At 41.1% G+C, this 888,169-nt stretch overlaps 6 protein-coding genes, 1 long non-coding RNA gene and 2 pseudogenes across 19 annotated transcripts; 4 read left to right on the forward strand and 5 right to left on the reverse strand.

The window, feature by feature from the left end:
- Window positions 1-28,510: 28,510 nt before the first annotated feature.
- On the reverse strand, window positions 28,511-144,400 carry tapt1b (transmembrane anterior posterior transformation 1b). Of its 3 annotated transcripts, none has more exons than XM_072557815.1 (15): window positions 144,222-144,400; window positions 121,349-121,479; window positions 103,989-104,107; window positions 89,427-89,454; window positions 82,081-82,216; window positions 78,977-79,074; window positions 76,903-76,972; window positions 69,333-69,413; window positions 66,708-66,817; window positions 65,385-65,444; window positions 62,798-62,866; window positions 44,341-44,417; window positions 32,755-32,915; window positions 29,967-30,029; window positions 28,511-29,877 (listed from the first exon to the last, which is right to left on the reverse strand). In XM_072557815.1, the coding sequence occupies exons 1-15, from the start codon at window positions 144,364-144,366 to the stop codon at window positions 29,648-29,650; spliced, it is 1,578 nt and encodes a 525-aa protein (XP_072413916.1). In that variant the 5' UTR covers window positions 144,367-144,400; the 3' UTR covers window positions 28,511-29,647. The 3 variants fall into 3 exon arrangements, with proteins under 3 accessions (XP_072413916.1, XP_072413733.1, XP_072413827.1); XM_072557632.1 differs by having other exon boundaries at window positions 89,292-89,454; XM_072557726.1 differs by lacking the exon at window positions 29,967-30,029 and having other exon boundaries at window positions 89,292-89,454; window positions 144,222-144,399.
- Window positions 144,401-220,174: 75,774 nt separating this feature from the next.
- On the reverse strand, window positions 220,175-518,644 carry LOC140463633 (LIM domain-binding protein 2). Of its 10 annotated transcripts, none has more exons than XM_072558040.1 (10): window positions 518,217-518,642; window positions 453,973-454,075; window positions 329,488-329,660; window positions 321,977-322,099; window positions 311,582-311,665; window positions 309,866-309,961; window positions 261,864-261,987; window positions 258,280-258,369; window positions 256,223-256,365; window positions 220,175-220,936 (listed from the first exon to the last, which is right to left on the reverse strand). In XM_072558040.1, exons 1-10 carry the CDS (start codon window positions 518,346-518,348, stop codon window positions 220,706-220,708), a joined length of 1,299 nt encoding a protein of 432 aa, XP_072414141.1. In that variant the 5' UTR covers window positions 518,349-518,642; the 3' UTR covers window positions 220,175-220,705. The 10 variants fall into 10 exon arrangements, with proteins under 10 accessions (XP_072414141.1, XP_072414055.1, XP_072414334.1 ...); XM_072557954.1 differs by having other exon boundaries at window positions 256,217-256,365; XM_072558399.1 differs by lacking the exon at window positions 220,175-220,936 and adding an exon at window positions 255,165-255,291 and having other exon boundaries at window positions 256,217-256,365; window positions 518,217-518,644.
- A 405-nt stretch (window positions 518,645-519,049) lies between these two features.
- LOC140482257 (uncharacterized) lies at window positions 519,050-744,496 on the reverse strand. The gene is made up of 3 exons (XR_011961696.1): window positions 744,094-744,496; window positions 694,707-694,745; window positions 519,050-519,133 (listed from the first exon to the last, which is right to left on the reverse strand). It is a non-coding gene; the product is annotated as an uncharacterized lncRNA (long non-coding RNA).
- On the reverse strand, window positions 558,984-559,102 carry LOC140483020 (5S ribosomal RNA; annotated as a pseudogene).
- An 11,735-nt stretch (window positions 744,497-756,231) lies between the features above and the next one.
- Window positions 756,232-773,352, reverse strand: LOC140464071 (dihydropteridine reductase-like). The gene is made up of 7 exons (XM_072558789.1): window positions 773,160-773,352; window positions 772,766-772,858; window positions 772,522-772,618; window positions 771,683-771,823; window positions 764,167-764,275; window positions 762,252-762,335; window positions 756,232-758,088 (listed from the first exon to the last, which is right to left on the reverse strand). Exons 1-7 carry the CDS (start codon window positions 773,250-773,252, stop codon window positions 757,983-757,985), a joined length of 723 nt encoding a protein of 240 aa, XP_072414890.1. The 5' UTR covers window positions 773,253-773,352; the 3' UTR covers window positions 756,232-757,982.
- Window positions 773,353-774,103: 751 nt separating this feature from the next.
- LOC140483056 (U6 spliceosomal RNA) lies at window positions 774,104-774,197 on the forward strand (annotated as a pseudogene).
- Window positions 774,198-782,023: 7,826 nt separating this feature from the next.
- Window positions 782,024-792,776, forward strand: clrn2 (clarin 2). Its single transcript, XM_072579441.1, has 4 exons — window positions 782,024-782,216; window positions 783,287-784,044; window positions 789,827-790,006; window positions 792,066-792,776. Exons 2-4 carry the CDS (start codon window positions 783,792-783,794, stop codon window positions 792,329-792,331), a joined length of 699 nt encoding a protein of 232 aa, XP_072435542.1. The 5' UTR covers window positions 782,024-782,216; window positions 783,287-783,791; the 3' UTR covers window positions 792,332-792,776.
- Window positions 792,777-800,411: 7,635 nt separating this feature from the next.
- On the forward strand, window positions 800,412-864,271 carry lap3 (leucine aminopeptidase 3). Of its 2 annotated transcripts, XM_072559010.1 has the most exons (14): window positions 800,412-800,573; window positions 807,027-807,142; window positions 808,513-808,567; window positions 812,582-812,687; window positions 813,713-813,872; window positions 814,787-814,951; window positions 840,531-840,689; window positions 842,234-842,358; window positions 843,500-843,588; window positions 852,369-852,471; window positions 856,682-856,761; window positions 858,371-858,480; window positions 863,578-863,808; window positions 863,905-864,271. In XM_072559010.1, exons 1-13 carry the CDS (start codon window positions 800,463-800,465, stop codon window positions 863,771-863,773), a joined length of 1,575 nt encoding a protein of 524 aa, XP_072415111.1. In that variant the 5' UTR covers window positions 800,412-800,462; the 3' UTR covers window positions 863,774-863,808; window positions 863,905-864,271. The 2 variants fall into 2 exon arrangements, with proteins under 2 accessions (XP_072415111.1, XP_072415024.1); XM_072558923.1 differs by having other exon boundaries at window positions 863,578-864,271.
- Window positions 864,272-875,891: 11,620 nt separating this feature from the next.
- Window positions 875,892-886,965, forward strand: med28 (mediator complex subunit 28). The gene is made up of 4 exons (XM_072559107.1): window positions 875,892-876,103; window positions 879,532-879,598; window positions 882,023-882,135; window positions 886,442-886,965. The coding sequence occupies exons 1-4, from the start codon at window positions 875,924-875,926 to the stop codon at window positions 886,634-886,636; spliced, it is 555 nt and encodes a 184-aa protein (XP_072415208.1). The 5' UTR covers window positions 875,892-875,923; the 3' UTR covers window positions 886,637-886,965.
- The last annotated feature ends 1,204 nt before the right edge of the window (window positions 886,966-888,169 follow it).

Genomic DNA, 888,169 nt, shown 5'->3' on the forward strand with positions numbered 1-888,169 from the left:
ACAGAAGTAGACTATACAGCAGAAACTAAGATTCAGTGTCAGCACTGTGGAACAAAATAATCTCAGATGCAAGCAGTACCTAGCTACTACACAAGAATGCTAGATCTGCAAAACAGCAGGTCACTTTCAGAAGATGTGCAGAAGGTGTTACAAAACAGCAAAAGATAAAATAGCTATCCAAGCAAAGATGTTAGTGGGATACAGTAACCTACAAGAGAAGAGAACTCAAATGTATTCCTGAGGGAAATTAGTGATTCAAGTTAATTGTTTTGGCAAGAGTCAATTGTCAATTGACATTACCAGTAATTTTATGTTTGATACTGGAGGAAATATTATCATAAATGAAGAAACAGAGATTACATTTTACAATAGAGAAACTACATCATTCTGGAGGTTATTGATATTAAGAATAAAGACATACAGCAAGCGATGTTGCAAAAAAGGTGTGTCAGAGAGTATAGAATATATACATGCTTCAAAATGACAACTTTCCACTCTTGAACATGAATGCATTCCTTGATCTCAACCCTATAAAAATTGCAAAAAGTTTTCAACAAGTTACAAGTGACAATGAACAAGCAAAAGACAGCCAGGTATGCCACAATGATTCAATGTCATGCCAATCACAGAAAATCTCGTCATGGAAGAACTAGTTAGGAGACATATATTAAGGAAATCTTAGCTGTTGACTATTGGTTAAAAGATAACTGATAAAATATTCCATAAATCTCTCTAATCTCATGGCAGAATCCAAAGAGAAGACAGAACTCAGATTATCAATTGTCAATGGGATAGAAATCTGCAACTCTATGGGGTTGACAGAAACCTTTTCCAATCCTATCAATATGGAAGACATTTCTGATGGTAATAACTTGTACAATCCTCTGACAAACAAAAAATTTCTTTCTTTATGAACTAAAGGGTAACCCCTAATTTTTAAGCAGTGCAATTTATTCGGAACTCACTCATAAAAGGATGCATCCTGTCCATTTTATCAAGACTATTCAGAGTCTCATATTCTCCAATCAAATCAGCGCTTACTTTTCTATACTCTAGAGCAAACAAAGCCTAGTCTGTCCAAACTTTTCTGCTAAGCCAACTTGTTAATTTCAGGTATTTATCTAATAAACCTCCACTGAACCATTTTCAATACATTTACACACTTCCTGATAAAGAGGTCAAAACTGCACACAATATTTGAAATGTGGTTTCATCAATGCCATGAATAACTAAGGCATAACATCCTTACAATGTCATTCAATTCCTCCCATTATTAATTACTTGCTGTAACTGCAAACTAACTTTTTGTGACTCATTCACTAGAACATCTAGACCTCTATGCACCTCAGAATTCTGCATCGTTGTTCATGTAAGTAATACTTTCTTATTTTATTCTTCCCATCAAAGTGAAAAGCATTACACTTCCCCTCATTACACTCCATCTGCCTGAAGTTTGCCAACATGGTCGAGCTACTTATACTCATCCGCAACTTCCCTTATGTAATCTTCACAATATACATGCCTATCTGTCTTGGTGTCATCTGCAAATTCAGCTCCCTTGCTTTCATTCCCATTCTCCAACTCATTGATATAAATTGTAAAACATTGAGGCCTCCATATAGACTCAAACATTGTGTCAATCAGAAATACATCAATATATACATTCTCTTTGTTTTCTGCTAGCCTACCAATTTATTATTCACATTGATGTTAACTCTTACAAGTAAGTTCCTACTTTGCACAATAACCTTTCACGTAGCAACTTGTCAAATGCCTCTGGAAATCCAAGTACAGTAATCTTCAGGCATCACTTTATCCAGAATGCATGTTAATCCTTCAAAGAACTCCAATAAATTGATTGAATATGATTTTTCTTCCATTAAACTCTGCTGACTCTTCAGGATTACCTTGACATTTTCTAAGTGTCTAAGTACAAACTTATCAATACTAACATCTTTCCCATAACAGATGTCAAGCTAACTGGTCTACATTTTCCTGTTTTCAGCTTTCCTTCTTGTGTAGAGGGTTTGTTATTGTAACATTCCAGTCTATTGGAACTTTTCCAGAATCTCATGAATCAAGTGGTGATCTGGAATGTGCTATCTGAAAGGTTAGAAAAGGCAAATTATATATAAACATTCAAAAGATAATACTTGTCTTTTTCCTCATTTTTTTTAATCCTAGGTAAGTGGAATTAAGTGAATAACTTAATCACAGGAGAAATAGTCCAAATTCTTTTCTTTTATACTTTGTAAGTATATGATTTTATGACTGTGTTAATAAAATGCAGAATGGGCTGTGGTGGTTCATGTGTTGCTGGAGTTATGAAAAGTTGTTTATGGAATCTGGCAGGTTTATTTGTAAATTGAGAAAATGTATAAGTATTCTGACATCTATCTTGATTATCATTGGGAATTGGAGAGATTTAAATTCATGGAAGTATTGGCTTCTTGGTCTGAACACATGTTTTGACTTTAAGCTTTCTTACATTATTACAGAATATATGTTATATGATTTCGATAGGGCTCAGTCCAGTAATTCAGAAATTGAGGTATTTTTAAGCACTATGAGTTCCTTGGATCTGAAATCTATTACTTGGGAGCATGGTGGAGGCAGTTACAACAACAGCTTTTAAAAGAAAAATGGATAATAATTAGAAGATAAAGAAATTTACAGGGTGATGGGAAAAAGGCAGAGATGTGGGACTAAGTGAGTTTCACTTGTGAAGAGCCAGCATAGACCCTTTTGACCGAATTGCCTTATTTTGTGCTCTAACCATTCTATAATTCCGCGTCTTCACCATAGTCTTTTATGAAGATTAATAACGATGTTAAGGAAAGTAAGTGAAGAAATATCTGTTTATCAAATATTTCTTTTGAGATGTCTGTTAAATAATTTAATTTTGTCCATGCAACTTGCATTGTTTATCCCCTACACTACAACAAATTAAATGCAAAATCCAGATGTAATAAAGTAGTACTGCACTTCTTTTTCTCAGATGCTAATGGCCTTTCCAATATTTTAATTTGTTTTCTGATCAATGGCACTTTCATTTTATCTAAAATCTAGAATTTGTGGTATTAAGTGCTTTGTTTGTTCCTGAAGCTTATAACAAATGATACATTTCTTTCCACATCTATAAGCCATTTTGTGTTCTTTGTGATAATAAACCCCTTTTCAACCGTTAATCTCACAATCTCCGTAGGAAAGAAGATAGATAAGCTGATAGTACATTTGTGTTTCTGTCAATTTCAGACTAGATGCTCGATTAGTTTGTTATGTTCTGAATAACATTTGCATATCTCTTCAGATAGTCCATGCTTCTTCTAAATGAGGAATGTTTCTCTTTATCTATAAGTGACTGAATCACAGAATCCTCACAATACAGAAAGAGGCCATTCAACCCATTGAGCCTGCACTGACCCACCAAACAGCATCACACCCTTACCCAGTTCCCCATCCTATCTCCATAACCCCTCATTTTAATGGCCATATCCTGGACACTATGGGGAATTTAGTATGGCCAATCCACCTAACCTGCACATCTTTGGACGGTGGGAGGAAACTGGAGTACTCTGCAGAAACCCACACAGGCAAGGGGAGAACATGCTGACTCCACACAGAGAGTCACCCATGGCTGGAATTGAATCTGAGTTCCTGGTAGTGCGAGTCAGCAGTGCTGACAACTGAATCACCATGCCACCGTAAGATCAGACTCTGACAGATTTCTACAAAATTCCTTTTTTATGTTATAGCCCCATCTACATTTCAAGCTAAGTACACCACTTTCATTTTTCTTGTACAGATTATTCAATGTTTATTCTCAGATTCTTGCCCACAACTGTTGATGTTAATTTTACATTATCACATACACCACTTTCTCATTACTCTGTATCTCTCAAGTATAATTTCAACTTTTTCATTAACATGTTTAACCTTTTATTTACATTCTCATCACTGCCTCCCAAAAATAATAAATTCAAAAGTTAAACTTTGCATTAGCTTTAAAACTCTCCCCGATCTTGATCTTTTCATTGTTTATCAAAGATGATGATCTTTAATCAGTTCATTGACTCAATCCTCATTTAATGAGATGATTGACACAGTCTTTCTGTTATCATTTCCAGAGCTTGTTGTCTTTTGGCTTTTAATAACACTAGGATTTTTTTTACTGCTCATGAATGTTCCAAAAGATGTTTGGCCAAAATAGGATCCTGTCTGTACAGTTTGTTTAAGGACTCCTTTGTGGACTTTTGGTCTCCAATCCAAAAATTTCAACTTACTATAACTATTACTGAAGTCTTCACTCTAGCCTGAAGATATACCAGGTCTTTGGTTTTTCTCTTTGACAGCTTTCTTCATCATCTGATGTAATATTTGGTCTTTGTTTCTGGAATTTGAGGTTTCAGTCTATGATCCAATATCAACTCAGCCAGTGAAAATCCATTACCTAAGGATGTTACTGTATTATTTAGCAAGTCTAAATTCCAATCTCTATTCTTAGTCATTAGCATTTTAATGGTTTTTGCCACTCTCCAGACCTCTCTATTGGCCAGTTGGTGAAGAAGATAACGAGCAATATAATTGATTCCGTAGTTTGCTCCTAATTCGTTTTATTTATTAATGAAGTTTGGACTATTGCCTGATGCAATTTCACTTAGGAAACAGAGTTGAAAAGATATTCTTTTTCTTGGTCTGATCACTGCTTCAGCTGTTGATAGTGTAGAGTCTGGTAGCTTCAAACCATCTTTAATGATTATTTCGATCTAGTATGTCTTTCCTCTAAAGTCAAAGAGATCTAAACCAATCCTTTGTCAAGGCCTGCCTGGAAAACTAGACAGCATTAGAAGTACTGTTGATATTTGACCAATAACTTAGAAGTATGACAGGGCAATTTGAAGTCTTCAATTACTGTGAAAGTTTCTGACAGTAATCCCTGAAATCCTGGATTTTGCTGGAACCATGAGAACTTGGTGCAGGGGGGAAAGAGATTATTTTTGCTTGTTTTTTAATTCACAGTTTTTAAGGTCTGTTTAACAGGACAAAACAGACATAAGAAATAGGAGTAGGAGTAGGCCATCTGGCCTTTGAACCTACTTTGTCATTCAATAAGATCATGGTTGATCTTTTTGTGGCTTCAGCTCCACTTACCTGCCCTCTCACCATAACCTCTAATTTCTTTACTGTTCAAAATATTACCTTAGCTTTAAAAGCATTTACTGAGGAATCCTCAACCACTTCACTGGGCATGAAATTCCACAAATTCACAATCCTCTGGGTGAAGAAGTCCCTTCTCAATTCAGTCCTAAATCTGCTACCCCTCATTTTGAGGCTATGTCCTCTTGTCCTCGTTTCACCTGCCTGTGGAAACATCCTCTCTACTTCTATCTTATCTATTGCCTTCCTAATTTTATATTTTGAATAAGACCCCCCCCCCCCCGCACTCTTCTAAATTCCACTGAATATATTCCTAGATTACTCAATCTGTCCTCATAAACCAACCTCCTCATCTCCAGAATCAACCTTGTGAACCTCCTCTGCAACCCCTCTAGTGCCAGTATTTTCTTTCTGAAATAGAGACCAAAACTGCATGCAGTACTCCAGGTGTAGCCTCACCAGCACCCTAAACAGTTGCAAAATCCCTCCTTTTAAATTCAGTCCCTTTAGCAATGAAAGACAAAATTCCATCTGCCTTTCTAATTACCTGTTGTACCTGCAGACTAACCTTCTGTGATTCACGCACAAGGACACCCAGGTCCCTCTGCACAGAAAAATGATGCAATTTTTTGCCTTTCAAATAATAGTCCTTTTTACTGTTATTCCTACAAATTGATGACTTCACATTTATTAATATTGCACTCCATCTGCCAGAACTTTACCCACTCACAAACTATCTATAGCCCTCTACACAGTTTTTTTTTAAGAACATTACAGCGCAGAACAGGCCCTTCGGCCCTCGATGTTGCGCCGCCCTGTCATACCAATCTGAAGCCCATCCCACCTACAATATTCCATGTACGTCCATATACCTGTCGAATGACGACTTAAATGCACTTAAACTTGGTGAATCTACTACCGTTGCAGGCAAAGCATTCCATACCCTTACTACTCTCTGAGTAAAGAAACTATCTCTGACATCTGTCTTATACCTATCTCCCCTCACTTTAAAGTTGTGTCCCCTCGTGTTTGCTGTCCCCATACTTGGAAAAAGACTCTCTGTCCACCCTATCTAACCCTCTGATTATCTTGTATGTCTCTATTAAGTCACCTCTCAACCTTCTTCTAACGAGAACAGCCTCAAGGCCCTCAGCCTTTCCTCATAAGACATTCCTTCCATACCAGGCAACATCCTAGTAAATCTTCTCTGCACCCTTTCCAAAGCTTCCACATCCTGCTTATAATGTGGTGACCAGAACTGTACACAATACTCCAAGTCTGGCCGCACCAGAGCTTTGTACAGCTGCAGCATAACCTCCTGGTTCTGGAACTCAATCCCTCTATTAATAAAGGCCAAAACACTGTATACCTTCTTAACAACCCTGTCAATCTGGGTGGCAACTTTCAGGGATCTGTGTACATAGACACCGAGATCTCTCTGCTCATCTGCACTCCCAAGAATCTTCACAGTCCTCTACACGCTTTGCTCTACCACTCATCTTAGTGTGCCTAGGATTGGGGCCCAGACAAAACAAAGAAAATTGTAAATTCATGGATTGGTAATAGCTGCTAATTAGACTATCTTTTCCAGGTTACTTTCAGTTTAAAGATTAAATAGGGGAAATATTGACAGATTATGAACTAAACGACCAGTAGGAAGTCTTAAAAAACAAATTAAAAACAAAGTAATTAAAATAGAGATGCTGGGCCAGGTTTATGTTCTATCTCCATGATGTGGGAATTGGTGAACCCCATTTTGGATCATAGTGACCGCATCTGTAGAAAGTGTTGGTTGCTTGAGAAACTTTGCTTTAGATGGTCACCGCTACTGACGTTAGATTGTCATCCTTGAGAGTAAACCCATGGAAAGCAACTGATCCAGATGGAATCCCTAGCCATGCACTCAGGTCTTCTGTGGACCAGCTGGAGGGAATATTCACATACATCTTTAACCTCTGAAGTCCCCACCTGCTTTAAGATAACCACCATCATCCTGGTGCCAAAGAAAAATCATGCAGCATGTCTGAATGACCACTGTCTGGTGGCTCTCTTCGCCCCATCGTGCTCCCTGTAGACTCACTGTGTTGCCAAATTATGAATGAACACCATCTATAAGTTCGCTGATCACACAATTGTTGTAGGATGATTATCTCACAACGATGCGCCAAAATACAAAAGAGACATAGAGGGCTTGGTGTTGTGGTGCAATGAGAACAACCCCTCTCAACATTGACAAAACTAAAGAACTGATCGTTGACTTCAGACTGAAAGGAAAACAGCCCTGTGCAATGTAACCTGTATGCCTCTGTCTAAGTCTTTTTACAACCTCTGTTCTGTACATCTTTGCTTACTATGATTTGCTTGTACTGCCTGTGAACAAAGCTTTTCAATACTTTTGTACACGTGACAATAAATCAATCAATAATCAATCACTGACCTCCATAATAATGAAGCATTTTGAAAGGTTAGTGATGGCTCACATCAAATCTAGCCTGTCCAACTGCCTCAATCCTTTGCAATTCACCTAATTAGCAACAGGTCCATGGCAGATGCGATTCCCTAGCCCTATACTCTTCCCTGGAACATCTGGATGCATCAACGAAACTGAGGTTGAGAGGGTGGAGAGTGTCAGAGTGATGATAACCAACAACCTGTCCTGGATTTCCCATACAGATGCAATGGTCAAGAATGCCCAACAATGCATCTTCTTCCTCAGGCAGCTCTGGAAATTTGGCATGTCTAAGGACTCTCACTAACTTCTACAGATGCACTATTGAAAGCATACTGTCCGGGTGCATATGGCTTGCTATGGCAAAGGTCTGTAAGAAATTACAGAAGATGGTGCGTACAGCCCAGGCCATCATAGAACCCAACCTTCCATCCTGGTCTCTACTTATATGGATCACTGCTGTGGAAAGGCTGCCAACATTATCAAAGATCCATCACACCCTGGTAATGATCTCCTACAACCTTTTCTGTCAGGCAGAAGATACAGAAACCTGAACACACATACCAACAGGTTCAGGAACAACTTCTTCCTGGCTGTTATCAGACTGAAGAATGGACTCTCTAGCCTCAAATAATGCTGATCTTGCCTAGCTCATGCCCTGTGCAATGGAACCTGTGTGCCTCTGTCTAAGTCTTTTTACAACCTCTGTTCTGTACATCCTTGCTTATTATGATTTACTTGTACTGCTTGTGAACGAAGTTTTTCACTGTACTTCAGTGCTTATACAATACGATCAATCAATAATCAATCTCTGACCTCCATTATAATGAAGTGTTTTGAAAGGTTAGTGATGGCTCACATCAAATCCAGCCTATCAGACTTTTTGATCCTTTGCAATTAACCTAATGGTGCAACAGGTCCATGACAGATGCCATCACCCTGGCCCTACACTCTTCCTTGGAACATCTGGATACAAAGGAGACCAATGTCAGGCTTCTACTTACTGACTGCAGCTCCATCTTCAATGTCAGAATTCCAAACTCTGAGACCTAGGTTTTGGCTCCCTACACTGTAACTGGATCCTTGATTTCCTGACCCATAAACCACAATAATGAAGAATAGACAACAACACCTCCTTGACGATAATCCTCAACACCAATGTCCTCCAGGTCTAAGTACTCCACCCTTACTGTACTCCTTATACACTCATGACATGGTGGCCAAATTCCACCCTACTTTCATTTACAAGTTTGCTGACAACACCACTGTTGTAGGTTGGATCTCAAACAACAAGACAGAATACAGGAGAGAGATTAAGTGCTTAGCGACATGGTGTAAAGACAACAATCTCTCCAGCAAAATGAAGAAGCTGGTCATTGACTTCAAAAAGCGGAGTAGAGGGCATGCCTCTGTCTGCTTCAATGATGCTGAGGTGGAGATGGTTGACAGCGTCAAGTTCCTGGGAATGACGATCACCAACAATCTGTCCTGATCCACCCCTGTCCACACGATGGTCAAGAAAGCTTAACAATGGCTTTATTTCCTTAGGAAGCTAAGGACATTCAGCATGTCAACAATTTTTATACATGTACTACAGAAAGCATCTTATCTGGATACATCACAGCAAGTTTGGCAACTGCTCTTCCCAAGACTGTGAGAAACTAGAGTCATAAACACAGCCCATTCCATCAGGCAAACCAGCCTTCTACCCACTGACTCCATTTAGACTTCCCGCTGCCTCAAGGAAGCAACAACCATAATCAAAGACCCCTCCTACCCCAGTTATAATCTCTCATATCTTCTGTCTGATGGAAGAGGGTGGAAAAGTTTGCGTTCACGTACGAATAAATTAAAGAACATAAAGAATTGCAGCTGCTGTAAATCAGGAACAAAAATAAAAATTGCTGGAAAATCCCAACAGGTCTGGCAGCTGAGGAAGGGTCACCAGAGCCAAAATGTTAACTTTGATTTCTCTTCCCGAAATATTAACTTTGATTTCTCTTCACAAATGTTGCCAGATCTGCTGAGCTTTTCCAGCAACTTTGTTTTTGTTTTAGATTCAAGAACAGCTTCTTCCCTACTGTTATCAGACTTTTGAACTGATATCTCAAATGTTAATTTTGATATCTTTCTCTGAATCTTCTCTGAAACTGTAACACTGTATTCTGCACTCTGTTCTGCTACCCTGATGCACTTTGTATGGTAACATCAGCAAAACAGCATGTTTCATTGTATCTTGGTATATGTGACGACAATAAATCAAATCAATTCAGAACTGAAGTCTAAGCTTCAAATACTGACACATCAGCAAGGGGAGTTACCTGGTTGTTGTGTTTCAGAAGGAAACACCCCCTAGATTAACTACCTCTAATTCAGTCAGTGGTCAGGATCAGAAAGGTGTGACTACAATCGAGGCAAGTAAAAAGGGTCCAGGAGACAGTGCTGAAGGACCCTTAGCCCTTGGGTTTGTCTAACAAGTTTGAGATTCTTGCTTATTGTGTGGATGAGAGTGAGAGCTACAGGGAGGAAGAGTGAACTGACCAATAGCACCATGATACAAGCAGCCTTTCAAAAGAGGGGAGAACAGAGAAATTTAGTTGTCATTGGGGTTAGTATATTTAGGGCAATATACAGGGTTCTCTGTGGCCAGCGTTCTGAGTTGCCTGTCTGGTGTTCAGGTTCAGGATATCTCTTCGGGGTTGCAGTAGAACCTGGAGTGGAAGAAGAACAATACAGTTTTCATGGCTCACATAGATACCAATGACATAGGTAGAAAGAGGAAAGAAGTTCTGCTGAGGAACTATGAGCAGCTGGAGCTAAATTAGAAAGCAGAACCAAGAAGGCAATAATCTTCTGATTACTACCTGAGTCACAAGCTGTTGTAATTGGCACAGGATCAACAAGGTTAAAGAGGTAAATGTGTGACTCAGAGATTTTGTGTGTGAGAAAAACAGGACATTAATGATGGGGTTGATTGTTACCAGAAAATAAAAGGAAGGGACAAAATGTCATATTATACAAAGGAACCATAAAAGGGGAAGGGAAATTCACTAATAGGACACAATTTGTATCTTTGTATCTTCGTGCATAAAGCAGTTGGAATAAGGTAGATGAACTAATGGTGCAAATTGAGGTAAATGAGTATGATCTCGTAGTCATAATGGAAACATGGTTACAAAGAGATCAAAACTGGGAATTTAATATTCACAGATATTTGATCTTTTGGAGAAACAGGAGGGATGGAAAAATTGGTGGGGTAGCACTGTTAACAACAAATTAAATAAGGACAGTTGGGAGCCTAGATCTATGTTCAGATGATGTAGAGTCCATTTGGGTTGAGGTGAAAAAAAAACAGCAAGTGAAAGAAGACATTGATAGGAATAGTGTACAGTCCTCCAAACAATAGCTACTTGGTAGGAACGGCTATGAATCAACAAATAATAGGAGCATGTAAAAAGAACAGAGCAATTTGTCAGTGAGCCAACAAGTGAGCAGGCTACCTTTGGATCTGGCAACGGATACTGAGACTGGTTTACTAAAGTAAAACTTTAAGTACAGGTCGTTCTGTTATATCACGCGTTTTGTCAACGCAAATTCACTGGATTGTCATTGAGGAATTGGGGACATTGTTTCTGAAGCATAAACTTTTAAAATATATGTTGGCTGTAACGCGATTACAGCACCAACACTTTAAGCGGTGTTTCTAAAGCACGATTTTTCTATAACGTGGAGTTGCACAAGAACATAACTTTCGTGTTATCAAAGAATTGACCACAAAAACTCTTCTTGGAGGCTGGAAGAACACAGCAAGCCAGGCAGCATCAGCAAGTGAAGAAGTCGACATTTCGGTTGTGATCAGAAACAACACTGTTCAACTTAAATAAAGGGAATTACAATGAAATGAAAATAGAGTTAAAGTGGACTGGCACATTAGATGGATAGACTGACATAGATAGATTAGCAGGAGTAATAGTAAGCAAGCAATGGCAGATGTATTAAGGATATAATTTATGTCTGGGCAGCACGGTGGCACAGTGGTTAGCACTGTTGCCTCACAGCGCCAGAGACCCGGGTTCAATTCCCGCCTCAGGCGACTCTCTGTGTGGAGTTTGCACATTCTCCCCGTGTCTGCGTGGGTTTCCTCCGGGTGCTCCGGTTTCCTCCCACACTCCAAAGATGTGCAGGTCAGGTGAATTGGCCATACTAAAATTGCCCATAGTGTTAGGTAAGGGGTAGATGTAGGGGTTTGGGTGGGTTGCGCTTCGGCGGGGCGGTGTGGACTTGTTGGGCCAAAGGGCCTGTTTCCACACTGTAAGTAATCTAATCTAAAAAAAAATGTATTCCAGCAGGAAGTAAAGATTCTAAAAGAAGGATAAGCCAATCATGGCTAACCAAGGAAGTTAAGGAGAATATTTAGTTGAAAGAAATAGAATGTAGGAAAGCAAAAGTCAGAGATTGCCCTGAAGTTTGGAATAAATTCAAAATCCAGCAAAGGAGGACTAAAAAGATAGTAAAGAGAGAAAATATACTAGGACAAACTAGTGAGGAATATAAAAGTGACAATAAGAGCTGCTTTAAATATATAATAGGAAAGAGAGAGGTTAAAGTGAGTATAGGTCCCTTAGAAAATTAATCTTGGAGAGATAGTTTTGGGGAACAAGAAAATGCCAGAGGTATTAAACAGATATTTTGCCTCAGTCTTTATGGTGAAAGATACTTCAAACATTAATACTAAGGAATACAGGCAAGAAATAAGTAACATCACCATCATTAAAGAAGTAGTATTACACAAACTGACGGTGCTAAAGGTAGCTACGTCTTCTGGCTGTGATGGCTTGCACTGAGGATCCTAAAAGAGCTAGCTTTTGTGGATGCAGTCATTTTAATTTTCCAAAAATCTTTAGATTCTGGAGAAGTATCAGAAGATTGGAAAACTGCTAATGTGACAGCCTTATTCAAAAAGAGATGGAGGCAAAAAGCAGGTAACTAAAGACCAATTAGCCTACCATCCAATGTTGGAAAAACACTTGAATTAATTATTAAGGAAGCAATAGCCGAATATTTGGAAAATTATCATCGATTCAAGCAGATTCTGCATGGCTGCATGAAAAGGAAATAGCGTCTAATTTATTCGAGTTTTGAGGCATTTTCTTTTTTAATAGCTATTTTTATTGAAAATTTAATATGTTTTTACAAACTTACAAAATAATACACACAAATACAAACAGTAATGTACAATTAAATATTAAATAAATAATAACCAAAACCTAACAGACAAAAAGAGATAAAGAAAGAAAAAGGAGAAAACAAAACTCAACTATTAGTCTAACCCATAACTAACCAGAGCTTATAACAAAATATCTTACATTACTAAGAGAAAGAAAAATGATAACATAGTAATTAAATAGTGAAGTACATGCTCAGAACAAATTAACATCAAGTCATAATAAAACTCGTATTTATCCGGGATTCCTCCCCCCAAGGGGCCCCAGACCAGCCAGAACCGCTACTACAACTAGATGAAAGCCCTTGACAAAATGGCCGAAATATCTGTGTATATATAATTCAGGAAGAGCTGCCATATTTTATAGAATATTCAGTTTTTTGGTGCACCATATTTGGAAGGAAGTCAAGGGGAATACATTCCATGACCAACCTATACCAATACGAAAGTCCTGGAGGGCCCTCAGCTACGCAGTTTACTAAGATATTTTTCCTTGCACAAAAGGAGAGAATGGAAAATAATTTCCTTCCTTGCACATACAGAGAAGGTAAGCTTGAAAAGCCCAGGAGAAGAGATACTGGATCTACTCTAATTTCCGTTCCCAAGATTTCTGTCAAAGCATTTTCTACTCTGACCCAGTATTTGCAGATCTTATGACATGTCCATAAGCAGTGTGTGAGTGTGCCCACCTCTATTTTATATTTGGGACACATTGGAGATGCTCCTGCCCTAAATTTTGCCAATCGTTCCGGTGCTATATGAGTCCTATGGAGTATCTTTAACTGAATGGCTTGGGTGCTATTACAGATGGAGATTTTTCTGGCATTTTCCCAGATGTCGTCCCACATTTCTGTGGATATTTCCAACCCTAATTCCTGATCCCATATTCTAAACAAACGTTCCAGGTCTTCCAAAACTTCATTATGTAATAAATGATAGAGAGTGCTGACCGAGGGTAAACCCATTGGCCACAACACTCTATGTTCCCTATCTGATTTATAAAGGCTATCTAATAATGTAGTCTTCTTCTGTATGTAATCTCAAATTTGGAAATGTCGAAAGAGGTCTTCATTAGGTAGTCCAAATTTCTGGTGCAGCTGTTCAAAAGACATCATTACCCCTCATCAAACCGATCCCCTGGACCTCCAGGATTTAAATGTGGCGTCTGTGAGCCCCAGTTGAAAACCCCATGCTCCCACTATAGGAGTATAAGGGGAGGTTTTATGTGAATTACCCTTGTTTTGCTGCATTATCTTCCAAGCTTTAATTGTTAAAACCCTATAGTATTAAACACAATGATCCATAATGACTATCATCTTATCTAAAAATAAGAGGTTAATAAGAGGACACTTTGGTTGAGAAGCCTCAATGTCCAGCCAGACTGATTGCAGGTCACACGAGACCCAATCAGCTATGTAGCTTAGTAGAGAACTCAGCTGATACTTCCTAAAGTCTGGAAAACCCAGCCCTCCCCTTGCTTGTGGAAGCTGTAGCTTCTTTAATTTAATGAGGGGCCGTCTATGATTCCAGATGAAAGAACCAAGCCAACCATATAATTTGCGCAGTGCTGGCCTCAGCAGCATCACTGGGAGCATTCTCATAGGGTACAAGAGATGGGACAAGACATTCATTTTAATTAGAGCTATTCTACCCAGCCAAGAAATTGGAAGATCCCCCCAACGTTGAAGGTCCTGCCTTATCCTTTCCAGTAGATGCACAAAATTGACCTTGTACATCTGGCCAAATACTGGGGTGATAAAAATACCTAAAGATAAAAAACCCTCCAGAGACCATCGAAAGGGAAAATGAGAGCTGTCCAATAAGTGGGACATACTAGCGAGACCCACCCATTGGCATGGCCTCTGATTTTGAAAAATTAATTTTGTAACCTGAGAATGCACTAAATTGATTAATAACCTTGGATCAGGTGGGGCATGGACATCAAAGGATTACTGAAAAAAAGGAGAACATCATCTGCATAGAGGGTAATTTTATGTTTACCCGTGCCAACCCTCGGGGCCGTTATATTAGAGTCAGCCCTTATAGCTTCCGCTAGTGGCTCAATTATTAGCGTGAATAGTAACGGTGAGAGAAGACATCTCTGGCGGCAGCCCCTACCCACACTGAAGCTATCCGAGCCTAAACCATTGGTGATCATGGCTGGTTTGGGGTCATTATACAATGTTGAGACCCATTTAATAAATACTTTTCCAATGCCAAACCTTTCCAGTGTATAGAACAGATATGACCAGTCAACCCTGTCAAATGCCTTCTCTACATCCAATGTGACTACTATTCCCGGTATTCTTTCCTGATGGCAGACATGAATCACATTCAAAACCCTTTTCATATTATTAGATGATCTATGGTCCTTGATAAACTCCGTCTGGTCCTCTTTTATAATATATGGCAATACCCTCTCGAGCCTCAGTGCTAGTGTTTTAAAAAGAATTTTAAAATGAATTTTAAAATCTACATTTAGCAAAGATATTTGTCCGTATGATGCGCAATCTTCTAGGTCCTTTTCCTTTTTGAGAATGAGAGAAATATTTGCTTCTCTCAACGAAGGCGGGAGGCAGCCCTGACTATATGAGTAGATGTACATGTCCATAAGGAGACCAGCTAATACTCCTGTAAACTCTTTGTAAAGTTCAACCTGTAATGCATCTGGGCCAGGTGCTTTACCACTCTGAAGCTGCCTGATTGCGTCAAATACTTCCTGGGTTGTTAGGGGAGCATTCAGGATCGACACCTGTTCCGGGGTTAAGTCCGGAAAGGCCAGGCTTTTAAAAAAGGACTCCATCTTCACAATCCTGCAATTTATACAAATCAAAGTAAAACTTTCTGAAGATTGTGTTGATCCTTTTATGATCGTGAGTCAAAGTACCAGCACTTTCCCTGATAGACATGATAGCTTGAGTGGCCTTTTTTTCCCTTGCAAAAAATGTTAGGTATCTACCAGGCTTATTGCCATATTCATATAATCTTTGCTTTGCACATAATATTTCCCTCTTTGCCGTTTGGGTAAGCATTCAGGGTTGTCCTAAGGGCCGTAATCCTTTGTAATTTAGCAACAGAGGGCCTATCAATGTACACTGTCTCAGCTGCCTTTAAGCGAGCCTCGAGTAATCGCTATTGTTCTCCCTTTTGTTTTTTCTGGGTCGCTGAATATGAAATGACCAGACCCTGCGCATAAGCCTTAATGGTCTCCCACATCATCAATGGGTTACTAGCCGTACTTGAATTAATTTCCAAAGAAGTTTTGAATTCTTGAGAGAAATATTTTACGAATTTACTATCCTTCATTAAGAAAGAATCCATACGCCAATGTCAGGGGGGCCATCTCATTGTTCCTAGTCTTGATTTCCATATACACTGCAGCGTGATCAGAAATTATTATATTACCTATTTTGTAGGATAATATGGAATTCAAAAAGGTCAAGGGGGCAAAAAACATCAATTCTAGTGTGACACTTATGTGGATTAGAATAAAAAGAGAAATCTCTGCCATACAGGGGGAGGCACCTCCACACATCTATTAATCCTAGCTCTTTATTCAAATCCGCCAACTGCCTGGATCTGGGGGATATACCCGCAATAGTCTTGGGCATCCTGTCTATCTTGGGGTCCATAATACAATTAAAATCTCCTCCTATAATTGTGTAACGAGCCCTGAGAGCCATTTGAAAGGATGTGCCGGGGGAAAATAAAGATTCAAAATCCCATATTCTTCTCCATTTATAAGGGCTTTAATCAGTATGGACCGCCCAGATTCATCTTTTATCTGACTTAAGACTTTGAAAGGGAGACTCTTCTGAATGAGAATGACTACTTCCCTACTTTTTGAACTGAAAGATGCAAAGAAGGCCTGATCAAATCCACCCTGTTGTAATTTCAAGTGCTCTTTATCCAGTAAATGTGTCTCCTCTAAGAGAGCTATATCAACCCTTTCTTTTTTTGAGGTTTGATAGTATTTTCTTCCTTTTGATTGGCAAATTACTCCCCTTGACATTCCAGGTGCACTATTTAATCGAATGGCTAACCATAATTGTCCAGGCAAGTCCGAGACCCCCCGGAAGGAAGAACCCCATCCAAAACACCCCGAGCATAGACCATATAAAATTCACAAAAATAGAGATTCTTTAATACACTCATCCCAATATAGTAAAAAACTATTTCTAAGTAAAAAAAATTCAAACATATTTAAAAGGAGATTTTGCCCCTTGCTTCCAGGGGGCATCACTTCCTATCTGAAAACCCATCATATCCTCTCCCAACCAGTGCCCACCCTCGACCCAGGCACCCCATAATAAAATAGAAAAATCAAGTGTACTATAAAGCTAAAGTTTACGGTGAGTACCCTACCCACACCAACACCTAGATACATTTAGTAACGATAATACCATGTATAAACATATAAAACTATCAAGTTACAGTCTCAGCAGGTAATAATTAAGTATAATAACACAAAAAAAGGGAAAATTCCCTGGTCTAAAAGAAAGAAATAAGGTAGGAAAAAGCAAACCCCTCCCCCCCCCCCTCCTCATCTGAATCAACTAAACCACCTAGCCTATATTAAAAAAAGGAAATCGCATAGTGGAGAACAAATAAGCCCCCCTCCCTAACCCCCGGAGATGATATTAAATAATAAAAGGAGAAAAAAGGTAAACCGGGTTGGGGGCAGAACAGCATCATTAACCACACGGATTAATTCTTACAATCTATTTAAGAGAGTCCAAAAATTCCTTGGCCTTCTTCAGCGATACGAAGTTATAGGCGGATCCTTCATGGTGAAAACGCAGCACCGCTGGATAGCGCAAGGAGTACTGAATGTTTAAGTACCTTAGATGCTTCTTCGTTTCGTCAAATGCCCTCCCTCTTGTGGACCAAAGCTGGGGAAAAATCCTGAAACAGCATAATCCTAGCTCCCTTATACGTCATGGCCTGGGGATCTTTCCCTAGGGTTCTGGAGGCTTCCAGGAGCATTTGCTTCTCTCTGTAACACTGAAGCTGGAACAGGACCGGGCGGGGGCGCTGGTCCGACCCGGGTCTGCGTGTTTCAACCTGGTGGGCCCATTCTACCCACACCTGGCCTGATCCAGTCTCCATCTTCAACATCTGAGGGAGCTACTGCTCCAAAAACACTGCAAGTTGGCCTTCCTCTTCCTGTTTGGGAAGGCACAGCAAACGAATATTTTCTCGACGACCCCGATTCCCAAGGGGGGCCGTCTCATTGTTTGAGAGTCTGGACCCGACCCACGGCCAATTCTGCAGCAGCCTCTGAGGTTGCAGCCTTTAGCTCCGCCCCTCCAACTTGATCTTCGATTTTTTCAATATCTCGGGTCTTGCTTTTGCAGCGCGACCAAGAGCGATTCCAACCTGCTTCTGGGCTCCTCCATGAAGACGTCGATCTTCTCTTCCAGCTTAGTAATTACAGCAACAAGGCTTGCCACCGTAGGTAAGTCCCCTGGAGTGGCTGCGACATCTCTGCTGCAGCTGGGGAAGGGGGAGGTTGGGGGGGTTCCTGCCTGCTGCAAGCTGCGGGCATTCTTTCCCTTAGTCATTTTAACAAAGCACTAAATTACTCAGGTTTGATGCAAAATGATTAACTATATTGAATAAAAGTTATTTTGAATGGTTTGGCAGGTGTGGTGGAGGCTGGCAGCCCATTTTGCCTGAGTCTTGGGCAGAGCACTACAGACTCAGACTTGCTGGGTTGCTGCCATCTTGGATCTCCTGGAGACATTTTCAACCAGTGAATAAGAGGGGAGCCAGTAGATGTATACTATTTGGACATCCAAAAGGTTTTCAACAAGGTTGAGAAAAGGTTATCATAAGAACCCATGGTGTTGGAGGTAGTATATTGCCATGGATAAAGAATTAGCATGTGGGGAGGAAACAGAGTGAGGATAAGGGGTTCTTTATCAGATTGGTGATTAGCAACCAGTGGGGCTCCATAGGGATCAGTGCTCAGACTGCACTTGTTTACTATATATATATATATATTTATGACTTGGAGGAAGTATGTGGAGGTGCCGACATTGGACTGGGATGAACAAAGTCAGAAGTTACATGGCACCAGGTTTTGGTCCAACAGGTTTATTTGAACTCTCAATCTTTCGGAAAATAGTTCCTTCATCAGGTGACGAAGAAGCGGCACTCTGAAAGCTTGTGATTCCAAATAAACCTGTTGGATTATAACTTTGTGTCTTGTGACTTCTGACTTCAGAGGAAGGAATTGAATGCACTGTAGCCAAATTTCCAGATGACACAAAAATAGGTAGAAAGGCAGATTGTGAGAGGGATACAAACAGATTACAGAGAGATGTTGATAGATTAAGTAAGTAGGCAAAAAGCTGGCAATTAGAGTATAATATGGGAAAATGCAAAGCTGTTCATTTTGAAAGAGAGAATGAAAGAATAGATTATTTTAGATTATTATTATTATTTAAATGGAGTAAAACTGCAGAAACCTGCAACGCAACAGCACTTGGGAATATTTATACACAAAACAGAAAGCTAGCAAAGTTAAGAAGGCAAACAGAATGTTAGCCTTTATTTCAAGAGAGTTTGAGTATAAGAGTAAGGAAATCATATTGCGACAGTAGACAGTGCTGGTAAGGCCACATTTGGAGTACCAAGAGCAGTTTGGTCCCCTTATTTAAGGAAAGATATCATGTTACTGGAGGCAGTTCAGAGATAGATCACCAGGATGATCTCTGGTATGGAGGGATTGTCTTATAAGTCAAGGTTAAACAGGTTGGGACTCTACTTGATGGAGTTTAGAAGAATGAGAGGTGATCTTATTGAAACTTTGAATCGTTAAGGGGCTTAGCAGGATAAATACTGAATGTTTCCCCTTCTGGGAGAATCTAGGACCAGAGAGCATAGCCTCAGAATAAAGGGCCACCAACTTAAAATGGGATGAGGAGGTATTTCTTCTTTCGGAGGGTTGTGTGTCTTTGAAACTCCTTGCCACAGAGAGCTTTGGGGTCAGAGTCCTCGAGTATATTTAAGACTTAGATTGATTGCCCACTGATCGAGAATCTAAGGTGACAGGGAAAACATAGGAAAGTAGACAAGAATAATGTTGGGGCAGCTGTAATCATATTAAATAGCAGAGCATGCTCAAGAGGCTAAAAGGTCTACTTGCTGTTCCTATTTTAGTACCACTATTAATCAAGGGTGGGGATGACGCAGTAGTTAGAGATGAACTTGTTTCAAGGGATCAAAAATCAGTTTAGGTGGAAATAAGGAATAGTTGGAGTGATCCACAGGCACTCAAATATAGGAAAAAGTACACAGAGAAGAATATTTGGTACTTATCATAAAAAAGATGGCATCAGTAATGGTGATACCAATTTACATATGTTTGAATTTTCCATTGATTAAAAGGGAGAGGGGTAGCTCTGAGATTAGCATTCTAAACCTAAATAAGAATAACTATGTGAGCATGAAAGCTGAGATAGAACATAGAACATTACAGCACAGTACAGGCCCTTCTGCCCTTGATATTGTACTGACCTGTGAAACCAATCTGAAGCCTATCTACCCTACGCAATTGCATTTTCATCCAAATGTTTATCCAATGACTATTTAAATGTCGGTGAGTCTACTACTGTTGCAAGCAGTGCATTCCAATCCCCGACTACTCTCTGAGTAAAGAAACTATCTCTGATATCTGTCCTATATCTATCACCCCTCAACTTAAAGCTATGTTCCCTCATGCTAGCCATCACCATCCAAGAAAAAAGGCTCTCACCGTCCACCTGATCGAACCCTCCGAATATCTTGTCTGTCTCAATTAGGTCACCTCTCAACCTTCTTCTTTCTAATGAAAACAGCCTCAAGTCATTCAGCCTTTCCTCATGAGACCTTCCCTACAAAACAGACAACATCCTAGTAAATCTCCTCTGAACACTTTCCAAAGCTTTCATATTCTTCCTATAATGCTGTGACCAGAACTGTACGCAATACTCCAAGTGCAGCCGAGCCAGAGTTTTGTACAGCTGCAGCATGATCTCGTGGCCCCGAAACTCAATCCCTCTACCAATTAAAGCTAACACACTGTATTACCTTCTAAACAACCTTATCAACCTGGGTGGCAACTTTCAGGGATCCATGTACGTGGACACAGAGTTCTCTCTCTGCTCATCTACACTACCAAGAATCTTCCCATTAGCCCAGTACTCTTTATTCCTGTCGCTCCTTCCAAAGTGAATCACCTCATACCTTTCCGCATTAAACTCCATTTGCCACCTCTGAGTCCAGCTCTGCAGCTTATCTATGTCCCTCTGTAACCTGCAACATCCTCCGGCACAATCCAGAATTCCACCGATCTTAGTGTCATCCGCAAATTTGCTAACCCATCCTTCTACGCCCTCATCTAGGTCATTTATAAAAATGACAAACAGCAGTAGCCCCAAAACAGATCCTTGCGGTACACCACTGGTAACTGAACATCCAGAATGAATATTTCCCGTAAACCACCACCCTCTGTCTTCTTTCAGATAGTCAATATCTGATCCAAACTGCTAAATTACCCTCAAACCCATGCCTCCATATTTTCTGCAAAAGCCTACCGGGGGGAATGTTATCAAATACTATACTGAAATCCATGTACACCACATCAACTGCTTTACCCTCATCCACCTGTTTGGTCACGTTCTCAAAGAACTCAAGAAGATTTGTGAGGCACGACTTACTCTTCACAAAACTGTGTTGACTATCCCTTATCAAGTTATTCCTCTAGATGATTATAAATCCTATCTCTTATAACCATTTCCAACACTTTACCCACAACTGAAGTAAGGCTCCCTGGTCTATAAGTACCAAGGTTGACTCTACTCCCATTCTTGTTCAAGAGGGCATTTGCTATCCTCCAGTCTTCTAACACTATTCCTGTCAACAATAACAACATAAAGATCAAAGCCAAAAGCTGTGCAATCTCCTCCCTAGTTTACCAGAGAATCCTAGGATAAATCCCATCTGGCCTAGGGCTCTTATTTATCTTCACACTTTCCAGAATTGCGAACACCTACTCCTTGTGAACCTCAATCCAGTCTAGTCTAGTACCCTGTATCTCAGTATTCTCCTCAACAACGTTGTCTTTTTCCAGTGTAAATACTGATGAAAAGTATTCATTTAGCGCTCCCTCACTCAACCACTTCCTCTCTGCCTGACAAGCACATACTTATCAAGGACACACAGTAGCTGTTCTTTGAATAAGGTCCACATTTCAATTGTGTCCATTCCTTACAGTTTCCTTCCCCATCCTATGCATCCTAAATCTTGCCTAATTGCATCATAATTGCCTTTCCCCCAGCAATAACACTTGCCCTGCTGTATATATCTGCAGTAATCAAGATACTCGACATTACATTGATAATAATAAAAACAATCTGACCAGTTGTAGATGTATAGCAGTTAGGAGTCCTAATGTAGCTAACTATCCTCCATTTTGAATGTATCCACTCCCCCCACCCCTTTACCCATGTCTCAATTGCAGGGGTGAAGCTGATTTATCTTCTACTGTTCATACCTACCATTAACACCGATTCAGTAACTATATATCCCCTCACCACCAATAGCACACTCTTTTTATCTTTTGTTCTGGGCATGCTCACTATTTGTTCCACTCACCTCTCCTTCTCCTTTGGCCCCAGCACAAAAACCATCATTTTTAGCCTCTTTCAGTTCTGAGGAAGAGTAAATTGAAGTTGAAGCATTAATTGTTTTTATATCAGTCCAGGGCATTGAGTCACTGGTTTCCTGCTAACTGACAACAGGCACTGTTTCCTGGCCAGCCACAAACTAGAAGCTGACAATGAACAAGAATGTAGCTTCCCTGCCCTTCTTCTCAATTCCATTTTGCTTAATGAATTATAACTTTAACTACTTAAGCTGTAATTTTTTCCTCTTCCCTGGCTCTAGTTTAAACTACTGCCTCAGATTAAAGAAAGATAAACATAAAACTCACCAATCACCCACCTGCTTGTTAGTATTAAGATCTTAGCCTCTCAAGTAAAGTGGACTCTTGTTCCCACTCTCAGACCTTTCTGTACCTATTAAAAGAGGAAAGCAGCATTTCCTGCCTCATTGTGCCAAGCTCCTGAGATTAGTATCCTGTCAAATATGTACTCTATTTGGTGGCCTTCACATTCCTATTAGTAAACCTGCAAATACAACTCGATTAATTTTGAAATCATATCTCTCTGAAATTTGTGGCATAAATAAGGCAATTAACAAGTTATAACCCCCTTAACTGGCAACTTGCCACTGCCTGGCAAGAAACTCACTTTGCCACTTGGGTAATGTATAAAAGATGGAGCAAGTTGCTCCAGATGTTGAGTTAGGCTTCACTGGACTTCTCATGTGATAGTGCCATAAATCTCACCATAGCCCATAATACTTGGGTCCAAACAAGATTTTGCCCAATGACTTATATTACTATAGTGCCTTTGATGCAGTAGTGTCCCATGGTTCTTCACACAAATATTACCAAAATTTGACAATCAGCCTTAGAAAGAGATAGTAACATAAACAGCACAAAAGCTTGATCAAAGACATCGGTTTTAAGGAGCATCTTAAACAGATAAGGAGAGGACTGGAAGGGCTTGGGGCTTCAGCAGCTGAAAAGACAGCTGTCAATGATGCAGCAATTAAATATCAGGATGTCAGAACTGAAGGAGTACAAAACTCTCTTGCAGGTTTGAGGGCTGGAGAGGTTAGAATAGGAGGGATAAGGCCACTGAGAGACATTAAAGAGAAAATGACAATTTTAAAATTGCAGCATGGCTTTTCCAAAAAACATCAATGCCATAGGGACGATGGGTGATGGGCTTTGTGAGAGTTAAAATGTGGCCAAAGATTTGGAAAAGCATAAGTTTAGGTGGGGTGTAAGATGGGAGGCATTCCACAAACGTGTTGGAATAGTTACATTTGGAGATAATGAAAAGTATAGTTGAGGGTATCAGCAGATAAGCTGGGGTAAGGGAAAGTTGCATGTTACAAATATGGAAGTAGGCAACTTGCTGATGTATAAACATATCCTTAAGGGGTCAAATGCAACAGCAAGTGATGAGAGACAGTTACAAGACAGAAGGATAGAGACTGTAGTGAGGACACATTTTGGAGTATGAACCAAACAATGCACAGGCTAATATGAAGTGTAAAGACTTGAGCTTCATCCTTCTTATACGCAATCAGATATGTCTGATGTTAAAATGATAACTGGAAATGTGTCTTTTTAAGAACTTCACCTTTTCGATTTTATGTACTAACATAATTATGATCACAGTTATTGTACAAGCAAGATTTTTGCATTCATCTGACTTGATACAGGAAGTTCCCAGCCTTTGAACAAGTTCAGTTTTTAAGGCTGTTCATAAGTCGAATTTGTATTAAAGTCGGAACAGTTATGTATGGTTCACATCTAGTGTCAATTATTCAAATGTTTGTCTTAGTAGATAGTATATACTTTACCTAAAGCATCTTAAATATAATAATATAGTAATAAGAACAAATGTAACTACAGTACAGTATTTATAATTGAGAAAGAAAGAATGTGTGTGTGCGTGTGCATGTATATAGGTATAAAACATGAAAGAAACAATTCTTAAACGTTTAGATAGGAAAGAAGCGATAATGATTAAAGGTTAACACTTACTCTTGTTCCAATCAATGTCTTGCATACCGGAAAGTGTCTTAATTAATAAATAAGATGACTTTATTAATTGGATGATGGGCCTGGTGCTGGTGAGTCAGGGATTGATACTGCTACTGGAGAGTCAGGGTCTGTTTCTGCTGCTGGAGAGTGGGTGTGTACTTCTGAAGCCAATTCCTTAAAGTAAACATCAAGGGTGACTTGAACAGAGTTTTTCTTTTTCTCATTATAAATGGTCTTGTAGCAGCTAAGTCTGTCGATAACTATCCGGTAAACTTTGGTGAATCTCTCTGCATTATGATCTTGCTTCTCTAACTTTGCCATCCCTGTTTCAATTAGACCAAAGGCTTTCAGCTAACTCCTTCGTTAAAAACTTCTTGGGTTCTAGGGTTTCAACATCTCAGTCTTCTTCCTCAAATGTTATCAGCTGCTGCTCCAGCTCCATAAGGTCAGTTCTTTGGCATGGGATTCAAGCAAGTCTAAGACATTCATTGATGTCGAAGTGCAATTGATTGTTACCAATATTGACCACAGCTTGCCTGGCTTTGGCGATGTCCTCAGCTGTAAACTCTTTAAAACTGGTGACATAATTTGTTCCAGACTCCTTTCGTGTTGGTATTCTTCACTTCCTCCCATGAATCTGCAATGTTTTGATGCCATCATAGGTGTTGTAATTCCTACAGAAATCCTTTAAGGTCATTGCATCATCTTGGGTAGCCCTGACTGCTTGTGGGAAGGTCTGGCATAAGTAGTATGCCTTAAAGGAGGCTATGATTCCCTGACCCATTGGCTGAAGTAGTGATGTGGTGTTGGGCAGTAAAAAGCTGACCTTTACATTTGGGATGAAGGTTATCTAAAGTGCTTGGATGTCTGGGGGCATTGTCAAGCACAAGGAGAATTTTGAAAGGAATCTGCTTGGCCAAGCAATAACATTCAGCAGCAGGAACAAAAACAATTCAGGACCCAGTCTTCAAAGAGAGCTTTTGTTACCCAAGCCTTTGTGTTTGCCTTCCAAATAACAGGAAGAGATGCCTTGATGATTCGCCTAAGTGTCTTCGGATTTAAGGAGCGATACACCAGCATTGGCTTAAACTTGCAATCCCTGGATGCGTTACCAGTAAGCCTATCCTTGCATGCCTTGTGCCCTGGAGCAGCTTTCTCTTCTTTGGAAATGTTTGTTCTCTCCGGCATTTTTTTCCCCAAAATAAGCCGGTCTCATTTATGTTAAATGTTTGCTCAGGCACATCATAACCTCCCTCCTCAATAATTTTATGAAACATTTCAGGAAACTCTCTTGCAGCACTTACTGCTTCACCTTGTACTTTAATATTGTGTAAATTTACCCTCCCTTTGAAATGGGTGAACCAACCCTTACTCGCAACAAATTCTTCATCACAAACACCTTCAGTTGCTGCAAGTGCAGCTTTTAAATCACTGAAAAGGCTTGGAGTCTTTTCTTGCACTAAGCCAAAGATAATAGGAATATTGCACTGATTTTGATCCTCAAACCAAATTATTAATAGCCCTCCCATTCCGATAATTAAACCATTGTGTTGCTTAGCGATAATTGTCTCTTTCATTGGGACAGAGCCTTTTACATGGTCCAATACTCTCCCCTTGTCCTTTATAATTACCCCAATGGTTGACCAACTGTAGCCTAACGCTTTTCCAATGTTTGTTGATGTTTCACCTCTCTCTGATCGCTTTATTACTTCCACTTTCGTTTCAATCGTGATCGTTTTCTTTTTATTCGATGCATCACCATTACTTGCATCTGATTTACACTTTGAAACCATAATTATGAAGGTAAACACACGAAATTTTTAAATCAAAACACACGCACACACCGTTTACGTGATCAGACTTAAAATGGCAACCAACAGCTTGGTGCTGTTCACCCTCGAGCCGACGAACCACTGAAAAAGCGCAACAATTTGAGCGTCATGCACAGTACAGGTAGTCTGACCGTTCATTATTACAAACCATTGTATGTAACTCGGATGTTTTAAAATAATAGGTTTTATGGAGGTCGGTTTATAAGTACAGACGTTCGTAAGTTGGCCGTTTGTAAGTCGGCGTTCATAACCCAGGGACTTCCTGCAAACCATAATCTTTTAAAAGAACAGCATGCATCAAAGAACCAGAAGTAAATGAAAAGCAGCAGGATTCCAGGACTGAATTGAAATACAAAAAAAAACTTTATTATACAAACATGAACAAAACCAACATAAGTAGCAATGTTGAAATAGGTAAACTGAACTGGTGAGATAATGATCCTAAACCATATATACTATATAAAGAACAATAACATTCAGGATTAACATGAGGTAAATGACAACAAACTGTAGCTTAACACCCCATACACTACAATTTAACTGGTTTTAATGTGGTCAAAACAGATATCACCCAGACATTAGCAACACTGTGGATCACCGATCTCAAAATTCTTGTCACCTTCAAAAGGGATTCTAATTCCTTACTTTGAAAGTCTAATCATAGAAAACCCTTAAAACCTCCCTGATTTGTACTACCTCAATAAATGCTCAACTCAGTAGTTCAATCTCGTCCCCAGAGATCTATTTCCCCAGGATGCCAAAGACTGCTCCCAAATGTCTAAATACCATCAAAATTTTAACTTTCACCAGATAATTTCACCCACCTGTTTTTGAAATTCTCTTAGGATCAATCCTTCTGAACTGCATCAAGCAAATATTGATCATGGGCTTTCAGCAACCCATTTGCTGCTTTATGTAATTGTCAATTACTCCCAGGCCTTCTTTATAGCCCTAACCATATTTTCCATAGCACAAAGCCACCACTCAGGAGGACCACGGGATCTTGTGAAGCAACACCATGTCTTCAGCTCAGCAAACCCACATGCTGTTTCTGAATCTTACCCTACTAGCTGTTAATCTCTGAAAGCAATATAACTCTAACCTTAGGTATAATAGACTTCCTTTGACTCAATTTATCCCATTTTCCATAGTTAAGCATTAAGTTCTAAAACAAAACATTATATTTTAAAAACCCAAACTATTAACAAAATATTCACAACAATATAAAGATAAAAATAAATAATCTTACTTAATATACAAGTTTGAACCTCACAATCGATGGAAGCACAAACAGCTGCAGAAATGGTTCTCAAGGACTAACAGGTCAGGAGCTATGGATATTGGAAATGAATATTGGAAATTCTGAAAACAATACTAGAGTTACACAATAGCTCCATCAAAATCAAACCAAAATCAAAAGAGATAAATTTTAGGTGGGGTCTCAAACAAAATATATTAAAAGGATCTCTATCTAAAACATTAATCATTATTTTCTGACTTAAACTTGCCCATATAACAATCAGTACACATAAGGACAGTATTATTTAGTGTGATAACTCTGCAAAATAAAGTCAGTTAAGAGACAGGAAAACTCCAGTTGTAAAAATATTTGAGCAACTTGTTTTTGTTTGGTTAGGACTATATGCAAAAGACTCCTACGACTCAATCTTCAGCTGTCTTTAATAGGAATGTTGAATCCAGGAGTGTATCCACGTAGTCTTGTGAAACCTATTTGTTGTTGATTATGATTGGCCTTGATATATGTTACATGTATTAATAAACAAACAATTTGTGTTACAAAATCCATTTATTCAGCATTGTTCATTTACAAGATGTACTAATTATAAAAAGATACAGAATATTTAATAGCTGGTGTTATTATAAATTTCAGTCATAAATCACTTTGCACCTTGGAAGTGAGTAAAGGGTCAAATTTATTGTGTATTTGAAAGGTGAATATTTGCATCTTAATAATACCCCTAAATTAACTAAACAATCAACTCATTTATTCTGATTCACTCGGTGCTATTTCAGTTTGCATGAAATATTTCTTAGAAAACTAGCTTTTTGAGCAATTAGAATGAAGACATTTATGTAATTGTGTTCTTTTCATGAAACCTCGAATTCAGACTTTATAGTCTTTAGTGCAAAAGAAGCTATAAATAAGCATTGCACAGACATCAACTATAATAGATCAATTTAATTAACTTAAAAAGAAACAGTTTTGCATACATGGCAGACTTGGCTATTTTCGAATGTGCAAACACGTAGCTGTGGGACATTGATCCTCTTCTGCCTCTTACTATTTTTTAACTTTCTTTGTAAACTCATTTGAATTTATATCATGTTTTACTGCTTCCCAAAATGTAGCTTGCTCAATAAGTGCATCTAAACAACTTTGATCTCCAATGTTTCTACTAAACACAACCTTTTGCATATTAAAAAAAACGAATGATGAAAGTCTGAAATAAAGGTAAGAGCTGCTGGAAGCACACAGAGGCTTCAGCAGCATTTGAAAGATATGACAAATTAATGTTCTGCATGGATTCTCGAGGGGATTACGAGAACTTTTTCTGTTTCAGAAGGTAAGAAACCTCTCGTGTTTGAGCAGTTGTTCCGAGAACACAAATGCAATATATGCGGTTATTCCTTTATAAGAGGATCCACTTGTATCAATATGTTTCTTATTTTCATCTTCTAACTGAAGTCCCTTCAGAAACAGTTGCAAACTTCAACATGTAAATTTGCGGGTTACCATGAACTGAATTTTTACCTAAGAATGGCTCTTCAGGATTAGAATTAAAAAACAAAATTACTGCAGCAGGCACATTTCTGTACAATTAAAGCCCGATGTAAGAGTGAATTTTGTTGGAAACATTATAAAAAGTCAACAAATTCATCTGGCTATAATGATCACATCACTGTCTGAAGGTGCATTTGTATCACAAGTGGCAAGTAATATTGCACAAAGAATCCACACAGCTGTAGAGAAAGCTGTTTTGAAAGCATTTATCTGCCAGGTCTCCACAGAAACCAACCAAACAATGGTTCTTCCTTTGCCACAGGAAATTGAAATACAAACCAAAAGAGCCTATTCCAAACCAAACATTTCCAAACAGATGGAAAAAAAAACACAGGTAAAATATATTTTGGCTTGAATCTATTAATAAATTATAAAGATTTTAATAAATATTCCTGATCAGTGCCTCCTTTGCAGCTTTCAAACCTTTATATACCTTCAAGCTTGAGAATGTTCAGTTTACCATGCAAAGGCCTTTGTCCAAAGCAGCTCTTCTCTAGTTTAAAATGTGCAAAAATCAATCAATCCGATTTCCACAAATTGTGAACCTGTCTATTTCTAGTAGATCTTCTTTTGAAGAAGAACGCTTGCCATTAGATTTTTCCTGTGGTACTCCTTTATCTTCCACATCGGGGGTTGTAAGAAACTGGTCAGTACTGTTGCTTGAAACTAGAGTTGATATACTTTCTGATAGGGACACAGGCTGACTAATGATGGACTTTGATTCCACTTCTTCTGTTGTAGTGCCTGTCAAAGTAAAATTATTTCATTAGAGATTTTGCAAATGAATGCATTAAGACATTATGCTGAATCTTTTATTTTAAACATGAACATACCTCCATGGTACAATGCTTGCATACATTCTGATTGTATCTCAACAGGATTCCCTACATAAGATACTAAATTAACATATAAAACAAGGTCAAAAAGTATAACTAAATTTTGTAATTCATACATGTGATTGTGTTACAGCAAAATGGAGATCTTAAAACTACATTAATACTGGAAGACTTTAGACCAACTATACACTCTAATAGTGAAGATGACTATTAAAACTAGCATTTCACACATAAAATACACTGAACTAACAGAAAACAATTAAAAATAATCCTGAAGAACCTACAATATAGATGAAGTGTTTGTACGAAATCTGTCATAGAAGAATACTGATAGAACAGCAGTTGTTTGAAGATAAATGTATGAAGCATCAAGTCAAAAATTTCTCAAAACCCTAGCCTTCCTCACTGACAGCTGTGAAACCATCAACACTATACAGCCAATAACTTGCTTGAGCTAGTAAATATTTTAAAAGCTTTTCCAATTTACTTCAGGACAGAATTATCTTGATGCTAATATCATTTTTTTCTTTAATAATTATACTGCAACTAAAACCAGCACAATTATAGATTGTCAGGATGCTGGTATAACATATGCAGGTGACAAAGCAGGTAAATAGCAGAAAAGGACTGAAAGGGGCAGGTGGATGAGATTGTGTTGCTAGCCTGATACTGGTGTTTAAGCCAACATCAGGTGATGTAAAGCTTGGCAGCACTTGAGGCACAAATGGATGAGTGAATGGAAATTCCATTGAGTAAAAATCAGGATGAAAGGGCACTCTTGGGACTGTTGCTAATTGAACAGTCAAGGGATGGAGAATCTTCATTTAAAGAGGGTTAGTTTTACATTAACAAGTGGTCTGCAAGTTTCTGCAGTGTTAATTATCATTTCTTAAAAATAGAGTCATTGGCCAGTTAGCTAAGTTTGACTGGATAACTGTTTTTACCTCGTTGAAAACCAATGACTGCAGATGCTGGAAACCAGATTCTGGATGAGTGATGCTGGAAGAGCACAGCAGTTCAGGCAGCATCCAAGGAGCAGCGAAATCTCCTTGGATGCTGCCTGAACTGCTGTACTCTTCCAGCATCACTAATCTAGAAACTGGTTTTCAATGTGGAGTGACGTCAATACTTGGGTTTAATTCCCGTACATCTGGAGGTTACCATGAAGGTTCCCACTTCTCATCCTCTCCCCTCACCAAAGGCTTAGTGATATTCAGGTTAAACCACTACCAGTTATCTCTCTTTCATGAGAGCAGCCCTATGGACCACCGGGACAATAGTGACTTGCCTTATTTTAGGCAAATATAGTGGATATGTTGCATATAGCAAAGATCCATATGAATGGATGATCACTCAACCCAATGAGATTTTACCAGAAATAAAAATTACAAAATTATCAAAGCGTTAAATATATACAAAAGATCAGAAATTAAGATAGGGGAGTCCAAACAGGCAACAGGCCCCAAAGGAAGTTAATGAAGATGCATCCAGATAAAATAGTAAGTTTAGTTTAATAGTTAATACTTCTTTAAGAATTTCTTTTTGAAAATGACTTGTTATTTTTAAGTAAATAGACTTGAAAATAAACATATCATTAGACAAAAGAACTGTTTTTTTTTCAGTTGCTAGTTCAAGATTAGTACTGAAGGGAAATAAATTTAGCATTTGTAGGATTAGTTTTGTGTAGCTTAGTGGTTCCTGATTCACATTTATTAAAATCTGTTTGCATATGAACAGGTCAAAATGGTTATATAAGGTCAACCCAGAGGATATGAATAATTTTTCATATTAAATCTATGTATACACTCAAGGTATGAGATGTGCTTTATGCAAAATATTTGATTATATTGTACCAAAAACATAAATATCTGGATACAATCAGCATTCTATGTTATTGCAAATGGAAACATGGAATCAAATGTTTTGGCCTAATATTACATTTCTTCTGAAAAGAAAGTGATAAATACAAACTTTAAATTTCATCATTTTTCCAAAATTTTGATAAGAATTGCTATAGCAAACAAAACTCTCTTAAACTAATTAAAATTAGTTTCAGCTATTCATTGTTCTCATGGATATTGATAAAGTATCAATAGATTACGATCAGAATGGAGGAAAGTTTTCATAATGACATGAAATTCCACAGCTGTGTCATCAATTCAATATGCAGAAATTCTAACAGATAAACAATTGGCCAAAAAAGTATTTGTACCATATAATTACCATTGGGATTTTGATTAATTTAACTGATCAACTACAAATTAAATGTATACAGTATTTTTAAAGTATGGAATTGCAAGGTGGAAAATATGAGGTAGATTATTGGTTCATGATATAGTACTGCACTTTGAAGGCTGGAACACAGTCACAGTAAGATTAATTTTTAAAGAAAATATTCTTTAGTGCGCTTGATTTGTGCACATAGGAAATGAAATGTAATTTTTCAGGTCAGTACTATTTGACCTCTGATCCATACAACTGCATTTAAACTGTGTCAAGAAGAACTTCATGATGCTCTATTATCACCTTTGTCTCCATGCCTCCAAAAATAACTGAAATTCTGGTACATCAGAATTCGCTGAGCTGACATCCGAATAGTTAGTTTGCATTCAAAGAACACCTTAAATTATTTTGGAAAACACTGATCTCACAAACAAAGTTAGCTTGTTAAGACATTTATATTTAGTTTATCCAAATGTAACATTAGAGGTAGTATTTATAAATGGAAGTATTGTTTGTCTCGGTATAAAACATGAAAATAAGGGGTTTTATGAAAATTGATTACCTTCAGGTGATTTAACTTTGCTGACAGACTTTTTGCCGAATTTCCCAGAGGTGTTGGCTGGTGGGGTTTGAAACAGTTTTTCCTCCATGTTGGCCTCTTTTACATATTGGCAAGATTTTCCCAGCAATACAATGCTGTTAAGAACTTTGAGTGCAATCAGTCTTGAAAGGGGAAATAAAGAAAAACAATGTTCAGAATAGGAAAACCTTTAACAATAAGATATAAACCAGGCAAATAGTTTGTGTTAATCCAGGAATATGTCCATTTAGTCATCCATCATCCTCTTTAGAAAACCAACAATTACCAGGTAGTACCAATCAATATAACTTTTGTAATCAATAGTAATTCACATGGAATCCAAAACTGTAATGTTACATAGTAGGAGCTTAACATGGCCAGATTCACGTGAAATTGCTATCAAATATAAAGAATCCAAGTATGACCTTCGCAGAGCTATTTGGACAGCCAAGGACCAATACCGATTCAAACTAGAGACCCAGAGAGACAACATGGCAAGGACTGAATGACATCACAGGTTCTAAAGAGACAGTGCAAGAGAGCAGACGATGACACATCCCTCCCAGATCGCCTCAGCACCTTCTATGCTCGCTTTGAGCAGAATTTCGACGAAGAGGAAACACCTATTCCAAAAAGTCCTGACGAACCTATCTCAACAGTCACTACGTCTGAGGTCAGATCAGTTTTCCTTCATGTGAATCCAAGGAAAGCGATGGGACCAGACAGAGTAACAGATTGTGTACTCAAAGCATGCGCAGATCAACTGGCAGAGGGCTTCTCGGACATTTTCATCCTTTCCCTGCAGCAGGCCACTGTCCCTGCCTGTTTCAAGAGGGCCAACTTCATCCCTGTGCCTAAGAAGACTCTTGTAGCATGTCTCAATGACTACTGCCCAGTGGCCCTAACTTCGGTGGTCATGAAGTGCTTTGAAAGGCTGGTCATCTTCTGCTTAGGAACCCTCCAACCACAAGGGATGAACTCAGATTTCTCCAGTTTCCTCATTTCCCCTCCCCCCACCTTGTCTCAGTCAAATCCCTCGAACTCAGCACCGCCTTCCCAACCTGCAATCTTCTTCCTGACCTCTCCGTCCCCACCCCACTCTGACCTATCACCCTCACCTGGACCTCCTTCCACCAATCGCATTTCCAAAGCCCCTCCCCCAAGTCCCTCCTCCCTACCTTTTATCTTAGCCTGCTGGACACACTTTCCTCATTCCTGAAGGGCTTATGCCCGAAACGTCGATTCTCCTGTTCCTTGGATGCTGCCTGACCTGCTGCGCTTTTCCAGCAACACATTTTCAGCCCTGGTCATAGTATTAATCAACTCTACCCTCCCCACTACTCCTGACCCATTCTAATTTGCCTATCGGACCAACAGATCCACGTCAGATGCCATATCACTTGCCCTTCACTCTTCCCTAGAACATCTTGACACCATGAACAGCTATATAAGAATCCTACTCATTGACTGCAATTCAGCCTTCAACACTATTATCCCCTAGAGACTGGTTACTAAACTTAGTGATCTCGGACTAAGCCCCACTCTGCAACCGGATCCTCAGTTTCCTGACCCACAGGCCACAATCAGTGAAGACTGGGGACAATATTTTATCCTCAGTAACACTCAACACTGGAACCCCCAGGAGTGTGCACTCAGCACCCTATTGAACTCATTATATACCCATGACTGTCACCAAATTTCAGACTAATGCCATTTACAAGTTCGCTGATGACATCACCATTGTCGGTCAAATCTCAGATGGCAACGAAACAAACTACAGACGGGAGGTGGAAATCCGGAAAAATTATACACTGAGAAGAACCTAGCTCTCAATACCGGCAAAACCAAGGAACTTATTATTGACTTTCGGTGGGATGTTACTCATTCCTCCCTACACATTAACAACACAGAGGTCGAACGAGTGGAGAGTGTCAAGCTCCTGGGAGTGGTCATCCACAACAAGCCTTCTTGGATTCTATATGTGGACGCACTGGTTACAAAGGCCCAACAACATCTCTTTTTCCTCAGGCAGCTGAGGAAATTTGATATGACGGCAAATACCTTTGCCAACTTTTATAGCTGCGCCATCGAGAGCATTCTGTCTGGATGTACCACTACCTGGTATGGCAACTGTGCCTTTCAAGATCGGAGACAGTTACTGAGAGTGGTGAACTCAGCCCAGATAATCACAAAGGCCAACCTCCCATCTACAGAATCCATCTGCCAGGCCCGCTGTCAAGGAAAGGCCGCCAGCATTCTCAAAGATCCATCCCACCCTGGCAATGTTTTTCAACAACCTCTACCATTGGGTAGAAGGTACAGAAGCCTGAACACAAACACACACCAGCCATTTTTGAAACAGTTTCTACCCTACTGTTTTTAGAATACGGAGTGGATTCACAAACTCTTAACATTCGCCTGGACCTGTGCATTTGTTTTTACTGCTGTAATACCTATTATTTACGCTACTTAACTATGTGATCTGCCTATATTGCTCGCAAGACAAAGCTTTTCACTGTGCCTTGGTACACGTAACAATAAATTCAATTCAAAAAGTTAGGAAGTTGTATGAACTGTATGAAGTCAATGACTTTTGAGAACAAGCAAGTTTTCAAACATCCTGATCATTTAATTTGATCATTATTTCTCATGCCTTTCAGGGTAAAGCTCTTCAATTCATACATCTCTCTCTTTCAGCTTCTGTTCTAGCTCAAGTAGCTTGTTCCATTAAACAAAGGGTAATTTTCCTCAATACTGCAGCTTTGATATTACGAGTGGTCATATGGTTGAATAACTCAAATCTTGCCTGAAGAAATGGGTGGGATTGGCTTCTCAGAGTCCTCAACCAGTGAGTTAAGACAATGTCTGAAAGTCCATTCCTATGTTCGGGAAAGGCCGTTTCATCAGCTGCCCACAACTGATCTGTCTTTGAAGTAGGACACTCACCACACCCTTGCTGGAGATTATCTAAGGATTTGGTCATCTTCCCAGAGTGCTACCCATGGGAACTAGCACATCATTTTGAAGTGCAACATATTGCTCTGTTTCCTGTTTAGATACAGTGGAGAAGATGGCAAACAGGCTACTAGATAAATTGAATATCAACACTTTGTTATTACACTCCCATCCAAATTATGGAGGGCAGCTGTCTGATCCAATTCCTAGAAATGCCATATTTCTCTCTCTCTCTTTTTTCTCTTTTCTAACTGTTAGGGGGCTCGGGTCTGTGATCTGAACTAGTTTAGACAGATTTTGGGGGGTACGAAAACTCCCAGCAGATTTGAACACTTACAGGTTAGTGTCCTAGATCTTTAAATAAAAGGTAGGTGAGTCAGTTTGTTTAATTTCAATGACTTGGGGTCGATTAAGTTAAAAGTGAGAGAAATGGTTCTTAAAATTACAAAAGAGGTTCTGGGATTTAAAGACGTTTCTCAAATTTGCCAAGAAAGTTTAGAAAGAAAGAAAAAGGCCATACTTTTAGAATTATCAAAGAAGTTAGATTTAGGTTTAACCAAGGACAAAAGTAAAGCTGAAACTGTAAGGGAATTATTCAAACACTTAGGAGTGTCAGAGAAACAGACAAGTGCAATAGAGGTAGACAAACTTAGATTACAATTGAGGAAAATGGAGTTAGAAGACAAGCAAAGGGAGAAAGCAAAAGAGAGAGAAAAGAGAGAGAGAGGAAAAAGAGAGAGAAAAGGTTCTTGGCTGAGCAAAGAGAAAGAGGAAAGGGAGAGACAAGGAGAGGGGGTGGGGGAAGAGAGGCAGAGGGGAGGAGGGAGCTGGAGAGAGAGAGAGAAAAGAGAGAGAGAAGGTTCTTGGCTAAGCAAAGAGAGAGAGAGAGAGAGAGAGAGAGAGAGAGAGAGGGGAGAAAGGAGGAGGAGAAGAGAGAGAGAGAGAGAATTTGAACTTGAGAAGTTGTGACTTGGTCAGCAAAATCAAGTTAACAGGATGGAGATTAAAAGAGAAGGTAGTGAAATATTTAAAACTCTGCCATATTTTGATGAGAAAGATGTCGAAGTTTTCTTATTTCATTGGAAAAATTGGCTTGGCAGATGGAGTGGTCTGAGGATTTATGGGTAATGCTAGTTCAGACTAAACTGGTAGGCAGAGCTAGTGAGGTATTTTGCCACATTGTCAGATGAGGTGTCAAGAGATTATGAAGAGGTTAAATAGGCTATTTTAAGTGCTTATGAATTGGTATCAGAAGCATATAGGCAGCGATTCAGAAACACAAAGAAGGAATCAGGTTAGATTTATGTTGAGTTCGAAAGAATTAAATGTAGTCGTTTTGATCGATGGGTACGTGCTTTGAAAATAGATGAGACATTTGAGGCTCTCAGAGAGATTATTCTGCTGGAGAAGTTTAAAACTCACTTCCAGAGATGGTAAAAGTTCATGTGGAGAACTGCCACAACCTAGCATGTAAACAGACTGCCTGAAAAACTGCTCTCTTAAAAAGTCACCTTTTCAATCAGTAACCTGTAAAGCAGAAATTCCTAACCAGAAGAAAATAAGACACAGGAAGATCTGAAGACAAGAACCTACGGCTGCCTGGTTTTGAGATAAGAAGTGTTGTTTTGTAAATCTTAATTGGGAGTTTTATTGGATTAGTATTATAGAAGGGAAGGTAACAGGTTAGAGTAAGGAATGGTAAATAGTTGTCAGTTAATTATTCTGTTATATTTTAAGAGATAAAGTGATTAAGTTTTACTTTAAATAGTTCTTGACCACTCGAGTTTTTACAGATTACTACAAGGGATGAATCTTTCTGTGTTGCTGGTTTTAAATTTAGCAGGAGGGTTTACCCAGTGTTGTAACAATAGTGGTAAAGGGTAAAAATCTAAAGGCAATGATGCATAGCAGAATCATAGGAGAAAATAAGCACAAGAAAGAAACTGCTTGGTGTAAATTAGGACATTAAAAACTACTTGCAATCTTCTGGTGCTTTTCATGACCACTGGACATCTGAAAGTGATTTACAATAGTGAGTAATTTTAAAAAGCAATGTCAGAATTATGGCAGCTAATTTGCACTCATCAAAATCTTGTAAACAACAATGTGATAATGACCGGATAGTCTGTTTTTGTGGCATTGACTGAAGGATTAGTATTGGCAAGAACACCAAGGAAAGACCCCATGCTATGCTTCGTAAATTTGCATGGGCACTTTTACAACCACTCAAACAAGGAGATAGGGCCTTGGTCTAGTCCGATCCAGAAAACAATAGCTTAGATAGCTTAATGCCTCAGCACTACACTAAAATATCAGCCTTGAATTTTGGGCTTAAGAAGTGGAGTGAAACTTGAACCCAGAACTTTTTGATTCAAAGGCATGTACATTACCACTAAGCACAACCACCAGATAGTTACAAAAGAATATTTGTATATATATTTTGTTAGACTGAATAGAATGTTCAATGTTACTAAAACTATTGAATCTTATTCACTTTATCAAAAGATATTTATGTAATTCTCCTAAAATTAAAATATTTGGCATTACATATTTCAGTATTACTCAGTCACTTGCTTACTCACTGAATATGCATTCCAAACATTTGGTTAAAGTAACTTTTGCTAATTTAGTGATCACGTTAAAATTACCTTCAATAAAACAATATTTTGTTTCTAGTTTGCCAAATTTGATTTCTTGGTTGAATATATAATAGCTAACTATGCACTATTTGATCACCTCAAATATTTATCATATTCCCTTTGAAATGAAGTTTTAATCTCACTGCCCAATAGGTGGAGTCAAGATCCTCCCCCCCAACCCCAATGCTCTTCATTTCTTCCTGTGAGAATCATTAGTTTCCATTCCAAACTTCCTCATTTACCAAATCAAAACAATCAGGAACCTATAACATTCTTTTACTCTTGAAGTCTGCTCTTCAGTTTTCTCCACCCCTTTTCTAGTCTGCATCTCTCCACTAAGGAGGAAGTGAGGACTGTAGACGCTGGAAATCAGAGTCAAAAAATGTGGCGCTGGAAAACCACAGCCAATCAGGCAGCATCCAAGGAGCAAGAGAGTCGATACTTTGAGCATAAACTCTTCGTCAGGAATATGTGGGGTTTTTGGGGAGGAGGGAGCAAGGGGGCTGAGAGATAAATGGGAAGGAGGCTGGGGCTGGGAGTGAAGGTAAGTAGGTGCAATAGGTAGATGAAGGTGGGGGGAGGGAGATGATGGTGATAGTGGATCTCTCCACTAAGCCTAAGCCTAAGCCTAAACTGCCATTTCCCATTATTCCTCTGAATTTGTTTCTCAATTTCTATTTCTCTCAACATGATCCACTTCTCAGACTCGGTCTTCAATCCACTAGTTCCATTTCCCATTCTTCATTTCTCCTACCAACTCTCAAGTCATCTACTTCAGAGAGTCTAATTTCACACAGTCTCGCAAATCTAAAACCCAACCCTGATTCCAAACGACCATAAGAAATAGAAAGAGGAAGTTCATGTCTCATGAACTTGATTGAGCTTTTGGAAGAAGTAACATAGGGATTGATGACAGCAGAGAGGTAGATGTGATCTTTCTGGACGTCAGTAAGGTATTCAACAAGGTTCCTCATGGCAGACTTGTTAACAAGGTTAGATCTCATGGAACAGAGGGAGAACTAGCCATTTGGATACAAAACTGGCTCGAAGGTCAAAGACAGAGGGTGGTGGTGGAAGGGTGCTTTTCAGACTGGAGGCCTGTGACCAGTGGAGTGCCACAACAGTTGGTACTGCGTCCACTGCTTTTTGTCATTTATATAAACGATTTGGATATGAATACAACAAGGTATAGTTAGTAAGTTTGCAGATGACACCAAAATTGGAGGTGCAGTGGACAGTGAAGAAGGTTACCTCAGAGTACAACGGGATTTTGATCAGGTGGATCAATGGGCTGAGGAGTTCCAGATGGAGTTTAATTTAGATAAATGTGAGGTGCTGCATTTTGGAAAGGCAAATCTGAGCAGATCTTATACACTTAATGGTAAGTTCCTGGGGAGTGTTGCTGAACAAAGAGACCTTGAAGTGCAGGTTCATAGTTCCTTGAAGGTGGAGTCGCAGGTAGATAGGATAGTGGTATGCTTTCCTTTATTGGTCAGAACATTAAGTATAGGGTTTGGGCAGTCATGTTGCGACTGTACAGGATGTTGATTAGGCCACTTTCGGAATATTGTGTGCAATTCTGGTCTCCTTCCTGATGTTGTGAAGCTTGAAAGGGTTCAGAAAAGATTTACAAGGATGTTGCCAGGGTTGCAGGGTTTGAGCTACAGGCAGAGGCTGAATAGGCTGCGGCTGTTTTCCCTGGACTGTCAGAGGCTGAGGGGTGATCTTATAGAGGTTTATAAAATCATGAGGGGCATGGATAAGTAAATAGACAAGGTTTTTCCCTGGATTGAGAGCGTCCAGAACTAGAGGGAAGAGGTTTTGGGTGAGAGGGGAAAAATTTAAAAAGGCACCTGAGCTACAACGTTTTCACGCAAAGGATGGTGCACGTATGGAATGAGTTGCCAGACCAAATGGTGGAGGCTGGTGCAATTATAACATTTAAAAGACTTCTGGATGAGTATAGCAATAGGAAGAGTTTGGAGAATATGGTCAAAGCGCTGACAAATGGGACTAGATTAGGTTAGGATATCTGGTTGGCATGGACGAGTTGGACTGAAGGGTCTGTTTCTGTGCTATATGTCTGTATGACTCTATGTGTCAGTGCGGTCTCAGTGAGCCGAAGGACCTATTTCTCTGCTCTACTGGTCTTTGTTCGAACTTGACTAGACTTACCCACGTTTTACCTCTTTCTCTTTTTGAATAAGGGGGTCACATCGTCAGTTTTCCAATCCTCTGGTACTTCTCCAGAATCCAAAAATGTTTTGGAAAATTATAACCAATGCACCCACACTCTCTGTAGTTACCCCTTTTAGGCTCCTTGGATGCAAGCCATCAGGGTCAAGGGACAAATCTTCAGTGTCACTGTCTAATATTACTTCTCTAATGATGATGGTGGTACTTAATTCTTCCCCTGTACTCTTTAGTATTAATTGATATTCAAAGTATCTTCCACTGTACAGACTGATGCAAAATAACTGCTTAACTCCTCTGTCATTTCCTTTTTCCCCAAAATTGTCTCCCCAGATTCATTTTCTAAGGGGTCTATATCCACTTTGACCTCTCTCTTCCTTTTGATATATTTAAAGGAGCTGTTATTGTCACCTTTTATACTCCTCACTCGTTTGGCCTCACAGCTTATTTTATCTGTATTTCTTATCTTTTTAGTCCTCCTTTGCTGGTTTCTGAATTTATCCCAGTCTTTGCAGCTATCTCTGATTTTTGCCTCCTTATATTCTTTTTCTTTCTCCTTGACTTCCTCAGTTAGCCATGGTTGAATTATCCCTCTCATATAATCCTCTCTCTTTACTGGAATATATTTTTGTTCAGTCATGAATTACCTCCTTAAATGTCTGCCACTGCTTGCTTACTATCCTTCCTCTTCATCTGTGCCCAGACCATTTTAGCTAACTATCACTTAATTGTGTTTCCCTTCATTTAAGATAAACGGTTGTTCATAACCCAAGTGTTTCACACTCAAACTAAATATTAAAATCTATCAGTTTATGATCACTACTTCTGAGGGACCTTTTACTTCCTTCCTACCCAAATGCTAAGCCAGTTCTAACTCGCTGCAGGAGGCAACTCTGATCAGTTGGTGAGGAACTGAGTGGAAAAAGCTAGGAAATAATTCTGTTTAAAATTAATGCAATCTAACCTTTGTTCTGATTCCCAATTTCAGACCAACAGTCAACAATTGTTTATAATGGCTTATATAGAGTCACAGAGTCATACTCCATGGAAACAGACCCTTCAGTGTAACCACTCCATGCTGAACATAATCCCAAACTAAACTAGTCCCATCTGCCTGCTCCTGGCCACAGGCCTTCAAAGCTTTCCTCTTCATGTACTTATCCAAATGTCTTTTAAATGTTGCAATTGTACCCACATCCACCACTTGCTCAGAAAGTTCATTCCACATGTGAACTACCATCTGTACAAAAAATTTGCTCCTCAAGTCTTTTTGAAATCTCTTTCCTCTCACCTTAAGATATGCCCCCTAGTCTTGAAATCCCCTATCTAGGGAAAAGACAACTACCATTATCTCTATCTATACCTCTCATTATATGTAGTGGCTGTTGGCACAAATTTAATGTCCCAGAGTGCTACAGGAGTTACTTAGATGGAAACATCTCAGGTAGACTACTTTGGAACAGTTGGGAAACCAATTTACTGTAGTGTTGACAAAGTAAATTCAACATTGGTGTGAAGCAAACTAGCTTCCCATCAACATTAGTGCTTTTTTTATTCGTTCTTAGACATTGTTGGCTGGCCAGCATTTATTGCCTGTCCCTGGTTGCCCTTGAGAAGGTAGTAGGAAATCGCCTTCTTGAATTGCTGCAGGTCACATGTTGTAGGTTGACCCTCAATGTCATTAGGGTCCAACGAGAATTCTAGGATTTTGACCGAGTGACAGTGCAGAGATATTTGCAAGTCAGAATCCTGAGTGGCTTGGAGGGGAACTTGCATGTGGTGGTGTTCCCAAATGTCTGCTGTGCTTGTCTTTCTGGATGGAAGCATCATGGGTTTGGAAGCTGCTGTCTCAGGATCTTCAGTGAATTTCTGTATTACATCTTGTAGATAGTACACACTGCTTGTGGAGACAGCGGATGCTTGCGAACGTCATAGAATCAGCATCATACAGCACAGTCCAACTGGTCCACACCAACCATGTTCCCAAACTAACCGAGTCTCACTTGCCTGTGTTTGACCCATATCCTCCAAACCTTTCCTACTCATGTACTTATCCAAATGTCTTTTTAAACGTTGTGACCTTACCTGCATTCATCTCTGGCAGCTCATTCCACATACAAAGCACACTGTATAATAACACTGCCCCTCATATCCTTTTTAAACCTTTCTCCTCTCACCGTAAAGATATGACTCCTAGTTTTGAACTCTGCCACCCTAGGGGGAAAAAACAACCCTTGCTATTCACCTTATCTATATACCTCATGATTTTATACACTTCTCTAAGGTCACCTGTCAACTTCCACAGTCTGGTGAAAAATTCCCAGCTTACCCAGCCTATTTTACACGTCAATCCCTTCATTTCTAGCAACATCCCAGTAAATCTTTTCCAAATCCTCTCTGACTTCCTACAGTAAGGCACCCAGAACTGCACAGAAGAGTCACCAATGTCCTGTACAATCTCAACACAACGTTCCAACTCTTGAACTCAAAGATCTGAGCAATGAAGACACGTGTGCTAAGCACTTCTTAACCACATTGTCTACCTGTGATATGTCGTGCCAATTAAGTAGGTTGCTTTGTCAAGGATGATGTAGAGCTTTGAGTGTTGTTGGATCTGTACCCATCCAGGCAAGTGGGGAGTTTTCTGTAATGTTCCTGCCTTTTGCTTTGTAGGTGGTGGAAAGTCTTTGGGGAGTTAGGTGGTGAGTTACTTGAGGCAGAATTCCTAGTCTCTGACCTGCTCTTGTAGCCATTTATGTTTATGTCGTGAGTCCAGATGAGCTTCTCATCAACGATAAACCCCAGGATGTTGATAGTGGGGGATTCAGTGACAGTAACACCATTGAACGCCTCATACTAGATATGGTCATGTCTCACATTTGAGTGGTGTGAATGTTACTTGCCATCTATCAGCCCATTTGAACATGTGACTGATTCAGTATCTGAGGAGTCGCAAATGATGCTGAACGTTGTACAATCATTGGGAAACATCTTTACTCTGATCCGATGATGGAGGGAAGGTCATTGATGAAGCAGATGAAGATGGTCTAGGACACTACCCTGAGAAATTCTTGCAAAGATGTTGTGGAACTGAGATGACTGATCTCCAAGGACCGCAATCATCTTCCTAAGTGCCAGTTAGGACTCCAACTAGCAGAAAGTTTGCCCCATGTTACTCAGTGATTCCAATCTTGCTAGGGCTTGTAGATGCCACACTCGGTTGAATGCAGCATGCTTGTCAAGGGCTATCATTCTCATCTCATCGCTGGAACTCCGCTCTTTTGTTCATGATTGAACCAAAGCTGCAACGAGATCAGGAGCTGAGTGGCCTTGGTGGAACCAAAACCCCCTCATTCTTCTAAACTCCAGTGAATAAAGACATAACCGATCTAGTCTCTTTTCAAACGTCAATCTTCTTATTAAAAGATTACGTATCGATCACACAAATAAAGAAGTTAGGTAAGAAAGCAGCTTCAAACATAATGATTAGGCTATGTCTGTTTGGCTTGTAACAAATCTGATATGAAACTGTGTTTCAGGTGGTGAATCTGCATCCCAGAAAGGAAAGACAGTGAATTGCTGTCCTCAACCCAAAATTATGTTTTTACAGGTATATATCTTTTTCGAATAAGAAGTCTGCTGCTTTATATTAAATGCATCAAGGATGTATTACACAAACCCTTCAAACAATAGACATCACAATTTTCTAAAGGCAAAATTAGAGTTCACAATACCTCCTGTCTCTTCAACCCTAAAATCAGTAAATATTTTCATTTCTTACCCAAGGTAAAACACCGACAAGCTGACAATAGCCAATGCTCCCTCAATTTTTGTAGAGCTTGTAATAACTCGGGATAGCTACACATGAAAAAGAAAAGGTGTCATAAACAAAAGTTCAAATAATGAAAACAAATTTCAAATTTACACAATTCACTGCAATCATGTACTTGTATAACAAAGATTGAATTACTATTGTTAACAATTACCCTTTAAACTTAGCCATGAAGGTGGTCATATCATAAAAAAGCTGTTCAGAAGTCTTAAAATCATTATTAGAGTTCCAATAAAACATGATAAATGTTTAACTATGTGAAAAGATATATTTTGTTGCATAAGTTGACTGAAAACTCTAGGAGCAGCAAACACGATTAATATGCTGATATGTTGTTTGTCGTTTAAACATCTTTTTAATTGATAAAATAAGTGATAAACAAATAACGAATGAAAAAGAAAATTTTTAAAATACTGCATTTAAGCCAACAAACAATCCCTTGATCTGTGCTGCTTTTATGAGTTTGATGCAAGATATTCTTTACTGGTTCAAACCCAATAATCCGGTAAGCAGCTACTAGGTCCATATAAATTGGAGAGTGTCTTTACCTATACAATATGTAAACAAATAATAGCAAAAACCAGGAAGTAAATAAAACTTTATTTCTCTAAAGTAATTATTGGGATCTCACACGTAGTTGAAATATACATTGTCAGCTTAAGGTTCAGTGCAGAAGGGAATGTCAGGAGCAGCACCGAGGATACCTAAAAAGGAATGTGGCGACCTGATGAAGCTGCAACATAGAATTACTTGCATGCCAAACGGAATAAGCAGCAAGTAACAAGAGGGCTAAGTAACTACACAATTGATGGATCAGATCCAAGCTCTGCAGTCCTCCAACATCCAGTTGCGAATGGAGGACAATTAAATAAATGACTGGAGGTAGAGGCTCCACAAATATTCCCACTTTCAATGTTGCAGCAACCCAGTACATCAGTGCATAAGACAAGGGTTAAACGTTTGCAATAGTCTTCAGCCAGAAGTGCCAAATGGATGAACCATCTCAGCTTCCTCTGGAAGTTGTCAGGACTCGGCCAGTTCAATTCAGTCCAAGTGATACCAAGAAATCACTGGGTACTGCAAAGGCAATGGGTTCCAACAACATTCTGGTATTAGCTCTGAAGACAGGTACTTCAGAATTTGCTGCATTCCCTAGCCAAGCTGCCCAGAAGAACAAGAACAATGGCTCCAACCTAACAATGTGGAATACTGTTCAGATATTTCTTCTACACAGAAAACAGGGCAACTACAAACTGGTCATCTACTGTCCCATCAATCAACTCTCCATCATCACCAAAATGATAGAAGATTGCCATTAACTGTGTTTTCAAGTTACAATACCCTGTTCATTGATATTCCGTTTGGGTTCTGCCAGGGCCATTCAGCTCCTGACATCATTAGATGAATGACTACTCTTGACTTCCAAGGCACATTTGACTAAATGCAGCATCAGAGAGCTCTAGCAAAACTGGAGTCAATGGGAAACAGGGGGGACATGCAGCCTTGCACAAAGGGATATAGTTGTGGTTATTTGATGTTAATACTCTCAGCTCCAGGACATCTTTGCAGGAGTTCCTCTGTGTCCAAGGCCCATTCACCATCAGAAAAGTTAGCCATCACCCCCTCACATTTGTTCATAATTATCACTGTTTAAACCTCCACTATCAAAGTCCTGGCTATTGACCAGAAATTGAACTGGAATAACCATACTGTGTCTAACTCCCCAAAGCCTGTTCACCAACTATAACCTAGAGGGGAAAAAAAATGAAACAAAAAAAGTAAAACTTGCCATAAATGTGCTGGCTATATTGAAACATTGGTCTGAGGTTTATAAGACAAGTTGGACCAGCACAAGTCACTCGCAGATTTTAGTGATTTTCCTTATAAGACAGTGCAAGTCAGGAGTGTGATGGAATACTCCTAGTAATCTGGACGAATGCAGCACCAACAAGACAAGTGCAGAGATAGTAGAGTCTCACTACTCCTGGTAATCACAAAAGTTAAAGATTTAATTAAAGTACTCAAAGTTTTCCATTTTACATATCTTTTATCCTTCTAAATTCCATTAAGACCCAGAATCCTCAACTGCTCCTCACATGACAAGCCCTTTAGCCTCAGGATCATTCCTGTACACCAAATCTGTACCCTTCCAATGTCAACACATCATCCTTATATATTGGGCCCAAAACTATTCACAATATTCAAAATGCAGTCTGAAAGAACCCTATACAGCCTCATCAATGTAATTGTGCACTTGTATTCTAGTCCTATTGAAGTGAATACTAATGTTGCATTTGCCAAGGATGGATAGGCTGGAACTTTTTTCACTGGAACATAGGAGTTTGTGAGGTGACCTTTTAAGAAGTGTATAAAATCATGAGGTATATATAGATATAATATATAGGTTAATGGTATTTGTCTTTTCCTTAGGATGGGAGATTTCAAGACTAGGGGGCACATTTTTAAGATGTGAAGAGAGATTTAAAAAAGACAGAGGGGCAAATTTTTTAGGTGGTTCTCATGTGGAATGAACTGCCAGAGGAAGTGGTAGACATGGGCACAACTACAACATTTAAAAGATATTTGGATAAGTACATGAATAGAAAAGGTTGGAGGGATGTGAGCCAGGAGCAAGCAGGTGGATTTAGTTTAGTTTGGGATTATGTTCAGCAAGAACTGGTTGAACCAAAGGGTCTGTTTTCCATAGGAGCTGTATACTCTATAACTCTCTGCCAACTGGCTTTATTTTGTCAAACTTGCTGACTCAGCCCTATTTGTCCAAGTACTCCACGATGTCATCCTTAATAACAGACTCTAAAACCTTACCAATGATGGAGGTCAATCTTACTGGCATATATAGTTTCCTGTCTTCTGACTCCTTCCCTTCTTAAGCAGGGGTGTTACATTAGCCATTTGCCAGTCCTCTGGGCTCTTCCCTGACTCCAGATGATTCCTGAAACATCATCTCAACTATCTCTTTTAGAACTCTGGGGTGTAGTCCATTTGGTCTGGGAAATTTATCCAACTCAGACCTTTTAGCTTCCCAGCATCTTCACCTGAAGTTCTGCTATGCTACTGGTGTCCTCCACCTTGAAGACTAGTGCAGAATACCTATTCAGTTATTTCATTCCTGACTACTGCTAGGAAGCCAAATGTAACTTGTAACATGGGCGTTTTTTTTATTTGGGGTTTCTCAATTCTACCCGCACAGAATCTGCACCTTTCTGATCACTTTTTGCTCGATTTTATTTTGTTTCTTGCTAATAAGGCAATTCCGACTCCTAGAAAAGGCCCATCTGCCTTTTGACAGGACCTGTATTCTTAGATATTTAGTTTCCAGTCTTGATCCCCTTGCAGCCACCTCTCTGTGACACCTACAACAGTCCTGTGGTGACTGCTCCCTTTCTCATGGCTGTCCTCTTATCTGCTGTGCCTGTTAGATTCTTGAGCCTCTCCATACTCTCTGATCTATTACTTACTCTGGAAACTTTAGTAACATTTGTTGAGCCGGTCCCACCCTCTAGCTCTAACTTTTTCCATAATTTTCCATGTAACTGAATCCAACTCCTCCCCCCCACCCCCACAGCTTAGTAGTTTAAAATGCTAACCACAGCCCTAGTTATTCAAATCTTGCAGCTGAGAGACCTTCAGCCTCTGTACCAATCGCACACAAGATGTCCATTTGCCCAAAGTGTTCTTGTCATGCCAATGACATTTGGCCTATGAACTGGTCCTAATTGAAAATCAAAATAATACTGTCACCAGGCACAAGTCACTAACATCACCATTCCATCTCATCTCAAATATCTGCTACTGTTAAATAAAGCAACAGTGTAAAGAAGACAATGCATTCCAGCAACTTGTTTTTAAAGTTGCAGCAATTCCTTCCAGTTTTTGGTTAAAAGTAGTTCTCTTCCCATTGTGGTCCACAACCAAACATGAAGAAAAAAAAAAGTGGTCTTTACCTAATGAGTTCCCTGTTTTTAGCCCATGAAATGTTTTACAGGTACCAAGTGCGAGGACCTCAAACTAAATCAAGGAGAGCCTGTTAGAACACTAACAGAAACTCTTCATGTTAGAATTCCTTCAGTGTTCCAGGAGCAAATCCTGAGATCCTCAAGTGACTTGAAAACCTTCCAGATAGACATGAAAAAGTAAGTCAAACATAATATCACCTGGACCTCTCAGACAGAAGACCATATGTTACTGCAGTGACTGCACCACTCTAGCCTTGCAGGATGGGATATGGGAGAGGTTCTATCTACAAAACAACATCACTAACATTGAGACCCAGCAATTTTGCTCAGGTTCAGAGGAATCATAGAGATGTACTGTATGGAAACAGACCCTTCAGTCCAATTCATCAATGCCGAGCAGACATTCTAAATTAATCTTGTCCCATTTGCCAGCATTTAGTGCATATCCCTCTCAACCCCTTCCAATTTGTGTTCCCATCCAAATGCTTTTTAAACGTTCTAGTTATACCAATCTCCACAACTTCCTTTGGCAGCTCATTCCATACAGGCACCACTCTGCCTGAAAAAGTTGCTCCTCAGGTCCCTTTTATATCTTTCCACTCTCACCCTTAAACCTATGCCTTCTAGTTTTGAACTCCCCCAGCCTGGGAAAAACTCCTTATCTATTCATCCTATTCACACCCGTCATGATTTTATAAACCTCTGTAAGGTCACCCTTCAGCCTCTGACACTCCAGGGAAAATAGCCCCAGCCTATTCAGCTCAAAGCCTCCAACTCTGGCAACATCCTTATAAATCTTTTCTGAACCCTTTCAAAATTCACAAAACCTTTCCTATAACTGGGAGACCAGAACTGTATGCAGTATTCCAAAAGTGGCCTAACCAATGACCTGTACAGCCACAACATGACCTCCCAACTCCTATATTCTATACTCTGATTAATAAAGGAAAGCATACCAAATGCCTTCTTCACTACCTTTTCTACCTGCACTCCAAGGTCTCTTTGTTCAGCAACGCTCCCTTGGAACTTATCATTAAGTGTATAAGTCCTGCCCTGATTTGCCTTTCCAAAATAAAGCACCTGACATTTATCTAAATTAAACTCCAACTGCCACTTCTCGATCCATCTGATCAAGATCCCATTATACATTGGTAGTGCAGTGGACAGCCAAGAACAATTTTGGCAAAATCTGCAAACATATGAATCATACCTTCTATATTCACATCAAGATGAACTACATGCTGAAGCACCAACTAATTCAGCCTAGCATTAGTAGTTTGAGGTCCCTAACTAGATTGTTCGAAAAGGTTCTGCACTGACTAGTGAAATGTAAATATAGTAACCAGATCTCACTGGGTACGGCTTACAGCACCTAACCTATATCACAAGGTAGATATACTCAAGGGTTACTGTCAGGTTCCCTTGACAATCTGCGCAAAGGAAATCACCACCTTTTTAACGCTAGAGACACCATGTGGTTTGGTCTCCAAAATGTCCAGTTACCTTTCAAATATTTATCTAATTGCCTAAAGTACCTAAACAGTTTCCCAATGTACAGCAATATCACTGAATCTCACAGAAAACAAGTGGAAACCCTCTTCCAGAAAGAAGATAGTGGTCATTCTCATGAACAGAGTGTTTGTTAAGGCTAAAGTGACCTACCTGGATCACGCAGTGGGTCAAGGACAGTAATGCCCAAGGCTGCAAAGTTGCGAGCTGTGGCACAATTCCTATGTCCACAGTGAAATGTAAAATTGAGGTTTTTGGATATTATAGGGGTGCTACCACAACAATGTCTCAAACCCACTGCCCTGATGACAGACGTTCTACACATCAAAGCAAAAGTAGTTTGGAAATGCTTGTTTGCTTTCGAAAAGATCAAGGCCATTTTAATATAAGAGTCTATGATTACTGCTCTGAACTTAAAACAGGCATTTAAAGTAGATATCATTGCAAATGACATTCAGATAAGGGCTTTTCTCCTCCAAGAAGGCAAATTCAGGTAGGTCTCCAAACAAATGTAATTAAACATCAGAAATGGTACTTCATAATACAGAAGGAAACCTTTTATTTATTACTGGTCCTCAAACACTTTGTTATATATCTAAATTGAATAGAAAGAAACCACAGTATATACGGATCACAAGCCACTATAAAGGGAAGCATTCAAGAAAAAGGTTGCATGGTTATTCCGTTAGAGATTGTTCCTTCAATCATACCATTTAAAAACCATCCACACTACTGAGAAACGCAGATGCCCTGTCTAGAACTTAGAGACCCATATGGAGCTGACAAGAGAACACTGAACTAGGCTAGGGGTGTCTGTGCAACTGTGTATTCTTTTTCTCTTTTCATAATATCATAATCATAGCACTGAATTACTTACATATATTGAACTTTTTAGTTAGATATGTTGTTCTATTTTTATTTTGAAAAGGCACACAAGCAAGAGATGGCAAAGAATGCAATTCAGTGACTGTCTGGAAAATTCCTGTGTGCGATATAACAGCTTTGAAAGAGACCATGCGATGTTGCACCTGAAAGTGTCCAGGAATTTTGGAGAAACATTTCAAAGGAAGGGATACAATTAAAAAAAAAAGAGGACTCATCCATGCAAGTTACATCCCCAGACTGTAGACATAATATGAGCCAAAATAGAATGCAGCCTGGTCAAAAAGAAAGGACTAGGAGAAAGTGAGGACTGTGGATGATGGAGATCAGAGTCAAGAGTGTGTTGCTGGGAAAGCACAGCAGGTCAGCATTCGAGGAGCAGGAGAATCAACGTTTTAGGCATAAGCCCTTCATCAGGAATGAGGGTTGTGGGCTGGGGGTGAGAGATAAATGGGAGGGGGCTGGGGTTGGGGTGAAGGTAGCTAAGAAAGCAATAGGTGGATGAAGGTAAGGGAGAAATTGATAGGTCAGAGGGGGGAGTGATGGACAGGTCTGGGAGGGCGGTGCAGAGTTGGAAGCTTGGGACTGGGATAATGTGGTGGCGGTGGTGGGGGTGGATGAGGAGGCTGTTAAAATCAACATTTACCCCGTGCGGTTGCAGGATCCCAAGGTGGAATACGAAGCGTTCTTCCTCCAGGTGTCGGGTAGTAATATCTTGGCGGTGGAGGTGGCCCACGACCTGCATGTCCTTGACCAAATGGGAGGGGGAGTTGAAGTGTTCAGTGATGGGGCGTGGGTTTGGTGGATGTGGGTGTCCTGGAGATGTTCTCTGAAACGATCCGCAACAAGGCATCCTGTCTCCTCGACACAGAGGAGACCACACCGGGTGCAACGGATGCAGTAGATGTTGGTAGAAGTACAGCAAATGTCTTTCAGATGTGGAAGGATCTTTTGGGGCCTTGGATGGAGGTGAGGGGAGTGGTGTGGGCACAGGTTTTGCACTTCCTGCAGTGGCAGGGAAAGGTGCCAGGAGTGGGGTGTGGGCTGGTGAGGAGAGGTGGGGGGGGGGGGGGGGGGGGGAGGGGAACCTGACGAGGGAGTTGTGGAGGGAATGATCTCTCCAGAATGCTGATAGGGGTGAGGAGGGAAATATATCATTGGTGGTGGGGTCCATTTGGAGGTGACAGAAGTGGCGGAGGATGATACAATGTATGCGGAGTTTGGTGGGGTGGAAGGTGAGGATCAGGGAGATTCTGTCCTTGCTGTGTTGGGAGGGGTGGGGTTCAGGGCTGTGGTGCATGAATTAGAGGAGATGGACTGGAGGGCATCATCAACCATGTGGGAGGGGAAGTTGCAATTATGGAAGAATGCTGTGGAGACGGAAAATTGGGAATAAGGGATGGTGTTTTTACTGGAGACAGCGATGGAGAGGTCCAGGAAGGGGAGGGAGGTGTCCGAGATGGTTCAGGTGATTTTGAGGTCTAGGTGGAAGGTGTTGGCAAAGTTGATGAACTCTTCAACCTCCTTGTGGGAGCACAGGGCTGTGCCAATACAGTCATCGATGTAGTGGACAAACAGTTAGGGAGTGGTGCCAATGTAATTGCGGAAGATGTACTGTTCCACGTATCCGACAAACAGGCAGAGATAGCTCGATCCCATGCAGGTGCCTTTGGTTAAAAAAGTGGGCCCGGAGGTGGAAGAAACATTCAAGGTTGCAGCGTGTGTTGAACTCATTAATCATTGAGAGAGCGTAGAGGGATAAAGGTGAGGCCTTTTCTGAGGGCTAAACGTTCATCCTCAGTGAGGGGGAGGTCTGGGGGAATGGGGGATGGGAGCTAGGACTTGGAGTGAGGTGGGAGCAGAGATAGTTGCTTGAGTGAGGCGCACTGACCTTTACACCACTGAAGCCAGGTGCCAATGCACAGACACCACCTCCTACTGCCCCTTTGATCATGACCTCACCTCTCATCATGAAAGTATCATCTCTCAGACCATCTACAACCTCATCACCTCTGGGAATCTCCTACCCACATCCTCCAACCTCATTGTCCGTGAACCCAGCACTGGCCGATTCTACTTCCTACCAAAAATTCACAAACCTGACTGCCCCGGTCAACCCACTGTCTTAGCCTGTGCCTGTGCCTGTCCCACTGAACTCATTTCTTCCTACCTCGAGACGGTCCTGTACCACTTAGTCCAGGAACTCCCATCTACGTTCATGGCACTGCCCACGCCCTTCATGTCCTCCAAGGTTTTCATTTCCCTGGCCCCCAACACCTCATCTTCACCATGGACATCCAGTCCCTGTACACATCGATCCACCACAACAAAGGTCTCCAAGCCCTGCGTTTCTTCCCCAACCAGTACCCTTCCACCGACACCCTCATCTGCCTGGCTGAACTGGTCCTCACCCTCAACAACTTCTCCTTCCAATCCTCCCACTTCCTCCAAACCAAAAGGGGTAGCTGTGGACACCCGCATCGGACCAAGCTATGCCTGCCTCTTTGTCAGATACATGGAACAGTCCATCTTCCACAGTTACACCAGCCCCATCCCCTACCTGTTCCTCCGCAACGTCGACGACTGTATTGGCACAAACTCGTGCTCCCACTAGGAGGTTGAATCATCTCGGACACCTCCATCCCCTTCCTGGGGCTCTCCATCACCGTCTCTGGCAACCGACTAACCACAGACATCTATTGCAAGCCCACCAACTCCTGCAGCTACCAACACTACACTCCTCCTACACTACCTCCTGTAAAAACGCCATCCCTTATTCCTAATTCCTCCACTTCCACCGCATCTGTTCCCAGAATGACCAATTCCACCTCAAAGTCCCAGATGGCCTCCTTCTTCCATGATTGCAACTTCCCCTCCTACATGGTTGACAATGCCCTCAAGCACATCTCCTCCACCTCCCGCACCACTGCCCTTGAACCCCACCCCTTCCAACGCAACAAGGACAGAACCTCCCTGGTCCTCACCTTCCACCTCACCAAACTCCGCATATATCGTATCATCCTCCGCCACTTCTGTCACCTCCAAACAGACCCCACCACCAAGGTATATTTCCCTCCCTAACTCCATCTGCGTTCCGAAGAGACCATTCCCTCCACAACTCCCTCGTCAGGTCCACACTCCCCACCAGCCCACACCCCACTCCTGGCACCTTTCCCTGTCACCACAACAAGTGCAAAACCTGGACCCGCACCACTCCCCTCACCTCCATCCAAGGCCCCAAGGGATCCTTCCACATCCGTCAGAATTTACCTGTATCTGTACCAATGTCATCTACTGCATCCATTGCACCCAGTGTGGTCTCCTCTACATCAGGGAGACAGGACGCCTTCTTGCGGATCGTCGCAGAGAACATCTCTGGGACATCCACAACCAGCAACCCCACCGCCAAGTTTCCTCATTTCCCTTTCCCCTCCCCCCCCCCCGCCCCTCCCCCCACCCCCACATTAACCCAGTCCCAAACCTCCAAATTGCCACTGCCCTACAGACCTGTCCATCTCTCCCCCCTCTGACCTATCACCTTTTCCCTCATCTTCATCCACCTATCGCTTTCTCAGCTACATCCCCCCCAAACCACAACCCCACCCCTGCTCAGCCTCAGCCACAGCCCTCAAACCTCATTCCTGATCAAGGGCTTATGCCCGAAACGTCAATTCTCCTGCTCCTCGGATGCTGCCTAACCTGCTGTGCTTTCCAAGCAATAACAAAAGACATGACTGTGTTCTCCCCTACCAGAAATACAAAAGAAACTGCAAATCAACTGCAGTTCTGATTTTGTATGCTAGTGCTGGTGTTCTAGTGTTATTGGGATGGATGAAAGACATGTACTAGATACCCCTGCACTAGCAGATGAAAAGGAAAAACTCAAAGTCTCTCTTGGTCTCCGACTTCTGAAAGCAATTTTCCAATCAAAAAAGGAGGAAACTGGACAACTACTTTTGGGTAATCCGCAGAATGCAGAATCTTCAAACTAGCTGCCAGAGTCAACAGTCCTGAAATCACTCAACTTAATGGATGCAACATTCCACATTCTACACTGCATAGACAAACCAAAGATGAATTTCTATACTTTTTTAACTGTTATCTTTTCACTCAATTCTTATTTCTAACCTCTGCGCATGTATATGTGCTGCGTTTTACTTTTCCTCATAGTTTCGTAACAAATAAACACATTTTTAAACTCAAAAAGATATGGCTAAATTGGCTCTTTTAAAGCATTAATATTTTTGAACTTGGAAAGGTATCCGCAAGGGAAGGGATCCTTTTCTCTGAGTTAATCTTGTTATGACCAATTAGGTAAGTTCATGTTACGTTGCCTCTACCTATTTCACTGATGTTGCACAGCATGCGGGTGGACACAGGGAGCTCCACTCTAGCTTTCAGAGGGAGCAAATGCATCTCTACCAGCTCCCTAGAATTGTTGTAATTACACAGAACTGTAATTATCTTTATTGCTATCACGCAATCAACCTTCTTATTATCCAAGAAGAGCTCCGCTGCCTGATAGTGTTGTATCCTCTACCACTAGTTAGGCTTGAGGCAAAGGAAAGACAAAGGAAGATTGCTGGCAGTGAACAACTTTTACCAAGTACCACATATTGGCATTGAAAAAATACCAGAACTCATGCAGTTTGGTGGTTTCATTTATAATTTTATGCCACAAGGGAGCAGGTTGAATGAGGAGAAGCCAAAGGGAGACCAAGGAGGGAGCCAAGGGTAAGGAGGGGACAGAGGGGGAAGTTCGGGATGACTGAGGGCAGGCAGGGAATATAGAAGGAAACTGATGGCAGACAGGTGGGCAGTTGGGGGACTGAGGGGGAACCTGATTGGAAAGCCAAGGGCAGGTAAGAGGGAAACTGAGGGATCAACCAGTTTTAGACACAATAGCCCAACGTCTGAGCACCCTTTCACTGCTGAGAGTATCCATTTGATGAAACTTTTCCAGGCCCCTGATTGCTGAAATCTATAATTCCTGACTCTCTATCCTACTCCAGTTAGACAGAATTCTCCTGGTGAGAGATGTCATCATGTAAGGGCCTTCGGGAGCAGGCAATTTCAATTGATCAAACAAAGGCAAGACTTCAGGGAGCTTGCAGCAATTCCAGGATTGAGATTGCTAGTTGATACTAATTATTTGCTTAACAGAAGTTGCTGTCATATTCTGTACCTACCAGTGACTGGACTGAGAGTACTTCAATTAATTTTACTCCTTCCACTAAGGGTACATTCCCACCAGTAGTCTGAGTTAGATGCAAAATTGGGCTCAAAGTTGAAAGGCCAGAATGCATGTTCCTTCAGAAATCAGAGGAAATGTAAAGTCAGGAATGAGAAAAGTAGAGAGTTGAAAAGCTATCCTGGCAATTTATTTTGATAATGTAACTTAAACATATCTCTATTTTATTTCCAGAACATTTATACTTTTCAAGAGATTAAATGATATTGAACATCAGACCAACACAAGTCCAGATTTAGGCCTATCCTCCTGTTACATTCACATACTTGAGAAACAATCCAAAGTGAACTCCCATAAAGCTTAACTGCAGTTCAGGCTCAGTGAAATCCATTAAGACTGCTATCATTGTAATTCCACATGATACATTAATGAAACTGGAAGCCACAGGAACACATTGATACATAATGGATGTGGTTGTTGGTTTGCTTGCCAAGCTGGCGCGTGGTCATACAGATATTACATCACCACGCTAGGTAACATCATCAGCGCAGCTTCCGTGAAGTGTTGTTGTTCTATTCCAATTGATAATTATATGCCCTGCTCAGTTAAGATGGGTGTTGTCATTTCCGGTTTCTCTCTGCAACGGTTTGTAATATGGGGTCTATTTCTACATGCTTGTTGCTGGCATTCTGTTACTGGCTGTGCTGTTTTGTTGCTAGTTGGTGTTCGTGTTTCTGGATTGCTAGTTTTCTGCCAGTCTATCCAATGGCAGTTTCATGGCAGTTGATGCACGGGATCTTGAATATTATGTTGGTCCTGCATGTTGTGGATACAGGGTCTTTCGTCCTTGTAAGTAGTTGGCATAGTGTGGCTACCATTATTCCTAGTGGTCATAGGAGTCTGGTTGTCATTTCTGCTATGTTCTTGATCCGAGGTAGGGTGACCAGTGAATTGGTGTGTACAGTGTCCTCTCGACCTTGTCTGTCCGATGGACACTGGCGGATGAAGCTGCTAGGGTACTTGTTGTTTCTGAAGACCTTATGTAGGTGTTCTTCCTCAGTGCGCCCCACAGCCACACTACACCAATTACTTACAAGGACAAAAGACCCCATACTCACAACATGCAGAACCAACATAACAAAGATCCTGTGTAACAACTGCCATAAACACTACTTTGGACAGACCTGCAGAAAACTAGCAATCCAGATTTACAAACATCAACTAGCAACAAAAGGGCACAATCAACTCTCCCTCATCTTAATACATGCTGACAAGGAGGGCCACCAATTTGACTGGAACAATGTAACCATCCTAGGACAAGCTAACAAGAGACATGTATGGGAATTCCTAGAGACGTGGCTTTCAACCCAGAATGCCATCACAAGCATGTAGAAATAAACGCCACATACAAACCACTGCAGAGGAAAACCAGAAATGACAATACCCACCTTAACAGACCAGATCATATAAATAGCTAGTGGAATAGAACAAATATTTCATGGAAATTGCACTGATGATGCATGATGCTTAGCATGGTGACAAAACATCTGCATGGCAATCCACCAATTCAGCAAGCAAACCAACAACCGCATCCACAACCCGACTACAAATCTTCACAAAACCCTGAAACAAAATTTGATATTGAGATGCATTCCACAATTCCAAAACCTGGTGAAGGCCGTTTAGTGATCCATTATCATCCTGTTGATTTAGAGGTGTTTTGTGCAGTCCTTGCATGGGATTTTGTACACTACATTGGTTTACATAGGACAAACAGGAAGACAGCTAACGATCCGCATCCATGAACACCAACTAGCCATGAAACGACATGACCAGCTATCCTTAGTAGCCACACACTCAGATGACAAGCAACACGAGTTCGACTGGGATAATACTACTATTATAGGACAGGCCAAACAGAGAACAGCCAGGGAATTCCTAGAGGCATGGCACTCATCCACAGATTCAAATCAATAAGCACATCGATCTGGACCCAATATACCAACCACTGCAGCGGACAGCTGGAACTGACAACTGGAAGCGGCAGATACAAACCACTATAAATGCCGGAGGAAACATCACAGAAGCATTTCACAGGAGGTTCCCAAACACTGAGGATGTCACCTAGACAGGGAATGAAACGTCTGCAAAACATATTCTCAGCTCGGCGAATAGTTTATGAAGCCTACATGCTTTTGATGATGAGGATGGTTAGGATAGATGATGATGGTGTGGTTAAGAGATGGTAGGTAATGATAAAACGTTGGGAGTCAACCTAGCAATTCAGGGTGACTACCAATGGTTTTAACCAAACCAGGTAATGAAAGAGAAAGATGAGGATCTCTCCAAGCTAAGACGTGCAGGAACACCTGTTCCCTTTTTGATTCTGACAGCAGGACTAGCAAGGTTTTTGGCAGATGTCAAATTTGGACTGTAAAGAGTCCAGCATGACCATACAAAGCAGAGATAAATGACACTTTGGTATGTCTCATGTTCAATTCAGTGCATAGAAGACATGGACTATCATCCAGATATCCTAGGCACAGAACAGAAGGACGTCCACTAGCCCTGTACAAGTTCATGAATAAATTTAAGAGGTGGATATTTCATAATAAGTGGAAGCAACAGCAAGGAAAATATACAGGTGTGCAGTGACCTACAACTGATCTACACTGGAGAAGGAATCAGACTTGTGGTAAGGAAGGGTCTCCAAAGCCCTCAAGAATTGGTGAAGTACATAGGATTAGAATATTAGAACTTTATGGTTGGTGGGTTCACACAACCGTAGGTTTTAGATACAAAGGCAAATATCAAACATATGATCAATGAGAAAATGGGGACTTGAAACTGCAGCTGATGGAAGGTATTACATAGGACATGCACTTACGATATTGTACTCAACCTACAGATATTTCATTGCACATAGCAAAGCAGTTGCTACTCAAGCTCTGCATCTCTCACTGGTAGAAAGATCAGTATCAATGAGGTCATGTGGTGCTTAGGAAAACATGGTGGCAATAGGCTCTGAATATTATGTACATACTGCTCACCATGCAGACATCAACTGTAAGAAGCACCTAATATCTAATCATGTAGCAAAGACTAAAACATGCAATTGGGCAGCACGGTGGCACAGTGGTTAGCACTGCTGCCTCACAACGCCAGAGACCCGGGTTCAATTCCTGCTTTGGGCAACTGTCTGTGTGGAGTTTGCACATTCTCCCGGGTGCTCCGGTTTCTTTCCACAGTCCAAAGATGTGCAGGTTAGGTGAATTGGCCATGCTAAATTGCCCATAGTGTTAGGTGAAGAGGTAAATGCAAGGGAATGGGTTTGGGTGGGTTGCCTTCGGAGGGTCGGTGTGGACTTGTTGGGCCAAAGGGCCTATTTCCACACTGTAAGTAAGTAATCTAATCTAATCTAAAATCATTGTCCTCATTGGTAGACAGGCCGGACATTTGGCACTTGGAATGAAAGTTCAGAACCAAACCAAGTTCAACTAGTACAGCCATCTGATCCCTGAACCACCTGCATCCAAATGTCAGCTGAATTTGAAAATGGTTCAAAATTTAATTTTAGGATTTCAGGTGGTTCAATGGTTGCAGTTTAATTACAACTGGCAACTGTGAAGGGACAGGTTACTTACTAGAGATGGTGCTACACTATGGCAAAGTTGGATTTAGTGGAATCAACTACATAATCCCCACTGGAGCGGCACGGTGGCTAGCACTGCTGCCTCACAGCGCTAGGGACCAGGTTCGATTCCAGCCTTGGGCAGACTGTCTGTGTGGAGTTTGCACATTCTCTCTATGTCTGCGTGGGTTTCCTCCCACAGTCCAAAGATGTGCAGATCAGGTAAACTGGCCATGCTAAATTTCCCATAGCATTAGGCGCAGTAGTCAGAGGAAGTGGGTCTGGGTGGGTTACTCTTCGGAGGGCCGGTGTGGACTTGTTGGGCCGAATGGCCTGTTTCCACACTGTAGGGAATCTAATCATGCAAAAATCAAAAATGTTTTGCAGAAAAATTAAGTAAAATTAACTAGACTTTTATGTAAGTAATTCAACCTTTTCAAGGCACTTAGAATTGCAATAGATCTCGGCTTTCCCAGAAATGCACACATCCTAAGAAGAAATAATAGAATGAAAAGTATAATCTAAATCTTCAATTTCTATTGCAGCTCAAACTTAGAACTTTAAAATGGACCACAGCTTGCTATATTGAACCATAAAATGTTTCAACTTAGATGTTTCAAATGAACTCAAAGTAGAGTATCCAGATCTTATGCCTTTTTTAAGTTATAATTACTCATAACAGTGTGATCAAGATATTTCAATATCAATTGCATTTATCTAGTAGCTTTAAGTTCTAAAAATCTTTTCATGAGCATCATTAACCAGAAGTTGACATCAAGCCAAAGGAAGATATATTTTGATGGATGACTAAAATGAGTATCCTTGAAGAAAAAACTAAAGGAACAAAGATATGGAGAGGGAATTTCACAATTTACAGCCTGGACTTCCAACGATGGGATGAAGGAAACAAAGGGGGTAAGAGGCTAGAATTGAAGAGCATAATGTATTTAGAAGGTAGCAATGCTGAAAGATGTTCCAGAGATAGGACTATGAAGCCATGGCAGAATTTGAACGTCAGGATGGGAACTATAAACTTGATTTGTTTAGTAAACCTGCAATGAATGTATGCCAGTGTGCATAAGGGGTTTAAGTAAAAGGAACTGGATGAAAATGATGACACTGGAAACTGAGTTTTGGAATGTTGGTGAATAGTGGAACAACCAGGAAGGACAACATTGAATAGTGAAGTTTGAGATAACATCCATTGGATTAAAGATTTCAGCAGCAGATGGACTGAGGGCAAGGGCACAGTTGGGCAATGTTGCAGAGGTGGTCTTTGTGATGGAAACAGTAATTTCAAGTCATTGTAACAGTATTCCCTCTTTGGTCATCCAACCATCATGACATTTCTGCTAAATCAATTTTCTACTCTGTTAAAATTGCCACATGACATCAAATTTGAACACACATGGCACATATATGTTATAGTCAGATTTGGTGTGAACACATTAAATATTATGCAAAATACTAAAATAACCCACTTCAAAAACAACCTATGTGAAAAATTAACTCGATAAATTGACATAAACTATGTTTATATACATAAAATATTGTGTAAAAATTATTTGTGTCAAATGTTGATAACTATGTTCTCTTCCTGATTAGATTTTTTTCCCACCTCATTATCTTATCATTTCTAGCTCTGAATAATCCCACTTTAAATTTCTCTCATCTCTATCTATTTTCTGTTTTTCTTATCCTCTGTGATTCATCTCCTACATCCACAATCACATTTAATTATACTCCCAACCATCATGCAAGCTGATATAGTGGATGGGTTACTTTCCTCAGACACCATTCTGTCCCTTCTAAAACCACTGTAATTACAACCTCCTCAACAAAACAATGCATGATCAATCTAACTACTGAGCCATCTCTCTAATTTCATTGAACACAGCCTCTCAGTTTCACAGTCATCTCTCTAAAAATCTGACTTCTACACAGTTATCACTGGTCAAAGGCAGCAATGATGTCTACTGTGCCTGTGACAGTGAGGTGTTATCATAACTGAAACATCTCAAACTTCCAATGATATTTGATTTTGTCAACCAAAGTCATAACCCATCATCACTTTGACAGACTCCATGCCGACTAAGTAGATCTCCAGCACTGGTCTTTCTTTGCACTTCCAAATTGGCATGCTAAGTCTGCGGTGATTCATTCTCAAGACTCTCCTCTTGTTCATCTACATGCTGCCCCTCAGTATTATTCAAAAAGTATGAAGTCCACTTCCAGGTCCATGCTGATGACATCCAACTTTACTTTTCCACCAACTCTCTCAAACCAGCAGTTTCATGTTGTCAAATAGTCTATGCAATAACAAGGAGTCACAACCTGTTCAACTTGCCAAAAACTAAAGCCACCATCATTGCCAATCACCTTTAACACTGCTTTCTTACATGTTCAGTTTTGTCAAACTGTGCTTTGAAACAATGTATTTTATCCATTACCAAACTGGCTCATTTTCTTTACTGCAGCATTGCCATCAATGAAATAGGTATTTAGAATTTTGTCATCTCTAGACTCAATTACTCTAATCTGTTCTTTGATGATCTCTCATAGTTGATTCTACAACATTGTTTTGATTTATTTGTGGATAGGAGTATTTCTAGAACGCTTGAATGAATTGCCCATCCCCGGTGTTTGAGAAGGTGCAGTGGACTGTCTTACTGAATGACTCAGTCAATTCATAGAACAGTTTGGAGCTAACTACAATGATATAGGCTGGACTCACATATAAACCAGACTATGTAAAGGTGACAGATTTATTTCTCGCAAGACATTAATGAATCAGTTTACAATATTGCAATGGCTTAATGTTCAACACAATTCATACGAGGTTTTTATTATAGATTTTCTTTAATTAACTGAATTCAATTCATTAATTGCCATGGTGAGATTTGAACTAACTTCTTCAGATTATTACTCCAGAGTTTTGGATTACTTGTCCAGTAACAACTTTATATGGTACCATATTTACGGGCTTTTCCAAATGTATCTACTATTATCCCATACTGTGTATCAGCCTGCCCAAAACTTAGTCATGACTGAAACACTTAGGTCAGAAATCCCAGTCTCTACTGCAGTTATGGCAAACAAAAACCCAAGAGGAAATTTTTCAACTACTATTTCCAGTAGCAATTATGACTTTAAAACATGGAAGTGCAAAAGTATTTCAACTTTCTATATAAATGTGTAATAACTACTTTAACTTACCAAAACTGCTAGTGGAAGTGGTATAAAGCCCATTCTTCTGGAAACTGTATCACTATAATCTGTATATGCCTGTAAAGAAAATTGTTCAATGTTCACCATCAAATAGACCTTAACAAAATAATAAAGTGAACAAGTAATGAAGTCAGCTAACTGGTGAATTGGTGAAAATTCCCTAATATTTAGGTGCAGCAACCATTCTAAAGAAATGCATTATCTCAATAGAATAAATAACATAATCAATCTAACCACAAAGGTAACTGAATTATGCATTATTTTATGATAGCTTGATCCACACGAAGAGGTGACAATAAGTTATAGTTTAGCAAGAGAACCAAATAATTGGACAACAAAGCTGAAGCTAAAAAGGTCCACTGATAGGAGGGAAGAAATAGCTTAGTATTCCTTGAAGCATAAACTGCTTAATTTAAACAATAAGCAATAAATCTACAATGCATATCAGCATTTATTGCCTGTTTAACAGGATGCATCTAGAGTTTGCACAACTTGCCAGAATTAAGCACATGGGAAAGTAGACTACTAATTTTTAACCTCAAAAATAAACTTTAATGATACTGACTTTTATAGATATTCTCAAAAGTGAAGTAATAGTTGCTGCCCTAATGGACACCACTTTGAACTCACAGGAAATTCCATACAGTTCAGTGTACTTAGCAATTGTTGATGTTTAGCTTGTTTTTCTTTTCACTGGTGCATTGCTGGCTGTGTCATTATTTATTGCCCAATCGTACTTGCCCTTGAGAAGGCAATGGCATGCTGCCTTGTTAAACTGCTGTAATCCATTTGATGTAGGTACACCCTTAATGCCATGAGAGAGTGTGTTTCAGGATTTGACCCAATGACACTGAAGGAATAGAGATTTCTGTCAAAGTCTGAATGGTGAATGACTTGGAGCAGATTTTGTTGCACCTACAAGTGCTATCCTTTGGCAGCCATTAGGCACATAACAGAGGCAAATAAGAATTCTACTTTCATTTATGCTAACCAACTTTTGGGAATGTACTTGATTCTTTCATGCAGAGATTACTGAGATTGGGAACTTAAATCTGTAAAGATACACCACTATTTTGTTGCATTATACATTTGTACTCCTATCTCAATGGTATTCCCAAAATGCCTGTTCCTTTCTTTTATAAAAATTTCATGAGCCCAAGTTTACCATACTTGATATGTCACTTAGGTGGAAATAATCTTTTGTCAACTTATTAACGAGGCCAAGTTCAAAGGAATATTTCTGAATTTTTTTAGTCACACCTGACAAATGCTGTTTTAAAACAACTTCCAATTAAATACTGAGGGGCTATGGAATATACCACTGGAGTTAGTGATTCCAGCAGACACCATAGAATACAGATTGCAAAGACCTTTTAATCATTGAGAAGAAATGTTGCTTTGGGCCCCTATTTGGAAAGTCTCCAACTCCGCAGCACCCCAATGTCTCCCAATGTTTTGTATAAATTTAATTGATTCTTCATCTTTGTACTTTATGTTTTTATAAAAGCTAAAATGCCCACTGGCTTCTTTTATGATCCATTTGTAATAGCATTTTCAAAGTACAGGTATTTGGATTTCTAGTTCCTAGAGTTTTTATAAATGTCAATATTTTCATTTTATTTTCCATAACAACATCAAAATGTACTGATAACTTTGGTGATCTAGGAAAGCACTTGAATCCTGGATGAACTTTCGAACGCTTTCTCAATTTTAATCGAACTTTATCTTGTTTAACTGAACAAAATTATTTTAATTTTTTTTGCACTTTTTGTAGTTCTAAGTTTTACCTCATTTGATTAATGGTTTGTAGTGGACATTAGAAAATACATTATTGCTATTTCCATTTCTTAACTGTTAGGCTGTACAGGTTTGTGTACATTACTTGGAACTAAATACATGAGTATTGCCGGAGGGTCATCTTTGAAAGTTATTATAGCTGAAGCTGCTCTGAGGGAAGAGTAAAGAAGGGACATATAAATGGTTGCAGCTGACCCATCTGGTTGTAGGATTTTTTAAAAATGCTTGCTTGTGCACATGAGGAATTTACATGCAACATTTGAAGTAGATTTTTGATCTTCCACACAGTGGACTGGTGTGGGCAAGGTTTCCTCATTATTTCATATTAGATCTGAATCACCGCACAAAGTTACAGGCTAGAATCACATGGCAATATTGCTCAGTGAATGTTTCACTGGATCTTTCCACACAAACACAAACCAACTAAAAGGTGGAGAAAGAACTCCAGAAATTTGCTCTGAACCCAGTCTGGCTGTTCTTAATGTAACTCCTCAGCCTGAAAATTACAGGATTAGATAATATGTTTCACAATTTATTCTTTTTAAAAATCAGCAAATAACATTGTACTTCCATTGTGCTTTTTATTGTTTTTAAAACAGCTTAAATCAGCCTGATATGTAGGATTTCATAATGTGAAATGAGCAAAACTGGTTCTTGAAACACAATTCCCAATATAAGTTGTTCCTTTAAATTTTCATTTTGGAGAAAAATGGCAAATATGAATTGGATAAAATATTTTAATAAAATAACAGACAAGAAATTGTATTCTTATACTTACATTTTTTTGGCGGCTACTGACCAAGTCATATGCAAGACTAGCTCTATATTCACTGTATACCTATGTATAGGAAAAAGCAGAGCTACATTAGCAGGGTGCCAACAATATGCATACTTAAAATCTGGCATTCTCTTTTTGTTTTAAGCAGATACTGTGCTCTATGCATATTTAAAATTGCTGTCCGAAAGTTGAGAGACAGAAGAGAGAACTGAAGGAGAGTTCTACTAGACTTAAAGTGTTAATTGTTTGCCCCTGCACAGATGCTGACAGGTCTGCTAAGTTTCACCATCATTCTATGTTTGTTGCCCCTCCTTGAGCCAGGTCTGTTACTGCCAGAACATCACACTTGCACATGGTAGTCTGCACCAATGTCTCCATGCATTTATATACATGCACAGTAACCCTGATTTAAAATTAATTTCTTTCTCCCTTAATCCCATTTAACCTATTAACTTGCAATTATCTAAGCCAATACCAGTTGCATCTTGAAGCATTTTGTAAATCCTCATCTTCTCCGTTGGGCCGAATGGACCACCACCTCTAGCTGTTCAGCCACCCTGTTGAATGATGTCCTGCAACTACCTATTACAATATGACATCAGGGAGGCAACATAACATTCTGGAGTCGCATCTATGATCACCACACAGAATAGGTGTGGTGCAAAGGGATGGCAAGAGAAGGGAGAGATATTGCTTCAGGAACGAAAAAGGGAGGGAGAGGTGTTGCTTCAGGAGGTGTCAGAGAAGGTAGGCTCAAGGAGAGGGATCGGTGAGTCAGTTTAATAGTTTTCCATGTTTTTAATCTGTAAGCTTGATGGTTATCTAGGCAAGTGTGGTGGTGGAAAAGCACAGCAAGTCAGGCAGCATCCGAAGAGCAGGAAAATCAACATTTTGGGCAAAAGGGGTTTTGCCCGAAATGTCAATTTTCCTGCTCCTCGGATGCTGCCTGACCTGCTGTGCTTTTCCTGCACCACACTCTTGACTCTAATCTCTAGCATCTGCAGTACTCACTTTCATCAAGTTATCTAGGAAAAGTTATTGCTAGTCAGAATCCCCCACATTTTCTGACTTTAGACTCATTTAGGGGGTTCCAGATGCCAGGTTAGTGTCCACTCGAAAATTCAACTTTCTGGACAACTCCCACAGAATCAGCAGGAATTAGCAATGCACACAGTCCCAACGCCCAGCTCCAGTCTACGCTGCTCCAACCACTCCCTGGCCAATATATTAGTATTGAAATGCTTTGGGACACTGAATGAACTTAAACAATACGATATCATTGCAAATTCTATTATTTATAATAATAATTACCTACATACTCACATCAGCTGTAATGTCATTAAACTTTGTAATAAAAGCATGTTTAACTACATCCACAGCTATTTCGGATGCTATTACCATGCAAACATCTGGAAACAACACCCAGAGATGATCTGAAAATGAGAAATAAAATCTGAGAGTTACTGAAATAATTCTCCAGCTTCAGTATAATTAATATTGTATTTATATAAAAAAACAAACTCCTACCAAATTTTATCCATTCAAAAATACTCTGTTACTTTTGAGGATATTTTAGGCTACAGGAGTTCCTGTTGTTTTGCTTACCATTTCATCTCTCCATGTTTCACCTTCACTCTTAATTCTAGGGAGTTAGAAGAGCAAAAGATCTGTCTATCTTCAAAACTAAATAAATTACTTTCTTGTATTGTTTATTGATAGATCCTTGAATACAGTATAGTTCTCATCAGTAACGATTACTTTCAAAACTCAAACATACAGTCACAGACAACTTCCAAGCAGTCAGTGTGCAGTGCACTTTACCGTTGTCAAAAAAGCATTTCAGCATAATTAATTAGAGCTTCAAGTAAAGGTATTTAAAGATCTTTGTAAATCAATAAAACTTGATATATCTGTGGTGCGTCATTCCTTAATTTGCTTAATTTAGCAAACTTTCACACAGATAAAGAAAAGAAAAATAAGGGGGAAAATAAAGCATTCTTTAAGAAGACATTCCTACAGTGCATTCGAGTGATTACATGTTGAATATACTTCACTGACTGTAAGAATTGGAAATCTTCTGAAAGGATCTTTAGAAATTCAAGTTATTTATGTTTTGTGTGACTATGTAATAGGAGTTCAATGCATGCAAGTAAAAATTGTTTTCCAAGTGAAACACAGCAAATAAAATTTGACTTTTCCCTGGTTTTCAGTAAATACAGTTACCACAGAAACACTAAATCCTGTGATCTGCTCCAATACCATAGTGACAGCATTTAAGATTCCAGAAAGCTTATAGGTCTGTTTGGAGTTTGTGAAGAATCATTTTCAAAACTTAAATATCCAATTACTCCATAGACAGTAGGCAGTTGGGGTATATAAACGTTGGTGATACACTGCACTAAAAGTTTAAGACATTAGGGATTCAACGAGGATTTCCAATGGCTGGAAATCCAATAACATTATTTCATTCTCCATGAACTTTGGGATAACATCAATAATCATCTTTTAGAACACACTTATGGCTCAGGTTTGAAACCTGTCTTGAGGCTTCCTGATGTGCTAAAAGAATATTTATAAAATAAATCTAAACACAGATATTTAAGGAAAGCTAAGTGAATTGTGAATGCACCGTGTGGCAACCTTATGGAGAATAATAATTGCCTATTCCGTCACCAAGTGGTCACATGGAAGAGGCCTTATTGTTCCAATCAGTTTGGAAACTGTCAACTTACACATTATCATAACAATACAAAGCAATAATTTCATTGTCAGATGAAAATAAGTTAACTCCACAGAAGTTATAATAATGTTAGCTAAGGTTCAATTGGCAGCAGTCTTTCCTTGAATCAGAAGGTTGAGGGCTCAAGTCACACTTGAAATGTTAAACTTTATGCTCCAGTGGAATATTGCACAAGGACACTTACAAATGCCATCTTTCAGATGAGATATTAAACTATCTTTCCCTGACTTTCCTCTCAGTTAGTTATAAACAAATTTGCAACACAATCTTGAAAAGTGGCAGGGAATTTACCAATGGTGGCCTGGTCAAAATTAATTCCTCAATAAATATTACAGATTATTTGGGCAATATTTTACTGCTTGTGGGAGCTAAACCTGTGCAAAATGACTGCCCCATTTTCTAAAATTTAACAGTGAATATTCTTGCAAAGTATTTCATTGGCAGTAAAGCACTGCAGTATCAGCTGTGGTTGTGAAAGTTACTACCATAAATACAAGTCTTGCTTTCTTACTCATGGCATTTAACGATTAATTCAAACATGAATTAATCTGGAGCTCATACCAACACAAATGTACTTTAATCTTTCGTGGCAATTCTGGACAAATTACTGTTTTATTGTACAATTATATGTCAAATAAATCTGTTCAACTGAAATTCACTTTTAGACCCAAACCATGCAAGATACGTAGATATAGTTACATACTACATGACATACTAAGACAATAAAACTTAATGAACTAGAGAAATAAATTACAAATGCATATTAAAATTAATGTAAGAAATGTTGGATATGAAGGAAGTGGACAACTTAAATTAATGGGGCGAATTTCTATAGTGACTCTCCTGGTCATTTTGAGAAACTTGAAAAGAAGAGCGACAGAAAAAAAATAACATGGTTTCTGCAGCTCCTCAGTAGTCACAAGAGTGGATGAGGTGAACTCCTACATGATCAAATCCCCAGAAATCCTGAATTTCTCTCACAATATATGTGACAGTAAATTTGCTCTGTTCAACTTCAATTTAGTTTATTTAAGTAAGCCAAAATGCTATTGAAAATTGATTCACTTTAAATGAAAAATACTGAAAATAAACTAAGCAATTCAAATCACAACTAAACTACGGCTGAATATCATTAGATGGAAGCACATATTATTCTGCAAATCAGAATAGATCTGAGAAAACTGAAATTAACTGCAAGGAATTTATACCTGGGTTCCACGAAAACTGTTCCATGTTCCTCAAACAAACAATCAGCAGAAGGACATAGTTGTTAAACCTCTCTCTGATATCTGCAAAAGATTTTTTTCTTACATTATATGACAAAGCAAAAGACACCTAGAAATGATTCTATATAACTTGCATGATATAATAATTGTATCTTTTTGTCATGATGTTCTAAGCACTCATTTTTTAAAAATAGCAAATAACAATTCATAGCATCTCCAACAAAAAAAATCACATGGAGTACAGAAACTTTTGAAAAAATAACTGTAGAGATGTTGTACAAGTTATCCCATATATTATCATCATTTTATTTTCTACTGCACCAATGCCTTTAAAAGTCTAAATGACTGACATGGTTTGAAGCACTATAAGAACAAACTGCATTTTTAATAAATGCTAGCCTTAAAAGTACATGAAAGTCTAGTCCAAATCAGACTACATACAACTGACAGCAACAGAAATTTGAGAGTTCACTGCAAACAACTAGAAAGTTATACACCTACCATAGCATTTCTGATAGAGCTTAAAATGAAAATGCTTTGGTAATTAAGAGACAATATACCTTTTTGCAAATCTGATATTTACCGCAGATGATTAGATAAAACATATAGGTCTCCAAATGATGTTTGCACACTGCTCATGAGAACTACGCAATGCCCTAATTTCAACTGCATGTTGCTTGCCTTTTGCAGCATTTCCTTAGCAGAAATATTTGTTTTACCCAACCAGACACTGTATCATACGAAGCTATGATAAAACTGTTGTGACTTCATCAACCTCAATTCACTCTATCATTACGAAACCTATTCTGTACTCATCACCCAATATCAACTTATAGTTAAAAGCAAATTACTGTGGATGCTGGAATCTGAAACCAAAAGAGAAAATGCTGGAAAATCTCAGCAGGTCTGGCAGCATCTGTAAGGAGAGAAAAAGAGCTGATGTCTCAAGTCTAACTGACCCTTTGTCAACACTTTGACAAAGGGTCAGTTAGACTCGAAATGCCAGCTTTTTCTCTCCTTACAGATACTGCCAGACCTGCTGATATTTTCCAACATTTTCTCTTTTGGTTTCAACTTATAGTTACCCCTTCCCTACCATTCTTCAATCAGTACTCGTATTCCATATCCCTATCCCTTCCTCTTCCACCATTACTCAATCCAAGATATCTTCTCTTCCCATCACCTGATCAAACTATTCCTTCACTCAATCTTACCCAAACTCCTCTGGGACTCTCAATTTCAACTGGCCATAAACTCATCATCTTTACTCCATTAGCCTAAATCTGCAAGACCAGTTCCTTTTCCCTTCAAACTCCTTTCAGATAAGCAAGTTAATTTTAATTCATTCAGGAGTTTCCCCATTTATAACAGATTAGGAAAAAGATTTTCTCTCAGAGGGTTGAGGGGTTTGCACATTCTTCCTGGAACAAATGGTGGAAGTAGACCCTTTGAATAGTTTTACAATAAAGGTAGAGAGATTCTTGTTATGCATGGTGTTGACAGGTTAGATGCACGTGGGTATGTAGATCTTAGGTTACAATCAGATCAGCTATGATCCTTTTCAATGGCACAGCAAACTTAGACTTCAGGTGCAGGAATAGAGTATGTTAATATGGTCACAACTAGCCCTTTATTGGTTTGGGCATTCTATTGATAAGGATAGAGATTTGGTTGAGAGTAGAAATAATGGGCAGATACTCAGATTAATGGAATGCAAATTAAAGAGTCAAGAATTTCAACAGCAAGGAAAAAGGTCTTCAGGCCAATGTGTCTACATTGATCATCAAGCGCCAATCTATTCTAATCCCATTTTCCAACATTTGGCTCATAGACTTGCATGCTATGGTGCTTTCAGGGGCTCATCTAAATACTAAAGTATAAGTTAGTTTGGCAGGGGTATGGAATACGAAATGAAGGTACATTAGGGATGTACACTGACAAGCACCTAGTCGATCTAGAAGGCAGTGTAAATACTGCCTAAAGAACAGGCAGCCTGGCAAGACTGGAAGGCTTATATGTTAATGCAAGGTGACTTGCGAGTAAGGCAGATGAGGTGAGAGTGCTGACTAACACATGGGATGTAATATACTTACTATAAGACCATAAGACCATAAGACATAGGAGTGGAAGTAAGGCTATTCGGCCCATCGAGTCCACTCCGCCATTCAATCATGGCTGATGCGCATTTCAGCTCCACTTGCCAGCATTCTCCCCGTAGCCCTTAATTCCTCTAGACAACAAGAACCTATCAATCTCGGCCTTGAAGACATTTAGCGTCCCGGCTTCCACTGCACTCCGTGGCAATGAATTCCACAGGCCCACCACTCTCTGGCTGAAGAAATGTCTCCGCATTTCCGTTCTGAAATGACCCCCTCTAATTCTAAGGCTGTGTCCACGGGTCCTAGTCTCCTCGCCTAACAGAAACAATTTTCTAGCATCCACCTTTTCAAAGCCATGTATTATTTTGTACGTCTCTATTAGATCTCCCCTTAATCTTCTAAACTCCAACGAATACAATCCCAGTATCCTCAGCCGTTCCTCATATGCTAGACCTGTCATTCCAGGGATCATCCGTGTGAATCTCCGCTGGACACGTTCCAGTGCCAGTATGTCCTTCCTGAGGTGTGGGGACCAAAACTGGACACAGTACTCCAAATGGGGCCTAACCATATCTCAGCGACATGGTTGAGGGGGGGGGGGACAGGACTGGCAGCTCAATATTTCTGTGCATAGTATCCTTAGGAGAGATGGATGGGAGGCTAGGGGCAGGGTGTGGGGGTGGGCGCCTGTGGTTAAAAGAGGGGGTGTTGCAATATTGATCAAGGAGTTAACTACTGTAGTAAGAGCAGATGATACCTTAGAAGGCTGTTCAAATGAGGCCATATGGTAGGACTTAAAACAAAGCAGGACAAAGATGTTGCTGTGGGTGTACTATAGATGGCCGGTCAGGAACGGATAAAAAGGCTGGTATGTTGGTAAATCTCAGAGCAGTGTTAGAACAATAGGATAATAATAACAAGAGATTTCAAGTCCCTAATATTAAGCCCACTCTTCAGAGACAAGAAGTGGGGATGCTCACTGATGACTGCACGGATGTTCAATACTAGTCACAACTCCTCAGATACTGAAGTGGTCCATGTTCAAATGCAACAAGATCTGAACAATATAAAGGCTTGAACTGACAAGTGACAAATAGCATTCGTGCCACACAAATGCGAGGCAATGACCATCTCCTGCAAGAGACAATCTAACTACATCCCTTGACATTCAATAGTGTTACTGTCACTGAATCGACATTCTTGGGGGTTACCATTGACCAGACTCTCAACTGGACTCTCCATGAACATAGTGGTTAAAAGAGCAAGTCAGAGACTAAGAATTCTGCAGTGAGTAACTCACTGCCTGATACCCCACAAACCTGTCCCTCATCATCTATAAGACACCAGTCCAGACTGGGATGGAACGTTCTCGAATTGCTTTGATTGGTATAGTTCCAAGATACTCAAGAAGCCCAAAACAAAGTAGCCTGATTGGCAACTGATCCACCACTTGGTGGTGTAGCAGAAAACATAAGGGACTGTCAAAGAATACAGGAGAATATACATAGACTGAACAGTCGGGCAGAAAAGTGTCAGATGGAGTTCAATCCAGACAAATGAGAGGTGATGCATTTAGGCAAGTCTAATTCTAGAGTGAATTATACAATGAACGGAAGACCCTTGGGAAAAGTTGATGGGGAAGAGAGATCTGGGAGTGCAGATCAACTGCACCCTGAAAGTTGCTGCACAGGTGGATAGGGTGGTCAAGGCGGCATATGGTATGCTTGCCTTCACTGGTTGAGGTACTGAGTATAAGGACTGGCAAGTCATGTTAAAATTGTACAAGACATTGGTTCGGCCACATTTAGAATACTGTGTACAGTTCTGGTCGCCACATTACCAAAAGAATGTGAACGGTTTGGAGAGGGTGCAGAGAAAGTTTACAAGGATGTTGCCTGGTATGGAAGATGCCAACTATTAAGAGAGGTTGAATAGGTTAGGTTTGTTTTCGTTAGAAAAAAGGAGATGGGGGGGCGGGGGGGGACCTGATTGAGGTTTACAAAATCATGAAGGGTATAGACAGGGTGGATGGAGATTAGCTTTTTCCCAGGGTGAAGGATTCAATAATGAGAGGTCACGCTTTCAAGGTGAGAAGTGAAAAGTTTAAGGGGGATACGCGCGGCAAGTACTTCACACAGAAGGTGGTGGGTGTCTGGAACGCATTGCCAGCAGAGGTGGTAGAAACAGGCACAGTAGATTAATTTAAGATGCGTCTGGACAGATGCATGAGCAGGTGGGCAGCAGAGGGGTACAGATGCTTAGGAACTGGGCAACATGTTTAGACATTAGATTTGGATCGGCTCAGGCTTGGAGGGCTGAAGGGCTTGTTCCTGGGCTGTAAATTTTCTTTGTTCTCACTAACGCCTAGTGGCAGCAGCACATACCACTAATAAGATGCACCACAGTGACTCATCACTGTGCTTTCAACACATGTTCTATCCAAATGAGAGAGTACCACTGATCCCACCACCTAAGAGGACATGGGCAACAATGCATGGGAATAACATTAACAGCAAGATCCCCTCCAAATTACACACAGCCCTGCCTTGGAACTATGTTACAAATCTTTCACTGGAAAATAAAAAATTGGAACTCACTTCCTTACATAACTATGGATAAACTTACTCAGTAATAGACTTTAGTGGTTTAATAAGGTGGCTCACAATCACTTGCTCAAGAGCAATTAGGAATGGGCAATAAATGCTGACATTGCCAACTATGCCCACATTACATAAACAAACAAAAGATGTGTTAAAATTGCAGGTTAGAGCTTTTCAGTATTATTGGTACTCAGAGCATCAAGTATTAAAAACATTGGGAGAGAATTATGACTGTGGAATGTCCTCAGATATTGAATAGGACTCCAGGTTTGATAACAAGAAATATTTTATAAGATAAAGGCTTCTTTTAGCAGTAAACTGGAAAAGCTGATATTACTCAAAATAAAAACGGTTTTCAGTTTAACATACGAATATCAAAGCTTATGGAACTTTAGTAGTAATTATAACAGAGAAAAGTTGCTTTCCAGGTGACTGGAAACTGGTCTTAAGTTGGCTTAGCTCCTTTAAAGTGTTAAGAGCACTGACCCAATTTACAGTTTGGCCTTGTTGATACTGGATTAGTTTTTTTGTAGGGCAATAGGTTTCCAAAACAGATTAGCTTCAGGTGAAGAACACAGCAGAGTGGAGGTAGGAAATTATGGATTAGACAGAAGAGACTAACATCGTAAAAATATCAAGATGAAGTAGAGATGACTAAGTCAGAAGTATATGTTCAAAGGTTGATTTTCTTTTCCCATTTATTAGTTTTTTTTCTTGTTCTTTCATCACACATGGATACCACCAGCAAGTCCACCATTTCCCTGAACTGAATGGCTGACTAGGCCATTGCAGATAGCAGTACTGAGCCAATAACAATGTTGTGAGTCGCGATTGCTGGATGTTGATTTGGACAAGATTAAGAGGTAAGACATGAGGGAAACAATCAATGGCTCTGTCTGATTAACACTTTTATAAGGCTGACAACAGAACGTTTTTCTCAAAACAAATTTATGATTGGGTGTTTCTCTCCTCACCTTTTCCATACTTGACATTGTTATTTTATACTGAAAATGCATTGCTGGAAAAGCGCAGCAGGTCAGGCAGCATCCAAGGAGCAGGAGAATCGATGTTTCGGGCAGGAGCCCTTCTTTAGGATTCCTGAAGAAGGGCTCATACCCGAAACATCGATTCTCCTGCTCCTTGGATGCTGCCTGACCTGCTGTGCTTTTCCAGCAACACATTTTCAGCTCTGATCTCCAGCATCTGCAGTCCTCACTTTCTCCATTGTTATTTTATAACTCATTAGCTCTGAATATGTGTGAGGGGCATGGGTAAGCAAACCTACCTTTCAGAAGGTTTTGAATCTAAATTTAATGATTTGGGTGCTGGCAGGTGGGACTAGATTGGGTTGGGATATCTGGTCGACATGGACGGGTTGGACCAAAGGGTCTGTTTCCCTGCAGGTGGCAGGGAGAAGAACAATATGAGATATCTATCCTTGCAACAGAACTAGCCAAGTTGGGAGTGTTTTTAAGGCCAGGAGCTCTCAGTCTGACTTCACAGAAATCCACACTTTTTTTCTTAGCTATGCCAATCCTCAATTCCACTGCTATTCAAATTTCTGTCACTTCAGCAGTTGTGTTTTCCCTCTCCCCTCTGGGCCATTTCACAAATCCCAGAAGTCTCCATCAATCTTAGCCTAGGTCATCCAGCAACTATGCTACCAATTCAGGTCCCAGATTCTGGGTATTCTTTTATGCTGCCTTCTTCTCTTCATAGAACGGTTCATAGAAATTAAGAGGAGTAGGCCATTTAGCCTTTTAAGTGTGCTTTGCAAATTTATATGATCATGGCTGATGTCTGCTCTAAGATGCACATGCAAAGCAGCTCCAAGCCTTTTCTTGTGCATCACCGATCACTACGCACAAAGTCCAGTTACAAAGTCACTGCCAAGCATGGATCACACAGGCCCACTCAGCCAGTATGAAATTAGGGGAAAGGTTTATCATGATTGATCTGATCAGGGCCTCAATTCCAATGTGTTTACATGTAAAAATGTAGTTAATTTACTAAGAAAATACCAAGTGAACACCAACACATTTTTAAAAATTCCTTCACAGGATATAGGTCTTGCTGATAAGGCTAGCATTTATTGTCCACCCCTAATTTCCCACTTAACAGTCAACCATATTGCTATGGGTTTGAATTCACATTTTAGTCCAGACCAGGTATGCATGACAAGTCCCTTCCCCAATGAACCAAATGGATTATTTCAACAACTGACAACAGTTACAGTTACCAGCAGGCTAGTTTTTTTTAATTCCGATTTTCATTGAATTAAAATTTCACCATCTTCTTTGTGGGGTCACTAGTACAGTAATATTATCACCACACCGCCACCTCCCAATATGAAAATATCAAACAGTTCAGTATACTCTATTTTTAAGTAGATTTTAGCAATTTTAAATCAGGTTACTCACAGGTAAAGAACTGTATACTTAATAATGAAAACGTTTCAGAATAAAATTGCAAAGGGTCACTATTCTTAGATTCTTAAATATATTTTTAATGGAAAGGGTTAAAAAAAAAGACAATTATCTTCTGTTAGGCTGCCCAACCAGGCTGGTGCATTTAGGATTTAAATTTGTGATTATGTAAATTACTCTTCCCATAAACTGGAAGTTTTAACTAACAGCTTCATTTCAAGTGCATTTTGGCTGCAACTTGCCCATTGCCCCAAAACAAAAACTAGAACTTGTCATCATATTGCACTTTTAACATACAAGATGTCAAAAACAAAATTTTATCCCCCGATTTGAATCAAACTTGAAAAAATAGTTCCAAGTTTATGAAATGAATGGTCCTTTTTTTTCTCCAACTGAGCTAAATATTGGCTTACACAATTGTACATACCACTGTTGGACATCTGGAACAGATTGTTCTTCTCAAACTTCTTGAAAACACTTCCTTTTATTTCTACAAACTATTTAAGAAAAACATTTAAAATCAGTCCGAGCATATTAAACAGCAAAATACATCCTCAGTAGAGTCATAGATATGTACAGTCACGGAAACAGACCCTTCGGTCCAACCCGTCCATACCAACCAGATATCTCAACCCAATCTAGTCCCACTTGCCAGCACCCTGTCCATGTCCCTTCAAACCCTTCCTATTCATATACCCATCCAAATGCCTTTTATATGTTGCAATTGTACCAGCCTCCACCACTTCCTCTGGCAGCTCATTCCATACACCTACCACCCTCTGCGTGAAAAAGTTGCTCCCTAGGTCTCTTTTATATCTTTTCCCTCTCACCCTAAAACCTATGCCCTCTAGTTCTGGACTCCCCCACCCCAGGGAAAAGACTTTGTCTATTTATCATATCCACGCCCCTCATGATTTTGTAAAGCTCTATAATGTCACCCCTCAGCCTCCGACCCTCCAGGAAAAACAGCCCCAGTCTGTTCATCCTCTCCCTGTATAGTTCAAATCCTCCAAACTTGGCAACGTCCTTGTAAACCTTTTCTGAACCCTGTCAAGTTTCACAACATCTTTCCGATAGAAAGGATACCAGAATTGCATGCAATATTCCAACAGTGGCCTAACCAATGTCCTGTACAGCCACAACATGCCCTCCCAACTCCTGTACTCAATACTCTGACCAACAAAGGAAAGCAATATGAAAGGACTGCTTTTTTTTTTAAAATGAGAATACAATTTCTGGAACAATTTTGCCTTTTGAACTTTGTATGACTGCTTGTCAGAGATAATCAAAATTTCTGATTTTGTAAATTAGTGACATACTTGTTGAAAAGCTGCCACTTGCTGTGCAGTTAGAAGTTAGATCTTAGCTAGGGCTATATTTGAAGCAAAACATAACTTGTCAGGTTTCTCATTTGTTGGAATGTTCAAATTGCACTAACATATTGATTTCAAAAATTCCAAAATGTGGGAGGACAAGTGGGCAGGGTCATGATGTAATGGAAAAAGTGGCTGGAAGAGTGGGCAGGGAGAAACATGTAGGAGGTGGGGCAGAAAGAAGAGGAGGGAGCTATGTTGCCCTTATTACATTTAAAAACTACAGTACATACTTCTGTTTCCAAACCAAGGTGCTCAAAATTATGAATAATTTTAATAGAGTAAATAAGACAAACAGTTTCCAGAGGCAAAATAATCAAGGGAGGTGATGGCCTAGAGGTAATATTGCTGGACTGTTAATCCAGAGACCCAGTTAATGTTCTGGGGACTTGGGTTTGAATCCCACCATGGTCAATGGCGGAATTCGAATCCACTAAAAATCTGGAATTAAGAGTCTAATGATGACCACAAATTGCCAATTGTAGGAAAAACACTTCTGGTTCATTAATGCCCTTTAGGAAAGGAAACTGCCATCTTTTACTTGGTCAAGCCTCCATGTGACTCCACACCCACTTTTCATATCCCTCTATGCAATTAGGGATGGGCAACAAACGCTGGTCTAGCCAGCAACACCTCATTCCATGAACTACTAAAAAAAAAAGTTACCAGAGAGTACAGACTTAAGTTGGAAAGCAAAAGAATCAATGGTGACATCAGGAAACATTCATCTTTTCTACACAGTGAATTGCTATGATCCTGAAATCACTGCATGAAAAGGATTATGGTAGTAATATGCAAATATGAGCTGAATAAATACTTGAAGGGCAAAAATTACAGGTTTGTGAGAACAGATCAGGCCATTGACATCAATTGGATAGCTCTTCCCAAGAGCTGGCACGAATACAATAGAGCGAATGGTCACCTTCTGTTTTGAGTCATTCTAAAATTTTAAAATACTGGTTTTTAATGAGGTGAAATTTTCAAATATATGCACTTCAGCTATCCTTAGAATTCGCACGTGCATAAAATATGATTTTTTTTAAAATCTGAAAATCAGATCAAGTACTATACTGCAAGTAAAGCTGAAGGAAATCACGCTTGAAATATTTTGGGCACAAAAATACTCACATTGTTTGACATCATGATGGTAAGTAATGACTTGTTATGGGAGTTGAAAGCAACATTCAAAGTTGTTGCTTGTACCATGACCAGAATTGTATGAAGGACTGGAATAAAATTGTTAAGGTTTGAGCAAAAAAAAGGGAAACAGAAGCACAGAAAATTTATAGTACAGAAATATAACTATTAAAATTGCTTATTACTCTTGTAATTACCTATTATTGTTAATATTACAATATACAAAATAAACTTGTTACCATGTTAAAGTATATGCACATAAAAGAAACAGCACAAAGACACCTTTTAGTACCACCAACTAGAGAATATCATAGACTTTGCCTTTTTTTTTATGCATCATTTAACCATTATTTGCTGGAGTAGAGTAGATAAGACTTTCTTTTGCTGAATTATAATGTTATTTTGGATAAGTTATTGGAAGCATAAGCTGATAATTTTGCAATAAAGGAAACATGACACATGGGATCCAAATGAGCAGGTAAAATATGTCTGTATTTCTTGAATCAATTTGACTGAAAGATCATAAAGGTAATGATGGAGAATACATTGTAAATAAGAAAATTAGAGTGGATAAATACAAATGAAAACTAGTACAGAAAGAAAAATAAAGGAAAGATTTGACTAAGATTAAAAGCAGCAGAAAACAAAATTAAATATTGATGCCAGGGACCTACAGACCAGTGAGCCTGACATCAATGGTGGACAATTTGTTGGAGGGAATCCTGAGGGACAGGATTTACATGTATTTGGAAGGACAAAATCAGATCAGGGATAATCAACATGGCTTTATGTGTGGGAACTCGTGTCTCACTAACTTGATTGAATTTTTTGAAGAAGCACCAAGGAGGACTGGTGAGGGCAGAACAGTGGACGTGATCTATATGGAGTCGAGAGTGTGGTGCTGGAAAAGCACAGCAGGTCAGGCAGCATCCGAGGAACAGGAAACTCGACGTTTCGGGCAAAAGCCATTCATCAGGAATGAGGGTGGGAGTCTCAGGGGTGGAGAGATAAATGGGAGGGGGGGTGGGGGTGGAAGAAGATAGCTGAGAGTGCAAAAAGTGGATGGAGGTGGGGGTAGTGGTGATAGGTCAGAGGGGAAGTTGGAGCAGATAGGTGAGAAGCAAGATGGACAGGTAGGAAAGGTAATGAGGACAGTGCTGAGCTGGAAGGTTGGAACTGCGATAAGGTGGGGTTGGGGAAATGAGGAAACTGGTGAAATCCACATAGATGCCATGGGGTTGAAGGGTCCTAAGGCGGAAGTTGAGGCGTTCTTCGTCCAGGTGTTGGGTGGTGAGGGAGTGGCGGTGGAGGCAGCACAGGACCTGCATGTCCTCGGCGGAGTGGGAGGGAAATTGAAGTGTTCTGCCACGGGGCAGTGGGGTTGGTGCAGGTGTCCTGGAGATGTTCTCTATATGGACTTCAGTAAGGCATTTGACAAGGTTAGCAAAGTTAGACCACATGGAATACAGGGAGAACTAGCCATTTGGATATAGAACTGACTTGAAGGTAGAAGACAGACTGGAGGCCTGTGACCAGCGGTGTTCCACAAGAATCGGTTCTGAGTTCACTGCTTTTCATCATTTTTAAAAATGATTTGAATGTGGACATAGGAGGCATGCCTTGCATGTTTGCAGATGACACCAAAATTGACAGTGGACAGTGAAGGTGGTTACCTCAGAGTACAACGGGATCTTGATCGGATGGGTCAATAGGCTGAGGAGTGGCAGATGGTGTTTAATTTAGGTAAATGGAAGTGCTGCATTTTGGAAAGGCAAATCAAAGCAGAATTTATACACTTAATGGTAAGATCCTGGGTAGCGTTGCTGAACAAAGAGACTTTGGAGTGCAGATTCATAGTTCCTTAAGATTGGAGTGCAGGTAGATAGGGGAGTAAAGGTGGCATTTGGTATGCTTGCCATTATTTGTGAATGCATTGATTATAAGAGTTGGAGCTGTATAGGACATTTAATTAGTCTATGTTTGGAATACTGCATGCAATACTGGTCTCCTGCCATAGGAAGGATGTTATGAAATTTGAAAGGGTTCAGAAAAGATTTATAAGAATGCTGTCAGGATTGGAGGGTTTGAGCTATTAGGAAAGGCTGAATAGGCTGGGGCTATTTTACCTGGAGCATCAGAGGCTGAGGGGTGACCTTATAAAAGTTTATAAAATCATGAGGGGCATGGATAGGGTAAATATACAAGATCTGTTTTTGAGGTTGGGGGAGTTCAAAACTAGAGGGGACACAGGTTCAAGGTGAGAGGGGAAAGATTTAAAAGGGGCCTACGGGGCAACATTTGACTCAGAAAAGTTAATAGTTGAGTAGATTGAGTTAGGCAATAAGTACTGGCTTTGTTAGCAATGCTCACATCCCATGAAAAAGAATCAAAAAGATTTCAGTGCCAGAGAGGTTGCTTGGCAGAGATTAAGCCATACAGCATTTCTGAACATACACAAACTAAAGGAACGAGCCAACTTTCCATGTCGAGTTTATTTCATAGCTACAGCACAAATATAGCAAATGAATGTCAGTTATTACGTTTTGATAGTGAACCAGTCAAGATGATTTCATTTTTCTGCAACTAATGTGGAACAGCACATCTTTGACAGTGCACCAGAGCATCTCTAATGGGCAGAATAGTCTGTTTTTGCTCCTGTTTCATATAATGAGTAACAAACTTTTGCTTTTGCTGTTTAGCAATACATTTACCCTTGCTTGCAATTGCTGTAGCACTTGTGCAGAAACAACAAGGAGCACCATTAGCCTCCAATGATTTTGACAGCAAATGATGGTCCAGTATAATTTTGCATCTGCTACTGCATCTTGTTAGCACACGTTTTGATAACTAAGATTATACTTCAAAACTATTCAGCAATGCTTACATTTAAGGAGAGAAAGCAATAAGTAACTTAATTAATGCTACAAAAGAGATGTTTAGGAAACAAAGGACAGATAACAACGTTCAACTTTCAATAAATTGTGCACAACTATGTATAAATAATATGCTAAACTTAAATTTTTAATTAACAAGCAGAATTGATTAAAACAGTTAATAAACCTAGTAGCTTTAATAAGGTGATTCTCAAAGGATACAGACATAAAGCACAGCCATTAAGAAATGAGGTATCACCCCAATATGAGCTCGTTTCTTCTTTTTAGTTTCTGTGGCTGTCCAATACAGTGCATCCAAAATATCTTGTCCAAAGGAAGAAAACAGGCGATCTGCTACCTATGAAAAAAATCAGCCATTGTTAATAGTAATGGAACAGTCTCTACAGCCATCAGACCCAGTAAAAATAAAATCAATATGACAGATGAATCACAAAACTTTAGTGCGTAGGTACAGCAAGTGATAAAATACAGAAAATACTGTCACTTAAGAAAAATGGAATTTTACAAGTAAGGATATTTTGCTATAGCTATACAGGGTATTGCAACTCACATTTGGAGTACTGTACACAGTTTTGTTTTGTTTAAAAAAGATCAAATTGCATTTGAAGCAATGCAGGGAAGGGTCAGCAGACTAATTTCTTGGATGGAGGGTTGGTGTTATGAACAAGAGTTGAATCAGTTGGGCTTATATCCGTTGAAGCTTGGGGGAAAAAAAACAAGAGATGATCTTACTGAAAGAAATAAAGATCCTGAGGAGACTTGACAGAGTTGATGTTCAGAGGGTGTTTCCCCTTCTGACAAAAGGATAGGAAAATGTTTAAAAATAAGGGATGTCCCATTTAAGATAGATGAGGAGATTTTCTTTTCAAGGTCATTATGCTGTGGAGTTCACTCCACCAGAAAGCAATGAAGACAGAGTCAGCAAATGTGTTTCAGAACAAGTTAAATAGGTTCTTGACTAACAAGGGAGAGTAAAGTTTTAGGTGCTAGCAAGCAAGTAGAAGACACAATCAGATCAGCCATGAGCTTATCAAAGGGCAGGGAAGGCTCAATGGTCAAGTCCAACTCTTGTTCTTGTTGTGAAGTTGGGTAGAGTAATTGTAGATTGGGATGTGGAAAGTTAGAATTTGGTGTTTCTAAAATTGTAAAATGCTTTGGAGAAGAAAGCATTGTGTGATCCCTTTAAAAGATGGCACTTTGTCAGTGCTTAGAGATTTAAAATGGATATCTGTGATCAGCAGCTTGAAAGTTTGCAAGTACACAGAGAGCACCCAAATTGAAACATCTGTATCAAAAGGCTGTACACAGTTAGCAGGCCAAGCAGCAGTTTTTACCAAGACAAGAGTCTTTTGAATTTAGCTAATTTGAACCAGGTACTTAGATACCAAAAACCTATTAAATTTAAATCTAATGGTTTTGACAACATAGGACAAATCCTACTGTAAGAAATATTGACATGTCATCAAGGGTATAAAAGAAGGGTGCAGTTGGACAAAGAACCCAGAGCAAACTGCAATCTGCCAGAGCTAACAGCCCTCAGATCTCGAGAGAGAATTGCTGGCTCTCGCAGCTTCATTCACGTCTTGGAGAAAGCACCATCCAAATATTAATGGTACCAATGATGGAGAAGGCATTCCTGATGGAAGAATTGACAGAGAAGGCACAGAACACTCCAGAAGACATGTAACCTGGCTGTTATTTCAAGAGACTAAATTCTTTTTTTTGAATATATGAATGGGACTGGTATTTATTGGGACAACATACTATTAAAATCTTGCTTTATTCAGGATTAGTTAGTAGTTAGACAGAAGTTATTCAGTATGTTAATAGTTCAATTAAATTTGTTCACTAGAGGTTTACAAAATAATGAGGAGCATGGATAGGATAAAAAGACAAAGTCTTTTCCCTGGGGTCGGGAGTCCAGAACTAGAGGGCATAGGTTTAGGGTGAGAGGGGTAAGATATAAAAGAGACCTAAGGGGCAACATCTTCACACAGAGGGTGGTACGTGTATGGAATGAGCTGCCATGTGGTGGAGGCTGGTACAAATTGCAGCATTTAAGAGGCATTTGGATGGGTATATGAATAGGAAGGATTTGGAGGGATATGGGCCAGATGGTGGCAGGTGGGACTAGATTGCGTTGGGATATCTGGTTGGCATAGACAGGTTGGACCAAAGGGTCTGTTTCCATGCTGTACATCTCTATGACACGGTTAGTGTTAGATAAATTGTTACTTGTTAATTTTAAAGTTAGTGTCAGGGATTTATTTTGTTCAACCTCTAGGAGGTTGCTGAAAAGCAGGTTACATTACTTTTCACACTCATTTTATAGATTATAGGGCAAGGTGCTCCTCATTGAACATTTCGGTTTTAGTTTTCGGGGTGGAGGGGTCAACCTCCGCTTTACAACACTCTCAACTTTTATGTTCCTACCTTATACTAAATATTTGTCACAGAATTAACACTTCGCATGAACACTAATAAAAAGAAGATATTGAACTGGATACTAATTCAGAGACATAGGTCAAGTTAAATGCTTGAAAAATAAACAGCAGGCCTAGAGTGGGCAAAGGGAAAACAAGACAGATGAAGGCACAGCCTCGATACATGCTGGTTAAAAAAAAGCGTTAATTTTCAACAAAAATTAATTTTTTTACAAAAAGAAAATGACTGACAATAAATAGAGGGAGAGTACCCAAGATGATGTGGAGGAGTCAGTGCACTGTTTTAGATTTAGATTTATTGTCATATGTACATAAAAATACAATGAAAAGCATTTTTTGCATGCAAAACACAGGCTGTTTCTTTTCCAGTACCATCTTTAAACATTGAATATATTGCAAGATTTTACTGCATTAGAATCTATCTTTCCCTCTTTTGCTACCTTCAAACCTTGCCTGGTTTGAGGGGTGGTGTGGTGCTGGTAGTGGGACCTGCAGCCAGAGCTAGCGACACTATCACAGTGCCATAAGTAGTCTATTAATCTAAGATTACATGTCTTCTAGTCAACCTAATGTTCAGAGATGTTAGTACACATGTCTGGAGCAGGTAGGTTTTGAATCCGGCCATCTGACTTCGATCTAAGGATGCTACCATTACATCACAAGAGCCCTAATTAATGTCACCGACCAGCAGTTAATTGGAGTTTCGTTTGTGTGTATTTCTCATGTTAATGATACAAGGTTAAATCGGTCAAATTCAGTCAATTGATTACAGAAGATATGATCAGCACTGAACAGAAACCATTAGTTGACCATTTCGTCAGCAACAGCAATTATCTGAATACATTTCATATTCAAGTTAATTTAGCATTCAAGTGGAAGAACATATTGTAATTGATTTGCCAGTTTTGTTCAGGATGGGGGGGGAAAAACAGGTTTGCTTGGAAACTCAGATGTAACTTCACCTTGGGAAAGGCAGCACAGAAAAAAATACCTGGACTGTCTGATTGCACACAAGGCCAGGGAGGTGAAAGGGACAGGGAGCTAGGGCAGGTGAGAAATCAAAATCTAAAATAGATAAATTGATGAAAAGGGACAGATTTTCTCTGAACACACTATTTGCCTTTCTGCACGAAAAGCAAACAGAACTGGAATATTTACTAAAGGCAAAAGGTATAATGAAGTTTTATTTCACTGAATGATTTAGCTATGGTTATTTGATCAGATTAAACAGAGACAAGTCCATGGAACTGCACAATTGTAAAGAGTTAGGGATCAAAGATATGGGGAGAGAAAAAAAAGTACTGAGTTGGATGATTAACTATGATCATATTGAATGACAGAGCAGGCTCAAAGGGCTGAATGCCCTTTTCTTACACCAATTTCCTGTTCCCATGAATTTCAATAATAGTCTCATTCCATAGAGCAGTGCGCAAATCTTTTTACTATGAAACCGACAGGAGACAATGGAGTTATTCTAAAAGACAGGATAAACTGTTACTTAGAAAGGCTCAGATTAATCAAGGATAGTCAGCATGGATTTGATAAGAAAAGACTGTTTGACTCTGACTTTTTTTTGAGGCAGTAACAAGGATGGTTGTTGAGGGCATGCAATTAATGAAGCATATATGAACTTTAGTAAGACTTTTGGTCCCAAATGGCAGACTGATATTTTTTAAAAAGCCCATGGAATTTACAGGAATGGAGCAAATTGGATACAAACCTGGTTCAGTGGCAGGAAACAGTAATTACTAATGGCTATTTTTGCAACAGGAAGGCTGTTTCCAGTGGAGTTCTGTATGGTTCTATACAAGGTCTCTTGCTTGTTCTGATATATATTGATGGTTTGGATGTAAATGTAGGAGGTACAATCAAGAACGTTGCAGGTGACAACTACTGGACATTCAACTGAAGGCAGAGAAAACAGCTGTAGACTACAGGAAGATAATCAATGGTCTGGTTAGATGGACAGACAAGTGACAAATGGAATTCAAAGCATAGAAATTCCAAAAGGATAAATTTGAGGAAGACCAACAGGTAAGAGAATTCACTATAAATGGGACAATACTGAAAGGTGTAAAGGAAGTGAGGGGGACCTTGGAGTAAATGTTCACAGATTCTTAAAGTTAACAGAATAGACCCATAAAGTGGTTAAAGATGACATAGTCCTTTCCTTTATTAGCCACAGTATAGAATATAGAGCAGGGAGATTATGCTGGAACAGTATAAGTCATTACTTAGATCACAACCCGAGTATTATGTGCAGTTCTGGTCACATCATTATAGAACATATATAAATTACACTAGAAATGGTACAGAGGAGATTTACAAGGATATTATTGGAATTGGAAAAATGCAGCTATGAGGAAACATTGGGCAGACTGGATTGCTTTCTTTGGAACAGAGGATACTGAAAGGAGATTTGTTGAGATGTACAAAATTGATTGGCCTGATGCAGAGAGATCATGGACTAGGGGCAATAGATTTAAAATAATACTTTGCAACTTCTATAATTTGCTCAATCACAATGATGAATTATAAACTTTATGATGGATACTTATATTCTTTACAAACAAACATTGTAATAGAGTAGAATCAAAAGTGACATATGAAAAGTTGTTTTATGGTCAGAACCAGAGTAAGCAAGAAATTAAGGGCATTACTGAAGGAATGAGTTGGTAGTGTAATTTAGCAAATTCTTTTCCTGCATCACTTGGGAGTCTTGTGAAGCTTTGCTAATCATTTTATCCGTTCTGCTTTAAAAGTTGATGAACTTAAATAAAATTTCAGACAAAGCAGTTTAAATTCTGTTATTTGTGATAACTGATTTAAACTATAGTGTTACTGATTTTTTCAGTGTCTGAAGGAAGAATAACTGGGGAGGCTTTCACTCTTCTGTTTTCCAAAATACAATTGACATAAAATATTCCCCCTTGTGATTTTATATTGACTGATTGTGCTGGGAAACATTTATCACAGCTGCACGGTGGCTCAGTGGTTAGCACCTGGGTTCAATTCCTGCGTCGGGCAACTGTCTGTGTGGAGTTTGCATATTCTCCCAGTGCCTGCATGGGTTTCCTCCAGGTGTTTCAGCTTCCTCCCACAGTCCAAAGATGTGCAGGTTAGGTGGATTGATCGTGCTAAATTGCCTGCTCCTTGGATGCTGCCTGACCTGCTGTGCTTTTCCAGCACCACTCTAATCTAGACCCCTCCCCCATGCTAAATTGCCCCATAGTGTTTAGGGATGTGCAGATTAGGTGGATTAGCCATGGGGAATACAGGGGGATTGATCTGGGTGGGAATGCTCTTCAAAGGGTCGGTGGGCCAAACAGCCTGCTTCCACATGTAGGGATTCTATGATTAAGAAGTAATTAGTTGAGAGATGAGAACTTATTTTTTATCCAGACAATGGTAGCGTCTGGACTTCACTGCCTGAAAGGATGATAGAGACAGCTCTCTCTCACTGCAATCCCCAGGTCATCTCCTCTGCTCTGAAGCTCTTCAACCATGTCCTGAAACTGACTCACTATTACAGCCACATCTGCTTCCTACCTATCACCTTCATCCCCACCCCCATCCACCTACTGTACTCTTTGCTACCTTCTCCACAGCCCCATCTCCCTCCCATTTATCTCTCCACCCTGGAGATTCCCTGCCTTCATTCCTGAAGGGCTTTTGCCCGAAACGCCGATTTTCCTGCTCCTTGGATGCTGCCTGACCTGCTGTGCTTTTCCAGCACCACTCTAATCTAGACTCTGGTTTCCAGCATCTGCAGTCCTCACTTTTGCCTTATTTAAAAGGAGTCTGGATATGCCCTTTAATTGCTGTAATCTTCAGGATTACAGGCGGAATGTTGAAAAGTGGGATTCAACTGAGTGGCTCTTTTTTCAGGTTGCAAACATGATGGGCCAACTAGGAGAAAGTGAGGTCTGCAGATCAGAGTCAAAATGGCTACTAAAAACTCCAGTAAGTTATTGTTCCAAAAGATATGGCAAGAGCCCTTCATCAGGAATGGGGCCAACTATCTACTTTCAGTTCCAAAAAACTTTGATTATGTAAAAATACAGAAAACTAAAAAAAAATGAAGAATATTAGTAATGGGACAAACATAGAAGGATGACTAGGAGACAGCAAGAACTGCAGATGATGGAAGTCAGAGTCAATAGATGTGAAGCTGGAAGAGCACAGCAGGTCAGACAGCATCCAAAATCAGGACTGGCAAGGGGGGAGGGAGATCACTGTCAGAGTGAGGTGTGGCAGAAACTGGAAGTACAACACCTTATATTTTGCCTGGGAAGCTTACAGCCTAATTACCTCAACATCGACTTCACCAGCTTTAAAATTCGTCCCCACTAGCCTTATCCCATATCCAGCCTCACTCCTCACCACCTTCACCTATTCTAATCTATCCATCTTCCTACTCACCTATCTGCTCCACTCTTCCCAGTGACCAATCACAATAACCGCCAATTCAACAAGGTTCACCTTTTTCAAGATTACAGGGAGATCACTACCAGCTTTTCCAGGGCAATTAGGGATGGTAATAAATGTTGCCCCAGCCAGCAATGCCAGCTTCACATGAAGGAATAAAATAAATGATGAAAAGGAAATTCAGTGACTTCTAATAGGCTGCCAGCCCCCTCCCCAGTCCTGACAAACGGTTTCGGCCTGAAAATTTGACGTTCCTGATCTTCAGATGCTATCTGACCTGCTTTACTCTTCCAGCTTCACATTTATTGACTTTAAAAGGATGACTATTCCTCATTTTTATCAGGAATATTGAAGTTTGCAATTGAAACAAATTAATATTATTTTAATTTCAACAGAACCAACATACCTTGTTCTGCTCAATTTTAACTCTCCTAAAAGACGACAGATACAAATTTTTCTGGGTATACAAATTAGATTTTTAAACAAATAAACTTTTAATTTATACCAATCCAACAGAAAATTCTTACTTTACTTACATACCTCTAACATATTGTAGATGATGTAGAGTTTGATGACAGATTGTCCTCTAATGAGATGGTACATCATGGAATAATCCACGTAGTGCATCATAACAAAGCAGATGACCATTATAAGTGCCTTGAGTATGTCACATACCTGAGCAGGTTGTAGCAATCTTCCATCACTGAGAATAAAATTAAACAACATTTATTTCCAAAACAGCCCATAATAGGTGTTTTAGAAATAGTGAGGCTGTTCAGTAGTAATTAAAATAATTATTTCTAAATAATTCATTACTCAACTATAAGATAAACACATCAATTAAAAAGGGTAAAAACAATGACTGCAGATCTAGAAAACTACTCCTCGGATGCTGCCTGAACTGCTGTGCTTTTCCAGCATCACTGTAATCTAGACAGTTATAACTTTTTCAACAAGGTTCAACTTTTTCAAGATTACAGGTTGATCACTACCAGCTTTTCCATGGAAATTAGGGTTGGCAATAAATGTTGCCTTAGCCAGCAACACCTATATCCCATGAAGGAATAAATGGCTGAAAAGGCAGTTCAGACTTCTAACTGCTTGCAGTCTAATTTTATTACAGCAGTGCACCCAATCGAGAAGGGGTGCATCTCAGTTAATTCTACTGTTGCTTCTTCTGATAGAACCTAGAAACACAAAGAATGCCTGCCACTTATAAATGCATTTCTAGATGCAGTCTAGTTAAGCCTATTCATAGCTGCAATAATACCTTCCTACTTTCATTCTCTGTTCCCCTTGCATAAATACCAACAGTCCATTTTTACATTTGCAAATCAATTTTTTTAAAGACATAATAGCACCTCGGAGCAGATAGGACTTGAAATCAGGTCTCCAAATTTACAGGCTCCCTGGCTCACAGATAGGGATACTACCACTATATCAGTCCAGATCTTTTTAAATCAACATGTTAGCAGTTGGTGCCTCAGTGGTTAGCACTGCTGCCTCGCAGCACCAAGGACCAATGTTCAATTCCGGCTCCAGGCGACTGTGTGGAGTATTTCCATTCTCTCAGTATCTGCATGGGTTTCCTCTGGGTGCGCTGGATTCCTCCCATATTCCAAAGTTGTTCAGCTAAGGTGGAGTGGCCATGCTAAATTGCTCATAGCGTTCAGGAACGTGTGTGTTAGGTGGATTAGCCATGGGAAATGAAGGGTTACAGGGATAGGGTAGGGGGATGAATCTGGGTGAGATACTTTTGAGGGAGTCGGTGTGGACTTGTTGGGCCAAATGGTCTGTTTGCACTCTGTAGTAATTCTATTCTACAAAAACCTACCTAGAGATGTTACCACAAACCTCAAGAATAGGTGGCACTTGAAATCAGGCTTCCATGTTCAGAGGTAGGGATATTACCATAACAGCACAAGACACCGTTCCATGGGACAACTCCAATTGCTTCACTAATCACAGGCTATACCTGCATACTAACTAACTCTAGTCTTGCTTTATTGACACCCACTATTGTTTTCTGATCCCCATCATTTTAAATAATCATAAATTTTAAATAATCACACTTTGAGACAAGATGTTATAGCATCATGAAGTGTATTTCTCAAATTCTCTGTGTAGCTACTAGACCAATATACGAATGCTCTGCACCTGACCGTAATGCAGCAGTAAATACAGAACTCTAATTATTCAGTTATACACAGAGTTCAACAAATTATACAAACAATGCAACACATTCTTTGAAAATAAAGATCTGTACATGAACAACCATTCCAATAATGAATCTTGTTTACAACAAAAACTAAAGATAAACAAACTGACTTCTTTAAATAATATTTCTCTGTACTCCAGTATCAAGCTTCGGATTCATGATCATGGGCTCATTTCTATACCTTTTCCGGATCGGAATAGTTCTGTGGATTTCTTTTCTGAGAACTGCTGCAACAAGTCATTCATGCAGTTATATGATGTTATACCCTCAAACTTATCATCTTAGAGTATGGACTTATTGGTTTATTTTTCTTCTCACTTCCTCGGTTACCAGATGGGAGAAAGTGAGGACTGCAGAAGCTATAGATCACAGAGTCGAGAGTGTGGTGCTGGAAAAGCACAGCAGGTCAGACAGAGGCAGAGGCACAGGAGAATCGATGTTTTAGGCATAAGCCCTTCATCAGAAATGAGTCTTCTGGGCCAGGGAGACAGTGATAAATGGGAGGGTTGTGGGTCTCGGAAGGGTGTAGGTAGCTGAGAATGTAATAGATAGATGAAGCTACACATTTATTGTTGCAATGGTATCTATGTATTTTTGCATGGTTACTTAGTTTTTCTCCCTAGTACTAATTTGAGTTAATTTTTCTCAATCCAGTTCAATATTAAATCCTTTTAAACATTTGGGTCTTAACTCACTGATGCTGTTAGGCTTTCTTGTTTGAAATGATCACATTTTTCAATTCAAAATATTGGAGCTTCAAAGAGTATTTAATTTGCGGCTATCCACATAGTTCATGGTCATACATTGTTACTTGGCACCTAATTGCAGTGTAGTAGTAAACACAGCACCTAGTTGTATATCCACACAATGATTAGTTACACCACAATTCTCCCCGTTTAGTCAACTCAAATAGTAAGATCTAATCCCTTCATTGTTTTAATAGGCTTTGATCAAGTCCTTCAGAAACCTGGCCACTCTGTCTCGATTTGGTACCTTCAGCCAAAGGTGATTAAGTTACACACAGCACTTATTACTCAGAGAACTCATGGTCTCAGAGAACTGAATTCTGGTTGATATTTAACTGTTCTGCCCAAAAGCTGAAACACATTCCCTTTGCAACAGCTTTGTGACACTGATCATTGATCCTCAATGTCTTTGAACAATAATCCATACTGCAGATTTAAGCAAGCGACTTTACAGCTTCTGCAGCCAAAACTAACCACATGATGTGGAGGTGCCGGTGTTGGACTGGGGTGGACAAAGTCAAAAGATCACACAACCAGTCACAGAGATGTACAGCACAGAAACTGACCCTTCAGTCCAACATGTCCATGCCGACCAGATATCCCAACCCAATCTAGTCCCACCTGCCAGCACCCGGCCCATATCCCTCCAAACCCTTCCTATTCATATACCCATCCAAATGCCTCTTAAATGTTGCAATTGTACCAGCCTCCACCACTTCCTCTGGTAGCTAATTCCATACATGTACCACCCTCTGCGTGAGGAATTTACCCCTTAGGTCTCTTTTATATCTTTCCCCTCTCACCCTAAACCTATGCCCCCTAGTTCTGGACTCCCCCAATCCAGGGAAATGCCTTTGTCTATTTATCCTATCCATGCCCCTCATGATTTTGTAAACCTCTATAAAGGTCACCCCTCAACTTCCAACACTCCAGGGAAAACAGTCCCAGCCTACTCAGCCTCTCTCTATAGCTCAAATCCTTCAACCCTGACAACATCCTTGTAAATCTTTTCTGAACCCTTCACAACATCTCTCCGAGAGGAAGGAGACCAGAATTGCATGCAATATTCCAACAGTGGCCTAAACAATGTCCTGTACAGCCGCAACATGACCTCCCAAGTCCTGTACTCAATACTCTGTCCAATAAAGGAAAGCATACCAAACACCTTCTTCACTATCCTATCTACCTGCGATTCCACTTTCAAGGAGCTATGAACCCACACTCCCAAGGTGTCTGTTCAGCAACACTTCCTAGGACCTTACCATTAAGTGTATAAGTCCTGCTAAAATTTGCTTTTCTAAAATGCAGCATCTTGCATTTATCTAAATTAAACTCCATCTGCTACTCCTCAGCCCATTGGCCCATTTGATCAAGATCCTGTTGTAATCTGAGGTAACCTTCTTCACTGTCCACTACACCTCCAATTTTGGTGTTATCTGCTGACTTACTAACTATACCTCTTATACTCTCATCCAAATCATTTATATAAATGATGACAAGTAGAGGACCCAGCATCAATCCTTGTGGCAGTCCAACAGGTTTATTTGGAAGTACAAGCTTTCGGAGCATTGCTCCTTTGTCTGGTAGCTAATGGAGTAGGATCATAGGACACAAAATTTATAGCAAAAGATCATAGTGTCACACACTGATGCAATAGATTGAACAAAAACACCAACCATGCATGGGCAACTTCCCCACTGAATCTACAGATTATAAGAACCATGTAAAAGGCGTTTCCACAGAGCATTTCATGACCTAAAGTGTATGTGTTCATAACTCCCTTTTGAGTGATTCATTTTAAAAATAATTAGCAAAGCTTTAGCCTTTAGGCAGGATAAAGGATACTTATTTCAAAATTGCTTCTGCTAAGCAAAAGTTATTACTTGTCGAAACAAAAAAGATTTAAGAGTAAAAGATATTTATACATTTGAAAGTAATATCAATCTCTAAGTACATTGCAGGCATGTTACTTTTTGAAGCTTCCTTTTCCAAAGTGAAGTCAGATTCAGCCGCTAATGATTTCTGTCATTGACTAGTTTACACTTGCCTTTCCAGGTGGACTCAGCAGGATTGGGCTTGTTGGGAGGTGGAGAGAAAGATATAGAAAGGGAATTATTGTTTCTCATATTTCTATAGTCACAATGCTTGCAGATTGTCTGCAGTCCTTTGGCAGTTGATTTCTAAAAGCCTTTCTCCTTAAACTCATTTTGCCAAGGACCCTCTTCAATAACTCTCTTGAATTCTCCCTGGGAGGAGTTTTGTACACAAACTGCTGTTGTCAGCCAGCCAACTATGCAAAATGGCTGCCAAAACTCCAGTAAGTTATTGTTCCAAAAAATATGGCAAGATAGCCATGTGAGGAAGATACTTCAAAGGCATTCCCACTTCAGGCTATTGTCATAGAAGCTACAACTCTTCACACACTTAGAAGTTTCAACGTGCATACCCAAAATAGTTTGGCATTTTAATGACCCTGATCTGTTCAAGAGATAAAAGAATCCAAAAAAGTTCTGAACAAACACAGAAACATACCAAGATGTTTATCTATACCTCCGTTTGAAGTATTAAACTAAATTTAGTTCTGAAAGCAAAAAAAAAACTTTAAAATCAATTGCCTTTAAAATCTATAATGTTAAAAGGACAAGTTTTAAATGGACATTCTGTCTAAATTCTCAACTCCTGCACATTTTGTTTAACCTGTACTCTTGTTTCTGCAACAACTAATATGACATGGTGTCTTTAATATAGTGAAATATTTCAAGGCAGGAACACTACAAAACAAAGTGTACCCATGCTGCTCCTTTAACAAGGTTTGTTGTCCTTGGTGTTTTCTCCCCCCCAGAGAAATCATAAAAGACACAGACTCCAAAAAGTCTGGGGTTGAAGGGTTTCAGGGCCAATTTGATAACAGCTCACAGATACTGCCTTAGGCAGAAGGCTTTCAAGTTAAAAAAATCTTGGACATTAAAGAGAGAGTGGCCAGTTCTGCCAGCTCAGCTTTTCATTGGTTTGGTTTGGTTTTTAGCAGTGGTTTTGAAAAAGCTGCTGGACCCAAAGAAGCAGATCCAGGATCGTACTCTCTCTCTGATTTCTCTCCTATAAGACCCTGCGTTTGATTTTACCTTCTGTGTCCAGAGGTGTTTATGGGGACTGTTGCAAGTATTTGGAACAGCATCATTAAGTTGAGATAATCTGTTGGGTTTGGATAGGTTAAGTTATTCAGTATTCTGTTCTCTTTTGTTTGTGTTTCATTCAGTAATCTTGTAAATAAATTCTGTTTAAAACTAAGCGATTTGACCAGCTGTATTTCTCCTGGAATATCCACTGTAAACCTATTAAATCAACAAACAAAGTTAGGGTCCGGGCTACTTTCTTGAAATGTTTGGATGGGATCTGGCCTGGTCCATAACAGAAGTATGACAACAAGCCACATTAGGTCAGTTATCCAAAAGCTTGATCAAAGAGATAAACTTTAAGGAGTGTGAAAGAAGAAAAATGGGATACAGAAAGTGAGTTATGAGCGGATGTTTCCGAGCTTGGGAGCTAGACAACTAAATGCATGGCCATTACGATAGCACAATCAAAACTGGATACGTGCAAATGGCCTGACCTAAAGAAGTGCAAATCTTTTGGAAGGTAATGAAGATAGAGAAGACTACAGAGATAAAGAGGAGCAAACCTTAGACGGATTTTTAAAATTCTCATTATTGTTGTAAATTGAGATGCTCCTTAAAAATGAGCCAAGTTATGAGCAGATTTTCTGGATAACCTCAACACTATGAAAGGCAGAAGACCAACCAGTAATGCATTGGAATGGTTGAGATTTGAAGTAACAAAAGCACAAATTCACCATGAATATTGAAGAACAACAACCATCCCAACATAGATTCGAGCAGTGATTGAGCTCATACAAGGTTGACATCTTTATGACTTCCACTGTGCACACAACATAAAGATCTGCTGGTCAATCTCACAACATATTTCTTAGCACTGACCAAGTTTATTCACCACTACTGTCCACTAATTCTGTAACTTGTTTGAAATGTTTGATCAAGGTAGTGAACTTTCTTTCCAGTGGCACTTTGAAGTTCTTTTAAAAACCTCATGCTCATTCTCAAAAAAAAGTACCATATACACCTAACTCTATCTTCCAACAAAAGCTAAACAAATTGGTCTATGCAGTTCAGTATAAAAGATACTGAAAGCACCCAAGGCTCTCTGTATTTCATGGAAACAATCCCAGACCTCAGGTGAATTGTTTGAAATGGATGAGTCAGTGGTTTATATCATTTTTTTTAAACAATGCAGCATACATGCTTATAGTTTGGGCCTTGTAACCAAAAGGTACTTAGCTCAAATCCTTGACCATAAAGTAATTGAAATTCAATTTTTATGTAAATCAGTTAATTCACACAAGAAAATGATCATTCAAGCTGCCTCATTGTTGTAGATGCCCAACTAATCCACTGATGTCCTTTATGGAATTTAATCTAATATTTTTCCCCACCATGTGGTCAACTCCAGTCACACACTGGGTTGACTTTTAATGGCTCAATGCAGAGAAAAGATGAATTACAAATAATGGTTGACTAATGTTACCTATATTCCAAATACCACATTAAAACAAGAGCAGGTGAAGTGATGATAGCCAGAAATCTAATTAGCTTCAGAAGCTTCAATTCTTGCAAGGTAAATTTTTGCATCTATTTTACACATTCAGCATTAGCAATATTGATAATGCAGATTATTTCCATGAGTGGAGACTGATGCCAAGTCACTATTTAAACCTCAGCTATAGCTGAGGACACTGCAGAATCCTACAATGGTTTGAAATGTCCTTTGCTAGCTCGCCCTTTTTTTTGAAAGAAATAATTGACACATCTATCCATTTATTTCTGAAAAAAATCTGCATTAAGAAATCTGAAAACAGATTTCATAGCTCTCCAACACCAATCACTGTTCTCTACAGAGGTTTACTTGCAACTGGTGAAACAGTTGAGTTTCAGTTTAGCTTGCGTTGTATTTGGATGTCACAAAACAGCTGCTTTGATTTGGTTATTGATTAGATAAGATTGTTATGGGAATACAATTATAAGTTAAACTACAATGGACAGCTCGGCTCTTTTGAAAGTATAATCACTGTTATGTCAATAAATCAAGTAACCAAGCCCCAGCTTGATATTGAACATTAAAATAAAGATCCAGTGATAATCAAACAGGGAATTCTGGAGCTATTTCGTCCAGTATTTCTTACACTCTTCCCTCACTTCCCCAAAACCAGGTTGATAGATCAATTACTTTCATAGCATCTTGCTTTGCACAAGTTGGCGGGTGCATTTGTCTAAATAGCATTACTTGACTATTGTGAAACAATTCGGAATATTCCAAGAATGGTTTTAGCTGCAATTGCTTTCTTTCAAAGTCAAGTTTTGGACTTAGGTCAGAAAATGCTACTTGAGGTAATGAATAATTAAGAACTTAAATGGGGTTGTGAAAGCAAAATTATGAATGATCTAAACAGCAGGCACTTGCTGTAAAACAACCAATTGGAGTTTTTCATTGAGAAATGACCAAAATAGACTATAGTCATGGTGTCATAGAATCATGCAGCATGGAAACAAACTCTTCGGTTCAACCTGTCCATGCCAAACATAATCCCAAACTAAACTAGTCCCACCTGCCTGCTCCTGGCCCATGTCCTTCCAAACTTTTCTTATTCATGTACTTATTCAAGTGCCTTTTAAACATAGTAACTGTACCCACATCCACCACTTCCTCAGGAAATTCAGTCCATATGCAGACTACCCTACCTTAAAAATATGCCCCATAGTCTTGAAATTCACCATTCTAAGGAAAAGACACCTACTAACCTTATCTGTATGCCTCATGATTTTATAAACCTCTAAGGTCACCATTCAATCTCCTACTCTCCAGTGAAAGAAGTCTTAGCCTATCCAGACTTTCTTTATAACCCAAACCTTCCATACCTGGAAACATTCTGGTGCATTTTTTCTGAACCCTTTCTAGCTTAATAATATCCTTCCTACAACTGGGTTACCAGAACTGGTTGCAATACTCCAGAAGAGGCCTCACCAATGTCCCACTGGACTCCGCTCTAGTCTCAGCTCATCCAGTGCCAATATTTTCATCCATTCGTTATCTTTAGATTTAACTATCCTAACACACTCCCACTCGGCCTCCCATGTTCAATCTTCCAATCTATTGAGGCCCATGTGTTTACCCACCCCCTCTGTTCACAATGACCTTCAAGATTCTGGGTTGAGTACCACCAACATTTTATATTCTGATCCCAGATTTCAAAATTTTTATCTACATCTGTAATTCCCACCTGCCTCACGACCCTCCCAATCTTTGTAACCTCCTCCAGCCTCACAACACCCCCCTATTTCCGTAACCTGCATCAGCATCTCAGCTGTCTCAATTCCTTTTCTTCTGTCTTCCTGAACATTCCTGATTTTAATTGCTCCACCACTGGTCTTCAGTTATCAAGCCCACAAGCTCTGGAATTATCCCTAAACCTCACCTCATTTTTCTAATTTAAGATAATCCTTAAAACTTCCCTTTCTGGCCCAGATTTTGGTCACCTAACCCAAGATCTCTGTGTGGTCCTATGTCAAGTGCTGCTTTCTAAACTTTCTGTGAACTGCCTTTTAATGTTCTACCATGTGAAAGGTGCTACATAAATTCAAGTTGCTGTTCTTATTTTGTACGTACATCACTGTCCCTTCATCATCACTGGGGCATAACCTTCAACTCCTTACCTAACAGCATTGTGGGAACATCTTCACCACACACTGCAGCAATTCAGGATGCTCAAATCATCATTTTCTGCACTGAGGATATGCAATATTTGCTGAAACCTCAGAAGTTTTAAACTAAATGGCCTTTTTTACATACAGAGGAACCTCGATTATCCGGATACCAATTATCTGAAAATCAGATTATCCGAAGGAGATCTCGAGATGTGCTTCCAACAGTGATCGCGTCTTTTGTTTACAGTGATTAAACAGGCACGGTCTCCAAATGACTGACTGCCCACCCTCTCTCTCTCCCCACACTTTCCCTAGAGGTCTACACAGGGGTGTACCCTAAACCCCCCTTTCCCAGATAATCTCTCCAACATTGTCCTTTACAGGGCAAAGGTGGAAACTGTCAAAAAGTTGCAGTAAAAAGTTCTGTGTGAGTGTGAGTGCTATTTGGAGACTTACCCTACAAAGGCACTGCAGCAGTCTTGTTATTGGTGTCCAGTCCAGTTGGGTGTATGGGTGGGAGGGGGCATGGGTGTACAGGGTTTGGGGGGGGGGGGGAGAAAACGCAGTGTTGGATGGGGTTGGGGGTGGTGTTGGCAGGGTTGGGGGGGGGGGCGTGGTCTCACTGGGAGGCAGGGCGCGCTGTGTGCTGCTGCAGTATCCTGAACGAGCAGCAGACTTTAAAATCTCTGAGCCCCAGAGGAAAGGTATTTAATCGATTAACCAAATAATCAATTATCCAAACGAAATACTGCCCACCATCACATTCAGATAATTGAGGTTCCCCTGTATACGTATCGCAGTGAAACAAAAGAACTACTGGAGCATAAAGCTAAACACCTAACGTAATTATAAAGTTATGAAAGTGAACTGTATAACTAAAGCAATAATGTATTTTGTTAGTTTAATAGGAAAATTCTTTCCCATATATCTTGCTCAAAAGAAGTTTCCTGTCATTTTTAAAAATACACAAAAAAAAGTGTCTATACAGTGGTCAGCTGACTCAATATAGAAATCACAATGTTTGCAACTGGTGTCAGCCACTCAACTAATTGAGATTAATCTTAAAATTATTATTGAAATCTGACCCTGATTCACAAAGGAAGTGAGCAAACTACACAGCAAATTTTCCAACAATCCTGAAATACTACCAGACAGACATTAGTGTACATATGAACTATAGTCATATTTATATAGACTACAGAATAGGGTAACCAATTATTTACAACAAAGCTTAAAAATGTGTTGCTGGAAAAGCACAGCAGGTCAGGCAGCATCAAAGGAGAAGGAGAATCGACGTTTCGGGCATAAGCCCATCTTCAGGAATGAGGACGGTTTGTCAAGCAGGCTAAGATAAAAGGTAGGGAGGAGGGACTTGGGGGAGGGGCGTTGGGAATGTGATAGGTGGAAGGAGGTTAAGGTGAGGGTGATAGGCCGGAGAGGGGGTGGGGCAGCGAGGTCGGGAAGAAGATTGCAGGTCAAGAAGGCGGTGCTGAGTCTGAGGGCTGGGACTGAGAAAAGGTGGGGGTAGGGGAAATGAGGAAGCTAGAGAAATCTGCATTCACCCCTTGTGGTTGGAGGGTTCCTAGGCGGAAGATGAGGCGTTTTTCCTCCAGGTGTTGTGTTGCCATGGTCTGGCGATGGAGGCGGCCAAGGACCTGCATGTCCTTGGCGGAGTGGGAGGGGGAGTTAAAGTGTTCAGCTACAGGGTGGTTGAGTTGGTTGGAGCGGGTGCCCCAGAGGTGTTCTCTGAAACATTCCACAAGTAGGCGGCCTGTCTCCCCAATGTATAGGAGGCCACATCGGGTGCAGCAGATGCAGTAAATGGTGTGTGTGGAGGTGCAGGTGTATTTCTGATGGATATTGAAGGATCCCTTGGGGCCTTGGAGGGAAGTGAGGACGCAAGTTTTGCATTTTTTGCGGTTGCAGGGGAAGGTGCCGGGAGTGGAGGTTGGTTGGTGGGGGGGTGGGGTGGGGGGGGTGGGGGCGGCGGCAGGAGGGGGGGGTGTGGATCTGACAAGGGAGTTGCGGAGGGAGTGGTCTTTCCGGAACGCTGATAGGTGTGGGGAGGTAAATATATCCTTGGTGGTGGGGTCCGTTTGGAAGTGGCGGAAATGACGAATGATGATCCGATGTATCTGGAGGTTGGTGGGGTGGTAGGTCAGGACTAGTGGGGCTCTGTCCTGGTGGCGAGTGGAGGGGCGGGGTTCAAGGGCGGAGGAGCGGAAAGTGGAGGAGATGCGGTGGTGATCATTGTCAATCGCGTCTGAGGGGAAATTGCGGTCTTTGAAGGAGGCCATCTGGGTTGTTCGGTATTGGAATTGGTCCTCCTGGGAGCAGATGCGGCGAAGGCGAAAGAATTGGGAATATGGGATGGCGTTTTTACAGGGGGCAGGGTGGGAAGAGGTGTAATCTAGGTTGCTGTGGGAGTCAGTTGGTTTATAGTATACGTCCGTGTTGAGTCAGTCGTCCGAGATAGAGATGGAGAGGTCTAGGAAGGGGAGGGAGGAGTCTGAGATGGTCCAGGTAAATTTGAGGTCGGGATGAAGGTGTTAGTAAAGTGGATGAACTTCTCAACCTCCTTGTGGGAACACGAGGTAGCGCCGATACAGTCATCAATATAGCAGAGGAAAAGACCATAAGACCATAAGACATAGGAGTGGAAGTAAGGCCATTCGGCCCATTGAGTCCACTCCGCCATTCAATCATGGCTGATGCACATTTCAGCTCCACTTACCAGCGTTCTCCCCGTAGCCCTTAATTCCTCTAGACAACAAGAATCTATCAATCTCGGCCTTGAAGACATTTAGCGTCCCGGCTTCCACTGCACTCCGTGGCAATGAATTCCACAGGCCCACCACTCTCTGGCTGAAGAAATGTCTCCGCATTTCTGTTCTGAAATGACCCTCTCTAATTCTAAGGCTGCGTCCACGGGTCCTAGTCTCCTCGTCTAACGGAAACAATTTCCTAGCATCCACCTTTTCCAAGCCATGTATTATTTTGTACGTCTCTATTAAGTCTCCCCTTAACTTCTAAACTCCAACGAATACAATCCCAGTATCCTCAGCCGTTCCTCACATGCTAGACCTGTCATTCCAGGGATCATCCGTGTGAATCTCCGCTGGACACGTTCCAGTGCCAGTATGTCCTTCCTGAGGTGTGGGGACCAAAACTGGACAAAGTACTCCAAATGGGGCCTAACCAGAGCTTTATAAAGTCTTAGTAGTACATCTCTGCTTTTATATTCCAACCCTCTTGAGATAAGAGACAACATTGCATTCGCTTTCTTAATCACGGACTCAACCTGCATGTTTACCTTTAGAGAATCCTTGACTAGCACTCCCAGATCCCTTTGTGCTTTGGCTTTATTAATTTTCTCACCATTTAGAAAGTAGTCCATGCTTTTATTCTTTTTACCAAAGTGCAAGACCTCGCACTTGCTCACGTTAAATTCCATCAGCCATTTCCTGGACCACTCTCCCAACCTGTCTAGATCCTTCTGTAGCCTCCCCACTTCCTCAGTACTACCTGCCTGTCCACCTAACTTCGTATCATCGGCAAACTTTGCTAGAATGCCCCCGGTTCCCTCATCCAAATCATTAATATATAATGCGAACAGCTGTGGCCCCAGCACCGAACCCTGCGGAACACCGCTCATCACCGGCTGCCATTCTGAAAAAGAACCTTTTATCCCAACTCTCTGCCTTCTGTCAGACAGCCAATCCTCAATCCATCCCAGCAGCTCACCTCGAATACCATGGGCCCTCACCTTGCTCAGCAGCCTCCCGTGTGGCACCTTATCAAAGGCCTTTTGAATGTCTAGATAGACCACATCCACTGGGTTTCCTTGGTCTAACCTACTTGTTACCTCTTCAAAAAATTCCAACAGGTTTGTCAGGCATGACCTCCCTTTACTAAATCCATGTTGACTTGTTCTAATCAGACTCTGCTCTTCCAAGAATTTAGAAACCTCATCCTTAATGATGTATTCTAGAATTTTACCAACAACCGAGGTTAAGCTGATTGGCCTATAATTTTCCATCTTTTGCCTTGACTGTTGGGTGGGTGTGGTGCCAGTGTAGCTGCAGAAGATGGACTGTTCCACATATCCTACGAAGAGGCAGGCATAGCTGGGGCCCATGTGGGTGCCCATGGCTACTCCTTTGGTTTGGAGGAAGTGGGAGGATTGGAAAGAGAAGTTGTTCAGAGTGAAGACCAGTTCAGTCAGTCGAAGGAGGGTGTCAGTGGAAGGGTACTGGTTGGTTGGTTGGGAAAGGAAGAAGCGGAGGGCTTTGAGACCTGAGTGATGGGGGATGGAGGTGTATAGGGACTGGATGTCCATGGTGAAGATAAGGCGTTGGGGGCCGGGGAAGCGAAAATCATGGAGGTGGTGGATGGCGTGGGTGGTGTCCCGAACGTAGGCAGGGAGCTCTTGGACTAAGGGGGACAGGACCGTGTCAAGGTATGCAGAAATGAGTTCGGTGGGCAGGATTGGGCTGAGACAATGGGGTCGGCCGTGGCAGTCAGGTTTGTGGATTTTGGGCAGGAGGTAGAAACGGGGGTGCGGGGTTGTGGGATTATGAGGATCTCCCATCCACCGCCTCCAACCTCAGTTTTCGGGAAAAACCACTCCCTCCGCGACTCCCTTGTTAGATCCACATCCCCCACCAACCCAACCTCCATTCCCGGCACCTTCCCCTGCAACCGCAAAAAATGCAAAACTTATGCCCACACCTCCCCCCTCACTTCCCTCCAAGGCCCCAAGGGATCCTTCAATATCCATCAGAAATTCACCTGCACCTCCACACACATCATTTACTGCATCCGCTGCACCGGATGTGTCCTCCTATACATTGGGGAGACAGGCCGCCTACTTGTGGAACGTTTCAGAGAACACTTCTGGGACACCCGCACCAACCAACCCAACCGCCCCATGGCTGAACACTTTAACCCCCCCCCCCACTCCGTCAAGGACATGCTGGTCCTTGGCCTCCTCCATCGCCAGACCATAGCAACACAACGCCTGGAGGAAAAGCAACTAATCTTCTGCCTAGGAACCCTCCAACCACAAGGGATGAATGCAGATTTCTCTAGCCTCCTCATTTCCCCTACCCCCACCTTTTCTCAGTCCCAACCCTCAGACTCAGCACCGCCTTCTTAACCTGCAATCTTCTTCCCGACCTCTCCACCCCCACTCCCTTTCCGGCCTATCACCCTCACCTTAACCTCCTTCCACCTATCACATTCCCAACGCCCCTCCCCCAAGTCCCTCCTCCCTACCTTTTATCTTAGCCTGCTTGACACACCCTCCTCATTCCTGAAGATGGGCTTATGCCCGAATCGTCGATTCTCCTTCTCCTTTGATGCTGCCCGACCTGCTGCGCTTTTCCAGCAACACATTTTTAAGCTCTGATCCCCAGCATCTGCAGTCCTCACTTTCTCCTAATTATTCACAACATACAGGTTTTCCAAATAATTAATGTAATAGCAACAGAAAGCTTACCTTAAGCCACAACAGGGGAGAGTAATAAATCTCATTAGGGCTAGAAGGACTCGCAATGGTAGTAGAGTAAAGAGATACAAAAAGGCATCCAGGCACAGGAAGAATCCAAAAAACATTAACTGAAAAAAAAGAAAGATTTATCAAAGCATAAAATGGCTCTCACAAGAAACTTAACAGTATACAAATTTCTACGCATTAGAACATACTTTTTTTAAATAGGTATTTTTATTGAAAAAAGAAAATTTAAGATTTTTTTACAAAAGAACAAAAATAATACAAACAAGTGTTTTCCACTTTACAATATAAGAACAGCACCAATAGAAAATTAAAAAGAAAAACCCAACTAACTACTAATCGATTTTACAAACAACCAAAACATAAAATAGGATATTATACATTACTAACAGTAAACAACAAAGCAATTAAATAACTATATACATGCTCCAAATAGATTTATATCAAGTCACAATAGAACCCGTATTTATACGGGATTCCTTCCCCTGGGGCCCCCAAACCAGCCATAACCACTACCACAGCTAAACAAAAGCCCTGGACAATATGGCTGAAATATCTGTTTCGATATAGTTCAAAAAGGGCTGCCATGTTTTATAAAATAATTCCGTTTTTTGGTGCACCATATTTGTGAGGAAGTCAAGGGGAATATATTCCATGACTATCCTGTGCCAGTTTGAAAGTTCTGGGGGGCCTTCAGCTACCCAATTCACCAAAATACTTTTCCTCGCACAAAAGGAGAGGATACATCCATGGAGGGAAAATCTGAAGAGCCCAAAGTAGGGACATTGGATCCAATCTAATCTCTGTACCCAAGATCTCTGTCAAGGCATTTGTTACTCTATCCCAATACCTACGGATCTTATGGCATACCCATAGACAATGTGTGAGAGTGCCAACTACTATTTTACATTTAGTACACATTGGGGATGCTCCCGCCTTGAATTTTGCAAGTCGTTCAGGTGCCATATGAGCCCTGTGAAGTATCTTTAATTGAGTAGCCTGAGTTCTGTTACAGACAGAGATCTTTCTGGCATTTTCCCAGATGTCCTCCCACATTTCTAAAGAGATTTCCAACCCTAATTCTTGATTCCATGTTTTATATAATTGTTCCATGTCCTTAGAGACCGTATTGTATAGTGAATGATAAAGAGTACTGACTGAGGGTGGCCCATCGGCCCTAGCACTCTCCTTTCCCTATCTGATTTGTAAGGATTGACTATCAGTATTAGATTACTTAGTGTGGAAGCAGGCCCTTTGGCCCAACAAGTCCACACCGACCCGCCGAAGTGTAACCCACCCAGACCCATTCTCCTACATTTACCCCTTCACCTAACACTACGGGCAATTTAGCATGGCCGATTCACCCAACCTGCACGTTTTTGGATTGTGGGAGGAAACCGGAGCACCCGGAGGAAACCCACGCAGACAGGGTAAGAATGTGCAAACTCCACACAGAGTCACCTGAGGCGGGAATTGAACCAGGGTCTCTGGCGCTGTGAGGTAGCAGTGCTAACCACTGTGCCACCGTGCCACCCATCAGTGCGCCCATCAAAAATTAGAAAAGCTGCAGTGTGGTCTTTTTTTGTATAAAGTCTTGTATTTGAAAATACCAAAAAAGGTCTTTGTTAGGCAGCCCAAACTTCTGGTGCAGCTGTTCAAAGGACATCAGAACCTCCCCATCGAACAGGTCTCCAAAGCAATAGATACCTTTGGACTTCCAAGTTTTAAATGTAGCATCTGTCAGCCCTGGCTGAAATCCCGATGCTCCCACTATAGGGGTATAAGGGGAGGATTTTTGCAGGTTACCCTCATCTTGTCGCATTGTCCTCCAGGCTTTAATTGTATTTGGTACAAGAGGGATTTTACAATAGTCCATAATAACACTCATCTTGTTCATAAATAATAGATTGATGAGGGGACATTTTGCTTGGGAGGTCTCAATATCTAACCAGATTGATTGTGGGTCACAAGAGACCCAGTCAGCTATATAAGATAATAAGGAACTCAATTGGTACCTCCTGAAGTCTGGAAAGTCCATCCCAGCCCTTGCTTGTGGGAGCTGCAGCTTTTCTAATTTGATAAGGGGCTGTCTATGATTCCAAATAAAAGGAGCCGAGCCAGCCTTAGAGCTTACACAATGCCAGTCTCTGCAGCATCAAGGGGAGCATTCTCATAGGGTATAGAAGACGACGTAGAATATTCATCTTAACGAAGGCTACTCTGCCTAACCAGGATATTGGGAGATCTCCCTAGCATTGAATGTCCTGCCTTATTTTCTCTAATAAGTGTACTTAATTGGCTTTATACAGCTGATCAAATACTGGAGTGATAAAAATACCTAAGTATAGAAAATCTTCTAGTGACCACCGAAAGGGAAAACAAGATCTGTCTGATAAATTGGATATACTAGCAAGACCTCCCATCGGCATGGCCTCCGATTTCACGAAATTGATTTTGTAACGTGAGAATCTACCAAATAGATCGACCACTTGAATTAAACAGACATGGGTGTCAGAGGATCACTTAAGAAAAGGAGGACATCATCCACAGACAGAGTAATTTTGTGCTTGCCCGATCCAACCCTCTGAGCCATTATATTTGGGTCAGTCCATATAGCTTCCGCCAGTGGTTCAATCATTAACATAAATAGTAATGATGAAAGAGGACATCCCTGACGACATCCCCTGCCAACACTAAAGCTATCCGAACTTAAACCACTGGCGATCACCGCTGCTTTGGGATCATTATATAATGCTGAAACCCATTCAGTAAAGACCTCTCCAACACCGAACCTTTCCAGCATATAAAAAAAAAGGGCCATTCTACCCGATCAAATGCCTTCTCTGCATCTAGGGAGACAACTAAACCCAGTATTGTTCCCGATTGACAGGCTTGTATCGTATTTAAGACCTTTCTAATATTATTAGTTGACCTGCGACCCTTTATAAACCCTGTCTGGTCCTCTTTTATAATGTATAGTAAGACCCTCTCCAGTCTTAATGCTAACACTTTCGAAAGAATTTTGAAGTCCACATTTGACAAGGATATGGGTCTAAATGGAGAGCAATCTTCTGGGGTCTTTCCCTTCTTAAGCATGAGAGAAATATTTGCTTCTCTCAACAAAGGCGGGAGGCAGCCCTGACAATATGAGTAATTGTACATATTTGAGTGGCCCAGCCAGTTCCCCTATAAATTCTTTATAGAACTCAACCTGGATTCCATCTGGCCCAGGCGCTTTGCCACTCTGAAGCTGCCTAACCGCATCCTGTACTTCCTGAGTTGTCAAGGGGGTATTCAAGATCGACACCTGCTCCAAGGTTGAGCCCAGAAGGACTAAATTTTTAAAGAAGGACTCCATCTTCCCAGTTCTATCCTCACAGTCCTGCAACTTCTACAATTCAAAATAGAACTTTCTAAAGGCTGTATTGATCTTGTTACGATCAAAAGTCAAGGTACCAAAACTTTGTCTAATGGACGTAATGGCTTAGGGAGCCTTTGTCTTTCTGGCAAGGTACACTAGATATCTGCCAGACTTGTCGCCATATTCAAATAGTCTCTGCGAATAATATTTCCCTCTTTGCTGTTTGGGTAAATGCAGTATTCAAGGTTGCCCTAATGGCTGTGATCCTTTGTAGCTTAGTAATGAAGGGCCTATCAACATACGCTGTCTCAGGTGCCTTCAAGTGAGCCTCGAGCAGGCGCCGTTGCTCTCCCTTTTGTCTCTTCCGGGTGGCAGAATATGAGATGACCAAGCCTCACGCATATGCCTCAGTGGTCTCCCACATCATTGAAGGATTACTAGCTGTACCAGAGTTAACTTCCCAGAAGGTTTTAAATTCCTGTGAAAAATATTTTATAAATTTGCTATCCTTCAATAAGAAAGGATCCATACGTCAATGTCGGGGGCCTATCCCATCAACCCTAGTCTTGACTTCCTTATATACTGTGGCAAGATCAGAAATAGTTATATTACCTATTTTACAAGACAGTATCGAATTCAAAAGGGTCGAGGGAACAAAAAACATATCAATTCTGGTATGGCACTTGTCTGGGTTAGAGTAGAAAGTAAAGTCTCTACTCTGGGGATGAACACACCTCCACACATCTACTAATCCTAGCTCCTTGTTCAGATCCGCCAGTTGTCTAGATCTCAGAGATATACCCATAGAGCTCCTAGGTAACCTATCCATCTCTGGATCAATAATAGTTAAAATCTCCTCCTATAGTTGTATGGCGGACCCCTAAAGCCATCAACTTAGAGAACAAATTCCAGAAATTTGTAAATTTCTGTTACAAATTTAAAAAGGGTGTGCCAGGGGACAAAAAAGATTCAAAATTCCATATTCCTCTCCATGTATTAGGGCTTTGATCAATATATACTATCCAGACTTATTTTTTACCTGGCTTAATACTTGTAAAGGAAGATTCTTCCGAATAAGAATGGCTACTCCCCCACTTTTTTAACTGAAAGATGAAAAGAAAGCCTGACCAAACCATCCTGTTGTAGCTTTAAGTGTTCTTTGTTAAGTAGATGTGTCTTTTGTAAGAGAGCTACATCAACCTTTTCTTTTTTAAACACTTGATAATACCTATTTCCTTTTAATTGGCGAATTGCTCCCCTTGACATTCCAAGTACACCACCTAAACGAATGGCTAGCCATGATCGTCCAGGCAAGCCAGAGACTCCCCAGGAGGAAGAACCCCACCCAAAAGACGTTGAATAAAGACCACAGAAAATTCACAAATAGAAAAACTCTTTAAAACATTTAAATCAACACAATTAAGAACTACTCCAAAATAAAAATAATGCAAAACAAATTTGAAAGGAGACTTTCCCCCTTGCGCCCAGGGGACATAACTACCTATATCAATAACCCCACCATAACCTCTCCTAGCTAGGGCCTTGCCCTCGGCCCAGGAATTACAGAATGGAGTAAATACATTCAAGTGTCTTATAAAACAGGAGTTAAATATAAGTGACCCACCCCTCCCTCTACACCAAACACCCGGGTATGTTTAATAAAAACAATACAAAATAGAAGTTATAAAACTACAATCCCAGCACGTATTAGGCTACTAAATAAGAAGAAGAAAAAAAAGAAAAAATACCTCCACAACAAATCAAATAAGCCACACAAGCTATAAAAAGGAGACCAAAGAAAGAGTAAAGAACAAGCTCCCCCCCACCCCCAGATAAAGATGAGAGAAAGAGAGATGAAGAAAGAAAGAAGGGTAAACAAAGGGGGGGCAAAATAAAGTCATTATCCATACAGTTCAAGTCCTGCTGTCAATTTGAGAGAGTCCAAGAATTCTTTTACTTTCTCTGGTGATCCAAAGTTATATACGGATCCTCCATAGCTGAAGTGCAGCGTTGCTGGATATCACATGGAGTATTGAATATTTAAGTCTCTCAGACGCTTCTTCGTCTCATTGAATGCCGTCCTCTTGCGGACCACGACTGGAGAGAAGTCCTGAAAAAGCATTATCCTGGAGGCCTTGTACATCATGGCCTGGGGATCCTTCCCCAGGACTCTGGAGGCCTCTAGGAGTATTTGAGCATTTGTTTTTCTTCATAACATTGAAGTCAGACGAGAACCGGGCAGGGGCACTGGTCCAACCCGGGCCCGCGTACAGCAACCTGTTGGGCCCCCTCCACCCGCACCCGGCTCAGCTCAGACTCGAACTTCAATAAGTGTAGGAGCCATCGTTCCAAGAAACCCACAAGCTGGCCTTCCTCTGCCCGTTTGGGAAGGCCCAGCAACCGAATATTTTTTCGACGACCCCGATTCTCGAGGTCGATGTGCTCCTCCAGGGTCTGGACTCGCCGCTCCAGAGCCCGGACCTAACCCACGGATGACTCAGCAGCAGTCTCTGAGGCCGCAGCCCGTTGCTCCACCTCTCCGGCGTGCTGCTCGAGTATTTCGATCTCTCGGTCATGCTGCAGAAGCATGACCGAGATAGACTCCCACCTGGACCGGGCCTCCTCGATGGACGTGTCGATCCTCTCCTGGAGTTTGACGATCTCGGAGATCAGGCTCACCTCCGTTGGTAAGTCCCCCGAGGCGGCCGTGGATGTCCCTGCTGCTGCAGGAGGGGGTGGGGGAGGGGTTCCTTTCCTGTTGCAAGTTGCGGCAGTTTTTGCCCTCAGTCATTTTTAAAATAACACCAAACTGTTAAAGTTTGATGTGAAATGACTAAGTATGCTGGGCAAAAGCTATCCTGAATGATTTAAAAGGTCAGGTGAAGGTGGGCACCCCATTTAGGCAGAGCACTGCAGACTCAGATTTACTGGGTTGCCGCCATCTTGGATCTCCCAGAACATACATTTTAAAGATTCAAATATGTATAGACATATGTAATATGTTCCATTGATAATCAGAAAAAAGGACAAACTGCGCACGTCCCTTTCTGTACCGGTTTTGGTACAACAGAGGCAATAGAAGTATATACGGGAATGTTGAGGCTTCCATTATCTTTACAGTAGGAAAACAAAAACGCAGTTCCAGTAAACCAGACATGATATTTGGGGGAATGAGAGAAGGAACGGGGTGAATCAGATTCACATACAAACATAAAATGCAACTATCCATTAAGACAAGACAGGATTGTATTCTCCACATACTATGATAGTTTAACTGCCAAAACAGGATTGGGTACAGGATAATTGCATTTGCAAGAGACTTGCAAAGATTAAACTGTCCTTTTTCTGGAATTTGTTTTGTTGCGCACGAATCAAAATTGAGAAAATATGCTCTCCATCTTGACAGAGGCACTTTGTTTGGTAATGAGCCACACACTAAAGGGGAGTTGTCAAAATAATGTTCTAATCATTCCAAAATTGGAAAAAAACCTGCAAAAGAACTTAGAAGCTGCATAGCTAGAAATCTTCATAAGTCGACAGTCAATTTGTATAAGAGGTAGGAATGAAACAGTTGAGCACATTTCTGCTCTAGAGGCAAAATTGAGAAAAGGCTGATATACTGGACCTGCACCTGACTTCTAGGCAAGCATTACAACAAAACCTTGCCCATTTCTTTTTTTTTTACAAATAATGTAGCATGGATCTATCAGATTTGGTATTACTTCACTCTAAGGCATCTGCAGAGACACAGATGTTGCATTGAAAGGATAACCTATTGCTACTGATATTAATATCCGAACTAAAATAGAATGGCCTGTAACTTAATCAGATGGGACAGAACTTTCAGCAGCAGGTACCAAGGGAGGGCACCAAGTAAGAAAACTCAGCTACACAGGAACTTCCACCTACAGTTGGGTATGGTGAAGCAGGGCAGCTGGTGCAGTCAAACAAGCCCTCCCTAAAATACAAAATAAAGGTGTCTTTGGAGGAGGAAGACGATGACTCATGGTGAAGAAGAACCAGGCAGACAAAAGGATTCCTGGACCCAAAGTAAACTTCAGGCTTTATCAATGTAAATACTATAAATATATCCTTGCTTAACTTTAATTTCTCTCATGATTGTAACTGTTTCATGATCTTTGATCCTTAGTGTGTTCAAATCTTATGTTACATTTCTGACATAGCCAGCAGAATTTCACAATGTAGGTTTCAAGTCAACAAGATAAACAATATTGAAAAGCACCTTGCCAAGCTAAAGTGAAGGAGCTGAAACTGGTTAATATCTGTAAGGGACATTGAAGGTGCTCTTAGATTCAGATTGCAAGAAGATCTTTAGTCCAAATCCAGACAGAGGCTCTCCACATACGTCGTTTTGACATTACAGGAAAAGGAAAGCAGTCCTCCTGGTCAGATGAACAGAAAGATGGACAGATTTGGAGAAAGATCTGTATTGCATGCTTCTACAACAACTGAAGACCTGATTGAGGATGCACAATAAAATCAAAAGCAGTTCATTATGGCATCCAGGTCCTCATGCAAGTGAACAGGTGGAATTTGTGGTGGAACATATGTATGGGTAAGCCCACTGGGAAATAACAGGAGGAAGTACGGATGTTCAAGAGAAGTCCATGGCAGATCTTTGAGATACTGATAAAGGTTTTGTGAGCATGCTGTAGCCGACCAGCTACCACAGAGGTCTTATAAGTGTAAGCAAGCAAAGGAGAGAACCTGGTTCCATGGCCTGGAGCTGCAGAAGTTGCCTGATCACATTATCCTCCAGGATCCCTCCTACAAATCAACCACGGACAGGATAATGAAGGACCGCCCAACAGAGGCAGTAAGAAATGCGAATATAAAGATGGAGTTGAGGTAGGTTTAAAGTGACAATACTCAAACTTTCTTTGAAGAATGGGGTCACATCATCCACATCATGGGGAAAGATTGGACTGAGAAGACCACAGACGAAGCTATCATCAGGAAGGTGACTATTGGCAGGACGGATGGGGATGGAGAGCTCGGGCTGAAGAGGAAGGGGAAAAGATTCACAGCACACAAAGAACCAGAATAAGCATTGAAATTGAGACAGGGTGGACACTGCAAGTCAGACTGTCTTCAACAACCAGTGCATCAGGCTTATTTGATATCTAGAGCTGATGAAACATTACAAGCTCTCAAAAAGTGCAAAGTATTCCTGCAGTGTCAATTTGGCACACAGCTATCCATTGCTGAACAAGATGTTGAAAAGACGAAATTTCAAACAGGCAGTTGGGTACTTTATAAGTATACAAGACTGCCACTTGAGATTTGAAATGGCCCCACCATCATCATAATGTGTGATAGATCTTTTTTTTTTCTAGCAATGTTAATTTCTCTTCCCTCATTGTGTATCCAGACAACATATTCATCTTTGGCTTGACAGTTGAGGGGACCATTGCAAGACTCAACATTATTTTAGCCTATTTGATGGAATTTAACTTGAAAGTCAAAGCAGAGAAGTGCCATGTTTTCTAGACAAAACATTATTCCCAAAGATGCAGAATCTGAGCAACAGAGTGATGGCTCAGGCCCTGGATAGGGAGGGATCGACATGGGCCCCTTAGTCTAGCGGGTTACTATGGAAGATCTGTATGACACGATACACAGTTGGCTGCCTCACTCTGCAGTTTGCTGAGAAAATCAGAGAATGCTACAGGAATGGTTCGGAAAGGATATACAATACTTCATGGACTACCATAGGTAGTTGAACACTTGCACGTGAAGATTCATTTTGTACCCGAAAGAAGTCTCATCACTTGCACTTGGCTACACAGATTTCCCTCTAAGCTTTAGTTTGGAAATGGACTCGCCAGTTTCCTTGACAAGAACAACTGCAGTCACAGGGTGAAGGACAGAAAAGAATGGATATTGCCTACGTCAGAGGCTCAAGGCAAACAAGACGAATATGGAGAATTACTCTAGTATGAAATTTGAACTTCTAACTTTGAGGTAAGCTATTTCCCAGAGGTTTAGAAATATAGAACATAGAAGATATCCCTCGACTCTGCGCCGCCATCCAATATGATTATGGCTGATTACAGAACTTAACACTCTAATCCCACGCTCCCCATACCCCTTGATTCCTTTACCTACAAGAGCTGTATGTAATTTCTTCTTTAAAAATAGAATTACCTCAATCACATTCTGTTTCTATGAATTCCACAGGCTCACCACTCTCTGGGTGAAAAACATTTTCATCTCAGTCCTAAAAGATTTACCCTTGGCTCTAGATTCTCCCACCATCAGAAACATTCTTCCTGCATCTAACCCATCTAGTCCTGAATGAGAACCTCTTATTCTACAGAACTCCAGTGAACACAGTCCTAACCCACTGAATCACACCTCGTATGTCAGTCCCGTCATCAGGAATCAACTTTGCAAACCTTTGCTACACTCTATAGCAACAACATCCTTCCTCAGATAAGGAGGCCAAAACTGCATACATTATTCTAGGTGTGGCCTCATCAATGCCCTATATCGCTTCAACTCACCCTCCCACTCCGCCACGGACATGCAAGTCCTGGGCCTCCTCCATCGCCAAATACTAGCCATCTGACGACTGGAGGAAGAATTTCTCATCTTGCGCCTTGGGATCTTCCAACCACACAGAATCAATGTCAATTTCACCAGTTTCCGCATGTCTCCTCCTTCCACCTTATCCCAGATCCAGTCCTCCAACTTGGCACCACCCTCTGGAACTGTCCTACTGTCCATCTTCCTTCCCACGTATCTGCTCCACTCTCCACTCCGACCTATCAGCATCACCCCCAGCTTCACCCACCTATCACATTCCGAGTTACCTTCCCTCCAGCTCCACACCTCCCATTCATCTCATTCTCCCTGCCCTCAAGTTCACACAGCCATTCCCACTCATGACCAAAAGGTCTCAAGTTTTAGCCACGATTGATTTGTCTACTTCAGTGTTCCATGTCAGATTCTCAGTGATCAGGAGCTGTACTTGAAAAGCAAGATTATCCAGGAACTTCTCAAGATCTGTGGCATTGCCAAGAACCACTATAACCACTGCCAAAGGTTAATGAACAATGTGAACTATTCAAGTGCATTCTGCATAAGTGCATACACACCTTCTCTCTTGAGAGGAAAAGAAAGCATCATGGGTAACTTCCAGAGTGGGTTTATGCTTATAACAGCATCATGCACCCATCCATAGGCTATTCTTTACATTCGCTCTTCTTTGGACAAGATCCAATCTTTCCAGTGGACTTTCCTTGGGCTCACAATACCTTCTGACAGAGATGGCCAGGTCAACAAGTGGATAGTTGAAACACTGCATGATGCAATGCCAGGCATTTGAGACAGCATCAAGGCATATGTGTGACAGAAGTGTCAAGAAGGAAAACACTGATTGCAGGCTGACAGAAATACACTTCCATACAGCTCAAAGGGCTTGGAGAGATATGGGCCAGGTGCTGGCAGATGGGACTAGGTTAGGTTGGGATATCTAGTCGGCATGGACGAGTTGGACCGAAGGGTCTGTTTCCGTGCTGTACATCTGACACTGGGTGGCATAAAGAATCCCTGCTTCATGTCCTTTGGGCCTTTTGTGTGTTCACATCTTATGTAACATAGATATATTTTAGTCAGATATATTTCAGATTTAACTGATAACCAGTTACTGTAAATAAGAAGAATAAGAATGTTCTCAAGGTAAATTTTCCATAAAGCTTTTCCTATTCCACTGCTGTATCAGAGATAATTGACTCCAAACTTATAACAGGAGGGAGAAGTCCAGAAGAAAAATCACCCAGTTGTAGCCAAGGTTAGAACAATCTCCATTTAGCTGAATTACTTCATTTAAGAAGCATTCCAATTCCTTGCTTCAAGATTGTATCTGTATGCAAGCAAGATTATAGAACAACTTCTAAAATTAAATCTGTTTCTTTAAATTTACCATTGGTTGAGACTTGAATTTTCCATAACACCCAATTGTGGATTTACACAAAAACACCACTCATTTCAAGTATGCTGAAAAGTTTTGTGATTAACAACTGTGTAAAAATCTCAAAGCCAGACTGGAAAGTTATTAACATGCATTTATTAAAAGATGTAAGAGTGATTGGGATTAGTATGCTGAGGAAAGAGAACACTGTATTTTCAAATACTGTAACCCAACAGTGGTATTTTAGATATGCTCCATAATACCTCCTCCACTGATTTTCATTTTAGACCAATGGAACATTTCACTGACAGTCAACCATCCAAACCATGCAGCAACATTTACAGAGCACCTGGGTCAGGGCAAGCAACCATGAGAGTAAATAAATGACTGAATTAAGAGGAGAGAAAAGAGACCAAAAAGAAAGTGATCTTAATGGTTCCAAGGGTTAAAATACATTAGAATAGTGAATCATACAGCAAGATACTGTCATGGTGCATTGGTAGTGTCTCTACCCAGACAGTGAGATGCCCAGTTCGAATACCCACCTGCTCCAGAGATGTGTAAAAAAATCTCTAAACAGGCTGATCAGGAAAGCATTTTTTTTAAATTACAATGCACATCTTTGGTGGGGGGGTGGGGGAAAGAGGAGGGTCTTTGACAGCAACTTCCTAATTTACATGATTAGCCAAGTCACAGATTGCCAGAAGCTGCTGTCCAAATTTCAATTCAGTTGGTAAGTGACTACTGTTATTCGAGCTGTTATATCTGCCTCAAAAATCAAGGCCAGTGGCTTGTCTTAACATTTGTTTCAAAAGACACTTGCTCCCTCTACTGGATAGTACATTCCATGAGCGTTTTCAACACACATTGCAAACAAATCAGATTGTTCTATTCAAATCAAAGACACCAGAATGACTTCTTATAAGGCATCCTTCTAAAGTATATAATTCCATTCATCATACATTGGAGAGTTAAAACTCTTCACTGATCTGTTCATAAGAAGGGGGATCAGATACGCACCATTTTGAAGAAAAATCATTTTATTCTGGTCAAGATTTTCCAGACAACTGAGAGGCTGTGGCTGGGTGGGTGGGGCTTTGGACAATGAGACTGAGAAACTGGAATATGGAACAGGTTAGACTTTTTTGTCTTGAAGACAGTTTATTGGAAATAAAATGTCAAAAGGGCAAAGAAAACTGTGCATTAGCTGCTATTTACTAGCAGGTAATGCACAACAGATTCCGACTAAAGTTGCTGCATTTCCACAGACCTGAATATGGATTTTGGAGAAGTTTGCCAGGAAAAGCAAAACACTATCTGCTTCTCTTGGTCAGTGAGAAACAATTTAAAGGCAGTGGAAAGATCAGTGAAGTACTCATGAGACCTTGAAGTTTCAAGTAATAGGGTTTCCAACTTTATCCCCATCTGAATCTGAAATCTGGTGTGAAGATCTTCCATCATTCTGCAATGTTCAGGAATTTGATCTCATGAACAAGAAATCAATGAAACTGTGAGAACTCAACCTCAATTCATACTAACACTACAGGGATATTGTTACTCTTTTGACATTTATTTTCCACAAACACAAACTGGCTTTGCAGAGCTGTGTTGTCTTATCTATGTTTGGGATTAAGGACATATAGTTTAATTCTGAATAGCAACTTAATTGTTGATTATTTTTGCTACTTGATTAAAGAACAAATCTTGCTTATAATAAATTAATAATGCTCAAGTTCATAAAAAGAAAGTTCACCAGGTTTCTTTAAAGTTCTGGGTAGTAGCGCACAGAGACAAATTGACCATTTGTGATTCAATAAAATGTGCATTATTGGTATAGCTTGTGGAATATGGCTGAATAACTATTGCACTCCCATCAGAGCCATATCACAATTGATAAAGGCGACTAGACATGGAACAGCTTTACAGCATCAATAGTCTTAACTACTGAACAGGTTTATTTATAAGTACATGTTGTGGCCTTTGATACAGCTTCTGCAGTTAGACTATTTCAGTCCAGGTTCTAAGCCTTGGTCTAATAGTGTGAGTATACTAAAGTCCATTTCTGGGCAAGTTCACAGTTTTAGTTCAAGCTGCCAATGACGGGAGTCAATGGTGAAGGCATTGAAAAAGTAGTTGGAATTATATTCCTCTGCTAATTGGAAGTTTGAAATGCATGGGCAATTACTATGAGTGTTCATGCATCATGACTTCCTCTGTGATAAGGGTGTGAAAGTTTACTTTTAATTCCATTGGAAGATCTTGGCCTTTATATTTTGAAGCATACCATCAATATCAGCTCAAGACACAAATAACCAATTTCAATAACTGCCCTTATCTGCATATGTGGAATTATTTTCTCTCTTGGTCACTGATTTCTTCTCTCCCATACGTCTAGTCTTCTCTCTTTCATGTAATGTCCTCCTTTCTCGTTCTCTGGACTGCTTTCCCATACTCCTTTGCCCACTCCTGTGTCTCAAAGCAGGAAAAAAGTTTGGGAGCAGTCTTATAGGACCTTAAGTGTAACACCTAACTCTCTAACACAAAGACTGGCTACTTCCAGAACGGTGTACAAAGCTTGATAAAACAGATTTGAGTACATCCATGAAGTAGGTGTACAAACTGGAACTTAACAAGTGGGCACAAGATTTTGAGTTCCTTAAGCTTAGGAACAACAGTAAATCCAACAAACTGCAATTAATTGGACATGGAAAGAATAAAAGTAAGATTTTCTGACTAGAAGATACCAACTTAAAATGATCATAGTTGCAAATTAAGAATATGTGCTGACCACATGGTAAGGCAAACTTCAATATGGGTAAAAAGCAGTCTAGATAGGAAGGCAGAATCCATTACTGTGGTCTAATTTGGATACCATGATATATCACTGAGAAGTAACAACAAGGCTCACAGACAAATATATTTAGAATCAGACATAAGTATGTGGAACAGATATAAAGGAAATCCAAGCTAGCTATGGCTTGCACACATATAACACACAAATCATAAAGCTGCAAGCCTCAGGAGCAAACAGCAACGTGGGAATATGAATAATTGTTGTCATTGAAATCCTGGGCAAGGGAGGTTGAGCTCTTAATATCCTTGGGTAGAGGACATTCTGGAATAATTAGAAAGGGAAAAGGAAATGGGAGTTTTGATGATGAGCTGTCCGCTTAAACCGCTGCAGGTCCACAATACTCTTAGAAAGGCAATTCCAGGATTTTGACCCAGCAAGAGTGAAGGAATGGCAATATATTTCTAAGTCAGTGAATGGCTGGAGAGGTGGCGGGGAGGGGGGTGAGAAAGAGAGGAACCTTGCAGGTGGTGGAGGTGTTCACATATATGCTGCACTTGTCCTTCTAGATGGAAGTGGTTGATTTGTAAAGTGCAAAAATTCATCTTTGGTGAATTTTTGCAGTGCATCTTGCTGCTACTGAACATCGATGGTGGAGGGAGCTTATGTTTGTAGATGTGGTGCCAATCAAGCAAGCTGCTTTGTCCTGGATGGTGTCAAATTTCTTGATGTTGTTGGAGCTGTACCCCAACCAGGCAAGTGGGGAGTATTCCATTACACTCCTGACTTCTGCCTCGTAGGTAGTGGACAGGCTTCGAATGTCAGAAGGTTAGTTATTCGCGACAGTATTCCTGATTGATAGATATTAGTAAGATAAAGCAGGATGTCGTGAGCATACATGTGGAAACTGTCTTCATTTTGAATTATGTCAGAGGCATGACATATAGAAAAGGGTCAGGGATAGATTCTTGCAGAACAGTAAAGGCATGTCTGCAGGAACATGAACAGAATTCACTGCAAGTGATTCTCTGGCTATTACACAGATATAACAAGCAGCGATAACACGCATCGTAACCTTGCTGTACAACATTTGTTAGGATTTGGAATGTTTTGCCTCATAGTGGGTGACCATAGTTTTAACACTAATCATCAAAAAAGAACATTTGAAGAAATGGAGGTGTCCAAAATAACCGCACTGTTCCTTTAAAGAGTCAATGCAGACTCAATGGATTGAACTGACTCACAAGAACAGAGGAATTAGGAACAGGGATAGGTCATTCAGCCGTTTGCATCAACTCTGTCATTTAATGAGATCACAGTTGATTTGATTGGCCTTCAATTCCACTTTTGTCTTTTCCCTCAGAAACCTTTGGCTTCCTTGTAGGTCAAGAGAGTGTGCAATAGTTCAGCCATCAATGCATTCAATGGCTCAGACTTGACTGGTCTGCAGGAAAGAGGATTACAGAAACTAATGACCAGAAGGGAGGAGAAAAAGCACATTTCTGTTTTAAGTGGGAGACCCTATTGCTTTGACTGTTCCCCCACCTGTCAGCCACCAGTTCTCTATGTTTGAGATTTCTCTACCAGAGAAAACACGTTCTCAGTCCCAAAGGATCTTTTATCTTTCAATGAGATCCCTCCATGTTCAATCCATCTCTCGCACTTCTGCCATCACCCCTTCTCCTCCCTCCCAGAACTATTAGCCCCAACTTTCCACCCCAAAAGGTTTCCACAAAGGATTCTCTTCTACAATTTCCACCACCTCCAGCAGGATACTACTTCCAAATACATCTGATGTGCTCTGATGAAGCGTCACCTAGACTCAAAACACTAGCTTGCTCTCTCTCTCCATGGGTGCTGCCTGACCCACCGTGATTTCCAGCATTTTGTTTTCAGTACAGAATCCAGCATCTGCAGTAATTTGGTCCTACGTTTTCTCCTTCTCTCATTGCCAGCATTCTTCAGTTACTGTTCCCTTCGTGGCATCCTAGTCTCCTAATACTTCCACATTCACCTATGGCGTCTTCCCAAGCAATTGCACAAGATCTAACACTTGCACCATCACCACCTCCTTCCTCACGATCCAAGATCCCAGCACTTACTACGTGAAGCAACATTTTTCTTGTACTTATTTAAACTTGGTCTACTGTATTCATTGCTCACAAGACAGTGTCCCTTACATTGTCAAGACAAAATGCAGATTGTGTGACCACTTTGCAGAACACCTCAGCAATACACACTGCTGCTATTGGGCATTGATGGTGGAGGAAGTGAATGTTTGTAAATGTGGTGTCAAGCTTCAGCAACAAAAGCTGAATGCTAAAGAAAGTGATTCCATCAGAGAGAATGATATTGATGCATCCTAGGAAAATAGATATACTTCAATTGCTGATTGTGCAGTCTGCTTTCAAAAAGCTTTGGGCTTTTTAAGTTTAACATATGCTTTTGGAAGAGTTTGATATTTGCAAACAAAATATTAAAACAAAGGTCAGTCAATATGTGAATGTAAACTATGTTACTGAAATCCATTGTTTTTCAGTTTGTTTATTCATTGGAAATTAAACAATTTATGCAAAATAATTGATTGAATTAACTTATTTTAGAAATAACTTTGAAAACACTGTAGGGAAAATGCATGATAAATGATAAGATTATGAGCCATCAATGAATCTAGCAAGTTTAAAGTGGTGGTGGAGAGGGCTGGGGTTGGAGTCGTTGTCATCATCAGGGGCAGTTCTACTTCACTGCCAAGAGAAATAACGATCACCAGAAACTAAATATGGGCATTCACTAATGTTGGACACTCTGAGCAATTTCCAGAAGAGTGTAACCCAAGCATTCACTTCAATATATTGTTGAGAGTTTGCAGTTAATGAAGTGTCAGCACTAACTACTGACCTCAACAAAGCTGTGCACAAAGATCTAGTGATACCTGTGACACGCATTTCATTTCGCCTAACATTACTTGCTTTCGACACCAAGTATTAGGGAGTTCATGACACACAATAGTATAATGTCATGAAGGTTAAGTAAATTACATAGTAACCACTTTGAAGTATTCTCTAAAAGCAAAGAAGAAAATAAAATGCACTTACCTTTAATCATTTATCATGAATTTTACAGAGAAAAAACTGAAGATTCAGAATAATGTAAAAGCTAATAGCAAAAATATTAAAACCAATGATATAGGTGAGATCATTAATAACAAAAATATGTTCAATTTTAGTCAACAACCTACAAATGTAAAGGAATATTACCTTTTCCAGTTCCCGAGGAATTCGCAAACATGTGTACACTTTCTCCCTCCTCTCTTTGTATTTGGCTTCATTGTGTTCCAAAAGATACCCCCTTGTCAACTCAGCACTAATAAATCTCAGCAGGGACAAATCTATATTAAAAAAGCATTAAAATATGCATTATTCGTTAGTTACTTTGATATTTCTTGAAATGTTATGACCAGGTGAGTGAATTAGCTTCCCTCTTTTTTCCCTCAATTGCAAAGATTTTAGACTTCCAAACACACGATACTATCAAAATATAGTTAAATTTGTAGTCAACTGGTTCAAAATGAAAAAGTTATGTTAAATAGAAGAAACAGCAATTTTATTAGCTACTAACACAGAACAATATATTAAAAATATGACACTGGAAAACAGAGATACAAATCCATTTTCTTTTATCCTCTGCCCAAAAGCCATTTTCCCAAAATACAGTTCACATGTGTATTCCCTCATCATTGTTTTTAAGATAGAAAATCTCAATAGTGACTTTAATCTGAATTATGAAACATCCAAAAAGTTATAAATCAAAAACAGAGGACAAAAAAGTTTCTTCACGACTGAGAGAGGTTCAGTGCCTTTTGATAAAATGTTAATTTTGCTCAGATTATCTTTGTTTATCTCACATTGGTTTCACGAGCTTGGCTCATCCTTATCGGGTGGCCGAGGCCAATTTAAGTCAGTGTTTCTCCAAACCGTTTTAGGCTGGGAAATCTCAGGTATTAAATTCAGATGAAAATTGATTGCCATGATATAGTGGCAAAATGTGTACTGAGGGCAGAATGCTAGTCATTTGTCTCATTTATTAAGCAATTATTAATCTAGGTATGGAATCACAGTAGATGCATGAGCTCCTAAATGAATACTTCACATCAGTTTTTACTGTGGGGAAAGAAATGAAATCTAGGGAACTTGGGCGAAATGAGTAGTGATATCTTGAAAAAAAGTCACATTACTGAAGAGGTGGCACTTTAAAAAGCATAAAGGTAGATAAATTCCTGGGACTTGATCAAGAGTATTCCAGGAAACATTTGGGAAATTAGGACATAAATAGCAGAGATATTTGTATCATTGACAGCTATGGGTAAGGTGCCAGAAGACTGGAGAATGGCCATTGGTGGGCCATTATTTAGGAAAGGCTTAAAGAAAAAAACAGGGAACTTACAAACTAGTGAGTCTAAAATCAGTGGTGGATATGTTGTTGGAGGATTTCTGAGACACAGGATCTACATGTATTTGAAAAGGCGAGGACTAATTAGGGATAGTCAACATGGCTTTCTGCACTGGAAATCTTGTCTCACAAATGGTTGAATTTGTTGAAGAGGTTACTGAGAAGACAGATGAAAGCAGTGTGTTAGACATTGTCTACATGGACTTTACCAACGCATTCAACAACGTTCCGTATGGTTGACTAGTTAGGTTAGATCACACGGGGCCCAGGGAGAGCAAACCTATTGGATACTAAATTAACTTGACAGTAAGAAACAGTGTTGTTGTTCAGACTGGAGGCCTATGACCAGTAGTGTGATGCAAGGATCGATGCTGCACCCGCTGTTGTTCATCATTTATGTAAACAATTTGGACGAGAGTACAGAAGGCATGGTTAGTTGGTTTGCAGATGCCACCAAAATTATTGGTATAGTGGTCAGTGAAGATTATCTAAGAGTACAATGGGATCTTGATCAATTCCAGTAACCCATCTAAAGGAAGAATGTGAAGCTTGAAAGGGTGCAGAAGATACGCAAGGGTGTTATGGAGATTGGAATGTGAGTGGATAGGCTAAGACTTTTTTCCTCTGGAGCATAGAAGGCTGAGGGCTAACCTTTTAGAGGTTTATAAAATCATGAGGGGTATAGATAAAGTGAATAGCCAAAGTCTTTTCCCCAGATTAGGACAGTCCAAAACTAGTGGGTGTAGGTTTTGGTAAGAGGGGGGAGATTTAACAGGGATCTGAGAGGCAACCTTTTCACAGAGAGGGTAGTACGTATATGAAATGAGCTGCCGGTGGAAGTGGTAGAGGCAAGTACAATTACAACAACATTAAAGGGCATTTGAACAGACACATGGATAGGAAAGCTTTAGAGGGGTATGGGTGAAATGCAGGCAAATGGGATTACTTCAGTTTAGGAAACCTAATTGGCATGGACAATTGGACTGAAGGGTCTGTTTTCTGCTGTATGACTCTGACTTAAAAAGTGATCTTGCAAACTCAGCAAATACAAAATGAAAGTAATTATTCATAACAGTTTAAATAGGAGCAAAACATGTTGTATAAAAGATTCAAGCTTTAAAAAGAAAACTCATTTCAACTGATATTTAAATCTGAAATAGAACATTCAAAACAAGTTATGCACGACAAATTTAAACAAACTATTGTTTGATTTTGATGAACATATTAATCATGTATTTTAATAGGAAAAAAAAGGAGGAAAAAGAGCACAGGCACTGCTTAAGATATTACTCAGACATTTCTGACAAGAAATATAGCTTCTTTTTTCCACAAAACACAGAATGATCACCTAAAGTGCTTGCTGACTGATTCAATTTATAAATCAAGCAATTAAGCTACTCAAGTTTATTGGTGTGGGTAAAACTATTAATCACCAAGTTAAAAAGCTAGTTTAGTAAATATCAAAAACAAGATGAACAATACTCCAAAAAGTCAGACAATATACAGAAGAACTAATCGTCCCATTCCAGAAATTTACTGTACTATACAGATTAACTTGAGTAACTGACAAGGCAATGTCAATAATTAGCTCAATTCAATATCAATGCAATGAACCTAAACGAACAGATTTTGTTCATGTGAAATATGTTAAATCTGAGATTATAAATTTGCCACAATTTATCAAACTATTTCAATATGTTCATTTCAATGAAGAATAACTAAAACTTGCCAAACAACATTAAAATTAATAAGTACAGGTGCTATAGAGATAAAATAGAAAATATGTCAAGCCCTTAGCAGATCAATCACTCAAGTGAGGGAACATCTTATATGCCTGAAAGAGATTAGCAGAACGTTGTGAGTTCAGAGGGTTCCTCCAAGATGCCTTGCGGGACCATTCAGTGTGTGGCCTCCAACACATCAGAAGCTACCAACAAGGTGATACCAGGATTTCAAGGCAGCTTTTGAAATTGTTACCTTGATGGAGTTGGCTGCCAGTGATGTCTAGGTGCATCAAGCATTGGAAACGCAGCAGAGTGTGATGTGACTAAGTGGCCATAAGAAGTCAACGTGTTGGACTCGAGCATCCCAGTGCTGCAGGTATTAAGTAAGTGGATTGCACTGCCTGAAATTGCTGTGTACAACCTAAGAAAAGGAGAGTCAGAGAGAAACAGCCCTGCGGACAAGACATAAGGTACATGCCACCAGATAGGGGGTACACAGGAAGTCAGCTGAATCTGTGGAAGAAGGCAGCCTAGAGTCAGTAGAGTCTCAGTTAAATGTATTGGGGTGAAACGGATAGTTTGTGGGATTCTTCACAAAGTGGAGGGGAAGACAGTAAAAATGGAAGTGGATAAGGAGGCAGCGGTGTCCCTGATTCCTGAATCAGAGTATCAGATGTTGAGGGCACAGTTGAAATGTGTGGCACTGGAAAAGCACAACAGGTCAGGCAGCATCCGAGGAGTAGGAGAATCAATGTTTCAGACATAAACGCTTCATCAGGAGTGCAGAAGGGGGCTGAGAGATAAATAGAAGTGGGGGTTGGGGTGGGGCTGGGAGAAGATCCTTGAGAAGGCGATAAGTGGATGCAGGTGGGGGAGGATAGTGATAGGTCAGAGTGGAGGGTGGAGCAGATAGGTGCGAAGGAAGATGGGCAGGAGGGACCGTTCAAGAGGGTGGTGCTGAGTTGGAGGGACGGAAATGGGATGAAATTCAGGGGGGGGGGGGGGGGGGAAAAGAGGGGAGATGAGGAAACTGGTGAAATTGACATTGATGCCGTGTGGTTGGAGGATCCCAAGGCAGAAGATGAGGCATTTTTCATCCAGGCATCAGGTGGCTTGGATTTAGTGATGGAGTAGGCCCAGGACTTGTATGTCATTGGCAGAGTGGGAGGGGGAGTTGAAGTGGTCGACCACAGGGTGGTAATATTGTTTGTTACGTGTGTCCAAGAATATTCTCTGAAACATTTCGTGAATTGGTGTCCTGTCTCCCCACTGTAGAAGAGATCATATCAAGAGCAACAGACACCGTAGAGGTGGTGTTGGATGTGCAGGGAATCTCTGCCGGATGTGGAAGGATCCTTTGGGGCCTTAGATGGAGGGGAGAGGAGGGGAGAGATGTGGGTGCAGGTTTTACACCTCTTGCAGTGGCAAGAGAAGGTGCCAGGAGTGGAGGTTGGGGGCATGAACCTAACGAGGGAGTAGTGGAAAGAATGATCTCTGCGGAATGCTGATAGGGTTGGGGAGGAAAATATATCTCTGGTGGTGGGGTCTTACTGTAGGTGACAGAAATGGCAGAAGATGATGTTCTGTATCTGAAAACTGGTGGAAGCTGAGGACCAGGGGGTTCTATCCTTGTTGAAGTTGGAGCGGAGGGGTTCAAGGGCCCAGGTGCGGAAAGTGGAGGAGATGCACTGGAGGGCATTGTTGAGCACGTGAGAGGGGAAATGCGGCCCTTGAAGAAGGCGGCCATCTGGGATGTTCTGGAGTGAATTTGCTCCTCCTCGGATCAGATACGGCAGAGATGGGGGATTAGTGAATAAGGGATAGAGGGTTTGTGAAGTTGATGAACTGTTCAAACTCCTCGTGGGTGCAATTCCACTCCAGAGCATCCCAGATGACCTCCTACTTCAAGGACCGAAATTCCCCCTACCAGGTCTCAACAATGCCCTCCAGCGCATCTCTTCCACTTTCCCCACTTCCACCCTTGAACCCCTCCCCTCCAACCGCAACAAGGACAGAACACCCCCAGTCCACACCTTCCACCCCACCAATTCCAGATACAACGCATCATCCTTCGCTATTTCTATAGTCAGACCCCACCGTCACAGATATATTTCCCTCCCCATACCGACTAGCATTCCGCAGAGACAATTCCCTCTACAACTTCCTCGTTAGGTCAATGCACCCCTACCAACCCACCCTCCACTCCTGACACCTTCCCTTGCCAACACAAGAGGTATAAAACCTGTGCACACATCTCCCCCCTCACCTCCATCCAAAACCCCAAAGGATCCTTCCACATCCAGCAGAGATGTTCCTACCCATCCAAACACCTCAACTACTCTGTCCGTTGTTCTTGATGTGGTCTCCTCCACATTGGGGACACAGGATGTCAACTTCAGGAAAATTTTAGGGACTATCTCTGGGCACCAAACAACCCCACCACCCTGTGGCCGACCACTTCAACTCCTCCGCCAAGGACATGCAAAGTCCTGGGCCACCTCCACAGTCAAATTCTAGCTACCCAGTGCCTGGACAAAGAACGCCTCATGTTCCCCCTTGAGACCCTCCAACCACACGGCATCAACGTTGATGTCACCAGTTTCCTCATCTCCTGTCTTCCTCCCTTATCCCAGATCCAACCCTCCAACATGGCATCACCCTCTTGAACTGTCCCACCTGTCCATCTTCCTTCCCACCTATCACCAAATTCCCCCCCCCCCGCATCCAAATATCGCTTTTTCAGCTACCTTCCCCCCCAGCCACACCCCCCTCCTATTTATCTCTCAACCTCCTCCCTCAACACATTCTTGATGAAGGGCCTGTGCCCAAAACATCGATTCTCCTGCTCCTCAGATGCTGCCTGACCTCTTGTGCTTTTCCAGCACCACACTTTGATTCTGACTCTCTAGCATCTGCAGTCCTTAGGTTCTCCGAGGATTATACTGCAGACATGCAGAGAATAAGTGGTGTCACCGAACAGCTATGTGCTGGTAAAAGTACAGTTACGGGATCAGTAAGCAAAATTGCCACTTTATGGAGCAAAAGGCAAATACCCTGGATTATTTGGATGCTCCTGATAAATACAAATATGCCTTCAAACGTATACTGGGAGAAATAAAAGGAGTGAAAATTAAATTGCAGATAAAGCCAGAGGCTCAGCGTAGGAGTATGAAGGCACATCTGATACTGTTTGAGATCCAGCCTAAAGTGGCAGTGGAATTTGAACACCTGGTGAATCTGGAAGCGTTGGCACCAGTAACCACAGGCAAATGGGCTACTCTCATTGTTCCGGTCTTAACAATGTGGCATAGTGAGTACTGTGGTGACTTTAGGATCACAGTCAACCCCATCCTGAATGCGGATCAATACCCCCTACTGCTCAGAGAACAACTATTCAGTGGACTGGGGGTGGAAAGAAATTTTCAAAAAGGGATCAATTGCAGACCTACCTACAGATGGGGTCGCAAAGGAGACTCAGCCACCACTGATGATAACGACATATAGGTGACTTTACTACTGCAAGAGCCTCCTTTAAGCGTCATGTCAGAGCTGGCTCTATTTCAGAGGGCTGTGGATCAAATATTAAGTGGGTTGCCAAGTTCCCAGTATTATCTGGATAATATTTTTATTACTGGATCCTCTGAAGAGAACCATTTGAAAAATTCAGAAGGAACCCTAAAAAGATTGTAGGAGCGCAGCCTACAAGGGAGAAATACAAGTTTTTTGAAGACTTTATAGAGTACTTGGGTCATGTAATCGATTATAAGGGACAACAAGGTGCCCAATAAAATGGAGGCTATCAAGAAGGCCACTAGGTGAGGAATGTGTGTCAACCAAGATCGTTCTTGGATCTGGTAAATTACAAGGTAAAAACAATGACTGCAAGATGCTGGAAACCAGATTCTGGATTAGTGGTGCTGGAAGAGCACAGCAGTTCAGGCAGCATCCAAGTAGCTTCAAAATTGACGTTTCGGGCAAAAGCCCTTCATCAGGAATAAAGGCAGTGAGCCTGAAGCGTGGAGAGATAAGCTAGAGGAGGGTGGGGGTGGGGAGAGAGTAGCATAGAGTACAATGGGTGAGTGGGGGAGGGGATGAAGGTGATAGGTCAAGGAGGAGAGAGTGGAGTGGATAGGTGAAAAAGGAGATAGGCAGGTAGGTCAAGTCCGGACAAGTCATGGGGACAGTACTGAGCTGGAAGTTTAGAACAAGGGTGAGGTAGGGGAAGGGGAAATGAGGAAACTGTTGAAGTCCACATTGATGCCCTGGGGTTGAAGTGTTCCGAGGCGGAAGATGAGGCGTTCTTCCTCCAGGCGTCTGGTGGTGAGGGAGCAGCAGTGAAGGAGGCCCAGGACCTCGGCAGAGTGGGAGGGGGAGTTGAAATGTTGGGCCACGGGGCGGTGTGGTTGATTGGTGCGGGTGTCCCGGAGATGTTCCCTAAAGCGCTCTGCTACAAGGCGCCCAGCCTCCCTAGTGTAGAGGAGACCGCATCGGGAGCAATGGATACAATGAATTATATTAGTGGATGTGCCAGTAAAACTTTGATGGATGTGGAAAGCTCCTTTAGGGCCTTGGATAGAGGTGAGGGAGGAGGTGCGGGCGCAGGTTTTACAGTTCCTCCGGTGGCAGGGGAAAGTGCCAGGATTGGAGGGTGGGTTGTAGGTGGGCGTGGACCTGACCAAGTAGTCACGGAGGGAACGGTCTTTGCGGAAGGCGGAAAGGGGTGGGGAGGGAAATACATCCCTGGTGGTGGGGTCTGTTTGGAGGTGGCGGAAATGTCGGCGGATGATTTGGTTTATGCGAAGGTTGGTAGGGTGGAAGGTGAGCACCAGGGGCGTTCTGTCCTTGTTACGGTTGGAGGGGTAGGGTCTGAGTGCGGAGGTGCGGGATGTAGACGAGATGCGTTGGAGGGCATCTTTAACCACGTGGGAAGGGAAATTGTGGTCTCTAAAGAAGGAGGCCATCTGGTGTGTTCTGTGGTGGAACTGGTCCTCCTGGGAGCAGATACGGCGGAGGCGGAGGACTTGGGAATATATAATGGCATTTTTGCAAGAGGAAGGGTGGGAAGAGGTGTAATCCAGGTAGGTGTGGGAGTCGGTGAGTTTGTAAAAAATGTCAGTGTCAAGTCGGTCGTCATTAATGGAGGTGGAGTGGTCCAGGAAGGGGAGGGTGGTGTCAGAGATGGTCCAGGTAAATTTAAGGTCAGGGTGGAATGTGTTGGTGAAGTTGATGAATTGCTCAACCTCCTCGCGGGAGCACGAGTTGGCGCCAATGCAGTCATCAATGCAGCGAAGGTAGAGGTGGGGAGTGGTGCTGGTGTAATTACGGAAGATCAACTGCTCTATGTAGCCAACAAAGAGACAGAATGCCCCTGGTGCTCACCTTCCACCCTACCAACCTTCACATAAACCAAATCATCCGCCGACATTTCCGCCACCTCCAAACAGACCCCACCACCAGGGATATATTTCCCTCCCCACCCCTTTCCACCTTCCGCAAAGACCGTTCCCTCCATGACTACCTGGTCATGTCCACACCCACCTACAACCCACCCTCCAATCCTGGCACTTTCCCCTGCCACCGCAGAAACTGTAAAACCTGCGCCCACACCTCCTCCCTCACCTCTATCCAAGGCCCTAAAGGAGCCTTCCACATCCAAAGTTTTATTTGCACATCCACTAATATAATTTATTGTATCCGTTGCTCCCAATGCGGTCTCCTCTACATTGGGGAGACTGGGCGCCTCCTAGCAGAGCGCTTTAAGGAACATCTCTGGAACACCCGCACCAATCAACCACACCGCCCCGTGGCCCAACATTTCAACTCCCCCTCCCACTCTGCCAAGGACATGGAGGGCCTGGGCCTCCTTCACCGCCGCTCCCTCACCACCATTTGCCTGGAGGAAGAACGCCTCATCTTCCGCCTCGGAACACTTCAACCCCAGGGCATCAATGTGGACTTCAACAGTTTCCTCATTTCCCCTTCCCCCACCTCACCCTAGTTCTAAACTTCCAGCTCAGCACTGTCCCCATGACTTGTCCGGACTTGACCTACCTGCCTATCTCCTTTTCCACCTATCCACTCCACTCTCTCCTCCTTGACCTATCACCTTCATCTCCTCCCCCACTCACCCATTGTACTCTATGCTACTTTCTCCCCACCCCCACCCTCCTCTGGTAAATTACAATGCCAATCTTGGGTGCTATATGGCAACTAGGATTCCCTGGTTGGTAAAAGGGTGGCCGTGGAAACAGATCCAGAAATGGGAGGTGGCTGACTGGAAGGTGAAGCAATCCTTAAAAAAGGTCAGAAGGGTTAATGCATTTCGATCCAAAGTTGCCACTACAGTTTGTCTGTGATGGCTCCCCTTAAGGCATTAGCGCTGTACTGTTACACATCTTACCAAATGGAGAGAAAGGCCCATTGTGCCTGCATCAAGGTCACTAATGAAACAGAGGAGAATCATGCTCAAGTTGAAAAAGAAGGATTGAGCTTCATACTCAATGTTAAGAATTTCATCCATTTCCTTTATAGCTAGCACTTCATGCTACTGACGGACCACAGACCTCTAATCTCCATTTTGGTATGTACACAGGGATACTGTCAATGCCAGCAGCATATCTGAACAGATAGGCACTGGCTCTGTCAGCCTACTCACTTGAACTCAAATACCAACAGGCAGAGAAGCATAGCATTGCAGATGTCAAGGGTGCCATTATTGGGGAATAAAAGACTGGAACCTAAAAATTATGTACTTATCCCAGGATGACAAGGTGCTGGTTTTGGGCAATCAGGTGCGGAACGCTACTTGGAACAATCTGGTTTTGAGCCGAGTGGTGGACTCAGTCCTAAGAGGGACGATCAGTCATGGAAACTGCCCAGAATTACCCCTTACCTGCCCAATTGTAGGGAGTTGTCTATACTGATGGATATTGAATGTGAGAATGAGAATTGTTAATTATTTTCCTGTTAAGAGGAAAAGTGCTGGAACAAGTGCACCAAGGATATCTTTGATGGATGAATGTAGACTTCCAGACTGAGGAGAAAGTGGGATGAGTGGATGGATAATCCCATGTAGTAGTAAGAAAGGTGCTATGGTTATTGCCCCTTCACCATGGAAACGGCCTCAAACACCATGGCAACAAATTCAAGTTGATTTTGCAGGACTGGTAAAGGCACAGATGCTACTAATGGATGCTCACTCCAAGTGGCCCAAAGTAGTGGACATGAAGTTGTATCAGCGGAAGCAACAATAAACCAACTGGATGAAATATTTGCCAGGCTTGGGAATCCCAAACAAGTCATGAGTGACAGTGGTCCAGAGTCTGAAGTACAAGTACCTGGAAAATGAGTGTCAGACTTGTGAAATTGACTCTGTGATCACCTTGCAACTAACAAGAGATTTGTCCAAACCTTGAAACATGCTTTAAAGACTTCATAAGGAGAGGGGTCTCTCTATACCAAGTTACAGTACACATAGTAAAGCTTTATTTATTAAATTGACAATAATCACCTCACTTTTAAATTCAAATTTGGTTGTAATCAACTCAGTAGTGGAGTGGGGCAAAGAGGGGATTAACTTCACCCTTCCTGATTTGATGATAGGAATTCAATTCAAAAAAGATTTAAATTGCATTTTTGATATCAGGATATTCCAAAGCCCTTTACAGCCAACCAAATACTCTTGTTCTGTAAGCACCTGATTTAGCAAAAAAGCTCAGTAAATTTTCACATAGCAAGATCCCATAAAAGCAATTAAGTAAATAAATAGACACTTTGTTTTTAGTTTTTGACTAATTGATAAATATTGGTCAAAAAAAAGGAGAGAACTTCCCAACACGAAATAGCATGCATGGTTTGTTAGATCCAACCGTCAGTGCAGACGGGTTATGTTCAATGTCTCTGGACAATCAGCAAACGTTTCATCTTCTTCCTGGCTGACTTCTTCAGTGCTGTGTAGCCTCTGGATGAAGCGCTATCATTGTGATCTGTCCGAATTTACACGATTCTGTCTGTTGTGGTGGGTGTTCTACTTCTGGTTTTGAACTGTATTGATCTGTAGATGGGGTCTATTTCAATGTGTTTGTTTGTGGAACCAGTGGATGAATACCAGGCCTTTAGGGAATGCCGAGCTTGTCTTTGTTTTGCCTGTCCCAGTATTGTAACAATTGTCCCAGTTGAATTAGTCATAGAGTCATAGAGATGTACAGCATAGAAACAGACCCTTCCGTCCAAGCCAACCAGATATCCCAACCCAATCTAGTCCCACCTGCCACCATCTGGCCCATATCCCTCCAAACCCTTCCTATTCATATACCCATCTAAATGCCTCTTAAATGCTGCAATTGTATCAGCCTCCACCACATCCTCTTGCAGCTCATTCCATACACGTACTACCCTCTGCGTGAAAAGGTTGCCCCATAGGTCTCTTTTATATCTTTCCCCTCTCACCCTAAACCTATGCCCTCTAGTTCTGGACTCCCCGACCCCAGGGAAAAGACTTTGTCTAATTATCCTATCCATGTCCCTCCTAATTTTGTAAACCTCTATAAGGTCACCCCTCAGCCTTCGACGCTCCAGAGAAAACAGCCCCAGCCTGTTCAGCCTCTCCCTTTAGCTCAAATCCTCCAACCCTGGTAATATCCTTGTAAATCTTTTCTGAACCCTTTCAAGTTTCACAACATCTTCCCGATAGGAAGGAGACCAGAATTGCATGCTATGTTCCAACAGTGGCCTAACCAATGTCCTGTACAGCCGCAACATGACCTCCCAACTCCTATATTCAATACTCTGACCAACAAAAGAAAGCATACCAAACGCCTTCTTCACTATCCTATCTACCTGTGACTCCACTTTCAAGGAGCTATGAACCTGCACTCCAAGGTCTCTTTGTTCAGCAACACTCCCTAGGACCTTAGCATTATGTGTATAAGTCCTGCTAAGATTTGCTTTCCCAAAATGCAGCACCTCGCATTTATCGGAATTAAACTCCATCTGCCACTTCTCAGCCCATTGCCCAGTTCCTGTTGTAATCTGAGGTGACCTTCTTCACTGACAACTACACCTCCAATTTTGGTGTCATCTACAAACTTACTAACTGTACCTCTTATGCTCACATCCAAATCATTTATGTATATGACAAAAAGTAGAGGACCCAGCACCAATCCTTGTGGCACTCCACTGGTCACAGGCCTCCAGTCTGAAAAACAACCCTCCACCCTCTGTCTTCTACTTTTGAGCCAGTTCTGTATCCAAATGGCTAATTCTCCCTGTATTCTATGAGATCTAACCTTGCTAATCAGTCTCCCATGGGGAACCTTGTCAAACGCCTTAAGGAAGGCCATATAGATCACACCTACTGCTCTGTCCTCATCAATCTTCTTTGTTACTTCTTCAAAACACTCAAGTTTGTGAGACATGATTTCCCACGCACAAAGCCATGTTGACTATCCCTAATCAGTCCTTGCCTTTCCAAATACATGTACATCCTGCCCCTCAGGATTCCCTCTAACAACTTGCCCACTACCAAGGTCAGGCTCACCGGTCTATAGTTCCCTGGCTTGTCTTTACTGCCCTTTTTAAACAGTGGCACCACGTTTGCCAACCTCCATTCTTCCGGCACCTCACCTGTGACTATCGATGATACAAATATCTCAGCATGAGGCCCAGCATTCACTTCTCTAGCTTCCCACAGAGTTCTTGGGTACACCTGATCAGGTTCTGGGGATTTATCCACTTTTAACCTTTTCAAGACATCCAGCACTTCCACCTCTGTAATCTAGACATTTTGAAAGATGTCACCATCTATTTCCCTACAGTCTATATCTTCCATATCCTTTTCCATAGTAAATACTGATGCAAAATATTCATTTCGTATCTCTCCCATTTTCTGTGGCTCCACACAAAGGCCACCTTGCTGATCTTTGAGGGGCCCTATTCTCTCCCTAGTTACCCTTTTGTCCTTAATATATTTGTAAAAACCCTTTGGATTCTCCTTAATTCTATTTGCCAAAGCTATCTGTCCTTCATTGTCAGTGTATATTGACATGAGGCAGGACTGGCCGTGTCTTTTTGTTGCAAGCTGATGCTTGTGTATTCTGTTGGCAGATTCCTGCCCATTTGCTGCATGGTACTTTATATATCATGTTTGTCCAACATGTTATGGGGTCTTTTGCCCTGTATAGTAGCTGGTGAAGTGTGGCTGTGGGTTTGTTATTCCCAGAGGACATAGAAGTCTTGTTGTTAGTTTGGAGATGTTTCTAATGTAGGGTAGGATGGTCAGTGTTGGGGGGCACAGTGTCTTTTTGGTATTGTTTGTTGCCAGGCATTGGCAGATGAAGCTGATAGGATACCCATTATTGGCAAAGACTTTGCATAGGTGTTACTCATTTTTTAAAAAAGGACCTACCCCACCTCAGAAACGTCTCAGAACTAAAAACGAGACTCATAGAACATAGAACATTACAGCGCAGTACAGGCCCTTCAGTCCTCAATGTTGCGCCGACCTGTCATACCAATCTGAAGCCCATCTAACCTACACTATTCCATGTATGTCCATATGCTTGTCCAATGACGACTTAAATGCACTTAAAGTTGGCAAATCTACTACCATTGCAGGCAAAGCATTCCATACCCTTACTACTCTCCGAGTAAAGAAACTACCTCTGACATCTGTCCTATGTCTATCACCCCTCAATTTAAAGCTATGCCCCCTCGTGCTCGCCGTCACCATTCTCGGAAGAAGGCTCTCCCTGTCCACCCTATCTAACCCTCTGATTATCTTATATGTCTCTATTAAGTCACATCTCAACCTTCTTCTCTCTAATGAAAACAGCCTCAAGTCCGTCAGCCTTTCCTCGTAAGACCTTCCCTCCATACCAGGCAATATCCTAGTAAATCTCCTCTGCACCCTTTCCAAAGCTTCCACATCCTTCTTATAATGTGGTGACCAAAACTGTACACAATAATCCAATTGCGGCCGCACTAGAGTTTTGTACAGCTGTAGCATTACCTCATGGTTCCGGAACTCGATAAAAGCTAAAACACTGTATGCCATCTTAACAACCCTGTCAACCTGGGTGGCAACTTTCAAGGATCTGTGTACCTGGACACTGAGATCTCTCTGCTCATCTACACTACCGAGAATCTTACCATTAGTCCAGTACTTTGCATTCCGGTTACTCCAACCAAAATAAATCATCTCACACTTGTCCACATTAAACTTCATTTGCCACCTCTCAGCTCAGCTCTGCAGTTTATCTATGTCTCTCTGTAACCTACAGTATCCTTCGTCACTATCCACAACTCCACCGACCTTAGTGTCGTCTGCAAATTTACTAACCCACCCTTCTATGCCCTTATCCAGGTCGTTTATAAAAGTGACGAACAGCAGTGGACCCAACACCGACCCTTGCGGTACACCACTAGTAACTGGACTCCAGGATGAACATTTCCCATCAACCAAAACCCTCTGTCTTCTTTCAGCAAGCCAATTACTGATCCAAACTGCTATATCTCCCACAATTCCATTCCTCCGCATTTTGTACAATACTGTGGTGAACCGTATCGAACGCTTTGCTGAAATCCATATTCACCATATCAGCCGGTTTACTCTCATCTATCTGTTTGGTCACCTTCTCAAAAGAACTCAATAAGGTTTGTGAGGCACGACCTACCCTTCACAAAACCGTGCTGACTATCCCTAATCAAATTATTCTTTTCTAGATGATTATAAATCCTCTCTCTTCTAATCTTTTCCAACACTTTACCAACAACTGAAGTAAGGCTCACTGGTCTAAAATGACCAGGATTGTCTCTACTCCCCTTCTTGGACAGGGGAACCACATTTGCTATCCTCCAGTCTCAATTGTCATTGTCTACAGGCTCTATTCCTGTAGACAATGACAATTTAAAGATCAATGCCAAAGGATTGGCAATCTCCTCCCTGGCTTCCCAGAGGATCCTAGGATAAATCCCATCCAGCCCAGGGGACCTATCTATTTTCACACTCTACAGGATTTCTAATACCTCCTCCTTGTGAACCTCAATCACACCTAGTCTTGTAGCCTGTATCTCCGTAATCTCCTCGACAGCTTTCTAGAGTGAATACGGTTGAAAAATATTCATTTAGTGCTTCCCCTATCTGCTCTGACTCCACACACAACTTCCCACTACTATCCTTGATTGACGAGAGTAAGATTATGGCCATTCTTTGATTCCTTAAATACCTATAGAAAGCCTTAGGGTTTACCCTGATCCTATCTGCCAACAACTTCTCATGCCTGCTCCTGGTTCTTCTGAGCTCTCTCGGCCTTTCCTGGCTACCTTGTAACCCTCAAGCGCCCTAACTGAGCCTTCACATCTCATCCTAACATAAGCTTTCTTCGTCCTCTTGACCAGAGATTCCACTTCCTTCGTAAACCATGGCTCCCGCGCTCTACAGCTTCTTCCCTGCCTGACAGGTACATACTAATCTAGGACACACAGTAGCTTTTCCTTGACTAAGCTCCACATTTCTAATGTGCCTATCCCCTGCAGTTTCCTTCTCCATCCTATGCTTCCTAAATCTTGCCTAATCGCATCATAATTGCCTTTCCCCCAGCTGTAACTCTTGCCCAGGGGTATACACCTATCCCTTTCTATCACTAAAGTAAACATAACAGAATTGTGATCACTATCACCAAAGCGCTCACCTACTTCCAAGTCTAACACCAGGCCGGGCTCATTACCCAGTGCCAAATCTAATGTGGCTTCGCCCCTTGTTGGCCTGTCTACATATGTCTCCTATGTCTTCTGGGAATAATGACAGCACACAAACCCACAGCCAAACTTCACCAGCAACAACAAAAGGACAAAAGAGCCCTTACCCACAACAGGCAGGACGAATGTAATATAACATACCTACACTGTACTCCTTCCAGAGTTTTGTATAGCTGCAGCATAAGTTCTGTGTCCTTATACTCCAGTCTAGATTTTCTGCTCAAATCAAGTGGGACTTGAACTCAGAACATTCTGACTTAGAGTCAAGAGTGTGATGCTAAACTACAGACAATACATGTGGTTACAACAAGACAGAGCTAAATAACTGCAAACACTTCGAAGGTTCCTAAAGGAGATTCTCACAGGTTGATCTTCTCCTGAATAGGATTAACAAGTGAAAATTTCTGGAAAAAAAAAGAGGCTAATAATAATAAGCCTATGAATAACATCTATATTCATTTGAGACACATACTTTCTTGACATTCATCTCAATTGGAATTTGAAAGCACGTTACATTTAGTCGCCTGTATACACACTGAGACTGCTACGAAGTGGGTCTACTTGACTACCCAATTACATAATTATAACCAGATATTAAGAGGTTAGGCCAAGTGGCTATGTGAGTGACTTGGACTTAACAACAGCCATATTTTAAAGCAGAGTGTGATTTAAGAGTTTTGTAATTTAATAGAGATTGCTCTTGCTCCTGCTAATTTTATAAAATACTTCATAACATAGAGCTAGAAAAGTAACATTGAATGATCCTCTATCAAGAAGCTATCACAATGCAACTTTTCCTATATCCAATATGTGAACCGATCAGAAACATTAGATGATTATTGTTCACATTTTGTAGACTTTCATCCAAATTGCTTCCTGTACATGGTCATATTTCTGAAAACTGACAGCACAAGCTTACGCGGCAAATGTCATTTGTATTTGGCACAAGCAAAGCAAGATACATTGGAGAATGTCCAAATCTTAACAATGATTTATGCAGTTAATGCAAGAAAGGTTATCCAACTCTTGCAGTCAACACACTATGCTCAGATGGAAGCTGAAGTCTCTTTCAAGGTTTTCAGCAATTAAGCAAATGAAAAACTAAATAATAATCTGTTAGAAGACAAAAAGACCTACAAATGAAAGCTGGATGGTTAGTATACAAGTCAGATTTTTAAAAAAAATTACTTACATGACAATATGTTAGCATTTTGTATAAAGGATGTAAGAGGAAAGCATTTAGAAACACATGATCTAGGAGAGTTTGCATGGCATCATAAAAGGGTTGTCACGTCTGACGAAATTTATGACACTTCTTTGATAAGGTAACAATCAGGCACATAAAGAGGAACCATTAATGTAATATTTTTGAATTTCGAAAAGGTATTTCACACAATAGCACACGTAAGCCCACTTAATAAATTAAGAGTCCATGGTGTTGGAAGCAGCATACTAACATGGATAGAGGATTGGCTAACTAATAGAAGATACAAAGTTGGTATAAACAGGACATTTTCAAAGTGGCAGTGCCACAGGGATAGTATTAGGGCTTGATTTCATTGAGTGGGAGAGCTAACTCAGTGGGGCCAATTGGCATACTTCTGCTCCTATGTCTTTCAGCCCACTGTCTAGTCTGAAAATAAAGAAAAACAAACATGAAAATGAAACTAAATTTCATCTCAAGAAGTTGAGAGTAGAGGAGTATCAATTAATTATTCTGCAAATACATATTTAGATCAAAGCAAGCCATATGTTCAAACTATGGTATACAAGTCAAAAACAAATAATAATGACACTTAATCCAAATGGTTTCAATTGTTTTGATAATAAAATTAATCATAAAGTCTTTAGTTATATGAGGGCGACTGCGGTGGGAAGCTTATCTGGTTACCAAAACATATAGGTTCAGAAATGTTGCTGATTAAATAATTCTAAATTCAGTACATTTAATAACTTAGATGATTATATGTAGAAAATAAGAAATTGTAAAGTCCAAAATTACAAGAATTGCCTGCCAGTCATGAACAGAGCACATCAATATAGTGATGAAAACTAAAACTCCTGAAAATGATTGAAAGATTAACAGCCTATAAACTATCAGTGGGAAGGGTTGGGGGGGTTTCCTAAGTAACAGTGAAAAGAGAAAGATAGATGAGGATGTTTCTGAATGAGAAAAGACAGACAAGAGCAGGTCACAGAATGACGTAAGTCTGATGAATTAATCTGCATTTATTTCAACGCATGGAGTTTTACAAGTAAAGCTGGTGAACTCAGGGCATGTATTGAAACATGAACATCATAGCTAATATGGAAACTTAGCTGAGAGAAGCACAGGACTGACAGCTCAATGTTCCAGGAAGGATAGAAAGGAGGGGGGGGGGGGGGGGGGGAATGGTGTTTTTGATAAAGGTAAGCATTACTACTGTAATTAGAAAGGATATTTCTGATGAATCGTCAGTCAAAAAATATTGGTTGAAATAAGAAAGGAATGATCACATTGATGGGACTATACTATAGGATCCCCAATTGTCAGAGAAAAATTGAGGAGCAAATATGTACAGAGATGTCAGATACACATAAGAATGATAAAGTTGTAATAGTAGGGAATTTTAATTTTCCAAACATTAACTATGAGGCGGAAAACCTGGAAAAATGGTGCACTGAGAACAACCTAGCTCTCAACACCAGCAAAACCAAGGAACTCATTATTGATTTTCGGCGGGATGTTACTCATGCCCCCCTACACATTAACAGCACAGAGGTAGAACAAGTGGAGAGAGTCAAGGTCCTGGGAGTGGTCATCCACAACAAGCCTTCTTGGACTCTCCATGTGGATGCACTGGTTACAAAGGCCCAACCTCGTCTCTTCTTCCTCAGGCAGCTGAGGAAATTTGGCATATCAGCGAATACCCTTGCTAACTTTCATAGAATGCTCTCTATGGCACACCTATCTGGATGTATCACTATCTGGTATGGCAACTGTACCATTCAAGATCAGAGATGGTTACAGAAAGTGGAGAACTCTGACAATCACAAAGGCCAACTCTCATCTGTGGAATCCATCTACCAGGCCCGCTGTCAAGGAAAAACCGCCCAGCATTCTCAAACATCCATCTCACCCTGGCAGTGTTCTGTCCTGCTTGCTATTTATCTTTTCTTACAACCTCTACCATTAGGAGAAGGTACAGAAGTCTGAACACATGCACCAGCCGGTTTTGAAACAGTTTTTATCCTACTGTTGTTAGAATACTGAATGGACTCACAAACTCTTAACATTTGCCTATACCTGTGTTTTTGTTTTTGCCACTGTTTACCTATTATTTACTATCTATGCAACTTAATTATGTGATCTGCCTGTATTGGCCACAAGACAAAGCTTTTCACTTGCCTCGGTACACATGACAATAAATTCAATTCAATTCAATTGTTAAATGTGTTCAATATGTAATACTTAAATGTTCCTACCAGAGAAGGAGTAAAACTTGACCTTCTCTAGGGAAATAAGGCAGATACAAGTGACTGAAGTATTAGCAGGGGAAAAGTTTGGACTAGTGATCACAATTCCATTAGTTTTAAAATAGTTACAGAAAAGCATAAGCCTTCCATAAAAGTTAATGTTCTTAACTGGAGTCAGGCATATTTTAATGGTATGAGGTAAAAACTTTCAAAAGTTGATTGCAGTAAACAGTTTGTAGGTAAAAAGGCAACTGACAAGTGGGAGGCTTTCAAAAGTGTGATAACAAAAGGTATTATGTTCCTGCTGAGTGAATGGTAAGGCTGATAAAATTGGGCAACAATGGATGAACAAAGATATTGAGGTTCTAGTCAAGAATAAAAAAAATTAAATACAGACAAATGAATCTCTTGAAGAATATAAAGAGTATAGTGGCATTCTTAAGGAGGACATTAGGGAGTCAAAGAAAGGAAATGAGCTAGCCTTGGCAGAAAAGGTTAAGGATTATCCAGAAAGATTCTACAAGTAAATTAAGAGCAAAAGAACAACTACATAGAGAGCAGGGCCCCTTAAAGATCAACAAAGTTATCTTTGTATTGAACCTCAGGAGATAGGAGAGATATTAAATGAATATTTTGCATTTACTGTGGAGAAAGAAATGGAGGCTAGAGAACTCTGGGAAATAAATGTTGATGTTTTGAAAACAGTTCATATTAAAAAAGAGGAAGTGCTGGAGGTTTTAGACAACAAAGGTGAATAAATCGCCAGGACCTGATCAAGTGTATCGGATGTTGTGGGAGGTAGGAAGGAAATTGCAGGGCCCCTAACAGAAATATCTGTTTGAGATTTTAGAGAAGATTTGTAGCTCAGTTTGTAAGTTTGCTCGCTGAGCTGGTAGATTTGTTCTCAGACGTTTCATCACCATGCTAGTTAACATATCAGTGAGTCTCTAGTGAAGCACTAGCGTTCTGTCCTGCTTGCTACTTATCTGTCTCGGTTTATTGTGGTAGATGATACCATTTCCAGTTCTGTTTCTGAGAGTTTGGTAAATGGGGTCCAAATCTATATGTTTGTTAATATGTCTGGTTTGAATGCCAGGCCTCTAGGATTTCCCCTGCATATCTCTGTTTAGCCTGTCCTAGGATGATGTATTGTCCCACTTGAATTGGTATCCCTCTTCATCGGTGTGTATCACATCCAGACTACTTCAGCCCCTAGGCATCATGGTGGTCCACAAACCTACCACCACATGAAACAGCTCCTGATGAATTTAAAGGACCACCACAAAATCGCCTACAAGGTCTGCAACAAACATTATGTTAGACAGTCAGGAAGCTAGCCACCAGGATACATGAGCAGTAGCTAGCCACCAAAAGATATGACCAACTATCACTGAACTCCATACACACAGACAAAGAGGGGCACCAGTTCGGCTGGGACAATACATCAAACATATGGATTTTGACCCCACTTACCAACCTCTCAGAAACAGAACCAGAAATGGTATCACCTACCATAACAAACCGAGACAGATAAATAGCAAGCAGGACAGAACACCAACCCTTCACTGGAGACTCATTGATAACGTTACCCAGCATGGTGACAAAATGTCCGAGTACAAATCTACCAGCTGAGTGAGCAAACTTACAACCAGAAATATTTGTATTATCTATAACCACGGGTGAGGTGCTAGTGGGAGGCTTATGCTGTGCCTTTAAGATGGGATGTAAGGAGAAGCTGGGAACTATAGACTGTGAGTTTGATATTAATGGTAGGTACATTGTTGGAGATGATTCTGACAGGTAAGATTTATATGTATTAAGAGAGGCGAGGAATGATTAGAGATAGTCAGCATGGTTTTGCACAAGGGAAATCGTGTCTCACAAACTTGATTGAGTTTTTTGAAGAAATAACCAAACAGATTGATGAGGGCAGAGCAGTAAACATTGTTTACTTGTACTCTATTAAAATGTTTGATAGGTTTCTGCATAACAGTAATTAGTAAAGTTAGATCGGATGGGATTCAGAGTGAACTTGCCAATTGGATATAAAATTGGCTTTACAGTAACAGACAGAGGTTGTTTCACAGACTGGAGGCGTATGACCAGTGGTGTTCCACTAGATCCACTATTGTTTGTCATTTATACAAATGATTTGGTAAAAGCATAGGAGGCATGGTTAGTAAGTTTGCAGATGAGACCAAAATTGGTGGTATAGCGGACAGTGAAGAAGGTTGTCTAAGATCACAATGAGATCTTAATCAATTGGGTCAATGGACGGTAGAGTGGCAGATGGAACTTAATTTGGATAAATGCAAGGTTTTGCATTTTGGTAAAACAAACAAGGACAGGACTTATGCAATAAATGGTGAGGTCCTGTGTAATGTCATAGAACAGAGATATCTTGGGGTTCAGGTCCATAATTCTTTGAAATTTGCATCACAGGTTGATAGGGTGGTTAAGAAGCACACTTGCCTTCACTACTCAGACCTTCTAAGTATGGAAATTGGAACATCACGTTGAGATTTCCCAAGTCATTGGTGAGGTCCCTTCTGGAACAGAGTGTGCAATTCTGGTTATCTGCTATAGGAAGGATATTATTAAACTGAAGAGGGCTCATAAAAGTGGTACTACGATGCTGTCAGGAATGGAAGGTTTAAGTTGTAAAAATAAGCCAGGACTACCTTTTTTCACCTACAACATTGGAGGTTGAGGGTTTTAGAGGTTTACAAAATCATGAGGGGCATAGATAAAGTGAATAGCAAAGGTAACTAGGCGAGAGGAGAAAGATTTAAAGAAGACTTTTTCTTTTAGCAGACAGCAGTTAGTGTGTGGAATGAATTACCAGAGGACATGGTGGATGCAGGTACAGTTACAATGTTCAAAATACATTTGAATAAGTACATGAACAGGAAAAGGTTGGAGGGATATGTGCCAAATGCAGGCAGTTTGAATTAGATTAGTTTGGGAACATGGTCGGTGTGTACTAGTCGGATTGAGAGTCTGATTCAATGCTGTATGACTGTATAGAGTGACATCAAGAGTTTTGTACAATACATTTGCATTCTGGTAATGACGTTCTTTTGAAGAGTCCTCAACAGCGCCAACTTTATCTTCTTTTTCAATTACTTGTAAAAGAATACATCAACTTTCCTGTAGCTTATGAGTTTTTTTTGTAAAACCAAGAATCTTCCATTGTGCATAGCCCACAGGCAGACAGTCCCCAAGAAGAAAACAGCGCTCGATGACTCTCTAAATAATAACCAGTGTTGAGGGTTGAAGTCGATTAATGTTTGCCTGAAACACCTATCGGAATACTGAATAAAGCAACAAGTGGCGCCCACACAGGAGACATGCTGCTGTCAGTCTGCCTGTAGAGGTTGCGAACTACTAATAACAGACAAACAGGAGAGCCCCTGTCCCTGAATGATGGACAGACATTGACAGCTGTCACAGAGCGGGTGACGGACATTCTGCGCAAGGACTGAGCACGAGCACAAACTCGCGCGCTCGCTATACCAACGGCTTTCCCTGGAACCAGGAGCGAGACGGTGTCAGTCACTCGCCCCGGACGGCCTTCGGTGGTGCGACCCGCTCCGTCCTGTCCCTCTGTCCAGCTCCAAGCAGCGCTTCCCTTCCCTTCCCTTCCCCACTCACAAGGCCCGTGATTCCGAACAGCCCAAACAACAAGCCGCTACCCAGAACCACTCCGCCGGGATCAGGCTTGGCTCGGTTCCACTACACTCACCCGATAGGTTCTGTTTTTGCCCCGCGTCCTTCTTGGGTTCTTCCTTTGCTTCATAAAAGCCCAGTGTTTCAGCCAAGTGGACACCGCGATCAAAACCCCGTCCATCACATTCACGGTTATCTCCACTTTCCGGCACCGCCGCCATCTTCTGACGGGAGGAGGAGACAAAAACACAAACACCGCCGTCATGTGACTGTCTGGAGCGGGGGCGAGCGCGCATGTGCGGACATTCTGGCCCCGCCCCATGAAACCGAATCCCAGGAAAGGAAGATACAGGAGCAGAGATGATCAGGTTTGTTAGGGTTATGCACTCCTTATCCTAATTACAGTGGTTGATCATTAGAAAGGATCCATTCAAATGGTTAGGTCATTTTCCTCTTGAAATTCCCTTTCCTATTTAGCTTCTATTTAATAGTTGTGTGTGAGTGATCTTAAACGTAATGATGTGGAGATGCGGTGTTGAATTGGGGTGGACAAAGTTGAAAATCACACAACAGCAAGTCATAGCCCAACAGGTTTATTTGAAATTACAAGCTTTCGGAGCGCTGTTCCTTCGTCAAGTAGTTGTTAAACAATAACCTGGTGTTAATGTGATTTTTGTCTTTTACACGTAAGTGAGTCGAATGGAAGTTTCTCCACTGCAGGCACCGCAGAGAAACGTATTATCAATTCAAAGTCGATCATTGATATTTAAATTTAAGTTATTTTTGGTAGGAAATTTACCTTACTGGAGTATTTACTTCAAAAACAAAATCAGAAATTGCTGAAAAACTCTGCAGGTCTGGACGGAAGAGAGTCACTGGACCCGAAATGTGAACTCTGCTTCTCTCCATTGGTGTTGACAGACCTGCTGAGTTTTGAACGATTTCTGTTCTTGTTTCTGATTTCCAGTATCCAGAGTTTTGGGGGGGTTTTTTGGAATATTTGTTTCTCGTACAGTCTAACGGCATGAAAACACACCCTTCGATCCAACGATTCCATGCCGAACCAAACTAAACTAGTCCCACCTGCATGCTGCTAGCCCAATAGTATCATTAGCCTGCATTTGAACTCTAGCTAAAGCAGCTATGTTCTCTTCACACAATCCTACCCAAGACTACTTGTAACTGGTGGAGATAATCATTGGTTTATTTATTTATTTATTCTTATTTATTCATTCGATGAATAAAGAAAATCCACATTTATAACAAATCAGATGTTTGTGGACAAAAATGTGAATAAATAAGTGCCCCAATCTAAAGAGACACCATTCATTTACTTGAAAAAAAACTGAAGCCTTTCAAGTAAACTTTACTTGGCATTCTCAAGGATTATGATGTACTACAGTTCTGTCCACAGACTCTGAAGGCTTGGAGTGCACTAACAGACACTGTGTGCATCCTCCCCCAGAGAGGACCAGGTACCCAAGGCCTAGGAGCCATCCTATGAGATCTTCCAATATGTTTGCTCAATACTTACTGTAGCAAAATATCAAAAAGTCCCAAGATGTGTAATCAGAATCATTACACTGAACGCACAGAAACATTTTTGAAACAAAGCCAACTGAAAGTTGTTGAGGGTTCCCTGCACTTAGTCCTGCGACCAGTCCTGTCCACGTATCATGTGTGTGGTTCCCAGTCAAGTAATATGTTGATTGTAAAATTCTCACCCTTTTTAAAAATATATCCATTGTCTTGACTCTTCTCCACCATGCCCCCACCACTACCACCAATATTTGTAAACTCTTCAAGCCCTGTAATCCTCTGGTTTATGCATGCTCATCTAATTCTAACCACTTCAGTATTTCCTTATTCTAATTTGTTCACCTTAACTTCACGTGCCTATGCCTGAAGCTCTAGACACCAACCCTACAGTGCTTTGTTTCTCTAACTCATACCTTCCTAAGATGCCTTTTAAAATTAATAGTAGCATCTTGCATTCTCATGTGGAAGGTAGGGACCTTCTCACCTCTGACTTCATTCAACCTGTGGCAGGAAGGGCCATTCTGTCACCAACGAGGCCCTTAAGTAGGAGCAGGTCTGTCAACATCTGTGGAGAGAAGCAGAGTTAACATTTTGGGTCCAGTGACTCTCCTGTCTTCTCTCCATAGATGCTGCCAGACCTGCAGAGTTTTTCAGCAATTTCTGTTTTTGTTTCTGAAGTAAATACTCCAATAAGGTAAGTTTCCTACCTAAAATAATTCAAATTTAAATAGCATCTAATGGACAAAATAATGTCAATAACTGGCTCATAAAGTTTGCTGATATAGTTTACTATCCAGCTGTGAACACAAATTAAACTGTTGCTTAAAGCCACAGCTATTAGCAGTATGATTGTGCAGAATGAATAGTTACAATTTCAACCAAAAGATCCTTGACCTCTTACCTAGAAGTTGTAATACTTGAACATCCAACCCAATCAGCCCTTATCTTTGTTCATCTATCTTTCAAGCAAATAGTTCCCATCACATTTACCTACCAAGGTCTCAAATCTCTCCAACTCCTTTTCATTCATTCACTGATCCACACAAGTCTTGAATATTGCTATAGTTTCTGCCATGATCAGTACCATGGAAATAAGTTCCAACACTAAATTCATAATTCTAAAGAAGTTTCCCATATCTCCTTTTAATTTAGTCTTACATCCACAGCCCCCTAACCTAATGGAAATTGTCTGCCTCTATGTGACTTGTTTTATTCTATAATTTAAAACATTATATTGCCACACAGCCTGCAGTTTTGTAACAAAAGAAAAATAGTCTCAATTTTCAAAATGTTTTTCATATTCCTATTTTCTCAAACTAGATAATATCCTAGAACCTTGTAATGGTTTTCTCTTTCTTCCCCTCACCTTTTGCGAACCAACTCACAGATGCTATCTTTCATAATTCTTCTTAGTGTTTTATTTTGAAAAGGTGCATCAGCCACTTTTATACAAATGAAAATTTAAGGTAACTTACACAAAGCAAATCCAACTGTAGGTCCTTCCATTGTCTTGTTTCCTCAGAATATTTAAATTCTCACAACTTTAGGCTTCCGATCGGAAAGATGTTGTGAAACTTGCAAGGGTTCAGAAAAGATTTACAAGGATGTTGCCAGGGTTGGAGGATTTGAACTAGAGGGAGAGGTTGAATAGGCTAGAGTGTTTTCCCTGGAGCGTCGGAGACTGAGGGGTGACCATATAGAGGTTTATAAAATCATGAGGGGCATGAATAGGATAAATAGACAAAAGTCTTTTCCCTGGGGTGGGTGAGTCCAGAACTAGAGGGCATAGGTTTCGGGTGAGAAGGGAAAGATATAAAAGAGACCTAAGTGGCAACTTATTTCCTTCAGAGGGTGGTATGTGTATGGAATGAGCTGCCAGAGGAAGTGGTGGAGGCGAGTACAATTGCAATGTTTAAAAGGCATCTGGATGGGTATATAAATAAGAAGGGTTTGGAGGGATATGGGCCAGGTGCTGGCAGGTGGGACTAGACTGGATTGGAATATTTGGTCAGCATGGACGAGTTGGACTGCAGGGTCTGTTTACATGCTGTACATCTCTATGACTCCATGACATATTGTATTATCCAAGAAAGGCAAATTACTGCAGATACTGAAAATCTGAAACAAACACAGAGATGCTGAAAAAACTTAGGTCGAGCAACATCTGTAGAAAGAGAAATGGAGTTAATATTTTGGTTCTGGTATGGCTGTTTCAGAATTTCAGAGTTTGTGTTGTCCAAGGTTTGGTCAAGTTGTAAATGTTTCTCATTGTAGTTGGTGCTGAATTCTGGCTTTCTAGCCAAAGCAAATGAACAACACACAATAAGATGAATATAGGAATTCTATGTGACTCCTGGAACCTATCTTTGCATGATTTTTCTGTTCATTATAAGACACATTAGTCACCTTCACAAAAATATTACGCTATAATTATACAGTTGTGACGGCAACAAAACTGAAAGCGTGCTGATTATTGGAATTGAGGCCCAAAGTATTTTACATATGTGGAAACGCGTTAAGTAATAAAAATAATTCAACAAAAAAAAACGCACTTTTTTTGACCTTAAATATGAAAAGGATACTCTATCCTTTACTATACTAAACGGTTAGAACTCGAAATTACAACTAATAGATTAAAAAGAAAACTTCAGTATTTGTGATGGGCATAAAATGGGGCAGAGCCTCGTTTTGCTAGGATGCAATCCAATTTATGTTGACTCTTGAAATTTTGACATGGGAAGTCATGACATGATGTATACAAAACCCAACCATTACTTGGGAGAGATAGTCAGTGCCATATGCAATCAATTACCTAGTATAAAGGGCAGAAAACAGGCATCAGCATTGTTTAAGGATGTTTGCTGGTCTCTCTTTTTTTCGTCATCTACACCATGGGTGTTGCTTCAAACAGTACTGTGATGTGATACCCAGATGCAGTCCCCTCAGTTTGAGATATGTTTGGTGTTGGCTTCTGCTCTTCTATAAAGTTTCATGATAGCATATTTATTGAATCAACACTAGTATTAATACTTTTGGTGAATTTCAATGATGTTCTAAAACCACCACAATACTGCAAAATAACCATTTAAAAACAAGAATATCCTATGTTCATGTTGTTTTCAAAATATTCCATAGCAGTTCTGTACAGACACCAACAGGTGATTCATATTTTTTAACAAAGCATCTCAGCCATTCAAATTATCCAGATCCTTTTCGAAAGCTGTGGATATCTGACCTTGCACGAGTCATCATTATTTAACACAGATCAACACTTATAACAAGATGAAATGTGCCGACATCATGACATCACCTGGTATCTTCTTGGAGCCTGTTCACCATCTACAAGTGGCCCAATACTGCTGGGAATAGCACAGCAGAAATTAAGACCCACTATTCGATGAGCCATTTCATCACAATTATGTAACATGATTAAGGTAATCTTGAGATGCTTAATGCCTGACTGGGACAACTACCTAAGATAAAATAGTTAAAAATCACACAACAGGTTATAGTCCAACAGGTTTATTTGGAAGCACTAGCTTTCAGAGCACTGCTCCTTCATCAGGTGTTTGTGGAGTATAAGATCGTAAGACACAAAATTTATAACAAAAGTTTACAGTGTGATGTAATTGAAATTATATTTTGAAAAAGACCTAGATTGTTTGTTAAGTCTCTCATCTTTTAGAATGAGCATGTTGGTTTCAGTTCTTTCATATGTAAATCTCAGGGTAAAAACAATGACTGCAGATGCTGGAATCCAGATTCTGGATTAGAGTGGTGCTGGAAAAGCACAGTAGTTCAGACAGCATCCAAGGAGCAACTCAGAACATTTAAAAGCTATATTCTCAAGTGAACATTAACAATTGGTATCATGTCGGCCCAGATAATGCATTGAAAGTATGAGCTGCCCTGTGTGAGACTGTCTGTGCCACAATGGTCAGACTGATTCTAATCTAAAAAATGGATTTACAGAATCTTACATGGATTCATGCAGTTTTTGAGCAAAGTAAAATGTAATTCTGCAAGTATAAATTCACCTCACAAACTTATGTGTATGTCTGCATGTGGGTGTGTGTGTTGGGGGAGGGAGGGGGGGGGAGAGCGGGGTGTGGATTATGTGTGTCTGTTGGAGAGTGTGTGTATGTGTGTGAGTGTAAAGGGGTATAAGACCCTGCACTGTGACCTTGGGTTCATGTCACACTACAGGTTGCCCCATTGCACTATACACATACAGATAGATAGAGACACACGGACATTCCAACACACACACGAACATATAAGTTTGTACTTGCAGAATTACATTTTACTTTGCTCAAAAACTGCATGAATCCACGTAAGATTCCATAAATCAATTTTTTAGATCAGAATCAGTCTGACCATTGTGGCACAGACAGTCTCACACAGGGCAGCTCACACTTTCAATGCATTATCTGGGCCGACATGATACCAACTGTTAAAGTTCATTTGAGAATATAGCTTTTAAATGTTTTGAGACTTACATATGAAAGAACTGAAACGAACATGCTCAATCGAAAAGATGAGAAGCTTAACAAACAATTCAGGTCTTTTTCAATATATAATTTCAGTTACATCACACTGTAAACTTTTGCTATAAAATCTGTGTCTTACGATCTTATACTCCATAACTACCTGATGAAGAAGCAGTGCTCTGAAAGCTAGTGCTTTCAAATAAACTTGTGTGATTTTTAACACTGGGGAGAAAGTGAGGACTGCAGCTGCTGGAGGTCAGAGCTGAAAATGTGTTGCTGGAAAAGCGCAGCAGGTCAGGCAGCATCCAAGGAACAGGAGAATCGACGTTTCGAGAAGGGCTGATGCCCGAAACGGCGATTCTCCTGATTTTTAACACTGTACAGCCCAGTCCAACACTGGCATCTCCAAATCATGACTACCATCGACATCACTAACTGCCGGCTTAAAGTGGAGAGGATCTCCAAGAAGATCGCACATATTGACACAGACATCAAGTTTCTACAGGAAAGCAGGAAAGATCCCAAAAGGATTACGAATCACGAACCCGCTCAAGTTTACTTACAACACAGACTACGCAGAGAAACCTTACCAACCAACGCAGCTATCGCAGACTCCTCAATCATCTCATGCACCAACTCTACAGCAGGTGTCACAACCTGGAAATTAAGATGGAGTCCACACTCTCAGCCTGCACTCAGGATACAGTGCTCCAGTTACAGGACATTGCCAAACAGGCAAGGCAACAAAACTACACCATGTACATGCACACCAAGAACAAGAAACTGGAGAAACTTGGCATCACCACCAGCAGTAGCCAAACCCACCCTGGCACCACAGTGGAAAACGTTATCACCGCGGGGAGGTTGGTTGTCAATTTATCGGACCACACCCTTCAACTAGAAGCGATTGAAGTTCTTAGCAGTTGTCTCAATTTCTGACCCACCACCAAAATGGACCCCATGGTTCTTGCAGCAGACATGAAGGAATTCATCAGACGAATGAGACTCCGGGAATTCTTTCAAGGTGCCAGCAGTGAGCCCACTGAGGAACTGGAATAATCATCATAGGGATCCGTAGAAGAATGACCAAAGAAAGAGTAAACTTGGACCCCATCGGAGGGCCATTGCCCTGGGCTTGACATGTATGTTCAATCCGTCAGGAAATCTATAAATGCCAGATTCATCAGCCACACCCACAAGGTACAGCAGAACATCACCCAATCTCAATGCAATGTCATCCATGCTGTCAAAAACAATCACAATATTGTCATCAAACCAACAGATAAAGAAGAAGCCATCGTCATTCAGAATAGAACAGATTACTGCAAGGAAGTGTACCAACAACTGAACAATCAGGAACACCACAGGCAACTACCGGCTGCTCCAACCAAAGAGCACACCCGTGAACTAAATACTTTGATCAGGACTTTGGATCCAATCCTTCAGAGTTCCCTATGCGCCTTCATCCTATATACTTCTTGCATAGGTGACTTCTACTGCCTTCTGAAGATACACAAAGCCAACACACAAGGACATCCCATCTTATCAGGCAATGGGACCCTGTGTGAGAACCCCTCTGGCTACGTCGAAGGCATCTTGAAACCCATTGTTAAGGGGACCCCCAGCTTCTGTGGCAACACTACAGATTTCTTACAGAAACTCAGCACCCACAGACCAGTTGAATCTGGAGCATTCCTCGTCACAATGGATGTTACACCACTCTACACCAGCATCCCCCACAATGACAGCATCGCGGCAACAGCCTCAGTACTCAACATCAACAACTGCCAATCTTCGAAAACCGCCCTACAACTCATCCACTTTATCCTGGACCACGACTTTTCCACTGTTGACAACCAGTTCTTCGTCCAGACACACTGAACAGCCATGGGGACCAAATTTGCACCCCAATATGCCAACATTTTCATGCACAGGTTCGAACAAGACTCTCTACGCAGGACCAAAAATGTGTTGCTAGAAAAGCACAGTCCTTCCTGAAGAAGGGTTTATGCCCGAAACGTCGATTCCCCTGCTTCTTGGATGCTGCCTGACCTGCTGTGCTTTTCCAGCAACACATTTTCAGTTCTGATCTCCAGCACCTGCAGTCCTCACTTTCTTCTCTCTACGCAGGACCTCCAACCAATACTGTACACTAGGTACATTGACGGCATTTTCTTCCTCTGGACCCATGGCAAGGAGTCACTGAAACAACTACACAGTCATATCAACAAGTTTCATCCCACAATCAAACTTACTTTCTACTATCTGTCTCATTCTTGGATACATGCATCTCCATCAAGGATGGACGCCTCAGCACCTCACTCTACCCCAAACCCACAGATAACCCCATGATGCTACACTTGTCCAGCTTCCACCCGAAACATATTAAAACAGCCATCCCTTATGGACAAGCCCTAAAGCATACACAGGATCTGTTCAGATGAGGAGGAACATGATGGGCATCTAGAAGTACTCAAGAATACCCTCATAATATTGGGGTACAATGCTCAATTCATTGACCGGCAGTTCTGACGTGCCACAGTGAGAAACCGTAATGACCGCCTCAGGAGACAGACATGAGCTACAACCGACAGGTTACCCTTCATTGTCCAGTACTCCCCAGGAACACATTATCAATGGGGATGAGCACCTCGCCAAGCCCTTCCTCACACGTCCACCTCTCGCTTTTAAACAACCACCAAACCTCAAACAGATCATTGTTCGTAGCAAACTGCCTGGCTTTCATGACAGCACCAAACAACCTTGTCACAGCGGATGCTGCAAGACATGTCAGTGTCGACATGGATTCCACCATTACGCATGGGGACACCTCCCAATGTACGTGGCAGGTACTCATGCAACTCAGCCAACGTTGTCTATCTCATACACTGCAGGCAAGGATGCCCTGAGGCATGGTACATTGGCAAGACCAAGCGGAGGCTACGGCAATGGATGAATGGACACCACATAAAAATCAATAGACAGGAGTGCTCCCTCCCAGTCGGAGAACACTTCAGCGGACCAAGACATTCGACCTTGGACCTTTGGGTGACCGTCCTCCAAAGCTGACTTTGGGACAGGTAACAACGCAAAGTGGCTGAATAGAGGCTGAAAGCCAAGTTCAGTACCATGGGAATGGACTCAACCGGGACATTGGGTTTATGTCACACTACAGGTGACTCCACCACACACACACACACCCCTACACATACACACACTCCTACAAACACACCTACACAGACACACCTACACACACACACACACTCCTACACACACCTACAGACACACACACACTCCTACACACAAACTCCCACCCACACTCCTACACATGCACACTCCTACTCCTACACACACTCCTACAGACACACACACACTCCTACACACACACACTCCAACACATGCACACACACTCCAACACATGCACACACTCCTGCACATACTGGATTAGTGGTGCTGGAAGAGCACAGCAGTTCAGGCAGCATCCAACGAGCAGCGAAATCAACGTTTCGGGCAAAAGCCCACTGCCTTTATTCCTGATGGAGGGCTTTTGCACGAAACATTGATTTTGCTGCTCGTTGGGTGCTGCCTGAACTGCTGTGCTCTTCCAGCACCACTAATCCAGTATTTGATTTTCAGCATCTGCAGTCATTGTTTCTACACTCCTACACACACACTCCTATACACACACACATTCCTACACCTACACAGACACACACACACCTACACACACACACTCCTATACACACACACACTCCTACACACACACACTTCTTCAGACACACCTACACAGACACACACACCTACAGACACACCTACACACACACACTCCTACAGACACACACACACTCTTACACACACACGCTCCTACACTTACACACACACTCCTACACACACACACACACTCCTATACACACACACATTCCTAAACATACACACCCCTACAGACACACCTACACAGACACACACCTACAGACACACACACTTACACGCACACACTCCTACACACACACACACACACTCCAATACACACACACACTCCTACACACACACACACACACACACTTCTTCAGACACACCTACACAGACACACACTCCTACAGACACACCTACACACACACTCCTACAGACATACCTATACACACACTCCTACACACACACACACCTACACGCACTCATCTACAGACACACATCTACAGACACACCCCTACACACACACACACCTACAGACACACACACTCCTACACACACTGTGACACACACACACCTACATCTACAGACACTCCTACACACACACTCTCCTACACTTACACTCTCCTACACACACACACACACCTACAGACACTCATCTACAGACACCCATCTACAGACACACACTCCTACACTTACACTCTCCTACACACACACTCCTACACTTACACTATCCTACACACACATTCTCCTACACACACACACTCTCCTACACACACACTCTCCTACACACACACACACTCTCCTACACACACACATACACTTCTTCAGACACACCTACACACACACACACACCTACAGAAACACCTACACACACACACCTACAGACACACCTACACACACACACTCCTACAGACACTCCTACACACACACACTCCTACAAACACACACACCTACAGACACACCTACACACACACACCCCTACAGACACACCTACACAGACATACACACCTACACCTACACACACACTCCTACACACACTGTGACACACACACACCTACATCTACAGACACACCTACACACACACTCCTACACACACACACCTACAGACACTCATCTACAGACACACTCCTACACACACACACTCCACACACACACACTCCTACACACTTACACTCTCTTACACACACATACACACTCCTACACACACACCAACAGAGACACACTCTCCTATACACACATCTACAGACACACTCCTACATGCACACACTCCCACACGCACACACTCCTACACGCATACACCCCTACACGCACACTCTCCTACACCCACACACTCTCCTACACCCACACACCTACACACACACTGTCCTACACACACACTCTCCTACACATGCACTCCTACACACACATACCTATAGACACACCTACACACACACCCCTACACACTCCTACACACACACACTCCTACACACACACACTCCTACACACACACATTCCTACACACACACACACACACCTACACACACACACTCCTACACACACACATTCCTACACACACACACACCTACACACACACACTCCGACACACAAACTCCCACCCACACTCCTACACATACACACTCCTACACACGCACACTCCTACTCCTACACACACTCCTACACACGCACACTCCAACACATGCACACACTCCTACACACACACACTCCTATACACACACACATTCCTACACCTACACAGACACACACACACCTACACACACACACTCCTATACACACACATACACTCCTACACACACACACACTCCTACACAGACACACACTTCTTCAGACACACCTATACAGGCACACACACCTACAGACACACCTACACACACACTCCTACAGACACACACACACTCTTACACACACACGCTCCTACACATACACACAAAATCCAACGCATGCACACACTCCTACACACACACACTCCTACACGCATACACCCCTACACGCACACTCTCCTACACCCACACACTCTCCTACACCCACACACCTACACACACACTGTCCTACACACACACTCTCCTACACATGCACTCCTACACACACATACCTATAGACACACCTACACACACACCCCTACACACTCCTACACACACACACTCCTACACACACACACTCCTACACACACACATTCCTACACACACACACACACACCTACACACACACACTCCTACACACACACATTCCTACACACACACACACCTACACACACACACTCCGACACACAAACTCCCACCCACACTCCTACACATACACACTCCTACACACGCACACTCCTACTCCTACACACACTCCTACACACGCACACTCCAACACATGCACACACTCCTACACACACACACTCCTATACACACACACATTCCTACACCTACACAGACACACACACACCTACACACACACACTCCTATACACACACATACACTCCTACACACACACACACTCCTACACAGACACACACTTCTTCAGACACACCTATACAGGCACACACACCTACAGACACACCTACACACACACTCCTACAGACACACACACACTCTTACACACACACGCTCCTACACATACACACAAAATCCAACGCATGCACACACTCCTACACACACACACTCCTACACACACACACTCCTATACACACACACACATTCCTACACATACACACCTACACAGACACACACCTACAGGCACACACACACTTACACACACACACTCCTACACACACACACTCCTACACACACACACTCCTACACACACACACTTCTTCAGACACACCTACACAGACACACACTCCTACAGACACACCTACACACACACTCCTACACACATACACACACCTACACGCACTCATCTACAGATACACATCTACAGACACACCCCTATACACACACACACCTACAGACACACACACCTACATCTACAGACACTCCTACACACACACACTCCTACACACACACACTCCTACACACACACACACCTACAGACACTCATCTACAGACACACTCCTACACACACACTCCACACACACACACACACTCCTACACACACACACTCCTACACACACACACACTCCTACACACAAACCCCCACCCACACTCCACATACACACTCCTACACACGCACACTCCTACTCCTACACACACTCCTACACACATACACACTCTTACAGACACGCACACACTCCTACACGCACACACTCCTACACGCACACACTCCTACACGCACACACTCCTACACGCACACACTCCTACACGCACACACTCCTACACGCACACACTCCTACACATGCACACACTCCTACACATACACACACTCCTACACATACACACACTCCTATACACACACACATTCCTACACCTACACACACACACACCTACACACACACACTCCTACACACACACACCTCTTCAGACACACCTACACAGACACACACACCTACCGACACACCTACACACACACTCCTACAGACACACACACACTCCTACACACACACACTCCTATACCCACACACACATTCCTACACATACAGACCCCTACAGACACACCTACACAGAGACACACACCTACAGACACACACACTTACACGCACACACTCCTACACACACACACTCCAATACACACACACACTTCTTCAGACACACCTACACAGACACACACTCCTACAGACACACCTACACACACCCTCCTACAGACATACCTACACACATACACACACCTACACGCACTCATCTACAGACACACATCTACAGACACACCCCTACATACACACACACACCTACAGACACACACACTCCTACACACACTGTGACACACACACACCTACATCTACAGACACTCCTACACACACACACACTTACATGCAATCATCTACAGACACACATCTACAGACACACCCCTACATACACACACCTACAGACACACACACACTCCTACACACACTGTGACACACACACACCTACATCTACAGACACTTCTACACACACACACTCCTACACACACTCCTACACACACACACTCCTACACACACACACTCCTACACTTACGCTCTCCTACACACACACACACACTCTCCTACAGACACTCTCCTACAGACACTCTCCTACAGACACTCTCCTACAGACACTCTCCTACAGACACTCTCCTACAGACACTCTCCTACAGACACTCTCCTACAGACACTCTCCTACAGACACTCTCCTACAGACACTCTCCTACAGACACTCTCCTACAGACACTCATCTACCGACACACACTCCTACACTTACACTCTCCTACACACACACACACTCTTACACACACACACTCCACACATACACACACACACTCCTACACACTTCCACTCTCCTACACACACACTCCTACACTTACACTATCCTACACACACATTCTCCTACACGCACACACTCTCCTACACACACACATACACTTCTTCAGACACACACACCTACAGTTACACCTACACACACACACTCCTACAGACACACCTACACACACACTCCTACACACATACTCCTACACACATACACACTCCTACACACACACACTTCGACAGACACACCTACACAGACATACACACCTACACCTACAGACACACACACATTCCTACACACACTGTGACACACACACACCTACATCTACAGACACTCCTACACACACACACTCATCTACACACACTCCTACACACACACACTCCTACACACACACACACTCCGACACACACACACACTCCTACACACACACACTCCTACACACACACACTCCTACACACACACACACACACTCCTACACACACACACTCCTACACACACACACTCCACACACACACACTCCACACACACACACTCCTACACACTTACACTCTCCTACACACTTACACTCTCCTACACACTTACACTCTCCTACACTTACACTCTCCTACACTTACACTCTCCTACACTTACACTCTCCTACACTTACACTCTCCTACACACACACTCTCCTACACACACACATACACACTCCTACACACACACCAACAGAGTCACGTACACCAACAGGCACACACATCTACAGACACATCCCTACACGCACACATCCCTACACGCACACATCCCTACACGCACACACCCCTACACGCACACACCCCTACACGCACACACCCCTACACGCACACTCTCCTACACCCACACACTCTCCTACACCCACACACTCTCCTACACCCACACACCTACACACACACTGTCCTACACACACACTCCTATACACACACACACCTACACACACATGCACTCCTACACACACACACCTATAGACACACCTACACACACACACCTACACACACACACCTACACACACACACCTACACACACACTCCTACACACACACTCCTACACACACACTCCTACACACACACTCCTACACACGCACACTCTTACACACACACACTTACACACACACACACTCCTACACACAAACTCCCACCCACACTCCTACACACGTACACTCCTACTCCTACACACATACACACACTCCTACACAAACACTCCTACAGACACACACACTCCTACAGACACACACAGACTCCTACACACAAACACTCCAACACATACACACACACTCCAACACATGCACACACTCCTACATGCCCACACATTCCTATACATACCCCTACAGACACACCTACACAGACACACACCTACAGACACACCTACACACACACTCCTACAGACACACACACACTCTTACACACACACACTCCTACACATACACACACACTCCTACACATACACACACACTCCAACACATGCACACACTCCTACGCACACACTCCTACGCACACACTCCTATACACACACACATTCCTACACATACACACCCCTACAGACACACCTACACAGACACACACCTCCAGACACACACACACTTACACACACACTCTTACGCACACACTCCTACGCACACACTCCTATACACACACACATTCCTACACATACACACCCCTATAGACACACCTACACAGACACACACCTACAGACACACACACACACTTACACACACACTCCTACACACACACACTCCTACACACACACACTCTTCTTCAGACACACCTACACACACACAATCCTACAGACACACCTACACACACACACTCCTACACACATACACTTCCACAGACACACCTACACACACACCCCTACAGACACATACACACCTACAATTACAGACACACACATACTCCTACACACACTGTGACACACACACACCTACATCTACAGACACTCCTACACACACACACACCTACACGCACTCATCTACAGACACACATCTACAGACACACCCCTACACACACACACCTACAGACACACACACACTCCTACACACACTGTGACACACACACACCTACATCTACAGACACTCCTACTCACACACACTCCTACTCACACACACTCCTACTCACACACACTCCTACTCACACACACTCCTACACACACCCACTCCTACACACACCCACTCCTACACTCAAACACACATTCCTACACACAAACACACACTCCTACACACAAACACACACCTCTACGCACACACTCCTACACGCACTCATTCCTACAAGCACACACTCCTACACGCACACATACACTCCTACACACACACACACTCCTACACGCACACACACACTCCTACACGCACACACCCACTCCTACACACACACCTACACAAACACACCTACACATACACCTACAAACATACTCCTACACACACACCTACACACACACACACCTACAGACACTCATCTACAGACACACTCCTACACACACACACTCCTACACTTCAACTCTCCTACACACCACTCCTACACTTACACTCTCCTACATACACACCTACACACCTACACACACACACACCTACAGACACCCATCTACAGACACTCCTACACACACACTCCTACACTTACACTCTCCTACACACTCACACTCCTACACACACACATACACTCCTACACACACACACACGCTCCTACACGCACACGCTCCTACACGCACGCACACGCTCCTACACGCACACACACACTCCTACACGCAAACACACACTCCTACATGCAAACACACACTCCTACACACACACTCCTACACACACACTCTTACACGCACTCATTCCTACACGCACTCATTCCTACACGCACTCATTCCTACACGCACACACTCCTACACGCACACACACACACACTCCTACACACACGCACACACTCCTACACACACATACACTCCTACACACACACATACACTCCTACACACACACACTTACACGCACACTCTTACACGCACGCACTCCAACATGCACACACTCCTACACGCACACACCTACATGCACGCACACATACACTCCTACACACACCTACACAAACACACCTACAAACACACTCCTACACACACACACCTACACACACATGCACTTCTACACACACACACCTATAGACACTCCTACACATACACACTCCTACACATGCACACTCCTACACACACACTCCTACACACGCACACTCCTACTCCTACACACACTCCTACACACATACACACACTCCTACACAAACACTCCTACAGTCACACACACTCCTACAGACACACACTCCAACACATACACACACACTCCAACACATGCACACACTCCTACATACACACACTCCTATACACACACACATTCCTACACATACACACCCCTACAGACACACACCTACACAGACACACACCTACACAGACACACACCTACACAGACACACACCTACACAGACACACACCTACACAGACACACACCTACACAGACACACTCCTACACAGACACACTCCTACACACACACACACTTCTTCAGACACACCTACACAGACACACACACCTACAGACACACCTACACACACACCCCTACAGACACACACACACTCTTACACACACACGCTCCTACACATACACACAAAATCCAACGCATGCACACACTCCTACACACACACTCCTATACACACACACACATTCCTACACATACACACCCCTACAGACACACCTACACAGACACACACCTACAGGCACACACACACTTACACACACACACTCCTACACACACACACTCCTACACACACACACTTCTTCAGACACACCTACACAGACACACACTCCTACAGACACACCTACACACACACTCCTACACACATACACACACCTACACGCACTCATCTACAGACACACATCTACAGACACACCCCTATACACACACACACCTACAGACACACACACTCCTACACACAGTGACACACACACACCTACATCTACAGACACTCCTACACACACACACACCTACAGACACTCATCTACAGACACACTCCTACACACACACTCCACACACACACACACTCCTACACACACACACTCTCCTACATACACACATACACATTCCTACACACACACACCAACAGAGTCACGTACACCAACAGACACACACGCTCTCCTACACACACATCTACAGACACACTCCTACACGCACACACTCCTACACCCACACACTCTCCTACACCCACACACCTACACACACACTCTCCTACACATGCACTCCTACACACACACACCTATAGACACACCTACACACACACCCCCACACACTCCTACACACACACACTCCTACACACGCACACACCTAAACACACACACCTACACACACACACACTCCTACACACAAACCCCCACCCACACTCCACATACACACTCCTACACACGCACACTCCTACTCCTACACACACTCCTACACACATACACACACTCCTACAGACACACACACACTCTTACAGACACACACACACTCTTACAGACACGCACACACTCCTACACGCACACACTCCTACACGCGCACACTCCTACACATGCACACACTCCTATACACACACACATTCCTACACCTACACACACACACACCTACACACACACACTCCTACACACACACACCTCTTCAGACACACCTACACAGACACACACACCTACCGACACACCTACACACACACTCCTACAGACACACACACACTCTTACACACACACACTCCTACACATACACACAAACTCCAACACAAGCACACACTCCTACGCACACACTCCTACACACACACTCCTATACCCACACACACATTCCTACACATACAGACCCCTACAGACACACCTACACAGAGACACACACCTACAGACACACACACTTACACGCACACACTCCTACACACACACACTCCAATACACACACACACACTCCTACAGACACACCTACACAGACACACACTCCTACAGACACACCTACACAGACACACACTCCTACAGACACACCTACACACACCCTCCTACAGACATACCTACACACATACACACACCTACATGCACTCATCTACAGACACACATCTACAGACACACCCCTACATACACACACCTACAGACACACACACACTCCTACACACACTGTGACACACACACACCTACATCTACAGACACTTCTACACACACACACTCCTACACACACTCCTACACACACTCCTACACACACTCCTACACACACACACTCCTACACTTACGCTCTCCTACACACACACACACCTACACACACACCTACACACACACCTACACACACACCTACACACACACACAAACTCCAACACAAGCACACACTCCTACGCACACACTCCTACACACACACACTCCTATACCCACACACACATTCCTACACATACAGACCCCTACAGACACACCTACACAGAGACACACACCTACAGACACACACACTTACACGCACACACTCCTACACACACACACTCCAATACACACACACACACTCCTACAGACACACCTACACAGACACACACTCCTACAGACACACCTACACACACCCTCCTACAGACATACCTACACACATACACACACCTACATGCACTCATCTACAGACACACATCTACAGACACACCCCTACATACACACACACCTACAGACACACACACTCCTACACACACTGTGACACACACACACCTACATCTACAGACACTCCTACACACACACACACCTACATGCACTCATCTACAGACACACATCTACAGACACACCCCTACATACACACACCTACAGACACACACACACTCCTACACACACTGTGACACACACACACCTACATCTACAGACACTTCTACACACACACACTCCTACACACACTCCTACACACACTCCTACACACACTCCTACACACACACACTCCTACACACACACACTCCTACACTTACGCTCTCCTACACACACACACACCTACACACACACCTACACACACACCTACACACACACCTACACACACACCTACACACACACCTACACACACACCTACACACACACCTACACACACACCTACAGACACTCTCCTACAGACACTCTCCTACAGACACTCTCCTACAGACACTCATCTACAGACACTCATCTACAGACACACACTCCTACACTTACACTCTCCTACACACACACACACTCTTACACACACACACTCCACACATACACACACACACACTCCTACACACTTACACTCTCCTACACACACACTCCTACACTTACACTATCCTACACACACATTCTCCTACACACACACACACTCTCCTACACACACACATACACTTCTTCAGACACACACACCTACAGTTACACCTACACACACACACTCCTACAGACACACCTACACACACACTCCTACACACATACTCCTACACACATACACACTCCTACACACACACACTTCGACAGACACACCTACACAGACATACACACCTACACCTACAGACACACACACATTCCTACACACACTGTGACACACACACACCTACATCTACAGACACTCCTACACACACACACACCTACAGACACTCATCTACAGACACACTCCTACACACACACTCCACACCCACACACACTCCTACACACACACACTCTCCTACATACACACATACACATTCCTACACACACACACCAACAGAGTCACGTACACCAACAGACACACACGCTCTCCTACACACACATCTACAGACACACTCCTACACGCACACACTCCTACACCCACACACTCTCCTACACCCACACACCTACACACACACTCTCCTACACATGCACTCCTACACACACACACCTATAGACACACCTACACACACACCCCCACACACTCCTACACACACACACTCCTACACACGCACACACCTAAACACACACACCTACACACACACACACTCCTACACACAAACCCCCACCCACACTCCACATACACACTCCTACACACGCACACTCCTACTCCTACACACACTCCTACACACATACACACACTCCTACAGACACACACACACTCTTACAGACACACACACACTCTTACAGACACGCACACACTCCTACACGCACACACTCCTACACGCGCACACTCCTACACATGCACACACTCCTACACACACTCCTATACACACACACATTCCTACACCTACACACACACACACCTACACACACACACTCCTACACACACACACCTCTTCAGACACACCTACACAGACACACACACCTACCGACACACCTACACACACACTCCTACAGACACACACACACTCTTACACACACACACTCCTACACATACACACAAACTCCAACACAAGCACACACTCCTACGCACACACTCCTATACACACACACTCCTATACCCACACACACATTCCTACACATACAGACCCCTACAGACACACCTACACAGAGACACACACCTACAGACACACACACTTACACGCACACACTCCTACACACACACACTCCAATACACACACACACACTCCTACAGACACACCTACACAGACACACACTCCTACAGACACACCTACACACACCCTCCTACAGACATACCTACACACATACACACACCTACATGCACTCATCTACAGACACACATCTACAGACACACCCCTACATACACACACACACCTACAGACACACACACTCCTACACACACTGTGACACACACACACCTACATCTACAGACACTCCTACACACACACACACCTACATGCACTCATCTACAGACACACATCTACAGACACACCCCTACATACACACACCTACAGACACACACACACTCCTACACACACTGTGACACACACACACCTACATCTACAGACACTTCTACACACACACACTCCTACACACACTCCTACACACACTCCTACACACACACACTCCTACACTTACGCTCTCCTACACACACACACACACACACCTACACACACACCTACACACACACCTACACACACACCTACACACACACCTACAGACACTCTCCTACAGACACTCTCCTACAGACACTCATCTACAGACACACACTCCTACACTTACACTCTCCTACACACACACACACTCTTACACACACACACTCCACACATACACACACACACACTCCTACACACTTACACTCTCCTACACACACACTCCTACACTTACACTATCCTACACACACATTCTCCTACACACACACACACTCTCCTACACACACACATACACTTCTTCAGACACACACACCTACAGTTACACCTACACACACACACTCCTACAGACACACCTACACACACACTCCTACACACATACTCCTACACACATACACACTCCTACACACACACACTTCGACAGACACACCTACACAGACATACACACCTACACCTACAGACACACACACATTCCTACACACACTGTGACACACACACCTACATCTACAGACACTCCTACACACACACACTCATCTACACACACCCCTACACACACACACTCCTACACACACACACACTCCTACACACACACACCCCTACACCCACACACACCCCTACACACACACACTCCACACACACACACTCCACACACACACACTCCACACACACACACTCCTACACACTTACACTCTCCTATACACTTACACTCTCCTACACTTACACTCTCCTACACTTACACTCTCCTACACACACACTCTCCTACACACACACATACACACTCCTACACACACACCAACAGAGTCACGTACACCAACAGGCACACACACTCTCCTACACACACATCTACAGACACACCCCTACACGCACACACCCCTACACGCACACTCTCCTACACCCACACACTCTCCTACACCCACACACCTACACACACACTGTCCTACACACACACTCCTATACACACACACCTACACACACATGCACTCCTACACACACACACCTATAGACACACCTACACACACACTCCTACACACACACTCCTACACACACACTCCTACACACGCACACTCTTACACACACACACTTACACACACACACACTCCTACACACAAACTCCCACCCACACTCCTACACACGTACACTCCTACTCCTACACACATACACACACTCCTACATAAACACTCCTACAGACACACACACTCCTACAGACACACACAGACTCCTACACACAAACACTCCAACACATACACACAGACTCCTACACATGCACACACACCTACATACACACACATTCCTATACATACCCCTACAGACACACCTACACAGACACACACCTACAGACACACCTACACACACACTCCTACAGACACACACACACTCTTACACACACACACTCCTACACATACACACACACTCCAACACATGCACACACTCCTACGCACACACTCCTACGCACACACTCCTATACACACACACATTCCTACACATACACACCCCTACAGACACACCTACACAGACACACACCTCCAGACACACACACTCCTACGCACACACTCCTACGCACACACTCCTACGCACACACTCCTACGCACACACTCCTATACACACACACATTCCTACACATACACACCCCTACAGACACACCTACACAGACACACACCTACAGACACACACACACACTTACACACACACTCCTACACACACACACTCCTACACACACACACTCTTCTTCAGACACACCTACACACACACAATCCTACAGACACACCTACACACACACACTCCTACACACATACACTTCCACAGACACACCTACACACACATCCCTACAGACACATACACAGACATACACACCTACAATTACAGACACACACATACTCCTACACACACTGTGACACACACACACCTACATCTACAGACACTCCTACACACACACACACACCTACACGCACTCATCTACAGACACACATCTACAGACACACCCCTACACACACACCTACAGACACACACACACTCCTACACACACTGTGACACACACACACCTACATCTACAGACACTCCTACACACACACTCCTACTCACACACACTCCTACACACACCCACTCCTACACACACCCACTCCTACACTCAAACACACATTCCTACACACAAACACACACTCCTACACACAAACACACACCTCTACGCACACACTCCTACACGCACTCATTCCTACAAGCACACACTCCTACACGCACACACACACTCCTACACGCACACACACACTCCTACACGCACACACACACTCCTACACACACACCTACACAAACACACCTACACATACACCTACAAACATACTCCTACACACACACCTACACACACACACACCTACACACACACACCTACAGACTCTCATCTACAGACACACTCCTACACACACACACTCCTACACTTCAACTCTCCTACACACCACTCCTACACTTACACTCTCCTACACACACACCTACACACACACACACCTACACACACACACACCTACAGACACCCATCTACAGACACTCCTACACACACACACTCCTACACACACACACTCCTACACACACACTCCTACACACATACTCCTACACACACACTCCTACACTTACACTCTCCTACACACTCACACTCCTACACACACACATACACTCCTACACACAAACACACACGCTCCTACACGCACACGCTCCTACACGCACACACACATTCCTACACGCACACACACACTCCTACACGCAAACACACACTCCTACATGCAAACACACACTCCTACACACACACTCCTACACACACACTCCTACACACACACTCTTACATGCACTCATTCCTACACGCACTCATTCCTACACGCACACACTCCTACACGCACACACTCCTACACGCACACACACTCCTACACACACACATACACTCCTACACACACACACACTCCTACACACACACACTTACACGCACACTCTTACACGCACGCACTCCAACACGCACACACTCCTACACGCACACACCTACATGCACGCACACATACACTCCTACACACACCTACACAAACACACCTACAAACACACTCCTACACACACACACACCTACACACACATGCACTTCTACACACACACACCTATAGACACTCCTACACATACACACTCCTACACATGCACACTCCTACACACACACTCCTACACACGCACACTCCTACTCCTACACACACTCCTACACACATACACACACTCCTACACAAACACTCCTACAGTCACACACACTCCTACAGACACACACTCCAACACATACGCACACACTCCAACACATGCACACACTCCTACATACACACACTCCTATACACACACACATTCCTACACATACACACCCCTACAGACACACCTACACACACACACACCTACACACACACACTCCTACACACACACACTCCTACACACACACACACACTTCTTCAGACACACCTACACAGACACACCTACACACACACACTCCTACAGACACACCTACACGCACACACTCCTACACACACACACTTCCACAGACACACCTACACACACACCCCTACAGACACATACACAGACATACACACCTACAATTACAGACACACACATACTCCTACACACACTGTGACACACACACACCTACATCTACAGACACTCCTACACACACACACCTACACGCACTCATCTACAGACACACATCTACAGACATACCCCTACACACACACACCTACAGACACACAAACACTCCTACACACACTGTGACACACACACACACCTACATCTACAGACACTCCTACACACACACTCCTACACACACCCACTCCTACACACAAACACACATTCCTACACACAAACACACACTCCTACACACAAACACACACTCCTACACACAAACACACACTCCTACACACAAACACACACTTCTACGCACACACTCCTACACGCACTCATTCCTACAAGCATACACTCCTACACGCACACATACACTCCTACACACACACACAGACTCCCACACGCGCACACAGACTCCTACACGCACACATACACTCCTACACACACACCTACACAAACACACCTACACATACACCTACAAACATACTCCTACACACACACACACACCTACACACACACACCTACACACGCACACACCTACAGACACTCATCTACAGACACACTCCTACACACACACACTCCTACACACACACATACACTCCTACACACAAACACACACTCCTACACATACACTCCTACACGCACACATACACTCCTACACGCACACATACACTCCTACACACAAACCCACACTCCTACACACAAACACACACTCCTACACACACACTCCTACACACACACTCCTACACACACACTCATTCCTACACGCACTCATTCCTACACGCACTCATTCCTACACGCACTCATTCCTACACGCACTCATTCCTACACGCACACACTCCTACACGCACACACACACTCCTACACACACACACACTCCTACGCACACACATCCTACACACATACACTCCTACACACACACATACACTCCTACACGCACACACATCCTACACGCACACACACACTCCTACACGCACTCCACACACACTCCTACACTCACACATACACTCCTACACACACACATACACTCCTACACACACACACACACACTCCTACACACACACACGCACACGCTCCTACACACACATACACTCCTACACACAAGCACACTCCTACACACAAACACACACTCCTACGCACACACTCTTACACGCACACACTCTTACACGCACACACTCCTACACGCACACACTCCTACACGCACTCACTCCTACACGCACACACACTCCTACACACACACATACACTCCTACACACACCTACACAAACACACCTACAAACACTCTCCTACACACACACACCTACACACACATGCACTTCTACACACACACACACCTATAGACACTCCTACACACACACACTCCTACACACACACACTCCTACACACAAACTCCCACCCACACTCCTACACATGCACACTCCTACTCCTACACACACTCCTACACACATACACACACTCCTACACAAACACTCCTACAGTCACACACACTCCTACAGACACACACACACTCCTACACACACACTCCTACACACACACTCCTACACACACACACTCCTACACACAAACTCCCACCCACACTCCTACACATGCACACTCCTACTCCTACACACACTCCTACACACATACACACACTCCTACACAAACACTCCTACAGTCACACACACTCCTACACACACACTCCTACACACACACTCCTACACACACACTCCTACACGCACACACTCCTACACATGCACACACTCCTACACACACTCCTATACACACACACACTCCTATACACACACACATTCCTACACCTACACACACACACCTACACACACACCTACACACACACACACTCCTACACACACACACCTCTTCAGACACACCTACACAGACACACACCTACCGACACACCTACACACACACTCCTACAGACACACACACACTCTTACACACACACACTCCTACACATACACACAAACTCCAACACAAGCACACACTCCTACGCAAACACTCCTACACACACACACTCCTACACCCACACACACATTCCTACACATACAGACCCCTACAGACACACCTACACAGAGACACACACCTACAGACACACACACTCCTACACACACACACTCCAATACACACACACACTTCTTCAGACACACCTGCACAGACACACACTCCTACAGACACACCTACACACACCCTCCTACAGACATACCTACACACACACTCCTACACACATACACACACCTACACGCACTCATCTACAGACACACATCTACAGACACACCCCTACACACACACACACCTACAGACACACACACTCCTACACACACTGTGACACACACACACACCTACATCTACAGACACTCCTACACACACACACACCTACATGCACTCATCTAAAGACACACATCTACAGACACACCCCTACATACACACACCTACAGAGACACACACACTCCTACACACACTGTGACACACACACACCTACATCTACAGACACTCCTACACACACACTCCTACACACACACTCCTACACACACACTCCTACACACACACTCCTACACACACACTCCTACACACACACTCCTACAGACACTCATCTACAGACACTCATCTACAGACACACTCCTACACACACACACACTCCTACACACATACACTCCTACACTCTCCGACAGACACTCTCCGACAGACACTCTCCGACAGACACTCTCCGACAGACACTCTCCGACAGACACTCTCCGACAGACACTCACTCCTACACTTACACTCTCCTACACACACACACTCTTACACACACACACTCCACACATACACACACACACTCCTACACACTTACACTCTCCTACACACACACTTCTACACTTACACTATCCTACACACACATTCTCCTACACACACACACTCTCCTACACACACACATACACTTCTTCAGACACACACACCAACAGTTACACCTTCACACACACACTCCTACAGACACACCTACACACACACTCCTACACACATACACACTCCTCACACACACACTTCGACAGACACACCTACACAGACATACACACCTACACCTACAGACACACACACATTCCTACACACACTGTGACACACACACACCTACATCTACAGACACCCCTACACACACACACTCATCTACACACACTCATCTACACACACTCATCTACACACACTCATCTACACACACTCATCTACACACACACACTCCTACACACACACACACTCCTACACACACACACTCCTACACACACACACTCCACACACACACACACACTCCACACACTCCACACACACACACACTCCTACACACTTACACTCTCCTACACTTACACTCTCCTACACTTACACTCTCCTACACTTACACTCTCCTACACTTACACTCTCCTACACACACACTCTCCCACACACACACTCTCCTACACACACACATACACACTCCTACACACACACCAACAGAGTCACGTACACCAACAGGCACACACACTCTCCTACACACACCCCTACACGCACACACCCCTACACGCACACACCCCTACACGCACACACCCCTACACGCACACTCTCCTACACCCACACACTCTCCTACACCCACACACCTACACACACACTGTCCTACACACACACTCCTATACACACACACACCTACACACACATGCACTCCTACACACACACACCTATAGACACACCTACACACACATTCCTACACACACACACTCTTACACACACACACCTACACACACACACACTCCTACACACAAACTCCCACCCACACTCCTACACACGTACACTCCTACTCCTACACACGTACACTCCTACACACACTCCTACAGACACACACAGACTCCTACACACAAACACTCCAACACATACACACACACTCCAACACATGCACACACTCCTACATACACACACTCCTATACACACACATATTCCTATACATACCCCTACAGACACACCTACACAGACACACACCTACAGACACACCTACACACACACTCCTACAGACACACACACACTCTTACACACACACACACTCCTACACATACACACACACTCCAACACATGCACACACTCCTATGCACACACTCCTATGCACACACTCCTATGCACACACTCCTACGCACACACTCCTACGCACACACTCCTACGCACACACTCCTACGCACACACTCCTACGCACACACTCCTACGCACACACTCCTACGCACACACTCCTACGCACACACTCCTACGCACACACTCCTACGCACACACTCCTACGCACACACTCCTATGCACACACTCCTATGCACACACTCCTATGCACACACTCCGTTACACACACTCCTATACACACACACATTCCTACACATACACACCCCTACAGACACACCTAGACAGACACACACCTACAGACACACACACATACTTACACACACACTCCTACACACACACACACACTCCTACACACACACACACTCTTCTTCAGACACACCTACACACACACACTCCTACAGACACACCTACACACACACACTCCTACACACACACACTTCCACAGACACACCTACACACACACCCCTACAGACACATACACAGACATACACACCTACAATTACAGACACACACATACTCCTACACACACTGTGACACACACACACCTACATCTACAGACACTCCTACACACACACACACCTACACACACTCATCTACAGACACACATCTACAGACACACCCCTACACACACACACCTACAGACACACACACACTCCTACACACACTGTGACACACACACACCTACATCTACAGACACTCCTACACACGCACTCCTACACACACACACTCCTACACACACACACTCCTACACACGAACACACATTCCTACACACAAACACACACTTCTACGCACACACTCCTACACGCACTCATTCCTACAAGCACACACTCCTACACGCACACATACACTCCTACACACACACACACTCCTACACGCACACACACACTCCTACACGCACACACACACTCCTACACGCATACATACACTCCTACACGCACACATACACTCCTACTCGCACACATACACTCCTACACGCACACATACACTCCTACACACAAACACACACTCCTACACACAAACACACACTCCTACACACAAACACACACTCTTACACGCACTCATTCCTACACGCACACACTCCTACACGCACACACTCCTACACGCACACACTCCTACACGCACACACTCCTACACGCGCACACACACACACATACACTCCTACACACACACACTTACACGCACACACTCTTACACGCACTCACTCCAACACGCACACACTCCTACACGCACACACCTACACGCACGCACACATACACTCCTACACACACCTACACAAACACACCTACAAACACTCTCCTACTCACACACACCTACACACATATGCACTTCTACACACACACACCTATAGACACTCCTACACACACACACTCCTACACATGCACACTCCTACACACACACACCTACACACACACACTCCTACACACAAACTCCCACCCACACTCCTACACATGCACACTCCTACTCCTACACACACTCCGACACACATACACACACTCCTACACAAACACTCCTACAGTCACACACACTCCTACAGACACACACACACTCCTACACACACACACTCCAACACATACACACACACTCCAACACATGCACACACTCCTACATACACACACTCCTATACACACACACATTCCTACACTAACACACCCCTACAGACACACCTACACAGACACACACTTACACACACACTCCTACACACACACACACTTCTTCAGACACACCTACACAGACACACACACCTACAGACACACCTACACACACACACTCCTACAGACACACCTACACACACACACTCCTACACACACACTTCCACAGACACACCTACACACACACCCCTACAGACACATACACAGACATACACACCTACAATTACAGACACACACATACTCCTACACACACTGTGACACACACACACCTACATCTACAGACACTCCTACACACACACACCTACACGCACTCATCTACAGACACGCATCTACAGACACACCCCTACACACACACACCTACAGACACACACACCTACACACACTGTGACACACACACCTACATCTACAGACACTCCTACACACACACTCCTACACACACCCACTCCTACACACAAACACACATTCCTACATACAAACACACACTCCTACACACAAACACACACTTCTACGCACACACTCCTACACGCACTCATTCCTACAAGCATACACTCCTACACGCACACATACACTCCTACACACACACACACACACTCCTACACGCGCACACAGACTCCTACACGCACACATACACTCCTACACACACACCTACACAAACACACCTACACATACACCTACAAACATACTCCTACACACACACACACCTACACACACACACACCTACACACACACACCTACAGACACCCATCTACAGACACTCATGTACAGACATGCTCCTACACACACACACTCCTACACTTACACTCTCCTACACACACACTCCTACACACACACATACACCCCAACACACAAACACACACTCCTACACACAAACACACACTCCAACACACACACTCTTACACGCACTCATTCCTACACGCACTCATTCCTACACGCACTCATTCCTACACGCACACACTCCTACACGCACACACTCCTACACGCACACACTCCTACACGCACACACTCCTACACGCACACACTCCTACACGCACACACTCCTACACGCACACACACACTCCTACACACACACACACTCCTACGCACACACATCCTACACACATACACTCCTACACACACACATACACTCCTACACGCACACATACACTCCTACACGCACACACTCCTACACGCACGCACACACTCCTACACGCACGCACACACTCCTACACGCACGCACACACTCCTACACGCACACACACACTCCTACACGCACACACACACTCCTACATGCACACACACACTCCTACACGCATACACACACTCCTACACGCACACATACACTCCTACACGCACACATACACTCCTACACACAAACACACACTCCTACACACAAACACACACTCTTACACGCACTCATTCCTACACGCACTCATTCCTACACGCACTCATTCCTACACGCACTCATTCCTACACGCACACACTCCTACACGCACACACTCCTACACGCACACACTCCTACACGCACACACTCCTACACGCACACACTCCTACACGCACACACTCCTACACGCACACACTCCTACACGCACACACTCCTACACGCACACACTCCTACACGCACACACATACACTCCTACACACACACATACACTCCTACACACACACATACACTCCTACACACACACACTTACACGCACACACTCTTACACGCACTCACTCCAACACGCACACACTCCTACACGCACACACCTACACGCACGCACACATACACTCCTACACACACCTACACAAACACACCTACAAACACTCTCCTACTCACACACACCTACACACATATGCACTTCTACACACACACACCTATAGACACTCCTACACACACACACTCCTACACATGCACACTCCTACACACACACACCTACACACACACACTCCTACACACAAACTCCCACCCACACTCCTACACACGCACACTCCTACTCCTACACACACTCCGACACACATACACACACTCCTACACAAACACTCCTACAGTCACACACACTCCTACAGACACACACACACTCCTACACACACACACTCCAACACATACACACACACTCCAACACATGCACACACTCCTACATACACACACTCCTACACTAACACACCCCTACAGACACACCTACACAGACACACACTTACACACACACTCCTACACACACACACTTCTTCAGACACACCTACACAGACACACACACCTACAGACACACCTACACACACACACTCCTACAGACACACCTACACACACACACTCCTACACACACACTTCCACAGACACACCTACACACACACCCCTACAGACACATACACAGACATACACACCTACAATTACAGACACACACATACTCCTACACACACTGTGACACACACACACCTACATCTACAGACACTCCTACACACACACACCTACACGCACTCATCTACAGACACACATCTACAGACACACCCCTACACACACACACCTACAGACACACACACTGTGACACACACACACCTACATCTACAGACACTCCTACACACACACTCCTACACACACCCACTCCTACACACAAACACACATTCCTACATACAAACACACACTCCTACACACAAACACACACTTCTACGCACACACTCCTACACGCACTCATTCCTACAAGCATACACTCCTACACGCACACATACACTCCTACACACACACACAGACTCCTACACGCACACATACACTCCTACACACACACCTACACAAACACACCTACACATACACCTACAAATATACTCCTACACACACACACACCTACACACACACACACCTACACACACACACCTACACACACACACCTACACACACACACCTACAGACACCCATCTACAGACACTCATGTACAGACATACTCCTACACACACACACTCCTACACTTACACTCTCCTACACACACACTCCTACACACACACATACACCCCAACACACAAACACACACTCCTACACACAAACACACACTCCAACACACACACTCTTACACGCACTCATTCCTACACGCACTCATTCCTACACGCACACACTCCTACACGCACACACTCCTACACGCACACACTCCTACACGCACACACTCCTACACGCACACACTCCTACACGCACACACTCCTACACACACACACACACACTCCTACACACACACATACACTCCTACACACACACACATACACTCCTACACACACACACACAGACACACTCTCCTACACGCACACGCTCCTACACACACACATACACTCCTACACACAAGCACACTCCTACACACAAACACACACACTCTTACACGCACACACTCTTACACGCACTCACTCCTACACGCGCACACACCTACACGCACACACACACTCCTACACGCACACATACACTCCTACACACACCTACACAAACACACCTACAAACACTCTCCTACACACACACCTACACACATATGCACTTCTACACACACACACCTATAGACACTCCTACACACACACACTCCTACACATGCACACTCCTACACACACACACCTACACACACACACTCCTACACACAAACTCCCACCCACACTCCTACACACGCACACTCGTACTCCTACACACACTCCTACACAAACACTCCTACAGTCACAGACACTCCTACAGACACACACACACTCCTACACACACACACTCCAACACATGCACACTCCTACATACACACACTCCTATACAAACACACATTCCTACACATACACACCCCTACAGACACACCTACACAGACACACACCTACAGACACACACACACCTACACACACACACTCCTATACACACACACACTCCTACACACACACACTTCTTCAGAAACACCTACACAGACACACACCTACAGACACACCTACACACACACATCCTACACACACACACTCCTACACACAAACACACACTCCTACACGGACTCACTCCTACACGCACTCCACACACACACTCCTACACACACATATACACTCCTACACACACACATACACTCCTACACACACACACACACGCTCCTACACGCACACGCTCCTCCACACACACATACACTCCTACACACAAACACACTCCTACACACACACACACACGCTCCTACACGCACACGCTCCTACACACACACATACACTCCTACACACAAACACACTCCCACACACACACTTTTACACGCACACACTCTTACATGCACTCATTCCTACACGCACACACTCCTACACACACACACCCCTACACGCACACACACACCCCTACACGCACACACACACTCCTACACGCACACATACACTCCTACACACACACCTACACACACACTCTTACACGCACACACTCTTACACGCACTCATTCCTACACGCACACACTCCTACACACACACCCCTACACGCACACACCCCTACACACACACACACTCCTACACACACATACACTCCTACACACACACCTACACAAACACACCTACAAACACACTCCTACACACACACACCTACACACATATGCACTCCTACACACACACCTATAGACACTCCTACACACACACTCCTACACACGCACACTCCTACACACACACACCTACACACACACACACTCCTACACACAAACCCCTACACACGTACACTCCTACTCCTACGCACACTCCTACACACATACACACACTCCTACACTTACACTCTCCTACACACACACACCTACACACACACACCTACAGACACTCATCTACAGACACACTCCTACACACACACACACTCCTACACTTACACTCTCCTACACACACACACTCCTACACACAAACACACACTCCTACACACATACTCCTACATGCACACGCTCCTACACGCACACATACACTCCTACACACAAACACACACTCCTACGCACACACTCCTACACGCACTCATTCCTACACACACTCATTCCTACACTCCTACACGCACACACACACTCCTACACACACACACACTCCTACACGCACACACACACTCCTACACGCACACATACACTCCTACACACACACCTGCACACACACCTACAAACATACTCCTACACACACACATACACTCCTACACACACATACACTCCTACACACACATACACTCCTACACACACATATACTCCTACACACACGCATTCACTCCTACACGCACTCACTCCTACACGCACTCACTCCTACACGCACTCACTCCTACACGCACTCACTCCTACACGCACTCCACACACACTCCTACACACACACATACACTCCTACACACACACACCCCTACACGCACACACCCCTACACACACACACACTCCTACACACACATACACTCCTACACACACACCTACACAAACACACCTACAAACACACTCCTACACACACACACCTACACACATATGCACTCCTACACACACACCTATAGACACTCCTACACACACACTCCTACACACGCACACTCCTACACACACACACACCCCTACACACGTACACTCCTACTCCTACGCACACTCCTACACACATACACACACTCCTACACTTACACTCTCCTACACACACACACCTACACACACACACCTACAGACACTCATCTACAGACACACTCCTACACACACACACACTCCTACACTTACACTCTCCTACACACACACACTCCTACACACAAACACACACTCCTACACACATACTCCTACATGCACACGCTCCTATACGCACACATACACTCCTACACACAAACACACACTCCTACGCACACACTCCTACACGCACTCATTCCTACACACACTCATTCCTACACGCACACACTCCTACACGCACACTCCTACACGCACACACACACTCCTACACACACACACACTCCTACACGCACACACACACTCCTACACGCACACATACACTCCTACACACACGCCTGCACACACACCTACAAACATACTCCTACACACACACTCCTACACACACACATACACTCCTACACACACATACACTCCTACACACACATATACTCCTACACACACGCACTCACTCCTACACGCACTCACTCCTACACGCACTCACTCCTACACGCACTCACTCCTACACGCACTCACTCCTACACGCACTCCACACACACTCCTACACACACACATACACTCCTACACACACACACACACTCCTACACACACACATACACTCCTACACACACACATACACTCCTACACACACACACACACACTCCTACACGCACACACTCCTACACGCACACGCTCCTACACACACACATACACTCCTACACACAAACACACACTCCTAACCACACACTCTTACACGCACACACTCCTACACGCACACACTCCTACACGCACACACTCCTACACGCACACACTCCTACACGGACACACTCCTACACGGACACACTCCTACACGCACTCATTCCTACACGCACTCATTCCTACACGCACTCATTCCTACACACACACATACACTCCTACACACAAACACACACTCCTAACCACACACTCTTACACGCACACACTCCTACACGGACACACTCCTACACGGACACACTCCTACACGGACACACTCCTACACGGACACACTCCTACACGCACTCATTCCTATACGCACTCATTCCTACACGCACTCATTCCTACACGCGCACACTCCTACACGCACACACACTCCTACACGCACACACACTCCTACACACACACACACTCCTACACACACACACACACACACTCCTACACACACACACACTCCTACACACACACACACACTCCTACACACATACACACACTCCTACACACACTCCACACACACACACTCCTACATACACACATACACTCCTACACACACACACACACGCTCCTACACGCACACATACACTCCTACACGCACACACTCCTACACACAAACACACTCCTACACACAAACACACACTCCTACACACACACTCTTACACGCACTCATTCCTACACGCACTCATTCCTACACGCACACACTCCTACATGCACACACCTACACGCACACACACACTCCTACACACACACCTACACAAACACACCTACACACACACCTACAAACACACTCCTACACACACACATCCTACACACACACTCCTACACACACACACATCCTACACACACACACACTTCTACACACACACCCCTACACACACATACACTCCTACACACACACACTCCTACACACACACACTCCTACACACAAACACACACTCCTACACGCACTCACTCCTACACGCACTCCAAACACACACTGCTACACCCACACACACTGCTACACACACACAAACACTCCTACACACACACACACACACACACACACTCTTACACACACACACACACACTCTTACACACACACACCCCTACACACACACACACACCCACACACACACACTCCACACACACACACACACTCCTACACACACACACTCCTACACACACACACTCCTACACACACACACATACTCTTACACACACACACACCCCTACAAACACACACACCCCTACACACACACTCCTACAGACACGTCATACACACACACATACATTCCTACACACACAATCACTCCTACACTCCTACACACACTCCTACACACACACACGCCCCCACACACACACACACACACACCTACATCCCCCTACATCCCCCTACACACCCCTACACACTCCTACACGCACACTCCTACATGCACACTCCTACGCGCGCGCACACACACTCCTACACACACACACACTTAGGCTCTGCTACACTTAGGCTCTGCTACACTTAGGCTCTGCTACACACACACTCTGCTACACACACACTCTCTCCTACACACACACTCCTACACACACACACTCCTATACACACTCCTACCCACACACACACTCCTACAGACACACCTACACACACACCTACACTGACGCGCACACCTGCAGACACACACACCCACTCTCCTACACACACCCACTCTCCTACACACACCCCTATACTCACACACTCCTACACACACCCCTATACACACACACACTCCTACACACACACACCTACAGACACACCTACACACACTCCTACAGACACACACATACTCCTACACCCACACGCTCCTAGACACACACTCTCCTACACACACACCCTTACACACACACCCACATACATCTACAGACCCACCTACACACACACCTACAGAGACACCTACACACACACACTCCTACACACACACTCCTACACACACACTCCTACACACACATTCCTACACACACACACCTGCAGACACTCCTACACACACACACGCCTACAGGCACACATCTACAGGCACACACCTACAGGCACACACCTACAGACACACACCTACAGACACACACCTCCAGACACCTACAAACACACCTACACACACACCTACACATACACACCCCTACAGACACACACACACTGCTACATACATACACTCCTACACATACACTCCTACACACACACCTCCAGACACACACCTACACACACACCTACAGACAGACACACATCTACAGACACACCTACACACACACCTACAGACAGACACACATCTACAGACACACCTACACACACACACACCTACAGACACACCTACAGACACACACACACTCCTACAGACACACACATACTGACCATCTCTCATACACACGTACATACACTCCCACACTCTCACATGCACTCTCTCACAACTTAACCCTTTACACTTGCACTCATGCGCACTGTCTCACAGACACTCATAACCTCCACACCAACATGCACATATATACACATATGTTAGTGGGGTGAATTTGTACTTGCAGAATTAAATTTTACTTTGCTCAAAAACTGCATGAATCCATGTAAGATTCTGTAAATCCATTTTTTAGATTAGAATCAGTCTGACCATTGTGGCACAGACAGTCTCACACAGGGCAGCTCATACTTTCAACGCATTATCTGGGCCGACATGATACCAATTGTTAAAGTTCATTTGAGAATGTAGCTTTTAAATGTTCTGAGACTTACATATGAAAGAACTGAAATCAACATGCTCATTCTAAAAGATGAAAGACTTAACAAACAATCCAGATCTTTTTCAAAATATAATTTCAGTTACATCACACTTTAAGCTTTTGCAATAAGTTCTGTGTCTTATGATCTTATACTGCACAACCACCTGATGAAAGAGCAACCCTCTAAAAACTAACTCTTCCAATTAAATCTGTTGGACTATAACCTGTTGTTGTGTGATTCTTAACTTTGTATGATAGTGGCATCTCCAAGTCATAAGATAAATAAACTCACACCAGATTTCATCAATGAGCAATAAAACAAAACCAAATTTATCCTGTAACATGTAGCACAATCAGATTATTAATAAATAGTAAACTGCATCCCTTTTTAATGCAAATTTACATTAATTCACACATAAGACAAATGAGACAAAGGAGTTTTGCAGGATTACTGTGGGTGAGAAACATAGGCAAAAAGGCACAAAGCCTATGAATCAGAGGATAAACTACATAGAGGAAATGAGATTACTTTCTCCCAAATTAATTTTAGTTTTCGCAACAATTGGTTAGCCCTAGTTCTTGGCTTGAGTTAATATATTTTTTCGAAGTGTGGTGGTAGAAAAGCACAGCCAGTCAGGCAGCATCTGAGGAGCAGCAGAGTCAACATTTCGAGTATAAGCTCTTCACCATTCCTGATGAAGAGCTTATGCTCGAAACATTAACCCTCCTGTTCCTCGGATGTTGCCTAACCAGCAGTGCTTTTCTAGCACCACACTCTTTGTCTCTGATCTCCAACATCTGCAGTCCTCACTTTCTCCTGGTTAACTTTTTTTTTTGCAGAGTCTTTGAGTGTTACTTCTTTCTACTTACACAGATTGAGAGAGACTTTTTGAAAGTCTGAGACCCACCTCAGCTCTATGACAGAACGGCACCTACAACCTATCTACATCTGTTGCTGGATAGTTGCCAGGATCTCTCAAAAGTGTCAAATCCAGTTCATCAAAAAAAACCTACACAGTTCCAGTTTTCCTTTAAGTTGTAAAACAAGGCTAATATTCCAAACTTCCATTTTTCAGTTTATATTTACAAATAAAATATATGTAGTCCGTAGCAATATTTTGCACTTGCCTAGATGAGTCCAGCTCCAACAACATTAAAAAAGTCCAACACTATCCAAGGCAAAACAATCCATTGTCACCCTATCCACCATCTTGAATATTCACTCACCTCACCACCAGTACATCATCAAGATTGTAGTTGAGTTCACCTGCTGAGCTGGGACTCATCTGCTCCAACTGCTTTTCTTTTTCCTCTTTTCTTGGTTTCTTTCTTCTTCACTTACCTCTTGTCCTGCACTCAAACACCATGTGAGTGGGACCAGCATAAACTCAAGTGATCCTAGCGTGGACTCAAGTAAGCCCCTACTTACTTTTCTCACGGGTGCGCGGGACCTGACACCAGAATCGGCGGCTGCTACTTTAACTGAGGAAATGTCGGCAAGGTAGACCTAGCAGTGAAAGATAGTGCAAGGATTGGTGACTTCGTCGTTGGTTGGTCTGGCGCTGGCAGTGGCAAAGTAGTGTGAAAGGGCATCACAGCAATATTGACGAGGTGGGCCCAGTAGCGAGATATGCAACTCTGACATTGGTGGGTCCAGCGCAGGTGGCAGTGATGTGGTGGTGGAGGAGTATTGGCCCAGCAGCGAAATATGGCACCTAAAGAGTGGTGATTTCAATGTTGGTTGGGTCTGGTGTAGACAGTGGCAAGGCAGTGAGGGAGGGATGGCAGCACAGGCATCATTGATGATATGCTGGCTCAGGATTAATGGAGTCTCTTTAATATATATCACTTTTCTTTCTTATTCTTAAAACTATTCAAAATGGTGCTGGCTTATGGTGACAGTGGAAAAGCTTTTCACTGTATTTTGCTGTTCTTTTTCACTGTAAAATGCACAACAATAAAATCATTCATTCAAAATCATTCATTCATTGTACACAGTGGATTCAATATGCACCAGGTGTAAATACCTTGCAGCAACTTACAAAGACTTCTCCAGGTACACCTTCCAAATCCATGATCTCTACCATCTAGAAGGAAAAGGTCAGCACTTTCAGCTGAAAATTCCCCTTCGAGCCATACGCCACCCTGACTTGGAATTATATTGCTGTCACTTCACTGTCACTGAGATAAAATCCCAGAACCGCTTTCCAAACAACGCTGTTGGTATCTGCAAGGACTGTGACTATTCTTAGGCCAATGATTTTCACCAATATAGTGTTATCACAGAACAACAAACTCAGAATGACAATAGCATTGAATAGGAGGAAGCCATTCTGTTCCATTTGTTTGCTATTTCCATTTTGCAAATCTTTCAGATATTTTTCCATTTTCTTTGGAAAACTGCAAAAGAATCTTCCTCCACTACGTTCTCAGGCAATACTTTCTAGATTCCAGTGCAGTAAAAAGTTCTCCCTTCTTTAATCGCTGTCTCTTTTGTCAATCATCTTAAGTCGGTGTCCTCTTGGTCTTAAGCCTTATATCACCGGAAATATTTTTTTTCAATCTACTGCTTTCAGCCCACTCATGACTTTGTACACCTCTAAATACACCAAATTAGTTCCATTACTAAAGTTTTTCTTTCCTTAGAACTGGTTCTATAAAACCTTTCTGTATTCTCTCCAATGCCTTCACAATCCTCTTAAAGTGTGGTGCCTAGAATTGGACTGTAACACATGAATTGTTACGGGGGTTCAGACTTGGCCCGAAAGTTGGGGGGAGGGAGTGGGGTGGCTGTGTGAGGGATGGCATTCAGGGAGCTTATTAGTGTAACATCACAGGAATTACACTAGGATTTTTCCATCTAATATTTCCCACATTATTATTCAGAAAAAACAGGTGAGGTCTTTACAAAATGTTCGATTCAATCAGTTTCAGAGACTTTCACAAAGGGATCATCCAAACTTCCCAGGTAGTTCCTGTGGACTCAATGTATTGGGACTTCTAAGGGGTCCTGACACCTAGCTCTGGTCATACACAAGTCTTCAAATATCCAGAGACAAAGATTTAACCCAAAAGTGTCCAAGTCCTACTTTAATCCACTCTGAAAATTTAGAGCGATAACCTGTTATGCTCACCAACCAATTAATCTGGTCCTATGATATCGGTCTTGATTTTGTTTTTGTTGAATTGTCATCACAGTCTCTCTCTTTCTCTCTACTTTATTCCCTATTGTGCTCATGAGCCTCTCAATGTTCTCATAGTGAATTGTTCTTTTTTTTCACTTTTCATGCTGGGCTTTTCGTTTTCACAGTTATCTCTCACTCTCTGTTTGTTCCTGTTTTTCCTTGGACCTTTTATTGTTTTCACAATCCTCTCTTTCCCTCTTTACAGTGCTCTATCTCTGCAATGCTTGTGGACCTCTCACAATTTTCACAGTGTGATCCTATACTTCTCATTGTCCTTAAATATAAAGAAAAGTGAGTTATATTAAATGCCTTCTAAAAATTACTAAAAATGATATAAACTGGTCATCTTCAATTGATGGTTTTGCCACATCCATTAAAAAATTAATGTGGCAAGACCCTTTGCTTCTAGCATTGTTAGAGGAACTTTACTTGCATTCATAGAAAATCATTTATCATTAAGCCTATATTTAGGTGATTGGCGTATAATTTCATAAGCTATTTCAGTTTTTGAAAATATTGAAGCTGTTTTACAATGCTCATAACGCTTGAGTTTTTCTGAATCTTCCTGCAAGTTGCAATTGTGAGACATTGTTGGAAACAATGAGATCTTCAGGGAAGCACAGGATGATTGAAGTGATAATCAACATCCGGGACAGTTGCAAATCCAAAAAAAAATCAACTTGTACATTCTGGTCAATTTTAGGTGCTTTGCTTTTCACAATTCAGATACTTTCCTCTTTTAAAAAAAACAGTGTAATGTTTTTACTTCCAACTGATTAATAGAAAACCATGATCAATCTATTATTCCAATAATAATGTTAGCATGGAGGAAATCTGATACCTCCTAAACATTTTGCCTATTCCATCAACCTTATATGGACTATTGCAATAACAACTCAAGGATAAGTTCATGTCTAGCAATTTCAGGGCCAAACAAAAGAAAGGAGCCTTTAAGTTAGAGTCAAATTCAAGTCCAGCTTTTAGATAAACAGTATTTGTTCCTGGGGTAAAGAAAACTAAATGTTATTGCCCAGCATGTTTATCATTGAAAGCAAACAACTGAGTTATAGGGTTTTTTGAGATTAAAATAAATTTAAATTTCAATTTTATTTATCCAAAACTTTGAATTTAAATGCACTTTTAAAGTAATGTAACATTCCAAGGCACTTTAGATTAGATTAGATTAGATTACTTACAGTGTGGAAACAGGCCCTTCGGCCCAACAAGTCCACACCGCCCCACCGATTTACTGGAGCATTTTAAAAGAAACTATGATGCTAAGCCACATAAGGAGTCATTAGGTCAGATGACCAAAATCTTCATCAAAGACTTGTGTTTTAAGCTGAATCTTAAAGGAGATAAGTGAGGTAGAAAGGAGTTGAAAGGAAATCTCAAAGCTTGGAATGAAGTTAACTGAAGCCCAATGACCAATAATGGAGCAATTATGATGTGGGATGTACAAACTGCCAGAATTAGAGGAGCACAGGTACTTGAGAAAATTGTGAAGTTGAAGGAGACGAGGTAAAAATGGAGTCATTCTGTAGAGTTCTGTAAATACAAACCATTTTGAGGATAACTTGGATCAAACTTGCACCAATCGCTTCTGTAAAGACACAAAATCTTTGGACAATAACAGTTCCAGGTTTGCTACTGAGAGACGAAAGTCAAGTGTGTTGCTAGGAAAGCACAGCAGGTCAGGCAACACCTGAGGAGCAGGAGAATCGACGTTTCTGGCATCAGCCTTTCATCAGGAATGAAGCTTGTGGGCTGGGGCTGAGAGATAATTGGGGATGGGGGTGGAATATGTGGCGTTCTTCCTCCAGGTGTCAGGTGGTAACAGTTTGGTGGTGGAAGTGGCCCAGGATCCTGCAACAACACAGCATAAATGTGGATTTCACAGCTTCCTCATTTCCCCTCTCCCCCCCCCCCCCCACCAACATTATCCCAGTCCCAAGTCTCCAACTCAGCACCGCCCTCCCGACCTGTCTATCACTAACCTCTCTGACCTATCACCTTCTCCCTCATCTTCACCCACCTATCGCTTTCTCAGCTACCATCCACCCAACCCCACCCCACCTCTCATTTATCTCATAGCCCCAGCCCACAAGCTTCATTCCTGATGAAGGGCTTATGCCAGAAACGCTGATTCTCCTGCTCCTTGGATGCTGCCTGACCTGCTGTGCTTTCCGAGCAACACACTCTCAACTCAGATCTCCAGCATCAGCAGTCCTCACTTTCTCCTAATGGAGAAACGAGCCTCACATTTATGCATAATTTGAATAATCAAACAAAATGGGCTGAACTCTACCAAGAATTAGTTAAGTGTTAATTCTGGGAGTTTCATGGAAGGTTTCTCTCCCTAAGCTCTTGCAAATTACCTCACACAAATCTGTGCTGCTCACTTCATTATGTATGCAACACGCCTTTATTGTGGCTCTCACACTATCATGTACAGCATTTACCAGTGCTACTGCCAGTATCTTCAGGATTTCTGCTGTCAACTCTATATTTAAAACCCAACTGTTCATGAGAACAATCACAGCCATCCACAATTAGCCCCTCACAGTACACGTAGTGTGAATGAAACAAATAAAAAACAGCTTCTGAGGGCATATAGGTGGCATGATTAACTCTTAATAGGAAGAAGAAGCCCATGTTCATGAAAGTATTGCTAGTTTACAAAATCACATGAACTGTCATTGTAACTGCAGCTAAATAATCAAGTTATATGGCTATCCGTTCTTAAGAGCACACTATGTTAGAATCCTTTCTAAAGGTGTTCTGCTTTTTCTCCAACTTGCATCACAGCATAACAATTTTGCTGTTGTTCAATGTGACAGCGTAATATGTCAGAAATTGTTCAAACAGTTGAAAACATTAGCTTTCATTAAAAAGAGCAAAAGCAAAGAAACATCAATAAGTAAAACTGGGTTTGCTTCTAGGAACAAACAGAGTCTGCCTGCCTTTCAAACACAACAAATTTTGAATCAGTAAATGATCACCACTCAACTCCTATCTATTGGAACAAAAACAAAGTGTTGGAAAAACTCAGTAATTCTGGTAGCATCTGAAGAGAACAGTTTTGATGAAGCATCCCTGGACTTGAAATGTTAACTCTGTTTTTTTACTTTACAGATGCTGCCAGACCTGCTGAGTTTCTCCAGCACTTTCTGCTTTTCTTTCAGATTTCAAGATGCGGCAGCACAGTGGCTCAGTGGTTAGCACTGCTGCCTCACAGCACCAGGGACCTGGGTTCAATTCCCGCCTCGGGCAACTGTCTGTGGGGAGTTTGCAAGTTTTCTCCGTGTCTGCGTGGGTTTCCTCGTACAATCCAAAGATGTGCAGGTCAGGTGAATTGGCTGTGCTGAGTGTTCAGGGTTAACGTAGGGGAATAGGTCTGGGTGGGTTACTATTTGGAGGGTCAGTATGGACTTGTTGGGCCGAAGGGCCTGTTTCCAGACTGTAGGTTATCTAATTTCCAAGATCTGCTGGATTTTTTTTATTCACGTCCATTGAAAGTGAGAATTAAAATTAAGTCCTATCTAGCTTGTTGCACTCAGTCTGACAAAGGCGATGTTCTATCTACTAAATATCCTCATTTTCCTCCTCCGAAGACTCTCCCAGCTTTTCAGTGTCCACAACACCACTTTGCCTGCTCTTATTGTGCGGATCAGAGTGTGCAAGAATTACATGATGCACTCTGTCTGATCTAGATTGCAATGTCCATCCACCCAATCAATCCATGCATCAGAACATCATCTCTAGGAGTTTGTCACCTGCTCCATGATGGCCCTTTTGGAGAATAGGCTGAATTTGTCTATGCTTGGCCTCAGTCTGGAGTTATGTAATTGAGTCATCTGCCTTGGTTGCAGAGGATACCCCCTCAGCTCCTAGGAACCATCTTTAAGACATCCAGTCCCTGAAATGAAGCAGGCACATTGTAGTTATTTAGGACATTGGCATCATGCTGACTCTCAGGGTAGTTGGCACAGACTTTGAAGATGTGATAGTAGTGATAACAGATGAATTGTACATTGATGGAATGGAATTTTTTTGCCATTGAAGTCAGCTGCATTGTGATATGCACTCTCAATGTGACACAGTACTTTATATAGCAGCCTGCACCTGATGGAAGTCAGCTATGCTGGCAAAGTTTGTCCATGTTACAGCATTGATCTCATTGCAGGGAAAGCAGATGAAATGGTGTGATCTATCACAACTCGCATCAGTAATAGCTTTGATGCATTTCAAAGAGTCATATTTATACAGCGTAAAACAGGACTTTTGACCCACCATGTCTATGCCAATCAACAAACACCAACCTACACTAATCCTGTTTATTGTCATTGAAACAGACCCTTTGGTCCAACTTGTCCACACCACACTAAACTAGTCCCACTTGCTTGCGTTTGACCTTTATCCCTCCAAATCTTTCCCATTCATGTATCTATCCAAATGTCTTTTAAGTAGAGTCATAAACACAGAAACAGACCCTTCGATCCAACCAGTCTATGCCAGACATAATCCCAAACTATACTAGTTCCACCTGTCTGTTCCTGGCCCGTATCCCACTAAACCTTTCCTATTTATGTATCAATCCAAATGTCTTGTAATTGTATCCACATCCACTACTTTCTCAGGAAGTTCATTCCACACAAAAATCACTCTCTGTGTAAAAAGGTTGCCCCTCATGTCCTTTTCAAATCTTTGTCCTCGCACCTTAAAAATATGAACTCCTCCACCTTAGGGAAAAGACCTTTGCTATTCATCTTACCTATGCCTCGAATGATTTTATAAACTTCTATAAGGTCATCCCTAAACCTCTTACATTCCAGTGAAAAGGTCCCAGCCTATCCAGCCTATTAAACCCTGTATTCCCAGCAACATCCTGGTGAATCTTTTCTGACCCCTCTCCAATTTAATAATAATCTTCCTTTAGCAGGGTGGCCAGAAGTGGACACAGTACTCCAGAAGAGGCTTCCCCAACATCCTCAACATGATGTCCCAACTCCTATACTCAAACATCTGAGCAATGAAGGCAAGCATGCTAAACGCCTTCTTAACCATTCTGTCTCCCTGTGTCGCACACTTCAAAGATTTATGCACCTGAACCCCTAGGTCCATCTGTTCTACAACTTTACACAGGGCCCTATCATTAATGTGTAATTCCTGCCCTATCTTGTTTTACCAAAATGCAATAACTTGCATTTATCTAAATTAAAATCCATCCGGCACTGTTCAGCCCATTGACACAATTGAACAAGATCTGTTTGTAATCTTAGATAACCTTCTTTACTCCCCACTGTGCCACCAATTTTGGTGTCATCATCAAAATTACTAACCATACCTCCTATATTTTCATCCAAGTCATTTATATAAATTACAAACAAAAGTGGACCCAGTACCAATCCCTGTGGAACACTGCTGCTTACAGGCCTCCAGTCTGAGAAACAGCCCTCTGTCATACCAATTTTGTATCCAGTTGACAAGCACATCCTGAATCCCCTGTGATCTAACTTTACTAATTAGTTTATCCTGTGGAATATTATCAAAAGCTTTACAAAAGTCCATGTGAAAAACGTCTATCGCTCTGCCCTCATCAGTCATTTAACTGCACTTGGTCCATAGCCAGCAGCATCCAGGCTCCTCAGCCCAGGACTCATACAACTGTCTGCTGTTTCTTTTCTTCTTTCCCTTCCCCTCCCCTTTTTTCTAATAATTTAGTTTTTTTAAGAAAGAAAACTTTCCTAGGAGCAGCTGAGGGCTACAGCAGAGTGGGCTGGAGACATGGAGCAGAGTTGAGTGCCTGAGGACCAGAGCAGCGTGAGGACAGTTGTTGGGCTGGGGACCAATGTGAGTGGTCAGTGGCTTGCAAATCCGGTCAGACACATGTAGACGCCCCTTGCACTGATCTCCAGCAATGAAATGTTTATTTGTAATCTTTTAATCTGACTGCAATGTTTATCCTTTCAACTTTATTTCTTATTTTGTATGATACTATGAATCACGAAGGTAATGTAACTTTTTTTTCTTCAGTTCTCTATTTTGTATCTAAGATTTGTACCTAGGTACTTTGTACCTAAGATGGCGCCGTGAGAAGCGACATTGTAAACTTTCAAAGTACTTCTTATTTGGTTACATGTGACAATAAACCTAGTTCTAATTCTAGTCTACTATGCGCTGACATTTAACTGCTAATTCAGATGTTTCTTAAGTGTTGCAAGATTACTTGCCTCCACTACCCTCTCAGGCAGCATGTTCCGTTTTTCTACCTTTGGGTGGTAAAATATTATCTCAGATCTCCTCTAAACCACTTAAACTTTATGCACTCTGGTCTTAGGCATGTCTGCCATGTGGAAAAGATCTACACTGTCCATTCTCATAATTTGTATTCCTTATTCAGATTCCCCTCAGCCTCATTTAATCCAAGGAAAACAAACCCAGCCTATCCAGTCTCTTCTTATAACTAAGACCTTCTATCTTAGTGAACATCCTGGTAAATCTCCAGTGCACACTCTCCAATGTAATCACATCCTTCAATTAGTGTGATGACAAGGACTTCACATATTTATGTTTCCATTTATATGTCGAGGATCGAAAGATCCCACACAGTCCCCAGTGCATCTTTGGAAGTATTCAATTACATTAAAGTTTAGCAATTACCTTAACAGCCATTGGGATACATTACCACCCACTCCTGCAGTTCACAAAACCCAGTACAGCAGATGACATTGTTCTGTGACAGTATCTTAGTATAGCATTAAAAAAAAAATAAAAGTTAAACATTACAGTCCTTCTTAGTACTAAATCTAAAACTAAAGAAATAAAGCTAAAAGTTCAACCATTGCAGTCTTTATGTGGTTCACCAAGCTGGGATCATACTTGCTACAAGGGCTCGATCTCCTCCACTTTGGCACGCTTTCCCCTGCACTGGCTTGATCTCCCTTGCTCCCGTCATCACTGCAGATGTCGGTGGAACCTCTATTGCCATGCTGGGTTCATTCCTGGAATCTCAGACTGCTAACATTCTGATCCAGGACTTCAGGTGCTGCCACACACTGGACCACCAAAGCCCCTATCCAGGTGTCATCCACGACAAGCCTTGACTTTGCCTTCAGTCCATGCACCAGGCCTTGGCCTCACCTTCGGTCTGTGCAACAATCCTCGATCTCGCCTTCGGTCAGCATGCCAGGCATAGGGAACTCTAAGAATCTGGGTCAGACCCCCAGCTGCAACCTCGCACTGGTCATCTAGCCAACTGCCAATTTCAATGAGCTCGTTACAGCCACTGCCACTCTCCAGAAAGTAAGTCAGTAGAAAAATAAACTAAATAAAAATACTACTAATTAAAAAAACTTCTGTGTAATCAAATCTACATATATTAATAAACAGGGTCCTATTCTTTGCAAATAGAAAGAACATGTACCTATACAACACCTATTGCAATTCCTCAAACTAAGTGTTAGCCATTCTCTAGTTTATTTCTCAAGGCAATGCCTACTGGAAGCCTTAGAAATACAGTGATGTGGCAGGAAATAAATGCAATAAAGTAGGAATATCAGAAATATGATTAGTCCCAGAAGATGATACTGAAGGCAGCATTAAGGACAATCAATTTTTTTATCATTTACAGCAGGCAAGCAAAATGGTCTAATAACATTGTCACCAGGGAAGTTGAAGAAATTTGATACCATGGAAAGTTGGAAGTTAACAAAATTAACTATTTTAATTAGATGTCCTTAATTGAAGAAAAGCATTGGCCACAGTCAAGGTGTTTACAATACATCAGGTCAAATCAATATACTCCATAAAAACAGAGAAAAGATTGCAAATTGAAAAGTTATTTAATAGGTGATTTCAAATCAACCAAATACAAACTGAGAATGCTCAGTTCGTTCAGGGCAGAAATTAATAACTTAAATATATGATTGCTTCATGGCTTTATGTTATAGAAGACATATTTGGAATTTATTTTCATTTCTCACTTAGTAAAGACCAAGTGATGTATATTGCTTCAACTAAATTAAAATGATGCGGATGCTGGAGATGGTCAAAGAGATGTACAGCACGGAAACAGACCCTTTGGTCCAACCTGTCCATGTCGATCAGATGTCCCAACCCAATCTAGTCCCACCTGCCAGCACCCGGCCCATATCCCTCTAAACCCTTCCTATTCATATACTCATCCAAATGCCTCTTAAATGTTGCAATTGTACCAGCCTCCACCACTTCCTCTGGCAGCTCATTCCATACACATACCACTCTCTGTGTGAAAAGGTTGCCCTGTAGGTCTCTTTTATATCTTTCCCCTCTCACCCTAAACCTATATCCTCTAGTTCTGGACTCCCCAACCACAGGGAAAAGACTTTGCCTATTTACTCTATCCATGTCCCTCATAATTTTGTAAACCTCTATAAGGTCACCCCTCAGCCTCCGACACTCCAGAGAAAACAGTCCCAACCTGTTCAGCCTCTCCCTGTAGCTCAAATCCTCCAACCCTGGCAACATCCTTGTAAATCTTTTCTGAACCCTTTCAAGTTTCACAACTTCTTTCCGATAGGAAGGAGACCAGCGCGCAATATTCCAACAGTGGCCTAACCAATGTCCTGTACAGCCGCAACATGACCTCCCAACTCCTGTACTCAATACTCTGACCAATAAAGGAAAGCATACCAAACACCTCCTTCACTATCTATCTACCTGCAACTCCACTTTCAAGGAGCTGTGAACCTGCCCTCCAAGATCTTTTTGTTCAGCAACATTCCCTAGGACCTTACCATCTGAAATGATAAAGCAAGAAGCGCTGAAGAAACTCCGTAGGTCTAGCAATATCTGTCGAGAAAGAAACAGAGTTAACATTGCAATAACTCTTCTTAGGAACACTTATTAATTTATTGTATATTGTTTTGATTTTTTTAAAATAAGAAAACCACTGTATTTCACTCTAGTTGATGGCCCCTATGGCATGTCCATTCATTCTAATTTGCACAACTAATGTACCCTGCCTGTTTTGTTTGATTGAATTAATCTTCATAAATTACTTTATATATTAAATATCTTTTGCTACTAAACTTCTCAGTTGCTAAATGACAAAATCTTTTGTAATCACGTCTAGCAATTTAGAACATGTTTTTCCTTTAAAGTTATATATTACCTCAAACAAGTATTGTAACTTATAACTAATAATAAGGCAATTAATTGCTTGTTAGTTTAAAACCTGGTTACAAAACCATATTTTTAATCCTTAATGAAAGAAGGAACAGTTTCGGCCATTTAAATGAGTAATTATTGACAGCAGGTGGTTTTCTTTGACATATAGAAGGAGATTGAAATTTATAATGTATAAATTGATAATATTATAATTTGTTCCCCAGTGAATCACTTACATTTTGGCATCACATTCTTCTTGATGTTAGTTTGAATACACCACAGATAATCCAAGCTCTCCAGTGAAATTAACTGTGTTATTTCAATGAAGCTCACAACATATATAATGCCATGAAGGGGATGATCTTAGACTTTGCAAGATAAGGAGTTAGGTAAAATAAGTAAGTGAAATAAATAATTAAAAATCCACAATTAAATATGAAGCTAATTAATAACACTTCTCCAGCTTAGATACCTTAGTTGCAGAGATACTAACTATAAAACCAGCACACTGTAAATCAGAGCTCAAAGAGAGGATAATATAAAATTTAGTATCGGTGAAACCTAGTTCAAGCACTATTTAAATTAAATAAACTGTTAATTATTTATGCATTGTTTTCTATGTATCATAGAGAATTGTGCTGCAATGTCTCTTCAAACAAAACATCTGTAGGCACCTATAGGGAACTCAGTATCAGTGATGGAAAATCAGCAGGTTGCTTGTTTATCCTGTGGAGTTTGTTATTTTAATTATTGTTCACTATAATTACACAGCAAAATAAACTTCTAATCATATTTCAAAGCTGTAAATCAATGAAGACGATTTGGATTATGGCATGATAACTGCTGATATTTAAGCTTTTACTGTTAATATTGAATGTTCCTAGATTTTGTCATCTGGGTTTATTGCAGAATACATTCTTTGATCAGAATTGAAAATCATAAAAGCCCGTCAGGCACCCACAGCATAGGGTAATCCATTATTACAACCTCATAAATTAATTTCCTTTTACCGCACCTTGAAGTCCAAATATTTGTGGTTCCTCCTCGACCACAATTTTTGTTTGTATTAATAAATCTGTAAAAAGCTGGAATGGCCTGCAGGTAATTCTCCACTATTGCCTCAACTAAAGTACACTGTACATTTATTTTATCAAGCTGGAGCTCTAGAAACAGGCCTCAGTAACAAACTTAGAGTCACACCAGTGATTGGTTTCACAAAATTCAAACATATTAAACATATACCCACCTAGCAAATAAACTGTATTTATCACTCACTGTAAGAATCTGTTGATTTTCTGTGACAAGAAACGTCATCAAAACACTGTCAATTAACTGTCTATTGATGATCTAGATTGTGGTGTGCAGAAGGCAATTTCAAAGTTTGCAGATGACACACAATTTGGAAGAATGTAAACTGTGAGCAAGACAGTATCACCTCCAAAAGACACAGACAAGTTGGCGGAGTGGACAGATAGGTGACATATGAGTTTCAATGTGTGATGCATTTTGGTAGAAAGAACATTGAAAGACAATATTAAAAATGGGGTAGAATTCTAAGCAAGGGTTGTGTAGGAGCAGAGGAATCTGAGTGCATATGTGCACAGATCTTTGAAGGTGACAGACCTGTTGAGAGAACAGTGAACAAAGCATACAGTATTCTCTGTTTTATCCACAAGGGCATAAAGTAGAAGGGCAAAGACGTGATGCTGAACTTGTATTAAGACACTTGTCAGACCTCAACTGGAGGATTTTGTGTATAGTATGTGTGTCACTTGACAGGAAAGATGCAAATGCATTGGACAGAGTGCAGATAGATTTACTAGAATGGTTCCAGGTATAAGAAACTTCAGTCATGAGGAAGATTGAAGAAGTTGGGACTGTTTTCCTTGGAGAGTAGAAGGCAAAGTAGAGCTCCGGTAGAGGTTTTCAAAATCATGAGTGAATGGGCATCCCCACTGATACTTCAAACACTTGCTCAACTTCACTACCCAAAACTAAGTCCAGGATTATACCCCCATTTGTAGGACCTTCTACGTACTGGCTTAAAAAGCTGTTCTGGAGGGATCCAAGATGGCAGCGATCTAACAGGTCTTGCAGATCTAACAGACTTCTCTTTGCAGTCAGCGCCATAACTCGGGTAAAGTGGTGCTTTTACATTCTCCATCTAAATTATTTTGGAGAAAATCGATGGTTTAATATTAGTAGAATTGGTACATACATTTTTTTTCCCAGTAAGGGAAGATGACTAGAGGCAAAGCACCGAACAAATGGCAACATGCAGAATGTTCCCCTGCAGCATCCGACAAGCCTGTGGCTGCAGCTTTGACCTCTGCTGAAATCCCAATAGACTCACCTGCTCAACTAGGCTTGGCTGCAGAGTTTGTGAAGTTCCAGGAGAAGATCAAAGCATCGAGTGAAGAGAATTGCACCAGGCTGGAAGCGATCTCACCCATGCTACAGAAGCATGAGCAGGAGCTGGGGAGTTGCTGGAAGCAAGTGGAGGAGGTCAAGTGGTGGACCGCGACATGAGAGACCATGGTCGTGTCCTCGGCTGGACAGATCCAGGCCCTGGAGAAGCAGGTACAGGCCTTAATAGCAGGTCGACGACCTCGAAGAAAGAACATCCTAGTGGTGGGTTGCTGGAGCGGAAGGTAGGCAAGCAGCCAACCAGTTTTTTTTAAGGATGGCTGCTGCGATTTCTGAGCTGGGAGGCCAAGGCGGGCCAGATGCATATCGATAGAGCTCATCGGGTGGCAGTGCACAGGCCCAGTTTGCTACAGGGCAATATCAACGCATTCCTTCCTAAGACTCACCCAGTCCTAATGCGATTCCAGTCCAACAGGGACAAACAAAAGGTAATGGAAGCCTCCAGATCACTGGGGAAGGATCCACAGGCTCTGATTTACAAAGAATCCAAGATTATTCTTTCTCAGCACTTTTCTGCAGCCATGATCGACAAGAGGAAATGCTTTGATGAGGTGAAGGAGAGACTGAGGGATCTGGATATTCAATGTTCCATAATGTACACGGCAGTAACCATGAAGGGTCTGTGCATGTATTTGATTCATCAGAAAAAGCAAAGAACTTTCTGGGCACTTTGAAATAGATCAGATGGTCCAAAGAACATGGACAATAACCGTTCTCTTTTCTTTTCCCTTCTTTATCTCTCTACCTCATGTACTTCTCCTTTTTCTTTATTATTTTATTACAGAAAGTGTTGTTGGATTTTTTCCAGTGATAACTGAGGTCAATGTATGGGTGGGGCTGGGTGAAATACCCACTTTCAGTTTCTTTATTTATAATACCTACTTTTCTTTTATCCTTCGCCTGAGTTTGGGGTCCGGCTCAAGCTTCAAGGAGTTATGGAAGTGTATGCGAGTAGTGTAAGTGCTCCCTGTGAGCATGGCATCTCCCATCAAGTTTTTGTTGTATGTTGTAATTGGCTTAGTTTGCTGGTTTTTATTAGATGTAGTTTTTGGAAGTTTTGTTAATATAGTTTTAGTATTTGTGTATTTTCTAGGCTCTATGAGTCTCTACTTATTTACACCTCAACACATTGTGAATAGGGTTCTTCCTCTCGGGGGTTCAAAGGTTGTTATCGAGGGATATGGTGAAGTTTCTCCTTAAATGGTGCACCTGGAATATTAAGGGGAGTGACTTGCCGGTCAAGAGAAAAAAGTACTTTGTCAGAAAGCAGAGGGTTGATATTGCCCTGTTGCAAGAAATCCACCTTGATGATAAGGAGCATCTAAAGTCACAGCAGGGTGGGTTTGATTGGGTGTTCTTTTCGTCCTTTAACAATAAGAGCAGCGGAGTGGCCATACATGTCCAGAAGAATCTCCCATTTAAGTTATTCGACCAAATTATAGATGAATATGGGCAGTTCATAATCTGTAAAGCTTTAATACATTTATGAAGAGTATGGCATTCCAAATGTTTACTGTCCCTCGGCTCTCTGTTTCTCTGGATTCGGTGATATCCTATAAAATTGGAAACATAGCCATTTCCGATCATGCGGCACTGTATTTGAGGTTAGAATTAAAGGCAATGGAACAGGTTAACGGCATTAGCGAATGAATCCTTTTATTCTCAAAGACAGTCCTACTCGAGTGCATTTAAAGCATTCATGGCTAAAAGTTCGGGTACGGCTAGTAACCTGTCTATGCTATGGGAGATTGCTAAGGCCTACGCGAGGGGATAATTATCTCTTGTTCGGCCAGTCGGAAGCCACAGAAGGGAGTGCAGGCGAGACAACATATTTTGATAGGCCATCAGTGACTAAATTGCAATGAACTCCATGCTCACTCTGACAGTGAAGAGAGAACTTTCTTTTGTGAAACAAAGGCTGTTTGAGCATGGCAATAGGCCCAGCAAATACCAGCCATATCTCACCAGAAAATAGAGTGCCCTCCAATCCATTACATCAGTCAGAAAAGGTACTGTGATTCTTACTTGTGACTCCATGAAGATCAATGCAGCATTTTGGAGATTTTATTCGGAACTATATTGGCTGGAATGCTGCGAAGATAAGTTGGCTAAGATGGAGTCTTTATTTCAGAACCTGGACCTTCCAAGTGTGACCTCGGAACAAGCATCTCTTCATAATGCCCCCTTAACAGTGCAAAGGATACAGGAGGCAGTAAGACAGTTCCAAAGTGGGAAGGCACCTGTCCCTGATAGTCCCCTGAATGAATTCTACAAAGAATTTATAAATATATTGTCAGGGCCAATGCTAGACATGTACAACTATTCAGACAGTCATGACTGCCTCCCACTGTCCCTGAGAGAGACTAGTATCTCTCTCATTCTCAAGAAAGGGAAGACCCCGGAGGACTGTGCTTCATGTAGGCCCACTTTGTTGTTAAATTCGAACTTCAAAATTTCATCCAAGACACTTACATTGAGATTGGAGAGGATGTTGCCCTCTATTGCTAAGGAGGACCAGGCGGGTCTGCAGGTCCTCCAGTAATATTAGAAGATTAATGAATATGGTCCAAGTGTGTCAGCAATGATCGGTTCAGGGGTTGGTAATCTCTTTAGATGCAGAGAAGGAATTCGACTGGTTCGAGTGGCCATATCTTTTTATACTTTGGAATGGTTTGCTCCAGGTGAGGTCTTTGTCAGATGGGTGGAGGTCCTGAATAGTGATCCTCTGGCTGCGGCGCTCCCCAATGGTGTATGATCCAGTAATTTCAGCATCTATAGGGGCAGTTGGCAAGGTTGTTCCCTCTCACCTCTTATCTTTATGTTGGTGATTGAGCTGCTGCCAGAGGCTATCCATAGGGACCCTAACATAGCTGCCCCAGAAGTGGGATCAAGGGCACAAAGGATCACATTGTATACAGATGATGTTCTCCTTTTCTTATCAAACCCGGCAGTTTCTGTACCCTATTTAATACAATGTATTAATTTATTTGGGTCTTTTTCAGGACATAAGATCAGTTTTGCAAAGTCGGAGGCTATGCCCATGGGGGATCTTATGGGAATACCTGATATTGAAGGTGAATTATGATCCCCCTTTAAATAGTCATGAAGGTTTTCTTTACTTGGGTATTTTTGTTACTCCCACCTTTGATCAGTTATTTAAGGCTAATTTTGCTCACTTGCTTGACAAAATTAGACAATATCTTCCAAGATGGGAGGCCCTTCCAATATCCTGGTTAGGTCGAATACCCTTATTAAAATGAATGTCCTTCTGCATTTGCTATATCCAATGTGAATACTCCCTCTGTTGTTTGCCAGACAAACATTGCGGAGATTTCCTGGCTGGTTTAGTTGTTAGATTGGGCATCACAAGCAGCTCCTTGTTAAGCTCACCAAATTGCAGCTACCCAAAGGGATTGGGGGAGTAGACTTCCAAGATATTAAGAGTTACCAACTAACACCCTTCTGTCTTTCATGAGTGACTGGGCTTGTGAGGACCCGGCGTCAATATGTTGGATATTGAGACCTCCCAGGCAAAGTGGCCCCTTACTAGTCTGTTGTTTATGGTAAGATGATGACAGTTATGGAATACTGTCAGAATCCATTATTATTAATATGGTCAAAGCGTGGAGTGGAATGCGACAGAGCGAGTGCAGTTTAACTAACACCTCCTTTCTTACCCATTCCGGCCAGGGATGATGGACCCTGGATTCAAACTTGGGGCAACTAGGGGGGGTCTTTGGGAGACTTGCTTGAGGGGAAGATTATGATGTCCTTTGAATAAGTGAGCCATAAGTATGGATTGCCCAGCAGAGACCTTTGTCGTTTCTTACAGATTAGCGACTTTATCCAAAAAAAAGTACGCTTTTGATCAACCTCTATCGGTCTGACACAGAGAAGAGAGTGCTTCATGCCACAAGCAGTCTCTCGATTATTACTCTCCACCACCTACTGGGGTCAGGTGCCTAAACCAATATTGAGCAACGATGTGAGGTCTGTGAGCAAGAGTTGGGAGTGGAGATCTCCTCAGAGACTTGGGAGGGCATTTGGATGAATACAAGAAAGATTCCAATGTGTAACAGAACACATGCCATGAGGTTGAAGGTTCTTCATAGGGTTCATTTGGCCCCCAGATTTCTTGTGAAATTCAAAAAGGGAGCATCTCCAATGTACTCTAAGTGCAAAATAAGCATAGGTACCCTCATTCATTGTTTGTGGTCATGCTACATGCTTCGTGGGTACTGGTTGGAGTAATAGAGAGGGTCCTGGGTCAGAGGTTAAGGTAGACCTGGAATCTCTTCTCTTGGGCTTGCTGAATTTATCTTCCTTAGATGCGCGTGGTAAAAAGCTATTTAACATTATCACTTACTGTACGAGGAAGAACATTCTAATGAGTTGGGTGTCTGAGAGGCCTCTGGGCCTGCAGAGGTAGTTAATTACGGAATACATCCCATTGGATTTCCTCACAAACATGGTGTACCATAAAATTGAACTTTTTTATAATACATGTAGTTTTTTTTTAAATACCTGGAAGTAGATTTGTCTTCCATTTTAATTAGGGCCTTTGTTTAGCCATGATGATTAGGTTTAGTGATTCTTTGTGCCTTGAGAGAAAGAATACTGAATAAATACGGGTGTAATAATTAAGGTTCCCAAAGGTTGGGAGCTCCAGTGTGGTTGCACTGAGTGGCATTAATTATTTACTTATTTATAGATTTGTAGTGAATGTTGTTTTGATTTGTTTTCTGGAGTAGAGTAGTAGTTAGTTCATTGTGATTTTTCTTATAATTTTAGATTGTTATATTTTTGTAATTTTATAATTTTGTAAAGAAAAATATTCTCAACAAAAATATTTTAAGAAAAAAACTCTTCTGGATGCATTTTAAGAATTCCATTCCCTCTAAAGGTTTCACATTGTGACCACCCCCAGTTAATGTTGGGGAAGTTGAAATTCATTATTATAACCATCTCATTGCTTTTACATCACTCTGTAATTTGCCTACATACTTGTTCTTCTGTTTCTCTTGGACTATTAGGGGACCTATAAGTATAGTCCCAGCAATGTGACTGCTCCTTTTTTTAAAGTTATACACATATGGCTTCATTTGAGAAGCCTTGTAAGATGTCATTCCAACTAATTGCAAGAATTGATTTCTTCATCAATATTGCAGCGCCCCATCCTCATTAACTTCCTTCCCTGTCTCACCTGAACACTCTGTATTCTGGAATATTGAGCTGGCAATTGTCCCTTTCTCAACCATGTCTTCATGGTAACAATTACATTATACCCCCTTGCCCCCAGGGTTTTAATTTGTGCCCTCAAATCATTTGTCTTGTTTGTCAGACACCTCGCGCTAACACAAATACCATTGACCTTCCAAACTCCCTTGTGTCTTAACTGGCCTATAATTTCCATGACTTCTTGACTTTCTTGCTGGTTCTTCTAATTTTGGCTATTCATCTCCTGCTGAACCTTCTCTCTGTATCCCACCCCTTGCCAAGTTAGTTTAAATATCCCCCCTCCCCCAATTAGCACTCACGAATCTCCCCACAGGGAATGCTTCCCCTATTCCTAGTTCAGGTGCAACCTGTCCACTTTTTACAGGTTCCATTTCCCCCAAAAATGGCCCCAGTTTCTGAGAAATCTAAAGCCCTCCCTCTTGCACCATCTCTCCATCTATGTATTCATCTGAACTAATCTCCTATTTCTGTAATAACCAGCACATGGCACCGGATTTAATCCAGAGATTACTACCTTTTGAGTACTGTTCTTTAATCTACTTCCCAGTCCTTTTTAAATCTATGTTATTGGTATAAATATATACCATGATCACTCTCTGTTTGCCCTCCCCCTTCAAAATGTCCTGCAGAAGTTCAGTGATATCCCTGACCCTGGCAGCAGGGAGGTACAATACCACCCTGTAGTCTCTTTTGCAGCCACAGATACACCTGACTGTTCCCTTTATAATTGAATACCTGACTCCTATAGTCCTGGTGTTCTTCTTCTTTATTCCTCCCAAACTCCAACACATATTCCCCCCACCCCGGTGTCCTGAAGTTGCTTTCCCCTGCATAGTCATTTCCACTATGTTAAAAATCACACTACAGGTTATAGTCCAACAGGTTTGTTTGGAAGCACTAGCTTTCGGAGCATTGTTCCTTCATCAGGTAATTTTGTCCATCCCAATCCAACGTTGGCTCCTCAATGTCTACAATGTCATATTTCTTAGAAAGACGGATGGCCACAGGTGACTCCTGCACTACATTCCTTCCTGTACTCTGCTGGACACTCTGGTGCCACTTCTGCCTGTTCAGTCTTCACCTGCAATGTGTGACCATGTCACTGAATGTACTATCCATGACATACTCAGCATCGTGGATGCCCTTTCGTGCCCTGTCACCATCAGTGCGCCACAGGGATCCGTTCTGGATTCTCTTTTTGTTTGTCAATTATATAAATGATTTGCATGAGAATATGAAAGGCATGGGTTAGTAAATTTGCAGACAACATCAAAATTGGTGGAATAGTGAAGAAGGTTTTCTAAGATTACAAAGGGGAACTTGATCAAATGCTTCAATGGGCTGAAAAATGGCAGATTTCAATCTGGATAAAAATGAGATATTACATTTTGGTACAACAAACAAGGACAGTACTTATACAATTTATGGTAAGGCCTTGGGTAGCATTGTAGAACAGAGAGTCATATCCTTTGAAGTTTGTACCACAGGTAGACACAATGGTTAAAAAAGCATTTAGTCTGCTAACGTTCACTGCTTGGTTCTTTGAGTGTCGGAGTTGGGAAGTCATATTGAGGTTGTACAGGACATTGGTGAGGCTTCTTCTGGAGTACTGTGTCCAATTCTGTTCATTCAGTTCTAGGAAGGCCATTATTAAGCTAGAGAGGGTTCAGAAGAGATGTACCAAGATGTTGCCAGGTATGGAAAGTTTGAGTTATAAAGAAAGGCTAGGACCTCTTTCAGTAGAGCATAGGAGGTTGAAGGGTGACCTTGTAGAGATTTATAAAGTTATGAGGGGTACAGATAGGGCTAATAGTAGTTATCTTTTCCCTAGGGTGGGGAATTTCAAGACTAGGAGCATATTTCAAGACTAGGTGTGAGGAGAAAGCTTTTAAAAAGACGTGAGGGGCAATTACTTTTTACACAGTGGATGGTTTTTATGGTGGATGTGGGCACAGTTATAACATTTAAAAGTCACTTAGATAAGTACATGAATAGGAAAGGTTTGAGGGATATGGGCCAGTATGCAGGTAGGACTTGCTTAATTTGGGATTATGTTTGGCATGGGCTGATTGGACCAAAATATTTGTTTCAATGCTGTGTGACTCTGTGACTCTATGAATTCACCTGCAGTTCTAGTTCTGTAATGCAGTTAGCCAGTAGCTGCAGCTGGATACACCTCCTGCACACATAGCCACTAGGGAAAGCTAAAGCTTCCATGATTAGCTAAGTGGCATAGGAGGAGCGTATGATATGTGCAAGCCCTGCTCCTTTAAGCCCCTGGTTACTCCTTTTCTAAAAAAAAAGTTAATTTTGCTTGTGTAAGAATACAATTAATTTACTTCTATTACACAAACTGTATTTTCCTCATCTCAGTTTGCTTACTTACATTACATTATGTTATGGACTAGGCCAGATCCCCTCAAAGTATTTCAGGAAAGTAACCCAGACCCTAACTTTGCTATTTGTTTTAAGCAGGTATAACACGGATATTCCAGGAGTGATGCAGCTGGTCAAACCACTTAGTTTTAAACAAAACAATTTATTTACAAGATTACCAAATGAAACACAAACAAAAGGGAATAGAATACCAAATAACGACCTATCTGAAAACCCAACAGACTGTTAACTTAATGATGCTGTTCCCAATACTTGCAACAATCCCCATAAATGCCCCTTGGTACAAAAGATAAAATCAAATGCAGGGTCTTACAGGAGAGAAGTCAGAGAGAGAGGTTCAGCATGGGCCTGCTTTTTGGGTCCAGAAGCTTTTACAATTGCCTGACTGGTTTCAGTAATTAGCCAGACTACTAAAAACCAAATCAAACCAGATAAAAGCTGAGCTGGGAGAACTGGCCACTCACCTTTCATTGTACAAGTGTTTATTTTAAAAACTTGAAAGCCTTTTTTCTGAGGAATTATCTGTTAACTATAATCAAATTTGATCTAAAATCCTTCAAACTTAGACTTTTTGGAGTTTTTCTTTTACGAAGAAAATGTCACGGACACTATAACCTTGCTAAAGAAGCAGCATCAACCCAATTATTAGCCCTGACTTCCACTTAGTCCTGTTGTTTCTTAGCTAATCCCTTCTTTCAAAAAATACACTTTTAAAATCACAAAGGTGTTCCAGGACTCTTAACACAGTGGTACTGAACGAAAGGTGATATATATTTGTGTGTGGACGGTGAGCAGCTTGGAGGGGAACTTGAAGGTGGTGGTATTTCCATGTATCTGCTGCCCTTGCCCTGTTAGATGGAAGTTGCTGTCTAAGAAGTGAATGTTGGTGAATTTCTGCAGTGCATCTTGCAGATGTTACACCTTGCTGCTACTGAATGTCAGTGATGGAATGAGAGAATGTTTGTGGATATGGTGCCAATGAAGTGAGCTATTTTGTTCTGGATGGTAGCAGACTTCTTGAATGTTGTTGGAGCTGTATTGATTCAGGCAAGTAGTGAAAATTCAATCACTTTCCTGACTTGTGTCTTGTAGATGATGGACAGGCTCTCGGGAGAGGGGCTTACTGCAGAGAGCTGAGCTTTTTTTCGCTGCCACAGACATGATGGTTTCTCTTTGATCTAAGTAGCTTCCCTCTATCTCCCTCACAGTCCACCTGTTCAGCTAACTAACGACCAATCACTTTGTTGTTGGTTGGCAAGAAATTTTGTCATTGGTTCATAAACTGGGGAACAATTATCAATCATCCTCACTTGTTAATTAGCTCTTGCTTTCTGCACATTGTTAGAACCCACAACTACACAGAGTACAGTATAGGTGTCAAATTCCTGATTCCAAAACATGCAGCCATCCTGGTAAGTCCCATGTTTTAAACAGTTCCTTCTGATTTCAGTCCACTTCAGTCTAAAAATAAAAAGATATCATCTTCACAGCAGAGAAAATATGGATGGATTTGAAAATAAGGGCACTTCTAAATTGATATGCTCAGTACTCGAGATTTTGATGAATTGGTGTTTGTGTTAGGAGCTCAGAAGGCTTGTTAAGGATCTTTGGCAAAAGTAAGCCTTTGTTTCAAGGGCTATGGATATGAATAGATAATGATTCTGAGAAACAGTTAAGCAGTCTTGATATAAGTCTTGTCTCACTCTTTTAAGCCTCTTTCCTTTGTATTGGAAGTTCATGAAATGAAATGACATTCCAGCGACCTGAACACTTCCAAGCTGCTATGTCCATGCAATATTAATGGATGGATCCAGTATCTGAAATACTGATTTTTAGATTATGATATTAAACTATCCTGCTTTTTCTCTTAGGTGGATGTGAAAAGAAAGATTGGGGAGATTTCTTGGTGGTCTGCTGAATAGTTGTTCATAAACTATCAACTGTAAAAACAACTTTGTTTTTTATTTAAGTTGCTGTTTGTGGGACCTAGCTGTTTGTACATTAACTACTCTGATTCCTGACATTGAAACAGTGACTATACATAAAAAATTATGAATTAGCTGTAAAGTGCTTTTGGATGATCTGAGGGCATGAAAGACAATAGCAACAATGAGAACACTGTCCCTTTAATGTAATAAACTTTCCAAGATGTTTCACATAAAGCAACATAAGGGAAGATGTTCTAAATGCTTGCTCAAAGAAACAGGCTCCAAGGAGTATCAGAAAGGAGGAGCATAAAATCAAGAGGCAGACATTTTTAGGAAGAAAATTCCAGAGGTGGAGATCTAGGCAGCTAAAGGCATGGGAACTAATTGGTGGGAGTAATTTAAATAAGGAATGCATAAAATGCCATATTAGATTAATGTAGATAACACAGAATTTTATACGACTGGAAGAGCTGGAATTGTTGTGAAAGGATAAGACACGCAGCAATTTGGAAACAAGGATGAGAATTTTAACATCAAGGAGTAGTTGACTGGGGTCAAAAGTAGGTTGGGGAGAAATTGGAAGGTGTTGTGCTGCTGATCACTATGCATACACACCAATGATTTACACTCAGATAGTGGAAGTTGGGCCAAGTGTTATTTATCTTTGTTTGATGGCTAGTTTGTTAATGCAGCATGATATCAACAGCATGGGTTCAATTCATGCACTGGCTGAAGTTACCATAAAGTGTTATTCTTCTCAGCTTCTTCCCTGGCCTGAGATGTGATGATCCTCACATTAAAGTATCACCAATTGTCTCTCTCTAATGAGGGACTGGAACTGTGGTGACTTTATCCTTATTGGAAGTTGGGTGAAAATGTCTGCAGATGATGATCAATTCTGTGTGTGTGTGTATACAGGCAGTAGGAATTTGTGTTTGTGCAATAATGCGAATGACTGCAGCAGGAGAACATAGACAACCTTACTGAATAGACAGAGAAATTGCAAATGAAATAGAACATAATCAAGTATGAGTTTGTTCAATTTGGTAGGAGGAATAAAGAGAGTACTTATTAAATAAAATAAGAGAAAGTAACTGAGTTAGAAGAGTAGTGATCTGGAAATACAAGCATATCAATTGCAAAAGTAGCAACATAATTTTATGATGCTATAAAGTACAAAAAACGCAGTGAATTAATAGGGGTAAAAGCAGAATGTTAAATTTATATATAACCTTGATCAGACCATCTCTGCCTGTTGTGGACTCTTTATTAGTGAAGGATATTGATGTACTGGTGAAATGACAGAAAAGATTTACAAGATTCTAGCAGACCAGAAAGGATAATATTACCTGGAAAACATAGTCTATAAGGCACAGTAACAAAAGTAGGCCATTCAGCCCAACAAATCTGCTCTGCCATTCAATGAGACCATGGCTGATTTGACAATCCTCAACTCCACTTTCCTGCTGTTTACCCATAACCTTTGATTCCTTTAATGATTAAAATCAGTCTATCTTATATACTTATCAATCCAGTTTCAACAGCCCTCTGTGGTAAAGATTTCCACAGATTCACTAAACAAACAAAAACAGAAAGTTCCAGAGAAACTCTGCATGTCTGACAATACACATTGCAGAAAAGAAGAGTTAATGTCTCTAGTATAGTGTCTATTTGCAGGAGAGTTATTTGAGATCTCCATCATCCACAGTTCTTTGTTCATTTTTCCGAATAATAAGCTATTTGCCAGGTTTTTGCCCACCCATTTAACCTTTCTCCCTGTGCAGGCTCTTTGTGTCCTCCTCACTATTTACCTTCCTGTCCATTGTCCTGTCCTGCACAAACTTGTATGTACTACATTCACTTTCCTCATCCAAATCATTAATCTATAATATGAATAATTATGGCCCTCAGCACTAATCCATGTGGTACCTGTCTAGTTACAGATTGCCACCTGAAAATGCCTCATTATACCAATTTTTGTTTTTTATTTGTTAACCAAGCTTCTATCCAAGCTAATGTACTACCTCCAACACCATGGTTTATTAAGTCATCTATTACATACTACCTTATCAAACTCCTTCTGAAATCCACATATATTACACTGCTATAGTAGAGTTTGTCATTTATCTATCCTGCTTATTACCTTCTCAAAGAGTTCAATAAATTTGTCAGGTGTGATTTCCCTTTCATGAATGCATGCTTACTCAGCTTGATCATATGATATTTTTCTAAATGATTGGCTGTTACATCTTTTATAATAGACTCTAACAGTTTCCCAGTAACATATTAAGCTAACTGGTCTATAGTTACCTTTTTTTTGAGTCCTTTCCTTTTTAAATAAATTTGTCTTTCATCTTCGATATAACTGAACTTCTTCATCCTATTAATTAGTAACCATTCTTATGAATCTTTTCTGAACTATCTCAAATGCCTCATTATTGATTCAGAAACATATTGGTAAAGAATATGATTGTATTTATATGTAAGGATCTGAAAGAGTAAAGACTGAACACTGCATTAGGTGTCACTCACATTATGTACTTGTGGAGGAACAGCTGAAGATCGTGGAGGTGCAAGCCCTCACATCCTGGTACAATCTGTATGTCTACCACCTCAGCAGCGAAATGCTGGCTGCCCCCAGAAGTCACCTCCATGACCTCTAAGGACGAGAGTACTGAGCCTCAAAGAAAGCATCAGCAAGGCTGTCTCCTGTTCTCCCCCATCAGCACAGATACTAACACCTTGATGTGAACATTCGAGATGAGCATCTCACTGCCACAGCTCCACACCTCCCTGAGGAGGTGGAAGGATTTGCTCAGGTTGGTAGCAGTCAGAGAACTATCAGAGATCAGGCACCTGCTCAGCCCCAGACAACAGAGGACTGAGTGGTGTCATTATTTGGGGACTTTGTTCACCTGCACAGGGACAAACAGGAGCTGTAAGTGCAGCGAATCATGCAAATGTCTGGCCGTCTCCATGGTCAGGTTGGCACAGCCATAGACAGCCAGCTCCAGTACTTTCAAAATCTGCTGGAGAGGTGCATACAATTGCATTCTAGTGCCCCAATCATTGGTTCTCAGGAGTGAAGACATGGCAACCGGGGCGGAGACCATGGCACATACCTAAAATCATGGACTAGAATATAGAACATTACAGCACAGTACAGGCCCTTTGGCCCTCGATGTTGCACCACCCTGTGAAACCAATCTGAAGCCCATCTAACCTACACTATTCCATTCTCGTCTATATGCCTATCCAATGACCATTTAAACGCCTGTAAAGTTGGCAAGTTTACAACTGTTGCAGGCAGTGCATTCCATGTCCCTACTACTCTGAGTAAAGAATCGACCTCTGACATTGGTCCTATATCTATCAACCCTCAATTTGAAGCTATGCCCCCTTGTGTTAGCCATCATCGTCGTAGGGAAAAAGCTTCCACTGTCCACCCGATCAAACCCTCTGATTATCTTATATGTTTCAATTAAGTCACCTCTCAACCTTCTCTCAAATGAAAACAGCCTCAAGTCCCACAACTTTTCCTCGCAAGACCTTCCCTCCATACCAGGCAACATCCTAGTAAATTTCCTCTGAACCCTTTCCAAACCTTCCACATTCTTCCTATAATGCGGTGACCAGACCTGCACGCAAAATTCTAAGTGCGGCCGCACCACAGTTTTGTACAGCTGCAGCATGACCTCATGGTTCCAAAACTCAATCCCTCTACTAAGAAAAGCTAACAGACCATATGTCGTCTTAACAGCCCTAACAAACTGGGTGGCAACTTTAAGGGATCTTTGGACATGGACAAGGGGGCATAGCTTTAAATTAAGGGGGGGGTAGATATAGGACTGATGTTAGGGGTAGGTTCTTCACTCAGCGAGTCGTAAGTTCATGGAATGCCCTGCCAGTAGCAGTGGTGGACTCTCCCTCTTTATGGGTATTTAAGCGGGCATTGGATAGGTATATGGAGGATAGTGGGTTAGCGTAGATTAGGTGGGCTTTGATCGGCGCAACATCGAGGGCCGAAGGGCCTGTACTGCGCTGTATTTTTCTATGTTCTATGTTCTATCTCGCTGCTCACCTACATGGCCAAGAAGCTTACCATTAGCCTTGTACTCTCCATTTCTGTTATTCCTTCCAAAGTGAATCACCTGACACTTTTCTGCATTAAACTCCATTTGCCACCTCTCAGCCCAGCTTTACAGCTTATCTTTGTCCCTCTATAACCTGCAACATCCTTTAACACTAACCAGAATTCCACCAACCTTAGTGTCATCTGAAATTTACTAACCCATCCTTTTACACCCTCAATAACGTCATTTATACAAATGACAAACAGCAGAAGATCCAAAACACATCCTTGTGGTATATCACTAGTAACTGAACTCCAGGATGAACATTTCCCATCAACCACCACCCTCTGTCTTCTCTCAGCTAGCCAATTTCTGATCCAAACCGCTAAATTACCCTCAATCCCATACCTCTGTATTTTGTGCAGGAGCCAACATGGGGAACCTTGCCAAATGCCTTGCTGAAATCCATATACATCACATCAACAGCTTTACCCTCATCCACCTGTTTGGTCACCTTCTCAAATTACCAGGGTTGTCTCTATTCCCCTTCTTGAAAAAGGGGACAATATTTACTATCCTCCAGTCTTCTGGCACTATTCCTATAGATAATGATGACATACAGACCAAAGCCAAAGACTTGGCAATCTCCTCCCTGGCTTCCTAGAGAGTCTTAGGATGAATCCCATCCAGCCCAGGGGATTTATCTATTTTCACACTTTCCAGAATTTCTAACACGTCCTCCTTGTGAACCTCAATCCCATCTATTTCTCAGTATTGTCCTTGACAATTGTCTTTTTCCAGTATGAATACTGATGAAAGATATTCATTTAGCACTTTCCCATCTCCTCTGACTCCATGCACAACTTCCCACAACTGTCCTTGATTGGCCCTAATCTTACTCTAGTCATTTTTTATCCCTTATATACCTATAGAAAGCTTTAGGGATTTCCCTGATCCTATCTGCCAACAACTTCTCGTGGCTGCTCCTTGCTCGTCTTAGCTCTTTCTTTAGGTCTTTCCTGGCCAACTTGTAACTCTCAATAGCCCTAACTGAATCTTCACAACTCTTCCTAACATAAGCCGCCTTCTTCCTCTTGACAAGAGATTCAACTTCCTTAGTAAACCACAGCTCCTGTGCCTGACAACTTCTTCCCTTTCCCCCAGCTGTAGCTCTTGCACTCTGGTGTATACCTCTTCCTTTCCATCGCTGAAGTAAACATAATCGGATTGTGCGCACTATCACCAAAGTGGTCACCTACTTCAAATCTAACACCAGACTGAGTTAATTTCCCAGTACCAAATCTAATGTGGCATGGCCTCTTGTTTTCCTGTCCACACACACTGTCAGAAAATCCTCCTATACATAATGGACAAAAACTGACCCATCTAAAGTACTCAAACTATAGTATTTTCAGTCAATATTTGGAAAGTTAAAGTCCCCCATAACAACTCCCCTGTTACTCTCACTCCTATCCAGAATCACCTTTGCTATCCTTTCCTCTACATCTCTGGAACTATTCTGAGGCCTATAGAAAACTCCCAACAGAGTGACCTCTCCTTTGCTGTTTCTAACCTCAGCCCATACTACTTCAGTAGGTGAGTCATCAAAGGTCCTTTCTGCCACTGTAATGTTGTCCTTGACTAACAATGACACACCTCCTCTCTTTTAACATCTTCTCTGTTCTTACTGAAACATCTAGATCCTGGCACCTGCAACAACCATTCCTGTCCCTGCTCTATCCATGTCTCTGGAATGGCCACAATATCGAAGTCTCAGGTACCAACCTAAGCTGCAAGTTCACCCACCTTATTCTGGATGCTCCTGGCATTGAAGTAGACACATTTCAACCAACTACTTGCTTGCTGGTTCCCCTTTGTGACCCTGAAACCTTATTTCGGACCTTCCTACTCTCAACCTCCTCTATACTTGAACTACAATTTAGGTTCCCATCCCCCTGCTGAATTAATTTAAACCCACCTGAAGTACATTAGCAAACTTTCCCCCCAGGATATTGGTACCCTCTGATTCAGGTGAATACCATCCTGTTTGTAGAGGTTCCACACACTTTGAAAGAGCCCCAATTATCCAGGAATCCAAAACTCTCTCTCCTGCACCATCTCTATAACCACGTGTTCAAATCCTTTCTCTCTCTATTCCTCACCTCGCTAACATGTGGCATGGGCAACAAACCAGAGAACACAACTCTGTCCTAGCTCTAAGCTTCCACCTAGCCCCTGAATTTCTGCCTTAAATCCCCATCTCTCTTCCTACCTATGCTGTTGGTGCTTATGTGGACCACAACTTGGGGCTGCTCCTGCTCCCTCGAAAAGATCCCAAAAACACGATCAGAGACATCATGAACCCTGGGTAGCAAAACACCAACCCACAGTCTCTCTCGTTCCCACAGAACCTCTTGTCTGTCCCCCTAATTATGGAGTCCCCAATGATTACTGCTCTGCTCCTATTCCCACTTCCCTTCTGAGCAACAGGAACAAACTCTGAGCCAGAGACCTGTGCCCCATTGCTTACCCCTGGCAAGTCGGCCCCCTAACAGTATCCAAAACAGTATACTTATTGTTGAGGGGAATGGCCACAGGGTATCCCTGCACTGCCTGCTGGTTCCCTTTCCATTCCCTGACGATAATCCATCTACCTTCTTCTTGTACATGAGGTGTGACTATCTCCTTGTAACTCCTCTCAATAACCCCCTTCGTCTCCCGAATGATCTGAAGTTCATGTGGAAGATTGTAATTTACCTATCAAATCGAAGAGATATTGGTACTGAGAAGTTACATAATCAAAAGTTAGCAACCAAATCTAGGTGGGTTTGGGTCTGAATTAGGTAAGGTTTGGACAGAAATGTGCCTTTTGCCTCTTGTTCCTTGATTAAAGTTTTATTTTATTATTCATTCTTGGGATGATGGTGTCACTAACTAGACCAGCATTCATTGTCCATCCCTAATTGTTAGGGACCAACCATTTTGCTGTTGATCTGGAGTCACATGCAGACCTGACCAGGTAAGGGTGGCAGTTTCCTATCCTAAAGGACATTAGTAAACCAGATGGATTTTTCTGGCAAACAACAATAGATTTGTGGTCATCATTAGACCCTTAATTTCAGGTTTTTTCATGAATTCAAATTCTACCATCTGCCATGGCAAGATTTGAATCTGGATCCCCAGAATTTTCAGGGTCCTATGGATATTATCTGGGTCTCTGGATTACCAGTCCAGCAACAATACCACTAGGCCATTGCCATGACTTTTTTTGTGTGGGAGTTGAGGTGAAATCATGGATAAACGGACAAACCCAATTAAGGAATTGTGTCATTTACTCTAGCTTCAAGGTTTCATATCAGGGGATTTATTTTAATACACAAGTTTGTGCTCAAGCCAAATGCTGCACCAGCATGATTTTGTTCTTTACAAAATCATAAGTCCAAGAACCATTGTGTGGGGAATGGAACCACCTATAAGGCACAGTTGTAAAAAGTGAATATATTTAGTTTGGCAACCATTTTAAGTTGGAACTTTAATTTTTCCTTGATTTTTTCTCCCACCTCAAGGGCGACCAAGCTTTAAGGGAAACATGTGACCTACTAAGAATTACTGACATCAAATATCACATTTCGTGATTCCAGGGAGTCAGAATATTATGAATTATCCTCACATTGCATTATCAAGTCAGCACTTGTGACAAATAACAATTCCAATGCCACAATGCTGAGATCACATCTACTTAAACCTCAGTAAATTGAAAGCAATGTTCCCAGGATTTTGGTTACATGCATTCCTGATGATGAAGTTCATGACAGGTTGTGGTGGTGGGGAGTCATCAGCTTTCTGTGACAGTATCATGGTTGAGATCATATAATAAACAGTTTGGGGACTGAACTCAACCTTTCTGGTCTGTACAACTCAGTTACTGACAATGGAAACTGCTGGAATTGTTAAATACAACATATTTAGAGTGTTTTTTTTAAAAGTACTTTATGGTACTTGGCTATACTAATGCTTCCTGGGTTATTTCCAGACACAGAAAACAGTACCTTTTCACCTTATTGCTACAAATTGTGGATTGGGCCTTACCCTTAAATGGTGCTTGGCAGGAAATTCTAATGTATTTACATATCAATGTAAACACATATCAATAAAAAGAAACAATAATGTATTGCTAAAAAAAACACATTTTATCAAAACTTTTCATCTTGTATTCAGAGCATTTGCAAGACCTTTATAAAGGAGAACAATTTATACTGTGGAAAAAGTGAGAGGTAATTGCTTGGTAAGTGGACTCTGATTGGTGGAGGCATTGCCACAGTGAATGTACCTGTTAGATGATGACTGACAGTTAACTACCAAGCTATCAGTCTGCCATCAACTAAACAAGTGCATTCTACATGGCATCACCTTCACTATTTGTCAGAATCCACTTGCTAACCAATCTGTCGCAGGGAGGTGAGTCCTGAGGGCGCATCCTGAACTGAAGGCTGCTGAGGAAAAGGCGAGGCCCTTGCAGACTGGAAGTGATGATTTGAATTTTGAAACCCAGAGTGGTCTGGATGCTTGGCCCAGTATTGTCTGGAGGCTAGGTGCTGGCATGGACCTGGTGAAAAGGACTGTAATTTGATTACTTTTAAAAAGACATTTTATTCTTATGCTGGACTTTGAGTAATTCAAGTAATTTAAGAAACAACTTGGTATTCCTATGCTAGACTATTTATTATTCTTTCAATTCTGTGACACATACTTAAGTATCTGTACCTAGGTAGCCTGTACCTAAGCTGGCACCATAAGCAGTGACATTACAGACTTTTCACTGCATTCATTCGAGTAACAATAAACAAACTCTAATTCTAATTGTCATAGGTATAAAATGTTGTTCCTCTTTAATTTGGTATTCTGGAGAAAGTCCTCATGAAAACAAAAAGCTTTGACAAAATGTGTCTTTTAGTTTAGCAAGATTCAAGTTCTGAATTATCAAATGACCAAACAGAATGTTGTGAGACTTAGAGGTAGATAGAGTTCTTGCAAGAATGCTCTTGTTGTACTCAGTAATAGAGGTCTTATGGAAAAAAAATCACTATTGAAATAACTCGGTGAATTGCTACTTTATGCAAACATCTGATTAGATTTTAACAGTAATAAATTTACAAAGTATGGACAAGAATACAAAGTATTTACTGTGGTGAAATCAAGACTCATTGCGTTCTATCTTTTATTCCCCGTGGATCATAAAACTTACAAAACAAAATTTGACTTCACACTTGTTGGGCCGAAGGGCCTGTTTCCACACTGTAGGGAATCTAATCCAATCTAGTCTGACCTGAAATTCATAAAATCTGCGGCATTAAACCTACATTTAATCTAACCTTCTTGTCAATTTCCCTTGGTTCTCATTCTTCACTGTCCTAATTTTGGACCTCAATTAGGATTCTGAATTTAAAACAAAATATAACAGTGTAATGTTGTCTGGTATAGTCTACTTTTTTTTCCATTAGCTTGATTAAATTATCTTCTACAAAATTAATTACTACATTTTAATGTTCTGGTACTTGATTTTTCCATCAATGTGTGAAAATTGCATATGGAGTTGCATTGTGCATAATGTCCACAATAGTTAATTCATTTTGCTGAGGATATCTGAGTGGCATTTTCAACAAATGTGTAGGACCAGAAAGCCTGTGAATATTACATAAAAATATGAACATTTACATTTCCTTAAAATGGCAATATTGAATGCATTATATGTTGGTTTCAAAAGCTTAATATACTGTTGGCTTCAGCTTGAAAGGTTAGAGAGTTCAGATATTGGATCATAGAATCCCTATAGAGCAGAAAAAGTGCATTCAGCCCTCTGAAGAGCATCCACCCACACTATTTCCATAATCCTGCATTTACAACTGCTAATCCACCTAGACTGTATATCCCTAGATATTATGAGGCATTGACAATATGCCTAACCTACACATTGAGACACAACAGGAGGAAACCAGAGCACCCAGTGGAAATCCATGAAGTCATAGAGATATAGAGCACAGAGACCCTTCGATCCAACTTGTCCATGCCGATCAAACATCCTAATCTAATCTAGTTCTATTTGCCAGCACTTGGTCCATATCCCTCTAAACCCTTGCTCTTCATTTAACCATTTAAAAGGCATCTAGATAGATATTTGTATCAGCCTCCACCACATCCTCAGGCAACTCATTCCATACACGCACCAGTCTCTGCGTGAAAAAGTTGCCCGTTAGGTCCCTTTTATATCTTTCTCCTCTCACCTTAAACTCCAGGGAAAAGATCTTGGCTATTTATCCTATCCATGCCTCTCATGATTTTATAAAACTCTAATAAGGTCATCCCTCTGCCTCCAATGCTCCAGGGAAAATAGCCCCAGCCTATTTAGCCTATAGCTCAAATCCTCCAACCCTGGCAATATCCTTGTAAGTCCTTTCTGAACCCTTTCAAGTTTCACAACATCTTTCTGATAGGAAGGAGACCAGAATTGCATACAATATTACAACAGTGGCCTAATCAATGCCCTGTACAGCTGCAACATGACCTTCCAATTCCTATAGTTAATGTTCTGACCAATAAAGGAAAGCATACCAAACACCTTCTACACTGTCCTATCTACCTGTGACTCCACTTTCAAGGAGCTATGAACCTGCACTCCAAGGTCTCTTTGTTCAGCAACACTCCCCAAGACCTTACCATTAAGTGTATAAGTCCTGTTCTGATTTGCTTTTCCAAAATGCAGCACATCACATTTATCTGAATTAAACATCATCTGCCACTCCTCAGCCCATCGGCCCATCTGATCACGATCCTGTTGTCCTTTGAGGTAACCTTCTTCACTGTCCACTGCACCTCCAATTTTGGAGTCATCTGCAAACTTACTAACTATACCTCTTATGCTCACATCCAAGTTATTTATATAAATGACGAAAAGTAGTGGACCCAGCACCAATCCTTGAGGCACTCCACTGGTCACAGGCCTACAGTCTGAAAAGCAACCCTCCACCACAAGTCATGGGGAGAATGTAGAAACTCCACACAGATGGTCACCCAAGGCTGGAATCAAACCCAAGTCCCTAGCACTGTGGGGCAGTCGTGCTGACTGCTAAGCCACTGTGCTGCCCATGTTGGGTCATTGCTGCAACCTAAGTTATGCATATTACAAAAAAAAAGTCAATTTATCAATATTTTATCATTATTTATATGTAAGTTCTCTTGACTGAGTAGAAAACTTTTCAACTGTGATTAACTACTTCCAGACAATGTGCATTTATGTTACCACTGTTTATTGGCACACTTAATTAATGGTAAAGCATACATAAAATACATCTGTATAATGACACAAAGACTCATTTCTAATTTTCACATATTGTGCTGAACATTTATGTGAATGAAATAGTTTCTGCTCTAAATTATCTTTTAGGCCTCTTACAAAAAGCTTACATAAATACACAAGCAAAAGGTGGACCAGCAAAGGTTCCGGCAAAACCTGAATATAAACGATAATCACTACCAGATTTCCATGATAGCAACTGTTCAAACTTAGGAACAATTCAAAGAAACCACAAACATGTCACACTAAGATTCCCACAAAATATAATGGGTTGCATGGCTTATAATACCAAGTGGGTTTTTAAAGCTTTAAATATGAACTTACTAAATTAAAGTAGAAGTTTTAATATTTTAATACTGCTGACTGCAAACATTTTCAAACAAGAAACGTTCAGGTGCAGCATGAAGAAAGGACGGGTCAGAGAGGAAAAGCACAAAATTTTTTTAATAAAAGTGATATGTTCTGGTTTATTGAGAGGCTTGTGGTGTGGGATTTTCTGATTTACTCTCCTGACTGGACTGGGCTTTGCTGTTCCAGGGACTATTACTTCCCAGTGCAGGAGAGTTATTGAAATCTTCCTCATCATCAATGCCATTTGCTGCATCATATTGTGTATTCTCTAATCGAGTGATCAGTCGCTCGTCCTCATCCCCGAATTCTCCTCCCATCAACGTAGGTTCGCCCACCACCATGACATCCTATAATAGGAACAAATAGTCATGTGGTAAAACATTGCAGAGATTTTGTTTGAATAGCTGTGAATTGGAATATAGGTGTGTCTGGTAAACGTATACCATAACTTTTGATATGATTGATAGTTAAGATAAACTTTATCTTTCACTTAACCAACAAAACTCAAATCTGTCAACCAACTATCTCTACGTATAATTCAACAAAATTGTACAGCTTGTATTAAGTAAGTCACTATTTTGTCAAATGTTAATCGGATACAACAGTTCCTAATCTTTATAAATATAACTTATTTTTAAACTCATTTTAACCTGTTTACTTAGATGCCAAACAAAATTTGATGCAGCACTGCAAGTAAAGGTACTCTGCATTCAGTGACCACCAGGTGGTGCATCTGCTCTGTTTATAGCATATTTTAATACAAGAAAACCATTGAAACAAATGCTGTTCCAATATATAACATGTGCCATTTGCAATTTACCAGGTTTATCACTTAATGGTGTATCTTCCATATATCATCACCGTTATATTTTCTTTCTGTGTGTTCATCGCAAATTTTCTAGAGTATCACTAGATAAAATCTGATTAATGGTCTTGCACGTTTCTCATAACATGTGAAACACATAAGTATAATCCTGTTGATTACTGCAATTTAATTAATACTTTCAAGTTAAGGCTTGAAAACAAAACACACAACTTGACAACATTTATGCTTTGTTCAGAAATGTAGATACATAACAATTGTGGAATTAAAGAATATTATAAGAAAAGCAGTTCAAAGCAAACTTTTGAAACTGAAGGCTTTCAGCTCATGATTATTTTTCAGTTATTTCTAAAAGGAGGTATAAACAGAGGTGAAATTTCATTTGCATTTCTACATAGAATTGGTTTGAGTCTATTTAAACAAACTTCAAACTTGACTGCACCTGATAAATTACTTTTTCACAGTATATATTTTTGGTATAAAATAGCCTATTTTATATGTTGTCAGGGTAACATTACTTTACTTAACAGGACTCTTTCTTTCTTTATTTCTCTGGCTCATATTCTGATGTATTTGAACTGGAGCTAGGGTAAACATTTTCCAATTTTTAAAATCTAAGTGTAGACTTTAGAAGTCAGTGTAATTATTTCAAATTCAAAAGATATCATCAACCTGTTTCCAATAACCTGTTTCCATTAGAAATATTCTTTAGCTAGCTACATTTTTGAAATCTCATCATTAATATCAATTTGAATATCGTTCATTCAAGCATTAAGTCTGTTACATTTACTTAAAATCATCAAACATAATTCCCAGAGGAAGTTCTGTCTTTATAAAGGAAAGTCCAAATTACATCCTATCTGTAGAAAAGAAAAGAATCACAAAAAAAATTGTTCCAAGCAACAAACCTTTGTGTTTAACCCTTAAATTTTGCATTAAGATGAATCCACTTGCCTGAGATTCAGAGATTAATTATTTTAGAAATGTGGGAAACAAAGCAACACACAGAACTGCAAACAGTTGTAATCTATTTCAATCCTTTGTGTAATAACAAAAAAAAAGTACTGGAAGAACTTAGTAGGTCAGACAGCATCTGTGGAACAAGACAAATCTAACCTTAGAAGTAAATTGATCTTTTCAAGACACTTGACCTGAACTGTAACATTGAGCTGAATTTTCCAGTCCTGAATGATGTGGGAGTCAGTTCAGAGAATATGACAAGATTTTTAAAAAAGTAGTCTCTTACATGGATAGAAACAAGTCCAGTTTTCCAAAGATTTAATGGTGAGATGAGTATCTCACTGCTAGTGGTAAGAGGCTGATTTACATGCAGTTACATCTCATTATTACCTTTTCCCATCTTCTCAATATTGAGTTTGTTATTCTTCAATGCGACAGAGCGAAATTAGGTGATTACAGTCCCCAACATGAATATCAGGTGAGGTACACAGTAGCTCCAGCTTGCTGCTTGCTCCTCCACAACTCTATCTTGGACAGAAATTCCAACAACTCAGGGCATGCTCAATGGACAACCTGTAGCCCTGTTCACAGACACTGCCATTGGACACGCACCAGCCTCACCACATCATCATGACACATCTCTGACTTACTTTACAATTATTCACTTTAATGCTGCACTTTGGAACACACTAACATTTTTCATTCCCATGGCTGTTGCTTTGTGCACAGGATCAGGCACCTATCACATTCTTTCTTAGTGCTCACAGCATCTCTGCCTTGCCTTGTCTTTTTACACATTTTTTACTCTTTTTACCCATTGCCACCTCATTCAGAGCATACAGGCTCACAGTAATTCTAACTTGTCTTTTAGTGCAGACACCAACACTATCAACATCCCTGGATATATCCTGTCCCACTGGCAGGACAGACCAACCAGAGGTGGCAAAACAGTTGGGAGCTGCCCTGGGAGTCCGCAACATTGACTCCAGACCTCATGACATCAGGTTAAAGACAAACAAGGAAACCTCCTACTGATTACAACCTCCTACTCTCCTCAGTTGATGAATAGCACTCCACCATGTTGAACACATCTGGAAGAAGCATTGCTGTTGGCAAGGATGTAAAATATACAAGAACGGGGGGGATTTCAATCCACCACAAAGAGTGGCTCAGTAGCAGTACTAAAGGACATAGCTGCTAGACTGGGTCTTTGGCAAGTCAGGAAACCAATAAGATGAAAAAACATACTTGATCTCATCCTTACTAATCTGCTAGCTGCATATGCATCTGTCTATGACAGTATCGGTTAGAGTGATATTGTACTGCCCTGTGAAGATGAAATCCTGCCTTCACATTGAGAATACCCTTCATTGTATTGTTTGGCACTCTCATCGTCCTAAATGGATAAACTCTGAACAGATTTGGCAAATCTAGACTGGGCATCCACGAGGTGCTGTGGATCATCAACAGCAGAATTGTACTCCAACACAATCTGCAACATTATGGTCCGGCTTATCCCCAACTCAACCATTACCATCAAGCAGTGCAGGAGGGCATGCCAGGAGCAGGAGCAGGAGCAGGCATACTTAAAAATGAGGTGTCAAACCTGGTGAAGTCACAAAACAGGTCTGCACACCAGACAGCGTAAGCAGCAAGTGATAGAACAAAGTGATACCATAACTAATAGATCAGAGCCAAGCTCTGCAGTCCTGCTACATCCAGTCATGAATTATGGTAGACAATTAAGCAATTCACCGATGGAGGAGACTCCACAACAATCCCCGTCATCAATGGTGGAAGAGCCCAGCATGTCAATGCAAAATGTGAGGCTGATTCACATCAATCTTCAGCCAGAAGAGCTAAGTGAATGATCCATCTCGGCTTCTTCCAAAGGTCTCCAGAATTTCAGATGTCAGTCAATTCACTTCTCTTTATGTGATATCAAGAAGCAGTTGGAGGCACTGGATACTGCAAGGCTGTAGGTCGCTCCCCTAGCCAAGCTTATCCAGTACAGTTACAACACTCGCATCTATAAAACAATGTGTAAAATTGCCCAGGTGTGTTTTATACACAAAAAGCAGAGCAAATTGAACCTAGCCATTTAACTGCCCTTGATCATCAGTAAAATGATGGAAGATGTTATCAACAGTGCTATCAAACACCACTTGCTCAGCAACAACCTGCTCACTGACAGTCAATTTGGGTTCCACCAGGACAACATCAGCCCCAACTTCATTAAGCCTTGAGTGAATGTGAACAAAACAGCTCAATTCCAGAGGTGTGGTGAGGTGAGAGTGACAGCTCTTTACAGGCCACATTTAATCAAGATAGCATCAATGGGAATCAGATGGCAAACTCTACAGTGGTTACAGTCATACCTGGCATGTAGGCAGATGGTTGTGATTGTTGGAAGTCAGTCATCTCAGCTCCAGGACATCACAACAGGAATTCCTTGAGTTACTGTCCTCAGCTTAATCATCTTTAGCTGCTTTATCAATTACCTTACCTCCATCATAAGGTCAGAAGTGGGGATAATCAATGATGATTGCATAATGTTCAATACCATTCATGACTCCTCAGATATTGAAGCAGTCCATGTTCAAATGCAACAAGATCTGGACACTTTCCTAACTTGAGTTGACACGTGGAAAGTAACATTCATGCCAGAAATACCAGGCAATGATCATCTCCAATAAGACACAGTCTAACCACCATCCCTTGACATTCAATGGTGCTATCATCACTGAATATGCCGTGGAGTCACCATTGACCAGAAACTCAACTGGACTCATTATATAAATACAGTAGCTAGAAGAGCAGATCAGAGGCTAGGAATACTGTGGTGAGTGATTCGCCATAGCCTGTCCATCATCGACAAGGCATAAGTCAAGAGTGTGAAGGATGAGTGCAAGTCTAACATCAGTCCAGAAACCTGACACCATCCAGGATAAAGCAGCCAGCTTGATTGGGATTACATTCACAAGCATAGTCTCCTTCAACCACTGAATTAGCCATTTGGATTCAGATCTGGCTCAAAGGTAGAAGACAGAGGGTGGTGGTGGAGGATTGTTTTTCAGACTGTAGGCCTGTGACTAGCAGTGTTCCATAAGAATTGGTGCTGGGTCTACTGCTTTTTGTCATATGTGTAAATTATTTGGATGTAAACATAGGAGGTACATTACTCAGTTTGCAGATGACAAACCATTGGTGGTATAGTGGATAGCAAAGATGGACCAATGAGGAGTGACAGAAGGAGTTTAATTTACATAAATGTGAGGTGCAGCATTTTTGAAAGGCAAATCAGAGTAGGACTTATACACTTAATGGTAAAGTCCTGGGGAGTGTTGCTGAACAAAGAGACCTTGGAGTGCAGGTTCATAGTTTCTTGAAAGTGGAGTTGCAGGTAAATAGGATAGTGAAGGTGGCATTTGATATGCTTGCTTTTATTGGTCAATGCATTGAGTATAGGAGTTGGGAGGTCATGCAGTGGCTGTACAGGACATTGGTTCGGCCATTTTTGGTTATTGCATGCAATTCTAGTCTCCCTCCTTTTGGAAGGTTGTTGTGAAACTTGAAAGGGCTCAGAAAAGATTTACAAGGATGTTGCCTGGGTTTGAGTGTTTCAGCTATACGGAGAAAATTGAATAGGTTCGGGTTATTTTCCCAGGAGCATTGGAGGCTGAGGGGTGACCTAGTAGAGATTTATACAATCATGAGGGGCATGAATAGGGTGAATAGACAAAGTATTTTCCCTGGAGTGGGGGCATCCAAAACTAGAGGGCAGAAATTAGGGTGAGAGGGAAATGATTTAAAAAGGAACTAAAGGCCAACTTTACATGCATAGGGTGGTGTGTGTATAGATAAGCTGCCAAAGTGTTGTAGGTTGGTCTAATTACAATATTTAAAAGGTTTCTGGATGGGTAAATGAATAGGAAGGGTTTATAGGATATGGGCCAAATGCTGAAAAATGTTACTACATTTATTTAGGATATCTGATCGGCATGGACAAGATAGACTGAAAGGTCTTTTTCTGTGCTGTTCATTGCTGTGACTCTATGATAGTCAGAAGCAGCACTGTGTGCTATCTACAAGATGAACCACACAAGTTCACCAAAAATCTTAGACATGACCTTGGAGTGCAGGTTCATAGCTCCTTGAAAGTGGAGTTGCAGGTAGATAGGATAGTGAAGAAGGCATTTGGTATGCTTTCCTTTATTGATCAGAGTATTGAGTACAGGAGTTGGGAGGTCATGTTGCAGCTGTACAGGACATTGGTTAGGGCACTGTTGGAATATTGCATGCAATTCTGGTCTCCTTCCTATCGGAAAGATGTTGTGAAACTTGAAAGGGTTCAGAAAAGATCTACAAAGATGTTGCCAGGGTTGGAGAATTTGAGCTATAGGGAGAGGCTGAACAGGCTGTGGCTGTTTTCCCTGGAGCGTCGGAGGCTGAGGGGTGACCTTATAGAGGTTTACAAAATTATGAGGGGCATGGATAGGATAAATAGGCAAAGTCTTTTCCTTGGGGTCGGGGAGTCCAGAACTAGAGGGCATAAGTTTAGGGTGAGAGGGGAAAGATATAAAAGAGACCTAAGGGGCAACTTTTTCACGCAGAAGGTGGTACGTGTATGGAATGAGCTGCCAGAGAATGTGGTGGAGGCTGGTACAATTGCAACATTTAAGAGGCATTTGGATGGGTATATGAATAGGAAGGGTTTGGAGGGATATGGGCCAGGTGCTGGGAGGTGGGACTAGATTGGGTTGGGATATCTGGTCAGCATGGACGTGTTGGACCGAAGGGTCTGTTTCCATGCTGTACATCTCTACGACTCTATGTCCTTCCAAACCTATAGCCGCTTCCATCCAGAAAGATAAGGGCTGTGGATCCATTACTTGCAACTTTCCCTCCAAGCCACTCCCCATCCTCACTTGGAAATATATTGTCGTCCCTTCACTGTTGCTGTGTCAAAATCCTGGAATTGCCTCACTAAGGGCATTATGGGGCTACCTACAGCACATGGACTGTAGCAGTTCAAGAAAGCAGCTCACCATCACCTTCTCAAAGACAACCAGGGACGGAAAAGTGCTGGCCAATCAATGATGCCCATGAGTGACTTAACATGACAAGCTGTGTTTTTTTTGTCGGCAGTGATCAGTTAAGGGGCTGGATATTTTGCTATACAACTGTTTGCTACATTAAATTCACAATTGAAGCTTGCAAAAGCAGCTTACACAATAAATACACCACATGTGCTCCAGCCAACAAGTCATGCCCCCAAATTTAAGGAGTTTAGTCCTTGGTCAGGACAAGGATGACTCTTGTTATCCATCATTTGAGGATATCCTTCCAAATCAGTCAGAGGGTGATGAGGCATGCTCAGTCCTCCGGGTCTATTCACAAAAATCAAGCCAAGTTATAAAGGGCCGCTGCTGTAGAAGTGAAGTCGGGAAAGTCAATTCTGGGAATTTGAGGTAGCATACTGAGATGCAGAGGAGACCGGTATTGCACAGTCTCCTCTTCAGAGACTTCTATGTCCCAACATATCAAGGCCTTTGCTTAACTGTCATTTGTGTCTGCTGCGAATGGTATTTGCTTACATTACTAAAGCTCGGTTAGGTTTCTGATATTCCCACTTCGGTTACTTGGAATCCTGATCAATTGATCCAACACAGTAGGGCTAATTGCCACCATCATTATGGTTTAACAGTGATGCAGGGAAATCAAGGTGGAACAAAAGTACCAGCAAGCCCAGGGCTAATGGAAAGCTCCAGCTGCTGCTGAGCAGTCTCCACAGAAACATTTGTAGCTGAAGGTCTCCTGGAGATCCAGAATCAACATCACAGGAAATCAGAGTCCATCATCCTCAGTATCATTTCTTCCAAATGAGGGAACAGCATTCCCACTGCAGACCAAGGATGTCCTGAGACACAGCTGCAGAATGTAAATGGCGGATGGCCATCCTATCTTACTGGTGATAGCTGCGTGTAATTTTTATGCAACTGGCTGTTTCCAAGGATCCGCTGTGAGGTCTTACAATCCTCAACCCACAAATGAATCAAGGGTGTTACTGATGCAGTTTGTGACAGATTCTACATTCATCGCCTTTCCCTGAGTTGAGATCTGTGCTGTAACCTGGACAGCAGTCTTTCCAACATAGCTGGTTTCCACTAGGTGCAGAGCACATTTGGTTATACTGCGTTGCATGTAATAGTGCTGTATCATAATGCAGCTGTTTTAATTAGTTAAACAGAGGAGTCAGAGAGTGGTGACAGAGGTTCTGTCCCTGTTGCTCAGAAGGGAGAAGGGGACATGAGCAGAGCATTAATCATTGGGGACTCCAAAGTTAGGGGGACAGACTGGAGGTTCTGTGGGAATGAGAGAGACTCACAGTTGCTGTGTTGCCTCGCAGGTGCCAGGGTTCATGATGTTCCTGATTGTGTTTTCGGGATCCTTGACGGGAAGTGGGAGCAGCCCCAACCCGTGGTCCACATCGGCACTAACAACATAGGTAGGAAAAGGGATGGGTATTTAAGGCAGAAATTCAGAGAGCTATGGTGGAAGCTTAGTGCTAGAACAAACAGTTGTTATGTATGTTTGTTGCCCATGCCATGTGCAAGCGAGGTGAGGAATAGAGAGAGAGAGGAGTTGAACACGTGGCAGGAGGGATGGTACAGGAGGGAGGATTTTGGATACCTTGATATTTGGGGCGCATTCTGGGGTAGGTGGGACCTCTACAACAGGATGGTCTACACCTGAACCAAAGGAGTACAAATATCCGGGGGGGAAAATTTGCTAATGCTCTTTGGGAGTATTTGAACTAATTCAGGAGGGTGATGGGAACCTAAATTATAGTTCCCTCGCATTTTAAGTGTGAGCAGCAGCGGAGAAGGAGCGGGAGCAGCGGAGGAAGTGACGTGGACCGGAGAGGCAGCCGGGGAAGAAAGCAGTGACCATATATATCAGCAAGACTGCTAAATCTGAAACTCTACCACTGTAGTGTCTCCCACCTGCCCTCCTCCTCTAACCTAGTTAATAAGTAGGAAGAGTGGGTGCGACGACCAGTGGACTGCCAGTAATATATCTGGTCAGTGGCTGAACCTGAGACACTACACGTGTTGTGTCTCCCACACCCCACACCCCCCCCCCCACCCGCCTACCTCCTCTAACCAAAAATAGGACTCTGGTTTGTTAAGGTAAGGATTTTCTATTTCTTTATCGGTGAATGGTTAAAAATTTACTTTTTATACTTTATCTATTAATTAGTTTTTAGAAAAAGACTATAGCAGAGATGTATCAGAAAGTATTTTAACTCAAACCTATACAAAGTAATAAAGTAATTAACTAAGCAGAGATGACTGGGCAGGTGATGTGCTGTAGCTGTATGATGTGGGAGCTGGCTGATCCCATTGTGAACGGCAGTGACCACATCTGCAGCAAGTGTTGGTTGCTGGAAGAACTCTGGCTCAGAGTTGATGATCTGGAATCTGAGCTTCAAACACTGCGGAACATCCGGGAGGGGGAGAATTACCTGGACGCTTTGTTTCAGGAGGCAGTCATACCTGGGAGATTAAGTAATTCACATTCAGGTAGTGATCAGGAACATCAGAGTGTGACTGTAAGTGAGGCAGGCAGGGGGAGCTTGAGGTCAGGAGAGCAGGAGCCTCAGCCCTTGACCTTGTCCAACAGGTATGAGATTCTTGCTCCCTTTCCGGATGAGGAAAAGGGCTCTGGAAAGGATGAGCCAGCTGACCACGGCACCATGGTGCAGAAGGGCATTCAAGAGGGGGGAGCAAAAAGACAAGTAGTTGTTATAGGGGATTCTATAATTAGGGGGACAGATAGTATCCTATGCAAGCCAGATTGGGAGTCTCGCATGGTGTGTTGCCTGCCCGGTGCCAGGGTGCGGGACATCTCCGACCGGCTTGAAAGGATATTGGAGCAGGAGAGGGAGGATCCAGTTGTTGTGGTCCATATTGGGAAAAACAACATAGGCAAAGCTAGGGTGGAGGACCTGTTTGGGGATTATCAAGCACTAGGAAGGAAATTGAAGTACAGGTCCTCAAGGGTCATAATCTCCGGATTACTGCCTGAGCCACGTGCCAATTGGCATAGGGATAAGAAAATTAGGGAAGTAAACACGTGGCTAAGGGATTGGTGTGGGAAAGAGGGATTCAATTTCATGGGGCATTAGCATCAGTTTTGGAACCGGGGTGATCTGTACCGTTGGGACGGTCTCCACCTGAACCGATCAGGTACCAATGTTCTAGCGAAGAGGATAAATAGGGTGGTCAGTAGGACTTTAAACTTCTGAGTTGGGGGGAAGTGAAAGTGAAAGCGACAGGAAGTATGGAGTTAAATGGAAAGATAAGCAGGAGGATAGCATGTATGCAGGTGGATTTAACCTTGAGGCAGATTAGGAATGCAACAAAAAGGAAGGATAACTTAGGACATCTTATGACTTCCAATATCTCTAATGATAAGAAAGTTAGCATTAAGGCACTTTACCTGAATGCTCGTAGCATTCGTAACAAAGTAAATGAACTAACGGCACAGATCATCGTGAATGATTATGATGTGGTAAGCATCACAGAGACGTGGTTACAGGGGGTTTAGGACTGGCAGTTAAACATCCAAGGACTTACAACTTATCGAAAAGACAGGGAGGTGGGCAGAGGGGGCGGGGTGGCCTTGTTAGTTAAGAACAAAATTAAATCTATGGCACTGAATGACATAGGTTCGGATTATGTGGAGTCTGTGTGGGTGGAATTGAGGAACCACAAAGGCAAAAAAACTATAATGGGAGTTATGTACAGACCTCCTAACAGTGGTCAGGACCAAGAGGCGCAACATGTACTTGGAAATAGAAAAGGCATGTCAGAAAGGCAAGGTCACGGTGATCATGGGGGACTTCAATATGCAGGTGGACTGGGTAAATAATGTTGCCAGTGGATCCAAAGAAAGGGAATGCTTACAGGATGGCTTTTTGGAACAGCTTGTCATGGAGCCCACAAGAGAGCAGGCTATTTTGGACCTAGTGCTATGTAATGAACCAGACTTTATAAAAGATCTTAAAGTAAGGGAACACTTAGGAAGCAGCGATCATAATATGAAAGAGTTCAGTCTACAGTTTGAAAGAGAGAAGCCAAAATCGGATGTAATGGTGTTACAGTTAAACAAAGGTAATTATGAGGGCATGAGAGAGGAACTGATGAAAATCGACTGGAAGCAGAGCCGAGCAGGGAAGGCAGTAGAGCAAAAATGGCAGGAGTTTGTGGGTATAGTTGAGGACACAGTACAGAGGTTCATCCCCAAGAAAAGAAAGATTATCCGGGGAGGGATTAGACAGCCATGGCTGACAAAGGAAGTCAGGAAATGTATCAAAGAAAAAGAGAGATCCTATAAAGTGGCCAAGAGCACTGGGAAATCAGAAGATTGGGAAGGCTACAAAAACAAACAGAGGATAACAAAGAGAGAAATAAGGAAGGAGAGGATCAAATATGAAGGTAGGCTGGCCAGTAATATTAGAAATTGTAGTAAAAGTTTCTTTCAATACATAAGAAACAAACGACAGGGAAAAGTAGACATTGGGCCACTTCAAACTGATGCTGGAAGGCTAGTGATGGGAGATAAGGAAATAGCTGGAGAACTTAATAAGTACTTTGCGTCAGTCTTCACAGTGGAAGACATGAGTAATATCCCAACAATTAAAGGGAGTCAGGGGGCTGAGTTGAGTATGGTTGCCATTACAAAAGAGATAGTGCTAGAAAAGCTAAAAGGTTTTAAAATTGACAAATCTCCTGGCCCCGATGGACTACATCCTAGAACATAGAACATAGAACATAGAACAATACAGCACAGAACAGGCCCTTTGGCCCACGATGTTGTGCCGAACTTCTAACCTAGATTAAGCACCCATCCATGTACCTATCCAAATGCCGCTTAAAGGTCGCCAATGATTCTGACTCTACCACTCCCACGGGCAGCACATTCCATGCCCCCACCACTCTCTGGGTAAAGAACCCACCCCTGACATCTCCCCTATACCTTCCACCCTTCACCTTAAATTTATGTCCCCTTGTAACACTCTGTTGTACCCGGGGAAAAAGTTTCTGACTGTCTACTCTATCTATTCCTCTGATCATCTTATAAACCTCTATCAAGTCACCCCTCATCCTTCGCCGTTCCAACGAGAAAAGGCCGAGAACTCTCAACCTATCCTCGTACGACCTACTCTCCATTCCAGGCAACATCCTGGTAAATCTTCTCTGCACCCTCTCCAAAGCTTCCACATCTTTCCTAAAGTGAGGCGACCAGAACTGCACACAGTACTCCAACTGTGGCCTAACCAAAGTCCTGTACAGCTGCAACATCACTTCACGACTCTTGAATTCAATCCCTCTGCTAATGAACGATAATACTCCATAGGCCTTCTTACAAACTCTATCCACCTGAGTGGCAACCTTCAAAGATCTATGTACATAGACCCCAAGATCCCTCTGTTCCTCCACCTGACTAAGAACCCTACCATTAACCCGGTATTCCGCATTCTTATTTGTTCTTCCAAAATGGACAACCTCACACTTGGCAGGGTTGAACTCCATCTGCCACTCCTCAGCCCAGCTCTGCATCATATCTAAGTCCCTCTGCAGCCGACAACAGCCCTCCTCACTGTCCACAACTCCACCTATCTTCGTATCTTCGCAAATTTACTGACCCACCCTTCGACTCCCTCATCTAAGTCATTAATAAAAATTACAAACAGCAGAGGACCCAGAACTGATCCCTGCGGAACCCCACTTGTAACTGGGCTCCAGGCTGAATATTTACCATCTACCACCACTCTCTGCCTTCGACCGGTTAGCCAGTTTTCTATCCAATTGGCCAAATTTCCCTCTATCCCATGCCTCCTGACTTTCCGCATAAGCCTACCATGGGGAACCTTATCAAATGCCTTACTAAAATCCATGTACACTACATCCACTACTCTACCCTCATCCACATGCTTGGTCACCTCCTCGAAGAATTCCATAAGACTTGTAAGGCAAGACCTACCCTTCACAAATCCGTGCTGGCTGTCCCTAATCAAGCAGTGTCTTTCCAGATACTCGTAAATCCTATCCCTCAGTACCCTTTCCATTACTTTGCCTACCACAGAAGTAAGACTAACTGGCCTGTAATTCCCGGGGTTATCCCTATTCCCTTTTTTGAACTGGGGCACAACATTCGCTACTCTCCAGTCCCCTGGTACCACCCCCGTTGCCAGTGAAGACGAGAAGATCATTGCCAACGGTACTGCAATTTCCTCTCTTGCTTCCCACATAATCCTAGGATATATCCTGTCAGGCCCGGGGGACTTGTCTATCCTCAAGTTGTTCAAAATGTCCAACACATCTTCCTTCCTAACAGGTATCTCTTCTAGCTTAACAGTCCGTTTCACACTCTCCTCTTCAACAATACGGTCCCTCTCGTTCGTAAATACTGAAGAGAAGTACTTGTTCAAGACCTCTCCTATCTCTTCCGACTCAAAACACAGTCTCCCACTACTGTCCTTGATCGGACCTACCCTCGTTCTCGTCATTCTCAGGTTTCTCACATACGCATAAAATGCCTTGGGGTTATTCTTGATCCTATCTACCAAGGATTTTTCATGCCCTCCCTTAGCTCTCCTAATCCCTTTCTTCAGGTCCCTTCTGGCTATCCTGTATCCCTCCACTGCTCTGTCTGAACCCTGTTTCCTCAACCTTATGTAAGCCTCCTTCTTCCTCTTTCCTAGACATTCAACCTCCCTCGTCAACCAAGGCTCCCTGACACGACCATTTCTTTCCTGCCTGATAGGTACATACATATCATGGACACGTCGTATCTGCTCTTTGAAAAAGTTCCACATTTCCACCACATCCTTCCCTGACAGCCTATGCTCCACGTATGCTCCTCAAATCCTGTCTTACAGCATCGTAATTTCCCTTCCCCCAATTGTAAAATCTACCTTGTTGTGCGCACCTATCTCTCTCCATAACCAAGGTGAAAGTCACAGAATTGTGGTCACCATCACCAAAATGTTCACCCACTAACAAGCCCACCACTTGTCCCGGTTCATTACCGAGTACCAAATCCAATATGGCCTCCCCTCTGGTTGGACAATCTACATACTGCGTTAGAAAAGCTTCCTGGACACACTGCACAAACACCGCCCCATCCAATCTACTTGATCTAAAGAGCTTCCAATCAATATTTGGGAAGTTGAAGTCGCCCATGACTACGACCCTGTGGCTTCTGCACCTTTCCAAAATCTGTTTCCCAGAGGTCTGAGGGAGGTGGCTGAGGAAATAGCAGAGGCGTTGGTTGAGATCTTTCAAAAGTCACTGGAGTCAGGGAAAGTCCCGGATGATTGGAAGACCGCTGTTGTAACCCCATTGTTCAAGAAAGGATCAAGACAAAAGATGGAAAATTATAGGCCAATTAGCCTAACCTCGGTTGTTGGTAAAATTCTAAAATCCATCGTTAAGGATGAGGTTTCTAAATTCTTGGAAGAGCAGGGTCGGATTAGAACAAGTCAACATGGATTTAGTAAGGGGAAGTCATGCTTGATAAACCTGCTAGAATTCTTAGAAGAGGTGACAAGTAGGTTAGACCAGGGAAACCCAGTGGATGTGGTCTATCTAGACTTCCAGAAGGCCGTTGATAAGGTGCCTCATGGGAGACTGCCGAGTAAGGTGAGGGCCCATAGTGTTCAAGATGAGCTGCTGGCATGGATTGAGGATTGGCTGTCTGACAGAAGGCAGAGAGTTTGGATAAGAAGTCCCTTTTCGAAATGGCAGCCAGTGACAAGCGGTGTCCCACAGGGTTCAGTGTTGGGGCTGCAGCTGTTCACGTTATATATTAATGATCTGGATGCAGGGACTGGGGGCTTTCTAGCGAAGTTTGCCGATGATATGAAGATAGGTGGACAGGCAGGTAGTACTGAGGAAGTGAGGAGGCTGCAGAAGGATCTAGACAAGTTTGGGAGAGTGATCCAGGAAATGGCTGATGAAGTTCAATGTGAGCAAATGCGAGGTCTTGCACTTTGGAAAAAAGAACACAAGCATGGATTACTTTCTAAACGGTGAGAAAATTCATAAAGCCAAAGTACAAAGGGATCTGGGAGTGCTAGTCGAGGATTCTCTAAAGGTAAACATGCAGGGTGAATCCGTGATTAAGAAAGCAAATGCAATGTTGTCATTTATCTCAAGAGGGTTGGAATATAATAGCAGCGATGTGCTACTGAGACTTTATAAAACCCTGGTTAGGCCCCATTTGGAGTACTGTGTCCAGATTTGGGCCCCATACCACAGGAGGGACATACTGGCACTGGAGCGTGTCCTGCGGAGATTCATACGGATGATCCCTGGAATGGTAGGTCTAACATATGAGGAACGGCTGAGGATCCTGGGATTGTACTCATTGGAGTTTAGAAGGTTAAGGGGAGATCTAATAGAAACTTACAAGATAATACATGGCTTGGAAAGGGTGGACGCTAAGAAATTGTTTCCGTTAGGCGAGGAGACTATGACCTGTGGGCACAGCCTTAATATTAGAGGGGGTCAATTCAGAACAGAAATGTGGAGACATTTCTTCAGCCAGAGAGTGGTGGGCCTGTGGAATTCATTGCCGCGGAGTGCAGTGGAGGCCGGGACACTAAATGTCTTCAAGGCAGAGATTGATAAATTCTTGATGTCACAAGGAATTAAGGGCTACGGGGAGAGTGCGGGTAAGTGGAGTTGAAATGCCCATCAGCCATGATTAAATGGCGGAGTGGACTCGATGAGCCGAATGGCCTTACTTCTACTCCTATGTCTTATGGTCTTATAGTTCCAGTGTCCAGGAGGTTGAGAGCAGTGAGTTCAGAAATGAGGTTTCAGAGTCGGAAGAGTTGATCAACAAGCAGAAATGTGGCTTGAAGTGTGTCTACTTCAATGCCAGGAGCATCCAGAATAAGATGGGTGAACTTGCTGCATGGACTGGTACCTAGGACTTGATGTTGTGACCATTTTGGAGACATGGATAGAGCAGGGACAGGAATGGCTGTTGCAGGTGCCGGGATTTAGATGTTTCAGTAAGAACAGAGAAGATGGTAAAAAGAGAGGGAGGTGTGGCATTGTTAATCATGGACAGCATTACAGTGGCAGAAAGGACATTTGAGGACTCATCTACTGAGGTAGTATGGGCTGAGGTTAGAAACAGCAAAGGAGAAGTCACCCTGTTGGGAATTTTCTATCGTCCTCTTAATAGTTCCAGAGATGTAGAGGATTGGATAGCAAAGATGATTCTGGATAGGAGTGAGAGTAACAGGGGAGTTGTTATGGGGTTCTTTAACTTTCCAAATATTGACTGGAAATACAATAATTTGAGTACTTTAGATGGGTCAGTTTTTGTCCAATATGTGCAGGATGGATGGTTTCCTGACACAGTATGTAAACAAGCCAACAAGGAGCGAGGCCACATTGGATTTGGTACTCGGTAATGAACCTGGTCAGGGATTAGATTTGGAGCTAGGTAAGCACTTTGGCGATAGTGACTACAATTTTGGATAGGTATATACTGCAGGGCAAGAGTTATTGCTGAGCGAAAGGCAATTATGATGCGATTAGGCAAAATTTAGGATGTATAGGATGGGGAAGGAAACTGCAGGACATGGGCATAATTGAAATGTGGAGCTTAATCAAGGAACAGCTACTGCGTGTCCTTGATAATTATGTACCTGTCAGGAAGGGTGGAAGTGGTCGAGCAGGGGAGCCGTGATTTACTAAAGAAGTTGGATCTCTTGTCAAGAGGAAGAAGGTGGCTTATGCTCAGATGAGACATGAAGGCTCAGGGCGCTTGAGAGTTACAGGTTAGCCAGGAAAGACCTAAAGAGAGAGCTAAGGAGAGCCAGGAGGGGACATGAGAAGTCGTTGGCAGATAGGATCAAGGAAACCCTAAAGCTTTCTACAGGTATATGAGGAATAAAAGAATGAAGAGAGAAAGATTAGGACCAATCAAGGATAGTAGTGGGAAGTTGTGCACGGAGTCTGAGGAGATAGGGGAAGTGCTAAATGAATATTTTCCACCAGTATTCACACTGTAAAAACACAATGTTGTTGATGAGAATACTGAGATACAGGGTTTTGGACTAAACAGGGTTGAGTTTCATAAAGAGGAGAGGTTAGCAATTTTGGAAAGTGTGAAAATAGATAAGTCACCTGGGCCGGAGATTTATTTTAGGATTCTCTGGGAAGCCAGAGAGGAGATAGCTGAGCCTTTGGCTTGATTTTATGCTGTCATTGTCTACAGAATAGTGCCAGAAGACTCGAGGATAGCAAATGTTGTCCCCTAGTTCAGTAAGGGGAGTGAAGACAATCTGGTAATTAAACACCAATGAGCCTTACTTCGGTTGTCGGTAAAGTGTTGGAAAAGATTATAAGAGGTGGGATTTATAATTATCTAGAGAAGAATAAGTTGACTAGGGATAGTCAACATGGTTTTGTGAAGGGTAGGTTGTGCCTCACAAACCTTATGAGTCCTTTGAGAAGGTAACCAAACAGGTGGACAAAGGTAAAGCAGTTGATGTGGTGTACATAGATTTCAGTAAAGCTTTTGATAAGGTTCCCCATGGTAGGCTATTATACAAAATACAGAGGCACATGGTGATTTAGTGGTTTGAATCAAAAATTGGCTAGCTGAAAGAAGACAGAGGGTGATGGTTGATGGGAAGTGTTCATCCTGGAGTCCAGTTACTAGTGGTGTACTGTAAGCATCTGTTTTGGATCCACTGCTGTTTGTCATTTTGAAAATGACCTAAATGAGGATGTAGAAAGATGGGTTAGTAAATTTGTGGATGACACTAAGGTTGGTGGAGTTGTGGTTAGTGTTAAAGGATGTTGCAGGTTACAGAGGGACATAGTTAAACTGCAGAGCTGGGCTGACAGGTTGCAAATGGAGTTTAATGTGCAAGGTGATTCACTTTGCAAAGAGCAACAGAAATAAAGAGTACTGGGCTAATGGTAAGATTCTTGGTAGTGTCGATGTGCAGAGAGACCTCAGTGTCCATGAACATAGATCCCTCAAAGTTGCCACCCAGGTTGATAGGGTTGTAAAGAAGGCATACTGTGTGTTAACTTTTATCAGTCAAGGGATTGAGTTTCAGAGCCACGAGGTCATGCAGCAGCTGTACAAAACTCTGATGTAGCTACACTTGCGGTATTGCATACAGTTCTGGTCACCACATTATAGGAAGGATGTGGAAGCTTTGGAAAGGGTTCAGAGGAGATTTACTAGGATGTTGCCTGGTATGGAGGGAAGGTATTATGAGGACAGCCTGACGGACTTGAGGCTGTTTTTCTTTGAGAGAACAAGGTTGAGACGTGACTTAATTGAGACATGCAAGATAATCAGAGGATTAGATAGGGTGTACAGTAGAGCCATTTTCCTTGGATGGTGATGGATAGTACGAGGGCCCTAGCTTTAAACTGAGGGGTGATAGATATAGGACAGAGGCCAGAGGTAGATTCTTTACTCAGAGTGTAGTACGGGGTGGAACACATTACTTGCAACAGTAGTTGACTCACTAACTTTAAGGGCATTTAAATGCTCATTGGATAAACATATGGATGAAAATGGAATAGTATAGGATAGATAAGCTTCAGATTGGTTCACAGGTCGGTGCCACATTGACGGCCAAAGGGCCTGTACTGCGCTGTAATGTTCTGTGTTACTTAAGAATACAACAGGATCTTAATCGACTGGGCCAGTGGGCTGAGGGCTGTTAGATTGAGTTTAATGCAGATAAATATGAAATTTTGCATTTTAATAAGACAAACCAGGTCAGGACTTACACAGTTAATGGTAGAGCCCTGGGGAGTGTTGTCAAGCAGAAATATCTAGGGGTGTAGGTACATAGTTCCTTGAAAGTGGTGTCACGGGTTAATAGGGTGGTGAAGACAACATTTGGTTTTCTTGCCTTCATCAGTCAGAGCACTGACTACAGGAGCTGTGAATGTCATGTGAAAGCTGTACAAAATAAGTGTAAGGCCACATTTGGAGTACTGCATACAATTCAGGTTGCACTACTGTAAGAAGGATGTTATTAAACTGGAAAGGGTGAAAAAAAGATTCACAAGGATGTTAGAGTGGAAAGTTTGAGTTATAAGGAAAGGCTGGATAGGCTGCAACTTCTTTCCTTGGAGTCTAGGAGGCTGAGGGATGAACTTATGGAGGTTTACAAAATCATGAGGGGTATAAATAAAGTGAATATCTAAGGTCTTTTCCCAGGTAGGTGAGTCCATAACTAGAGGGCATAGGTTTAAGGTTTGGAGGGAAAAGATTTAAAAGGGACCTGAGGGGAAACGTTTTCACACGGAGGGTGGTTTGTGTATGGAACAAGCTGTCAGAGGAAGTGGTAGACGCGGGTATGATTAAACATTTAAAAGACATTTGAATAGCTACATGATTAGGAAAGGTTTTGAGGGATATGGGCCAAACACAGGCAAATAGGACTAGCTTAGTTTAGGAAACCTAGTCAGTATGGATTCTATTCCATCAATAGTTTCCCTGTACACTGTACAACATTGTGTAACGATGCCTTACAAGGATGATTAATGGGAGACCAGGGTTACCTCTTGCATCCATGGCTGATGATTCTGTTACATAGCCCCTGAATGAGAATGAGTATAGAAATAATGTATCATATCTGCCACTTGGCCACACTGGAATGGAAGATAGGCTTGTGTAAAGATTTGTAGCTTGGGTGCCGGTTGTTGTAGGCGTGGGTACGTTTGCCGAGCTGGGAAGTTGACTTGCAGATGTTTCGTACCCTGTCTAGGTGACATCGTCAGTTCTTTGGAACCTCTTGAGAAGCCTTCATGAGTGTGCAGTGGCCTTGTTGTACAGTTAAACAGAGTGTGTTGCACAATTCTTGCATGCAACACCTTGCACAACTGGAGCAAAACAAAAGGTTGTGATGGATGTTGAAAAGCTGGGAAAGAATAACAGTCATCTGAGGAGAAGGATGAAGACATGGAACAGATTGATCATCGCCTTTACCATGGTGGAATGTTGCAGTGTTGGATGAAACAAGCTTGACAGGACTTAATGGACATCCACTTCAAATTGATGTGTGTTGGATGAAGTGATCATTCATTGATTATAAATTTGTTGTTGCACAATAGGCAAGCAGACCCTGTTTAGTCCCAGAAGTAAATGGTTCTTTTGATTTTTTTTTTTGCTTTTCCTGTCGTTCAATGAAAATTAATGATTTCAACTGTTTGAAACCTTTCAACATAATGAACAGTTTAGAACATATTTCACAATAACAAAGTGGTGTGCTATGCTGGGGATGGTAGAAGAAGTAGCACTCACTTAGACACGGTTCTAACACAAAATACTACTAAGGACAGGTAGCACTTGAAACTTGATTCTTGACAGTTGATCAGGCAGGTGATGATGTAAAAAGAAGAGTCACCTATGCCAATTGACTTCAAAAGCTGATGTCTTTAGTTTCCAAACAATTATCAGCAAAATTAGTGGCTGGTGAACAATTATCCTGATACACAGCTAGGCTTCAAATATGGTGCTAGAAATTAGATTAGATTCCCTACAGAACGGAAACAGACCCTTCGGCCCAACAAGTCCACACCGATCCTCCAAAGGATAACCCGCCCAGGCCCATTTCCCTAACACTATGGGCAAGTTATCATGGCCGATTCACCTGACCTGCACATCTTTGGATTGTGGGAGGAAACCGGAGCACCTGGAGGAAACCCACACAGAGACAGGAGAATGTACAAACTCCACACAGACAGCTACCCGAGGCTAGAATCGAACCTGGGCCCCTGGCACTGTGAGGTAGAAGTGCTAGCCACTGAGCCACTGTCCCACCCAAATAATGTTTCTCTTCTTTGATGCTGTCAACCCACTAAGTCTATCTTGCATTTACTGTATTTTCATTCAGAATTCTAGCATCTTGTTTTCCTACCAATTCTTTCTGCTTATTTGTATCTTAAATTCCCATTATCTTTTTTGACTTGTTCCAGCTCTGCTCTGTGCGGCTTATTTTATTCTCTATAGGATTTGAGCATCTCTGACAAAGCTAAAATTTGTTGCTCATCCCTAACTTCCTTGAAAAGATGATGATACTTACTTAGTTTTTATCATTTTTATATCAAAATGTTATTTTATTTAAGATTATTTCATCATTTTGTATTGTTGCTTTTTACTGTTTCCTTTGATTTTAAAAATAATTTCAAAGCAAAAAGAGAATCAGAAATCTTATTCACAATATTCCAGTCAAAACTATTAGACAGATCATTCATTCATAATATATAGAAAAACCTGCTATTTAAAATAACAAAGTTAAACAGCAGTAAATATTTTTTATTATTCATTCACGAGAGGAGGGTATCGCTGGCTAGACCAGCATTTATTGCCCAGAGGACAATTAAGAGTCAACCACCTTGCTGTAGGTCTGGATCATCCTAAAGGACATTAGTGAACCAGATGCATTTTCCAACACCACTCTTAAATCCAGATGTTTACTGAAACCAAATTCCACCACCTGCCATGGCACAATTCAAACCAGGATCCCCAGAACATTAGCTGGGTCCCTGAATTAACAATCCAGTGACAATACCACGAGGCCATTGCCTTCCTGTTAATTAAACTGTATTCTCTTCTACTATTTTTAAAGCAATTTTAAAAATATTTAGACACATTAGCCTCAATATTAACTCCTCCACAAAAAGTGGAAGAGGGTTGAAATTAAAACATCAAAGATGCTATATGTGACCCTGACATACTACAAGTTTTATGGCATTTGAATGAGTCACCGTGGCGAGGTGAGATATTTCATTAACATATTTAAATAAGACATCTATAATGTAATTTGGACTCCAATTTCAATATCACTGCCATTGTGCAAGATTCCCGGCTGGTAATATGAGGGAGGAGGAAGCTGGCAACTTGAAAGAATAAGTGCCTTTTCTCAACAATTCTTACGGGAAAGATGTATGAGTGTTCCCTGCAGTTCCTCAAGAAAATGTTTGGCCTCTCTTATTTGACATCACCTCTTCCTTAACAAGTTACCAGTCTCGTCTCCTCTGTGATTCAAATCCAATGATTTCAATCCTCTCCACCACATTTCCTCTGTGGTGCCGTTGATTCTCCCTCCTGACCCACCTGGCACCATAGTTGACCTTCCCATCTCAGTTCTCAGTGTCCCACTGCCAATGATTTCACCATCCAGCTACCAGGCAGTCTATCAGTTGGTTTGGCTGCCATGTGAGAAACAAATTAAAAAAAACTGAGGTCCTGCCAGAAAGTTTCTGAAAGGCTCCAATTTCTCCAGCCCTGTTAGATTCTTCCACATTTTCAGGAACCTTGCACCCTCCCCACTCCCCAGTAAATAACCTTTGGATTCTTTACTGAAAGAATTTAAATCACGAGCTTAAAGGTGGTGATAGATGAAAAGAAATTTCAAAAATATAGTGAGAAGCAAATGGAAAACTGGTAATTAACTCTGAGTGCATAAAGTTATCAAATGGAGAAGGTAGGGACATTTTGTAATTACTGAAATGGGAAATGCTTCAGTATTATAAAACAAAGATAATTTAAAGGATATGGGGATATTATGTAGATAGTTCTGTTAAAGATTGTATCATCTAAATTTTTAGTTTATAGATAACAGGAAAAATTGTTAATCTACAATGTGATTGTAATAGTACCAATATAATATTTTTTAAAAATGTTTCCTCGTTTCTCCTCCTATCTTAACACCTTCTCTAGAAAGTTTTCTGGCTTGTAATCCATTCTCATCTATACTTGTGACAGTCAATACATGAGAATTAGGATATTGTAAGAATACAAAGTGTGATTCATCCTTCAGTTTACCATTATCCAATGCAAGCTCATGCCTAGCCTTCTTCATTCAATGCAAGTCCATGAACCCGTATCTGAAATTTGTAAGTCACTAATGAGGGATTATACCATGCATGGCACAGTGCACTGGTATAATGTGGAATGATGGAATGGAATGAATTAATGTAAAATACTGAGAAATTAGTTTATGTATTGTCCAAGGAAAGAAAAGCCCACCCACAAACATAGTACTCAACAAGCAAAAGAAATCAACAATACATAAAACCCTTTAAAATACAAATTGTTTCAGCAAATAAAATTAACAACAATAAATGGATTCTCATTACTGCATTAATATGAATTTTGAAGGTTAAAATAAAAAAAAATACACTAACTACTGATCACAGGGCTGGCATGGAGGTGAAGGTATTAGAATGATAGGGTATTAACCTTCTGAACTGCTACAAATGTCCAAGAGTGAAATTCTGCATCTCTGAGAATAAACTGCTGAACAGGTTTATTTGTGCAATCCATCAGCTTGTTCCCAAAGTTGGCAAGACGTTCAATCCTCCAGCCACCAGCAATCTAGTGTTTGTTCCACTGCTTGATTACTGTAATTAATTTAGGTAAAGTTTTTTAAAAGAGAGATAACAATGCACATACTAATGTGATAATTTGCATAGGTAATTAAGTCATTAGCAAAAACCTGCTGATTGCCAACAAGCCTTAAATTTACCATCTGTTACCAAAGAGTCTGTCACCTATAAACATATTGGAACCTTACAACAATCTGTGCAGAAAATGTTCCAATTTGCCCAGCTGTTATAATAAACAGAATGTCAGCATGGAGGAAGACAGCCTCTTACTAATTAGCAATACACTGATGAATAAACCTACTCATCTCATTAACAGGGAAAAAATTAATACATATGGGCAAGCAAGTGCTGCAGCTAATCAGAAAAATATGTAGGGACATCGAGTTACAAAAAGATATGATGTAAACAAAAGATTGTTTCAAAGAATACACGCTGTAAAAATAAACAAGAACATGAAAGGCCTGCTAACCTCAATAATACCTACTAGCACCTGAACCAGTTCATTCACACCAATGTCTGCAAAGGACAATAATACAACCTACAACAGAGACTGATCATGTTATAATTGGATAATGGGGCTACCTACAAAAAAGCAGAAATACTACTTGAAAGGTAATGGAAATTTTGTTTAGAAAATGAAAGTAAATATATTGAAAATTATAAGTAGTAGAAGGAATGATGAACTCCGATCCAATGGTGCCAGATGCATGGATTTGTAGAGGTGGGAATCTGAGCAGAGGATAGTATAACAAAGGTTTAAGGGATTCTGAGTTCTATACGTAATAGTACTGAATAAAAAAAGCAACGAGGTGCTATTGAATCTTTTAGGGCATTGGTGTATGCAACCTTTTACAGCAAGGATCTTAGGCAGGGAAACAGTCCAGAAAAGATTTTCCAGAATAAGACTGACATTCAGAAGTGAAAGCTATGATTTTAATTTTGGAATATATTTTCACTGGAAAAGAGATGAAAAACAGAGAAACTGAAAAATATTCCAAGGTAGGTGAAACAGGAAGATAAAATAAACCTGTTTCATGCATAATTATTAGAATTTGGTGGCTTTTGAGAGTTTATGAAAAGCAAGAACATAAAAGAATTTAATAACCGAAGTCCCACCACCCAACCAGCACCCTGACCCAATCAGAATACTCCTCACAGGAGAAAGTGAGGACTGCAGATGCTGGAGATCAGAGCTGAAAAATGTGTTGCTGGAAAAGCGCAGCAGGTCAGGCAGCATCCAAGGAGCAGGAGAATCGACGTTTCGGGCATAAGCCCTTCTTGAAGAAGGGCTTATGCCCGAAACGTCGATTCTCCTGCTCCTTGGATGCTGCCTCACCTGCTGCGCTTTTCCATCAACACATTTTTCAGCTCAGAATACTCCTCACCACCTAACTACCACCTTGATTAACTAGCCCTGAAATTGACAACCCTTTCCAACCTGATTACCTCAACCATCTTTTACTCTACCCATCTACCACCTTTTACCCAAAAACCTTACCCAAAACTGTCACCCTACCCACCTGCTATCCTATCAATATAACCACATTCCATCCCTTACATCTGCCACCTTAACCACTGACCTCATCCAACCCACTCATTTGCAAAATTCATATTAGTCATTTAAAATTATCTTTTGGCAGCCAATGCCCGAGTAAATAGCATTGCTTGTTTACCCCTCACCCTGATTCTGCTTATGATCACTCATCATACAGCAGTCTGCATTTTGAGTGGAAGATACAGTACAATAAACTACAAGCCACTACTGAATCTGGGAGAAGTGTTTAGGGCCTTTGAGTGAAGAAATGGGAGGTAGAAGGGTCAGGGCTGCATGTCCTGAGTTTGCATGGGAAGTGCCTTGGGAAGGAGAATGTATGTTCAGGACAGGTGAAGAATGGACCATTATGAATGGACAAATAATCACTTCATCCCCCTTGAAAGGAAATGGCAAGGGATGTATTTGTTCTTGAAATAATGTTGAAGGTGGCAAAGGTATTGAAAGAAGCTTCATTAAATACAGAAAGTTGTGAGATGGATGATAAGAGGTTCTCTATCCTCATACACGAAGGGAGGAAGGAAAGGAATGAGTGAGAGCAGAAATGTAGGAAATGGGACAGTCACTTATCCTGTCAATTAAAATGGGTGGGTAATACTTGGTTGAGGAAATATAGACATATCAGAAGTGCTAGTGAAGTCACATCTGAACAGACATGACAGAGACAGGGAAATTAGCAGAATGTAACGGAAGAAGCAGGGTGTGAGAAATTGTTGCTGAACTTTCTGTGGGATCATTGTGGATATTTGATGATAGCCTATCATCAGAAATGGAGACAGCAAATTCAAGGAAGGAAAGTATCTGAGTTGGATGATGTGAATGTAAAAGAAAGGTGCAAATTGTAAATAAAGTAGATGAATCTTTTCAGTTTCAGCTGGGAATAGGAAATGGCATCAGTATTATCATTTGTGTACCAAAAAAAGGGTTAAGGTTTGGAGGCTTAAACAAATGTAGAGCAAGAAACATTCCCCATACTCACAAAAAGCGATGCATAGTGAGGACCCATCGAAGTCTCAATATTGATATAGTTTCTTTGGAGCAGATGAGTGGAGTAAAATGGGAAGTTGTTCAATGTGACAATACATTCCACCAAGTGGAGAACACTGGTAGGAAATGAACAACGAAAAGTGGATAGCCATCTGACCACTTTAGTGGGATAATGATACAGAGAGTAAAGACGTTAGAATTAGGAAATTTTAAACTGTCCAACAGGGTATTGAAGTATCATGACTGTTGCCAGGATTTTGTTCTTCCTCCACCCACCATCCCCACCTTCCATTTCATTAACACCCATTACATTTTTGATTTTTCTCAATTTCACTGAAAATCATTTACTTGATGTTAAAATGGTTTCTTTCTCCACAGATGCTGTCTAAACTGTTGACTATTTCCAGCATTCACACTATTTTACTTTTGTGTTTTACTTATTATAATAGTTGCTGTTAACTCTGAAATCATATATAATTGGCATCACACAGATAGTAAGTTTGTGGCAGAGAGGCTTTATGCACGTGGAATACAAACTGGAATGTTGGGGGTTTAGCCCCTTTAATTTTCTGTCCTTCACCAACACCTGAGGTAAATGCAGGTTTCTTATAGATTTTGAATAACATTGCTTTAAATCAAGTTGTGATGTGAAAAATTGCTGGAACACCATTTTGCCATGGTATACTGTCTCTCTATATGTATGTGTATGACCCAAAGAAACCAAAAGCTTGCTTTGTCTTTTTTATATAATTCATTTATGGGATGTGGACAGTGCTGGCTCAGCCAGCATTTATTGGCCAACCCGGATTGCCCAGCTAGCAGTTAAGGATGGCAATTTCCTTCCATAAAGGACAATCGTGAACCAGATGGGTTTTTGCTAATATTGACAATGGTTTCACGAACATCATCATCATAATTTGACTCTTAATTTCAGATTTTCTTTCTGGCTGGATTTGAACTCAGGTCCCCAGAACATTGCCTCAGTATCTGGATTAATAGTCTAGCAATAATATCACTCGGCCATTGCCTCCCCTATTTAGCTATGGTCAAGTTAGCCCTACCCCTTACCTTTGTTTATAGTAATATTAAACAGCTTTAACCAGATAAATAGTCAAAATCAAATTACTGATCATTGTATAAATTCCTGATTTGTGTTTAAATTTGAGAATTCAACTGATAAATTCAGTGGCAAGAATCCATCAAAGACAAATAATCAGCTGGTAAAGGTCACGACCAGCTGCATAAAACATTTAAAAAAAAGGAAATGATCGGCACAGAAGCAACTGTGAACTGATCAGTATCATAAATGTGAAAACAGGACCATCAGGCATATACAATTAGCTATGGCTTTATGTTGATCCAGATGATCATAAGTTGAATGTCTCAACCATTACCATAGAATTATTTCAGGACCAATATCTGTTATTCACTCATTGATTAATTGCAAAATAAACATGATGATGATCCTGAGAAAGCAATCTGTTTATACCAAGAGATTACTAACTATATGTAAATGAATACTTTTCGTGAATATTTTAGTTTCATGCTGATGTTCACTTCATGCAATTTCAACAATCAATGAAGATTTATGGTCAGGAGCAGAAACCTTGGCTGAAGATTTCATTAATACTGTGTCAAGATAAACCACCCCTCCTTGATCTGATTGCAGACTTTCAGGTGTTCCCCAATGCCTCTTCAGTGGGTGGAACTACATTAGCTTGTTTCATTCTGACATATTTATTTGTAGCCTAAGAATCATCTACAATGACTTCCACTTTCACTTGTGCACTCTTAACTCAGTATTGTCCAAGGATCTATCCTTGGCCCCCTCCTAACTCTCATCTTCACCCTGTCCCCTTGGTGTCATTCAGTCAGTCTGTATGTGCTGATGACATCCAACTCAACTCATCACTGCCATTTATTGAAGTCTCTGCTTGTATGACATCTAGTACTGGATGAACAGAATTGAAACGTTCCTCATCCACCGAATCTACTTCTCTCCCTAACAATTTTCTTTTACTTGTTTGTGAGATTTCTCATTGCTGTTGAGCAGGGTGGGTGAGCCACCTTCTTGAATTTCTGCAGCCCTTGTATTTTAGGTACTACCACAATACTGTCAGGATAGAAGCAACAAGATTTTGATCCAGTATCAACAAAGGAATGGCAATAGAGTTCCAGGTCAGGGTGGTGAGTGATTTGGTGAGGAAATTGCAGATGTCGGTGCTTCCATGCATTTGCTCATCTTGTTACTACAGATGGTAACGGCTGCAGCTTTGGTAAATGGTATCAGAGTAGACATAGCTAATTATTGCAATGCAGTGGAGTGAATTAACGTTTAAAGTGGTATGTGGAATGCTGATGAAGCAGGTTGCATTCTCTTAGATGGCATTGCTGTTGGGGCTGTATTCATCCAATTTGTGATGAAATCCCTTTCATTTGATATGAATGTGGGCTGTGCATGCCAGCAAACTGTGTAAATAGTAACATTCAGGGAAATGGATGATCCAATATTTGCTATATTTGATTGCCACAATCATGCCTGGAACAAGGTTAGGGCTTGTTGAATGGTTTCCAAGAAGTCAGTTAAAATATTTCAAGGGTCAAAGACATGTAGATTTAATAAATGAGTTTGAGAGAGAGAATGAGAAGTAAGTTCCAAAGCAAGAGGAGTGTTGTTTGATGTGCTGTTCAGATGGTGACTGAAGGCCATTGATTCTGTGTAGTTGGGATTCAGCAAGAAGCCCCAGGAGTTGTTTGATGCAGTTAGGACTCAGGAGAAGACCTGAGAGTCAGTAGATACAGCTAAATATTGGGACTAAGAGCTTAGCAGAACTCCTGGGAGACATAAGGTCTCACAGGAACACCATGAACAATTAATAGCTCAATGCAGCAGATAACAGAATTCCATAAGCAGTATTTGCTTAGTGCAGCTACAAACATTACAGCTCGAAGAAATCTTTTCTTTTAAAGTTGCAGATCAGCTGAGCATGAAGGGATTGAAGTCTTCCTGTTGATGAATCTCATTGAGTGACTTAATGGCCACCTGGGTTTAATCAACTCAGAGATAGTTTGTTTATTAAGAACAAATGCATTCTTTAGATAATTGGCAGAACTGATTAACAACTAAGCTACAATGCAAAACTAAATTATATCTCCTTTCATCCAAACATATAGACACATTCATACACAGCCCAGACAAGACAAAGCTTTGAAAATATATTATGGACGGGAAAATAGGGAAGAAAACAACACTCTTTTGATCAAAAGTCCAAATTAAAAGTTGACCACTCTCACTTCCTCTGGTTTCTTCTCTAGAAGATCAACTTTCTGATGGTCCCAGAATAATGGAAGACCGTCAGTTCAGGTGGAAGGTCAAGTTTTTGGACTGAATTAATAGTTCATATTCAGCATTTGTGAGGATATTGGAGATGCTGCTGAGTTCTGGAACTTTCTCTGGTTCCCAGAAAATATTTCACTGAGATATCTCTTCAAAGGATTACCTTTTACTCAGAGACAGAGATGTTTCCCTCCTGCCAACTTCCTTCCAACTCCCACATTTCAAGACAGACAGAATTTGCTATTTCCAAATTGAAGATCCTTTTCCAATTGACCTGACAGCATCCTAATCTATGGCAAATCAAAACAAAAGTCTTAGAGACTGTTGCTAGGCATCGATCAGCACAAGTCCTCTTGCCAAACTCTGTCTAGCAATTAAGGATATGAGAGCAATCTCTGAGACAGGTTTGAAAAGTTATGCTAGACACTGCATTCTAAAATTAACTGCTTTTCCAGTAAATGGCAGATAATCCACAGTTCACTTTGATATTTTGGTGCATGCATGTATGTGTATATGTGCATGTGTATGTATGTGTTTGTGCTTCTAACAGGAATCCTGCTTAGTCAGGAAGTTCTAACAGAACTTCCTGACTTCACAAAGTCTATTCACTATCTATCAAGGCACAGATCAGAGTGTGATGGAATACTCCCTATTTGCCTAGATGAATGCAGCTCCAAAGACACTCAAGAAGCTGGACATCATCCAGAACACAGGAACATACTGGAACCATCTACTTTTGCCTTAAAAATATTCAAAGATGCTGCTTCCACCATCTTTTTAGGAAGACCTTCCCAAAGACTCAGTCATCTGAAAAAAAACTCACCTAATCTCTGTGTTAAATGGGTCACCCTGATTTTTAAATGGTGATGCTTGTTCTAGATTCTCCCACAAGAGGAAACATCCTCTCCACATTACTTTGTCGAGATGCCTGAGGACCTTTTATATCAAGTTACCTGTTACTCTTCTAAATTAGAGTGGTTATGAGCCCAGCCTATCCTATGTTTCTTCAAGACGATCCTCTCATTCAGGTATTATTCTGTGAAGTTCCACCCTTCCTTCAATAGGGTGACCAAATTACACCATACTCCAAATGAGTTTTCATCAGTGACCTGTACAGCAAAAGCATAACATCTTCTTCATAATTGACTTTTCTACCTATCTTTGTGTCATCAGCAAATTTGGAAATCATATCTCCCTTCCCTTTACTTATGTCATTTATATAAATTGGAAACAGTTGAGGATTCAGCTTCGATTTCTGTGACATACCATTCATTACATCTTCCCGACATGAAAAAGATCCACTTACTTCTACTCTCTGATTCCTGTTGGTCAGCCAACCTGATATCCATGCTATATGTTACCCCCTACGCTATGAACTTTCCTTTTTTACAATAACCTTTGATGTGCCACCCTTTCAACCAAGAAATCCAAGTACAATTCACCAACAGCCACCCTTTACCATTGCACAAGTCCTCTTCAAAGAATTCCAATAGACTGGTCAATCACGATTTCCCTTCCATAAAACCATGCTAACGCTCCCTAATTACCTTGACCTTATGTAAATGTCCTGCTATAACTTTTTAAATAACAACTCCTGTGACAGATGGCTTATTTTAAGCTAAATGCGCTGTAGTTTAATATTTTCTGTCTCTCTCACTTTTTGAATAAAGATGTTAAACATGCTATCTTTCAATCTAATGGGACCGTCCCCAGATCAAGAAATTTTTGAAAAATTAAAACCAATACATTAACTATTGCAGCAGGTCTGGTAGCATCTGTGGAGAGAAATTAGAGTTAACGTTTCAGTAAAGTTACGCTTCCTCAGAAGTAAGGAAATGTCACTTGACCCGAAATGTTAACTCTGATTTCTCTCCACAGATGTTCCCAGACCCGCGAGCTTTTCCAGCAATTTTCTTTTCTCTGCTTTACAGCATCTATAATCTTTCAGTTTTTACATTCTTTACATTCTACACATTTTACTATCTCAGTAACCACTTTTTTAAAGACCCTTGAATGACCCAGATACCTGTCAACCTAAAGGTCCAACAATTTACTCAGTATCTTTTTTTGGTGATTGTGATTTTTCTGAATCCCTCTTTCCCAAAACATTTCCTGACCTACTTGTGCTTCTGTCATGTTGCTTGGATTCTCTACACTGCAGACCAATGCAAAATGCATTCAACAATTCATCTACCATTTCCTTATTCTCTACTATGAATTATCCAGTCTCACTTGCTTTGGAGGAATACTGACTTTGTTAACTCCTTTTCTAAACATATCTATAGAAATTCTTATCATGTGTTTATATTTCTGGCTAGCTTTCTCTCATATTTTAACTTTTCCTTGGTTACTGATTTTTTGGGGAATTCTTTTCTGCTTTTAATATTCTGTCCAATTTTCAGACCTGCCACCTGTCTTTGTATAACGTTGTAGCCGTACTGTAACAGCTTGGCTAAGTAAGCGGATAATTCTGAAAGAATTCTTCACTGTCAGCATATCATTAGAATTCATGGCCTTTGCTGTATCCATTGTCAATTGAATTGAATTGAATTGAATTGAACTGAACTGAATTGAATTGAACTGAATTGAATTGAACTGAACTGAATTGAACTGAACTGAATTGAACTGAACAGAATTGAATTGAATTAAGACCACCATCAGTGATGCCGGGAATCTCAGAAAAAGATGAGATAGCTTACTCACTCAGAACGTCAGGCTGAAGATGACTGCAAATACTTTTGCCTTGTGGCTTAGGTTGATTTACAGGATTCCTCAATATCGAGGATGGGAAAATTCATACAGCATTCTCCTCTGGTTAGCTGTTTAATTATCCACCATAATTCCTAAATGGCTACAGCAGGACTGTTGGAACTTTGAGTTAATCTGTTCCATGTAGGATTGCTTAACTCGGTCAATTGCATGCTGCTTCATCTGTTTGACTTGCATGTAATCCCGTGCTGTAACTGCACCGCATTGGCACCTTATTTTTATGTATGCATGGTGCTGCTCCCATGGTGTTAGTACTCTCCTTTTGAAACAGGGTTAATACTCTGATTTGATAGTAATGGCAGATTGAGAATTGTACCAGAAAATGAGGCTGAATAAAATTCTTGTGTTGCTGATGGCTGACAGCTCTTCACCTTTAGCCAGTTTTGAGCTGTTGATACTGAGTCTATCTCATTTTGTATGGTAATAGTGCCACACAACATAGAGGATGTCCCCAGTGTCAAAATGAGTTTGTCTCCACAAAGCCATGTGATAGTTAGTCCTACTGATTCCATCTGCAACAGGTGGATTGGTGAGGACATGGATTGTTCTCTCAGCCCTTGTCTAGGCCTGGTCCAGTCTAGCAGATAATTCCTGAACCAGCTTGGTCCACAGTTGCACTACATATCTTGTTGGTTATACTGAAGTCCTCTATCTGCTATACATTTTGTGTCCTTCCTCCTCTCAGTGGTTCTATCAAGTGGCATTCAATATGAATCAGTATTAACATGAAGCTAATTTGTTGGCTGAAGTAGGTCACAGCTGACAATCAAGAAGAAATTTCCTTTCTATCTGGCATCAATGTTCAGGCCTGGAGTTAATGTTAGAGAACCTGCGGTGACACTCTCCTGACTGTACACTGTGCCACCATCTCTGATGGGTCTGTTTTGCTAATGGGACAAGACAAAGGCTCAGAGATGATAATAGAGAAGTCTTGGACATTGGCTGGACAGCAAGGTACAAGTAATTTCTGTAGGGTATGACTGGATGAGTATAATTATGTCAGGATGTTGCTTGACTATTTGTGGGACAGCTCTTCCGATTTTGGCATAAATCCCAATTATTAGTCTTGAGAGCTTTGAAGAGCTACTTTGGTGGGTTGCCTTTTATACCTTCAGGATGAATTTGACAAACTGACTGACTTACTAATTCATCTCAGGGGGCAGTTAATGGTCCAGACAAAGTAGGGATGGCAGATATTCTTCCTTGAAAGAAAATAGTGAACCAGATGGGTTTTTACAACAATCCAAAAGCTTCAACATGATGAATGAGACTCACATCTTTGAGTACAGGTATTGAATTAGAATTCTCTAGCTATTAATGGGCGGCACAGTGGCATAGTGGTTAGCACTGCTGCCTCACAGTGCCAGGGATCCGGGTTCAATTCCTGTCTCAGGCAACTGTCTGTGTGGAGTTTGCACATTCTCCCCGTCTCTGCGTGGGTTCGCTCCGGTTTCCTCCCACCGTCCAAAAATGTGCAGGTTAGGTGAATTGGCCATGCTAAATTGCCTGTAGTATTAGGTGTAGGGGAATGGGTCTGGGTGGGTTGCTCTTCAGAGGGTCGGTGTGGACTTGTTTAGCTGAAGGGCCTGTTTCCACACTGATTTGAATTTATGGCTTCAGTGCACTAGTCAGGGTCACTGAACCAAAAAGCCAGCACTACCATTCTGATACTCTGAGGTTGAATCAGACTGTTCATAAACACAATAATATAACTGATCCCAAGATGAGCTCCCAACTGCACATATCCATCATGGTTATGTACTTGAGGGACTATAACCAACTAGGAACAACAAGAAGGAATTGGGCTAGATAATTGCTTTTTGTTGCAATATACAAATGGGCTGAAAAGCCTCGTCTGTGCCATAAGATTTTAATAAGATCATCTTTTCTCATTTCTATAACATGACCTAAATCCATCCTATATCAAGTCATCCAATGCTTAAACCCACACCCATACCTCCATTTGTGGCTTCAAGCCATTCTTCAAAGTTATACTTTCTGTAAACTTGAGGTCATCCAAAACTTCACATGCTAACTTGCACCAAGTAGCATTCAAACATCATCTGGGTCTTTGTGACCTACACTGGGTTTGGTTTTGGAATGCCTCACTTTAAAAATGGTCATCACTTGTTTTCTAATCCCTGCACGGTCTTGTTTCTTTCATTCAAGAAATTTGTCATTTAATTCTGATCTTTTGATGTTAGCAATTTTAAACACTCCTGCATTAATTGTCTGCTTTCTGTAGCCAAGTCCTAAACTCTGGAAATCTCTTCCTAAATCTTTATACCCTCCTACCTTCTTTTCTCCTAAAAAAAGTGCTCTTTAAAATCTATACTTTGGTAAAGCCTGATCAAATGCCCTAATATCTCTCATGTGGCTTGGTGTCTTATTATGCATTACAACTCTCTGTGAAGCAACTTGGGCCTTTTTATATTGCATTTAAGGTAATTTGATATAAATACAGTTGTCTTCTCTGTTTTTCTAAAGATGCTGCCACGAATTATAACACCCGACTATCCTGGCTTATAAGAGCTATTCCATTATGGAGAGGGGGATATAATTTGGGAACTTTTGTGTGTATTTCTCAGCTACATGCTGAGTGAATATATTTTAAAATAAAAAACATTTTCTCTGTCTTTGTCCCTACTGTATATCTGGGGATTTACCTGTTCTGGAGCAGTGGAAGACGACATCTAGGATGTCATGTGGAGCCGTTGTGTTGAACTGTGCGAAGAGGACGCTGACATTTCAGGAGGAGCCACCACGGGGGAGACGTTGTCCTGAAGGACGTGGATGAAGCCCTGCTGGAGCTGCTGCCAGAGGAGGGAGGATACCGTGGGTCTCGATTACATTGTTGGAGCCGCTTATTAAAAAAATAATTTTAGTTTTTTTTCAGTTTTTAATGTTTGCCTGTGCGTCTTTTCTTTTTAATTGCTCTGCGGTGTCTTGTTACAATCTGTTAAAATTGGGATTTAGTGAAGGTCGTAAATGCATGAGATGCGGCTGCTTTCGGGATAGTATTTGAATGCTAATTTCTGGATTCAGATATCATTGTGGAACATGAAGATATTGAGGAGCAGGCTTAGAGGAGTTCCATCATTTTTAATTTTTAAGAATTTTGCAGTTCAGCCCTTTTTTTAAACTGTGCTAAATCAATACGGAGCACATTGTCTTATTTGGGAGCTAGAATTTGAGATTGGTGAGTCACCTATCTGAAATTATTGAAGAAATAAAAGCAGACCCGTGGAAGAAAACAAGTCAGCATTATTCTTGTATTATCACATGCTACCACTGTTCACAACTGTGGTTTTGTACATGGTTTATTTTTACAAAGTTTTTTTTAAGAGAAGAAAGGATTACAGAATTTACAAAGTTACCAAGCCACTTTTGCTGTTACAAAGTTAGTTTTGTTTTCCATTCAGTTTTATGAACTTGGGAATAATTTATTTCATATAAAGCACAGGTGCTGATGGAACAAAGCAATATACCAGGCAGACACTATTGGAGAAGACTGAATTAGAAGACTTGAGTTGAAAGAGACCTGGGCAGAGCTGGATGAAAATGTGACAGGTTGTAATTACATTTGAATTATTTTCTGCTTCTACGCACATAAAGATTACTGAGAAAGGCAGGCACAACAAAGAGGTTTAATACAATCCTATTAACAATGTATTTTGTTGAAGAAACTAATGGATAAATTAACACAGAATGTACACAGTAGTGAAAGGAGATGCTTACAGGTACCTGACTGGAGAGACTGAAGTTCCCTGCAGGGCTCTTTTTCTTGCTGTTTGTACTGTTGGTATTTCCTACACTGCTGTTTGAGGTGCTGCTTGCTGAATTCTTCCTCTTTCTTCGTTTGTTCGTCTGTTGTCTGGTAGGTTCCGCTGCACAAAATAAAACAAAAAAAAGGGCAAGAAGAATCAGAATCAGAGTTTTGGTATGATACTAATGTTCCAGGGCTCCAAACAGATTATATTTTGTCTTTTCCTAACTGACTGAATATGAGGAGCTGCTATGTCAAGTGCAACATGTTGCAGGTACATATTGCGTAAAGCTTTAGAATTCTGTCCAGTCAAACTAAAACACATGGGTTCTATCTCCTTACATTGTCTCAAAAATGAATACCCTTTATTGGGTTCACTAACTTAAAAAATATGTAATTAACTTAAGCTGGACAGTTTTTAAAAGTTTCCATCATTTGAAACCACCAAAGCCAGAAGAGACAGTTGAAGATTATCATTCTTTCAATTCCTGGATGTTTGTTGGGAGTGGTTGGCCATTTCAGTTTCGGTATTTGTCAACCAAATATTCAGTATTGAACTGATACATGTTGATTTCACAACATTACTGGATAAAGAAAGGGGTCCAAAAAGACAACAATGCTGATTTCCTGATGTCAGTTTCATGACTCTCTGATAGTTTCTGGACTTGAAATATCAGATCTTCAAAACATGAAGGCCAAAATTAAACCAAAAGTGTTTCCTACTTTGCATTAATATTTTTAAAATGCTCCTTTTGGAGGGATATGTAGTTTGTATTGATGGTATTTTCCTGGCCAAAATAATTTCTTATCTTTAATACCAGTTTCTGGTATTATTCTATTTTATTCTATCAATTAAATGGTACGGATATCTATAATTGAACAAACTTCCTTTGTTGGTATCTTCTAGGTTTAATTGAAGTATAGGAAAAACATTCAATGAGGAAGGTCATTCAGCTTGTTTTTCATTCTTTTGTATAACTTAATGATTTATATCATGTGGACTTGGCCAGTCTAGTTAATGTCCTTTTAAGAAGGCAGAAATCAATCTGTTATTTTCATAAACATCTTGCTCTATTTTCTTGGAATTGCTTTTCAAAAAAAAAGTATTAAGTACTTTTGTTGGACATTCTGCATTTCTGCTACACTGAGAAAGAAAACATTCAAACGTTTAGCCTTGCAAAACATCACACTTGTCCTCCAGTTTTAGGTTACATCTCTACTTCTATATTGTTCATGCTTCTTGATAGTAATCCACTCAAAACAAATTTGTTTTTGTGACTTTTTTTCCTTATAGCAAAACCCTAACTATCTGAATTATTCTTGCTCCTCTTCTTTAAGCTCTATTTCAACCAACTAGGTAAATAGAGATATTTGGCTTTGCCCATTCCTAACGACAATGCTACTCCTCATTAAGCCAGCAGGAGGTGACCTGTGGTGAGGCAGATAAAATGCCACTTTTAACTTGAGTGAGATGTTCAGCTTCTATAAGGCATTTCACCTGAAGTCATGGATGAAAGGTTGCAAGATGCATGTGCCTGCCAAAGTAAAGCCTTGTGCATGGAACCACACAAATATTAAGTGAGCACCGTCAGACCAAGTCCAACTAAGGGAGATTTCCTCTGTTAGCTGTACAATAATAATGGTGCAAACATAGATAAAGATTTCCTCTAATCATTATTTTTAGCAAGATTCTAAAAACATTATTTTACAAAGCTTTTCAATTTCACTAGAAGTGGAAACATAAACAATGTTCTCTCTATTTACGACGTTACCAGCACATTGTGACAAAACATAATTTTCCTCTATATATAGGTTATAATGGATCAACTACCAGTCATGTGTAGATTAATTGATATGAAACAGGTCTTTACAATGCTCTGTTCCAAATCACGGGATCTAGATGTTGTCATTAGGATTGTGAAACCATCTGAACCTCACAAGATTGGAAAGCCTCATTATTCCCTCCCCATCTTTGTTATTTTATATAATATATACTTTGAATGACTTAAAAAGTAATTAAACTTTGTTTTCTTACCGTTATGCGCTGGGCGCGCTGAGCGAGGTTGTGGGGTTGAGGCGGTGTGACGTAGGAGAAAGGGTATAACAGCTGATTGTGAGGTTCGACCTGAAGGATTACAGCATCACGGGACAGGTATTTTACTCTTACATGGTTGTTACTTTCAGCGGTTTTACTGGTTCATATACGATATAGTATATATTATATAGTTTTAAAAAATTTTGAGAGTATGAATTTCATTTATTTTTCTCCTCAGTCTCCCGGTTCCTCTAAGCCACTTACCTCTGTGGCCAAAAGGGCAGGCAAGTAATCTGTTTGAAGCCTCAGCCAGTGCCACTATGAGCCTGACACCTGTAAGAGCACAAAATATCTTGGGTCCAAATCCCTCCAATTTTACCTCCCCTTCTATGGGGAGGCATCTGACCTTTGCTCAGCGCCTTCCCAAGGCAGCACGGCTGAGATTGGAAACTGAGCAGCATTGGAGAATACACCTTTCAATGTACCACCATTGTGTGCTGATGCTCCAACGTGCTCAGACACTGTGCCATGTGTATGGTATTATAGAGTTCTCAAAGCACTACATCATCTTCACACTCGAAAGTATAAGATGAAAATATAGTGAGAGCATTTGACAAACTAATTACCTTCAGTATTATAGATTTATTCCACAGTAATGTGAATTATGTAAAGAGTGCAACAATGGCAAATCTTTGAACAGTCTGAAGGCAACATATTTCTAGAATCAATCAGTAACATCCCTGTACTACAGACTAGACACTGCATTGCTAAAGAGTTACAGAAACAGACTTCTCTTCTTTGGCATTTGCCAAATGCACAAAAACCCTGAAACTTCAAGAATGCTTTTGGGTTAGCCATGTTGCTTGATTGCAGAATTGATTCGAGAAGTAAGCCTGATGTTCCTAGTATTTTGGTCACTGATTTTATTAATTAATATACTAGACTCTGTGACCAATTTTCTGATTCATGGTATTGAGCAAGACAGTGTACTAGGAATGGGAAGTATGCAAATTTGTAAGCGAATGAATATTTCAAGCTTCTTGGTTCTATCTTGAGAAGGTTATAGACCTGAGATGTTAATTCTTTTTCTCTCTTCACAGATGCTGTCAGATCTGATGAGTTTTTTCAGCAAGCTGTTTTGAATTCTTAATTTCATCTTTAGTCAGTAATTTTTTTTAGCATGAAGGAAGTCCTCTATATTCCTCTATTCACAACACAAGATTCATATTTTAAACTATTAGTCAGCATATTCTGCTTGCCACAAGTAGTTTGGGGAAAAAAAAACTGCAGTGCTCAACAACTTATAGGTTTACCTCACCCAATCATACAGACACAAAAGGTTAACTTAGTGAAGCATGCCTACAGGCCTAAGAGGAGTTACAATTGTGCTGGTGAGTAGACAGACCCACACCAATGTGCACTGCATTGGCTTGTAGGGCATTATTCCAAGACTCACTATTACTGCAGCACCAGAACACTAAGGTAAGTGGGCCAATTTTAGTTTTGACAATCATAAACTAAATATTTCTGCAGTTTGCCAACTTGATTTAGTAACCACAATAAAGCTGCCACCAAAACTCATAGCAATCTCACAGCAAATTTGATACCAAATGCAAAATATTTAACAGAAATTTAAAATATCTTTTAAAGTTGTAAGCTTCAGTACCACAAAACAAAAAGCAGCTAAATGTCAAAGTAATCATATCATCTACTAAATACATGAGTCAGCAAAAGTCTATATTTCCTGGAAAGAATTGTATGTTTACCTTTATGTGCATGATTTCAAATAAACCTCAGTCTGATTTACTACTACCTAATTTCCAGTTAATTATCACCTCTGAATATTTGTGCAACAGTTCTTAGTTTGTGTGCCAAGTATTTATCTACCTCCCTTAGTTAATATTATTTTATATATCTAATTAGATTGATACATAAAATCACAATTCAGATATTCAATTTTAAAAGATCTGCTAATTGGATTGGTTGGCTTTACGAAATTTTCAGAGTTGCACAGTGAAATTATATTTTGGGCACTCCTTGGACCCAATTTGTCTAAAACAAAATCAATCTACAGAGACAGAGCTAGGAGTTGGATGTTTCAGTACTAAACCTAGGAAAACCACTAATGGCAGTGATCGAACATCTGTAGAAGATGCAGAAAAACAATATACAACGAATTAAAGGTTACAAATGTTGGAAATTGATTTCTCAGAATATCTTGTTTTATGCTGCAAAATAACTTTTAGCAGATACTTCTTTGAAAATATATTTCTTGGAACTATTCTGGTGCCTATATTACAACCAATAGGGAATGGGTAACTTAAAAGCACTTGCAATTTCTGTGTTCAGGAAACTCTGAAGTGGCTCAGACCAGCCTTCCTCTGTTGTTCAGAATGGAAACTCTTGAATGTCCATCAACATTCTTTTGTTATTCAATCAAAATTGTATATTTTTTTCTTAACTGAGTATGTAGAGTTACAAATTAATCAATTTTAATAGAATTATGCAGGATACTTTCTATTTGCATGACTTCTATTTAAAGATAATGCAAATTAAGCAAATTTAAATTAGCAACAGCCTGTATTTGTTGTCACCATAGAAGCCTTATACTGAAAAAAACAGTAATTGGGAATCGCCATGTGAGTGAAGCAATATCTGGTAACATCTAGTTTCTCTATAAAATGGGAGAATAAACTTTCCTTCAATTTAAAAAACAAGCAAATGTTGTGAAGACACTTTGTAGACTATTGAAAAAAGTACATTCTGAGCATTAAAAGGCAGACTTGAATTTTTATAGCTGCTTTCCCAACCTCAATGTATCACAGAGCACTTCAGAGTCGTGAAGTACTCTATGAATTGTGGTCACTTTTGCAATATAGGTAACATAGCACTCAATAAGGACACACCAAGCTCCCTCAGACAGCAGTGTCATAGGTTGGATAATCTGTTTTTATATGTTAATTGAAGGATAGAAATTGGCTAGACATGGGGGATAGTTCTCCTCTTTCTCAAGATAGCTCTTTCTCAAAATATTGCCATGGAAACTTCCACGACTGCTTCCAAAATTGAGGTTTTACTTGAGCAGATGTGAAGAAACACATCTTGTGGCACAGTGGTAGTGCTCCTACCTCTGGGTCAGAAAGTCCAGGTTCAAGTACTACCTGAGAATGTGATAGCCATGGAAATATGTTGTGACATGTTAAAGTAAGTTGATTAACAAGACAAATAAATACTGTAATTGGGGTGGTAGTTGAATTAGCAGATGCATGAGTGCAATGTTTTACTGTGTAAATAAATGGTAGCTGTGTAAAGATTGGCTTCTACTACTGATTTTCTTCAGCCTATTTTTATTGAATGCAACAACCTGCACGACAGATTATGTGGCATGGAGACACAACAGTCCATCAACTAACAACTCTGGGTTCCTGGAAGGATAGTTGTTCTTTCAAGGTCAGTAACTTTGATACTGTGTTATCTGTGAGGAACTGAAAGAATGTATAATTGGAGCACTATCTAACTTCATTAAGACTATTCTCTTTTAGTGAGTTGAGCATACAATTCACTTATGTATACTGTCAACCTACCTGGAGGTGCCACCATTCGCTGCCATTTTTGGAATAAGCAGGTTTTCAAACAGTCTCTTGGGCTGATATTATATGTTTTATGTCTGGACATCAGTTCTTGCATTGGCTCCAATATAACACACAACTGGAAAATGAGCACAAATTATGCTGTTACACTTCCTCATGAGTTATGTTAAAAATAAGAAAAAGTAAACACATATTTAAGTTGATACAATCTGGTTGCTCTGATTATGACCTTAACTCCACGTTCCTGCTTGCCTCCATTAGCTTCAACTCTCTTAGAGATCAAAAATGTCTAACTCAGCTTATTGACTACATTCAATGAGCAGTTGAGATGAAGACATTGATTATATTCAAGCTCTAGTCAGACAGATCTTTGGTCTGAAAGGAAAATGTGCCACTTTTTAAGAAGGGTGGTAAGGACAAGCCAGGGAACTATAGACCAGTAAGCCTGACGTCGGTGGTGGGCAAGTTGTTGGAGGGAATCCTGAGGGACAGGATGTGCATGTATTTGGAAAGGCAAGGACTGATTAGGGATAGTCAACATGGCTTTGTGCGTGGGAAATCATGGCTCACAAACTTGACTGATTTTTTTGAAGAAGTAACAAAGAGAATTGATGAGGGCAGAGCAGTAGATGTGATCTATATGGACTTCAGTAAGGCGTTCAACAAGGTTCCCCATGGGAGACTGATTAACAAGGTTAGATCTCATGGAATACAGGGAGAACTAGCCATTTGGATACAGAACTGGCTCAAAGGTAGAAGACAGGGTGGTGGTGGAGGGTTGTTTTTCAGACTGGAGGCCTGTGACCAGTGGAGTGCCACAACGATCGGTGCTGGGTCCTCTATTTTTTGTCATTTACATAAATGATTTAGATGCGAGCATAAGAGGTACAGTTAGTAAGTTTGCAGATGACACCAAAATTGGAGGTGTAGTGGACAGCGAAGAACGTTACCTCAGATTACAACAGGATCTTGACCAGATGGGCCAATGGGCTGAGAAGTGGCAGATGGAGTTTAATTCAGATAAATGCGAGGTCCTGCATTTTGGGAAAGCAAATCTTAGCAAGACTTATACACATAATGATAAGGTCCTAGGGAGTATTGCTGAACAAAGAAACCTTGGAGTGCAGGTTCATAGCTCCTTGAAAGTGGAGTCGCAGGTAGATAGGATAGTGAAGAAGGCGTTTGGTATGCTTTCCTTTATTGGTCAGAGTATTGAGTACAGGAGTTGGGAGGTCATGTTGCAGCTGTACAGAACATTGGTTAGGCCACTGTTGGAATATTGCATGCAATTCTGGTCTCCTTCCTATCGGAAAGATGTTGCAAAACTTGAAAGGGTTTAGAAATAATTTACAAGGATGTTGCCGGGGTTGGAGGATTTGAGCTATAGGGAGAGGCTGAACAGGCTGGGGTTGTTTTCCCTGGAGCGTCGGAGGCTGAACGGTGACCTTATAGAGGTTTACAAAATTATGAGGGGCATGGGTCGGGCAAATAGGCAAAGTTTTTTCCCTGGGATTGGGGAGTTTATAAATTCATAAGGGGCATGGATATGATAACTTGACAAAGTCTCTTCCCTGGGGTCAGGGAGTCCAGAACTAGAGGGCATAGGATTAGGGTGAGAGGGGAAAGATATAAAAGAGACCTAAGGGGAATTTTTTTCATACAGAGGGTGGTACGTGTATGGAATGAGCTGCCAAAGGAAGTGGTGGAGGCTGGTACAACTGCAACATTTAAGAGGCATTTGGATGGGTATATGAATAGGAAGGGTTTGGAGGGAAATGGGCCGGATGCTGGCAGGTGCTAGATTGGGTTGGACCATCTGGTCGGCATGGACGAGCTGGACTGAAGGGTCTGTTTCCATGCTGTACATCTCTATGAATCTATAACAAGATTATGGTGGCTGGCGGGAAAATGGAGTTAAGGCTATAATCATGTCAGCTTTGATCTCACTGAATGGTTCAAGTGGCCTAGTCCTACTTCTATTTCTTATGCTGTTACATCTGTGAGCCACTAAGTATGTTATCTTTCACACAAACACTTTTACAATCATTCTTTCTCAATCTATATGAAGGATACTTATTTTGCAATATTTTTGATCACCATGAAATTATCTGAAGGCTCCAGACATTGTTAATTGTTCAAAAATTATGGACCGTACATTCTTTTTTTTTTGGCTTAGTGAAAGTTGTGTCAAGCTTTTTGAGTATTTTTCACTGCAAAGTCTAGCAAATTTTCTTGTTATATCTTGTCATACTCATTTCATTAACTATTTGGTGTCCCAATTTGATGTCCCAATGCAATTCCCTCCCTTACCACACACTGTTCCCAGAACAACTTGCCACTGCCAGGACATCCTCAAATTCACAGGCATCCTTTACACAGATGCCATCTTTAAAAGGCTGTTATGCACCTAGCCAAGCACTGTAAATCTGGAGCAGTACTGCATGGTTCCTCATTTCTGCCCTGGACTTGGGCAATAAGAGAAATTTGTCACTCAGCTTTGCAGGCAGGACCTGGAGGTTCTAGTGAACAGCATGTTGCAGAAGAGGGACATCCTCTTCACCCAGGACAAGTGGAGGAGGCTATAACACCAGACCATGCGAACCTAGTCCAAGGTTGCTACCTGGGTCAATGCAGTCTCAGCTAGCTGGAGAAATGCATAACAACTTAGAAAGAATGTCAATAACCTTCTTCAATCTGAGAGCCTAAGTGTCACCATCTCCTCTCTATTATCCCATACTCAGCCTTTCCTCCTGTTCCCACCTCTCGCCAAGAATTATGCTCCACCATTGTCATTATTGCCTGCCAACATCTTCCCTTACTCACAGTCACCAACTCCCAACTCCTATTGCCACTAGTCCTGCATGTCCTATGCACTGCCAACTCACTAATTCAGGACACTGCAAAATCTGCACCAAAATTAACATCTCCCGAATACCTATCCATCTCCCATTCATCCAGCAGGCCAGCAAGGGTGAAGATAGGTCATGGACTGCCTGATATTTGGCTCCTCACCCCTTATGTGGAAAAAATCTCAACTCTGACCTCAACAGGAGCTGAATGATTCTGTCCAAGCCTCTGGACTGGTAATGGGGGCTGCCCTTGACTTACTGTGCTGGGACTACCTGAAAGAAAGCTATGGCTCTTGACTTAACTGAGGTTTCCTGCCAACTATAATAAGGTCAGAAATTACATGACACCTTCACCTGATGAAGCAGTGTTCTGCAAGTTTGTGATTTTGAATAAACCTGTTGGATGATAATCTGGTGTTGTGTGACTTCTGACTTTGTCCATCCCAATCCATTACCAGCACCTCCACATCATAACTATGACAAACCTTATGACTTTATGTCTGCACTAGAAGTGCAGCAATACTGAGAGCCTGGTATCTCTGTCTGAAGGAACAAAGTACAAAACAGCAAAGCAAGGCAGAGATGCTGTGAGCATCCAGGTAGCCTCAGAGTGACTGAGCACTATGAAAGCAAATGAACAGGTCAGAGATGCAGCCTGGTCCAATCTATAAACAGGAATTGTGTACATGAATGCACAATGTCCTTGTTCCAACATTACAATGATGGTTGCTTTTGCAGCTGAGACATAGCATTGAAGCAAGGAATTGTACTGTAAATAGGTTAGAGATGAACCAGAAGGGTTCTTAGAGGCTGGCACATATCGTACACAATGGATATGGGGTGCATGTGCCAAGCGCCCATGTAACATCCCTGAGATGATCATGCCCGGTGTCCAACATTGGACAAAGGGACAAACTGAAGTTGCCAGATAACCGCTTTGCCTTCCATGTTGAGAATTCTCAACATTTACTTTAATGAGACGTTTAACAAAGTATGATCCCCTGACTTGGTAATACTCTGCTACCTAGTGAGAAACTCACCTCATCATTCATCACATACTTAAAATGCTGGGGCACATTAGGCTACAATCCAAGTGCAGGTAAATGGGATTAGTGTAGTTTGGTGTTTGTTGGTCAGATTAGACATGCTGGGTTGAATGGCCTGTTTCTATGTTGCAAGATTCTATGATTCTAAAAGAATAAAAGGAGTGAGTTGCTCCTGACACCAAAATCGGCCTCATTAGACCTTCTGCATGATTCTGCCATAAAGCCCACCACAGTCTCCATCACTCAGACCCAGCATTGCCTCTAAATTGTGCAGCTGCTCAAACATTCAGTGCATGGCAATCAATGTGCCAACATGGATCATAGCGTTGACTTCCAGTTGGGAAACTTGCTGCCATGCACAGAGCTTAGAGATCCCATGCAGAAGAAAGAAAATTATGGGAGAATACTGCTCAGCCCTCTATAAGAATATATGCGTTTAATTCTTCAACTTGCAATATTGCAAGCCACATTAATGTTGATTAAAATTGCACAAAATTGGTCGCAATTTCAAATAGATAGCTGCGTGGAGATTGGTGGCTCAATGATTTAGATCCTATCCAGATTTGCTAAATGGACTTTTTTTCTTAGACTGATTTGTGTTAAAGGTTACACAATGTTTCATTTACTCCCTTTTGATTCTACTTCCTCTTTGGACACTACTCAATGTAAAAGCAAGGAAATTCCTTTGGGGGTAATTTCTGTTTTTGACATTTTCTCTTCAGCAGATGAATATAATAGAGCATCCCATGAATTTCTTCAACATTTCATAAAAACAAACTGCTTTAATTTTATAACATACATTTAATACTAGCCAATCTAATTAGATGATATTTTCATTACATATTTGTGTTATGTATTCACATGGCAAAGGTGGCGCCGGTTTAAATCTGTTTCTAAATTTGTTGTCCAAGTTTGCTGTTGGAAACTCATTCCAAGTGAGGTTCCATCCCTAAGAAAATCTTTCTCTCTTTGCACAATTAGATGGTAATGTAAGGCACATGTGCCACTGTGTCTCTTAAAGTGATTGTACTGCAAATGCAGTGTGCATGGGTGGAAGAGAGATTGTAATATTAAATAGGTCATACAGATACATTGGTGTTTTCCCAACTGTCTCAGAAAAAGAAGCACTCACAAAACTTTTAAATTTCCAGATTTGTAAATGGAAAAAGTAATGAGCCAGCAGTTAGACAACACTCAATATTAGTTTTATTAGATTTTCAATATGCTTCTCAAAGAGGTGCAATGAGGTAAGTGTTTTAGTTCTGACTGTAGAACAGCATTTCATATTTACAAATATTTCCAGTTCCCTCAGTAATATTCCAAATAAAATATGCTAAGATTTAATTTCCCTCACGAAGAAGCTGAATGAGGATGATAATTAGTAATGAGTAGTCACATGCATTAGGAACAAATTGAAACCTTCAGTTTTAAACATTTTAATATTTCAAGCCAACTGTCATTGGGAATTTCAGTTCAACTAAGTCGAGCTGATTTGAATCTATTTTATCAGAAGTAGAATATCATTGTTTCAAACCCAGAATTGTTACAATGCCCTCCAACAACAATCTTCATGTGACAGCGAGGTGGTCAACTAGTTTTTCCTCTAAAATTTCTTTCCTTTTCAGTTCTATCAGGCCACACACATCCTGGAGCAAAAATGACGCGAGCTTCCAATTTCCAAACTTCCATTGCATGAAAGCCTTCTTTCTGCACTGCAAGACAGCTAAGATCAGGATCTCAATGGATGAGTGAAATTGAATCTGCACATCTCATTTTGTAATATCATACAATCCTGTTTCAGTCTATATAACATATAAATCTTGAAAAGTTTATCTCCAGTTCATAATGGATACAGATTCTCTTCTTTCACAATGAGTTGTAAACTGTCTGATACTAACTCATACACTGCTCTGACTCACAGCCAGATAACCCTTGGCACATTGCAATAAAATTTGCATCACCTTCACACAACATAAAGTGCAAACTTACAACCAAATTCCACTCATCACTAGCTATTGTGAGATGAATAGAAATGAAAACTAAATCTATTTTAATAGCTATAAACTAGCTATGAAATTAGGTATTGTGCCTTGTTATCATTTTCTTGTAAACAAATTTGAAATGTTGCATAGTGGTTGGCTGAAAGCTGAGGTAGCTTTCCAAACAACACATTATCATTCACTGTTGGAGTGTTTTGACTGCAATTATTATAGAGATGTCATTATGATGCCATTCAAAACAACCTTTACTTTTTGTTTCAAAATTAGTTGGATAAATAAAGGAGCTAACAATATGTTTATTCATGAAATGTGAGGAAACCAAAACTGCTTTGTGCATAAATGGCAGTTAATCATTTTTGCACAAACTCTTGTTGAATTTTTTGCCCATTAGACAATAAGATATAGGAGCAAAATTAGACCATTCAGCCAATCAAGTCTGCCCTGCAATCTGATCATGGCTGATAGGTCTTATAATCCCATTCTCCTGCCTTTTCCCTGTAACCCCTGAGTCTCTTATCAATCAAGAACTTATCTATCCCTGTCTTAAATAAACTCAATGATATTGTCTCCACAGCTCTCTTTGGCAATGAGTTCCACAGATTAATTACTCTATGGCTGAGGAAATTCCTCCTCATCTCAGTTCTAAAGGATTGTCACTTCATTCTGAGGCTATGCCCTCGGGTCATAGTCTCTCCTATAGATGAAAGCATCTTCTCCATGTCCATGTCCACTCTGTCTGTGCCTCTCAGTATTCCGTTAAGTTTCGATTCAATTCCCCCTCATCCTTCTGAACTCCATTAAGTACAACCCAGAGTCCTCAACCACTCGCATACGACAAGCTCTTCATTTCTGGAATCATTCTTGTAAACATTGTCTGTGCTCCTTCCAACACCAACACTTCTTTCCTTAGATACAAAAGGGCCATAAATTGCTCCCAGTATTCCAAATGTGTTCAGATCAGAGTCTTATACAGCCTCAGCAGTTACATCCCTGCTGTTTTATTTTAGCCTTCTTGAAATAAATGCTAACATTGCATTTGCCTTCCTAACTGCCAAATGAACCTGCATGTTAACCTTAAGAGAATCCTGAACTAGGATTGCCAAGTCCATTTGCATTTCAGCTTTTCCCTGTTTAGAAAATAGTCTATGCCTCTATTCTTTCTACCAAAGTGCATGACCTCACACTTGCCCACATTGTACTTCATCAGCCACTTCTTTGCCCAATCTCCCTCTACCTGAGTTTATATCATTTGCAAACTTAGCAACAATGTCCTTAGTTTCTTTGTCCAGATTGTTAACATATAGCATGAATACATTTGATTCCAACAAGGAACCCTGCAGAGCTTCACTAGTCACAGGCTTCCATCCTGAAAAAGACCCCTTTATTCCCACTCTCTGCCTTCTGCCAGTCAACCAATCCTCTATTCATGTCAGTACCTTGCCCCTAACACCCTGGGGTCTTATCTTCTTTAGCAGTCTGGCACCTTGTTACATGCCTCTGGAAATCCAAATTGATTATGATTTTTGGATCACTGGGAATGGTGGGACATGTACAAATTGGACAGTGTGCACCTGAGCCACCCTGGGACCAAGTTCCTTGCAGGTAGGTTTGTTGGTGCTGTGGGAGGAATTTAAACTCATTTAAAAGGGGGAGGGGACACAGAATATTGAAGAAACAAAGATACATCGTGCTACAACAAAGGAAGCAAATCACAATGAGTTCAATTAAAAATCACACAACACCAGATTATAGTCCAACAGGTTCAATTGGGAGCACACTAGCTTTCGGAGCAACGCTCCTTCAGGTGATGAAGGAGCGTCGCTCCGAAAGCTAGTGTGCTCCCAGTTGAACCTGTTGGACTATAACCTGGTGTTGTGTGATTTTTAACTTTGTACACTCCAGTCCAACACTGGCATCTCCAAGTCATGATTCAGTAATGTTGAGTGTCAAGAGAGTAAGGCGAGGCTGATGGTTTTTAATGCTAGGGTGTAATAGGCAATACTGATGAGTTAATGGTGTGGATTAACACATGGAAATATGATATTGTTGCCATCACAGAAACATGATTGAGGAGGGGTTAGACTGGCAATGCAGCATTCTGGGGTATTGGATCTTTAGGCAAGACAGAGGATGCTGTAAAACGGGTGGTGAATTGCACCATTAATTAAGGAGTCTATTACTGCAATGAGGAGAGATGATACCTTGGAAGGGTCCTCAAACAAGGTTTTGTGGGTAGAACTTAGGAATGTTAATGGGGCAGCTACTTTATTGGGAATGTATCATAGGTCCCCAATGAGTCAGTGGGAAATAGAGGAGCAAATATGTAGCCAGTTCACAGAAATATGCAAGAGTAATACTTAGGTCATTATACTAGGGAATTTCAACTTTTCCAACATAAATTTGGATAGTCATAGTATTAAGGGTTTCTTGGAAATGTATCCAGGTGAGTTGTTTGTATCACTATGTAGATGGCCCAACAAGGGATGGCATGGTACTGGATCTGGTTCTGGGGAAAGGAGTGTTTAATGAAGCAGTGGGGGAACATTTAGGTGACAGTGAGCCTCCACACCGCAATGCAGTTCAAGTTTGTTCTTTACAAGGAAAGAAAATGGCCTGCACAAGACAGCTTTACATTGGGGGAAGGCAGATTTTCTTCAAATAAAGAAGGATCTGGCCACAGTAGACTGGGAACAGCTCCTTGAGGTATGTCTACAGTGGAGCAATGGCAAGCATTCAAAAAGGAGCTAGCGAGAGTAAAGGTCTAACATGTGCTCTTGACAGGGAAATGCAGGAGCAATACATTCAGAGAACCCGAGATATCTAGAACAATTCAGGATTGGATGAAGAAGAAAAGTGGGGTTTTATGCAAGTCCAAAGGGAGAAATTCAGCTGCAGGGCGAGAGGAATACAGGAAGTGTAGGAGGGAACTTAAGAAAGCAATTGGAAGAACAAAAATGGGGCATGAAAAAGGACTGACAAACATGATTAGGGAGAAAATTAAGGTATTTTATAAATACATTAAAGGGAAAAGGTTAACCAGAGAAAGAACAGAACCCCTTAGGGACCAGCCTGTGTGTGAAGCCACAGGATATTGGAAAGATATTGAATGAATACTTCTCTTCAGTCTTCATTCTGGAAAAGGAGAATGTAGGTCTGGAATTCAGGAAAATGGACTGTGAGGAATACGCACAGTTTAATATAGGAAATTGGGAAGTATTGAAGGCTCTGTCAATATAAAAAATAGACAAATCCCCCAGCCCCTGATCAGTTGCATGTCACACTGTTATGGTAGGCGAGACAAGAAATTGCAGAGGCTCTGACAAATTTATAATTCCTGTCTGGGCAGAAGACTGCAGGTTGGCTAATGTGGTTCTACGTTTTAAGAAAGGTGGTAAAGATGAACCAAGAAATTACAGACCAGTGAATCTCACATGAGTAGTAGGGAAATTATTGGAGAAAACTCTGAAGGAAAAAAATTATGATGGAGCAAATTAATATCCAATTGGAAAGGCATAGGTTAATTAGGGATAGTCAGCATGGTTTTGTCAGAGGGAGATTGTGCCTAACAAATTTGTTAGAATTTTTTGAAAATGTGATCAAGTGTGTGGCTGAGTTCAATTGATGTAGGTTATAAGGATTTTAACAAAGCTTTTGACAAGGTCCCACATGGGAGACTGGGAAGGTTAAAGCACATGGAATTGAGGGAAACTTGGTGAGATGGATCAGAAACTGGTTGAGTAATAGAACACAAAGGATCGTGGTAGAAGGCTGTTTGAGTGACTGGAGGCCGGTATCCAGCAGTGTACCATAAGGATCAGTACTGAGACCTTATTGTTTGTTATATACATAAATGATACAGTTGAAAATGTGGGGAGAATGTTAAGCAAATTTGCAGAAGACACCAAGATTGGTAGAATAGTTAATAGCAGCGAAGATGATTATAGGTTACATGGAGATATAGTGGTATACAGGTACTTAAGCCTGATAGGTGCGAGGTGATGTACTTTGGAAGAAGAAACAAGAGGGAATATTTAATGAATGGCAGGACACTGGGTAGCTTAAAAGAACAGAGGGATCTTGGTGTAATTATTCACAGAAGTCAGCACAGCACGTGAACAGAATAGTTAAGAAGGCGTATGGGACAATTGTTTTCATCAGTCTTGGCATGGAGTATAACTGCAAGGAGGAAATGTTGGAAACAAAAACAGAAATTGCTGGAAAAGCTCAGCAGATCTGACAACATCTGTGGAGAGAAATCAGAGTTAACGTTTCGGTTCAAGTGATCCTTCCTCAGAACTTTGGACCCAAAACGTTAACTCAGCTTTCTCTCCACAAATGCAACAGGACCTGCTGAGTTGTTCCAGTAATTTCTGTTTTTGTTTCCATATTTTGTTTTTTGCTTGATTCTAACAAGATGGTCTTTCATTAAAACACAAACAATGATGCGGATTTGGATTTAGATTTTATTGTCACATGTACTCAAGTGTAGAAGTACCGGAGTACAATGAAAAGTGTCTAATGTCGCCACACACGACACCATCTTAGGTACAAAGGTACCTTAGTGCAAAACTCAGGTAAAAAGTCGTAAAAGAAAGGAAGTTAAAAAGTTAAGCATTACAGACTTTCACAGAATAAGTAGAAAAATAAAGAAATAATGTAATTGCTGCCCTTAAAGTCCTTCTTAATATAAACTAGAAAAATAAAGGAATAAAGTTAAAAGTTCAACAGTCTATGATGAGTGCTTGCTGGGGCGCCAATCTCCTCTGCTTAGCTCACTCCCTGGGACATCTCAGCTGCCAGTTCTTTCCATCGCCACAGATACTGGGGGACCTCCCTCATCACTGAAATACTCGTCATGTTAAATTTAAAAAACAAATATGAAGAAAACAGAACATAGGCTCATATAACTTTTGGGATAATGAAGATTTAACATCAGTCATGAGTGTTTGTTATTTACTATAAATAAATATGTTGAAGTAATCCTCAGTTTGAAAAGAGTTGTGACATTAGATTACTAATTATTTTGTTTAGATACCATTGCACATGAATGACACTGAATACATTGGCAGTCAGCATTAGCAGTGACAGCTGTTTGTAAAACAGAATGAATGTGAAGTTTGACTGAATGCAGTGAGACAGCCTGCTTTATCCTGGGAAGTTGCTGAGTAATGGAATTGGGCACAGTGTTAGGGAAGGTGTTGTTCTGATCACTCTGTTCCCAATGTGATCCACAGCAACCACATCTGCAGTGAACATGAAGAACTTCAATTGAAATGTTGGGGTCAATGTGAATGTCCAAGGAGTGAATGGTATCAAGAAAGACGTTCTACTGAAAGAATATGAGCATCTAAAACTAAAATAAAAAACAGAAATTGGCAGATAATAAATCAAATCATCCAGACGAATATGTGGTTCAAAGATCAGTATGGATGAAATTGGGTCTGATTCATAGGACACAATTCTAGAGAAAGTGAGAGAATTACCATTGGGATGACCTTTGCCTGACTAATGCTGGGATTGTTGTACTGGGTACATTTCATAACTAGAGTGGTAGAGAGGGCTTTAAATTAAATACTGGGAGGGTTGACAGTAAGGGATATTTGGAAAATTAAAGGGGAAGAACAAGCTGAAACTGCACTCATCTAGCCAAATCAGGAGTGTGCTGAAATATACCCCACTTGCTTGATGAGTGCAGCTCCAAGAATACTCAAGAAGCTTGACACCATCCAGGATAAAGCAGCCCCATTTTTGGGACCGTATCCATAAACATCCACTCTCTTCAATACCCTATAGCTGAGCACGTGTCTGGCAGGTACTCATGTGATTTGACCCATGTTGTCTATCTCATATGCTGGAGGCAAAGATACCTCAAGGCATGGTATATTGGCAAATCCAAGCAGACACTACAACAATGGATGAGTGGACACCACGCAACAATCACCAGTCAGGGGTGTTCCCTCCCAGTTAGGGAACACTTTAACGGTCAGGGACATTTGGCCTCGGATCTTTGGGTGAATGCCCTCCAAGGTGGACTTTGGGACACATAACAATGCAGAGTCGCCGAGCAGAGGCTGATAGCCAAGTTCGGTGTCATGAGGACGGCCTCAAACGGGATTTTGCATTCATGTCACACTACAGATGACCTCACCACGCTATACACTCTCTCTCTCTCTCTCACACACACACACACTTAAACATAAACATACTCGCACAGACCCTCTCTCATACACACGTTCCCTCTCTCACACTCATACACAGACACTCTCACAGGCATACACTATGTCACATTCGTGCACACACTCTATCAAGCATGCACACATACACTCTCACACACACATACACATTCTCTCTCCTACACACACACACACGCAGACACATTTTCCCTCGCCCTCACATACACACACACAAATCTATGGGGTGAATTTGCACTTGCAGATTTGTATTTGCAGATACATTCTATTTTGTTCAAAATGCACACAATCCACAGGCAGTCAGTCAATGTGACATTATATAAATTTCTACTTTGGAAATAAAACCACTCTGACTCCAGTTTGGGATACTGTCAGACTCTAACCTCACACCTTCAATGCATTGTCTGAGCTGAGATGTCACTTATTTAACATACTGATAAAACCTTACATTATCTCAGGGCTGTGACTTGAAAGAAATTCAGGCATTTGCATATGAATCAATCAAAACCTGCAACTCCATTCTGAATGATTAAAGATTTAACAGTCATCTAGGTTTGTCAAATACATTGCATCAATTGTATGACACTTTGATCTTTTATTTATAACTTCTTTGTCCTATGTATCTTGCCCCATCTGATGAAGCAACGAAGCTCCAAAAGCTTGTACTTTCAAATAAACCTGCTGGACAATAACCTACCAATGGAAATATCTTCCCAACATCTACTCTGGCCAGGCCATTAAACATTCTAAATGTTTCAATTAGATTCCCACTCATCCTTCTAAACTCCATCGAGTGTAGACCCAGAGTCGTCAAACGTTCCTCATATGTTAAGCTTTTTATTCCTGGGACCATTTTCGTGAACTTCCTCTGAACACGCCCCAGGGCCTGTATATCCTTTCTATGATATGGTGCTCCAAAACTGTCCATAATACTCCAAACATGATCTGACCAGAGCTTTATAGAGCCTCAGAAGTACATTCCCGCTTTTATATTCAAGTCCTTTCAAAATAAATGCCATCATTGCCTTCCTAACTACTGACTCAACCTGCAAGTTTACCATGAGAGAATTCTGGACTAGAACTCCAAAATTTTTTTGTACTTCAGACTTCAGACTTCTGAATTTTCTCCCCATTTAGAAAATAGTGCATGCCTCTATTCTTCCTGCCAAAGTGTATAACCTCACACTTTCCTACATTGTACTCCATTTGCCACTACTTTGCTCACTCTCCTAACCTGTCCAAATCCTCCTGCAGCCTCCCCACCACTTTAATGCTACCTGTCCCTCTACCTATCTTTGTATTGTCTGCAAACTGAGTCAGAATGCCCTCAGTTCCTTCATCTAGATCGTTAATGTATAAAGTGAAAAGTTGTGGTCCCAACACTGAGCCTTGTGGAACATTACTTGTCACCGGCCGCCATCCTGGGAAGGGGCCTTTTATCACCACTCTCTGTTTTCTGCCAGACAGCCAAGTTTCTATCTATTTCACCACCTTGCCTCTAACAACATGAGCCCTTATCTTACTCAGTAGATACCTTGTCATAGGCCTTCTTGAAGTCCAGGTAGTTAACATCCATTGGCTCTCCTTGGTCTAATCTGCTCGTTACTTCCTCAAAGAATTCCAGATTTGTCAAGCATGACCTCCCCTTAATGAAACCATGCTGACTTTGCCCTATTTTACCATACACTTTCAAGTGTTCAGAAATCTCATCCCTCACAATGGATTCCAGGATCTTACCCACAACTGGAGTTAGGCTAATCAGTCTGTAATTTTCTGTCTTTTGCATTACTCCCTTTTTGAATAGGGGTGTCATGTTAGCAATTTTCCAGTGCTCTGGGATTCTAGTGATTCCTGAAAGATCATCACTAACGCCTCCACTATCTCTTCAGCTATCTTCCTTATAACTCTGGGCGTAGTCCATCTGGTCCAGGTGATTTATCAACCTTCAGGCCATTCAGTTTTTCTAGCATCTCCTCCTTGGCGATGGCCACTGTCCTCAGCTCTGCACCCTCACTCTTGAATATTTGGATATTACTCGTGTCTTCCATCGTGAAGACTGACGCGAAATAATTATTCAGTTCCTCAGCCATTTCCTTGTTCCCCAGTACTACCTCTCCAGCAACATTTTCCAGCAGCCCAATGTCCACTTTTGCCTCTCTTTTGCCCTTTATATATCTAAAGAAACTCAGACAGTCTTCTTTTATATTACTGACTAGTTTACCCTCACATTAATCTTCTTCCTCTTTTTTTTTGTTGCCATCTGTTGGTTCTTTGTAAGCTTTGTAAATCCTGTGGTTTACCACTTCCCTTCACCACATTATATGTTTTCTTTTGCTTTTAAGCTATCCCTGACTTCCCTAATCAGCCATGGTTGCCTCATCCTCCCTGTACCATACTTCTTTTTCCTCAGGATGATTTTCTGCTGCATCTCCTGAATTACTCCCAGAAACACCTGTCACTGCTGTTCCACTGTCTTTCCTGATCCCAATCCTGATCCCAATCCTGATCCCCTTGCAGCCACATTTCCATGATGCCCACCATGTCATACCTGACAGTTTCAATCTACGCCACAAGCTCATTTACCTAATTCCTTATACTGCGTGCATTAAGATATAACAGCTTCAATCCTGTATTATCTGTTCCTCTTCTCATTGTCTTTCATTTGTCCAGTGTGCTTGAAGTTTAATTGCTAACCCTTTCCAAACACTCTGTCTTATTTGTGTCTGTGCTGGAGATTTTAATAACGTCTCCTGAGTTCTGCACTCTTACCTCCTCCTTTAATTTGGGTTTTCTAATTTTCCCTACAACTGAACTCTCCCCATTTAGTTTAAAGCCCTATCTACAGCTCTAGTTATGCGATTCGTTAGAACTCTGGTCCCAGCATGGTTCAGATAAAGACCATCCCATCAGAACAGGTCCCTTTTTTCCCCAGTACTGGTGCCAGTGTCCCATGAATTCAAACCCATTTCTCCCACATCAACCTATCATTGCCATGGTGTCAAATCTCTTCCGTTACTTTCAATATCAATTGGATATTACCTTGCCTACTGGCAGGTGCACACACACGTGCGCACGCACTTGAAAGAGAGTGAGAGTGTGTGTGAGAGAGTGAGAGCGCGTAAGATAGTATCTGTGTGTGTGAGTGGGGGGATAGGAGTTGGTATTCACTCTCTTCATCCAATTTGACGGGAATCCCAGATCCTGGACCACACTTGGGCTCCTCACGGTCACGTAAAATGCAGTCTTTGGTGCATTTGTGTTAAAAGCCAAAATACTAAAAAGATAAAGAGTTAAATTTGAGAAGACTCATGGGTGTCTTGGGGTGCGGCTCTCTCCATGAACACCGCAGCTCATCCAATTTTTGACAGCTTGCCTCCAGCAATTTAATATTGACTAGCATTAATTCCTTAAAGGTTAGACATCTGCAACTTTCACAGGAGGATGATTCACCACAGGGAACTGACACCCAGTCAGATGGGCAACAGATCTGTCATTGTATTTGGTTACAATGGACACTTTCACTTTCAAGTAATTAAATATCTGTAGTATTTTGAAGATATTTCTGAGAAATAACATTCATTAATGTAAATGTTGAAATTGCATTGGTTCAGCAGTGCCAACTGGCACAAGTGGTCATTGCTGGGACTACAGCAATCTCATGGAGCTTGTAATATAATTCACACGCTACTGAATGTCCATTGTTTGGTGCCATTTTAAAGCAAACTCAACCCCAAACTGATATAGCCACTGATTGATCATTAAACAAATGATATTACTGAAACAGGATTGATTCCCTGGATTGGTGGTAATTCTGGACTGGGGATATCTTGGTGATTTTGTTTGAGTACAATTCCACTACTGCTGATAGCAACAGCACCTCATGGATACCCAGTTTGGAATAGCTGGATCTGTGTGAAATCTGTCCCATTTAGCATAGTTGTCTCCAACTAAACACTGGAAATGCAAATTTATCTGTGTACTCAGCATCTGGGTAGTGTTCTCGAGTAGTGCTTGGCATGTACTAGCTGATAAACAGCACTCTTAACATTTTACTGTTTCCTTCAGGATGTAATAGTAGAGATACAAGCATGCAGAAAGAGTTGGGTGGGGATTACAAGAGACAATACCAGGATTTGGATCAAGGAAAAGGAGGGAAACAGAACCCACAGCAAAAGTTACTGTGTCAATGACCCTCCGCCTCCCTCCCTGCCACACACCCACTCCACTTCCTCAAAGTCAACAGTAGAAGCCTAAATCCAAATCATAATCTGCAACTTAATTCCAATAAATATATTTTTACACACAATCTTACACTATTGTGAATAATTTACATATATTATGTTCATTATGCTCAGAAGAACCTAGCCAAAGAAGTGTACAGTAGGCATAGAGGTTTGCTAAGTGCAAATGGTAGTTGGAGAAGTGGCTATCAAGAGGTAATTTTAACAGGCAAACATGCTTTTACTTCTGATTCTTTGGTGATTTATTTCAATTATCTTTAAAATTATTGCCGCATTTCTATTTGTATTGATTTTGCTGAAATGCAAGATTTTATTCCATTGCTTTTCAAAGGTAGTGTTATACCTAATATTGCACTGATGCAATATTAGGATATAACCACAAATGATATTCTTACATTCTCACTGAACTATTGTGATTACCAGAGCTACAACAATTCTGTTTTCTGCAGTAAATGACCACAGAGTCCATTAATTAATAATGAATTTTATATTGTTACTTCTCTTTATTCTGATAGTGTGCATAATGATTAATTGGGAGGTGGGATGATGTGGATGAGATGAAAAATGACTAAAGAATCTGGCAAGTCTGGGTACAGGGAGGTTCTGCCTCTCCTAATGGCAGAGTTTCATTAACCTCTTAAATGCCTGACCTTCACTCAACAACTGGCCAAACAGGCATCCTGCTTAGTGGCTAGAAGAGACAACAATGCAGGAAGTTGTTGCTAGGAACACTTGAAGGCAGTCCTCAGCAATCCTCAGTGTAATTCGGAGGGTCGATGTGGACTTGTTGGGCCGAAGGACCTGTTTCCATACTGTTTCTAATCTACTCTAATCAGAAATCAAATTTGAGGCTTGGCAGCTAGGAAGAAGGAAAGGCCTTTGATCAGGAGAGCTGGGGGTCAACTGGAGATCAGGAATAACTGGAGGTTGTGGGGGAAAGGGGGGTTCATGAAGGCAGCTGGAAGAAGCTTCTGTCTGGCTAGAGTCCTGAAACAACCAGTTATATTGAGGAATAGTTGACTCTAGCCTGTTTCAGCACCAATTTTCCCAATCCCCAGGAAACTCATGTCGCAAAAGTCGATTTCAAGTCAGTCTCTTAATAAACTGTGGGAGTTTAATATTCTTAAATGTTTAAGTTAATATTTTATTCAGGTGCTGTGGAAAGATTGCAAAGGAACAAAAAGGAGAAAGAACATTATTGATTAAGGAGAACATTACACTCCTGGAGTGAGATGATGCCTGAGAGATGTCAAGGACAAAATCTACTTAAAGCTAAGAAATAATAGGGGTACCATTACCTTATTGAGCACATTTGACGGAACACCAACCATTGAGAAAGATATAGTGAAACAAATTTTCAAGAAAGTTATATACACATGCAAAAAACCTACAGGATAATTAAAGTTGTGGATTTTCACTGTCCTACTATGGACCGGAAATAAACGACTGAGGAGCAAGACCTTCTAGACTGCGTTCAAGAGAATTTTGTATTTCTGTAATATTTTAGTCAATTGAGAAAGGAGGCATCACTGACTCTGATTTTGGGGATTGAGTTGGACCACGTGGATCAAGTATTAGTAGGGGGGACATTTAGGGAAGAATAATGGTAGTATAAGGTTTAGGTTGGCTATGGAAAACAAAAGGAGCACTCAAAGGTAAAATAATTAACTGGGTAATGCGTTACGTCCTACAGGTAGAGCACAGTTCTATGAGAATGGATCTGACTCAGGTAAATTAGGATCAAGTTTTGACAGGGAAATTGCAATGGAAGAATGGACTGATTTTAAAGAGGAGATAGTTTGGGTACGGTAAAAGCATATTTCCATGAGGAGAAAGGTAAGGTAAACAAAGAGCTCGCTGACCAAAGACAGATGTAAAGTCGGTAATTTAATTGAGAACCAGGTTGAATACAGAAGGTTCAGAAGGAAAGTAGAAAATGAAAAGGTGCAGCAAAATGAAAATTGAGATGCAACTAGCAGTTACCATAAAAGAGAATCCAAAATCTTATGCAGCAGTATTTTGTTTGAGGAACCACATTTTCAAATTTTTCTCATGGAAGGAGCAAGTGAAAATTTTAAGGTGACAATGTCTTGCTTAACACGAGACATGAATTTCAGAAAAATATTTGATATGAAGAAAATATAATCTGCTGAAAAATAATAGGCATCAAATCAATAACTTGCGAACTAAAAAAGATGAATAATTAATGAAGATGGCAATTAACAAATGGAAATGCACAGTGTTAATTAGTAAAATCTTTTCAGCCTCTTCACTGAAGGAAGAGATGGACCAGACCCCAATTCCAGGTCACAATGGAATGTTCAGAGAACTGGAGCTGAGTTAAGGACTGAAGTTTAGCTAGCAACACTGTTGGGGCATTCTCTGAGCTGGCCTTGATGAAATATATACAGTCATAAAGTCATAGAGATGTACAGCATGGAAACAGACCCTTCAGTTCAACTTGTCCATGCCGACCAGATATCCCAAACCAATTTAGTCCCTCTTGCCAACACCTGGCCCATATCCCTCCAAATCCTTCCTATTCATATACCCATCCAGATGCCTTTTAAATGTTGCAATCACACTAGTTTTCAGCACTTCCTCTGGCAGTTCATCCCATACACATACCACCCTCTGTGTGAAAAAATTGCCCCTTAGGTCTCTTTTAGATCTTTCCACTCTCACCATAAACCTATTCCCTGTAGTTCTGGACTCCCCCACCCCAGAGAAAAGACTTTGTCTATCTGTCCTGTCCATGTCCCTCATGATTTTATAAACCTCTATAAGGTCACATCCAACTCATGTATGTAAATGATGAAAAGTAGCGGACCCAGCAATGATCCTTGTGGCACTCCACTGGTTACAGGCCTCCAGTCTGAAAAACATTCCTCCACCACTATCTTCTGTCTTCTGCCTTTGAGCCAGTTCTGTATCTAAATGGCTAGTTCTCCATGTATTCCATGAGATCTAACCTTGTTAACCGTCTCCCATGGGGAACCTTGTTGAACGCCTTACTGAAGTCCATATAGATCATGTCTATCGCTCTGCCCTCATCAATCCTCTTTGTTACTTCTTCAAAAAAACTCAGTCAAGTTCGTGAGACATGGTTTTAACATAGAACATAGAACATAGAAGAATACAGCGCAGTACAGGCCCTTCGGCCCTCGATGTTGCGCCGATCCAAGCTCACCTAACCTACACTAGCCCACTATCCTCCATATGCCTATCCATTGCCCATTTAAATGCCCATAAAGAGGGAGAGTCCACCACTGCTACTGGCAGGGCATTCCATGAACTCACAACTCGCTGAGTAAAGAATCTACCCCTAACATCTGTCCTATACCTACCACCCCTTAATTTAAAACTATGCCCCCTCGTAATAGCTGACTCCATACGTGGAAAATGGTTCTCATGGTCAACCCTATCTAAACCCCTAATCATCTTGTACACCTCTATCAAGTCACCCCTAAACCTTCTTTTCTCCAATGAAAACAGCCCCAAGTGCCTCAGCCTTTCCTCATATGATCTTCCTACCATACCAGGCAACATCCTGGTAAACCTCATCTGCACCCGTTCCAGTGCCTCCACATCCTTCCTATAGTATGCCAACCAAAACTGCACACAATACTCCAGATGCGGCCGCACCAGAGTTTTATACAACTGCAACATGACCTCAGGACTCCGGAACTCAATTCCTCTACCAATAAAAGCCAGTACGCCATATGCCTTCTTCACCGCACTATTTACCTGGGTGGCAACTTTCAAAGATCTGTGTACATGGACACCAAGATCCCTCTGTTCATCCACACTACCAAGTATCCGACCATTAGCCCATTACCCCATCTTCGTGTTACTCTTACCAAAGTGAATCACCTCACACTTAGCTACATTGAACTCCATTTGCCATCTTTCTGCCCAGCTCTGCAGCTTATCTATATCCCGCTGTAACCTGACACATCCTTCCTCACTGTCAACAACTCCACCGACTTTCGTATTATCCGCAAACTTGCTCACCCAACCTTCTAGCCCCTCCTCCAGGTCATTTATAAAAATGACAAACAGCAATGGTCCCAAAACAGATCCTTGTGGAACACCGCTAGTAACTGCACTCCAAGATGAACCTTTACCATCAACTTTTCCATGCACAAAGCCATGTTGACTATCCCTAATCAGTCCTTGCTTTTACAAATACATGTAGATCCCATCCCGCGGGATTGCCTCCAACAACTTGCCCACCACCGATGTCAGGCTCACCGCTCTCTAGTCCCTTGGCTTGTACAGTCTTCCGGCACCTCACCTGTGACTATCGATTATACAAATATCTCAGCAAGGGGCCCAGCAATCACTTCCCTAGCTTCCCAGAGAGTTCTCAGGTACACCTGATCACGTCCTGGGGATTTATCCACTTTATGTGTTTCAAGAAATCAAGCAATTCCTCCTCTGTAATTAGGACTTTTTTTTAAGATGTCACCATCTATTTCCCCACATTCTATATCTCCATGTCTTTCTCCACAGTAAACACTGACGCAAAGTACTTGTTTAGTATCTCCCCCACCTCCTGCAGCTCCACACAAAGGCTGCCTTGCTGATCTTAGAAGGGCCCAATTCGCTTCCTATTTTCCCTTTTCTCCTTAATGTATTTGTAAAAATCCTTTGGATTCTCCTTAATTCTATTTACCAAAGCTATTTCATGTCCCCTTTTTGCCCTCCTGATTTCCGTCTTAAGTATACTCCTACTGTACACTGAGATACAGGCTACTAGACTAGGTGGGATTGAGGTTCACAAGGAGGAGGTATTAGAAATCCTGCAGATTGTGAAAATAGATAAGTCCCCTGGGCTGGACGGGATTTATCCTAGGATCCTCTGGGAAGCCAAGGATTGCCGAGCCTTTGGCATTGATCTTTAAATAGTCATTGTCTACAGGAATAGTGCCAGAAGACTGGATGATAGCAAATGTGGTTCCCCTGTTCAAGAAAGGGAGTAGAGACAATCCTGGTAATTATAGACCAGTGAGTGTTACTTCAGTTGTTGTTAAAGTGTTGGAAAAGGTTATAAGAGATAGAATTTATAATGATCTAGAAAATAAAAATTTGATTAGGGATAGTTAGCACGGTTTTGTGAAGGGTAGGCCGTGCCTCACAAACCTTATTGAATTCTTTGAGAAGGTGACCAAACAGGTAAATGAGAGTAAACCGGTTGATATGGTGAATATGGATTTCAGCAAAGCGTTCGATAAGGTTCCCCACAGTAGGCTATTGTACAAAATGTGGAAGAAGGGGATTGTGGGAGATATAGCAATTTGGATCAGTAATTGGCTTGCTGAAAGAAGACAGAGGGTGGTGGTTGATGGGAAATGTTCATCCTGGAGTCCAGTTACTAGTGGTGTACTGCAAGGGTCGGTGTTGAGTCCACTGCTGTTCGTCATTTTTATAAACGACCTGGATGAGGGCATAGAAGGGTGGGTTAGTAAATTTGCAGATGACTCTAAGATCAGTGGAGTTGTGGATAGTGACGAAGGATGTTGTAGGTTACAGAGAGACATAGATAAACTGCAGAGCTGGGCTGAGAGGTGGCAAATGGAGTTTAATGCTGACAAGTGTGAGGTGATTCACTTAGGTCGGAGTAACCGGAATGCAAAGTACTGGACGAATGGTAAGATTCTCGGTAGTGTAGATGAGCAGAGAGATCTCGGTGTGCAGGTACACAGATCCTTGAAAGTTGCCACCCAGGTTGACAGGGTTGTTAAGAAGGCATATAGTATTTTAGCTTTTATTAATAGAGGAATCGAGTTTCGGAGCCATGAGGTTATGCTACAGCTGTACAAAACTTTGGTGCGGCCGCACTTGGAGTATTGTGTACAGTTCTGGTCACCACATTACAAGAAGGATGTGGAAGCTTTGGAAAGGGTGCAGAGGAGATTTACTAGGTTGTTGCCTGGTATGGAGGGGAGGTCTGATGAGGAAAGGCTGAAGGACTTCAGGCTGTTTTCATTAGAGAGAAGAAGGTTGAGAGGTAACTTAACAGATACATATAAGATAATCAGAGGGTTAGATAGGGTGGACAGGGAGAGCCTTTTTCCAAATATGGTGACAGCGAGCACGAGGGGGCATAGCTTTAAATTGAGGGGTGATAGATATAGGACACATGTCAAAGGTAGTTTCTTTACTCAGAGAGTAGTAAGGGTATGGAATACTTGGCCTGCAACGGTAGTAAATTCGCCAACTTTAAGTGCATTTAAGTTGTCATTGGACAAGCATATGGATGTACATGGAATAGTGTAGGTTAGATGGGCTTCAGATTAGTATGACTGGTTGGCGCAATATCGAGGGCCGAAGGGCTGTACTGTGCTGTAATGTTCTATGTTCTATGTACTGTCATTATACTCTTCTAAGGATTCACTCAATCTCTCCTGTCTATACCTGACATATGCTTCCTTCTTTTTCTTAGCCAAACCCTCAATTTTTCTAATCATCCAGCATTCCCTATACCTACCAGCCTTCCCTTTCACCATAACAGGAATATACTTTCTCTGGATTCTCGTTATCTCATTTCTGAAGGCTTCCCATTTCCAGACGTCCCTTTACCTGTGAACATCTTCCCCCAATCAGCTTTTGAAAGTTCTTGTCTCATACCATCAAAATTGGCTTTTCTCCTATTTAGAACTTTGAATTTTAGATCGGGTCTATCCTTTTCCATCACTATTTTAAATCTAATAGAATTGTGTTCGCTTCCCCACTGACACCTTAGTCACCTGCAATGGCTTATTTCTCAAGAGTAGGTAAAATTCTGCACCTTCTCTCGTAGGTACATCCACATCCTGAATCAGAAAATTTTCTTGTACATACTTAACAAATTCCTCTCCATCTAAACCCTTAACACTATGGTAGCTCCAGTCTATGATTAGAAAGTTAAAATCCCCTATCATAACCACCCAACTATTCTTACAGATAGCTGAGATCTCCTTACAAGTTTGTTTCTCAATTTCCCTCTGACTATTAGGGGATCTATAACACAATCCCAATAAGGTGATCATCCCTTTCTTATTTCTCAGTTCCACCCAAATAACATCCCTGGATGTATTTCCAGGAATATCCTCCCTCAGCACAGCTGTAATGCTATCCCTTATCAAAAATGCCACTCCCCCTCCTCGCTTGCCTCCCCTTCTAGCCTTCCTGTAGCATTTGTATCCTGGAACATTAAGCTGCCAGTCCTGCCCATCCTTGAGCCATGTTTCTGTAATTGCTATGATATCCCAGTCCTACGTTCCTAACCGTGCCCTGAGTTCATCTGCCTTCCCTGTTCAGCCTCTTGCATTGAAATAAATGCAGTTTAATTTATTTGTCTTACCTTGTTCTCTGCTTTGTCCCTGCCTGCCCTGACTGTTTGACTTGACTCTTTTCTCAGCTGTACCAGTCTCAAAGTGATCTCTTTCCTCACTATCTAGCTGGATCCCCCTCCTCACTAGTTTAAATTCTCCTGAGCAGCCCTAGCAAATCTCTCTGCCAGTACATTAGTCCCCTTCCAATTCAGGTGCAATCTGTCCTTCTTGTACAGGTCACTTGTACCCCAGAAGAGATTCCAGTGATTCAAAAATGTGAATCCTTCTCCCATAAACTAGCTCCTCAGCCATGCATTCATCTGCCCTATCCTCCTATTCCTAACCTCACTAGCTTGTAGCATGGGAGTAATCCAGATATTACTACTCTTGAGGATCTCCTTTTTAAATTCCCGCCTAACTCTCTATATTCTCCCTTCAGAATCTCAACCTTTTCCCTTTCTATGTTGTTGGTTCCAATGTGGACAATGACCTCTTGCTGGCTCCTCTCCCCTTTGAGAACATTCTGCACCCTCTCCGATACATCCTTGACCCTAGCACCAGGGAGGCAACACACCATTCTGATTTTTTGCTGCTGGCCACAGAAACGTCTGTCTGTGCCTCGGACTAGAGAATCCCCGAACACAACTGATCTCTTGGAACCCACGTACCTCTCATTGCATTAGAGCCAGTGTCGATACCAGAAACTTGGCTGTTCGTGCTACATTCCTCTGAGAATCCATCACCCCATACATTTTCCAAAACAACATATTTGTTTGAAATGGGAATAACCACAAGTCTCCTGCAATACCTGCCTGCCTTTCCTAGAGCTAACTCATTGATGTGACTGTATTACCAACTCTTGTCTCTTCCTATAACTACCATCCATCAACCCCCTTGCTCTTGTAAATTCCTCATCGTCTCTAACTGTTGCTCTGACCAATCCACCTGATCTGCTAGGATTCACAACCAACTGCATTTATTGCAGATATAATCCTCAGTAACACGTGAACTCTCCCTAAACTCCCACATCCGACAAAAGGAGCATATAATTGACTGAGGACCATTTTTGCTTCTTCCAATCTACAGACCCAGAAAATAATGTATTCCTCTACAAAACAGTGCTCCAGGCTAATGTAATACCTATGGACTATATTTTTAAGTTTAATCAAAACACATATCTCAAATAATCAAGAAAGAACTCACTCTAATCACTATTGACAAAAATGTAGGCAACCTTTCATCCCAGTTTCTTTCCTCTCCTGGCCCGAGGGTGTGGACATATTTTTTGCAATGGAAAAAGGGGAGAGCATGCACGTGCATCTGGATCGGCCATCTTGCTTGCTCTCTCATGTAGATTTACACATTCATACTTGTACTTACTCTCATTTGTTCACACTCTCATTCTCACCTAGACATTTTGTTTCACTGATTCATGCACGCTCACTCAGGCAAACAGACTCACTTGCAATCTCTCTCATTCACATTCACTTGCATTACACACTCGTAATCTCCCTTACTGTCACTTGCACATACATTCGCACCTCCACATAATCTCTCTCATTAATGCACTCTCTCTCTCACCCACATACATTCCACCTACTTATGCATGATCATTTGTGCATCCTCAACAACACTCACCCATATCCACCTTTTTTCTTTCACTCACATGCTCTCATTAACTCTCACAAGCTCGCATACTCTGATTGACTCATTTACACACCTTTAAACAGTATCACACGCTCATGCATACTCACTGTCGCACACTCGTGTGTGTACTCTCACTCACGCGCACACTCCCTCTCACATACATACATTCATTCTCTCATGTGATCCCATTCACTTTCTCACACTCTGTCACTTTCACACACATCCTCATTCTTTCACGTTTTCACTCTGGTTAGTACTGCTGTCTCATAGCACCAGGGTCCCAGGTTAGATTACAGCCTCAGGCGATTTTCTGTGTGGAGTTTGCACATTCTCACCGTGGCTGCGTGGGTTTCCTCTGGGTGCTCCGGTTTCCTCCCACAGTCACAAGGATGTGCAGGCTAGGTGAATTGGCCATGCTAAATTGCCCGTAGTGTTAGGCGCATTAGTCAGAGGGAAATGGGTCTGGGTGGGTTACTCTTTGGAGGGTCGGTGTGGATTTGTTGGGCCGAAGGGCCTGTTTCCACACTGTTGGGATTCCAATCTAATCTAATCTAATCACTCTCTCTTTTGCAGTAGTACATACACTCTTGCATTCACTCGTGCATACTTGCTTGTACTCTGCCTCGCATGCTCCATTTCACTTGTACTATCTCACTTGCACACTCCTATTCACTGACTGGCAAACATTATCTTGCTCACTCTTACACTCTCTCTTAATCAGACACACATTCTCTCTCTTTCACACTGCCAGACACTCACTCACACACTCCTATTCACTTGCATACACATTCCTGCAATGTTCTCTTTCACATACACACATTCTTTGTTGCAGGCTCCCACTCCCTTGTAGGTTCTTTCTCACTTGTCCACTCATTCATTCAGACGGTTGGTCACCTGCACTCATAATCTCTCTTTCTCATTCACTTATGTGCTCTCTCACTCAGGCATGCTCTCTCTCTCTCCCCCTCACACATTCTCATTCACTCTGTTGCACTCATTCACATGCTCTCTCGCACATACATATTCTCTCTCACTCACACATAGAGTCATAGAGACATAGAGATGTACAGCACGGAAACAGACCCTTTGGTCCAACTCGTCCATGCCGACCAGATATCCCAACCCAATCTAGTCCCACCTGCCAGCACCCGGCCCATATCCCTCCAAACCCTTCCTATTCATATACCCATCCAAATGCCTCTTAAATGTTGCAATTGTACTAGCCTCCACCACTTCCTCTGGCAGCTCATTCCATACACGTACCACCCTCTGTGTGAAAAGGTTGCCGCTTAGGTCTCTTTTATATCTTTCCCCTGTACTCATTTGCACACATACTTGCATATATAGTTACTTGCACACTCTAAATTATTAGCACATTTTCATCCATACACTTGCTGACTCACTCGTGTTCTCTCCCACTCAGGCACTTTCACTCACTCATGCACACTCTCACTCAAACAAACTCTCATCCACTCTTACTCTCACACTTGCTCTCATTCACACAGGCACTCTCACTCACTCGTTTCTATTATATATTGGCTGCAATATTGTAACCAGGCTGTTACTAGCCTTTTTACTGCACCTCAGATCTCAATCTCAGATTTAAATTTAACAAATTACACTGTTCCTTTCAATGATATCCACTACATTTTTCCCATATATTAGCTCCTGAACATATGAAGCGTTGAGCTAGAAATTGCACAGTCACTTGCAAGTAATTCATTACCTTAATAATTTCAAATTTCCCTAGCTCCTAGTTCATTGAGCTTTTTGTTATTGACAGCTTTCACACTATTCTTTCTTCATTGCAGCCTCTCTCTCTTTCCCAATGCCTGGAGCTTCCTTCTCTTCCCCATCCCTTGAGGCTTCCCTGATTTCCTTTCTCTTTGCTGACTACTCCCTCCCTAACACCTATGGATACAGCTGGCTGGCCCTAGGCTCTCAGTTCTCTGATCCTGGACCCAGGTCCTTATATCTCTGCTCTTGATCTCAGTTCCTTGGCCCTCTGCTTCTGGCCCCAAGTCCCCGACCCCAGCCTCAGGCACTGCGCATCTGCTCTCAGTACTAGGGACCCAGGCAACTCCCTCATGGTTAGCACATGCTTATCCTGCTGTGCCTCCTCCAATCACAGTTTGTTTCTTTTCCATGTTTGATGCTATCAGAACAACAATGGGATAGACCCAGCCTGAAAGTGGATTAGGAGCTCCTCAGCATTTCCTAGCATTCATCTTAAAGGGGCAACTTTTTACCCCCTCTCATCCCTGTGAGTGAAGTTTCCTCAGCATTCGGGGATTCTGACATTCCTCTATGTATTAATTGTTGATTTCTTCACAGTAAAGATCATATCTTGACCAACAGAGCACACCTCTAACCTGTTTTCAAAGCCACTCTGTTTGGATATATATGATTATAACTTCACCCTTGCAGTCAATTCCTTTCAGCCAAAGTTCGTAACTTGAACTGAAAGTACAATGAACTAAATCTAATAATGGATAAAATAGACACGTAGAAATGACAGGAAATGAGAGTAGGGGCAGGAAAGGATCAGAAGCCAACGGAAATCAGATAAAGATGCAAGGAAGGATTGAAGACAGATGGGACAATGTGATGGTGTACTTCCCAGAATAGGCAAGTTACTAAAGCTGAAAATCAACTTGAACCTGTGCAAGTTGTCAAGTAGATTTTTTTATTCATTGATCAGGCAACAGTGGCTGTGTATTTTCAGTGGTAATTCTTTTAGAGCAACCTCATTATAATGGTGGAAATGTGTAGAAGTTATAAAAGCTAAATTTTTCAGAATATAATCACTGACAGTAAGTTTTTTTTATACATGATCACAACATTACTATCAGGCACAGGAATACTTTATTAAAATTCATTCATGGGATGTGGGCATCACCAGTTAAGTCAACATTTATTGCCCATTCCTAACTGTCTAGATTGACCATGTTGCTGTGGGTCTGGAGTCACATGTCCACAGGCTGGGTAAGGATGACATATTTCCATCTCACCAGACAGTAGTTACATAGTCAGCTCCTCCTTCCTGATACTTCTTCAATTCAAATTTCATCATCTGTTACTTTCCCCATTAGTGTTCAGGTTTGCTAGTCCAGTGACATTACAGCTACATCACCATCTCCAACACCTCCCCCTCCCCCCCTCTCCGGCATCCCCCCCCCCCCCCCCCAACACTAATTAAAATGGAAAACAAATTACCTTCAGCAGAAACAGTAAATGCAAATCAGTTTTACAAGCATAGGATGATTCTCACTGGGACTATTTGCAACAAAACCCTAACAGGTAGACAGGGTGGTTAAGAAGGTGTTGAGCAGCTTGCCTTCATTGCTCAGACCTTTGAGTAGATGAGTTGAGATATCATGTATAGGTTGTACAGAACACTGGTGAGGTCCCTTGTGGAGTACTGTGTGCACTTCTTGTCACCCTGCTATATGAAGGATATTATTAAACTGGAAAGGATTGAGAAAAGATTTCCCAAGCTGCTGTCAGAAATGGAGGGTTTGAGTAATAAATATAGGCTGGAGAGGCTGGGACATTTTTCACTGGGGAGTAGGAGGTTTAGAAGTTTATAAAATCATAAGAGGCATAGATAAGCTGAATAACAATGGTCTTTTCCCTAAAGTGGGGGAGTTCAAAACTAGGGGGCATATTTTTAAGGTGCAAGGAGAAAGATTTAAAAAGGACACTAGAGGCAACGTTTTTACACAGTGAGTGGTTAGTGTGTGGAATGAACTGCCAAAGGAAGTGTGAATGCGGTACAATCATAGCATTTAAAAGATATTTGGATAAATACAAAAATAGGAAAGGCTTGGAGGAATATGTGCAGGAAAGTGGGAGTAGTTTAGTTTGGGAACATGGACGATGTAGACTAGTTAGACCGAAGGGTCTGTTTCCATACTGTATGACCCCATGACTCTATCTTGAAGTGAAGAATGATTAAATATTTGAAGAATGTGAAGATGTAGGCTGTGTAATTTCTTCTTGTAGACTCAGAATTGAAGTTCTAGCTGGAGGCAAAGCACTCTCTGGTGATAATCTTGGCTACTTTACAATCCTATAAAAACACCCTCTTTCTGCCCATTGCCATATTGGATCAGATTACAAAATCCTTCTCATTTAATGTCTGCTAATTGGTGTTACGTTATATGGATAAAGCTGTGATGCTATTTTAATTTGATAATCTGTATGATACCTGTCCAGTAAAACCTCTTCTGGAGAAGGGTCACTGGACTCAAAATGTTAACTCTATTTTCTCCACAGGTGCTGCCAGACCTGCTGAGTTCCTCCAGCAAATTCTGTTTTTGATCCATTGAAGTGATTACTGACTGAGATTGGTGCAGGATACTTTGGGGCCACGATGTGTTAGCATTGTTTCTGTTCCTCCATTAAAGTCATACCTACTGTCTCCTTTTTTCTGTACCTCCCCCAAGTAGTTTGGGTCTCGATCTCTGAGGGTCCTTGACCAATTTGGCTCCAGCAAGAGACTGCTTGATTTCCACACAAGTCAGATAAGGCAACTGCTAATTAATGCAGGAAATATACGGACAGCCTGCCTTTAAAATGTAAATGGTACCTGGTCACCAAAACAGTTCATGCTTTTTCATTGGTAGTATTGGCCAAGAATCCTAGTCATTTTACCTACTGTCCATCTGACTTTGTGTAAGCTATAGACTAAAGGCTCACAGAACTGCCCCAGTATGACTGGTCAAAACAAAACCACACTTTTGATATTTTAACAAATATATTAAAAATTGGTTTTAGAACTGGCTTGCATGCATCTAATTAATAATTTTCCAGTGAATTATCAAAATAACCACAAGTTTCCTGGATTTGCTGGCATTATGCCGGCAATGTTCCTGCAAAAGGATTGGTAGGGTTCATCTGCACAATTGAGCTGTTTGATAACAATTTCAATAGTACAACTGTGACGGACTGGATATCCACCCTCTATTAACTATTATGTTTTAAAAACAAAATAAAATATATCCCTGATGCCTCTGTTCTGTTTTGCAGGAAGCCAGTTTCTTACAGTGATAATATAAAATGTATCTGGTATTAACACTTTGAATACAGAGGCAGCTTTCATAGCACAGGGAAAATGCTTTTCTTAATCAAGAATACTCATGTTAAATTTTAATTATGAATGTTGGTTATAAAGTAGAATGTCCACGACAAACTGCTCCCTTGCACTATTTTGTCAGTGATCTAGTAAAGTGCAAGATATTTTCTATTTAACAAAATATCTTACAAGGCTCAAATAAGCAATGGGAGCTTGAGGAAACGCGAAATGATGAAAGCCCAACTAAACCATTGAACTCATTCATTTTAAGCACACCAATTATGATTTACATTGTCTTGAGTTCCGCATAATTTGTTTATTTTATCCCTTGAAGGAGGTGAATAACCACAAATAAAATTTCTACACCACAGAATCAATAACTTTCCAAATGAGAATATTTCCTCCCCTTACACTCAAAATCAATGACCTTTAAACAGGACACTGGACGAATATCTGATTAAAATCAGGAAGACAGGAGCATGCCAAGACTAAAGTATCACAAATATAATGGAACACTATTGTCACTGTCCAGCTTTAGCTGTGGAACCATGGTTAACTATATTGAACAGAGTTAAGTAACAGTGCTTTGGGTTTTGAAAGTCATATAGCGCCGTGAAATTACCCTCAGGAAGTTAATGCAATACGAAATTAAAAAGGATCTAGAGTACATGAAGAATAGAGATAATGTGACACAGAACAAGTACTCCCCATTGCTGTTGGTTTTGAGTAGACATGTTCCCACAGTTCTTGATTAACTCTTTTCAGAAAGAGTTGTAGATAACAAAATAATCTTATATTTTCTATGTTTCAATGTAATGCTATGCTTTTTAATAATTATGTTATTAAATGTGAATATTTTCTGATAATGCCAGTCATTAGTTACCACTAACATGCTGCAAATTTCCTGCAAAGTCTACAAAGTTGAACCAAGACATTTGCATGGACAAACAGAAACCTAATCATGTTTTTCAAGTGTTGGCAGCAGGGAAGCTTCTCATTGGTCAAACCCACTGACAATACAGCAGATACAGGAGGAACAAAGGAGACACTCCTGAATAAACAGCCACAACTTAGCTGTCCAAATTCATTGCTATGGACATAGCACTCTTTGAGAGCACAAAGAAAATAGAATAGAAAATTTCCTTGTAATTATTTCACATTACTTTACTTTCTATAAAGCCATTAGACCATAAAAAGGAACAGAAATAGGCCATTATGTCCATCAAGTCTGCTGTGCTATTCACTAGGATCGTGCCACAGTCAAGATTCCTAACCTTTATTTTCTTGTATTTTCCCCGTAACACTGATTCCACTACTGATCAAGCCTTAAATATACACAAAGACTCTGCCCCCATAACTTTCAAATGGCAAGGAGTTCCAAAGACTCTCAACCCACTGCAAAAAGAAAGTCAACCTCCTCTCTGTCTTTAGTTGACACCTCTTAATTCTGGTTCTAGACTCTCCCATGAGGGGAACATCTGCTCAACATTTACCCTGTCAAGCTCTTTGAGAATCCTAAATCTCTCATTCTGCTAAACTCCATTGAGTAGAGTCCTTACATGCTTTGCCTTTGCTCAAGACAATCCTTCTATAGTGGGGATTAGCCTTGATAACATCCTCTGAAGTGCCTCAAATGAAATAATCTGTTCTTAAATAAGAGGACCTGCTCACAGTACTCCAGATGTGGTCTAACAGGCAACTTGTCCAGTTGGAGTAATACTTTCCTACCTTTAATCTCCAATCACCTTGAAATAGGGCCAGCATTTCATTAGCCTTCCTGATTACCTGCTGCACCTGTGCACTAGTTTCCTGTGTTTCATGCACAAATAACCCCAAGCCCTTTCGTGTTGCACATTTCTACAGTTTTTTTCTCCGCTCAAGTAATACCATTCTTTTGTTCTCCCTTCTAAAATGAACAATTCATACTTTCCCACTTTATATTCCATTTGCCAACTGTTTTCCCACTTAACCTGTCAATATCGCTCTGCAAGCTATTTGTATTTTTCTCATAACTTGGCCTTCCACCTATTTTTGTGTCATTTGCAAATTTGGCTACAGTATATTTACTTCGTTCCTCCAAGTCATTAACATATATTGTAAACAGATGCAACCCCAGCAATGACCCCTATGGAATCTCACTGGTTACAATGGAAGCTCCTATCCCTACTTGCTGTTTCCTATCCTTTAGTCAATGCTTTATCTATTCCAATATACTACTTCCAACTCCACGGGCTCTTATGATGCACGATTTTGTGATGTACCTTATCGGACACCTTCAAAATTCAACACATCTACTGGTTCCCTCTATTCATTCTGGTTGAGAATTCTTTGAAAAATGAATAAATTAGTCAGACATAATTTCCCTTTCATAAAACCATGCTGACTCTGCTTGATTAGATTATGATTTTCCACGTATGTTCTTTAATAATTGATTTCAACATTTTCCCAACTATAGATGCTAAGTTAATCAGTCTATTGTTATCCACTTTTTGCCTCCCTCCCATTTTATTCAGAAATGCATCATTGTTAATAATTGAGATTAGCTTAGTCAGGGAGCTAAATACTGCCAGTCCTCATGATTGGCTTGATTTGATGGTAATGGAGGAGGTAGGGGCACTCCTTTATTATAAAAGAATCATTCTTGTGTTCTTTGTTCACTCTTTATTGAAAGTTCATGTTAGTGCGCACTGTGGTATTCACCAGTAAGTAGGACATGGCTGAACTTACTGACTCAGATAGCAGGCTTTTCTATGCCTAAGAAAGGATGCTGTCTGGGATCACAGTGGAAATAGTTGAAATGTTTGAGATGAACTCAAAAGTCTCTGCTAGCCAACACACATCGGGCAGGACTGACACTTCCATGTAGATAGATCCCTGAAAGCTACCAGCCAGGTTGATAAGGTTGTTAAAAAGGCATATGGTGTATTCGCTATTATTGGTAGAGGGATTGAGTTTCGGAGCCACGAGGTCATGCTGCAGCTGTACAAAACTCTGGTGCAGCTACACTTGGAGTACTGCATACAGTTCTGGTCACGGCAGTATAGGAAGGATGTGGAAGCTTGGGAAAAGGTGCAGAGGAGATTTACTAGGATGTTGCCTGATATGGAGGGAATGTTTTGTAAGGAAAGGCTGAGGAACTTGAGGCTGTTTTCGTTAGAGAGAAGAGGGTTGGGAGGTGATTTAATTGAGATATATAAGATAATCAGAAGGTTAGATAGGGTGGACAGTGACAGCCTTCTTCCTCGGGTGGTGATGGCTAGCACGAGGGGTCGTAGCTTTAAATTGAGGGGTGATAGATATAGGCAGATGCCAACGGTAGTTTCTTTACTCAGAGAGTAGTAGGGGTGTGGAACGCACTGCCTGCAACTGTAGTAGACTCGCCCAACTTTAAGGCCATTTAAATTGTCCTTGGATAAACATATGGATGGAAATGGAATAGTGTAGGACAGATAGGCTTCAGATTGGTTCCACAGGTCGGCGCAACATCGAGGGCCGAAGGGCCTGTGTATGCTGTAATATTCTATGTTCTATTATTTAGGCCTCTAAATTCCTTATCCTGGTTGACTGATCCCATCACCCTCAATATACTCAGCAATGCATCCAACCCCACCTTCTGTCTTCCCTTGGATCTCTCTTTCATGCCCCCCAAGCCCAATCCACTCCTTCCCCTGACTCACTCTTTCATTGTGCCAGAGTTCAACAAGGAAGACCTCAAACATAACAGCACAAAGCAGACTGCTCCATATCACCCTGAAACAAATGAAAACTGAGTGCCACATGATTTGTGTGAGCTGCTGACTTTATTGTGAAGGTAAGACATCAAACAAGAAGTTTCAGTCATGAATGCAAATATATTTCAAGTAAGAATCTGCCACAGGATAACCTGAGATCAAAACTCAATCTCTGATGGTGAACCCACTATAGGGAAAGCAATGTTTCAACTGGCTACATTTCTGCCCTTGCAGGCTCCACAAAATCTCCTCCCAGCTGTCCAGCTGGTTCTGATGTTTCCTCCTTCCCTTTCCCTCAAAGAAAACTCAGGAGACTGAGGGGCATCTTATAGAGGTGTGTAAGATCATTAGAGGTGAATGTACTCAGTCTTTTTCCCAGGGTTGGGGAATTGATGACTAGAGGGAGTCAGTTTAAGCTAACAGGTCCTTCAGCTCTCCAAGCCTGCACCAATCCAGATCCTTCATTGAAACCTGTCACCTATTTTCTAAGGGTTTGCATCCCTCTGCTCCCTGCTCACTCATGTATCTGTCTAGATACATCTTAAATGATGCTATTGTGCCCGCCTCTACCACCTCTGCTGGCAACACATTCCAGGCACCCATCATTCTCTGCATAAAGAACTTTCCACGCATATCTCCCCTTAACTTATCCCCTCTCACTTTGAACTCGTGACCTCTAGTAATTGAGTCCTCCACTCTGGGTGAAAGCTTCCTGCTATCCACCCTGTCGATACCTCTCATGATTGTGTAGACCTCAAACAGGACCCCCTAAACCTCCGTCTTTCGAACAAAAATAATCCTAATCTACTCAACCTCTCTTCATAGCTAGCACCCTCCATACCAGGCAACATCCTGGTGATTCTCCTCAGCACCCTCTCCAAAGCATCCACATCCTTTTGGTAAGGTGGCGACCAGAACTGTATACAGTATTCCAAACTGTATGCAGTATTGCAAACCAAAGTCTAATACGATTGTAACATGACCTGCCAACTCTTGTACTCAATACCCTGTCTGATGAAAGAAAGCATGCCGTATGCCTTCTTGACAACTCTATTGACCTGTGTTACCATCTTAAGGGAACAATGGACCTGAACACCCAGATCTCTCTGTACATCAATTTTCCCCAGGACTTTTCCATTTACTGTACAGTCGCTCATGAATTGGATCTTCCAAATGCACCACCTCGCATTTGCTCGGATTGAACTCAACCTGCCATTTTTCTGCCCAACTCTCCAATCTATCTATATCCTGCTGTACTCTCTGACAGTCCCCTTCAATATCTGTTACTCCACCAATTTTAGTGTCATCTGCCTCCTCTAGCTTATCTCTCCACGCTTCAGGCTCACTGCCATTATTCCTGATGAAGGGTTTTTGCCCGAAACGTCGATTTCGCTGCTCATTGGATGCTGCCTGAACTGCTGTGCTCTTCCAGCACTTCTAATCCAAACTTGCTAATCAGACCATCCATACCTTCCTCCAAATGTGGTCCCAGCATGGATCTCTATGGAACACCACTGGTCACAGTTCTCCATTCTGAGTAACTCTCTTCCACTACTACTTTGTATCTCCTGTTGCCCAGCCAGCTCTTTATCCATCTAGATAGTACACCCTGGATCCCATGCGAATGCAAACTGGCATGGACAAGTTTCGGCTGAAGGGCCTGTGTCTGTGCTATAGGACTCGATGACTCTATGACCAGTATTGATGACAACTAATTCTCATCACTAGCTTCTTGGGCAACATTTATCCTGCATTTACATTTCAAACAATACTTAAAAGTTTTGGTACATCCCAAATTGCCTAAAAAGGAGCTAAAAATCAAAAACTATTTCCTTGCTTTCTGTTTTTCACCCCATGCCATCACCATATTCACCTTGCTCATCAATCTCATCATCTCCCAATTTCTGAACTTCATTTTCAGGTTCCATGTCAGCTCACATGCAGCTCCCTCTACTCAGGCACTGACTACCTGCCTGTTAAAAAGGAGCCATCATCACTGTCTCATGAAAAACAAATTCTTAACACTCCTCCAACTGCAAACAACTGTTTTATTTCCAAAGATGTTTGATACTTAAGTCTTTGAACGCGCTGTCACCTCTTAGATCAATTCCCTGCAACCATACTTGAATCTCTCAATTTTCTGCCCCTCCTACAGTGTACAAATTACTCTAAACAAAGTCACAAATGACATTCTATGATTATGATAGTAGTCACCTTTCCTCATCCTCCTCAGCCTTGCTACAGCTGATAACGCAATCTTCGTTCAACACAGTTCTTCCTTCATAAAGCTAAGTTGGAATCCCTTTTCACTCTTGACTATTTGTTCAAAACCAGATAATCTCTGGTCATTGCTGTTCTCCTTTCACTCAACATCATAATTTTACACTCCCCCATCAATCTATCATTGCTCCTCTGCTCTTCATCATTGTTATGCTGCTCCTTGACAATATTATCTTCAGATAGGGAGTCAAATACCTCAATTCCTGCCACAAACTTCACATCTCTTCCACCATCAACAACTCCTTGGACACTGTTTCATGTCAGTCCTAAGCTGAGTTTCTGACCTGATATCTCTTCCTTCAGAAAGGCCTGATTATTCACTGCTGCGCTCAGGACACTTTCCGGTTCCACATATTGGACTCATCAAAAATTAACATGTGAGGTAAGGCTTTCATCCTGGGCTGGTAGGGTTTCTTGACAGACAGGGTGGTTGATCCTTGAATGGGAGTGAAAGTTGCTGGCTATCAATACAGAGTGGGTGTAACGTCTACCTTTTCGCGTTGGTATTGTGTAAAAGATAAATAAAAAAAAAGTAAAACTAAATGCAGCTGTCCAGCCCTCATCCCTCATGCCCCATTCCTCCAACACACCATTCCTCCAAATCCCTGTGCTTCACTAATTCTAATCCACAGCACCTAAATTCTTTGTACCTACCTCCATGGCCTACTAAACTTTCTATTCCATACATTCCAGTTTTCCCATTCCCTGTGTCTCCCAATAAACTTTATGCTCTCCCACACATCCTCCTTTATAGCCAGCTCTTTATATGTCAACGGCATGGTGGCTCAGTGGTTAGCACTGTTGCCCCACAGTGCCAAGGACCCGGGTTCAATTCCAGCCTTGGGCGACTGTCTGTGTGGAGTTTGCACATTCTCCCTGTGTCTACATGGGTTTCCTCCGGGTGCTCTGGTTTCCTCCCACAGTCCAAAAATGTGCAGGTCAGGTGAATTGGCCATGCTGAATTGCCCATAGTGTTAGGTGCATTAGTCAGAGGGAAGTGGGTCTGGGTGGGTTACTCTTTGGAGGGTCAGTGTGGACTTGTTGGGCAGAAGGGCCTGTTCCACACTGTAGGGAATCTCAACTCTCGTCGACTATGCTCTCATCTACAGCCCTCTGTCCCCTCCATGCCAACTCACCTCATATTCATTGGCAGACCTCAGGAGCCACATTGACGGCAAAAGTTAAGATCTATTGATGATGCCACTGTTAAAATTCTCAATCAGAAAACAATTGAAATTCCTTCAACTTATCTCTCATGAAAACAAATATTGTGTGCTGCCTTTTTTTAACAGTTCTTTAAGAGTTTGACAGCTCCTCATCAGTTCCAATTGATTCAGCGTGTTTAGGCATATTCCTAACTACTTTTAACCATCCTAAAGAGTACTTTACCACCTCCCCCACCTCTCTCCTAACCCCTCTGGAATACATGTTCTCCAAAAAGTACTATCTGGTTATCCAAAGCAAATTTACTGAATCTGACCTCATCTGCTCTGTGCACTCAGGGTACCACACACAACGATAACAAAATGGGACTAAATGGAGATGGCAAATTATCTAAATGGCCAGCTTCACCCTGAACTGTGTATATATGAATCTTTGGCAATCCCCATCCTTGAAAAAAACTGAAATGTTGCAGACGTATACAGCACTTGCCATTTTCAGGAACTTTTGTCAGCACGATAAGGCTTTCTATTACAGAAAAAATGTAGGCATAACTGTTCTCCTCTCCATAATACCATTTACCATTGCGCGTATCTCAGCTACCTACACCTGGACAGCTACTTATGTACATAATGCCTCTGGATCTAATTCAATGCTCTCCTGGATGCCCACTGTCACTATGCTTGTTGAGCCAAACTGCCTTGAAGTCATCTGATGCCTCAATTTTTAATCTTTCATTCAGTCAATCCTTAGAGAGCTTTGCCTCTATTTCTGCAGTCCCTTCCACCTTTCTCTCCCCCTCTCCTCCTCCCAAATTCTCTCTCTTATTTTAGTTCTCCGCATCATCCCCTCCATGCGCTCAAAATCAGCAGCTTGTGCCACAACCTAATGAGGGCTATTCTACAGAATTCTAAATCTCTCTATCCCAAGGTTTTAGCTATACATCCTGGTCTTTGACTTTGGCTCTTTGAAGATCTTGGTGTGCATTTTACTATATTAAAGATGCAATTAAATGCAAATTGATTGTGTAAGGAACGCAGTGTTTGATGAGAAGATTTATATGTATGTTTGAAATTGAATGAACGAACTTGCAAGGGTCTGGGTTTGTCATCAGAAGTTAGCACGCCTAAAATTCAAGGAGAACAAAGAACAGGACAGCACAGGATCAAGCCCTTCACCAATCAAAGGCGTCTGATGAAAATTCAGTTCTCAGTTTTTTAAATGATTGAGATATTAATCCTCATTAACATTATTCCTCTAATGCATAAAATTCAGAGCCACACATATTGAAATGCCAACTTTCCACATGCCATCTTTCATTGGAAATGTGTAGATTGAAACTGTTCAGTAATAGTAATAGCAAAGCCATTAGTGTGAATTTTTTCTGTCCACTATTGTATTCGAGGTGTTAACTTGCTTAAAGTAATAAATATCAAACTTTCATGCAAATATGTGTTTATAATCAATATTGAAGAGAGCAATTTAAACCTACAGTTGCTGAATGGAGGCACTATGTTTTAATTATTACACTGCATCTCACTATTAAGAAAACAAAGAACATGAGAGTTTCCTGTTTCAAATGAAACAAGGTACATATTAACAAAAGTCATGTGTGAACTGGAATTTAGAATGTTTTGACAAATAAGTATAGATAACGAGGCAGATTTGACAGAGAATGGTAATCTTCCACAGACTACCACTCTGGCACTTTGCTTTTACAGTAGAAGGGATCTCTGCATTTCTGACAGGAGATTCCAATCAGGACTCCCTCAGAAGTGTAGAGTCGTACTTCCATACTGACAGTTTTTCGTAGTATAGAGTTGTCAAAGGAAAGCAACCACACTCCCTGTTCACAGCAGTTGGCTGCTGTATTCTAAAATTTTGAGTTCCTGACAGTCACTTTGAAAGCTGCTGTCAAGTTGGATCTGGCTGAGAGAGGAGTGTCATCAGGGATGCAGTGAATTTGAGTCTGGCAGGGGGAGGGAGAGGATATTAGGGAGGGCTGGTTGGGTCTGGAGTTGAGTTGGGTCCAACGACAGATGTGGGGCTGGTTGGGTCTGGCAGGAGTTTGGGGGGGTGGGGGGGCAGAGGAATCAGGTTCTGAGGGTGGATGTTGGACCACGTCCACTGGTGGAGAAGGACTTGGGGTGGGGGTTTAGCCCAGGACAAGTGCATGGGGACAGTTAGGGCTGGGTCTTGGGGAGGTGTAGTTTGGTGTGTGTGAGGTGAGTATGGAGCCAGTTTAATAGTTTCTCAGAATACTGACTATGTATTTAACAGTTTATCTTTTATTGAGTAACTATTTTACTTAATTTCATTGGAACCATCTGAAGATTTAAATAGAGACTTTCAGAGAGATCCGGGGAAGAGGAATTGCTCAACTGTAAATCCAATTTCCAGGGCAATTCCACAAGGTAGAATAAAGAACAAAAGAAAAGTACAGCACAGGAACAGGCCCTTCAGCCTTTCAAGTCTGTGCTAATCAACATGCACCAATTAAACCAAAAAACAAACCTTCTGCCCTTATTCAGCCTGTAGACAATAGACAATAGACAATAGACAATAGATGCAGGAGTAGGCCATTCAGCCCTTCGAGCCTGCACCGCCATTCAATATGATCATGGCTGATCATTCCCAATCAGTATCCTGTTCCAGCCTTATCTCCATAACCCTTGACTCCACTATCTTTAAGAGCTCTATCCAATTCTTTCTTAAATGAATCCAGAGACTGGGCCTCCACTGCCCTCTGGGGCAGAGCATTCCACACAGCCACCACTCTCTGGGTGAAGTAGTTTCTCCTCATCTCTGTCCTAAATGGTCTACCCCGTATTTTTAAGTTGTGTCCTCTGGTTCGGCACTCCCCCATCAGCGGAAATATGTTCCCTCCTGCCAGAGTGTCCAATCCTTTCATAATCCTATACGTTTCAATCAGATCCCCTCTCAGTCTTCTAAACTCAAGGGTATACAAGCCCAGTCGCTTCAGTCTTTCCGTGTAAGGCAATCCTGCCATTCCAGGAATTGACCTCGTGAACCTACGCTGCACTCCCTCAATAGCCAGAATGTCTTTCCTCAAATGTGGAGACCAGAACTGTACACAGTACTCCAGGTGTGGTCTCACCAGGGCCCTGTACAGCTGCAGAAGCACCTCTTTGCTTCTATACTCAATCCCTCTTGTTATGAAGGCCAGCATACTATTAGCCTTCTTCACGACCTGCTGTACCTGCATGCTTGCCTTCATTGACTGGTGGACAAGAACACCCAGATCTCTCTGAACAGCCCCTTTACCTAATTTGATACCATTGAGGTAGTAATCTGCCTTCCTGTTCTTGCCACCAAAGTGGATAACCATACATTTATCCACATTAAACTGCATCTGCCATGCATCTGCCCACTCACCCAACTTGTCCAGGTCACCCTGTAATCTCCTAACATCCTCATCACATTTCACCCTACCACCCAGCTTTGTATCATCAGCAAATTTGCTAATGTTATTGCTGATACCATCTTCTATATCATTTACATATATTGTAAAAAGCTGCGGTCCCAGCACGGATCCCTGCGGTACCCCACTGGTCACTGCCTGCCATTCCGAAATGGAGCCGTTAATCACTACCCTTTGTTTCCTATTAGCCAACCAATTCTCTATCCAATCTAGTACTTTGCCCCCAATACCGTGCGCCCTAATTTTACTCACTAACCTCTTGTGTGGGACTTTATCAAAAGCTTTCTGAAAGTCCAGGTACACTACATCCACTGGATCTCCCTCGTCCATCTTCCGAGTTACATCCTCAAAAAATTCAAGAAGATTAGTCAAGCATGATTTCCCCTTCATAAATCCATGCTGACTCTGTCCTATCCTGTTACTATTATCCAGATGTGCCGTAATTTCATCCTTTATAATAGACTCCAGCATCTTTCCCACCACTGAGGTCAGACTAACTGGTCTATAATTTCCTGCTTTCTCCCGCCCACCCTTCTTAAAAAGTGGCACAACATTAGCCGCTCTCCAATCCTCAGGAACCGACCCCGATTCTATTGAAGTCTGGAAAATAATCACCAGCGCATAGGGTAACCCCCTATTTCCTCCCTATTCATGTAACGTTGCCAACATGACTGCTTCCACCACCTCTTCTGGCAGTGCGTTCCAGGTTCCTATTGCTCTCAACATGAAAAACTTCCCTTGCATATCTCCTTTAAACGTTCCCCCTCTCACCTTGAACCTGTGACCTCTTGTAACTGAAACTTCAACCTTGGGAAAAGGCCTCTGACTATCCACCTTATCTACGCCTCTCATAATTGTGTAAACTTCTATCAGGTCTCCTCTCAGTCTCTGTCTTTTCAGTGAAAATAATTCTAGTCCTTGTAACCTTTCCTCATAGCCAATGCCATTGAGACCAGGCAACATCCTGGTGAACCTTCTCTGCACTATCTCCGAAGCTTCCACGTCCTTCTGGTAATGTCGCAACCAAAACAGCACACAATACTGCAAATGCGGCCTAAGAAAGGTTTTATGTAGCTGCAACATGGTTTTCCAATTCTTGTACTCCATGCCCTGGCTGATGAAGGGAAGCATGCCATATGCCTTCTTAATTACTTTGGCCACTTCTGTTGCCACTTTTAGGGAACTGTGGGCACGTACATCCAGATCCATCTGTATGTTAATATTTCTAAAGGTTCAGCTATTCACAGTATAATGAACACCTAAATTTGATCCTCCCAAAATGTATCAGCTCGCATTTATCTGGATTAAACTCCATCTGCCATTTCTGCGTCCAAGTCGCCAGTCTATCTATATCCAGTTGGATCTTTTCACAATCGTCGGCACTATCAGCAACTCCACCAATCTTTGTGTCATCTGCAAACTTACTAACCAGACCACCCACATTTTTCTCTAGATCATTTATAAGTATTACAAACAACAGAGGCCCTAAGAGTGAGAGCTGTGCAACGCCACTAGCTACTGGTCTCCATTCTGAAAAAACACCCTTCCATCGCTACCCTCTGTCTTCTATGACCAAGTCAGTTTTGTATCCATCTAGGCAGCCCACCCCAAATCCCATGTGATTTTAGCTTTTAGCAATCTGCCATATGGGACTTATCAAATGCTTTACTAAAGTCCATATAAACTACATCCACAGCCCTTCCCTCATTAATTATCTTTGTCACCTCTTCAAAAAATTCAATCACGTTGGTGAGACATGACCTTCCCTATACAAAACCATTTTGTCTGGCACCAATAGTCCATTTTCTTCCAAATGTGCACATATGTTGTCCTTCAGTATCTTCTCCAAGAGCTTCCCCACCACAGACAGCAGGCTCACTGGCCTATAATTTCCTGGATTATCCCTGATTCCTTTCTTAAACAAGAAAACAACACTAGCTAACCTTCAGGCCTCAGGAACCTCACCTGTGGTCTGGTCAAAGAGGACATGAAGATATCTGCTAATGCCCCAGCTATTTATTCCCTTGTCTCACATAGTGACCTGGGATAGATCCCATCTGGTCCTGTGGACTTGTCTACCTTAATGCAATTTAGAACATCCAAAACTTCCTCCTTCAATATATTGACATTCTCTAGAGTATTCACACAATCGTTCCTGACCTCAACATTAGTCAAGTCCTTCTCCTTGGTGAATACCGATGCAAAGTACTCAGTAAGGATGTCTCCTATTTCCTGTGGCTCCATGTATAACTTCCTTACTTTGTCCGTGAGTGGGCCTACTCTTTCCCTTTGCTACCCTTTTTCTTTTAATATATGCATAAAAAGACTTGGGATTCTCCTTGATGCTGCTTGCTAAAGACCTTTCATGGCCTCTTTTAGTCATCCTAATTTTGTGTTTAAGTTCCTTTCTAATTTCTCTATACTCCTCAAGGGCTTCATCAGTTTGTAGCTGCCTAAACCTTTTATGCTTTCTTTCTTCTTTTGACTAAGCTTACAATTTCCCTTGTCATCCATGGTTCTTGAATCCTGCCATTCCATTCTTCAGTTTTGCAGGAACATGCATGTCCTGCACTTTAATCAATTGGTCTTTAAAAGCCTCCCACATGCCAGATGTAGATTTGCCCTCAAATAACTGCTCCCAATCCACATTCCCCAGTTCCTGTCTAATTTGGATGTAATTGGCCCATGCCCAGTTAAGCACTCTCTGCTGACAGCCTCTCTTACCCTGCCTATGGCTACTCGAAATCTTATGGAGTTATGGTCATTCAGCCCAAAATGCTCTCCTACTAAAGCATTGATCATGTGTCCTGGCTTATTCCCTAATCCCAATTCTAGTATGACCTCCTCTCTGGTTGGATTGTCAACATACTGCCTCAAAAGGCCCTCCTGGACACATCTAACAAATTGCTCTCCATCCGAGCCCCTGGCTCTAAGGGGCTCCCAGTCAATAAGAGGAAAGTTGAAGTCACCCATCAAAACTACCCTTCTTTTTCACACCATTCCAGTATTTGCCTATATATCTACTCCTCTGTCTACTGTGAGCTGTTGGGAGGTCTATAGAAACTCCCAACATTGTGATTTCACCCTTCCTATTCCTGAGCTCCACCCACAGTGCCTCACTGCAAGATCCCTCCAATTTGTCCTGCCTCAACACAGCTCTGATGTGATCCTTAATCAGCAGTGCAAATCCCCCATCCCTTTTGTTTCCCTTACTGTCCCATCTAAAACAATGATACCCTGGAATGTTGAGCTGCCAGTGCTGCCCCTCCTTCAACCATGTCTCTGTACTGGCAATAACATCATTATTTCATAGTAATCCATGCCCTTTTTCATCTGTCTTACCTGTTATATTTCCTGTATTGAAGGAAATAAACTCCAGATCTCCATTCCCTCTAAACCCCGCGACTTCCCTCTGCCTGCTCTTACTCTGCGTTTTGTATAGCATCCCAGCATCAGCAATTGTGATGAATACTTGATGAATTAAACAAGTTATAATTATCCACCCACATTCTGACCTCACAGCTTTTGTTGAGTCTAATTTACCTGTAAAGCAATCATTTCAAAATCTGAGTGTCTGTGTCTCTATTTCTACATTTTATCTCCTTCTGTCCACAGCCAGAAAGGTTTCAGAGGTTTCCTAGCACAATCAATACGAGGAGTTACGAATCACTGATGCAGAATAACTAAAATATGTTGCAATGTAAACATATTTTAAATGATATTTCCATAGCCTTTCTGAACAAATAGCCAAAACATCTTGAAATGCAAGCAAGTTTAATATGATCAATTCATCTCATGACGGTGTAATTATAATGTTATATAATTTATAAAGAAGGCTAATTTAACTTTTAAAATAGATACATCAAATTACAAGATGACTCTCAGAAGGTGCATGACTGTACTTGTTAAGACTATTATGTTATTTAGCATCAAACATAATGAGAGACATTTAGATTAACCTTTGGAGAATACATTTGGTCTTCTAAAATGTGACAGCATTTAAAGTTTCTGAAAAAAAACAAGAGACTGGAAGGTCAAAGACATAGAATTCCAGCAGAATGGACTTTGCTTTGTGGACCAATATTCCACTCATGTTAAACAGCAGTTATTGTAAGCTTTGATCTGTATAAGGCAGTCTTTAACAAAGCAATTATACAAAACTCCAATACGAACTCAGGAAGTGATTTTGTCTCATTCAAAGGGAATACAAGGCAGTAAGGTAACCCAGCTAAAGAACTGCTGTGTTGGCTAGCAAGGGCCACAATATGCACCGTCTCAAAAGTGAATCAAAGAAGTCTTCACTTCCTCACCAACTGCTCTGCTCCGTCCTCTGAAGAAACCTCCAACTATTCAACTATAGAAGCCATCACAGCTGCTGAATTTGAACTTCAGGATTTCAAACCCTTCATCTCAGAAAGAGAGCATTTAACCAAGCAACATGCCTGAAAAGTTAACGGACTGATCTTACTATCATCTTATAAGTATATTTTACTCTTACCATGTTTAACCTGTAGATTTACATTTTAACTAGCAACTATATTACATTTTACTTATTATCCTTCAACAATAGTTGTGCATTAAATAAACTGTAATCTTGTTTAAGATTAAAGCTATGCTGCTGGTTATTTTTACACTGGCACACAAAAAGTCAAAATGCAGCTAAACAATTTCTGCCAATTCACAGCTCACGGATGACTCTGCGGACATGGCTGTTTTGGGTATGACATAGATATGAGCCATAGATACGATTGAGTGCACAAAGCAAACACAGCACGGTTCTCAAAGAGTTAAATTGGTTGAACAGCATGTCAATAGTTGTGGAGAGACAGTCATTGAAATCTGTAATGACATAATAGAACATCATCCTTTATCAGTAAAGGAATTAAGCTCCCATTTTAAATAATTGTTCAAGAGACTTGATGAGCAATATTTCTTTTCCAGTTATCCAGAACTGGAGCAACCTGGACTAGAAGAGTTATTGACAGGTTTTAAATAGACTCAAATAGAAGTGTACTGTCTACAACCAAGTTTCTGAGATTAGTTACTTTGTTTAGACTTAGATCCACAATTGAATGAATGAAGAGAGTACACTAATGGTGGGTGTGGAAAACTACAAAAGAGAAATTTAAATTGAACTAGTCAAAAAAGGAGGATCAAAATTTTGGAAGGAGTCAGAAAGCATCCTAATCAATTAATCCTCTTTACTAAGGATGAGGGGAAAGTGTCCAAGAAGTGGCATGAAAAAAATGAAGGAAAAGAAACAAGTTTAAGGCATGACTGTGCAGGGAAAATGCTGAGTGGGCTAACATTTGAGTCCTTGAAATGGAGGCAGCTGCAAGGATGATGATGATGATCTGTTCACAGCAGCATTCCCATTGCTCTGCATTGCAGCATTCCTGAAGATTTACTACCATTGTGCATGACTATTCCACAATTCAATCTGTTAGTTCTGTGTTGAATAAGAATTGTAGATGTTGTGAAACTTGAAAGGGTTCAGAAAATAAATTTACAGGGTTGGAGACTTTGAGGTAAAGGGAGACTTTGAGCTAAACAGGCTGGGGCTGTTTTCCCTGAAGTGTTGGAGGCTGAGGGGGTGACCATATAGAGGTTTATAAAATCATGAGAGGCATGGATAGGGTAAGTAGACAGGTCTTTCCCTCTGGGTGGGGAGTTCAGAACTAGAAGGCATAGGTTTAGGGTGAGACGGGAAAAATTATAAGGGACCTAAGGGCAATGTTTTCATGCAGAGGGTGTTGTGTGTACGGAATGAGCTGCCAGAGGAAATAGTGGAGGCGGTACAACTACAACATTTAAAAAGCAAATGGATGGTATATGAATAGGAAGGGTTTAGAGGGATATGGGCCAAGTGCTGCCAAAAGGGATTAGATTAGGTTAGGACATCTGGTCGGCATGGACAAGTTGGACCGAAGGGTCTGTTTCAGTGCTGTACATCTTTATGACTCTATGATTCTACTAAAATGACATAAAGGAATAGATGTAGATTATCTCTTGACCCATTCTGCCATTCTCTAAGCAAATTTATAGAACACAGAACATTACAGCGCAATACAAGTCCTTCGGCCCTCGATGTTGCGCCGACTTGTCATAGCAATCTGAAGCCCATCTAACCTACACTATTCCATGTACGTCCATATGCCTGTCCAATGACGACTTAAATTTATCTGCCTTGGTGTCATTTCTCTTATTAGCCTTGTCTTAAGCTATGAATATGCGATTTGAAATTTTAATTTTTCCAATTGATTAAGCTTCAACAATTTGTTGGAAGCAAGCTGTAAATTTTCATTGCTTCCCTATATTAACGGTGATATGGCCCAACACAGCTCGAAGTTTAAGATTATGTTGCACCATCACCAACGCCCCCACCCCACCCATCCACCAGGGGAAAGAGTTTCCAGCCAATGTTTTCAATTCTTTAATGCTTATAAACATCTCAATTAGGTCACCCCTTGAATTTCTCACAGTGTTCAACTCATACAACTTAGTCTCTTCAATTTGCCTTCCTAATTTAACCCTTTTCGAGTGAGAATAATTCTAATGAATCTATATGATGCCACCATCACTGCTCAGAACTAAATATAATGCTGCAGGTACCATCAAATGAGAATGTTATAAAGTTGTCAGATAACTTGCATGCCTTTATATTCCAGACACATCACTTTATTTCCCTCTCTTGTGACCTAAACACAGCGGAGACAGTTTGTCAGAGTGATTTAACCAATAGTATTTGATGGCCCGCAGGTGTGGTTGGTGGCATCTAATCAGGTTTGGCCAACCTGGATGCCAGGTTGAATGTCATGCTTTTTACAACGGTTACTTGGCATTAATGGAGCTGAGCAGTGCAGCTGAGTTCACTAGCCTGGCCTCCTTTAGGAAATGGGGCTGCCACATGCACTAATTACCCAGCAAAGTAAGTTATGTTCACAATTTGTCTGCAGATGCAGATGACAGAACCCTGACAGGTGGGCACAAAGCACCTCTGGTGCAGCCTGACCTGCCTGGCATCCCTCTGTAGATCCTCTTCTTCTTTTTCCAAACACCTCAGATAGGGGAATTCCCATTGAGTAACCCAGTGGTTGCAGTAATGGTGCTGGGGGGCAAAAGAAATTGAACAATTGGCACAAAAGCTCATGAGAAGTGCCACAGAAAAAGATACCGAAATGGTCAGAAAATGACTTACATATTAAAGATTTAAGTTACTTACCAGTGCCCCTGGGATAAGCTACCATTAAAATGATTCCCAAACAATTCTAATTTCCTCCCAATATTCAATTGACACTGATGCCAATTTGAGATGGAAATTTCCTACATGGATGGTCCCTTCACTCTTGAAATCACACCAAGCCATAAGGTCAGTGGATTTCCAGGGGGAAGGTATGCATTTTCCACATCTGGATCCTTGATTTAAATGTCACTACTTTTGGAGACCAATGATAGAAAATCTAGAACTACTGTTTGCAATCTATGGTAGAGCATCTGGCCTGGCTTTTCTTGCAGGTGGTTTCATTACTTGAGGAAGGACTCTGTTCACTGCTGCAATGCAATTGGGACTGAATTAAAAATGCAGGGCAAGTCCCTAGTATACATGATACAAAGGAGTCTGTCTTTAGTGGACAATGAACACCAACAGAGCTGTACTACATTGTCTCTGCCTACAGTGGCTGAAGCAGGAGAAGCCACTATTAAAGGATGCAGAAGTGTTTTGTTTTAATTGTGAGAGGTTCAGAATGAGGTTGCATCAATGTTGTTGGATGTCTTGGCTTTTGAAGTCAGGGAGAAGTGGCCACTCCAAGGCTTGCTTTCTCCATCCGAACCAGCTGTCTCCCTGTTTCCACCTTGTATTGAACTTACCTGGGATTGACAGTATTGTGGCAGCAAGGCAAGAAAATTAATAATTTTCTTTACCCTCACCATCCACTCCCTGACTTTAAAGGTTTGGGCAATTGGCCTCCCTGTTTAGGTGGGTGTAACTGGTCCAGATCCACCATCAGGTCATCCACTCTATTCCCACTCCTGATTTTGCATACTACAGCTTAGAAAATTCCAGCTTTCAATTCTCAACTCTTCAAAAATAGCAACCTCTTCACCTTATTCAAATAAACATCTTAATTCATTGACATCTATTGCAGGAAAAGTCATAACTTAATGCTCAAATTAATTATGGGCAATGCATTCATAACTTTGTCGATTAACAATATTTTAAATGAATTGTCAAACTCTTTTATTATAAATAGCATATAGTCAATTGAATAAGAGCACTATATAAATATAACTTAAGTATAAATATATACATCAAAAAATCCATATAATTGACGACTCAAAGTAGACACTAACGAGGCTATTGTGAGTAGTTTATACTCCTTTCAATAACTTCCATTTTGAAAGATGTATGTTCTATGCAATACTAAATCTGAAGTACATGATTTCAAATAACTAGAACAGCATTTTGAAAAAAAATGAAAGTAATGCAAATAAATATTGTCACCTTTGTAAATTGACATTCATTGACATGTATTTTTTCCTGTCATTAATTTATACATACTTCTTGCTGTTAGGCCCATCTTCATGGCATAAATAAGCTGATTACTCACCTTTAGACGTTATAAGCATCTTTCAAATGAAGAGAATAGATGTAATAACTTGGATTTGACTCTGAAACTGTTATTTATGTTGGCATTTATCAAATGAATCTCTAGATTATTGATCTTACCCTGAGGTAGTTGAGAGTGAAGTTAGTCAGCCCCATTCGAGTGATGTTTTTGGACAGTTGTTCCAGCACCTGAGGATCTTGTGCCTGAAAACAGTAAAGAGTTAGAACATGTAATAACTGACAAAAACAAAAGCAAACTGCATGCAAACTAACAATTGCCTTTGCATCTATTTTTACAGCGTGCATTAGGAATATACCTTTAATTGGCATGGAACAGAATTCTGCATGGGATTTGTGTTACTTATTTTCAAAAACCAGTTATCGTGCTCCATCTAACATCATGAATTATGCAATGATTCTGCTAATCCGTGTCACTCAGCACCACACTAGGTGTTGCATGTATACATTAATCCTTCAACAGTTGGGATAGAGATCAAAAAGATTTGTAAATAATAGATTTTTTTTGACTATCTCAATTCATACATACTGCTTTTTCTACCAAACTGAGCTATAGATCAGTTCATCTGACTCGCTGAAACTTCAGAATTAGTATGAACGCACAGTTCCACATCTCCTTCTGGAAAGTGCCTTTGCAAATAAGGTCTGGAGAGAGATGCCATGGTTTTTCTCAAGGTTTGTTCCAAGCAGCTCTGTTTTGTAGGACTCTGTGCTCAATGGTCTGTACGCACACTAAGACAAACATTGACGGCAACTGGAGGACCATCCACTTGATGAAATTTGCTCTTTAGTCCACCCAAGACTTGCTGATCTTCCATCAGAATGAGTTGACCTTAACTGAGTGTTGCAACCTAGCATATTCCAAGATCCATAACTACATGCTGAGGGATGCACTAATGTTTGGGGCAGCTGCCACCACAAGGCGCAGTGGAGAAAGACCATGGTCTTTATACCAAGGTTTAACAGGGTCAGTTTTCAGACCCTCTCAGTTCCTCAAAATGAACATTAACGCTTCCTGTGTAAATAGGAAATGCATTTTATTCTTTGTAACTGTAGAGGAGCTCTGGGAACACCATCACTGCAAGTTCCCTCCAAGCCATTCACCACCCTTACTTGGAAATATACTGCCGTTCCTTCATAGTCATTGGGTCAAAATCCTGGAATTCCCTCCCTACCAGCATTGTGGGTCAACCACAGCAAGTGGACTACAGCAATTCAAGAAGACAGCTCATCACCACCTTCTCAAGGACAAATAGGGATGGGCTATCAATGCTGGCCAGACAGCGATGCCCAAGTCCCACAAAGGGACTTTTAAAAAATCAGAATTTCACAGAATTTAGAATTTATAGAATCCCTACACTATGGGTCTAGGCCCTTCGACCCAACAAGTCCACAATGACTCTCTGAAAAGTATCCCACCCAGACTCAACCCCCTACCCTATCCCTGTCACCCTGCATTTTCCATGGCTAATCCACCTAACCTACACATCCCTGGACATTATGTGCTACTTAGCATGGCCAAACCACCTTTGGACTGTGGGAGGAAACCGGCGCACCCAGAGAAAAAACAAATTTGATTTCCTCATTGTTGTAAACCTCTTTGCTGTGCTGGTTTTGCTACTTTAGAAGGACTGTTGTTAAAATGTTGCATTGTTTTTCACTCTATAAAGACTGTACAGAAGTGATTTAGAACCTTTGTATGCGCTTAAAAACGTACAAGGTGACAGCAGAACCTATATTGTACAAAATTGTACCATATTCATTTCATTGATTTCTAACATTAGTTAAAATTTTTAAAATAATTATAGTTATAAGACAGACAGGATAGCTAAGTTATATTAAAATCTAGTTATGGGTCAGTAACTTTTTTTTAAAAATACAGATAAAGTATAAGATCCAGGAGACTTACAAAGAGAAAAAAAACTTCAAGATTTCTGGGTTTTGAACAACCAAGAACAAACTTTGCTACACAACATTTGAACAGTAATTCAATCGATAATACATTATATTCTAACACCCAAAATTAACATGTGGCAAATATGGTTAATGGGGTAAAACATCTCATAGAGCATATCAATTAGCAAATGCAATAGAAACAGATTCCAGAGATTTCTCAGCAATATGCCCCAGGACTTAGCTAGCACGGTGGATCATTAAATCTCATTTAACTTCACAAGGGACTGCAATACTTCATTTTTACTGATTGAGCCATGCAATGTTTCAAGAAAGCTATTAAGTGGGATAAACTGCTTTAATGACTGTTTCTGATTCAATACATCACTCTCCTTTCTTAGGACTAGATTTGCCTGGACTCCCTGATACTGCACTTAAATACCCTGTGACAGACACGACTTGAAGTATTCACCAACAGCCAGCTTTACCAAGCTAAAGCAACCTCTGCATTTTTCCCTGAGCTCGAATCTTGTTCAGCTGTATCAAACAAAAACCACTTACAGGTTTTTCAACCCACACTAAGCTGCACTGCACAACCAGTAGACAGAGCTTCTTCTGTGCCCTCACAGTTCTGAGCACTTTTCTGAATTCCTGACTACAATATATCGTTACCTATTAATTCCTAGAATTTCTGCCCAAATTTCTATTAAATCCAAACAGCTTTGCTTCTCATGAGTCATAGAGATGTACTGCATGGAAACAGACCCCTCAGTCCAACCCACCCATGCTCACCAGATATCCCAACCCAATCTAGTCCCACCTACCAGCATCCAGCCCATATCCCTCCAAACCCTTCCTATTCATATACCCATCCAAAAACCTTTTAAATGTTGCAATTGTACTAGCCTCCACCACTTCCTCTGGCAGCTCATTACATACACGTACCACCCTCTGAGTGAAAAAGTTGCCCCTTAGGTCTCTTTTATATCTTTCCCCTCTTACCCTAAACCTAAACTCTCTAGTTCTGGACTCCCCAACCCAGTGAAAAGAACTTGTCTATTTATCCTATCCATGCCCCTCATAATTTTGTAAACCTCTATAAGGTCACCCCTCAGCCTCTGACGCTCCAGGGAAAACAGCCCCAGCCTTTTCAGCCTCTCCCTATAGCTCAAATCCTCCAACCCTGGCAACATCCTTGTAAATCTTTTCAGAACCCTTTCAAGTTTCACAACATCCTTCCTATAGGAAGTAGACCAGAATTTCATGCAGTATTCCAAAAATGACATAACCAATGTCCTGTACAGCCGCAACATGACCTGCCATTTCCTATACACTATGTTCTGACCAATAAAGGAAAGCATACCAAATGCCTTCTTCACTATCCTATCTACCTGCGACTCTACTTCCAAGGAGCTATGAACCTGCACTCCAAGGTTTCTTTGTTCAGCAACACCCCCTAGGACCTTACCATTAAGTGGATAAATCCTGCTAAGATTTGCTTTCCCAAAATGCAGCACCTCGCCTGAATTAAACTCCATCTGCCATTTCTCAGCCCACTGGCCCATCTGAACAAAATCCTGTTGTAATCTGAGGTAACCTTCTTCTAACCAATTTTGGTGTCATCTGCAAACTTACTAACTGTACCTCTTACGCTCACATCCAAATCATTTATATAAACGATGAAAAGTATAGGGCCCAGCACCGATCCTTGTGGCACTCCAATGGTCATAGGCCTCCAGTCTGAGAAACAACCATCCACCACCACCCTCTGTCTTCTACCTTTGAGCCAGTTCTGTATCCAAATGGCTAGTTCTCCCTGTATTCCATAAGATGTAGCCTTGCTAATCAGTCTCCCATGGGGAACCTTGTCGAACGCCTTACTGAAGTCCATATAGATCACATTTACCGCTCTTTGTTACTTCTGGGAAAAACTCAAACAGGTTTGTGAACCCTGCAAATGTAGCGCAGTCTATACTATTGTCGACCTCTCTCCTCTATCACACATAAGTGACTTTCCTCACTGATCCTTGAACCATCACAAATTACTTATTGAAAACCTTACATCAAGTATTACCTGTATTTCTAGGCAGAATTTCATAGAAGTTATATATTGGAACAGCCAAACATAATAATTCTTTGGAACTGAGTTTGCCCTGAATTTTACATCCCACAAAATGCTGGCTTCCGCAGCATGAAGAATGCTTAGAAAAAGAAGGATTTAGCACAATTCTAAAAAAAAAGTGAATCATCTCTTGTTCAGAATCTCGGTAAATACCCATTATTCCTATATCACAAGTAATTATTAACTACTTAAATGGAAACTTGCTGACTGAGCACTTCTGTTAAGTGAGAATCCAAAGTTATTTTAAATATTCAACATCCATTATTTTGCTTTGGGGTAAAGGTATTCAGAAACTAGCTACTGTATATTTTGGTGCGTGATATGTGCATCAACAGTCTATGCTAATATTAAAAAATTTTTACAAATGTGTATGAGATATAGCAGCCACTGGCAAGAACAGCATTTATTGCCAATCCATAAATGCCTTAGAGAAGGTGGTAGTGAATCACTTATCAATGTAGCTTATGTGGTGTAAACAGATCAACAGACCTGTTAGAAAGGGAGTTCCAGGATTTTAACCCAGCAACAGTGAAGGAATGGCAACATTCTCCAAGTCAGAATGACGAAGGAGGGTAAGTTGCAATTGGCTGTGTTCCCATGTGCCTGGTGCCTTTCTTTGTCTAGGTGTTTGGGTCACGTGTCCTATTCAAAGCAACCTTGTTCGTTTCTGCAATACATCTTTTACCCAGTACAACGTGCTGCTGCTGTATGTCAGTGGTAGTGAGCGTGAATGTGGTGGATGGTGTTAAGCTTCTTTTGTGCTGGTGCAACTGTATTTATCCAGACAAATGTAGAATATTTCACCATTCTCCTGTCTTGTGGCTTGTAGATGGTGGAAGGACTTTGGTAAATCAGGTGGTGAATTAATTGCCATCAAATTCACAGCTTCTGAGCAGCTCCTGTAGCTACAGAAATTTTGTGGCTGGTCTGGTTAAGTTTCTGATGAATGGTAGCCCTCAGGTTGTGGTGGAGTGGGGAGGGAGGAGGTGAAGAATGTGTGGTGGTAGTTACGAATGGTAATAGCTCTAAATTACAGGGGAGATGATTACATTCTCTTTCGATCAGGATGGTTGTTGTCTGACAATGGAATGGGACAAATGTGACTTACCACTTATCAACTCAAGGCGGAATATTGAAATATGAACACTGCATATGGACTCAGTGTCTGAGGAGTTATGAGCAATACTAAGCATTGCACTCAGCAAACATCCCACTTCCAACCTTATGATGGACAGGAGTAGATGAGGGTGAGGATGAGGATGAGTCTAGGGCATGGCACTGAGGAACTCTTGCAATGATGTCCTGAAGCTTAGGTGATTGGCCCCAAAAATCATAAACATCTGACTTTATGCGAGGTAAGACATCTGCAACAACTGAGGAGCTAGCATCTTAATTTGCACGGACTTCAATTTTCAGGCCGTACTTGAAGGAATCCTATCATGATAGTAAGGCCAATCACTCTCATCTCACCTCTGGAATTCAGCTCCTTTGTCTATGTTTGGACCAGGGCTATAATGAGATCTGGAACAGGCTAATAGCAAGGATTACTTCATCGAGCTAGCAATGACATTTTGTTAATGATTGACAGTAAGAGTCAGTGTGGCTTAATGAAGGGGAAATCATACCTGAAAAATGTATTTAAATTCTTTGAACAAGTGGGATACATAAATGGGAACCAGGTTGTATAAAATATTTGAATTTTCAAAAGGTGTTCAATAACATACTGCACATGAGGCTACTTAATAAGGGCACAGCCTGCAATGTTTGGAGTAGAATATGAACATGGACAGAGGATTGGTTAACAGGAGAATTGGGATACGGGGGCACTTTCAGAATGGCAACCAGTAACTAGTGGTGTGCCAGAGAATCAGTGCTAGGGCCACAATTATTTACAATACATATTCATGACTTGGACAAGGCAAGTGAACATACTACAGCCAAGTTTGTGGGTGACACAAAAATAGGCAGTAAGGCAAGTAGACAAATTAGATATAGACAATGGAGGAACATTTAGGTGATCATTGTATCATAAGGTTAGGATTATGGCAGAAAATGAGAACGAATAATTAAAAGTAAGAAGAATCAACTGAAAGAGACTTCACTGATGTAAGGACAAAGCTGGGCCAGATACACTGGAATCAAAGGTTGGTGGGAACAAACAGTAGTTTTTAGATCAGAGTGGTACTGGAAAAACACAGCAGGTCAGGCAGCATCCGAGGAACAGGAAAATCAACGTTTCGGGCAAAAGCACTTCATCAGGAACAAACAGTAGCTGATCAATGAGTTACCTTCAAAGAGGAGATGGATCAGGCACAGTCAGGGAATATGCCCACAACAGGGAAAGGCAAGGCTAATAAATCTATAGTCTCTAGATGATGGAGATACTAAGCTAAAGAAGAAAAAAGTTCATGATGGATGTCAGGTAGAAAATACATTTGAGAACCAAGCAGAAAACAGAAATTCCGAAGGGAGGTGGAAAAGCAAAGTAGAAAAGCAGAGTATTTAGTAAATAAAGACTGGCAGTTAACATACAGGGAAAAAGGGTTTAAAATTAGAGCTGGGCTGACTAGCAACCAAGAAGTGGAATTACATATGGAGGCAGGGAGCATTTAATTATTACTTTGCATCTGTCTCTACCGACAAGGCAGATGTTGCCCAGGCCCTGGTGACTGATCTATCACTAGAAATATTTAAAATTAGTAAAGTAGCATTATTGGATAAGATATCAATGCTTGAAGTTGATAAGTCATCAGGACTGGATGAGATATACCCAATGATATTGAAGGAAGTGAGTGTGGAAATTGCAGAGCAATTGGCATTAATCTTTCAATCGTTCCTAGTCTCAAGGGTGGTGCCAGATGACTGGGTAATTACAAACCCAACACTCATGTTCAAAAAAGGTTGTAAGCATAAGTCAAGTACAGATCAGTCACTTTGACGTAAGAGTCATAGTGATGTACAGCACAGCAACAAACCCTTCAGTCCAACTCGTCTCTCCCAACCAGGTATTCTACATTAATCTAGTCCCATTTGCCATCATTTGGCCCATACATTTCTAAATCCTTCCTATTCATGTACCCATCCAGATGCCTTTTAAATGTTGTAATTGTACCAGCCTCCACCATTTCCTCTAGCATCTCATTCCATACACGCACTACCCTCTGCGTGAAAAAGTTGCCCCTTAGGTCACCCTGAAACATTGTTGTGAGTCCCTTTTCCACTCTCTGACATCTTTCTTAAATTGTGGCACTCAGACAATACATAGTACTGCAACTGAGGCCTAACTAGTGTCCTATGTAAGTTCAGCTTTACCACCACCTCCCCCCGCGCTTTTGCATACCTTTCAAAATAGTACCCTTTGTTTTGCACTGTCTCTGCATGCCTTCCCTACCTTAATGTATCACCTCTCACTTTTCTGCACTGAACTTCATCTGTTGAGATGACCACCCCCTGCATCAACTTATCAATATCCTTTTGGTATTCTACACTGTCCTCACAATTTACAGTCCAACCACGTTTGTATTGCCCACAAACTTTGAAATTGCAGTGTGCCCACCAAAAAGCAGATCTTTTATTTCACTAATCCTGCATCTGGTACATCACCAACCCTGTATATGTGTACATCCACCCACATCCAGATAAATATTTCATATTCTCCTTCCTGAGACTTAAAGATCAAATATGCTGAGTTTATGTTTTATTCTGTAAGTGTGTTGTGTGCACTTCTCACAGATTAACTTATTGATAAGAGTGGCCACTTTTCCATATCATGCATTTTTTGTGCAAAAATCAGCCGGCAAAGTATTGACAATAATTATTGGAAAATGCGGAGCAAAATAGATGGAACCTGGTAATTTAGTGAGTCCACAGACTGCACTATTTGGTGGCATCACAATAATACAAATCAAGAAATAATGAACATGAACACAAAACATTCTGCTCTTTAGTCAGTTTGCTTACATTAATATCAATTTTCAATGGTGCAAAACCACAATCAACTAGAATAGATCCAGCAGAATCCACTAGGGGTGGAAAGGGTAGGGGCACATTGAAGGAATCTCTTGATCATGATTCAGTAATTCATTCTGTTTTTCTTTTTGATAGATGACTGTATGCCTTGATTATGGATGCCTTTTCAAGCTGGGAAACAATGTGTTACAGAGAGCACACCAGCTAGTATCCTCCCAGGGAAATGCAATGTGTCAGACAGATCATTAAATGCTGATGGCAGCAGCATCTGGTTAAAAAGCAAAACTAGAAGTCTCTTTTTCAGTAGATTCTGCTGTTCATCTAATTATTTTAAAAGATGAAACCTGCAACAATGTTCAGTAATTACTCCATGTACCATTTCCCCAGTGGTTTGAAAGCTTGTACTATTGGGATATGGGCTAGATAGCTACTTAACCTAGTTGCATTCCAAATGATGACAAAAATTCACTCAGGCTAAAATTTGGCCAACTAGAGGTTTTTATTTGGAGAGGCAAGATGTGTTCTTCACTTAACTGTCATGTAGAGAGATATGTATGAAAAAAAACATTTTGGTTATCGAGATAAATAACTGACATACAACATTATGTTGTATGAGAACATTAGGTATGAGAACATTAAGTGCATCCAATTTCCTTTTCATTAACAAGTTTGATGTCACAAGGTAAAAATTCCAGATAATTTTTTTAAAAATGCAGTAAACATCCTTACTGAAATGCAAAATAACACGAACTGTAAATCTTAATACTCCAGCAGAGTTTGCAATGTCATCCTCATTGGTGATTTTATTCCATATTTGCAACAATGTTACTTTTCCAGTGACAATCTTCGCTGTTGGAAGGGCAATTGTTTATTTGTTTGACAAGTCATGGAGATTTGTTCTGCTTCTTTAGCACAGCCATTGTGCTAAGTCTTTGGTCAGAGGTGGGACTTCTTAGGATGCCAAAGGAGTCAGCCAATGCTTCATTACAAATAGCAGCAACTAACACCAATGATACTTAAGAGTGAGCTGTACAAAGCAATGCTTATGGCTGTCATAAGTAAATAACCCTGTTTAATTTGATTCTGATGCCTTTTGAAAAAAATCTGCAACATAGAATTTGAAAACTTGCTTATTTTTTTAAAAATCTGCAAATACTGCTTAATATTCACAGGAGGATGAGAGAAAAACACTTGAATTTAAACATTTCCTACCATATATTCAGGATATTCTAGAGCACTTCCCTGCCAGTAGATGACAATTTGAAAGTGCTATCAGTTAGGGCACACTGGGATAGCAGAACAACATTGATCAAAGACAGCCTCAGATCACCATCTAATCTTGAAGGTGGCACAGTGTAATGTTCATATCTTACAGTGGAGTGTGAATGCATAGCTATATGGTTGAGGAGCAAAAGTATAACAATCAACAACAAATAAAAATGCTAGCCAGGTTTTACTTGCAATTCAGTAACCAGAGAATAAACTAATATCATATTAACATTCATTATGAACAAGAAAAAGGTAAATTTTCAGGTGATATTATACACCAACAACATAACTAATAGTCAACAAGCATTAAAGCAACAATAACAACTGCTACAAATCTTAGATTCTTATGCGGTCAAGGATTTTCTCCAGATGATAAAAACTGATGATCATGGTTCACTGTAATTGGAATGGTACGTCCTGAGAATTCAAATGTACACTACTGAAACTTCATTTAAAAGGCTTTTGTGTAAACCTACAAGAACCAAGAAAATAAAAATTTATATTTTTAAAGAGTAACGTTATAATGAAAAGGGAATGTTACAAAATAGATCTCTCTGAATTAACAAGATCCAAGTAATAATTAAAAGTACGTTTTCTTCACAAAGAAGAATTTTTGGAACTCTTGTGCAGAGATAGTTTGGAGAATGGAAAAGAGAAAGCAGAGTCAAGGAACAAATGGACTGGTATGCTTTCTCACATCACACATTGACAAACAAATAAAATAAATTTGGTAAACACTTTACCAGGACATAGAAATGCCCTTAAACATGGAATTACCTTTGACAAAAGTATTACAAACAAATTAATTAACTAGCATGGAATATCTAGTGCAAAGGTTGGTTGCAATTAACATACTGCCTTTATCAAGGAGTTGGCTAGTATTCATTGAGATAAAACACATGAAGCAAACTGCACAATGTGTGTTAAATTATCAGTTTTACTGTCAAAGTGATACAAATTAGAAATTAAATTTATATAGTGCCTTTTACTACATCAAGACTGAATTAAATAGTTTTGAAATGTAAGACTGGCATATTGGTTTTTCCTAAGTTCTACATACTGTCTTTTTCAGATTCCATTAGCTCCAGATACTGTTGCAAAATATCAAATAATATTCCTATGTTTTTGGAATTAAGAAATGAGGGTTCTATACATTTAAGGGGTGTCACAAAAGTATTTATGTCAGTTATTTGACAGGACAGTGTTATTTGGCTTCATAGGAGCAATGAAAGGCTGTTACTTACATGCATGGCAAGAATGCTGCGGGGGACTAACTCACGGTAGTGCCGGATGGTAAAGTGCCATGTCTTTATTCTCATCAGGTCATCAAATGTAAACTCCAGAATTAACCTCCCTTCAGTACAAACCTATTAGATTGAGATCAGGGATTTAAAACAAAGGAAATACGGAGTTAAGAGTAAGAAAATGATACAAATAAGCACTTTCCTTACAAAATAAAGGAATTTAAAATCTAACATTGAACCTTAAAAATCAAACAGTATGGGGTTTCTCACCAAACTTTGACCTATTTATATGTATTTTGCAGCTTCTCTATTTCATCTTGCTTTTTTAAAAAACAATATATTTTTGATATTGGAGAGTTGCAATTAAGAAAACATTTGCTGTTTTGTTCAATTTCTGTTACGGTTCTCTGAGCTGTGACATTTTATTGCCATGGCAACAGGAGCCAGCTGATTAGTTGGCATGGCAACCAGAAAGATGTTATTCCAGCAGACGCGTTATAATCAATGCTCCCAGCACAGATGGTCTCTAGAGGATCAACAAGAAAGAGTCTCTCAAGCATTCAGCACATCACATGCCTTTACTACATGGTACTAGAAAACTTGACAGTTTTTCATTTAAAAATCTCAGTTTTTAACACTTACTACGAAAACATTATTTTTTGATAGAAGTTACGCTCAACAGTGGAAATATAGTCTTACTTCAGGTATCAAGTATTGTCACATACTTATGCATTGTTCAAAGTACTATCAAACATAAAATAAATCTCCGTCTGCTTTGATCCAATATGCTCCCTTGGTTCCAAACTTAAGAATGTTCACCTAGTACACTAATTGATAATTTCAGATCCTTTTTATAAAACTTGGTGGGGTTTCTGTGATTCCCAATTTCATGTTAATCAGGAACAATTTTACACTTAGGTTAAGAATATCTGAGAAATGTAGTGGGACGGCTCTTGAATCCATTCCGCATATGAACTTCTTATTTGGAAGACTCATTTCTCATCAAGCTGGGCTAGATTCAAGCAGGGCTACTGGATAAGTAAGGACACTGCTCTAATTCGACGCCCTCATGCTTGTTTTTTTCCTTTTGAAGTAAAGAAAATTTAAATTGCTTTTATCTCTGATTTCAATAATTTTAAGTGTAATAAAATTGAAGAATGAAATCTGGCATAAAGTGTGTACTGTACTGTTTGCTTTCATAAAAGTCTCCCCATAGTGGACTGACAACTGTTTTTGACTGTCCATCCCTTTAAAGAATCCAGCTTCATTGGCTCTCAGCAGATCTTTGAGAACAGCCTGGTTTGAGCTGTCTGCTGGCTGTCCTTTGCTGAATGTGAGGATTCACTTCACTATCACTTTGCATTTCTCCAGCATTATAAACCGTGACTCAACTCTAGTAATGCAGGAAAGAAGAAAGGAATAATATTGTAACACAAGATTGTAACACTCAAGGCATATTGTCATACATATTGACTTGTGAAAAAAGGTGAAATCCTTATTTGCAACAAGACTCAAGACTACTAAACTGTGAATTGAAACCCATTCAAACTGTGGATTAATTTACCTCCAAAACCCTTGTGGAACGGGAAGGGCAACAGATGTACGGGAATGCCAAGACTTCACATAACACCTTAGCTTAGAAATGTATTGATGTTCCTTCATCATCACTGGGTCAAAACCCAGTATCGCCCTACCTATCATACATTAGTCCTTTCTTACACCTTTGCCTTATTGGATTGTAATGGTGCCTATTAGCACCTTTTCAAGGGTAATTATTGAGTGCAATAAATTTTGGCATTGTCAGTGTTACTCATGTCCCATGAACAAATGCTTTTAATCATTGAGATTTTCCCAATCAACTTGTATATCATTGTGAAATGTTTCAGTGAGGGAATATGTGTTAGAAATAGCAAGCAAATGTACACAGGTCCCAAAGACACTGTTAAAATGTGAGTGATGGCTTTGGCAAGCAATCTACTGAAATGCTTTGTTGCATGGTTCGACAAGAGGACCCTTGCAAACATTATTTTAAAAATGAAGTAGTGATTATTATACTGAACTAATTATCTGGTGTGAATTGTTCCGATCACTAGTTTTTACTTTCTCAGTTTGTAACTAAAGCATAATTCATAAACACAGTTCATCAACTGATAAGTGGAAACAACACTTTCTATACTTGTGAAAATCAGTTCCACACATCATGTACTCCACAGCGAGAGGCACACAACCAATTTCAATTGACTTGGCAAGTGCCGCTTGGTACTACAGTGTTTTAAGCAGGAATGATAAATAATTTAGATAGTACAGTTTTTCACCTAAAGATACAGAGGGGAAAGTCATCAATAATTTAAATATCCAACAGGAGTGCCTTTAATGCCAAACAATCCGAAAATTCCGTTCCTTAAAAAATTATCTTTTTAATAAAGATTGACTAAAATTGTTACTTACAGTATCAGCAAAAACTGATTCTTACTGTCAATTTTCTCAGCAAAGGAGGAATTTATGCCAATGAGGCATTTGTTTTGCCTCTCTTGCAAGGACTGATTTGTTAAATGTATATGTCCAACATTCCTTTAAGCTTTTCTTCAAACAGCCATCATTTGTTTTAAATGATCTAGCATTTCGGAAAATCAAGTTCCTCTAGAAGTAATCCACAGAAATCACACCAAATTTAGGCATGCAACCAGATTTTAAAAGCATCATGTGGACTTCTATCTTCCAAAAAGGCAATGATAATTTATTTGATAAACTGGATTGTGTGCAATAGAAGATGAGTTCACTTTGGCAATAGCTCCCAAGCCATTCTCAGACCAAAGAATTCTTGAATTTAAGATAGTGACCATGTTGAATTAGCTGATATGCTTAAGCAATAACTATACCCACAGTCTTCAGCAATTGTTAGGTAATATGTTTTCCTCTCTTTAGGGATACTGAAGTAAGTGGTCATGTTCTAGCTTGTGTCCTCACTGCAATCAGCTTTCTTACACAGAGCAAGAACTTGTCACCTTCTGTTCCTTATTGTTTCACACCTCATCATTTACAAAGAATACATTGCAAACAATATATTTTTTAAAATCAACTAACATTCACACCACAATTCATATTAGCAAGCAAATGCAGTTAGGTACAAAGCCAAACCTTTCTTGATTTCCAGAATATGGCGTATTTGATAATGATGCAAAAGCATGGTAACTTTTGTTTTGCAAAAACGTTAAAATAATTATTATTTAAATTCACAATTTTACCTTACATCAGCTTTAATGGGTGGGGTGCACAATCTAACTGTTTAGCACAAAATAGTATCCATATAAGGTATCTTAAAAGTACCAAGTTCAAAGTATGAACTTGAATGTGAAAGTATTGCATACTTGCATAGCATGTAACTATAGTTGATAGACACTGAACATAATCAATTTTTCTTGGCTCTAGGCTTTGGTGGTTAGCTAGCCTGACTGACTTTCCTTGATCATGTGCATGGAACCAGAGAATGAGGGAGGTTTTAAATGAATATTTCTCATCTGTATTCACAAAGGAGAAAGGTACGGTAGCTGGAAATGTTAGCTGGGATAGTAAGGTTCCAGTTCATTTTAAGATTAATAAGGAGGAGGTATTAAATGTTTTAGTGGGCATAAAGGTGATTGTTCCTAGGACCTGTTGCAGCTTATCCCAGGCTGCTACGGGAGGCAAGAAAGGAAATTTCCTTAGCCTTGGTGGAGGTACTTATTACTTTGCTGGCCACAGATAAGGTGCCAGATGACTGGAGGAGAGCTAATGTAGTTCCTTTGTTCAAGAAGGGCAGAAGGGATAAGCCAGGTAATTACAGAGCAGTTAATTTGACATCAGTGGTAGGGAAATTATTGCAATAAATTCTGAATGAAAGAATTACTCAATACTTGGAAAGGCAGGGATTCATCAATGATTTGTTGGACAGAGATCCTACCTGATTAATTTTGAGCTTTTTGAAAAGATAATTAAATATATTGATGAGGATAGTGCAGTTGATGTGGTTTACATTGGCAGTTGACAAGGTCCCACATGGAAGGCTAGTCCAAAAGTTAAGAACCCATGAGATCCAAGGCAAGTTGGCAAAATGGATCCAAAATAGGCTTACAAATAGTGGGCAAAGAGTGGTGTTAGAGGTTTTCTTTTATTGGAAGCCTGTGGTGTACCACAGGGATCAGTGCTGGAACACTTGCTGTTTAATATGTACATGAACGACTTGGATGTGAATGCACAAAGCTTAATTATTAAGTCTGCAGATGACACAAAACCTGTGTTATTGGTAGTGCATAGGATGTTCTCAAACTATAGTCTGATATCGATCAGTTGGTAAATTGGACAGAAAAATGGCAGAAACAATTTAATCCCTATAAATGTGAGGTTATGCATTTTTGGGACATCTAATAAGGGAAGGATGTACACAATGGAAGGTAGGTCCCTATGGAGTACTGAGGAACAATGGGACCTTGGTATACAAGTCCATAGATCCCAAAAGATGTCAGCATAAGTAGACAGGATGGTGAGGAAGACATATGGGATGCTCAACCTCATTAGCCAGGGGATAGAACGTAAGAGCAAGGAAGTCTTGTTACAATTTTATCCAACATTGATTAGGCCAGAGATGGGATGCTGTGTGCAGTTCTGGTTACCATACCAATGGAAGGATGGGACTGCACTGGAGAGGGTGCAGAGATTCACCAGGACGCTGCCTGAGATGAAGTCTCAGTTATGAGGAGAGACCCGATAGGTTGGGTTTGTTTTCCTTGGAGGAAAACAGGACACTGAGGGAGATTCTGATGGAGGTATGCAAAATTATGAGAGGCAAAAGCAGATTAGACTGTGAGAACTTTCCCCCCATGGTGGACATGTTTAAGACCAAGAGGACACAAGTTTAAGGTGAGAGGAGTAAATCATCTGGAGGACAGCTGAAAAAAAAAATTTCAACCAGTGGGGCAACACAGTGGCTCAGTGGTTAGCATTGCTGCCTCATAAATGTCAAGAACCCGGGCTCAATTCCAGCCTCAGGTGACTGTGTGGAATTTGTACGTTGTCCCCATGCCTACGTGAGTTTCCTCCAGGTGCTCCAATTTCCTCCCACAATCCAAAGATGTGTGGATCTTTAGCATTGGCCATGCTAAATTGCTCATAGTGTTCAGGGATGTGTAGGTTAGGTACATTAGTCAGGGGTAAATATAGAGGAGTGGGTCTCGGTGGGTTACTCTTTAGAGGCTGAATTAGTGGTGCTGGAAGAGCACAGCAGTTCAGGCAGCATCCGAGTAGCCTCGAAATCGACGTTTTGGGCAAAAGCCCTTACTCTTCAGAGGGTCAGTGTGGACTTGTTGGGCTGAAGGGCCTGTTTCCATATTGTAGGGAATCTAATCTATATATGGAACGTGTTGTCTGAGAGGATGGTGGAGCCAGGTACAATCACAACTTTTAAGAAGCATCTGGATGAGTACTTAAAATGCCAGGGTATAGCTGTCCATGGACTAAGTGCAGGTAACTGGGATTAATGTAGCTTGGTGTTTGTTGGTTGGCATAAACACGGTGGGTGAAGGGCCTGTTTCTGTGCTGTATGACTCTGTGTGGATGGGGGCAGAATTGATCAAGGTATGAGAAAAGAAAGATGACATTTAAAAAAAAATTATGATGTGATACCTAATTAAACCACTTGAGATATAAAGGAGAGAATGAGTCTATGGGGAAATAACATTCAAGTGTTTAGGATATACAAGCGAACAGCAAATTTTAACCCCAATAATATATTCAAAGTTGCCACAAACTCTAGAGCCAGAAGCACATCTTTAGCTTCGAAAAAGGAAAGCACCCAGGGAATAAAAGATTTAATTAATTTATGCACAGTAGTGAACATGTGAAATGAAGTTTCTAAATTGGAACCAGAGCAGAAAGTGTGGAAAATGTTAAAGCAGAATTGGATTGATATTTAAAGGAATTAGTGATCAAGCAGCATTCATTTATTTTGCAACTGAGCAGATAGACTGTAGATATTTTTTTCAGTCACGTACTTTGCTGTGTGCAAGAATCCACTATTCACCTTCCTCGACTTTGGTTTAATTTTTCTATATAAATCTGTTTTGCAAGTATCAGCCCCTCAGAGCAGACAAAATACTTGATGTAAGACAAAACATTGCTGGAATTTTCCACATGAAGAAGGAGAAAATAAGTGGACTCAGGCAACCACCACCACCACAGCTACATTCCCCCTCTTCTCACGAATTGCACCATGACCTGTTAAACAGCAGGAAGAGCAGAGGACTGGGAATACATCTCTCCTCAATCAGTTTTGTTTAGAAACAATAACATTTCTGAAATAATGAGGAATTTCTTCTCTTAGAGGGTTAAGTCTTTCAAACTCCTTGCCACAGAGAGCTACAGGGGCAACATCCATGTGTATATTTAAAGCTGAGAAACATAGATTATTGATCAGTAGAGGAATAAAGGATTGTGGGAAAGAGCAGGAAAATGGACATTAGGGATGTTGCATCAGCTGCAATCCTATTGAATGGCAGAGCAGGTTTGAGGGGTTGAAGAGCCTATTCTGTTCCTATTTCTCCTGGTCTAATTTGTGCTTCTACCATGAACTGTGAAGTTAAAGTCGTCTTCTGAGGGATAATTGCACTTACATATGTGCCAGCTTTCCAAAATGAAGTTATGGTTCAGGCGTCCACTCAAACGCATTTGGTAATATCATAAACTTCAAATCTTTCAGGAGCCAAGGTAGTCAGCGGTGTTTTAGAAGTTAACTTTCTTTAAAAAAAGACTCTTGCATTAAAAAATAAATAACACCTTTCATGGTTGTAACTTGGTGCAGTTTTATGAACACAACTGAAAATGTGTGTGCTACAAAAAACACCTCTTTAATAAGTGTCCAGTCATTCTGCATCTAACCCTAATTTAAATAAATTAAAATTACTTAAAATAATTATACTGTATCTTAAGTTTCAATGATGTACAGTTGTCATTTCCTTTTAAAAGGGTGTCATTAGTGGCACTGTGCTGCAAATCTAGCTTAATTTTAAAGCATCTCTTCAAAAGGCTGAAAATGGGTAAACTTCGTGGAAATACACAATGATGATCAATTCGATCTAGGGCATGAACAGCTTTGATGGAGGGACTAGCAGTCAGTGCAATGTTCTTAAGCTAGCACAGAAGAATGCAGAAACTCAATTCGTGTGAATATAACTTCTATTTGAAATGCATTGATCCTTTTGGCTAACTTGGGTGAATTAGAAATCTCCAAACCCATATTAGGATCTTATTTGGAACCCCTGTTAATCTTGTAAATTCCGTTTACTGCTGCCATTGAACAGTGACATGGAATGTCTTGATGAAGGTAAATTGTGTGTGACCTCCCAACATACTGCATTAGTACCTGAAATGACAAATCTCACATAATATTCTGGAATGTTTAATGTGTTTATAACTCATCATTCTCAATGTAATAATTTGCTTTTCCTAATTCTACCTCACATTTTTCTTCTTTCTCTTACCTTTGTAAACATGGGCTTGCCGTGCTGGGTGACCATAGTACACTGATCACAGTCTAAGGTGATGGATGAATTGTGGTAGGATTCCTTCGAGTGTTTAAGAACATAGTAAAGGTCTGTCACTCCCCCCTCAAAGATTGTACTGAAATATCGAGGAATGAGAGTTCTTCCAATAGCTGTATAAGATAAAATCACAACAAGAAAAGAATGAGATATGTATGGATTACTCAGTCCCCGAGTTCATTGTTGTTTACAGATTTTCAAAATACACCAATCGTGTTTTAAAATAAAGCCCAAGTCACACTGGCATATTGCACCAGGCTGCATTAAAATAAAAGTTTTCAGTGAAAGCTATGTAAAGTTGCCTTGGTTTCAAAGCATTAAGAAAAAAAAAGAAAATATAATGCTTGCCCTTCATCGTGCAGTACAAAGTTGAACAAGGGTTTGGACAAAGTCATACATTATGCCAGGGTGCATGCCCATCTGAATCCTTAAAATATTATTACAGTTGTGAGCATTCTTCTAAGACCCAGTATTTAAAAAAATACATGTTCCAACAAAGTCACATCAGACTCAAAACATTAACTTTTTTTCTCTCCACAGGTGCCTTCAGACCAACTTAGATGCTCCAGATCTTTGTGTTTTTATTTAAAAATACGCAGTTTCCCATTTCTACTATTTGTTAAAAAGGTTTATCCAATACAATCTCACAATCATCATAGTCTTGGGTGTTAACATTCTTCATAAAACGTCAGATATAAAGGGAAGAAAGAGACTTTTTCCCACATTGTGTTAGGCAAGGTGCAAAATTGGGTCAACTCAGATGAGGATATGACTAGGAATAACATGTTCTTCTGTTTTACAACAGTGCTGCAATATTACTTGATTTATATTTCTGATGGGAGTTCATTACTTTGAATGGTTCACAGTATGAAAGTTGTTCCAGAAACATTTTACCATTCCTTATGTTTTACAGCAAAAGTGTCATATAGGTCATCTATGGCTCATGGGTCTTTCACGCTTGTGAATAATTATTAACAATGAATGACCATTATGTATGCAATCACATCAACACAACAGGCCCATGTATTAAAATTGGAAAAGGCGCAAATTTTAGTCTGAAGCTTTGTTCTTTCTTTCAAATTCAGAGACGTGTACAACATATTTGTCCAAGAATGATTCACCATCAGGATCACCATCTTTGCCCTGTCAGCCTGTGATGAGGCTACATAAAGTTGGCAGCTCTTGCCTATTAACTATTGACCTCTAGACTTCAGGAATGCTAATTTCTTTTGGTGTAAAACCTCTTTTCAAACAGCTTGCACTACTATGTCTGCTTGGCTCAGTTTCAGCTCCTCCGCATCATTTACCACCCCTTCTCTCTTTCTTGTTTCAGGCTGTGTATTTTTCACATCTGCTGGGATCTTCATCCTCAACTATTGAATTATGAAACATAGCACAGTATGAATTAGTCAGCCTTTGCAGGAAGCCTATGTAGAACTGTTCTTGCTGTGTACTCAACCAGGTGGATCAATATACCAAATGTTTTCTATTAAAGCACTGGCATATTGAATATTGTTGTCTAATCCAGATTTTGCAGTCAGCAATAAATCAATTGTATTTCCTGCTGGCCTCAAAGGATACTGTCCACAAAGATATAGCAACCTCTGTGGAATGGATTACCCCTTTTGCTTTGGTAGTTTGAATCTGGCACCAACTTCAATGTGAGATTTCCAGAGAACCATCACCAGAGGTGCCATCGAGCAGGGAAAACAGCCAATCAGACTGAAGGATTCTCACAGACAGTGAACTTCGAAATAAATGAAATGACTATCTTTCACTTTTACTTACATTTTATTAGAGACCAATCAGACATGAGATTAAGGTAGACTCTGAAATATCATACAGAAAACTTTTTTTAAATCTCCAATCTTTAATCATAATGGTGAAATTTGCCATGCCATAAGTATAAAACTAGTTTCTCAGTTGTGGTGTATATGTTTTCCCCACAAAAATTCTGAAAATTAGTAAATCACTAAAAAAGTTGCATTTCATTCAACAAAATGCAACTTTTAAAAGCAATTTTACACTGACACAAATAGGAGAAAAAGTGAGTTTCTTGTCAGTTCAGTGATTTCTTTTTGATCTTGTACTACAGGGATGCTACCAACATACACCATGGGAAGATTGCAGAATCAATGCCCGCAACCTCTCATTTTCCAAGTTCAACTGCACACATGCAGACTCCAGGAGCTTCTATCAGTTTTAAGAGGATAATGGTGAAATTGACATATTTTCACATATTTTTAAAAAATCATTAGTACAATGTGGATGTTACAGCTGGATCATCACTCGTTGTTTATCACCGATTGCCCTTGAGAGGGTGGGGGTAAGCTACCTCTATGCATCACTGAAGTCCACGTGCTGTCGGCAGATTCACAATGCCATAAAGTAGAGAGCTCTCGGCTTTCGACCAAGTGACTCTGGCATTCTGAAGGAATGGGGTTGTATTTCGAAGTAAAAATGGTGACCAGTGAGTTAAAGAGCTGGCATTTCCATGGATCTGCAACTTTTGCCCTTCTGGATAACAGTAGTCACAATTTTGCAGGTACTGTTTCAGGAGACTTGGTGAATTTCTACAGTGCAAAATGTACATGGTACACATTAATGCTGCTGAGCATTGGTGCTGGAGGGAATGGATGTTTGTGGATGAGGGGTCATAGAGTCATAGAGATGTACAGCACAGAAACAGACCCTTTGGTCCAACACATCCATGCCGACCAGATATTCCAACCCAATCTAATCCCACCTGCCAGCACTTGGCCCGTAACCCTCCAAACCCTTCCTATTCATATACCCATCCAGGTGCCTTTTAAATGTTGCAATTGTACCAGCCTCCACTATTTCCTCTGGCAGCTCATTACATACACATAGCATCCTCTGAGTGAAAAAGTTGCCCCTTAAGTCTGTTTTACATCTTTCCCTTCTCACCCTAAACCTATGCCCTCTCATTCTGGACTCTCCCACCTCTAGGAAGAGACCTTGTCTATTTATCCTATCCATGCCCCTCATGATTTTATAAACCTCTATAAGTTTATCCCTCAGCCTTTGACGCTCCAGGGAAAACATCCACAGCCTATTCAGCCTCTCCCTTTAACTCAAATCCTCCAACCCTGACAACAACCTTGTAAATCTTTTCTGAACCCTTTCAACTTTCACAACTTCTTTCCAATAGGAAGGAGACCAGAATTGCATGCAATATTCCAACAGTGGCCTAACCAATGTCCTGTACAGCCACAACATTACCTCCCAACTCCTGTATTCAATACTCTGACCAATAAAGGAAAGCATACCAAACACTTTCTTCACTATCCTATCTACCTGCGACTCCACTTTCAAGGAGCTATGAACCTGCACTCCAAGGTCTCTTTGTTCAGCAACACTCCCTAGGACCTTACCATTAAGTGTATAAGTCCAGCTCAGGTTTGCTTTCCCAAAATGCAGCACCTCGCATTTATTAGTGAAGTGAGGAGCATTCCATCATATTCCTGATCTGTACCTTGTAGACAGTGGCCAGCTTTTAAGGAGTTAGGTGGTGAGTTACTCACTGCAAGATTCCCAGCCTCTGACCTGCTGCTGCAGCCACAGCACTCATTCAGCAATTCCAGTTCAATGTTTGGTCAATGGTAACCCCCAGGATGTTAATCATAGGGAATTCAGTGATAACGCCATTGAGTTTCAAGAGGTGATAATTAGATTCTCTCTGGTTGTAGGTGGCTTGTATGTTGCAAATGTTACTTGCCCAAACCTGGGTATTGTATGGGTCTTCCTATATTTGGACATGGTCTGTTTCAATATCTGAGGAGTTGTGAATGGCACTTAATAGCGAACATCCTCACTTCTGGCCTTATTATTGGAGAGAAGTTGGTTGGGCTTAGAACACCACCCTAAGGAACTTCTGCTGAGATGTTTGCCTGCCAACAACCACAACCATCTTCTTACGTGCCAGGTATGATTCCAACCAGAGGAGAATTTGCCCTCTGATATACATTGCTTTTGGTTATGTTAGGGTCCATTTGTGCCACACATGGTCAAATGCAGCCTTGATGTCAAGGACTGTCACTCTCACCTCACCTCTGGAATTCAGTTCTTTTGTCCATGTCTAAACCAGAGATGTAATGAGATCTGGAGCTGAGTGGCCCTGGTGGAACCCAAACTAGGTGTCACTGACTGTCGCTGAGTAGGTGCTGCTTGAGAGCTCGGTTAATGACACCTTCCATCACTTTACTGATGACCAAGAGTGGATTGTCAGGGGGGGGGGGGGGGTCACTGGCAGGGTAGAATTTGTCAGTTTTTTGTGTACAAGATATACCCTAGCAATTCAGGTATATGTTTATGTCCAAAACATTGATTCCTTTGCTTTTTGGATGCTGCCTGACCTGCTATGTTTTTCCAGCACCACATTTTTCAATGAGAATTTTAATTGTAATGGAACAGCTTGGTGAGGGGAGTGGCAAGTTCTGGAGCACAAGTCCTCATTACTGTTGCCAGAACGTTGTCAGGGCCCAAAGCCTTGGCAATATCCAGTATCTCCAGCTGTTTATTAATATCACATTGAGTGAGTGGATCAAATTGGCTGAAGACTGGAATCTTTGATGCTGAGGATCTCTGGAAGAGGTTAAGCTGAAACCTCTGGCTGAAGAATATTGCAAATACTTCAGTCTTATGCACTGATATGTTGGGCTCCCCCAACTTTGAAGATGGGGATATTTATGGAGCCTCCTCCTCCAGTGAGTTGTTTGTTCACTACAATTCACAACTGGATGTAGCAGGACTGTAGAACTTTGAACTGCTTCATCAGTTGTGGAAACATCTAGCTCTGTCTGTCATTTGCTCCTTATGCTGTTTGACACTCAAGTAGTTCTGCTCTTTTGGAACCTCACCAGGATTACATCTCATTTGAAGGTATGCCTGGTGCTGCTGCTGGCATCCCTTCCTGCATTCTTCACTGAATCCACAGACTTGATGGTAATGGTAGAGTGGGGAACCTGCTGAGCAATGAGTACAATTCTGCCTTTTACAAATGATTTGATATTTAGAAGTCTGAAAGCTCAGTAAAAGCAAAACCTATTCCCAACAGAAAGATGATAAAAATTCAATTATTCTTAGTTAAATCCAAGCAAGAATTTTCTTGCTCTAGATTAGAGCGGTGCTGGAAAAGCATAGCAGGTCATGCAGCATCCGAGGAGCAGGAAATTTGCCGTTTCCTGATGAAGGGCTTTTGCCCGAAACGTCGATTTTCCTGCTCCTTGGATGCTGCCTGACCTGCTGTGATTTTCCAGCACCACTCTAATCTAGACTCTGATCTCTAGCATCTGCAGTCCTCACTTTCACCTTGGAAGTTTCTTGCTGTCCAGTTTTGACCTTTCAGTAAATGCACATCCCCACCTCCTCCACGTAGTGTTACACCAGAAATTGCCAGATATTAGAAAGGAGCCTTATGTTTACTGCAAGTACAACGCATAAAAATTAAGCCTGAAGGAGAAAAAGGAGTAGATGTGTGTTGCCAATTTTATTTTTATGGTAACTGCTTAACATTTTGTTTCTCATGAGACATTCAGATTCATTTCAGGCGCTGATAGCTGTAACAATCTAACCAAACAGCCCTATGCAAAGACATGGCCTCTATAGCATTGGGAGAGTAACAATTTTCTTAGGTTTTCTTTACGAAGCAAGTCAGTATTTGCCAAACCGAGGCAAAGTGCTGTGATTTTCCTTCTTCCAGTTAGGGCAAGGAGTCAGGCCTCAAGTCTACCTCAATCAGACCCAGATTTAACCCCATGCTGTTAATGTTTATCTGATCCACACATTGAATCTTTGAGTCAACTAAGCAAATCAGCCCCCAACTGGTAGATACTAAAACAAATAAACAAACATACATCGTAACTGTTGGGATTTTTCCCTTACCTTGTCTAATTAAGAAGCTTGTTGTAATACTTCAGCTAATTAGTATGTGGGAGAAGGATAGAAGTTAGTGAACAATCCAATCGTTCCCAAATTCAGATAAGAAGTTAGACCACTTTTAGGAGACATCCATTATGAATGATTTGGAGATGCTGGTGTTGGACTGGGGTGGACAAAGTTAAAAATCACATACCACCAGGTTATAGTCCAACAGGTTTATTTGGAAGCACTAGCTTTCGGAGCACAGCTCCTTCATCAGATAGTTGTGGAGTATAAGATCATAAGACACAGAATTTATAGCAAAAGGTTACAGTGTCACACAGTGAAACATTGAACAAACCTGGATTGTTAAGACTTTCATCTTTTAGAAAGCAGGTTTCAGTTCATTAATATGCAAATCCCAAAACCTTTTTGAGCAAAAGAGAAAGTATCTGGAAATACAAATTCACCCCATAGACTTGTATGTGGCTATGCATGCATGTGTCTGAGAAAGAGAGAGAGAGAAAGAGAGTGCATGTGTGTGTGTGGAGTTTGTTAACAGGCCAATCTGAACAATGGAGCCTCTGAGGTTAGTCCAGTGATCAGATGGATGGGAATTACTAAACTAACCTTAGGGAGTTGCACAGGGTGAGATAAGGAAAGACAATACAAAAATAGGTTGATCAAGGACAGAAGGCACAACTGAAGGTTCAGAAAGTTGATGTAGATGGATAACATTGTTAACTGTGAGGTTCTATACTTTGGTGGGAAGAATAGAGATTTAGGCAATTTTCTAAACACAGTAAGGTTTCAGAAATCTGAAGCACAAAGGGAATTGGGAGTCCTGGTTCAAGTTTCTCTTCAGGTTAACATGCAGGTCTAATTGGCAGTTAGGCAGGCAAATGTAACTTCAGCATTGATTTCAAGAGGGCTAAAATACAATAGCAAAATGCATTGCCGAGGTTGTATAAGGCTTTGGTCAGACCGCACTTAGAATACTGTGTGAGCCCCATATCTAAGGAAAGATGTGTTGGCTTTGGACAGGATCCAGAGGATGTTCACAAGAATGATCCCATGGATGAAAGGCTTGTCATAGGAGGCGCAGTTGAAGGCTCTGGGTCTGAATCAATGGTGTTTAGAAGGATGAAGGAGGATCTCGTTGAAACTATCAGAAAACTGAGAGGCCTGAATAGAGTGAAAGTGCAGAAGAATTTCCATGAGTAGGAGAGACTAGGACAGGAGGGAACAGCCTCAGAATGAAGGAACAACTCTTTAGAACTCAGGCGAGGAGGGTAGTTAATCTGTGGAAACCTTTGCAGAAGAGGACTATGGTGGTGAAGATATTGAGCATGCTTAAGACAGAGACAGATAGATTCTTGATTATTGAGGGACCAAGGCTTACAGGGAGGAAGAAGGAGAATGGGGTTGAGAAACATGTCATGACTGAATGGTGGAACAGACTTGATGAGCCCATTTTGCTCTGATATCTTATGGACTTATTGATGGTGGAATTGCACTCCATGACTGGAACAAAGCATTGACATTTGATCGAGTAGTCACTCACAGCATGGGGGCGTCTCTGGCTTGGCTTACCTTTTCAAACGAAAGTAAATCTTTACAGGAGTGTAAAGTCTCATCAGTAATTGATCCAGATACACCCTTAAAAGAAGGCATAAATTATGAGACTTAATGCCTAAATGCAGTCATAAAGGGAGGAAAACTCCCAAGGGTAGAAGCCCATGAAACTACTCCTGGGGAATTTGGGAAATTTTAAATATTTTGGGCACTGAAAAGAGGGACAGAGGAAGGGAAATAAAAGCAGTTGTTCATATTAACTAGCCATCCTGGCCAACTTGGACACTTGGCCCAGGCTTAAGTTTTTCCTGTATAACTAGTGCATTATGTTCAGTCATGATTAAATTTAACATACCCACCATATTGACTGCAGTCAATCCTGATAAACTTATCAATAAATTTGACATTCAAATTACAACGTGGCAAATAGTGCACTGGTTAACACACAACCATGTGGAAAAAAAACAGCTGTTAGTCAACTATTTTTACTTCCTTTATGCAATGCTGTATCATAGAGTTTAAAATGCAAAATCTGCTCATTCACATTCGTTGTATCCTGATGTGAATGCAATCCTTGTAACACTTTGATTGTTTGTTCAGAATTGATAATCGATTGTGTTAACTGCAACTTAGCCCATTTCAAGTTTTACAAACAGCAAGATTCTATTGCTAAACAACCTCCTAAAACTGAAAATTAAATTTGAGATTCTGATTTTAATCATTGTTAGAGTATTTTAATTTACTTTCTCGACATGATTTGGCATTGAATGCAGTATTCCAGTCAATTCTTGTCATGGGAGTTCTAAACCCGAATATGAAACTTGAGGTTCAAACCCCAAGGAAGATGGGTGTAAAATGTGGCCAAATAGCCTGAGTATCAACCTGGCAGCATTTCTAATGTCCACCCAAGGCAGCCATTAACATGCAGAAGAGAAGCCTGGTCAACCATGTAATGCAAAGACATCTAGGTCTCCACCAACACTGCTTCAAGCTCCAGTTGGAAATGAGCTAATCTCACGTGGGTGTCCTACAGTTAACTTCAGTATCCCGAAGCTAGGTAACAGAGGAAGAAGACAAAAATATTTCTGCTTCTTTCAGGAGTTCATCACACTAAAGTTCTGAAATGTCCTGATTGATGGCTATTGTGCCAAATTTTCACCATTTAATTTTGCTGAGGAAATGGCAGAAAGCTTCTCAGCCCTGTTAAAACTATCCCGAAGAATGAATTACCATATTTAGAAAAGAGAGAAACATAACAACAGTACCGAACAATTTTTTTTACGTTATTATCTCATGAGATGTGGGAGTCGCTGGCTGGCCAGCATTTATTGCTTATCACTAGCTGTCCTTGAGAAAGTAGCCCTTGACACATCTACCTTGAGAAGACCATTCAGGGTCTCATATACCTCAATCAAGTCGTTACTCACTCTTATAAACTTGCAACCTCTAATCTGTAGAAACTGCTCCAGAGTTTATAGGTTTTGGAAAATAACAATCAATGCACCCAATATTCCCAGTGCTACTTGCTTTAGTGGAGACCAGTACTCCTGAAAATGGAAGTATATATAGTGAATAAGATTACCTTGGAGTTAGGAGGTAGTTTCAGTCTCAGACTAGAAATGGTGGGAATAAACCAATGAGTACATTGGAGCTCAGCTGTAGGACAGGGGCAAGAAGCAGCAGCAATCTGCCATTCAAGTTTAAAGGTTGAAGGCACAAGTGACTTAAACCTACAGGGGATGTTAGACACAAGTGAGAGTAATGTACAAGTGGTGTTTTTGTTTGTTGTTTTCTTTTTCAATTTCAAAAGGAGTGTCTTGGGATTAATGGGACTATAACTTTTAACGTTTGTCTAAAACCCTTTGTAAGATAAGTACATTATTTTGTTTACCCTATTTCATCTTCATTTCTTTTGCTGACAACCTGTTTCATTATAAGAGCAAAAAATGCAGCATTACGTGCTTATATTTCAATGAGAGACCAGTTGGTTGAAACCAAAGCAAATCAAAATATAACTTAACAAGGCAAGTTTCAGTCTGGAACCTGATTTGTTGGTTACAACATAAACCCACATCTGAAGAAATGTCATGTTAAAAAGTTCTCATTTGTGCAAACATATGAAAAATAAAATTTTCCCTCAGTCTTGCAAATAGAGAGGATGCTTTTCTAATGATATTGGGATATTTAAGACACATATGGCTAAGTATTTGTATAACTTGACAACTATTCATACACTTGCAGCTCCAATTACATCTTAGACCAATGGAAGCAAACACATATTTGACGTACTTACACATACATACACATTCACTGCCTGTCTCATGTTTGCTATTAGAAGCTGGAACGTATATATGTATATAGAACAATAATTTTATCTCTGTTCCTATAGCACCTTATTTCTTGTTTTGTCTTCAGCTTTCTTTGATTGTGATTGACACTTGTTACTGGAAACGCAGAGAGGTTTGCTTGGGAGGGCAAGTCCTCCCTTCCTTCTATGGATTCTTCCTCCTTTTAAGATGCAGTGAGTCACAGGTTGTCACTATTTAAATTTCTACATTCTGATAAGGGCTTTGAATTCTCTTTCTCCAGCTGTTCTCAAGTAAGTGATTTTTTTTTCCTCTGGTTTCCCAAGATCCTGTGGCAATAGAAGCTGAGAATACGCAGGCACAGATCCGAGGCAGCGAACACCATGTGGAACCACCTCCTGACAGATGTGCAAAATTAACCTGGTAATGAGTCTCCTGCTAATTTTCCTCATAACCTGACCTGCATATCAATATCTCAAACTGAAAGCTGAGAACTGACTGAGCAATGGGAGGGACTCAAAGGGGGAATAGGAAATACACATGCATTGCAGCCATTCTACAGAGTTAACACTTCATTCTAGTTTGCAGCCCATGAATCCTGCATTCTTCCAGCAAAGCAACTTTTCTTCATCTGTCGCTTATCTAACTGAACAAACACGTGGACATTATATCCAGTTTCAAAGCTATCAGTCTGATTGGTTCTTAAATTAACAGCTGTGGGACTGATAGAAGTGTAAAGATGAAGATGGCAATGTTTAGGAGATGGAACCTCAGGTGATTCTGAGGTTACTTTCACTGGTGGTACAAATAAACAATAAAGAATATGGCCAAATATCTCTGCCAAATCGTGCAATAAATTGAAATGCCTTTAATTGCTCAGGTTCCTATGCAAGTTCATCTGTATATTGGCATATTTACCACACAGTGTTTTCGAATACAATTTTGGAAAAATTGTATTTGTCTACATTCAATGTATTTTCGAGTCGTAATGTGGGGTAGTTTTATTCATAAAATGATAAATTAGTTTATCATAAATAATTCTAAGATAATAGCTTAGGTCAACATCTCCCTGTGTCTGCATGGGTTTCCTCTGGGTGCTCAGGTTTGCTTCCACAGTCCACAGATGTGCAGGTCAGATGGACTAACCATGCTAACTTCCCCATAGTGTCCAGGGAAGTATAGGCTAGGTGGGTTAACCATGGAAAATGGAGGGTTACAGGGATAGGATAGGGAGATTGAGCCTGGCTAGGATGTTCTTCAGTCTGGATTTGGTGGGTTGAATGGCCTGCTTCCACACTGTAGGAATTCTATAACATGTGTGACAACTGGAAGAGACTTCAGAAGAACTGTATAGATCATTTAGTGGTTTTGTTGGTGTACACATGAAAATATTTTTAAAAATTCAAAACTCATTTATTAGGGTCCTTGCAACTTGAAAGAATCTTGTTTCATGGCACACAAACGGGCAAGTTAAAAGAAGTGAGTCAAACAGTCAGGGCAGGCAAGAACAAAGCAGAGAACAAGATGGGACTGATAAATTAAACTGCATTTATTTCAATGCAAGGGGCCTAACAGGGAAGGCAGATGAACTCAGGGCATGGTTAGGAACATGGGACTGGGATGGATATTATAGCAATTACAGAAACATGGCTCACGGATGGATAGGACTGGCAGCTTAATGTTCCAGGAAACAAATGCGTCAGGAATGATAGAAAGGGAGGTAAGAGAGGAGGGGGAGTGGCGATTTTGATAAGGGATAGCATTACAGCTGTGCTGAGGGAGGATATTCCTGGAAATACATCCAGGGATGTTATTTGGGTGGAACTGAGAAATAAGAAAGGGATGATCACCTTATTGGGATTGTATTGTAGAACCCCTAATAGTCAGCGGGAAATTGAGAAACAAACTTGCAAGGAGATCTCAGTTATCTGTAAGAATAATAGGGTAGTTATGGTAGGGGATTTTAACTCTCTAAACATCGACTGGGACTGCCATAGTGTTAAGGGTTTAGATGGAGAGGAATTTGTTAAGTGTGTACAAGACAATTTTCTGATTCAGTATGTGGATGTACCTACTAGAGAAGGTGCAAAAGCTGACCTACTTTTGGAAAATAAGGCAGGGCAGGTGACTGAGGGGTCAGTGGGAGAGCACTTGGGGCCAGCGACCATAATTCTATTAGATTTAAAATAGTGAAGGAAAAGGATAGACCAGATCTAAAAGGTGAAGATCTAAATTGGAGGAAGGCTAATTGTGATGGTATTAGGCAGGAATTTTCAAATATTGAGCGCATGTGCTCACAGGTAAAGGGATGGCTGGAAAATGGGAAGCCTTCAGAAATAAGGGAACGAGAGTCCAGAGACAGTAGATACCTGTCAGGGTGAAAGGAAAGGCTGGTAGGTATAGGGACTGCTGGATGACTAAAGAAATTGAGGGTTTGGTTAAGAAAAATAAGGAAGCATTTGTCAGGTATAGACAGGAGAGATGAGTGAATCCTTAGAAGAGTATAAAGGCAGTAGGAGTATACTTAAGAGGGAAACAGGAGGGCAAAAGGGGACATGAGATAGCTTTGGCAAATAGAATTAAGGAGAATCCAAAGGGTTTTTACAAATACATTAAGGACAAAAGGGTAACTAGGGAGAGAATAGGGCCCCTCAAAGATCAGCAAGGCAGCCTTTTGTGTGGAGCCGCAGAAAATGGGGGAGATACAAAACAAGTATTTTGCATCAGTATTTACTGTGGAGAAGGCCATGGATGATATAGACTTTAGGGAAATAGATGGTGACATCTTGCAAAATGTCCAAATTACAGAGGAGGAAGTGCTGGATGCCTTGAAATGGATAAAGGTGGATAAATCCCCAGGACCTGATCAGGTGTACCCTAGAACTCTATGGGAAACTAGAGAAGTGATTGTTGGGCCTCTTGCTGAGATATTTGCATCATCGATAATCACAGATGAGGTGCCGGAAGAGTGGAGGTTGGCTAATGTGGTAGTATTATTTGAGAAAGGTGATAAGGACAAGTCAGGGAACTATAGACCGGTGAACCTGACTTTGGTGGTGGGTAAGTTGTTGGAGGGAATCCTGAGGGACAGGATGCACATGTATTTGGAAAGGCAAGGACTGATTAGGAATAGTCAACATGGCTTTGTGCGTGGGAAATCATGTCTCACGATCTTGATTTTTTTGAAAAAGTAACAAAGAGGATTGATGAGGGCAGAGCGGTGGACCTGATCGACATGGCCTTCAGTAAGGCATTTGACAATGTTCCCCATGGAAGACTGGTTACCAAGGTTAGATCTCACAGAATACAGGGGGAATACAGGCAGAACTAGCTATTTGGAAATAGAACTGGCTCAAAGGTTGAAGACTGGGTGGTGGTGGAGGAGGGTTATTTTTCAGACTGGAGACTTGTGAGCAATGGAGTGCCAGAAGGATCGGTGCTTGGTCCACTACTTTTCGTCATTTATATAAATGATTTGGATATGATCATTAGGAGGTATAGTTAGTAAGTCTGCAGATGATACCAAAATTGGAGGTGTAGTGGACAGCAAAGAAAGTTACCTCAGATTACAACAGGATCTTGATCAGATGGGCCAATGGGCCGAGGTGTGGCAGGTGGAGTTTAATTTAAATGAATGCAAGGTGTTGCATTTTGGGAAAGCAAATCTTAGCAGAACTTATACACTTAATGGTAAAGTCCTATTGAGTGTTGCTGAACAAAGAGACCTTGAAATGCAGATTTATAGCTCCTTGAAAGTAGAGTCGCAGGTGGATAGGATAGTGAAGAAGGCATTTGGTATGCTTTCCTTTATTGGTCAGAACATTGAGTATAGGAATTGGGAGGTCATGTTGCGGCTGTACAGGATGTTAGTTCGGCTTCTTTTGGAATACTGCATGCAATTCTGGTCTACCTCCTAGAGGAAGGATGTTGTGAATCTTGAAAGGGTTCAGAGATTTACAAGGATGTTGCCAGGATTGGAGGATTTGAGCTAGAGGGAGAGGTTGGACAGGCTGGGGCTGTTTTTCCTGGAGTGTCAAAGGCTGAGGGGTGACCTCACAGAGATTTATAACATCATGAGGGGCATGGATAGGATAAAGAGACAAAGGCTTTTCCCTACGGTGGGGGAGTCCAGAAACAAAGGGAATAGGTTTAGGCTGAGGGGGAAAAGATAAAAAAGGGGCCTAAGGGGCAACGTTTTCACATGGAGGGCGGTACATGCATGGAATAAGCTGCCAGAGGAAGTGGTGGAGGCTGGTACAATTAGAACATTTAAAAGGCATATGGATGGGTATATAAATAGGAAGGGTTTAGAGGAATATGGGTCAACTGCTGGCAAATGGGACTAGATTAGGTTGGGATATTTGGTTGGCATGGACGGGTTGGACAGAAGGGTCTGTTTCCATTCTGTACATCTCTATGACTCTAAACTGGCAGAAACTCATGATAGTGATTAATTCAATCTAGTGATGCCCAATTTTGTGGCAAGATTGGCTGTCTGAGCAATATGTGTTTAAACAAACCAGTGCAAAAGATCACAGAAGCTTGGTTTGCATTGGACATAACTTGGACAAGGAGCTACTGAAATGCCATAATCTTTTCAGTTGGTTTGATCACTCTTGGATGAAGTACACTCAACAAAACCAAACAAAATCTCAAATCCCCCTCCAGTCTTGCTCCTAGAATAGTTCAGATGCAGTATTTCTCTCCTGAAGTGCCATGTATAAACAAGCCTTGAATCCAGGTTAGGTTTAATCAATTAATTAGCTGTAATTGTTGCAATACAACTATCAATTTTAAAAAGCAGTCTTGAAATTGAAAAGATTTTAAAAATGACAGGTATATTACTACAAAACACTGTTTAAAGTTCTTTGACTAAGGTTTTGGTCACCTGATCACAAATGTAGCTGGGCGAGGTGCTATACTTTATTTTCTAATGCACTTTGGGGTGTTTCATTATATCAAAGCAGCTATATAAATGCAAGCTGTTATTGTTGTTTCAATGCATAGACCTGTAAACAAAACCACTGAGATGGATTGTACTTGCAATGCTATATTAATCTAATGAATTGATAGGACATTGTTAAACTGAGAAGTTGGAAGCATACTGATCAAGGATAGTCAAGATTAAGAATCGATTCAGAGCTATGAGCATGCTAGCAAAAAGTCAGCATCACACAAATCAAAATAGGATTGTCCAACCTGCTACTTGTGACATACAGACAGTAATTCCCTCTAGCTGAAAATTAATTTGTGTCAATCAGGATGAAGATGGCAGCTTATCACCACTCTCAATGTATCAGGTCAAGCTAGGACTAAACTAAACACAATAATGGTTGTCATTCATCATTCCAGTACAGTGAAAGTACATGTGTGTATTTCTACAAATGTAGAAACCCAGTAATTAAGATAATGTTTACTTCTGTTAACTACAAAGACAAACATGAGGCATGGTCCATAAAAGCAAAATATTCTCAAAGGCTACCAAAAGAATGAACATGATTTCTGATGTAATATCCAGAGTAATGTGTGCTCTTGGGAAATAAAAAGACTTCTAAATTGTTTTGTTTCCCATTCCAATTTATCTCCAACAGCTCTTTAAATGTGGAAGTATAATTCCATATACTTTTCCCATGATAATTCCTTCAGCAGTCATTCATCATGGAAGAACTTAGAATGTGAGTGTTATCAATTGCCAGAGTTACGGTGAGGCATCAAAGCTGGGACTGATCTGATCTTGCCTTCAATAAGCTTCATTAGCCAGCAATCAGGAACAAGAAACCTAACTGTTTCTTTGTAATATCTGTATTCTGGAAATCCTCAGGCCAATAGCAATAAAAGCCATCTGAATGTAGACCATAGGTTGCATGTAAAAACCTTCCATTGATTACCTGATCCACTTTCACACTGAGGCATTGTCACTGAGTCAGCAGGTGATTGCAAGTGAGTTCCATGTTTAGAGTAGTCCTACTGCAACTGAAATATACAAATAAATCTGACTGAAGATAAAATGATTTGCACTTCACAAAGAACAAAGTTATTTGATTCCATGTGGCCAGAAAGCTAACAAAGATAGGGTAAAATCAAATATCAAACAGGCAGCTTGAAAGATGAAGTGGGGGCATTGATAAATACAGAGCTGAAAATGTGTTGCTGGAAAAGCGCAGCAGGTCAGGCAGCATCCAAGGAGCAGGAGAATCAACGTTGCGGGCATGAGCCCTTCTTCAGGAATCAGGTGCTTCAGGTGCCCTTCTTCAGCTACTCCTTGGATGCTGCCTGACCTGCTGCACTTTTCCAGCAACACATTTTCAGCTCTGATTTCCAGCATCTGCAGTCCTCACTTTCTCCATTGATAAATACAATAATTCTTCACCATGTTGCAGTTGTGTTCCTGAAAATTATAACAAATATATTTAAACTTCTGTATATTCCTAAATTCACATCTCCAATGAAATATCTTCGAAAAGCAATGAAATATAAATATAAAAGAAATATGCGACCTCTTTTTGGTTATCTCCTGCTTGTTGCCAACTCTACTTCTCTTCGGAGTCTTGCCCACTCTCCTTGCTGCCTCCCTCCCCACGCTTTCCCTTCTCACTGTGAGCAAGAGCCTGTGAGAGGACCAGTGAGAAGGAGAGATTGAGTGAGATAAACTGCAAGGTGGAGGTTTGGGGACAGAAGTGGTAAGCAGGAAGGTTAGTCAGTGAGAGAGGTTACCCCAAAACAGCAAAAATTGGGTCACGCCTACTTAGGACCTGGGGTGAAATGATGCTAAGTGCATACACAAGCTCCATTACACTGCAATGTTAAAGCTTAATGAGGTAACCACAATTATCTACAGTGTATGGATCCTGTAATATTCCTGACTTCCGATGGCACCAGAGGTATTTATGAGTGGACTTAGGAGGTCACATTGGAAACATAATTGATCTCTCCTCTGCCACTGCAATGTACAATATTTTCAGATCTCTCTCATTTGAGTTTTAAGCCTAACCTTCAATGACCTCCGCAGATTAATTCATGGAACTGATAAGACTGATCTTTGGGAAGATGGGGGTTAACTAGTTAGCCATCTTTTAACCCTTTTACAATTTGATGAACCTGGCATTTATTTCTCATTGAATAATTATCTGTACTATCATTAGCTGATACTACAATGTGAATCCTTGATCTCCCTCCTGATCCTTTTACTACTTCCTTCCTTTCTTTCTGTTTTCCCAGTATAACGTACATAACCAAACTGGGCTGCTCTCCTGCGTTAGGTAACATCCATTGGAATGAAATAAAATCAAGTTTAAAAAACTTAAATCAAACTAAATTATCTAAATTTATTGCCAGAAAATATTATCGTCAACAAAGTGATAATGAGTATCAGAGAGACAGAGGCACACTCTTATTCAAGCTTTTGTCTTTTTCACCACAAGGATCATTCTGTAAAACATATCCTTTGTGCAAGACGTTTAAAATATATTTTGAGTCTCTTCATCTTCTACTTCATAGAAACTCTCAAGAAATGCTGTGAATGCCAGTCATCTTGGAAGATTGAGCGAGACCATGAGAAACTCTGGACAATGTTCTTACATTGTGTTCAGTTGTATTTTCTGAGAGAATTATGTAGCAAGTTTCAAAATTTGAAAAATCCTTTTGTCTGATTAAGAGAATTTTTATAACACTGGAGTAACGATTAACAATACTTGCACTCAAAACTTCTTTGTTGTCTTACAAATCATAAGAATGGGAATGTTTAATTATTCATAATGATGGACTGTAAACTTAAAAGGCTGGATTTATTTCACAATGCAACCCCAAAGGCATTTTCTTTTCTTATTTACAGTTTAGATTTTGTTACTGATGGTACACAACATACTTTCCCACAGGATTGCATTTGAAAATATTCAGACTTCTGTGTACACATCATGCTGAATGGAGCACTCAAGAGATGAGATTAGCAATTAATTGTTTCACTAAATGTTTAAAGAAGCATATGCCTCTTAAGTAATGTGTATCCATATATGCACAATCTACAAATAATTAACATTGTGGTAATTAGTCACATTAATTTATGCCACTGTATTAAATTATTTCCTCAGAGACATTAGGAAAGATGCCAGCAATTTAAGCTGAAGCATGTGAAAATTCATATCAGGTTAAAATAAGGGCTTTGACTGAGTAATACTAGATAAACATGTGGCAGCTGGGACCAGAGAAGCTGATTGACTAGTAGGAATTAACCTCAATATTGGCAATTCAAATAATTCAAACTTGATGGAGAGAAGCTATTCAAAAAGGCTCTCTCTTATTCATCAAAGAAACATTTCAACAAAGCAGGTGACTTCTCAGGTGCAAAATGAAATGTGGCATTTTGCTTGTGTTGTGATCTGTTGAGGAGCAGTAGAATGGTTTCTCTCTTTGTCCGACCACAAGGGGGTTTTTAAAACAATATGTTTTCCTATTCAGTGAGAGTGCTTCATTGTTACGGTGTTTCTTTTTGGTTTCTATGAAAGAAAAATGTGTACTAAACCAATCTAACTAAAATAATAAAACACTAACAAGGGAGATTACAGAGAGTGAGGCAGGAATTTAAAAATGAGGTCCTCGAGAGTAGTGATATCTGGATTACTCCCGGTACTACGAGCTAGTGAGGGCAGGAATAGCATAGAGCAGATGAATGCATGGCTGAGGAACTGGTGTATGGGAGAAGGTTTCACATTTTTGGATCAATGGAATCTCTTTTGGGGTAAAAGTGACCTGTACAAGAAGGACGGTTTGCACCTAAATTGGAAGGGGACTAATGTACTGGCAGGGAGATTTGCTAGAGCTGCTCAGGAGCATTTAAACTAGTGAGGAGGGGTGGGGGGTTACACAGGGAGATACTGAGGAAAGAGATCAATCTGAGACTGGTACAGCTGAGAACAGAAGCAAGTCAAACAGTCAGGGCAGGCAGGGACAAGGTAGAACTAATCAATTAAACTGCATTTATTTCAATGCAAGGGGCCTAACAGGGAAGGCAGATGAACTCAGGGCATGGTTAGGAACATGGGACTGGGATATCATTGCAATTACAGAAACATGGCTCAGGGATGGGCAGGACTGGCAGCTTAATGTTCCAGGATACAAATGCTACAGGAAGGATAGAAAGGGAGGAAAGAGAGGAGGAGGAGTGACGTTTTTGATAAGGGATAGTGTTACAGCTGTGCTGAGGGAGGATATTCCTGGAAATACATTCAGGGAAGTTATTTAGGTGGTGCTGAGAAATAAGAAAGGGATGATCACCTTATTGGGATTGTATTATAGACCCCTAATAGTCAGAGGGAAATTGAGAAACAAACTTGTAAGGAGATCTCAGCTATCTGTAAAAATAATAGGGTGGTTATGGTAGGGGATTTTAACTTTCTAATCATAGACTGGAACTGCCATAGTGTTAAGGGTTTAGATGGAGAGGAATTTGTTAAGTGTGTACAAGAAAATTTTCTGATTCAGGATGTGGATGTACCTATGAGAGAAGGTGCAGAAGCTGACCTACTCTTGGGAAATAAGGCAGGGCAGTGACTGAGGTGTCAGTGGGGGAGCACTTTGGGGCCAGCGACCATAATTCTATTAGATTTAAAATAGTGATGGAAAAGGATAGACCAGATCTAAAAGTTGAAGCTCTAAATTGGAGAAAGGCCAATTTTGGCAGAATTAGGCAAGAACTTTCAAAAGCTGATTGGGGCAGATGATCGCAGGTAAAGGGACGGCTGGAAAATGGGAAGCCTTCAGAAATGAGATAACAAGAATCCAGAGAAAGTATATTCCTGTTATGGTGAAAGGGAAGGCTGGTAGATATAGGGAATGCTGGATGACTAAAGAAATTGAGGGTTTGCTTAAGAAAAAGAAGGAAGCATATGTAAGGTAATGGCAGGATAGATCGAGTGAATCCTTAGAAGAGTATAAAGGCAGTAGGAGTATACATAAGAGGGAAATCAGGAGGGCAGAAAGTGGACATGAAATAGCTTTGGCAAATAGAGTTAAGGAAAATCCGACGGATTTTACAAATACATTAAGGACAAAAGGGTATCTAGGGAGAGAATAGGGCCCCTCAAAGCAAGACGGCCTTTGTGTGAGCTGCAGAAAACGGGGGAGATACTAAACAAGTATTTTGCATCAGTTTTTACTATGGAAAAGGATATGGAAAATATAGAAAGTAGCTAAATAGATGGTGACACCTTGCAAAATTCCATATTACAGAGGAGGACTTGCTGGATGTCTTGAAAAGCATTAAGGTGGATAAATCCCTAGGGCCTGATCAGGTGTACCCTAGAACTCTGTGGGAAGCTAAAGAGAAGTGATTGCTGGGCCTCTTGCTGAGATATTTGTATCATCGATAGTCACAGGTGAGGTGCTGGAAGACTGGAGGTTGGCTAACATGGTGCCACTGTTTAAGAAGGATGGTAAGGACAAGCCAGGGAACTATAGACCGGTGAGCCTGATGTCGGTGGAGGGTAAGTTGTTGGAGGGAATCCTGAGGGACAGGATGTAAATGTATTTGGAAAGACAAGGACTGATTAGGGATAGTCAACATGGCTTTGGGCTTGGGAAATCATGTCTCACAAACTTGATTGAGTTTTTTGAAGAAGTAACAAAGAGGATTGATGAGGGCAGAGCAGTAGATGTGATCTATATGGACTTCAGTAAGGCGTTCAACAAGGTTCCCCATGAGAGACTGGTTACTAAGGTTAGATCTCATGGAATACAAGGAGAGCTAGCCATTTGGATACAGAACTGGCTCAAAGGTAGAAGACAGAGGGTGGTGGTAGGGTTGTTTTTCAGACTGAAGGCCTGTGACCAATGGAGTGCCACAAGGATCGGTGCTGGGTCCTCTACTTTTTGTCATTTACATAAAACTTTTGGATGCGGGCATAAGAGGTATAGTTAGTAAGTTTGCAGATGACACCAAAATTGGAGGTGTAGTGGACAGCGAAGAAGGTTACCTCAGATTACAACAGGATCTGGACCAGATGGACCAATGGGCTGAGAAGTGGCAGATGGAGTTTAATTCAGATAAATGCGAGGTGCTGCATTTTGGGAAAGCAAATCTTAGCAGGACTTATACACTTAATGGTAAAGTCCTGGAGAGTGTTGCTGAACAAAGAGACCTGGGAGTGCAGGTTCATAGCTCCTTGAGAGTGGAGTCGCAGGTAGATAGGACAGTGAAGAAGGCATTTGGTATGCTTTCCTTTATTGGTCAGAGTATTGAGTACAGGAGTTGGAAGGTCATGTTGCGGCTGTACAGGACATTGGTTAGGCCACTGTTGGAATATTGCGTGCAATTCTGGTCTCCTTCCTATCGTAAAGATGTTGTGAAACTTGAAAGGGTTCAGAAAAGATTTACAAGGATGTTGCCAGTGTTGGAGGATTTGAGCTATGGGGAGAGGCTGAACAGGCTGGGGCTGTTTTCCCTGGAGCATCGGAGATTGAGGGGTGGCCTTATAGAGGTTTACAAAATTAGGAGGGACATGGATAGGATAAATAGACAAAGTCTTTTCCCTGGGGTCGGGGAGTCCAGAACTAGAGGGCATAGGTTTAGGGTGAGAGGGGAAAGATATAAAAGAGACCTAAGGGGCAACTTTTTCCCGCAGAGGGTGGTATGTGTATGGAATGAGCTGCCAGAGGAAATGGTGGAGGCTGGTACAATTGCAACATTTAAAAGGCATTTGAATTGGTATATGAATAGGAAGGGTTTGGAGGGATATGGGCTGGGTGCTGGCAGGTGGGTCTAGATTGGGTTGGGATATCTGGTCGGCATGGACGGGTTGGACCGAAGGGTCTGTTTCCATGCTGTCCATCTCTATGACTCTATAACTAACTTTTGCACAGATACTGAGGTTCTCAAACACACCAGTAAGTCACAGAGTGAGAGGACAGATTAAACAATTTTTTTTAGAAAATTCTTCGTGAGAGTTATAGATATACAGGAGTTTTTGACTTGGATGGTTTTTGGACTGAGCTTAAAGGTCCATGGAATTTGGGTTTTGGATGACTCAAATATGTTGGTAGCCAACATATCCCTTGTATGCAGTTGTTGGGTTGAAGTCTTAAACCTCTGTCTGCAGAACTTGGATGATCAAATAGTATACGAGGCTCAGAGTTGTAAGTGGATAAAGAAACAAAGAGGAGCCCACTCAAAGGTTCTGGTCCTTCAGTGTTGCTTTTGTTCCTGCCATGTACTCTATAGGTAAACAGCTGTATAGTCACAAACTAGTTACCTGGCTTACCACCTTCCCCTCTCTCTAATTGAGAAGTGACTCGATGTGATCACGGTTAGTGGATTCCTCGTACTTGGTTTCAATTTAATCAGATAATGGTTGGGATGAATTCCTTTCTTAGCCAGAGTTAGTTGTTTGACATGATTACATCTAATGCTTGGTTTCCACCCAGGTGTCCTCTGAATCTTCCGAGAATAGGCCACATCTCCTGATCCATTCACATTTCTCTCAGTTGATCATCTTACACGATTGTTTTATTAGCTTTGTAAACTTGTAAGATAGACACGCAAACATTCAGTCATGTTGGAAGCTGCTGTTTCAGGTTTCGGAACACAATCAATTGCTTTCTGCCAATAAATATATTTTTAAATGTGTGAAACGTATCCATAGCTATACACCACGGAAGCAGACCCTTCGGTCCAACACATCCATGCCGACCAGGTTTCCCAAATTAAACTGGTTCCATTAGCCTGTGTTTTGTCCATATCCCTCCCAAATCTTCCTATTCTTGTACGTGTTCAAATGTTTTAAATGTTGTAACTGTACCGGCATCCACCACTTCCTCTGGCAGGTCATTCCACATATGAACCACCCTGTGTGAGGAACTTATCCCACAGGTTCCTTTCAAATCTTTCTCCTCTTATCTTAATATTACACCCCCTAGTTTTGAACTCCTTTAACCTTAGGGAAAGGACCTTTACTATTCATCTTCATTTTATCTTCTATTGCAGGTATTATGGAACACCACCACCAAAAACTCTCAGGTACAGAACATCCACTGGATTCTTCCTCCCCTCATCTTCCCTCCGATTTTATCCCTTCATCTAATTCCTGCTGTGTTTCAGTATACCCTCTGACCTTCCCTCTCTGATGCAGAATGATCACTTAGCAAAGCATTCACCCCTTTATGCTTCTACCTAAATGAAGTTTGGGCACGACATGACAATGAACTCTTCTCCCATTGTCTTTGCCTCCATGCTCACTTCTTTGGACAGGAATCTTGTCGCCACTGCATGGACCCTTTCACCTGTTTCCAGTACTTCCCCCTCTGCCTGGACTTTTCTTCTGGCTTTTTAAGTATACGTGATCTCTTCAACAAGAACTGCCTTCATAACATCAGCACTTTCATTTCTCTGTGTCCTTCAATCACTCAAACCTGCCTCCCTCTGAATTTGCTGCACTCCGTTCTCTCCTGACTTGGTGAACTACCTGCCAATCAGGATGGTGATGTTGTCTTCTGGCATGGCCAAGCTCTACCTTACACAGGCTGAGCATCAATTCTCAGACATTGCCTCCTGTATCTCCCTCTAGATCATGATCCACCACTGAATAACAAGTTGCTATTCCAGGATTGTCACTGACCTCATCTCCTCTGGTGACCACTCCTTTACAGCTTCACACCTCATAGTCCCTAGCCTGGCATGGCCTGCCCAAAATCCACAAACAGGACTACCCTGGCCGACCGACCCTTTCAGTCTGTTCCAGTCCCAGTCAATTTATTTCTTCCTATCTTGATTCTATTCTTTTCCCCTTGTTCAGTCTCTTAGCTTTTCATAACTGCACAAATAAGCATCACAGTGATCTCAAAACATTAATTCTGTTTTTCTCTCTCTGTAAATGCTACCAGACCTGCTGAGTTTCTCTAGCATTTTCTGTTTTTACTATAGCTTTATAAAACTTGGGTGATCAGGTTTGAAAACAGTGAAAATTTATAATGAAAGCTGAATAATATGGCACATTTCCCAAGTACAAACATGTCAAAAATTGGAATGTCAACCCATACCAATTTCTTCAGTTCTGAAGCACCAACAGATAGTACAATGAATGACAATGGAGTTCCACATTTGGGTGTTTTAATATATTTATTCTTAATTCATTAAGAATTCTGCATCCCCACTAATTATGTGAATACAGTTGGAAAAGGTTCGTCCCAAGATTTAGGCAGTTTCACATTTTGCAGCTCCCCATCGCCAATAAACTTCATCCACCAGGTACTTATGCAATTGCCACTTGGATTTACTGATACAATGAGAGTCCATTGTCTCCCATAGCTGACTGTTCTTTAGACTCAATATTATCTAAACAAGGTAGTTAATGAAATAATAATATTTCACTCAGCCTTCCCAGTTTTCATTCTTCTTAGTGTAGAAGCAGCAATATAATGATTATATTAATCTGCCTGCACACTGCAGGAATTTGAGCATTTCAATGACATCACTGCTGAACCTCTGTTCTGCAATACAAACCATTCCCCCTTTTGCAGCTTCTCTATAATAACTCAAGAGCCTAATTTCAGCTATTAGTTGCCCTTGAGCTATCATCTCACAAGAGATGCTTCAGCACTTGCTACTGGTGAGGACACAAAAGAGCATTTGATCAACTCTAACATTGTATTAGTCAACAAGGGTATACAACCAGGGAGGACAGAATAAGGTACCTCTGAACATTGTAACGACTGAGGAATGAATAAAAGATAGCAACCTCATTGAAGGATGCCAATAACACTAAGGTTTCAAACCATTACTTGAAGCTCAAGATTAGGCTACAGTCAACTCTTCAGTGCATGGCGTCTGCTATATTCTGACGTACGTGATATTCAATTTTAATGTGAAAGTTCAATACAGGTTTTGAGTCACTGTAGGATATGCAAACGCCATTTATATTAGTGCATGTTCTATGCTGTTAATGTTCTCAAATTTAATTACTTACTATTAAATATCATTAACAATGAAGGTTATAATCATAATTGTAATTAATCAATTTATTTATTAATTACAAAGGAAATTTCTGTAGATACTATTTTTTTTAAAAAGTGAGGTGGAGACTTTCTTTGTAAATTCAAAACATGGCTGCTTAAATTACTTTTAACGCTTCTTTAAACAGTGTAAATAATTATATATGATCTAGCAAAACAAAGCAGTAAATCTACACAACTGCTCCTTCATTCAGAACAACCATATTATATTTTTCAATTTTTTTTCCCCACAGTAGGTTCAAACTTCAATAATTTGATTACATCTATCATTGCCTCCTGCAGATCAAAAGCATTACTAGGTAAAGTATGGAAATGTGACAGAAAACCATTGTTTTAAAAACACTACACTACTGCAAGACGTTAAAATCGTTTGTTTATGCAGCAAGATAGTATTTTGTGCACAGAGGGCTGAAGTTTGCAAATGGGATATGTAAATGTGGAGTAAGTGAAGTGATGCAACTGAAACAATTTTTAAAACAGCAATTCCATTGAAATTATAAACTTATACAGTGTTTTAGTTGCAGGCATATCATACTGAGAAAGCTCTAGATATGAGAAAACTGAACACAATGAAGTGAAAAAGATCCACCCCATCCCCACACTCCTAACCCAAACACCAATACTGAATACAGGCCAAGGAATAATAACCATCGTATAAATGAATCAGTGCATTATTGTACTTTGTATTACAAGTTGTTATTCAATGCAATTTTGTTCTGTTACAAAGGTTTCTACTTTGATTTTTTAATGAAGGGCTGCATTGATGCGTTGCTCAAACCTCATAACATCCTTTAATGAGAATGTCACTCATTTCTGATAAACGGAGAAAACATGAAAACCTGAAATGCATCTGGCAAAGTCACTGCTGCAAAACTGTCGATCCACAATGTGCTGCAATTATTGATAGCAATTGTCTAAGGTGAGACCTCCATGCCTCCCAGTCCTCCAGTGCAGAATCCTTGGTGGAGGAATAACGAAGATAAATTGCAAAACAGCAGAGTGGCACAATGCAGCCTACATCTCATATGCATCAAATCAACGGGGCCAAACACAGGACAGATTATTTAATGTGACTGTCAAAGTAGAAAAGCAAAATGATTTGCAACGATTTCCTTTTTCCATATTTTAATTTTTTTTTAAATTTCATGACATGTGGCATTGATGCAAAGCCAGGATTTGTTGCCCGTCCTTAATTTTGCACAGGAGTGGCCTACCAGGCTATATGAGAAGGCAGTAAAGAGTAAACTATATTTCTTAGAGTCCAGGCCAGGTAGAAATGTTAGATTTCTTTCCTTAAAGAGCGTTAATGAATCAATTGGATTTTTATGACAAATGATGATAGATTCATTGCCACTGTTCCTTGCACTAGCTTTTAATTCTAGACGTATTTATTGGATTAACGTTCCACTAGGATGCTATTGTTGGAATTCAAACTTAGCTCCCTGGAATAATAGCCTGGTCTTCTGGATTATGAGTGCAGTGAAGCTAACACCACATCACTGTCCCTCATCAAAATGGATTAATCTTAATCGAGTATTTTTCAAAAAGTAGTAACAAATTTTCCTTGCTAATAACAGCATCAGTCTCTTAAACAAGGCTTACGCCTACTTCCACAATTAAGTGGTTAACTTCAATTCTGACATTCTATTGTCAATATGTGGATGGTGGCATTACTTAAACATAATTAAGGCTGCCTGATGGAAATTCTGAAGCTGCTGTTCCTTGCTATCCTTGTCTCCATCTTTCTCTCTGGCAACCAAGAGGCCAAATGCGACGGTTCTCAACCTTGATGCCGCACCCGATCTTGAGCAGAACTTTCAGCTATGGATCAAAGCCATTACTAAGAAGGCATATTTTCAATTCCATAGGATCATCGGACTCTATACCTGCCTCAGCTGATGTGCTATTGGAATCCCTGTAAGACTTGGCCATTCCTACATATTTTTAGCTGGTTTCCCCCATATTCTACCCTCCACAAATTGAAGATCATCCAAAAATCTACTGCCTGTATCCTAATTCATATCAAATCCGGTTTACTCGTCACCTTGCTTCCTGGATGGACAATAGACTTACTTTAAAACTTTGTTTGTTTCAAAAACCCTCAGTGGCCTTGCCTCCCCATAATCTCTGCAATCTCCTCCAGTCCTACAACGTCCTTGAAAATTACACAGGCTCCTTCAATTCTTACCTCTTGGGACATGCCTGATTTTACTGAATGTAACCACGGGAAAGTCAATGTTCTTCAGGCCAGTTCTTTATGCAAAGTATCATGAAATAGTGTAATGTTTTTCAGGGACCAACATATATACTTCATTAGGGCCCAAAAAGGATCATCACACCAGGATAAAGTAAAAACTAACATCATTAGTGATTTCGTATTAATTCTGTAACACATTTATTTCATAACATGGTATACAATATATACTTCATCCAACACAACACAGGTATTTTTGAACAACCTGTTTCGTGGTGGTTAAGTTGTTGGAGGGGATTCTAAGGAACAGGATTTACATGCATTTGGAAAGGCAAGGACTGATTAGGGATAGTCAACATGGCTTGGTACATGGGAAATCATATCTCACTAACTTGAGTTTTTTGAAGAGACGACAAAAAGGCTTGATAAAGGCACAGCAGTAGACATTGTCTGTATGGACTTCAGCAAAGCATTCAACAAGGTTCCGCATGGTAGATTGGATAGTAAGGTTAGGTCACATGGGATCCAGCAGAGCTAGCCAATTGAATACAAAGTTGGCTTAAAAGTAGGAGACAGAGGGTGGTGATAGAGGAGTGGCATTTCAGACTGGAGGCCTGTGACCAGCGGTGTGCCACAAGTTATCTATATAAATCATTTGGATGCGAACATAAGAGATACGGTTAGTAAGTTTGCAGATGACACCAGACTAGGCGGTGTATTGGACAGTGAAAAAGATTGTCTCAAAATAGAATGGGGCCTTGATCAGATGGGCTGAGGAGTGGGAGATAGATTTTAATTTAGATAGATATGAGGTGCTGCATTTTGGCAAAACAAACCAGGGCAGGACTTGTACAGTGAAAGGTAGGACATGGTGAGTGTTGCTGAACAAAGAGACCTAGGAGTGGAGGCGTAAAGTTCCTTGAAAGCGGAGTCACAGGATGGGGTTGGGGAACCGGGGGACGGTGTTGGACAGGATTGGGGGACAGGCAGGGGGGCAGTGTTGGACGGCATGGAGGAGCAGGGAGCAGTTTTGGAAGGGGTTGGGGGCGGGTGGGGGGCTATGTTGGAAGGGGTTGGGGCTGGCGGGGGGCGGTGTTGGATGGGAATGGGGGTGTGTGCAGGGAGCAGTGTTGGATGGGAATGGGGGGAAGGGGATGATGTTGGATGGGAATGGGGGCACAGGCGGGGACAGTGTTGGATGGGAATGGGGGGTGGTGTTGGAAGGGGTTGGGGGCGGGTGGGGGGCAGTGTTGGACGGGAATGGGGGGTGGGCAGGGGGCAGTGTTGGATGGGAATGGGGGCACAGGCGGGGACAGTGTTGGATGGGAATGGGGGGTGGTGTTGGAAGGGGTTGGGGGCGGGTGGGGGGCAGTGTTGGACGGGAATGGGGGGTGGGCAGGGGGTGGTGTTGGAAGTGGGTGGGGGGCAGTGTTGGATGGGAATGGGGGGTGGGCAGGGGGCAGTGTTGGATGGGAATGGGGGGGTGGGCAGGGGGCAGTGTTGGATGGGAATGGGGAGGCGGGCAGGGGTGGGGTGTTGAATAGTAATGGAGGGGCAGCAGTGTTAGACAGGTTTGGGGGGGGCGAGGGGCGGTGTTGGATGGATTGGGGGGGTGGGTGGGGGATGGTTTTCGATGGGTTTGGGGAGTGGGGGGGTGGGGCCATGTCAGGGGTTGGGGCTCATGCACTGTGTGCTGCTGCAGTCTCCTAAACAGCGAGCAGACTTTTAAAACTCCAAGCCTCACAGGAAAGGCATTTAATCAATTAACTGAATAATCAATTATCTGAACGAAATAGTGCCCGCCCATCTCATTTGCACAATCAAGGTTCCCCTGTATAGGGCATATGCTTGGTAAATGGGAACAGGTCAGATTGGAATATCTGGTCGATGCAGATGAGTTGGACCAAAGGATCTGTTTCTGTGCTGTATGACTCTAGGACTCTAGATACATTATGACACGTCTCTGATGCAGATTGAACTTAAACTCAGACCTTCTGGCTCAGAGTTAAGAACACTACCACTGTATAAATATATATAGCAAATGTTGCTTTAACTGGCATTCTCCACAAATTGGCAAAAATGATAAATCTCAAATACCGGAATTTTACGATATTAACACGATCTCTACAATGTCCGAATTGTTGGTAGAGGGTGCGAGTAAGAAGGCTGTCAGCCAGTAAGTTTTAGTTAAGGTAAAGTTCCATTATTGTTTAAGCGATTTATGCTGTAAATAAAGTATAAACAGTAACGTGTGTACCCCTTGCATTATGTTTCTATTACTTAGTGTGTGTTTTTACAATGATTATGTGGATCTCTTGATCAACTGGAACATTCCTGGTCCCATAGGTGCTAGTTAATGAAATGTTTGCTGTGCTAAAACAAATTTACAACGGCACTTTATGTTGAAGTCCCAGTATAAATGGAAATATAGCATCTATATATGGATTTTCCTTGTCTTCATCATCATCATCAGGCATACCGGTAATGTCTGCATCATCATTCCACAAGTAATCATTCTTGGTACTGTGTGAACATTTAAGTTTCCAGATTGTAGAAAATATTTTTTGACAATATTGAGATCAACTTCTTCCATGCATCCATAAACCCATTTATACATTGCTGAGAGTGAGTGTGGTTGCACATTGAGTGATTGTTTTGTCTGTCTTGCAATATCTAATTACTCCACATCTTTTGGATGCTGTCCTTGAGAGTTTTATTTCGGTACATCTAAAGTACTGTTTACAGTATTGGTCCTCTTATTTAAGGAAGGATGTAAATGCATAGGAAGCAGTTCAGAGATGTTTTACCAGGTCAACACTTGGATTGAGCATATTTATTGATAAGGATAGTTTGGATAGGTTAGTCTTGTATTGACTAGAATTTAGAAGAGGAAGAGGTGTCTTGATTGAAATGTACCAGGTTCTAAGGAGTCTTGACAAAATGGATATGCAAAGGGTGTTTCTTCTTGTGGGATAATCTAGAACTAGGGTTCACTGTTTAAGAATCAAGGTCACCCATTTGAAACAAAGATAGATCCTCTCTCTGAGGATCAGGGATTTTCTTCTTGAAAAAGTAGTTAAACAGACTCTGAATAATTTTAACATAGATTTCAAGATTGATCTTTTAGAAACAAAAAGGGGCTGAAAGGTTATGGGAAGGGGATGTGGAATGTGGAGTAACCTGATCAGCCATAAACTTATGGCTTGGCAAAGTGGCCAAGTGTCCTAATCCTGCTTCTATCTGTATATTTTTCTTTTTTTAATCATTTTCTCTAGATTGTTGACTTCTCTTTCTGCTATACGATTATTTGCTTTCTTGGTGAATCCTACAACTTTAATCATGAATTAAGCTATGTACTTACTACTCTCTCTCAAATGATTTATTATAAACAATGCAATGTGCATTAGTCTTGTTGATTAGCTTGGAGATTTCCTGAAATTGAGAGAGAAAATCTAAAAGTTCCTGTGACTATCTTGTAATGAGCAAACTGCAATATTTACTGGTGAGTAATTAGAAATTAAAAGTGGTTTGATCCCTGAAAACCTAAAGTGACTAGTACAAATATATAAAATTTTTGATTTAGACTAAAAGTCATGAGGTTTTCTTTTATGCAGGATCGACAGATTAGCGGCTATGATTCCAACTACTCAGGCTTTAACCTTTGAAGTATCCTTTCTAAAACCTTTCTGCCTCTGTACTCTCTCTTAAGATGCTGTTTAAAATCTATCATTTCAAATAAGATTTTAGTGATCTGGCTTAAAACCATCTCTTTTTTTTAAAAGGCGAGAGGGGAAAGATTAAAAAGGACCTGAAGGGCAATTTTCTTTTACACAGAGAGTGGTGCGTGTGTGGAATGAACTTCCAAAGGAATGGTGGATGCGGGTACAGTTATGTGATGATTGGAACCAGGGCCATGACTATGAGATCCTTGATTGGGATTGTTAATCAGGGAGCCCTGGCTGACAGACATAAACAGGAGATTCAGAAGGCCTCCTCAGACTGTGCACATGCAAATAGAGGGTGACTTGGTGATGGGATACAGGCCACTGTGCAGTTATTTCAAGTTACAACTTTTTAAAGATATTTGAATAAATACATGAATTAGAAAGACTTGGAGAGATAGGGGACAAGCGCAAACAGATGAGACTAGTTTATGGTTGGGATTATGGTTGCCATGGACTGGTTGGACCGAAGGGTCTGTTTCTGTACTGTATGACTCCAGTTTAATACTAAAAGTTTTTGTTAGTGCTTCTTTGAAGCACTTTTGATAGTTTTTCATTACATTTAAGAAGTGCTATATAAATACAGGGAAGTGTACAATATTGTTATAATCAGATTATTCCATTTGAGTACAACATTCCTTCAATGTTTGACACTTAGGAAGCTTTGTGCAAACTGGGTCAAAATTCACAACAATTGAACACATTACTAACTCTGAGTCCTTCAATCCACTCTGATCACAGCAGTCAGCTCTGATCAGTTCTGAAGAAGGGTCGCTGGACCTGAAACGTTTAATCTGCTTTCTTTCTGCAGATGCTGCCAGACCTGCTGAGCATTTCCAGCAATTTCTGGTTTTGTTTCTGACCAGTGGTGTATATCAGTAAACACAACCTCACCATGACTGTAATGGGAGTGCAGAGTTATGATAACTTCCAACATTTTCAGAGAGTTGCCATGGAGAGTACAAAAGGACCAGCAAATTATATACGATAACATAAGTCACTCATACCACCATTTGCTGGAATTTCTGCACTATAATAATGGCATACATCACAGATGGGCCTTTACTGCAGTGAAGATTTCAACAAATTCAGATCCAAAGTGCACAGAGATATTGACATGTAGGGAGATGATGGGTGGTCAAAGGCCCAGTACTTGTTTCCTCACATTAGCTTCAACTTTAGGTAGGTATTAAGTACACTTTCATTTGAAACTTTCATGAAAGCTTGCAGTGGAACATTCATGTCTAATGTGGTATAACCTCTGGTCTGGTCTTTCAGCTACATTGTGGGAATTGAGATTGCTCAGAATGGAACAATGTAGTTCTTACCAATGTGACTTGACTGAGCATTAGAAAGTTTTTTTTGCCTTACCAATATATCCAAAAGTATTAAATTACACTTCAAAATGCTTATTACACAGAATAATTAGAAATATTATGTCAATAACTAGATAGATATCACTGTTATGGGTTGTTAAATAGTCCAGCACAACTTGTATACATTTAAAAAAAGTGGCATGGTAGCTCAGTGGTTAGCACTGCTGCCTCACAGCACCAGGATCCCAGGTTCAATGTCAGCCTCGGGCGACTGTCTGTGTGGAGTTTGCACATTCTCCCCATGTCTGCGTGGGTTTCCTCTGGGTGCTCTGGTTTCCTCCCACAGTCCAAAGATGTGCAGGTGAGGTGAATTGGCCATGTTAAATTGTCCATAGTGCTAGGTGCATTAGTCAGAGGGAAATGGGTCTGGGTGGGTTACTCTTTGGAGGGTCAGTGTGGACTGGTTGGGCTGAAGGGCCTGTTTCCACACTGTAGGGGAATCTAATTGAAATGGGCTTCACAGAATTGCAATCAGACAAAAACTGATCTGATCCGAGTAGGCAATAACAGGAGAGTCAACTAAAAACTTGTAAGTCATCCTTTCTTCCCACCAGGAGTGGACATTACTATAATTTTACAGGGTATTAATAACTGACTAGCATAGCTAACATAATTTGTGTATTCGCCATAATAACCAAGCATCCTACTTATATTAACATAGTGAAAAATATCACAGATTTCTGTGCAGCAGAGAATGATAATGGAAAATATAACTCGCCCAGGTTGACCTGTGACATTATCTTTTAGAAACTTGAGAAATAAATTTAAGTACAAATCTGTCCTCCAAAATCACATACTGCTCTTCAACCACTAATGCAGGCACCCTATCAAGTTGACGTTAATAATTATAGTGGTTATCTGCATTAGAAAGTATGTCACTGGAAGGCAAGAACCTAAAGGGCAAAGGAAAATCAGTTCATTAGAGCCATGACAGTTGCTACATTTCCTATTTCTTGCACATACAGAATGACAATTCATTCCAGGAAGTTCTGCTCCCATTCTTTAAAAGCACTTGGAAACAGCCATCGGCAAAAGGTGAAGACTGGGGGAAAATATACTTTGAAGTTCTTGGCAGTATGTCCTTTCTGTCTGCAGTTACCACAGTGACACTGATGCATTCAAAGCTTGAAACTTGTAGAGTTATCGTCAGGCAGAGTTGGAAAAAATCTTTTCGGAGATTGCAATGATTGACAGCTGTGTCTTTTCAAAACTCACCTAGTGCATTGTACACACAAAAAAACAGTCTGCTACACTGGGCTTGAAATAAGTGCTTTATTAGAAATCTCTTAATGAATAAAACTTAATATACACAAAGGGCAGGTTATTCCCAACTAATTTCTTGGGCAGTTATTCATGGCCTAGATCTCGACAGTGCAGACCATCATTAATATGTAAATAAGCCCTGTAACCTGTGATAAGGAAGATAACCAAGAACAAAATTCTGTAAAAGCAGTATTTCAATGAAGTACTCTGAGATTTTCATGGAACATAGAAAACACAATCACGATTTGGCCATTCGGCCCTTCAAGTCAGATCTGCTACTCGACATGATCATGGCTGATCATCCAATACCCTGCTCCCAATTTCAAGCCATATCCTTTGATCCCTTTTAGCCCTAAGAACTATATCAAACACCTTCTTGAAAACATCCAATGTTTTAATCTCAACTGCTTTCTCTTGCAAAGGGTTTCACAGGCTCACTATTCTCTGAGTGAAGAAAACTTTCCTCATGTCAGTCCTAATTGATTTCACCCATATCCTTTGACTGTCTCCCTGGTTTTGGACTCCCCAGTCACAGGGTCGTACAGACTTACAGTATGGAACAGACCCCTCGGTCCAACTCTTCCATGCCAACCAGATGTCCTAACCTAATGTAGTCTAGTCCCATTTGCCAAAACTTGGCCAAATCCCTCTGAACCCTTCCTATTCATATACCACCATCCCGCCACCCCCACACCCCCCCCACCCCGCACCACATGTCTTTTAAATGCTGCAATTGTATCAGCCTCCACCACTTCCTCTGGCAGCTCATTCCACACATACACCACCCCCTCCATGAAACTGTTGCCCCTTAGGTTCCTTTTATCTGTGTAGATTCACTGCTGTGTCAGTGAGCAGGTTTCTTTTTCTCTCTCTCCTTTCTGACCACGTGCTTATTTTCTTTGTCTGCCTTTCCTCCTTTTAAAAGTGTTGTTGTTTTGACTTTTGTTTTCGCCAAAATTCCAAACAATGCAACAGCATATAAAACAGTAATTGGGAACAACCTTCCTGCCTTATGCCCTGTCTACTCCTGTTAGAGTATTACAGGTTTCTACGAGATCCCACTCATTTTACCGAACTCTTGGGACTATAATCCTAACTGATCCAGTCTCTTCTGCTTCGTCAGTGCCCCCATAGCACTATACACACACACACATACGCACGCACACACAGACACATAGACATTCCTACACACACGCACACACTCCTGCAGACTCATACACTCATGCAGACCCTCATACACTCACACACACACCCTTTCTCAGAATTATACTCCGTTACGCACACACACACACACACACACACACGATTGTGAGGTGAATTTGTACTTGCAGGATTACATTTTACTTTGCTCAAAAACTGCATAAATCCATGTAAGATTCTGTAAATCCATTTTTTAAGATTAGATTCAGTCTGACCATTGTGGCACAGACAGTCTCACACAGAGCAGCTCACACCTTAAATACATTATCTGGGCTGACATGACACCAATTGTTAAAGCTCACTTGAGAATGTAACTTTTAAAAAAAGTTTTGCAATTCACATATGAATGAACTGATACCAACATGGTCATTCTAAAAGTTGAGAGACTTAACAAACAATCCAAGTCTTTTTCAATATATAATTTCAGTTACATCATACTGTAAACTTTTGCTATAAATTCTGTGTCTTACGATCTTATACTCCACAACCACCTGATGAAGGAGCAGCGCACCAAAAACTAGTGCTTCCAAATAAACCTGTCGGACTATAACTTGGAATTGTGTGATTATTAACATAGCCAGAACATCCTTCTTCAGATACTGCCCATAATATTCTAGGTGTGGTCTCACCAAGGGCTGTACAATTGCATCAAGACATCCCTGCTCCTTTACTTGAATCTTCTTTCTAAGAAGGCTAGCACACCATCTGCTCAGTGCAAGCTGGGAGAGCAGCCTCTCGTTTTCCGTTTGGGAACTCTGCAGCTGTCTGGATGTAAGTTCAAGTTCTGCAATTTTAGGGCTTGAGGTCATGTCCTTATCCCAACCCTACACCCCCGCGCCCCCCATTCCCAGCCTTGTCATCAAGCTGTGCGTGGATCCCCGGTACTCAAACACCAAGTGTCACTACGTACTGAGGTTCTACCTGTCCCCGGTGTTGCGAAGGATGGGCTTGGCCTCGCTGCTGTGGAACGCTCCAAGTGGTTGGACCATTCCGTATCACCTGTCCTTCATGGAGAAATTCATGAAGAAAAACACCTTTGACCACCAGTCCATCAGGAAGTGGTCAGCACGTCGTGTCCTTGAGACCCTTCGGGAAAAGGAGAGGGCGGATCCTGTTGAGCGGTTCCCTGGGCAGACTGTCAACGTTATGTGGCAGAAAGCTTATTTGCCAGAACTTTCCAACAAACACCAAGATATGGCTTGGCTCGTGGTGAGAAGGGCTCTGCCTGTGAGCTTTTTTATGCAGGCCCGGACTCTGTGCCACTGCACGCTGCCCTCGAAGTGGCTATGGAGAGACGAGACTGTCTCACACCTCCTTCTGGAATGTGCCTATGCAGAAGAAGTCTGGAGAGGAATGCAGTGGTGTTTGTCGAGGTTCGTCCCGAGCAGCTCTGTGACGTGGGATTCCATGCTCTACAGTCTGTTCCCCGAGACGCACACTGAGATGAACATCAACTGTGCCTGGAGGATAATCAACTCGGGGAAGGACGCTCTTTGGTCTGCCCGAAACCTGTTGGTCTTCCAGCTGAAGGAGTTGACACCGACTGAGTGTTGCGGACTGGCACATTCCAAGGTCCAGGGCTATGTGTTGAGGGACCCACTGTTGCCAAGGCGCGGTGGGGAAAGACCAACGTGTAAGGTCTGCCTGCTGAAGAAGAACGGGGGGGGGGGGGGGCCCACTCAGTAATTGGGCTCCGCTGATGCCTCAGCTAAACACCTGGATGGTTAACATACAGACCTGTATATACAAATGATTCAGTCTGATCTCTGTAGGTAAAGACATGCAATGTATACATATGCATGGTATCACTAACTGTACAGATATCAAAATATTTTTATGAATAAAGCATATTTTTGAAATTAAAAAACATTCCAGCAATTTCTGTTTTAGTTTTTGTTTTCTGACTTACAGCATTCACAGTTCTTTCGGTTTTTTTGATACCATTTACCTTCTTCACCACCGGCAGCACCTACTTACAGTTATTGCTCCACAGGGACACCCAGGTGTTGGTGCACCACCCCTTTGCCAATTTATCACCATTCAAATAATAACTTGCCTTTCTGCTTTTCTGATGAAGGGCTTTTGCCCAAAACGTCGGTTTTCCTGCTCCTCGGACACTGCCTGACCTGTTGTGCTTTTCCACATCACTCTAATCTTGACTCTGATCTCCAGCACCTGCAGTCCTCACTTTCGCCTTTCTGTTTTTGTTTCCGAAATGAGTAACCTCACATTTCCCCATCTGCCATACTTTTGACCACTCACTCAACTTGTCCAAATCACAATAAAGCATTTCTTTACCCTCCCCCACAGTTCACCCTCTCACCCAGCTTTGTGCCATCTGCAAACATGGAGGTATTACATTTAGTTCCCTCATCTAAATCATTGACATATAATTTGCTATATGAAGTTGCTATGCTTCCATTTTGTATTAACTATGGAACATGTCACAGAATATTGTCATAATTAATGGCACAAGTATCCTTAGAACAATATAATAATTGTTCATGGCTGTCTCTTACCCAGAAAGCAATTTTTTAAATTATGGAATTTAATTCCTTTATTCTTTTAGGAGAACTAGGAACCATGGTTAATTTTAAACTCTGAGTTTTATTTTACTTTCCCCTTCCATCCTGTAATCCAATATTTTTCATACATGACAACATTAATTTACTCATTCTAAATTCATGGTGTACTCTGTGTTTATTTCTCAATTGTTAGATCTCAAAGGAGATAGACCGTTTGTCCCACTATTCATCAAGTATCCAGGTTCTGGCAAAAAACTGTGAAACCTAAATGCATTGGAACAAATTTACAAATGATATCCAACTGAAACAAATTCTGGCTAAATGTGTGAATTTCATCTGGGTGAGGGAAAAGTAACAGGTTATTTGCAATCACGGACTTTTGATTATGATATAATTTCATGGCTGTAGCAGGTTTCTCCAGAGTGAACCTTTATGGACAGTATCCTGATCCATTCAGCGTCAGTTACATTTTTTAACACTTTTGCTCAAGGAATGAGACTGATAACTTCTGAAGTAACTTGAGCTTCTGGATGTTCATTACCAAACTCATAGTTTCAACAATCAGTGACAGGCCATTTTTGCAAAGCATTTTATGACAGTTTATTCTGGAATTTCTAACAAACTTTGTGCAAACTCAAGTTCCTTTGTTACTTGGGTTAATAAAGGTGAAAGATGTAAACTAATTTGTACAGCAGGTAAACGAAATTGGAGAAACATGGGGGACTGAAAGCTGACAAGTCCTCAGATGGTCTGTGATGGCCTATATCATAGTATACTGCAAAAGAAAATGTAAACAGTAACGGATGACTTTCCAAAATCCTGCAGAGATTAAAACGGTTCCAGCACTTGGACAATAATTGTCAGAAAAATTCTGGAAACTCTTATTAATGGAATCCTAATGAAGGACTCTGCATTGCAAAAATAATCAGACATGCTCAATATGTATTTACTAATAGTGAATGTACCATTCAAAATATGGAGGCTAAGGGCACATGGAGTTGGGGGTAAAGAACTAGAATTGATTAAGGATTGGTTATTGGACAGGAAGCAAAGACTAAAGATAGATAGGACATTTTCTAGTTGACAGGCTGTAATTAGTGAAGTGCTGCAAGAATCGGTGCTGGTAACTCAGTTATTTACAATCTGTTGAGTTAGAGAAAGAGACATATCCAATGAACATGAGTCTGAACTGCAAGACAAAAATGTGTGGGAATTGAAATTTAGAGTAAAACAGACATGTGAGAAGATATTCTATCACTCAGTGAAGCCCATGAATCTGGCGAAAGTGAGGACTGCAGATGCTGGAAATTAGCCCTTCATCAGGTTTTTGCCGGAACCGTCAATTTTCCTGCTCCTCGGATGCTGCCTGACCTGCTGTGTTTTTTCAACACCACTCTAATCAAAGCCCATAAATCTCTCTAGTGCTCAAGAAAAGGGAAAATTGCTGAGGATGATTCAAGCAATAGCATTATTTACAGGAACTAATAAGTGTGGAAATGTCAAATACTAGGGGCATAGATTTAAGGTGAGAAGGATAAAGTTTAAAGGAGATGTGCGAGGCAAGGTTTTTTTAAAACACAGAGGGTAGTCGGTGCCTGGAACGCAATGCCAGGGGTGGAGGTAGGAGCAGATACAATAGCAATATTTTCAAATCTTTCAGACAGACACATGAACAGGCAGGGAATAGTAGGATATGGAGCATGTGCAGGCAGACGGGACTAATTTAGAATGACATCCTGGTCAGTGCAGATATAGTGGGCTGAAGGGTCTGGTCCTGTGGTGTACTGCTCTCTATTCTATGTTCTAACACAAGTAGGTTAACGTTTTAAATGCATAAGCCATCCCTGTGGAAGGTTCATTCCACGAAATTGCTCAATTTATCAATCATACAGGAGATCACACAAAGAAGAGTTTAAGAGACTTAAATCAGCTAAAATGAAATTGTGGTTTTAATGAATACACATATGCTACCACAGTAGTTTATTATCTACACCTCTAGGAATCAAATAGTAAAACCAAATGAATTAATTTTTTGGTACAAATGCCATTCTGACAGCTGGGTTATTCAGAGTCTAGACAGGGTATATGCAATAATTAATTGCTAGTATAAAACTACTGCTTTAAGGTAGAACCATGGTCAACAGAATATGCACAAGTGCTACCCAGGGTGTCCATGCCTAATTTTTCCCTACTTCCCAGTGAGAGAAAGATATCAAGGGGAAGGAAACAAAAAAATTCAGACAGATTTACAGTATAGATCATTCATGATCAAAATGAATAATAAAATAGCTGGAGGATCTGAATTGCTTACTCCTCTTCCTCTGTTACTAACAATCAAATAAGAATTTGGCTTCTAGCTTTCACATTTATTAGTGGCAGAGAAAGAAAGTTTATACACAATATGAAAATAATATCCAATCTAAATCAATTTCGGTCAACAAATATTCTAGTTCCACAAAAGGAGAAATATCTTCAGGTACAAATGTATCTTGAACTAACAATCTCATGTCAGAAGTCCCTATGCTATTTATTAAATTTAAAAAGCTTATTGTGGATTTTTATGTCATATTAGCAGGATGATGTGAATGCAACAAAAACTCAAATTTGGCTTTAGAGTTAAGATCTAAGTGAACATATGTGGGTTTTAATAAACAGTGATTGCTGAATTTAATTTTGCTTGATGCTCTTTTATACTACTAGTAAGGGAAATTTAGGATGTTTAGTGATGAGAAAAACACTGAGACCCAAAGTGAATATTTTTTAAGACTATAGAAAGTCAACCTGACTAAAAGAAAATATTAAATCATGGACGGATTTCTATGAATAATTGTAACCAAAAGGGAAAAGCACATAATTACTGTGTTCACATAATTACTGTGTTTAGATGCTCAGCCATGTAGCTTTGGGATCTAATTGGTGTTGAATTTCCTGCTGATTGCTGACTCTGCAGTTTAAAATGAGTCATATTCAGTTAATTGGTAGTATTGCAGAATTCGGTGAGGCATCACACCTCTGCACAAATTTAATTTCATAATGATAACTGTACACTGCAACGTTCTGAAGTCTCAAGAAGCTTGATATGGTGGAATAACAAGAAAATCCTCACGTCTCAGATAATTAGATTCCCTACAGTGTGGAAACAGGCCCTTCGGCCCAACACGTCCACAACGACCCTCTGAAGAGATACCCACCCAGACCCATTTCCCTCTGATTAATGCATCTAACACTATGGGCAATTTAGCATGGCCAATTCACCTGACATGCACATCTTTGGTGAGGGCTGAACCAATTACGTATGCAACGTTTAGAGTAGGTCGAAGATATTGGGTTCAGTGGTGGAGAAGGGAGCTTCTGTCCATCAGCAGGGCAGAATGGTTGGATCCAGTGGAGAGAGAAGGGAATTCTGATCTGGTGATGAGACAGAAGGGGTCAGGTTCGAAGGCAGAGGAGGGGGAGAGGCCACTACTGGCAGGGAATCAAGTCCCAGGGTGACTGTCAAGGGAGGATCTGGGGAGAGTTAGGGGTGTGGGTCAGGTATAGCTGGGGCCGTATGAGGAGAACTGGAGGTCAGCTTAATAGTTGCTCAGGAGTAAAACTATGTACTTGTTTAACTGCAATAGGACCCTCTGAATTCTCCAACTTAAACTGATACTTTCAGAAGGCTTCCAGGCATAGGGGAATTTCCCACTGGAAAGTACAGTTCCCTGGACAATTCCATTGAATCAGCTGTGATGGGAATTCCGTAGAGTCCTCTTTTTACTCCCAGTTATTCTTCTAAGACAGTTATCTGGCAATGGGAAAGTCCGGCACTACTTCAACATTCTACTAACTGTGTGCTGTAAGCACAGAGGTCCAGGTAAAAGCACTTATGTGCTTTGCAATCAACTTATCAGAAGCACAATACAAATCTGATTGTAAAGTACTTGTCATTCTGAAAGAGTAAAGACATGCATTTATATAGCATCTTCACAATCATCAGTCGCCTCAAAGTTCTTTTCAACCAACAATGTACTTGTGAAGTGCTGTCTCCGAGTACTTTAAGAAATAGGGGAGCCAATTTGTGTGAAGCAAATTCCCACAAAAGCATGTTACGAAACTTTTTATTTTAATACAAAGAATAACAGTATTTTATGTCTCAGTAAATCTCAACCTAATAATTACCAGTTATGTGTGGAGCTAAGTGCAGAACTTAACACAATAAGACACACTACTATTGGTCATTGTTTTGGAAGTAACTGGGGTGATTTTCCTTGGAGCAGCAAAGTTTGAGAGGGGACCTGATAGAGGTGAACAAAATTACGAGGACACGGATAGGGTAGATAGGAAGGCACTTTTTCCATTAGTACAGGTGTCAATAATCTGGAGCATAGATTTAAGGTAAGAGGTAAACAGCTAAGAAGGGACTTAAGGAGATTTGTTTTCACTCAGAGGGTGGTGGGAATGTGGAACTTAATGTCTGAAAGGCTGGTTGGGTCAGAAACTCTGAGCATATTTAAGCAGCATGACTCAAACAAATAGCCAATATCAAAGGAATTACTGTAATCTTTTTAGAAGTCAAATAACATCAGCTTAATCTTTAAAATCCACCCCTATGTAAACTTGCTTGATTTGTTGCAACTGCACCAAAATGTTACACATTGCAATAGATAAGCCCAAGAAGCAGGGGCAGGGGCAGAAACCAGGTACAGGTCCTAGTGTTGCTCCGGGAGCCTCAGACCTTGGTTATTAGAAGCTTATGTACACCCTGCCCCTCTGTGGAGCAATACAAAATTTATTAATTTTGCTCCAAATAACTGAATTGATTGATCAATTGAATTGGGCCCTTGGCATTAATCCATGTCTATGTAAAATACTGTACATACAAACTCAAATAAATCTTAATTTTCACAAGAGGACAGAAAATTTAGTGAGTGCATGGTTCAATGGTCCAAAGTAAATTTGAAAGAATAAAATGAATCATACTCCCACAAGCTAGAAAACTGTATGACCACAAGATTTTTCACATTACACCAGGCAATACCTTCTCCCATAGATTCTGGGATTTTTATTGAATTTTATTGGATTTTTCTGGGATTTTATCTCTCAGCCTCCTGAACCACTGTGGATGCATCACTGACACTCAACTGTTAATGTCTACTGGAGTCAGACCGCCCTCATGGTATCATTGCTAACCTCAATTATATCAGCACAAGAATTATTTCTATCACTCGTCACATTTCCCCCTCTTTACGCATCTTCTTACCTTTTCTGCATTTATTCTATTTACATTTCTTATCATCTTGCACCATCTCCCCTTTGTCATTTAATTTAACTCCCTCTCACCATGGTACCAAAGTTATCTGTTGCCTGCTTCACTCCTATTCTTTTCCTTACACACTGTTCTGTCTCTAACTTTTTCCAGCTCTGTTGAAAGATCAAGGATTTGAAATGTTCATACTGGTTTTTTCCTTCACAGTTTGATCTGTTGTGCATTTTCAAGAGTTTATATTTTTATTTCAAATTTCCAGCATCTGCAGGATCTTGCTCAGGTATTTCTAGCATTTTCTGTTTTGATTTTGCTGAATGGTTTCGGAGGAGGCTTTCTGAATTTGCTGCCAGACTGCTGTTCAACTTAATATTCAAAAAGAAAATTATTCTGCAGCTTTCGGAAAGTAAGCACAATTGATGCTAAAAATAACTGTGCTGAGCTTTTTCACATTAATAGAGAAAATCATATTTCATTCAGCCTCTGTGGCCATTTTCCAGCACACATAAGGGCGCCAGTATGAAGAGCATGATTTGTAAAATGTTCAATGAGGATAGGTTCAGGGATTCACTCTTGGTTAATCCCAACGGGGTACGGCAACATTATGTAAATTACAGGGATGTATTAAGCATAACTTTTAATGAATTTTGTCTCTGAATGCAGCATTGGAAAGGCTGAACAGAATTACAGAACAAAGGGATAATACTCCCTCTCTAATTGCTACCACACCATTGGATTTCCAACTTTTGATTTGCTGCTGCAGGTAATAAATAAGGTCACCCCGAGCAAAACAGCTACGCTAACAAATAAAGTGGAACATTCACTACCTACAGGTTAGTTACTGTATGGTTCTTTTTGCCTGCTTGTTATCTTGAGTATTTTTGATGGATTTTCTCACTTCTATAACCAAACGTTGCTTTCTGATTTTCAGAACAGCTTCACTGGAATCCCAGTAGTCTGATCAGACTTCCTTAGAGGCTGGAGATGAGAGTGAAAAAAACATAATGCAGAGATCAGTGAGGGAAATATAATGGAGTCCAAAAGCAGATCTTAAGGAAGAATTTCTCCTACCTCAACCTGAGGAATGTCTCAGATGTCTTTACTTCACAAAGGAAACTACCACTGAGCTATATCACCTACTGCAAAGGCAAGCTGAGCCTCAAACTCACTTCACAATCGCATTTCCTTTATTAAACTGGCTCCTTTTTGGCTGTTGCAAGTGAAGACAGCAACCTCTGCCAGCTTACAATCCACTACTTCACCAGGACGGTGACTGAGACTCCTACAGCAGGAGGAACAGCTACATCTCTTCTGGTGTGGACAAGGCATTGAAAAATGAAAGAAAGTTAGGCTTTTCACTCATTGGGATCTTCGTCATCATGCACAAAGTCACAGACTAATTCCACATTACCATGTGTGCTTTCCATAAACAACTCTTTCACCAACTTTGTCAAACTGCAATCCTGAATAGACTCCTTCTAGGATCGAACCATTCGATCATTCAGGAGGAAGTTACGCAGAAGTTCACAAATCTAGATACCTGCTCAGCATATCACTGCCAGGTTCTTCACAAATGGTCATGATCTATAATTGACCAAAGGGCTAGGTTGGAGGGATAGGATGCCTCCAAAGGAGACCAGGTCTGCCTGCACATTCACCTTCCATACACACAAATAGGTAAAAACAATGACTGCAGATGCTGGAAACCAGAATCTGGATTAGAGTGGTGCTGGAAAAGCACAGCAGATCAGGCAGCATCCGAGGAGCAGTAAAATCGATGTTTCGGGCAAAAGCCCTTCATCAGGAATAGAGGCAGAGAGCCTGAAGGGTGGAGAGATAAATGAGAGGAGGGTGGGGGTGGGGAGAAAGTAGCAGAGAGTACAATGGGTGAGTGGGGGAGGGGATGAAGATGATAGGTCTGGGGGGGGTGGAGTGGATAGGTGGAAAGGAAGATAGGCAGGTAGGACAAGTAATGGGGACAGTGCTGCGCTGGAAGTTTGGAACTAGGGTGAGGTGGGGGAAGGGGAAATGAGGAAACTGGTGAAGTCCACATTGATGCCCTGGGGTTGAAGTGTTCCGAGGCGGAAGATGAGGCGTTCTTCCTCCAGGCGTCTGGTGGTGAGGGAGCAGCGGTGAAGGAGGCCCAGGACCTCCATGTCCTCGGCAGAGTGGGAGGGGGATTTGAAATGTTGGGCTACAGGGCAGTGTGATTGATTGGTGCAGGTGTCCCAGAGATGTTCCCTAAAGCGCTCTGCTAGGAGGCACCCAGTCTCCCCAATGTATAGGAGACCACATTGGGAACAACGGATACAATAAATGATATTGGTGGATGTGCAGGTAAAACTTTGATGGATGTGGAAGGCTCCTTTAGGGCCTTGGATGGAGGTGAGGGAGGGGTTGTGGGCACACGTTTTGCAATTCCTGCGGTGCCAGGACGGGAGGGTGGGTTGTTGGGTGGCGTGGACCTGACCAGGTAGTCTCGAAGGGAACGGTCTTTGCGAAGGTGGAAAGGGGTGGGGAGGGAAATATATACCACATCTTTAACCATGTGGGAAGGGAAACTGCGGTCTCTAAAGAAGGAGGCCATCTGGTGTGTTCTGTGGTGGAAGTGGTCCTCCTGGGAGCAGATACGGCAGAGGTGGAGTAATTGGGAATACGGGATGGCATTTTTGCAGGAGGGAGGATGTGAAGAGGTGTAATCCAGGTAGCTGTGGGAGTCTCACCCTACCTCCTGCAAAAATGCCATCCCATATTCCCAATTTCTCCACCTCTGCCGTATCTGCTCCCAGGAGGACCAGTTCCACCACAGAACACACCAGATGGCCTCCTTCTTTAGAGACCGCAATTTCCCTTCCCACGTGGTTAAAGATGCCCTCCAACACATCTCGTCCACATCCTGCACCTCCGCCCTCAGACCCCACCACTCCAACCGTAACAAGGACAGAACCCCCCGGTGCTCACCTTCCACCCTACAAACCTTCGCATAAACCAAATCATCCGCCGACATTTCCGCCACCTCCAAACAGACCCCACCAACAGGGATATATTTCCTTCTCCACCCCTTTCCATCTTCCGCAAAGACTGTTCCCTCCATGACTACCTGGTCAGGTCCACGCCCCCCTACAACCCACCCTCCCGTCCTGGCACCTTCCCCTGCCACCGCAGAAATTGCAAAACCTGCACTCACACCTCCTCCCTCACCTCCATCCAAGACCCTAAAAGAGCCTTCCACATCTATCAAAGTTTTACCTGCACATCCACCAATATCACTTATCGTATCTGTTGCTCCCGATGTGATCTCCTCTACATTGTGGAGACTGGACGCCTCCTAACAGAGCGCTTTAGGAAACATCTCTGGGACACCCGCACCAACCAATCAACCACACCGCCCTGTGGCCCAACATTTCAACTCCACCTCCCACTCTGCCGAGGACATGGAGGTCCTGGGCCTCCTTCATCGCCACTCCCTCACCACCAGATGCCTGGAGGAAGAACGCCTCATCTTCCGCCTTGGAACACTTCAACCCCAGGGCATCGATGTGGACTTCAACAGTTTCCTCATTTCCCCTTCCCCCACCTCACCCCAGTTCCAAACGTCCAGTTCAGCATTGTCCCCATGACTTGTTCTACCTGCCTATCTTCTCTTCCATCCTCCCCCCTGACCTATCACCTTCATCCCCTCCCCCACTCACCCATTGTACTCTATGCTACTTTCTCCCCACCCCCACCCTCCTCTCATATATCTCTCCACCCTTCAAGCTCTCTGCCAGTATTCCCAATGAAGGACTTTTGCACGAAACGTCGATTTTACTGCTCCTCGGATGCTGCCTGAACTGCTGTACTTTTCCAGCACCACTCTAATCCATACACACAAATAGACAAGTCTTCACAGGCAAGGGAGATTTACAGTCTCATCAAATGGTAACACTGGAGATACTGAAGGGTCCCTCACACCTTATTTCCTTTCTATCTCACCCACCACAACCCACATGCAACACTGCAATTCCTTTCAGCAAGCACTTCTCTCTCTCATTTCCCTTTCCCCTAAAAGTAAATCTTTGTTCCTGTTTGTATTTTAGTGCTATAAACGTAATGACATCTCTGTTATCACAGGCTTTTGAAGGATACTCTCGTAACTTGAAATGGCCCTAGTAAGCACCAGTTCTGAGACTGGCGCCACAAGTAACTTCGAGGTTAGGCTCATTAAAGGAGTCTTCATATGGCAAATCACTGGTCATGCGTGAAATGGATAAACCAGAGGACTTGATGGCACAAATGCTAACTCACAAGTAAAGATGATGTTGAAGGAAACAAGCCAGAAGTTGTAGATTTAGAAGCATTCTTTAAGAATTGCTAAATCGTTAACAGAAGTATGGTTATTCAGAAGGGATTTGTGTGAATGTTTGTACTTCTTTGCTTAAAACATGAAAATTTGCTTTTCTCTCCTGCAACAATGGACAATCACCTTGCCGACTGAAATCCTATTTTTGCATCAGCTTTTCTTTCTTTTCAGCCAATTTCACCAGCACTTCAAATATTCACATTGTATACTTTCTGAAAAACATTGTTGCAGCTCTGAAGTATAAAGCTGCAGTTAGACATACCAGGGACAGTGGTCATGGTCATGGAAGTGAATTCCATTAAAATGTGGATGTGTTCAAGGCATAATTCAAACAAACTGATATAGATGTTAGACAACATACATCAGATAAAATGTTTTGGCCAACTGTGGTCATAAAATGTAGTCAAGGACACCTTGATCCACACTAGTTACAAAATGGAAATAAAGCTTTCAGTGAACAATAAGACTCTGAACAAAAGTGCACTTTCTTCACATAATTTGACAGCAGATAAAGCTTCAGCTGTTGGCCCAAAGGCTTCCATAAGGTACATGAAGAGACATGTCAAATAATGACAAACATCAGCATTCACATAATTTTATGCCCTTAAAGAAATTCTTCATGCAACCAGAAGGCAATTGGTGAAGGAAATAGATTGTAATAATGTAAGCATACCTCATACATCAGCATGTTCTCTGACTTCGCTGAGGCCTGAACAGTTCACTCCTGAATGAGGAACAATCCGTGTGTATAAACAGGATTTATGGAACCATGACCCAGATCTGAACAGTTGGAACTGGATTTATTCTGAAAGATGTACATTGGGAGCCTCAGAAGTCCTGAAGCTGTAAGTGCCCAGATGGTTCTGGCACCTTGAGCCCTCTGGGTCCGTCCTCAAATCTGAGTCAGAGTCAGGGAACACACACACACCACCTGCCCCAACTCCTGCTCATTTCAAACCCTCTCTGAATCCAATTCCACTCCCTCACCCTATCACCTGGCCAACCCCCCAACCTGGAGAGCTGACTCAAATCCCACTATCCACCAGCATGAACCTGACTCCACCTACCTTCACTTTCTGGATACCACCATATCCAGTTTGGCCCCTTGCTATTCTGCCAACTAACCGCAAATCCCATCCCTTCATCACTTACCTGATTCTCACTTATTCACTACCACACAGAAAACTGCTTAAATGTCCCATAACTAGCATTATTCAGACTCTTAGTAAATGCATTAATTTATGCAAATACAGCAGTCACTGCTGTAAGAAAGGGTGCAGTTTGGCTTCCTATTACTGTCCTACACTATAAATATTTGGCTTTGGAAGTTGGGCCCAGAGGTAACTAGGATCGACAAGGGTACTAAACAAAACCAAGGACGGGAACAGCAACCCAATGGCGAGGATTGCCTGGCTAGATTTGGGCCAACGTATTTCTTAAGCTAGGAGTTAAACATGCCTTAATTTAGTATTTGTATATCCTAACTCAAAAGTTTAAGCTGTAGTTTGTAATAAAGATGATGAAATCCATTATCATCAGCAATTTTTAATCAGTTTAAAGGGTCACTGGGCAGTTTTAAGTAAATCTACCAAATTTTTGTTAATTATCAATTACTACTTCAACTCAGAGAGGTTAAAAGTCAGACAATATGACCCTAATTTGCATGTAAGAAAGCCCTTAGGTGAGTTAATGTCTCCATTCTGTGCTCAAATTCACCCTTGAAATCCAGCAATCAAATTAACTCCCTTTACTCAATCTCTTAGTTGAGAAGTTGGGAATGGATTCTCTATAACTGTTCACCACAAACCTACCTTCATTCAACAATGAACGTTTTGGGATTCCTACAATTGCATGAGCTGTCAGATTGGCTTTATCAGCAACCTTGTAATTAAGACCCAAGCCATTTTGTTCACGGTGCAAGCTTTGTGTTAAAACAAGGTGCAAAGCAATTCTGTGGGATAATGGCTACCCTGAGCAGACCATTTCTCACTGTATATGACATAAACTCATGAATAGGCCCAAGGTCATTGTTTCTGGTCCTGTAAAGTTACCAGTCTACCTCAGATTATGAAACCTCAAAGAATGTGAGTAACAGCTATTTCATGCTACTATGATACAGTAGCAGCAAGAATTGTCTTTGGCCTTAAGAAGATACTACCATCAAACCAAATGGACGTTCTGCCTATTATAAATGAGAAACGTAGTATATGAGGTTAAGTGCTTGCATCATGCTATGTAGTAGTCGAGAGTGTGGCGCTGGAAAAGCACAGCAAGTCAGGCAGTATCCGAGGAGCAGGAAGATCGGCATTTTGGCAAAAGCCCTTCATCAGGAAAACCTAAATTTTCCTGCTCCTCGGTTGCTGCCTGACCTGCTGTGCTTTTCCAATACCACACTCTCGACTCTAATCTCTGGCATCTGCAGTCCTCACTTTCGCCTGTGCTAGGTAGTAGGTGTGCATCCCAAACACTGGCAAGTTCTATTGAACAGCATATCCCTTTGGCTTTCATAACAAGCGCAGCACTGGTTGTACCCCCTCAGTGAAAGTGAGGACTGCGGATGCTGGAGATTAGAGTCGAGAATGTGGTGCTGGAAAAGCAACTAACCCATGCTTGCAAAACTCACAATACAATGTCTAACATTAGACATGATTCTGCACTTGGATAACATTTGCTAAACAATCCTGTGTGTGTGATTTCAGCATGGCACACTTCTGTGCGCTGGAGGCTGCACAAATTACACAGGACCTTGTTCTTTGCAGGTACACTGCACTTTTACAACTCAATAAAACATATAACAGCCATGCAGTGGTTCATTTCCCCAAGGAAATATTTTGGCCAATCAGTGTCAAATCTTAGCAATGAACTGTCACAAGGATAACGAGTGAAGCTAACTGAGGTACGAACAGCTTTTTCGATCAGCCAAAACTCAGAGTGTGGAAGGTGAAAGACTAGCAAAAAATAGCAGTGCAGTGGTTGAGTTTGAGGTGACAAAAGAAATGTTTGTTGTCAGTGCCAAGTTAGCCCTTTATTGGTTTAGATTAGATTACTTACAGTGTGGAAACAGGCCCTTCGGCCCAACAAGTCCTAATCGACCCTCTGAAGAGCAACCCACCCAGACCCTTTCCCCTACATCTACCCCTTCACCTAACACTACGGGCAATTTAGCATGGCCAATTCACCGAATCTGCACATTTTTGGACTGTGGGAAGAAACCGGAGCATCCGGAGGAAATCCACACAGACACGGGGAGAATGTGCAAACTCCGCACAAACAGTTGCCTGAGATGGGAATTGAACCCTGGTCTCTGGCGCTCTGAGGCAGCAGTGCTAACCACTGTGCCACCAAAATTGACTGGTCAAATTGCATACCAGCCATGGTTCGGGGAAGAGTTCTCTCATCTCTGAATCGCCACCTTTTGCATTCAAGCCCCACTTCAGCATAAAATTCAAGGCGGTCATTGAGGCATCACTGAACTGCTGCAGGCATGATCTTTCAATAAGACGTGAAACTGAAACAACTTCTGTCGACTTGGGATGCAAAAGCTCCCTAGGCACCACTTCAAAGGGAAGGCGAGTTATCACTCAATTAACATCTCAAAAAAACACAGATTATCTGGTCATTATCACATCGCTATTTGTGGGTGTTTTGCTGGGCGCAAATGAGTTTCTTTTGTATAAGGTAATGGTTCTGAAAGGATTATTGTTAGAAACTGGCTCTGGATCTCAAAGGGCCACCATTGTCTCTATGTTACTAGGACTATTGGGAGCCAATGTCTAATGAGCTAATGTAATTTGTATCTAATTGCCATCATGCAATAAACTACAACTTGTTAAGACAAAAGCCTCTTGTTAAAACTCACTACTGGTTGATTGTCTGCCACTGAAACCCAAACAGACCCTTGGACTTCATCAAAGGAAAGAGGATTATGGCAGCATCCGTCAACCCACAAATACCACTGAGTACTGATCAGTTGTGGACAACATTGTACCTTGTGATATGAAGCAATGATGAAAAAAATCCACTGGAGAAGTAAGTTCCAAAGCACCAAGTGAATTTACAGTTTTAAAGACTTTACTGCATTCAGAACCCCTCATGTATACAGTCAGCAGTTGCAAACACTTGAACAAACAAACAAGTCAACAAGAGCTTGTGAAAAGACCAACAACGGAGAAGCAGCAGCCCAGAGCCTTGACTTCAGACCTGGGAAGAAGCACAGAGTACATGGATGACGTCGCTGTTTTCTGCTCGGATCCGCTGTCCGTGCACAGACTCGTGTGCATCTGCGACCAGTTCGAACGGGCCTCGGGGGCCAAGGTAAACCGAGGCAAGAGCAAGGCCATGCTCTTCGGGAACTGGGCCGACCAATCCTCTATCCCCTTCACCGTCAGGACTGACCACCTGAAGGTGCTGGGTATTTGGTTCGGGGGGGCTGGGGCGTGCGCCAAGACCTGGGAGGAGCGGATCAGGAAGATGAGATAGAAACTAGGCAGATGGGGGCAACGGTCGCTCTCCATCGCGGGAAAAAACCTGGTCATCAGGTGTGAGGTACTCTCAGTATTGCTATATGTGGCACAGGTCTGGCCTATCCCCAGGACCTGTGCCGCCGCAGTCACCCGGGCCATCTTCCAATTCATTTGGAGATCAAAGATGGACCGGGTCCGAAGAGACTCTATGTACAAAGACCGGTGCAATGGGGGAAAAAACACGCCCAATGCCACCCTCACCCTGATGGCCACCTTTGTGTGTGGCTGCATCAAGCTGTGCGTGGATCCCCGGTACGCAAACACCAAGTGTCACTACGTACTGAGGTTCTACCTGTCCCCGGTGTTGCGAAGGATGGGCCTGGCCTCGCTGCCGCGGAACGCTCCGAGTAGTTGGACCGTTCCGTATCACCTGTCCTTCGTGGAGAAATTTATGAGGAAAAACACCTTTGACCACAAGTCCATCAGGAAGTGGTCAGCACGTAGCGTCCTTGAGACCCTTCGGGAAAAGGAGAGGGCGGATCCTGTCGAGCGGTTCCCTGAGCAGACTGTCAAAGCCATTTGGCAGAATGCCTCATCGCCAGAACTTTCCAACAAGCACCAAGACGTGGCTTGGCTGGTGGTGAGAAGGGCTCTGCCTGTGAGATCCTTTATGCACGCCCGGACTCTCTGCCGCACCGCACGCTGCCCTCGAAGTGGCTGCGGGGGGGACGAGACTGTCACACACCTCCTTCTGGAATGTGCCTATGCAGAGGAAGTCTGGAGAGGAATGCAGTGGTGCTTGTCGAGGTTCGTCCCGAGCAGCGCCGTGACGCGGGACTCCGTGCTCTACGGCCTGTTCCCCGGGACTCACACCGAGACGAACATTAACTGCGCCTGGAGGATCATCAACTCGGTGAAGGACGCTCTCTGGGCGGTCCGAAACCTGTTGATCTTCCAGCTGAAGGAGTTGACCCCGACCGAGTGTTGCAGACTGGCACATTCCAAGGTCCAAGACTACGTGTTGAGGGACGCACTGAAGCTTGGGGCAGCTGCCGCCAAGGTGCGGTGGGGAAAGACCACCGTGTAAGATCGGCCTGCCTAAAGAAGAACAGGGGGCCCACACGGACGTTTTTTTTGGGCTCTGCTGATGCCTCAGCCAAATATATGTATATGTACAAGATTGAAAAATGCACAGGATTGTAAAGGACAAGGATAAATTCGAATCTGTGTTTGTAAATGTGGACATATGTATTGCATGATCCAATGTACAGACCATCAAATCATTTTATGAATAAAGTATATTTTTGAAATAAAAAAAAACAGTGTGGGCTAAAACAAGTTAAAATCAAGTCATAGTCGGCAGTTGCATATTCTATCAGGGAGTGAGGCAGCCAAAATATCAGAGCTCAGCAACTGAAAGTAAAATTCCCTGTTTAGCAAGTAGAAAGACTTTTAAGTTAATGCTAAAAAATAGGCTGAGAAGGCTAGAAGTAAAAAAAAGGACAGTTCACAGCAAGTGTCCCCACCATAGTAAGCCCACTTCACTTGGGACAGCTGCATTAGGGAAACCAGGGGCCTTAGAGGAGCTTTCACCAGGAATGCTTGAAGCAAAATTAAGGAACTAAAGGGACAATTTAATTGCAGACAGAGTCTAACAGACGAACTTAGTTAGAAGAGTTTTGAGGCCATGATAAGGACAGGAAATACATAATTTAAACCATGGTTCGCGCAGGAGGAATTTATAAAGGCTGCAACCACAAAGTTTTATTCATTAAGTTGTAGAAACGAACAGACATTATTTATCAGGCTGTGAAAGGTAGAAAATCATTTTTATCACTAAAATAGAGGAAATCCCCCAATAAGCATTACTATTTAATAGAATTAAAAGCTTTAACACAGAGAAACCAAAACAGTATTCCTCATTACAGTAGCAGTCTTCAATGGAAAGAATGTTAAATAGCATTGAGATAAAGCTGAATTTAAAGCTTTAAAGTAAGAAGAATAAAAGTTCACATTAAGAAAACATGGCAGGAGAATAACACTACCTTCAAGATGTCATATTTGAGATGAATCAAACAGAATACAGTATTAGTCTTCTTGAAGAAAACAATTATGAAGTTACAGAACTGCTTTGAGCTTAAACGTTAAACTGCAAGCTAAACAAATAATTAGATGTATTCAGATACGACCTATTGATGATGTTACCATAAGTTACCAAAATCTAACAAGCACAGATATTTTTGAAGTTCTACAAAATAAAATCAATGAAAGAGCAAGACATAAGTTGTGTATCCAGAGAACCAATTAATAACTGTATTAAGAATCTTTACAGATTAGTGGAAAACTGTGACCAAGGAGATTTTAATTCAGAATTCTTAAGAGTCAGAATTATTATTGGAAATATTAATGGGTCTTTTGTCATATTTATTACAGTTCAATGATTAGGTTGTGGAGAAATTGATTCAGAATGTATAATTACAGACAAATCCTAAGAGGACAGGGGTGGCACGGTAGCTCAGTGGTTAGCACTGCTGCCTCACAGCACCAGGGTCCCAGGTTCGATTCCAGCCTTGGGTGACTGTTGTGTGGAGTTTGCACGTTCTCCCTGTTTCTGCGTGGGTTTCCTCCCACAGTCCAAAGATGTGCAAGTCAGGTAAATTGGTCATGCTAAATTGCCCATAGTGTTAGGTGCATTAGTCAGAGGGAGGTGGGTTACTCTTCGGAGGGTCTGGTGTGGGCCTGTTTCCACACTGTAGGGAATCTAATCTAAACCCTAACCCAGGAATACAACAGAACCATCCACATTACAAAGATACATATGATAAATCAACAAAAAGAGTTGGCTAGAAAGAAGATAGTGTCAGTGTCAGCATTGTGATGCATAAAAATCTTCACAAGTTCAAGCAATGTGCTAAGTAAATGATGAAGTTTTATCATTGTATTACTTTATCATTTATCAATCTTATCAATGTCTGTAAAACTCTTTGTTATTTTCAGACAATGTGCAGAAGAAGGAAATAATTTCACAGAAGAAACGACTCAAATTCTTTCTCACAAAAGGTCATCATAAAATAGAACCACCAACAGTAGATAAGGTACCAATGCATTCTTCAGGGGAACTGGGGAGCCAACCAATTAGAGTTTGACAGAATCTGTTCATGTCAATGGATGCTTCATTAATTTGTGGGACAAATATCACTGTGTTATTAGATCAAATACCCATGGCTAAAGAAACACAAGTTTAAACCTACACATATCGAACTACATTGTCCAGGTGGGATGACTCTTAAGATTTAAAGTATGCTACAAGCAATTCTGCAACACAAATGCACAGGAGATAAGAAGATGCATATGTTATTCTTAATGAGGAAACCTCACTTGAACAAAATGTGCATTTTGTTTTCAATCTTCTGCAAAATATTGACGACATTGAACAACATGGAAGTAAAAGTTCCTCTGAGATGGGCTATCTAACTTCTGTGGAGCCAAAACTAACCAAATGGTGCTAGGACAAAGTTATTACTATGGGTCCAACAGAATATGTGTTGACCTAACAGCTCATCAAGGCAGTAGCAATGGAAATCCTTATGTCCGTGTTAGATGACAGTTTAGCTAAGTCATCTGAAAGTAGAACTTTCACTAAACCTCATGCAACAGTGGGTTCTAGCAGATGCCATTAGACCAGTAACCAAAACTACTACATTTATCTCTTCATTTGGGAGATTCTACTTCAAAAGACAGCCGTTTGGGATTACCTCAGTGTCACCAATTTATCAGGAGACACTATCCATTGTTCTTCAAGGTTTTTAAGGTGCCTAATGCCACATGGAAGAAATATTGATACATTGGGATAGAGTAAAAGAACATGACCTGAGGGCCCACGCAATTTTGAAATTCCAAGAGGCTGAAGGATTTATCCTTAATGCTAAGTGTCAATTTCCAACACATTGCGACACATTGTCAACTGATGAATAGTAAGGAATAATGCTGGACCCACAGAAAACAAAAGCTGTTCAGGAGTTTCCTACTCCAGAACCAGTTCATGACCTGTAACGATTACTTTTTTTTGTTCATTCATGAGAGATGAGTGTTGCTGCCCGAGACAACATTTAGTGCTCATTCCTAGTTGGCCTTGAGAAGGTGGTGATGAATTGCCTTCTTGAACCGCTGCAGTCCATTTACTGTAGATACTCTCAATACTGCCAGGGATGGAATTCCAGGCTTTTGTACCAATGACACTGAAGGAACAGAGTTATATTTCCAAATCTGGATGGTGAGTGACTTGGAGGAGAACTTGCAAGTGGTGGTATTCCTATGTGCTCAATGCCCTTTTCATTCCAGATGGTCATGAGTTTGGAAGGTGCTTTGGTGAACCTCTGCTGAATTACTAGTCCTGGGTAAAAACGTTTGATTTGATTAAATAATTGCCTCATTTGGCAACTATGACTGAACCTTTAAAATAACTTCACCTTTGAAGAAAGAGTAGATAGGCTGGAGATGTTTTCCTTACAGCAGAGAAGGCTGAGGGTGGATCTAAATTAGGTGGATAGAAAAGGTTGCTAGGATAAATTTTCCTTAGTAGAGGGACCAATAACTGGGGTGTGAGGGGGGCTCAGTTTTATATTAAGGGGCAGGAAATCCAGAGAGGATTTGAGGAAAAGGTTTCTCACCTCGAGGATTGTAGATATCTTAAAGTCACTGCCCAAAAGGATGGTAGTGGCAAAAATAGTCAAGGCTTTGAAGAATACTGTATTTGGATGAACACTTGAAAAGCCATAATCGACAACGTGCTAGAAAATGGGATTAGAGTAGATGGATATTTGACGAACAATGTGGAACAATGGGCCAAAAAGCCTCTTTCCCTATTGTAAAACTCTAACTCCTCAAGAATAGGGCTGGGATGTACCTCAGGAGGAGGCTTTTTAAAAGACCAAGGACACACTGGTATCTGCAATGCCCTCACACACGACAACCCATCCTTTTCAATGATCGTAGCTGCACAAGCGACACTCTTTCAGCAGCAACCAACTGGCTGGCACAAACTGGTGTCAGACACAGAGGCACATTATGCAGTTATAAAGGAAGAGGTTCTCTAGTTTACATGGTTGTCTGAGACATTTTCAGAGTATATTTTTGGCCTGAATGTGCTCAACATGAACTATTGATCTTCCTACTAATGAAAAAGAGGTAGCAACTGCCCTATCCCTATGATTCTGTATTTACAATGGCTAGTCCACTGACCCTGCACGTTTGGATTGTGGGAGGAAACTGGAGCATCTGAAGGAAACCCACGCAGAGAGAGATTCAGAGAGAGAGATTCAGATTCTGCTTCATAAAGTTCACCTATGAAATGCAGGAAAAGCTTCAAACAACAGCAGACGCACTCTCCCAAGTGACAACTGAGCATTACAACAAATAATATGGAGTTTGGTGGTGAGATTATAATCTAGAATCAGGGAGTGCATCGGCTACTGTTTTCAGGTTCTCCTGCAGGTCATTTATCTAATAGGTGAATTGCATGAAGCATAATACAGGGGCCAGCCACCCAAAACAGGCTCAATCAAATGTGACGTGAACGAAAGACAGATTGTTGATGTTCATCTGTTTTGTGTTGATATTAGCCAGACCAAGGCCCACGGGGTTGGCCATTATAACCTATTTTGAGCATCAACAACATTTCACAATTGTAGATACCTTACTGGTGTTTGATGAAATGTTAGTCATTCAAGTTTCACTGCAGTAAGATATACTGGAGGGTAAGGTCCTAGAGAGTGTTGCTGAACAAAGAGACCTTGGAGTGCAGGTTCATAGATCCTTGGAAGTGGAGTCACAGGATAGTGAAGAAGGCGTTTGGTATGCTTTCTTTAATTGGTCAGAGTATTGAGTACAGGAGTTGGGGGGGTCATGTTGCAACTGTACAGGACATTGGTTAGGTCACTGTTGGAATATTGCATGCAATTCTGGTCTCCTTCCTATCGGAAAGATGTTATGAAACTTGAAAGGGTTCAGAAAAGATTTACAAGGATGTTGGCAAGGTTGAGCTATGGGGAGAGGCTGAACAGGCTGGGGCTGTTTTCCCTGGAGCTTCAGAGGCTGAGGAGTGACCTTATAGAGGTTTACAAAGTTATGAGGGGCATGGATAGGATAAATAGACAAAGTCTTTTCCCTGGGGTGGGGGAGTCCAGAACTAAAGGGCGTAGGTTTAGGGTGAGAGGGGGAAGATATAAAAGGGACCTAAGGGGCAATTTTTTCACCCAGAGGGTGGTATGTATATGGAATGAGCTGCCAGAGGAAATGGTGAAGGCTGGTACAATTGCAACATTTAAAAGGCATTTGGATGGGTAAATGAATGGGAAGGGTTTGGAGGGATAAGGGCGGGGTGCTGGCAGGTGGGACTAGATTGGGTTGGGATATCTGGTCGGCATGGACGGGTTGGACCAAAGGGTCTGTTATCATGCTGTACATCTCTATGACTCTAAGATACAGCAGTGACACTTGGGGAATACCAAGTGCAGAACTATGGCTCTCAAAAGAGACTGGGAATCTCATAGTTGACCCTAAAATTTGCACTATTCACAGGCCCAAGCAACGAGAGGCACTGATCCTACTACATTCCTCACTAGACCATATAAGTGAGTGGGGCCTACTTATATTTGACTCTCTTACGTTATGCTGTTGGATAGAGTGGTCATGAAGATGATGTTTCTACTAGTAGGAGGGGCAAAGACCTGAGGGCACAGTCTCAGAGTGAAGGGACGACCCTTTAGAACTGAAATGAGGAGGGATTTCTTCAGCCAGAGGGTGGTTAATCTGTGGAACACATTGTTACCGAGGGCTCTGCAGGCCATGTCATTGAATGTACTTCAGATAGAGATCAATAGGATCTTGATTGGGAAGGGGACCAAGAGTCACGGGGAGAAGGCAGGAGAACGGAGTTGAGAAACATTTCGGCCATGATCAAATGACACAATGGGCTGAGTGATCTTATGGAATGAGCTGAAAATGTTAAAAACCATAATCACAGAGACAGTTGTCAGGGTCTTGCGTGCAGTATTTACTACACATGGGATCACATCAGAAATTTGCCCTCAGTTTGTTAATGAGTCTTTCAGCCAGTTTGCAGCCAGCTCTGCATTTGTACACTGAACCAGCTTGCTAAGGTATCCACAGTCAGATGGAGAAACTGAGCATGGGGTCTAGAAGGCTAAAAAAACATAGAAAATATTGGAGAAGCTTGGCAGTTCTGACAGAACTAAGTTCTGAAGAAGAATCATACTGGAGTTGAAACGTGAACTGTGTTCCTGGCTCCATGAATGCTGTCAGACCTGATGAGTTTCTCCAGCATTTTTAATGCTTGTTTTAGAGTTCCAGCATCTGCAATAGTTTGCTTTTAGTCCAGAAGGTTAAATCCCCTTTGAATGACAGTGTTGGCTTTTGTACAGTCTTGTTAAGTTACTGGTCCATCCACCTCAGGTGTGGCTTAGTAACTCAAGAGTTATTGATGAATAGAAAACCAAAGAGTTGGTTTACCAAAGAGGTTGACTGCACAGTCAAGGCCATGGAACTGTCCAAGTGGTTGCAAAAAGCAGCAATCCTACCAATGGCAGAATATTATCCAGCAGAATAGGCATCATTGTACATGGCAGGTACTACATTTGTGCTAAGGCCCCCAGTTATGAATAAAGGACCTTAGAGGAATGATATAGTTGTTAGAGAGGCAGCAACCATATCTTAACAATACTACTGAGGAAATTGTATGTAGGAATCTTTTCCACCATGATTGAGATGAATGCAATGAGTAATGTCATAATGATAAGAATTCTTCCAAGTATGAAGAGAAGGCATTCTAGAAGAAACCTGAAACCTTCAGACTTCATAAATTTATAAAGTCAGAGACTTCAGTGGGGGAGTGGTGTGTTTGGGTGATGAAGTAGTGCTAAATGTAATTAATCCAATTATTCACATTAATATACAAATGTTAACTGTGGAAAAATGCTTGGTGAATGAACATGTTGTACATGGTAATGGTTGTGAAAAAATTAAAGATTGTGTTCAGCTTCACCCAGTCTGATGATGTCATGCCACATGTGTAGGGAAATTAGGAGAGAGGCCCTCTTGTGGCACAGTGGTAGTGTCCATGCCCATGGTCCAGGACATCCCGTTAAAGTCCAACCTCCTCCAGAGGAGTGTAATAACAACTCTGAACAGGTTGATTAGAAAATTGAGGGACAAAAACCAGGAAAATTACAAGACCAGCTCGGATCTTTAAGTACCTGTGGCATCAATGTCAATGAATATTCTTAGTAACATGTCTGACTAGCTAATGTAACTTGTATCTAATTGTTATCATTCAATAAACTACATCTTGTGAAGGCAAAGAGCATCATTTTGTTGAGACTCACCAGTGATTTTTTTGCTCGATCACTGTGGTATGACCAAGTGAGGAAGTGTGATTGGTTCCCCTCATTTTTCCTCCCTCACAATTGATTTTTATTTCTAGCGTTTTATTAGCACATAGCTATCACACTTCAATTAAGTTTAGTCAACCAGATCATAAACGAAGGAGAACCATTCTCTAGGTTTCTGTGAATGAAAAAGTGGACTTTTATTACCTACTAAACCTAAGAATTATAATAAAACAAAGCGTTCAACAAATACACACAACAAAAAGCAATAAGTATAAAATGAAGAAGAAACGAGGTCAGTCTCTTTACAGACAGGAGGATATATTGCAGTTTAAAATCTTCAAAAATCCTTGAGTTGTGGAAGTAAAACTTGACTTCCAACGATTTAGCTGTTGTACTCTTTCCTCAGGAGTGGTGACACTTATGGCTAACCTTGATTCTTCAGTAAATGATGGTTTGTCATTAGCATTGGTTTGTGAGTTTGAGGGATTCACAGAAAGAGGGAAAGAAGAAGTTTCAGTATCCTTGCCGGAATCAGTCTGTCTCTCCTGTGTTGCTCAAAGAGGACTATTGAAATGTTGTTCATTTAAAATTCCAAGTCTAGCTCAATTGTGTTTTTCAAGGTAAACACTTTGCATGCCACCTTTCATCTCCAGTGTGAGTTTATCATTTAGACATGAGTAAAACAAGAGATAGAAATTTTGTGATGCCTCACAGAATTTCAGTGCCTCTTGATTAAAATGGTAACTCAAAAGCAGCCCTGTTTGATATGTGGGTTCTATGTTCTATGTAGGTTGCCTGGGCTTGTTGGGTTAGTGATGTCTTTTACAAAACCATTTTTAGCCCATGAAAGTCTTAGGTATGAAAGTCAAATGAATACTGATTTAGGGAATTGAATATTGATGGTCAATTTTTGTCGTGAATGAAATGTGGTGAACCAAGTAGGCCTTTAGACTCAGTTAAGGAAACAGAATTGGTAGCAGTAATTGTCTACCCACAAACAGCACATTTCCTACATTACATCAATTACATTATACTCAAAAAGTCCTTCATTGGCTATAAAGATCTTTGAGAGTCTGGTTGTCACAAAAATGCTGTATAAACATAAATTTATTACAAACTGAATTGTTAAGTCACAGTTCAAATTAATTATTCACAATATTTTGTTAAACCGTGTTGTGAAAAATATTGAATTTACTGTTGGTGATGAGATAGCTGATCTCTGACAGGGAAGGGGCAAGGGTGCAGCAATTGGCTGTAACATCCATAATAGAAAAGGGGATACTTGCTGTGGCTTGGGCTCCTTTACAGACCCTACTCCCCATTACACCTTTCTCAATGGATACATGAGTGTATAGAGTGTGAGCGAGGGCAGTATCAGATTTAGCTGTAGTGCCCTTCACTGTAAAAAACCAGTCAGCATTCTCTTCAAGCCTCAGCCATGAATCACAGCAGTTTGAACCAACTGCAACTCTCAAAATGATAATCAGAGAAGGGACAAATCACACCTAGAGAGGGAAAACTTTGAAGGAACAAACAATGAAGATCTAGTCTTAAGAATCTGAGAACATTTCATGTGTGCTACAGACCACAAGTACAGCATTTTTAGAATGCAGAGGGTAAATACTGCACTTCAGATAAAGAACAGAGAATACTCCAGCAAAGATTTTAAATGCTGATTATCCTTATTGTGCTTCATAAACAATGCTTCCCACTGGAAGTGTGGAATAAATACTGAAACCTTTTGTGGCAAGGAGGAACAGATGTGAAAAGAACCAAACCACAGAATTTTTTTTATTAGCAGCTTTGAACAACAAATTACTTTTCTGGACTTTCAGGCAAAACTTCCTTCTACTAAAACATCATATAGTATCGTCAATGTACACTCTCAAGAGGTCAGTCTGCACAAGCAATATCTACATTCAATATTAACATGTTATGTACAAAATTTGCATGTGGAATTTAAAAATTAATCTTTGACCTAAATTATATATAAAATACATGCTACACCTAAAATAGGCAGGGCAAGTATTTTACATATTTAATCAGAACTCTCAAATGTTAATGTTGATCTCCCTCTCTCTGCATCTTCTCTGTGGCTGTAACACTGTATTCTATGCACTGTTCTGCCAACCTGATGCATGTTGTAGTGTATGATCTGCCTGTATAGCATGCAAAATAACACTTTTCACTGTATCTTGGTCCACGTGACAGCAATCAATCAATAAGGGTTTACTTTATGCAGTTCAGAAGCACAGAAATGTTGATAGTTCACCATGATTTTGCACAGGAGTAGATGGAGTTAGCATACCAGACACTCCAGGTATTAGTTATTCATTTTAGGTTTTGGATATTTAGTGTAAGAAAAAAATGAAGCAAGGAAAATTTAAAACCAGAAATGTACACAACATTACATGCAAAACACACCATCAAGAAGGATTCATCAAGTTTGATAATAATAGATGATTACAGGTTCAAATATTACAAGCTGCCATTGTACTGTCATTACCTACAGCAACTATCTAGAAATAAATTGTCAGTATAGTAACTAGTTAGACATATGGTCTTGCCTATGAACCAAGCAGAATTTGAAAAACACTTAAGATAAATGGTGCTAACATTTTTGACAAATGGTTTTTCCCACTTCACTCATTATAAACAAGAAACAAAAGAACAAAATGTGGATGGAAATGAAGGCTTTCACAAATAGTTGCATTAAATCCTTTTTTTATTCTGATTAAAATGATCTAAACCCTTAAATTCTAAATGATTTAGTGTGTATTGACTATTCACCTATTTATGCATTTTCTATTGGTTTCTGTTGATTTTTCCGTACAAATATGCATTTCATTCTGTATTTAAATAGAGCTGGCTATATTTTGTATAAAAACAATTGGGCATGATTATCCTCTTCCTAGATGTGGCAAGGAAGAGGGTATTGAGTGCAAATAATAGGGCAAGTTGGCCCTTTAAGAATACTTGCCTCCTCAGCACTTAAGTGTGGGTGAGGAGGTTCATTAGGGGCCTTCTTCACTCATCAATTAAAGCTCTTAGGTGGTCAATTAATGGCCACTCGAAGACATTCACTTGCTACCAACCCTACCTGCCTTCTGGCAAGCAAAATAAGTGGTACTCACTGGGAGAAAGGACAACCTACCTGCCATTTTCGGAGGGGCCAGCACACGCCTCAATCTGAACCCAATTGGGGCAGGAATGGTGCAGGGAGAAATATGATGCCTGCTGAAGGCCATCATGTGCCATTGCCTCCGACCTCTCTGCCCCCATTTTCCATGAATCCCGCTACACAAGATTTGAAAGGAAACACCTTTCACTATTGGATCTCCAGAAACGCGGGCCACCAACAAGACCCAGGCTTCCAGGTAAAAACAATGACTGCAGATGCTAGAAACCAGATTCTGGATTAGAGTGGTAGTTGGCTTCTGACTGGCCAGGAGCATCTGATAGGGCAGGGCCTCACTGTCAAGGTCATAATTCACTGAGAAGGTCTTAATTGGAGCTTGATCCAGTGAGCTTTCTCATGGATGGTGGAGAGCTGTCAAGTTAACCTGAAGGTACTCATCCCAACACTTCATTCAAGGAGCATAAAATCTCAGTCCATATGAAGAAGTACACAGCTCGTTTTTACATATTTGAATCCATACAATAAAAATAAGATATGAAGAATTTATCTTACTACATTGGAATATATTTTTCAGTTTGCTCATGGTATAAGGATTTGAAGGGATTAAAGCTCATGTTAGCTTGGCTGCAGCCATTCTACTGATCTCACACACAGTTGAGAGTGTGGTGCTGGAAAAGCACAGCAGGTCAGGCAACATCTGAGGTGCAGAAGAATCAATGTTGCAGGCATAAGCCCTTCAGCAAGAATGAGGCTTGTGGGTGGGCGCTGAGAGATAAATGGGAGAGGGTGGGGCTGAGGGGAAGGTAGCTGGGAATGCAATAGGTAGGTGGAGGTAGAGGAGAAGGTCATAGGTCGGAGAGGAGGGTGGAGTGGATAGATGGGAAGGATGATAGACAGGTCAGAAGGGCAGTACTGAGTTGGAGGCTTGGGACGAGGATAAGGTGGGAGGAGGGGAAATGGGGAAACTGGTGAAATCCACATTAATCATGCCCTTTGTGAGCTGCCTTCAGCAGATCTTATTCTTACATATCTTACAATCGTTCTGTCATTCTAAACCTCATTTTTAAGTCTCTCAGAATTACAAACAATGCTCTCTTAAATCTACTTTCAGGTTTGAAGATTCTCTGACCGATGAGGCCTGACCAGTGCAAAAACAAGACCTGACCCCACAGTGACGTGACATCGCAGAGACCCGACTGAACTGACCACCAGGCTGCCTGGACCATTTAAGGCCATGACTAGTGCCCAGGACCCCATCAGGAGCATACGGTTATCTCTTGGAGCAGAAGACATCACTCACTGATGTCAAGGATCCCTGGCTAAGAGCAGCTACGTACCCAGGAAATGTGGGAGATGCACTACACTTCAGGTAAAAATGAAAATCTGAGGTTTCAAGTCTCCTCTCCCACAAGAATATTTGTGGCAAATGTCTATGCCACTGAATACAAGATGGATGAACATAAAGTTCGTCTGACCTCCAAGGTAATTTTGTGCTCTGTTTCACAAAGATGCAACTCACTCCTGCTCCACTTGACTGTGCCTTACACCCTGACGGTTTCTAACAGACCGCTTGGCATCCTTTGGAAAGGCAAGATGCGGTGGTGTCTGCCTCCTTATCAGCAGTTCCTGGTGCTCAGACATGGTGACCCTGGTGAGTTACTGCTCCCTGGACCTTAAGTATCTAACAATGAAGTGCCAACCATACTACATGCTGTGTGAGTTCACCTCTGCTGTCCTGACAGTGGTCTATATCCCATCTCATATGAAAACAAAGAATGCACTTGACGAGGTATACAACACTAAAACAGTCCTGAGACAGAATATCCCGAGACCTTGTTTATCGGAGTCAGTGACATCAACCAGGCCAACCTCAAGAATGTGCTGCCAAAGTACCATCAACTCATATCCTGTCCCCCAGAGAGCTGAACATCCTTGACTACTATTATACCAACCATCAAAGATGCCTACTGCTCCATCAACCATTCGCATATTGGAAAATCAGATCACAACATTGTGCTCCTCCTCCCAGCAGACAAGCAGAAATTGAAGCATGAGGACCCAGGACAGAAAGTGGTGCACTGTTAGTCTGAGGCAATGGAAGGGCTGGTTAGAGTCGGTGAACTGATTCATATTCAAAAACTCAGCGGTCAACCTAAATGAGTATGCCACCTATTGTTATAGGCTTCATCAGTAAGTGTGTAGAAGACTGCATGTTGAAGAAGGTAATCCGAAAACCATGGATGAACCAGAAGAACTACTCCCGACTGAAGTTCAGTTCTGAGGTGTTCAAGATGGCCAGTCCTAACCTATACAGGAAATTCAGGTATGACCTTCATAGGGCCATCAAAGACATCAAGAGGCAATACCAAACTAAGCTTGAGACTAACCACACAGACACCTGTCATTTTTGGCAAGACTTTCGCAACATAATGGGCTACAAAGCAAAGTTGAACAGAATTGCAGGCAACAGTATAACCCTACCCAATGAGCTCAATGCATTCTACACTCGCTTTGATCAGAAGGGCAGTGAAACAGTATCACTTGTCCCAGCACTCTCAGATGCACCTATGTACACGGTCACCACCGCAGACGTTCCATTGGCCTTCTTAAGGTGAACATGCGGAAAGCAACTGGTGCGGATCGAGTTCTCGGCCGTGCACTAAGATCTTGAGCAAATCAGCTAGTGGGAATATTCATTGATGGCTTTAATCTCTCCTTATTTCAATCTGAAGACACCACCTGCTTGAAGAAGATGACCATCATTCCAGTGCCAAAGAAAGATCATGCAACATGCCTCAATAACTACCGCCCAGTTGCTCCGATGTCCACAATTATGAAGAGCTTTGAGAGGTTAGTCATGGCTCACATCAACTCCAACCTTCCAGATTGCCTTGACCCTTTGCAATTCGCTTAGCAGGGCAACAGGTCCACGGCAGACACCATCCATGTAACGTCTAGATAAGGAGGTATATCAGGCTACTAGTTATTGATTAAAACCCCACCTTCAACACCATAGTTCCAAACAAACTCAACTCCAAACTCCAAAATCTAGATCTCAGCTCTCCCCTCTGTAACTGCATCCTTGACTTCCTGACCTGTAGACCACAATCAGAAATAGTAAATGATGACACCTCCTCCACAATAATCCTCAACAACAGTGCTCCACGAAGCTGCGTACCCAACCAACTACTGTCCACCCATACTGACGCAATGGTCAAGAAAGCACAGCAGCCTCTCTACTTCCTCAGGAGGCTAAAGAAATTCAGCATGTCCACAAAGACTCTTACCAATTTTCATCGATGCACCATGGAAAGCAGCCTGTTTGGATGCATCACAGTGCAGTATGACAATAGGTTTTCCCAAGATCAAAATAAACCACAGAGAGTTGTGAACACAGCCCAGTCTATCACACAAACCAACCTTCCATCCATTGATTCCATCTATACTTCTCACTCCCTAAGGAAGTCAAACAGGGTGGCATGGTGGCTCAGTGGTTAGCACTGCTGCCTCATAGCATCAGGAACGCAGGTTCAAATCCAGCCTCAGGCGACTGTCTGTGTGGAGTTTGCACATTCTCCCTGTGTTTCCCATGATTCCTCCGAGTGCTCTGGTTTCCTCCCACAATCCAAAGATGTGCAGGTCAGGTGAATTGGCCATGCTAAATTGCCCACAGTGTTCAGGGATGTATAGGTTAGGTGCATGAGTCAGGAGTAAATTTAGGGGAATGGGTCTGTCTGGAATACTCTTTGGAGGATCGATATGGACTTGTTGGACCAAAGGGTCTGTTTCCACATAGCAGGGATTCTAATTCTAAATTCTAATCAAAGACTCCTCCCACCCTGGTTACAGTCTCTTCCACCCTCCTCCATTGGCAGAATAAAGAAGTTTGAATACACATATAAACAGATTCAAGAACAGCTTCTTCCCCACTGTTGTCAGAATTTTAAATGTTAATATTAATCTCTCTGCAGCTGTATTCTGCACTCAGTTCTGCTACCCTGATGTACTTTGTTTGGAATGATCTGCCTGTATAGAATGCAAAACCACACTTTTCACTGTATCTTAGTGCATATGACAACAATCAATCAAATCAAATCAGCCTTTGAAATTCACACAGCATGTTATATTTAACCACCAGTTCCTTGGAGTCCTATAAAATCTATCTTTTTCTGTTTACAGGTGTTATCAGTTGGAAACAAAGAAGGTACTTTAAATACATCATCTTGTAACAGATCTTCCTCTTTTTCTACTTGGAGTCTAACTGTTATGGAACACAAATATGATCAGGTAACTCCATATGTAAGGTATCTCTTAAAAGCAAATACACTTAAGTACTTCTCTCACAGTTTACGGTAACTTTTCATAGTGAGGTTTTCAATTCCATATTTTTATTCACATTAAATTCTTGGGAGAAAATTATATGCAAGCCCATTTTAAAATTTGCCTTACAGTGTAATCCATACCTGGAAAGTATATGGAAATAGAAGGAATATAAACTGTGTGACGAACTACTCTGACAACCTTACAACCTTATCTCATGATGGCCATATTTTACCAGGGCAAACGTTCAAGCTACAACTTACAGCTAAAAGGATGGCACATTAACACATTGCATCAATTGCTTTACCACAATCTAGATGCATCATACCAATCACTTAACTGACATCCAAGATATCAGGCATTGTTCATATGTTTAATAACTTCCATTTCAAGAAAACACTGTTAAATGAACTATACAAACACATAAAATTTAAATTACTAGCTTCCAACTGGAGAAATATTTGGAAATCACAAAGTATTTTTAAAGCATTCATGGGATACAGGCATCCCTGGCTAGACCAGCATTTATTGCCCATCCCTAACTACCCAGAGGGCAATTAAGAGTCAACCATATTGCTGTGAGTCTGAAGTCATAGGAAAGCCAGACCAGGTAAGGATGGTTGTTTCCTTCCCTAAAGGTCATTAGTGAGCCAGATGGGTTTTTCCAACAATCGACAACAGTTTCATCATCATCATTTGACTCTTAACTCCAGATATTTACTGAATTTAAATTCCATCATCTGCAATAGTGGGATTTGAACCCAGGACCCCAGAATATTGCCTGATTCTCTGAATTAATAATCCAGCAATAATACCTCTATGCCTTTGCCTCCCCAAAGGTCCAATATTGCCCAACTGGCTGAAAGGTATCACAAACATTCTTGGACATCAAAGCACAGAAATGTAAAGAATTAGGCTTCCCTAAGCTCAGACCTAACATCATCTTGCTTCTACCATTTGACAGCATATGCAGGGAAGAAATGTTGACAGCCTCACATGCATCTCAAAGCACTGCTAAGTTTAAGGAGATAGCACGGATTATGGTAGAGTTCACGGCTAGACAGGAGCTTTCTGGCACCGCACATGTCATCAATGTTCAGTGTCCCTTTTTCAAAAACAGCACTGCACTGAAATGAATGAGCAACAGCAATAACTTACACTGATATAACACATGTAACATTCTGAAACATCCCAAAGTACATAATACGGACATATTCAAACACTTATACCCAAGGCAAAAAAGGGAGATATTTGTAAGTGTGATTATAAACTCATCAAAAAAAGTAGATTTTAGAGAGGTTCAGAAAAGAGAAGCAAAGAGAAACAAAGCGAGAAGAATGAAAAGACAAAGAGAAAAGAGATTTATGGGGAGATTTCCAGAACTCAAGACCTAAGTAGCTGAAGGCACAATGACCAATGGTGGCACAAAGGAGTGGGTTGCAGAAGGACAATTGGAAGAAGGTAGATGTCATGATTGGAACCAGGGTCAGGTGGATCTCATTGACTATGACATCCCTGACTGAGGTTGTAAATCTAGGCCAATTAGGGAGCCGGGCTGACCGATAAAAACAGGAGATTACACAAATAAAAACAGGAGATTACACCTTAAGACAGTGGTGCTCGGACCCGACATAGTAAAAAAAAATTTTTTTAAATTGATAAATAAAAACAGAGAGTTTCAGAGAGTCTCCTGAACCGTGGGACTAGCTCTGAGCTGACAGATCAGAGTCCACACACAAACTACAGGTTAATAAAGGTGACTTGAGCAGATAGTGGACTGCAATGTTGAAGGGAGGGACAAAGCCACAAAAGCTTTCAACATGAAAATTATAATTTTAATTTTGAGATATTATCAAATCAATTTAATCAATGAGTATGAGTGGAATAGACTTGGATATGAATTAGAGTAGAAGCAACGACGTTCTGCTTGAGCTTATTTTTCCATATTGTTTATAGAATGTGGGCACTCCATCACTGGCTTGGCTAGCATCTATTGCCCATTCCTAAATGTCCTTAAACGGTGTGTCTTGCTTGGGCCACTTCAGATGGCAGATCAGAACCAACGACGTTGCTGTGAGTGCAGAGTCGTATATTGGCCAGACTAAATAGGAGTGGCAGGTTTCCTTTCCAAAATGAACCAAATGGTATTTATTTCAGTTGATATCAGTTGAAATTGAATTGAATTCAAATTTCACCATCTACCGTACTGTGATCAACAGTTTATAGGTAATGAATCAGATTTGCACTCATTTACTCAATAATTCAGACAGAGTACCCATATCCCAACTGTTCCAGTAGAGTTACAGCATCTGCATCCTTGATAATGTGGAAAATTGCCCAGTTATATCATGTCAACAACAAGCAGAACAAATCCAATCTGATATCACCTTTTCAATCGACTCTCAATCATCAACAAGGTGGTGGAAGGGGTCATTGACAGGGACACTTACTCACCCATAACTGACTCACTGATGCTCAATTTGGCTTTCATTCATTTCCTGGCCTCATGACAGCCTTGGTCCAAACTTGGGTAAAGGAGCTGAACTCAAGAGTTAGACTAAATATCAATGTTCCTGCCATTAAGGCAACATTGGCCTAATGTGGCAATAAGGTGCCCGAACAGAAACTGAAAATAATCTGATTTCGGAGGAAAACTCTCCACTGGCTGGAGTGTTACTGAGCAGAAAGGCAAATGGTTCTGGTTGTTGGAATCCCAAAACACAGTAGAATGAGTTCTTCAGTCTTATGCTCAACCACCATCAGCTGATCCATCAATGACCTTCTCTCTAAAGATCAGAAGTGGGAATATTCTCTGTTTTTTGTAAAATATCCCATTTCACTCGTGGCTCCCCACGTATTGAAGCAATCTATGCCCGCTTAAAGCTGTAAGCAAAATGTACATTTTACAAGTGCTAGGTATTGACAATATCCAACAAGAAAGAATTTAACTCTCTTCCCTTGACAGTTAACAGCTTTACGATTACTGAAACTCTTGTCAACATATTGGGATTGATCATCAACCAGAAATTTTACTGGAGCAGATAAACTACAAAAGGGGGTCAAAGGTTTGAGCACTTTGCAGCCAGTTAGTCCATCCCTAACCTGTGAAAGTCTGTGCATGAGTGACGAGGCAGGAGTCAGAAGTGCAATGGAATACCTCTTGCTTGCCTGTATGAGCACATCTCTAACAACGTTCAAGAGGGTGGATGGCATTCATGGCTGACAGGACTGGAATTTGGAAGAAACATTTAAATCAAACCAATAGATTTGAGAGGGAAGGAAAGTTTCTCTGGATTCTAATTCATTGCTACGTGATAGTGTTGGGGAATAGATGGGGCTTGTGTTGCAGCGTGTTTAAAATCTTTCAACTGTGTTGTGTTTAGATAGCTTGGTTTGGTTTATTTTATTTTCTATTTGCGTCATAAAATTCATTTTTTATTGTTAAAACCAAATACATCTATGCATGCTTATGTTTAAGAGAAAGAACACGATATTAAATCGAAGAAAAACTATCAAAGTTCTGGGGTCCGACTTGTCCAGTAATCCAGAGCTAGTGTTCCTGTGACATGCTTTCAAACCCTAACTTCAAGATTGTCAAATTTAAATGCAAATAATAAATCAGGAATTAAAAGCTAGTCTCAGTAATGGTGACTATCATAATTATTATCAAATGCTGTAAAAACTCATTTGGTTGATTAATATTCCTTAGGTAAGGAAATCTGCCATCCAAGATAGATACATTTTTGTTAAGCAAAAGGTGTTTAGAGATATGGACCAAAGGCAGGTATATGGAGTTAGGCCACAGATCAGCCGTGATCTCACTGAACGGTGGAACAGGTTTGAAACACTGAATGGCCTACTTCAGTCCCTTTGGTCAATGACCACATTCTTCCTGGATCCTACTTTTCCAAACCTAGTTTCAGCAAAGCACAAGCCTCAAAAATAACCAAACTTCCTCTCAGTCCAATTCAGCCACTACTCCAAGGTTTCATGTCTATGCTATGGAACTGAGAGACAGCCAGGACTTGCACTCCTGGGGCAGGTTGGTTTGCGCTGAGGGATGGCCAGGCATGTTATCCATAAGCTCTGATGAAGAGTCATTTAGATTTGAAACATTAGCTTGCACTGTCTCCCTAGATGCTGCCTGACTTGCTGTGATTTCCAGCATTTGTTGTTTTCAGTACATATTCCAGTATCTGCAGTAATTTGCAGTAATCTTATCTATCGATGCAGGATTTGCAGCACTGACATGGAGCCAGGATAATTCTAGATTTAGCTTGCATGCTGGTGCACAATGTCATTAGTAATTACTTAGATGCAGGCAGCCTCTGCGGGTTAGCTTGTTTTTTCAGTGCAGTAAGCTTTTATTACTGAATTATACACCACCGGTCCCTGTGGGTTAGCTGACTTTTCAGTTTCCTGGGAGAGGCAGCTAGTTTGTGGTATCAGACAAGGAGCTAGACATGTTACTGTGCAGCACCATACAGTGGCAATATCAGAGCTGCAGCATCTGTCTGGTGATTTGTGATAGTCAAAGGCAGGGGGAGGGGGTGGTCCTTAATGGGAGTTACATTCAATTGGGGTTGGGGCCATGGTCAGTCACAGGGCAAGTGAAAGCAGTCAAGCCATTACAGGTCTGGATGTTGTGTAGGCATCAGTCCAGGGTGGGTCTGTGTGAGCTGGAGCTGTTTCCAAGCTAGTTATGGGGAGAGCAAGCGGTCATTTGGTTAATAATTAGCTAACAGGCTTATCAGATACTGGTCCATTTATTCATGACCAAAGAGAAAAATGGAAGAAGCTCACATGTAGGGACCGGCTTCATTGTTGAGGGAATGGTCACACTGATGGGGGACAATTGCAGATAGGATGGGTCCTCAGTGAAAGCGAGGGGACTGGAGCTCTGTCTGAATTGCCAAAGTCATGGATATGATTAGGGATGTAAACGGGATCTACTGGAATTGGGAGGGGTGGGGAGGTAGAAGGGTCATCACAGGGACAGCAACAGAAAAGGGAGAATGAGAATTTGGGATGAAATTACTTTGCCACAGGGAGAATCTGCAAATCACTCAGGCTAATGCAAATTAGAACTTTGGATAGAAAGTCAACAGCGTAATAACTTCAGAGAATGGCTGTGAATGCGTGCAAAGCATGGGAGGTAAGCTATACAGGGCAGAGTTACAAACATTGATTTTGATTTTGAGACCCAGTATGGGACAATTGCAGTAATACTGCCTCCACTGATTAGGCAATGTCACTCATCTACCTCAATTTTTAATTTGTGTGAAATTCAGTAACCATCTAAAAAATGTGGATTACAAGTTATGACCTCAAGCAATCATGAGCATGCAGTGTGCCCATTAACTGCCTCCTTACCATGCACAATCAACAAGTCTTACGGTAGCAAGGAACCTGAAGGCGGAATCTGAAGTTCCCATTTGGCAAGGACATTCCACAGCAAGTTCTGGAAAGACATTGCTGCTGTCATAGCCTCACAGGGAAAAATAAGGATGCAACAATGTGGGCTGTGATGTGGAAGGGAGGATTTTTGAGATTTTACTGAGGGCTCTCACTTCATGAGTGTTTACTGGCACAAGTCCAATTCCAAAGGAATACAGACACATTGGCTGCCCACCATGAATCTGGAGATGGTCACATATCTCAGAGCGCCATGGAATGGAGCCTCCAGTTTTGAAGACACTGCAGGTCACAGTTCACCACAGGGAAATGGTTCGACCCACAGTGTATAGGCTTCATGCAGTTATCTTCAATGTTGTACAACAATGTTGTTGTTAATTAAGGATGTTCTGCTCCATCGTACGAGCAATCAGCTGCTGGAGGGGGCCTTTTGATAACAAGGGCTGGGCAGAAATCCCATCTCAGTGGCCACCAAGATCACAGCTGCCTTTAATTTTTAAGCTAGTGGCTCACTTTGGGGATCGACTGAGGATCTCTGAGGCATTTCCCGATCCTCCAATCATAAGTGCACCCAAGTGGGGATGACTGATGTTAATTTCAGCACAGCCAACATCCTCTTCCCTTAACGTTTAAATAACATGTGACCACTCCCACTACGTCTAAATCCAGCCCTGAATTCCACAGCTGGGGTGGAAGTAGCCTGCACTTCAGTTAGGCCTTGAAGACATGTATGATGATCGAAATAGTGGGTTTGGCCTGGAAAGCCCAGGCCTGCTCAGTTAGTTGCCCTATGGTGAGCAGTCCTGGTCTTCCCCAGACCTTTGTACCTTCTTCTCATATGAGGTGATGAGCCCCATGTCTCCCACCTTCCCCCGGCCCACGTGTGCACCCATTTACCCTGCGACAAGTGGGTAATTCAGAATAGGTTGGTGAAGGAGGCGTGTGAGACAACTGCCTTCATCAGTCATGGCATAAATCACAAGACAGGGAGGTTATGCTGGAGCGGCAAAGAACTTCAGGTAGGCCACAGTTGGAGGATCATGTGCAGTTCTGGTCATCACACCACAGGAAGGATATGATTGCAATGGAGGAAATGCAGAGGAGATTCACTAGGATGTTAGCTGGTATGGAGCAGTTTAGCTAAGTAGAGAGGCTGGATAGGCTCAGGTTATTTTCTTTGGAGCAGAGAAGGCTGAAGGGGAATCTGATTGAGGGGTTTGTACAGGGTGGATAGAAAACACCTGTTCCCCTTAGTTGACGGGTCAGCAACATGGGAACATAATTTTCAGGTGAATGGGGATTTGAGGAAACACTTTTTCACCCAGAAGGTGGTGGGAGGCTGGAATGCACTGCTTGAGATATAAAGACGGGAACACTTAAAACCTTTAAAAAGTATTGGATGAGCACTTGAAGTGGCCTAACATGCAAGCTTGAGCCAAGTGCTAGAATATGGGCCCAGCATAGATTTAAAGCAGTTTTATTCTTAGTACAGACGCAATGAGCCAAAGGGCTTCTTCTCTATTGTAAGATTCTATAAAAGAGAGAGATTGGGTATGAGAGAAGTGAATGGGAGAGTAGTTAGAGGAGGAGAGGGTGGGGAGAGGCCCCCAGTGAGTGAACAGGAAACACAGAGGGCAAGAAGAGTTAGTAATTTGGAAGGATGAAGTAGGTGAGAGCCCTTCAGGGTCATGTGGAAGTAATAATAAGTTGTTGTCCGTCTGCCTTGGTGGGAAGTGTGTGAAGTGGAAGTGTTAAGATGATTGATGACCCTGTGAGCGTGAGGTAATACAAAGAAGGTGGTGCAATTTAACCACGCAGAGCATAGGAGAGCAGCGACCTTCTAGCGGCAGCACTGCTGGTCTTCACTGGCCATTCGGGCTACAGCACTAACCTGCGCTGCTATCTTCATCCAGAGCTGGGTCTCTTGCTGCAGTCAGCTGGGAAAAGAACTGACCTTCTGTTCACCAACCTGTCTGCACATGCCACAGTATCATTCTCCAGGAAGCAGGCAGCAAGCCTGGCTTTCTTCTGCAGAGTTTAAAGCTGTACACCGCAGTCAGGGGGCAGTTCCTCCACGGCAGTGTCCTGAAGTAGTGTGCACTGGACTTTAAGTAGGGTGCCAAAGGTATGTAAGTTGGCAGGTCCTGGCAGTGGTGAGCACATCCATCCTGCTTACCACACACCTCACCTAGAAACGCTCCCAATTTAATGCTTGCATAATTAATGACCCAATTCTCATTAAGTGATTTGCAATGATGATTTAATGGGAGATCATGTATGATAGCTTGCTCCAGGCCAAGATGGAGTTTGACAGCACAAACCTCACTCGCCCATCACACTTCAACGCTAAAAGGGAAAAATTCAGCCCTCAGTCCAATAGAGCAAGGCAAGTTTGTACGTCATTCAACATTCAGATTAAAACACTGACTGCCTGCATAGAAGATCCCTATTCATCCATAAAATGAATTGGGTTGCCACTCACGTATATAAAAGTTCAAAGGGATTTCCAACTTTTGAACAGTGACACACGCCTAGTGACAGACCCCTGGGTATCCAGGGTATCTTCTAGAAGGCTGTGTCAGCTGTCATTATAGAGCTTTTTTTGTTAAGATAATATAAAAATAATAAACAGTAATGCACATCCTAATCAGAAAATTGAGGGAGTCAGTGAGATATGCAGAAGATTGATAACCTCAGGGTTATATAGTTGTCTCCAGAGAAACTCACTGAGATCCAGAGTCTCCAATCTGAATAAAGCACTAAAATGCATATTGTACAAGTATATAAAGAGTATATAAAGATGTAATATTTAAATATTTGCAGAAATAGTAACAAAAATTAGTTTTGTAAGGTGCAGATTGATTTCTTTACCAAAATTTAAATCTGCACGTTCTAAAAATCAGAATTTGAATTCTTATGTTTCCATTTGTTCATTGGGCGCATTTACCCATAAACAGAAGTGATTTCATTTCACCAATTTTATCTCTTGACAAAACATAAAAGTACCAAAATTAATTTGTGCTCAAAGTAAAACTGAAGTTGCATTTGAAAGATGACTAAATGCTGCAGGGAGATTAAAGTTGCAAATACATCGTCACTACATTGGTTGCATCTTGAGAACAAAATAGAAATTTGAACAGGAAGATCAGCACAGGGGCAACTCTCTGTAAAATAATTAGTTACCCAGAGACCCAAATGCTTCTATTTTCCTAAAATATTTATTAATTCTGGATTGTAAATTATCCTTTAATTAAACCAGAGGGAATTCCACCCATGAATGCAATGTAACATTAGATAAAATCTGTAAAATTCTGGAGCACGAGCTATCATTGTCTATTTTTCCATAGTGCTAAACAATAGCCACTCATTATAAAACTCATTTCTGATTCATTTCATTGAAATGAATACAACTCTATCACTTCAAATTCTGTCAGATGCATCTGATTCAGTTGGAAGGAAAAGACCAATAAAATCTTAAAATAACATTTCTGTTTATTTATTCCGGATATGAATTTTCAACATCTCAGAACATGCATCATCTTCCCATCAAGATAATACAGCTTATCTTACACGAGTACGCAGAAGGGAAGTACAAGAGGATGTTCCACATTAACTTCACTGTCACACTTCCCCATTCCTCCCTATAGGCAGTGCCAAGCATGTAGTTGACAGACTTTCTTTTCCATTCACACAAATGGCACTTCCAGATCTGAAATTTGTAAAGTGAAAAATCATAGTGTTCTGAATGGTCTCCCCATTCTTGGGCACTTCAGCTTGCTAACCTACAACTTTTGAACAGTTTCCTCTGTTTGCAACTCACTCATTTTGACTCTTCACAACTGCCCGTCAGGGGCAGAGGCAAAACCTTTCTGCAAAGTAAACCAACTCAATGTTGAAACCAAAGTGCTGCAGATCACAGCTGGCATTCCTTCTTCTAAATCACAGAAAAATTGTGTATTTCAAACCAGCATTACAATATCATACTTGATATGAATAACTTGTACAACAGAAATTAGCAGAAATTACTTATTAATAATAGTAACCTAACAACACCAGAGTCAGTTAGCTCCGTTGATAGGACAGTTCGTTTGTGATGCAGAGTGATGCCAACAGTATGGGTTCAACTCCCTCACCAGCTGAGGTCAAAATGAAGGCATCTTCTTCTCAACTTCTCCCCTCGCCTGAGACATGAAGAACCTCAGGTTAAACCACCAACAGTCATCTCTCTCTGATGAGAGAATTGCCCTATGGTCTGGTATCTGTGTCTCAAACTTCTTTCTTAAAGTAAAAGGATAAAATACACCTCTTAAAGCCATTGTATCGTCACAGGTGATGTTGTGGTAATGTCACAGAACCAGTGATCCAGAAAACAGATTGCTCTGTGGACGGGTGGAAATTAAATTCATTTAATAAATCTGGAATATAAAGCTAGCCACCATAATTGTGCTATGAATCCACCACTGATTACTGCGAAACACCCAGTTCCTGCACTAATACCCTTCAGGGAAGGAAATCTGTCATTCTTACCTAGTCTGGCCTAAAGGTGACTTCAGATCCACAGCCGTGTGCTGGACACTTAACTAGAAAAGCCTCATAAGCCACTCAATAGAAGGGCATTAGGGACAGATAACAATTGCCAACAACATTGACACCCCATGAAAAAAATAAAAAAATGTAACCTTTCTCTTAATGTGTGATTATAATATTGAACAGTAATGTTAAATAGACAGCAGTCTTTGATCCTTATTCCACTTTTAAAAAGATTGAAATTAGAACTTGGTAGAATTATGTACACATTAAATGCCAAAACAAATCTGCGCTTTGAACATTCACTTTCCAAAGGCTGCTGCTGACGTGACTGGAAGTATTTAATGAAGAATTAATACACTGCAGGGCTGACTACAGAATTCTGCAACCAACTCTAACTAGGTTGCATCCACAAACTGCTTCTCAGAATGTCCAAGAGTAGGTGGTATCTGAAGGATTACATGACTCAAAAGAGTAACTCTGTTTTATCTGTACAGATGCTTCCAGGCTTGCTGAGTTTCTCCAGCAATTTCTGTTTGTGTAAGTGAGCAATTGTTTGGGATAGAAATACCAGCTCTACCAAGGTGCTCCTTGACCTGGCACAATCATGTGACGTCTACCATGAGGCAGCCATCTCACAAACTCTCCAATAAAGACCGAGTGCAGACCAAACTGAATGGTTGTAGGGTGCAGAGTGATCCGTCAGAATCGTCAGCTGATATTGTTCCAGTGGCTATCTGTACTTACTATTGCACATCTTTCTAGCATACGCTTATGTGCAAAATAGTTTGACTTCATGTCGTGAGCACATTGCTTTCCCAATGCTGTACAGGCCTTTCTTTCCTTTGCATCCTGCCCTTTGTCTGCAATTGTTCTGTCCTTTGAACCTGGAGTATCTTTCAACATAATGCAAGGAGTGGCTTGTTTTATTCTTGCTACTCTCCCACAACATCTGCATGTCAATTCCTTTCCAGAAAGTAATTTTCTCCTCTCTCAGAAGACAAGCCCTTACTGCAGGACTGTTTATGCCTTGTACAATCCTGCCTTTAATCACATGGTCTTCTAGTTAGACAAATTCACAGGATCCTGAGAATGAAGTTAATAAAGAAACGTAATGATCAGTTGGAACTTCTTCACCTTTAACCTTGGCTCCCAATATTGAATACATTCTATTTATAAGTTGTGTTTACTTTGAAGTTGTGTTCACTTCAAAATTTCTGCAGTTTATTCCTTCTGTTTTTTTTTCCCTGTTTTAGAGCAGAATGCTCTAAACAGCCTATGTCCAGCTTGAATGAACGGAGCTACTCAGCTTTTTAAGCAAATCTATCACCATTTTACAATACCGTCAGTTGTGCTTTATGTCACCTTTCACTTTGACTGGAGTTGGGAGAGGAAATGTTGCAGCCATTACATTAACCTAGATGAGGCTTGCTTCTATGTTTGTTTTCAAGTGCCTGTAGTAGCTCTCACTGCCCTGAACATTCCTGTGTCTCAGTCAGTAAATGTGCTTTTTCCAGCCCTTCAACATGCAAGGATCGATATAAAGATCAGAAGAGATCTGACTTCCCCATGCCAATTATAATAGGAATTTTACCACAACTTGCAAAGGCAAAAATCTTCTCTACCACAGATGCAAAGAATAGTTACCAACAAAAGAAGTTAAATGAAAGCAATAACTTTCAAACTATATTCTGGACACCCCTCCAATTGTTTGCACAATCTGTTTGACATGTTCACACCTACATAGGAACATTAACACAAACAATACGAGATAATCATTAACACAAACAACACGAGATAATTAATGATCTTCCATAGTGGAAGCAATACTGGATGATCAGCTAGTTTCTGGGAGCAGGTATACAATAGAAGCTATTTCTGACCATAACCAAAATCAAGCACAATAGCAAGATAGCCACTGTGCAGAGTGAACCTGAAGAATAAAAAGTTGCAATTTAGATTGTCTGAAGTCAAGTACATAGCCCACATACTGACAGGAAAAGGTCTTTGTCCAAATCCCTAAGCAGTGATCAGTAGGTGTAAAAGCAATGTAATGAATTGTTAAATTAGTCAACTATTCAGCAAAATTCACAGTGAAATGCAGCCTTACTGGGGCACAGGACAAAAGGAGCATTCAGTAAAATCAAACAATGAATGACAGCAATACCAGTGCTGGTATTGAAGTCACCCTGCAGTGTGACACCAGTGAGACAGAAATCAGAACAACCCTAATGCAGCAAGGACAACGACATGCATTTGGATACAGAGAGTTAACATAACTAGCACAATGCTATTCTCAGACAGAGAAAGAGGGCTTGGCCATTGTCTTTATTTGTGAACACTTCCATCAATGCCTTCTTGGAACAGACTAAGAGTCAGTACAGTCCGACCATAATCCACTTCAAAGCAATTTCTTCAAGCCACTCCGAGTTGTTTCACTGCGCATTCGAAGAACATTACTCTGGTTACAGAGATATCATGACAACATGAAATATAAGCAAGGAAAGCAGGCAGATATCACAAATATACAGCTGAGAGCAGCACTCCATAAGAAGAAATTAGAGAATGCTTTAACAGAACCTGATGTGAAGCAGCAGCTCTGGACATCATTGAACCAGCAGAGTGAATTGAACAGAAAGCATCTTGCTCAAACCAAGAGAATTGTACAGGTTAGAACAGAACAAGTGTTGCAAAAAGGAGCTATAAAAAAAGGTCTGAAAACATCAGAGACACATCTATTGATGTAATGACAGGTGAAATGACAGCACAAGATGACATACAGTCCAAAATAAATGGAATTGTTATAATTAAGAAATTGAGAGGAGAATGGCTAAAGTGCACCATGCAACCCACCAGCCAAGTCTGAGGAAGTCAAGAGACATAAGCAGCAAACTCAGGGACACTTCAGCAGTGCACGAGCTGTAATGACTACCAAGCTAAGCAAGTTAGAGAGCCATTAATGATACATGACATCCCAAGGAGAGAGAGGAAAGATGAAGTTAGGAATAGACTTCTTTATTTTCACAGGAACTGATCATTTCATCACCACAGACTACCATTTGACAACTGGCAGGCACATCCACCAGTGAGATTATTGCATACTTGAAAGTACATTTCAGCCATTACTGAGACAGCATTCCTGACATTGTGATGGAACCACAACTGCCCTCAGTTCATGACTGAAAACTTCAATTGCTGAATAAAGGTTTGGGAAATCAACAGCACACATCATCTCCACACTATTGCCAGTCAAATGAAAGGCTAAAGCAGCAAGAAAATCATCAAAGAAATCAAATAAATTGAGCAACTCCAGCACCAGTGTATACAAGGCAATCCTAGAGTGGAGAAACACATTTACTGACGGCACGGAGGGTCAGTCAATAGAAAGACTAATGTCATCCCAATCTCTTCCAAACGCAAAAACTCACTGAAGTCAATTATGGTAACAGCTGTGACAAAATCAAGATGAAATGGCAGAAAGTCAAATTTCATTTTGACAAGACTGTCAAGCTATTGCCAGAGTTGAACATTATCCAGAGGTACAAATCTTCAATGGTCTCAAGAACATTTATGTAAATGATTTGGATGTGAACATAGGAGTAGCAGTTAGTAGGTTTGCAGATGACACCAAAATTGGAGGTGTAGTGGACAGTGAAGAAGGTTGCTTTTCAATCTTTCTCCTCCCACCCTAAACCTATACCCTCTATTGTGGACTCTCCCACCCCAGGGAAAAGACCTTGTCAATTTATCCTGTCCATGCCCCTCATGATTTTATAAACCTCTATAAGATCACCCTCAGCCACTGATGCTCCAGGGAAAACAGACCCATCCTATTCAACCTCTCCTTATAATGCAAACTCTTCAACCTTGGCAACATCCTTGTAAATCTTTTCTGAACTCTTTCAAGTTTCACAATATCCTTCTGATAGGAGGGAGATCAGAATTGCACACCGAAGGTGGTACATGTATGGAATGAGCTGCCAGAGGAAATGGTGGAGGCTGGTACAATTACAACATTTAAAACGCATTTAGATGGGTACATGAATAGGAAGGGTTTAGAGGGATATACAACAAGTGCTGGCAAATGGGACTCGTTTAATTTAGGATATCTGGTCATAGACAAATTGGACCGAAGGGTCTGTTTCCTTGCTGTACATCTTTATGACTCTTTGTGCAGAGCTGTCGTCACCTCGATCATACCCAATGGAAGTGAATGACCAGGTACACCTTTGCGACCACAGGCACATACATAGAAGTGGAAAAGCTGTTCCTCAGCAGCAGGCAGCTGATGTAGATATGTAAATCAAGATGTCAACTCACCAACTGCACAGTCCACAGGTCAACCATGTGTACCAGAGGTTCAGAGCAAGCCAACAACAGAAATAGAACAACAGATACCATGGCAACAACAAACAACAAATGAACAACACTCTCAAGGAACGAACATCACCCAAGTGAATGACCACAACAATATGCATTTTATTAAGAGACCAGCACAGTCAGACTGATGAGAATAACAACCGATACATGATAACAGTTCTTTGTATATTGGGTAACTCAAAATGTACCTAATAATGTGCAATTTACTTCTGAGGAAGGGTCACTAGACACGAAAAATTAACTCTGATTTCTCTGTACAGATGCTCCCAGACCTGCTAAGCTTTTCCACCAATTTCTGCTTTTGTTTCTGATTTCCAGCATTTTTGTTTTTTTTAACATGAGCAATTTCTTTTGTTTATTTCTCATATTTCATAGAATCCCTACAGTGTGGAAACTGGCCCTTCACCCCAGCACATCCACATTGACGCTCCGAAGAGTATCCCACCCAGACCCATTCCCCCATTACTCTACATTTACCTCTGACTAATGCACCTAACCTACACATCCCTGAACACCAGGGGCTATTTAGCATGGCCAATTCACCTAACCTGCACATCTCTGGACTGTGGGAGGAAACCGAAGCACCCAGAGGAAACCCACACAGACACGGGGAGAATGTGCAAACTCCACACAAACAGTTGCCCGATGCTGGAATTGAACCCATGAGGCAGAATGCTAGCCACTGAACCACTGTGTCGCCCATGTGAGAAAGGGGATGGCCTGGGGCAGAAATACAATCTTCCCAATATGCTTTTTGGCTTGTCACAGTCATGCATCTGTCACATGAGTCACACACACTGGTAACTGCCAACTCTCAAACTTTATAAAGTCAGAGTACATACCAGAGTTGTGAATACAGAACAGTACGAATAAACAAAAATATGCATAAACATTGGACACTAGAGTTTGAGAAATCACACATCCTATCTAGCTAATAGCAAAAGCCACCTATGGAGGCTAGAAAACCAAAATAATAAGAGAAAATGCTGCCAACACTCAGCAAGTCTGGCAGTATTTGTGGAGAGAGAAACAAGATTAACATATCAGAGTGCTAATTCTTCATTAATACTGATGAACGGTCACTGAACAGCAACTTTGCTTTCTTTCCAATTCAGTTGCTTCTAGTTTATGATCATATTTTGCTGGGTACTGTGTGGAAGGAGAAGGGTACATGTGGTGAATCAATGTGGTTGTTTTGATGTTGCTCATAGAGAAAGCACCAAGAACCAATAGGAAAGGAAGCAGCCCTCTCCATTGGTGCAAGCATGGGTACAGTGCATGTTTTGGAGATGCTGGTGTTGGACTGGGGTGTACGAAGTTACCCGATGAAGGAGCGACGCTCTGAAAGCTAGTGCTTCCAATTAAATCTGTTGGACTATAACCTGGTGTTGTGTGATTTTTAACTTTGTACAGTCCATGTGACCACCTTCTTGATGAGGGAATTCAGTCTCAAAAATAAGATCCATGAAACGTGTACAAATTTTATCTTTAATTAGACTACTTAATCTTATTTTGCCAATCATAAACTTTACCAAATAAAGGCTTATATATTGAATCATGTCACATTGAGTCAATGTTGTACTCCATCGCATTCAACTCATCTGAAATGGAAATGCACTCATCGAAGCCGCAGTTTACAATTAAAATTAAAATGACCTAAATTTGCTTCCTGCAGCGTTCCAATTTTGCACAATATTCAGGGTATATCTTGAAGACACCATTATGCAACAACTCATTAGCTCTGCATTCTGCTTTAATAATGGATTTAGAGTCAAAAACATCATAAAATCACAGAAGTGTTATTGGCGCAGACAGAGGCTATTGAACCCATCATGTCTGCAGCAGCCCTTCAAATGAGCACCATTACATAATACCAACCTCATGCTTTCTGCCCTCCCCGCCATACCTTTGCATATTATTTGTATCCAAATAATCATCCAATACCCATATATTTTTAAACATTCTTAATAAAATTTGAGATTAGAGCAGTTGTGCTCTGTGCCCATGTCAAACACATCTGTCACTTATCCACAGCACAGAATGGAATTTTGTTCTGCAAATATTTACTTTCAGAAATTAATCACCAGATCCACTCAGAAAAATACAACGACAAATCAGATTCCTCCAACCTGCTTAAACTAACTCAGGCAGCAAGATAAAAATTTGCTAAGCTCATCGTGTTGTTTTAAAACTGGGGTTTTTATTTATTGTGGGACATGGGTGTCACTGGCTGACCAGCATTTACTGCCCGTCCCTAGTGGTCTTGGAGAAGATGGTGGTGAGCTGCATTCTTGAACCGTTGCAATCCACGTGCTGTGTGTTGACTTACAAAGCCCTTGGGGAGGGAATTCCAGGATTTTTACCTAGCAACAGTGAAGGAGCAGGGATATATTTCCAAGTCAGGATGGTGAGTGGCTTGGACGGGAAATTGCAGGCTACCATCATCCTTCTAGATGGAAGGGTTTGGAAATTAGAATATAGTTTAGCACTTTATAGAATGCAATAAGTAAGTACTTTTGTTTTAAACAGGTTCTAATTGATCTTGAAGAAACAAACTGGAACTTGCAGAAGTTTAACATTGCAGAAATATTGGCCAAATGTGACTAATTTTCTATATATTTCAACCCACATATCCTCAATGTCATTTCAGCTTCAAATTGACAACAATTTTGATAAGAACAACAATCGATTTTTCATTCTTAATTTTGACAAACCTGTACAAAATCCTAGTCAAGAGTTTGTTGCTGGAAAAGCACAGCAGGTTAGACAGCATCCGAGGAGCAGGAGAATCGATGCATAAGCCCTTTGTCAGGAATTCCTGTGCTTTTTCAGCAACACACTCTCAACTCTGATCTCCAGCATCTGCAGTCCTCACTTTCGTCTGTACAAAATCCTAAGTAGTCTCAGTGCAAGCAAGATAAACTATGCAGGTTGAAATGCTTAAACATGCTTATAACTAATCCGTTTCCCTTTGCAGGAGGATGTGGAACATATAAACAGACCACACAAAAATCCACAATTCTACATGTAAATGTTAGGCTTGCTTTAATAAGTGATTCATTTGTACAATAACTAACATAAAAGAACATTATCATCAAGTTCAGCACATCAAGAATAATTTTAAGAACAAAGCCAAGGCAGATAAGGAAGTTAGAGAGTAATTAGTGGCTCTACACTTTCATGTGAGGATGACTGTAGCATGCAAGCCAGAAGCTTCAGTAATGGTGCAAATAAAAGCTGAATATTTAATTAGCTTCAGTACAAGAGTAGTAATTTCTTTAGGAGTTCAAACAAAGTCCTTAAAAAGTTGCATTTTAAAACAATAGTGGATTTTCTTTCCTAATAACAGAATGACTCTTAGGTGCAATCCTCTTCCACAGGTTGTGGCAGCTATCTGGTGTCCTGTCCAAGAGGCCATTCATTCATGGTGTACACTGAGGTACAGGCTGCTGGCAGAATGACATGTGCTCATCACTGCCAATCTCCATTCAGTTCTCACTTCAGAACAAGAGGTGGTCTTTCCAGCACAGAATACAAGATAGCACTTCAGAGCGTGAATCTGAATCTTCACATTTGCTAATTAGGAAATGGTTTAGATTAGATTTAGATTTAGATTACATTAGATTAGATTAGATTACATTACAATGTGGAAACAGGCCCTTCGGCCCAACAAGTCCACATCGACCCACCGAAGCGCAACCCACCCATACCCCTACATTTACCCCTTACCGAACACTACAGGCAATTTAGCATGGCCAATTCACCTGGCCTGCACATCTTTGGACTGTGGGAGGAAACCGGAGCACCTGGAGGAAACCCACGCAGACACGGGGAGAATATGTAAACTCCACACAGTCAATTGAACCTGGGTCTCAGGCGCTGTGAGGCAGCAGTGCTAACCACTGTGCCACCGTGCCGCCCAGGTTGTGCAGTAAGACACAAAAGAACATTGAGCACTCATGGAATTGAACACCTGAAAGGCACCAACATCTTTAGGAGAGGAAAACGAGGGGTTTAATTTCATAGGATCACAGAATCCCTGTAGTACAGAAAGAGGCCATTCAGCCCATCAACTGTACACCAACCCTCCGAAGAGACCCAGTCCCCAACTCTACTAACATAACCTTGCATTTCCCATGGCTAAACCACCTAGTCTGCACATCCCTGGATACTATGGAATACTTAGCATGGCCAATCCATCTAACCTGCATAACTCTGAAGGAAACTGGAGCACCCAGCAGAAACCTATACAGAGACGGGAAGAATGTGCAAACTCCACACAGACAATTGCTCAAGCCTGGAATCAAACCTGGCACTGTGAGGCAACACTGCTAACCGCTCAGCCGCCATGCACCTCTTTAAATTACACATTCCTAGAAACAGATTTCCACCTTTAAAAACAATAATTTCTCTTCAACTTGTATATTATGAGGAAAATATGGACATACTAAGCTTGTGTCCACTGGAGTTTAAAAAAGCAAGCCAACTTAGAGTCATAGAGTCATAGAGATGTACAGCACGGAAACAGACCCTTCAGTCCAACTAGTCCATGCTGACTAGAACATTTAGAGATACTACAAATCAGATACATAAATAGCTTAGTTGTAATTAGAGATTTACAGCATAAAAAGTGGATAAGTAACAAAAAATTCAATTCAATGTGGTTTGAACCCGAGAAATTCAGTCTAACACTTTCCTGTCCCATTATTTTCCTCAAGATATTGACTCATGTTGAATACAGCTTTAACATTCAGTACTCAAATTGTGTATTCTTCAAGAAAGAAATGCTGTCAAGCTATTCAATGGCTGTGGAATTTACACAAGACTATCTATTGGTTAAATCACTGATTGTTCTAGTTGAATCTGGTGCTACATGCTGCCATTTTCAGAGTTTACAAAGTGCCAGTGAGATTCATTTTGACATTGTGCAATTATGCCTGTTCTGTATTTTTATCCACTTTCATTTCCATCCAGGCAAAGGGAGAAATGTAAAATGAGATAATGATTCACTGTCATCCATTTTACACAACTGCTTAATAACGAATTCACTTCCATCATATCCCATAACATTTTTCTCTACTAGAATACGTAATCAGCCTTTCCCCTGTTTCAGACCAGCTCAATCCTTTGTTTGTCTGTAATGTTAAGGTGATCCAAATTCGGGGAGGTCTGAATTCTGGGTGGTCCAAACTCAAAGCCTCAGGAATGTGAATCTTCACGCAAAGCACTGTCAATTAACATTTTATTGCACCATAATGACAAAGAAGTGTTGTCAGTACTCTTCATGTGTAGCCTTTACCTTCACCAGAAAAGTATAAACCTCTTGTGAGCACAGTGGTTTTCTGGTTTAGAAAGTATCTGTAGATAATGATAAACACGAGCATCTAAGAGGTCAAAGCTAAGTGATACTGGTTATTATAATCTATTGCCTCGAGAAATACTCTTTGTAATTTCACAAATGAATGGTCAAATTTCAAAACAGAAAACAAATGGTTGAGGTCTGTTGTGAAAGAAGCGACTGCCACAAAAATCTGACTTTTGAAAAAATGTCTGAGAACAAACATGTTTTGCACAATTTCCCTTCACTGCGCATACTCCATTTATTTCAAATGTCAGCTGACTAAATCAAAGTTACCCAAAACCTGACCAAATTCATGACCTGTGTCTAAAAGGAATAATGTTCAAGCATATCTTCCATTTTCATTGCATTACTTTGAGACAATTTTTGGACCCATAGATACTGGAATCAAACCCTGTACCCCGAATGGAGGCTGTGACATCCCATTTACAGATTTCCCAGGTGAATGTGTATCAGTATCTAATACCTCTGGTGCTAGTAAAACAATACGCATCTTGTAGCCTTGCCGGTTGTTTCCATTTGATCTATGGCAATACCTTCAGCAGCAAACAAAATTGGCAATCAATTGTCTATCACTGTACTCCTCAAACTCACTCCATTAAATTAAGAAAACCAGCATGGTATCATATTACATTTCAAGATCAAACTAATTTTGCTACAAGAAAGCAGTGGGATAAGGCAAAAGCCATTAAAAGATTTATTCCAGCCTCTCAAAGTGCTCAATAATAGGAAAGGATGTGAAGAGGTCAGTTGGCAAGATGGTGCCATTTTCCCAACTCAGGGTGTCAAAATGAAACAAAAGGGAGCAAAGTAATAAATAGCTGTACAAACTCACCATACAATAGGTTGGTGTTATGCTCAGTAAGAGGCCAGCAGAAGCTGAGACACTCTGGGAGACTCTGATACAAACAGTGAATTCACGAATTATACATTAGATCTGTCAGTATTCAACTGTTCCATTAGATTAGCAACTCAGATAGTGCTCCTTACAGATTTTTTGTGCACTTCAGTATTCATTTCAGATTTCCAACATTCGTCTTTTTCTCTCTTTTAGCTCTTTCTAAAGCCTTTCAATACCTGGTGCCAAGCTGTAATCACTGACACAGTAGTTTGATATCTTACATTCTGGGCTAGGGAACAGCATTTAAATAAATGGATTCTTTTATATGGTACAAAACCCTTTTGGTGCATGATAATGGAAGAATACACACACTCAAAATTGTTGCTTCACAGCAAAAGATGTCAATTTATTTCTTTGATTCTCGGGAAGATTCAGAACATCTGACAATGCTGCGGGAGTGTTGGGACAGAGGGGAGGCGTGGTCCTTGGCATTATAAATTGTTAAAGTGCTACTACAGAGACTGTCGGAAAAAAAGCATGAGAATTCCATTTAAAACGGCCAATTGTTGTATCGAAATGTAAAGTTGAATGGGACACATCCTTTGGAAGAAAACTGGAATTGTGTGTTAATGTGCGGTGAAATAAAGCATCATGGTAAATCATATCTGTCCTTGCTTTTTCACTGTTCACTAGGTCCACAGCTAGAGAAATTAAACAATCATACTTTCAGATGATATGTACATGGCCCGGAGTATTTTCCCACACCCAGGATAGTGGTTTTTGTGATAGTGAATACAGGGCAATGTGAATCAACTCCTATAAAAGTACAAAAGCAAAATAATAAAGATGGTGGAAATCTGAAAAACAAGCAAATTGGAAATACTCAGTCAAGTGGGCAGCATCTGAGGAGAGAAACAACACTAAAATTTCAGCACAATGACCTTTCATCAGAAAGGTATAAGATATCAAGACTGCTTTCTGAAGTGAATACAAGATGGCATCTGTCACACAGCTATTATGATGCACATTCCAATAACCACACAGCAAAACTGGTAGAAAACTTCTATCTCCCCACTGATAGAAAGCTAAACTGGAACAAGAGGAGTTTGGGGAATGAACTGATAAACCTATCAAAAATAAAAACAATGATAAAACAGATCGGAAGAAAACAATTTACAGAAACAAATATAACTGGACACACTCAATTCTTGATGGAATAAAATACAATTACATCTTCCTTTCTTCCAAAATGGACTTTCGCCATTCTACACAAGATCAAAGGCTGAAATTGGAAACTTAAGGCCGGTCACTAATTTATTACGTTTAGACACAGATCTGCAAGCAGTAAATAAGATGATCGACTGGAACTTCAACTAACAACATCCAGTTTCACAACAATTTAGTTAAACTGTTTAAACCCACCACTGAAAATTTTGGAAGCTAAATATTGGATAAGGAAGATGGTTAATGGAAAAGTAGCTGATGTTTACATTAAAACTCAAAAGGTAATAGAATGGTGAGCAGCATTCAACACCAGAGGCTGGAGTTTAAAATCCTCCCTCTGGAAGTAATCAAGCTTTACTTAAACCCATACAGAATATTATTTCCTGTAAATGTGATTGTCAATTTACTCTGTCTAATATTAGAGAATTCTACATCAGCAATGACAGAGGACAGAATAAAGTAGTTTCTTCTCAATACGGGGAGTAATGAACTTCAATGCGAGGAATGACAGTTTAAGTTACAGTTTCAGATAATACTGAAGTCATTAAATAGCAGCCTGATACTGGGATCTTGATTTAAATAACAGCTGTCTTCAATTATACAGCATCAGTGTTTGACTTTCACTGCTCAACAATATATCATGAAGATCTGGTGAAGGGGAGGAAATGAACAGTCAACAGTGAGATCCACATCAGAAGCAATCAGAATTCACAGTCAGAATTTGGGGAAATAAGTAGAACATTTGCAAGCTTGATCTCAAAAATCATCATTTCTGGATTACTCCTGGCACTAGGTGCAAGTAGGTGGGTAAAAATAGAAAGATAAGACAGATGAACAGATGTATGGAGAAATAAAGCAGGAGGGAGCCCTTCAGGTTTTTGGAAAAGGTGGAGGATCATTCTGGGACTTGTACAGGTTAGACAGATCGCACCTACTCAAAACCCAGATAAATCTACTAGTGCCTTTGGAGAGATGTACACAAGCTTGATAGGATGTGGGAACAGTAGGTAATAGTTGGGAAAAATACCAAAATGTAAAGGATATTTAGAAATGATCGTATTATAATAGGAAATGAATGGTTTCGGCCTAAGAGAGAAAGTGGTGTTATTTTAAGGAGGTGTGCAATGCTTGTAAGGAGGCGACATAAAGATAGATAATTTACATGTGTGGGCACTGATCTAGCAAATGGACTAGAATGTGAGAAAATGTGAAATTATCCATTTTGGCAGGGAAACAAAAGGAAGCATATCATTAAATGAGGAGAGATTGCAGAGCTCTGTAATGCAAAGGGATCTGGGTGTCATAGTATATGCATCACAAAAGTTTTGTTAGTAGTAGTAAGGAAGTAATTAAGAAAGTTGATAGGATGACATTTATTGTGAGAAGTCAATACATAATGAGAAGATTATGCTTCAATTCTACAGGGCATTAGGGAAATCACAACTGGTGTACTGTGCACAGTATTGGTCTTTGTTTTTAAAGAAAATGAGATTCTACAAGTACATGAAGGGCAGAAGAATAACTAGGGAGAGAATGGGGTCTTTTAAAGATCAACAAGGTCATCTACATGCAGAGCCACAAAAGGTGGGCGAGATTCTAAATTAATATTTCTTGTCAGTATTTACCATCAAGAAATGTAAGGCTACTAGGGAACCTCGGGGAATAAATAGTCATGTCTTAAAGAGCGTACAGAAGAGGTTGCGCTGGAGGTCTTAAAATTCATTAAAATAGATAAATCCCCAGGACCTAATAAAGTGTATCCCAGGACGTTTTGAGAGGCAAGGGAGGAAACTTGGTAAGTTCGTGGATGACATCAGAATCGGCAATATTTGTACCATTGACAATCACAGATGAAGTGCCCAAAGATTGGAGGGTGGCTAACGTTTTGCCACTATTTTAAAAAGGCTGCAGGAAATGCCCAGAAACTATGGGCAAGTTAGCCCAATGTCCGTGGTGGGTAAGTTGTTACAGGGGATTCTGATGGACATGACCTATAGGCATTTGGAAAGGCAAGGACTCACTTGGGATAGTCAACATGGCTTTGTGCATGGCAAATTGTGTCTGACAAATTTGATTGACGTTTTTAAAGGGGTGACAAAGAAAGTAGAATGAGGGCAGTGAAATAGATATTGTGTACATGGATTTTAGCAAGGCCTTTGACAAGTTATCGCATGGTAGGTTGTTGAGTAAGGTTAAAATCTCATCGGATCCACTGAGAGCAAGCCAATTGGATACAAAATTAGTTGATGGTAGAACACAGAGGGTTGTGGTAGAGGGTTGTTTTTCAGACTGGAGGTCTGAAACCAGCAGTATACGACATGGATCGGTGCTGGGTCCACTGTTACTTGTCATTTATACAAATGATATCGGAGGTACAGTTGGTAAGTTCGTGGATGACATCAGAATTGGCAGCATAGTGGATAGTTAAGAAAGTTATCCAGGAATGCAGTGAGATCTTGATTAAATGGGCCAGTGGGCTGAGGAATGGGAGATGGAGTTTAATTTAGATAAATGTAAAGTTTGCATTTTAGTCAGCCAAACCAGGGCAATACTTACACAATTTATGGTAGTGCCCTTTGCAATGTTATAGAACAAAAAGCTGTAGTGTTACAGGTTCATATCTCCTTGGAAATGGAGTCACAGGTAGTCAGGGCAGTGAAGATGGTTGTTGGCATGCTACTGTTCATCGGTCAGAGCATTGAGCAAAGGAGTTGAACGCCTTGTTGCAGCTGTATAAGATATTGAGGAGCTCATATTTGGAATATTGCGTGCAGTTCTGGTTGCCCTACCATAGACAGGATATTATTAAACCAGAAATACTGCAGAAAAGATTGACTAGGATTCTACCTAGACTTGGAAGCTTTGAGCTATAAGGAGAGATTGGATAGGCTGGGACTTATTTCCCTGGAGTGTAGAAAACTGAGTGGTGACTTTATAGAGGTCTATAAAATCACCAAATGGATAAGGTAGATAGCCAACAGCTTTTCCCCATGTTAGGAGAGTCTAAAACTAGAGGGCATAGGTTTAAAGTGAAAGGGGAGAGATACAAAAGAGTCCAGAAGGGCATTTTTTTCATGCAGAGGGTGGGGAGTTCTGTAACAGACTGCCAGAGGTACTGGTGGAAGAAAGTACAATTTCATCATTTAAGAAACATTTAAACAGGTACATGGATGGGATAGGAATGGAGAGATATGGACCAAACACAGACAAATGGGATTAGTTTAAGTTGTGAAAACTAGGCAGCATGGGCATTAGGCCAAAGGGCCGGTTTCCATTCTGTAGACCTCTTTGATTCTATGTTGAAAGCAGCTCAGAGAAGGCTTACGAGACTAATATCTGGAATGGGAAGGTGGTCTTATGAGGGAAGGTTTGACAGGCTAGGTTCGTAAGAGAACTATTTGTCTGCATTTTTTCAACATAGCTTTCAGAACACAACCTTACTAATTTGTGGTGCCCAGAACTTAACACCATGTCCAGTTAAGGCCAAGTCAGTGCTTTGTACAGGTTTAATGTAACTTCCTTTGTTTTGTACTCGGTGCCTCAATGGAGTGCTTTAATAATTTTTTTCAAAGCTTTGACATTGAAGTTCACTAGTATCAATTGGGAAGGAAATCTGCCAACCTCACACATGTTTACCTAATCACTACTCCAGACTGACAGAATATCAGAGTCATAGAGCACAGAAAAAGGTTCAACTCATCCATGCCTACGAGGTATCCCAAACAGAACTAGTCCCATTTTCCTGTGTTTGGTCCAAATCCCTCTATAATGTCCTATTCATGTATCCATCCAGCTGCCTTTTAAATATTGTAATTGTACCCACTTTTACCACTTTCTCTGGTAGTGTGTGCCATATAAACACAGCCCCTGTGCGAAAACATTGCTCCTCAGGTCCCTTTAAATCTTTCCCCTCTCAACTAAACCTATACCCTCTCGTTTTGAACTCTCCCACCCTGAGAAAAAGACCTTTGCTATTCATCTTATCTATATCACTCCTGATTTTGTAAACGTCTGTAAGGTCCCTCTCAGCCTCTGACGCTCCAAGGAAAAATGTCTCAGCCTATGCAGCCTCTTCTCACAACTCAAACGCTCCAGTCTCGGCAACATTCTTGTAAAGGTTTTTCTGGACCCTTTCTTGTTTAACAACAACCTTCCTGTAACAAGGTGACCAGAATTGTACTCATTATTCTAAAAGTGGCCTTACCAATGTCTAGTACAGCCATAACACACAATATAACACAGGAACAGGCCCTTGTGCTGACTCCTAATCCTTTTTCAGGCCCACTACTTATTACCCATATGCCATTTCTGTTTCTCCATTCACCTCTCATTCCTGTGTCTATCAAGATATGCCTTAAACATTGGTAATATACCTGCTTCCACCACCTTCACTGCAATCCATTCCAGGCACACATCACTATCTGTCTGAAATATTTCCCCCACACTTCTCCCTGAACTATCCCTCTCTCACCTTGAACCGGTGCCCTCTTGTGGTTGACCCTCCATGAGAGAAAGCCTCTGATTGTCTACCCTACAGCATGAGGCATACCAATGCCAGATGAAAGATTCTGCTCAGTGAGACAGACAAATTTACTTCAGGGGACGAAGTTTGTTGTCAGAACCATGGGAATGGGCCTGCATGGGTAAGAGGGATGGACAACGCGTGGTCAGGTCCAGTGATGTATGAAGTTTGGATAGGTGCGACAGTCCTAAACAAGCACGTAGAGTATATGAAAGTGGCAAACCTGCAAGCCGTGTGGAAGCAAAAGATGCTGGCTCCTTGACAGCCTTTCTGAATGTTCCGGAACCCATAGATTCTCCCTCTCTGTCGAGTGTTGAAGCTACCTCGGAACCTGAGATGGATATGACAGACGCTACCGCCTCGATGCTTTTGCCATCTGAAGAAGAGAGTGAATTTCTTCCGAGATGCTCTGAGCATAACTGATGATCTACTATGCTTTACATGTTACCTGTATCACAGGGAGAGTTGGAGAATCCTGATCTAGTGTTTTAAACCCCACAAGGAATGAGCAAAACAAAAGTAGCCAGATGTCTTCATACTCAGAGGGTGAGGGATGCAGTGACTGTAATGAGGTCAACCAGGTGGACTGTGTAGAATATGAGTTCCCTGATTGGGGCTATTAATCTGGTGCAGTCAGGGAGCCCTGGCTGATAGATAAGAACAGCAGTGTCAGACGCCCTGTTCACACTGAGAGCTGGCTCTGAGGGAGCTGGATCAGTGCAAAGGCTCTCCAAGTATAAATAAAGAGTAACTTGTTGACAGAATACCAGCCTCTGTTGAGTTATTTCATACACTACCCTTCTCATGGTTAACAATGCTTGCATTTGTTGTAAGCTTTGAAAGACTGGAGAAGGTTGACAGGAGATTTGGCAGAGTTTTTAAAAAAATTATGAGGGGTCGAGACAGAGTAGATGGGGAGAACTTGTTACCATTACTGGAAGGATTGAGAACCAGAGGATACAAGTTTAAGGTGCTGGCAAAAAAGGAATGTCAACATGAAGATAGATTAGAATTGTATTGTCTGAGAATCTGGTGGTGATAGGATTAATTGAAGATTTCAATAGCTCATCGAGATTATTTGAAAACAGGAAAATATATAGATTGACAAGGAAAAGGCAGGGCAGTGGCACAAGGTAAATTCCTTAGAGAGCTAGCAATAACACAATGGGCCAAACAGCCTCTTTCTACGCTGTAACTACTTTATGATTTTCCAAGTCAATGTGAAGGTCAATGATCAGTCAACAGCAACATTTATCACATCAATATACATAGTATTAGCGTGTGTGCTCCAGCCATTAGTCCTTAGTCTCATAGAACGATCTTGCAGTTTTTCACGGCGCACAGATTCCATGATAGTCTGGAAGATCGTGCTCAGCACATGCTCAAACAAACCAGTCCATCCAGGGAGAGAGGTGACAGAGCTCTGGTTACTGGAGCTGAAAACTACACACTTACCTAGACTGGAACGAAAGCTATTCATAATTTGCCTCCACAGTGATAAATAATTTCTGATCCCTAAACTTTATCTTCACTGATTTGTTCTAAAAATAAGCTGCTCAAATGATACAAGCTCAAACACGAGAGGAATGGATAAGTAGATTTAAGCAGGTCATTTAACTTGGGCTGCAATAAAGTAACCAGGCGACATGAATGCAAAATTAGCAAGCCTCAAGCAAGGCGAAAGATTAAAATGCTTCCCACTCTCTAGAGTAGTGGCTAAATGGGAAATACTGCCAACAAAAGAAATTAATGGTATGCTGATGACTCCAGCAAAACAAAGCCCAGCTGGATATATATGTCTGTTTAAGAATGGGGTTGCAGTATCAAAACAAAAATAAGCATAGGTCATCGAATGTTCCACAAAAACCTATGGCTTTGCCACACTGGATCCACAGACAGGTTTTCTGCAGAAGGATAATCAGTCAATTTAAAAAAATTTTTTTTTACAAATTTGAAAGCGCCAGAATTCTGAATTAAATGGAAAAATCTCGATGAAGTGTCTTACATTCACAACATTAACCCATCATTGCCACGATTTTTCATAATGGTCATTTTTCAGGTTTTTGTAAGCCAGTTACATAATCACTTAGGGAACCACTAGCTCAATTGGATAGATGACCAGTGGGTGGTTCAGATTAATGCCAACTGCGAGGGTTCAATTCCAGTTGCATCTGAGGTTGGCTTGGGACCTGCCTCCTCACCCTGCCAACAGTATATTACCATTGACTAGAAATCAGGTCATGATGAAGTGCCAGAGGACAATGTTAGGTGGATTGGCCATGCTAACCTGTCCAGAGTGTCCATGGAGGTGCAGGTCAGGTGGATTGGCCATGCTAAACTGCCCATAATGTCCAGGGAAGTGCAGGTTAGTTAGATTAGCTGTGAGAAATGAAGGTTTACAGGGATAGGATTGGTGGGTGGGGATTCTGGGAGAGATGCACTTCAAGGCTGTTGGTGTGGACTCAAAGGGCTGAATGGCCTGCTTCCACGCCGTATTATTCTATGATTCTAAACAGCGAGGACCTGCCTTCAGACAGAGCACTGATGGATGGATAGAATCACCTATATCTTTCTATGAGAATAAAACTAAGGCTAGGACAGGTGTCACCGTTTGAAAATAAGGGTCCAGGTATTCTGATGGCCAGATGGTCAATGGAGCAGCATAAATTGAAGATGTATATTGAGATCATGTGGAATTGCCAACATGGCTGACTCTAGGGGAACTGTCCAAGAAATTGAATCTTCCAACAGACAAATCCCCTGCAATGCAACACTCCAAATATCTCAGTTTAAGGTTGGAGACTTTGGAGCATATTAGATTAGATTAGATTACTTACAGTCTGGAAGCAGGCCCTTCAGCCCAACAAGTCCACACCGACCTGCCGAAGCGCAACCCACCCAAACCCATTCCCCTACATTTACCCCTTCACCTAACATTTTTGGCAAATTAGCATGGTCAATCCACCTAACCTGCACATTTTTGGACTGTGGGAGGAAACTGAAGCACCCGGAGGAAACCCACGCAGACACGGGGAAAATGTGCAAACTCCACACAGTCAGTCGCCTGATGCAGGAATTGAACCCGGGTCTCTGGTGCTGTGAGGCAGCAGTGCTAACCACTGTGCCACCATGCTGCCCACATTGATTCACATAAGCTTAAAACTTACCTCGGAAAAGTGATAAGATTAAAAATCTACTTTGATTCCCGGGAAACTATTAAAAATGACCCTCTGCTTTAAAAGAGTTTAGAAGAATGAGGAGGGTGGATCTCATTGAAACCTATAAAATTCTAACAGGACTAGACAGGTTGGATGCAGCAAGGATAGTGGGAGAGTCCACAACCAAATGTCACCATTTAAGGATAAGGGTAAATCTTTTGGGTCTGATATGAAGAGAGATTTCCTCACCAATAAAATGGTAAGTCTATGGAATTTCACCACAGAAAGTGGGTGAGGCCAAAATATTGTGGTTCCAAGAAGAAGATGAATATCACTCATGTGGCCAAAGGGATCAAGGGGGAAAGGGATTAGAACATTGAGTTCAATGATCAGCCGTGATCATTATGAATGGCGGAACAGGCTCTGCTTCTATGTTACACTCCTCCATTCCCCTGACCTGCATGCGCAACATCCCACCTCCTCACCCCGCCTCAACCCTGCTCCCTGACCCAGAAACACCCCAAATCCAGCTCCCAACTCCCCCATCAGACGCCTTGAACTTATCCAACCTGATATGTGACCTGACTCTGACCCCAGACCCCACTCCAACCAAATTCCTAACCTACCCTGGCTTACCTGGAACCCAACATACCTCACTCACATGGTACCTGACCCCTTCACTTTATATCCGTATCCTTTCACAGTGACTGTCAAAGTGTCTGCTGGACATTTAAATAAAAACCAGGCTTCCCAAAGCAATGGCCACTGTAGAGTACCAAACTGTGCTCTTAATGATACAAGCCCTTCCTCTCACATCCACCCAAACCATTCTCATGGATCACTATGAAGGGTTGCAAAAATCGTCATGCCTTGATATGGGGTCACAGTGGGAAAAAGCTGGAGAAGTCCCACAACACCATAAGATATAGGAGCAGAATAAATCTGTTCCACCATACAGTAAAATCATGGTTAACCTGATAATTCTCAACTCTACTTTCCTACCTTTTCCTTGTAATGCTGGATTCCCTTACCACTTAAAAATCGATTTATCTTGGCCTTGCAGACACTAACGATCCAATTTTACAGCCCTCCACAATAAAGAATTCCACAGACTGACAAGCCTCAGAGGAGAAATTCTTTCCTATCTCCATTTTACATGTGCAACCCCTTAATCTGAGATTACGCCCTTTGGGCCTAGACTCCCCCACATGGGGAAACAACCTTTCTGCAACTATTTTGTCAAGTACCCAGAAAATCTCGTAACATAGAAACAGAAAATAGACCATTTGGCCCTTCGAGCCTGTTCTGTTATTTAATGTGATCATCCCACTCAGTACCCACTTTCAAACCCAAGTGTATTTCAATAAGGTTGCCTCTCATTCTTCTAAATTCCAATGCGTACAGCCCAAACTACTCAAACTTTCCCCATACTCTACATCTAGTATCAGTTTAGTGAACCTTCTCTGGACTGCCTGCAATCCAGTCTTCAATAAAGGACCTAAACCTGTTTGCAGTACTCCAGCTGTGGTCTGATTGGTGCCTTGTATAAATTTAGCACACCTTCCTAACTTTTATACTTTATTCCTTTATTACTATATTTGAAATAAACACCACCATTTCATTTGCCTTTCCTGTTACACATTGAACTCGGATTTTGTGATTCATGGGAAGGATTCCCAAATCCCTCTGTTCTGTCGCTTTCTGCAGCCTTTCTTCAAATAAATAATTCTCAGATCCTCTATTCTTCCTGCGAAAGTGCATAAATTCACATTATATTCCAACTGTAAAGTTTTTGTGCCCACTCACTTAACATGTCGATATTCTTCTGCAGATTCTTTGTGACATCCTCACAGCTTACCCTTCCCACCTATTTGTGAATCATCCACAAACATGGCCATAATATATTCACATTCCTTATCCAAGTCATTAATACATATTTTAAATAATTGTGGCCCCAGCACTGATCCCTCTGACACTCCACCAGTTCTGGATTGCCATCGTGAAAACGCCTCCCTAATCCCAACTCTTTGTCTTTTATAGTTAGCCAATCCTCTGTCCATGTTATTATACTAACTCCAGTATCATGGGCGGTTACTTCATTAAGTAGCCTAGTACACGGCACCTTAACAAATGCCTTCTGAAAATCAAAATATATTACATCCAATGCTTCCCCTTTACCTATCCTGCTTGTTACAACTCAAACATTTCTAGTCAATTTGTCAGACATAATTTTACCTTTATGAAACCATACTGACATTGCTTGATCATATTATGTATTTGTAGATGCTGTGCTATTACATCCTTTAGAACAAACTCCAACTAACATGAGAATCAAATCCCCAAAGTAGACCTGTCAAAGACCACAGAGCATACAAATAAGGCGAGGAACAAGTGGTTTAGAGGAAATCTGAGAAAGACCTTTTCCATTCAGAGAGCCGTAGAAAGAGGAGCGTGCTGTCTGACAGGGTGGTGGAGGCAGGTACTCATTGCTTCAGAACAGGAGGTCACCTTCCAGCTATCTCCAACACAGAAATCATCTAAAGGTAAATGGATAGTTTTGATCCAATCACAAACTGAGTTAAGTTTCTGATTCCGATTGGAACATTTGGGCCAAGGGTTTTACATTTAAGATAGACATAAATCGATTTTCTTTTCTCTCCCTGAAGTTCATGAGTCCATGTAATTCTCCTCCCCACAGAGCCATGGAAATAACGTCACTGAATATTTTTAAGGCAGAGGTAAGTAAATTCTTGATTGACAAAGGAATTAAAGGTTATAGTGTGTTGGTGGAATTATAGAGTTAAACATCACAGTCAATCAGCCATGACAGTTGAGCAGCTTGCGGGTCTGAAAGCACATGCTCCTGATTTGTTAGGATTGTATGCAAGTATTCACTATTAGCCCAGCTAGCTAGATGGCTGATTTGTGAAACAGAATGATGCCAACAATGTGGGTTCAATTCTCACATTGTCTAAGTTCACCATGAAAGTCCCAGCTTCTTAACCTCTCCCCTTGCTTGAGGTATGGTGACCTTCAGGTGAAACCACAACTAGTTGTCTCTCTCTGATCAGAGAGCAGCCCTATGGTCTGGTCAGACAATGGCAACTTTACTCCAAGAACAGATGTGTTAAACTTGGACTTCCAGAAGCTGCCTGCATCACTCATTAGGTTTATGAAAATATCATTTCAGCACTTCAATTCAAATGACACAAAGGTTCTGTACTTGCACATTAGAGACAAACTAAACTCATTACACAAATTTAAGTCAAAATTTTATATGTAAGTTCCAATTTAACAATATTATAAGCGATAATTACAGCCAATCAACTTCTCTGGCATTGAAAATTAATGATTACAAGCACAGGGTTTCATTCTTTCATGTTATATTTGCTGTTAAAGATTTTTAAAATGTTATTTTTAAATTCAATTTTCCTTTCTTTTATTAATCCATTTTCTACTATTCTTCCTGTACCTGATTAAACAAAGAATTCACCAACGTAAATTTACACTTCCTGATCAATCCTTGTATTGTTAATCATACTGAAGAATTGTTAAATTATGAAGTTATACGGTGTTTACCTGTTCAATTAGGTTCTAGATGCCTGCTTTCCTTTGCTGCAATCCTTTCAGCCTGCATTTTCAGCAACTTGACACACTAACAATTCATAAACTTAAATGTGCAAGGTTAAAACTAATAACCAGCAGATGCTCTGCTGTGAAAATTACATCCTATCTTGCTTAATTGCTCAAGGTTGGAAAGAAATCTCAAAACATTGCACACTTTATTATTGATTTTTGTGTATTTGACTGAGGAAGTGGTACAAGTTTGATACGGACCATCGTGACTAAATGGTAGTTCAAGAAGTGTAACACCAGCGATTTGTGGAGTCACTCTGCCCCAATTTGCACCCATGCTGTTAAAGGAAATTTGCGTGGAGAGGCATCTGGCATCAATTTGCATGTAGATTGTAATACGCCCTCTTCTGAAGTTGGCAAATCCAAATAACCACATAGTGTAAATTTAAGTGTAGTGTTGTTCAGGAATAAAATGGGGATCAGTGCTTCATTGCTCCTTTTTCTTCTGTGTTACATGGCTCACATGGTGCGAAATAGGCAGAGGAAAATCAGGTGTATGCAGTTGGTTTCATGACATGGAACGTATTAGAAGTAACCTCAAACATGGACAGTGTCGCCTCAATCGGCAGAACAGAATTTATTTTGTTGTAAGAAAGCTCAACACTCGAATCCCCTTCCAATCACTCCAGGAGTCCTGAACTTCAGCTGACGAAGGAGCAATGTTCTGAAAGCTTGTGGTTTCAAATAAACCTGTTGGACTATAACCTGGTCTCGTGTGACTTCTGATTTTGTCCAACCCAGTCCAACGTTGGCACCTCCACATCATTCCTAAAAGTCTTGATCTAGAAGTGAACTACTTCCTCAGGGGACAGATACACAACAGCAAATTTCTCGATGTACTTACTCCTCTCCAAATCTTTAGACATATGAAATGATTGTAATTCCCTTGCTAAAAATGTCAATATGCATGTTTTTAACTGAATGTTGGTAATTTCCAGGACTATGCACCACAAAACAGGATTACTAAGAAAGTTAGAACCCAAAGAATGAAACAGACACTAGTGGCATGGATCAAAGATTGGCTCAGTGACAAGAAACAGAATATTGCTGAATGGTTGTTTTTCAGAGTGATAGAAAACATACAGCAGGCATTTAGAAAAAAGCATTTATACATCATGTACTGGCTAGTTGGCTAAGGACATGTGACCTCTACCTCTGCTGTAACTGCCTTTTACTTCATTTTGTGACAACCATGAACCACATTACTCGAAACATGATTGTCAGAAGTGTCAAGCTGATTGAGTGAATTTGCAGAATGCTAAGGGAGGCAGCTACTCTACAAGAGAGGAAGCATTGTTTTTTTTAAAATGCAGTCTGCAACTTTGAAGTCAGGTAGTCAGAATGACAGTGAACTTTCCAGTCCCTGCTACTGTGGAAATGAAAGGAAATAGCAGAGAGAATGTCTTTTTTCAGACTCAGTGGGAAAATTATGAAATTGTTACCGAACTAAATAAAAAGACTGAGAAAGTAAAAGTTACAACCCTGTTGTCTGTGCTGGGACAAGTGTTACAAGCTAAAACCTGACTGAGGAGTAGAGAACTCAGCTAGGAGAAGCTTAATACCCCACATTAAGGTTACTGATGAATGTTATATGTTCAATGTCAAAGCCTGGAGGAAAAGGAGAATATTGATCAGATATGTGATTGCAATGACACAATTGCAATTAATTGTTGATACCTGTGATTTGGGTAGTGCTAAAACTGTCTTAGGCAGAGTCTATCAGCTGGGGGATGCAAACATACTCTTTAGATTAGATTAGATTAGATTACTTACAGTGTGGAAACAGGCCCTTCGGCCCAACAAGTCCACACCGCCCCGCCGAAGCGCAACCCACCCATACCCCTACATCTATCCCTTACCTACACTACGGGCAATTTAGCATGGCCAATTCACCTGACCTGCACATCTTTGGACTGTGGGAGGAAACCGGAGCACCCGGAGGAAACCCACGCAGACACGGGGAGAACGTGCAAACTCCACAGAGTCAGTCGCCTGAGGCGGGAATTGAACCCGGGTCTCTGGCGCTGTGAGGCAGCAGTGCTAACCACTGTGCCACCGTGCCGCCGTGCCGCCCACTGAGAAAGTGATCGCCATGTGCAGAGGCTCTGAAGTTGTCAACCATCAGCTAGATATAATAATGGAAGAACAGACAAGGCTGAGGCATATTTCAGGGCAAATAAGAACATCATGAGAAATATTTGCAGAAGAGTCAACAGAAAGTTCAAGGCCAGAGCGCAGTATGTAAATATTGTGGAGAACATCACACAAAGGAAAAGAACCCATGTCCAGTGTGGGGAAAGTAGTACCTACCTGGAAGGAGCTAAATGACGTTCCACACAAATGTTTACTAGAAAGAAGCAAAGCAAGCCTATAACAGGTGACCTATTGAAAGACGGCATCCAAATGATTCTAACACATCATGGGTTGGTGTTGTCAGCTGTCAAGTTAACAAATGGTCTTGTAACTATTAGAATGATAAATGCAGAGGGAGAGCATCAAGTGAATGGAAAGTGCTAGCGAGACATGGAACCCTCATGCAAACATCATGGGCTTCACAGATCTGTACAAATCGTTTCAAGATGGTGACCTGAAAATGAAACTCGGAGTGAGGTTGGGTCAACATGATGAAACTCATCCCAAGAGGACAGATGAAACTGAGGGCCCAATGTAATGGGAAGCACAAAGATGTGGATTCAGCTCATATATGCTAAGGAACATCCACTCATGTTAGCTGAAGCAAATCTAAAGCTTGGATTGGTAACACGATACCTGCCAGAAGGTCACTAAGTTGTCGACAGCTGAACAGATCTGAAATGGTGACAAAGATGGTTTTTCATGTCTTGGGTCCCCCCTGGTGGTCGTCATCTCAAAGTAAATAAAAGTGCGAGGCCAAGAGTTCAAGCTGCCCTCAAGTAACAGCCTGAAAGATAAGATGAAAAGGACCAGTGGTACCACTGACCCAGGATGTGCAAACAAAAATGAATATTTTGACCAATGCCTCCATTACCTCTGCAGCCACTTCATTTAACACCCTTGAATACAGGACATCAGTTCCTGGAATGTTGACTAATTTCACTCCCATTATTTGCCAAAATCTTCCTTGCTTGTAATAGAGAAGGTTACAAAAACTTCCCTCCCATGAACACCCTGCATATCTGTTATCTTTGGGATGTTTAGCATCCTCCACCAATGTAAAAATATTGATTTAAGTTACCTGCCATAACATTGTCCCCATTATCATTCTTACTGTTTGTTTTTAAATTTCTTACAATATTCTTCCAGAATCAATTTTCTCAATTTAAATTGATTTTTTACTCATCTGCTGCTGTTCCTTAAAAATTCCCAATCTCAGATCTACCACTAGTTTTCACCGCTTTGTGTGTCTTAGTTTTTAAATTTAATTTTCTCCTTGACTGACTTTGTTAACTACGATGGTTCATCGACTCAATAGAGACATAGAGAACAAAGGCAGTGTGGTTAGGATAAACCTGAATAAAATGTTACTTCAGCCTCAACTGGAGTATTGTATCCTACTCTGGGCACCATACTTTAGCAAAGATTAAAGAGAGTAGAAAAAAGACACATGAGATTGGTTCCAGGAATGAGGAACTTCAGTTATGTGGACAGACTGGATAAACCGGGGCTGTTCTCCTTGGAAAAGATTAACAGGAGATTGGATACAGGTGTTCAAATGATAAAGATAGACAAGGAGAGACTGCTCTAACTAGTGGAAGGATCCTGAGTCAGACGACACTGATTTAAGGAGACTGGGAAAAATAAGCAATGGTGACATGAAGACTCTTATTCCCCCCCTTGAATGGTTAGGATCTGGATTTCTCTGCCTGGGGATGTGGTAGAGACAAATTCAATCAAGACAGGAATTTGTAATTATCTGAAGAGAAAATAAACTTGCAGGGTTACAGAGAAAAGGCATGAGAACGGAACAAGTGAACTGTTCTTGCCGAGAGTTGATATGGATACAATAGGCCAACTGGTTTCTTTCAGTACTCCAGCACTCAGTGGTTCTACATTGGTTTGCATTTCTTTTCTCCTGGGGGGGGGGGGGCTCGGTGGGAATGGAGAATGACTGAAATTATTCCCAAACACGTGGGTAATTTTGAGACCTGACAAAAGTTCTGTGTAATCTTTTCTGGCTCTGTACTTTCCTAGATGCCTATGTATCCTCCGCAAACGCATAATTGATTGTTAACACAGTAAGGGGAAAAAACAAAACTGAGTAATTATTTCAATGCAATGTGAAAGTACCCACAAGAATGTGAAAGTGCAACCAATGATTTTGTTATCAATACAAATTACAGATCAAAATAGAACTTGGAATGTTATAAAGAGGTGATCATCAGAGTTGATTTGGAATTGTTTTAATTTTCTCCAGAGTATTTTATCTCAGATTCTCAAATTAATGAGTTGAATCACCAATGATGACAGCAGATGTACAGGTTGGAAATGCATTTCCAACACTCCCAAACTAATCTCCATCTTTTATAGAATATAAAGATAAACAAAATACAATGAGTTAAATAGTACATGCAGCCTGAAGATAAATCAGGCTTTGATACCTTTTAACAATTTCACTGGGGTTTTATTAGCCTGTTAAATACTGGGAAGTTGGAAAGATCTCCACATTTACAATAAAATAAACCATGTTATTGTTTAAAATAATCTAAGTCATGTTGAAAGCAGCATTTTTTTTAAAAGCTTGGAAATTTAATGTAATTAGTAAGAAGTGGAAATGATATTCACATAAACACAAACTATTTGTACATAAAAGAGAAATACACAACAACTGCTTGATGAAAAATCACTTGGGAACTGTATTTTAAACCAGATAATAACCTCTCCAATGGTTGTATCATCACGCCAGCTTTTTGGAAGCCCAGCTGTTTTGCTTTGTAACAGTCTCCTGAAATGAATTTTTTTCAACATCACCTTATGTACTACAAGGGAAATAGTTCTGGATTACTGCAGTAATAATCTCATTTTTATTCCATCACATTACAACAGATGTATCATGTAATAAGTAGAATAGTGGACAATGTCAATAGTATTATTAATTCATGTTACTATCACGCTAATCAGTTTTCATAATAATATTTTGTCTAAGGAAGTAAAATAGACAATGAATACACTTTTAATTGCACATTACTTTAACTCTTTCAAAGGGCTACTGGTGGCATGATTCACAAGTAAAATATAAATCTGAGCTGCTGGCACAAAGTAAGTTACTATTCACATGTTAAGCTTAGGTGAGCAATACTATGAAACGAATTCAGACTCTAGACACTTACAATGGAAGCATATTAAAAATAGGCCAGTACAACAAATCTAATTTTAACTAGCAGTCTCAGAAATAAATGGACCAAACGCCTCCTCTCTCACCATGCCCCACACCCCTGTAAGCCAAATTACTCCGACGAGAGCTGTTGCTTTCAAACCCAAGCACAGACTAGGCAAAGGGAAGAATGCTGACTCTTTAATTAGATTCATGATGACTGGATGCACAATTGGACAGAATTGGCTCCCTGCTGATCGGAGCAGCTCATTGAAAATAAAACTACACTTTCCTAAAGCAGTTCTGTTCCAGTTCCAAACTTGATATTATCTAGAAATTTAACAGGCTTGTTTGGTAAATGTTAGACACTAAACACATACTGGCTGATATCCTATTTTCCAACCTCATCTTCCTTGTCAAGATATCTGCTTCTAGCAATGTTAAAAGTTAAAATTTTAAAAACTTTTTCCCTTCTTCCCTAGCCACACAGTATAAAGACAAGCAACCAGTTAACAGAATCCCTTCCCCACAGTGCTATCCCAGGAGCTCCAGCACCTCAAGAGTCAGTGGGGGGACCTGATATCTGACTCCTCAGTGACCCAACACAGTCACTTTATTTGAATAAAGAACAATGGATGATTGAAGGTGAAGAGCCTGAGAAATTGCCAGTCACCAATTTATTATTACCAGAAATCACAATACATCCATAATTTTCACTGCCATAAATCATGATGCAATATAGTCAAGCATCATCCTCTTTAACTGAGAATATTTCCACAAGCAAAATGGACACTTCTACAATTACAGTTAATCTCAATTTTTCAGTAATCTTTAAATACATATGGCTATTAATTGTCTCATTACTGGGTTACTAAGGCTGCATTTAATTAAAACCACAGTACAATTCCCAGTAATTACAACCTTACTGTTCTAATATCAATATGACGTCATGTTCTACTGTGCTTTTGATTTGAGTTCAGAGCATCCAATTTCTCCACTGGTTTCTATACTTTGCTATGACCTGCACTTGGCCATTGTTTTCTGTTAAAACTGGCCAACTTCAAATGAGTAGGCTAGCTCCATTCAGTTTCTTTAAGGTCAGTATTATTCCAAGGCTAACCAATTCCTGCTGGTTCCCACCCTGTTCTGGATGCTGCTCTCCCGATGCAGAATGATTCTACCTGCACCATCAGGCTGCTAAAGCTTTTCATCGTGTATTCATCAGGACAACGGCAACATTTCAAACACTTCACAATTCACAAGGGCACCAATTGTCATCAAATCAACTTCGACTGGCTGGGGTATTATTTTGGAGAAAATAACACTAGGTGCTCCAAGATCCCAGGTGATTCAATAAAGGTCTTAGGTTTGAACGTGTTCCTTCTCCATACAGAGAGCAGGTACCTTCATATGAATATAAATGATTTCTAGAAAGCATAAATCAATGATATTATGAGCTCAATTGATTGCTCTAAAATGGTTGTTAGTGCAGCAATTGATATACTCAGGTTTGTTTAGCAATTGTTGCACTTTGTGTAATCAGATCTTGTAGTAGATGTTTTGTTTGGGATTTCACAAATACAGGCATGTTGAATATGGTCTTTCGTCTGACTATTACAAACAATTAAAGAAATAAAGTGTTTGAGTCAACTAACCACTTGTCAGGATGTATAGTTCATGGACCTGAAATTAAACTGGCACTGAAATTCACACAGTATGTTGCTCAAATGTGTGGTCAATACAACATAATTTTGGATAGACTGCAGCATCCTGTTAGTGAGGTCCCTGTGCACCACTGACTTAAACTCATCCCATCTGCTCCCACAGCCATAATTAAATTAATCTCTTATTTTTCTTTTACTACTTACGAAGTTGAAACATTATCAATTTTTAAAATTCCTGGTATTTCTGAGAGAGGAAACTACAAGTGTTGCAGAATATTTCAGTCTAGCTGACATATAAGGCAATGCCTCATCTAAGGAAACCTATTGATAAAACAATTATTCCTAGTACCAAGCTTTCACAGAGGGTTAAACTGGGGAATACTTGGCTTAAACTATTTACATTGGTGATCTTTGCCCTTTGCCCGGAGGTCTGGCTCTGTGATTAACAGGAACTCAGGGCGAAGTACTGAGGTCGATATATAATTGCACAAAATGATGTATTATTAAAAGTGACCTCTTCCAAGAAATTTGAATATTTTCATAAAGGACTGCTTTTCGTAATCTTTAGTAATCTTAAGAGCCAAGCTCTGGAACATGTATTAAAAGAAGAGTCACTTATTTGACAACGTCAAAATGATTGTATTTTTTAAATTCACATTAACAAACCGAGTCTCTATACTTGCAATAGGATTATTGCTTTGTGTTTTTTGAGCTTTAACCAGGATCAAAGGCAGCATCATTAAAAGACAACAATGTATTTTCTAAACTCGAACCTCTCTTATATAAAATAAGTCATTTTAAAAAGTTCAGCATGAAATGTGACTTTTCGCTGGTTGTTCGCTTTTAATTGAGTTATAAAATTAATGGCAGGATGTAGTAACTACAGTATTAATGGACAAAGTTGACCTTTCATATCCATTTCTGATACCAGTTGCATCTTGATCATTCAGCATCAGCAACATGATTTGTACAGTTTTGGTCACCTTATTCAAGAAAGGATGTAAATGTGTAAGCAGTATTTGCGATCCTTGCTGATGTTATTTATGGACCAATCAGATCCCAATCTGAAATCTAGTTTGATAGATTTTTTTGTGTGTTTTACTGAGATGGTCTTTCACTGAAAGACAAACAAGCAATGCGACAGATTTGTTTTTAACAATGAAACAGAAGATTGTTTTTATGCAAAAGAATTGAAGATAAAATTACATAAACCAAACTATCTAAATAAAACACACATTTAAAGATTTTAAACACCCTGGTAAAAATACAATCACACTAATCCCAACACTATCCTATTATCGAATGCTTTTCCCTAACCCATATAGGGTTTGACTTAACAGTGGCCTCAATTTGCGGTCAGAAGACTCTGATAGCCTCTTCTAGGATTAGTCATACAACTCTTCTCAGACTTTCTCAGCTTCGTATAACCCCTTCAGGTCTTAACCAAGCACTTCTGATCTGGAATTGAAGTATTCAGAATATGTAAGTAACATCCTCACACTTATGTAGCCCTTTTCTTCTCAGCCTAAAAGAACACTCTTTCTCAGGAGCAACTCATGCAGCTTCAGCAAGGACACATGCAAAATTATCAAACTCAAACTAAATGGTCTTTCTTCAAGCAATGGGCGCTTTACCTAATGAAAAGAGAGATATCAATCACTGACTTTCTAAAACAGAAAATTAGATGTACAACTGTTTACTTTGATCACTCATAAAAACCACCCAAAGTAAACGAATTTTCGTTAACCTCTCTGAACTCTGTCTCAAACTCCTAAAACAAACACTATAGCTACAAAAATACCTACAAGTTAATCATTAAACCCCTTCAGAGACACAGGAAGTCAATACACCACTAGCTCAAAATTCAAAAGTCCAACACCAATGATATGAAAATATAGATGAATCATACAGATTGCAACCACAGCTCAGAGATAGTTCACACAACTGATAGCTGAGATGTGCGGGTTACCTTGTAAAAGAAAGTTTGACAGTCCAATTGGGGTTTGGAAGAATGAGAGCTAATTTTATTGTAACATGTAAGATCCGGAGGGCACTTGATAAAGTAGCTGTTGAAAGAATGCTTCCCCTCATGGGAGAGATTAGAATTAGAGGACACAGTTTAAAAGTAAGGGGTCTCCCATTTCAGTCACAGATGAGAATTTCCTTTCTAGAGAGAAGTCTTTGGACTTTTCCTCAGAGACCAGTGCAGGTGGGGGTGGCTCAATATTTTCAAGGCTGAGGTAGTCAGATTCTTGACTAAATTTTAGGTCACCGATTACTGGTGCTAGTCAGGATAGAATGACAAAGGAGACTCACATGGCCAAATGGTCCCAGTTTGTATGTACGGTTAGATAAGAGGTCTGTACAAGTATTCTCCTTTTAATGTTTGGTAAAAGAATGCTTTATCTGAGCTCCCTAACATAAAACTATTATCCACAATTAGGGAGAAATCTTTTGGCTGAGTGTTGAGCAGTGGTGGTACAGTATGATAATTAAATGAATTAAAGGTCTCCAATTAAAATGGAAAGTAGCATGGGGAATGTGTGGAATAGATAATTAACTAAATTGAAAAAAACAGTAGTATAAACAAAGTGCCTGAAGACAGGAATGATCATTATAAGGATAAACAAACATTACCAAAACTCAATCGTCATGTGCGTTTGAGATGATGGTTGAATTATATCTGGATTGTTACTGGTCAGAACCGTGTGGTTGCTTTCTGTCAATAAATATTCTGCAGTTATTCTTCTTGGAGGTCAGGGAGAAACTCAAAGAAATTCTTGGAGTTTTGATCTGCAGTCATTCATGAGGCTTAGGTCAATGCCATGACGGGAATATTATACATGATCTGTGGAGGGAAGGAGCTGAACAATCTTTGCTTGTTTTAAATTCCAAAGCAATCTTATGTTGCTTTGAATAGATTTCTGATGGTTTACAAAGCCGGTAGTACAGTCCTTCAGTGGTTAGCACTGCTGCCTCATAGCGCCAGGGACCCGGGTTCAATTCCACCCTCGGGCGACTGTCTGTGTGGTGTTTGCACATTCTTCCAGTGTCTGCGTGGATTTCCTCTGGGTGCACTGGTTTCCTCCCACAATCAAGAGATGTGCATGTTAGGAGAACTGGCCAAGCTAAATTGACCATTGTGTTCAGGGATGTGTAGGTTAGGTGCAATAGTCAAGGGAAATGTAGACTAATAGTGTAGGGGAATGGGTCTGGGTGGGATAATCTTTGGAGGGTCATTGTGGACTTGTTGGGCCAAATGCCTGTTTCCACATTGTAGGGATCCAATTTTTAAAAATCTTCAATTCAGAGCTATCAGTGACTGCCTCTGTCATTACGGAATTCATTTTTAAGGTACAGTGATATTTGCAGCATATCTTCAAAATTACTCAGTAGAGTTTATGATAATAGTTTTTCATGAATAAGGAATGGTATGCAGAATTATTTCAGCAAACAAAATATTTAAAATGGGTTGACTCTTTCATTTGTGCCTCATCATCATCCCACTGTCCGTCTCATGAGGAAAAATAAATTCCAAACTCGGAAGAACTTAGAAAAATTGTGAATGACCCAATCCTGGATTTCAACAGTGAGTTTCTCAATTTTCTGACATGCGATTAACAAGAAATAAGCAAAAGCCTTGAAAAAGGGCATCAAAATTATGACAGGAGATCCCAGTAAAATTTCAGCAACTATGCTATGAATTCTGACCTCAGAAAAGCTGCACAAAAACTAAACCATGATCACAATGAGGCACAAGAAAGAACATAACTCTGAAACGTGGCTTAAAACAACAAGATTTTTGGAAGATACATGGGATATGAGCAAAGGCGGTTCTATGGAGTTAAATCATGGATTATTCATGGTTTTACTGCAAGACGTCTGAAGGGCTAAATGGCCTAATTTTGTTCCTAAATTGTTCCCTGTACAACATGTGATGAGCAAAATTATGCTTTCCAAGGTTTATAGGTAAGCATTGAAGGAATAAACTGAATGTGTATGAGAAGACTTGGACTGCAAGTAAAAACGCTAAAGAACTAATATCCTTATTGTGAGCTTGAAGTCAATGTTTTACAGTTCACTGTTAATAAAATTGTTGGCAGTTCTTTTTTTATTTTAATAATAAATTGAGCATGATGTTGGAAGCAGAATTACAGGATTTCATTCAAGTTTTCAATATTGCTTTCATTTTCCTATTATTCTGTCAGATAGGTCATGATGGGTGAAATGGCAACACTCCTTCTTGGAATGGGTGATTCCTGGTGAGTGAGTAATTCCATATCCTGTAAGAGACATCATGGATGACTCTTTAAAAGATCTTTATTTCTTGTTTCTCAACTGGGAAAGGGGGCAATTATAGCTGGTGTCAGCCTTTATTGATGGGGACCCTCACTACTGCTTGTTTTAAACTGGTAGCCAAGAGGTGATCTTGTGAAAAGGCATGAGTGAATTTGTGTGTCAGGGAAACTGCTATGAATTGGATCCTGGTACGATGACCAAGACTCTACAGTGTAGAAAGAAAATTGTGTGGACCAGAAATATGTTAACAAAGGATGATACCTTCCTGCATTTGAAAAGAATGAGTAAATGGTGAATGACTAAGTCCTCAGCAATCCTAGCTTTTTTGTGAGTGTTACTCATAGTGATTCACTGGTACCAAAAGGTAAAAGAATCCGCTAATAGCCCAGAGGCTATGATTTTATTATTCTGAAATTCTCTCAGCTGCTACTTCAGACTTAAATAAGATCGTTTTTCTCTTAATTATACATCATTCTTTATTATACATTAATATTCTCTGTGAGTGTATCTTGCTCACTTCATGTAAAATCCATTTCTTTTTTTAAAAAGTGCAACAGAATTTGGGAAAATAGACCTGCATTTGGCATCTAAAATAATTTACACTTATTCATTTTTAAAGCAATGTAGAGGAAAGAAGGAATAATTGGATGCGTAGACCAGATAGATCAAATATCTTTTCTCACCTGAATGTTATTTCTAGGGCAGGTCAAATTGACTCAAAGATGAAACCCTGGATGATCATGCAAACCAGTGCTGTGATGTTTGCTATGTTATTTGAAATTTAAAGACGAATTACAGTTTATAATTTGATGTGATTGACTTGACATTGTATTCTACAAATCTATTTTAAACAGCAGAGAAAACTGTAGCGATTTTAATGAAGCAAAATCAAACTGGGTCATGGCAATTTATAGAATTATTTTATAATTATGTTGAAGCAGGTTTACTAAAGATGAGATAAAGTTTATTTCATTGAAGTGAGAAAACAAGGTGAAGATCCATTAACGATGCATACCGACTATCTTGCCTGCCAAATCACTCCCATCTATACAATGCAACTAGTTGATGTTTGGAACATTGGATCATTGAGATTTAATAAAAGGGAATTCAATGTTCTTGCACTTTATTAGAATATACCATGCTAATGTGAGATATGGATTTCTTTACTATCAGTTGCAGGCACGCAACAGGGGAGAAAAAGCACAAGAATTATGGGTTGCATGAAAATCTATTAAAACACTGACATTTATAATCAACAACTTAGTGAAAGTAGCATCGAGCTCCAATTTTAATGAAGTGCATTTTACACACAGATTCAGGTTTCCAGTAATTACTGAACAAGATATATCTAAAAGCAAAGAAATGGGGTAAACATTCTTTCAACAACATATTACATCGCTATTTCACACAGAGGCTCAGAAACAGACTGTGCTCAGAATTTGAATCAAGCACAGAAATGGATCGTTTTTATTTGAGCTGACCCTTTGAAGGTCTGCTTTGCTATTCTGCTGCATCAAATAAAATATAACCATATTATTATTTTAAATGAAAATACATTGCATCTTAACAGTCATCCCAAGCCCTTCCAATTTCGCTTCTGCATATGCGGCTTTTGTAATTGTAAAGAACAATTGTGGATGTACTGCACAGATAGGAATGTTAAAGCTGACACAACTTTCAGAGCGAAGCAGATTTGAATAATTAATTTCATTCAGGTTTTACACATTTATAGCTAAAGACAATCAATATTTAAAGACGCGTTCAATGTTTTAACTATTGCTTTTGGATTAACATTGTAAAATGTGAAGAAACAATATAATTTGAGACTTTTTATTAACAATGCTGACCCAAACTTAATGTCAGCATGCTCAATAAGAAATAACCGATAAAGGATTTTTTTCCATCTCTGACACAGATTATTTTGGGAAGTGGGGGCAGGGAAGGAAGCATTTGACCATCTCAGCTCCCAAGTCAGAAGCCGCCAATCAACTGCCAAGTGGAAGAGCTTCACTGCATCTCCCATCACTGGGCTGTCATTGCTGCAGCTGATGTGTTCAATTCAGAGATTCTGCTCAAGGCTGCCAGTCAACTCTCTTTCTCATATCAATTCTGGAAATAGTTTGGCATGAGAGACATCGACTGCTTGAGCTCTTTGAACCCAGCAAATATTAGAATCCATATTAAGTCTATTTTGTTCAAAAGAATCTCTGTGCAAGGGAATGCATCAGGCAAATCGTCAAACGGTTCCAGCAGCAGTGTTTAAAAGATACAAAATGTGTACTGGATACAAACTGCTAGAATGAAAATGAGGAGATAGAGAGTGGAGTGAAATTCACAAAGTTAATGAGTAATAGTTTAAGGCTGATGAGAAATTAGTAGGGCAAGTGACATAGTTCTAACAAGTCCCATACCTAGAATTTTACGAAAAATAATACCGACATTCAGTGTATGAGAAAACTTCTGAGATTAGCAGAAGAGATATTCTTTTAAAAATATTTTCTAAGTAACATTTTCTCTTTTTCATCACTGGCCATAGGTTGCACGTTACAGCAAAGGCTAGTTAGCAGCCAAGTGGCTGTCAGGTATTGTCCTTTAATAAACCAGGTTTTGCACTGTCTGATCTTTTAATTTTCCTTCCACCAACAATGGCATCCCTTGACTGTTCTCTTCTGTTCACCAAATGGGCTTGAATTTACATGTTACCGCCATGCCTGTTTACAGCAGGGAGTGGCAGACATGTAAAACCAGGGTGAGTGCTCAGTACACCACATCACAGCCAACCATTCCTGAGCTCACCTTTGTAATGCAGAGAGTGGGCATGCACTGAACTCAGTCCAGTATTAACTTGTCCATTCTGCTTTATTATTAGCATGGGAAACCAGGCAGGAGTGAGCATCCTGCTTTTTAAAAAAAGTCTTTAGACATATGGGAAGGAAAGGGGACATGATCTTCAGACGACATTGGGAGTACCTCCAGAAGATAGTAACCCAACTCCTTCCTCCCTGCATTGTATGTGGATATATTAAATAATCAGCAATAAAAATGTAATTCCTGCAGAAGGCAACCCCATTATTTCTAGCCTAATCTATCCTAGACATTTCTAAATTAGGAAAACTTTATTAAAAATTGGGACTGTTAAGAATGACATCTGTCGGCACTCTTGACCCACCTTCCTGAAGGTCAGCAAACCCTCCCCCATACAATGCTTCTTACTGTCCTGGCTCCCGGGATCCATTGAGCCTTCTTCCTGGGACTGACAAGAGTCACAGCAGCACCTATGTCCAAGCTGTGGCACTGCCAGGACTATTGGAGCTGCCAACCAATCAGATTTGCAAGCTGCTGCAATGGGAGGGATGGGGGGGGGGCACTTCCTCCGGCTGAGGGGCTGATGTTCCATGCTGCACCAATAACCTACATGTTATGGCTGCAGGGCAGGCTTCTTCTGGGTCTGTCCACTGACCACCAGCTTTCCTTCTGAGGGACAGAGAACTGTCCACTCCAGGTCACCTGTCTGTTTCTGCCCTATGTCTCGAGTGAGGACAAGTTTCCCCTGTACCCTTTTCCTCGCTAAAATATAGACATGGTATTCAAACTCACATTCACAACTTCAACTGCTGGAAGAAAAAAAATCATTCTCTATGTGGAGATTTGTCTCCATTTTCACGCCACTTCTCATTCTTAACAGTCCCAATTTTTAATAAAGTAATCCTAATTTAGAAATGTCTAGGATAGATTGGGCTACAAATAATGGGATTGCCCTCTCCAGGAACTACAATTTTATTGCTGCTTATTTTATATATCTACATACAACGTAGCTCAGTGTAACATTACAGTACCTTATTTAATTAAAATTTTCATTTACATTATTTGTGGTAGCATTTCTTGTCACAACTCAATTCTGTCCACTCTTTTAATAGCGGATGTCTAGTTGTGTCAGCTCCTCCATCGTTTATCTGCCTTTATAAAGTGCACAAGCTTCAGTGCATCAGATTCTCAAACTTAAAGTCATCTCACAGCTGAAAAAACATCCAGTGTTATAAAAAAAATGTAAAAATAGCACAATCCTTTTTGATTCACAACACAATAACTTTACAGAGGTGGAGCCTGAGCCACAAATGATGGACAGTTAATGAAGGATGCATTGACATATTTCACAGCACTTTATAAAACACTGCGCTGTACACCACTCAAAATGGTACTGCAAAGTATGTTAATGCACTTGTTATTAATATAACATCACTGCTCCGGGTTTTACGATGCAACCGCAGCATTCAAGAATAAAGTGGTTTAAAGAGACAGAACTGAATTCTGTAGGGCAACACAGATACTGCAGTACCTGTATTTTTAAAATCCACACTGACTCCAGTCCTGCCCTGAATGGGCCATCAACCTGTGCTGTGATACAATTTCGGAATAGAGCTCTTCACATGGAACCCAAGCTGGTCATAGCTATACAAAAGGATGCACTTGCCAGCAAAAATCACTGGTTAGTAATCAGGAATGGTAACGCTCAGACTGCTTCAAAGTCAATTGTATCTTTCTTATTGTCACACTGCCTGAAATAAATCTGGACGTTTCTTGCTGTTATGATGAAAATCTTCCAGTATAAGGAAACCTGCATTAAAGTGTGTGGGGAATTAGATTGTTTCAACGTGATGGTGGGTCAATGGCACAACATCATCCCATCTCCCCCTCCCTCCCCTCACTTCCAGCTTTCCATCAATTGGATTTGCAGGAAAGTGGGGGGCCCTTCGTGCAGCTATGGAATAAGATAGTTAAATAGTTCAATAAGCTGCATTTTTCGGAAAGATTTGGCTTTAACAGCAAGCAAATAGTAGACCTAATATCCGAGCTGGCAGCACCTACCTGGAACACTAAGAGGCTGTAAAGTGGGAGAGTTAGTGAGACTGACCACTGGGAACCCTTCGAGCAATGAAAGTGAAGGGCTGCAGGTGAAAGGCTGCTCTGCTCACTTTTCAGGATTGTCAATGTCAACTTCATACCATTCACCTCTAGCTGCACTTCCCTGGTGTCAGCCTTCACCACAGCATACAAAGCAGCATGAGCATCTCTAATGTGCGCCTCTTCCAAGGACCAAAAAGAGCAGCAATAGCAATAAAAGCAGGATCATTCACATCTGCATCAGAAATCTCCTGCTCAGTCACGGGCTACTCCACAAATGGAATAGGCAGAGGTGTCTGGCTGGAAGGAAGCAGGTGCCTTCACACAGTCAACATCCAGAGGGTCACCCTCTTGACATGCCTTGATATTCGGATTTTCATGCAGATCACGGCTTCCATCTACAGCATCCTAGAACAACAACTTTCCAGAGATGCAAGAGCAAAAGTAGCGCCAATGCTGAAAATCTGAAATAAAATCAGAAAATGTTGGAAAAACTCTGCAGGTACTGGAGCATCTGTGGTGAAAGAAAGAGAGCTAATCCCTTCACAGTGAATGACCTTCCTTTCCATCCTGCTCTGGTTTAACATATCACCCACTGGGCCTGGTAGACACATATTTCCAGTGGTTGCCAAGAGAGTATTAGTAACAACTTGTGAGGAGAGAGCTTGGAGAGGGTGATTGTGAGGCATCATTGCAAGAGAAAGTAGCATGAAGTAGTGTCTGGGTGACTGCTGTTTAACAGGGCTGACAGATACCTGTTCTGAAACTGCAGGTATGTTGACCTGACCTGAGTAGTGCTGTACAATAGAAAACTGGGAAAATCAGAATGTAGGGATAGACACTGGAAAATATTACCACACTCTCATTTCAGACCTCATTAGGTCCTAAATCCACTTCAACCAGCCTCCAGATGGGACCACACTCATGCTGCCGACCTGCTCAGCCACTTACATGTACACCTAATAACTTGGAAAGGATGTCCCTTGCTCACGTTCTTGGGAGAGATCATCCCACTGCAGTCGCTCACATCTCAGCACAGGGTCTCCAGATGACAGGCTGAGTACAAATCTTCCAACGTCCCTTTTGCAGATATGTGGCTGCTGCAGCCTCAAAAATTCCACTTTCACTTAAACCAATCCTAATCCACACAGTGGATCTTTAAATGAGAAATCTTTCCTTTGGCTGAGTCAACATGGTGTCCTCTCCCCTTCCCTGTGACCGGAGGACAGCTTTGAGGCAGGATGAATCAGGCCTCAGATAAAGCCTCAGATAAAACCTCAGCAAAGTTGTGAACAACGTTGCTAATCTGAGATGATAACCCTTGCCACTAGCTTGATGGCAAGCAGCTGAGAACCTGCAACTTGAAGAAGAGAGGAGGTGATGTAGACAGTCCTTTCTGACCACGCTGCCCATGAATCATTTGCCAAAGTGTAATATCAGTAAGTTCAACCTCAATATCCCATTCAGCACCATCTGACACCTTATCTGTCACTGACCACCAGTGTTCAATTGGCCATATGCAAAAGTAAAACATTCCTTTTGGACATTCCAAACTAAATTTATAAATAAATCACTGTCACACTGTTTACAAGCGCTAACCAACCACATTTGTGCATTCCCTGAGTGTCTGTCTTTCATGTGCCTCCTGTGCTCCTGCACAATGTTGCCAAGTGGCTACAGTGTGGCTAGTGGAAGGCAGGTGAATGCCAGTGGGGGACTGAAAGGCTGAAAATGGCTGTGGAACATAGCTTTATGTATCGCTGGATCTAGAAGGCCTGGCTTCGAACCATAAGATGGTGGTGCAGACATAGGCCATTGAGCCTCTGGTGTCTGCTCCACTGACAATACCATCTTGACATTGATGGAAGTCATCTGCAATGACTGGATAGCAGCCCTGCTGAAATGGCAGCGAGAGAAAAGATGACAAACTCATGCTCCATGGAGGCCTGTCACCTTTCCTCTCAATTCCAGCAGCCTTTGGTATACAATGAACCAGATGATCAGACGTTCTGAAATCTATATTATAAAGAACATCATAAATGAATAATCTTACTTTTACTGAAGTGAAACAATGTTACAGTGTGAGAAGATATGAAAACTTTGTACCGTGTTTTGTGTGCAGCAAAATAAGCAATATTTCCATTTGTCAAGAGTTTGTTTGGTGGTTGTCCTGTTAAGATTTAGTTGCAATATTATGGAACTTAAACAAATTAATCATGCTTCACCAAGTCTTGACACATATAATTGCTGTAGAAAGAACTTGCTTCATAATTTTGACTTAAAACCCATAGATGCTAGGAATGTTGCGTATTTCCAGAATTTTCTCTTAGAATTTCAAATTTCACCATCTGCAGGATCTTGCTAGAAAAAAAAACTTGGTTGGCTCATCATAGTGAGAACATGAGATAATCTCAAAGGCACAGGGACTCATGGATCCAAAGTGATACAAGATTTAAGAGTCTCAACAATTTAGAACAGAAGGTTATTTATGTCTCATTAACTCACTACATCCTCAAACATCCTTTAAAGCTAATTTGTAAGGTACAAGCTTTAAAATCCATTCACTTGATGAAGGCATTAGAGGCTGGGTCAGCATTTATTCCCATGCATAATTGCCTCATGAACTGAATGCCTTGCTGAAGGCAACAAAGAGTCAACCAAATTGCTGTGGTTTTGTAGTCACATATAGGTCAGTCCAGGTAACAAGACAGCAGATTTCCTTCCATATTGAATTGAATTGAATTGAATTTATTGTCATGTGTACTGAAGCACAGTGAAAACCTTTGTTTTGCGAGCAATGCAGGCAGATCACAGAGTTAAGTAGCATAGATAAGTAAATAGGTAAACAGCGGCAAAAACAAAAACAGAGGGACAGGCGAATGTTTGCGAGCTCATTCAGCATTCTAACAATAGTAGGGTAGAAACTGTTGCATGCATGCTTTCAGGATTCTGTACCTTCTCCCTGATGGTAGAGGTTGTAGAAAAACATTGCCAGGGTGGGATGGATCGTTGAGAATGCTGGCAGCCTTTCCTTGACAGCGGGCCTGGTAGATGGATTCTAGAGTTGGGAGGTTGGCCTTTGTGACCACACTCTGTAACCATCTGATATAAGGACCAGACGGGTTTTTACAACAATCAACATACTCATTCGGCCTGCTTGTTTAATTCCAGATTTTCATTGATTCAGATTTCACTATCTATGATGAGATTCAAACCCATGCCCACAGAGCAATAGCGCTAGTCTCTGGATTATTAGTTTTGTGATAATACTACTCTACCACCTCCCCCTAACGCAGGTAAGAGTATAAAGGACTCAAAAAAAGTAACATACATGTAGTTTAATTTTAACTAGTATCGTCCATATAATCAGCAATCAGGCAGTTTAGATTAGATTAGATTACTTAGTGTGGAAACAGGCCTTCCGGCCCAACAAGTCCACACCGACCAAGGCAGTGGACATTTTGGGCAAATACCTAGAGAACTAACTAAAAGAAAAGGAACAGTGGGCACCAATTAGAGCAGTCATAGCATTTTGACCTTGCACCAAATTGAAACAGTGATGCTCCAGAAAACCCCGGAATTCAAATTACAGATCTGTCATCTAATTCTCTGCAGCTGCTGGAATACTGCATGTTGGCTGCAACACTTGCACACTCATACATCCTAACACTTGAATACAATGTAATAATATGTGTATACATGGCATGCACAAACATGTATATCACAGCGGAAGTGACGGCTGAATGGTATTATCAATGGACTGTTAATTCAAAGACCCAGGTAATGTTCTGGGGACCCGGGTTCAAATTTCACCACAGCAGATGGTAGAATTTGAATTCAATGAAAATTTGGAATTGACAGTCTAATAATGCCCATGAATCCATTGTCGATTGTCAGGAAAAGCCCATTGGTTCACTAATGTCCTTTACGGAAGGAAACTGCCAACCTTTTCTGGCTTATGTGTGACTCCAGACCCACAGCAATGGGGTTGACTCTTAATTAGGGATGGGCAGTGATGCCCTCATCCCATGAATGAATAAAGAAAAACTCAACATGTATAAAACAAGCATTCATCACTCAAATTACATCAGTCAGGGTTTGTGATACATCTTCTTATTCAGTTAATTTTCATATTGTTCTAGTACATTTTTTATATATATATATATATGTATATATATAGTACACTGTACAGAGCTTTTCTGAAGTTTTATCACTACAAGTCTATGGCTTTCATCCAAATTACACTATCTAAAGAATTTCCTCATTGTGCATAAATTAGAATTCCGGTTAATCTGTATATTCTACATTCAGAAATTATTCTAAAAACCCAGTGCTTAATCTAATCATGCTGTGACAAAATTGGAGCCTAAATAGCCACTAAAACATTCAGAGCTACTGAAAAGATAGGCTAGAGATTTACTATTACAGGTTTGCATTACACTGACAACACAATAATTTTGTTCTATGACATAACCTGTTATCTGGAACAGTTCACAAGGAATGATGCACCGACTGATTTGACCAGATGTTAATTGCCTTTTGCCCTCCAGGTTCTATGCTTTGCTGACTGATAAGACAACGAACAAATCTGATGCCTGACAACAAGAATAGACCTAATCGCACCCTATCCCCTGTTCTTATCACTGCTACAAGGTGCAATTTTAGTAGCTTGCAGAATTATCTGTAGCTCTTAAAGAGATGAATTGGATATTGTCAATACTGGTGTCCCACGATGCTTTCCTCAACAGTAAAACAGCTGTTAGCTTTAGAAAAATAGACCATTCCTTCTAGTCACTGGGAAAAGATTTCCTTCGAGAAAACATATAAGTCAGTCTCTACTGCCTGTAACTCTTGTTTTATAATCTTTGCATCTGTCATAATCATCTTTCCTTTGGTTTGGAAGAACAGAATAAAACTCATGTGATGTAGAATAAACGTTTTTGGATTCTTAACAGCCAATGTTCATACCCGATAAAACTTAATCATTGTAAAGAGCACAATAACAATAAAAAGCATGAACAAAAATGCAATCCAGCGGGTTGATGAAGAGAATTTGATGTCTTAGTATTTTGTTCTGCCAGTCATTCTCTACCAAGAGGAGGCTAAATCAAACATTCTGATTCAAGGGGAAATAATATCATTGCATTTGACAGACATCTGTCAACAAATAGGTCATATCTATGTATGGCCTATTCTTTAATAAAAAGGAAAAATAGTCCAGTAATGACAGAAATACTTCACAGATCCATCAGCATTGAAACAGAGAAAAGATTAATTATCTTCTCAGGCCTAGACTACACTCTGAATTTTTTTAGGGGTTCACAAACATGTTTATATTTCTAGCAGATATCGTAACCAACTGATAGTGCGGAGAGGCCACATTAGTCAAGGGGTTACATTTAACATTTAAGAAATGTTTAAACAGTTCAAGAATATTTTTAATCAACCTGATATTTTAGTGATATCTTAGAAAATACAAGAAAACATTCTTGCCCACATGTAAGTGAAAACCATTCAAAACACTAAAATCAAACTATTAGATTAGATTCCCTACAGTGTGGAAACAGGTGCTTCGGCCCAACAAGTCCACATCGACCCTCAGAAGAGTAACGCACCCAGACCCATTTCCCTCTGACTAATACACCTAACACTACAGGCAATTCAGCATGGCCAATTCACCTGACCTGTACACCTTTGACTGTGGGAGGAAACCGGAGCACCCGGAGGAAACCCACGCAGATACGGGGAAAATGTGCAAACTCCACAGACAGTCACCTGAGGCTGGAATCGAACCTGGGTCCCTGGTGCTGTGAGGCACAGTGCTAGCCCGTGTCCTTGTTCATTGTGGCAGGGACTGCACAGGATACATCCCATCATGTTCTTGAAATGTGAATGAAGTTACTTCATGGAGATAAATCCAATACAAAATTAACTCAGCAGTGATTTGGGCTTCAGCACCAAGTACGAATGCAATGTTAAAGAAATATTCAGAATATCTTTTTTTTATAATATTTTAAACAAATTTGTTTCCAAGTGAAATTATTGTTTCCAAAAAAAACTTGCAATTCTTCATTGCAACAGCATATTTAATAAATATCTAAATTAATGTCTGGACAGTGGAGCCTGGTGTTGGGACAAATCTAGGACTTAAGCCCTCAAGTACTAAATGTAACGATCTTGTGGCACTGAGGTAGTGTCCATGTCTCTGAGCTAGCTGTGTTCAAGTCTCTCCTGCACCAGAGGTGGTGTGTAGTAGCAAATCTGAACAGGTTAATTAAAAATACCTTTTCAGCAATAAACAGTCACTCCACTTAAGAAGTGGTGAGATTTAAAATCTTTGCAAATTTATAGAAAAGAATTTGAATGGAGATGGAGTTATTCATTTTTTTTTGAGAATAGTCTCACAGGTAAGGTCAATCCTATAGCTGTCACAGAAAAATGGGCAAAGTTACAGATGTGGAAAACACCAGCAGAATCCAATAAAAATTCAAAACATTTACTATTTTTCATGATTCTTCTTGCAAATGGATGATGTAATGGAATAAGTTCCACGACACATAAACAAATTGAATAATACCACATGGAAAATGGTACTTCACTTGCTCAGTTTCTAAACTAGTGACCCTGATAAGAGACTAATCCATTCTTTTTTAAAAATTAGATAACCGGGCATCAAGCAAAGAAAATCATTCATTGGTTTGCTTTCTCTTTCCCTCCAATTTATTCATCAAATATACCACACCTGAACTTCTGAAGATGACTATTTGCTTTTCAATAAAATAAACAAATAACTGTATTTAAACTAAAAATGACACAATTAATAACTGTACATCCATTAAATGTCTAACGTTTACTCTGATCGTTGAGTACAAAAGAACAAAAATTACATCTTGGGTTCTTATCTTCAGTGTTTGTGACTCTGATGTTCTGTTATTAATGTCAGACTCGATTTACAGAATTACAAATTCAGTTTGATTTTCACCTTTAAAGCATAAATGTTGCATACATTTCTGCTTTTCTAAGTAGTTGGGAGACAGATAATTGTTAAAAGCAACATTTTAAACACCATGTGCAGAGTCAAACTAACTGATCAGATTTACTTACAAGTTCAATAATGCAGAAAAGTTGAGAGGCACACGAGTCTGTGTGTACAATCATTCAAACCAGAACAAATCCAGAAACCTTGGCATTCCTCTTCAGTTGCTTCCAGCAATATCTTTCAATGAACTTTTTAGACTGATATCACTGGATTGTAGGAGGCATACTCATCCCTGGTCCAGGCACTGGCAAAATTGAATTAGTTACCACAGACAGGTCAAATGGCCAACTCGTGCTCCAAATGTGCATGTTTGTTTATGCAAGACAGAGATAAAGGAAAAAGATTCTCTCAGAGGATTGTGAATCTTTGGATCTCTCTTTCCCAGGGTTGTTTAAGGCAGAGGTAGATTGGTTCCTGACTAAAATAGAGTCAAAGATTGATGGGGGTAGGTGGGAGTGTAGATTTGAGGTCATAACCAGATCAGCCATGACATCATTAAATGACAGAGCAGATTACAGGGGCCAAATAGACCACTTCTGCTCATAACATGCATGCTCATATGAATCATTATATCTCAAAATTTTACAGATGTCCATTGTTTAATGTAAGAGCAGGTCTGCACAATTTCTTCCCACATGCTGTGGCACTACTAGTATTTTTCAATACAATGGAACTGAAGTTCCTTGTCATCCATTAGTTCATTTATTTGGCATTTGAAGCCACAAACTGGTTAAGTTGATTGAAATAATATTTGCATTTCAACAAGATTAGAATGATCTATTTTGATGACTGCCACTCATTTTCTTTAAAAAAAACTCAAACAAGATGCTCCAACTTTGAAACAACTTTAAGTTAATTCGTTGCAAAAAGCATTGATTTCCGCAGACATTTCAGAATTTTGCTATGGAAAAAGCCACCGCAGTTTTAATTCAATTATTTTGAAAAGCATATTACATAGCCTGAAATTTCCTCATTGACAAATGCAAGTTCATAATTGCAGATGACCTCCTCATCTACAGCACAGTGAAATTATAAATCCAGTGTAAAGACCACAAAACGCAACACAAGCTTGAAAAGGATCAAAAAAGAACCAACATCGTGATGATGAATTAAGTGACAATGGAATGAGTTTCTTTTCCCTCAAATTTCCTATCTCGAGAAAAATTCCAAACATTTACACTGGCTAGTCTAAGTCAAATAAAATAGCCTCTTACTGTATCTCTTTGGTCCATCTTCCAAGCAGAACGAAAGTGTTAATGTTGCATCATCTTCAAAAAACTCTGTAGCAAAGGCATCCCACCACAGGTTGTCACTATCCTGAAGACAAAGAAATTCCGAAAAGGAGCAATCAGTACTGAGAATCCAGCTGACTTAGCTACAAAATAAAACTGTATACACAACATCCACGATCAGAAGAGTAATCTTTTTGTAAACTAAAGCACTGCATGACTTCCCAGAGATAACATAATTAAAATATATGTTGTGAATGTATGGGTGGTAACCTGGTGAAGTGGTTATTCCAATAGAACCTACCCTATTTTCATTTCAACAACAGATTTAATGTCAATCAAGTGCTATGATGGTCAGGCAATCTGATTCACTGGAATACCACTCATGTGTTGAAGATGAACATATGTACCAATGCTTCTGCTCTTTAGATCTGCAAAATCACCCATTATTTTTCAAAAAGAGGCTGAAATCACAAAAGCAATGATCCCGGTAAGATCAGGGGCTCAGTACGTGGGGAACTACAATTTGGAAGACACATTTTTCCAGTTTAGAATGATGGTGTATTCACAGTTCAAAAACACACAACAATAGCTTCAGAATGAAGTTAAAAACCACACAACACCAGGTTATAGTCCAACAGCTTTAACTGGAAGCACTAGCATTCGGAAGTGACACTCCATCGGGTGGTTGAAGGCGTGTCGCTCCGAAAGCTAGTGCTTCCAATTAACCCTGTTGGACTATAACCTGGTGTTGTGTGATTTTTAACTTTGTACACCCCAATCCAACACTGGCATCTCCGATTCAGAAAGAAGGAAACAGTGCTCTCTAAGCTGTGAGCAAAGCTTCAGAAATAATAATGATAAACTAAAACAAAACACAATCTGAGAGCAGTGCCATTGCCTCTAATTGGTGACAGAATTAAAATCCATTCTGTACATTTATTTCAAGGGATAATTTTCCTAACAAACAAATAAAGCTGAAAGAGGCTCATGCATATCTTCTCGAGCATGCTGCTAAATAGTGAAGAAAAGGTCTGAAGGAAAAAAAAGGAAGTAAAGCAATAATCAATCCTCCATAGCTCACACTGTGACATTTTACATTTCAAGAATTTGGAAAGATTCGCATTGATTGGTGCAGCCACCAAACACTAAATGTTCAACATGCTCAAGAATAAAATGGTTCCAATGAATGATATCCATATCATTGAAATCAAATATTCATCACAACGAATGCAGTATATCCACAGGGCACAAAGCAGCTATTTACTTTGAACTTCTCTCCAAACTCCAAACACCTTTTCCAGGCCATACACCAGTCTAGCTTGTATGTATGTCTGCATTGCTTCATCACACTGGTATGTTCAAACGGCACCTGGTTCATTATAAACTACTGAATTAGATACAGCTCTTCATTATTAGGTCATACACTGCTGATCATTCTCTTACCTTGTCATCATGCAAGTTGCTGGTTACACACTCCCTTGCATTAACCTTACAAAACCCAATACTTCATCTCCACCCAAGTTTTCACCCATTTTTGCTTTTAACATATTACCCATCTTCCCCAAGTCTCTGACGTCACAAGATCAATCAATCAGTCAGGAGTCTGATAGGAGCGGAATTATAAAGTTGTTGCTCTCCTGCAACAATGCTTTGTTGGCTCTGGCACCTCCTTTGGTTTCAAGGAATCACTGAAGAATCAGGATAGAAACAGAAATGGGCAATTCATGAACAGTTCTTGTTTATTGTGGGTCCGCCATTATGCCACCACATCTTTGGCATCACCATTATGCAAGGTGCCCGAAGAAACCAATAGATGCTTTCTGGAATTACACATTTCGTTGAGTGTCAAACCTTCTTCTTGTAGACTGATTAAAACCACCTTACCCCTCCAATTATATTCTTCAGCACATTCACAATGGAGTGAGCTGTCAGTTGCTTCAAGACTATGTAACTGCGTAACCGTGGTCACTGGACTCAAAATATTAACTCTGATTTCTCTCCACAGTTGCAACCAGACCTATAGATTTTTCCAGCAATTTCTGTTTTTGTTTAAGTTTCTGATTTCGAGCATCCACAGCTCTTTCCGTTTTTTTTTGTTTTGGTGTAACTGGGTTTCCCTTGTTAACAACAAATCATTGCCTGAGAAAACCATTTCACTTATAGAGTCATAGAGATGTACAGCATGGAAACAGACCCTTCGGTCCAACCCGTCCATGCCGATCAGATATCCCAATCCAATCTAGTCCCACCTGCCAGCACCCGGCCCATGCTCCAATATATAGTTTAAAATGGTGATCTGTCTCTTGGCGTTGCTATGTCCTGCACGTATGCTTGGAGTCACTGATTCCACCTAAAGCTTTTTTTTCTTTTCTACCACAGATTCTACAAGTTCATGACTACTCATAACTGTGAAGACCTTTCCTTTGGAACCTGCAAAGATAGGGTTACATTTCTGCACACATTTTCAAAAGGCTCAATTACTCTGCAAGGAAAGCATTCTGCAATGTTTGTAAGGCACTGTTTCCCCCTGTAGGTCTCTTTGATGTCACATCTTTGGAAAAGTTTTAGAGCATATAACACTTTCCCTCTCAATTATATCTTTTATTCTGTTGCTTCTTCTTTAAATTCCTGCGCTTCTGGAACTATCTGGTCACTGATATCTCAGCACTGCCCACTGATGGACCACTGATTAACTGATTAATGGACAACTGATTAACTCTCAAACTGAATTGCTTCACTTAAAATTAAGGTGTTCTTGAATCCGTTAATGCCATTAATCCGTTAAAATTCATCAGAAGCACTGACTACAATAGTCTCAAGTTCATTCTACTTTTAGGTCTCCATGTTCACAACCTTTAATCAGTCTGCAAATCTCTGGTACACCTAGTTTCTGGACCCTTTTATTGAATTTGGTCCCTGGCAGAATCTTATCATATGAAATGGTTGTCAAAGGCTGTGAGAGGTCTCACTTATGCTCTGCCTTGTTATTATCTGCTACTCTTCCGAAACGGTAATTGCTCACTTGTTCAGTATCACCCAATCCTGAAACAATTGAAAACCTCCTAAGAAAATCTCTCTAAAATTGTTATCAACCCGGTGAACCTCTTTTGGACTGCCTCTAATGCCAGTAGAAAGTCATAGTATTCCAGTTGTGGTCTGTCTAGTGTGTTGTATAGTTGTAGCGAGGCCCAACTATTTTTATACTTTATTCCCTTTGAAATAAAGGCCAGAAGTCTATTTGTCTTCTTTGTTATCTGCTGAATTTAGATACTAGCTTTTTGTGATACATAGTTCATTTAAAGCAGTAAAACAGATTCTAAGTTATAAAGCACATTTACAGAAAAACAACAGATTTGTGTGGGCAGACCAAAGACAAGATACGTGCAGTGATTGTAACAAGGTCAGCCAGGTGGGCATCACAGAATATGAATTCACTGATTGGGGCTGTTAATCTGGCCCAAGAAGGGAGCCCTAGTTGACAGATATAAACAGGAGTGTCACTCTGACAGCTGGCTCTGAGGAAGCTGGACCAGTGTCAAGGACTCACCAAGTGTAAATAAAGGGTGACTTGGTGATGGGATACCGGCCTCTGAAGAGTTATTTCAGTGGAGACAAGAGAAAAGCACACTGCTGAAGAAATTCACTTGCAATTGTCATCTTTCAGCTGAGGGGTGTGGGGGGTAAGCATTTCTGGCACTATGCTGTTATTTGGAAAGCTTGATTTGTTTGATCCAACTGTCGAAGACTAGACCCACTATGTGGAAAGAATGCATTATTCTTTCTAGGGCAAATGACATTAGGGCAGATAAAGCAATGAGTAACTCTCCTGACAGCTTGTGAACCCATAGTTTTTTCAATTATTAGGAGCCTAACTTTCCCTAAGGCTTGAGATACTAAAACCTTTCAATAGTTGACAGATTTAGTTAATGAATATTATGACCCCAAGCCTTCTCTAATTCTGAAATGCTTTCAGTTTTACTTGGCAATTCGAGACCCAGCGGAATCCACACAGGGAATTTTGACTGGGTTAAGACGACTGGCAGAGGCATGTGATTTTGGTTTAACACCTAATGAGATGCTCAGAGACTGTTTGGTATATGGGATTAATGATGTAACCGTGCAAAAGTACCTACTGATCAAAGCCCAAGTGAACTTCAAATAGAGACAACAACTGGCTTTATCATTGGAAAATGTGGCAAGTGGAGCATGAGTGCAGGATATTCCGATGGAAGTGAACACTCTTGCCAGTCCGACTAAGCTTAGGGGCCACCAATTGAGTGAAGGCAATAACATAGGCTCACTCAGGATATACCCTGAACAGAAGGATTCCAGCAAAACCCCAAAACAAAGCCAAGCCTCAGCCAAACAGTTAAAACTTTCTTCAGGATCTAGGCTGGCTAGTTACTACAGGTATGCAGTCTCAAGACAGCAAAAGAATTGCACTCAACCTAAATTGATTAAGAGAACTCATAGGCCGGTATCCAGCAGAGTGCACATCCTGGAAAGTCCACCTACGTCTGGTTTGGAACAATTAAATTGCTTAGCAACCTTCAAAATCAGAACCAATCAAAATAAACACCCGGTTAAATGATCAGCTGGTTCTACTGGAGGTTGATACTGGCACTAACGCTTCAGTGATCGTAGAACCAGTCTTTAATAAAATTTGTTCGAGATTCTAACTTTTAAAATTTGCGCAAGACCTCGGTTAGATTGAGAACCTCTACCTCGGAATCCGAGATGAACACAGCAAATGTTGCTGCCTTTGCAACCTGAAGAGGAGAATGAATTTCTTCCGAGATGCTCCGGGCACAAGAGGCGAGCTGTTGTATGTTACATGCTGCCCATATCAGAGGCAGAGTTGGAGGAACCTGACAGGAGGAGCTACAAAAACAAAGAACCGGCCTATGTCCTCCGACTCATTGGGAGAGGGATATAGTGATTGTAACAATGTCAGCCAGACCTCACAGAATATGCGTTCCCTGACTGGAGCTGTTAATCAGGAAGCTCTGGCTGACAGAATATAAACAGGAGTGTCAGAGGTTCTGCTCACTCTGAGAGCTGGACCTGAAGGAGCCGAATCAGTGTCATGGACTTTTCACATGTAAATAAAGGGTGACTTGGTGAGGGGATACTGGCATCTGTGGAATTATTTCAGGACACATACAATGCAGTTCACACAATGAAAAGCAGAAAAGTTGTATAAAACATGATTGGCAGGACTCAGCTGTGTTAACCTGATGTTGAATATGAAGGTAAATGACTTCCAGTCCAAATGCAGCATAGATAGGGATAACCTGTTATGAAAACACGCTGTAAAACCTGACCATGCCCCCAATCAGGAACACACTTAAGCTTCAACCTCATTCCAATTGCATTAGACAAGAAGCTCAGCAATTCCCACAGGACAAGGCAAAAAACATTTCCCAGCAGCCAACCCAGAGTAGCAATGGATCACTCAACTATTCTTATCCAAAGTCCTTGGGGACAGCAAAGAAATTGCAGAAAAGACTAAGGCTATAGTTTGTCTACCTCACAAAGAAATACTTGTGGAAGCTTTATACACTTAAAATATATTGATTAAAAAGTTTAATTTTATCGTATTACTTACTGATATCAAATAACGCAAATATGCTAGGTCACAATAATTTGCTTCTCCTTCAGTGGTCAGGGCAACATGACATCTACCGAATCAGTTAACTGCCTCAGGTTTTTTAAAAATTATTTTCATTAATTTATTCCATTCTTTGAGCACTGTTGATTGGTTTATAGTACAGTAATGAGATAATTAACTACAGTGGCACTAAAACTGACATCACACAGCAGATTACCTGACTGGTGTTCACACTCCGCACAATCTTTCAGCCCTCAGAAAGATCTCCAGAACTTTTCTCACACTCATTGATCAACACCCGCAGTACAGTTAGCAATCTAACATCTACTGTGTTAAATCATTTATTTGACAGAGCAGGACTTCATGTAGTACATGGTGTAAGTTTAAATATTCAGTGCTTAAAACACCCACCACTGAAGGAAATGAATTTTGCTTCAAATGACTACACAGGTAGAAGGCAACAGGCAAAGACTTCTTAAACATTCTAAACATTGCCTTTAGATGTATTGTTCCACTCGAATTCAGCTTGGGCTTCAAATCCTCATTCAAAAATATAACCTTAAAGTATGCAGACAAAATAAATAGAAACAAAGACAACAGAAAATGCAAAAAGCTCCTCATAAACTACTGAGCAAGAAACCAGTCTTCTTGCTGAAAATGAATCCAAGGTGAGTTTGTGATTTTGCGTTGAGTCTTAGTATCAAACACGGCTACAACAAACCTATTGAAAGGATGTTTATCAGTGTCAGTTGACAATCGGCACTTTGCAGGCATCAGCCGTATTCAATTACACAGCTCTTGAAGAGGTCCTACATCAGGCCAACTAGCATGAATATCCACTTGATGACACCTGATAAACGGGTATTGATTTTCACATATTACCCTTGTCAAAATAATTTATAGATGTGTCAGGGCACTTTGTAGAAAAGATCACAGTAGGACAGCCTCAATGATTTATGAAAGGAATTTGTGGGTTTTGATATGTGTTGCATTAAGTAAGCAACAGTCAACAAGTACAGTCACTCCGTAATCCAACAACAATGGAAATGGAGATTATTGGAGAAATACCAGCATGATAACAACATGGGAATTGTTTTGTATAATTTACTAAGGTAAATGCTGACCCTGTTGACTGTATAGAAAATTCCAGTAGTTAACAATTATTATACAGTTACTTGTTACCACAGATAAAATTTTACCACTTCAAGAACTATATTCATTTAATTTGTATAACATTTTCTGACAGTCACATTACAATCTAGCTCCGTACAGCAATGTACATTTAATTCCATGGGAAAAGTATTCTCAGATTTCAATCATTGCTTATTCTTTACAATGCCACAGAATTACAAAGATACATCATGCATGCAACAAATATTTTTCTTGCTTTTCATTTAAAAATATTAAAAAGGTTATACAACACCACTTTCTTGCCATGTATAATTAGGAGATGTAGTACAGAAAATAGATGGTTCAAAATCATGACGCTTACCTGTATTTTGCGTGCAACCTGCTTTTAGTCAAACAGTGGAGCTGGCTAACAGTGAAGCCACATCTGTCACTGAACATCAAAATACTAACCCATTTTATCCTGCTGTGTTTGGGACTGGAAACACTTGATTACTGGACATTCGAAAATGTTCTATGTAGGGGCATAGATTCATGTTTCATTCCTCCGGGCAAATTACCCCCTTGCTGTCACCCATTAGGTCGATTCCTCACAACCTGATCTGGTATCAGGTTTGTAAGAGCATTAGGATTAGGAACAGAGGTAGGTCAATTAGCCTGCTCTGACCTTTAATATCAGAGCTGATCTGATTGTAGACTTCATTCCAATTTTCCTCATGATCATGGATTCCCTGGGTGATAAGGCAGGAAATTTAAGAGATTTGACTTTAGATCTGCTATTTACCAAAGAAATTCCACCCTTTTCACTACATAATGTTGGATGAGCATTTCAGGTTTTTGGAAAGATCTCTTGGGAGTTGGTCACCTGAATAATGGGGTAAAAACAATGACTGCAGATGCTAGAAACCAGATTCTGGATTAGTGGTGCTGGAAGAGCACAGCAGTTCAGGCAGCATCCCAGGAGCAGCGAAATCGACGTTTCGGGCAAAAGCCCTTCCGATGAAGGGCTCTTGCCCGAAACGTCGATTTCGCTGCTCCTTGGATGCTGCCTGAATTGCTGTGCTCTTCCAGCACCACTAATCCAGCACCTGAATAATGGACCCGCTCTGCAGTCAAAATAATGGTAAGGCTTCATGTTATTTACATGGAATTTGTGGCACAATGTCTGGGTCTGTGTACAGTACATATGTACACACACACACACATGCAAAAATCAGAAAGCTGCTGTCCACGATGCCCTTCTTCACTATAACCTGTATAGCAATCTTACGTCAGCAACAGGTTCATTATTCAACTGCACTGTGCAACATGAGGTTCCCACAGAGATGGAAACTAAGCACTCAAGGAAAAGTAAGGGTTTGAACATTGCAGTTTAAGCAACCCTTTAAAAATGTGCTGTTTTCACAGCGATTTCTCTGGTCCCAAAAATTTACTCTTTCAAGAATGGAATCTGATTCACACAATTTTGGTTATTGTTCAAAATTTTAAAAATGAATGAAAATGTTTATTTAATCTTTTCATATCCCTTTTATCCCTCTCTTGAATGTATTTTTTCTTTCCCTCTATTTATTTTGCTTCCCATACCTAATTTGATATGAAATTAAACACTCGAGAAGGCACTTCCTGGTTTGGACTTCATGTAGCTTATAATCAAATTGAAGAAATGGTAAACACAGGTCCCAGATCCCTGAGAAAGGGCACTGTGGTTTTAAGCTTTCAATTTTACCATAAGTTTCACTCCAAAGCCTCACATACAATCTTTGGGTATTCTCAAATGTAATGAGTGGCTGATGCAACTAAGAAGTCCAGCTCAGTTATTTTAAGTTACGCTTCTTTTACACTAAGAGCCACAATTATATTGGATCTACCTTGTAATTAATATAGCATTTCCCATTATATACTTGGGGATAATATCAGTCAGGCAAATATCTTCTCTCAATATTTCACAAATTGTAGCTTGCTATTCATTTGTTGCAATTTATGACAAATCACAGGAAAACAATGACTTACTACAAAACTGAATGCAAAAAATTCTCCCAGCATATGGACGTAACTTTCCCTGTTCTGACAATATGACCACAAAAAAAATTAAGAGCTGTGTTTAAGTATATGCGTAAGTCTTAAATCTCAAAAATGCAAAGCTTTTTTTTGATTGTGGTCTAAATCTAGAAAAATATTGCTTTAACTCAAGAGGACTGAGTGGAAAGTGTAAGCAGTTTTAAAAATCTGCTTACTGAAGTTGGTTACAGATTACAAAGCAAGTGGAACTAACAGATGCATGAGAAATTGTTAAGAGTAGGGGACACTGAAGTCAGATAAATTGTCTCCACTTCTCTATATTCAGGACAAACTGATCCAGCAACATTAATTGGTTGGATTCACCGTGAATGTGTGAAATGTGAACAAACTCTATTTAACAACAATGTGGGTTGGCTTTTAAAGAGGAGGCCACTTGTGCGGGCAGCAGAGAGAATCTAACTTTCAAAGGAAACGCATCAAACTATAGCTCCTCTCTCTCTGGTGAGTGAAAGCTACTAGCAAATTCAGCTCCTACTGCCCATTCTCACTCATTTCCCCATAAACTGCTTTTCTTTACCAGCCCCTATCCCCACCCCATCCCTCCACACCCCACAGAAGGAGAAAACAAAGACTTCCAGGGTAATTCCAGGATGACTAATTCTCAACCAATAGCTGTAAAGACTGGACTTTGGTGCAAGCAACTGATATCGTCCACAAAGAACTGAAAGGATATTTAAGGAAATTGGAAGACATCAAACTAAAACCACTCACTGAACCCTGCACTCCAGATTGTCATGACTGAACTGAATTATCCCTGTTTTTCATTCGCACTTACAATCCCTGTCTTTATGTATATCTGTGTGTGTATAGGTAATTAAGAAGGGGTACAGTCATGGAGTTTGTTAGCAATTCATATTTGTTTCCATCAGTTAAAGACAATTTGTTCACAATAACTAATTTCTCTCTGGTTATGTATAAGAACCTACTGCCATATACTTATTCTTTTGATCTGGGTTTTATAACTCAATCTTTGGGGAATAATGGGGCTTGATTTCCACTGCACTACCCCAATGGATCATAACACAGACCATAACAGAATTAGGCAGTAATTAAATCCACACTGTCACACCTGAACAAAAATATCTTTTTTTTTTAAGAACAAGTAAATAAAACTCCTTCCATTGCACCCTATCACTTCAAATGAATAACTTGGAAAGCAGAGGTTGTTCTTATCTAGGTTAACACAAGGAAAGATGAATCATAAGGACTGAATTGACAACCTTCCTGGATATCATGCTGCTTCAAGACTTCTCTTATCCCCACAGTATCTCCAGTTGATGTGTACATTGGCTCTTTTTTGTTTGCAGCCTTTGCTGTTTTATTTCCTCTTGGTAAAAAAAAGTTTCCTCAATGACTCCATTACCAGTTACATGATTATTTATTAATTTAGGTCATATAAGAATCATTCCATATCACAGTTTAGATAAAATTCGAATTACTAAGAGGGCTCGCAGGCACCATAAGTAGACACCACTGCAGTCCACCTTGATTCTTGCTTTTCCACTTTCTGCCCAAATCTGCCTCAATGAACGTTTATCTGAGTGCAGTAAGGGATAGCCACCCAGAAACTGAACAACCCACTTGATTTTAGCAAGCAGCTATCTACAAAAAGACAACTGACTTCATGGGCTCATTTTATGTTAGTTTCCTTCCTGTCCTGCAGGTGTTGACTCTTAGTGAGGAGCAGCCCCATCAACACTGGGAGGTTTTCAGTACTTAGTAAAATTGTCATTCTTGCTTTTTGTCAAGTCAAGTCAGATAATTATTTTTAAATTCTTTCATGGGGTGTCGGTGTCACTGGCAAGGCCAGTATTTGTTGACACCTTTAGTTGGCCTTGAACAAAGATGCATTTGCTCAGTCTTTTCAGAAGATGGTTAAGTGTCAAACACATTGTTGTGAGTCTGGGCTCATACACTGGACCTGACATTTAAGAGTGGCAGATTTCCTTCCCTAAAGCGTATTAGCAAATGAGATGAGTTTTTATGACAATCAATGATAAATATGATGGTCTCCAGCACTGAGACTAACTTTCAACTTCAGATTTTATTGATTGCATTTCAATGATACCAGGGATTATGGTGGGATTTTAATCCATGTCTCCAGAGCATTAGTTTTGGTCTCTTGATTACAAGTCTAGTAACGTTACCAATAAGTGTGTCAACTAGATCTTAACTCCATCTCAATTAACTTCAGTTTTGCTAGGGCCCCTTGATGCCACAAAGCAGTCACACTCACCTCCCCCCCTGGAATTCAGCTTCTTTTGTTCATGCGTGGACCAAGGCTAGCATGAAGGCAGGAGCTGAGTAGCGCTGGCACAACCTGCACCGAGTATTGGGATTGTCACATGTGCAAGTGTCACTTGATAGCACTGCCAAAAACACCTTCCATCAATTTGCTGATAATTGAATGATGACTGGTAATTGGCAGAGTTGGATTTGTCCTGCTTCTGAAGCATAGGACACTACTGGGCAATTTCCCACATTGTCAAGTAGAGATTGTTACAGTTACACTCGAACAGCTTGGATAGGGACATGACTAGTCCTGGAGCACAAGTTGTCAATACAGGTCATTCTGCTATAAGGCACATTTTGTGAATGCGAAGTCGCTATAATACGGTTGACGAATTGGGAACATTATTTCTAAAGTGTGAACTTTTAAAGCATGCATTGGTTGTAACCTGATTCTAGCCCCATTAGGTTAAATGGTGTTGCTATTACACGATTTTCTTATAACACAGGATTGTATGAGAACAGAACACCACGTTCTAGCTGAACTAACTGTACTATTACAGTACTGTAATGTTGTCAGATCCCATAGACCTTGTAGTATATAGTGCTTTTAGCAATTTCTTGTTATCACATGGATTGAATCAAAATGGCTGAAACTTTATGTCAAGTTTTATGATACTAAAGATTAAGCAGAACTTCCATGCTTTTGCATTCAATAAACTCTACTCAGGAAGCCCAAAATCTTTCCACGAGTAATGCAATTAGTGGGGAAGATTTAACTGAGGTCATCGAAGCAGTACAGGATGCAGAATAAATGTGCCTCAGCTGTTTATAATAGCCCATCATGGTCTCTTACATATCCTGAACCTTTTTGCTCCAATAGCTGTGTCTGTGCTTTCAGTAACTTGGGCTTAAAGCTCAAGAATTCCCACATGAATCTCTCAAACTCTCTACCTCTGTTACTTACAATCACCTATCATAATTTGTCCTGACATATCCTGATCACAAATTCTGTTTCATAATTGCTCTGATCAAGCATCCTGGGAATGTTTCACCATGCTTAAGGTGCTATATAAATGCAAGCGATAATTGCTGAGGTGGTAAGAGTTACTTCCTAAACCATCCCACTCTACTAATCAGGGAGCAGCCTTTACTGATCTGAAAGGTGAGGAATGTGAAGTTGATAAAGCTGACATGACTGCACTAAGACAAATGGAATGTACAGCAGATCAACAGCATGCAGGATACATCTTCCCTGCAGCCCATATCTTGAACACAACTGACATAAGATATTTTTCTCTGTTAAAGTTCTGCTGTGCACATTTTCATCCTAAACTTGTAACACATGTCTGCCAAAAAAGTGTTGCAATACTTGAGGTCAGTATTCCGTGACACAAAGGAAATTCATAATGTGATTTGTAATTTCATATTTACATTATAATTTTATCTAAAACAAAACAATCAGAATGAATAAAACAATCACAGAATGGTGGGCACTGTTTAAACGTATGCAATTATTTCTTAACTTTCTGTCAGAATTGTCCAGCTCAATTAACCTGGTCTTGGAGTAAAATTGGAAAGAAAGGCATTTCCTAAGTGCGTAAACTTAAAAGATTCAACACTGGTTCTAAAGGTTGGATGATTAACACTTCACAGCAATTTTTCTTTAAATATTTTGTTTCTTGAAAAAGAGGATAAATCATCCCAAATTTTACTGGGTCACATTTTATGCACGTTCTTCCTTTAGGTAGTAAATCAAGATTTTCCACATGTGGTGAATTTTCACCTTCAGCACGGCCAGCTCAGAGCCGGAAACACGTATCAGGAACTGAGGCTTCAGCCAACAATCATTTCCTGACCAATAAGCTTGAAATATACAAAACAAATGACTCTATGCATGGTAACCTTTTTCTAACCAACTTTCTTTTATATCCACTATTGCCCAGTTGCTGAAAAGTTAAAAAAAAATCAACTATTAATGATGTACATTTGCAGAGATCCACAAAATACTTGCACTTAGTTTTTTTTTAAAATATCACCTCATGTGAAGGTAAATACTACTTCATTGACTGGAGAAAGGCTGATGATCTGTGCTGAAATTTGGATTTTTATAGGTGCTATGGAAATGATACATTACTGAGGAACTGTGAATTAATTAGTAGTCAACAGATCCAGCTTCACCCAACACCAATGTTACCCCACACAATTAACCATAGGCATGCTCAAATCTGAACACAGGCTTTCCTTAACTGATTCAGATTGTCAGATTTCAGAGAAGAAGAAAACCCAGTATTAAGTGTTCTTTACTAAATACAAAACGAAAGAATTGGAAATCAGAAACAAAAACAGAAATCGCTGGAAGAGCTCAGCAGAACCCTGAATGCTGAGGAAGGGCCACTCAACCTGAAACGTTAACTCTGCTTTCCCTCCACAAATGCTGCCAGACCTGCTGAGATTTTCCAGCAATTTCTGTTTTTGATTAAGTGTTCTTTATGAGGCACATTCTCTGACACAGTGGAAAACTAGTCCAAAGCCAAAGACCATTTGAAGTTCATTTGAAGTTCATTTCTCTACAAGCCCTGTTCCACAGTCATTCTTGGTTTAGTATCAGATTACAGAACGATAGCTTTGTTGCAGGATTGCTGGGTGAGTAATCTAGAGATCTGGGCTAAAAAGTCCAGGGAATAAAAATTCAAGCTCCCACAATCGTTTAAGGATTTTAAATCAGTTTAAAGTACAGAAACATAAAAAAAGAAATTGGTAGAGGTAAAACTGATTATGGAGCCATCATTTTGTAATAAACACTCACTGGTTTAATAAATACTCTTCAGGAAAGGAAACATGCTCTCCACACCATGCTCTCCACACCCATATCAAATGCAGTTAACCTATTAACAGTTCAATGAAGTGGCCTTCTAAGCCATCCAGTTACTTCCAGTAACTTCAGCTCCTAGATAGTCACTAATAAATGAAATTTAGGAGAACCTTTTGTAATCAAGGCAGTTGACAAAACTGAGAAATTCACTACGAATTTCTTTTTTGTTCATGCGACGTGGGCATTGCCACCTAAGCAGGCATTTATTACCTATCCCCAATTACTCGGGTGGCATTTCAGAGTCAGTCGTGGCTCTGGAGTTACATGAAGGCCAAACCAGGTAAGAACAGTAGATATCCATCCCAAAACTGAATTAGATGACTTCTTACACTATCAATATCGCACCCGCTCTTCATTCCAGATTTTTACTGAATTCAAATTTCACCATCCACCAGGGTGGGATTCAAACCACGTCCCCAGCACGTTACCTCTAAGCTGCCACCTGCCTACAATGCAGTAGTTAAGACATTAATCCACAGATGCCTTTAAAAGAGCTCTTGATTAAAAACAAGCAAGGGAGAGGAACAACAGTTTTATTTTTGGCTGGGAGTGGGTGTAACTGTCACTGACAAGGTCAACAGTAACTGACCATCCCTAATTCCCCACTGAAAAAGATGATGATGAGTCATCATCTTCAGCAGCCAGTCTGTTTTGGTCTAATAATAATGAGGGAACAGCAAGTTGGGAGAGTAAAGTACTTTGGTCTGTCAGTGACTGCTAGATACAAATTAATGACTCATCAATGCAGTTGTAGAAGCCTTGTTGAGTTTCTGCAGTGAATCTTACAGATGGTATGTACACTGCAGCTGCACACTGCTGGTGGTGGAAAAATGACTGAGTATTCATGGGATTAATGGTGCTGGAAGAGCACAGCAGTTCAGGCAGCATCCAACGAGCAGCGAAATCGACGTTTCGGGCAAAAGCCCTTCATCCTGATGAAGGGCTTTTGCCCGAAACGTCGATTTCGCTGCTCGTTGGATGCTGCCTGAACTGCTGTGCTCTTCCAGCACCATTAATCCAGTATTTGCTTTCCAGCATCGGCAGTCATTGTTTTTACCTCTCTGAATATTCATGGGACAGAGTGTTTTCTGGTTGTACATCTCAAGATCACAACTTGATGATCGAGGGACCTAGGATTTTTATCTTACAAGCATGATTCTGACTATGACCATGTAAACTTGCTTGAACAGCATGGGGGATACAATTTCAATTTAGTAAAATTCAAAATATATTAGTAAAGAGGATTCTGCAAGATTGACTGAACTGTATGTCCCACTGTCTTGTTTGTTTATAGGTCAAATGTTGGATGGTCTGTCCAGTTTTATTCTTATTTGTAATTTGATATCACTGGCTGGGTTGGCTGGGTTATTTCAGAGGGGCAGTTCAGTGTAAACCATATTGCTGTGGTTCTGAAATGATATGTAAGCCAATTTGGTAAGGGTGCCTAACCAGATGTGTTCTTATGACAATCAAGTAGTTTTGCTAGTTTCATAATTCCAGATTTATGTAACTAACTAAATCCCAGGTTACTAAAGTGAGATTTGAACTCACTAATACAAATCTCTGGATTATTTGCCCAGCAATGTACTCAGTCTGCTACCCCACCTATAGGAATGTAGGCGGATCGGAAACAGGAGATGGCCGTTCAGCCAATCAGGTCTGCTCCACCATTCGGGATGATCATAGCTGTGCCTTTTACCCAGCCAATCTGCACAACCCTGTCCATCATTGGTAATCAGAAATCTATCAAACTCCACCTTAAACAGACTTCAAGACTGAGCTTCCACAACCCTATGTTGTAAAGAATTATAAAGGATCACAACTCTGACTTTAAACAAAAATCTCAACTAACCTCAGACCTAAGTGGCATGTCTGTTGTTTATAAATGGTGCTCCCTGGTTCTACATATATTCTGCATCTATTATGTCCTTCCCTTTAAGTATTTTATAAGTTTCAATGAAATCTCCTCGAAACTCATGAATTTATCTAATCTCATTTCACTGAACAGTCCCACCGTCCCGGAAATAAGTCTGATGAACCTTTGTTACACTCCGTCTTTAGCAATGATATCATTCCTGAGATAAGGAGGTGAAGGGCTGCACACGCTAGGCTAACCAAGCTCCTATACAACTGAAGCAGTCCACACCCAAACACAGTTGGACAATATCCAGGTTAGAGCTGACAAGTGAAAAGTAATATTTGTGCCACACAAGTGCCAGACAATGATGATCTCCAACAAGAGAGAACTTAACCCCTTGACAGTTAATGACATCACCATCATGGAATTCCCCCAAGATCAACAATGATGAGAAACTGAACTTGACTAACTCTATGAATGGTAGCTACAAGAGCAGATCAGGGACTAGGAATCTTGTAGGCAGTGACTCACCTCCTGACTCTCTATAAGGCACAATTCAGGAGTGTGGTGGAATGTTCCCACTTGCCCACACCATACCCATTAGCATCCATTCCCTCCACCACCAAAGCAGCAGTGTGCACCATTGACAAGATGCACTTCAGAAATTCACCAAAGCTTCTTAGACAGCACGTTACAAAGCCATGACCACTTCCATCTGGAAGGACAAGGGCAGTTGATAAATGGGAATGCCACCATCTACAAGTTTCCCTCCAAGCCACTCACCATCCTATTTAGAGTCAGATATTATATATGAATTGTGTCAATAAAGATTGCACATCCTAACAGAGTGATTCAAGCATCATTGGCTAACCTTTAAACCCAGGGTCTCTCTTTCAAGTAATCACAGCCTTTCTAAAAAGGACTATGCAACAGAGATGATGCACGTAGGTGACTAATAAGCTTCACAATGACTTAGAAACCAAGTTTCCCATTGGACCTAAAACAACTCTAACGTTATCTTTATTGTTGAGATCAAGCACCTACTTAGCACTTTATACAGTTTACTTTTACTGGTGGCTTTTTGTATGTCACACAAATCCCAGAAAACAAATTCTCATTTATGATATTAAAATATCTTTAAAAACACCCGTCTTTCAAGAATTAATTCTAAAAACAAATATCAATTGGGAAACACGCGTATTGTCGAACAGCACTGCTATGTAGCAACAAAATCTTTTCAATCTTTTAGTCATTCTGCCCACAACATTTTTACACATGAACAACTGGACTTCTTTTAATGTAGTTCTAGCACCTTTGTTTTCATTCATATCATGCATTTGTAATGTTATTTTCTCATCAACATAAGCTTCATTGCAAAAGGTGAAGTGAAAGTCAGGAAGCAGATCCTGATCCAAATCCTGCACAGACTGAATCCAAGTAATGCAAACGTCATTGCAGGAGTTACCCTCTCATGACTGCAGTATAATTATTAGGTTCCTAAACACTTTTAGGAATACATTGAACACTTCAAGATCACTCTTTTTAAAAGATAGCATAACATAGAAAGAAAAATAAGATACAATTCTGCAAAGGTTAGTGGCAGGTCAGAAGTTTCTAATATTGTGTGGGGTCTGCAGAGAGTAGATAGAACAAAACCATTCCCTGGCTTAGACAAATTGAGAACCAGAGGGCACAGTTTCAGAGTGCTGGTAAAAGAAGCAACTATGAGATTCAAATAGTGAGTACACAGGGAATGGAATGCACTGCCTGGAAATTCGTCTCCTTTTCTTCTACTTTTTTTTCTCTCTTCTCATTTTTTTTCTTCTTTTTACTGACCTCTCTTGAATAGCTCGGTTGCGACATGAGCCAAGGCCCGGGGGCACGTGCATCCAGCACAGACTGATGGATGTGGCAGCTGCATTGGTGAGGTCCGATGGGGATCTATGGTGGAGACAGTGCTGGTGGAGGGAGGATGGCGCCAGGGAGTGCCAACCCTTTTTCTGACAGTGTGGTGAGAGTTCTCGTGGCAGGCCATGGCTGAACACGTAACATGGACTGTAAAGCTCATTACAGTTATTTCTTTATTTTTCTGCATTTATATTCTATGTTTTAGTTTATTTTTCTATGTTTTAAGTTGACACTGAGAGTGGCGACACACCTTTCATTGTATTTTATACAAAATCCACCTGATGATAAATAAATCAAATCAAAAAAGAAATGTAGTGGACACAGGTTCATTTGAAACATACAAAAAAGGCACTGAATGGTTATTTAAACAGAAACATTGTGCAGGATTATGGGGGTTTGTGGAGAGGGGGTGTGGGGGAGGGGTGCAAGGCAAAAGATTGATGCAAAGTTAAAGCGCTCAAACAGCCAGCATAGACACAACGGGCCAAATAACTTCCTGCTGCACCACAACAATACTTTGACTGTATGATTCTGAGATGATAGAATATTTTTAAAAATTAAAGGAATAGTAAGGAGTGAGAAATTATGAGCATAAAGAGAAAGCTAGCTAGAAAAAACAAAGGTAGTCTGTTAGAGCTTCTACAGAAACTCCCCAAATTCTTTGAAGTCCCATCAGCTTGGAAAATAACAAACGTAACTCCTGTTTCCAAGAAAGTGAGAGAAAGCAGGAAACTTTAGGCCAGTTAGCCTAATCTCTGTCATAGGGAAAATGCTCCATCTATTATCAAGCAGGCTGTAGTAGGCCATTTAGAAAATCTCAATGCAATCAGGCAAAGTCATCATTGTTGCATGAATGGAAAACTGTGCGCACCTAATTTGTCAAAATTCTTACAGGAAGTAACACATGAATCAAGGGGAACCTGTGCATGTGGTGCACCTGGATTTTAAGAAGGCATCTGACATGGTGCCAAATCAAAGGCATAAAACAAGTGCTCATGATGTAGGGGTTAATGTTATTATGGTTAGAGGATTGGTTAACTAACCGGAAACACAGTCATACTGTGTCTTTTTCAAATTAGAAACATGCAACAGGTCTAATGACGAGTACCTTGAGTATTTATAACCTGGACCAATACTTGGTTTACAGGACTAAATGTGTAGGTGAACATGAGGACTGCAGATGCTGGAGATTAGGGTTGAGAGTCTGATGCTGGAAAAGCACAACAGGTCAGGCAGCATCCGAGGAGCAGGGCTCCTGATGAAGTGCTTTTGCCCAAAACATTGATTTTCCTGCTCCTCGGATGCTGCCTGACCTGCTGTGCTTTTCCAGCATCACACTCTCAGGACTGAATATATGGTTGCTAAATTTGCTGAAGGCATAAAGATGAGTAGGAAAGTAAATTATGAAGGTGACATAAGAAAGATGGACAGGTTAAATAAATGGCAGGTGGAATATAACGTGAGGTAATATGAATTGTTCACTTTGACACAAAGAATAGTAAAAACAGCATATTGCATAAAATGGAGACAGATTACAGAGCTCTGTGGCCCAGAGGGAGCCAGGTGTTCTGGTACATGGATCTCTGAACTTTAGTATGCAGTTACAGCAAGTGATTACAAAGGTAAATTGAATGCTGTTTTCTTTGTAAGGGGAATGGAATATAAGGTGAGTTTTGCTGCATCTATATAGAGCATTAATGAGACTTTATCTGTATACAGGTTTGGTCTCCTTAAATTAGAAGCGGTTTAGAAGCAGTTTAGAGAAATTTCACCTAACTGATTCCTGGATTGGGGCTTTTCTTCAGAGAAGTTATTTTATGATGAAAGATTGGGCAAGTTGGCCTGTCTGGTGGAGTTTAAAAGAATGAGAGGTGACCTCATTGCAAAATCATAAGATCCCTGAGGAACCTTGACAGAGTGGATACTGAAAGGTTTATAGGACTATCTAGAACGAGGGGGCCAATTTTAAAAATTAGGTGTTTCCTAAATAAAGATGGAGAGAAGGACATTTTTTTTTCCCAGAGGATCATTCATCTATGGAACTCTGGCACAGACACCAGTGAAGGCTGGGGTTACTCAATCTTATTAAGACTGAGATAGACAGATTCTTGACTAACTAAGGAGTCAAAAGGAATAGAATGTTAAATTGAATAGTCTTTTATCTTAATTTAACCTTAGCAGTCCTGTTATCATTCTGGTGAATCTACTATCTTCCCTCCAAAGCCAATGTATGGTAATTATGTCCAGAATTGTTCACAGCAATTCAGCTACAAACATATGGAGTTCTCTTGGGTGCAACCTAAACGCATCCGAATCAGAACAGAAAACTGCAAAATACAAATTACTACTGCCCTGAATAGTCATGGGTCGGGGCCAGAGGTTGGGAGCAGCAACATTAACGGTTTTACATCTTTTGCAGATTTAATTATTCCTTACTAGTTCCTAGAACAATAAAGGATCTGTTCATACTGGACTCTTACAATACTGCCAACACCATAAAAACTAGAAATATTAACACATACAAAAAGGAAATATATATAGTTAATCAAACAGCTGTTTCTATTGAACAAGCACACAGAACCAAGCAAACATCTTCTGGAGGAAACATTTTAAAATTCTTTTCTACTTTTCTTAATTCACTCCAGATTTATTGCATCGCAGTGAAAGATTAAACAGAATCAAACATTCCATCTTGGAATCTACTTCAAGGCTCAGTTAATAACCTAAAGGCTTAATACCTACAAATTATCTTCACTATGTCTAACTCATGATTCATTCACATGATCATTTGCAATAACGAGACAATTTGAAAAATCAGTCAATCAACTTGTTAACACATATAGTTTTTCACAGTTACTTTCATGCATTATCTTAAAAGATAGTCATTGACGCATAGCATCAAACAGCATAGAAACAGACCCTTCTGTCCAACCAGTCCATGCCAACCATAATCCCAAACTAAACCACTCATGCCTGCCTGCACTTGGCCTATACTCCTGCAAATATTTCTTATTCATGTACTTATCCAAACATCTTTCAAACATTGTAACTCTACCCACACCCACCACTTCCTCGAGAAGTGTGTAAACAAATTGCCCCTCACATCCTTTTTAAATCTCTATCTCCTCACCTTAACAATATGTCCACTGGTCTTGAAGTCCCCCATTTGAGTGAAAAGACACCAACCATTCACCTTATCTATCCCACTCATGATTTTATAAACCTCTATAAGGTCACCCCTTAACCTCTTATGCTCCTGTGAAAGACGTTCCAGCCTCTTCTTCTAATTCAAACCCTCCCTTCTCTGCAACATTGTGGTAAATCTCTTAGAATTTGAAGTAACACAGAGAAACTTTGATTTAATATGGTTCTTCTGCAGGCCATTACTTCAGTTTTGAATGTTTGCATCAGTGGATCTCCCATTATGTTGGTTGGTGGTAAGCTGCCAGATTTGCTGTTTTCCAATCAATTCTTACAGCATGGAACAAAGCCATGTATATTGATACATTTTTTATTTGATGCATGAACACTAACAAAGCAAGAAAAATAACAGGGACCTCAGGAAGTAAGGAAATTGTAAAAATGATTTGCTAGGCACATTCATGAGGCCCTTTAGACAATCCATTTCCCTATGACCAGTTTCCAACATGTCACTTAAAGTCCAAAAATATGCTGCAAAAATTAAGAAAGAGTGGAACATCTTCTTGTACCAAGGAAAGGAAAGATGTAACGGATTACTTTATATTTCGGGAATACAACTGCAAAATAATACAAATTAGAGGAGAAATATAGTTAGAACTGTCAACCTCATGAGAAATAAGTGAGTTGGAATTAATTATGAGTTTGATACGTTTGGGGGAGGAAGGGTTACACACAGAGTAGGGATACGTTTGGGGGAGGAAGGGTTACACACAGAGTAGGGATACGTTTGGGGGAGGAAGGGTTACACACAGAGTAGGGATACATTTGGGGGAGGAAGGGTTACACACAGAGTAGGGATACGTTTGGGGGAGGAAGGGTTACACACAGAGTAGGGATACATTTGGGGGAGGAAGGGTTACACACAGAGTAGGGATACATTTGGGGGAGGAAGGGTTACACACAGAGTAGGGGTTGAGGAACACACCACAGCATAGTGGGTCAGTGGTTAGCACTGCTGCCTTATGTTATGACACGCCGGTGAACCCTTCTGCTAATTAAGCCAAACACACAGAAAAGCTCAACTCGTAATCTGTTAAAGTATGAGTGACAGATATATATCTAAATTTCACTATTTAAAAAAAAATTATTCTTCAACTCTAAAATGAACATAAAATAATGGTTATTTACAACTGTAAGCCTCCTTCCTCTTAAACTTTTGTTATTTACCTCCCACTTTATAACAATATACTGATCCAATAAAGCCCCTATTAAATTTACAGCAATTCAATTTTCAAAACCATTAGTGGCTGCCGTCTCTGGTATAGATCTTCCTCTGTGTGTATACCTCCCTGGGTCGCCTTTGGTCTTCTTTTGCACAGAATTTTCATATGAAAAGGTACCTTTGACAGACTGTGTTTTCCGGCAGTCTGTCTGACAATGGCAGGTGATGTTCTTTCTGGCTGACAGTACAAAATGCCTGCTTTGTATATCCCAAACATCAGATTGTCTCATTGGTTTGATGTTGTCAAAACAGTAAAATTCAAATTTGATTGGGTTTTAGTATCTTGGGGCATAATTTAAACTGATTAAATTCGAACTGCTGTGACAATAACTGGTATCTAGGTTACAACCAAAATATTGCATCTTTCAATTTTCCAGCACACTCTGTGACATGACAGGTGCTTGCATGCTTTCACTCTCTCAAAGGTACAGTACATGCCTTCAACTTCATAACACTCACAGCTCCAGGGACCTGGGCTTGATTCTGCCCTCAGGTAACAGTCTGTGTGGAGTTTTCATATTCTCCCCATATCTGCATGGGTTTCCTAGGTGTTCCAGTTTCCTCCCACAGCCCAAAGATGTACAGGTTAGGTGGATTGCCCATGTCCATTTGCCCAGAGTATCCATGCATGTGCAATATAGCTGAATTAGCCATGGGAAATGCAGGGGTTACAGGGATAGGTTTGGATGGATGGGTCTGGGTAGGATGTTGTTTAGAAGATTTGTGTGAACTCGATGGACTGAATAGCCTACTTCCACAGGTAGGGCATCTATGAATGACAATGGTCATTTAAACATTGATGAAGAAGGAGGGAAAAAAACCATCTTTCACAAAATTGCAGATTAACATGTTATTTTATATTAACATTAGGAATCAAAATGGCTGCTTAAAGCATTCTGAAGGAAATGGTTTCCACTTCAATGTTTGCGAAACTGCTATCTATATGGCCGGATTGCATTAGTGTGAAATAGTTCTGCAATGATGCAAAAGGAGTGAGTCACTGAGCAGGAACATTCCCAAATGCTCATAAGTCACTTCCTCTCTTCTGCATCTTGCCCCCTCCACCCTCCTTATCTGTAGCTCCCCTTACCCTCTTCACCACCCTGCCCCAACCAAGCCCTTTATCTGCAGGTCCCCCACTCCCACCCCTGAAGAAGGGTTACACCCAAAACATTGACTTCTCCACCTCCTGATGCTGTCGGGCTTGCTGGGTTCTTCCACCCTCCTGCCTGTCTACCTTACATTCCAGCATCTGCAGTTTTTCTTTGTCCATAAGCCACTTCACGCAACTAATTATTCACATTTCATTCCTGAAAAAAGTGAACCAATTCAGGATGTTTTGTGAGTTTCAGACACATTGGATATGCCAGATAACTTTAATCAACAAACTTCAGTAAATGCATTTTGTCAATGGGCAAGTACCATCTTGTCTACAGTATCTGTCCTGGCTGTACATGGTGACATTAGTGGGTGCTTTCAATGTTAAACATTTTACATCTTACCTTTCTCACATTTATCCTGTCTTGATATCACACATTTCTCTAAATATCTTCTTTCTTAGTCACCTGGTTCATCTTAACATTCTTTTTCTTTATTATTTCAACAAACCATCTAAAGTCTATGGGTTAGGGGTTCATTCCTGAAGTTAACCAATAACCTGAACACCATCAGAAGTGGACAAGTGGCCAGGGCATGGACTGATGTTTTATTTATTTTAAAATATTTATAGGCCAAGGAAGTTCTGAAACCCATTGTTCTTTTAATTCTCACAGGTCACAACATTTTTCCTTTTAAATAAAAGAACAAGGACTTTGAGAGCAAGGGCTTTAGTTGAGGAAGTTGGAGTGGCTCTGATGAGTCTCTATGAACTTCAGCAGCATCCACTCCAAGTAGTGTTGGAATCAAAACAAGTGATTCTGACAATTTGTAGACTGTTCTGTAAAAGAGCTTTATTCCTCTTTTGTTCAAAATAAGCAATTTTGACCTCCCAACTCCAAACCAACAAGGTTAGTCCCATATCTCCATATCAGCTTACCTGAGAACCTCAATAAATAATAAACCAGGCCTCATTAACATTTCCAGCCAGAGCAGCTCCAAAACGTTGTGACATCTCAGCGGATAAAAAGTAAAAGCACCATCATTAAGGTATTTGTACTCCCCAGTAAACTTGCAACAATTTGAAATCTGAAAGTTATGTCACAGGGAAACATTCCAAGATTGTTATGTTTAAGACTAACGACCGTTGTCCACAAGTCGGCATCCACTGCAATCCCCTCAGAAAATACAATGAAGAGCTATTCAGGCCAGATCCTTTGACTGATTGTGATTTCACACCTGTACTGTCTGACAGAACTGAGGACTATACAACCAAATAAACAAACCCTCATCCTATTGATAGAAAAACTGGACACTGGTAGTCCCAGTGATGAGGTAGTCCCCATCATTCCCACTCATGAGATGAAACATAACAGAGGGAAAAGAGTTTTGCACAGCCCTCCAAAACCCTAAGAGATTTTTGTTTGCTTGCTTGCCACCCACTGATGTAATTCTGCTACCTTTGTTTCCCTCTTTCACCCCTTCTCTGATCCAATCTTGCTCTACTTTTTGGTTCTTTGGGCCTTAATACTTCACTTGGACTTCAATCGCTGTGTGCAGCCAAATGGAATTGATTAGTAGAATAAATATTGCAATAAACTAAGCAAGATTTCAAAAAGCTAACTTAACTGTGGACTTTTTTTCATTTATATTTAGCACGAAGTATTTCTCTTAAATTAGATTAGATTACTTACAGTGTGGAAAGAGGCCCTTCGGCCCAACAAGTCCACGCCGACCCGCCGAAGCGCAACCCACCCATACCCATTCCCCTACATTTACCCTTCACCTAAGACTAGGGGCAATTTAGCATGGCCAATTCACCTGACCTGCACATTTTTGGACTGTGGGAGGAAACCAGAGCACCCGGAGGAAACCCACGCAGACACGGGGAGAATGTGCAAACTCCACACAGTCAGTCGCCTGAGGCGGGAATTGAACCTGGGTCTCTGGCACAGTGCTAACCACTGTGCCACCGTGCTGCCCACAAATCTTAAGTCTGAAAATGCTGCATTAACTTGTACTTGTTTCTAATGGAATCCAGGTTGTAATTCTTCAGAAGAAAACCATTTAGTATTAATAATAACTGGAACCAAATTATTTAGTTTGGTGAACTGTAATTGTGAACAGAATTGCACACATCATATGCAAATCATAAAAACAATCATCTGGTACTCAAAGTGATTCTTTATCAACTTATGGCTGTATGGCTCTCAGAAATCCACCAAGGATGCATTCACAAACATCTAGTTTCACAGTAATACAAGTTATTCTTCACCGTGACTCTAAAAGCAATGCCATCTGCAATTGACCCAGAGATGCAAAACGGCAACCTCTAGCACGTTATGGTCTTTAAAAATTGTAAATCACAGATCACTGTCTGAAACAAAGTCTTCAGCAGTTTGGGGTTCCAAAACCAGAGTAGAACAAGGATAGGCTGGAACGTTGCCTGCAAGGGATGCAAAGGATTAAAACGTAAGGTCTTTGCTGAATTGGAGGTAACAGAATCCATCATTATATTTGCTCTGAAATTTAACAAACTCTTCTTCATGTGTGCATTTACACAGCAGGTAGATAGAACAATGTACCAGCAACAGACTCCACAGTCATCAGAACCCAGGAGATGAAGATCGATTTTGGAGATGTGGGTAGAAATCTGTTTCCTGAACCTAGGTGAACTCAGGGGAGATATCTCCAGTTCACCTTCTACACTTAAAATGTTCATTATGATGCATTTTAAGAACTAACTTTGAATTCCCCTGTTACAATTATGCTATACTTATTTGCATATACAATTTTCTTGTGAATACAAATGTTACTAAAACAAGAATAAACGTGAGAAAGTAATGAAATAATGTCACCTCTGAACCATTGCGAAACGTGCACTGTTTGTCAAACTGTTGAAGGTCTGCATGCCAGAGAATAATGAAGAAACCACTTTCAAAGAGAATACGTTGCCCCTCTGCCACTTGTTCTATTTTTACTTACTTGAATTCTGAATGCAGTATCTGTGAAAAGCCATGTGGTTACCTCCGGTCATTACTAGCACAACTCCCAGCTGTCGTTACAGTGACCCTGCACGTGATTACAGTATCAGGGAGATAAGCTCTTCCACTGACTTCTTGGTTAAATCAATCTATTCTCAAAGGTGGATTAAGTGCATGATTGATTGCTGTATTCAGAAAACTGCATGCATTTGTCAAATGCCTGTTCAATCAGATGCTGAGAACATACTGAATTCTTCTATGATGTGATAATAATAAACAAACATTTTAAATTGATTTACTCATTGTTTTCACAAAGACATGTACCAGAAAATGCATTTTAAAAACCACATGGTGCATAGTGTTAATAATTTGCTCTCGGTGGGATTCAAAGTGTAAGATGGCCACTTTGACAAGTATCTATTTCAGGTTTACAAAAGGGCACTTAAAATCAGAGGTTGCCATTATTCAATTATATCTACATGTAGGAAGTCTCAAAAGAGCACTGAAGCATGAGTCTGAAACACATTGTGAACATTCAGGTCTCTAAACCAAGTACAGCATCTGATAAAGTAGTAAACAGAAAACATGACAGCAGACAGAACATACAAAGTAGTCATCTCTGGAGTACGCTGCCTCTTCGCATATTTACATGGTCCCTATATTTCTGCAGCAACTCAATGCAATATCTGAAGCACCTGAGTGTGAACTCTGACAAAGAATTAGAAGATAACTCTCCCAACATAAATATACACAAAAATCTGGCACTGTAAAATAATCAGAAAAATGTTGTGCACTGTCTGGCAGTCTTCATGGCTTGTTCAATTGTTTGCATGATTTATTCAATAATTAATAACAACTCAAATTTACCTGTTGAAATTGCTTGATAAATGCTGGCAAGCTAAGCTAGTTACTGAATGGTTTACCATGCCATTATTTACAGTATTCCACATTTTAGCATAATCTGCAGTGCCTAAATATTAAAAGTATCATTTAAATTTAATTTTGTTTAAAGTTAAACAAAAATTACATCAACTAGCAAGATTAATATTCCAATGCATTCTGGACTTAGTTGACAAAATATCTCAGAGCTACTTTAACCCACATCAGATCTAACTACCATCTCTCCTTGGTTCAATATTTGCCACAATTTTAGGTGGTTTTCCTTCGACTGGCATTGTATTCACATTTTCAAAACGACTGTCATCAGCCTCTTGCACCTAAAAGAACTCACCATAAAGCCCTATATTGAAGCCAACAATGATCTCCCTGAGCCTCTCAAATTAATTAGTTCCACTCCACTCAGAGCTCAATCCGAATTCTCTTCAGTCAGGTCTCTGTCTTCATCATAATGCTATGAATACCCAACTCAGAACTATCAACATTGGCTGGGAATTACAGTTGCAGCACTTGACCTTTTTTTTTGTCTTCTTTACAGCCTTTATCAGATCGACTATTTCAACCTTCTGCAACATTTCTCCAACACTGTATCACTTTCCCTTGGCTCTCCACTAAGCTGTCCCAGTGGAATCAATACATTTCCAGAATTACTTCATTATCCCCGCTCCAGTCCCATCCAGCTTCCCTAAAGCTTGCTAAGATTTGATCCTGACTTGACTTTCATACCCAAAAGCATTTTCTCAATGTTACAGGCATGTAAAAACAAATAAGAAACTTGCTTTTATATTTTTTGCTTCAACTCATATCCACTCAATTCCTCTTCATCATCCCCATGTTAGTTAATATGGTTAATGGTTCCCTTTCCCAACTGAGCATCCCACCCACCCTCAAAGACACCATGACCAATGTTTGCAAAAACAAAATCAATCTATTTTCAAATTCCCTTTCCTTCCTAAGTTCTTCAGATTGTTGCTGAATTTATGCCTCTGGAGTGTGTAATCCAGTATGCCCAATATCAGTGGAACTGAACTCATTCTTGACTGAGACAGAGATTGCAACATTGCAAGGTAAGTGGCTGCATAGATCGTACAAACTTTGTCTGCTATCCAAGACACATTTTCATCACTTAAAGGGTTGATGAGAAACTTGTCAGGCTTTTTTTTCTCCTTCGTGTTTTTGCTACTCTCACGCTTTACTTGAGATTATGAGTCACGGCTTGGATAGGAAATGTCCAATCAAGTTCCACATGTGTGCTCACAATACAGTGCTCCACCTCACCAGCATCTCTTCCAATCCTTCTACTGCCCTTGATTTACCAAGCTGTTTGTCTAACATCCAGTCCTCAAAGAACAGAAGTTTCCTCCAAAAAAGCCAGGAAATGTGACACCATTATTTTCAATCCCCATTAGAAGCACAGTTCTCCAGTCATTGGCTCCATCCCTCTCCCTGGCAAGTGTTGGAGGCTGAACCAGACTGTTAATAAGCTTGGCATCCTAATTAACCTCGAGTAGAGCTTCTCACCTTATATCTGCTCAATTACACAAACATAATGTAAATACAATGTTTTTCAATCTCTGTCAACTCAACTATTGCCAAAGTTCCACACCGTAAGTAATCTACCTCCAAATCTACCTCTCATCCGTTGATGTTATCTTCAGATTCAACTGTTCCGATATGTTCTTGCTGGCCTCCCAGATTGCACTATTGTAAACCCTGAGGTTATCCAAAACCTCCTGCCTGACATGAGGTCATACCAAGTCCCATTCACCCTTCACTCATGCTCACTGACCTAAATTAACTTACATCTATGAACACCTTGATGTTAAAGTTCACATTGCATTCTATCTCTGCACCCTTCTCCAGCTGTACAATCCATTTAAATATCTGCACTCCTCCAATTCAGGACTCTTGTACATTCTAATTTTTACTGCTCCACCACATGCAACTGACCTTCGGTTGTCTATGCCTTGAGCAATGGAATTTTCTCCCTAAATCTTTCTGCCTCTCTAACACTCATTCCTTAAAATGCTTTCACCTGGCTTGATATGTTTTGATATTGTTCAGTGTTAAAATTTGCTTGATAATGATCCTGGGAATTAGCTTGGAACATTTTATAAGGTAAAAGTGTTGTATAAATGCAAGTTGCTGTTAGCCTAACGACGCAGTATCATGAGTGTGTGATGGACAGTGTGAATGATCAGATCTTATAGGACTTTCCTGCATGTCAATGTTATATGTTTTGATGCCTATTTCTCCCCAAATTACTTCTTCAGTTCTCTCTATTCTAGTGTTCACACTCAAAGGATGACTCAAAATATAAACTGCATCTACTGTGTCTAACATCAAAACTGCTTAGTCTTTCTATCAGCTCTTCACAGAAATCAAGACCACTCTCCATGCCATCCAATATTTCCCAAAGATCTTTCAAGTTCATGAGATGGTCATTCAGGGCTCCATGTATATCTACTCAAATAGAGTTAGAACCTCTTTAGTTACAGCAGTCCTTCCACCACACCCCTCAAACCCTACCGCCTCCATCTCCATCTGGGGGGGGGGGGGGCACCCAAGTACTTACCCTCGGCCCCTGCTTCTCTTCTCCTTATACACTTATAATATCATGCACAGGATCAGTTTTCAAATGTATGTTGAAGAATACCAACAATTCTCTACAGCACTTTCCCTTGACGCTTCAAGTGTTTAGGGCGTAGGTTTGCTCGCTGAGCTGTAGGTTTGATATCCAGACGTTTCATTACCTGGCTAGGTAACATCATCAGTGGCAACCTCCAAGTGAAGCGAAGCTGTTGTCTTCTGCTTTCCATTTTAATCTTTCTCCTGGATGGGATTCCTGGGGTTTGTGGTGATGTAATTTCCTGTTCGTTTTCTGAGGAGTTGATAGATGGCATCTAGATCTATGTGTTTGTTTATGGCGTTGTCATTGGAGTGCCAAGCCTCTAGGAATTCTCTGGCATGTCTTTGCTTAGCCTGTCCCAGGAAAGATGTGTTGTCCCAGTCGAAATGGTGGTTTTTTTTCATCCATGTGTGGGGCTACGAGGGAGAGAGGGTCGCGTCTTTTTGTGGCTAGCTGGTGTTCGTGTATCCTGGTGGCTAACTTTCTTCCTGTTTGTCCTACGTAGTGTTTGCGGCTGGTAGACTGCTTCTCCAATGTCATCTCTTTAATAAGACTCAGGATTTATGACTGCAACATCAGTTAGGTCAAACTAACTGCAAATTGGCATCCTAATCCTACGTTGGGCTTTAAACTCCAAACCATCACTCCAATACTGTTCACCTCAGTCTTGGCTTAATTTCCTGTTGTTGAAAATCTTAAACGTGCCTTTGCTACCTGCAGTAATGTGTATTGTTTGAGATCAGCCTTGGTCCAGTTGCTGTCCAATATCTTTAACCCTAAAAATGTAACTTTAAAGTGTAGACCCTCTTTCCTTCAGCATTTCATTATTGCATTTACATCTTTTCCCCTCTTTCATCCCATCTTTAATTGACTCTTGTTATTTCACCTTCCATACATGATTTTATGTTGAATTAAATATTCTTATTTATACTTTCCAGTTTAGACTCTGCATGTCTGAGTGAGGATCCTTCTATCTGATATGTTGAAGAGACACTGCTGAATACATTGCTCATGTATGCTACAACATTCCCAGTTCAGAGCATCACAATGAAAAGCATTCCCCAGGAATCACAGGTTGCTACTCAAAAGCCCAACAAATGCCTGTGGACAGCTAGAACTGTAATGAACGGTGAGAACTTTGCTTCATCACTGATCATAAAATGCAGCTCAATACAACAAGGAGTTCAGAAAACAAAACAGATTTAATTTTAACATAAAAGTCTAAGTGAACTCCTTAGCTCAGTTATATTTCCCAACCACCCTGCAACATCCCTGTTACAACATCCAACCTCAGCCAACTCAATGTGATGCTTTTTAAGACCCTGGAGGATGGCAAGTGAAAAAAATTAGTAGTCAGTAAAGGAACAAATATGAAAAAGAAAGAGATATTCAGGCCATTCATAAGCAGATGGTGAGAGATAATTACAAACCCTGGGAAAAAAAAAGAAAAAACATTGAAGAGTGATGCAGAGACCGTAATGAAGTCTGTATTTGAATGAGAGGGAGTGAAGTGAATTATAGACAATGTGAAATCTGCAGAAACACACAAGAAAAATAAAGAGCTGAATTACTTATTGTTTACAAGCAATACTGTTCTTTCATAATTCCTTGTATTTTACAACTCCAGGTAGTATAATGAAAGTTAAACAGATCATTTTAAGAGTAAATAGATGTGAGGACTTCAGGGTCTTTCTGAGGAGGTGTATTAGTTTGGGTCAGGTATTTACACTTTCTGAGGTATGGTTCAGTAAAAATTATCACATGACCAGAAAAATTAATTTCTCAACTTTCAGTCATTTCTTCGATAGAAGTGACCATAACTCTGTCCATAAACCTCCAATGGTGCGATGACATTCGGAAGCTCCATGTGTGAACACAGCAATTATACTGCCACTCACTGGTATAACACTTTCACAGGATCACCTCACATGAGAATATAGTAAAACCTTCTTTTGAGTTTGCAGGGGACTTGCTCACTAATCCATTTTAAGTGGAGTGTGAGACCGCTAAAGGTCCCATTTTAATCTGATTCGCCTAAAATGTAACCCAAGTCAAAAATGTTTCAAATGAAAACATAGTTAAGCCGCAAATAATGTAAATTGTCAAAGATATCAAGTTGTTGATATCTTACAATGATCTGACCCTTGTATGTTGAAAAATGTTGGGAGTTAGTTCAAGAAAATCTCAGTCTTTTTCTGTTTAGCACATTCCCTTTGGACAAGTGTGATACAGTCAATCATGCTGTAAATGCAGTCAAACAGACATTCGATGCTTTTGTGCTGCATTTTGAAATCCCAGTTATATTTCTACAGCCTTTGACGTTCAGCTAGGAAAACAGTCTGGCAAGTGGGTGGGCGTTCATCAGATTCTTCTATGAGTCATTAGGCACCTTAGTTGAAGAGTGTACTACAACCTACAATGTGCCTCCTCTGTTGGTGCAATTATATAGTGTATTCCACCTCAGTGTATGCTTCCCTGGTTGTCTCAGTTAGAATTGCTATGCTGGCTTCCTGCAAGTGAGTGAAAAGAACCTGGTCATCAGGCTCACCGTGATCCTCCCCACTCTTGATGTCTGCTGCTGTTGTAGCCCATTTGAACTTAGTGGGGTGAAGGCAGGTAGCAACTTTCAAAAACATCTTTCATGCCTTTTTCATCATGAAAGTGGCCTCCAGAGCAGTCGGGTTGTATTCCTGCTCATCATCAATGGCCATCAGAGACTGTTATTGTGCTTTGAAGGTTCCTAATCAGACCCTGATCCACTGGCTGGAGCTTGGCCATGGTGTTGAGGGGCAAGAACTTCAGCTCGACGGTTCTGAGGCCAGAGATGTCAGGGTGCATGGAATCGTCATCTGTAACAACAAGAATCTTCTTTTTCTTCCATCGAAGTGCTTTAACCACTTTGCTGATCCAAGTTGTTTTGTTAGCCTCATACAGTATCTCATCATTCAACAAAACATCACTTCTTGGACTTTCCTGTCACAAGGTGCAGCAACATTTTGGTGCCATCCACGTTGCAACAGACCATAGCAGTATCTTGTCCCTGCTCCACTTTTGACCATTACTCAATTCACTTTTAAACATCAAAGAGCAATCTGGAATTTGCTGCATCAACTTCCCTTTCTCTCCAGTCATCAACAATTTACCTGTTTCTCAGCTTTAATTATCTACGCATCTTTCAAACAAAAATCTCAATGTCAAATGATGGCTGGCCTTGCGCTCCACAATTCTATATGGTCTAACTCTGGTCTGATTCATTGGTGCAGTCTCAAGACAAGCTCGTGTGAATCCGGATAATCCAGGAGTCATCATTCTTATACTTCGGCAAACCTGCTGATGGCAGTGACTGACAACTTCTTCATAACAGGAAGGTTGGGAGATCCATATTGGACTCATCACAGTTTCACTGTAGCCCCAGTGCACAAAACTAAATTACTCCAAAAACCTCCAGTTAATTCAGGCACTGATCTATAAATATCACCAATCCTTACTTCGAGATGAAACACGCATCCTCCCATACTTGGAACTTTAGGCTAAATATTGAATACAGACCAACAGTTCAAAAATAAATCAGCTCTTCGGTAGCAGCACACCATTGTTGCCCAAAAGGAACTCCGGGCTAGTCACAGGAAAAGGGTGGGAGGAGGATTGCTACTTCCTTCTGGATTGTGCATCGCTTTATTTTACAACAGATTGTTTTTGCAATCACACAAAGGCTAGTCTTGGAGCTGCTTCCATTTGTGAACGGATTCATGCAGCACATCCTGTTGAATACATGGTGTGGTGGGACAAGCTACTCAGTAGTGAGTTGATTGCCACCTTCAATTTGAAAACTATTCATTAGTGGCACAAAGTGAGGCAAAAATAATTTAACATAATTTCCAGGCCTCTGTTTGCATTAATGAACTTCATTTGGAAATAGGTATAGATAACAGTAAGACAACGTCAATTGCACCAATAGAGGAGGTACATTGTAGATGGTAGTACACTCTTCAACCAAGGTGCCTAATAACATATAGAAGAATCTAATGAATGCCCACCCACTCACTATTTTGATTGGTCAGATGTTATTCCACTGAAGCTCAGTACATCTGAGATGACAGTTGGTTGAACAGATATTGTAAAATTTGCTGCAACATGAAAATGCCATGTGCATAGATAGTACAAATATTCCCATTCTGACTTTACCCTGTCCCTGCAAATTCCTGACATCACCCACAACCCCCAACAGATGGGCGAAATTTCAACATCTCCCACTGAATAGAGGCCAAGAGATCAGGTAGTGGGAGGAACAGGGGTTTGAACACAAAAACACTGATAAAAGAAGCAAAAGTAGACCATTTGGGCCTTCGAGCCTGCTCCACCATTCAATATAATCTTGGCTGATCATCCACCTCAGTACTCTGTTCCTGCTTTCTCCCCATATCCTCTGATCCCTTTAGCCCCAGGAACTACATCGACACCTTTCTTGAAAGTCCTCCATGTCTTGGTCTCATTAGATACTTGTGGTAGGGAATTCCACAGGCTTCCCACTCTCTGGGTGAAGAAATTATTTCTCATCTCTTTCCTAAAGGCCTACTCTCGTTGTTGGATTGTGACCCCTAGTCTGGACTCTCCAGTCATCAAGAAAGTTCTGCCTGTATCTACTGTCCAATCCTATTAAAATTTTATAGGTTTCCACGAAATTCCATCACCACCCGCACCCCCCACCCCTTCAATTCTTCTAAACCCCACTAAATATAGTCCTTACTGCTCCAGTCTCTTCCTTTACATCAGTCCCAGGAATCAGTCTGGTAAGCCTTCCTTACACTCCTTTGACAACCAAAACCTTCTTCCTCAAATAAGGAGACCAAATCTGCGCAAACTACTTCAGGTGTAGTCATACCACTGCCCTGTACAATTGCAGCAAGACGTCCCTGCTCCTGTACTCGAATCCTCTCATTATGAGGACCAACATATCATCTGCCTTCTCACCACCAGTTGCACCTGCATGCTTACTTTCAGCGACTGGTGCACAAGACACCCAGGTCTCGTTTTACTTCTCCATTTCACAGCCTATTACCATTCAGAAAATAATGTGCATTCCTATTTTTGCTATAAAAGTGGATAACCTCACATTTATTCACAACATACCTCACTGGCCACGTATTTGCCCATTTACTTAACTTGTCCAAATCACACTGAAGCTTCTCTGCATCCTCTTCATACCTTGCCCTCCCACCCAGCTTTGTATCCTCTGAAAAGCTGGAGATATGACACCTGGTTTCCTCACCTAAATCATTAACATATGTTGTAAATAGCTGGATTTCTGTGGTACCCAACTAGTCACTGGCTGCCATTTGATCTATTTATTCCTACTCTTTGGTTTCAGTGTACCAAACAGTTTATCTATGTCAGTACACGACCCCCAAACTTATGTGCTTTAATTTCACACACTCATCTGTTATATGGGACTATATCAAAAGCCACCCGGCAATTGAGATGTCAGCATTACCCCAAAACCTCTAAACATCCCAAGCAACCCAAATCCCCAAAAACACACAGCCCCCAAAACCACCCGACCCCATTCGCCATGCACTCTAATTCGCCGCTCATTCTTTTAAACAGAACCATGCCCGATACCTGCTCTTGTGCACATTATTTAAAAATAATAAGTTTTATATAATCTTTAACCTGTGGCTGTCCCTGTGAAGCACTGATTGAATTAAACAACATGTTCATTATAGGCAGAGTACTGACCTTGTTCAGCCAGTCCACGCATGTAAAATCCAAAACAAAATGTCTACAGTTAGATGTGATTCTGGAACTGGAATGCACTTGCTGAATAACCAGAATGCTAATTTTAGGTAATAGGCAGATATTTTTATGTGGCTCATATTTAGACTTGCTGGAAGCAACACGCATTGAAAAGCCAGGGCTTGCTAAGGAAGGTCTTCAAGCCTTGCAATTTATATTGAATTTCTCAAAATATAGGGATGCTAGAATTTTTCAGTTGCTACTTCCATGATGGTGCCTTGGCTAGAGGTGGTTTGTCAAACAATAGCAATTATTTTTCTCTTGCAGCATAACTTGTTGCAATCATTTGAAATATGGCACTCTTGTGATTCTCCTGAGGAGTGTAGGATTAAAACCTTTAGCAATATGTCTCTCGTCTCGGTAACATTCAACATTTACACTGATATTTTAGAGGTACTTTGTTACATTCTCCATTTTTGGTGAAGCTGGATAAGGAATTTGACACATTCCCAACTCATCTGGATTATTCAATTTCTAAAGGCTTCAAAGCGTCATTAAAATGCAATAGTTCTCCAAACACACAGGCAGCAACTGGGGTTTAATAACGCAAGCTCTCTCACTCTGAGGATTGATTAAAATGCACTAACATTTTTTAAAATGAATTTCCAGTGATACATTCTATGAAGTACCTTAGGCGGTGAGTCAAACTGGTGCCTACCCCCAAAGTGTGAGAAAAAGAATCTAAAATTGCTGCCCACTTTGTATAAAGTTTAGGATCAGAAATACTTGAATTTTTAATTTTTTTGTTGGTCATCATGCAAAGGGCTGGCGCTACAAATGTGAAAGGGAAAGAAATAGAATGAGAACATCCAACCAGGAATATGAAAACTGATTGCAAAAGCTTTAACAAATATTTAATAAAGGGATTTACAAAGTAAACATGAAGGCACAGACGGAGAAACATATGGAAAATTATGAAATGGCTAAGGTGTCGAGCAAATATGTTGTGCCTCTATTCATTATGGGGCAGCTGAGTGAATCAGTGGTGAAGGAGCAAGTGAGGGGGTGAGTAGGCGGACAGGCGAGTGGGTTGAGGAGTTAGCAGGTAGGCATGTGGCTGTGAGAGTGAGTGAGAGAGTGGTGGGTGTAGATGTTGGCTGAGAGAGAGAGAGAGAAGGTGAGAGCAAGACTGAGTGACACAGTGCTGTTTGGGTGAGTGAGTTTGTATTCCAAACTGCTTACTATATTTCAATACTATTTTTTAGTGACTTGTGAACAAGGACGTGCAGGTCTCTTTCAACATCTACACTTTCCAATCACTCACTATTCAGGAAATACTCTGCATCCTTACTCCTCCTATCAAATGTTATAACCTCACTGTTATCCACATTATATCACTTGAAAATATTACACAGACAGACATTCCCCTCCTCCATAAAAATCACTGACATATATGCTGAGCAGCCTGGCCCAAGCACTGATCCTTATGGTACCCAGTGGCCACAGCTGTGATACTGAGAATGACCCATTTACTCCTAGTTTCTACTCACCGCCTGCTACACAATCCTCAACCCCTCTTCTTTTTTAACTCCAATTCCATGTGCTTTAATTTTGTCTGCCAACTTCCTATGTGGGGCATCAACAAGACCCTTTTGAAGATGCATTCACACCACATTCACTGGTTCCCTTTTACTGACACTGCTAATAAGATCCTCAAAATACTCAGGTTTGTCAACAGAATTTTCCTTTCACAAGTCCTGTTGTCTCTCTCCAATCAAAATTAACTTCTAAATATCCAGATAACTCTTCCTTTACAATAGATTGATTGATGTAAGGTCAACAGAAGTGTAGTCCCCATTTTACTCTCTCCTGCCTTTCTTAAGATTGGCTTACATTCTCAAAGTTCCAAGTTGCAGGCACCATTGAAAGTTGATCACCAATGCATCCACTAGGTCAGTAGCCATTTAGTTTAACACTTTAGAGTGAAGGTCATCAGGTCCAGGGGATTTCTCAACATTCAGTCTCATTAATTTTTTCAGGCTCTTTTTTATCAACATTTATTCTTTCAGTTTCACACTCTCATTAGACCCTTGGATCTGAATTATTTCAGGGAGACTTCTTGTGTCTTCTGTGAAGACAGAATCCTATCGGGGTCTGAACAATGTCGTGTACAGCAAGCAATGTGGCAGAATCGCACAAGAAGTGCAGCAAGGTTTCTCTCACCGTTGGAAACATCTTTTCTGTAAGCTGCAGGCATCAAGATGAAACTCTCACCAGACAATGGAGAGTTGCCTATTAAAAGGTGGTTATTGCTTGTTAACCTCAGATTCTGCCTCATTAATTTCCAGCTTTCTGTTGTACCAGCCACCACACGGACACTGGATGCTAAAAATTTGGCATGTCCGTCAACATTGATACCTGACATGTGCCAGTCTCTAAGAAACTTCATGGCATTCTCTGATGCACGTACAGTATGCATATGCTTCAATACTGCATCTTGGCTCCTCTCACTCTTACCAATGTTAGTTGCCCCTTGCTGTTTCTCAGCTCCACCCAAACAGTTTCTACATACACCTCTTCTAATTGGAGATCCTCTCTGCCAAATACTGACCCTGTTCCCGTATTAGCAGCACTACCTAACCTACTTTTCCTTTTACCTCAGCCCTCCTAAATGTCACATCCTTTAACAGTCAGCTCCCAGTTTTGATCACCATGCAACCATGTCACTCAATGGCAGCAAAATCATATCCTTTAACTTCTACCAGTGCCATCAATTCACTATCTATTTGCAAATACTGTGTGTATTCAGATGGCATGCTTCTATTTCTGTAATTTAATCCTGGTGATTCTTGGATTTATTTCTGCTCTTTCCACTTTCATTTACAGATTTTCCACTTACCAAATCCAGCTTTTTTTTTCATTCCAGTAAAATTCTTTTTTAGGTTCGCATCCCCTTGACAAGCTGGTTTAAGTCCTCTCCAACAATCCTAGCAAAATTCCCCATGAAGATATTCATCCCAGTCCTGATAAGGTGCAACCTGTCCTCCTTACACAGGTCTCAATTGCCCCAGAACTCGTCCTGTGTCATAGAGTTAAAAGCCATCCCTCCTGCACCATTTTCCCAGCTCATTCATTCACTCAATTTCTCATTTTCTGGAAGAAAGCGGGACTGCAGATGCTGGAGATCAGAGTCAAAAAGTGTGTTGCTGGAAAAGCACAGCCAGTCAGGCAGCATCCAAGGAGCAGGAGCTCAACGTTTTGAGCATAAGCTCTTCATCTAGGTTTGTTCAATATATATTTCAGTTGCACGACACTGTAATTTTTTGTATAAAGTCTGTGTCTTATGGTCCTGCTCCACAGTTACCTGATGAAAGAGCAGCTGTCAGAAAGCTAGTCCTTCCAAATAAACCTGTTGGGACTATAAGTTGGCGCTGTGTGATTTTTAACATTTTCTGCACTCACTGTGCACCCTGTAGTACTGGGGGAAATCCAAAAATTACTGCCTTTGATATCCTGCTTTTCAAATTTTTGTCGAACTACATAAATTCTCCTTTTAGACCTCTTCCTCCTTCTATTTATATAACTGGTTCCAATGTGGACCCAAACCTCTGGCTCTTCACCAGCCCCTATACCAGCAAAAGAATGCCCCGCAGCTGCACTTTTTCCAAGCATGCTGTCATCACATTATAATGGGCTCCAGCATTTTCCCTACTAATGCTGCTAGGCTAACCAGTCTGTAATTCCCAGTCTTCTCCCTCCCTCCCTTTTTAAACAGTGAGGTTACATTTGCCACCCTCCAATCTACTAGGATTATTCCACGATATAGCCTTTTGAAAGATAACAACTAATACGGGCTCTATTTCCATGGTCACCTCTTTTAGTACTATGGGATATAGAATATCTGTGGATTTATCAACCTTCAGTCCCGTTAATTTCTTGAGCATGTTTATCTTTTAACTAATACTAATCTCCTACAATTCCTCCTTCCCAAAATGGCCTCACTTCCATAGCATTTGTGGGAAGTAACCCTGAAATTTAAATTTACTATTATAGCAAACCTTAACTTTCCAAAATGGGCTCACATCATCCCCCACCCCCACAAGTAAGAGAAAGATGTAAATATGCCTCCCCTCTATTGCAACAAAGTTGGACAGTCCTGTACAAAAATAGGAAGTGTTTGTTTTTCTAACTGTGAGAGGAATTTAGATTTAGGAAAAGAGGTGGTTGACAATAACACCAGATAAAACTGTATTAAATTCTGAACTATTATTTTTTTCCAAAGTAAGTTTTCTTCCTATGATGCACTCACTTCCCCAATGTGAAACAATGAGTTGGAGAGCTGTTCCCAAGCTTATCAAAATTGCCGAGCTTCCGACGCGAGGTGTTCAAGATAATGAGGAGACTCTCTTCCTCCCTGTAGGGAATTACTTGGTCTTTGCCGGGCATTTCCCACAATTGACACAATCTGGATCAGAATTCCACATCTCATCACTCACTGGCACCACATTATCAGCCTTGCTTTTCAACCTCAGACACAACCTGCCGAAATGAGGGACAAGCATAATAAATTCTGCCACATTGTTTTCATGCATGTCAGGTAAACAGAACTGCAAAGAATAATTGAGGTTCATTTCGAAAACAAAAGCTGTTTCTGTTCTTTATTCTACATATTCTTTAAATTTGAACTTTTCTGGGATTTACAAGAATGCAAAACAAGGGTTAAACACATGACCCTCCCCGACACCCATCACCTCAACCAAAGGGGTCCTCTTGAGATGTCTTTAAAGGTTTTTGTTTATTTTTAGACATTCATTACAATTCTCAGTAACTCCTTTATTATTTGATGCAGTCAAGTCGTACCAATACCTCTTCTATTCATGCAGATACATGGGGATTTAGACTCTCGCAGAACTAGAAATAGTAGAATTAATTAATATCCTCAATAATCATCGGATTCAATCAAACCTAAGCCACAACACAAGGAAATCACTAATTTCCCAGTCAACACAGCATTTAAATTGACAGAAAACAACACAAATTAACAACAATTTTTTCTTCTGATTTAACTGATACACAAGCAAACAGCCTTCATCTTAAACATACCTTCTGCAGACTAGAAGATCACTGCTAATACATTTCCATCACAGGGGATTTTAACTAGGTAATTACAATCATGTCCGATCACAATTTCAGATTTAAGTTTAACAAGTGACTATTCATTACAAAAGCACCTGTATCTTTTCTGCCACAAGCCAGCTGTCACACTTATGCAGCCTTATGCTGGAGATTCCACAGTCACTTGCAAGGAATACATTACCTCAGTGACTAGGTTTTCCTGGCTTTATCTGAGTAGTGAATTAATTGTTTTAAAATTATTGACCACGCTTTGCAGCTCCCCCATCTTCCCTTTGTTCTCCCACCCTTGCAGTCTCCCTCTCCTCCAGCCTGCTACTCCTAGTGTAGCAACTCAGATTTCTCCATTTCCAACAAAGGTTCTACAACCCACACTTCCCTAATATTCGTGATGGTTCAGTGACTCGCAGCTTCTCCTTCCCTGGCCCTAACCCTCACCATTTCTACTTAACTTCTCGCCCTTCCCCATCATCAGAAGCTGTTTCTCTCTTGTATTGGAATGAGCCTATTAGCAGCAAACATGAAAGATTTTGAGGAACAGCTCCTCAGAGACACTCGCACCTCCATGTTAGGGGTTGACATTTTAACTAAGAGATCACCCTCATGATGAATTTTCTTGAATAGCTTGGAGGCTTTTGAGGCAAATTAATCTGCTGGCTCCTCTCTGCACTCCCTACCTCTTCCCCACGCTAACCTCCTCCCACAACCCATGTGTATTTTCAGAACTGGTGCAAAATTATTGACATTGCTAGAGGGGTAAATTCACAAGTCTTTCACATGCTGTTACCTTCAACTACCAGATCACAGCAACTCCTGAGAAACAGAATATCCTTTATAAGTCGTTCTGCTGTAATACACTTTCCATAAGCGCAAATTGGCTATAATGTCATTGACAAATTATGGACGCTGTTTGGATAATGTGAACTTTCTACTGAACGGGTATAGTGACTTTCTAATGGAGATCTTCTACAGTGCGATTTTCTGCATTGGTTTTCCATAGGATAAGGCTGCAGAGGAACACAACTGTCGCATTACAGCAGAACAACCCATAATGTCACATAAACAGTTCCCATTGCTGGTCATAGAGCTGAGGGCTGAAAACATATAAGAGGGAACATAAGACCAATGGAGGGCTACATCAAAAAGAAGCACCATTGAGGAAGAGAAAGACACCAGCAATTATGCATCATGAAGTGATGGAACAACATAGAGCTGACAGGATTTTTGATGCTTACTTTTGCCAGCATAATTTATTTGAGATTGCATAACAATCTAATAAATTGTGTTGCTCTCTCCTCTTGCGATTTCTTCCTTTTTCAGTTGTTAGTTCTTGCCTCAATAAATTAGTTATTTCTAATCTTAACTTTTCCTTTTCCTGACTACCCATATTGTCCTTCTCTTCCTGGTTTGTTTTCCCATGTAACTGGCTACTGTTGGACGTGTACCAAGTTTGAGGCTAACGAGGTGGTTCACATCTTGTGCAAGAACAAATTTCAAAAGATGAAGGACAGGGAAAAAAATAACTTGTGGATTTTAACAGCAACATAACCTTTAATTTCAAATGACTCCATTTAAAATCTCATTGTGGTGATATATTGTGTTGTGACTTTTAAAAAATCTCTGTATGTGCCTTTGCGGTTTCACACCTTTGCTTACTGGGGCACTTAATGCTTCAAATGCGCCAAAGGCTGATGCATTTTATCCTGCCTAGGATTCATGGCATGCATTACTACCAGGTCACACCAATTAATGCACGGAGCGGAGTGAACAGTCAGTCAGTGGGAGCAGATAAAAAGAATAGGAGGATCAGCTCCATACAACTGAGTGCACTGGAGAAGCCCTGGGAGCCATTCATTGCCCTGTGTTGTTGAGAGTTGACACTCAAGGTAGCCCAGATGCAGGATTTGCTTGGTGCAGCTAAATCAAAGCTCAGGAATGTGCAGAAGCCATTGTTGGCAGTAGTTTGGCCCAAATGCTGGGATCTTGCTTGCATTGAGATGCGGGAGCTGGTCAGGTGAAGATAATGTCTCAACAGGAGATCAGCTGGAAAAGATGGCCAAGACAGCTGGTCCTGTGAGCAGACGTGAGAGAAGACAGGAATGGTGCTGCTTTTGGGTTAACATTATGTCCACAGAAGCCAGGTACAAAAGAGCTGCTGTCAGCGGGGATTAGACTAACTCTTTAAAGGAGAAGAGTTGAGATTCTTCATGAGGAAGATAGCGCCTACAGGAATTTTGGTGACAGACTAATGTCTGGTTGGACTAATGACAGCATTCAGCAGACCTGTCTACCACTGTTGCGTCTGCGATTTATTGGGCTACTTGTGGTATATAAGACCACAGTTTTCCTCTGATAATTCTGTATGTTAGTGCAGAAAATAGATAGCAATATGAAACTAGAGAAGAACTGTGAATACTGGGGATGTGAAACAAACAGGAACAGATTTGCTATACAGACTCAGCAGATCTGGCAGTATCTGTGGAGAACATTACTCTGTTTTCTCCTCACAGACACTGCCAGACATGTTGAGTTTCTCCAGCAATGGTTTTTATTATATAAGATCAATTGCGTTGACTGCTTGATTTGCTGACTTTTGTAAAGTTATTCAGATAATCAAAAACCAGAGAATATTGTGGCTTTATTCTCCTAGCGAGTAATTGGGGTTTTAAATTTTATCTAATTTGACAAAGAAAACGTCACTTGTTCGTAAACAGATTGCAATAAATCCATGACCATAACAAAATGTAGGGTCTGTCCTAGAATCATAATTAAAATGTTCACATAGCTTGTCATTATTGTCGTCACTGTGGAGGAGTTCATGTGTTACGCCTATATTCCTTCAACTGCTGAAGCCTACATTATAAAATTTATAAATATGATCCTTGTCAAAATTCAAATTATAAGTTCATTTTGGAAAATCAAACTTCACACTTTGTTCACAAGTATTAAAAAAAATATATGTATGATCATATTTTTAAACCAGTACAATGAAGCATAGTCTGATGAAACAACAGAGTGTTAGAGCATGTGATAAATTTTGAAGGTCACATTTAAAGCCTCATACTCAGTGGCTTTTTCATCTGTCAAGTCTATCCTATAATTTTTAGCATTCGGGTAGTGAACACATCACTGTGGTGTTCCTACAAATGTCATGATTCCAAGGGTATTTAGTAAATTTTAAACAATTTGTTCCCTTTTTTATTATCCTTGAAGATATTACATTCTTGCAGTTCATCTTCCTGCAATTTGCACAAGATACAATAATTCATGCATTGGCTGTTAGCTCATGAAAGCCCCTAGTCGTCTACATGGGGCATCACAGCTGAGAGCTGGTCCCTGTTTTCCCAAGATGCAGAATTCCATAATGGTGCAGTAAATAATGTTTAGAGGAAGAAACTGCTATTGTTGTCCCATTTAAAACCTAAAGGGAGCTGAGGAAAGGGGACTGAAGCTCAATTGTGGTTAACTACCTGTACTAAGATCTCAGTTAGCATTTTATTTCAATTATTAGAAATGACAAAGCAATACTTTGCAAATAAATCTGTAATAACTAGCAGGTGAGCCAAGGCTTCACAAATTCCTAGCATGTTAGAATTGCCTGTTCTATTGGACAGGATGCCCATCAGGAAATGGTCAGCATGCAACATCCTCCAGACCCCGCGGGAAAAGGAGAGGATTGATCCTGTTGGGTGGTTCGCTGAGGACAGTGTCAGTCGTTTGGCAGAATGCCTCATCACCAGGACTTCCCAACAAGCACCAAGATGTCACACATCTCCTTCTGGAACATGCTTTGTAAAGAAGATCTGGAGAGAGACGCGGTGGTTTTTATTGAGGTTCATCCCAAGCAGCTCCGTGGCGCAGGATTCTGCTCTACGGTCTGTTCCCCAGGACCCACAATGAGACAAACATTGGCTACACCTGGAGGACCATCAACTCAGTGACAGACACTCTTTGGTCTGTCCGCAACTTGTTGGTCTTCCAACAACTGACCTCAACCGAGCGTTGTAGACTGGCACATTCCAAGGTTCAGGATTAAGTACTGAAGGATGCAGTAAAGCTTGGGCCAGCTGCCAGCAAAGCACAGTGAAGAAAAGCTAAGGTCTTTCTGCCAAAGTATAACAGGGGTCAGTTCAGTTATCAAACCTTGTTGTTGTCTCAAAATGGCAATATTTTCTTCCTGCAAATGCTGAAAATGCCCTTGTTATTTGCTATTGCACGGTAGCTCCAAAGGATGCAAAATTTCAATGTATCATTTGTTTCTTTCCCCTGGTTGAAAAAAGATTGTACAAAACAGAATGATGACCTTTCTGAATGTACTTGCAGATGAATTTTTATGTATAAAGTTTATTTTACAAAAATTTGTCCAGTAGCAAAAGGAGAATAATATTAAGAAATCCAAATCATAGCACCTTAGTTTATTTATAATCTTCTGCCTTTTGCCTATTATATAAAATAAATACACACAAAGACCGGGTTTCTTCACAGTTAAGAAAATGCAGCATACATTTCCAGCTCATTTGCAAACTGGCACCGCTTACCCCACTGAAATCAATTACACATGTTCCCTTTGTTAATTCTTGGCCGACTGTTACATGCATTATTGCATTATTAAGTTTCAAGACAGGAAACAGACATAAAATATGCCAGGTTTAAGAGGTTCTAATTTTTTTAAAACAAAAACTATCACCTTATAAAATACGTTCAAAGGAATATCAAAATGGTCTTTAATAAACTGAGTTCCTACATCAAATGGAGTCAAACAATTCTGAGCTTAATGTCATTACTTTACGCACAGTGATTTAAGCAAAGGTGAAAGCTTTGGCAAATGCTCCCTCTTGTTGGCTTAAGTAGCTTAGTTTGTCGTGTCTGTAATGTGTATTCAAAATTTGAAAAGTTAAGCTCTATCTTCAAAACCACTTTATACTTGAGATTTATACACAAGAACAAATGTGTTTAGTTATAGACAAGTGATATTCATAGTGTGAATGGTCATGCAAATAACGGAACACCAACATAACAGATGCCAATCTAAATTCATGCTCAAAATTTGAAATCAGCCCATCAGTAACAAATTTAAGAGTTGCAATAGAGAAGCTCAGCACATTGCTGATAAATCCTACCCCTTCCAATTTCCTCTACTGACTTAACATCATATTGCATGTAAATGCAATTCTTCCATCAACTTAATATCTAAAAGGTCACACATACAAATGCCCTTTTCTTGACTCACCAGCATCCCAGAAAGTAATTCTGCATGCTGCACGGCCAGCCTAAACAGATCACTCTCTGATGTACACGCAAACGCTGACAGATTAAGGTTAGTGGTGTTCAAGTGATCATTGATGTTAAAAGTGCACAAAAGGTCTAAAAATATTTTTTGTTAGTTTTACAGAAACTGACATCTGCAATTCCCCCAACCCAAATTAAATCCAGGTTTCATTTCTAACATGTTACATTCTATCTTCATACTGCATCAAGAATACCAAGTTTCATGAATAACATTGGACATATCCAGAATCTGTTTCTTGGGGACTCCATAATACACACATTCTCACTGTGTATGCAAAATCTCTGCTGCTGAAGTGAGATATGACACTGCTGATCATTTAGCGCACATATTGGCAATTTTATACAAACAGAACAGGAAAGCTGATATATCACATCTGGCCACATAACAACTGTTCAGTATATTTGATGTTGATATTGGATGTGAAAAGCAGAAAAAAAATTCGACATATTACAATGTTGTTCACGCAACACAGACAAAATAAATGCAATAAATGAAAATTAAACTGTTTCTATTTGAGCATGTCGCTTTCTCAACAAGTGAAAAAAGCCGCAGTAGCAATCCTGGGAGCCTAAGGCTAGGTGCTAAAATGCCACATCCCAGCATCCTCATCACAGAAATGGTCCAACAATCATGAAAGCAAATGGCAAAGTGGCATTCTTAATCAAAATCTTCAAACAGCCCATTTCCATTTAACTTACGGAAGAACCGTACTGTTTCGAAAAGAATACTCAATATATTACCAAACAGCCATTTGTTGGAATTAAATGTCCCTTGACAGAATCATGAAATCAATATTCCCTAAATCCTGACTGCAATGTTTGTAATTATACAGATATGCACAATGATTCATCACCAAGACGGCAACACATGGGTCATAGTTTCAAGGGGCAAGGAGCAGGGTGGATGGGGAGAGAGGTGGGGGACAGATAATCTGAGAAGGGGCAGGAGATGATATATACACTTGCTCCCAGCACCACTGATATAAGTGATATCTTTATTAGACCAGGGCAGGAGACATCCTGGTTGGACACTGTGTGTCTCCAGGAGACCAACTCCTTTGACTTGAGCACACAGCAACAAACTCAACTTTGCCTCTTTTTTGCCTCTAATATGCTCTCTAACTCCTTTCATCAGCTATGGTTTGGCCACAGATCTCTTTGCACATTTATGCCAGACAGGAATAAACGATTTTTGTAGTTCACTCATTTCTTTTTTCAAGATTTGGAGATGCTGGTGTTGGACTGGGGTGTACAAAGTTAAAAATCACACAACACCAGGTTATAGTCCAACAGGTTTAATTGGTTCCTTCACCTGATGAAGAAGCGTCGCTCCGAAAGCTAGTGTGCTTCTAATTAAACCTGTTGGACTATAACCTGGTGTTGTGTGATTTTTAACTTCTTTTTTTCAAGTTTGCCATTACCTATCCACAGTCATTTCTTTCAGTAACATTTCCCAAAACATCATAACCAACTCATACCTCATACCATCATGGTTTTCCTTATCAAGATTCAGGACTCTATTTGCAAATCAACTACCTCAGAATTCTTCATCAAGCTGGAGACCATCATATTATGGTCACTCATTTCCTAGAAGTCTCTCACAACTGTATTACCCATTATTCCTTTCTCACAGCATAATATCCAGTCCAATTCTCTGGTTAGTTCTTCAATGCACTGATCCAGAATAGAAAACTATTCCATATAAACTCGAGGAATTCTTTCTCTACAGTATTGTGACTAATTTGATTTGTCCAATCTATATGCATATTAAAGTCACCTATAATTACATATGCTCCTTTACCCCATCTCAGATATCCTGTTTAATGCCATTCGCAACATCACCACTCCAGTTTTGTGATCTATAATGTTTTTAGCCCATTGGTATTTCTCAATTCTAGCCACACAGGTTCTACCCTTATCTTTATTCTAAGTGGTGGTGGTTGTGGTGATGGTGATGGTGGGGTGGGGAGGGGCTCCTAATTTTTGAATAATGTCCCGTAATTCTAGACTTATCCACAAGAGGAGACAACCTTTTCACATCAATCTAGTCAAGATCTTTCAGAATCTTGTGTCCATAATCTCCATAATTATGTCCTCACTCTTCTAAACATGAGTGGAAACTAATGAGTTAAGTTCAAGTTCTGGTCAATGGTATTGCCCGGGTGGACAGCTATGGGAATGCCATTGAACGTCAAGGGCTAAGAGTTAGATTCTCTCCTGTTGGAGATGGGCATTGCTGGCACTTTTATGATGCATGTGTCAATTCCTATTTGTCAGTTCGCACATAGATATTGTCCAGATTTTGCTACATTTAAACATGGACTGTTTCAGTATCTGAGAAGTTATGAATGATGCTGAACATTGTGCAATCGTCGGTAAGCATCCTCACCTCTGACCTAAAGATGGAGGGAAGGCCATTAATAAAGCAGTTTAAAATGGTTGGGCCTAGGACATTATCCCAAGAAACATCTTCAACGATATCCAGGGGCTGAGATGATCAACTGTCAACAACCACAGCAATCTTCCTTTCTGCTTAGTATAGCTCCAACCAGTCTTCCCTTGATTCACTTTGGCACCTGTTCTGCTTGGACTCCTTTATGTCACACGATGTAAATGCTGCCTAGATGTCAAGTACAATCATCCTCGTCTCCTCTCAACTTGGCTATCGGTCAATGTTTGAAGCAAGGCTGTAATGTGGTCAGGAGCTTCGCAAGCCTGGCTGAACCAAGCTGAGCACCATTGAAGAGATTCTTGTGTGCCACTTAACACTGTCAATGCCTCCTTTTATCACTTCAATAATGACAGAGCAGACTGTTGAGGCTGGATTGGATTGTGCTACTTTTTGCAGGAAATGGACAATGATTGAATGATGGGTGGAAATCGGCAGTGTTGGATTTGTAAGTAAAAACAATGACTGCAGATGCTGGAAACCAGATTCTGGATTAGTGGTGCTGGAAGAGCACAGCAGTTCAGGCAGCATCCGAGGAGCAGTAAAATCGATGTTTCGGGCAAAAACCCTTCATCAGGAATACAGGCAGAGAGCCTGAAGGGTGGAGAGATAAGCTAGAGGAGGGTGGGGGTGGGGAGAAAGTAGCATAGAGTACAATAGGTGAGTGGGGGAGGGGATGGAGGTGATAGGTCGGGGACGGGGGTAGGGTGGAGTGGATAGGTGGAAAAGAAGATAGGCAGGTAGGACAAGTCATGGGGCCAGTGCTGAGCTGGAAGTTTGGAACTAGGGTTAGGTGGGGGAAGAGGAAATGAGGAAACTGTTGAAGTCCACATTGATGCCCTGGGGTTGAAGTGTTCCGAGGCGGAAGATGAGTCGTTCTTCCTCCAGGCGATTTGTGCTGTGCCTTATGTACAGGGTACTACTGGACAATTTCTCTCATTGCCAAATAGATGCTAACTTTATAGCTGCATTGGAACAGGGTGGTTGGAGATAACACTAGTTCAGGAATAGAAGTCTTCAATAATATTGCCCAAATATTGTCAGGACCCAGAGCTTTTGCAATATCCAGCCTTTGCAGCTGTTTCTGGATATCATGGGGGTTGCCATCTGTTACCATAATCTAATAGCATCTCGGAGGGAATCCTGAGGCCAAATCAAATGAAGGAACAACTGATGACTTTATGTTAATTGAGTTAAACTAGGTGAGAACTTCACTGGGTGTGTAGATGCACATACTTAATGTATGGGGCTGGATTTGTGTGATGTAAATTGAAATAAAATTCTGACTAGAAAAATATATTCTTGCACTCTGTCTAATCAACCCTTAAGCACTGGTATTTATCAGTGGTAGCAGAGATTGTTAGCTCCTTGCAAGTTCAAGTTAAACATTGTCCTAACAAAAACGTATTTGAAGATAACTTCAGAGAGATGGTTGAATTAAAATCTAAAAAGCCTTGTTTTCTGAATATGAAGTTTATGATCAGTGGAAGAATGCAGTAACCATGTGGACCCACATTACTTCTTCACCTAGAAGAAATAGGGTATGATCTTGGATCTGCTGTAACCATATGAAAGCGAGATAAGTAGCAGCATTTTTTTGCAGAAGTGAAGACTGATGATTTAGACACAGATGACCATTTAGACAAATTCACAACTTTCATGGATGCAATTTATTTTAGAAATGATTTACCAACCAATTGGGTGTCAGCAGATTTTGACAAATTCATAAAAAAAAGAGGCAAGATAGCTCCATAGAAGAGTACATAATGGAATTCAGGAGATTGTGTGCAAGACTGCAGAAATTCTATTCAGGAAATTCCCAGTCTGTGGTGACATTTAAGTCCTTAGACTGTACCAAAGTATCCAGCTTAGACAGACTCCTATTTCTGAAAAAAGCTAAATTTGCAGGTAATCACGTGCTGAGAGACAAAATGTCAGAAGCGCTAAAAATATTTCTTGGAAAATATTCCTATCCAATGGTACTCGTGGCACAAATAGGGCAATTGGTCACAAGACAGAAAATGCAGGATGCAAGGTTAACAAACTGACAGAACCATCCAGATAGAGAATGCAGACAACAATATAAAAGAAAATTTTAACTAAGAGAAATGAGGACAGAAATTCTTTTGACAAGTATGGGAAGTGAAGGGAATTTGGGACTTACCATAAAAAGAACAGACCCCTGAAATGCACAATCAATATTTCAGATGGGATCCAGCGTACCATTACACCATTAACTGTCACAAGTAGTATAATGGTGCCTTCAAAACTAAACACAAAATGGATGATTCAGAAGATGCTGAAGATATGGATATTAGTCATAGAGTTATCGAGATATACAGCATGGACCCAAACCCTTCAGTCCAACTCGTCCATGCTGACTAGATACCCCAAATTAATCTAGTCCCAGTTGGCCCATATCCCTCTAAACCCTTCCTATTCATATACCCATCCAGATTCCTTTTAAATGTTGTCATTGTATCAGCCTCCACCACTTCCTCTGGCAGCTTATTCCATACACACACCACCCTCCGTGTGAAAAAGTTGCCCCTTAGGTCCCTTTTAAATCTTTCCCGTCTCACCCTAGACCTACGCTCTCTAGTTCTGGACTCCCCCCCCCCCCCCCCCCCCCCCCCACCCTCGCATGGGAAAAGACCTTGCATATTCACCCTATCCATGCCCCTCATGATTTTATAAACCTCTATAAGGTCATCCCTCAACCTCCATTGCTCCAGGGAAAACAGTCACTGTCTATTCAGCTTCTCCCTATGGCCCACCAACCCTGGCAACATCCATGTAAATCTTTTCTGAATCCTTTCAAGTTGCACAACATCCTTCCTATAGGAGGGAGACCAGAATTGCACACAATATTCCAAATGTGGCCTAACCAATGTCCTGCACAGCCGCAACATGACCTCCCAACTCCTGTACTCAATACTCTGACCAGTAAAGGAAAGCATACCAAATGCCATTTTCACTAACTTATCTGCCTGCAACTTCACTTTCAAGGAACTATGAACCCACACACCAAGGTCTCTTTGCTCGATATACCCCAGGACCTTACCATTAAGTGTATAAGTCTTGCCCTTTCCAAAATGTAGCACCGCAATTTATCTAAATTAAACTCCTTCTGCCAATCCTTGGCCCATGGACCCATCTGATCAAGATCCCATTGTACTCTGAGGTAACCTCTTTCACTGTCCACTAAACCTCCAAGTTTGGTGCCATCTGGAAACTTACCAATACCTCCAAATCATGTAGATAAATGACAAAAAGCAGTGGACTCAAACTGATCCTTGTGGCACACCACTGGTCACAGGCCTCCAGTCTGAAAACAACCCTCCACCACCACCCTCTGTCTTCTACCTTTAAGCTAATTCTGTATCCAAATGGCTGGTTCTTCCTGTATGCCTGAGGTCATAAAAAAGTTTCAGCCTGGTATTCAATCTGTTGGTGGCAGAATCTTTCAACTGTGCCACATTAAACTGTGGATGCATGCCCACACTGGAATGAATAGGCTAAAACCCTGCCGAGACTCTGAGTAATCAGGATTGGAACAAAGTTAAGAAATTTGAGAGTACCACTAAGTTCAGATTTGGAAATGATAACACACTAAAATCTTTAAACAGAATGGTCATTCCTTGCAAAAGAGTGAAATCAATAACTTTGTTAGCACAAATCCAGTCAAATACTGTATCGTTATTAAAGTAAGTCATTAATGAGAAAAAGCACAAATGAGGCTTAATGTAGAAAATTACACAGCTATTATGTTTGTGTAAATTACAAATGCATAGATTTTCCAATCAGGAATACAATTGCATTCCTTTAACAGAACATTTAACAGAAGAATCTCCAAATTGAAATAGTGGGATAACAGGAGTCAGCTATCAGAATGCTTTCCTAAGAAAGAAGCAAGGTCCTGGCAAATACTGGAAAAGAACCTTTGGAACTCTAACATGTTGTCTTTTGTTTTGTTTTGTTTTTTATTATTATGTATATATTAATTCTTTTAAAAGATGAAAGGAAATCTGTTACCATCCGGTTGGGTGTAGTGGGGATACCCAAGGCCAAATAGAACTAGGGAACAGATGACAGTCATAAATTAGTTGAGGGATAATTAGATAACGACTGTACTTGGTGCGTGAATATAGATATATATATACGTATTATGGGAAATAAGTAATCAGTGTGGTTGGAGTTTGCGATGTGTGAGTTGAATAAAACTGACCAGAAAATTTCATGCCTGGACTCTGCCTAACCATCTCAGATCTAGAGTTTATTATCTGTGGTGCTGGGGACCTCTGGGGGATGCCAATGTTAAAGGCTGGAGTTGCTTGCAAATGCTTCAAACTTGTATTGTGCACGGATGTGTTAGCCTTCATCATGAAGATTGGGGATATTTGAGAGGCCTCCTTCTCCTGTCAGGATTTTCTAACTAGGTATGGAGGGATGGTATAGCTTACATCTAGCAAGTTTTGAGAAGATTTGTAGCTCAGGCCAAGGTTTTGGATGTAGGTTTGCTCACTGAGCTGGAAGATTCGTTTTCAGACGTTTCATCACCATACTAGGTAACATCATCAGTGAGCCTCCGGATGAAGCACTGGTGGCATGGCCCGCTTTCTATTTGTGTGTTTGGATTTCCTTGGGTAGGTAATGCCATTTCCTATGATGATATCATGTCCTGTGGTGATGTAATTTCCTGTTCTTTTTCTCAGGGGGTGGTAAACGGGATCCAAGTCAATGTGTTGGTTGACAGAGTTCCATTTGGAATGCCATGCTTCTAGGAATTCTCGTGCATGTTTCTGTTCGCCTTGTCCTAGGATGGATGTGCTGTCCCAGTTAAAGTGGTGTCTGTACAGTGCATTCAAAAAGAACAGGTACCCAATGAACACAGTCCGCCAATTTCTCAGCAACAAACCCGAACAAGTAGACAAAACATGTCCAGAAATCCTAGCCACTCTCCCCTACATCAAAGACATCTCGGAAATGACTGCCAGACTACTCAGACTACTTGGCATAATGGTAGCCCATAAACCCACCAACACACTAAAACAGCAATTAGTGAACTTGAAAGACTGTGTACAGACAACAAGCAAAACTAATGTCATTTACAAAATATCTTGCAAGAACTGTAACAAACACTACATTGGATAAACAGGCAGAATACTAGCCACCAGGATACATGAACATTAATTAGCCCACAAAAAGACATGACGCATTCTCAGTAGTATCGTTACCGACAGAGCTGGAAGGACTCCACTTCAACTGAGACAACACATCCATTCTAGGACAAGCCAAAGAGACACACACGAGAATTCACAGAAGCATAGCATTCCAACTGGAACTCTATCAACAAACACATTGACTTGGATCCCATTTACCACGCCCTGAGAAAAAGAACAGGAAACGACATCATCACAGGAAATGACATTACCAACCAAGGAAACCTAAACGCATAAATAGAAAGCGGGCCATACCACCAGTGCTTCATCCGGAGGCTCACTGATGTTACCTAGTAGGGTGATGAAACATCTGAAAACAAACCTTCCAGCTCAGTGAGCAAACCTACATCCAGAGCTTGCATCTGATCTGTTGGTTGAGGGCTCATTTAGTCCTATTTGACATCCTGTACTCTTCACTGAACCAGTGCCTAGCTTCCAGCTTGATGGCATTGGGAGACTGTAAGGTCAGAAAATGTAGGAGTGGAAGCAGTCCATTCAATGAAATTTGGCTAATCTGTTAACTCCCAGCTCCACCTTCGTACCTTTACCCCATAATCCTGGATTCCCTTATTGATTAAAACTCTGTCTATTTCAGCCTTGAATGACCCATTCTTCTGAGATTATGCTCTCTGGTCCGAGAATACCCACAAGGGGGAGAAACCTTTTCCAAAACTAGTCTGTCCAGCCCACTAACAATTTTATACATTTCAATAAAGCCACTTCTCATTCTTCTAAACTCCAACATTCAACCAGCTCAACCTCTCCTCATATAAAAGTTCCTCCATAGCCGGAATGGACATTTGCAAAGTTCTCTGGGCTGCACTCCAATGCCTGTAGATCTTTCTTTAGATAAGGGGACTAAATCTGTTCATGGCATTGCAGCTACAGTCAGATTAATACCTTTGATGGTTTTAGCTAGATTCTTATAACTGTAGTTTTAATATAACTTCCCTATTTTATTATTCCTATCCCTTTGAAATAAAGGCCAATTTTCCATCTGCATTCCCTATTATTCACTGAAATTGTATGCTAGCTTCTGTGATTTATGCACAACAATTCCCAAATCTGCAGTCTTAAATAATATTCATAAACCTTGAAAATTACAGAATGTAAGTATGAACAGCCAAATGCCTGATGATTTCCTATGAGACTGTTATAACTGCCACATAAATGGGTTAATGCTTTCGTTAAAAAGACAACGGAATTTCATAAAATAGATTAAGTGATTTCATATTAATACTTGCAATGCATAATTTAAAGGACATTTTGATAAATGCACATTAACCCTTTCCCTTTATGGTGCTGGCTTTAGAAAAGAAATCAGATCACATAGAGTCAAGGGTTCAGGGTTAATGTGTGTTTTTATCTTTTTTTTTCTTGTCACATTTTGATTCCACGAGGTTTGAGTGATGTTGCCATTAACCTGAAATGACAGTCCAACATTCAAGTTCTTTTGCTCCGATCATTGAAACACAGAGAAGGACTGAGAACACAGACAAGGTCTAAGTGTACAAATCACTCATTATATATCAAGTGCTTCTGTATGTCTGTCTATCAGGCTAAAGTGGGCACTTACAAAAAAAACTGTTTTAACAAGCCTTTTTGAACACTTCACTACATATCATGGTCTGCAAAAATAAGAGAATACATATAACATGTATCAACTATTGACTTTGGGACAAATAAAAAATCACCCGCTAAATGGGTTTAAAAATAGACAATTTGGTTTCAGAACATTTGAGCCTTATCCCTAATCAGTTTAGTACTCATGTTGTCTTTGTATCTACTTTTTACTTTAAAACTTTAAACTGATTGTATTCTTAAGACATTTGTTCCACATTTCATTTTCATTGCAGTTTTCACTCTCTCTCTCCTGCATCAATTCATTGCTATTCACTTCTGGGCCATTATGTGCAAAAGGAACAGCACATGATCAACCCAAAGAGCAACTTTCCTTGCCTTACACAGCTGTGAGACCTCAACGAAATGGAATGCCATGTTTTGCTTCCACTCAAATACCTGTCCATGTTCTCAAGCATCTTGGAGGGAAAATATAAAGTGGAGAAAAGTAGAGCTAAACTATTCAGTCCACTGTCCACATAACTAAAAAAAAAATGAAGTTTCTGTATCAAATTAATTAAGTGAAAATGGTTCATTTAGATTTTGGCAATTTTTCCTTCCTCGGCATCTGACTTTGACAGCCTCCTGAACAATACATCACGTGCCCTGGCTCACAGAAGAGGAAAGCAATCCCTGACACCTCAAAAATCACTGTCAAAGAGACACTGCAGACAGCTATTCCTGGTCGTGAAGGACGGTGAAGTTAGAGGCATTGCTGACTCTTTCCTTGCTTGTACTTACAAGAATCAATAGCAGCAATTTTTCTACAGAAAATCGAGGTGCAGTGCAAGAAATTCACATCAGTGGTATAAATTAACCAGCTTGCTGAAAATCATCAGCACATTCTTTATAGATACACATGATTTCAGTACAGGCAGTGAGCAGTGGAGATTTTCCAACTGTTGTTTCATCATGTAAGGAACTCCAGTGTCAGAGCATGCTGCCCCGGAGTGCTGCCAAACAAGAGACATCTGCTTCACTACAGTGAGGAAGATTGGAACTTAGTCACTCGCACACTGCTCCAAGGAGGCAGCCACAGAGCTCACAAACAGTCCCCATTTGTTGCATCAAGACTAAAGCTAAAATTCACATCCCACAAGTTTGTTTTGTGGTTTTACTTATCCTAAAATCTCAATGTTAACACAATTGATTTTAATGGCACATTCCTGGTTATAGTTGAGTTTATTGTTGCTTTAACATACGTTTACAAAAGGTTTCCATATCTACTATAGATAGTCATGAGGTGGAGGTGCCGGTGTTGGACTGGGGTGGACAAAGTTAAAAATCACACAACACCAGGTTTATTTGGAAGCACTAGCTTTTAGCACTAGCTCCTTCATTACCTGATGGCTTTTAGCTCTTTGACAAGCAGAGTCCAGCAGCAAATGAGATTAGTGTCTATAAATGCAGACACATCAGAAGGTTTTGATCTTGTCCACTATATGGAAACACTTAAAGTTGTCACATTGAACTTGAATGACATTAAAACTCAACTGAAATACTTTTGGGCAGGACATATACTAGGTAGCTTTCAGAATATGCTTTCAATGCCCACCCACTATTAATATTCAGAAGTGAACACTGATGGTACTTATAGGTCTCAAATTCACTGACAGACACTGTTAGCTTGCAGAATGCTCTGACTTAACAATTTTATAGGTATTTTATAGTTTCCTTGCATTTTCCCATCTTCAACACAATCAACATGAGAATTATTGCATTTCAATCTGCAAGGATACTGCTCCTTTCCATTTTTCAAGGGCACATCTACCACACTTCCCTTAAATATTTACAAGGAAGACATAAGGATGACACCCTTCCCAAAGGTAAACCAAAACAAAAATAATGATTTGAATGTAACAAAATTGGCAGGTCTAGACAGACCAACTTAACTAAATGCAAATAAATCTCTAGGGATACATCAAATTAATCCCAGTTACCAAAGGAGTCGAAGTGGGAGATTTATAGTATTGATAATAAGTTTAAGAGAGCCAATGGCATTGTAAATTTGATACAGGATAATGTGATGCTTATATTCAAAAAAAGTTATTGAACAGACACAGGTAACTACAGAGTCATTACAGTTATTTCAACAAATGATAAATAATAAAAATATTCAGGAGGAAACTTCATGATCAGCTGTAGAATCATAATTTAGCAACCAGCAGTTAGAATAGCGTTGAAAGAACATTGTCCTGTCTGACCAAACTCTTTGAGGATTTGGCAACTTAAGTGGATTTTTAGAAAATCCTGCAATACTATACAACAAGGTTTCCAAAGACATTTGACAAAGCTTAACATAAAATGGTATGAATTAGGCTCAAAGTTGTGAGGACATGGGATAACCTTGGGAAAGGGTAGGAAACTGGCAGAAATGTAGAAAACATTAGGAACTTGTTAGAGGGGTTAGATCAGATTGGGCAGGGAGTGGATAGGATGTACTGAGGGGACCTCCACCTTCCCTCCTCTGAGGCAAGACTGTTTATAATTTACATCAATAACTCAATGTAATTTACATCAATTACATCAATGTGGTTCTCTGCTTTGACAAAACTGAATAGAATGCTGGATTCTCCCACGAAGTCAATTTGATTTATGCAGGTATAAGACTTTTCACCAGTGTGGTTGGGGGTGGGGCAGATAACAGAAGGACACTCTTATTTCAGCCTTTGCTTTTAGTGAACAAAACATTATTTTTATACCCCAACAGGAAAATGATTCAACAATTTAGGTTAAATTGTTTCCTTATAACAATGCCATGGCTGCACCTCTTTTTCTCCCTATTATTTTGGTTATCACATTTTGAAATTCCATTCCTACCAACTCTTACTTGCCTTAAATATAGAACAAAAAGAAACACAAAACACAGGCACATTCAACATACAGACCAACTGTACGCTGAATCACAACTCGATGCAGAGTAAAACGTACGTCAAATTCAACCAAGCTCATTACTTTACCACCGTCTACTCTCAGTCAACTGCATACAGAATACCGATGGCAGTGTCAAAGTGATTGCCAAGTCTTATGTGACTTTAAAAACGATTCAAGAATACTTTGGAACTTATGATTCTGATAACTTCAGAAATCATTTGACTTTTGCTTCTGCAGATCTATGAGCTTGCGTAGGTATAAACTGCTTTGGTTCTTCTAGATCCGTGTGAAGTAACACTGGCGAAATACAACTGCACTTCTATTTCCGAGATGTTCTCCTGAAGAGGGCAAATGTGCTTTTGTCACCTATAGTTTCATCACTCATATGCAATCAGCACATTCAAATATGTTTGGAGCTGTTCCTTCCTTCTACTCTGCATGTGCACACTGACTTCAAATCAATTTATACACTTTCTCATTCACTGTACTGGTTTTCATGGAGCTACAAAAATCATTACACTCTGAATTGTTATATGAATTTACTAAATTACTGTACTAAAATATTGTTTTACAGACCATTGGAAAAGAGAGAGAGAGAGACACAATGGTGAATCTCAAATGTTTAATGTAGTAGACAACCAAACAAAAGTTGGATTCAATCAAGCCAAATTATGACCCTGGATCAGCTAACTCCAAACTCACAAAGACTTGTCTTTCTTAGTCCTCTAGGTACTGCAGGCAAGTTTATCTGTCTGGGTATTGTCATGACTCCAGGGCCTAGAAGTAATTATACTTGCTTTGAAGAGGAAGAACACCTTAAAGAGTCATGTGGCTGCACATGCGGTGTGATCAAGTAAACTATTTCCGGTTTGGGCTTTACAAACTCGTTTCAGATTATTGCATACAACGAGGAGACAGATTGAGAGCTGGGAAGCAGGAATCCTTTCCATTTCAAATAATCAAGGTGAAAGTTAAACAGCAAAAAAAAATGGGATTTGGTCTGCTCCAATCTTGTCTCAAGCTCACCAGCCTCCAGCTTAAACAAGAAGGGCTTCCTGAAGAAGGGCTCATGCCCGAAACATCGATTCTCCTGCTCCTTGGATGCTGCCTGACCTGCTGCGCTTTTCCAGCAACACATTTTCAGCTCTGATCTCCAGCATCAGCAGTCCTCACTTTCTCCTTCCAGATTAAACAAGCCAAGGCAGCAGGCAATCACCCCTACCTCAAGGAGTAGAGTTGACTCTTTAAGTATTATAATAAGGCATTGTTAACTGTGAATAGTGAGGTTCCTAATCCTCTGGAAGCCTTACAACTATACCCAAGAGAAGCACTCAACAGACTGAATCACAACTCGATGCACTGTAAAACGTATGTCAAATTCAACCAAGCTCATTAATTTACCACCATCTACTCTCAGTCATTACCAAAATAATGGAAGGTATTTTTAATGGAAGGTATCTTCATCAGTGCTGTCAAGCAGCACCAACTCAACAATAAGCCACTCTCTGATAATAAGTGTGTGTTCCGCCAGGTCTATCTAGCTCCTGACTTCAATACAACCTTGGTCCAAATGTGGATAAAACTGTAGTACCTATAATAGGAAGTGACACTGATTGTTCTTGATATCAAGGCTTTGTTTTATCCAGTGAGGCATCAAGAGGCCAACATTGTCAAGTCGCAAATAACAGTCATACCACACAAGTATCACAATTACCATATCCAACTAGACAGAATCCCATTATCATCTTTTGACATTCAATGGAGTTTTCCACTGACCAGCTACTGCGTGAAATCAGATACATAAATACTGTGGCCACAAGAGGAACTCAAAGACCTGGAATTCTGTGGGAAGTAACTTACTTCCTGTCATCTCAAAATCCACTCGCCATCTGCAAGGTACAAGTCTGGAATGCAGTGCAATATTCTCCACTTGCATGGATATGTGCAGCTCCATCACCACTCCATGAACTCAACACTTTTCAGGACAAAATAGCCCAACTGACCAACCCTTTAATGTTCGTTCCCTTCCCCACAGACAACCAATGGCAGTAGTGTGTACCATCTATAAGATACACTGTGACAACTCACCCAAGGCTACTTAAACAGCACTTTCAAAACCCAAGAACTCTAACAACTACAAGAAAACACAACCTGCGCCAAGACATACATCATCCACACTTGGAACTATATCACCGTTCCCTCAGTGTCATCGGGTCAAAATCGTGGAACTCCATCCCAGGAAGCATTGTTGCGGTACCCAAAACTACATGACTGCAGCAGTTCAAGGCAGCAGCTCACAACCACCTTCTCAAGACCAGTTAGGATGGGTAATGATGCTGGCCTTGCCAGCAATGCCCACATTCTGTGCATGAATAAAGAAACACTATAGTGCCCAAACAAATCAATTTATTCCAAACTCAGAACAGCTCACACCATACACGCCATAGTACAATTTCTTCAACTCTGTGACTTCTCACTTTTGTGTTGAATGGCCATGCCCACCAGGAGCTGGAACCAGGCTGACCAAATCCTAGTGCACATGGGAGTCTTAAATCAAACAAAGAGGTAAGATTTGAATTGGAGGTTGGTGAAAAGCCAGAGAGTCATTCACTAGGCCAACCAGTTCACCACATCTTAGCGTTCAATGCACTTACCAAAAAAAAGCCTGGCTTTATTAGGATTCTAAAATCCAGATGAAACATTGACTTCATAGGTAACTAACCATGCAGTCCCTGTGGGTTTGCAATGCAAACGTCATGAGCTGAAAGCCCATCAAGGCATGGTGTGAAACTGAATTCTGTGAACCTAATAATCTGTGGACAGGTACTAGAAAAAAAACCAGGAATAAATCAGATAACATTATACAGTTGGTTCTGATATAACGCGATCATTTCATTCTCGTGCGATCTCGCGTCATAAGAAAATTGCACAATAGCCACGTCATTTAAACTAATGGAGCCAGAATCGTGTTATAACCAATACAGGTAAGAAAAGTTCATGTTCTACAGATAACGTTCTGAACTCTTCAAGGCCGTTAAAGCCAACTCACGTTGAAGAAACATACATGATAGCAGAACTGACTGTAAAAATAAAGTATTTTAATGCTAAATTTAAACAAGATGTTGGCACCAAGAAGAAACAGCAGAACTGGCAGCATCTATGAAGAAGGAAACAAAGTAACAACTTGGAATCCAATATAACTTCTCAGAACTGAAGGGGGCTGGAAATGACTTTTTTCCGCTGTTGACGAGGGAGTCAGAGGAACTAAAGAGTTTTTTTTATAAAATGAGACCGTTTTAATCTGGTTCACCAAAGGTTCTTCGGGGAAGAGAATCTGCCTAGCTTTCATTACTAACCACCTTACAAGTGACTCCAATCCCATAACCATTAGCGACCTGGGTCAAAATTATTTTTGAAGTGGCCCACACCACGTTGAGCGTAGAAATATAAGAGCTACAATTGTAATCCTGCACAACATGATGCATATCCCAAGATCAAATAAATATAGAATTAATGGCAGGATCTTAACTTAGTCAAATAATTAAAATTGGGCATGTGTCTCAGGTAAAAATAGAAGGGGGGGGTGGGGCATCTCATGTTTTGTCCTGTTTTGTCTCAAAAATGAGGCAGCAGCCATTCCATATTACTGAGCATTATTTCAGTATGTATTTTACAGGGTACGCATGAAGTCATAGGTCAGCAATGAAATGATTTTGAATCAAAGTATGAATTTCCCCAAAACGTAACATTAGTCCCTAACTCAGAGCAACTTGTCTTCCAACCATTCACTGTCCCTCAGTTCGAAATTGTGGGCTGTGCTCTGTCTTTTATGAGCAAAGAAAATGCCCAACTAACAGAAATCAGTGTTGAATAAGTGTTTAAGAATATTTTGTCCTGAGCTGGACAGAGACCACAAAACTTCATATATTTACAATTACTAATCGAAGAGATCTACAGCAGCATTTTGGGACCTTATAGCACTCATGCAGCAATCACCTTTGATGGAAGCGAGCAGCAGAGCTGGTGAAAGAAAAGCATTTGACAAAGGCTTAACCTAACTGACTCTCAGAGCACAAAGTTGTGGCAGATTTTTTTTAAAAAAACAGAAAAGAAATAATGTATTGCCTTACTGTCGAGATTTTAACTCTAAAAGCTCATGTTTTAGAGGAGCATAAGCATTGTTACGTACTGTTACCACTTACCCTTCAAATTTAAAATAAAATATAAACCTGGTTCTTTTTAATCTCTTCATGATAAAATTGCCATCGAAACACTAAGCAATAATCATGCAAATACGACATTCATTTCTTCCTGATTGTTTATTAAATACCATCTGAACTAAAGCAAGCTCATTAAATCTGTTACATTTAGTAAGATTGATGCAATTGCTGAATAATTATTAATTTGTACTTTGGGAACTGCTGAACTTGGCCATCACTTTGTTTAGCCTGAAGGAGAATAAAAAGCAATCTGTCATCAACACCTCTTAACTGCTGTTCACGCTCCCAACACTGGCACTGCAATTCACAGCAAACACAAATGCAACTATTTGTGATACCTACTGTACTCCCTACATTTTGTTTTAGATGTTTCTTTGATGCATGTGCATGCCAAAGTGAACATGCATATCTCATGGACTATGTGTCAAGAGAAAATTCAGCTTTCATGCAGTAATCTTTCTACTTAAACTCCTAGAAATTAGTAAATTTCGACAACATCAGAACAATCATTTGGGGAGAGAAAGACAGGCATTTACAACATTAAATATTTCTATAATAACAAGAATGTGGCACAAAACATATGCTTCCATTTACAATATAGAAATCAAAGTGCACAAACTATTTCAACACTGAAGTTAGAGATGCTCACTACTCACTCTGCTTAAATCAAGGCTTCAATATTAAAAATGCAGAGGCAAATAGTGGAAACGGCACTTTCGAAAGTTGATAAACAAAACAGAAGACAACCCAGCATCAACAAAAATCAGCAGTTTGAAAATGTTAAAACTATGGAGGCTGTTCCTATCACATTAAGAGCTGTAAATGCAGCTGCGTACAGAATATTAACCACTTCGCAGAAACAATATTGTACACACAGACTCTGTTTCAGGTAACCTTTACTATTGTAAAAGCAAAAAGGTCTCTGGTAATGTTTCACTTTTACCAAACAGATGCGTCTAAATTTCACTAAAGCTCATCAATTCATTCCAATGCATTTTTCCTATTACGGCTTTGACTGGTCGTATAATCTGTGTAATGAGAAAGAGAAGCCTGCCTTTTTTTTAAAATATCAGCATGAAGATCCTGTCACTGGACATGAATGCATCCAACAGCAATAAAAACTGAAGATTTATTCAGTGTCAAAATTGTAATCAGTACCTGAACTTGTTATCAACTCCGATTACAGACTAGCATCTACACAACATGGCTTTATATATGTAATTTTCTTTGCTTGCAAAATTCAGTTTTGCAATAAATATCTCATGTGCCTTTAAATATAAAAGGTGAATTTATGAGCAACTGTCTGATAAGGCACTGATGACAGTCTGATTTTCTTAATTAACAGATCTGCTGGTTTCTTCTAAATTCCCTGTCACTTCCTTAAATTTAACTAACTGAGCTTGGTGGCTGCACAATAGGAAAGAGTAACTTCCATTTCAACCTCTGTTATTACTCTCCCTATTGCAACAGTGAGAGCCATTCCAAGCACCTCTTACTTACAGTAAGTATCAGACAACCAGCTGTCACTGATCTAGTAAAATGCTCCCACTGCGTTGCTTGTGATAATTTCAGTGGAAACACAGGTATTCTTCCAAAGAAAATATAAATTAAAACGTTTCGCTTGAGTAATGTGGGATAGTTCCTTTCCATTAAAAAAAACCTAACCATCAAACACCCGTCCACTCCCCAAATCAAGAAAATTTCCTGTTAAAAGGTTCAACCTTGGGAACAAAATGCCTTATTTCTTGGCTTGATTAAATTCTGCAAAGAAGCAGCAGCTTTTATCAAGTTAAACAATTAATTTGCATCAAGAGATAATGAGGCCACATTATTTAATTACAAAAATAATCACAGCTATGTGTTTCTCCATAAAATGGAATACTTCAAGCAGCGTAATGAGTTGCTGCGAAATTATCCCAAAGCCACATTTGAAGTACTATGTGCTATTTTCAAAAAGCTGAAGGACTTACCTCCGTGCGAGTCTGCAGTCGCTTGTTCAGCTCATATATCCGATAGTCTGGTTGCACCACGTATGGCGTGTGCCTCCTATAAAATGGTCCAAAAGGAGAGGAATAGAAAGGGTCATGAGGTGTGCTGGACATCTTGGATGCTTGCAGAGAATTAAACTACACACTGTAACATCAACATCCATACAGTGCACATGGGCTTTAGGCTACAGTGCAGGCAAGCTACCAGCAGAACACACTGGGAAATGCTCTGGGAGCCCTCTACTGCAAGAGAAAGACTGGATAGCTCTAGGCAGAAAAACTTGTTTTTAAAAAATCAGTTTGTGAAAGGGTCATTTCCTGTCCGCTCCAAAGACTGGCAAAAATATAATTCTTCAAGCTGACAGAGAGGTCTGAGGTTTGGTTTTAATTTTTCCCAGCAAGGACCCCTCAGGAACCTGGCAGCAAGACTTGTTAGCATATAGGTGGTTGAACAGCTGCCTGAACTAAAATACCTCCTGCGAGGAATATTCCACACTGCAGTGCTGCATTTTCTAATGTCAACACTTTGAACAGCACATTTATTCACTCTCTTTTAAAGAGCATCCTTAACATTGACTGTACCATGCAATTAAATTGAAGTGTTAAACACCTAAGAATAGAATTAGAATTACAGAAGAGGTGGAAGAACAGAAATACATCTTTTTGAAGAATACAATGAGTAACTGTACTTTGTTAGACAACTCTCAGGAGACAAATTGTTTTGTTTACAAAAGTTTTGAATTTTTTTCCAAAGACAAGCAGAAATGATTTCCTCTTCATAAATTTTTATGTTAATATAAGAAAGCTATACTTTACCAGTAACAGGGAGCCTCCTGGGGGGTATGGAATAACATCCATCATACTTATGTGACTATTTGATGATTGTGTGGTAAATTAATCTAAAAGTTAAAATCATATATTAAAGCGTTTATAATGTTCCATTTTTCATAACATGCTGATGCAGTGACATTCATTAACTCTTTGAGTTCATATACTTTAAATAGTCACTGCCAGAGTGAGCCTCCCCAAGTGACCCCCCCACCCCCTCCCCTTTTCCTGTTGAGGTCACATGGCTACATGGAGTCTTGACCCTCTGTTTACATCTGAGTGCACATATATTACAAAAAGAACAATGACATACCAAGTTGCTCCCTCCAATTACTCTTTTTTTAAAAAAATCAGCTTATACCAGTCCCATTATTATGCTCGAATTGCAACATAGATTGGGTTGATTCATATGTGAAGTAAAATGACAGGGTTTCAAGTGCAGAAAGTGAAACACATTATTAGATTATTTCCAAAGGAACATATAAATAAGATAGCATAACTTCTTCAGTGAGCACTTCTTTAGTGGCCTGTATTTTGTTGGAAACATTTTACTTCTGCAATGTCATTTCATTATCATTATCAAAAACTTGCTACCCTAAACTCCAAATATCTACTCCAGAAATATTTATTCTAATGACTGCATGTGATTTCATTCCAATCTATAAGTGGATCAAACTCAATCAAGAGCTCTGTTTACACATTCTGTACAATTAAAAGCATTTCTGCCCCTTGTGTGCTGTTGCTAAACAATACGGTTCATTTTATGAAATGTATAATTTTGAATACCATTGCATTTCTTCCTTTTGTCTGCCAAACCTATTAATAAGAAAAAGGCTAAATTATCTTCAACATTTCTTCTGGGGCAGCGTGGTGGCTCAGTAGTTAGCACTGCTGCCTTACAGCGCCAAGGACCTGCTTTTAATTCCTGCCTCGGGCGATCGTTTGTGTGGAGTTTGCACATTCTCCCCCATGTCTACGTGGGTTTCCTCCGGGTGCTTCGGTTTCCTCCCACAATCCAAAGATGTGCAGGTCAAGTGAATTGGCCATGCTAAATTGCCCGTAGTGTTAGGAGCATTAGTCAGGGATAAATATAGGGTAAGGGAATGGGTCTAGGTGGGTTACCCTTGAAAGGGTTGGTGTGGACTTGTTGGACCAAAGGCTCTGTTTCCATACTGTAGGTAATCTAATCTGCTCAGGAGAAGTGATAATTAGCATTCAAACAAACTTAACATTTTTATACAAACATAACTTGTGGTACTTCTGATGAACAGTCAAGTTTGGTGTAACCTACAAATACTCCTGCATCCAACTTCCTACCAGCCAATTTCCAGAATCCATGTGGTGTGGTGGTGAGGAAAGATATAGTATTATGGACCAGATGATGATGAGAATGTTACCCCCGCTTTAAAATCTCCATTCTTTCACAATTAACAAGGACAGCCTACAATATACTGGAGAACAGTCCCACTGGTTAAAATACATGATGAAACTGTCAGGGTAAGTGAATGAAACTGGATAGATGGTTTAGCTTTGTGCAGTCGGGTGATCAGCTTTTTACAAACTCAGTTTCAAGTTGAAGGGGAAATTTGTTTCCATGGCATTCACATTTTATTAGTTTATTTATTTATTTTAAAATTCAAGGCTTTTGATGTCCTGTAAAATGCCAGAAGATACAGTTGTCCACAATGGAATACAGGAAGCATTTACATTGTCTTGACTCATACTGTCATAGAATCCCTACAGTGTGGAGGCAAGCCATTTAGTCCAGAGAGTCCATATCGAATCTCCAAGGAACATCCCACCCAGACCCACCCCATCCCTGTAACCCTGCATTTCCCATGGCTAATCCATTCAGCCTGCAAACTATGGGCAACTTAGCATGGCCAATCCTCTTAAACTCCACGTCTTTGGACTGTGGGAGGAAACCACAGCACCCGGATGAAACCCACGCAGACACGGGGAGATTGCGCAAACTCCACACAGACGATCGCCCCAGACTGGAATGGAGCCTGGGTCCCTGGTGCTGTGAGATGGCAGCGCTAACCACAAATCCACTGTGCTGCTCTTTTTACTGATGCACTATTTTTGGAAATACTTCCTCCTTTTCTCTCACTTGTGCTCTTCTTATTCAACTCTTAACTAACTCAGCCTAAATGATATATCATAAGCATATTTCAAGACCGCATATCTCAAAATGGGTCCATTGAGTCCGTCTTCCATCCAGGATCGGTGACATGGGAAACTCCCTCCTCTCTCTGGGCTCCTCTTCAATCCAGGCTTTGGCTCCCTCAGCTTTTTGCTTCTTGCTGATTCCAGATTCCTGCAATCTCTGAGTTCCAACATTCACTGGTCTGTGTTTGCTCCCTGGTGTGCACCATGATCAACAGTAAGCAGCAACCCAGATGCACTGTCCTGCTCTCTCTTTGCTTCTCCTCTGGACTTCTACATTCTCTCTGTTCCTGCATGCTTTGGGTTCCTGCTCTCTCTCTCTCTGAGCTCTTCCTCATCTCTGATCATGCATTCGTAGGCTTCTGCTTTCTCCTTGCTTCTGAAATCTCCGAGATCCACTCTCAACAGGCTCCTGAGATTATTGTTATGTGTTTTCCCAATATTCCTGCTTTCTCCGGCTTCCCTCAAGTATTTTCCATGAGCTACTGTTCTCTCTCTCTCATTCTGCATTCCTCACACAGATAGACAAACTGAAGTGGGTAGGTGGAGGTCAGGCTTACTGATCTCACTGATATCAGAAAATAAAAAGGTACCTACTTTCTGAAAAAAATCATTATATTTCCATCAAGATTACCTGGTAACGTTTAACTGGGTGTGGGCAGGTAGGGGTTAATAACCCATAGAAAACAAGCCTTCCGACCAAACAATTTAAGAACCAAAGACCAATTTTAATTCTGAAATTCTAACAAACAAATTCTAACCAAGACAGTTCCTGTATTTTAAGCTTCAAGTTTTCTCATTAGTCAACACAAAAATTTAGATATTTTTGTGAAGCTCTCTTTTGAGACATTGAACTGAATCTTCCCAAAGAACAGCTAAGTGCCAATCATGCAGGGTCTCTCTCCACGAGCCCGAGTTAGCTATCTTGTGTTATTTTCCCAAACTCACATCATTATCCCCCCCCCGCCATTGTGCACAGTACAATGAGTTCTCCCACTTGCCACAAGTGGAGTACTGCCCATCTGCTGGGATCTCCTGGTGTCAATGCCATCTTCAAAGCTAAGCTGTGCATCTTGGAGCCTGCAGCTGCATTTACAGTTTTTCCCAGACATGGCAGATAGAGAGTAAATAGCACCTCCTTTACCAACAGGGACCTGGGCTGGGAGGAGTCGAGAATGGTCACTACCCAAGGAATATGCCCTGAGATGTTAATGACTGATGGAAATCCAGAGGAGCACATAGCAAGCTGGAGTCTCCAGGTGACTGCTCTGACTTTCATGTTGGGAACTGTCACTGTCTTTGCAGTGGGTGGGAGAATGGGGAAACCGCATATCAATGAGGGTAGGTGATGCAATGAGGAGATGTTAATTTATGATAATACATGCAAATAGGCCTCTTGCTGCTCACAAGTGCGAATCTTGTCTCACTGTTCAACACTTGGTGAAAAATTATATATTTTGGTCTTGACAGCAGGAAGCTCCTTGCCATCAATCTCATACAATATTTTTTGCTAAAGCCCATATCGTTATTAAGTTATATCAAGAATTCAAAAGTCTGGAGGAAGACAATTTTGCCTTTTGATGTCGTCCTTCTATTTATTTCCCCACAACCTAGAGTTAAAAGCACAAAACGCAAAGAACTGTGGATGCTGGAAATCTGAAAACAAAAACAAGGCGATTGCAGGAGAAACTCAGCAGGCAGCATCTCTGGAAAGAGAAACAGAGTCAACATTTCAGGTCAGGTGACCACAGTCAGTTCCACTACACCATACATGCCTTCTATGCTTAACTCTGCTCCTCCAACACACACACACACCAATTTTCAAATTTTGGGAGCAATGATTTAAACGATGCAAAAATCAGGAATAGGCTACAAATTAGGTGGTTTTTTTGAAGTCGCAGACAGTAGTAGATGTTTGGAGTAGTCAATCTACTCAAGCACTGAGACCATTTTGCAGCTGGTGCAGAGACCATGGTCAGGATCTTCCTATTTTTGAATTTAATCTGAAAGAGGAGAATTTCAAGGAGACAAATCTGCAACACACGACAGTGAAAATGCTTGCTGGAGCTTCTGGCAATTAGGCAGCAGATTGTCTGCTGGTGAGCTCTCTGCAAGGAAGAGGACCCCTGACAATAAAGTCCCAGTCACCAGGAGATGCCAGCAGGCCCACAACATGGCAAAGACACAGCAACATCCTTTGGACGCCCAACATGACTCCCAGGACCACCCATGGGAATGGTAAGTGGTGTGTGAGAGGAGTTCTCCCAGGGAGAGGACACCTAGAGTATGAGTTGCTCTCATCAGCCATTCCCCTATCCTAGTTCCCATTTCTTGATCATTAACAAATTAGTTCAGATTGAGAGACATCCTCCTTACCCAAACTCATAGCCTGCCTGCACTGGTCACCCTCTCATCCTGTCTAAAGCTGAAACAAATGCAGCCCAGATAAAACTGAAGTTCTTAAATGGTCATTAATCGATTACTTAAGAGCCTCAGTTGATAATCAAAAGGACAGGAATGTAGATGGGGTTCTAACTACCGCTATCCCATATAATTAAGTTCACTTGCTGCCTTCAGGCTCAGATCTGTCTTCCATCTTTTAAACAGTTACTAGAGAAGCATGATGAATGTCACTTCCTAGACTAATGTCTGAGTGAGTCTGATGTTTTCCCTTTTTGATCCAAATGCAACACATGCTCTGGCTGTGAGGAGGTACTACCCAACTATATTGACCCAGGAATTGTGCATGTGTGGGAGCTCAACAAACCAGTTGCTCTTAATGATGTATCGTGCTCATTTGTCCATATGCAGGAAGTGGTTACTTCCTATATCAGTGAAATGGAAACTCACGATTGCAGTTCAGCTTCTGGAAGACACTATCGAGAATATAGATATGGCCATTTGAGCTCATCTATCCAGTGCTCTGTACCAACCATGCTTGTTAACACAGAAGCAATCAGCAGCTGTTGAAGCACCACACACCCAAGTATTGGGGAAAACAATCAACAGAATGTGATATACAATGTTATAGACAGTCTTGAGACAGAATACCCTGAAGTCTTGTTCATTGTAGCCAGTGACTTCAACCAGACCAACCTCAAGAATGTGCGATCAAAACTCCCACCAACACATCTCTTGCCCCACCAGCGGTCCCTTGACCACTGCTACACAACTGTAAAAAATGCCTACCACTCCTTTCCCTACTTTGAAAGATCAGACCACAGTGCTATGCTCCTCCTCCTGACTTACAAACAGAACTTGAAGCATGAGGATCTAGTATAGAAAGTAATGGTGTTAGTCAGAGGCAATGGAGTTGCTTCGAGCCGGTGGACTGATCCATATTCAAAATCTCAGCAGCCAACATAAATCAGAATGCCACTACCGTTACAGACTTCATTAGTAAGTCTGCAGTTGACTGTGTGCCGAAGAAGTTAATTCGAACGTTCCCCAACCAGACACCATGGATGAACTGGGAAATCCACTCCCTCCTGAAGCCTAGGTCTGAGGCATTCAAGTCAGGCCACCCCAACCTATTCAGGAATCCCAGGTATAACCTTCGCAAGGCCATCAGAGACACCAAGAGGCAATACCAAATTAAGCTTGAGACCCAGACTAACCACACGGACACTTGTCGTTTATGATAAGGCTTACACAACACAATAGGCTACAAAGCAAACTCAAACAGAAAATCGTGGGCAACAGTACATTCCTACCCAATGCATTCTACATGAGCTTTGAATGGAAGAGCATATTGGAAATGATATCAGCTGTCCCATCAGCCTTGGATCCACATGCACCCTAGGTCACCGCTGCAGATATTAGATTGACCTTTGAGAGTGAACACATGGAAAGTGACCAGCCCGGATTGAGTCTCCGGCTGTGCACTCAGATCCTGTCTGGACCAGCCAGCAGGAATATTCTCAGACATCCTTAACCTCTCCTTACTTGGATCTGAAATCCCCAACTGCTTCAAGAAGACCACCATCATCCCAGTGCCAAAGAAAAATCAATGACTACTACCCGGTTGCTCTGACATCCATCATTATGAAGTGCTTCGAGGGGTTGGTCATGGCTCCCAGATTGCCCTGATCTCTTGCAATTCAACAACAAATGCAACAGTTCCACAGCAGACACCATTTCGTTGGCCCTCCACTCTCCGTGGAACATCTGGTCAATAAGGATACCTACACCAGACTCCTATTTATTGACAACCTCCACGATCATCCCTACCGGTGTCCGGCAAGGCTACATACCCAGCCCCTTTCTATAATCGTTATACACACACCAAATTCTGCACCAACTCTGCTGACAAAACCACCGTCGTCGGTCAGATCTGAAACAACGACGGGAAAGAACACAGGAAAGCGATGAACAGCATAGGGTAAAGACAACAATGTCTCCATCAATGTCAGCAAAATGGAAGATGGAGTGGAGGCCACGTCCCTGTCTGCAACAAGAGTGCTGATGTCGAGATAGTCAAGAGCATAAACTTCCTGAAAGGGATGATCACCAGCAATTTGTCCTGGTCCACCCACTTTGACACTACAAGCACGAAAGCACAGCAATGGCTGTACTTCCTCAGGAGGCTAAGGAAATTCAGCATGTGCATAAAGACTCTTAAAAATTTTTATAAATGCACCCTAGAAAGCAGCCTATGTGGATGCATCACGGCGCAGAATGGCAACCGCTCTTCCCAAGACCGAAAGAAACTACAGAGAGTTGTGAACACAGCCAAGTCCATCACGTAAACCAGCCTCCAATCTATCACCTCTATCTATACTTCCCGCTGCATCGGGACAGCAACCAACATAATCAAAGACCTCTTCCACCCCAGTTGTACGGTCTTCCACCCTCTTCAATCAGGCAGAAGATACAAAGGTTTACAAAGAGGAACCTCGACCATCCAAATATCAATTATCCAAATTCCGGATTATCCGAAGAAGATCTCAAGGTCCTAATAGAAACATTACATCAAAGAGGTGTTTCAACACTGATGTTGTCTTTTGTTTACAATGATTTAAAATGAACTCGGCTTACTGAAATGCTGCCGAAAACAGTCCTAGCCATCGATGGGAGCCCAGGCACTGTCTCCCAATGACTGACCTCCACCCTCTCTCTCTCTCTCTCTCTCTCTCTCTCTCCACACACTTTCCCTGGAGTTCAACACAGGGGTGTACCCTAAACCCCCTTCCCCAGATAATCTCTCTAACATTGTCCTGAACAGGGCAAAGGTAGAATTGTCAAAAAGGTGTGTGCGTGCGCACACTATTTTGAAACTCAAGCCCCCAAAGGCAGTAGCAGTCTGCTGTTGGTGTCTAGTCCGGTGGCTCTGGAGGTTGGGGGGAGGGGGGAAAACGGTCGGTGGGGTGGATGGGGGGCATGTTGGACAGGCTTGGGGGCAGCAGGGGTGGGGGTTCACATGCGCTATGCTGCTACCTAGTCTCCTTAATGGGGAGTGGACATAGCAAGTGCTTGCTGTGTCAATCCCATTGAACTGATTGGGGGAGGGAGGACCTCTTTAATGTTAATAGATATGGACCTCTTTAATGTTAATATTAATCTCTCTCTGCATCTTCTCAGCAGCCATAACATTGTATTGTGCACTGTCTGTTATCCTGATACAATTGTGTAGTACAATTTGCCTGTAAAGCATGCAAGGCAACATTTTTCACCATAGCTTGCACACGTGACAGTAATAAATCAAATTAAATTTATCTACAGTGACATTGTGCACAGACATTTTATGGTGAATTGAGAGTTGAACAATTACCATTTGTCTAAGACTGGTTGAAATCTGTTAATTAGCAACTGGTAGCTATTTCCTTTATACTTGAATTATTCTGCTCAAAGTGAATGCTGTCAAAGCTGGTAAATGAATATTGTTACGGCCCAGGCCAGACGCCTCAAAACATTTCCAGAAGGTAGCCTAGACCCTAACTTTGCTAGTTGTTTTAAGCAGGTGTACAGCGGATATTCCAGGAGAGAATCAGCTGGTCAAACCACTTAGGTTTAAATTAAACAGAATTTATTTACAAGATTACTGAATGAAACACAAACAACAGAAAATAGAATACCGACCAATTCGTCCTATCCAAAAACCCAACAGACTATCCCAACTTAATGATGCTGTTCCCAATACTTGCAACGATCCCCATAAACATCCCTTGGCACAAAGGTAAAATCAAACACAAGTTCTTAGAGGATAGAGGTCAGAGAGAGAGAGTACCACCCTGGATCTGTTTCTGTGAGTCCAACAGCCTTTCTTTACACTTCTGCTAAAAAAACAAACCAGAGAAGAGCTGAGCTGAGAGAATTGGCCACTTCCCTTTCATTATATGTGTTTTTATTTAAACTTGAAAGCCTTCTGCCTGAGGCTGTCTCTGTTAGCTATTATCAAATTGGCCCGAAAACCCTTCAATTTCCAGACTTTTTGGAGTCTGTATCATTTACAACCTCTCTGGAAAAAAAATCCAAGGACAGCAAAACCTTGTAAAAGCAGCAGCCTTCGTCATATCTTCCCCCCTTTAAAAAACCATCAATATCTAAAGATGGCTGCATTTTAAAACCCCTTTAAAATTGTTACCACTCTAAAATATACACATATACATTACATTGACTATAAATGTGCAAACATGCACAACTACATTCTGTTTTAATCTGTTGTACTCCTGCCACTGAGCGCCTCCATTTCTCATTTGAGTCCCAACAATGCGTTGGCAATCACGTTTTCTCGTCCTGCCACATGCACAGTTCTCAAATTGAATAGCTAACACAACAAGCTTCATCTAAATTTCTCCACAAACTTCAGTGGATTAATAGGGTAGTTATGGTAGGGGATTTTAACTTTCCAAACATCGACTGGAACTGCCATTGTGTTAAAGGTTTAAATGGAGAGAAATTTCTTAAGTGCATACAAGACAATTTTCTGATTCAGTATGTGGATGTACCTACTAGAGAAGGTGCAAAACTTGACCTACTCTTGGGAAATAAGGCAGGGCAGGTGACTGAGGTGTCAGTGGGGGGGGGGGGGGGGAGGAGATCTTTGGGGCCAGAGACCATAATTCTAATCGTTTTAAAATAGTGATGGAAAAGGATAGACCAGATCTAAAAGTTGAAGTCCTAAATTGGAGAAAGGCCAATTTTGACGGAATTAGGCAAGAACTTTTGAAAGCTGATTGGAGGCAGATGGTCGCGGGTAAAGGGACGGCTGGAAAATGGGAAGCCTTCAGAAATGAGAAAACAAGAATCCAGAGAAAGTATATTCCTGTCAGGAAAGGCTGGATGACTAAAGAAATTGAAGATTTGGTTAAGAAAAAGAAGGATGCATATGTCACGTATAGACAGGCTAGATCAAGTGAATCCTCAGAAGAGTATTAAGGAAGTAGGAATGTACCTAAGAGGGAAATCAGGAGGGTAAAATGGGACATGAGATAGATTTGGCAAATAGAATTAAGGAGAATCCAAAGGGTTTTAAGAAATATATTAGTGACAAAAGGTAACTAGGGAGAGAATAGGGCCCCTCAAAGATCAGCAAGGTGGCCTTTGTGTGGAGCCACAGAAAATGGGGGAGATACTAAATGAATATTATGCATCAGTATTTACTGTGGAAGAGGATATGGAAGATATAGACTGTAAAGAAATAGATGGTGACATCTTGTAAAATGTCCAGATTATTGAGGCAGAAGTGCTGGATGTCTTGAAACAGGTACGGGTGGATAAATCCCCAAGGACCTGATCAGATTTCCCCAAGAACTCTGTGGGAAGCTAGAGAAGTGATTGCTGGGCCTCTTGCTGATATATTTGTATCATCGATAGTCACAGGTGAGGTGCCGGAAGACTGGAGGTTGGCAAACGTGGTGCCACTGTTTAAGAAGAGCGGTAAGGCAAGCCAGGGAACTATAGACCGGTGAGCCTGCCCTCGGTGGTGGGCAAGTTGTTGGAGGGAATCTTGAGGGACAGGATGTACATGTATTTGGAAAGGCAAGGACTGATTAGGAATAGTCAACATGGCTTTGTGCATGGGAAATCATGTTTCAAACTTGATTGAGTTTTTTGAAGAAATAACAAAGAAGATTGATGAGGGCAGAGCAGTAGATGTGATCTATATGGACTTCAGTAAGGCGTTCAACAAGGTTCCCCATGGGAGACTGATTAGCAAGGTTAGATCTCATGGAATACAGGGAGAACTAGCCATTTGGATACAGAACTGGCTCAAAAGTAGAAGACAGAGGTTGGTGGTGGTGGGTTGTTTTTCAGACTGGAGGCCTTGGAGTGGAGTGTCACAAGGATCGGTGCTGGGTCCTCTACTTTTTGTCATTTACATAAATGTTTTGGATGCGAGCATATGAGGTGCAGTTAGTAAGTTTGCAGATGACACCAAAATTGGAGGTGTAGTGGACAGAGAAGAGGGTTACCTCAGATTACAACAGGGTCTTGACCAGATGGACCAAGGGCTGAGAAGTGGCAGATGGAGTTTAATTCAGATAAATGCAAGGTGCTGCATTTTGGGAAAGCAAATCCTAGCAGGTCTTATATATTTAATGGTAAGGTCCCAGGGAGTGTTGCTGAACAAATAGACCTTGAAGTGCAGGTTCATAGCTCCTTGAAAGTAGAGTCGCAGGTAGATAGGATAGTGAAGAAGGCTTTTGGTATGCTTTCCTTTATTGGTCAGAGCATTGAGTACAGGAGTTGGGAGGTCATGTTGTGGCTGTACAGGATATTGGTTAGGCCACTGCTGGAATATTGCATGCAATTCTGATCTCCTTCCTATCGGAAAGATGTTGTGAAACTTGAAAAGGTTCAGAAAAGATTTAGAAGGATGCTGCCAGGGTTGGAGGATTTGAGCTATAGGGAGAGGCTGAACAGGCTGGGGCTGTTTTCCCTGGAGCGTCGGAGACTGAGGGGTGACCTTATAGATGTTTACAAAATTATGAGGGGCATGGATAGGATAAATAGGCAAAGTCTTTTCCCTGGGGTCAGGGATTCCAGAACCGGAGGGCATAGGTTTAGGGTGAGAGGGGAAAAATATAAAAGAGACTTAAGGGGCAACTTTTTCACGCAGAGGGTGGTGCGTGTATGGAAAGAGCTGCCAGAGTAAGTGGTGAAGACTGGTACAATTGCAACATTTAAGAGGCATTTGGATGGGTATATGAATAGGAAGGGTTTGGAGAGATAAGGGCCAGGTGCTGGCAGGTGGGACTAGATTGGGTTGGGATATCTGGTTAGCATGGACGGGTTAGGCTGAATGGTCTGTTCCCATGCTGTACATCCCTATGCCTCTATGACTAAGATCAGTGTAAATGATTGTCTCAGGTACATTACGGGTAATATAAACACTGAAATGTTACAATGCCAGCACTAAGCTCAAAGTCTCCTCCTTAACCATTGAATAGTTTTGCTGATGGACATTCAACTTTCTGGAGAAATACCCAATAGGTCTTTCTCAATTCACGTCGTCTTCTCGCAAGAGCACAGTACCGACACCCACTTCACTCACATTGATAGCCACCTTGAATGGCTTTGTGTGATTAGGTGTAGCTAATACCGGGGCAATAGTTAACACAGCTTTCTGACAGTCCCTTGTCCACTGACGCTGCTTGCCTTTCTTTAGCAATTCAGTGAGTGGAGCAGCCGCACTGCTAAAGTTTGGTGCAAGTTTTCAATAAAATCCACTCAATCCCAGAAACCTTAGTACTGCTCTTTTTGTCGGTGGTATGGGAAACTCCCCAATTACCTTTGTTTTTGCATCCCATGGGGTCATTTCTCTGTGTCCAATAACATGGCCCAGGAAGATGACTTGGGCTTTGGTAAATTCACTTTTAGCCGGGTTTATCTGCAAGCCTGCATTCCGAAGTCGATCAAACAAGTCTGATAAATGTTGTAAATGTTCCTTCCATGTGTGACTAAAAATCATCAGGTCATCGATATGCATGACACAATTGGGTAATCCGGAATTGACCCTTTCGGTTAGCCTCTTGCTTTCCTTCCCTGTCAAAATACTTTTTGAGCAGATTAACATGACACACTCTGAGATTTCTTTCTGTCTGGAGTTCCGATCAAGTAATACACCCCATTAAATTTCCTTTCAACTCATAAGGTCCACTAAACCTTGCTTTTAAAGGTTCACCTATCACTGGAAGTAACACTAATACCTTATCCCTAATAGCAAAATTGCAAATTTTTGATTTCTTGTCTGCTTCCTCTTTCATTGAATGCTGTGATAAATGCTGTCAAGCCAACATCCCAGCTCTATTTAATCGTTCCCTAAAATTTAACACATCATCCGAATAGGTGCTCTCTCTGAATCCTGACTTACCAATTTCTCCTTAATCAATTTCAACTATCTTCTCATGCCCAAAAACTAAGTTAAAATAGACTGAATTTCATCAGTTCATTTGGTGTATCTCTGATCGCAAAAAGCAGAAATGGAACTCCCTTATCCCAATCATCCGGATAATCTTGACTATAAGCCCCCGCAACATGGTCTTGAATGTCTGATGCCACCTTTCTAGTGCTCCTTGCGATTCTAGATGGTACTCAGTAGATTTGAATTGTTTTATTCCTAAACTGTCTGTAACTTCCTTGAATAATTTAGGTGTGAAGTTTGACCCTTGATCTGATTGTACCTTTGTCGGTAGTCCATATCTAGTGAAAAATTTGAGTAACTCCTCTACAATCCTTTTAGTGGTGAAATTGTGTATTGGAATAGCCTCTGGAAATCGAGTCGACAGATCCATTATTGTTAACAAATACTGATTCCCACTTTTTTGTTTGAGGTAGGGGACCAACACAATCAATTAAGACTCTTGTAAAAGGTTTGTCAAATGTCGTATTAGGTATTAAAGGTGCAAGTTTTATTACTGCCTGTGGCTTTCCAATTACTTGACATGTATGACATGTCGGGCAAAATTCAACCACATCTTTGTGCAGCCCAGGCCAGTAAAACTGGTTTTGTATTTAGGTTGTGTTTTCCTCCCTCCTAAATGACCTCCAAATGGTAGTTCATGCACCACTCGCAATACCTCCTTTCTACACACCACTGGCAATATGATTTGATGAACTTCTGCCCACTTCTCATCTATCTGAGTATGTGAGAGTCTCCATTTCCTCATTACGACATCATTTTTAAGATAGCAACATTCAGGGGTACATTCGGATTCCTTTTCTTTTGATACATTTGCTTTAAGTTTTCATCTTTGTACTGTAACTCAGTTAATTTATCTGAGCTAAGGATGTCTGCATTGTCGTTATTTGTTCCTGGTTTGTGCCAACCATCTGATCAAACAGGATCTCTGTTAATTCCACTTCAACTTGCTTATCTGTACTCTTTGATCTCTCCTGTTTCAGCTCGTGACTTTCTGATTTCATTATCACGCAGTCAGGAAAAATTCCAGGATATGTGTCCTGCGATAGTTGAGTTGCCTGAGTTTCAACTGGCTTTTCAACCACAGTAGGCAACACTTCTACCTGTGAACCAGCTATATCATTAGCAAGCATAAATTATATTCCTGGGGTTGAGAGTTTGTCTAGTACTCCTACCAAGAATTCTCCACTCTTCACCAGACACTCTAATCTCACTTTACATAATGGAACGCTTATTGTCTCACCGTGAATTCCCGTTACTTGTACCTTTTCTGGCAATAGTCCTTCAGAAGTACATTTCTCCTCAATGTTCAGCATCACAGACTAAGACAATCCAGTGTCTCTTAATATTGTAATCTCTTTACCTGTTGCTCCTCGCCTATGTGAATAAACTTTCCCTTTGCAGGTATATAGTTTAAGAAAATCTGGCACTTCCTCCTTAACCAACCTCCAACCAGCTAGTACATTCTGGTGCAGCTTTCTAGCCTTCACTGTGCTTTCTGTTCCCACTCCAACAAAATTCACCGGCTTATCCTGTTTTCCTACATTGGGTTTCCCAGTGCATCTCCTAACCCACGAGCACTGTGATTGCATGTGGCCTACTTTTATTGCGGTGAAAACACTGGAGCTTTTTAACTTCTCTGTCCCCTTCAAGGATTTCCTATTTACCTTGTGGTAAGTCATCCTTATGATCTTCACCGAGATCTACCTTTCTTTTTCCACATGAGGATTTCTCTTTTCCCCAATTTCTATCCTTCATGAATTGAAATTGATTGTGGAAGCCAAACTTTGCTTTATGGACTAACTCGTAATCACCAGCCATTTCAGCTGCTAATCTCGCCGTTTTAACTCTCTGCTCTTCCACATGAGTTCTCCCTACTTCAGAAAATAAGTTTTTGAACTCCTGTCTAAGTGGCAATTTGTGAAGTTCAAACTCTCTCTCTTCCTTTCTCCCTCTCCTTTTCTCTTTCTTCTACTTTAATCTTAATTCCTTTCATTATGCCTCTAACTCTAGCTGCTTCATTTTCAATTGAATTTTAGCCATCTCCAAAGATTCTGATGGTGTTTCCAGCAAATTTAAATGCTGAGCTGTTGTTGTGATTATCTCCCCTTTCCTCACACAAAGGAGGCAGCTCCAACTCCAGCTTGTTGGCTAACTCCAGCAGTTTGACCTTAATCACCTTTTGCAAAACCCCTGAAGTCACTTCTTCCACTCCCAGAAAAGTCTTGGTGATTAAAAGAGCCATTGCTATCCCAAGCACTGTTTAAACCAACCAACTTCATCATCAGGAACAAAAGACACTAACACCTACCACTCGCTGCCTTCGAGTCCAACAACCCTAATTCCAATTTAGCACTATAGAACAAAGAGCCCCCAGTCTGTTATGGACCAGGACAGACCCATCAAAACAGTCCAAGAAAGTAGTTCAGTAAAATTTGTTCATTGTTTTAAGCAAGTGTAAAGTGGGTATTCCAGGAGAGAATCAGCTGGTCCAACCACTTCAGTTTAAACAAAATAGAATTCATTGACAAGATGACTGAATGAAACACAAACAACAGAAAGCAGAATACCAAATAACTTATCCTATCTGAAAAACTAACAGACTATCCCAAGTTAATGATGCTGTTCCAAATACTTGCAACAATCCCCATAAACACCCTTGGCACAAAAGACAAAATCCAGCCCAGGTTCTTACAGGACAGCAGTCAGAGAGAGTACCTCCCTGGACCTGCTTCTGTGGGTCCATCAGCCTTTCTTCACACTTTAAAAAAGAACCAAACCAGAGAAAAGCTGAGCTGAGAGAACCGGCCATTCCCCTTATATCATACAAGTGTTTTTTTTAACTTGAAAGCCTTCTGCCTGAGACAATCTCTGTTAGCTAGTATCAAATTGGCCCTAAAGCCCTTCAACCTCCAGACTTTTAGGAGTCTGTATTGTTTATGACCTCTCTGGAAAAAAAAAGCCAAGGACACCATAACCTTGTTCAAGGAGCAGTTTTGTCACAATGTTTTACAACATTATAAAAACTGACAAATTAGGGAATAACTCTCTACTTTTCCTGAATCTGTACAGTCAAAACTAATTACCTCTGACCCTTGCCTGATTTCGTATGCTGTTGCTAAAATATTACAATTGACATTATGAAACAAAAATTTCTGTCAGCTGATGGATTTGCACTTTCCATGTTAAATTTCAATCAGTCCCAGTAAGGAGATGTGCGGTAGGTGCACAAAGTTCATTTTTCTCTTTCTGAATAAGATGCTTCAATTCCAACTACTCTATTATTTCAACAGCTAGTTCATCTCTCTATAAGTTTATCCAATTACCAAGTCAAAGTGTGTGCATAGCTGGTTCAGTTAAGTTCTGGTCCAAGCTGATCCCCAGGATGTTGTTAATGGATGATTCAGTAAAATTGATGCGGGGGTTGAATGTCAAAAGGGAAGATATGAACTCTTTGGTTGAAAACAGTCATTGCCTGGCACAGGTAAGGCATGAATATTACCTCTACAATGTGTCCTGACATGTTTGAAGAACTACTGCAAAACTACTAGAATCTTTAAACAATATGCTGTGCCTTAAAATGTGTTTGCAACATAGGAGCAGTAATGAAATACAACTTTGAAAAATGAGTAAAAAGTATCAAGATGAGATTGTAAAAGGATGCAGTTTAATGCCAGAAACCCACAGGCAGGTTTCGAAGTAGACCAAAATTCTGATTCCCGTCAAACTCAAGTACATATTACACAACTGGTCTTTAGATAAATTAGCATATTTAGTTTGAATATGAATAAAATGTAAGTTCTCCTTCTGAGGCAATTTAATTGGTTTGGACTAGTTTCAAAATCTCTCTTTTTTAAATATCTCCAACAATCATTAAACGAAGAAGAATAAGGCAACACTACTAATATACAATTAGTTTAGCAAGGTTAATTGGCAAAAATTAACAATCAACACTTGGTTAAAATAATTTGACAACTAATGCAGGCTTAATTAAACATGCAAGACCCTAAATGGATTCACATGGGCTCCTTGTCTCACTGCACATCACTTTAACTTTGAAATCACTTTAAGGACAGAAAGCAAATATAGCACTTGCCTGCTGTTCTATGCATTTGTAAGGGGGGGGAGGGGGATGCTATTTTCACAAAGCTCACACTGGAGCATTGCCAATAAGAGCTTTGCAATTTGTACGTATCTACCCTCCCCATTGCACCTAAGTATAGATGAGCATTGCTAGTGTTATCGTTATTTTGATAGCAAACGATGCATCAAACTTCATTTTATTCATACCTTAAAAAGTAACTCAGGTTATCAGTAGATATTTAAGGCTGAAAATTGTCATGGGCCTAAGAAAGGTTAATATAAACTTGCACTTTTTAAAAATGTATATTTTTAAATTGTCCTTGAAAAAGAAGTTTGCAAAGAGGATAAACCTCATAGGTAAGTGTAACGGTGAGATGAGACCCTCTGTACAAATTAGGAGCACTCAGCGACTTGAGACTGCGCCACCATTCAGTAAGATCATGGCTGATCTGATTACTCCATCCTCTAACCTATCCACCAGAATCTTTCACCTTATTGATAATCAAGAGCCTATCTACCTCTGCCTTAGAAAGACTTACAGATTCTGCTTCCACCAACTCTTGAGAATTAGAGTTCCAAAGACTCCTGACATTCTGAGAGAAAAGATTTCTCATTACGGTCAGAAGTTCCAGCCCCTTACTTTTAAAATGGAGACACCTAGTTCTAGCATCTTCTCCAATAGAAAGTGTACTTGCCATATGCAACCTGTCAGGATTTCTCTAATTAATATATTTCCATCAAATTGCTTCTTGCATTTCGAAATTCCAGCAGATATAAGCCCAGCTGTCCATGTGTTCCTCAAAAGAAAAACCACCCTTTATAGATATTACTTAGGAAGCAGCTCAGACAATTTTGCAATGTAGTTACAGCATTCCTTTAAGTAGGAGACTAATACTATGCTCAACTCTCTTTTTCAAAACAAGTTGATGCTCCTTGGTGGGGTGGGAAATGAACATAATGCAATCATTTTCTGAAGTTACTGAATTCAATTTTACAACCTCAAGGATATGAGCTGGTTGGGCTGAAGGTGAAATTTTACCACTTGTATGTGGAAAGTGGAAAGTCTTCCTACATCCAGGACGAAAGCGTGTAAAATGTGAGTCAGCGATATTTGATATGGGATTTGTCCCCATTCTCATGAGTAACGTAATTCCTTACAGGAGAAACAAATTCAACATAATGGCCACGGGTATTTGAAATATATCAATCATCTGGCCTTTTGGAACCTATCTGCTCTTGAATCTTTTACACACTTAAGTAGAATTACACACTTAGGAAATGCCTTTCTTTCCAATTTTATACCAAGAGGAGGTGAATTAAGCTGGACAATTCTTACAGAAAGTTAAGAAACAATTGCACGCAATTACAAATTTAAACAGCACAGCTCTTTCTGTGATATCTGCAATATTTGGTTGTTTAGTCATTCTGATTGCAATTGTACCTTAAACAAAATGGTATAAAAATAAAATTACAAATCATATTAGAAATGTTCTTTTGTATCATAAAACACCGATCTTAAATACTGCACCACTGATCTTTGGAAGATGTGTATTAGAGTTCATGATAAAAGGAAAGAGGCAACTTCTGCTCATCAGTAACAGGAGTTCAAATTGATTCACTCAAAGTGTACATGGAAATCAGAATAAAATCGTACTGTCAGTCAGATAATCCCATCCCATCCAACTTCCATCTCAGCTGATAAGTCATCATGGACCTGGAACACTTAAATCATGACATTTAGGTCCAGATTCATTTGCACTGAAGAAGTCAATGACTAAGTGCAAGGATGTAACTCTCTCAATTGTAGAGAAGCATTTGATAAAGGAGAGCCAAGTACCCACTCGGCTGAAGAGTAGTGCGTTCAGAAGAGCATCAGCTGCAAAAGAACCTTAACACAGAGCAACTACTTATATCTGCATCCTTGCTGTATCATTTTTGAAATGTTCCATTTCAGTGAAAGTGAAAATTCTTTATAAGAATTAAAAGACCAGTTCTGTTAAGAACAATCAATATAAGTAACAACCACCAGTTTCAGCCAACATAGCATACCTCCACGCAATGCATTCAGAAAGGGGTTATCCTGTAATCGTATAATCAATAACAAAAATCATCAGCTGTTGCTAAATAACCGATGATTTGACAGATGAACACATAAAAATGCTGAACTTATATGACACTCTACATGTCTGTCAATAGATTAGTATTAAATCTGTCACAGGAATTTCTTAGAACACTGATTCTCCTCCAGCGGGAGTATAAATATCAGAAAGATTATTTATTTTAAATTTTGAACAAGGAATTGTAAAAGGCAAATATGCTAGGAGATGGATTCACCGCATAGTTACCTACCACCTAACACCATTTTATCATCTTAAACAATGAAGGTGAAATTTCTCCCTTAAGTAGTAAAAGCAGATTGAATTTTAAGTGTAATTCATGACTAGCTAATAAAAGGGCACTGCCAAAGCTGCACATTTGGTTAGTGGGTAATTATGAAAAGAAGGAGATATTCTCATTTGTTTCTTTAAAACAGCAATTAACAGCACAGTAATATATTACAACTTAAATCACTAATCTACAGAATAAACATTAGTATGCAACCTCAATCGCTTAAAAAGCCTGGCTGCAAAAATAGCACAGGCAAGGTTCAGGAAGGCAAGCAATCTATTCATGAGGCAGGTAGGACTGCCGTTACTATCAGCATACTACTATTGCAAGCATGTAATTTCTATTTCTAAAACATATGTTAGAGAAAACAATTTTCCATACGGATCCAACAATTCGTCGACAACTACCCATCTCTATTTTCATACCTATCTTCACCTCTTCTACACTACTGATTCCACTCTCAAAGCCATATTGAGCTATACGGATTAAGACACAATTCTCAGCAAAGTTAGACATTGCAAAAATGCAAGGAATTAAATGTGTGTGTGTTTTAAAATAAAACAATTGAACAATTGTTTACAACAATTAAAAGCAATGTCACGGAATCCCAACTAAATGGCCTTTTCAGCAGGCCCATGAACACTATACCATTGCAGTCTTTGTCTAACAATAATAAGGCCATTTTCAAAACAAAATTGCTGCAAGCTCTGGGAAAAGAACTGACATACTGGAGCGTATTCCCACAGGATTTTCTCAAAGACATGTGATGTCTTGCATATTGCTATGCACAACTACCCCAAGAGTTAAGAAAAGAAGCGTATGCAAGCTTTTTAATTTAATAGGTTCCCTCTCCTGAATTTCTTCACAAGACAAATCAATTTGTGCCATAGCAGTGATGGTAATAAAACATGGTTTGTTTTTGGAACAAAAATCCAGCAAGCCGAAGCTGAATTCCATTTTACACAGGCAGTATGGAAGTCTTCAAGGATTGTTAATTGAATTAATATGTTTGGCTCATGAGTAGATACAATTAAACAAATATTGGTTTATTGCCTGTGATGTATTTAAAAACATATTAACAACATGCTGTGAAGACCTAATATATTAGTTAGCTATGGGAAAGAAAGATCAAAGCTGGAATAATTCACCTTACAAGGCAACATCAGGAATACTGGAATAATTGTGCTAAAACTGGATTAATTTATATAAAGAAAAGGAATTAGAATCGCTGGAGGAAGAGGAGAATACCAGACTAGCAACTAAATTCCAAGGTTGATAATAAGTCAGTAAATTAGGCTGACATAAAAAATAACAACAGTCATATACTGTACTTGTACTTTTCTTGATTCAGTAATAAAGTGAAAGGATAGGTGTGATAATTTATTGTGAATCCCCCTAGCTGTTGGAAGATATAGTGATGAAATACTTTCTTGGATCACTGCACAGGGCTGTTAGATGGGGAGTTTTCTGATTTTTGTCCAGAGGGAAAGGAACAGCAATGTAATTCCTATGGCGAATGCTGCGTGGACCTGGATGGAAACTTGCCAGTGGCTTTTGTCCAAAATGCCCTTATTCCTTGAGGTGACAAAGATTGAAAATTTGGAAGGTGCTGTTCAACAAGCCTCAAATAAGCTGCCGAATGCACCTTTTATATTTTTAACTGCAGGAACTGTACACAATTGCTGGAGAGAGTGCATGTTTTCGGTACAGTATTTATTCAGTATGGCTTGCAGATTTCAGTGTGGGTGGAATATAATTTATCCAGAGCAATGGGAAGCATCCCATCACCATTGACTTTTGCCTTGTAGAGGTTGGAAAGGCTTTTGGGAATCAGGAGGTGAGATATCAGATATTCCGGCTTCTGCTCGAATAAGTAAGCAAGCTTAAGTTGGTACTGCCCCACTGATAAATGGAACATTGTGGTCTTACCAGAGTATACTCATATTGACAGTAGTGAAGAGTTTTAGAATCATCTAAAATGATAAAATGAACAACTACGGAGAGTTGTGACAAATTCAGTCAAAGTTGAAGCAGTTCCAAGTTTAAGAATGCAGCCATATGTGACTTGTATTTGTCAGAACCAAATCCAGATTGAAGTGAGACTTATGATGGTTAAGAAGACTGTGTGATGTGTACACTAAACAAGTGGACACACATAGCCTCAATGAAAAAGACTGATGGGTACCCTGATAGAGTTCTTAAAAATATGAGAGGTTTTGAAAGGATGGACATGTAGATGTTCATACTTTCAGGGAACACAACAACTAGGAACTATAAAAATAGAACTGATAAATCCAATAGGAACTGGTTTCCTCAAAAAATGTCACAAATCTGGAATACACTCCCACAAGGAGCAGTTGAGGCAGTTAACTTAGATGCCTTTAAGGGGAAGCTACAAGAGCAGATGACAAATGTTTAGGGTGAGATGAGTGTAGTGGTAGGTTAATTGAACATTAACACCAACATTTCAAAAATTCATTGTTGGTGTATGGGACTTACAGGCTGGGCCAACATATATTGCCCATCCCTTGTTGCCCTTAGAGAACACAGTACTCTAAAGTAACCATAGTCTTACCAGAGATAGAGACAACTAGTGGTGATTTAACCTGAGGGTTACCGTAATCTCAGGCGAGGAGAGCTTGAGAAGGAGAATCCCTTATGGTAACCTCATGGTAACAGTGCAAGATCTGAACTCATGGTGTTGGCAATACTCTGCATCGCAAACCAGCCATCCAGCCAACTGAGCTAAATCAATCAGCAAAGGTGGTGGTAAGCTGCTTTCTTGAATCAATTTGCTGCAGACACAGCCACAATATTGTTAGAGAGAGAGTTCCAAGATTTTGACCTATCCAGGTGAGCCAGTTAAGGGATAGCAGGTTGATAGATTTGAATAAATGAGGACAAGAGGAGCCGTGAGGAGAAAGTGAGGACTGCAGATGCTGGAGATCAGAGCTAAAAATGTGTTGCTGGAGAAACGCAGCAGGTCAGGCAGCATCCAAGGAGCAGGAGAATCGACGTTTCGGGCATGAGCCCTTCTTCAGGAGCTGTGGCCAAGATTAGAATTACACAGGAAGAGGAATTGCCTGGAACACAGGCTGAGGGAGGAGGGAGAATGTTTTGGTAGACCATGAAGATTTTACAGGAAAGGTGAGAAAGGGGGTGAACAAGGTGAGATGTTTGAATAAGAAAGGGTGCGAATGGCTAAAATAGAAGGAAAGATGTGGCTTGGTGATAATACCAGGTAACAGGCTGAGATGGCAAATGACCATCCCCTCCTCCCACCAGCAGAAACCTAGAATATAGGTTGAGTCGGCTCAATCTGTCCTCTTAGTCATTTTGCCATTCCAAGCAAAAACACTAAGATGTCCAGCCAAACACACAAATTTGCCTCAGGTTTTAACCTTTTTTTGGGGTATTTGCGGAGGATAAAACAGGCTTATCTGCAATAAGTTGTTTTCTTTGAAATGTAATATTTCCTAATTTGTAGACGACACAAAGCTGGGTAGGATGGTCAGCTGTGAGGAGGATGCAGAGATGCTTCATTGTAATTTGGGCAAATGCGTAGCAGATGCAGTAGAACGTGGATAAATGTGGGGTTATCCACTTTGATAGCAAAAACAGAAGGCAGATTATTATCTGACTGGCTATAAATTAGGACAGGGGAATGTGCAATGAGATCTGTGTGTCTTAGAACACAAGTTGCCTAAAGGTAAGCATGCAGACGCAGCAGGCAGTAAAGAAGGCAAATAGTATGTTGGCCTCTATAGCAAGATGACTCAAGTACAGACGAGGGAGGTCTTGCTGCAGAGAAATTAATCAAAGCATGTACCACTTGCTTAACACTATAGTTTATAACAATTTATGCTGTAAACTCAGTTATGCTTTTAAAATCCACCCAAGAGGATCTTAATTTTACAAAATATTGAAGATTCATGCACTTATCCTAGGATAAATCCAAAAACAAAGGTCATTGACCTCTGGAATTTATCTAAATTTTCCTGATTATTCCAACTTTTCCATGAGGTATCAATTACCCATCCATTTGCTATGGATTAAGCAAACGTTTAAACACCTAAATTCTGCATACTCTTCAGCTCCCCGTCCTGGGTTTGGTATACACAGGCTGTAGTTCCCAGACCTTTCCCACAGCTTCTTTCTGAATTAATATTCAGGCAGACTGCTTTCTGTCACAAGGCTCTGAGAGGACCACTGTTGACTCCTTCCATACTTAGAATTCTAGAGCAAATCTTCCAACTGGTTTTCCCTCATGAAACACAAATGAAACTTGAGCTCTATGCACATTTCAAGCAGTGAAAAAAGAAGTTAGTATTTTCTCTGCTCGAACTACAACTCTAAATAACATCACCAGTGGCTCTCTCAATCTGGTGAGGTGTAGTCTAACCTAGAGCAAAACTACGACTTATTTTGTCTGTTTGCCAAATTGAACTGCCTAATTCTGTCAGCAAACACACGGATAAATAAACAAAAGAACGTAATGGGAGAAAGTGAGGACTACAGATGCTGGAGATCAGAACTGAAAAATGTGTTGCTGGAAAAGTGCAGCAGGTCAGGCAGCATCCAAGGAGCAGGAGAATCGACATTTCAGGCATAAGCCCTTCTTCGGGCTCATGCCCAAAACGTCGATTCTCCTGCTCCTCGGATGCTGCCTGACTTGCTGCGCTTTTCCAGCAACACATTTTTCAGAAAAGAACGTAATTACCTGAATCATTATCCCTATGGCTTTGTGGAACACTTTGCATTTCTATTTGACTCTGACCAAAGTAAATATTTTACCTTCAACACAATTCTTTGATTCTGCTTCTCAAATTAATTATTTCCAATTTTGAGTCACTTTCCACAACTGTTAGTTTTTCATTATTTTCATGGAGATAACAAAAGGCTCTGTCAAATGATCACAGAAATAGGTCATATTATATTTTATCTTTGAATTCTGACCTTATAAAATTAACACAGCTTAGATTTTAAGGGCAAGAAATCCCACACTTGTTTAAATTGTATTTACTTCTGTGGTGTTTATCGGTTTCTCAAACAGAAGATTTTTCCACAGTTAAAACTTGAATTTCTAAAGCTGAAAAGTTATATTCTAAAATGTATGGATTCTGAATTACATTTTTGCAACAGGTACTGTGCCTCAAAGTATCTCACAAATCATACTCTAATTGTAATATTTTTCGGACTGAAGTGGAAAATTGTTTTTATATCCTACTCTTCGGTCTCCTTAAGCATGAACTATTCCTAGCTGACAAGATTAGCTGAAGCCAAAACTCTTCCAATGTACAGGAGCTTAATAAAAGGTGCACTCATGAGAAATACTGGTATAAAGGCTTTCGTTTCACTTTCATACAGTTCGAGGCATTTCATGTCAGAGTTTTCCTACTTAGCAGCAATGTCGCTTTGCATAATGCAGAAGAGATAATATCCTCACCTTGCAGCTGTTGTAGAGCTGTAAACAGTTATGTGGTGATAAGTGTTCTCATTTACCATACAGTCCAAAATTGTCCAAATTAAAATACAGTGCATCTTCTCCCACAATAGAAAGCAAATTGAGATACTTAATCAGATGTTAATCCAAGTTATTCAAATCTCTCAATGAGTGAGAACAAGATACATTACATATACTAATGTAGTCAAATGAATGTTAATTAAGGTGACATATGTAAGCAGTAGTAACGGATCCAAAAGAGCTCCCTGATGGATGGGTTTATCTGCTGCATTTCTAAGCCATATAGACTTGGAGAGTCCCCATTTTGATTTTTGAAGTGTGTAAGTTTGTGGCCATTGGGATAAAATGAGGGAGGATTGTAACAGGATAATTAGTGAATGTTACCATAACTTCCCACAAAGCACCTACTGGTGAAGAGATGGGTGAAAACTGGCAAAAGCAGAAAAATCAAACTTTGCAAAATTGAAACGCCTCAAGTCAAAAGATGACCCAGTATTATTAAAGTACAATCCTAAAACGTAATAGAAATTCTCAAACATAAAGGTCCAGTATGGCCATTGTGGCTGTGTTTGTTGCTTTCTGGCACTAGTGGTGGGCACTTTCCCGGATCTGCACCCAGGTGCACTGGACACCAGAATTCCTCATCTGCAAAGGAACGTTTCTCCATTAGCTTAAACCACGCTTTTCTACCTGCTAAGATATTTCAGAAATGATGCACGTGTACACTATTTCAAAGGAAATATCTCATTATAATTTAACTTCCAGATTTTATATGCTCACCACATGGGTGAGAGGGACATATACCAGCATCTTGTAATTTTGCCTCAAGGACTTAAAGGTTTAGCACAAGTTGTGATGAAAGAGGGGGCCTGTTATCCTGTGAATTATGTTGTGTGAAGTTCAAGATGATAAATGGAATCAAAGAGGGAAGAGGTTACTATGCTGGATGTACTGGTGGGTGCAGCTTTCAGATGAGGAAGTGGGTCCTCTTCCATAGCTGTGCCACAAGAAAGAAGATATGGGCAGGTGTGCCCAAGAGGTAAGCACCAGGTACTATAATCAAGAGGGTGACCAGCACAAACTCAATGGGCTGAAGTGTTTTTGGTCTATGCTGTAGATCTCTAGATTATGATAACTTGAATTTCGTACAAGGAACGTTCTAATTAACCCAATGTGCAAGGGAAGAGCAGACTCCTCTATATCCCTTACTCTGTGTTGTGATACGTAATCCTTTCACATCACTACTCACACCCACATCAGTTTCAGCAGCAACATTCATTCCTCCTTCCACCACTGTCCTTATATAATGTGATACTATCTCAGTCAGCTCCTCCAATCTCACCACATATCCTCAAATGCAAGCTACTCCTTCCTAATTTGCCTGATAGTGACCCACATGACCTTTTTGAATGTATACATGCTTTACAGTCACTTTTGACTGTTTGTACTTCTTCATAAGAGATGTGAACGCAAAATACAAGGGCGATGATTACAGTGGACTCTATAGATCATTGAGCTGAGCAAGTTTTTAATAAAAGAGGAATATCTGCATCCTGGCCATCGCTGATGAAGAGACTGGGAGTTAGTATTGCAGACTGACAGAATTAATCTATGCAATTCACATGCTCTACTTGGCTTGAATTCAGTATGGAATGAAATATGATTACGTTAATCATGCAGAGTTGCAACACTTTTACATTCCCATGAATAAAACATATGACCCACCACGCATGGAACAGCAGCTGCTGCACAGAAATCGGGAGGATTCTACAAATCAACTCATTCTTTTTTTTTGTACAATCACAGATCACATCATTTCCAGGCAGCAGCACAGACACTCACCCTCTGATGGGTGTTACAGAGTTGGGTGGAAACTCACTTAGAAAACTGCAATTCATAAGTGAGCACAAGCAGACACTGATGGCAGGGGCAGCAGTGGAGAGTACACATCCGTCTACAAGACCTGCTTAACTAGACGTAGCTGGAAACCTAGAGACCATGATGATAAGAAGATAGGTAAAGGGTCAGCAGAAGATATTGATGTGCCAGGCAGACTACCCTCAGGAGCACAAAAGATAGAGTACAGACCAACCATTTGAGGATTGTGTCACATGTATTCATGAGGTTGTCTTTCATGGATAGACTGGCTGCCTCTGGATGCTAATTCTTGACAAACTAATCACTCCCCGCAGGATGTGACCACAGGCTTGCAAAATACAAACAGCAAAGTTTCTGATGCTTTACACAGAAAGACAGATATATCAGCCATGGTTTTCAAAGGCATCGCTAATCTGCCCAAGCTGCTGCCTTGCAGAAAGGTAACAATGATGCACAGCTATTCCTGGAGAAGGATAATACGAAAGGGGGAATATTTATTATTTATGACGAAAACATTGCCTGAATAGAAGATGCAGAAATTTCATTGATGGAACCCTCAGAATGCACAATGTCTAAAAAATTCATCAATACCTATCTCCAGAACCTCCACATACATCAGAATGATATGCAGGTCTGGCAAATGCTGAGATTTAGAAATGATTTGTGTAATATTGATTTTTAGCTTGGAGGTTTACATTGAGCCTGGTCCAGGAACTGACAAAACCTTTACGATATATGCCATTGAGAATGTGTAGCATGATTAAAGTTGATTTGATTTGTTTCTAATAATTAGCTAAATTACACTCCACCAACATAAAAGATTTATTGCCCTGTTAAACATGTGTCAGAGCAATTTAACCAACATTAATATCTCCCAAAAAGATTTACCATATTGCACAATTGGTATGAAAAGTATCCTAATCTAGAGATTATTCTACCCAATTTGATTGTAATTTTTTAAAATTCATACAAATTTTGTTTTAAGGTTGCTTCCCACTGTTTAAATAGGCCAAAAGATTGCCTTGGCAAAATATTTGATGTTAATCATGAACACACCTTTAATGATCAATCAATTATATATGGCTCTGCAACTTTAGATTTTCTTTAGATTAGATTCCCTACAGTGTGGAAACAGGCCCTTCGGCCCAACTAGTCCATACCAATCACATATTGCTCTGCAACTTTAGATTTTTATTAGATTAGATTAAATTCCCTACAGTGTGGAAACAGGCCCTTCGACCCAACCAATCCACACCAACCCTCGGAAGAGTAACCCACCCAGACCCACTTCCCTCTGACTAATGCACCTCTCACTATGGGCAATTTAGCATGGCCAATTCATCCGACCTGCATATCTTTGGACTGCGGGAGGAAACCGGAGCACCCAGAGGGAACCCACACAGACACGGGGAGAATGTGTAAACTCCACACAGACAGTCGCCTGAGGCTGGAATTGAACCTGAGACCCTGGTGCTGTGAGGCAGCAGTGCGTTCTACTAGTTTCTGCTGTGATCCAGCATCAAGAGTCAATACTGTGTCATATTTTTGACCATTTCTGTGCTATAGATTCTACTTCCACATGAATGGGACATCACTCAGATTAAAAACAGGATGACAGGAGTTATACATAGGTTTTTTTTAATGTCTTATCTGAACAAAGTAATGTTCTTATTAAGTCACATCTGTCCCGTAAAAGATCTATTTAAATCAACTCAATCACATGAAGAGAATGTAATACTAAAGATTTGTCAAGAGCAATTAAGGATGGGGAACAAAGCCTCTTCTCATCTCCGGAAAGAATTAAAACAAAGGACTACCCAAAAAGGCAAAAGTAACATCTACAAATCTGATAAATTTTGCAAACAGTAAGTGTCTACAAATACAACTCTTTAGCTGAAGGATCAGAAAGAGGGTGAGGAGGTTTGGGACGAGTTAAAGAAATAATCAGCCTTTGCCACCCCAAATGGCCTCTTCCAACACTGAATTTTGCCATTTGGACTTAAAAAAGAGTGCTCCAGAGGCTAACGGAGCAAGCAGCAGTATACTTTGACATATTGGTACACAGTGACACTCGGAGGGGCCACTTGGAACAGCTCAAAGGTTACAGACATCTGATTTAGCAATAAATCTTTCCAAGAATAAGTTTGTAGAAGCACAGGTAATCTACTTCGGGTATACAGTGGGTCAGGGACAAGTACTGCCAAGAGTAGCTAAAGGGAGGACATTGGCAGAGTTCCCTGTCCCAAAACAAAATGGAACCGATGGGATTTTTGTGGATGTGTAGTTTCTATAATACATTTAAACCAAACTTCAGCCCAATGCTGCTCCAATGGCTGGCTTGTTACAGAGATAAAACAAAAGGTCATGTGGTAGGCCAAACATTTCTTCAGTTGCAGAAAGCCAACTTGGTCAACAAACCACTGATGGCTGCACCAAATTTCCAACAATCCTTTGAGGTAGCAATTAATGTTTGGGATCTGGGAACAGGCACAGGACTACTTCAGAAAGGTAGATCGGGCAGTCAGGGCCCAGTGGATGCATCTCCAAATCCTACAATTGTCACCAAAAGTGGTATTATGCTAGGAGAAGGAAATTCTGGGACAATCACTGGGTTTTATACACATATCTTTCACAGATACAGGAAAACATATATATACTGATGACAACCTCCTAACTTTCATGAACACATTCAAACACCAGAAATGTCCAAGCATTTGAGTGGAATTTGCTTTGCAGTCTTATCAGTTAACCATTATCCACTTGGTAGAGAAAAGAAATGTGATAATGCTTTGTCAGAAGTTAACTTTGTTTTGAATTACTCAGAAGTCAAGATGGAGAAAAACATAACTGTATGAGTTAGACTTAGAGTGAAATGGGTTTTTTTACTTTTTATACTTTAATGCCTTAAACTAGCAAATCTAAGCTAAATTTCATTTCTCTTAAAAATATGGAGCGATGTGGAGATGCTATGAAGAGATGTGATCCAAATACTGTTTTGTAAAAAGTTTATGTGGACCCATATATATTCACCTTGTATTTCTAAACAAAAAAGATACTTTCTTAAGGAAAAGGTACTGGTTACAACAGCAAAATTGTTGTACCTGCAAGATGCAGAAAGCTCCTATGGATCAGATACAGTCTGGAGAACTTTCAGCTTTCAGATACAGGTCATGTAGCCCAGTTAGTGGACAGAATAAGACTATTGCATTTTTGAACTTGAGAAACAGCTGAGAATTGACAGTTCCTTCTCTCTTTGCAACTCATCTCAGCAAAGTGAGAGAGTTGAAAACTAATCGCCATCATTATCACCATGGAGGACTCAGGGAGAAAATTTGTTGAAATCTATCTCACTGCCCCCAGCCAAGGGAGTGTATTGAACTAAGTTCCAGGGAGACACCCCCACACTCCTCCCCATGAGCACCCCCACCCCCACCCCACACTCAACCAGCTTTCCCTTGCCAGCGGTTTGTGTTTGCAGAATAAATTCAGGCACAAAATACCAGTTGGGACAATCTGTGATTACCCATTTTTCTTGAGTTTAACTATTAGCCAAAGTACTTTAAAGTTAAAATTTTCATTTTTTGGTTCTCCCTGACCTGAGTAAGTGTGTGTCCATTAGCTTTCGTTTGCATTATGTTCGAGTAAGTTCATTTTGGGACAATCTATGATTATCCTTTTTTTCTTGAGTTCAACTATTAGCCAAAGTACTTTAAACTTAAATTTTCATTTTCTTTGTTTCTCCCCAGACCTAAGAACAATAGCTTTTTTAAAAATTATGTGAGAGTAAGTTCATTTTTGATTATAAACCAGTTATTCATGGTTGACTGAAGGAGCCTAACTTCTTGTTTATATTGAACCGGAGGCCTGTAATAATTGGCCATATCACCAACCTGACTTCAAATAAAATTTGTTGCAACCTGGGAGGAGTGGGACTTAAAAAAGGAAACAGTGCACTTCTCCAATCTTGACTGTCACGTTGTAACATTGTCATGCAGTGGAAAAATCAAACGGTATTTCTGACCACAACACTGTGTGATTGTAGAGGATTTAACTGCAAACTGGATGACAAATTCAGCAAGACTTCAAGTAGGTTTAATCATGGTCAATCATATCTTTAAACTTCAGATAACACAGAGAGATGGGGTTGTACTTCTTCAACCCTAGTTTTATCATTAATAAATTAAACTTTTCTGTTAAAGAGGCTTGGATTAAAATCACTTGCAGATTGTTAGAAATTATAACCATTCTCATCAGTGACTGCTGTGCATAAAAGGTAAAGAGAAATCTAAGGAAAGAGAATGATGCAGTGAAATAGAAGGGATAGGTGTGCAAAATCCATCACAAAGCACAAATGCAATGATTGAAAAGGTTGTTGCTGAGATTTGTGCATCGTATTCAGATCTTTGAATCCCATCCATTTTCCTCACTGACTTTCAAAAGGATTTTACCACTGAATAAAACTTCTTGCAGACTCTGGGCACTCTTACTGAACTTCAGCTTGACCCCAGTACCCCCTTCACAATGATATGAGAATAAACAAAGTTTCCAACTTGCCTTTCCTTGATGCCAAATCCCAGCAATCTAACTGTAGTACTGGCAAAGTTTGAAAGTGCCTTCTAGCTCTCCCAAAGTTCAGCAAAATGGTGTATGCTAAACCCCAACTCTATTACAGCAACAGCCATTCATTCACAGTTTTCACTGAATAACAAAAAATCTGATCCTCAAAACACTAATAAAATATCCGCAATATCATGTAATAAGACAAGGAATTTGACTTATTAAATTGTTACATAACAGTTTCTTCCCCCTTCAAATGGTTGAGGAAAATCACATGGGAAATCATCAGTATATGTTAACTAATGATACATTTAACACCAGTACAATGTCCTGGGAGATTCATCTGTAAATTAAATCATGGAAACTATTGTGCATCACTGAAAATGAATTCTTACTGAAATTGAAAAGAGCCCTTGTATACTATTTGAAAAGCTCTGCTGTTGCAAATAAATGGTGTAATTCGTGTTCATGTCTGAGATTCTCAATGAACTTAGATTCCCATCTCAGCTGGCATCATCTGACACAGGCAAAAACAATGACTGCAGATGCTGGAAACGAGATTCTGGATTAGTGGTGCTGGAAGAGCACAGCAGTTCAGGCAGCATCCGAGGAGCAGTAAAATCGACGTTTCGGGCAAAAGCCCTTCATCAGGAATAGAGGCAGGGTGCCTGCAGGGTGGAGAGATAAATGAGAGGAGAGTGGGAGTGGGGAAAAAGTAGCATAGAGCACAACAGGTGAGTGGGGGAGGGGGTGAAGGTGATAGGTCGGGGGGAGGGTGGAAAAGAAGATAGGCAGGTAGGACAAGTCATGGGGACGTTTGGAACAGGGGTGAGGTGGGGGAAGGAGAAATTAGGAAACTGTTGAAGCTCACATTGATGCCCTGGGGTTGAAGTGTTCCGAGGCGGAAGATGAGGTGTTCTTCCTCCAGGCGTCGGGTGGTGAGGGAGCGGCGGTGAAGGAGGCCCAGGACCCCCATGTCCTACGGCAGAGTGGGAGGGGGAGTTGAAATGTTGGGCCACAGGGCGGTGTGATTGATTGGTGCGCGTGTCCCAGAGATGTTCCCTAAAGCAATCTGCTAGGAGGCGTCCAGTCTCCCCAATGTAGAGGAGACCGCATCGGGAGCAATGGATACAATAAATGATATTGGTGGATGTGCAGGTAAAACTTTGATGGATGTGGAAGGCTCCTTTAGGGCCTTGGATAGAGGTGAGGGAGGAGGTGTGGGTGCAGGTTTTGCAATTCTTGCGGTGGCAGGGGAAGGTGCCAGACGGGAGGGTGGGTTGTAGGGGGGCGTGGACCTGATCAGGTAGTCATGGAGGGAACAGTCTTTGTGGAAGGCAGAAAGGGGTGGGGAGGGAACTATATCCCTGGTGGTGGGGTCTGTTTGGAGGTGGCGGAAATGTCGGTGGATGATTTGGATTATGCGAAGGTTGGTAGGGTGGAAGATGAGCACCAGGGGCATTCTGTCCTTGTTACAATTGGAGGGGTGGGGTCTGAGGGCGGAGATGCGGGATGCGGACGAGATGCGTTGGAGGGCATCTTTAATCACGTGGGAAGGGAAATTGCGATCTCTAAAGAAGGAAGCCATCTGGTGTGTTCTGTGGTGGAACTGGTCCTCCTGGGAGCAGATACGGCGGAGGCGGAGGAATTGGGAATACGGGATGACATTTTTGCAGGAGGTAGGGTGGGAAGAGGTGTAATCAAGGTAGCTGTGGGAGTCGGTGGGTTTGTAAAAAATGTCAGTGTCAAGTCGGTCGTCATTAATGCAGATGGAGAGGTCCAGGAAGGGGAGGGAGGTGTCAGAGATGGTCCAGGTAAATTTAAGGTCAGGGTGGAATGTGTTGGTGAAGTTGATGAATTGCTCAACCTCCTCACCAATGCAGTCATCAATTTAGCGGAGGAAGAGGTGGGGAGTGGTGCCATATAATTACGGAAGATGGACTGTTCTACGTAGCCAACAAAGAGACAGGCATAGCTGGGGCCCATACGGGTGCCCATGGCTACCCTTTTGGACTGGAGGAAGAGAGAGGATTAGAAGGAGAAATTGTTAAGGGTGAGAACCAGTTTGGCCAAACGAATGAGAAAGTGTTGGTGGAAGGGTACTGTTGGAGATTTCGGGAGAGGAAGAAACAGAGGGCTTGAAGGCCCTGGTCATGGCGGATAGAGGTGTAGAGGGATTGGATATCTATGGTGAAGATGAGGCATTGGGAGCTGGGGAAACGGAAGTCTTGGAGGAGGTGGAGGGTGTGGGTGGTGTCTCGAACATATGTGGGGATTTCCTGGACTAGGAAGGATAGGACAGTGTCGAGGTAGGTAGAAATGAGTTCAGTGGGGCAGGAGCATGCTGAGACAATGGGTCAGCCAGGGTGGTCAGGCTTGTGGATCTTGGGAAGGAGGTAGAATCGGGCGGTGTGGGGTTCCCGGACTATGAGGTTGGAAGCTGTGGGTGGGAGATCTCCTGAGGTAACGAGGTTCTGTATGGTCTGGGAGATGATGGTTTGGTGATGGGGGGTGGATCATGGTCGAGGGGGCGGTAGGAAGAGGTGTCCTCCAGTTGGCGTCTGGCTTCAGCAGTGTAGAGGTCAGTGCGCCAGACTATCACTGCACCCTCTTTATCTGCTGGCTTGATGGTGAGGTCAGGATTGGAGCAGAGGGATTGGAGGGCTGCGTGATATGAGGGTGAGAGGTTGGAGTGGGGGGGGGGGGTAGACAGGTTGAGGCGGTTAATGTCCCGGCGGCAGTTGGAAATGAAGTAATAGGCCAGCACGGGGTGTCCAGGTGGATGCAGTGTATTGGAGGTGGGCGAAGGGGTCCTCGGAAGGTGGGCGGGAGTCCTGATTGTGAAAGTAAGCTCGGAGGCGGAGGCGGCGTGTATTAAATTCATTGATGCGTGGACGGAGGGGGATGAAGGTGAGTCCTTTGCTGAGGACTGATCATTCGTCCTCAGTGAGGGGGAGGTCTGGAGGGAAGGTGAAAACTCGGCAGGGCTGGGAGCTAGGATCTGGTGTGGGTGTAGAGCTGGGAGTGGGGGCGGAGCCTGTAACTGTAGTGGGTGTGGTGGTGGGGGGAATGGGGGTGGAGTCATGAGCAGGGGTGGTGTTTCCCTCAGAGTTCTGAGGGGTGCGGATGGTGACAGTGGGATCTGTGGGGGGCGTGTCAGCACAGTGCAGGTGAGTGGCATTGGTGGGGGCAGAAGTGGTGGCAAACACGGCAATGGGGGGGGGGGCGCACGTCACTGAGCGTGTGACATCAGCGATGATGTGAGGGGCGGAAGTGATGTCACATGTGGTGCATGAGGAATTGTATGGGGTGGAAGTGGCCATGATGGGAGCGGAAGTGACGTCATCAATCAGCGTGGGGATGGTGGTGCACCAGCTGCATGGCTAATGGTGTCCGAGCGGTTCCAGAGGCCGGAAGAATCTACTGGAATGTTTGAGGAATGCTCTTTATGGAGGTGGGTAGATAAAAGTTTGTTGTACTTACAGTTTTTGATGTTTGAGATGGAGTTGAAGTACTGTTTGTTGAGAGTATAAATTCTCCTGAGGGTGTAGTACCGAGTGGGTCCTTTGCAATTCTGAGAGAGTGTGGCCCGCAGCTGACTGTAGAGAGGTTAGGTGACGGCGCATTGCTGCAAGTGAGGAGCAGAGGATCTTGAAGGAGAACCATTGCTGGTGTTTTTGAATCTGTAGTCTGGACTGTTTGTCCTGTTCGGATCCAAACTCTGCTGGTTTGAAGGTGGTCTGGAGTCAGTGTGGGATGAGTTGGTTACGGAAGCAGGTACCGAGGAAGCAAATGTGGCTGTAGTAGTGAGTCTGTTTCAGGACATGGTTGAAGAGCTTCAGGGCAGAGGAAATGACCTGGGAGTTGCAGTGGGAGAGGGACTCCTTGAGATTCTTGTAGAGAGAGGAGGAAAACCTTTTCAAGGCAGGCATCCTTGCAAGAGGATTCGCAGTAGGGTTAAAATCAACTAGGTAAAAACAATGGTTAAAGATGCCCTCCAACGCATCTCGTCCGCATCCCGCATCTCCGCCCTCAGACCCCACCCCTCCAATTGTAACAAGGACAGAATGCCCCTGGTGCTCACCTTCCACCCTACCAACCTTCGCATAATCCAAATCATCCGCCGACATTTCCACCACCTCCAAACAGACCCCACCACCAGGGATATAGTTCCCTCCCCACCCCTTTCTGCCTTCCGCAAAGACCGTTCCCTCCATGACTACCTGATCAGGTCCACGCCCCCCTACAACCCACCCTCCCGTCTGGCACCTTCCCCTGCCACCGCAAGAATTGCAAAACCTGCACCCACACCTCCTTCCTCACCTCCATCCAAGGCCCTAAAGGAGCCTTCCACATCCATCAAAGTTTTACCTGCACATCCACCAATATCATTTATTGTATCCGTTGCTCCCGATGCGGTCTCCTCTACATTGGGGAGACTGGACGCCTCCTAGCAGATTGCTTTAGGGAACATCTCTGGGACACCGGCACCAATCAACCACACCGCCCCGTGGCCCAACATTTCAACTCCCCCTCCCACTCTGCTGAGGACATGGAGGTCCTGGGCCCCCTTCACCACCGCTCCCTCACCACCCGATGCCTGGAGGAAGAACGCCTCACCTTCCGCCTCGGAACACTTCAACCCCAGGGCATCAATGTGAATTTCACCAGTTTCCTCATTTCCTCTTCCCCCACCTCACCCCTGTTCCAAACTGTCAGCTCAGCACTGTCCCCATGATCTGTCCTACTGCCTATCTCCTTTTCCACCTATCCACTCCACCCTCCCCCCACCCCCGACCTATCACCTTCATTCCCTCCCCCACTCACCGATTGTACTCTATGCTACTTTCTCCCCACCCCCAGCCTCCTCTCACTTATCTCTCCATCCTTCAGGCTCTCTGCCTGTATTCCTGATGAAGGGCTTTTGCCCGAAACGTCGATTTTACTGCTCCTCAGATGCTGCCTGAACTGCTGTGCTCTTCCAGCACCACTAATCCAGAATCATCTAGCACAGGCCAATTTTCAGCACGCCATCTATAACTTTTCTTTCCAGTCACAGATCAACAACAGGCAAACATTCCCTGGCCCAACAGATTATTACCTATGCCAAACGTTTGCCAACATTTTGTTTCTGAGTACCAAATCTTGCTGTAAGATTTCCACTGAACTCCCTATAACAAACCAGGGTTGTTTTTAACCTGTAAGACCTATTTTTCCTACTTACTTAATGTGTGCAATGTCCGTCTGCAATCTCACCAAAAGCACCCAAGGGTAACTCTCCATTCTGGGGAACCAGCTCGAGGCTGCATCTCTCTATCCCAACCCCGCTCCCAGGATCCACGGCCAGACAGCCCCTTGCTTTTCAGGCACCAAATAGCCCAAAAGTGGAAATTTCCAGCATGGGCACAGGCTTGAGGGTTGCAAAAGGTGAAAGCCTTCTGTGCCTGCTTCACAATGCTAAGACTTTGTCAAATTTATTTGAGTTGCTATTTGTTCCCACTCTCCCAGGTGATGTGCTACTGTTCAGGTTAAACCGAGTTAAGCTACTAAGCCTGAGTTCTGAATAGAAAACCTGGTAGGTTTTAACTGAACCTTTTGAAATGTGCCAGTATATAGCTTTCTGGGAATTTTTACACTATTGTCAATTACACTAGTGTCAGTTTAACAACAACTTTGCCTATGATTAGTCCCTGTTTAAAGCAGTGTGATTTGTTGTCAAAGCTCAAACTGGCTCCAAAGTAAATGGAGTCTTAATTGCCCAGGTCAAGCTCCTGCACTCAAGTCTAACTTCAGCACAGATGCAAAGCAAAATAGTCTCTCGCTTACTCAACGGAGTAATGTGAACATGTCCTATTAAGAAATACCTAGAACTGGGCGTCAAAGTTCTTCAAGTCTTTGTTGTCTAAAATTGAATGGCACCTTTATAAAATAGTTAAGCTAAGGCTACAGGTATAATGATGTGATGTTCAACAATCATAGCTAAAGTGGAAATCAGTGTTTCAGTTCTCTTTTCTGTTCAATTCTTTCTACGACTCGCTTTAAGAGTGTTTGTACAGTCCAGACCTTGTTCTGAAACCCGTTTCTCATAAGTTCTACATTCAGGATGTACTTCATATTGAATTCATTTTAATCAAAATTAAACTTGATTAATTTTTTTTATATATACCTAAGAGCACAGGCACCATACCAATAATCTCTGGTAGATCTGTGGCAGAGTAAGCTGGAGGGGGTGAAAAACCTTCAACCACCTGATTTAAATTTCATAAATAATGCCCATCGTTACTGTGGATAATAGTATGTAGCAGACTTGGAATAAACTGCTTCAATTAAGGGTCTCCTGGTGGAACTATCATCCATACGTTGCTTTGCTTAAAAGCAAATTGCACATATGCTTCTTGTTAAGTGAATGGTTTGTGTCGATTACTGAATGTTACAGAGTTGTAAGGGTAGGCTTGTATTTTGTGTACTGACATGTGGCAGATGTTGAGAGTAGCTCTGGATGGAACCCCTCAAGGCCTAGTAAGGCTGTATGTTGCGTCTTTGTAGGAACTTATCGGAATTAAATGATTGACTTTAATTGTCAAATGTTTCCTCTCTACAACTGTCCCAACTGTGCAAGAATTTCTATGACTCCTGACCCCAACCTCCACCGCCAAACAAATTAAGTGAACTCTCAAGGTAAAACACAAGTATGGATTGACAATTTCTACAAAGCTATATTGAATACAAATCTCACAGCAAACTTAAAATAATCCTCCAAGTTTGGGGTGTAAAAGTGAAGGCAGCAGAAATGTTCATTACCTTCAAATAAGGTAATTTATCCCTCCCTGTCTTTTATAGGCAGATGTTATTCTTGGGCAATTGAGACAATATAGACTGCTGTGCTTCAAATTAGGTTCACAACTATTTGACAATAACTTGATGAGTATGATTACATTTTGGTGAATTAACGTTTAAATAATTAGTCATTTATAATGGTGCTGTCGTGGATCAAAACAGGAACTTATAAACATCTTTCTCTAGCTGCTACCCATCTGCCCACCGTCTTCAATGTATTTAGAAAAACAATACTTTCATACCGATTTCTTCTGGCTATAACTAAGACCTTCCACTTTGTTGAAGGTGTTTCTAAGTTTATTCCTTACACATAACTTAGGTACTGCCTATCTCACCTTTATGATTCAGATTTTAGAAAAAAATATTTCTTCACGGGATATGGGAAGCTGAACGGTCTTCTCCAGTTGTAAAATGGAGCTGAAGAACGGGAGGAAAACCAAGAAAAGAATTCCCTAACACCTTGGCTAGGGGGCAGGATGCTGCCACCAAACTTGACTGAGACTAACACATACTCCACCTACAGCCTGTTTGTCCTTCGATATCAATGAAGCATCCTAGAATGTCAGATTGCAATCTTTATTTATTTATCTAATTAAACCTATATAAACTACTGATTCATTAAAAAAACTCCAAATTAATAGAAAAAATTGCTACATGTTATTGACTGCCTATATGAGGTAACTGTGATTATGAAACACCCTAAAATCAATACCGTGAGAGTGAAGGAACGGTGCATTGTTTCAATTTGGGATGGCGTGTATTTTGAAGGGGAACTTGCAAGTGGTGGTGGTATTCACATGCATCTGCTGCCCTTGTCATTCCAAGTGGTTGAAGTTGTAGGTTTGGAAGGTGTTCATGGAGAAATCTTTGTGAGTTCCTGCAGTGCATGCACTTACTGTAATCAGAATTAAAGCAAAGTACCACAGATGCTGGACCTCTGGAATAAAATTAAAATGTTGGAGAAATTCACAGGTCTGGCAGCAGTGGGAGAGAAACAGAGTTAACATTTTGAATCCAAAATTACTTTTCTTCAGAACTGAAGGAACTAGAATGGCAATCACTTTTATAGTACTGTAATTACACCAATATTATTATATTATCATTGACTCATTGGAGATTAAATACAGTGGGCAGGCAAGCACTCAACAAATTTGTACGACTTTCCTTTTCTCCTCACTATTTTAATGGGTGTGCCAACCCATTTCAAATTTTGTGGGCGGCACGGTGGCACAGTGGTTAGCACTGCTGCCTCACAGCGCCTGAGACCCGGGTTCAATTCCCACCTCAGGCGACTGACTGTGTGAAGTTTGCACATTCTCCCAGTGTCTGCGTGGGTTTCCTCCGGGTGCTCCGGTTTCCTCCCACACTCCAAAGATGTGCAGGTCAGGTGCATTGGCCATGCTAAATTGCCCGTAGTGTTAGGTAAGGGGTAGATGTAGGGGTATGGGTGGGTTGCGCTTCGGCGGGGCGGTGTGGACTTGTTGGGCCGATGGGCCTGTTTCCACACTGTAAGTAATCTAATCTAATCTAATCTAAAAAATAACTGGTTTAGCACTTCTATCAGAATAGAAAATTTAAAAAATCATGAAAATATCTGCTAATGTGACCAACAGAAATTCCTATACTCAAAAAAAAGTCAGAGCAAATAAATCGTTCAAGAATTGAGCACATTATTTTGCCAATACTCGTGAGTCATTCATTATAAATGTTTTCAGTCAAGTTTGTTATGGTAAATGCTTTTCTATGAAGCACTATACATATCATAAAACACTTGTATATGAAAAAATCTACTCCAAAATGTTAGAAACTTCATAGAGTGCTATAAATCAAAACCTTAGTAAAATATTAAGCTATTAATTGCAGGTCACTGCTGGAGGTGCCAACTAGGTAATTCATTTAAACTGATCATTTCTCAGTCTGAGCAGAGTTGTGCACCTGCCTCAGTGACAGGGATCTGAATAGAAGCATGCATTTGATCTCTTTCCAGTGCAAATCACATAGGATTAGATGGTAAGTGGCTTGGATTGTAACTGCTAATGCCTTGTTAATATTTCTTACTTTGTTTATGCTCTGTGTTATCATCTATTTTTCTAATCAACCTATTATACACCACTGCAGCAGGTGGAACTTTAACCCAGACCTCCAGTTCCAGGGATAGAACACTACCACAAGAAGTCTCCAAATCCTACTGCACTTGGCATTCCCAGGCACTCTCCCATCCAAGTACTAACCAGACCTGAGTCTGCTTAGCTTCCAAGATCAGACGAGATCGGGCGTTTTCAGACCAATATAGCCTAAGGCAAAACCTGCCTTATAATGAAGGGACTGTAATAAATTTTGTAAAATGTGAAATTGTACAAAACACTGGTATTCCTTTCATACCTACATTTACATTTATAAAAGATGCTGGCTTTTTTTTCTGGCACAATGAATGGAAAAAGACTAGTACAGGGAGAAGGTAAATTTGATACTTTCATCACTTAGTAACAATGAAGTATCGCATATTTAGGCCTTTTTAATGGGAACCTCCCAATAATTCCATCTCCTTTTTTTATTTCCCCTCCCCACTTCCCAGAACATCATTCTTTTTTGGAATAGAAAACACATTCCCATATTCCTGTCTGTTTTCTTCTCCTTGGAATTTTCTCTTAGCAGACTGTTATTAGCTTCCCAAGCTTACCCTTCACCAACTGATCTTCTTCGACTCTTTTCTCGAGGTTATGCTGGAGGCCCTACTCTTTCCTCTGGACAAGTGGAAATGTGAGGCCAGCTAACCAGCATATCTGGAAGTAGTGGAGGCTATGAGCAGTAAGAGTGTTGTGTTTTGTATCTAGGAAAAACATACTCAACCTCATCCTCATCAGCCTGGCAGCCAAAGATGCATCTGTCCATAACAGTATTGGTAAGAGTGAGCACCGCACAATCCTTGTTGTGTGGCACTTTCATGATGCTAAATGAGACAGACTTCAAACAGATGGAGCAAGTCAAGACTAGGCATCCATGAGGTGCCATGGACCATCAGCAGCAGTGGAATTATCCTATACATGTAAACTCATGGCACAGTATAACCTCACTCTACTATTACCATCAATCCAGAGGATCAGCCCTGTTTCAATGAACAGTGCATGAGGGCATGGCAGGAACCACATCAGACAGGCCTAAAATGAGGCGTCAACCAGGTGAAGCTACAAGAACAGGACTACTTGTGACTAAACAACATAAGCAGCAAATAACAGAGCTAAGCGATCCTCCAACCAATGGATCAAATCTAAGCTATGCAGCCCTGCCATATCTAGTCATGAATGGTGGTAGACAATTAAACATCTCACTGCAGGAAGCAGCTCCACAAATATCCCCATTCTTAACACTTGTGGAGCCCAGTATAATCAATGCAAAAGGCTGAAGGATTCACTACAATCTGCAGCCAGAATAATTGAATACGTGATCTATTTCAGCTTCCCCTTGGTTTCCCCAGCACCACAGACACCAGTCTTCAGCCAGTTCAATTCACTCCATGTGATATCAAGAAAAGGGTGGAGGTACTGGATGTAAGTTTGCTCACTGAGCTGGAAGGTTCATTTTCAGACGTTTCATCACCCTACTAGGTAACATATTCAGTGAGCTTCCAGTGAAGCGTTAGTGGTGTGGCCTGCTTTGTATTTATGTACTTAGGTTCCTTGAGTTGGTGATGTCATTTCATATGGTAACGTCATTTTCTGTTCTTTTTCTCAGGGGGTGGTAAATGGGATCCAAGTCAATGTGTTTGTTGGTAAAGGTCCAGTTGGAATGCCATGCTTCTAGGAATTCTCGTGCATGTCTCTGTTTGGCTTGTCCTAGGGTAGATGTGTTGTCCCAGTCGAAGTGGTGACAAACACCACATTGGACACAAACCCAACAATACACTAAAACAGCAGCTAATGAACTTGAAAGACTGTATACAGACAACAAGCAAAACTAATGTCATTTACAAAATATCTTGCAAGAAATGTAACAAACACTACATTGGACAAATAGGCAGAAAACTAGCCACCAGGATACATGAACATCAGCCAGCCACAAAAAGACATGACCCACTCTCATTACTATTATTACATACAGATGAGGAAGGGCACCACTTCAACTGGGACAACACATTCAGCCTAGGACAAGCCAAACAGAGATGCGCAAAAAGTTCCTAGAAGCATGGCATTCCAAATGGAACTCTATCAACAAACACACTGCCTTGGATCCCATTTACCACTCCCTGAGGAAAGAACAGGAAGTGATATCACCACAGCAAATGACACTACCAACCCAAGGAAACCTAAGCACATAAATAAAAAGTGGACCATGCTACCAGTGCTTTACCGGAGGCTCAATGATGATGTTACCTAGTAGGGTGACAGGACATCTGAAAACAGACCTTCTAGCTCAGCAAGCAAAGTTACATCCAGAACCTCAACCTGAGCTACAATCTTCTCAAAACTTAGTGGAGGCCCTGGATACTGCAAAGATTATGGATCCTGATAACATTCCAACAACAGTACTAAAAAGAGATTTTGTCTTGCCCTAGTGAAGCCATTCCAGTACAGCTACAACACTGGCATTTATTTACCTGACAACATGAGAAATATGCCCTGCTCATAAAGAACTTGACAAATCCAACCCCACCAATTACCGCCCATCAGTCTACACTTGATCATCAATAAACTCATGGAAGGTGACATTAACGGTGCTATCCAGCAGCACCTGCTCAGCTATAACCTGCTCAGTGATGCCCAGTTTGGGTTCCATTAGGGCCACTCAGCTCTGGATCTCATTATAGCCTTGGTACAAACATAGGCAAAAGAGCTGAATTCCAGGGTTGAGGAGAAGTGACAGCTCTTGGCATCAAGGCCACATTTCAGCAGGTACAGCATCAAGAAGCTCTCGCAAAACTGGAATCAATGGGAATTGGGAGAAAACTCTTTACTTGTTACAGTCATACCTAGGACAAAGGAAAATGGTTGTGGTTTTTGAGGTTAGTCCTCTCAGCTCCAGACCATCTCTGCAGGAGTTCCTCAGGGTAGTGTCCTCGGCTCAACTGTCTTCAACTACTTCAGCAATCACTTTCCCTCCATCATAAGGTCAGAAGTGGAGATATTCGCACAATATTCAGCACCACTTGTGACTCCTCAGATACTGAAGCAAATGGGCAATATCTGAGCTTTGGCTGAAAAGTGGCAAATAACATTGACACCACAAAAATGACACATTGTTGCCATCTCCAAACAAATAATCAAGTTGCTTCTGAAAGCACTTCCAAAATGTTGAAAATGGCACTCAAGACAGTGCATTCAGGTTCTCAGAATAAGTCCTGCAAGTATAAGTCTTTCATTAAGGCTGGTCACAAGCTTCGAGTTTTCATTCTTTAAAGGCTTCCAATGTGTCAGTTCAATGAGTCCCCTTTACACTCTACACTCGTTGACCCTGGTAAATTCTTCAGGAAAGTCATGCTTTGGTTGTTAAAAACCATTGTGAATTAACAATGTAAAGCCTCTTTGAATTGATACAATCCTGGACTTGACTACCAAGTATATATTTCAGTCTGGTTGGGATCAGTCATTTATTTTAAGTAGACAATTTCTGAGATCTAAGGGACTTGGAGAGAATAAAGTCACAAGATTCCACAATTTTGAATAAACTTTACGATGCAACATTTGAGCAGCAATACAATCTTTGATATATGTACAATTTATTTCTAACATCCCATATTAACATTTCATAAATATTAACAATGGACTGAAATTGAATACTCCACATCAAGCATGATCAATGTAAATCCTGGAGATTTCTCACCAATTCCCCAAGAGGGGGGAATGAGGAAAGGTGGGAAGTGGACTCACTTGCAAGTCTCTGAGGTTAAACTGATATCAATTTGATCTTTTGTGTTTCTCAAACAACATAACTTTTCAGAGTTTTAACTCCTCAGCTATACCTGAATCCTCTTCCTCTCTTGTGGTTAAAATCTGTCTCAAATATACAAGAACAAAACAAGTTGAAACCCTCAAAGTTTTCATGATTCTTCCTTTCCAAAGAATCTAACATTGCAACCTCACTTTTCTCGAATTTACTGGGAAATCTTCCAACTCTCAGTCTCCAGAATGACACGCAGAAGCACATCATTACACAACCTACCCCATAAGGACATTGCTTTTTGCCATTGTTTTCAATTAAAATACAAGGATCCAAAAGTAGAGCATTTGAGATTTTAATTTGGGGCTAATATCTAAATTACAGCTTTGAAAACAAAACTGTTAATGCATGTCCCTTGTCTGATCTCCAGTGCCCTCGGGACCAAGATCTTGTTGGATTTTGGATTTTCCCAGGTTTTGGATTACTCACTAGTGGAACAGGCAGCGCACTGTCCAAAGAATAGAAACAGCTGTGGGTAGGAAGGGTGGCGACTCTAAAAGCAGAGAAATGCTGCAAAGGACATGGGCTCGAGTTGATAAACTAGAAGATCACACTCTGACAGAAAAACACAATGGACTTCTGTGCTTGTGTGATAAACAACGTAGTGAGTTATATTTGTGAACTTATATAACTATTGTGAAGTTTAGGGTCTATGAGATATCCTGTATTCCCACTCTGTTTATACCAAGGCAGTCTATTAAATTTGCTTTCGAGGGTGATTCATACAAACTCCCTTCCAAGCCACTCACCATCCCAAGTTGGAAACAGATCACCTTCAACATTGCTGGATCAACATCTTGGAGTTTCATCCAGACAGCACATGGACTGCAGTGGTCCAAGGAGGCAGCTCACCACCACCTTCTCAAGGGTAACTGGGGATGGGCAATAAATGCTGGGCCCAGCCAGCGATGTCCACATTCATAAGTAAATATTTAAAAAAGCCGGTGTGCAGTGGGAATGAATGAATCATTGAACAAGCGGTTCAATCACTGTTCTATGAATGGCACCTGAACTCCCAAGAGAAAAATGTCTGGTTTTCAGAAAATTTAATTTTATCGGACATCTAGATTCTGGATGATGTACGTGTATTTTCTTCAAGTTTGTAATAAAACTAAATGTCAGCCCAAATATAGTCTGTAACATCATTCAATTCAATCACTCTCTTCCACAATCATACCTGATAAGCAAAAGCAATGTACCTCAGGAAATCAACCAGAGTGATATATAATTATATAGTCAAATTGATGTCAATTACTCTGCTGCATAATATCAAAACAAGCTCTACAGCCTAGTTATTATAATTTTACGCCCAAATATGTTATAAAACTATTTCTACCCTTCTTTTTGTAAACCTAATATTTAAGACAGCGGCTTTGGAGATGCTATAACATCTAAATATCATATTAATTTCACAGTTAATTGCCTCTTTGAGTGTTTGAATTACTTGTCAACTTAACGTGAGTTCCACACTCACCTGCAAATGTGTCTGGGTTAAAGCCAGAATTGAGCAGGATTACATCAGATTCTCAATCTCCACCTTCACATCCATTCGTTTGCTGGCAGCTTTCACTGCAGCAGGGGAGCTACTTATGATGAGGAAGTAATCATTACTGCAATGGGGGTATGGGAAGTGTATCAAAACTCTCTCTTGTGCTCATATCTTTTTTAAAAAACTGCTTCTAAAGGCAACCCTGCATTCTCTACAAATTAGCATTTGTAATTTTCTAAAGACACTTCCAGTTATATGCTCAGAGCATGATAAACCAGTCCAAAATATACTTCCAACAGGAACCAGATGAAAGTTCTTTATGCAATGTGACAATTGTATGGTCAAAAGCATAAGGCAGAATGGGAGAGTTGCAGCGTTAATGGACATTTTATGAAGACAGTGTAGTATACTTCTGAATGACCATGTCATCCTTTAATATTCATGTTCAGTTCTGATCATTTAAACATATGAAGAATATTATTGTAGTTCTAGAGACAAGCCAGAATTATGGTCCCAAATATCAAGATTTGAGGTACAGGAAAGCTTAAAGAAATTCTTTGGGAGAGAAGGGGAAAAGTTAAGGGAACTGAAGTTTTGAGATGAACAACATTGATTTCAATATTCTATCTGCGTTTGTTCTTCTTACTGATATATTTGATTTTGCATGTATCAAACACTAGATTCAGGTAATGGGATTGATTGCTGTTTTTGTATTAGGATAAAGAAAGAGTCTCCTCTAGCACTTCTGCTGCATCCAGGACCCAAAACGTACACGAAAACCTTTCTATCATTTTCAGCTTCCAAGACAATATTTTTCAGTTTCATATTTCCTGACTTTATTGATACATCTAAACTCAGCATCTTTCTGATTGCTCCACGCATGGCTACTTCCAAATTTCAAATCAACCCCTCACCCCACATATTAACCATGTTAAAATTAAGGCCTCAGTTTCCTACTCAAACACATTCTTCCTCACAATCTCAAGCTCATCATCTTCCTCAGTCTTCCTTTTCTGCTGCAATGTTAAGGAGCTTTAAAATTCAGCTTGATATCACTTAAGGAGAAAGTGAGGAGTGCAGATGCTGGATGGTCAGAGTCAAACAGTGTGGTGCTGGAAAAGCACAGCAGGTCAGAAAGCATCCGAGGAGCAGGAGAATTGACGTTTCGGACATAAGCCCTTATGTCCAAAATGTCTACTATCCTGCTCCTCAGATCTGCCTGACCTGCTGTGCTTTTCCAGTGCCACACTTTTTGACACCAGTTATATAACTTCATGATATACTCTTGAACATCTGTGGTATCACAAGGCCTTCCACCTTGCTCTCTCTAGGTTTGCGTATTTGTATCAGATTTTAAAAGTACATCTAGTGCTTAAAGATTACGTTATCCAGACGAAATTTATTGGCAACCATTAGGATTTAGACTTCAGATTGTAATGATCATAAACTAGCTTGATTGTGGGAGATTGTGGGATTAAATTTAAGACTTCAGAACTTTTGTTTAGTGGTATTTTACCTGCATATGTTTGGGATCAAACAGGCATTGAAACAAGTAGATATATTTAATCAACCTGTTATCAAACATCAGACATGTTCCAATACACCTCTGCAGCAGACAGTTCTTGAACCTAAGTGTCCTAGCTCAGAGGTGAGGTCACTACCACTGTGCCACTAGAGCCCTCTGACAACAAATACTGTAACAACAATTAGTTTGTTATGAACCTGATAATTGTTAGTGGCTGCATCACATGTTACATTGGACTCACAGATCCATGGTACCCACAAAGAGTTTGTTTGATTACTGAATATAAATAAAAATGAGTTGCTGTACTCAGCTATATATAGCAATAAAACAAACTCAATCTCGTTTTCCTTCTCCAAAACAGATGATCAGTTGGAGTTGCAGTTGAAAATTACTTCAATATAATCTTGCTGAACAATGGCAAAAAAAAAATCAGCCAATATATTTGGTCCTGATTCCTATTCAGAGATGGACAGAATTAGAGACAAGGCATCTGAGAAACGATGAGAGAAACATGGGGTCTTTACATTAGAACAGAGAAGCATAACAAGCAATATGATGGAATGTGCAAAATTATGAAGGGTTTTGATGAAGGTAAATAAGGAAATCTATGTTTAATTGCTCAGTGAGTCAATAACTAAAGGAATAATTTAAGAACACTCCATAATGAAGAAAACTACTGTAGTTATTTTACACACTTATAAGGGTATGAAATTTAATGCCAAAAACAATGGTAATAGTTTGTAAAGGATACAGGATAAATATTTGAAATGTATAATTTTGAAAAGTATAAGGAATGGGACTGGATGGCTAGCTTCTTTAGAGATCTCTGATAAAAATGCAATCGGCTAAAAGGAAGTGAGTTCACATCCATCTTTATCACCCTATGTATGGGCATGGGGTTCAGTCTTCCCTTCCCACAGCTTCTTCTGTCACTGCCTTGAAAAGGAGTGGGAACAAACAGAAAAAGCAGGTAAGGTGTGGGTACATCTAGCCAATTAATGGATTACTAAAAATGAATGAATATCTCGCAACATTTACCAGGATGTTGCCAGGAATGGAGGGTTTGAGTTACAAGGAGAGGCTGAATTAGCTGGAACATTTTTCGCTGGCGTGTAGGAGGTTGAGAGGTGACCTTGTAGAAGTTTATAAAATAATGAGGGGTTTAGATAAGGTGAATGGCAGGTGTCTTTTCCCTACAGTGGGGAATTTCAAGATGGGGGGGGGGCACAATGTGAGAAGAGAAAGGTTTAAGAAAGACTGGAGAGGCGATTTTTTTTATACAGAGAGCGGTTCACGTGTAGAATGAACTTCTAGAAAAAGTGGTGGATGCTGCTCCAGTTACAACATTTAACAAACATTTAGATACATACATGAGTAGAAAAGGATTGGAGGGATATGGGTAAAATGCAGACAGGTCAGGCTAATGTAGTTTATGGTTGGCATGGACTGGTTGGACCGAAGGGTCTGTTTCCATGCTGAATGACTCTATGACTCTCTAACAATCTTTGGTATAAGCTGTGCAGACATTTAAAAATTCAGAATAAATGCCTCAAGTAGCAATGATGAGAAGACAAACCACACAGCTCTTCCCAGCATTTCAAAGTGAATGTTACAAAAGCTAAAATAACAGATAAAATACCTTACTGCCTTTATTGTACAATCTTAACTTTGCTATTGATTTAAAAAATAATTTTGATTTCTGCTATGACAAGCAATTGCACTTAGTCATCAGACACTTTTTATTACACTATAAATATTATGGTTCATGATATATGTTACCTGTTTGACCCATATACCAATAACTATTAATCAAATAATTCTGCAAGTTGTTTTGCACGGGCTACTTACCTTTCATCTTTTCTCCCACTGGTAAACTTGAATGATTTACATCCATCTACTGTACCTTTGACATGTCATGCCTGTGTAGTTACGATCTGATCATGTTTTTGAAATAAATGGCTTTGAAAACATTAATCTGACAGTAAATGGATGTGAAGAATCTAAAACAATTGATGCTACAAATCACCTGACTATACAATCAATTTTTAGGTGGATTACAGAGAGACATGCCAGAAAAGTAAAAACTCTCATCCAGGAGTTAAGTGTTTCAATGAAAAGGCATTATGAGAAGGTAAACTAGGCTTGGGCTGGCAATAGGTCATGAACTGCAGATGAGAGTAGGGCTGTTCTGGAATGCCAATGTCTTACTTGGAAGTACGTGATTTAGCTTTTTGCACAGGATTTTGCACTCGATTACAAAATGACAAGTGGCCTAGAGAGAGATGTTGTCTTGAATCATCTAGAGAAAAAAAAACTCACCAGAAAGAGAAACACTTCAAAACAGCAAATGGTCTATTCTAGAGAGAACTCAATAGTTCAATATGACATGTGCAGAAGTAGAAGCCAGGAATCTTCTCTTGCTCCCAAAATCCATTGATCTGCTAAGTCCATCTATGCACGAAAATAACTATTCATCTATAGAAGCCATCACAGCCACAGAACTTGACTTCAATTATAATGATTCCTGAAGAAGGGCTCATGCCCGAAACATCGATTCTCCTGCTCCTTGGATGCTGCCTGACCTGCTGCGCTTTTCCAGCAACACATTTTCAGCTTCAATTATTAACATATGAGCTTCAGCAATAAGGAACTCAAATAACAATATACCCAGTAAGCCATCAGGACTTTGTTCTCTTGAGAATTCTTCCTTTTTATCTATCCTTGTTTTAATCTTGGTGTCTGTAATTTTTAGTTCATAGCTTTATTCCTTTATTCTTAAGGAATCTTTGGTAACAGCTGGTAACTAAGTAATCTTTAACATACCAGAGGAAGTGATGGAGGCTGGAAGGAATACAACATTTAAAAGGCTGGATGGGTACATAAATACAAAGGGTTTAGAGGGATATGGGCCAAATGCTGGTAAATGGAACTAGATCAATTTAGGATATCTAGTCATAGACATAGACATCGAAGATAGAATTGGAGGAGGCCATTCAGCCCTTCGAGCCTGCTCTACCATTCATCATGAACATGGCTGATTGCACAACTCAATAGCTTAATCCTGCTTTCTCCCCATAACCTTTGATCCCATTCGCCCTAAGTGATATATCAAGCCACCTTTTGAATGCAGAGTCGAGAGTGTGGCGCTGGAAAAACACAGCAGGTCAGCAGCATCCAAGGGGCAGGAGAATCAATGTTTCAGGTATAAGCCTTTCATCAGGAATGAGACTCTTGAATACACTCAATGGTCAGCATGGACGAGTTGAACTGAAGGGTCTGTGTCCACGTTGTATAATTCTATGGTTAAAAGAAAGCTTGACTGATAGTCTACTTTAACTTGAATGATTACAAATTAAAAAGGGGATCCTTAACAAGCTACACTAATTCAGTTTACTGACCATGATGTGAATACGCCTGGTGATCGTGACAGAGATTTCAAGATCTGCAAAACAGTTGTTAGCTCATAACAGCCATAGCAGTTGTTCAAGCATTGCAGCTAGACTTGCCTTCATAAATAATTCTCAGAAATTGTAGTTTGTTTTATGCTTTTGAAATCTGTGTTCATGGTATGATTATGAGCACATTGAAGGAAATGTCATTACAGTTATAGAAATATATGAGAAAGGTTTCCCTCACAATTCAATTTGCAGGTTAATTTTCAAATACGCAGCTAGCTGCAGGACTATACACTTTACACAGCATTTCTTGTACTGTTGACTCTCCCCTCTTTTAATGGTACCCAGCAGGGTAGAGGGCCAATGGAATAGGAAACGATAGCTGAGAAAGTAGAAGTGAGATTGTTGGGAAGATGGGAAACACAGTGTCAGATGAAAATGCGCACAACTATTCGTATTGTACTGAATTTGGGAGGAACTTATAGACATCATATATACTTCAATCATCTTAGTAGACACAATAGTCAATATATCCAACTCATGCAGCTAAATTAAATGAAGATAATAGAACGCTGAACAGTATAACCAATACAGTTTCTTACTTTCCAAAGTTGACTACAGTCCAGAAGTACATCACGGGCTATTAAGCACTTTGTGACGTTCCAAAGGCATGAAAAGGTGATGTATAATTGTAAATCTTTCCTTTTACATCAGAATATAAATCCAAAGAAAAACTGCAATGTATAGAAGATGCACTGCAACAACTCACTAAGCCACCATCTAAAGCATCTTTCAACCCTATTATTCCTATCACCAAGAAGAACAAGGGCAGCAAACACTTAAGAAATCACCACCTGCAGGTTTCCCTCGAAGTCATACACCAACCCATTTCTTCACTGACTCTGAGTCAGCTTCAATACATTCCTTTCTGCATAGCAACGTGGGTATATCGAAACCTTCTGGACTGCAGTAGTTCAAGAAGATGGCCCACCATTACTTTCACAAGGATAATTTGTGAATTTGCTGGAATCCATTATTAAGGAAGTGTCAGTAGGATATTTAGGAAACCATAATGTGCTTAGGCAGAGTCAGCATAGTCTTTTGAAAGGCAAACCATGTTTAACAAATTTATTAGAGTTTTACAAAAAAAAGTGACAAACAAGGCAAATAAAGGGGAACTGTAGATGTAGTGAATTTGGATTTCCAAAAGACACTTGACATGGTACCACATCAAAGGTTACTAATTCACAAGGTAAGAGCACATGGTGTATCTTACAAGTGTGGACTGTTTGCCAAAGAAGACTGGTTGCCAACAGGAAAAGCAAAGAGTTGGGATTATGGGTCTTTTGAGTTGGGAAGCTGTAGCTTATGGAGTATGACAGGGATCAAGGTTGGGACCCAACTCCTTACAATCTAGTTAAATGACTAGGATGAAAAGGCTGAACGCATGATAATTAGATTTACTGATGACACCAAGATAGGTAGAAAAGTAAATAGTCAAACGGAGGCTCAGAATGTCTGAAAGGATGTAGATGAAGTGAGTCAGCAAACAATTTGGCATATGGACTATAATGTGAGAGAACATGAACCTGTCCACTTTGGCAAGAATAGAAAGCAGAAAACAGGATAAATAAAGAGAGATTGCAGAACTAGTGGTACAAAGGAATCTGGGTGTCCTGATACACAAATCACAACAAGTTCTTGTGCAGGTCACAAGCGTTAAGAAAAGCAATTAGACATGGGTGTTTATTTCAAATGGAATGGGATACAAAGTTAGGGAGTTTTACTGCCAGCATACAGGCCTTTGGGGAGACCACATCTGGAGTACGTTGGACAATTTTTGTCAACTTATTTGAATAAAGCTGTAACTATATTAAAAGCAGGTCAGTGAAGGTTCACTCATCTCATTCCTGAGATGAAAGGTGTACCTCATGAAGAAAGGTTGAAAAGCTTCACCTTATACACATCACAGTTTAGCAAAATGAGAGCTGATCTTATTGAAATTCTAGAGGGATACTGAGGGGAATGTTAGGGTCCACAGCCAACAGATCAGATCTAGCATCTGCAGTCCTGTCACATATAGTTGTGAATAATGGTGGAAGCTAATCATAACTCCTTGACACTCAATGGTATCAGCATTGCTACAATTCCAACTGTCAACATCCAGAAGGTTACCATTAACCAGAAACTGAACTGATCTCGCCATGTAAGTACTGTGGCTATAAGAGCAGGTCAGTGGCTAGGAATCCTGAGGGAGTAATTCATCTGATTCCCCAAAGCCTGTCCATCATCCACAAGACACAAGTGAGGAGTGTAAGTGAATATTCCCCACTTGTTTGGATGAGTGCAGCTCTAACACACAAGAAGCTTGACACCATCCGGGGCAAAGCAGCGCGCTCGACGGCATTACATCCACAAACATTCAATTTTTGCACCACTGACACTCAGTAGCAGCAGTGTGTACCATCTACAACAACTCACTAAGGCACCTTAGGTAGCATCTTCCAAACCTACAAGCATTCCGAAGGAAAAGGGTAGCACATACATGGGAACACCATCACCTGCAGGTTCCCCTCCAAGCCACTCACCATTCTGACTTGGAAATATATTGCCTTCAGTGTCATGGGGACAAAATCCTGGAATTCTCTCCTTAATAGCATTGTAGGTCAACCAACAGCACATGGACAGCAGAGGTCCAAGAAGGCAACTCACCAACACCTTCTCAAGGACAACTGGGGATGGGCGATAAATGCTGGCCCAGGCAGCGATACCCGCATCCCATGAATTTAAAAAAAATTATGTTTTTCATCCTCTTACTGGAAAACTAGAAATAAGGGATAGAATTTGAGAATAAGATGTCTCCCTTTTAAGAAGGAACTTTTTTTTTCTCTCACAGGGTCATTAATATGTGGAATTCCCTTCCTCATAAAGCAACGGAGGCTTGTTTGAATTTATTAAAAACAGAATTAGATACATTTATGATCGACAAGTGAGTCAAAAGTTTTGGGGCAGACAAAATAGTTGAGTTAAGAGCACAACCAGATTGGACATGATCATATTAGATGACAGAACAGACTCAATGGGTCAAATGGCCTCACCCTGTTCTTGTTCATATGATCAAAGTAGACAATGTACTGACTGGAATGCACCTTATCCAGTTGTGGCCACATTCCAGTCTCAGTAGAGGCAATGCAGTGAAGAGTCAAGAGTCTGATTCCTACTGCCACATGTGAGTTATGGGGAAACACTGGAAACCAGTTTTGAACTTTACACGCTGAGATTGAGGAGAGGACTGATCTTACAAAGACATAAAAGAAAATTATGGGAGTAATAGTAGCTTATTAGTATCCTGTCAACTACAGGGAATAAAGTACGTACCATACTTCAATGGCAAAAATAAGAACATTTGGTTAATCTTCCCTAATGTTTTCTTTCCTTTTTGTACTGTTTTGTTTCATGCTGCAAAATCATAAATTAAAAGATACACAAATTATTAGCTCCTAACTTCATTGGACCATCTTCAACCTCAATGAGCTGACTATCCTCAAACTAATGTCAATCACCTATGAATCCCACAACAAGAATTCAAAAAATAATTTAAAGAATGGAATATGAAAGCAAAAGTGGAAAACATCTGCTGTAGAGGAAAGACCAAAAGGAAAAACACTAAAACATAATGAAGATGAGGAAAGGATAATGTCCAACTGACAATTCACCAGTTATAGATGACAAATTCCCTAACTAAACACTGGAAAACCAAAGGGCATTTAAATTTTAACCATTCATACAGTTATTGGATAAAATATTTAAGTATACTCAAACAGTACCGTTAAAACTTCCCAGTGTGACAAGACAAATTATTTTTAAAAGGGTGTCCAAATAATCACTTATGGTTCTCGTGCCACTGTCCTAGTTTTGTTTCATTCCATGGAAGTGGAATAATGTTTGGCAATGTATTTTGCTGTTGAACAACCAATGCCTACTCTGTGGTCAGAACCTGAGAAGTAGACTTTTAGATAATAGGTCTTTGTTTGGCTGCCACAAAGACAACATTTGCAGTCAACCTGACATAAGATTCGGAACAAAGATAACATGTCTATTGTAAGACAACTGGCAAGAAAGTTGAATAGTTGGTGTTGCAGATTCCATTTTATAGTAAACAGACCACGTCTTAAAAATCTGCCAACAAAAGTTTTCATGAACAAGTCTAAATAAGGTTAAACCCTCCAACCAATGACTCGTACCAATTGGACTTGTGAAGGCAGTTCTTTGTACTTTATGGCACTTTCAACATTTTTGTATATTAGTGTATTAGAAGTCACCATATTAGGAATTATTCTAACCTTCTCCTTAAGATGGCCCTGTAAAGAGATAATGCAATATGCTGAGTCATGGAAGTGATCACACAGAAAGCAGATTTGCTGTCTTATAAATGGATGGACAAAAACACGAGTCTTCCCTTTATATTATCAGTACCAATTGAGTCTGTCAGGGGACAATTATTGTTTGCTTTACTAAACTATTCAGTATTGAAAGTAACCATAAACATGTACTCTAGGTATTTGTATATGGTGAACAAAAGTGAGACTATTTAATGCAAAGTTAGAACTTAGAGTGCTAATCACCTGACAAATTAGTTCACTTATCAATGTGAGATCATGCACTTGCTTCCTAATGTTGCACACATTTCTTTGTGATTATAATTTCTTCCAATATTGACTATGACACACAAGACTCTCATTCCTGGCTCGTAAGCAATGGTTACAGGCTTTGGTCATTCTGGAAGTGCCGTGCAGTCATGATGATACTCCTTGTCCCGGGATGATCAAACTTTGGACATAATAAAAAGCAAAATACATAAAAGAAAAAGGAACAGAAGCTGATGATAATAACTTTAGATGGAGAGGCGGAACAGGTTTGAATGGAGCATAAAACACCACAATGAACTGACTGGACCAAACAGCTTGTTATTGTGCTATAATTCCACAAAATCACATCATATTTTGAAGTGCTGGAGAATGGAGGTATAGTTAGTATGTTTGCAGATGACACCAAAATTGTGGTGTAGTGGACAGCAAAGAAGATTACCTCCGAGTCCAACGGGACCTTTGATCAGATGGGCCAATGGCCAAAGAATGGCAGATGGTGTTTAATTTACATAAATGTGAGGTGCTGTATTTTGATAAGGCAAATCAGGGCAGGTAAGATCCTTGGGAGTGTTGTTGAACAAAGAGACCTTAGAGTGCTGGTTCATAGTTCCTTGAAAGTGCCAGGTAGACAGGATAGTGAAGAAGGCTTTTGGTATGCTTGCCTTTATTGGTCAGTGTTATTCAGTATAGGAGTTGAGGTCATATTGCTGTAGAGGACATTGGTTAGGCCACTTTGGAATACCGTGTGCAATTCTGGTCTCCCTCTCTAGGAACGATGTTGTGATACTTCAAGGGGTGCAGGAATAATTCACAAAGATGTTGCCAGAGTTGGAAGCGTCAGACTATAGGGTGAGGCTGAAAATAATGGGGCAATTTTCCCTGGAATGTCGGAGGCTGAGAGGTGACCTTGTAGAGGTTTACAAAATCATGAGGGGCATGGATAGGGTGAATAGACAATGTCTTTTCTCTGGGGTGGGAGAGTGCAAAATTAGAGGGCAAAGGTTTAAGGTGAGAGAGGCAAGATTTAAAAGGGACCTAAGGGGCAACTTTTTCACACAGAGGGTGGTGTGTGTATAGAATGAGCTGCCAGAGGCTGATACAATTGCAACATTTAAGAGGCATCTGTATGGATATATGAATAGGAAGGATTTAGAGAGATGTGGGCCAAGTTTGGTAAATGGGACTAGGTTAGATTGGAATATCTGGTCAGTATGGATGTGTTGGACCAAAGGGTCTGTTTCCGTTCTGTACATCTCTATGACTCAAAGGTTTTGATACAGTGAATAGGGAAAGTCTTTTTTTAGTTGATAGATCAGTAATAATATTTCAGACAGAGGGTTCTTCCACAAGGCATGTGTTTCTACAGGGACTAGATGATATGGATGGCATTGTATCTTTTAGGTAAAATTGATACATATTTAAAATAGAAGGGCACCAGGGCTTTGGTTGGAGAACAACAGTAGCATATTAGTTTGGGAATGAGTTAGTGAAGAGTATGCCCAGATGTCTGTTTACAGGTATCTGTATGGATATATGAATAGGAAGAGGTTAGAGGGATATGAGCCAAATGGGACTATATTTTTTTGGCATGGATGATTCGGACTGAAGGTTCTGTTTGTGTGCTATGACATACCGTCTCTATGACGGTATGACTTCCTGCCATTACCATCTCAGCGCCTGTTGTCGCTGTATACAGCTCAGATCAGAATACTCTTTAATCAGCTCAGTAAGTACAGCCTCAAAAACACTCAACAGCTCAAAATCACCCAATTATTTTGACTGACAATGGAGACTCAGTATTCCTTCAATACCAGCAGATAGCAGTTAAAGTACAAACAACAGGATACACTATCATTTTCCTCTTAGCATTAATTCAACACCATCTCCCAATTTGCGGCATTTATCACCAGGAAGAACTAAAAGCAGCAGCATAATGGGAAACACTTCAAGTCACATACCACCCTAACTTGAATTTACATCCTTCACTCTGCCAGATTAGAATGTAAATCCCAACCAAGCACATAGAGAATATACTATCACCACAAGGGCAACAACAGGTAAAGCTGAAGACTCACTGCTAACTTGTTGAAGAAAACCAATGACGGCCATAAACATAGCCTTGGCCTTCACCCACATCCGAACAACAAGTAAAAGCAATCTGCCTTTCTGTGATTGCCTCCTCACTTAGTGTTTATTTTTCTGATGGTTGACAGGTTCACAGTTTTGTAATTACCCTTTCACTGTTCCCCACATTCTGTAATCTCCTTCTCCCTATTGAGCCTGTAATGTCTATGACATCCCGCCCCCCGCTCTCTGTCTGTCTCCATTTATCACTATTGTATTTTTCTGAATTAGGTTTTCTAATTATCCAACATTTTATTCATTTTCTTTAATGCCAATGATCTCTCCAACTCCATCTGGATTTAGACTTCCAGAGTTTTGCTCACATTCAACCCGCTTCAGAAGTATCTTGTCACGTCAGCAATAATTCATGAAATTAGTTTAGAAGAGGCAGACTATCAAAAAAATGAGGATTGAAACAGAATGCTGGTTCCCTCCCTGAGCATCTGATTAGTGTCAAGATAAATGAAAGTACACACCTCTGTTCCCCAGAACTATAATCAATTCATTTCTTTAAGTGTATGGTCAACATAGCTACCTTTGGGGTCTGGAACCAGATCACAGAAATTTATTTGAGCCTTCCACTTTACATTCTGCATGGCTTCTTGGTTCAAGATTCATGAATTTTATTACTCTCAATGTTTTAATTTCCCTTCCCAGGTTGGATACCTAGTTACCTAGAATGTTTTTCCTGTGGGAAGCAACAGAGGTAATCTTTCCATGCCGTAAAGTATTTCCTGCTTTCCTAAGTAAGGCAGCTATTAGGATTTTTTGTGTCAAAGTTAATCTTAACATTATTTGGACAAATACTTGAGAAATCCAGGGTCCCGAAGCAAAGATGTTTTTACCTCCACAACCTCTTGGTTCAGTTCACTATATCACGAAAACAAATTGTAAGTGGAAAAATGAGAAAAGGCTGGCGCCAGAAATTAAAGTAACTAAAATTAAATCAATGCAAGAAAGAACATTATGACATGCCAAGCAAAACATAAAATTACAAACCAGAGGGCATATGTTTACAAGAAACCTGATAGGCCATTCATTATTTTCCCCAAAGTCCCCACTGACATTCCAAGAGTAGGTATGCCCAACCCAGAACTGGAACAACAAAGAACAAAGAGCTTCCACTATACAGATCCCCTGAAGAAAGAATTATTTGTTATAAATCCTGAGACAAAACAATGATTGGACTTAAAGAGTTAAGAAATTTGAACAGGAAGGAGCTTCAGAATACAATAAAAATAGAATTTGTCTCTGACCTTGACGTCAAATCCGAAAAAAAAATCTCAAGGGTTACTGAACTCCAAGTGATTAGATCTTGATATTTTTTGGAATAGCAGTTTTAAAACATTTACTCATGCTTTTAATACAATTTGTAACCAAATATATTTTCATCTCCTTATTTAAAGCATTCATCAACATTCTGCTTGCTCCTTTCAATAGGAATGTTGGCTTTACACCTAATAAAAAAATCCTGAGTCAACAGAAAAGGTTTCACCTGCACTTCTATTCCCTTATGCTAACACTCCTAACCTTACAACGGTATTGACATCATATTAAATAATGTATATTTAAAAATCTGTAGCAATTTCATCCTTGAAACGACAATCCAAAGAAAAGATTATTATTTTAAAATGATTATAAAAATGATTATCCTGTAGTAAAGGCAAAGGGTCCCTGCTGAATTATGTGTGGATACATCCAACAAACTGCTTGTACTCTGACCTGTGTGCTCAGTCTTTTCTTGTAATGTAGGCTGACAGAATCTATGCAGATTTTATAATGTGCTGGCATGACACAAATTGACATAACCTTCCATCTTTTAAAGGAACAAAGTACAATGTAGAAAGAACCAAATCCTCATCTTTGGGAAACATAATGGATGTGAGAACACAATAAAGGATTATCAAATAGAAAGGCAATTGTTCTGAAAACAACTAAGCAAGGTAGACACATAAAGGAATCTGTTACTTCATTAGATATTATTTTCTGTAAAACAAATGTATCAGTAAGATCACAGCTAGCATTCAGCAAGTACAAAGTGAGAGTTTGGGGAAAATACAATTGTCTCTGAAGTTTTTTTTTGCATACACATTTGTTCTTAATTGTCAAAAATACTAGTACCAGTGTCTAACATCAGTGCTTTGATGTTTGCAAAAAGACAAGTTCATTCATCAGATTCAACTGCCAGGATTTGGATCTATTTCCCCTATTTGAGAAGATCATTTTTACCTTCTGTGACTCAGCTGTTCCCACAAAAGGTCTCCATAACAGAGGAAGTTCATATTCACCCTTGTTACAGCTACCAACCATTTGTGGCTGGGCTTAAATACTGCCACCAATCCTTCATGTCCACTACCTTACTCAACAGCCCTGTTACCTTCAACAATAAAACCAGATGTGGAGGAGACGTTGTTGAACTGGGGTGTACAAAGTTAAAAATCACACAACACCAGGTTATACAGCAGCAGGTTTATTTGGAAGCACTAGCTTTTGGAGCACTGCTCCTTCATCAGGTGGTTGTAGAGAATAAGACCATAAGACACATGCAAACACACACTCACATGCATTCATACTCACACACACACACTTCGTCTTTCTCTCTCTCTCTGTCTCTCTCATGCATGCACACACACATATATAAGTCTATGGGGTGAATTTGCATTTGCAGAATTATATTTGTAGATACATTCGATTTTGCTCAAAATATGCACAATCTGCAGGCAGTTATTCCATGCGATATTGTACAAATTCCAATTTGGAAATAGAACTAGTCTGACTTAAGATTGGGATACAGACAGACTCTAACCTCACACCTTTAATACATTGTCTGAGCTGAGATATCACTTTTTGTTATAAAACCTTAAGTTATCTCGAGAAGATGACTTATAAGAAGTTCTGGATTTACATATTAATGAAGTGAAACATTCTAAAAAATGAAAGACTTAACGACAATCCAATACATTCAATATATTGTTTCAGTTGCATGACACTGTAATCTTTTGCTATAAATTCTGTGTCTTATAATGATTTGGAGATGCCGGTGTCGGACTCGGCTGTATAAAGTTAAAAATCACGCAACACCAGGTTATAGTCCAACAGGTTTAATTGGAAGCACTAGCTTTCGGAGCGCTGCTCCTTCATCAGGTGGTTGTGGAGTACACAATTGCCCTGTGTCTTACAGTTGTGTATTTCACAACCACCAGATGAAAGAGTAACGCTCCGAAAGCTAGTGCTTCCAATTAAACAAATTGGATGATAACCTGATGTTGTGTGATTTCTAACGAAAACAGAAATTACTGGAGAAATTCAGCAGGACTGGCAGCATTTGTGGACAGAAAGCAGAGTTCAGGTTTCAACTCCAATAACATGTTTCTAGTTCTGAAGAAGGGTCACTGGATCTGAAACAGTAACTCGATTTTCTCAGCACTGTCAGAATTGCTGAATCTCTCCAGCAATTTCTGTGTCTGTCTCAGCTTTCCATCATTGTAATTCTTTGTTTTGTTGGAGTAGCCCTGTTACCTTGTTAACTTTGATAAGGTTTTTTGTTGAGGATAAGGAAAAGAAAATGCTTCTTTCTTTCTTTACTGAAATCTATCCTGCAGCTTTACAGAGCCTTCTCATCTATTTAATAAAGCAACAAAACCTTATACCACCAGGTCTTGTTTTAGGCCTGAACTATGAAGTAGGTTTACTCAGCAATCAATGAACAGGAACATAAATAACTAAATAAAATACAGTTAATATTAGAATGCACCAAGTCCTCAAATGTGTTGACAAAGTATTTTTGAATGTTCCAGCTTTGAAACATTCCAAATCAAATTATCAGAGTTTGTGGAATGGAGTTTCTGGCAGCCAACTTAAAAAGAAACAGGTTAGCAAACACACAACTGATCGAACCACAGATTATGTTCATGTCTGAATCATAAGGCTTAACTCTTCCGTCAAACCAAAAACCCTGAGACAAACAGTCAATCACCTTTGCAACAACTGCATTACTTTAGATTAGGAGTGTGGCTGGCTGTTGATGCCTTATACACTACAGCTGAGTTAAAGGGGCCACTACCAAACTATGATTTGCTCAATTCTAATGTGATACTCAAGTGGAAACGTAATCACAACAACATGTGTATCAAGGTAAATCTGTACATAAATATCCCCAACATTTTGAAAAATAAGATTCAACATGTGAAGATAAAACAAATACACAGGCTCAAAACTTGAAATAGAAATGTGCGCTAACTCAATTGATGTCTGAAGAAAGGAATTACACAGTCTTGTTGCCAATTTTTCATTCAAGCATTGATTAACCCATAACAATTTCCAGCATTTGCCATTTTTATTGCAGAAATATGTCACTTTTGCTTATAGTTCTTGCAATGAGTTCTCCCAGTCTCCTAGTATAATTCCAGCAGAAACCCAGGAGAAATAGTGGCTGTAGAGTCTGCTGCATGGGTAATGCTATTCTCCTGTTAAAAAATAGCCAAATTAATTCCAGGAAAGTATGTCAGCCTCCTACAACCATCCTCAGTTCCTTTCATCCACAACACACAGTGTTAAACTGCCTGAAACACCATAATCTCTTGAACGAGTTTTGTAAAAGGAAGACAAATTGCTTCAAAGTTCCTCTCCACAAAGATAATTATTTTCAAACACTCCATACAAAACTAAGTTCCCCTTCTTTACCATCAACCGAACAATTCAGAAAACATAGATCAATTCAATGCCCATATTACAGAGGTGGTGGTGCTCGATGTCTTGAAACAGATGAAAATGGATAAGTCCCCAGGACCTGGTCAGGTGTACAAGTTGTTGGAAGGAATCCTGAGGAACAGGATTTACATGCATTTGGAAAGGCAAGGACTGATTAGGGACAGTCAAGATGGCTTTGTGAGTGGGAAATCATGTCTCACAAACTTGATTGAGTTTTTTGAAGAAGTAACGCAAATGATTAATGAGGGCAGAGCATTGGCCGTGATCTATGTGGACTTCAGTAAGGCATTCAACAAAGTTCCTCATGGGAGATTGGTAAGCAAGATTAATTCTCATTGAATACAGAGAGAACTAGCCATTTGGATACAGAACTGGCTCAAAGGTAGAAGACAGAGGGTGGTGGTGGAGGGTTACTTTTCAGACTGGAGACCTGTAACCAATGGTGTACCACAAGGATTGGTGCTGGGTCCAGTACTTTTAATAATTTATATAAATGATTTGGATGTGAACATAAGAGGTATAGTTAGTAAGTTTGCAGATGACACCAAAATTAGTGGCGTAGTGGACAGCGAAGAAGGTTACCTCAGATTACAATGGGATCTTGATCAGATGGGCCAAAGTGGCAGATTGAATTTAATTTGGATAAATGGGAGGTGCTGCATTTTGGAAAAGCAAATTAGAGCAGAACTTATACACTTAATGGTAAGGTCCTATGAACAAAGAGACCTTGGAGTGCAGGTTCATTGTTCCTTGAAAGTAGAGTCACAGGTAGATAGGATAGTGAAGAAGGCATTTGGTATGCTTTCCTTTATTGGTCAGAGTATTGAGTACAGGAGTTGGGAGATCATGTTGTGGCTGTACAGGCCATTGGTTAGGCCAGTTTTGGAATACTGTGTGCAATTCTGGCCTCTTTCTTATCAGAAAGATGTTGTGAAACTTGAAAGGACTCAGAAAGGATTTACAAGGATGTTGCCAGAGTTGGAAGATTTGAGCTATTGGGAGAGGCTGGACAGGCTAGGGCTTTTTTTTCTGGAGCATTGGAGGCTGAGGTTATAGAGACCTTATAGAGGTTTATAAAATCAGGAGGGGTATGCATAGGATAAATAGACAAAGTCTTTTCTCTGGGGTGGGGGAATCCAGAACTAGAGGGCATAGGTTTAGGATGAGAGGGGAAGGATATGAAAGGCACCTAAGGAGCAACTTTTTCACACAGGGGGTGGTGCATGTATGGAATGAGCTGCCAGAGGAAGTGGTGGAGGCTAGTACAATTGCAGCATTTAAAAGGCATCTGGATGGGTATATGAATAGAAAAGGTTCAGAGGGATATGGGCCAAGAGCTGGCAAATGGGAGGAGATTGGGTTGGGATATCTGGTCGGATTGGACGAGTTGGACTGAAGGATCTGTTTCCATGCTGTACATCTCTATGACTCTAGTGCAGGAAAGTGAGACTGGTGTAGATAGTAGTATATTTTGGCGGTACAGACTCAATGAGCTGAAGGGCTTCTTCTGTAATATATGATTGCATGAGTGCATGAATACTGAACACTCCAGAAGAATGGAAAGGTGATGGTTGAAAACGCCTCCAAAGATCTGATAACTTCATTGAAGTGAAAGAGGATCTCAGGAACCAGCCTGTATTTGATTAACTAGAAACCACAGGACTAGCCATCTGCTTTTGAAAGAAGCCAAAGGCAGCTAAGGGTGCATTTATATTCCCGAGTTTAGCATTGATGGAGAGAGAGGTTAGCTTCATACTATTTGCAAGCTTCAGGACTTGCAGGATTTCATACCAAAATTAAACTTGTGCAAATTCAGAGTGAAGGACTTTGGGTTTCGGCTGCATGTATATAATGGAATGTTATCAGCATAAACAGAAAAGGCTTTGCAACAATATTACAGCAGAAGTATAAACAGAACCCAAGATAAATGAAATATTCTCAATTTAGTGACACTTTCCATGTTTGACTTGTTTTCTGTCATTAATCATTATCAAAGGATTCTTGAAATGTTGTCTGATGCAGCACTTGGAATGGAGCACATTTGGCTTAATTTTCTTAGAATTATTTTATTAGTTTAGTCCAATGGTCCAGAGTTTGTAGGAATAATAGCAACAAAGCTAACAAAACTTACTGCAGATGTAACCCGCTATTCAACAAGGTGCACTGACCAATAGACTCTCAGTTTGCACTGATGGACTCAGTATTCAAAATGTTGTAGGGAATTGAACTAGGTTATATAGCTATTCAACCTTGGACTATAAATATCTGGTAAAATTAAAGGTTCTGTGTGTAATGAATGATAACTTCTACTGAACAACTTGACTGAGCCTGAAAAGTTAATTTTTCAAATTTGGAATAACATTCCCTTCGAAGGACATGAATGTTGCTGATTTTTTTAAAAAATAAATTTATTTTTGAGTTTAAATCTTCCTCATATAACTTCCTCCCTTAATCTCATCAGTATATCCCAATCATTGTTTTGCTTTTTGCACAATGATTTACATGTGTTTTATATTGCCTTCATTTCACTTCCTGGTTTATAAATTGCATAGCTCATGAAGAATTCTTCACTCTGACTGGGAAGTATTTCTGCAGCTTGTGTTGCTCACTGTGGAGGGCATCACACTGGATTAAAAAACGGTCCTTGTGGTGCAGCAGTAGTGTCCCTACCACTGGGCTAGAAGCTCTGGTTTTGAGTCTGACCTGCTCCAGAGCTGAATTATAACACTTCTTGAAAAGGTTGATTAAAAAAAACACACTGGATCACCCCTCTCCTTCATCGTTTGATGGTATGCATTGTCCTTTCCAGTTTGGAATTTGTTGGAAACATGGGCGATTTAAATAGAACATTGAACAGTACAGCACAGGAGCAGGCCCTTCAGCTCATCAGGTCTGTGCTGACCATGATGTCATTCTAAATTAATCCCAATCTGCCTGCACGTGGTCTGTATCCCTCTAATCCTGCATTTTCACATGTCTATCTAAATGCCTGTTAAGCATTGCTATCGTATCTGCTTGTACCATCTCTCCTGGCAGTGCGTTCCAGGCGACCACCATCTTCTGTTTAAAAAGCTTTCTTCGCACATCTCCTTTATACCTTCCTCTCAGGTCCAAGGAATTTATCTACCTTTTAAGATACCCAAAACCTTCTTCTTACTATTGACATGCCCTGAAATATCAACACACCCCTCTCTAATTATACTAGCATCCATGTCCTTCTCCTTGGTGAATGCCAATGTGAAGTACACATTAAGGACATCACCCACTTTCTCTGTCCCCATGCATAAATTCCCTCCTTTGTCCTTGGGTGAACCTACCCTTTCCCTAGCTGTCCACTCACTCCTGATATGCCTTCGGATTCCCTTTATCCTACTTTCCAAGAATATTTCATGGTCTCTTTTATCCCTCCCAATTCCTTGTTTAAGTTCTTTCTGGTTTCCTTTATTTTCCTCAAATGCCTTGTATTGTTTCAGTTTCATAAACCTTACACATTGGGGTGGAGGGTGTTGCACGCAGTTGTCTCTTGCAACCGCAGATTGTGGTGGTTCATGGGCTCCGAGCCCAACTGTTTGATTTGCAGCACTGGGGTGGAGTTCATGGACTATGTGTATATTGGTTGTGGGCGTTTGCACTCCCCTTTCAGTTACCTAAGGGACTTTCTCCTCTGCTTTTGGTTGCACTTCAGCCCCACACTCCTGATCTTTCGGCACCTGGAGAGGCAGGTCAGACGATCTTCTTGTGGGTCTGCTCTTGGGCCTCGACAGGCTAGCGATAAATAGGTCCAAGCAGTGGGCCATTTCAACCGACTGCCTGCCCCTCTTCAGCGGTTACTTTCGAGCCTGAGTGTTCTCAGAGAGGGAGCATGCAGTGTCCACTAATGTCTCACTACCTTTAGGGAGAGGTTGGCACTGCAGGGGGTGGAGTGCTTTATTTCCCCCTCCAATTCTATTTTGATTTGATCCCTACTCTCCACCTTCACTTCTTTCAAGTAAGCATTGCTCCTATCAGGCTTTGCTTGCTACTGCTTCTTTGGCCAATGGGCATTTTACCCGGTGGTGGAAGTATTAAATAAAATTATTTACACAAATGGCGTTTTCACTGAGTCCCTGCAAAACACACATAATACAGTTGCTACAAAAGAAAACCACCTTACATATGCTTTGTTTTACTTTTTGACCAAACTTTCGATATCTCTTGTTATCCAGAGTGCCTGGATCTTGCCCTCTTTATCTTTCATTTTCACAGAGCATACTGATCAACTAGCCTTTAAAAGACTCTCACATATCACTTTCAAACACTCACTCCCAGTTTAATTTCTCCAGTTCCTACCTGCTGCTGTTCAAATTAGCCTTCCCCCAATTTAACTCCTGAGGACTTATCCTTTTCCATGATAGTTCCATAAGCTTTAAGCTATGTTCACTGTTCCCAAACACTCCCCAACTGAAACTTCGATCATATGGCCAGGCTCATTCCCAAGGATAAGGTCTTCTAAAACCCCTTCCTTAGTTTGACAATCTACATGTCAAGAATCGCTCCAGATGCACTTATCAAATTCTGTCCCATATATACCCCGGCACTAAGAGAGACCCAGTCAATATTGGGGAAGTTAAAATCACTCACCACACTACTGTTATTTTCACATATTTTCATTACTTGTTTACACATTGTTCCTCTAAGCCTGCTGGTTATTGGACAGCATATAGTATCACTCCATCAATTATTCCTGAGTTCCACCCCACATGGCATCACTGGATGAACCCTCAAGATGTTCTCCCTCAGTACAGCTGTAACACTCTCCTTAATCAGAAATGCAACTTGCCCACCTCTTTTCCATCCCTCTCTATCATGCCTGAAACATAGACCGTGAAATGCTGAGCTGCCAGTCCTGCCCTTCCCTTAACCAAGTACATTGCGTCCACCTATTCTTGATATTAAACTTAACTTCTACTTTCTCCTCAATGCTGACCTACTGCTCAGGTTCCTGCACCCCACCCTCCCAACCCACCACCATTAGTCTAAACTCTCCCAAGTGCCTTCAAGGATATTGGTACCTTGCCAGTTTAGTTGCAATCAGTCCTTCTTGTATAAGTCCCATCTGCCCTGGAAGATATCTCAGTGATACGTGAAACCCTCCCTCCAACACCAGCCTTGTAGGCACACATTCAACTGTAATATCTTCCTATTTCTTGGCCATAGAGAAAGAAAACAGAAATAAAAGAAAAAATATTGCATTGGATCAGACAAAGGATTAAGTACAAAAACCCCCCAAAGATCTGCGGATGCTGGGAATCAGAAACAAAAACGAAAATTGCTGCAAAAGCTAAGCAGGTCTGGCAGCATCTGTGAAGAGAAAGCAGAATTTAGAAGCAGTGCTTTCCCTCCACAGACCTGCTTAGTTTTTCCAGCAATTTCCATTTTTGTAAAGGATTCAGAATCTCTCCTGACAATCACATGAAAATTCTCTGGGCAACCACTGTACATGAAGTGACTCTACAAAGTGGTGTTGGCACAGTGGCTCACAGCACCATGCACCTGGGCTCAATTCCCACCTCAGGCCACTGACTGTGTGGAGTTTGTATATTCTCCCTGTGTCTGCGTGGGTTTCCTGTGGGTGCTCCTGTTTCCTCCCACAGTCCAAAGATGTGCAGGTTAGGTGAATTGACCATGCTAAATTGCCCAGAGTGTCCAGGGATGTGTAGATTAGTTGCATTAGCCATGGGAAAAGTAGGGTAATAGGGTAGGGGAGTGGGTCTGGGTGGGATACTCTTTGGAGGGTCGGTGTGGACTTGTTGGGTCAATTGGCCTGTTTCCACACTGTAGGGATTCTATGATAAGTGAAAGACAAATGCCTTTCCTTCCACGTCAGAGGAAAATCTGGGCCATTATGTCACAACTTGTCACAACCTGTCACTCCATCTAAACCTTTTAATTTGAATGAATGGTTAATGTGAATTCCCAAATGGCTTTTGACCAGTGAAATCTGTTGCTTAATTCAAATTCAATCTGAGTTAAACAATCTAGGTGGCTCACTGGGAAGTTGCTGAAGAACTTGGAACTATAGGTCAATTACTTAAAACCTCGTTGAGTACTTAAATCCAGTTGCTATTCAGGTGATGTTTCCACTAGGAAGGGTCAACAACTGAATAAGTAGTAACATTTCTCTACATTTTATAAATTCAAACTTGTTGATAAAACTGGTATTGTTTTTTTAAAAACAAAATGTTGCTATAAACCAAGCCTGGGCATCAACAAAAAGTGGTGTTAGAATATAGAACCTGCTACCACACGAGGTAGTAAAGGTGAATGAGAAATGCATTTAACAGGAAGTGGGACAAACGCATGGGGGAGAAAGAGATGAAAACATTTCCTTAACGGGTTTGAGGAAGTGAGAGGCAGGAGGTGCTTTTGGTGCTGTCTTAGACCTGTTGTGTCAATTGGGATTGTCTGTGTTTTGCCATCTATGTAAACAGTTAGGAGGGAAAATAAAAATGAAACATGAATTACACTTCTGGTTGGCACTAAGACAAGTCGGTGTGGCAGGCTGAGACAGGTAGGCTGCTGGATGATTGGGAATTCAAATTCCACCCTAGCCAGCACCTCCAGAAATGTTTGCAGTGTTATTATTCTGTCTATAACCGCAGAAACAACAAATGTAATGTGGATTGTTGTTTTTTTTTCCCACGGAGGTGCTGCATGGTTTTGAAATGAAGCACAGCATCATTGGGCAGAAAAATCACCCCGAGGGTTAAAAACTGCTGTTCATATGGAATGCTGGCATCTCAAAGCAAAAGGTTAATTCCACCAGCTTTTTCTCCAGTTAAGTCATTCGACCAGGGGAGGAAACAGCTGCAATTGACACATTCTAAAGTCCCACCAAGCACCAACAGTCAGCTCTGCAGCAGGAGACATTTCTGTAAAGGTATGAGTTCTCTGCTGCTACTAGAATCAGACACAAGGCTCGAATCTGCTGGTGGGACTGATAAGGAAGTTGCGATGCCAGATTACTGCCGAACACGGAAACTGTTGATGCTATTTGGGAGGATACTGCTGCTGGTGCTGGTGGAAGTGAAAGCAAGGAAGAGGCCCAAGTAAATGAATCCAGTTAACGGACAGAAGTACAAGAGTGGAGTAGCATTGAACCTGGAATACTGGACTAGTCTTTCAGATATCTAGACTAATAATCTCAAGGGTACAAATATGTCATCACAGTTTGAAGTTAATTTTTTAAAAGTCTGCAACAAAGGGTTGAATCTGCCCTGCCCTGAAGACAATAACTAATCAATTGGAAAAATGTAGTGAGATTAGAAAAAATGAGATTGTCAGTGTCAAGGGAAAGACATCTGGAACCACATTTTGAATGTTGAGATGGAAATCAAATTAATAAGTGGTGTGAGACAACATGCGTGTATGTGTATGCCATTAGTATCTAATCTCGTCTCATTCCTATTCTCCCACATGCTGGATAGAAACTGAATGGTAACAATTCTTAATTTAAACTCAGAGCAGGTATCTGGCAACTCCAGCTCCCCTTTTGCTCCTCATGGCCTCCATCTGGGACACCAGTCCCCAACATCGCATGTGACTCTCCTTGGACATCAGTAACCCACACTGCTGTACATGGAGATTTGCATGAGACATGTAGTGGCCTTAGTGGATCATCATAGCAAATCTCGGTCTCATTCACAACATAGTTCTCAACTTTGGAGTGCTCTGGCACCTTTCATCGTCATTATTGCTGCCAGGACACTTTGCATGCAGGGACAGGCACACACCTCATGGAATGGACAAGACTATGTCTCATGGCACTTTGTTTGCTCTCTTAGCACTCTCTCACTTTGCTTTTCCTTAGATGCTCACAGCATCTCTGCCTTTCTTCTTATCTTTTTACACTTTGCTGCGTCATTCAGAACTCGGAGGCTCACAACACTCTCGGTCTTGCCTTGCTGTTCCATACAAACCCCAAAGGTCTGTGCAGCAGCACTAAAAATTAGAAGAAAAGCAGACCTCAACTCCACTTACATTCTCTGGTTCCATATTTCTCCTTAACCTTGCCTTGCCCAATCAAATATTATTGACCTGAGGCTCGAAATCTCAATTAACCAAGTTGCTGCAAATGTTTTGACTCAGGATATTCTGAATTGCCATGATTATTTGTGTGAAGGAGGCTATTGTGCTTCTAGACTTCATTCTCAAACGGGCTTAATTTTAACATGATGCTCTTTTGTACTGAACAGACAAAATGGTTTCTTTGTACCTGCCCAAATGTATCACTGTAATTAGATCACACTTCAACTTTGCAAATGCAAGGGAACAAAAAGCAGCCTTTTGCAAACTACCTTGAATATTTAACATATTGTAAGGCAGAATAATTCTGATGAGTGTGAACTCTAGCCAGCCCAATATACCTTCTCTGAGAGATTATTTCCAAATCTGAATGCATTATACCAAACTGAGTCTGAATAAACTGCTGTACAGCCAAAGGATCACTTTCTTACATTTGAATTCCAATCCCCTTAAGATAAAGGGCAACATTCAAGTCAGATTTTTGATTACTTTTGCACCTCTGCACCAAATTTTAAGGGTTGTGTGATTACCTGCGTACCTAGATTCGCTACAACTTGGCACCACATCTACAAACACTCAATCCCTCCATCACCAGCGCTCAGTAGCAGCAGTGTGTAATACCTACAAGGTGCACTGCAGAAATTTAGCAAAGATCTTTGGACAGCATCTTCCAAACCCACAAACAACTTCCACCAAAAGGATAAGGGCAGCTGGTACTTGGGAATACCACCAGCTGCAAGTTCCCTCCAAGCCACTCACCACCCTGACTTGGAAATACAGTCATTGGATCAAAATCTGGAACTCCCTCCCTACCGGCATTGTGGGTCAACCCACAGCAAGTGGACTACAATGATTCAAGAATGCAGCTTACCACCACCTTCTCCGGGGCAAATAGGGATGGGCTATCAATGCTGGCCAGCCAGCAACACCCAAGTCACACAAATGAATAAAAAGAACTCCCAGGTGCACTGTGTGGAAAATATCCCATTTTCACTTCCTCGTCCAAAACAGAGAGTCTCACTCTTCGTGACATTGATTTCTTCCTGCATTAGCTTTGTCTAATCGTCAAGCCTGTTTCTGTTTGCCCTGCCATTTCTAACTTCCTGTTTGCATTCACACAATGCATTGTGCTTGCAAACTTGACTCTGTAATCCTCGATTCCTCCAACAACGAGATTAATATATACAAAGAAAAGCACAGAGAAGTGACTATTTGCCCTGATTTTACATCTTGCTTTAAAATCCCGACACAAGACGATTTCATACCATTCATGAGGAAATACTTGTGTCGAGAGCTTGCTACGCATACTGTGAAAGCAGTCTCCAAACCTCATCCCTGTGGTTACATTTCTCATTCCGTTTGCGAGCCTACCAGCTACCAGGTGGATTATCTGTAGAAGGGTTTTCTAATATGAAGATGACAGATTAGAAGCAGCAGGTGAAATTTTCAGAGCTCTCTCCAGCTGCAGTGGTGCCCAACTGCAATGTCATGAAAGCCTGGATGCATACTGAATTCCCTCTCATAATCTTGGTGCAGGGAGGCACTGACTAAGGTCAAGTATTGCTCCCTAGGCAACAGGAAAAATTCCAAGATACTGTCTGCTGGATCATTCATATGCTACATCGCTGGCTGGAAAGGAGTGTAGGCACAGATCTAGACAGTGTCAATTCATTCATTTGTAAACTATCAAGATTAAGTAACACTGGGAGATAATTAAGCTACTAATTCCCTTCTAAAAATAATCTTCTGGTAAAAAAACAGTCAACTGCACATTGTTACATTGCATAATAACCTGAGACAGTGTGCAGAAGACTGAGAATATAACAATAGAAAAGAAACATTAAACCACAATTATTAAGATTGGGCTTATTGTAAGAAAAAGATGCAAATTTCCATTAAAAACAAATTTGAATAATTCCAATATACCCAATTTTGACAGGTATCCTTTCCATATAGTAACAGCTCCGCCATTTTGAGCTGTTTTAACAGGAAATGCAGCCTGAGCTTTGCTGCACGATATAAACATTGAGTCATTTCTCTCGGGATTCATAACCTTTAAAAATACTGCTTCATTGGTAAGAGTAAAAATTAAGAACAGAAAAGTCTGCTCCAGCAGTTTATAAGCAGAGTAAAACCGCCAAAGACTATATTATTTGCTGCTTGCCAACCATACCTTGACAGAATTTACTGGCAGTGCTATATTCAATTCAAGATGGCGGAGCCAGTAGGTAAAAGCAAATTACTGCGGATGCTGGAATCTGAAACCAAAAGAGAAATGCTGGAAAATTTCAGCAGGTCTGGCAGCATCTGTAAGGAGAGAAAAGAGCTGATGTTTCGAGTCTAACTGACAAATAGTCAGTTAACACTCGAAACGTCAGCTCTTTTCTCTCTTTACAGATGCTGCCAGACCTGCTGAGATTTTCCAGCATTTTCTCTTTTGGTGCCAGTAGGGTTTGGTTTGGTCTCCTGAACCCATTCACTGCAGGCCAGCTACACCCTTCCCTCCCTCTCCTTCATATTCTGATGTCATGGGGCAGCCAGAGGGTTTTGACGCTGCAGTAGTGGCAGTGCCAAGAGTGAGGACTCTGAGATGTGGAATCCCCGTGTAGTGATTGTAACGAGATCAGCCAGCTGGACCTCACAGTCCCAAATAATAGCATGATGCCAGAAGTGCTCACCCCAACTCAAAGACAACGGTTGCAAACGAATTTCTTCAGCAGTGTATTTTTTTTCTCTCGTCACCACAAAATAACTCCACAGAGGCTGGTATCCCGTCACCAAGTCACCCTTGGAGAGCCTTTACCACTGATCCAACTCCCTCAGAGCCAGCTCTCAGTGTGAACAGGATGTCTGCACTGCTGGGTTTGTTTGGTAATTTTACAAGGAAGAGAAGCAGTAAAGCTAGGCCCCAAATCCTATCATTCAACCAGTTTTCAAGGAAATGAAGACAAACCTCAAATCCCAGTTTCAAACGTTACAAAACAGTAACAATGACATTTGTACATACAAGACAGACCAATTACATAATAAAAAACAGTGCATACAATACAGACCCCCAGAAACCCAGCAAACCCTCCGTCCCTCCCACCGTCCGGCCACTCTAAGACAGTCTGCCCCTATGCACCTTTCGACTGTTGGTCCACTCCATGCCCTTCCAGTTCTCGGTCCGCCCTGACACACCTTCCAAACACCTCTAGGACAGCCAGTCCTGCTTATCCAGTGCTCCCCAGGACGACAGCAGTCAGGGCGGCCTACCCACCTTCCGGCTTCCCTAATCACCCTTAGCACCTTCTAGCCACCTCTAGGTCAGCCCGCCCCAGTACCTGCCCGGGGTGACAATGCTGAGGACGGCCTACCCGCTTTCTGGCTCTTGGTATGCCCCAAGTACCATCAGGCTCTCACCTACCCTGATGTGCCATCCAGCTTGTAGACTGCCCTGACAAACCTTCTAGCCACCTCTAGGACAGCCCGACACTTCTGTTTTTTTAAAAATATTTTAAACTTTGTTAAAATTATTTTCCCCAGCACCCATGTTGTGTGTGTGCAGGTGTGAGACACAGTGAGAGACACAAGGTGTATGAATCTTTACTCAATTTCCACTACCAGGAAGATAGGAAAACACCCGAGTGGCCAGTGACAAGCAGTGCCCTTCACATCAAAGGGCAATGCTGTGTGATCAAAACAGTGAAGGGGAGGGTAGGGACTAAATCAAAATAGAGTTGGACGGGGAAATAATGCACTCCACTCCCTGCGGCGCCCACCTCTCCCTGAACAACTCCAGGGTGTTGGTGGACACCGCGTGCTCCTTCTCCAAGGACACCCAGGCTCTAACATAACCGCGGAAGAGGGGGGCAATGCTGTTCTTATTTTTCTTTTGTGGGCAGTGACAAGCTGTGCCCTTAACATTGCTATTTTTTTTGTAGTGCTTATTTCACACTCCTGTGTTTTTTTTTCTTTTTCTTTTTTAGGGCAATGCTGTAATCGCCTGTTTATTTTTTTTTCAAAACAGTGAAATGTCCTGTTTATTTTTTTGGATGGGGAACACTCCTGTTTATATTTTTTTTCATGTGATCTCCACACTCCTGTTTATTTATTTTTTTTCTTTTTTTATCTTTTGGTGTGTGTGTGTGTGTAGGTGTGAGACACAGTGAAAGACACAAAGTGCTCAATTTATTCAATTTCCACCACCAGGAAGATAGGAAAACACCTGAGTGGCCGGTGACAAGCACTGCCCTTCAAATCAAAGGGCAATGCTGTGTGATCAAAACAGTGAAGGGGAGGGTAGGGACTAAATCAAAATAGAGTTGGACGGGGAAATAATACACTCCACTCCCTAAGGCGCCCACCTCTCCCTGAATTACTCCAGGGTGTTGGTGGACACCGCGTGCTCCTTCTCCAAGGACATCCGGGCTCTAACGTAACCCCGGAAGAGGGGCAGGCAGTCGGCCCTAATGACCCCCTCCACGGCCCGCTGCCTGGACCTGTTGATGGGCAGTTTGGCCAGGCCCAGGAGCAGACCCACGAGGAGGTCTTCGGACCCCTGTCAGCCAGGGCTCCCTGATTGGATCAGGTTAACAGCTCCAATCAGGGAATTGATGTCCTATCAAAGGTGACCTGGCCACCTTGCATGTTGACAGGAAGCAATACTAACATTCTGCAAGGCCTGCCTAGTGCCATTTAACTTATGGGCAAACGTAGAGGCCGAAATCAGGAGGCTGGAAAGTGAAGGAATCATCAAATCGGTATAGCTTCTGGAATGGGCAGCACCAGTCGTACCGATTTTGAAACCCGACAAGTCAATTCGCCTTTGTGTGGAAATAAATAGTAAACCACTTCTTACAGCTGGGTAAATACCCAATCCCTCACATAAAGGATTTATATGGAAAGCTGGTCGGGAACGGGAGAGGAGTGTGGTGGGTGGGGGAGGAGGGGGAGGCGGGTGTTGTCCTTCATGAAGCTAGACATAAGCCATGTGTACTTGCAATTGCGGACAGATGAGGATTCCCAGAAGTATGCTTCAATTAATACCCATAAGGGTTTGCACCAATATACAAGATTGTTATTTAGGGGATCATCAGCCTGTACCAGTGGACAATGGAGAACATTTTACAAGGTCTACCCCTTGTAAGTCGCCATTTATCTTGATATGTACTAATAACAGGGAAGACCAATAAGGAACACTTAGAGAACTCGGATATTGTCCTTAGACATTTCTCCCGGGCAGGCATATGCCTTAGAAGAGAAAAATGTGTGTTCCAGGCACCCCCAAATGATCTACTTGAGCTACAGACTTGACAAGATCGGGTTATACCTGCTCCAAGATAAAGTGAGGGCAATCAAAGGTGCCTCAGCTCCCACGGCTGTACTTTACCTTAATTCATCAATCCAAGACCTAATACAGAAAGTAACCTAGCCTCCATCTAGGCACCCTTACATCTACTGTTGAAAAAGGGACAGAATTGGAAATAGTCTCATAATCAAAATGTAGTTACTAGGGAAGTGAAAAAAGCAGCTAACCTCATCGAAGGTGTTGGCAGACTATAATCCAGAATGAGATGTGGTACTGACATGTAATCTTCCCTGTATAATATTGGGGTAAGGTCGGCTCAATGATGGCCCAGTAGAGAGGAACGCCTATTAGTGTATGCTTCTGAAACTTTGGCTGATGCAGAGCATAAAGTACACCCAGCAGGAGAAGTAAAGTTTGGTGGTCATCTTTGATGTGAGAAAGTTCCATGAATACCTTTATGGATGTAAATGTGTAATAGTAACAGAATACAAACCACTGCTAGGGTTATTCAAAGGAGACAAGGCCGCACCTTGTTGAATTCAGCTTCAGGTTGAATTCAGCAATGGGCTCTCATTTTACGTGCGTATAATGACAAGTCAGTGGTGGCAGTGGAGGTGCCTGGAGCGAGGACTCGGCGGATCGTCGTCGTCTGCAGCGGAGGTGGTGCCAGGAACAGGGACTCTGCTAGGGTCATCATTGCTATACCCAGAGCAAGGAATCCTTGAGGTCTGGGACACCTTACAGAGACTTTGCTGAAGCACTGGAGCTGGGTTTGAAGATTCCTTGTACAGAAGATGATCTCTATTTATGTAATTACTTTTTATTCTTTTTGTAACTCAAAATGGCGCTGAATTGTGGCAACAAAATACTATTCACTGTATCTCTCTAGACGTATGTGACTATAAATAACTCATACTCATATGGTCATACCTGCCTAGCTTTTCATTTCTCAATATTGATTTTTCGAAAAATGATCTGAAGTTCTGTGTGATGTGCACTGAACATTTTGCAAACATAGATCCGTACAGACTCCAAGTCTCCAACACACATTTCATCATTTCCTTTCCTTCTCTACTATTAATGCTGTAATCAGTTTCACATCTAGAAATTTGATAGCACAACATTACATGCAAATAGCCAGAAGCCTGCAAACAGAAGAACAGTCTAAAATGACACAAAAGCATTCGCAGTAACCCACAGCAATGGCAGTATTGTCAATATAAGTTATAATCAAATTCAAAACACTTCAGTCTAAAATGTACAAAATATGTTTTAAGAATTGATTTGCATTCAATGTGCTCCCCTGCCATAAAAATGTGTTTCCTTACACAAAACAGAACAGGAATATCTCCTGGTTAAAGCTTCTGCACACCAGCAAGGTTTGAACGTTAAGATGAGAATCTCACTAGTGAACAACAAGATGCCTACTTGCATGGATTAATTTCTCCTTATCAGCTATTTTTGCCTCAGTTGTATGCTGTTTGCTATTGTACCAAACAGTAGAGAGAAACTAGATGGCAATAATTCTCAACACAACAGTGGGTTTCTGGCAGCTCCTGGCCTCCATCTTGACCAGCCATCCCCAACACCACAGGGTGCATTCTATGGAGGTTGGCATCGAACTTATGCCAACTTCGCCACATCATGAGAGCACATCTCTGATTCACATAGTTTTCTACTTTGATACGGCATTTGGAGCACCTGAAAGCTTTCAATGCAATGTTGCTGCCAGGCCACATCTCCGAAGCACAAGCACCTCATTTCATGAATTGGAGCAGGGTACACCTCAGGGCTCTTAGCTTGTTCTCTTAGTTCTCACTCACCTTGAGTCTTCTCAAATGTTCACACAACTTCTGCCTTGACTTGCCTATTTGAACTTTGCAACCTCAGAACTTGTAGGCTCACCGTGCTTCCGTCTGGCCTTGCCTTCAGGCACAGATACAAGCCAAGCAACAGGTCATGTTGGCAGCAGTGAGTAGTTTTTGGAATATCTTTGCAGTGTGGCATAGTGCTACATCAATGTTGCACCTGCATCATGGTGCCGGCAACTTCCGCAGCAAACAGGTAGTGTGGACTTCAATGAAACAGCCATGTCTCAAAGTCGAAGGGGTACAGTCTTCAGTCAGCTCAGGGTGGACTGTTATCAATCAAGGAATATGGGAGTGCAGGTCTGTGCGTATTTTCAGCAGATACAGACTACTGGACTTGGTCTCCATTGAAACTGCCAACCTGTCCACGGACATAGCCAGACACAAACAAGCCAGGGGCAGCACCATGCAGAGAGCATTGGTGGGCTCCTCTATCCTCCCATTCACCTGCTTGCTGCTTCTACCTCTTATTGTGCATTCGAATGACATTACTGATGGGAAATCCATAGGGTCCACACCTGCCTGGGGCTGAGCAGATGCCACGTTACTAGTAGTCCTCTGCATTTTTTGTTTTGCCAGCTGTAGAGATGTGTGAACTCAGCAGAATGTGCCCCTGAGTGTAACATTCCCAAAGTACTTACCAAGGTGTCAGTATTTAAGCTGGTGCAGCCTCGCCGGTGATTTCTTCTAATGGATCTGTGGCTTCTTCCTCAGTGGTGGAAGAGGAGATCATGTCCAGGGATGTGTCATCATGGTAGAGACTGTGCAGATGCTGTTGGTGCCTGTCGGTATAGGAGTGAGAATGAGTTGTAAAATTGGCCATGTTAGGACTGCAGAGATGCTAACAGGAGAGCTGCACAACACTTGCCAATGAATCTTATTTGGTTGCTGGCAAATGGAGGTCTTAGCATCACCACATGAGCAGTCATGGTCCTCTCCCGCTAAGGAAAGGATTCTCTCCTCGAAGAAGTGAGGGGATAGATATTGGATAACCCATTACTGATCTTGGTTCTCTCACATTCTAGTGTGAACTGTCTTACCCTGGAATGAGACAATGGGAGGGACTACATTTTGATTCAGTCATGGGATGTGGGTGCACTGGCTGAGTCAGCAATTACTGCCCGTCTTTAGTTGCCCTTGAGAAGGTAATGGTCTGCTGCAGTCCATGTGCTATGGGTCAACCCACAATGCTCTTAAACGGAAGAAATTCCAGGATTTTGACCCAGAGAAGGAATGGCGATATAATTCTACTTTGGGAAGGAGATGATCCTGTAGGTAGTGGTGTTCCCATGTACCTGCTGTCCTTGTCCTTTGAGAGGGAAGTGGTTGTGGGTTTGGAATATGCTGCCTAAGAAATGGTGAACTTCTGCAGCGCACCTTGTGGATAGTACACATTGCTGCTATTGAGCATCAGTGTGGAGGGAATGGATGCTTGTGGAATTGTGCCAGTCAATCGGGTTGCTTTGTTCTGGATGGTGTCAAGCTTCTTGAGTGTTGTTGGGGCTGCATCCATCCAGGCAAGTGGGGAATATTCCATTACACTCCTGATCTGTGTCATGAAGATAATAGCTCAGCTTTTTGGGAGTTAGGAGATTAGTTACGCGCTGTAGTATTCCTAGCTTTTGACCTGCACATGTAGTCACAATATTATATGACAAGTCATATTCAGTTTCTGGTCAATGGCAATCCCCAGGATATAGATAGTGGGGGATGTAGTAATAGTTATTGCAATTGAATGTAAAGGGTCATGGTTAGATTTTCTCTTATTGAAGATGTAATTGCCTGACACTTGTGTGACACGAATGTGACTTGTCATTTGTCAGCCCAACCCTAGACATTGTCCAGATCTTGTTCCATCTTAATATGGACTGCTCAAGTATCTAAGGAGTCACAAATGATGCTGAATATTGTTCACCGCTGATTACACTCTTCTGATCTTATGATGGGTGGAATGTCACTGATGAAAAGCTAATGGTGTTTGGACAAAGCAATGAGATGAAAGTGGCCACCAGAGCTGTTAGAAACAAAAAAAGCATAAGAACTCCGGATGCTATAAATCAGAAACAAAAACAGAAGTTGCTGGAAAAACTCAGTCGGTCTGGCAGCATTTGTGAAGAGAAATCAGAGTTAACGTTTTGGATCTGGTGACATTTCCTCAGCACCGGGAGTGCTGGTCATGGTGGGAAAGGTAGTGAATTATCCTAAATGAATGAAGACGAAGCACAGAAGCCTTGCAGGGTTAGTACTCCTGGGAGGTAGGATAGGTGAGAGCGATTGAGGAATGATAGACCATGAACCTTGATGGGAAGTGAATGCAGCCAAAGACTGAGGCGGCACAGAGAAGATGGTGGGACTTATTCTTGTGAAGCACTGAGGTCATTAACCTTCTTCCTGCAAAGCTGCCATTCTCTGGAAAGTGGGATCGCACTGATCTTCGGAGCAGGCTGGAAGGTTCTGGCATGTGATCTCCTCTGGCGGTCCCAAGGAAACAGGGTGACCCTCCTGTCCATCCCATCCACCAGGACCTAGATCTGCTGGCCATCTCCAGGGCTGTTCTTCCCACAGTGCAACTGTGAATGGTGGTTCCTTTCTTGCAGTGATGCACCTCGTCTACAGCTGGGGTGTAAATATGATGTCAATGTGGGAATGCTCAGAAGATCCCAGCAATGGCAAGTACGTCTGCCACTGGTAAGTGCAGGATAGCGTGCGAGCAGTGCCACACAGGCCTGAAGCATCCAGAATGAGGTGAGCATCAAAGAATTGAGTGAGATAACTCACTAGAGCTCATGGAGATAAACCCATCATGAAACTCCCAAAAATTAACAATTTGCCATTGCCTTGGTAAAATTCCTGTTTTTAATTGAAAAGAAATGCCCTTCAGAGAAGGAATCAAATTTCAGTGATCATGTAGACTTTTTTTCAAAAAAAAAGGAAAAGTATAAATCAATACTTTTTGTTGAGATCTATGTTCCATTAGTCCAGCGGTTCAAAGGTGAGATACTTTGCCACATTGAGGATGCAGTATATAACATATGGCCTGATTCCTCACAGCCTATAAGGGACTGGGCTGTGAGGGAATACTCCACACTTGCCTAGATCGAAGAATCTATGCAATTCCCTGCACAGTGAAGAAGGCCTCCTCAGTAATGCTTTAAAAGGTAAGATCAATAATTTTTTGAACTGTAAAGGAATTAAGGGTTATGGTGAGAGGATGGGTAAGTGGAGCTGAGGCCACGAAAAGATCAGCCATGATCTTGTTGAATGGCGGAGTAGGCCCTGGAGCCTACTCTGCTCCGAGTTCTTATGTTGTTCTGTTGTAATGGATGAGTGTAGCTCCAACAGTCTGTGAGAACGTTGACACCAACGTTGTTGACCTGGTTGTCTGGGCCAAAGCTCCTTGAACAATATCACCCAAACCTAGGAGCACTATCATTTGGAAGAACAAAGGCAGCAGACATATGAGAATCCCACCATCTCTCATTCATCATCGTGATTGAGAGCTACATCATTACTCCTTTGTCACCACTGGGTCAAACTCCACCAACTCTAAACCTAGCACAGACTATAATGGCTCAAAGAGATGACTCACCACAACCTCTCACATGCTATCAATCAGGAAATGGCAGTAATTGCCGATCTCGCCAACAACATTTCAACTCCTGAAAAAATGTTTAAAAGGTAGATCACACTAAATATAGCCAGGAATAGAGAAAAGTCGTGATTGTTCACCAACCCAAAATTATGTCCAATCAGAATGGAAAGATGGCCTTCTCAGCAAGGCTAAACAGGTCGGGACTCTACTCTCTGTTTTTTAAAAGAATGAGAGGTGATCTGATTGAAACATGTAGGATTCTTAATGGGCTTGACAGGGTAAATGCTGAGAGGATGTTTCCCCTCATGGGAAAATCTAGGACCATAGGGCTAGGTCTCAGAATAAAGGAGTGCCAATTTGAGACTGAGGTGAGCAGGAATTTCTTTTCTCAGAGGGTTATGAGTCTTTAGAACTCTTTGCCTTAGACAGCTGTAAGGCAGAGTTCTTGTGTACATTTAAGGCTGAGATGGATGAATTGATCAGTAAGGGAATAAAGGCTTACAGGGAAAATGCAGGAAAATAGATGTGAGGCACATCAAATCAGCCATGATCCTACAGTATTGTGGAGCAGGCTCAAGGGGCTAAATGGCCTACCTGTATTCTTATTTCTTAGTTTTATGGTCTTAACCTCAACTTCAAAGAAGAGTGACAATTTATTCTGGATTATGGGATTATTTGCATTATGGGTACCATACTATAAAGAATGAGTTGAGAGTTTTCAGATAGGAACCTAACAATCAAGCAAAAGAAAATTCCAATCTATTCCTCTAAGCTCCATTTGAATTCCAGTCTTGGATAATGTGCTGACCCACTAGACCACCCAATCTCCCTCAACACAGAATGCTCAACTGTGCCACATACTCCTCTTACGCAAAAATGCCTAATTTCTATGTTAATATACAATAAGCTTATAAAGACTCAGAATGGAACATGCTGAAATGCACATTTCTCATACCATTCAGTCGGAATCATAGGAAGTTCACTGCAAATTTAAAAAGAAATGAAGGAAGGCTAATTTTTTTTTATTACTGCGGAGTTATTATTGGAAAGTTTTTAAGATTTAAAATGATGTGGAGAGAAAAGCCACACTGTCTTCTTTTTAACATAGCTGTCATTTTACAGCTCAGGCTATTCTATTTGCATCGTACAGTGAACAGCAACATAAGCTGCTTTTCCTGATTAAGAATTCCCTCTAAAGGTTTCCTAGGGTTTGGAATTCTGCTGAAATCAAAAGAGTTGTCAGATAAGCCGAATACTATTTAACTCACTATGGGAGAGGACGCAGGCAAATCTAATCAATGAAATTGGCAGTTAAAAATATAACAAATCAATATGGTAATCAGTATATTTAGCATTTAATCTGTAAAGCATTAAATAATTACGTTATGTGCTTTCACATTTAAAGGGACACTGCATGTGATAAACTCTATTTATTGGCATTTACCTTTACAAGCTATTTCTAGATTCAGTGATGGTTTATGAGTAACTTGTGATAATATAAAATACAGGAGGAATAGTTTTGTGTTCATAATCTAAAAGCAAACAATTAAAAAATGAAATCTAAAACGCACTCTCATGCAATTTTAAATATATTACAGTTTGTCTAATTTTGTTTTATAGGCTAATCAAATGCATGTCCACAATATTACAATAGATTTGTGACCAAAGTATATATATCCTATCATTACTTATAAGGTTTGTGAATAATTTATATACGCTATATCTGCACAACTGAAAATTCCATTGTTCAAATTATAATCACCATTTACAAAAAGATCTACTTTCCTATAACCACAATTATAGAATACTGTTGTTTTAAAATATTTAGTGGTCTCATCAAAATCACACCCAGCTAGAAAAATGCAAGGAGGGAAACATAAAAAAAATTGCTTGCAAAATGAACAAACACATGAAATGCACACCTTGTAAGTTATAAAATGGAGGTACAAGAAGGTGGTTGATCAAAGATACTTTTAAAATTATAAAGCTTTGAAGCAAATTATTCTGTATAAAGTCTTATTTAACATCCCAGATGTCAGCACAGACTAACTCAATAAACATTAATGCAGAGCATTTCTGAATCATTTGGAACTTGTAGGTTAGATCAAATTTGTGCTACATCACCAAGTATATATGTATTATTGAAAACTTATATGTGATCAGACAGAATTGTCTGTGTATGTACTGCAAATAAATGAAGAAAACATCCTGGTCTAGAAATGTAGCAATTTTTGATTTGAACCTTAGAGAGACATTCTGAAATTAAGTGTCTGATTTACACTTGTAATGCAAATTAGATTTTTTTTCTCTGTTATTGCTTTGAACTCCAAGAACTGCAAAATCCCCAGACATCATTATCTTTGACTACTATAATCAGGCCTCTACAATAGTAATGCTTTGAATCTTTTTTAAACAAAGCTAAGGTTATTGCAAATACAGAGGCAAGCAGTGCATCTGAAGTGGATTTCTGACTCCCACCACTGATCTATGACAGAACCAAACAATGGAAAAAAAACATTAACTCTTTTATTTCCAAGCAATTCAGAACAAACAATATTTTGCAAATAAATACTATATCTTATTCTCCGAAAGAAATGTCATCAGAGGTTTTCCTATGGGAAAATATACACGGACAAAAATCTGAATTTGTTTAAATCAACAACATCTCTTTTTTAAACATTCAAATGGTCACTAGAATAACTAATGTTTTTTAAGCATGTCTTTCCACACAGAACTATACAGCCAAAACTAAACAAAGCAACAAGCTGCCAACATGAACAGGTTAATCTCAATATTTTAAATGAATAAATAGTTAGATTTTAGATTCGGACTTTGATTCTATTTTTGCGCACAGACTTAATTCAGAACCAAACTTTGCCAGTCTTTTTTTTAATATATGGTGAAGCTGGACGATAGTGGAAGTTGACATTAATGAAGAAGCAGATATGATGGTGTCGATGAATATACAAAATAAGTTTAACAGCCCTGACCAAGTAATAAGGTGAACACGTTCAGGAAAACGTAAGGGAGCAACTGGAAATGAAAAGAGAAAACTGACATAACTAAATAACCTGCATTTACATGGAGCCTTTTATGTGCTCAGAACGTCTCAGAGGACTTCAAAGCAATGAATGAATTCTGATTTGCAGTGCTGTTTGTTCTGACATTTGTTTGTTAGCAGAAGAAAATAGAATGCCGAAGTGCGTTAATCCAGGCAGACATTTTCCTTCTTCTTCTCCCATCATCAAAGATCAATTTTATAAAGATAGAACAATGATAAACTATTCATTATAATTAATACTACTTTGAAATGAAACACTGTGGGGTCAGTGCAGATCAAGAAACATTTGATTTATCTTATGACAGCAAACTTCTCATACCACATTCTACACTCCATTTCTTTTCAATGCCAACAAACTCAATGCAGTCACTTCTTCCACGTTAGTACTCTGATTTGCAATCCCAAGAAATGCTGATTTAAAAAAACACAGTGCCCTATTTAGGAACATAGTGACAGGAGTTGGCCATTCATCCCACTCAGCCTATTTTTCCGTTCTGTTTGATCAGTTAATCCGTATCTCAACTTTCAATCTATGGCAACTCCTGTCACAATGTTCCTAAATAGGGCACTGTGTTTTTTTTTTAAATCAGCATTTCTTGGGATTGCAAATCAGAAGACAAATGTGGAAAAAGTGACTGCATTGGATTTATTAGATTTACAAAGAAATGGGAGTGCAGAACATGGTCTTGGTAAAATATTGACAGAGGACAAGAGTTGTGGGACTTGCTGGTTGAAGCCCTGGAGAACCTCAACAAGATCAAGTCTGCTGCCGCACTGAAGACGGTGTTGTCCATGCCTTTTGGTCATTGCAGTCTCTGCGTGATGGGACCTGCAGAGTACTGGTCTGCTTCATTGACATGGTGAGCTCAGCCCCGGATTCCAACAGCCCGGGTTGACAGTGCCTTCAGCAAAGAGTTGGGCATGGCCCAGGATTCCGCGAGGCAGCATCTGTGGTGTCTTTCAGCCCAGGAGTCCACCAGCCGGCTTTGGTGACGAGTGGCAGTTTTGGTAACGAGGTGGGTCCTTGAGGTGGCTTCTACAGCCTCTTCAATGGCACGGTGGTCCCAGCCCGGGATTCCAGCAGCCTGAGAATTGGCTGCTTCCATATCGGCTCTCCACACTGGTGGAGAATGAGGTTTCCTTCGACCTTGAGAACCCATAAGCTATGAATGGAACAAAGATGGACTTTGTCTTAATTTTTTTACATATGATTTCTGGTGTTGGTATAGATGCCAGAGTAAACACCCCCACTGTAATTTTTGGAAAAATTATCATACTATTCTATTCATTGCCCAAATAGAGCCAACAAAAACTAATCTCATATTTGAACATTTCAATTGGCCTGGTTTCGCTTTTTTTGAAGGGAAAGTCCCTCATCTAATCAAAGCCTTTGGTGTTGTTCAGAACTTGCATTCATATTTATACCAACTGTCTAAAAATCTGAAGAATTGAGAAGGGAGCTGAACATTGTGTAATCATCAATGAACATCGCCACTTTTGACCTTAGGATGGAAGGAAAGTCTTTAATGAAGCAACTGAAAATGATTAGGCTGAGAACACTACCTCATGTTCCCAAGTTATTAGCCTGGGCTTCTGGTCACTGGTACAGCGACTCTGCCACAATGCCATCATCTCCTGTAATCATTTAACTCTTTAAGTACCAGCAACACACTCCATTGTATATCTTCCAGTGTCAACATATTGTCCCTGAGGTTCAATGCCTAAATACGATTGTGTCCAATATGATCTGGAAAAGACTCTGTAGAAATCCTTCCTTTTCTATTTCAATCATGTTGAAAGAATGGACATTTTGTTCATATTTTTCAGTGTTTTTTCTTAACTTAGAGTTCAGAGTCAACTATGTCTGCAAAATTTATTAAATCCAGCCATATTATAAAATATGGTAGATTTTCTGCTCAATTCATTCTATTATACTTCACTACCACAACAGTATTAGACAAAGTGCTGTGCCAATTAGAGCTGACAGATTGATATTGAAATTTGTTCCAGGAAGTGAATTTTCTTACACTAAATCATTGAATGTTTTAAAGGCAATCATAAATGTGGAAATTTCTAGGAATAAATACAAACCAAGTGAACCAATCAAACAGTCAAAACATATTTCAGACCCTATTGTTCTTTTAATTCATTCGCAAGATATGAATGTTGCTTAATTCCAGATTTTTGTGGAATTCAAATTCCACCACTTGCTATAGCAGAATTTAAATACAGGACTTCAGGACATTACCCAGGTTTCCAGATTAATAGCCTGGTGATAATACCACTTGGCTATAACCTTCACTCCTGTTTTCCCAATTGATCATGTTCTCAATTAAGGGCTCAATATGTAACAAAAATTACCATACAAAATTTCATTGTAAAATTATTGCTTATGGCTTTTAGTATCTTCAGAGTTCAAGAATTCTATTTGTAAACTCACTCAAAAACATTGGCTACAAATCTTTCTTCTTCCATCAGCTGGAGTGATGTTGTGCTTTAACTATATGGATAATGTTCGACATACAACAAAGGATTCACTTTTATCCAGTATCAAAACTTCAGTTCCATTGTTCTACAGCAGATTCCAGAATAAATTGGAAAATACATCTGCATCTTCTTCAGGTAACAACTGAATGAGCAATATATTATTTGTCACCTTACTTTTATGTTAAAGAGTCACACAGTTACATATAGGTGACTAAAAACTCATTTCTTTAGTTTGTATTTAAAAAGACTAAACAGAAAACTTTTAGTGGTAAAGCCCAGAATAAGAAACAGTATACTATAAATGTTAAACATAATTGAAAGATGAATTTGAATAATTAGGCTGGAATGGTTTTTCATTCAATAAGTCTTTCTGATTGGCCATGCATATGTAAATAATGTCAGGTCCACATTCTCTCATTGGCTTTAAATCAAGGACTACATGGTGCCACAGTGTCAGCACTGTTTTGCAAGCCCTATCTTTTTACAGTCAAATTAAAAAAACAACAAATGTAAAGGGTTATTTACATTTTTATTGCTAGCCTGAAAACAAAGTCCTCCATAATCATGCAGACATATAGCATGCCAAAGAGTTACTGAGTACATGACATCTGGGTTTACTCTTCACTAACTCAGTCCCAAACTAATATGCTACTGTTGTTCGCTAACCAAAGCCCAAGTGCCCTTCTATTTTAAATATGTATCAATTTTGCCTAAAAGATACAATGCTATCCATATCATCTAGTCCCTGTAGAAACACATGCCTTGTGGAGGAACCCTTTGTCTGAAATATTATTACTGATCTATCAACTAAAAAAAGCCTTGCCCTATTCACTGTATCAAAACCTTAGTTTATTTTTTGTGAAATCTTTTCTTTGGCTTTCTGTACGCAAATGGGAATAGTCTGTATTGCACACCTTTTCTCATAACTATAGTTCCTATTACCACAGGAAGAGTAAAGCCAAAGAGATTAGATTCAATGTCCTTTCAATTATGGAACAACCAAAACCTGCACACAGTATAGTGGTTTAACCAATTTACAAATTTATATTGCTCCTTACTCTGTATCTCTCCTTATAAAACCTTAAATGTTCATGGACATTTTCTGCGGATTTACCATCGTGCACCGACATACGTAGTACTTTCTTATTTGCATTTTTCATCACTGACAATGTTACATTCCGCAAAATACAAAATTTACAAACGTTATTTTCATGATTGCACTACAGCTACAACCCTAGTGTCCATTTGAGTGGGGGCGTCTTTTCAACACTCCACAAGGAGCAAAAGCATTTGCAAGATGCTCCAGGCAGCCTTCTCTTTATAAAGTTATAGCAATGAACTGCAGGCGAGGCAGTGAGTATCTCACCTCTCTCTCTCTCAAGTTTGTCCACCATTGACAAGACACAAGTCAGGGGTCTGATGGAATACTCCCCACCTGCTTGGATGGGTGCAGCTCCAATAACACTAAAGAAGCTGATCACTATCTAGGACAAAGCAGCCGCATGATTGGCACCGCATCCACTACCAACATTCACTCACTTCGCCACTGACGCACAGTGGCAGCAGTGTACAACCATATAGAAGATGAACTGCAAAAATTGACACAGGGCTCCTTTAACCACTCCTTCCAAACATGCAACTTCTGTCACCTTGAAGGACAAGGATAGCAGATACATGAGAAGACCACCACCTGCAAGTTTCAAACCACACACCATCTGGACTTAATTGGAAGTATATCACCATTTCTTCATTGTTTCTGGGTCACTGAAATACCCATTGGTAGTGACTGGGGCCAGGTGGACCTTGTTGACTACAAGGTTCTTGATTGGGGTAGTTAATCTGGGCCAAATCAAGAAAACTTTGGCTGACCAAAATACAACCAAGAGATTAGAATCTCCTCAGTTAAGGACTGACTCCAAGGTGGCCAACCACAACCAGTGGACTGTGCACCAGTAAATAAAGGGTGACTTAGTGATAGGACCCAGCCTCTGTGCAGTTATTTCACCTTCCCAATAGCACTGTGGGTGTACTGACACCGTAAGGACTGCGGTGGTTCAGAAGACAGCTCACCACCACCACTTTCACAAAGACAAGTAGGATGGGCAATAAATGCTAGCCATGAATGCGCGCGCACACACACACACACACACACACAATGGAATTAATGCTTCAAATTTAAATAATTTCAATGGACCTCAGAGTGCTAATTTTGAAACCAAAGGAAATCACAATAGAGAACCATTACACAAATTAGACTTCATGGCAATAGCATAGCTTTTACTTCAGTTTTGAGATTAATGTACGCATGCATTAAAGATTACTAACTCAATGAAAATACCAATTCCTCTGGGTCAAATTAGTTGGAGTTAAACACGAAATGAAGTTCCTGCCACAAAATATATTAGCACCAATCTCAACATAGTAGATTCCTAGTACTGCTGGTACGGATAATAAAAATGCTCAAAATTGTCAATGTCTCCACAATATCTCACAACTGGAAACCTCAGTACAGTAAAAAAAATTACAATGCAGACAATATCGTCAAGGCAACCATAAGTTCGACTGCCTTACAGATATGACCCAGATGACTGGAATATGACAATATATGCTGTGGGTTGGATGTAATTTAACACTATCTCCAACGAAATTTGAAACAAAGCTTCTGAAATCAAACACTTTATTTTGCATTAATTATTAAATCTCAAAATAAGTCTTTTTATGGTGTTTTTCAGCAACAGTCACTAATTAACATACCAATTATGCACACTTTAAAATATAAGAAAATTAAATAAGTAATAAGAAATAAGCAAATAAAAAATATTATACAATAAGAGGGAAATCAGGAGGGCAAAACAGGGACATGAGATAGCTTTGGCAAATAGAATTAAGGAGAATCCAAAGAGTTTTTACAAATATATTAAGGACAAAAGGGTAACTAGGGAGAGAATAGAGTCCCTCAAAGATCAGCAAGGCAGCCTTTGTGTGGAGCTGCAGAAAATGGGGGAGATATTAAATGAATATTTTGCATCAGTATTTATTGTGGAAAAGGATATGGAAGATATAAATTGTAGGGAAATAGATGGTGACATCTTGCAAAATGTCCAGATTACAGAGGAGGAAGTGCTGGATGTCGTGAAACAGTTAAAAGTGGATAAATCCCCAGGACCTGATCAGGTGTACCCGAGAACTCTGTGGGAAGCTAGAGAAGTGATTGCTGGGCCTCTTGCTGAGATATTTGTATCATCAATAATCACAGGTGAGGTGCCGGAAGACTGGAGGTTGGCAAACATGCTGCCACTGTTTAAGACGGGCGTTAAGGACAAGCCAGGAAACTACAGACCGGTGAGCCTGACCTCGGTAGTGGGCAAGTTGTTGGAGGGAATCCTGAGGGACAGGATGTGCATGTATTTGGAAAGGCAAGGACTGATTCGGGATAGTCAACATGGCTTTGTGCGTGGGAAATCAGGTCTCACAAACTTGATTGAGTTTTTTGAAGAAATAGCAAAGAGGATTGATGAGGGCAGAGCAGTAGATGTGATCTATATAGGCTTCAGTAAGGCGTTCGACAAAGTACCCTGTGGGAGACTGATTAGCAAGGTTAGATCTTATGGAATACAGGGAGAACTAGCCATTTGCATACAGAACTGGCTCAAAGGTAGAAAACAGAAGGTGGTTGTGGTGGAGGGTGGCTTTTCAGTCTGGAGGCCTGTGGCCAGTGGAGTGCCACAAGGATTGGTGCTGGGTCCTCTACTTTTTGTGAAGAAGGCGTTTGGTATGCTTTCCTTTATTGGTCAGAGTATTGAGAACAGGAGTTTGGAGGTCATGTTGCGGCTGTACAGGACATTGGTTAGGCCACTGTTGGAATATTGCGTGCAATTCTGGTCTCCTTCCTATCGGAAAGATGTTGTAAAACTTGAAAGGGTTCAGAAAAGATTTACAAGGATGTTGCCAGGGTTGGAGGATCTGAGCTACAGGGAGAGGCTGAACAGGCTGGGGCTGTTTTTCCTGGAGCGTTGGAGGCTGAGGGGTGACCTTATAGATGTTTACAAAATTATGAGGGGTATGGATAGGATAAATAGACAAAATCTTTTCCCTGGGATCGGGGAGTCCAGAACTAGAGGGCATAGGTTTAGGGTGAGAGGGGAAAGATATAAAAGAGACCTAAGGGGCAACTTTTTCACACAGAGGGTGGAACGTGCATGGAATGATCTGCCAGAGGATGTGGTGAAGGCTGGTACAATTGCAACATTTAAGGGGCATTTGGATGGGTATATGAATAGGAAGGGTTTGGAGGGATATGGGCCGGGTGCTGACTAGATTGGGTTGGGATATCTGGTCGGCATGGACGGGTTGGACCGAAGGGTCTGCTTCCATGCTGTATATCTCTAGGACTCTAAATAGCAGGATATTTAGGAGCATTGATGTTCAGAGGGATCTTGGGCTGGGAGTCCATAATTCCCTGAAAGTGGCAACACAAGTAGATAAGGTAGTAAAGAAGGCATATGGCATTCTCACCTTCATCTGTTAGGGCATCAAGTATAAATGTTGGGATGTCATGTTGCAGCTGTATAAAACTTTAGTTTGGACACATGGGGAATACTGTGTATAATTCTGGGCACCACATTATAGGAAGATGTGATGCCTCTGGAGAGGGTGTGAACAAGATTTACCAGAATGTTGCCTGGATTGGAGTGTATTAGCTGTCAGAGGAAGTTGGACAAACTTGGATTGTTTTTGCTAGAGTGTCAGAGGCTGAGGGGCTACCTGACATAAGTATATAAAATTTTGAGAGGGATAGATAGGGTGGAGTCGGAATCTTTTTTCCAGTGTGACAAATTCATACACGATGTAACGTAGGTTTAAGGTGAGATAGGGAAAGTTTAAAGGAGAAGTTGTTCCAAGTTTTTAAACACAGAGGGTGTTAAGAGCTTGGAACAAGCTGTCAGGGGAGTTAACAATGTTTAAGAGGCACTTAGATAGGCACATCAACAAGCAAGTGATCGAGGGATATGGACCATGAGATTAGTTTAGAATAGCATCATAGTTGGCACAGACATGGTGGGCCGAATGGCCTCTTCTGGTGCTGAACTATGTTCTAACTTCTAATTGCAATTTAAAAGTTCAATAAACTGCTGCCAAAAGCAAATTATTTGATAATGTTAATGGCAATTTTAATTTTAATTCATCATGTAATTCAATTTACAATCTAAGGAAAAAAGATCAAAACTTGCCATAAGAATATATTTCACATTAAATTGATTATATTTTTAATTTGTGCTTTATACCTTAGCAGTAATACTTAGAGTGCTTACCATTTTAATTCTAGTAATTGGAGAACACTTCATGACTGAATAATCAAAATGAATACATGTAATTGGGAAGATGTCACCTGGAATTTTGGAATTCTACACTTCCTTCAGTTCTTCTTCATTTCTTTGGAATCTACTGCACTGAGAAAAGAAGTATTTTGAAGCAAATTCTCTCGGTTCATAAGCTGGTCCCAATTATTCATAATGTTCACTTGTTAAAGAAACGTGAAGAGTGGGAGCAGGAGTTGGATGAAATACTACCTCACCACATGCAACTAACTGCCCAAAAGTGTTCTTGATTTCCAGTAGAAAACCAATTAATTTAATCAAACGGCTGGGAACATTTCTCTAAAATGTTGTACAGACATTTTGCCAGATGTGAGAAACAAAACTCACATATTAATAAATTTCAGTCCGAGTCAAATTTTGAAGCAGCGAATTTTATTGATACGTACTTGCAAGAACGGGTGCCTAACAAATAAGCACCCTGATCTGAGGGTTACATTCTGATTTATGCTGTTCAGCTGCGTCTCTCGGTCCTCCCCTTTCACCCCATTGGTTACTTTTGCTGTAGTGTGTAGCCTATCACAAGCTCTAGCTTCACTCCACCTTTGTCTAGCTTCTCTCCGCCCCTGTTTACTTCTCCCATTACTCTGAGCCTGTTGCCCCTTACTCTTATTTATCTCATCCCTTATATGTGACTATCCTGGCATAGTTTGCTGTCTTCGTGCAATCATCCTGCCAAACTAAACTCCATCCGTTGGCCACATCCCTCCTGAGATTGGCACACTATTCTCCTGTTACTGGTACATTCTGCTACATGGTCGCTCTGCCCTATTAGTCATAGATAATTCTACCTGTTTTTGCTTCTTTTGTTTTCCTATGCCTGGTACATCCCGCTCCACGATTGCTCTGCCTTATTAGTTATAGATAATTTTATCTGTTTTTGCTTCTCACTGTTTAGCATTTTCATGTGCAGCCTAATTTTATAATGTAAGCTTTTGCAGAAGCAACACCTGTTCCCTTATTCTGCACAATTTTAACCCTATACCTTACACCAGATATTTTGCTTCCCAAACTAGCACAGTCCTTAGTGTTTTCTCAATAATATTACCTCTGAGCATTGTGCAGAACATTCACAACTTCTAAGAAACTGACATACTATTATTTTGCTTTAGTCTAATTTGAAACTCTTTCAAGGTGCATTTCTATCAAGTAATTGTTTATTTTAAACTGAATTAAGACTCCCATAATCTGGAACTAATACCATTTCAAAAGATAAATATATATTTGAACACTGACATCAAACAATTATGCATTTCGACTCAAAAAGAAAATCTAGAAGCACCTACTTCATAGGTTTTACTTCCTCAATAATTTCAACATATCACTGGCCATATAGTTTATGGTTTCTCTGCTGATTTTTGTCTAAATTATTTTCAGTATTTAGTTATTTAAAGCCTTACCAAAACACCGCAGCTCTCAGCTGCAGACTACACACAGTTTATGCTGAATATGGAATCATCCTGTAGTCAACTGAACAGTGCTGCTTTTTGCACCTAATGCAACATAACAAACTGTTTATGTCCTTGTATGCTCACATGTCGTGTAGATGGAATAACATTGATTTTCAAATTCCTCACCAATGGTGAGTTACCTGGCCAACACCAAGCATAGACTGCAAAATTACAGGCAGTGGACCCACTATTTTCCAATCTGCACTCACAGCAGGCCAGCCCTCATGTCACGGATGAAGACTCAAAAAAAAAATCAACCTTTTATAGTTGATTTGCAATGGAACTAAACATTTTATTGTTTAAACTGCCTCATTCCCCAGCCTGTAACTGTTTACTTGCCTCCCATTCTTTAATTCTCTCTTCCTATCGCCCATGTCTTTCTGTTTTCTTTTATTTCATGTAAATCTGAAATGTTAGCAGCTAACAGGAAGAAAGTGTAGACTGTAATGCAAGCTTTGAATGACTGTTACAGTTTCTTGAGGTCACCTGACAATTTAACAGTGATAATAATGATATGAACCATCCAGGTAATGAGTTTCAATTTGAGGCGCAGTCACAGTGAGTGGATTATAATATCTTGGGTCTTATCTTCCTTCTTACATACTCTCCACATGCCTAGTTATCTATAGTTGGATATCTTGATCTCTTGCTGTTGTAGATAATAAAGTGGATTAAAGCTTAGAAATGTTATCTAAATTCAATCAAACTACAACCACAGGTTATTCCAATAATTTTTGAGGCACAGCATTCTTAACAAGAGTACCTAGACTTGTTTATAATAAAAGGGAAACAAATGTGGACAGCCATTTCACTTTCCCAAATTATTTTTAAACAGTTCTTGCCCGCCAAGTGGAAGTGGGAACTATTTTCTACTTCCAGCCTCTAATGTGAACATCATGTACTTTCCCAGGCCAAAAACAAAACACACAGATGCAACTCTGCTCTAAATTAATAATATGCTTTAACCCCAAATCATAGATCATAGAATCCTTACAGTGTGGAAACAGGCCATTCGGCCCAACTGGTCCACACCAACCCTCCAAAGACTGACCCACCCAGACCTGTTTCCCCTACCCTATTACTCTACACTTATCCTTGACTCCTACACCTAATCTACATATCCCTGAACACTATGGGCAACTTAGCAAGGCCAATTCACCTACACTGCACATCTTTGAATTGTGGGAGGAAACCAGAGCACCCGGAAGAAACCCACGCAGACACGGGGAGAATATGTAAACTCCCTAAGCTGAAATCGAACCCACGGCCCTGGTGCTGTGAGGTTGCAGTGCCAACCACTGAGCTACCATGCTGTCCCAGAAAATCTGACAATATTCTTTACCGTGTTATGACCATGTAAAAAGGCATTTCCTCAAAGACGTGGTTGGTTAGCCAGCAATCTGTATGCATAAAATTTTAATTTCCAATTTTAAAATAACTGGTTATAAAGCTTTAATCTAAAATAGGATACGGTTTGTTTATTAAAACAATATTGTTGTAAGTTACTTACATACAAGTTATATTTAGTTAGTAACTAAATATATATAAGGATAAAATGCCAATAACAGATAGTTCTAAAGATAAAATTCAGTTCAATTCTTTAGTTTTTCATTGCAGGACCATAGCTTACATTTGAACGGTGGTTGATTGCAGGAGAAACATAGAAATCTAGAAAACAGGAGCAGGACCAGGCCTTTTCAGCCTTTGAGTCTCTCCACAATTCAATATGACCATGACTGATCATCCAACTTAGTATTCGGTTCCTGGTTTTGCCCCACACTCCTGGATCTCTTTTGGCCTAAGGGCTATATCTTTTTGAAAACTTTTTTTTTAGCTTCGACCATTTTCTGTGGCAGACAATTCCACAGGCTCACCGCTCATCTGGTGAAGAAATTTCTCCTGATCTCAGTCTTAAATGGCCTATCCCATATCCTCTGCTGTGACTCCTAATTCTTGATTCCCTGGTCATCCGGAACATTCTTCTTGTATTTACGTCATTTAGTCCTGTTAGAACTTTATAGGTTTCTTTGCGATCTCCCTTCAATCTTATAAATTCCAGTGGATACAGTCCTAATAAACCATTCGCTCTTCATAAGTCAACTTTGCCATCCCAGAAATCAGTTTAGTAACCCTTCACAGCATTCCCCCTCTAGCCAGAGCATTCTTCCTCAGACAAGGAGACCAAAAACTGCATGTGAACATTCAGTTCCCATTATTGGGTCTGCCAGCACAATGCCTGGATTCCTTCTTAGCAGAACAAAGAACAAAGAGAACAAAGAAAATTACAGCACAGGAACAGGCCCTTCAGCCTTCCAAGCCTGTGCCAATCCACATCCTCTATCTAAACCTGTCACCTATTTTCTAAGGATCCCTGCCCATTCATGTATCCGTCTAGATACATCTTAAATGATGCTACTATGCCTGCCTCTACCACCTCCGCCTGCAACGCGTTCGGGGGACCCACCACACTCTGCGAAAAGAACTTTCCACGCATATCTCCCTTAAACCTTTCCACGCTCACCTTAAACATGTGACCCTAGTAATTGAGTCCCCCACTCTGGGAAAAAGATTCTTGCTATCCATCCTGTCGATACCTCTCATGCTTTTGTAGACCTCAATCATGACCCCCTTCAATCTCTGTCTTTTCAATGAAAATAATTCTAAACTACTCAATCTCTCTTCATAGCGAGCACCCTCCATACCAAGCAACATCCTGGTGAACCTCCACTGCACCCTCTCCAAAGCATCCACATCCTTTTGTTAATGTGGCGACCAGAACTGTACACAGTATTCCATATGTGGCCGAACCAAAGTTTTATACAATTGTAACACGACCTGCCAACTCTTGTACTCAATACCCCGATCGATGAAGGAAAGCATGCCATGTGCCTTCTTGACCACTCTATCGACCTGCATTGCCGCCTTCAGGGCACAATAGACCTGAACATCCAGATCTCTTTGTACATCAATTTTCCCCAGGACTTTTCCATTTACCATATAGTTCGCTCTCAAATTGGGTCTTCCAAAATGCACCACCTCACATTTGCCTGGATTGAACTCCATCTGCCATTTCCTTGCCCATCTCTCCAATCTATCTATATTCTGCTGTATTCTCCAACAGTCCTCTTCACTACCTGCTACTCCACCAATCTTACTGTCATCTGCAAACTTTCCTCCAGATCATTTATGTATATCATAAACAACAGTGGTCCCAGCAATGGATCCCTGTAGAACACCACTGGTCACAATTCTCCATTTTGAGAAACTCCCTTCCACTACTACTCTCTGTCTCCTGTTGCCTAGCCAGTTCTCTATCAATCTAGCTAGTACACCCTAGATCCCATGCAACTTTACTTTCTCCATCAGTTTACCATGGGGAACTTTATCAAATGCTTTACTGAAGTCCATGTATATGACAAGTACAGCCCTTCCCTCATCAATCAACTTTGTCACTTCCTCAAAGATTTCTATTATGTTGGTAAGACATGACCTTTCCTGCACAAAACCATGTTGCTTATCATTGATAAGCCCATTTTCTTCCAATTAGAAATAGATCATATCCCTCACTATCTTCTCCAGCAACTTCCCGGCCATTGACGTCAGGCTCACTGGTCTATAATTACTTGAATTATCACTGCTGCCCTTCTTAAATGAGGGGACAACATTAGCAATTCTCCAGTCTTCCAAGACCTCACCAGTGTTCAAGGATACTGCAAAGATATCAGTTCAGTCCCCAGCTATTTCTTCTCTCACGTCCCTCAATAGCCTGGGATAGATCCCATCTGGACCTGAGGACTTGTCTACCTCAATGCCTTTTAGAATACCCAACACTTCCTCCTTTTTTATGCCAACGTGACCTAGAATATTCAAACACTTATCCCTAACTTCAGCATCCGTCATGGCCCACTCCTCAGGGAATACCAATGCAAAGTACTCATTAAGAATCTTACCCATTTTCTCTGACTCCACACATAACTTTCGTCCTTTGTCCTTAGGAGGGTAATGAGGGAAAGGGTTGGCCCACTTGTTTCTTTATATAAATAAAAGGCTTTGGGATTTTCCTTAACACTGTTAGTTAAAGATATTTCATGAGCCCTTTTCGCCCTCTTAATTCCTTGTTTCAGATTGGTCTTACTTTCCCAACACTTTGTCTGTTTTCAGTCGCCTAGACCTTATGTGTGCTTCCTTTTTCCTCTTAGTTAATCTCACAATTTCACTATCACCCATGGTTCCTTTATCTTGCCATTTCTATCCCTCATTTTCACAGGGACACGTCTATCCTGCACTCTCTTTAAAACCCTACCACATATCAAATATGGATTTACCTTCAAACAGCTGTTTCCAATCCACATTCCCTAGCTCCTGCCAGATTTTGCACTTCTCCCAGTTTAGCACTTCCCTTTGGACCACTCTCATCTTTATCCATGAGTATTCTAAAACTTACTCGTGGTGATCACTATTCCCAAAATAATCCTCCACTGAAACTTTAACCACCTCATTCCCCAACACCAGGTCCAGTATGGCCCTTCCCGAGTTGAACTATTTACAGCCTGCTCGAGAAAACCCTCCTGGATGCTCCTTACAAATTCTGCTCCATCTAGACCTCTAACACTAAGTGAATCCCAGTCAATGTTGGGAAAATTAAAATCTCCTATCACCACCACCCTGTTGTTCCTACAACTTTCCATAATCTGTTTACATATTTGTACCTCCATCTCACGCTTGCTGTTTGGAGGCTGTGGCATCACCCCAACATTGTTACCACACCCTTCCTGTTTCTGAGCTTTACCATATTGCCTCACTGCTTGAGTCCTCCATAGTGCCCTCCTTCAGCACAACTGCGATATCCTCTCTGACCAGTAATACAACTCCTCCACCCCTTTCACCTCCTTCTCTATCCCTCCTGAAGCATCGATATCCTGGGATATGTATTTGCCAATTATGCTTTTCCCGCAACCAATTCTCAGTAATAGCAATAACACCATACTCCCAGGTACTAATCCAAGCCCTAAGTTCACCTGTGTTACCTACCAGACTTCCCACATTAAAACAAATGCACCTCAGACAACCTGTCCCTTCACATTTATCATCTGCTCCCTGCCTACTCTTCCCCGTAGTCATGCTGACTTCATTAACTAGCTCCTTATAGGCTTTAGTTACTACCTCCTTACTGTCCACTCACCTCCTCATTTGGTTCCCATCGCCCTGCCACATTAGTTTAAACCCTCCCCAACAGCATTAACAAAAGCACCCCAAGGACATTGGTTCCAGTCCAGCCCAGGTGTAGACTGTCCAATTTATAATAATCCCACCTCCCCAGAACCGGTCCCAATGTCCCAAAAACATGAACCCCTCCCTCCTGCACCATCTCTCAAGCCATGCATTCATCCTGCCTATTCTTTAATTTCTACTCTGACCAGCACATGGCACCGGTAGCAATCCTGAGATTACTACTTCTGAGGTCCTACTTTTAAACTTGGCTCCTAGCTCCCTAAATTTTACTTGTAGGATCTCATCCCATTTTTTTACCAATATCATTGGTGCCTACATGCAACACGACAACTGGTTTTTCACCCTCCCCCTTCAGAATGTTCTGGAGCCAATCTGAGACATCCCCGACCCATGCACCTGGGAGACAACATACCATTCGGGAATCTTATTTTTGACCACAGAACTGCCTACCCCTATGACTACAGCCCTTCCACTCTTTTTCCTGCCCTTCTGCGCAGCAGAGCCAACCACGGTGCCATGAACCTGGCAACTGCTACTTTCTCCTGGTGAGCCATCTCCCCCAACAGTATCCAAAACAGTATACTTGTCCTGGAGGGAGATGGCCACAGGGGACACCTGTACTGCATTCCTGTTCTTTCTCTGCCTTTTGGTCACCCATTTTCTTTCTCCCTCAACAATCCTAATCTGCGGTGTGAGCTATCCACGATCTCCTCAGCACTGTGGATGCTCCAAAGTGAGTTCATCCACAGCTCCAGAGCCGTCATGCAGTCTGAGGCTGCAGCTGGACACACTACCTGCACATGAAGGGGTCAGGGACATCAGCTCCGTCCTTGAGCTCCCACGTTGAGCAAGAGGAGTATAACATGGGTCTGAGATCTCCTGCCATTTTTACTCTTAGGTTTACCTTAGTCCAACTATAATAACAAATAATAGATAAATGAAAAAATAAATTATTTTACCAAACATACAATCAAAAAATAGAAAAATCCTTACCTTATCAACACAGCACAGAGTCTTTTTGTTTAGTTAAAGGAGGAGGGCAGATGGGAGAAACTACATGTGTAGGACTTGGGTTCAGCTGCTGCCCAAATATATCAGTTCACTCACCTTCCCAGAGTGCAATTCGACTACACCCACTGAGCTCCCCGCGCTCCCCACTCCCACTGAGCTCCCCGCTCCCCCCACTCCCACTGAGCTCCCCGCGCTCCCCCCACTCCCACTGAGCTCCCCGCGCTCCCCCCACTCCCACTGAGCTCCCCGCGCTCCCCCCACTCCCACTGAGCTCCCCGCGCTCCCCACACCCACTGAGCTCCCCGCTCCCCCCACTCCCACTGAGCTCCCCGCGCTCCCCCCACTCCCACTGAGCTCCCCGCGCTCCCCCCACTCCCACTGAGCTCCCCGCGCTCCCCCCACTCCCACTGAGCTCCCCGCGCTCCCCCCACTCCCACTGAGCTCCCCGCGCTCCCCCCACTCCCACTGAGCTCCCCGCGCTCCCCCCACTCCCACTGAGCTCCCCGCGCTCCCCCCACACCCACTGAGCTCCCCACTCCCCCCACTCCCACTGAGCTCCCCGCGCTCCCCACTCCCACTGAGCTCCCCGCGCTCCCCACTCCCACTGAGCTCCCCGCGCTCCCCCCACTCCCACTGAGCTCCCCACTCCCCCCACTCCCACTGAGCTCCCCACTCCCCCCACTCCCACTGAGCTCCCCACTCCCCCCACTCCCACTGAGCTCCCCGCGCTCCCCCACACCCACTGAGCTCCCCGCGCTCCCCACTCCCACTGAGCTCCCCGCTCTCCCCACTCCCACTGAGCTCCCCGCTCTCCCCACTCCCACTGAGCTCCCCGCGCTCCCCACACCCACTGAGCTCCCCGCTCCCCCCACTCCCACTGAGCTCCCCCCGCTCCCCCCACTCCCACTGAGCTCCCCCCGCTCCCCCCACACCCACTGAGCTCCCCGCTCCCCCCACTCCCACTGAGCTCCCCGCTCTCCCCACTCCCACTGAGCTCCCCACGCTCCCCACTCCCACTGAGCTCCCCGCGCTCCCCACTCCCACTCAGCTCCCCGCTCCCCCCACTCCCACTGAGCTCCCCGCTCTCCCCACTCCCACTCAGCTCCCCGCTCCCCCCACTCCCACTGAGCTCCCCGCTCTCCCCACTCCCACTGAGCTCCCCGCTCCCCCCACTCCCACTGAGCTCCCCGCTCTCCCCACTCCCACTGAGCTCCCCGCTCCCCCCACTCCCACTGAGCTCCCCACTCCCCCCACTCCCACTGAGCTCCCCGCGCTCCCCACACCCACTGAGCTCCCCACTCCCCCCACTCCCACTGAGCTCCCCACTCCCCCCACTCCCACTGAGCTCCCCACTCCCCCCACTCCCACTGAGCTCCCCGCGCTCCCCCCACTCCCACTGAGCTCCCCACTCCCCCCACTCCCACTGAGCTCCCCGCGCTCCCCACACCCACTGAGCTCCCCGCGCTCCCCACACCCACTGAGCTCCCCGCGCTCCCCACACCCACTGAGCTCCCCGCGCTCCCCACACCCACTGAGCTCCCCGCGCTCCCCACACCCACTGAGCTCCCCACTCTCCCCACTCCCACTGAGCTCCCCGCGCTCCCCACACCCACTGAGCTCCCCGCGCTCCCCACACCCACTGAGCTCCCCGCGCTCCCCACACCCACTGAGCTCCCCGCGCTCCCCACTCCCACTGAGCTCCCCGCTCCCCCCACTCCCACTGAGCTCCCCGCGCTCCCCCCACTCCCACTGAGCTCCCCGCTCCCCCCACTCCCACTGAGCTCCCCGCGCTCCCCACTCCCACTGAGCTCCCCGCTCCCCCCACTCCCACTGAGCTCCCCGCTCCCCCCTCACCCACTCAGCTCCCCGCTCCCCCCACACCCACTGAGCTCCCCGCGCTCCCCACACCCACTCAGCTCCCCGCTCTCCCCACACCCACTGAGCTCCCCGCTCTCCCCGATCCCCACACCCACTCAGCTCCCCGCTCTCCCCGATCCCCACACCCACTCAGCTCCCCGCTCTCCCTACTCCCCCCACACCCACTCAGCTCCCCGCTCTCCCTACTCCCCCCACACCCACTCAGCTCCCCGCTCTCCCCACACCCACTCAGCTCCCCGCTCTCCCCTCACCCACTCAGCTCCCCGCTCTCCCCTCACCCACTCAGCTCCCCGCTCCCCCCTCACCCACTCGGCTCCCCGCTCTCCCCACTCCCACTCAACTCCCCGCTCTCCCCACTCCCACTCAACTCCCCGCTCTCCCCACTCCCACTCGGCTCCCCGCTCTCCCCACTCCCACTCAGCTCCCCGCTCTCCCCTCACCCACTCAGCTCCCCACTCCCCCCACACCCACTCAGCTCCCCGCTCTCCCCTCACCCACTCAGCTCCCCGCTCTCCCCACTCCCACTCGGCTCCCCGCTCTCCCCACTCCCACTCAACTCCCCGCTCTCCCCACTCCCACTCAGCTCCCCGCTCTCCCCTCACCCACTCAGCTCCCCACTCCCCCCATACCCACTCAGCTCCCCGCTCTCCCCACTCCCACTCGGCTCCCCGCTCTCCCCACTCCCACTGAGCTCCCCACTCTCCCCACTCCCACTCAGCTCCCCACTCTCCCCTCACCCACTCGGCTCCCTGCTCTCCCCACTCCCACAGCTGCTGCAGTACTGGGATGATTTCTGGACACCTTCTGTTGGCAACTCCCAATTACAGAGTTGTGTATCTAAACTTGTTGCCTGGTGTTCACAGTTAGTTCAGCTGAAAGTGGTGCCCGGAACGGTATTCACAAGGTCTCCTGAAATGCTTGCTCCCAAGGCTGTTCCCTTTCACACTTTCCTATACTTCAAAGCTGAAAATGCTTGCTATCCCAAACTTTCAAATTATACTTCCATTTTGATTATTGGGTTAGCACTAGTATGGAGCATATTTCCATCCATTATCCTTTAGATGAGATAATTAACAGTTAACTGTCTCAGCCATTAATTTGAATAGTTCTCATTCTTCAAAGTTTGGTGGGAAAGGAAGGATCTATTCACACCTTCAGGGAAGCTACTCTCAGTGCGTTTCTGTCTACTCTTACAGACATGCTCATTCCATTTTAAATGGCTTGTGTTCCTTCTTGAGAGAAACATAGTCTAAACTCTACAGTTACGTAAATTGATATTGTATCCACAAGAGAAGTCAGGTAACTTTTGCCAGGTTACTTCAGGAACCAAAACTAAACGTTTCATGTGTCCATGGTAGTTTGTTATGAAAATCTAGAATGTCACAATCACACAATTATGACAACTGTAATTGTGTGGTATGTTCCTGGATCCCCACATTAACCAACTTTTCAGTCTATCTAATTAGTATTCCCAAATTGTGCTGCGATTCTGGATAAAAATCATTACTGATGAAGACTTCTCATCAGCAGAGAGACATGCTACAAGTAAAGACTGAAATAATCAAATATCCAAGAGGATGCAATGATAAACTGCAGCCAGACCTGAAGTGAGTGGGGTAATCATTTGTTGAAAGCATCAAGATAGTGAGTGAGAGGCTTGTGGATTTGGGGAAGTTTACCAGATGACTTTTGAAGATTAGTCAAGAGAATAAAGTTTGGGGGATAGCATCCAAGATAGGCTAGAACATGTTTTATTTTATTCTTTTGTGGGATGTATCATTTGCTGCCTATTTGTAATTGCTCATGAGAAGGAAGTGGTTAGCCAGTTTCTCAAGTCCCTGCAGTTCACCTTGTGTGTAATCGGTGAAAGAAATGGCTGGAATTTCTTTTGCCATTTCACACTTTCTTATGCTCTCACATCTTTCTGTTACTACTCAATATGTATTTTTAGTGACTGTGCATACTCTAGTAATGCTCAATCTGAAGTAAAAGTTAACCCTCGACTTATAGCCGTAAATAGAAACTCTTTATACTTGCCACCTGTTCAATGCTGAAGTCAAACCTACACTAGTACAAACTTACTTACTGATGGATCATAGGATAGAGGACACTTTTCAGCTTCTCATATCCACATACAATTAACTTGTCATGTCAAGGCTACTCCCTCTAATATGACAATGTTCTATCATGATAGAACAATAGATGTACACCCCAGTTCAACAGGGAATGCTGTTGAATTTACACAGCAGACAGATAACTGTGCAGCAGGCTGAGAATTCTAAGGTATTGGAAAAGAATGTTAGAGATTTGAGGAAGCTCTCTATAGCTTACGCAGGTGCCTAAGATTAAATGTGTGAACAGAGGAAAGTCCAGCTCGTGGCTGCAGTTGGAAGACAAATTTGCAAAACACGTCAACAAAAATTACTAGAATGGGCACAGTTTCTTGAGGATCTATCTGAATTTTCACCCTAAAACGTGTAAGAAAATGAGGCCCTGCAGATTTTAAAGCCAGCCCTGAATGGTGAATCGGGTTTATGAAAGGGAACAATTTTGCATTGCAACAGAAGGCTCAGAGTTCACAGTTTCTCCCCACAATACTTTACGGCAAACTTGCATTTCAGCAGTTTCTAACCAAACATTGACAAATGAATGCATACAGGTTGTCATGTACTGGGAACATGGATGAGACTCCCATGAATTTTGACATGCCAGCCAGTCAAATAGTGAACAAAGTTAGAGATAGAGATAAAACAATAAGTGAAGTCAAATGATATATTTATCATTGTGCTGTTGTGTACGTCCAACCAAAAAAAGAATAAGCCAATCGTGCTATTTAAGGGAAAGATTCTGAAAGCACAATGCTCAAAAGAAGTGGTTGTCTACATTCACCCGAAAAGAATAATTAGATGAAGGTGGCTTTAAAATATGGCTGAGAAAAGTCTAGAGTTTTCAATCTAGAGAAATTATGTAAAGTAAAACATCTTCTCTGGGACCTGTCCACTTTGTTGCCCAAATTAGATTGCAAAACAGTGACCCTGAGGTGATTCCTGGTGATCTAAACTGCCTTGTTCAACTATTGGATGTCACTCAAAACAAGATATTCAAAGATAATGAGGGGAAAAAAGGATATTCAGAAGGGAGAAGACATTCACCAAACAAAGCAGTATACGGGCTGTGAAGTTGAATATCCACGTTACCAGTAGTGAAACATTCAATAAGTTTGACTCATTGTGCAACTATTGTGAAGAGGCCATCAAACAAACAAAAAAGCATTCACGTCACTGGACAGCTTTTCCATGACGAAGGGCTTTTGCCCGAAACATCGATTTTCCTGCTCGTCGAATGCTGCCTGACCTGCTGTGCTTTTCCAGCACCACTCTAATCTTCACTCTCATCTCCAGCATCTGCAGTACCACTTCTGCCTAGCTTTTCCAGTCTTGAGACCATTGTCAAGAATGAAACAATTGTAACTGAAAACTATTTCAAAACTAACTGATGATAACCTATGGTAACCAATATTTTAGACGCATTTTCTATTGTTTATATTTTAATGATGGTCACCAGCAAGACATTGGATGAAGATGGATTTCAACATCCCCCCAAAATGTTACTCATGCAAAGGTCAACCATCAAATTTTTGATGAAAAATCTAGTCTCGAAAAGTGGATGTTTACATGCGTATAGACAATAGTATGATTCTCTCTGAATGCTGTTCATCTTCACCCTCCTTATCCTTGTTTCTAGATCACATAATTTATCAACAAAATTTAAAACAAATTTATTCTTATGGATAACTTTTAAGAGAATAATTGCACCAAGTTACTTCAAGATAAGGGAGAAAGAAGTTGGGGGTGATGAGGAGAGAGAGCCTGGTGGAATTGACACAGTAACCTAACTTCTGTTCAAAGAGAATAAACAGGACTTGAATTTATGTGGCATCTTTGATTAATACAAGGCATCCCAAAAGACTTTGCAGCCAATGTGGTACTTTTGAAATGCACTCACCATTGTAATGTGGAAAATGTGACAGCTAATTTCCATAAATGTCACTGCAATAGTGAACAGATAAAATGCCTTTGTGGTGTTGATTGAGAAGCACAGATTGGCCAGCACATCAGGCACTCTTCGTACTAGAATGTCAATGTGGAACTTTGTGTTCAAGTCCTAGAAAGGAAGGCAAGGTCAAAGAAATAAGCTCGACAAAATTCTCAGAGAATTTGAAAGTGATGCATCAGGACAGAAGAGCTCTGAAAGAGAATTCTAGAGGACAAGTCGTAATGATTGAATGTTCTGTCAACAACAGTGGGTGAACAGGGGATAAAATGCCGAATAATTCAAATTCAGTAAAGCAGAGCATGAATGTTTCCATCAAAATCCCCATCCTCAGCAAGGTTGAACCAATGAGGCAAAACAATGTTTCTCTTGGCATTGACTTGAGTTCCATGCCTTGCCTAATCCATCATTCATGCTATTTATTTCCATCTCCACTACATCATAAATTTCTGTGCTGACTCTACCCAACAATGCCAAAATACTGCTTTAGCCATTTACCACAGCCAACTTAAACACACTTTTTCAGCACTCCAAAACTCAGCTCTGTACAAACACAAAATTATTTAACACACTGTATTAAGTATCCTATCTCACACTATGCAGCACTCCACTATCACTGTGTTTGCCTCTAACCTCTAATGAATCTTAAGGATTGAACACAGCAAACCTAAAACATATATTCCTGATTCACCTTGTATCTCATCCACACCTGCACATCCATCTTCCGGCCTCATCAGCTAAATGCCTACTCTCTCTGGATTCATTTGTTTCTCCTTTCTCAAGCATCACTTTTACTATCACCACTACCATACTCCTGGACTACAATTTCAGAACAATTCTTGCCCTACAGCCGAGGAATTTTTTGCCTTAAACCATTAAGGAGATTATCCTTTCCAACCCTCACCACAAAATCTATCTTTTATTGTTCTTCCAATAGCTATTCTCCCACTGTTATTATAAGAGAGATGTGCTAGCACTGGAGAGGATGCAGAGAAGATTTACCAGGATGTTGCCTTGTTGGAGAGTTTCAGTTATGAAGACAGATTGGGCACACTGGAGTTGTTTTCCTTGCAGGAGAGGACATTGAGACGGGACATGATTAAAACGTACAAAATAATGAGGGGCATAGATAGGTGGACAAGAAGAAACTGTGGAGGAATCAATGACTGGGGTGATAGATTTAAGGCAAAGGACAGAAGATTTCCAGGAAATTTGAGAAAAACTGTTTGCACCCAGAAACCCTCATAAGATTAAAGTAGTTAGATGTGCACAGTTCTGGCCCTAGTGCTGGAAAATGAGATTAGAATAGACAGGTGGTTGTCTTATACTGGATTAGTGGTGCTGGAAGAGCACAGCAGTTCAGGCAGCATCCAACGAGCAGCGAAATCGACGTTTCGGGCAAAAGTCTTTCAGGTGCACTTGCAATGGGTCAAAGGTCCTGTTTCTGTGTTGTAGATCTCTATGACTCTGTGCTGCAAATTAATTTTTGTCTCTGAATGAAAGCCACTTTGGGATGTTTCACTAACAGTTTAAAATTTTTCTGCATTGCCATTCCTCTTGAATGGGACAACTAGCTAATAACTGATAGAACGTAATAATTAAGGAGTCAAAAATATTGGCAGAAAGTTAAAACTGGGTTTTGTTGTGTGCATTGGGAAGCTGTCAAACCAAAGACTGATTACACACAGGAAGAGCAGAAAAGGTCAGAGAACAGAATCTCAGAGCACACTGGAGAAGGAATTGCAGGAGATTTGCTTTCCACTCGAGGATTAGAAACACAAGTGTGTGATGCCACAGAAGTGAATCATGGTAAAACATTAATTGAGAATGATGGATTAGTTCAAAGGCTACAGAAGTCAAGTGAAAAGAAAAGGAATAATCAACTCCTGGCACAGTGAAATTAAATATCGATTCAAGTTATTCCCAGTTCCGTGATCGGACTGAAAGGATCTGAGCAGGAAGCGAGTGACATGGAGTTGTGTTGTGATGATGTGTTTGGGCACAGAGGTGTTTGAGAGGAAGAGCCTGTAAATAGACAATTGAGACATTGACATGGTAAAAAAAATGTCCAAGTAAAGACAGCAGTTGAGTATTCTACCATCATTAAGCTAAGAAAAGGTAATTAAGTGGTCACTTGTGGTGAGAGGAATGATACAGTGCAGAAGACCTTCTGTACACTACCTTCTTAAGAACAATTAGAGATAGGCCAATATTTATTGTCCATCTCTAATTGTCCTTGAGAAGATGGAGCAATTATACCAAGAATACTATTAGGGAGGAGGTGCAAGGATTTTGACCCAATGACAGTGAAGGAACAGTAATATATTTCCAAGTCAAGTTAATATTGGTGCAGGTGAGTGTTTCCATGCATCTGCTGCTTTTATTCTACTACATGATAGTAACTATGTGTTTAAAAGAAGCTGTCTAAGGATCCTCAGTGAATTTCTGCAGTGCATCTTCTCAACAGTACACACTGCTGCTCCTGTGCAGTAATAGTGGAAGGCATAAGTGTTTAACGTGTAGGGTGAAATGCCAATCAAGTGAGTTGTTTTGTCCTGGATGTCAAGTTTCTTGAGTGTTGCTGGAGTTGCATTTATTCAGACAAATGACTAATATTCCAACACATCCACTCTCTGCAACTGGATCCTCAGTTTCCTGACCCACAGGCCACAGTGAAGATTGGGGACAATATTTCATCCTCACTAACACTCAACACTGGAATCCCCCCAGGGGTACATATTCAGTCCCCTACTGTACTCGCTGTATACCTATGACTGTGTCGCCAAATACCAGACTAATGCCATTTCCAAGTTCGCTGATGACACTACCATACTCAGTCAAATCTCAGATGGTGATGAAACAGACTACAGATGGGAAGTGGAAAAATGATGCACTGAGAACAACCTAGCTCTCAATTTCAGAAAAACCAAGGAACTCATTATTGACTTTAGGCAGGATGGTACTCATACCCCCCAACACATTAACAGCACAGAGTGGAGAGTGTCAAGCTCCTGGGAGTGGTCTTCAATAACAAGCTTTCTTGGACTCTTCATGAGGATGCACCAGTTATTGGGCATGACGGCGAATACCCTTGCCAACTTTTATAAGTACGTCAGAGAATATTCTGTCTGGATGTACCACGACTCGATATGGCAACTGCACCATTCAAGATCGGAGACAGTTACAGAGAGTGGTGAACTCAGCCCAGACAATCACAAAGGCCAACCTCCCATCTACAGACTCCATCTACCAGGCCCGCTGTCAAGGAAAGGCCGCCAACATTCTCAAAGATCCATCCCACCCTGGCAATGCTTTTCTACAACCTCTACCATTGGGGAGAAGGTACAGAAGCCTGAACACACGCACCAGCAGGTTTTGAAACAGTTTCTACCCTACTATTGTTAGAATACTGAATGGACTCACAAACTTTTAGCATTTGCCTGTACCTGTGTTTTTGTTTTGCCACTGTTTACCTATTATTTACTTAACTATGCTATTTAATTCTGTGATCTGCCTGTATTGATCGCAAGACAAAGCTTTTCACTGTGCCTCAGTACACGTGACAATAAATTCAATTCAATTCACATTCCTGACTTTTACCTTGTAGATGGTGGAGAAGGGAGTTAGAAAGTGAGTTACTTGCCACAGAATTCCTAGCCTCTGGCTTGCTCTTGTGGTGAATCCTGTTCAATTGATGCTGATAGTAAAGAATTCAGTGATGGTTATGCCATTAAGAGGTGATGGTTAGAATCTGACTATTTGGAGATGGACATTGTTATCTGCAACTTGTCAGCCCAAACCTGCATGCTGCCCAGGTCTTGCTGTATTTGGCCATGGAATGCTTCAGTTTCTGAGGAGTCATGAATGGTACTGACCATTGCACAATGATTAATGAACATCCACCATTTCTGACCTTATGGTGTGAAACATTGGAAACATAAAATAGTGACCACAATTTTGGAGATGGAGAAATGCATATGTCGGAGACTAAAGAAAGCATGTCTGATGCCAGGATTCAAGTCCATGCTGTGGATCATTTTTCTCTTCATGTGACTGGCGGAGGCAGTGGATATTCAATTTTAAAATGAGGCCTGCTGCACTTGCAGTTTTTCTCTCTCATTCTCTATTTTTCTTTTTATCTTTGGTTCATCTTAATTTTACATGTGTCTTTCTGCTCCCCTGCCTATGCCCCAGTATTTATGTATTTGCGTTTCCATTTTATATCTCTACTTTATTGCACTGATGATCTCTTTTGTCACCAACAGGATGTTGGCTGTAGGCCACTCAACTCACTGTCTTTCAGTTGTTTGCATATCAGTTGATCTTAACTCTCTTCTCAATGCTTTATTCCAACTCAAATTTTCTATCTAGCTTTAACCTTCAGTTGTTCGAAAAAGGGTCTGATCAGAAAAGTCTTAATAGAAAGAACCAGCATCCATATTGAAACTTTCACATATTACAACTTCCCAAACTCAGTATAGCCGATGGGGTACTTTTTTTGAAGTGTTGGCATTGTTGTAATGCTAATAAAAAACAGCAGCCAATACGTGCGCAGTTAAGTCTCACAGATACTAATGTGACAATGACCAAATTATCCCTTTTAGCATTAGTGATTGCAGAGTTAGCTCGGGACATCTCAAAATCCCTGTTCTTCTCTCAATAATGCTATCTACCTGAAGGAGTAGATGGGGCTGCAGTTAAGATTAAACAAAATGATAAAGAAATGATAAAGAGTAACAATTTATTATTACCAATGATTTGGAGATGCCGGTGTTGGACGGGGGTGTACAAAGTTAAAAATCACACAACACCAGGTTGTAGTCCAACAGGTTTAATTGGAAGCACACTAGCTTTCGGAGCGACGCTCCTATCACCTGATGAAGGAGCGTCGCTCCGAAAGCTAGTGTGCTTCCAATTAAACCTGTTGGACTATAACCTGGTGTTGTATTATTACCAAGGATGTTAAAATAAGTCTGCACACTCATTAGCTTACAAGCCCAAAAAAGGTCTACATGATTAAAGTATAAGGGAATTGTTTAATTTATAAAAAATGTAATTATTCTGTACAAAATGAAACAGCATGGAGGTTGAAATTTTTTCCAATAATTATCTTTTGTTTCTTATTTAGTCATATTTTTTACTGTAAGGTTAAATATGCCATTAAAATTAGCACAATTATAACTTTCAAAGTTCATTTTTAACATTTAATGGGACATAGTAAATTTATCAAACAACATAATGCCAGGAAGATAGCATTGAGGACTGTTAATATCAGACAGCACGATTTCTATGTATTTCTGCCACATGCAAGAGCACTCTGGAAGTCACACTGCTTGGTTCAGGATGGGGTCAGTGTAAAATGGGAAATGTATGTTGGAAAGCTGCCAGAATCTTTGACAGATGTTGTTTATGCATCAACACAGTCTGAGCAAATCACTGGTAAACATCAACCATGTAGTCACAAATCTTTACTTTGACCTTCCTTCTTGCAATCAACATCTCACTTTTCTTTGACGACTGTCCAAGAATTTAAAAATACTGTTGAACAATGAAAATAAGTTTCATTGATAATAATTTAAAATTGCTGCTTGTAACACTAAGAATGAATTGTAAACATGCCTGGATAAAAGTACTAAAGATTCAAGACTGTAAGAAATGCAGGACTTGGAAAGAGAGCACTTTCTATCATGTGACAGGTAAGACAGGTCAAAGTTTGGAATTATCCAGTTAGGTCACAAGATTCTCCACCAATGTAACAAAGAGATGGTATGGGTAGCACAAGTCACTACCGAAACCAGATTCAAACTCGATTTAAGCCCAACATCTAAACTAGAGTCAAACTAAATTCAAACCTTCCCATCCAAACTCAACTCAAATATCAAGAGCATTCCTATTCCAATGTTTACTCCCCATCCATTGAACTGAGAGGAAAAATGGTTTCTGAAATCAAGATTGTATCTAGTTTCTGGATGACTTGAGATTGCAAATACCTCTTTTTTTTTTACCTTTGAGTGAGGGATGGACAGAGTCTTGAGACAGAAATAGATAGCGAATGAGAAATAGAAAAGCCAATATGGAACACTGGAAATGACAAGCAAACAAAAAAAATCAAATAAATGGATGTGGGTCTTCCTCACAATTCTGCACAACTGCACTTTCCTAGGAACCTGCAATCTTTTCAGCAATGCACTACTATATTTGAATATAGATTAAAAACTTCCTTATGTCATGAAGCAAAATTATCTACATTATGAAGTTATCATAGATGATGCAGTAATGAAACAACATTAGGATTATTTTGCAACCGCTGCAGAGTGAGGATTAAAAAATGAAGCTTCCACCTTACAAGTCTTCTAATGACTAATTAATTCAGAGATAATTAGGTCACAATATACACCTACCTCTTACCTCTCATTCTCCAAAACAAATGCTATTCCCTACTGTTACTTGGTTCCTACTGTGTAGATCCTATAGAGATACCTCCTCTCCAGAGTACTCACTCATCTGGAGTTACTATGACTTACTTAAATATCAATAGTTTTCAGTACTACAAACTTACTGAGACACCTTCATGTGCTCATATCACATCAAATAGATTGCTAACTTCAATATCAGACAATAACTGCTCCCTTAGCCACATCAATAGAAAATACCCCTTAGATTACAAAATTTTAATCTTGTGATTCACAAGCCAATAAATTTCAATATATGTTTTAAACAAATTCTGGAAAAATAAACAAAAAGTAATTTATTTTTACTTAGATTGTGGGATGTGGGTATGGCTGGTAATGTCAGTATTATGGCCCAGCGCTCATAATCTTCCAGACAGTAAGAATGAGTCACCTTCTTGAACTATTGCATTCTTTGTGGTGAAGGTACACCATGGGTTTTGTTTGGGGAATGAGTTTGAGGTTTGTTTTTCATCCAGCAAATGGTATAATGCTGCAATGCATCTTACAGACAGATTGCACGATGCAGCATTGTGTCAGTAATGGTAGGAGTGAATGTTTAAGGCTGTAAATGGGGTGTGAATCAAATGGGTTAGCTTTGTCCTGGATTTTTTTTAGCTTTGTGAGTATTTATCAAACTGTACTCCTTCAGGCAAGTGTAGAGTGTATTCCATCACAACATTGACCTGTGCCTTGTAGATGGCAGACAGGCTTCAGGAAGTCAAGAGGTGAGTTACCAGCCACAAAATACCCAGCTTCTGACCTGGGCTTGGAGCCACACAGTGTTTATATAACTGATCCAGTCAAAGTTCTAATCAAGGGTGGCACGGTGGCTAGCACTGCTGCCTCACAGCGCTACAGACCTGGGTTCAATTCCCACCTCAGGCAACTGTCTGTGTGGAGTTTGCACATTCTCCCCCTGTCTGCGTGGGTTTCCTTTGAGTGCTCCAGTTTCCTCTCATATTCCAAAAATGTGCAGATTAGGTGAATTGACCATGCTAAATTACCTGTAGTGTTAGGTGAAGGGGTAAATGTAGGGGAATGGGTCTGGGTGGGTTGCTCTTTGGAGGGTTGGTGTGGACTTGTTGGGCCAAAGGGCCGGTTTCCACACTGCAAGTAATCTAAAAATTTAATGGTATGCTCAGAGGCAATGGGTAACAATAATAGCATCACTGAATGTGAACAGAATGCGCTTTGATTTTCTCTTGTTTGTGATGTTCACTCCCTGGTCCTTGTGTGGTACAATTGTTACTTGCCATTTATTAGTGCAGACCTAAAATCCTGTTGCAGTGTCTGGAGATGCAACGATTAGTCTACATTGACCACAACCATGTTCCTATGGGTTCGGAATGATTCCAATCAGTGTGCAGTTTGTCCCTCCTTCCTTCTGACTTAAGTTTTGCTAGGGCACCTTGATGCTACACTTTGATATCAAGGGCATTCACTTTCACTTCACATCTGAATTTAGATTTGTTCATGCTAAGAAAAAGGCTGTAATGAGGTCTGGAGCTGAGCAGTCCTGGTGGAACTTAAACTGAGCATCCCAAGCTAAGTGCCTCTTAATGACACTGTTGATATCACTGACTGAAGTTTTGCTGATGACTGGGAGGAGACTGATGGGGTGGCAATTGGCCAGGTTGGATTTTTCCTGTTATGAGGACAGAACATATCGGAGTAATGTTCCACTTTGTTGTATTACATAATCAGCAGCTGCCATAGGTAGGATAATATTTTTGGGCCACTTCCTGTTCAAGACACAAACATGTCTTGACAGACATGTTAAATATTATCAGCATTATTCACAGTTGACTTTATTAAAAGAGACATAAAAATTGCAGTTCAAACTATTTATGTCTATGAAATTGCTATACAAAAGCAAAATTTATCATTTGTCACATGTAAAATGGACAAAATTAGTTGGTTTCCTTAACATTATTCAACAGGCAAGCAATGGATTGGATAGAAGCCCATACCTCACTGAAGATTCTTATCTGTAACATACATGTGAAAACACTATCTTATCAACTCCATTTTTCAGTTACAATGTTATTAAAATTGCTTCCCTTTCTGTTCAGTAACAGTGCTGATATTGATCATAATTACAAGATAAAACTGGATTTTAGGAGACTGATATTTTTTGGGCCCAAAGAATATATTCTTTTACAATGTATTTCTCTTACAGCGTATTTCATTCAGTGAATTCTAATTATCAAGATTTAAATTAGCACAGGACAAATAAGATTAAAGAAATAAATTTCTGACTCAGTGACTAGTGGGTCCTAGTTCATGGCACACTGGCACAGGATATCAAGGGGGTTCATCTCCATCTCAGCCCTCCTCTATACTTCACCATTTATGTTGATGCTGTGGGATAACCAGTTATGTCCATGATCAAAAACCTTGGTGTTTTAGGGCGAACAGTTCTGGAAGAGCGAAGTGAATTCGTAATTCTTTGAAGTCACTCTGACCTTACACTCATATAGAGGGCACAACAGGTTAAAAGGAGAAAGCCATTTGCTAAAATCCAATGTACATCAAAATATCTAGGCTTGACTCATCTCGTAGCAGGATACTGTATTCTTAGATGTGCTGTAGCCATAGCAACTGCAATTCAGTGACCTCGTTATTTCAACCTAATCCTGGTTTCAAATTATGGTTGCTCCTCCCTTTTGCCTGGCTTGCCTGATAACATAATCATTGCAAATTAGTATGGAAAAACCCAGCAGGATTTCTTCTCAGAGTGTCTTAGGACTGGTCAAGCTCAAGAAGGTGTATCAAAACGCTAGCTTTATCAAAGAAATAATGTACAAATGGTACAGCAGTAAGCCCAGCTAGATCACAATTTGAATTCGCAAGTCTGACAGCTCCTTTCTCTGCACACATCATTTAAGCAAGTGTTGAAATCTATTTTTATTTTTTAACTCAATTTTAAGCTGTCAGTTTTCTACTTCAATAATTCCCTGTTTTGTTACAGAATTAATTGGTTTCAGCAAAAGTACTTCCCTATAGAATGTCACATTGCAAGTCCTATGGGGCTTGTAAACTAACCTCAGTGCAGTGCATTTTTCTCCAATGCACAACTGATTCAATGCACCTAAGATGCATCAGAATCCCAGAGGATCTTTTTAAAATGTAATTTAATGATATCTCCAAATTAAAATTAAATGATGTGCTTTGGAACTTCTTATTTAAAAATGTATTTCTGCTTCTCTTGACAGGTATGTTGCAAAAGTCATTCATCATCGCACCAATCTTCTCCTTACATCCTCTTCAGCTTAGATTCTTAATTAAATAATGTTACAGGCTCCAGACTTGATTCTTATTGCCAACTAATTAAGTTCCAGAGGATAAGTATTTAGCAGGTAATATAAATATACAAACAGAACACAACTTGATTGTGGACAAATACAAACAGAAGCATAGACTGACAACGTTAGCCCAGTTCCACTTAGAAAGCAACTGTGTCTAAAAGAAGCATATTCTGAAAGGAAGTTTATTTTTTGCCGAGCAATAATGTTTTAAGTAACAACAATGGGTTAGAAATATGACCTTTAATATGGAAGAGAATATTGATTATCCTCCAATTCTCAGGGCAAACTTCTCCGTTATGTAATGAAATATTTAGTGAAAAATAAACAAAATAAGAACAGCAGACTAAAGAACTATCATAGTGTTTATTTGGTTAATGATTTGTAACTGGAAAAATAATTATTTTGTAAAGATACTACGACTTGGAACTTACACCAAGAATCACAAAATGGGAGCCATCCTTTAAAATGTATCCACATTACAAAGTCCACTTGCACCATGTTTGCCTCTTGACTTTCTCCACTCTCAATTTCATTGAAATGTCAATCACTTTGTCTATCTTTACTGTCAAAACACAACACAATGCAATAGCATCTCAGAAAGAAATAATGGCACATAATGTGCTGTGAGTAGCAAAGGAAACTGCTTCATCCTTTCTTTTTTATTCATTCGTGGGACGTGGATGTTACTACATAAGCCAGCATTTATGACCTATCCCTCATTGCCTAAATAGTACAGGGATTGGAGGTAAGGATGATAAAATATATTTACAAAAATGAAAATAAATAATTGAATAAAATTATTAAGTGGTTAGCTGAAATACATTAAGGATGACAGGGTGGGAGATGTGTTGCGACAGTGGAATGTGGGGTCTCCTGGATGCCAATGTGATCCACAGTGTTTGCAACTCAAGTAGCCTCAGCTTATAGTTTATGAACTGGAGTCCAAACTAAATGCAGTGAGACACATCAGGGATGGGAAAAACAATCAGGACATACTATTTCAGGAGGCGGACAAACCCTTAGGATAGAATCTTCTAATTTAGTTATTGGTCAGGTAAAGGATGATGGGACTGCAAGGAAGGCACGTCAGGAGATCTGGAGAGAAGAAGAGCAGGAACCTCAGCCTTTTCAATTGTCTGAAAGGTTGAGGTTCTTTTTGCTTGTATAGATGAGAGTGAAGAGAGCTAACTGACTAATGCGCCATGATACAAAAGCCATTCAAATGCATAGAACAAAACAGAATGAAAAGTTAATAGAGGACTGTATAATGAGGAAGATCAATACTTGGCTCTGCCACAAAGAGTAAGAGTCCAAAGGATTGTGCTGCCTGTCTGGTGCCAGGGCTCAAGACATCTGGCTGGGGCGATTCCAGTTGTTATGGTCCATGTACGCACCAATGACCTAGGCAGGAGAAGGAACGTGGTTCTCCAGTTAGCATCTGGAACTAGGTACGTAATTGATAAGCAGGACCTCAAAAGGTAAGAATCTCTGGATTATTACCTGAGACTCAAGCAAATTGGAATAGGACAAATAAGTTTGAAGAAATAAATGCCTGACTCAATAACTAATGTGTGAGAAGTGGTTCTGGTTTGTGGCACAGTGGTGTCTGGACTATTAGGACAGTTCACACCTGAAACATGCTGCATCAGTGTTCTAGTGAGCTGCATAACTAGGGAAGGTCAGAGAGCTTTAAACTAAACTGTTGGGGAAAGGCATCACATTTGGTAAATCAAAGTGAAGATAAGGCAAGAGTGAAAGTTGTTTATATGGGAAATGATAAGTGGAATATGACAGGATGGGATAAATCTCGAATTAACAAGAGTAATAAAACAAAAAAAACTAAAGGCTCTGTATTTGAATGCACAAAGCATTTAATACAGACCAGATGGAATGCTTGCACAAATAGAAATAAATAGTTATGATCTTCTAGCTATTACGGATATATGTCTGCGTGGTGACATCAAGTGGGAATTGAATACTGAAGGATATGGGACATTTAGGATAGACAAAAGGACAAGAAAAGGTGGAGGATTGGCTCTGTTAATCAATGGTAGCTCTAGCACAACCCAGAAGGTTTATTTAAATTCAGGAAACCAAAGTGAGGAAATAGTTTATGAGTCGAGCTATGATAAAGGCAATCAATGACTTGTGGGAGTGGTATAAAAAATGCTGTAACAATAATCACAAAGTTTGATGCTAATTCAAGCTCAGTAGAAAGGCACAGCAATAACCATGGCGAGTATTTTAATCTATTTAAGTTCTATATAAACTGGAAAAATCAGATGGGCAAACTTAACCTCGATAAGGAGTGTTTAGAATTAATTCAGGAGAGTGTTTTCAAACAGCATGTTCTAAAGACAGTGAGGACCGGTATTGTGCACTGAGGTAGGATTAATTAGTGACTTCATGGTGAAGCACTCCTAGGTAGTAGTGATCCTAAAAATATTAAATGTTAAATTCAGGTGGAGAAGGGTGGAGCCAAGACTAGTTTTTAAATTTAAATAACAGCACTTATAATGGCCTGAAATGATCTAGCCTAAAATGATCTGGCCAAATATGCTAAGTAATAAGTCAATAAAAATGTAGTGTAGACATTTCAGAGGGTATTTCAGATGACAGTGTGGTTACTTTCTAATAAGAAAGAAATGTTCCAAGGGAGGTACTGGTATTCATGATTAGCTACAAAAAGTTCAACGTCACAACCGATTTATGGAAAATTGCATATTACTGCTCAGGTCTGAAGTTCAGACAGAGCACAAAACCAGCACAGAATGACTAAAATCTTAGTACATAACAAAAAACTGATTATGAAAGAAAGCTTACCAGAAACATAAAAACAGTAATTTTTTAAAGATGATTAACAAAGAAAATAGTTAACAAAGTGAGCATCAATCTGAAAATGAGTCTGAAAAAGTGCGAAGGGAAAATAAGGAGATGGTAGATGAATTGAGCAGGTCTTTTTGTATCAGACTTTACTAATATCCCAGAAAAAGTTGGAAATCAGGAAACAGAAGAGAGAGAGGGACTCAGAAAAATTACAATCACCAGGGAAGTGGTACTGATCAAATTGTTAAAATTGCAGGCTGACAACTCACAAAGTTCCGAAGGACTTAAGACTCTACCACCAAGAAATGGCTTGTGAGGAGTGTTCCCTCTAAACCTTTTGCCGGATGTGCAGGCCTCCAAGGTCCATGTGCAACAGCGACTTCTGAAATCAGATGTCACAACCATGACTGATGTTCCGACACCATGATGGAAACTTGAAGTGGCTTTGGGGAATAGTACTTTTGTGATAACTGTTGTGTTGCTGTCAGTTTTCCAAAATTGCTCAGATGCCTCTTCAAAAAGGGAGACAAAAATCAGGAAACTACAGAAGGGTAGCTTAACATCCGTTCTCAAGAAGATATTAGAAATTATTACTAAAAATATTATGTCAGGGCACTTAGGTAACTTCAAGCTTAATCAGCCAGATTCAACGTGGTTTTTATGGAAGTGAAATCATATTTAATCAGTTTATTGGAGATCTTTGAGGAAATAACATATGCTGTAAATGACAATAATTAGATTTCCAGAAGGCACTTCATAAGGTGCCACATCAAAGGTTATTGTAGGTGGAAAAGATTCCTGATGTAGGGGTTAACATAAAAGATTGGATAAAAGATTGGAGAGCTACCAGGAAACAGAGGAGGCATAAATGGGTCATTTTCTGGTTGTAAGATAGAATAATTGATGTACAACTACTGGGATCACTCTAGGAGCTTCAAATTCTTTAAATTTGCATAAATGACTTGGATGAAAGGACCAGAAATGTGGTTGTCAAACTTACTGATGATGCAAAGGTAGGTTGTAAACCAAAAGGACATAAAGGTAGCTACAAAGCGACATAGATAGGTAAAATGATTCAGACGAAAATCTGATGTGGGACAATGCAAAATTGCCAGTTTTGGAAAGAATGATAAAAGAGGATACATTTTAAATTATTAGAGATTGCAAAGCTCTGAGATTCAGGAGGATCTGATTGTCTTAGTGTGTACTAACATCTTGTGATTTATCCAAGTGCAGCGAGTAATTAGGAAAGCTAATAGGAGCTAATTTCAATTATTTATTGCAACAGAAACGGACTACAAAAGTAAGGAAGTTGTGCTTCAATTAGATAAGACATTGGTGAGATTGCATCTCAAGTGTTGTGGACAGCATTGGTATCCTTACTTAAGTAAGGCTGCAAATCCATTCAAAGCAGTTCAGAGAAGGCTAACTAGACTAATAAATGGAATAGGCAGGCTGCCTTATGAGGAAAGGTTGGACAGGCCAGGTTTGTGTCTGCTAGAGTTAACAAAGTTTTAAGATCCTGAGATGCCTTGACAAGATGAATTTTGGAAAGGTGGCTTCCTCCTCCAGGAGAATCTGGAACTAAGGGTCAGTGTTTGAAAATGTTGCCCATTTAAGAGCAACTTAAGAAGGCTTTTTTTTTCTCACAGCATGTCTCAAGTCTTAGCAGCACCTTTCTTGCAAAGGTAATGGAAGCAGAATCATTGAATATTTTTTAAGATAGAGCTAGATAAATTCTGAATTTAAGTTCACCCATGGAATGTCAGTATCACTGGCTCATCCAGCATTTATTACCCATCCCTAGTTGTCCCTGAGAAGGTGATTGTGAGCTATCTTCTTCAACCACAGCAATGCGTATGATAAAGTGATTAGCAAGAGGATGGAAGGCTATTGGGGTAAGTAGGAACGTCAAGTAATCAGGTGAGCTATGATCTGACTGAAATGCCTACATGGCCTACTCTACTGCTCATATGCCCCCAATAAAGTTGTGGTGAGCTGGCTTCATGAACTTCTGCAAGACTTTGCAGGACTCTACCCACAGTGCAGAAAGCAAAGCAGTCCCAGTATCTTGACCCAACAAAAGTGAAGGAAAGTCAATATAGTTGTGTGTCAGAATGGTGTGTGATTTGGAAAAGAACAAGCAGATCATGACATTTCCATATCCTCCAGGATCACAGAAGATCGTGGGTTTAGCTGATGCTGTCTAAACAGTCTAGCCTAATTACTGCAGTGCATCCTGTAGATGCAGCACACTGCGACCACTGTGCATTGGTGGTGAAGGAAGTGACTGATGGGCGCCAATCAAATGGGCTACTTTTCCTGGTGAACATCAAAATTCTTGAATATTGATTGAGTGCACCTGTAACACTTAAATGGAGAGCATCCCATAACATGTCTGGCTTATAACAAGCATTCGGGAGTCAGGAGATGAATTACTCACCACAAAATTCCTGGTCTATGACTTCCTCTTGTAGCCACAATAATAATGCGGCTGATCCAGTTCAGTTTCTGGCCAATTGTGACCCTAGGATGTTGATACTGGAAGGAATTATGTGATGATAACTCAAGGGATGATGGGTAGATACTCTCTTGTTGGAAATGGTTACAGTGTGGAATGTATAGTTGGAAATTTACATATTACTTTTCTGGCCTGGAATTTGCAACATTTGGACAGATTTTGTCCGGGTCCTGCATAGAGTCATAGAGATGTACAGCATGGAAACAGACCCTTCGGTCCAACTTGTCCATGCCGACCAGATATCCCAACCCAATCTAGTCCCACCTGCCAGCATCCAGCCCATATCCCTCCAAACCCTTCCTATTCATATACCCATCCAAATGTCTCTTAAATGTTGCAATTGTACCAGCCTCCACAACTTCCTTTGGCAGCTCATTCCATACACATACCACCCTCTGCGTGAAAAAGTTGCCCCTTAGATTTCTTTTACATCTTTTCTTTCTCACCCTAAACCTATGACCTCGAGTTCTGGACTCCCCGGCTCCAGGGAAAAGACTTTGCCAATTTACCCTATCCATGCCCCTCATAATTTTGTAAACATCTATAAGGTCACCCCTCAGCCTCCGACACTCCAGGGAAAATAGCCCCAGCCTGTTCAGTCTCTCCCTATAGCTCAAATCCTCCAACCCTGGCAACATCCTTGTAAATCTTTTCTGAATCCTTTCAAGTTTCCCAACATCTTTCCGATAGGAAGGAGACCAGAATTGCATGCAATGTTCCAACAGTGGCCTAACCAATGTCCTGTACAGCCGCAACATGACCTCTCAACTCCTGTACTCAATACTCTGACCAATAAAGGAAAGCATACCAAACGCCTTCTTCACTATCCTATCTATCTGTGCCTCCACTTTCAAGGAGCTATGAACCTGCACTCCAAGGTCTCTTTATTCAGCAACACTCCCTAGGACCTTACCATTAAGTGTATAAGTCATGCTAAGGTTTGCTTTCCCAAAATGCAGCACCTCGCATTTATCTGAATTAAACTCCATCAGCCCACTGGCCCATCTGGTCCAGATCCTGTTATAATCTGAGGTCACCCTCTTCACTGTCCACTACACCTCCAATTTTGGTGTCATCTGCAAACTTACTAACTGTACCTCTTATGCTCACATCCAAATCATTTATGTAAATGTCAAAAAGTAGAGGACCGATCCTTGTGACACTCCACTGGTCACAGGCCTCCAGTCTGAAAAACCACCCTCCACCACAACCACCCTCTGTCTTCTACCTTTGAGCCAGTTCTGTATCCAAATGGCCAGTTCTCCCTGTATTCCATGAGAGCTAACCTTGCTAACCAGTCTCCCATGGGGAACCTTGTCGAACACCTTACTGAAGTCCATATAGATCACATCTACTGCTCTGCCCTCATCAATCTTCTTTGTTAGTTCTTCAAAAAACTCAATCAAGTTTGTGAGACATGATTTCCCACGCACTATCCCATGTTGACTATCCCTAATCAGTCCTTGCCTTTCCAAATACATGTACATCCTGTCCCGCAGGATTCCCTCCAAAAACTTGCCCACTACCGAGGTCAGGCTCACTGGTCTATAGTTCCCTGGCTTCTCTTTACTGCCAGTCTTAAACAGTGCCCCACGTTTGCCAACCTCCAGTCTTCCAGCACCTCACCTGTGACTATCGATGATACAAATATCTCAGCAAGAGGCCCAGCAATCACTTCTCTAGCTTCCCACTGAGTTCTCGGGCACACCTGATCAGGTCCTGGGGATTTATCCACCCGTACCTGTTTCAAGACATCCAGCACTTCTTCCTCTGTTATCTGGACATTTTGCAAGATATCACCATCTATTTCCCTACAGTCTATATCTTCCATATCCTTTTCCACAGTAAATACTGATGCAAAATACTCATTTAGTATCTCCCCCATTTTCTGCAGCTCCACACAAAGGCTGCCTTGCTGATCTTTGAGGGGCCCTATACTCTCCCTAGTTACCCTTTTGTCCTTAATATATTTGTAAAAATTCTTTGGATTCTCCTTAATTCTATTTGCCAACACTATCTCATGTCCCCGTTTTGCCATCCTGATTTCCCTCTTAAGAATACTCCTACTTCCTTTATACTCTTCTAAGGATTCACTCGATCTATCCTGTATATACCTTACATATGCTTCCTTCTTTTTCTTAACCAAACCCTCAATTTCTTTAGTCATCCAGCATTCCCTTTACCTACCAGCCTTCCCTGACAGGAATATACTTTCTCTGGATTCTTGTTATCTCGTTTCTGAAGGTTTCCCATTTTTCAGCCGTCCCTTTACCTGCGAATATCTGCCTCCAATCAGCTTTCGGAAGTTCTTGCCTAATACTGTCAAAATTGGCCTTTCTTCAGTTTAGAACTTCAACTTTTAGATCTGGTCTATCATTTTTCATCACTATTTTAAAACTAATAGAATTATGGTCACTGGCCCCAAAGTGCTCCCCCATTGACACCTTAGTCACCTGCCCTGCCTTATTTCCCAAGAGTAGGTCAAGTTTTGTCCCTTCTCTAGTAGGTACATCTCCATATTGAATCAGAAAATTGTCTTGTACACACTTAACAAATTCCTCTCCATCTAAACCTTTATCACTATGGCAGTCCCAGTCTATATTTGGAAAGTTAAAATCCCCAACCATAACTACCCTATTATTCTTATAGATAACTGAGATGTCCTTACAAATTTGTTTCTCAATTTCCCTCTAACTATTAGGGGGTCTATAATACGATCCCAATAAGGTGATCATCCCTTTCTTATTTCTCAATTCCACCCAACTAACTTCCCTGGATGTATTTCTGGGAATATCCTCCCTCAGCACAGCTGTAATGCTATCCCTTATCAAAAATGCCACTCCCCCTCCTCCCTTGCCTCCCTTTCTATCCTTCCTGTAGCATTTGTATCCTGGAACACTAAGCTGCCAGTCCTGCCCATCCCTGAGCCAAGTTTCCGTAATTGCTATGATATCCCAGTTCCATGTCCCTAACCATGCCCTGAGTTCATCTGCCTTCCTTGTTAGGCCCCTTGCGCTGAAATAAATGCAGTTTAATTGATTAATCCTACCTTGTCCCTGCCTGTCCTGACTGTTTGACTCACTTCTATTCTCAACTGTACCAGTCTCAGATTGATCCCTTTCCTCACTATCTCCCTGGGACCCACCCCCTCACTTTACTAGTTTAAATCCTCCCAAGCAGTTCTAGCAAATTTCCCTGCCAGTATATTAGTCCCCTTCCAATTGTACAGGTCATTGCTACCCCAAAAGTGATTCCAATGATCCAAAAATGTGAATCCTTCTCCCATATACCAGCTCCTCAGCCATGCATTCATCTGCTCTATCCTCCTATTCCTACCCTCACTAGCTCGTAGCACTGGGAGTAATCCAGATATTACTACCCTTGAGGACCTCCTTTTTAAATTTCTGCCTAACTCTCTGTAATCTCCCTTCAGAATCTCAACCTTTTCCCTTCCTATGTCGTTGGTTCCAATGTGGACAATGACCTCTTGCTGGACCCTCTCCCCTGTGAGAACATTCTGCACCCTCTCTGAGACATCCTTGATCCTGGCACCAAGGAAAGCAACACACCATTCTGCTTTTTCTCTGCTGGCCACAGAAACGTCTGTCTGTACCTCGGACTAGAGAATCCCCTAACACAATTGATCCCTTGGAAACCGACGTACCCATCATTGCATTAGAGCCAGTCTCACTACCAGAAACTTAGCTGTTCCCCTGAGAATCCATCACCCCCTACATTTTCCAAAACAGCATACCTGTTTGAAATGGGTATATCCACAAAAGACTCCTGCACTAGCTGCCCACCTCTCTTACCTTTCCTAAAGTTAACCCATCTATGTGACTGTATCTGAGACTTTCCACCCTTCCTATAATTTCCATCCATCACACACTGTTGCTGTTGCAAATTCCCCATCGCTCCTAACTGTCTCTCCAACCAATCTATTTGATCTGATAAGATTTGCATCCAACAGCATTTATGGCAGATATAATCTGCAGTAACCCTTAAACTCTCTTTAAACTCCCACATATGACAAGAAGTACATATCACTGTACTAAAGGCCATTTTTGCTCCTTCACAATCTACAGACCCAGAAAATAACACCGTCTTATTCCTCTACAAAACACTGCCTCAGGTTAAATTAATAGTTATGGTTTATATTTTAAGTGTAATCAAGAGACTTATCTCCAGAAACACATAATCAAGAAAGAACCCACTCTACTCACTACTGCAGTCTTTCTATTGGACAGACTTAAAATAACGATTAACTTACCTGATTCTGTGTTGTGAGCTTCGCCCAAACCGGTTCCTCCAAGATTAGTTGTGAAATTCACTGTTTGTTAATTTTCCCATAACTGTGCAGGCATTCTCTCTCTCTCTCCTGCATTGTCCTCACCATGTTCTTCCTTTGTCTGTTCTTCTCCCTTTTAAAACTGCTGTTGTTTTGACTTTTTTTCCCAACATTCCAAAACAATGCAACTGCATATAAAACAGTAATTGCTGCTCCTGGAATTCAAGGAAATCCAGCACCTAAAATACCTCAAAAAAAAAGGAGCAGCTGTTACAGTGAGAAATTTTTCCCATCCTCCATCTTGGATTACCAGAATATGGACAGACTGTTTCAGTATCTGAGGAGTCACAAATGTTGCTGAATGTTGTTTCAATCACAAGCAAACATTCTCACTTCTGACTTTGTGATGAAGGGAAGCTCAGTGATTAAGCAGCTGAAGACAGTTGGGCCAAGGAACCCAAAGGAACTCATGCGGGGTGTCTTTGGATTGACTTCCAATAACTACAACCATCTCCCTTTGTGCCAGGTCCAAACAGCTGTGAGTTCCCCCACTGATTTCTATTGACTCCAATTTTGCTAGAGCTTCTGATACCATACTTGGTCAAATGCAGCCTTGGTGTCAAGAGTAATCACTCTCACGTCACCTCAAGAGCAGGTTGTTTGTCCATGGTTGGACCAAGGCGATAATGAGCTAAATCACCCTGGAAAAACCTTAGCACAGTGTCAGTGAGCAAGCTATTCCTGTTTTACAACACTGTCAATGACCCCATCCATCACATTGCTAATGATTGAGACTGGACTGATATTACAGTAATTGGTCAGAGAGGATTTGTCCTGTGTTTTGTTTACTCTTAATACCTGGTAAATTTTCCACATTGCTGGGTAGTTGGCAGTATTTAGCTGCATTGGAACAACTGAGTGTGGGTGTGGCTAGTATTGGAACACAATTCTCAACAACATTGCCAGAACTATATTAACACCCTTAGCCTTTGCAGCATCAAGTGCCTGCAGCTGTTTCTTGATATCATGTGGAACAAGTTGATTTAGCTGGAGGATGACATCTGTTATGCTGGGGACTTCAGGAAGAGGCTAAGATGGATATGCACTTGGCACTTATGACTGATGGTTGTTGCAAATGCTTCAGTGTAATCTTTCCTCCTGATGTACTGGGTTCTGTTTTCGTTGAGGATTTAGATGTTTGTGGAGCTGCTTTCTCCAGTGAATTACTTATTTGGCCACCACCATTCATGTCTTAGAGTGGCAGTACTGCAGAGCTTAGATCTAACCCATTGATCATGGAATCATTTAACCCTGCCTGTTGAATGTCACTTTCATTGTTTTGTACACAAATAATCATGTCGTGTTGCTCCACCAGGTTGACACTTCATTGTTAGGTATGTCTAGAGCTGCTCCTTTCATGTATTCCTGCACCTCATTGAGTCAGGACTGATCTCCCAGCATGAAGGCAATGGGAGAGTGGTGGAAATGCTCAGCCTTGTGGTTGAGCACAGTTTCAACTTGTGGTTTAAGTACAGTTGGACTGCTTCTAGTGGACCACAGCACCTTATGGATTGCTCCATGTGGTCAAAGTGTATATCATTTAATAGGATAGTAGTGCCACGCAATAAAATGGAGAACATCTTCATTGTGAAGGTGGGTCTGTATCTACGTAATGACTCTGCAGTGGTCAGTCCTACCAATACCATTATGGAGTGATGTAACGGAAACAGGTAGATTGGTGAAGACGAGGTTCAGTTTTTCCCTCTTGTTGGCTCTCGAAATGCCTACTACTGACATCAACAGTTATTTCCTTTAGGACTCAGTTAACTCAGTCAATTGTGCTCCTACCAAGCCACACAGAGTAATGATCATTGAAGTGCCCTACCTGGAGTATATTTTGTGCCCTTTCAACCCTCAGTAATTCCTACAAATAGGGTTCAATATGAAGGATGTTGAATTAATCAAGGATAGCAATCAGCAGGAGGTTTCCTTGTCCATGTTTGATGTCAAGGGGTCTGGCATCAATGTTGATGATTCCCAGGATAACACTCTTCCAACGGTATACCACTGTGCTGCCACCTCCACTGGTGGGCCAGTACATACCCAATAATGACAATGTTGGTCTCTGGGTCATTTTCTTTAAGAAACAATTACATGAGTATGATTATGCCAGGTTGCTGCTCAATAAGTCTCAGGGGAAGTCTCATAATTTTGATATAAACGCCCAGATGTTGCTAGGCATGGTGATTCAGGGTCAACAGGGCTGGGTTGTCATTGTAGTTTCTGGTGCCCAGGTAAGTTCCAGCTGTTCCATTTGGTTTCCTTTTTGTTTTGGACTCAAATTGTCTTGCTGGACCATGCTAAATGGAGTCACACATAGGCCAGACCAGATTAGGACAGCAGTTTCCTTCCTTAAAGAGCATTAGTGAATGTGATGGGCTCTCAAAACAATGCATAATGCCTTTATGGTCAGCATCAGACAATGTGAAGAAGGGATATGGTGTATTATTATTTAGCAACTAGGGTTTAAAGCCAAAGACCAATGTAAAGTTTTAAGTTTGCTCTTATTTCTATACTGGGTGGATTAAGGAGGGCAGGGGTGAGTGGGAGACATAATTTCAGTTTCATTTTAATGTCTGAGAATGGTAATGGATGTCTGGTGATTTGTTTTTAATGAAATGATTAAACCCTCGACGTGAATGGTTCGGTGCGATAGGAAAATAGCTTGCAGTTGCACAACAACAGAAAAATCAGAAGCATCAAACAATGTGCATGCTTCAGTAAGAAAACTTGGCTCCTGAGTAGCAGAAGTGCTGTTAATAGCTGTCTCTAAAACAGTCAGAGATGAGGATAGAAGTCCTGCATTACCTCAAAGACAACCTCAGGCCCAGAATGTTGTGGCAGACATAAGTTCACAAAATATATGTTGAATATTAAGCAAGCTGCATCTGTAGTTATTTTTTAGGGTTTCAGGAAGCAATAGTAATGAAAAAAAAATCTAGTGCAGACAGAAATTTGTAGAAAAGGAACAGATTACAGTTATCAAATGAAAAAGCAACTTTAAAGTGAAGATAGAGTGACTCTTCACAGAGATTTATGTTCTGTGAGGTTGTTGAAATAAAAGGATTGAATCTTTCTTTCTGACATTTATAATGAGGCCATTACAAATGAGTCCTGCAGCATGTGATATAGTTCACGCCTTTAACTTTTGTGCATTAAACATTGAAGTTAATTTTTTTTAAAGTACATTGGTAGCCTCTTGTGAATATGTTTAGTGACGGACCACAAAAGTAACAAATTGCAAAAATAAAACCTATGATGTACCAAGTCAGGTTTCACTCTGGGATCTGACTTGCCCAGTATTATGATCTCAACTGATCATATCAACCAATTTTTAAATTTCAGATTCTATTAAATTTCAAACTTCACCATGGTGGGAGTCAAACCCTTGTCCCCAGAATATTAGCTTGCAGCTCTGGATCACTAGTCCAGTGATACATGAAGCTGCTGCCTCTCCATATACAGCTCCATGGACAGATCTCCACAGACTGTGAGCAGGTTTAACAGTAGCGATTTCTACTCTTCCATCAACTGTTTCAATTTAGCACGCATACAGGTGATAATGATCTATGTTACCTATCAAGCAATGGAAAGGCTCTTCAGACAATCAAATTTTAAAAATAACAAATGTAAATTGTTGAACACAACTTCAAACAGAAGTGTGGCTTTATATATGGTAGTAAAGATATGCAACATGAATTTTCTTCTGAAAGAACACCAAAAATTTTTTTAAGGCTAGAAGTGAGTTCAATAGCAACTATCAATTACTGCACTGTCAAAAATTACATCTGCCTGTTTGAACAAGTTCCAATTTTTCCAGCTATTTTTAGAATGGCAATGGTGGTAATTAACCTAATAATTAATAATTAACCTGAGTTCACATCATTACATTTCATCAACAAAGACTACATATATTCAGCCTGTGAAAAGGAAGGGTATCATTGTATAAGATTAGCATTTGTTTTAATTTCCTACAATTACAGTTTTTGATTTCTTTTACTTGTAGATAGTTTGTAGATTTGTATTGTCACTAGAAGTGCTGAAATTATTAGTTGCTTTTTATTCCTAGGTGTCTTTAAATTTTGATGTGTTATTGTACTTTTCAGCTGAGACTATGCATTAATTGCTCATTGGATGGTTCCAGGGATGAGGAAGGTATTTTGGATAGATTAGAGAATTTTGAACTATTCTCCCAGGAGATGAGAAGATTTCAGGGAGATGTGATAGAGATATTCAAAGTCATTGGCTTTTGACCAGAGCAGGAAGAAATTGCTCCTATCAATGAAGCAATCAAGAACCAGACAGTGCAGATTTCAGATAATTGGCAAAAGGAGGCAATGGTGATATGAAGAAAAACAGTTTCATGCCTCATGTGGCTATGATCTTGAATGTACTGTCTGAGGGTGATTGGAGGCTGGGTGAATTGAAGCTTTCAAAAAGGAATTGAATCACTATGTGAAAGAAAATGTTTGCAGTGGAATGGCAGGAGGCAAGTTGCTCCTTCAGCGACATAGCAAGCTTAAAGACCTCCTTCTGTGCTATGAAAATCCAATGATTCTGTGATCCGATGATAATTCTTAACTTAAATTTCACATGCAGGTCAGGAAACAGTTACCAAGTCAGTTATCAATTATAGATTTTTAAATATTTGTTTGGTGTGTGGACGTGGTCAATTTGGCTAATCTTTATTTCCCATCCCTACCTGTTCTTGAGAAATGGATAAAGATAAAACAATGAAGACAGGGTGAAAACAAATAGAAATTTATTGCTTTATAGGAAATACACAGTCTTGCCTGTATTCTGTTCAAGATAACATTTTGCCATGGTCATATCAGTAATTGCAATGTTGTTTCCTGAGAAGCAGATATTGAAGAACTCAAGATTTTTTCTTTTAACAAAGCATTAGAAATATAAAGGAACATGAAAGAAAGGAGAAAACAAAAGTGACAACATTATTTAATTATCTCTATGCTTATACTTAAAACATATTCTGCGTACATGAGCCTGGGTGAACAAAACTGGAATTCTTGTTTGATTTGTAACAAGAATAAAGATTGATATTTCTTAAAGCAACTTCCAGATTTTAATGTTTAATTGCAGGCATCATAAGCAATTGTTGATTTTATTCAGTAATGAAGAGAATACTGACAGAAAAACCCAGGCTACTGTAATTACCCTACAAGCCAAATTCCAATACTGTCTCAGTACAGCTAACAATGGCATTAAAAAAACCTTACTTGTGGGCGGCATGGTGGCTCAGTGGTTAGAACTGCTGCCTCACAGTGCCAGGGACCCAGGTTCAATTCCCACCTCGGGTGACTGTCTGTTTGGAGTTTGCACATTCTCCCTGTGTCTGTGTGGGTGTGCACCAGTTTCCTCCCACAGTCCAAAGATGTGCAGGTCAGGTGAATTAGCCATGTTAAATTGCCCATAGTGTTAGGTGCATTAGTCAGGGGGAATGGGTCTGGGTGGGTTACTCATCAGAGGGTCGGTGTGGACCTTGTTGGGCCGAAGGGCCTGTTTCCACACTGTAAATAATCTAATCTAATAACACCGCCATAACAAGAGCATGTTTTTGACAAGTGTAAAAATTAGTTGTTACATTACAAATCACAGCAAAATAGAGGTGGATATTCAGTTTTGGGACTTTGTCCCCAAGTTGTGATCACGGTGAATTAGTATCTACCTCAAATCAGCTGGGATTTGCAGCAAGCACAATGCATACACATTTGTGTTTATTGAAGTCCTCTAAACATCCTCTATTAAATTGTGAATGAGGGAATCCACTGAGGAGAGGCAATTTGGATTTATGTCAAATAATTTGTCATTTTTGATTACTTAGTGACCATGATATTGAAATAGAATAAAACAAATAACTGGTTATAATCTTGAATGGAATCTACTAATAAAAATGTTTAAGAAAATTAGACTACAGGAAAGTTGACTTTGAGGGATGTGAACACACACAAAATAAATAAAATGTAAATGATTGCTGACAAAAGGGACACATTATGAAGCTTTTTGTGTTGCACTCATCAGGACAAATGCAAGAATGCCAAATTTCAAACACTTATAACATTTGATAGTATTCCTCCTCTTTCTCAAATGGAAATTATATATTGAAGTGAACAGGGAGAAAAAATAGTTATCATAGGGAGATAGGAGACAGGTATTGCATGGTAATGCAATTTACCCCAAAAAAAAGATATAAGAGGAGAGAAAATCAAAGACAAACAAAAAAATAAATCAGAGAAGCCAAAGGAAAAATTATAACATGCACAAAACACAAAAATATAAGAAAGCAGGGTAAGAAAAATCACAGAGGAAACGCAAGGTAAGAATTTCAAGTAAAGAGTATGAGCATAACAAAGGACAATGAAATAAAGAGCAAAAGAAAGCATTCTTAAACATATAAACAGCAAGAGATGTACACAGAGGACAACTGCATTGTTACCAGGTTTCTGAGAAAAGGGAACTGCCAAGAACTGCCAAGTCATTATTTTGTGATTGCTTTCACCAGTGAAAATAAAATGTGATATGGTTTTCAGATAAGAAAACAATGTTAGTGGGAGAAATCAGGCGGTTTTTTTTTGGAAGGGGAAATACTGTACATAAGACAGATCATGCAAATTTAAAATAATTAACACAGGTTCCAAATCTAGCAAGCTCTGTTCGAAGATGTTGTTAAGGATGTATCGGGGGTTGCAAATTATTCCACTGATACTTGTTAAGCTCTTTGAAACTGTTAACACCCCAATGGATGAAAAATAAAGAAACTTAATCTTTGAAATTGAACTAGCTCATTAACAACAAGCATCTCTTTTATACTCACTATACAAGCTATTCAAAATGTATAGCCGTAAAAAGAATGAAAATGGTTGCATGAATATTTTCATATGTTTCCAATTTATTCAAAAATATGTTTTAAAATGATGTTTAAAAGTAGCAATTTCAACATTAACTGACTGATGCTAGCTACCAAGAAAGGTTTCCTGTCTCAGCAAGTCATTCCTGCTCCTGGAAACAAAATAACCCTTGGCCCTGATTTTGCTGCCAGAGAAAAACCCTGCAAAAGGTCAGCTGTTAACAGTATGAATAGTACCACCCTAGCACCGATAACTGCAAATTCTGGATCATTTTTCAGATAGGGAACCAGAAATTGCTGCAAGGTGTAGTTTGTAATCTGGCTCCTAAAGGTGGAGAGATGGGGAGTGAGGCAAGCTTAGGGATGAAGTTCCAGAGCTTAGGACCTAGGCAGGTGAAGCCACATACATACACTGCATACTTCCAAGCACAAAGTCCGGAAAGGATGATCGGAGGCAGTAGTAAATTAAATGTTGATTCCTATGGCAGCAGATGAGGACCTGCTGAGCTTTTCCAGCAACTTCTGTTTTTGTTTATGAATACAGCAGCACTGGTAAAGATGTACTGCCATGCATAGTTTTGGTTGCAAATGAAGAACATTCGTGAAATATCTTAAAAATGAATTTGGCTGATTTTTACCAAAAAAAAATTAACAAAGTATGCTTTACTCTCCATGATCCCCAGTGAGTTTCCTCACACATTTCTCTACAGCACTATGCGGCCATGGTGTCCTGTTTGTGTCATCGTGCCCTCGCCAGCAGAAGTACTTGGCACTGTCACGACCTCCTGAAATTCCCAGCATCACCAGCACCTTTTAAAGCACAGGATTGCACCAGGTCTGGTGCTGCGAGCCAGGATCTGCCTTGCACAGTGCACATAATGGAAGGGGAATGGAAAATAAATTCTCCTAAAGTCACAGAGACAAAACAACTGGCACTTCATTGTAAATACACGTTCACATTCATAAACATATTGCTGTTTCACATCACCTGTCTGATGAAATGTCATTGTGACTACAGATTCAATAAGCAAGCAACACAGGTCAATCATTCTTGGTGTCATCCCAACTAAAAACCATGTCAAAGGGAGTACTACACTTTCCCTAACACTCAGTGAATAATGAGAAGACATAATGTTACAATGTGGGAGCACACACACTTGAAAGCCTTCAAACAGCTGAAAATATTTATTTTTCTTCAGCAATAACTAAAAATATGAATAAAAGATTCATTTGCTTCTGGGAATGGATAGGGAATGCTTGCCTTTGGAGCAAAAATAAATCTACATTCAGAGTGATCACTGCAGCCAGCTTCCCTCTACTAGAAACGGGTGTGAATTCAATCTTGTCTGGAGTATTGTGCCCAATGTTGCTGCACTCTATCATGCAGAAGGTGATGCTTCTCCTACTCAATGTCTTCATCTTCATCCTGGGAAGACTGATCTGGTTCTCCCAGTTCTTCTGCATCCAGCACATCCCCCCTTTTCCTGCCCCAGATATATGAAAAACAGTATCTAGGATTACATGGATACCTTGTTCGTAAATTACAGAAAGGCCCCCTCAGACCAATCCAAGCATCGGAACCTTGTTTTCAGGTGGCCTATCGTCCACTCTGGGATAGCCCTGGTGGAAGAATGAGCAATGCTGCATCTATGCTCAGTCTCAGTCAGGGGTGTTGTGTAACAAAGCCATGAGCCACGGTTGGACAGAGTAACCTTTCCATCCCAGCATTCTTTCAAGGCATTCGGCCCTTGAAATGAAGTAGGACCATGATGCTCTCAAGGTTATGGGCATCATGAGAGCTCCCAAGATACTGGGTGGAAACATCTAAGAAGTGGAATCAATGATCTCAGATTATTTGCACATTGATGGTATGGAACTGGTATCATGAAATCTCCCAGGCCAAGATGTGAACAGTGTACAGTACCCTCCTCTAACTCCTGTCCATACCGGGACAATTAGCTGTGAGGTTTTCTGGTGCAGACGGCTTGGCATTCCCTGGATCTTGTCAGTGGGCATGGGTTTGATAGTGTGTTTCTCTTCCAAATTTTCCCTCATAGAATAGAATCCCGATAGTGTGGAAACAGGCCCTTCGGCACAACAAATCCACACCAACTCTCCGAAGAGTAATCCACCCAGACCCATTTCCCCTACCCTATTACATTACACTCACGCCTGACTTAGGCACCTAACCTACACATCCCTGAACACTATGGGCAATTTAGCCTGGTCAATTCACCTGACTTCCACACCTTTGGATTGTGGGAGGAAACCAGAGCACTAGGAGGAAATCCATACAGACACAGGGGGAATGTGCAAACTCCACACAGACAGTCGCCCGAGGCTGGAATCAAATCCAGGTCCCTAGTGCTGTCAGGCAGCAATGCTGTTGTACATGTCTGTTGCACCGCAATAACAGCAATCATAACCCTGCTGTGGTTGGATCCATTAGTTAACTTGCAATGAACCCATGTTGGGAATATAAGAAACAGAACAGGTCCTTAGTAATGGCAGCAGTTCGCATTTGCATCACTCACAAATGACAGTTCAACATACTGCGCCAGACAATGGGATATGGAGGAGTCTGACAAGAAGAGCTATAGAATGCCTGGACATGGATCGTTGACATAGGGACTGGATTCTGATCTATGCAACACAAGCCATGCTTTGCAGATACAGTAGGAAATCTTGTACTGCATGATCATTGATATCTTGTTCCCCACATCCCCCATGTCACCCAAGAAAGATAGTGTTGTGTACAAAAGCGTGTTGGTAAGTGTTTACAGTGGAAGGAAATCAGTTCCATGCCCTGTGCAGCCTTTTGGATTGTCGTTGTGAATTGTAACACACAGGTGAGACTTTTAAGGTTGCCTGTGATTACTTTGGCTTCAAAGAGATGACTATTCTCAATTTGTAACGACCATTGACATGGTCAGGATTGCTTGCAGCTAAGATTACCATCTGACACAGTAGCTGGTCACACAGTAGCTGACTGCAAACATTTCACATACAGGGTACTAAGATTTCAGAGCCTTTGACCAGTAAGTACCAGATTAATGCAGATACCCCTTGTACAACTTCATATTACTCATAAGGAGAATTTGTGTTTCAGACAGAGAAAAAAACATGCTCCAGGTGTGTGGTGACAGCCATTTTCCATTTCCAGTCCACACTTCTGATTTGTATGAGAATGGATTGTAGTGCAGGTCATGTTTGGCACTGTGAGTCTCACCCTCAGCCGGGTAATCATGTGCCACCCCTACTCCTGAACCTCTATTTCCTGTCAACCCCAATAACACTGAACTTCAACACATACCAACACAACTCTTTCATTGACTTGCATTTCAGTTCTCTCCCAACATCGCCTCCTGAACCCAGTCCTACAGCTTAGTCACGCCTACCATCATACTGCACTGTCCCCATGTCTAGGCAAGAATGGTCATAACTATCACTGACCATACCATCACACTCACACACTCACACACACTCACACACACACACGCACACACACACACTCACACTCACACACACACACACACACACACACACTCACACACACACACACACACACACAGTCCTCCAATGCACTAACATAGAGTGGGCCGAGATATGTCGAGGTGCCACCTTCACAAAGATTCTCCCCTCTGCATTCTATCATGTGACCTCCAAACATCACAAATCACATCTGCACCTTCCCCATCATAACAGTGGCCCTGATTAACTCCAGGACTGACTATGGTCCAGCCACCTGAGCAACTTGGACAGACAGCCCAGACTGAGCTCTGACTAATCTCTGAAGTTCCCAACTGGCTTCCTGTAAATCCCCTCACTGACTGAGGTTGACCAGCAGGACTGATTTTGGCCTACTCCCTGGACTGTAGTGACATGGAATCTCTGACCATTCCAAGCTGCCAACCAACATGGACTGATATCAAATGCTGCCCTTGACTTACTGTGCTCGTACTCACTGACTGAAGATTGTCTCCCTTGACTGGACTGGACTACTCCCCTTAGACTCCGAAACATGGCCATTTGGTTGATGAGCATTCAGTCAGTTTGTCATGTGTGCTCAATGGCAAGCAAGACAGGAGTACAGTGAGTCGGAAAATTCTCAATAAGGGGGCAGCCTGACAAAGGGCAAGGCCAGACAGAGAAGCTGGGAGCATCCAATTAGGTGTAAAATGAGTGAGCGCTAAGACAGCTAGCTCAAAGCTTAGAGCTGCAGCCTTGCAGATTCCAGGTGCGTGTCCCTGTCCGCAAAGTTCCCTGGTAGCAACATTGCAATAAAAAATGCTATTTTGCCCCATAATGCAGTCCTCCACTTCAGTGCTGCACTAAAAGTGCATTGTAGAGAAGATGGCATGTGTCTGATTCCAACCTCGGAGGATGGGGTTGTGGCCAGTCACTGTTGATGGAGATTTTGTCATGGAAAAAGATGTCGGTTCCAGGTATCCAAGTTGGAGGTCCAAATTATAAAAGCCCTGCAGCGTGGAAGCAGGTCTTTTGTCCCATCAAGTCCATACCAATCCTCTGAACAGGACCCCACCCAGACCCCACCCCCTACCCTGGCCGTGTAACCCTGCACGGCTAATCCACGTAGTCTACACATCCCTGAACACTATGGGCAATTTAGCATGACCAATCCACCTAACCTGCACATCTTTGGACTATGGGAGGAAACTTGAGTACCTGAAGGAAACACATGGAGATTGTATAAACTCCACACACAGTCGCCAGAAGGTGGAAGTGAACCTGGGTCCCTGGACCTGGCACTGAGAGGCAGCAATGCTAACCACTGAACCACCATGCTGTCAGGAGCAGGCAATGAGCTGGATTTGCCTGTTACTCACTCTGACTTTCATTCCTGAATTGTCATTGTTTAGTTTTGATCCGACATGTGGAAGAACAGGAAATTGCCCATTAATGAGGTAAAATTAGAATGCAAACAAATGAAAATAGACTTCTCACGAGTGAGAGTCTCATCTCACTATTCAGAATCTGGTTACAGAATCAGACTTGTATCGACATCAAGAAACTAATTCCTGCTGCCCTTGCTATTTTTTTCCCCATCTGATTCACCATTGCCCAAATCATCAGGAGCTGGGAAGATTCCAGTCATTGTTTTAATTGGAAGATACAGTGTGAAGGCAGAAATCCTTCCCCAAACACACTCAAATCAAAAATTGTCTTACAATCAGGAGCAGAAACCCTTGATGAGCTCGGCCTAACCCCCAACCTCTAATACAGAGGGATTGAGCTCAGATGCCACTCCCCAGAAATCAATGGAACAGTTCAGGCCTTTTATGCAAACTGTTATCTCCCTAGACTGTGTGAGCCTACTTGCTGCATCAACTTGTCAAGTCAACAGCAAAGTCCCCAGCATCTCAGGCTTTTATTATAAACATTTCAATAATACACACAGTTTGGCATATGCACACACTTCATATGTCAGTATTTTCTAACACCAGCACCATGTCTCCCCATGTTGGCCAGGCTTGGTTGTGGCTATGATTACAATGGCCATTTTTAGCATTACCTCTCTTTCAGTACTGCCCAATGATGGTGGTACTCTTGAATGCTGTATCTCCCACTTTTGCCAATATAATTTATCTGCCTATTGTCAAACTGTCATAATTTCACACTATTTTGAAGATACCTATTTTTGGTTTTATTACATACTTTACAAATTACTTGTTTAAGTAATGAAACAAAATTAACTTTAAATTAAACAATTGTTAACTGCTGGCAGACATCTCTCTTATAACCCGATTAATTCAAGAAAGTAACATAACAAAACTCATAGCTGCATCATGGAATTTTTCTTTGGTCCTTGGACATTTTCTAACTGCTGTTCCATCAAAATAAATAACTTCCACAGCATTTATTTAAATAAACTAAACCATGTATATTAGGCATCTGAATTCAGAAACAGATCCTATGTAATAAGCGTCATTAAATTTTGTTTGATCATCAACAATTTGCAAAACAGAGATGCAAAGATGTTGGAGAATAAGACAATCTCTATAGTGCAGGCTGGGGGCCAGATATCTGCAACTCTGATCCTACAGTGCCATCACTCATAGGAAGAGATAACTACAATGTGACAAGTTTAAATGGACCAGTTCTAAACCAAATGTGGACATTAAATTTAAACAATGGAAAGTTGGCAGCATTTTTAAAATTTTTTTTTTTAAATGGGGCATTGCTGGTTAAACTGGCATTTATTGTCAGTTACTAACCATCCTTGAGTAGATGATGCCGACCAGCATTCTTGAACTGTTGTTCTATTGGGAAGATAGGTACATCTATGATTTTGACCAGTGACAGTGAAAGAACGAGGTAGTATTATTTTACATCAGGGTAGTGTGCAGCTTGAAGGTGGATAAAGGAGTGGAGTTCTCGTACCACTGTTGTCCTGTCCCTTCCAGGTGGCACAGCTTGTGGGTTTGGAAGCTGTTGATGAAGGACCATTGACGAGTCGCTGCAATAGTTTGCCCATTTTCCCTGACAGATTTAGCAGTGAGGAGAAAGTGAGGACTGCAGATGCTGGAGATCAGAGCTGAAAACGTGTTTCTGGAAAAGCGCAGTAGGTCAGGCAGCATCCAAGGAGCAGGAGAATCGACGTTTCAGGCATGAGCCCTTCTTCAGGAATGAGGAAAGTGTGTCCAGCAGGCTAAGATAAAAGGTAGGGAGGAGGGACTTGAGGGAGGGGCATTGGAAATGCGATAGTTGGAAGGAGGTCAAGGTGAGGGTGATAGGCCGGAGTGGGGGTGGGGGCGGAGAGGTCAGGAAGAAGATTGCAGGTTAGGAAGGTGGTGCTGAGTTCGAGGGATTTGACTGAGACAAGGTGGGGAGAGGGGAAATGAGGAAACTGGAGAAATCTGAGTTCATCCCTTGTGGTTGGAGGGTTCCTAGGCGGAAGATGAGGCGCTCTTCCTCCAGCCGTCGTGTTGCTATGGTCTGGTGATGGAGGAGTCCAAGGGCCTGCATGTCCTTGGTGGAGTGGGAGGGGGAGTTGAAGTGTTGAGCCACGGGGTGGTTGGGTTGGTTGGTCCGGGTGTCCCAGAGGTGTTCTCTGAAACGTTCTGCAAGTAGGCGGCCTGTCTCCCCAATATAGAGGAAGCCACATCGGGTGCAGCGGATGCACTAAATGATGTGTGTGGAGGTGCAGGTGAATTTGTGGCGGATATGGAAGAATCCCTTGGGGCTTTGGAGGGAAGTAAGGGGGGAGGTGGGGGCGCAAGTTTTGCATTTCTTGCCGTTGCAGAGGAAGGTGCCGGGAGTGGAGGTTGGATTGTTGGGGGGTGTGGACCTGACGAAGGAGTCACGGAGGGAATGGTCTTTTCGGAATGCTGATAGGGGAGAGGAGGGAAATATATCCCTGGTGGTGGGGTCCGTTTGGAGGTGGCGGAAATGACGACGGATGACACGGTGTATATGGAGGTTGGTGGGGTGGTAGGTGAGGACAAGTGGGGTTCTGTCCTGGTGGCGATTGGAAGGATGGGGCTCAAGGGCGAAGGAGCGGGAAGTGGAGGAGATGCGGTGGAGAGCATCATCGATCCCGTCTGGGGGGAAATTGCGGTCTTTGAAGAAGGAGGCCATCTGGGTTGTTCGGTATTGGAACTGGTCCTGCTGGGAGCAGATGCGGTGGAGACGAAGGAATTGGGAATATGGGATGGCGTTTTTACAGGGGGCAGGGTGGGAGGAGGTGTAGTCTAGGTAGCTGTGGGAGTCGGTCGGTTTATAGTAAATGTCCGTGTTGATTCGGTCGCCCGAGATAGAAATGGAGAGGTCTAGGAAGGGGAGGGAGGAGTCTGAGATGGTCCAGGTAAATTTGAGGTTGGGGTGGAAGATGTTGGTAAAGTGGATGAATTGTTCAACCTCCTCGCTGGAGCACGAGGCTGCGCAGATACAGTCATCGATGTAGCGGAGGAAAAGGTGGGGGGTGGTGTCAGTGTAGCTGCGGAAGATGGACTGTTCCACATATCCTACGAAGAGGCAGGCATAGCTGGGGCCCATGCGGGTGCCCATGGCTACTCCTTTGGTTTGTAGGAAGTGGGAGGATTGGAAAGAGAAGTTGTCTGAACAACTTCTTTTCAGATTTAGCAGTGAGACAGCCTGGGCCTTAATTGGGTCACTACCAATTTCTTAGCCATCTCAAGCACTTAAGGCTTTATTCACAGACTTACAATTGTTTAATGATGCCGCTGGGAAATTTGTTTGGGTGTTGCTGTTCTTCATGTTCTTCAGCAGCCACCAACAAATCCTTAAAAATCATTCCCATGATCCACGAAAACCAAGAACGCTTCCCTGATTGCCCACATGTCACAGTCACCCCACATTCCTGGTCCACACAGCACTCACCTTGAAGTTACTGCAGTCAGACAGTCATTTAATATGGCAGCTCACAATTAAAAGCTGAATGAAGCTCAAGACCCAAGCTCAGGGTCTGCAGCTCACAGGCAAAGGCACATTTCTGACGAAATAACCCAGATCTTTTGATCAGGGTTGGAAACCTGCTGAGGCAGGGACTGCAGGTGGATGGAGGGTTTCAGTGCCAGGCAATGGGATGGCATGGTCCAGGTGGGTGAAAGGGTAGGACAGCAGGTAGCTTTTGGATAGATCAGGTGTGGGGGGGGGGGGGGAGCGGGGAGGAGGCAGGGGAGGATAGTGGGAAAGGTCAGATGGAGGGAAGGGTCAGGTGGAGAGGGAGAAAACTATACACTGACAGGTCAGGTCCAGTTGGAATACTGGTCTTATGAGTCATGACAAGGAACTGGGGTGGACAGCGAGGGGGTAGGGTTGGTGGGGACTGGGGCAGGTTCTGGAGATTCCGTTGTCAACAGGAAGGGACTTTGACAGTGTCAGTGATTGGGAGTTCATTGGGAATTCTTGGGTGCTAGGTTCATAGTTAGCATGATTTAGAGCAGGTTTTAGCTCATCTAACCTTTCCTGGACAACTCTTTATGTCTGAAGGAAGTGGGAGGATTCGAAGGAGAAATTGTTAAGGGTGAGGACCAGTTCAGCCAAACAAATGAGAATGTCAGTGGAAGGATACTGTTGGGACATCGGGAGAGGAAGAAACGGAGGATTTGGAGGCCCTAGTCATGGCGGATGGAGGTGTAGAGGGATTGGATATCCATGGTGAAGATGAGGCGTTGGGGCCAGGGAAACGGAAGTCTTGGAGGAGGTGGAAGGCGTGGGTGATGTCCCGAATGTATGTGGGGAGTTCCTGGACTAGAGGGGATAGGACAGTGTAGAGGTAGGTAGAGATGAGTTCAGTGGGGCAGGAGCAGGCTGAGACAATGGGTTGGCCAGGGTGGTCAGGCTTGTGGATCTTGGGAAGGAGGTAGAATCGGGCAGTGCGGGGCTCCCGGACTATGAGGTTGGAATCTGTGGGTGGGAAATCTCCTGTATGGTCTGGGAGATGATGGTTTGGTGATTGGGGGTGGGGTCGTGGTCGAGGGGGTGGTAGGAGGAGGTGTCTTCGAGTTGGCATCTGACTTCAGCGGTGTAGACGTCAGTGCGCCAGACTACACTGCACCCCCTTTATCTGCTGGCTTGATGGTGAGGTTGGGATTGGAGCAGAGGGATTGGAGGGCTGCGCGTTGTGAGGGTGAGAGGTTGGAGTGGGGGAGGGGGGTAGGCAGGTTGAGGCAGTTAATGTCTCAGCGGCAGTTGGAAATGAAGAGGTCGAGGGCAGGTAATAGGCCAGCCTGGGGTGTCCAGGTGGATGGAGTGTGTTGAAGGTGGGTGAAGGGGTCCTCGGAAGGTGGGCAGGAGTCCTGATTGTGAAAGTAAGCTCGGAGGCGGAGGCAGCGGAAGAAGTGTTCGACGTCACGGCGTGTATTAAATTCATTGATGCGTGGGTGGAGGGGGATAAAAGTAAGGCCTTTGCTGAGGACTGATGGTTCGCCTCAGCGAGGGGAGGTCTAGGGAGATGGTGAAAACTCGGCAGGGCTGGGAGCTAGGACCTGGTTTAGGTGTGGAGCTGGGACTGGGGGTGGAGCCTGTAACTGGAGTGAGCGTGATGGTAGGGGGAATGGTGGTGGAGTCATGAGCAGGGGTGATGTTCCCCTCAGGGTTCTGGGGGGCGGGGACAGTGACAGAGGGACCTGTGGGGGGGGGGGGGGGGGGGGGGGGGGGGCAGGGGCGTGTCGGCAGAATGCATGCCAGTGGTGTTGGTGGGGGCGAAAGTGGTGGCGAACATGGCAGTGGGGAGGGCAGAAGTCGCTGAATGTGTGACGTCAGCGATGATGTGGGGGCGGAAGTGATGCAATGTGTGTTGCATGAGGAATCGTGAGGGGCGGAAGTGGCTGTGGAAGTGACGTCGTCGATCGCCATGGGGATGGTAGCTGTACCAGCCTCCTGATGAAGGGCTTTTGCCCGAAGCATCGATTTTCCTGCACCTCAGATGCTGCTTGATCTACTGTGCTTTTCCAGCACTACTCTAATCTAGACTCTGGTTTACTGCGTCTGCAGTCCTCACTTTTGCCAACGCTATGTACCAGAGTTGGAACAATCTGAAGTCTCTGACTCTTAACTCTGGGTATGGGATTTTTCCGAGGGTTCCAAAAGCTGAGTAATTGCCCATCGGAAGCTTCAAATTCTCCAGCAATTACCAGTGCATCAAGAATTCCACGTGGTCTTGATGCACGCCCTCCAGGACGCACTGTGTTTCTGGCTATCCAGAGACCAGATGATCTCGACCAACATATCAACAAAGTAGAGGAAACAAAAAAACTTCCTATGCTACAAGGGAATATTAGTATTTCATTATATGTAACACGAGGGACTAGTATTTGTTGGCTAACAGTTTAATATAAAGAAATATTTATCACAAAATTAATGGTATAGGATTACCCATTCTCCTTCAGATTAGTGACCCCAAGACAGTGTTCATTTTCCCAGCTTTTGACATCAATAGCACATATATGGTCACATCTATAATTCTCTGAGACCTCAATTAAAGTAAATATTATGTATGAAAAGGTGAAAAGATATGACAAGCACTTTCCTAAACATCGAAAGCCATGCTTTACTTCTGTTGTTAGCTGTGTGGAAATTGCACCAATACACTTTGATCTACTTTAAGCCATTCACTGCCTCAGAATAGGCTCTATCAGGAACCCACTACAAAGCTGAGGGTTTGAACCAGCAGATTAAATAACTGTGGAACAATTTTCACACAGCATTGAAGCAATGACTAATATTACAATCCTATTAACATCCTACACATTTCAGTCAAGGACTGCAATGTTAAATTATTACCCCGGGTATTTTAGAGTGACCAAAATTGCCACTGAACAGCCAAAGCTAGTTTTCCCACTGATGATGATCCACAGAGATAATCTATATCAAAACTGTGTTTATTCTGTTCCAGCAAACACTGCCATATGTTTTGAAGATGGATAATAAGCAAATTAATTTATGGTAATTAACTACTCACAAATATGAATAAATGTTGATAACTGGCTTGATTCTTAGTCAGTTGAGTTTTTGGCAAAAATAACCTGCCAGCTTTAAAAAAACAGCCAAATATTCGGGATCACAGCTGGATCACAGTGGCCACATCCTTCATATAAAAAGCAGAGAAAAACATTCATTTGGGAACACATGATGTTACCTACTGAGATACACTAAACAACTGATTTTCAGGTTGTAATAAATAGGGCATTCTGAATCTTATACACATATCGACCATTTTTGAAAGAAATCGAATTTCTAGAGCCTTTGATCTGAAATTCGTGGCGTTGGATAGGAATGTTGCACAGATTGGAATATAAGTCAAGTTCAGTTTTGCTGGGATTTCATCTTAATTGTACTGCACCTTTAAATTCTGCTCGTGGATCCTCTAAACACTATCGAAACTTCAAGAGATTGTGGCCACAGAAAATTCTCCATTGTTTTCTTGGTGTCAGATAAACACAAGCATTCCAGATCTGGAGAAGGTAATGACTACTTTCACTCAGCAAAATGGCACTAGTCGTCCTCAAAAACATTTCTTTCCTCCTAGTGCAACTGGCCTCTGCCTCAGATAGAGGCAGACTGACGGAGGCAGCAGCTGGGCACATATTCCAGCCGGTGCCATAGCAATTCTACATTAGAAGGCGCTCGACAAGGTTCCCCATGGGAAACAGGGAGGACTAGCCATTTGGATACAGAAGTGGCTCAAAGGTAGAAGACAGAGGGTGGGGGTGGAGGGTTGTTTTTCAGACTGAAGGCCTGTGAACCAGTGGAGTGCCACAAGGATCGGTGCTGGATCCTCTACTGTTCATCATTTATATAAATGATTTGGATGTGAGCATAAGAGATATTGTTTGTAAGTTTGCAGATGACACCAAAATTGGGAGGTGTAGTGGATAAAGAAGAAGATTACCTCAGATTACAACGCGATCTTGATCAGACAGGCTAAGGGGCTTAGAAGAGGCAGATGGAGTTTTATTTAGATAAATGTGAGGTGCTGCATTTTGGGAAGGCAAACCTTAACAGGACTTATACACTTAATGGTAATGTCGTAGGGAGTGTTACTGAACAAAGAGTCCTTGGAGTGCAGGTTCATAGCTCCTCGAAAGTGGAGTCACAGGTAGATAGGATAATGAAGAAGGAGTTTGGTATACTTTCCTTTATTGGTCAGAGTATTGAGTACAGGAATTGGTTCAGCCATTTTTGGAATACTGCATGCAACTCTCGTCTACCTCCTATCCAGAAGGATGTTGTGAAACATGAAAGGATTCAGAAAAGATTTACAAACATGTTGCCAGAGTTGGAGGATGTGAGCTATAGGGAGAGGATGAATAGGCTAGGGCTGTTTTCCCTGGAGTGTCGGAGGCTGAGGGGTGACCTCAGATGTTTATAAGATCATGAGGGGCATGGATAGGGTAAATAGGCAAAGTATTTTCTGTGGGATGGGAGAGTCCAGAACTATAGGGCATAGGTTTAGGGTGAGAGGGGAAAGATATAAAAGAGACCTAAGGAGCAACTTTTTCACGCAGAGGGTGGTATGTGTATGGAATGAGCTGCCAGATGAAGTGGTGGAGGCTAGTGCAATGGCAACATTTATAAGGCATCTGGATGGGTATATGATTAGGAAGGGTTTGAAGGGATATGGTTGAGCTGCTGGCAGGTGGGTGTAGATTGGGTTGGGATATCTGGTCGGCATGGACGAGTTAGACCAAAGGGTCTATTTCTGTGCTGTACATCTCTATGACTCTAATAGCTGTACAGGAGCAAGCAATTTGACTCTTCTTCAAGGAAATGGCTGATCACAATTCCACCTTCTCACATGAGCCTGCTATCCCATAAAATACTTGGAACCCAAAGCTCTGTCACCTTTTTCTCAAACACACTCAAATGACTGAACACCCTAGCATTCATGGGTCAAGAACTCCAAACATTCATAATTAAGTAAAGACATTTCTCTTAATCTCAGAATTAAATGGTCAATCCTTTAATCGGAGATTGTGATCTCACTAATCTTAGAGGGAAACATTATTTTAGCATCTGACCCTCTCATTCTTCTGAACACCAAACAGCAGAAATTCCGTCTACTCAAACTTCCTCATTGGACAATGCCCTCAATCCAGGAACAAGTCCAGGAAACCTTTGTTCCACTGTCTCCCAAACAAGCACGTTCTTCCTTAGGTGAACAGGGTGTAGTGCTTCTAGTACAGCCTCACCAATGACTTGAAAATTATGATAACACTTTGCACTTTTACTCTAATATTGATGCAACTGAAGCTACCACTATTCATCTGTCTAATTGCATTTTGTAGCCAAACATTAGCCTTCTCTGATTGACGTGTAGGACAAACAGGTCCTTCTGAACATAGACAATGTACAATAAACATTCTATTCTATCAAGTCTAATCCATTCACCCAACTTGTCTATATTCCTCTGCTGCCTCTTCGTGCTCTCCAAACAGTTTTCTTTCCCATCTGATTTTTAAGCAGCCACTGAACTCGGGTACTTGCATTTAATCATCTTGAAGTCATTAATACAGACGATGGTAGCTGAGAATCATGTAATGATCTTTATGACACCTCTCTACTTCCAGCCTGCCAAACTGAAAATGTTCCACTTACTCCATCTCTGTTTTGTCCATCAGTTAAAAACTAATCCCAATCCCATGAATCCTAATCTCTTGTCTTGCATTATAATGAAGACTATTTTTTGAAATTTAAATACACTAAATTCACCAATTTCCTTCTCATCCACCTGACTACGTAAATCCTCAAAAAATCTCCAAGAGATCTGCTGAACACCAGTTTCTTTCCATAAATCTGTGTTGATTGTGTAATTGTTTTTGAGTGATCTTTTTATCACCCTAAGAGATTGCCTCCAATTGATCTTAGGCTAATTGGCTATATTTCCCTCTTTATTCTTTCCCTCTTTCTTTAATAACAAGGTCCTCTTTCTTGCTCCTGTAAGACCATAAGACACAGGAGTAGAAATAGACCATTCAACCCATCAAGTCTGCTTGACCATTCAGTGAGATCACGACTGATCTGATAATCCTCCCCTTTCTTGTCTTTTCCCCACAATCTTCGATTCCCTTATTGATTAGATATCTGTCTATCTCAGTCCTGAATATATTTAAAGACCCAGCCTCAATATGCCTCGGGTGATAAAGAATTCCACAGACTGATTACCCTCAGAGAAAAAAAATCCTTTTCATCTCTGCTTAAATTCATGACCCCTTATGCTGCAATTATGCCCTGTGATGCTAGACTTTCCCACAAACCTTTCCACATCTAGCCTGTCAAGTCCTCTGTGAATCTTGTATGTTTGAATAAGGTCAGCCTTCCATACTCCCATGCGGACAGACCTAATCTATCTAACCTCTCCTCATAAAATAGTCCCTCTATACCTGGTATCAACCTAGTGAAACTTATCCAAACTGCCTCCAATGCCAGTATGTCTTTCCTTAGAGAAGGGGTCCAAAACTATTCATCATATTCCAGCTATGGTCCGACTAGTACCTTGTATTGTTTTATCAAAACCTCTCTACTTTTACACTCCATTCCATTTGAAGTTAAAGCCAACATTGCACTTGTCTTCCATATCACCCACCTAACTTGGATGCTAGCTTTTCATGATTCATGGACAATCCCCCATCTCTCGATTCTGTAGCTTTCTGCAGCCTTTATCCAAATAAATAACATTCAGCTCCTCTATTCTTCCTACCAAATGCATAACCTCTCATTGTTCCACAATATATTCTATCTGCCACACTTTTGCCCACTCATTTAACCTATTCACAATTCTATGCAGCCTGATAATATCATCTTTATTGTTTTGCCTTACAGTCTATTTTTGTGTCATCTGCAAACCTGGCTACAGTGCATTCACTTTCCTCATGCAAATCGTTTATGTAGATTTTAAATAACTGTGATCACACAGAACTGATGCCTGAGACACTCCATTGGTTACAGATTGCCATCCTGAACTTGCCTCCCTTATCCTAACTCTGCGTCTTCTAATAGTTAGCAAATCCTTTATCCATGCAAACATACAACCTCCAATCCGTGGGCAGTCATTTTATCAGGTAGCCTAATTTCTGAAACAATGCCTTCTGAAAATCCAAATATATTGTTTCCACTACTTCAGTTTTATCCTTCTTGTTAACTCCTCAAAGAATTCTAATTAATTGGTCAGGCATGATTTCCCCTTCATAAAAGGTGTACTGACTCTGCTTGATCATGTTACATATTTCTAAAAAGGTGGCACGGTAGCTCAGTGGTTAGCACTGCTGCCTCACAGCATCAGGGACCCGGTTTCAATTCCACCCTCGGACAACTGTCTGTGTGGGTTTCCTCTGGGTGCTCCGATTTCCTTCCACAGTCCAAAGATGTGCAGGTTAGATGGATTGGCCATGCTAAATTGCCCGTAGTGTCCAGGGATGTGTAGGCTAGGTAGGTTAGCCATGGAAAATGAAGGTTCACAGGGATATGGTATGAGAGTGGGTCTGTGTGGGCTGCTCTTCAGAGGATTGGTGGAACTCAATGGACTAAATGGCTTGCTTCCATACTGCAGGGATTCTATGATGAAGGGCTTATGCTCAAAATGTCACCCTGCTCCTCAAATGCTGCCTGACTGACTCTGTTTTTCCACCTCCACACTCTTCAACTCTGATCTCCAGCGTTTGCAGTCCTGACTTTCTCCTTGGATTCTATAACTATAAATTCTCTGCTATTACAATCTTTATAGTAGACTCTAATAATGTGATTGGCTCCCCAGACCATTTCAGAGGGCAATTAAGAGGCAACCAGTTCAAGGGCAACTAAGGATGGATAACAAATGCTGTATTTGCTAGCAATGCACACATTCCATGAAGGAATGTGAAACCCGTTATCCAATATCTTGGCACTTTCCGTTTGATTATCACAGATTTTACTGTGCAAATAGTGATTGCTCAACTGAGGGCACGGAGGATAAAAGTTAATATGTTGATCACTTCCTGCCCGCCCTAGAAGGATGCACTCATATACTCCGGACCATTGACAGACAATTTGTTGAGGTACACTAAAAATGGTAACTGCATCTTCAGCTTTGACCTCAGTGAGATCAAGATGAATGACGTTTGGAAAAATTAATCCTTGCAATTAGTGCTGCTGGCACCTTTTAGTAAAAACTAGCTGCCACTAACTCACTTATAGTCCCCATTTGCTGCCACTATAATATGCTGGTAAACATTATTGTTGGTTTGATATGGTTTGAGTGCGACCATATCATGTCAATACACATATCAGATGTCTTGAAGTTTATTAACAATATTGTTTATGGACTCAGCAAGATGGCGGCGATTCTGTAGGACTGCTGTGGACAGCTCTACCTAACAACCAAGACATACTGGTGTTTTTTGCCATCCCTGGCCAAGTTATGTGGTGGAATTATTAGGTTAAAACCTTACAGAACACATAGTTGTTAATATTTGGGAGTGGGAAAGACGCCTAAGGGAAAAGCATTGGGCAAACAGCAGAAGTGAGGACACTCCCCTGCAACACCAGGCACACCAGAGACAGCAGCAGCAGCCTCTCCTGAAACCCCCGGGGACCTGACAGATTCACAGGAATTGGCTGCAGTGATAGAGAGACTTACTTTGAAGGTTGGGGCTGTGATTGAGGAAATCCACGGGGAGATTCGTGCCCAGGTCCAACCTATCGCACTCATGCTGCAGAAACATGAGCAGGAGATCCAGGGCCTTGGGGAGCAGCTGGAGGAGGTGGACGGTCGGAAGCTGCAATGGAATCCTCATCCAATCGAATCCAGGTGCTGGAGCGAGAGGTGCGGGTCTTGCAAAACCATATCGACGACCTTGAAAATCGAGGTCGGAGGATAAATCTCCGAATTGTTGGGCTCCCTGAAGGTGAGGAAGGTGAGCAGCCAGTCAGCTTCTTTGAAAACTGGCTGCCGAAGTTTTTGGGCCTTCACATCGAGTCCAGCAGGCTTCAGATTGAAAGGGCGTACCGGGTCATAGTGCAAAGGTCAGTGCCGGTGCAGCATCCCCGTCCGGTCCTAGTGCACTTCCACTCATATAAGGACAAGCAAAAAGTCATAGAAGCTTCCAGATCCCTGGGAAAAGATTCGCAGGCCCTGGTGGACAAGGGGTCAAAAATCATGTTTTTCTAGGATTTCTCTGCAGCTGTCTTGCAACATGCTTGGGGTGAGTTGAGGTGAGGGATGCCATGGTCGTCCCTGCTGATTACACTTGCAGGAAGTGCACCCATCTCCAGCTCCTCCAAGACGGGAGGCAGAGGGGGTTATGGATCGGAGCTTTAGGGAAGTAGTAACTCCAAAGATTGCAGACAGATGGGTGACACTGAGGGGGACTGGGAGGAAGCAGCCAGTGCAGGGACCCCCTGTGGCCGTTCCCCTCAAGAACAAGTATACCGTTTTGATACTTGTGGGGGTGACGACTTACCAGGGGTAAGCAATGGGGTTCAGGCCTCTGGCACAGAGCCTGTCCCCATTGCTCAGAAGGGAAGGGTGGAGAACAGCAGAGCAATAGTTATTGGGGACTCAATAGTTCGTGGCACAGATAGGCGGTTTTGTGGGGGCGAGAGAGACTCACGTTTGGTATGTTTCCTCCCAGGTGCAAGGGTACGTGATGTCTCTGATTGTGTTTGCCGGGTCCTTAAGGGGGAGGGGGAGCAGCCCGAAGTCGTGGTCCACATTGGCACCGACGACATAGGTAGGAGGGGGGCTGAGGAAGCTAGGCAGGCTTTCAGGGAGCTAGGTTGGAAGCTCAGAGTTAGAACAAACAGAGTGGTTGTCTCTGGTTTGTTACCCGTGCCACGTGATAGAGAGTCGAGGAATAGGGAGAGAGAACAGTTAAATGTGTGGCTACAAGGATGGTGCAGGAGGGAGGGATTCCAGTATCTGGATAACTGGGGTTCTTTCTGGGGAAGGTGGGACCTCTATAAACAGGATGGTCTACACCTGACCCTGAGGGGCACCAGTATCCTTGGCGGGAGGTTTGCTAGTGCTCTTGGGGGGGGGTTTAAACTAACTCTGCAGGGGCATGGGAATCTAGACTGTAGCTTTAGGGTGCAGGACCTGGAGTGTAGGGAGGTTAGGAACATGGCATCAATCTCGAAGGAGTGTGCCTATAAACAGGAAAGTGGCTTGAAGTGTGTATACTTCAATGCAAGAAGTATGCGAAATATGGTAGGTGAACTTGCAGCGTGGGTTGGTACCTGGGATTTCGATGTTGTGGCTATTACGGAGACATGGGTAGAACAGGGACAGGATTGGCTGTTGCAGGTTCCAGGGTTTAAATGTTTTAGCAGGGTCAGAGGTGGGGGTAAGAGAGGGGGAGGTGTGGCATTGCTTGTCAAAGATAGTATTACAGCGGTGGAAAGGACGATAGATGAAGACTCGCCATCTGAGGTAGTTTGGGCTGAGGTTAGGAATAGGAAAGGTGAGGTCACCCTGTTAGGAGTTTTTTACAGGCCTCCTAATAGTCCTAGAGACGTAGAAGAAAGGATTGTGAAGATGATTCAGGAGAAGTGTGAAAGTAATAGGGTGGTTGTTATGGGGGACTTTAACTTTCCTGATATTGACTGAGAAAGCTATAGCTCCAGTTCGTTAGATGGGTCGGTGTTTGTCCAATGTGTGCAGGAGGGTTTCCTGACACAATATGTAGACAGGCCAACAAGAGGTGAGGCCATACTGGATTTGATTCTGGGTAACGAACCAGGCCAGGTGATAGAATTGGAGGTAGGTGAGCACTTTGGGGACAGTGACCACAATTCGGTGACTTTTACTATAGTGATGGAGAGGGATAAGTGTGCACTGCAGGGCAAGAGTTATAGCTGGGGGCAGGGAAATTATGATGCGGTGAGGCACGACTTAGGATGTGTGGATTTGAAAAATAGGCTTCAAGGGAAAGGCGCAATTGATATGTGGAGCTTGCTCAAGGAGCAACTATTGAGTGTCCTTGATAAGTATGTACCTGTCAGGCAGAGAGGAAAGGGTCGTGTGAGGGAGCCATGGTTTAATAAGGAATTGGAATCCTTTGTTAAAGGGAAGAGGGCAGCCTATGTAAAGATGAGGCGTGAAGGTTCAATTGGGGCGATTGAGAGTTATAAGGTAGCCAGGAAGGATCTGAAGAGAGAGCTAAGAGCAGCAAGGAGGGGACGTGAAAAGTCCTTAGTTGGTAGGATTAGGGAAAACCCAAAGGCTTTCTATAGGTATGTCAGGAATAAAAGAATGACTAGGGTAGGAATAGGTCCAGTTAAGGATGGTAGTGGGAAGTTGCGTGTGGAGGCTGAAGAGATTGGGGAGACACTGAATGAATACTTTTCGTCAGTATTCACTCAGGAACAGGACATTGTTGCCAATGTGAATACTGAGTCACAATTAATTAGAATGGACGGCTTTGAGGTTTGTAGGAAAGAGGTGTTGGAAATTCTGGAAAGGGTGAAAATAGATAAGTCCCCTGGGCCTGATGGCATTTATCCTCGGATTCTCTGGGAAGCAAGGGAGGAGATTGCAGAGCCATTGGCTTTGATTTTTATGTCCTTGTTGTCTACAGGAATAGTGCCAGAAGACTGGAGGATAGCAAATGTGGTTCCCTTGTTCAAGAAGGGGAGTAGGGATAACCCTAGTAACTATAGGCCGGTGAGCCTCACTTCTGTTGTGGATAAAGTCTTAGAGAGAATTGTAAGGGATAGGATTTATGAACATCTGGATAGGAATAATGTGATCAAGGATAGTCAGCATGATTTTGTGAAGGGCAGGTTGTGCCTCACAAACCTTATTGAATTCTTTGAGAAGGTGACTAAGGAGGTGGACGAGGGTAAAGCGGTAGATGTGGTGTATATGGATTTTAGTAAGGCGTTTGATAAGGTTCCCCATGGTAGGCTACTGCAAAAAATACAGAGGTATGGTACTGAGTGTGAGTTGGAGGTTTGGATTAGGAATTGGCTGGCTGGAAGAAGACAGAGGGTAGTAGTTAATGGTAAAGGTTAATCTTGGAGTGCAGTTACTAGCGATGTTCCGCAAGGATCTGTTTTGGGACCATTGCTGTTTGTCATTTTTATAAATGACCTGGAGGAGGGGCTAGAAGGTTGGGTGAGCAAGTTTGCGGATGATACGAAAGTCGGTGGACAGTGAGGAAGGATGTGTCAGGTTACAGCGGGATATAGATAAGCAGCAGAGCTGGGCAGAAAGGTGGCAAATGGAGTTCAATGTGGATAAGTGTGAAGTGATTCACTTTGGTAAGAGTAACAAAAAGATGGGGTACTGGGCTAATGGTCAGTTACTTGGTAGTGTGGATGAGCAGAGGGATCTTGGTGTCCATGTACACAGATCTCTGAAAGTTGCCACCCAGGTAAATAGTGCAGTGAAGAAGGCATATGGCATACTGGCTTTTATTGGTAGAGGAATTGAGTTCCGGAGTCCTGAGGTTATGTTGCAGTTGTATAAGACTCTGGTGCGGCCGCATCTGGAGTATTGTGTGCAGTTTTGGTCGCCATACTATAGGAAGGATGTGGAGGCACTGGAACGGGTGCAGAGGAGGTTTACCAGGATGTTGCCTGGTATGGTAGGAAGATCGCATGACGAAAGGCTGAGGCACTTGGGGCTGTTTACATTGGAGAAAAGAAGGTTTAGGGGTGAATTGATAGAGGTGTACAAGATGATTAGGGGTTTAGATAGGGTTGACCATGAGAACCTTTTTCCACGTATGGAGTCAGCTATTACAAGGGGGCATAGCTTTAAATTAAGGGGTGGTGGGTATAGGACAGATGTTAGGGGTAGATTCTTTACTCAGCTGGTCGTGAGTTCATGGAATGCCCTGCCAGTAGCAGTGGTGGACTCTCCCTCTTTATGGGCATTTAAACGGGCATTGGATAGGCATATGGAGGATAGTGGGCTAGTGTAGGTTAGGTGGGCTTGGATCGGCACAACATCGAGGGCCAAAGGGCCTGTACTGCGCTGTATTTTTCTATGTTCTATGTTTTTCTGTAATTTGAAAGAGGAAGTCCTACGAAGAAGTTAAAAAGAGACTGAGGAACCTGGGCATCCAGTTCTCCAGGAGATACCCTGCAGCGCTCCGTTTCAACCACGAGGACTCAGTTTATACAGGTGACTCGGCAGATAAAGCTAAAAACTTTGTAGACAGTTTAAAATAGACGGATTGGCCTGAAGAATATGGTTAATGATTGTTCTCTTTCCTATATTTCCCCATGTTATCCCTTCTTTTTTTAAAAATTCCTTTCTTTCTCTCTAATAATTTCTTTTTTGGAACGGGGGGGAAAAAGTCCTTGGAATAAGTTGTTCCTTTTTTAAATAACTGAATTTTCTTATGGGAAATTTTGTGGATGTTCTTTGTTGTCTCCCCTTTTTTTTGTTTGTTCTGTTTCTCTTTTAGTCACAGGTAGGGGTGACATGAACCCAGGGATGGCTCATCCTGACTTGGTCTTTTTTCTGTTGATTTAAGGATAATTTCCTTGTTTCTTTTTTGGCCTAAGGCTGGGGCCCAGTCCGGGTTTGAAGGAGCTGTGAAGGAGGGAATGGGTAAGGTGAGTGCCCCCAATGGGCAGGGGGAAGAGTCTTCCATTCAAAGTTTTATAATTTTTTTTTGTAGTTTTTTGGTAGTAATAGTTGTTTATAGTTATGATAGAGTAGTTTTTGTATATATAGTTCTTTGATTCTGTGAGTCTTTATTTACTTATGCTCAGTGCTTTGTAAGCAGGGTTCTCCCTCCGAGGGGTTCAAGGGTGTCTGAAATGGAATATGGCTAAGTATCTTAATAAATGGGGCACCTGGAACATCAAGGGAAGTTATTTGCCTGTTAAAAGGAAAAAAGTGCTTTCTAGCCTTAGGAGGGAAAGGGTTGATATCGCTTTGTTGCAGGAAACCCACCTTGATGATGGGGAACACCTGGAATTACAACAGGGGGGTTATGACTGGGTTTTCTTTTCATCCTTTACTACTAAAAGTAGGGGAGTGGCGGTACTTATCCAGAAAAATCTTCTGTTCACATTATTAGAGCAGGTGAAAGAGAAGCAGAGACGGGTTGTGATACTTAAAGCCCTGATACATGGGGAGGAATATGGCATTTTAGATGTCTACTGTCCTCCGGCACATCCCCTCAAACTTTTGATTAGTGCTTTCTCTAAGTTAAGTGCTTTTGGAACACGGCACATTATTATACGGTGGGGGGGGACTTTAATTGTCTTTTGGATCAGACAGTGGACAGGATGCCTTGTGGGTCCCCAACTATTTCTTTGCAGGCCAAGCAGGTGGTTGACTTGGAGTTGGGGTTGGTGGATATTTGGAGATGTCTTCACCCTCCCGGCATGGACTTCACCTTTTTTTCAAACCCACATAAATGTCACACAAGGATTGACCTCTTTCTGGCTCCCTCGGCCCTACTGGATTTGATTATGGGTTGTAAAATTGGGAATATAGCTATCTCTGATCACGCGGTGGTATATTTGGAGGTTAAGGCCAAGAGTGAGGGGCTAGGTTTGCGGCTCTGGCGTTTGGACCCTTTTCTCCTTAAGGATTCCAAATTTGTGGAATACTTTTTGAAGGAGTTTCAGGAACTATTAACTCTCAATTCAGGCACGGCTAGTAGTCCATCTATGCTATGGGAGACTGCAAAGGCCTTTGCTAGGGGATTAGCTAGTTCCTATTCGGCTAGCCAGAAACGACAGAAGGAGGAACAGCAGCATCCACTTGAGACGCGGTTGAAAGCCGCTGAGGTGGCACATTTTGCGTGGCCTTCGGTGACTAAGTTACAGCGGATCATGGCCCTTCGGGCTGCCTTGAATTCAATACTGACACAAAACGCAAAGAAATAACTTCCTTTTGCTAGACAAAGGCTGTTTGAATATGGGGATAGATCAGGGAAGTATTTAGCGTACCTGACTAGGAAAAAACGTGCTCCCCAATCCATTACTGCAATCAGAGATAGCCGAGGTTCTTACATACAATGCTAAAAAGATTAATGAGGCTTTTGAGAGCTTTTACTCTGATTGTATCAGTCTGAAGGTTGCGAAGACAGGAGTGCTAAAATGGAAGCCTTTTTTAAGAACCTGGACCTCCCGGGGGTAACCTTGAAACAGGCCTCGCTCCTTAATGCTCCCTTGACAGTTCAGGAAATACAGGAAGCAGCTAGGCAACTTCAGTGTGGGAAAGCGCCTGTCCCTGATGGTCTTCCGGGTGAGTTTTATAAGGAGTTTATAGGGATTCTGTCAGGGCCAATGTTGGAGATGTACAATCATTCCTATATGCATGAATGCCTACCACCATCTTTGAGAGAAGCTAATATTTCCTTAATTCTTAAGAAGGGGAAGGTTCCTGAGGATTGTGCCTCATACAGGCCCATCTCTCTATTAAATTCAGACTTCAAGATTCTGTCCAAGATCCTGGCACTGCGATTGGAAGGGGTGTTGCTCCATATTATTAAAAAGGACCAGACAGGCTTTATAAGGGGCCGTAGGTTCTCTAATAATATTAGAAGGTTGCTGAATGTGGTCCAAGTTTGTCAGCAACGATCGATTCAGGGGTTTGTGATTTCCTTAGATACAGAGAAAGCATTTGATCCTTTTTATGTCTTAGAACAGTTTGGGTTGGGTGGGGTCTTTGCTAGGTGGGTGGAGGTTTTATATCGCCAGCCTCTGGCCGCAGTCATCACCAACGGGGTGAAGTCTGGGAACTTTACGATTGGTAGAGGTAGTCGGCAAGGCTGCCCCCTCTCACCATTGTTGTTTATGTTGGTGATATGGTCTCTGCCAGCGGCTCTTCGTCAGAATGTCCACATAACCGCTCCGGAAGTAGGATCGAGGGCACACAATATTACATTGTACGCAAATAATGTCCTTCTGTTTTTATCGAACCCGATCACCTCCGTACCCCATTTGATACAATGTATCAATTCATTTGGGGCTATTTCAGGATAGAAGATTAACTTTGCAAAATCAAAGGCTATGCTTTTGGGGAACCTTAAGGATGTGCCCGAAGTTAAAGATGGCCCTAAGTTCCCTTTTAAGTGGTCACGGGCAGAGAGTTCCAATACGTAGGCATTTTTATCACCTCCAAGTTTGATCTGTTATTTCGGATTAACTTTGCTCACTTGCTCAACAATATTAGGCAAGATCTCCAGAGTTGGGAGGCTCTTCTAATTTCATGGCTGGGCTGAACATCTCTCATTAAGATGAATGTTCTTCCTCGTTTGCTTTATCCCTTGCGTATGCTCCCTATAATGTTTCCCAGGTCAACTCTGCAGAAGCTTATGGGGTGGTTTGGTTCCTTTGTCTGGCATCGTGGGCGGCCCCTCATCAAACTTACTAAATTGCAGTTGTTTCAAGGACAGGGAGGAGTTGATTTCCCAGACATCAGGAGGTATCAATTGAGTTCCCTGCTGTCCTTTGTCTGCGATTGGGTAGGTAACGATCCAAACTCAACATGGCTGGATATTGAGGCCTCCCAGGCAAAGTGTCCTCTTATTAACCTATTGTTCATGGATAAGATGAGGACAGTTATGGACCACTGCCGGAACCCCATTGTCATTAGTACAGTCAAGGCATGGAGGGCGATGCGTCAGAGTGAGGGTTGCTTATCCAAGACTTTGCCACTTACACCTATAGTTGGCATGCCAGGGTTCCGACCGGGGATGATGGACTCAGGGTTCAAATTATAGGAAGCGAGAGGGATTTCTAGTTTGGGAGACTTTTTTGAGGGGGAGGTTATGATGTCTTTTGAGCAACTGAGCCGCAAATACGGGTTACCCAGCAGAGACCTTTTCCATTTTTTTCAGGTTAGGGATTTCATCCAGAAGAAGACTACACTTCTCACTAAGCCCAATACAGAGAGGATGTTGCTACGCTCCACAAGCACCCTTTCGGTTAGTGCTCTCTATCACCTGCTGGGTGGCAGGACCTGGCAGGATATTAACCGGTTATGTGAGGTCTGGGAGCAAGAGCTGGGAGTGGAGATCTCTTCTGAAACATGGGAGAACATATGGGAGAATACTCGAAAGATTTCAATCTGTAACAGGACATACGCTACGCAGTTAAAAGTTCTGCACAGGGCTCAACTGGCACCAGACCATCTGATGAAGTTTAAAACAGGGGCATCTTCAGTATGCCGCAAATGTAAAATACGTGTAGGTACTCTTACCCATTGCTTCTGGACATGCCACAGGCTCAGTGTTTATTGGAGCACCGTGGTGGGAGAGATAGGGAGGGTATTGAGGACTGAAGTCAAAGTAAACCCGATATCTCTCCTCTTCGGTCTACCAAATTTACCATCTTTAAATGGACATGGGAAGAAACAATTTAATATTCTTGCATACTGTGCACTGAAGATTATTCTGATGAATTGGGTGTCTGAGAACCCACCGGACTTGATGGGATGGCAGAAATTAATTATGGAGCACATTCTCTTGAACTTTTTTACAAACATGGTGCACCACACAACAGACCATTTTTATAAGACATGGCAGCCCTACTTGAGTTATTTGGATATAGATTTGTCAGTTACCTTAACTAGGGCTTTTTTTTAACCAGGATGATTAGATTTGTTAAGCCCTGGGCCCTGGAGGGGGTCTCCGGAGTTAATGCGGGTATATATACAATGCTCCCATTCCTTTGTTTGGGAGCTTTGCGCCGAGCATAGCTGTTCTGTAGTCTGTGTTTTTTTGTTGCTTTTTTTTTGGTGTTGCTTTGCACAGTGTTAGGGTTGGCTTTGTATTATAGGGAAGGCTAGTAGTTAGTAGATAGTAGTTGTATTGTAATTTGTGTCTTTTTTCTTTTTATTATACTGATATTTGTTATTGATTTTTTTTCAATAATTTTATATGTTTGTAAAGTTAAAAAAATTTGCTAATAAATATATTTCCAAAAAAAAATTTTGTTTATGTTTCTATAACAGCACAGACACATGCATAGTCTGGGTTCTATGCTTATGTAATGTATATAAGTCTGACTTAGTGAACACACTGTACTGCCAGAGCGACTTCATACCAGAAAGTCACACATCATGATATTAAACAACCATTTTAAAAAAGGTACACCACCAGACTGGTGTGGAATCTCTGCAATAACTGAACATTCTTTTATTACTTTCTGTTTGCTCATTAAATCTCCCTTTACTGAATTCTAAAATCCTCCCAAACGTCAGATTTAATATTTTTTGACAACATAAGTCCTTTTCATTTTTAACTTTTGGACCACTTTGTGCCTTAAAAATGAATACTTTTGTAAATGCTAGCTAACCCCTTACCAACATATAGTTTACAAACTTACTTTATTCAACTCACTCCACCAACCCAAATAATTTGCTTTATTTAGATGCAGGGCCTTAGCTTTGAACTTAAAGCTTTAAGTGAATTTAAAAGTAACGGAGGATGTTAACACTTCCTTTGAAATTCCTTTGCTACAAGATGATTAACGGACTCTCACTGCACAATACGTGTTCTAAACTGGTCTGTTCCCTAGTTGGCTCTTTAACATTGGCCCAGAAACCTAGCTTGCATGCATTTCAAAAAATTTATCCTCCACCATCATTACTGCAAATTTAGTTTCATGATCTACGATTAATGTCGTACAATATTGTATTACATGTCTCTAATTTCTGGATTCATATTTTGTGCTACACAAATCATTGCCAGGAAGAGCATACAAACAACTCGCACCAATGTTTCCTGCCCCTTGTGGTTTCATAGCTCCACACCAACTGATTCTACGGTCTGATTTTTCAGCCAAGATTCCTTTCTTTCCACTGTCCTTAATTGATTGGCACCACCTCTTTTCCAGTCCATTTTACCAATCCCATCTAAAAAAATAAATGAAGCATCCAGGAATATTTTGTTTCTAAGGTCACTCTGCAATATTTCTGTAATGGCTTTTACACCAAATTTCAATCTTATTAATTCATGTAATTTGTTGTGCATGTTTCACACATTCAGATATAGTGTACTTTTCTAACTTTGCCTCTTGCCTCTGAGTCACCACTGACACTTCCTGACCCACATTGCTGAGTTTTACCCAAAAAGACTGTTGTCTTGGTCCTTGACATTTCCATTGTAACCTTGGGCAAGTGGTAGGAATGATTAAGGGAGGGGTGTTTCTCTTTGTCCACACTCAAAGCAATTGGAAGGGTCCCATGAGTTGTCATTCATTTATCTTCTTATTGACTGATAAAGTTCAACAGCAAAAAAGCTGTCCATATTATTACTGCATTACTTTCAAAACCTGAATCATCTCACTGCCACCAACTTGCTTTTCTCAAAGATTTAATTTGGAGTTGCATCAGCCTCATCTTAATCACTATTCTCTCACAGAAGGGCCCTAAATCATCTACAAAAGATATCCTACATCGGAATCATACAATGAGCCATACAGGAACGAAAACAACAATATTGTGCTCAAAAGACATACACTACAAAGCTTAGACTTAACATTAATTGGAGCTTTGAAAAGGCACATTTGAAAATGCACGAAGCAATGCTGTTGAATTAAGAGATGCATGCTTATAATGTTTTACTTTGTGAATAGGTATAAGAATAAATAATGCTTTCTTCCTATAAATTTTTCGCCAATTGCTCTTCAGCAATAAAAACCTGGCTTGCTGGAAGCATTTTCACATTGACTGGGAACTTTAAATTATGATCAGTTTTCACACCCAAATAATCTTCCTTTTTGACAGTTCACCATTCTAATTGTAGAGTGTTACACTCTTAGTCTGTGACATAAATGCCAATATCAATTACAAATGATGCCAAAATCTCAACAACCTTGCAACATGCAATTTTAAATTACTTAAATCTTGCTATTCACCCACTATTTGGTCAGTAATAGAGTAACATTGGTGTTCGATCCAGCAAATATGAAATCAATGTTTTAATTTACCCAACTGAGTGACTGCCCCAACCATGTACCATTATCTCTTCATTACAATATTAATGATGCACATCTCTGTGACTACAAAGAAATCAGAAAAGCATCACTCACATGGCAATTTCAGGTGAGTCGGGTGATTAGTGAGATTAGGTTCAATACAATTCCCTTAATCTACTTGGGAGATATTTTGGATATGTAAGCATTCCTTGCATCTTGCTCAGCTATTTGGCAACTATTTATAACAAGAGCATTTTTATTGAAATGAACCCTGGAATTTTATTATTCAGTCCTGAAATATCATTTAACAAACAAGGAACACACTGATTTGGAAGTAAATCTCTCCTCGAAGTCCAAAGTTTCATAACTATTTTTAAATACTTAGAGGCATAGAGTCATAGAGATGTACAGCATGGAAACAGACCCTTCGGTCTAACCCGTCCATGCTGATCAGATATCCCAACCCAATCTACACCCACCTGCCAGCACCCGGCCCATATCCCTCCAAACCCTTCCTATTCATATACCCATCCAAATGCCTCTTAAATGTTGTAATTGTACCAGCCTCTACTACATTCTCTGGCAGCTCATTCCAGATACGTACCACCCTCTGCGTGAAAACGTTGCCCGTTAGGTCTCTTTTATATCTTTCCCCTCTCACCCTAAACCTATGCCCTCGAGTTCTGGACTCTCCGGCTCCAGGGAAAAGACTTTGCCTATTTATCCTATCCATGCCCCTCATAATTTTGTAAACCTCTATAAGGTCACCCCTCAGCCTCCTACGCTCCAGGGAAAACAGCCCCAGCCTGTTCAGCCTCTCCCTGTAGCTCAGATCCTCCAACCCTGGCAACATCCTTGTAAATCTTTTCTGAACCCTTTCAAGTTTCACAACATCTTTCCAATAGGAAGGAGATCAGAATTGCACACAATATTCCAACAGTGGCCTAACCAATGTCCTGTACAGCTGCAATATGACCTCCCAACTCCTCAATACTCTGACCAATAAAGGAAAGCATACCAAACCCCTTCTTCACTATCCTTCACTTGATTTCCAATACTTTTTAAAATGAACTTATGACTTCAAAAATGTTTGTTGTCAGTCATCTGTACTGTTCTGAGGTATATTCTCTCTACAGTTGCTCACAGGATTATGCCTGAGTCAATGACAGAGCACGCAGAAATAATTTAACAAGTCAAGCAGACACTAAATCTACTGAGATCTCACCCAAGTCTATTTTATGGAATTACATAACATGGTGACCACTAGTGTATTAAATTACAATTTTCCAACAATTAAAGCAAATATTAAAAATACTAGATTGAGTACGGAATTACAGACGCTAAAGGTGATACAGTTACCAATCATTATTATTTTTGAAAAGTTGGTAATTAAAAGTGAAGGTAAACTGAGTTTAGGTTTGCAGTTGTGTGTAGCTCTGATTTATATTAAGGGTCAGAAAGTACCGTGGAACAGTGAATTTTACAGCTTTTCCAAGAAATCATGTGACTTGAACTCAATGGCTAACAATCTACCTAGTGAGATAACTGTTAACATAAGTTTCTATGATCCAGATAAAGATAAGCTGAGGACAGCTAATGCATGTTCAGTTAGACAGGAACAGGCCTAGTTCAGAAAACCAACAGAAGGGCAATTCAGTTTCTTTTTGCAGCCTCCAGGCCAACAGAGCTTGAATGAAATCTTAAACAGTTTTTAGCAATCTCAAAAGTTGCCAAAGTCAGGGAAAAGTCAATAAGTCTGCTTTTCAGGGAAAAAGTCAAAGAAATCACATACGATGAATGTACAAAACAAACTGAAAAAGAAACTGACCTTGCCAGCTGAGCAAGAAATGTTTAAGTGAAAACAGGAGACAATGATTGGGATTGAGTGTTTGTAAAGGATATTGCTGGGGCAAGAGTTGAATACTTCTTTTTGATGTTTAATGGCCAGATCTTTCCAAATTGCCATTTTTTTTCCTTTTGTCTAATAAACCTATGATTTTTTGTTAAAAATACATTGACAGCCTAATGTGAAATCTTTAGTGATTGAATGCTGTAATTGAATTGCAAAAACTGAAAAAAATCTTAGATCGATCAAGTCAGGTTTCACTTTGCAATCACGTGTTTGCAGCACTTTCAAAGTTGCTCCAAAATTGTTTAGAAGATTCTACAGCAAGTCAGATTAAAACAATTGTAAAAAATGCTACTCTATTTAAAAGTAAATTGAGAAATAAGAAATGCTGTAAGAAAAGCAATTCATAGGGACAAAACAGAAAACTATCCTAATATATATGGTCAATTGCAGAAATATAGAAATTACTTCACACAGGGCAAAATTCATAAGACCATAAGACCTAGGAGTGGAAGCTAGGCCATTTGGCCCATTGAGGCAAAAGTGAGGACTGCAGATACTGGAGATCAGTCAAGGTTAGAGTGGTGCTGGAAAAGCACGGCAGGTCAGGCAGCATCCAAGGAATAGGGAAAAAAAAAATCAACATTTTGGGTAAAAGCCCTTTATCAGGAATGAGCCCATTGAGTCCACTCCACCATTTAATCACGGCTGATGGGCATTTCAATTCCACTTACCCGCACTCTCCCCACATTCAGAAGTAACGTCTGCTACGCCAGAGAGATTATTTTTCAAATCCACGTATAAGATGTATGAATCTTTAAAAGATTCAGAGTAGGACAATTCTGAAAGGAATGACCTTAAAAAATTCATTGTTTGAACCTATGAATGTGAGAGAATTTCCTGCCCAGAATGACATTTCTGCCAAGCTAGAAAGTTCAGAAAAATGCTAAAAACCTCAAAGCATTTCTGAATGTGGTTACTTCAGTGAATGTGCTAACCACTTTGAATAAAATGGAGTTGAACTGAAGACATCATTACATGGAATTGCAGGATTTTTATTGGTGTGAGATAAAGTCAACTTCTCCAATGTAGTCCATTTTTTTGTGAACTTTGAACCGTGGATGAGTATATAACGCTGAAAGTAGGTTATACAGAGTGGGCGAAGGAACAGGAGTTCTCATGCTGTAGATTTGGAAATGTCCAAGAATCCCATATTACGACTGGGATCCTTAATCACTGACAGAGCAAATTGGAGGTATATGCAGTGAATCCAAAGTTTTTTCCAACAATTAGAAAGGGAGCCTTAGAAGGTCACAGGCAATGTTAAATCTAATTTTCAGTGTGCACTGACAGAGGAAGCAAAATTGCCCCCATTATTTTATCAGGAGTGAAAATTCTCAGAAGTTGTGGTGGTGGGTTTAGAGATTTTGTGGACTTACTTAAACGGTGTAATACTCTTGCCAATCAGATTGAAATGGTTGAAAAAAAAACCTGCTCAAGGATTAAATATAAATAAACATTGTAAATTAGAGTGAGGTTGATGCCTAATCAAGTACTGAAAGAGAACTTCAAAGAGTTTTAGGTTGACTGTCAGAATATACTAATGCACCAAATAGAAATTTCCTGTCCCAACGGGACAAGAACTTTGAAATGTTGAAGCTGACTCACCATTTCATTTTGTGGTTCTTACTCAAGTGTGGCAGTGATACAAGAACTGAGGAAAATCGACCTTTGTATTATGCTTACCTCTGACTATAGCAGACTCGCAATGTAATACTTTAGTGAACACACTGCTCCCAGAGTGATTGACGACCTGCAGTAATATTTTGAGAAATCTTGACAACTGATAAACTGCACTGTTACTCAACAATCAGAATAAATCATCACTATTAATGACTTGTCAGAAGAGCTCTGTGTAGGCCAGCCCAAGTTGTACACTGAGATGTTGCGAAATAGAGGAAATGTAATCAATCAATCCCAAAATCATTTCTGAAACTACCATAAAAAGGACAGATGAACAGAGCTCCTCTGATACTGCCTGACTGGCTTTGCTTTTCCAGCACCAAACTCTTCGACTCTGACCTCCAGCACCTGCAGTCCTCACCTTCTCCTAGATGAATAGATACGCCAAGGATCAAAAGAGGTGGAGAGAACATCCTCACAGAATACTGCTCATGCCAGGCATGGTTTATGATTGCTCCTTATTGGGAGCTTTAATAGTTGTGTGCCTGAACCATTTGCTGTGCTCAATAAGTAATAGTTACTACACAAAAAAAAATCACAGGCAGAAAGCATTTGGTAAGTAGAGATTCTTGAGCCAAGGATCAAATGAGAACAATAAATTTTCTTCAAAATGTATGTCTCATTCTTAGCAAAGGCTAGACTCTTCTTTTAAAAGTAATTTTTGATGTTTCCTTTAACTCACAAATTTGCCTCAGAAGTTGAGGGAGGCAAATATCAGCCAATCTGAAAGGACAAGCAGTCAGGATTAGTTTTATACTGTATTACAATTCATTCCACACTTCATTACATCTGCAGCAAACCTTGAGTTTTGACTTCTTGTGTTTTTCTATTTTTGGGCCACTGGACAGCTTAAGATTTCCATTTGCTTCCTGGGTCGTATCGTAGGATTTGTAAGAGACCAGTGACCATTCATTCCTTTTAAAGGCAGCAGTCTGTTAGCCCACTTGGCAGGCTCGCTGGAAACATTCAATTCCTGTATCGGCCAAGGACACCGTGAGTATCTTCTCAACCTCAACCTTGCGGCTGGAGACATGGCAACCGTCAGATCAAACCGACTGTCAGTCATCTCTCTCTCTAATGAAAGTACAGCCTATGGATCTCTGCAACTATGGATATGTTCATTTTTAGTTAAAGGATCAACATTCAAATCTATTGAATTAAATCTTCCCAGTTCTCCAACGTTCTGAGAATGCGCTGGCAGGTATTTTATCATTGTTAGACAGCTAGACTTTGGAGGAAGGAGGAATTCTATCCTGGTTGTGCTCTGAAAACTGTGACTGTTCAGGGTGGAGGCTGTATAGGTGCTGCTGATTTCTGCAGAAGACAAGAGAAGCAATGAGCTGCGCAATAGGGATGGTAACTTGAGTTTGTTATGAATACATTGACTTTAGTAGTAACAGGAGAGCAGCATGGTGAAGCTTACTTCATTCCATGGACATCGAGCTCTCTGTCTCCCCATGAATGATCACAGTCCTGAACTGTTAACTCAAAAGATTTTCTCCCCATAGCGGAGGGAGAAGTCAAATGTTGGCCAACATTTCCAATCTATTATGAGACTGAATGAGATGAAAGTGGCTGGAAGAACTGTTAATGAGTGCAGGAGTAACAGAAGTGCCAGGATGATCCAAATGAGCCAGTCAGAAGCACAGAGGGCATTGAGCTAGCAATCTGGAGGGTTAGGGTGGGTGAGCATAAGTGAGAGAAGAAGCTGCCTGCAGTGTGTCTAGAATCTCCACAATCACTTCCTTTAAAACTGTATGATGCAGGCTCTCAGGTTCAGGGGACTTGTCAGCCTTTGGTCCCATTTGTTCTCCTTCCCTTCCTCCCAGTCTGAAATATCACGATGACTCTGCCTCTGTCAACATCAAATTCCTCAGGGCAGCAGCCATTACCTGCTTAACCAACATGGATTTCTATTACTATTCAGCAAGGCCTTTGATAAGATCCCATAAGAGAGACAGATAAAAGAAGCTCACAGGATCCAGGCTAACTTGGCAAAGTGGATCCAAAATTGGCTTCACAACAGGAGACAGAGGGTAGTGGTAGCAGGCTGTTTCTGAGACTGGAGCCCAGCATCCAGTGGTGTACCACAGGGGATCACTGCTGGATCCCTTATTGTTTGTAATATTCATTAATGATGTCGATGAAAATGTTGAGGGGAGGAGTTCAGGGGAGGGAGTGTGTCATGAGCGAGTTTGCGAGCGATACAAAGATTGGCCAGGTGATTGACTGTGGAGGACAAAGGTGTTAGGTTACAGGAGGCTATAAATAGATTGTTCAGATGGGCAGATCAGTGGCAGATGGAATTTAACCCAAATAAATATGGGACAAAACACTTGGAAGAAAGAACAAAACAAGGGAATACTCAGTGAATGGCAAGACACTAGGAAGTTCAGAAAAACAGGAATTTCCTGGTGCTTGTCTACAGATCCTTGAAGCTGCAGAATTAGTGACTAGGATAGTTATGGAGGCACATGGGACACTTAGCTTTATTAATTACGGCATAGATTATACGGGGGAGCAATGCTGGAGCTGTACAGGACATTGGTTGGGCCACAGCTGGAGTACTGTGTGCAGTACTACTGGAAGGATGTGATTGCACTGGAGTGGGTGCAGAGGAGATACACCAGGATGTTGCCTGGGATGGAGCATTTCCTGCGATGAAGAGAGACTGAATCATCTTGGCTTGTTTCCTTTGGAGCAGTGAAGGTTGAAGTGTGACTTGATTGAGCTGTACAAGATGATGAGGGACACTGGGTGAACAGAAAGCAGCTGTTCCCATCAGTCAAAGCACCAATGACCAGAGTGGTAGGGGGAGGGGGAGGGGGAGGGAGGGTGATGGCAATTTTACAGTGAAAAGAAGAAGGACGTTAAGAGGAGATTTGAGGGGAAAAAAACTTTCTCACCCTGAAGGTGTGAGGGGTCTGCAATGCAGTGCCTGGGAGGGTAGTTGAAGTAGGAATCTTCAACCTTTAATAAAGAACTTGGATGAGGACTTAGAGTCATGGAGCTTGGCCATATCCCTCTAAATCCTTCCTATTCATATACCCATCCGGATACCTTTTAAATGTGGACAGTTGGTTCCATAGATGCACCACTCTCTGCATGAAAAAGTTACCCCTCAGGTCCTTTTTAAATCTTTTTCCTCCTTAAACCTATACCCTCTAGTTTTGGATTCCCAGTAAGGAGACCTTAGCAGTTCACCCTACCCATGCCCTTCATGATGTTATAAGCCTGAAGTGTCATAGCATTCAAGGCTATTGGCTAATGTAGGAAAGTGGGACCAGTGTAGGTAGTTTTTAGTGGTACAGACTCAACGGGCCATACAGCGTCTTCTGTATGATTCTATTACTGCACAGTTAATAGCCCATAGTCTGCCCTAGAGAAAAAGGTACTTTGTTTTTAAGCTGCACTCCACAAACACATTAAAAACAAACAATGTCCTTTCAACTCTAGGAACTATCAATCTTTAAAGTGCATTCTTTATGACTGTTGTTGCTTTTACCTTTAACGTTATACTGGCAGCATCCTCCTCTTTTGTGACGGAAGGGGTAATGTATATACACATTTAGTACTTCTGTTAGGTATCTCTTATCGCTTTATCCAAAGGAAGATTGCCTTTTGTCCATTGCCACCATTTTGCCTCTACTACCCCTTTTAAATATGATTCATTTAGAGAAGAATTCGGAGTTTCATTTTGTGTTACCTACGAGTCTGTTCTCATTCTCTCTTTGCTTCTCCAATTCCAATTTTTCAAACTGCTGTTTTTTCTATAATTACACATTAATTGAATCAAACTGCTGAAAGTGTAATTACAAATTGTGAAATCATGCAAAAGAGATGCAGACCTTTATTACCAAGCCTCAGAAAAATATTATTAAAAAATTAACAAGGAGGAAATGAATTAATCTGGATGTATTAGAATTCTAATATTTTGTCACACTTGCTTTCATTAAATGTAAGATTCAGAACATAACACAAAAACTAACAATGGTTGCAATACAAAATGCAAATTAACATCCACATCTAATAGCATTGAAATGGAACTGGCAAAGAATATTTCTGCAGTAAAATGTACAAACTGTATAGCGGTTGACAACTTTAACTACTTAGTGTCTTTTCTTATGTAAAACCTCAGCACTAAGTACTTTGACATGCTGAAAACTGTAATGGTATTGACGAAATGTGATCAAGCAAGGATCAAAAGGAGACAGCATCAAAAAGTGGACTGACTGATTTTTCAATTTAAAATCTCAAGGAGGGGATTCAGATTGTAAAACCTAATCCAGAAAACCAGGAGACAAAAAAAAACAAGAGGTACATTTAAAGTTCAAGATGCACTGGGAGGGGGCAGGGTGGGTGGTTTAGAGTGAAAACCTGACATAATTGCACAAAGCACAATCTATGAAGTATAACAGAGTCTTCCACCTGGCACAAATCCCAAGGTTCTTTACAGAGCAAAGCAGATTGAAAACTTAGGTGGAAGGAACTTGAGGGCAGCAGTAAAAATTGAGAAAATTGCTGAAGAGAAAATGATGGTAAGATGAACAGGTGTAAAAAGGAGAATCAATTAGCTGTGAAGCAACTGGGAATATTATCAGGGTGCAAAAGGCACGTTACAAATGTGATTGATTCTTTAATTGCAGGGTGCAGTACCTGAAACGTTGGCTATCAATTGGGGAACCAAAAGTAGTTTGGGGAAAGTGTGAAGGAACATTTGAAAACAAGATATGACACCAAAAAAGAATAAGGAAATATGAGGTCAGATGACAAAACAATTGGCCAAAAGGAAAAACAGGGTCAAAAAAGAGGATGTAATTATGGAATTGCAAAGCACGGAGCTGGTGTAGTCACCAATGGTGGAGCAATTACAAAACAGAAATGAACACTGCACCAGAATGAGAGGAGCACAGACGTAACGTTGTGGGAAAGGATGATATTTACAGAGACAAGGATGGTCAAGACCACAGAAAAGTTTAAAAAATAAGGATAGAATTTTAAAAACATTGCTTGACCAGATGCTGACACAGGTCAGCAAGAGCAGAGATGGTGGATGAAGACTTGATGAGAGTTAAAGCACAGACAAGTAGGGTTTTGGTTCAGCTCAAGTTTATAGAGAGTAGAACATGGGAGATAAGTCTGGAATGCCTGGGTATCATTAGGGCCAGAGGTAACAAAGACACGAATGAGAGTCGTAGCAGCAAGTGGACTACACCAGGAATGAAGTCTAGCAATATTGGAGAGGGGGAAAAAGACAAACACATTCTTGGGAGATAGCATGAATAGGAGGTTCAATACAAAAGAAACCAAGTACCTGGGAGGCAGCACAACTGACCAACCAGGACTTTCCTAAAGGACCTGCCAGAAATGTGAGAGAATCAAAGAGGGGGAAAAAATGTACTTAAGCTTGTCTTCAGCAGTTTACCTGGGGCAGGTACATCTGTCCAAGTCAGCATTGGTAGGAGAGACAACCTAGTCCAGACTTGGTGGAGACAAAGTATTATCTTCATGTGGAGAATACCTTCTAATATGGTGCCTGACACTACTGCTAGATTTTTACAGCTCAAAAAATAGACATCCAAGGGGAACTGGGTACTGACAAGCATATCCTTTCAAACAACTACAAGCGTGAGCTCAGGAAAATAACCCTGATTCAGTGACAGGAACAGGAGAGAATGGTAGGATCACCACCATGCAGCCAAATAATTCAAAATGATACACCAATCTGGTGAAGCTTTGACAAAGGGTTACATTCATGATAAACAGCTGAAGGAACGTGCGACAGACGGAGCAAAGCCAATGGATAGATCAAAGCTCTCAATGTGCCTTGAATTATCCAGCCGGGAATGGTGGAGGAATGTTAAACTAAACAAATGGTGGAGGTGGCTCCACAAGCATGACCATCCTCAAATGACAGCTGAGTGCAGCATGTTCGTATTGAGGATAAGGATGACACATTGGGGGAAAAAACACCTTCAGCTGGAAATGCCAAGTGAATGATCCCTCTCAGCTTCATTCTGAGGTTCCCAGCATTGTAGATGTCAGTCTTTAACTAATTTAAGTTACTCCATGATATCAAGAAATGGCTAAAGACATAGAGTTGTCCAAAGGCTATACTCTCCCACTAAGTCAGGAGCAGTGAAAACTTACACTTCTTAACTAATCACATTGCTAGGTAAGTTATTCCAGTCGTTTCAACATTAATATCTATGTAACAATGTGGAAAATTGAGCTGTACAAAATACACAGGGCAGGCAGGTGACCTTGCATCCCTAAGTCCCAAAACCACCCAGGAAATGTTAGCCACCAGGGCAGCCAATTGAAGCAAAGTTGCCCCAATGTGCGGAAGTGACAGAATGTGTATGCAGCTGGTCATCCAATCACAGGCAGTCTCAGAGAAACAGAAGGTGACCCTGATCAATGTTTCAGAAAAGCAACCTGTGCCTGTGAAACAATGACTTCAGAATTCCAGTTAAATGATCTGGGTATTTTAGTTTACTTATTCCTTACGTGTGCATGGGTGCTGAAAACACCGTTTGGGATTAAGCAAATACATTAATCATCTAACCTTGCTATTTAAATTACTTCCCCCATTAAAGCTATCATGTATTTAATAAACAGTTTTCTGTTTGAGATACAAGACTGGTGTCAGGGATTAAATTAATTACAAATCTGATCAGGAACCATAGGAGTAATTATTAGGATTTTTCAACAGTTTTAATTTTACTGTGTTGTGAATACAAGATAGACAGGTTGATTTGGCTTGGTTATCTGTCTCCATGTTATAACAGTACGTTTTTCTACTAAGTTCACCATAACACATGCATTTCTGTCTTAAATTTTCTAAAATCACATTGGAAGCCTTTTTCAGCAATTTCTCAAATTCTTACAGTCAGCATTTCACTGTAATAGATCTCTGAATTGTGCAGCCCATATTTTTATAGCTATATTTCCATAGCTGCCTCATATTTCATTAGCAAATTGCCAAAAACAATTGTGATCAATTTTATTGGCAGTTGCTTGATTTTCAGGGAAGACTAATCAATCAAGTTGTTTAATAAAATGGGTATGGTCCAATAACTATAGACAGAAGATTTGGTACAAATTTTTTGATAGCATAGTTGTGTATTTCTTCAGAAATTAAAATCACATTCCCGCTTATTTATTTCAGGTTTTAGGATCGGGGAAGCTGCATTTTGATACCTATTGTCAACATCAAGCAGTCTCAAGCGATAATACAGTAAAGTGAAGAGCACATAATATTTTACATTGAATAAATGGAATATGGAAGTGACTAGAATTTCACATACATGTGAATTATTGTAGCTGTGGTTACCGTTCGCGACAAACATGCAACAACTGTGCAAATGCTAAGATCCCAAACTGTCATAAACAATTTCATTTTTGTAGTGCTTTTTATAACTTAGGACATCTTGACATGTTTTACAATCAGACAAAATACTTTGGAAGTGCTGTCACTGTAGTAATAATGAACACGTATTGAGATAAATAACAAAATAATTGAGGAGAGCTTAGGACCAGTGACGAATTGGAATGCCAAAGCAAATCTTTCAGAAGTAAAATTAGGAAGCACTTGTATACTCGTTGGTATTGAAATTGGTAAAAAAAAGTTTGGAACTCATCTGCAAAAGGCAATTAATGCTACATCTATATCAAAGTCAAATGAATTATTGTATTTATATCTGTGATTGAGATCTGAGACACAGGAAAATAAAAGGGTAATAATTGCCTGATTAAGAGCTTCCATCTTTCTACACCTGTAAATATATTAGTTGTGACTTCACCAGCCGACAGACATCATGTTCAGGGTAATGGTTTTTTGCAAGTAGGTGTATTAGTTATTTTGGAAAAGAAAGATTTATTTTTAACCTATGCCTTTGTTATGCTATGATGTCCAGGAAATTAATACTTCCTTTGTGGTTAATGGATTGGTGATGATAGCAGTATTAGAATTCCTCAATTCTCAACGAGTGTTCAAACATTGCATACATCAACACAAATACTGCAAGTAATGTAACCATGTGACTGGCTCACCTAATAAAAAAAAGGTAGTCAGAATGTAAAAGGAGTCCTGAAAACCAGCACTGAAAATAAAAACCCTCGCTAATCAGGAGCAGCCCTGAAAAACAATTTTGACTCCGGACCTGTCTGCAAAAAAGCATGACAAATTCAAATCTGTAAAATTACTATTCTCCAGTGTCAGAAAAGTAATGGAAGGTGATGTCTTTGACAATGCTGTCTGATAAGAGTCACAAACACAGCAATATATTAGTTATCGGGCTCAGATGGAGTTTCACCAGAACCATGCAACTCCAGAGGTCACTACAGTCTTGATCGAAACTTACAGCAAACAGACAAGTTCCAGAGGTGAAGAGCAAAATGAAAGTGACTATCCTTCATATTAAAGCAGCATTTGCCTGAGTGAGGCATCAAAGGAGCCCTAGAAAAATTAAAATCAATGAGAATCAGGGGAAATCTCTCCACTAGTTGCAATTGTAGCCAAAACAGAGCAAAATATTTGTGGCTATGGGAGATCAGTCATCTCAGTCACAGGGCATCTCTGCAGGTAGTGTCTTAGATCATCTTTAGTGATTTTCCTTTCAACATAAAGTCAGAAATGGGAATGTTCACTATTCCACAATGTTCGATAGCGTTCAAAACTTCAGCTACTGAAAACATTCCACGTCTCTCAACATACAGGCTTGGGCTGATAAAAAGAAAGTTACATTTGCACCACACAAGCGCCAGACATTAATTGTCTCAAACTAGAAAGAATCCAAAATTGCCTCCAATACCACAACACAAAACAAATGAACGTATAAATGATTTAAGGTTTTTAAAGACGCGCTTTGTGTCAAGTATTTATCTGTTTAACTTTATGCAAGTATGCGTGAAGTAAACTCCAGAGACCTTTCAGAATCAAATGCATAGCTTCAAACAGAAAGTGAAATAAATCAGCTGTTTCACGAGTTCAGTTGTCTACAATTCTACAAATCTACTCAGATTTCAAGAGAAATGCCGCATAAAGTAGATTTTTCCAAAGTCTCCTGACTGAACCTTCTTTCTAAAAACAAAATTGGTATTGAGATGGCTATTATGGAATGAATTGGTGTGAAAACCACAGGAATGGAAGTTCTTTTAATATCAGTGGTCTGTTAACTTAATGGGAAGTTTAAATGAATTTGTTTCTAGCCTCTGGCCTTTCAGAAATCTTTCAAAAACATTAAGTTCAATTTTCTACTAGATTAAATTAAAACTTCCCTTTCCTAGTAAAAGGAAAGTGCAACAGACACAGTATATGGATGTAAGTTAGCTCGCTGAGCTGGAGGGTTTGTTTTCAGATGTTTCATCATCATGACTAGGTAATATCGTCAGTGAGAGTCTCCGGTGAAGCACTCGTGGTGTGTCCCACCTCTCTACTTATAGATCTTAGTTTCTTAAGGTGGGTGATGACATTTCTGGTTCTTTTTTTTACCAAAGGAAGGTAGATGGGATCTAAATTGATGTTTTTATTGATAAAGTTCTGGTTAGAATGCCAGGCCTCTAGGAATTCTCGTACGTGTCTTTGTTTCACTTGTCCTAGGATGTGTGTGTTTTCCCAGACAAGCAGACATAATGCAACTAAAAACTATAGCCACACTACCTTACATCAAAGGCATATCAGAAATGACTTCCAGACTACTCAGACCTCTTGGCATCATGGTAGCCCACAAACCTACCAACACAGTTAAACAGCGACTACTGAACATAAAGGATCCATTAGATACAACCAGCAAATCCAAAGTCATTTACTAAATACCATGCAAGAACTGTAAAAGACACTACATCAGACAAACTGGCAAGGAAACTTGCCACCAGGATACTGAAACACCAACTACCTACCAAAAGACATGATCCACGATCACTAGTTTCCATACATACAGACAAAGAAGGACATCACTTTGACTGGGACAGCACACACATCCTGGGTCAGGCGAAACAAAGACACGCACAAGAATTCTCAGAGGCTTGGCATTCTAATGGAGTCAGAGATGTACAGCACAGAAACAGACCCTTCGGTCCAACTTGTCCATGCCAACCAGATATCCCAACCCAATCTAGTCCCACCTGCCAGCACTTGGCCCATATCCCTCCAAACCCTTCCTATTTATATACCCATCCAGATGCCTTTTAAATGTTGCATTTGTACCAGTCTCCACCACATCCTCTGGCAGCTCATTCCATACATGTACCACTCTGAGTGAAAAGGTTGCCCCTTAGGTCTCTCTTATATCTTTCCCCTCTCACGGTAAACCTATGCCCTCTGGGTTCTGGACTCCCCCACCCCAGGGAAAAGGCTTTGTCTATTTATCCTATCTATGCCCCTCATGATTTTATAAACCACTCCAAGGTCACCCCTCAGCCTCCGACACTCCAGGGAAAACAGCCCTAGCATAGTCAACCTCTCCCTATAGCTCAAATCCTCCAAACCATGCAACATTCTCGTAAATCTTTTCTGAACACTTTCAAGTTTCACAACATCTTTCTGATAGGAAGGAGACCAGAATTGCATGCCAGAACTCCATCAATAAACACATCGACTTAGACCCTATCTACCTTCCCTTGAAGTAAAGAACTGGAAATGACATCACCCACCTTAAGGAACTAAGACCTATAAAAGAGAGGTGGGAATACCACCAGCGCTTCACCGGAGACTCTCACTGATGATGTCACCAAGTCATGGTGATGAAACATCTGAAAACAAGCCTTCCAGCTCAGTGAGCTAACTTACATCCAGATCATCAACCTGAGCTACAAATATTCTCAAAAATTGCCAGACACAGTATATAATTGGGAGAGAGGTGGGAATGGTATGTAATAACATAATATCAAGAATCAAACAGATAATCCTAAAATGTGAACCATTTTATTTAAGGTTAAAAATCACACAACACCAGGTTATAGTCCAACAGGTTTAATTGAAAGACTAGCTTTCAGAGTGCTGCTCCTTCATCAGGTGGTAATGACTATCACCTGATGAAGGAGCGATGCTCCGAAAGCTAGTGTGCTTCCAATTAAACCTGTTGGACTATAACCTGGTGTTGTGTGATTTTTAACTTTGTACACCCCAGTCCAACACCGACATCTCCAAATCATTTTATTTAAGTTCACATTTGCAGAGCTGGTGGACATTTGAACCTGCTGCTGATAGGCATGTTGTTGGTGGCACAGTGATAATGTCCCTACACAGGACCAAGAGACCTGGCTTCAAGATCCCCCCACCGTTCCAAAGGTACATAAATAACATATCTGAATAAGTTCATCAGAAAAATTGGACAGGCATGTTGTTCCCAAAAAGAACCACTAGGTGGGAGAATTGAGTCTGTTAACAACCCTCAATGATCACACAAGTCTTCAGTACACACAGGCTTATACTTAAACATCTGGAAATGACAAACAATGGAAAACAACATTTACTGTATCTCCTTCAGGAATGATGGAAAGCTTAAGCTTTCACAAAATTACTGAAAACAGATTTGGGTTTCTTAAGGATGTAAAATTGACAATTTTAATCAAAGTACATGGTAAATTACCAAATGTTTTAAACAGAATGCATAATTTTCATGTGTAAATACAGCACGTACTGAATTTATGAAAAGACAAAAATCGAAACTACAATAAAGCTAATCCTCAATTTTCACATGTTGACATTCTTCATGTCTTTTGATTTTCTCTTTGGCTTTCCAGTAAATGCACATTCCATTTTTTGTATGAAATATGAAGAAACATGCTTGAAAAGAGTATAAAAATGGTAAACTATATTACTGGATAAAAAGCACGTTCCTCTTTTTAAATAAAAAAAAGTACCAGGAGATTTATATAAACAAACACATTCTCTCAGCTTTAATTGTTTCATAACAGATTTTATAATAAATAGACTTTGATTATAAATTTGTCAGTCGAGAGATGCACAGAAAGAGAATTGATCTTTTGATGAAAAAAAAATGAATAGTGCATTAAGACAAATTCTCTCAGATATATCATACGCAACAAACATCTCAACCATAAAACCTGTTCCTCAAACAAAAGCATTAGTTATCACCATGGCGCCACAAAACCAACACAATTAAGTTTTTCATTCAAATAATTATTTGAAAAAGTTGCAGCATAATTATTAGCTTTTTGCATTCAGAGTAAAAGCACATCCATTACTTTCTGACTTAATTTTAGGTTCTTTTCTCAACAATGCAATCCAACTGGAAACGATTGAGAACTGCAAATAGGATATTAGAGAGCAGTGCGCAGACTGCCAGCCCTTGGTCTATTTAAAACTGGACAGATCTAATATGTAAATCTGCCATTTCTTTAACCTCATGTTGGCATCAACAATCTTCCGTCACTGCAACTGTAATACACAAACCACGCACAGGAAGGAAGAGAATTCATCTTACCCCATATCTGGCTCACTGAAGGAAGAGGGATACGTAGGACTGAGGAGGAAAGAGAGAAAAGCTATAATATTTTAAAAAATAAACCACAACTATGTATATGTTTGCATTGTGGAACTATACATGTCATTATCAGCTGCATAAAAATACTAAGACTAATTTTCAACATTTGAAACATCAACTTTTACTCTATCAAAATGCAGTATTAAAGTTAATATATTAAAATAGACATAAAACCCAATAAAAAGCAGTGTAGGAATATCTTAATTAGGAAGTTAATCAGCGCTAAAGTACAACTTATCCAGGTAGTGTCATTATATATCTCTGTGTCATACAGTCAGAGTTGTACAGCAAGGAAACACACCCTTTGGTCTATCTCCTCCACAGTGATTAGATATTTTAAATTAATATAGTCCCATTGGTCTCATTCCCCACATAATGATTCAGACAGAAAGGTCGTGGGAGAGGCAGATAATTGATACAATAGTTAAAGTAACAGGATAAAAACCCCTGTGCTAGATATCACACATACTAAAATAAGCTAGGAAAGGGAAATGGTTAAAGTGGCATTAAGTTTGAAAATAAAGTACTCCGGTCTCAAGAATCTTAACACCAATTCCATTGGGCTGAGTAGAGACCTGTCCAAGGTAAATTGCATAAAGGCTAAATGCTAGTGGTAAATAAACGGTCAGAAATATTTAAATAAAAATACAACAACACATTTAAATAAAAACAAAATCTTTCAAGATCCATCTCTCTGGCACATCTGGACTTTGTAAACAAAAAATCTCTGGACTTTATAAAGAAGGAACTTTCTTGGAGTGTTCCAGATGGAAGAGAATCTCTAACTAAAAAAAACTTTCAAATTCCTGGGGAATTCCCTTAGAGTCAGCTGCATCGGGAATTTCCACATAGTCCCAACGTCACAACTCCAGTTTCTGCTGTCAAAACTGTTGTCTGTCCATTGGAAGAGCGATGAAATTAATCCAGTAACTGTAGTGAAGATTGCTTAATGTCATTTTCCAAAAAGATAAAGCGATATTTACGCAATGAGGAAACAAACTCTGGAAACTGAATTTAAATAATGATCAAATGGATTTCAACAAGTAAGGTCATGCTTCATCAATTCTTAGGAAAAGTTAAAGAAGAAAAAAGGAAAAAAAGGTTATGATATAAAGTACCACATTCCAAACAAAACAAATTTCTGGAAAGTCTCAGTAGATCTGGCAGTTATCTGTGAAGACAAAGCAGAGCTAATATTTCAGATCGAGTGACCCATCTTCAGAACCACAGAACCAAAGTACCACATTAGTTGATTCATGACTAAAGTTAACCCATGCAAGGGCAGATTTTTGTACAGTGTTTTCAGAGACCTTTTGAAGTTGCTGGACCGATGCAGATCTGGAATCCTGCTCCCATTTCAGTACATTCGATTTTTGTTTGTTATGGAAAGGCCTCAGCTACAGTGTGTGTCCTACAACTTGTTGCGTGATGTAAATGCTTGTGGAAGAAGGACAAGATATGTAGAATTGTCAAGGTCGGTGATTGAATAAAACCTGTTGAGCTTCAGTAGATGTATGTTGTCACAAGTCAAAGGTTTTATTATCAGCGCTTGACTGCTTTTACAGTTTATCATCACCACAGAAAGGGACCATACGTACTGAAGTTTGATTGTTGGCTCCAAGCTGTTATTAAAGGTTTGGATATCTTGTAGCGAGATTACATTACATTGTGGAAATAGGCCCTTCGGCCCAACAAGTCCACACCGACCCACCGAAGCGCAACCCACCCACACCCCTACATTTACCCCTTACCTAACACTATGGGCAATTTAGCATGGCCAATTCACCTGACCTGCACATCTTTGGACTGTGGGAGGAAACCCACGCAGACACAGGGAGAACGTGCAAACTCCACACAGTCAGTCGCTTGAGGCGGGAATTGAACCCGGGTCTCTGGCACTGTGAGGCAGCAGTGCTAACCACTGTGCCACCATGCCGCCCACGTTATAAGTAAAGGGATAGGATGCCCGGTGTGATGAGGACCAGAACGTACAGTAGCAGAATTAGGCCATTTGGGCCATCAAATCTATTCCACCATTCTATTAAGGGTGATATGCTTCTCAACACCATTCTCCTGTGTTGTCCCTGTAACCTTTGACCCCCATTAGTGCACTAGGAGGGTTGAGGTAGTGACTGCCAGATGGGGAGGGTGCAGGGATCCATCATGGTGCCAGAATTGTGAGGAAGCAGCATTTCAGGTGGGTGAGAGGGTTAGAGTTGGATGGGCATTTTGTTATTAGAGTTTTAATAACAGATTAAGTACTTCAGGATGATATAAATATAGTGAATAGGTTTCCATACTTAGACTAATTACAGGCAATCACAAGGTTGCAAACAGGTTTTGTTCTGGAGTAAAATATAAAGTAACCACTCGTGCATACGAGGAATCATTTTGATGTTTGATCTTTAAAATTTCACCACTGCCGGTCAGAGACGCTGTACACTGCGTATGATGAAGTCTGAAATAGAAACTTAAAATTTTTATTTGATTTCATTTTAGTATGGCTCCTGAGGTTTGACCATGGCAAATTTAAGTTGATACAGTGGGTGCAAGGCAAAGGGTAGTGGATGGGGCAGAACTGGTTGGCATGGACAGTATGGGGGACATTATGGTGGTTAAGAGCAGTGGTTGGCCTGATCTGGCATGGATGGAGAATGGGTAAGTAGTGGGAGAGTATTTGGTGTGAAGACGAGATTTAAATGATACAACTGAAACAAAGTAGACCTGTTAACTACTCTGTCCTAGCACATAACTGCCCCTCAGATCACCTCCCATCAGGAGGGAACGAGCCCAGGAAGGAATTCGGGTCTGTTCAGTCAAGGATTGTATGGCAGTCAAAGCTGGCTATAAAGCAGAGTAGGGACCAATGGTAAAAGACTCAGGAGGTGGCATATGATATTCTGTAAGGATTGCAGCTGGAACCACTGTTGCTCACTGTTTACATTAAGAAGTTTCATCTCAAGAATCAAAAACACAGTTTTAAAATGAACAGGTGACTTCAAACTGGAGACAAGTAGTTAATATTGTTAAATATTGGTAACAAAGTGCTCATAACTTTACAATTGGACAGGAAATTAATTTGCTATTTACAAAACGTGAGAAGTGGTGTATTTCAGTTGGAGGAATAAGAGTCACACACACCTTGGAATGATGATTCTAAAATGGGTTCAAGAAGCACAGGGCCTAGGGCCTAGGGCTACAGATCCATAGAAGGTTAGATTTAGCACTGCAAGATAACAAGACTCAAAAAAGATACAAACAAACCACATGGATTCATTTCCCAAGGAATGTAATTTCAAACAGAACTTAAGTATAAATAGAATTTTAGTTTCAAAAAATTGAGCCCTTTGAATGTATTTGATTAATTATGAATTGCAAGAGTTACAATGAGAAACATTTAAAGGTAATTATCTTCAGTGCCAGTGAGTTTGATTGGAAATAATTAAACATATCTCTGAAAGGATGTTTATATTTACAACAATGAGATTCAATATTCTGTAGTGAGTTTATTGCATCAAAACACATAATAGGTACAGCATCATCTCTAACCTGCAGCAATGTCTGTATGCTATTATGCCAGGGCTTTTGAAGATCATGAAAGAAATGGTGTGGGGTCTTTTGAAGAGTGTTCGGTGAATAAGGCCTCAGGGCCCAATAGTATCTACGCCAGGTTTATTGAGAGAGGCAAGAGAGGAGATTGCTGGGGCATTGACCAACATCTTTGTAACCTTGCTAACTACTGGAGGGGTCCTGGAGGGCTGGTAAGAAGCTAATGTTGTTCCTCTGCTCAAGAAGGGAAATAGGGATAATCCAAGAAACTGGAGACTGCTGAGTCTCACATAGGTGTTTGGGAAGCTACTGGGGAGAATTCTTCGGGATAGGAATTATGCACATTTGGAAAAGCATGGCCTAATTAGGGACAGTCAGCATGGCTTTGTGCAGAGCAGGGCATGGCTTATTAATTTGATTGGATTGTTTGAGAAGCTGACAAAAGTGTTCAGTGAGAATAGAGCATTGGATATTGTCTACATTGATTTTAGTAACACTTTCAACAAGGTCCCTCATAATAGACTCATCCAGAAGACTAAAATGCATGGGATCCACAGTGACTCGGCTGCTTGGTTTCAGAATTGGCTTGCCCCAAGGACAGAGTGCAGTGGCAAAAGTGTGTTTTTTCTAACTGGAGGTTGGTAACTAGTGATGCTCTGCAGGGATCCATACTGGGACCTTCACTGGCAGCACGTTCCAATCTCCTACCATTTTCTGTGTAAAAAAAGAACTTGTCCCTCATATCTCCTTTGAACTTTTCCCTATTCACCTTATTTATTTATATCAATGACTTTGAACAAAAATGTAGATGGGTGGATTAGTAAGTTTGCAGATGATACAAAGATCGGTGGAGTTGTGGATAGTGTAGAAGGTCGTCAAATGATACAACAGGTCAGTTGCAGATCAAAGCAGAGAAATAGCAGATGGAGTTTAATCTGGTTAAGTGTGAGGTGCTGCACTGTGGGAGATCAGATGTTAAGGAAAAGTATACAGTTAATGGCAGGACCCTGAACAGAATTGATGTACAAAGGGATCTTTAGGTTCAAGTTCATAGCTCCCTGAAAATGGCAACACAAGTAGATAGGGTGGCAAAGAAGGTTTTTGACACGCTTGGTTGGGGTATTGAGTACAAGAGTCAGGATGTCACATTGCAGATTTATAATACTTTGGTTAGGCCACGCTTAGAATATTGCATTCAATACTGCTCACCACATTACAGGAAGGATGTGGAGGGTGCAGAAGAGGTTTACCAGGATGCTGCCTGGATTAGAGGACATGAGCTATAAAGAAATGTTGGACAAACACAGATTGTTTTCTCTGGAGCAGCAGAGCCTGAGGGGAGACTGGATAGAAGTCTATAAATTATAAGATGCATAAATAGGGTTGACAGTCATAATCATTTTCCCACAGCTGAATTGTCCAATACTAAGGGGTATGAATTTATAAGGTGAGAGGGGGAAAGTTCAAAGGACAGGTGAGGGGCAGGTTTTTTTTTAAAACACAAAGAGTGGTTGGAGATTGGAATGCACTACCAGGGGTGGTGGTGGAGGCAGCTACGATAAGGACATTTAAGAGACTTTTAGATAAGCACATGAATATGCAAAGAATGGAAGGATATGGACCAAGGGCAGGCAGAAGGGATTAGATTAATTTGGCATTATGTTTGGCACAACATCATGGGCCAAAGGGCCCTTTCATGTCCTGTATTGTGTTCTATCTTAGGACAAAGTGAGGACTGCAGATGCTGAAAATCAGAGTCAAAAATCGTGGCGCTGGAAAAGCACAGCAGGTCAGGCTCAGGATTAGTGATGCTGACATAGACTGAGGGGAAAACTTGTTATCACTAATTGCCCATATAAAATGCTCAGATTCAGATAGGATTGTGACCCTTCTTCCAATTCTAACTGTACAGTATTCTCTCTTACTTCAGTGCTATGTCTGTCTATTCACATTCCACACTAGTCATCCAACTGAAATTACCAACCTGTTACAAATTGATCTCTGACTTTACAAAATACCTTTATACTGCACCTACTAAATTTCAGGTGCACCACTAACCAGAGCAATCAGCAAGGAGATTTTCATACCGGGGGTGTATTCAAATCAAAATTTTATAGCTAGCTAAAGAAAGGCCAGGTGCATCCAATCCTTTGTGCCATTCAATCACCAGCATTGAGCTTTTACTATAGACAAACGATATTGATAAATAGACAATTTTGATTTACTACAGGAATGGAAACATCATGTGAGTTTACTTAAAATAATTTAAGTTCCTCCCACACTAACACTGAGCTGGTCACTACAGGTTGTGTAAAATTAGTCCATGTTATTCTGATACCTGATTTTCCCCTCCCATTGAGAAACTGCCTTGATTTAATCCAGTATTTTTCTGTTACAGTTCATCAAGTTAGCATCTCAGCAGGTGAAGAGAATCTTAATTCTATGATGATATGGTACAGTGCCCAAATAAAATCAAGAGTATCCAGCAAATGAATTCAGATTGTCACTTGATGATATGAAAGACGTTGAATGATACTACCTTCTGCATGAGAAACCTGTGTTGAACAGTCTTCATCCGAAAAAACAATGGAGTTTTAAACAACAAAACATCTCAATAATTTAAAAAAAAATTTACCTGACTAGAAAGCATACAGCAATATTTTCATGCTTACCCAAAATCTCGGCCCAACATCGCCTGGAGCCAAAAGAGAAAGGAGCTCAGATATAGCTACAAATTCTCGTGGCCAGTACAATTTGGAATGTTTCAGAAGGCTAGAAGCCTACAAGTCAACAGCATTGATACTTCAAAGCGTCTGTAAACCTTGATGTCTGCTTCATCTTCACAAAAAGTGTCCATTCTGAACAAATCACAAGCTTTAAGATTCACTTCTATCATTAACGGCAGCAACCACTCTTCCACAGGAACAAAATGAAACTGAACATCGATAATTTGAAGAGGAACAGAATTTACAGTAAATCTCAATGACAAGGTCAAAATGCACTGGCCCCACGAGCTGCTTTTACATCATCAGTCACAAATTAAAAATGATTAAAATTATATCCTCGATATTTCGGGAAAATAACCTACCTCTTAAAATGCACTTCACAAATGGACCAGTTCCTTTGGTACAGCTGTAAATTTATGCATTTGAAGCTAAAAAGAGTGAATACTAAGCACCTGAACTGCTGTTCTCTATTATCCAGCAACAAAAAGGTTCTTACCATAAGTTTAAAAAAGGTGATGATTGCCAAGCTGATTGGGTGGAGAGGAGGAGAGTGTAAATCTTTGATTGCTCAAAAGAAGTCCATTGCTCAGTGAACAATGGGGCTTTTGAGGCTAAATGAGAAAGTGGGTTCATCTGGTCACAAGACAGAAATAAAAGTCCAAATAAACTTGTACTGAACCAATTGCTCTTTTAAAAAGGTATGCATCACTGCACCACCTTATTTAAATAATTCGATACACATCTAGATTCGAATAATAATAAATCAGGAAGTACTTCTTCAAAGCCATTTCATATATCTCCTGGGCACTGCTGCTTCAGTTATATAGATATTATGTACAGAAAAGGTGATTCAGCAAGGGAGCACCAATTTGTTAATTGCATACTAACAACAACTACAACATCTAAGCTCTCAGTACAAAATATTCACAATTATTTTTTATTCCAAATTACAAAAAGGGGCTCACCTCAGAACCTGTTGATGTGAAATGCTGCTGAATTTGTGGTGAATGCATTTGAAATGTAATCAATATGTACAAAGCTGTTCCATCTGTCCTAAATCAAGCCTGGTTGTATCCTTTCTAGTTGCTTGTCAATCATTGAAAACCAACCAAACCATTTACAATTGGACTTTTTAGAATAATATCCATAAAAGTAGAACACTACATGATTGATATCATCCAATCAGTATTTCCAGATTAAACTAGATTTTCTATTTAGCTCTGGGGCATGGTCATTCAACTTGGCATCCCAACTAAAACGAAAATCAAAATTACATTTAGAGTCATAGAGGTGTACAGCATGGAAACAGACCCTTCGGTCCAACCTGTCCATGCCGAAGAGATATCCCAACCCAATCTAATCCCACCTGCCAGAACCCGGCCCATATCCCTCCAAACCCTTCTTATTCATATACCAATCCAAATGCCTCTTAAATGTTGCAATTGTACCAGCCTCCACCAAATCCTCTGGCAGCTCATTCCATACACATACAACCCTCTGCGTGAAAAAGCTGCCCCTTAGGTCTCTTTTATATCTTTCCCCTCTCACCCTAAACCTATGCCCTCTAGTTCTGGACTCCCCAACACCAGGGAAAATACTTTGCCTATTTATCCTATCCATGCCCCTCATAATTTTGTAAACCTCTATAAGGTCACCCCTCAGCCTCCGACGCTCCAGGGAAAACAGCCCCAGCCTGTTCAGCCTTTCCCTAGAGCTCAAATCCTCCAACACAGGCAATGTCCTTCTAAGTCTTTTCTGAACCCTTTCAAGTTCCACAACATCTTTCTGATAGGAAGGAGATCAGAATTGCATGCAATATTCCAACAGTGGCCTAACCGATGTCCTGTACAGCCGCAACATGACCTTCCAACTCCTGTACTCAATACTCTGACCAATAAAGGAAAGCATACCAAACACCGCCTTCACTATCCTATCTACCTGCGACTCTACTTTCAAAGAGCTATGAACCTGCACTCCAAGTCCTCTTTGTTCAGCAACACTCCCTAGGACCTTCCCATTAAGTGTATAAGTCCTGTTAAGATTTGCTTTCCCAAAATGCAGCACCTCGCACTTATCTGAATTAAACTCCATCTGCCACTTCTCAGCCCATTGGTCCATCTGGTCCAGATCCTGTTGTAATCTGAGGTAACCCTCTTCGGTGTCCACTACACCTCCAATTTTGGTGTCATCTGCAAACTTACTAACTGTACCTCTTATGCTTGCATCCAAATCATTTATGTAGAGGACCCAGCACCGATCCTTGTGGCACTCCATTGGTCACAGGCCTCCAGTCTGAAAAACAACCCTCCACCATCACCATTCTCAGTCTTCTACCTTTGAGCCAGTTCTGTATCCAAGTGGCTAGTTCTCTCTGTATTTTCTGAGATCTAATCTTGCTAATCAGTCTCCCATGGGGAACCTGTCGAACGCCTTACTGGAGTTCATATAGATCACATCTACCACTCTGCCCCCATCAATCCTCTTTGCTACTTCCGCAAAAAACTCAATCAAGTTTGTGAGACATGATTTCCCACAGATTGGTTAAAAAAGTAGTGATACTGTCTGGGAAAGGTTAATACAGATGTGACAACTTGATTAGCAAAGTAGTCCATAACTTCGTACACAATGGGGCTTTTGAAGCTAAATGAGAATATGGTTTCATCTGACACAAGACAGAAATAAGTCCAACTCAGATAGTCTGTTGTAAAGCAGGAGACATGACCTATGTCAGAGGCTACTCCTCCTTCACAAAATTTGAATAGGTCAGCAACACAAGAATCGGAACTCGATGTCCAATATCATCATTCAGTGCTTCACCTATCGCTCAGCACAAGGCTCTTCCAGACAATGCTATCAACTGCAGTCCCCTCAACATACAGTTAAACAAAGAGTCAATGATTATCAGAAACACGGCACCATGTTTAAAACATAGGAAACCTGTTGCTTAACAGTACCATAGAACATTCTCTCCAAATACTTCATGACAAATATTTGAAGCATCAATTATAGGAACAGCAGTTCTTCCCTTGCAACTAAAGCGCAGATTTTTTTAATATCCCACCTTCAAATGAAAAGCCAGAAGTTGGGTCTTTCTAGACTTCCCTGTAAAATTGCACATCTGCAGAATTTAATGAAACAATATTTCAGGGATATCAATCTGTTATTTTGCCCGAACATGATTTTGTGTGGTCTAGTAACAAGATTTGTTTCATTATGTGATTACATTACAATTATTATTCAAGACTTCACTTGAGCAAAAACTGTAGCAATAAAATTAGCATCGCTGTCTTTACTCTAGTCCAAAGGCACATACCGATACCAGTGGCTCTAAATTAAGAAGGTGATTCGCTGATTTTTTTATTTGGAAGTGGTGCCACCTAAAAGGAGAACTTGTTGATTCCAATGATATCGAACAGGAAACCAGATTTTAAAAAAAAGCTTGACATTTCTTCAAATCAGAATTCTTTACAGATGCTGCAAATGTGACTGTTCTCCACTCTTCAAATGTCTAATTAGGAAAAAGGAATGCAACTTTTTGTTCCGGTCTTAACACTTAAAAATAAAGAGGGATGTGACCTCGGGATAGACCTCCAACTTGTTGTTATCTCTGGTTTGTTACCCGTGCCATGTGATAGCGAGGCAAGGCAGAGGGAGAGATATCAGCTGAACATGTGGCTGCATGGATGGTGCAGGAGGGAGGGTTTCAGGTACTTGGATAATGGGGGCTCATAATGGGGAAGGTGGGACCTGTACAAACAGGATGGTCTTCACTTGAACCAGAGGGGTACTAATATCCTGGGTGGGAAATTTGCTGGTGCTATTCAGGTGGATTTAAACTAGCTCAGCAGGGGGATGGGAACCTGAGGTGTAGATGCAGTGCACAGAAGGATGAGAGTAGGGAGGACAGGGACAAGATTTCAGGAATGTGCTGGCAGACAGCAAGCTGGTTTGAAGTGCGTCTACTTCAACGCCAGAAGTATCTGAAATAAGGTAGGTGAGCTTGCAGTATAGATAGATACCTGGGACTTCGATGTTGTGGCCATTTCAGAGACATGGATAGAGCAGGGTGAGGAATGGATGTTGCAGGTTCCAGGGTTTAGATCTTTCATCAAGAACAGGCAAGGTGGTAAAAGTGGAGGAGGTATGGCCTTGTTAGTCAAGGATAGTATACTGGTGACTGAAAGAACTTTTGACGAGGACTCGTCTACTGAGGTAGTGTGGGCTAAGGTTTGAAACAGGAGAGGAGAGGTCACACTGCTTGGAGTTTTATTTTATAGGCCTCCGCAGAGTTCCAGGGAGGTGGAAAAGAGGACTGGCAAAATTATTCTGGGTAGGAGTGAAAGGAACAGGGTGGTCATTATGGGGATCTTTAACTTCCCCAACATTGACTAGAAAGGCCAGAACTCTAGCACGTCGGATGGTTCAGTTTTTGTCCAATGTGTGCAAGAGGGTTTCCTGACACAGTATGTTGACGTGCCGACAAGAGGGGAGGCCACTTTGGATCTGGTGCTTGAAAATGAACCAGGCCAGGTGTTTGATTTGGTTGTAGGTGAGCACTTTGGAGAGAGTGACTATAATTCAGCTGTTTAGTTTAGTGATGGAAAGGGAGAGGTACATGCCACAGGTCAAGAGTTATCGATGGGGCAAGGGCAATTATAATGCGATTAGGCAAAAATTAGGATGCATAGAATGGGGTAGCAAAATGTGGACATGCAGACAATGGAAATGTGGAGCTGGTTTAAGGGACAGATATTGTGTGTCCTTGATAGGTATGTCCCTGTCAGGCAGGGAGGAAGTGATAAAGTAACGGAACCATGGTTTACAACAGAAATTGCATCTCTTGTTAAACGGAAGAAGCAGGCTTAAGTGATGATGAGGCAAGATGGTTCATGAGGTGATGGAGAGTTACAGATCAGCTAGGAAGGATTTTAAAAAGAGAGAGAGTTAAAAAGAGCAAAGAGAGGACACGAGCAATCTTTAGCAAATAGAATAAAGAAGAACCCTAAAGCTTTCGATAGGTATGTGAGGAACAAAAGGATGACTAGGGTAGGAATAAGGCCAGTCAAAGTCAGAAGTGGGAAGTTGAGTGTGGACCCTGTGGAGATCAGAGAGGTGCTAAACGAACATTTCTCAGGAAAAGGAGGATATTGTAGAGGAGAAGAATGAGGTATGAGATATTAGACTAGAAAGGATCAAGGTTAGTTATGGACAGGTGTTATCAATTCTAGAAGTGAAAGTAGACAAGTCCCCTGGGCCAGAATGGATTTATCAGAGGATTCTCTGGAAAGCGAGGTAGGAGATGGTGGAACCTTTGGCTTTGATCTTTGAGTCATCATTGTCTATTGGTTTAGTACCAGAGGACTGGAGGATTGCAAATCTTGTGCCCTTGTTCAAGAAGGACAGTAGAGATGTCCTTGATAATTAGAGACCAGTGAGCCTTACGTTTGTTGTAGGAAAAGTTTTGGAATGGACTATAAGAGATAAGATTTATAATCATCGAGCAAGCAACAATTTGATTTCAGATAGTCAATATGGTTTTGTCAAGGGCAGGTCGTGTCTCACAAACCTCATTGAGTTTTGAGAAGGTGACCAAGCATGTGGATGAGGGTAGGGCAGTTGACGGTGTATATATGGACTTCAGTAAAGCCTCTGATAAGATTCCACATGGTAGGCTGTTGGAGAAAATGTAGAGGCATGGGATTGAGGGTGATTTAGCCGTTTGGATTAGAAACTGGCTTTCTGTAGGAAGGCAGCAAGTGGTGGTTGATGGAAAATATTCAGCCTGGAGTCTGGTTACTGGTGGTGTGGCACAAGGATCTGTTTTGGGACCACTGTTCCTTGTTATTTTTATAAATGACTTAGATGCAGACATAAATAGATGGATTAGTAAATATGCAGAGGACACTAAAGTCGGTGGAGTAGTGGACAGTTTGGAAGAATTTTACAGGTTGCAGGGGGACTTGGATAAACTGCAGAATTGGGCTGAGAGGTGGCAAATGGAGTTCAATGCAGCTAAATGTGAGGTGATGCACTTTGGGAAGAATAACAGGAAGGCAGAGTACTTGGTCAATGGAAAGATTCTTGGTAGTGTGGATGTGCAGAGGGATCTTGGAGTCCATGTGCATAGATCCCTGAAAATTGCCACCCAGGTTGATAGTGCTGTTTAGAAGGCATACAGTGTGTTAGGTTTCATCAGTAGAGGGAAACTTACATCAGTAGAGGGCATCATAGTTTCCTCTTCCCCAAGTAAATATCCTCCCATTTTGCCTAATCCTCTCCTTCTCCATAGCTATGTAGAATGTGAGGCAGCTCACTGGAGCTGCAATAATATGCTGCAACTATATGAATGTTAGTGCAGCCACAGTTGGAATATCGTGCACAGTTCTGGTCGCCATATTTCGGGAAGGATGTGGAAGCATTGGAAAAGGTGCAGAGGAGATTTACCAGGATGTTGCCTGGTCTGGAGGGAAGGTCTCATGAGGAAAGGCTGAGACACTTGGGTCTGTTCTCATTGGAAAGAAAACGGTTGAGAGGGGATTTGATAGAGACATACAAGATTACCAGAGGATTAGAAAGGATAGACAGTGAAAGCATTTTCCTAGGATGATGACGTTAGGTTATACGAGGGGGCAGAACTACGAATTGAGGGGTGATAGATTGAAGACAGATGTCAGAGGCAGGTTCTTTACTCAGAGTGGTAAGGGCGTGGAATGCCCTGCCTGCCAATGTAGTTCACTCAGCCACATTAAGGAGATTTAAACAATCCTTGGATAAACACATGGATGACTTTAGCTTTCCCAATATTGATTGGAACCTCCTTCGAGCAGAAGATTTGAATGGAGCTATTTTTGTAAGGTGTGTTCAGGAGGGTTTCCTAACTCAGTACGTTGACAGGCCGATGAGGGGAGAGGCCATTCTAGACTTGGTGCTCGGAAACAAGCCAGGGCAGGTATCAGATCTTGTGGTGGGAGAGCATTTTGGTGATAGTGACCACAACTGCCTCACATTCTACATAGAGATGGAGAAGGAGAGGATTAGGCAAAATGGGAGGATATTTAATTGGGGAAGAGGAAACTATGATGTGATTAGACATGAGTTAGGAAGCATGAATTGGGAGCAATTGTTCCATGGTAAAGGCTCTATAGACATGTGGAGACTGTTTAAGGAACAGTTCTTGCAAGTGATGAATAAATATGTCCCTCTGGGAGAGGCAAGAAGTGGTAAGATAAAGGAACCTTGGATGACGAGAGCGGTGGAGCTTCTCGTCAAAAGGAAAAAGGTAGCTTACATAAGGTGGAGGAAGCTAGGGTCAAGCTCAGCTCTAGAGGATTACAGGCAGGCGAGGAAGGAGCTCAAAAATGGTCTGAGGAGAGCCAGGAGGGAGCACGAGAAAGGCTTGGCAGAACAGATTAGGGAGAACATAATGGCATTTTACACTTATGTGAGGAATAAGAGAATGATCAAAGAAAGAGTAGGGCCGATCAGGGATAGCATAGAGAATTTGTGTGTGGAGTCTGAGGTGGTAGGGGAAGCCCTAAATGAGTTTTTTGCTTCTGTCTTTATGAAAGAAATGAACTTTGTAGTGAATGAAACCCTTTGAAGAGCAGGTGTGCATGCTGGAATGGATAGTGATAGGGGAAGCTGATGTGCTGAAAATTTTGTCAAATATTAAGATTGACAAGTCGCCAGGCCTGGACCAGATTTGTCCTCGACTGCTTTGGGAAACGAGAAATGCAATTGCTTCGCCACTTGCGAAGATCTTTGTATCTTCGCTCTCCACTGGAGTCATACCTGAGGACTGGAGAGAGGCAAATGTAACTCCTCTCTACAAGAAAGGAAATAGGGAAATCCCCGGCAATTACAGACCAGTAAGTCTCACGTCTGTCGTCTGCAACGTGTTAGAAAGGATTCTGAGCGATAGGATTTATGACCATCTGGAAGAGCATTGCTTGATTAAATGCAGTCAACACGGCTTTGTGAGGGGCAGGTCATGCCTCACAAACCTTACCGAGTTCTTTGAGGATGTGACTAGAAAAGTTGATGAGGGTCAAGCAGTGGATGTGGTGTATATGGACTTCAGTAAGACTTTTGACAAGGTTCCCCATGGTAGGCTCATTCAGAAGGTCAGGAGGAATGGGATACAGGGGAACTTAGCTGTCTGGATACAGAATTGGCTGGCCAACAGAAGACAGCAAGTGGTAGTAGAAGGAAAATATTTTGCCTGGAAGTCTGTGGAAAGTGGTGTTCCACAGGGCTCTGTCCTTGGGCCTCTACTGTTTGTAATTTTTATTAATGACTTGGATGAGGGGATTGAAGGATGGGTCAACAAGCTTGCAGATGACACAAAGGCTGGAGGTGTCGTTGACAGTATAGAGGGCTGTTGTAGGCTGCAGTGCTACATTGACAGGATGCAGAGATGGGCTGAGAGGTGGCAGATGGAGTTCAACCTGGATAAATGCGAGGTGATGCATTTTGGAAGGTCGAATTTGAAAGCTGAGTACAGGATTAAGGATAGGATCCTTGGCAGTGTGGAGGAATATAGGGATCTTGGTGTGCAGGTACATAGATCCCTTAAAATGGCCACCCAAGTGGACAGGGTTGTTACGAACACATATGGTGTTTTGGCTTTCATTAACAGGGGGATTGAGTTTAAGAGTCGTGAGATCTTGTTGCAGCTCTATAAAACTTTGGTTAGACTGCACTTGGAATACTGTGTCCAGTTCTGGTCGCCCTATTATAGGAAAGATGTGGATGCTTTGGAGAGGGTTCAGAGGAGGTTTACCAGGATGCTGCATGGACTGGAGGGCTTATCTTATGAAGAGAGGTTGACTGAGCTCAGACTTTTTTCATTAGAGAAAAGGAGGAGGAGAGGGGACCTAATTGAGGTATACAAGATAATGAGAGGCATAGATAGAGTCGATAGCCAGAGACTATTTCCCAGGGCAGATAAGACTAACATGAGGGGTCATAGTTTTAAGCTGTTTGGAGGAAAGTATAGAGGGGATGTCAGAGGCGGGTTCTTTACACAGAGAGTTGTGAGAGCATGGAATGCATTGCCAGCAGCAGTTGTGGAAGCAAGGTCATTGGGGACATTTAAGAGACTACTGGATGTGCATATGGTCACAGAAATTTGAGGGTGCATACATGAGGATCAGTGGTCGGAACAACATCGTGGGCTGAAGGGCCTGTTCTGTGCTGTACTGTTCTATGTTCTATGATGATGGGATAGTGTAGGGAAACGAGCTGAGAATAGTTCACAGGTCGGCACAACATCAAGGGCCGAAGGGCCTAGACGTATTAAGCACTGGACTGTTAACCTAGCGATCTAATAAATCTGGATGCCCAGAACATTAAAGTCCTGCCATGGCAGATGGTGGAATTTGAATTCAATATTAAAAAAAAACTGAAATCAAGAGTCTAATGGATCCATTATCAGGAAAACCCTATCTGGTTCACTAATGCCCTTTAGGGAAGGAAACTATCATCCTTACCTGGTCTGGCCTACAGGTGACACCAGGTCCAAAGCAAAATGGTAGACTCTTAACTACCCACTGGGCAATAAATTCTGGCCTAGCCAGCAACACCTATAACTCCTGAATGAAAAAAAAACATGTCTGTAGTTGTTCGATAAACATTGCATCCAGAACCTCTGTTGTTGACTGTTTGAGATTAAAGCCTTTAGCTGAAACAAGAACAGAAATTATTGGAAAAGCTCAACAGGTCTGGCAGCATCTGTGAAGAGAAATCAGATTTAACATTTTAAGAAACTCCCCACATACGTTCAAGACACCACCCACGCCCTCCACCTCCTCCAAGACTTCCGTTTCCCTGGCCCCCAACACCTCATCTTCACCATGGATATCCAATCCCTCTACACCTCCATCCGCCATGACCAGGGCCTCCAAGCCCTCCGTTTTTTCCTCTCCAGACGTCCCCAACAGTACCCTTCCACTGACACTCTCATTCGTTTGGCCGAACTGGTCCTCACCCTTAATAATTTCTCCTTTCAATCCTCCCACTTCCTCCAGACCAAAGGGGTAGCCATGGGCACACGTATTGGACCCAGCTATGCCTGTCTCTTTGTTGGCTACGTAGAACAGTTGATCTTCCGTAATTACACCGGCACCACTCCCAACCTCTTCCTCCACTACATTGATGACTGCATTGGCACCACCTCGTGCTCCCGCAAGGAGGTTGAGCAATTCATCAACTTCACCAACACATTCCACCCTGACTTTAAATTTACCTGGACCATCTCTGACACCTCCCTCCCCTTCCTGGACCTCTCCATCTCCATTAGTGACGACCGACTTGACACTGACATTTTTTACAAACCCACCGACTCCCACAGCTACCTGGATTACACCTCTTCCCACCCTACCTCTTGCAAAAATGCCATCCCGTATTCCCAATTTCTCCACCTCCACCGTATCTGCTCCCAGGAGGACCAGTTCCACCAAAGAACACACCAGGTGGCCTCCTTCTTTAGAGACCGCAATTTCCCTTCCCACGTGGTTAAAGATGCCCTCCAACGCATCTCGTCTACATCCCGCACCTCCGCCCTCAGACACCACCCCTCCAACCGTAACAAGGACAGAACGCCCCTGGTGCTCACCTTCCACCCTACAAACCTTCGCATAAACCAAATCATCCACCGACATTTCTGCCACCTCCAAAAAGACCCCACCACCAGGGATATATTTCCCTTCCCACCCCTTTCCGCCTTCCGCAAAGACCGTTCCCTCCGTGACTACCTGGTCAGGTCCACACCCTCCTACGACACACCCTCCCATTCTGGCACTTTCCCCTGCCACCGCAGGAACTGCAAAACCTGCGCCCACACCTCATCTCTCACCTCTATCCAAGGCCCTAAAGGAGCCTTCCACATACATCAAAGTTTTACCTGCACATCCACTAATATCATTTATTGTATCCGTTGCTCCCGATGTGGTCTCCTCTACATTGGGGAGACTGGGCGCCTCCTAGCAGAGCGCTTTAGGGAACATCTCCGAGACACCCGCACCAATCAACCAAACCGCCCCGTGGCCCAACATTTCAACTCCCCCTCCCACTCTGCCAAGGACATGGAGGCCCTGGGCCTCCTTCACCGCCGTTCCCTCACCACCAGACGCCTGGAGGAAGAACGCCTCATCTTCCGCCTCGGAACACTTCAACCCCAGGGCATCAATGTGGACTTCAACAGCTTCCTCATTTCCCCTTCCCCCACCTCATCCTAGTTTCTACTTCCAGCTCAGTTACTGTCTCCTTGACTTGTCCGACCTGCCTATCTTCCTTTCCACCTATCCACTCCACCCTCTCCTCCCTGACCTATCACCTTCATCCCCTCCCCCACTCACCTATTGTACTCTATGCTACTCTCTCCCCACCCCCACCCTCCTCTAGCTTATCTCTCCACGCTTCAGGCTCTCTTGCCTTTATTCCTGATGAAGGGCTTTTGCCCGAAACGTCGATTTCGCTGCTCGTTGGATGCTGCCTGAACTGCTGTGCTCTTCCAGCACCACTAATCCAGAATTTAACATTTTGAGTCAAGTGACCCTTCTTCAGGACTTCCATTTGATGTTAACTCTGATTTCTCTCCGTAGATCCTGCCAGACTTGCTGAGCTTTTCAGGCAATTTCTGTTTTTGATTATCAGCATCTGTAAATCTTTTGTTTTTTGAAAGCGGTTGCTGTTGAGCAAAAATCATTGGCTCCTCATCTTGGTAGAATTCTTTTTACATGGGTGTCACTGGCTAGGCCAACATATATAGCCTAACTGTAATTGCCCAGAGGGGAGTTAAGAATCAATCACCTTGCTGTGGATCTGGAGTCACATGCAGGCCAATCCAACTGAGGACAGCAGATTTCCTACCCCAAAGAGGGCATGGGTCAACCAAATAGGCTTTTCTAACAACTGGCAGTTTCATGGTCATCATTAGACTCTTAATTCCAGATTTTATATAATTTAAGTTTCACAATGGTGTGATTCAAACCCAGGTCCCCTGAATATAACTAGTGATAGTACCACTAATCATCTCCCCTGAGTTTCTGTGAATTGACTGGAGAGGCAGAGACTAACTGCAACACTACCTCTCAGGTCTGCAGCAGCATTGCTGTTTTGAATTCTTCTTTCAAAATGTAACATTTCTTGTCAAAAGGCTTGCAGACAAATATCTATCATTTGGTAATTACTAAGAGAGGTTTTACTTTTTCAAACCACCACAGCATTGCCAGATATTATTCAATAGTGCTGGAACACAAGTGGTGAAAATTTCATGGTTTAAAACAAAATTCATTCACAAATGAGGCCAATACTGGCTGGACCCGCATTTATTGCCCATCCCTAATTGCCCAGAGGGCAGGTGAGAGTCAACCACATTGCTGTGGGTCTGGAGTCACATGTAGGCCAGACCAGGTAAGGGTTCATTCCCTAAAGGACATTAACGAACCAGATGGGGTTTTCCCCCCAGTGAGCGACAATGGATTCTTGGTCATCGTTAGACTCTTAATTCCAGATTCGTATTGGATACAAATTTCACCATCTACCATAGCAGGATTTGAACCCAGGTCCCTCGAACATTACTATCTCAATCTCTGGATTAACACTCCAATGATAACACCACTAGGTCATTGCTTCCCTTCCTGTATAGTGCTCATATTACAACTACATGTCCATCCATATATAGGCTGTTGTACTGTCACAGTTTAGATATTGGGCAGGAAATGTATGCTGATGTACTTGGCACAATTGTCATATTTATTTATGGAGATGAGCCTTTGGCTCAGCAGTAGAATTCTCTCAAGCACCAGCAGGTGCAAAATTTGAAGCCCTCTGTAGAGAATAAGTAGTGACAGCAGTCGTAGTTCTGAACTCCAGGACTATCCAGCGAGGTGCCCATGCCCAGAGGTGGGGTAGTTGGACTTCACCATCACCGATCCCCCATTACCATATGCAAGATTGGGTCTGCGGGAGGTGAGGATGGAATCACCCAGAGGGAAAAACATTTTTGACTTCATCCTCAATCTGCCTGCTGCAGATGCAGCTGTCAATGACAGTATCATTAAGACAGACCATCACACAATGTTTGTGGAGACAAAGTGCTGCCTTCACATTGAGAATATCCTCCAATGTGCTTGTGTTAACACTGCTGTGTTAAATGGGACAGACGTCAGGTCTACTGTTTCAAGATTGGGCATTGATGATGGTCCATCAGCAGCTACAAAAGCATACTCCAACACAACTGTAAACCCATGGCCCGGCAGATCCTCCACTCAACCATAACAATCAAACCAGGGGATCAACACTTTCTCAACAAAGACGGCATGAGGGCATACCAGGAGCAGCACCAGGCATACCTAAAATTAAGCTTTCAACCCAGTGAAGTTATAAAATAGGACTACTTGTGTGACAAACAAGCAGCAGCAAGGGATAAAGAGCCAAGTGATCCCACAACACCAGATCAGATCTCAGCTCTGCAGTCTTGTCATATCCAGTTGAGAATGATGGTGGCACAATTAAACAACTCACTGGAAGCAGCTTCTCCACAGGCATCCCCATCCTCAATGATGGGGAAGCCCAGCACTCAGAGACAAGGCTGAAGCATTTACAACAATCTTCATAAGACAATAAAGATATAGGAGCAGAATATTAGACCCATTGAGTCTGCTCTGCCATTTGATCTTGGCAGATATGTTTCTCAACCCTATCTTCCTACCTTCTCCCTGTAACTCTTGATCTCCTTATTAATCAAGGATCTATCTTGGTTTTAAATACATCCATTAACTTGGCCTGCCCAGCTTTCTGTGGCAGAGTTCCATAGTTTAACCACTGAAGAAACTCCCGCCTGAGTTTTAAAGAGTCATTTGTTCATTCTTGGACCTATTCTCTCCTACTGGTGGAAGAGTCTTCTCCACATCCACTCCATATTCTATAAGTTTCAGTCAGATCTGCCCCATCATCCTTCTAAACTTCAAGTGCAGACGTCACCCTCATGCCATCCCTCCACCCCCAGGATCACTTATGTAAACATCCTCTGGACCTTCTCCAAGGTAACCACAGCCTTCCTCAGATAATTGCACACAATATTTCAAATTCAGTCTCGCCAGAGTCTTATAGTGCCTCAGTAGTACAATCTCTGCTCTTGCATTCTAACCCTCTTGAAATTAATGCTAATATTGCATTTGTCTGTCAACAGAACTTGTATGTTAACCTTAAGAGAATCCTGAACTAGGATTCCTAACTTCCTTTGTCTGTCAGATTTCCAAAGCTTTTTCCTGTTTGTAAAGTAGTCTACACTCTTATTCTTCCCACCAAAGTGCATAATCTCACACTTTCCCACACTGTACTCCATTTGCCATTTCTTTGTTCACTTTTCTCGCCTGTCCAAGTCCCTCTGTAGCCTCCTTCCTCTTCAACACCACCTGTTCCTTGACCTACCTTTGTGTCATCTGCAAACTTAACAACAATGTCCTCACAGTTCCTTCAGCCAGTTTGTTAATGTATAACATGAACCATTGTGGTCACAGCTGTTATGAAGGTGTAAGGGGTACTGTACCATTAAGAGAGTTGAAAACTAACAAGGACTTAGAGAGATCTACATAGAGTACTGAAAAATTTACAGTGCAACATTTGGTCCAGCAGCAAGCAGTACTTGGGTTGCGATGGGACAAAACAAAAATTCAAATTTGGCCAGTTTAAATTATGCCTCAAGATACTAAACTCCAATCAAGTTTGAATTTGGTATTTTGATAAAATTAAAGCCTATGAAATGATCCAATGCTCTGGGGTATAAATATTAAACAAATTGAACAGTTGGGAGAGAACTACCAAAAGACCAACGGATTTAGGCTGCTAGTCAGAAGTCTCTGAGAAGTAAATTGTCTGGAGAAGGAGTTTGTACAGAGTAAAAGCATTGATATCGACCTGGAGAGCAAATCTACAGAGGAAGATACGAACAGAAGATTTGCCAACTAACTGGTTTTGAAATTTGAATACTTTTTGTAAATCTTAATCGGGATCTTTATTGGACCAGTATTATAGAAGGGAAAGTAAAAGATAAGTTAGTGAATAGTTGTTAGTTAATTATTCCTGTTAGACTTAAAAAAAAACAAAGTTGTTAATTTTTACTTTAAATAGTGACCTTTGGGATAGTTCTTGGCCTCTCAAATTTTAACAGATTACAGCACGGGTTAAATCATTTCTGTGTTGCTAGTTTAAATTAGCAGGGGTGGAGTTTACCCTGTGTCGTAACAACTCAGTGAAGCTCTGCTAGTCACTACCTGCCATCCTGAAAAGACCCATTTATCCCCACTCTCTGCCTTCTGCCTATCAGCCAATCCTCTATCCATGCCAGCACCTTATCCCTAACACTGTGGGCTCTTATGCTACTTAGCAGCCTCTTGTGTGTTACCTTGTCAAAGGCCTTCTGGAGATCACATCCACCAGTGCTCCTTTGTCTCCCCTTGATGATGCCATGCTGAACTCAGCCCTATTTTACCATGTACTTCCAAAACTCCACGATGTCATCCTTAATAATTGACTCTAAAATCTTAGCAGTGTCTGAGGCCTGTAACTTCCCTAAGGCCATGGGTGCAGAAATTCGGCCATTCAACCAGAGTCTGCTCTGCCATCCAATTATGGCTGATAGGTTCATGATAGATGGGGAGAAAGTGGGAAAATGGGGTTGAGAATCCTATCTATCTCTGTTTTAAATATATTCAATGACCTGGCGTCCATAGCCTTCTGTCGCAATGAATTCCATAGACTCACCAACCTCTGGCTGAAAAAGTTTCTCCTTATCTCTGTTCTAGAGAGTCTTCCCTTTATTCTAAGGCAGTGCACTTCGGTCCTCACCTGCCAATGGAAACATTTTCCCAATGTCTACTCTGTCCAGGCCATTAGGTATTCTGTAAGTTTCAATCACCTCCCATCCTTCTAAACTCCATCGAGTATCGACCCAGAGTTTTCAAATGTTCCTCACACGTTAAGGCTTTCATTCCTGGGATCATTCTTGTGAACCTCCTCTGGACCTGCTCAAGGGCCAGTACATCCTTCCAGAGGTTTTGGGGCCCAAAAAATTGCTCACAATACTTCAAATGTGGTCTGACAAGAGCTCTATAAAGTCTCAGAAATACATTCCTGCTTTTCTATTCTAGACAGCAATAAATGCCAACATTGTATTTGCTTTCCTAACTATTGATTCAACCTGCAAATTTATCTTGAGAGAATCCTAGACCAGAACTCCCAAGTGCCTTTGCACTTCAGAGTTCTGAATTTCCTGTCAGAAGCTTCCTGTCTTTTGCCTCCCTCCTTTAAACAGGTGTGTTATGAAAGCAATTTTCCAGTCCTCTGGGCCCCTCCCTGACCCTAGAAATTCCTGAGAGATAACAACCAATGCCTCCACAACCTCCTTCAGAACTCTGGGGTGTAGTCTATCCAATCCTGTTGATTTACCCACCTTCAAATCTTTCAACTTGCCCAGCATCTCCTTGGGGTTGGAAACAACACTCACCTCTGCCCCCTGACTCTTGAAGTTCTGGTATGCTGCTGGTGTCTTCCACTGTGAAAACTGATGTAAAGTACCGATTCAGTTCCTATGTCATTTCTTTGCTCCTGATCACTACCTCTCCAGCCTCATTTTCCAGCAGTTCAATATTCATTCTTACCTCTCTTATCTTTTAGAAATCTAAAAACTCTTGTAATCTTTTTTTGCTACTAGCTAGCTTACTCTCATAGTTCATCTCCTCTTGGCTTATTACTATTTTGGTTATCCTAGTTTTTAAAGGCTTCCCAATGCTCTAGCTTCTGACTAATCTTCACTATATTGTATGCTTTTGCTTTAATGCTGTCTTCCCTTGTCAGCCTTGGTTGTTTTGTCCTCCCCTTTGTATGTTTCTTCTTCATGGGGATGAATTTTGGCTGTGTCTCCTGAATTACTCCCAGAAACTCCTGCCATTACTGGTTCACTATCTTCCCTTCTAGGGTCCCTGTCCAATCAACTCTGTGTAGTTCCTCCCTCATGTCTCTGTCGTTACCTTTACTCAACTGTATAACCATTACACCTGACCCCAGCTACTCCCTCTTAAACTGCAGGATGAATTCTATCATATTCTGGTCACTGTCCCCTAGGGCTTCCTGCAACTCAAGTTCCCTCATCAAATCTGCCTCATTAAATGTCACCAAATCCAGAACTGCCTGTTCCCTACTAGGCTTGACCACCAACTTCTCGAAAACAAAAATCTTGCAGACATTCTACAAATTCCTTTTCTGGAGATCCACTCCCAACTTGTTTTCCCAATCCATCTGCATATTGAAGTACTCCATGTTTATTGTCATAGTGCCTTTTTACATGCCTTTTCTACCTCCTGATTTAGTTTCTTCCCCACATTGGACTACTGCGAGAAGGCTTGTACACAACTCCAATAAGGGTCTGTTTTGCAGTTCCTCAACTCTATCCACACAGATTCTACACCTTCCAACTTGATAAATTGATAGCAAGAAGTGTTCATTTTGTTTCTTACTAACAAAGCAATCCCGCCCCCCGCCCATCTGCTTATCCTTTTGATAATGACATGTATCCTAGGATATTTAGTTTCCAGTCATGTCTCAGTGGTATCCACAACATGTACCTGCCAATTTGCGCTAAGCTCATTTACCTTGTTTTGTACTGCATGCATTTAAGTACAACAGCCTCAGTCTTGTGTTGACTAGCCCCACTTCTCATGGTTGTCCCTTTATCTGCTGTGCTTGAAGTTAGATTCCTGACCCTTTCTGTACATTGTCTTATTACTTGTTCTGGAAACGTTAATAATCTCTGCTGATAACCTCCTCCCTCCACCATTCCATAATTTTCCATGTAACTGAACCCACCCCTTCACTAGCTAGTTTAAAGCCCTATCCACTCACCAGAAGTGCCAAGTGGATGAGCCATCTCGACTTCCTCCAGTGGTCCCCAGCATCACAGATGGCAGTGTTCAGCCAATTCAAATCACTTCACATGCTATCAAGAAACAGTTGGAGGCACTGGATACTGTAAAGTCTATGGGCCCTGACAATATTTCAGCAATAGTACTGAAAGCTTGTGCTCCAGACCTTGCTGTTCCCCTAGCCAAGCTGTTCCAGTACAGCTACAGCACTGGCATTTACTGGCAATGTAGAAAATTGCCCAGGTATGTCCTGTACATAAAATGAAGGACAAATCCAACCCAACCAATTACCACACCTGTCTACTCTCAATCATCATGCTAGGAATTTTGCACCAAGGAATTCACCTGCTGACTCCCCAAAGTCTATCCACCATCTACACAGCAAAATCAGGAGTATGATAGAATACTCCCCACTTGCCTGGATGGGTATAACTCCAAAACACTTGATGCCATCCAGAACAAAGCAGCCAACTTTACTGGCACCACATCCACAAACATCCACTCCGTCCAGCACCAACATCAGGAGCATTAGTGTATACAAGATGCACTGTAAAGGATAGCACCTTCCAAACCCATGTCATCTTCTACCGGGAAGGACAAGGACATCAGGTACTTGGAACACCACTTGAAAATTCCCCTCCAAGCCACTTACCATTCTGACTTGAAAATAGATTGCCATTCCTTTGTTGTTACCAGGTCAAAATCTTGAAACTCCTTCCTACTGACATTGAAGATCAAACTACAGCAAACAGACAGCAGCAATTCAAAAAAGCAGCTCAGCATCACCTTTAGGGGCAACTGGGATGGGCAATAAATACTGCTCTAGCCAGCAATGCCCACGACTCCATGATTCTATCCTGGAACATGGCTAACACACCACACTGACTGATGGCGATAGGTTCATATAAACAAACAGTCTGACATGCTGCAATCAGCTTGCCAAACCTTCCACTTTTTACAATACTCTAAGGGAAGAATGTAAAGATGAGAATGACAATTGATTTATGGTTGTTTTTATAAATGGTCACTGGACTCGAAACATTACTTAATTGTCTTCTCTCTACAGATGCTGCCAGACTGTGTTTCTCCAGTACATTATTTTGTCTCAATTTTCTAATGCCGTCTTACTCGCAGTATCTCTTGTCTTGCCCAGAACACACATTATAGATACATTTTAATGAGAAAGAAAAATTGCCAAGGGACAATCAACCATCTGTGACTGACTTGGAAAAGTTAAAGATTGTATCAACCTTGAAGAAAAGGCACATAATTTTGCATGTCCAAAGGCTGGACAGAATATAAAGAATAACAAAAAATGATTTAAAGATTAGAGAAAGGTTTGAGTACAAGAGAAAGCTAATTAGAAATATAAAAGTTTTAGATATTTAAAAAGCATACTTAACAAAGTGAGAATCATTACTATACACAGACTGAATCTGGAGAATTAATAAAATTGAAAATAAGGAAATGGCAGAAAATTGAATAGATATTTTGCATCACAAGAGGAGATATAGTCTTCTGTCAGAGAATGGTTAATCTGTGGAATGCATTGCTACAAAAAGCTATGGAAACCAAGTCATTGAGCGTACTTAAGACAGAGATAGATAGGTTTTTAATTATTAAGGGAATCAAGGATTTATAGGAATGTGACTATATAAATGTAACACCTTTAATAACTGTTAATGGATTGAATGAATCAAAGATAAACTGTTATACTTGAAAGAATCAACAATAACTATTTCTGGAATAAACTGTTTCTTGAGATGAAAAGGGCAAGAAAAAGCTGTTATTAGAAATTTTAAGCAATACGGGAATTAACAATCTCTGTGAAAAACAACATAACAATTTGTTTCCTGGGAGAGAGAGATCATAACTGCTTGATAATCTGCTGCCTTGTGACAAATGAGTATTTAAGACTGCATGCAGAAGTAATATTTTGAAATAAAGCAGTTAATTGCAGGAAGAGCTGGGTTTTAAACAGGTAGCTAATCATGAATGTAACAAGGAGCAGGGAAGCTACTTCTGATAAGAAGACAACCTACAAATTTGAGATCTCCAAGAAATAATCAATGTTGGGAATGAAAGAATCTACTGAATCATCAATAATACCCCACTACAAACTTGAAAGAGAAAAAGTTGCATAGAAATCAAACACCAGGACAAGTCAGTAACAGAACTTCAAAGAATAGCACTGCACAAGGATTGAACCCTGGAGACTTGTGGAGACAGACACTATTGGTGAAATCCTGGCCACATTCCTCGGGTAATTGTCAAGTTGGGTTGTAAGGCTTCACTTGTTTTCTTGAGGGGGTCTTAATTTGATTGCAACATGCAATAACATTTAAATCATTGTTTCAGTGCTTGATTATCTGTGGGACTTCTTAATAAGCAGCAAACTAAAGGTACGTTAGAAGAAAGCAGGAGAATGGAGTTGAGGAAACATATCAGTCATGGTCAAATGGTGGAGCAGAAGGATGGATCAAATGGCCTAATTCTGCTCCTTTATCTAATGGTTTAACATTCTAGAAATAGCTGTAAATCATGAATTGGAAGGGTGGGAGGAATACAGAAAACTTACAATCACTGGGGAAGTGGCTTTGAGTAAATGCTTGAAGCTCTGGCTCCTAGAATCTTAAAAAGGAAGTGGTTGGTGAGATAAATGATATGTTAGTTTTAAGTCTCAAATTCTCTCATTTGAATACACTTTCATTAGATTGGAAAGTAATGAATTTAACGCCTTTATTTTAACTGTGAGAAAGGCAAAGCACGAAATTACAGGCTACTTATCGGTCTTGGAAAGATGTCAGAAAAAGCAGCAATTATAAAAATTCAAGGTCATCAATAATGTTGTTTTGTGAAAGGGAAATCATACTTAATGATTGGAATTCTTTGCAGTATCACCATGTGCTTTGGATAAAGGGAACGGTGGATATATTGTATTTAGGTTTCTGGAAGGCAATGTTAAAATGCCATGTCACATGCTATTATGAAAAGTAAAAACTCATGGTGTAGAGAATAACATTGTCATGGATAGAAGATTTCCAATCAGTCAACTTAAAATAGGCATAAACGGGGCTTTTTCCATTTGACTAGAATGCAACAAGTGTACCACAGGAAATAGCAGCAGCAGCAGGAGTAGATTATTCCATATCTCAAACCCGCTCCATATTTAACTGATCATGGCTGGTCTCCTACTTCTGCTATTTTCTTGCACTACCCTTATATCCTTCCAGCCCTGATGACGTTACGGTATGAGGAATGAGGCACCGAAGAGATGAAACTTTCTTGCCAGTAGGCAGATCTGCACTAAAGTTCAGCAGGGATCACGAAAATGCATCTTTACAAATGTATTTGTACAGACCAAGTGGGGCAACAGTTTCCTCTAGGTGCCAGAAGGAAATACTGGAGCTTCTCTTATTCCAGGTTTTCACTCACACTGCAGTGCATTGCCTGTGGCGAGGCCTTCATATTAACTGGGCTTGGTTCCACAAGTTCCTGTTGACGGCCTCTGAACAACCTGACTTTATCAACTTGGCAGCTGCTTCTCATCAACCTGCCAGCCATTTAGGTCAGGAAACCAACAGGAAGCATTTTAACAAGACACAGCCGTTATTATCATCAGAGTCGCCTTGTTCTTGTGCCTGGAACCTGCTAAATCCACTGAACCAGTCAGCAGCTTGTTTAGGTCTTGTTCAAACCCCAGAGTGGAAATTGTCTCTATCTGCGGGTTACCTTTATACCTCTGTTCTGTCTGCAAGAATGATTTTGAGCTGCCATTTACTCTCTTTTGAAATTGCCTCCATTGTAATTAGGCAGACAATCTGACCTCAGTTACCTGCCCTGTGCTAGCAAAACTCTCTCCTGCGCCCTCCCCCCAACATAGTCACCTTTTCTTCCTGATTCTTTACTTGCTCAAACTGAAATCTCTAACCCGTCCAGTTCAAATGACCACACGTTTTGACTGAATATGAAAAATAAGAAATTAGAGCAGGACTCAGTAATCTGACCCCTTCAGCTAACATTCTCCACCATTCAATAAGGTCAAGCCTGAACTTTAACCTACAATCCACTTTCCCCATTTTCCTAGATTCTTTGAATCTATTGTTCTTAATAGGAATCTACCAACTGGCTTGCTGACCCACTTAGTATCTCCAACATTTTTTGAAGTAAGTCTACATAATTTTATAGAGTTATATTTCACAATCTACCACCGAATAAGCTAGATAACACAAATCCTGAATAGGCAGCTTCCAACCTTCTTACCCAGCGAATTCAATGGCACAAAGAAATTGAAGAAAAATCAATTCTTCTATGCTTGCAACACCAAAGCAAATCACATTTCTGTTGACAAATGTCAAAGTGTATATCCATAGAAAGTGGATACAGCAATATTATCCTTATTTGTATCCACTGACTTTCAGTTGTTGGAGCAAACCTTCCCTCATTCCCTCTTCTCTGTACACAAGTACACAGTGTCTTGATCTCAGGTAAGTGAACTTTTGAAATACTCATTCCTTAGATATTACTAAAACAATGTTATATAATGAATAATTGCTTGGTAGTACAGACTTAAACATTAAAAAAAAGACAAGAATCAAAGCTTTTCGTCTCACGTAAGTAGAAACAAGTCATTTCGCCACCCCACAATATTATGGCTGATCTGCCCTATGCCTTAACTCTTCTTTCACGTCAGTTCAACATAGCTCTCAATTCCTTGATAATTTCAAAAATCTACCTACCTCCTCTTCGAATACTTTCAGTGACTGGGCATTGCAACATAAAATTCAATATTCACAGCCCTCTGGGAAGAGAGATTCCTTTGCATCTCAATTTTAAGAGTTTGTCCCCTTATTGCATAACTATGTACTGTACCTCAAAACTCACTCACTAATGGAAACACCTTTTCAACATCTACCCCTTTAAGCCCCCTCAGAATCTGGTATGTTTCAATAAGATCAGCCTCATTCTTCCAAACTCTAATGAATAAAGGCCTGACTTTTCTTGAATCCTTTCAGCCCAGGAATCAGCCTAGTGATCTTTAAACAGCTTCCAAAGCCAGGATATCCTTTCTTAAATACAGAGACCAAAACTGTAAACAGCATGCTGCAGGTACCAGTGCCAGTCTCACCAACACCACTGTACCAAAGCCTCCCTATTTTAAAACCCAAACACCCAGCAATAAAGGCCAAAAAATGTGTTGCTGTCTAAATTGCTTGCTGTATCAGCACACTAACTTTGTTTTGTTTTACATACACCGGGACATCTGTAAGCCACTGCGCCGAAGTATACCGGAGTCTGCTTCCAAATTAGATAGCAATCTGTCTTTTTGATTTTCCAACTAAACTGCATGACCTAATTTTCCTACATGCAACCACAGGCGGTGAAGTTTTTGCCCAGGCACTCAACAATCCTTATGTCCCTATCACAACATGCTCTCCTACTTATTCCAGCAAGAGGTAGTTGTGATGTATCACACTGTGCTCTCTCCTCTAAGTCGTTAATATAAATAGTGAATAATTAAGGCCCTAGGAATGATCCTTGGTGACACTTTCCAAGTTACATCTCTCTAACCTGGAGAAGACTGTCTCTCTTGTGTCAACCAATCCTCAATCCGTTCTAATATGCCACTCCCAACACTGAGCTCCTACTTTTGCAATAATCCTTTTATGCAGCAAACTTATCGAACACCTTCTGGAAATTCAAATACGCTATATTTATAGGATCCCCCTTAACAACTCTGTTTATTATATCTTCAAGGAACTTGACTGACATTATTCTATTTAGGTTAAGATAACTACTATAAATATTCCAAATATTGACTATAGCTGACACCTTTAGACAAAGATTGCTGCTGGCAAAAGCACTCATATCATAACCAATGAACAATGAACTAGCATATGTATAACATTTTGCTTGTTGTATCTGTTTACCTTATGAGATCAATTTCTTTATAAACTTCACTTTTAGTGTATATTATAAAACACAGGCAAGGTGCACTGACAAGAAATTTTAAACACTCAGGAGCTGTTTACTTCAGTTTTTCATAAAACAAAATCAAATTACTAGTTAAAAGGAAATCAGTGCATACTTATCAAATAGAAGGTAACCGAAAATTGAAGTAAAAAGACTTTCAGTGGCAGATAAATCAAGAAAATACTTTATTAAATTGCATAACAAGCATCCAAACTAAAACAATCTTACAATCAAACTTTTAAGCTCACTATCAAGAGTAAAAGATGGAAGGCTGATTCTGAAAAATACTTCATAATATGAACAAATTTTACAGGACCTATCTGGAAATAAGCAACTCAAAATACTTTTATTGCTGAGCAAATAGAGAAATGACCACGCTTGGATATTGGAAAGGTGTTACTGTAGTCAGACAAAATGGAAACAAAGGGGCAGGAGTCAATAGATATGAAGTTGGAAGAGCACAGCAGGTCAGACAGCATCCAAGGAGCAGGAAAGTCAATGTTTCAGGCCAAATCCCTTTGATCGGTCTGGGGAGGGGAGCCAAAAGTAAATAGAAGGGCAGGTGCTGGGGGAAGGGTAGGTGGGATGGTGACAGGTGGATGTAGGTATTATGATTAGGTAGGTGGGAACGGTTGAGCAGGTAGGTGAGTAGGAAGATGGTTAGATTAGGTTAGGGGATGGAGATGGGTGGGAGGGGCTGGACATATGATAAGGCTGGGGGTGGAGGGATTTTGAAGCTGGCGAAGTCAACATTGAGGCCATTGGGCTGTAAGCTCCCCAGGCAAAATATAAGGTGCTGTTCCTCAATTTCTGTTTGGCCTCACGCTAATAGTGGAGTATGCCAAGGATGGACATGTAGCCAGGGAGTGGGAGGGGGAATTCAAGTGGAAGGTCAGGTTGGTTGATGCAAAAGCATTCATATCATAACCAAAGAACAATGAATTAGCATATATTTAATATTTTGGCTGCCATATCTGTTTACCTCATGAGATCAAGTTCCTTATTAACAAAGATATAAGTTTTATTTTTAGCACACATGATAAAACACAGGCAAGAGTGCAGATGCTCCACGAGCCAGTGCCCAAGTCAGCATTTGGTCTCTCCAATAGAGAGGAATCCCTACCAGGAGCAATATCTACAATAGAGGATGATTCTAAAGATACCAATGCTAAGTTTACAGGTTCAGCCGCCATTATATACAGTTTTCAGGTTAACAGGGCTGTTTATTATGATTACAAATTGTCTTTTACAATAACCATGCAACTGAGGAGAGCAATGGCACTGGAGTTTACCTAAAATTCTGGTCTGCAACATCCAGAAAATAAATGAATATCATATACCAAATTCCACAAGATGCAGCAATAATAGCTTACCAAACATCTAAACACAAGCTCTAAATTCAATAGTAAGAAAGATATTTTAAAATAAAAGAGAAGCCCCTTTCCAGCTAGGTAAAGCATTTCATGAAACACCAAATTAGTTTAAAAAAAAGAATCAATTCTCAAAATTTCCAAATTCGATAGGGCATTCTGCAAGGATCTGTCAGACGAAGTCTTGAGCATCAGTTTGTAATCATAAACTGATTTGATTTATTTATTATCATGTGTATTTTATGAAACACAGTGAAAAGTGTTGTATAGCCACTCTCCGGCACCATCTTAAAACACAGAAAAATAAACCAAAACATAGAATATAAAGGCAGAAAAATAAAGAAATAAAGTGTGCAACTTTACAGTTTTTCTTGTTAAGCCTTGGGACTGGTGACTAGGCACAAATCCTCTTTGCCACGCCACCTTCACTGGAACAACTGTTGCCACTGTTTGGCACCAACTCACCTCCACCGACACCATCTCCCTCACCGAATCCTCGCTGGACTTCACCAAAGTCACCGATGCCACAGAGTACTGTACCAGCCCAAACTCCACTCTGCTGCTGCCTAAGTCCACTTTGAGTTCACCTCGCTGATGTCACAAGGTCTCGTACTGGGCCCAAACCCGCTCAGGCCACAGCCTTCATGAATCTGCGATGGGCACAGACTCCGCCAGGAGCCCAAACTTGCCTCTGATACTGCCGTCATGAGTCAGCACTGGGCTCACTCAATGTCACTATGACCAAGCTCTTCAACAAGAGGTAAAATAACAAAGAAGAAAAACAACAGAAGAAACGAAAAAGAAATAAATGAAAAGAAAGGCGAACAGAGTGGATGAGCCCCTGGCTCAGAAGCACTACCCCACTGCCATCTTGGCAGAATGCTGCTTCCAACTTTTGATACAATCGACCTCAGCAGAAGGATGGACACTCTATGTTGAGAGTGTGTAATGCAAGTGTGCTTGTACAACTTCAGGAGAGTCACTCAAGCTTCCCAAGGAAGGAAAAATACAGTGGCACTTGTGACAGGCTGGAATGTCATATAAAGAAAATCTTCCCCCCATTAATAAACAAGCAAATTGTTTTCCCAAAATGCAGCCTCCCTTCCACACAAATGGTGATTCTGGGTTACTGTCAAATTTCACTTGACAGTCATTTGTGGAGAAAATCAAAGACCATTTCCTGACGTTGTACGTACATAACCCTATTCTGCTGCTCTGAATTTGTACTTCATATACTTGAAGTCTCCAATGTGCATGTACCCTATGAAGCCACACAATGCATGAAGTGAATCTATGATTTAGTACAAATATTACAAAAAGGGTTTACAATAAATATCCTCAGAATCATTTTTCAAAAGCACATTTCAAATCATTTAATGCCAATTAAACTATGTGAACAGTGTCTTAAATTACACTTTACTCTATCACTCTCTGAAACAAAATCTTTGAAATTATACAGCCTGTATTGACACCACACTGTCTTAATTACTCTTGTTTCGAATATGACAACTAATTAACAACTTACAATTCCCTGCATGCAGTTGTTGAGCAATTGAGTTATGCTGACTTTTCGTAAACTGTACATTTGCTATTACGAGGGGGCATAGCTTTAAATTAAGGGGTGGTAGGTATAGGACAGATGTTAGGGGTAGATTCTTTACTCAGCGAGTCGTGAGTTCATGGAATGCCCTGCCAGTAGCAGTGGTGGACTCTCCCTCTTTATGGGCATTTAAACGGGCATTGGATAGGCATATGGAGGATAGTGGGCTAGTGTAGGTTAGGTGGGCATGGATCGGCGCAACATCGAGGGCCAAAGGGCCTGTACTGCGCTGTATTCTTCTATGTTCTATGTTCTATGTACATGCCTGGAGTGAACTTGTCTTTATTGTTTGCATCTCCTTCAATTAGTGAATGACACTCAAAGGTCAATCAAAAGGTCACAATATTTCCATTTGGTTTGGTCGCATTCCATTAAAAAGGATCTTGGATTACTTTTAATGAAAGGATAGTATGTAAATACATTTGAGAAGTCTGACAGTTTAAGGGGCTGGACATAAAAGGCTTGAAATTCCTAGGCAAACTATAATTGCAGCAGCAGGTACAAGGCTGACTTAGATAAACAGGTATATGATATTATACACTTCAGAACTTTAATAACTGGTCACGACTTGAAAGTATCAACAAAGATAAACTGTGATACATGGAAAGCAGCAGTAATAATTCTGTCTGGAATAAAGTATTAAAGTGAAGGACAAACATTCCTATGTCTAGAAAAAGGAATAAAAGCTACATGAACAAAATTGTTTTGACATCTGCTTGATAACTGGCTGCTTTATTTATAAGGATAATTGATTGCCCTGCAAAAGAATTTAAGGAGTTAATCACATAAAAGTTGTGTCTTCAAATAGACAGTCAATGCCAAATGTAACAAGGAACAAGGAAGCTACTTTTGATAAGATGGCAAGCTGCCGACTTGCAATAACTTGGATGAAAGAAACTAAACAAACAAACAAACAAACAATAATATCACATCATAAACCTAAAGGATGAAAAAAACTATGTAAGAATCCAACACTAGAATCATTCGACAAGGATCAAACTCTGGACACTTCCAAACAACTACACCGTTGTCTGGAATCACAGCTGAATTCCACCATTAATTGTGTGATAGCCAAGTTGGGTTGTGAAGTTTAACTTTTTACTTGAGAGGTCTTAATTTGTTGCTACACAACGTTTAAATCATTGTTTCAGTACTTGATTGTCTGTGAGATCTCTTAATAAGTAGTGAAATTACCAATGGTGTTGATTTACCAATAAGTATAATGCTTAAAAGCTTTGAAACTGCAAAGGTTGGAGGCATCTTTAATTTTCAAATACATTAACAAACCAAACTGGCAAAAAAACAGGAGGAAGCTCTCATGTTCATGGTCTGTATTTCAGACAATTTCTTAATTCTGTGTCCAGTCAGGGAGCAGACATGTGTTTGTTCTTGTAATGTGTAATGAGACAGAATCGATGACCTTATAATAATCATCCTGTAGGCAACAGTAACCATAAATTACACAGAATTTGACATTGTTTTGACCAGGTATGAGAGGGTGAATTAACTCTCTGCATTCCAACCTTTTTAGTTAACCACAAAGGATGAAGGCTCAAGTTGAAAAGAACTATCTGTCTCCAATGAAAATGTAGTTAATGTTTTTTTAAACTGCAGCAGTAGGGAACCAATCAAGGTTTTCTGGAGTGAAATTTTATTTCTGGCTAGCTCTGACAAAAATAATAAAAATGTGACATCAAGCATCCATTCATCTGGCAGTCTCTCTCACACATAAATATCCGAAGTTTAAATGGGATAGTGACTAGTTCACAAGGAAGGTAAGAGAATATCCAGCTTAGAGTCCTTGCCATGTCCCTGAAACACAAGGGTTTTAATCTAAGACGATGATTGATTAATTGACTTTTTGGATCATTAGCAGAAGCAAACACTACTTATTTTAAAGTTCTTGGTTTCCTGTTGAGTCTTTCATGTCAGTGTTAATACTGGGCTGTTTTTCTTGACAGACAGGGAAACCCTTTACCAGCCTATTTCAGACTGCAATTAAAATCCATCTCCTCGAACTTTTCACTAAAAGCACCTCAAAATACAAATCAAAATACAATATACTCTGTTCTAAAGTTTTGGTTCCTCAGGCTTGCTAATCATAGGTGGTAGAGTGAAGACAGAGTCACTTAACAGAGTTTTAGCGTTACGTAAAAGGTAATTATATAGGCCCGAGGAATGAGTTGGCCAAGTGGACTGGGCAAAAATATTAAAGTTGAAGAATAGTGGCAAATGCTTTGTGAGTCTTAGATACCTCTCAATTAAAGTATATTCATGAGAGGAAAAAGAATTGTAAACCTGAGGTGTAGATGCGGTGCACAGGAGGATGAGAGCATGGAGGACAGGGACAGGATTTCACGGTCACAGGAGTGTGCTGGCAGACAGCAAGCTGGTTTGAAGTGTGTCTACTTTAACGCCAAAAGTATCCGAAATAAGGTAGGTGAGCTTGCAGCATGAGTTGGTACCTGGGACTTTGATGTTGTGGCCATTTCAGAGACATGGATAGAGCAGGGTGAGGAATGGATGTTGCAGGTTCCAGGTTTAGATCTTTCATTAAGAACAAGCAAGGTGGTAAAAGGGGGGAGGTGTGGCCTTGTTAGTCAAGGACAGTATAATAATGGCTGAAAAAACTTTTGATGAGGACTCATCTACTGAGGAGTTACAGACTGAGGTCAGAAACAGAAGAGGAGAGGTCACACTACTGGGAATTTTTATAGGCCTCCGTAGAATTCAAGGGATGTGGAGGAAAGGATTGGCAAAACGATTCTGGGTAGGAGTGAAAGGAATAGGGTGGTCATCATGGGGGACTTTAACTTCCCTAATATTGACTGGAAATGCTATAACTCCAACACGTCGGATGGATCAGTTTTTGTTCAATGTGTGCAAGAGGGTTTCCTGACACAGTATGTCAAAGGGCCAATACGAGGGGAGGCCATACTGGATCTGGTGCTTGGTAATGAACCAGGCCAAGTGTTTGATTTAGTGGTAGGTGAGCATTTTGGAGAGAGTGACTATAATTCGGTTACATTTAGTTTAGCGATGGAAAGGGATATGTATATGCCACAGGACAATAGTTATCGATGGGGAAGGGCAATTATAATGCGATTTGGCAAGACTTAGGATGTATAGAATGGGGTCACAAAATGCAGGGGATAGGGACAATCGAAATGTGGAGCTGGATTAAGGAACAGATATTGTGTGTCCTCGATAGGTATATCCCTGTCAGGCAGGGAGGAAGTGATAAGGTAAGGGAACCGTGGTTTTTCTAAAGAAATTGCATCTCTTATTAAGCAGAAGGCTTATGTGAAGTTGAGATGAGATGATTCAGATGAGGTGATGAAGAATTACAGATTAGCTGTGAAGGATTTAAAGAGAGAGTTAAGAAGAGCAAGGAGAAGACATAAACAGTCCTTAACAGGTAGAATAAAGGAGAACCCTAAAGCTTTCTATAAGTATATGAGGAATAAAAGGGTGACTAGGGTAGGAATAAGACAGAAGTAGGAAGTTGAGTTTGGAACCTGTGGATATCGGAGAGTTGCTAAACGAATATTTCTCATCAGTTTTCACTCAGGAAAAGGAGAATATTGTAGAGGAGACAAATGAGATATGGGCTATTAGACTAGAAAGGATCGAGGTTAGTAAGGAAGAGGTGTTATCAATTCTAGGAGTGAAAGTAGACAAGTCCCCTGGGCCGGATGGGATTTATCAGAGAATTCTCTGGGAAGCTAGGGAGGAAATGGAGAAGCCTTTGGCCTTGATCTTTGAGTCATCATTGTCTACTGGCTTAGTACCAGAAGACTGGAGGATTGCAAATGTTGTGGCCTTGTTCAAGAAGGGCAGTAGAAATGACCTAGGTAATTACAGACCAGTGAACCTTACATCTGTTGTAGGAAAAATTTTGGAAAGGATTATAAGAGATGAGATTTATAATCATCTAGCAAGCAACAATTTGATTGTAGATTGTCAACATAGTTTCATCAAGGACAGGTCATGTCTCACAAACCTCACTGAGTTTTGAGAAGGTGACCAAGCAGGTAGATGAGGGTAGGGCAGTTGACATGGTGTACATGGACTTCAGTAAAGCCTTTGATAAGGCTCCATATGGTAGGCTTTTGGAGATTAAGGGTGATTTAGTAGTTTGGATTACGAATTGGCTATCTGTAAGAAGGCAAGTGGTGGTTGATTGAAAATATTAAGCCTGGAGTCCGGTTACTTGTGGTGTGGCACAAGGATCTGTTTTGGGACCACTGCTCTTTGTCATTTTTATAAATGACTTAGATGCAGGCATAGATGGATGGATTAGTAAATTTGCAGATGAAACTAAAGACGGTGGAGTAGTGGACAGTTTGGAAAAATATTACAGGTTGCAGGGGGACTTGGATAAACTGCAGAATTGGGCTGAGAGGTGGCAAATGGAGTTCAATGCAGCTAAATGTGAGGTGATAACTTTGGGAAGAATAACAGGAAGGCAGAGTACTTGGTCAATGGAAAGATTCTTGGTAGTGTGGATGTGCAGAGGGAGCTTGGAGTCCATGTGCATAGATCCCTGAAAGTTGCCACCCAGGTTGATAGTGCTGTTAAGAAGGCATACAGTGTGTTAGGTTTTATTAGTGGAGGGATTGAGTTCCAGAACCCTAATGTCATGCTGCAACTATACAAAACGCTAGTATGGCCGCACTTGGAATATTGTGTATAGTTCTGGTCGCCCCATTACAGGAAGGATGTAGAAGCATTGGAAAAGGTGCAGAGGAGATTTATTAGAATGTTGCCTGGTGTGGAGGGAAGGTCTTATGAGGAAAAGTTGAGAGACTTGGGTCTGTTCTCATTGGAAAGAAGAAAGCTGAGAGGGAATTTGAGAGAGACATACAAGATGATCAGAGGATTAGATAGGGCAGACAGTGAAAGTCTTTTCCTTGGGATGATGACATCAGCTCCTATGAGGGGGCATAACCACAAATTGAGGGGTGATAGATTTAAGACAGATTCTTTGCGCAGAAAGTGGTACGGGCGTGGAATGCCCTACCTGCTAATGTAGTCACCTCAGCCACATTAGGGACATTTAAACAATCCTTGGATAAGCACATGGATGAAGGGATAGTGTAGGGGGATGGGCTTAGATTAGTTCACAGGTCAGCGCCACATTGAGGGCCGAAGGGCCTGTTCTGCGCTATATTGTTCTATGTTCTAACAAGGGAGAAGCTATTAAGCAAACAGATGGGATTAAAGGCAGATAAGTCCTCAGGGCCTGATGGCTTGCAGTCCAGGATATTAAAGGAGGTGGCGGCAGAGATAGTGAATGCATTAGTTATATTTTTCCAAATTTTCCTGGATTTTGGAAAGTACCACTGGATTGGAAACATGCACATGTGACACATTTTTTCATAAAAGGAGATAGGAAAGAAGTGGGAAGCTAGTTAGTTTGACCTCTGACTCCAGCAACATGACGATCATAAAGTAGGTGATATCTGAAGGCTTAGCAAAACAAAACTCAATTCACCAGTGTCAGCACGGTTTCTTGAAGGGTAAGTCCTGCTTGACAAACTTGCTGGACCAGCAAGGTTGATAATGGGGATCCGGTGGATGCGGAATATTGTCAGAAGGCATTTGACAAGGTACTGCATAAAAGACTGATCCAAGAGTTAGATCTCAGGGGGCTCAGGATAGAAAGTATTGGCTTATATAGAGGATTAGCTGACTGACAGAAAGCAGTGGATCAGGATAAATGGGGCACTCTATGGAAGAGCTTATGTCCGAAACATCGATTCTCCTGCTCCTTGGATGCTGCCTGACCTGCTGTGCTTTTCCAGCAACACATTTTCAACTCTAATCTCCAGCATCTGCAGTCCTCACTTTCTCCACTCTATGGATAGCAAACTTTAACTAGTGGGTGAGTGAGGGGCTCAGTTCTCGAACTCAGCTACTTATCATCCATATAAATGATCTGTAAACAGGGACAGAGTGTAACATAACAAAGTTTGGACATGATATACTAAAATAGGTGCGACCGTAGGCAGTGATGAGGAGATGGAGTTTACCAATGGATACGGATAGGCTTGGAGAATGGGCCTGAATCTGACAAATGGTAATTAAAGTGGATAAGTGCGAGGTTGTCCATTTTGGCTGGAAAACTAAAAGGGCAAATTTTTAGTTAAATGGAAGGAAGATTCAAAGTGCAACAGTGCAGGGGATCTTTGTGCATAATTCATAGAAAGTAGGTATGCAGGTGCAGTGTATAATAAGAACGGCAAATGGCATCCTAGCATTTATTGCAAAGGGACTGGATTGTAAAAGTTAAGAAGTGTTGTTACAAACATATAAGACATTGGTGAGACCAGATCTAGAATATTGCGTCCAGTTTTGGTCTCCTTATTTGAAGAAGAATATGGTAGCACTGGATGCAGTTCGAAGGAGATTCAGCAAGTTGATTCTAGGGATGAAAGGGCTGTCATCCAAGGAACATTTGAATAACTTGGGTTTGTACTGTCTGGAGTCCAGAAGAATGAGGGGGCATCTAACTGAGGTATAGGAAATGCTAAAGGGGATTGAAAAGGTGGATGCTCCCCCCATGGGACAGTTTCGAACAAGAGGGCATAGATTTAGAGTGAGAGGAGGTAAGTTCAAAACTGAGATAAGGAGAAATTATTTCTCTCAGAGGCTTGTCAATCTGTGGAACTCTTTGTCCCAGAGTGCAGTGGAGGGAGAATCAATCAACAGACTCAAGAAAGAAATAGATATATGCCTGATGAAAAGTGAGATAAAAGGTTACAAGGAGCAGGCAGGAAAGTGGAGTCGAGACCAGGATAAGATCAGCCATGATCATGTGAAATGGCGCCTCAGGCTCGAAGGGCAGAATTTCTTACTCCTGTTTTCATCTGCAACACCTTAAGAACCTCATGATAGTGCAAATCATATAAAGATCTATTCATGCCTTTGGAGTTAAGATGGCAAGGGTGGAAGGAGCTAGTTGACTGTTTTTATTGCCTTGGGGAAAAGAAAATCAAAATTTTAAACCAGGCTATCTCTTGCCTATGACACGGTTTCATGAAACTTGGCCAACCTATGTATCTGATGATGCCTGTGGCCATTTTAAATTTGGTGCACTTGGTTTCTTTTCAAAATCATTCAGTCCATGAAAGCTTGGGTATTAAATCAGAGGATAGAATTCAAAGATATTGGTCGATATTTTGTGTCATGGTAAGATTTAATTGGAGAATGAAAATTGGAAATTTGAAACAAGAGCCCTGGATACAGACTTGAATAAAACAGATTAAGAAAATAGGTTCAAGGTAAAATTGGAGAGAAGCAGGGCAGATGCTGAAGGAGATATTTGATAATTCTCAAAGATATATTCTCTAGGAAAGACCTTGCAAGAAGGTTGAACTATCCGTGGTCATCTAAAAAAATTAAGGCTTGTATCCAATTGAAAAAAATGACACACAGTTCAGAAAAAGATTAGTTATTCCAAACGATTGGAAACTTTACAAACCAACAGAGGATAACAAATAAATAAAGGGGAAGAAATTAGAATAGGAGAGAAAATGAGGGAAATGTAAGAACAGACAGTGAAAGCTTCTGCAAATATATACAAAAAGAGCAAAAAGCTCAGGTAAATGTCTCCTGGACCCATTACTCTGTAATTTGACTCGAAATAAATGACTGCAGGCATGGGTATTGCATCGTTTTCCATCTTGCAGAATTCCTTTGATTTTTGGAAAGGTCTCAGCACATTGGAAAATTACAAATAAAAACATAGGAGTTAAGAGCAAAAATAGTGTATTTAGGTTCTACAGCTCAGTTCTGATCTAACTGTATCCACCATATTACCCTGAGAACGTTTGGTACCCTTGTTATTCAAGAAGGTATCTACCACTGGCTTAACAATATTAAAATATTAAACAACCATGCCACCACTATTCTCTGGGGAAAGAGGATTCCAGAGACGTATGACCTTCCAAGCAGAAAAATATAATTTCTCCATCTTAAATGAGAGGCCCATATTTTGAAGGGTGTCCCATAACTCTTGTCTCTCTCGAAGGAAAACATCCAACCAGCATCTAGTCAGTCAAATCCCTTCAGGGTCTCATGTTTCAATAAGACCTCCTCAGTCTTCATGACTCCATTGGATATAGGCTCAGCCTATACAATCTATTCTCAAAATATAACCCTTTATCTCAAGAATTAGTTGTATGAACCTTCTTTGAACTGGGGCAAATACATGGCAGAAGAGTGTAATTTGGATTAAGTGTGATAATATCCATTTTAGTAAGAAAATAGAATGGTGGAGTATGTAAATAATGATATATTGGGAAAAGTTGATGTACATAAATATGTGTACACCAGTCAATGAAAGTAAGCAGGCATATGCAGCAAACAGTTAGGAAGGTAAATGCTATTGCACAAATGCAGAGGCATGGGATTGAGGGTGATTTAACAGTTTGGATCAGAAATTAGCTAGCTGAAAGATGACGGAGGGTGCTGGTTGATGGGAAATCTTCATCTTGGAGTTCATTTACTAGTGGGGTACCGCAAGGATCTATTTTGGGTCCATTTCAGTTTGTCATTTTTACAAAATGACTTAGATGAGGGCGTAGAAGGATGCGTTAGTAAATTTGCCGATGACACTAAGGTCGGTGGAATTGTGGATAGTGACGAAGGATGTTGTAGGTTATAGAGGGACATAAATAAGCTGCAGAGCTGGGCTGAGAGTTGGCAAATGGAGTTTAACACGGACAAGTGTGATTCACTTTGGAAGGAGTAACAGGAATGCAGAGTACTGGGCTAATGGTAAGATTCTTGGTAGTGTAGATGAGCAGAGAGATCTCAATGCCCACGTCCATCGATCCCTGAAAGTTGCTACCCAAGTCGATAGGTTGTTAAGGCGGCACACAGTGTGTGAGCTTTTTTTAGTATAGGGATTGAGTTTTGGAACAATGAAGTCACGGTTCAGCTGTACAAACCTCTGGTGCGAGCCCACTTGGAGTATTGCCTACAGTTCTGGTCACCGCATTATAGGAAGGATGTGGAAGCTTTGGGAAGGGTTCAGAGGAGATTTACCAGGATGTTGCCTGGTATGGAGGGAAGGTATTATGAGAAAAGGCTGAAGGGCTTGAGGCTGTTTTCGTTAGAGAGAAGAAATTTGAGAGGTGACTTAATAGAGACATATAAGATAGGGTCAACTGAGAGCCTTTTTCCTCAAATGATGATGGCTAGCACAAGGGGGCAGAACTTTAAATTGAGGGGTGGTAGATATAGAACAGATGTCAGAGGCAGTTTCTTTACTCAGAGTAGTAGGAACGCACTGCCTGCAACAGTATACATTCACCGAATTTAAGGGCATTTAAATGGTCGTTGGATAGATATATAGACGAAAATGGAATAGTGTAGGTTAGATGGGCTTCAGATTGGTTTCACAGGTTGGCACAACATCGAAGGCCGAAGGGCCTGTACTGCGTTGCAATGTTCTATGGTCTATGGTATGTTGGCCTTTATTGAAAGAGGGTTTGACACGAGCAAGGAAGTTTTGCTGCAATTGTAAACGGTCTGGTGAGACCACACTTGAAGTACAGTCTCCAGTTTTGGTCTCCCTACCCAAGAAAATATACACTCATCGTAAAGAAAGTACAATAAAGGTTTGCCAAACTGATTCCTGAGCTGGCAGGTCCTGTATTCAAAGGAGTTTAGAAGAATGAAAGGGAACCTCATTGAAATAAAATTCTAACAGGGCCAGACAGACTGGATGGAGGGACATTTCCTTGGCAAAGGACTGTAGAACAAAGAGTTTTGGATTCAGGATACTGTTTAGGCCATTTTGAGTTGTGATGAGGGTAAATTACATCGTTTAGAGGATAATTAACCTGTGGAATTCGATACCAAAAAATGGCCATGGAGGCCAAATCACTGAATACTTTTGAGAGATAGATTTCTAAAGGCTAATGGTATCAGAAGATATGGAAAGAGATCAGAAGTATGGTGTTAAGACAGAAGATCAGCCATGAGCATGTTAAATTGTGAGGCAGGCTTGATGGGCTGAATGGTCTATTCCTGCTCCTATTTTTTATGTTTCCATAGTGTACACAAAAAGCATTTCAGGTATAGCTGTAAACGAGGAGGTGGAAGGATGAGTGGAAATGACAACCACTGGGAAGGTGTACTGACCAAACAGATGGAGCTCTGTGTTGGGATGTCCCAGAGTTCTGAAGGACTTCATCCAAAGGTCTTAAAAAGAAATAGGTCATGAGATCATAGATGCCTTGGTGTTAATTTTGCAAAATGTATTGGTCTCTGGAAAGAGTCCATCAGACTAGAAAGTAGCAAACATAACTCAAGGAGGGCCAAACTCGGCAAACAGTAAACTATAGGCCAACTATCTTGATGTCTGTCATGGGGAAGGTGTTCAAATTGATCATTAAGATGATTGTAGATGGGCACTTCAGAAGATTTAGAGGCAGGGAAAACCCGGGAAGACAGAATAATTGAAATAGTCTTTCAGAGAACAAACCCAGTCGTGATGAGCCATCACAGTAACAATTGGCCCACACAGTTGCTGTGAATCCATTCAGAGTTGGGTATTGTCAGTGTACATGCATGTCTACATGTGAAAGCAAATGTTCAGCGCATGGCAACAAGTGAGTGTGAAATAGGAGAGGGCTAAGTACAGACTCTTGAGGACACCACAGGTAATGGTATGGGGGCAGGTTAAAAAGCGGAGACTGATTCTCTGTTTAGCATTTCATTCCACAAAGTCCAGAAAACTAAAAGGTATTATTGCAGCAATAAATTTTTAATAGTGCAACGTTTAGAAGAGGCAGCAATCAACAACTTCATAATTGGATTTGTAAAAATAAGAACAAAATGCAGTCACTTTTAGAAAGAAAAATACCTATGGAGTCAAAAAAGCTATTGTATATTGGTTTTTAAAACAAACTTTAATATGCTTGCGGCAGTGACAACTATCTTCTTGCCAACTATTTTCCTGCAGAAAGTCAACTTTTGCAAGTTGAACATCTAGGCTCAGTGATCAATCTTTCTCAATTTCAGCGGAGTTCCAAACTAGAATAGTTTTGGTCTTGAAGTGTTAACCTTTTCAACTTTTCCACAGATCCTGTTGAGTTTCTCCAGCATTTTCTGGTTTTGCTTAAGATCTCCAGCAGCCACAGTCCTTTGTTTTACGCCAATCCTTTGCAGCAGTTCATCGATCCAGATGAGTCAGTTAATCGATTCGTACATGTAACACTGTTCTGGTTAAGCGTGTGTGTTCAATGGTGTGCTCACAGGAAGAGTAGCCTAACAGCCGATGCCATCCAAAGCCCGAAAACAGCGGTGCTCGGAACTGACATAGTGCACCAGTTGGAGGATGCTCAGGTGGAATCCTGTTCAGACTGAATTTCATCAACCCCAAGGATCAGAACTTCCCTTAGGACCACCCCCCCCCCCCCCCCACCCCCTTCACCCTTACAATCTGAGCTACCTCTTAGTTACGTGCAGTGTGTTTCTTGTGAAGAGGCATTTTTAGTAAAGGTTGCTGCTGCACCTCGATTTTAATATCAACTCCCCCAGACACGCCTTGGCGTGTCGATTTACATCGGGCAGCAGTGATCCCCAGCAAAGGGCTTTCTAGATGGGAGTCCTCTCTCTATTCCTCAGGGATCTAGGGTGGAGAACGTTCCAAGCAGCAGTTCCTTTCATCTGTGGATTGAGGTGGTTCAGAGACTCCCAGCCTAACTGTTTCATTTTGCAGTGCTGTGCAGTCTGTGGACCATTTTTATGTTGGTTGTACTCCCTTTTTAATTATTTGTAAAATCTTCTGTTGTGTTTGTGGCTGTATGTAAATCCTATGCTCCTGATCTTTGGGCATCCACTGCAGAGGGGTGTGGGCAGATCAAAGGACTTCCTCGTGGGTCTGCTCCTGATCCTAGCCAGGCTGGCTATAAACAGATCCAGGCAGCAGGTCATGGAGGGGATATATTGTCTGTCAATTGTCTGTCTCTCTTCCATGGTTATGTTCATGCCCAGGTATCATTGGGAAGGGGACACGTTGCTCTTGATGCCTTTAGAGAGAGGTGGGTACCACGGGGGATACAGTGCTTTATTTCCCCATCCAACGCCATCCTGATTTAGTCACTTCCACACTCTCCCCACTAACTGCCTCACCATTGATGGTTTGCATTACCCATATTAGGCTTGGCCTGTATATATTCAATTGGTGACACTGGCGTTTTTACCAGTGGTAGTTATTAGATAAAAAAACAAGTCACAGGTGTTTTGGTGGTGGGACGGTCACTCAGTTGCGTGTGATGGGTAGGAAACAAAAAAGAAAAAAGGAAAAACAACAACAGGAAAAATGGAGGCCATTTAACCCAGGCTTATTAATTTCAGTCCATGCCAGTTATAATACACTATAAGGCAAAAAGCAGCCTTCAAGGTTTCATCACTGATACAATATCAAAGAAATCACAGAACTGGAAGATTGAAACCAGCACTACAATTGAAAAACCCACCAAACAAGTTCAGTCATCATTGTTTTACAGTCATTTAATATTAAACTCATTACATTTCTATGTTGTTTTATTTAAGACCTGTTTCTTTGAATTGCATTGTCATTTCTTGCTATTGCACATTATAACTATCAGATTTAGGACTTGGTTAGTGCCACGTTGGAGGAAATTCAAGTCAGAGCTTATTTTTGCAAGGAGACAGGCCATGCCTCCTGACGTTATCCCAACCCCTTCTCTCATGGCCTTGCCTTCCACTGTTGCTTCATTACTTTCTCCGAGCCACCATGACCTTGTTTTCCTCTGCCCTGTGCCCAGCCTTGCCTCTTGCACTCTATTCTTCCAAGAGGTCTGTATTTAACTAATCCTTTCTCCCAGCTCCTGTCCTGAGCTCACATTGATGCGTTGGTCAGTGCAGGTAATATTGGGACTCAGCAGCTCCCTGCATTGACTGACTTCTTCCACTAGATGGAACCTGATCATCTAAAACGACAGAACTCTTAATTTTTACTTAAATACTGTCTAATGCATTGCATATCTTTTATATTTAGTGATGTATTTGTTTTGCAAATTATTTCAGTTAGGAATGCACAGTGTATGGTTCAGTATTTCAACTTGCGCATTGTTTTTTCCAGGCAAGAAATGCCTGAAGGAACATAACTCTGGCTTTAACATTGATTTCTGTGGGAAGCTAAGATTCGCTTGAAGTCACAATTTTCAGGAACACAATCTCAACTTGAAGTGAGGTCTCCGTGTAAATTATAAATTTGACTGACTTAACCATCAATTTACCAGCTATATACATGTCACAATCAACTTTGCAAATATTATTTTTCAAAAATAATAACATTTATCAGTCAATATTTTCCACAAGGCTTCCTTGAATATAAGGATTATGCAATATTTAAATGTTTCCATAGAGTACTAACACTTTAGCTTGCAATTATACTGGTACTTCCACATCAAGTTTCTGGTTCATACTAAGAAAACACTTTTTGGGCTAGCTAGGTATCTGACACAAGGAAACCCATTAAATTTATAATGCAACAGCCCCACAATAATGTTATTGACTCTAAACTGCCCTCTGAAGTCACCTATCCAGTTATTCAGTTATATCAAAGCGCAATCAGCAGATTAAGTTATCAAATTGCTGTTAGCTGCAGCTATATAAGACTCTGATTAGACCTCACTTGGGAATACTGTGACCAGTACTGTGCATCACTCCTTAGAAAGGCTATAATTGGAGGATACCTGGACTTTGGGAGTTATGGGGGAAAACTACACAAATTAGGCTAGTTTTCTCTAGAATTTAGAGGGTTAATGGATGATCCAGGTTATGTGGAAATGCAGCAAGATCTTGATCAACTGCACCAGTGGACTGAGAATGGCAGATGGAGTTTAATTTAGATAAATGCAAGTGCATTTTAGTGGGTCAAACAAGGCACGACTTACACAGTTAATGGTAGGGCCCTGTGGAATGTTACATAACCAGCAGCGGGATGGGACCATTCGCCACAGCAGATTCACCGCCGACAATTAGCCACTGCCCTTTGACCACCGAGGATGCTTAGCCACTGCCCTTTGACCACCGAGGACGCTTAGCCACCGCCCATTGGCCACTGAAGACGATTCGCCACCACAAATAAGTCGCATATTTTGAATATTGGTGGCAGCATTTACTTGTTTTAATAACCATTTATTTTTGTTAATAGAATTTTTTTTATTTCACAACGTTTAAAATGTTAGAGAACAAGCATATCTAAACTATATAAAATTGTCGTTATATTGGTTAAGGTAGTGATTGCATCGTTTCAGTTACAACTTATTTTCATTACAGGAGAGTTTTTTTTAAGCTTGTATTTTTTTTTCCATTTACGCTCAAGTCTTCAAAATGGAAACAGAAATTATTTTTAAACGTGGAAATAAGAAGTTTTACCATGATGGTTTTATATATGTTTTTGATAAACTATCCAAGAGTGATTCAAATATTAAGTTTTGGCAGTGTGAATAAGGGGCTGATGAAATGGACAAATCCACACCAAGAGTGGCACTGTGATAAAAACAATAAATGAAGATCGTTTGGAATATCTTGGATAAATAGTGCATAACTATCAAATGAACTAAAATTTCATTGTTTAATATTAATGTGAGATTTTACTGCCATTATAAAGAGATGTTTAAAATATATTTCCTTTTTCTGGTTAAAGTTTGTAACTCATTTTTATATATAAATCAATAAAATGATATTTATTTTACCTTTTTTTAATCAATATGTAGTATGTAGTTGTATAAATAAAGGGGACTGTGAAGTATATATATATTTCTGGTGGTGAACAGTCTCCAGAGGTCAAACGACCCCAGTGGAGAAACGCTGGTGGAGAACTGGCAGTGGGCTAATCATCGGCGGTGAATCTGCCATGCCGCATTGTCACCAACCCAACCAGCAGATCTAGGGGTACATGTTCATAGCTCCTTGAAAGTCGAGCCACAGGTAGACAGAGTAGTGAAGATGGCTTTCGACATGCTTGCTTTCATCAGTCAGAACACTAAGTATAGGTGTAGGGACATCTTTCTGCGACTGAACAAGACACTGGTGAGGCTACATTTGGAGTACTGTGTGCAGCTCTGGTCATCCTACTATAGGAAGGATATCATTAAACTAGAAAGAAGGCAGAGAAAAGATTTACCAGGATGCTACCTGGACTGAAAGGTTTGAGTTATAAGGAGAGGTTGAATAGGCTGGGACTTCTTTCCCTTGAGCATAGGAGACTGAGGGGTTGCCTTATAGAGGTCTACAAAATCATACAGGCATAGATAAGGCAGAGAGCCAACAGCTTTCCCCATGGTAGGGGGATTCTAAAACTAGAGGGTATAGGTTTAAGGTAAGAGGGGAGAGATACAAAAGGGTCCGGAGGGGCAACGTTTTCAGAGTGTTGGTGAGTTTTCAGAGGTTGGACTGCCAGATATAATGGTGGAAGTGGGTACAGTTTATTCACTTAAGAAACAGTTAGACAGGTACATGGATGAAATAGGTATGGAGCGATATGGAACAAGTGCAGGGCAAAGGGACTAGTTTCATTGTGGAAACTGAGCTGCATGGACAAGTTGGGCCGAAGGGCCTGTTTCCATATTGTGGACCTCTATGACTCTATCTGATCAAAGCCTTCAATATATTAACAGGGAACGATGGGGTTATTAAAGGTGAAAGATGGGGTTGTTAAAGGTAAACTATTTCCAGCGTTTGGGGCTTGGACTTGGGTTGGGTGAGAAATCAAAATTTAGAAAGCGTCAAATTTGACCTCAGTCCACCTTGAGCCCAACAGATCCTGTTTCACTAGAATGGGAGATAGACAACAAATCCACATCAGAACAGGAACAAGAAATAGCTTTTAAATAGTGGAGGCTGCATACCTCCATTTAAAATAAAAGGTGCCAGGATGAAAGAGCATTCCGGGAGAAAGTGAGGACTGCAGGTGCTGGAGATCAGAGCTGAAAATGTGTTGCTGGAAAAGCGCAGCAGGTCAGGCAGCATCCAAGGAGCAGGAGAAGGGCTGATGCCCAAAACGTCGATTCTCCTGCTCCTTGGATGCTGCCTGACCTGCTGCGCTTTTCCAGCAACACATTTTCAGCTCTGAAAGAGCATTCTCCAAGTTTAACAGCACAGATACTTCCAGTTCAATGGTGGTCAACTTACCTTATCTCTCTTCATGTACTCTCACAATGACCTCTCACCATCGTATATTCTCATGTTCTTCTTGTGACCTTTCAACAATCTTCCACAATCTCAACCTCCAAATGTCAAACTCCTCTGCTGCCAAACATTCCCAGCTGAAATCAACTTGTCCCTCAGACTGGCTGTCAGATAAGAACCCTGGAATTTAAAAACTGCAATTAATATCTGCAGCGCATCCTGCAAACTGTCCTCTCAGAGTCTTGTATCACACTCCCAAAGCGCCATCCTGTCAATAGTGTGGCCATGAACTCTTGCTTCGCACTGCCCTGATGCTAGCTGGCCTGCTGATGATCAGCAGCATTTTCTGATTGGTGGTCAGATTTCCAGCCTTCGCAGTGTTTGGGTTGAAGGTAAGAAAGTGTCAGCCGTTCCCTGACCCCTTTAACAGGGTTCAAATTCACGGGGGTGGAGCTCTGTGTGTTGTCGGGTGCGCGCACAGGGAGGGCAGAGTTTTGAATCGTTTACAAGGCGGACTCCATTTGAAAACCTTTTATTTCTTTGCGGTGCATGTAATTATACAAGACCGTTAAAACTGAATATGAAAACGCACAAATAGGTGTTCAAACAATGAAAATATTTAAAATAAATTCCAAAATGTTCACTGAGGCTGCAATGCGTTCTACACTTCGCGCCCTTCACTATTTAAACTAAATTCAAACTTTTCAGGCGGGGTGGCTTTTCTGTCGCCAAGACAGTTTAAGTTCTATGCATTGATGGCAATAGAAGGACCACTAGGTTATGCTGAAGACTGTGGCTGTGCTGCCCTCTGGAAGTGAGGGCGGGTGGGTGAGAGGGGATCGCTGCCCGAGTCTCGGGACCAGGCTGCACTCTGTGCATTGGATCAGAGTGGTGCTGGAAAAGCACAGCAGGTCAGGCAGTATCTGAGGAGCAGGAGCAGGCAAAGCCCCTTCATCAGGATGGATCAGAGCCAGGCTCGGGGAGAAACTTGGCTGTGGATCAAATCAGTGGTGCTGCCGGCCCCTCTCCCTTCACCTTCCACTGGGCGGGAGGCTGCAGTAAACTCACATCGTTATGCAGCATCTTGCCCAATACCGCCACCAACCTGTGCTTTCATTTCCCTTCTCTCTCTGAAGGTTTATAAGCGATGTTTACACATGCACCCAGGGTCATGGAGTCGTACAGTACGGGAACACAACCTTCGGTCCAACCAGCACACGCCCAAAATAATCCCAAACTAAACTAGTCCCCCACCTGCCTGCTCCGGACCCATATTCCCCCCAAACCTTTCCTAATCATGTATTTATCCATGAGTCTTAAACGTTTTAACTATACCCCAATCCACCACTTCCTCGGGAAGCTCATTCCACGGGAACCGCTCTTTGTTTTAAAAAAAGCCCATTTTGTTTTAAATCTTTCTCCTCTCACCTGAAAAATGTACCTCCTAGTTTTGAAATCCCCTACTCTAGGGAAAAGACAACTACCATTAACTCTATCTATACCCCTCATTTTTTCTATAAATTTCAATCATATGACATTATTATGAAACAGTTGAAGATGCTTGTTCTGTTGTAAAATCTTTCCAACATGCCTACAATAATTATAAGTGGTTTAATCTTGCTTGTCTATGAGGGTTTAATCCCTTGTTTTTGATAATTTGGCCCTTATCCTGTATTTCTAGGTCCTGGAAATCTCCAGGGTGAGTCTGATTGGAGTGAGCTGCGTCTGCACATGATTAACTGGGCCAGCAGGGGCATCATAAATGTTGTTGTTCATCCTAAACCCCTCCCCTACACTATTTAGGTCTGAAGAACACCCCGTCCCCCTTCTGAATTTTATAACCCCTGTGGCAAGTCTAAGTTACCCTTATCATGTGAGAATTGGTCACCCTGCCTGTTTTCTCTGCTTGTTCCACGATTTCTGTGTCTCCTATTTAATCTTTCACTGTCCGTCCGCTATCTTACTAACTGTGACACTGTTACTGCTCTTGGTTTATTTATCTGTGGATATTGTAAAAGTCCCAGAGGACCATAGGCCTGCTCTCTCATTAGAGAGAGATGACTTGTGGTTTAACTTCAGGGTCACTTTCCCTCAGGTAAGGGGCAAGGCTGAGAATGCGGGACCTTCATGGTGACCTCAGTTGGTGTGAGAATTGAAACCTCATTGTTGGTGTCTTTTTGCACCACATCCTGCTAACTGAGCCAACCAACCCCCAATGAATATTATTTTATTACATGGGTCCTTTGTACCTCTCACACCGGTCTCCCTTATAAACCCTATACAAAAGTACTTTCCATTGATTCTGAGATTTGGAAGCTCCTAGCTTTTGATTGGCATATGGAGTCAAACTCCACAACCTATCATTTCATTCTTGGAATAGGAACAGCAGAGTATCTTGGTGGTTTTCCCCAAGGCTGAGCAGCCTTCTTCAGGATTCATTCTGCTCAGCCCTGCACGGGGAAGGTGCTAGAAAAGGTGTCCATTGCCAACTTGGCTGGAAAATGCAACCAATAGGCTCATCGACTTGTAGACTGAAAACCAATGAGAAACTCAATCTCAGGACCTGGAACACAAACCTTCATCAACAGCAGGCAAAACAATTATCTGGAATGAAACCTCAAGACCCTTGAGAATGACCATCAACGTTGTTTGAGCCGGATTCTCCACTGGGAGGGCAGGCATACCAGCATCAACATACTTGAAGCAGCTAACAGCACATCGAGGCTATGATCATCTGAAACCAACTCCACTGGGCTAGCCACATGCTTAGGATGCCTGAGTTATGACTGCCAAAGCAAATCTTCACCCAACTCAAGAAAGGTACTCAAAGAAGAGGACAGAGGAAGTGTTTCAATGACACCCTGAAGGCTTCCCTCAAGGAATGCAACTTAACTGTTAACACACGGGAAACCTTCATTCAGAAGAAACCAACTCGGAGGAACCTCCTGTATGAAGGTGGACAATTCTTTGAGAACACTCAATGGCAGGAGGAAGTACAGCAAAGGCACTGGAGAAAATAATTCCAACAATCTCAATGCCATCTCCTGAAAATACCTGCCAAATGTGTGGTTGGAGATGTGGCTCGAGGATCGGGCTCATCAGTCACACATGGACCCACAGAAACAGCGACCAGAGACACAGAATTTCCTGGGGGAGAGAGTGGGGGAACAATCATACTCGTTAGTGATAATTGCTAACCACAGCAGCTCTACCCGTAATCCTTGGAGATGTTTTCCAAACCTTGTGTTCTTTAATACATATTTCATAAATGCAAAATCAGAAATTATGACCTTTTTAAATTTTAAATATCATTTATTTAGTTTTGAAAATGTATCATTTTTGTTTGGCCCTTGACAAAGTGAGGAAATTACTGAACTGAACATTATCAGCACATGCATTCTGAAAATTACTTGGAAATCCATTTCATAAATTATCCATCATTAACTAATAATTTGTTAATAACCAAAAATAGGACGTAGAAATATGGAAATTAGAGGAGTGGGAGGAGGCCATTAAGCCCTTCGACCTACTCCCTCATTAAATATGATCATGGCTTTCTCCCCATACCCACTGATCCCTTTAGTCCTTAAGAACTATTCTTCGTTCCTCCTTGAAAACATTCAATGTTTCGGCCGCAACCACCTTCTGGGGCAGAGAATTTCACAGGCTCGCCACATTCTGGGTGAAGAAATTTATCCTCCTCAGTACTAAATAGCCTATCCCATACCCTTAAACCGTGATACTTGATACTGGAATCCCTAGTCAGCAGAAACAACCTTCCTGCATTTACTCTGTCTAGTCCTGTTAGAATTTTCTACAAAATCACCCCTCATTCTTTTATATTCCAGTGAATAAAATCCTAACTGATCCAGTCTCTCCTCATATATCACCTGCCATCCCAGGAATCATTCTGCTAAACTTCATTTATAATCACCAAAACAGTCATTTCTAATAGTTGGTGCTGAATATTTACACTCAGGAAAAAAAACTCTCAGGCTCTCTATTTTTAACCAACAATCCCCAGACACAGGTTTAAAAAACAAACCTTGAGAAAAGGAATTCATGAGTAATGTAAAATGAGAATTGAGAGTCTCTTTAAAGGTCCACATTTGCTGTAGAGTTACAGATGGATAACACATAAGAGGGAGAGGCAAGACCAGAGTAAATTCTGCAAACATTGGGCTCATGGTTAACTCTCTGTGGTCAGTCTGTAACATAGAGGTACAAAGAAATCAGAAAATTTGCAAGTTTATTCTCTAATCTTGGATTTTGAATCAACTCAACCTCAGACAGCATGATGGATGCAGCAACATCCCCATTTTGAGAAATAAGAGTGGAGAGCATAGCACCAAAAATACACTAAGACTTTGAATCAATAAAAAAAAGTTTAAATCTCAGCAGTAATTAGGATCTCCATTCTAAAATTTAAAATCCAATAATTGTAGACAGTCAGAACGACTGAGGGAGATAAGGAGTCTCAAATATCAATAGGATAATACTAGATATGTTTTTTGGAAGGATAAATGTTACCAGAGGATCAGGGAGAAATCTGCTTTTATTTAAAATAGAATCATGGGATCTTTTATTCCAACAAACAGATGAGGGCATCTGCCAGGGCATAATGTACATGCTTACAACAAAATGGCCCATGTCTGCTCATACAATGTGACCAATAAAGAGAAAAAGACAACCTGCCTTCAAATTAAAACACAAAATGGCTGACAGGTGTTAGATAAGTCTAATAGTCTGGTCCAGCCTTTAATTAAAGAAAATGACACATTTGAACAAAGTTACGCCAAGGCCATGAGTACCCAATTCCACAGAGTACTGATAAAGGTATGTCTCTAAAATAGACAAGCAACTAATCCTAGCCCTCATTAATGGAAAAGTAATTGCCCCAGCGAATGAATGAACACCAGGCATGAGATAAGCCCAGTCACCTCCTTAAGTCATTACCAGAACAACAGTTACAGTTATTTTGTAGTTGTTTCTTTGAAAAGAATTACTCTGCAATATGTTCTAAGTAGATATTCCTTTGGGAATCGTAAGGATAGTTTTTAGCATAAATATATATATATATAAAACCAACGCTTAATAAAATTATTAAAGAAAAAGCATTTAGATCTCGATGTGAAAGTTAATTAGCTTCAGGAAATACCATTCTGCGCTCTGAACAAACTAGATTGCCTACAGCCCAAAGTACTCTTGAGTAGGAAAAGCTGTATTTAACTAACTTACTAACAAAAGTCAATATTACAAATCCTAAAGCATCAAGTTGAAACTAACTGTCCTTTGTATTTTTGCACGCATAATTAGGTCAGTGGGCAACTGAATTTAATAAAGACAGCATGAGATACAATAAATAATCAAATTCAAACCGTCCCTACAGATAAATCCAGCCTGAGAGGCCCGAAGGAGTATAGCAATAAACTTTGGAATGCAAATGAACAGGATGCTTAGAAAGATCTCAAGGCCTAGAGGTTATAGTGCCTGTTAAACACCATGAGAACATGGGAAGCTGAGGCTGGTGAAAAGGGCGTCTATCACTGATTAGGTATTTTACTGGATTGGGTGTATGGATTAGAAGAGATGGACTTAGTTACATTGTATGTAATCATTGTAATACAGAAATATATAAAAAACACTACTTTTTATTGTATGCGTTAGCGTGTATCATTGATCTATCTTCTGATCTGAGCCAAAGATTAAGCAAATAATATAGTTTGTACATCGAGGCCAGGTTCAGGGAAAATTCTTGGCTCTCTCCCTGCTTTAACCAGTTTCTGCATGAATAAACTTCCACTTTGGAGATGCCGGTGTTGGACTGGGGTGTACAAAGTTAAAACTTACACAGCTCCAGGTTATAGTCCAACAGGTTTATTTGGAAGCACCAGCTTTCAGAGCACTGCTCCCTCATCAGGTGATTGTGGAGTACACAATTGTAAGACACAGAATTTATAGTACAAGTTTACAGTGTGATGTAACTGAAATTATACATTGAACAATACCTCGATTGTTTGTTAAATCTTTCATCTGTTAGAATGACCATGATAGATTTACTTCTTTCATACGTAAAACACAAAACTTTTTTTAAAAGTTACATTCTCAAGTTAACTCATTTTTTAGATTAGAATCAGTCTAAACATTATGGCACAGACAGGGGCAAAAACACCTTCAACATATTATCTGGCTGACACCAATTGTTAAAGTTAACCTGAGAATGTAATTTTAAAGAAAGTTTTGTGATTTACATATGAAAGAAGTGAAACTATCATGGTCATTCTAACAGATGAGAGATTTAACAAATAATCAAAGGTATTTTTCAATGTATAATTTCAGTTACATCACACTGTAAACTTTTGCTATAAATTCTTACAATTGTGTAATCCACAACTACCTGATGAAGGAGCAGTGCTCCGAAAGCTAGTGCTTCCAATTAAACCTGTTGGACTATAACCTGGTGTTATGTGATTTTAAACTTCCACTTGCCTGAGTTCTGCCTGCTTCCTGAGTTTTCATTCCCTCTCAGGGAAAAACGCTTCTACAGTATCAGTTTAATATATAATCTAAATGCATCATTGACTGTGCACCTTAACCTTGATATCAATGGAAATCACATCTTGATGGTTCTATTTTGCCAAAAAGACCATCCAGTTTCTCTCTTGGAGCAAGGAATGGCAAGTGCTTGAAAGGTAGCCTGCCTCATCAATAGAAATGGAGTTTCAAAATCTTCTCTGTTGCCTGACAAAAAATCCACACTCAGAACTCTGAGTACTTGGCATGTAAATAAGAGATAAAGACGAAAATTATTCCTGAATACGTCATCAGGTGAAGGCTTTAATTTGCAGAAAGGATGTGATGATTCAGGACCTCAACAGCAGCCTTGAGGCCTCGAAGTCACAAAATGCGAAGTTTAAACTTAGATCATTCAAATTAAGTTAGATCATTACTGGTCCATGAGATGGCAGTTGAGTCAATGAACAGTAGAATGGCCCATTAACTTACAAAATAATGCAAGCAACATCACAGAAACACAACTGGACAATTAGCTTTCCCTAAACATTTTTCAGTTTCAGAAATGGAATCATACTGTCACAGGAGAAGAAAACCAGTTATTTGGTGAGTATCTGCTAAGTAATTAAAATCTTTTCTAATCTTGAGGTTCAACATAGAAAAGCAACTGATAGTGAAATTAATAAAATGTACAAAAACATAGTTAAATATAAAGTTCAATAAAGTAATTAAATGTTTTCTTAGAACACAATAATGATGCATGGCAGGACAGGAGTTGTATCACAGCTGCAGAATGTGGGAGTTTGAGGATACCAGTTTGGTCCAGAGTAGGATGGCATGGTGGCTCAGTGGTTAGCACTGCTGTCTCACAGTGCCAGGGACCCAGGTTCGATTCCAGCCTTGGGCAACTGTCTGTGTGCAGTTTGCACATTCTCTCCATGTCTGCGTGGGTTTCCCTCCAGGTGCTCCGTTTTCCTCCCGCAGGTCAGGTGAATTGGCTATGCTAAATTGCCCATAGTGTTAGTTGCATTAGTCAGGGGTAAATATAGGGTAGGGGAATGGGTCTGGGCAGGTTATTCTGTGGAGGGTCAGTGTGGACTTGTTGGTCCAAAGGGCCTGTTCCCATACTGTAGTGAATCTAATCTAAATACATCAGTAACAAGTATTTGTAAATCAAGCAGCTTCTTCTCCGAGTTCATGAACCAGAGGCTGAGCTACAGACACTACAATGTAACAGAAGTGGGGGGGAATGTTACCTCAATTATTTGCACCAAGAGGCAGTGACACTTGTTAGGTTGGAGTTATCTGATTTAGTCAGTATTCAGGGAAGGAGATTGACTGACTGAGTGTGAAGCAGGTAAGGGGACCCACAGGGGACAGAGCACCAGAGCCTCACCTTTTGCAATTGTCCAACAGGTTTGAGGTTCTTTCAGCTTATCTGGATGAGAATTGGGTTTCCAGATAGCTTCTTGAATGTTATTGGAGCTGCACTCATCCAGCCAAGTGGGGAGTATTCCATCATACTCCTGGCTAGTGCTTTCTAGATGGTGGACAATCTTTAGAAAGTCAGGTGATGAGTTACTCGCTGCAGGATTCTTAGCCACAGTATTAATATGGTGAGTCCAGTTCTGCTTCTAGTCAATGGTAACTCCCAGAGTGTTGATAGTGGGGGATACAGTGATGCTAAAGCCATTGAGTGTCAAAGGGTGATGGTTAAAGTCTCTCTTGTTGAAGACGGTCATTAACTGACACTTGTGTGGCAGATGTGCCACTTGCTCTTTGTCAGCCCAAACCTAGATATTGTCTCGGTCTTGCTGTACTTGAACATGGACCACTTTACTATCTGAGGAATTGTGAATGATGCTGAATATTGTGCAATTACAGGCAAGCACTCTCAATTCTGACTTTATATAAATATATTTTAGTCCCCTCCCCAACACCCTGTCATGCGCGTATAGGTGTAGGACACAGTGAAGAAACGAGTGCAGAAATCTGTATTCATATTCCACCACCAGAAGAAAAAGAACGCCCAAGCGGCCAGTGCCAGGTAGTGAACTCTGACCCTATAATGGAGGCAAGGTTGACCTATCCCCACTTCACCACCCTGCCCAACCTCCCTCTTATCTGCAGCTCCCCCGACACCTACCCCCAGTCCTTTAAGAAGGGTTATACCCGAAACGCCAACCTCTGCACTTGTTGATGCTGCCTGTTTTGCCGTGTTCTTCCAGCCTCCTGCCTGTCTCCTTTGGATTCCGGCATCTGCAGTTTTTTTTGTCTCTAACCACAGTTATGGATGAGACGGTTGAGCCTAGGACACTGCCCTGAGGAGCTCTTGAAGAGATTTCCTGGAGCTGAGATGGCTGGCCTCCAACAAATACAACCATCTTCCTTTGTCTGACTCTGACAAAAAAATGGCTCCTATTAATAACTTACTTGGTTTTATCTTTCCGGCCAGGTTTCTCTCTATTTCTCCCTCAACTAAATTTTGATTTTTTTTGCATGTTTTTTACATTCTGTCCAATCTTTTGACGTCGCTACCTGACTGTGCACAATCATATTTTTCTGTTTAATACTATCTTTAACATTTTCAGTTCACCATGGCTGATAAGTCCATCCCTTGGAAATTTTCTTACTGGTTAAAATGTATCTATATTGTATATTCTGAAATATCCTCCACTGCATCTTTATTGAACAATCCTTTAACCTAATATGCCAATTCACTTCAGCCAGCTCTACTTTCATACCATCATAATATCCCTTACTTAAATTTTTCAAAAGTCTCAGACCCACACACCTCTCTGAATTGGTTGCTGCTACATAGGGGCACTTCAACCAAGCAATCATAATCTTATCTCATTGCTTTCTAGTTGGCTCCAAATGTGCTGTTGTAGGAACCTAACCTAAAAAGATCTGGACACTCCACATCTAGGATACATTTGCCCAACTGAATTTTCCACTCAATGTGTAGATTTAAAACTCCAATGATTATCGCATTACCTTTCTGACAACCTTGTACTGTTACTTCCTTTATACTCCACCCAATCAAATGGTCATCATTATGTGGCCGCTACACCAATGCCCACATGACTTCTTGCCTTTACTATTTCTCATTTCTGCCCACATCTTTGGTTTTCTGAACCTAAGTCATCCCTTTGCATTGAGCTTCCGAAAAAAAAATTGATGGGATCTGGGCATTGCTGACTGGATTGGCAGTTATTACCCATCCCTAGTTGCCCTTGAGAAGGTGGTTGTGAGATGCCTTCTTAAACCACTGCAGACTGCTGGGTGTTGGTACGCCACATTTGAGAAAGGACTTACAGGATATTGACCTAAGATATATTATTACCATTATTAATTAAGACTCACCCCTTCACCTTAAACTGGCTTCCTGTCATTGCTAAATTCCTGTACTTGATTCATGTCCTAATCCATGTCAGCTTGCAGCCTTGTCTCTGTAATTGCTACCAGATTGTACATATTCATTTCTATTTATGCTTTCCCTTCATCTGTCTTGTTTGAATGCTACAGATATTCTGATGTGGAATCCTTTGTTTTATCTCTTTACTCTCTTTGCAAAGTCTAGTCTCATGTGTTGGTCGTTTGTACATTTGTTCAGATGATGTTCATTTGCCCACAAAGTCTCTTGCCTTCTCCGCCGTGTCAAAGAGATGTACGGATCCATCTAAGGTGATCCAAAGCACCGCCAGATACCTCAGAGAGTACTGAATCCCAAGTTCTCTCAGTCTTCCCTTGACACCATCATAGGATTTTCTTTTTTGGATCTCCTACGCTGAGAAATCCTGGAAGAACATGATCCTACAGCCCTCGTAAATTAGGGCCTGTGTATCCTTCCCCTGGATTCTGGAAGCTTCCACAATTCTCTCCTTATTTCTATGGTGATGAAATAGCACCAGGAGAGGACAAGGACGTTGACTCAAACCTGATCTCCACACCGTGACCTGGTGAGCCCTCTTGATCTTCAAGCCTCTCATGCCAGCCTCCAAGTTAAGAAATTTCGGCAACCAGTCCTCAATAAATTCTGCAGGCCACTCACCTTCTTTACCCTCAGGCAGACCGACGATCCAAATATTCTTTCTCCTGCCCCTGTTCTCAAGATCATCCACTTGGTCATGCAAATTGCAGTCTATCCTTGGAGGAACTGGCATCAGTTTCCACCACTGTGACTCTGCTCAATCTCAGCCTTCCTTTTTTCCAGGACTCCCAGCTGCTGTTCATGCTTCTGCAGCATGATAGAGATTGGGGCCAGTTTCTCCTCTACCTGCTTACCCAGCATCTCACGAGATTCCACGAGCTCATTCACCAGGCCCTGGTAAGTAATCGAGTCAGAGGATCCTGTAGGCTGGGCCGCAGGCCTGGCCTCGGCCTTGGTTGCTCCTCCTCCCTTTTTCAGCATATCTGGACGGCAAAAAACTGGAAAGTCAATTTTTCATAGTTTCCTGGGACTCCACGACCTTTCTATCCCAGGATATAGCGATGGTCCGGGTTGGGCGGGTTAGAAATTTGTCCCGCTTGTGCTGCAGTGTGGCATTCTGCAACGTGATCGTCCTAGATTGCCGCCATCTTGGATCCCCATCACCTGACTTTCTGAAGGTTGTCCACCAAGGCACTAGCGAGGAGTGTGATGGAATACCCCCCACTTGCCTGGATGAGTGCAACTCCGATAACATTAAAAGAAGCTTGACACTATCCAGTGCTTGATTTGCACCACTCATCCACAGTTTTTCCTTCCATTACCAATGCTCAGTCGCAGCATTGTGCACCATCCACAAGGTGCACTACAGAAATTCACTAAGGCTCCTTAGACAGCACTCTTCCAAACCCATGATCACTTCCAGCTAAAAGGGCAGAAAATACATGACCTTCAATATCCCCTCTGAGGTCCTCACCTTCCTGACTTGAAAACACCAGTTCCTTAACTGTCACTGAGTTAAAGTTCTGGAACTTGCATTGAAATTTTATCCTCCCCGCACTGTGCCTGTACTGATACCAATGGATTGCAACAGTTCAAGAAAGCCGCCTTCTCAAGGGCAACCAAGGATCAAAAGCAGTGTTAATATATTGAATAGGAATTAACTATTTTTCTGTTGGGAGGATGTCAGTGGTGGGGTTGCCAATTTAAACAGGTCACCAGAACTTACAAATATCTTTGAGTTGTTGGAGTATTAAATAAGCAATCAGAGATTTCTGTAAATGTTAAAGAGACAAGAAACAGCACTGGCAGAGATCTGCAAACAGGTCACCTCCTTGTAGTCTAATCCAGCGATGGTGCTCAGGGCAAAACCCAAGAAAGAAGAACATGAAAAGTGCAAAAATACCATTAAACAATTATCACCTTTAACAGAATGACTTTGAAGAACTCAAAAATAGAGCATGTTAGGTTAGTCAAAAAATGTGAATTACACTCTCTTTCTTTGCATCTGTTATCCATTGAAAATTGTATATAAAAACCTATTTTCTGATAGTTTCATCACAATGGAAGCCTCCATAATGCAGATAATATTTCAAATACCTTCTTTGGAACTAGTAGTTGTGTTGAACTAGTGTGTGCTATCATGTATTTCCTGTAAAACATCAGCATCATCTTAACACACTGGAAAGGTCAACAAGGAAATATATATTCGCTTTATTCATGACAAGCTACAGCATTCAAATGCAAATCTTAATATCTCCATTTTCCACAACATCATGAGTCAAGGTGTACATGGCAACAAGATACAAAAATACATTTGTGCAAAGCAGTAACATGTTTGTATTGGTACAGTTATACCTAGAAACACACACACAGACAAACAAAACCACAGCACTTGTCAGAAAGTTTAAAACAGAAATGGTTCCGACCTGACAAATGGACTGGACTATAAAACTGACAGATTAGTAAATTTTCTTTTTATTTTCACACTTGGTGACATTTGATGAGTTTTATTATTTTTAAGATAAATTTTCCATATAATTAGACTAGATTCCTCCATATAGTTTCTAAGGACTATATCTCAACTTGCTGGCCTGGGGCATGAAAAAAGAATGAGAGAAAAAAAAAGTAACAACTCATGGGCAACTGAATGAATTATCTGCCCCAAGACTCTGGTAACCAGTTTAAGAATAGTAAACACTGTACCAAGCAACTAGTTACATTCCTGTCAGTTGGAAAACAGGACTTGTTAAAAAACATTATATAAAATACATGTTTTTCTACTACGTTTTCATTCTAGTCATTCACAAATATATTCACACACCAATATTGACATCCTAGAAAATTTTAAATTAAAATGAGTTGTGGAAACTGATCTTGAAAGCCTCAAAGCACTTACTGAAAGTAAATGGTCTTTAAATAAACAATATTTCTCACATTTTGCTCAAACATATGGAACAGACAAATCTTGATTTGCCTCAAAGAAGACAACTTTACAAGCACATGTAAACTAAATGACAGGAGGAATTAACTAGCACTTCCAGTATTTGTGAATACCAGTAACTTTTGACTTTAGAATTAATACTAAGTGTTGAATCTAAGAAAAATATAATGCTGATTCCAGGATCTCGCTGGAAAAGGAAAAGAACAAATAACGAGATGCAAGCAATGAGGTAGTGGTCTAAATTAATACAGTCAGTATCTGTGACTGTTCTGTCCATTGAAGGTTTCTGGTAATGCCTTCTTTTTAAAAAATCACATGGATCTTAAATTTGTTTACATTCCTCTTGTGATGTGGCAATCTTGAAAATATGAATGCTTGGTATTGCCCTCCATTGCGCCCCAGTTACAGGGAGGATAAAATTTCAATGCAATTCTAAAGGATTCCACTGAATTGAATGTATTACTCAAAATAATTTGTTGGATCAAACCAAAATCACCAACCAGTAGGAATTCTGTTCAGGATGTTCACCCTTTTGGAATTCTGTGATGTTAAAAATTTGGAAGTGAGCTTGACCATAAAAGTTTAAAATCCATCTGTACATTTAAATGGGCCATTTTGACATGAAATATGAATTATTACAGTGAAGCACACATGATATTGTTAAGCGATATATCTCAAGTAAATGAGACGCAAGGAGGTTTTGGGCAGTGAAAATTGACTTTCTTTCTCCAAATAACTCTGTGGGTGTATTGTGCATTAAAAAGAGATAAAGTAAGTTATTGCATTTAATTAGACGAGAAAAGTAAAAGGTGCAGGAAAGCCAAAATAATTAAATAGGAAACTATGTACAGGAACCAGTAAACTGTAACTTTCCAATCAAATATTTGATTTTTCTATCATCCACCAAATTGGAATTTAACATTCAACTTGATCTAAACATGCTAATGGCACTTCTTTAAAAAAAACTGATTTCTCAATTGATACTTTTACAACAGTAATTCCACCTTAAAGTTGAGCAGGAATCAGTTCAGTTTTGCTCTCAGTTGTAATAAGCTGAATAAGACTTCCTGAAGTGGGTCTGGTTTCTTTGAAGGTCCAATTAAATAAGGTTCTGGAAAAGACATATAGAACTCTATGTTACACAAAAATCTATGTTGTATAGAACAGAATAATCTTCTAAAAGTTTAAAAACAGAGATTTGCAAATTTGCCAAAACTTGGAAATTAATTTTCTTAAGTTTTCAAACAATCAGAATGCAATACACCTTCAACTATTCTTCTGGGGTTACCAAATATCTGAGTAAGACAGTGAGAACAATCTCAAAATTCCAAAATAAGTACAGATTCAGTGAAACAAACATATGATGTTAACTCAGAATGGAGGGTGACTCTGCATTGAATCCATAACTCAGGAGAGCTGACAACCCTTCAACTTGGGGCCAATAATCTGAATGGTCTGCGTGGTCCAAAGAGTTTGCTCTACGGTGGATTATTGTGACCTGTCAATCTGGTTGGAGAATGCTTCATCTTGGAGAAAAACTGGAAAAAAACATCCTAGACTCAGAACTGACAGTGTTTGTTACCCAAAAAGCATTGCATTGAACTAGAAGAGTCCAATGTGCAACGCAGACTATCCTGTGCTCTTGGTGAGATTTAATGAAGTGGTCAAATGCAACAATTAAACATTTTTTAAAAAGTGGGAAAAGGATGATGCGCAGGATGCAAGGTTGTAAAACATATTAGCACTTTTGGAATTTGGATGATTCAAAAAGAGATGCATATAAATGTGGGTTAGCACTGTGTTGTTTTTTTTAAAAGAAGTCAGAAATCCATTCTGGAACAATGACATGGATGTACCCTAGTTCCATGCAATTAAAGGCTGAGGAGAACCCTTGGACAGTTATGGAAGAAATTGTTTATACATTTGGGTTTATAAAGAGCAGGGTAAATATATAAAATTATTAGTTTGCTTTCAGTTCAGTTTAGAAAACACCAGAGTTTTACTTGTGAAGAATCCAGTTAGGTTTCAGAAACAAGCTTTTAGCCTCTGTCCTAATGTGGGAAAAGATCCGTCACCCTGCCTACCCATAGTAGGCCCACACAGAAGACAGGAAAGCAGACTTGGCCAAACTATACCAAAAACACCCAGAATGCCTCAGCAGTGACCAAACAGTCTAACAAGTGAAACCAGACAGCACTCGCAGACAAGGGAATACACTTCCCAAAACCTACTAACAATATCCGGTCAACACAGCTGTCCCAAAGCCAAGGGCAATCTCATAACACAGTAATACCAAAGCCACACAAAGAACAGGTCAGATGGAGAGACAGCACCAAGGACCTCACTCCCAGGACAGGACAATGGAAGCACCTTACTGCTTCAAAAGAGACATTCTCACCTACCTGCAAAGAGAACTGGAATCACTGATACTGTCAGGATGTTGCATTGTGTCGAGAATCAGGATATCCTTCCGATAACTGTTTTTCAATTATCGTCATTGTAACTGGATTACTCAATTTCCAAATACATTGTATCTTTCCCACTTTAATTAACCTTATTGTGCAAGATTCCTATAAAACCTGGCTTCATCCTCAGCCCGAGGAAGGCAGTTTCGGCTACCTGGACAGACTGTCTGTACTGTTTCAGCTTAGTCAATTTCTCTTGCGCGATATCGCTGTGCTAATAAACTGTTTGTTAATTTCACTTCAAACTGTATTTTGAGACCTTTGCTTTATTGGGCTAATTTCTTCGACACCTCAGCAAGTTTTACTTCAGTTCAGTGCAGAGGAAACCAGTCATGGCAGCAGTGTTTCTTTCTTCGAGATTGTGAAGTTTGCAAGCCAAGATGACAGGGAGCAGACATTTTCAGTTTGTTCGAATTGAAAAAGGTTTAGGACATCAGAGTTGTGAAAGGTTCATGTCTTCATGTCATTAGACTCAGAAAAGGGATTGTAAAATTGTCACAATAGTTCAAGAAAGAGACACTGGAAGAGTCGGTTAAGTTTCTGTTTATTGTGTAGAGTAATAACTTGCATGTAAATGTGGAGGTAGTAACTTTGCAGGCAATTGCAAAAATTGGTATTGCTGATATTGAGGAGGATGGTCTCTATGGATCAGCTGGTAGGTCGGGCAGAGCAAGGCCGATGAAATTTAATCCTGAAAAGTGCAAAGTGATGCATTTTGGGACACCAATAAAGGAAGGATTTACGCAATGAAGGTGCCTAGAGAATACGGAGGAACAAAGGACCTTGGTGTAAAAGTCCATAGATATCTAAAGATGGCGGTACAGGTAGACAGACTGGTGAAGAAGGCATAGAGGATACTTGCCTTCATTAGTCAAGGCACAGAATTTAGGAGCAAGGACGTCTTGGTGGAACCTTACAAAACACCGGTTAGGCCGTAGCTCGAATGCAGTTCTGGTCACCACACTATCAGAAGTACATGTTACACCGAAGAGGATGCAGAGGCGATTCACCAGGATGTTGCCTCGGATGAAAAGTTTGTCATGAGGAGAGACCGGATAGGCTGGATTTGTTTTTCTCGGAATAGAGGAGGCTAAGGGGAGGACTGATTGAGTACACAAAATTATGACAGGCATAGACAGAGTAGATCATGAAAATTCTTTCCCCATGTCAGATGTGTCTAAGACCAGAGGGCATAAGTTTAAGATGAGGAGTAAGTGATAAGATGAGCCGGAGGAAATTTGAGGAAAAGAAAAATTACTACAGGGTGGTGGAAATAGAAAACGTGTTACCTGAGAGGGAGGTGGAGGCAGGTACTCTCACAACATTTAAGTAGCTTCTGGATAAGCATGTAAAATGTCAGAGCATAGGAGGCTGTGGACCAGGGGCAGCTAAATGGGATTAGTGTAGTTTGGTGTTGTGAAAGCATAACTTCGTCTCTACTGCTTCAAAAAGCTAAAGAAATCCAGCATGTTCGTAAAGACTCTTCCTATTTTTTATAGATGCACTTTGGAAAGCATTCTATCCAGAGGCATCACAGCTTGGTATGGCAATTCCTATTCCCAGATTGGTAAGAAACCACAGTCCAGTCCAGTATGCAAGCCAACCTTCCATCCATTGACTCCATCTATACTTCTCACTGTGTCAGGAAGGCAACCAACATCTTTAAAAAACCCTTCCCACCCTAGTTATAATTTTTTTCCAACCTCTTCTGTCAGACAGATGATACAAAAGCTTAACACACATGTACCAACAGATTCAAGAACAGTTTCTTCCCCTCTGTTATTAAACTTCTGAATGGACCTCCCAAATTTTAAATTTAATGTTGGATCTGCTTCTTTGTGCACTTTCTCTGCAGCCGTAACATTGTATTCCTTGCTCTGTTCTATTGAGAGAAAGTGAGGACTGCAGAAAGTGAGGGCTAATGCCCGAAATACCAGCTCTCCTGTTCCTCAGACGCTGTCTGACCTGCTGTGTTTTTCCAGCACCAGACGTTTTGACTCTGTCCTATTACCCTAAAACACTGGTACGATTGGCCTGTACTGCATGCAAACCAAAAGTTTTTCACTATCTAGACACATGAGACAATAATAAATCAAATTTTTAAAAATCTTGTTTGGAAGTAAGCTGCATAGACCACGAATGCTGAACTCATTGATTGCAGATTTGGTAATCGTAAAAAAAACCCTGCCACTGTTCTCAATGTCCTGGCCTAATTAAGGCATACAAACCATCTGTTTTCGAAAACAAATTTTGTGAACCATGTAACAGGTAAATATAGAGACCACCTTGACTTTGATGCCTCCTGTTGTCAAATATTCTTCTGCCATTCACTGTCTAAACTCACACATAAAGAGGGATGATGTCCAATTTAGATGGAATGGTATATGTTGACATAAAAAAAAAGCTCAACAAAGTATTATCATAGATACATTCTAACTAAGCTAGTGATTCTCTTTGCAGTAAGCATAAAATATTGATTTCAACAGTGTAATGTGTTTTTAAGGAAGAAGATCTCAAATGGGGCAAAAAATATATTGTGCTTTCATTTGTTTTTCCCATTTGGAGTCACTGACGCAAAAGTATTAATTTCCGTGAGCCAAACTCTGCAAATGAGTCACCAAGGAGAGGAAATGTCTCTCAGAAAAGGTCAGCTGTCCTTTATAATTTGTGTGTTCAATTTGTGGCCCTGCTCAGTGAGATAAATCAACCTTCCATCTGGAGCCTGGACATTGGACAGACAAATAAAAACCAGACAGTGACAAACAGATGTGAAATGATTACTGACAATTCAATCTAGCTGGATACTTACTCAGCAACAAATTCTAATGGTGTCCAGGAGCTGAAATCTGCATTAGGCATTGATTTCCTATTCATTGGCGTGTCCAAGGTAACACTGCAAAATAAATTAAATTGCTTTGAAATCCCTTTGTGTCGTACGCATATTACGTTACCAAGGTGAATAATGCCAGGATGTCGATAAATTGGTAATATAAAAATAAACTCACTTCAGGCTTCCACTGACCTTTTCAAACTGAGAATAAATTCAATTCTACTGTTCCTGCATTGCAGTTTTATTCTGACTTGTAAATCTAAGCCCATGTTCTAACTTTAAGTCTGTTCTACTTACAATACTCGGGAAACAGGATAAAAAGCAGAGTGTGATCAGTTTCTCTTAGAAGACCACCTGGGTATAACTGGGAGAAAACCTCACTGATCCCAAACAGTTTGACTGCAATACTGACTGTTAAGCAAGTGTGTTTGTAGCAAAAACAGCTTGCCTTTCACAGCCAAGGTAGTTCATAAATAGATAAATGAAGATGGAAACAGAGCAAGGAAGAAAGAGATTAGGTGATGTGCCTGAAAGCTATGACAAAAGAATGAGTTTTGAGGAAGTAATTTGGAAAGTGATGTAAAACAGATAGGGGTAGACAATTAGGGAAGCAATTGCAGAGACAGCCAAAAGGTACTTGCCAGCAGCAGTGAAGCAAAAGCACAATATGTGCTTAATGTATTGGCTTTCACAACCTCAACATGCCCCAACATTATATGCCATCAATTAAATCCCTTGAAAGCATAGGACCTATTGTAATGTAGGAATGCCCATATCAAGCATCTCAAACAATAGGACAATAATCGGATCATTTGCTTGTGATATTTACGAAGAAATAAACATTCTGTGGTGCATCATTGTCTCAGGGTAATAGTGTCATACAGCATGGAAATAGACCCTTTAGTCCAACTTGCCAGCACCGCTCAAACATCCCAATCTGACCTAGTCCCATTTGTCAGTGTTTGGCCCATGTCCTTCTAAATCCGTCCTATTCATTTACCTTTCATATAACTTTTAAATGCTGTAATTGTACCCACCTCCACCACTTCCTCTGGCAGTTCATTCCATACATGCACCACCCTCTACATGAACAAGCTGTCTCTTAGGGCCTTTTTAAAATCTCTACCTTCTCAACTTGATGCTATGTCCTCCAGTTTTGACCTGCCCACCCTAGGAAAAATACCTTGGCTATTCACCCTATCCATTCCCCTCATGATTTTATAAACTGCTTTAAGGTCACCCCTCACAAACTAGCTTGAACACAAGGGGCTGTGAATTTTAAATCTGAGGCAATGGATGTCACTGCTTATTGACTTACATTTGTCAAATGTAATGGGTGATAGGTGAATTGGACATGTTCAGTTTACAATGCAGCTAGTAGATAACTGAGGAAGGATCCTCAGAGGGTCAACAGGAAAAAAGACAAGGAATGGCCTAGGGTCATAAACAGAAGCCAAACTGCTCATAAGAGTCAGAGATATTAATGACTAAAGAGACATTTTGTGATCACAAACAGATTACCAGAAGGAAATAAGCAATTAACACCCAGTGTATATGCATATACGACAAAAGTAACTAACTGCTTTCAAACACTTTGGGAAATCCGAAGGATAAGGCATAAATAAACAAATGTTTGTTCTTTCATTTTTACATTCAAAACACAGCCTTCTTAGAGAACTGTGAATGATTAACAAATTGAAAAGATGTGTTTAAAAATCACTAAAATGTTATTACTCTAAGTTTAAAAAAAGCTAACACTCTAAATATCAGCTTTTGATCTCTGTCATTTTACCCCAGATGCCATTATGTAAGTCATGAGCAATTTTCTCTTCGTGGGGCACTGAACATTATCAAGTCTATTGTAGTGCGAGGTGCTATAATTGCAGACACTTACGGCAGAATTGCAAGTGCTGAAGATCCAGGGGGCATTCCACTTTTCTCTCCAGCTAGACTCTGACAGAGCTGATGAACAGCTGCCTTTGCCATGCCATAGCCCACCATTCCTAAAGAAAAAAAACAGAGAATTTAAAAACTAAAAATTTACTGTGGTCAAATACATTTCAAGTGGAAGGGAAATCCTTTTGTGAAACTTCTGTTTTTAACATTTGGAGGTGCTGGTGTTGAACTTGGGTGGACAAAGTTAAAAATCACATAACACCAGGTTATAGTCTAACAGATTTATTTGGAAGCACTAGCTTTTGGAGCACCGCTCCTTCATCAGGTGGTTGTCAACCACCTAATGAAGGAGCAGTGCTCCGAAAGCTAGTGCTTCCAAATAAATCTGTTAGACTATAACCTGGTGTTGTGTAATTTTTAACTTTCTATTTTTAAGAGCATCTCTGGACTCAAACAACAACTAGTGTTTTTTTCTCAAATAGATTTTGTATAAAATAGCTTTCCCATGTAAACTGATGCATGTTTTCATCATGAACTGTATTTTAAGGTTGCACAATATAAGGTGAGTTCACTTTGTTCTATTCTCTGAGGGCAACGACAGTTTCAAACTTTCCAAGCCTACCAAAGTTTAATGACACTGGCAGCTTTTGAGACTGTGCCCATGCACAGACCAAGCAGTAAACATCAGCTGCTTACTCAGCATCACAGGCAAATATCAAACTATCTTTACCAGATATCCACAAATTTCTAGCAGGAGTCATATTTAGATTTAAATTGTCCAATCAGTTCAGTTTTGCACATCAAGTATCAAATTGAAATAGTACACAGGATAAAGGAAATACCAAAAAAAATTGTTATAATCTCGCATTATGTTCAAGTCTTCCAAAATGAAAAACAAATAATGATGACTATTTACTCTCGTTGTGACGAAGTGGATCCTCAGCTTGAGTTCAATAATTTCAGATCCTGATCTCTGTGAACCATTTTGATACATCCTCGCCAAGGTTGGCACCTTGTTTTCAGTCAGAGCTGGCCTCCAATTCTGCTCTTAACACCAACTCTGAACCCACAAGCATGATTATGCCCTTTGCTCTCTTGTTCCCTGGCACTTTTGATCTCTAATCTCTCCTGCCCTCTTGCGTTGACTTCCATCCATTTTCCTCTCCTCCACTTAAAAAACAGCATAAATCACATGACACTTCCATCTTTTCTTCATTCTGAAGAAGAACCACACCAGATTTGAAATGTTAACTATTTTCCTCTCTCCACAGTTGCTGCCAAGCCTGCTGATTTTCTCCAGCTTATTCTGATTTTATTTAGGCTGACACCCAGTGTTGCTTACAAATGCATGCGCTACACCTAGACAAAACAACTAGAAAAGTTAGGGTCTGGGCTGCCTTCTTGAAATGTTTTGAGGGGGTCTGGCCTGGTCAAAAACACGGAGATATTTGTATCATCAACAGCCACACGCGAGTTGCTGGAAGACTGGAGGGTGGCTAATTTGTACGAATATTTAAGAAAGGCTGCAAGGAAAAGTCAGGGAACTACAGACCAGCAAGTTCATCACTAGTGGGCAGGTTGTTGGAGGGCATTCTAAGCGACAGGATCTACATGCATTTGGAGATGCAAGGACTGATTAGGGATAGTCAGCGTGGCTTTGTTCATGGGAAATTGTGTCTCACAAATATGATTGAGTTGTTTGAAGAGATGACCAAGATAGATGGATAAAGGCAGAACGGCAGATAGAGTTTAATTCAGATAAGTGTGAGGTGTTGCATTTTGGCAAAATAAACCAAGGCGGGACTACACAGTTAATGATAGAGGTCTGGCGAGTGTTGTCAAATCGAGAGACCAAGGGGCAGTAACATAGTTCCTTTAAAGAGGCATCATAGGTAGACAGGGCGGTGAAAGCGGAGTTTGGCACGCTTGCCTTTATCGGTCAGAGCAATGAGTACAGGAGTTGGGGCATCATGTTAAAGCCACCTTTGGAGTACTGTATATAATTCTGGTCTCCTGCTATCGGGAGGATGTTATTAAACTTGAAATGTTGCAAAAAAGATTTACAAGGATGTTACTGAGACTGGAAGGTCTGAGTTATAAGGAGAGGCTGGAAAGGCTGGGACTTCTCTCCCTTTAGCATAGGAGGCTGAGGGATGACCTTATGGAGGTTTATAAAATCATGACGGGCATAGATAAGGTGAATAGGCAAGGTCTTTTCCCAGGGTAGGGAAGTCTAAAATTAGACAGCATAGGTTTAAGGTGAGAGGGAAAAAGATTTATAAGGGACCTGAGGGGAAATGTCATCACACAGAGGGTACTGGATATATGGAATAAGCTACAAGAGGAAGTGGACTGGGTACAATTACAACATTTAAAAGACATTTGGACAGGTACATGGATCATGAATAGGAAAGGTTTAGAAGAATATGAGACAAAAGCAGGCGCGTGGGACTAGTTCAGTTTAGGAAACCTGATGAGCATGGACAGGTTGGGCCAAAGGATCCTTGTGATGTATGATTCTATGACTGAGACATTCTAGAAGATTGCATAAAATTCCAATGACGTCGTACGCAAAGGGATTCATATGTGTGTGCAGGAAAGTGGAGAGGGAGCACTGAAATGGAGTTCAGCAAGGGGGTGAGAGAGAGACAGAGAGAGAGAGAGAGAGAGAGAGTGCAGTGAGGGTGGTGGAGGGAGTGAGGACATCAGGTTAAGAATGGGTGAAATGAGGATGGGAAGCCCCTCTCTCTTCCATCTTCCCCCATTCAGAGCTGCTGGGGGAGGGGGGATTTAAGGCCAAACCCATTTAAATGCACCTCAATAAATTTAGGCATTACCCAGTGCACATGCACATGGTGGCAACAGACATGGTATTTTATTTATTTTTCAGGTTTCTTTTCCAATCAAAAAGGAAAAGGGAAGAAAAGACTGAAAAGGTCAAAGGAAGGATTTTAAAGAATTGTGAAATTTAAGATAAAACTGTATTACACATCAGAGGTGGATGGTTGTTACTGATTCTATGCCCTGATGAAAAGACTATCACCACTCAGAATAAAGCAGAACATCAATTATCACATTTTTAATTTAAATTAATATTGTTCTGCATTATAACCTAGGAGGAATAAACAGAAAAAATCTGGCAAATGAGACATACTAGTCCAACTCATCTTATGTATTTCAAAATTGATATCCAGTATGTTCATTCCTGAGAATTATTATTTTTACCTCTTGGGGGAAAAGAAACAAATGAGAAATCGGTTTTGAAACTAAGGTAAATGCGACACATTCTATAATATTTCCTTTGAATGGAATTTACTATTGTTTTGATGCCAGTTATTATCACTGGAGAAGCCAAATCTCAGACTGAAACTTGGCTTGATGGATCATATTTTGTTTCAGTTTTAACAAGGTAGTGTCTCATTGCAACGTAAGCACATAATGTTACAGATTTTGTGTTAAAAATAAATGAGTCTGTTAGACAAAATAAATGAAGATAACTAGAAAGAACCAAACTATTTATGTATAACACTAACACAAATAACTTTAAACACACATTAGAAGACTAATCCCATTAATCCCAAAACCGTCTGTTACTAATTCAAAAAAAAAATCAAATCTCTTATGTAGTACCCAAAAGCTCCCATTATACAGTTCTCACACCAGAATCCTGAAAATTTTCTTTAACACTTCACTATGACTTTAACTTTTAGACTGGAACCTCTGATAGCTTACTAAAGCTCTCATACACCTGAGTAACCTCTTTAGGGTTTAGCCTAAGACTTCTGATCCAGAACTATCACTAACTCTTTTCAAAGGAAATTTATTTTTACTATATTCTTCCCTTCTCAGGACCATTGCTCTATACATCCACCTTTTTGCAAGGACTTCACAGAACTTCCCAAAACAATGTATAACTGAAACAAAAGTATTTCTCTACACTTAAGCCTTAAGCTTAAAAAAAAACACTCCTACTCTAGAAATTTTTAACAGAAAACTTGAGGTATCGTATCTAGCTAGCTAAGCTGTAAAATCCTAAAATAACTATTATTGCTGTTAAAGTAGCTCTCACAAATTATTTTAAATCACTATAGATTAGATTAGATTACATTACAGCGTGGAAACAGGCCCTTCAGCCCAACAAGTCCACATCGACCCGCCGAAGCGCAACTCACCCATACCCCTACCTTTACCCTTTACCTAACACTACGGGCAATTTAGCATGGCCAATTCACCTGACCTGCACATCTTTGGACTGTGGGACTTACTGTAAGTTAATTATTGACTTCAGACACACAGGAAATCCATATGTTACTAACTCAAATCCAAAAGCCCAAACTTAAAAGCAATTGCTATTAAATATACATATAAATCATGCAATTCATAAAACTAATACAACAATTAATAATTTTTGTACTTTACTGCTTAAAAAAAAGGAATTCCTCAAGGCCTAACACCAAAGGTAGCAACTGATTACTTTGAAAACAAACATTCAACTTTTAAGCAGACCATCCAAATCATTGACACTGTGCATTACGAAACAAGTCAAAATTCTCTAGGTTCAACAGTGCTCCTCTTCTGCTGATCAGATACCAGATCAAACTTTGAACTCTTACACATCTAAAAGTGCTGTCTCATTCAAAATTTAACCCTTCAACCAATGTCCCCTTGAAGAAACATTTGCATATTTTACTTAGCTACGACTTTCAATGAAACTATGGAAACAGCCACCATAATGGCATACATTGCTAAATTGTAAATTATATTTGTTAATATTTCATAGAAAACAAGAATTATAAAGCAATCCACATATTTATTCAACTATTTTTAAGCTTGGCACATTTTCTATCAATGAGATGGTTTTTTCAAAAAAGATTATGTGAATTATAATAGAAATATGTAGCATGATTTCAGTTTTTATTAAATTTTTAATGCAGAAATCCTACTGAAGTTGAGTAAAATTTGCAAAGTTATTCCGTTAGTTATTAAACTGAGATAAGTATTTACTTTGATGGATTTAAATTTTGATTCATATTCTGGCAAACACATATTGAAGAACAGAATTTCAGAATTGTTACAGGACTGAAGGTTGGCCATTCAGTTCAGCATGCCTGCATCAGCTCTCCAAATGCTTTGAATTCCACTCTCCAGCTCTTTCTCCAAAATGCTGCGCAGTGTGTCTATTTAAATAACAATCTCATACCCCTTTAATGTCTCAGCTGAAACTGTCTCCTTCCAGACCCAAACCCATTGCTGTGCAAAAAAGTTTCTTCTCGTTACTTTTACAAAGTACTTTAATCCTCTGCCCATAGTTATGGAGTCAGAGATGTACAGCACGGAAACAGACCTTTCAGTCCAACCCATCCATGATGACTTTGAGACAGAACAGCTTCTCTCTGACTACTCTGTCCAGACCCTAATGATTTTTAAAGCTTCAATCAAATCTCCTCCTAATCTTCTCCTCTCAAAGGAAAAACTGCCCCATCTTCCCCAATCTTCCTTCAGAATTGAAGTTCCTCATCCCTGGAATAACCCTCATAAACTTCATCTACACTCTCTCAATTATATGGAGATGCACTGAATGGAAATGTGGTGAAGTGGGTTCATGCAGGATGGCTTTGGATGATTATCTGGGTTAAAAAAATTGTTATGGGGAGAAAGCAGGAGATTGGCACTAGATAATTATGTTCATTTAAAGAGCTAGAACAGACACAATGGGCCTAATGGCCTCTTTCTGCACTGTAAGACTTTTGTGATATTGTATTCCGAGCATTCCTATGATGTAGCACCCAGAACTATCCACAATACTCCCTTTGAGGTCTAATTAGTGATTTGACCAGGGCATTCAATTAAATTTGAAACATTTGTGGGTTTTACTTTAATATACATTTTATTTATTGCTCTAAATTAATATTTACATTCCTTTGGACCCAAACTTCATTTTTATTTTTTAAAAACTATTTCTCAACATGCCTTGCTGAATTGGTTTATTCATGTGAAGTCACCAGACACAGCATGGTCAGAGAAAATTCATTGGTTAATCAGTAGCAAACTGTCAAATATAGAGTCATGTTCAGAGATTCTATATCCAGTCCAGTTTACATCACATGTCATTGTGATAGTTTCATTATATTCCATCTTCTAGGAGGGATAACTCAGCCAGAGAATACAATTACTGCATCCAGAATACACAGGGACCGACAGTGTAAATAGAAATAACTTGAACCACACATAAGAGAGGGTCAGGACAGATACAAAATATTTTTAAAGATTCAGTCCCGAATCCAAACTGCTGCAAATTTTCCCACTTTCTGTTTTAACAGGGCCAGAGACCAAGTGTTCCCAACAGGAGGCTTGCTTATTTAAATAACTTACTGATTTCCTAATTTCCAGCACAGTTCAGTGCCAAGATGAGCAGAAATGATAATACCAGTCTGCCCAAGTTAACCTATTTCCAACAACATGCATTTAGAAGCATTCCTGCCCATCAGCTGCTTGAGTAAGTTCTGCCATTTAATGAGATCATGGCTGATCTGATTGCAATCTCAAATCCACATGCCCACGACCTCCCGAAACCCCTTCCTTAACCAGAATCTATTTACCTCAGCCCTAAAATATTCAAAGATTCTGTTTACATCACCTTTTCATAAAGAGAGTTCCGTACTACACAGCGCTCAGGAAAAGATATCGCCTAATGTCTGATTTAAATGAGTGACCCTGGATGTATAAAGTGATTTTTTTTGATAGTGATAGTTCTTGATTGTCCATCTGTTCCATACTTACCCCGTCAATACTCCTCAGCAATGTGTGTGTGTCAGTCAGGTCACCTCTATCATTCTAAATTGAACAGATACATCTCTAGCCTGTCCACCCTTTCTTCATAAGACATCTCACCAATACAAAGCATTAGTACACAGCACAATCCCACATTATCCTGCTTTTGTTCCAATATGGAAACTGGATCTACATAATGAATCAAAGGAGCCTAATTTCAGCCAAAAGTTTGTATTTTGGAAGAGAATCCAAATACAAAATTGAATGCGCACATGTAGTATTAAAATTAAATTATTTTTTAAAAAATCAACGTGTTCAGACACCACCAGGGCAGCTTCAACTTGAACTGGACCCTCTGGCCCTGGAATAGGGACACTATCAATGTCCATAAGAGTTTATTCATTTAACAGTTCTAGGAATTACATCAAATGCTGCAGAGATATATTATTTTTAATCAACCTGTTTGGACACATTATGACACTGCTTTCATGGAGCTAAGTGTGAGCCACTACTACTGGCCCATCTGCCCCCTAAAAGTTATTTTTAATTAACTTGTTATGACACACTTCCAAAATAGTCAGGGCTTGATCACAGATTTTTTTGGTTCAGAGACAGGGACAATCCCATTGCACCATGAGACACTTCAGGGGATTCATTTCATTGAACCTAGTCAACGGTGCAAGTGCTAACATTGACAGACTTCAGCCGATGTGTCAAGAGATAATAGGAGAAGCTCTGCTCACCTGCAGTACCCTTCAAAGCAGGACTTGCCCCTGTCAGTGTCAACAAGCCATCGTCTTTCAGATGTTTTGTAGCTAAATGACTGGAGATTGTTGATGTCCACACACTCTGTTTCCACATCAAGTCAGCGTTTTTAAAAAGAGCTTTGAAAAATAAATATCAAATATTGATTACTTCCATTGTTCAAACTAACCCAAGGAAAAATGGTAACAAAACAGAGATCATGTAGTTGGAGTATCATAAAATTATTATTATTAGTATTTCAATACACAGATTTTTTAAAATCTTTATTGGTACTTAACAAATAACTAAGGACAGAGTGAAGAGTATCCAAGTATTTTACAGAAAAATACTTTATTTGTCACAAGCTTGAATAACTATGTGTCAGAATTTGAGCCCTTCAATTCTTTCACACTGCAAGTCTGGATCACTTCTATTGACATTCATCTGTAATTAACCATCTAGAAGCATTTATGAAAAGATATTTACCATTATTTTCTGTGCTAAAGCATACAATTGGTCAATTGTAAGTGGACAAAATTTCCAACAGAATATGATGGTCAAACAATGCCAACTCAAGGTCAATAAATACAACAGTTCTTGTTTCCTTGCAAACATACCATACTAGAAATAGGATTTTTAGATTAATCCATATCACTGATTAAGGGAGCATGCAACTTTCAGAATCTATAAAATGTAACTGTGAAAAACAGAACTCACCAACATTCATTCATTCAACTTCATAAGACCCCAGAATAATATGGAAGTTGCTTAAGTTTTCTTATCTTATTGAACTATAAAATATGAATGAAAGCTTTAACAAAATACAATATAGACTTACATTTTGCCTTTGCACTGCCACCAGCCCACCCTCCTGCTACACAGATAATGGCATCCACCTTCTGTTCCCCAAGAAGACTGGCAATCTCTGTGGTAACCTACGACAATGAGAGGCATTTACAAAATGTCAATCCCGAACGTTTAATTCACCTTAACCCTGTGGAAGTACCTACATTAAAACCTACAATAAGTCCAATGTACTCCTACCTGGATCTGTCAGCAGCATTTACTGCAATAGTTATTACCTGCTCCGCCTGCTCAGTGAACGACTCGCTCATCTTCACGATGATATTTGCATTCGCTTCTTCATTAGACATTAGATCAATGGAGGCAACCCACTGCAACCGAGAGAAGTTATCAGACAGTGAAGGAGATGGTGATTTAGGTTCGGACAGAAATGAAACTCTAGCACAATGTGAAAGTCACGGCCTGTTGGTGAACCCAGCCGCGGCTTCACTTGTCACTAACAAGGCTTTGTGTTTAATGCGGTGCAAATGCCGCCGATTATGCTTTAATTAATTGTTAAATATAGCAAAGTGACAGGTTATGATCGAAACGAAAACTGCATTATTTTTCCTACCCACCTCCCAACAAATTATCTCCCCGTGTGACCGCGAGATCCTCGTTCCTGAAACTTACCCAGTGTTTGGACTTAAAAAACTCAACACACTTCGTGCCCAGAGCTCCCTTTCCTCCATACACGATGACTCTATGAGCTGCTGCTGCTGCCATTGCTGTCTTTCTCTGTGTGAAATATGATCAGCTGCCACCTCCCTCACTCTCCCAGATTGGTCACAAACCTCCAAACGTTAGCCCAAGACCTTCAATATAATGCACAGTCCAAGCAGAGTCAGCAAGAACTAATATGTTGTTCTAGCTCCACCTTCCCTCCGGAGGTCTCAGTACACATGAAAAGATACATTTTAGTAAGTGGCTGACAGTATTGACAAGTATTGTGCTAGAGTCGTACTTCCACTGTCTGTTCTCCTCACAGATACATGCTTAAATAAACTCGTAAGGATACTCTGGGTACACCCAGTTCCATTAAACAAAACAAATGTGCATCCTTTTCAAAAATCATTGAATTGACACAGATGGAGACCACTCAGGACCTGATAAATGCAAAAGCTTTCTGAATATTTTGACAGATTGCCAATCTCCTATCTTTTCCTCATTGTTTTCCAAATTGCTTCTGTAGTGATTGTAACAAGGACAGCCTATGGACCTCATAGAATATGAGTTCCTCATTGGGGCTGTTAATCAAGGGGCTATCACATCCAGAACTGAGACCTTTTTGGACTTGGAGAGACCAGATAACAGTAGAGGCTCACTTATTATTTATGGGGAGCAAGAGTGGTTGGCTCGATGGTGGCTGAACTCCACCAGGGTTACCAGGGGTTTCCAAAATGAAGATGTTGGCGAGAAGTTATGTCCAATGGCCAGGATTAGATGCAGACAGCCTAATTGGTGCGAGAGTCCAGCGTACCAACAAGGCAAAAGACAAAAAGCCAATGGCTCACCCGTGTTCATGGAAATGGCCAGATAAACCCTAGACTCAGTTACAAGTCAACTATGCAGGTCCTGAGCTCGCTTCGGCAGCACATAAACTAAAATTGGAATGACACAGAGAAGATTAGCATGGCCCCTGTGCAAATTTATGAAGCGTTCCATATTTCTTTAATAAAAATATATTTTAAAAAAGACTATGCAGGTCCTTTCATGGGCTCAATGTTCTTCATCATTGTGGATGCCCACTCAAAATGGTTGGACATGCACAGGGTCCATTCGTCAAGGATGGGAATCACAATAGAAAAACTGTGCACATCTCTATTAGTTTTAAAATAGTGATGTAGAAAGATAGACCAAGTCTAAACATTGAAGATCTAAATTGGAGAAAGGCCAATTTTGACAGTATTAGGCAAGAACTTTCAAAAGCTGATTGGGGGCCAATGTTCACAGGTAAAGGGATGGCTAGAAAGTGGGAAGCCTTCAGAAATGAGATAACAAGAGTGCAAAGACAGTATATTCCTGTTAGGGTGGAAGGAAAGGCTGGTAGGTATAGAGAATGCTGGATGATGAAAGAAATTGAGGGTTTGGTAAAGAAAAATAAGAAAGCATATGTCAGGTATAGACAGGATAGATGAAGTGAATCCTTAGAGTATAAAGGCAGTAGGAGTATACTTAAGAGAGAAATCATGAGGGCAGAAAGGGGACATGAGATAGCTCAGCAAATAGAGTTAAGAAGAATCCAAAGGGTTTGTACAAATACATTAAGGACCAAAGGTTTACGAGGGAGAGAATAGGGCCCCTCAAAGATCCGCAAGGCGGCCTTTGTGTGGAGCTACTGGAGTTGGGAGAGATACTAAATGAGTATTTTGCATCAGTGCTTATTGTGGAAAAGGACATGGAAGATATAGATGGTAGGGAAATAGATGGTGACATCTTGAAAAATGTCCATATTACAGAGGAAGAAGTGCTGGGTGTCTTGAACAGCATAAAAGGGGATAAATTCCCAGGACCTGATTAGGTGTACCCTAGAACTCTGTGGAAAGCTAGGAAAATGATTGCTGGGTCTCTTGCTGAGATATTTGGAATTCGTTAGTCACAAATGAGGTGCCGGAAGACTGGAGGTTGGCTAATGTGGTGCCACTATTTAAGAAAGGTGGTAAGGACAAGCCAGGAACTATAGTTTGGTGAGCCTGATGTCGATGGTGGGCATCTTGTTGGAGGGAATCCTGAGGGATAGGATTTACATGTATTTGGAAAGCCAAGGCCTGATTAAGGATAGTCAACATGGCTTTGTGCGTGGGAAATCATGTCTCACACACTTGATTGAGTTTTTTGAGGAAGTAACAAAGAGGATTGATAAGGGCAGAGCAGTAGACAAGATCTATATGGACTTTAATAAGGCGTTCAACAAGGTTCCCATGGGAGACTGGTTAGCAAGGTTAGATATCATGGTATACAGGGAGAACTAGCCATTTGGATACAGAACTAGCTCAAAGGTAGAAGACAGAGGGTGATGGTGGAGGGTTGTTTTTCAGACTGGAGGCCTGTGACCAGTGGAGTGCCACAAGGATCGGTGCTGGGTCCACTACTTTTCATCCTTTATATAAATGATTTGGATGTGAAAGTAAGAGGTATTGTTAGTACGTTTGCAGATGACACCAAAATTGGAGGTGTAGTGGACAGCAAAGAAGGTTACCTCTGATTACAATGGGATCTTGACCAGATGGGCCAATGGGCTGAGCAGTGGCAGATGGAATTGATTTTAGATAAATGCAATGTGCTGCATTTTGGGAAAGTAAAGCTTAGCAGGACTTATACACTTAATGGTAAGGTCCTAGGGAGTGTTGCTGAACAAAGAGAACTTGGAGTGCAGGTTCATAGCTCCTTGAAAGTGGAGTCGCAGGTAGATAGGAAAGTGAAGAAGGCGTTTGATATGCTTTCCTTTATTGGTCAGAGTATTGAGTACAGGAGTTGGGAGGTCATTTTGTAGCTGTACAGGGACATTGGTTAGGCCACTGTTGGAATATTGTGTGCAATTCTGGTCTCCTTCCTATTGGAAAGATGTGTGAAATTTGAAAGAGTTCAGAAAAGATTTACAAGGATGTTATCGAGGTTGGAGGATTTGAACTATAGGGAGAGGCTGGATAAGCTAGGGCTGTTTTCCCTGGAGTATCGAAGGCTGAGGGTGCCCTTATAGAGGTTTATTAAACTGGGAGGGGCATGGATAGGGTAAATAGACAAGGTCATTTCCCTGAGTGGCAGAGTCCAGAACTAGAAGGCATAGGTTTGGGGTGACAGGGGAAATATATGAAAGAGACCTAAGGGGCAACTTTTCCACACAGTGAGTGATATGTGTGTGGAATGAGCTGCCAGAAGAAATGGTGGAGGCTGGTACAATTGCAACATTTAAAAGGCATTTGGATGGGTGTATGAATAGGAAGGGTTTGGAGGGATATGGGCTGGTTGCTGGCAGGTGGGACTAGATAGCCTTTCCAACTGTACCTGAACCCGTGGGTTCTCCTTCTCCAAGTGTTGAAGGTACCTTGGAATCTGAGATGGACATGGAGAATGTTGCCAGCTTTTGCTGTCAACAAAAGAGAATGAATTTCCTCTCTGGCAAGCTACTGTATATCAGGGGCAGAGTTTGAGGAACCAGGCTCGGTGCTAAAACACCCCAGGAGCAGCTACAAAAAAACAGGCCTATGTCCATGGACTCAGAGGAGGAGGGATGCAGTGATTGTAACAAAGTCAGCCAGATCCAAAGATGTGTAGGTAAGGTGGATTAGCCATGGAAAATACCGGATAATAAGGGTATGAAAGGGAGTGGGTCTCGGTGGGATGCTCTTCAGAGGGTCAGTGTGGACTCGATGGGCTGAATGATTTCCTTCCCTACTGTAGGGATTCTATGATTCTAGGTGGACCTCATAGGATATAAATTCCCTCACTGCCGCTGTTAATCTGGTCTGATCTGGGAATCCTGGCTAACATAAAAACAGGAGTGTCTGACATCCCTGTTCACACTGAGAGCTGCCTCTGAGGGACCTGAATCAGTGCTGAAAATCAGTGCCTGAAGAAGGGCTCATGCCCAAAACGTTGATTCTCCTGCTCCTTGGATGCTGCCTGACCTGCTGCGCTTTTCCAGCAACACATTTTCAGCTCGGAGCTGAATCAGTGTCAAGGATTCTCCACGTGCAAATAAAGGATGACTTGGTGACAGGATACTTACCTCTGTGGAGTTATTTCACTTTCTATTTCAATAATAATCTAATGTCTCTTGGATGTCTCAACTGAACTAGCCTCTAATCTCATTCCAATGCATTTCATCCCATAATTGTATGGGAAAGATTTTAATGAACTTGTATTTGCATCAGTTGAAAACACTTTAAATCTGACCCCTTAGTTCTTGATCCTTTTACAAACAGGAACAATTATATACTCTATCCAGGCCCATCATAGTTTTGAAAACATATATCAAATCTCCTCATAGCTGACTCCTCTCTAAGGAATACAGTCCCAACCTCTCCAATCTATCCTCATAACTGAAGGAGAACCATCCTAAACACATTTTGTAAATCCCATTCACATCCTGCTTAAAGTAGCAAAAAGAACTGTACACAATACTCCAGCTGAGGTCTAACCAGTTCAGCATGACCTCCTCGACCTTATACTCCATGCCCCTATTAATGAAGCCTGGAATACTGCAAGTTGTTATGAACAATCTCAATCTACCTGTCCTGCTACATTTCAATGACTTCTATACACACATATACTGAGGTCATTTTGCTTCTGAGTATCCTTTGGAATTATACACTTTATTTTAAATTGTCTCTCCATGTTCTTTGTGTCAAAATATATCACCTCACACGTCTCCACATTGAACTTCATCGGCTACTCATCTGCCCAACATCAGCAGCCTGTCAATGTCCTTTTGGAGTTCTACACTGTCACAGTTTTTGTGTCATCCAAAAATTTTTAAACTGTCCCCTACACACCAAGATCTAGATCATCAATACATATCCGGAAAAGCAAGGGATCCAAAACCAATCTCTGGGGAATTCCACTACAAACCTTTACCCAGCCTGAAGATACCCATTAACCCTCACTCTCTGTTTCCTGAAACTCAGCCAATTTACATTCCCATTTCCACTGACTCTTTTCTTTTTCCCCATGAGCTATATCTTTTTTTCACTATTCTGCTGTATGGTATTGTAATGAACATGATGGTGTTCACACAACAACAGCATTGTCCTCATCAATCCTCTCTGTTACCTCTTCAAATAATTCTGGCAAGTTAGTCAAATTTGACATTTCCTTGACAAATCCATGCAAGCTGTTCTGAATTTACCCAAGATTTTCCATAGAACAATTATTTCCAGTAGTTTCCCCACCACTAAAGCTAAATTGACTGGCCTGTAATTGCTTTACAACTTTTTTTGAACAAGAAAAGGGCACAGCTAAGGTGCAATGACTAAGGAAAAAGGTAAATTGAAATAACATTGTTATTCTTAGTTTCCACAGAGGCCTCCAGCCCAGGTCTAGCAAGTCTCAGACAAATAGACACATTCTTCACTCTGAGGCTCACACTGTTCACTTGTACGCTGCCAAGACTGTGGGCAGGGGTAAAGGCAGAATTAACACTCACACGAGACATTACCGCATGCATCCTTAAATGACCATTATGTTAGCTTTTTCCTGTTTTATTTCAGATTTCCATAATTTTTCAGCATTTTTGCTTTTTGTACCACAATACTTGGCAACAGTAATTCCGTCACTGCCATCCGTGATTGCCAACTTTCAAACACACAAAGTCAAAAAGGCACTAGAAAAGCACAGCAAGTCAGGCAGCATCCGAGGAGCAGGAGAGTTGGCGTTTCAGGCATAAGCCCTTCATCAGGAATGGGGTGGGGGGAGAGGGGCCTGAGAGATGAATAAGAGGGTGGGGGGCAAGTAGCTGGGAAGGCGATAGATGGAGGGTGATTGTGACAGGTCAGTAAGGAGGATGGAGCGGATAGGTGAGAAGGAAGACAGACAGGTTAAGAGGGGCGGTGCTGAGTTGGAGGGTTGGATCTGGGATGAGGTGCAGGTAGGGGACATTTGGAAACTAGTGAAGTCGATGTTGATGTCATTTGGTTGAGGGGTCCTAAGGTGTTCTTCCTCCAGTTGTCAGGTGGCTTGGATCTGGAGGTGGAGGAGACCTAGGATTTACATGTCCTTGGTGGAGTGGGAGAGGGGAGTTCAAGTGGTCAGCCATAGGGCAGTGGGATTGTTGACTGCATGTGTCCCAGAGATGTTCCCTGAAATGCTCTGTGAGTTGAGGCTCTGTCTCCCTGATGTTGAGGAGACCACATCGAGAGCAACAGACTCAATAGCTGAGGTGGGTGGATGTGCAGGAAAATCACCTTCTCTTACTTTCAAACAGACAAGCCAGTTATTTCTCACTGTTTATTTCTCCCTGTTTGTTTCATGCTATTTCAACCTTTATTTAAACTAAAAATAAGTACAAGACTCGATGGCTAGTTGATAGATTTTGCTTTCTGCTGTTTGGCCGCTTTCCCATATCTTTCACCAGTTTACAGTGTATGGGCGGCCTGTGCAAGCCAATGAGAGAACATGGGTTTCCATTGGTCTGAGGCCTTCTTAACAAGGGTTCAGAGGTCACGTGGATAATATTCAGTGTAGTCTAAAAAAAGGCAAATATTCGAATGACAATTTCATTGGAAATGGGGTGGGGAGTCCAGAACTAGACAGCATAGATTTAGGATGAGAGGGGAAAGATATAAAAGAGACCTATGGGGCAACTTTTTCACACAGAGAGTGGTACGTGTATGGAATGAGCTGCCAGAGGAAGTGGTGGAGGCTGGTACAATTGCAACATTTAAAAGGCATTTGGATGAGTACATGAATAGGCAGGGTTTGAAGAGTTATGAGCCGGGTGCTGGCTTGTGGGACTAGACTGGGTTGGGATATCTGGTCGGCATGGACGGGTTGGACCGAAGGGTCTGTTGCCATGCTGTACATCTCTATGACTCTATGACTCTAAATTAACAAAATATGTTACACCCAGGTGGTGAGGTAAGTAAGCTCCCCACTTTTCAACCTCTTCAGTCAGATATAACAAATTTTAAAAATTATTTTCTTGCACCAGGCTATACCACTCTTCTATAAAAATGTAGTTACCCAATATCTACACTATCGATAAGGAGTCAAATACCGTATTTTCATGAGTTATATGTGTTATAATATGCTAATCTTGAGAAAAACAAGAATGAAATGCAAAATCAATCATTCATAGATACAAGTGCAAAGTTAATAAGATGTGGGCCCTTTAGAAAAGAAAGATTAAAAAAACACTTTACAGTCTTTAGGATGTCATTGAGGTATGAAGTTTTAACATGAAACCTTGATTGTTCAATCAACATTTTTTATCTTCATCAATGGCAAATTTAGAATTTTGTGTTCTGACATTTCTTTTAAATCAGTTCTATCACTGGGCACTTTTCCTACTTGGAAAATCAAGAGAGAATTTTCTCCAGTTCTGCAAAGTCACAGATCCATCTCTTCCACTCTGCCAAGAACATATGCTGAAAGGCAAGCTGGTTTGTCTATTCCTGATGAAGGGCTTTTGCCCGAAACGTCGATTTCGCTGCTCGTTGGATGCTGCCTGAACTGCTGTGCTCTTCCAGCACCACTAATCCATGTCTATTTTTAAGTTTGGGTTTATTGTTTTCAAGCTTGATAGCTACAAATCATTTTGTTCATCTCCTTACACATGTAAACCAAAACTGAGACTTTGTTTGGGTGAACATGTTTCAATTTCTCATGATAAAATAATAATTTCAAGTTCAGATAATTTCTTGCAGCATTGCTGGTGTTCCTCCAAATCATGGATACCTCCAGGTGGCCTTCTTTCACGAGACTAGCATAGTTTGGTGCCCTGGTCTCTTTCGGCAGTCCTAAGTAAGGAGGACAGCCTGGCCACCAGAACGTCAGGTTCCTGTCATAGATTTGAGGTGTCATCTTCCTCATTCAGCATGGCCTTTGCAATTATTCGCGAACATATAATGGACAGTTTCTGTATTACAGTGTTTAAAATGGTGCTCAGCTGGTGTTTAAATATGCTGCCCATGGCTTGAATGTTGGAAGGACCTAGGACCAGAGACCAGTTCCCCCTCTGTGTGAGAGAGGTGCCTTGGAAGCATAGTTATTAACGTTGGCAGTGGAGAATTGGGGGAGAAAACTCATCAGGATACTCACCGAAATTTACATTCAGCCTGAACATGAAAATTTCCAGCTCACTGCCTCTGCTGGATGCCTGCCAAACTTGCAACTCACTGCTACTACAATATACCCCCCCTCACTGTCTTGGGTAGACAGACAGGTTTGTTATTATATTTTTTAATAGAGCTTTGCGTTGAACGCAAACTGTGTCAAAACTAATTACATTTTCTCATTTTTGTTCCACATCACAATAATGAAGCAAAATAATTTCCTTCCTGAAAGGTATAAACTTTAAAGTCCAACTTCATCGAACAGCTCTATTCTTCAAATGTACAAATCTACAGTTGCTTGTGATTCATCAGATTAATTTACACCATGGCTGGTCAACTGCGTTCGAACTGCATTTAGATTAGTTACATAACGTTAATGTAATCAGGCTAGAAAGGGAATGTTCTGCGGTTAGATTGTTTTTCCAAATCTATTATTTGGAAACTTGAACTTTTACAAAACAGGGATTGAAAGAGAAGATGCAGAATTTCAAAGTTAATAACCTTCCTCAAACAAAAAAAGCTACTACTATGTCAAAGTTAATTTTATTTGGTATTTGCCACAGTGCCTATCTTATTGCAGAATTTTCATTATTTATACATCTCTTGATAAGCATAGGCAGCGAGAACAGCAGCACAGTATCCTAGGAGATGGTCACATGTGCTGCTTTAAGATTCCTGTCCTAATGAATCACTAATAGTCAGATTACACATTCACTTCTAGTGTTCATTTGATGAGGATTGACTTCTTAAGGAAAAATGCTTTTGGGTACCGTGACTCCAAAGTGTTTGATTTGCACCACACTAAGATATTTTATGAGGATTTTGCAGCTACAGTGAAGCTGGACTGTCTTCCTGAGAAAGAAACACAGTTCACAAAGATCAATTTGAGCACAATGGATTTTGGATTACACAGTGAAAGGTAAGTTCTTAAATAAATAAGTTGGCTACTTACTTACTTTTAAAATCATTATTCCTTAAATTCCCAATGTATTTTATCATCCCAATGATAGGTAGGTTTCTGGCATGTGACCAGGAGGCAAGGATGGTCTGGTCAGCAAACATTTGCCTGCTGATAAACAATTGAACTGAATTGTCTGACAGGAGGTCGATGCATTGTGAGACAAGGAAAGGACTGTTTGTTCTCTAGTCAAAGAACTGTAAAATTGTGATGGCAAATTTATATGTGAATTCCAGTATTTACTAATAAATGTAGATAATTTATAATTCTGAGGTAGTGGTGTATTGGTATTGTTACTGGATTAGTAATTCAGAACTGCAGGTAAATGTTCTGTGGACATTGGTGTGAATTTTTCTATAGCAGATCATGAAATTTGAATTTAATTTTTCAAAATCTGATATAAAAAGTGAGCTTAATGGCAACCTTGTAATCGCTGTCAATTTTGTAAAATGTGGTAATGTCTTTTAGGGAAGGAAATCTGCCATCCTCACTTGGTCTGACCTACATATGATTCCACACCTCAGCAATATGGTTGACTTTTAACTATACTCTGAGATGGGCAATTAATGTTGGCCTCACCAGTGACATCCACATCCCATAAAAGTATAAATAAATCAAAGTCAGTAACAAATGTGATACCCCTATAGAAGCTTTACTCAGAATGTGACACTGTTGTATTATTCAGTTCAATCATTACCCTGCTGTTAAAGAGCTACCTCATTAATATAAACTGATGGGAGCTGGTACAATTTATAAACTTATTCCCCACTTCTTTTGTGTGTATTTTATGCTCATCAAGATCATGCTGATCCTGGGGAATAATAAAGATCTTTTATTTTGGGCTATTGAGATTTAAATTCTCTCAATCTTTCCTCAGTGTGCTAGAGCTTCAATTGAAGATGAGTTCCTTACACTGAAAGCTATTTCCAATTTTGATATACAACCGCAGTCTTTAGTCTATAAGCACATTTGAGAAGTGAATTCTTCTAAAAGTTTTGCACCTGATTACTATTTTCTCTTTTCTTTTACAGCCATTCCAATATCCACTCTACTATTGCACAGAACATATCCTGGCCTGGTGTTATTGATGCTGAATAAGTTAAATTGGAAGCAGTGACGTGCTGACAATTAATCTCGTCAAATAAGGGTCAGTTCGAACTTTCTGTATTAATTATTTCCCATATTAGCAACGTTGAGGGGATGTGTACATTTAGGAGAAGACACTGATTATTATATCTTCTATTTTGGAGAATTGCACTAAAAATTATAAGAAACATAGAAGGAAATATGAATGACAATTGAATGGAACAGTAACATGACGAGTGGAACATTGGATAACATATATCCAAATCGGTTTGTTTTGAATCATTCTATTACTTCAGTCGTGAATTTTCAAGGATCAAAATTTGGCTGGGAGCTGGCTAGGAAAAGAATTTGTGCAAAAACAACTTATCGTCACTTGCACCTGGAAGATCTCAATGAGCCGTACATTTAGTAAGAAATTCACAAACAGGTTTTTAAATTATATTTGATGTGATGCCCAATCACTTGAAGAAAGCTCTCTTTTCCATAGCTGCTATTGTAAGTTTCGTTTCCACAATCCTGCTGACTGTGGCACTGGGGTCAACGCGATGGGTAACTGCTTCTATTCTGTGCAAAACTGGGGCTGATATTGTAAATGCCACTGATCCAGAGATGGTAAAGTTTATGGGACAACTTTACTATGGACTATTCCAGGGAAGAAAGATTCGACATTGTGGTCTTGGAGGACGGTGCTCTAAAATCACAAGTAATTATATTATATTTGAAGATTTTGGTTTTGTCGTGTTTGGTTTGCTATGTGATTGGGTGTGTGACACATTGAGTTAACACATTCACTTTTCACATTACTGAAGCCCAGGATAAAATGAGACAATGCTAGGATGAATGTTCCCTTTTGTCTCAAAATGGTTAAAATCTAATATGAAATGTTTGTTTATGAAGTCTGAAACTATTTCCATGTGAATATAATGGCTCACTCTGCTAAATTGGAAAATTTAGCACAAAGTGACATCAAATTGTCAGTCTCACTGAACATTCGTAACCAAGCTGTTCTTCACAATATAAAACAGGGGGTATTTATCTGGTGATCATACCTGCATTGGGGATGCTCCTTGCGAACACTGACATTCCTCACCAGGAACAGCACAATCAAAAACAAAAAAACAGTTATATTTCACTTTATATCAGAAATGAACTTTTACATAGATACTACATAATGAGAGTTATGCATGTGTCCAAGTTTTTTTTTAAAACACTTCATTTGAAGGAAACCCAGAATCAAATTAAATTGTAAAAGGTTATTTTCATCCATCAATGTGCATATTTTTAAGATCCGTTGTTTGAGACTTAATCAAGTGAAAAAATAGCTGAAGTGATCACAATTTAAAACGAGATCAATTGAAGATTATTCCGTTTGACATTTAGCTTTACTGTGCCTGAAGAGGACACATACCACCATTAAATATCAGTGAAACATACAATTTGGTAAAACCGCATGGTATCTTCTGCATACAAATGAAAATTAATTTGTATTAAAAAATTAAGTTGACTTGAAGAAGAAATTGCTTTTTAGATAACAGGCGGATTACTTAAAATGAGCATCCAAAATCCAGTAAAGCTTGTAAAACGACCAACCATGTATTGCAGTTATTGCATTTGATCTATAGCAAGAATATATATCATTTTGAAATTGTTTTTGCACAGTTAAGTTCAGAAAAATAATGAAAGTGAAAAACAAATTGGATGCCATGCAGATATTGTTCTTGTCTTTACCCTGAATGATAATCAGGCTTCATGTGTTCTACAATGTCTGAATGCTTCTCTCTGCCAGACTACTACCCACACAGTGGAAAGTTACCTCCATAACTTGTGATGCAGACTTCATTAAATTTCATTTTCAACTTAATATTATACAGTAGTACAGTTTCCCCCCCACCCCCCACAGCACTTGCTGCTTTAAAATAAGAACAAAGCAACCTGATTTATCAAAATTTGGAGATGCCGGTGTTGGACTGAGGTGTACAAAGTTAAAAATCACACAACACCAGGTTATAATCCAACAGGTTTAATTGGAAGCACACTAGCTTTCGGAGCGATGCTCCTTCATCAGGACAATCACCTGATGAAGGAGAGTTGCTCCGAAAGCTAGTGCGCTTCCAATTAAACCTGTTGGACTATAACCTGGTGTTGTGTGATTTTTAACTTTGATTTATCAAAGAAATCGCATAATTTGGACAGGGAATTGGATGATAATTGTAAGATTATACCTCCTGTGGACACAGCATAGTGATAAGGCACACAGGTGATGTTATTAAGGTAGCTTTTTGGATAGAAACCCATAGAATCAAGTACAATGCTGTTTCTAATCCACCATAATATTATTTGCTAACTTTAATGGTGAATAAAATCAGCGGGGATTGTAAAACCAACATTGCATTAATTCCCCAACCAACAGACTGACTTAACTTTTCACACTAGCAGAATGTAAAGTCAATGATCTGCCTCGTATGTTGGATTTCCAATCCAATATGTTATGTGCCTCATAGCATCTGGGAAATTCTTTGGAGCTGCTGCCATCTTGCTGCCAGTACTTCATTGAATGAGTTACATAAATGAGTTTCACAGTGCTCCTGGTCAACTAAGGCCAATAGAGTGTGAACAACACTGAGGAATTTCTTGGTCATAGAATTTACATCATTGGCCCTGTGCCAGTGACAGTGCACCCGGTACTCTGTAATCCTCTCATCTTTAATTCTATGTCATTGATTTTCCCTTATTACGCCTTCATACTGTTTCAGGGGAACAAGAAAGGGTAATGTAGAACCATAGTACCATAAAAATGTAACAACACAGAAAGGAGCTTCTCAGCCATCTTGCCAGCTCTGGCTACATAAACTATTCATCCTTCATTATCTTACTTACCATGACCTGGTCTATAACCTTACAAGTTCCAGTACTTCTGTTGCAGCTTCAGGTTCCTTTTAAATGGGTTAACGGTTTCCACCTCAGCCACCAAAATGGGCAGTGAATTGCAGACATGCACCACCTCCTGAGTGAAAAGGAGTTTCCTTCTGTCCCCTTTAATACTTCAAACGTTCAACTGACCTCTCTGCCAGAGGAAACAGATCTTCCCTGTGCACTCTACGAAGCCCCTCATCATTCTGTACACTTCAATTAAGCTCAGCCTCCTGTGTTTTAAAAGAAACACCTTAGCCTATCCAATCTTCCATCATAGCTGTAAATTTCAACTTTTAGCAACATTGTTGTAAATCTTTTCCGTACAGTTTCTAAAACAATTTTGTCTATCCTTGGTGACCAGAACTGTACACAAACCTCCAGCTGTGACCTAACCAGTGTCTCATATAGCTCCAGTATTACGTCCATGTTTTTGTACTTAATATCTTACCAAATGAAGGAAAGCATTCCGATACTTTTCTGCCACATACAGCAAGGAATTGAGAACTGGGTCCTCTGGAACATATGGGAAACTGTTTTCCATTTACAAAAATGTCCATTGACCTTTTACCCTTTGCTCTCTGACACTGAGCCAACTGTGGATCCAACACGCCACATTCCCCTTTATCCAATGGGCTTTAATTATTCTGAGTAGTCTGTTGTGTGGGACTTTGTCAAATGCCTTACTAAAATCTAAGTGGACAACATCCACTGCGTTACCCTCATCAATCCTTTTTGTTATTGCCTGAAAAATATATTAAGACTCTCACTTGACAAAACAATTTGACTATCCATAATTAAACCGTGCCTTTCCAAATAACAGTGATTTCTGTCTCTCAGTCTTAATTCTAGTAATTCACCCACCACAGAGGTCAGATTGACCAACCTATAATTATTTGGCCTATCACTCTTATTTTGAATGATGGTCCAACACTGCACAACAGAAGTACATCCTTTGGTACTTCTTTTGTATCTAGTGAGGATTGGAAAATGATCCTTAGAGCATTTGTCATTTACTCTGAAAACAAAAAATGCTGGAGATCACAACGGGTCAGGCAGCAGCCATGGAAAAAAAGCAAGCTAACGTTTCAAGTCTAGATGACTCTTCGTCCCTTGTTTCCTTTAACAGCTTAGGTTACAATTCATCTAGCCCCAATTATCTACCTTCACGAAGGTGAGCCCCTCCAGTATTTTCCTTCTCATTATACTTACTTTATCCAATAGTTTATCCTCTTCTCTTGAACAAGAATGTCTACATCAACCCTCTCCTTTGTGAAGACAGAGACAAAATACTCATTAAGAGCCCTGCCTACATCCTCTGTATAGGCTTAATCCTTTCCATAGCCATCCTCTTGCTCTTAATGTATCGACAAAATATTATTGGATTTACCTTAATTTTGTGAGCAATTTTTTTTTACTTTTTTAATTTCCTTTTTCAGTTAACCACTGTACTTTCTATTCTCCCACAAAATGCAAAAGATTATGGGACACAACATAGGAGACGGTCTAGGAATGTTGCTGAATAATTTAATGAGATCATAAGCTCAGTTTCTGAAGGAAGAAAAGAGAAGGAAAAGCACTTAGTCAAAGGAGTATAGTTTAAATGAATAGGAATGATTTAGAGGGATACGGACTAAATGCAGGCAAATGTGTCAAGTTCAGTTTAGGATACCTTGTTGGCATGGGCGATTGGACTGAAGGATCTGTTTCCATGTAGTATGACAGTGACTCTCAATTCTACAAGTAACTGTGAGATACGCAGGTAACAGGTCCAGGTTTATCTTGAGTACTCTGGACAGCACTGGTCACCGTACCCTGCCTGTGCAGGTTACAAAGAAGCTGTAGAGGAGAGCAACTAAGCTATTAGTGGGAATGTCACACCTGAGCTAGAAAGTAAAATAAAGAAAAATGAAAATTTTTGCACTAGAGATAGAAGCTCAAAGGATGTGTTATCACAGCAATTTGAGAGTTATCATGAAAATAAACACTAAAAATTGTCAGTGATTACAAACACCTCTGGAACCTGCAACATGGACCCACCCTAAGAAATGAATGGTAAATAGAGAGTTTGAATATAATTCTTTCACATGGGGAAACCAGAGATGAGGAACAGATTGCCAGGGAATAGGCGATATCAAGACATTAAAAATAAAACTGGATCATTTATTGTTGATGAAAAAGTTATAAACGATGTATGTCTTAATGCTACTGTTGAGAATGCAAGTTTTTAGCTGTCAGGTACTAAAATATTTTTAAAATGACCTTCTCCTGTTGTTATTTTAGAGAGGCATTATCATATTTAAAATAAATAAGTTAATGTCCTGGTTAAATCAATGGCATGGTACGTTGGCCTCAGAAATTTCTAAGCTACCCTTTGCCATTAACTTTGGTATGGGCCAGAAATGCCGGAAATGGATTTTCAAGCTGTGTTTACTGCTTTATTTCTAAAGAAAATCTGGTTGCCATAAAATTCAGAGGTGTACATGGTGTGAAACAATTTTCATTCAGCTGAGGAGCTCTGAATTTATGTAGGAATTCACAATGGCCAAAACAAATCATTACCTATTCCCAACAATTTCCCCATCTGTTCGCTAATACATACAATGCTGTTGGTCTTATTTGATGCCTTTTCCTTAATAAGTTAAAATCAGTTTTCCAAGTCAAAAGGTAAAGCACTGAAGATTTCTCCACAGCTGTCACTATTGTCATTGTATAATTCATCATCAGGAAGGACAGTACAAGATGATTAACAAATTAATTATCAATTTTTTCTTATTTTTCCATTTACATTCCATCAAGAAACTCATAAAAGAGGTTGTGTGGTTGTATTCTTTGGAGTAGAAATCCTGGCCATTTTTTTCCCCATAACCTATGGCAGTAAACACTCTGATTTAAAGCTGTTTGGTCCTGTCCTAAATAATCAGCAGCTAACTCAGCACTGATTAGACAGATGAAACCGAGGACCTACTTGTACTACATTAGATTACTTACAACGTGGAAACATGTCCTTCGGCTCAACAAGTCCACACCGACCCTCCGCAAAGCAACCCACTCAGACCCATTCCCCTACACCTAACACAACAGGCAATTTAGCATGGTCAATTCACCTAACCTGCACATTTTTGGACTGTGGGAGGAAACCGGAGCACCCGGAGGAAACCCACGCAGACACAGGGAGAATGTGTAAACTCCACATAGACAGTTGCCTGAGGTGGGAATTGAACCCAGGTCTCTAGTGCTGTGAGGCAGTAGTGCTAACCATTGTGCCACCGTGCCACAACATTCTCTAATTTATTAACTGACTCAGTGATATTTGGGACGAATAATGGACAATTTCTATAAAAATGGAAAATAATTAATAGTTTAAATTTTAAACTCAACATGAAAGAAAATGAAATCGTAAAAGTTTAACATTTAAAGCCAGAGGCAACTACACCCAATTTGAATATTATTGTGATGTCACTAGCATGACAGATTCTATTTGCACATCAATATAAATGTTCTTGTAAGAAAATGCATGCACAAGCTACTATATTTTTTGTCTGGCTATTGTCTTTTCTAATCTATATTTTCAGTTTTTCCACAGCTGGTGAAAACGCTGAATGCAGCTGTTCATATTTTGGTTATATTTTTTATCTGCCTAGCGATTACATTTTCTGTGGTCAGTTTTGGGTTTTGTATTTACAATGCAGTGAAAATTCCTTACCAAGCCATAAAAGGACCAATGGGCATCTACCTCTGGACCTCAATTGCAAGTAAGTGCATGGAGTGTAATCATCCTTAAGTTGTTCCCACCCTATTATATTCTATCGCTAACATGACCAAACCTCATTAGTAGTGTGTTTCATTTATGTTAAGATAAAAATAGCTCATTTAATCCATATTTGAAGTTGAAGCTTTGTAACAAAGCGTTCTCTAAGCTGAGGTGCATACGTTATTTGTATTGCATAATTCTGCAATATTTGCAGAATAGAAAAATCTGCACAATTCATCCATTCTTAATATAGTTAAAAATAACACAACACCGGGTTATAGTCCAACAGATTTGTTTGAAAGCATAAGCTTTCAGAGCACAGCTCCTTCATCAGGTAGCTAGTCTAGTAGCTATCTGATGAAGGAGCAATGCTCTGAAAGTTTCTACCTTCAAATAAACCTGCTGGTGTATAACCTAGTGTTGTGTGACTTTTAACTTTGTCCACCCCAATCCAACACCAGTACCTCCACATCATTCTTAAATTAAACAGTTTAAACATTTCAACACCAAATAAAACTCCTTCCAGGTTGAAATTTTGCTCATATAATGTGATAGTTAAATCCTTGACATGATACTTCATAATTTTGTAGCTGGATTAAGTTGCTGGCATGATCATAATCTCTGGACATTTTGTATAACTTTAAATTGCAATGCAACCACAATACTTTTCATTCTAATTGCAATTATTAATTGTGCACTTGTTTAAAAGCTAGAAGATTTCTATTTTAAAAGTCTTTTGATTTTATTCTAAGAAACAAAATGATTCTACAAATAGTAACTTATAGCCTATACAAGAACTATTTTAACAGTTACAAAACTAGTCACATGCATTGTATTACCAGATTGGCTGCTATTACGAAGAAAAGGGGCTAGCACTGCTGCCTTGTAGTACCAAGGACCCAGGTTCGATTCCAGTCTCGGGCAACTGTCTGTGTGGAGTTTGCATGTTCTCCCTGTATCTGCGTGGGTTTCCTCCCACAGTCCAAAGATGTGCAAGTGAGGTGAATTGCCCATAGTGATAGGTGAATGGGTCTGAGTGGATTACACGTCAGAAGGTTGGTGTGGATTTGTTGCCTGTTTCCGCTCTGTGGGGAATATAATCATCTACCCAAATTCTGCCTTATACAAAACAAATCTGTGGAAGAAGTTCACCTGTTTCTCAGATTAGGGTATCTCATGTTTTATTACAGATTACACAATGCATGTTGGTTCATACAAGGGGGGCTGTGTAGTTCTATAATCCCACTTGATATTAAATAGAATATCTGTGGTATATTGTGTTTGCAGGTTTCACAAGTTCTGTGGGTATGTATGTAGATTGAGTTTCACTGTTTGACAGGGACTCTATATTGGCATACTCAGTGAAGTGTTGCTTTAAATAGACTTGTCTAATGTCTTTATAAATAGCTTTAAAAATATTTTTAAAATTCATTACTGTGCACCACCAAACCTTAAACAGATATATCACTGCTCCTTTATTGCTGCTGGGTGAAAATGTGACAATTCCACTAACACAAGGACGATAGCGATACAATTTCAAGGCCCATGATACCTTCTCAGGGCAGCTAGGGTGGGAAATAAATGTGATCTTGTCAGTATTGCCAAATGCTAAAAGTGAAAAAAAGTACTTTTTGTGTCTATTAAATATTTTGTAAGGCTGTACACTAGGTCTCATGGCCAAACGTTACTTCCCTTTGATCTCTCCATACTGATTTGCCATATGTCAAAGACCATTCCAGAGACCTCCAGGGTGAGTAAGCCCCATAGACAGTGTCTGGCCCTGCTGGATGGGAAGCATGACTCCCCATCCATGAATCCAATTCTATTTCAGCAAAATCTTTTAAATCTTTTAAAGAAATACAGCATTAACAAAGGTTGGAACTTAAGAACAGTCATTTTGGATTGAAAACATTAACTCTGTTTCTCCCTCTACAAATGCTGCCAGACCTCTGAGTTTCTCCAGCATTTTCTGTTTTTATTTTAGATCTCCAGCATTTACAACAGTTTGCTGTTATTTTCTTCTAATTCTATGTTGCATTTACACTGGTTTTCTTTTGCAGGTCTATGTGGACTGTTTGCAACTGTGTGCTTTATTTCTGCTGTGAGGCTTCATCGGCATACAGAGAGAATTGCCAATTTTCATGAACATGTTTTTAAATTCATTATCCTTCAGGAATACTTTGATACCTCTTTCTGGTTGTGCGTGGCAAGTGCGGTTGTGCATGTAGCCAACATGTTAGTAGTCAGTATCAGTGGAGTGCATTTCCCAAAACTGAAGACCAAAACAGAGGAGGCAAATGTCACACCTGAAGACCTAATGTATTAGTAAATGGATGTTATAGTTATACAAAAGATTATTATTGGAACTATCAGCAAGATTAAACAGCTTCCAGGAGTTAAGTGAATTTTGTTACTTTGTGACAAAGGGTTTCTACTTGGTAAAATACAAGTGATATTGCTCCAAGGTTAAAAACAAGCACTTACCATATTTTCTTCCTGAAGTAAAGTGTCGTCAATAGTATTTACGATAAATTGCTACTGTCTGCGTTTAAAAGCTTATTTTCTTTGTATAACATTCAGTTGATACTCTAATAATATATTTGCTTCTGCATGTATTTTTAGCTTTCTTTTCATATGATAGTTTTATGCCCTTACTGATGTAAATGTGATTGTACACTAAAATATAGAAGTTTAAGGGTCAGAAGTGATGCTTAGAATGCTCAGTATATATTTTGTAAAAGGTTAGTACAACAATATTTCAGAACAACGTCCGAGCTAAATAAAGCCTGTGCCATTACTGTATGTGTTTTCATCCCAACATACCAACACTACTCACTACTCGTTCAATTTTCCTCTCTATGAAGGTTTTTACTATATACCTGTTTGGTCATCGACTTGCAGATCAAACATCTCAAGAAATACATTTCTGTGATGGCAGGTCTATAATGACAACAATCTTCTCCATATGCCAGCTGCAAGAGAAGTAAGGAGGGCAGATGTGCCTTTTTGGCTTTCTTTTGTGAATATTACTACAGCTTTCAATATTTTCAGCAGGGTAAGGCGCTACAGAATTTATGGGATGATTAGTTGTCTATTAAATATCATCTCTCTTCCAATCCTTTCAATGACTGTTCAGATACACAGGGTGTGGTCAGGTCAGGCGTGCAGTTAGTGGGTTGGCTGAGTGGGTAGGATTGATGACATTCTTGGAGAGAATGTTTGGGTGCATACCATAGTTAATCATTGACTTACACCATACACCAACAGTAGCACAATTCTTGGGTAAATATAACACAATAACTGTAGGATGTGCTGATTTATGTTGCCATGACATTCTTGGTTCAAAGTTCTATTCTGCACACTGTGAAGAGGTAACTAGCCCTGTCTCTTCTTTGCAGTTTATGGCCTGTAATGGTTTTGCCTCGCCTATGAGTGGCTGTTATCTGATTGTAGCAGATATCTGGAAACTCTTTTATTTATACCATTGTACATAATATTGTCCTCTGTCAATGTCTCTCACTAATGCTGATTTTCTTCATAATCTCTTGCTCATGACCACTAACATCACTGTTGCATCATGATATACATCGCCATTTTATTATAATGTCCATTCTCATTACACCACTCCCCTCCCCATATTTCTCTCAAATTTTACATTGACACTATTTAACTTCTTCTTTAAATTCTCATATCATTCTCATATCTACCACTCCACCTCCACCTGTTTACAGTTCACCCTGATCTTATTCCTATCACCAGTGATCGAGGATGATGGTCTACAACCATTTCCATAATAAGATTATCATTTTGCAAAGCAATCTATGTAATTATTTTCTCATTATTCCAAAGTCTGTGGTAAACAGTTTTTCTCCCTGCTTTGAGTGATATTAACGGTTTTTTTCCATCTAAACATTTCCACGAGAGTTCAAATAATATAAGATAATATTTGCTCGGTGCTTTTGAGGACTGCTACCTCGGATTCCCTACATTTGTGGTTTCCCTGCTGACCTAACACCAAAGCTAATAAATTCATCGTTGCATGCCTGGAACTACCAATTCTTCCATTCTGTTGTTGATGGATTTGAAATCTACAGTGGTCTTTATCCTCTGTTCGACAAGAAAACAGAGAAAATGCACTGGCCTGCAGGTGAGACTGAATCAATGTACTTGCAATTATCTCCCTCCCCCACCACACCTTCCCCCCTCCCCCCACCCCCCAGCACACTCCTGGCAAATATCCAACTTATCGAAAAGAAAATGGATGAACTCAGATCTAGACTTACCTTCCAGAGGGAACTAAGAGACTGCTGTGTGCTCTGTTTCATGGAAACATGGTTCACTCCTGCCATACCTGACTGTGGCTTGCAAATTGAGAGGTTCTCCAGACATCGCATGGACTGCACGGTGTCTGCGGGTAAGACATAGGGCGGAGGAGTCAGCTTCCTGATCAACACCTCCTGATGTTCAGACGTGGCGATCCTGGTAAGCCACTGTTCCCCTTACCTACAATACCTTACAGTGAAATGCCGCCCCTATTCCACGCTACACGAGTTCACCCCCACCATCCCGACAGCAATCTACATACCACCCCTGGCGGGTGTGAAGAATGCCCTGGATGAAATTTCACCACAGCAAACACTCTGGAGACAACATCCCCTGAGGCCTTATTTTTTATGGCTGGCAACTTCAACCAGGGCAACCTCAAGAGGATGCTGCCAAAATACCATCAACACAACTCCTGCTCCTCTCGAGGACTGAACATCCTGGACCACTGCCACATAACTACCAAAGATGCCAATTGCTCCATCCCCTGCCCACATTTTGGAAAACAAGATCACGACAATGTGTTCTTCCTCCCAGCTTACAAACAGGAGATGAAATTCATAGCATCCCTCCTTGACAGAAAGTAATTCAATGCTGGTCTGAGGCAGCAGAACAGCATCCCCAGGACTGCTTGGAATCAATGGATTAGACCATATTCAAGTACTCAGTGGAAAACCTCCATGAATATGACCCCTCAATCACAGATGTCATTACTTGTGTGCCAAAGAAGTCAATCCGGTGTTCCCCAACCGGAAACCTTGGATGAACTGAGAAATCCACTGTCTACTGAAGGCTACACGTGCAGCATTCAAGTCAGATGACCCAGATATATACAGAAAGTCCAGATGTGATCTCTGCAAAAGCATCAGAGATTCCAAGAGGCAGTACCAGACCAAGATAGTGGCTCCACCCAACCATACAAAGACCTGCCTCCTGTGGCAAGGCCTAAAAAACATAACAGGATATAAAATGGAGCCAAGCAAGATAGCAGACAAAGACACATCCCTCCCTGACTTGGTCAGTGATTTTTGTGCTTGGTGCCAGGGTGTGGTGTCACCTGCCCTGACATCCCCAGAGGTAACTGTTCCCTTGGTAACTGGTGTAGCCATCAGATCAGTCTTCCTGAGAGTCATCCCAATGAAAGCAACGGGCCTGGATGGAGTCTCCAGCTGTGCACTTAGATTGTGTGTGGACCATCTGGTGGAGGTATTCACTGATAACTTCAACCTCTCCCTCCTACAAGCTGAAGTCCCCACCTGCTTCAAGAAGACCACCGTCATCCCTGTACCTAAGAAAGCAAATGCAATGTGCCTTAATGACTACCACCCAGTGACTCTAACCTTCATAATCATGAAGTACTTTGAGAGGCTGTTCATGGCCCACATCAACTCGAGCCACCCAGCCTGCCTCGCTCCTCTGCGATTTGCCTCCCAATGTAACAGGTCCATAGTGGACACCATTTCTGTAGCCCAACACTCATCCCTGGAACATCTGAACAAAAAGGCATACGTCAGACTTCTACTCATTGACTACAGCTCCGCTTTCAACACCATTATCCCCTCTAGACTGAGCTCAAAGCTCCGAGACCCAGGTCTCAATTTTGCCCTCTGTAACTGGATCCTCAGCTTCCTGACCCACAAACACAATCAGTGAAGAGAGACAACCTCACCTTCTCCATGATAATCCATAACATTAGATCCCCCAAGGCTGCATTCTCAGTGTCCTAGTATATTCCTATACACCCACAATTGTGTAGCCAAATTCCGAGTGAACTCCATCTATAGGTTTGTTGATTACATCAATGTGGTAGGACAAATATCAAACAACAATAAATCAGAATACAGAAAGGAGATAGAAGGCTTGATGTTGTGTTGCAATGATAACAGCCTCTCTCTCAATGTTGGCAAAATAAAATAACTGATCTTCGACTTCAGAAGGAAAGGAGAACTTGCCCTCATCTACATCAACAGAGAGGAGGTTGAGAAGGTTAAGAGCTTCCTCGTAGTGACAATAACCAAAAACCTGTCATGGACTTCCCATGTAGATGTAATGGTCAAGAAGGTACAACAATGTCTCGGCCTCCTTCAAGGACTGAGGAAACTTGGCATGTCCATAAGGTCCCTCAGCAACTTATACAAATGCACCATAGAAAGCATACTATATAATTGCCTGGTATTGCAACTGCGCTGGCTAGGACCATAAGAAACTACAGAAGGTTGTGTACGTAGCCCAGACCTACACAAAAGCCAACCTTCCACCCATGGACTCCATTTACACTTCTCACTGCCGCGGAAAGGCTGCCAATATCATCAAAGACCCCTCCCATTCTGGTAATGCGGGCCCACAATCTCTTCCATCAGGCAGAAAATACAGAAGCTTGAACACACATACCATCTGCTGTTACTGGACTAATGAATGGACTCTCTAACTTCAATTAATGTTGATCTTGTTAATGCTGATCTTGCTTTGTGCACCTTCCTTTGCAGTGTAACCTGTATGCCTCACTCTCAGCACCCTTTGATCTCTATGACCTTGCTTATTATGATCTGCCTGGCAACCAAAGTTTTTCACTGTACTTCGGTACACGTGACCACAATAAATCAAGACAAAATCACATCAAATCAAAATCATCTGCATCATTGGGTTGTCATTAGCAAAATTGACAAAGCAAACCAGTGTTTTCCCTTTGACATATAGTATATTGTTTCTTCCATAACTCCCAATGTTTATATATCAGATGGTTTTTAAATGGCTGCAGAAGAAACAGTGACTGTTAGCAATATGAACAAACATTTCCTACAGAAAATGCTAGCAAATGGAATGCACTGTCTGAGAGTGTGGTGGACACAGATTAAAGCAAAGCATTCAAAAGGGAAGTAGACTTGCCTGAAACGGGTCAGAGCAATAGGATCTTGTGGTGTAGTGGTAGTGTCCTTACCGGTAAGTTAAAAAAAACCCAGGTTCATGACCCACCTGCTCTAGAAGTGTGCTATTTATCTGAATAGGTTCATTAAAGATATCAATTGGATAAAACGTATATTCCCAGAGCTCATGCAAACATGACGGGACAAATGATCTCTGACGTTCTGGATTTAAAGCTTTTTGACAAAATATGTAATGGCAACATGAGGAAAAACTTTTTCACTTTTAGGATTGAAAATGCACTGCCTGGGAGTTTCAATTGGAGGATTCAAGAAGGAATTGTATTATTATTTGAAAAGGAGAAACGTGCAGGGCTAGAGGGGAATACCAGGGAGGCTGTGCAGACACATAAAGCTGAATGGCTTCCTTTGCAGTGCAACAATTTCAAGTCGACAGGAGTACAACTGTACCTGGAGACTGCAGCACTGCCGGTAGCTGGCCAGAGGTGGCGCTGTGTTGGAGACTGCAGCAGAGCCATGATGTGGAGGTGCTGGTGTTGGACTGGGGTGGACAAAGTTAAAAATCACACACCAGGTTATAGTCCAACAGGTTTATTTGGAAGCACTAGCTTTGGAGCGCTGTCCCTTCATCAGGTAGCTGTGGAACAGGATCATAAGATAAAGAATTTACAGCAAAAGTTTACAGTGTCATGTAACTGAAATAACACATTGAACAAACCTAGATTGCTGTTAAGTTTTTCATCTTTTAGAATGGATTACAGGTTTTGGTTCATTAATATGCAAATTCCAGAAATTCTTTTAAGTCACATTATCAAGGGAACTTAAGGTTTTATTTAAAAAGGGTGACATTTCAGCTCAGACAAAGCATTAAAGGTGTAAAATTATAGTCTGTCTACATCCTAATCTTGAGTCAGACAGGTTCTATTTCCAAAGTGGAATCTATAAAATATTACATGGATTGACTGCCTGCATTGACTGCCTGCAGTCAATCCATGTAATATTTTGTAAATTCCACTTTGGAAATAGAACCCCAGTTTAACTCAAGATTGGGCTACAGACAGACTCTAACCTCACACCTTTAATGCATTGCCTACAGTCAATGAGCAAATTAGAATGTATCTGCAAATATAATTCTGCAAATGCAAATTCACCCCCTGGACTTATATGTGTGCGTGTACATGAGAGAGAGTGAGTGTGTGCATGTGAGTGCATGTAAGAGAGTGTGGGTTTGCATGTGCATGCTTGGTAAAGTGTGTGTGAATGTGATGGAGTATAAGCCTGTGAGAGGGTGTGCGTGGGTATGAGTGTGGGGGGTGTATGTGTGTGTGTGTATTAAAGAGAGCATGTGTATGACAGAGGGTCGGCATGAGTGTGTGAGTATGCAAGGTTGTATGTGTGAGAGAGTATATAGTGCAATGGGGTCACTTGTAGTGTGACATGAACCCAAGGTCCCGGTTGAGACCATTCTCATGGCTACCGAACTTGGCTATCAGCCTCTGCTCTGCCCCTCCGGGTTGTTGTGTATCCCAGCATCCACCTTGGAGGATGGCCACCCAAAGATCCGAGGCTGAATGTCCCTGACTGCTGAAGTGTTCCCGACTGGGAGGGAACACCCCTGTCTGGCGATTGTTGTGCGCAGAATTATATTTGCAGATACATTCTATTTTGCTCAAAAATTGCACAATCTGCAGGCAGTCAATCCATGTAATGTTTTATAAATTCCACTTTGGAAATAGAACCAGTCTGACTCAAGATTGAGATACTGAAGACTCTAACCTTACACCTTTAATGCATTGTCTGAGCTGAGATGTCACCTTTATTATAAAACCTAAAGTTATCTTAAGAATATGACTTAAAAGAAGTTCTTGGATTTACATATTAATGAATCAAAACCTGCAACCCATTCTAAAAGATGAAAGACTTAACAGCAATCTAGGTTTGTTAAATATATCATTTCAGCTACACGATACTGTAATCTTTTGCTATAAATTCTGTGCATTATGGTCCTGTTCCACAGCTACCAATGAAGGAGCTGCGCTTCCAAATAAACCTGTTGGACTACAACCCTATGTCATCTGGCAGAAGACACTGGAGCATTCAGTCTCTCACAGCCAGACTGTGCAACAGTTTCTTCCCCAAAGCCATCACGCTCCTTAACACGGTATGATCAGACTCTTTCCCATCTGAAATTCTTTGCACGGCTTCGAATTGCTGTGAGAAAAATGTCTATTATTTATCATTCTTCTATTATGCTGTAACTTGCGTGTTTTGCACATCTTATGCATTTTATGACTTGTACGAGTGTGTAATCTGTGCGGTCCACGTAGCACCCTTGGTCCTGCAGGAATGCTGTCTCATTTTAATGTATCTGTTGTATGTAATAGAAATGACAAATTAAAATGGGTCTGGGTGAGTTAATCTTCGGAGGGTTGGTGTGGACTTGTTGGGCCGAAGAGCCTGTTTCCACACTGTAGGGAATCTCAGGGCTGCATGGTGGCTCAATGGTTAGCACTGCTGCTTCACAGCACCAAGGTCCCAGGTTTGATTCCAGCCTTGGGTGACTGTGTGGAGTTTGCACATTCTCTCTGTGTGGGTTTCCTCCCACAGTCCAAAGATGTGCAGGTCAAGTGGATTAGATTAGATTAGATTCCCTATAGTATGGAAACAGGCCCTTTAGCCCAAGAGGTCCACACTGATCAACTGAAGAGTTACCCACCCCAGCCCCTTTTTCCCTCTGACTAATGCATCTAATTGACAATTTAAGCGTGGCCATTTCACCTAACCTGCACATGCTAAATTGCCCATAGTGTTAGGCGCATTAGTGAGAGGGAAATGGGACGGGTGGTTTACTCTTCGGAGGGTCGGTGTGGACTTGTTGGGCCGAAGGGCCAGTTTCCACGCTGTAAGGAATTTAATCTAAAAAAATTACTGTTGTGTGATTTTAACTTTGCAGCACTGCCGGCAGCTGGCTACGGGCGACGCTGTCCCAGAGAACTGCAGCACTGCCGGCAGCTGGCCAGGCGTGGCGCTGTCCCAGTGATTGCAGCACTACCGGTCGTTGTCCAGACCCCCGGAGACTGCAAGACTGCAGGCAAAGCTGTCTCGGGGACTGCAGCTGGTCAGACGTGGCGCTGTTCCCGGAGACTACAGCACTGTCGGCAGCTGACCAGTGGCGGCGCTGTCCCGGGAGTTGCGGGTTGTGGATAGCACACTGCTCCTTGCGGTGACCTGGCCGGTCAGTCTCTGTTGGAGATGTCTCTCGGTGTTTGTGGAAAGTCGCTGCTTCGGCCCGTCCTGAGGGCGAGTCTGAGTCGGAATCTGCTCCATGTGTCTCCAGTTTCCCGGTCCAGCAGCGGATCCAAGGTCCAGTTTAACGAACTTGATAGTTACTGTTTGTTATTAATATAGAGTGTTCTTTGAGCTTTACTTGAACAGGTTGAGGAATCAAGAAGTGCGAGAGATCATCATAGATTAATGTAACAGTGATAGAGACCATTCGGCCCATCGTGCCTATACCTGTTCTTTTATAAAGCTGTTCCATTGATCTAGCTCCCCTGCCGTTTCAAATACCCTTACACGTATCCCCCTCCAATATTTATTCAACTCTTCAGGAGTTCTGAGCACCACCTTTTAGGAAAGATGTAAATGCACTGGGAAGAGTACAGCAAAAAAAATAAAGCAAATGGTTCTAGGGCTGAAGAACTTCTGTTAGGTAAATAGATCGGAGAAGTTTGGGACTGTTTTCCTCAAGTATTATAAGATTGAAAACAGATTTAATAGAAATTTTTAAAATCACAAGGTGTTTGTACAGAGGAGATGGGGAGAAACCTTTCCCTTGTGATATTACTGTTAGGCTGTTGACCCAGGTAAAGATCTGGGGACTCAGGTTTGAACCTCACTATGACAGATGGAATTTGAATTCAATAGAGAATTTGGAATTAACATTTTGTCAATTGTTGGAAAACCCATCTGGTTCACTGATGTCCTTTAGGCACATCCTTAATGTCATCCTTACCTGGTATGGCCTACATGTCACTCCAGAACCACAGCAATGTGATTGCTTCTTAAATGTCCTCTGGGCAGTTACGAGTGGGCATAAATGCTGGCTGACCAGAGACTCTCAAATTCTGTGAGTGAATAAGATTATCATGGGATACCTACAGTGTGGCAACAGGCCATTTGCCTCAACAAGTCCACACCGACCCTCTGAAGAGTAACCCACCCAAACATATTCCCCTACCCTATTACTCTACATTTACCCCTGACTAATGCACCTAACCAACACGCCCCTGAACACTCTGGGCAATTTAGCATAGCCAATTCACCTAACTTGCACCTAACTTGATTGTTGGAGGAAATCCACACAGACACAGGGAGAATGTGCAAACTCCATACGGACAGTTGCCTAAGGCTGGAATCAAATCCAGGTCCCTGGTACTGTGAGGCAGCAGTGCTAACCATTGAGCCACCATGCCGCACCACAATAATTGTTATCTATGGTAGTGCAGTAGGTGAATTAATGTTTTAGACAGCCTGTGCAAGCGTAGGATCAGATGACTTCCTCCTGCACTGTGACATTCTATAATTTTAAGATTTTTGAAAGCACATCAATTGCAATATCCTTAATCATTCCAATAGCCCAAAGATATCAAATAAGCTAAAGATAATTTTCCTTTAACGTGTCCATGTGAGAATTTATCAAAAATCACATAGGTGTGCGCATGGCAAGATCAGCATTAGAGAGTCCATTCATCAGTCTGATAACAGCAGGAAAGAAGGTGTTCTTGAATCTGCTGGTGTGTATTCAAGCAACCATATCTTCTGCCTGATCGAAGAGATTGTAAGAGAGCATTGCCAGGGTGCAACGGGCCTTTGATGATGCTAGCAGCCTTTCCCCGGCATCGGTCCTTGTAAATGGAGTCCATGGGTGGAAGGTTGGCTTCTGTGATGATCTGGGCTGCGCGCACAACCTTCTGTAGTTTCTTATGGTCCAGTTACCATACCAGGTAATTATGGACCCAGACAAAGCTTTCAATAATGCATCTGTAAAAGTTGGTGAGGGACCTTGTGGACATGCCAAATATTCCTGAGCTGCCTGAGGAAGAGGAGGTGTTGTTGTGCCTACTTGACCTTTGCATCAATGTGGGAAGTCCAGGACAGGTTGTTGGTTATCATCACACCGAGGAACTCGATGCTATCCACCCTCTCAGTTTCAGCTCCATTAATGTAGATTGGGCATGTCTCCTCCCATCTTTCTGACGTCAATGATCAATTCTTTGATTTTTTGAGATCATGACTGCTCTGATAATCCTGAAATCTACTTTCCTGCCATATCTCTATAGGCCTTGATTCCTTTACTCATTAAAAATCTACCTCAGGCTTGAATATACTTAATGACCCAGCTCAATAGCCTTCTGTAGCAAAGCATTCCACAGATTCACTCCCTATAGGAAAAAATTCTCGACCCTGTCTAAAATGGATGATTCCTCATTGAGATTATGCCCTTTAGTCCTAGACCTTCTGGCAAAGTGAAACAATCTTTGAGCATTTATTCTTTCAAGCTGTGTAAGAATCTTGAGTTTCAATAAAGCCTCCTCTCATTTTTATGAACTCCAGTGAATGTAAGCCCAAGCTCTCCTCACAGGAAAATCTCATGGTACCTAGAATCAACCTAGTGAACTGCCCCACTTGCTAGTATAGCCTTCCTTAAATAAGGGAGCCAAAACTGTTCACAGTATTCTGAGTGTGGTGTGACTAGTGCCTTTTGTCGTTACTAGCATATGTATACGTTACATCAAATGTACTACTCTCATCAATTCTTTTTACCTCAGAAAATAAAATCCTTACCAAAACTATGAAATTGCCTTTCATGAATACATATCTTTCTGAATATTCTTCAGCATTATTCTCAATAATGTGCTCACCAATGAATTTAAATAGACGGGCTTATAATTACTGAGTCTAGCAATGAAAACTTAATAGTTCTCCAAACATTGTGCTTATAGCCGGGGATGATTGGAGAATGATGGTTAGAGGTACTGTTATTTCTTCCCTTGCTTCTCTAAACAGGTTGGATTGTGTTTGCTTTGAGCCTGGCAATTTATAGACTCCCTAAAGTGTGGGAGCAGGCCATTTGGCCCATCGAGTCTCCAAGTAGCTTATAATGCTGCATTTTCCATAACCAACTCAACGAGCATGCACACTATGGGCAACCTAGCATGGCCAGTCCACCTAACCTGCACATCTTTGTTGGAGGAAACCAGCACAGACGTGGGGAGAATGTGCAAACTCATCACCCAAGGCTGGAATTGAACACAAGTCCCTGGTGCTGTGAGGCAGCAATGCTAACCACTGTGCCACTATCTTCACAGACCTTCAACCTCTTAATATTTACTCTTTCATTCCAGTTATTGTATCCAATTTTCGCATTCCTCTAAAACTACAGTTTGTATCCTTACTTCCTTCTCTTTGAAGATATGCAAAGTATTAGTTTAAAGACTATGTCTATGACTTTGGTGTCCACATACAGGTTGCCTTTTTTTCTCCAAAACTTGCATCTCCTTAGATACCTTCTGCTTTATCTATTTAGAAATGCCAAATGAAATATCTCTAATGAAAGCAAAATAATGTGGATCCTGGGGATCTGACACAAACAAAACAGAAATCATTGGTAAAGCTCAACAGATCTGTGGAGAGAAAACATGCTGGATTATTTGTACATGGAACTACAATGTGGTAGCCATTATTGACAGCTGGTTAAAAGAAGGGCAGGACTAGCAGCTCAACGTTTCAAAGTTTAGATGTTTCCGGTTGAGTGGAGGGGGATGTAAAAGGAGTGGAGGAGTTATGTTACTGATTAAGGAGAATGTAACAGCTGTACTAAGAGCAGACTTCTTGGAGATTTCGTCTAGCAAGGCAATATAGGTAGAACTTAGCAATCAGAAAAGTACAATCACTATGATGGGATTATGGTCTCCCTTCCAATAGCTAGCAGGAATTAGAGGAACAGATATGTAAGCAGATCTTGGAAAGATATTAAAACAAATGTTGTGATTTTGGGTGACTTTAATTTCCCCGATATTCACTGGAATTCCCTTAGTACCAGGAGCTTAGACAGGGCAGAATTAGTTATGTGCATCCAGGAGGATTTCTTGAAACAATATGTAGACAGTCCAACTAGGGAAAGGGCCCTATTAGAACCTGTAATAGGAAATCAGACTGGCCAGGTGATCAAAGTTCTAGTGGTGGAGCATTTTGGGAACAGTGATTACAATTCCTTAAGTTTTAAGATAGTTATAGAAAGAGATGAGACTAGTCCTCAAGTGAAAGTGCTAAATTGGGGAAAGGCTAATTACAAAAATATTAGACAGGAATTGATTTGCGGGCGGTTGTTTAAAGGTAAATCCACATTTGACATGTGGGAGTCTTTTAAAATCTAGTTGGCTAGAGTTCAGGCCGAGCATGTCCTATGTGGATGGAAGGTAAGGATGGCAAGATTCGGGAACTTTGTTGATGAGAGATGTTGCAAATTTGGTTAAAAAGAAAAAAGAATCATCTGTAAGCTTTAGGAAACAAGGCACTTATGGACCATAAGAAAATAGAAAAGAATTTAATAAAGAAATTAGGAGGGCTAGAATAAGTCATAAAATGTCCTAGGCAAGTGGGATTAAGGAGAATTCAAAGGCATTTTATATTTATATTAGGAGCAAGAGAAGGGGCAGGTCCACTCAAGGATAAAGGAGGAAATTTATATGTGAAGTCAGAGGAACTGGATGAGGTTCCTAATGAGTACTTTGCATTCACCAAGGAGAAAGTCATGGATGATGTGAAGATTTGAGAAGGGTTTGTTGACACCTTCAGGTGTGTTGACATTAGGAAGGAGTTGGTGTTGGGTGTCTTGAAAAACATTTAGATAGATACGTCCCCAGGGCCTAATGGGATTTATCCCAGGATGCCGAAAGAGGCAAGGGAGGAGATTACTGAGGCCTTGACAGAGACTGGAGAATAGCTGATGTTTCTTTCTTCAAGAAGGGCAACGGAGATAATGTCAGAAATAATAGGCTAGTCAGCCTTACTTTAGTGATAAAGACATAATTGGAGAAGATTTCTAGGGATAAGATTTACTTGCATTTGTAGAAGAATGGACTTATTGTGAATAGTCAGCATGGCTTTATTGCAGGGGAAGACTTGTTTCACAAAATTGATTAAGGAAGTTCCAAAGATGAGTAATGAGGGTACAGACTTTAGCAAGGCCTTTGACAAGGTCTATCATGGTAGGCTGATCGAGAAGATCAAATCACATGAAATCCATGGTGAGTTGACAAGTTGGATACAAAATTGGCTTGGCCATAGAAGACATAGGGTGGTTGTGGAGGGGTGTTTTTCTGACTGGAGTCTGTTCCACAAGGATCAGTGCTGAAACCTGTTATTTGTAATATATATAATATATATGACTTGGATGAAAGTTTCAGTGGTCTGATTAGTAATTTGCAGATGACATGAAAATTGGTGCAATTATGCATAGTGAGGAAGGATATCAAAGGATGGAGCAGAATATAGGTCAGCTGGAAAGTTGGACGGAGAAATAGATGACAATTGTGAGTTGATATATTTTGATAGGTCAGCTACAAGAAGAAAGTGCACAGCAAATGGCTGGACCCTCAGCAGCATTGATATGTAATGGATCTTGGGGTGCAAGTCTATAGTTCTCTGAAAGTGGCAACGTAAGTGGAAAAGGTTGTGAAGAAGGCATCGGTTGGGGGCCGGTTGAGTATAAAATTTGGCAAGTCATGTTGCAACTATATAAGACTTTGATCAGGCCACATTTGGAGTTTTGTGTGCAGTTCTGGTCGCTGTAGAATAGGAAGCACGTGTGAAGGCTTTGGAGAGGGTACAGGTGAGGTTTTCCAAGATGTTGCCTGGATTGAAGTGAATTAATGAAAAGGAAAGATTGGACAAATGTGGATTGTTTTCACTTGCCCGTCGGAGGCTGAGGGGCAAGCTGGTAAGAATATATAAAATTATAAAAGGCATGGATAAGGTGGATAGTCAATGTCTCTTTCCCCAGATGGAAATGCCAAATACTAAATAGGTTTAAGGTGAGAGGGAGAAAGTTTAAAGGAGATGTGTGAGGAAAGATTTTTACACAAAGGGTTGGTAGGTGCCAGAAATGCACTGCCAGGGGAGGTGGTAGAAGCAGATATGATAGCAAAGTTTATGAAACATGTAGACAAACAAATGAACAGGTAAAGATATATGGACCATGTATAAGGAGCTGCACATACATGATGGGCTGAAGTGCTTGTTCTTGTGCTGGACTGCTCTGTCTTCTAAAACTGATTTAACATTTTGAGTGAAGTGACCCTTCTGCAGAACTAGAAGCAGCTGAGGGAAAGGTGAGATTTATAGTGATTGTAGAGTGAAAGGTGTGAGCGAATAGGTGGAGATGAACCTCAGACAGAAAAAAAGGATTAACATATGCATTTCAAACAAAGGGATTGTTGATAGTAAATGTCTTGAAATGTAAACTGGGTGATTGCTTTGCAGATCACTTATGTTCCATCAGTATGAATATGAATGACAGAGCAGGCTCCAGAGTTTCTTTGTCCACCTTCTGCTCTTTGTCTATGTCTTGATCACTTTTGATCACCTGTCCTGCATCTTCTGCTTCAGCTCTGTCAACGTTTTTGTAATACAATACACTCTTTGCTATGTTAAATGTGCTATACAAGTGAAAATTGTTATTTTTCTCATCAGTGTATTTTTAGAAATACAGTATATTGTGTTTTAATTTTTATTCCTAACTTTTCTCTGCAGGGTCTGGTTCTTGGTGTATACGAAGGAGAAAAAGGGAATGACTCAGTTCAGTTCACAAAGGCAGGGGAAGTTTTTGATAATTCCACATCTGGAAGACTTAAAGAACTTCTGACCATGTATGTATTGTATTCCAAATGAAATTGGAGACCACAGGTTATTAAGAGTAATTATGAACTGATTTATTCATTGTACTTGGATGAAAGCATTTCCAACTATTTTGATGAACTTTTAATACAAAGGAAGATTTTTGTTGTTGTGGGTCAGACATCTTCAGCTACTTCAAAATGACCTTTCCCTCCATCATAAGGTCAGAAACAGGAATGTTTACCGATGATTGCACAATTTTAAGCACTATTCACAATTCTCAGATACAGAAAACAGTCCATGCCGAAATGAAACAAGACCTGGACTATAATTAATCTTGGATTGACAAGTAATAAGTGGGTTGACAAGTAACAAGATTCATGTCTCACACAGTTGCCAGGCAATGACCATCTCCAACAAGAAAGAATCTAACTACCACTCTTCATTCAATGTCATTGTGGGTGGCATGGTGGCACAGTGGTTAGCACTGCTGTCTCACAGCGCCAGAGACCCGGGTTCAATTCCCGCCTCAGACAGTCGTCCGGGACCCTGGTGCTGTGAGGCAGCAGTGTGAACCACTGAGCTACTGTGCCACTCCATGCTTTGAATGCTTCAAAGTACAGGTATTAGCTAAGCCATTTGGAGGGGTGGAGGGGGTTGCTTTGCTTCTCTGTCAAAAACATTCAATGGTTATAGGTCGGCAAGATCTGTTTAATTTTCCTTTGAAATAAAAGCATGCCTGGCAATGCAGTAGACCCTCAACTGTGGACTGGAGTTTTGGAAGGCTTAGGGGCTGAAATCTGATGTGAGGATTCAATTCCTATCATCTTAAATGAGCTGAAGTGAAATATGCAATGTGTTCGTCTTTACCATTTCATGACAATTTGTTCAAAATTGCCTCTTCCGGAAACTAACAAAAAAGTTAATCAGTTATAAGGGTGAAAACGAAGTTTGTTGTAAGGCATTGTCACCTTAAGTTAGCAGGAAATCATTTTTGACAGCTCACATGTTTAAGTTCTCTGCCATTAGTTTCTGCTATTAATGCTTTTCTCAGAACCCTGGTGAAATCTTTGACCAGATAATATCAAGTCTAACATGGGAAAGTCCCAAGATGCTTGGAATAGGATGAAAATGAAGAATTGGGTAAGGTGGTCAAACGTAAGGTTGAAGAAGTGGATTTTGCAAAGGCTTTTGAGGGCGAGGAATATGAAGTTTAATTGTGTTTAAGATTGAATGGGTGAGAGGCAGGAAAATCAACATTAGGTTAGTGAGGGGTAGGCTTTCTGGGGCTGGTTGATAATCCAGCAATATGTTGGAGCAAGGAATTGGTGGGATCAGTGAGAGCAAATGTCCCTTTTTGTGCACCAGTTTAAATGATTTTGATGATTTTACTTTCTTTAAGATCTGGACCTCTGCTCAAGAAAGGCCGAAGTCGCATATTTTATGGGCTACATCAGGTATAGTTTATAGATTCCATATATTTGAATCATTATTCAAGTATGTGTGGGAATGTTAATTTTAATTTACTGATGCTAATGAGGAATTGTCAGAATTTCAAATCCTATAGCTGCATTCGATTGTATGTAAAATTTGTAGAGTTTCTTGATTTTTGTAAGAGTAATACGTTCAGAATAATATGTCAATAATAAATTATCAAAAATCTATAAATTTAGACATGGTAATTATAGTTCTGCAATCTGAAAACTGACATGAAATTAAATACTGGTCAAAACTGAGTTAATAATTACAGTGGAATTACATGCATTGAAATGCATTGTAAAGCTTGAGTTTGTATCATTAAACCTTATTAATGTTGAAAAAGGAAGTATTTATGCATTTGCAGAGTTCCACACCACGTCCCACCAATTAATTTGGAATTGGCATTTGCTAATACAGAACTTGAATAGTGCTGAAAAGATGCATTTTGTCAAAGCTTTTCTTGCACATACCAGGACAGTTCACAAGAATGCCAACTGAAGTGAAAAGCCCAACATTTATATTCAGTGAGAAGAGTTTGATTGGTTATGAAGTGGACCTTCTTGGTAAAAGTGTTCATGACGAATGATAGTTAAAACCAGGCTTTATTTAACTTTTAATTCAGGCATATTTACTCATCTCTCAGGGCAATACTTTGACCAATGAACAAATTAATGGCTGCCATCTATTTTGTTGAGTTGAAACAGAGATGGTGCGAATTCTGTCTTCTAACAACAGAACCTGGATGCATTATCTAAATTCTCATGCACCACATTTTAAACTTAACTGATAATCCTAAATTGTTTATCGCTGTAATTCTTCACACACTGAGGATTATTCAGAAAATGGTGTTCAATTGCGGAATCATATCTGATGTTGGATGCTGTTATGAATTTTGCAAGCGCAAGCTGGTTGGGTACAGGGCAATATTTCACTTGTTGCGAACAACTGAAATGGTATGAGGATCAAATCATACATCATATCCCTTTGGCTGTTTGCACCAAGTAAGAGCATATGAAAAATTAGAATGACAAACAATTTTGGACACAGTTTTGTGGGTTTGTGTGTATTGGAATATATCTATCTTAATATGTAGGGCTTTCCAGGCAGAAAAATCATGTACATAACTGTGCCTATTAACTCAACAAAACAAGTGGCAGCCATTCAGTTCTTAGGGGAGAGCCTTGAGTGTCATTATCAACGTGCTTTGGTTTCAACTTTAAACATAATTGGCAGTTAACTTTCAGTCAATGGCAATACCTCTAACAGAAGCCAACCAATTAGTATTCTGCTTTCATACAGTCTAATGTTCACCTTCCCTTTAAATTGATGTTTTTATGAATTATCTTGATGAATTCAAAACAAATGCTTTTACAAAATATTTTTTGGCAATCATTTGGAATTTAAAGCTAGTTGCAGTAATAGTGATGAGGAAAGTGTCTTCAATTGTCATTAACACCCATTTAGTTTCAATATCCTTTAGGGAAGGAAATTTGCCACCCTACCTAGCTTACCCTAAATTTGACTCCTGCAATGTGGCTGACTTGGAACTAACTGTTAACTGAAATGACATTGCAGGCCACTCAATTGCAGGGGTGACAAATACAGCCTCAACTCCAATGCCTGCTTCTCACAAAAGAATTTTTAAAAAGTTCGCAAACTGTTTGAGATCTAACTTTCATCTTGCATGCTTTTCTCCTTCATTTACATTACTGGCTATCTGGTTCTATTTTTATCAATTTAACCAGGCCCAGAGAGCCATCTGCAATGGCTTCTCTTTCTGCTCTTGCAATGTTAACTCCCAAGAAGCTACATTTTTGGTCCCTTCCTGTTAGTGATCTATGTGTTTGCCCCTCAAAGACATGATCCAAAATGATCATTTTCATATTCAGGCTGACTTACCAAACTCTACCTCTGTCAACATTTCCACTGCCTATAAGTTGTCAGGTTGTTTGCTGAAATCTAGGTCTGAGTGAGCAGAAATTTCCTTTAATTAAATATTGAGTGAACCAAGGCCATTTTTATTTTCCATAGTTATGGATCCAACAAAGTGTTTGGCACCTGTCTGAAATTGAGCCTTGATATCATAGTTGACCAGATGTGAATTTCCAATCACATATTTGCACCGTCACTAATACCAAATCCTTCCTGCCTAAATGGTCCTGAACTCTGCCTCTTGTGCAACTCATCTACTGCAGTTGTTAACCACCAGACTTAATGTTCAATGCCCATCTAGCTGGTTTCTCTTGTTCTACATCCAAAATCCAAAAATATATTCCTATGTCCTAATATGTGTTAAATTCTGTTCACCCTCTATCCGTTTGTTCACATTCCTGCATTGGCTATTGGTTAAAAGTGCCTCAGTTTAAAAATTCTCATCTTTGTTTTCAAGATGTGGCCTCATCTTTCATTATCACCAAATAGCTCCACCATTGCTGTGCCTTCAGTTATCTAGTTCTTAGCTCCAAAATTCTCTTCCTAAACCTCTTCACCTTCTTACTCTCTTTTTGTCCTTTAAGATTCTCTTTAAAAATACCTAATTGATCAAGCTTTCTTTCACCTGCCCTAACAGTAAATTAACTCAACATTAAATTTTGTTTTATAACACTATTAGGAAGAGCCTTATGGTGCTTATTGTATATTATCATAAGTTGTCATTGGGTCATACAGATGTACAGCACAGAAACAGACCTTTTGATCCAATGCGTCCATGCTGATCGGATATCCAAACCTAATTTAGTCCCATTTGCCAGCACTTGGGACCTTTCCCGCTCATGTACCCACCCAGATGCCTTTTAAATGTTGTAATTGTACCAGCCTCCACTGCTTCCTCTGGCAGCTCATTCCATACACACACCACCCTCTGCGTGAAAACGTTGCCCCTTAGGTCCCTTTTAAATCTTTTGCCTCTTACCCTAAACCAATGCTCTCTTGTTCTGGACTTCCTCACCCCAGAGAAAAAATGTTTTCTATTTACCCTATCCATGCCCCTCATGATTTTAATAAACCTCTATTAGGTTAACCCTCAGCCTCCGACATTCCAGGTAAAATAGCCCACCCTATTCAACCTCTCCCGACAGCTCAAATCCTCCAACCCTGGCAACTATTTTGTAAATCTGCTCTGAACCCTTTCAAATCAATTCCAGTTATTTTATAACACACCCTGTCACCTCCAACCACCTTCAAAAATCTGCACCCATGAATCAACCTCCTTAATTTTCTGCCGTGGCTACTTCACTCATTTTCAAAGATCTTGGAAACCTGCATCACCAACCATTTCTTAGACCGTAAGTGTGTGTTACAGCAATTACATTTCAGTTCAGTTTATGTTGTCATTTATCAACCAGGCCACTGGATGGAGCATTGCCATTGCGCTGCATCTATCTGAGAACAACACCTACAGAATATACTTCTTGGTTGATTAGCTGCCAAATTCTATGTTAGTAAACCATAACAATGCATCAATTCAACCTAGATTGACTTATTCTCTCTGGTGACTAAGGTTGTGGCATGATAAGGGCACAGAACATGGTTAGTTAGTACTTAAAAATAAATGAACTTATGTTAGTATTGCTGAAGAATAGGGATCTAATACCACATTCCTGCCCGCTTCGCCCCCCCCCCCCCGCAAAAAAAAACTCCTGAACATTTCATCATGTGCCTTGCTACTTTGTTACCTGGCACCCAACCCCTATCCATTTGGCACATAGCAGATATTAGTTTCTACTGTATTCTCCATTCCAACACCACAACTAGACAGAGTCAATGTGACAGCCAGTTGGTACCATTTCCTTATACGTTATAAATTAATGTTCCCTTTGAAATTTGATATTAATCTGATGAGTGCTAGTTGAAAAGCTTTGACAAATGTCCCTTTTCTCAGCAGTATACATGTTCTTTACTATGAAGTGACTCCTACTAGGATGCAACTATATGAAGTTTAATACAAAGTTATGATAATGTTCTTATTCATTAAAAAAAATTTACTTTAATAGGATTTCCCTCATGTTGTAGTTGTTGGTCTTGGTGACAAAGGTGTTGGAATAAGTAATTTGGAACAATATGATGAAGGCAAAGAAAATATTCGAGCTGCAGTAGCAGGTAGAATATGCTTTTGGTTAATTTGTATGTGATGATTATTAACATCAGCTGCACATATAATGAGATCAAGTAAAGTGATTGTTTGAAGCTTGGGAGATATGTTTAAACTGATAAAAAGGACCTAGTGGATAGAAGAAGTATAATATGTACCAGATTATTACTACCATTCCTTACAGTTATATAACCTTTTGCCAAAAAAGAAATGGATACTTATTGGTAAGAGGCTCGTTTAGAGTACATTTCTTGCCTTTCATTCAAATTGGCTGCAGTTAAAACTAATCAAACATTGATAATTAATGGCTCCACATTATGAAAAACATAATTAAAATGTTAAAATTGGCATTGAAAAATAGTAGTGTTGTGTTAGATTTAATTCTTGAAAAATGTCTGGACAGCCCACTTAAAAACAAGATTTTCCATACTTAAAACTGGGCAGGTGACAACTTGAACCTTTAAATGATTTGAAAGTTTCATAGTTATATTCAACCCAATTTTAAACAAAAGATATCTATGAACAAAAGCACAAAATAGATATCAAGAAATTCTTCATAAACAAGCTACCTACTTATGGCATTGATTTTCAGGGCAACAACCAAAGAACCTTTTCAGAAACAATGTAGTGATACAAGGGGCGTTCTTTGGTTGTTTTTCAATAGCTGAATTTAGGTGGGCTAACCAGATTCCTCACTTGTAACCTATATGATGAAATACATACTTTTCAACGCAAAATTGGAAAATAGTGTGGCTGTATTGATATCACAATTCCTATACACACACTTCCTTCATATGTAAAACTATTAGAGAGTCTGAAATTATTGTATGAAGTCAAATACTATTATAAAATTCCACATAAATTTTCAGTTCAGAGGAGAGATAGTTTTGAAATTTGATGTTTAGAATTTAGACTATAGTAAATAACCGTTCAACCAAATATTTTTGACTGTTTTATGGATCTGTTGTGTGAAGGAAAACACATTTGTACACTACTTTAATGATACAAAATTTGTCATCTGAATTTCTTGTAGTTGGATGCAGGCAGCTACAAGACCTAGAGGTTCCTCTGGTTGAAGTTGATCCATGTGGGGATGCTCAGTGTGCAGCAGAAGGAGCTGTTTTGGGTTTGTTTGAATATAATGAGCTGAAGAATAAAAAGAAGACTGTGGTCACTGTGAAACCATATGGAAGGTATTCAGATATTCTATACTTATGCAAAGTGTGCTCTTAATTTTACAAACAGCTTTTTATTTATTTGGTTATACTTTGGGAAATCTGCACCTGAGCAAAGCACTGAATTGTTATCAAGATCGCTATCAAGACTTTTACGTAACTTGTTGTTCTTGGCAAGGTAGTTGTGGCTGTGTTTCAATTCAGCAATCATTTAACAAAATAATTGAAGGACTTCTAGTTTTTGTGTAAGCCTACACTGCTCATCTGTGTTTATGCTCTGATTTCTGTAGCAAAGTTAGTTGTTATAGTACTTTAATAGTTCACTTGGCATATTACCACCTGAATCTTCTCTATTGTCTTCACGCTTGTTGACTGGCTTGTGGACTGTTTCTCGTATTTTGTTTTGCACACTTCCAATACAGAGGAACTTCGATTATCTGAAAGACACTGGTGGGGAGTATTTCGTTCTGTTAATTGAATGCCATAATCGAATGTCAGATAACATAGTTAGCCAAGCATTGGGACCTTGTGATCCTGTTCAGATAATCCAAAATTCGTTAACTGAATGCCGGATAATCGAATGCTCGATAATTGAGGTTCCTCTGTATCTACAGATTTTTTCCCTCATATTTTGTACTTTTATTTAACTGGCTTGTTTACTTTTTAAAAATATAGATAATAATTAAGCATATTTATTTCCCCAAAATATGTACTTTGGGAAACATTGGACGTTTAAAAATCCTCCATAAACTCAAGTCTTTCTTGTCCTTTTTCATATAAGTGAGTACTGAAGATTTTCAGTTCACAATTTTTTTAATGTGTTAGTTTGATCTGATAATTTGGACTTTATGGATCTGATACTTTGGTTTCTTTGAATTGCATTGACAAACGTGCAATTTTTATTTTAAAAAAAACCTTTATCTTTCTACAAGTTTGGAAACTGAGGCATGGCAGAAGGGAGTTCTGTATGCTGAAGGGCAGAATTTGGCAAGACATTTGATGGAAGCACCAGCTAATTATATAACTCCGACCAGCTTTGCAGAAAGCATTCAACAAGCGCTGTATTCAACCGGTGATAAAGTCAAAGTGCATATAAGGTAATTCTGACATCCTGTTCTAATATTACACTTGAAGTCTCAGTGCGTGTGAGAAAAGGCAAAGTGGCATGAATGATTCATTGTTAACTTATTGAAATATAGTTAAGGAAAGTTCCAGCGTGTGGATAATATAATTAATACCAGCGATGATACATCCTGCAAACAAATTAAAAAATTGTTTCTCTACTTATTATCTCCTACCCTGTTATTTTTCAACATACAGTATGACTCGTGAAACCGATTTCATGTGCTCAACTGCTGAACCCTTACCAATCAGCTTGCACTTTTCCTGCCAAGGCATGCACAGTGCTTATACCGCTGGTGTTTGTCCATCAACAGTGTCAGTACTGTTTTGTGTCTGTGTGTGGTGATGTTATTGCACCCCCATGCTCAATTATTCTTTCTAGCTTTGAGTAACAATATCCACTTATAGTGCCTGTACCTTCGGATGCTCTTCTGTCTGCTGTTTTCAACCGCCTTTCATTGTTGTCCTTCTACTATGCTCTTGTGATCCCACCTTCTGCACTCTGTGCTACAGAATCATAGAATCCCTACAGTGTGGAAAGAGGCCATTTGGTCAATCATGTTTGCACCAACCCTCCAAAAATCATCCCACTCAAACATAGTCCCCAACCCTATACACAGAGCCCCAGTTTACCATGGCTAATCCACTTAGATAGGACAACTTTGGACTGCACCTGGAGGAAACCCAACAGATACAGGGATAATGTGCAAACTCTGCAAAGAGATTCGCCCAAGGCTGGAATTGAACCCAAGTCCCTTGTGCTGGGAGACAACGGTGCTAACTAATGAGCCAACATGCCATCCTTTGTGACACTTCATTTTCTGGCCTTTGCCTCCTGTGGTCTGTTGCTCTATATCTCATTCCTACCAGGACATAACCTTGTTCTTCAACCAGCCAAACCCACTCTCTCCAACCCCTAATTTCTCTTCTCTTCTTATTTTGTCAGTGCTACAATGATTTAACAAACTCCTTCCTGCCCTTAAAAGTTTTGTGCACATTTTTTTAACGAGATGGACCTATTTTTTTCTTCTTAAGTTAGTTAGTGGTATGTGTGCATTGCTGTTCAGGCCAGCCTTGACTGTCCCGAATTACCCTGGAGAAGATGGTGGTGAACTGCAGTCCTTGGGTTGTAAGGAACGGGGTTCTGGGGTTTTTGCCCAGCAACAGAGAAGACCAGTGATATAATTCTATAAGATGGTGCATACTTTACAGAGGATCTTCCAGATAGTGGTGTTCCCATGCTGTTCTGCCTTGCCCTTGTAGGTCATAGAGATCACAGGTTGAAATGTACTGTCCATGGGCACTTGATAAGTTGTTGCATTGTATCTTGTCGATGTTTCCATTACCGCTGTTTTGCATCAGTGGTGAAGAGAGTGAATGTTGAAGATAGTGGATGCGTTGCCAATCAAGTTAGTTGCATTGTCTGGATGGAGTTAAGCTTCTAGAGTGATGTTGGAGCTCATGTTCCATTACATTCCTGACTTGTTGCTTTGTAGGTGGTGGACAGCCTTGGAGGAGTTGGGCGATAAATTACTGTTAGCAGAGTTCCTAGCCTCTCACCTGCTGAATGAGCCTCCATTTTCCCCTTGATTGCCGTTCATTCCAGTTTTGCTAGGCTTCTAATTGATACACTTGATCAAACTTTATGATGTTAAGGGTCAACACTCTGGTTTCACCTTTTGATTTCAGCTCTTTTGCCCAAATTTGGCTCAATTTAATGAGGTCAGGAGCTGAGCGACTCTGGTAGAACCCAAACTGAGCATCACTGAGCAGATTATTCATTTGCAAATGCAATCAATAGCACTGTTATTTTATATGGACATATGTGAAAATCTTCTAGTTGTCGCATACTGGTTGAACTAGATGGATTGGAATCCTTTTTGATTGACAGATATTCCTGAATGATCTGAGGCAACTTTGATTGCCGTGTGTACTTTGTATTAATCCTGCATCTTTTAGAAATGTAGCTAATGAAGCATATTTAAGAGTGCGTGTAAGTGGCACCCTTTCTAACATAACATCAATCATATCAGAGATGCAGTTCTGGCCAGCAGGTTTGGATATCTTATTGGTGTCACTAGCTGATTCTTGGGAAGTGCCAAAAGCAAAGAAATAGAGGGCTCTGGTGACACTGATGGCCACTGGTACTGTGTGCACATCTGTTCAACTTAGAAAGGAATACCATTCCAGGAGGCTGCAGATGACAACAACAACCTGCTACAAAAGACTGAGCTTCTTAAGGTACTCTTGCTCTGTGACATCAAGAAATTCTGTTCTGGGAGTGTCGCATTTTCAAGTTGGAGCCCTTTGTTCACCTATTCTGCCTGACATAACAGCATGTCAGTGTGGAAAAGGAAACTGTTGTTGGTGCAGTTGACCCTCTAGTTCCTTAACAGAGGTATGATATAAGCCACTCCCATGCTGCAGAGAAGGCTAATAGATCAAACTGAACAAAGGCCAAGATGGGTAAAATGGATTCCTTCTTGTTCAGGCACAGGCTGTTCTCTCCACAGATTAAAATGGTCCAAAATTGTGTATTAAATGAATAAATGTTGCAACGGCCTAGTGGTATTATTGCTGGATTGTTAATCCAAAGACCCTGGTTTTGGGAACCTGGGTTCAAATCCTGCCACGGCAGTTAGTGGAATTTGAATTCAATAAAAATAAACGGAAATTAAGAGCTGACTGATGACCACGAATTCATTGTTGGTTGTCGGAAAAAAGCAACTGCTTCCTTTAGGAAAAAAACTGCCATCTTTATTTGGTCTGGCCTACCAGACCCACAACAATGTGATTGACTCTTAATTTCCCCTGGGTAATGAGGGGTGGGCCAAGTCAGCGACACCCTCATCTTGTGAATGAAATAAAAACAACACATTACAATCATGTAATTCAGAAATGTTTGAAATCATCAGCAAAATAATTAATGTACCCTGACAACAAGTGCTGTATACTTAAGTTTCCCTGGACAGGAAAGCAACAAAACAGTTGCAGACTGACAGGCTAGAAAGCTTTTAAAATTTACTTGCTGAATGAATACCTGCTATGCTTTCATGCTGGTGGTTTCCACACAGTTTGTGTGCTGGTTGTTAAAGCCAGAGTGCTTTTTTTAAAAGCAGAAGCAATTACTTCTTTGCATATATAAATTAAACACACATTTCAATTCCTCCTGCCTCCAAGTATGCATCAATAAAGACTGGAAGTGACTGTGATCATGTTAACATTTGACAAACTGACATTCTTTTGAGATTTTAACCCTTCCCACCATTGCCCAAACACAACCTTTCTTGACATTTAAAATTCTGCCTATTGTGCTTATGCTGTAAAAATAAATGAAGTTTCTTTTCACCTTTTGAGATAAACAGTTGGCAGTCATATTGATGGCTGATATAAATATGTCTGATGGCTAATAAGTAATCTGTGTTCATTTCTTATAGAAGTGCAGAATAACAGTAATTATAGATTTTTTTTGTATATAATAACTGCTTATAAAAATTGCAAGGAGAAACTTCAATTCCTTGTCTCTAATATAATAACATAGAGTTGAAGAACATTTAGAGCTGCTAAAGCTGTGATTTGACAGCTCTAAGATCAGGATGAAGGTGAATTAAGGAAAAGGGGTGAAAGGAGTACAGCAGGCAGGGCACTCCTCTACTGCATCGGGGGTGCCCACAGCCATTGCTCGAACACCCGGTGCTAAAGTACCTATTTGAGACGGCTCAGGGAATCCCTGATGGACTCGACCTGTAGTCTTTCTTGGTTTGTCCCAGAGATCATACTCTGTGGTAATCTCAAATATAAAACTCTTACAGATAGTTTCGTTTAAATTATTACCCTTATTTACCAATGGCATCAATGTTACACTGTAACATAGATACCTCCAAGCCAGGCTTGAGCTAAGGTTCTAAAACCAATAGCAGAGTAGCGTTGCCAGCTCTTACCCCTAACAGTTCTCAGGCTACTCTCCTTATTGCTGCAAGCAAGCTGTCTTTAGACAGAATTTGGTATTAAAATTACAAAAATGCCACATCTCCTTAATTAGATGAACAGCAATAAAATGGCAAAAGTTTGCAGAGGAAGATAAACTTGACAGGTCCGTGTACGCTTGACTAATTAAGTTACATGTACATCAATTGGGAAATCTTGACCCGGCCAGGCCCCAAATGGTCAATTGCTTTGGCTAATATATCATAACGAGAGACTAGTCTAAACTATGTGAAAAAGATCATGGGGTCACCTCGCTCAGCTAACATGTTCAATATCATTGTCCTATAAAATGGCTGTTTCTTTTAACATCATCTTCAATTCCTAAAATGCAACTTAAATTCATAAAATTCCGAGTTTCAGGGAGCAACACTCATTCATTCGATGGCAAGCCAGTGTTCACTCAAATCAGATCAAAGAGGGTTAATCTTTCCACCAGCTTCCGTCCTGTCTGTCTGTCTGTCTCTCTCTCTCTCTCTCTGTCCCTCCCCCGGTCTCTGCATGTGTCGCTTGAACCCTTCAGTCATTGAATGTAATTTACAGAAGAATGTTTTCTCTTTGTCACTCAAACATGAACACCTTCCAACTTTCAGCCTTCATGTTTTCCTAGCCTATAGAGTAATGAGACATTCACTTCCCAGAACTGTCAAGATGAGGGAGCTGAGGTTCATAAGTTCAAATCTGCTCAGTGTGGTATACATGAAAATGTATCAGGATTGTTTTATTATGTGCATATTCTACTCAGTTTATTAAATTACAAGTTCTTTTCCTATTGAGTATGAGTTTTGTTTAGAGTTTTTGATATAAATCAGCAATTTAGTTATTCGATATCCCACTGTGAAATATGCGAATATGCGTGCCTCCAGCCTCCGGCGTGAGAAGGAAATACTGCCACATATTGCACAAGTGAACAAATATTATCACCTTATTGAAATCGATCCATTGACACTGAGAAAGATGTCCCAACTTCTTCTGAACAAATGTGCACCCCCCCCCCCCCACCGTGGTCAAGCGCTTTCCCGCATCTGTAAGGCTACCAGCTTTCTCATTCCCTCCTTTTATCATTTCATGATAACGATACAGCATATACAGGTACAGTTAGTCCATTTGTATTTTTAACAAGTTGACCGCCTGTTCTTGCAAGTCGTCGTCTGAAGGAGTAGAGTTGGAAAGGTACCTGATTCTGGCATAAAAGTTCAGAGATGAAGGCCCAGGAGTGAACAAAGGTCGACTAATGAGATTCTTCTTTGGCTTAGGCGAAAAGCAAAGCACGGTCCATTTCATGCATAAGCGGACAACAATGTATATTCCTAGGATGAGACCAATGATTATCAGTGCGTCCCACATGAACCATCCGCACAGTGACCATAGCCAGCAGGTAGGACTCCATCCACATGAGTTGGACGATGGTGGGGCAGGTAGCTTCCCTCGTCTTGACCCATTTGGTTGATGTCATCTGTGTCATATACAATATCTTTAGAGAGTTTGTCTATGTAAATGCAGCATTGTGGGCCAATGACAGAATAAGCGCCTCCTTCATGAGCAAGGAGGAAATCTAGCCCGAATTGATTGTGAAGCGTCATCATCCGGGTCTCCTGTAGTTCTTTGTTCATTAGTTTCAATGCGTGGGCAGTTGAGTTGGCTAGTTTTTCGACATCATATGCAAGGTCACCTATCTGATCTAGGGCTATCTCAACACCCCAGCCACTAATACGACCTCCCGTCAACATGGACCACCAGGTTTGTTGATGGAAGAAGTCATGCAAGTCTTGTTTTTCCTCTAATTTTTGTCCGTAGCGATTCACATATTGGTTGGCTTGCCATTCATCATCTACCTTAGGTATTTTATGGTGGAGGGTAAAAGTGGTAAGGTGCGCACTAAAGCACAACATCCATACCAGTCATTGGGTAAGTATGGGTAGGCCTTGCTTTTGCATGTCCGACGAAAGCTAAATGGAGTTCCGAGGGCGCACTTCTGTGAGTGAATGATGAGTCCACTCAGAGCGAGGGCTGAATCTTGTAAACAGTGGATGTTTTCAAAAGTTCGGTTGTCCAAGTAGATGGAGAGTACGTGTATGGCCAGTGTCTTTTATAACATTTTTTCACAGTACTTGCTTCACTTGCCCCATGTTGTGGGTAACAGAAGTTCTTTCATTGTTCCACTGTTAGAGTGGTGCAATGTTAACGTTGAATCTTATAGGCTGGTGAGTGCACTTCACACAGTGATGTGCTTCTTCTACCGAATGAGTTTTGTCATCGCAGGTGAGAGGTTGCATAAGTGGGTGAGTCTTATTCATACATTGTACGTCAGAATGATGGAAGAGTGAGCAGACAACATATAGATCGGGGTGTTTAGCTTGAATAAAGAAACCATTGGCAACAGGAGGAGGATTAGGGGTGCATAGAATTTTGGTCTTTCTTCACCTTTCCACCTTGTCTTGCTAACTACAGTAGTTACTGATTGGTCAGATAGGAGAAACTTCCGTCGAGAAGGTATAGGTTGTCAGTCTCAGAACAATAGATGCCTGAGGGTTCTGTGATTTTGGTACTGTGTGTTCAATACTGCAGTTCGTATGGTTCCGTTTGGGAGAGGAACAGACAAACATTTCAAAGTAACAGTTTTCAGCTGATGGAGCAGATAAAGCTATGGAATCATGCCATCTCATGACAACTGGCATAGATGAGTTGTGAGGATAACAATAATGTTGAAAGTGATGTTTGGAGGTGCAATGTGAATAGCTTAAATGAGTTTCAACTGGGCAGCTGCATTCATGGTTTCTAACAGTATTGGTGCAAGTTTCATGGAGCTGACAAATTCTATATTCAGGTGGAGCAGTGGGGAAAATAATACATTCATCATCATTGGAGCATCCCGAAGCACCAAATGCCATTGCCAGTGTAGCCGTGATTACATTGGCATTCTACACCTAAATTGTTGGTTTTATTTCTGCAAGTGGCATCGGGGTGACAAGTGGAACACATTAGTGTTCTCACGGTATCAAGGGTAGTGTTCAGAATCGCAATAGGGGTAGCGAAACGGGTAATGGTTAGCAGAGTGAGTGTTGTTAACTTCTGCTGTATCGTGGTAAACAGGGTTATCTTGTCAGGAGTGGTAGTAACACCGTCAGTGATAGTGATGATGATAGGTGATGATATGGTTGTCGGTGTAGGGGAAAGAGTCATTGATGGGCATCTAACGGTCTCATTGTTTTGGCATGCGGCATCCTCTGAAGTATCGTTTAGATTGATAAAAGTAATTCCTGTAAAATTGTTCATACCAACAAATTTACATATCACCTTAATCACTTCTCCATTTGATTAATTAAAATTGACACAAATTCCATTTATACAGTCACGTTGGAGGTTTAGCCCGTCGGAGATATTACAGACAGGCAGATTACATCTGGGCACGTGTACTTGGGTTGGGTTTTCATCGGATGATTGCACTTGTACTCGCACTAGGATTGTGAGGGTCATACAAGCTTGCAATGTCTTTTGTAAACCCATGTTGAACATCCTTCTACTTTTACTGCAGTTTCAGTTGTCAGATGAACTTGATAAGAATCTTTCCAGTGAGGGCCCACTTTTTCCCGAGTAAAGTCTTTCAATAGTATGTAGTCACCAGGGTTGATGTTTTTAAATGTTGGAGCTCTTTTTCCTTCCCTGGTATTCGATAGGTTCTTTGACATATTGATGATTAGGCTAACCAAAGCATTGCAGTCTTATCAGGTACCTGTGCATTTCTTCTGCCATGACACGCTCATCAACAGGTTGTTGGGCCTCAGTGATCCAGACCAGGGAGTACTCAGGGCCTTTCCATATACTGGTTCAGCTGCTGAGAATCCTGTCTTTTTCTGAATCATGGTTCTCATATTAAAAATGGCAATTGTGAGTACTTGCAGCCAAGTAAGTTCTTCTACCAACTTGCTTAGCTGGCCTTTTAAAGTACCATTGGCTCTTTCTACAATTCCTGCTGCTTGGGGATGCTTGGCACAATGGAATCTCTGATTCATATTCAGACCCTTACATAGTTCCTTATTTAGCTCTGCACAAAAGTGGGCGCCATTATCAGAGGAGACCGTTACTGATATTCCAAACCTGGGTATGATTTTCCTTTTGCTATGCAGTCAGTACAGGGATGAGCTTCAATCCATCTACTAAATACATCAATAATCACTAAGCAATACTTATAACAACGGCATCTCGGTAATTCTGTAAAATCAAACTGGATAGGATCAAAAGGTGCACTTGGCAAGGGAGTTTCACTCGGTGGACACTTTACTCCTTTCCTGGGGTTATGTTTTTGACAAATTAAGCAATTTTCAGCTGCTTGTTTTGCTTTATCTTGCAGGTGGGGAATTAATCAAGTTTGAAGAATTCTGTCCACCATTACCTACATGCGTATGAACATAATTAACTAGAATAGGCAAAAGCAAATTGGGCAGACATGTCTGTCCTACTGGTGTAACCCAAACTTCAGTATAGCTATTTACATGACAATCATGGTTCATCCATCTTTGTTTTTCCTCATCAGAGGCGCCCCCCTGCTGGGTCCATATTTGCGCTAGGTCAGGCATGGTCAGGATGTCAGAAGAGGAAAAAGGAGAATCTTCCTTTGGTTTCCTATTTGTCATTTGAGTGACCATATCTCTTTGTTCAAAAGCTGCCTCCTTGGCAGCTGCGTCAGCGGCATGGTTACCTTTAGAGCCATCAGAAGCATCGGAGGAGTGGGTGGAGCATTTAATTATTGCCAATTGAGAGGGACGTTGAATAGTGCAGAGGAGGTTAGCAACATACGCAAGCTGAGCTGTTGCCAGATTTGACCAAAATTATGGGCACATCCAAAAGAATAGCAGGAGCCAGTGTGGATATTAGCTGACTTCCCTTCAGCAAGTATGCAGGCACAGGTGAGAGTAAGGAGCTCGGCTTGTTGGGCCGAACAGGGTGGATCGATAGAATAAGCTTCTATCGTTTTGAGACAAATAACAATCGCATGTCCTGACATGCATTTGCCCTCTGGAGAGATGCAAGAAGAGCCATTAACAAAAAGTGTTAGCAAGACCCTGATCCATAAGATCAAGACATGGCCGAGCAATGAGGTCATTTACAACAACATTGTCATGGGGAAGATCGGGCAATTCAAGAGGCTCCTCCTGCAAGAGTGAGGCAGGGTTAACGTTAAAACAGTATTTAAAAGAGAGAAGCGGATTCTGAAGCAATGAAATCTTATAGCGACAAAGACAGGCTGCAGTGAGGTGTTGAGTTCACTGAGAGGTAAGCATAGACACCATAGAATGGGAGGTACAGACTTCCATGGTTTGATGTTGTTATATTAGAGAGAGCCAATACTATGGTATGGATGGCTGAGATGCATAAAGTCATACCTTGAGCAACAGGGTCAAGTTTAGTGGAATAATAGGCAACAGGGCGCCCTGAGAAGCCATGTTGCTGGGTGAGAACAACTGTAGCACAGTTTTCAAGGATGGCAACATAGAGGCGGAAATGGCGATCATAAAAAGGTTAGCCTAATGCAGGAACTGAGAGGATAGTTCCGTAAAGGCTTGTAGTTGTTCAGGAGTGAGATCATACTGTTGGAAGGGCATTAGATGAGGACAAGGGAGATAATTTTCAAGTTAGAAGGGCACAATTGGGAAACCATTGTCCGCAATAATTAACGAGACCTGGAAACAACCTCATCTGTTTGGGAGTGGTTGGAGGAGCAATACAAAAAATAGGATCAATATGTTCAGGTGTCAAGCTTTGATCAGATTCTGAGATGAGAGTACCTAGGACTTTGACTTCTTTCTGATTCATCTTAATCTTACTGGGGGGTACAACATAGGCACACTGATGGAGATGGTTCAGTAAGGTAGTGGAGTCAGTGTGATTAGAAGATTCATCAGGGCTAGCGGGAAAGAGGTCATCGACGTATTCAACTAGGATAGAGCCTCCAGGAAATTCAAGTGATTCAAGTTGGGTGTGGAGGGCCTCTGAAAAAAGTGTGGGTAAGTGAACAAACCCTTGAGGTAGGCCAGTCCATGTCTATTGATGGCCCTTAAAAGTTAAGGCAAAAAGGTTCTGCTATCTGGATGCAACGGAATGCAAAAGAAATGCACGTTGGAGGTCAATAATGGTAAAAATCTTGATATTAGCTGCAACTTGGCTGAGGATAGTGGAATGATTGGCAACAAGAGGGTGGAGAGGCTCAACAATTTTATTTACTTCACGAAGATCTTGAACAAGACGCCATTCAGGATGCCTCGGTTTAGGAATCGGGAAAAGGGTGTATTGATGGGAAAATGACATGGGACTGGGATGCCTTGCTGTAAGAAAGAATCAATAACGGGTTGAACTCCAGCTCCAGAAGGGCTTCAGGGTTTATTGGGGTATAGAGGGAAGAGTGGAATTAGATTTAATAGAAATAGAGATGGGTATGATTCTAGCAAGGCCCACTTCTGATTTAGAGGCCGCCCAGACTTCAGGGTGTACTATGTCCTGTGGGCAGGGGTGGGCGTGATGATGATGAAGGTTGCCATGGATTGAATAAGGCGGGCGTAAAATAAGATCGAACCCGAAGCAAGCATCTGAATATTATAGGAGGTTTGATCAGCCTGTTCAAAAATAAAGTTAGTGACAAAGCCTAGTTCTTTGGCTTGGTGGTCTGGATTCACGTGAGTGGTGATATAAGGGAAAATGAAAGGGCCAGCTTTCCAATTATGAGGAAGAACTGACATGAGGAGGGCACCATCAGCAGGTGAAGTGATCTCACCAATCACCCAAGGGTGTTGGTGGTGCCCAGCAAGGGATCAAAGTATTGTTTGAGGCTGTGGTCAGTTTCAGAGGGTTCATAAACTAAAGTGACGTTGGAGTGAGGGACATTATGTAAGCTAGGATTATAGAGCAAGGAGCCAAATCAAGAGACCACCATTGAGGGGGCTTTGGTTTGAAGTTGATGCATTGAACAAACTGAGATAGATCCTGAATTCGGATATTTTTGTCATGACATTCAATCGTAATAAGTAGAGGACAGAGGAGATCTCTAGCAAGTAGAGGGATACATAACCTATCAGTAACAACAAAGCAAAAAGAGGGAGATACAATTTTTCCATACCACTCTGAGAGGGACAGTGTATGCATAACAATTAGAGGAACCATCAAATACAACATCGTCTGAGATTTGAAACTCAAAGGCATTTACAGGATTAGCGGGAAGCTATGACACAGTGGCTCCCGTTCGACCATGAATTCAATAACATGAATGGCATAATTTTTTTAAATCTTCCCTCTTTTTGTTCTTTTTCCATTTGGAATCTTGGGCCTTATAGGCTTGGTATTGCTTTGGTGTAAAGTCTGGTATGTTTTATATTATTACTTATTAATGGTGGTTATTAATTATTCTATTGTTCTGTTTTGCTGGGTGAGAGGTGGTTGCTCCTTTGATTTAAAGATGTGTGGGGTTGAGATGTGGAGGGGGAGGGGTGGGCAACCATTGTTAACTTGGAGGAGTGTAAATAATATGTTTTTTTTCCCCATTGCTTGGGTTTGAGGCGTGGCCTTAACTGGAGGGTGCGAGGATGGTTGTGAGGTTGGGAGTGAATGTCCCCTATGGGCAAGGGGAGAAATCTCTGGAGATTTGTGTTTTTGTGTTTATTTATTCAAGTTAGGAGTAGAGGTTAGTTTTTTTAGTTTTAGTAGTTTTGGTCATGTTTGTAGGAATAGTCTTTAGATTTGATAAAGTTTTTTCTCCACTTGTTGCAGACTAAATGGGCTTCTTCCTCTCGGGGGACCACGGGCTGTGGTGTGCAGTCATGGCTAGCGATCTGTTCAGGTGATGCACCTGGAATATAAAGGAGACCCATTCTCCCATTAAAAGGAAAAAGGTGCTCTCTGCTCTTATGAAGGAAAGGGTTGGACAACGTGCTGTTGCAAGAGACACATTTGACTGATGGCGAACATCTGAAGTTACAGCTGGGGGAACGCAATAGGGTATTCTTCTCCTCCTTTAACTCCAAAAGCAGAGGAGTGGCCATACCGGTACGAAAGAACCTCCTATTTCGGGTGACAGGTGAAATCAAGGATGGGTATGGACGGTTTGTCAGTCTCAAGGTGCTGATTCATGGAGAAGAATATGGCATCCTGAACGTTTACTGTCCCCCGGCGCATCCTCTCAAATGGTTAGTTGCTGCAGTCTCTAAATTAATTGCTCTTGGGGTGCGCCGTATGATTATTGGAGGAGACTTTAATTGTCTCATGGACCCGGGGTAGATAGGATGCCAAGAGAGTTGTCAGGTACACTCTGGCAGTCTAGACATGTGTGAGGAATTGGGCTAGTGGATGTGTGGAGGTGCCTTAACATGGGAGGGACTCAGCCTTTTACTCCAACCTGCACAAGTGTCACACAAGAATTGATATGTTCTTCGTTCTGTTGGTTTGTTTGGACTTAGTCATGTTACCAGTCCTGCAGGCCAACGCCATTTTGGACCAAGCGGCAGTATATTTAGATGTTAAGACCAAAGGTAGTGGAGTAGGCACGTGGCACTGGTGCATGGATCCGTTTCTTTTGAAGGATGACAACTTTCTTTAGTATATCACAAGGGAGTTCAGGGCTTTTTGGGACATCAATCGGGACACGGCCAGAAATCCATCAGTGCTCTGGGAGACCAACAAAGCATTCTTAAGAGGTATGATTAATCCATACTCGACAATGAGAAGGAGGCTGAGAGGAGAGCAACAGCGGATGCTTCAGGCCTGGCCGAAGGCAACCAATTGGCATATTATACCAGACCATGTGTAGTCAAATTGAACAGATCACGGCTCTCCGGGCAGCTGTGGATTCAGCGCTCACAAAAGCGGCGAAGAGAAGGCTGTTTGAATATGGGGATAAGCCAGGTAGATACTTGGCTAAGAAGAAAAGTGCTCCACAGTCCATTGTGTCTATCAGGGAGAGAACTGGCAATGTCACTCGTGAACTGAGCAAGATCAGCACCAGATTCTGGGAATTCTGTGTCGAGTTATACCAGTCGGAGTGCGATGGGGATGGAGAAGCGAGAATGGAATCCTTTTTTTGAAAACTTGGACCTCCCCGGTATTAACACAGATCAGGCCTCCCTTTGAAATGCACCTCTGACAGTACAGGAGGTGCAAGAGGCAGTAAGACAACTCCAAGGTGGTAAGGCACCCAGTCTAGACGGTTTCCTGAGTGAATTTTACAAGGAATTCTTCATACACGTTAGCTGAACCACTGCTGGAGATGTATAGTCATTTGTATAGCTAGGATTGCCTTCTGCCCTCTCTGAGGGAAACTAATATCTCCCTTATTTTAAAGAAAGGGAAAGACACCAAGGATTGTGCATCGTATAGACCCATCTCATTGTTGAATGTGGATTTTAAAATCCTATCAAAGGTGCTGACTCTGAGGTTGTTGTTATAAGAGAGGACCAGACGGGTTTTATCAAGGGTTGCAGCTCCTCCAACAATATTAGACAGATATTGAATATAGTGCAAATGTCAGGAGAGAATGATTCTGGGTTTGGTGGTCTCCATGGATGCAGAAAAGGCATTTGATAGGGTGGAATGGTTGTATCTCTTTGCTGTTCTAGATCATTTTGGCCTAGGAGGGGCCTTCGCCAGGTGGATGGCAGTGTTATACAAAGACTCGAAGGTGGTGGTTATCACGAATGGGGTTAAATTGAGCAATATTGGTGTGGAGAGGGGCAGCCAACAGGGATGTCTCCTGTTGACGCTGGTGTTTACCTTGATACTTGAATCAATGGCGGAGGCTATCTGAAAGGACCCTGAAATAATGGCACCACAATGGGGAACACAAAATCACTCTGTAAGCGGATGATGTCCTTTTGATTTTGACTATCTCTGAAAAGTCCATACCCTGGCTAATACAAAAAGTTAAAGTTTTTGACAGCTTTTCTGGATACAGGATAAATTTAACAAAATCGGAAGTCATGCCCGTGGGGGGATTGGTGGAAGTACCGAAGCTGGAGGACGGAATAGAGTTTCGTTTTAGATGGTCCCAGAAAGGTTTTCTCTATCTGGGGATTTTTAGTACCCCTTATTTCCAGCAGATGTACGAAGCTAACTTTGTGCAGCTGTTTGAGAGAATAAAACAGGACTTGCAGCGATGGGAGGGACTACCCATATCATAGCTAGGCTGTATAGCCTTGATTAAAATGAATGTTCTTCCTTGGTTGTTATATTCCATGAGGATGCTCCAGTTTTTATTGCTGCGGAGGTTTGCAGGATGGCTTGGATCATTTATTTGGTGCCATAGGCACCTCCGAATTAAATAGGAACTTCCGCAGGAAATGGTGGGGGGTGGACCTCCCAGATCTGAAGAGAAACCAAATAGGCACCCTGTTGTCATATTTAGGCGAATGGATGTGCAATGACTTGAAGTCAATATGGCTTGATGTAGAGGCGAGATGTCCCCTCATAAACTTACTGTTCATGGATAAGATGAGATCTGTGACAGTCCGATTATCATAAATACGGTAAAAGCATGGAGGATAATGCGGCAGGGTGAGGACAATTTGCTTTAGACTTTGCCGTTAGTGGGAGCCCCAGGATTTAGACTGGGGTCAATGGACTTCGGCTTTAGAGCATGGGAGGGTAAAGGAATCTGGGAGATTTAGCTGAGGGAGAGGTGTTGATGTCTTTCAGCCAATTAGGTCAGAAATACAGAATCCCGAGAAGGGACCTTTTCCGATATTTCCAAATTAGGGATTACATACAGAGAAGACCATGCTCTTGGCCCAGGCCTACAAGTCAGATATAGAATGAAGAGTGTTCTGTTGTGAGGGTGCTCGCTCAGTTCGTACCATATATCACCTGCAGAGAGGGAATGCCTTGGGGGATATGGAGATACTCCATGAGATTGGGAATCAGGAGTTAGGAGAAGAAATCTCATCGGAAACATAGGAGGATATATAGGGAAATGTAAAGAAAATTTCAATATGCAATAAGGCACAAGCGATGCAATTGAAGTTCCTTCACTGGGCCCATATGGTGCCAGAGAGGTTAGCAAATTTTAAGAAGGGATCTTCCCTGAAATGTCCCAAATGTAAAAACACTATTGGCACCCTTACATATTGCTTTTAGTGCTGTTACAAGATCTGTGGAAATGGAGAGCCATAGTGAATGAGCTGGAGAGGAGGTAGTCCCTCCTTTTGGGACTACCGAATCATCCTCTTTGGGTGAGTACGGGAAAAGGTTATTCAGTATTCTTACACACTGTGTGAGGAAGAACATCCTAATGAATTGGATATCAGAAAAGCCTCCAGGTCTTGCAGTGTGGCACAGACTTGTGATGGAGCACGTCCCTCAAGATTACCTGACCGGTATGGTGTGCCATGGAACGGAGCAATTTTATAAGACTTGGCGGCCCTTTCTAAATTTTGTAGACATGAATCCGTCAGTGGTACTGATTAGGGCCTTTATATAACCACTAGAGTGTATTTGGTGGTCCGGGGACCCTGGGGGAGGGAAGGGCTAGTAAATACGGGTATAATAACTATTGCTCCAATGGACGTGAACCTTGATGGCGGTGTGGCGAGTGGAGTAATGTAATATAGTACAATGTAGTGTAATTTAATTGAAAGTTATTTTACTTAATTTGACCTTATGCTAATTTGGGTTAAGTAAATATGAGACAACTGTATCTTGAAGAATAGTAGGCAATTTATTGTCAATGTTACTGTAATGTAATATGATATTATTTTAACTTTGCTGTACTTTTGTAATTTTATAACTTTTTTTTGGTAAAGGAGTGAAAATTTTTTTCAATAAATATATGCTTTAAAAAAAAGTCTTTGATATAAGGATGCTGCCAGGGTTGGAGGATTTGAGCTATAGGGAGAAGCTGAACAAGCTGGGGCTGTTTTCCCTGGAGAATCAGAGGCTGAGAGGTTTCTATAGAGGTTTACAAAATTATGAGGGGTGTGGATAGGGTAAATAGGCAAAGTCTTTTCCCTGGGGTCAGGGAGTCCAGAACTAGAGGGCATAGGTTTAGGGTGAGAGGGCAAAGATATAAAAGAGATCTAAGGGGCAACTTTTTCACGCAGAGGGTGGTACGTGTATGGAATGAGCTGCCAGAGGAAGTGGAGGAGGTTGGTACAATTGCAACATTTAAGAGGCATTTGGATGGGTATATGAATAGGAAGGGTTTGCAAGGATAAGGGCTGGGTGCTGGCAGGTGGGACTAGATTGGGTTGGGATATCTGGTTGGCACGGACGGGTTGGACCTAAGGGTCTGTTTTCATGATGTACATCTGTGACTCTATATAAACCAGCAATTCAGTTATCCAATGTCCCACTGTGAACTATGCACACCTCCAGCCTCCAGCATGAGAAGGAAGTGCTGCCACACATTCCACAATTGAACAAATATTATCACCTTATTGACACTGACAACAGATGTCCCCAATTCTTCTGAAGAAATGGGTGTTCCCCCCCCCCCCCCCCCCCCCCCCCCGCCCCGGGTCGAGCGCTTTCCCGCATCCTTCGCAGAAGAAGGCTACCAACTTTCTCACCAGAGTGGCCCCTTTTGATTTAATGGGGCAGTAGCATTTACTCTAAGTTTGTCATGCTCTAAGAAAATATTGAGGCAGTGCTGGAGCTGATATCTGCCATGCTGAAGAAGCATGAGCCGCAGACCTAACCATTGGATCAATGAGTGGAAGCAGTCTAGCAGAGGAACACAGCATTGGAGTCCGTGGTGGAGGTCTCAGGAGGACTGATCCGAACACTGGAACTCCAGGTTCGGGTGCTTTAGGAACAAGTGGACGACCTGAAACATAAAAGTAGAAGAAAAACGTACGGCTCGTGGGTCTCCCGGGGCAAGCGGAAGACGAGGACCTTATTGGAATCTGCGAGAAGTGACTCCTGAAGTTCCTGGGTCTGGAGGTAAGAGTTGGACTAGGTGAGTGTGGAACGGGCTAACCGGATCGCAATGCGCAGGTCCGGGTTGGATCTGTGCCCGTGCCCGGTCCTAGTGCAACTCCAGCACTATAAAGAAAAACAGTTAGTGATTTAAACAGCAAGAAGACAGGGAAGAGATCCACAGGCTTTAACATGCAAACGGTCAGGAATAATGTCTTTCAAGACTTCTCTAGAGCCATAATTAAGAAGAGAGAGGCATTTGATGAAGTCAAGAGGAAATTAAGGGACCTAAACAATCAGTACTCCTTGAGGTATCAGCAGTGTTGTATTTTGCTTATGGAGGGTTGGTCTATAATTTTGATTCGGCAGAAAAGGCAAAGGACTTTGTGAACTCTGTGAAATAAAGGACTCTGGTTGGGGATGGTGGGGGGAGGAAAGGGGCGCCATTATGGACAATGGTACAGTTTTTCTTTACTTTCTTTGCCCTTTTTGTTTCTCTCTCCCTTTTTGTAGTTATCAGTTTTGTAGATTCTGTACTGCCTTGGTGTAAAACCTGATTTATTTAACATTTCAATTGGTTGGTTATTATTTGGTTTTTTTTGTTTGCTGTCCTTCTCTGGAATGGGGGTGGCTATATCTGTGGTTAAGATTTATGCAGAAGAGGTGTGAAGGGGAGAGGGTGGGTGTAAATAACATGCTCTCTTTGTTAGTGAATTGCCTGGGACTCGGGCGCAGCCTCAGCTGGAAGGAGCCAGGATGGTTGCAAGTATTGGGAGGATTGCACCTGATGGGCAAGGGGGTAGATCTCTAGTCAATTGGGGTTTATTTGGGTGTTTGTTTAAGTTAAATGTAGTGGCCAGTTTGTTAGTAATAGTAGTTTTTAGATTTTATAGAGTTAATTTTTTTTCATTTGCTACATCTTGGATAAGCTTCCTCCTCTTGGGAAGCCATAGGTTGCCATAGGACGACCATGGCTAGTGATCTGTTTAGATGGTGCACCAGGAATGTAAAAGGGAGCCATTCCCCCATGGCGCACACTCTTACATTTCTAATTGATGCACTTGTTAAATTGATGAATCTTGGGTTGAGCTGTACGATTAGATTAGATTACATTACAGTGTGGAAACAGGCCCTTCGGCCCAGCAAGTCCACACCGACCCGCCGAAGCGCAACCCACCCATACCCCTATATTTACCCCTTATCTAACACTGCGGGCAATTTAGCATGGCCAATTCACCTGACCTGCACATCTTTGGACTGTGGGAGGAAACCGGAGCACCCGGAGGAAACCCACGCAGACACGGGGAGAACGTGCAAACTCCACACAGTCAGTCGCCTGAGGTGGGAATTGAACCCGGGTCTCTGGCGCTGTGAGGCAGCAGTGCTAACTACTGTGCCACCGTGCCGCCTCTATAGAGGGGGATTTTAACCGCCTAATGGATTCCGGGTTAGACAGGATGCTGAGGGGCCTGGCGGGCACGCCCGTGCAATCTAGACAGTTAGTGGATTTGTTTGAGGAGTTGGGATTGGTGGATGTGTGGAGGGATCTCCAACCTAATGGAAGAGACATCACTTTCTATTCTAACCCACACAAGTTCCACAGGAGAATTGATGTGTTCCCTATGCCATCAGTATGTTTGGACAGAATAGTGGCTTCCAAAATTGGGAATACAACTATCTTGGACCATGCACCAGTGCATTTTGATGTTATAATCAAGGGTGGCAGAATAGATGCATGGCACTGCGCGTAAGGACTCATTCCTGTTAAGGTATAGCAAATTTGTTGAGTACATTATAAGAAAGTTCAGGGTCTTCAGGGATATCAATTTGGTTACAGCCAATAATCCGTCAGTACTTTGGGAGGCCACCAGGGCATATTTACGTGGCCTGATCATCTTGTATTCAACGACTAGAAAGAGGCAGAGGGGGGATCAGCAATGGGTGCTGGAGTCCTGGCTGAAGGTTGCTGAAGAAGCATACTATAATAGGCCTTCAGTGGTCAAGCTGCAGCGGGTCACGGCTCTCTGGGCTGCTCTTGATCCATTGCATACATGGGTGACAAAGAAAGTCTCCTTTGCAAAACAAAGTATGCAAACAAATGACTCAGTGTTCTTGTTTTTTGGAGACAAAGTGTACAGTTATGGCAGCGCAGGCGGTGGAATGTTCCTCCTGCAGGATGTTTGAGGTAGGGGTGACCACCGATACTCCTGCCGACTTCGTCTGCAGGAAATGCAGTCAGATCCTGATCCTCACCGAACGAGTTAGGGAATTGGAACTGGAGTTGGACGAATTGAGGATTATTCGAGAGGCTGAGAAGGTGATTGATAGAAGCTACAGGGACGTAGTTACGCCGGAGAACAGAGGTAGCTGGGTAACAGTTAGAGGTGGGAAGGGGAAGAAGCAGGCAGTGCAGGGTTCCCCTGTGGTCGTTCCCCTAAAAAATAAGTATACAGCTTTGGAAACTGTTGGGGGGGACAGCCTTGCAGGTGTAAGCTGCAGTGAAGAGGTCTGTGGCTCTGAGACTCAGAAGGAAAAGGGGGAGAGGAGGAGAGCGCTAGTTATAGGGGACTCTCTAGTTAGAGGGACGGACAGGCGGTTCTGTGGACATCGGCGAGACTCTCGGATGGTTTGTTGCCTCCCGGGTGCTAGGGTCCGAGACGTCTCGGACCGTGTCTTCAGAATCCTTAAGGGGGAGGGTGTGCAGCCAGAAGTCGTGGTACACATTGGCACCAACGACATAGGTAGGAAGAGGGGTGGAGAGGTCATTCAGGAGCTCAAGGAGTTAGGCTGGAAGCTAAAAGCTAGGACAGACAGAGTCGTCATCTCTGGATTGTTGCCGGTGCCACGTGACAGTGAGGCAAAGAATAGGGAGAGAGTGCAGTTGAACACGTGGCTGCAAGGATGGTGTAGGAGGGAGGGCTTCAGATATTTGGACAATTGGACTGCATTCTGGGGAAGGTGGGACCTGTATAAACTGGACGGGTTGCACCTGAACCAGAAGGGCACCAATATCCTGGGGGGTAGGTTTGCTAGCACTCTTCGGGGGGGTTTAAACTAATTTGGCAGGGGGATGGGATCCGGACTTGTAGTCCAGCAAGTAAGCTAGCTGTGTGTCAGGATGCCCAAGACTGTAGGGAGGCTGTGGAGAAGGTAGCACTGACAGGGACTACTTGCGGACACAGAGATGGGCTCAAGTGTGTATACTTCAACGCAAGGAGTATCAGAAATAAGGTGGGTGAACTTAAGGCGTGGATCGGTACCTGGGACTACGATGTTGTGGCCATCACGGAAACATGGATAGATGAGGGACAGGAATGGCTGTTGGAGGTTCCTGGTTACAGATGTTTCAGTAAGATTAGGGAGGGTGGTAAAAAGGGAGGGGGGGTGGCATTGCTAATTAGAAATGGTATAACGGCTGCAGAAAGGAAGTTTGAGGGGGATCTGCCTCTGGAGGTAGTATGGGCTGAAGTCAGAAATAGGAAAGGTGCAGTCACCTTGTTGGGTGTTTATTATAGGCCCCCCAATAGCAGCAGAGATGTGGAGAAACAGATTGGGAAACAGATTTTGGAAAGGTGCAGAAGCCACAGGGTCGTAGTCATGGGCGACTTCAACTTCCCAAATATTGATCGGAAGCTCTTTAGATCAAGTAGATTGGATGGGGCGGTGTTTGTGCAGTGTGTCCAGGAAGCTTTTCTAACGCAGTATGTAGAGTGTCCAACCAGAGGGGAGGCCATATTGGATTTGGTACTCGGTAATGAACCGGGACAAGTGGTGGGCTTGTTCGTGGGTGAACATTTTGGTGATGGTGACCACAATTCTGTGACTTTCACCTTGGTTATGGAGAGAGATAGGTGCGCACAACAAGGAAGATTTTACAATTGGGGGAAGGGAAATTACGATGCTGTAAGACAGGATTTGAGGAGCATACATTGGGAGCATAGGCTGTCAGGGAAGGATGTGGTGGAAATGTGGAACTTTTTCAAGGAGCAGATACGATGTGTCCTTAATATGTATGTACCGATCAGGCAGGAAAGAAATGGTCGTGTGAGGGAGCCTTGGTTGACGAGGGAGGTTGAATGTCTAGTAAAGAGGAAGAAGGAGGCTTACATAAGGTTGAGGAAACAGGGTTCAGACAGAGCAGTGGGGGGATACAGGATAGCCAGAAGGGACCTGAAGAAAGGGATTAGGAGAGCTAAGAGAGGGCATGAAAAATCCTTGGCGGATAGGATCAAGGATAACCCCAAGGCATTGTATGCGTATGTGAGAAACCTGAGAATGACGAGAACGAGGGTAGGTCTGATCAAGGACAGTAGTGGGAGACTGTGTATTGAGTCGGAAGAGATAGGAGAGGTCTTGAACAAGTACTTCTCTTCAGTATTTACGAACGAGAGGGACCGTATTGTTGAAGAGGAGAGTGTGGAACGGACTGTTAAGCTGGAAGAGATACCTGTTAGGAAGGAAGATGTGTTGGACATTTTGAACAACTTGAGGATAGACAAGTCCCCCGGGCCTGATGGGATATATCCTAGGATTATGTGGGAAGCAAGAGAGGAAATTGCAGTACCGTTGGCATTGATCTTCTCGTCTTCACTGGCAACGGGGGTGGTACCAGGGGACTGGAGAGTAGCAAATGTTGTGCCCCTGTTCAAAAAAGGGAATAGGGATAACCCCGGGAATTACAGGCCAGTTAGTCTTACTTCTGTGGTAGGCAAAGTAATGGAAAGGGTACTGAGGGATAGGATTTACGAGTATCTGGAAAGACACTGCTTGATTAGGGACAGCCAGCACGGATTTGTGAAGGGTAGGTCTTGCCTTACAAGTCTTATTGAATTCTTCGAGGAGGTGACCAAGCATGTGGATGAGGGTAGAGCAGTGGATGTAGTGTACATGGATTTTAGTAAGGCATTTGATAAGGTTCCCCATGGTAGGCTTATGCGGAAAGTCAGGAGGCATGGGATAGAGGGAAATTTGGCCAATTGGATAGAAAACTGGCTAACCGGTCGAAGGCAGAGAGTGGTGGTAGATGGTAAATATTCAGCCTGGAGCCCAGTTACAAGTGGAGTTCCGCAGGGTTCCGTTCTGGGTCCTCTGCTGTTTGTAATTTTTATTAATGACTTAGATGAGGGAGTCGAAGGGTGGGTCAGTAAATTTGCAGATGATACGAAGATAGGTGGAGTTGTGGACAGTGAGGAGGGCTGTTGTCGGATGCAGAGGGACTTAGATATGATGCAGAGCTGGGCTGAGGAGTGGCAGATGGAGTTCAACCCTGCCAAGTGTGAGGTTGTCCATTTCGGAAGAACAAATAAGAATGCGGAATACAGGGTTAATGGTAGGGTTCTTAGTCAGGTGGAGGAACAGAGGGATCTTGGGGTCTATGTACATAGATCTTTGAAGGTTGCCACTCAGGTGGATAGAGTTTGTAAGAAGGCCTATGGAGTATTATCGTTCATTAGCAGAGGGATTGAATTCAAGAGTCGTGAAGTGATGTTGCAGCTGTACAGGACTTTGGTTAGGCCACAGTTGGAGTACTGTGTGCAGTTCTGGTCGCCTCACTTTAGGAAAGATGTGGAAGCTTTGGAGAGGGTGCAGAGAAGATTTACCAGGATGTTGCCTGGAATGGAGAGTAGGTCGTACGAGGATAGGTTGAGAGTTCTCGGCCTTTTCTCGTTGGAACGGCGAAGGATGAGGGGTGACTTGATAGAGGTTTATAAGATAATCAGGGGAATAGATAGAGTAGACAGTCAGAAACTTTTTCCCCGGGTACAACAGAGTGTTACAAGGGGACATAAATTTAAGGTGAAGTGTGGAAGGTATAGGGGAGATGTCAGGGGTGGGTTCTTTACCCAGAGAGTGGTGGGGGCATGGAATGCGCTGCCCGTGGGAGTGGTAAAGTCAGAATCATTGGCGACCTTTAAGAGGCATTTGGATAGGTACATGGATGGGTGCTTAATCTAGGTTAGAAGTTCGGCACAACATCGTGGGCCGAAGGGCCTGTTCTGTGCTGTATTGTTCTATGTTCTATGTTCTATGTTCTAAAGATTGTTTGAATTTGGAGATAAGCCAGGTTAGAAAGAAAGGTGCTTTGCAATCCATTATATCTATCGGAGAGAGGTTTGGGACAGTTACCTGTGAGTTGATGAAGATCGATGCTAGATTTCAGGAATACTTTGCAGAGTTATATCGGTTGGAGGGCGGTAAAGATGGTGCAGCAAGAATGCAGTTCTTTTTTGAGACCTGGACCTCCCCTGTATAAATGCGGAACAGGCCTCCCTTTTAAATGCACCTATGACGATTCAAGAAGCAATAAAGCATCTCCAGGGTGGCAAAGCACTGGGACCAGATGGATTCTCATGTGAGTTTTATATAAAAATGATAAATGTGTTGACAGAGCCACTTTTGGAGATGTATAGTCATTCATATACTCAGGATAGTGGAAGTGCCTGGTCTGAAGGATGGAAAGCTCCCATTTAGATGGTCATCAAAAGGATTTTGTATTTGGGAATTTTTATTACCCCTGCTTTCCATCAGCTGTATAAGGCTAACTATGCACAATTACAGGAGAGGATAAAACAGGATATGCAGCAGTGGGAGGGATTACCGTTATCATGGTTAGGCCAAATAGCCCTGATTTAAAATGAATGTTCTTCCTTGCCTGTTGTACCCCATGAGAATGCTCCCATTGTTGCCACCCAGACGAGTGCTACGAAGGCCCAATGGTTGGCTTGGGTCCTTCATTTGGTGTCATAGGCACCCCCTAATTCAATTTACTAAATTGCAACTCCCCGCAGGGTGAGGTGGGGGTGGACCTTCCAGACTTGAAGAGATATCAAATCAGTGCTCCATTAGCAAATGTGGGTGACCGGGGGGGGGGGGGGGGGGATTCGGGGTCGATTTGGCTTGACATTGAAGCATCACATTCGAGATGCCCCCTAGTTAATCTGTTATTGATGGATAAGATGTAATCCGTGACCGAGCAGTGTAAGAAACCAATGTTTTTGAATATGGTGAAAATTTGGAGGATGATGAGGGCAATTGGCTTAGGACCTCTCTATTTACCCCATTGGTAGGAGCCCTGGAATTTAAACCTGGAGTAATTGACTCTGGCTTTAAGACATGAGAGAGTAAGGGAATCTCTTGTTTGGGAGATTTATTTGAGAGGGAGGTCTTGATATCGTTTATGGATTGTCTAAAAGGGACCTTTTCTGGTACTTTCAGAGAAGGGTTTATATACAGAGGAGGACCACGCTCCTGGCTCAGCCTTACAAGTCAGACAGGGAGAAAAGAGTGCTCCAGTTCACAAGTGCTCTTTCCATTAGCACTCTGTATCATTTAAGAAAGGGCGTGCCTTAGGAAGTGTGGAGATTCTCTGTGGGACTTGGAATCGGGAACTGAGCGGTTATTTCATTGGAAACATGGGAGGATATATGGGAAAATGTAAAGAAAATCTCAATATGTAACAAAGTGCAGACCTTGCAATTGAAGATTTTAAACAGGGCTCATATGGCTCCAGAGAGGCTAGCTATGCTCAAGAGAGGAGTATCTCCAGGATGTCCCAAATGTAAAATTAATATAGGCACTCTTACATAGAAAAGTACAGCACAGAACAGGCCCTTTGGCCCACGATGTTGTGCCGAGTCTTTAAAAGATAGTCACTGCTTTTGGTCATGTTGCAAGATCCGGAGATACTGGAGTGCCATTTGTAAGGGAGCTGAAGGAAATCCTGGGAAGTGAAATCAAGGTGGATCTGATATTTCTTCTCCTGGGGCTGCCAAACTTGCCCTCTCTGGGGGAACACAGGAAAAGATTGTGTAAAATTCTTAGGCACCGTGCGAGGAAGAACATTTTCATGAATTGGACGTTGGAAAAACCTCCAGGTCTTATGGGATGGTGCTGGCTGGTAATGGAGTGCCTCTCCCAAGACTACCTTACAAATATGGTGCACCATAAAACGGAGCAGTTTTATAAGGCATAGAGGCCCTTTCTAAATTATATAGATGCAGACTTGTCGGTAATATTAACTAGGGCCGTGATATAGCTGTGATTGTAGCTTAGTTTAAGTAGATACGTTTGTTCTGGTAGAATAGTAGGTAGTTTATTATTAATAGTATTGTGATGTGACACTGTTATAATACCTCTATCTTTTCATATTCTGGTATGCTTTATAGTTGCTTTTGTGAAGGACTTGAAGACGTTTTTAATAAAAATATTTTTAAAAAAACAGACTGGAAATACTGGAAGACCTTATAGCTGCGCATGTTGTTGGAAACCGAAATAAAGTTATTGTCCGTACCCTCAGATGTATTTGTTAAGCTACTTGACTAGTAATCCAGAATATGGCAGGTTAAGAATTTGAGATGAGATATTTAAAAATCTAATATCACTGAAAAGTTTTTGTTCAAAGTTTTGATGCTGTAAGATGGCAACTGGCTCATTAAGACCCTTCAGAAATGGATACCTGCTGTTCTTACTGGGTCTGGTCTGAACTTGCCTCCAGTTTCTCACCAACGTGATTGATCTTAACGCATTGGTGAAATGATCCAGCAAACCATTTGGGGAAACTAGTGATGCACAATCACAGATATATCTTTCCAGCATTTAACACAATAGCACTTTCTTATGACATAATTTTACTGAAGGAAGGTTCTAGTAATATTTATTTTCCATTTATGTCTTGCATAGACCTAAGTCCTGGATTGAGGATCAACAGATGGGAGCTTTCCTCAGTGTAGCTAAAGGTTCAGATGAAGAGCCAGTTTTCTTAGAAATTCACTATAATGGTTCTACAGTTGCCAGTGAATCACCAATAGCCTTTGTGGGAAAAGGTGTAACATTTGACAGGTAGGTTCTGACTTTATTTCATGTTTTCTCACTAAAATATATCAAAAAATCCAAGAAGTTATGCTCTGTCTTCCCAATCATAAACATGGTGATGAAATAGTAGATCTAAACTTCAACTGAAAGAAACAGGCAGATTTTGAGTTGAGTAGGGTAATTCAAACTTCAAGAAACATTCTTGACCTAAATCCAGCTCCAACCTGTCCACTTTTAGCTTTAACTGAAACTGGAAGTTGCTTGGGTAGCCAACGTAATTCAAAGAAACGGGTTGGAACTTCAGATACAGCAATGAGAATGGATGTTTCTATTTTTGAGCTTTTGCCTATGATCAAACCAGCCTAGAGTTCGGAACCTTAGCAGCTTTATCAAGACAAGATGATGGATTCCGGCATTAATTGCTTCCATATACCTGCTTGTGTAAATTCCATAGCCAGAAGGTCCACCAATGACCTTCCCCACCAGTTCCTGACCTCCCCCTCTCATCAAGTCCCCATATTCCATACACCCAATAGATCCTGACCTATTCTCCATTTAAATGCTCCCCCCTCCCCATATCCCTGTGAAACAATGTCTCTTCCAGTTTTAGGCTGTAATTATTCCCCTTTCCTCTCCAGGAAGTTTCTAATCTCCTCCATGGCAAGACAAATGGCATTATTCTCATTCTCTGTTCCCACCCCCACCATTAACACACACACACCCCTCACATTTAGGACCAGGCACTTTCACAGGCTCCAATTCTCTCTGTCATGACAGCCCTCCTTCTGCTTTACCTTCCCCCATCCCTCCTCCAGTCAACCCTCTAGTCATTCCCCTCCTTGAATGTCTCCTGTTTCCTGATATAGGTTCACCTGTTCCAATAGCCATTAATAATCAGCACCTTGCCTCAGGCATTTAGGGAATAAATTGATCTGTGATAGCAGAGCTGGCTGAAACTCTACAGTGAGTGATAGTATCCACTTAATGCTGGCCAGTCCAGTAAAAGTTATTTTAAAGTAAAAGATATCATTTTTTGTTTCTAAATTTTTCATCTTACCACTATTGAACTTTAGGAGAGTTTGGTTTATAAATTCTGACAGAGCAAACTCCCATGACAAAAGTACTTTTTGTACTCTAAGTCATAAGTCAGGTTTCCACTTCTCCGTTTCAAAACAAAAAGGCATTACTTACTTCATTAGTGAAGGCTTTCATGGGATTTTCATCCAAAGTAAACCACAGCGTGTGTCGTGATCCAAATCTGCCATCCCTTCAGTGTACCCTGACCTAGCTTTGGGCATTATTGAATAGAATGTTGATAATAACATATGAACTCAAACGCTTGTTGATTGAGTTTTTTTTTCAGGTTTTTGTTGAAGTATCTCAGAATATTGGAAAGCTAACTGAAATAGTTTGCCAGAGAGCTAGAGTAATCACTTAGATTCCTCATAAATGCATTCCAACTGGACTTTGTATGATGGGAGAAATTAAATTTAGTTGTTGAACTGAATAGTACATTGTATTCATGCATATAGTATTGTGTTTTAGCTGACTGTATTTCCATCTTTTGGCAGTGGTGGAATTTCAATCAAACCTGCTTCAGGTATGGAAGCAATGAGAGCTGACATGGGCGGAGCAGCAACAATCTGTTCTGCCATCATCACTGCAGTATCTTTACAACTTCCCATTAACATTATAGGTAAAAGAGCAGAATATGATTCTCCTGTAAGGTTGACAACTTTGAGATGTTACTAAAATTAGTATTAGCATTTTTACTCTGCCTTAGTTGCAAAAGTTATGAATCTCAGAACATTGAACTCTTTGGGTACTGATTACCATTTCTTGCATTTAAAATATGAAAGCATTATTTATGACCACATAATTTATGTAGCATTATAGAAAGTACCACATGGAATCATATTTTAAAACCATGGAATAGTTGGATTTTTTGTTTGTGAAGATTTTCTTGCTCATACTTTGTTTAATTTTAAAAGGTTAAATTCACATCTCTAGAATGGCATTTTTGGAATTAGTTTATTTTTTTTTAAATAGTTTATCTCAAAACATTGATGTTTATTTTGTCCTAAATATTTACCTGAATTTATGTCCAGCAACTTTGGTTTAATCGGCACCTTTTCACCTGGCAAAAATTATATAACTCAAATTTGAAGATGTTTGAGTATTTATGTTGTACATAAAGTATGACAGTGAAGTCTATACCCCTGCATTACATTTCTGTTACTTACAGTATGTTTTTACATTGATTTTATGAGGTGTGTTGGCGTCTTTACATAAATATTTAGGGGGGATATTGTCTCAAAGCTTCACTTGGTCAGGGTTTACTGCAGTTATGCGTACCTCTTGACTATCTGGAATATTAGATCAACCAACACAGTCCTGGTCCCAGAGGTGCTGGTTAATAAAATGTTTACTATATTAATTCAGCTGAGAAATAATTGTCGCCTATCCATCATTTATTAAATGATCTAGCAGTAGAAAAAGGAAGATTTGAAGTGCCTTGCTTCCCTCCCAAAAGGCGTTTGGGTTGTCCACTCACCACTCCCCAAAAAGCCATTCTTTATTTGTTGAGGTGAACTACCTGTCAGAAATCACTTCTTTGATCACATTCAGTTTTTAAAAATTTTGTTAATATTCTGTAATGTCTCTAAATTGTGAAAGAATAAGAAGAAAACACAGGTTCTGAAAAATAATTTGACTTTGCTGAATTTGCATGTAATTCTTACCACCTGTATTAGGGGATCCCAGGATATGGAGAACCATACTTCCTTCTGGTGAATAAGCTTTGTTACTAACTTTATTACTCCTCATATTACTTGTAGGCCTGGCTCCTTTGTGTGAGAATATGGTTAATGGCAGAGCAAACAAACCTGGTGATGTAGTCAAGGCAAAGAATGGGAAAACAATACAGGTAAATTTTATCTTTATTATTGAAACGTGGTTAGCCACAATTCTGTCAACTTTAGTTTTATTTATTTATTCATGCAATGAGGGCTTCATTGGCTAGGCCAGCATTTATTGTCTATCTCTAATTGAAGCAGTTAAGAGTCGACCACATTGCTGTGGGTTTGGAGTCGTGGGTACGCCAGACCAAGTAAGGATAGCAGTTTCCTTCCCCGAAGGGCATTAGCGAACCACATTGGTTTTTCTGATAATCAGCCATATATTCATGTTTATTATTAGACTCTTAATTCCATAATATTATTGAATTCAACTTCCACCATCTACCACAGTGAGATTTGAAACTTGGTCGCCAGAACATTACCTGGGTCACTGCATTAACAGTCCATTGACAATACCATGAGGCGGTCGCCCCCTCCCCCCTCTTTAAGCTCAGAATTTTTAGTTCAGAAACATATCAGATGTTTTCTGGATATCCATGTGGATAACATTCATTGACACTCCAATATACATGATGTTAGTGACCTCAAATGCCAGACAGGACCTACCTACCAAATATCCCTGCTGATATTCTTTGGTTCGTTCATACTGGCTGTGTGCTCTGTTTAGTGAAAGATTCCAAAGTTTTCTCAATAAATTTCATTAAATTGACAGTTTTAAATCATCTTGAATAATTAAGTGCCATTTTTCAGTTTTCCAAGACACAATTCAAATCTCGAGAGTTTCATAAAATTAAAAGTTAGGTCTTTCGGGAGAAAATCAAAACGCACTGTTTGACATGAGGGAAATTCAGCTGTGGGCATTGCTTGTTTGACCAGTATTTGTTGACCACCCCTAATTGCTCTAATAAGGTTATTTTGAGCTAAAATGGTGTTTCCTTGAAAAACATTGTCCTGTCCTTTGCTTTGCTTCATTTATATAATTCAGCATGGTAATATTGCCTATTGTTAGCCTGTGTTTGGAAGAAAGATGCAATTTATACTTGTGTCTCTTCAGGCTTACATACTATAAACATAAGGAACAGAAGTAGGCCACTCAGTCCCTTGAGACTGCTCTGCCATTCAATAAGATCATGGCAGATCTGATTATTCCACATTTCTGCCTATCCCCAATAGCCTTTCAATCCCTTGCTTATCAAGAATCTACTTATGTTTACCTTAACATGTATTTGAAGACTCTATTTCTACTGCCTTTTGAGGAAGAGTTTATCAAAAACTCATGACTCCATGAGAATTTTAAAAAATCTCTGTCTTGAATGTGACTCCTTATTTTTAAACAGTGATCCCCAGTTCTTGATCCTCTCACAACTGGAAACATCCTTCCTACATCCGCCCTGTCAAGACCCCTCAGGATCTTACATGTTTTCCTCATCACCTCTTATTCTCTAAACCCCAGTGGATGCAAACCTAGCTTGTCCATTCTTATCTTATAAGATAGACTTCTCATTTTGGGTATTAGTCTAGTAAACCTTCTCTAAAATTGTTCCAACATTTACATCCTTTCTTCAATAAAGATACCAGCAATTTACCCCAGTATTCCATATATGGCTTTACCAATTGTCCTCTAAAAGTGAAGCATATCCTCCCTACCTTTGTATTCAATTCACCTCGCATTAAGCTATTAGATTTTGTGAGCTTTCCTCATTGCTTTCTATACCTGCAAATTAACTTTGTGTTAGTGTCTAATCACTATCCCAGAGCTCTACACCATTTAAATCATATGTTGTTTTTGTTGCTGATGAAGTGGACATTTTCCTACATTATATTCCATATGCCAGACCTTTCCTCGCTTAGTCTGTTTATATCTCTAACAGTACTGCATGCATAATGTTGAGAATACATATTTACATTTAAGGACAACATAAAGGAAGCTGGAAGAGAGAATTATTTGGGCATTTTTCTAGATTGAACAGTATTATGCGATTTCTTGGAATTATGTTAAGCAGTGTTTGGGCTGTGACCACTTGTTAATTATTGAAGTCAAATGTTCAATGTATCCTCCAAGCCTTTTGTTTTTGTGGAAATCAAGTGTCTATGGAGGAGCAGAGAAGCATAACTTTCAAGGGCATAAGAAATGGGGTTTATTGCTGCAACTAATGAGAAAGAATTCTGGCTTTGAGAGGACGAAGGACCTGTGCTGATAATTGCCTAGCAACCTCTCTGTTCTTAAAGTTGGTTTTAAGACACAGAAGTCCATGAGTAGAGAAGATACCCCAGAAACTCTCTTCTGAAGTCCTTCTTCATGGAATAAATTCCTGAGAACGTTTATTAGGTGAAGCCTTTGACTCGATTGTGGCTGGTCAGCAGAACTAATTGAAGATTCCAACACAGAAATTTTCAGTACGTTTTGAGATGAAATATTCTGACCCATTCATTGATTTTAATTTATAGTAGGGTTTTATTTTATCCTTTTGATTATTTACTGGCTATTTATTCCAGTATTAGTGGTATGCCATCAAGTGCTCTTGTGCAGATAGCACTTATAAAACCCAATAAGTGTACAATTATCTCCCCACCACCATTCTCATGTACAAAAGTCAAGCTAGCAAGTTTTTTTCTTTGAACTTTGAGGGGTGATCATTGCAACCCGATGTAAATTTTGAAGATTTTGGAAAAGATGGTTAAAAGTAACATGATTAGCAACAGACATTGCAGAGACAGAATGTGATCAGATCTTGGAAGGAGTTATTTGGGAAGATAAGGATTTTAAATGTAATTTTGTGGACTGAGAGCCAGCGTGATTGTCAAGACTATGATTGTGTTGAAAAACAAGACTTTGTGAGAGACTGTAAATTAGTGACAGTGTTTATGCAGCACAAGAGACATGTAGAGTATGTACAGCATTAGAATACTTGAAAATGTTTTTGTACAGGTTGCTGTAGCAAAAGGGGTCACTTACAGTCAGAATCAGGGACCATCGTGGAGATGGAAGCAAATGGCCATGGTCTGTGCCAAGGTGTTGTTTTGGAGATCAACTTGTTTTAACAAGACATTGATTACAACTGATTTGATTCATTTTGACTGGCTGGTTAGCAATAGGGTCAGTGGTAGAATGTAAGGGGAATGGGAATATAGTGCAACTAAAAATGATTCAGTCTTCTGAGACTTAAAATTGATTTTCAGCTGGAGCTGTTGAGGGAGTGTTAAATATTCCACTATTAGGACAGGAATTGCTGACTTGATTGTTAATTGGCAAACTGATGATTGGAAACTGAAGTTTGATCTTGGGACAAATATGGTGAATGTTTATCTAGGCAAGTTGATTGGTCCAGAAATCTGGCCGGCGCCAGAACTTTTCTGACTGATATCAGGAAAAATGTACTCACTTACCAGCCCCTGGTATTCCTGGTCAGTCTTGGAATGCTGATCTCTCCCTGGAACCTATACACAGAAAGTTGGGTAGAATGTTCAGTACAGTACAGGGATATTTCAGCCATCCTCACCGTGATGCTGGAAGAGCTGAGAATGTCCCTTAAGGGTGGCACCAGATAATAGAATAATATATGGATTTAATCTGCAAGGTAAGTTGATTGGAACATAATGTAGCATCTTTCATGTATTACATAGCTTTTTATTATTTTTGTCTGTTTCTTTTGAACATTTACTAATTGTACATTTAACATAAATGTAAGATAATGTTTTTGTTTCTGTTAAACATTTCCTAATATTTTTTATTAATAACTCGTAAATATTAACAAATTTAAAATTTTGCAAAAAAAGCAAATGTAAAGTGAGAAAATAACTTTTTCATACAGTAAATAGTTAAGGGCTGGAATTCAGTGCCTGTGAGTATGGCGAAGGCAGGTTCAGTTGATGCATTCAGGAAGGAAGTGGACGATGATTGAAATAGGAACAATGTGCAGGGTTATGGGAAAAAGGCAGGAGGTTATCACTTAGTTAAAATACGTGGAGAGCTAGTACAAACATGATTGGCTGAATGGCTCCCTCTGCACCTTAATAATTGTATTATTTTGTTACATAACAGTCATGATTCTTTAGAGTGAGTGAAGTAAGTATCAATGGCGGAGGAGCTGACGTACGTGGGTAGGGTGATAATCTTTGAGTAGTCTAGTAGGTGGGTAGGATGGAAGGCTTGTACGTGTTGGCAATATAGACATGTGTAGGCCATTCAACCAGTCGAGTCTTCTCTGCCATTCACTAGATTATGGCTGATCATTTACCTTAACACAACTTTGTAATGTTGTATCAATGCCCTTCTCCAAATGTCCCAGCATCATAGGTGCTAGCCAACTCAATTCACTTCACATAATATGAAGAAACAACTGAAGGCACTGGATACTAAGTGCTAGTTGACAATACTTTGGAAATTCTACTGAGGATTTGTGCTTCTCTTAGAACTTCTCTTAGGTACAGATCTAGCACTGGATCTACCCAGCAATGTGCCACATTGCCCAGGTATGTCCTGTGCAAGAAAGACAGGATAAATCCACTCCAGCCAATTATCACCCCAATAGTCTACTCTCAATCACTGGTAAAGTGATGGAAGTGATCATCACAGTGCTATTAAAGTGGTACTTGCTTTGCAATAATTTTCTCTGATGCCCAGTTTGGGTCCTCATCTGTTGCCTTTGTTACAGCCTTGGCCCAAGCACTCACAAGAGAATGGCTGCCCTTAACATCAGGCTGCATTTGACCAAGTGTGGCATCAAGAAGCCTGAGCAAAATTGGAATAAATAGGAAGTAGAGGGAAAACTCTGCATTGGATAGAGCCATACCAGCAACAGAAAGAATTGTAGTGGTTGTTGGCTATCAGTCTTCTCAGCTCCAGGACATCTCAGCAGGAATTCCTTATGATTGTGTCTTTGGTCTAACCATCTTCAGCTGCTTCATCAATGGCCTTTCCTTGCTTATAAGGTCAGAACTGGGGATGTTTGCTGATGGTAGCACAATGTTCAGCACCATTTGACACTCCTAAGTTACCGAAGCAGATCGCGGTCAAATGCAGCAATATCTGAACAATATTCAGGCTTGGGCTGACAAGTGGCTAGTATGATGAGTGCCACAGAGTGGTGGCAATGCTAATCTTTAACAAGCGAATCTAATTATCACCCTTGACATTCAGTGATATCACTATCACAGAATTCTCTGCTATTAACATTCTAGGAGTTTTGAATGTAGGTTTGCTTGCTAAGTTGGAAGGTTCATTTCCAGACGTTTTGTTACCTTACTAGGCAACATCTTCAGTGGGCCTCAGGTGAAGCAATGCTGAAAATTCCTGCTTTGTGTGTATATGTTTGGGTTTCTTTAGGTTGGTGATGTCATTTCCTGTGGTGAAGTCACTTCTTGTTCCTTTTCTCAGGGGTAGTAGATGGGGTCTAACTCTAGATTGGGTACCCAGTGAACACAGTCTGCCGATTTCTCAACAACAAACCCAAACAAGCAGACAAAACATGTCCAGAAACCCTACCTACTCTCCCCTGCATCAAAGACATCTTGGAAATGACTGCCAGACTACTCAGCCCCCTTGGCATCATGGTAGCCCACAAACCCACCAACCCATGACCCTGTCTCACTAATATCCTCACATACGGATGAGGAAGGACACCACTTCGACTGGGACAACACATCCATCCTCGGACAAGCCAAACAAAGACACACACGAGAATTCTTAGAAGCATGGCATTCCAACTGGAACTCTATCAATAAACATATCGAGTTAGGCCCCATTTACTACCCCTGAGAAAAGGAACTTCACAGGAAATGACATCACCACCCCAAAGAAACCCAAACATATAAATCAAAAGCAAGAATTTTCAGCATTGCTTCACCTGAGGCCCACTGAAGATGTTACCTATTAGGGTACTGAAATGTCTAGAAATGAACCTTCCAGCTCAGCGAGCAAACCTACACCCAAAACCTCAACCTGATCTATAAATCTTTTCAAAATTCTAGGAGTTACCATTAACTAGAAACTGATATAGATGAAGCAAATTAAAACTGTGACTACAACAGCAAATCAGAAGCTAGGAATTCTGCATTGAGTAACTCACCTGCTGACTTTCTAAAATCTGTCCACCGTCTAAAAGACAAAAGTCAGGAGAGTGATGGGAAACTTCCCGCTTGCCTTGATGAGTGCAGCTCCCAGAACATTCTTAGAGTAATACAGCACAGAAACAGACACTTTGGTCCAACTCTCCCGTGTTGACCTAACATTCCAATCTGACCTTGTCCCATTTGCCAGCATTTGATTCATATCATTCTAAACTCTTCCTATTCATGTACCCATCCAGATGCCTTTAACTGTAATTGTACCAGCCTCCTCCACCTCCTTTGGCAGCTCATCGTATTCACACCTCTTCTATGTGAAAAAGTTACCCCTTAGGTCCCTTTTAAATCTTTCCCCTCTCACCTATGACCTCGAGTTTTGGACTCCCCACCCTGGGGAAAAGACGTTGTCTATTCACCCTATCCATGCCCCTAATGATTTTATAAACCTCTGTAAGTTAACCCTTCAGCCTCTGACGCTTCAGGGAAAAAAGTCCCATTCACCCTATTCCTAAGACTCAAACCCTCTAGTTCTGGTAACATCCTTCTAAATCATTTCTGCACCCTCTTAAGTTTAACAACATCATTTCTGTAGAAAAACGACCAGAATTGTATGCAGCGTTCTAAAAGTGACCTAACTAATATCCTGTACAGCCACAACAAGACATTCCAACTCCTATGCTCAATGTCTGACCAAGAAATTTAACATCATTCAGGCCAAGCAGTCACTTGATTGGTGCCACAGCCACAAGCATCCATTCTTTCCACCACAGCATAGCAGTAGCACTGTGTACATCTACAAAGGTACATTGCAGAAAATCACCAGTGCTCCTTAATCAGCACATTCCAAACCCACAACATTATCATCTAGAAGGGCAAGAGCAGCACATAAATGGAACTCTACCATCTGAAGATTCCCCACTATGTTGGCCACCATCTGGATTCCCTCCTAAGAGCATTGTTGATGTACCTACACCAAATGTACTGCATCAGTTCAAGAAGGCTGCTTACAACTGTCTTCTCAAGGGCAGTTGTAGGTAGGCAATAAATGCTGGCCTAGCCAGCAAAGCCTTGATTCCTTGAATTAATAATTTTAAAAGTCCTTTGATGACATTAGCCTCCAGAAATGTATCAGTTTTTGAACTTGCACAATCGATGGCATCGCACGTTCAAAAGATTCATCACCCTCTGAGTAAAGAAATTACTCAGTTCTCAGAAATATATCTCAGTTTTAAATGGGCTACCTCTTTCCAATCTTGGCTTGTTTACCCTGGCTGATGAACCTACTTATGTCTCTCCTGTCACACCTGGTAAGAATTGGGCAACTTTTAAAGATATCCATTTTCATTCTTCACAACTGTAAAGAATAAACATCCACTTTCCTCAATCTGTGCTCTTAAGTCAATGCTGTCATCCAGGGACTAGTCTGGTGAACCTCCATTGCACTCTGCCTACCACAGTACTTCTGATGTAGTGTCACCAAAGCTCTACACAATTACAGCAAGACATCTTTATTCCTGTCCTTGAATCCCCTTGTGATCAAGGCCAGTGGACCATTTGCTTTCTTTGTTGCACCTACTCATTAGCAAGAATACTGGAATAAAATGTCACTTCCACTTATGGTGGAAGTATTGAATAAGATTATTTGCACAATGGCGTTGTCACTGAGTCCCTGCACAACACAAGTGCTGTGGGGGAAAATAAGCTCTACTGCTGTGCAGCCGTAGTGTGGAGACAAAATAGAGCAGGGATTCAGAAATTCCTCATCAGAAAAAAATATATAAATGGTGGGTGGATAAAAAAGAACATGATCTATCTAGGTCTGCTTGAAGCCTCTTGCACCTTACTCACAATTTACATTCCCACCAGTTTTGTGTCACTAGTAAATGTGGAAATATTTCAACAGCTGGGCCTTAGCACTAATTCTAATAATACCCAATTAATAACAGCCTGAGAATGATCTATTTAATCCTACTCTCTTTTCTGTCTGTAACCAAATCGCATACATACCACTATATTGCCCCAATCCTATACAAGATGGATAGCCTGGCAAGTGGGTAGGTTGGCAGATGGTTAGAGTATTGGAATGACATAATGGTAGAGGGGTCAAAGGTTGGCCAGTGGGTAGGTGGATCAGGCAGGGTTCTGATCCATTCAGATCAGGGGAAGTCAGGTGATGAAGTCAGGTTGAGGAACTGGATTGTCAGGGAGTGTCTGGTGGCATTTGGAGGGGGAGGTGTGGGAGTGTTTGGTGCATTGTCTGATGGTGACCCAGAATCAGGGTTTAGGTAGGGGTAGCAATTGCAGTTGGTGGGTGGTCGATGGATGGTATTGAAGTCAGGTCAACAATTGTGTCGAACAGTTCTGTCGTTGCCTAGTGATTGGAACAGATTTCAATCCTCTAATGTTTCCTGGGTAACTGTCTAGATAAGTGAATTAGAACCTTCTGAAGTCTCTAACTTTCAAAGTTGGAGACTTTCTTGGAGGTTCCTAACGCCAGCTAATTATGTAGGAGAAGTTTAAACTACTGGGGCCATTTGCATGTGATCAGGTGTACTGGAACTTTTGCCTGGTCCTGATTTGTAAGCTTTGTATAATACTGCAATGTCAATCTTCACATCAGATGATCTGGGCCCTAATTTATGAAAGCATCAGATGTAATTGACTTGGAGCAGAACCCCAAGTTTTCACACCATCTGTTGTTGTGCATGTTGGGATTTCAGTATGGATCTTATTTGTGAAGTTCATAAAATCCTCACTGATTGTATTCTCCTCTATCTTTAAGGTGGATAATACCGATGCTGAAGGTCGTTTGATACTAGCCGATGCCCTATGCTATGCACACAGCTTTAACCCCAAAGCAATTGTAAATGCTGCAACGTTGACAGGTATTGCAACGCTGTCTTTGATGCTGCCCAAGCTCTGAGAGGCTTGAAGAATAAGACAGTGGTTTACTAAGTGATTTAATCAAGAATAAGAGTGCTGAAATATGATTCAACTACAACTGCAGCCTTTTGCTAGTTGAGCATTGAATGTGAAAAAAAAAATTCTTTGGACATGATGTTGTTGGCAGGATTGATACTTACTTTCCCTGAGAAGATGATAGTGAGGCATCTTGAATATGGAATCCATGTGATATCTTTTGTAGTAGTTTCAAAAGAGAGAGAGAACCTGCACAGTTACCACTGTTTGCTGTTTGAATTTGTGTATCGCTGGACATCAGAGTGCATCTGGGAAAATTAACAAACAGTGAAATTCACAACTAATCTTGGAGGAACTGTTGGGTGAAGTTCACAGCACAGAATCAGATAAGTTAATCGTTGTTTTAAGTCTGTCCAAGAGAAAGGCTGCAGTAGTGAGTATAGTGGATTCTTTCTTGATTATATGTTTTTGGAGATAAGTCTCTTGATTAAACTTAAAATATAAGCCATAGCTATTAATTTAACCTGGGGCAGTGTTTTGTAGAGGAATAAGACGGTGTTATTTTCTGGGTCTGTAGATTGTGAAGGAGCAAAGATGGCCTTCACTACAGTGATATGTACTTCTTGTCAGATGTGGGAGTTTAAAGAGAGTTTAAGGGTTACTGCAGATTATATCTGTCATAAATGATGTTGGATGTAAATCTTATCAGATCGAGTGGATCGGTTGGAGAGACAGATAGAAGCGATGAGGAATTTGCAACAGCAACAGTATGTGATGGAAGGCAGTTAATAGGAAGGGGGGGAAAGTCTCAGATACAGTTACATAGATGGGTTAACTCCAGGAAGGGTGAGAGAGGTCTGCATCTAGGGCAGGAGTCTTTTGTGGATATACCCATTTCAAACAGGTATGCTGTTTTGGAAAATGTAGGGAGTGATGGATTCTCAGGGGAACGCAGCACGAACAGCCAAGTTTCTAGTATTGAGACTGGCTCTAATGCAACGAGGGGTACGTCGGTTTCCAAGAGATCAATTGGGTTAAGGGATTCTGTAGTCAGACGTACAGATAGACGTTTCTGTGTCCAGCAGCGAAAAAGCAGAATGGTGTGTTGTTTCCCTGGTGCCAGGATCAAGGATGTCGCAGAGAGGGTGCAGAATGTTCTCACGGAGGAGAGGGGCCAGCAGGAGGTCATTGTCCACATTGGAACCAACGACATTGGAAGGGAAAAGGTTGAGACTCTGAAGGGAGAGTACAGAGAGTTAGGCAGAAATTTAAAAAGGAGGTCCTCAAGGGTAGTAATATCTGGATTACTCCCAGTGCTACGAGCTAGTGAGGGTAGGAATAGGAGGATAGAGCAGATGAATGCATGGCTGAGGAGCTGGTGTATGGGAGAAGGATTCACATTTTTGGATAATTGGAATCTCTTTTGGGGTAGAAGTGACCTGTACAAGAAGGACAGATTGCACCTAAATTGGAAGGGGACTAATATACTGGCAGGGAAATTTGCTAGAACTGCTTGGGAGGATTTAAACAAGTAAGGTTGGGGGTGGGGGGGTGGGACCCAGGGAGATAGTGAGGAAAGAGATCGATCTGAGACGGGTACAGCTGAGAACAGAAGTGAGTCGGGCAGGCAGGGACAAGGTAGGACTAATAAAGTAAACTGCATTTATTTCAATGCAAGGGGCCTAACAGGGAAGGCAGATGAACTCAGGGCATGGTTAGGGACATGGAACTGGGATATCATAGCAATTACAGAAACATGGCTCAGGGATGGGCAGGACTGACAGCTTAATGTTCCAGGATACAAATGCTACAGGAAGGATAGAAAGGGAGGCAAGGGAGGAGGGGGAGTGGCATTTTTGATCAGGGATAGCATTACAGCTGTGCTGAGGGAGGATATTCCGGGAAATACAACCAGGGGAGTTATTTGGGTGGAACTCAGAAATAAGAAAGGGATGATCACATTATTGGGATTGTATTATAGACCGGAGGGAAATTGAGAAACAAACTTGTAAGGAGATCTCAGCTATCTGTAAGAATAATAGGGTAGTTAGATTAGATTATTTACAGTGTGGAAACAGGCTCTTCGGCCCAACAAGTCCACACTGCCCCTCCAAAGAGCAACCCATTCAGACACATTCCCCTACATTTACCCCTTCACCTAACACTGTGGGCAATTTAGCATGGCCACTTCACCTACCTGCACATTTTTGGACCGTGGGAGGAAACCGGAGCACCCGGAGAAAACCCACGCAAACACTGGGAGAATGTGCAAACTCCACACAGACAGTTGCCTGAGGCAGGAATTGAACCCGGGTCTCTGGCGCTGTGAGGCAGTAATGCTAACCACTGTGCCGCTCAGTTATGGTAGGGGATTTTATCTTTCCAAACATCGACTGGGACTGCCATCGTGTTAAAGGTTTAGATGGAGAGGAATTTCTTAAGTGTGTACAAGACAATTTTCTGATTCAGTATGTGGATGTACCTACAAGAGAAGGTGCAAACTTGACCTACTCTTGGGTAATAAGGCAGGGCAGGTGACTGAGGTGTCAATGGGGGAGCACTTTGGGGCCAGTGACCATAATTCTATTCGTTTTAAAATAGTGATGGAAAAGGATAGACCAGATCTAAAAGTTGAAATCCTAAATTGGAGAAAGGCCAATTTTGACAGTATTAGGCAACAACTTTTGAAAGCTGATTGGAGGCAGATGTTCGCAGGTAAAGGGACAGCAGGAAAATGGGAAGCCTTCAGAAATGAGATAACAAGAATCCAGAGAAAAGTATATTCCTGTCAGGGTGAAAGGGAAGGCTGGTAGGTATAGGGAATGCTGGATGACTAAAGAAATTGAGGGTTTGGTTAAGAAAAAGAAGGAAGCATATGTCAGGTATAGACAGGATAGATTGAGTGAATCCTTCGAAGAGTATAAAGAAAGTAAGAGTATACTTAAGATGGAAATCAGGAGAGCAAAAAGGGGACATGAGATCGCTTTGGCCAATAGAATTAAGGAGAATCCAAAGGGTTTTTGCAAATATATTAAGGACAGAAGGGTAACTAGGGAGAGAATAGGGCCCCTCAAAGATCAGCAAGGCAGCCTTTGTGTGGAGCCACAGAAAATGGGGGAGATACTAAATGAATATTTTGCATCAGTATTTCCTGTGGAAAAGGATATGGAAGATATAGACTGTAGGGAAATAGATGGTGACATCTTGCAAAATGTCCAGATTACAGAGGAGGAAGTGCTGGATGTCTTGAAACGGTTAAAAGTGGATAAATCCCCAGGACCTGATCAGGTGTACCCTAGAACTCTGTGGGAAGCTAGAAAAGTGATTGCTGGGCCTCTTGCTGAGATATTTGTATCATCGATAGTCACAGGTGAGGTGCTGGAAGACTGGAGGTTGGCAAACGTGGTGCCACTGTTTAAGACGGGTGGTAAGGACAAGCCAGGGAACTATAGACCTGTGAGCCTGACCTCGGTGATGGGCAAGTTGTTGGAGGGAATCCTGAGGGACAGGATGTACATGTATTTGGAAAGGCAAGGACTGATTAGGGATAGTCAACATGGCAGAGGTTGGTACATGTCTGGAATGAGCTGCCAGAGGATGTGGTGAAGGCTGGTACAATTGCAACATTTAAAAGGCATTTGGATGGGTATATGAATAGGAAGCGTTTGGAGGGATATGGGCCAGGTGCTGGCAGGTGGGACTAAATTGGGTTGGGACATCTGGTCGGCATGGACGGGTTCGGCCGAAGGGTCTGTTTCCATGCTGTACATCTCTATGACTCTATGAACTCAGTGGTCTGCACAGCCACTTCAAAGGGCAGTCGAATCAACCATGCTTGTGTATTTCTGGAGGTACATGTGGGCCAGGCAAGGTTTGAATGTTCAATATTCCTTCCTTCAAGGACATTAGTGAATTAATTGTATTATTACAACAAAAATAATTTTTTATTTCTAGTTGTTTCTAAAAAAAAGTTTGAATACATAATCTGCAATAATAGAAGTGGAATTTGTCAACTCTGGATTATTAGTTCTGATACCTTATTCCAGTAATCTAATCACTGCCTTATTGTGACACCAGAGACTTCATATCTTAAATAACCTAAGGTTTTGTTTTCAGATAAACACTAGTTTTGAAACAAAATCAAATTCCAGTAATTTTATTTGTGTTATTTCACAGGTGCGATGGATGTTGCCCTTGGATCAGCAGCTACTGGGGTTTTCACCAATTCCGACTGGTTGTGGGGACTCCTCAGACAAGTAAGAATCATTTGCGCAATGTTTTATGCCAAATGTCATTTCTACTTAAAACCTGTTCAACATTTGAGACAAGCACTAGTTCTGTAGCCCTATACTCATGTGATAATTCAGGCTTGAAGGAGGTGTAGGTAGGAGATAGAGCTGAAGTACTGTTTTCCATCCTGATTTTGCCATTTAAGTTCTCAGAAAGAACAACCAGTCACCATTCTCGTGTGTCTCTGTTAAATGACCAAGCATTTTCTACCTTTGCCTATACTGTACAATGATATTGTAACATCAGTGTGAATTTGTGCATAATAGTCTAGTTGCCCATCAGATTAATCAGACTAACTTTAGAATTACTTGTCAATAGCACTATATGAATTGACCCTGCATATAAAGCCTCAAAATCATGTTTTTACTTATACTCAGTTTATATGGCTACCCTCCTTTTCAGCTACAATATGCTGTACTTGCATTAGTTAGTCACCTCAATTTTCCACCCACAAATAAATGTTTTATTTACTGTTAAATTTATAACTGGAATGCAGTAGACAAAATGGACTGTGTTGTGAAGATGCAGAAGTTTAAGACATGCTCACACTTTATATTTTTGGACCAATTTTCCCAGGCTTCAAAGGTCAGTTTATATGTCAACATTTATGGTGCAGAACTCGTTGCAATACAGAGGAACCTCGATTATCCGCACGAGATGGGCGGGCACTATTTCGTTCAGATAATCAATTATTCAGATAATCAATTTTACCTTAAACAAGGGAAACCATACTGATGTAATACAATGCTCTACCGGAGAATTTGTTCAAATCTATAATTTTAATGAGTCTGCTATTTAAACAAACTAATCCTCACAGTTTGCAAATTACAGGTTAAAATGAGAAGGGCTTACCATCACATAAACACTGTATGTCAAGTCCCAGCATTAAACAGCTTCTACGATCGCAAGAGCATTTGTCAGTTTCTGGGAATTCAGTCTCACGATAGAAAGACAGAAGCCCTGCCTTGCGCATGCGTTTACGTTCTCAGTTTGTTTTTAATGAACAGCCCGGTAAAGTGACAGGAATACCCTGTAAGACATTTACTTTTGCAAAGGGCTGTGTAACAACCCTACCTAAAAAGTATCTAGTCACTGATGCTTGAGCTGCTTGTGTTTCTTTGCTTTTGCCAGCATTTTCACATGTTCTTCACTAAAGGTAAATCAAATACACTTACCTCTTTGATGTAATGTTTTTGTGGGATCTTGAAATTTTCTTCAGATAATTGAGGTCCCTCTGTAAAGCCACATGGCCTTCTGAATGCAAATTTGCAATAAAGTATTTAGAAGTCAAATGTTTTAATTTATTAGTTGAACAGTATTATATTAATTTGTAACAAGACATGGCAATTTTTACATCAAGTTCTATCTCGCATTCAGGTCCTTCATTTGAATTTGAGTAGATCCTTTATTCACCTTTTTCTGTTTTTAAAGTGTAATGTTAATAGTATGAAATAAAGCTTTTCATTGAGGATTAGGTCCAAGTACTGTCCTTTCTTGGTATTTGGATAGTGGAGTTCATACCTTTATTTGTGTAATTCTGACTATAATTGGTGATGCTGATATGTTCTTGTTTAGGCAAGTGTTGTGACTGGAGATCGAGTGTGGAGGATGCCACTTTTTCAACATTACACCAGGCAGGTCACAGAATCGCAGCTGGCAGACCTGAACAACATTGGCAAATACAGGTGAATATGGTATCATGTCTTTAATTCAAATCCAGTTTTACTTTGCTTATTCTGTTTTGTGGCTTTAAAAGTAGCTAATATGGAATGTGGAAAAATAATCATAGAAACAGGCTTATGTAATTCAACTGTTTGAACTTTTATTGTTATTCACTGAGTCACAGCTAATCTGTATCTTAACACCATTCTCCTGGCTTACTTTAAATCCCTTAATATCCATGGCTATCAAAAATCCATCTGTCTTAACAAAAGAATTCTACCCCATGATCCATAGATAATCTTGGAACAGAAATCCTTTTTATTCATCAGTTTAAAATTCTCATTCTTGTATTCAAATCTATTCCTGGCTTCACCTTCCTATCTGTGACCTTTTCCAATCTGACAAGTTCCCAAGAACTTGGGTGACCCGCCTCACCCCCATTGTTGACAACTATGCCTTGAACCATCTTGGAACCATCCCACCCTTAGTTCCTTTGTACCTCCACCTCTCTCATCTCTCTTTGAAGTGCTCTTAAAACTCACGTCTTTGACTAAGCTTTTAGTCAACACTTCTAATAATACTCTGGAGCAGTATTCTTTTAACATTTGAAAAATTAATTAATGGGACATAGACCATAATTCATCACTCTTAATGCCCCTGAGAAGGCATCTTGAACCACTGCAGTCCATATAGTGTAAGTATGGGGTCAGTGCTATTATGGGGTAAGTTCCAGGATTTTGACCCAGCAACAGTGAAGGAGTTGCAATAGAGTTCCAATTCAGGATAGTGGAAAAGGAGGGTAGCTAGTATTTACAGTAGGAAAGGAGACAGTCCTGAGGAAACTCATAGTGGATTAGGGAGAGGGATTGAATAAAATTAATGTAAATAAAACATCAGCAATGAGGTAATTAATGGAATTAAAGAGTGTCAAATCCCCAGGTCCTGACAGTTTTCATCCAAGGGTGTTAAAGGAAGTAAGGGAGCACATTGTAGGTGCCCTAACTATAATCTTTCAGAATTCCCTAGGTACAGCTGTCGTCCTTTTGGATTGAAAATTGCATGTCACTCTGCTTTTTAAGAAGTGCAAAAGAGGAAAACCGGGAAGCCACGGATCATCAAGGCTAAAATCTGTGATGCAAATTGTTGAAAAATGGGGAAACTGAATGCCTGAAAAATTTCAGTTGACAGGGAAAGTTAGCATAGATTCATGACAGGTAGGTCATGCCTAACAAACCTCATTGAAGTTTTTTGAAGAGGTGATGAGAGGTAGTGGACAGGGGAATATCTATGGATGTTATTTAAATGGACTTTGAGAATGTATTTGATAAAGTCCCACATGAGAGATTTAGGGTAAGATCTCACAGAAGTACTGACATATAAGTAAATTGGTTTAGTGGCAGGCAACAGAAAGTAGGGATAATGGGTACATATTCAAGTTGGCAGGATATGGCCAGTGGTGTTCCACAAGAATCTGTGTTATGGCTTCAGTAATTCATATTATTTATTACTGACTTGGATTTAGCATAGAAAGTCATATCCCCAAATTGACTGAAAGTTGGGTTGTATTGTAGACAATGTAGATGATCGTATAAAATTACAAAGGGTTATTGACAGACTAAGTGATTGGGCAAAACTGTAGCAGATCGTGTTCACTTTAACAAGTGTGAAGTTATCCATTTTGGACAGAAAAAGATAGATCAGGATACTTTCCAGATGGCATGAAGTTAAATACAGTGATTAGCTGAAGAGACTTGGAGGTTCAGCTGAATAGACTTTTATAACGTCACAAGCAAGTTCAGAAGAGAATCAAGAAAGCTAATGGAATGCTGGCCTTTATATCTAGAATACTGGAGTACAAGGATGCAAAAGGTATGTTGCAGTTCTACAAAAAGCTGGTTGGATCCCACTTGAGAGCAGATCTGGCACCACACACTCGGAATGATAAAACAAAGAACTGCAGATGCTGGAAATCTGAATCAAAAACAGAAATTGTTGGAGAAACTCAGCGGGTCTGGCAGTATCTGTGGACAGAAAGCAGATGTTTTAAGTCCAGTGATCCTCTACCAGAACTGATAAGTGCTAGGTCAAGATGGTATTAATGCTCATGATAGGTGTGAGGAGAAAGGAAGAAGTGAATGGATAGGCAGAGATGGAGCCTAGAGAGAGAGAACAGGCAGTCAAAGGGATGGATGATAATATGCTGGGAAGCAAGAACAACTGCTAATGGAGACTATCAGTGAATGAAAATGGGTTGGCAATGCTGAAAGTTGCCCACGTCATTGACAGAACCCTGGGTTTGGGGATGCAAAGGACATGGAAGAAGGTGTTTGTGGTAGGGGGTTGGGTGGGATGCTTTTTAGAGGATCAGTGTGGTCTGCTTCTATGATTCTGTGAAGGTAAATGCAAATTCTTCAGCCATGTATTTTGCATTAATGTGCGAGGTTCCCCATCAATGAGGGTGAGAATATTTATGGAGCCTCCTCCTTCAGTGATTAGTTTAATTGTCCATGACTATTCCTGACTGGATTTTTAAAAAATTCATTTTTGGAATGTGGGCATCGCTGACTGGCCAGCATTTATTACTTGTGCCTAGTTGCCCTTGAGAAGGGGGTGGTGAGCTGTCGCCTTGAACCGCTGCAGTCCACCTGCTGTGGGTTGCTTGACAAGGCCATGAATGAGGGAATTTCAGGATGTGGCAGGATTGTAGAACTTAGATCTAATCCATGAGCATTAGAAAAGGAGTAAGCCATTCAGCTCTTTGAACTACTCCAGCATTCAATAACACCACGACATTCCTGCCCTTTCCCTGTAGTCCTTGATTCTGCTATTGATAAAGATTCTGTCTATTTCAGCCTTAAGAATATAGGAGAACTCGGCCCCCACAGCTCTCTGTGGCAAGGAGTTCCAAAGACTCTCAACCCTCTGAAAGAAAAAAATTTCTCCCCATCTCTGTCTTAAATTGCACACCTTTATTCTGAGATAATGCCCTCTGGTCCTAGACTCTCTCGTGAGGGGAAGCATCCTCTCAAAATTCACCCTGTCAAGTCCCTTAAGAATCCGGTACATTTCAATGAGATCATCTCTTATTCTTCTAGACTCCAATGAGTAGAGTCACAATCTGTTTAACCTTTGCTCATAAGACAATCCCTTCATTTTTGAGGGATTTTTAAACTTTTTTATCACATGCTGCTTGCATGCTACTAGTCCAGTGTTGTAACTTCACTAGGTTGACACCTCATTTTTAGGTATCCTGGTACTAATAGGTGGTAATCAGCATTGCTTACCCATGTTTGATTTGAGACCTCAAGGGAGTTGGAGTCAGGTCTGTTCGGTCAGCTCCCTCCCAACTATGTATCACTATGCTGCCACCTGTGGTGGGACAGGACCTATCGGGGACAGTGTTGATGGTATCTAGAGCTTTGAGTGTATGATTACTTGAGAATGACTAAGTCAAACTGTTGTTTGACCAGTCTTTAGGACAGCTCTCCCAATTTTGGCACAACCCCCAAAATATTAGTAAGGACTTGACAAGTTTGACAGGATCTTTGCTCATTCATATGTGCTGTTTTCATTTCTTGTGATTTGGTCAATGCTGGCTGGTCCATTCAGTTGCATTCCTTTATTTATTTTATGTTGAATTATTTATTTTGTTTGATGTTGAGTCTTTAATTTTGTTTTGTAATATCTTTGTGAAGAGCTCTGAAACATTTTCTACATCAAGGTACTTATGAAAATACAAATTGGTAATATTACGTATCTAAGTGAGAGATTATTTTGATTTTATGTAAATCACTCTATAGAAACATTTTTATCTTATTACTATTCCTATATAAAGGAGAGATGAGAGCTAAGTTGGGGACTTCCCTGGAAGTCTCTTCTTTCAGATTTTCAGCTTGCTCTTAATTTAGACTCTGGATTAGTGGTGCTGGAAGAGCACAGCAGTTCAGGCAGCATCCAAGTAGTTTCCTGAACTGCTGTGCTCTTCCAGCACCACTAATCCAGAGTCTGGTTTCCAGCATCTGCAGTCATTGTTTTTACCTCTTAATTTAGACTGTACACAGGAAGAGGCCTGAGCAAGGTTTGCGATTCAGGATCAGATGGTATTGTTAGTAGCCCCAACAGCATTTTTGTAAGAACCTGAGCTGCCCATTGCTAGTTCCTTATTTTCCTACATGTTCATTCTTGATCGTACAGTTTGTAGATGACTATTTCAAGTTGCATCTTAGGGAAATTAGCTTCAGTCAGGTCTGAGACTCGGTTTTCTTGTAGACACTTAACTGTTCTGAACAATTATTTCATATTTGTGCAGCAAACAAATTTTTTTTCCTGAATGTGGCTGTTTCATCCACCCTATCTCTGAGGTATTGTTGGAGATCCCTGGTGATCAGCAGTTTCACTGGATCTCCATTTATCCCATACACCCAGTTGTCTGAAATCCCCAGTGCAATGAATAGTGGTAATTCCCTAATGAGGTCTGATCGTGAAAATTAGACCTTAGTTGATGCCATTAAATGGTTGGAGTAGCCCTGCTTGTTGCTAAGCTTAAATATGCACCACATGAAAATCTGATCCACGATGTATAGTAAAAGATGTCTTCAAGTTGAAAGATTTGAATGCAATGCCCTGAACTCTGTTGTGTTGTGTACCCCTACGTACAATGATGAGAACTGAATGTAATTAAATAATAAATGTTCTTGTACCGCAGCAGAAAACAATTGCGTTGTACGATTAACATTAAACGGTTGGAAGACCATATTGCTCATTGTTCATAAAGAATCAAAAATTTCAAGCCATTCTCTCACTTAATGAAAGTGAAATATTCAAAAGGAGCTTGTTAATTTTATCTGAATTATTGCAGTGATGACCAAATGAAACAGTCACCCAAAAGACCTGCCCAGAAATAACATTCCTGTCTGTTTCACTTGATCAACAAATGGGCATAATAAAAATGAGCAGAAATTATATGGAGAAAAATGGAACGAAGATTAGTTTTTTTTTATTCAGTTTTTTTGTGAATCTTTGAGGAAGATGATTTCTAATTTTTAAAAATCCATGGTAAAAGTTTAAAGTATATTTGTTGCCACTTGGTAATTTCACTGTGCTTTGAAATGTTCCTGCAGGTCTGGTGGTGCATGTACAGCTGCAGCATTCCTGCGAGAGTTTGTTACAGCCCCTCACTGGGCTCACCTTGACATAGCTGGTGTTATGTCAAACAAAGATGAAGTTCCATATCTGCGGAAGGGAATGGCAGGAAGACCAACCAGGACGTTAGTGGAATTTACAGCCTACCTGAGTCAAGAAAGCCAAAATTCTTAAACCGTCCTTTTAAAGATACGCCCAGTTTTTCTTTTGTATGTTTTAATTACATTGGTTTCATGATTTCATTGCCCCTTTTGTATCTCTGATGAAACTTAAGTTTGATTTTTTTTCTTTTTGCATGTGGAAAGATGGTACTTATATCAAAAAGGATGCAAGATTTTATCTTACAAACACTGTTAAAGAAGAATCTCATCATGATTGACACTTGTTTATGGAGGCTTTATTGGTGACTTTTGTCTCCCCCCAAACCATAACTTCTATTATTCATCGTGCGACTGTTCACTTTATGTTAAGAGGATAACTACTTTGCAGCAACACAAAATCTGCAGTGTTCCCACGGCCTTTTTCAAATATCGAAAGTGTAAAATCCTATGGACTTGGATAATTAATGATCATTGTTGAAAAGTATTTGTTACAAGAAAAGCTGACATGTGAATCAGGCATTCAATATAGTTAAACACGAGTATTTTTGTAATGTTGTAATATTCAAAATGAAGACATTAGCCAAAACAATAAAGAAGAATAAACTAGATGTAACAAATTCTAACTGCTCTCAGTTGTAATTGCAAAACGTAGAGGGATGTGTGGCATTGCTTGTCAAAGATAGTATTAAAGCGGTGGAAAGGACGATGGATGAAGACTCGCCATCTGAGGTAGTTTGGGCTGAGGTTAGGAATAGGAAAGGTGAGGTCACCCTGTTAGGAGTTTTCTACAGGCCTCCTAATAGTCCTAGAGACGTAGAAGAAAGGATTGCGAGGATGATTCAGGAGAAGAGTGAGAGTAATAGGGTGGTTGTTATGGGGGACTTTAACTTTCCAGATATTGACTGGGAAAGCTATAGTTCGAGTTCGTTAGATGGGTCAGTGTTTGTCCAATGTGTGCAGGAGGGTTTCCTGACAATATGTAGACAGGCCAACAAGAGGTGAGGCCATACTGGATTTGGTTCTGGGTAACGAACCAGGCCAGGTGTTAGAATTGGAGGGAGGTGAGCACTTTGGGGACAGTGACCACAATTCGGTGACTTTTACTCTAGTGATGGAGAGGGATAAGTGTGCACTGCAGGGCAAGAGTTATAGCTGGGGGCAGGGAAATTATGATGCGGTGAGGCACGACTTAGGATGCGTGGCTTGGAAAAATAGGCTTCAAGGGAAGGGCGCAATTGATATGTGGAGCTTGTTCAAGGAGCAACTATTAAGTGTCCTTGATAAGTATGTACCTGTCAGGCAGGGAGGAAAGGGTCGTGTGAGGGAGCCGTGGTTTAATAAGGAATTGGAATCCCTTGTTAAAGGGAAGAGGGCGGCCTATGTAAAGATGAGGCATGAAAGTTCAATTGGGGCGATTGAGAGTTATAAGGTAGCCAGGAAGGATCTGAAGAGAGAGCTAAGAGCAGCAAGGAGGGGACATGAAAAGTCCTTAGTTGGTAGGATTAAGGAAAACCCAAAGGCTTTCTATAGGTATGTCAGGAATAAAAGAATGACTAGGGTAGGAATAGGTCCAGTCAAGGATGGTAGTGGGAAGTTGCGTGTGGAGGCTGAAGAGATTGGGGAGTCACTGAATGAATACTTTTCGTCAGTATTCACTCAGGAACAGGACATTGTTGCCGATGTGAATACTGAGTCACAATTAATTAGAATGGATGGCTTTGAGGTATGTAGGGAAGAGGTGTTGGAAATTCTGGAAAGGGTGAAAATAGATAAGTTCCCTGGGCCTGATGGCATTTATCCTCGGATTCTCTGGGAAGCAAGGGAGGAGATTGCAGAGCCATTGGCCTTGATTTTTATGTCCTTGTTGTCTACAGGAATAGTGCCAGAAGACTGGAGGGTAGCAAATGTGGTTCCCTTGTTCAAGAAGGGGAGTAGGGATAACCCTAGTAACTATAGGCCGGTGAGTCTCACTTCTGTTGTGGGCAAAGTCTTAGAGAGAATTGTAAGGGATAAGATTTATGAACATCTGGATAGGAATAATGTGATCAAGGATAGTCAGCATGGTTTTGTGAAGGGCAGGTCGTGCCTCACAAACCTTACTGAATTCTTTGAGAAGGTGACTAAGGAGGTGGACGAGGGTAAAGCGGTAGATGTGGTGTATATGGATTTTAGTAAGGCGTTTGATAAGGTTCCCCATGGTAGGCTACTGCAAAAAATATGGAGGTATGGCATTGAGGGTGAGTTGGAGGTTTGGATTAGGAATTGGCTGGCTGGAAGAAGACAGAGGGTAGTAGTTGATGGTAAAGGTTCATCTTGGAGTGCAGTTACTAGCGGTGTTCCGCAAGGATCTGTTTTGGGACCATTGCTGTTTGTCATTTTTATAAATGACCTGGAGGAGGGGCTAGAAGGTTGGGTGAGCAAGTTTGCGGATGATAACGAAAGTCGGTGGAGTTGTTGACAGTGAGGAAGGATGTGTCAGGTTACAGCGGGATATAGATAAGCTGCAGAGCTGAGCAGAAAGGTGGCAAATGGAGTTCAACGTAGCTAAGTGTGAGGTGATTCACTTTGGTAAGAGTAACAAAAAGGTGGGGTACTGGGCTAATGGTCAGTTACTTGGTAGTGTGGATGAGTAGAGGGATCTTGGTGTCCATGTACACAGATCTCTGAAAGTTGCCACCCAGGTAAATAGTGCTGTGAAGAAGGTAAATGGCATCCTGGCTTTTATTGGTAGAGGAATTGAGTTCCGGAGTCCTGAGGTCATATTGCAGTTGTATAAGACTCTGGTGCGGCTGCATCTGGAGTATTGTGTGCAGTTTTGGTCGGCATACTATAGGAAGGATGTGGAGGCACTGGAATGGGTGCAGAGGAGGTTTACCAGGATGTTGCCTGGTATGGTAGGAAGATCGTATGAGGAAAGGCTGAGGCACTTGGGGCTGTTTTCATTGGAGAAAAGAAGGTTTAGGGGTGAATTGATAGAGGTGTACAAGATGATTAGGGGTTTAGATAGGGTTGACCATGAGAACCTTTTTCCACGTATGGAGTCAGCTATTATGAGGGGGCATAGCTTTAAATTAAGGGGTGGTGGGTATAGGACAGATGTTAGGGGTAGATTCTTTACTCAGCGAGTCGTGAGTTCATGGAATGCCCTGCCAGTAGCAGTGGTGGACTCTCCCTCTTTGTGGGCATTTAAACGGGCATTGGATAGGCATATGGAGGATAGTGGGCTAGTGTAGGTTAGGTGGGCTTGGATCGATGCAACATCGAGGGCCAAAGGGCCTGTACTACGCTGTATTTTTCTGTGTTCTATGTTCTCTTAAAATATTGACAGTTACACTCAAAGGATCTCAAATTAATACATGGAGAATAATTCCTAAAGGTAGGCAGTATCAATCTTCAGCAGAAGTATATTTACTTGGGTAATTAGAAGCATAGAAAATGTATGACAGAGAAGGAGCCCAGTTGTCTTATTTGTACTGACCAAAATGATCTATCCAGCATAATTCCATTTTATCATATAGCTCACGACACTTAAAATGCATATCTACATAGTTTTATGATTAAAGTTTGTGAGAAGATTTGTAAGTTTTATGATTAGTTGTAAACAACATAATCTAATGAATTACCAGAATTGAACTGGTGCATGTTTTTTAGGAGATGAAATCTTACCATCCTTATGCAGTCTGGCCTATGTGTAATTCCAGACCCACAGTGCTCTTAATTAATCCCTTGAAAATAGCAAAGGTTATTTCTGAATTAGTCCTGCTGGCCCAATTCTATCAGCTGTGAGTGAGATGACTTGGGAGTCCTCAAGTTGACTGTAGATCTCATGAAGTCTCACGGCATCAAATCAAATGTGGAAAAGGAAATTCCTGATTAATATCTACCATCCCACCTCAGCTGATGAATTACCATTTGAACACCATTTGTAAGAAGCAGAAGTGGTGAACACACAGAAAGTATATTCGAAATGGAGTAATTTCAATGTCCTCCACACTGACTCAGCTGGTTGAACCCTGAAAAAAACATCTGTCACACTGGATCTGTGGCAAGGGTGAGGAAACTAACAACAAGGAAAACTTACTATACTATGCCAACACTAATCTACGTATCACTGATGTATCTGTCTATGACAGTATTAGTAAGAATGACAATTCTTGTTCAGACAATGTGCTGTCTTAACACTGAGGATACCATCCAATGTGTTTTGTGGTACTGCTGCCATGCTCATCTAATTCAAAACTGATCTGGCAACTCAAAGTTGGCCATTCAGGAAGATCTGTGGATCATCAGCAGATGGGGAGCTGCATTCAACCACAATCTATGGTTGGTCTGACATATTCCTCTCATTACAATTTCTATCAAGCCAGGAGGTTAGCCTTGCTCTCATACTGTACATTTTAGCTTAACACAAAGTTCTGGTGAAGATGAACATTTCAGTATATTTCAGAACAACAAACGTGTGAACAAAACTCATAGGATAAAAGGGACTCTAGCAACACGGATATAAAATTTACTAAGTGGCAGGATACATTTTAGTGGTTGATGGATACATCTTGGACAGGAGGAAGGTTATAGTGTCAGGGCCAGTGATGCTACCGTTGCTCATCCTAATATATATTAATAACCTGGACCTCTGTGAAAAGGCTACAACTTCAAAGTTTGTGGATGATAAACAACTTAAGAGCATTGTGAACTTTAGGAAGGAAATGTTAGAAGGACATAAATGAGATAGTGTTCATTTTGAACATTAAAATCAACCTAGAAAATTTTCCCCACTGGTCACAGGAAAAAATGGTGGAAGATTTTTCAGCACACAGAACACGAGACCATTATTTGACTATCCTTGATGAAGATAGTCATATGATGATCTATGTTGGATAATGATTGAGAAAATGCAGTGTGATAAAGTAAATGTAACTTTATTGAAAACTATAATTATCCTGCTTGTTTTTGGTGTCATTCTGACATAAAAATGATAAAAATTGTTGACACATTTATCAAACGTGAGCAATTTAATTTTGTTACTAAAGGTATCAAGTCTGGTAGGAGGAACAGATGGGCAGAGTATATTTTAAATGAGATAAGGTTAGAAAGTATGAAGTAAGGCTCTTGTGACACATTTGCTGAGAGGTGCGAAGGACTTCTGGGAAGTCATATATTTGTGTGGTTGTGTTATCCGAAACACTACTCGGGTAGTGTCTCCCACCCATCCTCCTCCTCTAAACAAAAAAAAGGTTCTGTGCGCCAGATTGGTAAGGTAACGAGTTTATTTTTTATTCCTTATTTTTCAATAGTCTCTTTGGGAATTTAGAATAGTGGGAATGGAGATTAGGGCAGTTGAATGTTCCTCCTGCAGAATGTCTGAGGCAAGGGTCACCTCTAGTGTCCCTACTGACTACATCTGCGGGAAGTGCACCCAACTCCAGCTCCTTGAAAACCGCGTTAGGGAACTGGAGCTAGAGCTCTATGAACTTCGGATCATTCGGGAGTCAGAGGAGGTTATTGAGAGGAGTTACAGGGAGATAGTCACTCCTCAGGTACAAGAAAAAGGCAAATGGGTTACAGTCAGAGGATGGAAAGGGAACCGGCAGGGATCCCCTGTGGACATTCCCCTCAACAATAAGTATACTGTTTTGGATACTGTTGGGGGGGGGATGACTTACCAGGGGAAAGCAGTGGGGTACAGGGCTCTGGCACAGAGTCTGTCCCTGCTGCTCAGAAGGGAAGGGGGAAGAGGAGCAGAGCAGTCATCATTGGAGACTGCATAGTTAGGGGGACAGACAGGAGGTTCTGTGGGGACAAGAGAGGCTCACGGTTGGTATGTTGCCTCCCAAGTGCCAGGGTTTGTGATGTTCCTGATCGTGTTTTTGAGATCCTTAAAAGGGATCAGCCCCCAAGATGTGGTCCACGTAGGCACCAATGACATAGGTAGGAAGAGAGATGGGGATTTAAGGCAGGAATTCAAGGAGCTAGGATGGAAGCTTAGAGCTAGGACGAACAGAATTGTTGTCTCTGGTTTGTTGCCAGTGCCACGTGCTAGTGAGGTGAGGAATAGCGAGAGGAGTTGAACATGTGGCTACAGGGATGGTGCAGGAGGGAGGGTTTGGATTCTTGGATAATTGGGGCTCTTTCTGGAGTAGGTGGGACCTCTACAACAGGATGGTCTTTATCTGAACCAGAGGAGTGCCAATATCCTGAGGGGGGATATTCGCTAAGGCTATTGGGGTGGGTTTAAACTAATCCAGCAGGGGGATGGGAATCAAAAGTGTAGTTTGAGTATAGAAAAGGTTGAGAGTAGGGAGGTCCGAAATCAAGTTTCAGGGACGCAAGATGGTACCGGCAAGCAAGACGTTGGTTTGAAGTGTATCTACTTCAATGCCAGGAGCATCCAGAATAAGGTGAGTGAACTTGCAGCATGGGTTGGTTCGATGTGGCCATTTTGGAGACATGGATAGAGCAGGGAAAGGAATGGTTGTTGCAGGTTCCAGGATTTAGATGTTTCAGTAAGAACAGAGAAGATGGTAAAAGAGGGGGAGGTGTGGCATTGTTGGTCAAGGACAGTATTACAGTACTGAAAGGATGTTTGGGGACTCATCAACTGAGGTAGTATGGGCTGAGGTTAGAAACAGGAAAAGAGAGGTCACCCTCTGGGGAGTTTTCTATAGGCCTCTGTATAGTTCCAGAGATATGGAGGAAAGGATAGCAAAGATGATTCTCGATAGGAGTGAGAGAGTCAGGGTAGTTGTCATGGGGGACTTCAACTTTCCAAATATTGACTGGGAACACTATAGTACGAGTACTATAGATGGGTCAGTTTTTGTCCAGTGTACAGGAGGGCTTCCTGACACAGTATGTAGACAGTCCAACAAGGTGCAAAGCCACATTAGATTTGGTACTGGGTAATGAGCCCGGCCAAGTGTTAGACTTGGAAGTAGGTAAGCACTTTGGTGATAGTGATCACAATTCTGTTATGTTTAGTGATAGAAAGGGATAGGCGTATACCACTGGGCAAGAGTTACAGTTGGGGGAAAGGCAATTACGATGCGATTAAGCAAGATTTAGGAAGCATAGGATGGGGAAGGAAACTGCAGGGGATGGGCACATTAGAAATGTGGAGCTTATTCAAGGAAAAGCTCCTCTGTGTTCTATATAAGTATGTACCTGTCAGGCAGGGAGGAAGCTGTAGAGCGCGGGAGCCGTGATTTACGAAGCAAGTGGAATCTCTGGTCAAGAGGAAGAAGAAGGCTTATGTTAGGATGAGATGTGAAGGCTCAGTTAGGGTGCTTGAGGGTTACAAGGTAGCCAGGAAAGACCTAAAGAGAGAGGTCAGAAGAGCCAGGAGGAGACATGAGAAGTTGTTGGCGGATAGGATCAGGGTAAACCCTAAGGCTTTCTATCAGTGTTTAAGGAATAAAAGAATGACGAGAGTAAGATTAGCGCCAATCAAGGATAGTAGTGGGAAGTTGTGTGTGGAGTCAGAGGAGATAGGGGAAGCACTAAATGAATATTTTTCGACAATATTCACTCTAGAAAATGACAATGTTGTCAAAGAGAATACCGAGATACAGGCTACTAGACTAGGTGGGATTGAGATTCACAAGGAAGAGGTATTAGAAATCCTGCAGAGTGTGAAAATAGATAAGTCCCCTGGGCCGGATGGGATTTATCCTAGGATCCTCTGAGAAGCCAAGGAGGAGATTGCCGAGCCTTTGGCATTGATCTTTAAATCGTCATTGTCTACAGGAATAGTGCCAGAAGACTGGAGGGTAGCAAATGTGGTTCCCCTGTTCAAGAAGGGGAGTAGAGCCAACCATGGTAATTATAGACCAGTGAGCCTTACTTCAGTTGTTTGTAAAGTGTTGTAAAAGGTTATAAGAGATAGAATTTATAATCATCTAGAAAAGAATAATTTGATTAGGGATAGTCAGCACCGTTTTGTGAAGGGTAGGTTGTGTCTCACAAACCTTATTGAGTTCTTTGAGAAGGTGACCAAACAGGTAGATGAGAGTAAACCAGTTGATATGGTGTATATGGATTTCAGCAAAGCGTTCGATAAGGTTCCCCACTGTAGGCTATTGTACAAAATGCGGAGGAATGGAATTGTGGGAGATATAGCAGTTTGGATCAGTAATTGGCTTGCTGAAAGAAGACAGAGGGTGGTGGTTGATGGGAAATGTTCATCCTGGAGTCCAGCTACTAGTGGTGTACCATAAGGGTCAGTGTTGGGTCCACTGCTGTTCGTCATTTTTATAAATGACCTGGATGAGGGCATAGAAGGGTGGGTTAGTAAATTTGCAGACGACTAAGGTCGGTGGAGTTGTGGATAATGATGAAGGATGTTGTAGGTTACAGAGAGACATAGATAAGCTGCAGAGCTGGGCTGAGAGGTGGCAAATGGAGTTTAATGCGGACAAGTGTGAGGTGATTCACTTTGGTCGGAGTAACTGGAATGCAAAGTACTAGGCTAATGGTAAGATTCTTGGTAGTGTAGATGAGCAGAGAAATCTCAGTGTCCAGGTACACAGATCCTTGAAAGTTGCCACCCAGGTTGACAGGGTTGTTAAGAAGGCATACAGTGTTTTAGCTTTTATTAATAGAGGGATCGAGTTCTGGAACCATGAGGTTATGCTGCAGCTGTACAAAACTCTGGTGCAGCTGCACTTGGAATATTGTGTACAGTTCTGGTCACCGCAATATAAGGATGTGGGAGCTTTGGAAAGGGTGCAGAGGAGATTTACTAGGATGTTGCCTGGTATGGAGGGAACGTCTTATGAGGAAAGGCTGAGGGACTTGAGGCTGTTTTCGTTAGAGAAGGTGGTTGAGAGGTGACTTAATAGAGACATATAAGATAATCAGAGGGTTAGATAGGGTGGACAGGGAGAACCTTTTTCCAAGTATGGTGACAGCGAGCACGACGGGGCATAGCTTTAAATTGAGGGGTGATAGATATAGGACAGATATCAGAGGTAGTTTCTTTACTCAGAGTAGTAAGCGCATGGAATGCTTTGCCTGCAATTGTCGTTGATTCGCCAACTTTAAGTACATTTAAGTCATCATTGGACAAGCATATGGAATAGGGTAGGTTAGATGGTCTTCAGATTGGTATGACAGGTCGGTGCAACATTGAGGGCCGAAGGGCCTGTACTGTGCTGTAATGTTCTATGGTAATGTCTCTACTTTTGAGTCAGGTGGCCTCTGTTCAAGTCCCATCTGCTCCAGAGATGTATAATAACATCTCTGACCAACTTGTTTAGAAAATACACAGAGTATGAAGGAACTTGGGAGTCTGCATCAATAAGTTACTAATGGTTAACATATAAATGAAGCTAGCATTTAGGAAAGCTGCATTAGGCGTTAGAATTAGCTTCATTGTCACGTGTACATTGAAAACTTTACAAGTCACCACTTACAATGCCATCACGGGTACTGAGGCACCCAGGTACAGATTCTTAAGTGCAGATTCTTAGGAATAACTAGAAAAATAAAATAACAAGTCCACCACTGATTTTTAAAAAAAGTACAAGATATAGGAATAAATTAGAAATAAAAAGTTCAGAATTAAACGTGTCTCCAGAGGCGCTTATCTGCAGATCGCACAGTGGAGCTTAAAATGTGTCTCCAGACCTTGCCTCCAGAACCTGCGATGGGGACTTGCCATCCAAGTTAAGCTGAAGGGGAAAAAGAAAACAAAACGGATGGAGCAGATGAGCTGTCACATGGAAGTCCTACTCCACTGTCATCTTGATTCTGATGGCGAGTGGATTTGAGTACAGGAAGTCGTGAAGTCTTGTTTCAATTGTGTGGAGCCTTTGTTAGATTACACATTGAGGACTGTATGCAATTTTTGTTCCCTTATGTGCAAGAAATATTCTTGTGGTGCAGAAATTATGATGCTATCACTGAGCCAGAAGAAATAGGTGCAAGGCCCACCCTCCGTATAGGTGTGAAATAATAACCATAAACACTCTACAGTAGACAGGATATTATTGTTGTATAAATGCAATAAACGTTCGCCAGACTTGTGCCTATGGGGGCAGCAATGTAAAGAAATTAGGTAACTGGGTCTGTATTTGAGAGTTTCAAAACATTACCGAAAACCTAATCGAAACATACAAGATGTTTAAAGGGATAGACGGGGCAAATGTAGACGTTTTTCCAATTTGGGAGTTCAGAGTCTGCTTAGGCCCGACCCATTCCTTGGTAAAAACAATGACTGCAGCTGCTGGAAACCAGATCCTGGATTAGTGGTGCTGGAAGAGCACAGCAGTTCAGGCAGCATCCAAGGAGCTTCGAAATCGACGTTTCGGGCAAAAGCCCTTCATCAGGAATAAAGGCAGTGAGCCTGAAGCGTGGAGAGATAAGCTAGAGGAGGGTGGGGGTGGGGAGAAAGTAGCATAGAGTACAATGGGTGAGTGGGGGAGGGGATGAAGGTGATAGGTCAGGGAGGAGAGGGTGGAGTGGATAGGTGGAAAAGGAGCTAGGCAGGTAGGACAAGTCTGGACAAGTCATAGGGACAGTGCTGAGCTGGAAGTTTAGAACTAGGGTGAGGTGAGGGGAGGGGAAATGAGGAAACTGTCAAAGTCCACATTGATGCCCTGGGGTTGAAGTGTTCCGAGGCGGAAGATGAGGCGTTCTTCCTCCAGGCGTCTGGTGGTGAGGGAGCGGCGGTGAAGGAGGCCCAGGACCTCCATGTCCTTGGCAGAGTGGGAGGGGGAGTTGAAATTTTGGGCCACGGGCCGGTGTGGTTGATTGGTGCGGGTGTCCCAGAGATGTTCCCTAAAGCGCTCTGCTAGGAGGCGCCCAGTCTCCCCAATGTAGAGGAGACTGTATCGGGAGCAACGGATACAATAAATGATATTAGTGGATGTGCAGGTAAAACTTTGATGTATGTGGAAGGCTCCTTTTGGGCCTTGGATAAAGGTGAGGGAGGAGGTGTGGGCGCGGGGGTTTTACAGTTCCTGCGGTGGCAGGGGAAAGTGCCAGGATGGGAGGGTGGGTTGTAGGGGGGTGTGGACCTGACCAGGTAGTCACGGAGGGAACGGTCTTTGCGGAAGGCGGAAAGGGGTGGGGAGGGAAATATATCTCTGGTGGTGGGGTCTGTTTGGAGGTGGCGGAAATGTCGACGGATGATTTGGTTTATGCGAAGGTTGTTAGGGTGGAAGGTGAGCACCAGGGGCGTTCTGTCCTTGTTACAGTTGGAGGGTTAGGGTCTGAAGGCGGAGATGCAGGATGTAGATGAGATGCGTTGGAGGGCATCTTTAACCATGTGGGAAGGGAAATTGCGGTTTCTAAAGAAGGAGACCATCTGGTGTGTTCTGTGGTGGAACTGGTCTTCCTGGGAACAGATCTGGCGGAGGCAGAGGAATTGGGAATACGGGATGGCATTTTTGCAAGAGGTAGGATGGGAAGAGGTGTAATCCAGGTAGCTGTGGGAGTCGGTGGGTTTGTAAAAAATGTCAGTGTCAAGTCGGTTGTCATTAATGGAGATGGAGAGGTCCAGGAAGGGGAGGGAGGTGTCAGAAATGGTCCAGGTAAATTTAAGGTCAGGGTGGAATGTGTTGGTGAAGTTGATGAATTGCTCAACCTCCTGTGGGAGCACGAGGTGGTGCCAATGCAGTCATCAATGTCGCGGAGGAAGAGGTGGGGAGCGGTGCTGGTGTAATTACGGAAGATCGACTGTTCTACGTAGCCAACAAAGAGACAGGCATAGTTGGGGCCCATACGTGTGCCCATGGCTACCCCTTTGGTCTGGAGGAAGTGGGAGGATTCAAAGGAGAAATTGTTAAGGGTGAGGACCATCCTTTCCCACTGCTCATTCCCCATCCCTGCTCTGCCCCCAACCAGCCACCCACTCAGCCCTACTCTGTCCCCACAAACCAATTCACCTGTACTCGGTTCCCACCCACACTCCACTCTGTCCTCATTCATCCATCTACTCACCAACGCATCTCCCTGCCCTGGCCCCGTCCCCCCGTCCCCCCGTCCACGTCCCCCCGGCCCCGTCCACCCACGCACCCCTGCCTTGGTCCCACCCTCCCTCCCTCCCACCCATCCTGGGCCCTGTCCGCTCTCCCTGGCCCCGCGCCCCGCACCCCGGCCCCGCCCTGTCCCGGCCCACCCGTCCCTGATCTGGCTCCGCCCCTGCTATGGCTCCGCCTACCCTTTCAGGCCCCGCCCCTTTCCGAGATGCGGTTATACGCGTGCGCAGTGTCCCCGATGCAAGATGGCTTCTTCGCTGACGGGGATGTTTTCGCATCCTCCACAGAATCCGCCGCCTCCTCCTCCTCCACCTCCTGGACCCGGGCCCGGACCCGGACCCCAAGGGGCGGCCGCGGTTGGTCTGACTGCAGCTCCGGCGCGGCCTCCCAGCACTCTAGTGGATGAGCTCGAGGCTTCGTTTGAGGTAGCAGCTACACCGGAGTGAAAGGGCAAGAGAGCGGGACTCAGGGAGATGGAGAGGTGAAGGGCTGGGGACAGGGTGAAGGAGCAAATGGCAAATGGAGCCCAAGACAAGGCTGTCTTAGGGATTTTTACAGGGATGAGAAAATGAAATTGTAACAGTGTAAGAATGAAGATTAGGGGGAATGGTTACTTCTGAAAAGTGATGCCCTGGTATTTTTTCAGGATGTTTTAAAGCCAATGTGGGAGGAAACATTGCATTTAGGTTTGAACAGAAGAAATGTGTTTTTCGTGGGCGAATGTTTGGGAAACAGTGATTATGATATTAAGCCATGATGTGGGGGTACCGGTGTGGGCCATATTTGTACGAGGAGTCCATTTGAGTTTCTTGTCTTTGGGTAAGCCTGTAGGTGTTGATGATGTACAATTCTCCCTTGTTGGAGTTCATTGCTTGGTATTTGTATGTGGTGCCCAAATCTGAAAAGGCATTTGTACAGGGACTGCTTTAGTGTCTGAGAAGTGGTGAATGGTGCTGAACATTGTGCAATCATTCCTGATGAAGGGCTTTTTCCTGAAAGGGCGATTTTTTTTTTTCCCCTGCTCCTTAGATACTGCCTGACCTGCTGTGCTTTTCCAGCACCACTCTAATCTTGACCCATGGTCATTCATACCCACTTCAGACCTGATGATTGATGAAGCAAATTTAGTTTAATAAGACTACCCTAAGGAATTTCTCCATCATTATCCTAGAGCTGAGATGACCAACCTGTTATTAACCACAACCATCTTCCTAAGTGTCAGGTATGATTCTAACCAGTAGAGAGATTTCCATCTGCCATTGATTCCAAATTTGCTAGGGCTCCTTGAAGCCACTTTCGATCAATTGTGATATTGACATCAAGGGCTGTCACTCTCACCTCACCTCAGGCTGTAATGAGGTCAGGAGTTGAGTGGCCCTGGGAGAATGCAAACTGGCTAGCAGTGAGCATGAAGGGTTTTGCTAAGCAGCTGCTATTTGATAGCTGTATTGATGATTGAAAGTAGACTGATGAGGTGGTAATTGGCCGGGTTGGATTTGTCCTGCATTTTATGTACAGAATGTACCTAAACAATTTTCCACATTAGTGGGTAATTGCCAGTGTTGTAACTGTACTGGAACGTCTTGGCTTGGGATGCAGCAAGTTCTGGATTGCGGGTCTTCAGGACTATTGCTAGAATGTTGTAAGGGCCTGCAGCCTTTGCAGTATCCAGTGCCTTCAACTGTTTCATGATATCATGTGGAGTGAATCAAATTGGCGAAAGACAGGCACCTGTGATGCTGGGGACCACTGGATGGGGGGAAATGGATCATTCACTCGGCACTTCTGACTGAAGATTATTGCAAATATCGAAGTGTTCTCTTTTGCACTGATGTTTTTAGGCTGTTCTGCCATTGAAAATGAGGAAATTTGTGGAACCTCCTCCAGTGAGTTGTTTAATTCCCTTGAACCAGGTTTGACTCGCTTGATTGTAATGGTAGAATGGAGTATATGCTGGGTCACGAGGTCGCAGATCATGTAGGAGTACGATTCTACTGCTGGGGGCCCACAGCATGAATGCCCAGCCTTGAGTTGCTAGATCTGTTCTATCTGTCCCATTTAGAGTGGTGATAGTGCCATGTGGCATAATGGAGGGTATTCCCAGTGTGAAGTTGGATTTTGTCTTCAGAAGGACAGTGTGGGTGGTAACTTTTACTGATACTGTTGTGGACAGATGCATTGACAGCCAGCAGATTGGTGAGGATGAGATCAAGTATGTTTCTTCCTCTCTTGTTCTTCCCCCATCCTGCAGCTGCAGACCTCGTCTAGCAGGTTTGTTTTAGGACTAAATCAGTTTGATTAGTAGTATTGCTGTCAAGCCACTCTTGGTGCTGGACACTGAAGTCCCATGCCCAGAGTATGTTCTGTGCTCTTGCCACCCTCACTGCTTCTTCCAAGTGTTGTTCAACATGGAGGAGTACTGATTCTCAACTGAGGGAGAATGGTAGCTGGTAAGCACAAGGTTTCCTTGTCCATGTTTGATCTGATGCCATGGCATTCTGTGGGGTTTAGAGTCAGTGTTGAGGAATTTCAGGGCAACTCCCTTCCAACTGCTGGCACCGCTGCTGGGTCTGCTCTGCCAATAGAACAAGACATATCCATGGATGGTAATGATGGTTGGTACATCATGTGATAACATGAACATGACTATGTCAGGCTGTACCTTGACTAGTGTGTGAGACAGCTGTCCCAATTTTGGCACTGGACCCCAGATGTTAGTAGGGAGGTCTTTGCACAGTCAATGGAGCATTTTTAGCTATTGTCTTTTCCAGTGCCTAGGTCAATACCAAGTAGTCCATGCAGTTTCATTTCTTGATTTTTAAACTTGTAGCGATTATACAACTGAGTGGCTTGCTAGGCCATTTCAGAGTTCAGTTGAGAGTCAACCACGATGCTGTGGGTCTGGAGTCACATGTAGGCCAGACAGGTGAAGTTGGCGGATTTCCTTTCCTCAAAAACATTAGTGAATCAGGGTGGGTCTTTTCTGACAATTGAATCATGGTTTCATGATCACCATGGTTTGGGTACAGAAATTAAGCATTTCTATTGAAAGATAGAAAGGCATCTAAAGTTAGAGCAACTGGATGAAGATAAAGAATGTGAAATGAGGTAGAAAGAAGCAAATGTACCAAAATAGCTTAAAATTGCTGAAGAAGCTGAGGTCTAGCAGAATCTGTGAAAAGAGAACATTTAGAGTCTGATATGCAACTGAATTGGGATGGTAAATGATTTTTGTGCTACTAAGGAAGGGGGAGATGTGAGTGTGCTCAAAGCAAAACATTAAGGGAATGCTATTGGTTGGAGAGGAGAGTTATGATGCAAAAAAAGTGTTAAAATTATGAATATTACAGAATAAGTTAGCTTTGCAGGAAGCAAATCCATGTAAAGAAATCACGTGGGGTGTGAGGATATTCAAAATAGTTCGAAAGTTCGAGACTAAGGGATATGAATACAAAATAGTCAATTATAAATTCCATTTGAAATTCAGGAGAAATTCAATAGTAGTAAAGTCAGGGGTCTGTAGAACAGAAAAGCCCATCACGTCTGTGCCAACTATCTAACTATTCCAATATACTATATTGACATGGAACTTATTAGGAGTTGAAGTGAAGAGCGTCGATGCATTTAAGGGGGATCTAGATAAGTGAAAGTAGAATGGAATGGCATCTTCGAGTTGAATTAGTGTCTGTTATCTTAAGCTTTCTCCACCAATAATCTAATTTACATATTTTCCACAGAATCCTTGAATCTGATCTTGCAATTGTAGTTGGGTATAAAAAATATCCTTACTTAAGATTGTTTTGGTCAATTAAATATTGGTGCGTTGGAAGCATTAATTGTGAATTTCTTGTAGGCATGCTTTGCATCACTTGTCAGTCAAGACTATGTGAATGGTACTGATCAAGAAGAAATTAGAACAGGTGAGACTGTCTGAAATAGCACATATGATAATGTAAAAATGATAACTACTAAATGATACCTATCCTACAAGCAATCAGTTGCATTTCAGGTGTTGCTTTGCATTCTTTAAGGGTCATGTGTTGAAGGTTGTAGTGCGCAATTGTTCTTTCTGAAGTACAGTACCTGTTCAACATACTTTTTATTCAATTTATTTACCTTTTAATAAGTCTCAATTTAAATGTTTCATCAGATTACCTAAAACAACTTCAATTGTTTTTAAATGGTCTCTATCTCAATATTAAATGACAGCAAACTCAGTTTTTGGGATTGTCATAAATTTTCTGTTCTATCTTTCTCCTGGTATATGGCAACTCAGACTGAAAGGCAGTTTAGTAGGCATGAACTTTGAACACGCCAAAGGTGTTCACATCAGAAATGACTGGAAAAGAGCCCTATACATTTTAAGACATGTACCAACCTTATAAGCAGACAATAATATAAACAGTTCCAGTGGACAGGATATTTAATTCTCACTATACTGATGCAAAATAATTCAATATGACCACCATCTTATTATTATTGCCTGCATCACCTTTTATAAATTTTCAAGGTGCTCATATTTCTCTCAACCACCCTGTTTCCATATATTGTTAGAGAAGGTTTTGTTTTAATTTTGATATTCCTGGATTTCTTTTAATACTCTGCTTTTCTTAGTTCTCTTAAAATGCAGTGTCTTGCTATTCTTTACATTTTTCTGACTTTCCAGGATTTTTGTTTCTTTTTATTTTGGGTGTTGCTGAAAAAAAGTTTTTCATTTTGAACTCATCATGGCATTTCACAAAAACACCATAATTGTAAAGTGAAGATGTTTCTTTGCTGTGTGAGAAGATAGTGCTGATCAGCAGTTAGAGGTATTGTCACAGAGAGGTCATTGAATATTTTAAAGCCAAGGTGGATAGATTCTTAAGCAGGGATTACTGGGGGTAGATGGGAATGCATAATTTGAAACAAACATCAGCTTTGATCTTATTGAATGGCAGAGCTGGCTTGAGGGGCACAATGGTCTATTTGTTTCACCTATTTGTATGTGCCTAACATTTTATTCTTTGTTTCCTTATGCGTTTTATATTGATTCTAATTTTTAAAGACATTATATCATCCAAGTCTCCCTGACTGTTTGCAATTAAATATAGCTTTAACTTCCTTATTGTGATCTGACAAAAGTTATAAAAGAAAACTGTATTAACATAAACTTGTGTCCAAAAACCTCCTTTTTGCTGTTTTCCTGACATGATTTCAAATCATATGTCTAGATTAGAGTGGTGCTGGAAAAGCACAGCAGGTCAGTCAGCATCTGAGGAGCAGGAAAATTGACATTTCGGGTAAAAGCCCTTCAGCCCTTTTTCCAGCACCACTCTAATCTAGACTCTGATTTCCAGCATCTGCAGTCCTCACTTTTGCCTTGAAATTGTATGTGTCTGTTCTTTGAATTAGTAAATTAATTAACGCCAGAGACCTGGGTTCAATTCCCGCCTCAGGCGACTGACTGTGTGGAGTTTGCACGTTCTCCCCGTGTCTGCGTGGGTTTCCTCCGGGTGCTCCGGTTTCCTCCCACAGTCCAAAGATGTGCAGGGTCAGGTGAATTGGCCACGCTAAATTGCCGTAGTGTTAGGTAAGGGGTAAATGTAGGGGTATGGTTGGGTTGCGCTTCGGCGGGGCGGTGTGGACTTGTTGGGCCGAAGGGCCTGTTGCCACACTGTAAGTAATCTAAAATTTTAGTGATGTAAAGTACAACACTTGTGTTACAAATACTTTGTTTTTGAACACATTCCAGAACATAGTAAAGGAAATGTTGGTCTGCACCAGTGATTATCCCTTTATGTTCTTCAGTTTTAAAATCGTGACAACTCTGTAGGCAGTTATTGAGTGCAAAGTAGTCTTTTCTCTCGAGTGAAGGCAGGGATTAAAGAACTAGCAAAGGGCTCTTTCCATTATAGCAATGCAGTAACTTATTTTCTAGTGGCATTTTCCATGCTATCTTTTCCACAAGTTCATAAAAGACCAAGAGACTACAATGATCCCTAAGTTATTCAGCATAGGACAGCTAAGTGTGAATACAAGCATAGATATTTTCTGATCTGTCTTTTCAGAGGTGGAATTTCACACTTCTCCAGCAGATGGGAATTGTACCTGAGGCCCCCTGGCCCTACCATTGCACGAAAGGAGCTCTTTGAATACAAGCATATACTGACAAGGTTATCTGCCTTGGACAACAAACAAAAGAGGGCATATGGGTCTTGATGAGAACTGTAAATGCTTAGGTTGTTTTATTACCGCTGAGACATTTTTCACTTAACATTTTACTTACAGTGATGCATATTTTAGAATGTATGAAACTTCCTGAATTTTTATTTAAACAAATATATTGATTCATATTTTTACAGGTGTAGAACAGTGCATCCAAAGGTTTTTGGATGTTGCCAGACAAACAGAATGCTTTTTTCTCCAGAAGAGACTGCAGCTTGCTGTACAAAAACCTGAGCAAGTCATAAAAGAGGTGAAGTGTATTTATTATGGTTTTGTAGCTTTATTTCCTATTTTCAGGATAAATTGTTGAGAGGATAAAATTACCTGGAAATTGAGTAATGGGTAGTTTATCACTAGGATCCAAACTAAAATTTAATGAAGTTAATGCTCTGAACCTAAGGACATGGTAGAGCCACTGAGATGACTAATTTATAAATTTCTTAGAAATATGTTTACTCAAGTAATCTAGTAAATTACGAAATACCTTACACACTACAATAAGAAGTAGGAATATGAGTAGGCTGTCTAGCCCCTTAGCCTGCTCTGTCATTCAATAGGATCATGGCTAATCCGACATTCCTCATGTCCACTTTCCTGCCTTTTCCCCATAACCTTTGATTCCCTTACTGATCAAGGATCTATCTATCTCAGCCTTGAATATTTACAAGGACTCTACCCCCACAACTCTTTGTGGCAAGAAGTTCCAAAGATTTTCAACCCTTTGAGAAGAAATTACTTCTTGTTTGTCTTAAATTGGCACCCCTTTATTCTGATTCTATGCCCTCTGGATCTAGACTTGTCTATGGAAACATCCTCTTATGGAACTTGACAGTGTAAATTCTAAGAATCCTATGTTTGAATGAGATAACTTCTAATCCTTCTAAACTCCATTGAGTGTCCCAACCTGTTTAGTCTTAAAGCTCATAAGACAAATCTCTCCATACCAGGGATCATCCTAGTGAACATTCTTTGAGCGCCAATGAAATCACATCTTCCCTTTAAATAAGGGGCTAAAACTGTTTGATAGTATGCCAAGGTCTCACCAGCACTTTGTACAATCACAATAAGACTTCCCTTGAAATAATGACCATGTTCCATTAACCTTCCTGATTACCTACTGATCTGGGTGCTTGCTTTGTTTCATGCACAAGTATCTCAAGATCTTTTGTGTTGCATCTTTTCTCCAGATGAGTAATACTCTCTTCTTTTCTCCTCTTTTTCCCTTCCAAAATGAATAACTTCACATTATACTCCATTTGCCAACTTTTTACCCACTCACTTAACATATCAATATTTCTCTGTTTGTATTCTCTTTGTAATGTTATAGATGACACAAAAATAGATGAAAAATATGTTTGGCTTCCTCCTTCCTGAAGAAGGGCTGATGCCGAAACGTCGATTCTCCTGTTCCTTAGATGCTGCCTGACCTGCTGCGCTTTTCCAGTAACACATTTTCAGTTTCCTCCTTGCATGTCAATTAATATAGAGTCATTAAAATGTACTGCACGGAAACAGACCCTTTGGTCCAACTTGTCTATGCCAACCAGATATTCTACATTAACCTAGTCCTATTTGCCAGCACTTGGCCCACATTCCTCTAAACTTATCCATATACTCATCCATATGCCTTTTTAAATGCTGTAATTTTCAGGCCCCAACACTTCCTCTAGCAGCTCATTCCATACACACACCACCCTCTGCATGAAAAAGTTGCCCCTTTTTAGGTCCCTTTTAAATCTTCCCCTCTCACCTTAAACCTATGCCCTCTAGTTCTGGACTCCCTGCCCCAGGGAAAAGAACTTGTCTGTTTACTTTTTCTATGCCCCTCATGATTTTATAAACCTCGAAGATCATCCTTGGGCGTCTGACAATCCAGGGAAAACAGTCCCAGCCTATTTAGCTTCTCCCTATAGCTCAAACGCTCCAATCCTGGCAACATCCTTGTCAATCGTTTCTGAACCCTTTCAAGTTTCACACCATCCTTCCTGTAGGAGGGAGACCACAGTTGTGCGCACTATTCCAAAAGTGGCCTAAACAATGTCCTGTGCAGCAGCAACATGACCTCCCAACTCCGATACTCAATGCTGTGACCAGTGAAACAAAGGATACCAAACATAGCCCTCACCACCTTTTCTACCTGCAACTCCACTTTCAAGGAGCTATGAACCTGCACTTCAAGGTGTCTTTGTTCAGTAACACTCCCCAGGACCTTACCATGAAATGTATAAGTCCTGCCCTGACTGGCTTTTCCAAAATCCAGCATCTGACATTTATCTAAATTACACTCCATCTGCCATTCATTGGCCCATCTGATCAAGATCCCGTTGCACTCTGAAGTAACCTTTTTTTCGCTATCCACTACACCTCCGATTTTAGTGATATTGTAAATTGGTATGGATCAAGTACTGGTCCCCATGGAAGCCCACTATTTACAGGTTACTAACCAGAAAAAAAACCCTTAACCCTCACTCATTTCCTGCCCATTATCCAATTCTTTATCTACAGCAGTATACCACCTCTAACACCATGGATGCTTACTGTACGGCTGTGCTTTTTGTAAGGTACTTTGTCAAACATTTTGGAAGTCGGAATACCACACATCCTACTGGTTCCCCTGTCCGTTCTAAACTCTAAGTTAGACACGAGTTTCCTTTGGCATCTATCATAGGAATCTATTGCGTGTGAAAATTCTAAAATTATTTGCAGAATTTGGCTCCAGTTACTTTCTGGATTTCAGTGGCAGATTAAATATGGATTTGTACGCAAGGATATCTGTTCTCTCAGCTCAGTAATATTTGACTCTGACACTATTCTTGGTCTTTTCTGCTATATCCCATTGAGAGTTTTGTTTTTACTAGCAGTTAGAACAACCATGGTTAGAACAGTGACTTCCCACTGCTGCTTTTATCTTTCAGCAATTGATAGTTAAAGCTTGAAGCTTCACTTCTGCAACTTTATGGTTCTTGCTTTCTTTGGGCAATACCTGCAAGCCTCAATGATTTATCTTTAAGTGCATGCTGTGCTTTTTTTTGCATTCATCTGAAAGGAAAAATAAGAATACTGTGTAATACTTTATTGAAAAGGTGGCAGCTATGACAGTGAAGTGACAGTAATTGTGCTTCCTCAGTAAATTCTGGAGTGTCAACCTAGGTGTGTATACTTTGCTCTCTTCAATCATTGGATCAATAACCTTCTGACTTCTGAGTGCTATCGCTGAGGCACAACTGCCACATAATACAGGAAGGCAATCAGTGGTGTCATTTACAGACTAAACCAAGTTTGGAAGGTAGGTTTCCTTAGTTCGTTCTGTTAATGAACTAGTTGGGTACAGCAATCCTGTAGCTTCCTTGTCCCTATCACTGATACTTGATTTTTCATCTAATTATTAAATTACATGATTTCAAAATGTCTCCAGATATTTGTTATTGCTTGATTATTAGATCTTAACATAACCATTATGTTCAGGGCAATGTAAACGATAGGTAGAAATGGAGCCCAAAGACAAAAATAGCAGTTAAGCAAAGGGATAGAGAATTGGGAGCCAGGGAAAAAGAAAAGCTGATGCAGGGTAATAGGAATCATTAATGGGTGAAAATGGGTTGTCTGTGATGAAAGCAGCCCATGTGATGACAGGGCCAGTTGTGTGGAGGTAGATAAAGGAGATGGAAGGCCCTAAAATTATTGAACTCGATCTTGAGTCCTGAAATCTGCAAGGTCTCCTAGAAAAAAGGATGTTGCTTCATGGGAGGTGGTTAAGCAGGTTATGCCTATATTTAGTGGAGTTTAGAAAAATTAGATAATCTTATTGAAACATATAAAATTCTGGGGGCTCTTTACAGCGCAAGATGCTGAGGGGAGTCCTTTTCTAGCAGAGTTTCAAAATAAGGATTCTCCCATTTTAAGACTGGGATGAGGAGAAATTTCTTTGAGTGCTGTTAATGTTTGGAAGTCTCTTCCTGAGGGAATGTTGGAAGCTGGATTCTTTGAATATACTTATGGCTGACTTAGAGATTTTTCTCAACAATAAAGTTATGTCTTATGGTGGGCAGGCAGAAAATTAGATTTAAGATCACAATTGGATTAGCTATGCATTATTTAATGCTGGAGCAGGCTTGACTGGCTGAATGGTCTCCTATTATGTTCTTCTGAAGTTGGGACACAGAAGCAATGATCTAATTGAATGGCAGAGTAGACCTAATGGGCTAAGTTCCATTGTTTCAAAATTAATCTTGTAATCCAAATCCTACTTCATTATTGTGCTATATACTTATTGAATAATTTCTATGTGTGCTTTCTCCTTGATTGTGATATCATCCGACTTTCTTCATTCTCTGACCTACAGGAAGGACACTTAGTTTCATTGTTGATTTAGCAATTACAAAGCTTCACGAATGACATGGGTCCAAATTCTGCTGCTTTGCTCTGCTCAACTTTTATTTTGGAAACTCTTGTCTCAATGTATATTATTAACAACGTATTCCTAATCATATTATGCCTTTTTAATGTTTAAGCATAGATTCTTCTGTTTGAAAAAAAGTTCTTGTATTCTTTTACAGGATGTTTCTGAATTGAAAAATGAGCTACAGAGAAAGGAGGCCTTGATCCAGAAACATCTGAGCAAGCTGCGCCACTGGCAACAAGTCTTGGAAGATATTAACGTGCAGCCCAAAAAATCAGATCTAGCTCAAGGCCCTTTGGCCTATCTTGAACAAGCATCTGCAAATATCCCAGCTCCGTTAAAGCAAACTTGAAAATTATTGCGAAAACTAAGGTGTCTGGAACTTTTAACTATTCTGCTGACACCACACCAGCTACCCCAATTCCACTACCAAAACCGTTCCAGTTAGTCTCTATGAAGTCAGTTTGCATTTATACATGTACAGCAATTAAATCATTTTTCAGTTACTGTTTGGAACTGCCAGGTATAAATTGCTGGTCGAGGTCAGTCATTCTCAGTGTAAAAATGTTCTGTGAAACTATTGCTGCCATGGTTTTATATAAAACTATGTATTGCTATTAAGTCTGAGGAATTTCTACAATTTTCAGAGAAATTAAAAAATCTTATTGGACTTTTTTTAGATACATTTTGTTACAATTATTTTCACAGCATATTAATGTCTTTAGAATATAGTAACTTAGTCCTGCCAGTAACCTTTTAATGGCCTCATTCACTGTAGTATAAGAAATTGAGACCTATCCTTTAGTGTAAAGTTTTAAACAAAGTGCCTGCAAAGTATAAATTGGGCCTTGATTTCTGTGGTTTTAGATTGCTGATAACTCCTGTGCCTTTTGGGGGGGGGAATTTTATAGCTATCTCTACTAAAGACAGGAGTGTTTGCTGACACCAACTGTGTATTTGTGCAAATCGGGGAATGCACATTTACAAGCATTGCTGTCATCATGTACACTTTATGTATGATGTCATGTGAAAATGCATTATTGCGCATGGGATTTTTAAAGTGAGCTTCAATGTTGGGGAGAAGGTCAGGGGAATCTCCTAGAATAAGATAAGGGGGCACAGAAACTGGAGACAAGGACAGCCCATGAACCAGGAGGCCCTGTTTTTCAAGAGAACAATTCTTGGATGTGTGATACTGAACAAAAGAATGTTATCAAACAGCACTTAATTAACAATAGCGTGCTCACATATACTCAGTTTTAATTTTGCCAGGGCCACTCAGCTTCTGATTATATTCCAGCTTTAGTTCAAACATGGGCAAAACAACTTGAGAGGAAGTGAGGGACTGCCCTTAATATCAATGCAGCATTTAACTGAGCATGACATCGAGGAGACCCAGCAAATTAGTCAATGGAAATCACAGGGAAATCTCCCTGCTCATTGGAGTCAGACCTGGTGGAATTGTTGGTCATCAATCGTCTGAGCCATGGGGTAGCACTGCAGAGGTCCCTCAGGATAGTCTCCTAGACCCAATCATCTTAAACTGGTTCATCATTGACCATCCCTCCATCATAAGGTCAGAGGTGAGGATATTTGATGTCTGCATAATGCTCAGCACCATTTGCAATTCTTCAGAGTCTGAAGCAATTAGTGTCCAAATGCAGAATAACCTGGACCACATTAAAATAGGGGCTAATACAGGTAGTTTTACTGTAATGCAATGATTGCGTTCTTGTGCCTGCATTTATAGGAAAATCACACTTTAGAAACAATGTTTAAAGTGTTGGTGATGTAATCATGTTACAATTCACACATTTTAAAAAGTTCACGCTTCAGAAAGTGTCCTCAACTCATTAATTGTGTTAGTGAATTTGCGTTAACAAAT

This window comes from Chiloscyllium punctatum, chromosome 1 (genome assembly GCF_047496795.1).
Source record: "Chiloscyllium punctatum isolate Juve2018m chromosome 1, sChiPun1.3, whole genome shotgun sequence".
Taxonomy (NCBI): Eukaryota; Metazoa; Chordata; class Chondrichthyes; order Orectolobiformes; family Hemiscylliidae; genus Chiloscyllium; species Chiloscyllium punctatum.

What these genes read in the sequence shown, in the direction of transcription:
- tapt1b (XM_072557632.1), bottom strand. Translation starts at nt 144,366, where the DNA reads ATGGCGGCGGTGCCGGAAAGTGGAGATAACCGTGAATGTGATGGACGG. An exon ending in GTTCCAGATGTCCAACAGTG is followed by an intron (nt 69,414 to 76,902) that starts GTATGTACAATT and finishes AATCTTTTGCAG; the next exon opens with ATATCAGAGAGAGGTTTAAC. An exon ending in CAAAGTTAAATCACCTGAAG is followed by an intron (nt 30,030 to 32,754) that starts GTAATCAATTTT and finishes ATGTTAATTTAG; the next exon opens with TATCTTATGTAGGGAATCCT.
- LOC140463633 (XM_072557954.1), bottom strand. Translation starts at nt 518,348, where the DNA reads ATGTCCAGCACACCTCATGACCCTTTCTATTCCTCTCCTTTTGGACCA. An exon ending in GACTGCAGACTCGCACGGAG is followed by an intron (nt 454,076 to 518,216) that starts GTAAGTCCTTCA and finishes CTTTGTCTTCAG; the next exon opens with GATAGTGACAACCTGTGGTG. An exon ending in GCAAGCCCATGTTTACAAAG is followed by an intron (nt 322,100 to 329,487) that starts GTAAGAGAAAGA and finishes TCAATCTAATAG; the next exon opens with GTTTGTACTGAAGGGAGGTT.
- LOC140464071 (XM_072558789.1), bottom strand. Translation starts at nt 773,252, where the DNA reads ATGGCAGCAGCAGCAGCTCATAGAGTCATCGTGTATGGAGGAAAGGGA. An exon ending in TCACTGAGCAGGCGGAGCAG is followed by an intron (nt 772,619 to 772,765) that starts GTAATAACTATT and finishes TCATTGTCGTAG; the next exon opens with GTTACCACAGAGATTGCCAG. An exon ending in TGCTTTGAAGGGTACTGCAG is followed by an intron (nt 764,276 to 771,682) that starts GTGAGCAGAGCT and finishes TTTTTTCTTTAG; the next exon opens with GAATGGTGGGCTATGGCATG.
- clrn2 (XM_072579441.1), top strand. Translation starts at nt 783,792, where the DNA reads ATGCCCAATCACTTGAAGAAAGCTCTCTTTTCCATAGCTGCTATTGTA. An exon ending in ACGGTGCTCTAAAATCACAA is followed by an intron (nt 784,045 to 789,826) that starts GTAATTATATTA and finishes CTATATTTTCAG; the next exon opens with TTTTTCCACAGCTGGTGAAA. An exon ending in CCTCTGGACCTCAATTGCAA is followed by an intron (nt 790,007 to 792,065) that starts GTAAGTGCATGG and finishes TTTCTTTTGCAG; the next exon opens with GTCTATGTGGACTGTTTGCA.
- lap3 (XM_072558923.1), top strand. Translation starts at nt 800,463, where the DNA reads ATGTCTCTCGGTGTTTGTGGAAAGTCGCTGCTTCGGCCCGTCCTGAGG. An exon ending in AAAGTCAAAGTGCATATAAG is followed by an intron (nt 814,952 to 840,530) that starts GTAATTCTGACA and finishes TGTCTTGCATAG; the next exon opens with ACCTAAGTCCTGGATTGAGG. An exon ending in AACAACATTGGCAAATACAG is followed by an intron (nt 858,481 to 863,577) that starts GTGAATATGGTA and finishes ATGTTCCTGCAG; the next exon opens with GTCTGGTGGTGCATGTACAG.
- med28 (XM_072559107.1), top strand. Translation starts at nt 875,924, where the DNA reads ATGGCTTCTTCGCTGACGGGGATGTTTTCGCATCCTCCACAGAATCCG. An exon ending in AGCTCGAGGCTTCGTTTGAG is followed by an intron (nt 876,104 to 879,531) that starts GTAGCAGCTACA and finishes AATTTCTTGTAG; the next exon opens with GCATGCTTTGCATCACTTGT. An exon ending in CTGAGCAAGTCATAAAAGAG is followed by an intron (nt 882,136 to 886,441) that starts GTGAAGTGTATT and finishes ATTCTTTTACAG; the next exon opens with GATGTTTCTGAATTGAAAAA.